Below are 1,153,433 nucleotides of genomic sequence, written 5' to 3'. Positions count from 1 at the left end.
ATTTTGAGGGAAACGATGCCAGAGCGGCAATGATTGCCATACTCAAAACATCATTTCCAGAACTGGATGCCTGGGACATGGAGAGGGAAGTCCAGCGGGCCCATCGCTTCCCCTTAATGCTACCAAAAAACTCTAACAAACAAAATAAATTTCCGAGGGCAATGCTGGTCTACTTTGGGAACTTTCTCCTTCGTGAAAAAATTTACGATCTTGCAAGACCTACCACCCAAAGAGAGCATAAGGGGTTTAAATTTTTTGTCAGGCCAGACTTCGCTCATGCCACTGTGGAGCGAAGGTGGAAAATGCGCCAGCTATTTGAACCATTTGAAAAACCTGGAGCAAAAATATTCCTTCAAAATCCAGCACGCTTGAAAATTATATTTAAAGGTGTTACAAGAAATTTTAATAGTGAAATACAGGCGGAGCATTATCTTCGGGAAATCTCAGAGACAGCCTCCCGACACTCAGGGAAATAACCTAAATCAAATATATATCTCGTAGTAAAAAAGAAGATATATAAGATTAATTCATTATTATAATTCCTATTTTGTAGAAGATATACCTTGGGGAACTTGTGGAATTTAGCCTGACTGGCTCGGGGAATCTAAATGTCTTAGGATTTGGATCACCCATAAAAATAAGCATTTTATTTATATCAAAGTAGCCTAGTTCACAGGACCTGCTTGCGCAGATGTCACATCCCTGGACCAGACTGGCCCAGGTAACCTTCAAAGGTGGTTGTGGGTGGGGGGAGGGTAAAGGGGAGGGGGGAAAACCGGACAGGTTAGACATAAAGGGTAGTAAATTTATGTTAAAAAGGAATAGGGAAATGGTAATAGGGATCACAGGAAATCAGAACACCTGGGATATAAAATATGGCACTCTTGCTTTATCAGCATGGCTGGGATAAAGGTATTATCTCTGAACATTGGTGGTTTAAACGATTTCAAGAAAAGGCAAATGGTTGCTATTGGGCTACAAAACTGGGGAGCTAATGTCGTATGCATGCAGGAAACGCATATTGAAGGGTCCCAGAGCCAGTTGTTAAATACACTAGGTTATAAACTGGTGTGCGCTACTTCACAGGGGGTCAAAAATCGGGGTGTGGCTATTCTGGCTAAAGGGAGTGGATTGGTGTTTAATAACTCTAAAAATGATAAGTTTGGCCGTTGGGCTATCACCGATTGCAGTCATCAAACAGGGCAAAAAATAACAATCTGTGCTATTTATGGGAGCAAGATAGATGACCCCGTGGTCTTTGATGAGGTCTCCAATGAATTAACACACTGGCCTCTTCCGGCCTTGGTCTGTGGGGACTTCAATATAAACCTTCCAATTAACTGGTCCTTAAATGATGACTGGGTCTATAAAGGTCGAAAACCTAAAGTATTTTGCTCTCTTAAAGATCTATGTCTTGTACATGGACTTGTGGATAGCTGGCAGACTTCTAATTTTAACACTGGTGACCCTGGATATACCTTTTATTCAAATCCACATCGTACACATACCAGAACCGACTACATTTTACTCTCAAGCTCATTAATTTGGACCTCCCAAACTGTCAAACTGCCCCGGGTATTATCTGATCACAGCCCCCTTTTTTGCACATTGACTACTAGCTTAGCTAAATCAGAGCCTAACCTGTGGTCATTTGAAAAAGCATTATTATATGACCCTCAGTATCTTACCCACATGAAAGATTGGATACCAAAATTCCTAACAGAAAACATTAATAGTTCATCAATAGAGGTTGTGTGGGATACGTTGAAAGCAGGGGTCCGGGGCAAGACTATGTCATATTCACTCCGAGCAAATAAAAGAGAGAAAGAGGAATTAAGGAGGCTACAGGATGAACTTATATCAGCAGAAATAGGACTCATTAGTGCTACTAGCAATATAGACATAACCAGGGATATCTCTAATACCCTAGCCCAAGTAGCAGTTGCCAAGGCAGCTATTACTAATATTTTTACAGATAAAGCAATCCGGAAAGCCACGGCACGAAAAGAATTAGTTTATGAAGTTAATGAGCTAGTGGGACATCAATTGGCAATGCGATTACGACAACAGGCCAATGCTAATTTAATAAGGGAGATTGTAGATCCAGTGGAAGGACTGTTAACCCCTTCGATGCTCATGACGGAACGGTTCCGTCATGAGCATCGGTTGAGCTGTGCTCATGACGGAACCGTTCCGTCATGACCACGCCCGCGCTAGAACCCTTCAGCACCGCGGGGGAATCCGCGCAGCGCTGAAGGGGTTAAAGGACCCAGAGCTGATCAAGCAAGCATTTTGGAGGTTCTATAAAGAACTATACATGGACAGCAGCCATGGAGACTCCATAGAAATAGAAAGATACCTAGAGAATTGTGAAGCCGTAAAGCTCGAGGTAAACGTGCAGTTGGCTCTAGAGGAAACTCCGAACATGGAAGAGGTCTTGACTGCTGTTAAGAGCCTCCCTAAAGGAAAGGCAACAGGGCTGGACTGCATCCCATCAGAATTTTATAGTATATTTTTAGACGAAATAAAACATATATTTAGCGATCTAACTACACATATCTTTTCTGGGGGGGAACCTCCCGGCTCTTGGTCCAAGGCAAGAATTGTTATTTTCGCTAAAAAAGGGAAACCCCCAGAACAATTAGGATCATATCGCCCAATAACCCTTATAAACGCTGATTCTAAAATATACTCTAAAATTTTGGCAAATCGAATTGCACCTATAATACACAAAGTTATCGTTAAAAGCCAACATGGTTTCGTTCCTGGAAGGTCAACGATAAATCACATTCAGAGGGTTATTACACTCTTTGACGGAACAGAAATTACCGGAGACCCTATGGCCCTGATACTCTTGGATGCAGAGAAGGCCTTTGATAGGGTCTCCTGGCCGTTTCTCTGGAAAGCAATGGCGACGATGGGATTCCGAACCAAGTTTACTCAAGCGATACAAAAAATGTATAATAATCCTAGGGCCGTCGTATCTGTTAATGGAAGTCTAACTAAGGAAATCGTTGTTTCCAGAGGAACTCGCCAGGGATGCCCTTGTTCGCCATTGCTTTTTGCTATATATATAGATTTTTTCATCCGCTACTTGGAGAAAAATAATCATATAATCCCTATTTTATCACAGGGATATGTAACAAAAACACTAGCATATGTGGACGATATTTCTATAGTTACTGCAGACCCTAAGGTAGCAATGCTGACCATTGAGACCGAGGCCAGGAAATTCGGACTGGTCTCTGGCTATGCGTTAAATCAAGGAAAGACACAAATTGTCTTAAATCAAAAAATTCTGATGGACGATCCTAGGGTTGTGCAGGGAGCGACTAAACTAGAGGAAGTGGTGGATTTAAATCTTAAGCCACTACTTAACACGATACAAAAAGATTTACGACGATTAAATAATCTCCACCTTTCCATGATTGGAAGAACTAATGCAATTAAAATGATGTACTTTCCAAAGATCTTGTATGTATTCAGGGCAATCTGCCTAGAAATATCAAATCAGTGGTTTACAGTAATGGAACGTATCTTTTCTAGATTTATATGGTCATACGCACAACCCCGGCGAGCATATAAATATCTTACTCTTCCTAAGGACAGAGGTGGGTTAGCGCTCCCTAATTTACGGAGATATTACTGGTCATGTGTACTACTATACAGCAAGGAATTATTACACGGATGCAATAACACAGAGGAACACACCGCCTCAATCTTTCAGCTATTGGTGGGGGACTCCTGCTATGGCTATTTTTGGATACACACACATGATAGCTACCATAAAAAGGTTAAATTTAAGACTCTCTATAGCTGCTTTAAGGTATGGAAGGCTGTAAAAAAAGTGCTAGGAATAGGACGATTTTCATACTACACCCCAGTATTAAATAACCCAATGCTTCCACCAACTATCTTCAAAGATAACTGTGTTAAAAAATGGTACAACTTGGGAATAACACAACTAGGAGATTTTTATACTAATCAGGGGAATAAATCTTTTGAAGTCTTGAAAGGAGAATTTGGCCTAGATTGGCGGGATTTTTTTAAATTTCTTCAGATTAGGGCCTTCCTAACTCATAATTTTGGACTAAGAAACATCTGGGAAAAATCTACGGTTGTAGAGATAATTATACATTCCAAGAAACAGTTGATCGGTGGAGTGTATGAGTCATTGTTGGATAAGCTTCCGGATGATTTAGATAAAATGGCAATGAATTGGCAAAATAAACTCAATATTTCTAAAGAAGGATTTCTAGGCTCCTATAAGCTAGCGCAAACGCTTCTTATTTCCACCAAACTTCAGACACAATTTTATAAAACCTGCTTTTGTCTCTATTATACACCGAACAAGATTGCAAAATGGGGAACTGGTAATGGGACTTGCTGCCCGAGATGTAATCTATTTAAAGCAGACTCTATCCATATCTTTGCCTCCTGTCCAGTGTTAATACCTCTGATACAAAACATAGAGAGGTTTTTAACTTCTGTTCTTCATAGAAAGGTTGTTCTGCCTCCAGAGGCAATGGTACTTGGGGTGGTTGATACAGATAAACTTGAGGACGGCTATGATCTTATATTTGTTGCCATGGCCGTTTGGCGGCTATGCCTAGCATCGGCCTGGCTAGACCCGCTACCACCCACTTTTCAACAGTGGTTAGCTAGGCTTTTAGCGGTGCATAATATTGAGATAGCTATTTATAAGCGGAAAAGCAGAAGGCGACGGGAAAGGGGCATGAATATCTGGAATCCTCTTACACTTTGGCGAGATTTACAAATTTGATTTATTTCCAATGCTGCAATATGCTTATGTTATTTTTCCTAGCTGTTTTCTCTCCCTTTCTTCCCTTTGTTTTTCTTTTCTTTTTTTTCTTTTTTTCTCTATGAAGCATGGAACATATCCTGCAAGATCTCATATAATAGTTATGTAAATATGATAAACATAAAAATGTATGATGTAAATGTACAGAATGTTTACCTGTCGGGGGTGGGGGAATAAAAATATGTTAAAACCAATAAAAATATTTACAAAAAAAAAAGAACTTGAAAGGGGTCATCAGGGATTTCTTGCCTAGGTATGGGATTTCCCTTTGTATATGGAGTGACAAAGGTACCCACCTTGTGTTCTCTCTTGTTCAGGATTCATGCAAAGCTTTAGGGGTTAAACAACACTTCCACTGTGTGTACTGGACGAGTCCTCTGGGAAGGTAGAATGGTTATACTACTCCTTACAAACTGCATAGATAAGATTTGTGCAGAAATGGGACTCAGGTGGCCTGATGTACTACCCTTTGCACTCTGGTCAATCTGAGCCATTCATAGTCAGAGGACTAAGCAAACAACTTGTTCAATGTCTCTACAACTCCCATTCTAGGGTTTGAGCTGGCTTAATGGCCTGACTGGCCAAGGTCTGCACAGCCTGATGCCCGGGGATTGTGTCCATTTATGAAAAAATCAGACAATCCGGAAACCTCACAGAAGTCGAATACATGTTTAATGGAAAAACATAGCTAGCAGAAACAATATTGTATATGGGATTTTCAATGGCAAAGGAACAGTGCTCGCCATGTGAACCTTTGAACCACATAATGCTAAATTCAGTACAATTTTACTCTACAGATGTAGACCTTTTAAAATACTGACAAGCAGGTATCCAGCTCTTCTTGTGCGAAGAATGCGAGAAGACCTTGGGAGGAAAATACAGTGGAGTATGGTAGAAAGCGAACTTCACTGAATCTGCATTTCACGCTTAGCAATGCCAGCTTCTTTAAAATGAGGCTATGCTTTCTTGAACAATCAAGCTAAATGTTGAATGTACAAGACTTAAATACAAAATCCCTGTACATATAAAATGCATATTAATGTGCAATAATGTAAATGCTATGGCAGTACTTTATGCAGGTATAAAACAATTTCACATGCTAATATAGGCATATATATAATGCATTCTCACATGCATAAGTAGACCAGTAAAAGTCAACTGTGCAGCTCCGCTGGCATGGTGCCTTTTAAATTCTGCTCACTATGAACACTTCTGTTAGGTGTACTGGAGTGCCAGTCTGGGTGCATGCCTCCAGCTCCAAACAGCCACTGGGACTCAAAATTCCAACCCTGCTATTACTTCTGTGCCCATGAGTCAGGGTGTCCCTTATATCCTGTTGACATTATTGTAAGCAACTTCATCCCCTCATGGAAGATCTCTTGTTGCCAACACTCACCTCTGCTGCCAGACTTACTCTCACCATAATGCCTGTGGCTAGCTCCTGCCAGCCATACCATCACCATGGTGCAACCACTCCTTGAACCCACAAGTATTCCATGTGGCCTAGATAGTGGGACGTTTACCAGCTACTTGATTCCCCGATGAGTCTGTCCAGTTTTTTTTCCTGCAAGCCTTGTTTTTTTGCTCACTGTGTGGCTCTGCTTAGAGGGGTTAGGTGGGGAGTGTCCATAAATCAACAGTACCCTGCCATCACCCACCTTCTAGATCGAAGATCTTTGTAAAGTGAAAACACCTTTTTGCATTTCTGGAACAGTATAGATAATCTTTTAACTTCTCTTCTTTTTGTATCTGTGCCTGCCTGTCCCCTGATGCCTGAGGGTGGTGAACCTATGGCCTCAGTTCCATAAGATGAAGAAGAAAAACATCTTGACTTTCACTTACATGGGCACTATCCTGATAAATGTGAAAATGTCTCCCTCCACATGCCTCTGTTGACTGGATTTCTCTGTTTCCCTAACAAGCATATCATCATTGCCTTTGCTGTACTTCTTGCTGACACTGCCCTTGGAATAACCCTTGCAATCCAAAACAACACCAATGCTAAATCTCCTCATTCCCTCTTTCACATATATTGTATGAGAGTGCCAATACAGGAAATCTGCATAGAAGCTACGTTTCTAGAAGAAGGTACACACTCTACAGTTATCGTCAATACTTTCCATATCTCGTTTTTCAATTAATTTCCATACCCAGCCAACACGTTTTATCCCTTATAGGGACTTCATCAGCGTAACTTGATTTATCCTCCTTCTCAAAATTCTTCTTTTCCATCCATTCCCCATTTAAATGTCTGGGCTCCTTTCGAGCAGCCTTTTGGAATGTGTGTCCTAGTCCTATCCGATCCGATCTGTAAGGGATGAAACACGTTGGCTGGGTCTGTTTTAAGTGTGATGGAATTGGTAACCTAATAAAAAGGAACTTTATGGAAAAAGACACCAACATCTGGATATTAATTGAAAAACGAGATATAGAAAGTAATTGAAAACAAAACAGTGACTACAGATACATGCAATTCGAATTGTAAAGTTCAATGTGAACAGGGAAATTAGGTTGCACTCCTAATATTGTGAAAGCATGCACCAAGGATTGAGTTTTGTGGGCAGTCAGAACTCCAGGAGTGGGCATAAGAGAACTATAAGTGTGGGATATTTGACCGGTGCTGACCAGAATTACCACTGCAGGCTGTCTTTTTGAAATTGCTCTATATCCATATCAATGTGTTCATGCGCTCCATCTGGCATTTCGCGTGACCGTACCTCCGACGTGATGCTTCTCGGGAGCCGTTTTTGTTGAAAGTAGCTTTGCTGGACATAATTTTAAGACTTTCTACATGCTTCAATCTAAGGTGTCGCCCTAATGGACTGTAAATATGAAAACATAGGATTTTGAGGCTGCATTGAAGCCAATGTACAAGGACAAATCCGTTATTGACTAGCTGGCTCCTACCCCAAAATAAAAGCATACCACAATTGGAAATTTTGGAGAGCGGTAAAAATATTGGGTACAAGAGGTTCGGGACTATAAAGAATATTTCTACTGTTGGAAAGATAACAGTAGTAAGTACTTTATGATGGAGTGCTATTTAAGGGAATTGCTGGTCCAGCTGACACATTAACTCCACATTTCTGAGAAAAAGACAAGGGTGTCCCCTGGCTGTAGAGATATTTGTCTGTTATCTGGCGGGTCCTGATGAAGGTGGTGCCTATTCTATTCCTAAACCACCGAAACGCGTTGACCATAGCTATTCAGATCCTGCTCTATGCAGTTGTCCTAAATCGTCGTGGAGATTGAAAACAACGTTGTCTCCCACTTCCCAGATACATGTAGTTGTAAATGGGGTATGAATGTGGACTGAGAGATATGAATGTATGAGAGTTGGTGGGAATGCTTTTTTGATTTGTCTCTCTACCGGGGGTATATAATGTTGTTGTATAAAAATGCCATTGTATTGTGAAGTTACATGTACTTATTGATTCTATTTATTGTATATACACAAATGATAAAGATGATTTAAAAATGATTTTGATAAAAGAAAGAAAATCAATGAATAAAAAATAATTTTTATAAAATAAAAGAAATTAAATAAATAAGAGTTAGGATTCTCATGTTTTTGGATTTTGTCATGGTTATATTCTATGCACAGCCCATGTTGAATGTACATTTACAATATTGAAAAGAAATATAGTTCATGAGGGAGCATTTTTAGAGTATTTCATCAAGTCATCATCTCCCTCCTTTCTGCTCAAAATACCGGAGATTGGTGAGATTTATAATTTTGCCTTTGTGTTACTTTTACTCCAGTAGTCCGTTTTCTGCCCATGCTATTATTGCCTTTAAGTTGTACCCATTAATTAAATGTAAAGCCTTGTTTTCCATGCCTGGCTTTTGAAGCAAGACAGTTCTGATTAGTTTCCTCAACAATTTACATGTCTGCACTTTTTGAAAGGTCATCTACATACTTTCTCTTGTCTTCCGAACCCTTCACCACTGTAACTCCTTTGTTTCAGTCTTATCATATGATTTCCATTTGGACCTTGTTCATGAAACGTATGAATGTATTTCTGATAGAGACTTCTAACTGCAGTTTCGACAATTGTGAATTCCCCTAGGTGCCAGACTGGATCGGGACAATTTTGATAGCAATTCCCTTGTGCGTCAATAGGTGGCATCGTGCTGCACAACACCAGATTCATTCCAACCCAGACATGATGTCCGTCACTATATCTGTGCCACCTTTGCGTGCTGACGTTAGTTCCTTCATTCTGCAACTTTAAACATGGATCCTGAGCGTCATCGAATCCTGTCAGTCTGACAGTTTGTTTTTCCCTTAAGACTTATCCAGTGTGCAATGGACATGTCCTCTTGAAAACCCATATGGTTTAAACCTTGCAAGGACTGGAGCCATCAAATGTCGGTAACTGACACCCATGATGACTGTCTCCGGTGCCTCGGCCCCAGGCACTATTCGGCGTCATTCAAACGTTATGCAAAGATGAATAAGAAGGCAATCAGCAACTGCGAAGCCAAATTTGCTATTGCAGAACTTTGGAGGATCCCGCAACTGTTCATCTTGAACGTCCAGGAGTTCAGGTAAGTCTAAGAAATAAAAAAAGTACACCATATTCAAGCACAGGTCCTTTTGTTCCGTCACTTCCACCCCCTCCGAAACACGTGACAGCCTGGATACCTCCAGGCCACGGAGTCGTTTCCTCCATTCAGAACTGATTCTGCAATTCATCTCAATGTGCCTTGACTTCCCCGGGACATTGACAACACCTCAACAGCTCCTTGGGTTTAAAATGACGTTGGACAAAATCTTTGTACCCCACCGGATCCCTTTGGGGTGCCTTCAAGACCTAAGGATGTGGTGGTTCCCAGTTGTGTTACTTTTGGCTGATCCGTCTCCGACTGTGCCAGTCAACCTCATTTTGAAGCTGACCCTGTCTCGGAGTCTGTTTCCACTAACTCCACTTCCAGCACAAAGTCTAACGCCATTTCTGGCACCACCGTGACTGATATCGCATCCACAGGTCTCGACACCTGCTCCTACGTCACAGATGCTGGAAGTGAAGCCGAAAGTGTTATCGGACTCCAGAGTTCATTTTCTAACATATCCGAGGTTGCACACAACACACCTGCACTCCTACTCTGATCCAGAAACTTTCCAACCTCATACTAATGGTGATAATTATGATGGTGCTACATCCCACCAAACCCCATTCCCATCCTAACACCGCAGATGCAGTAAAATGTCTTTAAGTCATCATCTGCAGCACACAATTGCCCAGTGGCGGGCTGCATCATCTTCTACTTTCCCGGATGGAAGAGCATGACATGCGGCCAATGGATGCTCCAGTTTGTGGAGCACGGTTACACCCCACCCTTCCTGTCACATCTTCCGGATATGCTGCTCACACCCCGGCACCTACCGGAGGACACTTTGTCTATGCTCCTATGGGAAGTTTAAGCTCTCTTGGCCAAGGGAGCTATAGTGAGGATGCAGGAGTGGTTGTTTTTTTAAAGTTTTTTTTTTACATACTTTATTGAGAACCTTGACAGCGTATCATGTGCAAATGTTGAAACAGAAAGATCTTTTTTGTTGTTACAGCCTCAACCCAAGCATTGTACTGCCCTACTGCACAGTGTCCAAACATCGTAACAAACCTGAGCTACAAATATTTCTGGATAGCAGCTATGAATGCGAAAGGTCGTAAAACAAAAAGGAAATGTTACATAGATATTATTAATAAAAACATGTATACATTTGCAATTAACAAGCTTAACTAAACTCTGTCCTATGAACACCCCCCCCTCCCCCTCCACACCCTCCTGGTCTGTTAACGGTAGAATCAGTAGTAGCCTAGGGGGATTATCGGGGTGTTCCTAAGGGTCCGACATCCTTAATGTGATGCAGTATCTATCATAGGGTTCGAGGGGTGCAGATCGATTGGTCTTGGTGCCCTATCGTGATTCAAGTTGTTGGGGTACCTGTGGGGATGCAAGAGTGGTTGTTACTTTTGTTATTTTATGGTGCCGGCAGACATAACCCTTTGTCCCACCCTGGATCTTAGCCCTCTGAACCTCTTCCTCTGGAAGGATAAGTTAAAAATGCTCACATGGCTCAAGCTCTGTCTGCACCACATCCACAAGACTGGATGTTGCCATTGAAATTGTAGGACAGGTACTTCCATATTCCGGTCCTGCAGTCCCACAGACTCTACCTGTGGTTTCAGGTAGGTCAAGGGTATTTTCAGTTCTCCGTGCTCCCCTTAGCCTTACCAGCATACTTCAGGTGTTCAAAAAGGTGATGGTGGTGGCTGCTGTTCATCTACAGAGGTTGGGAATACCAGTCTTCCCATACCTCGACGACTGGCTACTGAAATTGGGCACACATCAGGCAGTCATAAGTCACCTTCAGACACCAGCCGAGCTTTTGACATCATTGGGTTTTTCCATCAAAGTGCTTAAGTCACACCTGACTCCTTCCTCATGGCACTCCTTCATTGGAGCCAGTCTGGATATGGTGCTCTTCCGGGCCTTCACTTCCATTCCTTTCCACCCATACCTCTCCTGCCCAGAGTGCTGAAAAAGATCAAGAAAGACCGCTCCATACTGGGAAAGGTGAGTATGCTACACCGAACTTCTGGTCATGATCATCTATCCTCCGATCAGGCTACACTTCCGGGAAGACCTCCTGTCACTGCAGCAGAGCGAGGTCCCGCATCTCAGCCTCCACAATATGTATCCCTATAAGAGGAGATTAGACAACAACAGTTTATTGCATTGATCTCCCTCCTGACGTGGTTGGTGTCATCTTGGTAGCCAGGCATCTGGCCACCAAAATGGTACACAGAGGATGCTGGGAGAAGTATGTTGCCTGGTGTTCCCCCTGTAACATGCAACATTTGAATGCAATGTTATCTGAAATCATTTTATTTTTTCTGTCTTTAGCCCAGCAAGGCCGTGCTGTGCCAACAGTTACATTTTATCCTTCGGCCCTTTTGGCCCTTTCGGCCTTTTTATGTTTTCCAGATCTGCCATCCCTTTTCAAATCACCTGTTGTGATGCATTTCTTGAAAGAGATGTCTCACATTTTCCCACCAACACCTTTTGTGATACCACAGTGGGACCCTAATTTAGTTCTGGCTTACCTGCACTCACTTCGAAATGATGCACAGCTGTCCTTTATGTCTGTTGACCATCAAGACTGTGTTCCTCATCACCATTACATCAATGCGAGTGAATAAACTCCAGGCCCTATCCATCCAACAACCATACACAGCGTTCTTCCCAGACAAAATGGTCCTCCAGACGAAAGTGGCATTCCTGCCGAAGGTAGTTACACCCTTCCACATTGGGAAATCCATCACCTTGCTAGCCTTCTATGCTGCACCTCACCCCTCTAAGGAGGAGGAACGCCTCCTCCGGCTTTATGCGAAGAGGGCCGTCAGTTTTTACATTGATCGGACAAGAGAACATCATTGGGACAATCAACTGGTTGTGGGGTTCTATTGTGCAAAAAAAAGGGAAAGTGGTGCACAATAGATCCATCTCCCAATGAATTGTGCTCTGTATTAAAATCTGCTATGGCACAGCCAAAAATCACCCCCCAAAAGTCTTGCACCCTAATTCCACCAAAGCGAAGACTGCTACCAATGCACTGGAGTTCAGTGTGCCAGTCTTGAACATCTGCCCATTTGCTACTTGGGTGTCCCTCCAAACATTCATGAAGAGATATTGACTAAACAACCAGGTCCAGCCCGGCAGGATGGGCATTTAGCCGATCTGTCTTGCAGGATTTCCTAGTTTGAGGCATTCTACAGGCCTACCACTTGGGGAGGGAGTGCTTTGGAATCTATTCACAAGACGAGGAATTGATGGTTAAAATTCTCTGTCTGAAAAACAATTTCATTTACCTTTGGTAATACCTTTTCTTGGAACAGACTATTTTAACACTAGATTCCCCACCGACCCACCCTCCTCCCCGTTCTCTGGGATGGACCCATACTGTCCATTAATAAGATCCCATCCTAGGCATCTGCACACTGGCATATATCATGATTTCTATCGGCTGCGCATCCAACGGCGCAGACAGAGATCAGAAAGAAAGTGACATCAGCATGCAAAAGTGGCTTCGGATATAAAGGCCCTGATGCCACATCCAGGATGGATCCGATGGGGAGCCGCACAATACCACCTATCGATGTGCGATTGAAATGCTATCAGAATTCTCCAAATCTAGTCTGGCGCCTGGGGGAATTCACGCGCTGCGGAATCTGCGGATAGAGTCTCTACCAGAAAAGGTGTTGCCGAAGGTGAGTAACTTGTTTGTTTTGGTCCTGCTTGTGCAGCTTATGCTCATTTGGGGCCTCATGTAGGTAGCGAAATACCGGTCGGTAACGGCCGATTTTCGGTAAATATGCCGTTACCGACCGGTATTCAGACAAGTGAGATGTAGGAGTCCAAAAACCACTTTTCGGTAAATATGAGGCGGTAAATACCGATTCATAGTTACCGAATTCTAAAATACCGATTCATATTTACCGAATACATAATTAACGAATCGGTAAATATGAAGTGGTAAATATGAAGTGGTAAAAAGTTAAAATGACATGTAGGAGCACTCGGTAATTAAGAAATCCAAGAAAATCGGTAAATAAGAGTCGGTAATTAACACGGATTGAAAGCAGGTGGTAACCAACAACAGTGCAGCTAAGCAATCCCAAAATGCAACAGCGTGGACACCCTGGCAGCTATGTACGTCATTGCAAGGCGCCTACGTCTACAGGCAGCAGGACTGAGGGTTTGGCGACGGAAGGAACGCATCCACAGACAGCGCATCACACTATTCCAGCTGACTGATGCAGAGATACATGAGAGGTACAGGCTACACCCCGAAACCATCATGGACTCAATCAGGGACCCGCACCCACTCCTGGACCAGCCAATAAGAAGGGCGCACGCCATACCCCCACATGTGCAGGTGCTCTGCAGCCCACATCTGCTGGCATCCGGCATTTCTCAGGTGGTGACAGCTGCGGTGGGTGGTGTATCCCAGAGTTGCCTGTCCCGTTCCTTCAGGAATTTCTTCCACCATTATATTGGCTGCATTGATGGGACACACATCCCACTCTGTCCACCAGCTGACACAGAGCACATCTACAGGATCAGGAAGTCCACCCACTCCATCAATGTGCATACCGAATGGAATGATGTTGTGAATGGTCCCGTGGGTGGCAGAACCAAAAGGTGCGCGTATGCTATTTACAACGAGGTCTGCAAGTTGTCGCACAGTGAGGCGGCTTCCAGACTGAGAGCTATTGACCAAGCAAACATGGAGAAGGCCTAAGCCGTTATAGATATTAGCTCTAGCACTCTCACTTCTAGGATTCATACATGAGACAATAGGCACATGCAAGTACACGGCGCATGCAATGTACAAGCCCCGATTTTGGCGTGCGTCCTACGAGGTATCCCAGTGCCTGTGATTACACCTTCTTTCACTGTGCTTGCAAACGGTATTCATTTAATTATGATTAATGAAGTTTGCTGCGGGATGTGAGTGGTAATCCCGTACATAACTGTCTCGCATGAAGTTGTCTGCTGCAATACTGTTCTTTTTCCACCCCCGCATGGGCGGCGGGATGTTTCCATCTGGCCTTCGATTCCAACCTTGAAAGCAGAGTCCAACAAGTTGAGCAGAATAGAGCGCCATTGTCCCACAAAGAGGTGCCTTTGACTTCCTCTCGTGAAATATTTGTCCTTCACGTTGCTACTACGCGCACTGAGGAACAGGCGCCTCTGAATACTGACCTCCCCCTGCATTTCGGCTCTTTGATCCAAAGTATTATCAATGCCTCGTCCACGACCGGCCTGCCTCAATTTTTTTTAACATGTGGGGCTCGGGTCTCGTGACCTCTTTCCAAACTATTTTTGGTGTAATTCCGGCATTTGTTCATTCACTGTTCTCGAGCATCTTTGGAGGTGTTCCGCTGCTTCTGGCGCTGGTGGCAGGTGTGCTGCTTTTACTTTTCATACTACGGAATGGCTGCTCCTACTGTGCCACACGAGCACCTGTCCCGTCTGCATCTTCTTCGTGATAGGATGCTTGACTTCTATGGTACTTTGCCATTGGCGACTTTGAGCCTGGCTTATGGATTATCCTTCAGGTATTCCTACTTCACCTGCGTACAACCTGTATTACACTGCCTGGATTGTCCCTTTGAATGGCCTCTGGATTTGTGCTTGACCAACATGGTGTCTCCGGTGCCGGATTTCGATCGACTGATGCGGCCCTTAGTGTCTCACGAGTTGTCCTGTTCTGGTGTCCGGATCATGGCGTGTGGAGCGGCGCATGGTATCCTGGGTAATTGGGACATCTCAGCGGCAGCCTACGACTTCTTGTCCATGAGCTATTTGGAGGAACATTCCGGGTGCCCTCTGATTGTGCTAGAGGCTCCGTTGGTAGGAGAACACGTATGTTCCTTTTCTTTACTCAATTGGATGGCTGAGACTTTTAGTGGCCCTGAAAACGATTGCTTGTTGGAAGCCGTGGCCACATATGCTGCCTATACATTCATGGATTAACTGGATTGTCGTCCATTGCGCCTGTGCTACTGGACAGCACCCTGGCGCAACATTTATTTCTTTTATTTCTCGTTATTCTCTTCCTGATGGTCTGCTTGAGTTTTTTACTATACTTGCATTGTGTTTTTTGGAATTGTATGCTGCAATTAATTGGACTGTAGGACTTTGGCGCTGCATTGGTTACGCCCTGTTCTGCTCTGACGAAACTGAACTCTGCGTTCTCTCTTTTCTTGCCTATTACATATTGCTTCGCTCAAGGGGGCGTGTAGTGAGTTCTCCCTGAATACGTACATGCATTGTTCAGTTGGCATAACCACGTTGAATGTTATGTAGCCATATTTGTGTCTTTGCACACGACACTGCGTTTACATGTTCTTTCTTGAATAAACTGCTGACTCGAGACTTCCTTCCGACGAGTGCATTCTGTTGTTCCCATCCCAAGCTCTGCGCAGCGACCTTGGTCTGTACATGCTGTGACACACATTCTGGAATTTTACACAATGCATGTTTTCCACTCTAGGTTGTTCGACCCACGATTTAGCCATGGCACACGCGCAGCTGCACATACCTGACAGTTGGTGCTTTTCATATCTCAGACATCATGTTTATTATTCAGACCGAAGACGAGCCTTCCTGCGAGGAGACTCCTGATGCTCCTGTGATGTGATTTCACTAAGCTGATCTTTGAGGTATGGGGTCCCCTATTCAAGCCTGAGAGACCTTCTATAATGACATGATTATGATATTGGCTACTTAGTTAAGGGAAGGTGGTAGTATCCTCGGTATTTTCCGATTCGCTAAATACCACCTCGGTATTTACCGATTCGGTGGATACCACCTCGGTATTTACCGATTCGGTGAATTCCGATTCGTATTTACCGAATGTTACCGAATCGGTAACTGTTACCGAATTTTTACCTACATATAACTTACCGGTTCTAATTTACCGATTCGGTACGGCTCGGTATTTATGAACCGGTAAAATTTATTTACCTACATGAGGCCCTTGGAGTGGTGGAGGACCTCTTGTCAACCATATCTGCGATTTACTTATAGATTTTTCTTTTATTAAAAAAAAATTTGCAGATTTCGAATTGGTGTGTGGTCGAATTTTCTTTAACATGGAGCTGAGACAAGCAGTACATCTCAGATGAATTGAAAGCAAGGTTTGCTCATTGTAGGCAACACTTTCAATGTTGCTACGGTTTCTGGACAACCACGAACTGGTAATGCATCGAAGTTGGCTTCCTGCCCTGGTTCACCGGAAGTATGCAACACAGACAGGATTCCTTCACAACATGATTCGCCCTCGATAGGCAATGCATCGATCATGTTTTTTTGGCCTTTGCTCTTTGGCCATTTTTTAGGTCTCGGCTGTCGATAGCAGCGCGCATGCGCTGCTCTCGGCATCCGAGAGCTTCTTGAAATCAATACGGTCGAGGAAGGGGACTTGAAGCCCCGCCCCCTCTTCCCATTGGATCGCATCATAGCTGAGGCTAAACGCAGGCTTCTCATTGTAAAGGAGGCTTCTTAGTTCCTCCTTGTTGCCGCCTTGTCTCCTTTTGGCCCCGCCCACCGGGATTGGATCGTTTACTGGCGGCGTTAGACTATATCCTTTAAATACGGGGTGAGCACTATTTGTTTTCTCCTTCCCTCTGTCTCTCTCCCCGAGCAGACCCTTCCCTCTGTCTCTCTCAGAGACACAGCTGCTTGTTCTTTTCTTGTTTTGATGCACAATTTAACCAACCATGCTACTTAATTTGTCTCTCTTGGGAGCCAAGCCATGTTTAGGTATGAGAGGGCACTTGCTGGGTGCAAGAGAAAAATACTCAAAGTGTAAATAGTACAGAAAAAAAATCCATAATTCTAGCATTAAACTGAAGTATTCTGCTGCGGGCGCATTAACCCACTGAGTTTTCTTTTAAACATTTCAAGTGTTTTTCTGGGCAGAAGTGAGTTAAGGGCTGTATGCTGTTTCACATTTTCGCTACTAAACGGTTCTGCAGTGGCTGTGTTCTATCCAGACGGGCCGGGGTGTGTGTTTTGTAGGGCCCCCTTGCCTCTTCCCAGTCCTGCTTGATGATACGCCGTCGGCCTGTTCCGCCCTCCTCCTCCCCCTCGGAATAATTTTTGGGGAGTTCGGGGTTGGACAGCAGAGAGGCCCAGCTTTGGCTCTCGTTAGACCCAGGCTTTGGAAGTTTGCTGCGCTCCCACGAGCAGAGCTGCAGCACAGCGAGCTCCACACACAGACACTTCCTGGACCGGGAGGGAGCCGAGCCCCCCCCCTCCCCCCAAGGGACTAGTGGCAGAATCCGCAGCTCCTGGTGAAAGACGGGGACCACCCGAAGGAATGGCAGCGCTAAAGGTGAGTGCCCGACTCTCAGACCGGCTGTGGAGCCGAGACCGGCTGATTACACATCCCCTGGGAAATCAGCATCAGGTGATCTGATCTCGAATCCCGGCGCCACGCAAAACTGAGAGTTATTTTACGGGTGTTTAGAGCAGACCCACAGGACAGGCCATATCTCAGATATGTAGGCTAATCTAAACTGTTTTCCTTTATATGTACATTTTTTTATGTGGATAGCCAGAAAAAATGAAAGGCAATCTCTCCCCCCCCCCCCACCGACCCCACCATCTCGATCTATATTCAACACCTCTGAATATTTTCATTTTGCAACACATCTGGACCTCTGTGCAGAAGTCAGACTGTAGAAACGCCCGTGACTGACTCTGCCCCAGCTCTCCTGGACTTGGAGGTGTTCTGACAAACCAGTTGCCTCCCGCCTGCAACTGAAAGAGTGAAAAGACACTCTGTGGAAGTGAACACGCGCCACGTTTGAAAGACGCCTTCAATGAAATGAAGTGCAGATTCTTGGCCCTGTGTGTTGTCACAGCCAAGGGCCCCTGTATGTACCTTATTGTACTGTTTGTTACAATTTAGCACTTAACTTCCTCCTGTCGAGGCCCGAGATCTTTTACAGGTACCTGTTGTGGGGGAGAAAGTAGTTTCATATATTCACAGCAACGTGTATTAAAGTAGCACCTTCTGAAGTGTCAACGGCAGACGTGTGATTCGCCTCGGGAAGATGAAAGGCCGATTTGATCATGACAGAGCCGATCTTGAGACCTGAGGGTACAGCCATATCTGAGCAGAGGTTGCAGTTTCCTCTTAACTGCCTTACCATCTTGTGAAAACCACATCTGGAGTACCCTGTTCACTTGTGAAAAACCACTCCTGGAGTAATGTACCAGGTCCTGGGAGCCTGTTGGCTTCACTGTGCCCACCTAGAAGATACCCATTCCAGTTGTGTTGTGGGGACCCACCCCTGGATTATTGTGTACAGTTGTGTCACGCCTCGCCTGGAGTGTTGGGCCCAGACTTGGAGGTCCCATCTCCGATGTAGTGTCCTGTGCTGCAAGCCCCGGCTGAGCACTGTGTCCTTTACGAGAGACACCGCTGTGTGTGTGTTTATTGTGCAGCCCTAACAACAAGAGAAGTTGCCTTTTCATAAGATCACAGGCGTCGTGAGTTCCAGAGCGAGGTAGTGGAGTGCTGCACACAACTCTAGGGGTACCAACAGCAGAGCCGTGGCAAGTTCTGGGGGTGGCCCGGGGCACAATGGAGAGTCTAGAAGCTGCGTCTAGGTGCTCTGTCCAGTTCTGGAAGCCTCATCTCCACTCCTCACTGTCCAGTCCTGGTGACCACGCCTGACGTGTTTGTGGAGCTCTGGAGGTCACCTTTGTGGTATTTCCAAAGTACTGCGCCTAGGTCTTTAGGCCACATCTGGACTCAGGCACGAAGGTCCCACCTGGAGTAGTGAATGCAATATTGAACAATCAGTCATAAGATAGCAGAGTGAGCGCCTTCCCTCATTCTCAAGTTCAGAGTCTCTGGAAGAAGACAAGAGGTCGGGTTCAGTGAACATCCTCTTAGCCTTAAAACGCTTCAAAGCCTCTTCTTCAGGAGTAGTAGATGCTATAGCAATCCAATAACAATGCAGTATTCAAGACAACTGTAAGTGTCATCGTTCTTGGCTGGAATCCCTCCAAGCAGACGCTGTGTGGTGCCTGCATTCCCAAAGGACGTGGGTAGTTTCTATGTATTTAGTAGGATTTATAAAGCGCACACACAGATATAAAGCGCCAGAGCAGGGCGAAGGAGCACAGAGGAGGTGGGGGGAGCGGGGGTGCATAAACCACAAGAGATCACCAGCTGGTAACCATCCTCCAGACGCTTCACGTGAAGCTACGGTGCTCTTTGCAGAGAAGGGCCTGCACATTCTTCTCGAACGGCACACAGCCTCGATTCTCTCTCTCCAAACCTGTGTAATCTCTAGCCCAGTCTCTTTTCCTGGCCTTCGCACACTGGGTTAATTATTTTTATGCCACAGTGACCAACCTCAAACTGTACAAAAAATGCCAGTGATTGTTGAACATCTTTGAGTGGCGTCTATCTTTGGCTGACAAAGGTACGGTCAACATGGCGCTGTCTTTACTTAGGATACCAAGGTAAACCTATGACGGCAGGCGCAGAAGCGCCTCGAAGCACGGCTTTCCTTCCGTACAGCCGCCCTGTGCCTTGATTCAGGGTTGAAGCCTCTCAGTGAATGGTTGTGGGTCATTGTGCTGTAAGTAAATTATGGTGGGGTTGAGGTCGGCTGGGGAGTAGGGAACTGAGCATTTATATTGGAATCCAGTCTAAACATCTGCACTCTAATTCCGGCCCATGTACTGGGTAAACAAGCATTAAAAATGCAATACGTCTTGCCTTTGATTAAGTTAAAGCCATTTGCTTTACTAATGGTATTGTATAGTAAAGCAAATGGCTTTAACTTAATAAAAGGCGAGACCTATTGCATTTTCAATGCTTGTTACTAAATAGCCAGCTCAGCCAAAGTGACTTCCATCTTTTGTGCTTCTGAGATTATCAGTGCATTAAAGATTGCTTCCCATCAAGGTATGCAAGAGATAGGAAGTGCATCCAAGAGGACGCCATCTGAGATAGGCAGTGTATTAAATATGGCTTCCGACCTTGGACAAGAGAGATAGCACACCCAAGACGGTTTCCACACATGATTCTCCCATGACAGTTAGTACACTCAAGATGGGGGGGCGTGGCTTGAACGCCGAGGGAAGATGGCGGACCCTGCTTGAGCTCCGCTTCGTCACGGGACTCGGAGCCTGCTAATACCGTCGTTTCGGCAGTGGTGCTGCTGTGAGGGACTGCAAGGCAATGGGGACATCGCGGTGAGTCTTGTGACCGCCTCCGCTCCAAATTTCCACACATTTGGCGGCTTTTACTCGCATCGGCGGTTTCTCTCCCTCAGAGATGCGAGCGGCCGCCATTTTGTTCCGTTTCTTGCGGCGCTCGCTTCTCCCTCTTCAGTCTTTGTCGACTGCTCAATTGAGGCTGTGTTGCCTCCAACCAGTTCCTTTGTGATGCCTGAGGCCCACCTCTGGATATATTATTGCTATTTTTAGCCGTTTTTCACCTCTTCCTGATACTGCAGTGCACTGGCCCGCCTCCTACTTCAATATGCAGTGCTCCTCCTCACATGTGCTGTACTTCATGAGGTGCCTTTGCGGTTAGTGTTTTCTCCAATTTCTGCTGCTTTTACCAGGTGCTTTTTGTCTATTATTGATGGACTATTTTCATTCAGGCTTGGGTCCACTGTTTTTTATTACTTACATCAGTGCATTGTCCTTGGGGTACCTCGGTCCTGTTCAAGCCCAAGCTCAAGTCCATTTCCAGTCGCCAATCCCTGAGTTGATTCTGTGCACCTGCGTGAGTGGCGTACTTACCTCCTTACATTGCAGTTCCGTCAAAATTTTGCTGCTTTGGATTTACTTTCTCGTTTGTCTTTCTGGTTTGACTTGCTGTTGTTTTTGATGATGGCTAGCGACCCCCACTTGTCCAGACCATCGGTTTCTGGCACAAAGCCGAAAAGGCACAAAAATGATCCACCTTCACCAATTTTATCATCGCAAAATCCTATCCTGGATACCATTTTGGATGAGGTTCGAGGCCTTCAGCCCTTCATGACTGCCACCAGTGATAAGCTTAAGCAAATTGAGGAAAGATGGATTGTTATGGAAAGTAAAGTTCTTGATCTTGAGCAACGAGTTAGTGACATTCAAGATATCTCTACAAAGATTCCTCTTCTTGAACAAGAAATTTCGAAACTAAAACTCCACACTGAGGATCTTGAAAATCACAATCGTAGAAACAACTTACGCCTTTTTGGCCTGCCGGAAAATGTTGAAGGGTCTTACTTGGTCTCATTTCTACAGAAATTTCTTCCAGAGGTTTTGGACCTTCAGTCATTGTCTAATCCTCTCAACATACAAAGAGCGCACCGCTTGGGTCGGCTTCAGCCATCTGCTAATAAACCTCGTGGTATTATAATGTTGTTCCTGGAATTCACCGAACTCATGCAAGTTTTGAAGGCTGTCAGATTTAAACGTCGCCTTATTTGGTCTGGTCATAACATTTTCATTTCTCAAGATATATCTAATGCTACTAACGCCAGACGCAAAGAATTCCTTGCTCTTCGGCCTCAATTGCGACAACTCAACATTCAATATGGAATCCTTCATCCCTGCCTCTGCAAAATCACTCATGAGGGTCGCTCTCGCTCCTTTGAGGATCCGGATAAACTCAAACTTTTTCTTCATAACTTTTCCTCGCATGGCATGGATACTGGCTCTTAATTTCATTTACATTATTGGATTGTTCCTGCTTTAATTGTTTTCATTGACTTGCCTGTTTTCTTATGTTGATTTTCTGTCCTTCTTTATTCTTGTGAGGCTTATTAGCCCATTTCTTATTTTTTTTTCCTCTGCCCCTGCTTTCATTGTGGTCTGCGTCCTTCGGTGTCACTACGTTTCCCTGCTCTTAGATCTTCTTTCTTTTTTCAGATCTGGATGTTCGTCCTTGGTCTGTTTACTTTTCTCTTCTTCCCTCTTTTACACCTCCTTCCTCTTCCTCTTCCTTCTTTCTATTTTTCTTCTCTTCGTTCTTCCTCATTTTTACTCTTGTTATCTAGGTCTGGCTTATTTCATAAGACTTGTCTTTCTGTTTTACTGATTGTAACATGTCTTTCCTTTTTTCCTCTTGTCAATCCTGCAGTTTTATGGTCCTATGTTCGTACGTTCCCCTGTTCCCGGAAATATGGTTAATGTCGTGTCGTGGAATGTTCGTGGTCTGGGCCACCCCGTCAAGCGTCAAAAGGTATTGTCTCATCTAGCTAAACTTAACACCCAGGTTGCTGTTTTTACAGGAAACTCATTGCTATGATAAAGAATCACTTAAACTTAAACGTCAATGGGTCAATCAGATTGTTTTCTCTCCTGCCAATGACCGACACAGTGGTGTCGCTATTTTATTTCATAAATCCATTAATGCTCAAATCCTATCATCTGAGTGTGATCCGAATGGTCGATGGATATTGGCTGAGGTTATCATTAATAAACGACAACTGACTTTTTTCAATATTTACGGGCCTGTTAAACCAGACATTGATTTTTGGAATTCTATAAAATTGAAATTATTATCAATTCCCAATTCTAATATTGTGATTGGTGGTGATTTTAATAATTGGTTGGACCCGTTCACTGATAGGCAATCCAAATGCAAGTTCAAACCTGACAAATCCCACAAATCCTTTCAAACAGCCATTTCCTCTCGCCCGCTATTCGATACTTGGAAAACATGTAACCCTGATACCTCAGAATTTACCTTCTTTTCACCTGTACATCATACTAGATCTCGTATTGATTATATTCTTATTTCTAAATCACTGCTACCTTGTCTCCAGTCATCTGAGATTGGATCTATTTTTATTTCTGACCATGCTCCTGTCTCCACCCATATTGACTTATCTCTCACCACTTGCAAACAAGGTAGATGGCGTTTTAATAACTTTCTTCTATCAGATCGCACTTTTATTTCAGAAGCGACCTCTTTTATTAAGGAATTTTTTTCTTTTAATAAATCTTTAGATACCTCCCTACACAACAATTAGGATGCTTTTAAAGCATCTTTCAGAGCTTTTACTATTGCCTATTCCTCAAAGAAGAAAAAATTGCTGCATGCTAAATATAAAGAAACTTTAACCCACATAAAAGCGTTAGAGCATAATTATTATTCTTCCAAATCCTCCTCATCTCTACAAGAGTTAATCCAAGCTAAATCCACCCTGAATAAGATTGCTACAACTGAGGCCTGTAATATTCTCCTCAAGGTTAAGTCGAAATATCACGGAGGCCAAAATAAAGCCGGGAAAATGTTGGCAAACTATCTAAGAATTAAATCAGAATGAAAAGCTATTGGCCCAATCCATTCAGAATTTGACGACTCTCTCCTCTCATCTGATTCAGATATTATTGACACATTTCAATCGTATTACAAGCTCCTATACACAGAAACCACCAATCCCTCTGAAGATGATTTTGCTACTTTTTTCAGGGTTATCCCTAAGCCTCAAATTTCCCAAGATAATTTTCAACCCCTTGAAGATGAAGTGTCCTTACAAGAATTATCTGATGCACTTAAATCTATGAAGAAAGCAAAAGCTCCTGGCCCGGATGGTTTTTCAATTGAATTACTTTCTGCTTTCTCCTCAATTTTTGCACCCAAATTATTAGAACTTTTTAATTCTTTTATCTCCAATTCCCAAGCCTGTGGTTCTTTTTTGGAAGCTCTTATCATTGTAATCCCCAAACCAGATAAAGATCCCTCCTATTGTAAAAATGTTCGTCCTATTTCATTAATTAATTATGATTGTAAAATCTTTGCAAAAATATTGGCTTCTCGTTTAGAGAAAATTATTCCCCTTCTCATTAATCCTGACTAAGTTGGTTTTGTTAAAGGTCGCTTGGCCTCTGATAATGCCAGAATGTTTTCCAATATCCTTGCTCTTAGTACAAAATATCCCTCCCCATTAGCGGCTTTATCCCTGGACGCTGAAAAAGCCTTTGACCGTGTTAATTGGGAATTTCTGCTTCACACCTTACGATGGTTTGGCTTTGGTCCAAAGTTTATTTCTTATGTTAAGTTGTTATACACCAACCCCAAAGCTTGTATTTTTGTTAATGGTCTCTTTTCCCCTTATTTTTCCCTTCAAAGAGGTACACGCCAGGGCTGCCCTCTTTCTCCATTACTTTTCCTGTTATGTCTAGAACCATTTCTGGAACGTATCAGAAGTAATCCTCTCATTACTGGTTTCAATCTTAAATCTCAACAAATTAAACTGTCCGCATATGCTGATGATGTTCTTATTTATATGTCTAATCCTGTATCCTCCCTACCCCCCTTTTTGAAGAAAATTGCATCATTCGCTAAGGTTTCAGGTTACAAATTGAACTTCTCTAAAACTGAGATTTTACCTTTAAATCCTTCATGCTACAGATATATGTTTGAATTGTCTAATTTCACATGGTGTCCCCAGAAAATAAAATACCTTGGTACATGGTTTACCCCCACCATTCGTGATACACTTGCTCAGAATTTCTCTGCCTTAAAACTTAAAATTACTAATTTGTTAAATCTATGGTCTCCGTTGTTCCTCTCTTGGTGGGGCAGACTTGATACAATTAAAATGATGATTGTTCCTCAGATTGTGTTTATATTGTCTATGTTACCCTTCAAAATTCCTAAATATTATTTTTCCCAGATTAATTCGCTATGCACAAAGTTTCTTTGGAATAACAAGCATGCACGCATTGCTCTGGCTAAATTGATTTGTCCTAAAAATGAAGGAGGTGTAAGATTCCCTGATTTTAATTTGTATCATAATGCATTCTTGATTCGTCAATTTTTTGCTTTGTCTAGGTATTATCTAGACTTGACTAAACCCTCTTGGGTTAATGTTGAATGTTCCTTGCTTAATGAATTTTCAATACGAGATGTTGTTCACATGACTAACTGTACTTTTATTTCCAAATATCCTATTTTGAAACATTCCCAAATGTTGTTACACACACTTTTCTTTAAGAACCTGAATAATTATGAATCATTTCTAGCGTCATCACTTTGGTTTAACAAGTACATTAAATTTCGCCACAAGTCATTCTATTACAAACAATGGAAAGAAAAGGGCCTTCTTTTTGTACATCAACTAATTGTCAACAATGTAATTCTCTCTTTCCATCAGTTACAAGTTACCTTCAATCTTCCTGATTCCTGTATTCTGCAATATGATACGCTAGCCCCAATTCTACAGGAGTGTCTACAGAAATTCTCTTCTCCTCCAACTCCTCCTTCCTCTCTTTCTGACTCTTCATTATTTCACACTTTTTCCGATACTACTCCTAGTGCCTCCTATATCTATAAATCTCTATCTACTCCTATCTGTACACGGGTCAAATCTAAGGTGGAACTAGAGTGGGAACATGACCTTTCCTTGACTCTATCAGTATCACAATGGGATAAGTTTTGGCAGAAACTATTCAAAACCTCCAAAGCTGCAAATCTCACACAATCCCTCTTTTTTATTTTTAATAGAGTCATCATTACTCCTCTTTTGTTACATAAATTCAATCACTCTGTCACATCATCTTGTTGGTCTTGCCCTAATGCTGAAGGCTCCTTAATACATTTATTATTTTACTGTCCTAAAGTTTATGCCTTTTGGAAGGAGATATGGTCAAAATGTACACGGATCTTTCCTAATAATGTACAACTTAATATTCAAAATGTATTTTTGGGCACTGTTTCACCAGATTTTGATCTAGCTACTCCTGCCTCTCCGCTGTTAGACTTATTCCTTGCTGTGGCCTTTAAAGTCATACTCACTTGCTGGAAAGACAATTCAAAATTATCCTTTCTTCATTGGTGGAACTATATCTGTGACGAACATAGAATTGCCTCTATCCCTCAATCCTCCATTCACGTACAAATGAAATCCGACCTATTATGGCTACCCTTTACATCCTTCTTATCATCAAAGTCTCTATCTACTCTTAACATCTTGTTCTTCTCCCTTTTCTTTCTGTCCTCTCTCTTTCCTTTACTTCTCTTTTCTCTCTCCGCCTATCCTTTTCCTCTTTCTCTTCCCTTCTCTCCTTTTTGATAAAAATTTTCACTCTTCTATTTAAATAGTATATTCGCATTATTACCTTTTTAGGAGTTTTATATTTCTTTGTGGTATAATATGCTTTGCTTCTTATTGCCTGTTCTTAGCAAACTTTTAAGTTTTACTGTTTATACTGTTTAAATTCTGTTTCCTCCTTTCGTAGTATTAGCCTATTGTATAGTCACCTTCTATATTTGCTGGCATGTTTTACAATTTACTTACTCCTACTGGCTAAATTTGTATTTGTTATCCTGTGTGGTTTTATCTTCAATAAAAACTACTTAACTAAAAAAAAAAAAAGTACACTCAAGATGGCTTCCAGCTCCAGTGCATCCACAAGAGGCCGCGGAACCCAGTCTATGTAAGCCTAGATGGCTTCCAGCACCATTGTTTTCACTATAGTTGGCACATCAAAGTTAGTTCGCGAGCTCAGATCATTTTCTTCAAACAGTACATCTAAGATGATTTTCTGACCTAGCAGCACATCCAGTAGGGATTTTTGCCTCTAGAGCATTGCCTAAAGTTGGTACATCCAAGATGGCTTCCAGAGCGGTACATTTGCTATAGGCTTCTGCCACAGTGCACTCGCTTTATGCAGCACACCTAACAAGCATTGAAAAAGCCACAGGTTTGGCTTGCATTTTAAATCCTGAGTAAAATATTTTTTTTAACCTGCATGCAAAACAAAGGCCTTTCCATTCTGTATGCAATGTATTTATGAGAAGAACTTATTGTGTGGTGAGTCAGAGAACTTTGGGAATGTGAAATATTCCCGAATGAATTTCAGTGCAAGCACTTCACAGGAGACGCAATGATACACCAAACAGCCTACAGCATGACATGTGAGAGAAATACTCCTCTGGGCTGTGATAAATCCCACTTTATATTTTATAGAGTTAGTAACAATAGGTCGTGCAGACAGGTGCACTGTTAATCCAGACCCAAAAAGGCTTCTGACCCAGTCCAATTGGTAGCACAGACAAGATGGCTTCCAGCTATAGTGCACTGGCCATAGGGAGTACATCTCAGAGGGATTTTAGCCCCAGTTCAGTTGCTGTAGGCAGCACATTCTAAAGTCATTTCGTCCATGATGGATTCTAGTGCCTGTGCACTTGATAGACAGCATGCACCAAGATAGTTTCCAGTCCCAGAGTACTGGCTATAGATTTAAAAAAAATCTATAATGGCTTCCAGCCTCACTGAACTAGTTATGAGCAGTACATTCAATATGGTTTTGTGCCCAGTATCCTCCAGAGGTGGCTTGTATTAATGGGTGATAAGGGACATTGCCCCACCAGTCAAGGGGGAGGAGGAAGAGAAGGCCTACATCTAACAACAGCTCGACACAGGGTTGGGTGTTTGTGTGACCTGGGTTGCGACAGTTTTTTTAAGTTGTGGTGTTCAAGCATGCATAGGTCAGGTGAGATCTTTCTCAACCTTGGGGCACAGGCCAGCCATATAGTGTCATGGTGGTGGGCAAGGCTTCTTCTAGTGTCGCTGGAAAGGTTTGCCTTTGGTCCTTTAATGTGATAGTGAAGTTCGAGCACCAGTAGCAAGGGACAGGATGGGCCACTACAGCCATGATTGAGGTGGGGAGCAGCCAGGTTGAACTAGGTTGAGTCTGTGCTCCACCCATCTTATATTTTAGATGCTGAAAGTATGGGTCTGTGGAGGTTTCCTTCTGACCACAGGCACCTACTGAGCACTGGAGAATGGATTGTGTCAGAGGGATGGTCTGCGCTGTCAGTAACATCATGCGCTATAAGCGACTGGCACCGCAGCGGCTTGGAGTTAGGCAGTTCCATGGACTGTTCTGAGGTTGGGGAAGCATGGAAAGGCGTGTTGTTAATCCTCCAGAGTGGCCAGTAGAATATTCATATTCAGATGGTTGGGGCATCGCTAAGTGTGGGCACCTCGGTCCAAGGCAAATATGGGCAACCGGGCACTATCGGCAGACAACCACAGGATAACGCAGTGCAATGCAGGGATACCATACGAAGGCCAGATAACTCTGGGTACTTCCTGCCATTGAGCTCCCTGGACTGCAGGCGCCACCTGAGCACACTGCACCCCCTCCACTAAACTCAAAATTTCCCACACCAAGAACAGAGCAGGCCCCATCTCTCTCAGCAGCCAGCACCATTTTCCATGAGTGCTCTTCGGCTATAGCATACTGCCAGTGAACCCTCCACAGTTGCCCCCTGAATCGCTCCCTTCACTCCTTGATGCACTTCTCATGAACACCCTTTACTCTCTATCTTAGAGTACTCGGCATACCCCCTGAGAACCATTCATCCTTCACCACTTGTCTATGAGCATCCTTCACTAGTCATGCCAAGCGATGTGGCTAACTGTCTGTGCAATCCAAGCGACTGAAAAGTGGACCATGTGAGGCCCAGTGGTGGCTGGCATGTAAGTAGAGTAGTGGGGCGAGAGAGAAACAAAATACGTTTTCAAAAAACAAAATACACTTACATTCGATCCTGGTGCAACGTCCTCCTCGCTCGGGTCCAGGCAGGCAAGCAGGCTCCAAAGTGGCGGGACCAGGAAGGTGCAGTAACCAATCCTGGTGCTGCTTTCATGCAGCATGAAAGCAGTGCCAGGATTGGAGGAAGTGGCCTCTCTCGCCGCACCCAAGGGCACTGGAGCCCCAATGTGGTCTCTAAGCTAGCAGTGATAGGCAAAGCACTTAGGTTTAAACTACGCATGTCTGGCTGGCCATCGCAAGACGGCCGGCTAAAACAACATGCGTAGTTTAAACCTAAGTGCTTTGCCTATCACTGCTTTCTGCTGATGCTTGACTGGCAGCAGCAGAAACCATAAAGCCCCGCCCCTCGTCCTGACACTCAGCTCAGGACGGGGTTTGGAAAAATAATATGGTAATAAATGAAGTTTATTATCATTTTATCTTTCCATATCTGAGGGCAATTTGACTAGTGAGGCAACACCTCTCCGCTTTAACGAAAGAACCACCCCTGGTCAGGGCTGTCTCTCGGATTTGTCAGTTTGCTTTATACAGCTATTTTTATAGACATCTGCTAGACCCTGCAGCTGAAGGAGGCGGGCATGGTTATCAAAAGGGCAACGGGTACAGTGGCTATGGGGCCTAGGTGTGTGAGGGGCCCAAAGCATCTCAGATATGTTCTGCAGCCCCTGCAGACATGCTGTTGAATGTACAGGTGAAATGCTTTATGTGCAAAATGGTGGAGCCATCATCTCACAGGCGGAGGGGTTTGCCCGCTGGTGGGTGGAGGAGCGCCTTGATAAGTATGTGCAAAACACACAAGATGATGGACGGAATGTTGCACATTGGCAAAACATTCACCCCCAGTCACAGATCTGGGTTTAATCCATTGTTATTTTGCTCACCACGCCACCCCAGTTCAGACATGGCCATATGCCAATCAGTCTTGACCCTGTGCCTCATGGGAACAGTCCAGCCCGAACTGCCAAGCCATGTCTTCCCTGGACCGGAATCAAGCATCCTAGGACCGGTTTCGGGGTTTCACCCCTCTTCAGCCAGGATAGCTTGACTCCAGTGGCGTGGTGAGCACGGGACCCACGTCTGGGCATACCCTTCCCACATAGGGCGAACAGCAAAACACACAAGATGATGGACGGAATGTTGCACATTGGCAAAACATTCACCCCCAGTCACAGATCTGGGTTTAATCCATGCATTTGATAAGTATTTGGGCACACACCAGCGCTGAGCTAGGACTTGTATTGGACATATAGAAGTGCAGGTACTCCTTGTCCCAGAGTACATATTTGCCTCTGAGAAGTGTGGGTACTCTCCCATTAAAAGTATTGGAACAATACTGAGAAGTGCTGCTACTGTCCCTTCCAAATTATAGAAGTGCAGGAAATGAGTACCTGGTTGTACTGGCCCATGTAAAGCACTGATCTGAGCTCAGTCATTCCAGCCACAGAGCAAATGTGGTAGGTCAGCTCAGTGAAGTTTCACTCACTCTGTCAACAGCCACCAAAAATGATGCACGTGTGCGTGTGTGTGCACATGCATGTGTGTTTATGAATAAAAGTACCTGTAAGTGACCATATAGTTGGTAGGGGCACTGGGCTCGTCTAATGGGAACCATCCGTGGCCCATGTGGTGTTCTTGAGGACATGAAGTCTAAGCCGGATATGATGGGGCAACCAGGACATATTTCTGGGCATTGTTCCAGACGCGCTCCCGATAAATTGTGTCCATTGTAGGCCCATGCTGCATAACCATTTCCTAATGGCTTATCTTAGAAACAAACTAGGAAACTTTGTACGATGACCCATTAGTGCAATATTGGTGGCATTCTTGATGACATGCGATCAGGCATCATAGCCGCCCATCACAGACATGTGTTATTCTCATTGAAGACCCTCCCAGAATTCATTAATGGAGGTCAAGCACGCTCAATATGCTTGTTCACATGGTCCAATTCAAGAAAGTTACACATCACCACTTTGAAAATGCACCAGCTGCCACTGGTAAACTTGCAGCGCATCAAAGATGGCATCCAGCGCCATTGCAATTGATATAAGTAAAAAAAAATCAAGAACATCCAAGATAGTTTTGGTCAAGTGAACTCTATAGGCAACTTAACAAAGATGGTTTCTAGCTCTACTGCACGCACATTAATCCTGTTTGGGTTCCGGACTAGTGCGCTACCCGCCAAAAAGTGCTTCAACACCTCATCAGAGGTAGCAAGCGCTATATAAATGCAAAGCCTTCCCACTTCCTTCCCTCCACTATCCTTTTCAACACAAATATCAGACTCACATATCTGTCGCTCAAATGAATTTCATATTTCCCCAGACAAATTCACCACTAATCCTTTTTTGGTTCCGGAGTAGCTCACCTAATAATGCTTCAACACCTCATCAGGGGTACCAAGCGCTATACAAATGCAAACCTTTTCCCTCTTCTATCCCTCCCCTATCCTTCTCAATTTAAATAACAGACTAACATATCCACCGCTCAAATTAATTTCATATTTCACTATACTAATTCACAACTAATACTTTGTGGTTTCCGGAGTATAGTGCTACTTGCCGAAAAAGCGCTTCGACGCCTCGTCAGGGGTAGTAAGCACTATATTGCAATTGCAATACAATACCATACTATAGGCTGTACATCCAAGATGGCTTCCACCCATAGTTTGCCTTCCGAGACACGCACACAAATCTTAATTTCATGCTTTTTGATCGGGGTGTGTGCAAAGGTGGTCGCTCTTGTGATTACAGTTTCGGGGGAGGGGGCCGTCTATATCTTTTTGGATTAAGCTGTGCTCGTGCGGTAGAAAGGCAGACAGACTTCCTCAGCCGTCCCTGGAGTCGCGCAGCCTGGATACCAAAGGCATCCTCCCTCCGCTAGCGGTTATCTCTTCCGCCTTCTGCTCGGCGCTGATAGGCTCAAGGAGCTTGGCGCAGCCACCCATATCTCCAGTCCCATTCCGGACTCTATAATCTCCACAAAGCAAGTGCTTTTTTATCTACTGTATTAAAAAAAAGAAAAGATTCTTTTTCGGTGTTGCCTAGAACATTGGCTTGCTCTTGAAAGTTCTGGGAGTCATCCAGCACTGTACTAGATAAAGCTCTGCCGATGCTCCTCGCTCCTCCTGGCAGCAACCCCTGCTGTTCCAGTCCCCGGACCCACAGAGCACTCTGCCCTCTCACCTCTAACCTCTGACCCGACTTGCAGCACCTGCTCATGTGGGTTGGAAGTGCACATTTTCATTAGTGAACCTCACTTCGGACCTGCTGCACCCTATCATATTCCAGCACTGGAGTGTGTACGTTTACATTGTATTTATATAGCGCTTACTACCCTTGATGAAGAATTGAAGCACTTTTTTTCCTGAACTAAATTTATGTCAAGTTCTCAGTGTTTGCTCTTCGCGACTTTGGTGTAGTTTCCTTATTTACCTTTTCCATAGCAAAGTTGTTTTCTGCTTTGCCAAGGGCCTATATACAATTTTGGTGGTCCATTGGACCGCCAAACCCGTGGTGGAAGTGCAGTGTCGGTCGGGGTCCGCCGCACCAGTAGTCTGACAGCTGTATTACGACTACGGCGTTTGATCACCATAGGATTGCTGCAACCACCGGGGATCACCGATCCATCTGCGGTGGAGCGGCGGTCTGGGGCAGCAATATGCTGGCGGTGCCACTGCAGCACCACCATACATATTAAGACTTTCTTCAGCTCCACACTTTTCATGGCAGTGATTTCGCCATGAAAAGTGTGAGGGTAGGGAAAGTAAGCAGGCCTACAGGACCCCCTGGTGCCCCTGTGCATGGTAGCGCATGCAGGGGCACATGGTGTGCCCCTCGTGAGTGCATGCACCGCAGTTCCTGTACAGCACGGACTGCACAGTCCATGCCATGCAGGGACCTGCTTTGGCGCTCACTCAGCGCTGCAGTTCAAAGGCTCACATATGAACCTTAGAACTGGACCACCGCAGGACCCTCACGCCGCCCGCCAGTTTACGAAATGACTAGTAATCTGGTGGGCAGGTGGTAGTCGACTTTGGCAGAGTGGGGGTGGGGTGCTGGCATGGCGGCCCGCTCTCACACCGCCAATGTCAGAATCAGGCCCTGAATCATTTTCACCACCTCATGAGCTCATTTTCACTTTAATTGAGCTCACCCACGATGGAAAAAAGATGTACATTTTTCTCAGTAAGTTTACCTTTTGCAAAGCTTTTCTAGGCACTGTGATATTGCACAGAAGTGAAATGTTACCTTACACTAAATATATCTTATGTAGGACTGTTGTGTAAGTGCTAAATAACGACGTGCCTCATAACTTACTGCGAAGACCACAATTTTCACATAAGTGTGAAGGTGCAATGTTTTCCACAGACTGCCGTGAAGGTTGAAGGAAGGAAAACATTCTACACCCCAGCTCTGCTTATACATGCCTGACCAGACATACAGGGGTTGTGAAATCTCGGGTAAGAAGACAGATACAGCTAATACCTTTTACCTGGTGCCTAATTTGAGCTGGTGGTTGCAAGTGACGCCCACAGGCACTCACTTTTGGGGACCGGCACTTATTTTTAGAGTAAAAAACAATGTAAGAAGAAGAGAAATGTGGCAAAGGGAGAAAGCAGGAGTCTGCAATAGTGAGATAAAGGGCCAAGGAGCGTCTGGTGGTGAATTACTACACCAACAGCAGTCAAAGTGGCCATGTTCCTTGCTTGCTCCCAGGCCTATAGTATCCTTGTGACACTACTGGGCCTCAGCACTTATTCATACAAATGAAACATGTTTATTAGCGCTAAAAGCACTCACTTAGGTGCCGATTACGAGTCTGGCAGTCCATGGACCGCCAGACTCATGGGGGCGCGGCGGTGGTGTTCTCCTGACCGCCATATTATGAGTCAGTTGGTCGACGGTGTAGGCAGTGGTGTAGAGGCATCCATATGCTTGGCGGGACCACCATGGTCCAGCCAAGCATATTAGGAGTTTCCTCTCCACCTGGGTTTTCATGGCGGTTTCGCCTCCATGAAAACCCTGGCAGGGAGGAAACAAAGGGGGCCCTACAGGGCCTCTTGGTGCCTCTGCGCCCCTTGGATGCACATAGGGCGGCACAACATGTGCCCCTTCGTGTGCATGCACACCAGTTCCTGCATGGCATGGATTTTTCAGTTTATGACGTGCAGGAACTGTTTTGGGCATTCCCATTGCGCTGCTCATTTCTAGAGGCACCGCCGGGTAAATATTTAAAAAAAGGCCGCCACACAGGAGGAAATTCCTAATCTGGCGGGCGGGGCAGACCTGGCGCCGTACCGCCAAAGTCGCAATCAGGCCCTTAGTAGTGAAGATCACCGCAGAAACATGCTCGAGCCCAGGTTCTGTGCCATGGCAACCCTGAAAGAGCGCCAATGAGGTTCAGCACAGTTACAAACTTAGTAACAGTAAAACTGCAGTTTACTTGTAGGAATGAACTTTCTACCCTTTTGACTTACCTGATAAAAAGATTTAAGCCGCAGGGGGCTTGAAGCTCAAAAGTTGGGCTACATACCACAACTGTTTCAAAAAGGATTTTAAAAAGAGGTATCTATGCACACAGGAGGATTTTATGGGGACTTTTGTTTTTTGAAGTTGCGAGTATAGGGTGGTTTTGCATGTTACGGATCGGTTCGGACTGAGTTTACTTATGCTACATTAGTATATTTTTTGGGGTGCCCTTCACTTCTGAAAGAGGTTTCTGAGGGCATTCAGAGCAGCACCCATCTCAGAGGTATCATCACCCTCTCTTAAATTCATAATTTATGAGGTAGTCCTGCCTCCGTAGACACCCCACTAATCCCAAAACTTTTAGCATACAAGCTCCACCGTTGGACCTTCCGGCTAGTGGCCCAGGACTCTGGGCTCAGAGTCTCCATTGCTTGAGGTACCCATGCTGTTGAGGTACTCTTGCTGATGACACCAGCAGACATCCAGCAGATGGTAGTCAAGGCGGTGGCAAACGCTGAGGCAGGTAAGTCTAATTACACTACGGTAAAAGAAAAAAGGGTCAAGACCAAAATCTCCTCTGCAAGGATCCTCGCTGTCAGAGGCAGAGGTCCGAACAACTTCTAATGGAAAAAGGCATGAGGCGGAAAGCAGGGGGTAGAATTAAAATAATCCCCACTTTGAACCCAAGCTCTGATAGCACCAAGCAAGCGAGGCATGTGAGCCTGAACCTCCATAGAAGAACCCCCTTTTCACTTCTATCCAAGAATTGATCTATTCTTCCTCTCACCCTTCCATCCACCAGCTCTTATCCAACATTTCACCTTTGCATCTTCTCATCCATTCGTTCTTTCATCCATCATACAATCTTTCACCATTCTGTCCATTCATTGGCCATTCCACCCACTCATATGTACAGACATCCATCGTCTATGCTTGCATCCATGTGTACATCCATCCACCTATATATCCATCACATGACTTATCCATCCTTCCATAAAGCCTTTCATACATCAATTGATCCTTTTGCCAATACATTCATAAATCTTCTCAGATTTCAATTTACTTTGCCATCCATCCTCTCAGATGTCCATTTACTATGTGTTTTGAAATGGCCCTTTTTGCAGGGTAATGCACAAACCTTTTGCTTCTACCTCCTATTTTCCTGGCCTGTTTTTGTTGTCTTTAGGACTCTGGGCACTGCTCCACTGCTAATCAGTGCTAAAGTGCCTATGCTCTCTGTGTAAATTGTTATTATGATTGATTATCCATGATTGGCACATTTGATTTATTGGTAAGTCCCTAGTAAAGTGCAAGGAGTATGCCAGGGTCTGTAAAATCAAATGCTACTAGTGGGCTTGCAGCACTGATTGTGCCACCCACACAAGGAGCCTTTTGAAATGTGACTCAGATCTGCCATTGCAGTGTCTGCACGCGCAGTTTTAACTGCCATGTCAACCTGGTAAGTGCACCTACCTTCGAGGCCCAAACCTTCCCTTTCCTTACAGGTAAGGCACCCCTAAGGTAGGCCCAAGGTAAACCCATGGGCAGCGTGCAGTGTAGATAAAAGGTAGGACATGTGCTGGGATGTTTTACATATCTTGACAGTGAAATACTGCCAATTTTGTTTTTCACTATTCAAAGGCTATCTGTCCCGTAGGTCAACATGGGAGTTACTTTGTAACATCTTACGAATATAACATTTTATTGGGACACGATAGAGAAATGGAGTTTAGGCTCTCTAAACTCAGATTTAATAAAACATATTTTTAGGGAGATGGTTTTTGAATTGGGTGTTTGAAAATGCCACTTTTGTAAAGTAGGCCTTTTCTGATTTAACCATTCTGTGTGCCTCTGCTGGTTTGTGTATTGACTGTCTGGTTTTAGAGTGACAGGGACTGGGGATGTGCATTCACTGTAGACAGCCCAAGGGTGACTCAGAGTTGAGCTGAATAGACCTTGGCTACATTTAGAGTGGCAGGAGGAGTTTCACTTACACCTGAATAGGTAATGTCTCCTCTGCACAATGCTGTCTCCACCTCCTGTAGTGATGCAGCACTAGAGAGGACAGAACTTGTTTGGACTGGACTCAGAGACCCTTGCCACAAAGAGAACAAAGAAAAAATGGGGTATAAATAGTGGACCTTAAACTCCAAAGAATTCAATCACATTTGGACTCAAGAGAAACCTTTTGCCAAGGAGAAGAGCTGGAGAGCTGTAAGGAGGAGTATGGCCCTTTGCTGTTTGCTTTGCTGGGTTGGCCTGCAGTTGCTGCTTCTGCCAAGGAAGAGGACAAAGACTGGAACTTTGCTGAAACCCTGCTTGAAGAAGAATCTACAAGGGCTTTTGTGTGCTGGCCTCCTGTTATGAAGTCTCAGGAATACAAAGACTTCATCACCAGCTCCCCTAAACTCCACTGCTGGGAGTTCTGACCTGCCAGGAGGTGCCTATTCCAGGTTTGGATCTCTGGAGGTTGTTCCTGCTGTTGTGAGCTGGAAGAAACGTAAAGAAAGCAAGAAAACAACTCCAGCTCTATCAGTGATGCCGCCAGTGACGCCGAGACCTGCACTGAGGCTAGGGGCACCGCTCGTGAAGTGCACGATGGACCACCCCGCCTGCACTGCAGCTCCGAAGCCCTTCAATGCCCGCAGTTATTGGGATTCCCGATGTCAGCGCTCACACTAATGTTGTACTGCCAGCGCCTGCATCCCGTTATCGTGGAGCTGATAACCGGCGAGGGTGACTTCACGAGTCTCCAACTTCGCATTGCCTCACCGCCGACGCAACCGACTTCCCCTGCCTCGCCTTCTCTGTGTCAGCCAGAGAGCCGGCCTTGACCTCCGCACCAACGCCTCATCTCCACGACGCCGTGCATTGTCCAAAAACTTAATTCCAAGGTACTGTTGTTTGGGGGTCCGTGTTACACTGTGCTCGATGCTGTGCACCTTGAAATCGGCGCTGTACTTTGGATTATTGCCTGTTACAACGTCGTAAAGAGCCCCAAGTGGAGCTATTTGTTTGCTACAAGTTAGATTTTTGAAATAGCTGTTCTAAAGTTGTATTTTGCTACCTGTATATTGGATTTTTGTCATTTTGGTCTTGTTTGGTTTAGATAAAGATACCTTATTTTTCTAAACTAGTGTGGTGTCCATTTGTGGTATTCTAAATGTATTACGGTGTATTTTGAGTACAAATACTTTACACATTGCCTTTGGGATAATTCTATTTGCTCGTGCCAAGCTACCAAGGGGGTGAGCAGGGGTAATCTAAAGTGTGTATCCCTTTACCTTGACTAGTAGCAAGTGTCCCTACGTAGACAAAGGTACCTACCTCTGCCAATTAGAGACCCCATTTCTAACACTATGAAATCCATCCATCCTCTCAAAAGAGTAATTACTCTGCCATCCGTTCACACACCCCATCCTCTAAGATTTCAATTTTTCGGTTATCCCTTTACCCACCCATCCATCCTCTTGACATTCATTTACTCTGCCATCCATCCATCCACCCATCCATCTATACTCTGTTATATTTTCAATCCACCCTCTTCTGTCCATTTGCAGATTTCTATTTACTCGGCCATCCTTTCACCCACCCATCCATCCTCTTAGATGTTCATTTACTCTGCCATCCATCCATACTCTGTTATATTTTTAATCCACCCCCGTTCTGTCCATCAGTAAATTTATATTTACTCTGTCATGCGTTCACCCATCAATCTAACTTTCCTCTCAGACTTCAGTTTACCCTGCCATCCTTTCATCCATCCATCGATCCATTTATCCATCTCAGATTTGCATTTCCTCTCCCATTTTTTCACCCACCCATCTACCCATCATCTCACCCACTCATCCTTTACCCACTCATCTACCCATCCTTTCACCCTTCCATACTTTCACCCACCCATCCATCATTTTACCCACTCACCCTTTCACCCACACATCCATCCTTTTAGCCTCCCATTCTTTCTCCCACTCATCCTTTCTTCCACTCATCCATCTATCCCTTCATCTGCCCATCCTTTCACCCACTCATTTATCTATCCTTTCATACACCCATCCTTTCACCCTCTCATCTATCTATCCTTTCACCCACTCATTTATTGATCCTTCTATCTGCCCATCCTTTCACCCACTCATCTAGCTATCCTTTCAACCACCCTTCCTTTTATCCACCCATCCTTTCACCCACTCATTCATCCATCCATTCACTCATGCGTTCACTGATCCATTCACCCTTTCACTCATGCATCTATTTTTTCACTTACTCATGCATCCACTTGTTCATCCTCCTTTCCCTTTCCCATAAGCCTTTCCTTCTTCCTTTTAGCAATAATTATAAGCTTTTATCTGCCAAGTTGCAGATAACAGAGGCTCATAAAAAAACCTACTTCCTCCGTAGCTTGTACAGCGGGGAGGGAGGGGGTTCACGATGCCCCTGGAGGGAGAATATGATAGACATTATTGCATCTGTAAAAAATAATTTTGGTTTTCCACCCTTTCCGTCCAAAGAGGGAGGAGGGTTTATTTCCTCAATACATCAAACCAACATCTCTCGCAATGCCATTCCATGGCAAGATTTTAGGATATGCTCTTAGCAGAGTGGAAGGAGTTGGATAAAACATCAATTCCTAGGTTGCAACAAAAGTTATATATGATGGAACAATCTGAAGATGTAGTGCCACGTTCCATCAAGGTGGACACTATTCTAGCAACCCTGATAGGAAGAACGGCTTTGAATCCAGAGGACTCTGCACCAATGGAAGCAACGGATAAAAAGGTGGATGCTACCCTTAAGTTCACGGCAGAAAATCTGGCTTTGGAAACCGGCACATTTTCGGTTTTTGTGGCTCAGTCCATGGTGAAGGATTTTGAGAAATTAGTATTAGCAATTCAAAATGGTACTGAATTCTCAGAGTTGCTGGTGGCTATATGCCATGATTAATTTGTAAAAAAATAAACATAAGTGCCGGGGTCCTCGTCAGGAGCTCACTGCAAATTGCAACACATATTGTAACTGTACTTACACAACTACTAACCACACAACTGCTACAAGTGTGACAATGCAGACTGTTCGAGGCCACCAAAGCTTTAAGAACGGCATGTGTGGCAGGCATTAGTTGTTTTAAATGGATGTTGAACTAACAAACAACTGTTTTCCTTCTCATCTTTCAGTTGCACAAACGGCACCATCATGTGGCAGCTTCCATAAATGCAAGTTCCGACAATTAAGTGCTGGTGCCGAGCACCGGAAACCACAGCCTCAAATTAAGCAGTGGTTATACGAAGCAACAGGCTAAGTTGTTGGCTGACATTTCCACGGATATCGCCAGAACTAAGGCCCTGGCATCTGGAGCTCTAGTCTCAGCAAGGAGGAACTTGTGGATGCAAGAATGGGAAGCTGCGGCAGAGGAGTCATCCTGTGCTGTGGGAACCCCCCAACTTTTTGCTGACTGATGCTTGTGGTAACTGACTCTGACTGACTCTGGGCTCTGCCTAACCAGGCCCAGGGCCAGTGCTATGCTGAAGGAAACACATTAGAATACAGTTAAAACACCTACAGACACTAGGGTACACAATGGTCTGGTGGGGTACCCCTGCGATCGGCATGACCTGCCCTATAAGCCCCTAGTATATAATAGGGCAGGGGGATTGAAACAACCTAGAAGTCCCCAGTACCCTGGGGCATGGCAGTTTAGAGGCCAGCAGATATGTTTGGCTCAATTAGCTTTGATAGCTTTGGAGCAGAGGAAACTAGAATTGGCTGAGAAGAGATGGGAGAGGGAGGAGGCGTTGAAAAGCAATGGTGGCAGTGAACATGATGAAGATTGTGAAATGTCCAGGGGTGGTGCATTTGATCCTAAACTTCCCAATGGTATAATGCCCAAGTACACTGAGGAGGATGACATTGACAAGTGGCTAGCAGCTTTTGACAGGGCCCTTAAAATGAGTAGGGTCCACTCTAGGTCTTGGGGTGCACTCCTGTGGGAGTTGATTCCAGTAGCTGGGAAAGATAGGATCCTGACCCTGAAGGGAGAGGATGCAGAATCATACCAGCAGATGAAGGCATGCTTAGTCAAGAGATTTGGTTTGACTCCAGAGCAGTACAGGGTGAAGTTTAGAAGCACCCAGAAATTGAGTTCAAAGTCTTGGGTAGACTTTGTGGACATTTCAGTGAAGGCACTAGAAGACTGGATTGTTGATAACACAGTTGACTCATATGAGGGATTGTATAATCTGTTTTTGAAAGAACATATTTTGACTCATTGTGCAGAAGAGAAGTTACGCCAGTATCTAGTAGGCTCTAAGCTGACAGACCCCAGAGAGCTGGGGGAAGCAGCTGATGAGTGGGTGAGAACCCGGGTTTCCATTCAGCACCAGGGGGGTGACCAGAAGAAAGGAGGACAGGTCCCTCCCCGGGGGAAAGCCCAGGGAAAGGAAGGTCAAAACCAGGAGTCCTCCAAAGACCCACAAAAACCTGCACAAGGAGGAGGGGGGGGGGGGGGCGAGCCAATCCAAATTCAAAGGGAGGTGGAATCAGGGAAAGAATGGTAGGTTGTTTGTTCCCTCAAAGGTGGGTAAGTGATTTGACTGTAACCAGCCAGGGCACAAACAGGGAGATGCTGTCTGTGCCAAGAAGCTCCCCCCTAAGGGGCCATCCTCAGGGATTGCCAGTGTAAGTGTAGGGGTGGAGAGTGCTGTCCCAGAGATGGGTAGTCAGGTGGCAGAAGCAACCTTAGTGTTCCTGGGTGGGGTGAATATTGCAACCCTTGCTGCCTTACCTCCAAACACGGACAAGTACAGGCATTGGCCTAACGTGAATGGGACTGAGGTTGAGGCTATCAGAGAAACAGGGGCTAGTGTAACTATGGTCCTAGATGAGATGGTGCCTCCAGGGAGGTTGCTACCTGGTGAGTTTCACCAGGTGACTTATGCAGACAGCACTACCAAACTCCATCCTATGGCTGTGGTGGATTTGGAATGGGGAGGTGTGACAGGCCCTATGAAGGTAGCTGTGTCAAAGGTGTTCCCAGACCAGTGTTTACTGGGCAATGATCTTGAAGCCTCTGTGTGGTCAGAGGTGGAGAGTGGACTCCATATGAAAATATTGGAGCTCCCTGAGTGGGTATGTGCTATGACTAGGTCACAGACTAGCATCAAGGGAGGGAATGGACACTTGGACCCTTGAACAAAGGGCCAAGTATCCAAGGACAAGGGCACTGGGCCTGGTGAGCCAGCCCAGGGAACTCCAGAGGCACAGGAAGAATATAACCCTGGTGGGGAGGATCTGGCCTCTGAGGGAGGGACTCCATCCCTGCCAGAGCTGTCAGATTTGGCAGAACTGACAGGAGCAGGTGGACCCTCCAGAGAGGAGTTCAGTAAGGGACAGCGAGACTGTCCCACCCTTGAGAGCTTGAGGCAGATTGCTTCTAAGCAAGAAGAGGGGGATGACAGTGGGTTCCACAAACTCTACTGAGGCCAGACACCTCAAGAAAGGGACCACCAGGAGGTTGGTGGTGCCCCAGAAGTACAGAGAGTTCATTCTGACTTTGGGCCATGATATTCCCCTGGCAGGACATTTGGGACAGACAAAGACATGGAACCGGTTGGTGTACCATTTCTACTGGCCCCATATGTCTGAAAAGGTAAAGGAGTTTTGCAGCGACTGTGTCACCTGTTAGGCCAGTGGCAAGGCAGAGGGCAAGACAAAGGCTCCCCTAATACCACTGCCAGTGGTGGGGGTTTCTTTTGAAAGGGTGGGGATGGACATTGTTCGTCCCCTGGACCCACCTACTGCATCAGGGAATAGGTATATCTTAGTGGTAGTTGACCATGCCACTAGATACCCTGCAGCCATACCTCTTAGAACCATTTATGCTCCTGCGGTGGCTAGAGCACTGCTTGGTGTGTTCACCAGAGTGGGTTTTCCAAAATAGGTGGTGTCCGATAGGGGCACGAACTTCCTGTCCAGCTTTCTGACTACTATGTGGGATGAGTGTGGTGTCAACTACAGGTTCACCACCCCCTATCACCCACAAGCAAATGGTCTTGTTGAGAGATTCAACAACACCCTGAAGGGCATGATAAATGGGTTGTCAGAGTAACTCAGGAGGAGATGGGATGTTCTCCTCCCATGCTTACTGTTTGCCTACAGCGAGGTGCCACAGAAAGGGGTTGGTTTCAGTCCCTTTGAGTTGGTGTTTGGACACCCTGTGAGGGGGTCATTGAGCCTGCTGAGAGAGTCTTTAGAGAAGCCTCTTAAAGAAGCTAAGGACAACAGGCCTCATTTATGAGAAGTGACGCATCGCTGCGTGAAAGCAGCGATGCGTCACTTCTCAGTGCGCCCTCCTTGCGACACCAATGATGCGTCATATTTATAATATGACGCATCATGTCGCAAGGAAGGACAGATACGTCAGTATAACTGACGTATCTGTCGGCGCAAAAAGTGGCGCATTGCTGGAGTTGTGTCGGAAACCTCACGCAACTCCAACAAAGTTCCTTTCACATGGGGCAAGCCCCATGTGAAAGGGCCTGCATCACCCTTACGCCTGCCATGAGGCAGGCGTAAGGTTTTGACGCATTGGCGTCCTAGAAGTGACGCAGAAAAATCTCATAGATTTCGCTGCGCCACTCCTACGACTCTTTCTTGCAGGGGTACGCCCACCCTGCATACATTATACCTGGCGCAGATATAATTTAGTGCAGGGGTTTACGAAGTGACACATCTACCTAGATGTGTCCCTTCGTAAATATGGCGCAACATGGCGCATGTTTTACGCCACTGGTGCGTCACAAAAGTGACGCACAGGTGGCGCAAAAGTGACGCAGGGGCTCATAAATGAGCCCCAATGTGCTTGACTATGTGCTAGGCCTGAGATCTAGAATGGCAGAGTACATGTACAAGGCAAACAGGAAACTGGAGGCCAGCCAGGAGCTCATGAAGTACTGGTATGATCAAAAGGCTACTATGCCTAAGTATACTGCAGGACAATTGGTGTGTGTGTTGGAGCCTGTGGCTCCCAGGGCCCTCCATGACAAGTGGAGTGGGCCCTATCCAATCATAGAAAAGAAGGGTGAGGTTACCTATTTGGTTGACCTTGGCATCCCCAGGAACTCCCACAGGGTCCTGCATGTGAATAGAATGAAACCCCACCATGACAGGGCAGACATGACCATGTTACTGGTTACTGATGAGGGTGTGGAGGAGGAAACTGAGCCTGTGCCCGACCTCCTTTCCACTAATGTGCAAGATGGGCCAGGCGAGGGAGTTGTGCTCTCTCCCAAGTTAACAGACCAGCAGCACAGAGACTGTAAGCAAGTGCTGGAGCACTTTGCTGGCCGTTTCTCTTTAACCCCAGGCATCACTGAGTGGTGTGTGCACCACATTGACACTGGTGACAGCCTACCTGTCAAAAATAAACTGTACAGGTTGTCTGACCATGTTAGAGCCAGCATTAAAGCTGAGGTTGCTAAAATGCTGGAACTGGGGGTGATTGAACTGTCTGAGAGTCCATGGGCCAGTCCAGGGGCGCTGGTACCCAAACCTAATCCTCAGGGGGGACCCAAGGAGTTAAGGTGCTGTGTGGACTACAGAGGATTGAATGCAGGCACAAAGACTGACGCTCACCCTATACCTAGAGCGGATGAGCTCATTGATAGGTTAGGGGCTGCTAAGTACCTGAGTACTTTTGATTTGACTTCAGGTTACTGGCAGATTGCCCTCACTGATGGACCAAAGGAGATGTCAGCATTCTCCACCCCAGAGGGACATTATCAGTTCAAGGTAATGCCCTTTGGATTAAAGAATGCACCTGTCACCTTCCAAAGGTTGGTGAACAGGGTTGTGTCTGGGTTGGAACAGTTCAGTGCAGCATACCTGGATGACATAGCTGTATACAGTTCTACCTGGGGGGGATCACTTAAACCACCTAAGGGAAGTGCTTAAGGCCATGCACCAGGCAGGCCTGACTACTAAGGCAAGCAAGTGCCAAATAGGGCAGGGTTCTGTGGGGTACCTGGGCCACCTGGTAGGTGGGGGCCATGTACAGCCTCTCCAAGCTAAAAACCAAGCTATTTTGAATTGGACAGCTCCTGTTACCCAGACTCAGGTCAGGGCATTCCTTGGACTGATAGGGTACTATAGAAGGTTTGTTTAAAATTAAGGGGCCATTGTGGGACCCCTAACAGAACTCACTTCTAAAAAGAGGCCCAAGAAGGTGATTTGGACCCCAGAGTGTCAGAAGACTTTTGACACTCAGAAAGCCCCTTACTACACAAAATAATTTGTGGTTCAGACAGATGCTTCAGAGCAAGGGATTGGGGCAGTGTTGTCACAGCTAAATGAAGGGCGCCTTGATCAGCCAGTTGCCTTTATTAGCAGGAGGCTTCTTCCTAGAGAGCAGAGGTGGAGTGCCATTGAGAGAGAGGCTTTTGCTGTGGTGTGGTCCCTGTAAAAGTTGAGACCATATTTGTTTGGGACTCACTTTCATGTTCAAACCGACCACAGACCTCACAGATGGCTCATGCAGATGAGAGGGGAGAATCCCAAGCTGTTAAGGCGGTCCATTTCCCTACAGGGAATGGACTTTACAGTGGAACGCAGATGGACTTTCCAGGTTTTTCCACTTAGCTGAAGAGGACTACCAGGGTGTAGGTTAGTAACCCATGGTCTTCAAAGGCAGAGGGATGGCCACAGTGTCAGTTTCCACTCTACACTTTTGACCCCCACCAGACCTAGGATTAGGGAAGGTATGTGCAGATGGTAGGGGGAGAGTCTATGGAAATAAGCCATACTAGGGGTGTGTTTAGCCAGCTCTTACCTCCTTGCTGGAAAATCAGCCATTATGGATTTGGAAGATTTGATGCACTCTGAGACAAAATAATGCCACACTCTACAGGATGTGGTCATAACTTTGAGGAGTTACCCTGCTCCTATTGGTCAGAAGTGCCCTCCTGCATGACCCAGAGAACTTGGAATAAGTATCTGAGAGGGGCAGAGCCCTCCAGAGCTGCAGCTTGAAACTGAAGAGAATCAGAAGGGTCTGTCTGCGCTGAAGATTTTGAAGTGCATTTCCAAAGGCCAGGACTCTGAGTTTGCGCCTTTTTGCACCATTGGGAAACTACAGCCCTGTGGATCAAACCTGCTTCAAAAGGACTAAAGAGTGGACTCCCTGCAAGCTACAGGTTAACAGAGCTCACCTGGAAATCCCCACAAAGAATTCCCAGCCTGGAGTACCAGTGGATTTGTAAGGGTTTTGTTCAAGTGGATTGCGGAATTGAAGTTTCACACTTTGAAGGACCCTCTTGGAGATTCCAGAACCTTGGATTGTGTGTTGGATACTTTGGGACCAGCAAGCAGAACTTCAGGAAGGAGTTCTGACTGGACCCCGCCTGCTGGAGAAGGCAGCACAACACAGTAGTGAGATTCTCCAGAACAATTTCTAAAGGTGTGTCCCTGTCAGAGAAAACAAAATGACTAAAAGGGGCACTGTTGGTTTCTAAGCACTAGAAAGTGACTAATCTTTAAAAATGAATATCTTTGGTTCCCTACAGTGGATCTGTTTTCGTTTTGGTGTCATTTAAAAGATAAAAATATTACCTATTTTTATAAATTGGTGTTGGATTTTTATTTTGTGTTGTGTCTTGATTATTTACTGAATTGGTGTTTTCAAATGCTTTGCATACCTGTCTTTGAAGTTAAGCCTGTCTGCTCGCAGCCACGTTACCAAGGGTTGAGCATAGGAATAATTTTCTAAGACCTATGCTGAGTCCTACCATGTGTTAGTGGCCTTATTGCCAGTGGCAGACCTACATTTGCCCCTACCAATAACCCACTTTCCAACAAGTAGAACCTGTGAAAGATACCATTTAATAGTAAAATGCTTTCTGACTCACAAATGGGTAGTATAATTACCAAGCCCTCCAAGGACCGCAAACATGCTCTTCCATACAGGAATAAATCCTCCTCGTCATCTCAAAAGTTTGGGGTTATAATCCAAAATCCTCTCCCAAAAGAGAATATATTAATTGGTCTGATAGGAAGAAGAAATATCAATCTGGGAAATCCTATGCAAAGACTGATCTATCTAAACAGGCCGGAGCAAGTAAAATTAAGTTCTGAGAACAAAATAGTCAACAAAGAGCCAGTGGAAGCAAAGATGTAACATTTCTTACATATCTGGGAACAGAAGGTATCAGATCACTGGTCTTTAGGTGTTCTCAAAATGGGCTAAGCAATAGATTTTGTCCAATGACCACCCAAGACAGGTCTAATTGTAACTCACATCCTAAAGAACAACTTGAAGAGGAAAGCCCTATTAAAAGGAGCACAGGCTCTATTGTCTGAGGCAGCCACTATTGTAGTCCCAGAGGGGGACGCGGCAAGGGAGACCACTCAATGCTGTTTTTGGTAAGGAAAGGTTCATTCAGACTGGTTTTGGATTTTAAATGGGTAAGTACATGGGTAAGAGCGACACGTTTTCGCATAGTGACCCTTCAATTAATTATTCCAAAGACAATTTTCTAGCATCAATAGATTTGCAAGATGCATAGTTACATATCCCATTCCGAGAGGATCATCAAAGGTTTCTATGCTTTGCCATTGAGGATCAATACTTCCAATTCAAGGTCTTTCGCTTCGGTTTAAAGTCTACACCAACGGTGTTCACGGAATACTGGCTCCATTGGTCACCCTTCTACATAAGGAGATAATATTCCTACATCCATACTTGGGAAATTGGTTGCTCCAGGCTCCATCAACGCATCGGTTAGTTCGTCATGCAGGAAGTGTGCTCGAGGTACTGTGGGAGCATGGCTTCCTGGTAAACTGGGAAAAAAATCCAACTTATCGTCTTTCCAGGATCTATGCTTCAAGGGCGCCTTATTCAAAACAGCCGGAAGCATTGTGACATTTCCACACAAAAGGATACAAAAGATACAGTCCCATATCAAGAGACTAATAGCTCTCAAAAGCCATGGGTATCTGCATGGATGTAAGTCAAGGCGGACTTGCGGCCATTGTCATATCTGTCCCCCAGGGCCAGATTTCATCTTCATCTTCTGATGAGGTACATTCTGGAGAATTGGTCTCCAATGCCTCTTGATCCGACCAAGAGATTGGTGGTTATTCACTCAAGAGACAAAAAAAGAGCTATTATGGTGACTGGAAGAGAAGAATCTGCAAAAAGGGGTTTGTTTATCTCCTCCAGGGGTTGTCATCAGAAGAGACGCAAGCCTAAAAGGTTGGTCGTCCCTGACTCGAAGTCTGTATTCTGCCAACTTGAGGGAGTTGGAGGCTATAATGGTGGCTTTGAATGCTTTCATCAGGCGGTTAAAAGGCAGGAAGTATTCATCAGAACAGACAATATAACAGGCAAGGCCTTTGCAACAGACGGGTAGTGGGGTGGGTGGATGGGGGAGCAGACACAATATCTCTTTCTGGACAGGATATCAGACTCAATCCTCATATGCCCCAGAGAACAGCTCTGCTTCAGCAGTACATATTCAAGGGGTCAGCAAAATTAGTTCAATTTAATACAGAGAGGGGGCTTCTGTGATGGATCTGTTCAAAGGTTCAGAAGATGGCACTAATGCAGATCTTAAAGTAGCAGCTTTAAAGGTCCAATGGGCCACCATCAGAGCTTTTAGGAGTCCTTGGGGGGAACTTAAAGGATGATGATGATTTTGTTGTGCGACTTTTCAAGAGGTTGGATAATATCAACCCTCCATCTCCCAGACAGCTTCCTCTCTGGGATTTGGAAATGGTTCTTGAGGCGTTAATGGGTTCTCCCTTCGAACCATTAGAGGAGGTAGAGTTAAAGTTCTTTACCTTAAAAGTCTTCTGTTTACTAGCCATATCATCAGCTGGAAGGCTTGAGTAGTTGAGTGCTCTTTCTGACAAACATTCATTTTGCAAGATTTTTCAGGGCCGAGTAGGCCAAATTGATTTTGTTCCCTTTTCCCCTTTGAAAGAAGAACAGAAGCTTCACTGTTTGGATGTTACAAGGTCTCTCCTAATACATTTTCGTAGAGAACCTTCCTTGAGAGTGTTGGAAGTTCCTTTTGATACTTTTGAGACAACAAAGAAGGGGGAGAAAGCAACCACAGCATCCGTGAGTCATCGGCTCAAAACTCTTACTGCTCTGGCTAATAGAGCAGTAGGGCAGGTCTCTCCTTTAGAAATTCAGGGTAAGTTCATGCGAAGCATGGCCTCTTTTATGGTCGTGCTGCAAGGAGCTTCTATTTTGAAATTTGTAGGGCTGCAACTTGGGCTTCGACAATGACATTTATAAATCCCTATAGGATTTCAAGAGAGGTGGAATTAGAAAGAGTACTTGGATTAAAAGTGTTATTTGCATTAAATACCAGAAAAAAGTTTGTGTTGTTCTTCTTCATTATTTGTTGTTATAAATAAGACACTGTGGGGTCAATTCCGATCCGGGTCGGACAGCTCTCCGAGAGCTGTCCGTAGCCTTACCGTGTGACCGACTGTTGATGCAGTACGATGCACATAACTGCCAAAAACCCGACCGACAGGTAGACTGTGATTCAAGCTTCATTCTCTGTCTGAGCCGTAACTCCGAACGCTGAACCGAGTCGCCCGGAAGCAGTATCCATAGCAGTTTCTGCCCTGACAAGTACGATGCGTACTTCCTACGTACCAGACGGGTCGCCACGTACGGCACGTCACAGCATCTGGAAAAGAAGCCTATCAGCTACGATTCGCGCCACAACTCAATCCACGGCTATGAGACGGACCAGCTTGCAACGGGTACGAGACGGAGCAACAAGCAGCATGTACGAGACGAACACATCATGAATCCCATCGCGCATGTTATACCAATACTCTACATCTATGACCGGATCAGGAACAGACGCGGACGGCGCAGACGGTAAGTCAGACACCTACCACACAAACAAACGACACGTACCCGCAAAATGGCACATACACACAAGGAATCCACATCCTGGTCACTAACAACAGGCCACCATAGGGGTTGTATGGGCAGCACCACTACCACTCCCACCCATAGGAGACCTGTTGCCCATCACTACTGCCACCCCCACCCATAGGGGACCTGTTGACCATCACTACTGCCACCCCCACCCATAGGGCTTATGTTGCCCATCACCCCTGCCACCCCCACTCATAGGGCGTATGTTGCCCATCACCCCTGCCACACCCACTCATAGGGGACCTGTTGTCCATCACCCTTGCCACCCCCACTCATAGGGCTTATGTGGCCCATCACCCCTGCCACCCCCATTCATAGGGGACCTGTTGCCCATCACTACTGCCACCCCCACCCATAGGGGACCTGTTGCCCATCACTCCTGCCACCCCCACTCATAGGGCTCATGTTGCCCATCACTCCCGCCACCCCCACTCATAGGGCTTATGTTGCCCATCACTACTGCCACCCCCACCCATAGGGGACCTGTTGCCCATCACTACTGCCACCCCCACCCGTAGGGCTTATGTTGCCCATCACCCCTGCCACCCCCACTCATAGGGGACCTGTTTCCCATCACTACTGCCACCCCCACCCATAGGGCTTATGTTGCCCATCACCCCTGCCACCCCTACTCATAGGGGACCTGTTGCCCATCACTCCTGCCACCCCCACACATAGGGCTTATGTTGCCCATCACCCCTGCAACCCCCACTCATAGGGGACCTGTTGCCCATCACCCCTGCCACCCCCACTCATAGGGCTTATGTTGCCCATCATCCCTGCCACCCCCACTCATAGGGGACCTGTTGCCCATCACCCCTGCCACCCCCACTCATAGGGCTTATGTTGCCCATCACTCCTGCCACCCCACTCATAGGGGACCTGATGCCCATCACCCCTGCCACCCCCACTCATAGGGCTTATGTTGCCCATCACCCCTGCCACCCCCACCCATAGGATGGGTGATGCGCCACACATCCATCATACTCCAATATTAGGTATGTCAGCAAAATACATCCCCCCTAACATCATGACAACAGTGTGTAGTCTGTGACAAATTCCCACAACAGTGATTATGACTTAGAACATACAATGTAACTAGCAGCACATGTGTGACCAAGAAATGAGTGTGGCCTACACAAGGCAAGCATCACTATAGCACTGTGTCAATGTAAAAAGAACACCCCCTCATTGTGTAGAACAAAAGTTAAGTGTGGGGTTCCAAACTGCAGCAAATGTCAAGCATTGTGGTGATGGGGTCTAAACCCCCCCTCATGACAGTGACCAAAAGGTAAGTGTCATCATGGTCAAAGCTGCAAATGCCAAACAGCATGTATGATTCCTGCTCTCAACACATGAAACACTTTTGGGGCAAACTAGTGGTTGTGTCCCATACCCACAGAGATGTGGTGAGGCTAACAGTGCAGTGAAAACAAAACATACTCTCGGCCATGTGCAGACAAGCACCACACATTGGGGGTTGACAATGCATACAGTGTACAATGACACAAGAGCAGAAGTGACCATCACAAAGCATACACACATCTCGAAAATAGACACACTAATCAAAACAACCTGTGTAGACTGTAGGTGTCAGGTCGCAAACTCCCATTCCATGCCAGAAATGACACCTAACAACCAGGAAGAATGTGCAGAATAATGTGATATGACTCACAGGGACAGCAGGGCAAATCACAGAAACGGCATCCAGACAATGGCCCACAACAGCAATGTCAATGCACTGATGCAGATGGACAAACAGAAACAGGCAACCTCACACTGCACATCTGACACAACATGTGTGTGTGTGTGTCTCAGTATCCCCAGGCAACTACACAACACATGAGGGGGGCTGAACCAGTGACACAGATGTGGACACAGTGCCATACAAAAGTAAACCATCATTGGGACACCCTTAGTGGGCAATCAGGCATTGTGAGATGAGAGGGAGCACAACAGACACATGTGACACAAGCTGGAATGAACACAAACTAACACAGCAATAGACTGACACACAACAGCACTACCCTCAGGGACCAGACATTGGGGTGACATAAGCATGCATGACACCTCCACTGTGATGACAAAGGTAGATGTCTTACAAACTGTGAAAACCAGACATGTGTCCTGTGCCACAAACGTACATCACATCTACACAAACACAAATCACTCAGCATGGCCAGTCATCCATGGACATACGGGAGCTAGGGGCCCATCCATGCAAACATTTACATCAGTCCACCCTCAACACCACACACCATGAACTGCAACAATGTGCATCTGTGAAGCCCACATGGACAGGTGACATTGCACATGCACCCATGACAAACACAGGAATGTTGGGAGGAACTAAGGTGCACAGACTCATCACACAAGGACAGTTCAGAACCCTGGTGAATGACAGACATACTGCACAGTATGCGGTACCTGGCCATGATGTCAAAGCCCACGTAACCTTCAGAATACCTCCCACAGTCCCCGGACAATGCAGAAGCCAAGGAGAACCACAAGGCACATATGCTGACACCTGCAAACATTGCAGCCCTGAACCCGACAAGTGGGAGCAGTTACACACACATACACATGTCTCAATCACTGAAAGGTATCACCTAGGGACAACTACATGATATTGCGAACTAACAAGTGCCTTGGGGACCCCTGACTGTGTCCCATCTGCGTCTGACAACATCACCACAACTCAGAACTGAAAAATCCCAATGATGAAACACCAATTAACAGTAGTGTGTCATGCACCCACACATCTGGTAGCCCATGGCAAAGTTGTGGGATGAACACAGTACCACTCAGCAAACATAAACAACAGGAACATATCAAGGGAACACTGCCTGTGTATGAAAAGGGATGTGGACACACACACACACATGCTCACACAACACACACCATGGGCCCAGGCTATGTCATGGAAGAACACATCTGTGACATAGCCTGATGGGACCCAACTCCTGTGGAAGCCCAGCTGTGCCAAACTTAGTCACAGCACGTCTCACTCATGTCAGCAGAACACTTGGTCAGTCAGCCATCAGTTACCACATAATGAAGGCTCTGGTCACAACAGCCTGGGTACGTGATTCTCCCCTAAGTCATCTGCACATACTCAACACATATGTACAGCAAGTTGCACAGAGGACCCAGTTGCTCCTATACCCATGATGCCCACACCTGTAGGTCCAGTGGAGATGCACCCAAAGTCAGGGAAATAGACAAATTGTACAACGGGAAGCACATCATATGTGCATGGGCGCAAGCCACAGATGTGACCATGCAAATGAAATGTTCACGAGATGTCCACAAATTATTGATCATGACACACCCAGTTAGCTTGGAGTACCTCACATCAACAACTCAGTATTCAACATTGGAAACCAAGCATTACAGGTGCAAGGGCATGCTAAACATCATCAACCTAATGTACAGCTAAATCAAGTTCACAAGGATAAAGAAAAAAGCTTTATTCAGCATATGAAAATTTAAACGTCCTTTCAAACAAAAAGACCAATGGCCAGTCCATTATCGAATAACAAGGAGTGAACTTCAGTGACAACTGTCACACGTTGCTTGCCTGCACTGGTAAGGACAGGGGACATCACCTCGGAGGGGCATACATGGGGGTAGGCCAGGCACCGCAGGGACAGGATCAGGGCGCAGCAGAAGGAGGCAGTGAAGGGGTGGTGGATGCAGGGGAGTCACTGACAACTGCAGTGGAGCTGACTGAAGTGGTGGGTGCAGTCACAACTGTGGGGCACAAGTCAGATGGGGTGGGTGCCGGCACAACTTCAGTGGGCAGGTCAGATGGAGTGGATTGGGTCCCCACTGCAGTGCCCAAGTCAGACGGGGTGGTCGTGGACTCCACTGCATTGCCTAAATCCATGTGAGCGGAATGGGGTGCAGGAGAGGTCGGCAGGACAGAGGGGGGGGAACAGGGTCCCCACATCAGTGGCACTAACCGTCTGACCGGGTGTGGAGGAGCAAGTGGTAGGGGGGGAGGGCCTCAGCATTTTGGGGATGGTGTATCTCTCGGTGGGGAAACCCGGGGCAGGGTGTGGCGGGGTAACCTCTGGAGTGGTAGCCTGGGGGATGGAGGACGGAGACCTTGCCTTGGAGCTGCATGGCAGCGGTGGGGTCTTGCTCTTCCGGCTCCGGGGGGACTTGTGGGTGGGGGCCTTAGTCTGACTGTGCCTAGGGGAGGGTGTCCGGGTGTGAGGGGCACTCCCCTCTGTGTGTGTGGACTTCCTCTTCTCCTTGTAATCTGGATCTGCTGGGTCGGTGGGGAAGAGTCCAAGGTCACAGAGGAAGAGATTCTGTGGAGATGGGGTTACAGGTGAGGCAAGGGAAGGTGGTTGGGAGGGAGAGGTTTCGGAGGACTGCAGAGTGGTTGTGGATGACTGTGTGTGTATCTGCAAACCAGCCCCTGTGAGTGTGGTATCAGTCCTCTGCGCTTGCTTGTGTGCACGTCTAGCCCTTGGTTTGGGTGTTTGTGTGCTGCCCGTGTCTGTGGCTTTGTGAGAATGTGCAGGTGTGTGTGTGCTTGGGAGAGGTAGGCTGCTAGGAATCGTGGGTGGTGCAGGGGTAGGAGGGGTGCGGGACAGTTGGAGGAGGGACACTGCTGCCGTCAGGGAGGAGGCCACGGACTGATTGCTCCTCTGTAGGGCAGACATGCCCGATGAAATGCACTACATGAACGACACCAGTTGCGTCAACAGAGTGGTGTGTGCATGGAGGAACTTCAGCATCGATGTCTGCCCTACATGGATCTGTCTAAGGAAGTCCACAGACTCCTCACTCAGGGCAGCAGGGGACACAGAGGCAGGGGGTGCGGTGCCTGGCACAAAGGAGACATGCTCCCGAACACGGGAGCCTCCACGGACCTCTGGGATGGGAGCCGATGGGAGGGTGGTGATGGTGGTGGTGGCGGGGACAGCCTCACTAGCTGGGGTTTGGTGGCTGCTGACACCCGCCTCCACAAGGGAGTTATCCTCAGAGCTGCTGTGGCCCTCAGCTGGGGGTGATGGTGCTGACGACTCCTCTGTGTGGCTCCACTCGCCCTCCGTGCCACTGGGTCCCCCCGACTCCTCTCCTTCTGTCCCTGTCAGGCTCTGTGGCTCCTCCTGGTCCGTGGAGCTGTCCCCTCCTGTGGCCGTGGATGTATCTGGATAGGAATAGGAAGAAAGACAACAACATCAGTCACCTGCACTGACTGCACACACCACAGTGAGTACATCACATCACAGGGCAAGCCTTGGCATCATCAGCTGAACACTGCTCAAAGTGCCAACACTGTTTAGAATAAGGCAATTGTCATTCTCAACATCAACCATGGCACACATATCCCTCCTTGACTTGCACCCATATGTCTGTTGCATGTTGGATGCTAATACCCCAATGTCCCGACATGCACCACCCACACATCAGTTGGACATGCAAGTGAACATGTAGAAGTATGTCACTATACACACAGCACATCTCTTGCCACTGACTCAGTACAGGTGTCCGGATGAAGGGATGGGCAGAGACTCATTCCACATGCTTGTGATGCATGCCAGCAACACACACTATGATGTTCTCATGTCCTGATAGTCAATGCCACAATGGGGTGCATGGTTCACACTTGAACACAATGCAGGACCACTCATAGCAAGTTAAATGCCATGGCACTGGCATGCCTGGAAAGTCAGTCAACACTGTCTCCTGTCACAGGGACAGGGCATCCAGACAACAATAGTATGCACTGTGTCACAATCATAGCTCAGGGGTAAAGCTAACTCTGCAGATGACAGGTGCACTTGCCCATCCCCTGCAAACGACATATCCCTGACCCAGAAGACCCCACATCATGCAAATCAGACATATGAGTCTCTGCAAACACAACTCCCTGTACATTAGCACATCACAGTCTGCCGTGCATGTAACCCAGCTGCATGAAGGACACAGTTGCATACACCATTGTGTGCTGTCAGATGATCACACACCTATATGTCACACAGGTCTTGTCTCTCACAGTCACATCTCAGATGTCCTGCTGACCCTCAAAATCATGGACACCCCAGTTGTACGTAACAGGAAGCCATACCATAATGACACAGAGGCAGACACCTGAAGGCACATGTCACTGAGCACAACCTGTAAGTTGATACACAGGAGTAGGATTACAGAGTGTTTCTAAATGTCCTTGAGAAGGCATGACTGCCCAGGTCTACGTGAAACAGTGTTTGGCCCTGGACAGTAGTCAGGTGGCTAAGCAAGTGTGACACACTTGATATACATACTCCTGAGGCACACAAATTGGAGTCGCATGCTGCATGGTTTTGTTTGAAATACCCCAGCCACATGTGGCGAGTCAGACCAGCAATTGGAACACATATCAAGGGCACACACAGATCACATGTCAGATCCCAGGCATTGGGTAAACAATTGAACCACCCATGAAACACACACCAGAGTCACGGGAACAGATGCTCTCCGTTAGCTGAAGCATAGCTGACTGCAGGGACACAGTGCCCTAGTGACACAAGCAACAGACTGTAGGGGCAACACCTGTGGAACAGATGAGGAGGGTGCATCACACAATTGAGGGACCTGAGTATTGGACTACAAGACCTACGTAATGTGGAAGTGTGACCAGGCCAAAAGACTGCAATTAGCATGTCAGACATAGTACACAGATTAGACATGGACTTACGCCCTTCTTGCTGCTGTCTGGCCTACAGCTGCCTATCCAGGTCCGGGAAGACCACCGCCAGGATCCAATGCATGTGGGGGGTCAGGGTCCGGTGTCCGCCCCTCCTTCGTGGAGGTGACAGCTTCAGCTGGACTCTAGCGATCCTCCGGATCTAGCCCCTAAGGTCCTACCACCTCTTCTGGCAATTGCGGATCCGGGGCTTGTAGACCCCCACCGAACGAACTGCCGGGGCGATGGTCAGCCATATCTCCTGCTTCTGGTGGGCATCAACCTGTGAGGATGACAAAGTTAAAAGTTCATTATCACACATGCCCCATATTTGTGATGCACACATTTGGATATTCATGTCATCATCACAAAGGAAAATGAGTTACACAGGTAGTGCAATCATGGGAAAGGACAAATAACCTGCATGTCTGACATGTTAACAATGCATGGGAAGTTTAAGCTTGCACTAATGCACTTTAGCAGCAGAACACCTGTTCATTACATGTACCTACACACTTTAGGGGATGAAAGTAGTCAGTGAGAATGCTTGCCACTGGTGTACACACTGCTAGTACTGCTAGTCAGACAACATGCACAATTAGGAAGGCAGTGGGCTGCACACTCACCTGCTCCCCTGGTTTCCCATACAGCTTGCTGTACTGTGGAATGAGCCAATCCAGCAGGGCCTGGTTCTCCTCCTCAGTGAAGGCTGGGGCACTCTCCAGAGTACGTGCCATAGCAGGAGCCAGAGGATGCAGAGACAGCAGCAGTGGTAGCAGGGATGTGGTCCAGGAGCATGTAGTGCAGGCAAGTGAGCTCCCTGGGGGCCAGCCAGCCTTATATCTGTGCTGCAGAGGCAGAATCTGTGCCATGTGTCCCAAGTGATAGGTCCAACAAAGGCCCTGGGGGATGTGCTGGGACATCTGCCTCTCACATGTCCTTCTTCGGACGACCCCTCTTCTTCTTGGGGGGGGTCCTCAGGTGCAGGCCTCTGAGGTGCAGGGGACTCTCCGCCAGAGTCCTTCTCCCTCCCTGTGGCACTGGCAGACGGTGTTGCAACAGATGTTGTGGCCACACAGGGAGGTGTGGACAGGTTTGTGTTGATCTGGCGGAGGCATTGGAGTATGTTCCGATGCACACTATGAGTCCCATAGTGTCATGCTTCATCATGGGGGTCTTCCCGTCCCTCTACGGGGCGGGGCGTGCTACTACCAACGGCTACGCGGGAGCACTGTTGTTGTGATAATAAGGCTTATGTGTAGTGCAAGGGATGTGAGTGATTAGGGATACGTGAAAATAAAAATTAAAAAGACCCTGGCTAGTAGAAAAAACAATTTTATTCTGTTCTCTAGCTGGGACCGTTAAAAAGGGGGAAGAGTAGGAAATCTCACAAATTAGTGGTTACCTACTGGGTCGACATGTTTCGTGAGCAGTCCCCACTGCTATACTCATCAGGACCAAAAAATAATAATCCCTTGAACACTAGAGAGAATCTCTAGATTTGTATGCCTATTCGTCTCTATTAGCAGACTTGAATGAAAGCTGCGCCCTAGGGTACACTGACCCCAATCGGAAAATAGGACCAAATTGGTATTTTGATTAGTTGTAATGTTCAGGCTTCATGAGCACGCACTGGAGGGGAGGACGCCTGGTAATAGTCAAGTTTTCAGGATCTTGCCTCACTTCCGTATGCCTCCGTGCCGCTCCGAGGCATACGGAATACTTATTATTTTTTGGTCCTGATGAGTATAGCAGTGGGGACTGCTCACGAAACATGTCGACCCAGTAGGTAACCACTAATTTGTGAGATTTCCTACTCTTCCCCCTTTTTAACGGTCCCAGCTAGAGAACAGAATAAAATTGTTTTTTCTACTAGCCAGGGTCTTTTTAATTTTTATTTTCACGTATCCCTAATCACTCACATCCCTTGCACTACACATAAGCCTTATTATCACAACAACAGTGCTCCCGCGTAGCCGTTGGTAGTAGCACGCCCCGCCCCGTAGAGGGACGGGAAGACCCCCATGATGAAGCATGACACTATGGGACTCATAGTGTGTGAGGGGTATTTTAAAAACACTTAGTGCTTTCCGTGGCATTCCACGGATCACTTTAAATTCACTGTACTAATCATTGTAAAAATCAAAAAAACATAAATTAAGTAATTAATTAACTATTTAGTATCACTTTTTTACACTTTTTGATAGGATAGAATCACTTTTGTTTACTAAATATCAGATAGGAGGTAGGTTCTATCCTAAGACCTCTTCACTCCCTCTCTTTGATTATTTCTTTGTATGTTCCGATGCACCACAGTAAGGGCATCCCACTTTGCCTCCATGTGGGCATGGTGGGCAGCCTGCTCCTGTCGCATGTCCTTGAGGATCCCCACTACCTGGCCAAATCCTCCGGTACTATCCTGGTACGCATCTATGATGCGTGCCAGTTGGGGGTCATCATGCAGTCCAGAGCCCTCTGCAAGGTGCGCCCTCTGCCTCCCACCCTTCCCAGCACCCCTATCCAAACGGGCAGGACCAGCGGCGGGACGCACAGGTGACACTGGGACCCCTTGGGTGGTGTTGCTGGTGGTGTTTGCTGTAGCTTCCGGGGGGTCCTGTGTCCCTGTGCTACGGGTGTTCAGTGGCCTTGGTCTGTCCATGTTGGTGGGGTGTCCTGTCGGTTTCCAGATGCTGGAGGTGTGGGTACAGGGGGTACAGATGTTGATTCTGCTTGTGCTGCCTGATGACTCACACCGGAGGGGCGAGGTTGGTCGTCGTCAGCCGAAGAGGACAGAGACAGAGTCAAACCAGAGAGCTCAGTGTCCACCAGAGTCTGGGACTGGGAATCCTCTTCATTTGGTGCTAGGTCCCCAGCACCACCTGTGTTTGGAAGAGACACACACTGTAAGTTATGTTTCTACAGGCATCAATGGTTCACAAACATGACATTTTCTACTGTACGAACAGATGCCTGCCTGTACACTGCTTTTTTCCAGCTTGTCACGGACAGAGTTTGATATTGTTGTTGCCCATTTCCCTGCAGGGCCTTGTGCACCCCACAACAGAGCCCAGTGTCAGACATCTTGTCAGTCCCTTCCCACTCCCTGTGAGGCGAGCATGGTTCAGTGTATGCTTGCTGGGCCATGTGGGTGGGTGTGGATTGTCTCTGACTGCAAATCCCATCATGCTCTTGGCTACACCCCCCTTCCCAGCATGCCCATTCTTCCTCCCTCTTGACTCAGCTTCCCTGTGAGGGGGTGTGACAGCAATGGCAAGATGGCTGACTGTGAAGTCCTGGTGTTTGTTGTTGCCCATTTCCCAGCAGGGCCTTGTGCTCCCCACAACAGAGCCCAGTGTCAGACATCTTGTCAGTCCCTTCCCACTCCCTGTGAGGCGAGCATGGTTCAGTGTATGCTTGCTGGGCCATGTGGGTGGGTGTGGATTGTCTGTGACTGCAACTCCCATCATGCTCTTGGCTACATCCCCCTTCCCAGCATGCCCATACTTCCTCCCTCTTGACTCTGCTTCCCTGTGAGGGGGTGTGACAGCAATGGCAAGATGGCTGACTGTGAAATCCTGGTGTTTGTTTGGCTACAAGTCCAAAGACAGCCCCTGTGCTTCACACAGCAGCACCCAGTACGGGGTATCTTTTGCTGATATTTCACAGAGGTGTGGGTCAATGCATTCTACCCGGTTAGTTGTGTGGAGTTTGTGTTGAGGTGGGGGGTGTCTCCACATGCTGGTAAGTATGGTCAGGGCTGTCAGTCCTCCTTCCCACCATGAAACGTGCTTCCATTGTAGGGCGTGCAAGTTGTCTTTCAGGATGTCAGTCAGTGGTGTCCTGCTTCTGATTTGCGCACAAGCCCTACCAGGGCCTTGTGCTCCCCGCAGCAGGACCCATTGTCAGCCAACTTGTCAGTCATTTTCCACTCCCTGTGATGTGGGCATGTTTATGAAAGGTCTTGATGGGCCAATCAGGAGGGGGAACATTATCTGTGACTACAAACCCCATCATGCTTTTGGCTACACTCACTTCACCTGCATCCCCACTATTCCTTCCTGTCAGTCAGCTGCACTGTGAGGTAGTGTGTTTGTGGTGGCAAAGTGTCTGGCAGTGTTTATTTAGCTTGGTGCCACTGCCTTGCTCTATTTGTTTGTAGATTGGTGCATGTCATGACACAGTTCCAAGTCACTATGAGATGGCAGGTATTGTGTTTGTCTGACTGGCATACACATCTTGGGATGATTATCTATTGGTTACTGTAGCTTTGCTTGCGGTGCATGGTTTCACTGTACCCTTGCCACACAATCTTGCGTATGTTGTTTGTGTACTCACCAGGCTCTGGGATATCTGTTAGGCCATGGACGCTCTCTGGTAGTAGGATGTCCCGCACCTTCTCCTCCCAGGTCCTGAAGTAGACTGGTTTGGCAGGAAGGCCACCGCCGGTGCACTGACTCAGGGCGTGATCTTTTTCGATGAGTTTCTTGACCCTCCTGCGCACGTCATACCACCTGTTCTGGATATCGTCCTTTGTGCGCCTTGCTGGTGCTTGAGCATTCACCTTGCCCACCATCCTCGCCCACATCTTGGTTTTCTGTGACATGGGGGTCCTTTGGACCAATGTACCAAACAAATGTGGCTCTACTCTGATGATCTCGTCTACCAGCACTTCTAACTCACTATCTGTGAACTTTGGATTCTTCTTTGGGGGCATGGTGATGGGTGGTGGTGGTGAGGGATGTGTGTGTGAGGGTGCAAGTGAGGGTGGGTTGGTGTTGGTTTTGCTGGGTATATGTGTGTGTGCTTTTGTATGAGGTGCTGATGGTGTGTGAGTTGTGTGATGGGGGAGTTGTGAGTGTGTCTGTGGTTGCTGTGTACTGGTGTTTGCTGCTGGCTGTGTCTCCTGTTTGCAAGGGATGATGGTAGTGATTGTAGTCCTTTATATAGTTGGAGTTGTGGGTGTGTCTTTGTCCCATGTTTTATTTGGTATTTATTGGCTTTGTCATTGCTTGTTTGGTCCTTTTTTTGTCTTTTTTCCTTTGGGTTTTGTAGGCATGAAGGAGACGTTCATGTGACGGAAACGGTGGCTGCTGTTGTCTCGTGCAGGCTTCTCCGCCTCGTTCACGCTGCCTATCTTCTGTGTTTGATACGCGTCAGTCGCGAAGGTCTCTATTGCTTGTGTGCCCGGTTTTCTGTGCGTGTCGGTCGCGTGGCTTGGTCTCCGTGCAAGTCGGTCTGGTTTTACACGCATTGCATCGTACTGCGTGGATCGGACTTCTCGGGTACGGGTCGGTCGGGTTCATTCCTGGTTTGTGTCGGTCGGTGAAATTTGCGTCGGTTTTCTGGCCGGATCACTATTTTCCCTATGGCTCGGTCGTACGGCTTGAATTCCGTACGTGTTGGTTGTAATTCACTCGCGTTTCATCGTACTGCACGGGTCGTACGGCGCTGGTCCGTGTCGGTCGGTATTGGGTCCGGGTCCGTGTCGGTCGGTTTGTTTTGGGGCCGGTATCGGAATCGGACCCTTAGTTGCACTTTACAGACAATCAGTACTTTCTTTTGTTTGAATTAGGTTGTGTTTGAGAGGATGTGGAGGTAAAACTGACTGTCCCCCTCCTAGGCATTCTCCCTTTGCCACCAGACATATCTCTCATTGAGGGGACACAAAACACGATTAGCATGTCACCTGTCAAGTTGACAAGTGATAACAGCTATTTAAAATTGTTTTTGACTTCTACAGGTGCTGTATTTGTGTAAGTTGCACACATCTATGTGTGTTTTGTGGGAACCTCAGGTGTGTGTGTGGAATTATACTAGCCATGGCCATTCATGTGCACTCAATCCAAACTGAATAGTTTTGTGACCCTTAGCAAGTATTTATTACTACCAAGCAGAAACTATTTTTATCAGCCTTAGAGTAACAAAAAAAAGTCCGGACAACATTTTGTTTACACCGTAATCTTGTATATTTTTCGGCATTTAGCTTTAGGATTGTGACATGAAATGTCCCAGGTTATGCCATGTGCCATAAATGACATGTCTTTTAGGTATAAATCCTATTGTGGGAGCTGGGGGATAAGATAACTAAAAGTTATTTTGCGCTTTTTTTTTTTTAGCACAAAATGCCTTGTAGTGCCCAAAATGGATGCAGGGACGCATTTCACGTCAAAGTTGCCCAAAATACCATATCTGCATTTTGCATAATAATGCGTAATTTTGTGTAATGTTTAGACATTTAGGGGCCGATTCCGATCCGGGTCGGAAAGCACTCCGACCGAGTCGGATCCGGAGTGTTTTCCGACCGAGCCGGACCCCTACAGTCCGAACGAGCGAGTACGATGCGCACGTATGCTGTCGGACTCGGTTCGGTCGGACTCCCATAGAAGTCAATGGGAGCTGGTCGTACGACGCATACATGGGCTCCCATTGACTGAATGGGTACGTCTCGAACAAGTGCGCCCCCTACAGTGGGTACGCGTCGGTGCCATCCGCGCCGTACATGCCTGTGTGGGGAAGACCCATAGGTCTCCCCCTGTGTCCGAGTCGTAGGGCTGCGGGTGTTAGGGGGTCTGACGCGGACCCCCGAAGTCCGACTCCGGGAGCTTTTGCGAGCCGGACACTCCGGCTCGCACAGGCTGTCCGACGCATGCATCGTACTGGCTCGGTTGTAAATCGCATCCATTGCACGCCATGGTTAGCTTCCGACCGACACGTACGGAGCGGTTCGGACCCAGAAACGATTCAGTCGGTGAATTTCATGTAGCTCGCATCGTACTTGCTCGCTCGTACAGCTGTACGAGTCGTCCCGAAAACATGCGTACAGCTCGTAGTTTTTCCGGCCGTATCGCGTTCGGTGCTCTTCCGACCCGGATCGGAATCGGCCCCTTAATGTAATTTTCACAAAAGGAAATTCTACAAGTTTTACTCAGAGTGAGCTCAAACCCCCAAAGAGTCAATCATATGACAAGCATGTTACAGGCAGCTGCTGCATAGAGCACAATTATCCCTTCTCATGAATGTAATTCGTGACCTGCAGTTTACACAGGCCCTCTACAACAAACTTCTTAACCACTTTGCTATGCTACATAAAATGCACAACTGTGACCTAATTGGTACATGCAGTGATCTGCAGCAGGTGCATTAACCTCCTAAGCTATTTTATGATGATTCACACTATAACACACACATCTTTCCGCAAGTACATTAACCACCTAGGCAACTAACTTAACTACCAAAACTATGTTATCAGTATTGTAACCTGGAATTTGCTGAATACTCATGAACAGATATAAATCCCAGCAGCTTGTATTTTATGTCCCTAAACTATTTTAGTGTCTTTGGTTTGTAAGCAATTAAATAAGCCAGAACAGCTTATCTGGCTAACATCGTATTCAATTCACTATGGCCTGATTCCGATGCGGTTAGGAACGCCTCCTAACGGCATATGCTCTGTCCAAATCGGATCGGGAAAGTGTCTTTCCAACCAAGGACCCGATTACGATGCGGTTAGGAAAGCATTCCCACCTAGGGCCCGATTACGATGCTGTTAGAAACATAGGATCCAATTGAAGTTAATGGGAGTCCAACCAAATCGTATCTGGAAGCATCCGGATGCATCGTACTCATTCGGTTGGACCCTACCGATCCAATTCGGTTAGAAACTATTCCCAAACCCATTCAGTCTGGAAGCTTTCAAAAACGCATCACAATCGGTGGCCTTAGTGTCCAAGTAAAAGTAAAGTAATGCATATGGTAGGTTATGTTACGATTAATTTAGTGCCATTTTGCCATTAACATGCATGTGCAGGCGCCTTGCATCTTACTCTTGAGAATTCCATCCGAGACCACAGGATGTTCTGGGAGACCAGTGGTGGACTTCCATTGACTCTGCTTGCTGTGACCCATGATTCTAAAATGTGTCAAGTCTGGCCCCCATTATTACCCCATTGTATGCCCTTCCCGCCAATTTGTGGGTTCCCAGAGTAATTATGTTCCTACCACTGGGCGCATCTCAAAATGCTATGGGAGACCCATATTATAAGCAGAAGATGCCATAATCCTTTGTCATAAGGAGGGTGAAGAGGAGAACCGGGCACACATTGTATTATATTGTGTTGTAATTGCATTTGTATATCGCTTCCTACACCCAACAAGGACTTGAACCACTTTACGCGAGTCAGCTCGCTGCTTCGAACTAAAGGTTGGTGGTTAATCCAGTATCATTTGTTATTGCTGGTTATAGGTTAGTCTTGTGCACTCGAGCAAACCATTCCATGCAATTACTCCAGTTTCTTTGTGGTAGGTTAAATTACGAGGAGTTATGTGTAATCGCTAGTGGGGCTGGTGGAGGGGATGTGAGTTCCCGTAGATGGTTGGGGGAGTTAGTAGATGATCTAGAGGAGATTATGCATTGTCAGGTTGCAGGGGAAGGACTTTCAAGGAAGGAAAGGTTGTGATGTTTGAAATGAGTTGTTGGCAATTTGCAAAAATTAATTAACATTGATTTAGGCAAACATGCATGTGAGTCAGAGAGAGGAGACATGGAAAATAAAAACAGAAAGTTACAATCTGAAGTTTTGCTTACCTGTCTATTTTCATGCTGGACTTTATAAATATAGAGGATGCATTGAATTTGAGGATGCAGGAGAAGACAGTGCTATGTAATCTGGGCCCTTTGTGCATTTAAATGTTCTGCGGTGCACCATCCCATGAAACCTAACTTAATGATGTCTTTATAATATTCATAAATGTTCTACTTAGTGTAATGCTTCAGACAGAAATTTTCACCCATCAACTTTTCTATTTCAAAGCGAACAGACTATCTACTATGCTTGATTTGTAAAGGAATGCGTGCAGGTGCCCAAAGCTCTGCTCAGAAGTCGGCAGCTGGTGCCATTAAAGGCCAGTGCGCCGAATATCAAGGCTGCACAGTCTTCAATTCCCCTCATGCCTCTTCAATCCACTACCAGAGACCACCATCCCCTTTATCTCACTCCTGCAGGTTCTTGCTTCCCCCTTTTGTGGTGTCTTTCTAATCTTTCACTTCTCCTCCTTTCTCCTTTGTGGGTTTTCCCTTCTTTGCCCTTGGGAAATGTCTGATGAAGGAAAATAAGTTCCAGTTCCCAAAAATAAGACCGGTGTGCCCCACCGGCAACGGTCGGCTCAAATTAAGCACTGTGTCCACTGCTAGGCTGCTGTTAGACCACTGTTTCAGCAAAGAGAGCTGGTTAAATAGCAAAGATTGTGGACTGTCCGGTTGGTGGCCATGTTTACTGCCCACAAAACATCATAATTCACCCAGCTGCCGATAAACAGTAGAGGACATACTATTTGGCGGATGGCAGAGTAAACAGCAATGAAATTCATTACCTACCCTGCTGCTGGCAAACAGCAGGCATTATGTACTGTTTGAATGCTGTCTCATCCCTCATCCTGAGGTAAACCTAGTGCAATGGTGACCACACTTCAAACCAGTGTTTGAGCCGGTGGTTCACTTAATCATCAGCACTGGTGCTTATAGCGCAAGCTTGATCCAATTGGAGCGCTTTTCGTGAGCACAAGTTTACATAAGCGACTCATTTTTTGTAGGCACAGGAGATTGAGTGATTTGCCCAGAATCACAGGATGTTGAGCCGACGCCGAGACTCGAACCTAGTTCCCCAGCTCCGAAGTCAGCCGCTCTGGCCATTACGTCACATCTTCTCCCTATTCATGGTTACGAAGTTGGTTCTTTTTAAGGGGGCGCTAACAGGAGAAATGGGCTGGTGCAAGCTGCCTCCTGACGAGAGCCCTGGCACTTTTTTTTTACAGATTACCCACTGCTTCAAACTGTCATAACACTACGGATGCTTGCAGCCCCTTCCTGGGACGTAGGATAGGGTAGCACAGCACCACAGATTGTCGCTGCCATATCGCACCAGGAGAAGAGGAAAGAGTGCTCAGCATCACAACTCGCAAGTCCATTCTATGAGGAGGGAGACTAGGTGCACAGCATCACCACAAGCTTACATATCCATCACCTCTCGGCAGAGGGGAATACTTCATTGAGCACGAACATAAGACTGTCACATTTCCACCCAGTGAGGAATACCCTACGACTTCCAGACTTTGTTGTAATGGGTCCCCTTTAACAAACAAAGCTAACCAGACATACAGTAGAATCAAACTTCTGGATTTGGGGCACATCCTTTCCCAACGTTTGTCCTAACAGTGATGACGTCCACAGCTAACGATCACATGAGTCCAGTGATGATGATGATGGGGCCACCTGCAGAATGTGATGAGGGGCCTCTGAATCTCCCATGTCTCATAGATATTCATTGGTCTTTGGATCAATGGGGATCCACTTATGGGTGGGGGTCCTGAAGGGTTAGGAGCCCCCTCTGCCGTAGGGGGTGCAGGGGCTTGTGCTCTGTCCCTGCAAGAGTCAGGAACCAGACTCTTTCATTAGTCTATCCATGGCCCAAATGCATCTTGCTTGTAATCTCTGGAAACAAGCTTTTCAAGAAAGCGATCCATGATCGAGAATCGCATGAAGACCATGAAATTAGTCCTGAAATCAGAGGAGATGTCCGTGGTAATGGTATGGGGCTCAATAATACACTTCCGGGTGTCATGCTTGGGATCGAGCTGAGGTCCTGGGTCATTTCAGTCCCAATCTAATCTTGGATGGACAACAAGGTGTGTGAGCGAGTGTGTTAGTGTCTCCTCAGGGCGAACCCAGCCCCTTGATAACTTGATGCCGCAGTCAGTTTGCTGTGCACGAGCACACGCCATGCTCACTCCATAGCAAGATGGAGAGCTCCTTCTTGGCCACTGATGTAATGGAGATATTGAGGATTTCTGGCACAAACATGCAACAGAGATTGGATGTGGGTTTGGTGATCATGTGTGGGCATTTTTGGCCATGGGGTTGCACAACCATTGGCAGGCGTTTAGGGGTAATGGGCACGAACACCACTGGAAGCTATTTCAACCCCTGGACAACCCCTTGCCATCTCCTTCTATCACCCACCATCTTGTAGCCTTTTGTCCCCAGGTTCTGAGCATGCTGCCTTCACTACAGCAAAGCACCGTTCCATCTGGAGTCAGGAGGACATGCAAGCAGGTCGCTGTCTGGCAGCAGAGATTCTTTTTCAGCAGGGCTTCATTTGGGTTCAAACTGCCCTGGGCAGAGCATCTCCTGTGTAGTCTTCATACCAGTGCATCCCAAAACTGCAACTTGTTATTGTCCGTTATATATCTTTGCATCTGAATGGTAACCCACTCTGATCAACAGAAGGGAGTTATTTGTATCCGACATGCTTCCCTACCTGCACAGGAAAGGGATATGAAGAGGGAGATTTACTAAGATTTTGCACCGTGGCTGTGTCACAAAAGTGATGCAAAACGGCGCAAAATCTTTTTTTCCTAATTTGCTTTCTAGCGCTAAACTTGTTTAGGGCTGGAAATAACATAAAAGTAATGCGAAGCAGCGCATAGCGCTGATTCGCATTACTTTGCGCCATGGGGGCGTACCAGGGGTGGTGCATGGGCATTCCCAAGGTTTCTGACGCTAAACCCAAATTACTAAATACAGTAGATAGGGTTTAGCGTGAGAAAACTGCACCCTTTTAAACTAGACGCATGGAAGGAGAAATGCTTTCATTTCTCCTTCCTTTTCCGACTTTGCATGCGTGCTGCACTGTGCAGCACGCATACAAAGTGGGAAGAGATTTCCCTCGTGTCTAGGCATAGTATTACAGTACCTATGCTGGACTCATACACACACACCCTAGCACTATGGCGTTAAGGTGATGCATGGTGCACAGCAGCTGTAAACAGCGCCGGCGCAGGGGAAAGGGGAGAAGAGAGCCATATCTTTGAAAATATGGCGCTTTCCTGCTCCTTCCCTGTCGCACAATGCAGCACAGCCTCGCGGGAGGCTGCGCTGCGTGGAAATTTGGAGGTTTTGCATTTTCACAGGCAGACCAATATACTGTTTCTCATATGACTTCCCAACCTGTCGGCTAAGAGAGATATTTTATATTACACAAACAACCCTTTCATCCTAGTAAAGAGGGAAACGTTGTAGCTGACTGAAGAGAAATATTTTCTATTTAACTGTTAGCCCTACCACAAAAGAGAAGAGATGCATTTTGTGTCTCACAGACAGTTCTATCTTCCCCCATTTTGTCATACAACAGCCTCGCAGCAGCCCTAACTGGCTTTCCTCCAATTTATGAAAGTCACAGCACTCATCAGGAAGTTCACATTTGCAATTTTTTTAATCCATAGGCGGAAAAACAGACATCAACGCGTTTCGGCGTTCACACTCCTTTGTCATGATGCTTTTCGTCGGCCTTGTGGTGCAATATAAACTGAACACAGTGCATATGTAATAAATAACAAAGGAAAAGGACAAAGCCAAGGCAGACACATATCGGCAACGTCTTAGATGATCTGATTTCCCATTATAATACATGTAAACTCGTAGCGCACCAATGCATATTAGTAATAAATGTTAATGACAATTACTCAAAGTGATAATGTGTCACATTTCGTATGAGGCTCTCAGGGACTGCTCTCTGTGCTGTATCAATGAGTCAGTGGCAGTGCAGAAAAACTCAGCGCCATCTTGGAAGGGCTAATGTAATAATATTCAGAGAATTGGTAATCAATGCCCATTTAAACATGTAATGCAATCCTAATGACCCAGCCCCAGTGAGCTTAGTCAACTACACTGCGCCATGCACATTGAATAAAGAACAACATTACTGTCATAGGTTCAACACTTTCTCAGTGGAATCACTTTGTTGTAGGAATCCCCCAGGGGGGCCGCTCACCTCATCGAAGAATAGAATCTGTGTCTGTGCAACCAGTGTTTAATTTGTAAAATATTAAGTGCCAGGGCTCTAACCAGGAGGCCACTGCAGCTTGCATCGCCCTTGTCATCGCTGCCAAAACAACTACTAACCATCTCTCTCGCATGTAAATGCGACAGTTCCGATTATTCCAGGTCTCCAAGCTAAAGGAATGTCTGGGCCGGCAGGTGTTAGCAATTTTAATGTATATTGTGTTTCCAAACAACCGTTGTCATGCTCATCTCTAAATTAGATGTGCAGCGCCACCATGTGGTAGTCGGTTCTAAGTATAGTGTTGACAATTAGATGTTGGTGCCGAGCACCGGAAACCAATTAAGTGCCGGTGCTGAGCAACGGAAAGCACCGGCTCAAATTAAGCACTGTGTGCAACTAGGCTCAGTGTCATCTAAGAAGAGCAAATATATTACTGGTAGTCGTAGTACATATAACGCTTCATAGGAAGGGTGAACACTTGCCCTAAAATCATAACGCCCTAGTGGGCTCAATCACTCATATCGCATTGTGCGCGTCATTGTGCATGGATTATCTTTACATTCAAACAATTCCTAAGTGGACTCTGAGTTCCGTTTACTAATGTGTCCAGCCCCAGTGGGCTAACTACTAGCGGAGTTGCACTAACTGTTCAACTATAAATCAATCTGTGATGACCAAACCATCAAAATTATAAATTCAAACCAAAATCTGCTGTGCTGGCTCCCAAAGGGCATTTTACTTGAAGAAGGTAGTGCAGATCTATGATTAATGGCGTCACACTGTCCATCTTTCGGTGCAGTGCCTTCAGGCTTTGTCTCTGTGAGAAACACACGTGGATAAAAATGCAGGTTAAAAGGGATACACTAGTGATGATCTAACAGAAAGCAACAATGACTACCAAGGGAGTCATAGGTGGACGTACACCCAAAGGCTTTTTACTGACCATCGCAAATGGTAGTTTACGTACCATCTTCACCCATCCCAACAGTCACACGAGAGACTGCCGTGCAGACAGGATCTCCTGTACAAGTTCAGGGGGAGGGTCTTCAACCCCAAACCTTCTTTTGTTGAATTTAGTCGCTTGGTTCCTGAATTCCGTCAATGCAGTTATCACAGGATCGCATGGACATTCTAAGGGCAGCCAAATGATCTTGCATTGGAAAATCAAATGCCTTAGAGTGAAAAAGGTTTTGTATTTGGAACATTCACAACAACCACAATCTCTCTTCGTGTCAAGAAAATGTGGTGATCCATTACTTATTTCACAGTTTCTTGTATACAACTTTCATTCCTGTTAGCATAAAAGAAAACTACCAGGTAGGCCTAAAGCATATTCCACAAGAGGTAAAGCTGCCATTATCGCTTTTCTCTGAAATGTTCCAATTTCAGACAGTTGCACGGCTGCCACCTAGAAATCTGTTCACACTTTTACTAGACCTATATGTCAGGATTCAGACTCTAGAGTAGATACTCAAGTACCGCAGGATTCCTTGATGAACCCTTTTGGGTAATTATTAGAGCTTTCCTGTTTCTTTTCTGCCTTATTTGAGGGACAGGTTTGCTGTTCTATTCAGTGTTTATGACTATTGATGAGGATCTCCCGAAAGATAAGGAAAAGTTACTTACCTGTAATCATAGTTCTCTTCCAGGGGAATCCTCATCATCGTCATAAGTAACCTCCTCCCCAGACAAGAAATACTACAGCTATCCTCACCTAGAATGCTCTGATTTTCCATAAAAATGACGACAACAGCAACAATACTTGATGAGGGTTACCTTATTTTGTTGGATCCCATTACTATCCGCAAGACAGAATGTTGCGTTGTGACTTTCTCACTCGGTGCAGGATTGTTCACCCAGGTAAATCGGTGAAAATCACTGCACCCTTGTGGAATATATTTTAGGGTCTTTACCCACAGGTACCACCTATGGCTTGCTTCATCATCGGACCCTCGTCCCCCTCAACTAGTGTGGGGGACGGGTTCAATACGTTTGTAAGTGGAGTTCTTTGGCTATGTGGTTTTAGGGATTGTGAGAAAAAATTAAAATTGCCTTCCAGAGCCTAATACTTTTTTAATGGGGACTGCGTTTGACGATTTTGGGCAGGGCAGCTCTGTTTAAAATGTTTATGCTGCCTAAAGTGTTGTATGTCCTACAGAACACCCCCTACATTATCCATGGGGCCTACTTCGATAAAATAGAGAGTATGCTTTGTACCTTACTCATGGATGGGGTCACCCGAGAATAGCTCTGAAAACCCTGCATAGATCTGCGTATAAAGGTGGTCTTGCGCTCCCGGATATTACAGCATATCTCAGGGCTACCCAGTTGCAGGTGATTAATGATTGGAGTCACAGCCCCAACTCTGAGTCACCTACAGGATTGAGAGGAGGGCCATGGAGAGAGAGTCACATATTCACTATGTCTAAAGGAAGACACATAGAAGTCGGCTGCCAGGGCTGACCAGGACCACTTTGGGGGCCTCGGATGGCGCTACGGCTGCCCTGGGCTGGAAGTGGAGACTCACTTAAGCTAACCCCTTTTAGAAAGGTAATACGAAAAAAAGGAACACTGGCTGGGAATACAAGGCGCACTCTACTCCTCATTCCAAAATTATCTGAAAATGTTCAATTCAACATAAAGTTCATCTGGTGCTTCGGGAGGAGAGGAAGCCAGTCGTCCCTCCCAATAAGGACAGAGTCCGCAACTTATGAGGCAATTTTCTCCAAGCACACAGATAGTAGTCTGAGGTCACGGTTTCAAATGTTCTTTATTCTGATATCTCTGTTACTGCCCATATGCCAACACGTGTTTCATCTACAACTGTTTAGAGTCACAGCAGACTTCATCAGGGCACATGTATCTACTATACAACATGTGCCCTGTGGAGGATGTGGATTGGGAGGCTGTGTTGATGCACCCTAGAGAGGTAGTCAATAGGACCAGGTTCCGCCTGATCCAGTTCAAAATATTTCACAGGTCCTATTACCACGGGTCCCACCTCCATAAAAAAGGTCGGGCGGAAAGCCCCTTGTGCCTCCGCAGTGGTACAGAAGAGAGGACCTTCCTTCACATGGTCTGGGGCTGTTCAGGGGTGACACGATATCAAGCATCCATTGTAACAGAACTGGACGAGGTGGTGGGCACTGTTGTTCATAAGATGCCTCAATTTATTGTGATAGGCATACCTAATGAGGTGGACATACCCAGGAAGCAATTGGAGTTTTGTGTGCTGGGCTTTGTTGTTGCCAAAAGGTTTGTTGTTACCAAGATAGATCTGGCCAGCTTCTGGGAGGGGGGAGCAATGTGGTGTATGACAGCAGGGGCAGTCCTAAGAAGTTAAAGAAAATCTGGGGGATCTGGAAATTCTTCTACGGCCTCACTGATGATTTGGACGCTAAATCAGGTGATGATAACCTAACTTGATACAGACCTCAACGAGGTGGACCCAGTGATGGTCCCTGTGCTGAGACACTTGCGGGGTTCTGATGGAGTGCTGATGACCGTCAATGGGGTGGAACGAGGGGGAAAATATGGTGATGTGGTATTTTGGGGGTCTGCCTGAGCTTATTGCGCATTCCCTTTTGTTTGTAAAATCAAAAAATATATATTAAAAAAAAAAAAAAGTGGAATCCAAACCACCCCACATTTTCCAGTTTCAACTTCTTTATGACCAAAGAAGGGAGTGCTCTGCAGAGCAATCGAAAGACTGCTGTGTGACCAGGGATGGTGTCTGCCTGACAGCCAGTCTCCCAGAGGTGAGGGGATATCCGCTGAAGGCTGCACTTTTTTTTGCTGGAGCAGCTGTGGTTCTGTCTTGTGCCTAGAAGCCTGCCTGCTGTGAGAGGGAAGGAGTTTGCCTGATCCTGCAGAATAATATATGGTCCATCCGGCGAAGCCCAAAGTCTTCCTAGCATCTGGAACACCCAGAAAAAGTAGACTGCCTGAGAGTGCCAGGCTCTAACCCAAGCTGTAGTTGTGTTTCCATGACTTCATCTATGGTTCTCTTAGAGACCTGCACTTGAGAGGCTGCCGAGGGTTAACCATCTGAGTTTTCTCCGATGATCGCTGCGGGCCTTGAATAGGGGCTGCCTCTGACGATGGCATGAGAAGCTGTGAGGCTGCTGTGAGACACCTAATTTGACCACATGGGCTGCAACTGCTTGGAGCACACATCAACCCTGAAAAGGGTTGCATCTACCTAGCAGTAGAATTCATCAGCATCGATCCCTAATTCGGTTGCAACCAACCCAGAAGAGGGTCGCATCTTCCTTGTCATAGGATCCAACTGCATCGACCGGGATAAGAGTTACAACTGTTGAAGTAACTAAGATTGCCATGCTAACAGTCTCTGAGCTGCATTTACTGTCACACCAGGAGACTGCGCAAGCTGAAGATGCAGGCGATGTTTGATGCCCCTGCTCGACCGCAAAGGAGACAATCAACAAGTTCTACAGGTCCCCACCAAGATACAGAGGACTGCATTGTGCTGACTCAAACAAAAAGGACTCTTGACTGATTCTGCCCACAGCCACCATGATGGTAAGAACAAAGTGACTGATTGGGCATTTAAACCTCTGGGGGGAGTAATGTGTATCTTGGTCAGGCATTGGGTAACGCCCACAGGGGTGGAACACTCTGCATCTGCAATTTAGATTGGTTCGCATTTAGTTCTGCCGTGTCATTAAAAGCGCTTTCTTTTACCAAAAAGACAAGCACTGAGCTGGATAGTAAGTTATTTAATATGTTGGTTGATTGTTGAGTTCTTGGTTCTTGCCCCTCACTCCACCTCAATGGGAAGAATCTGAGCGCTCACCCTCTTTACCCTGAGAGTCAAATCTGCAATTACCTGTGAATGGCGCGGTTACAGAGTCATTGTAGAGCTGACACCAGGACACCCGTGGCAAATGACCTCAACAACTACAAATGGGTTCCGGGAGCCCCTTTATGCCTTGTGGCCCCTAGAACAGGGTCTGCCACAACCCTATCTGCCCAGTAAAGAAAGTTTGTATTTCAGAAGCAACAGCCCCAGTAAAGAAAGAAGCCTTGCATCTGGTTGCACACCAGTGAAGAGAGATATTGTGAAGCTGACTAGTCAGTAAAAACAATTTGTATCTGACAGGTTGGCCTATCTATGAGGGAAGAAAGTTTTGTTGCACCTCAAGTCCCAGCTCTTGAAAGGGGGCACCCCGATTGCAATTGAAGAGGGGTGGCTCCATTACTGGATTCTTCCCAAAGCCCCTATAAATTTGGTGACAGTATGACAATAGTTCTGTGACAACTTAGCTCCTGGGTTGGAGGGAATGAGTTGAGTCCAGTTGGTTGCTCTAATCCAATGGTTCATGAGCAGTGCAGGAGATCAGGGGATCCCACCTGATCCCGGTTCCAGCAGCTATTTCTGTGGCGGATCAGAGATCCGGCAGACCTAGAGAAATATATGCTCCATTTGTCTTGGTGTAATTTTCTGACTTGTCGACACAATTCAACTGCGCCTACACATTGTCTGCTTTGTGTTTGGAGCAGCAACCTGCAGTCAGCGGGGAGGGGTCGGGCGTAGCTTTCTTATTTTCACCTCCATCTGGGCCCAAAACAAAGGCCAGATTAAAAAGGGACGTCAGCCCTTCTTTTGTTCAAGTATTAACCAAGCTCGGACCCACTGGAGCCTAACACCTACACACCAACGCACTGGAAGGAAACAAAGGCACAAATGTTATCACTTCACAAATACTTTAGAGAATTTATGATTTGAAGGCAGGCTTTTGACTTTTTCAACCTTTCAATGTAAGAGGTGTGCATACACAGTACCAGATGCCAGATGTATCTGTATGTATGAACAATTATACAAATAATGAATTGAATGGCACCTAATGATATATTTCTTTTATTTAATTCTTTTATAGAACTACTCATCCCAGTGTGATGTGTCAGAGCTATTTAGATTACACACAGAGAGACAATAAATTATACAGGTGTGTAAATCAATGTACAGGAAATTTTACGTAAGACAGTGAAGGTTTTAAGGTGTAGAAGTCACATACGCCCATTTTTTTCTGAGTTTTATGTAGCACAAATTTGACCCAAAGGTATCTGGTATCAGATCGCTTTACATGAGCACCAGTTGCGTGACACAAGGACACATTCATTTTTGTGAGGCATGGGGAGATTTAGTGATTTACCCAGAATCACAGGATGTTAAGCGTCATTGCCGAGACTCAAACTCGGTTCCCCAGGTTTGAGGTTGACTGCCCTAGCCGTTAGATCACATCCTCTCCCATTACCAGTAGACATTATGGGGCAGATTTACAAGCCCCGTACGCCACATTTGCGCCGCCGTTGCGTCACTTTTGTGACGCAGCGGCGGCGCAAATCCAGCGCTATGCTCCGGGGTATTTACCACGTGACGCATCTATAGAGCTGCGTCACGTTGTAAAGCCCTGCGCCACATGTGGGCGTTCCGGCACGGGGGGAGGGGCGTTCCAGTGCAGGAACGCCTCCGAAAAGTAGCTGAGTGAAATCTACAAGATTTCACTCAGTCACTTTTATGGCCATGCTGCGTCAAAACCCTGCGCTTGCTTGAAGCAGGTGTAAGGATTAACGCAGCATGTTAGGAATAGGGGCACCCGGAGCCTTGCTGGAGCTGCGTCGTGCTTGCGACGCGACTCCAGCAATGCGCCGCCTTTCCGCCGGGGGATGCGACACGCATCTGCCCATCCTTGCGCCACGGTGTGCCACATTGTAAATGCGGGGCATCAGTGGTGGCGCACGGGTGGGCAGATGCATCGCAACTCTTCTGGCGCATTCCTGCTGATTAGCAGAGATGCGCCAGAAGTTGTAAATCTGCCCCTATATGTTAAGGCTGTACGGTCAGAATTCACAAAGGACTTACAATATAACGCAGTGATTGGGGTTGTCAGTACTGACACGACTTTATTAATATCCAAAGGATCCCTTCTAAGCAAACTTAAAATAACAACAGATTGTGGAAAAAAAAACAATGATCTAAACCCATGACTTGCAGCTTGAATGCAGCTCTTTACCGCTGGTTCATAGCCCACTGTGCTATATTAAAAAGATTTTAATGTGTAAACTGGATGAACAAACTTTGCTAAATGCATTCGGTTTCGCCTATGCGATTAATAATATGCTGTTTTTTGTTGTAAGTTGTAGCTTGCGGAGTAGTTGTGCAATATAAGTTACAGAAAGTCTGTTAAAATGTTATGACTTGCTTATGGACAAAGAGGCAATATATTGTGCTGTTACTAGTGGTATAGTGCAGGTAAGTAATAGCAAAGTTTTGAAAAATCAAATGAAAGAGGGAAATATTAGACTTAATTGATGTAATAGCAATATTATGGGTTTAGAGGAGTTCTGACAACTTGTGGGCCCTGCTGCACCATTCAAATCATGCCCCTAGTACCTGCAAGATAACTGCATTTGTGATTGTCTGTTAGTAGTAAAATATAGCAATATCTGGTGGTTAGAGGAGTTCTGACAACTTTTGGACCTGGTGCCACTGCACCGACAGCACCATTGAAATCATGGCCCTATTGCCTGCTAGATAACTGCACATGTGACTGCCTGTTTAGTAATAACATTTAGCAATATTCTGTGTTTAGTGAGGTCACTAGAGCTTTTGGTCCTGATGCCACTGCACCTGCTGCATCATTCAAATCATGCCCCTAGTGCCTACAAAATAACTACAATTGTGTCTGCCTGTATAGTAGTAAAATATAGCAATATTAGGTGTGTAGAGAAGTTCTGACAACTTTTGGGCCTGGTGCCACTGCATCTGCTGCACCATTCAAATCATGACCCTATTGTCTGCCAGGTAACTGCACTTGTGGTTGCCTGTTTAGGAATAAAATATAGCAATATTAGGTGTTTAGTGGGGTGCCTAAGGCTTTTTGACCTGGTTCCACTGCACCTGCTGCACTACTGAAATCAGGACCCTAGCGCTTGCTCGATAACTGCACTTATGACTGCCTGTTTAGTTGTAAAATATAGCAACAGTAGGTGTTTAGAGGAGTTCTGGCAACTTTTGGACCTGGTGCCACTGCACCTGCTGCACCATTCAAATAATGACCCTGTTACCAGCAAGATAGGTGCACTTGTGACTCTCTGTTTAGTAGTAAAATATAGCAATATTTGGTGGTTAGTGGAGTTATGACAGCTTTTGGCCCTGGTGCTGCCCCATTTAAATCAAGACCCGTTCAATTACAAGATAACTGCAATTGTGAATACCTGTTTAGTAGTAAAATATAGCAATATTAGGTGTTTAGAGGAATTCTGACAACTTTTCCGCCCAGTGCCACTGCACCTGCAGCACCATTCAATCAGGACCCCCTTTTTCCACAAGGTACCTGCACTTGTGGTTGCCTGTTTAGGAATAACATATAGCAATATTAGGTGTTTAGTGGGGTGCCTGGAGCTTGCTAACTGCACTTATGAAAGCCTGTTTAGTTGGACAATATAGCAATATTAGGTGTTCAGAGGAGTTCTGACAACTTTTTGGCCTGGTGCCACTGCACCAGGGGCACCATTCAAATAACGACCCTAGTGCCTGAAAGATAACCGCACTTGTAACTGGCTATTTAGTTGAAAAATATCGCAATAATCAGTGTTTAGTGCGGTGCCTGGAGCTTTTGGCCCTTGTGCCACTGCACCTGCTGCACTACTGAAATCATGACCCTAGGACTTGCTAGATAACTGCACTTGTGGCTGCCTGTTTAGTTGTAAAATATATTCCGGGCAAGGTGTCATTGCACCTGCTGCACCATTCAAACAATGATCCTGTTGCCTGCAAGATAACTGCACTTCTGCATGCCAGTTTAGTTGTAAAATATATTAGGTGTTTAGAGAAGTTCTGATAACTTCTGGGCTAGGTGCCACTGAACCTGCTGCACCATTCAAACAATGATCATGTTGCCTGCAAGATAACTGCACTTGTGACTGCCTGCTTAGTAGTAAGATATAGCAATATTTTGTGTTTAGTGGAGTTATAACAACTTTTGGCCCCGGTGCCACTGCACCTTCTGCATCATTTAAATGAAGCCCCTTTCAACTGCAATTGAACTGCAATTGTGACTGCTTCTTTAGTAGTAAAATATAGAAATATTCGGTGTCTAGAGGAGCTCTGACAACTGTTTGGCCCGGTGCCACTGCACCTGCTGCACCATTCGAATCATGACTCTAGTGACTGAAAGATAGCTGTACTTGTTTAGTTGTAAAATATAGCAATAATCAGTGTTTAGTGGAGTGCCTGGAGATTTTGGTCCTGGTGCCACTGCACCTGTTGCACTACTGAAATCATGACCCTAGCGCTTGCTAGATAACTGCCTGTTTAATTGTACAATGTAGCAATATTAGGTGCTTAGAGGAGTTCTGATAACTTCTAGGCCAGGTGCCACTACACCTGCACCTGCACCTGCTGCACCATTCAAATAATGACCCTGTTGCCTACAAGATAACTGCACTTGTGACTGCCTGTTTAGTAGTAAGATATAGTAATATTTGGTGTTTAGTGGAGTTATAACAACTTTTGGCCCCGGTGCCACGGCACCTGCTGCACCATTTAAATCAAGCCCCATTTAACTGCGAGGTAACTGCACTTGTGACTGTCTGTTTAGTAGTAAAATATAGCAATTTAGGTGTTTATTGGTGTGCCTAGAGCTTTTGGTCCAGGCGTCACTGCACCTGCTGCACCATTGAAATTAGGACCCTGTTGTCTGCAAGGTAGCTGCACTTCTGACTGCTTGTTAAGTTTAGAATGTTAGCAATAATCTAGGTTTAGTGGGGTCCCTAGAGCTTTTGGCCCCGGTGCCAATGCACCTTCTGCACCATTCAAATCAAGTCCCTTTTAACTGCAAGGTAACTGCAATTGTGATTGCCTGTTTAGTTGTCAAATATAGCAATATTTTGGTGTTTAGAGGAGTTCTGACAAGCTTTGGGCCCAGTGGCACAGCACTTGCTGCACCATTCAGTTGTATGACGTTACAACGCATGCCATTACAACGCATGACGTTACAACGCATACCTTTACCCCGACCTGCTGTCAGGGGTGCACTGGAAGTTGGAATAGTATAATTTACAATTCCAACACCAGTGTGTGCAACAGTAGGGAATGTGTTGGAGTTAACTCCAACACCTTTTACCCCCTGCAACAAGCCTTTCGTGTTGTAACGACATGCGTTGTAATGGCATGTGTTGTAACGCTTCCGTTGTAAAGGCTGTTTCCCCAACATTCAAATCATGACCCTATTGTCTACAAAGTAACTACACTTACCTGTTTAGTAGTAAAATATAGCATAGCTCTTGCATATTAACTTTTTTTTAATGTGTAGTGTTTATTACAACATTTAGAATTTGATCATAATGACCAAACAGATTAAAATGAAAAAAACAATCCTAAAGTGCAAAGAAAGGTACTGAGGCATGAATAGGAAATGAAACAAATGTTCTAAGTCGAAAGCATCTGCTTTACACAACTAAGTAATAAAAAGCAAGTATTCCAGCATACTGTTAGAAGCTGTCTGCCTTTTTCATGGGAAGAGATCTTATCTTGACAGGGAATCGAGCTTAAACAGTATGAACAGCTTATGTAGAAGTATCGTAACTGCTTGCAGCTAGGGGAAGTTAACAAAAATAAAAATTCCACACAAAAGCAAATCAACACTAGACGAGATTTACTGTCACAATCGTCCTTGTTGTCAATTTCTTTTGAAATGAAAAAAAAGACGTTCACAGTCCAGCCACAGCCCGTGCAGGTAAGAGTGGTGGGCCGGGTGGGGGAGGAGGGTATTTCGACACACGACCATGAGGGAAAATTTATTATTTATTTAATTTTCCCTCGTGGTCATCTGTCGCTCACACCCGACTCCACCGCTCTTACTGTGCAAGATTGTCTCAGCGTCGGCTCATCATCCTGTGGTTCTAGGTAAATCTCCCCGCGGTTCCTACCGAAAAGGTGGCCCCCGGGGGAAGTAGGGTCGGCAGACCAGTCTTCCCCCGGGGTGTTCGCGCGAGACCAGGACAGAGTTGAGTTAGGGTTAGGGGGTTGGGTTAGGGGTGGGGTTAGGAGTAGGGTATAAAGAGGGCAGGGGAGGAATTTTAGCCTCTTCCTGCCCTCAGCGCCATTAGGGTAGGGTCTCAGTGTAAACTGATCCACCCTCCCACCCTACAAGTTACAGGAGTGGGGGAACGGGTTAAGGACTCGGAATAGCGTGCCAGTTTTAGGAAGGGTTGAAGTTGGTAGCAGGACTGTGAGACCGTGGAGGGGTGGGGAGTCTATGACGGGCATACTCACCCCCCTGGGGAGGGGGTTACAGGTGCATGATGGGGGTGCGAGATGCAAGAGTGCGATGGCTGGAGATGCTGGAGGAGGTTGAAAGATAAGTGTGGAAGGAATGGAGGAAGGGAGGAGATCGCTGAGTGAAGCGGGAGAGAGTAACTGGAGTATGGATGATGGATGAAAGACGTTGGGGATTGTTGATAAGTTATTGATGTTTTTGGTTAATTGTTGTCGTCAACCCTGACCTAAATAAATGGCCTTTTACGCTAACATTCAGCATTGGAGTGGTTATTGCGCGAATTAAAGTGCCCTTGTGTAACCTAACTGGTGCTCATGTAAAGCGCTCCAATACCTTCGGGTCCAGTCCAGTTCGCGCAACTTAAATCTACAAAAAAAAAAGTATGACGGCCTTGGGGTGAAATGCACTCCTACTGTAACTGGAAATAATCGCGCAGTCACTGGAATGGGCTACTAAAAGCTCGTCGCCATGCGGCGCTCTCCCGGGGGAGTCCAGCGAGCTCTAGGCTGGGCACACAATAACAAGATATGTTTGATAGAAACCCACACCAGGCCTGAAAGACCAGACAGATGGCTCCGAGAGTTCACGTGCCAGCCCCAGAGTAACCTGTAGGCTTGAGTCCGCAGGCCCACTTGCCGATGTTGATTTACACATACCGTTGAGTTGGGCGTGACATTTTTTCTGCGCTGTGTACGTTAGAAGCGGCAGTTTATAATTGCATGGGCGTGTTACACGTCACTAATAAATAAGGAACAGTCGATATTAGCATATGACAGCATGCGTTCTGGGCAAGGCCATACCACAGAAATACACATATAAGTCCCGCATTGTACAAAGCCCACGTGCCCTATGGAGGCTGGAGCGGGCTCATGGAGGGGCACAGTGCATGTCTGGCATGTGTTTTACTCTGTCCAGCAGCCCAGCCCACCCCTCCCCTCAGGACTCAGCAGCCCCCTCACCACAGAGGTAGCCCCGCTGCTGGAGGGCCCCTGACCCTCCTATATACCAGGCGGTGGTGCTTCGTCTCACTCCAAATGTGGGTGTGTGGGGAGGCGATGGGGGTTCCGAGCCCCTGGAGTGCCCTGTTGATTCTTGTTAGACACTTGACATTCAAGGGGAGAGCTGCTCGAGTGGGGCAGCATCAGCTCCATATGTATGAGGCCTCCGCAGCCTGCTGCCATGGCAACCAGCGCCTCCTTTCTCAAGAGAGACGAGGCGCAGAGAGAGGGGGGAGAACTTATCGTGTAACCCGAAACGAGTCTGCACCCATCCATGCCAAACTCTTCAGGCCCTGCATCCTTGAGGGCTGGGGCAGAACAGAGGACCCTCAACCAGCACCCTTTTAAAGTCTATGTTGGACAGGCCCTATAATCTCTGCGTCACTGAGTCCTATGTAAAGCATCCCCCACGCTGCATCACATAGGCCTAAAGTAGAACAACCCCCCGCCCTCCCCCCCATTCCCCCCAGCCGTGGCGCGCCACTGTCTATCGCAGGAGAGGCCCCGCCGCGTGACAGGTTCGTCAGGTCAAAGAGAGCGCATCCCGCCGAGGCCAGGGGCAGAAGGGACGCCAATAATGCAACACCGGGGCCAAGGGCAGAACAGACCCTCATGACTGCATCGCCGTGACCTACAGGGCAGAGCAGGGTCCTTACATCACAGCGGCCTAGTGCGGAACCGACCTCTGAGGCTCAAGACAGAACATGAACCCCATCACTGAGGTCCAAGACAGAACACAGCCCGTCTTCACCGAGGCCCACAGCCGCCATCACCGAGGCCCGTCTCCTCAATGAGGCAGCCTGGAACTTCTCACCTGTAACTCCGCGGGCCGTGGCTAAACAGCGTCCCGTGCAAGCCCAGAGTTCTCCTTGGCATTAAGCAGAACAGTACCGTGTCCATTCTTTATTCTCTGGGGACACAGGCCTCAAAAATATGCGGCATTAAAGGCCAAAGGAGCACCTCACCCCCACCCTGTATTATCGGGGAACAGGACATATCTAAATACCTTCCAGCCTACGTCACGGAGGCCGTGGTCAGAGCAGAACCCTCCATAGTCCCTCGCAGGTCTATAGGAAGGAGCTATCCCTCATGCCTGTAAGGACTGTGAAGGGGAGGTCTGAGACTCGGAGTAATGAATATTACCAGTAAGTAACTGGTCCGAACCCTCCATCGTCCATCAAAGAGGGCTTTCACAGAACAGGCCCACCCACCCAGCATCACTAGATTGGAATACCCCAGAAAGTCCACTTCCCCTCTGATCAAGAGGAATTCTGTTTACTTTTAGTAACAGGCATGTTCTGAATAACTAAACACTCTGGGCTAGATTCACAAAGGTAAAGTGAGAGGAAAGTCTAACTTTACGACTTTCAGTATTCAAAAGAGCATTTTCTACTCGTAAATGCCCTTTGTAAATATCGAAATTCGTAAAGTTCAACTTTTGGTATTCACAAAGGGCATTTCCGATTAATAAATGGCTTCTGTGAATACCAAAAGTCATAAAGTTAGACTTTCGTCTCACTTTACCTTTGTGATTTGGGCCCTCAGGGTCTCATTAGTAGTTCTCTGGAGCAGTGTTCAGGCGAAATACCACTACAGGCAACTACAAGTGGCCTGGTCTTTCTGGATACGGTATTACTGGACCTTCAAATCCGAGACCCAGTAATCCCAGTCCGCAGGTGCACTCCACGCCTGGTAAACACGCAAGGCCCGTGCTCAGATGTACAGCCTGGCACACACAGGGTCCTTGCAGCGCCCTAGAGACAAGGCTCTCTGGTTCCGGATTACCAAATAGGCAAAGTAGGCACCGGCTTATGGGCCCCACTCCTTTTAGGGGCCCTGCGACAGCGGATCACAATAATATTGATTTGAGCTTGAAAGAAAATTACGATCCAGCTGCCTTGAATATTGTTTCCAAAAGATAGGACATAATGACTCAACTCAAAGAAACAAAAACTTTACATTAAAGACTCTATAGAGAAAATTCTGTATTAATGTAATGTACACATTAACAACTTAAAGTGCATAAACCAGAGACATCAGATTCACATAAGTTTGTCTCTTAAAAGCTCATCTTCTGGCAGCTGGCAGTTTGTAAAAAAATCCGGTGCAATGGTTATTAGGAGCCAATTTGTGAGGGGGGACCCAACATTTTGCCTGCCTGAGGCCTCCACAGGGTATAATCCGGCACTGGCTCTCCCTAGCATTATTCTCCCCCTGCTGAGCCTTCTCCCCTCCACGCGGACCAACTCCCCCAGCACCTGACCTACAGCACTTCCATTCGCTGCTGTCCACCACTTGCGTTGAATAAGTAGTAAATGGCTTCCGAAAAGGGCCCAAAACATGGTCTGAAAGAGGGAATGACGTGCTGAAAAGGATCCAGTAATCAAGGATACACACGTATGTTACTCCCAATTCCAACTCGAATAACGTATAATGCTCTTTATTTGAGGATACAGAGGTTCCAGTGACCCCACACCAAATAACAGTCAACTTGTGATGAAGCTCTAAGAACCTAAATCACAAAAAAGTTGTATCTATATCAGAAGGTTTCCATATCTGCACGGGGGAAGCTGCAACAATTCCAGGAGTACTGTTGTGATAGGCCTTTTCTGCATTCAGAGTATACATAGTCTACATTTTTTATCCACGGAGAATTGTATCCCTTTGAACAATTGCACATTGAAACCTTTTTCCCTGTGGAATCTCCTTTGACTCTCTTTTTCCACCAATGTCTGCCCCCCCTCCCTCTCTCTACCCCCTTGGATGTCTTATTTCTCTGTTCACTCTGTTGAAAAGTAATATACAATTCGTTTTTAGCCTAATCGTTGTGAAAATGGAACCCTGAGTGAATTTACTATTTTGCATAGTTACAACTCTAACCACTAGTATTTGTAGTAGTTCTTTGTACTTAATATCACTATTTTGTGATTCTGAGCTTTCCCGTTTGCATTTCTCTCCTGAGTGACTCTACAATGTATACTTTTCCTTTTCTGCTATCCGTATCTCTTCCTTGTGGGACTCTTCAACTCGCTGACTCCCTCCCTTTGTCCTCCCTGACCCTTGCCTTTCGTGGATCCTGTCCTTTTCTGGATCACCAATTTACCCTGGTATCGAATGTGTTATCTTTCTGTAATTAATGCGATTTTCTATTGCCGCTTGTTCCCCCTCTGTTGACCTGCCAGTTCTAACCCGCCTCCTAGCCCCCTTTCCCTTGTTGCCCTTTGACTAAGCACTCCTTCTCCGCTTGTTGGGTAAAGATCCAATATTCTTACTCTGGAGTCTCAGTGATCCCTCTGAGAGAGTCCACAGCGTCAAGGCAACCACGCACAGCTGAGGCATGGTATGGCACCCCTTACCAAATCACTCCCTCTCCCCTTGTTGGGGAAGGATCCAGTAGGTAGGCCTTGGAGTCTCAGAGACCCCTCTGAGAGAGTCAACTGCGTAAAGGGAGCCTCAAGCAGCAGAGATGTGGGAATGATACCACTTCCCCTGGGATCACAGCTTACCAGTCCTTAGACAAGGTTTTTTACCCGTTTACTGGTTTGTGCCCCCTCCACCCTCCCCCTCTTTCATGCTCTCTCTCACCCTCCCCTACCACTTTCCCTCTTTCATTCTTTGTCTACTTCATCTGCTCCTATCCCCTCTCCCCTTAATCTCTCCCCTTGTCTGCTACGTCGCCTAGCCCCCTGTCCCTTGTGCCCTTTAACTAAGCACTCCCTCTCCCCTTGTTGGGGAAGGATCCAGTAGGTAGGCATCGGAGTCTCAGAGACCCCTCTGAGAGAGTCAACTGCGTAAAGGGAGCCTCAAGCAGCGAAGATGTGGGAATGATACCACTTCCCCTGGCATCACAGCTTACCGGACCTTGGACGAAGTTTTTTACCCGTTTACCGGTTTGTGCACCCTCCACCCCTCTTTCATGCTCTCTCTCACCCTCCCCTACCACTTTCCCTCTTTCATTCTTTGTCTACTTCATCTGCTCCTATCCCCTCTCCCCTTAATCTCTCCCCTTGCCTGCTACATCGCCGAGCCCCCTGTGCCTTGTGCCCTTTAACTAAGCACTCCCTCTCCCCTTGTTGGGGAAAGATCCAATTACTTATACTCTGGAGTCTCAGTGATCCCTCTGAGAGAGTCCACAGCACCAAGGGAGCCACTCACCGTTGAGGTATGGTATGGCGCCCCTTGCCATAGCACTCCCTCTCCTCTTTCTGGGGAAGGATCCAGTAGGTAGGCCTTGGAGTCTCAGAGACCCTTCTGAGAGAGTCCACTGCGTAAAGGGAGCCTCTCGCAATGGAGTTGGGGGAATGATACTACTTCCCCTGGGATCACAGCTTACTGGACTTTGGACGCAGCTTTTACTCGTCTACCAGTTTGCCCCCCCCGTCACCCTCCCCCTCTTCGTTTATGCTGTGTCTCTCACCCTGCCCCTCCTCTTTTCCCTCCTTCATTCGCTATCTACTTCCGCTGCTCCTACCCCATCTACCCTGAATCTCTCCCCTTGCCTGCTTTTTTCCCTTATGCATATGTCCCTATTGTTTGTCTCGACTTAACATGTAACTATGTAGCTATGCTCTAATAACTGTGTAACCTTTGTAACGATGTAACCCGCAACTATGGTCTGATACTCATGTACAGCGCTCTGATACCTCCGGGTCTAGCCAGTGCTATATAAAGCCTTTCAAATAAATAAATGTTGGAGATGGAGAGTGTGTTCTATTCCCATTCCCAACCCGGATACTGATTTACTACTGCCCTTGATCAAAGTAATTCTCCAACTATTTTCAGGGTGAGAATGGGTCATAGAGAAGCTTGTGAATATGCACAAGCAGGGATGGTTGTGTGTGCTCACAAACATTCCAAGCGATTCTTGTCCTGGAACAACTACCTATCCCGGTGGGAGGGCGAAGGCCCAGGATTGTGATAAGGGGTTCCTGAGGATTCATGGAAACCTCTTCACCTTCTATATTATGTGGCATAGTACTTCCTTCCAGAACATTTGGACATGACCACCACACATGTACTTCTGTCCACTCCATACTACATCCCATCCAACACATCCCACCAGTGCCGGGGAACATTTGCTTGCTTTTACTCTGAGTGCGGTACCAGTTGAACATGATTTTATACAAAGTTTCCCCGCCCTGGAAACTACAGGTCATCTTCTAGATATCCCACAAACTCTCCCATTCTGCATGTGGTATGTCTTTTGACCCTGCTCTCTCCAACCGTTGCATGTAGGGACATTTATTATCAGCGGGTGTGGTCTTGAGTGTGGAGTAAGTGGATGATACCAGGCCCTTATAGTGCATAAAGATTGTTTTCGAAGTTTGTGAGATCGCTGGTACCTGCTGATTGATTCTGGGGGAGCAATACTTTCTGGTTGTGGAAAAGTCTCTCAACATTGCAAATAGTTTTTCATCTACAGCCGAAGAAAAATCCAGGTTGAAGTGTAGTGGGGTAAATGGGAAGGGAAAAGTGGTGGGGCCCTATCTTTTCGTAAGGGTGTCCCAGATCTCCAAAGTTGGATTAAGCCATCCAATACATATGCTCTCCCGAGAGAGCCACAGGATTTCCCATGATTGCCTCCCCAGAATTTTCTGTTCCATATAAGCCCAATGCATCACCATCTCCCTCAAGGACCAGTCAAAGGCTACCTGCACCGTGTGGACGTCTAATACTTCTTCGTGTCTGGTAAACCTATGCCTCCTGATATTGTCCTACTCTGCATGACCTTTTGAGACATGTCGTGTTTGCTATTTTACCATGCAAATTTTAAACAAGTATCTTGAATTTGTGTTATGACATGCTTAGGGATGGCAGCCAGAAGTGCTTGAAAGAAATACAGTAATCTTGAGAGGATTATCATTTTAAGAGCTGTTATTCTACCCATCCACGAGATAAATTAGGTAACTTTTATTACCGTTCATGAAATAAGATTTTCAGAACTCCTGTAATGGATGTGTGATTCATATGCCCAAATATTTAATACTTCCCTTTGCGATTTTAATGGTGGAGAGCAATTCAATCATGGTCTTGATTGTTTGGGTTATCTGGCTATCCATCATTTCAGTTTTATTGCAAATGATCTATAAACCAGACACCTCACGGTAGCGTTCAATAATATTATGAGAGCTGGGACTGTTGTCTCAGGATTCGTCAGTGTTAACAGGATGTTGTCCAAAATGCCAAAATGTATGCCCGATCACTGGAGTTTGTCTTATTAGTTGGTCCAGGGGTTCAATTGAAAGAGCACATAGCAACAGTGATAGCGGGCACCCTTGATGAGTGCCTTGTGTGAGGTGGAAGCTATCTGATCTTTCTCCATTGACTAATACTCATGCCAAGGGGGCTGTATATTCTGAGCATATATGCTTCTGCATATAGGGGTCTGTTCTGACCCGCCCCGGGACCTCTTGTAGCAATGCCCACTCAATGCAGTTGAAAGGCTTTTCTGCATCTTTAGTCAGGATGAGCATTGGCAGATACCTTCTATTAGACTTTTCAGTTAACTGTAGAATATGGTGAATATTATGGAATGTCTACCTATTCTGGATGAAAACTGGAGTGGTTGGGTCCACTAGATTGGCAATTAACCCTCCAATCTGTTGGCTAACAGTTTCATGAAGATTTTAAAATCAACGTTCAATCAATCACAATTGTGCTCCTACTGACCAAGTAATATACCTGCTGAAAACATTACCCATCCTCTCAGGGAATCCCACCATAACTCCAGGTACATCGATAACAAGAACCTCACACAAGTACCCATCTCATATATTTCTACCACTCCCACTAAAATACCCCTTAAATGCGTGTTAATCAACTGTCGCTCTGCGGTGAAACACGCAGCTGAAATTGCTGATCTTATACTTAACCATGACCTGGACATTCTTACCACCATTGCATCACCTTCTTCATATTTGAAACAGCAATTATCTTTATGAGCCAATCTATAAAAGCCAAAAAATGGGTCAGAGACACCTGCAATATCAACTCACTCTCTCTGTCGTTTATTGGGAACTGCAACCTGATTCACCCCTCCAACATGGACAGTGCTCATGACCTCACTGAACACTACTTCAACTCCATGAAAAAAATCATGGATACCATTGCCCTCAAACAACTACATAAAGTCCAGCTCAAAAGATCCAGCCCCTGGTTCGGCTTTAATCTCAATGAGGAACGTCGAGGCCTCAGACTAGCCGAAATAACATGGAGACACACCCCATCTCTACCTAATCTCAAACTTCAATGAAAAAGACGGAGTGCCTACAACAGCATATTTTCGAAATCGACTTGATATGGCAATTAATAGAAGAAAGAAACTGTTCAAAATTGTCAAAAACCAAAATGAACAGGGAAAGCAATACCCCATCTTCTGACATCAAAACCATACCTAACTGTGAAATGTTTGCCTCCTCCTTTGCAGAGAAAACCCTGCTAATCAACACCGAGATCCAGAATGCTTTGAAACTCTTACCAGAGCCCTTCACCCCACTCTTGATCAGGACGATGGCCTGGTAACATCTTCCAACAAACCTAAAAACAATGATGCTTGGTTCAGCTTTTTGATCATTAATGAAAGTGGTATCGCAAATCTTCTAACTTCTCTGAAACACTCCAACCACTTCAACGATCTTCTTCCTTCCAAACTCCTCAATGAGTCCATTTACTGCCTACTCCCCTTATGGACTTGGAATATCAATGCTTCCCTTTCACAAGGCTCCACACCTGAATCCCTAAAAAGTGGACAGGTTACTCCAATTCTTAAAAACCTCAGCATGGACTCGTCTGACTCTAACAATTACCTCCCTATCGCCAACATCCACCCTTTCACTAAACTTCTAGAAAAATGTGTGAACATACAGCTTTGCAATCACATCGAGCAATTCCATCTCCTTGACCAATGTCAATCTGGTGTCAGACCGGGTCATAGCACAGAGACTGCCCTGGTCCACATGGTTGACAATGTGCTACGTTCACTCGATCAGAACAATTCTTGCTTACTGATCCTACTGGACCTGTCTGCTGAGTTCAATACTGTGATTCTTGAAACCCTTTTTAACCTATTTAAACACAGGATGGGTCTCTCCGGCATCGTATTAAAATGGTGCTCCTTCTTCCTTCATAACAGATCTCAGCGCATCCTAAGCAATCAAGCTCTTTCTGATCAGTCCTCAATTACACTAGGCATCCCCAAGGGTCCACTCTCTCTCCGACACTGTTCAACTTGTACATGGAGCACCTGACTGAAATGTTCAAACTCCCTCACATCTCCTATCACATGTATGCAGATGGAACTCAACTCTATATCAAAATTACCTCACCCGATGACTTCAGGACTCTTAGTAACACCTTGATAAAAATGCATTATTTGCTGAATTGCAACTACCTCAAACTCAATGTCCTCAACACAGAATTCCTATTAATCTCACTACCCAGTTTCGTCCCTAATATCAAATCTTACTCCCTTAACGTGTACCCCCTAAATCATTGACACAGTGAAATCCTTGAAAATAATTGTGGACAATACCCTTTCCATGAAAAAACACATCATTGCCGCCACCAGAGGCGCTAACTATCAACTTCATGAAGAAAGGAAACTAAAACTTTTCCTTGCCACTGAAGATCTCAAAACAGTGGTTCAAGCACTTGTGATATCTAAATTAGAATATGGTAGTGCTACCCTTGTGGGGCTCCCGAAAAGTAAAATCGCTCTGTTGAAGAGTACCTTGAACACGGCAGCAAGGCTCGTCACTGGCTCAAAAAAAGAGATCATATCTCATCTGACCTCCAATCTCTGAAATGGTTACCCTACGAGGCTAGGATCCATCTCAAAACTGCCTGTTTGACCCATAGAGCGCTGCATCACAACACCGTCTCTTACCTGTACCAGAAATTGACCCTATCTGGTGTAAACATAACTTCCAGAAGCACAGGTTCTTTACTACTTAAACTACAAATGTTCAACAAAATAAAAACCTACAACCAATCCTTTTCCAAAATGGCCCCATAAATGTGGAACTCTCTTCTGCCGGAGACCAGGTGCAACCCTTCCTCCTCTCTCCCTTCAGGAAAGAAGTAAAACTTCTTCTAGCCAACAGACTTCTCCCACATTGAGGCCGTTCCTCCCTCTCCTTAAGCGTGACACATACCTGCCTGTGTGTGGCTCCATTTTTCAAACCCGTCCACATCTCTGACATCTACGCTGGTTCTCCGTTTCCCAACCATCCACACCCCCACCAACACCTATGGAACTCTACCCATGCCAGCAATTCGAATGACTATGTGTGCCTGTTCTGTTCCTGCCATTATTTTGTTTTATTATTCACTTTTGTAACTTTTTCCGCATTACCTACTCAATTGTTATGTATATAGCTTCTCATTTCTTTCATAATATCCTTTCATAATTAATGTAAAGTGCTCTGTCACCTGTAAGCATCTTGTTCGCACTATATAAAACACTTTAAAAAAAATAGAAAAAAATAAAAATGAGTAGTGATATAGGTCTGTAGGATGACCATTGCTCCTTAGATTTCCCTTTCTCTTTGCATTCAGATATTATCCCCCTCTCCTATTGCATCTGTTATGATACCTGACTCAAGGAATTAGCTAAAGATGATTGCTAACTGGGGTGCCAATAGAGACCTGAATCTCTTGTAGAATCCGTCAATAACCATTTCCTATCAGGTGTGTTGAAGATAGAACACATTCCCGTCGACAGCTATCCCTCCTTCAATTAATGTGCCTAGCATAACAGATTTATTATGTCCTAACTTACATAGATAGGGCTTAGACTGTTTATTGTCCTGTGGGTGGTATCTTGTCTTTGGGGCCTTTCTTGTGCCTTCGAGACTTCCTTCCCAACAAGGCAGATTCCCTCTGGATTTTCTCAGCATTGCCTTGGTGTGTTGAAGGACTGTCCTCAGACTATTGGTGCCCAAGCACTCCTACCTTCTTTCGCCAATCTTATTGTGTGGTTTTTGCCATCAATGGTACATATTAGATCAAAGGAAAAGACCCATCTTTATCTAATTTGTCTAGTCCCTAGTTTGGCTGTGACTCCAGAAAGGACCTTCCGTCTGGCTGGAGTGGCCTGAGAAAAATCCAGAAAACGTTGTATCCTTCATTCTTCAATGTTTATGGTCACTTGTTGTTGGGTTGCCCTGAAGTTTGCATTCTTGGAGCCCTATAGGCTCACTTTTGTGAAGATGTCTTGTGGTCTTTTGCCTGAGCCTGAAGTAGGGGCCCCACTCTATGTATGTGCAGTTCTCCAATTTCTTTGTGGCCATCCTCACCAAGCAGCTGTCAGAAGACTCTTGCACAGAAGCCCACAACAAGCCTTAATAGATTCTTGGGCATTTTGTATGCGGATGTTATCTCTCTGAGATATGTCTTCCAAATCCCTACATGTCAACTTATTTTCTTCTCCTTCTTCTTTAATGAATGCCTTTAGAGTTGCCTGGGTCTTTTTCACTTCCGTCTGCATCTTCACACATGAGTCCTCAGCATTTCTGACACGCTCCCCCCACAGTCCGTATTTCTCTGGTCAGCTCAGCCAGCGAGGTCTCCGCCTCTTGGTTGTTTACAATTGTTCCACAAGGGTGGTAGTTAGCTTCTCCAGCAAGTCTGTCAGACGTGCATGCAAATCCCCCTTGTTGAGTGTGGGAGAGTCAATGTTTTTTGGGTTTGACTCTACTGTGCTCAAGGACTGGGGTGAATGGCCTGTATCTTTGCTGAGGAGGTGGGAATCCCTGCCATTGGCTTACCAACAAAATCTGAGGTCTCTTTGCAGTTTCAGTGTAGGGCTTTTTTCATGAACATCTAGCATTGACTTTTGATGAGCAATGTGCATGTGGGTATAGTAGGATCGCTGTTTATTCCTACCTAGCTAGACTTGTTCCTCTGACAAGTTCTGGTTTATAGCCCCTGTGCAGCAGGCAATAGTTATTTCTCAATGTTTGGGTGCACCCCAAAAGAATGTAGCAGAATTTCACTTACATTCCCTCCACCTCCTGAAATACCAGAATGTGAGTTGTTTCATGATGCCCTGAGGGCGCCCATGGCCAATATCACAGGGTCTCCTAATAGGGGGGTGAAATCTCTCACCTCTCAGTGATCTTGCCTGTGCCCGGGTGTCCAACTCACAATCCAGAGTCTAGATATGGTGTTTTTCCATGCAGGGTGGTGGAAGCTTGGCTGTGCATGGGAGACTGATATTCATTTAAATGCTCAACATCCTGTGAGCCCGGCACATGGCACCGAGAAGAAAGTCATGTTTTACCTTCAGCTTTCAGCGATGTTAAACCTGGTGAATGCCCCCTACTGGTGCAATCGCAAGATCAGGGTTTGTCTCAGAGCATGGTTGGGAGAGCGCCCCACCAAAGTGAGAAGTCCTCGCTAGACTCCAGACTACAATTCAAGGCCACTGATTTAGGCACTTCGCCGACCGTCAAGATGGATGGACCTCACGCCATCTTGTCTTCATGGTCTGTCCCTCTCAGGATCTCTAGTGAGGCACTAAAAGTGTCCCAAGGAAGGCACATCACTCCTCTGTACCTCTCTCAGTTCCACGTCTATTGCTTTATAGGCTGTTCAATGCAAATTATCTCTGTTTGGGGTAACAATTATGGTGCTCTCTGCTAGAGCCAGCGCATCGCTCCAGCGCCCGCTCCGCCACTCCATCTATACTAATAAGTGTAGGGTTGCATTGGGCCCTCTGGCAATCAAGAAGAAAGCTAGAAAGACCTTCACAGGGTCCAGTTCTTGACATGTTTTGAGGTGAACCACTCATTAGACTTGCTCATGCTATGGACCCTTCTCAGGGTTGTATGACGGAACAATGTAGGGAAATACTCTGCATGCCTTTACCACTCAATTTTTACCCCGCATTTTTTTAGATTGCATATTCTTTTACAACGTATGCCTTTACCACGCATTGTTTATATTTATATATATATATATACATAGGCAATGCATTTGTGGGGGGAAACCCCCCACACCCCTGAACTTACCTTAAATGCGTGGAAAAGGCATACGTTGCAAAAGCATATGCGTTCTAAAAACAGGCGTGGTAAAGCTACAACGTGGTAAAAGCCTCGTTGTAAAGGCTGTTTCCCCTTCTCAGGAACTAGCACAACACTTACAACAACTATGCCTTGAGAATTCGGTGCTAAGACAGACTTTGGCTTTAGGGTCTATAGATATCCTAGTAGTTCCTTCAAGTACCCAATGTGTTTTTTTCTTGGATCCTGCACAGTATATTAGGATTCTCATATGGTATGTTTTGCTTTTTGTCCTGCACAGGTTATTCAGGATCGAGTAAAGGTGGGTAATTTGACTGGGTGCCTCATTGGACAGAAACATGCCTGGGAGCTCCTCCAATAATGACGTTTGATGTCTGTTTGGAGAAATATGATTCCTTCCTGCTTGCAATAAAGAAGATGTTTGAATGTCCTGATTTGGAGGATTCATATGAGGAAGCTTTGTGTGATATTGATCAAGGTGGAATTTATGTATTGGCATATGTGACTCTATTTCATCAATTAACAGCTGTAGGAAGGTGGATATCTGACTATGGTTACCCCCAAATTTTTGCCTAGTGTCTAGCTGGTTTTTCGACTTAGTTGGCCTGAGATCCTGCTATTCAGGATCTCAGCCTGGCTGTTCTCTCTTTAAAATGGACTCCATGTACCCTAGGTACATACCCAATTGGTTGGATCACCCTGTCAGCCCCTGTACCAGTGTACACTAGGTACCCAGGGCATTGGTGTACCCAAGGCCTGCCAGGGGCTGAAGCATGTATTATGCCACCCCAGGCTTGGCCTAACAATTTGACACAACTGGCTGATCACTCAGCTGGGGTAAGTTGGTGTAATCACCTCTTACTAAGGTGTAGTATACCTATACCTAACCTTAAATGGGACACCTGGTAACCTATGAGTCACTCCTATGGCAGGCCTTAACAATCCTGAAGGCAGAGTGCTTGGTTCCATGTGAGATGGTGCTCTGGCATGAGCTGAGCCTGTCTGCAGTGGTCGGAACAACTTCCTTCTACTGTTTCCAGATATCGTCATACCATATACTCTTAAGTGCATTATGAACCTCGCGGTTAAATGCTATCTTTGGTTTGGCTTTATCAAAACATGTCGAGTAAGGTGTCATACGAATTGGAATACTAACCTCTCGCCAATTCTGGCGACGGGGTTAGCATTCCACCCTTCTAGAGGGACACGACATGTACAGTACCTGAAACCCGGGTAAAATCAGACATAGCCTCAGCTCCACAAAATGGATGCTGCCACCACAGACACAAGTCTGCCCTCCTGCTGCTGGGAGTCCTTCCAGCTTGGGAGGTGTGGACAAAGGGTTTCCTGCCAGGGGAGGTGCGTGCACCACCCCAGACAGGATTTTGTGTATTGGTCAGGTAGGGCTTGAAAGAAACCAGACATGCCTGTGGCTCACAAGGAGCCTCGGTGCATATGCCAGTTCAAACCGGTCCTGGGGCACACCAGTCCCGGGCCTGGGGCGAGCTGGACAAAGGATTGGGGGTGTATCCACCCCCCTTCCTGGTCCCACCCATAGGGAGGGACCTAGCAGGTAGTCCGGCCCCTAGAATCCGCTTAAAGGTAGGAGCTGTGTCCTAAGACTTCAGACATCCTGGAATCAACTTAACACTAAGAAGAAGACGGGAACTTCGACGCTCTGCCGCACAGAGGACTGAAGCCAATCTCCCCTGTGGTCAGGGAGTGACCACCTTGCTAACGCAAGCACCATCCAGCGAATCAACGTCTGCTTTGCCGCCGCCTCCCGCCGGAGCCCGAGCCCAGAGACTGACAAGACCTGGACCTCCAGACCTCTCACCGCCCGATCCACAGTCCCTGAAAAGAGGAGACCCGTGGAGGCACGAGACACGTGGAGCCAGCCATCTTGGAACGACTACGACAAGCTGACAAGTGCAACAACCGAGGCTCCCTCCAAGTTGTGCTTTGGGATCTGAGAAGCCCAACCCTCGAGCAGCATCTGCACCAAAGGTGAGCCCTCCAGCATCTCCACGATCTGCGTGGGGCCCTTCTGCATTTTGCCACTCGACGCGCCTAACCGGTTGCTGGCCCGCTGGCTAGTAGCCATCTTGGCGACGAACTCTACGAAATACACCGCTGGTCTGGTTGCTCCAGACTGGCCCTTGCTCCCCTCCAAAGGAGCAGTCCTTCTGACCTTGCTGGTCAGAACCATCAGCTTATTTCATCTCCTCCAACAATTGCTTTTGCCAAGGCTTGTTTGCTTCGATCAAGTCGCCGACACCGCCGACAGCGAGAGCCTGCGTGGGACAGCTCGTGAACCGACTCCTGGACGTCGTCGACCTCCAGGGACCACGTGGCTGCAGAGACAAGCTACACCTTTCTTCCTGTTTGCACCCGACATTGCCTGGTACCCACCTGGTGCCACGCTGGTCACTGGCTAGTGACTGTGAACACTGTCCCCTCTGCTTACAGGTCTTCAACATCTCCGATCCACTCTTGGATCCACTGCATCTCTCCCGGACCGACCGCCTGCAGCATCTTTGTCTTCAAGCTCCACGGAACAGATAGAAGAAACCCGACGCACTTCGAGGCCTATGCACCCGCTTCCTGTGGGTGAGGTAAAGCTGGAACACCTGTGCCCAAGTGTAGTATTACATCTCTAGTGCCTGTGTTCCAAATCTTGAGTTCCTAGTCCATCCGGAAGATCCTCTTTGCAGTAACTTTGTACTTTTTACGCACCCATTGAAACCTATGGGAGCACGCGTGTGACTATTTGCTCTGCACACGCCACCCGTGGACCTCCTGGTCACTAACTGAAGTTAGCTCCTTGTAGGCCCAGCGATTCTAGAGGCCCTAGGCCTTTTCCCTTTTCTGTTCGTGGTACTTATACCACTATTTTAGTATATGGTTCGAGCGGCCACCAGGGCCTATCCATATAAAGTGCAACTTCTGTGTATTCTACTGTAATCTTGTTTGACGATTTGTGCTCCTGTGCTCATAAAGAGACTAGGGGTTACTTTGAGAAATAAATACATATATATTTTGAATATATATCTGTGTGGTGTCCTTTCATTGGTATAAAAGGGGGTTGCATTTGGTAAAACAGCTGGCTTAACACGCTTCACGAGTTTAGCCTCAAAGACTGCTTAGCCTACGCTACCACTAGGGCAGCTAGTCCGAAAAGGTTGACTTACAACCACACCATAAGGGTTGCTTGGCATGGTACAAGGTGGTCACTTTAACTAGTGAACATCATATACCAGGCCAACTTCTCACAACAGCCAAAAGTACTTGGATCGAAAGTACTCAAGTGGCTATTTTTCAGCCTTGTTTGAAACAAGTAATTAAAGATGAGTGTTTTTTTCACAATGTCCTACTTCATTTTCTGAGCACATTTATTTAGCATTGTTAATTGAATGTTGGTGAGTGGAAATGGCATAAAGTAAGAAATAAGTCCTGAGGAGGTTATTCTAACTTTACCAGAGTTTCTTCATATGGCCCATCAGGGGCCATACTATGCTTGGTGCCCCGGGGGCACAACAGGTGTGTGTGCCTGATCTGTGCAGCCCCAGGGCATTATGGTATTACAGAAAGGGCCACAGATGCGTTTGTGGCATCTTTTGTAAAACTGTTAGCACTGGCGTACATGTAGTACCAGTGCTGTCTTGAGAGGCCATTCCCAGATTTACACAAATGAGGGAATCAATTTGCCTCCTTGCCCTATTACAGATGGGAGTGCAGAGGCAAATAGCTTGTTAGGAGGTGCACTGCCAGTGCACCACAAAAAGGTGGTGCATTGTCTGTGCACACCATTAGGTCAGCATTCTGTAGAGTGCAAAAGGGGTCCCCCTGCAAGCAGGGGACATCCCTCAGCAAGCGGGTGCAGTCACTCACTGCACCCTTTGGCAGGAGATCTCTATCCCCCCTCTAAAGTGCAAGTAGGTGCCACCTGCACTGTGAAACACAGAGCGGCTTGCAACTGGCCGCTTTGTTTTTCACTGAATGCACTGGTCTCAGGGCAGCTGAGAGTAGGGGGATTTCACGATAATAGGACACACTGTTCTGGTCTGAACAACCTTTGAAATGAGTTCCTGGTGCAGACCAGGACAGCGCTCCCAAATGTTCTGGTAGATCCATGCCCTCAAAAAGAACCTATGCATGTAGGGGGAGCTAGGGAACCTTAGAAAGAGAATAAAAAAATAACACCAGTAAAAGACTAGATTGTGTCTATATTGTGATGATGCGCTATATTTGATTCACCCTTGTCATAAGTGCCCGAGAAAAATGTCGGATGAATCAAGTTGGCGTGCATTGGCTTCCTTTTATAGGATCGTCTATGAATAGCATTGAAAATCATTTGGTCTTTTAACTGATTACTTTGAGAATTGAAGGAAAAAAAGATCTTAATGTATCTGCATTGTGATTATTGGCATCTGTGGAATGATCATTGATCAGCATGGTCCGCTAATAATAATATTCCTAAAATAATTAAAAAGACTCCTGAAATGCGTCAAACTCTTGATGGCCCACAAGGTTGGGGATCAAAGCATAGACACCCGCACCAGTCTTAACGTCCCTGTTAATTGTATCGGATAGAAACAAGGTGCAGAGGGCTTGAGACACAATCCCCTGGGTCCCAAATAGAGAAACCAGAAAGAACCTTCCAGTCACTCTAATACAATATAGTCAAAACAGCCCAGCACACTTCCATATATTAAATGCATGTACACATCATCATTGGTCCATATGCATAGTGAGATAAATTAACAGCCAACAGTTGTTTTCCCAAGAAAAAAGTCGATACGATCTTGCAATATTGAAGTTCATTCTTTATTCATGTTCCTTTAAATTTTCAACCGCCAACGCGTTTCGTCCTCAATCGGACTTCTTCAGGGCTTAAAGTGTAAAATGTACTCAGTCGTATAGCTGTTGCCAGTATATTAAGCCAATTGATTTGAAACTACGTATGTCCACATAGATATGTTGTGTCAGTTCAGGGGTTCATCGATAAAAGTGTGTCGGTGAATGTCCCACCCGTCTTCATGCGGTCATCTGGTTCGGCAAAGAAACTCTTGATGGCTCGCCATTTACTTTGGGTCCAGCGTGGAAGGCCTCTTTTCTGTAGCAGGTCTCCTTTAAAAGTGCATAGTGAAGTGCTTTTCTTTGACCTTATTGTCTATCACAATTATGTTATAATATTTGGTTAACCGTGGCGTAAATTCCGCCGCGGTGCGGGTGATTTATTGCGCGGGGCTGCGTCGGCCAACGGATGTGCGAGGGGTTAAAGAGGCATAATCAATATTCCTACTGGTCTAATGTAACAATATCTTTGCCATTACTGTTTTGTAATGATCATGGTTATGCTTCAGGTGTCCCTTCCTGCACATAAACAATCATTAAAAAAATGACGTTTTGTAACTTCTATGTGTGCTAATACAGCACACATAGAAGCTGACAAACGCCATTTCAGATTGCCATGATAATAAAAATAAAATCATTCTTGAAGCCACGCCTGGCATTATGTGATTTCCCGTAAAGGTTCTGTTGGAGAAAAATAGTGCTTTCGGCGACTAAACTAGAAGTCACACAAGTTCTATGTCAAACCAGGACCTCAAACATTGAGCACCTTTCCCTGGTCCGCACGCTGCCTTTACTTACTAAAGGTTGTGCCGGCGCTGGTGTAAAGCAACACAACTTTGCACAGCGCCTGGGTGCCTTTAAAATGGTAAATATATTGCTGCAGTGCTTTTTGTTGCATTTAGTCACATGAGCAACTACACAAAGCTTTAGTAACTTAGGGCTGCATGCTATCCCTTGCTTTAGCCTGGCTTGATTCTCTTCCCCCAAACCTTGAATGTGCTCTGAAGCAGTCTATCTTATAACAAGTTAATTAAAAAACCCAGGATCATATTTACAACGCAGTAACGCAGCGTGGTGACACAGGCCATTTGGCTGCACTGCACTGCGTTACTTACAAAGAGATGCGTCATATTTACAACAATATGAAGTATCCGTGAGCTCTCCTCTGGCGCACAATTAGCAGCGGTGCGCCAAGGCAGGCACCTTTGCACCATAGTGCAAGGGTGCCTGCGTTTGCTGGGCTTCTTGCACAAAAACAATCATGAGAGGTGTTTTTCCCTTTTTATGTGTGCCTCAGAATGCAGCACGCATAGAAAGAGGAAAAAAGAGGAGAAATAAAAGTATTTCTCCTTGCACGCCTCCTAATGCCTCCCCTGGGGAGGCGTAGGATTCTGACGCATTCCCAGGTTTATGAAATGTTGTAAATCTGGAAATGCAGCAGAATCCATGGGTGTTGCGTGGGAACACCCACAGCAACACCCATGGAATGCCCCTTCCATTCAAAGTGCTGGGTGAAAAGAGGCCGTATTTACAAGGACACGAAAAGCCAGGCAGGGTTGCTTTCCGTGTCCTTGTAAATATGGAGCACCACACTGCAACGCCGGTGGGTCACAAAAAGTGACGCACAGATGGCACAAGGGGCTTGTAAATATGCCCCTAAATTGTGAATCTTTTGCCTCCGAGTGAGTGGGCTTAGGCACGAGTACTTTGTGGTGTTGTTCCTTCTAATGGTATTCTGAGCTCAAGCATCCATTTCAGGGCATTTGGTCTAGTTTCTTAGACCAAATTTCTAATGCTGATTGTGGCACTTAAAAATGTATGCTTTTGGGAAACTCACATTTTTTCCCTATGACTCTAATTGCAAATGTGCATAATGAAAAGTAAAGCATGTGCAATGACGTAGAAACTAACAATACTCTCCCAACTGAATGTCCTCAATCTGCTCCCCATGGTGGCATTGTTTCATATGACCTCGCTCTGTCCACACACACACACATACTCTTCTGGGCACCGCACCACAGGCTTGACATGCTGCTTCTGTAGTAAGGTTATAGGTAACACCCTATGCTTGCCATTGGAACTATAACACCACATCGTATTCCTTAAGATAAGCCAATGCAATAATTAGATGTCATTTAGAGAGATTGGGAGTTGGATAAAGTGGAAAGTAATCGCTGTGTCTGCTTGAAAGTGAGAAAAGTTTTTTTTACTTGCAGTTCGGTATAGGACCACAAACAATAAGTAATTGCTACTCACCCTACCCGCGCTCACCTCGAGCTGCTCAAGCTGCTGTGGAGATTCTATATAAAAGAGTCGGCCGTGCCGAAATCCAGATATGCAGGGGCCCATAAGGAGAGCTCATTCCTGAGGGCATCTGGGCAGTGCTTCGGGACTGGTGCGACGCTCACCAGCCACCGTCCAACTACCACAGAAGCGACCATGGAGCCCATGGCACGGCGAGAGCTCGGCCTGAAGGCTGCTCTCTTGCCCCGACCCAGCTTGCCTCAACTCGTCACCCCAGCCCCGTGAACTCCCAGCATGCAGCATCTTCTCCAGCCCAGGAATATGCAGATGAAGTACCCCACACAGCAGCTGCTATCAAGCATTACTTTATTCCCCAGCATACACTCACACACTGCGCATTACATCATACTTCACATTAACGATACCTTAACTCCTCCTCGCATAATACGTTTCCTCTTCAGAGTCTGTCTAGAACCACGAGGGTCCTCGAGTGCATGACATCAATATACTACATACTCCACTGTCGTGTTCCCGACCCCACAGACCACACGAGACACGCCAGAGCTTGCAGGTATTCTTTATTCTTATCGTCGTCTCACCACTGGGCCCCTGACCTCTCGCCCTGAGGTCCTGCCCTGGAATGCCCCTTTCCTCCCCTTGCCCCCTCCCCTCACCGGAACTGGTGTCCAGTGTCCTCTGGCCTCTGCCCTTGTGTCCTGGGGTCCTAGTGCCCTTGTCTGGGCATGACATCTCCCCCCTAGTTGCAAACAAAACTTTTTTTTTTGTATAGAGAGAGAGAGAGAGAGAGAGAGAGAGAGAGAGAGAGAGAGAGAGAGAGAGAGAGAGAGAGAGAGAGAGAGAGAGAGAGAGAGAGAGAGAGAGGGAGAGAGTGTCTCACGGACCTCTGTCTCTTCACATTTCTTCAATTAGTCTTTTTGTTTTCTTGCATTCTCTTCTCGGTCGTTGTGTTCTGTCGTCCGCCTGATCTCTTTCCTCATGTGTCTCTCCCTTCAGCTCTTGTATTGGCAGCTCCTCTTCTTTTGATTTCAATTCTCTGAAGTGCGAGCTGTTGCGAGTGATGTGGTACGGCCCGGCTGAAGCCGTTATCATTGGCCCTTTGACTCCTGTCACTGTCAGTGGGTCCCTTGAGAAAACACTGTCTGACTTTCGCATTTGTCTCTGCCGTACTACCACAGTGTCTCCTTCTTCTATCTTTGTGCTTGCCGCATGTCTTCTCCGATCGGCATATGCCTTCATCCTTTCTTTCGCTTCGGTGTCTCTCGTTGCTATGTCATGTCGCTCTATGCTTTCCTTTTCTTTCACTTGTGGCAGCCTCGTCCTGCTTGATCGCCCCAACACCAGTTCTGCGGGGCACCTTCCTGTGGAGCTGTGCGGTGTGTTTCGATAATCCCTTAGGACCTGGCACAGAGCTTGTCCTATTGAGATCTGCGTCAACTTTGCTCTTTGTACTGCCTTTTTTTATTGTTCCCATGAATCGTTCTGCCATCCCATTGGCTTGTGGCCATAGGGGAGTTATTCGTCGATGATTGATCCCGAGGTATTCCATGAACCTTTTGAATTCTTCGCCTGAAAATGGGGGCCCATTGTCCGTCTTCAGTGTCTGTGGTGAGCCCCATGCTGCGAAGATGTCGTCCAGGACTGGCAGTGTTGCATTTGCTGATGTCGAAGCTACCTGCCTCACTATTGGGAATCTGGAGAATTCGTCTATTATTACCAGCAAGTAATTTCCTGTCTCCAGAGGTCCATAGAAGTCAGCTGCCAGTTCTGTCCACACTGCCTTTGGTAGTTTGGACATTTGCAGTGGCTCTGGCTTTGATGGGGGCCCTGTTACTTGGCAGATATGGCAGTGCACCACGGTCTCTTCCACCATGTTGTCCAGTCCCGGGAACCACACTTTTTCTCGTAGCATTTTTTTTGTTGCTACAATCCCTCGATGTGACTCATGTGCTAGTTCTACTGTCCTTCTCCTCAAAGTTTGCGGAATTACAATTCGGGTGCCTCTCATCATTATTCCATTTTCGCTTTCGGAGAGTTCTTCACTGATCTTTTTGAATGCAAGCAGTTCTTCTTTTCTCACTCCTTCTTCCCAGTTGTTGTTGTTGTTGACGTGCCTCCACCTTTGCTGTTTCATCACTTTCATTATTGCTTGCATGGTGGGGTCTTTCCTTGTCTCCTGTTCCAGTTCTTCCATTGATATCGTTGCTGGTGTGTTGAGTTTGAGTGCAAAGTTTAGGTATTCCTCCGCCATCGTTGTCGCTTGAGATGCTTGTGGCAGGGGGTGCCTTGACACATAATCCGCAGGATTGTGTTCTTTCCCCGGTTTGTGTATTATTTTGAAATTGTAGTCCATTAGCCGTATCCCCCACCTCTCTATCCTGGGCGGTATTTTTTGCATTTGGATTTCCGTATATTGTTATCAGCGCTTGGTGATCTGTTATTATTGTGAACGGTTTTCCGTAAATGAACATGTGGTAGTGTTCACATGCCCATACTACCGCCAGGCTCTCTTTTTCTGGCTGGGAGTATCCTTTTTCGACATCCGATAGGCTTTTGCTTCCATATGCTACTACATGTCTTGGGGAGTCTTTTCCTGGTTGGTGTTGCGCCAGTATTGCCCCTAACCCCACTGGGCTGGCATCTACTGTCAGTTCAGTGCATAGCCTCGGATCGAAGTATGCTAAGTGGTCTACTGCTGTTACGGCGCTTCTGATCTCCTCAAACGCTTTGCTGCACTTTTCAGTCCATGCGAAACTTTGGCCTTGTTTTGTTAGTTCCCTCAGTAGTGCACTTACTGTGGCGAAGTCTTGAATGTACCTTGCACAGTAGCTGGCCAGGCCAAGAAATGACCTCACTTCTGCCACGTCTCTTGGTTGTTGTGCTCTTTCCAGCGTTTTTACCTTGTTGCGATCTGGTCGCATTCCCTTCTTGGAGAAGATGTGGCCAAAGAATACTAGTTCGTCTCGCTCCAACTCACATTTCTCTTTGTTTAGTGTCAGCCCCGCCTGCTCTAGGTGAGAGCACACCTCTCTTAGCGCTTTGTCGTGCTCCTCGTTTGATTTTCCAAACACCAGGATGTCGTCGCTGTAGTTTAGGCTGTTCTTTACCGGCCTTATTACTTGTCGTATTGTCTCTTGAAATATCTCTGCAGCCGACGATACGCCAAAGCTCAGACGTTTGTATCTGAACAGGCCTAGGTGTGTGGAAAACGTCGTGATGTATCGAGACTGAGGATCTAGTTCTAGCTGGTGGTATCCTTTGCACAGGTCTAGTTTAGAGAATCGCCTCATGCCTGTTAGACAGCTGATCATGTCATCAAGGTGTGGTCCGGGATGTCTCTCGCGTTCAATTGCTTTGTTTGGTATCCTCATGTCGACACAGATTCTTATTTTCGACGTATCTTTCTTTGGTACGGCCACAATCGGAGACACCCATGGTGTTGGTCCTTCTGCTCGTTCTATGATGTCTTGCTTTAGTAATGCATCCAATTCCTCTTCTACCTGTGGCTGCAGGTGTATTGGTACCCTCCGATGATGTTGCGCTATCGGCCTTACTGTCTCATCAATGTGTAGTGTTATTTGCCGCCCCTTTAGCTTCCCTAGGCCTTGCAGTAGTTTGGGGTATTCATTCAGGATGCTTCCTTTGTCTGCTATATTGTAGGTCATTTCAAAAAGACCCATCATCTGAGCCGTGATGTTGCTCAAAAGGCATGGCGCTGGGATGTCGCCCTTTAATACATGAATTTCTTCCTTCATCTTTTGGTCTTTGTATGTCAGTTCTTCTGTGAATTTCCCCATGTTTGTTACTGGTGTTCGGGACCCCCAGGTGAAGACTTTGATTCGGGACGGCCTCAAGCTTGGCTTTATTTTCATTTTTTCGTATTCCGACGCACACATGATGTTACACGTCGCGCCACTGTCTAAAACGAACTTTGCTTTGTGTGACCCTACTCCTAATGTCACCGATTCTGTCTTTTTGATCTTGCTTTTGTCTACCAGACATATCCTTTCTCTGCTTTCACCCTCCTCATTTTGTTCTGTAGTGACATCCGACATGAGGTATAGTCGTCCCGTCGATCCCTCTTCTTTTTCTTCTTCTTCATCTGATCCTGTTGAGGAGCTCCTTGTTCCTGTGTCGACGTGTCGAACATGCCTGCTGGCTGGTACTCGTGGTCTTTCTGTTCTTCCTCTGTCGTTCCTGAATTGCATTCCTTGACACACACTGGCATAGTGATTTCTCCCATTGCATTTCCGACACGTCTGACCAAAAGCCGGACACGGTCCTCGATGTGGAAATTCAAGTCCGCACCTGTAGCACGTCCCTTCCGGTCGTTTCTTCACTGTCTGGCCATTTCTGTCCTTTTTCCATCTACTTGTGCTGTTGTTGTTTGTCATGCGGTGCACTTGGTCCACTGACCGTTCCTTTCCTCGTTCCATTTCCTTCGCTTGTGCTGTCGCTCTTGCTTCTGCTCTTGCTAGAGACAGGATGTTTTCTAAAGACGTTGGTTCTTTTAGAATTCTTGCGCGAAATTCCGTGTCACGGCAGCCCTCTATGATGCGCAGTCTGATTGCTTGTTCGTTATCGAATTTGTCGAACTCGCAGTGCGTTACTAGCTTTCGCAGTCTCGTTGCGAAGTCATCCAGCGTTTCATCTTGTTGTTGGAAAGCAATCGTGAAAGTGTATCGCTCAAAATCAACATTTCTCTGCGGGTCAAATTTGTTTGTCAGGCACGCCTTTAGTTTGTCGTAGGTGGTAGTCTCCTCTTTTGGCAGTGTCACTAGTAGGTCTTCAACCTCATCCCCTGCTAAGTTTAGGAATAGGCCTAGTTGCTTCGCTGCTGTCACATCAGTCGCTTCCATGTATCTTTCAAAACGCCTGATCCACTTCTCCCACCGTATTCCTGCTTGTGGCTCTGATGGGTTAAATGGTAGTGGTCTCCGATATTGCGCATTTTGTCTTTCTGCCATCCTTTTCTTTTTATTGCTGCCTCTTTATTTGCCTTTGCCAACCCTTGTTTTCTATTACGGGTATTTTTTTTTTTTTTGTCCTTGCCAATGCTTGTTTAGTCCTTCTTTCCTTTTGTTTGTCTTTGTCAGTGCTTCTTTTCTATTTCTGGTGTTTCTCTGTTTGTCCTTGCCAATGCTTGTTTCTCACTTATGGTGCTTCTTTATTTGCCTTTGTCAGTGCTTCTTTACTTTTTTTTTTGTTTGCCGTTGCCAATGCTTGTTTGCCGTTGTCAATGCTTGTTTCCCTCCTTTTGCTGTTCTATTAGGTATCTCTTTATCATTGCCTGACTTCAAAATGGCCGCCGCGCTGTTCTCTCTTCCTATTGGTCGTTTTTGCCTGACCTCAAAATGGCCGCCGGTGATCACGTGATGCTTTTCCACCAATCGGGGCGCTGCCTGACTTCAAAATGGCCGCCCACTGCTTCTAAATACTTAATGTCCTTCTTTCCTGCCTGACCCTGCCCTCTTCTCGCGATATCTCGCGCTTGAAACAGCGCGCGTTCACTCGGCTTCCACTCTCCTTACCGGGTGATGCAGGGCAGTCTTCTTGCACTCTGTTACGGTCGGGGTGGGCTCCCGCGCCGTGTTTTCTTCAGTTGCTGCACACACGAGCCAGGGTGGGCTCCTGGTCTCGATTATGATGTCTTTTGACACGGTGAATCGCTGCACTTCGATCTTCTGCTGGGCACTGGATCACGCACCTTCGTCGCCAGTTGTCGTGTTCCCGACCCCACAGACCACACGAGACACGCCAGAGCTTGCAGGTATTCTTTATTCTTATCGTCGTCTCACCACTGGGCCCCTGACCTCTCGCCCTGAGGTCCTGCCCTGGAATGCCCCTTTCCTCCCCTTGCCCCCTCCCCTCACCGGAACTGGTGTCCAGTGTCCTCTGGCCTCTGCCCTTGTGTCCTGGGGTCCTAGTGCCCTTGTCTGGGCATGACATCCACTTTGTTAAATACTAAGTGGTAGACATTACTGAAATCACATTTCCTCGATTAGCCAGTGAGGTACTTGCACTTGTCTGACAGCTCGGGTGATCTGAGGTGATCATGGTCCACCCTAACAACAGTGGCATAGGCTCAGGCATTTGAGCTGGACTTGTTGGCCAGGTCACCTGAGGCATGGTTTCAGGACTCGACAAGCGTCGCAGTAAGTTTTCAAAATGTGATGTGTCCCGAGTAATGGATTGTCCAGGATGATGTGCTGTCACCCTAGGTCCCTTGCCACAACTTCTAAAGCATCAGCGGCAAAAAGAGTGTCAGTTTTTCATCTTTATCTTTGCTTAACCAGTACACAGTCTCCTTTGTCAAACACTGTCTCCTGGGCATGATGACGCTGATCTGCATAAGTTTTTATTTTCCTTATCCAAGTGGCGTCGGTGTCTTGAACCTTGTCAGTATTCACTGGGTAATCGGGGGTGCATTAAGGTAGTTTTGTTCTGATGGCTCTCCTAAATAGCAAGGTGGCTTGACTCTCACCAGTTGTGGAGTGAGGAGGTGACAGATAGGCCAGGCCTGGCGTAGGGCTTGATTCAGATCAATTTCCTCCACGGACGCTCATTGAATGACCTTCTTGAGTGTGCCCATGAATTGTGGAGCTACACCATTGACTTGGGGTCAGAGGGGTGTACTCTTTTGGTGTTTGACTTTGAGTCGGACAAGAAATTCTGTGAACTCTTGGCTGTTTAACCCCTTCTGTGCCCCGCCCTTTCCACGCCCTGTGCCGGGCGTTTCATTAGCGGGCGGGGTTCATGACGAGATAGTCTCGTCATGGGCACAGCGCAACCGCGCTCCATGACGAGACTATCTCGTCATGGGCACTGAAGGGGTTAAGGGTGTGCCCATTATCAGATTTGAGGATTTCGGGGATGTCCCTCATTGCAAAGATGTCATCAAGCCGTTCTATGACTTTGTCATGGGTTGTTTAAGATAGGTCTTCCAACAAAGGTAATTGTGAATATGCGTCTATGACTACCAAGATATGGTGCCCATTTCCTAATGGCCCAAAAAAGTAAACCGCAACCCTCTACCAAGCATGGACAGGAAGGTCAGATAATGTCACTGGGTGTCACTGGGTGATCATTCACTTTCAACATGATTTTAGGATAATGTTCAAATGAATTTTGTCGCTTTATTTGGTAAGCTCCTTTAAACTGTGTCTTTCTTTACAAGCGGCTAACCCACATATGCATATCTTCTTCGCTGGCATTCGATAGCAACGTCGAAGAGCCTTTGTACGATGAACTTGACGACGATTAACTTTGCATGGTTTCTACTTGTCGTAGCTGATGTTGGTTTTTGGTTTTAGGGGTGTGGCGAGAATGCTTCTGGAATGTTCTTGCGCTCATCTTTTCTTGCCGTCATGACACACTTGATTTCTCCGTAACTCGGCACACAGTTATTAAATTGTTCTCTTTCCCACAACATTTGCAGACTTGTTCTATGGCTGGACTTTGCATTCATGGTGAAATGAAAATCCGCATCGGCGGCATATCTTTGTTTTCTTTGAAAACGCTGACTTACGTGTATCTTGTTTATGCTTGCTTTTCACAATCAATACACCATTCATTGTGTGCTGTTCCTGCTTCCGTAATAGCAGCTTGTCGGTCTGCTCATTCTTCTGCTCTCGCAGACATCAGCATTTTGTCTAGACTGTGTGTTTCATTCAGCAAGCGCCTTCCTAATGGATCTGAAAGGCAACCTTCAATGACTCTGAGGCACATAGCTTCCTCGTCTGTGAAGTCCCAGAACTTGCAATGTTTTATAAGTGCATCTAGTTTTTCAACGAACTCGTCTATTGTTTCACCAACCTGTTGTCATGCCTGGTTGAAGATGTACCTCTCATAGTGGACATTTGGCATTGGATTAAACTTGACCCCAATGCTTCTTTTACCTTTTGGTACGATTTTACATCAGTCTGTGAAAATGTCTTTAGTTCTTCTTTCATTCCATTGCCTCCAAGGTTTTTCAAATATTTGATGATCTTCTTGTCATCTTCTTACTCTAGTATGTCTATGAAGTCATCAAAGGTTTCGATTCAAACAGCCCACCCGGTACAAATGTTCTGTTTCTTAGAAGTGTCGAAAGGCGGTGGTGTATTTTGCGCTCCATTTGATTTGAGATTTTCTTGGTGTGCAGCTGTGCAGAATAGCCAGACCCTCCAGCATTACTGTGTGGGGGTCAGAGGTGGAAGTATATCGGGATACTGGTGGGGGGAAGTTTTGGGCTGATGGTAGGGGTGGGCATTTTGAGTATAGGATGGTGTTAGGGGTAGCACACACATCCACCTGTTATGGACAGCAGGCACCCCTTGTGAGAGAGTAGCTAAAACTCCCAGTGGGAGGGTCAACTGCAAATGACAACCCCCCCCCACCCTCCTGTGAGTGTCAGCAGGCTGTCCTTGCCCCTGTGGTGGCCAGCAGGCCCTGTCTGGCCCTGTGATGGGCAGCACATGCCCACTGTCCATGGCACCGGGCCCCCTCCTTCAAGAGGGACAGTTTATGCCGGTTCCACAGGTGTTTCACTCCCGCCTCCTCTGTACTGTCCACTCACCTGACTGTGCGGCTTGTCGTGCCCACAGATGAGGGCCTGCTGGCGGGGCTGGGCAGGGTCACCTGTGCTCTCCAGCAGCACCTCTCACAGTGTGACCAGCGGTGTACCCTTTTGTGAGAAGCAAGAATAAAGGCCTGCACACACACGCACCCTTCTCCCGGGCCCGGGTGCATTCACCGCAACAAAGGTGCCATGCCTGATCACTCAGGAGATCCAACCCGGGCAGGTTTAATGAGCTGTTCCTGCCCAGTGCATCCCTACCACTCCAGCATCTGATTCAGGGGCTGGAGTGGCAGGTTGAACAGGCTTCACTCTCAGGGTGCCCCAGGCCCACACTGTGCTTGTGCCCGGGTACCACTGCACTGTGGTGAATCAGGGCTTGCTTATTTTGGGGTTCAAAGGGACGGACAAAGGAGGTGGAGGGACATAGAGAGTGCCCAGAAACTGATCACAGACTTATCAATATTCAAGGTAGGACTCGTACGAGCGATGACACGGGGGCAGCACATAAGGAGACGTATAGATCTGTTTTATAAGTTGTCTAAAGCTCCGAGTCAAATCAAGAAAAACAAGCATTTGCAATGGAATAGGTCTCACATTTGTGCGAGTTTGAGCTATTGGCATTGGAAATTACAATGCCTTTTATTCAATGAACAATGAACAGATAAACCACATTAACATGCAAAATAAAGTGCTAAAACAATTTTCAGTGCAGGAAGTCATTGAGGCGCACAGATCGCATTTAGGTGCACACATTTCAGTGCCTTGTTGCAAAGTCAAGAAGAATGTAGCAATACCTTTAAGTGCAAAAGATGTAAGGTGTGGAGTAAATAAAAGGTATAAGTGATGACTTTTTTTTTTTTACCCTTTGGATCAACTTTGCAGTAAACTGCTACATTGTAAAAGCAATGTTTGTGTTGTAAAGGTTACTTATCTAGTCACCACTAAAAAATATTTAACACATTATCCCTGTGGGCTGACTCAAACCGTGAACGGTACTTCAAAAAAAGCAATGGCTAGACTCCCCAAACAAGCTAATGGCTGAAGAGGAGCGTCCAAAAACCAATATGTATGGGTCTATATTGATGACAGGAAGTCAAGCAAAGCAGTCTGTAGCCAGACCTACAAAAATATATCCTGACCCAGCCAAAAGCTAATGAGATGACTGCTGGGAACACTGTCATACCTAGAATTCTTTTAAGTGCACACCCAAACAGTGACCCACTCTGAACACAAAAATACAAATTGACATTTTAATACACTTCAAAACAGAATGTAAGTTAGCAGAGTATGCGTAGGACTTCTTATAGTAAGGTGGGTGAACACCCCCGCACGTGACGGTCAGAAACACAACGGGGAGGTAAACTATTTGTTTTAGAATGAACAGGACTTCCGGTTCCAAGTAAAAACCTTCTTACTAATTCCTAACCGGAAACTAAGGTCTACTCATCTTTGCTCAAAGTGTGTACATTCCAGCCTTGAGCACATTGCAGTTGCATTGTAGGATTATGAGTGGCAGAACCCCGTCCTAAGGGCATGGAGGGAGAGGTAATGTCTGCCAGCTATTCTTAATCGAGGAGGAAGAATAATGACTTCTAGACAACCGTGTCTAAAGAAAACAGGACAAATGGCATTTAGGTGTCCAGCCTCCAAAATGCAAATCTTAACAGACCTGATAGAGAATTCAGAAGTGAACTGCTGCTGAAGGATAAACCACAAGGGATAACAAGATGAGGAATCATAACTTATCCTCGTCAACCTATATAGTAGAATTAAGGAAAGCTGTGCTCTATAATCAGGGATCCTATCAGTATGAAAGAATGATTCCCCCAACTACACTGTAAACTTCAAAATAAGACCATGGGTACTCCCATCTGTTCTCATCAAACCAGAGCGGGAGGCAGTGTTTGCAAGATGAGCCGCCTTATTACAGAATTGGGGACACCGCCCACTCAGTCATGGGCTTAGAATTGCACCAACACCTTGAAAGCGTGCAGACGACTCAACCCTACTGAAGAAATGAAATGCTGACCATCTTAGGTACCAACAAATGGCCAGTCTACAATTGTCCAAAGTTCACTATAATTCTTAGAAAAAAACAATTCACCTTCACATTCACACCAGTCTGCTTCATAGCTGCCAATTAGGCTTAAGACCACTAAGTATAGAAACAGTACTTGAAAACACTGGGGTAGATCCCCTTGTCACACTGTATATCGACATGGGGTTTTATTGGGCCTAATGTACAATAGACCAAAAACAGTTAGCCTTGCTCAGAATCAGTGGTGTATAACGAATCATGCCAAGGCCAAAAATAACAATTACATGCTTAGACAAACGGAAATTGTTATAAACAAAAAAAAAAAAAAACAACGCATGGACCTGAAAAAGTGAGAAGGAAGAAATTGAGTTGCGCATGCTCTACCTGTCAGTGCAATCGGAGAAAAAACGTAAAGTTTCCAGAACCATGCATACAGGCTGTAGGAGTTCTATTATTTGCAGAAACTTGCTTACTCAGACTCGCAGTTTGTGAACGCTCCCACCATGACTGTCTCTAAAATTACCAGAAACATTTTTAAACAAGCATTTAGAATGCTAAACGTTTTGGCTTTAAAAAAAAATGCTTTAAGGTAATGTGAAGCGTTACTAGTAAATAACAAGGGAATGAATATGCATTAGATTAGAAACAAAGTACTGTGCAATAATATTGGTGTAGGTTAAAAGGAAAGTGACAATTGCACTGCCAAGCCACACCTAAAATCCATTTAGGTTTATGACTGCCATTCTCCCATATGTGCTCCTGCCAGAGAAAGACAGATACCATAAATGATCAAGTTATATTAAGACACGTTAATAGCATTACCATGCTATGTGTGTGTCCCTGTAAATTCAACCTCGGGCTGCTGGATGAAAATGATAAAAGCTGCGAGGAGGGCAAGCACTTTTTATGTGGAAGCACACACCTTCTGCCAAATCAAAACATGTACTACTGAGACTACCCAACATGTGGGTGGAGCCAAAGCCCCTCTATAATGATGCTTACTTAATTGTCCAGCGACAGCTGTTCTGTCAAGCCAGACCACAAAAATGATCTGTACAAGTCAAGTCCTTGACTAAAGATTGCCATCGCGAAACGTGATTAAATGAAGATAGAGGGCAGCCTAATCAAAGTAAAGGCTAGCAACAGACCAAAAAAACAGTTTAAATTGTGTAACTTAATTAGTCATGATATGACAGCCAATCACCTTCCTCAAAAGACTGTACGTTTTTCACAAAGCATGCATGCTCCTACCGCAGCTCAGTGGGCGATCAGATCCAAACATAATATGAAAAGGGGGAGGGGGGAGAGAGAGTCTTATTAGTATGTAATCATATAATAAGTCAACCAATGCAAGCGTGCGCGCCGAACCGGAACAACTTTTACATAAAATGTGTGTTTTGGGTGGGGTGTCGCTTTAAAACTTATTGGGTATGCCTATCGCTGCTCTTCAACAAACAACAGCGACCATGGCAGGACAGCAGTGGTATAGTGGGAAATTAGAACAATCACCTTATCCTTACAGATAAAGATAAAGTCAAGATTCAAAGTAATTCACAACGATCGCAATAGCATGTAGACTTCAGTGCTACCAGCGGCTACTCATATAGGGGGCGGGGCTGGACAGCTCCTCTGTACCTTGAGGCCCACAGCTCTTCAACTGTCAAAGCTATAACGACGGCCATTCACGGCAGAAACGCTAACCCAGTTTAATCTTTATGGTTATATGCATAATATCTGGCTTACGTTTTCAAGGACTACAGGTAGAGAGTAATTTCGAGCCAAAAAGTTAAGAGCAGTATGGAGTCTTTGCCTTTTAATGCTTTATCGAGAACTGTAAATAGTGACCACACCGCCATCCGCTCCACTCAACACGCATGCACAGACGTCACCCATAGATTACACTGACACTTTCATTGTGGGTGAAGAACTGCTGCAGGTTTATTTCATACAACATAAGTATGACGATAAGTGGGTTATCTTACGGGCGATCCAGGGCAAGCAGCCCCTCGCTGCTCCGCCCGCCTGTCGAGCCAGCACGCACAGTGGGTCGATGCCCTGCAGTGCGGCACATATTTTCAGATCATCCTTTGGATCACGTGATCTGTCGCATACTCCCGCCCCTTTTGACGGGGGCGGAGCGTGTTGTGGCACACCCCCGGTTGGTCAGGCCCCCCAACCGCCCGAAGGACTAACGGGGCGCCGTCGCGGTCTTCGCAGAACCTCCTTTGGCTCCCGGACCTTGGCTCGGGCACCCTTACTGTGCCGGACAGGGGTACCCTTACTGTACCGCCTGTCGCAGAGGTACCCTTACTGTACCCTTCTGCCTCCAGATCGCCCTGTAACTCCGCCACAGCTCTGGGGAGGCTTTCGTCACTGCCAGAGCCCCCCTTCCTCCCTTCGCTGTTATAGGTGCCCTGCCCCTGCGAGCCAGCTTTTAGTGGGCTAAATTATGGGTCCTGTTCTGTAACCCGTAAATGACGGCATTAATTTGCAACATTACTCAGAAGCCCAGGGCAGACTAACAAAGGATGTCTTTTGGCCCCACTGCCGTTCAGCTTAGACGTTACTGGTGTTCCTAACTTTCTTAGCGATGCCACTGCAGATCTTCCTAACGTAATTATGGGAAGATCTAGCACCTACATATGGAGCCAGAACTGAACCTTAGCTGAATCCGTCAATCCATCGATTCCCTTCATATCCTAGCACGAAGAAGGTTTTAATTTCCACTTTGTCTACAAAGGTGATGTATAGATAGCGTCATGGTTCCTGAATTGCTGCTGCTGCAGCGAGGGGTGCATGATTTCTCATCAGGACAAAACATTTTAACGTAACTGCTAAATGGACGGCTTTTACCATGACTCCGGATAAAGCCAATATGACTGACTGAGCTGCTGAAGAATACATCTCTCAGCTCGAGGACCAAATTTGTGAACGTTTCCCACCTCCCTGGCTCCAAGGAGAGGCTGGGCGAGAAGAGCAACACCTAAATCTGTTTCTCAGGCTGGAAAATATGGCATGGGTAACAAGGCATTGGTGAAATAGGCGCTTATGGACCTGCAATCCTATGAAGATTTTTCAATTGGCCAAATTAGGTGCCTTCCTGGCTTGGAATTGTGTTCCCAACAGCTACAGCACAATAAGCAGGGTGAAGGTAACGTGTGGGTTAACCACTTTACCTACGTATATAAACACAAGCTGACATCACGGGTATCTCAATTTTCTTCCTTTCACATCGTATTATCCTATTGTTTACTACAAACTGCCCATATCTTAGCAACATCTCCTCGTTTTAGTCTTTCTACTTGCAAATTAAGTTACATTAAATTCGACGATAGAGTCTTATACTAGTCCCGCTGTTTATCCCAATCTTTCCTTACTCTCCACTGGGACAGCGTAACCAATTTCCTTGCTTGTTGAATGGAAGCTGGCTGCTGAAAGGAGTTAATAGGTTTGCCTACAGTCCTTGTTATCCCGGTGTTGCTGTGCTATAGGTAATTCGTTGCACCGACATCGTGGCTTGAAAATGAAACTTCTTATTTTATCAAATAATATGTTGTGAGCCCCAGTGATGATTTCGTTCATATCTTCATAGTTGGCAGTGTCTCTATCTTGCCAATACCTGGGTCACGTCCGCCTTAAATGACGACAATACATCTGGCTTTTCCGCTAGCCTTGCCCATTAACCTGTCAAATGTCTGTGGAGAGCAGCACATCTCTGTTAATGCTCATTTCAGAAGGTGTTAAGCCCTTTCCATTACTAGAAAGTTTAAGTGCAAAATTCAAGAGGTATGGTCGCTCTCTGCTCTCTCAATTATTAACATGTAGATGAGGGCATGCCATTCACGGGTGTCTGGTTGAAGTATGCACAGGTCATTGACACTCTCCCACGTGCAGTGCTGTGAACCGTTTGAAGTAGTTCATCAGATTCAGCCAGCCACCCCCTAGGTGGAGGCTTGCACTCCCAAACTTCTGCTAGTGTAAAACCCGGCCACACCTCCAGTTCAGTGAAATTTAGTAATTCACGACACTGACAACCCCAGCGGCCAAATACTGGGCTGTGTAAATGCGGCCCAATACCACCATGAACAATTAGCTTGGAGTGGATGGGTGTTAACCTAGGCTGGCTGAAGGCAAAACCTTTGACAATCACTCCTGGCAAGATGTGCCAACGCAGGTAGAATAAAGAGTTATCCAGCCCGCCTTACTTCCTTTCCCAGTTCGACACAGGTCGAAGAAGAATGTCCCTTCCAGAAAGGTCATGGCCTTATCCCTGAAGCCTATCCATACAGCATTCTACCGGAAATCTACAGCATTGCTTTATTTAAGAGGTATGGTCGCTGGTTGAAGTATGCACAGGTAATTGACACTCATTCTGGGGTGTCTGGTTGAAGTATGCACAGGAATTGACACTCTCCCACGTGCAGTGCTGTGAAACGTTAAGTAGTTCATCAAATTCAGCCAGCCACCCCCCTAGGTGGAGGCTTGCACGCCCAAACTTCTGCTAGTGCAAAAAACCCGGTCACACCTCCAGTTCAGTAGAATTTAGTAATTCACGACACTGACAACCCCAGGGGCCTGATACTGGGCCGTGTATATGCGGCCCAATATCATCATGAACAATTAGCTTGGGGTGGATGGGTGTCAACCTAGACTGGCTGAAGGCAAAACCTTTGACAATCACTCCTGACAAGATGTGCCAACGCAGGTAGAATAAAGAGTTATAAAGCCCGCCTTACTTCCTTTCCCAGTTTGACACAGGTCGAAGAAGATGCCCCTTCCAGAAAGGTCATGGCCTATCCCTGAAGCCTATCCATACAGCATTCTACCGGAAATCTACAGTATTGCTTTGTAAAGCTTTTCTGGTTCCACAATTGATTATGGTCGATATGCTCTCCCTCAGTTTGTTCAAAATCTTAGCTAATCGTACGCCTGCCTAATTCCCTGGGCTGACTGGCTTAATGCTTTACGCCTGGAATTGCCCCACCAAATGTGGCCTGTTAAATGGTAGCGGCAGTTTCAGTTGATAACCCTTCAAGTATTGCCCGGCGGTAATCGCCTCTCATACCATTCAATAATTTACCAATGAAAGAGGCAGGCGCCGGAGACTGGAAGGCAGGAAACAAAGTTTTATTCCGTCGGAGCAGAACACATCAGATCAGACAGCAAAGTATCGTCACGAGGTGCTCTAACTGCATCTCTGAGGCCTGGCCTCTTATACACAGGTTTATGACTTTATTGCAGGTTTTATTGTACATGGCACATTCTTGCGATTACTTTGATGTATAAAAGAACGTCTTCGGAATCCCCACTTCGAACTCGTTCCCACACATATCTACAGTGGAAGTCCCCACCCCATCTACAGTAGGAGATGGCTATCACGCAGCTGGACATTCCGCCAATTCCCGGGGGTGTGTGCAACCGGCCGGGTCTCAGGGGGTAGGGGCTTTGATCCACTGTATCCCTTTGATGTGGGGTGTTTCCCTTACAGTAGGGACAATAAACTGCATCCGCAGGGCTAGGTGATGGCCTGGGATCAGTTCGGACAATGGAGCGCAGAGGAAGGGGTTATCAAAGAGATGCGTGACCATATATGGGATGTCGGTCAGGCGTAGGATGTGGTTCCATGGCAGGGTCGCGCAGAAGGAGAGGGTTTATGGCCCGTGTATGAGAGAGCGGGGGTGGCCGGCGCGCGGGGGATGCTTGCAGCGCCAGGGGAACGCGCTGGCGATCGACAATGAGCGGGGAGAGAGTGAGGTGCCTAAAATGGTGGCCGTGCGTTCGCTGTGCATGGCGCTGGGGAGAGGCAAGATGGCGCAGATAATGTTCAGTTACAAGCTAAATTTCCACAGTCCTCCCTTTTAACATATCTCGCCAGCTTGTCTAGTTCGGGTCTATCCCCATAATACTACGAATTTCCACCCCATACAGAGCTTTCATTCGCTCTGTTTCAAAGTTCAAAGTCTTAGGGCAGATGCAGTTCATAAAAAGCGATCATAGAGGTGGCAGACACTGAATCCCCAAGCAACATCCACATAGTATCACAATCGGTATTAGGATAAATGAAAACAGCCTCCATCCCCAACTTTTAATAGTGTCCCAAAACCAACTCCCCAGTGACCATTCTTCTTGCTCTTGATGGACCTCTGCGGATAGTCTGTGGAGGTGTTCAATTGCTTTGTAGACTGAGGGTGAGTTATCCGGTACGTAGGTACAGCAGCTGGACCCAATGATGCGGCATGCTCCTCCGCGATCAGCCAGAACCACATCTAGAACGAGGCGGTTCTGAAGAGCCACTAGGCGGACGGCCTGGAGCTCGGCGGTGTTGTTGGCGAGGATGCCGGCCGTAATGTTCATCGCCGTTTCGACTGCCTGGGTTAAGTGGCGGATGGCACGGCTGTTTGCCATTGGACCCCAGAGTGGAACAAGACCTTTTACTGCGTCCATGAACTGCGCTCCGGCGGAGTCGGCTTGCACAATGTCTTTGGCACGTTTCTGTCGGTGATGGTTTGCTGGAGCCACATATGCCGGAGGAAGGACAAAGGCGATGTAGCAGGTGCCTCCCCAACCTTTCGGAAGCCAGGTGTAGGCCTTAGTACCACAGACGAAGTACATATTCGGGGAGGCGGATCAACTGAGTCCAATGTTCGGGTGATGAGGCAGGAGCTGTGGCCCACCGGCTGCGCCCCCAGGCCTTCGAGGCATACAAATCCAGTGATGTTGACGACGGATAGGGCCACTGTCAGGGTGGCGGCCGTTCGTTTCCGGAGGTAAGAGAAGGTGGGTCTGGGTGGGTTGTTGAACACTTGCATTTCAACTCGTTCTTTGGCAGGGATGTCCATGTGAAAGGAAGTGTTTGATCTCAGAGGACAGAAGGGGGCAGAAGTTCTTCCAGTTTTGTTCAGCCAGAACCCATGGTAAAAGTGTGACATGGTTCTGCTGGAGGTGGCATTGTCCTTGTAGCTTTCCTGCAGGAGGATTAACCAGGCGAGGCAGGAGCCATGGACAGAAAAAGGTGAAGGGATGAAAGGGATAGAGTGTCCAGTGGCATGTGGTAGCAATCCACAGATCCAGCAATTAGTGGCGTTGGCAGCAAGATTGTGTTGGTGGAGCAACTGCACAAAAGAGTTATTCCAGAACTCCTTACGCCTCTCTCGGAGTTGGGGTGAAAGTGAGATCAGATGGTGTTCTTTCATGGTGGTAGGTTGAACGGTGGTCAGCAATGTCTTATGAGCGGGTGTGCTCTCCTCCATGATCCAGAAGGTGACCACGAGGAGAAGGCAAAAGAGAAGGGTAATGAAAAGTGCAATAGTCTTTGAGCTGTGCATTCGGTCAGTCTTTGGGTTTTTGTAGTGGATCTTCGGACGTCCGGTTGCTTCCATCATCTTCATGTCGGGCGCTTCCATCACCTTCAAGAGACTCGGTAGCGGGCAGAACCACAGACTTTGTTTAGTTTCTCTCCTGGTGGCCTTTGAGGTGACTAGGCTACCGCTCTGAGATTTCCACTTAGCCTGTGGTCTGTTTAGCCGAAGTTCTCTCCTTTCGTCGCAAGTTATATCCTTCCTTGGATGGCACGGTGGGATCGGGATATCTTACCAACTCAAGAGTCTCTGTATCTGGGAAGCGGCTCAGGGATGGTCGGTCTTTGTCCAGAAGTTCTTCTTGGGTGGTGATGTTGTCCGTGGTTGTCAGGGTCGGTGATACCTTCTTGCAGTGGTGTGCATGCAGCCAATTGCGTTTCCCCTCCACTCGAAGAGCTGTTCGGGTGGTGATCAGGACTTGCAGGGGGCCCGTTGGTGCGCTGGAAGTTACGCACTAAGACGAAGTCACCGGTTGGATGTCGTGTCCGGGGCCCCTGGAAACATCGGGAATGGCGTGCAGCACCTGCTGATGGACAACAGACAACGTTTTAGTTAGGTTATACAAATAGTCAGACATGAGGACGTTCGGGACGTCGTGGATGGATGTTGGCTTTGGAGCAGCCCAAAGGTTCATGGGCCGCCCGAAAACGACCTCGTAGGGGGTTAAGTGGTGTTTAGTGGGGGTGGAACGCATTGATAGCAATGCTAGCGGGAGAGCGTCTGGCCATCTCAGTCCTGTGGTTGCGACTATTTTTGCTATCTTAAGCTTCAATGTGGCGTTGTGTCGCTCAACCAAGCCTGCAGATTGGGGATGGAAGACCGCATGGAATTTCTGTTTTACACCCAACCCTTTTAAGATGAGTTGGATAACTTCGGCTACGAAGTGGGGGCCGTTGTCGCTCCACAAAATTCGACAAAGGCCGTATCGGGGGAAGAATTCCTTCAGTAGTACTTTTGCGGTAGTCATAGCGGTGTTGTCATGGGTTGGGTAGGCTTCCACCCACTTGCTGAAGGCACACACAACGACAAGTACGTACTTCAAACCTTGGCACCTTTCTAACTGGACATAGTCCATTTGTAGGACTTCAAAGGGGTGATTGGGGACCCCAAACCCTCCCCGGGGTACAGCAGTTCCTTTCCCAGGGTTGTGTTGGAGGCATACTAGGCATTGTTGGACCAGACGTTTGGCTGAGTCTGGGATTTTGTCGTTGTGCCAGACTTCGGAGATGAGTTCGATCATGGGGGCAGACCCTATGTGTGCGGGGGAGTGTGCCATGGTCAGCATGGGGATCAAGTATGAGTCTGGTAGCAACCATTTGTTCAAGTCTTTAGTTCGCCAGCAACCGTAATAGTCTTTCAATCCCACCCGGGCCCATTCAGTTAATTCGTGCGGTGTGCTGGCTAGTTGGATATCCCCAATCGTTTCCCTAGCATCCTTCCATTTCTCAGTTTGTGACCTGGTCACGTACATACGGGTCGTGGACCTATTCTCGGCTGTGGTTCGGGCAGTAATGTCAGCCAGTGCATTTCCCTGTCCTATAATGTCTGTCACCTTCTTGTGTGCCTGGCATTTGATCACAGCTAACCGTGTGGGGAGGAGGACTGCTTCGGTCAGGGCAGAGACTAGATCTCCATGCAGGATGGGTGTGCCATGAGAAGTCAAGAATCCCCTCTCTTTCCATAAGAGCCCAAAGTGGTGAACTACCCCGAAGGCGTACTGACTGTCTGTGTAAATGTTTGCGGTTGTCCCTGCTGCCAGGATGCAGGCTCGTGTGAGAGCAATTAGTTCCGCCGCCTGTGCGGATCGCTGTGTGATGCGGGCTGTCTCAACAACTGTTCGGGCTGTGGTGACTGCATAGGCAGCTGTGGTGGTGCCATCGGGGAGCTTGATGCATGAGCCATCCACCCACAGTTCTCCGTCAGGGTCCGGGAAGGCAGTATCCCGGAGGTCAACCCTACTCTTGGTTTGTTCGTCGGTGAGGGTCACGCAGTCATGTATAGGGGACGCATTGGGGTCAGCGTCAGGGAGAGGCAGTAGAGTAGCTGGATTCAGAGTGGTACATCGTTTCAATGTGATGTGGGGTGCAAGCAGAGTCAGTTCATAACCAGTCAGTCGTGCGCTAGTCAGGTGTTGAGTCTTGGTTTGGTTCAGGAGGGTGTCAACCGCATGGGGTACCAATACTGTGAGGGGGTTTGAGAGCACGATCCCCTTGTTTTGCCGGATAGAGATAGCAGCGGCGGCTACTGCTCGAAGGCAGGCGGGCAAAGCTCTGGCTACAGGGTCAAGAGTGGCAGAGAAGTAGGCACAAGGGCGTTGCTTAGGGCCTATGGACTGGGTTAGGACAGACAACGCACATCCCTCCCTTTCGTGGGTGTAGAGGGAGAAAGGTTTAGTGTAGGCTGGGGTTCCTAGGACTGGGGCCGAGCAGAGGGCGTCTCGTAATTCTTTGAAGGAGGATTGACATTCGGGTGTCCAGGGGAGGGGGAAGGGGACATCTTTAGCCAGCAGGGAAAGCAGAGGCTTTATGATAAGACTGAAATTTGGCAACCATTGTCGACAAAAGGAGGTGAGGCCTACTAGGGACCGTACTTGCTTCTGAGTCTTGGGAGCAGGGGTTTCTAGGATGGTCTGAATTCGGTCAGGGGTAAGTTTTCTCCCGTCTTTGGATAGTAGGTGGCCTAGATATGTTACTTGTGTTTGGCAGAATTGCAATTTCTTCCTGGAGACCTTGTGACCGTTCTCCGCGAGGAAGCGGAGGAGGTGAATGGTGGCTGTGACGGCAAGTGGAGTGGTGTCGGCCGCCAAAAGAATGTCATTGACGTACTGTATCAACACCACTCCATCGGGTAGTTGGACTGCATCTAGTTGCCTCTTGAGGGCTTGGCTATAAATACTGGGACTCTCAGTGTAGCCTTGGGGTGCCCTGCAGAATCTGTATGAACGGGCTTTTAAAGTGAAGCCGAACAGGTAGCGGCTGTCTGGGTGGATGGGGATGGAAAAGAATGCGTTCTTGAGATCAATAACAGTAAAGGTGGTGGCAGTGGATGGAATCAGGGTGAGGATGGTGGTGATGTCTGAGACCACGGGGTACTGGGGTATGACTACTTTGTTAACCTCTCGCAAGTCAACAATGAAACGGTAGGCTTTCTCATCTCCCTCGCCTTGCTTCTTTACAATGGGTAGGATAGGGCTGTTGCAAACATTACTGACTACTTCTTCTACCACTCCTGCCTCGACTAGGGACTCGATGATTTCCACCAATGCCTTCTCGCCTTCGGGCGATATCCGATACTGTGGAAGCTTTGGGAGCACTGCATCCGGTCGGACGGTTATGTGTACCGGGTCGATCACCATGCGCCCTACGTCTGAGTCGGTTTTAGCCCATAGGTGTGAAGGTAATGTGTCGAGTAGGGACATGTCAGCATCGGTTATAGAGAGCATACGCCGTGGGTGACAGGGTCTGGACAGATCTGGGTTATCGTGTAGGATGACTCGAACTCCGTCTGGGGAGCATCTGATGGTAGCTCGAAAATGTTTTAGCAAATCAAGTCCCATAATAGCATCGGGGGTGTTGGAGGAGAGCAGAAAGGTCGTGTCAGTGGTGTTATCTTCTAAGTCAAAGGAGATTGGTGCTGATAAGGGGTTAGTGGAGGGCGTTCCATCGAAGCCTATTGAGGTTACAGGTGAGCCAGACAAGGGTGCCCTAGGAATCAGTCGTTTAGATAACGCACTACGTGTCGCCCCAGTGTCTACCAGGAATGGAGATTTTGTGCCCAAGACCTTAGCAGTGACGTAAGGACCTTGCTGGTCAACACGGAGTTCGACTGGATCCCTCCCTTGCCCCTGGCGGTCCTATGCGAAGTCATGGGTGCTTTCATAGTCGGACTGTTGACACTGGTTTTGTCGGGGGCGATCAAAGGTGTTTGGTCTGCCTGGCCTGTCGTTGATGGCGTCGTTCGTGTACCCTCGTCCCTGTCCTCTATTTCTGGGGTCATATGCTGTGTCTCTGGGGTCCCTATTTTTGTTCATTTCCAGGAGGACCGGGCACTGGGATTTCCAGTGTCCGAACCCTCTACAGAACGCACATTGATTCCCATCTAAGTCTCTCCGTCCGTTGTAGGGTGCAGGGGTATGGTCTCTAGGGGGTAGCTTTCTAGGGGCGGTTGGTTGGTAATTCCCTTTCGGGGGTTCTCTTCCTATGGTCACCCCTTGCAACTGTGCTATCATTACCCTCTCCTTCAGCTCCTTTTTCTTCCTTTCTGACGCCCTATCGTTCTCATTCTTTTGGTTTTCGTAGTATTGGGCCATCTGGAGGATAGCTGCGGGTTTGGAGGCTGCCCAACTACTCTCGCTGGTCTGCAGCTTCTGGGAAACTTCTTGTGACAGACCCTTCACATAATTCTGGACAAAGAGGTGATGTCCGGTTGCAGTGGTCATGTCCTGGCCACTATAATCGGAAAACACAGTCTCGAACAGAGAGAAGTATTCGGACACATCCTCCTGTGGTTTCTGGCGACAAGCCGTCACTATCGACCAATCTACCTTTCTTTCTGGGATTAGAGTCTTCAACTTATGTACAATCTTGTCTGGGAGCTCCAATATGGCTTTCGGGGGTTTCTGTCCTGGTTCTCGCTGTTTATCTATGGTATCGAGTTGTACCCAGGTATATCCGAACGGCTCAGCGTGGTCAACTTTCCGGATTTGTTTCCACACATCAGCCGGCAGACATAATCCGAAGAACAAGTCGATATCTGCTAAAGTCATTATTGTTGAGCCTAAGGCTGTACCTAGTTCGGTGTAGAAGGCAGTCGGGTTCTTTCTTAAGTCGGGTAGAGTTTTTCTAAAGGTCAAAATATCTTGTCGGTCCCATGGCTGGTAGACCCAATTATATACAACCCTCCCCTTCGCATCTTGGTGGTTGATGTCGTCATGTGTTCCCTGACCTCGTGGGGGGACCCAGTAGGGGGCGGCCTCTTTGATGGGCATCATGGTATCAGTCCTTCCTTCCTGGGGCTTAGCCGCTATGGGGGTTTCTGTTTTGGTCGTCTGCCTGTGTTCTTTAAGGTGTCGATAGACCTCGAGTGTACGAGTGAAGAGGTTCGTCACATCGCCCTCTCCTTCTTCCCCAATGTCTACCTTCCTATATAGGGCCGCTAAGCCTTCGGGACCTTTATCGCGGTACCTGTCCTCATATGCCTTCAGAGCGTGGTAACAAAGTCGTATGACAAAGTGTCGTCTGCGGCTGTCTGCATACGAGTTATTCACATCTGTTATATACTCCTCACTTTCCTTTCGCTCCACCAGTGTCCCTACTATCTTGTCGATTCCTGCTCGTTCATCCTTTGTTAGTCGATTCATTCTGGCGGAATCTTTCTTTCTTATCTCAGGGTCATCCAACGTCATTGCCGACGTTGTGTTCAGTACAAGAGGCTCGGCCGGCGCGGAGGCCGTGAGGACCGAGGCCCCTGTACTGCTTTCGCTCGTGTTTGGGGGTTGCGGGTGTTGCACTACCGATTGGGAGGGTGCGTATGGAGGGGGCATGTAAATGATTGGGGGACCTAATAGTAATTCGTCATTCGTTCGTTGCTTAGAGGACAACTCAGGGTAGAGCATAGAGGGGGTCCTAACAGCGTACTGGCCTGAGGTTTCTGGCTCCTGTCTTAGTTTAGTTTCCCTTCTCTCCTTTATTTCTTCTTCTAACTTTCTAGCGGCAAGGTGAGCTGCCTTTCGTAATTCCTTTTCTGCCTTTACTTCTTCCCTCTTTTTCCGTTGCGTTGCTTCTTTGCGCCACATGCCGATACTGTCAAGCATAGTAGGCGTTGTCTTATTGCTACGCAGAGCCATTTCTAGCACTTCTATCTTATGGTCGTCGATGGATCCCATCAGTGGCCACTGACTCTCGGGGTCCTTCCTTGTATATTTATGCCATAGCTTGCTATAAGCTACGGCGACTAGTCCATATTTAGTGAACATGTCCTTATTAGGGGTGCCTTCCAGTGGAGCCGGATGGTCCACCTCTAATAAGCGGTCCGGGCAGAACCAACTACCAATCAGTGGGGAGAAGATAGGCATGACGGGTTTCAATGGGGACAAAAGTCAGCACTACCTATCTTTTCACTGCTTGCAAAGACTAGACAGAATATCTCTATTCCTCGTTATTTGTAAGCAGAGAATACCTCCAAAGAACCAATATCGAACAACTAGTGTTCGGACAACCAATCAATCAATCAATGGGGAGATAAAGATAGGCACGACGGGTTACAACGGGGACAAAAGTCTGCGTTACCTACCCTTCACTATTTGCAAAGACTAGACAGAATATTTCTATTCTACGTTATTTGCAAACAGAGAATATCTCAGAGAGCACTATTCTTCAAAACAATCAATGTTCGGACAATCAATCAGTGGGGAGATAAAGATAGGCACGACGGGTTTCAATGGGGACAAAAGTCTGCGTTACCTACCCTTCACTATCTGCAAAGGGAGAGAGAGAGAGTATTTCTACTCCTCCCCGTTTGTAGACAGCGAATATCTCAAAGAGAACAATCAATGAGCAATACTAGTATTTCAAAACTTCAAACAATCAATCAATTATTTCGCAATTTGACGTGTATCACGACCTTACCCGGACCGCGTGGACAGTTTCTCGTCTTCCGCCTCCAGCGCCCGATCGTCCTCTACTCTCCGTATTTGCCGCGGCACTCCTGATGGTTCCCAGTCAGGACCGTAGATCACTCGAGAGAGGTCTGCTCGGAACCAGTGAAGTTCGGATGATCGGCTGCCAGACGAGGGTCTATTGGGCAGGAGCTCTCCCGATCGTTGCAGTCGTTCACTCTGTCGTCAGGACCTCTCCCACTGGATCCACGTGTCTCTGATGGGCCCCACGCTTGGGACGCCAATTGTTAAATGGTAGCGGCAGTTTCAGTTGATAACCCTTCAAGTATTGCCCGGCGGTAATCGCCTCTCATACCATTCGATAATTTACCAATGAAAGAGGCAGGCGCCGGAGACTGGAAGGCAGGAAACAAAGTTTTATTCCGTCGGAGCAGAACACATCAGATCAGACAGCAAAGTATCGTCACGAGGTGCTCTAACTGCATCTCTGAGGCCTGGCCTCTTATACACAGGTTTATGACTTTATTGCAGGTTTTATTGTACATGGCACATTCTTGAGATTACTTTGATGTATAAAAGAACGTCTTCGGAATCCCCACTTCGAACTTGTTCCCACACATATCTACAGTGGAAGTCCCCACCCCATCTACAGTAGGAGATGGCTATCACGCAGCTGGACATTCCGCCAATTCCCGGGGGTGTGTGCAACCGGCCGGGTCTCAGGGGGTAGGGGCTTTGATCCACTGTATCCCTTTGATGTGGGGTGTTTCCCTTACAGTAGGGGCAATAAACTGCATCCGCAGGGCTAGGTGATGGGCTGGGATCAGTTCGGACAATGGAGCGCAGAGGAAGGGGTTATCAAAGAGATGCGTGACCATATATGGGATGTCGGTCAGGCGTAGGATGTGGTTCCATGGCAGGGTCGCGCAGAAGGAGAGGGTTTATGGCCCGTGTATGAGAGAGCGGGGGTGGCCGGCGCGCGGGGGATGCTTGCAGCGCCAGGGGAACGCGCTGGCGATCGACAATGAGCGGGGAGAGAGTGAGGTGCCTAAAATGGTGGCCGTGCGTTCGCTGTGCATGGCACTGGGGAGAGGCAAGATGGCGCAGATAATGTTCAGTTACAAGCTAAATTTCCACAGGCCTTGCACTGAAACTTAACTGGGTTGTCTCAACTTTCCTTTTAGAGCTAGAAACGCCCCCCGTGCTCCTTGTGCTTACTAAATGGACCCGCTCCTTAGTTTCCAGCACACAATGCACTTTAAATGTCATCTGTCCCTAGTGCCTATCAAACAACAGTAATGTATAAGCAATGGGGTGACCCTGTGTCCCTCAGAACCTGGGTAGGATTATTACAAGAAAACAATGGTTCTGTCGGGTTTAAGTAAAACAATTGCTTTGTTATGCAAATGAATCAAGAAATGACCACACAAACTAAAAGTACAAATCACGTTAACGCTAGATTTGGAGGGTGTGATGTCGTTCTTTATATAAATTTCAGCATTTATATGAAAACACCCATATCACTTGTAACGCAAGGTTACCAACGAAATAAACTGTAACGTGAAGCAGTGAATCAGTGACAAGGTGACAAAAGTGACAGGTTTGTCGCGACCAAGAGAGGAGGTGCTGCAGCGAGAGTCATGATCGCTTAGCTTCGACTTCTAATTCAAAACTCAGTTTGAATTTCTGACGTATTCCACTCACCGGACGCGGTATGCCCGTGCAGAGACCACATTTGATGAGGCGCTCTGTCTTTCGAAACGCAAACAACTGATTGCCAGGCCATCCTAGACCACTGGCTAGGTTGCCATCGTTTATTTTAATGTCCTGATGAAGACCCTGCATGACGATTTAATGTCGCTTATATTGGGTTGAAACGTCGACGATAACTGCTAGGACCAGTTCAAGACCTGTTTTCTTAATGTATTTTGATTGACTCATGAAACAGTGTCATTGTGATTTTCCTTGATACTGGCCCTCCTCTTGTATATGATGTACATAGAAAGTTTCTTCTGTATTTGATCACTGTACATATTTTGCACAAACCTGTCACTTTTGTCACCTTGTCACTGATTCACTGCTTCACGTTACAGTTTATTTCGTTGGTAACCTTGCGTTACAAGTGATATGGGTGTTTTCATATAAATGCTGAAATTTATATAAAGAACGACATCACACCCTCCAAATCTAGCGTTAACGTGATTTGTACTTTTAGTTTGTGTGGTCATTTCTTGATTCATTTGCATAACAAAGCAATTGTTTTACTTAAACCCAACAGAACCATTGTTTTCTTGTAATATCAAACAACAGTGACAGCCTCTGTCAACTTCATACAATACATAAACAAACCTCACAGGGTCGCAGAAGCGGCAGGCCAGGCTAAGTCTCGGTAAAACCATGTCACTCTGTGCTTTCCCTGGCCTCCCTGTGGACCAGGGAGAATAACCTTAAAGATGTTATGTATGACACACAAACCCAGGCCTTCCGCTTGTTTCCAAACAGCTCAGGCCGATGACTTTCCTGTATGAACTAGCTGCCACTATGACTGAGTTGCAGAAAACATTACACCAGCTGTTTCAGAATAGCAAGGCTAAAGATGAAAGGCGGCAGCATCTCTTGACTTAAGCGTGGCACTCACGGTAATAAATACCTTCAAGATGTTCTGTATGCCCCACAAACCCAGGCCTTCAGCTTGTCTCAAAACAGCGCAGGCTGCTGACTTTCTGTATAGACTGAGCTGCCACTATGACTGGTTTGAAAGAAGCATTACACCAGCTGTTTTCAAACTGCAAGGCAAAGGAACGACTTACACAAGAGGCTGGTAACGCAGTGGATACTGCTAGATGTTTGCACTTGGCCACACAAGAACTCACACACTAGGTCAGCCTGCCTGTCCCAACGCAGGCAATAACCGAGAAATCACACCTCCTTCACGGCCAAGAGCCATTCCATCAAGTTTAACAATGTATACGTAGACTATGAGTCACACACTGCACAAAAGGTCAACAAATTGTGACACCTAACAAACTTCACCGCACTTTAACACTAAGAAAACCATGGCCACCAGAAGCGGCTTCCGTGAGATGGCCTTCTCAGTAGAGGGCGTGGAGCAAGCACCTCCACAGCAAAGTGCACCACCCTTCGCGCAAAAACAGGCCCGAGAATCTCGCAGAGCATATTCCAGATAGGCAAATCATGCTGCGTGAAAATGCAGGATTCAGCAGCATATTCATTTGCTCCTTTGTGTCCCCTGCCATAAACTTCCCTGTGCAAAAGTGACAGCACCATCAGAAACCAGCGAGAGGAAAAGGGGGATGCGCCTGGGTGGAAGCATCTGCATACTGAAAAGAAAGGCCAAAGGACTGAAAAACAACAAGCACCTTTGCCAGGTTTAACACCCACTCTGATCTACGCGCATTGCCGCCAAATAGACAAGAGCAGTATAATACCTATAAAATCTGTTTCCAAAATAGCATCATCCTGGTGTTCCCCTTTGGGCCTCCCATCCAAGCACTAACCAGGCCGGACCCTGCGTAACTTTCAGGATGACCCATGAACGTGCACAACGAGTTAGTGTGTGAACGTAGGAGCTAAAGTTGCATCACACACAGTGCAGTGTACACCGGGGCACAAGGTGTACCAACAGTGCACTGCAGAAACAGCCTTTGGGCACAACGAGCACACAGAAGGCATTACTGGGATAGTGCGTTAAAAACGGGCTAAAGGTAGCACAGGCCGTGTATTATTGCTCAGATAGTCTTTTTGGCACAAGACGCTTAAACAACGTTGCACAAGAAGTACTGACAGTGCATTACTGAGACAGCCTGCGTGCATGAAAAACACACAGAGTGCTACTAGAAAATGTGCTGGCACAGAGAGCACCCCGGGCATTACTGCGACGGTCTGTGGGCACATGGTGCACACACAGGTAATAATAAACACGCTCGGAAACAGTAGTATTTGTGCAGTGGATTCAATGTCTTTGCTGCCTACGCACTAGCCAGCCAAATTATTTAGGCTACACGCGGCACCACTGAGATCCTCGCCAAGTCCCTCCTCTGCCCCCAGGGTCCAGGCTGGAGCTCGGGCAAATGCGTTCCCCGGCTCAGCCTTCCGTCCTGTGCGCCGAGCCTTCCATCAACAACTTTACAGTATTAAAATCATTGACTCCCAAACTTTTAAGTGTGTCACGTAAGCAAATCCTTTTAAAAATACCCACATTTACATTTCGTTGTGGCCTACCACGCCCAAAAGTTACCGCTCCGATTGCTGCCAGCAGCGGGAATGAAAGGAAGGGCGCACATGGCACAGAACCGGTAGAGAGTGTGGTAAATAAAATTCATTACCGGGACTTAATTTGATACGGAAACATAATAAAATAGCTCAGTAAAATGAGAGGCAGAATCCGTGGTATTAGAGGTTCGGAATGGGCTTTATTCCAATGAACGATTATAATCGGTTGCTCCAAGTTCCGTCACCACGAAGGTTCAGGAAGTGAAGTACATACTTTATTGACAAGAAATGACTTTTATAGTACATACATTACAATGAAGCGAATACAGTAGGCGTAACAATTGATAAGGAAAATGACGATTCATATGCGTAACCGAAAATGGGTGTAATAAGGAGTAAAAAGGAACATAATTGGTTATGATGTCATATATAGGTGGATCTATAAGATAATACTTGGCATAGATGCGCGCGCAGCAGCATGACGTGTGATTGACGTGCAACTGGGGGGTGAAGGGGACTTGACATTTAGCTCTACATGTGGAGACGAAAAGTCTGGGGGGTCAAGTCAACCTAATCCCAAATCATATCTAACATCCTATGTTTAAAGAACTATGTTATCCACAAAAGAAGGACTCTCGGACAGAATCTATTCTATACTGACCGTGCGTGCGTGTGCAAGCGTCTAAGTGTCTACACTAAATGCGAGGGGGTAGGAATATTCCATGGTAACAGGACTATGAATTACTTGCATAAAGACAGAGAAGCCGAGCCATTGCTCGGTAGCTGGAAGAATGTTTATTTAAACTACTAGACAGGAATGCATCGGCTAAGGGGTGAAGCAGATAACTCGAAGGTGAAATACAGTTCTTGGCAGAGAATAGGCTGATGTCAGGCTTCGTGAGCCGCGCAGAGAATGAGACAAAGTTCATGGTCACAGATGCAGGCTCAGACTGGAGTTTTCAGAGGCAGAAGGCAAGAAGAGTTTGACGACAGAATCAGGGCCTACTTGCCTGGACTGTAAAATGGCATAGGTGTACCATATAAAGCCGGTGGCTTTTCATACTTAGGAATGGAATATCCGGCCTATTCATGGCGGATCTGACAGAGGACATGTTGACGGTGGACGCACATGTGTTTGCGTCTTCATAACTGGAACTGGAGGAAACATACATGTATTTGTAACATGCACATAGAACCGTTGGGGTCCAAGATAGGGGACATAACTGACCAGAAAAATCCATATTTCCACATTCCCTCCTTGTCCCCTACTTGCCCGTCAAGAGATATCAATCTTCATTAATCCATTGATCTGTTCATATAACATCATTTGTTCTTCTTTCTTCTTCCGTGACGAATGAATTCTTGGTGGTGGAATACATGATGTGGCACACAGACCACAGATCGCTGGTCCACATTGTAGACATAGACAGCAACTGAATAGTATGAGAAGGCCAATACCTAGGAAAGATAGGACCTTCCATCCAAAGGTGGATAATATACTCCAAAACCAACCGGACCAAGTCCAGGTGCCTGGGTTCTGGTGTATCTGGCTTACAATCTTATGAAGGCGGGTTATGGCCTTATATACAGATGGCGAATTTTCTGGTATGAAAATGCAACAGCTTGATCCGATGACCCTACAAGCTCCGCCCCTATCAGCCAGGATGACGTCAAGGACAAGACGATTTTGAAGCACAACAATCCGCATAGCAGACTGCTCTTCTGTTAAATTGCCTAAGGCGGAAATAGTTTCATTCACTACCGCTTCAAGGGTTCTAGTTAATCTACGTATCAGCTTACTATTAGTAACAGTACCTATATAGGGAAAGATGCCTTTATTGAAATCTGTGTATTTTTCCCATGCTGTTTCAGTGTAATCGACTATTGGGAGATCTCTCCTTACTCTACTATTTACTAAATGAATATTTCTGTGATAATCAGGAGGAGCTAAAAAAACAGGTGGCAAAAGAAATGCAATGTAGCAGGTACCATCCCAATCGAGTGGTAGACGCATATATGCAGTCTGACCACATATAAAGTAGGAGTGGCGATAAGCTCTGAATGAGGATTTGCCTTGATCACTGAATTCTACTATAGTAGTGCATTTACTATGGCCCATATGTATGGAACCAACCTTTCTTACACACAATTCACCTTTCGCTGGGAATACTGACATTGTTGGTAAAACTAGTTCAACTTCGGATTCGACATTTAGAATCATGAGATTAGGTGTAAAATTACCTAATCCATATACTTCATTTTCTAGATCGGTTCCTGTTCCTTTGGGGCGACCCTCCTTGTCAGGGTAACAGACTTTGAATAAAACTAGGTTCAGATTTCCCCATACCCACTGGTCTTGGTAAACGGCTGTATCTGAGTCTATGGAATTGATTAAACTAAACCATGCTCCACAGGAGCCATTATGTGTAAACGGATGTGGAAAGAAAGGCAGGACTCCTTCATAATTCTGATAGGGAGGGAGCCGGCCACACACCCAACAATTAGTTGCATTACTAGTCTGATGGGAATGATGTAACATACTAATGAAAGTGTTATTGCGCAGCGCAAGTCTATAAGACAATTCATGCGGGGGTAAGTCACTAAAAGAATGTTCAGCAGTAACATTGTAAACGTTTCTGGCAATAGGGTAATATATGTGCAACAATATACTTGTAGTAATTATTAAAAGACTTAAGAAAAACAAGATTAATAATGTCACTATGCAATGGCTACGCAGTGATTTACAATACGCCTGTCGTTTCATCATTTTTCGCGACTGTCCATGATTCAGGTCTAGGCGATACATGTCGGAGACAGATTCAACCGCTTCACCTAGGAGAGGACTTAAACAATCAAATCGTCCGACGGCCTAGGCCTTAATTTTAGTTTATAGAGTTCTTTACTGTCGGCCTCAGCCAGAGGTAGTTTTGAATCAATTGGTGAGGACACACGAGGTGGGCTGTTTACATCTGAAGGAAGTCCATGAAATTTCTTGATATGACTTGAATGCACCCATCCTTTCCTGCCCTCGATCTTCACGGCTGTCCTTGTGGTCAGCAGGACCAGCTGGGGTGTCTTCCACCTGGGCTCCAGCTGAGTCTTTCGGTCAAAATTTCTCACAAGCACAAGGTCCCCCGGAACTACGTCATGGGGTTTCACCTCAGTGTTGTCGGGAAAGGCTGCAGCTACCTGTGAACGACAAGATTGTAGTGCAGACATCAAGGAAGCCAAGTAATCTGTCAGCATATTACAGTCAATATCAGTTATTTTGCGTGGTATAGGCGTCCCCCACATATTTGGTGGTCTGCCGAAGATCACCTCATACGGGGATAGCCCTGTTCGAGAGTGTGCTACCATTCTCATGTAGAAGAGTGCAACTGGTAGTGCTACTACCCAGTCGACACCTTTCTCCCTGCATATTTTGGACAATCTAATTTTCAGGGTCTGATTATGTCTTTCTACGAGACCTGCTGCCTCAGGGTGTCGGACACAGTGGAATTTCCACTGATAACCTAACAGAAGTGAAACATGTTTCATTAATTCGGATGAGAACGGCTGGCCGTTATCTGAGTGAACAACACGTGGTAAACCGTATCGTGGGAGGAATTCTCGAACCAACTGTTTGGCAGTAGTCGGGGCAGTGTAATCTGAAACCGGGTATGCCTCCGTCCAACGGGAAAGAGCACAAACAACTACGAGAACGTATTTGAATCCTCGACATCGTTCCATCTGGATATAATCCATCTGGAGTACTTCAAAAGGGTGATTAGGAGGATGAAATCCACCTTGTTCTACGGGAACACTTTTTCCTGGGTTGAACTGGCAACAGATCATACAGGTACGGACCTTTTGTTTGGCTGCTGCTCGTAAATGTTTATTGAACCAAATGTGTTGAATGCTGTCTAGCATAGCTTTTTCTCCTAGATGTGCTGGACTATGTATAGTGTTAACTATAACTTGGACCATTGAATCAGGAAGGAACCACACAGACTTTTCCTTCATCATCCATCCTTGGTCCGTTTGGATCCCTCCTAATTCAGTCCATTTCTTTATTTCGTCTGGTGTAGCATGTGTCTGTATGTCAATTACGTCAAGGGTAGGATCTTTAACTGTCATACAATGTGTCGGCATCGGGACTATTGTCTTTGTCATGTCGGATGTTTGGGTTTGAGCAGTCTGTTTAGCTGTTCTGTCGGCTAGATCATTGCCTTGAGAAATGATATCAGTAACCTTCGTATGAGCCTTACATTTCATAATTGATATTGCAGTAGGTAGATGTATTGCATCTAATAAGGCATGAATGAGGGGTCCGTGCTGAATGTGGGCACCGTGGGAAGTTAAATAACCTCTCTCTCGCCACAGCACGCCGAAGTCATGTACAACTCCGAATGCATAACGTGAATCAGTGTATATGTTGACTTTTTTACTTGTGGCTTGAATACAGGCTTGTGTCAGAGCGATGAGCTCTGCGGCTTGAGCTGACAAAGTATTTATATGATTTGTTTCAATGACTTCAGTATCTGTTGTGACTGCGTAAGCAGCCACTAACTCTCCTGTATTTGTTCTCATACATGAACCATCTACATACAATGTCAGGTCTGGGTCTGACAATGGGACATCGGTTAAGTCTTGTCTGGGTTTCGTCGTTATAGTAATAACTTCAATACAGTCATGGGCTAGTGGGTCTGTTCCGATTACTGGCAAAAGTGTGGCAGGATTCAATGTGTTACAGCGTCTGATTTCTATGTGTGGCTGAAACAATGTAAGTTCGTACCCTGTAAGTCGCGCTATAGTCAAGTGTTGTGTTTGCGTTCTATTTACAAGAACCTCTACCGCATGTGGTACTTGAACTGTCAATGGATGTCCTAACACTATGGCATCGCTTTGTCTGATTGCTAAAGCTGTCGCTGCCACTGATTTTAGGCATGCAGGCAAAGCCTGAGCTACGGGATCTAATGTACTAGAAAAATAAGCACATGGTTTGTGTGCTCCTGCTTGTTCCTGTGTGAGTACTGACAAGGCAGTACCTTCGCGTTCTGTAACAAAGAGTGTAAACTGTTTTCTGTAACATGGCGTTGCTAAAACAGGTGCTTGACATAAAGCTTTCTTTAGGCTTTCAAAAGCTTGTGTATGTTCCTGGGTCCAAGGGAGAACAGTCGATGTGGCTGCCTCCTGTGTTGTCAACTGAATGAGCGATTTTGCTAGAAATGCATATTGAGGGATCCACTGTCTACAGTATGAAGTGAGGCCTATGAAAGCCCGCACCTCCTTTTGTGTCTTGGGTATTTGCATGTTAGCTATTAACTGAATGCGGTCGGGTGTAAGCTGCCTTCCCTCCTTGGACAGCGAGTGTCCAAGATAAATAACTCGCTGGACACAGAATTGCAGCTTAGAAGGGGACACCTTGTGCCCCTTTTCGGCTAGAAATTGTAAAACTGTCAGTGATGCTTTTTCACATTCCGGTTCACTTCTCGCGGTGATCAACAGATCATCGACGTATTGAAGCAAGGCAGTGTTAACTGGCATGTGGATACTGTCAAGTTCTCGTTTCAGTGCTTGGCTATAGATGCTGGGGCTTTCTGTAAATCCTTGAGGTGCGCGTGAGAATTTGAAGCTACGTCCACTTAAACTAAATCCGAACAAATATTGGCTTTCCGGATCTATTGGGACGCTGAAAAAGGCGTTTTTAAGATCAATTACAGTAAAGAATGTTGCTTCGGAATCAATGGCTGTCAATAATGACGAGATATCAGGGACCACAGGGAATTGTGGCACAATGCACTTGTTTAATTCGCGCAGATCAATAACCAATCGATATACTGGCAGGGCCTTTGGATCTGTTCGTTTAAGAATCGGAATTATTGGTGAATTACATACATTGGAGTCTGTTTCCACAACCACTCCTTGGGCAATGAGCTCGTCAATGATTTGCAGTAAAGCCACTACAGCATCTGGTGGTAACTTGTATTGTCGCATTCGTGGTAGCACCACTCCTGCCTTTAATGTGACTCGATATGGTGTAATATTCATGCATCCAACATCAGTAGGGCCTTGTGCCCATAGATGTGTAGGTAAAGTCTGCAGTCGGGGATCCATGTCTCTAGACACATAATGACCTTTAAAATCACGTAAAAACAATCTTACTCCTTCCGGAGAACAACATATTATAGCTCCTAGAGCTTTCAGTGTTTTTATTCCTAACAGATTTTCTGGACATGATTTAGTAAGCAATAAATCGGTAGTTCGGGTCAAAGGTCCTATCGTAAGTGGAAGAGGTTGTGACACTTCATTAACAATAGGTTTTCCTGAAAAACCAAGGGAGATATTCTGAGAGCCTGAGAGGGGTGCCCCTGGAACTTCACTACGTTTTATGGTTGTTCGACTTGCCCCGGTATCGAGTAAAAATTTTCTATCTTGGCCTAATAATTCACTATGTACATAAGGTCCTTCTTGATCTACAGGGATCTCGATAAGGGGTAAGTCAACTTCCCTCTCTAGGCTGGTTCATGCGTATCGTTGGTAATCAGGATAGTCATACTGTGCGGTCTGGTACAGTTGTCGTGTCGTGGTTTGTGTGGCAGCAACGGGCAGCGCTGGTGCAGCTGGCACAAACTGTACAGACTGTGGTGGAGCTGGCATGGACTGTGCGTGCTGCGGAGCTCCTTGTTCATTCTGATCCTGTCTAGGTGGCCGTGGTCTTTCTTTTGTATTACCTATGGCGATATTATGTTTCAAAACTGGACAATCGTGTACGTAATGACCTGGCTTTTTACAATAATTGCATGTCCCTTTTACAGGTCCTGCTGAATCACCGGAATGTGTCATACCCTTTTTATGTCCTTCAGCTGGAACTGTCTGAGAAACTAGCATTTTCATTTTTGTGTCTTTCATGCGTCTGTGTTCATGTTCTTGTTCCTCTCTAATTCTATTGTGATGGTACTGTAACATTTGTAACATTTGTGATGGAGTGTTACCTTGCCAGGTACTCTCGAATTTTAATACTCTATTCTTTACTTGGGGCAGGGCATTTTCTACTAATTTTGTTACAAACAGATGTGGGTATGATTCGCTACTTGCTTTTATGCCACTATTTATACCAAAACATTTTTCAAATCGGGCATAGTAATCACTAGTGTCTTCATCTTGCTTCTGTTTACAGGCTGAAATTGTACCCCAATCTTCCTTTTTCGTAGTTAATAAACGTGGCAGTACCTGTACTAATAAACCTGGTAGTGCTTTAGTTTTATCCCCGAGCCCTGCTCCTGCAGTTCGGGCCCTCTCTTCTGCTTCTAAAGCTGACCATTCTATCTTTTGGTCTCCTACCTCCCACTCTTTTTCCTTGAGTTTTTCATAAATGCCAGCAGGCATCAATACCTTTTATATTGTCATAATGTCGGGATAGGTATACTCTCCCATGAGTAACATGTCTTTAATTTCTCGGTGAAAACCCGCTGGATCTTTGTCATGACTGGGTACCACTTTCTTCATTTCTAACAATTATATTTTTGATATGGGCGTATATACAAATACGCGCTTAAACTCGTTGTCCTCGCCCTTTATTGGGTGCACTTCTCGTAAGGGATTCTGTCTATCCATGTAATACGTGGTTCTTTCCTTGATGGGCAATGAGACACGGTCTGAACATACAAAAAGAATATACTGCTTTCTTGATTCTAGAATTTCTTTAATTAATTTAGTACCTGAACCTCTCCATCTATTCATGAGTAATTCAGTCAATATATCAGGTAAGGGACCAGGGTCCGAATGCTGACTCTGATATAGTATAAGGAGTTGTTGAATCATATAAATCCCAGCTAAACGCTGTTCATCTGGGGTGAGATTCAAAAATGTGCGTGCTACTGTATCATCACTATATTTTCCGGGACTGTCAACCCAATGGACAGCTGACCTGGCTAATTCTTGTTCATCCATAGAATCGAGAAAATGATAACCCCTTCGTTCTCGGAGTAATTTGTCAGCTGCTTGGAACGAATGCTCGTTAGACCTTATATGGACTATGGGTGTTGGGAAACCCCTGTTATTGTCTGGACATATCGGACGTATCGGGTCAATAAGACATCTATTACTATTACAAGATCTTCCTCTACCTACATAGGCTATAGTGTCTGACTGTCCTGTGGGCAGTCCTGATCCTTCTTCCTCGCTTTGTTCGAACTGGTCTACCGCTAATCTTTCTTCGTGTAGGCGTTCTATTTCTTTTCGGATCTTTCGGCACATGGCTATTATACAATTCTGCTTATCATGTCTTCCTTCTGATATATTCTGACTCCATCTGGTAAAAATTTGCATTGCTTCCGGGTCTACCCCTGGTCGGTCTTGATTTCTGATCACACAATTTATGAGGAAACGTAACAGTTCCCCCTGTATTTCCACTTTCTGGTATTCCATAGCTCTGTTAATACATTCAGAATCTCGCCCGGTTTGGACAAAATGATATATATTATCTAGATGTGCAGTCATTCCTGGTAATTTCCCTAAATACACTGCGGCTCGTCTGATACGTAATGATGCTAGGGTCATTTCGTCCTCTTTTCCGGGCACAGGGTCATATCTACAATCTATAAGAAGTTCCTTAAGCGTACGGGCATTTATGAGTTTGGGGGTACGTGAATGTGCTGACTCTTGAAAAGTAAGTTTATTTATTCTAGGTGGTGTAGAAAAGATATTGGTAGCACCTCCGGTAGCCCCATCTGGGGTATCGGGTGTGAAAGGATTCGTTGAACGTGATACAGCAACTATAGGCGTGGATACAGCTATAGAAGTAGCTGTAGGAACAGATGCAGAAACAGATGTGCTTGCCGGAACTTGTGTCAGAACTTGTTGCTGTAACGATACGGGTACTGGATCTTGGCGTTGAACCTCCCTGGCAGGCGGTCTATGTGGGGCGGAATTTGCATACTCGGGAGCTGCGTCATCTAAATATGAGGAAAGAAAAACATCTTCTGCGGTTCTAGGATGCCCCTTAGGATGTACCTTTATTGGAAACAATGGGGTTGGCAAGTCTTTTGGTATCTCTGAAGTAGCCTTAGGCAATCCTTCGGCCAGAAGGGGATACATACCATTCATAAGGGCATTTCTTTGTCTGTCTACTTGTTCTGATTTTACTCGTGCACCTTCTTTAATTAATAGATTTTCTCGGACTTCATTAGAATTCTCTTTACTCTTCTCTTCCTGTCTACGTGCTTTTTCTGTTCGTCTATGAGATTCTTTACGCCATAACTCAACGGCATCTTTCTGTGACTGTCTGACTTTCCTTTTCCATAACTCTTCCTCGACTTTCATGATGCACTCTGCATCCCAGGTCCCCGCTGCGGGCCACCTCTGACTTTCTGGTAATTCCTTGGTGTAGTCTACCCATAAATCAAGAAATAATATAGCGTCTAAGCCATGTTTATGATACATGAAGTACCCTGGAGTGTCCCTAGGAGGAATAGGAACGGCTTCTTCGAGTACCCCTTTTCTTGTTGTGATCTGTCTTAATTTTGAAAAGAGCGGCATATTTGAGAACTAACCTGATACTTGATTTAAAACAAAACTTAATACAGTAACCACGATAATGAACAGTCATTCATACCACAATATGCAGAACGTACTGAAAACATTTAACATTTAACATTTACCTGAACAATCAATAATGATGATGATCTAAGGAAAACTTAAATCACTAAACATAATACTCGACATTAACTGAATTATATACTTGATATACTGCTAAACAGTACAGATACACTGCTGAAACAGTGCAGACCGGATTTGTGTACCCAAACCCGTCTTGACCGGCACAAACTATGTGCACGTCAGAAAGCCTCCCCAGTAATGGTACTCACCGGGTAGCTCGGAAACGGAAGGCCTCGGAAACTGGACTGAACTTGAACCGGACTGGACTCGACTCGAACACTGCGGAGACTGGACTCGACTTGGGACTTCGGAAACTGGTGGGCCTCTGTATACCTCGGATCTTGCTCTCTCAGCTAGGCTCTGGTCGGGATACTTCGCACTTCTCACCGCCTCGTCTGGGTGTTGATCGCAGCCTCAGTCGCCCCCGCTTGACCGGAGGGAGATACAGGAAATCCTGCTGGTACGCGTTATTGTCCGTCCAGCTGTGGCAGGAGACCGGGCCTGCAACTCACCGCCGGCGCGTGAGATGAGAAAGTGTCCCTGTTCGGGCGCCATTCATGTGGTAAATAAAATTCATTACCGGGACTTGATTTGATACGGAAACATAATAAAATAGCTCAGTAAAATGAGAGGCAGAATCCGTGGTATTAGAGGTTCGGAATGGGCTTTATTCCAATGAACGATTATAATCGGTTGCTCCAAGTTCCGTCACCACGAAGGTTCAGGAAGTGAAGTACATACTTTATTGACAAGAAATGACTTTTATAGTACATACATTACAATGAAGCGAATACAGTAGGCGTAACAATTGATAAGGAAAATGACGATTCATATGCGTAACCGAAAATGGGTGTAATAAGGAGTAAAAAGGAACATAATTGGTTATGATGTCATATATAGGTGGATCTATAAGATAATACTTGGCATAGATGCGCGCGCAGCAGCATGACGTGTGATTGACGTGCAACTGGGGGGTGAAGGGGACTTGACATTTAGCTCTACATGTGGAGACGAAAAGTCTGGGGGGTCAAGTCAACCTAATCCCAAATCATATCTAACATCCTATGTTTAAAGAACTATGTTATCCACAAAAGAAGGACTCTCGGACAGAATCTATTCTATACTGACCGTGCGTGCGTGTGCAAGCGTCTAAGTGTCTACACTAAATGCGAGGGGGTAGGAATATTCCATGGTAACAGGACTATGAATTACTTGCATAAAGACAGAGAAGCCGAGCCATTGCTCGGTAGCTGGAAGAATGTTTATTTAAACTACTAGACAGGAATGCATCGGCTAAGGGGTGAAGCAGATAACTCGAAGGTGAAATACAGTTCTTGGCAGAGAATAGGCTGATGTCAGGCTTCGTGAGCCGCGCAGAGAATGAGACAAAGTTCATGGTCACAGATGCAGGCTCAGACTGGAGTTTTCAGAGGCAGAAGGCAAGAAGAGTTTGACGACAGAATCAGGGCCTACTTGCCTGGACTGTAAAATGGCATAGGTGTACCATATAAAGCCGGTGGCTTTTCATACTTAGGAATGGAATATCCGGCCTATTCATGGCGGATCTGACAGAGGACATGTTGACGGTGGACGCACATGTGTTTGCGTCTTCATAACTGGAACTGGAGGAAACATACATGTATTTGTAACATGCACATAGAACCGTTGGGGTCCAAGATAGGGGACATAACTGACCAGAAAAATCCATATTTCCACAAGAGCGTGGATAACACAAAGCAAACAGCAGAAACTGGGGGTCACTGAGGCAGCAAGTGGACTGTCCTGCGGGGAGAATAAACTCACGGAACACTCCTGCCCCACCAAGCGGTCGTGCATTCGGGGCAGTCAACAGCGCCTTTTAGAGAGGATGCGCCGGCATCCCAGCGATGGGAACGCACTAAATTATTTAACGGTGAAACGTACCATGCGACAAGCAATAAGGCATTATGTTCGCGTTTAACATCGGTAAGCGCATGCGTTGGGTTATGACGGCGAATTGAGGCATGAAGAGAATGGTATGGGATCGTTACAACAAGGGGGGGGGGGGAACTGCTCGTGCTTATTCCATGGTAAGAACACACGGGGCCGCAAGCACGCCCAGCACCCAAGCACCGACTGTGAGCCCCCCCTCAATGGCTTATGGCCACGGGGCTGCCGGCGAGACGTTGTGCATGCAACTGGGCACAACAACCGAGACAAACTGCCCACTTGTAGCGGCGCCACGCACAAACAAGAATCCACACCTGTAAAGCGTGAACAATCACCCGTCAGGGCCTCCAGGCGCCAATTTGCCGCCGGCTCCTGGGAAAAGCGAGACCGATTGCATTGCAAATGCCAGCCCCTGTTAGGCAGGGGTAGATAGGGTGATTTGCAGAATCACATGATGCTCAGCGTCTTTCCCGAGACTCGAACCCGGTTACAGGTTCGAGGTTGGCCGCTCTCGCCGTTAGGCCAACTCCGCTCACCAAGCACAACCCTCTCGCCCCAACTAAAAGGTGAGCGTACCATGCCGGGGTAGCCTCCCACCCACCAGGCCCGCCTCCTGGAAGAGAAGCCTCGAGACGCCTTACAGCAGGGGACAGGGAAGTCCCTGGCATGCCAGAAGTGTTGAATTCGGCAATAAGGTGCTACGTTTTGCATAGCGCCCTGTGCCGGCTCTAGGGCACTGGGGCGCTGCAGCAGCTAAAGATAGGCAGACAGGAGCAGATATATAGTCATGGGGGGCGGTTGTGCCACAAATCGGCCCTGTACGAGAGGAAGAGGCGGCCAAGCACTTTATCAGGGCCGGGTAGTCCGGCCCAGGATGGATGTAGGTAGCAAGGGGGAGACAGGCGTAAGGGTGACTCCCTGCAACATCACAGCCCCATGAAAAGTTTCTTTTCCTACAGGGGGCAGCCAGACAACAAACCTCTTCGACGTCCCCACAGCAACCCATCACTGCGTGGGCACAGTCAAGGAAATCGGAGGGCCACACACACGAACCCGAAGACACATGCTCCAACGCCACAGCAGTCAACCTCTGCACACCCACATCACGCGAACCCACATCGCGCAAACCGACCCGACGACAATGGGGGCGACCCACTTCGCTCCGCATCTGCAGCGGCCATGGCACAATACGACAACGCGCTCCACCACCAAACAAGTACCAGCAGCGATCAAACCTCGACCACAATGCCACAGTGCCTCCGATCCGACGCGTCCCCACAACCAGCCAAGATCGGACACCGAGCCGCCCTCCCAGTGACCGGACTCGAAACCAGGCTCTCCCGCCACACAGTCCGCCCCCCGCCCCGCACAGCCCGCGAAAACGGCTCCAGCCGCCATCTCCAAAACTCACCACTACCATATGCTCTGCATCCCATAGCAACTACACACTACACTCACCAAATCGGTCACCGAACCGGTGTGCAGGACTGCGAGGAGGACCCAACGCTGGTGCGACGTGGCGAACGGCGGAAAAGTAGTAAGGAGAGACCACGACTCGACTGACAACGGGTCCAACGCAAATCTCGCGTGGCCAAATGCGCGTGGCCAGGAGGAGCGCGCCGGAAGCAGAGGAAGATCAGAGGGGGTGAGGCGCCTAAAAAAGGGGGGGCTAGCCTCACCCACCCTAGTGGCACGCCTCCCCCGGACAATCCCATTGGGGGCCTCCCCTCCCCGAGGTGCGGCCTCACGCGAGGCGGAGCAAGGGGGGAGGCTCCGACGGGCGGCCACTAGAAGGCTGCCCTGCTGATGTCCCCCTGCGCGGGACGCGGGCAGCGGCAAACCATCGGCTGCACAATTCCAAAAGAAACAACTGCAAAACAAGCTAGGAGCACACCCCCCTACATCACGCCAAACAATGATGCCGTCGGCCTGTCCAGATGGGCCGCCCATAAAGTGGTCAGGGCAGTAACCAAAAAGCCCGATTTCCATTCACGCGCCATCGTTTAACATAAACGATGACGCGTGCCAATTGAAAACAAGGGCGGGGCTTAAAGTCCCTTCCGAAACTGTATTGATTACAAAAGGCTAACACCAGGCGAGACCTAAAAAATGCTTTAGGGCTTTTTTTCTAATGGAAAACTGATGATCCACGTGCTACTGTCATTCAGGAGACTGCACAGCCTAAAATGTGATGTTTGCAGTTGGCAAAAATTAATTTGTTCGATTTTCGAAGTAAGCAGAAACTATTACAAAAAGCATGGCCAACACACTGAAGAAACTCCCTAATACTTGGTATTGTAAACAACAAAATTACATTTTTCCACAATGTCTATTGTGTTGTTGTTTGCATCAATGAAGAAGTGTAGGTGGTGGAGAGGAGGAGAACTGCAGTGCTGAGGAGAAAGCAATGGCAGCAGGCAGTCTGGAAGAAGTGAGAGAAAAACGAAGATCAAGGTCACCTGGGGAAGTGGGGGGCAGGGTGACGGCGGTAAAAGGATGGGGGATCCATTAGAACAGTATGATCTGCAGTGACAAGAAAGATTCTTATAATTATTGTATTGTATTGTATTGTAATTGCATTTATATAGCGCTTACTACCCCTGATGAGGCGTCAAAGCGCTTTTTCGGTGAGTACAAAGCTACTCCGGAACCCATTAAGGATTAGTGATGAATTAGTATATTGAAATATGAAAGTCATTTGAGTGGTGGGTATGTTAGTCAGTTATTTGGATTGAGAAGGATAGTGGGAGGATAGAAGAGAGAAAAAGGTTTGTATTTATACATAGTGCTTGCTACCCCTGATGAAGACCTGGAACGAGCTCCCGATCGACATCAGACCAGCCCTCTCCCTGAACATCTTCAGGAAGACACTCAAGACTTGGTTCTTCGACTGAATTGAGCTGTTTTACCCCCCCTGTTGTTGAATGAGGTCAAGCGATTTGGCCACGTGGGCCAAGCAAAGCAGACCCTGTGGAACTCGTTGGTTCTGAACTGTTGAATGATGTCCAATAGATTTAACTTTCCTTGGTTACATATTTGGCTGTGCCTACAACCTGAAGCCGTACTCCCTTGCACAGTTATGCACACAGTCAAGAGCATGGAGACAGAGGCAAATCCCAACAGGTAGGCATGTGTATACTCAGGGGCAGCTCCTCCATTAGGGTGGAGGAGCGTCGCCCCACTGTTTTCTTGCAGTGTGAGAAGCAGAAACATAAATTGGTATTTTAAATATCATTTTATGTTTCTGCTTCTCACACTGCAAGAAAGCAGAATAGGATGCCTTGTTGGTGCGGTTCGGGGAGGCGTGGCTTGCCCAATGCTATGGGCCCTGACTGTTTGGTCGGCTCTCTTGGGCTGACCAAACCAGTCATACGCATGCTCCATTTTCTCAATGTAAGCTGCATGCAGCCTACATAGCGAAAATGGCCTCTCTACAGGAGAGCGTTGTGATTGGCTTAGGGGAGGGGAGGGAGGATGCCTGCTTCATGTTTCTGCCAGAGGCAGGAGAGCAGGAAAACACAGGCATGGGACCGGGGACCCGGCCAGGAGCGGAGGTGGCGCGGGACCCGTTAAGGTAATTTAAAAAAAAAATCCCCTAAACCACCCCCCTGCACAACCCCTCCACTTATCCCCCCACCCGCGAGTCATGCGAGCCGCGACTGTGTATACTGAAGGGACAGGGCAATGTACCATTGAAAGGATCATAGTACAGGGCCATCTGTAAACCTCTCTGAAAAAAAGTATGATTTCTATTTGAAGCAGATTTTATAATTGCATCTATATCCTTTATATTTGTTTATACATCAGATTTAAATGGGAGCTTCAAAGCGTATGAGGTGCCAATATTATAATAGATTGCTTGCACCCCTACAAAAATCTTGTGGGACTCATATTCAAACACTGAACCACTTAAAGGTTATGATGGAGTAGCCGGAAGTAAAGCAAACAATAAAATCCTTTCCTAGAGACTTCCTTGGCGATGTGCTGCCTCATGGTGTCCACAGGCATTTTTCCATAGCTATCTTCCTCCTCTCTCGCCACCCCTGCTCTCTCCCCTCCTCCTACCCATGAAACACCTCCTTTTCATTGCCCACCAGGTTAATCTCACCCCTTGCCTTCGGCAGACGACAACTAGAGAAAATGATTTGTTTTATTTTCCCTCGTCGTCGTCTGTCGAATTCCCCCACCCCCGTCCCAACGCTCTTACCGGCAGGGGCCACGCCTGACATAATCATGCAATGGGAAAGGATGGTGGGGGGCAGGATGGCGGTACAAGACATGATTCATGTGCGCACACTGTTCAGTCATACAAGCACGTGAAGATACTGCTCTCTGCTCATTGCAGCGGAAGCTCCGCCTCCCCATCACGCGCGCAGCCAGCCAGCCAATCAAGTGACCTATGATTCACTCACAGCCTGGGAGGCACCTATAGCTGCATGCTGCTGGGCCCTGTGAGTACAGCTACACTCCGTGTCTAATAAAAAGCTCCGGTACTCAAGGGAAGAACATTGAAAAAGTGCCGGTACTCAGTACGAGGGAGTACTGGCCCATTTAAAGGACTGATGTAAGTCCAGGAAGGCGGGCCCCGGGGGAAGTGAAGGTCGCAGACCAGTCTTCCCCCGGGGAATTCGCGCAACGACCGGAAGGACATGGTGGGGGTGGGTTCAAAGGAAGGAGAGGGGCGGGAGTTGGGAGGGTATATAGGTGTCAGGAGAGGAGGATCCGGCCTCTTCCTGACACCTGAGCACCACCGGGAGGGAGAGAGAAAAGTTTGTTGTGAGGAAGTGTAGCGGAGGCCGATTTGTCGATCGGCTGATGGTCGGAGGATTCGCTAAATGGCCGGGCTGGGCTAGGGAGAGCGTCTCAGTTTGCGAGGCCCCCTATGAGAATATGCGGCGCGGCGGCTGGCTTGATCGTGGTAAGGTGACCGGGAGTCCGATTGGCCGGGCGCGGCGTTTGCGGCCGGGCGTGTCCTGCAGGCACAGGCCAGGAGTGTCGTGGCTGGGGGGGGTGCACATGCGAGGACTAGCTAGCTGGCGCAGCACCGGCAACGTGGAAGCGGCAGGTAGGGGGGGGGGGGCATTCTGGCGTGCTCGTCGGCGGGGGTTGGGTAACGCTGCCTTCGCCTGCTGGGGGGGGGGGAGCTGGGAGACGGTGCGCGCGTCTGCTGTGGGCCCCGTAGTGGCGGCGGGCGGGTTTTGAGGCCGGGACGGCGGGATCGGCTGCGCTGCCGCTTTTGTACAGGGTATCAGGGTTCGAGCCTCGAGGCCGCGCCCTCGTCTCACGATACTGGGCTTATCACTTAACCCCCCCATGCATGATGGTGTAGCGTATATGCGGAGCTCGGTAAAGCGCTCCAATGCCTTCGGGCCGAGTTCGCGTGCAAGTTCGCATGCTGGGCTTCTGGGCAACTTAGTTCACTCCCCATTGCCTGAATGTGTAGTGTGACCAAGGATCGCTTAACCCCACCTATGCATGTAGGTGTAATGTATATCGGAGCTCGGTAAAGCGCTCCAATGCCGTCGGGTCGAGTTCAAGTCGCATGCTGTGATTCTGGGCTAAGTATTTCACTCCCCATTGCCTGAATGTGTAATGTAAACCAGGAGCTATGTGAAGCGCTCCACTACCTTCGAGCAGAGTTCGCACTCGGCAAGGTGCAGGTATGGGCTCCTTAATTCTTGGACCTTCGCTGTTTAATTTGTGTATGGTGCACTGGGGGCCACCCGGGGGTTCGGCTGAGGAGGGAGGGGGGGGCAGGTGACGGGTTGTTGTCCGTGTCAGTCGTGCTGCGAGGGGGGCTAGGACAGGGGTGAGGGACTGCCAGTGCGGCACGAGGCCCGGTGGTGCTTGGGCCCACCTGGTTGCGGCGACCCGGTGGGGGGGGGGGATCCGTGACCGGCGCATAAGGCCGGCAGATAGGGGGTGGGGCCAGCAGGGCGCACTACGGCTCTGTGACGCTGGCCAGAAGCAGTAGGGGGGTCCGCGGCGGCCTGCCCTCCTTCGAGGGATTCGCGCATTGAGCAACACAAACTTGTGAATCCTACCGAGTTCAGTGTATGTGCGGTGTGATGGGTGTTATGGCTGGGGTTGGGGGTGCAGATGGAAGTCTGTGACGGTGCGACGGAAGTGGAGTTGGTGTGCTGGGTACAGTGCGAGTGGCGAGATGTTCGATGGCTTGGCGTTATACTGTGCGGCTTAGGTGTTCACGCCCTGGTTGGCACCAGGTGCGAGTGTCTAGGTCAGTGCAAGGAGCGACAGGCGTCTCCGACGGGGGGCCTTAGAGAAGGGGAGTGCCAGGGGCGGGGGTGGGGGAGTGCAGGTAACCAGTCCATTGTGTTATTTGTTTCAGGCGAGGGCGGCCTCAGACGGCGCAGGGGCAAGGAGCTCCGGGCTGGAAGAGGTGGTCCTGGACGGACGCTCAGGTAACTGACTGGGGGGGGGGGGAGTTTTAAGTTGTTGGTGTCGCACGTTGCCGATACCGTGTTCACGCCCTGGTTGTCACCGGGTGCTCCATTTCTGTCGGGAGGCACTGGTATTTCCTTCAATAAGGTGGGACAATGCTGGGGGACCCAGGGCCCACATGACGCACAACTGGTCAGCGGGGGAGTTTGGTGGTGATACATGCCAGGAGGGGTACGTCGCCGATGGGGCCTTGGATTGGGGGTTGCCCGGGAAGGGGAGGGGGGGGGGGGTAGTGCTGGTAACCAGTACATTTTGTTATGTGTTGCAGGCGAGTGCGGCCTCAGACGGCGCAGGGGCAAAGTGCTCCGGTCTGGAAGAGAAGGTCCTGGACGGACGCTCAGGTAAAGGACTGGGGGGGTGTACGTCTTGATCGTGCTTTACCGATACCGTGTCCACGCCCTAGTTGCCACCGGGTGCTCAATCTCTTGGTTATGCAATGGTCTTTCCTTCAATGAGGTTGGGACGATGCTGGAGGCCTGGGGATCCCAGGGCCCACATGACGCACATCTGGTCAGCGGGGGAGTTCGGTGGTGATATATGCCAGGAGTGGTACGTCGCCAATGGGGCCTTGGAGTAGGGGTTTGCACTGGAGGGGGGGGTGGTGTGCAGGTAACCAGTCCATTCTGTTGTTTGTTTCAGGCGAGTGCTGCCTCAGACGGAGCAGGGGCAAGGAGCTCCGGGCTGGAAGTGGAGGTCCTGGACGGACGCTCAGGTAAAGGACCGGGGGGGTGTAAGTCTTGGTGTCGTACGTTGCCGATACCGTGTCCACGCCCTGGTTGTCACCGGGTGCTCATTTTTTCTACGTGTATGCACTGGTATGGTGTTGTACGTTGCCGATACCGTGTCCACGCCCTGGTTGTCACCGGGTGCTCCTTTTTCTACGTGTATGCAATGGTATTTCCTTCAATAAGGTTGGGACGATGCTGGAGGCCTGGGGAACCCAGGGCCCACATGACGCACTGCTGGTCAGCAGGGAGTTCGGTGGTGCTACATGCAAGGATTGGTGCGTCGCCAATGGGGCCTTGGAGTGGGGGATTGCCCTGGAGGGGGGGGGGGTGCAGGTAACCAGTCCATTTTTGTTGTTGTTTCAGGCGAGTGCTGCCGCAGACGGAGCAGGGGGCAAGGAGTTCCAAGGGATGGCAGCTCCGGTCTGGAAGAGGAGGTCCTGGACGGACGCTCAGGTAAATGAATGGGGAAGTTAATGTATCAGAGTTGTACTTGGAAGCTTAGGTTTCACGCCCTGGTTGGCACCGGGTGCTCCTTCCTCGGTGCATGCCAGGGTAGTCCTTCATTAAGGTGGCAACGGGGGCAGCAAGGGAGTTCGGTGGTGATACATGCAGGGGCCTGGGGGGCCTCAGTATAGGGAGCGCGAGGGTCGCGAGGCGTGACGAGGGCAGTGTGCTGCAGGTAGGGACTTGCATGGGGGTGTGGGACTGGTAGAGGTAGTTTGTGGGCCACTTGATAAGATATTCACCTCGCGGCGTAGCAGTAAAGGCGGCTGCGGGGGTGCGCCGGTGGGGTAAGCGGAGGAGACGGAGAAGGCCTGGGCCGCTGCTTGAGGGAACCAGACGGGGTTGAGGGTTTTTTCGGGCACTGCACGTGGCGCTTGGGGATCGTCACGGGGTTTGTAGCTGGCAATTAGTTGGCAGCGGGGATTCTGGCTTGCAGGGAGCAGTTTAGGTAGGGGGGCCGGGACCTAGGTCTCCATGGTGAGGCTTGTGCCTACAATGGTGAAGGATCTCGCAGGACAAGGGTTTGGAGTTCAGTACACGCTGCCGGTGTCGTAAGGTGGTAAATGTCACACTCGTCTTTAAACATTGGGGAGAGGCGTTCCGGGTCGGGGGCGAGGAGCCAACACACGGTGGTCGTGTCGTAACGCTACTGACACTACGGCGATTTCGTCAAGGGCATCTGGGAGTATGGTAGTGCGGGACACAGCAGACGAGATGAAGTGGTACCGGTGGAGCAGCGGACGTGGGCGCAGTGGCTGTGGTGAGGGGGTGCGCAGGGGGGGGGGTTGAGGCACCAGTGCTTGGGGGTACGCCAATGGAGGCCTATGACTGGGGACTTAGGGTTGCCAAATGTCAAAGGTAGTTTTAACGGCGCTACAGGCTATTTCGGTTTCGTTCAAGGACTGGGGCCGACGGGCAGTGGCTCCTTTAAGGAGCGGCACAAATCTTACGCCTGAGGGAGGGCACGGAGGTGTCATCTGGAAGACTGTTCGGGGGTGGGGGGGGGAAATCGGAGGTGGGGGAGAGGGCAGTATAGGACGGGGTGTGGGGGCCTTTATAGGACACAGAAGGGTTTGGGCGGGGGTTTTGGAGAGATTGGGGATGGAAGGGACAGGGACATAATACTTACGGGACTAATCATTCTTTTTCTACTGCAGGTAGGGGGAGTGGCCTGGGATCCAGTGTGGTCGCATGGACAGGCGAACACTCTCCCGAACGTTGGGCAGCAACAGCGGCGAAATAGCGGGTGTACGGCTGTCCTCTGGCGGGAGAACGCAGTCATTTGGGATGTTTGATGATTGTGGGGGGAACGGTGGAATTGACTCAAGGTGAGCTTGGTGGCCAGTGGGTGTGACTGTACCATGCGATATGGGAACTGGCTCCACTACAAGCAAAGGCATTGGAGAGTAGGTTCTTCGGAACAGGGCAGGTCTGGTTTACTCAAAGAGGCTTGGCAAGGGATATGTTTCAATGACAAGGAACTTGGGAAGCGGGTTAGGGAGAAGCGCTACGCATTGCAATGAAGGGCTCTGGGGGACGTTTAGCATGCTTACAAGGAGTCAGGCTGCAGCGAATGAGGCTGTTTGGGGGACGCTGGTGGCCTGGTTGGGGAGGGTGGCGCTTTCATGGATGGGGAGGCTCCTGGACCTGTTTCTTGGTTACAAGGGTCGCTGGAGTAAGGGTGGATGGGCATCCACCGAGGGTGCATTGCAGAGGAGGCCCCTTTTGGGGGCGGTTAAACATGCTTTATAGCTAATAGCCCACAGGTAGGGGGTACTGTTTGGGGGACGGTTGGTTGGGATGGAGCACTTTTCAGGGCTGGATTGCCCTGGATACGCACATTGTTGGAAAAGTACGCTGGCTTTATGGGTGGATGGTAGGCCACCGATGGTGCCTTGCAGAGGATGGTTTTGAGGGCTGTCGGACATGCTTACGGGAGACAGGCCCGCAGGTAATGGGACTGTTGGAAGAGGCACAGGCGGTCTTGTTGGGGGCTGGGACGCTCTTCAGGGATGGGGGATTGGGCTGGAAGGTTACGGGATTTCAACGGATACTGGCGGTACGGGTGGATTGGCATCCACCGACAGGGCCTTGCCAAGAAGCGGACGGGGTTCGTGTGGGAAACGCTGCTTGTTGCCGCGGGACATAGTTCTCAGGGGTGGATGGTCATCCACCGGGTGCCTGGAGCGTTAGTGTGGCAACCTGGGGGGACCGGTGGTCCTACTTAGAATAGGTGCGCCTTTCGCAGTCTGGGGTGTCCCGGCGAGAGAGGAAGTTGTACGAGATGTAGGTTTTAGGGGATGGGGGGGTCATCCCCGGGGTGCCGCAAGGTAGACTGGATGGAGGCGAAAGGCGCACTAGAACTGGGGGTGGGGCAGGGAACCGCCCTCCGGGGGTTTCCCTGGTTGGCGGTACTTTGGAGGGGTGGGGAGTCACATACGGGCGGATCCACCCCTCGGGAGGGGAGAACGGTACACAGGTGACTGATAGCGGGCGCGGGAAGCAATGACCAATGAAGGAAATTACACTGAGGATGCTTGGAGGGCAAGTGATGGGGAGAGGAAGGAGGTCACCGAGTGAATGGGGGAAGAGTCTAACAGGTGAGATGGTTTTGAGAATGGATGAAAGGAGAATGAGTCGGTATGGGTTGGGGAAAGTATATTTATTGCATTTATGTACTGTCGAATAAAGTCTAAATGATTGCAACCATGTCCTAATAAAATGGCCTTTTACACTTCAAGTAACAGCGTGGAGTGTGGTTCTTGCGCGAGGCGGGCCCCGGGGGAAGTGAAGGTCGCAGACCAGTCTTCCCCCGGGGAATTCGCGCAACGACCGGAAGGACATGGTGGGGGTGGGTTCAAAGGAAGGAGAGGGGCGGGAGTTGGGAGGGTATATAGGTGTCAGGAGAGGAGGATCCGGCCTCTTCCTGACACCTGAGCACCACCGGGAGGGAGAGAGAAAAGTTTGGCCGCCCACCCACCCTACAGACATTAAGCGAAGGGTTGGGATAGATTTTGGGCTGAGCGTGCCAGTTTAGGGCAGGGTTGCAGAGTAGAGGCGTCACGGTACTTTGGAGGGGTGGGGAGTCACATACGGGCGGATCCACCCCTCGGGAGGGGAGAACGGTACACAGGTGACTGATAGCGGGCGCGGGAAGCAATGACCAATGAAGGAAATTACACTGAGGATGCTTGGAGGGCAAGTGATGGGGAGAGGAAGGAGGTCACCGAGTGAATGGGGGAAGAGTCTAACAGGTGAGATGGTTTTGAGAATGGATGAAAGGAGAATGAGTCGGTATGGGTTGGGGAAAGTATATTTATTGCATTTATGTACTGTCGAATAAAGTCTAAATGATTGCAACCATGTCCTAATAAAATGGCCTTTTACACTTCAAGTAACAGCGTGGAGTGTGGTTCTTGCGCGAGGACCAGTGGCAGGGAGGGGGTTTCTGTGGCGCAGGGTTGCTGGATATTGTTGACTGGCAGCTGCAGTGTGCCTTGTGGTGGGGGGAAGAGGATAAGGGAAACAGCAGTGTTTATTTGAAAAGTCTATCCATTAGGATGGTCCTCCAAACAAGGGAGAGGGGGCAAAAAATACAGAGCAAATACAGAGCATGAAGCTGATCGATCAGTGGGAGAGGACTAAGAGATCTTGGTAGCGACCTCACCCTATTCAAGCAAGTTTGATTAAAGCTAGAGAGAAGCCTGTAGGGGCTACTTTGTGCTCGAGATATATCATTGACTCTCCATTTTGTTTGCAATTTGGATTGCTGGGTTTGGCTTCTTGGGAGCATTGGGACATTTGAGCTTTTTATGCTGACATCTTCCTGGATTGAAAGTATTCTTTCAGCAAACATTTATTTTCAAAGGAAGTCCTTCTTGTGCCAGAATGGCTGTCTGCTAAGATTCCTGCAACAAGTGAATGCATCTGCAGCAGCGAGGGGTGCTCGTGCCCCAGAATTTGCCATCTGGTTTAATATTCTCATCTGTCTCTTTGGCCTGGTTGTCGTTCCCTCAATGCACAGCCAACACTTGTAGCGGAAGCTCCGGGTGAAACCGAAATAGTGAGTAATAGGACTGCAAGGTCCTGAGACATGCATTGACTCTATTTCTAGTAAACAGGTTTCTGTGAAGGCAACCCCAGGTGTGGCTTGAGTCTTCCACCATAGATTGAATCTTCAGGCGTTGACAGTTGCTTGATTGGTCATAGGCCACCATCAAGCATCCATTCTCTGGGGATTCATGATGAGAGTAAGAAACAGTCGCGCCAAGCATGACTCGCGGGCGGGATGTCATGCGGGGGTTTGCGCAGGGGGGATTTAAAAATACATTAAAAAAATAATTAACTTACGGGGTCCCGCGCTGCCTCCGCTCCTGCCCGGGTCAGCTGCTGGAACAGGAAGAAGGCACCCTCCCTCCCCTCCACTACACCAATCACAATGCTGCAATGGCAGCATTGTGATTGGTGCGGACGGCGCCCAGCCGGGCGCCTCTAGGGAGGCCATTTTCTCTATGTACGCTGCATGCAGCCTACATAGAGAAAATCCAGAGTGCTCATGACTGATTTGGTCGGCCGCAGAGAGCCGACCAAACAGTCAGGGCACTCAGAGTGGGCATGCCACTCCTCCCCGAACCCCCCAACCAGGCATACTCACCCGCCCACCCCCAACCAGGCATACCCTGCCTTCTGCTTTCTCGCAACACGAGAAGCAGAAACATAAAATGGTATTTAAAAGACCATTTTATGTTTCTGGTTCTCGCACAGCGAGAAAGCAGTGGGGCAACGCTCCTCCGCCCTAATGGAGGAGCCAAACCTGATAAGGAAGCTGCGATTTAGAAGATGAATAGCAATAAGAGTATGTAAGAAGACAAAATCTAATCTCGATGAAAAATATCACTACATCTAAATGCTTTGCAGGGACTTCTTTCAATTCCAGTATAATTTCTAAAAGAGGAGGAATGCCTTCATACAAATACATAATCTGCTGTCTTCCGAGATAATAGAATCTTCAGAGTGCAGAGACTTGAACAATAAGTTCTCCTATCCTAATACACCAAGAGTTATTTTTTAATCTAAGGTAGCGGCAAAACTGATTGTACAAGTATTTAATTAGTTGTGGTATTGATTTTATACCCTATGGAGGAAGTAGAAATAGGCTGCAGGGCACAATTCCCTATGTTCGATGAATATATAGACAATGGTTTGGTCCCATTTCTTTGCAAAGAAAAGATGTAATTGTATGGTAATTTCAGTAGGAGAGTGTGGATGATCGGTGTCTATCCTAAATCAGGACTATAAAGGTAAGCTGTCGTGCAAAGATGCTGAGAATGGCATTAGAAATTGATACTAGTTAGCAGGTGCACTTAACTACAATTGCTCAATGGGGAATAGGTTTTTCCAGTTTAGTTAGCAATGGTTTAAGAGTCATCTCCTGCAATAAGGCTCGATTTTCCAGTGATTTGAGCGAATTGGATTCATTATATAGTTTGAAAGCCGACATTATATGTATCCAGGAATCATGGTCAACTCCAGACTTCCAGTTTCATAATTACTATGTCCTTAGCTGCCCAGCCGGGCCCTCTATGATGGGTTATGAAAGTGGGGGAATAGCGAATTTATTGAACACAAATCTCATATGGTCCTTCAGATATTTTGTTTACTCCTCTAGTCTAATACAGTGTGAAAGGATTACCAGAAGGCAAAGTCAGAAGGCAGATGCATACTTGATGTTGGTGAAAGCATCTGCTCCTCCAGTGGCATCATATACTCCTCTGATTAAATTGTTATTTGATTTTATATGTCCGATTTTTTAGTCTAAGGAGCGCCAATAAGTAGCCTTGGTGTCTAATTATGTGGTAAGACTTTTCTCAAATAGGACTCTTTACCCCACACACTTTTACTCCACGTGCCATTACTCCGCAGTTTTTACACCGCAAAATCTTTTACAACGCAGGGCTTTACAACGCAATCTGTCACAAGGCGTTCCCCATTACAACGTAATTTACTATTCTAACTCCACCTGGGCGTTAATTTGGCGAATGCATTGTAATAGTTTGCGGTGTAAAGCCCTGCGTTGTAAAAGATTCTGTGGTGTAAAAAATGCGGGGCAATGGCGTGTGTTGTAACGCATGTGGGGTAAAGGATGTTTCCCCTTTTCTCAGATATAGATAGGAAAGAAGCCTTAAATATCCCTCTAGCAATTATCCACCTAATTCAAAAACTGGTAAAAGGCGATTTTTCCTTTTAGACCTCTTGAGGAAATGTGGATGTTCGAATGTGAACAGAAGACTCAACAATGATATCCTTGTAGCGCACACATCTGCAATAGCGGCTTGACCCTTATAGATTACAGATTATTTGATTGTGTCATATTCAACTTTCGGTTTGCTTGAATGTATCAAATAATTTTTTCAGTGATCATAAAATTCTTTCTTTCTGTATTGATTTTCCATTAGTAAGCATAAGATCATGGAATTCAATTATTTTTAATACAATTCTAATTATTTTAATATGTTTAACAGAATAAATTAACCAGAAGTCAAATAAAATTGTTAAACTGAAAAATTTGCTCTTAAGAGTTACCTAGGGTAAGCAAGTATTCTATCATGACACTCTTCTGAAATACGATTCATATATGAAACAGTTTGAGGATAAATGAAGTCTGTCATATAGGATCATCCCCCCGGAGGAAATGTACCCCTACTGTTGATATGCTAAATAGTTAGTTGAATAGGTTAATTAGAAGGCAATTCATGTTCTTTTCCGCAGAAAGGGATAAACTAATTAGCCTTCTAAAAAGGAGAAGAAAAAAATTGAAAACTGTCATGAAAAAGCTTGAATGCAATCACAAGTGGATTGATTTAAGGGAGCATGCTACCTCCAAAGATACCAGGCAATATTGGAGGATGATTGTTCCTCATTAGCTTGTAATTTTATATTTGACGACCCCCCCCTCCCAGCGACAAAACAAATTGAAAGCTTTATAATCGAGGAAAGATTGTTGAGCACAATGGGCCCTGATGGGATCCCAGTATGAGTAATAAAGAGGGGAAGAGGCTTTCAGGTCAATTTTTTTCAACTCCTGTGTTCCATCACTGCTACAAGCATAGTGCCATTCCTAAATATTGCGCCAGGAGTATCACTGTTCCTCTGTATAAAATGGATCCCCGTAATTTGCCCAACAGTTATAGTCAGGTTGCCATATCAGATACGGCCGATAAATTATTTTCAAAAAGTATTAATGAACATCGTAAGTGTTGGGTGGCAGAGGAAAAGATAATCCTAATGGAACAGGGCAGGTTTTAGGTCAAATTGTTGTACATTCAATAATACTGCTATACTACACTTTTTTCTGGAAAAATCTGTCACTATCCATGGACAACCTGTGTATGTCGCCTTTATAGAGTTTTCCATGGCATTTGACCGTACTGACAGACAAAGGCTCTGGATGAAATTGGCCAGGCTGGGCATCCCTGTGAACCTTTTGTGTTTAATTATTACCCTACACCCATGTTCTTATGGGTGGGGACCGGGGTTTGTCCTCTAGAATTGTCACTAATAATGGTCTTAAGCAGGGCTGTTTGTTAGCCCCTTTATTGTTTTCTTTATATATTTGATTTGCCCCAGGCCCTGGATGGACATAAGGGGGATCCACTGAGAACAAGGGGCAGAGCCTTCTCTTGTTTATTATACACAGATGATATTGTCACGTTAGACCTAACAACCCCCCCCCCCACGCCCCCTTCCCAGGGCTTACACAATTGTCTGCTGGTATTCGTTTCTTAAAGCCTAATGCATCAGAAAGTAAAGTCCTGATTTGTAAGGGCAATAGAATCAGGAAGAAAAATACATTTTAAATGGAGCTCTGGAAAAGATTTATGCTTTAAATCTTTTTATTAATTTTTACATGAATTTGAACATTATCCCCCACCTACATCCTTTGGCCGGGGGGGATCGTAACTTGTAAATCGTTCAACATAGGTAGCGAGAGGAAAGAAGGAAGAAATGGAAGGAGAAAAATAGGAAATAGAGAAAATAGCAGCTAGGGTGGGCAGCCGGAAAGTCCCTGTCCTCTTGGGGGACACAGAAGGGGTTATGACTTTAGCTGGTGTCGGTCAGCAGTCTGGGTCTGTGTGGTAGAGAGGCGGAGGACTCGCAGGTATCGTGGGCAGGTAAATTCCACAAATTCGAGAAGAGGAGGTCAATAGTGGTGCCTCACATTTTATCGAACCTGGGGAGGGTGCGAGACAAGCCAGCCGTGATCTTTTCCATACCTACTATCTCCCATACCCGATACAGCCAGTCTAATTTAATCAGGACCTCATCCGGTCACCACCTAGACAGTAACACCTGTTTGGCGGCTCCCAGGGTTAACGTGATGGCTGTTCCTCTGCATGACTTGAGGGGATAGATCAGGGGGTTAGGCAATCCCAGCAGGGTGTAGCTGGGGAATCTGGGTATTGCGGTGTGATGTATGGAGTCTACCTCCTGAAGGATTGTGTTCCAGAAGGGCTGTATTTTCGGGCATTGCCAGAGTATGTGAGTTAACGTACCAGCCTGACCACAGTTGAGCCAACATAAATTATTGGCTGCGGGTTTCCATTTAGCAAGTCTAACCGGGGTGTAATACCAATGGTGGGCTATCCTTAAAAACATCTCTTTCCCTGCCGTACTGCAAGAGGAAGCTCTGGCCCTATGGATAATGTCTAGCCATTCTTTGGGGGAGAATTCCCACTCCAACTCAGCTTCCCATCTACGCTGCGCTGGGGTTTTACCACTGTGTTGAGGTTTATTGATGGAAGGAATAGATATCATGTGTCACCTGAACACAGTAGATAGGGGCCTGAATTCTAAGGAGGACTGGATGAATATCATCACGAGATTATAATATCTCGGTCCTCCAGTAACCTTTGATGTGGTTGTATCAATTTGAGTTACAGCTATAGTAGTGGGATACCCTCTGTAATTCCCTTGTTACTAACAGATGTTTATTTTATTAATTTTTGTTTCTTTTAACCTGGGGTTATCTCTCCCCTTTGTGCAAGGTTATGTAATGTAAAAGTGAGAACGACTTAGCCTTAACGGCTTACAAATATAGAGGTCTCTATCCGCCTCATATGAAATGTTGATTATAGCATACTAATACAAAACACGTCATTCACATTGGCGAGACTTTTGCTGCTTTCTGTGTACACACTCATTATGTGGCAGCCCCTGGTCCGCGGTGACTACTACAATCACCACAATCTCTATAAGTACCAACATAACCCGCCAGAGACAAGGAGAGATAGTCGATAAAAGACAAAAAATAACTTTGTTGTCAACATTTTGATGAGAACAATAAAGTTTTTGGAGACGCATAAAAAACGGGGGACTCCTTCTCTTGCCTAGACACACTACACGGTAGTGCGTGATATCTGGGCGAAAATGTAATGAGAACTTGCAATTTTATACCAACCAGATTTCTTTTCAGTTAATAAAATAGGGTAAAAGAGTCTAATTAATTTATACCGTAATGGTTCAAATAGAATGGTTTTTTAGTGATACGAATAAAACGAAATCATAAGTTGGACACAGACATAATAGAACGAATCAACGGAGCCGTTCTATACGACATAAACACATTATGGCCCCGCATGCGCATTAGTATTAGATGAATCTGGAACGAAAGGGAGTAACATAGAAGAGACAGCACCATTGGCCTATTATAAGTCACCTGATAGAGGCGACCAATAGGACGGCGTTGCTCCTAGAACAAATGGAGGACAGGGCACGGTAACAGCGGTAATTGGAAACCGCACCACGGCACTATCCCTGCATGGACGCAAACAACCTTGTTAAAAAGAGAGCAAATAGGACAAGAATGGGGCCGGTCTGGATAGCTTTAATTGAATAAGAAGCATTTAGAATGAGGCGTACAGAATATAATTGACCTATGTATAATTGCAATATCTTTTCTTCCATAGTTGGAATCTTGAATAAAACGTGGATTGAGAGAGAAACATATATTACTGGTCTTCATAAAGATAGCGGCATAAATACAGCCCATCGAAATGCATCGACGCATAGGAGTAACATAATCCAAAGAACCGGGTATCCACTTGTAGCGATAAATAGAGTCAGATCCCACAAGTGTATAATCCCTTGAGCTGTCTGAATTGGATGTGTGTTTTATGACAAATTGCAGTGTCTTTTCTTTTGTATTCTCTCTGTTATGCGGGTTCATAATAGGGTAATGCATTATATTTGATCCTCTGACTGCTTTCCCAAAATGTGAGAAATGTTTTCCGTTTAAATTGTGTGGTATATATTTTAAAGTTATCATTTGTACTGTGGATTCAGACCAAGTGTGTTGATAAGAGTAGAATAGGGACCATTATGAACTGTGGTTTTTAAATACAATGTATTACATGTTTTTATAAAATAAATGTAAACTACTTTTTAACTGATCTGTGTATGTAATGATTATATGTTGTGAATTGATTCTGTTAATACTTGTGTTATCAAGGGACTGCTAGGTGATATTAGGAACAGTATCCTATTCCCTTGATCTTTCCTTGAAGATTTTGTCAATATCTAAGTTATCAAGGGACTCCTAGTTGTTACTTGGAAGAGTACCCTATTCCCTTGATTTTCACAAGGGGTCCCTCTCTATTTCTCCCAAATAGATATCAGAGAACAGATGCTTGTCTGAAGTGCGGCTGATGTACCATCGTTCGAATTTTGTAAGGAGGCGACTGGCATGGGGTTGCATATGCAATTGAGTTACCCAGTGTCGAATAGCCAAGTACTGCCAGTAAGTGTCCCGGGGTAGTCCAAAACCATATACCAACTGGTCAAAGTCCCTTATCCCACTCTCATCAAATAGGTCGCCTACCCATTTACAGTTGGCTTCCTGCCATTTCAAGTACCCCTTCCCTTCTAGTGCTGGGGGGAAGTCGGGGCTGCCTATGATGGGGGTTAGTGGGGAAACGGGGGTTAAAAGGCCATTGGCTTCCTGCACTCTGTCCCAGGGCCCGATAGTCGCCTTCAGTACTGGCGATAGGTAAGCCCCTGCTGGTCTATATTGTTTGGGTAGCCAAGGGACCTTCCAAATGTGCATCCCGGCAATGCCACGATCAATGAAACACCAATGTTTCCCAGATTCCAGTTTATACCATTCAACCATATATCGCAGCTGCGCTGCTTGGAAGTATTTCACTAGGTGCGGTACCCTGAGACCCCAGTCCGCCTGCGTGAGAAAGATTTGATCTCCCGCAATACGGGCTCTTTCCCCCTCCCAGATAAAAGTTCCCTATTAGGAATTGTAGTTGCGCCAGCACGTGGTGTGGTGGGCTTAGCGGCAGCGTCTGCATCACATAAAGGATGGGGGGCAGGAGGGTCATTTTAATGGACTCCAGCCTACCCAGCCAGGACATGGCGTGCTTCTTCCACCTGAGGAACTCACGCCGGATTTTGTCCAGTATGGTGGAGCAGTTGGCCTTGGCCGTGCTTTCGGTTGTGGGGAAGATTTGCAGGCCCAAGTAGGGGACGCCCTCTTGGGACCAAGCAAAGGGGAATTCCTACCTCAGTTGTTCCTGCATCCCACATGGGAGGGTAAGTCTAAGAGCTTGTGTTTTTTTAGATTACTCTTAAAACCAGAGACGCTACTAAATGCTGTGACAACGTTGGCTGCGTGCGGAACAACATCATGTCATCCGCATAAAGGGCTATTTTATTCTCCCTGTCCCCCATGCGGATCCCTGTGACCGTCTGGAGTTGACGGACCCTCTCAGCGAATGGCTCCATAATAGAGCGCGAAAAGCAAGGGGGACTGAGGGCACCCTTGATGAGTCCCTCGCCCTATTCACACCGGCCTGGAGGATATTCCATTCACTTTAACACGCGCTTCCGGCGCCCGATATATGCACTGCACCCATCTTTGAAAGCGAACTCCCAACCAAAATCTGTCCAAGACTCGTCTCAGGTATGGCCAATGTACTCGGTCAAACGCCTTTTCGGTGTCGACCGATAAAAGAACCGTGGGCAGTTGTGTGCGTTGGGTTTTGTCCAGTAAGTGGAAGAGGCGCCTTGTGCCGTCACTACAGCTGCGCTCGGGGATGAAGCCTGACTGATCTGGGTCAACCAGACCTTGCATATACGGAGTCAGCCGTGCCGCCAAGATGCTAGTGAATATCTTTAGGTCCACATTCAATAAAGAAATCGGACTGTATGAGGCGCACTCCGCAGGATCTTTACCAGGCTTCAGTATCACCACCAACTCTGCCATGGTCATTGTGGGGGTTATAGAGCCCGTGTCACTGAAGCCATTAAAAAGACGGACCAAGATGGGGATAAGCTCCGGGGCAAAAGCCTTGTAAAAATCTACCAGGAATCCATATCCCCCTGGCGCCTTGCCTGCCGGGAGTTTCTGTATGGCACGCAGGACCTTTTCCGGACCGATGTCTGAGTCCATCACCTCCACATCAGTCGGGAGAAGAGGAGTGATCGGCGCCTGTTGGACATAATCTATGGCTGCAGTCTCATCCAAGTGTTCCGCCGTATATAATGAGGTATAGATATGCCTCAAACTCGGTCGCAATGTCTGTGTCCCCCTGGAGAAGCTCACCGCATGAGTTATTTATGCCGGCAATGCGGTGTGCATTCATCTGCGATCACAAGAAGTGTGCAAATAACTTCCCAGCCTTGTTTCCCCCCTCATAATACCGCTGCTTAGTACACAGGAGTGCGTATTCTGCCCGATCGCGATCCAGCGCCTTTAATTGTTTCCGCGCAGTATTAAGTTGAATTCACGCCTGGACTGCTCCTGTGGGTCGGGGAACCCCCTCCAACTCCCTGACCTGCACCTCAAGTAACTCTCTCCTTTGTCTCCTTTCCTTATTGAGCCCTGCGGAAATGGCCAAGAACCGACCCCTAATCACCACCTTGAGGGCATCCCAGACCTGGAGCAGCGGGGCCGAACTGTCATCGTTAGTTGCTATATAATCTTGGATCACGGCCCGTATGTCAGCAATGTTAGAGTCGTATGTGAGTAATTTGTGATTGTGCCTCCACGAGATGTGTCTGGGCAGACCCCCCCGGAAGGCACAGGGTAAGACAGATCGGAGAGTGATCTGAGAGGGCTGCAGTCCCCATTGTCACGTCCTGGGTGGAGCCCAATACTCGCTGGGAGGCCCAGAATAAGTCAATCCTCGCATAGGTTTGGTGCGACGCAGAGAAAAGGGTATATTTTTGGGCTGTGGGGTTGCCATGCCGCCAGGCATCCGTCACTCCCAGCTCCCCAAGTCTCTGGAGCATGGACTCCGATAGAGATCCCGAGTGTCCCACCCGTGACACGGATCTGTCCAGCTGTTAGTCCAGGACAATGTTAAAATCCCCCCTAGTACCAAGCCTTCATCCGGCGAGTCCCCAACTATGATTAACGTATCCCGAAAGAAAGCTTCCTGCTGTTCGTTAGAGCTGTAGACGGAGGCTATAGTGTAAGTGTGGGAGCCCACCAGTATTCATAGTGCTAACAACCTGCCGGGAGTTTCTGCGAGTACCCCACTAACAGTGCCAGGGAAGGGGGAAGCTACCCCACCTTCTTGCCATGAGTGAAAGAAAAATATTGTCTGTCAAACCATTTGGAATGGAGCCACTTCCAGTCCGCGCGTATTAAATGGGTCTCTTGCAATAAACAAATGTCGAACCCCTCCTCCTTTAGCAATGCAAGTAAGGCACGCCGCTTAACCGGGGTATTGAGGCTCGAACATTAAAGCTCATGATCTTAACCTTAATCGTAGACATATTTGTCATCTGGACAGCATGCGGGGATCCATGTCAGAGATTGCGCCAGCGCAGGGGCCCGTCCCACTCTTCCAAAAAACCCCACGTCCCTCCGTGGTACCTGGATTCGTAGGCAGAGGTGACCCATCCCATCTCCCACCTGATCCCACCATTCCAAGATTGTTGGGCCTCGAGGCCGACCCCCCAGTGCGCAAACCAGGATTCCCCCTTTGAATCGGTGTCTCCAGACCTTACCCCATCGCCCCACCCCTTCCGTGTCTGCGGTCTAAGTAAGAAGCCCCTCTAGGAAAGAAAAGAGTAGTAGAGAAATGAAGAGATAGAGAGAGCAAGCATGCAAGTAAACATTGAGAGAGTGCCAAAAACCTGGCATGAACCGCACCATCGTGCAAGGGTCCATGTGTCCCAACGGAGGTCATCACTTCGCTGGACATGGGCTCCCTCAGCCAAGGCCGGGTTTCTTCACCTCTGGGTTAACACAGCCTTTCTATGACACAGCAGTATAAGCAAGTCACAGGACACACAGACAGACGCACAGGTTGTCCCCAGTTTCATCTCGATTCTGATGTTGGCAGGGCAGCGCCTCACTTTCCTTCTGGCTCTCCGTAGCTGTGGGTTTGGTGGGTTTCTCATGCCTGGTTCCCCTCCTTCAACTGGGTTTTTTCAGCTCGCGTGCAGCATTATCTCCTGCGGACTGACCAGTGGTATCTCCTTCCTCCAAATCGAGCCCAAGCACCACCTGTGCCCCCTTCAGTGACCGCACCGAGCATAGCTCATTATCCCATACAAAGGCAAGGCGAAATGGATGGCCCCACCGTTATGTATGTATGTATGTATGTATGTATGTGTGTTCTTATATAGCGCTCGACTTACCCTTGGGCATCTCGGCGCTTGCATTGGGAACCCGTCCTGGCTTTTTCCCTGTGAGATAACCCGTACTGGGCATCCCCAAGGTGAAAGCCAGGCATCCCGCCGCGGGGGGGGGGGGGCCGTAGTGGAGATTAAGCAAGCTATTGCCCAGAGTTGCAGAGTGTGAACCCATGATTCAAGTAGGCACCGAAGTGAGAATTATCGAGTCCGTGGACACTTGGGCTCGGACCCTAACGCATCGGGAATTGAACCCTGGTCCCGGGTCTGACCTCTGCTTCAGGGTATGCCTTCTCTAACCAGTGAGCCACACTTCTTCTATCTGATTCCCTTATCCCGAAGGTAGGTCGTGGCTGGCTTCAGAGCCTTACGTCTTTGGAGAGTCAGTGGTGATAAGTCCTAAGAAGATTTAGAAGTTGTGACAACTTATCCTCATTTGAAGAAAATCTGTTTTAAGCAACTTAAATGAGAAGGATCATATCAAACACATTTCTAGCAAATTAATAACTCACGCTAATGGACAAAGGGTGTTTTTAAACGATGTAGGTCGTAAGCAGGTTTTCAATTTGTGATTGGTATACTGTTTAAAAATTTCCCTGAATTTACTTTATGAATCAGAAATAATTGATGTTACTAAATAGGGTATTATAAATAAGATTGAGGGCCAAATGTTGACAAACCTTTGCAATTTGAATACACTTGCTGCAGCTCAGGCTATTAGACTAGAATTTGGACTAACCAGTACCCATATTTTTGTGTTCGCCCTAGCTGCAGTGCTAGGATGGGGTCAGCGCTAAAAATTCTTTAAGGAACTTAAGGTACATAGAAATTTTTAATTTGAAGAAGAAAACTTGTGGTTTACAGACATTTTAATCTTGCACTGAAGCAGTTTGAGATACACCAGGATATTTTCGCAGGTTTTTCTTTTGTGCACTTAAAATGTCTGTTAAATTAACCCCCAAGCAAACTTGGTATGAGGCTGGATATAGATGTTTGCTTAGTAAAGAAGAGAGAATTTACGCTAATCATAGCCTCATGGTCATTGAAAAATCCCAAAATGTATTTAGCCTGGAACCTTGGCCATGGCATTCGTCGCCTCATATTATTACTAAGAATAAACATATTTACCACTAAAGTGTTTAACAGGCGGATGTTGGAACCAACCGGCTAATTATAGCATTTGTGATTTATGTAACATTGATATACAAGATCTTAATCATGTCATCTTTGCCGGTCCTGCACTGCACTTTTTGCGTCATCAATTCCCAAGGCCTTTGCTTTCAAAATATGATTTTTGCTTCGTTTATACAGCTAGTCAACTGCAAATTTTCCCAGAAAATGCGATGACTTATTTAAAAATGTCTATGTTTTTTAAAAAGGTTTTTTTAACTTGTACTGAAGTGCATTTGACTTGCTAAATGAGGTGTGGACCACTTTGGAGATCCAAATGTTTTAAATAAATGATAGGTTGGATTGCTGTCAGAAGGATAATATATGATTTGAGAGGAGTTATGTCCTTAGGACTACTCCTTTATCAGTCACAAAGGCCTGTAGTTACCACAGTCAGGTTCAAAGGGGACTGCGGGCTTTTTATCTCTAGGGACACAGTTAGGATAACGCGGGGCGCAGCCCCTTTCCTTGTGAAGGCTGATAGATTAGGGAAGATACAGCTGGATCCCCTTTTGGACACATATACCATCACTCACCTTTATTCAAGCACACCACTCAAGAAAGGGGCAGCTGCCTGCCAAGAAGTAATACAACGAGAAACCAGCATGACAGACAATCTTGTCAAAGCCAATGCAGACCACACAAGGTTAATACCTGCACATAACAGTGTTTGTTCAGATGGTATCTATTTCCTCTAAAAACAGTCAATGGCTCCTCTATATGCTCAACTGTAAGAGTCAACCTAAGGGAAGAGAATTTACAGTACAAAACTCAGAAATTGTTTATCTTACAGTGACACATAGACTAGACACTCTGGAACAGAACAGCTGGGAAGATTTGATTAGATTTTAATTTGATTGGATTTTAATTTTGTATAGCGCTCGAATGCCCGGAGGCGTCTTGGTGCTGCTGCTGTCTTGTGGTTCAGAAACGGAAAGGGGACTAAAGTTCCTATTGTGTGAATAGCAGGCACTTAACTCCTTTAGCCAGACAATTACAGCAGCTTATTAGCTTATGCAGTTACTATGCCTGTTTAAAGTGAAATAATGGCACATAGACACAGTTGCACCAAGAGACTGGCAGACAGGGACATAACAAACCTGTCTGTGGCACGTCCCCATCTAAATAACACAATAAATCTGTTAGGCAGAGCCAGGCGATCACGTGCTCCGGTGGGAGTACCAGGTTATATTGTAATTAACCTTTGCAGGAATGACCATTAAATTGAGAATGTGATTGTGCATTGGGAAAACTCAAAGATATCCAGCTAGAACATATAGCACAAACACAGAATGGGTGTCAATGGTGGTGAAATATCACCGAATAGTATTGCAACGTATCTAATCAACCATCAAAATTATCTCACTCCCATCCACACTGGAAGCAAGCCTTCAGTGCACATAGAAATGGGGCTACCCCTGCCGTAGAAGTGGATGCTACATGCTAGCAAAGATTCCACCATCACATTCCAAAGGGAAATAGCAATAATTATTTATGGATAACAAAACTGAAAACCAGCAATTTGGTACAATGCAAGAGATGCATGAATGGATGACACATGTGGGTCATCACACAGGAAGGACACCTACATGAAACCAAACGTTGGCTTTGCATTCATACGTCTCAATCCAAAGGGATATGCGTTTCCTATTCGAAATGAGGAAACCTTTGAACTCTGCACTTCATGTTGAATTTATCATCAGTGTAGGAAAGTAGGGTCTGCTTTCATGGTCACCCCCACTTTTTGCTGGTGTCATTATGTTTTACTGACTAGTCTGGCTGGGATCCTGCTAATCAGGAACCAAGGCTCTGTGCTTCTTCCCTAAATTGGACATGGTGAGTACTCTAGATTGGCTACTGGTGTACCCTGGTAAGTCCCTAGTATATGGTGGTAAGGTACCCAGGGCATAGGTACACCAGGGGTCTCTCATGGGCTGAAGCATGCATTATGCCACCCATGAGAGACCACTCAAATTGTGACTACTGGCCTGCCATTGCAGCCTGTGTTAGCTGGTGCTAGCACCACTTACTACAAGCTTCCTTATATCTGAGATCACTACACTTAAAACCTATAAGTCACCCTTAACGCAGGCCTTTCATTGCAGCCTGTGTAAGATGGTGCATGCACCACTTACTTTAGATATAGGTTTACTATATCTATAGGTCACTACACCTAAAACCTATCAGTCACCCCTCTAGCAGGCCTTTCAATACTGAAGGCAGGGTGCTTAGTTTTAAGTGTGAGGGTGCCCCTGCATGAGCAGGACACCCCTACAACCTTTGGAGTCCATCCATTCTCCCAGGTTGTAAGTGCATCAGCCATTAAGATACATAGAGTGGCCATGCGTCATTACGCGATGACTATCTCTAAACTGGCTGTAACAAACCCTGTTGTGTTTGGTATCAAACATGTTGGAATCATACTGTCTGATTCCATGCACTGTAAAGATCCTCTGGAGGCCCTCAGTGCTCCCGGTGCCAGTCTTCTAGACCCAAACAGCAAACTATGGCTGCTGCCGACCAGAGACACGATTCTGCCCTCCCGCTGCTGTGCCAAGCTCGAGCAGGGTAAGGCATGTTTGGTGTTAAACATGTTGGAATCATACCCCAACACCATTACCAGTGTTGTAGGTATGATTCCATGCACTTGGTGACTCCTCCAGGAAGCCCTCAGTACTCCTGGTAACAGCCTTCCAGGGCCTACCAGCAAGCTAATGTTGCTGCCGACCCCAGACACGATTCTGCCATCTTGCTGCTGAGCCAAGCTCGAGCAGGGGAAGGCAGGACAATAGGTTTCCTGTCACAGGGAGGTGTGACCACCTCCCAGACAGAACTTAGTGTATTGGGGCAGGGTTGGGGTGCTTGCCAGTGCCACTGAGACTGCTTGAAGGGCACATTTGGTGCCCTCCTTGCATACTCCAATTCAAACCAGTTCAGAGAGCCGATGGCTCCCGCTGTGGCGCAAAATGGACAAAGGACATGGGAGTATCCTCTCCACTGTCCAGCCTCTCCTCAGGGAGGGGCATCTGAATCGTCCCAACCCTTTCCTTAGGGCACTTAAGAGCTTACCTGTGGGTGGGTCCCTAGATTCCTCGTGGGACAAGATTCAGATCCAATACCACTTCAACTTCAACCTTCTGGGCACTTTGGACCTTGCTGGACTTCCAGTTGGGAACTGAGACTTCAACTGGGAAGACTCCTGCTGCTCCTGGTCTTGTTGTCCTGCAAGTCTGCTGCAACGTCTGTGCCTGTGCTCCATACAGGTTCTTCCCAAGGCCTGTGGACATCCAAGACACCCAAAGGAATCTCCCTTGGAGTGAAAGAGTCGCTCCCTGCATGTGCAGGCACCACTACACAGCTGACCGGTCTGCTGATCCTGGGCTCCCACGGACCCCATAAGGCTCAGCAACACAGGTGGTGGTTCTGCAACTCCCTTCTCCCTCACTCCTCTTCTCACTGAGTTTGAGGCCAGTATCCCTCGTCGGAACTGCTTTAACAGCACCCCTGTGCAGTGTGTCACCTTGCTGTTGCCAAGGATTGTTGACTCTCTCCTCCAGAGATCCCCAGGCTCCAAAAAGCTCCACCCTCAAAAATCTCCTGCAGCCAAGATCTTCACCTGCATAGTATCCTTTGCAACGTGGGCTTTAATCCTTTGGTGAGCTATTAGAGCTCCTCTTGAGCCTCCTGTGCTGTTGGCCAGTGCGTCCTCTCCAGGGTCTGCTTTGGCTCCAGTGGGCTTCCCTGCTTGCTCATGGCCTGCTCTGACTTACCTGCTTGTGGTGAGTTACTTGGACCTTGCTGGTCCCGACACTGCACCTTTTTCGTCAACTACGTTGGTTGCCGTTGCCAAAGCTTGTTGGTGCCCCTGCCGGACACTGACCCCTTGGCTCTTGAAATCCAATGTGGGACAGCTTGTGCTTGGTTCCTGGGCCTCCTCTACATCGCCTGGTCCTTACAGCTGCAACTTCAAGGGCACTGTCAACTCTCCTGCATCACCGACATCAGTGGGCATTTGTCTTCCGTGCCTTCTAGTCACACCTGAGTGGACTAGACTCTGACCCCTCTGCTTGTAGGTACCTCTCATCTTGAATCCACCTTTGGATTCCACCGGCCACTTTCACCTTCTTTGCCAGCATAATCTTTTCTGAAGTCCTCCATCGTGGTCTACAGCAGTTTCTGACATCACTTTGCATCTATGCAACCGGCTTCCCTGGTGTAGGTATCCGGGTTCCTGGGGTATCCACGGATGGGGTGACTCTCCAACCTTCCATCTTTCACGGGGTTTTTTCGCGGTCCGCTGGGAAGGGTCCTTCTTCTTTAAAATTGCAACTGCGACTTACTCATTGACTTCTATTGAGCATGCGGTAGTTTTCCCACTCTGCACACTGCCTCCGTGGGGTTCCGAGACACTCACCATGGGTGGTTCCTTGGGTCCCCGACTCTTCTACACCTTCTGGGTCCGTTCTTGACTTAAGTTTAAGTCGTCGTTCACATTCCACTTGTTTTGCATATGGTTTGGTCTCCCCCTGGAGTCCACTGTTTATTATGTGCTACTTACTTATTCTATTGACAAAGTATTGTGTGTATTGTGTTTATATCTCCGGGTAGAAGATAATACATTGTGTTAGTGAATGTTAATAATAATTACATATTTTTATAACTACACTGTGTGGTTCTTTTTCACTTAACCTATACCATAAGATTAAGTACTGGTAAAACAAGCTGTTTTACGCACCTTCTGGACTAAGCCTGAAGGCTGCTCTCCACAGATACCACTTGGAGAGCTTTCTAAGTTTGTCTAAGACCTCTTAAATCACAATAACGGTTGTCTGGATTAGTGCAGGGGGATACACTTACATAATTGAGCACCATATACTAAGCCAGCCTCTCACAATCAGTGAGAAAACACTTAGGACCAGATTCTCGTCGGGTTTGCGTTACTTTTTTAACGCTAACCTGACGCAAAACCTTTTTGGGGATTTACAAATCAAGGCAAATAAATATGTGCGCGGATTTGCATGGTAAGGTAATGCAAAGCAGTGTGAAACGCTGGTTTGCATTGCTTTGCGTTAATAGGGTGTTACATGTGTGGTACATGGGCGTTCCCATGCAACCACCTATGCTTTTTTATGCTAAACCCCATTTATTAACATTAGTGGAAAGGGTTTAGCACCAAAAAATAATTCAGCTGAAAAGCAGGCGTGAAAAGGAGAAATGTTTGCATTTCATTGTGCTTTTCTGACTTTGCATGTGCGCTGCACTGTACAGCACGCATACAAAGTAGGAAATGCTTTTGGACATGTCTAGGAATAGTATTTTGTACAAAACCTATGCTAGACTCAGGCACACACCCTAGCGCTATAGCGCTAACGTATGTGCCTGACCCACAGCTGCTGAAATCAGTGCCAGGGAGAGGGGATGAGAGTGCCATTTCTCTGTACATACGAAGCGTTAACTTAGCATCGTATGTACAATGCCAGTGTTGCCACCATTACGGGTTGCTAGGAGACATCAATCCATTTTCATTTCAGCATTTTCATTGCAGGCTGCCAACAGACACCACAGTAAGTCCTGACTCCCTGACTGTGAGACACACAGCAGTGATCACTGACAATGGTGGAGGTGCACTTCTTTGTTACCCCGCCCAGTGTTGTACCGTGAAAGTGTTTGGAGGCGTGAAGGGGGGTTTTATTTTCAGAGTTTAGGATGTTTCAGACATGGCATTGTCAGCAAGAAGGAGAGTGAGCGTTCCCTGAGTCACTAACAGGAAGACACAGAGAAAGCCTCATGCCACTGCAAAGAGGGAGACATTTCCTCTCATTACTGGATGCTTGCTAACGCAGCACATTTAACTATGGATCATGCTTTAGGGAACTGTATGTCACAGCAAGGGGGTGGACAATGTGGCATGATTTCTGTAAATGTTCTCCTTTTCAATGCCTTTTATGTTACAACTCAAGGTCCAGGTCCAGGGAAGATTTGTGGCCTGAGCATAGTATTGTTCTGTTTAAATCTGCCATGTATGCATGGCTCAGCTTTAACTAAATGCACAGGACCCATCAGAGAAGGGATAACATCACGTGCCTCCTTTGCGTATAAGTGTAGCCTTGCACCTCTGTTATACCCAAAGCCTCTGCTTGTTCTCCTTTGACACTTCAAGGAGTCTGCCTCTTTAGCTTTTTAAACCTATACCCCATGCCCCTCTTAGTTCCTGTTGTTTGATTTGCCTTTATGTGGTAGTGTTGAGGGAATTTTAGGGAAAATTCCACTTTCTGCTCTAGGGGCCAGAGTTTCTTGAAAGTGACATTTGCTTAACTCATTCTGTGGCTCAAGTACAACCTTGTCAACAGGAGACATTACACCAGCAGCGGTTTCTTTTTGGGGACAGGGGAGCATCGCCCCCCGCCCTCTGTGAGCTCCGATAAAGGTGAACAATAAATGGGCAATGAAATGATTTCATTGCCATTTTATTTTTCACGAGGCAGGCTGCAGCCGTCCGTCATCCTGCCTCAGAGGGAGCAGGGCCGGACTGGCCGTAGCGGGCACCGGGCAAACCCCCAGTGGGCCGCACTGGTGGGGGCCGGTTTTGGGCCCCTGGCGGCCGTTTTTGCAGCTTAGCTGCAAAATCGGCCCTGTAACAAAATTGGCCGAAAACCGGCCCTGGCAAAGAGCTCGGCCGCACCCGCAACCCCCGGGGGGACGGCCGAGCACTTTGCCAGGGCCGGTTTTGGTTCCCAGTCCGGCCCTGAGAGGGAGCCGGAGAAATGGGGTGTGTCCTGTCCTATGCTGTCGATTGGCAGCATGGAGGACTAGAGGAAGGTTGGCCAGACACTGCATGTCAGATTGGCCTGCTGTCTTGTGACGGCCAGCCTGACAGCTGGGTGGAGACCAAGCCCTTTAGGACCTGATGGAGCGTCTAGACAGCCCGCTCCATCCAATTCTGGCGCTGCTCTCATTAGCAGCATCAAGATTGCTTAGGGAAGTTTGCAGTTTGAATCATGCTCTGAGCCAGACAGGACACGGAGGATGGAGCCCGGGCAAGTACATTTATTTTATTTGTCATTTTATTTTAATGTATCCCAGTGGTTTTTTTTGCATACTTGTTTTATTGCCTGTTTTGAGAAGCAGTGAGACACTTCACTTGGCTCACCACTTTCATATGTTACCAGCCGCCCCTGCACTACACCGCTTAGACCTCTACTCTAAAGGGTGAATACTGGCCTGTGCATGCTTCCGGCTGGCCAGCCATGCAGTTATGCCCAACTGGTCTGATGAGCTCTGCACCCCAAATGCCAGAAGGTCCCCGAGAGACAGGTGTTCATTAGCGATTTAAGAGAAGATCTCTAAAAGCAGCAGGAGAGGTGGGACTGACGGCACTGTGACTCAAAGCATTATTCACCCTCAATTCTGCGCAAGGGACTGGTTAGACCACCAAGCTCTTTCATCTTTCAATACACCTATGAAACTACTCAAAAGAGGACGGACAAAATTCAAAGAAATTTAGTTAGAGCCCTAAAACAAATCTTGGCTACAGAACTCTCTGAACATGACAAATCAATGACATCTGAAAATAACATCCATCATCTTACAAACTATTTTAACTTGACCACTCTAAATATCACAATCAAATTGGAAACACTTACACATAAATCCTTCAAACAAAACATCTCCAGTACTTGGTACTACAAAGAACTTGATGCAACTAAAAGGGCAATCAGTAAAATGGAAAAAATTGAGAAATCTTCAAAGTGATGAATCTGTATGAACATTGAAACATCAAAGGAAAATCACAAAGACATAATATATTTCACCTGACTAATGAAGCTTCGAATTACCACAAAGTACTGTTCCAAACCATTAAACATTGGGGAATATTCTCAAGGATCTATTGCCGAGTTATCGGCACTTTATCTCACCCAAAGTCACAATAAATTTATCGCCCCAGTCACAATCTGGTGCTAAGAGCCGATACCATCAGTTTACTTGCGACAGCATCCGCAAAAAACATCGCCACAGATGACCCCGGTAACTATCGCTAAAGAGATGCAGGCGTTCCCGAGCAAAAAGCTGCGACAACACCACACCTCAACATTCTCAACGACCAGCCAGATTGGTGATAAAATCACAAAACACGCGATAAGGCGCGTTAGCAGCAGGAAATAAACACCTGCTCTGACCTGGTGCAAAGTCGGACGACAACCTACACCAGAAAAGGGAGCCCAGCCCACAGCCACACCTGAAGACCAACAGAAGCCATGGAGCCATTGATCATGCAGCCCGGAGCCCCAACAGGGCCACAACACCCACCGCCACCACACCCAGGACCGCCACCCCCCCGGATCCCCCCTGCCCCCCCACCAACCCTCGGACGACCACAGAGGCAGCACAGACAAAGACAGCGGACCTTCAGGAAATGCACCAGCCTCACAGACCTAACACCAGACAATGTCATTGCCCACTACAGGCTCAAAGGGACAACCATCCTCCGCATCCTGACCATCATTGCCCACAGGCTGACGGTACCAACACAGCGGACAACAAACATCCCACCTCAGACAAAGCTGCTGGCTGTGCTGCACCTGTTGGCCTCTGGTACCTCCCAACCAACAACCGCCTGAGTCGGAGGAGTCTCACAGCCAGCCCTATCCAAGTTCCTCACACCTGTCTTGGATGCCATCATCAGCTTGGTACCCCAGTACCTATACGTCCCTCACAATGCGCAGGAACAGCTGGAGATCAAGCAAATCTTCTACGTCATAGCTGTATTCCCGCATGTGTTGTCGGCAATCAACTGCATATATGTCCTACTTGTGTCCCCTGCCAACACTGCACACAATTACCTCAACAGAGAGCACACTCATTCCATCAATGTGCAGGCAACAGTGGACCACCGGGGAATCTTCACCAATGTCAGCACCAACTACCCAGGCAGTATGCATGACTCATACATCTTCTGATAGTCCATCATCAACCGGCGCTTCCAGGATGACACCTACGGAAATGCCCTGCTCGTCGGTAAGTACCAACTGAACACACCACACCCCCCAAATCCACAATCATGCAACTTACAACTCTGGCAATGCACACATCACAGACTCACATGCAACATGCCAAACAACATGCCCACCCACCAGACATGACAGCACAACTTACTGTGGTAACCTGGGGTAGCCATGTACATGAGCCATCAATGGCATGGCACCTCAGCCACACAATAGCGGGATGTGGGGAGAGGTGGGAACCAGGCATGTGTGAAGGAGGCAAGTGACCCATAAATGAGAATGTGCACAATGCCAAGTGTGGCAGAGATGTGCAGGACAGACTGCAGTATGCAGACCACAGATATATCCATGTCTACATGCACTGCTGGTGTTTGGAGTGTAGTGGACAGTGGACGCAACCATGTCACCCCAGCCGGTGGGGAAGATCCCGGAAATGTAGCTTGTGGCGTCCCCCCCGTAAGCGTGTGCAGAGTGGGCTGGCACAGTGTACGCCAGGCCAGAGTAGGGGTGTGAATAAAAAGCACATAGCTCTGGGTGTGGTTCTCTTCCGGAATGCCCAACGTGTCTGCCAGAGCGGCGCCTCCCAGCCTGCCACGAGGCTGACGCCGTGAGTGGTGTTGCCTGCGATTCTGTGCTCCTGCTGCACCCCGGGCCACTGGTCCCCAAACCCGTCCTGCCCACCCCTGCGCACCTAGGCCTCACTGCTCACCTGCCAACACCGGCGTGTGTTAAAGAGGGCCCACCACATGCCGGCGTAAGCCCCAAGCCTGAGGCCCGCGACCTTGGTAGCCTCCTGAGACCATCACGGCCTCCGCGACACAGGCCCCCAGTACTCCTTTCTCGTTGACATACTCCACCAACCTACACAGCTGTCAAGTAGGTCACACATTTGGAACTGAGTCTTGATTATGCAATGGCAGTGTACACATGTTAATGCAGAGTTCAAATCACTATACACCCTTCGATGTGGTGCCACCAACTCTGTACATAGCATTACAACCACACGTGTCTGTGGCCCCTTGCTGTCAATGCCTTCGGCCTACACTGCAGTCCAGCATATAGGTGGCACTGGGAGTCCCGTTCCAACACTTACATCACATGGTTGATGTGGATTGCCGGTATGTCATATTGCATGGGAGACTTGATGGCACTGAACTTTGTCTTGTAAATGTGTATGCCCCGAACGATGACAACTCCTCCTTTCTTAACGAGCTTCTAGAGATGGCCTCTCCATATCTTGGAGCTCCAATATTGTTCACTGGGGACTTTAACTGTGTGCTGGCTGGTGCGCTGGATAGAGAACCCCCTAAAATGCATACCAAACCCAGACTGACACTGGCTATTCGGCGCATATTGCAGGGCTTCCAACTCCGGGACGTCTGGCGGGAGCGTTTCACCCTACAGTGACAGTTCTCTTGCTAAACGCCTGCTACGGGCACTTCCAGTAGATTACATTACTGTTTTTTATCTTCTGACTTAGGTCCCCTGGTTGGGAGTGTCATGTATCAGACATTCACCGGTGTTGCTGGAGTCGGGGACTACTAGGGTCAGACCGCAGATACCTCTGTGGCGCTTAAAAAGTGAGGCGGTGACCGATCCCCCTCTCTTGGCCACGGTTAGAGTAGAACTGAATAACAACTTCAGAGAAAACTGGGAGCCTGCCTCCAGCTGGGCCACTGAGTAGGAAGCAATGAAGGTGGTTGTCAGGGGTGTCTGTATAAAAACTGCTTATGGTGTGCAGATCCAATTGGAGAGGGATGTTGCTCTACATGAATCTAGGTTGGGGAAATTACAAGCAGAACTAAGTTCTGACCCCCAGAAACTGAAAGAGTGGACGGATACTAAGGAAGCATTACTGACAGATCTCCATAGACTGGAGAAATATGTCTATATGACGTATCGACAGCGACTTTACAGGGAGGGGACAAAACTGGGGCCTTGCTGGCACGTCTCCTCCGGCAGGAGACTTCATTTACTCCTGTACTGCAGATACGAACTGCAGATGGAAAACTGCACTACACTCAGCAGATCATAACAGACACCTTGGCGACACATTTAGAAAAAGTATATGCTAACCGTGGACTTGGAGCTAAGACGCATAACTGACTATTTGGACACAATACAATTATCCTCGGTCACTGATGACGAGCAGGAAGAGCTGGGCTTCCCAATTACTAAAGAAGAAATTCTTGGGGCTATCGGGCACCTTAAGATGGCGAAAAGTCCGGGATCGGATGGACTCCCAGCAGAGTTTTATAAACATTTTGCGCCCCTCCTAGTGAATAGACTGCTTGCAGTCTATAACGAGGCGTTGCAAACGGGCCTCTGCCCGCCTACTATGGCCATGGCCCTGGTAGTTATGATTCCCAAAAAGGATAAAAGATCCTGACCTGCCAAGCTCCTATAGGCCCATTTCCCTGTTGAATATAGATGCCAAGATTCTGAGTGGCATAATGGCTACCCGCCTCCTTCCTTGTATGAGATGTTTGATTCACACAGACCAGGCGGGGTTTATCCCGGGGCGGAATATTACCTATAACCTACAGCGGCTGTCACATGTGTGGCATGCCCCCTGCCTGGCAGACTCGGATAAGGTGGCAGTATCCCTTGATATCGAGCAGGCATTCGACTCTCGGTGGAATGGCCTTACTTGGTGCAGGTCCTTAAGGGAATAGGAGTTGGAGAGCGGTACCTTAAGTGGACACAACTACTATACGCAGCCCCAACGGCCAGGGTGCGGCTGGGCAGGACCATGTCTAGACGCATAATGCTACGCAGAGGTAAGAGGCAGGGCTGCCTGCTCTCGCCTCTGCTTTTCACGATCGCCTTGGAACAGTTTGCAATTTGCATACGGGCAGTCATGGATCCTTGGGGAATACAACTGGGTAACACCAACCACGTAATTTCGTTATATGTGGATGATACCCTCTTGTACCTGCGACAGCCGGGAGCTTCTATCCCGGTGCTCCTGCAAGAACTAGGGCGCTTTGGGGATATCTCAGGGCTGCGCATAAATCATGGTAAGTCAAGGGTTTTACCGTTGGGTAGGATGGCCGCTTGCCCGCCAGAGGAGCGACCAAATATCGGCCTCCCATGTGCTGTTGAAGGGGAAAGATATTTGGGGATTCGTCTAGCTTATTCTGGGGACACATTTTATGCAGCCAATATGGGACAGGTCCTTGAGGGACTGCACGGCTCGGTGCGTTTCTGGGCGGAGCTGCCTTTCTCACTTATGGGACGAATAGCGATTGTCAAAATGATTATCCTCCCACGGTGTCTATACCACTTCCAGCACTCTTTTTATATACTACCGAGATCGTGTTTTACCACCTTAGACACCCTCGTTGGCACACTCTTATGGGGAACAAAACAAAGGAGAGTCTGTCTAACGACATTTCAGAGGATATGGGAGGGGGGCGGCTTGAAGGTTCCCCGTCTAGATATGTACTATATGGCGTCCCAATTGCAATCTGCTTTTCATTGGTTTAACGATGAAAATAACTGGGAGAAAAATTTGCTGGCCGGAACATATGATGAGGAATCACTAGTCGCATTATTAATGATGGGATCTTCGGTCCCCGACAGGTACCCCTACACAATATGACATGTGACAACCGGATGAGAGCAGGCGTTACGAAGGGTGGTTCGACATGCTCTATATGCAACAAATGCGGCTTTATGGGCGGTGCACCCATTTGCGGCGATAGCGGACTCTATGCCGATCAGCTGCTGGAGGGAGGAGGATGTCTATTGATGGGGGATCTGTATACGAATGGTCGCTTTCTAACCCGTGAGGAGGCACAAACTATTTTCACACCGGGACAGTTTTTACAGTATGCTAAAATAGCAAAGGTCACGCAAGATTTATGGCAGACCTTTCCGGACGAACCACCCGTTACTAATATCCTTAAAGCTATGCTAGACATGGTCCAGGGGGGTCGATTAATATCACATTTGTATAGAGCCTTCAGAGAGGACCTCCCGCAGGAATCGCTTCCAACAGAAATGGGACAAAGTGCTGGAAGAGCCCCTAACGGAGGCGGAATGGCGCAAGATCCATGGAGGTATTCGGAAAGTCAACACAAACGCTCATTTTAAACTACTCCATTACAATGTTATACACCAGGTATATCTAACACCGCGTACACTGCATGCAATATACCCCGATAGGGAGGACTGTTGCCCAAGATGCCGCTCCCAGGGGGTGGACTTCATCCATATGATCTGGACCTGCCTCACGTTACGGTTGTACTGGGAAGACGTACTGGAAAGACTGGAAAGGGCCATGGGCTAAACTATTACACGTGATATCAAGACAGTGTTACTGGGCTTACTGCTGAAGCCTAAGAATAAAAAATGGAGCTGACAATTTGTAACCCTGAGTCTGGTGTTGGCCAAGAGGCGGGTGGTTATAGCCTGGATGCAACCCAGATCCCCGAAACATTCAGACTGGGTAAGAGATATAAATGAATGGGCAATGGCGGAGCTGGTCCGGATGCGCTTTGTCAGGAACAATGAAAATGCAGAGGACAATGGATTGGCCTGGGCGGCTATGATCTCCGAATTGTGAGACGGTCAGACCCAACCCACGCTATGTTCTCCAGACGGCAATGATGCACAAGGGGCCGACGCCACTGGGACCCAGGACAGACACACCCTGACACCTGACTGATTGACAGGCACACTGTGGTGAACTAATGTCAATGACATACAGGACCAACATGTTAGGATACGGAAGGAAGGTAAAGTGGGGGGGGTAAGTTGTTGGATATTGTTTAAAGTTTTTGTTAACGCTCTTTCGATTACTATGTATGCTTGTCGACACAACCGTTGAGACTGCACATCGTCCTGGGATCATCGGGCCACTGCTTGTGGTCCGCCACATGATTATGTCTTATAGATGAATCCAAATTGTGCTTTATTCTGCAAAATGCACGTGTTGAGCAGTCTGTACTGTGTTTATGGCTGAAAGTGCTAATAAAATATATTGGAAAAAAAAGTACACATGTTTGGTATAGTGAAACCGCGAATGGCTCATTAAATCAGGTATGGTTCCTTTGATCGCGCCAACTGTTACTTGGATTATTGTGGTCATTTTAGAGCTAATACATGCCAAAGATCGTTGACCTCCCAGAATGCATGTATTTATCAGAATAAACCTAAGTATACCGTTCTGAAAGCTAAGTTAGATAGAAATGATCTCAAGCTGTCAGCAGGTACCTTTTGGAAGCATGTGCTTTTAGGAACAATTGCCCACACTCACCCGAGGGTGATATGCTTTATCACTGGGCCAAGCGCCTTGCTGGGCCGGCACTTCAACGCCCGGCAGGCCTTGCGAAAGGGCACTTTACCAGAGATCTTTTTAAAAAATTCCTGATGAGCACGGCTGAACAGAGGATGATATGTCCAGAATGTGGGAAGATTGGCAAAAGTGTGAATCTAAAATCAACTATGGACCATATGTCTCAATGTATTTAATGTGATCTCACTGGTCAATGTTGAGATTAAAGGAAAAGTGACAGAGGAAACGGGAAATAACGGTCCCTATCTCTGTTTGCAGTAAAGATTTGGTCACCTATGGACCTGCTAATATGCTAGGGTCTACAATTAAGGTCAACATGTTTCATGCCTTTTATAGTTGAGGAGTGATCTATTGGCATTCCGTCAGGACCAAAAATGTCAGATAAATGTGACCTAATCTTCTTCGCAGAGTGAGAAGCTCAGAATCATCTCAAATCCCCACACAATGCATAGGTGATAAGGTGCCCATTGACATCTTACCGCCACTAGGGAGCACTGGCCAACAGAGTGCTCCGTATGAGGTAACCTGCATGAAAAGTCAAAATAGAAATAGTGCATATTTATACAACCAAGGTTAAAAAAGATATCATTAGTGAATATAAAATAAGTGGTAACGGCACCCCCCCTATATATTGCACACTAATGGTGACATGCTGCCCCATGTAGGGCACATGCTGCATATGTAGTGACTCCACACAGCCCGAGTAGCAACTTGCATGTGACCATTATGAATTGGCCCAATTGAAAATTGCATAAAAAACAAGGAGCGATCATCAATTCCTCAACCCCCTCAAAGTCAGGGTAAAGTTACCTTTAAAATAGCGAGGACGCCACTTCAGGAATTGATCTGTATCAGAAAGGTATATGCGGTCAGAAATGGCAATGCAAGCTAGAACGAGAACACAACATAGGCTGGGGAACAGTGTCAAAGAATGAATGAGCCCCCGGTGCCCAAGCCCACTAATGGGCGAGACCAACTATCAGCCCCTACTTACTCGCTGACTCCGACATGCATGGGATTTTAACCCACCCCCGCCCTCGCTACCATTGGTACCGGAAGTACCGGCTCGGGGGTTTAAAAGGATTCGTGTCGGATAAGGGTTGCCAATAGTAACCGCCTACACCAAACATGTCTAATGTTGTGTGCATAGACCCTGGTGACCCGTATTCGTGTACAACAGATCGGTCCTTAACTAGGCGGGGCGAGTGTGCTGATTGGGTAGTACCAAGTGTCGTCATACAAGAGGTGTCTTGCTGTAGCGAGAGTGTGCGCGATTGCTGAATCCATTGAGTTTCATAAGTCTCAAACATATTTGTAAAAAGTGTCCTAGACCATCTGTTAGAATACACCAGAAGTGAAGTATGAAAAGCAAGCGTAAGCAGCCACATCTGCCTACTGTGAACCTAAATCATCCTGACTCTACTCAAGCACAGTGGTTCCCAACTCAATATATAGAGTATCTGCCTTGTATGCCAGTAAGTTACCTAATATAAACATTTCATGTTCCCGATACTCTGATGCTCTCAAAAGGTTACCCGAGGCTGGGTACTCAAGAAGTGAAGCATTTAGAATAAGAGACCAGAGGGACACGTTTTGACAAACAGGACCAGGAAGTGAGGCTCATATCTCTTACTCATGGGGTGAATGCCATCCTGAATGTCAGCCCAATGGTAGTCCTGTATGAATGTGATCAAAAGCGGTCGAAGTAGTGTATGTACTGAAGAGGACACATCTTACTTTTCGAAGTCCATCCACCAGATATCTCCATTTAATCCTGACATGTCAGTGTGGAGACGGAACACCCAACGCTGTTCCTACTCATAAAGTTTCCTCAGCATGTCATTGCCAGTCACAGTCTCTATGATCATCTATGTAAGATCTGTGGTGGTGTGGTTACGTGTGACAAAGTGAGTACTCAGTTTGGTGGTCAGTCTTTTACATCTAATATTACTCTGATGTTCATTAATTTGTGTCTTAACAGCCCTTGTGGTCATCCCCACGTACGAAAGGCAGCATGGGCAAGTTATGAGATACAGACAGTTCTTGGATAGACAGTTGATGTGCTTAACTTGTCGCCATTAATTACTGAGACCTAGATCCAGAGTCTTTGTTGATCATGTTAAACGGCATACATTGCAACTAACGCAAGCAAAGAGGCCTGTAACTGGGGCTAACCCCCATGCAGTACTGATTTTAATGTGTATCTTTGTTGTACGGGGTCTATTATGTACCACCAGATTCTGGATATTAATTGTGCACTTGTAGGCAAACAGGGGGCTTTATATTTTAGAGTCCCTTACTTTGAGAATAGACCATAGCTTGTTGATCACTTTTGTTATTTTGTTTGAGACCGGCATAAAGGTAGTCACACATGTGAGTCGTGAATTCGGGGTTCCACAGGGGCTAAGATAGACTTGCGATGGTCATTGTGATATTCTGCGTGCTGTTTCGATGATGCGCCATTGGTATCCTCTTTCAGTAACAAAATCAACCAGGCCAAAACCAATCCAGGCTTTCCCAGATGCTTTGGTGACTCTAGGTAATCTTGAGTCGATTGCATACCTCGTGACTATGATGATACATGTGGATGTCTGCCCTATCAACTTTCCATGGTGACCACGGCTAACAGGGAATCAGGGTTCAATTCAGAAATGGGAGCCTGGGAAACGACTAACACATCCAAGGAAGGCTGCAGGTGCACAAATTCCCCACTTCCGACTCTGGGAGGTTGGGAGGAAAATAACAAATCAGAACTCTATCGAGGCCATGTAATTTGAATAGGTACACTTTAAATCTTTTAACCAGGATCTATTGGAGGGCAAGGACCCAACTGACATGTTGGGGACTGGGCAGGTGACTACGCAGGCCACTCTGGGAGGGGCATGATTTTAGGGACTACCCTCCAGATATGGAAACCCATGCTTACCCAGCACGCACCAGGGGGTAATGTATTCCAGTGTCTTTCCAGGCTGGTACCCACTAATAGGCTCTGCCACCGTGGCCTTCTGTGCCCGATCCCTGCCCCTCCAGGTTTTTGAGTGACCAAGGAGTGGCCTATCTTGGACAGCAGGGCAGCCTGAATGAGAAGGCGCTGGGGGCACAAGTGAACCCTGGCCTTCTCGGTGGAGATGCCCCCCCACCCCCCTTGAAGCCAGTGTGATCAGCTTTGAGGGGTGGGAGGAGAAGCCACCCCGGCTGCTTGAACTGCTACGTGTTTACTGGAAGCAGATGAGTCGGTTTTACGGTGTGGGATAACCTGGCTCTTCTCCCCTTTGTGCCTGCGCATGGCTGATGTACAGGTGGGGCAATCCTCTCTTGTTTCTAGGTATCAGGTGGCCTGGTCCCATGTGGCCAGGCTGTTGTACAAAGACTTTGTGGTCCTGTCGGGAGGGTCGGTGGTGGTACTGCCTACCTCTACTATCGCTGCCGTAGCAGCATAGTGAGGCTCCCAGGCAGACAGCCTAGAAGCGCTCTTTAAATCCTGGAGGTTGAGTTCCAGAGGGGAAGCCTGACAGGGGGCTAGGTGGTTTCACCGTGTGGCAGGTGGGTGGCCTACATTGCCATCTCTCCTGCGCCTGCAGATGGGTGAAAGTTGCTTGTATTGTCAATTACTCTGGGGCTCTCCCAGAGTGCGGGTGGGGCTGTTGCAAGGAGCTCTGCTTCCTTTTTCCACCCAAGGTCAGACCCTTACCCATCGCAATGCCTCCCCCCTCAGTCCCATAACAGTGGTACTCCACTGGTGCTCCTGTCCTTCCTCCACCTTGGTGGGGCGGGTGTGTGCCCGGTCTGCCTTGGACCTGAAAAACCTGAGGTACCTGGCTCTGTGTTGCGTAGCTATCTGTGATGTCCCACGGCTGCCTGTGCGCTTTCCTTGTGTGCCCACTTCCAGGGATGGGAAGGACCCTGCCTGCACATGGGTGCTGGTTTCCATGCTGGCCCGTACAGGCTTCGTTCTCTGATTTGGGAAAGGGTGTGCTGCCACAACCCCTCTGTGCGAACGAAGGTCCCCTTTTCTGCATCCCAGGGAATCGGTCTGCCTCCCCTATGCTTTGGCATCAGACTACTACCACTGATCAAATGTGACGATCTGCTAAATTTAAGCATATTACCAAGTAGTGGAAAAGAAGCTAACCAGGATTTCCTCAGTAACAGTGAGTGAATAAGGAAGAGCCCAGTGTTGTATCCCTGCCCGGCGGCAGGCACAGACAATGTGGGATACAGAAGACCTACTCCTTGGCATTGCTCACGGGACCCAAGTCCTTCTGATTGAGGCTCACCCTATGGACTGTGTTAGTCCAGTAGCAACCACTGGAACACCAAGATTGGATGGTCTTGGAGTCGGATTGCTTGGGAATGCAGTCCTAGGGAGGTGGTGAACTCCATCAAAGGCTAAATGCAGATGCAAGACCGATACCCAACAAGTAACTTAAGGAAAAGTTGAAAAGAACTTTGATCAGAGAATTCAAGAGGGCACCAATTCTTTGAGAGGTAAACAGTTGGGGCTCCTGCAGTCTGCCGGCGGACTCAACATAGTGGGAAGGTCTGTCACCCAGGAGGGTTAATGTCCTCTGCAGGACCGCCACCCGGCCCCTGCAGGGCACATTTCCTCTGCGGCAGAGGCCACTCTGGGGTCTGGGTCATCTGGGAAGGCTTAGGGGTGCCAAATGGTTCTCTGCTCGGGTGGAGAGTGTTACAGCTGCCTAGCAGCAGCTCCATATGTCTGTCGAGCCGAGGGAGATTGACTGCCTCTGCGCCAGTGGCGGTTTCTGTGCTAGGGCGTCAGGGCTCCTCCCACTTCACTTTCACCATAAAAAGGAAAGCAATGTGCAATGCTAAATCTGCGGTTTTTGTTTTATAAAAATACATACATGCACACATACAAAGTACTTAATTGAATGGGGGCCTTATCTTCCGCACTGTCTACCAGACTGCTACTTCCGTCACAGTGCTTTCTCTAAAATTACGTTTCTCACCTGGGCAGCCTCTACATGTAGAGAATATTTGCCGGGCCTGACAATCTCTCAGCCCTGAGGCATGTGAGGTCATCAGCTCGGCAAAGACCTTGCATCAAAGGCCAGTCTCCAACCCCTGATGACATGGAGGTAAAGTTAGCCCCGGTCGTTGGAGACACAAGCTCTGTAGCGCTAAGCCTCCACGTCAATCAGAAAGTGGAGAGAGTATTCGCACCCCACCTTTCCCACCTCGTCACACGACCCACCCTGTGACGAGTTGGAAAAGGGTGTGGTAAAGGCTGCAGGCAGGACTGTATGATACTGCACAGACTGGACTTGAGGAGTCTGCTTCCCGCCGCATGATTTAATCCTAGCAGCCATTTTCATTCGGTGCCCAGCAGCATGTGTCTGTTCAGAGACGCCCATGAATTACTGCCAGCGCCAGGCCACTGGGGCCAGCTAGACTCGTGCTCTTGATGAAGGTCGGTGGGGGATCAGAGGACAAGGTGTTGCTCGCGCACTGCATACCAGGTTTGTGCCTTGTGTCTAAAGGAAACCTTGCAGATCTGCTGTGCGTAGTATGGGGTAATGTGCTCGCACTTTCCACTGGAAGAACGTGTCATAGTTTTATTGCTGTTGCAGAGCATTTATTTTTAGTAGACCCCCTGGATGTTTGTCATTGGCGGAGGGGCAAAGGGGGCAGAGGTCTTGGGTGAGGTGTACAATGACCCTGCTTCCTTTGATGTTTTATTCGCTTGTTGTTAACACTGAACTGGTCTTTTCGCAACACAACACCACACAGGATCTCAGAGCTGAATAAAAAAAGAATTGACAACACCACCCTTCATTTAGTGATGTAATGGACGCTTATGAACAGAAATCTAACTTCGATTTACAGTTAGGGTTGTTCAAAGAGAGAGGTCCGTGCCACAAACAGTTTAGTAGTATGAAGGGTCGAAGTTTAGATAAAGAAAAGACATCGCAATGCATAGACTGCAACTGGGATCTGGGCCTGTGAATGATGGCTTGTTTACTTAAAAAAACTGAGTCGTCGCCTGGCCTGGCTTGAAGGCAACTTCCCTCCAGTTCAGCAGCCAGATGAGGTAAATAAAAAATGCCAGCTGCGCTCTGCCCATTTAGTTAGGTCATTGCACTTAGGGCCGTTAGTATTCCAAACCACTCATTGTGTTTCGTTGTTTGCCTGATTTGGAAAAGGGAATGTGTGGGTTTTTATTGGGGGTAGCAGGCATGTGTGGAAATGCGTTGCATCCAATACTATGGTTTCATTCCAATAAATATTTTCTATAGCGTGTACGTTCGATCTCCTGACAGGACAAGAATCCTGATCTCTGTCATTGCATTTCTGCTTATAAACTCAAGGGGTACAGACCGAGTGAATGGATCTGACTGTGCCTGAAAAGGCCACAGCGAAGGGATGCAGTTTACCGGAGAGCGTGCTGTATTGTTCCTCGCCTGTGTTACAAATTCCATACTAAACTGAAGCCTTCATGCCAAAGAGGAATGTTTTTGAAAGCTCAAAACAAACATGTTTTAGATCTGTTTTTGAAGTTCATGGTTTCCATTCGAGCTACAAAGCCTCCGAGTTTGTCATTGGAAAAATAATACATTTTCATACAAAGCTACCAAATCCAATACATCCTCTTTAACTGACAGAAACAGTGCAGTTACAAATGTGGCATTCAATATTAGATTGTCTGTCATAAAATTGATTCATGCGTGGAAACGGCACAGCAGCACAAGACAGAGAGTTGTTTCTAACTATTGCATTTTCCTGACTTTCAGAAAGGGGTTTAATAATTCCCTTGAGGGTGAGGGAGGCTCTCTGTACATCTTGAAGTGCCAGGTCACCGAGTGCGCTGTGTTTTACCAAATCTGAGGTCGGGTGTGACCGCTTCATCAAGTGGTCGAGGTGAGCCCGCCTCATCAAGTGGGATTAAGGTGCATTGGATCCAACTGCCTTCAGAGGGCTCCCCTTGTGTGGAAATGAAACGTTAAGATATTGTGATTCTAGGGCTGCACTCTGACTGTTCCTACGGCTTACAGCTAGTGTCTGTTTCGATCATGCTATTCCTCAGTGACAGCAAGTTAAACGCTCGCTGCTGACATCAGTCACTAAGGCTAGAGAGCAGTCAGGACTGCCCATGAATGACATGAGAACTTTCAGCGTGTCTTGTTAAAAAGCATTTTGCTTTCTGGAGAGGCCCTCATATGTTGGAAAATATACACCTACCAGACCTTTTGTAGTAGTTTGGTACCACCACTAAGTGGAATCATGAGGTCTTACCTTGCCATAAGGAAACGTTAGGATGTGGGACTGACATAAAATGCCTTCTCCCCCACCCCTGAACAATCACAGTCTCACCACTCACAGACCTCACCAGCCGCCACTGCTATGCGCCCTCTGCCCGTAACAGCCCCAGCCCCTCTTACCAGGCAGGGAGGCCCACTCCAGGGGCCAGGAGTCTGTGAAGAAGTCAGTTAACTCCCTCACCGGCCTTGAAACACAGACCAAGGAGTATAACACATGCGCGAGTCAGAGGGCTGATCAAAACCATGTGGCGCAATAAAGGTAAGGGCTGGCGCACTGGCTGAGTTGGGATCCAGCCACAGGCTTGTGGTGGGGGCACCCCAGCCAGTCTCGTCTGCTCTGTCAGAGAGATGGAGCATGAGTGTGTATGATGGAACCCAAAAGATGGTGAACTATGCCTGGACAGGGCAAACCCAGAGGAGACTCTTGTGGATGTGTGAATCAGCACTGATGTGCAAGTTGGTTGTCCAACCTGGGTATAGGGGTGAAAGAATAATCAAACTATCTAGTAGCTGGTGTCCCTCAGGATAGCTGGCACTCGGTAACCCATGTTTTGTCTGGTAAAATGTCTGATTAGAGTGCTTCTATTCTCAAACTTTAAATGGATAGGAAGCCCGGCTCGCTTGCCTGGAGATGGGCATCAAATGTGAGTGCATAGTGGGCCACTTTTGGTAAGCAGAACTAACACAGCAGAATTAACTGAATGCCAGGTTAAGGTACCTGTTGCAGACGCTCATCAGACCCCAAAAAGTGTGTTGGTTAATATAGAGAGCAGGACAAGGCTATGGGAGTCAGAATCTGCTAAGGAGTGTGTAACAACTCACCTGCCAAATCAACTAGCTCTGAAATAGATGGCGGTGGAGCATCAGGCCGTTACCTGTCCATTGCGGTGCTGAGAGCTGTGGGGGGCTAAGCCACGATAAGTAGGAGTGCTGCTGCAGTGTGCAAGGAAGCGAGGACCTGGGTGGTGCTGTTGCAGATCTTGGTGGTAGCAGTAAATTTTCAAGCAAGAACTTTGAAAGTCGAAGTGCAGGAGGGTTCCATGTGAACAGCAGTTGAACATGGGTCCTAAGATATGAGCACACTCCATTCGAAAGGGGTGGGCAATGACCTCCATTGCCCTCATCCATTCGAAACAAAGTCAGGTTCAGATCCCGGAATCCGGAGAGGCGTAAATGACCACCCTCATCTCGTCCAGTGCGGTAACACAAAAAATCCCAGAGAAGCTGGCGGGAACCCTGGGGAGAGTTCTATGATCAGTGATGAGGGGCAGGTGGCAATGGAATGGGTTTGACCTGAAAAAGGGGCTTGATCCTTGGTCCCGGTGGTGTCTAGTGAGCGCTCATTGGTCCTTGAAAATGTAAGGTAGATGGTATACTTCTCACGCGGGCCGTACCCATATCTACATCAGTTCTTGAAAGGGAAAAGCCTCTGGCATGTTGGGACGATGTAGGTAAGAGAAATTGGTGACTCAGATCTGAAACTTTGGGATAAGGATTGGCTCAAAGGGCTGGGTCAGTTGGGCTGGGGCGCTAAGCCAAGGTGTGCACACACTGCAGCTGTGCGAGGCATTGCACTCCAGAGCAGAAGTGACTCTGAACAGAAGACAGGCGAAGGCCCAAGGTGGGTGTTGATGCAATGTGTTTTCTTCCCAGTGCTCTGAATGTCAAAGTAAAGAAATTCAATGAACTGCGGGAAAACGGTGGAAGTAACTATGACTCTCTTTTCTCCGTTATAATGAGCTTTTCCAAGCGGTCCAGCTGGTAACTATCTCTATATCACTAATTGGGAGAAGTCTATACAGATAGGCCAAACAAGGTATCTATCATGGTCGTGACCATGATAGTGAGAAATTATGAATCAAACAATCCCTATTCCAAATGGAGTAGTTCCTGGATAAGAAAAAAACACATTAAGATGGCGAAATTAGGTGTTGTCTTTTCCACAAATAATTAACCTTCTTATCGATTTTGTGAACTTTTTCACCCAGCTCCAGTAACACAATGAATAACATTGAATTGAATCACACTTTGTCACCATGGACTCCGGCCCTACTAAGCGATAATGGGGAAATTATCTACCTCAGTGCAAGCATCGAATTTGTAGCTGCAACAAAGAAAATTGTAACAGACACAACAAGACTTGAAAAACTGCCAGCCGTTTAAGAAGTCCCTGATAAATTCAATGACAAGAAAAGTGACTTCACAAAGAAAGCCACATGTTAAAATATCCCAATGAAAAATACAATTGCAAGCATCGCGGAAACATAATGGGAACCTTTAAAGAACTTTAAAAAAATGTCTCCAACAAGCACATCAGGTTCTGCCTAAAAACATATTGCTCAAAATGCGAGGTTGAGTATCATAACAGTGCATGTCACTATGCCAAATGCATAGGTAGAAAAAAGTAAAGGAGAGCTACAATTCCAATGTAGCTTTTGTAACTTGAGATTTGCAACAAAAGTGGAGTGTCACACCATGCAAGACATATATATACAGCTAAAAGCACAAACTAATGCTAGGCTCCGGGCTCTAGCAAGCAGCAAACCTATGACCACTGTTCAAGGTGAGTACCAAAATGTTTGAGTCACAAATAACATTCACAAGAAAGATAAGAAAAATGAAAATCTCGAAAAAAATCATAAGGAAAGATATGTGAAATCAAAGGCTATCAGGCAATGTTAAAAAAATAATAATAATAAAGTTGGCAGAATGATTACTGATGAGACAGAAGATGCCACATGCCAGATTGGTGCTGAAGAAATTTACAAATATTACAAAGACATTATTGAAAGAAAAAACAAGAAAAACTTTGAAATTCTTCCCAATTCATAGAATTCCAAAAGAATGGAACTACAAACATCTGTGTAAGAGATTACAATTCTTTTTCAAGAAGTTATAGAGCTCAATGTCCGGTAGGTTATGTCTAGCTTTCAGTATGGCAAACGTGATGAGGTGGCCCCCTTCCTCTAGTTGGGCAGGGTAGGCGATGCCTTTCTCAATCCATGTGTCAAGGGCTAGGCATTTTCCCTTGTATCTGATCTTGCTATTGGCCCAGAGAGACTCCAGTTTCGAGTCCTTTACGCTGTTCTCCATTTTCTTATCTATTCTTAGTAGGGCAATTTTTGTGTTTTTAAAAATGGGGCTGGAGGCGTGAGTGTGTTTGTTAGCTGTTAGCAGCACCATTGGGTTGAGATTTTTTAGTATGGCTCTCTCGACCAGCAGCCATACCGGGGTGTATCCATGAGGGGGTGATATCCAGCAGGCCCCTTGTTTTGCTAGGAATGTGGTTTGGAAGGTTCTAAAGTCTGCTAGATTTAACCCTCCCAGTTTTTTATCCAGCCTTAGTTTTTTTATACTTATTCGTGCTTTCTTCCCACGCCATAGGAATTTACTAATCAGGTTATCCACTTTACGGTGGAAGTCATCTGTGAGTAGTAGTGGCAGCATGCTCATCAGGTAATTGATCATGGGGGTGATCATCATCTTGATCGTTTCTGTTCTGCCCCACAGGTTATAAATTTGGGGGACCAGGTCTCCAAGAGTTTCTTTATTTTTTCTCTCAATAGTTTCTCATTATGGCCTAGTGTGCTCATGAGGTCGTTACCAAAGTGGATACCTAGATATTTGATGAACCCTGTTTGCCAGGTCAGACCTGAAACCCCCAGGGTGTCCCTAGTGCTGTGGTTGTTGAGGGGTTTGCATTCTGATTTGTCCCTGTTGAGATTATATCCTGAGTGTCCTGAGTCTATCTCTATGGTGTCTATCAGGTCTTTGATTGCTCTGTCACAATAAGAATGTCATCTGTATAAGCCCTAACCAAAGCCAAACTATCACCTGCCAACCCGTCAATTATACAGTATATGGCGAAAATCAACAGACTAGGTCATCAGGTATCGCACCTCTACAAACTTATACGCCCAAACTCCACCAAACTTAATGATAAGTCAACTAACTACTGCAGCGGTTCCCAAACTGTGCGCCGCGGCGCCCTGGTGCGCCGTTAGAACTTGTCAGGGGCGCCGCGCACATCTTGAGAACGTGGAAAAGGTAGTATGCTCTGAAGAAGATTTAATGTGCAAAGTGTGTAAATTAACTCTCTGCAGCCCCGAGAACCAGTGCAACATATGTGCGGAACCCTGCTCCCTTCTCCCATTGGTTGAATTCACTCACACTTAGGCGAGACCACAGCTTTCTTTAAGCGCTGCGGCAAGAACGTGCTCGGATTGGGACTTCAAAACTGTCCCGGCACTGATTGGCGGAGGTTCATCAGCCTTATCTTTGCAGGACTTAGTATTGGCTGCACTTTTAATATTATAGAAAACGACATGAATAAATAAAAACTCCTACCCCAGGGCTCCTCTGTACCAAGCCTTGCCCCACACACCACCCTTACCTTATTGGTCCCTGTCTTTTCACAACACTCCATCATATCACAGCTGTGCCCAGCACAGGCCTTCCTACTTAGCACAGTCTTCTGTCGCAAATTTCAACCTTTTTTACCCTGCATCTCTTCTGATTTTAATTATTCTCCATGATATTCAAGTGTATTCTTGGATTTCAGTGCCTTGTGCCCTACAACACATTTTCAGTGCCACATTTTGGCACTGTCCTTCTCTAAAAACAGAGACCTGCGACACCTCTCAACTTGGTGTTCAGCAGCTTGAAATTATTAGCATGCAGATTTTTGAAATGGGAAAGTTGTCCACATAGAAAACATGTAATGCAGGGTGTAGAACCTATGTTGTGACTTTGAGGGGTGAGCAGTGATTGCCTTCATAGCAGGTGTAGAACAACTTTCCATGTTCTGGGTAAGTTACACAGAGAGGTGGTGGCAGCGTCTCTGGCTTTTGTAAATCGGTTGAGTGACCAGACATTTTTATCTGTGTCAGGGAGAGGATATGTAGTCTACCAAAACCTCATGCAAATTTCTGCTTTTATGTGAACCCTAGATTCTTGTTCTGATATCACATGCTTGCATACAGTGTGTGTATATGCAACAACTACTTGGTGGATGTTTGTTAGTGTGTGTATGGTGAGAATTTTGTACTGGGACCAGTGAGATCTATGTTGGATGGCATCTTGTTCAACACAGAACAAGATGGATGGAGGGTTGATAAAGCTTTTCCGGACAGTGGGATGTATTGATTGCCTTCCTGTTGCTGGAATGCACAGACACAGACATTGATGTGAAGGAGAATGGAGACAGGGCACCCTTTTAGAAATTGAATGAAATCCCTGTTAGTAAAGTGATGCTGATAAGTTCTTCTGGAACACTGCTGTTCAGTGGATGGTAGGGGCGAAGGTGGGACTGCAGTTTATGTTGTTCAAGGTGAAGAAGTTACTAGGCGGGGGTTGTCCTTTTGTCTGTCTCTAATCATTGTTACAGGAAGGCTTATAACTGACAGGTGCACATAACTCACTTCTTTGTGCCAGTGTTTTATACTCCTGCTTGAAGCCAGCATCGTTGCTAACTGCTTCTAGGTACTGAGCCGAGGCTGGGCTTACATCCCCCCCACCCGAATAAAAAAGTAACATAATGGGGAGCCGCAGCCAACGGCCAATGGGTCAAGGGAGCCGTGGGTCAAAAAAGTTTGGGAACCACTGAACTACTGGGTAAAACAAGGCAATATCTCACTTAATGAGCAAGAGCTGGCTATGTTTTGGACCTCTCCCTCACGTAATGAAATCTCCCCGGTACTATCACAAACAAAATTCTGACTACTCCACAAGGCTTTCTGGACCCCCGCTTGATTAGCCTCACTAGGACTCAGGGAAGATGACCTATGCTGGGACTGCGGCAAGGAGAAGGGGGATCTAGCACATCTTATCTTCTACTGCCCTAAACTCAAAACGTTCTGGCAGAAAGTCTTTGATTTTATAAATAAGGTACTGGGGTGCACACTAACACCAGAATTCTCCGTCCTCACCACTGCATTCATGACCACAGAACTAAGATCACTGCACGACCTGCTAGACCTCCTACTGACCGCGGCATTGAAACTGGTCCTGTCCAACTGGAAGGACACAACTAAGACCTCATACAAAGGCTGGGTCAACTCGGTGACGTACCTCAGAGGCGCGGATAGCATTGCCCTGCAAAACTCACCCTGGAGACCAGCAAACAGGGGGATGTGGAAGTCACTCGACACGTATCTAGACTCCTACGAACCCCTGTGAGGCCACTCTGACTCCCTCGCCCCCCCTCCCCCTAATGGTGTGTCGGCTTTGACACAGGGCTACAAACCCAAACTAGGCTCACTGATATAGAACCTTTTTTGTATCCTTTCTCCACCCTTTCTTTCCTATTCTCTCTCTTTCTATCATCCTTTGCCTAATTTCCCAGCAAGTCAATGTAGAGGGGATTAGCTAAACATGTATACCAAAGTTCCTGTAACTACTGCAACACAAGCTATGTTTGGCTAGAACATCGTAACAGAAATGCTAATGTACTTGATTTAAAAAAAAAAATAATAATTTGAAATCAAAAAAAGAAATCACAATTCTTGAAATAACAGGTGCAATTGAGGAAGCCAATTTATGAAAGTGGTGGGCCTGACAATGTTCAAAAGAAAACAACAAGTCTGCTTCCAGAATACTATCAACTTGGTTAGAAATGTGAAAAAGTCCAGAAAGTATCAAAAATAACTAATCAATATTAATTCCCAAGAATGCACCCATACACGAATGGAATAAAATAAGAAATTGGAGACCAATTTCAATTGGTACAGTATTCATGAAGTTACTAACAAAAATCCTGACCAAAAGACTCACTTGTTTAATGAATGTGAATAAAAGACAGAAAGGCTCCATGAAAGCAAGAGGATGTGTTAAAAACCTGATACGCCTACAAAATATCATAAAAAGGGGAACATAAAAAAATGAGTACCATTGAGTTGGGTAACAATAAACATCTGGTATTCAGTGCCAAGATACCCTTCTGGGTGAACGTGCGTTTTACAAATACACTTTATAAGTACTCTCTTGCAATGATGTTTGTAGACATTTTAGCAGCATTCGACTTTGCCAGTCACGATCACATCATCTGGAGTCTTTAAAGACAAGGAGTTCCGTCATACATCTCCTGATCTAATAAGAGACTAAGGACTAGAAGTACAAAGCCTTTTTGTGCTTGCAAACGGCTCGATTTGCAGAATCACACCATTTGCAAACCCAAAAAAAGCATTTTCAAATGCTCAAAGCCCTAATTGCAATTCGGTAACCTGTTACTAAATCACAATTTGGGTTTGCGAATCATTATTTGGAATTGGTGTGTTTAGTGTGTCCCTTCCAAAAACCGATTTCCATTGGTGTGTATGAATGTTTTGCGACCAAAATGCGGTCGCAAACCATTCGCACTTCACCACCAACTCAAAGTTGGTGGTAACTCATTTGTAAATGGGAAGGGGTCCCCAAGGGACCCATTCATCTTTGACAATGGTTGAGAAAGTATTTTTTAAGAGCAAGCAGTGGTCCAAGGGACCATTGCCTACTCTTAAAAATGAAACTTGAACTTTTCCATTTTTTCTTTTTAAATGTATCCTGTTTTCTGTTAAGGAAAATAGGCTACGTTCAAAAGAAAAAGATTTATTGATCTAAAAGCAATCACAGACATGGTGGTCTGCTGACCCCAGCCTGCCACCATCACTGTGATGATAGCAAATCAAAGTGAGTCGCAAAATGTAACCTACCTTATTAATATTCATGAAGTAGGTCTATTTGCGACCCACTACAAATTGCTATTTTAGGAATAGGGAAAAATTAACCCCTTTCCACATTAGTGATAGCGATTACCAAATAGTAATTTGCAAAAACTCACTATTTGGTAATCATTATTTGTATTAGTTGTACATCTAGTCCTTATACACAGATTCATCTGCACACTTCAAGGGAAAAACAGTGAATCTACACTATAAATAATAAAGAATAATTAAGTCTAGAGTCAAACAAGGAGACTCACTATCCCCACTGTTGTTTAATATTGCCTTGGATTCCCTCAAATGTGTTATTCAGAAAAAAAGGCAAAGGCAAGGGATTTACATTTGACTTAGATGGACTTATTGGACAAATCAGTATTTTAGACTTTGCAGGTGGCTTAGCAGTGCTCAGTAACACATGGAAAAGCCTGGGGACAAACTTGAAAATCATTGAAAAATTCAGCAAATCAATAGGGGCCTGATTTAGATCTCGGCGGATGAGTTACTCCGTCACAACGGGAACGGATATCCTGTCTACCGAAATATAAAACCCATTATATCCTATGGGATTTATATTTCTGAGGACGGGATATCTGTCACTGTTGTGACGAAGAAACCCATCAACCAAGATCTTATTCAGACCCTAGGGTCTAAAACTAAATGTTAGAAAGACACACAGATTTTCCATAAGTCATCACAAAGACAAACTTTGTGTGAATAACTGCAAATCATGACCATTTGAAAGACAAACATCACTAACATGCACCCAGGTGATAGTGAGATGTCACACAGGTCATGCAAAAAACAACAAAATAAATGAGGTAGTTACAGAATGGGCTAAAAACCTGACAGTCTACCACTCAAGCCATACAAAAGGTTGAAATACTGTTTCAATATCTGGTTCCTAAGCTGTCATTCAAACTGGAAATGGTAGGCTCAGAAACAAAGACTCTCATTGTTCCTAGATGTGGAGGCACTGTATAATAACATCCCCCAAGATACAATGTTGGACGTAATTGAAGAAGTCTTGAGAGCCCCGAAAGGGCAGTCCCTGCTGCACATACACTTTATCATTGATAGTGCATCATTAGCATCGAAGACAAACTTCTTTCAGTTTGAGAACACTCCATATTTACTGAAACAAGGGACTTCAATGGGGAGCACCTTTGTCCCAAGCTTGACTGGTCTGTATATGTCACATTTCGAACAGAATCACATCTAGTGAGAACCCATATAAGGAAAACATCAATCTATGGCAAAGATTTATAGTCTGACAGTATGGAAACGAGAACTGACAACTGCTGATCACTTTGTCGAGTGGATTAACAGTCTGAATCCATTCCTATAGTTCTCCAAGAATGTTTCTGATTAGGAACTCCTATTCCTGGACCTTACCATCAGGATCGAAAATGGGACATTAAGGAATAAGACTTTCAGAAAAGCGACAAATCGCAATAATCTACTTTTGACAGCTATCACCCATGATGCCTTAGGTACAATCTTCCTTTTGGACAATTCCTCAGGAATTGTGGTGACCTCAGGGACTATGACCTACAAGCTAAGACTTTACGAGAGGAAATACCTTAACCATATCATCAATAGGGTTCAAAAGCGAGCCAGGAATAACATTAGGGAACAGCTACTGGAACCAAAAGATCCCATCACTCCCAGGGCACTCACATGTGTCACTACTTTTACTCCATGTTCTGAGGAGACAGTAAAAAAGATTATTACCAAAAGATGGCACATTATCAACGGTAGTACACCAAATTTCGATCGTATGCGATGTGCGCTCGTACGCACAAGAAATTTGAGCGACATCTTCATCCAAACTACATCTTGACACAAGCGTTATGTTATATGGTTTGTTAAGCGCGCTAATGCCCTAAAGAGTCTTTGCGCTAGTGTCAGTAAAACATAACAAGTAACGTGAAAAACAAATTTAAACAGAAACTTTCAATGATAGTACCAAAAGTTGACAATGAATTTAGGAAGAGGCCAGTTTTTTGCTCCTTCCTGAATTTTAACAAATTAGGCTGGGCTCTTAAATGATAGCATAGGACATTTCACCACTTGGAAGCAGAGTGAGAGAAGCTTCTCCCTTCCCAAAGTTTTTTTTATTCTGGGAACCATTTGTCTTTTTTCATTGCTGGGAAGTTATGGACAAGTAGGAGAATACCATTTGAAGGTATCCTGCAAGAAGCTGGGACCAGGGGCGGCCTTAGGCATGTGCAAGCTGTGCACCTGCACAGGGCCACCAAACCCCAGGGGCCACCACGAGGAATCAGATACAATACATATTCGTGGCGGCCCCTGGCAGGGATTTGGCGCATGAACGACTGAGGCGTGCTAAATCCAATGTGATGCACGCTGAATGGTTGTTCTTATACTCTTTTCCTTTCTAACCCAGTCACGTCTTTGTGTGGGGTCGACCTTGTTTCGGGCTCTTCTGTTAGGTCTTGTGCTTGTTTAGAACTTTTTTTCCAGGAGAATCGAGCTTGTTTTAATAGTCCAGATCTGGCACCTCCGGAGGCTCGCATGCGCGCGCATGCGCAGTGCCCGCGAGTCCTGCAGCGAAGGGGTTACAGAAGCACCACGCATCACTGGCGGCAGGAGGGGTGGCAGCACCCGTGCCCGGCGTGCAGCGAGCAACACCGAGACCGGCCGAGGCCATGCACCGGCGCGCCTAGAGACCCTGGGCAAGAAAGGCCGCCTTGCAGAGGATAGCATGCCAGTGTGCAACCTTTGGTGCGAGCTGCGAGGTGAGCAGCCCGAGGGTTAGGGCATGGGGAGGGGGAGTGAGGAGGTCAGCGTGTGCCACTGCAGAGTGAACCCGAGGGAAGGTGAGCCATTGGACGAGGGTGTGGGGAGCCCTGGGGAGGAGGGCAGATCAGGCGTAGGAATGTATCACAGCCCGTGGGGGTGAGGAGCCGGGGGCGTGGGGAAGGTTGGGTGAGGATGTTATTGTAGATGGTGTGTGCTTTGGGTCTGGGTGGAGGTAAGCCATGTGAGGTGGCGAGCTGGATGTATTCTGGTGGTCATGGGAAGGGAGGGCATGATGAATTGTGAGAGAGAGCCTCTCTCTCACGATTCATCTCTGAGAGGGCGCGGGTCGGAGAGGTGGTCACCGTGCGCCAGGGGTAGGGAGTGGTAGAGATCGGCGCTGTATGTTGAGGGAAGAGTGAGTCAGGAGTGCAGGGGCGGTGTTTACTTGTGGCTGAGGGGAGGCATGGTGACTTTTGGAGGTGTAACTTGGGAGGCACGGTCGTATTGGGGGGAAGAGGAGAGCAGGGTATGAGGTGTTAGACGTAATGTTAAGGATTCATTAAAATGATTACAATTTATCATGAAAACAGAGTATGAAGCTGATACTTGTGATCTAATGAGTGGATCTGCCTGCACAAATCTTTTCAAACAACAAGTGTTCGAATGTACTTGGCATTTGGTTATGTCTGTTTATATGGTGTTGAGGAGACATGAAATGCAAGCACCTATGGATGGACGCCTGGAATAGGATGGCAGTGCCTACCCATGTTAACTCAATCTAATGCCCTTTTGCAGAGACCTTGGTAGGAGACTGGCTTCTTGATCATTTCTTTAATTACATTCCAGTGCTTGTCATGTGACTAGCAGAGAAAACTAGTTTAACTAGTCCTCAGTTTGCAATTGGTGAAGCAGCCTTCTCTGTCCATACTATGGGCATAGTTACCATTGGTTCAGCAAGTACAGTGGTACTGAGACCCAAAACCCTCAGGGGCCCATTGAACCCTGATAATTGCTATATTTACTTCCTGAGCAGCAGCCAAAGGGGCCATTTTCCTTGCTTATGCCACGGCCCATGGGGTCGTTGGTACGCTGTGCTAGTGATTCGTACGTCTGCTTGAAAGTTGTCTCCTGACTGGATGTTCCTTGCACATTAATTTTGCTTCAGTGAACCTCTAGTGCCTTTTCATAGCCTTAGGACTCACTGTAATTAATCCTTGTTTAATAGGTGCTCTGAAAGCGAGCAGAACTGGTTGCTGGAATATGGCACTATACAAGAAACCTTAATTAAATATATTGTATTTTGTCTTTTGACTATGTGGTAAAGTGGACGAGTCTTTGGTTACCTGTAGGCTGTCTTCAGGATCCGTTAGTGACGTACTGAGACAGGTCTCTGTGTGCCATGATTTCAAGGTAGCTTACTCTCTTCCTGCTAAGGTCACTTCCCAAATAGATCATGAACTTTTCTCCAGGCTCTACTGTTCTCAGTGGACTGAGAAAACAGACCTTGTATGCCAAGTCACATGATCTACCCTATAGTTTTATAACACTCTTCAAATAAACCTTCCATATGTGGCCAGTCCTCATAATGTGTCATACATGTAGTGGGAAGGGTAATTACTATCAATCAGTCAGGGTTTGTAAAGCTCAGCTGCTTCACCCATAAGGGTCTCGAGGCGGTGTGGGATTCATGCTGCTGGATCATGCTGCTTGTTGGTTGAACAGCGAGGTCTTGTGGTCCTTCCTGAACTGCTGGAGCGATGGTGAGGCTCTAAGGTGCAGGGGGAGGGTTTTCAGGTCTTCACTGCCATGTGGGGGAAATAGCGCCTCCACTGTTTTATCAGCGGCTGCATTGGGTGGCTGCTAGGGAGATGGTTCTGGAACATATTTTCCTGGTAGGTTGGTGGAAATTCACTCGTTCATTAAGGTATGCTGGTCCTTCATTGTGTAGTCCAGGGAAGACATGGCTTGGCAGTTTGGGCTGGACTGTTCCCATGAGGCACAGGGTCAAGGCTGATTTGCATATGGCCATGTCTGAACTGGGGTGGTGTGGTGAGCAAAAAAACAATGGATTTAGGCCCAGATCTCTGTATTGGGGTGAATGTATGACATTGTTCTGCATTCTGTCCATCAACTGTTGTTTTTGCAAGAAAATAAAAATGACACATCAAAATCTTTCAGCAGCCGCCACTGCTGATTGTCTTCTTTTTTTCCCTACCCGCTGCTAGCCTCGCCCGCTGCATTGCAAGCGAAATGAAGAGAATTAGAGTACACAAATCTGGTTATTCGAAACGAAAGAGAAAGGTGGCTCAGCAGGCTTTCGAAGTGTCACAGGAAGGAGCAATCCTGAACTTTATCACCCAAGGGAAACCTAAAGATGGAGAATCCTCTGGCCAGCGTACTGCTGATGCACTCGGTAAAACAGGCGCTGACGACCATAAAGAAGAACAAAACAATGATGATATCCATGAGCAGAATGATACTCATGAGCAGACCAATGAAAATGAACAAGGTGACTCTGAAATTGATACAAACATGCAGCAATTACCAACTCAGGATGAGGATTATTACAAAAGACCCTCAGACAGAGAAACTGAAACATCATTCATCGGTCCATCAACATCTGGCATTCTGAAGGAGGTTCAGAGTTTACAGACGGATGATGCTGGTATTGAAAAGGAAGCCAAAGAGCAAGACCATGTTACAGACCCGTGTTCTGAATATGATTTATGTGATTGGAGGGATCCTGCTTTGTGGCCGAACTCTCTTACGGATGCGCAACGTGTTTTTCTTGTTGAAAGGGGTCCCTCCAGAGACCCAGATTCTAAAACAAAGTATCCAAGTGATGAGCACTCAAAAAGTAAACGTCGTTTTTCTGTTACCATGTTACTGGTCATCTAACGCCTTTTCTGGACGTTTTATTAAAACACCTTCCTGAGCTCCGCCCCGCCCGGACCCCCTCTTCCGGGGCCCCCTACCTGCACTCCCTGCACAGGGCCACCATGAGCCTAGAGCCGCCCCTGCTGGGACCTTACTGGTATAGACCTTTGTGTGCACAGCATAGCACTTTAAATTGTATTCTGGCTCTAATTGGGAGCTAGTGAAGGTCTCTGATAGTATTAGAGACTGAACAAAATGTTGGCAGGTTCATTAGTATCCTCGCTGCTGCATTTTGGAGAGTCTGTAATTTGTTAAGAATGGGCACCTGAGCGCCAACAAAAAGGACATTATAGTAATCTATTTTTGTGATAACTAATCCTAGTATCACCGATATTTTGAGCTCTAGTGGCAGAAAGGGTAAGAGTTTTGGGGGGATTATTAGCATTAGGAAGCAAGAAGATGTGATCATTTTGGAAGAATGTTCAATGAAGGTCAGTTTGGTATCAAATATGACCCATGGATTTTTTGCTTGCTGTACAGATTGAAGTGGGCCAATATTTGATGGCTACCATGCATGATTCCAAAAGGAGGTGTTGTTTCTCAGTTTTATTAAGTTAAGCTTTAAATAGTTTGCTTACATCCATTGAGCAATACTGCTCATGCCTGAGCTAAATTGTAAAGCAACTCTCTCAGAATCAGAGGAAACAGACACCACTAAATGTGTGTCATCGGCATAGGAACACACAGAGAGGCCACAAGATCGAATAAACTGAAAAAGCGGGGAGATATATGCATTAAACAGGGTTGGACTTATTGAAGATACCTTTGGAACCCGGCAAGGTAGTTTAAAGGGGGTAGAAGTATACTCACCCAATGTCACAACGTGTTCTCTTTTGGAAAGAAATGATTTAACCAGTTTGAGAGCTGGACCATTTAAGCCCATGTTGCCAAAGTGTGTGACAAGAAAGACATAGTCAACCGCGTTGAAAGCAGCCGATATGTCCAACAGGACCAAGGCCCCCCTGTAAGGCTTATTCACAATTGTCCTAATTTCTTCCATCACTGCTAAAAGGCTGATTCAGTGGAATGTTTGGGTCTTAATCCATGTTGTGCTGGATCCCGGCATTTTTCTGTGGCTAAAAAAGAGATAAACTGCTGATTCATAGCTTTCTCAAGAATTATTACAGGGAGAAGTAGGCGTGAAGTAGGTCTAAAGTTTTTCACCTCCACAGAATCCATGTAGATTTTTCAATAAGATATAGGATTGAAGCTTTCTTCCAGGCAGTAGGAAAGCAGCTTGTTTCCAAAACCCTGTTTATGATTACAGTAAGGTGAACAGCAATAGTGCTGGCAACTGGATATAAAATCTCAGGGGGGCATGGATCTGTGGGTGATCCAGATTGCGTAGTTTTCAGCAAACCCTCAACCTTCTCTACTGTAAATGGAGTAAAAGAACTGAATGTCAAGGGCAGGGCTGGAATGCTATTATCCAAGGCTGCCTCATCCAAGATAGTAGTGACAACAGCAGTGAAATTGTTTGATAGATTACTGAATTCCTGAAATATTGTGTTTACTTTAGAAAAGAAAAATCTTGCTAACTGATCAACAAATTTTAGCTTGGAGTTGCCACGTTTCTGTTGCAGAATGTAGAAAGAGTTCTTACTATGGCAAATAACTCTCTGGAGGTGTTCTTAGATGTTCTAATCTTGTCAGGGAAGTATTTAGTTTTAAGTTCTCTGGTATATGCTTTATATTCATTTAGCATATTTTTATATGTTTGTCTTTCATCTAAATTGTAATTCAATCTCCATTTCCGTTCTTGACATCTATACTATCTTTTTTATTTCCAGAACAATAACAACAAAGGAATGCTACCCCTGGTAACAGGTCACTACCTTTATGGCCAATGCAATGCCTGTAAGTACACTAAGCCACAGAAATTTATTGAAATAAGAAATGACAAAAAGTGGATCTTCAATAAACACACAAACTGCAACACCAGAAACTACACACGAACTGCAACACAAGAAAATGTGTGTACTTGATCAGGTGCCCCTGTAGTTTGAGATCCGTAGGGATGATGACAAGAGCAGTGAAAATTTAAATCAGTGAACACAGGAGTAGCATCAGATGCAAGAGAGCAACAACAAAGATGAGTGCACACTACCTTGAGGTGCATCATTCAGAAAATGATTTGGAGTGGCGTGTGCTGGAATCTATTCAGGGGAACACAAAGCTACAGCCTCTCCTGTTTGAAAAGGAAGAAAGATGGGTTCTTTGCCTGAATACAAATGAGATTGGATTAAATGATGACATTCCGTTGAGTGAGATTAACTGTGTCAGAAGGTAATCACTGTGGAACCATACCCTCTGTTTCCGGGTTTCTTTTACTAACCCAGTACCATATGGGTCTGAACCTGTATATATGACTTAACAGACATTTTCAGCAAAATCGTCCCTGGAGCGTTTTAGTTACTCTTGACCAGGGACACTCTTATTATTTTTTAGATATATGTATTTATTTCTAAAATAAGTTTTTATCACCGTAACAATTATCAGCTCTGACCTGCTTATGATATCCAAATGAATTTCTGAGGGTAGATATGCGCTTCCCTATAGTGGTAATTCTGCAAGAATACTGGTTGTAATGCAAATTATGACATAAACTGGGACCAGATAGGATGAGACACTTGAGTCCCCCATGATAGAGCATATGAATTTACTGATATACAAATGAGAGTCTTTATCTATGCTCCTTTTTGTAATTGGAACCTTGAAAGACGATTCCTCACTTGAAACACTAACAAGCCTCTACCAACATGATGCCCGAGTCTGACCCTACAGCCTCATGCATGCTCGCTCAGTGTCAATCCAGATCACGTGACTGTGCCTCCTGCAAGTCACGTAACTGGGCTGCTACAGGAGCTCAAATACAAGTTGCCGGCGAGGAACTCCTACTTCCGTGACCATGCAGACTGGGTAGGTGATGAAAGTCAGATTCACAAAACGGGACAAAATTAAAGGAGTTTCTCTGGTCTTTGCCTAAACGATAATCAGATAGGAATATACTTACCCGAGTGAATGCTTTTGTATTTAGATATAGTCATGGGAGGCCGAAGTTCTCTTGAGTCCCAAGGGGTTCGGTTCGAGTAGGAGTTGGGTGAGCAATATCAAAACCTCATTTTTGCTGACTTTTTATTGAGTCACATATTGTTCCCTGCACCAAGGACTCACTATATGTTCTTTAAATGCTTCTATATGTATGTCTGTCTGTCCTACCAATTGACTGCTCAACACTGGTGACTTATATTCTATTGACTCATTTCAGTCCAGATCGTTGGGGTCAACCACATTGTATAGGTATAAAATCATACCAGTTTGCTCAATAATAATGGTGACATAATCATTGGGTCCACTATATAGATACAGAATAGGGCCCCTCTAATTGTAGATTAAGTCCGTAAGGATTGCCATTGGTCTTTTTAGACGCACCAGGCTAGAGACATGTCAACCTCTTAGGGGAATACATGGGTACATTATTTCCCTTTATATTCCCACTTCTTTCAATTTTAACCTTTAAAATGAGCCCTTTATCCGCCGGGAGGGAGAAGGTTGGGGCATTCCACTCGCAGATACCACGCATTGTGTATCTATGTATGCTGACAACCTTCTTCTTTATATACGGGACATCACCGCGGATCTCACCCTGCTCGAGAACGCCTTGACAGAATTTGCCAACGCCTCGGGCCTAAAAGTGAACTGGGATAAATCTATGGTGTACCCCCTACACCCGAGCGCTCCCCCCCAGGAAGTTTGGATTGGCGACCAGAAAATAAGTTGGACCGTGGAAGCCCCCCCGATATCTTGGGATCCGCCTATACCACTCCCCCACTGACATCTTCGAAGGCAACCACCGTAGGGTACTCGCCAGTATACGATCCACAATTGGGTTCTGGCGGAGTCTCCCACTGGCCCCGATCGGTCGTTTAGCTCTCGCTAAAATGATACTGGTTCCACGACTGCTCTACTACTTTACCAACCTTCCAGTAATCCCGCCCTGATCCAACTTTAAAGATTTGGACTCACTCCTTAGTTCTCTAATATGGGGTAAAGGACGACACAGGATTGCGCTGGCAAAATTAAAACTACCCACGACACAGGGAGGCCTCGGCGCTCCATCCTTCGAAGCCTATTTTCTGGCGGCGCAGCTTCAGCGGCTTTCCCACTGGACGGCAGATAGGTACACATCCGAAACATACACTGCCGCAGGCCGGGTGACGGCACCAGAGTTGAGCCGCCTGCTCATACCGGGATCCCGTCCCACAAGGACCTACCCCCTCCAGGTGGAAATAGCCCGAAAATGTATCCAATGCATACACCGCATGACATCAGACCGACCCCCATATACACCATTACTGCCCTTAGTAGGCTGGCCCAAACACACCCAGTTTTTTACTCCTGACATGCTCCATGAATGGACATCCAGAGACATCGCCAAAGCAGAAATACTATTCGAAGAGGGACAACCTAGACCATTCCAACAACTCGCTGACGACTACGACCTCCCCCCAGGTCAGTTCTTACTGCACCGCAACTCCTCAGCCACTACCGACCGTATTACGGCCTCACACTAAGGGAGCCCCCAACACACCCAGTCCTTCACACAATATTAGGAATGGGAGCAGGCCGCCATCTTACCACATGGTTGTACAAATCGATCAGGGAATTGGCACCTCCACTACTAGAACCCCAACGGACTCTCTGGGAGGAGGAAGCGGGACGGTCATTTCACGACAAAGAATGGGAGAGGGCGCTTGAATTCCCCAAAAAAGTATCTAGGAATGCCCGTTTTAAGAATATACAATTTCACATTCTACATAGGGCTTATCTGACACCAGCACGCCTTCAGCGTTTCAACCCCCATATGACTTTCCTTTGCCCCCGTTGTCAGACGCAAGATGCAGATTTTTACCATATGTTTTGGGCCTGCCTGGGTATCCAAGCCTATTGGTCTTCTATACACACGGCGCTTCGAGGCCTCACCGGACTCACCCACCTAACCACATGGGAGTGTTGTGCGTTAGGCATAATCAGACGGAGGAAACGTCACAAATTACCCATACGCTTTGTCTCACTAGCCCACCTACTGGCTAAAGGCTGCATAGCTATGCACTGGTGCTCCCCTTCGGGCCCCCCGATCGCAGCATGGGTGGGGGCGGTACTCAAATGGGCTGCAGCTGAGGAGGATGCAGTGCACGACGAGGAAGCTAAAGGTATACGTAAAACCACAATTTCCCTGGAATGGGCGCTCCTACTGCACCAATTCAAACAGTCCTGGTCCCATGATGACCCGATCACTGGCGCGGCAACCCCCAACACCACACAGCTACCTACTGTGCATGCCCGCACAGCAGGGGACCCCTCCGGTTACTCACACCTCTCTAGGGCCCGCTCGTCTCCCGATCCCACTAACCCGACACACTAACCTATCTCCCGCATCCACCCGCACACCCATATTCTCCTTAGCGGGATGCAACTGTGCCGCCAATTAGATACCAGAGAAACCATACATCCTTCTGGCCCTGCCACCTAGAATTCCATGACGACCCCTAGTTTGGTTCTCCCCACGGTTTTCTTCTTGGCAAACACCCGCTACAGCGCATATAGCATCTACGTGAAATTGACGCAAATGTAAATGTCTAGAATGATAACAGCTGATTTAGATGCACATGTACAATCTTAATGCTTACAAAATGCACATGCTCAACTACTGTAATAACAAATGCCAATAAAAAGAATTTACACAAAAAAATGAGCCCTTTATATAAAGTAGTGTTAAGGGATCCCCAGTTAACTTTAATATTGATTGAATTGAGCAATCTACATTGGTGGTCATTACTGGGTGTTCGGGGCGATTCCCAGTCCCACACTCTAAATTCAAGAAAAGCTGGTGAAGTGTCCCTTTTCATGGACCCATTGGGCATTGCAGCGCCAGCCCAACAAGGAGCAAGCCCAATGATGAAGCATGTCACCCCTAGGGGTGGGTGAGGATTCTTTCTCCAATATTTTCTATATCCCATCCGTCCTGAGATAGGTTACGTTGCACAATTGGTGTCAACCCTAACTCTGCTTAGGGACAGCACATTGTTTTGTTAATCATTATAGCTGTGGGAGTGCATGTGTCGGATCTTGATTACTCCCAGTCCCTCCTTTTCTTTATATTTGTCTCAATGAACTACACCAGACTGTAAATAAATGTGTCAAGAACTATTGCCACCTACCTGCTTCAACATGTGATGGTCTGTTGTACACAAAAAGATCAAATGATGGCTTAGGTATAAGACAAATGTTTACAATTAGAGGGATCAACAAAGTGAACATTTTTTTGTATCTCAGAGAAACTCCAGACTTCAACATTGCTCACTCTTAGATGTATGCAGGAGACATAATAAACAACAGAACTGATAACATTATCAAAACCCACAACCTACACCTATTAGACAGCAGATTCCTGGAGTACTCGTTTCAGTTATTAGCATCTTATGACTAGAGAAAAGAATTTGAGAAATCACCCTCGACAAGTAGATGGTATAAAAATAATCCAACCTCAGACTTTTGCATTACGAAGCACATGAAACTAAAGGAAAATCAATACATAACTGCACTTTTACTGAGAGTGAATGTCATCAACTCTAGAGAAACAACAGGCAGAGGACGAGATCGCTCATTTACTACTATATTGCAAATATGTATGCAAAACAATTGAAGAGGTATCAGGTGCATGTCCTATAACAAAGGATACTAAAATTAAAAGACAAAACACATTTCTGGGACTGTTCATTGATAGAGCAAAATAATTTGATTGGCTAAAATACAGAGAATTTCATTTAAAGAAAAGTCAAGGTGAATTAAGAAAATCAGCAAAGATGACACCACTGTGGTGATTAATATTTCAATCCACTAAAAAAAATCACAGAATTCCCTTGAACAAGCATTTAAAAACAAAGTCAATTATTACAGTGAACTATCTGAAGAAATGAAAACTCTCACAAACAGTTGCAGTGTGAAATTTCATGGTTTCATCATAGGTTGTCAGGGAATATGGTCTCAGTGTAAAGATTCTGCGCTAATTGATATCGGACTGCAAATGTCATTCCCCTTCAAGAAAAATGTACATCTTACTACTACGATGGACATTTTAAAAAGTATTTCTCGACAATAAGTAGATTAGCAATTAGCAAAGTTCAATAAATGTATACTGAATGTGTGCTATGTTTCAGCTGAAATGTTAATGTAAGAAATGTTGAAACATCTTAGTTTAGAACTTTTGTGTGAATTTAGATAATTAGGTTTTAAAGTTTGATAAAATACATAGAGTGTGATGTTGAAAATAGTAATAAAACCAAATTAAATACTAATGCATGTGATTGTTGAAACACTCACTACAGGAAACAATATTTGTTGAAATGATTCCTAAACTACATACAGATAATCAGCACAGGGGACATTAGTGTATGCCTGTCATATGCTAATCAAATCTTACTCTGCACGGGACATTTGTAATTGGAAGTTCAAGTGTGGGAAGAAAAAGCAAAATTATAATTGCTAGAGAGGTACTGGAGGGTGTACTGTCTCTATTGTATGAGCGATTTCTGTTTCAACTTGAACTGTAGTTGCACTCCGGAACAATCTTAGTGTTGTTGGTAGCAACACCAATTTGATGCTGATAGGCAGTAATAATAACCCAGAATGAGCAACCACATGGCGATACAAGAATAGCAAAAGTCCTCGTCATCTAATTATTGACTTGCATGAGTGTATTAACGAGATTCCCACTGTCCCTATCTACTATCTTACAAAACCACAGTCCAGGGAATGGGTTTGGCAGAATCAGCAGGGAAAGACGTTCCTGTTGAACTTGACTCCGGTCTGGCATTGTGAAGAGACCTTAGAAGTGTAGGATAAATTTAAGTCCCTCTGGCCGCCAGTGAAATAACAGTGCTCCTAATTTTGGACTTACCCGGTGAGAGGAGTCTCATGGGGCTCTGATTCTGTCTCCAAGGGCCCGCACCAGCTGGGCACAACCTGCTCCGGAGACAGTGGCAGATAGAGAGTTTGAGTAGGTGTGGTACACCTGTCAAAGCTCAAGGAGGCAGAAACCTCCTGCGGAGCAGAATGACAAACTCTCACTTAATCTCTATTTTCAGTGTGAATACAGGCTTGAAAGTGGGTCATCATGATCCTTCTGACTTTTAAGTTACAAGCATTAGGTGTCATAAATGTTAATACTGGGATAACTGGCTTGTGGCTGCCCAGCCTTCATAGTGACATCGCTTCTTCAATGTCGGCTCTTCTTATCATCGTGAAGCAGAATTCACCAACCATTGGATTGTTCACCCACTAATATGAGCTAGGCTTAGACTGTCACGAGACAGGTTACTTTTACCCTGTTGATGATGTGTTGTTGCAATAGTCCTGCTCAGTACGAGAGAACTTGCAGGTTTAGTCATCTGGTGTATGTGCTTGGCTGAGGAGCCAATGGAATAAAGCTACCATTTGTGGGATTATGAATAAAGGCCTACATCATAATCCCCACAGTGGCATGGAACCTCAGTTGGCCTGGATATAACTGGCCTCTGGGCCGGTGCATAGAGCCGCTCGCTTGGGGACCGTAATACAGATGAAAAGGGCTGCCTTCATCGCTTTTAGTGCACCACATGTTCATGGGACACCTGGTGCTAAGTCTTTCATTGACAATCTGATTTTGGGTCACGGTTTCATAGTAGCAGAGCAACTACGTTGCTGCAATCTATTGAAAATAATCGTCTAGCCATACATTTTTCTCCATCCATAGGCACCCATCCCCGCTGGGGTCCCTCTGTTTCCGGGGCAGCGGGAGGGACAGGTACAGGCCTCCCCCTCCCACCCTGTGCCATCTATGTGAATAGAAGCATGATCCCTCCCCGGTCAGATGGAAAGATTGTGCACCAGCCGAGTCACCTGGAGGCAAGAAGCCTCCAAGCGAGTAGGCACCTGGGCACGTAGCCTGCCACTTGCCTGTGGTCGCCAGTTACAGCTTTTTCCAGACTGTTTCATTGACACCACCCCTGGTCGGGTTTTCCCGCTCGGGTTTTCCCACTCACTGTTCTTCCCACCAACAGAAGCACAGCCCACCCAAGGACCTACTTGATGCAGGCCACAGCATGACCATGTCGCTTGTGGACCAAAAGCAAGCCCTTGTGCACCTGGACTGCTCCCAGTCCTGCAACCCCTGGCCCTCTCATCCCCCAACGATACACCATCGCCGGACTCTACACCCTTGATTCTGGACACCACAACAAACACTGCTACTGCACTGACTCATGCTCCATGTTGGAACCCATCACATGCACCCACTGCCACTTCACCTGCCACAGTACACACACCAGCCCACAGACCAGCCCCACCAAACACACCAGAGACACCAACTAAACAAAACACCAATTCACATGCGCCCTTAGCAACACAGGCTCACTATGCATGCATTCCTCCTAATTATGCGACCTCATCATACAGTAAATTAGTTGAATTGGCTGATAAATATTTGGTTGACAGCAAAATGAAAAATTTGAGAAAAAATTACAAGATGGATTTGACTCATGATGAAATAAACAAATTGGGTTTGATGACTTTAAGAGCTCATATCAAGGATTTGATTTGTAAAACAAGGGAATGGAATGACTTGAAGAAATATAAAGAAAGATGGAAGAGGGCTAGCAAGTAAAAAAAGAGCTAAAGAGCCAGAAATCAGGGTGAAGAGTTCTGCTAGAGTCACCTCCAAGATGCTAACCCACGCTCACAAGGTCCTCCACGACACTGGACCAGCATACCTGAACAGCCAACTCAAATTCCATGCACCCCAAAGAACCCTACAATCAGCCCAGCTCTCCTACGCTGTTGTCCCCTGCACCAGAAAGACCAGATCAGGCGGCCGCTCCTTCTTCTTCCTTGCAACCAGAACCTGTAACGCCCTCCCTCTCCACCTCAGACAGACAACATCTCTCCCCATCTTCAAAAGAAACCTCAAAACCTGGCTCTTCGACAGACCCCCTCCTTGATGGACTGGAACCTGCAAAACCCCCCCTCACCCAGTGCCTAGAGACCCTCACGGGTGAGTAGTAGCGCTTAACAAAAGCATGATTGATTGATTGATTGAGCTAGCGATCCGAAGACAGGAATCATTTTGGACTTTCCATTAAGAGGAGTGCATGGAGGGAACTTAGGGCCACATGTACAAAGAATCATGTTTGTGAATTCCTAATTGTTAATGTTTGCCATTTGCAATTAGGGCGTCACAAACATCAATGTACTAATGTGCCTTAGACATATTTAGGGATTCCATGTGGGTTGCAAATGGACCTACCTCATCAATATTCATGAGGTAGGCCACAATTTGCGACCCATTGGGAATGGTTACATACACAGGGATGGTGGTCTGCTGGGGACAGCAGACCCCCAAGTCTGTGGTTGCTTTGAAATAAAGCAACATTTTAAAAAAAATGCATCCTGTTTTCCTGAAAGGAAAACGGGATAAGTTTCAAAAAGAAAAAGTAAATGTTTCTGTTTCATTTTTTAAGAGTAGGCAGTGGCCCTTGGGCCACTGCCTGCTCTTAAAAATGTTTTTGCAACCATTCAGAAAGGAGATGGGGTCCCATCTGGACCCCTTCTCGTTTGCGACTCGGTTACCAACTACTTGGAGTAGGCAGTAAAATGCAAATATTTTGCGACTGTAGTTTGGTTGCAAAACATTTGTACATAGCACTGCGGGTCCATATTAGGAAGTGACGCCCTTAACACGCCCCTTCCTAATAGCGACTAGCTAACCCATTTCATGATTCGGTAATAAGTTACTGAATCGCAAAATAGGGTTCTGTACATGCACAAAGGTGTTTTTGCAGTCACAAAAGGACCAATTCTGCAAATGGTGTCGTTTGCGACAACAAAAAAGCTACGTACATGTGGGCCTTAGTGCATGTGCCTTGGATGAGAAATGATCTTTGTGCTTTTCCTACGCATTTTCCAAAATTACAAGAGGAGCCTGGAAGGTAGTACAGCGAGTTCATAGGTTAACCAACGATTTCACGAAACCTGTGGACTTATTTGAAATGATTTGAAATTGTTGTTTCTAGTGACTTGTGGTCTGAGTGTAAGCTTACTGTCACTTGGCAATCTGGAGAAGTAGCTAAGGTTGCTCCTACTAATGTACCTTCTGAGGAGGTAGCTAACAAAAATAGCCAGGTGATTTGACGTTTGGAAAATAAGGTGCCTGGAAAGGGTATTAATTGGGAAAATATTTTGAGAAAAGAACCAAAAGGGTCAGTACATGCTTACTATGAGAGGCTTAGGCAGATTTTTAAGAAGCAAATCGGAGTCGAGGATCCAGAGAAAGATAGTATCAGTGGCTTCATTCCAGCTTTTTTATGGGTTTACACCCAGAGTTTAGTCATCACATTCAGCAAAGTGGAATGTGCTGGCAAACAAAGAATAAAGATGAAATTGTTAAACTGGCTAAATACAATAGTGATTGGTTTCATGCGAAGCAGATGACAATTAAGGAGAATCTGATGATTGCCCAGATAAATTAATTTGAGAGGGGTGCCTGGAATCAGTTGATGGGTTCAGGCTTATGTGCAATCTGGAAATGTGGCAATTATTTTTCTCAGCATTCATCAGGAAATATTTCACAATGGCTGTGCCTGAAATAGGAGGAAGATTGCCTAGCTGGAATAGGCCGGGGGGTAGGCTAATGTGGCCCATATATTGAAGGTGAAATCAATGGCCACCCTGTTTCATTTTTAATTATTACAGGAGCTGCTCATTCTACAGTTCATTCTGTGAAAGTCCCAAACCTAATCCTCTCAGGAAGAAAGCTTTAAATTATAGGGATCAGTAATAAACAAATTGTTAATCAGATTACAGCAGATGTCCCAGTTAAAATAGGGCAAATAGAAAACAAACATCAGTTCATTTTGTGTGATCCAAGTCCTGTAAATTTGTATGGGCCGAGACTTGCTTTGCAAAAGGAATTTTGTGATGTTCTGCACACTGGATGGTATTGCGATTGAAACTCAAGAGGAAGATTCAATGATTAGAATTAAATCACAAGCCTCAAGGGTCCAATTGTTTCTAGCATTGACTAAAGATGACCTACCTCTGGTCTGGATTTAAGACATGGTATCAAGAAAGAGGTATGGGATTTTTAAGGAAAAAAGATAGGGCTGATAGAAAGTGCCAAACCTGTTAAGATTAGAGGAATTTATGACACAGTTTTCCCTATAATTAAACAGTATACACTTTCAAAAGTGTCAAAAGGAATGAAACATGTAATTGAAAGAAATGATTGAACAGGTAATTGTTCAGGAAGTACTTGGTAGTCCTTGCAACTGCCCCGTGTTGGGGATAAGGAAACAAAGTGGGAAATGGTGTATTGTTAAAAAAATTGTTGGCATCCCATGTTTTCCAGTGGTACCAAATCCAGCAGTAATTTTGTTACAAATTCCATCAGATTCAGAATGGTATACAGTTATTGACCTATGCCAAGGCTCTTCACCATTTCTCTCCACGAGGACAGTCAGTTTTTATTTGTATTTCAATTACAAAATAAACTTCTCGTTTGGTGTAGAATCCCAGAAGAGTATATAGAAAGTCCTTCAATCGTTAGCCAAATCTTGGAGAAAGATCTAGAAAATTTGAGGTGGTCCCTGTACTTCAGTCTTGGTACAGTTTATCGATGACCTGCTGGTCGCATCAAAGACAAAGGAGGACTGTAGACTTGACACAACTGCCTTACTGAATCATTTAGCTGACAGTGGTCACAAGGTTTCCCCAATAAAGATGTTGTACCGTAAAATGAAGTCATTTATCTTGGTCACCACAATGAAAAATGTGCAAGTAAAGTCTCAAAAGAATGCATTTCTGCAATCCTGAAAATGAATGCTACTAGCACCCAGAGGGAGGTGAGCATGTTCCTGGTAATTGGTGGCTACTGTTGTCAGTAGATATTAGACTTTTCATTGATTGCAAACTGTTATGAAGGTTTACTCACAGTGACAGGACCCAGTGCCATTTGGCAAATAATGTGGGAGAAAGTTTATGTAATGCACCAGCCCTTGGAATGCCTGACTATAATTTGACTTATAGTGATAATGGTGATGAAGATGAAGATAAACAGGTGCATGATTGCATAGCAGTTATTGAAGTGTGTACCAAACCAACACCAAATATTAAACAGACTCCTCTGGATTTAGCTGATCAAACTTTATTTGTAGATGGTTCTTGTTTGAGAGAGCAATATAAAGCATTGAAGGTTGCCTATGCAGTATGTATGTTCCAGTGAAATTCTTGAAGAATCCTATCTGCCGAACGTAACTTCAGCACACATGGTGGAATTGGTTGCATTGACAAGAGCTTGTTGCTTGTCAGAAAATTTGTGATCATTTATACAGACAGTCAGTATAGTTTTGGTGTTGAACATGATTTTGGTCAACTGTGCCACAAAGAGATTTTATTACATCTTCTGGAACTCCCATAAAGAACAGTTTCTATATACTTGCTATGTTGAAAGCAATACAACAGGCAAAAGAGAACGCTATTGTCAATTGCACTGCCTATAAGACCGGAAATGATTTGGCTACTCTTAGTAACAACTGTGCCAATTCAAGTAGCCAAATATTGTGTACTTGAGTTTGAAACAGGGATTCAAGCAACTGAGCAATCAGATGAATCAAGAATAAGGGCCATGCAAAATGTAGAAATGAAAATTGTTTCTTATCGAGTTAAATGCAAAAGATAAAAATTAGGTCCCAAGAAGAATCATTAAGATTTATATGTTACTCCTGAACATAAGTATGTGCTACCTAATACGATGTTGCATCCCATGGCTAGATACTTTTAGGGACATTCAGGGAGGGATGCTATGGTCAGGTCCTTTAGAAAATATTGGGAAATGCAAATTTCAGGAATGTTGCTGAGACGTTCTCTTCTAGATGCCTAGTGTGTCAGAAAATTAATCAAAACAAACAAACGGTAACTTATTAACCATATTGGCAAATCTGAAGACCCATTTTCAAGACTCCAAGCATATCTTGTGGAAATACCAGCTTGCAATGGCTTCAAATATATTCTTGTAACTGTCCGCATGTTTTCGAAATGAGTTATGGCTTGTTTCACCTGGTGTTCCTACATCTGCCAAACTTTTGCTGAGGGAATTGATTCCACGTTTTGGAATTCCAACTGCTCCAGAGACAAATCGTACCTCACATTAAAAAAATTAGATTTTGCAATTAATATGTAAAGCTCTGCAGGTCGATCTGAGGTTTTACTGTAGTTATCTTCCTCAATCTTTCCGAGTGATTGAGAGGATTAATGGAACTCTGAAGAACAAACTGGCCGAAGTCTGTGCTTCTACTGGTTGTAAATGGCCATATGCTCTTCCTCTTGCTTTGATGTGCATACTCCTGATAAAAAGACTGGTCTATCATGCCATGAGATTATCATGGGCAGAGCAATGACATTGGCTTTTACTTCTTCAGCTGCACTTCTTTTAATAACTGATGACATTATGCTAAGTTATTGCAAAGGTCTGGCTGATATGGTGAATTCTGTTTCTCACCAAGTGAACTTGGCAACAGAAAAAACAGCAGAAATACAATGTCACAGTTTGAACACTGGTAACTGAAGAATTGCCTTGAGGAGCACTGGAAGGGGCCATACCAGGTGATCCAGGCGACAAACACGGCAAAGTGTGCCGGAATCCAACAGCAACTTACATGAAAATAGTGAAGGTGAAGGATGAAGAAGTGGTGAAAACAACTACTGATTCACAGAGTCAAGATCAAGTTCACAGTGGGGATCTAGAGGGATGAAAAGTTTGAAACTGGTGAAGAAGAGTAAGTCATAAAACTCCAAATCAGTGCAGCTGAAAGTTCTGATGAATATCCTGGTATTTCTACAGTGGTGCTGATGTCCAGTTTCAAAGTGTTGGATAAAGTAAAGAGCTGTTGCAATGTCAAACTCAAAGGAATATGTGGTAGCAAGAACAAGTAGTCTCTGATCCAAACAATGAAAGACTTCAGTTGAAAATTCGAATCATGAGAACCCCCAGAAGAAGAAAGCAATTTACTATGAATCATGCAGTTGAAATTGGCCAGGGTTCAATCCATCAGTGAGTGGAGAAACAGGTGAAAAAGAGAGAACTAAAGAAAATGTCATTGAAAGGAACCTGCAAAAGAAAGCTCTGTCAAAAAGAGAGACAAGAGAAACTAAAGCCAATAAATGATGAATCAGAAGTAATTGAATTAGACTTGGCAAACAGTTAGAGTGAATCACCTGTTACTAAAAGACCAGCAAGAAAAAGAACTCCAAATAGAAAATAAGGATCACCTGATATATCTAGCTACAGTATCAGAGGAAGAAGAACATTAAGAAGAAGAAAAAGAAGAAGAAATGTAGTGTATATAAATTGTTGCAAATATTCCTATAAAAGTGAACCGGGAAGTAAATCAGAAGTGGTAGAAGAACCACCTTGAAAGTTGTGGAAGACTGAAAAGATTATGTTAAAAGTAGGAGTTTTGATTAATGAAAAGAAGAAATAAAGTTTTGAGAGCACAAACTGAAATTAACTTTTGACAAAAAAAAGAAGAAACGTATTATTGCTCAAAAGAAATGTGATTTAAAATTATTGGAGCCTCACAATAATTTTGTTTTATTATAAGTAGAAAATTATGTTCATCTGACGCTGTAAATGTATTAATGTTATTTTCTTATTAATGATACTAATAACTTTAGTTAGTCTGGTATTGTGCCTGCCATCTTCGGTGGGATACGTCTCCACAAGAGTTGAATTAACTACACTACATAATGAAGTGAAACGTAACACACTGACATGTAGGGAAAGGGAAGCTAGTGGATTATAAGATAACATTTACGCTAAAATGATAAAACAATACTCTGAAGTAATGAAACTTAAAAATTGTTTTACATGTACTTTTCTTCCTTCTGCGGGCCAGGGTTCCACTTATTCACAACTTTCCATTTCATTTAGTTTGTCTTGTACAGTGTTTGTTAGTATATTTAATAATAATGAAATTTCGTCTTTCTACTTGTCGGTTTTCAATGTGTTATTGGAAGATTGTTCTCTTAAATTCAGACAGAAAATAATGTGTTTCCTGTTGTATTTTTTCTTTAACGGGAAAACACTGTAAATGGTGCATTTGTGAGAGACTCTCCGTGCTGTCTTTCATTAATTCCAGGCAACAACTGAGCAGATAAACAGCATGGAGAATTAAAAAAACAGGATGAGATTTCCTTCAATTCAGGCATATGTTAACATATATTTGTAGTATAATGCTAATATGTACCTGTGAATGTAGTGTTTTGTTATGTGTGGCTGCTTCAATTGTCAAAACACAACAGGCATCCACGTATGAGTGCACGCCCAAGAGTTAAAAATAAATGTGAAAATATACAATTTTATGACTCCATTTATACTCAAAACACTAAATAAATATGGACAAATACCATTAAGATGGCCAAAATATAAATATGGATAAATACAGATGGAAATGTTTAAAAAAAAAATAACATACAACTGTGAGCCTTAATTATAGTGATTTGTGCAATCGTTGTGTTTCTCATACTAAAATTCTCTTGGCGTCTGATTAAAAACGGTGGATATGAAAATGAGAGGAGATTTTCAGCAAGGAAACATGACAAGAAATATGAGATGGAGAATATTAAAGATTGTGTCTACAACCAGCTAAAGAAATTGAAGAAATCCAGAAGTAGTGATGCAGAGTGAATAGATTCCTGTTTAATAAAGATTTATTGATTATTTTAGTGATTATAAAATAATCTGAGGGGGGATTTATGGAAACGTTTTTTCTGGTTATTACTTTTGTGCATTAATAATAAAGTGTACTATACATTTCCACACATGATTTTATATATGCAGACTGAATTAACATAGTTGCAATTGCAACAAATATCTTATGATGTATAGAAATGAAGGTAACAATGTGTTTTCGTTAGGACATATTTCTGTGTAAATCTCCATTTTTGAACAAGATGAAAGCTATCTCTGTCATTAACCCATGCTTCATAGTGTGGATGTAATATAGATATATGTTGCTATGTTTTCCATTCTTACACTAGCCCTATTAATTCAGAAAAAGTCTTATTGTTAAGTGTTTCATATTTGCTGGAACATCTCTGGGTGACATTAGCATAGAGGATGTTAAATGATTATTAGAAAACATCAGATATTGCTTATGTGTTAAGGTAGTGTCGTTTATTTTTCTTGTGTTCTGATTTGCTAAAGAAATGATACTTTGATCACACCATGATGAATCTCGGGTATTGCTAATTCTATACAAGAATTGTGCATTACAACCCCTTCATTCGGAGGATGAGCCAGAATTTTAGAGAAGACTTTCTTGTTCCGCTGGGTTACTGTCCGCTTTCTTAATGATTTTGCTATCCACTGGAACTTATGTATGAGTAGAAACAAGGAAACCCTATGGGTCAGATGGGACCAAGGGTAGATAGTTTTTACAAAGAAAACAAGGTCCCATTCAATACGGATAGGTATAGTGTCACAATTTTTCAATAAAAAATTGGAATATACACGTTATTCAATCGATAAATAAATGTGATTTAATACAAATACCACGAAAAGAAACACAAGTAGTATGTCGTGGAATAAGTGAGCAACCCGTGAAATGGTTAAAAGGAAATCAGCCGATTTCCTTACCACAGGCAAGTGACTTTAAAATGTGACTTTTAGTGTTTGAAAAATAGAGAATATTGAAAGTCACAATTAGTTAGCATCTCATACTCGAATATAAAATACAACGTATAGTAAGGAGTTTAGAGACGTGAGTCAACGACGTTTCGATCCCCATATCAATCCGTTATGGGAAAGCCAATTAAGACTCGTTTCCGATTCAGGAGACACTACGCGAGCATCGCCGTCTCTCCGTAGATCCCGTCGGACCCTTTTCCCCACCCGGATACACCTTCTCAGAAGCCGAAATTGACGTGCTGAGGACGCATCTCTCCCCCTCCAAATCAAGCTGGGAGACTGCATTTGCACCTTATTACGCGCCACCCTCCGGACCGACCGGAGTCCATTCTTCGATTGTGTCGCGATGGAACATGCTTCCTCAATTGGCTTTCCCATAACGGATTGAGGGTCGAGGATCGCTATATCGGCCCCTCCTTTCACATCGCTGTCCACGAATAGCATACTTTCCCAGGCATCTTATCCATCGGTTAGTCCTGAAGAGATTCCACCACCTCTATGGGGATCGAAACGTCGTCGACCCACGTCTCTAAACTCCTTACTATACGTTGTATTTTATATTTGAGTATGAGATGCTAACTAATTGTGACTTTATATATTCTCTATTTTTCAAACACTAAAAGTCACATTTTAAAGTCACTTGCCTGTGGTAAGGAAATCGGCTGATTTCCTTTTAACCATTTCACGGGTTGCTCACTTATTCCACGACATACTACTTGTGTTTCTTTTCGTCGTATTTGTATTAAATCACATTTATTTATCGATTGAATAACGTGTATATTCCAATTTTTGATTGAAAAATTGTGACACTATACCTATCCGTATTGAATGGGACCTTGTTATCCACTGGAACTTAGCATATTTGCTTTTTTTTACATACTCTGTATAACTTTGCATCTGAGAGCCTTAATGGCACGCATTTATTCTGTAGCGCTCATTTTGATTTTTTTTTTGTCATAAAATCCTTTAACTTTTTGTTGATCTAGAACTCAGTTTTTGAGTGAAGTCCATTAACTTTATGTGCTGTATTACTCTGCTAATTTGATGTTCGGGGGGTGCCTTAACACATGGACACGTTGTCTCATGAAACTGAGGTTTAACATGATTTCCAAAACTGTACACTGTGGAAGAACAAAATGAGGTAAATTTTGGGGGATGGAAATTTTAGAGTATGGTTTTGCTCCCACACCAGCATGGCGAACCAGATCACTAGTCGGTGGCTGGAAAACCTGATAACTGGTCAGTGGCTGGCCAACCAGATGATCCGTAGGCTAGCCGGCACAGCTAATTCTGACTTGTGTTTAGACCCACGTTCTTTAAGCCCCCACTTCTTGAGGACTGAATAGTCAAGGAAAAATGGCTTCCCAGATTGGCCCCTAGTAGGGGTTGTTTGGGAGCTTAACACTCTTTAACTCTCCAGGCTCTGGAACCAGGAAGAAGGTAGGCACCGACCCAGGGCACCCTTAGCCGAAGGACTGGGGTAACAGTCCTTACTCAGGGCATGGTAGCCTCGGACTGGGGAGGACTCTTGTATCATTCTTCTGGGGTGTGGAGCAGAGATGGACCCCCATCAAGGGCCAGCAACCACACAGATCCCAGGGTAGGGTGACGTCGGACCGAGGAGAAGCCTCAGGCTCATGCAGGCTTAACAGTTCCAGTAATCCCCAATAAGAGGCGGGCAAAGCTATGGCTTTCACCTGGGAGGCCTGATCCCCTCAGGCCAGGTCTCAAGGCACCTTGCATGGTAACCTTCTCCACCCAGGGCAGGGTGGCATCGGATTGAGGAGGAATTTGGATATCCTCCAGGCTGAATAAATCCTGTAATCCCTTGTGAGAGTCAGACAAAGCCATTACTTTTGCCTGGGAGACCTGGTCCCAGCAGGCCAGTGGTAGCAGCCAGAATGGCTTCTCTGGGCAGGGTGGCGCCCCACCCACAAGGGTTTGCCGGGTTTCAAAATGCCCACCAGTTTGCTTGTCAGCGCTGTGTTGTCAAAAATGTCATGAGTGACGTTTCATTCTCAAGGCCAATCCAGCTAATGGACAAGTCTTTGTTTGCCATCTCAGTGAACCATTTCACCTGCTAATTTGAATTACGCCCAGGCCTATTATTAATGATCGTCTGATGGTTATGATTATGGAAAAGAATATTAACTTGAATGTTTTAATATATTATGACTTTGATTAATGTCCTTGTATTTTAATTGGATGAAATATAATTTAATTTAAGCAATTCAACATTTATCATAGCGGTGATATTAGCATTAGCAATAGGATTATGGTTAGGATATGTTTTTAATTAAATTTCATTATAAATATTGTAATCAATATTAAAATTAATGAAGATGTATTACTGAAAAGGAAAGGGGAATAGTTAGGCAATAGTGGCGAGGTACAAGTCAAAATTAGGAGATAGTATTGTGGAGGTGGTAATTTTCATGTTAAAAATAGGCTGACATTATACTGGACGATAAATGTAGAGCATTCAGGTACTCACAGAGTCAGTAACAGAATGACAGGAGCATGCATCATATCTGATACAGTTCTCATCCTACCTTTCCTCAGTTTTTCTACTGTTATGGGGCTGAGTTAGGGTTGGACTGAGACATAAAATAGGCCTGAGCACCAAATATAAAGCGGCCCCCCATTAGCACATGAGATAGCTTAAAAAGTAGCCCACATTTTCAAATTAGGGCACTTTGAACTTGTAGAGACAAGCTGTATAGGTATTATGCAGGCTATAGGATACTACATGCAATTGTGCTTGCAGCAGACACTCTTTGTGGTAATATCAGAGAAATCAACAGTGAAACAACAGCCCACCAGACCATATAACAGGCCCACAAACAGCCAAAAACAGCCCATACACTGACCTGTCAGTTCAGCCCTTTGAGCACTGCCATTTGCCCAATAGGCCAGTCAACCATAGGGTCAGGGTTTGTTTTCTCACTACCACCCCTTACTACTTATCCACAACCTCTATCCATTCCTCCCGTCTATTCCTATCCCTAGATACTGTTTTACACTGTGCTTTTGTCCTGGTCCCTTCTGACGTTCTTACCGTTTTTAATCTCATTGCACTGGTTGCAGTAGACATAGGGCCTGATTTTGATCTTGGCGAACGGATTACTCCATCACAATGGTGACAGATATCTTGTCTGCTGAAATATAAATCCCATTATATCCTATGGGATATACTCCTTTTGATAGGGTTGATAGACCGACTCTACTAAGACTGATTGTTGCACTTCATTCATCCACTTGGTGCAGAGTCCTATTGGGGGCAGACAAGGGACTGACTCCTAAAAGTTTATCTCAAAATGGCCTGAAGCAGGGATGCATTTTATCCCCACTTCAGTTTTCCTTATTCCTAAGTGATCTCCCTGCCTGTTTTAATTAAATGAATAACTGTCCACCTAAATTGCACTTGTACATGTTTTAATGTACGTAGATGATGTGGTCATTTTTTACCTTACTCCCATCGGCCTCTAGCGCAATTTGGATGTGCTTTTTGAATATACAGAGGTATATTTCTTTAAAATAAATATTACCAAAACAAAGGTGGCACCTTTCAGAGGGAAGACCTGGTACCGTCCCTTTAACTGGAAGCTGGTTGGTAGGACCATGGAGGTGGCAACAGCATATGTTTTAGCAGCAGCATGGACCACGAGTGAGCAGTGCCGCAGGGATTAGCCCCAGGATGAACAGAAACCCGACTGATCGATTAATAACAAAACCTTAACATGACTTATAGTGGCAAAACATGTACCTATGATGGAATACGTGAATTCAAGGAACTCTGATGTATTCAATATTTGTTATGAGCCTTGAGAAAGCCCCTGGCAATATGGCCTAAAGAGGGCGAAACACGTGTCGGCTGTTACAAACTAACACTTTCATGCTGATACAAAGAAAATGTTTGAAGACAATGATGCTGCAAATTAAACAGCAATATCCCAAACCAAACTTGTGACAAGGTGCATTATTTAACACTACGGCAAGAAGCTAACATAAAGCAAAGAAACTGACCATTAATACAGCAACTGGACGTACTCAACACTCTACATAATCTACAATAACAGGGGAAAGGAGGGTTGCACCCCTGAGTTACGTCATACTGCATCCAAGAGGCACTAATCAACCGTAGAGTGTGTTCTTGGACCTTCTCAACCGTAATATATGTTTTTAAGAAGGGTATTTTCACAACCCTCAGAAAGCACCTCACACTTTTCTCATTTACGGGGCAAGGCATCAGGCGCTCTAAAAATAATTTATAGTTCCAGAGGTAGGTGACATTTTGGATTCCGCTTAGATATTTATCGGCCAAAGATACCTCCTGTTCTTTCCAATGCACCTGAATATATCCCAATAAGCAGGTGGTATGTTTTATATTTATTCGAAGGGAGGATCCTTCGGAAGATAGTATCCCTGAGTCAAGCTATCCCTGTCCAGGTATTACGTTTAGAGTTTTCCCTTCTCAGTGCCTATTCTAGATCCAATTTGTAACGTGATTAGCTGGGCATATAACCTTCTCCATGCATCTAAATGTACTTTGAGAGCTTCCTGAAGAGGAAACCTTCAAGGAGGAAGTAGGAGTTAACACTTTTGATATTAATCTTGAAACTGCACTAGTAAATTTCAAATGTTCAATCGCTCATTTCCAATCATGGACACAAGCACAACTAAAGGTATTCTTGAAAAATACTATGGCCAGACTGAACTACTCACGGGACAATGCACACGGTTCCCAGCTGGAAATTTACAAATCCTTTTCTGACAGCCTTTCTTCCAATATGAATCAAGGATACCTGAAGTTTGCATTGGACCACAGCGCCAGGCACTTTATAATTATGTTAAGATTGAGCATTTTACCACTAAATAATTTTACAAAGCATTGGTCAGATAAAAGAGACAAGTCTGGAATATGTGATTTATGCAAGGGTGGGACTCAAGATACTAAGCACGTACTGTTTGTCTGCCCCTGCAGGTCAGTACTAGAAGTGCAGAAGCAGTTTTTAAAACGTCTATGTATTAAATATAGTGCACTTAAAACCAATGATCTGATTGCCCTAGCAAAATGACTCCCTGGTGAATTTGTGTGTCGCAATTTGTACACATTTTTAAAATCATTTTTTACTAATGTATTAACAGTATATTTATGTGGAGATGGCTCCATTATATGTTTTTTAAAAACTACTTATGACTCTATATATTGTTGATCTCTTACGAGATCTAAATCAATTAAAATTGATAAACTAAAAAAAAGATAAATCCGTCACCGTTGTGACAGAGTAACTCGTCCGCCAAGATCTAAATGAGGCCCATAGTAGATAGACTACCACAGCCAGTTTTTACTCACATCTTCCCTGTGTTTTTTTTAATGAATTATCTTTCTAATTATTCAGGAACATTGATGTTTTTTTCCATGCTAGGCTTGCGGTTGCTGCATTTTCATTTAAGAAAGCATCATTTTCTTCTTCTGCAATTTCACTACTCTCCAAATTGGAGATTCTTCTGGGAGTTTGAAAATGTATCAAACTTGATACTCCATGCTTTCCACACTGTGAAGCAAAGTGGCTGCTTTTATGGAAAAATTCCCAAAAGATAACGGAATTTTTACTTCATACATTTCATGGAAAACCTAAGAAAAACAACATGACTAATGATAATCATCAGACCTTCATTTGTGAGTGGTGGCACGAGTCACCTGGTTCATCAGCAGGCAACAATGACAAAATCTCCGTACAAAGACATTTTGAATTAGATGAGCTTCTTTGTCAAAACCTGGAGGTTCCAGTATCTTATGCAGGCCAGGAAGAAGAGAGCTTACAAGATAACATTGGTGTGGCCTAGCTTCAAGCGGCCATTTGAGCAGAAAGGGGTACACCTCATAAGAGCCAGCAGAGGCTACTGAAAATGTCTGTAGAAGTCCTTGTTAATACCATGTGTATCGCCATCACTTGAACCACATAACCCCACTAACGATCACACATAACTGATATTAATTTTAAACTACCACAAAGAAACTTAAGTATATGCATGGATTTTTCCCCTTGAGAGCACATGACTTATCCCAATAACCAACAATACCACTGGATTAAACACTAACCTTGGGTACCGGAGTATCACGCTACTCACTGTAAAGTGCTTTAATGCCTCACCAGGGTTAGTAAGCGCTATATAAATGCAATCACTATTACAACATGCCAATGGCTAGCAGGAAATGGACGTTACCTCAGCGCTTGTGGAAGTGACTTGAATTTGTGCATAAGGAGGCTTTTCAGAGCTTTCTGGATGGACCACTTAGCACAGTAGTAGTGTCAGATATTCGGACAAATACAAAATATAAATAAAATGCAACAAGAAATTTATAAAAGTTATTTCACTTTATTTATTTTTTTAATGAAAGAACACTTCTCAATAAAAACAATTAGGTGGCACCAAAAAAAAGAAAGAAAACAAGAGAACTTCTCTCTTTTTCTTAAAAAAAAAAAACATTGTCCTTTTTTTCTTTTTTGCCCAGACCCTTGTTCCGTCTGAGAATTTCACCCATAGATCACAGCACCACGACATGAACACGGGTGCCACGTAGACCCGGGGGAGGGCTTTGCCTCGAGGGCATCCGATCGGCTAGTCAGAGGTCGCGCTTCCTCTGTATTCCCTTCCCCCACCCACCTGTTTTCCTGGTAACCTGCACCCCCTTCCCCCATTTTTCAGAGAAGACGTTTAAAACGGTTGGGGGGTCTAAGGGTTTTGGGGTAAGGGGGACAATGCTGGTGTCATGTGTGGTAGAAACTGGCTTAGAAATCGAGGTTTTCGTAAACAGTTTAAGATGGTCACCGCCACCCCAGGAGCAGAGGTATAAGTAAGTGCTTCTGCCATTTACCAGGGAGGATCTACTCCATGTTTGAAAGGGATAGGTGGGGATTATGCTAGGAGCCCATGTGAGTTATTTGTTGGAAAGTAATGTGCTATGTGGGGATGAGGTTGCCTCTTCACCCCCATCAGATACATTAAAGGCTACCCTCCGCTGCACGGTGTCAGCAAGCATCCAAATGTGAACAGTTTATAAATATCTAAATATATATATATACAGATATGTATATACAGCATATATATTTGACTTAGAATGTTTTTTGGGGGGGAGGAGTGATGGACCCTGGTTCCTTACACACTGGCCCTCCTGGCCTTCTGCACTCAGACCGAACGGGCCCCCTACAATCGCGCACCCGGCGTGACAGTCCGACAAAAACCCCAAATAGCAAAAACGGGCAAAGAAATTAGTAAAGGAGGAAGTAAGAAAAAACAAGTCTTACATCAATTTGTACAAAGGAAATGCGAAAAAAACATATTTACAAAATAATTCTTTTTCCCCCTCTTGATTCTGCCGAACAGCTTTAGCCTGTGATCTTTTAACCTTTCCACTAGGTGGGTTGCATTTCTTACATTTTGAAAGTATTTTCTAGTTTGTTTTTTGTTTGCATCAGTGCCTGGATATGATTTTGCCATTTACCTCCCAAACTATACCTCCACCTGTTCAACCCCCATTTGTATCGGATGCCATCTTTTTTGGGCAGCTTGGAGTGTTAAGACCAACCTGGGTGTCACCACAGTGTCAATCATTAAAGTCTTTCTTGATTCTTTTGCCCATGAGACACTGCCTGGATTGCATGAGCCATTGTGCAAACACTGACCAGACTCCCAGATTGCACCTCGCTGTCCTGAAAGTTCTGGGTTTGACTAGAAGATGCAGGAGCAGAGAACGGAGATCGTTCTGGAAGGTAGACACACAGGTCTTACGTAATCAAAATCCACTGTGTGTTGGTGCTCGAACGTTTTTGAGACACTGCTCATAAGAGAGCGAACAATATGTCACAAGTGCCACGTCACGTGTAATGCAAGGGCCTGGATCTGGAGTTTTTGGACATACTGGGGCAAGATATGGTGAAAATATTGAAACACCTAGGCTATAAATACCAGAGGGGGGGAAGTGCATTCCAACTGAGCTCTGTCTCCAGCCAAAACAAGAGCTCATGAAGTAAAGTGTGGAACGTGCTCAGGATTGACGTCAGGACGTTGGTTTATTAAACCATCTTGTGAGAGGTATTCTGCATATTTCTCTGCTGGTCCCATTAGTCTTCAAATCCCACCCCTATACTTCTTCCCTTCACCAACAAACAGTGCTTTAAATGGGCAGGTGCTATCAGGTACTCAGTACCTGCACTTCTTTAATTTGGAAGGGATAGTACACAAGTACAGCTCCTTCGCTTCAATGAGTACCCACACTAATCAGCAGCAAACAGGTACTTGGGACAAGGAGTGCCTGCATTTCTAAATTTCCATTTAAAGCACTGCCAACAAACCTAAACACTTTTCCCATCCAAGCCACAAACATTTGATAAATTCCTACTTCGTTCCAGCTTTTTGCTCCCTTGACTGCCCTGCCAGCTCCCCTATGCTTTTCCATATCTGCTTCTCTCTGACCACATTTTTCTGGTTCCTTGCACATCCTAGATGCCCACCTTTCTGGCCTGATATTTTGTGCCACGTCTCTCTCATATGGCAGCGCCAGCCAAAATTTTCTAAAGAACATAAGAGAACTTTTCACTGAAATCTGGCTTGAAAGCCTTCCCCGAGGGAGGGTGTTCACAGTGTGTGTGGTGTTTTGGGAAGGTTACACTGTTGTCTTAGGCTGTGTTCTGCGTCTCCATGGAGACTAGATCTAACCTCGTTAAAATTAGCTAAAAAACCTTCGAGATTTACTTAAAGTTGCAATCAGCATGGCCGTTCCTGAATATTAGGACGTCTCCTTAGCTTTAGAATCTCCCTGAATCTGATTTGTTACCCAAAAGCTCCCTGAAGTTGATACAAACTTACATAAAGTCCATATTCATTCGAAATGGGTGACAATGTTACCAAATCTAGTTAAAAAGAGAAGAAAATGGATTGAAGGAATTGTGCAACGTAGCTAATCATCATTCCGTGTCAATTTCCCAGGCTTGGCCAATTGACCCTCCAAATTGCATGACACTCCTCTGAAATGTGCCCTTAAAACTAAGCACTGCGGATCTATGAGACGGTAAAACCCAGGAAGGATTGGGTCAGTATGTATGTAGCACTTCTTATATAGCGCCAGACATTTGCTGGGGAGAAGCCGAGCTCTCAGGGAGAGAAGGTTAGGGAATGAACGGTTTGCTGCCTGTGGATAGCTAAGGGGTTTATTGAGGTTCTGGAATGAACTCTTAGGGTAAGGAAGTGTTCTCAATTAAGATTATATTTTGTATTGTGTGTTCTCCCGCTCTGGTCTTGGAATGAGTTATCGACCTGTAGCAGATGCCATCTGACCATCCTTTATTGTCCCAAGTTGAAATTTCTGTGAATGCTGGAGAAATCCCAGAAAAATAGCTCCCAAAACAACTTACTTACCATTCGACTAAAAGCCGAATTTGGAATTAATATTACACAGTCCCAACTACTTTATTCCTTGTCTAACCACCTTTATTAGAAGGCGTATCAGTGCCACCGTGAATGGTGATCAATTGAGTGTCCTATGTTTAAAACCTCTGTACAACAGCCCATGGCATTGTGTGGATCTCATACTCTATATTCATTGACTCTTACTCTTGCCTTAGGCACAGGGACAATTGACTCCTGAGCCGATGTATCTGTTGTCAGCACGTGGAAATGGAGGGATTTAAAAAAAGGAATCAGTGCTCCCACTGTAAGAGTGACATTTCACGTCAAGGATCCAGGAATCCCGAAATGGGCAAAAAAAACATAACAGTACTCAAACTTTCCTGGAAGACTTGAAGGCCAAGGAGAATTCATGATGGAGCCGACCATGGCCCGAATTAACTTATTTGGCCAATAAAAATCCAGGCAGTTGTATAATTGACTCGATGACTTCAAATGATTGTACAACCTTACTTTAGAGTTATTATAACTTTGTATTCATATGGAAAGCTGGTTTATATTGCTTCTTGTTTTGAGTTTTTGAGAGTTTGACATTGAGGAGTGATACCCACGTTGCTGGCAGCCATATTGTTCATCATGGCAGTAGATTTGTGGTTTGCTCTGTCAACAGAAGATGATATCATTGACCCAAATGAGGTTTGGACTATCCCGAGCAGTTCACTCTTTATTTGGGGATTGAGACTGAAATAATCAAAACAGATTACATAAATTCAGCAGATGTGAGTAGTGGGTTGGGAGATGCTAGAAAGCTATAACTTTGAGGTGAGAACTTTAATAAAAAATCATAGCTGGAACACCCCAAACCATTCATTTGTTAAGAAGTCGAAGCCAAAGGAAGAATTTACCCAGGTGAGAAGTGAAGCCTTATGAATAGGGTACCTTCATGGAACCGTCGTTTTGCAAACATGCATGCAACCAGCTTTGGTCTGAAGGATCAGCAACCAGATCACAATAACTAAAGGTGACAACAGCCAAACTGGATTGGCAGGCTTTGGGCCTGAGGAGGTGCATTGGGTGGACAAGTTGTTATCTTTGGATCAATTTACCTGAATTTGCAGTCTCGGCTGGACTCTGGAGAGCTTTATGAGGCAGGAATTTGAGAGCTCTTACTGGCCAACAAAGATCATAAGACCTCAGATCTAGGTACACACCATTTAATGCTATAACTGTGCTTGGAGTGTCCTGAGAACTCTCATGACATCACTTATTGTGGCAGTGTCCCAGCTGAAGTATCCCCTGCCTTGGATATCACCGGGATGCAGAGCCAGGCCAATTAATACCTTTTTCGAATATCACCAGTCTCGGTCTAAAAGAAGGTGAGCAAGCTAGTTCACAATGCCCTACTATAAAGCAACAGTGGTTGATATCCCCAACTCCCCCTGATAAAACAGATTTCAGTAAGAAAGTTGGGAGTTAGCAAGGAGAGAACACCTCATCACTCAAGCTGGGGAATATGCCATGCAAAATTCTACCTGGTAGTGCATTCCGCCCACGTCTGCCCTACTGCGAAAGGTATTCAGCAGACTGCTCTTGGAGTCCCGCCGAGTGCATGTGGGTTTGGACGAGATGCGGCCCAAATTGAAAAGTACAAAGCCCCCGCTTCTTTGAGATCATCTGGTTTGAGCTCCGATGTGTCCACAGTAACCGAAAGATTGTCTCTTGAAAGCATCAAAGCTCAGCATGCAAAGGGGACTGAAGAAACATCGGCATCGAAACAGATCAAGGGGGAGAGACAGCAGCCCTTCTGAGGTCCTTGCCAAGCAAGGTGGCTTTAGTGTAGGTGGCAGCCCTTAAGTGATTGGTCGAGGGCAACTATTTTGTGGAATCTGCTTCAGACAGAAAGTGATTTCATCACAGGTGAAAGGTCCCTTGAGGTTCCATGGTGGGACTCCCTCTCCCCCCTCCTCCCCCACAGTGACATCAGTGTGGCTATGTGGGGACTGCCTGACACCATGATGAGGGCAGGGGGATGTACATTTTCAGGCGTCCTCATACAGGAGTTGATGTTGCTCCAAGGTGAAGGATCCCATAAGGTTCAGTGATGGGACACCACGTCATCACAGTGGCTAACCTGGCACTGCATGCCACTTGCATCACACTCAAGAGCCCTCTCCCTTCCTCTTGGGCCGCACACCCACCTGTTGTTCCATTGTAAAAAAAAAACAGCTAGTCCTCCTCAGCTTACTGCTGCGTGACCGCTCTAAGACACTTGAACAGAACCCTACCAAGTCCCCAGTATGGTAAGCACATAATTGCCAGTTTTTTTTAAATACACCTCAAAGTTAATGTACTGTACACAGAAAAATAACCCTAAAAAATGTACATTGTTAAGAAAATTCCAAATGCAATACTTTTATGTATACCAACAAAACGTATGGTAAGCCACCCAGGTTTTTTGGGATGGGTGGGTTACTAGATTTTCCACTCCCTCTGATCCCGATACCACCCACAACCCCACCCCCCCGTATTCCCTCCCATTACAATCACAATGGCTTATGAAAATACAAAATAACAGGTACCCACTCAAAGTTTAGGAGCTGGAATACCTTTAACCAAACAACCTGAAATTCTAGGCCTTTCCGCACACCGATTCTGTACCCTTTTTTTCTCCATGTTGTTCTTATTTAAGCTGAAAAAGTAAAGAATTAAGGTGGGCAGCCTGCGGAAAAAAGCAAAAAAAGCAATCAACAAGGGCCTTAAAAAACAAGGCCTTTGCGGCTGTCGGGCCTACATATCTCCTAATGGAGACCTTCTCTCACCCTTTCCCCAGTGTCTCTCAATTTCCGCTCCCACTCAGAAATACAGCAAGCAGTTGAAACCAGTTGTTGCTCATGAAGCCCCCCATCACCCTCCCTCCTCCTATCACCTGCAATCTACCAGAGATGCCGCCACTCTTTAAAAAGCGGTTTGCAGGTTGAAGGAGAAGTCAATGTCTTTTCTTACTTCGCTGCTGCAGAGGGAAAGGCTTTCCTCCATTTTCTAAGATGGCCACTCAAGCGGCTGAAGTTGTGTGCGGCGAAAACGTGGGACACTTCCTCCCACTGAGGGTTTCTCCACGCACTTCTTCCCTGTCACGGCCTTGACTTTGAAGTCTGTGTTCCCTGTATTTCCTGTTATTGGCACTGCCTTAAAATTCACACCTCAACCGCTGTGCGCTTCTCTGGGGCGCTGATGTCTGTAAGTCAAACTAACTGTGATCAAACAAGAGGGGTTGCTTCCCCTTGTTCCTTCACTCAATGTTTTCCCAGCATTGTATTAAATAACTATTTTTTTGTTTAAAAAAATGTTTTTTTGGGAAGAATTGCTTGAAAAATATGTACTCTTTGTTCTCCCATGTTTTTCTCCCAAACTGCCCTCCCACCTCCCCGCTTACACACATCTATCAACTATTTTCCCTCATTTTTCCTCTTAAAACAGAAACAAAACAAAACAACAGAAAAATTTAATTTGGGTGTTCTCCTCTTCCCCTCCCAAGTGTTTTTACTTGCCCAGTTGGATCACCAACTAGGTCAACCTTTAAGCAACAGTAGCAGAGAGGTCATAGGGCGTGGTACGAGGGAGAGGAAGGAAGAGAGGGCGATGCTCATGGCGGGCTTCGCTGCAACCCCCAAACCTCTGATAATTCAAAATCAGTGTGACAGAGCATCAAGAGGGAGTAGTGAGGGTGGGACCCCCACAATCCCCTCTCTCAGACATCAGACTCTATGCTGGAGAGTTTCTCATACACATGACCATTGCTGGAGCCGTTCATAGGGCGTGGGATCTTATTGTTAGGCACACAGGCGTTGGACTGGTTCCCTATACAGATATCCTTCTGGAAGCGGGCTGGGACAGACCCATGCAGACCTGTGACATTCTTGCCCGTGGCTCGGAAGTCCGGCTTCCCTTTCAAGCCCCCGGGGAGCTGCCTGTAGTAGAAAGATTTGTTCCCATGCAGCAAGCACTGATCATCCCCAAATGTAGGGATGAAGGGGTTCTGGGTCACCCTGTCAGGATAAAGTGATCGGCTCAGCATGTAGCCACTAGGGTTGTGGTTGGGCATCGAGGGCTTGCTGGCGAAGTTGGCCTCCGAGGGCATGTTGAACATGTGGGTATAAGGACTGCCATCTAGAAAGCGGTCCTTGTCCTTGAGGCTCACACTGCGGGGGGCCAGCTCCACATCCTCCTTCTGCAGGTCCACAAAGGTGTCATAGGAATGCTGGCGCCGTAGCTTGCTGCGGTTCTTCTTCTGGCCCTTGGCAGAGTTGGCAGGGCTCTGCGGATACTTGGATGAGCTTTGTGGTGCCACTGGTTGATCTAGGTCCTGCAATGAGTTGTCTTCACTTATGTCATAGAGGTTGCCAGCTTTCTTGCAGGCTTCGCAGCGGATGCAGGGTACACGATTGGAGTTCTGACTAACATAATTGTGAAGCTTGGATGGACAACTGCGGCACACATTGGCCGCTTGGCGTTCCTCCCAGTCCAAATTACCCAGGTTCTTCTCCCATGGTGTTGCAGCTGGGATGTGCTTGCGATCATTTGGGGTAAAGTCCCCGCCATGCTTGTGATTGTGCCGGCTGGGGCAGGGCCCTTCATGCTTAAAGTCATTGCCACGTTCCTTGTAAATGTCTGTTAAGTCCACATGCTCCCAATGAGGGTTATTCTCTTTGGGACGGAACTGGTCCAGGTAGAAGTCTCGCAGACCCTCCTTGTCCCTGAAGTAGCGCTTGTGGTCAGGGGAGCGTGGGCGCCGCCGGTAGGCCAATTCAATTTCGTCAAACTCCCGTCGTGACTTGGCTGAGGCAGGCCGCTTCTTCAGACTGTCCTTGTACTGCTTGCGGCGCTTGGCATTGCCCTCAATGTTGCCATAGGTGACTGTGTGGGTGGAGATGTCAGAGACATCAGAGCGAATACCATCATCATGGCAGTAGCGGTCACTCTTGAAGGAGAACTTTCCATAGAGGTCCCCCAGGTTGCCCGAAGCATGCTTGGAAGGCAGGCCAATGTCCAGAGGCTTCTTGGGCAGTGCCCGTGGTTGGCTTGTAAAAGGAGGATTGTCGCAGTCATATCCGTCAATGGAGCTGGAACTGCCAATGCTATGCGGCCGGTGGTGGTGGAAGTGGTCTTGGTAAATATTGCTGTCCTTTAGCTGCAGGTTGCCAAAAGTCCTCTCTACCTCTGAGATGTAGTCACTGAAAAGGTTTTCCTCGGGCTGGTAGGATTTGCAGTCAGAGTGGGTGAAGCTGCGCCTGTGCTCTGAAATATCGTAGACTGAAGACTCACGTCGGATGAAGTCCAGAGCACTCTGGGGTGAGCCATTCACCCCGGACAGGTTTGCCATGTTTTTGGCAGTCCGCAACAGCCGCAGAATGTTCGAATGTGTGTTGTTCATCGTTGCAGAGGGAGAGTTCATCACTGATTGCCTGTCGTCCAGGGGAACTCCATGGATGCAGCTGTAGATACCCTATAAAGGAAAGACACAGAGCATGAAGGATTCAAGGTCAACAAGGCATATCTGACATAACAAGTCACATTTCTGATGACTGCTGTCATAGCTATGTTTAACTATACTAACGGTAAAACAGATTAGTCTTGCAAAGCATACTTGATTGTTTCATGTTAGTGCAACACTTTTTTCTTATTTAACATACTTAATGTTTTCCTGAGGAAAGCTAGGGTGGCATATCCCAGCATCACAGCCAAAACATATGTAGACAACACATTTATTAATGTGCTACGGATCAATTTATGTTCTTTACCTATAGACTAGACTGTGCACCCTGCACCTAAAATCCATGGACATGTGTAAGGAAAGTGCTATATTCAGATCTAAACAATTAATAAACCCAATCACATATCAAATACATGTTAGTCAGTCCAGACCACAGAGGTTCTCAAACCAGCTCACTTCAGGTGAGAGTCGGCCATTAAAATACAATTCCAGAATGGGAAACCCATAGACCTATGTAGGAGTCGCAAAGACTGAACCCATGGCATATCTATGGGGCCCACAGCCTAACTCAATCTAGGAAGTCTGGCGATTGAAAGAGAAATTTAGTAATACATAAATCCTTAACATTATCCCAATGAGCAAATATTTATACCTCCTCTAATCACGCTCAGACCGAAGACGTTTCTGCTCTAATAAATCTTAGTCCAACCGATTTTATGCGAGATGAAAAGAGTGTGTGCTGAAATACAATATCCCAAGTTCATTGAGAACTAGCCCTTTTCTAACCTGGTATGGACTGAGGGAATCTTACTATGTCTATATTTAGTCCAAATCTCTGTTTTCCTTCAACTTACCTCAACTGTGTCAAGCCTTCGAGGGAAGCGGGAGAATCTTATCTTGTTCTTGCAAATGGATTATAACTTGAGGCCTCTACTCAGGATTTTGTCCGAAGTAGATTTAGCCTTGACCTAGGCAAGTGGAAGCTGCTTCACCCAATATCAGCCTACTCAGTATTCCGTCTTAGACTTGCAGGAACAAAGAGATAGGGATATCACCTTTTTTAAGGCAGACCTAGCTCCCATATCAGGACGCAGGTTCCTGATCCTCATACGCTAAGCTAGGTTTGTCTCTGGGGTACCCTGCTTTCAATATGCATCTGTCCAGCAGAAGAAAGTTTATTACTCTGTCTCTGCCTAGCGCACAGTGAAAAACTACTCTGCCACATTTAAACTCATATAGACTGGGGAGACCAGTTGCCTTACTTCAGCCGAGTCTAGACATAAGGAACCTTGCATGGCTCTGCGTGACATAGTAAATGTGTGGTACTGCAAGGCAGCACAAATCGCTGCCTTAAGGTACTCTGCAATGGAAAGGCATTCCATGGGGGAGCGTGGGTATTCCCACACACCCACCCATGCAACACCTTTTCAGATTGACTTAGATTAGTAAACTTGTGAATGCGTCAAAATGGTAGACCTTCCCAGGTGAGGCGTAACGAGGAGAAATATCTTTATTTCTCCTCGTTATTTCTTCTTTCTACGTGTGCTGCATTCTGAAGCACAAATAGAAAGAGGGAAACGCCGAAGAGGATTGTTTTTTGTGCAGGAAGGTGTCCCCTCCTGCACAATAAAAAATCCTGCCTGTAACACAGTCAAACTTGCACCATGGTGCAAGAATGCCTTTGTTGACGCTAGGCTGCACTCAGTGATATCATCTCTCGCTAAAAAAGCTAAGTAGCTTATGGGAATCCTTCTCCTGCTTGACACATGTTCGAAATGGAACATTTACTGCCCTGTGTATTTTTTCGGTACCCGACTCTCAGCTTCATGATGCATGTATCTCAGTATCCCTAAGTAGGGCATGTTTAACCCTCAGGGTCTCAGCGTGTACTTCTATACCTGAGCCAAACAGCAAATCACAAAACTCTTTCTACCAGGGCCTGCCTAGAAATCTTACTACTACCATCAATTTAATACATTATGTATCCAGTGGCTCAGTACTGTTGCAAGGTCTCCAATTGGAAGGATGCATTGGGGGTGGGTTCACACCCCAGAGGCTTAACCTGTATTCTTATAACTGTGATAAAAAGCTTGTCAAAAGTTTACCTCTATGTTTATAATTGTGCAGAATGTCTTGTTGAAATCCTTCTGCTCCCCAAGTTGGATGTAATATCCCACCACTGCAACCATTTGTATAGCTTAATGCTCTACATACAACTTCACTTTGCAATGTCTCTGTATCCACGTCCAGAGGCTACGCAGAACATTCAACCCCCAGGCTCTTAATGCTTATGTCCATAAATAAACTGAACAGCTTATATAAATCTTCTCTACATAGCTAAGCTGTAAATAACCCAGTCATCAGGGCCATCAGAAAAACAGTCTCCCTTGCAGGGAAACCATTAGGGTTGTAGAAGAACCCTCATCCACCAACCTAGTGGGTGGCATGCTTCATCATTGTGTTCCCACCCAGGAAGCAGAGTGCCTCCTAGGTGTGCTTCTACACCTGATTACAGCGAAAACTCTTTTTCTGGTGGCCCTGATGACTGAGTTATTTAAAGCTTAGCTTTGAGCTCTTCTCTTTGTTTGTTGAATCTCAGATAAGGGGAGACAAACAAGCGCATATGTTCCCTCCTCTCTCTCTTTCCTTTGTTAATTGATCTTCTCTACATAGGTCACATAAAGTATTCCATTTCTGCCACCGGGTGTGGGCACTAAGTATACAGTGGCCTATAAGTGACTATAACAAGTATTCAAAACAGATGCCTCCATTTGTTTAGCTAAAGTATCCTATTACTTCAACCATTTTATGTGTTCAGTCTTGTGAGACTTAGGGCTCCTTGGACCATTAGAATTGCCCTCTCGGAGAGTGCAAAACCCCTGGAGTTACTTACCCTACTGATTGAGAACACCATGCCAGGCTTGCCGGAACAGACACCCATGAAGCAGTGGCGGAACTGCCAGAAGAAGAGATGCTCACAGATGAAGGTGATGAGGCTCAGGGCCATTGCCGCACCCAGCATATAGAAGACACCCGCCATGTTGTCGATGTCCAGCTGGCTGCTCATGACCTCGTTCTTCTCGTTATGGCAGATGCCTGTCAGCCAGAGGGCTTCGAGCTCCTCCATCTCACCTGGGCAGGGAGAAAGCATAGGATCAGCACATTGCTACCATACCATGTGGGCCCCAATACCCAGCACTTTACCAATCCCTTCAATAATCCAGCTGTATAGAGGTGACTGGCACTCTATCTCTGTGCCAGTCATCTGAGTCCATCCAGTGGAGAGATGACAGGCTTTATGTTGCTGAATCGTTACTCTAAGCCGCCCATTGCAAGAGGTTAAAGGTCTGTACCCTGCAACAGGGACATCACACAGGCTCCTATCAGTCCAAAGCTAGTGAATGTGAGATATGGGAGACTCAAGGGCCCGTCATCACATTCTGAAGGGGAACCCTACCATCTTATGTTACGCCCTGTACAAGAGAAGCCGTATATCCCTCTAGCAAACTACTGACTCCATCCACAGCTAGGGATGACATGATCTGTATCCCTGGGCCTCTCCTGAGCAATCGAATGTTATTAGCGCAAGACTCTTCTGCCATATGCAAATCTCCTTGCGACAAATGCCTCTGCATTATTGTGCCAAATCCTAAATCGCCCAGCCATAGAGCTGTCAGGGTATGTATCTGTGTGCCAATCAACTTAGCTTTCCTGGCCTTGAGGCAAAAGAGATCCATCTTCTTGGACTGATTTTTGACCAACTCGTCTATAGAACATACTGGTCATGTGCCTTTGTATCACGCCTCTCCGCCCTCAAGTCCTTGAATAGAGAGACAATGAATCTGTGTGTGAAGGCCTGGACACTCCAGTCCAAGAGACAAGTGGTTGTGCATCTCTGTGCTGATGCTATGTGTTAATCTGATCGTGAATGTAACAGCCATGTATTGCTATCCATGTCAGCTGACCGTTTCAATGGTACAGCTAACTAATTGCATGTCTTTGTGTCAAATCCCAGTGCCAACTATCCAGTTAGAAATGTATCTCTGTGCCAATCACTTGGGTCCTCTAGGCCTAGACATGGCAGGCTTTGTATCTTTGTACCAATCTCTTGACTTAACTCATTTAAAATCTCCTATGTTCTTATGGCAATTCCCTGCCCCACTCAGCACTAGGGTACAAATATGCCCATTTCTTTGTTCCTCCTGTTTCCCAGTCCCCTTACCATCACCAAAAAGCTGCAAGATAGCCAGATCCACTTGTCTCTTCCATCCCGAATCCTTCTGGATGGCGATACCGTACCCAGTGGAGGCAAAGACTTTCCCACTGCCGATTGTCACCAGCTTACAGCCTTCATCTCTGCCAGCCATGTAATTCAAGACTGCAGCATCATAGATGAAAGCATCGAGCTTCCTGCAAGGGAAGATCACATCGTAAGTGAGAGATCTGGAGACCAAGGCTGATCAGGACATATTTGACAAAAGCAGTTGTAGCTCTGGGAACATTTAGCCAGAATATATACAGATACTGTCACAACCCTGACGATTGCTTGCTAGTCCATATCTGATGGTACAAACAGTACACTGGAGTTGTATTGCTGAGCACACTAGGTTATTTAATATAAGCTGGACACATGTTCTGATTTTACATAATAATATTGTCCTGATGAAGGTTTGTATGGGAACGCACTACCATACTGCTGAAACGTGTATACAACATAATTATTATCAGGCTTTGGAACAGCTTGTGTCCAATACCTAAAGACTGCTTATGACAGTGCAACCTGCACCAACAAACCATAGCCATGTTCTGAGCCCTACCTCACAACCACCTCACTAACCTCTGCTCCATTCTGACTGCAGCAAACTGTGCACCCAACATATGTGCATGTTTATTGCTTGCAGGTATATTCCGTCAAATGCATTTTTATTCCTCCTGACGATTGCCAACATGAGAGTAAAATTCATAATTTTCATATCCTTACAAATGCTCAGCCAATAAGAGGAGGATGCAGAGGTGGTGGTGGTGACTGTGAACTGTGGTACATCATGTGTGTATGGTAGGTATTGCAGACTCTGCCTATCCCTGCCTTAACCTTTGACCTCTTGCCATTTAGCCATGAGCCTGTCACTGCCTCAGCCCTCCTGCCTCTGTGCTGGAGCTAAAACTTCACCAGTGTTTAGGAGGAAGATGGCTGTTGATAACAGGTCACTACCTTTTGAGTTCTAGGGAGCCTAGTGCCTACCCAGGTGGCTTGAATGGGCACTTTTTGATGGGACGCGATCACATGTAGCTGTGCTTCTATGTTGAAAGTGGAGCAGAAGTGAATAAAGATGCCATATACATCTTTAAAATCATAGGCGGGCAAGTCAAATTGCATGAATAGCCTTTGAACTCCTAGTAAAACAGCTGAGCTTCAAACAGTTTTGTCCTAAATTGAGCTGAACAGCTGACCATTTTGCCTGTGTTTTCAAAGTTTGGTTGCGTGGTGAACTCCCAAGCACTGATGTGGTGGTCTGGGCTTTCTTGACATACCATGAAAATATTGAAATGCTTCATGAGTCCCCTTTCAGAATAGCCAGAAAAACCTGTGGCTTTTAGCCTATGTATATGAAGATTATGTTACAAATGAATCATTTCGTCCATTTTTTTTATTTTCCTGGCTGTAGACCTCCCCACCTTCTCATGAGCAAAGTCGGCTTGCTTGAATCACTTACTGTGAGCAATTTGGAGCAGCTATGTATACCCCACCAGTTCCAAATTTCAGCAGCTACTACGACTTGGGAACCTTGGCCGAGATATTACCTGTACGCATTATACAAGGCCGGATACCTTCAAAAGGCAGCAAGAAGATGCCTTCGTAGAAAAGGCTCCAGATGTGCCTCAGAGCCATGGAGAATAGTAGCTACAGGGTGGGAAGCTTTCTATGGACCCCAATCATGTTAATTTTCACTTTCCACATTTCAGTATGGTTAAATTCTTTATTGCAATAAAATGAAGTTCTGTGGAAAATTGTGATACTTTTTGTAGCTTCTAAGTGCTTTATTTATTTGACCGTGCCTGCATTATCTTCAGGGAGGATGTTTGCCCTTACCTGCAGCAAGAAGGAGCAAGTGTGCCTGATCGGAGCCCTGGAGTTCTCTTCTAGGCAGCTTCACTCAGCCTGATTCAGTGCATATGTCTAGACTGGACCAACCACCTGACACTGGTTCTGCTCTCTGTCAACCCTGGATCTGTCTTTCGTCTGCAGTCTCTGCCCTCAAGAGTTCTTTCGTTATGGCCAAGGTGAACACACCACCAGCTTTATAGGAAGAGCTGAGTCAGAGCCGAGCCTTCAAGGGCCAGAGCACAAGACCTGGCTTGCTTGTGGCTTGTCCTTCAGTTGGACCCCAGAGACCCCAGAGACGAGCCACAGCGCCAGAGATACGCCAGGCTTGAGCCTGCGTTGGCTCACCCCCCAATACCTCCAATGCACCCACATGCATTCTATCCAGTAGAGCACGTTTTCACAAGCAACCAACACAACAATCAATAGTGATTTCTGTGCACTCTGTGATCCTTTCTGGGTCTACCACATAAAAAGCTGTCATTGATTGGCACCTGCCAGGCCCGGCGCAAACAGAAGCATGCGAAAATGTACACTACAAGAATCAAAATAAGGAAAAAGGCTACAAAAATAACGTACAGTGCTATCAACCTACTGGAATTATGATTTGCACTTAATTCCACACTACCAAGCTCTTTAAAGTCACAAACATTCTTTAAAGTCACAAACATTCAAGTTATAGAGTTAGAATACTCTGGGAAATTTTTTACTCACAAAAAGTATACATGTAGAACTTTTCTTACGGTCTTTGCTTTTACAAGTTACATTTTCACAGTCATCTTTTTTGCATTGTTTTATTTTTAAAATGTTTACTTATTTATTTTTCCTATTCTTTATTTTTGACGTCGTTATTTTTTCGGGCTTTCTGTTTTCCAGTCTTTAGTCTTGTTTGCTTTATTTTGCAATCTTTATATTATCCAAATTCGTAGTCTTCCTCGCCTCGGTCCTTAATTGTGAGGCAGAGTCGCCTCACAATTATAGACAGGGACGAGGAGGAAGGAGACGGGGGAGGGGGTAATACTGAAATGCATGTAGTGAGTAAATCACGCTCTTAAACGTAAAAAAAGGAAAAGCGAAGATATGAAACGTGGGGATGTGACGTAGGTATTAATTCAGACTGCCATTTGCATTCGGAATCATCAGCCGTAGAGCCCATGGGGGGCGATTATGGAGGAACAAAGTCGACACTTAGCGCGGCCCAACTACGCATCGGTTTTTTAGTTTTGGGTGGTGCGTCTTGGGGGACAAGCCCCTCAACTTGTTCCGCGTCGGTTGAGGCACCAAACCGATTACCGGAAGTCCCGGCGGGGCCAGGCCCGACGGAACCATCCATGACGAAGCTCGTACATCAAGGACGTCGTCGCCTCCACGGTAATCGCGTGGCGTGGCTCGTGAGGGCGCCTGTGCGGAATGTTCACCTTGTCGCGGAAGATGATGGATCGTCCGGGCCTGCGCGATGTTTATATTCACGGGCAGACATATTTAAAGAGCCCCAGGGTGATGCATGACTCTGCAGCGAACAGCTTCATCGAGAGGAGGCATTATTTACACTGAGAGGGGTTCCATGCAGCGGAACGTAAACGGCTCTTTACAGGAAGGGCGCAGACTGCAATTTGCACGGTATGGGCCTTACAAACAAAACAAAAAAAAGGGTCAGGACTCATGGGGAGATTTAGATTACAGAGTACTGCATATGCACCGGGCTGAAATGAAAGGGGTCCGTACAGAGCGGATACTGCATGCACGACATGGAGTCTATCACTCCTGAAAGGCCTCACACGAAGGTAAGGCAGTCATGCCAACAGAGCCCATAAATACGGGAGACTCGATTTTTAAGTCAAAAAATGCTTTCTTTTAGCCGTCTCTCGCCTAAGATTTTCTTTACTTCAAGGTATGTCAATGGAGAAAATGGCTTTTCACCAGTTTTTTCCAAAACCTCCTTCAAGTTCTTCCTAGTTTTAAAATGTGGGCTTGTGTAGTTACGGATTCTTACACTGAGAGGCTACAGACTTTGGGATGCGCACTCAACAGACAGAAATGGGCTCCGCGCTTTACTGAGTGGATACAGACCATCTGATACGCACCTTACAAACAGGGGAGTGTTCTTTACATAGAGCCGATACAGGCTGCAGTGGATGAATCTCACACACAGGAAAGGGAATCTTACAGAGAAGGAGGTAACGGATAATGGGGTGCAGTCGCTACTGCTACTAATATGGAATGGTGGGCCAGGGAGGGTAGAATAAAAAAAATACTTACCTGATCCTGTGACCGCCTCGTGTTTCGGTGCTCCTCCATTCTCCTGCTGCTCCCGGCAGTACCTGGGACAGACTCCCCATCCAATTCAAACGCTGCTCTCATACTATAAGAGCAGCCCTGGGGTTGGCCTAAGCTGGCTGGTTTGACGCTCCGCTCAGGCACAGGGAGTCTGTGCCGTTTCTCCACCTGGCTGTAGAATACAGCTGGGTGGAGAAACCTAAATGCGCATGTCTGTTTGGCCGGCCTGAGACAGCCGGCCAAACAGAAAAGCGCACTTGGAAGTACCTATAGCACTCCATTCCTCCTCCCTCTCATGGCCCGACCCGCCCCTCCCTACACACGCTGGCTCAGCCAGCAGCAAAAAAAATAAAACAATGATAAAATATTGTTTTATTTTTCAGCTGCTGGCTCTGAGCCAGAGGGGCACCGCTCCCCTGCTGTTTCCGAAGAGCCGCCGCTGGTTGTGTGTGCACCTTACAGACAAGAAAAGGTTCTTGACACAGCAGTTGCAGATTCTGCAATATGCAATTTATGGAGAAGTTGGAGACAGAGAAATGCACGTTAGAGAAGGAAAATGTTCTTTACACAGAGGAGAGAACGATTGCACAACACGTACTTTCCAGACAGAAAAAAAGCGTACGGAGTGGTCACAGACTGCGCTATACGCATCAAGGGAGTAAAAAGAGCTTTTTATTCACAGAGATTCGACTGCCTGTGAGATATGCACCTTCCAGAGTATGGGTTACAGACTGTAGTCTGCACATTGTACACAAGAAAAAGGATCTTCATACAGAGAGGTAACAGGCTGTGAGGATGCATTTTAATAGGAAAGAACTCCTCGCAAAGCTGTTACAGGCTGCAGAAAAAGCTTTTTGTAGAAAAGAAGTCTCCTTGGCAAGTGGTCATAGGTCGCTGGATATGAAGAATACGGAGCGAAAAGGGCACCTTATAGAGAGAGGTTACCGACTCTGGCATTTGCACCAAAGGGCACCTTTCACTGAGAGGCTACAGTTGGTTGAAAATGCAAAATTTCACTAAGGAGCAATAATCCTGCTTTTCCCTGGCTTCGCCAAGCAAAATTTCAGAACAATATCATCATTTAAAGAGCCCATTATTGTGAAGTCACTTTATCAGTTAAGGAAAGACACCTCTCAAAGATTTTTAGGTCTGACAAGAATGTTTTATCCGGATGTTTTCGGTCTGAAAGAAGCATGAAGACTGACTTGAACTAAACACTTTTAACATTATTATTGTACACAATGAAGGTGTAAAATAAACATCCTAGTCAGGGGCGGCACCTCCGCTGAGGCGGAGGAGCGTCGCCCCACAGGAAAAAAAAGATGATAGCATGTTATTATCATTTTATTTTTTAGTACTCCTCTTTAGGGGCGGGGTTGGGCTGGACTTGCCTCAGAGCAGGGGTAGGAGTGGTGGGAACTCTCTAAGTGTGCATGACGGTTTCGCCGGCCGTCTTGGGCTGGCCAATCCATCATTCACACTTGGCATGTTCTCCACTTGGCTGTGTTGCACAGCCTGGGTTGAAAACATGCCCAAGCTCCCAGTTCCGATCTGAGCGCTGAATCCCGGTGCTCAGACCAATCACGACTCTACTATCAGCAGAGTCGTGATTGGCTAGGGGAGTTTGGAAGCCTTGGTGCTTCCTGTTCCTGCGTCGATGGAAGACAAAAAGGACGGAGGAGAAGCGGCGGCCGGCAGGTACGTTTATTTATTTATTTTCCTTTTATTTCCTTATTTTTTAACCCCTCCTCGCCCCGCCACTTCTGCCCTGTAGCAACCGCTACTGATCCTTGTAGTGTTGTGTGCATTATGAATATTTGTTCATCATTGGGACACTTACGCTGTCCATTAGTGGGAGTTTTCAACACAGAATCAAGGTGCAATCAAAGACTTGTTTCCCGATTTACAGTGAGACAAGCCCACTTTTTTGCATATGGAGCTTGAGATTGGTCGAAGCACCTCAGATGTCAGTATCACTCCTGCTAACTCGTGCACTATTGGTGCCACTGTGAATCACCTAGAGTAGCCTTATATGGACTGGTTCTGATATCATTTTTTCCTGCATTCAGGCAAGACTGGAATGTCAGGAACAAAAACACTCCCAGTGGACCAGTCTGTCTCCAGTGACCGCTGGCACAAGCCAAAAGCATACATCAAGCAAGAAAATGGCAAGTAGGTGATTGGATGAGGCCTAACTAGAGTAGTTGACCTCGAAGCTGGGGAACCAGGTTTGAGTCTCGGTAGGGACTTGCATCATCCTGTGATTCTGGGAAAATCACTTAATCTCCCTATGCCTAGCAAAATAAATGCGTCCGTCTGTAACACAACTGGGGCTCATGTAAAGCGCTCTGATACCTTTGGGTCGAGTTTGCCCTATATAAAACTCCCCTCCCCCCCAAAGTAAGATATTGAACAATGACTTACCCAGTTTTGAGAGAGTGGAGGGCATCCTGCACCCCCTTCTGGTTAAACTTCACCATGTAGCCATGCATCTCTGGGTAGTTGTTCCTAATGTTTCGCTCTGTACTCCCATTTGGGACAGTCCCAAATCGGAAGGCCGGCGAGAAGTCATTTGGTCTTTGGAACTAAGAGAGTTGGAGAAAGGCACCAAAGTTAGTATGTGTATGAGCAGGTCAGTTTTCTACCTCCCAGAAACGCATATCGGCTGCACATCGAATCAGTGAGCATCAACAGTATAGTTATGACACATAATAACATGGATGGAAACTGAAGTCCACTCTAGCGCTTTTGACGATGGGAGACGAAGGGCATTAATCAGACAATGTGACCAAAACCCAAACATAAGCCACTGCCGGCACATAATGCTATTTTTGCACCTTTGAGGATCAGAGATGCCATGCAGTGGGGACAGATGGCCCTGATAATTAAGATGCTCTTTACCCAGCTGAACAAATGCAGGAACTTCTGACCTAGTTCGTATGCATCTCCTGTTGTGCACCGACAATCACCTTTGTGATTTGCGCATCTCAGGGAGGGCTGGATCTCTGGTAGGTTATCAGGGCGAACAGATGGGATAAATGTATATACAATAAAGCTATATGGAAATAATGGACACGCATAATCTGTGGTTATCCTGAAAATCTATCAACAAACTCAACTTCAGCTTAGTTTAAATCACAAAATGCACAATACAGAAAATAATCTTTAAATCATACTTATTTCATCAAATGCCTCCGTATTACAAATAAACATGTACAACCCTTACTAGACAAATGATACCATTTATTATAAATTGCAGGCACTTGTTATATCCCTTTACTGTTTTTAAATTGTACAATATTTTTGTTGAGAAATGATTCTCAAGTTGTGCAATTATAAAATCAACTGGATGGTAGAATATGTATTGTGTTAAAAAGAAGTTGCACTGATTTGGAATTTGGATGTTTATACTTCCAAGACAATTGGATAATAAGAATGTATTTATTATGGAATTATTATATGTTCTTTAATGTCGGTAATTAATAATATATTGAGATAAATACTATATTTTGTCAAGTAAAAGTTGTACATGTTCCTTTATCTGTAATACACTCGTTGGTTAAACAATGGGGAGATCTTTGATAAAATAAGTTTGGTTTCAAAATGAATTTGGTACATTACATTTTGTAGTCTAATAGTAAGCCGAAAGGGGGTTTGTTTGTTGATTGGTGTTAGACACCCCGTCTCCTATGGCATGGAGTGGGTGACTCTCTTATTTGGAGTTTTGCTTCTTGAAAATCTGACATGGATTTGGCCTGCTTCGACTATGCTGGCCATGACTGTTCCACACAATATTGAATTAATTAGAGGAAGATAGCAATACAGTTCATAGCCAGGATAGACCGCCATCAATGTTTGTGATGGAAACTGTCTTGTGGGGTAACGATAATCAGGTTTCGGGGTGATGTCACAGTTGATATAGTGATATTGCAGTGCGGTCTCAGTTTCCTTGAGTGATGTAACGTGTGATATCAGGTTCCTGGAGTGATATTACTCTCTGAATGTAAGTTCCCTGCAGCGATGCAATTGTCTAATATCAGATTTTCAAGCAATGTCACCATTCGAAACCCAACCTTTGGCGTGGTGTCACAGCCTGATGTCAGGTTCCTGGAGTGATATCACACCCTAATGTCAGGTTCATGGTGTGATGTCACAGCCTGATGTCAGGTTCCTGGAGTGAAATCAAAGTCTATTGTCAGGTTCCTGGAATGATGTCCCAGTCTGTTGTTGGGTTTCTCTAGAGATGTAACAGTTTCATTTTAGATGTCAAGATGTATTTTACAAACAGGTCCCTGGATGCACCAGCAAGCCTCCCCTTTGCACAAAATGTATACATTTTTTGATCATGAGATTTGTTCTCATACGTTACCTACGGATTTCTGGAGTTAGAATTCTGTGGAGGCCATTGGTATGGTCTGATTTCAATACTAAAGAGCTGCTGCTATTGAACCTAGCTTAAGCGAGTCCCAGAAGTCTGACATAGTAGTTCCCAACACCCAGTGTGGTTGGGGGACATCTGGGTTAGGGTTTCTTGGTGCAAAAAAATTAAGATATTTTTTGTGAGAGCCATGTAAAGATGAAAATTGATGTACCTGAAATGAACCTGCCTCAAAACTGAATTGCTCTTTTTCACTTCATAGCTGAATATCTACACAAAGCACCTCTGATAAAAACAAAGCTTTGAGAACCACTGGCATTACGCTGCAAATATGAAAAAAAGAACAGATGGTTGACGAAATGCTGAACAAACATTTAACCCCAGTCACAGATTTGGGTTAAATCCATGGTTTGTTTGCTCTCCACACCATTCCAGTTTGGACCCAGCCATATGCAAATCAGCCTTGACCCTGCTCCTCATGGTAACAGTCTATCCCAAACTGACAGACCAAGTCCTCTGTGGACCAGAAGCAAGTATCCTGGGACCAGTTTCAGGGTATCCCCCCACCTCAGCCAGGCTAGATTGAATCCGGTGGCATAGCAAGCACGGGACCCACGTCTGGGCATACTCTTCCCACTTAGGGTGACAAATGCATATGGCAGGATCCAAACTAGGGTCACATGGTGAGCAAAAAAAATGATGGATTTAACCCAGATCTGTGATTGGGCGGGAATATTTGACAATGTTCAGCATTCCGTCCATCATCTTTTTGTGTTGCAAAGTTGCCCTAAGTGGGAAGCGTGTGCCCAGACGTGGGTCCTGTGCTCACTTATGCCACTGGATTCACGCTAGCCTAGCTGGTGTGGGGTGAAACCCCAAAACCAGTACTATGATGCTTGTTTTCTGGTCCAGGGAGGACCTGGACTGGCAGTTCGGGCTGGACTATTCCCTTGGGAAGCAGGATCAAGACTGATTTGCAAATGGCTGGGTCCAAATTGGGGTGGCATAGTGAGCAAAAAACGATTGATTTAACCCAGATCTGTGACTGGGGGTGAATATTTGACAATGTTCAGAATTCCGTCCATCATCTTTTTGTGTTGCAATAGTTGTGGGATGGGGATGCTCAGACGTGGGTCCCATGTTCACTATGCCACTGGATTCAAGCTGGCCTAGCTGATGAGGGGTGATAACCCGAGACCGGTCCCAGAATACTTGTTTTCTGGTCCAGGGAGGACCTGACCCGACAGTTCAGACTGGACTGTTCCCATGGGTAGCAGGGTCAAGACTGATTTGCATATGGCTGTGTCCAAACTGGGGTGGCAAGGTGAGCAAAAAAAGATGGATTAAAAACAATGGGTCTGTGACTGGGAGTGAATGTTTGAAAATGTTAAGCATTCCGTCCATCATCTTTTTGTGCTGCAATAACTATGCTGAAAATAGCATCTGGCAAATTCCCTGAGAATCCTATTTGATGAAAATCTGCACTTTAGGGAGCACGACCAAAGCAAAAGTTGACAATCGAATATTGGAAAAGAACTTGGGAAACATGGAAAGAGTCACCTAAAAAGTTGGACTTATTATAAGGACATGGAGTCAGGCCAATGGACAATTTAACAATCTCTGAGGAAGAACACCTCATCTCGCATAGAGAATAGATGTGATTTACATCTTAACCTCTGTTGATTACGGGATTATTGCTAAATCAGCAGATTTATGTTTGCTCTTCTTCTGAAATTTTAGTACAATTAATGGTACATATTTGTTTCCTGTACATGAAATGTTTGAACCATGTGAAGTGATTTCTCTTTGAAAACTGAGGCCCTCATAAGCTTCTACAGTGGTTGTCACAACATGTCGAAAGACAGGGGGTCATCCCTATTTAGCCTTAACTCTGAAACAGTGCATTAGTCTCAGTGCTCAAGTACCCTGTTTGCATTAGGACTGTAAACATACAACTTACATTTTACAATTTTTTATATAATAAATTGCGATAGTTAAGTTACAAAACCAGACACGTAGCTCAGACTCTTCCCCAAGCTGTGCCCTTGCATGGCACATATTTACAGCCATTAATAAAAGATTGAATGGTGCAATTTTTTCTCACTTGAATCACAATGAAACTGCAAAATGCAGACACTTCTTGAGAACTCTGAGATCAATGAATCCCACAGTTTGGCAGATTAACTCCTGCAGATGAAGATTATCTGAGATTTAAAAAACTTAAAGGATACTGCATTTCTCAATTACAATTCACACCACAGACCAAGAATTGTACTGAAAATGTCTCATCTATCTCAGTTACCTCAAGCTTTTTTAAAAAAATCTAACTTTATTGGGTCTCAGTGACAATACCCTGCGTAAAGGATTATGCCATGTCACACTACACAGATTTTATAAACAGACATATAAATATACATTTCAAAACCAGGCCATAACTGTAGCCATACGTGTCACATATATATGTGTAGTGAGGTTTGGCCAGAAGAAAACAACATGGCAGCTGGTATATATGAAACTAGACATTATCATAGGATGGCACCAGAAAAAAAAAGAAAACACACAGTAATTCCGGAAATCAGTCTGTTGTGTATCTCTGGACCCTGTTAACCCGGCCCACTTAAAGCCCAGCTGTGAATTTATGTTTTCGTACCCCGTTCACTCAGTTTCCTTATGATCATGGATATGGGGACTACTTTGGATTTTTATGTATACGCCTCTCATTAAGAGATGTTTACAGTCCTGGTAAAGTATCTGATGTATGTATTTGCCAGCAGGAACCATGTTAATAGACCTATGTCTTATGATCTTTTGTATTTAATAATAGTTCCGTATTAATCATTCATAAATGATATTGAATTGATATCATTTTAGATCTGGCTTGAGAGCGCAGCTGTCTGCACGACCAATTGTTAGCAGTTCTTTTACATGTAAATAAAGTGGCCTTTTGCTGTGCCCCACAGGAATATCTCACATCATGCTATTGGCTGTTTGGTGTATCTTTCTGCCTACGATGGGGAGTTCCATTGCAATGTACGCAGAACTATTTTACATCTCACAAGAACACTAAATCATCAGACATTAAATTTGTTGTCTCATAGATGGATTGTATACAGAAAGCAATCGATGGTTTTTTTTTTCACTGTGGGAATTATCGGGCCAGCTGGGGCAATCACGTAGGAGTTTGAAACGCTCCGCTAATCAGATGAGAATTTTTCCCATTAACGGAAGAAAGTGACGAATTTTAGAAGGACTTATAGGAGATATCCGAAAGACAGTGAATTTTGAGCCCTGATGACTTCCAATGGTGGACGAAACGCATAGGCTGATGTACTTGTATGATATGAGTTTTTGGATTGGATTGCCTTGAAAAGATTTGTTTATGGAATAAAAACAGAACATTTCTATAAAGTAAACTTGCCTATGGACTTGGTTCTTAAGGAATTCAATAAGCGATTGCCTACAACAGTACAAATATCGACGCTCCTTTCAGAAAAATTGATTATGTTATTTTTGTAAAAGTTAGCCTTTATAATGCAAGCCAGACAGACGCAATGACTTTGCCTATGCTTGTTTTAAACAATTTTCTTTGATCTTCTTTCATCCACTGCATTATTAAGAACTCCAATCCAAGACACAAAAAGAACAACACTCTGATCTCACATGCAACACCAAAATGTGTCTTACATATAGACCTCATCGCAAATAAAACCTGCATTTCGCCAAGCACTCTCCCACAGTGCAGCGCTACCAGTCAAATATGTATCTGCTTCATAACGTGTGGAACTAGTAGTAATGTAGCTTAGACTAAATAGGGAAATGGCATAATTAAATATTCATGAGGTTTGGCCTGCCCTTGAGAGGAAACATGATTGCGAACCCCTCTTACCTAAAAGGCACCAAGAGAACATGCTGGCAGAGCGGACTGGAAAATGATTGTGGGAGCTGGCTGCAGACATGCAGTGCCATATTTCATGCGCTCAGCTATGACAGACGGCAATGGTAATTGAATCTTAATTTTTTTTTAAACAAGAGGATGTCAGATGGAATGCCATAATAATAAGATTATAATGGTGGATCCGTCTGCGGTAATTAGGATTGACTGACTGGCCGATTTGCTGTGATGTGCCCGAGTTCAAGGGCTGCATTCTTTCTTGTGGGAAAATCTATTCTGAGGTTATTGTACCCCGGTTAAAATGGCTGCTGAGTTACCTCAAATTCTTTTACCAATCTGCCCCACATCAAAATGGCTGCTGCTCAAATTACTCTTTGCTCCGTTACAGCAGCTACCAAAGAAAGATATTCAGTTTACATTGGTTTATGCTAATAGTGCTTAGAAGAGGAGAGATGCAGTCTAATGTAAACTTAGGAAAGCTGCAATGTCTATCATCAAAGGTTTCTTTCCCTATGTGTGACTCAAGCCCACAAGGCCATTATTGGCCACCTCACAACAATTTTCAGTTGCAAAAATAAGTAGCAACCTAACACTATCATATGAGTGGTCACGCTGCTCTTTTGTGCTTCTCTAATACGAGGGTAATCCAGTGCTTAATTTGAGCCAGTGGTTTCCAGTGCTCAACACCGGTACTTAATTCTGAACACCGGCACTATAATAGTCTGCCACATGGTGGCGATGTGTGTGTGTGTAATTTAGAGGTGAGCAGAACAGCTGTTTCTTTATTCAGTACATATTTAAAACGATTAATTCCAGGCACCCAAGCCATTCTTATAGCCTTGGGCCTGGAATAGTCTGAATAATCACACTTATAGGAGTGTTATGGTTGGTAGTTGCATAAGTATTGTCGCTGCCAGCGCTGACAAGGCAACGGGTGGTAAAGCTGCAGTGGTCTACTGGCGAGGGCCCTGGCACATATTTTATTTCAAATTAAGCACTGGGGTAATCTCTGAAAAAACAACTACATGGGGGAGCGATAAATGTATGATTCTAATAGGATAGTACGGAGAGAGATATAGGAAAGGGCGCAGTAACCCGCTGGTGGTGGGAGGTAGGATATCACCAGCGAAGGTAATCGGACTACCACAAAAGTTACATACTTCCTTACAGTACAGCATTTTGTTGCATGAAGGCAACACGCCGAGGTGTGTATTGAGCAGTCTAGGGAGTGAGGACAGAGGAGTAGCCAAGGCTCTGCTTTTGTAATTTGGCTTTAGACAACTCTCCAAGTTTCCATTTTTACATGGGTACTTTATGTCTAGGCAGTCATCAGTGCTTAATTTGTAAAACAATAAGTGCCACGGCTATTGTCAGGAGGCGACTCCACCTTGCAACACACATTTTCCCTGCCAGCGCTCCCAATGATAGTAACAACACAGCTACTAACCATCACATTCCTAGAAGTGTGACAATTTGGACTTTTTCCGGCCCCCAAAGCTATAAGAATGGCTTGGGCGGCAGATAAAAGTAATTTTGTATATATTTTGAATTAATAATTAACAGTTGTTGTGGTCACCTCTGAATTAGCCACACAGTGCACCCTTGTGGCAGACTGTAACAAGTGCTGGTAGTGACAATTAAGTGCTGGTGCCGAGCACCAGAAACCACTGGCTCAAATTAAGCATTGGTTTAGCCATTAAGGCACACGTACAGTGCATAGCTGCCAACTGTCCTGTTTTTGCAGTGACAGTCCCAGCAAATTGGAGACTGTCTCGGGTAATATTGTTGCAGAAATTGTTCCTCTATATTACACACAGGTGCATAAACAAGAACTTTCTATCTGTAGCAGCCCTGTGCTGCAAAGTGTCCTGGGATTTTTTTTCAAACGATGGCAGTGGACGTTGAACAAATGCAAGAACCGAGAGAATATTAATTCAATAGAATAATTTGATATAAAATGGAAGAGATAGACACTCAACATTGGATAAAATGTTACATTGAGTACAAGAGTGAAAACCATGCAACGATGAAGCCGATTTCCTTGCAACAATAGAAGATTATTGTTGAATACAGTAAAACGTTGCATGAAAGTGTCGACTGGATGCAACTGGAGAGAAGGTGAACAGTGGATATAGTAGTGTGCTTGGATACAAGAGTACAGTCGGCGCAACAAAAGAAATGAACATAAGTCGGAAACAAGAATCAAATGTCGGCAACATGAGAAAGTTAACACTGGATACAGTAGTACGGTTGGGGGAGAGAACAGGATCTGTGCAAAAGGAAAGTTAAGACCTGATAAAGTCGTATGGTCGGATACAGGGGTAGAATCTATGCCTCAAGAGATCATTAACACCGGAGTAATAAGGTGGAAGGATGGGCCCAAGAGTAGAATCTATGCATCAAGAGATAAATACCGGAGTAATAAGGATGGAAAGATGGGCCCAAGAGAAGAAGCTATGCATCAAGAGATCATTAATACCGGAGTAATAAGGTGGAAGGATGGGCCCAAGAGTAGAATCTATGCATCAAGAGATAAATACTGGAGTAATTAGGATGGAAGGATGGGCCCAAGAGAAGAAGCTATGCATCGAGGGATCATTAACACTGAAGTAATGAGGATGGAAGGATGGGCCTAAGAGTAGAATCAATGCATTGAGAGATAATTAACACTGGAGTAATAAGGATGGAAGGGTGGGCCCAAGAGTAGAATCTATGAATCGAGAGATAATTAATACTGGAGTGATAAGGATGGAAGGACGGGCCCAAGAGCAGACTCCATGCAACAAAGATTAGAAACATTTGATAGACTAGTACAGTTGGGGACAACTATGCAACAGGAGAGTTGATTAAAATTGGGTAAACTATTACTGTTGGCCACAGGGGTCGAATCTATGCCGATAGAGAAGATGAACATTGAGTGTAGGCACATACTTGAATACAAGAGTTAGATTTATGCGATGCAACAAGAGAGAAGCATAAAAATCGATATAGTATTATGGTTCGGCAAAAAGGAGAAGATAATAAACCATTGATGGAAATAAATGTCAAATGCAGTAATATGTTGCGTAGAAGAATCAAATTTATGCAACACGAGCCTGTGAACATTGACTGGAAGAGTGTGATTGAGAACAAGAGTCAAAGTCTAGGCAAAATAAAAGAGACGAGGATGGAAAACTGGTTTGACTAATGCACTTTAAGCAGCTTCCGGCAGTTCACATTTTAGGTAACTATGATATGTTCTTTGGATAGGGGAAGAGGCGACCACTGACCGGAAAGCAGTGTTAGATGAAGGAAGTGAGACAGGGCATGATGAGGAGTTCGTGTGGATTCTGGTTTGGTCCCTAGTTTTTGTAAAATTACTGAGAGGGAGTCTGGATTAGTCTTCAGGGACCTAGCAGTAATTGTGCCTGTAGCCATGCCCTTGCCAACAGTAATTCACCTCCAGATAGTTATTCTGCCAGTAATTTAATTTACCCAGAAAACGTGTCCCATGAATTATTGTTTGATTAATAGTGTCACGTGTAGTTACTGTGCCCATTTTTGATGTGCAGCCACTAATCAGCATTAAGTGATTCTAGGAGGATCTCCTGCTGTTCTGAGCTGCACCGGGTCAGCACTGCTGGTCAATACACTGTACCTTCTTGTCGCTCAGGCCCGACACCTGGTCCACGTACTCCTCTTGGATCATGAAGGCTGCCAGGTTGGCAGTGTAGCTGGCCAGGAAGATGACAGCGAAGAAGGCCCAGACCGACACCATGATCTTGCTGGTGGTGCCCTTTGGATTCTGCACAGGCACAGAGTTGTTGAAGACCAGACCCCACAGCAACCAGATGGCTTTGCCGATGGTGAACGAGGGACCGCCCGGCTCTGCAGGAAACAAAGGAGACAATTCAGCAGTGTGGGCGTGAATGTCTGTGGGCGTGAATGTCCACATACAGCACCGCCCCCTGCTAGTCATCTTGCAGATGTACATTTTTTAACCTACATAAAATTGTATATGATATTAACTCTTTTACATTTCCATGCCTATGTCCACAGACACATGGCTGAAACAAAGTCTGTAGTGCGGGCCATGTCTGAAACCTAAACACATGGCTGTTTAGTTGGATAAATCTTTACATTTTTACAAACTCTTCTTTCAATGTATGCAGTCCTCATCAAACAGAAATGGGGAAAGCCAGCTCAGAAGCCAGATAATAACAACAGTGAACACTGTACTTAACCCCTTCCATGCTCATGACGGAACGGTTCCGTCATGAGCGTCGGTTGAGCTGTGCTCATGACGGAACCGTTCCGTCATGAGCCCGCCCGCGCAAGAAACGGTCAGCACCGCGGCGGAATTCGCGCCGCATGGAAGGGGTTAATTGTGTTAAAAAAAAGAGTAATGGATGGGTCCAACCTCTTTTTTAGGAACCCACTGCTGGTACAGCTTAATGTTGTGACTGCACCAAATATCAAATCTAACTAGTCTTGATTCCACCTCATGCCTCTTTCTTTCACCACCTTACAGTTCCAGTCCCTTTGTCTCACTCTTGCAGTTTGTTTTTCATCCAGGCTTCCTCCATTTGTCACTGCCTCTTATTCCTTCTTTCTCCTTTTCTGGCCCTTTTCGCTTGGCCTGGGTCAAAGCCTATTGATGAAAATCAAGTCCTGGTCCCTAAAAATGCATGCTTCTTTCAACTACCTGCACAAATCAATAGCTCTGTCAATCAAGCAGCAACTCATTTCTCCACCACTGCGGCCTCAAATTGCATGTTTTTTCATGGCATTTAAGAACCAATGCTAACCACTCCAAAATAATGAATTTACATCATCTCTTCATCTACTTCTTCACCCAGGTCCTCAAAACATGAAGTGTGTGCACGACTCAAATAGGCATCCTGCTGCCTATCCTGGAAAAATGCCCTGGGCCCTTACTGAGAGCCAACCCCTTCACCTCCAAGCACTATAGCCCAGAGCACTACTAACCCAAACTTTTGTTTTTGTATCTTTCTGAAAATGGACACCCTGCTCTACCCCTGTCTTAAGGTCCACCATTTTGTATTTTCCTTTCTGTCTGGATAATGGCTGGCACAGCTCTACAGGTGCTGGATAAGGGTTTTCTGACCCTACATGGGAAAGAAGCCCCAGCCTGATTCAGCTTCTTCAGGTGACTCGTGTCTTTAGTATTGCTTGGTCCCTCACCTCGCAACTTTATCCCTCCTTTCTGTGACCTTTATATACTCAGCGCAGTTTTATCTCTTACTCTTTCCCCAGCTGTGAAGGATAGGTGCTGCTGGCAGTTGCATGCTGATTTGAGCAGGCAGTTTTCTGTTAGTGTAGTGGAAGCCAGGCCACTATCTTGCTGGTGTTAGCTCGTGATGGGTGGCAGGGATGGTATTTAAGCACCATCTCTCTCATCCTTGTGCATCCATAGGACTGAGCTCTGGGGGGATTGTGGGAGTGTGGGGGGGGGGTTCCCTTTCAAAAGTAGACCTGTAATTCCTCATGAAGAAGACTCCAGGTGGTCTAGAAGAGAGGGACTCTGGAAAAAGGGATGAACAGAGTAAGCATTTTGATGTGTTCCCTCCTTCCTCCTCTGGCTGTTCAGCATCTTCTTTGTATCTTCCTTCCTCCTGCTACCATTTACAGGGATGCAACATAGAAAGGGATGAGGCATTTTGATCTTAATTGCAAATATGTTCTACCTACTATCTTATTTGATCGCATCTTATCTTATCTTATCTCAGATAAAATCTTGGCTTTCCAACTCCTGAACCTTTTTCAAGTACTAGTGGGGATTTGTTCTGCCAATTGGATTAGGACTTAGCTGCAAAACACCCCATACATCCCGGTAGTCATGAACTTGATCTATCATGGGTGGTGTGGCCTCTACATGGCTGCCATCACCCAGTTTATGTCAAATGTCTAGCCTCTTGAAAGTAGACGCTGGTTTCCCACAAGCTTTGTGAGCGGACTCCATGTTTGCGAAGCTGAAGAGCTGTTCCACCGAAAACCCAGAGGATGGTTAATCCTATCGCTCAAGTTCATCATCATGTGAAAGCTAGACTTCATCATATCTGACCTTAGCCTCAGGCTCACTCTATAAACCGGTACCTATACCACTTATACATAACAATCATTGCTCAAACACTTCTGTTTACTTTCCGCAGTCATTTTGAATGGCATGAACTGTTTGAACTTTTGAATAAAATGGAGGTCCAGCCTCGTTTTTTTAGGTACTGCATTTGATGTTCTTCTCTCCTCCGCTTTGGCTGCTGGTGCTTCGATGTTGGTGCATCAGCAGATGTGGACCTGTGTCTTGAAGAGACCCTGAAAGCTGCTATCATGAACATCCCCTTGTAGTGTTCAAGGGATTTTGTACAGCTCTGAATGACATGCTACATCATGAGTTTTAGGTAACCAAATATACACTCTCTTAACTGGTCATGATGAAGCCAGTTCTGCTGGTTGTCTCCTCAACAAAAGGTTATTTTTTCTACTGGCACGAGACTTCTTCAACCCTTCTGTTTCTGGGCTAGCAGATCTTGGTTGAGTTTAAGATTCAGCTGTTCCAGAAGGATGGCAGAAAGTGCCATACTGCCTATCTTCCAAGTCATTTTCAGTGATCCAGACTTGTCTTATGTCCCGCTTGTAGAGGGTGGTCACTTTCAAGCATTCCAGGGAGCATGGCAAGACTCCATATTGAATCGACGGGTCCCTAAACTGATTGCAGGGAACACAGATTCAGGATATATCAACAACTCATCCACATTTGAGATCAATATTTGGCCTCAGAACAGAGCCAGGAGGGTGGCATTGCAAGACAGTCTGAGGAAGCTTCTATCTGAAATGACGATCTTGTTATGTCTCTTCCTACCAAGTGTCCAACTACCTACTCCCAAATATTCCTTGTTGTGATGAATACTATAGGTTTCTGGATGATCATCAGTCTTCAGGAAGGAATTGATCACAGCTCTCCTTGCTCTCAAGACCTTTGACTTTCGGATCAGAGTCACTCAGTGGTGGTGGTCTGGACTAAAAACACAGTCCCCAAAGTCTACATTAACTGTCAGTGTGGGCTCTTTAAAGTCCTAATCAGTAGTGACAGTCATGATTTGCTCATGGACTCACTTGCCACTGTTTAAATCTGCCCATACCTGAGAGGTGGACAAGCGGCTTGCAGATTCGCTGATTCGGGTCTTTCCTTCCTCTCGGAAATTGTCCATTTCAACAACTTTTCGCTGTCTCACGCAGGCACTTCAGATTTCCTTTTGTGGACCTCTTTGCTTTGGGAGCAAATTGACTGTTACCTCATTTTTGTTCCCGGTTTCAAGAAACAGGTGCAGGAGTACACGATGCTGTATTGTGCCCCTGGCTGTCCAGTTTCCTCTATGCCTTTTCTCCCTTTCCTCTCCTTCCTCTGCGTTTAGCCAGACTTTGGAGGTAACACGCAGAAGTTATTCTTCTAGTGCTCCTGTGGAAATGGATGGGCTAGTTTCTCCTGTTATTCTTGACTTCCAGGGAATTAACTCTTCTCTTCCCTTGTTCTCTCAAATTTCATTTCTCCTCATGGAGGCCTCCTGGAGACTTCAACTGTCAGACTGGTAGTTGGGGCTCAATTGATTAAGTTTGACTTTGGATATGGTTGTGGTAGTTCAGGACTACTGGACTCGAGTCACCGTAAAGGTCTTTTACCATCATTGGTCTTCATTCAATGACTGATGTGTTCATAGAGGGAGGTCCATCTTTTGTACTGCGACCTATGCTTATTCTTCAGTTTCTTCAGGGGAGGTTTCATTTGAGCTTTCCTGCTACCATTTTCTGTGTTCAATGGGCTGCCATCTGGGTTTTCCATGACCTCTAGGGTGGTACACTGAATATTGTGCTTTTAGGTATCCACCCTTTGAAGGCATTGTGTTGGTCGTGTACCTGTCTGAACGCTGCTTTTCCTATCCGTTATCTTTGCTGGAGTTGGGGGTCTTGCAAGTATTTCCTTTCAATCTATTGGACTATTATTCTCTGCCGGTGTTGTTGTTTAAGGTCCTTTTCCGGGTGGCCATCATCACATCTCAACCACTGGGTGACTGGTGTAGTCTTGTCAGCAGCGTCCTCTCACCGCAAGGTCTCTCTGAACTGCTTTGTACTTTGGCAAGTCCAAGGTTTGTCTCCACTGTCCACTCCCCCTTTCACTGCTCACAGGCGACTGTACACCCTGCTTTCTTTCCTGATCCATTGACACCGGCTGATGTCTGGCTACATTCTTCATATTGTTCGTCATGGGGAGCCATCTACTTGGCTTTCATCACTGCCCTTCATCTGTGTGATTCCCTGTTAACTTTGGGCATGCTTGTCAAAGCGCCAATCCTTCTGTACCCAGTGTGTCTTAATGCATGGGCATGCTGGGTAGTTGCCTGGGGGCCCCGCAAGCTTAGGGGCCCCATGCAGACTAGAATTTAACACTAATTTGTTATTAAACATTTCTATTCCTGTGAGTGGTTGTGTAGGCAGGGCCCAGCGCACTGCTTTGCTCGGGGGCCTATACTACTGTTAGATGGCCCAGTCTGTGCCCACACGCAATTGCTGGTTGAGAGCTGTCATTTTCATGGGCTGAGACCTCTCCCGTCTCTCCTGTTAAGTTGAGGTGGTTGGTCGTTCCACCTGAGGGACGCGCAACTCCTGGGCAGAGTCCATGAGTACAACCTTGAAGGCCAAATGTTGTGCTGCTACTTAGTCTTGTCTTTCCACGTTTGTTTCACACTACCAGCTAGAAGTGGTTTCGTATGGGAAGGGATCTTTGGTTCACTTGTGCTGTCTTCCATTCTGCTGGATAGGGCTCATTAATTACATTCTTTCTGTTGATTAAAGTTGGTGTGCATGCTGGTCTGGCCATGAGACCACTTTAGCTGTCTCACCAGCCTCGTGTTTTCCAAAAATCGTAAATAAAGTGCATAGATACATAAAAGGGCTTTCTGTCAGCCCTCTTCATCCGTTGGTCTGTTCAAGTGCCCTTCGTGTTTTGCTTCTGCCCACCACAGCATAAGGTAGCAATGGGTCAGTGCTCTTCCGCCATTGGCTGTCTTGCACTGTGAGCCATGGCATTTTGCTGATCACGTGTGCACACCCTAAGTGCCGGAGCATAGTAAGCAAAATACATCTGACAGAATTTTGTTGCCATAAATATTGCCCCATCGAATTACTAATCAAAATTTTACACCCAATCCAACAATATTTTTGTAAATGATATTTAAGACACAATATTTCTGTCAGAAGATATTGTTTCTTACGATATTCTAACACACACACACCTTTTGCACAGCCACTTGAAAAGGAAAGCACTTTAGTATCTGCTGTGCCTGGGAAGTTCGCGCTCGTCTATGTTTCAATGTTTTGCATGTTACATATATTTACCAAAAATATATAAAAAACCATAGATTCTGGCCAGTGCCAGACTGATTTGCTTTGCCTCTGCATGTTTTATTTTAGGTGGACAACGGGGTGCCTGTCTGAGAGGTGAATGCAAGTCATTTTGTAAAGACTGGGTCGAGGAAGATGGAAACGGAATAAACAGAGTGTCAGTGAGTAATGGAGGACTTGACCCGCCTTGTACACATTGGTAAAACGTTTAAAACTCCTGAAAATGTACGAAATGCCAGATCTTTAGATTTCACTTAAAAATTATAATAAACACCCGAATGGCCGCTAGATGGCAGCATTCGGTACGAATGAAAGCAGAACTGGCCCGGAGGGAGGAAAGTAAAGGAATCACTGCAACACACGTACACAGAAAGCCTGGCTGCATTTTGACACAGACTCGAAAATGCGTTTTTTGTGGAAGGAGAATCTTACCTCTGCCGTCGGCAAGGCACCGGTTGTACCCCACAGGGCTGAAGTACTCGAAGACAAATACAGCGACAGCCGATACAATCAGAAGCATGACGAACATCATCACCCAGACATCTGCACTGAAGGGTTCTGGGAGGAAGCGAGAAAGAAGGCGAGGTTAGGACGTTTTCAAAGAAGAGACATCCGCAGGAGGGATTACCTCAGAAACTGAAAGGAGATGAATCTTCCCCTGCCCCCACGCGCTGCTGTCCACAGAACTGAGGCTACACCAGTCTCAGATTCTGGAAACAGCATCCGCCTCTCCGCCACTCACAGCTTTGGTACTCACTGCTGGGCCTGGGTCTCCCTATCCATCACAGATTACACCCCCCCCCCCCCCCGTCATTGGTGGGTGCCTGAGCCCACCTGCTCTAATACTGATGGGCTCTGTGACAGCCATCGGTCGTGGGTTTTGGGACCCGCTGTCACTGGCAGGTACCTAGCCACACTTCCTCTATTACCTATTGATTTTGCCTCCATTTTCTATGAGTTATGCAACTTTCCCGCTGTCGCTTTCCGCCCACCTCCTGTGAATGATGCCAAGTCCACTGTGTTCCCCTTCAATGATGGCACTTCCTCATCACTGCCTTTGAGTGATGGCCTATTACCCGGAAGTGGACACGTGCCCTCCATTGCTGACGACCAATGGGAGCTGGCACCTACACTCAGTTGCCTTTGAGAAAATGCACGTATACAATGTTTCCTACCAGTGATGATCGTTCCCCTCTATTGCTGGTGAGTAAAACAGCAATGCACAGATGTGAAAAGGGCTCAGATACGTGCACGTGGACTACCCCGGGCAAAGTCTCTTTTCCTCACTACTTTACTCATGCACTCCTGTAAAACCCAAACGGCCATGTCCAATGGCCAATGTTCCTGGTCGTTACCTAGGAAGGCGGAAGGAGAGACAGTTCCATTGCTGCGCGAGACCATGACGCTGATACCCGTTTCGATGAAGGGGACAGAGAAATCAACGACTTCCGACCGCTCCTCGTTGATGGTCAGAGATCCCACTGCCATGTAGGCCCGCTTGGTGACCACCTGGAGGAAGAGAGAGGCAAACACGGGGCCAATCAGAGATAGAAGTCTGGGGTCAACCGAGGGTGGAGCAAGCACAGAGCCAACCAGAGAGAGAGAGATGTGCTGTCACCCAAGGAAGGTGCAAAGAACAAATCAAAGAAGGTGATGTGGGGGGCTACTAAGGGAGACACAAACACAGAGCCAACCAGAGAGAGTGAGGTCAACCAAGGGAGGAGCAAGGGGAACACTCAGCTAAGGTCATTAACCTTGTAAGAAGGGTCAGCACTGAGGGAGAAAGGGTCCTTAGTGCTGTATGAGGAAACAGCACTGGGAGGCATGGCAAACACATACAGTCCTCCAGAGTGCAACGGACATACCCTCTCTGCCTAAAGGAAGCAGATACTTACCTCGCCGACCAGGCCATTCCAGGTGCCATTGATCTTCTTTCCATGCTTGCCATTGGTCACCAAGTAGAGGTCATAGGTGAACTTGACGTTTTTGGCGATCTTCTTCAGTATGTCAATGCAAAAGCCCTTACAGCAGCGTTTTATGTAATTACCACCTTCTTCTGTCCGGTTCCTGTAAAGACAAAATGGGTTCAGTTAGGACACAGCTTTCTTCTGACGTGAGTCTACAGCTTTGTGCTGCAACACACACACATGACCCACAAATAGCATAAAAGGCCAATTTTATTAGGACATGGTTGCATATCTTTAACTTTTATTAAACAATAACATTAGCTTTGTGAACTATGGCACAACCCAGTCCCCCGCACATCACACAGCCAGTCACCTCTCACAACAACTTCCATTCCCCAAACGTCATACCTAGTTCCATCCTTCCCCGCTCCGATCCTTACATTCTTGCCGTCTCCCCAGGCTCTCTTTCTTTATCTCCCAAACACCCTCCCCTGAACTCACCTGTCACCCGACAAGGTACCGCCCGCAGCTTTTTCTCCTGTGCTCCGCCCTTCTGCCCCCCGAGGGTGTGGAAGAGCCCGCATGTGACTCTCCACCCCCCAAAACTTCCACTTACCACCCCTGCAACCTGTCCTAACTTTGGCAAAACAACGCTGTAACAAGACAAGTCCTCCATTCCCTGACCACTTCAACACATAGGATGGGTTGGCGGACAAACTTTTTAAAAACCAAGAAACCCTCCCCGATGATGCACTGGTCAGGAAGAGGCAGATCACGCCTCTCTGGACCCTTATATCCTAATTCACTGACCCGACCATTCCCCCCTAACTACCAATCCCCACACATGTCCTGTTTGGGAAACGAATACCCCTGGGGAAAGACTAGTCTTCAATGTGCTTTTCCCCGGGGGCCATCAGTCCCTAAATGACGTTGTTTATATCCCAATATCCTCTTTGCTCCTTTCAGAAATCAGGGCTTTTGCTTTATAGTGTTCATAAAGAATAACTGCCCATTAGAATCGACCACATCTGCCATAGCGGTTTTCCCATGGCTCTGACAGACAGTGGGAGGAAATTCCATTCCTCAGATAAGCACCTGCCCAAATTAGGTTATTTATGGAATTATATCTTGATTTGGACATGAATGACTACTGCTTGTAAACATTTGTAAAAAAAAGATTAAATGAAAAGAGGCCCCAATCCCACACGTACTCGAGACGTATCTGCTTGCGGCACGGCACGGTGTTACGCATGCAGGTGCCACTTAGAGGGTCCACGTCCTCCACGATGACGAAAGGTGCCTCCTCCAGTGTGACAATACTCAGGTGGTCGTCCTCACGCTCTTCCGAGTCAGGGTACAGGTCAAAGCGGGGCCAGACATAGTACTTCATCTGCAGGCCCCGGTCCTTGTACTTTCCCACCTGGACAGAAGGGGCAAAACATTGAAATTGTTGTGAATGAAAACCACTAAAGATCTAAAAGACTGAACATTACATCACAATGCCGGAAAAATGAGGTGCTCTGAATAACTAAAAACGAACTACTGAATTTCATTGTCCCACCCACTGCTCTGAACGAAGCAGTATGGGCTCTTCCGTTGACACAACCTTATTTTAAACACAGCATGTGCTGCCCATCAATACATAAATGTATGAATTAATTTTGTAACCAGTCAAAAGAGCAGACATTAGCAACATTAAATTGTCTTCCACCCTTCACTGAACTATGACACAAGATCTACCTTCATTCATATTCAAGCCCCCTGTACCCTATAACTTCGACGTCCCTAACAACTGCACCCATTTTTAAAATAAAGATCTGCTTGCAATCAGTCATTTAGTCATGATAGACTAAAACATTAAATAGAGATATATTGAAGAGTGCCAAATAAAAACTGAGATAGTAAACAACAATCACTTCCATGCAGAGAATATAATATGATAGTATCCTTTTATAGCTTAAAAAAGTAAACAAAATCGGGGGGGGGGGTTATTTTTTGGGTACTTCAGTGAAACAACACTCAAAGGTCAACAATGGGAAGTTGTTGCCCACCAATAAAGACCTCTTCATGCCAACACCTCTGTTTTATGGAAGACATACAGACCCTGAGGAAATGCGGTGTCTTACATGAGGAGAGTGGAACAATAGGGTCAAAAGCGGGGCCACATTCCCTGTTACATGCATCACAAAGCAGAAATCATTTTGCATTCCTTTTTTGTTTGCTTTGTTCTTAAAATCCCATTTGCCAAAATAAATATACCTCAACAAACATTTTTTGAGCATGATAATCCTGTCCTAAATCAACATCTAAATTATTTTCCTAGAGATCGATTCACTCTATTGAATTTTCGATCCGCCATCCTCTATCGTCTTTCAATACACAACGTCATGACAGAGATAATCCTGTTGTGTCTCTAGTGTGCAAATAAGGCTCCGATTGATGTGTCTTCAGTCACTATATTGGGATTCAAACTCAACAATCTGTGGTTCAGCCATAATTTCTTAAACCACTCTGTTCCTCTGACCCCACGATTGCTGACTCGGAATGACTCACCGTCAACCATGTCTAATCTGACCCTCATGCCTTAATACTCTTTCTTCTCTCTTACTGCGCTCCCAGCCCTCACGGAGCATTCTTGGACTCTTTCTCGGAACTCCTTGGCTCTCGGGGCACCTCAGCCAGGCATATACACATCCTAGCAAACTTCTGATTTACTTCCCAACTCCACGAAGTTTGCATACCTCGCTGCCTCTCTCTCTCCCAACACCCACTCAGTATCTAAGATGGCTACCTCAGCTCATCCTATCCACAGTGTTAACCTAAAACTACCCGTTACTTCTCCCTTGCACCAGACTAATACATTTGTAAGACTTTTCCAAACCAAGTTTACTTTTTTGGAAGCTCTGATGGCTGCAATCTTCTTAAATACTTTCAAACAGAACACATTTTAAGCAGTTTTTCACTCCCTATGACCACAATACCCCTAACCTCTACACTGCCTAGTAACGCAATGCCCCTAACTCCATTCCCTCTTTCGCCTTCATGGCAATCCATAGCAACACCAAACTACTGAGGCTAGAAGATCTCAGCATTGAAGGGACTATCTTAGCTTGGATCTCCGCCTACCTCTCTGACAGATCAAGTATCACCTTGACCTTGCTATGATCTTCAAAACGCTTCAAAATCTTCTTTCACTTTTAGGCTTCCATAGAAAAACATTGGCCAGGCTGGTACAAACTGGCCGAGTTGTCAACCCTACTCCCAACAGAGCAAAGAGTTGAATCCACAATGCTATGCACCACCCACAAAGTGCTTTAGAAAAAAGCCGGGAATATCTAAAGAAAACTGTTTTCTGCTATACACCAAGAACAACCTAAAGTCAGGCAATGCAAAACTGACACTGCACAGAATATCTGTGGTGTAAAACCAAAATAGTGCTGATCCTATCACTCAAACACAATCAGCCGAAAGCTAAGAGGCAAACCAAGCCTGTTGTGTTCAATAGAGCCACGGCGACAACTTTTTTGCATGTGGCGGGAGGGGGGTTAATATGCACCAAGCTTAAGAGGGCGCCCTTCTGTCTTTAAAAACGGTTGGACTTTCAAACAACCAGTCACCGGACCCTACATTATACATGTTTGAAGAACCCACAAGACAGACCCCATGTGACACACTGCATTTTCACCTCCTCGCACTGGAGGATATTCAGTAAGCTCCACATTGAATGCAGTTCAAATTCAGCGGAGTGTCCATGGGGTGACATGTTGGTGGTACAAAAGTCTAATAAATAAACAAATAAATACCAAACAAACAATGACATTCCAATTTTACATTTGCTTACTTTTTTAGTAGCTGCCTTATGGGACCCTGTTGTATATAATTAGCATTCATATCGTTCCTCGTGTGTTTTCCCATTCACTTTCAAGTTCATCTTCCTGTATACTTTCTTCAGTCTCTCATATTGTCTTGTGTAGGTCTTAATGTCTCGTGCCCTGTGCTTTAAATAGTAAAAAAAGTAGTGCGGGTACTTACTGTCCTATAGTACCTAGGTGCTACTCGGAAGTGCTGATACTCTCCCATTATAAGCACTGTACTTTTAAATTAAAGAAGTACGGGTACTCAGTACCTGTGAGAACTGGCTCATTTAAAACACTGCTCATTCTTCATTGTGCCTGCCCTGGTGCCATCAGATCTGTGTAAAAGTATTTACTTTTGTAAAGTATAGGCATTCCATGTCGTTCCTCTTGTCAATCGTTACACGGCTGGCTGCGGGGTCCAACAAAGATACCTGTTTTCTTAGCTTCTAATGAAGACGAGTATTCCCACAGACCCCATTTAGTAAAAAAATGAGATACCTCCTGTGTCACACGACACATGGGAGGATGTCATTCCTAAACCTCTGTACGTCCTATACATCAGTTAAGGTACCCAAGTGTGAGCCCATAGCTGTACCCCTTTCAGCACCCTGCATCCTACAACTCAACACCATCAATATTGTGGCTATGTGCTAGCACAATAGAGAACATACCTTTACTTGGCTGCTAGAACCTCTGGAGCCATCTTACGCCAGTCCGGCATCATTTACGACTAATGCGGAATTCCATGCAGAGATTCCATGCAGCCAGAATAACTGATACTAAGTTGAATCTTCTCATGGAATTCAGATGTCTCGACAAATTCCTTCCTTTAAGAGTTAAACCCCATGATATGGAGGATAACCTTGTAACTGGTTTTTCCAGTCAGTATTCTTCATGTTATTCCAGATTCTGGGGGGTTTAATACATTGAATTCTGCCCCACACAACCCGTAACTGGCGGCCACGTCTTTCTCTTCCACGCTTTCATTCAAGATGACTGTAAAATTTCCTCTTTAGCTAATCTGTTAGTCCAGCTGCTTGAAGTGTTACAAAATAGCTTACACATGACTCACTAGTGCCAAAATGTGTGGGCTTTCCCTGTTGTCCTGGGGTTGACTTTAAATTTCAAATTCAGCCTGTAAATAGTCATCAACAATAGATCTCACAGGGGATTAGTTGATGTCAATCCCAGTTCTGTACACTGGAGGCAATAGGGATTCTGTGGGTCGCTTTCAGTCAGTGGCCACAGAACTCATGCGTAAGTACAAGCGCTTATTCAAGCCTTATCCAAGATTGCGGTGATGCATATTGAAAAGCCTGATCTGGGGCAGCCGATGGTCAGTCCTGAATATTGTGGCCTAGGATGGTCAGTCATGAATATTGTGGCCTAGGATGGTCAGTCCTGAATATTGTGGCCTAGGCCCGAGGGAAGAGATCTATGAGAGGAAAATTTGCTTTCTTCGTTATTGTGTCCATCTGGAGATAGTGTATCCAGTGGGAAGATCCTTTGGGATTGAAGATCTCTTTCCACCTTTCAGCAGGAAATTCAGAGCCTGGCTGGTCAATGCTAGATGTACTACTTTACCTGAAGATAGCCGGTAGAAAAGTCCCACTAGGAAGGAGGTCCCGGTATCTGAGGGCAGACGCCATAGGTTGGAGTTGGAAATGCTGTATCTTATCTAATTTCACACCCTATGTTTTTATAATGCAGGTAAGTCTCCCGCTTGGACAACATGTTCATTCATAGACAATTCCTGCAGTACTGGCAGCTTCTATTATACAAATAGATTCAGAAAGACATACACAATAGACAAAGAAATACACTCCCAGTACTTCATCGCCCATCCCTCGCTTGATTTCATGGCAAGTAAAGCAGTTGCGCCTCCACACCAATCACCATGTAATACTCAAATTAAAAGAGTTCTCTGCCCGTCCTGTTTTTGTTTTGTCTCACAGACTTTGTGTTGAACTGGGGCTGCTTTGACTTTCTTCAAAAGTAAGGGATTTTCGTATGAGCTGGGAGACGTTGGGAACTGCGGACCAGGCATACTCTCTCATGGAGACACAGCATGCCTTGGATTTGGGCCATGACACAGTGTACACTGTAGAGCTTGAGAAAACAATTGTGGGTGTAGCCCAGCCAGCTCTTTGGTGTTGGGGCTGCTCTTCCGGGTTGGGGGGATGAATCTGTGCCCTTTGGAGCATCACATATACTGAGGAAGAAGCAAGGCTCGAGAGGGGTCTGGCCTGAATGTGGGACATGTAAGATGCTAGTAGGACCTGCACCTTTATTTATATTTTATGCTCTCTTAATATTTGCCTATCCTTATAAGTCAGTGGATGTCTCTTGGTCATTGGTGGCAGATGGTTCCAGTTGATCCAGATTGGGGGTGTTTGAGGTTGCTCTTTCTTATTTTAATGAAGGTTGCATTTGCAGGAGATTTTTAATGTTTTACTGACCATTGCAAGGAGAAGAGAAGCGCAAAGAGAAGAAACGTGTCTTCATCTTCTTCAGAAGAGGGGGAGACTATTCCTGCTAGAAAATACAGGTCTTTGGGGTCCCCTACTCCATCTTCTTGTGTTCCTGCTCCTATGATGGATGAAGAAGTGGAAGACATAATAGAAGCTGAGGTCTCCAAGGCACTGGCATCAAAATCCGAGCGCAAAACCCAAGAGTATGAAAGAATCCAAGACTAGTAGTCTAGGGTCTCTGGATCTTTCTTTAGTATCGAATTTGGAAGCCCCCGGTACTACTTTTTCAGGCAAATACATCAAAAGGTAAGAAGTGTCTGGATGACTGAAGCACATCAGAGATAATTTGGGTTTCCCTCCTTTCACCTTCTCTGAAAATGCGGAAGGTCTCTTTCCACAATTTCCTACGCCTACTTCTTTTGCCATTCCCATGCACACAAAAAATATGGAGCTTATTTCTGGGAAGTGGAAGGACTTGGATCATGCCAATATCCCCAGATGTCTACAGAAGGTAAATTCCCTAAAGGTATTGGAGGTTAAGCTTCCTCACAATTTGAAGGTGGGTGCGATATTGGTCACACTTATAGCATGTACCTCTATAAATCCTAATGACAGATCTCCGACGGAGGCCATGGACAAGAAGTTGATTATACTCTCAAGAAAGTGTTTGATCAAAATAATTTATGTGTTAAAGCTGGTACTTACTCTGTTATGTTCGACAGTCCTTTGTCAAATACTTTGAAAATCTGGCTATGGCAATTCAGGAGGGCACTGACTGCTCCGATCTGTTAGTTTTAGTGGAGCAAAGTTTCTGGTTGCTCTCTCCTTTGATCTTTTGAGACCTACCTCGGAGGCAGCAGGATCAGCTGCTTTGACAAGGAGAATCTCCTAGATGAGACATTTGGAAACAGACGCATCAGAGAAATCGGCCATATTGAAGATTTCATTTGAAGGAAATAGATTGCTTGGAGACCAAATGGATGCAATGAATACTAAGGCTTTTTGAGTCAGAAAGCACACTTTACCCTATAAAGGAAAGTTTTCTGGCTCTCATGTGTCTTGGGGTTACTATTCTTATGGGTCTTCCAAAAAAGACTTGAGGCCTCAAAAAGTCTGTTGGCAAGACTGAATAAGCGAACCAGTTTGGGAGTTCCAAGTGGAAATCCTCACAATTCCTAGCCGTCGAGCAATCCAGAGGTGGTGGGTTAAGGATCCAAAACTTTCTCCAAGCTTGAGAAAGAAACACCTCAGATCAGTGGGGTTTGAGCATTGTCAGGAGAGTGTGAGAAAGTGCCATCTTTCTTGCATGGTATGCCCCCACTATTTTCTGAATTGCTGATGTACTTTGACTGAGTGTGCCCTGGGCTCCTGCCAGTCAGGTGCCCAGGGCCTGTGTTCCTTCCCTAAAACTGTGTTGAAGCCTAAACCCAATTGGCATCTCTGGCCACAGGTCAGCCCCTGGTAAACGGTACCATAGGTACCCAGGGCACTGTGACCAGAGAAGGCCCCTAAGGGCTGCAGCACTTATTGCGCCACCCTTAGAGGCCCTGTACCCTTACACACACACACTGCCTTTGCAGGCTGAGTGTCTGGGTGCAGAACTAAACAGAGAGACGACAAAGCGCACATCCCTGTGTGCCATGCCCACAACACACACTGCCCTGGCATACCTCAGTCACCCCTCTAGCTGGGTGCCCTATGCCAGTGGTGCGGGCACAGGTGCATGAGCCCTGTGTCCCTACAGTACCCAGGTCCAATCCTGGGCACTGTAAGTGCAGTGCTGCCATTAAGGGTATATGGTGCTGGGAGCTCGTCAACACAAATTCCACAGCACCATGATGGCTACACTGAAGTCTGAGAAGTTTGGTATCAAACTTCTCAGCACATTAAACCCGCACTGATGCCATTGTGGGATTTAATGTACGATGCACGACAGAGGGCATCTTAGAGATGCCCCCTGAACCGAACCTACAATCCACGTCTTGTCTGAGGGGCTGCCTAGGCTGCCACACAGCAGACATGTTGCTGGACCCCTGGGTAGAGAGCTCTCCTGGGCTTGCAACAATGCACATCCTGGGTGAGGTGCTAGGTCTCCTCCCCCAGGATGGGCAGGGGAAGCTTCAAAGGCATGCCGCCTTTGTGAGCTTCTCCAGGCCCCTACCGGTTCTGACCCCCACTCTGGCAGGAAGACTGCCTGGAAACCCCAAGGAAGGAAAGGGGGTGTGCCAGCCTCTGCCAAGTGAGGTGAAGCACATCTCCGGGCTCTCGCCATTTTGAAGATGGGAAGCCCTGCCAAATCAGGACTAGGCTACTGCCCCCTCCCACAGGAGAATGGCAGGATAGGGGGTGTACCCACCCCAGGGAGGGGACCCATTGGTCCCTGCCCTTTACCTACCTGTAACGCCCCTAAATTTAGTATGTATGGGCACCCTGAACCTTCCTTCCTCCGATCCAGATTCCGAAACAAGAAAGAAGATCAAGAACCGAGAAGACCTGCTGTGCAGCTGCTAACAAGAGGAAGACGCCAACTGATTTGGCCCCAGCCCTAACGGCCTGTCGACCCTCGAACCTGCTCCTGCTAAACCCCGGCATCTCCAGTGGTCATCAACCTCAAAAACCCCGGAGGACCTGACTGCCTTGTGACTCTAACTAAATGGGACTCCCACGAGCAGTGGTACTTCTCAAAGCACGTAACTGACCCCTGGCATCAGCCAGGAACCGCGAACCCTGCACACTCTGCACCCGCCAAGCCTGGCCTGTGCCTGAGTGGACAAACACCAAGAGGACGTCCCCCCGGCGACTGTGACCCAGAATCCGGCACCCAAGGACCCACCTCGATGCTCCTGACGAAGCCTGCAGCCTCAGAACCAGGGACCCCTCCAACCGCGACCAGCTGAGGGTAAGATTTCCCTGACGCCAAAAGGTACCCCTGCACCCCGCGCCCTGCGGCCCCCTGTGCCCAACTTCTGGGTGCCTACCTATCCTCCAACTACCCAACTTACCTCTCGAAGTGGTGGTCGCACCTGAAGAATCTTCGTCCCCGAGCTTACAGCCTTTGTTCGTCCTTGAGCTTCTCCATTGAAATCCATTGAGCGCCCGATGACTCAAAAGCACCCAGCCGCCTGAGTGCCCCTGGCAGTGCAACCTCTACTCTAATCTACTTCCCCACTTGCCCTGAGTAAGTGACCCGGAGCCCAGCTCCCACAGCTGAGTGGCCTGCTAGCCAGCAGCCACCAACCAAAGGCCCCCTGCCTCCCATAGTCATTGGGTCTAACTCACTCTGCACCCGGCTGCTCCTGTGCTGCTGAGGGTGTAACAACTGTACCTACCTGACCCTGGGAGACCCCTGAGTCTATGCCCAGAACCTTAACACTGCCAGCCGAGTACTTACCCAAAAGCCGATAACTCACTTTTCTTCTATAGGGTAACATTGACTGGTTTTACTTGGAAATTCTTCGAGTGTCGAGTCATGAAACTTTAAAATATTCACCTAAAATCAGCCGAATTACGAAAACGAATTTACTCACCTGGTATCAGGAGAGATCCCAGTGCTGGATCTTGGTGCCTAGCACTGACCCTGCAAAGTAATTACAACCATACTTACCGCTAACTTGATTTTCCTCCATAGGATAACATTGAATGGTTTTTGCCAGAAATTTTGTGTCGATTTTGCAAACTTACAAATATTCGTTAAAAATCGCCTGTATAACAAAAACGCATTCTTTCAACTGATTACAGGAGATGCCCCAGTGCTGGATCCAGGATCCAACACTGAGTTAGAAAAAGTAACAATAACCCCACTTACCTGCTAAGTGAATTTCCTCTCATAGGATAACATTGGTGATTCTATGTGAAAAAGTTGTGTCAACTTTTAAAATACAATAATATTCCTTAAAAATCACAATTGTAACCAAAATGTTTTTACTCAACTGTTTACAGGAGTTGTCCTAGAACTGAATCTAGGATCCAGTCCTGTGGTGAGAAAAGTAATCCAAAAAGTAATCAATTGCATTTAACTAGAAATTCTCATTGAGCTCAATGTTATATTGCGTTTGAAATTGTGTTGCCTATTGCAACAACTGTAACTATTGCATTCAAAAGTCTATTGCCTATTGAAAATTATTTATCTAAAGCATCTCATTCTGAGAAAGTATATTTTGATACCTATTGTCGGTTTTAAAATAAAACAACCATATATTTTTATATACAAACCATTGGCCTAGAGTTCAGTTCTTGAGTGTGTGAGACCATTTGCTGACTGAGTGTGTACAACAAATGCTTTACACTGTCCTCTGATACTGCCTTACTGCTCGACCAAGCTACCACTTTAGAGAGTAAGGTTATATCTAACTTTAGCCTCTGCCAAACCTCTGGGGACTGTGGACTCTGTTCAACACTGTACCTATTTGGGAACAGTATATACAGAGCCACTTTCTTACAGAGAGGCAATCCCATAGACTGCTTAGAATCTCCTCCCGACTCAGGGTTCATCCTTACTCCTGTGCCCAGATGCCCAATCAAGTGCAAATCTCTGTGTGAAGGGATTTGCGCTTTACGGGACAAGAACGCTGTTGTTCTGGTACCGCAGGTCGTTCAGGGCGAAGGAAATTATTCCATTTTTTTCTTGGTCAAAAAGTCTTTGGAGTCCTACAGGCCAGTAGTACTAGTCTCGAGGAGGGTAAAATACTGGATTTGGACTGTCTACTACAAAATAGTGACACTACAAAACATCATTCTGATGATAACCAGCCAGGACTTTCTGACCTCTCTGCAGGCCTTCAAGATGCTTACTTGCACAATCCAATCCAGGCGGATCATCAAAGGTTTTTGCCGTTTGGAGTGAAAGACCTTCACTTGCAGTTAAGGATTCTGCCTTTCGGCCAGAAATCGGCCCCAAGTGTATTTACTAAGGTGCTAGCACATTTAATCGGACTGCTACATCAAAGAGGATTCTTTATACATCTTTATTTAGATGACTGACTTATCCATTCTTCATCAAGGGTTCTGTTAGAATAAAGGACAGCAGTAGTACTTACAGACCTATATGAACATGGATTTTCGATAAACTGGGAAAAAATCACATCTGGTTCCATTTGAGGGCTGGAACTTCATTGAAGTAATATTTTGGAAAGGTTAGGGTCTTATAAGCCAGCAAGAGAAAAGAGCAGTCAAGATTCAGTCTCACGTTTTGAATCTCCTACCCCATTCACCGCCAATTGCAGCTCTTTGGTTGCAAGTGCAGAGGGGCCAAGTGGCAACAATATTTTTGGTTCATGGGGTTTAATCTCTGTTTCAGAGTCACGAATGTTCCATTAGAGGGAGCTGGTTGCTGTTCATCTGGCTATAATGGCTTTTTCTCACATTTTAAAAGGGAAAGCGGTTTCGACCAGGACAGTCAATGTGACACAAAGTCTTACATCAAGAAATAAGGGGAATGTGGACAAGATCTGCAATCCAGTCCAAAATCCGGGATCAGATTTTTGTATGGGGGTGAATATAAGGTCGATTTCAGTAGTCCACATTCAGGGGATCTACAATACTATAAGTATTGCCACTTCAAGGTCTTTTTTATGCCTTTCTTCTGTTTGCCCAATCCTCAAATTCTTGATTGGAGGGAGAAGGTCTCAGTGATTTTGATTGCTCCAGCATGGACCCGCTCGAATGGTTTCCTCTTCTGATTTCTATAAAAATATCTTCGGAGATCCTTTTGCCCACAGTTCCTTCTCTTTTCGAAAACCCCGTTGAAACTCAGATTAGTGGCCTGGAGGTTAAGAGATTAGGGACGAAGAGTACAGGTCTATCAGACTCTGTGTCTTCTACTCAAGCACTGAGAAGGGCATCAACTTTGAAATCGTATGGCTGGCACTGGGGATCCTTTAGTGAATGATGTGTTTCAAACCATTTGGATCCTCTGATTGTTGATTTGGTTCATGTTGATTTGGTTCATGGTCTCTCTTTCCCGCAATCGGTACCTTGGTTAATCGCTATTGGATTATGCTAGAGATGGACTTAAAATATTTTTTTGATTCTTAAGTCCTGTCCCTATAAAGTGAATTAAAGAAGTTTGTGTATTTTGAAGATGTTAATTAAAGGGTTGGTTCCAGCATGAAACCTTAGATGTTCTGGAATTGCTTTGGTACATCGAAAAATGATGTCATGAATTCAAGCCAAGGAAGAGCAAGGAGGTAAGCACCAATTTCTAGTCTCTCGCTTTAATTCATTTCTGTACTCACTCCCACCTTGTTGTTTCCAGGCCAACCAATTTTGGTTTCATCTTGTTCTTCATGCAAGCAGGACGCATACAGGGGGTGGGCCCTTTTAATTTGGGATTGCTTGGTGATTGGTGTCTGTGGAGTCTGGACTGCCTCAGGATGCCATGAATTCATGCAAGGGAGTAGAACTCAGAGGAAAGCAGTTTAAGATATTTGGAGCATTCCCACACTCACTCGTAGCTGACACAGAATTACTCAGAACAAGCGTTAGCAAAGCCAAAAGGTTTGACTTATTTCGCGGGCAGACTTTTGGTTTTGCCAGTGCTTTTTTTTTTTTTTTTGCCATGTTTTTTTTAATAAACTTTATTGGTGAAGCATGTGCAGGGACCTTACCTACATAAAAACATGAACACTGGCTAAAACCGATAATATTTTTTGGGGCCTCAAAATGCACACATTCTGTTAGTGGTTCATGTGGATTATTTAACTGAAACGAATTTCACTGTGAGAGGGTGTGCACCTTATGAGAGCATAATGCAATCGCTCATAGTATAGTTAACCTCTTCAATGCCCATGACGAGCTGGTCTCGTCATGGGCCGCGGTTGCACTGTGCCCATGACGAGACCAGCTCGTCATAAACCCCGCCCGCTAATGAAACGGCCGGCACAGGGCGGGGAAAGGGGCGGGCACTGAAGGGGTTAACCAAAGGCTGGCCCTATGCCTATGCTATATGCTTTAGTGGGTAGAAAAAAAGGTGTGAATAACATAATAACAGACCAGTGGATGAAGTGGGCTGGCTAAAAGCCTCTATATGTAAGTATATTGTAAATATAAATGTAACTAAAATCAAAGGGACTTGGCTAATGCAGGTACACAGAAACAGTTAAATATTCATATGCACCAAACACATAAACAGAGACATTCCTAAAATAGACATAGTAATATAAAAAATACATTCAAAATACATATGCACAAACACATGGAGAGAAACAGAAAGTGAGCTACATACAGATACTAAGAGAAATTCATACAGCCACAGACATGCAATGAACTATATAGAACAAATGGCATACAGAGACATTTGGAAACACAAAGACCGACAATGCACACATGGAAATACAAAGAATCACAGAGAAAAACAGACAGACACATATATCCATTCTAACAGACTGACACAAATGCATACACAGAAATATACTAAACTGCAAACAAATACAGACATACATACATAGATAAACACAGTGAAAAACGTAATACATATAAACACACAAATTCAGAAACAGAGGGATATATGGAAACGCACAGGCTGGCACATAAACACAGAAATATATACAGCCACACAGAACAGCAGACAGGAACATTCATGAGCTGAAAACCGACATATTTCGAAATCACAAACCACACGGAAATAATAGCGTGCATAAAAGCACGCAAACAGACCAAGAAGACCCCAGAGATGTACACAGAAGCACAGGCATGCATTAAACACACAAGCAGGCACCGGGACTCATACATAAATAGAAGCAAAGACGCACATAAAAGAATACATACTTGTAGGCATGCCCCCTACGCCCCCCCTTTCCACATACCCCCTCTCCCCCCACACAGACCCCAGACAGATCAAAGCCGGCCTACACCCACGATTGTCATTCCTAATTCAGCCTGGGGTGATTTACCAGCGCGCGGAAAATAGAGATTTGCGCATCCTCGACGTTTTGTGAATCTAAAACGTGCCTCGGCAGAGGAAAGAGATCAAAGGTTTTCAGAAAAAATGCAGAAAGTGTAAAAATTAAGAGGATACAGTCACGCCCCGCCGCTCGCATTTCTCATCACGTCGCAGAGCAGTGCGTTAAAATATTTCACCGGCCGTGCCACAGCGCCCCATTGCCACAGATGGGTAAGCCTTTCCAACCACCAATTAATTTCTTTAATGAATATAATTTTTTTTAAAAACACGCATGTTTTTTCCACAGATTCCACGACTGGCCAAACTCTTTAACACGTGGGAAACCAGATTTTCCACCGCACAATGATCGACATCCGATATGATGACAACAATTTAGGTGTTTTTTTTCACGGTCTATTTGCCCAACTACGTTTTTATGACAAAGTCGGACATATTTATTAAATCAAGGTTTCTCTTTCTCCTGTAACAACATTCCAACATTTACACCTGATGTCGCATTGTCAACATATCCATATTTTTCCTGTCCTAGGACGTTTTTGCGGCTGAAATAATTTTACAACCAAATGCAGCATGGCAAGTGTCGGCTTAAGAATTTCACCTATTTGGATCACTAAACACACATTCACAGGGAACTCAGTACAGCAAAGAGTTGAGAGGAACAGGTAGCTGCAGACTACGTAATTCGTGCTTCTAATGTGGCATTTTTCTCACAGCTGTGATCTAAGAATTAAGGGGTAGATGCACTAGGAGACAGGTTGCAGCAAAGACGTCACAAGTTGCGCACCGACTTTCTGTGACCTTTTCTGATTCAAAGCGACCTATGTATTAAAAGGTTGCATCACAACATCACCAGTCGCAGAAATCGCAGTACGACCTGCCTATAGAATATCATTTACGCTCCCCCCATGTGATTGGCTACAAACACAACAGTGATGCTGCCCTCCAAGGAACAGGAGACTGCCATCCCTGTGTTTGTATTTTCAATGGGAAACTTTGGGCCACATGTATGTACCTTTTTAAAGGTCGCAAACGGCCCGATTCGCTGGACCAGAAAAAAGGCTTTCCCAAACTACCAACCCCTATTTTGCGATTCGGTAACCTATTACCGAATGGCAAAATGGGTTAGAGATTCGTTATTAGGAAGGGGCATGTTTAGGGCGTCCCTTCCTAATACCGAATCGCATTGGTATGTAGGAATGTTTTGTGACCGAAATGCTGTCGCAAAACATTTGCATTTTACATCCTACTTCAAGTAGGTGGTAACCCATTCTCAAATGAGAAGGGGTCCCAGAGGGACCACTTCCCCTTTGTGAATGTATGCAAAAACTTTTTTTAAGAGCTGGCAGTACTGCAGACTTCTTAAAAACATGAAAAGAAAACTTTTCATTTCTATTTTCTAAATGCAACCCGTTTACCTTTAAGGAAAACGGGCTGCGTTTAAAAAAAAAAAATTGCTTTATTTAAAAGCAATCACAGACAAGGTGGTCTGCTGACCGATACAGGCCACCATCCCCATGATTTTAGCGATTCCTAGGGGGTTGCAAATTGCGACCTACCTCATTAATATTGATGACGTAGCCCGATTTGCGACCCCCTACGAATCGCTATATGAAACTCTTGGAGCTTCATACATTTGTAACAGTGATTCCCTAATTGCGATTCGCTGAAAATCACAATTAGGTAATCGCTATTACAAATGCAGATACATGTGGCCCGTTATTCTCTTGAAAGAAGGCTGTGTTCCTTTGAAGGAACCAGGGGTGCTTTGTTTCATTTCGAAAGATTTTATTGAAATGTATAGTACATGTATAAGAGGTAGAAAGGTACAGGATGCAACATAGATTTAGTCATCACACTATGTTGTGCTTGAGGGCAACAATTATCATGCATACCACCCAAAGTGGTAATGGAACAAGAAACATGAAAGTGTTGTTTTCAATGTATCTAAATGGTTCTAGTAAATTATACATGCATTTCGGTAGTTTCAGTGCTGTCTCTCATAAGCAATGCGATGCTAACATAAACTAAGAACATTAGCGTAACATCAATCTGACAAGATAAGAAAAACTGACTGATAAATTAAAGAAGCAGGAGGACAGAAAATCACAGAAGGACAGGAGAAAGGAGTGGAGAAAGCCTGGATGAGAAGATGGTGGACGGTCCTGGATTACTGGCCACAGGGTTATAAACATGCGATATCAAGGTGCTAGGGCTGAGCTCTTATTTCCAAAAATGTAAGCGAAAGAGTCTTGGATTAAGGTGGTTTGTTTTTTTGGAGGTATACGTCAAGAGAACGCCACAGTTCCATGAAAGTAGCGAATGTGATTTCTGGAAATAAGTGTTGCCCGTGCTTCTAAGGAAGCAGAGCCAAGCTCACCATGCATGGCATGAAATTTTCAGGGAGCTTTTCCATTCTGAAAGGACCATCTTCGTTCCCATGGCCAGCATAAGATCGATTAATTGGAAATTTGTAGAATTCAGATTCTGTGTAGGTGAGGGTGTGTAGATACCTAAGAGAGTAGTAATTGCGTCAATGGAGATTGAAGTCTTAAATACATGTTGTAACAATGTTTGAATTTTAATGCTAAAGTGGGCAAATGCATTTACAAATAAATAGCATGTGTACTATCTCCAATGGCTCAAAGTTACAGTTCCAACAAAGGTTTGATCCGGCTAAACCTAATTTATGACGTTTCATAGGAATTGAGCGGCATTGTATAAGTTCCAAAGTCTCGTTTGCGCTAAAACTGGTGTAGTATTCCTTTTAAAGAAAGAACTCCAAACCTTTGGCCAAGCTGTATGTAGAATATCTTCCCCAGAGTGAGGTCTTTTAAAAGTGTTTCATATGTTACTAGCTTTCAGAGTGAGTTGTGGTTTGGGTGTCAAAAGGAAGTTAGATATTTCTGGTATGAATCGGGCCCTGAGAAGCTCTGGCACCCTCCTGCTGAAACCTCACAAATTCAAAAAGTAAAGAACATACAACCGCATCTTCTGGGGTCTGGCCTCAAGAATATAGAACACTCTTCCTCCTGACATCTGTTCTAATCCTTCGACCTCTTCATTAAAAAAACAAGTCTAAGGGCTACTCCTGAATACCAAGCTGCAACAATCGACTAGAACACAACTCACACTAGCTATCCCACCTGGTTTCAAAATGTTCCATGCCAATCGAGAAGTGGGAAAAGGGGGAGCGGGGTGGCCATTATTCTTAGAGATTAGTGGGAGTTGGTATCCTCTGACCCTTTGTCTGTGAAGGGCATTGAAGGTCTTAATTTCTGTATACAAATTACACCCCTCATTTGCCCTTACGGGCATCCTCATCTACAGACCCCCCCGACTGCGCAACAATTGCTCTTCAGAATCTATGCAGCTTTATTGTTAAAAATCGGTATTGTATACCAATTTTATGGTCCTGGGAGATTTTAATCTACATGTGAATGATTTGAACTGCTCACAAGCAGCGCAACTGATTTCGTCCTTAGCAGGTGCTAATCTCATACAACGGGTGTCCTCCCCGACGCACATAGTGGGGCACACCTTAGATTTAGCTTTCTCCAACCTCTCTGCCATCGAAACAGAGACTCCGGCCCCTCTAACTTGGTCAGATCACCATCTGATCCCTTTTGTGATTACTTTGCCCAACCTGGGGCAAGCTAACGCTTTATTCAAAAGAGAAATTGGAAAAACCTGACCGATGTAGTTTTAAGCGCTATTTTGCAGGACACTCATACCTGCCTATCTTCTGACCCCAATGCAGATGCAGCCTCTATACATCAATGGATTGCTACTGCGGTGGAGTCAGTTGCGCCGGTCAGAGTAGTGAAATCTACTAGAATGTCCCCTACTGCTCCCTGGTTTTCTAATGCCCTCAAAGAAATAAAAAGTAAGTGCAAAAGATTGGAACGCCAGTGGAGATTGAGCTACTGTGATTTAGCCAAGGTATCCTACAAAAAAGCATTAAAAGATTTTCATAAAGATCTAAAAGCAGCCAGGCGGGACTATATCGTTGCTCGTATCCAGAACGCAGACCATTGCTGTAGTGAGGTTTTTAAAGTAGTCCAAACCTTTTTTAAACCCAAGGCGTTAGAGACTGAAGTGACACCATCTCTAGCCTTGTGTGAAAAAATTGCTAGTCATTTTGATAATAAAATTCTAAAGGTTTACGACTCTTTTGTGCCGTCTGAGGCAACTGTGGTAGCGGATATATCCCTGGTTGCAGCGGAGGCACCTATGCTTATAAACTTCACTCCAATATTACCTCAGGATGCTCTAGCTGTAATCCATAAATGCCGCTCAGGCACTCCAGATGATCCATGCCCGCCCAAACTGTGGAAGATGTTATCTCCTTCCCTGATCGGCGTGCTACTTCATATATGGAATTCCTCTCTGGAAACGGGCATCTTTCCCGATAAATGGAAACACACGACACTTCTCCCTCTGAGAAAGAAACTTAATGGGGATCCAGATGATCTTAGTAACCTTAGAACCATCTCTTTTCTTTCCGCCCCGGGTAAAATGATGGAGAAGTTGGTTCAGCTCCAACTGACCACTTTTATTGAGCAGAGTGGCGCCCTGCATGACACACAATCGGGTTTTCGGGCAGACTTTAGTACGGAGACCGCTCTCCTTGAGGTAGCAGAGTCGGTAAGGTGGTCGCTGGACTCAGGAGCATCAGCATTGCTGGTGCTCCTGGATCTGTCCGCTGCTTTTGACACCGTCGACCACACCATACTGGTCCAGAGACTACAAGGTGCGGGCTTTGGGGGGAAGGTTTTGACCTGGTTGACATCCTATCTGAGTGGGCGCACTCAGAGAGTTGCCCTTAAGCCATATGAATCCAATCCAAAACAGCTCTGGTGCGGTGTCCCTCAGGGCTCAGCCCTGAGCCCTCTACTCTTTAACCTCTACCTAGCCCCATTGTTCTCTCTGATTGCCAACTGGGGAGTGAAAGCGATTTCTTATGCTGACGACACCCAGTTGGTTTTCTCATTTAAGGAGCAGACGGTAGATGTTTTTAAGAATTTTAAAGATTGCTTGCTCAACATAGCTCTAAATTAAAGCTCAACGCTGGGAAGACAGAAGTTCTGTTTTTCGGGCAGGGCCCAGTCCCAGATGCAGATTTATGGTGGCCGTCAGAAATGGGCCCACCACCTTCCCCTGCCAAATGCATTCGAAATTTGGGGGTGAGATGGGAGTCTGACCTCTCTCTCTTAGCCCAAATACAGCAGGTCTCTGCAATCTGTTTCAGTAAATTAAAAAATCTACGGAAAGTTTTGCACTTTTTACCGGAAGACTGCCGCAAATCAGTAGTTCATGCCACAGTTACATCTAGGCTAGACTACGCCAATGGCCTGTATCTTGGCCTTCCCAAATACGCCATTCACTGCCTTCAGATGATACAAAATGCGGCTGCGAGACTGGTTTGTTGTATACCATTTCGACACCATGTCTCTCCGCACCTTCAGAAACTCCACTGGTTGCCAGTGGAGAAAAGAATCATATTTAAGGCCATGATGTTGGCCTATTGGGCTCTGAACGGAAAATGCCCGAGATATCTGAAAGAAAGACTGTGTCTCTACAAGCAGAACCGTGCGCTGCGATCTAATTCCTATAAATTGCTGCGCACCCCATGCTTTGTGAAATCACACATGGGCGGTAGAACATTCACGTTCAGAATGGCCTCACTGTGGAATGCCCTGCCAGGTCACCTGCGGCAGGCGAATTTAGAAACCTGTTTTCGCAAGGCTTTGAAGACGTGGCTCTTTAGGACAGATTAATAATGGGCGGTTTGCGCTCTACCCCCTCCGACGCTTATTTTTTACCTGATGTTCCAGTGCCGGGACACCCCTGTTTGGGGTAGCTGTCACGCTTTATAAGCTTCAGTATTATTATTATTAACATAACTAACTTTTATATCTTACAGACAAGACAACAGGCGTACCTCATTCATTGAAGCAATTTTTGATGCAATTTTTGTTCGCGCTACATGTTCCACATGTTTGGTTTTCACTTTCGGTAAATGTGCTGGTTAACTACAAATGTTTATTATGTTTGCTTTTTACTGACCAATCTTATCCACTTTCTGTTGTACTGCGCTCTAATACCCTTACGGGCCATGTTTACGCTATATAAAACATTTCAAATAAATAAATAAATATATTTTTGAGGCTACATGTCCTGACTTTGTGAGTTTCCCTAATAGATATGGGAGGTCTGGCGAGTGAATATTACCCAGTCTCCATGATGCTGCTTTTATCTTGAGAAATTTGTAAAAGTCTAATTTAGTAAGTTTGTGTTTGAGTTGTATCCAGCAAAGGAAATATGATTGGTTCTGGGATCCAGGTTTTTAACAAAATTAATACCCTTTGATGCCCAGCTTTCCGTATAATTGTAGTACCATTAATCTTGACATGTTTGTTCACCCACAATGAGGCAGAATCCGAATTAGGCCTTTTTAACAGTAGTTTTTTTCATCAATTGTGTTATGAATAAAGATGTTTGCGTGCCCTGTATTCGGTTGATTAGTGTTGTGTACTGTGAACAGTGCGCGTAAGAGGAGGGGTAGAGGCAGGGCCTCGTTCAATGGGGAGCCAGGTTATCCTAGGAAAGCCGACTGGTATTTTTGAAAGTCTGGAAGTTTGACCTCACCATTTTTTTTGTTCACTCCAAAGTTTTTTCGTGAGATTCTTGCTTTCTTGTTTTTCCGTAGGAAATCGGATATTAAGTTGTCTTGAGTTTTAAAGAAAGTGTGAGAGAATTTCAGTGCTAACATACTGGTTGGGAAGTTGATTAGCGGTGCTACCATCCTTTTGATGGCGCCCAACACCCCCTCCAAAAATGTAATACATTTTGTTGTGACCATTGTAAATTTGGTGACCATTGACTATATCTTTTACATTAGATATTGTCTTGCTTTCTTTTTGTGTCAGATTATGCACGATATCTCTTCCAAACCAGATACCCAGTTATTCTAATGCTTTGTTTTCCAATTCTAAGCCTGAAGCTTGAATGACTGAAGGGAAACAATGAAGGTTAAGTTGAAACACTTCAGTTTCTTTCTTGGGGAGTAGCCAGATACATTATCATAGTCAGCAATCGCCTCCAAAATGTAGGCTGTTGCAATTCCGTAAAGATCAGAAAGTCGTCCGCTTAGGCTGCCACTTTTTGTGATCCTGATTCGAAAGGGAGTTCTTAAATGGCTACATTAGATGTTAAAGATTCAAGGATGGGCACCATAAATAATAAAAATGAGAAGGGTGAAAGGGACCATTCCTGTCTTGTGCCCTGTTGTACGTCAAAGGGTTTTGAGAGATAACTATTTATTCTCACGGATGCTTGAGAATTAGACTAAAGAGTTAATGCCATTCAATGAATTTGTTCTCCAGGTCGAATTTATGAAAAGTGGTTCTGAGAGAAGTCCAAGAAACTCTATCAAAGTCCGTTTCCATATCTAAGGCTATTCCTACGGCCGTAGATTTAAGAATTTTAGCCTTATCAAGGAGGTGGCTGAAGGATCTTAAGTTGTCGAATGCTAATCTTCCTTTGAGAAAATCAGTTTGAGCAGGGTGGATTAATACATTTTTCCGATATTATTGCAAGCATTTTGGCATATATTTTGCAATTGATATTATAAGTGAGATTGGATGATAATTCTTAATATCTAACGGGTCCTTACCTTCTGTTGGTAATACAACTATTGTCACCTTAGAAGCAGAGCCCTAAATAATTTAATTTTTGGCAAAATGTGAGAAGAAATTGTGCAATGGTGTTAGAAGGCATGAAGTATATGTCTTGTGAAATGTACTCATAAAACTGTCCGGTCCAGGCACTTTCCCTAGTTTCAAGGTCTGGATAGCTTTTAGTACTTCAGTTTGAGAGATGGGGTTGTTAAGCGTATCTTTAGATTATTTTTTCAGTTTTGGGAATGAGCATTCACTAAGGAAGAATTTTAAAAAAAGCATTTTATTTACCAGTTTCTCAAGTGTAACATTAAGTAGGTTAATACACATTTCTTATTACATAACACCATGTGGAAAACAGAACATCAGGAAAGTACATCACCACTATCAGCCATGTTTGACAACCATTGCAAATTGTGATAAAAAAACAGTAGTTCCTCTCCGACCTACCATCCCGCCCAGCTGAGCACATCTTACTGACTGCATCGGAACCTGCAAACCAACTTCTTATCTTGGGTGTGTCACTGATTGTTGGAGGATCCGATCATAGTATGAACATCTCGATCAGCCCACTCCCGCTGGCACAATCCCATGTTGCTGTTGTGAGGCAGATAAGGAGTGTGAGGCAGCTACGTAGCTCTTTAGAGGGCCCCAAATGTCCTTCGGACGGGACGCCCCTGGTAAGGTGCTGCAATACAGTTCGCTATTAGTATTACAATATGTAAGGCTATTTAACCAACTCTTTAAAGTTGGGGCAGTCTGCTTTCCCCTCTTAAGTGTAATCTCTCTTGGCTAACAATAACCCCAAGGCAATACGTTTACGGATCCCCTTCGGAAAGTTAACCACATAAACTATCAGTGCGATGTCTGGTGTGGGTGTAATGTCCATCTCCACCATGTCTCCCAACGTTCAAAATATTTCTGCCCAGTATGTTTTGATTTTACCACAATGCCATGTGAGATGCGCAAAGTCTGCGTGCGAGGCCCCGCACTTCAAACAAAAGTGGGATCTGGCAGGGTCTATCTTATGAGTCTTCTCTGGAGTAATATAGAGTCTCTGTAAAAATGTAAAGTGTATCAGTTTATGCCGGCTATTTAAGGAGATTTCTTTTGTCTGCATACAGCATGCGGACCATTGGTCATTTAGGATCGGGTGTCCCAGATCAACCTCCCATTTCTCCCCAATTTTGGTATCGTCCACTGGGATGATGTCTGCACATGCTCTATATAATTTGGAAGTGAGATATCCTCCCCCAGTGCACTCAATGACTATGGAGAGTGGTACAAAAGACTCAGGCTCAAGCGGGAATCCCGGTAGAAGTGGCCGCAGTGCTGAACGTACTCGATTAAGAATGAACCATAAATGTGGCCTCATTGAATTTTTTTTCCTCTGAACCTGCCCATCAGTGAATAGGTCCCCAAATTTACCTATGTTGTGTTTGGAGAGCGCTCTTTGCACATGTTTTTCGCCGGTGATTGGGATCCAGTCTTTATTAATAATCAGGAGACCAGGAGAGTATAGTATGGGGGCCTTCATAATTCTAATCAGTTTTTTCCAAGCCCAACAGGCGGTCGAGACCGTTTGTATGTCGTTTGGGTCTCGGGTGGAAGCCCTGAGGCAGGACCGTGTGTAGGGAGCCGGGAAGGACTAAGTCAGCCTCAGGTCGTAGGTACGGGATTCTGGTGTCTGGGTGGAACCAAAAGCGTGCGTAGCTGCACTGTGCGACTAAATAATATAAGTGAAGGTCAGGCACTCCAAATCCGCCTCTACCGTAAGGTAGCATCATGACCTCCCAACAGACCCTGGGTCGCTTGCCACCCCAGGTAAGTCTAATGAGGAGAGTGTGTAAGGTCGAGAAGAAGCTGTTCGGAAGTGGTATAGGGATATTATTAAACAAATAGAGAAATTTGGGGAGGATAATCATTTTTATTAAAGCAGTGCGGCCAGCAATCGAACGGGGGAGCAGCAACCATTTTTCAACCTGTGACTCAAGCTTATACACGGCCTGGCCATAATTTAGTCGGATTATTTGGGCAACATCCAAGTGTATATGTATTCCTAGATATTTTGTCGAGTCATCTCACCACTCCAGTGGAAACTCGCAGTTCCAATGTGCAGTGCTTGTGGTGAGGGGAAATATAACCGGTTTGTGCCAATTTATCCCCAAGCCTGAGAATCGCCCAAACCTAATAATTTCCCTAATCAGGGACTCATGGTTTGCCTGCGGGTCCCGAACGTACAGAATGACATCGTCCGCATGTAAAGAAACTAGTAGGGGACCCGTGCAAAACCGAAGCCCTCTCTGTAGGTGCCACTCCTGAAAATACCAGACGAGAGGTACTAAGGAAGAATTCACATCTTTTAATGTGAATGACTTTATGTGGTTGATAAAACTTTTCATAGAAGTCTTTGAATGCCTCCAGAATTTCTTTGGAGGAGTTAAGGTTTAAGCCGGTGTGGTCCCTTTTGGAGGGTATGGTAAATGTTTTTTTTTGTGACTTTTAAATAGTTAGCTAGATATCTTTCATCTTTGTTTGTTTCAAATACTTTTTTTGCTTTTCTCATTGAAACCCATGTATGTGCCCTACTACTTATGATTTTGTTGAATTCATACTTAAGGATTTTCAGTTCAGGAAGAGATGCAGGGCCTTTAGTGTGATTGAGTGTGAATTCTAGGTCTTTAGTCTTGAGATTTATTTCTTTTACGTGTTGTTGATCCTTCTTGTTTTTGGCAGCCATCAAATAACTATGCAGTCTCTAATGGTGGTTTAAGAGCATCTCAGAAAAGTCTGGGCAGTGTATGTATCCCCCAAATTATCATACTTTATGTAATGATTTATATCCTCCTGTCTCAATTCCTCATTATCAGAGATAATATCATTCATTCTCCATTGTTTCAAAGGAGTTGAGTGAGTATCAAGTTTCAGCCCTAGTTAGATACATGCATGATCAGATATTATTATTGGTTTAATTTTATGGGAAAAATGTTGTTGAAGGAGATGATCTACTAAAGGACAGTTGATCCTTGAGTAAGATTCGTGGGGTTGTGGATAAAATGTAGAATCACTACCAGTTGGGTTATGAATCCTTCATACATCTTTCATTTTGCATATGTTAAGAAGTTGGGCATGGGATTTAGTGGGTCTGAATTTCACAATTGATAACCAGTCTAAATTATCATCCATTGGGAAATTAAAGTCCCCCCTAATATTATGCCAATGTTAAGTGGTAAATCAAACAATACATTATTTAGAGAAGACCACAATGCCAGGTTGTTATTATTTGGTGCATAAATGTTAACAATATAAAATTCAGTATCATTGTTCTTTGCCGGAATAAGCAACCATCTACCAACATTTTCTCAATGCTGTAGTGTAGCAGTGATATTAGACTTTTTAGAATTCTAGATAATAACCACATTTTTCTTTTGGTGAGCGGAGGAGCTCAAACAATTGCTGAGCAATGTATATTTAAAGTTCACTTCATCTCTATGGCCAATTCTCGTATCCTGAAGAAGAATGATTCCCCTTGGAGTCTATTACAATAATCAACAATTTGTTTTCTTTTGAACAGGTAGTTTAGCTCTTTCTGTTCAATGAAAGCACTTTCAATGTTTGGGTTGTGTTAGCTGTAATAAAACCTTAGTGAAGTTACAAGTGTAGAGATCTCTGCACACATCTAATTTAAGTGAGCAAGGAGATATGTGGTGTGAGGACGATATACCAAAAAGTTATAGGTAATGGGTTGTGATCTGAAGTCAGTCTAGGAGGGAAGAGATGAGGAAATAGATGGTAAAGTAAAGACAAGTAGGAGTAAGGAGACAAGAGAGCAGAATAAAAACGAATACAAAAAAAGATAACTCTAAATCGACCGAACCAACCCATTGAGAGTCTCGAGGCTCTCCAACTCACCTTTCGCTAACGAGATGGACTGAGGGAGTGTCACGAGGAGCCCCCTCAACATAAAACATCATTATAAACTGCAATCAGAGGTAAAAACTGTGAAACATAGAGCAACATCAAATTGAGTAGACTTCCCCTCACACAACTGGAGAGAAAAACATAATTGATGGAAGAAAAGGATAGAGTGGCAGATCAGTAGAGATATGTGAACTTGTTATGTATTACTGGAGCAACCTACTTAGGTAATCAAAAGAACACAAAGGCTATCCCAGACAACAGTAGATAAGGATGGATTTGGAAAACATTGCATAACCCCATAAACAGCAGAAGCTGTACCTACAACACTCAGGCGCCGATTCCGATGTCGTCCGACATCGGTCAGGAGCCGTAACTGACCGACCTGCTGTCGTCGGTTACGGCCCTGCTAGTACGATGCGACCGCACAGGGTTCGGTCGCACTCGTTTACAACACAATGCAAGCATGCATTCCGAGCGGAATGCATGCTTGCATCGTGGAAACTGGGGTGCAGTTCATCCCTGCACCCTGTGGGCAGGCACCCCAAGGTGCCTGCCACCGGGTGCAGGGATCTACAGAAGGGCACCATAGGTGCCCCCAGGCTGCCATACGGCAGCCTCGCACCCATGGGAGCCCTACTGGGGGCCCCCGAAGACAGTTTCCGACTGCCTTATCGTGCTGGAAAAACCGGCACGAAAAGGCAGTGAAAAACTGCCATCGTACTCCCTCGGTCGCACAGAGTCGGCCGGGGGAGTACTGAGGGATCTCCAGACGGCAGACGGGCTCTCTGAGCCTGTCGAACGCAATCCGGAAATCCGTGTCGGATTCCTTTCTGACCGAGCCCATCAGAATGGCTCGGTCGGAAAGGAATCCGGCCGACACGATCCGAATAGGTCGGAATCGGCCCCAAAGTGTTGTATAGCAATTGCAACTTAGGTTTTGTTTGACTATTTGTATTCTGGGGGGCATTCAAGAACGACGTCCATGCAGATATTTAGGCTGAGTTTCTCCTCCGCTACCTCCACGGACACTTTAAGGTGTGAAAACCTTAACGGACAGAGTTTTATTCAGAATACACTTGTGTGAAAAGGTTAAACCAGCTGTGTTATGTGCAAAGGATTACAAAGAGCCACTCCATGAATGATATCACAGTAGATCTCAAAACCCAGCCGACATCATCAGAACAAAGAAACATTTTACAATGTCTATTGTTAGAGAAAGTGGTGGGCGGCACGGATCTGGGGTGGCGGGGGGCGAGGGGGTGTAAAAACTGAAAAAGACACTTACCTGCTCACCGCTCTGTCCCACATCGTCTCTCCTCCGCCAAACAGGGAGCAGCCAGGCTCCCCTGAGCCAACCACAATGCTGCAATGCAGTGTTGTGAGTGGTCTGAGCGTCGTAGTTTGGTACTCAGACTGGGACTGGGGGTCTGGGCATGTTCTCCACCCAGGCTGTAATGCAGCTTGGGTGGAGAGCATGCTAAGTGAGCATGACTATTTGGCCAGCCCGAGACGGCCAGCCAAAGCGTCATGCGCACTTCAGTGTACCCACCACTCCTCCCTTGTCTTGTGAGCAGAGAAGCCCCGCCCCTTGCTGCCACAGCAGGAACAAATAAAATGATAACATCAAGTTATTGTCATTTTATTTTTCCTTTCTTTCACTGCTGCAAAGCAGTGGGGCGATGCTGGTTAGAGATGCCGGACAGGGCACAACCGTTATTTCTCCCACTGAATGGCCCATTTAAGAAGCTATGCCTTAGAATACATGTATGCTGCAGTTATGGAGCATCAGAAAGCAGAGCAGCCCCTCGGGCTACATATGTGCTAGAGGTACAAGGCCTTAAGCAGCCAGGCTAGCCCTCAAGATGAACATGTGCTACAGGTGTGAAGCTAAGTAATCTTCCAGGATACATACATGTTACGCGTGCAGAATATTTTTACCAAAAAAGGTCGAAAATATAAGACAAGTATCAGAAAAAGTAGCCAAACTAACAAGATGGACTACTCCTTCTTCACCACCGCCTTCAAGTGCTGAACAAAGAGATCCTCCATTAATAACCCTATGCATTTCACACCAGAAACGACTGACAACATCAAACCCACACTTGAAAACCATACGTGTCTCATGAGACAGCCGCCTGCATCAACAGTTACACACCGCTGCTCCCCTGTCACTCACCTACACCGGCCATTGTTGAGTATTAATGGCAACGCCAGGCCATCAGAAAGGGAGGAGGGGAAGGGCATTGTTCTCCAGGCCCAAACTTTTGAGGGGCCCTGCATTCATGTTATAACATATCTATTTTAAAAAGATGGACAAGCATTGGCAAAGCAATTAGGTCTCGTCTTTCGCATCTATTGGTTTTGGCAATGGTATTTACCGATGTTCTACATCATTGTCAAAAAAGACGTGTTTTTTGCCATTGCTGTGCAGCATCGTCAAAAAGTAGTGTTTTAAGGCGATGCTGTATCGCATCATCAAAAACTATATTTAAAAAACTGGACAATGGTGTTTATGCTGCAATGCCCATGTATGTATCATTGTATTGTATTGTAATTGCATTTATATAGCGCTTACTACCCCTGATGAGGCATCAAAGCACTTTTTCAGCAAGTAGCACGCTACTCCGGAACCCATACAGGATTAGTGTTGAATTAGTATAGTGAAATATGAAAGTAATTTGAGTGGTGGATAGGTTAGTCAGTTATTTGGATTCAGAAGGATAGCGGAAGAATAGAAGAGGGAAAAAGGTTTACATTTATATAGCGCTTGTTAACCCTGATGGGGTGTTGAAGTGCTTTTTTGGCGAGTAGCACGCTACTCTGGAACCTATAAAGGATTAGTGTTGAATTAGTATAGTGAAATATGAAAGTAATTTGAGTGGTGGATAGGTTAGTCAGTTATTTGAATTGAGAAGGGTAGGGGAGGAATGTAAGAGGGAAAAAAATTGCATTTCTATAGCGCTTGTTGCCCCTGATGGGGTGTTGAAGCTTTTTTTTGGGCGAGCAGCATGCTACTCTGGAACCTATAAAGGATTAGTGTTGAAAATTAGTATAGTGAAATATGAAAGTAATTTGAGTGGTGGATATGTTTTTCAGTTATTTGTATAGAGAAGGGTAGCGGCGGGATAGAAGAGGGAAAGAGGTTTGCATTTATAAAGCGCTTGCTACCCCTGATGGGGTGTTGAAGAGCTCCTATGGCGAGTAGCACGCTACTCTGGAGCCCATAAAGGATTAGTGTTGAATTAGTATAGTGAAATATGAAAGTAATTTGAGTGGTGGATATGTTATTTAGTTATTTGGATAGAGATGGTTAGCGGAGGGATAGAAGAGGGAAAAAGGTTTGCATTTATATAGTGCTTGCTACCCCTGATGAGGTGTTGAAGCTCTTTTTCGGTGAGTAACACGCTACTCTGGAACCCATAAAGGATTAGTGGTGAATTTGTACAGTGAAATATGAAATTTGAGAAGTGGACATGTTAGTCTGTTATTTTGATTGTAAAGGATAGTGGAGGGATAGAAGAGTGAAGGATTTAGACTTTTTTTTGGGGGGGGGTCATAGAAGTAGGAGGAGGCTTGGGATGAGTAAAAAGGGATGTGGAGGAGAAGAGAAAGAGGGAAGAGTTTGGAAAGGCTTGTTTTTGGGGATCGGTATTGTAAAAGAGGTGTCACATGATGACGCGATGACAGCCTCATGTGATAGTGTATTGATTACTGTGCATACGCATACACATGACCTGACACATCTGCCATGGCTGACACCACTTGGAACCATAAATACATTTTTACAAATGTATACATGTGCTAAAGCGCATTTCTTAAACTGAGTGGTCCAGCAGCAAATGGCAACTGCCATGTCCTCCCAAAAACTGCAAGGATACTTTGCAGATGACTGCGACAGGAGGGGCGGACTTGCAGCAGAGGAGTATGAGGAGACTTTATTGTAGAGGAGCAAGGGAGAATCTTGGGGAGGAAAGTGTAAATAAATAGAAAACATTATTAAAAAAACATTGAAGCATGATGTCTCGGACATCATGCTTCAATGTTTTTTTTAATAATGTTGACTCGTTTAAAAAGTATTATGAGAACTTATATACAGCAGAACCGGTTAGAGGAATACAGCAATATTTGGAGGAAATGAGCCCCCTTGAGTTAGAACAGGGGGATAAAGAGGAATTGGTAGATGGGATATCCTGGGAGGAGATTGAGATTGCTATGCTGTCATTAGCCTCAGGGAAGGCGATGGGGTCGGATTCAATCCCGTTGGAGTTTTATATTAAGTTTAGGAAGAGGTTAGCTGGGTTATTTACTCTGGTGGTTGAGGCTGCATTTAGGGGGTTCCCCCCAGCCTCATGGTCAGAAACAGTAATAATAGTTTTCAAGAAGAAGGGAAAGGATCCTTGTGAGCACTCTTCATATCGTCCAATTTCCCTCATAAATGCCGATAATAAAATATATTCTAAATGCCTAGCAAGAAGACTGGGGTCGGTTATTACCCCCTTAGTCTCACTGCGTCAACATGGTTTTATTGCTGGGAGAGGCACTACGGATCACATTAGGCGGCTTATCTCGGTTTTTGATTGGGCACAGGCAACGGGGGCTTCTGTGGGGGCGGCCCTGTTGGATGCCGAAAAGGCATTCGACAGGGTCTCCTGGGAGTTTCTGTGGGCAGTGATGAGGTGGAAGTCTTTTCCCGAGAACGTTATAAGAGCAATACAGTCTATGTATTGCATGCCGAATGCGGTAGTACGATTAGAGGGAGAAGAGTCTCAGAGGTTTATGGTTAGCAGGGGCACGAGGCAGGGGTGCCCCTGTTCTCCACTTCTGTTCGCTCTATATATAGATCCTCTTATAAACAGATTGGAGGCTGATTCTGAAATCTGTCCGGTTAAAGCACACCTGTATTCAGTGAAAGTGCTGGCTTATGCAGATGATTTAGCGGTATTGACTGCGGATATGGGGAAAGCCATGGAAAGAATTGTGGTAGTTACCAGAGATTTCGGTGTAGTATCAGGCTATAAATTAAACCTGGACAAGACGCAGGTGTTACACACGGAGGTTGGGCTACCAATAGGGATCGATATATCTAAGGAGGCAATGTATTTAGGGGTGCTTATCTCTGTTAAGATCCAAGAGATACCGAGGATCAATGTTGATCCACTGATCACATCGGTTACTAATACCTTGGAGCGTATAAATAGGCTCCATCTATCTATATATGGAAGGGGGAATGTATTAAAGATGTCAATCTTCCCGAAGTTTTTATATTTGTTTCGGGCGATTCCAATTATGTTTCCTAACATCTTGTTTAGGAGAATGGAGCGTATGTGCTCACGGTTTGTTTGGGGGTATAGGCGCTCTAGAAGAGCGATGAAATGGCTATATTTGCCGGTAGAGCGGGGAGGTCTCGCTATTCCTAATTTTTATGCTTATTATTGTGTTTCATTGTTTCAATATATGGGGGTTTTATTATGTGGAAACACCGAGGTATTGGAGGCTGCCTTTTCTCCTTCAATATATGAATGGTGTCTTGGCGAATCGGCTCGAGGATTGTTGGTCAAAGTACTAGAGCCTAGCTACTATAAAAAGACTAGGTTTAAGATTTTACAGGCAGCATATGCAGTATGGAGGAGGGTCAGGAAGCAATTGGATATGCCCACTATTTTATGGTGTACACCTTTTGACTCGTATGTGTTGTCTTCTACTATATGTCAAGATTCAGTTATGAGGAGGTGGTCACAGCAAGGTATAAGAGTAATTGGGGATCTTTTTGAAACTGGCAATATTCTTACTTTCCTATCGCTACAAGAGAAATTTGGGGTTGGTAGGGTGGATTTTTTTAAATATCTGCAACTTAGAAGTTATCTTCAAGCTGAAATTGCGAGGGGGAATTGTCAAGTGTCCCAGATTCGGATCTTGGAGTTGATAAAGTGTAAATCTAAAATCGGACAAATATATGAAGAATTTATGCTGAAGGAGTCTGATGATATCCACAAATTTGAGGTAATGTGGGAGGGGAAATTAACCTTGCCTAATATTGATATTCAGCTGGCTTGGAGGACTGCTAATGCTATTCTGCTCTCTGGCAGTCTAAGAAGCCAAGCATATATGGCCGCGTTTAATTTATATTATACGCCGGCAAAGATTTCAAAGTGGAAGGCGGGTAGGGGGACGAGCTGTGCTAGGTGTGGGTTGCATGCTGCAGACTCAATACATATGTTCTTTTCCTGTCCATCGCTCTCCCAACTATTATTGGATATCGAACGCTTTATCTCAGGATCTTTGGGTATCTCGATTACGGTGACTGCACATTTGGTTCATATGTATGTCGGTGTTGAGGTTATGTATAACATCTCAGTGGTTAGATTCAGAACCCCCCTCATTTGATATTTGGAGGGCTAAGCTTATTTCATTGTATAATTTGGAAATGGCCCTGTATAAATTAAAAGGCAGGGCAAGAAAGAAGCTCGGGGTAGCAATATGGGAGCCGATCGCAAATTGGCTTTAGAAAGGCATCCTTGATGATCCGCTTTGGGTCTGTTTGTAAAGTCAAGGATTATTTTTGTTGTATCTGATTGTATGTTTGTATACGTGCTTAATTTAAGGCTGTTTTTTCTTTTGTATATTATGAAATCTATGTAACACTATTGCCGCACTGAATTGAATAAAAAAATCTAAAAAATAAAAAAAAATAAAAAAAAAGAAGCATGATGTCTCGGACGGGTGATGAGCAGTATTTTTAGGTCAAAGGTTATATATGTCAGAAAGCTAAAATCCATCCAGAGAGAGTGTGTTGCTAAGAAATGGAATCAACCATGCAATCAATAACAGTTGGAGCTTCAAAGTTCAGCCGCTGAGTCTTTGGAGCAGATGTGTTATCTAAAAGCCCCGAACTCAAGCGACCAAGACAAATCCTGGGGGTAGACAATTTTATCATGCATTTAATATCATTTTAATAAAGCCAATAATAAAAAATAAGCAGATATAATAATATAGGTATCCAAAAGGAACTGGGCGGAAATCCATAAACCAAACAACCCAAAGACTTCTAGTTTAGTCCCATGTTGCAATGTCTTGTTTCCGGTTGGTGTGTAGAGACCCAGCTCAGTCCTGATGTACATCCTCAGGAAGGGCAGCCCTGTGATGCAGCACAGTGGCCCAAATTCTACTTAGAATTTTTTCCATGTGTATGCAGTGCAGACTTCTACAGACAATACACCAGCACTTGCCCTTTCGAGAACCTTATTATTTGAGAACCTTACTTTCCCTTCGCTATGCATCCTGCGTTGCATACTTGCTGTCTTATTCCTTCTCATCGCATGTTAGGGCTGATTCCCATGACGGTCTCTAGTCAAAATAACAAGTATTCAGGGCCCAGTGTGCTACCGCTCTGCATAGCTCCCCTGTTGAGAAAATGAATGCTTGTTTCTCTCTAACCTTGGGCTTCTGCTGCTCCAAGCGTACATCCTATCTAAAGAAAGTTGGCTACATCTTCTCTAAAGAATGTTTCCTACAAGAGATGGTGGTGATATTTGAAGGTGAAGCAGGACAAAAGGGAGAGAGCAAATAAATATATGCTCTCATAATAAAGCGCTATAAGAAAAAAGTAGTTCCCTGAATGTGAGCAGTGGAAGGATACAATCCCTGCAACTGAAAGGATAGTTAAGAGGAGATTCTCCATGTAGGGACATGCACAAGAACAGAACGGAAAGCCATAAAAACACAAGCAAACGTGAATGACAATAAAACAACCATTGATAAGAAATGGGCTGGCCATAAGTCCAGGGTAAGTTTTGTGATGGTCCACAAGACATCTTTCGCAAACGGACGGCTAAAAACTGTGGGGCAGATTTATAAGCTTCTTGCGTGACTTGTGCACTTTTGTGAAGCAGCGGCAGCACAAATGTTGCGGGCCATTTACAACGTGACGCATGTAAGGCCCTGTGTCACATTATACCTGCGTCAGGTATAATGTATGCAGGGTGGGCGTTCCCAAGCAAAAAGCCATGTAGAACTGACGCAGTGAAATCTACAAGATTTCACTGCGTCACTCTACGCCTTCACTGCGTCAAAATCCCTACGCTGCTCAGACCAGGCGTAAGGAATGACGCAGGGCTTTTTGAATGGGACTCACCCATCTATTGTGGTGCATTGCTGGAGTCGCGTCACTTTCATGGGCAACTCGAGCAATGCGTCACTTTTGCGCCAACAGATGCGTCAGAATTTCTGACGCTCTGTTAATCCTTGCGCCATTGAGCACTGTTGTAAAAACAACGCATCCATAGTAGCGCCAGGACATTCGGCACTGACACAAGGAAACTGATGCATCTATGCAGATGCGTCAGTTCCTTGTAAATCTGCCCCTGTCTGCTTGTGAGATCTAAAAACAAAGCTGCTGTCTTTATTAATGACGAGGCAGCTAACACTGATAAATTCCACTATATGGCACCAGCTGGTGAGCTGCAATGTTTTCTTTTTACCTACAGGACATATTTGTAAACTTTGAAACAGGGCCTTCTCTTTATAGGTGCCCCTCTTCAATTTGATGGCCTATCCCTGCAAGAACTTCTGATGAGCCTGACTGAAGGTAAGTTGACAAAAGGGCATCTAAAAAGCTTCAGAAATGTGCTGGGGTGGCTGAACGCTGGCAGATGCTTAACATACCTCTGCTTCCTTAGCTCTATTTAAAAACCCAACAGACACTCCCTCTGGTGCTGAGCATAACATCCATTAGCTTATGTGCACATATATTGAGCACTTCATTCATTCAATAATTCACTGCATACCTTGTGCCTACATTCAATTTTAAATTCCTTATTTTATTTGCAAATGCATTACTTTATAAACTCGTTAATATATTCACATATTCATTCATTAACTACACCTTTTTCATACATACATTCTCTGATTAGTTCGAACAATTATTCCCCAATGCATTCACTCTCTTCCTTATTCCATTATGTACAAACTCACCTTTTAATTGTTTCTTTTATTTGTGCATTACCTCTTTCATTCAACGGTTCATTTACACTTTCATCAATAGTTCTTTTTTCAGTTACTCATTATTTAATGCAATCATTTGTTCACTAGTCTAATTTATTCACTAACATGTTTATTCACTGAATCATTGATCCAGTGATTCACTATATCTGTAATGTTTATATTCACATTGCCTTTCAAATAATTGATTGCCAGAGGCATACATAAATTCACTAACTCGGTCTTACACGTATTCACGATGCCATACATTATTTCACTATGTTAGACAAACATCAGCTTTGTTTCTCAATAACACAATAGTTCACACTCCAAGTCATACAATCATAGACTTATATACTATTCAAAAATGCCATCTACATGTATTTACTGTCTCAGGCACATATGCATCTACTCTTAGTTATATGTTTATTCAATGTCTAATTCACACATTTACATTTATTTCCGGCATCGAGCATACATTTAGTCAGTATCTTAGCCAGTACATTTATTCACTATCTCAGTCATAGGTTTACATGTATTTACTGTCTCAGTCATATATTTACATTAATTGACAAATCACAATCTAACATTTACTATCTTGGTCGTATATTTTATTCACTATCTCGATCAGACATTTACATATATTCACTATTTCTTTTAAACATGTATTTACTATCTAAGCCATGCATTAATTCACTAGCTCAGTCATACAATTAATTGCATGCATTCATTCTCTGAGGACAACATTTATTCACTGTCTCAATCACACCTCTGCATTTACTCACTATTTCAGTTATAGGCATACATTTTTGTTTATTCACGAAATAAGTCATATGTTTACTTTTATTCACTAGGTCAGTCAGTCATACATTTTTTCATTATCTCGCTGTCTTAACCATATCTTTAAATGTATTCACTATCTCAGGAATACATGCATCCAACATTTTACTATCTCATTCACAAACGTACCTGTATTCGTACCTAGAAAGGGCAGTGAGTTCCCGTCACAGGACACCAGAGGGACCAAAGCCCCCTTGCCTAGGTTACAGAGACTCTCAAATACGGACACCCATATCCCAACACTAAGACCCACGAGATACAAAGCCGCAATGTCACCAGAAGAAGCGACTGATCTAGACGCAACATACGACTCCCCCCCCCCTACAGACTCCCCCAAATCCTAGATCCATGTGATCACGGGCGTCAGAAGAGACGACCTCCCTCCAAAACCTCCTAGACACCCTCCCTTCCTCACCACCGTACCTAGGGCCCCCCCTGAAAAGATCCATACCGAAAAAGAGGTCTCCACCAACTGCATGCTCTTTAACTGCAGATCAGCCTCTAGACACGCAACTGAGTTAGCAGAAGCCATCCTTACGCAGGACATAGAAATTGCGTTCATCACGGAGACATGGCTCAAGGACCTCTCCACACCATGCTTAGACATGCTTGTACCCCCAGGTTTCTCCATTATCAACAAAGATAGAAAAGACCAACGAGGGGGAGGTGTAGCTATCATACACAGAGACAACATTGCCATCATTTAACTGGACTCTTGCAAATACAATACCTTTGACTGTCTAACCGCCAATATCAAGACTAAGGACAATGGATCATTCCTCTGCCACCTTCTTTATCACCCTCCTGGCAACACCCCAGCATTCGGGGAGCACCTGTCCGACCTGATTGCTCACTGCGCACTCGGGAGCTAACAACCTAATTCTTGGTGACCTAAACCTTCGATGGAATGAAGCGAATAACCCGGTAATTCAAAGGCTATCCATCCTTCTCAGTGACAATTACTTGTCTCAGCACTTCTCAGAGGAAACACACAATAAAGGAGCAACCTTGGATGCCATTATCGCGCACCATGACGCAATTACCATTGACCACATACTCCCCATTGACTGGTCGGACCATCACATGATTCTATTCCATCTCAACCAAAAATTGCTCTCTCAGCCGCCCGTTCAAGACCCCCCCAAATGGGCCAGAAACTTCTCCCAGATCCCCCTCGCCTCCCTTGAAGATAAGATTAACTCGGTCCTCCCCAGCGCCAACGACCATCTCACAACAATCGAACTCACCTCGCTCTACAATGCAAATATGATGAGCATGCTGGACCAACTAGCCCCCTTGAAACTAAAAAAAACCTGAACCACTCCTTCCAGATCATGGTTCAACACCGACACCAACTACGAAAGGAGAATAGTAAGAGCCACAGAAAGACGCTGGAGGAATAATCCTTCGACTACCCTCCGAGAACAACTCAGAACAGCCCGCAGGAAGTACAACAATCATATCAAGAGCAAATAAATCCACGTTTTTTCGCTCTGCACTGGACAGTGCAAAAAATAGACCTAAGGTGCTCTAAAACATTATCAAGCAACAAACCTCCAAGCCCGCGACATCCTCAATTCAGGCATCCAAAGAACTCTGCGACAACTTCTCCAATTTCCTTAATGACCAGATCACCAAGATCGAACTTTCATTGGACTCCAACAGCACCCTCCCCACAAAGAGCAGCATGGCGCCGGCTCTTGACAATGCCCCATACCCCCTATCAAATCCTGGCTAGTCTTCCATCCCATTCAAGAAGCTGAGATAGTCAAACTTATCTCCACATCCAAACCCTCTTCTCACGCCCTGGACATTATACCCCCCAACTGACCAAAAAACTGAAACTCTCCATAGCACCACACTGGTGCTCGGTCATTAACAGCTCCTTGAAAAACTGAGTTGTGCCAGACTGCCTTAAAGTAGGGCAAGTGTCGCCACTGCTGAAAAAACCCGGCCTTGACATAAAAGATCTGAACAACTTCAGACCCGTCTCTAACCTCCCTCTTCTGTCCAAAATCCTAGAAAGATGCTTACTTCAGCAACTAACCCAACACCTGGACAACATTGACCTCTTCGACTCCCATCAGTCTGGCTTCAGAAAAGGATGCAGCACTGAAACCGCGATCCTCAACATCATCGACGATATCCATAAATCACTAGACTCAGACCATTGCTGCCTCCTCATCCTCCTAGACCTATCAGCAGCTTTCGACACGGTAGACCACAAACTCCTCATTAAGGCTCTCCAAGAACGAGCCGGACTCGGCGAGGTGGTCCTTGAATGGTTCTCTTCCTTCTTACACAACCGCACCCAAAGAATCAAAATCAAAAACTTTGCATCCGATCTGCATCCAGTCAACAAGGGAGTCCCACAAGGTTCAGTGCTCTCCCCACAACTTTTCAACATCTACATGGAACCCCTTACCAAACTACTCAAAAAAGCTAAAATCCGCTTCCATCTTTATGCAGACGATACGCAGATCTACCTGGAATCCTCCTCCATCAAGGACATCCACAGACTCAACGACATTCTGAGAGACGTCCAACTCTGGCTGTCTAGCAACCACCTTAAACTAAATCCGGATAAAACCGAAGTTCTCCTCGTCTCGAACAAAGAGGAGAACCCTCAAATCGCTGAATGACTAAAAGCCATTGATGCGCTCAATGGGAACCTCACCCTGGCTGACTGTCAAATCTCTGGGTATCACGCTAGACCCGAAACTGGACATGACCTCACACATCAAGAACTCAGCCAAGAGCGCCTTCCTCAATGTAAAACTATTGAACAAAATAAAACCTTTCATCCCGCCAAATGGTCTCAAACAGGCCACCCAAGCACTGATGTTGTCAAGACTAGACTACGGAAATGCAGTCCTCTCCGGAGTAGCAAAATCACATCTTGCCCCCCTCAAAACAACGCTCAACGAGGCAGCCAGAATGGTCACCGGAATCAAGAAATTTGATCACATTTCTCCGGCACTCAGAGAACTTAAATGGCTCCCAGTGGAAATCCGGGATAGCTTCAGTACAGCCTGCCTCACACAAAAAGCCTTGCACACCGGCAAACCTGAATATTTGGCGGCCAAACTCAAAAAAGCCGGTCAGACCAGGAACCTCAGAAGCTCGAACTCTCTTCTACTCATCCCGCTAAAAACTTGAAAACAAAAAAACGCGGATCGATCCTTTGCCGGGAGCGCGCCCAAAATCTGGAACTCTATTCCCCCCCACATCAGAACTATTACCTCTTTTGCTAATTTCAAAAGCCAGCTTAAAGCCCTGTTCCTTGACCGCTTCCTAACGATCCGATAGGAGCAGCCAGAGTGTGGAAATAGACTCCTCCCACAGCTGCGCCTCTATGTCCACTAGCCCCATAACCGAACTCGCCACTAATCGACCTACACTATTCTGTATTTTGTGATTCTCTGCATTATAATTGTTGTAAAGCGCTCCGATACCCTCGGGTCAGGCAAGTGCTATATAAAACTTCTTAAATAAATTTTTTTAAAAAATATTCGCCAGCTCAGTCCTATATATTTATTCACTTTCTCCATCATAAATTTACATTTGCTACCTATCGCTGTTATACTTTTATTCGCTGTCTCAGTCAAAAATGTACATGTATTCACTAGTTCATTCACACTTTTTCGCTGTGTCAAGCATACCCCTATCTCAAACATTCAAAACGTACATTTATTGACCAATGCATTCTTGTTAGTTTTAGGCCGTGCGTATTTACACACACATTGGATATCCACAGAGGTATGCATTTGTCTTTTCACTGGTTCATGTGTGTATTTATGCATCCAAGTCTTTTTACACTAACTCATTACTTCACCGGTTCACCATTTTGGCATGACTAAAGTTACTATTTCCACGGCAGCGCATCGTCCTGATTGGGTCCCCCGTAATCTCGTTTTCGCGCGAGCGCGTACGCGATGACCTCACAGCTGTGGCCCTCACGGCACACAGATGGCGCACGTCTGCCAAAAACCATCTCTGGGAAACGGGGCAGAACGAGTCCAACAGCCGGTGCCTAACGAGGTCGGTGGCGCCTGCCACTTTTCATTTTGGGGGCTGGCCCTTTAGGCTGCTGGCGGACTTGCCCGGGTATGACGAAGTCGCGGTTCCATCTTGTTACCTACTAGCGCACTGAAACGGACGGGGAAGGTGTTTCAGTTCCATACTTGCTCCTGTGATCTCCAGACTGTACTTGGCACTGGGGCTAAGGCTGGCATCTCCACGTGCTGAAAACTTGGCTTCCACGAATCTTTCTTTTTTTTTCAATTGTTCTTTATTTCGGTCGCTTGGACCATAAAAGAATTACAGCATAAAAGAAATTCATATCATTGGAATACAATAAAATTTACAGTTAATTTAACAATTTGTAAAACCATCATTCGTTCAATAACTTAATACACTGGGTGCGTCTGCGCCACATTGAAGTTAAAAATGTTGCCAGTGCAAAAACAATTGGGGCAGACAGATCACTTTTCAAGATCCTGTAGGCTGGATGATAGTGCATAAAACCCAGATTCCTCAGTATTGGAACAAGCCAGTAGTTTCTTGCTTTCCTGTATGCTGGACAGAAGAATATTATGTGTAAGTCGCATTCCCTCCAATAGTCGCACGCTGGGCATTGGAGTGAGCTCTCAACATTTGTCCATCGTGCAGTGTGCGCTTTAAGAGGAAGGGTGCCATACCGCCACTGCAGAAAAAGTTTCCTGGAAATTGGGGGCGCAATATTGTCAAGAACATCCTCCTGCATATATAAGTCTTTTACCTCCAAGAATTTGCCAGTCAAAGATCTCTCCTCTGCATTGGTTGTGTTAATGCGCAGTTGAAATTCATAATAGACTTTTGAGAGAGACTTTCGTGAAATTCCGGGGCAGATATTTTCTGGGTCGGACCATAGATTTTGCCTGCCCAATGCCTCACATATTTGCTTGACATGTCTGAGCCAAGGAAACCGTACAGGATTGCTCAGTTTCATTATTTCCTGAAGCTCGGCTCTGAAATTAGACAGTTCTGGTACCGACCATAGTCTCTGCCAATACAATAGCGGTTTCAAACTTAATTCTTCCAAAATCGGTCTTAGGCCTAAGTCCAGTCTCAGTGGTAAAAGAGGGGTGCTAGACGGGAGCCCTGCTAGTTGTCTGATAAAATTGTTCTCAGTGACCTGGAGAGTATGGGTGGCAGAATGCCCCCATAATTCAGCACCATAAATCACTGACCCTTTAGCTTGCATCCTGTAGATCTGTAGCCGAGAAGAAAGTGGCTGATATGTCAAACCACGGGACATCCTTGCCAGACCACCTGTCATTTGGGTTAGTTTGAGTCTAGCCTTAGTGCAATGGGAGTCCCAAGTCATAGACTCATTTAGTGTTATCCCAAGGTATTCAAATTTGGAGACCCTTTCCAGCCTGATGGGTCCTAGTGTGGGGTTGGGACGTAATTTCTTGGGGGGGTTGAAGATCATGTACTTGGTCTTCGAAGCATTGATCTCCAACCCCCGGATCGCACAGAAATTTGCGAATCCATCAAGGATCCGCTGGATGCCCATTGGAGACTTTGAGAGCAACAGGGTGTCATCTGCAAAGAGAATAGCAGGTACCCCTGTGCCTCCGAGTCTAGGAGCATCAATGTTTTCCAGCGCATTTAAATGATCGATCACCCCGTTGACAAAGAGGCAGAACAGAGTCGGCGCCAGCACACAGCCCTGTCTAACCCCCCTGTCAACGGGGAATCGGTCAGTCAAGGTGCCCCCCCTTCCAAACCTCACCCTTGCATAATTCCCCGAGTGGAGTCTTTTTAAGATGACTAATATATCGTTGGGAACCCTCATGTCATCCAGAACGCCCCAAAGTTTGTCCCGAGGGACTAAATCAAATGCGGCACGTAAGTCAACGAAAATAGTATACAAAGTGCCACCTTCTATTAAAACAGTTTTCCAATGAATACAATTTAATCTAAAAATCTGATCAATGGTGGAGACTTTCCTCCTAAAGCCAGCCCGATATGTGCTCAAGATGTTTGATTCATCTATCCACTCTTGTAAGTGAATGAGAATCAGTCTCCCAAATAATTTTTGGGAGACGTCTATGAGACTAATTGGTCTGTAGTTGGCTGGGAGCAGAGGCGAACCCTTTTTGAAAATTGGGACGATCTCTGCTCCCAGCCAAGTATCAGGAAGCTTCATGCCCTTTAGAATAGAATTAAATAAAAACACAAAATATGGTGCCCATACTTCAGGTTCCTGTTTAAACAGGTCTCCCGGAAGGCCATCCAAACCCGGTGCCTTTCCTGACGCCAGACCCATAATGGCTACTTTGACTTCTTTAAGTGAGAGGGATAGGGACGAACTCAAGGGTATACTTGTTTGTGCCTGGACAGGATCGATCACCGTCCCCTCTGATGGCATATATAGGGACTGGAAATGGTCCTGCCAGGATTTAGCTGAAATGTTGGGTTCGACCGCAGAGACCAGCTCTTCTGAGCCTGTGTTTACACAGCGCCAAAATTTCCTTAAGTCTCTGCACGCCAGATGTTTTGTTAATTTCTCCCACTTTTCCTGTTCCCATTCTAGCTTTGCATTCTTAATTAAGAATTTGTATGCCTTCCTTTGTTCGCTAATTTCGTCCCGGTCATGTCCATTCTTTATTAGAAATAGGAGGTCACTTTTGGCCTTCCTACAGGTGGAATTGTACCAGAGGGGACCAATAGTAGTCACACGGGCCCTGTGGGGATTGCTAGTTAGAATTTCTGACACAGATGTGGTGAGATCTGCATGTAGCTCACCCAGCTCCGTGAATAGACCCATCATGCTAGTGCCACTATTTAAGACTTGAGCCTTCTCTAACAAGGGGGTAACTAAGGCGTACAACTTGGGGAGCAACCCTTGTTTCGTTAGTATCGTCTCCCATTTTATTCTTCGCCTATTGTTGGAAAGAAGTAACCCAGCATCTGGAGACTCTCCATTCTTTTTCAAGGGTTCAAGACCCGCGCAAAGAAGCTCAAGCTCCAGAGCATTATGGTCACTATCCTCTCTTAGCAATATACGAAAGTCACTTAACTTTGCCCATAATGCCAGTGGGACCAGAATGTAATCGAGGTTTGATGTTATATTTCCCCTGTGAAAGGTACATTTTGGAGGTATGTCTGATGGTAACCTTCCGTTGCAGGCCCTAAGTCCGTGTTTAAAAGTAAGTGATGAGATTTGCACCGCCAGAGGAGACCAGGCTCTTGGGGCCGGTAGCTGGGAGGGGGGTATAGACCAAACAAGGTCCTCCTCCTTGGTCAAGCTATCCGATGAGCCCATAAGGGGCTCAAAATGGCAGTTAAGATCTCCTCCTATTATGTAGGGGACGCCTTCAGGGATTGTGTTAAGGGCAAGATCAAGCTCATCAATAGTACTTGATTCTTTCGAAAAACTAACTGGCCTTGAATAGACATTTATTACCAAGAAACGGTACAAGTCTGGCCATTCTAGGAGTACGGCCAAAATATCCTCCGAATTTAATGTCAACGGGGCAGCCCTGCAGCCTAGGTCTGTGGCTATCCAGATTGCCAGACCGCCAGAAGGGCGGCCCTTGCCACACCATTTAGCATTCTTCGAAAAAACAGCGAAGCCAGTGCGAGTAAAATCTTCCCTCAGCCAGGTTTCTTGGAACAAACAGATGTTCCTATTCTCTATGAAGGTATTCCAAGCCGGGCAATTTAATTTGTTGGACAAACCTGCCACGTTCCAGGATAAAATATTTAAAAGGGGAACTTTGATATTCCCTAGGTTGGGAGATAGTGGTATAGTGTCCATGGGATTTACATTCGGGTTGGCAAGGGGTTGGTCTTGTGCAAGGCTCCCCAGCACCGCACCACTAGATTCAGTAGGAGACACTTCACAGGGATGCAGATTCGTTTGCGTCTGCTGGAGTCCAATAATCTGGGTAGAAATGTCAGGTGGGGCAACGTGTAGTGGGGGGCTGTTGCGATTCTCCACCTCCCCTGAGTTTTGCCTATCCAGTCAGTCCACTCTATCTAAATAACTAAACCTATTGTATGTTGGAAAATAGTCATCCCTCATAATTCTAGGAATAGGGTGAATTTTTTGTACAATAGATCTCCTCCTCCAGTTCCTTCTACTAGACACAAGTTCCCATCCCTCTCCCTCTCCCTCCCCCTCACATCCCTTTGAGGGATAAAAGAAAGACAGGGGGAGTGTTTGAATTAGCGACCCCTGCGTGTTCCGGGGCCAACTACAGATATACTTAACAGTGGCAGGGTCCCTGAAGTTTATCACTACACAGTCACCCTGGATAGACTTCCTAGTGGAGCCTATCCAGGGTGTTCTTCTCACCATAAGAACCTCGCTATGTGAGCCCTCAGGCAAAGGTCTGTTAATGGACAACCAGTGTATAATTTTATTTTTTAGTGCTCCCACTGATTCTCCGGAAGAAGTGGTTAGTTCCGGAATACCTGCCAGAATCACCACGTATGGATTAGCTTGAGGTGGGAGATTAACTATCCTATGCTGTGGGGCCAGCGTTGGTGTCTCTGGAGGGGGAGGAGCCGAGGCTTCTTGTCGAATTGTGTTAGCGCTAATTGGATTGAGTGGTAAGGATTTCCCTGATGTACATGCAGAAGGTTGTTGCGTTGGAATAGGGATAGATGGGGGTGGGTGTTCAAAATTATTATCCCTCTCCTTGTTAGTCTTGCCATTAGAAGACTCATTCCCCTCTACTGTAGATAATAGACCCGTGTGAATTTTCACTAGAAGTGACTCTATCTTGGAGATGCGAGCCTCCAAGGGATTAAGAATTTCCCTTAGGAGGATTCGGATATCCAAGAGAGTGGGTACCTCATTCCCTGTTGTACAATTAGAAGTGGGGGGTGGCACAGGCATATTTTTAGCAGATGATGCCCCATTTTGCCCAGGTTGCCTTAATGACTTAGATTTTGGGATCTTGTGGGACGAATCGTTTTTGGTAGAACACTTGGGAGCGTTCACCTTGCGTCCGCCGAAGGAGCCAACCTTTTTTGGGGATTTCTTTTTCGGTATTGCCCCCTCCCTTGACCTCCGTGTTAAATCTAAGGTGGAGATAGGATTGTCGGTGATTATGTCACCGGTAGGGAGGGTTGGAGTCCCCTTCCAGGGAAGTGATGGCGTTCTGGCGGAAGGGAGAGGCATGATGCTTAATTCCGTGATATCGGACATCTCGCAGTCAGTGGTATTTAAAATAGGACTGCACTGCTCAGCTAAATCAGGAGTAACATTTGATCCTCCGGGGTCTACCGTGTTTGGGGCAACAGATTGTTCAGGCGTGGTAGCAAGTGCCAAGGGCCCTAGCGAGGATCTTCTAACCCAGTCAATTTCCTGGGATATTCGCCGTTCAAGGATGGAAATTTCGTCAATGATTAGAGAACCAGCTTTAGCAAAGTAGGTGTCTAAGGGGCCTTTCGGCGCTCCAGCGGCCCGATTAGATCTGCTTCTAGTTTCCCTGGCCGACATTCTCATGCAGATCTTCCAGTACTAAATGCAGGGATTGGTAGCACGGTGGGGCCTTGGCCGTACCTCGGCCGTCCTCGAACGGCCCGCTCTTTGCCCAGTCTTAGCTCCGCTCTTCGTTCCGCACACGTTCCGCTAGCGCGGGTGTTAGTGCGGTATATGTAGAGCTTTAATGGCCAAGGGGAGGGGCTTGGAAGAGGACCCAGCTGCGCCGCTGCTTCTCCAGGCGCTGTGAGAGCTGGTCCTCGCAGTCCCGCCCTCCTCGATGTGCTGGTCGTAGTCGTAGTCCGGCGTGGAGCAAAGTGGAAGGTGAGTCATGGCACAGAGGAATCAAGTGTCCACTCCAATTTATATGCGCGAGCGGCTCCCGCGAAGCGGGGGCCGCGAGCCGCTGCTTCGTTAGTAAGGGGAGGGGCTTGGAAGAGGACCCAGCTGCGCCACTGCTTCTCCAGGCGCTGTGAGAGCTGGTCCTCTCAGTCCCGCCCTCCTCGATGTGCTGGTCGTAGCTGGTCGTGCTGGTGAGTCAGGGCACAGGTAGAATTACTTCGACACAGGCAGCCCTCTAGTGTGTGGTTCCGTCCACGTTAGGCTAGCCTCCTGCTTCGTTTAACAAACTTTCACTGCTCCCGCTGCATAGCTGCTGCGTAGCCCTCCCTGCTGGGCAGCACTGCTTCTGCCTCAGTGTTTAAGCTCTTGTTAAGCTTGCTTGCTTATGCTTGCTTACGCTCTTGTGCCTACCGCAGTCTATCGTGGCTCCGAGTGCCTCCCCCCCCCCCCATAATAAAAGGCCGGTCACCTCACCTCTGATGAAGGGGGGCCAGGCTGGGGGCCAGATTCACTGTCTGCAGGGCTCAATCCGAGGCTCAGTCCACTGTTCAGCGTTTGCAGCTGTTCTCGCTGTGCTCTCGCTGCGTTCTGCTCACGGCTCACTCTACTCTGCTCCTCTCATCAGTAGTTCTCCTCGGTACCTTTTGTGCCCTTGCGCCCATGCGTCAGAGCCCTCCCGCCGCACCAACGCGGCACCAACGCAGCACCAACGCGGCACTGAACGCACCAACGCAGCTTCACGGATTTGTGGCCTTTTGGACCGTTTTGGACCGTTTTGCGCCTTCTCGAAACCCCCGCGATTCTCGGGTCCCGCACTGCCGTTCCTGCGCTGCCGCTGCCGATGCCGCTACTCTCCTACTCTCCCGCTCTCACTCTCGCAGCGGGTCTCACGCAAAACCAGGACTGGACTGAACCTCCATTCCACGAATCAAAAGAAAAGGCGGCAGGCCCACTCCTGCCAGGCCTCAATCTCTGGTACAATCTCCCCACCGCCACAATCCTGATGTTCTAGAATCATTTTACAATCCTCCTCTTCATTTGCCCCCCCCCCCCCCCCTTTTTTTTTATCTCTCTCCTTTCTCATTCTCAGCAGGAGTTGGGGAGGGTCTGTTTCATGTCATGCTCTGGTTTGCCACCCGTTGTTTCTAAGGCGCACCTGCATTGCCATGCTGTTGTGTGCCCCCTGTTGTAAGGCGCATCATTGCCATTGTGTTAAACGGCGCAAAGTTTGAAATTCATTCCGCGCCTCTCATTGTCACCACATCCAGTTATCCAAGGCACATTGTTTCATCCCTCTTTTCCTCACTATAAAATGGAAGCGCTGAAAATCGGCTAATTCAAGTTTAAAGGGAAAACATAAAACATCGGATATTTAAATGTACAATTCACCTGAGCATTCCAAGCGTAGTGGGAATATGTCACTGCCAAGGATGGTGTTGAGCCGCCGTACACTCATCCCACACCTTGTAGAAACTGAGCCGACCCGCTAAACCCACCCAAGCTCCCAGAGGCGATTAGCTCATAGTGTGCATTACACAAACTCGCCCCTTTCCCCATCGCGCCAGTTATTCTCTGACCAGAAAGCAGGGCTTTAAGTGGGCCGGGTCTCTCCTGTGCTGAGCATCGGCAGTTTTTTAGAGGAGGCCTCGAAGCGTGGCTCTGTCTGGCTCTGTTTTGTGCCCTGGCACAGGCGGCCCAGTATTTTCCGGACTGTAGTGACAGTAGGCACATCGTGTGCGCATGATCACACTGCTCACGTTTCACTAGTGGAGAAGTTATGGCATGACGTCACGCCAGGTGAGCATTGTAGGGGAAGGGAAATCCTTTAAAGAGTCATTTTCTCTCTGGATTTCCCTTCTCTTTTTGAAACTCAGGAGCAGCAACATCGTTGTAGTGTCACCAGGGCTTTAAGTGGAAGCTTTTTCAATATTATATATAACAAGTTAACCACCACAGCCCACTGCTAACCAGGACACTGCTGTCTGGAGGTTCCGCATATTGCTGGGTAACAAAGCAGCAGCAGTGCACCAGGCCGCCTAATCTAAAATCAGTTATTCACTGACTGAGCCGGATGGTCCGGACCGCCCACCACGAGTAACGGTAAGATTGAAGGAAGTTATTAAAACAGTGAGTGAGAGAGTTAGTTATATAAGTGAACTACTGTACTGACTGAGTGAGCTAAGCTAAGCGGTGGGCTAATGCTAAACCAATAGAAGTACTAACTACTTAGCAAATACCGTCAGACAGTCAGTACTACTGAATACTGTGAGTGCAAAAACCAACGCACGTTGTATTTTTATTTGGTAGTGACGGTGTGTGACTTGAGTGAGGGTCCAGTTCTAAGATCACTGGCGTGGGGGGAGAGGCAGCTCCAATAATACTGATTATACTAGGAATATGCTAAATTGTGCAATTCACTGAAGGGCACGCCCACCGGCCGTAGTGATAGTCGTGTTGGCGCCGCGGCCCGCAGTACTGTACTGGCCTGTGCGTAGGCTGCAGGTTAAGAAGAAGATAAACTAACTAGGTCCAGGCTGCTCCCCTAGCCTACCCGCCCAGCCGCTTCACTGACTATTTGTCTTGTCCAAACATGGCGGCCGGTGCACGCAGCCAATCCCGATGCTGGTAATGGTTTCACTTTCTTTTTCGGGTGTGGTGTGTGGCGTTGTTGTCGCAAGTCGCAACGGGTGTGACATTGCAAATTGCAATCTATTACTTTTTAAATTGATTCCCGCGGGTTCAGGGCTCATTCATTGTTCCTGTTGATGATGGTATGAAGTTAATGCTCTGTAAGCCTGGGCCATCGCAGTTGCCTGCCTTCATTTGCACAAGGTTTGCATTATTATTACAGACTGGATTCTGAGTCATGTGGTGTGGTCAGGGGTGGGGTGATATTAGGGTGTTATGGAGTCCATCTTTAGCTTGGGTAAAAATAAATGTCTAATTCAATGTACTGAGCGGCGGCATGTGTAATTTTAGACAGTGTGTTTTGAATTGTTTTACAATTGCTCGCACGCCGCACACTTTTTGGATGTGTTTACTTTTGCCCAGTGAAAGATGTAGTAACGGCCGGGCCCTGCTCTCTTGAGTAACGGTAACCCCGGCCCGGGCAACACTCTCAGTCAGCTGTCACTTGACTCAGCAGCACACACAGAGAGGGGCAGGAGGCAGCGGAGATTGAGAGGGTCTGGAGGAGCCCGGCTCGTGAGGGGTGAGGGACCAGCTGACCCGTCCCCAGGTTTGCAGGGTCATAGGTTGTTGGGGCAGGGCCCCTGCCTGAAGCCGGCTCTCCTTACTGTCCTTTCCACCCCTATAGTAGGTATCCTTGCGGAGGCCTCACTCTTCACGTAAAACTCATTTTTCACTCAGTGTCTCAGACCTTTGTTCTGCTGTCACCTCACAACAACATTCCTCCGCCACAGTGCAGTTCAAGGGGATGGAAAGAAACCAGACACCACCCACCCACCCACCCACCTCAACAGCCCCAGCTCACTCCAGGCCCAAACATAGCTCACAGGGGCGGCTGCGAGAGCATGGGTGGCCCGGGGTCAACAGACCTGTGTTGGTGTGGAGGGCGAGGGATGTCTTTTATGGTCCATGCTATGCTTTGGCGCGCTGGGTTCATAGTACCCCCAGGGGCACCCCGCTTTCCCCCCTCCCCCAAATTAGGTTACCCAAAGAAGACACAAGAAACAGTTGTAACTGGGTAACAAATGCTGCAGGATTTATTACATAATTCCAGGATATGTAATAGGTGGGTTATCTTACGGGCGATCCAAGGGCAGGCGGCCATCTACTTCACCTGCCCCGCCTGATGAGCCGGGCAGCACGGGAACGACCCGCAAGTGCTGCCCCCCAAGTGATTCTTTTTTCGATCACGTGCCGTTGAGATTCTACTCACACCCCCCCTCTCGGGGCGGAGCGTCGCATAGCAAGCCCCCGGTTGTTCAGGCCCACAACCGCCCACAGGCCTAGCGGGGCGCCGACCGGCTTCCGGGACCTCTCTGGAGGCTCCTCGTTTTGGCTCAGGCACCACGTGGTGCCGCGCAGAGGTACCCTTTGTACCGGCCTGCTTCCAGATCGCCCTGTAACTCCGCCTGCAACAAAAAGAAAAACATTAAAACGTTCAGCCAAAAACCCCACCCCACCACACCACGCCGGGTAAGCGGTAGGGAGGGTAAAAAGGCGAGGTGGGCGACAAAGAGGTCGCCAGTGAGGGTGGGGGAAGGCTAAATAGCCTTCCCCTCACACCTGGGCCCGGAAGTGACGCGCCTTTCGCGTCACTTCCGGCCCCCGACACGGAGGGGGGCACAATCAGGATCCCGGCCCCCGCCCCCCCGAAGGAGGGAGTGGGGAGGGGTGACCGGGGCCCCGGGGCCACTAAGGCGCCGACCGCCGAGTGGCCCCCTGCGGGGGCCGCGGTCAGCGGCATAGTACCCCCAGGGGCACCCCGCTTTCCCCCCTCCCCCAAATTAGGTTACCCAAAGAAGACACAAGAAACAGTTGTAACTGGGTAACAAATGCTGCAGGATTTATTACATAATTCCAGGATATGTAATAGGTGGGTTATCTTACGGGCGATCCAAGGGCAGGCGGCCATCTACTTCACCTGCCCCGCCTGATGAGCCGGGCAGCACGGGAACGACCCGCAAGTGCTGCCCCCCAAGTGATTCTTTTTTCGATCACGTGCCGTTGAGATTCTACTCACACCCCCCCTCTCGGGGCGGAGCGTCGCATAGCAAGCCCCCGGTTGTTCAGGCCCACAACCGCCCACAGGCCTAGCGGGGCGCCGACCGGCTTCCGGGACCTCTCTGGAGGCTCCTCGTTTTGGCTCAGGCACCACGTGGTGCCGCGCAGAGGTACCCTTTGTACCGGCCTGCTTCCAGATCGCCCTGTAACTCCGCCACAGCCCTGGAGGCGGCTAACCGTCGCAGCCAGGGCCCCCCACCAACCTAGCTCTTTACCTGCACCCTCTATTCACCAATGCTTCGCTTAAATCCAATAAAACAGATCCATGCCTCTTTGGGAGAGGTGTACTCCATCCAAGTCGAAGTACCCCTTTACATTCCCCCGGATCATCTCATGGCGAATAAAGCCCAAACCCCTTTGGGCGGGACTCAAACCCTGTGAGATCCCTTATAACCACAGGCCCAAGACATACCAGTGAGCTATAGCTCCTGGATTGTAGATGGCCCCATCTATGTCCCCAATCCCTAGGCGCTATCCCAATCGGATGGGGTCTGTTGAAATAGAGGGGCCTGTGAAGATGTGCGATAACTATTCGCCCCCCAGCGGGAAGGTTACACCTATTCACAATCCTGGGCCTGCCCGCTTTGACTATTATGACGAGAAGGGTTACTTAACATTTGTACAGTCCCCTCAGATAGTTAACCTGTGGCACAGGAGTGCACCTCACTGCCAGCGCGTGACCATGGGCAAGGGGCGACTCTTGCCCCTGCCCACCATCCCTTATACCTTATAGGAATTATGCCCCTACGGATCCCTCAGTGATGATCCCATAGGCATACCAGCTTCGGGAATCTGTTTGGCTTAAGCGTTGCGCGCTGTCATAATGTCCCCTTGTATTTGCCCCGCTGACACCCCAGATATTGGGACAGCAGCACCAGTCTCCTGCAGCTGCCGTACGCGACCAGTGATTCCGGTGGGGGGTGCCACCAACCGCAATGGTCCTCCAAGCATTACGGAAAGCCCCTTTTACCTGGGCCTCTCTTCAATTGATGGGGATTACACCCAGCTGAAGGCCAGAGGCCCGCCTAAGGAGCCTATTCACTTGTTTTGCTACCCGGCTCCCTTGTGGGAGGGCCACAGAGTTAGGGCAACGCGTGTGCTCCCAGGGCACGGAGCTGCTGGAAAGCAGATATCTGATACTCACACGCTGGTATCTTATCTGTTGCTAAATGCCCTACTGCAGGAAGTTTCCCAAGAACCGTAGACTTCGCGGTCCCACCTAACTTGATCCCATCACCTGGGGGGAACCCAGTGGTGGCAGGACCTGCATGGTAACTCCATCCCGGCGTAGCTATCGCTTATTTGTGCCGCCGAAGCAGGCAATACCCCCTTAGTCTCAAGTTCTACCCCTGGAGGATAACCTTGGGAGCAGACAAGTCTGTGGGAACCAACCGGAGACTTTGGTGCAAATACCGGCCCTATTCTGAACGTAGCGAGTGCTGCACGGTCAATAATGCCCTGATGCCCTGGGGCTCTACGTGGTCTTTACCAAACTTTGAACGACCGCACACTTGCTATATAACAACCATACCACCCACCAGCCGGGTGGAAGGTCTTCATTGCGCAACCCGAAATCTGTCTTTGGTTGCAGGGGAATGCCCCCCAAAGTACATCTGGACCTATTCCTATATGGTTCCTTCAGCTAATCCTCCTGCAGGCCTAACTCTTGGTTATGGAGCCCAGCTCAGTGTTCTGCAGGCCAAACGGCTTAACCATGAACTATCGGTCGATTTGAGACAGAGGAAAACCACGGGTTGCAATCCGCTCGCGAGCGGCGCACCCGCAACCACTTGGACAATCACGCCGGTAACCTTGCCGTGATTAGGCCCTAGTGATGCGCTATGTGGTGACCACTTATTCTTTGCCGCTATGCCAGTGCGTCCCCGAATTCAATGGGATTGGGGCGCTGAGCTGCACCCATATCTACACCATCTAGTGGCTCAATCCAGACTTCCTTTAGCCTTAGATAATAACTACCATTCTATCTCGGTTGCGTTGCCCGCCCGACTAGGCACCCACCCGGGTGTCTAGGTTACAGTTAGATATGTGTGAGTTCCCCATATCAGTGACCGTTGAAGGCGGCCCACATAAGCAACCCGAACTCTGTCTATGGTTGCAATGGAATATGTGTCTGCATTATAGGAAATCAGCAATACATGCTGCATATTTATCTAGCGTGAACTCGACCCGAAGGTATCAGAGCAAAGACTTGTGAACGATGCCTGCACTTTTATCAAGTATCTGCCTTATAGCAAGCCAGCACATGCCTGTTGCATATTGTATAGCGCGAACTCGCCGCCAAAGGTATTGCACCGCTTCACATGAGCACTGTATTTACGTTACACGTACAGGCACGGGGAGCGTGAGAAATTCGTACCACAGAACACGAAACCCATTCCAGGTCACGCGAACACCGCACCCGATTAACCCTTGCGGTGCGTGGAGGGATTAGTAAACCCGTAATCGCATGCTGTGAACAGTGCATGTACTGGTATCATGTATCTGCCTTATCGGAAGCCAGCAATTACATGGTGCATATTTATATAGTGCGAACTCGACCGGAAGGCATTTGGAGCACTTTACATGAGCACCGTATTTACAATACATCTTTACGCAAGGGGTGCTTAAGAAATTCGTACCATATTACCCGCTCCCCAACCGGATCACGCGAGCACCGCACCAGATTTTCATTGAGGTGCCGGGGGTTTATTAATGCCCATAATCGCGTATGTGAACAATGCACGCACTTGTGTCATTTAACTGCCCTATAGGAAATCAGCAATACATGTTGCAGAATTATATAGCGCGAACTCGACCTGAAGGTGTCGGAGCGCTTTACCTGAGCACCTTATTTACATTACACATTCAAGCGCGGGGGGCTTACCAGATTCGTGTCATACTAAACGATCCCCGAGCCAGGTCCATTACGCCTGCCGCACGCAGCCCACTGCATGCCCCCCCCCCCACCCTCGACGGCAGCGTAGCCGACTGGAGGGGGGGCGATAACCTTAACCTTAACCAGGGAGAGCCACAGGGGTTGCACTTACCGCGATCAGCGGGGACCCAGGCAGCTCCCAGCCTTGCAGTGCTGGTGCCTTGGGGCTGTGAACCCACACTAGTCTCCTACCGGCTCCCACGGCACAGGGTATGCGGCTTCAAGCCGGCCGCACCCCCGTTAATTTACTTCGCCCGCGAGGGCGACCGCCATTGTGAAGTATGCCCCGCGGGCGATCACTAACCTGTGTGCTCTACCGGACCAAACGAAAGGTACGCCAACCGATACAGAATCAATGTAACCTGAACCTGTAACTTTGCGAGCAAGCGTCCCAAGGCAAAGGACCCACGCACGCTCATGCCCGCTCCCACCGTGCGCCGGGTGCGCGGGTTATTGGCTGTCCGCTCCCATACCAACTAACGTGCACGAGGTCCACCGCGAGCAAGCAATCTAGTCCCATTCCCTCATTCAAAACCGGCGATAAACACATCACAGGCAACGTGGGGAGAGCCCACCTAGTGTTCCAATTGTGCATGTTTCAACAGCGCAAAGGTATCGGTAATTTGCCCCCTGCGCCACTTACACCCTTGTCCTGTCGCCAGCGGGTTCCGTCGGTCAACCGGACACCAAGCACGATCTAGGAGAGAGAATTGAAAGGTGAGCGCAATTGCACAAGGTATAGGAGGCGCTCGACCAGGTTCTGTCAAGCATGTGACGTAATGTCCCGGGGACCAAATACGCCTTGTATGACAATGGCTATTTTGTACTTTTGCCCCCGCATCTTGGGGTCACTTGTATCATTGTCAGGGCCAAGCACCATTCAAGTGTTATTTATTTAATGTAGATTTATATAGCGCTAAGGTATTAGAGCGCTTTACATGAGCACCGCTTACATTCAGGCACGGGGGGATTAAGTGATTCGCCCGGAATCCCAGGATGTGGCGTCGACCCCGAGACTCGAACCTTGCTTCCCTGCCCCTAAGTTGGAAATCTCTGCATATCTTCTTTATCCTGCGCGACTCGACCCGAAGGTATTGGAGCGTGAAGCACCGCATTTACATACATATTTAGGCACGGGGGCGTTAAGATTAAGTGATGTGCCCCGAATCACAGAATGCGGCCCCGAGACTCGAAACACCAACCAGATTGAGATTGATGACCTGAGCCTCGGTGCTTGTATACGTTTCGCTCTTTATGCATATATCCCGTAGCACCGTATTTACATACACATTGAGGCACGGAGTGATTAAGTGATTAGCCCCGAATCACAGAATGTGGACGCGACCTCGCGGCTCGCCCCTGGTTAAGTACCCTGTATCGTTGTCAGGGCCAAGGGCCATTCGCTATTCAAATCACAACCCAACTATAGTTGTACATCGCGAAGGTCTGAAAGCGCTGTACCCGAGCACCGATGTAAACCGACAAACGCATTTGCTCCCTACGAGTGGAATCAGGGAGGCCTATCGACTCGCGATGCGGACGCGGCTCCGAAGCTCTAAGACCTCGCACCCCCAGAGTCAGTGCGGCGGGGGTGAGGAGATGCCACGACAGGCGGACAAGGCCCCGTACAGGAGGACACACCATGGGACAGGGATGCTCCCACCGCTCCCGTCCATACGCCCGGCCTCAGAAACCGGCACCGCTCCCCACTCTCCCTTGGGCCATATCCGTTCGCTGGGGATGAAGGTGTCTGCCGAACCAGATTCGGACCTTGAAGCCATGAGGCGTGGTTCATGTCTCGATTATGCTTTTATGCATATTTTATGAATCGTCTCCGCATTCAATATAAAAGACAATACCGACTCTCGCACCCTGGTCCCCCGCTCCGAGGTTGCTTGTTTCTTGTTGGGCACGGGGAGATTAAGTGAATTGCCCCGAATCACGGGATGTTTTGCCGACGCCGAGGCTCGAACCTGGTTCCTATTTACAATGTCGGCAGCTCTGGCCGTTCCGCCACAACCTCTTTTCTCACGCTGATATTGGTGAAAAGACACCGTTTTAAAGATTAGGGTCCCGCACAGGAGGACACACCATGGGACTGGGATGCTCCCACCGCTCCCGTCCATTCTCCGAGCCTCAGTGAACTGGCACCGCTCCTAGCGGACCTTGAGGACATGAGCCTCGGTTCATGTATAGGTTACGCCTTTACGCGTATTGTAGATAGCGCGAGCTCGACCCGAAGGCATTGAAAATATTTGCCGAGTTTTATATAGCGCGAACTTGACCCGAAACCAATTAAGTATTACAGCGCCATACATAGCCCCCGTTCCGTTACATGAGGACCCACAGTCACGTTTTGTAAGGCACGGGGAGATCAAGTGTTTTGCCCCGAATCACAGGAAGTTCATCGGCATTACCGAGACTCGAACCTAGTTCCCGAGGTCCGAGGTCGAGCGCCCTGGCCGTTAGGCCACCTCATCGTAGCGAACGCTCTACATAGAACCATAATTAAATTCATGTTTACGTACATATAATTAGGCACGGGGAATTGAGTGAATTAGTGATTAAGTGACTCACAGAATGTGGACGCGACCTCGCGTCTCGCCCCCTCTGCATTACTGCACCAGAGGCGGCGCGCAGCCGACGGACCACAACCCTTTCCCCTTTGTTTCCGGCAATACAGTCGTCGGTATCGCGAGCCTCAACAGCTCATTGGACGCCACCCCCCCCGGTGGGCGGCGCCGCCCTCGCGAGGGCAGCCCTGCACTACTCGCCCCGTTTCCCCCAATGCAACGAAATGACGCGGCCCGAGGCCCGCCCCAGGCTCTTCAACGCCCGGGAGCAGGCAGGCTGCAGGGCACAACCATCGACACAAAGGGGACGGGGCCGCAGCTCAATGGCATCAGCCATGCGTGGCCCGCACTCCCCAACTTCCGCAACGGTCACCTTTGCCCCAAGCTTTGAAAATCACACGCATGGCCGGGCATTCGGGAGTCGGTGATGCGAGAAGTTCCGCCCAGGGACATTTTAAGGATTTTGGGGGCCCTGGGCCAAGCATATTTTGGGGGCCCCTGTTAGGAACAGTTTTGAATTCATGATCCAATTTCAGCTTTTCATGCCCTCTTTGGCTGGATCATTGAAAATGCACATGCGCACTCGTCCAAATTCTAATAATATTTACATTTAATATTCAGGGATAGTTATGTGCATGGGCGTAGGAAGTGGACTTCCGCCCGCTCCTTTGCCCAGCCTGGGACCCCGGCTGAGCTGCACCGCCCATCAAACTTTTACTGTCTCTACCTGCCCCCAGGTGTTTGCACAAGCACCAGTATCTGCCCCCACACCTGAGGGAAACATGCCGATCAACCCGAGGCACGAAGGGCATGAACAATCAGGCCAACAGGGCTCCACCCGGGGCATACATATGGCCCCTAGGGCACAAAATCGGCGACGTCTAACCTGCAAATCGAAATCCCTTAATTAAAATACACCAAGAACAGCATCCTGGCTACCTCCCCTGGGCACTATCCTAAACCGGTTTCTTATTCAGTCGTAGCAATAGAAGCTTTAATTATGAAAGAACCTTTGAAACTATTTGCGGCGAAACCTCAGCTGAAATGCTGCTTCGTGAAACTCAATGTCCTCCCATGCCAACAAATCGATCTCACTTTACAGTTCCCTGCTGTGTCTAGCTGTCCTATGGTAGGGCCAGGAAGCATATTGAAATGAATACGGCAAAGAAAATCAGCACACAAGAAACTGGTATAACCGGGATCGTTATAAACATATCTCAGCTGTTATGAGACAACTTACTTCCCTTGTAGCCTTTGCCTGCCACCTGCTGGCCATTCAAATTAATTTATGTGCTTTCCTTATTCATTTAGGCGAAGGCACATACCGGGGGATCCCGAAAGAGCCACCGCTCACATAGTCACAACTGCCATAGACTGATTCCGTCACCAAGTGTACCAAGACCCGCCTGCTCAAATCCGACATTCTTCTATAATGCGACGAAGGAACACAGGCCCGGGCCTGTAACCCAAGGCAACGGCGCTAATTACCACCAACCAGACTGCCCAGGAAAGCTGGTCTTCCTCTCTGCCCATCGGCCTCGTTCTGACCGGTTCCTGTCCTGATCCATGCCAGGAGCCTGCGCACCCGACAGACTGCGGGCCCCGACTCCCGCTCAATTTGTCCCCCCGCGGATACAAAATTGGAGGCCCAGCACCCGGGCCTAGATATGAACACCGTGGCCAGTGGCAACATCAGGTCACCGAGGAACGCAAAACTCACCGCAAAACGACGATCGACAGACAACGAGCCAACCAGTTGAAATCGTGTCCAGCAGGGGGGACAATGGACGACCTCCCGAGACGGCGTGTCCGGCGCAAAAGGCGAGGTGGGCGACAAAGAGGTCGCCAGTGAGGGTGGGGGAAGGCTAAATAGCCTTCCCCTCACACCTGGGCCCGGAAGTGACGCGCCTTTCGCGTCACTTCCGGCCCCCGACACGGAGGGGGGCACAATCAGGATCCCGGCCCCCGCCCCCCCGAAGGAGGGAGTGGGGAGGGGTGACCGGGGCCCCGGGGCCACTAAGGCGCCGACCGCCGAGTGGCCCCCTGCGGGGGCCGCGGTCAGCGGCAAATACGGTAAATTAGTGGGTGCTGGCCTGGGACATGTAGGGCAGGGAGACATCACCACACTGAGGCTGCAGTTCAGGAATTATAGACCCATACAGAAAAATAAAAATGTGAAATTCCATATGAAACATGGAGGGCTTGTGACAATGTATTGCAACTTACTAGTTTTGTTATAGTGCCTACCACTTCTGTTGACAAGTACCAGAGTTCTGTACAAAGAGTAACTGATGTTTCGATAAATTCGATTCCTATCAAGTCAAGACTAATCGGGAATCAAGTCAAGTCAAATTATTTATTGTACAGTTAATTAAAAACCTTTACAATTAATTCGTTTTAAAACATTTCCTTTAAAAATCATTAAATATAGATAATTTTAGAGCAATTCGTAAAAATTTTAAATGAAACAAATTTATTTAAAAGCCAGGTGATTATCCAAGCTTATTACCGGCACATTACGATATACCAGTGCTGCATCCTTTTGTGTAGCGCCTACCCCAGTATTGTCTTTTCCCCAAATCAGCACATAGAGGACTGGAATTGTCCCTTTTCAATGCATTAGTGATCTCAGCTAATTTATTCCAAACTTGTGCTTTAAATGCACTTTTGATTGAATCTTTTTCAAATTTTTCACAAGGCAGGGGAACCTCCTATCAAAACCCTACTATGAGGAAGGCTCCCTTGCTGAAATTCATCTGTCTTTTCACAGGGCCAGTTGACGATGTGGGTGGAGCTAATAGAGGAAGTGGGTGGAGCCACTGGAGGAAGTGGGTGGAGCCATAGAAAAGTAGGTGTGGCCTCCGACATAGATTTGAGCACCTGCACTTCATATTTTACAAATTAAGCACTGATCTGGATGCAATGACAGAAACAGAAAAATACAAGTCGGGCGGCACACTATGCTAAGCACAGATTTTTTGTTTACATGTTTTAAGCCACGCCCTAAATTACATTGGTCACGCCCCTATGAGAGACCCCACAGTTTTTTCATCCCACTTAAAGCCCTAGCCAGAAGTACCTAAAATTCGGCATGTTGAGAGCATAGTAGCAACATTTTGTGCGCATAGTGCTATAACAACTTAGTTTTACTTCTACAGAGCACTGACGAGCGCTGTCAACTTTAGCAACATTTTTGCGCATTTTAAATGCTCGTGGACATTTACAAAGGATTAGATGCAGTATTAAAGGACCTCGAACACATGAAAAAGGTTTGTGTACTCTTTGAATGCTGTAAAGTTGAAAAATACTCAAACACTTCTTCCACTGTTAAAGAACGAGATGCAGCTTTTCACGATTTCTGTGCAATATTACAGAATGAGGCACCCTATTAAATTATTTCTCAACACCATTGAAGGATGCCATGCGCATTTAAATGATGTCTGTGCCCCACTTAAATAACGAAATGCACTTTGAAAGGCTTCCTGAACACTATTAAATAATAATTAAGATTTTCAAATAACTTTTTTCACAATTCTATAATGAGGTGCACTTTTAAATAATTTATCTGCACTATTACAAATGATGAATACTTTCAAGTTATTTCTGTGCACTACTGAAGAAGTCCACCCTCTTTTAGAATAATTTCTTTTTACTGTTAGGGAATGTTGAGGATTGTGGTGCACTGTTAAAGAATGAGATGCACGTTTTATTAATTTCTGTCCTATGTTAGGGAGTGTTGAGGATTGTGGTGCACTGTCAAAGAATGGGATGCACGTTTTATTTATTTCTGTGCACTGTTAAGGAATAGTGAGCATTTAAGAATATACGTGGCCCCCCTAAATAATGCGGTGCAGTTTGAAATAAATTCAATGAACCGCGTCTACTTTAAAGTGATTTATGTTCAATATTAAATAACATTGAGCACCCTAAAAGGGTGTATGAAATGAATGAATGAAATGAAATGAAAAAGAATTTCTAAAGCGCATGGCTGCCCTTGAGCGTCCCAGCGCTACGTGTACACACAGACAGACCTCCTCTGAGCCGCATCCAGAGATGTTAGTCATTCTGGGGGAAAAGGAACGTTTTAAGGGATTTTCGGAATCTGGTCAAGCTAGGTTCTTTCCTCATTGATGTTGGGAGGGAGTTCCATAGCTGACCCGCGTTTATTGAAAAGCGGCGTCCTCCGGTCCTTGTTCTTTTTGCTCTCGGGATAGCTACCAGGTTTTCCTCGCCAGAGCGGAGCGTTCGTACTGATTTGTAAGGGCGGATCAGATCTCTGAGGATCGGAGGGCCTGTGCCTTGGAGGACTCTGAACACTGTACAGAGCGCTTTGAATTTCACTCTCGCTCTTATGGGCAGCCAATGGAGCGCTTTCAAGGCCGGTTTTGCTGACGTTCTTCTAGGTGTGTTCGTCAGCAGTCTTGCAGCTGCATTCTGTGCCCTCTGGAGCACGTTCAAGGTGTATTCCGGTGCAGCCAGGAAAAGGGCGTTGTTATAATCCAGTCTTGACAGAATAAGGCCCTGTACCAGCAATTTCCTAGAGTCTAATGGGAGTAAGGGCATAACTTTCCGTATTGAGCGGAGCAGCCCATAGCAACACCCTGCAGTTATTTTCGCCTGAGTGTGCATCGACAGCTCCGGTTCAAGCCAGACGCCGAGACTTTTTATGGATCCTTTCGGGGTCGGAGGATCTCCTAAACAAGTCGGCCACATACATTTGGGGAGGGAGGTGCAGAGATTTCCCAGCAACATCACCTCGGTTTTGGAGGCATTAAGCTTGAGTCTTGAGTCGGCCATCCATGCCATGATGTTGGTAAGGCAGGCGGCAAACTTCTCACCATGGCTTTCTGCGAGCGAGAGCGAAACAATCAATTGGGTGTCATCCGCGTACGTTGCGAGTTTCACTCCAAAGGGTGCGACCTCCCCCTCCAGTGGGGCCATGTAGACGTTAAAAAGCGTAGGGCTCAGTGAAGAGCCCTGCGGGACACCACACTGAAGGGGGGTGGGCACTGATCTATAGTTGCCCTCGCACACTTGATATGTTCGATCACTCAAGAATGACATTAGCCAGGTGAGCGCCAGGCCTCTTACTCCCAGCTCCTCCAACCGGTGGATCAAGATCTTATGATCCACCGTATCAAATGCCGCGCTCAGATCCAGGAGGACCAGGGCTGCTGATCCTCCTGAATCTAAGATGCACCTGCCCTCTTCTACCATGGTGATCAGCGCCGAGTCAGTGCCTTGACCGGGCCGAAAGCCAGTCTGGGTGTGCCGTAACAACTCGTTAGATTCCAAAAAGGACGAGAGTTGCCGGTTAACCCATTTCTCAGCAATCTTTCCCATCCCTGGCAGTAAGGAGATTGGCCGAAAGTTGGACAAATCGGTGGGATCAAGCCCCGCTTTTTTTAGCAGGGCTTTTACTATAGCCTGCTTCCAACTGGGGGGGACCTTGGCGGCGGCAAAGGAAGCATTGAGTAGATCTACTGCCGGTCCCGCTATGACATCCATAAACTGCTTTAGGATGTACATAGGCATGGGATCCGTCGGAGAGCCACTTTTTTGCGCGGCCAACTCTTTACAGAAAGCTTCCCTGGTGATCGGGGCAAACTTGTCCAGCACGGCTCTATCAGTGGCCAGACGGCTCTCCCCCAAGGGCAGGCTCTGACGGGACACGGGGAGGCCGGCTATGATGTTTTGAATTTTCTGGTCAAAGTACTGGGCCAGAAGGTTACAGCGGTCCGTACTCCCCTCTGAGGGTTCTGGAGATACTGGAACTTTGAGCAGCTCTTTGAGAATTTTATAGGTTTCCCTTGAAGAATTGGTTGATGATTTTATCCTATTTTCAAGGTAGGCCGCTTTGGTGGCATTGCGCGCCACTTTATAAGTTCTCATGGCTGCCCTGTACTCTTCTTTGGAGTTTCCTGCCCAGTTTTTCCGCCAGTCACGTTCTTTCTTTTTACAAATTTTTCTCAGAAGACCCAGCTCTGGGGTGAACCATAAGGATTTGGGGCCCCCCGTCTTCCTGTTGGCTATTTTCAGGGGAAGTACCGCGTCTAAAGCTGTGCTGAGCCATTCGCAGAAAGCCTCATCTGCCTCTATAGGATCCCTATTAAGCACCGGGATGGTATGTGTCAGCTTGCGTGTAAGATCGCCGACCGGGAGTTTCGACCATGCCCTTACTGGTACTTGTGCTGTGGCTGCCGGGAGAGATGGGGGAGTTGTAACAAAACCCAGTTGAAAGGGGATCAGGAAGTGATCCGTCCAAGGGAGAGGCAAGGACGGTGACATGGAAAGACGGGGAAGATTAGAAAACACCGTATCCAATAAATGGCCCTTGACGTGGGTGGGCTCCTGATTATGGAGGGTGATGTTCCCCAGCCCAAGTTCAGATCTAAGGTCGTTTGCAGCTTTATCCTCCGCTGAATCGAAATGTAAGTTTAAATCTCCAAGCAGGAGAAAGTTGGGTGCCGACGCTATTAGCAATGGGGCCTCTTCAAGCAGAGAGTTCGCGAACTGCTTGATGTTGCCCGGAGGCCGGTAAATCAGCAACCCCGACAGTGAGTCGTTGGGGGACAATTGAATCTTAAAGCTACAACTTTCCGCATCCAGGATAGACCCTTCAGCGGCCCTACATGTCAAAATATCTCTATATATAATGGCCAGCCCGCCCCCTCTGCCTCGCGGTCTGTGCAAGCAAAAGATACAAAATCCGGGGGGAAGAGCGTTCGCCATGTCAAAATCCGAACTGTCAGATGTCCACGTTTCCGACAAAAATAGCACATCAAGCTTGTGATCCAAAATCAGATGGTGGATGTGTAAGGAGTGCCTAGGTAAAGATCTACAGTTCAGGAGGGCTAGTCGAAGTGGTTCCCTAGGAGGGGGAGCATTCTGGGCCTCTTTACTTTCCGTAGTACATAGAGCACAGGCTTTGAAGAGCACATCCAACCTCAATCCCCTCGGACAGAGGCAGGAGGCTTTGGGGCAGAGAGACATAAGTTGTTCTTGCGAGTATGTGAGAGGCCCTCGCTTTGTTTTGGGCAGCATGTCTGGCCCTAGGTCCGTACGGGCCCGGACGGGCCCAGACGGGCTTGCCTCTGGCGCGCCTCCGGCGCGCCATCGGCGCGCCCGCTGCGCCCGCCCGCTGCGCGGACGAGTGAGTGCGGCCATTTATGAGGCGCGAGGTCCTGTGTTCGCCCTCACACTAGAGCGCAAAAAGCCCTCTTCCCAATCCAAGATGGCGGGACCTTCCGGTTTAGACTTAGGTTACCGGAGGTCATTCAGAGCCCAGAAACGGCTCGAAAATGCCCCCACCAGCTAATATGACCAGGCGGTGTGACAAGGAGTAAATTTAAAAATTAAAACAAATTTTCCAAACCAACATCAAAAATAACGTTTTTAAAAGCAATTTCGGCTCTGTGGTGCCGTGTGGTGCCCGGCTAAGCTCCCTGTGAGTGTCAGGGGAGCCGCCTATGTGTACAGGCTGCGCCCGAGGCTCTTGCCTTAATTTATAGCACGAGGTCCTGTGTTCACCCTCTTCCCAATCCAAGATGGCGGGACCTTCCGGTTTAGACTTAGGTTACCGGAGGTCATTCAGAGCCCAGAAACGGCTCGAAAATGCCCCCACCAGCTAATATGACCAGGCGGTGTGACAAGGAGTAAATTTAAAAATTAAAACAAATTTTCCAAACCAACATCAAAAATAACGTTTTTAAAAGCAATTTCGGCTCTGTGGTGCCGTGTGGTGCCCGGCTAAGCTCCCTGTGAGTGTCAGGGGAGCCGCCTATGTGTACAGGCTGCGCCCGAGGCTCTTGCCTTAATTTATAGCACGAGGTCCTGTGTTCACCCTCTTCCCAATCCAAGATGGCGGGACCTTCCGGTTTAGACTTAGGTTACCGGAGGTCATTCAGAGCCCAGAAACGGCTCGAAAATGCCCCCACCAGCTAATATGACCAGGCGGTGTGACAAGGAGTAAATTTAAAAATTAAAACAAATTTTCCAAACCAACATCAAAAATAACGTTTTTAAAAGCAATTTCGGCTCTGTGGTGCCGTGTGGTGCCCGGCTAAGCTCCCTGTGAGTGTCAGGGGAGCCGCCTCTGCTCTTTCATGGAATAAGATGCACTACTATATCCTACCGGCCATTAAAGGCCCGCTCCAGAGTTCGGCGAGGGCCTTCAACAAGGCAGCGGGCCGTTAATGGCCATTAGAGCCTGCCATGGAGGGCTCTAAAGCTATATTAGAACATTCTGCCCTCTAGGGGCGGGATGTTCTAATATAGGATGAAGTGCTCTCTTAAATGATTTCTTTGTAGTATCAAAGAGTGCAGCACACTAGTAAATGATTTCTACATGAATGTTATGTACTTTAAAATAATTCATGTGCTCAGATTAAATATGTGTGCGATATTAAAGAAAACTGGACATTTTGGAATGTTCAGCACGTTATAATATTTTCTGTACAGGATACCGATCATTTAAAATAATGCTGGGGACTTATAAAGATTTCTGTGCATTGTTAAAGAAAGCTGAGCACTTGAACTCGGCTTCTGCACATTCTTTAAAAATGTCGAACATTGTTTAAGATTGCTGTACAATTTATGTCAGACCCATTCCACGGTCCACAGTGCCGATTGGGGCTGTTGGACCCCAACCTTGGTGGTTGAGGTTGTTTGCCAGTGGTGTCCTCTGGTTCTACTATGGATCTGCAAACTGGGCCTATTACGACCCCTTTTGCACTCCAGGATGAGCAATCCCAGGTTTCTAAGGGAGGTATTGTGGGGGTCAAGAGCTAAGAATTCAATGTCCAGACCAGTGCTGTATTGAGTAAATGTACTTTAATTAAGGAAAACATTATTCTCTGCCACTTATAATTGTTTGGGTTTGCAATCAGTCCTTCTTAGTTGCCCCAGCACTCCACCCCAGACATCAATCAGCCGTATGAAATGAGCCATGGTCCTGCTCCAGTGGGAACAGTCAAGTCCAAACTGCCAGGCCAGATCTTCTTTGAAATGGAACACAAGCGACCCCAGACCAATTTTGCGTATTTGGGCCTCATCAGTAGGGTGCATCTGGAGTCCTGTGACACATTTAGCATGTATCCCACATGTGGGCGTACTCACCACACTTACGGTGTTGCACTGAGAAAAATAAAAATGAGATCGGTGGAATGCTTGAATTAATTTCAGTTACTGGTAATCACTCGGGCTGCAACCCAGTCCATTGTTTTTTTTGCCCACCATGCCACCAAACATGGTGGTTGAGTTTGTGTGACACTGGTGCTTTGTACAGTCTGGGCAAAGTTCACCTCTTTCTGCACCTAACTCTCATGGTAGTGAGGGGAGCAGCCACAGACTTTTCTGGGTGGCTGTCTGGGGGCAGCAATAGCTCAGAACTAAAAAATCAACCAACAGACACAAAACTTCAATGTCCATCCCAGTGTTTGATTTAGTAAAATCAAGTACATTAGGTATACAGCAGAAGTAAAAACTACACAATCCAATTACAATCAAGAAGACAGGGTTACATCTCTGATTATTTGCTTCAGGCGGCGCTAAACCCACCCGCTTGAGAGTCCTCTTCCCACCAGACTGTTATCTAGGCACTAGAGCCCCAAGTATCTTGTGATAAGGGCACACATTAGACACAGGGGCAGGCTTTCACAGTCACCCCTGTGGGGTTCAGAAGCACATATCAGTCATTCAATATTACCCTTGGTTTACTTCAACTATGAAGTCTCCAGTGTGTTCACTCATATTCCTTCAAGGATGTCTAAACCTTTGGATGACTGTGCGATGATCCACAATGGTCGGGCAGCGAGGTGGGTCCAGCCCACGCTTGCTGTAACACAGTGCAGCTCAATCAGGTTCATGGTGGCAAGGTGGTGTGGCAGCAGCATGGAGTATTGGCAACAATAGACGGTGGAAATGGCCCTGCCTGGTTGAAACAATAATTGGGGCAATCCTCACATTTAAATGGCACATAGAGATCTTGGTGCCCCTCACAATGCGGTCTTCCTTGGCTTCACTTTCTAATAGTGTCAGATTTTTCTGGGTGCTCCACACACCGGTAACAGTTTGGGTGTCTCTGCTTTGACAGACTTTGCTCCTGCAGGGCCAGCTACAGGTCTTTCCTCTCTCAGCAGGCAGGCTTCTAGGCACTAGACAGATCCTCAATTCCTCCTGTTGAAAGGTTAGAATTCAAGTAATGTCTCATCACCAGACAGCCTTGATTACACAGCATCTCTTAAGTACTCTACGGAGCATGTCCTTCCTTGTTCAGGAAGAACTTGACACTGGAGCAAAGGGGGGCGGTTTGTGTCCCGTATTTACACACATTTTCTAGAAAGCATGCACATTTCCTGTCTCAAACTACAGAACCTCTTTAGGGTGATTCTCTTTCAAGTGTCCTTTTCCAGCTTCTCTCCAGACACAACCTTTGTGTAAAGTTATGCTTCTCGCAGCAGGTAGCACTAAGGCTGTCTCTAAGCAGGATCATGATGCATCAAGAGGGAAACAGGGATGGGGGAAAAGATACTATAGTTCCTTAAATACAAGTTTAAAAACTAAACAAAAGGATGTAGCCCTAAATATTGTACAAAGAAAGCTTCTACACTAAAGAAGGGAAGGCAGAGTCCAGTTTCGTTTTTGTGGACTCAAACCCACATATTTCTATGTGGCATGCTTCCTAATTGAGTCCTCACATGGTACTTATTTCTGAACCGGGTGGGCCAAATGCGTACAATGAACTGTGAGATCTCTGCACCTTGCTGTCATCAGGCTTTCTAAAGCAGCTATCCAAGACAGACAAAAGGTCAAACCTGCCCTGGACATATCTACTTCTGGAGCAACAGAAACTGCAGGAAGCTGTCCTCATATACTGCTTTGTACCATGCTAGACCAGAATCATCTAAAAGAGTTCCCACTAGTTTCAGTACTCAGATTAACACACCCAGAGTCCCACTACCATATGTCTAATAGACTAACTGTGCATACACCTGATCTAAACATGCACTCAACACACAGCCAGTGCAAGGTCCAGGAATTCACATAACAGCAGAACTTAACACAAGATGGGATCAGAAGGTCACATTCTCACTGACACAGATAAAAAGGTCTGGCCACACTATAAACCATAAAGCCTGATACACTGCCACCATGCTTTATGTATTACACCTAGCTCAGAGACAGTAGTTCTCTACCAATTATGACCTCCCCCTGGTCACCAAACAGGTACCGGACTTCGCAGTGTCGGCAACATGCCTAGATCTTTGTGCACATGATAGATTAGTGTGACGCCAGGGCAAAAATTAAAGTTAGGATACAAGAATCCCGTGCAGTCAAGCACTTTGGACTGGGGTACACACCCTTCACCATGCATGAGACATTCTGATCCCAGCTCTTAATAAAATGATTCTTCACACTATAAGCCCACTTTATACTGTGAAAATATGGTGCAGTAGGTGTTCCTTTTATTGACTAACTGTGGCATTCAGGTAACTTTAGAGATATGTGTGTGGCTAGTTGATGGATGTTTGTGAATTCCTTTTAATTCGAGACCATGGAAGCCCCTGTGTCTGTTTCAGGACAGCGTTCCCAGGCCACTGCCTTCACCTCTTCCCAGTGCTGTTTGCCAATCTCTGATAATCAGGTATGCCAGGAAGCCTGTCTTTCAAGAAAAGTTCCACATGTGCCACTGCTGTCCCTCGTTACACCCTTTAGATAGAGCTGGTGTAAGAAATTGGATAATTATTTGGGGTGGGTGACTACTCATCTCAAGGAATATTCTCATTACTTGTCACGGTAAGCAGTGAAAGTCACTAAAATAACCTGAGTCAACCCCCCTGGTAGCAAAGGCACAGACCAGACAGTCTTAACTTAGGGCAATATATAAAGTATTTAAGCAGTGCCTAAACAGTAATAAAGTCAAAATGCCAAACAATAAAAATCCCAAACTGAATTAGAAAAATGGAGTGCAATTTATTAAACAAAATGACTATAATCCAATAAGGGAAACCAGAGATAGGAATTGTTAAAAGTTGCAATGACACCAAAAAACACAAAGCATCAATGATAGTCAATGATCACGGTAGTCTGGGACCTCAGCACAATTTAAGGCTGACCGCAATGGAGTACGGGTCAGATACAAAAACCAGGTTCATCATTGTCACAGATTTTACCTTCTGTCCTAGTCTTTACAGTTCCAACCACCCATGTAGTACACTTCTGTGGTCCCTAGGACCTATGGGGAGGTACTTAAAGACTTGCAGGGTGTCAGGCAGAGGCTAACAGCAGGGTCCAGACCAGGTCCAGTAGCCATTGGCCAGCTGGATACTTCCAGGAAAAGGCCTCTTGCAGTTTGTTGTCTCTCTGTAGCCACGCGGGAGGTCAGCAAACAGGCCCTTGGAGTTAACATGCTTGTCCTGGTTACAAGAGGGAACAGGTCTAGGCCTTCAGAGTTCCTCTTGAGTTACAGACAGCAGTTCCAGTCCTCTTCTGATGTTTGGCAGGTCCAGATATTGTTCTGATTAGCGTGCCTTAGGAAGCCACATGTATGCCTGGCAGTAGCTAGTGGGTAGGGGTGTCCCCTGGCTCCCCTCTAACCAATGGGTTAAAAGATTTCCATTGTAACCCTACACAGGTTGGCATGCAGCAGTTTGTGTTTGCTCCACTGCAGACAGGCTCAAAATGCTATGTGTCAGGGCATTTTCAAGATGGTGAAATTCTTTGGCCAGTCTAAACTTAGGCTCTGAATGCTGGGTGTTTGTGTGGGAATTGTACTATGGCAATGCTAGCGTCCTCTTACATCTAAAACTAAAATCCAGTTTGGAGCAGGCATATTAACCACAACAAACTCAGAAGCAGAAGTCTGGTAGGACAAATGCAGGGTCCTTCAGTAACCAGACAGGTGATACACAAGAATTTCCTTGGCATCCTGTTCTCTCACTTTCAAGTGTGCATCAAGTGTTACATGTGGTTCAACAGACAAGTCAAGCAGAATTTGACACTGGGCTGTCGAAAGGAGGCTCGCAGCTCCCACCCTGCATATTTTGTTGAGCTCGGAGGAGTCATCTCTGCCCATTCAGGTCAGTCAATTTTGTTTTGGTAAATGTGTTTATTGGTTTTTACAAGAGAAAAAATAAAAGTAACCATTTATGCTGCCTAAAATGATATTCTTAATAGGCATTCAAATTGATTACACTGTCGTAAAATAAAGTTGGAGACTGGTACACCTCTTTTGTTCAGATTCCAACGGTAACCATGAAAGACAAGTTACTAAGGGCTGGTGAATACTACTGGCATACAGTTGCAATGTCATCAACAGGGGCTGAAGTGAAGAACAAAGGAAAGAGTGGGGCATGTATGGGAAGTGGTAGTGGCAGTGGCAGGCCAGTTCAATTGGGAGTGGAACTTTTGACCGTAGGCGGGTGTGCTCGTCGAACGGAGTACGCTAGGTTAGGCAAAGTGTGGACTGTGTGAAAGTGGGTTCGTGGGGTGGGGGGCTCCCGAGGGGCCTCCGGCAGTGCAAGTCAGGGCAAGCAGGAATTAGCGGACAACGTCGGGACTCCAGGTGAGATGTCCCCACTTATGTGGGTTCCAGGCGTAAAGAGTGTGGGTGGATTGCGTGGTTCATGGGGGGAGGATGTCACTCTCTACACCTTGCAGGATTTGAATGAGAAGGGTAGCCCATTGGGGAGATATAGGTCACTTACCTTCTCCTCTGCCCACCTCCCACTTGGACATCACTTCATGCCAAGCCAGCACTGATGGTGCCGTTGGAGACCGCCATTGGAGTGTAAGTGCGAGTTTGGCGAGGAGAAGTGCCAGGGCCGCAAAGCAGGTGTTTACCTTATGTTTTTTGCATTTAAAGATGCCTAGGGCACATGTTCTTCATTTGTGGATATCTACCAATTATGTTACATCCCACTGGGTGGTGTGCATTCACTGGCAGTAACTGTAGGGCCAGACAGGACCATATCATGTGGTGAGATCTGCATCAGGCATGTGACATTGTGGACAGCTAATCTGCGTTTCGAGGAAGTAGTGGTTTAGCTGGGTAGGGGTTAGGTAAGCTCTGTGAAGCATAAAAAAACTGTATATTTTTTAAGCAAGCATTCTGGGACACCAGCTGGGAAAATTCCAACGCTTGTTCCCATTCCTTATCGTGGAGTGCCCTCCCAAAACTGTCTTCTAACTTGTGCCTCAGCGCTGTGAGATGGACATCTGTGAGCTCACAAATGGCCGTGTATAGGCAAGTGACTGTGAGAAGTTGGCCTGGCATATGCTGGTCACTAGTTATAGTGGCTACCTTGCACCAGTCCAATTCGACTCTTATGGTAGATAGGTTTAAGACAACCTTTTAAAGAAAGCTATCCTAGTGGTAGCAGTGGAGAGCAGCCTTCAGGCTAAGTCTCTGAGGAATGTAAAGCAGCTTGTTTTACCTTATAATCTCTTGAATTACCAAATGAAAAGGACACCACACAGGTATATATATCAAATATATATGTATTTATTTCTAGATACACTCTACTAATCTCTTTATGAGATTAGAACCCAGATACACATTCAAATGTCAACACTTCTCAATAAATTAAGCACAAATATGGCTGTAGCCCTAGGGGCGTACCAGACCATATACTAAGAAAATGGTTTAACAAACTCGACTTGCAAAATGAAAAAGCCTAGGGCCTTGGAAATCGCTGGGGCTTCACTTCTGCAGTGTTAGCAGGTAAGTAATCAGCCCATGGGAGACGCGTGCAGTGTCTAAACACAGCCGCGGGTTTCCTATTGGTTTCAATGGCACAAGTCGCGGTTTGTAATTTAAAGTTTTAGGGCACTTCGAAGAAGTCAACAAGCAAGCCACTTACAGGGTAAGTATTTCGAGGGCCAACACACACTTGGGCACTGGAGTGCACGAGTTACCTCACCCACGGAAGCCGGGTGCATAGGTGTCTTTTGGTGTCGGGTCGCGAGCTGTTTTCAATGGAGATCACTGAAGACTTGCTGCTTGTGACGACTGGAGAGGTGTTCGCTGGAATCCGAAGATGGATTGGAGTTGAAGAGGACCTGAAAATTGAGGGGACAGTGTTCAAAGTCACTTGCCAGTGACCGGTGGCCAGCAGGATGGATGACCACCGATGTCGCGTCGTTTCAGGTCGTCGATGGTGAGTTGTCTCTTCGCTCACGAGGTCCAGGAGAGATCGACGATGACCAGCAGCTGGATTCGGAGGGTCCCACGACGTCTGCAGCTGATGACGGTGTCGGCAACCGGATTGGAGCCAACAAGCCTAGGCAACTGCAAGTCTCGTGTGGAATGAAGATGGACGGTGATGCAGACCAGCAAGGTCTGATGGACTTACCCAGCGAGGGTAAGTGAGGGCAGGCCCGGAGCAACCAGGAGAGCCCTTGAAGTCGATGAGAAAGTCTTCGGGTGAGTCACTAGCCTACGGGCAAGCAACCGCGAAGACGCCTTTGCAGGAAAAGTTCCACAGGAGCCCACGGTCACTCGGGACGGGATAGGCCGCTGATTTTCAGTACCAGACCTGCTAGGGACTTGGACTACAGATGGTGCAAAGCACAAGTTCGTAGAACGTTGTTTAGGGTTTGCACTCTAAATCAGTGCACGGTTCTCTGGTATTGCTGTTCCTCGTCACTCGTGGGGTCCAGATGCCACAGCTTCGCTGGGGCTCAAAATGGCTGTCGAGAGGTCAGGAAATCCGCTTCAGGGGATGCAGGGACTTCGGACTCCGGCGGGAGCGGTGAAGTTTGCAACCGTTGATCAAAGTTACTGGTGCCTGCCAAGCAGGGGAGTCACTCCTTGACTCCAAGGGAGATTCTAAAGTCTTCCAGAGATAGTGGAACATCGAAGGGCCAGGATTCTTCTTTGTAGAGCGTCGTCCAGGGTTAATCTGAATTGCATTGGCAATGCTTGATATCTTATAGTGAAGATAGGGGAGGGACTAGCTCTATGACCACTCCTCTAGGAGGGTCAGGGTAGTGGGTGGTTACACCCACTTCCCTTTGTCCAGTTTGGCGCCAGAGCAGGGGCAGGTAGCCCCTGAACCGGTTTGAGCTGGCATATGCACAGAGGAGCCTACTGCTCCCCCAGTGCAGGACTTCAAAGCACTCTAAGAGTGCACCCACCCAGCTCCAATACACTAAATCCTGTCTGGGAGGTGGTGACACCTCCCTGTGACAAGATACCCTTTGTTGGGCTTCCTCCACTGCGAGCTTCGGTCAGCAACAGGAGGGCAGCCCAGTGTCTGTGCTGGTGGCATCCATTTTGTGATGCCAGGGCTCTAGAAGATTTCTACCGTTTAGTACAGTGGGTACATGTCGTCCCCTCTAGAAGGGTGGGATCATACTCCCACACCAGTTACTGGTGTGGGGGTATGATTCCAAGTTGTTTGACACCAAACACGACATGTTTTGATGCAGTCATTCCAAAGTTAGCATTTACCGCGAGGTTATAATGCACATAAGAGTATATGGTTTAACCGCATCCACAAACAGCAGCAGCGAATAGACTCTGCCAGCTGCAGAGGGGTCCTGCTCATGCAGAAGCACCCCCTCACATAGTAAACCAAGCACCCTGCCCTCAGGATTGTTAGGGCCTGCAAGAGGGGTGACTGATAGGTTTATATGTGTGTGTATGGTGAGATATAGGAACCTATACCTCAGTGAGGAGTGCTAACACTACCTCACACAGGCTGCAGTAGCAGGCCTGTGGTGTCAGATTGTGAATGCTTCCCAGGGGTGGCATAATACATGCTGCAGCCCCTGGAAGGCCTGTGAAGTACCAATGCCCTAGGTACCATATACTAGGGGCTCATAAGGTACCACAGTATCCAATCACTAGTGCATCTAATATGCACACCAAGTTGTTTTAGAGAGATCAGTGAGACTGGGGCCCTGATTAGCAGGGACCCAGCCAGACTATAGTCAGAAACCAGTGTATACATCAGAAAAAAAAGTTGGGGCAACATAAGTGCAGATCCTACTCTCCTACAGTGACTAGGTGATGGCCCATTACATATTGTAAGAATAGCCTGCAATAGTGGATGTGTGATGGGTTCTGCTTCCAGCATGCCCTAAAAGGTCCAGCCGGTTGTATGAAGCTGCCTATGGACCAGGAAGTGCCCTGCCAGGAGGCCGTGCTCTGTAGTCAATTGTTCGTGGGTGAGGAGTTGGCCATCACTGAATAGGTTTCTCACAGCGGTCAGCTATTGCTCTGCCCAGGCTCTCAATTCCCTGGAGGAATAAAAGGCTGAGAAGCAGGGGAGATAGATCAGGTGGAATGCCAGAGCATATGCAGGCGTGTCACACGTGAGGGAACGCACTCGGACCATACACGTGCAAGCTACCGTCGCCTGCAATGACCAGGGGTACGATGGTAAAACCTTAGAAAGGAGGAAGCCTTGCATCATGGATGTTGAGGACACCCTGCTAATTGCATCTTTCTCCCATATAGTGTCCATATGTCCAGCGCGACAACCACTGTAGCTGCGCTGCCAGAACGTATGTCTTGAAGGAGGGGCACTCGGTCCCTCCGACCCACCAGCTGTTGCAGTTTCTTTTGGGTGATGTTGCGACGTTTGCTAACCCAGATGAGTACACATAATAGGGAGTACAGCTCACTAAAGAACAAATTCGGCGGGATGACAGGAAGGTTCACAAAATAGGTAGAATGACAGTCTTTGCCAGTGCTTTCTTGCCTAGTGGGGACAGGGGCAGTTGCTGCCAAAGCGGCACTTGCGATTTGATGCTAGCCAGAGCTGTTAGAAGATTCCCCTCGTAAAGATCCACAGAGGCATGATAAAGGCGAATCCCCAGGTAACAAATCGCTTCCCCGCACCAGCAGTGTTGCACCTCACTGAGGTATATGTCTCTTTGGCAGCTGGTTGTGGCAAAGTGGATAGATCACCAATTTCTCCCAGCTTACCCAAAGTCCTGCGGCCTTAGCAAATTCAGTCCAGGAATCGTGGAGAGGTCAGATGTTATGTTCTGCAGGTACAAAAGTAGATCTGTGAACAAGGATACAGCTTGCGTCCTGTCTGCACAAGTTATTCCTCATGCTTAGCCTTCCCTTCTCAGCCGGACGGCCAGGGGCTCCATCGCAAAGAGCACCAGGGAGAGCGGGCATCCATGTCTGTCTCAGTGACCAACTGTAAAAGATGAGGCAATGAGACAGCCCAGGCGGACCCGGGAGGACGGTTTGGTGTAGAGCAGTTTGGTATAAGTAAGCAACCATTTCCCAATTCACATGCAGGCCAGCCATGAAGAGGTACTCCCACGTCATCATGCCAAATGCCTTCTCAAGATCTAGTATGAGGTAGGCGGTGTGTGGGAATTTCCTCTAAACCGGCTACTGCATGTGAAAGAGGTGGCTCATATTTTGGGGGGTACTGCGTCTCGGATTAAACCTATTCTCATCAGAATGTATGAGCTCTGGGAGGATCTAGGGATATCTACTGGAAAGGATCTTCCCCAAAATCCTAAAATCTTCCCCAAGAACGGCGATGGTTCGTTAGGGCGCCAAGAGAGCAGGCTCCCTATCTGGTTTGGGGATAGAGACAAAGAGTGACTCTGAAGTGACTGGGAGTTCGCCGGTGTGGAAGGCCGCTTTATACATCTCCGCGAGACTTGTCACCAGGATCGAGGAAAAGGTAGCCTAGTATTCTAGTGGTAACCTGTAAATACCAGGAGTTTTGTTTCGAGTGAGTTCCCGTATCGCCTGTGCTACATCCGTCATTGTGATTTTAGCATCTAAGGAAATTCTAGAGGCGTCTGATGCGCAGGAGGCTAATATCTGATAAAAATACACTCAATTCCGCCACTGAAGTGTCCGGTGGTGCCTGATAGATGGACGAGTAATAGTATAAAATACATGCAGTATTTCACTTTAGATGTGCACTGTGGTACCCGAACACGTGACCACTTCCATGGTGCGACTTACGGAGGTCTCTTGCCTGATCTGCCAGGCAAGGAGACGGCCAGAATCTATCACCTTTTCTGTGTACCTTGGCTGCGTGGGCTGTAAAGTTAAAACCTTTGAAGCACTCCAGGAGGGCCACATATTTTGATTTTACACCAGCAAGTACTGTGACAGTCGCATTCCGCTGCCTTCCCCAGTCTGGTGAGAAGCTTGGGTGCTAGCGTGGTGGATAGAGCGTACCAGAAGTCCCCCTGATCTACGTTTGGGGCGTAAATTCTCCCTATGTGTATGGGGTGACCGTCTAGGAATTCTCTGTGGCAGCCAGTTCCTTGTCCAGAGTTTTCGACGCTGAGAGCAATAGGGTATCGCCAAGCATTGGCGTGTCCAGTATAGTGAAGGATGGGTCCATCAATGAGGGAGCCAGTGTGGGCACAACAGAGCGCAGTCTTCTCATCGTCAGCTCTGTCGTGGGTCTGGATGGTAAACGTGGGTCGAGGTTCGAGGGGGCCGGCCGACCAGAGACAGGAGAGCTTGCGTCCTCCATGGAGGGAGGAGGGAGAGAGAAGATGCTCCTGTCAGCGCCAACATGAGGGTAGGGGAGCCACAACCACCATACTCTTGGCTGGGGCCGACAGACAGAGGGTGTTATCAGGCACTCCATACAGGTAATGCAGAAAATAGTCTAGCACCGTCCAAGTGCCCGGGGGCTCTCAATCCTACCACTCTAGCCAGGATTCCCACAGCTGCAGGACTACTGTCTGCATGTGTGCCTGCGCTCCGACCAGAGTACCAATTTCACCGGGGGAAGGGACGTCAGATGCTCCCCACCCCCGCCCCCAGTAACTGATACTTCAAGCTTGGCTCTCTACAGGGGGCCCCAGGATGGATACAACACTGCCCAGTCCCCACAGCACTGCAGAGTCAATTCAGAACTATCATTGTCCCCAACACCATCAAGGACTCACAGACCTCAGCTAATCTCTGAGTGCCAGCTGCAGCAAAACTCTGCAGAAAGAGGGGAGGTGGACCTGAGGGTGGCCGCAGCGCACTCCCGCTGATGAAAGCCCGGGTTGTAGGTGCCATGAGCATGAGGGTAGGGGAGCTGAAGCAGTCATAATCCTGGTTCAGCACTGATAGGCACAGGGGGTGGTGTTAGGGCTTACGTATCATTGATATAGAAGACAGGTTGGCAAGTCCTCTGGGTCCAAGGCCCTTGACTCGGTCACTCTAGCAAGAGTTGCCCCAGCTGCATGACCATCACCCACATGTGTGGGGGCGCGCTCTGAACTGATCCCCTAATCCACTGCAGGGGGGGCGGCAGGTGGGCCCCCTGCAGTTGCCAACATACTAGCCTGATTCTCCCCAGGGACCTGGAATGGGTATAGCAGCTGACAAACTCCACAACACTTTTGGCTCTGGCTAGGGCAAACATTGCCCACAGCACCATCAGTGTTCCACAGACCTCGGCCAATCCTCCCATTTCTCCCAGCCGGTCCCCTGCAATAGTCACACCAGTTCACCGCCCTTCATGTGCATCAACACAAGGGAGGGGGGGGTCAGTGGGCAAAGCCTCTGGATCAGAGTTAGTGCAGTTCCCACTGGCCACGAATGACCATTAATGGAGGCCAGTCTCCGTGGACCTGCCCGGGTTCAAGTTGCGGGCCATACGTAGGGGAGGGGGGAGACTCACTACAATCGTTTGGCCAGTTGAGCCATGTCATCAGCAGGGTCCTGAGGAACTGCTCAGCAGGCCATCTGGGACAAGGAAATTGGCGGGCCCAGGCTCACAGGCCAGCCGCCAACTCTAACTGTGCACCACATGCCCTCCGCGTGCCGTGATCTGAGCACCAGAGCAGAGGGGAGTGAGTGGGATGTAAAGATGCACCAGAGCACCTGTTCAGGATCCACTTATCTTTCCAGGGGCGCCCCCTATCCTCCACTAGGCCCTGTGCTGTGGGCCCTCTGTCACTCCATGGGAGCACACCACATACAGCTGCCCAGGATAGCCGCCCACCGCTGGTGTAGCTTTTTGAGCCTCGTCATATTAGGGCTACGGCCACATTCATTTTCTACATATCCCACCTTTAAATACCATGCATGCACGTGTAAAACTAAAGCTATATGTGCAATGTCACTACAGTGGATGACACAATAGGTGCTGCAGCCCACAAGTGCCATTTAACTTAGTCCCTCAATACACTTTTTATACCATACACTAGGGACTAACATGAAAGTTAAATGTGCCAAACGGGAATAAGCCAATTTACCCATTGATAATGAGGGAGCACAGGCACTATACTACTGGTTAGCAGGGGTAAAGTGCACAGAGTTGTAATGCCAGCATAAAAATACAGGGTCCAGCAAAAGTTGAAAATCCGAGGTATCCATACACTCTGTGTGTGGAGGTATCCATATGGGACACTAGGTTTTAGTTTCACCTCTGATGTCACAGAAGAGATATCTAAAGAATTTGGATATGGACACCTCACCCCCTATTTATCATGGCATGCTTCATCATTGGTGTACACCCCACACTCGGGTAGGTGAATGCCACTTGAGTGGACTCAACAGTGTTCAGCAGTTCAAAGATGGTTGCCAACTGGATAAACACAGGAATCAAGATTAGTTGAAAATGTCTAAGGGTATACCCAAAATATTTTTTTTCTATTAAGTAGGTTCCCATGACATGATTAAAATGTTAAGTCATGGATGTCTCTTGAAAATAATGTATCAACCATCCGTATTTTCTTGATTACATGTTTCGCCCTTGTATTGTTAAGGAGAGCAGCACATAGGTAGTTCAAGTCCCTCGCAGTCTCTTATTGTGTTATATCAGTGCCAGACAGGAGCGGCCCGTGCAGGTAAGTGCAGTGGGGCGGGGTGGGGAGGGAGTTGACAGACGACGACAAGGGAAAATGAAATTTAAAATAAAGAAAACCACTTACGTTGCGTTCACCGCATCGCCGACTCGGTGATGCGGCGAGCGTAAGGTAAGTGTCTTTCATTTTTTTACATTGAATTTTTCCTCGTTGTCCGTCGACTCCCTCCCCACCCTGCCCTATCGCTCTTACCTGCACGGACTGCTCCTGATGCCAGAGAGCACCATTGAGATGACTACAGTGGAACAATTGACATGATCTGGGCCAACATTCTGGGTACAAATAAACCAAACCCAACATCCTTAGGTAGATGACCCGTCACAGTCCTGCATCTCAAATAAACTCTGTACAGAGTGCCAGAGTTCCTAAAATGGAAGCACATTGCCAGTGCTCCTTCCCATATCCCCAACCAGAGCCTGGCATCCTTGCAGTAGGTGGTAACAGAGATCATATTTAGTTGCTGTTTCACACATGCATAGTGTTCTCGTACAGTATGCTGATCCTGCTTTTGCGGTCCTATGTTGTTAAACCATCTCCATTCTGTTGAAAGCTGGAGCATGCATGCTTGTTTTGAAATGTGTGTGTGAATAGTGAGGCCTTTTGGAGAAGTTATTTGGTGTCACGCTTGCACGGTCCAAATGTTGAAGCTGGCTGGTTGACCGATGATCAGGCATGTTCCTTGTGACGGATCTCTCAATAACATGGCCCTTTTCTAGACGTTGAGGACTGTTCTGTCTGCTGCAGCATGAGACTATTCATCTCTGTCCTTAGCAACTCAGACACAGGGAAACAGCTTTCATTGGTGTTGGACTGACGGACCATTTCAGCAGGGTAGTCCCAAATTCCTGCCTACCTTAACTGAACCCATCTTTTGGGGCTTTAGGACTCCTCTCTGTTCTAAATATGGTAACATTGGTATTCAACTTTTTGGATTATTTAATTTACTTATGAGTTCCTAGTATATGGTACTACATGTACCAAGGACCTGTAAATTAACTGCTACAATTGGGCTGCAGCACTCATAGAGCCACCCACTAAAGTAGCCTTGGAAAACATGTTTCAGACCTGCCACTGCAGCCAGTAGTGCTGTTTTAAGCTGCTATTTCGACTTGCCAAATTAAACCTTTTGCCAGGCTTAAACCTTCCTTTTTAATACTTACAAGTCACCCCTAAGGTTAGCTCTAACAGCTGCTCATTGGGGAGGGTGCTTGGTATTTAAAAAGTAGGACATGTACACTTAACTTTTACATGACATGCCAGTGAAAAACTCTTAAAGTCGCTTTTCACCATAACAAAACTATCTCGCCTAGAGACTAACACTGAGTTATCTCATTACACTTTACAAGTGATAACTTTAGTTTGGAAATAGATAAAGAAATACTCTTTCAACTTATTTTAATTATAATGTAAAATTTCTTTACCTGCTAAAATTAGAATATAAGTTACTATTCTGAAAATGCCACTTTTAGAAAATTGGCATTTTTCTGCCTAAACCAAATGTGCCTGTCTGCCAGTGTTCAGGGTCACATGACTGTAATAGCTTTTTTTGTGGTGTAATGTGTATTCTTTCCAAGCAGAAGACAAAATGACCTTGGGTGTGGAGAAGGATATTCCTGTCCTGAGCTGGGTGACATGGAGGTTTTATTCATCCCTTCCTAAGCTTCAAGGGGTAGCCTGAGCGCTGTGCCCACCTCCTTCCTAACTTCCAAACCTACCTGCTTTGTCACTGGCAAATGCAGCTGACACCTGGGCATGCCCTTTTTTATCCTAGACAGCTTGGAGCCCAAACCAGGGGAAGGGGCATAACTTACCAGAACCAGTTTAGGGGTAAACAAAGAGACAAACCCCACACACAGGCTGACACTGTGTATGAAATTGGCACCCTCAGAACCTCGCATTAGAACACTCATCGACCTGTGGAAGATGTAGAAGATTGCCCTGCTGTCTGAAGAAGGAAAATGGAACTGCTTACCTTGATCCTAAAATCCCAGAAGGGACTCCAAGAGCCAGTTGGCTAAATTACTGTTTGAGCTACAGGGACACAACAAGCTTCCAGAGGCTGTGCCTGCAACTGGCCAGCTGACCAGCAACAAATGGACCTGCCTGAGGGCTGCTGTTGGCCTCTGCTACAGTGAGTCCTTACCCCAAAGAGGTGAATCCCAAGGTCCTGGACCCTTGGCTATTGTCAGAGTATACTCTTCCTGCTTCAAATCTGCAAGAGCTGAACTCCAGGTGAAAATCCAGTTTTTGAACCCCTCGCAGCCGCAAATGACTGTCCACATCACACGCCAATGCAAGCATGCACCTCGCATCAGCAGCGGCCTCTGCGTCTCCTGTCAACGTAAAGATACAACGGTGATCTTCTCTTTGTCCAACAGTGAGCGCCTTCATCTCCTGCCAATTTGAAGCTCCAGTAGTGAACCCTTCTTGCCGACAACGATCTCCTTGTGACTCCAACCAATGAGAAGCTCAGACTGAGGCTTCTCCCGAGGACTTGGACTGTCAGAAGGTAAACTGTTCCCCAGGACGAACCTCGTCCCTGTATCCAATCCACGCACCATTGTGGTAAGCCTGAACTTGTAAATTTAACCCACCTGCATCCAGTGCGACCAGATAACAGCAGTAACTCTTTTCTCATCCTTGGTGCTATGAAAGATTTAAATTTATAATTCAGGTTCTATTGATTGAATGTTTGAGAATACATAAAAAAAAAAAAATTACTCTTATTTTTATAAATTGGTTAGGGATTTTTCTTCTGTTGGTTTTCTCTGCATTACTGTTTGTGTGCAGCATAAATACTTTACACATTGCCTCTAAGTTAAGCCTGACTGCTTTAACTTGGGCCCAACTGCTTTTGTGCCAAGCTACCTGAGGGTTAAGCACAGGTTTATTTAGAGACTTTTGTGGTTCACCCTTAAAAGAATTGTGGTAATTACTTGAGTGGGGCCCTCACCCCTCTCAGCTAATAACCCAACTTTGTGAAATCGGCCAGTCTTTGATCCCCCCCAACTCCAATATTACACCAAGATCAAACATGTGAAGCTATCCCTCAATTTAATGCAAGTCAAAAAGCCATTTTCCAGGTGTCTCATTTCTGTTCACCAAAAGACACACAATTGATTGACGGAATGCAGAACAAATCAAAACATTCTCCCCCAGTCAAGAGAGCTGGGTTAAATCCATCATTCTTTTGCTCACCATGCCACCCCAGTTTAGACCTGACCATATGCAAATCAGTCTTGACCCTGTGCCTCATGGGAACAGTCCAGCCCGAACTGCCAAGCCAGGTCCTCCCTGGACCGGAAACAAGCATCCTAGGACCGGTTTCAGGGTTTCACCCCTCTTCAGCCAGGATAGCTTGAATCCAGTGGCACAGTGAGCCCGGGACCTACGTCTAGGCATAGCCGGCGCACTTAGGTTGAGAAAGCAAAAGACACACAATTGATGGACGGAATGTAGAACAAATCAAAACGTTCTCCCCCAGTCAAGAGATCTGGGTTAAATCCATCATTCTTTTGCTCACCATGCCACCCCAGTTTAGACCTGACCATATGCAAATCAGTCTTGACCCTTGTTTCCAGTCCAGGGAGGACCTGGCCTGGCAGTTCGGGCTGGACTGTTCCCATAGGGCACAGGGTCAAGACTGATTTGCATATGGCTTGGTCCAAACTGGAATGGCGAGCAAAAAAACGATGGATTTGGGCCCAGATCTCTGTACTGGGGTGAATGTATGACATTGGTCTGCATTCTGTCCATCAATAGTTTTTTGCATTATGTCTGTTCACCATCAGACGTTGACATCTTCAACAAAGATATTATTCTGCAGATTTGTCCTGTAAGTCTCCCTGTGCATTCACTCACCCAGGACACTACATTAAAGCACTTTTGTTATCTTTTATAACTACTTTAGTGCTGGCTTTCAAGCAGTTCTTATTGCAACGGTCTTGCGATCTGATTTGGTGTCATTGTAGTTTTTAGAGAGATTTGTGGCTGTTTACCATGTAGAACTGTTTTCTGTGCTTCATATAAATATGTGTGTGTATATATATATCTATATATATTTTTTTTCTTCTGGATTTTCTTTTATCTCATTTTACCTATTTTCTATTCATGACATCCTTTTACTCTTCTGAAGGGAAGCCTAATGCCCAATACAGTTATCAGACAGCAAGTAAATCGATGAATTTACTGTCATACATAGCTGACAGCCAGCAGTTTTTTGGGCCTGAATGAAGAAGTCTTTAAGAGAGGCACAGGCTATTTCACTGGTAGGAAAGTGTCTGCTGGCCCAACTGTTCTGGACAATTATTAGCCCAGAGATAGTAAATATTCTGAAGTATCAAACGATTGTGAAGAAACCCAAACATAACTTACACTATAAACTCAATTTTTTTTTCTCAAAAAGGACGAAAGGTTCACCATTAGTAACAATGATCAGATTCCCCAACAGTTAATGCTGTTCTGATTAGCAACTTTCATGGCTACTGGTGACTAAGGGCCTTATGTATCAACATTAGGAAATGCAATATCCAAATTGCAATTATTACCTAATCACAAGTTGGAAACCGCAATTACAAATGTATGAAATTTTTATTTTTAAAATAGCGATTCCTAGTGTGTTGCAAATCAAGGAAGGTAGCTATTTGCAACCCACTAGGAATCACAATTATCACAGAGATGGCGGCCTGCTGGGCTCAGCAGACCACCATGTCTGTGATTGCTTTTAAGTAAAGCTATTTCTTTTTTTTAAATGCAACCCGTTTTCCTTAAAGGAAAAAGGGATGCGTTTAAAAAGTAAAGGATTTTTTTTCTCTTTTGTTTGTTTAAGAAGACGCAGTGGTTCCATGGACCACTGCCTCCTCTTAAACGAACCTTTTTTTTTTTACATTCACAAAGGAGGAGTCTTCTAGAGAGGACCCCTTCCCATTTGTGAATACATTACCACTGCACTGCTGTAGGTGATAAATTATTCATGTTGCCCCTTCCATATACTGAAACGGTATTTGTTCAGAAACCAAAATTTTGATTTGGTAACACGCTACTGAGTTGCAGTTTGGGTCTGATACATACTAAAATGGTTTAATGTGGTTGCAAACGGGCCATTACATCTGGATCTAAATTCTATTTTTGAATCCAGAGAAGGTGGAAGAGGAGTGATAACACTGAGAATATCTTTTTGCGGCAGCAAAGTATGGGTGGTGTGCGCTATGGGTCTACAGTGCCCCACTCTCTTCTTTTTGTCTACTTGCACCACTTTCATGGTTTACCTGTAACCTTCAGACAGGAATTTACATGTTCATCAGAGATACTCATCTTTTAGAGTACATGGCATCTCAAAAGGAACACTCTTGCTGTGAACCATAATATGTCAAGTGTGAAACTGTGGATATATCTAGACTGGTTTGTTTAAAGACAAAAAAGAGAGCTTTTATTATTACTGCAAGGTAGCCGCAAGTTATATTGACTTCTCTATTAGACCATTACCGTTAAAAATAACCAGTCCTTATACCACATGATGTGAAATGTTTAGGAGATTCATTTGGTTCATCATTGATGATAGATGTGAGACTGATCAAGTCTCCCAGACTTACAATTCTCATCTTCAGCTCCCTAACAATTTCAGCTTTATCCGAAGAAGGTAGAAGAGAAACTGTTTCTAGAGCTGTTGTATGGACAGATACGGGTTGCTGCAACAGACTACAAACACATTTAAGGAAAAACACCACAACACTCATTTTAAAGCCTTCTAGCCAAACCTCTTAGACATAGTAAAAGATAACCACTTAACCAAGAGACAGATCAAAACACAACACCCTTAGCACATCATTACAAGTTGAATCAGACTCTGATCTGCGATAGAAAGTTTGGTGAAATTTGGAAAGTGACCCCTTCACTTTGAAAGCACAACATGTCCATACAAATTGGAGAATGGGCCCCATACAAGTGCCAGTAACACAAAAAGACACCTTGCGCATGATCTTGGATGTTGCTTCTTGATAGGTCAAACAATCCCCATTTGTACTTGTATATGCTTGTTGTGTGAAAGTCCATATCGGTTTCCAATTGACAATAACGATAACATCTAGAGCAGCCATTATAGCCACCACAGAAGTCCATCTGAAAGTGTCTGTGCCCATGACAAATGTTGATTCCCTGTACAGCATATGATACCTATAAATCTTAAGTGGCATCTGTTCTCCAGTCCGAACGCCTGACATTTTTCTGAAGCATCCTAGGATTGGAAATGGCATGTCACATGAGTTCCAGGTCAAAAGATGCACTCTACCACACCCAGGGTGCCCAACATTGATCCACAAGCGCTAGGTCCATGCTAGAATATAAGGATTATAATAGGCTACCGAATGATTTGCACTATAAAGTTATGGGAAAGCTGGCCTTTGTGAACATGAAAAATGAAAGCAAGTTATTTACAAGTATTTTGAAAATAGGAGGAAATTAATTGGGATTCTCACGTTAAACAATATAACCTATATTCTGAAAATCTATATTTGTATTTAAAATTGCAAAATAAATAGAATTCTGTATGTTTAAAATATTGCCACTTAAATTGTAAGTTAATGGAGTTAAAGTGCAGTCCAAAATTATATTATTATTTTTTTCTGGAAAAAATAAATGAGGTTTCGTAGCAAGCATTGAGCACAGCTTAGGTGCAAACTGTAAATTAAAATCTAAGATGCAGAAATAAATTGGAGTATAACTTATTTGTTTTTTAAGGAAAAAGTTTTTTTTTTAAACCTGCATCCAGAAATATTCATTAAAATGTCCTCTCTTGTTTCCTCCTGACTTTCCACCTCCCTTCAAAAGTGTTCATATTTTTTATATCGCAATTCCAGCGAGAAGTAAAAAAGTTATTTTAAGTCTAGTTGACACTGGGAGTTTAAACAAATGACCCCAGAACAATGTGTATTGTGGAATCACTGATCTTTGAACACTGGCATCTGCAACTTTATAACAACATAAATACTATTTTTTAAATCCATAGGATGCCCATTAAAACTATTAGTTTAACACTCTTCCTCAAAATACTCCCAGAGAAATACTAATCATCAGAGAGGCTTTAAGGCATGGGCAAAGAGGGCAATCACCGGGGGCCCCTTCCTTCCAAGGGGGTCTACTGTGAAAGTGATCTTTTTCTGTCTGTTTCTCACCTCTGTCTATTTCTCAACTTCAACCACTCTCTTTCTCTCTCACTACCTCCATCTCTGTCTCTCTTTACAGAGTGTCATTTTAAGGATGTCGAAGTCCTCGGACAGACCTATTTTAGTTGTTTTTATGCTGCTCCTTTTCAGAAAGTTACCCTATGCCACTGTTTGTCATCATGCAGTCTTGAAAAAGCAGAAAATGGGTAATGAAATGCAAAGTTGTTCTGAACAGTGGCCCCCAAAATATGCTTTGTCCACAACCCAAAAAATCCTTAAGCTTACACTGCTGATAATGATTACCCCATCTAACCTCCCCCAACAAGAAGGGTCCAGTTCCTACCCGTTCCCATTTTCGCTCCTTGCTCAGCAGGATAATGACCAGCTTGGGATGCATTTGGTAGCCATCTTCGCTGAAGGACAAGTTTCGGCCCTCAAAGGTCACGTTGATAAGATATCTGAAAAGAAAATACATTTTGAGTAATTTAGCAGAGTATTAATACCAGATAATAGATAAACTGCCAGCACCACTGAAGACTAGAGCTACATAAAGGGCAATATGAGCAATTTAATAATAATAACAACATTGTAAAACATATAGCTTTGCATTTTACAACATCATTCAGTGAATTAAAGACAAAATAGTAAGTATCATTAGTCAAGAAAACAAGATTGGATACAGTAGCTCTCAAAGAAAGGTACCGTATAGTAAGGCATGTTGTGAGAAATAGCATAAAGTAGCATAATATATCATCCCATTGTTTTAACAAATGATACCTCATTCTGACACTTATTAACTAACACACGCTATCATATAGAAAAATGTAACATACCATAGTAAATTACATAACATAAGACATCATGGTAAAACATTTTGGCGCTCATCACGGTGTTGCCGGACTTGAGTCCGCCCGACATCGTTGTGGGAAGGAACCGATCGACCATAGTTCGGCGGTTACGATGCCCTAATTTGCATGCAACCAAGCGTAATGCGAGTGGAAACATCCATTTTCCAATGGGAGCTTGTGAGACGGGCTGAAAACGCCTGCAGCACAAGCTCCCATTGGAAAATTGAAGTTTGTAAGCATCCCTGCACCATGTGGCAGGTACCTCACGGTGCCTGCCACACGGTGCAGGAATGTTGAGGGGGCCCCTAGGCCCATATGCGGAGGGCCAGGGGGGAAGGCCGACATGGATTGGCTCTTGGAAACTGACATTGTAATCCAGATAGCGGAGCCGAGCCTGGCTCCGCCGTCATTGAAAGGATTACTATTCCGCTCCTGTTCTGACGGGCTCACACAGCCCATTGGAAGAGGAGCGGAATCCCCTTGTGGTTTTCCCTCTGATCGCCATAATCAAAATACGGCAGTCGGAGGGAAACCTCAGGATGTCGGGCGGAGAGCCTCTGACCGTTGGTCGGAGGCTCTCCGCCCGCCCGGTATCCAAACCGTCCCATAGCATTCTGTATGATAACATAGGATGGAGTAAGATCAGATACATCATTTTAAAAGAAGACAATGTAAGTTACGTACAGTATGGTGTGCAATGACATAAAAAAGCAAAACATGCAAAACTATTAATGAACACAATACAAATAATAGAAACTACAAAACAAAACACGGTATTAAACATTCACTGTAAATAAACAAAACCTGCAATGCAAAACACACCATGAAAACAAATAAAATGCAATGCAAAACACACAATACAAATTAACACTACAAATAAAAACCAATATAAAACATACAATGAAAATAAAACAAGACAGTGCAAACCATGCAATGGTAGAAAATGAAATTTTGATACAAAAACATACAAAGAAAGTAATATAGAGCACACCAGAAAATATGGAATACAAAACATGCAAAACACATAGAACAAACACAGCTCAAAACAATCCAAACAAAAACAGTACAAACACAAACTAAATACATAAATACAAGGAAATACAAAAATAAACAATATAAAACCTACAATATAAATTAAACACAATCTAAAAACACACAACAAATAAAACAAACATTGCAAAACAAATTACCAACAAAATACAAGAGCAAGAAAACAAAACACAGTATTAAGCATACTATAAACAACTACACTTCGAAATCTACCATAAAAACCAACACCATAAATAATACACACAAAAGAGAATACAAATCACACTAAACAAAACAAAGCACACCATACAAATAAAACAAAATACAAAACACAACATATAATACTAATAAAAAGACAACACAAAAGCACACATTACAATCATGATAGAACACAAACATAATGAAACACAAGACAAAACAAAAACTACTAATAATCAAAACATATTGGTTGTTGCCAATGACTTAAGGAAAATTCCAATAATGGACAAATGTCAACTTAGTGCAGGGATCAACAGGGGAGCACCATAAGTGCCCTGTGCATCCATGGAGGCCCTGCTGGGGACCCCCAAAGTCGAGTTCTGACAGCCTTTCTGTGTCAGAAAAGCCAGCACAGAAAGGTTGCAGAAACCCGACATCGTAATACCAAGGGCGGAAAGAGCCGCCCTTGGGATTACTGACAGCATTCGGACTGGCGGTCAGGCTCTCCGAGCCAGTCAGAAGCCAGTCGGAATGACCGGTCGGATTCCTTTCCAACCCCCTTTATTGTAATGAGGCGGGCGGAAAGGAAACCGACCGGAAAATTACAATGCTGTCGGAAAGGTTCTGACCGATGGTCTAGGTCTTTTCCAACAGCATCGTAATCAGCCCCTAAGTACAACACTTCACACAATAATACGCTGTTTTTACATGTTGCGTTTTCAAAGAAGGTATATTAGAAACACGTGCATAGTGCTAAATAAATGGCTTTCAGTCTGTAGGGCCAAAGTGTGCACAAATAATGAATATAAAGATATGTATCCATAGACCACCGTCTATTATCAAACATATTGTATTAGTTATAATATTTTTGTTTTCCAAATATTAAAGTTTTGACCTCTTTGTTCCGTCAATTTAAATACAGTATATTTCTGTGCAAATATTTTACTGTCAATCCATAGAAACAAAATATGCTGTGCTGTACAAACTCACAAATGAACAAAACACTTAAAAACAGGTGTCCACATTGCTGGAACACTAGTGCAGAACATGCACACAGCACTAAGAAACAGTGGGTGTGGCTGTACAGTCCTCTAATATATGAGTAGTGTACGCCTCGAAAAAAGAGGGAGTGCACATCTCAGACTCTCTTCACACACCCCTCATACAATGGGGCAAATACCGTAGTGTATGCACACCACTAGTAGGGGCTTATTACGTGCGTCCCAAAACCACACCCAGTAAGTCCATACCCTTGAAGTTAATATTACTGGTGTCCCAGTAATTCTGGAGGTGTGGTGTTAGTAGATATTCGGAGTGGACTCCTGAAGTTCCACCGAGAAATGGGGAATTCTGTTGTAAGCCTCTATTTCTGGGTCTGATTCCCCAAGTAATTCTCTATTCCAGCTTATGTGCAACTCGCACACCCAAAGAGGTCTGCCCGCTCGGTTTGTGCCAGGTGAAAACTGGAGTAAATCCATTTTGAGTTTGTGCAACCAAGAATGGGGAAAAGTCTCTCAATTAGTACATTAAGCCTCAGGCAAGTTTATGAACCTCAGAACTGTGTATACATTGAGCACCTGATACTTCTTGTACGCCAGGGTATCTATAATGATCGGATGCATCATTTGTACTCTGGATTACATCCAAAGCAGAATAAAGGCCAGTGTGCATAAGCCTCTTGTGCCAACTGTGTACAAGTCTCTAATATGCAGTGTGTAGACAGCACTAATGTACTATATGCAAACACAGCTTTAACACTGGGACTGATGTACAAGAAAACATTTCCTGACTTACAACTTACTGACTCCTGCAATATAAATTACTTAGAGCTGCATAAATTAGACCATATTTACCAAAATTCAAAAACAGTGTTTATGAAATAAAAGTTTGTATCGTATGCATGCATAATGTATGCACTCGCAAGATTCCCCTTCCTTTTTGGGCCTCCCCCGAGTGTGTCAGAAGGGCGGCCATGGAAATACACAAATATGGCACACTCACACCTGGTTATTTAAGAACAGTTCTATGTACACTTTCCACATTTATCTGCACACGTATGTTATAACTGGAAGATCATGATATAACTTGTTGAGGAAAGTGTTGGATGTAGCACCCAGCACCACAACTATGCCATGCAGGTGGGTAGAGAAAGAAAGGGCGTCAACAAAAATAAGTGAGAGAAGAAAGGATTTTTAAGGTCCACTTAAAAAGGCGTCAAATTACCTAAACCCAAATTAACGTACTTCAACTACCATGTAAAATATGCAAATTTAGGGCTTGTGAAACAGTATTTTTTGTGAGTCACATCCACTTAGGACTGTTCCTTACTACAGTTGTATGTTATGCCTATTTTTGAAGGGAGGGATAGGAAATACCACTAACAAGTATAATGTAAGAGTAGAGGTATATTTGCGCCTGTTTTAGTATACCGTTCCCACTCAGTGTATGCTATTTCAAAGGCACAAACCAAACCTAAATATTTTTTATGTTCCACTAATACACGCTCTGTAAACACCATTAATACTCTGAATTTGCTCACCACCACTCCTCGGTGCTTAGGTACCAATCAGGCACTGTATGTAAATACCATTCATACACGTGTAAAAAACACTGCATTATTATATTGATTTTAATTGTGGAGATCTGCTCTCCACAGATAACAGCACATTGTTCAATTGACATGTTTTTAAAAGGCAAACAGTTTTACATTAAACAGATAAATATCCTCAATAGGAAGAGGAAGGAATTACATACAATTAGCAAATAAAATACATAGAAAATGAATAAAAAATATTTTTAAATATCGAAGCATGACAAAATGACAAATAAGAAGGAAGCCACTGAATATATCAATGGGAATAGAATTCCAAAGGTGTGGAACAGTAGCACAAAAACATTGTTTATGACAAAGGTGTGGAAGTTCAATTCAGTAGCACGATATTGCAATTTCAATGTTGTGAAATTTCTACATTTTGCAGAAAATGATCTCGCAAATTTTAGTTAATAGTGCCCAGAACAATTACATGTGAGATTTGACCCCCAGCAGAGTATGTTAAAGATACAGCATCTCTTTCTCCTGATAAAAAAAACGTTGTAAAAAGCCATTACTCTGATTTTGACATCAAATCTGTTTTACTGACCTCATCCCCCAATTTAAAATCATAAAATACATACATTTGCTAAGTTTTCCATATAACTTCACAACATTTCAAGAAATAAAGAAGACCTGTAACCGTACACAGCTTGGTTTAGAAAAAGAGGTCCCCTTTCATCATAGAATGGGTCAATCTGTAACCTCCTACTGTCCTTGCTGCGCACAGTCCTAGGCCAACCTGAGATGGGAAACTTGTCAAGCTAGGTGTGAGGGTTATAGGGAGGGAAAACTTTGAAGCATGCGCGGCAAAGCTTCACATCAGTGTGGTATTATGGGAGCAGCAAGGCACGTCAAACAAATCAGGGACTTGATCACATGTATACTAAACTGTGGTCAGGCAGGCAGCAAGGTGCATGTCTCTCAACACACTTTCGTTGTGTGGGTGTCAGTGACACTGGAATGCATTTCACAATTCTAAATAGGCAACTGTTTACTATGTAGTCACCCACCCTTAAGTACCTTTTCACCATTCGGAAAACTGTTCACCTGCATTGACTTCAATGGGATCCCCCGACACAAAGAGCTGACCGCTGTCCATGAAGGGGTGTGTCAGGACACATATTTCCATAAAGTGGGCAAAGTCAAACTGAAAAGAAAAGCATCAAATACTGCAGTCTTTAGCACAAAAATTATTCCATTTTTTTCAAGTAGATTTAGACCTAAACTTAGTGTAAATGTAAGTTTTTTTTTTTAATTCTAAAGAAAATCGAGTGTTGCTCCTGGAAATCACTGTTTCTCAAAGATATTCCTTTCGTTAGCATTTACTCATGTGTGATTGTGCATGGCGTACACTTACTATGCTGAAATGATTGGCAAACCTACATTTACAGTTGCTAACATTTTTCTTTTTCTTCTATCTTGAGGAAGTACATTTTCCCCAATGAGGAACTCTTTTCCCTGCAAACTCACCAATTTAGGGGGTGTACCCTCCCCATTCCTATCCTGAGTAATAGTTTAGTCCAAATGTCCACTGCTCATCCATGGGAGCAGGCTTACTCCCATGTGAAATTACATCTTTTGGATGTAAATATACAACAGAGAAGAGAAATGCTGACCAAAACAATCAGCCATAATTAGAATAAGAAGTGTCAATTCACAGAGTATGTGGCACCATCATCACAGTGAGTGAACAAGCTGCTGATATATAGTGTGTTCATAACACAGTTTAACAGCATGCACAACTATACAATGCAGCAATAAAAACCGTGCACACATCACTAGTAAATGGTGTGAACACGGGGTATTCAAAATGCCAAATATACATTGGGCACCCACCCATATGGCTTAAGTTTGCATTTTAGCGCCAATGCCGCCTGTGTGTATCCTTAGTTGTAAGGCCCATTGTGTTCTCATCACTAATAGAAAGTGTGTATACAATAATGGCACCCTACTATGTATGCACCACGAATACAGTGTGTGCTTACAATAGATCTAAACACGGTGCAGGCCCTGTTAACACACAGGGCTTACACCTCAAGAAAATGGTGCACACAAACATTTTGACTTCACCCAGAACAGGCTAGTGATCATTAGCACTGTACTTACCGATTTTTCTGCTCCTAGCCTCAATTCACCCATTTTCTTTCTGACTGTTAGGCATCAGCCACAACGTGGTACCCAAAACATGTGTCCCTGCCCTGTCTATGGTATTGAGTGATTTTTGCTCACTCAGAGTTCAATTTTTTTATATATTTCTTTATTGACATTTTGAAATCATTACATCAACAACGAAGAGAATAATATTTGACAATGCATTTTTCAGCACCAACATCAATAACGATTGCGATAAATTAGTGAAGGAATCCTGATGTGGAGTGGAACATAGTATGTTTGCTAGCCTATCAGCATAGGCCTTGAATAAGGAGGATGAGCTAATGTATCCCATTCTCCAAAGTGTTGCCATTTGCAAAGAAACAATCAAAAACAAGTATTGCAAGGAACACCGTGAAGAAAATAGAAAAGAACAATTTGAGAGTCCAGGGTCAGCGGTAATAGGTTGACAGTGTGATCTAAGTGCAAACCAATGGCTAAGGGGGAACAGAGGGGTTTGATGTCAGGGGTGTTAATGCTCCGCCGTGAGGCATGCACCTCTGTATCTAGTCTGTTTACCGAATTCCGTCAGATGGACCCATGGAGACAAGTAGGGGAGGGGCCTGGTGGGTTTCAGGCTTCACCCCCCCTCACCCAGGCTCGTATCTCAGTGGCCTGTCCTGATGCCCGACGATGCCCATGCTGTAGACACTCGCAATATTGTTCATTGAAGGGTATCCACTTTGTCCTGAAATTTGGGCTTGTAAGTGTCCCAGATGGTAACAGCAGCTCCACTCCCTTGCACCTGGGAATCCCGGACCAGGGCATCGGCCAATTCAGCCGGCAATGTATGTACAACCCTAAGCCAGCAACTGATCATGGGCAGTTGCACCTCTTTCCAATGCATGACTATCAGTAACTTGAAGAGGTTACTCAGAGTTCCATACTCAGCACCTCAGTTATGCCTTAATAACACCACCATTTAGGTAAAAAAAGAAACTACCCAAATATCGAAATCCCAAAAAAAGTCCAAAACTACTCCATAACTGTCATTCCAAATTTAGACCAGCAAGAGGAAGCGAGACAAGGCTGATGAACATCAGAGAAGGTTATCCTCAATGTTCACCCTCCTAGAGCTCTCAGGGGCCTAAGACATGAGAGAGCACTCTGCACGACTGGGCTGGGATATCTGGTGTGGCATAGGAAAAGATCCATCCCCTTCTGTTCAGTCACGCCCTATAGATACTTATGGAGTTCGATCCAACATCCATCTGGAAGGTAACTTGTGGAGATGCTCATGGTTCAGCTCTGTCACTACTGGTTATCAGATGTTAACTAACCCTCAGACAAAAAGTGAGTCAGTCTTACCACCTACAGTTCCACATGCATGTGGACATATGCAGATTCTCCTTCGACGGGAAGAAAGGTCTGGGTGTCAAGGCAACACCAGAAAGCCTAAAAAAGATCTTCTGTTGGATGAAGGAGAGTTGTCGCTGTTGCTAGGACACGTCAGGGCGCTTCCATTCACTTACTCCAGATCTCTGGTGGAGGCAACAGCACCAGTTACTACAATGATGACCGTTGGAGTTCAGGCATGTGCCTGATTAGAGACAGGGTCGACTTCCAAACCAACTATCTCAGAAAGCACATCCACTGTTGCCATAGTTTTGTGCTAAGCCCCTTCTAAACAACCAAGGCCTTCAGGCCCATCATCAACATAGACCCAAAATCAAACAACCGACCAACAGCACATGCACACATAAGTCAGATACACTAGTAGCATAAACAAACTACCTTCACCAACAGACAGAACAATCATTGGCATTCCCTTCATCAACAGAACACATACATCAGTGAAGGTCACTAACAACAGCACACTGTTACAAACACATCACTGCCACCACAGAATGAAGACAGGAATCCACTCTAGGAAGACAGTATACATACAAACAGATCACCGTCATGTGTAAAAAAGAATCCCCTCCACAAACACACAAACTAGCTCTGCCAACAGCAAAACAACTTACAAGTACACTCACACCACTTACACCAAAGAAAAAGAACACACACAAACCACCTTTAACAACAACACATGGAAACTGCCTGCACTAACAGGCACAAACCATACACCAACAGCAGAGGTGCACATAAAAAAACCCACAGATTGAATGTGCGCACCAATTACATCAAGTAAAATCCAGTTGGGTCGTCAGAGTAACTAAAAAATGCAAATGACCTTCACTGAAATTAGTTCTATATAAATTCTACTGTACATATTCCAGTGGCGGCTCCTACGCTAAGGCGGAGGAGCGTCACCCCACTGATAGTTGAGCAGTGCAAAAAATAAAATGATGAGACGTTATTATCATTTTATTTTTTCAGTGCGGGATTGGAATCAGATCGGGCGGGGCTGAGCAAAGTGAGGAGTGGTCTGCACTCCGGCCAAAGATGTATGCGCACTTTGCATGTTTGCACAGCCCAGTGGAGAACATGCCCAGGCTTCCAGGCACTGCCTGAGCAGCCAAAAAGGCCGCTCAGACCAATCACTATGCTGCTCATGAAGCGTTGTGATTGGCTGGGAAGGTCCGGGAGCCTGGGTGCTTCCAGCGCTGCCAGCAGAGTGAGGTTGGAGCAGAGGCATGCGAAGGTAAGTTTATTTATTTAAAATTTTTCATCCATTCCCCCTCGCCCCACCGCCCCCATTCCAAAGCAGTCGCCACTGGCGTATTCATTTTGAATATTCTGAAAAATACACTGGATTTCTATGCAGTGGGTCGAAAAGCTATGGCCTAACATCTATCAGCAGAAAATGTGTATATACATCACCCATACTATAACAAACAAGGTCTCGCCAATGTGAGAGCTATTGGCTTTGGCAAGGTGTTTTAGCCATGATGTACACCAATGTCGCTGCTGTTCAGCATGTCTAAAAGTTAGTGGTATGGGTTGGGGTGGGGTGAATTGGAGTGGGGTAGATTGGGGTAGAGTGGAATGCAATACATTGTGGAAGAGTGGAGTGGGGTAGAGTGGCGTAGAGTGGAGTAGAATGGAGTGGGGTGGATTGGGGTAGATTGGAATAGATTGTGGTAGAATGGATTGAGGTAGATTGGAGTGAAATAGATTGGAGTGGGGGAGTTGGGTAGATTAGCTTGGTAGATTGGAGTGGGGGTAGGTTGAATTCGGGTGGAGTGGGGAAGTTTTGGATGCAGTGGGGTAGACTGGAGTGGAGTAGATTGGGGAAGATTAGAGTGGGATAGATTGGAGTGGGATAGACAGTAGTAGGGTTGATTGGGGTAAAGTGGAGCGGGATATATTGTGGTAGATTGGAGTGGGAAATATTGGGAAGATTGGAGTGGAGTGGGTAGATTAGGGAACAGTGGAGTGGGGTAGATTGGAGTGCAGTGGATTGGAGTAGATTGTAGTGGTGTAATTGGGTGGAATATAGTAGGGTAGAATGGAATGGAGTGAGGTAGTTTGGGTTTGTTTGTAGTGGGTTAGATTGGAGTTGGGTAGTTTGGGGTGGGTTAGATGGGACTGGGGTGAAATGGGTTCAATTGGACTGGAGTGGGTTAGATTTGCATGGTGCGTGGTAGATTAGAATGAAGTGGGGTAGGTTGGGTAGAGTGGAATGGAGTGTGGTAGACTGGGGTAGAGTAGGGTGGAGTAGATTGGGTGGATTGGAGTGGTGTAGATTGGGGTGCAGTGGAGCTGGATAGATTGGAGTAGAGTAGGGTGAGTGGAGTTTGATAGATTGGAGTGATGTCGAGATTGGAGTGGAGTGAGATAGACTGGGGTAGATTGGAGTGGAGTAGATAGGAGTAGATTGGTTTGAGGTGGGGTAGATTGGGGAGGGGTATATTGGAATAGGGTAGATTGAGTGGGGTGGACTGGGTTAGATTGGAACGGAGTGGGGTAGATTGGAACAGAGTATGGTAGAGTGGCGCAGGGTAGGTTAAAGTAGAGTGGAGTGAGGTAGAGTGGAGTTGGGTAGAGTGTAGTTGGGTAGAGTGTAGTTGGGTAGAGTGGAGTTGGGTAGAGTGGAGTTGGATAGATTGGAGTGGAGTAGAGATTGGAGTGAAGTGAGATAGACTGGGGAAGGGTGGAGTGGGCTAGATTGGAGTGAAGTGTAGCGGAGTAGAATAGGGTGGAGTGGGTTAGACTGGGTGGATTAGAGTAGGGTAGATTGGAATAGAGTGGGGTAGATTGAAGAGGGGTGATTGAAGTGGAGTAGCTTGGAGTGGAGTGGCTTAGACTGGAGTGGGGTGGATTGCCGTCTGGTAAATTGCAGTGGAGTGGAGTAGATTGGAGCAGAGTACATAGGGGTAACTTGGAGTGGGGTAGATTGGGGAGGGGCAGATTGGAGTAGGGTAGATTGGGGTGGAGTGGGGAAGATTTGTGGATCAGAGTGCAGTGGGTCAGACTGGGTGGATTGGAATGGAGAGGGGTAGATCGTGGTGGAGTGGGTAGATTGGAGAGGAGAGGAGTTGGATATATTGCAGTGATATTTGGAGTGGAGTAAATCGGACTGGGGTGTTTTAGAGTGGAGTGAGGTAGACTGGGTAGGGTGAAGCAGAGGGGAGTAGATTTAAGTGGAGTGCTGTACATTGGGGTGGAATAGGGTAGACTAGAGTGGAGTGGGGCTGATTGAGTTGGATTGAGTGGAGTGGAGTAGAATGGAGTGAAGTAGATTGGAGAGGATTGGGGATTGAGTGGAGTGGGGTAGATTGGGATAGTGTGGAGTGGGGTAAGTGGAGTGAGTGTCGTACATTGGAGTGGCATGGGCTCGAGTGGCATAGAGTGGAGGGGCATTGAGTGGAGTGACATGTCGAAGTATGCATGGTATGGTAGCGCACTGCCATTACAGACAACACATTTTCAATTGAAATGACTATTACATTTGCACCAAAATACCGTTTTACTGCACACAAACGATGATGTGTGCAAATGTCATCACCTAGTGTACTGATGTGTTTTGATCGTATTCAAATAATTGTTTCCACCACACTTCAGACTTGCAAACAATGTGCTTCATTTGTACTAATTCTGATATGTTCTGAAAAATCAGCACAGTTACTTTTTTTTTTGTTTTGTGCTAGAAAAAACATTCTACTCCCTCTCCTCTTACATGGGTACTCAGCAGGATTGTCACAAATTCTCTCACTTTGAAGTCAAGAAAGAAAAGTAAACACCAAGCTCCCTCAGAAGAGTGCTTGACATTTGACCTCTATCTTTGAATGCACAGCAAATGTGACAAGATAAGAATATGATTTAAAGACCTGTTTACAGAAAGCTAGTTCATGGAAAAATACAGTAAATTAAGTATGGGCAACTGGAGGGACTAAAGCAAGCTGGACAGCCTAAAACAAATAAAGCCAGCAAATAGAAAGCCAGAAAATGTGAGTTACAAAGTCAATGGTCAGCAATTGATGGAATGCATTCCTATGTCAGCTTTCTGAATGTCCTCAAGATGTCTTTAGCAAAGCAGACAGCTGCGCTCTCTGGTAGGCTTTGACCTACAAATCACCTGCTCCAAGAGCGTGCATGCACACACACATTAACTTAATTATTTAATTACAATTTGTTATATTACTACCTCATACAAGCTATGAGAGTAAGCACGCGCCGCCGCGCACCACCAGAGAGACGCACAGTCCAAGATGGACGTCCTGGAGCCCATCCTACCAGAGTTGGATGACATCTACCCCATTGTAACACGTCGAGTAAACACGCCTGACGCGGGGAGACACGGCAGCTGACACGTTTATACTAATATTGTCCATGTTCCTAATTATAGCTCTCAAAATCTTCACAGCCGCTAGAAAGACCTGGCAGGCTCTGCCAGGTGTGACAGCGTGTGGAAGTGAGAGAGAGATCTGGAGAAACAAAGAGAGAGGCAAAGACGATCTGGTGTAACAGCCTGAGCTGGCGACTTTGAAACTGGGGAACCGGGTTTAAGTCTCGGCGTCAACTCAACATCCTGTGATTCTGGGCAAATCGATTAATCTCCTCATGTAATTGGTGGTCCTGTAAACTGCTACATTACCTTCGGGTCGAGTTTGCGCTTTATAAAACTGGGGGAAAATGGGCAGGAAGTACTGGGAAATTAGATATTAAACCCAAATGAAATATACCACCTCTCCAGTCTGTGCCTCCATCTGGTAATAAGTCACAAATTGGCATATCTCTCCAGAGATGCAATCCACCCCTCCGTGGACATCTCTCAAAAACTCAGCATGTCCCTCCATGAACACCTTTCCACAGTCCTAGGTTGGTACTTGGCGGAAGCCATTCTTGTTAAATGAACATGTCTCCCCAGCCCAGCCTGTCCTTAACTGAACATCTCAACCACAGTTGCAGCAGTGGCACAATGGATCCTCATGCAAGCAAGTAAAGTGCCCCCCCACATATATCCTGGTTGGATGTTAAGACTGCCATATTCGGAGTGCAGTAGGTGCCCCACACATTGATAGCTGCATCCTAGGACACAACTTTTCCCTCCCTATGGAAGCAAATGACAACAGCCTCAAACCATCCCCAGCCAGCCACGCCCTGCCTGAACATCTCTGCAGCGCCACAGCCTGTCCTTCAAAATGGAGGAGGTACGTCGCACTATGCCACCCTTTGACAAGCCTCAGTTCTTCCCCCCCTAAAATCTCTATCATAATGTAATGAAAACGTTAATTCTCTTCCTCCATAAAACTCAACAATTCACGAGCAAATAAAGTGCTGGATTAAATTTAAAAATCCTTCCCCCATTTTCGCTATGCGCACTTCGATTCATACTGCAACACGTTTCTAAGATTTTGACTATGTACCCCATAAACTTTTCATTCTTATCATAAAAACATACAGTCTCCGAAACCAGGCCCGGTTCTAGAGCATGTACGAGGCACCCCCAAGAGAAACCTCAGGCCCAACTAAACCCTTTCTCAAGTAGAAAGGCCAACGCTTGCTTGTTTTTTGTAAATACTTCACATGGGACTGAAGCCCCACTCTCACCTTAGCTTGCAAGATAACAAAGGTTTTTTGGGAGAGGTGAGACCCAATGGGCAGTTTTGAAATCAGCAGGGTAGATGGCAGTGTTATCACATATCTCTAGAAAGCAACAGAGTATTCAGTGACACTTTCTTTATAAACAAACATTGGCAAAGCCAATAGCTCGTGCCTTTACGAGATCGATTGGCTTTGTTAGTGTTTTTAGTCATGTTTTGACAGCAGCACAGCCACTGTGCAACATGGCTGAAAGTAAAGACTAACAACTTTTATTTTCTTTACTTTCAACTAGATGCGGCTTGTAGCGTTGCCCCCCTGCTCTGTGAGCAGGTCGAAAAGGAAAATTAAAATAACACATTGTTATTATCATTTTATTTTTCCGTCGTGTCTCACCTTGTTAGGGGCGTGGCTGGGCTGTCACAGAAGAGCAGGGGAAGGAGTGGTGAGCACTCTCTTAAAGTGCGCATGACAGTTTGACTGTCCGTTTTGGGCTGGCCAAACAGACATGCACACTTTGCATGTTCTCCACCCAGGCTATATTACAGCCTGGGTGGAGCGTGAAACCACGGCACTCAGACCAATCACTACGCTGTTGTAATGCAGCATCGTGATTGGCTAGGGGAGCTGTGACCTGGGAGCAACAATTAAATTAACCTCCCCCTAAATACAGGGTAACTGTCATCTGCACTCTTAGAAAAGGAGAAAAGATGCACTACAAGCAGCATTTAGTATATTTGCTTTTCAGATCATGCAAAACCACACGTACTGGTGCAAGGGGTGTCACAGCGCTTCATATGGGGTTTCAGTGTGCTTTAATACGAAGAATGCTAAAAACAAGAAGGGCGACAAGAAAAATCAGGAAACTACAGTGTCTGGGGGTGTTGATATTGGAGGAAAGTGTTGTATAGCTGCCGACTTCTAACCTGGAGAACCAGGTTAGAGTCTCTGCGTAGGCTCAAAGTCCTACGATTCTGGGCAAATCACTTAACAACCCGTGCATAAAAAAATATTTTTGGGTCAAGTTTGTGCTATGTAAAAATGCCAGAAAGAAGAAATAGTACCTCAATCACAGCGCGAGCAGCAAACTGACACTAATTAGGGTAAATCAATCTGTACTTGGTCCAAGCTCCAGACAAAGAAAAGGAAGTGACGCAGAAGTGATGCTTTGCTCGTGCTGCCGAATTCAAAGCCAGCAGAGAAAAGTGATAATAATGCCAATCAATGGTAAGTAATGGGTGGGCTAAAAACCCCTTTTTAGCATTTGAAAAAATAAAAAAACAGACCACATTGCTGCTGCCTGCAGGTTCGACCTATAAAAGGAACAGCAATCTCCCAGCATGAAGTAGTTAAGTTATATGACAGAATGAACCTGAAAAGTATGACCAAGAAGTATTTATATATTTAGAACACATACAGGGCCACTGAAACTAGGTGACTGTGCAGCCGCAACATTTTTTAGATAATTTTAGATTTGCGATATTTCCCACATAATCCACCATTTGCTGCATAATCTACAGATTTTAACTACAAAAAACTTGTTTATAGCTCAAAGGGTTCAAAAGTTATTAAAAATTCAACAACATGTGCTGCAGCGCATTGGAAGGCCCTTTGTAAAGATTGACTGGTCACCTTTCTGTTGCATACTGCTATATTTGAGTTTTAAACTGGTACTAATGAGGAGCAAGCAACGCCCAGGCAGTGTTAACAAGTTTAAAAAATAAAAAATAATGAATTAATACTATCACAAAATGTGCTGCATTGCGCTGCATAATTTACCTTTTTTTTCTGCAAAATGTAATCAACCCTGCTGCATAATTTGGACCTCCACTTCCGCATAATTCCAGTGTCCCTGAACATATGCCTTGGTAGCATTTTTATTCCTAGCTTGTGGAAGCATATGAACAAAAAATGGAAGTGAACAAACAAAATATTGCATCCAGATGTCGAGCTAACTGAAGAGCAGCCTAATTTTAAAGCCAGGGATGAAAGAGAAGAATTGTGTCAAGGGCTTTAATCAACGCTATTTCCTTGACTCAATGAGGCATTCTTAAGATAGAGGTAATGTGATTGTTTTGTCTGGCACTAGTCAGTAGCTGGTCAGCACCATTTTGTACAAGCTGAACCCTGCTAAAAAGCTTTTCTGGCCGTCCTAGATAGATGGCATTTTTATTGTGCAGCTGGGTGCGGACCAAGGGTATAACTACAGGGGTGTGGTACTGTGTTAAAATAGAGAGGAGGACTTTGCACTAGAGTTGGCTACCTTGTAACTCTGTGCTTCCATGGAAGTCCTAAATGTAAGTGAATACTCAGATTCCAAACAACTTTAGCTGGAGGAGTGGGGGTATCCCCGCAGGCTATCAAGTTGGGTCCCATTTGTCAATGGCTTTTTTTGTGATTAGCAGTCCCATTATTTTAATGGATTCAATTTGATAAGATTAAAGGCCATTCATTGACGTATGCTGATTATTAAATGAATTGACCACTCCTGCAGGCAACCAGACATTGAAAGGGTTGCCTGCGCGGTTGTTAGTTGGGGTGTCCTCATAGATGTTAAACTCTATTCCTTTAGAATGTAGCAAGGAGGCTAAAAGTAACATGTAAATATAAAAAAAATAGAGGGGAACGTACAGACTCTGGGGCCCTCCACATTTAACCCAATTTGGCACCTGCTTGAAAGCAGAAAACTGTCTGGGCATAATCTGTTAAAAATGAATGGAGCCATTTTTGGTCACGCTTATTGAGGTTAATATCCTCCAATCTGGAAAGCAACAGTGTTTGGTGAATGGCGTCTAAGGATACGGAAATGTTCAAAAGAACCACAGTACCTTCTAAACCATGGTCCACAGCCTCCAGAGATCTTCAAGGGACGAAGTAAGTACCAGGTCTGCTCAGTGGCCAGATCTGAAACCTGCTTGAAGGTGTTGCAAAACATTGTTGGTCACCACCTTCATGGCAAGGTACACAAAACTTTCCAAGACTCAAATTGGTTATGTTTTAGAGAGGACATAAATTTTACACCAACACAGAAGGTGCCATTCGATGTGTTAGTTGCTTGCATAATATGGGAGGAACAGTTGTATAGAAGTTTTATTTGGCTAAAATAATTGGTTGTTTGTATGAGGCTATTGCTATGATATAACGTTGTTTTGTCTCACTGGTGTTGTTTGACTGCCACCTCCTTTCTGCCCTCCTGGCTTTGAGTTAACAGGTGATTAGTTCAAGTGTAAACCAAGGGTTGTTGTTGTGACAAAGGTTTCTGACGTATCCAGGGACTTAATCGGTAATGTCATGTCAAATTAATTTGTTCGGTTCGTATTAAAAGCAGCTAAGGCAAAATTTAGGTTATTTGGGTTGACTGGAATTCAGTTGGAGGCAAAGATGTATGTAATTAAGTCACTTGCTCCATGGGTAGAGAAGTTCAACATCTGTTTGTTCTTATGACCTTCCTTCTATTGGCTTTCATTGTTTTAGATGTTTTTGAGAGTGAAAGGCCTCTGCTGGCTGTGGTAACATTGCACAAAGTTATATGGTGGACTCTGGGTCTGAGCAGGCAAACATTGCATCTAGATGTCCTGAAAGAGAAGTGGGTTTACTGTTCATAAGTATTCGATTGTTAATCTTAGACTATTTTAAAATGCTGGGCTTCATGGTAGCGAAGCGAAATATCGCACGATTGTGGAGGGCTCCGACCTCGCAGAACACTACGGACTGGGCCAAAGACATGGACTGGTGTATGGTGACCGAGATAGCTATTTATGTCTCCTGGGGTTGCCGGAAAAAGTGGTCGCAAATCTGGGGGCCTTGGAACACTTTCCGGGGGTAGATATGTGAACCACCGGGAGGTCAGGGGGAGGAGTTAACAATTACGCTGCATAGGGGAGAAAATGTATTTGTTGAGATGTCATGCTATGTGCTAATGATTACATGTGTAACGTTGTGTCTCTAATCAAAAATAAGGGGGGAGTTACCCCAATGTGCACCACACAAAGGGACGGGTTATCAGTAATCAAGAACACAAAAGTCCCTGTTATTAATCTAAAAGGCCTATGGTGTTATCAACCAAGTGTCAAAATGTTCACAAGCTTAATCGATTATCTTAAAGAAAAGACTGTTGTTCTATATCAATCTATTTACTGTAAGGATTTACCCTACGGTCTATCTTAAAAAACAATGTATCTTGTATATGCACTAAATAAACCTTTTGAAAAACTTATTAATTCAAATCAAAATCAACAGTCTTTTCTTTAAGATAATCGATTAAGCTTGTGAACATTTTGACACTTGGTTAAGGATAACACCATAGGCCTTTTAGATTAATAACAGGGACTTTTGTGTTTTTGATAACGTTGTGTCTCTGCCATTTAACATGCCACTTTTTCAATAAAAAGAGTTTATAAAAAAAAACTATTTTAAAATGCAATGGTCTACCCCAACTGGGCTTTCTAAATGATAGTTGAAGTCGTCCAGAACAATGAATGATCATTATCAAGGGTGACAGTCCTATTCCTTCTTTATTGGAAGAGAAGACTAAGTCAGGAAATGTGTAGGGGGAGAGGCGATAAAATAAAAGCAAATTGTTATGTATCTAATTTTGCATTTGCATGTAAGAGTGTCTCCTTGAATTGTTCTTTGAAAATGTTTTGGTTTAATATCTATGTTCTTCTTATAAATAATGGTTACCCTTCCTCTCGGTTTATTAGCTTGAGCAGCACCCAAGATCTAGTAGTTTGCTGATAATAGTTCATGCAAAGAGTGATCTGAATTTCTTTGTACCCAAATGTCTGTTAAGCAACAGAGGTCAAGATTTTGAGATTCACAGAGATCAGCAGTTTGAAGGATATATTTAGCCACTGATCTCACGTCACTCAACATACCCTTTAGATTGTATATGAAGGATGACAAAGAAAATGATGTGAAAAAATTAGGTGGTGGGTAAGATGAAACTTTTTACAGAGGAACAGTGTAGTATGAATTCTCTGAATTTTGAGACTCTGTAGCATAAGAAGACATATAACAAGGGCAAAACAACATGTGTCATTCTTTGGTGCTATAGATAAGAGGGTGAACTACATCACCATCAGGACTCCTGGTCCCTTGTAAAACTTGGTCGGTTGCGCAGTATCTCTGGAGGTGGGTGGGCCAGAATGGTAAGACACTGCGTGGCTCGGAGAAACAAGGTAAAAAGAGTTTGAAATGACTGAGCTTTTCACAAAAGTAGATTGTAAGAAATAATGGTAAAAATTGGAACTCACTGCTCATCACTTTTGAGATGACAAACAGTGATGGACTCGTCATATACACCTAATTTGATCGATCCTTTACCAATTTGATTTCACAACAGCTAGGTGTCTAAGCAGACTGTGGCACCACAGCCGTGACTAAACATTCCCTGCTGACTCGACACATTGAGGGCTAGAGCATGACAGAATGAGTGCAGAAGCATGCACCTAATGCAGTGAGCTTAACATATGGAAAGGTTCTACACATTTTGAGGACAGGGGCAACCAACTGATGGGTAGAATGGGTTGTCTTGGTTAAGCTTTTCACAAAAATAGTTTGCATTTAGCCCATTCTTGCATTCTTCTTTGATGCCCATCCATGCTCCTTCATGACGCTCCTAGATTCAGAATCCTGGAACAGGACCTGGTCTCAATGTAGTAATAACACTCTCTTAATCAGGAAATACATTCTTACCTCTGTATTAGGTAATGAAAGATTAAGTTAAACCAGAAAAGCCTCTATAATGCAGCATTTGCCTGGGGAGCCCCAGCGCACGTACGAGTAAACTTCGTGGGGCTCACAGGCAGACCCTTTACTTATCTGCTGCAGGCTACTGGTGAGCCTGGGTCGGGGCGGCCAGCTTGGGGAGTCTCTCTTCCTTGAGGCAGTTGGCGGGTCCTTCAGCATCAGAATTCTGATGCACGCAGGCACCATTTTGGATTCCTATATTCAACTAATTTCAAGATGGAGCCTCGCATTGCTGTTCCAAGGTTAACACTGGCCTGAATGATGCAGTTTCAGTTCTGGTTACCTTCCTCTACTTCCAGGGCATTTTCTCTACTTAAGGGAGAATGGTGATAGGAACTGTGCATAGCAGAACTCTAGCTTTTTCTTTTGGGGTGGCTATTTTGCCTGTGTTATTTTTCCTACGACTTTCGTGGCCTTCTAGGATTCGCTTGATATTGCTCCAGTGTTCGACCTACTATTCCAATTGAAGTTTTGTCACAGCTATTTCACTCCTCAGCAGTGGGTTCTTTCTAAGAACACTTGTCAGTTGCTTTTGGTATTTCATAAGTTGGAACAGTGGCTGTAGAAAGGAATCACCCCTACCTCTGAGTCATGTCATCCAAGATTCGAATACAGACGTCAAGTCCATCTCTTGACAACATCAGTTTTTAAGGGTTTAGACTGGTTTAAGGCTGTAGACTGTTTTAAGCCAAAAAGGGTAGTATTAAGTCTAAGTTAAGACAGGAAGGACAGCCTTAAAACTATGAAAATCTAGGAAAGAAAACCCTAATTTCAAAGGGTTTTTTGCTACCTCAAGGCAATCTGAAGACTGTCCTTCCTGCTTGATACAGACTTATGACTATCTTTTCTGAGTTACAACTGTCTTAAGACTGTCTTAAGAAAGGGGAAACTTTAGTGAATAAGGCCCAATTCTCCTACTCAATCTATACATCATACACAGTCTATAGTGTGAAAACCACACCAATTGTATCAACACACAACACTGCTGAGGACCGAACAATCGGTATGCAGTTGCCCATAATATCCCATTGTACTACATTCCTAAAAACATAAATGACCATTAGAAAGATCACTAACAGAAGTTTGGATTCATGAGAGTGCCCAATGCTTTAAAACACTAGTTTGTTTTACTAAAGTGTATTTAACACTTAAAATGGCCACTGGGGTTAGCACGGAGGAGTTGTGTTTGTTATCGGAATTAACCAGACAAACTGCTCCACGAACTAAGAACGGTCATGTGGACTAGTTAAGTGACACCCAGTGGCCTTTTTTTATGTGTTATGTCATTTTCAATAAAAGGACTAAATGTTTAAAAAAATGGACAGTCTCATGAACTCTCATTTCCGTTATTGACTCATATGAAGCACTATGTTGGATACACCTAATAAAGAAGGGTTTTGTTGCTGGACATGATGAGTGTTGAATTGCCCCATTGTGAACCATTAGAAAGATATTTTGTAAACCAGGATCATTTCTCATTAATAGCTCAACTCTCTTGGGGGCAGGTGGAAAATTCAGATCAAATGTTATACCCCACAGAGAGCAGTTTAAGGACCTGTTATTAATTTTCAAATTATGGGCTGTTCCACTTTTTCGGATACAGTTTGTCCCCATCATAGACCCCCAGTTTCAAAAGCTCAAATGTATAAAGTTAAAAAATCCAAAGGTAAAAATCAATATTGACTTTTGAGGTTTTACTAAACATCTCATCTAACTCTAATCTGCCTCACATAATTGTCAAGCAACCTCAAAACAATTCGGCCAAGCGTCCCGTGCAGCTGAGTTATTTTGAGGAAAATGGCAAATTTATAACTCAAATTGATTCACCCATTTTGGAGTAATTAAACAATACCAAAAATAGAGACCTCGTGTTATTCACCCCTTTATACTGAGTCAGAATCAATCTTATCTTACACTCTTTGTCAATGCTAACCTCATGTCTAATTTAATGAAATTGTTTCCTTTTGGATTTTGTGAGACCACGATCTCAATAAATTATATTCAGTAGTTGCCTCTGGTCATCAAATTGTGTAGCTGATGTTACAGTCTTCACAAATTGGTCATATTAAAAACAAGCATTTGCAATGCAAAAGGTCTCGCATTTGCAAGACTTTAAGCTATTGGCATTGTAAATGACAATGCCTTTTATTTATCTGTTTTGATAATTAACACAAAAATAAAAAGCATTGTCATTTACAATGCCAACAGCTTAAACTTTTCTAAATGCGAGACATATTTCATTTCAAAGAAGCGGCTGCCATTGTCCGGGGCTGCTTTGAAAGTGAAAGCACGCATGGCACGCTGAATATTGCAGGAAAGCATGTCGTGCCTGCAGTAGGAGAAACTCGTTAAAGAAAATAGGGCTTACAAACGAAATAAGACATACCATGTAACAACATAAGTAAAAAGGCCTGTCCTCATGGGACGTTACAAATGAAGTCAAGGCAGTACTAAGGAGGGACTAACAAGCCTATTGACGAATCAGAAGCCAGCATTTACAAAGAACAATGACACAAGCCAATGAAAAATATGGATGGAGAGTGGGTGGAGCTTCAAGTCCATACTCGAATACAGCATGCCTCGCAGAGCAGCGCATGGGCTGCCCAGGCTCAACCTAAAAAAATGTTTGGAAGCCCTGTTCAATTTACATCGTACCACCAAATATTTTAGGTTCAATAGTCAGATTACGCATTTACTAAGATTGGATCATGGCCATAAAACAAAATATTAAGGAGACGAGATTATGCTTAAAAAAAGGTGTGACTCTTACATAGGGAACCAATTACTTCCTGCATCCCAAACCTCTATTTGAACTTACAAAATCTCATTCAGTTCAAACTATAAAAATTTGACAAATGGCAGATGGCTTCATCTGAAATCAGAATCCACTCCAATACTTTTATTTATTGGTAAGATCACTGTAAGTTTATTGGAAGCCCAAATGTTCTTAAAGTTTTGAAGTGCTAGATCACTTCAATTACAGAGATACTAGATTTGTATTGCCACCCTAGGGAATTACCAGTCACTTATAAAATCATGACACAATGCTAATTAATTGCCCAAGCCATTACTTATGAATCCAACATGGGTCAAATAAACAAATGCGTAATAAATTGGGCAAAACCACACTTTGATTGTATGCAAACAAGTTGACAAGGAAAGTGTACCAAGTAGATCTCCAAAAGTTTTCTTAAGCAAATCCTTTTAATTCCTTGTTATAAACAATCACAGATATGGTTTTAAGCACCGCAAAACATCAACAGCAAAGAAATCAGAGTCCGTGATCATACAAGAATGATAATAGTAAATTAAATTCTTGACGTTTCATTCTTCTATTTTTATTATTTCATTTTAATCAATAGCGGTGTTGCTTTTCTTCATCAGCCGACGCGTTTCATCCTGTTGACTTAGGACTTCTTCAGGGCTGAATTTAAAAAAGATATATACGCACACACACGCATATATATACAATTGTATAATCTTACACATACATATATACAAACAGATTAACATATCACAGACATTAATTTATCTTCTTTTACATATATATACAAAGAAATACATCACCATATGATGCAAAAAATATATTTACACACCATACCCACGAACCCAAAGACTCAAAAGAATAATAATACAGAGAACAACAAATAGCTAGAGATTTCAAAAGATTTAACTCAAGAGAGAAATCCGAATCAGTTCCAACAAAGCATAGTGTTCCAAAGTGAACAACTATGAATGGAGAAAAGGAAAGAGAAAGTACAGAAAAAGAGAAAAGGGAAAGAAAAAGAGGAGAAGGGAAATAAATAGTGAATATTCAGTGAATAATAAACCAACTGAGTGAAAAGAACACACCACAAAATACAGATTAGAAGTGTGTTATTTATATCCAAAGATTACTATCAACATATAAGTTAAAAACAACCTAGCGTTGCCTCCACCTCAGAAAACCCATAGGAGGTGAGGGACCCATGTGATTTACGAAACACGTACAATCAACTATGTCATTCTATGCAGAAAGTTCAAAGAAGACACCTCCTAACACCAGTATACAAAATAATAAGAGTTCCTCAAACATAATAATAATGGTAAAGGTCACATACCAAGATGGTGGCACAACGACCACCCTTGATTTCAAATATTTGTATGTCCATATGACCGCAATTGATTTTTTGGGTAAATTCTATTGTTTAAACAATGATTTCGTCAAACAAACATGAAGAGGAGAAGATAGAAGACAAAGAAAGAAATATTTTATTATATCTTTCTTCAAGGCCATAATCCATTATTAATCTAATTCAATAACCATGAACATCTAATATATCATCTTACCTATTACGAATATTTTCCCCAAAATTCCCAGACGCATAAAGACGTCCGATACGTATCTATGGTGGAACTTAACTATCATTAGACAAGAATTGCTAGATAACCAAATTTTCACAACAATATATGCCAAAAAAGCCAATAGGAAAGTTTGGCATCGTTGAGACAAGTAGTGTCCAATTCGACCTGCGAATAAGTAAATCCAAATATCAAAATGTATCCTACAAGACCCATTCACGATCTATACATCATACACAGTCTATAGTGTGAAAACCACACCATTTTTTAATCACCATTATATAAGGACGGACCTAAACGATTCATTATAAATTTCTACCTGCATCATGTAACTTCCCAAGGGTGCCTCAATCATCGCCCCACATTATTATTAACATATCGAGAACAAAAAAATATATAATATCATGACCACAAGTATATCAGGCCACCTCCTTATGAACATATCGAAAAGACATTACCACAAAAATATCGAGCCGCTATTATGAAGACAAACCCTCCCCCCACCACGAGGGGAAAGTAACAAGATCACTTTTCATATTGATTGTCAGTCTCAAAGTCGGAACGTCCGATTTTAGATTTCAGTTTAAATTTGAGAAGTCGCCACAAGAGTCCGGGCACGAGGCTAAGCAAATAGTTACCAAACACTTACTTATACTCAAAAGAGGCACCGTCTCCCATCCGGTTCATTAAACGCCAGGATCGATTCGGCGGTTCTTTTAAAGCACCCTCCATGCAATCATATTCCGGTCACATGCTCGGTGCTCATGCCGGTATTGCGCAACTGACCCGATACAAGGTACACATGGGCGCCATCTTTTAATGGTGTAAAAGTAGTCAATGTATATATGAAGTCATCATAAGAAAAAGTAATTTTTTGGTGTTATGTCTTCGCAATCCAAAATTTCAAACAATATATTAAAAAAGGATTTTTTCGTTATAAGTAAAACCCAGAAACGTTTCAAATATTTTCTTGCCCTTTTTCCGGCAAAAGAGCGACGCGTTGCAGTCATGTATTTCAATTAGATTTATCAAAGAGGATTCCAGTATTTTAAATGGATGAGCCTCACACATTAAATATTGATATGGCGGTGAAAGGAGGTAAGGTAGACGAACTACAAGTCTTTTTGTCTTAGAATTTAAAAGAGACCATATGAAAGAGCGTCTCATAGGAAAAATTCATATGTCATGTAATCGGAGTCCCGAAACAGATCATAAGGAAAAAGTAAATCCACTGTTAGAACATAAACAACACCATATTCAGGAACACTTTAATATGGACACAGAGTAAATCCCAATATATAAAAAACAATTCTTTCTTGTCTCCTAGATTGATAACAGAGATGAATATATACCGGTTAGGAATTGACCACAATTAAATTAAAGAGAAAAGGAGGAAGGAACACAGAAAACAAAAAATATATAAAATGGTGAAGAACAACAAAGACCCACAGTATCAATATATATATAGTTAAACATTTCCCTATGTGTAATACAATATCCTTTATGATGCTTGTGTTGACACAAAAATATATAAAAGAAGGATTGTTGTCATCACACCATCAAAGAAGGGGAACTAATATGAAAAAAGGAAAAAGTAGTTTTTTTTAGTACAAGGACAATCAGACCAATACATCCCTAAGACTGGTGATGTAATATGAACCAATATAATCACACATTCTCAACCAAAGGTATGTCAAAATGCAATCAAGAATGTATTAAAATTGCATATAAACTCAGAGGATAACCTCTTTACAATTTTCAGAAGTCTGATAATGCCAGTTATACAAATATCAAGGTGGTCAAGGTTTTTATAACATTCAAATGTATGCAATTTAAGAGTCAAGAGTTGGTTGCAGGTGGCAAATGTAGTCTTTACCCTTATTGATATAAAGACCACCTTTGATAATAAGTGTTCTAATATCTTGTGCCGCAATGGCACTCAGTGTCCACTCATAGAATGGCATTTGTTAATCGCGGGCAGACACTGGTTACGCTTATTGTCACAGGAAGGCATTGGCTGATGGAGGGCAGAACTAGTTCAGCAATTACACCCAGCGTCAAGTCACAGTAAGGCATTTGCTGATGAAGGGCAGACACTGGTTTGTCAGTTACACCCAGTGTCCAGTCACAGGGTGGCAGTGGTGGAGGGCCAGCAGAACGCAGGTTGATGTCAGTCGAGACATGACCCAGTGACCAGTCACAGTTTGATATTGGCTGGGGGCTTGGAGTGTGGCTGACATTGGTTCATGCTGGGAGGGATACTGAATTGGTCAGCAGCAGCGCGTGTGAGCCAGCAGATCGGTGCACGCATGGCAATCCGATGGGACCGTCTCACAGGCAGTGGAAGTGTTGTGCCTGGTAGGGAAGGCCCCCGTTAGGACATCAATAGACAGTCAGGCGAAATGGATGCCATCTTGGAGTTCTGTCACAGTCCATCATGCGGAATTTATGTAAATGGAACTAAAAGAAATGTATTAAACATGTCAATGGCATGTCAATATTCCATGGTGAGGGTAGCGGGGTTACTGTTGAACGTGGGTAGTCCACGTTATATGTATTATCCCTGTTGTCGCACATACCCCCACAAGGACAACCCACATAAGGAGTCCAGATTAAGCATTAAGTAGGGTCGTTTTATCAATAAAAAAACTAGAGGACTGGTGATACGGTCTGTTTAGTAACTCAAGATGCAGCCTGTCAAAGACCTCATTAGGTTGAGCTGTATTAAAAAATATAACGTATAGAAGTGGAAAAGAAGTCTGCATGTGTCTAAAAAACAGTCACCACGATGGTATAAGTAAGGAGATGTACTTAGCAATGTTACTACACCCTCACTTACACTTATTATAACAGCATCTTACTTCAAAGATCTCCAGCAAAGAGACCACTCGAGGGGCTCATTGGGGATTGCAGTGCCGGCCCAATGAGGACCTGCCCGATCATGAAGCATGACACCCTTTTGGGTGTGTGAGGGTTATTGCCTCAGATCAATCGGATCTCCTGATCCAATTGATCAGTCCTTTTCGGGCCGACAGCTTCCCTCTCCTCTTTCCTTCTTTGATAAGGAAAAGTACACCTTTGTGGTTTATGTTACATTTAAGGAGCATGTGTGCTGAACCTGATAATGAGCTCCTTGACCCTCTCAATTCTTTATGACTCATGTACGGCGGCTCAGCCGTGGTACATTTATACTTTTCTTTTGAGCCTGCATAGTTAACACTCTTATCTATGGTTGAAGGCTTCCTCACACAGTCCAAACCCACCCATCTTGTGACTGTCCTGGGCAGACTCACACATGTCTGACACAACACATCACAGCCCCCGACATAGACGACAACCAAGGTCTTAGCTATGGTGAGGATATCACAGCCTTGAGCCCTCTACTTTTTAACCTCTACCTAGCTCCATTGTTTTCCCTAATTGCCAACTGGGGTGTGAAAGCGATTTCTTACGCTGACGACACCCAGCTGGTTTTTCCATTTAAGGAGCGGACGGTAGATGCTTTTAAGAACTTCAAGGGCTGTTTGCAAGACATCGCACTGTGGATGAACACAAACAAATTAAAGCTCAATGCTGGGAAGACAGAAGTTTTGTTCTTCGGCAAGGGCCCAGTACCAGATCCAGATCTGTGGTGGCCGCCAGAAATGGGCACACCACCATCCCCTGCCACATGTATCCAAAATTTAGGGGTGAGATGGGAGGCGGACCTCTCCATATCAGCCCAAATACAGCAGGTCTCGGCAAACTGTTTTAGTAAACTAAAAAACCTCCGGAAAGTTCTACACTTTCTACCGGAAGACTGCCGCAAATCAATAGTACATGCCACAGTTACATCTAGGCTTGACTATGCGAATAGCCTATACCTTGGCCTTCCCAAATACGCCATTTGCCACCTTCAGATGATACAGAATGCGGCTGCGAGACTGGTTTGGCGTATCCCTTTCTGACACCATATCTCCCCGCATCTACAGAAGCTCCACTGGCTCCCAGTGGAGAAAATAATAAAATTCAAGGCCATGACGTTGGCATACTGGGCTCTTAACGTAAAATGCCCTGGCTATCTGAAGGAAAGACTGTGTCTCTATAAGCAAAACCGTGCGCTGCGTTCAAACTCTCATAATTTGCTGCGCATCCCACGCTTTGCGAAAACACGTCTGGGCGGCAGAGCTTTCACAGTCGGTGCAGCTTCACTGTGGAATGCCCTACCAGGTTCTCTGCGGCAGGCTAACACAGAAACCTGTTTTAGAAAAGCCTTAAAGACGTGGCTCTTCAGGGCAGATTAACATGGATTGTTATGACCATTACTCCTCTGGTCGTAATCTACTTGCTGCTTCAGCGTCGGGACACCCCTGTTTGGGGTAGCTGTTGCGCTTTATAAGCTCCAGTATTATTATTATTATTATGTTGGAACTCAATTGAAGCCCTCAAAAAGCAACAGGTCAAGATTGCCCTTCATGAAGCAATCATGACGGAGTATCTTAGAGCCAATATTTCACCCAATGGCTTACTAGTAATGGATACATTCCTCATTTTTCTGGAGGAAATGATTTTAGATGCAAATGTCCCAGGTTGCATGGAAATGCACTTGCGATTGGTTGATTCTGATAATTAAAACTGCCAAATGCCTCTCTGAAGCACTGACTGTCAGCATCACCATCGCTGAGAGGTATTCAGATCACAGTATTTAAATACTGACTAGCCTAGATCAAACACATGGATTTTGTTATGCAACTGAAAATTTCCAAACTTCAGAAGGACTTAAAGAAATTTGATAAAGAAAAAGTTTACCCTTATATAAAAGAGGACTTTCAGGTTGTGAGTGGGGATACTTCATGTAACGAGGGAAGTACCACACAACGAAGGAAACAGATCTCCTTCAGTAGCTTACTGAGCACAGACAGCTGGGGCAGCAACGAGAGCTGTTGTGGCACTTCCCCACCACTGATGTATTGTTAACCCATGACTCCCTATCCGGGTCTCCGATCAATGTGGCCACAACTGCAGACCAAAACCCAAAATAACAAACCAACAAAAAAAACTAGTGGGCAATCTGTCCCAGAGAGTAATCATGGCAGATGAGAAAGATGTTCTCCAAAAGGGTCTAGGTTTCATTTCTACTCCAAGAGAGGACAAGTTCCATCTTGTGAGTGAGCTCCATAAGTTTTTTTGCAGAATCAGTCGCCAAGCCTTCTTCTAGGGCAAACCCACTCCAGACGCTTGTGACTCAGGGCTACAAAACCCTTCCAGGTTCACTACACCTGTTTGGATGACACCCCACAAGATACTTACCTTTGAACAAACTGTTGTCAAGGACGTAGAAGAGTCTACCTCCTGACACCTTTATAAAAAATGTCAAACAAGGAATTGGGGCAGTTTGGGCATTGGCAAATGTCTCTACGATCACCATAAAGCCAGGAGACAAGCGTGGTGCCATTGTGATCATGTCCAGCTCGGACTACAACAATGAGTGCCTATGTCAACTTGCGGAAAGCAAGTATTACTGCCCCATCAACCTCAACCCCACCGAGAGACTTCCTACAAGAATTCATGCATTATTTATTACAGCTGAAACTCAAGAGTGGATCACTTAGAATAAGACTGATTGCCTGGTCAACCCATCCCTTAAGACGCCATACTTCTAAATTCTTAAAAAAATACCTAAGGGATAAGCCCTCTACTTAGAAGCCCTATAGTGTCGGGGGTTGGGTTTCTCTTAGAACCACTATCAAGGTTCCCGTACCATTTCCTTCAATCTGTTGTGAAGAAAACTCCATCCTTTCTCAACGACACAAGCGATGTCCTGAACCTCATCGAAGAAGCCAATCATTTTCAGTGATATCGACCGCCCGGTAACACCAGTGTCGAGACGTTATACACTTCTATTGTGGAGAATAGCTTTCTATCTGAAGCCTGGCCCTCCCCCACCTGTGAGTTTCATCCCGGAGTGTGCGACCATCGCACTCAAAGAGAATTTCTTTCTGTTCATGGAGCAGCTCTACCACCAAATACAAGGTACTTATATAGGAAGTCCCTTTGCACCAAGGTTAGCATTCCTGTATGGCCATCTTTGAGAGGGACCACATTTTTGGCAATACGAACCCCTACACCACAAACATTTCACTGTGGTATCTCTACGTCGACAACATAATCATCTTGTGGTGGGGTGACATTAAGATTTGCCATAACTTCGACACCTGGGTTAACTCTGTTAATCATTACCTCCGATTCATCAAAACGATTTCAGACTGAGAACTTTCCTTCCTAGATCTATGTATCTCCCTCAAAAGTGGCTTTCAACCACCACTTTTAAGAAGATCACAGACTGCAGTAGTCTACTTCTATGCAAACGTTACCATCATAAAGCCCTGCAGGGTAACCTCCCTTACTGACAATTCTTATGACTCTGACAGAATTGCAGCAACATCAATGATTATGACCTACAAGCCACCGAACTCTACAGTAACCTGAGAGTTTGTAACTATCCTCCTCAGATCGTGAATCTGGCATTCAAGAGAGGCAGAAACCAGAACCCGGAGAAGAGATGACACCATCACCTGTGTCACTACTTTCACTCCAAGCTCTAACTGGATTCAAAATATTGTATGGTAACACTGGCCCATTCTACAGTGGGGTTCATTGGATAGCTCATACCCCCGTTTTGCTTTCAAGAACCTCGGCGATATGTTGATACACACAAGACTCAGGGTGGCTCTGACGGTAGAACAACGCCCCCTCTGGAACCTTCCCCCAGTCACCCGACACTACACATGTGGCTCATGAGGGGTGTGCCACCTCATACAAAACATGAGCCTCTCCAAGCCATTGCTGCTTCAAAAGTTTTATTTTGTGTACCGGAGAAACTGATGCTGTTCGACTCTGAGGGTTCTTGATCACATCTTAAGTGTCAGTTTCTCCTGTACACAAAAAAACTATTGAAGCAGCAACTGCTTGGAGTGGCTTGTGTTTTCTGTGCCTCAGAATGAAGGAAGAGAGATTGTGTTATATATATTATAAAGCAAACACAAGGAGGTGATGGACGGAGCGCTGAAACCTTTCAGACACTCATCCCCAGTCACAGATCTGGGTTGAATCCATCCTCATTCTTTAGCTCACTTCGTCACCCCAGTTTAGACCCAGCCATATGCAAATCAGTCTTGACCCTTTTCCTCATGGGAACAGTCCAGCCCAAACTGCCAAGCCAGGTCTTTCCTGGACCAACAAACAAGCATCCTGGGAAACCAGTCCTAGGATGCTTGTTTCCGGTCCAGGGAGGACCTGGCCTGGCAATTCAGGCTGAACTGTCGCCATGAGGAACAGGGTCAAGACTGATTTGCATATGGCTGGGTCCAAACTGGGGTGGCATAGTGGGCAAAAGAACGATGGATTAAACCCAGGTCTGTGACTAAGGTTGAGTGGTTGAAAAGTTTCAGCACTCCGTCCATCATCTTGTTGTGTTTGGTTTATATGTATTATATACACACATAAAACCTTACGGGCAACAATGAAGAACAGTGTCTGTTGCTTATGAATCCTGACTACTTTAATTATGTACGCAATTGCTAGTTATTTTGGCTTTCAGCAGCTGAATCCATTCTCCGGGTGTTGCAACTGTTGATGACATTTTGATTGAGCGTCGTACGAGTCAAGTTATAAACGATGGACAATGGGTGATATTTTTCATAATGATTTACCAGCTTATTATTTTTTGAGACTCTGAGCAGGCCAATGATGGTCTTCATAGCTGCACTAAAGATGAGGCTCACACGTTGGGTGTTGGTGTTGTAAGCCATTTTGGGTTAATGATCTATTTGTAATAGTATTTATATTTTGAGCATGAATTTATAATTTAATATTTTACACTCCCTAACAGACATTGCATGAAATATACCGCAAGTCCAAATGTACTTTGATTGATGTATTATGTTTTAGCGATCAGGAATTACATTTGTGTAACGGCCAGCTATTTTGAAGTTGTTGGAGTTTGATTTTGAAGATCCAACACTTGTTCATGGTATTTTACCTGAGGTCTTCAGTATCTAACATGTCAACTTGCAAGTCACTGAAATAAGTGCACTTGTATGATGTTCTACTTTACAAAAAATGAATAATGCAACTATTCAGACAGACTCACGGACCTGTCCACGACATTGCTATTGGCAGTATTGTTTCTATGTTTATGCATTACGTGCATCCTGATACTGTTTAAATGTGTACACATTATGGCACGCTTTATGTTGAAAACAGCTGGTTTCTCGGCCGAAACGCGTCCATGGCAAACCACATTTGATTAAACGTTTTTGAATAATCTGAGATTCTGTGCAGCGTCAGAACTGTTCTTTATTTTGGGGCAATTATTGGAGGAATATATATATATATATGTATTCAAAAAGAACAAATGATGGACAGAATGCTGAACAATGGAAACATGCCACCCTAGTTGGACCTAGCTATATGCAAATCAGTCTTGACCCTACTCCTCATGGGAACACCCCAGCCCAAACTGCCAAGCCAGGTTTTTCCTGGCACGGAAACAAGCATCCTGCGACCGGTTTCGGGGTATCACTCCTCATCAGCCAGGCTAGCTGGAATCCAGTGGCACAGTGAGACTGGACCCACATCTGGGCATACCTTACCCACTTAGGGAAACAATACAATACAGTCACATTATAAAGCGCACAGCTACTTCCGAAGAGGTGTCCCGGCACAAGCGGTAAGGATCACCCAGAGAAGGGGCAGAAAATGGCAGAAGGCAGCCTTAGCAAGAATCACAAAGAAAGGTTTAATGACTTTCTAAAAGCAGCTTCAGGTGCAAAAAGCAAAACAAACCACAGATGATGGACAGAATGCTGAACAATGCATACATTCACCCCCAGTCACAAAGATCTCTGTTTAATCCATCGTTTTTCTGCTCACCACGCCACCCCAGTTTGGGCCCAGCCAAGGATTTAGGCCCACATCTGGGGTGAGTGTTTGACAATGTTCAGCATTTCGTCCATCATTTGTTCTTTTAGTGTGTGTGTGTGTATATATATATATTTTTTTTTTTTGTTTGTTTAACTGGAAAAAAACAAAGGTTACAGCGACATTTTAGTTAGGCTCAGATTTCATAAGTACAAAACCATTGCAATTCATGCAATTATAGTTACCTAAGCTAACTATAACATATGCCTCCTCAATGCACTGCTTATGATGACGTCACATATTAAATCACTTATGACATGATCAGTGACATCACTGACGACATCGGGTTGTGGTCCCCAGGACCACCCCCCTTCTTTAAATAAAAAGAAAGGCCCGGGGAGGTGGTTATCCTCGGGGGTGGGGGTCCACAAGGCCCCCCCCAAGCATTTAATATGTGGCCCCCAGGAGGTAGTGGTCCCCAGGGCCCGGGGCTTGCATGTGCCACCGGCCACTCAGTAAAATTAGCAGCGGGGAAGTGGTGGATCCAGGGTTCATTTTAGCCTATGGAGGAGGATCTGCGCAGCCCCCTCCCAAATTTAAATAAACCACCTGGGAGGTGGTGGTCCCCGGGATTCAAAGATCCCCAGGATGGGCGCCCTGTGCGACCCCCTCCTTTTTAATAAAATGCCCCCGGGTCCTGGCCCACCCAGGGGCCCGTTCAAAACAAGTAAGGGAGCCAGTGCTTATTTATTTGTTTACGCAAATTTGTGAATTTCGCAATTTTGTGGCAAATTTGTTTTTCCAAAAAATGCTTGTTTGGCCTGGAGGGGCTCTCTAGGAACCCATGACCAAGTTGAGGGTGTCTGCGTATTCCTACCCTGCCCCCTTCTCATTTTTTTCCCATGTTTTTTGACGGGACTAGTCCCAAGATGGCTACCAACACTTCCTGGTTGAAGTGTTGGCAGCCAATCAGAGCTCTACATTTCCCTGCACAACCTCATTATTATTTGCAAATTAACGGCAGACACAAATATCCTTATTTTATTTCCTTAAATTTCTCAACAACTACTGAACAGATTTATACTGGATAACTGAAAACGTGATCTGCTAACCAAAATCTACCTGCCTGCTGAATTCAGTGTAATTCCATCCAGCGGTTCGGGCTGCACTCATCGAAAAGTCCTATGGGAATTAACATGGGAAACACACTTATTTAACTCCCCCTTTCTCTCGGCCCCGGCTTCACGGATCACCCGGAAACTTTCCATGCACAAGATTCACCAAGGCACTTTTTTTTTTAACATTTTGTGAAAATTCGTCAAAGATATTGAATGTTGAAGAAATAAATGCATGAAAGTGCTTAGAAGCAGGTAGGGCTAAAATGGTCACTATCGGTCGCGAAGGAATGGTGCAAATCCAAAGTTTAGGCTGACCACAAATCTAGCATGTGCCGTCTACATGGACCCTCTTGGGGTTGCTAAACACAGTACCTTGGATCCTGGGTGTAGTCTGCGCATTGAGGCTTTGCATCGTCTGGCGTCGGTTCTGAGAGGCTGTGTGGCGAGGCTTTGCAAGGTTCGGCGTTGGTTCTGAGAGCTGTCAGCTACGCGGCAAGGCTTTGTGAGGCTTTGTGTTGCTTCACTGCAGACTTGGCAGAAACGTAGCTGCAGAACCCACTTCTGAGGCCCAGCACTTGTAGGGGGCACCTCAGGCAAGGATAGGACTCACAGAAGGCAGAGTCCTGCAGCACCAGCAGAACTGCAGGAAGTCTTTTGTGTCCCTGAGACTTCAGAAACAGGAGGCAGGCTAACAAGCTCTTGGATATCACTTTGGAGGAAAGGCAGAGTCCAGCTCTCCTTCTAGCAGAGTCAGGGAGCTGCAAGCAGCAGGGCAACAAGCAGGGAACCAGTCCTTCCAGGACAACAGTCCAGTTGAGTCCTTTGAGCAGCACTGCAGTTCTTTTGACAGAGATTCAGTGTAGGTCTAGAAGTGTCTGATTTGATGGGGTCAGAGACTCAATACTTATACCCAAATGTGCCTGCGATGTGAGGGAAGCTTCAAAGAGTGGCACCAGTATCCCTTTAAACACAGCCCTCGGTCCAGACTACCAGTGGGATGTTATCAGTCCTTTCTGTGGGATCAGGCCACAACCCTTTGAAGTGTCAGGGTGAGCCCCTTCCTCCCATCTGCCCAGGAAGGCCCATTGGAATTGAGATGAATGCAGATGGTTCTAAATCACTCTGTGTCTGTCTAGAAAGAATGCACAAACTGCACTGTCACGTAGCCCAGTTGTGCATTAGAGACTGGCTGTAAGGCACACATGGTAGTAAGAGCAGAGAAATGTCCACTTTCTATAAGTAGACAGTTCTAAAATAGTAATGTTAAATCCGACTTTACTAGTAAAAAGGATTTATCATTACCATTCCAAAGATATGTAACATGAAAAAGCTACTCCTTTCTGATCTGGAATTACAGCTTTAAAGTATTTTTAGGAGATTCCCAATGCTATACTATGAGAGGAGTAAGCCTTACAGCATGGAAAACAAATGTTGATGTTTGTTACTACTAGGCTAGGTAAAACATAAAAGTACATGTCATACCTTTTACTTACATAGCACCCTGCCCTTTGGGTTACCAAGCGTCTTTCCTACGGGTGACTTATATGTAATAAAAGGACGTTTAAGGCTTGGCAAGTTGTTTAAATGCCAAGTCGAAGTGGCAGTAAACTGCACACACAGGCCCTGGAATGGCGGTCTGAGAAATGGGCAAGGGACTACTTATATGAGTGGCACAATCAGTGCTGCAGGCCCACTTGTAGCATTTAATTTATAGGCCCTGGGCACCTGTAGTGCACTTTACTAGGGACGTATAAGTAAATTAAATATGCCAATTGGGTATGAGCCAACGTTACCATGTTTAGGGGAGAGATCATAGCACTTTAGCACTGGTTAGCAGGGTTAAAGTGTGCAGAGTCCTAAAGCCAGCAAAAACGAGTAGAGAACAATGAAGGGAGACAGGCAAAAAGTTGGGCGAAGGCCACCCTAAGGCTGTCAGGTCTAACACTGTCCATAGATTCAAATACAGGGAGAGAAAACGAGACGGGCCTCTCACTGGCCATAGAGACACTGACAGCAAGAGGGGGGCCTCTTACTGGTCATAGAGACACCAACAGAAAGAGAGGGGGCATTAACTAGCACCAGAACATATACACCAACAGCAGTATAGGAATATCTCACAGGCCATAGCGATGTACTGAGACGTCAAGAGAGGGACATCAATTTGAGAGCAGATGAACATACAGTATGATGAAAGAGTGGACCATCATGGACCACATATCCATTAAACTAACATCAAGACAGGTGCCTTCTTAGTGACCTTAGAAACCTATATACTGACAGCAAATGAGGCTTCTCTCACTGACTAGAAGAGCACTGATTATAAAGATATATGCACAAACACTGAGAGACATGCCTCTTGTTGACCATAGAAACATGCACAAAGACTGCATGAGAGGAGCCTCTCTTGGAACTTACAAACATTGTCAGAAAAGAGGAACCTCTCACTGTTCACATACTCTGAAAGCTAGCGAGATATTTCTCACTAACTACATAGATATACGAAGACAGCATGACAGCGAATCGCTGACTACAAAATTGTATACACTGAGCCTAGAAATATATACTCTGGTAGAATGAAATGGATCTTTCACAAACTACAACAAGTACACAGATGGCAAGACAGGGGTCTCTAACCAACCACAGAAACATATAAACTGACAGCAGGAGGGTGTTCCTTATAAATGAAGAAACATAGGGCCAGATTTATAGTTTGGTGACAGGTTACCCCATCTCAGACATGACGGATTTCCCACCCACCTTTTTACAAGTTCCACAGGATATAATGCACTTGTTAGAAGGCGGATGCGATATACGCCCCATTTGTGATGGAGTAACCCATTCGCTAAACTCTAAATGAGGCCCCTAGTAATTGACAGCAAGAGAGGTGACTCTCGCTGTTCATAAGACATAGTGCTATGTTTGCACTACGCAAGTTACCTTACATCATAGGTACTCACAGACAGTTTCCCAAGGGGGCACAAAAGTATGGTCTGTAATGGGACTAAGGGCCATGTGGATCCCAGGAGAGTGGGATACAGAGGAGGTGGGGGTGTAAAAAAGCCTATGGGGAGCAAAGAATGTACTTGGTGTGGAGTGTTAGACATGGAGTTATTTTGAGGGTTTCATTCTATACTGCCCTCATAATTAGCCAGAGCCCCTAATCCCTAGTCCCTAAATTTACCAATACTGTGCTATTCTGTATTTGAGTTCCTATCCCTCTACTGCACCCTGGAGTAAGTCTTCTCTTCTGGTTACATCTACGTTTAGCAAGTCAAGTGTGCAAACCAAGTAACTTGATTATTGAATTGGAATTAGGCCTCACAATCTCCTTCTGCCTTTAGTCTCTTGCCTGCAAACATTAGAAGCATTTAGAATAATGCTTAGCTAAGATAGCAAGAGCTATAAAACAATCAGTGTCAAAAGACTCCCGATAAATGTGTGTAAAGTACTGAGGTTGACATACACACACAACCAATATACACCACTAGACGTGGTACAGGGGGAAACTTTAGCCATGACACTGCGAGACTTGACGTTTGATCCTGGCTTTACCGCGTCGTCAAAATATGCTAGTTGTGAAATATGTATCAAAGTTCTTGCCAGGTCCCACAACACGGTGGCATTTCTTTGGTGAGAATATCCCCTGAGTCTCACCATCAGAACCCCTCATACCCTTGTTGTTGTCTAATGAGCAAGTTCAAAACTGTGGAACCAAAAGACATGATTTTTAATAATCCAGACCTCTCCTTTTGAAAAATGATGTGCTCTTGGGCAATTACTTTTTGAACATATTTTTCTGTTCAACTTTCTACAGAACTAGGATAAACTTAAACCAAACTAAACACTGGTAGTAAGTATGTGTTAAGAAAACAGGACTGTAACCCAACAATTATTTGATTTTACCTATGAGGAAGAGAACATGCATTCTTGTAGTCTACTCACATAAATGCGGTGTAAAGAAAATGTTATGGACCTTGAAACAAGGAGTCCTGCACTATTTTATTGGTACTCCTGCTGCACACATTTTTTGATCATTGTCATTGCATTGCAGCGTTGTGATTGGCTGTGAGGAGCCTGGATACTTCCCGGAAGACACTCACTCGATTTGGGAGAGACGGAGGAGAGACGCGGCGAGATCAGAATAGCGATTTTTTTTTTTTTAATTCAAACCGTCCTCCACCGCCTCGCCACCCCGGTACCTTACCGGCCGCCACTGGAAACAGGTGTCTGAACATCTGAAGACTCAAGCCAAACTTGAGGCAGATGTCTGGCTCTGGCTCATGTCAATGCTCTCCTGCAGGGAATGAATGTTTCTAAGTTCATATGTTAAAGCTATCACCCCTAGAAATGCCTCTTCATGCAGTGATAAAATCTGATGTACTAAGGTGAATCACTTCCACATTGCAGAACTACATTTTTTTTATGTTGCCGAGATGTTTTCATATTTTTGCAAGTTTACACAATCGCTTTAAACATGAAGGTGTTTCTAAAGATAAGTGGTGATGGACACCTTCTGTGCTCCTTTTCCTTAAGTTGACGTGTAAATGAACGACTGTCCGTTTAAAATCTTTCTGAATGCTAGTGCTCAGTCTGGTAAACAGCAGCCCAGAGTTGTTGTTCACCAGGAGGCCACATGTAGAGATCTAACGGGCCGCAAGCAAACTCAATGATTAACCCCACTTACATACTGCCAGCGAGATACGGGATCTTCACTGACCATATAAACACACAATATATAAACCGTGAGAGAGTGATGCTCACTGACCTTATAAACACACAATATATAAACAGTGAGAGAGGGATGCTCACTGACCATATAAACGCACAATATATAAACAGTAAGAGAGGTATACTCACTGACCATATAAACACACAATATATAAACAGTGAGAGAGGGATGCTCACTGACCATATAAACACACAATATATTAACAGTGAGCGAGGCATACTCACTGACCATATAAACACACAATATATAAACAGTAAGAGAGGTATACTCACTGACCATATAAACACACAATATATTAACAGTGAGAGAGGGATACTCACTGACCATATAAACACACAATATAATAACAGTGAGAGAGAAATGCTCACTGACCATATAAACACACAATATATAAACAGTAAGAGAGGTATACTCACTGACCATATAAACACACAATATATAAACAGCGAGAGAGGGATGCTCACTGACCATATAAACACACAATATATTAACAGTGAGAGAGGGATGCTCACTGACCATATAAACATACAATATATAAACAGTGAGAGAGGATGCTCACTGACCATATAAACACACAATATATAAACAGTGAGAGAGGGATGCTCACTGACCATATAAACGCACAATATATAAACAGTGAGAGAGGATGCTCACTGACTATATAAACACACAATATATTAACAGTAAGAGAGGGATGCTCACTGACCATATAAACACACAATATATTAACAGTGAGAGAGGTCTACTAACTGACCATATAAACAGGGGCATCTCAAGGATTATGGGAGCCCAGGGCCTTAGGTATTTCGGGGGCCCCGGTTAGGAACAGCTTTAGATTTATGCTCCAGTTACAGCTCTTTCATGCTCTCTTTGGCCTGATCACTGACAGTAACAGGTGCATGCACACTGGTCCACATTCTAGATATGTTTCCATCTAATATTCAGGGATTGTACCACGTGTTTTCAGTGTAATGCAGCAGCAGCTCACTAATATTATTGCAAATAACCTCTGTGACCCCCTCCCAATTCTCATATGTGAGGCCCAGTTTTAATCTGAAAGAAACTTTATGGATGTTACATGGAACAGAAAAATATAAACAACATTTTTCTGCAAAATGTTTGTAACAAATTTCCACACATTACCTTTATAAAAAATACATTAAAGGGAAAGGGTATTTAAAACACACCGCGTTTAAGAATAATTCAAGGTCAACGGAACAGGACCGTCTGCAGAACAGAGCCTACCGGGAGCCCCCCTGAAAGGCTGGGACCCTGGGCCAGCGCCCACTTTGCCCATGCCTTAAAACGTCACTGCATATAAACACACAATATATTAACAGTGAGAGAGGGATGCTCACTGACCATATAAATATACAATATATTAACAGTGAGAGAGGGATGCTCGCTGACCATATAAACATACAATATATTAACAGTGAGAGAGGGATGCTCACTGACCATATAAACATACAATATATTAACAGTGAGAGAGGGATGCTCACTGACCATATAAACACACAATATATTAACAGTGAGAGAGGGATGCTCACTGACCATATAAACACACAATATATTAACAGTGAGAGAGGGATGCTCACTGACCATTTAAACATACAATATATTAACAGTGAGAGAGGGATGCTCACTGACCATTTAAACATACAATATATTAACAGTGAGAGAGGGATGCTCACTGACCATTTAAACATATATATTAACAGTAAGTGAGATGCTTCTAACTATATATACGTAAATATTGACAGGATAAAGAAGCGTCACTCATTTGACACAGACCCACATTCACTGTTAGCAAGTGTACACTGATATCAAGAGTGGTTGTTCTCATTGACAGCATGGGGGTCTCGTAGTGGCAACAGAAACGTGTACTGACAACGAGAGGGACATTTCAGTAGCCATAGCATCATACACTAACAACACGTGCTTTATACATCCACTGACAGTAGCTTTTCGCTACCACAGAAATATGCACTGACTATGAGACAGGGGTCCACTCACTGTCAGACAGTGGTCTGTCCGCTCACTATTAAAACTTGATATACAGGTGGCCATTGGAGAAACATATACGCTATAAAGGTAAAGTGGCCTCTCGCTGACCAGAGGCGGCCACGCAGCTGAATATTTGTTTTTTCCAATCGATGTTGTCGTATTTTAGTTTTTCGGGGAGTTTCTCTCAGGTCAGCAGGCGCCCACCCACCGTCTCCACGTGAATCGCGACGTAATAAAGCGCACACGCAGAGGGGGAGATCAAAAATAAGAATACAACAGAGAGCGTGCGAGAAAAAGGGAGCAGAGTGTACCGCTTCTGGAAGAAGAAGGCCCAGTAACCATGGCAACGACAGCCCACGGAAGATGGATAGGAGGAAAGGGGGCGAGCGATGCGTTGCGCCGCAATGCTGGCAACGACCGCTGTGAGGCACTGAGCGCCTGGGCCAACGTGATGGAATCTCGAACAGCCCACGTCGTATAATAGCAAGCACCAATACTAATTAATCATATTATCTGAAAGATCACAGTCAGAATGAACATTTTAAATGATGTCTATTCAGCTGCCTGTGTAGTGTCACTACTGTGCAGGTGTTTATTCCCTCACGATCTCAGCCAAGCTCTATGAGGGGACCAGGGTTGCAATGGGACAGAAAATAGACCTGGGTACCAAAATAAAAGAGCCCTCCGGTTAGTGAATTAGAAAGCTAAAAAGGTAGCCAATGTTTGCAAATTGGGGCTGTTTTGAATTTGTAAAAACGAGCGGTACAGGTGTTTTTCATTGTACAAACAGTGCATGGAGATAAGCTTGCTGCAAGCAATGTTTATTTTTAATATGTGGAAAATCAAAGGTAAAAACCCGCACAACAGACCATAAAAGAGGTCCACCAACAACCAAAGAGGGCTCCCAACTCTGGCTTGTCAGACCAACCCATAGAGGAGTTGGCCTAACAGCTAGGGTGGTCGACCTCAAATCTGGGGAACCGGGTTCGAGTCTCTGCAAGGACGCGCAACATCCTGTGATTCTGGGCAAATCACTTAGACTCCCCGTGCCCAACAAAAATGAATGTGTTCTCACGTCACGCAACTGGTGCTCGTGTAAAGCGCTCTGATACTCGATACCTTCGGGTCAAGTTCGCTCTATATAAAACTCCGGAAAATAAAAAACATCAGACACTGCCTGATTGCCCTGTAGGCCAGTCGAACCCTAGAGGGGACAGTGGGTGCCACTGTTGTACCATGATGACTATCTGTTCCGCCAAGGACCTCATCCAATGTACTTCTGTTTCTGGACAGTTGGTGTCACTGTTGTGCAGGGATCTGTCTGTTCCCTCGAAGACCTAGGACACTGTGGGACACCGCTACACCAGTGTCTGCTCATCTCCAGGACTTGTCCCTGGCCAGTGTCATTCTGTCATTGACCACGGGGTGTCGCTGCTCCATTTGTGTCTGCTTGCACCGCTGGAGCTGGCGCGCAAAGACAATCACAAGACCTTTAACTGCATGTATGTATTCACATCTTCAAAGGGCATAACCCAATATTTGGGCGTTTCTCTGTGACAAGTCACACAATTGCACTTGTTTCTGGGCAGTCAATAAAAAATACAGATCTGGGAAGAAAGTGCATGCAGATTATTGGCAAAAAGGTGTACTTCTACCCGAAATGTCAGCAAACAAAGTTATTCTGTAAAAAATCTCCTTTTCTCTGCAGCGTTTGATGTTAATAGACTCTCCCCATTAGTGTCTTTTGCTCAATGATATGCGAGGGAACAGACTCATTTCCCGCTATGCACAGCCCACTCCCTCCCCACCCCCTGACTCGTAGCCTTGTCTTCCGCGCTCCTCCAATTCAGTTTCAAAGCCACCGTCAGTGGATCAGTTTCTTTTTGATCCCCAGAAATCGTCCCACCGGTACCCATTAATCAAAGGTTTGTAATGAGAGCTATCAGCGCTCCATCAAATATTTCTTGCTTTATTCCTTTCGGAAGGAGGTTATTCTGAACACAGCACCCTTTTTTCCTGCAGATACATAGCAGCTACAAGCCCTCTGAAAACAAACAGAAAAAACAGTTTCATCTGTATTCATTGTGCGTGCAACAGCGACTATTCAATGCTGCAAAGACCTCCGCGTACCTCTCTATACAAGATAGCCGAAATATCATCTATGAATCTCGACTGGCTATCTCAGGAGGGGGGCAGAAAGAGGATCCATCTAAGGTAGCCTAAATTTTGGCTATAAATCTCAACTGGCTATCTCGGGAGGGGGGCAGAAAGAGGATCCATCTAAGGTAGCCTAAATTTTGGCTATAAATCTCAACTGGCTATCTCGGGAGGGGGGCAGAAAGAGGATCCATCTAAGAGAGACGAAATGTCGTCTATGAATCTTGACTGGCTATCTTAGGAGGGGGGCAGAAAGAGGATCCATCTAAGAGAGCCGAAATGTCGTCTATGAATCTTGACTGGCTATCTCAGGAGGGGCGGGGGGGGGGGCAGAAAGAGGATCCATCTAAGAGAGCCGAAATGTCGTCTATGAATCTTGACTGGCTATCTTAGGAGGGGGGCAGAAAGAGGATCCATCTAAGATAGCCTAAATGTGGTCTATGAATCTCGACTGCCTATCTTAGGAGAGGGGCAGAAAGGAGATCTATCTAAAATAGCAAAAATGTTGTTCAAGCATCTCAACCGGCTATCTCAGGAGGGGGGGCAGAAAGAGAATCCATCTAAGATAGCCAAAATGTGGTCTTTGAATCTCGACTGGCTATCTTAGGATGGGGGCAGAAAGAGGATCTTTCTAAGATAGCAAAAATGTCGTCCATTAAGTTCAACCGGCTATCTCAGGAGGGGGGCAGAAAGAGGATCCTTCTAAGATAGCCTAAATGTTGGCTATGAATCTCAACTGGCTATCTTAGGAGGGGGCAGAAAGAGGGTCTATCTGAGCAGGCCTAAATTTTGTCTATGAATCTCAGCCGGCTATTTTAGGAGGGGGGCAGAAAGGGGATGAACCTACGGTAGCAAAAATGTCGTCCATGAATCTCAGACGGCTCTCTCTGGAGGGGGGCAGAACAAGGATCTATCTCAGATAGCCTAAATGTTGGCTATGAATCTCAACCGGCAATCTTAGGACGGGGCAGAAAGAGGGTCTATCTAAGGTAGCCTAAATGTCGTCTATGAATCTAGACTGACTATCTTAGGAGGGGGGCAGAAAGAGGATCTATCTGCAATAACGAAAATGTCGTCCATGAATCTCAACCAGCTATCTCGGGGGGGGGGGGGCAGAAAGAGAATCCATCTAAGATAGCCAAAATGTGGTATTTGAATCTCAGCCGGCTATCCTAGGAGGGGTGCAGAAAGAGGATTTACCTAAGAGCAAAAATGTCATTCATGAATCTCAACTGGCTATCTTAGGAGGGTGGCAGAAAGAGAATCTATCTAATATAGTGAAAATGTCGACCATGAATCCCAACCGTATATCTTAGGAGCGGGGGCAGAAAGAGGATCTATCTAAGATAGTGGAAATGTCGACCAAGAATCTCTACTGGCCATCTTAGGAGGGGGGGCAGAAAGAGGATCTATCTAAGATAGTGAAAATGTCGACCATGAATCTCAACGGACTATCTTAGGAGGGGGCCAGAAAGAGGATCTATCTTAGATAGTGAAAATGTCAACCATGAATCTCAAACGACTATCTTAGGAGAGGGGCAGAAACCAGATCTATCTAAGACAGCAATAATGTCATCCGTGAATCTCAACCTGCTATCTTAGGAGGGAGGCAGAAAGAGGATCTATCTAAGATAGCCCAAATGTTGTCTATGAATCTCAACCGGCTGTCTTAGGAGAGGGCAGAAAGAGGATCCATCTAAGGTAGCCAGAATGTATTCCATGAATCTAATCGGCTGTCTTAAGAGAGCACAGAAAGAGGCTCCATTCAAGGTAGCCAAAATGATGTCTATGAATCTCAGCTGCCATCCTAGAAGAGGACAGACATCTTGGATGTGTCTTAACTCTTATGAATGCTAGCCACAACCTCAGTAAGGAGGTATTTAAGAGTACGATCTGTCATATGAACCTTTTCTCAACATTATCAATCCCTCTAAAAGCATTTCATTTGATATAATCGCCGAACGCCATCCGCAAGTAACTTCCATGGTTTGCCAGGCGCTCCCTGTCAGTATCGCACAGTGTGTATCATCATCCGGCTGCCGGCTGATTTCCCTTATCACTGTCATCCATCGTTTCGATGACAACATGGCCACTCTTATCAGAAGGTTTTATAGCTAGAGTTATAACCGAAAAGGAACCGTCCAGAGACCGGGATTCATCATGTTTAAGAGGAAATTCTAGCCATAACGGTTTTTTTTCCTCCTCAAATATTCGAAGTCACTTTCTGTGCACCTGCTGACAATGGCCTGCATATTGCTTACAAAGCTGATTTACTTTTTGAGTTCCGCGTAAAGATACAAGGAATAATGATACCTACTATGGAAGTTCCAAGAGGCGATGTAGGTTGCAGTACATACTAAATAGGTGGTGAATTTATGGAATAAATAGTGCTCTGCATCCTCAGTGGATACATTTAAAAAAAAACTCCAACTTGAAAGCACAGATGGGCAGAATATCAAAGCTTTTTGGACTTATAAATTGTCTTATGTCTCTAAAAACTGAAATTGGCTCTTACACAAAACAAGCCTAATTCACAAATTAAATCTGGGGCAATTTGCACTGTGTATGAAATTTGCAGTTGCACAAATTAACAGCGGCTTCAAAAATCTGGGTATGAATAGGGAAGGAGCAAAAAAATAATTGTATTTGCCTGTGTAAAATGGGGATGATCTAGGAGTGGCGAAAGGCACTTAATGTAAATAAGTCAAACATGCACAAAAGTGAAAATTCCAAAACGATGTTTGATGAATAAAAAAATAAAAAATACAAGTGCAAATGGTTTGCTTTTGGTTAACCGGGTCAACATTTGATCATTTTCCAGCGTGGTACAAGTCAGTGATTCCTCGCAGGTGAATTTGTTGAATTTTGAATTATGTTTTAGTACAATTTATTGAAGAGGGGCCTTTTCTAGCTACTCCTCCCTTTTCCTTAAGGGATTTGTCAGTGACGAAGTTGAATCCTTAAGATTTGCGACCACAAACAACTGGCGGCAAACTGCATCGGATTTGTGCAACTTGCAGACGACTACATGTACATTTTTCTTCATGCACAATTCATTCCATAGGCAAATTCATAATTTGTGAATCATCAAAACATGCACAGTGTGCTCCTGGTTCGTTTTGCTCCATACCTATACATTTTCGGAATCTAGCCAGCAGTTAGGAACCCCTACGTAGACGTCTCTGGGGCACAAATGTGATTATCTTTTTTTCATCCTGCAGGTTGATCAGTTTGAAAACTGTTCAAATTGTCCGTTGATCAGTCGGTCCTAATGTGCAATGGGTCCCATTTGTAGCTTAATGCCCGCCGTTCCCTACTACCAATGCTGGAAAGATTGCTAAATACGATGGGGGAGATTTACAAAACCAATGAGATAAAATCCTAAACTTACTACTTTTGGTATTCATAGAAGGCATTTAGCGGTAGTAAAGTTAGGACTTCTTACTTTACTACTACTAAACTGAGATAAAATCCTAAACTTACTACTTTTGGTATTCACAGAAGGCATTTAGCAGTAGTAAAGTTAGGACTTCTTACTTTACTACTACTAAACTGAGATAAAATCCTAAACTTACTACTTTTGGTATTCACAGAAGGCATTTAGTAGTAGTAAAGTTAGGACTCCTAACTTTACTACTACAAAATGCTTTTTGTGAATACCGAAAGTCGTAAAGTTAGGATTTTGTCTCAGTTTAGTAGTAGTAAAGTTAAGACTCCTAACTTTAGTACTACTAAATGCCTTTTGTGAATACCAAAAGTAGTACGTTTAGGATTTTATCTCAGATTAGTTCTGTGAATCGGCCCCAATGAGATCCATTTGCTTCAACTGGGTAGGAAGGGAGCCATTCACAACACCACCATTGGGTGGACCCCTCTTTCACTTCACACATTCAATGAACGAATGACTGAAGAACGAATGGTAGTATTTACAGTGCACACCCACTGGCAAAGTTGCTTACAGTATGACTCCAAATAGTGAATTATACTTTTCTTTTTGGGCCAGGGTCTGTATTTCTTTGGGTATTTGCTTTTTTTGTTGCACTTTCCTTGTTTTTAGGTTACATGTGAAGTACATTTGGTTATTTACAGTCGCACCACTATTAAATGTGTGCCGGTGGCTGAAGGTGGAAGGCACCCGGTCTAATGTTTTTTGTGACCGGTCTTATTTTTCTTTATCAGACTTTGATCCAGACCAAGAGAGGAAAGTAGAAAAGGGGAAATAAAGAGAAAGATGGGAAAGCACTGACATAGGGAGAACGTAGAAATGAAAAAGAACCTGCAAGATCGAGATAAATAGATAGGAAGTGTAGGGGCTGGAAGAAAGAGGCACGAGGTGGAATCTTGACTAGGCAACCATGGTATTTGCAAACCCCCTGCACTTAACTGCCCTGGCTCCTAAGAAAAACAGTGGCTACCTGCATTTGTTCATATATTTATTTTACAAATTAAGCACTGGATGCTGCCAAACCTATACCGTCTTCTACAGCGCATGTACAGGAGCCATACCACTCACCTCTATGGTGGGGTGGTACCTACATGGCCCCCTGGTCTGGCCCATGTGAAGGTTATCATGCTCCCGTGAGACCGGAGGGAGGAGCTCCTAACCAAGGGCGTGGCCCTGACAAGGATATGTGATGGGGTGCTGGAGCTTCTCACTGATGCCCACGTGCCCGAATTGGTGGCAAATGTCAGACACAGTAGGGCATCTGCTGAAACTCCTTGCCGTTCTCTGCGCCACCCCAGCCTCAACACTGATGCCCTCGACACAGGACTGTCCCATCATTAAGTCCCAAAATAAGGCCCAAAGTATTGCTCCAAAACAAGGCCCGACATGTTGTGGGAAAGTAAAGTCGAATGAAATTTGACAAAGCAATGCCAAAATATTGATGGGTTGGAATGCTACTCCTAGTGATTTCCAGTGGTTAGCTACTTGCAAGCATTCCCCCAATCACCTTTTGTGTGTTTGGTGTAACGTTTTATGTAGCAATGGGTTTGCCCTGATGTAGATACCTTGCTCTCTGTGCTTCAGGATCTAAGCTATTTCTCACTGACAATTCCTAATGAGGCCCAAAGAGGTCTGGTGGTGTTTATGGGTCCTTCTGAAGAGCAGTTCGGATATGGATGGAGTGTTCCCATAAGGATAAGTCTCAGTACTGATTTGCACAAGGCCGGCCTCAGTCTAGACTGAGAAAGTGGGTGAAAAACAATGGGCAGGAATTGGCAGTGGTTAGACCATTTGTAAGCAGTCCTCCCACCACCTTTTTGTTTATGATGCCACACCCTAAGTGGCTAACAGTATGCCCAGACATTGCTGCCTTACTCGTTGCGCCTCAGGATCTAAGTTATAACTCACTGATAAGGTCTAATTAGGGCAAAACCAGTATTGGGTTGCTTGTGGTTCTCTCTGGAAGTGGCCTCGCCTGGTAGTTCAGGATGAACTGTTCCCATGAAGGGCAGGCTCAGTCCTGATTTGCTTAGGGCAAGCCTCCACCTTGCGTGATAGAGTGGGTAGACAATGATGGGTTAGAACGCTACCATGAGAGATTGCTCACAGTGCCTTAGGGTCCAAGCTGTACTTCACTGATGAGGCCTAATTGGTTCAAATCCGGTCTTCTGTAGGGGGCCTCACCTGGCAGTTCAGGATGGATTGTTCCAGTGAGGAGCAGAGTTAGAACTGATTTCCTTAAGGCGACCTCTGTCTAGAGTGGCACAGAGGGCGAAAAACAATGAGACTATTCCCCGAGTGATTGCCAGTGGTTAGACTATTTGCAAGCACTCCCCCATAAACTTTTGTATGTTTGAAACATGTCAACATTTTGTGTTAGAGCAATTAGTAGCATATTGTGCCAAACATGCCTTATATTTTGTGCTAGAGCAATATCGAATATATAGTACTAAAGAAGAGCTCAAACTTTACTGCCAGAGGAATGCCAATGATACTTCATCACATGAATGATCAACAATTTGTGCCAAAGCAAAAAAAAAAAAAAATTAAAAAAATGAGCAAAAGTCCTAGCTTATTGTGTCAAAATAATATCAATGAAAGCATGCCACAACAAGCACGTTGTGGAGCATTAATGTCCTACATACCCTTCAGATTCAATGGACAGCATATTGTTCCAGGTTAAATACCAGCATGTTATTTCTGGACAATGTTTGATATAGTGCAGGGCAATTCTTGTGATATTGTGTCAGAACAATGGAATGCAAACATAATATAAAAGAGTATGGCATTCATATTGTGCCAGGTTAAAGCATACATGTCATGCCAGGAAAAAGCTCAAAATATTGTGCCAGACACACCCCCAGACTGTGATTGCCCGAGAGATGCCCTCCATAATGTGCTACAGAAATGAAAGCATATCTCCAGAGAACAATATCCTGTTGCCTTAATGTCCTATTGATTGTGCTAGAGCAATGGTCACCATTTTGCAATAGAGGTATTTCTTTCATTTGTGAGCAATTATAGTGCAAACATACTGCACCAGAGCATTGAGCTAAAGCAGGGGGTGCTGCTGGTCAGAACTGAGATGGTGATGCAAACCTGTGCAGTGCTTAATTTGTAAAACAATAAGTCTTGGGCCCAAAGTTTTGTTCACAAAATCACATCTGGCGCTATTGTATGTCAGTGTGGCAAATACCAAAGCTGTGCAGTCTTGATTTCACCTTGTGCCTCTTTAATCCACCACCAGACACTCCTTGCACCTTTATCTAAGTCTGGAAGGTTCCTGCTTTCTTTCTTTGTCAGTTTTCCTTCTTTTCCTTTCTCCTTCTTTCCCCCTTGTGTATTTTTTCACTGTCTTGCTTACTGTCAGACCTGATGACGAAAAATAAGTGCTAGAGCCCATATATGAGTGCCAGGGGCTGTTTCCAGTCAGTAGATGTCCTTTTGCCAGACCCCTGCGACTTACTTGTGTCTTGCTGACCCCTAGAGCCAACTGTTCCTTCTCTGGCTCCCACGTCTCTCCCCCGCCGTCGCCTGACACCGCGACCGCTGTGAGGGGAGAGTGCTCGGCGAGACGGGACTCCAATACCCAGGTCCCCCAGCAACCCGGAAGCGGAAATAACGTACTTTGCGCGCCCGGAGGCGCTACTTAATAGATCCCGCCCCTGGCAGAGCGGGGGCTGTTTCCAGTCAGTGGATGTCCTTTTGCCAGACCCCTGCGACTTACTTGTGTCTTGCTGACCCCTAGAGCCAACTGTTCCTTCTCTGGCTCCCACGTCTCTCCCCCGCCGTCGCCTGACACCGCGACCGCTGTGAGGGGAGAGTGCTCGGCGAGACGGGACTCCAATACCCAGGTCCCCCAGCAACCCGGAAGCGGAAATAACGTACTTTGCGCGCCCGGAGGCGCTACTTAATAGATCCCGCCCCTGGCAGAGCGGGGGCTGTTTCCAGTCAGTGGATGTCCTTTTGCCAGACCCCTGCGACTTACTTGTGTCTTGCTGACCCCTAGAGCCAACTGTTCCTTCTCTGGCTCCCACGTCTCTCCCCCGCCGTCGCCTGACACCGCGACCGCTGTGAGGGGAGAGTGCTCGGCGAGACGGGACTCCAATACCCAGGTCCCCCAGCAACCCGGAAGCGGAAATAACGTACTTTGCGCGCCCGGAGGCGCTACTTAATAGATCCCGCCCCTGGCAGAGCGGGGGCTGTTTCCAGTCAGTGGATGTCCTTTTGCCAGACCCCTGCGACTTACTTGTGTCTTGCTGACCCCTAGAGCCAACTGTTCCTTCTCTGGCTCCCACGTCTCTCCCCCGCCGTCGCCTGACACCGCGACCGATGTGAGGGGAGAGTGCTCGGCGAGACGGGACTCCAATACCCAGGTCCCCCAGCAACCCGGAAGCGGAAATAACGTACTTTGCGCGCCCGGAGGCGCTACTTAATAGATCCCGCCCCTGGCAGAGCGGGGGCTGTTTCCAGTCAGTGGATGTCCTTTTGCCAGACCCCTGCGACTTACTTGTGTCTTGCTGACCCCTAGAGCCAACTGTTCCTTCTCTGGCTCCCACGTCTCTCCCCCGCCGTCGCCTGACACCGCGACCGCTGTGAGGGGAGAGTGCTCGGCGAGACGGGACTCCAATACCCAGGTCCCCCAGCAACCCGGAAGCGGAAATAACGTACTTTGCGCGCCCGGAGGCGCTACTTAATAGATCCCGCCCCCCGCGTCGCGGGACCGCGCGCGGGTCGGCGCCGGGCTAAGCCCGGGCAAAGGGCGGGCCGTCTGTGGCCGTCAGAGGCCAGAGGAGGCTGGGCTGGGCCACCCCTCTAAGGTGCTGCAACTCTGTTACCGGGACTTAGTGTGAAGGTATTGTTATCTATACTAGCGGCAGGTCTGTGGCATCCTGTTGTATGTGGAGGACGGGAGGGGCTCCATCCTCCCTGTGTCATTGAGTGACACCAATCGGTATAGGCTACTGTGAACTGAGGGGAACGTGAGATAAGTGCCAGGGGAAATAACTGTCTATCCTTATTAATCTGTAACAGTGTGGTGTTAGAGAACCCCATGTTAAAAGCTAAACCGTCCTCAACTAAATCAACCATGGACAATTATTTGGTAAAGATAGTTGATAAAATAAATAAAGAGCGGAGAAAATCACTGGGGCGGGGGGAGGTATTTGACCCAATTCTTGTAGATACCAACCCTACTTCCCACGTAACTGCTATAGACAATGTTAATGCCAACCATGAGCTTAGTGATCATGATCGGATCTATGATACGGCAGATCTTAGTGTGCCTGCCTCCGCAGATGACACTAATATAGTTGACCCATCTCCTGAGGATTTAACATGTATTGGGGACTCTTCAACTGCTGTCCCAGCGGCTACCACATCACAAAGAACATTACGTTCTAGTCGGTCACATAACAAGGTATACAACAAGACCGTGCATTCTAGGAGGGGGGGGGGCAGAACATCAACATCTACTAAAAGAATTGACCCTTTGGTCGTAAACCCTACTCAAACCCCTCCCACTGTGATGGATAGTAACCCGGTCATTATTGAAAGTGGTCAGTTGGATCATCTAATTAGCATGATCGATGCCAAGTTTGATTTACTAATCAAACCTTTAATGAATAAATTAGATATGGCAATTACCGAGGTGGCTAGGCTGGGAGGTTTGTTAGAATCTCATCTCAAAGCAAGTACTGGAGCTGAAGCAATCACCGAAACCCCAGTAAACAGCCGTGCTTCGCGACAGACTTCTGAGTCAGTTGACCCAGCGGCCAATCCCCCTAAGACCTCACAAAGCATGCAAGTTAATGAAAGTAGAGATTCCACTAATCCTCTGCCGATAGCGGATCAACCAGTATCGTCATACTCCCCCGGTCTTGGTGTAAAAAATTTAGGTACCTCAAGGCCTGATCTGCCCCCAGCCTGCGCCCCGTTTGTGGCGGTCCTTACTAATGTGCCACAAGTCAAAGAAACTGGCCGTAACTTTAGCGAAACCCATGTTTCTTTGAAAAATAAAACTGTGGATTGGCTGCACCGGGAATGCGGCTTTCCAGTAGCCTTGGCCAAGGATATCATAAGCACTAGAAGAGTTGATTGGATTGGGAGCTCGCGTAAGACCTGTGGGGGTGATTGTATTATAGTTAATTTTCGTAACCCACACCTTGCTTCCACAGCTCTGTTAAGAGCGCAATCCTCTCTCTCATTGGAAAAAGGGATATCCCTTCGGCCTCTAGGATATTTTTACAGGCATCATAACATCCGTCCAAACACCGTTCATACTGGGGTGAGGGAAAGAGATAAGTATGTTCTCCCTGGTCCTATCTTTACCACGGTAAATAGATATGAAGCATTGAGTGGATTGGATGGGAACGATTGACTGGGGATAGATCTGTTTGAATCAACAATTGTGGCTAATATTACTGGAGACAAGGGAGGGATTGAAGCAACAAGGGTTCTAGACCCAGTGAACGTCAGTGGGACTGTTATTGCCGTTGGAAATTCTGCTCACCGTGAAGACGAGAACTGTGTTCCTCTGTTGAGTGACCAGCCCTGCAGTCATATCCCTTCTGACCCCACCAGCCCTCCTTCCCGCCTTAGATCTTGGAGCCAGAGTGCCTGTTCGATCGCTAGTTGGAACATTGCTGGACATTCGTCCAAGATCACTTGCCCAGGATGGGATGAATTTATTAATAGTTTTAACATTTTATGTTTCCAGGAAACCTGGTGTGTTGATCCAATCAATTACAATGGTTTTGTCTCTTATAACCTACCAGCTGAGGCCTCAATATCGGGTAGAGCCAAAGGTGGTCTATTGGTTATGATTGCTGTTGATATACCTGTCAAAGTTAAAAAACATGTGTTGGTTGGAACACATTCTCAGATCTTATGGCTTCAACAGGAGCAGGACAGGAATATGCTTTTAATTAATTTTTATAATAATGTCTTTGACAACTCAAGGTACCAGGTTGTACTTGCTTTAGAATCCGCTATGGAAAATATAGTGACTAAGTCTGATATTGTTTTTGATATCATTTGGGTGGGAGACTTCAATACAATGGTGTGTCCTTTTGCCACCCAAAAGGTATGTGGTTTTATTGATTGTTGGGGGGATGGGGTTTCCCATTTCCCTCACAACGCATATGGTAACTCTCTGAACAAAATCTTAATGACATATGATATGGAAATATTGGCTAACCAGACTAATAATTTAGGTGAAATTGTCCCCACTTATACGGGAAGGAACGCCAATACAGTGATTGACTTTATATGCCTATCATCTGGAATTGCCCCAAGGTGTTCTACCCCTGTGGTTGTAGACAACCTGATTAGCGATCATAATTGTATTACGGTAGAGTTAACTCTATGGAAGGAACGACCTGTGTTTGCCCCATGTACTATTACTAATATTGAGCCCCACCGCCCCAATGGTACTCGTATTAGATGGAAAGGCAATAAAGCGGACATTCAGTCTAACGCAATTGTGTCAAAGTGTCTCACAGAAATAGTCACTATTTTAGAACAGGAGGAGGGAAATGCTGAAATCCTGCATACTTTTATTAATCTTAACCGAATTATTAACAGCAACTTCACTGCACCGCATAAGGGTACGAAACACCAGCCCAAGGGATGGTTTGATCACGCCTGTACTATAGCACTAAAACAACTTAAAACAGCATTGTCAGATAAGAAGAGAGATATGGGAACCATCAGGGAATTACGAGGGATTTACCAGATGGCTACCAAGTCCAGGAAAAATGAACTTAGACAAGAGGCCTGGGAAAAATTAGATCTAGCAGCCTCTACAGCGGATTCTTCTTTATTCTGGGCAACAGTAAACAGCCCTTTTTTAAAGGACGAAAAGCTCCCAGAATTAACAGCTAATGTTAGTTCGGAGAGCTGGGTTACCCATTTCTCCCAGATCTTTGATTCGACTAGAACCGGAGATTCCTATGAGGACAGTTGGCCTGTTATACCCTTGGACATCACTATCGCCGAAGTGTGGGATAGTATTAAATCCAGCAAGGGTGGGAAGGCCCAGGGACCTGATGGGGTCCCTATTGACGTATACAAAACTGTACCTGAATTATGGGGCCCACTGCTGACAAAAGTTTTTAATACTGCTGTATGTTATGGGGTCCCACACACCTGGGAAGAATCCATTATCGTACCGATTTTTAAGAAAGGTGACAGGGGGGATGCAAAGAATTACCGCCCAATATCCCTCCTGGACTCCTCGGTGAAAGTCATGAGCCGGGTACTCATGGTCAGGTTGGAAGAATGGGCCGAGTCCAATAATATCCTTGCTGACTCACAATACGGTTTCAGGCCGGGCAGAGGAACATTGGAACAATGCCTCAACTTAGATTTAATCATAGGCAAATATACCAAGGCAAAAAAAGGATCGCTCTATCTCTGCTTCGCAGACTTGAGTAGTGCCTTTGACATGGTGGATCACAGTATCCTATGGTCCACGCTATTGGAATTGGGGGCCCCAGAGGCAATTGTCTACTTTTTAGCGAGACTTTATGCCAAACTAAATTCTAGTGTCCGCTACGGCCAGACCGGGGAGTGTACCCCCAAGTTTGGGGTTAGACGGGGAATCAGGCAAGGGTGTGTGCTTGCCCCTTTGCTATTTATTCTTTTTATTAATAAAGTGGATGCAGCTTTAAAGGAAATCGCGGCTGACGCACCAAAAATAAAAGATTTCAGCGTCCCCGTACTTCTTTATGCGGACGACGCTGTTATTTTGTCTAGGACCCCTATTGGCCTACAGCGTTTGATGGATAGGTTCCTGCTGTTTATCAACGACAGAAAACTGTTGATCAACAAGACTAAAACTTTCATAATGGAGTGCGGGGCGGTGTGTAAGAAACCACATGCTTACTTTTTAGAAGGCCATAAGGTGTCTATGGTGGAAACTTTTAATTATCTTGGCATCACCTTTTCAAAATCAGGCAGCTGGACTAGTGAGATCAATAATGTCCAGGCTAGGATGGCGAAAAGCTCACATGGAGTGTTCAAATTCGCTACAAACATTGGAGATAAACGGATCAAAGATATGTTGACGATCTTTCAAATGAGATGTCTGTCCGTGGCCCTTTATGGAGCCGGAGTGTGGGGGCATACCAAGGCAGGGAACCTGCAAGTAGAGGAAAACCTCTTTCTAAAAAGGCTGTTGTGTTTACCTAAATCTGCCACAAATGATCTGGTTCATAGAGAACTAGGTATCTCCCACCTCTCAGATTTACTAGCACTAAGGCCCTTAATGTTGTGGCGTTCTGTATGGTTAAAAGAAGAAACCTCCCTAAGTAGAGCAATTATTGGAGATTGTCTCTCCATTGACGGCCATATGAAAATTCCCTGGATTAAATATGTCATTAATTGTTACTTTGAGATTTATGGTATTAGTCTTATAAATGACTATAACGCCTCCTCCAGTCTGTCTAAAAATGTGATGAAACCAGTTTTTATGAATTTTGTCCAAAAACAAAGGGAAAGAACTAGCAGAAATTTAAGTACATGTGTTTTTTTTATAACAGTTTTTGTGAAGATGAGGGTTTTCAGATATATCTGAGTTTAGTCACCCGGCCCTCCCATAGATATGTTATCACCAGATTAAGGTTTGGGACAGTTCATCATTTGGTGGCTTACCCATATATAAAAAAACACCCGGTAGGCCCTTGCCCATGCGATAACGTATCAGATCAAAGCACTATGCACTTTCTTTTGTCATGTAATCTTTATGATAATTACCGTCGAGCCTACCTTAAACCCATCTTTTTAAAATATGGAGTGAGGAACAGGAAAGATGCTATGAAGTTGCTTTTTAAACCCTATCCTGATGTATGCTTTTTTACCGCAACCTACCTCCTGTTAGCTATTAAAGTAAGGCCTGGTATGCTTTTTTAATTATTTATATTCTTAATTTATGTAACCTGTCTACATTTTAACCATGTTATGTTTGATGTATTTGATGTGTATTTTGTTTTGCTTTTATGGACTTGTTTTAAGCTCCGAATAAAGCCTTATGAAAATGAATGAGTGCCAGTGGGCTCCACCTAGACCACTGGCTCAAATTAAGCACAGGAGCTGTGTGTGTGTTTCACATCTGGAAGAGAAGGTAGTGCAGCTGGTTAGGATTGAGGTGCACAAGCAGAGATGAGTGTGTGGGGCGTGTTCTGGAATAGCAGTGTGTGTTGTAGGCCAGTATTATATACATTGGTAGAGATGCATGTGAGTAACAGAGTAGAAGTAGGAACTGTAGTTCAGGGGCTGGTGGGAGTATGTGTGACTCCCAGTACTAGTACAGCATGGAGTGCTGCAGGACAGGATATTAGTACATCAGTGGTGGGGTCCTATCTGGGTCTCAGTATTGGAATGGTAGAAGGAGCTGCAGATAAGGAGGCTCCTACTGCTATCCGGGGGCTGGTAACGTGAGTCAGTGCTGAATGGTGCTGCATGTTCTATAGCTGTATGTAAAAGACACACCGATAATGGACGGAATGCAGAGCAAATCAAACGTTCTCCCCAGTCAATAGATCTGGGTAAAATCCATCCTTCGTCACCCCAGTTTAGACCCAGCCATATGCAAATCAGTCTTGACCCTGTGCCCCATGGGAACAGTCCAGCCCGAACTGCCAAGCCGGGTCCTCCCTGGACCGGAAACAAACATCCTGGGACCGGTTTCGGGGCATCACCCCTCATCAGCCAGTCTAGCTTGCACATGGATTGCTGCAGTAGGCAAGATAGAGCCATGGGGGCTCTCATCCCGCTCTCTCCTTATTATCAGTGGAAGTATTTGAACTTCAGTGTTCAGTCAGCCTATGAAGAGACAACCTTCGGAAGAAGCACACAGGATACAGGAGCACCAAGCAGACAGAGCAGGAGTGTTAAAGGCCTCCATGTCCACACACAGCAACCTGTGTTCTAGCACATCTGGGAGGCAGACAGTTTAGGAGCGGACAACACTCCGAGACTGCACATGGGGCAGGCAGCTGCAGGATGCGTGCGCACACAGACCACCCTGTATTCAGGCACCTTTGATAAACTGACAACCTATAATCGGGCAACACCCAGAGACACCCAGCACACAAAGACACCCTACAGACAGAACAGGGCAGTTACAGGCCTCCATTCGCACAGACCAATGTGCAAAGAGGCATCTCTGTGACACTGACCACCTTTGAAAGGGCACACACTCAGGCATGTGGCATCACGCATACAACGCAGAGGGTCACCAAAGCATGCAGACACACACATACATGTGAAAAAAGAGAGCTTCCAAGTTGCTCGCTGTGACATCCCTCATCAGTAGGGTAGGGGCGTGCGCACGCGCACCCTGACTTCCCCGAGCGCACAATTTCTGTCGTGAAGCGCGCACACTTCACATATCAGTTAGAGACCTATTGCAGCTGCTGCTCCTAAAATGCGAGAAGCGTGACAAAAAGGTGACTTGAATGTTGAACGGGGAACAGCAGGGGCGATTTCCGCTGACAGAAGTTTGTTTGACCAGCGGCCTAGGACTTGGTGATAATGTTTTCATAAAGTTTATGTTTTGAGCACTGGCAGCAGACACTCCTGCAGGGAAGTCTTCTCCTATTCTTGACCTATCCATTCCACTCCTGGGAGTGAAAATAAACAAGCACTTTCACATTAGTGAAAATTTGAGCTATTGGCATTGCAAATGCTAATGTTTTTTTTCTTTTAGAATTATTCCAGCAGTAGCATAATAAGAAAATGCCTGGGACATCTAGTAACAGCCTCAGGTACTGCACCCTTTCCTTAAGACCTAATATAGGAATTCCATTACCCAGTGGCTTAAGTAACGAGCGCAATCTTTACAAGCATTTTGTTTTTAGGCTTTTGTAGCCTGTGCGGTATGCCGCACATTAACTTTATATTTTTAAAGTTAAAGTGCGCCGTGTCGTCAATGCTAGAAAAGTAAATAAATAGAAATTAAAGACGAGTTTCCGCCATGTTATAAGGTAATCCGGGCAGTGATGTAAAGGCGGGCCCTGCCTTTTTTGGCTATTTATTTACTTTTCTAGCATTGGCGGCATGGCACGCATTACCTTTAAACATTAAAAGTTGAAGCGCGGTATATGGAAGAAGTTTCAAGACCCTAACAAAAAAGTGAAAATTTGAGCTATTGGGGTTGCAAATGCAAATGATAATTTTTTTGTTTAAAATTATCCCAGCAGTAGTATAATAAGAAAAGAAATTCCACTAATAAAGGAAAGGGTGCAGTACCAGAGGCTGTTACTAGGTGTCCCTGGGACACCTAGTAACAGCCTCTGGTACTGCACCCTTTCCTTAAGACCTAGTCTAGGAATTCCATTACCCAGTGGCTTAAGGAACGAGCGCGAGCATTTGTGAGCATTTTTTTTTTTTTTAGGCATTACTAGCCTTTGTGGTATGCCGAGCTTTAACTTTATATGTTTAAAGTTAAAGTGCGCTGTGCCGTCAATGCTAGAAAAGTAAATAAATAAAACATTAAAGGTGGGCGGCTGGCATGCTAAAAAGTAATGCAGACAATGATGTAATGGTGGTGGCCAGGCTTTTTAGTCTATTTATTTACTTTTTTAGCATTGACTAGAAGGCGCTCTTTAACTGTAAACTTTAATGCTGTGAAGCTAAAGCGTGGTGTTTTTCGATTGCTACAAAAGTAAGTACATTTTAAAAAAGGCGGTGGATGCCTGTCTTTTTTTTCTATTTATTTATTTTTGTAACAATTGCGGCACGCCGCACTGTAGCTTTAAGCATGTTAATGCAAATGCGCGGCGTGCTGCAAATGCTAATAAAAAAATATGGTTGTGTCAGGGAAATGTGGCGTGCTGTGGGTGCTAATGAAGTAAAAAATGCTAATAAAGTAAATAGGGTCGTGTTGGAGAAATGCGGTGCGATGTGCCGCAAATGCTGATAAAGTAAATAAGGTTATGTCTGGGAAATGTGGTCAGGGAAGGGCCTATTGTGCTTACAACTCCAGCTAAGTTAAAAAAAGTCATTAAGAATAGAGTGCTGAGCAAGTGAAAATAAAATGTACTGAGTAAAGTCACATGTGAGAAGGGCTGTCCTAATGGGAGGTTACAACTGAAGAGAAGGCAGTACTAAAGCGGGAGAAGGAGGGACGATTAAATAAACAAACAAATGAAATAAAAAACTAATCTAAAAGACACTGAAAGGAGCCAATAAAATACATGGGTGGAACATAGGCAGAGCTTAAAGCCCATATCCTGAATACAGCATGTCTCTGAGAGACATTTCAAGCACTGCCTAGGTTAGACCTAAAAAGAATAAAAATCAGCCTGTTCTCTCTCACTGCATCAGTGCATAGGCCCAGCTATCTCAGCAATCAAACAAATTTGAGTGAGCGCTGAAAAGTTTGCCATGTAAATCATGTAACAAACCATGTAAAATAGGATAATGTCTCTTCAAGTTAAAAAAAAAACATGCAGAAGTTTTGACATTAATATGTCACATTATATCACTGCGCTGAGAGGCATTTATTAAAAATTAGACTTTTTAAACGTCAGCTTAGAACTATTTCTGCACTGTGCCCCGGGGACAATGCCCTTTGTGAACTAAGAGAAAAGTAAGTTGTATAGTGCACCCTGTAGGTCGCCCACATTCTTATAGATAAAGCAACACTATTGTCTAATAAATAAAACACAAGACGTTTGTACACCTTGCATACTGAGCTCACTTATTTGAAGCTACCTTCATATGTGTTGATGAAGTAAATGGAGCACTGCTGAAAGAAAATATTTGACTAAGATCACTCAATTTAGTAAAGCGGGGAAGCCAGGATTAATCCCAGGTTTTCTGGTTCTACTTTTTATAATGAGCCACTCAATGGGTATCTATTTGGCTCACCTGTTTTACCTCATACATTTGCTTTGATTTTAACTTTGTGCATAATTTCCACAGTGCTTATCAAGCACTGGAGAGACAAGGTGCAATGCCAGGTGTGCCATGCCAACTTGTGTGTGCCAGTTTGTTTTGAAAGGAAACAGTTAAATATGACAGATTGTTAGCATTAATCTTAATTTTGTCACTACCATTATCTTAGAATGCCGGAGGAATTTAAGTTGATGCAGAACACCAGTGGCATAGCTAGTGTGGCATGGGCCCTAGTGCAAGGAAGAAACTGGGCGCCTTGGCTGCTGTTTGAATGGTAAAATACGACAGTAACCCTCTTTTGGCAGGCCACTCAGGAATCTAGGCCTTGGTGTCACTGCATCTGCTGCACCAATGGAAGCAACACATCTGCATAGCACTAAATGTGACATTTTCTTTTGGAGGCCCCCAGCTCACTGTTTTCATATACTGTGCATGAGCTGATGCTAGTACCAGGGGTCTAGCTACCATTCGTGCTTCAGGTGCAGTGGCACCAGAACACAATAGCATGATTACAGCAAATTATGCGGAATTATGCAAGAAGCGTAACCAGGCATTAAGCGCTATATTATTAGCGCAAAAATGCACCCTTGCGTCTAAAATGGACGTGAAGACGTATTGTGCACTAAGAAATAGCGCTAAATGCTACAGAATAGCAGCGTGAGCAGCTACTCATGCTCACTAAATGTGCCGAGCTAGGATTTTCCTTCCAACTTACTCTCCGCATATAGCTCTAATTTTTTCTTAGCGCAAATTGTGCCCCTCATGTCCTAAATGGACAAGAGGATGCGTTTTGTGCTCAGACAGTAGCACTAAATGTAAAAGAACATGAACAGCAGCACGAGCAGCGACTTGCACTCTCTAAATTAGTTGCTCCTGTACTAAATTGTTCTTAATTATGTGAGCAGGCGTAATTATCAGTAATCCCACATCACAATGCGGGATTACCGAAATTACTTTGATTATTCTGAGGTGTTTAACATTTTGCCCAGGCCTAGTAAATTGCTGTATTTTATTTTCCCAACATCAGTCAAGGGGGTAATTTTTCTTACTGGTACCAGGGCCTGTGCCATCCTTGCCACACTACTGGCTACTAACTTTGCATCCTGGGGCCGTATTATGATAAGGGCGCAGTTTTCCTGTTTCCAGTACGGCTCACCTTCAGACAGGTGCACTGTGCCCAAAGAGGGAAAGTGCCCCCTATATGTTGAATGCCTCCCCTTAGGGCAGCCGCGAACTCGTGCAGCCCTGGGGGCAGAGCATTTAAGTGAAATATGGACCGACTGCTTCAAAGCTGGTCCATGTTTTACAGTGCAGGCGGCAACCCGCCTGCACTTTCAGGCGGGATTAGAAATCCCCTTGTAGGTGGGTGCAGTGAGTGACTGCACTCGCCTGCAAGGGGACGCCTAGGGGGTCATTGGACCCCCTTTCATCCCTTGAGAGCGCTGCACTCAGGGGTGCACTGACTGCGCCACCATTTTGTGGCACACTTTCAGTGTGCTTCCTGACAGCTTTTTTGCATTTGTGCCCACGTCCATAATATGTATGTATGTATGTATGTATGTATGTATGTATGTATGTATGTATGTATGTTCTTATATAGCGCTCGATATACGCCACGACAGAGGCAAAAAGATTCTCTCCTTTGCAAGGGGCCACAACCGATGCAATTGAGGGAACGCTCTCCTGAGATAGCTCTGGCGCTACATGTGTGCCAGCGCTATCTGTATTACAAGCATCTGAGGCCCCTTCTGTAATACCAAAGATCCCCGGGGGTACACAGAGTGTGTGCACATGCCCGCTGCACCCCTGGGACACTTTCTGTAATACAGCGCCTGGTCTTTCCAAAAATATGCATAAACCTGAGCTACGTGTCACTCCCAGCATCAATGGTGGATTGTATTTTATGGCAAAGAAGGTGATTTGCGCGGGACATCGCACGGATAACATTATCATTATTACAAGTCACTGCAAAATCACTGCCTGAGCAGGAGTGAACCCCTCGACACCTCTTCCTGGCTCATGCGGGCTTCCCTTCTATCTAAAATAACGCTTTCCATTGGTTTCACTTACAAACATAGATTTATTTTTATAAATGTAGCAGTAATAATATATGTTAGTATGCATGATTTTAAAATCACTGTACGGTAAATACAGTAATAAATGCATGTGTTTTGGTAATACACACCACATACCGTCTTACATCAACAGTTTTAAAAATATCCCTGCCCTTTATCAATTATACTTTAATCTACGTAATGTTCAGGATTGTCTAAGCTGTGCTGCATTTTAAAAGAGAGCTTAATACTAGCAGTCTTCAAGCCTGCGACCTGCAAGCAAATCTCTGCAGTGGACGCATTAACCTTCTGAGCTACCATACACATTTACTAAGGCACATGCATAGCAGTCTCTGTGTGTCATTTTTACCTGAGAATTGACAAACGTTTTGGTTTATTAGCTCCAAGAACTTTTTGTTTCTTTATAATACTTCACTGTGCATTTTGTGTTCATTATGTTGTGACTCACTGTAGGAACAACTGTGGTTCATACGGAGCAGCGTGGCTCCTGTCACCCCATTACCAGCCCGTTTAAACCACACTGAGGTGAATAGGTGCTTTTTAGGTCTCGCCTGACCCAGCGCATGCGCTGGTCTGGCGAGACTTATTGAGAGGGCTCCAAAAATTGCTACCAGGCCAGCCTAGAGCTACAGTGCATGTGCGCGCGCGCCGCGCTTTACAGTGATTACTCGCTTTGATGTTTGATCGTGATCGCGATCACTTTTACTTTCGCGGCCGCACGGCCGCTTTGCATAGCCAATAGGTCTCGCTTTTGGGACCTTATAAGTATTTAGTTATGCAACTGTTGCATGGCTAAACACTTATAAGGTCCCAAAGGCAAGACCTATTGGCTATGCCAATGCTTGTTGTATTATTCCATAGTGCATTACCTGAGAGGATTAGTTTATCCAAATGTGGTGTATGTGTAGTTGTTTGTATGCATGCATCTTGTATAGTGCATACTGTGAACCGAGCCACATCAAGATGTCTTATTGAGTAGAAATAGTGGGTGTGTGGTTATGATGGGCTATGATTGTGAGCTCTGGAGTTGAGGCAGAATGCAGTGGTATTTTCTCACAGTGGCTGTCAGTGAGTATTAAAGGCATTCAGACTACATGCACCTCCAGTCTTTGGCCTCTCTACAGACCACAGAGAGAGATGGTCACATATATGCAAATTGTAACTGTGGGGATATGAGTGGAGGAATTACACAAGTTTCAAAATAAAACATTGCCTAAGGGAAATAAATTGCAGTACCTACAGCACCACCGCACATTGGTGTGTGTGTGTGCGGTGGATTTGAAGTTGAAGAGATGAAAGTTGTGCCGGAAAGAGTGAAAAAAACTGCTGAAGAGGAAAGAATGTGTGAGATACGCATATGGAGGATTTCAGAAAGATGTGGGGTGAAAAAGGATATTAAGTGTCTAACAAAGTAACAGACTGCAAAGAAAATTGGTGTGAAAGGCAGACATTTTCACAACAAAATCATTGTTATTCATTTGTTTGATACAGGCAAAAAGCATTAGCAAAGCCAAAATATCTGGCTTGTTTAGGCATAGGTACATTTTTGAGATATGTCTGGAAACAGAAAATTCAGAAAGGCAGACAAATACTGGTTAGATTTGCCGCTGTGTGGAGCACAGGATTCTGGTTCATGTATTTTTAGCCATCCCTCTGGGAAAGCATTCTTAATTACACTTCTTTGGCTTTACCCCTTTTAAGGCTTCTTCACCAATTTCAGTCCACTTAAAGCACTGCTCATAGGTGCAAAACTGGTAGGATTCGTCTCAGAACTGGCACTGCAGGGAATGATACCCATATGTTCAGGGCCGGACTGGCCGTAGCGGGCACCGGGCGTTTCCCCGGTGGACCGCTAGGGTGGGGGGCCAATTTTGGGCCCCTGGGGGCTGTTTTTGTTACAGGGCTGTTTTTGCAGCATAGCAGCAAAATCGGCCCCTGTAACAAAATCGTCCGAAACCGGCCCTGGCAAACAGCTCGGCAGCTCCCAGGGGGTCCGGCCGAGCTCTTTACCAGGGCCAGTTTTGGTTCCCCAGTCCGGCCCTGCATATGTTGTCTGTAGCCTCCCCAAAGGCCCATGATCAAAGTGTTTGCATGTCTTCTCAACTCCTCCACATGCATGTAGGGTTCAGGGAGACTGATTAATACACTTTCTCTCGATACTGATAGTGGGAAAGTATATTTGTGGTACACCACATACTCTATTATTAGGGTATGGTTTCAGGAACCTAATGAGATTTCAGTCTCGGGTTTCTAGAGTGATGTTCCACTCAGAACAATGTCTCTTGGGGTCACAATCTGATTTGGCGCCGTTGATACAATGTCATAGCTGTTTGTCAGGTTTTAAGGGTTATGGCAATCTTCTGCCTATTTCTTATGGTGTCAAGGTCCGTCATCATTTTTCAGTGCTAACATTTATTGTACTACGAGCCAAATGAAATGCAAGTGTTTTAGAAATAAGCTACTTTTAATTAGAAAGACTATTTATTATATTTTTTACAGGGCACTTGCTGTATCTTTTCATGTGGGATCTCATAAAGGATGTATCTGGCTTATCCTAGGTATGCATCACAGAAAGTGTAACATGGAATTCTGTTTATATACCCATTAAGCGTAAAGAATGCTGATATATAAACACATGAGCACTTTTCGGTTTGGCCTAAACCGGAACCTCTGGTAACTATTGCATGCATGGTTGGTTTATTTGTGCACATAACCTTGGCTGCAGAGCACAGAGAGCTTAACCTGCTGCACACGAGGGAAAAAATTAGAGGGAACATTGCTCTTCACCCTTTAACAGCAGGCATTTTGAATGCTGGAATTTTCAAGTCCATACTCGCAATGGTAAACACGAAACTACATGTCCCAGCATGCCAAGTTCAGTTAGCTAGAAATAACTTGAATGACACAGCACTTAACCCATCTTTGCATGTATTCTACCAATTTTGGCTGCTCAGGAAATCTCGGGGCTTGCACGCCCACCATGTGCTAACGCAACCTCGTGTCACTGGACATAAAGACCTCTCTTATACGGATTAATTTAGAAGGTGTCTCGGAGAAGTAAAAAACAAAAAAGGAGCAGAAAATGAGAGATAATGAAAATATACAGGGATCCCTTTCGAGTGCCAGGATACACTTGGAATCGCAGGCCGCCAACAAGCATCAGAACAGACGCGGTCACTAAAAATAGCCAGAGTACTCGATGAACCACTTGTTATTGATAGAAAAGGGCTTCCCGTAGCCCTTAAGGGTGACCAATGTAGAGCGGCTGACGCACGATACACCCAGAGCTCCATTACACGAGGGTTTGCCCAATGTTGACCTCTTCCAGGACCAGGTGCGAGTCCCAATGCCTGCTGAGGTCCATTTCCCCATCCTCCCTCACCCTGGAATCTGTAATACCACGGCTGTTGCTGGTAATGCCCACTATCTAACATCTGTCAAAGGACTGAAGACGTGGACAAACGTAATGATCGACGACCTGTGTTAAACGATGATGACGGGTCTCAAGTCAACTCTGCTCCCTCAAAGGATCCTGGGAGAAATGTCTGTGGCATCGGTGTAATGTCAGGAAATTGTTTTTAATTTCATGTTACCCTTGTTACACAAACACATTATTACACCATGTTGTGCATTTACAGGCTGTTCATGACAAAAATTTAGCATGGGTGCATGGGAACAATGGGAATCGCCATACTGCAAGTGGCTGCAGTTTGCGGTGCTTCTATTTTGTGTGCTATTTTGTTTAGCATGGGCACCTTTCACGTGAAAGTACAGCACACAAAGTCTGTTTTGAATTTCGTGTAATAAATTTTTTTTTTTAAATTACGCTGTGTTACGCAAAAGCAAATTTCGCACATTCCTAGTGAGAATCTGTCCCTTTTTTGAGTCCCAAAGCACATACATCTCCTCGTTGTCGGCATTAGGGGTGGGCAATAGTATTTTGCAAATTGCAAAACAGGCGAAATCAGGTTTCTTTTAACATTTGTCTGAGGAGCAGTTTTTTCTTTCCAAAAAACACACAAATTCGCTCCTCAGCCGAACCAATGAAATGGGTGTACTTATAGTATTTCATATGGAAAGTGAATTTCATGTGATTTTCCCTTCTAAAATGAGGTTCAGGGAGAACATGAACTGCTGAAATTGACCCTGGGCTGGAAAGTTGGTATTGTTTATGTGCCTCTCCCTCTACCTAGATTTGCTATTAAAATCACGTGAACTGATCAAACTACCCACGAATTGGGGAGTTTCCGGTTCATGGGTACGATAACCAACAGCTGTTTTCCTTTTTTCCTTCTGTGAATCTGGTTTTACAAAAATTTGAAGACATTTGTTGCATTGACTTCTGCATACAACAGAATAAAAATATATATTTATTTCACCCAGACCAATTTAGCATACACCAATCAGATTACGCAGCCTAATTGCTGAATGAGGCAGATCTGCACAGCCATATTTATATTTTAATTAAAGGTATGGTGACCGAGCTGTTCAGCCTACACAGTGGGGTTACTGAACTAAAATAATTTCTGCTGCTTAACCTCGTCAGCCAATTAGTGGATACCAAAATATGACCCTCTTGCATAGCATAGATGCAAAATGAATCCGTCTTTTCGGCAAAACCTTGAACTCTGCCCCTAAATAGGTAGGACCAGATTTACAAGGAACTGACGCATCTGTTAGATTAACAGATGTATCAGAAATTCTGACGCATCTGGTGGCCCAAAAGTCACGAATTGCTGAAGTTGTGTCGCAAGCATGACGCAACTCCAGCAATGTATTTTGAGGCCTATGCTTACCGTACTGCGTCACTCCTTACGCCTGCTTCAAGCAGGCGTAAGGTTTTGACACAGTGGCGTCCTAAAGGTGGCGCAGTGAAATCTTGTAGATTTCATTCACTACGTCACTTTTACGAGGTCTTCCTGCGTGGGAACGCCTTACCCTGCATACATTATACCTGACGCAGGAATAATGTGACACAGGGTTTTACAACGCAACACATCTCCCTAGATGCGTCACATTGTAAATAGGCCACATTGTTTGCGCCGCCATTACGTCAAAAAAAGTGACGCAATGGCGATGCAATGGGCTTCTAAATCTGCCCCGTAATGTTTTTCATGATGACTGAGGCGGGTCAGTCACACCACGGTCAGGGTCCCTTTATATTACGGGTAAAATTGTGGAAAAATTCCTGGGAGATTTTACTAGGTCATTTTAACGGATATCTTGAACAGGGCTGATGTACTCTGTTGAAGAATGAAAAGTAGGACCTTTGAGATCGCTCTTGCCCAAAACCCCAAACAAATTCAGGACCTCATACACCGCTCCCCAAAATACTAGGCTAAACCTCCACCACCTCATTTACAAATTCATTGTGAATTGTCTGTGCGTAAAGGTCTAAAAAGAGCGAACATTTTGCAATGGGCCCTAGCAAAGACGATCTTTTTAATCTGGCCGTTAAAAACCCGCCAACATCATATTCAGTTCCTGGAGACCAATAGTCCTTAGAAATGCACTTTAAAAAGCTAATCGTAAATGTACCCCCAAGAACTGAGTTTTGATTTCAGAAATATCTTTCATCCCTCGCGGATGGCTTTTATGGTCTGATTTTTATGAAATTGTCTTTTATTGCTGTCGTTATTTTAATTATGGAATACCGATGTGGATTGCTGTTGGATATGAAATACATTCTGTCAAAGTCTATCATTAAACTTCACTAAACCAACTCATCCCATCTAAAGTGCTCCCTCTGCCCTTTCCCGCTCGGCCTCACTTCCTTCATGGTGCTAAGGTGCAAAATCATAGCGGTCGGAATTTGAGGCCGACACTCTACTCCAGTCACCGCTTGGGCTACAGTAGGGCATGGGCCCTTTTCAGAATATGTGACTACCAGGCTGGGTTTCCTGTCTGCCCCCATGCTCAAGTTATGGCTTTTGTAATGCATGACAGGCTCATGTCTTTGGCCGTCCCCAAAACCAGCAGCGTGAAGGACCCCAGAGGTCTATCTTCACTTTCACTGTTTGATCTTTACAAGGAGTCCTAAGGCACCCATCACTACTGAAAGAAGTCCCCCTTCTTTTATGACCAAGTGATTACCTTTGATTAAATGCTTATGAAAGATTAAGACTAGTACGTAATGAATCTAGACATAACAGTGTGTCAATGCCCTGATTAAAGCTACGTTGATACCCAACGCAATGCTACTGTTTCAATCAATTGTTTAATTTAAAAAGCACTAAAGGCCGAATATATAACCAACTAAGCTTCGATTCAACAGACAGAAACTAACCCATATAAATGAGTGCTCTGTATTTTCATTGGTCTCCGAGGTATGGCAGGCTGAGCCGAGCCTCGCTTGGTGTTGAAAATGGGACCAAATGTTCGACAGAGCTCGCTGTAGCAGACACATTGTTCCTCGATATATCTTATGGTATGGAAAAAATACACATCTGAAAAGGGAATCCTTCTAAAGCAGGGGTGCTAATTGTTAGTGGATGAACCTGATCTATACCTGGTTTTGAGAATCACTACATACTAGGTAAATGAGTCCCACTTTTTAGGTTTTGCCTGCACAGCGAATAGGTAGGGGGCGAGGAGCTGGTGGGGTGGGGGAGAGGCAAGGCGGCTGAGTTGGAGGCAAAGAATAGTTGGAAGGTTATGGTATGGCCCCTCCTCACATCATGGAGCAACAAACATATGTAAGGTATGGCGTAAAACGACATTGGAAGGCAGTGCATGAGGAACAAGGTGCTGTGGATATGAAGGAATTGGAGGGCACGATGCTGGATTACTATGAGGAGAGTCTATAGGAGAGTGAATTGGTGGATGATGATGCACAGACAGGTGAAGAATCAGTGGTGGCAACATGGGGCAGGCCAGGAGGGAGGGAGTGGTGCTAATCATCATGTGCCTAGTACTTTACAAGAGTGAGGTTCTGGTCTGCAAAGGTACGGAGGACCCAAAGTGCTGGGGAAAAAGGGACAACTGGCGAGGCGGCGGGCTCCGGAGGGGGCACCGACCTTTCTGCCAGGTAAGGAATCTTTGGACGGGGCGAAGGCCTCCTGGATGGTTTCAATTGGTGTGGATGTGAGCGAGGCGCAGGAGAGCGGGGAAACTAGGCTGAAGAGGGACCCTTATGTTAAATGAAATGAAATAAAAATAATTTTTGTTGAGCGCGAACAGCTGCCCTGAGGCGTCCAGGCGCTAGGGAATAGAATGAACCTTCTACTGAGGTTGATCACAGGGAATAAGTTTGTTTTTAATTAAAAAGGAAGGTTTTTCATTGTTTACGAAAGGTTAGTAGGTTGGAATTGGACCTTAAATGTAGGGGGAGAGAGTTCCACAGTTTGGATGCATTGTAGGAGAAAGATCGACCTCCTGCTCTGGATCTTCTTATCTGCGGGACCACGGCCAGGAAGGATTGAGAGGAGCGAAGCTCTTTCTTGGGATGAAGACACTGAGGTGGACACAGAGCAACACAAAGAGGAGGCCAAAGGTGACTCCGTGGGGCAAGGCGAAAGTAAGTCATATGTTAGCCATAGACGTCATTTGGGAGTAGTAAGGGATCGCAGCTGTAACCTCTAGCTTGTTCACTGCTGCTCCTGGCACTTCCTTTGCAACCCCTGGCCTCAGAAAGGGCAAAACATTTTACGAGTGAAGTCTCTGAAAAGAGCGCTGGTGGAGACACATTGGAGGAGAAAGTGGAAGGTACGAAAGATGGGCTAGAGAGCAAGGAGGAAGGCCAAAAAGCTGCCCTATATGGCACTGTCCAAGTCTTTGAGCACGCACCTAATTCTTGACACCGAAGATAAAATATAGGAGAATATGTAGAGATGCTACGACGTTTACACAGGGAATTGTGGGCAAAAGAGGGTCAAGGGAAGAGGAGAATGAATTATCCAAGAGGCCTCAAGTGCATGCATGTAATAAGGAAGGCACAAATTAATTAGTGGGCTATGCGTGGGCCCGATATGATGATGAGTTCCGGGCACGCATGGCACTGGATCTCGGACGCAGTGGGGGGTGAGATAGATACTGATTTATGGCAACATATGATGGGGCCATCCAAATTTGGGAAGGCTATCTTTATGGCAAGTGGGCTGCCAATGGTGTACTGGCCCCTTCAGGGGTGCCCCACACAGGAAGGGGTGGGGGCCACAAGTCAGGGACAAAATAGTCAGATGGGAGCCTGTTGGGACTTCAATAAAGGATGTGCACGAGGGAATACTACAATTCCATCACAAGTGTTCCAAATGCTGAGGACGACTTATCCATTGTTACGGGGTGGGGGTACAAAGAGGCTCATATGTAGGATGGTGGCAGCAACCACAAGGGAATACAGGGGCTCGGCAGCACAGACAAACGTCAGGTTTCCGGGGTGGTAGGGGGACACATGGATCAGATGGCAAAGGCTTGTACACCAATTAAGTTGGATAGGTTGGATGTCTGGCTGCGACTGTATGATCACAAAGTGGATGCGGGTTATTGAGGGAAGGGTTCCACAGGGGATTGATACTGGTGTACGAGGGTCCAAGGGTGTGTAGATGGGTGCTCAATCTGAAATCAATGAGTGTGCACAGACAGGTGGTAAGGGATAAGCTGCTAAAAGAAATCCAAGAGGGCTGGATGGCTGGGCCATTTGGTGAGGGGCCCATGCCTTAAGTGATCTTGGCCCAATTGGTGCTGTCCCCAAGAAAGAAACGGGACAGTTCAGGTATACAGCATTTACCGTGGCATGAGGAAGCCTTGGTGAATGACTTTATTCCAGAAGATCAAGTATCTGTGACTTACTCCTTGGTGGAGGTGGTGCTTTCCCTGATAGAGAAGGCGGGAATAGAAGCGCAAAGGGCAAAAAGTGACATCAAGTCAGCTTTTCAATTGCTGCTGGTACACCCAGAGGATTTTCAGCTGTTGGGCATAAACTCTAAGGGGAAATGGCGTGCAGAAAATTCCATACTTATGGTGTGTTCTATATCTTGGGCCTTCTTTGAGTGTAGTGGTACATTCGTACAGTGGCTTTTCTATTGGCACACGGGTCACGTGGGAGAGACACATTAAGTGTATGATTTCTCTTTGTGAGTAACCCTGATTCCACGTACTGCTGCTAGCTCTGCTGGTACATTTTCAGGAGCTCATGAAGGATCTGGTGGTGTCGTTGGCACCTGGGAAGCCAATAGGACCCAGTACGGTCCAGTCTTTCTTAGGGATCGAGATTGATTCAGTGGCCATGGAGGCACACGTCCGAGCAGATAAGAAATTGAAAATGCAGTTGCTTTTGGTCCCCATGTGCTGCATTTCTAAGGAACTGAAATCAACAGTGGGGCCTGGTACGGGGATGGCTTTCTTAGGTATTGAGATCTACAGTGGAACCCAATACAGTACTGGCTTTCGTAGGTACGGAGATCCATGGTGGGACCCAGTACGGTGCCGCCTTTTCTTATATAATGAGATCGACAGTGAGACCTAGTACGGGGCTGTCTTTCTTGGGAATTGAGATAAATTCTGTGGATATGGAAGCATGCCTTCCTGCACGTAAGGAAATAACAATACATTTGCTCTTAGATTCCTGATTGGATAGGGCCAAAGTATCGGTCCAAGAGATACAGGTGTTGCTAGGGCAGCTGAACTTCACCTGTGGAGTAGCGAGAGCAAGGAGGACTATCTGTAGGCATCTGAGACTGTCCATGTATGGTTTACCGTTGCCGCATCACCATGTATGGCAGACAGCAGGGCTGCGGGAGGGCTTCCGCATGTTGCATTGTTTCGTGGAAGCATTTGAAGTAGTCTTACTGAGGGCACTTGGGGAAGTGGATTGGGATACTCAGGTCTAATCAGATGCCAGTGGGCATCTTGGCTTCAAACTATATTGGCAGAGATTGTGGTGAGTGGAAGAATGGACACAGTGCTGGAAGCAGGTTGCAATTCTGGAGTTCCTGTCCCAGGTGGTTACAATAATGCTATGGGCGAGGTGTAGACACACAAGAAAGTAATGTTTAGAATTGATAACAGGGCAGTGAGCATATGGTGAATTAGTAGTCTGCAAAAGATGTGCAGGTGTTGAAGCGGCTGAAGGTTTTGTATCATGGTGCCCGATGTACGATATTTTGTTTCGGCTACAGCAATTTGTAAGGGTTATGATGATATGGGGTTGTTGTCCATGTGGATGACATGGATGTTCTTTAGGGCTTTTCTCGTGTCAGCATCGTAAGATGGTAAGGGAGGTAGGGGTTTACTCTGGGAGGAAGTGAGGTGGTCCGTGGCTGGGTTGGAAGCTTAATTATAAAAGGCAAAAACAGCAGCGGGAAAAGGTTAGGTCGATTTTGCTCCGGGAGTATTCTGTTGAAAGGTCCTGCCTGGTGAAATGGTGTATGTCACTAGGGGTGAGCACCTCTGCTACCTATCACGCACAAAGGTAGGAAGGCAGTATCAGCTTTCTGGCCTCTAGCAGTACTGCGCAGGGCAATTACTCATATAGGCGTTGAGGCAAGGGGCTATGGAACACATTCCTTCAAGAAAGGAATGGTCACAGAAACGGGTGGGGGGTTGGAGTCAGGAGAATATCATGGGGCTGGGTAGGAGGTCTTCACAATGCTTCCAGCAGTACGTTCAGGCAGGGATAGGGATTGTTGAGCCATTTCCATATTCTCACTTGCTTTTGCTATGTTTCCGGTTTGGGTTCTGGCCTGGATGCCGCAGGTTTATCTACTTGGATTGTGGGTCATCCATGCAAAAAATGGGATGAGAGGCAAGCGTGCCAGCGGAATCTTGGGGTAAACTTGGGGGCTGTATTCCTACCCGTCCGGAGTGCGTTGGCATGGCAGGGGAGGAATGTGGTGGAAAGAATTGCCGCCCTGCCTTAACAAGCTTTTCAGAAGTGTCCAGATGTACTGGTGTTACATGTTGGTGAGAACGACTTGATAGTGGAGAAGGGGTTATCATTGATAGGGCAATGAAGGAGGACTTAAAGGAGATTAAGTGCCAGTGGTCCGGGTGTTTAGGTTGTTGGGACGGAGTTCAGTCCTCCGAGAGCTTGGCAGGGGCCATCAAGCCAGCAGCAATAGATAAAGCCAGAAGGAAAAATAACAAGGAGATTAGGGCATTTGTAGGGGTTTTGGCATTGGTATGATTGAGAATGCGGACCTGCTGTACGACCATGTGGGTTTTTCTGCTGGGACGGAGTTCACTTGTCTCAGATGGGTATGGAGTTATACTTGTTGCAGTTTAGAGAGGCATTGGCTTCCATGTTGAACATGAGTCTTTAAGTGGCGAAGGGGGAGGGGTGCAGAAAAAGCCCAGTTAGGGTCTTTTTCTGGGTGGCGGCTGGCTGAGAAGTTGCCATGATTTTAACTGAATTTGATTGTTGTTAACAGTGGTCAGCCAGGCTGAAAGGGAACGGGTGGACAGGCTCACGCCTGGACGAGGCAGGGAAGTTTAAGGTTCATCAGGAAGTTAAATTAGTTAGAGGTTAATAGTTGCAGTAAAACTGTATGGGAGGTTAAAGGTCCCAATTGCTAAAGATCAGTTTAGGATAAGGTACAGATTGCAGATTTAAGTTTTGTGGGGGTGGGGACATTTAGGGGTGAGGAGTAGTTTAACATAAGTGAACATATCTGTATAGTGTGGTTTTAATTTTGTAAGGCGAAAGGTCCGGGGTTATCTGTGATGAGCACCTGTTTCAATAAAGCAGCCTTTTTCGCACAAAGTTGGTGTCAGTGGTTTGTGGTGAGCCCCCTCTCACCCAAGGGTTTTTTTGCAGAGCAGCTGGTGAAGATTGGGGGAGTTGGTGCAGTCCAAAGACCGGGTTTTGTGCTACTTTGTAGCCCCATATAACTGGCCATTAAGTTTAACATCCACCATTTTGTCATTAGGTGTTGCAGTGGCTGGCATTGCTAGGAGTGCTTTTTTGTCCCGCCCTCCCACTCCTTTTATAATAGGTTTTCTTGGGGTTATTCTGGAGGCTTGAACACTTTTGGCTGGTGGAAAGGGAACAGGTATGCAGGGCTGGGGGAAACATGTATATAGTTGTCGCTTTGAAGCTGGTGCAGAGATGGTTGTGCGAGAAGTTGGCATGATTTTTTGTGAATTTTATTGTTGTTGACAGCAGTGAGCCAGGGAACGGCTGGACAGGCTCATGCCTGGATGAGTCAAGAAGTTTAAGATTCATTAGGAAGTTAAGTTAGTCAGAGGTTAATAGTTACAGTAAAACTGTATGAGAAGTTAAAGGCCTTAATTGCTGAAGATCAGTCTAGGAAAAGGTACAGACTTGTAGATTTAAGTTTTGTGGGTAGGAGGGACATCTATGGGAGGGGGATAGTTTAAAGTAGGTAAACATATCTGTATAGTGAGGTTTTAGTTTTGTAAGGCGAAAGGCCTAGGGGTTATATGTGATGCACACCTGTTTTTTTAAAGCGGCCATTTTCACATAATGCTGGTGTCAGTGGTTTGTGCTGCGCTCCCCTCTCCCAGGGCCGGACTGGCCGCAGCGGGCACCGGGCATTTCCCCAGTAGGCCGCCAGGGTGGGGCCGGTTTTGGGCCCCTGGGGGGCCATTTTTGTTACCGGGGGCCAGCAATATCAGCTCCCTGTAAATAAATCGTCCGAAACCAGCCCTAGCAAACAGCTCAGCCGCACCCCTTCCTGCCCCACAGAGGTCCAGCCGAACAGTTTTCCAGGGACCGTTTCAGTTACCAGTTCGGCCCTGCCCCCTACCCAAGTGTTCGGCTCGTGTGGCACGAGGAGCAGTGGACTGAGTGCTCTTACACTGTCTCTCTCCCATGCAGAGGAGAGTGACTTTGGGAGAGATGCAGCATGTGAGAGCTGTACCCCCTACCCCTCTTTGAAAGCATGCAGCACAGGCATCTGATAAGTGATCTTGTGTCATGTATGACACCTTCAGTCAGTCAGAACCTCTGAGTAAAGCATGCATTGCTTCTGGGATTTGCAGGTTCACATTTAACAATGTAAGGACTCAAAATCCAAGCATGGACAAGGCTTCAGGTAAAACGAAAGGGAACTGGCTAAGGATTCAACTCATGATATGGGAAAAGACATGGAAAGTCCAGCAACCCTATAAAACAGGGTGATTATGTACAAACCAAGACAGCTGTCCTTCGAGAGAAATGTTAATCCTTTCCATGCCGTGCCATGCACTCACTGAAAGACTCAAACACTGTCACTCAGGTACAAATGCTCATACATTTGGCCCCACAGGCACGCACTTACAAACACACATAATCACAGTGAGACTTCCAGCAATCTTACTCTCTACACACACTATGTCAAATGCACAGTCATATCCAGATTATACCGACTCACACTGCAACACTCAAAAAACAATCACTAACACACACAACATGCTCACAGTGATCTTTAAACACAAACTTTACACATCCAATCAGCAGCTCGCAGTGCTATGTAACGTAAAAAAAAAATGACAACCCCATAGATTTCGCGTAGACGAAACCCACTGCTTGTTTTACATTATATCACGGTGGACCTGTTAAATATCCTGAAAATCTGGCATGGATCCGACCCTCATGGACCAATGCTGGACAACCCTTCTCTAAAGTGGAGGTTTTTAGTGGAGGTATTTTTCCAATGGCCTGGTACAGTGGCCCTACCAAGGACACATTTGGTTGTGATCCTCAATTTCAACTTCACAGCACCCAGTGTGTTGACAAACACACCTTTGAATAACAACTACTCCCTCTGGAAAAGACTCCCTAGATGTGTTGGCCTCCTCCTAAGAGAGCGAGGTTCTTTCTGGTGCTCACAAACACTGATGCGGTGCATGGTGTTTTTATTGGTTTATTTTATATTTTTCTTACATTTCTTTACGGGGCTGCTTTCCATTCCCTACTACGGCTTTTGATCATACTTCAAAAACATTCAATGTTGATTATTGTTGTGATTATTAATGTAACGTCCAGGGTTAATACACAACTACAATCAACTATTGTTCTCATAATGGTATCTGAAGTGCTGCAGTGGCATTGGCCTACCGGTGCTTTGAGTCATCATGTCTCACTGATTCTGTGCAGCCTTTGATTACTCTCCATGGCCCGAGGTAGCAGACAGCTGATCGCCATCAATGTATTGAATATTTGGACATTTTTAGAAGATTGAAGAAAGGATTGCTCTTGACAGAGTGGAGGTATCTTTTAATGATTGCAATACACTCATATGTTGGTTTACTTTAGATTTTACATACTTCTGCATAACCAACAGTGCTGCTAGTTGACACCCTACTTATGCGAGATATATATATATATATATATATATATATATATATTCACTGAAAAAACCATAGGTTTCACACAAGTTATAGTTAGCTGTACATTTCACTCGTAAAAAACCAATGAAATTCCACGTTATAGTTAGTGCAGGCAACTATAACTCACGCGACCGCAATCCTCTGCTGATGCTAATACTGTATTTAGACACTTATTTGCCCATGTCTTCTTCCATTAAATTTTAGCTATACATATATTACAAATATTTTTTTTTCATAAAGACACATATGTCATCAGCAGAGGATTGCGGTCGCGTGAGTTATAGTTGACTGCACTAACTATAACGTGGAATTTCATTGGTTTTTTACGAATGAAATGTACAGCTAACTATAACTTGTGTGAAACCTATGGTTTTTTCAGTGAATTTGCAAGGTTTTTTAATTCTAATTCCTAACTATAACGTGTGTAAAACCTATGGTTTTTTCAGTGAATTTGTACGTTTTTTTAAATGCTAAGTTACTTTACACCGTTCGTGCCGTGCGCGCCCACTTCACGCAGTTCGTTCCGTGTGCGCACGGTGCGCTTCGCGCACCGTGCGTGCACCGCTCGCCCACTTAACGCAGTTAGTGCCGTGCACGCATGGTGGGCACGCGGTGCGCTACGCGCACCGCGTGCCGACGTTACGCTGGATGGGCCATGTACGCACGATGCCCTTCGCGCACCGTCCGAACACGGAGGACATATTATGCGCTTCGTTGTGAAAGGTTTTCTATTAATTGTTCACTAAAATGTACGCGTACGGTAAGCTTACGGTGCGCGCTCGGAGCGCGCTTACAGATATATATATTGATTTAAATGCTATTTTCTCAGGAACTACTGAACAGATTTACACCAGACCTACAAAAGGCACTTCCTTGACCTGAGGACTACCTCTCTGCCAAATTACAAGTAATTCTGTTCAGCCGTTCGGGCTGTAGCTGTGTCTAAAGGTCCTACGGAAAAATGCATGGGGAAAACGCGTTTTGGGACCCCCCTTTTTTCTCAGCCCCCGCTTGACGAATCCCCCCGAGACTTTTAGGGTAGGAGCGGAGCGTAGCGCCCCATTAGTTTTGAAAATTTCGCGAGGATTTGACATCAGATATTACATCACTGTATTTAGACACTTATTTACCCATGTCTTCTTCCATTAATTTTCTAGCTATATATATATTACAAATATTTTTTTTTCAGAAAGACACATATGGCATCAGTGATGTAATATCTGACGTCATCAGCAGAGGATTGCGGTCGCGTGAGTTATAGTTGCCTGCACTAACTATAACGGGGGAATTTCAATGGTTTTTCACGAGTGAAATGTCCAGATAACTATAACATGTGTGAAACCTATGGTTTTTTAAGTGAATATATATATATATATATATATATATATATATATATATATATATATATATATATATATATATATATATATATATATATACATGCAAAGGGATGCCTGCCATCCATGGTTTTCCAAGGATAAGAGGTGTATGGTGGAACCCAATCCTCACTGAGTGCTTAATTTGTACAAAACATAAGAGCAGAGGCATTAAGTGTTTGTTTGGTGATGCTCAATGCCAGTGTACCCAAAAAACATGGCTGCCTCATCTTGATTCCACCTCATGCTTCCTTTTTCCGCCACCCTATAGGTCTTGTAGCGTTAGCTCACTCTTGCAGGTTCTTTTTCATCCCCGCTTTCTCCCTGTGTCACTGTGTTCCCGTCTTCCTATTCATCCTTCTTTTGACCAGAGTTGGACTGGCCATTTGAGACACAGGAACACCCCTGGAAGGTTCAGGACCAGGGATCTTCTTTAACGGGAGGATGGACAGAGGGATCTAGTCTGTCAAACATCCTAGAAGGAACACACTCAGATCATTTTCTGTTCAAAATACTCCTGATGAGAATTGATCTCACTCACTACACGTACTGAGTCCAATAAGGGTCTGGTATGAAAAGATTTTCCAGGGTTGCTTTCAACTCCTCGTTGCTTTGGGCCAAAGCCTGATGACGAAAAATATTTCCCAATCCACGAAAATGAGTGCTGGTGACAACCACTGTTAATCAACGCACACACATAATAAGGACCGCCCTCACCCAAAGATGGGTATCGGGCTCGGTGGTAAGGTTTCTTAACTTGCTAGGAAAGTCAAGTCAAACCAGCTTGTCACTGGTTGGCAATGCCATCCCCAAGTGGCCCTTAGGCGTCCGCAGTGCTTAATTGGAGCCGGTGGTTGCCGGTGGGGGCCAACGGCACTCATTTTTGGGAACCGGAACTTATTTACCGAGAGTAAGAGAGAGAAAAACACACAAAACATAAAGACGGACAAGAAAGCGGAAAAACGTTCACAAAGGGAGGAATCAGGAACCTGCAACACTAAGATAAAGGGGCGGAGAGTGTCTGGTAGTGGATTAGAGAGACATGGGGCAGATTTTAGACTACGCAGCCTTGGTATTCGGCACACCAACTTTTCATTGCACCGGCCACGAACTTCTGAGCAGAGCTTTGGGCACCGCCTCTCAATCTTTTACAAATTAAGCACTAGCATCAGGTTTGAAGAAGGGACCACTGATGTGACACGAGGGAGGGGGCTTCAATGCACATTAACATAATGCCGACAACCCTCTCTGGAGGCAGGTGATTATGTGGGCTCTCTTTCCTCTAATGAACCCATCCCATTTGATGGTGGCTATTGGCGCGCGCTCTCCGCGTGGTAATTATGTAATTAATGTTAATATTGATTGGTGTCGGATATTCTAAGGCCCCGTGAAACAAGGTGTTGGAAAAAAATCTTTGCAACCTTTTAACCCCAAGCTGAGCGTCTAGTCATATTATTCTGCAAGGTGTGTAATATTATTAGCAGGACTGGGGGGGGGACATGGCTGGCAGGCCCGGTTCCAGGATTTTTGATCTAGGAGGGCCAGGAGAAAGCATGGGTGGGCCATGAAGATGAATGGCAGCAGCTAAAAAAAATGTACAAAACACGTTTTGGGCATATGACATTTTAGATGCACACATCTTTCCAATGTTGACATTTTTAAGACAATAACCACCACACATGAGCTACATACTTTGCATTCTTTGTTGCAAGAATTCCTCCACCCACTGCGGGACTGGCCATAGCGGGCATTGGTCGTTTTTCCGATAGGCTGCAAGGGTGGGGGCCGGTTTTGCAGCAGTGAGGGCTGTTTTTTTGTTACTGGGGGCCGGTTTTGCAGCACTGTTGCAATATCCGTTGCAAGACCAAAAGCAGCAGTGCTCCACACTTGCATCGCTCCCTCTATCCCTTCCCCCCTTGCAGGGCTGGTCCTACAAGATTGCCAGGTCTGCTTTGGGTTCCCAGTCTGGTCCTGCCTCCACCTGGGCTTCTGTCTTTGGTGAAGGGGAGGGACGCTGCTAGACAGAGCTTTAAGCTCCAGAAGAAGAGCAGCGTGCTCATGGTCCGGTGCACCAGTAGAAACGTTCCTGCTGCTACACAGGACCCCTTTCCTGCTTTTCACTTAAATTCAAAATGCTACGGCAGCTTGGCATTTTACAAAGCATTAACATTTAAAATGGCGATGCTCTAAGACCTGTATACCTCTTCTGCACACCCCTATCTCATACCATAATACACAGTTTGCAATTCTTTCTCTTTTTTTCTACGCATATGTTCACTGTAAAAACAGTCGTGGGTCTGGCTCAAATGCACAAGACTACTGAAATGCACTACTTATGGTTAGTGACACACACCATAGCTCGCAACACCCACCATGCTCAAAATACCAGTTTGCCAACAGAACAAAGACAAAGAAAAGAGCTATCAAGAGAGCAACATGGCGGACATCACGAGTTACGCGTGCTTTGGTGTTGATAACCATAAGTGGTGAATATCACCATTTTCCCGCATTTGAGCCAGAAATATGTCATTGCCTTTTTCAGTGGATATAGGGGGGTTTCAAACTTCATTTTTGGGTAATCGTTTGGAATATTTGAATAAAGTTTACCAAATTTGAGAAACCTTCTTGGGATGTGTATGGGGTTACACAAGCAAAGTTAAATGAGCCTTGATTAAGGATTTTATAGACTATAGGATTAAAAGAATATTTAAATATGTATATGTTACTGAGTATTTAATTTTTGTATTCTCATTTAAACAATTGGTAACTTTTTGTGATAACACTGTAAAAGGAAATATGGAGTCTGAAAGATGTACATAATACAGTCATGACCAAATACATGACTAAGGCAGACAAAATGGCCTGATAATCCACCAATACGCTTATAATCGGTTTCATCTACATAACGTTCATTATAGGGTAGGTTTTGAGTTCTTGTAAGGAGTAATCACTTTGCTAGTGGCTCTATGGTACATTGCCACCTGTTCTCCTTAACTTGCTGTCCTAGCTTAACCAAGTCCATTATATTCCTCTCAGGTCCTCCATGTTTTTTATAAATATCGTCAGCCAGCCCCCCTCCCTTTACATTCCACCTTGTCCACAGCCATACACCAGTCCATATTGCGGATACATTCTTCAGTGGCTGGTGGTAATGGGATGCCCCATCATAGAGAAGTGTGGCTAAATGGTTAGAGCGGCAGACCCTGATGCAGAGATCTGGCCCGGGACCAGGGTTCAATTCCCGCCTCGGCGGGTCTTGGTTTCAATTTCTTCGGACCTGATAATTCTCGCCTCGGTGCCTACTCTAGTCATGGGTCCCACTCTGCAACTCTTGGCAATAGCTTGCTTAATCTCCACCACGGCCCCAACAGCGCTGGGATGCCTGGCTTCACCTTGGGGTGCCCAGGAGTGGACATTTCACAGGGAAAAGCCAGGAAGGGTTCCACAGCGGTATGAGTACAGCGCCAGGACGCCCCGTCACTGGGGCAGCAGTGCGCTATACAAGTACAAACATTTCATAGTGCTACATCACTCCTTGGTAGGGGAGCCCGAGTGGCTCCATCCAGTTTCCTACCAAATTACTTCCAGTATTTCTCTATAACACAGCAATTCCACAATGTGTGGCTAAAAGTACCCTCTTGGCCACAGCCTCATAAGCACATTTCGGTATTAGTTCACCCAAATATCCACAGCTGAACGCTTGTGTAGAACCCTGTAAGGAGAATTTTCAATTGGGCCATGCGGAAACTATATCTTGCGGATACCTCTTGTGTATATGTACATGATTCCTAACATAACCCATTTTCTATTGGGCCTATGTCTCTATCTGGCTTTTATGCCATCTAGTTTTTGTGTGCGTGGACCTTTACGGTGGGAAATATCACCAGCATTGATGTTTTGGCTGTTCTAGCCTGTAATAGCCTTTCTTCCTGGGGTGGCAGTTCGAGCTTTGACATGAGTCCCTTAATGCAGGCAGTAACAGTTGGCTTGAACTGCTAGTATTTAGATCTTTGTTTTTTTTGCAATTGATTTGATTTGCTATTGTGTAAATGGTACTTAACATTTACCAACTGAACTCAGCATAAAAGATGCTTTATTCATTCAGGAAAACAATATTGCAGTGGCCTATATTAAACAAACATGGAAACCCTAATGTGCACTCCATAGCTCTGCTCAGCCACTCATTTAAAGTACAGATTTCAACAGTATATAAGGATAAAATGGGTGCACACTATGAGATGTAAAACATATAACTGTACAGAAATACATCAGTTAAGGTGCTTCTTAAAAAATACTGTTATACAAAATGCCTTTCTAGCTATGAATGATTATCACTGTTACAGTATACACCTGCCAAAAATAATTTAGGGATAATAAATGTATTTTATATAGTGTGATAATGTATTTTCTTTAAAAAAAAAACCTCAACTGGTTTGTTTTAGTAGCTTTTAGATTCTGTCCCTTGTGTGTTGTAGTCTGCTGCATATGTAACTGCAACATCTATGGAAACCTCTGATTTTGTTACTCAAAATAATTATATAATCACTTGTTTGTAGGTCTTGCCTAAGACAGTGCAGGTGCGAGTGCACTTGTTCTCGCTTGCAAGACATTTTGTTTACTAAAATGCGCTTGGAGCCAGCCCATTGCTTACCATTTGTTGGCTTCATTTTTACTCTTATATGTTGCCTTCTAATTGGCTGGTGAGTACTGATTTCACTTCCTCTTCTTTTGTTTGGAGCATGGACCAAGTACTTCTTCCTCCTGTGTTGCTTCGTTCCATGCTGCTTCTTTCTACCCATCTCCTACCCTCCCGTTGTCTGTGTTGCTTCTTCCCTCCCACTTCTTATTTTCTTTTTTCCCTGTGTTGCTTCTTTCCTCTTCCCCGTGTACTTCTTCTCTCCCTGCTCTCATTTTCTTTTTTCTATTTCTGTGTTACTTCTTTCTTCTTCATCTATGTTGCTTCTTCCCTCCTACTTCCCACTCTCCCATTGTCTGTTGTGGTCATTTCCCTCATTGTCTGTGATGCTTCTTCCCTCCCACCCCCGTCCCATTGTCTGTATTGCCCCACCTCCCATGCTGCACAGTGTTCACTTGCACCATTATTTAATTTCTGCCATATTAACAAACAATGAGAACTGGCAGGAAATGTTCTTTGTTTTTGTAGTCTCAGGTGAGAGGCCAAGAGATGGTTGAGTTTCAGTCTGAATGATTGACTCCAACCATGTTATCCGGGTTATTATGCACAACAGTGGGTACTGCAAGGATTCACCTGCAGTAAAAAGCTGACCGTGTGTACAGTGCATGCCAAGAACCGAAAGATTGTCGCTTAGACAATAGTGCATCTATCCAATTCAAAGGTTCTCGTTATGTCTACCTTACAAGGATAAACATCTGCCCGACTGGTATTTCAGCCTGTGAACTAGTGTGGTTACACAAAGATCGCTGCAGCAGGCACTAAACCAACTAGGCTATTTTACAAGCCAGTAGAGGATCAGGACTCCAATTGTTCTTAGTCATATCTGCACCAGGCTAGCAAAAAATAATTTACAGAAGCAAACTCTGTTTATTAGTTCATAGAGCAGGGTATATAAAACCCCACCCTCACAGGGACACCGTCACAGAAAAGTGAGTTAATTGTGCCTACTTCCTATATCTAGCTAATCTGAAGTCTTCAAATCTCAGTACGGTCACCTCAAACTACCATCACTTTCAGGTTGATTACAAAAACAAGCATAGCTTAAATATAAATATACCCGTAAATGGATCCTGTAGAAACCTTTTATGACTGGTCCCCTGGAAATACCAGTGGTGTTGAGAAGCTAGAAGCAGATGGGTCAAGTTGGAAATGTCATCTGGGCAGACTGGCAGACAGTCGACTGACACTGACATCTAGCGCCAAGATGCTCCCTGGAGTGATAGCTGCGCTATATAAATGTACCTTCCATTCCATTCCATTCCACTGCCCAAGCCAGCACTACCCTTCGGAGGACCGAAGGCCAGTCACATCCACACCTAGCGCCATTACTGCTCCAGTCTAAAAACAGGGTGAACGCTTTTAAAAAGAAGAAACAAGCTCCCACTACATGATGGTTTCCTACAACATGAGCATTTTCTTGTTCTTCACCACAGGCCCCTTTATTAGCACAATTAGAGCAACAAGCATTGGCAAAGACAATAGGTTGTGCCTATGCAAGAGCTTTTCACGTTATACACAAAGGTAGTGTGGAGGAATAGATATCTCAAAATTACTAATAGGGTACAACTAATGACCCTATTCTTATAGCTTTTGGCTTTGACAATGTCTTTAAGCCATGTTGTACAGCAGTGTGGCCATGCAGCATGGCATAAAGTTGGAGAATAAAAGCGAAATGATGCTATTACTTTTAGCCATGCTGCACAGCCATTATGCTGTACAACATGGCATAGGCAAGACCTATTGGCTTTGCCAATGCCTGTTTAATATAGATCCTGTTGCTGCATAATTTGTCATTTTGCAGCACTACAAGCAACAAGTGTTCTTATTACTTGACCAGGTGACATCAATTTGATCTGCCTTAAAATAATGAAATTCTGAGATGACCCTGCTGAGAATCAAACAGGTGTCCTGCGGGTCAAACACAGGCCCCTCCACAAAGCAGCATTCTATCAAAGCAGCATTCTATCAAAGCAGCATTCTATCAAAGCAGCATTCTATCAAAGCAGCCTTCTATCAAAGCAGCCTTCTATCAAAGCAGCCTTCTATCAAAGCAGCCTTCTATCAAAGCAGCATTCTATCAAATCAGCATTCTATCAAAGCAGCATTCTATTACTGCTAGTGCTGCCAATGAAGAATGGCCTCACAGCAGGACATTTTAGGAACGGACAAATCATTTGCAGAGCGTCTCTGTCCTAGCGCTGACTCGTAAGTCCCTTGGATTAGGAGTTGCAGCCTCCTTGGCTATCAAGAAAGCGCTCGGGAGTTCATTCGTGCGGGATAGCAGGTACCATCTCTGCTGACTTCAAACAGGTCTTCAGACCTGTCCCCAGACTGGAAAGTAGTCCAAGTTAATGGCGCTAATAACTAAATGAAGCCATTACGCAGAGCCTTTGGAGCGGCAGGCTCCTGTGATACATTAGGGAAGAAAAGAAAAAAGCTGTTTTTAAAGTTCTGAGCGGCCTTGAGTGGACCAGAGCTCTTCCTTGGGTGGGCCTGGCCCACCCTCTATTACCAGGCCTGATTGCAGGTAGTATTTATTACCAATGCTTCATCATTAATGTCACATCACCAAAATCCATACATAGAGATATTATTATCATAGAGCTGACCCCCCATCCCCAGCCAAAAACACAATATGGAAGACTCCTGATTTAAAAGCTCAAGCCCCCCTGCCGGCTCCATGCCAATGGCACCTCAGGGATGCTGGCCCATACTTGAAGTTAGCTAGCCCTCCTGGGCTGACAGGCAGTGATCTCAGCGACCCTGATGTGCAACATTCCACGGAGGAGAGCGGGGGGGGCGAGGGGGGGCGTGGTGAAAAGAGGCCTAAGTGGCTCCTGGTCAGGCTTCTGAGCCCCTGGCACCCACCACCTCTTGTCCCACTATGGCCCACTCCCACGGGTCTCCGGTTCCAACAAAAAAAAGTCTTCTTGGTGGGCTGCTAAGCCCAGGAGTGCTGCAGTGGTGGCATTCACCCACCCCAATGACGCTGCCATCCATGTTGGGATGTGGTCTGTCCACTTCTCCGAAGTAAACAGCGGTGAAAAAATCTTTGTGTTGACCCCACCTGGGTTATCGGGAAGGTAGAAGCCAAGACCACGACATCGTGCCCAGTCCCACAAAACAACTTCTCGCACTCAATATGGCTTGTCCTCAATGGGCTTTGGCCTCCAGCCCACCTCATGTCTCCCTGTTTCAGGTGGGTGGAACTGATGCACCCCCCGCCCCCATGCTCGGCACTGCACATGCTACTTTTGTGTCTCATGAGAGGCCTGAGCAGTTGTGCTGAAACAATGTTCAGGATGGGGGTGCTGCCATCAATGTTACATTAGTGAAATCATACATACACACAGTTTTAATAGCGTACTAATAATAATGTGTAGAAACTGGGTTGCAGCGAATACTTCATTTACGCATCACTAAGTGTATTTATTTGTTATATCACATTAAAATCCTTGTTTCAATCACAAATGTGCTTCATTTGTGCTTCCTAACTGTAGACATGATCTGAAATATTTGCTCAATTTATTTACTGGTATTTAAATGTTGTTGTGTGTTAGGAACAAACTGACACCCTAGAGCCTTTCTTTCCACTTTCACTGTACCCAGCAAGATTGTCATATAGTTCCCTTTACAAAATCCTCTAACTTAGCAGTCAGAGAAAGAAAAGTAAACACCAATCCCCATGTTAAAGGAATACACAGCAATTTGTCAGTAGACATAGCCTGACATTTGATATCTGCATTTTAAAGCACAGCAAATGCGACAAGATAAAAACATGTAAAGGCATCTTTATTGCTTGCTCACCTTCTGAACTCCAGCATGGCTATTTTGGGGGTGCTGCAGCACCCCCGCACCCCTACTTCCAGTGCTTTTGGGCCTGAGACACATTTGAAACACAAACAGCACAGAGAGCCTGGAATTCTTGGAGGATTACGTTGTCCCTGGCAACTGGCTCCGGCACATGGACTGAAGGATGGTGGTACCCGGCATTCTGCCGGATGCTGTATCCATGGAAACGCCTTCACATTTCGTCTGTCCTTCAGCGTCAGTTAAGGATCCCCCTGGCCGTGTCCGCCCACCCAAACTGCTGCCACCCCCAGTTTTTTTAAGATCCCGCAGGAAAAGAAGCTTTGGCAAAGTCAATAGGTCTCGCCTGCATTTTGTTTTTTAAAGCATGAACATTGAAACAGAAAAACCAAAAAAAGTATTGTTTCCACTATGCAATGCAACTGTGAGATAAAGAGTTTAAAGTGTGCTTATTCTGTGTATATTTGAAATGTAAAATAATCCCTCATTTATTGCAGGGCAAGCACTCCATATGAAGAGGATTGATGCACAAACACTCTATAGCATTAGGGAAGGATTTCAGAATGATTCACAAAAGGGAGAAGGTAAGAGAGAAATGCAACTCTGAGAGGAGGCAAATCCAACTCTGTATATTTTAAAGCATTGTGTACAATGGCTCATGTAGCCATCTGTGCTGGGGCCTAGCTTCCAGTGATGCAAGAGGTGCAGCGAGGCCCAGAGGCCTGAGGGCCCCATTGACCTCTGATTAATGCTGTATTTTAATATCTAATATATCTAATCAACAGTCGGTGTTTTATTGCTTGCACTGGGGCCCATGGCAGCGATGCTGCTCCACTGTATCTGTGCTGTCAAGCCAGCTTAAAAATATGAAGTGATGGGGGCCAGGGCTTCCACATCACGTGCCCCTGGCATCCATAGGGCTCGCTCCCCCTTTCATCCTTTTGATGCTGATAAAATGCACATTCTTTTGAAACTTGCCCTGGCTACCTATTGGTGATGCTTCTGATTTGTATGCCATTTTCCTATATTTTTCTGATTTGATGCATTTATTTTGCACATTTCTCCTTCAGCTGCACGACTCCAGGCATTTCTAATTTTGGTACCTGACGGCATAGGGCAGAAGTCAATGCCCTACTAAAGAAACCATCGACAGACCCCCAAGCGAATTTAGCAACTACAGACCGATGTCCCTGCTCCTCAAAGTATTAGAAAAAGTCATCAACGACAACTCTCCTCACATCTGGAGCGGAACCTCCCACTAGACTCCTCCCAATCCAGATTCCTTAGCAACCACAGCACCGAGACAACCTTCATCGTGGCTACCAACGACATCCGTGCCCTACCAAACCAAGGCTCTGATCCTCCTAGACCTCTCAGATGCCTTTTGATACGGTCTCCCACCACACACTCATCACAAGGCAGCACAACATAGGCATCCATGGAGCCGCTGCTCTTAGATGTATCACCTCTTTCCTCACCGTAAGAACGCAAAAAGTCTGCCTTCCCCCCCTTCACCTCTGAACCCAAGGAAATCATCTGTAGAGTACCCCAAGGATCCTCGCTCAGCCCCACCCACTTCAACACTTTTATGACACCTCTGGCCAGCATCGCCAAAACCCACGGAATCAACATCATATCTTACATCGGCGACATACAACTTATCCTCTCCCTCTTCGAAGACACCACCAACACAAAGGCCAACTTCCACCACTGCCAGACAGACGTAGCTAGCTGGATGAAGGAAAACTGCCTGAAGCTCACCACGAACAAGACAGAGGTAATGATTTTCAGAAACAAAAGCTCCCCATGTGTCAGATCCTGGTGGCTCTCAGAACTCAGGCCTACTCTCACTGAGCACACTAAGAACCTAGGCATCATTCTGGACAACAAGCTAACCATGATGACTTAGGTTAACTATGTCTCATTTTCCTCCTTCTTCAACTTCCGCATACTTTGTAAGATATTCAAATGGTTACCCCAAAGCTCAAGACACACCATCACTCAGGCCCTCATCCCTAGCCGCCTCAACTATGGCAACGCTCTCTACGCAGGGATTGCAGCTCACCTCCTCTGATGACTACAGACCATACAGAACGCTGCAGCCAGACTTGTCCTGGATCTTCCTAGACGAACATCGCACCCTACCTCAGGGAACTCCACTGTACAGGAAAGAGGCCAGTTCAAGCTCCCGACCCATGCATACTAGGCCCTACACAACTGCGGGCCCGCCTACTTGAACCAATGCCTGAATTCCATCAGCCCAGCAGACACATCCGCTCCGTGTCCCTTTCTCTAACCCTCACCACCCACATCTGACATAGCAGATACAGAAGTCACTCCTTCTCCTACCTAGCAACAAAGACATGGAACGAGCCACCCTTTCATCTATGGACCTCCCCATCTCTTCCAGGGTTCCAAAAGTCTTTGAAGACCTGGCTATTCGGCTAGTCAACTGGACGCCACAGCACCTGGATACTCACACGGGTGACAAGCAGCATTCTACAAATCTACTGATTGATAGATAGGGCGAGACACAATTTGTAAAGAATCACACATTTTGGTCAAATGAGGATACTAGATTATAGCCTGGTTGACTTATATAGAGCAAACTCGACACAAAAGTATCAGAGCGCTTTACATGAGCACCAGTTGCATTACAGATGGACACATTCATTTTTAGGCACAGAGAGATTAAGTGATTTGCCCAGAAGGCAGGATATTTGAGCCTCCCCCGGACTCGAACCTGGTTTCCCAGCTTCAAAATCAGGCTCAGGCTGAACTGTTACACCTCACTGCCACTGAGGCAACAGAGCGTCACCTCTACAGCAGTGTATTCATACACTAGTGATTTCATACGCGTTACGTGACATATGTGGGGTGACTGAAAGTGCAAATGAACCTTAACCAGCTTAAAATGTAGCGGCTGCTCCCAATACTCTCATCTGATCCACCATCTTCCAAGGATATCCTCCCCACCCGATAATCTCCAGCAGGTTTTCGATTTTAAGAAACTTAGATATCAAAAAAAGCCAAACATTTGGGTAAAAACTGGAACAAAAGCAATTTGCGCAACTTTTGCCTCTGAAGTCATACAGAAGCAAAAACATTCTTCCGTAGACCCTGCTAGACAAAAAAATGAAACGGGGTTAAAAATATATAAATCCAGGTGAATGTCAGCAGTTTTTGGTGCTGGTTCTGTGAGGAGCCGAGGTATTGCTCCAAACAAAATTGCCTATAGATTTTGCACTGGTCCAGGAAAACTGCAGAATCCGTTTGCCTTGGCCCTTAACATGCAACAGCAAATGTTGTTTCGTTTTGGGCACTGAAGGGTGTGAGTAACTGAAAGAAGCTTTTTTTTGCTCTGCATTCTGGTACTTGTAGTCTTCCTGTTCCTATAACTGCGGGAAGACACGTGCCAAGCCTGAGGCGGGCCCATGAGCGGACGTCTGCAATGCGCTGACACGCGCATGACGCGGGAACAAGACATCGCCTTTCTTCTGAGGACTGACAGGCGGTGTCAACTCGGAGGTGGGGGCCATGCCTGACGCTTGGCAGCCGACATCTGCTCGCCCGTCAGGCACATGTCAACGGGAGACCTGACGGCGCGTCTCCGAGGCCCCGGGCCTTGTTCGACATAGGTGGGGGGGGGATCTTTTCTTTTCTTTGCACGCGCTCTCTGTCGATCACGTGGACGCAGTACATCTGTCCTGGTGTGTGTTGTTCAAATTAATGCAAAATTCGATGAACGCATTGCTTCTCCTCTGGAAACCACGCCTGGAGGGATGTGTTAGGGTCCAGAGGCATCCTCTGGGGTATCGTATCCAGTGCTGGAGGCCACATCTTTGGTTTTGCGTCCAGTTCTGGAGACAGTATTTTGGAATATTGTGCCCCTCCTTCGAGTCATCATCTGGGGTATCGTGTCCTGTGCTGGAGGCCTCATCTTCGGTATTACCTCCAGTTCTGGAAACACCCATTTGGAGTGTTGTGTGCCGTCTTACAGGCATCATCTGGGGTATCGTGTCCAGTGCTGGAGGCCTCATCTTTGGTTCTGCGTCCAGTTCTGTAGACAGTATTTTGGAATATTGTGCCCCTCTTTCGAGTCATCATCTGGGGTTTCGTGTCCAGTGCTGGAGGCCTCTTCTTCGGTATTACCTCCAGTTCTGGAAACACCCATTTGGAGTGTTGTGTGCCGTCTTACAGGCATCATCTGGGGTATTGTGTACAGTTCTGGAAACGCCCATTTGGAGTATGATGGACCTTCTTACAGGCATCATCCGGGGTATCATGTCCAGTGCTGGAGGCTTCATCTTTGCTATTGCTTCCATTTATGGAGACACCCTTTTGGAGTATTGTGCACCGTCTTACAGGCATCATCTGGGGTGTCGTGTTCAGTTCTGGAAGCCTCATTTTGGGTATTATGTCCAGTTCTAGAGACAACCATTTGTGAATATTTGCGCCCTGCCTTAGAGGCATCATCTGGGGTATTGTGTTCAGTTCTGGAGACCTGATCTATGGTGTTCTATCCAGTCCCGACGACCCTATCTGCAGTATTGTACCCCACTTTGGAGGCATCATCTAAGGTATTGTGTCCAGTATTGGAGGCCACATCAGGAGTGCTTGGCCCAGTTCCAGAGTCCACATCTTTAGTGTTGTGTCCCGCACTGGGTGCATCATATGCGGGCATTTTTTCCAGTTTTGGAGTAAACAGCTGGAGCATTGTGTCCAGTTCTGGAGGCCGCATTTGGTCTACTGTGTCCAGTTCTGAAGGCCGCACTTGGAGCACGCTTTCCAGTGCTGGAGACCTCATCTCTAATATTGTGTCCTATTCTAGAGGCCATATCTAGGCATTTGTGCTGAATTCTGGACCCCTCATCTTTAATGTTGTATACAGTTCTGGAGGCCACATCTTAAGTATTATGTCCAGTTGTGAAAGCCACATCTGGAATGTTATTTTTTTTTTCAGCCTCGTGTTGTGTCTAAATCTAGAGGCCTCTTTTGTTCAGATATGGAGGCATCAGCTGCTGTATTGTACATACTTAAGTACTGTGTCCAGTTCGCAAGACTACATCTTGAGTGTTGTGTTCTGTTCTGATGTGGTCGTCAAGAGTTTTGCGTCACGTTCTGGTTGAGTCATGTGGTCGAAAGAGTTCAGTTCTAAAGGGCTCGTCTAGAGTGCTGTGTCAAGTTCTGTTAGGCTCCCTCTGAAGCACTTCTTTATATAGTTCCACAGGTCTCCTCTAGTTGTGCCCACCTCTGGTGGTCACATCAGCAGGTAGCCACGCCTAAAGTTTTATGTACAGTTATAGCGGGCACACCTCCAGAAACACACACATAAATGGCCCCACAAAATTGCTTAAAACACAAACCCTATGAAGGGAGGCTGAATAATGAAAATATGTGCTGAAAATTAAGGGGGGTATAGGAAACATAGAGGGAAGGTTCTGGGAAGAGGGGGCATATGAGAGAAACAGTGAAAGGCAAAAACAGTTGAAACTCCATTCAAAAAACTACTTTGTTCACCAAGGCAGACTCACCCAGCTTGTGGCCCTGATGTAAGACTGAAATGGGAAGGCTCAGGCATTGAGGAGAAGGTGGAAGGCTCTGGCATTGAGGAGAAGGTGGAAGGCTCTGGCATTGAGGGGAAGGTGGTAGGCTCAGGCATTGAGGATAAGGTGGAAGGCTCTGGCATTTAGGAGAAGGTGGAAGGCTCAGGCATTTAGGATAAGGTGGAAGGCTCTGGCATTGAGGGGAAGGTGGTAGGCTCAGGCATTGAGGAGAAGGTGGAAGGCTCAGGCATTAAGGAGAAGGTGAAAGGCTCATGCATTGAGGGGAAGGTGGGAGGCTCAGGCATTGGAGAGAAGGTGGGAGGCTCAGGCATTGAGGAGAAGGTGGAAGGCTCAGGCATTGAGGAGAAGGTCGAAGGCACAGGCATTGAGGAGAAGGTGGGCTCATGCATTTAGGGGAAGGTGGGAGGCTCAGGCATTGAGAAGAAGGTGGAAGGCCTAGGTATTTAGGGGAAGGTGGGAGGCTCAGGCATTGAGAAGAAGGTGGGAGGCTCAGGCATTGAGAAGAAGGTGGAAGGCTCAGTGTAGTAACTGGGTCCAGACGTGTTGAGGATCTTCAGATGTTTATTTGTAGTTAGTTACAGGTCATGCAGTTAAGTCCAGTACAAAACCCCACCAGGAGCAGCCAGCATGCTGCTCAGCCCTTCTCAACTGACAGCTCTGGCTCCCAACATTCTGTAACACATCATTTCATGGCAGAGCAAGAGTTTATATGAATAACATCAAAGCCAGGATACTACATATCCCCTTTCCTTCCATATATAAACAATAATGAAAGAAAACAGAAAGAAAACCAAGATAGAGGAAAGACAAAAAGTAATCAGAAACATCGCAAACCAATGAGAGAAGAGAGCAACAAAAGAACATGCGAGTATATAAATGAGGAAACAGATAAGTAACAGGTGAGGAAAACAGATAAAAAGACAGACAAAAGGTGAGAATGCCATCCTCCCTTCTGACACAACAACAGAAACGAAAAGAGAAAATACCAACGACTACCTCAAGACATACTTGCTGGCCAGGCATGTTTAAAAAGAGACAAGTCATAGAACAACACAATGACCAACAGACCAAAACAAGACGCTAACAAAGAAAACAGAAAGAAAACCTCAGATGGACAAAAGAACACAACGGTAAGAGAAAGACAGAGATAAACAAAGAATAGAATCCAGAATCCACAAATGACACCAATAAAAGATATCAAAAGGAAAACTGAGATGTAACGGGAAATAGTGAGACAATTAAAATAAATCACTCATACTTCCCATTAAATTAAAAATCTCAATATAATAAAAACATGACGTTGAATTCCAAATTGGAAAATGTGAACAAAACACAATAAACTTCAGAGAAACACCAATTGATATTTAGACCAAATACTACCTGTGTGAAGGTAATATTGTACTAAACATGTGGTGAAGGGGCGCACACTGAGCACTATAGTGAAAAGAAAACCCATATGACACACCACGTCAAAAGTTTGTGCAAGCACAACCTCGGGTAGAGGTTCAAGTGTTGTGCACTGTTGTGAAGGGACTTAAACCCATACAACACACCCTAAGTAGGGTAAAAGGTAAAAATGTTGTGCACTATTGTGTTGAGAATACCCAGAACGACACACCTCGTATGGAGGTCCAATCTTTGTGCACTGCAGTGATGGGACTGTGACCCATACTACACACCTTGAGTGGAGGTAATTTGTTGTGCACTGCAGTGATGGGACTGTAAACATACTACAGACCTCGAGTGGAGGTCAATCGTTGTGCACTGAACAGATGGGACTGTAACCCATGTGACACACCTCATGTGGAGGCAAAAATGTTGTGCACCATAGAGGTGGGACCGAAACCCAAACTGTACAATGTGAATCCAACTGAAATCATTATACAATCCTATGAAGGATAACGTTTTGAAAAAGAGAAAGCAGACAGAATGCATATAAACTGACTGGACTCTTGACGGTAAAAACTGATTGCACTTTAAGTAGGTGGGACTAACTCCACCTAATAAGTAAAAACCTAGCTGCAAAATCACCCTTAAGTCATGCGAACTATTATGCAATAACAGGAAACATTTTGACTGTAAAACCTACCAGTGAACGACGGGAGAAGAACTGGTGTACACAGTATAACATAGAAAAGCAAAATGCATCCCAACTGTAACCTGTAATAAGCACTGCGTATCCATGAACCAAGAGAAAATACAACATAGAGGAGATTGTAATGGAATAATTATGTACAAGCAGTTATATAGGATACTCGCAATATGAAGGTAATAAGGAGACAATAGTAGTCGCATCCAAAGTGTCTTTGTACCCTCCACATAGGTCGTTAAGGAACACAATCTGGCCATACCAGACCGATGACATTAGTGAGCGGAATAAGACTAGAAGCGGCATGCGACGTGGCTTGTCACTGAAATACAAAGCTTGTACATACAACCTGAAGTTATTAGATGTTTAGGCTCCAGAGAGGCAGAAGAAAAGAACCGATGGAAACTTGAAAACGTGCGGTCGCTGGAATACATAACATTTCAAAAACTTTATTGAAAACAGTTTGAATGAAGGCAATTGTCACACGAAGATGAACAAAGATGGCGGCACGCTGCGACATCCAAGTTGGGTGGCTAGCGGCAAAGACGTGCACCCCAGCGTTGCTCGGCAGCAAATTGTAGCGCTAAAGGGAAGACGTCACAGAAAACCATTCGTAGGCAGCAAAAAGAAGGTAGGTGAGCACGTGGATTGTTCGTCTCATGCCATGTTACATTCAAAATTTGAAAGTGGCGGTTGAGAAACACCGCAGATTTCAGGTCTGAAGACAGATCAACAATCATGTCAAAATAAATCTCACCTGTTTTTTACCCCCCTTGAGCTCGAAACAATGCGCAGCAGTGTGGCACAAAACATGTTCCACTACATGGCACAACTTGTAGCTGAATTGAACATGAAACACTAGATGAGCTGATTTGCTCTAAACCAGAAGGAGGGAGTATCAACCCGACAACATACAGGGTGAGGGACATCCTTTTGTGTCCCAATCATCTATGTGCAATGCCAAAGGTGACCCTAGCACGGCACCTGCAACAGAATCCAGCCCTTGACCCAAAGTTGGGTTGATCAGCACCCGCTCAGCTCACACACCCCCAACACCCTCAATCTTAACTTGTAAAAAGATGCCTATACACAAGCATGAGGCCTTTTCTAGGGGTCTCAGGTCAGTCAGAGGATTTTGGACATTATATTTAACAAATAGTGTAGTTTACCACTGGTGTCCTGGGGCCTGAACTACTGCATTCTAACCAGATGATGAAGTGCACCCCTTTTTCCACGCGTCTCTCCCATGGTCATGAGATCAAGCAGTTGAAGTTTACTTAAGAAGATTGTGAGGGTTGGACACTTTGAGTTTACATATCACATAATAAGCCAGACCACTGGAACTTTGTGGCCTTGGAGGATCAAGTTATGCAGCAACCAACAGTTAGGCCAAACCTGGCCTGGTGGTTATGCAAAAGCAAACTTTTCAGAGTGTTTCCACTGCGTTGCACCCTGTGTGCTGTGTATATTTGCAAACTTTTGATCTGTTTGAGAAAGTTTATTTGTTAAACCCTGTAACATATGCAGCAAATAGAGATTAGCATCGAAATGTAGAAGTGTCTAGCATCTTTAAGGCCAGAGATAGAATTCCAAAAGCATATACAGCTCAAGAGGGTTATAGTTTTGTTCAATGACCCACGCTATCCTAGGGAGCAACTGTTGTAGTGGGTTGAGGACCTTAAGCTAAATTTTGTTTTCTCAAACATTTGCTGAATGACCCATATTATGGGGGAACTGATGGAGATGCCTCCTCGGGTCCTCACCCTAAGCCCTATAGTTTTGCTTAACAATTCGTTGAATGACCCATGTTATGGGGGAACTGCCGGAGATGCCTTCTCGGGTCTTCACTCTAAGCCCTATAGTTTTGCTTAACCATTCGCTAAATGACCCATGTTATGGGGGAACTGCTGGCGATGCCTTCTCGGGTCCTCACCCTAATCTCTATAGTTTTGTTTAACCATTCGCTGAATGACCCTGGTTATCCTATGGGAGAGCTGTTAGAGTAGCCTAGGACCTTAAGCACTATAGTTTTGTTTAACTATTCAGCGAATGACCCATGTTGTCTTATGGGGAAGCTGTTGCCATTGTCGAGGATGTTAAGCGTACTAGTTTAGTTTAACCATGGTGCCAATGACTCATGCTACCCTACAGCGGTGCTCTTTTAGTTGTCCAAGGACCTCAATATGCTTTGGGCCAAAACTAAACTTCAAGACCTTTGCAGGCATTACCTCAAAAACATTTTTTTCAGTAAAACTGAGGAATTTGCTCGGGAATACACTCTGCACACATATTACAATACACAAAAAGATGTCTAAAAACACCAGATGGACCCACCACAAAAAAAGACAGAAAAGCCCAACTTCCCTCGTAAGTAATCTTTTTTCTTTTTAGGGGTCTCCCAGTGGTGTCTAAGATGGTGAGACAGTGTCCGGTGTCAGTCAACAGTTCATGGGGCCAATATGTAGGGCCATTGGAGCACATGTCCAGTAGCCGCTGAGGTACTTAGTAGACACAGTGTCCCCACTTTATCTTGAAATCTAGTAGCTACGGTAGAGATGTTTTACTGGTGGATCTTGCGGCATCTACAAAGACACTCAAGAATCCAAGCACTCTTTCTGCATCTTCCTCCATCGATCTCTCCAGACCAGTAAGAGATACGAAGATGATTCCAACGATGGCATCAGGGAACACCATCCAGCCAATGGCACGGAACCTCAAGCTGGGATCTGAAGACAAGATTTCTGTAGACTCCACGGGATGCTGGAAGATGGGTAAAGGCACCATGACCAGTGTCGGGGACACAGGAGCCTTGCTGTTCTCAATGGCGAACACTGATGGATCCTCTGCGGAACTCTCGTATTGTCGTGCTGGTATTGATTACTGTGGGCAGCTGGCATGAGTGAACTGCACCGGGGCTGTCCCACACAGGTTCTTCTAGCTGCTGGGCTTTGGCAAATCTTGTCACTCTTACTGCCCAGCTCTTCAGGAGGCAGATATGTCTCCCTTCATCCAAGGCAGCTTTGCAGACGTAGGCCCAGTCTGGAGGGAAAGTGACAACACACCACTTTCCACTCCTGTTTCTTCTTCTCTGCACTTGTTTGCATGTGTTCCTTGGTTATCGAGCAGAAATAATGCTAACCAAAGTAGTCCCTGGAGAGGGCATTTCTGTCCTTCTGCTGATGGCCAGGTCTGGCCAATCAGGTGTAGGGCACACATAGCATTTCCACTTCTGGTTCTTCTTCTTTACACATGTTTGCAGGTGTTCCTTGGTCATGGAGCAGAAATGTTGACTGAGGTAGTCACTGGAGAGGCCAGTTCTCTCCTGCTGATGGCCAGGCCTGGCCAATCAGGTGCTCTGCACTTTTCAAAGTTTCTGCAGACTCTCCAAACATGGACGAGCATGACCCTAGCATGGGTTGTGTGGCCCAGTCTTAAGGTTGAGGCTGGCTCAGGTGGTGTGTGGAATGCCTCCAGGTAGGAGTAGAAATCTTGAACCAGAAAGGGGGGCAAGTAAGTTTTACTCTAACTCAAGAGCTTCAACTACATCGAAGGGGCTCTAGAGGGCTCCCTCATCCCGTGCACAGAGGCACCTGGTTTTGTGGTGGGGAAGAGATATGGGCGTGAGGACTCCAATGCCCAAGTGAAATCAAGGGACCACCATCTAGTGAGACACACAAACGTAGAGTCCCGTGGATTCCATTATTGAACCATCCAGGCATGCATGTGAAACCAACGAACACAGACATGGTTGGGCACCCCTAGACCCCACAAGACCACAGGTAAAAAGACCTGTCCCCTGACTCATTCTGCCACACATTGCGAGAGGGGACAGTAGTCACCCGTGAAAAGGAGGGGAAGGTGCACTTAGGGATCCCACAGGACGGCAGGACAGTCTTGACTTGTACAATTGTCATGATCACTGGGAAAAATGCACAGGAGTAACCGGAAAAACATACAAGGACTAGACCGCACAGCTTCACCAGCGCATTCTGATGACAGCAGCAAACCTAAAACATGGTTCGCAGACACCTCAGCCACTACCGCCAGGTATGATTTACTCTTTATGGCTTCCGAAATCTGTTGAAAAAACCTGAAAATGTGCATGAATGTATGCTTGTTCAGTAACATACAGTTCATTTGAGTGGCTGATCTGAGAGGCACGGCCGACCCAAACCCCTCTTTCGTTGGAGTAGTGAATTACCTAGCCTGGGGTATACCGGGCCTGTTATATGGGGACCTTTCCTACCAACACCCATTGCCTTCACTCTGGGACCCACACAAGACTAATGCCAGGAGACTTTACCATATGAGATTGATGCTAGTGCAATGGAGCGCCGTCAAACAAGACAGGGTCAGCCAGTGTATTTTGCTTCTCTAGGCTTGGTACACTGTTTGCACCCCATTTTTTTCAGACCTGCTGCAAAACACTGTTCGGGTATGTGGTAGTAGTGCCTGAGGAGCTCCCCTAGTAAGGGGTGCAGCAGGCAGATATCGGTCTGTCCTAAGTTCAGAAACTACCCTGGGGCCATCTGTCCTGGTGGAATTTATCTCTTCATCCCGCAGTCTTTGTCCCCGCAGGGAATCACAACGCGGTCGTTACAACGACCGTGTTGTGATTTCGCATACCATTACTCCGCAAGACGGAACAGCGACTTGCGGAGGAGGGCGCTGGATGTTGGAATAGTATAATTTACTATTCCAACTCCAGTCTTTGCGGACACTAGGGAAGGTGTTGGATTTTAAATCCAACACCTTCCCCCCCCACCGTAAGTCATTGTTCCGACTTGCGGAGTAATAGTATGCGGAATCACAACGCGGTCGTTGTAACAACCGGGTTGTGATTCCCTTGCGGGACAAAGTTTCGCGGTAAACGTTGTTTACCGTCCTGATGGTGTGCAGACGCAGGCATGTCAGGGGCGAGGGTGGTTTGAAGCGCCATAGACTCCGTCCCTCTAACTGGCGGGCTCCCTCATGCATGTGGCATACTCATCCAAATAGAGGCTGTGAGTACTGCCAAGGATACTGCAACAGTAAACACATTAATGGCAATTGCCTTACAGCACCACCGAAGAGGGCCACAAGAGGGCAAAATATTGCAATAAATTGCCTCAAATCCGCTTTGTTGCTAGGATAAAGTATGAGCTTATCAGTAAAACTGACAATCCTTGCACTGGACAATAAATTACTGCCTGTCCCTGTAACTGCCCTCTCTCCCTTCCTTTTCTGTCTAATGGAAGCAAAGAAAGGAGGACGTATCACCTCGTTTGGGTATTGAGTGCGGTGTGTTCCTAATGCCGCTGGTGGGTTCTGGTGCCACTGCACCTGCTGAAGCATTGCTCCCACTCTTGCCCTTTCTTTCACCTCTCTTCATTCACACTCTCTCTCCTCCATTTTTATTTTTTGCAGTTTTATATAACTCGAACTCGACCCGAAGGTATTGGAGCGCTTTACATGAGCACAAGTTACCTTACACAAGGACACATTTATATTTTGTTGGCACGGGGAGATTAAGTGATTTGCCCAGAATCACAGGATGTTGAGCCGACGCCAGACTCTAACCTGGCTCCCCAGCTCCAAAGTCAGCAGCTCCGGCCGTTAGTCCACATCTTCTCCCAATCTGTTCCTTCGCTCTCCTTTTCTGTCACTCATGTCTTTCTCTCCCTCCTCTTTCCATTGTGCCCGGGTTCCTCCTCCTCCCTTTCTCTCTATCGCTTCCCCCACCCCAGCTATGGGCCGCTTCCACTTGATCAGTGAGCCCCCCTCTTTCAACCCCCTCTCCTGTGATGGACAGCCCCCGCTTGACCAGTTAACTGCAGGCCATGGACCAGTGGCCTAGCCACAGGCCACGGGTCAGCGGCTCCCATCCGCGGCCCCAGCAGATGCACACAGCCCCCTGTGATGAATGGGTCCCAGGCCTCTGAGCTCTCCAGATCAGGAGAGGGGCAGGCTTGCGAAGGACGTGGTGCAGACCATCAGACCTCAAGCTGCTGGGATCCGTTCATAATCTGCAGATCACAGATTCCAGGCACATTAACATAACAGGCTCCAAACCTAGGAAGGTGCTCAGGAGGCTAATGCACACGCTGCAGTGATCTGATAGCTGACAGGGATGAAGCGCCTACCGCGGGACTCCAGGGAACAAATTTACTAGAAATGCTAAAATGCAGCGAAGCAGCCAAAGTGTCCGTGATGTGTCAAAGGGAGAGAGCTGAGAAGTGCCAAATCTAATAAAGTATAGCATTGTTTCTCTCATCCTCTGCACTGGTGAGCTTTATGGTGCTTTGTGCCCAGTGCTTAATTTGTGAAAGAAAAAGCGCAGGTGCCTGAAGCTCTGCTTAGAAGCTAGTGACGGGTGCAATCAAACTGCGGCACTCCGAATACCAAGGCTGCTAGTCTTTAATCCGCTACCAGACACCCCGAACCCTTTTATCTCACTCTTGCAAATTCCTGCTTTCTCCCTTTGTGACGGCTTTGACATATTTCTCCTCCTCCTGTCTTTCCTCTGTGTGCTTTTCCCTCTCTTGCACTCAGCAAATATCTGGTGTGGGAAAGCAAGTGCCAGACCCCAGAAATGAATGCCAGTGGCCCCCACCGGCAACCATCAGCTCAAATTAAGCACTGCTTGTGCCAAAACACATACTCGTGCACCACAATCCAAGGATGTACTTGTGCGTGATGCCCTTGATTGGTTTTGTACTGGAAGGGTATCCTTCCAGTACAAAATATTATGCTTTGACAAAGTTTAATATGTTTCCGCCTTTGTATGTTTCCTGTACAGTGCAGCCCACATGCAAAGTTGGAAAGGTTTTAAGAAAAGAAAGCTTTTCTCAAAATCGACACCTTCCCCAATGTAGTGTACATTTTTGGCACAAAGCCCTGTCTACCTTTTGTAGTAGATAGGGCACTGCATCAGAATCCATGGATGGTTCCGTGGGAAAGCCCATGTATCCACCCAAGGAATGCTCCCTTGATACAAGGTAGCACAGTGTAGCACATAGCGCCACTTTTCATCTCTAAGCGCTACTTTCCACCGCAAATCAGAATTTACGTTGGAAAATAAATCCCAAAATGACACTCTACGCCTGCTTTGCATCACAAACTCGGAGCAAAGTGTTGATACATGTCATCACAGCTATAAACTACAGGTCACAAGTTCCACTCCCTGTAAAATGGGTACGTGGGTTAACGTACATGCTGCGATAATAATAATAAAGACATTTATAAAGAGCGCAGCTGCCTCGAATGGGGTGTCCCGGCGCTAACACAGACAGCAATATTCTGTGTAAGGTGCAGATCACAGTTTCCGGTCCAATCAAAGTAATATAACACCGCAGAAGTCTGTGTGTAATCAGCAGGTAACAGACTGCAATGTTGAGAAGCTAGCTCAGTAGGTTCAGCGCCTGCCTCCGAGATCTCTGTGTAACCTGTACATCCTAGGCTAGCAGGCCGGCGCAAGACATGGCTTGGGCTTTACCCCGCTGCTCTCCTGGGAAGATCAGGGATACCCAAGTGAAAGGTCCTTATAGTGGCAGGGGGTCTCTGCGCCCCTGTGGGGCATTTGCTGACGATGGGGTCCTCTCTTCCTCGTTGTAGGGACGCTCTGCTCCTCTAGATATCAGACCCCCAACCGGCCCCTCCTCATCATGGAATGACATCTCGGCGAAAGGGAAACTGTCCTTTTCAATTCGATTGTCCCCTCGCTTATCAGCTACCTGGGCTCAGGGCTCCTCTCGCGTCCCTTGTTCCTCTAACTCTCGCCTTAATGCGTCTTTCTCGCATTATTTTTCAGCCTGCTCTCCGCACGCTCCTCCTTTTCTCCTCCCTCGCCCCTTTACTCTATGCTCCTCGCTGTTTTGTTTCATTGTGTCCCTCTCTCTCACCCTGTGGCCCCTCACCCGCTCCTGTCTCTTGCCCTGCCGCCCCCTCCTTCGCTTCGGTCTCATCCCGTTGCCCCACCCCACCCCCGCTCTCTCACCCCTGCTACCCTTCATTCACCCTACCCGTTACTATCTTCCCACCCATCCATTTCACCCCATTCCGTCTCCTGCCTCCCCTTCCTCCTTTCTTACCCCCTTGCCCCCTCTTATCTCCCGCCTTCCCTTGCTCCTCGCAGTGCACAGAAGGGGTGGGGGCGTCTTCCTTCCTTCAGCTTGCTGGAGACGTTACCATGGTAACAGCGCAGGAAAAAATTATACATTTTCTGCTGATTCACTGAGTGATACCAGAACCCACGGCCTGGAACTAAGTCCGGGTTAGAGACTGGTCCGGGAGAGGAGGCAGCTCGGCGGGCTAATGCTCCCGCTGCACACCTCGGTGCGCCTAAATCACACCCCAGCAAGATGGCTCAGTCAGTTAGGCGCTTAAGTGCACAGATATAAGTGCCATCCATCATGAAAGACAAAACGTTGAATACTGCCTGCTGCTAAAATCGGCTTGCAGCACCGGTAACTGTAGGACAGTTCACGACCTGCATTCATCCCTTTGCTCTTATCGTGACAGAGCCCTTTTTGTGATGGAACTGGGGCCCTCTCAGCCCACCCCAAGCGGGCCGCTTTGTTTAGGGGTGAGACGGCTCCCCGTGCCTTCCTCGCCTCGAAAGGAGCTCTCTCTCGCTCGCTCTCTCTCTCTCTCTCTCTCATTTCATTACCTCTTTCCCGTTGTTTCTCTTTCCCCTCACTCTTCCTCTCTGCATGTTTTGCACTCTCGTTTCCCCCTCTTTCTGTCCCTTTATTTATTTCTTCTCCCCTTTTCTCTCACACCTCTGTCATGATGGCTCTCTTCCTCCCAGGCTCGGCTCCAGAATTCTGGATCGGGTGAGCCACCAGGTAGCAGAGGTGGGCCACAAAGATTCATAGAGGAATATGCATAATCAAAAGTTAATTTTTCCTAACATATGCTGTTTAAGGCTCGGACATCTATCTCATTTCGACAAGTCTAGAAATGGACTTATCATTGTAATGTTGAGTCTCATGTATAGGACCATTAACCATGTCGTATTCTCAGTGCCTAATTTGTACTGAAGGAGGAGTATTTGCCACAAGGAATGGGTGCAGACCATGCCATGTGCCCACTAGGCAGGCTGGTGCAGGCCAAGGCCATGGGTACTGAATGCAGGGTACTGAGCACAAGCCTGGGCTCTAGCCATTACCTGCACCAGCGCCCACTCAGTGGGGTTATAACAAACAAATGATGGACGGAATGCTGACAACGCAGACATTCTCCCCCAGTCAAGAGATCTGGGTTAAATCCATCGTTCTTTTGCCCACTACACCACCCCAGTTTAGACATGGCCATATGCAAATCAGTCTTGACCCTGTGCCTCATGGGAACAGTCCAGCCCGAACTGCCAAGCCATGTCTTCCCTGGACCGGAATCAAGCATCCTAGGACCGGTTTCTGGCTATCAGCCGGAATCAAGCATGCTAGGACCGGTTTCTGGCTATCAGCCGTCATCAGCCAGGATAGCTTGACTCCAGTGGCGTAGTGAGCACGGGTCCCACGTCTGGGAATACCCATCCCACTTAGGGCGAAAAGCGTTACAACAAACAAATGATGGACGGAATGCTGACAATGCAGACATTCTCCCCCAGTCAAGAGATCTGGGTTGAATCCATCGTTCTTTTGCCCACTACACCACCCCAGTTTAGACATGGCCATATGCAAATCAGTCTTGACCCTGTGCCTCATGGGAACAGTCCAGCCCGAACTGCCAAGCCATGTCTTCCCTGGACCGGAATCAAGCATCCTAGGACCGGTTTCTGGCTATCAGCCGTCATCAGCCAGGATAGATTGACTCCAGTGGCGTAGTGAGCACGGGTCCCACGTCTGGGAATACCCATCCCACTTAGAGCGAAAAGCGTTACAACAAACAAATGATGGACGGAATGCTGACAATGCAGACATTCTCCCCCAGTCAAAAGATCTGGGTTGAATCCATCGTTCTTTTGCCCACTACACCACCCCAGTTTAGACATGGCCATATGCAAATCAGTCTTGACCCTGTGCCTCATGGGAACAGTCCAGCCCGAACTGCCAAGCCATGTCTTCCCTGGACCGGAATCAAGCATCCTACGACCGGTTTCTGGCTATCAGCCGTCATCAGCCAGGATAGCTTGACTCCAGTGGCGTAGTGAGCACGGGTCCCACATCTGGGAATACCCATCCCACTTAGGGCGAAACGCGTTACAACAAACAAATGATGGACGGAATGCTGACAATGCAGACATTCTCCCGCAGTCAAGAGATCTGGGTTAAATCCATCGTTCTTTTGCCCACTACACCACCCCAGTTTAGACATGGCCATCTGCAAATCAGTCTTGACCCTGTGCCTCATGGGAACAGTCCAGCCCGAACTGCCAAGCCATGTCTTCCCTGGACCGGAATCAAGCATCCTAGGACCGGTTTCTGGCTATCAGCCGTCATCAGCCAGGATAGCTTGACTCCAGTGGCGTAGTGAGCACGGGTCCCACGTCTGGGAATACCCATCCCACTTAGGGCGAAAAGCGTTACAACAAACAAATGATGGACGGAATGCTGACAATGCAGACATTCTCCCCCAGTCAAGAGATCTGAACTGGGGTGGCAGAGTGGGCTAAAGAACGGTGATGGATTAAACCCAGATCAGTTGACTGGGGGTGAGTGCTTGCAATGTTCAACACTCCGTCCATCATTTCCTTTGGTTTTTGCTTTGTTCGCCATAAGTTGGCAGGGTATGCTCAGACGTGAGTACCTTGCTCACTTTGCCACTGGATTCAAGCAAGCCTGGCTGAAGACGGCTGAAATGCCAGAAACCGGTCCTAGGAAGCTTGTTTCCGGTCCAGGGAAGACATGGCTTGGCAGTTCGGGCTGGACTGTTCCCATGAGGCAAAGGGTCAGACTGATTTGCATATGGCCATGTCTGAACTGGGGTGGCAGAGTGGGCTAAAGAACGGTGATGGATTAAACCCAGATCAGTTGACTGGGGGTGAGTGCTTGCAATGTTCAACACTCCGTCCATCATTTCCTTTGGTTTTTGCTTCACTCAGTGGGGTAGCAAAGGGGGCGGTCCGCCCCGGGCAGTGCGAGTTTTGGAGGCGGCGGCCTCCTCCAGCTCTTACCTGTCGTCTTGGGGTGCAAATCGCCAACAACCCCACCCTGCTCTTCAATGTGGCAAATTGCAGTGACCGCCACGGGCCAAAGGGCTAGCTACGCCACTGCGCCCACTAGGCATAGGCCTGCCCCACTATCACTGCAGCGTATGACCTGTTAGCCATGGGGTGCTCTGGCACCACACCTATCCATAAATTATGAAAATCAAGGTTTTTTAAACTTTTGAAACACAACTATAATGTCCTGTCGACAATGGTTTCAAAACGTGTTTCACGGAAATTATTCCAAGCCTATGAGTTAATTACGTTCCATAATTCGCGGAAATTACACTAGCCATGCAAATTACAGATTTCAATTAACGATATGGCGAAAAGGTCCTATAGAATACTACAGCATGAAGCAATAAGCTATAGTAGCATTTTTCAAAGGCCATTTAACTATTTGGAAAATTGTAACACCAAAAATGCATGCCATGTAACATATTATAGAGCTCGTCTAACATTTACAAACTATGCCACGCTTAAAATCATGTCAAAGGAACCCTTCACTGATATTATAGAACTAGAGGTCTGCAAATTATAAACGTTGCTTATGTGCCATCCCATTGCATATCGAGTTGTGGGAAACTCTATGCTCTGCTCTCGCTCAGGGCTGAGTGACGGCAAAGAAACACAATTGGCACCGCCCAACAACATGTGGAGATGCCCTTCCCAACAGCCAAAAGTCCTGCGACTGCCAGCGTATTCAGAAGGGGAAATACATTGCTAATCAACATTGATAAGAAGTTTCTGTGGAACAACTACCAACCCTGCCTTGACTATGTGGAAAAACTGAAATGGACTTCCTTGAAGAAGCTGGTACAAAGTTCACTTCATTAACCATCTGGAGCACATGAAACTGATCCTTTAATAAATATATGTCAATTTCGGTAAAGATTTGTACATCCATTCTAACCAATATATATTTGAACCACTAACATACATTTGAACCTACGATTGCTCAATTGCACCAAAGAATGTATGTGTAGACCAAGGAATGTACATTCACGAATCACATGGTCCACCAGCATCACTTTAACCGGATTCAACTTGGCATGTATCCAAGTCAACTTGTCATAAATATTTCATGTGCATGTCCTTGACGAAGCAGACATAGAAACATAACTGCTTACTGTATTCTATGTCGCTCCGCCTAATCACTGTCACTCAACTAATTGATCAGGATTTAGGGGTATTACGGATACAGACTGCAATTACACACATAATTGTGCTATACAAAATCATTAACTCTGCCTTTCATTCTAAAGTGGGTAAATAAAGTGCCACAAAATGGGTAATATTAACATCTGTTAATTGTATATCACTTAGAAATGCCTGAATTGTAGTATTTATAGCTATATATAAAAAACTAGTTATTTTTTATTTAACTAATCTTTACGACTATGCAGTAAGTTAGAAACTGCCTCAAAGCAGGAAGAAAATAAACCGAGCCACTTCTAAGTACATATGTTCTAATTGTATGTTCATTTTAATTTCCTTTTCTTGAAAAGGTAAAATCTGTTCCAGATTGTTTGTGCTGTGTCTCTGGTTTTGTCACTGAAGTAGATTGGGAGAGGATCGTGTCTTTACATTAGAGGGGGAGTGCAGCAGGATACATATCCCTACTGTTCATTTGTGAATACAATCCTAGCTTCTATCCCTGCTCGTTCCACACCTGCAGCAATATTATCCCATAAATAATTAGACGGCTAAAGGCCATGGCAGGACCCAAAGAGTGGCTGTCCACTTTTGAATGTCTTTGGGTGAGCCGAGAGATCCTTTGGAAGGGCCTGGTCCACCTGGCCTATCCTCTAGAACCGGGCCTGCCTCCTCCTCTCTCTCTTCCACCCTGTCTCTCTAGCCTTTCTTAGGCTCTCGCTCCATCTCTTTTTCTTTCTCATTCCTCTCTTTCAACCTTCATCTTTTTTATCCCTCTTGCTCGCTCTTTCTTTCCCTATTAGTTTCTCCCTGTCCTCTCTCACACGCTGTCTCTCTTCTCCTCTTTACTCTCTCCATTCCTTTCTCTCTCATACTCTTTTTCGTGTCCTCTCTTCCTTTGTCTCTCTCTTTCACTTCTATTTCTTTCTCCCAGTCTCTCCTTCACTCTCTCGGTTTCTATATTCCCTCTCATCTTCCTTGTCCCTCTCATTCTCTTGTTTTCTCTTACTCAAGACTCTTACACTCTACCCTCCCCTCTAGCTTCCTTTATCGCTCTCTACACTCCCTTTCTTCCTTTTTCTCTTTCTTTTCTTTCTCACTGTCTCTCTTTATCTTCTCTGTGGGATCCTTTCTCTATTTCTCCCTCTCTCTTCTGCTCATTTTTTCTTTCTACTCTCTCCCATCTCCCTTTCTCGCAGCCCTCTTTCTCATTTTCTTTCTCGCCCTCTCCCTACTCCTCTCACCTCCTCTCTCGCCCTCTCTTCCTATGTATCGCTCTCTGTGCATTCCCTCTTGCGGACTGCCATCTCACATATGGACATAGAGGCCGGCCTGCCTTGGATTGTGGCAATAGGCCCCTCAGATAGCTTTATATTTGTTGTGAGCCTATTTATACCAAATTCTGTCTAAAACAGTTTTCCATCTTTACCAGACACCTCTCTCTACTAGTTTCACATCTTTATTAGTTCACCTATTTACCAGTTACGCCTCTTGTTTCAGCTTCCGGTTTTCAACTTTCTCACATCTATACATGTCCCACCTGTATCAGCCTCCAGCCATTTCCTCTCTTCAGCGGTGTTCTATTCACGTCAGTTTTCTCTTTCTACTAAGACTGTACTAATTACGATAGTTTCCCATTTACGTCAGTTTGATCTCTACACCAGTTTCCTATGCATCAGTTACGTACTTTCACCGGTTTCCTCTCTACGCCGATTTCCTGCCGGCCCCAGGTTCCACTCTTACCCCTGTTCCTTTCTACACCCGTTTCTCCCTGTATTCGTTTCTTTCAAAGGTGTAGCTATCAGTGCAGCAGGTGCAGTGTCTGCCCCTGGAGTCCGGGAGGCTGTGATCACCCCCTGCCCCCCTTCCAGTATAGCTGTTTTTTCCTGCCAAACCAGGGGATGCGGTCTCATTTTCCTTGCTTGCAAACAGGGTCCCTGGCACCCATATTATGCCATCGGCTTCTTATTATGACCAAATTTGTATCAACACCCTTTTTCGGTTTACACCAGCGTCCCATTCGTACCAGTTTATCCAGCTATTGTCAATTTTCTGTTATCTCTACTCTCCGAATTTCAGAATGGTATAATACATTGGTACTTTGATTTGTCAACACTACACACACACGCACACTTCTTTCTCCTCACCCTCAGGAGAGGCTGGAGGAGGAACCCTACCCCTCAGGCAGCAGGTTTTGCATTTAAAGAACAAATTACACAACCTGAGTAGAGCACAGTACAACTCTTCAAAACTAAGGCGCGAAGTTTCGCGAACTAGCAGCAAAGGGTTAAACCGTGCACATTTTTTTTATTGCATGTTTAGGTAATACCGCTGGCGGCTGCCTCGGGTGACTACTGGCGCAGGGCTCAGGACCGAGATCGCGGAATTCTTTACCCAGGCTTTTCCGGAAGGCCCATGCCTATTTCCTTTCTGTTTTTTTGTTAAAAAAATCTTCAAACTTAGAAGCGCCACGAACCGCTTTTCAAACGAGCGCGGAACGCTTCGGTGCGGCCCGCGTGAGGCTCCTTATATAACCGCCTGCGTAACAGAGAGCGCGCGGTCTGTGACGGGGATTGGCGAAGCCTCGCGGAACCGGAGGCGTGGAGTCCGCGCGGCTGCCGCGTGCGCAGTTTTACTTTTTTAATCCTGTTTGCCTCGCACGCCACCCGGGGTTACTTGCGGAGGCAGGCCCGAGAGAACAGTAGCTTCGACAGCAGCAGCAGCGGCTTAGCAAGGTGTCATGGGCCGTATCGCAAGGACGAGAAGAGGGCCCGAACCACCCACTGGTTCTCTGGTAAGAAATAGCCACTTATTTGGGTGAAGTGGGTCCCTCACACTTAGGCCCCAGTGCCACTGTACCTGCTGCGCAATATACCCTTGAGCTCAGGGCAGTGTAGGGCCCCTAGAATTATGCAGAAACTGAATATCAGATGAGGTGGCAGCTAAGGTTAACCAATACAACAAGGGGAACCCCTGCAGAGCAAATGTAGGTAGAGACTCAGGGGAAAATACTGAATGAATAATGAAGGAAAAATACTCTACCTATTTCTTCCAAAAATGTACAGTGTATCATTTAATAAAAAGGCTGACACTCAAACTAAGGCTGGTCATGAAAAAACAAAAAACAATTTCAAGGTAAGAAAACAAAGTCTATTAATGAATGTTTTTATTTCTCAAAAATGATAAATGTTCAGACAAGCGTATCCAATACATGTACTGATTCATAATTCAATAAAGTGGACATCAAAAGATACACAAAAACCAAAAATTCAAAAGGTCCCAGACATCATCCACTACACACAAATTCACACACTTATACCGGTATCACAACACGCAAAAATCAAACTTCATGCTATAAAAGATACAGAGATACAAAATTGGTCAAAAAATGACCCAAATGCGAACGGCTCAAACTGGCCACAATAAACAATATATAAATAGAATCATCATTTGTAACAATGTAGAGAGGTCCAAATTGCATCTAAGGAATTGGGGCTCGGGTGGACTTCAAAGAAGCGCCGACGCGCGTTTCGGTGAACGCACCGAAAAATGGGTGCCACCTTCCTCAGGGCAAAACAGTAGGAAATTTGAATATATTTTTCTGGGACCTGGCAAAAAAATGATACATCAAATTATAAACCACGTATTGATCAATAACAAAAAATCACTTGATTTGTCTACTAAGAATATATTTAAGAACAGACCATTAGTTACAGGTGTCAAAAGCTAAGCATGAAATTTTTTTTATAAAACGCAGAGAAAAGCTAGAATGTCCTGATAAAAAGTCAGGAGAAGGGAAAAGTAAAAAAGGGAGAGAATGGGGAAAAAGAAAAAGAAAAAAAAGAAAAAAAGAAAAAAGGAAGGCAAAAACTAACAAAAAGAGAAGAAACAAAAAGAGAAAGAGAGAAAAAAGAGCTAAAAGACAAAAGAAGGGGAAGGGAAAGAAGAAAGAAGAGGAAAAAGAAAGAAAGAAGGAAGGAAGAAAAAGAAGAAGAGCATGTCAAATGCGCCTAAAGGGATTCTAAAGTCGCTGAAGGCGTAAAACGAATGGCCGAAGTAATGGAGGTTTTCCTGCTTACCTGTATCGGCTATAACTATGGCTATCGAGTCAAGCAGGCGAAGTGGCGGCAAGGACAAACTGGTCACAGACTGATGGTAGAAGCGTACCAAGACAAAAGTCTTCTAAGTGAATAGAGACTCAAGCTCTAAAGGGGACAATAAAGATAGAAGGTTGATAAATTATAAACATCTAACAGGAGCATAGGTAAGGTGATAACGGAAGGCTTTTAATAGGTCAAGTATCCCACGAGAGAATAGGACGGATCTGTGCAAAGGCCCAAGAATAGGGGCAATGGCTGAAATAGTTGCACGGATACAGCTCAGGCGTGGTAGTTAAAAACATGTTATAAAGCGCCGATGGCGCGAATATACTCAAAAGAATATGAAGGCCAAATAGGGGGCTCGTTAAGCGACAAACTCAATTTATATCACACAAAGCTATCAGGAACGTCGTAATCAAGTAACAAGACTTCACCTGTTAGAGATTATTTAGAGGCTCGGGATCTTAATCGGAGTTTTCGGAGAGGGGGTTAAAGAAGGTCCTGGATGGTCAAACAGGATGCTAGTACAGAAAAAATGAAAAATAAAAAATTAAAAAATTAAAGAGTAACTCAGAAAAGGTGATAACAGCGAAGCATGCTAAATGAGCAAAATAAAATGAAATAGAAAAAACTGACCATGCCGATCAGGGCAGAATTCACTGATGCTTTGAAAAGGCGCCGTGGGGAGGTCCGCTTAAGAGACTCTTCGTCGCGGTGCTCTCACTGAACTGAAAGATATAATAAAATGAAAACTATGACGTGTAATGCACACAGGGGAAGTGCAGTGCACTGACGTACGGCGCACCAACTACATACGGTACCTTTAGGGAGATGTATCCATCGCGGAGACCGCCCGACAAAAGGATCGCCGAAACAAGGAAAAATCTCTTCGGGTTGACAGGTGGGAATACTCGCAGCCAAATGGTCCGAGGAAACAATTTGACATATTGCAAGGCCATTTAAATAGGCCAGTGGCCGATCAGTTCTAGACGCAAGGGGGCGTATCTTATGTTTAAAGGGCCAGCGGGTCAAATCTGTCTGTGACCGATGAAAGGAAAATATTTCAGCAGGTCTAGCAGACGTCATCGCAACAAAACGTGGACTCATACCACGAAGAGGCATATCAGTAAAGGAGGACGTATCTGGTGCTTAAAGGGCCAGCGGGTCAAATCTATCCATGACCGATGGTAACAAAATAATACTAAGAGACTAGTTACAAACGTCATCACAACAATGGGTGGACTCATACCACAAAGGGGCGAATCTATACTAAGAAAGCCTGCAATAACAGGGTCTGTCCGCCACTATTGAAGAGCAACAAATTCCCAAAATCGCGTGGAAAAGGCGGTAAAACAGAAACAAGGGGTCCAGGATAAAAGCTCAAAAGATAAAATCTAATACAGATGTAGTATAGAGAGCAAGGCTGCAATTAAGTATCTATTCGAGGTCAGACAAAAAGGCGCCCGATATAATTTCAAAAAGACAACTGCTGACAGTCGGGGAAGATGGAATCTTAAGGTAAAATCGTCAAATTGTTGCGGAAAAGAAGCACATGAATACAGATAGATCTAGGGGCACGAATTAAGGAATGGCATTTACCCAAGGGAGGGACTCATTAAGTCCCTTTTCCTTGGCTTTAAGAACAAAAATCCAGAAGACTTCTCGCTTCTTGCGTATGTTGTTATTGTCAGTTCCTTTTTGTTGGCGGATCTTTTCTAGGATCGTCCAGCGAAGATCCGATTCCGAGTGTCCCTTTTCAATCCAATGGTCTACTAAGGGGGCTCCATGTTTGGAGCGTCTGATATTGGATTTATGCTCGCCTATCCGTATCCTTATTTCTCCAGCCGTTTCGCCTACATACGGAAGGAGGCAGGGGCATTGGATGGCATAAATGCAATTGGATGTCCTGCAGTTGGTCATGTCTTTCATTGTGATGTTATAATCATTGATGCAAATATGGTCACTGACTATAGCATGGGCACATGCATGGCATGTGCCACATTTGTGGTTGCCTGTAATAGGGGCAGCTCCCTCAATCGACTTTTGCACCCATCCTTTAGATTCAGGTTGTTTTGCTCTGACAAACCAATTCTTCAAATTTTTATTTCTGCGGAATGCAAAAATGGGTTTGGAAATATGTGCTGTTTCAGACTCAAGGTTCAGAAGGTGCCATTGTGAGTGGACTATCTGTCTGATTTTATTATTCAAGACAGAGTGTTTGGTGACACAGATCAACCTGTCTGGTTGGTTTTGTGTTTTAGGTAGAAACATAGAGTCGCAATTGTAGAAGCGGGCTCTCTTGAGGGCGTTCCTGACCATTCTGCGGGGGTATCCTCTTTGGATAAATTTTTCTTTCATGGTTTCGGCATGAAGAAGGTAATCGTTGATAGTCGTGCAATTCCTGCGCAAGCGAAGGAATTGGCTGAATGGTATTCCATCCTTTTGACTCCTCGGATGGAAACTGTCAAAATGAAGAAGTGTGTTTCTGGCTGTGGGTTTGGTGTAGAGAGAAAAGGAGAGTTTGGATTCCTGGTGCCCAACCCACACATCAAGGAATTCTAGTTTGACAGTACTCATATGTGCAGTAAATCTGAGATTATCGTCAGCTGCATTAATCCACTCAATGTATTCGTCAAGGGACGTTTGGTCTCCGATCCAAATAAAGAAAATATCGTCTATGTATCGTGACCAAAGACGTATATTTCCGCAAAATCAGGCTGAGGAAATATTTTGCCAACAGGAATCCTAATATAGACATCAACAACATATCTGGTTTTAAACCACCTTCCACAGGAAAGGGAACGAATTTGGTCGCTTTCTGTACCTTGTTCAGGACAGCTTTTTCAAATAGGCTCACCTCACTTCCAACCATATCCAATCCTGGAGTGAAGGTGGAAGGTGGTTTAAAACCAGATATGTTGTTGATGTCTATATTAGGATTCCTGTTGGCAAAATATTTCCTCAGCCTGATTTTGCGGAAATATACGTCTTTGGTCACGATACATAGACGATATTTTCTTTATTTGGATCGGAGACCAAACGTCCCTTGACGAATACATTGAGTGGATTAATGCAGCTGACGATAATCTCAGATTTACTGCACATATGAGTACTGTCAAACTAGAATTCCTTGATGTGTGGGTTGGGCACCAGGAATCCAAACTCTCCTTTTCTCTCTACACCAAACTCACAGCCAGAAACACACTTCTTCATTTTGACAGTTTCCATCCGAGGAGTCAAAAGGATGGAATACCATTCAGCCAATTCCTTCGCTTGCGCAGGAATTGCACGACTATCAACGATTACCTTCTTCATGCCGAAACCATGAAAGAAAAATTTATCCAAAGAGGATACCCCCGCAGAATGGTCAGGAACGCCCTCAAGAGAGCCCGCTTCTACAATCGCGACTCTATGTTTCTACCTAAAACACAAAACCAACCAGACAGGTTGATCTGTGTCACCAAACACTCTGTCTTGAATAATAAAATCAGACAGATAGTCCACTCACAATGGCACCTTCTGAACCTTGAGTCTGAAACAGCACATATTTCCAAACCCATTTTTGCATTCCGCAGAAATAAAAATTTGAAGAATTGGTTTGTCAGAGCAAAACAACCTGAATCTAAAGGATGGGTGCAAAAGTCGATTGAGGGAGCTGCCCCTATTACAGGCAACCACAAATGTGGCACATGCCATGCATGTGCCCATGCTATAGTCAGTGACCATATTTGCATCAATGATTATAACATCACAATGAAAGACATGACCAACTGCAGGACATCCAATTGCATTTATGCCATCCAATGCCCCTGCCTCCTTCCGTATGTAGGCGAAACGGCTAGAGAAATAAGGATACGGATAGGCGAGCATAAATCCAATATCAGACGCTCCAAACATGGAGCCCCCTTAGTAGACCATTGGATTGAAAAGGGACACTCGGAATCGGATCTTCGCTGGACGATCCTAGAAAAGATCCGCCAACAAAAAGGAACTGACAATAACAACATACGCAAGAAGCGAGAAGTCTTCTGGATTTTTGTTCTTAAAGCCAAGGAAAAGGGACTTAATGAGTACCTCCCTTGGGAAAATGCCATTCTTTAATTCGTGCCCCTAGATCTATCTGTATTCATGTGCTTCTTTTCCGCAACAATTTTACGATTTTACCTTAAGATTCCATCTTCCCCGACTGTCAGCAGTTGTCTTTTTGAAATTATATGGGGTGCCTTTTTGTCTGACCTCGAATAGATACTTAATTGCAGCCTTGCTCTCTATACTACATCTGTATTAGATTTTATCTTTTGAGCTTTTATCCTGGACCCCTTGTTTCTGTTTTACCGCCTTTTCCACGCGATTTTTGAAATTTGTTGCTCTTCAATAGTGGCGGACAGACCCTGTTATCGCAGGCTTTCTTAGTATAGATTCGCCCCTTTGTGGTATGAGTCCACCCATTGTTGTGATGACGTTTGTAACTAGTCTCTTAGAATTATTTTCTTACCATCGGTCATGGATAGATTTGACCCGCTGGCCCTTTAAGCACCAGATACGTCCTCCTTTACTGATATGCCTCTTCGTGGTATGAGTCCACGTTTTGTTGCGATGACGTCTGCTAGACCTTCTGAAATATTTTCCTTTCATCGGTCACAGACAGATTTGACCCGCTGGCCCTTTAAGCATAAGATACGCCCCCTTGCGTCTAGAACTGATCGGCCACTGGCCGATTTAAATGGCCTTGCAATACGTCAGATTGTTTCCTCGGACCATTTGGCTGCGAGTATTCCCACCTGTCAACCCGAAGAGATTTTTCCTTGTTTCGGCGATCCTTTTGTCGGGCGGTCTCCGCGATGGATACATCTCCCTAAAGGTACCGTATGTAGTTGGTGCGCCGTACGTCAGTGCACTGCACTTCCCCTGTGTGCATTACACGTCATAGTTTTCATTTTATTATATCTTTCAGTTCAGTGAGAGCACCGCGACGAAGAGTCTCTTAAGCGGACCTCCCCACGGCGCCTTTTCAAAGCATCAGTGAATTCTGCCCTGATCGGCATGGTCAGTTTTTTCTATTTCATTTTATTTTGCTCATTTAGCATGCTTCGCTGTTATCACCTTTTCTGAGTTACTCTTTAATTTTTTAATTTTTTATTTTTCATTTTTCATTTTTTCTGTACTAGCATCCTGTTTGACCATCCAGGACCTTCTTTAACCCCCTCTCCGAAAACTCCGATTAAGATCCCGAGCCTCTAAATAATCTCTAACAGGTGAAGTCCTGTTACTTGATTACGACGTTCCTGATAGCTTTGTGTGATATAAATTGAGTTCGTCGCTTAACGAGCCCCCTATTTGGCCTTCATATTCTTTTTAGTATATTCGCGCCATCGGCGCTTTATAACATGTTTTTAACTACCACGCCTGAGCTGTATCCGTGCAACTATTTCAGCCATTGCCCCTATTCTTGGGCCTTTGCACAGATCCGTCCTATTCTCTTGTGGGATACTTGACCTATTAAAAGCCTTCCGTTATCACCTTACCTATGCTCCTGTTAGATGTTTATAATTTATCAACCTTCTATCTTTATTGTCCCCTTTAGAGCTTGAGTCTCTATTCACTTAGAAGACTTTTGTCTTGGTACGCTTCTACCATCAGTCTGTGACCAGTTTGTCCTTGCCGCCACTTCGCCTGCTTGACTCGATAGCCATAGTTATAGCCGATACAGGTAAGCAGGAAAACCTCCATTACTTCGGCCATTCGTTTTACGCCTTCAGCGACTTTAGAATCCCTTTAGGCGCATTTGACATGCTCTTCTTCTTTTTCTTCCTTCCTTCTTTCTTTCTTTTTCCTCTTCTTTCTTCTTTCCCTTCCCCTTCTTTTGTCTTTTAGCTCTTTTTTCTCTCTTTCTCTTTTTGTTTCTTCTCTTTTTGTTAGTTTTTGCCTTCCTTTTTTCTTTTTTTCTTTTTTTTCTTTTTCTTTTTCTTTTTCCCCATTCTCTCCCTTTTTTACTTTTCCCTTCTCCTGCCTTTTTATCAGGACATTCTAGCTTTTCTCTGCGTTTTATAAAAAAAATTTCATGCTTAGCTTTTGACACCTGTAACTAATGGTCTGTTCTTAAATATATTCTTAGTAGACAAATCAAGTGATTTTTTGTTATTCATCAATACGTGGTTTATAATTTGATGTATCATTTTTTTGCCAGGTCCCAGAAAAATATATTCAAATTTCCTACTGTTTTGCCCTGAGGAAGGTGGCACCCATTTTTCGGTGCGTTCACCGAAACGCGCGTTGGCGCTTCTTTGAAGTCCACCCGAGCCCCAATTCCTTAGATGCAATTTGGACCTCTCTACATTGTTACAAATGATGATTCTATTTATATATTGTTTATTGTGGCCAGTTTGAGCCGTTCGCATTTGGGTCATTTTTTGACCAATTTTGTATCTCTGTATCTTTTATAGCATGAAGTTTGATTTTTGCGTGTTGTGATACCGGTATAAGTGTGTGAATTTGTGTGTAGTGGATGATGTCTGGGACCTTTTGAATTTTTGGTTTTTGTGTATCTTTTGATGTCCACTTTATTGAATTATGAATCAGTACATGTATTGAATACGCTTGTCTGAACATTTATCATTTTTGAGAAATAAAAACATTCATTAATTGACTTTGTTTTCTTACCTTGAAATTGTTTTTTGTTTTTTCATGACCAGCCTTAGTTTGAGTGTCAGCCTTTTTATTAAATGATACACTGTACATTTTTGGAAGAAATAGGTAGAGTATTTTTCCTTCATTATTCATTCGGCAGCTAAGGTTAGCCAAACCAGCAAATTAACGGAGAAAACACCAGCTTTCGACATATCTGACGAGTGACTCCTGCAACACACATCATCATAAATACGACCAAGGCTCTTTAAAATACAATTTAAAAAATCATGTCTTTCTTTAACACGCTACAGCTTTCTCTTTAGGACATCAGAAGGTATCACCGAGTTCTGTGGCGTTCTGTAGAAGTGATGTATTTCAAATGTGATGAAGGAAAACGAGACACAATGAAATAAAGAACTTGCTTAGGATCACACTGTTTGGCCATGCAGGGGAGCCGGGTTTGATCCCAGGTTTCGTGGTTTCACATTATTCAATTCGCTATAACGGTATCTCTTGCTCTCTCTTGTTTTACATGAAGGCTTGATGCTTTGGGTTTCATTGTTTGAGGAGTGAAAACACTGCCCAGTGTTAACACAGTTTTAGATAAATACGGATTACATCTTAAATGAAGGTGAAACAAAATCTTTCTTGGAAATAAAACAGAATTAAAGGAAGGCAGGGTATTCTTTAAGTGTTGAGCTCACCCATTTGTCTTGACTCAAGAAAGATAACAGTAGACGCTCAACGCCTTCAGTAAAGGCCATTATATATATCAACAAAGCAAAGGTCCGGGAGGAACCCCTGGAGTTCAGCCAGTAGACTTCCCACAGAGCCAACATCATTTGGACTATATGCAGTATGTATTGAGTCTCACCTAAGACGATCACGGGCGCCAGAAGCCACACACAGGCTCGGCTCATACTTTCACTTGAGGATCCTGGAGGCCGAGCCAGGCATCTAGCCCTCGCCTTCCCTGGTCGCCACCCTCTAGCAGCAAGGCTCATAAAAATAGAGCTAAGTGGCGAATCATTCTGTGGCAATATTATGACACTATTTTCTCATTTTAAAACACATACCTTTCTGATAAAAGTTTCATTTCATTAATACCAATTAATCACATGAATACACCAATCAATCAGTAACTGAAAGGTGACAAGTGCAAACTGCTGTGCCTATCCTCATTAACTATCACTCAAACCATTTGAGGTAAAAATTATGTTCGAGGCATATGAGCTGCAGATTACACACTTTTGCATAGATCGCCATCTGGTGTTGGGCCCGGATGTTTGCAGTTTGTTTTTCCTCTTGGAAAGTCTTTGGAAGTCACCAGGTCGGTGACTCCTCCCGTGGATCGAATTGCGCATGGGCTTCGGCTCCATCCCCAGATTGTTTTTTTCCGCCATCGGGCTCGGATGTAATACTTCGCGCTCCGATTCCGAACATTTCCAGTTCGACGTTCGAAGCGGAATCCTCGCTCATCGCGGTATTGTTCAGATCCAGATCTCCTCAATCACCTTCTCTTCACACATCTTCGATTCCAGTCGTCGACGGCAGCCTTCGGGCCTATCCAAGCTCCGGTCCCGGCTGATGGAAAGAACTCCATTCAAGAAGTGCCCTCGATGTGGGTCCAAATTCCCCCACACCGATCTTCATGAGGTGTGCAACCTCTGCCTCTCCCCTGAACACGAGGCTCGAGACTGTCCCGCCTGCAAGTCTTTCAGATCGAAAAAGACTATTCGAGATCGAAGGGCCAGACGAAACATGGCGCACTCCTCGACCTCCGTTCCAGTCGACATCTTCGGGGACGACGTCGAAGCTCCGGGACAGCAGCACACCGAAGAGGACCTCGTCAGTGCTTCCGAAGCCGACGACTCGGATGTGGAGGACATCACCCTGGCGCAGAGGGTCGTGAGTACTATACCCCCTCCCGCACCCTCGCCGACAACCAAAAAGGCTTCGGTCACGCCTTCGCCTCCGGGCCTAGGCAAGACCAGAGACACTGCTTCAAACACCCCACCTTCGGGCCTGGTGAAGAAGCCAAATAAGCCTTCCGGCGGCTCGGGCTCGAGCCAGCCTGCCAGCGGTGCCGAGAAACACACTTCGGCACCGAAAAAGCGACCGGCATCTACCTCGACACGAGCTCCGCACCAAAGTCCTCGGTGTCGAAACCCAGCCTTTTGGTACCGACTAAACCCCATAAGGCCCTCGGCACCGACACTTCTGCGCCAAAGCCCACCTCGGCGCCGACCAAGAAATCGGAGGTTCCCAAAAAGCACGGCACGGACAAGCCTAAAAAGTAATCGGCCCCGAAACCTTCGGCGTCGACGGAACAAACATTGTCACAGGAACTGTTTACACCGGATCCCTTGCAAAAGACACTTACCAAGGATCCAAAAACTGGACATTTGGCACTCTCTTCTAAAAAGAGACATTTGGACAAACCTGCTCCGCCTCCACCTCCAAAGAGGAAAGACTCTGCTACCTCCCCTTTCAGAGTGCCTTCCCCACCTCCTCCACCCTCTCCACCTCCGCCCCCTCCGCCTTCTCCACCCCCGCCTCATTGCTCCCCGACCCCGTCTCCAGACGATGATGATCAGGGGGACCCATATTACGATCCAGGGGATGTGCCACAAGACCCCACCCCTACAGGATCCCCAGACCCATGGGACAACTATAATAATCCAGACATTCCAGACGTCCCACAAGATGACCTTTACCCGTCCAGCCCATCTCCACCGGAAGACTCATTAGGTTTTCACCACCTACTTCAGAGGGTGGCACATTATCACGGGGTAGAGCTACACACTGACCCGGTAGAGCAGGATTTCCTCCTCAACACCTTTGATACCGCACATAGGTCTACCTCCATACTACCTATGCTCAAGGGGGTAATAAAACATGCGCCAGAGGTTTTTAAAGACCCAGTCAGGGCTAGGGTCATTAACCCACGCATAGAGAAAAAGTACAAAGCTGCCCCCACAGATCCTGCCTATATCAAAGGGCCAGCGCCACTAGATTCCCTAGTGGTTTCCACTGCACGGAAGAGGTCAAACTCCCAGGCGTCAGGCAAAGCACCACCACCTGACAAAGAGTCAAAGCTACTGGACGCGTCAGGAAAGCGCACTGCGTCACAGGCAGCCAATATATGGCGTATCGCCAACACTCCAGCGCTATTGGCCAGATACGATAGAGCGCATTATGATGAATTAGAAACCATCATGCACCATCTCCCAGAAAAATACAAAAATAGGGCCAATTAATTAATTCAAGAGGGTAAGACTATAACTAACACCTCTATACGCTGTGCCTTAGACGCAGCAGACACAGCCTCCAGGGCCATTAACACTAGCGTCCTCCTCCGTCGCCATGCTTGGCTGAGAGTTTCAGGCTTTAAACCTGAGGTACAGGCCTCCATCTTAAATCATCCCTTTTTACCAAGAACATCTATTCGGCCCAAAGGTAGATGAGGCCCTTGAGAAAATGAAGAAGGACACGGATACGGCAAAATCTATGGGAGCCCTGCAGTCACACCCTCCTAGGCGCTCCTTTCGCCGCTCTTCCTTTCGGGGTACGGCTAGAGGCTACTCCTCAGATAGCGCGTCCACTTCCTACAAATCCCATGCTCAATTCACCTTCACAAGGGGTTATCAAAGAGGCAGCTATAGGGGCAATAACAATAAAGGCAGAGGCAAAACAAATACAGCCCGCTCTGCCACACCGCCTACCCAATGACTTCCCCCCGCTCCCTCAGACCATCCCACTCCGGTCGGAGGCAGGCTACAAAATTTCCTTCAGGTCTGGGAGACCATCACCTCAGACAGATGGGTGACCCAAATTATTTGCTCAGGGTACTGCCAAGAATTGACATCTACCCCCCCAAACATTCCACCCAGGCAACGCCCAATGTCACAAGAACATTCCACATTACTAAAACTGGAGGTAATCTCCCTCCTACAAAAACATGCAATAGAACAAGTCCCCGCCAATCAGCAAAATTTATGGGTCTACTCCCTATATTTTCTGATACCAAAAAGGGACGAGACTCTACGACCTATTCTAGATCTCCGGCCCCTAAACACATACATACATTCGGACCATTTTCACATGGTAACACTTCAGCAGGTACTTCCGCTCCTCTCCCAGAACGACTTTCTCACCACACTGGACTTGAAAGACACATACTTTCACATTCCGGTACACCATGCTCACAGAAAGTACCTCAGATTTGTAGTGGACGGGCAACACTACCAGTTCAAGGTGCTCCCATTCGGGGTCACAACAGCGCCAAGGGTATTCACCAAGTGCCTAGCGGTAGTGGCGGCATACCTCAGAAGACAGCACATTCATGTCTTCCCATATTTGGACGACTGGCTAATAAAAGCCACGTCCTACAACCAATGTGTACATCACACCGCCACTACAATCCAACTACTTCACCAGCTAGGCTTCACGGTGAACCACCAAAAGTCCCAGCTAATACCATCCCACACAAAGCAATACCTCGGTGTCCCCAAAGACACCTCAAAAGCCATAGCCTACCCCAATCCTGCCAGGATTGCAAGCATTCAGGCTTTGCGTCAAAGATTCATACCTCAACACTCTCTCCCAGCAAGAGTGTTTATGCAACTGATAGGGATGATGGCCTCTTGCATTTTCATAGTGCCTCATGCAAGACTCCAGATGCGTCCACTCCAAGAGTGCTTAGCGCGCCAATGGAACCAGGCCCAGGGGCAACTGACAGATATGGTGTTGGTAGACGGTCGCACCCATCGCTCTCTGCAGTGGTGGAACACCACAAATCTTTCCAGAGGTCGACCGTTCCTGGACCCGGTTCCACAAATAATCCTAACAACAGACGCATCGCTCTCCGGCTGGGGAGTTCATCTATTACACCTCACAGTGCAGGGCACATGGACGCCGCAACAAAAGTTACTCCATATCAACCATCTGGAGTTACTGGCAATCTTTCTAGCCCTAAAATCCTTTCAGACACAGGTTTTAGGCAAGGCAGTCCTTCTTCGCACTGACAACATGACGGCCATGTACTACATTAAAAAACAAGGCGGCACACACTCTCCACAGCTCTCTCAACTAGCACAGAGCATATGGAGATGGGCAATTCCACACAAAATCTTTCTCCTAGCTCAACATGTCCCAGGAGTCCAAAACACCATGGCAGATCTGCTCAGCAGACAAACGCAGCAGATCCACGAGTGGGAACTTCACCCACAGGTTCTTCACCCGTTCTTTCAGATGTGGGGGCATCCACAGATAGACCTCTTCGCCACCCACGAAAAGAAAAAATGCCCAAGCTTCGCCGCCAGATACCCACACCCGTTGTCCAAAGGCAATGCGATATGGATGAACTGGTCAGGCAAATTTGCGTACGCCTTTCCACCTCTCCCACTAATTCCATTAGTGGTGCGAAAGCTACAACAGCACTCCCTCACACTGATCCTAGTAGCTCCAACGTGGGCCAGACAACCGTGGTACACCACGCTGCTGGAACTCTCGGTAGTACCACACCAAAAGCTACACCTCTCACCATGCCTCCTAACCCAGAACCATGGAGAGATCAGACACCCGGACCCAGCTCAGGTCAACCTTGCGATCTGGCTCCTGAGATCCTAGAATTCGGATACCTTAACCTTCCCCCTTACTGTATGAATGTCATCAGAGAAGCTAGACGCCCTACCACTAGAGCCTGCTATGCTGCAAAGTGGAAAAGATTTGTTGTTTATTGCCATAACAACACAATCAACCCTCTAGACGTATCTATACAGCACATCATATGCTACTTGCTCCATCTACAAAGGTGTAACCTAGCATATACATCCATTCGGCTACACCTCGCAGCAATTGCCGCTTACCTACAGAACAGACAGCACCTATCACTTTTCAGAGTGCCTGCCATTAAAGCCTTCATGGAAGGCCTCAAACGAATAATTCCCCCCAGAGTACCACCCTCACCTGTGTGGAACTTAAATATAGTTCTCACAAGGCTAATGGGACCGCCCTTCGAACCTTTGCATAAATGCGAACTGCAATTTCTCACATGGAAAACAGCTTTTCTTGTAGCCATCACTTCCTTTAGAAGGGTCAGTGAGATACAAGCACTTACTATACAAGAACCTTTTCTCCAAATGCACCAGAACAAGGTTGTCCTCCGTACCAACCCAAAATTCCTACCCAAAGTCATTTCCCCCTTCCATCTAAACCAATCGGTAGAATTACCGGTATTTTTCTCGCAACCTCAAACTGTTGCAGAAAGGGCTCTACACACGCTAGATGTTAAACGGGCCTTACTTTACAATATCCAGAGAACACAACCTTTCAGAAAGACCAAACAACTGTTTGTCTCTTTCTCTCCACCACACAAGGGCAGCCCCATCTCAAAATCAGGGATAGCTTGGTGGATTGTAAAATGCATACAGATTTGCTACCACAAAGCAAAACGAACGCTATCTGTTCCCCCTAAAGCCCACTCTACACGAAAGATAGGGGCTTCTATGGCTTTTCTAGGGAACATCCCATTAGATGATATCTGCAAAGCAGCTACATGGTCAACACCGCACACTTTCACTAAACATTACTGTGTAGATGTGCAAACCAAGCAACAAGCTAGTGTGGGCCAGGCTGTACTAAAAACACTATTTCAAACCACTGCAACAGATACTGGTGGTCGCCGCTAGGGTTGGGAACTGCTATAAAGTCTATGCAAAAGTGTGTAATCTGCAGCTCATATGCCTCGAACGGAATATGCTACTTACCAGTATGCATCTGTTCTTGGCATGTAGAGCTGCAGATCTACACACGCCCACCCGCCTCCCCGGCTACCTGTATCTGTTCCAGTCTATCTTATTTAGATACAACACACATGGGTTTCTTCACTGTTATTACTACGCTCCATCTTTCCCTGTTGGCGAAAGACAATCTGAGGATGGAGCCGAAGCCCATGCGCAATACGATCCAAGGGAGGAGTCACCGACCTCGTGACTTCCAAAGACTTTCCAAGAGGAAAAACAAACTGCAAACATCCGGGCCCAACACCAGATGGCGATCTATGCAAAAGTGTGTAGATCTGCAGCTCTACATGCCAAGAACAGATGCATACTGGTAAGTAGCATATTCCTTTTTTGCTAAAACCTGAGCTTTATGCAGCGGACGGTGGATTATGTGTCAAGTGCTATAAATCCATATGTATGCAGAAATTGTCATAGCCGCAGAATCATATAATTCCAGTGGTCATGTTCTTAGTACACTGTCAAGCCTGAGATTAGAGAGAAGGTATTTGAAGGGTCCTGCTAATTGATCCTTCGCTGAAATCCCAGAATCAAATTGAGATGATGTTGTTACTCATGGTGAGATTAGAAATAAAAGAAAGAAATCTGGTGATATAGATTTAAACAGCAGTCAAGTATTGCAAAAGTATCTGAACTATGACAGGTTCATCCAAGATTCGCGCTTTTGTAGATTTGTAAGCTGTACATAGTATGTCAACATCAACACTACATTCGTTGTATATACTGTGTCTCACGCTACAGTATGAGGGAATCAATGCAGTGGCCTCTGGGATTGGCAACCTTTTGCCTGGATCTGCGTGCATTTACATAAAACCGTATGGGGTTGTTCCAGACACAGGCTTTCAACACGATGGGTTGAAAAAAGAGAGGAAGACAGACATACACTGTGGTGTGACAGTGCTCAATTTTTATTGATGTTTGCCGCAGGGGCGTAACACAGGCCCCTGAGGCACAGGGGGCCCCCCAAACCACTAGGGGCCCCTTAACCCTTTAAGAGGGGCCACATTCAGCACAAGGCCAATGAATATCTGTGAGATATGGGAGACTTGGGGGACCCTCATCACATTCTGCAGGGGTGCACCATCATTTTGTGTTATGCCACTGGTTTGCCGGAGCTTGGGCACCAGCATTTAGGTAGGTACACTGACACAAATTTCTGGCTGTCGGCTGCATGGTGGCGTTGTCTGTGTATGTTTAAGCAGAGCACATCAGTAGTGTGTTTAACAATTCAGTATACATTAAAAAACATAACACTGGCTCATCTATGCCATTTTTAGCAGCTTTAGGTAACATGGAATATTCCAAATTGTTATATTTGCTGGAGTGTGATGGTTATTAGGCAATATTTTTAGTAGCATTTGACTGCAGGAGTATTTAAAGGTGCAAGCTGCCGTGGTCTCTCGTGAAACACCTTCACACACACACACACTCTCTCTCTCTCTCCCTCTCTCCCTCTCCAATTAAGTATTTTATGTATATTCAATCCATATGGCCATAATTTTAAGCTGTCACCACTTGCTTGAAGATCTAAAAAAAAAATATTTTACGTATACTTTTACGATGATTTTCTGCCTAAATTACCAACATATCTTTGGTATTTCCAAAGGCTCAAGTATATGATATCACTTCCAAGCTGTTTCGTTTTTTAGAAATTTTAATCACAGCAATGAGCACTTTATAAACATAATTTGCACATTCCAATTTCCCCCGTGAAAATACAAAATTTTGTAAGCAATACATATTCCAATAATATTAATGAAAAAATGAAACGAATATTGTGCATGAAAAAATGTTAAATCAGTTTAAAATTGCCGATGTGTTTTTTAAAATAAACCATGAGCAGTTTAAAGTTTCAATATGCTTCTATTATTCATTGCTTAGGTTCGATATACAAAATTGTATAAGTATTTTGTTCATGTCTACTGTTTTGTCGATCCCGTGGGGTTTGTTCAATTTGCACGGTCACTTTAAAAGCACTCTGAAAAAATGTCTCTATGTCGAGTGAACAAGGCTCGTGAGAGCTGAAACGCGTATTTACGACAATGGAGGAATAAATATATCTCAAGCACCTACTTTGGGTCTGTGTCCGTCACTAATCTCCTGCGATTTTGGATTCTTGCCGGAAAAAAGTAATATTGAAGACCGTTCGATTCAACTAGGTCTTACACAGATCCCTCCTTCGCTTTTTGGTAGGCATCCTCAGCGGATCAACGCTTCCGGGGCAACCAGGAAGTACTACGGTCCGTGGAGGAATCGGACGCCAGACCCCCCAGAACCCGGCTATCTGTCCAGACCCTGAGAAAATCCGCAGTATACTGAGTCGGAGGACAAAGCGAACTCGGATTCAATCCAGGTAGGACCAACGGGGTATTCTGGGGTGGAGGAGTGTGCATTTCAAGTGAGGCGACCGCATTCGCGGTTTATCGCATCACACTTTACCATCGATTTTCCAAAATTTCCTGATGTGAAAGAGAGGGAGGCGGCTACGGAGATGTTCTCTGATACCCCTCAGCACACACGCAACATTAGACAAACCAAAACAGCAAATACAACAGAAATTAATACAGTCAAATACAAATTCAAAATACTTGAAAAGAAAATGCGTCTAGAACAAAGCAAGTGGTGGGAATCACGCTCGCTTCAGCGGTACATTGAAGTGGGGAGAATACCACGCGGTTTGCGCATATTAACTGCTCCTACTTATGAAGACCCGAACCCAGACCTCATGCGTGAATGGGCTGAATGTAACCTTGATTCCTCACGCAAGTTGACATTAATCTTAATCAAATATGCAGCAATCGATCGAGCCCGATTATTGACTGAAATTGATTAAATAAATGATGACCTTGACAAATTAGAAATCACTGAGGAAATAACAAAACTTCGCAACGAGATGCTTATAAGGCTCAAAAAAGAAGAAGAAAAAAATCAAAGAATGTAAAGCCCATAAATTCATCAGAAATAAAAATGATTATGAACTAGGACAAATATTTATGTTTGCAAAGAAATATGATGCCCTTAGGATCTCAAGATCTAAAGCAACAATAGGTCCAACAAACAGCACATCACAAAAAACAAGAGCAACTAACGAGATATCACATTCTGACCTAAGCTCCGCGGCAGGAAGTGACTCTGATTCAGAGATGCGTGAGCTACAGGCAGGGGCATCGAAAAACAAACCCTCACCGGGGGAGGAATTGATTTTGTTGTGCGAGGAAAGGAGATCAACCCTCAGACCAAGGCCTCAAAGAAACAATGTAGGACATATGCCAATTTCAAACGAGGGCAAAGACGTAAAGCAAACAGAAAACGCCGGCAACAAAAGGAGGGGTCGAGGATATTGGAAAAGAAGATAAACAATACCAACAAAGTCAACAACACGGTCATCAATCTTTCCAAAGTAAAACTTTCCTCGGAAGAAATGGAAATATTAAGTTTAGGACTTTCATTTTGTCCAGCCAACAATTTTGACTATGCCTCCACTAGGATGGATATCTACAAGGGAGTTAGAAAGCTCAAACTCAAAAAATTCCATATCTTAAGGTGTTCTCAGGAGACAAACACTGACTATGTCACGACTTTGGAACAAATAAGCTAAACAGATACCACCAGTTCGGATTTTTCTTTAACACAGGAGTTACAGGACCTTTGGGATGGAAACACAACTCAAGATCCCACACAAAGATCTAGTATTGAGACTACAACCAATCTTGCTAAAAAGACTGCACTCACTCCCTTCAAACCCAGGTCCAACTTCAATCCAATAGCATTACATGATTCCATTGATGCATTTCACGAGGCGGTGACAACTAAGAAAAAAAAAATTAACAAATCCACTCTGATGGCCAAAAAACAATACTGCGAAAGAGATTTAAAGTACAACAACTTAATGTTAAAATTGAAAATTAACAAAGTTTCAATATGCTTCTATTATTCATTGCTTATGTTCGATATACAAAATTCTATAAGTATTTTGTTCATGTTTACTGTTTTGTCGATCACGTGGGGTTTGTTCAATTTGCACGGTCACTTTAAAAGCACTCTGAAAAAATTTCTCTATGTCGAGTGAACAAGGCTCGTGAGAGCTGAAACGCGTATTGACGACAATGGTGGAATAAATATATCTCAAGCACCTACTTTGGGTCTGTGTCCGTCACTAGTCTCCTGCTATTTTGGATTCTTGCCGGAAAAAAGTAATATATATGTGTGTGTATGTATATATATATATATATATATATATATATATATATATATATATATATATATATATATATACATATATATATACACATATATTACCTACTGGCAGTCGCCAGTAGGAAGTTATAGTTAGGACCTATTTTCCATAGGAAATCCGCAACATTCTATTTGGAATAACGTTGGCGCCGATTGACGAATCTTCGCGAAATTTTCCAGACTTTTGGCCAGCTCCGGTCGGCTCCTATCCTAAAAATTTCACGGTGATTCATAAAGCGGGGGCTGAGAAAAAAGGGGGGTCCCAAAACACGTTTTCCCCATGCATTTTCCCATAGGGCCTGTTGATGCAGCTACAGCCCGAACTGCTGAACGGAATTACACCAAATTTGGCAAAGAGGTAGTCAGTTCAGACTCGTGCCTTTTGGTTAAATGGTGTAAATCCGTTCAGTAGTTCCTGAGAAAATTAGAGTTAAAAAGATAGATATATCTGGGCGGAGCCTAACCACACATCTCATCGTGAGATCTGATTGGCTGTCAGTACTTCATCCAAGAAGTGTTGGCAGCCATCTTGGGACTAATATACATGATAGCACCACATTAAAAAGCATTGCAGTTAATAGAAGGTTTTAAGACTTCAGTTACATTATAAATCATTTGTTGATGGTACCGTACTCATTTTAGGAATTGTGGTGTGTTCTAAGGTGATTTTACCATGTGAAAAAGCCTTCTGCTGTGATATCATGAATCTGTTTGAGAGAAAACTATTTTCTCATGCTTTTCCCACAGAGGTTTGGAAGGTGATCTATAAGCTAAACTGAGAGCATATTTTCTGTAAATTCACATTATCTTTCTCAGTCATGTGAGAATGAAGTCTGACATTCTCAGTAAAACATGTACATCCAACAAGGGCAGAGACTGTCAGTTGATTCCTTTGTGTTCTACTGCAGCTTCCCAGAGTGTTCTAAAGAACAACTAGAGCGCTAACAGTCCTACTTATGACAAACGTATTGCACACCTGAAGCCATCTTGATTGGAATAAAGTGGTAACTCTTAAAACATTTAATTTAAAAAGGATCAAAATGAGGGGGTTCATTTTGAGTGACTTCTCAAATCCTCTTCTATTTCATTAAAAAATTCTGACATGCAGACTGAAACATGCACTTTCAATACCAGCAGCAGACTTCCCTGGTGAGCAGTAGCTTTACTGCAGTGATCTAATAAGCAACTAGAGTGCTAACATTCTGAATTTATGGCAAATGTGTGACACATCTGAATGCCTTCTTGATGGAATCAAAGTAAAAACTGAAAGTATTTCCTACTGAGGAGACTGCAGTAAATGAGGAAATTAGGAAACTTCAGAACAAATAAATCTCCCAAGATGGCCACCAGAGACAAAAGAGCCCAAATGTAGCCCAAATATCACCCAGATGTAGCCCAAGTATAGCCCAATTACAGAATGTCCCAGAGTGTCCTAACTAACAACTAGAGCGCTAACTGTCTTACTTATGACAAAAGTATGGCACACCTGAAGCCATCTTGATTGGAATAAAGTGGTAACACTTAAAACATTTAATTTACAAAGGAACAAAATGAGGGGGTTCATTTTGCCGTAGAAATTATGATTAGTGCTGCAGAAAGAAAAATTAGGGCACATTTTGAGTGACTTTTCAAATCCTCTTCTATTTCATTAAAAAAATTCTGATATGCTGACTGAAACATTCACTTTTAATACCAGCAGCAGATTTCCGTGGTGAGCAGTAGCTTTACTATAGTGATCTAATGAGCAACTAGTGTGCTAACATTCAGAATTTATGGCAAATGTGTGACATATCTGAATACCTTCTTGATGGAATCAAAGTAAAAAACTGAAAGCATTTCCTACTGAGGAGACTGCAGTAAATGAGGAAATTAGGAAACTTCATAACAAATAAATCTCCCAAGATGGCCACCAGAGACAAAAAAGCCCAAATGCAGCACAAATATCACCCAGATGTAGCCCACATGTAGCCCAATGACAGAAGTGTGCAAAACACTTATTTTTTGTGTATTTGCAGTTTTATATAGTGCAGACTTGTCAGGTATTGTAGTGCTTTACATGAGCATTGGTTACATCACACAAGATCAAATTCATGTTGGTTGTAGACATGGGGAGATTAAGTGATTTGACCAGAATCACAGAATGTTGAGCTGAAGCAGAAACTCCAACCTGGTTCCCCAGTTGCAAAGTCTGCAGCTCTGGAAGTAACACCACATGCTCTCCCCTAAGTGTAACATTTAATCAAGTGGTAAACTGTATAAAAAAACATAAAGATTACAAATAATTTAAAAGTTCTTTGTCGCTATTTGAAAACTCAGAAAATATGTCCTCATTTTAGTTTTTTAGAGCACAAACCATAATTTTGATGCAAATAAGACCCTCTGATATATGTAATTTCTAAAGGAAATGCTCTAGGTATTACAGTTTTGATTACATTAAGATGACGTCAGGCGTTCCACACTTTTGTAATAAATATAGAATGTTAGTAATCTAGTTGTTCATTGGGATACTGTTGAGAGGCAGAGGCCAGGGGCACGGACTCTGAAAATTGAAGGCAGGTAGGAGAGTGCAGAGGCAACAATTTGACCACACTGGGCAGGCAGGAAGGGCAGTGGCAGCACAACAGACTATGGAGGGCAGTGGAAAGGGGGGCAGGGGCAACAAACCAACAATACAGGACTGGCAAGAGAGGCTGTGGCAATATAATAGACCATTGTGGGCAGAAGGAAGAGGCAGGGGTAGTACAACCATACATGCCAACAGACCGTTTCAGCCAGGAAACGTCCAATGTTTTTAAGCACAAATGGGCTTTATTTGATCTGTCTCCTGTCTACAATCTCCTCTTTTTCAATGTAACTCAAAGGGGAAAATCAATACCCCAGTTTTTTTTCAAAATCTCCCTCTTACCAAGTTCAAAATGTTTGCAAGTATGGTACATTGGATCATGGTAGGCAGGAGGAATTGGGGTAGGGACATGGACTCGGATAACAGAGGACAGGAGGGACATGGAGAGGTGCACCAAACTGACCCTACAGGGCAGGCATCAGGGTTTGCAGCAGCACAATACACCACACAGGGCATGCGGGACGGGAGTGCAGCACAACAATCCATAGAAAGCAATAGGGAGGGGACAGGACCATGCACATGGGCAACAGAGAACAGGGGGGAAAGAGGCAATGGTAGCTAGCTGACCATAATGGACAGACAGGAGAGAAAGCTGCAGCATAACAGACCATAAAGGGCAGGAGGGACGGATCAGGGGCATTACAATGGAACAAACAAGCCAGGTGGGAGGGAATAGGGGCCTGCACATGGAAACTGAGGGCTGGGGGCAAGGGGGCAGGGCAGAAGCAGCAAGATGACCATGGAGGTCAGGCAGGATGGGCACTAGAAACAAGACACACCAGGGAGAGCAACAGTGAGACTATGATGGCATACACACAGACCACGGAGGGAAGGTGGGAGGGGGTCAGGGGCAGCTAGCTGACCACACAGGGAAGGTGGGAGGGGCCATGGCAGCACAGAAGACCATGCATGGCAAGCGGGAGGGTTAGTGGCAGCACAATGGCTATGATGGGCAAGAAGGAGGGTGCAGGGGCATGCACAAAGGACCATGGAGGATAGAAGGGAGGGTCAGGACCTGGGCACAGACAAGAGAGTTCAGGGGAAGAGGCCTCACAACAGACCGCGTGGGGCAGGCAGGAGGAGCAGTTGCAGCACAACAGACCAGGGAGGGCAGACGTGTGTGGCAGTAAAATGGACCATGGAGGACAGGAGGAAGGGGATATGGGCATGGCATGTGGACTGGCAGGGTGGAGGTGGCAGGGACAGGTTACAGTCATCTGACAATGCTAGGCAGGTGGGAGGGGAGTGGCAGCTCAACAGAACACTCAGAGTAGATAGGAGTGGCAGGTCCATGGAACATGGTGGGCAAAAAGGATGGAGCAGGGGCATGCACAAAGACATCAGAGGGCAGAGGGAAGGAGAATAGGGGCAGCAAGCTTAGCACAGAGGCTAAGCAGGAGGTCAATGATGGGCCAGAGAATTGGGTAATGGAGGGCAGGAGGAGTTGACTGGTACATCATGCTAAATGGAGGGCAGTGGCAGCACATCAGACCATGCATTGCAGGAGGGAGGAGGCTAGTCCATGGATTCAGACAACAGAGGATAGGGAGGAGATGGATGGGGCAGCAAGCTAACTGTTCAGAGAAGTTGGGTATTAGGAACTTTATTGTTTTTAAAATGTGTGTCTGTGCGAACTACTTAAAATATGAACAAGTATGCAGCATAATCTCACTTTTATTCAGGAAGAAGAAGACGTTTGTGACTGACTCCAGGCTCACTTGGCAGTAACACCCCCTGACCCTCCACCCCCATCGCAAAATGTAATGCCCGTGAAAAGGGTAGGTGGACGCAGTGTTATATAGAACATAGTCCTGAGAGCACGATTTAAAATGAAAACTAGATATAGTATATGGTATAAACTATGCACCAAAAATTGTGATATAAGATGAACCGGGGCATGAAATATAATATGCAATACATTGTGCGCAATGACAGATTCATTGGAGAGCACGAGATAACACAGGCACTAGCGCGTGCTATGCGATATGCACCTTGGAGTGTAATATGCACATGGCAGTGTTGTGTAACCTAACTAGTCTCTAAGTTGTAATATAAAATATGTGCTGGGGAGTGTAACATTGCATATACACTGTGACAAAGATATGGCTCCCAGATTGTAATATGTATGGCATAGTGCTGTGCGTTATAACATAGGCATCGAGGAAGGCACGTTAGATGGGGCAATATAACCCGTGCAAAGGCAAGTGTGGCATGACATATTCACGGGGTGGTGTTACAGTGCACATGGGCTAGAGAGTGTCATAGCATACGCACTAGCTGATGGAATACAACACAGAGGTGTGTGGCACTCGGCGGGCACTGGTGGGTGTAACACAGCATTGGGCTCAGCCAGGAGCACGCTGTGACTCTCAAGTGAGGTTCGTCTCCTTTCCAGAGAGTAAAATAAAAAGTATTACACATCCGGTGGTGGATGTGTGTTTTATTAACCGTGAGGGGGGTTTCTTGCATAGTTTGGTCGAATTTTTGTCGAATCCCCTTTGAATGGCTTGGTGTGTGTGTGTGTATTAAATGTGCCCGTCAATAGCTACCCATGTTTGTATAAAAAAACAACAAGGGTGTCTACTTGGAGAGTACCCACCGGCGGGGGCGCCGGGATTAGGCACAGTAGGGCGTCAGACACGTCAGAGCTTCACTAGCGGTGTAAATACATTCCATGTGGATTCATTGTATGCATAGTCGCCTTTTAATGAATATCACGCAAATCGTCATGGTGATAGGTACATACGGTTTGTCCAGCATGTCCTAGGTGTTTCTATAAATATATATTTTTAAAAAATAATAAAAAACAAAGGCCGGCCCCGGGGGATGGGGTCCCCGGGACCATAAGTGACCTGAGGAGGGGGTCAACGCAGCCCCCTCCTAAAGAATAAAAAAAATAAAATAGGCCATGACCCGGAGGTTGGGGTCCCCGGGGCCGATTAAAGCCTTGGGACGCGGCCCCCTTCCAAATTTATTTTTTTCAACAAAAAAAATTAAGGTGCAGGCCCTGGGGGATGGGGTCCCCAGGGCCAATAAATTAGAAAAAGAAGGGGGCCACACAGCCCTCCTTCTTAAAAAAATAAAAGACCGGCATCGTGCCGGAAGCCACGCCCCCTCCTTGCAGCTCTCTGCAAACGCGCCCCCTGGCCAGTTGTAAGTTGGGGAATTAATTTCCCTTCAATACTGAGGGTCCCTGAGGGCCAACTAGCCCAACAATCTCCAGTATGCGCCAGGGAGCTGCATTGCAGACAGGTGTTCTGAGGCCACGCCCCTTTTTACAGCTCTATGCAACGCAGCTCTGTGGCGCTTACTGGAGGTACCTAGTGGGCTAGTTTGACCCTAGGGACCCTTAGGATTCAAGGGGACTTAATCTCTCAACTTAGAACAGCCACAGGGCGCGTTTACACAGTGGTGAAGGGAGGGGACGGGCCCTGAGTTGACATGTGCAAACACGCCCTGTGGCGCGTTTTAAGTTGGGGAAATAATTCCCCTTCAGTCCTGAGGGCCCCTGGGGGCCAACTAGCCCACCAGGTGCCTCCAGTAAGCGCCACAGCCCTGTGTTGATGAGAGGTGGTGCAGACCGTGCCCCTTTTTACACCTCTCTGCAATGGCGCTTACTGGACGTACCTAGTGGGCTATTTTGCCCGTAGGGACCCTCAGAATTCAAGGGGACTTAATCTCCCAATTTAAAACAGCCACAGGGCGTGTTTACACAGTAGGGAGGGGAGGGGGCCTGAGTTGACGTGTGCAAACACACCCTATGGCGCGTTTTAAGTTGGGGAAATAATTCCCCTTCAATCCTGAGGGCCCCTGGGGGCCAACTAGCCCACCAGGTGCTTCCAGTCAGCGCCACTGAGCTGCGTTGCAGAGAGGTGGTCCAGGCCATGCCACTTTTTACACCTCTCTGCAATGCAGCTCAGTGGCGCTTACTGGAGGTACCTAGTGGGCTAGTTGGACCCTAGGGTCCCTCAGGATTCAAGAGGACTTAATCTCCCAACTTAAAACGGCCACAGGGCGTGTTTACACAGTGGGGAAGGGAGGGGACGGGGCCTTAGGTGACGTGTGCAAACACGCCCTGTGGCGCATTTTAAGAGGTAGTTTTAATCCCCTGCCCTATTATATACTAGGGGCTTACAGAGGAGGTCATGCTAATCACAGGGGGACCCCAACGCATAGTGTTCCCACTGTATTCTGAGTGTCTTTTAACATAACACTGGCTCTAGGACTGGTTAGTCATACTCAGTTACCACCAGTATCCGTCTGAAAAAGTTGAGGTTACAGGATGATTTTGCAACAAGGCTTCTTTCTGCTCTTCTGTTTGGTCTTTCTGCACGTTATCCTTCTTCCTGCACTTTTCTTCGTCTTTGAGGACTTCTGTTGCTTCTTTCTGCATTTCTTTTTTTTCTTTCTGTGCGTTTTTTCTTCTTTCTTCACATGTCCTATCTCTGTAGGCATAGTTAGAAATTAGCATTTAAAAAACCTTTGAAATTCACTGAAAAAACCATAGGTTTCAGGCACGTTATAGTTAGGAATTAGCATTTAAAAAACCTTAGAAATTCACTGAAAAAACCCTAGGTTTCAGGGGTGTTATAGTTAGCTGGACTTTTCACTCATACAAAACCATTGAAATTCCCCTGTTATAGTTAGTTCAACTAACTATAACTCGCGCGCCCGCAATGCACTGCTGATGACGTCACATATTACATCACTCATGACATGATCAGTGACATCACTCATGACATCACTGATGACATCTCAAATGACATCACTGATAACATCATCCTTGTGATAGAGTGGCAGACCTCCTCTCCCCCTAATATAACCTTTGATACACACATTCAAATATAGAAACTAAAATTTTCAAAACAATGGACATACCAATACCAGTTACAACAACCTACTCAGTAAGTCTAAGATCCACATACACATCCACTCATTCACCAACAGTCCTATACAGTCACTCATACATGTACTCACTCATATGTACTGATACACCTATACATCCTTTTACACAACGCCACTCATCCATAGAGTTACTCAAAAACATAGTCACTCATGCTAATAAAGAATCAAACATCCATTTACTTGCATATACAGTTATACACACACCACCACACTTACTTCAACAGAAACTTACACATACTTAGTCTTTTAAACAATCACTTATAGAAACACATACTTATTCATATGGGAACTCTTCCAATCTCTCACTCTCACATATACTCACTTATATACACCAATAGCCACATATACTAGTTTAAAACATGTAGTTACTCATAAAGACACTATTTAGACAGTCATTCACTCACTAACACACCCATGCACACACTCATCCACCCATACAGTCCTGCACACATGCTGTCTTCAACACATACAAACAGTGAGTCACTCATTCATGCACCTACGCACTACGTAATACCCCCCACCGAACCATACAAACACTCAGACACTCTTACTGATACTCAAAAAACCAACTAATAACCTATATAGACACTCATGTAGCTACTCACCAACCCATGCAGCCACTTATACACAAAGTGAGAGACTGATACAGATATTTACATATTTAAACATTACTCACTAAGCCATGTATTCACTAAGATACACTTAATCAGTCAGTTATACAATCAATTTTTCAAAAACAAATCATCCATTTAGACACTTATATACCCATTTATTCTTCCATCGACCTTGAGATATACATATATAAAACATATGTAATTTTCAGAAAAACACACATTCACTGGATGATGTCATCAGTGATGTCATCAGTGATGTCATTTGAGATGTCATCAGTGATGTCATGAGTGATGTAATATGTGACGTCATCAGCAGTGCATTGCGGGCGCGCGAGTTATAGTTAGCTGAACTAACTATAACGGGGGAATTTCAATGGTTTTGTACGAGTGAAAAGTCCTGCTAACTATAACACCCCTGAAACCTAGGGTTTTTTCAGTGAATTTCTAAGGTTTTCTAAATGCTAATTCCTAACTATAATGTGCCTGAAACCTATGGTTTTGTCAGTAAATATATATATATATATATATATATATATATATATATATATATATATATATATATATATATATATATATATATATATATATATATATATATATATATATTTAAAAAAAAAAATTCTCCTGACAGGTGAAACCCCACCTCTAAGGCCTTTATCACTTATATTTTGTCCTGCAGTCAGAACAAATGTACTAGGAGAACATTTTCAGAGAGAAACAGACATTTCTTCGGTAAAGACTGCAGATAAGGGTGTGTGTGAATGATCACGTTGCCGGGAAGAAATTTTAGAGCAAATTGCTCTGAGATCATATTGGCTTTGAAATGTCCTGTCGTTTGGGCTGTGTTTTTGTGTGGGGCTGGAGTAATTTGCAAATCGCTGGTACCCTTATGTAGTGGCAGAAACAAACTAAAAACGAAGACTTTGAATGCTACACTAGGGAATTCTATGTTGTATTTTCCCACGTAATTCCTTCCACTATTTTTTAGTTCTATCAGTGACTGACCATATGTAGGAACAGTGTGTTCGACATGTGCTGCCTGGACTAGAGACTCAAGATTCAACTCATTAATGAGACCCGGTACATCAGGGGCAGCATGTGTCCAGGCAGGACTCCTTCTTTGAGCTAAGTGCATGGCTGATTTGAATAGATCTGGTCCCACTTTGCAGTGGAACAGTTGAGCTAAAATCAGTGTAAGGGAATGTTATTCGAAGTAAATCTCAGTGTTTGAGAAGTGTTGGTTTAAGCATTTGGGGTGATGTGTTTCTTATTAAGCTTATTGTTACCAAGAGGTTTCCTGGAGCTAAGAACCATCTAAGAACGTGGGCCACCATAAGAACATGCACAACAGATGAGTTTTAGTTGCTTTCTTATAAAAAAAATGTAATTTGCTATTTGCTTCAGATGCAGGAAAGTTCATTCCAGATTTTTTTTTATTTTTTTTTTTATAAACCTTTATTTATGTCAGTCTGGAACACAGCTATTCAGCCGACATCCCGGAGGTTCGGCAGCCAAGTAAGGACAACACATGGAAGTGTCCATAGCTCTGGTACAGGAAAAGACCAAGGTTCCTTTTTTAGAACAACCTAAAATAAATAACACAAGCAAGGCAGTGTACACAATAAACACATGCATGTTCCCGGTGGGAGCGCAGCCCCATTCTCAAACACAGAACAAAACCACCGGTCGGGCGGAGAAGAGAAGCAGAGGCACTAGCAATCTAACATAATATCCTCATAGTAATCCCAAGTTGGAAGTAAGGCTAGGGGGAAAGGTGCTCCTCCAACGGTTCAGTGGCCGGGGGCAGACATATATCCCCCCTATACTGGTTCCATCGCCCCCATATCTTATGCCATTTCTTAGGCCGCCCCCGGGCACAGTACGCCGTCTTCTCCCTAAACATGCTCCAGTCCATATTTTCCATCCATGCTTCCACAGCGGGAGGTCTCTGAGAACCCCACAGTCGCGCAATATCACGCTTCGCCACCATATTTCCCAGGGTCACCCATTGAGTCTGCGCAGCATCATAGTCAGTAGGACCCCAGACATTCAAAAGGCAGCGCCGTGCCTCTGGCAACAGTGCAAAGCCCGTGATCTCCTGCATCACTACATGAATTCGCTTCCAGAACTCCGCAATCACACCACATTCCCATATGATATGTAAGAAGGTGCCCACCATCCCGCAGCCCCTCTTACACAAACCATCCTCGGAGAAACCCATATGAATCAGTCGGGGGCCCGTGACATAGACTCTATGAAGTATCTTAAGCTGCACTAGCCTTAGCCGTGCCGGGATCGCGACCTCCTTAGGAGAGGAAATGGCATACTGCCAGTCCTCATCATCCAGTTCAAGACCGTCCCTAGTCCACTGATCACGCACCCCGAGGAGGAGGTCGGTCCGGACGTTAACAAGCTTCTTATAGATTAAGGAGATTGTACTCTCCGGCATATGGCCATCCAGAATCCGATCCTCCAAAGGAGAGGACTCGGGCACAGCCTCCCCCTCGACGAGGACGGACCGCAGAGCGTGGCGCACCTGTGCGTACCGGAAATATTCCGTAGCCTCCAGATCGTACTCCGTCCGTAGCTCATCAAACGATTTCACTCGTCCCTTAACCAGAAGATCCCCCACTCTGGAAATCCCAATCAGGTCCCATTTCTCAAACCCCTTCGTGTGCCAAAGTTTCCCCAACACATCGGAATCAAACAACGGAGTGGCGCGGGTAAGCCTATCCTTCCAACCCAACGAGTTCGTAACAGCCTTCCACACGTGTACCGCCGTCTTGGTCGGTCCCGTGAGGGACCCATCCATCGACCTGGAGTAGAGTGCTCTAAAGTAATTACCCCCGCGCAGCAACCATCGGTCCATAGCAAAGCCGGGGCTCAGCGCCGGTCCGTAGACGCCGTGGTTGATAGCACTTAACTGGGTGGCCCAGTAGTATCGCCTGATGTCAGGAAGCGCGATACCCCCATCGTACCACGGAAGGGACAGTTTTGCAATAGCTATACGCGGTCGGCCCTCCCACAGCAGCGAGCGCTGGAGGCTCTCAACCTCCCGAAAATAGCTGGCCGGGACCAGCTCCAGAGTATTCTGCAGGTCATAAAGAAAGCGGGGAAGAGACATCATTTTGAACAGCGCGGCCCGGCCCAGGAGGGAAAGCTGCAGCCGCCGCCAACCCGCCACATCCCGCCGCAAGCGCGTCAATGGAGGGAGCAGGTTTCTCTCATACCGAACAATCGGATCGGCGGAGATATAGATCCCTAGATACAAAAAGCCATCCCGGGCGATCTGGATCGAACAATTCCGCGGGAGAACAGGGACGTCTCCACACAGGGCGTACAGGTACGACTTACCCCAGTTAATGGTGAGACCTGAGTTCCTACCAAAAGAGGCCAAAACGTCACAGACTACTATGAGAGACTTCCTAGGGGAGGTGAGGTATAGCAAAATGTCGTCGGCATAAAGAGAGATGCAGTCCTCATGATCTGGTGACCATCGGATCCCCCTTATGTCCGGGTGCCATCTTATCCATGCCGCCAGCGGTTCAAGGGCAAGAGCAAACAACAACGGCGACAGGGGACAACCCTGCCTGGTGCCCCTCCCCAGCTCGAACGGGCAGGACGCCCTACCATTGACCGCGACTTTGGCCAAGGGTCCTTCATATAGTAATCTCACCCAGCCAACAAAGCCAGGCCCAAAGCCTAATTTTGCAAGTGCAGCCCACAGATATGCCCACTCTACCGTGTCAAAGGCCATCGTGGCGTCAAGTGCGGCCACAACGGTCGACTCCTGCAGCGTCCCCGTCCGTGCAAGCACGCCGTGGATGCGCCTAAGGTTCAACGCAGTGTTACGATGCGGGATGAAACCGGATTGGTCCGGGTGAATCAGGTCCCCAATCACCCTAATCAAGCGGTTGGCCAGTATTTTAGCAAGGATTTTCGGCTCGGCATTAAGTAGCGAAATCGGCCTATAGGAGCTGCATTTATTTCTGGGCTTGCCGTCTTTGTGTATGACCACAATTGTCGCCAGACGTTGGTCAAAGGGAAGGCATCCCATTTCCCGCGCCTCCACAAACATAGCTCGCAGATGTGGAGCAATCTTGTCCGGACGGAGTTTATAGAACTCAATTGGCAGACCGTTCGGGCCCGAGGCCTTGCCCGGGCGCAGTGAACGGATAGCACCCGCGACTTCGTCAGCTGTGATGTCACCATCCAAGTCGTCCCTGTCTATATCAGAGAGGCAAGGCAGAGCCAGATCGCGCAGAAGTTCACACGAGTCCTCAACCGGCCTGTCCGACACCGAGGTGTAGACCGTACGGAAATAATCCGCGAAGCACTGGACTATGCCATCCGGCTCAGTAACACTAACGCCATCCTCTGTAACAAGTTCTGGCACAACACGATTAACCCGCTCTTTTTTATCCAGCCACGCTATTAATTTCCCGGCCTTGTCCCCAACATCGTACAGTCGCCCCTGCTGCTCCCTACTCAGGGCTTTGGCCGCGTCCGTCACCAGGGCCTTATACTCCGACTGCTTAAGGCTCAATTTGTGCAGCGTTGTTGCCAGAACCTCCCCCTCCAAGGCCAACTCTAGAGCCGCTATCTCCGCCTCAAGCTGTACGACCTCCGCATCCCTCCGACGCTTGGCCGCCGTTATCAAGGAAAGGGCCTCTCCCCTCAGCACAGTTTTAAACGCTTCCCACAAGGACACCGCAGACGCGACCGAGCCTAGGTTTTCCTGGAAGTAGCGATCGACCGCCTTCAGCACAGCGCTACGAGTCCTAGGGTCACGGAGATACCAGGGGTTAATCGGGGCCACCCTACCCCCCACCTCTCGACCAACATCCATACAGATCCACACCGGCGAATGGTCCGAAATACCCCTAGCCATGTGCCTAGCCTCAGACACAAAGGAGGCGTGTGCAGCCAAAGTAAGTACATAATCAATTCTGGAGAGACTGCCGTGCGCCCCTGAGTGAAAGGTGTATTGCCGCTGAGTGGGATGCAGCAGTCTCCAACAGTCAACCAGACCAAGGGTATCCACGAAATCTGTAAGCCATTTCTGCGCCCCCCCAGTGCTCCTAGGCGGGTGTCTATCAAGCAATCCGGAGCCAACCGCATTGAAATCTCCACCCACCACCAACATCCCTTCTGGAAGATCCAGCAGAGCCCTCCCCAGGTCCTCAAATGTGGAGGGCTGCAGCGCAGGAGGGACATACACAGAGACCAGGACCAGCGTCCTGCCCTCCCACCTCCCCGCCACAGCCGCAAATCGCCCCCTTTCATCAACAGTGGTGGAATCAACCTCAAACGGCAGTGAGGCCCTGACAAGTATTCCAGCCCCTCTGGAGGCCGAGGAGAACCCCGAGTGCGCGACACATTTATAGCCCTTCCTGTTGAGCGCGTAGCACATGTTACCTATCAAGTGCGTCTCTTGCAGTAGAACTATATCAGGGGAACATCGCTTCAGAAATTGCAGAACGATCCCTCGCTTAATGCGATCCCCTAAGCCATTAACATTCCAACTGAGTATCTTTAAGCCCCTACCCCCCATCCCGAAATGTAAGGAGACCACCACCCCCCCCGAAGAACCGCACTTGAGCTACAGAAGCTTGCATCACTACGCCTTGCAAAACAAAAACCAACAACAACCATCCCAACAGTCCCAGTCCACCCCCCACCCTGCACCCCTGCGTAAGCTTGAAAAGCCCCCCCAACTTGCAGTGTGCCTGTCGCCCTATTCTAAAACTAATCTACAAAAAGAAACCCAGAGGAGGAGAAAGCTCCCTTCATACCCCCGCCCCCCCCCGGGTTACTACCCTCCCGGAGAAACCGAAAACTGCGAGTCACTGTCCGGGGCAAAGTCAAAATAATCTTGCACCAGAGTCCTCATTCTTGATCCACACCGCCACCTTCTGCTCCACCAGCATGCTCCCCGCCAGCCCGTCGCTGGGGCAATGTGTCCAGCCATTCTCCAGCCATGTCCGGTGAATCAAAAAAGAAAATCCGCTCTTCATACACCAGGCGCAGTCTGGCCGGGAAGAGCATGGCGTACTTCAGTTCCATCCCTCTAAGCCTTCTCTTAACCGCCAGGAAGCTCTGCCTCTGCTTCTGCACTGCCTGGGTAAAGTCGGGGTAAAAGTTCACTGTGGTGTTCTGGAAGGCCGTCGGGCCGGACACTCTTGATGCTTGTAGAATGGCGTCACGGTCCCTGAAATTAAAGATCCTTGCGACAATCGGTCTCGGAGGGGCCCCCACCTTGGGCCTCCCACCAGGGACTCTGTGGGCCCGTTCAACAGTAAAGAACTTACTGAGGCCTTTGGGCGCCAGATGGTTAACCACCAAGTCCTCCACGAACAGGTCCACCGACTGTTCCTCCGAGTTTTCCGGGACCCCAATAATGCGCACGTTATTGCGCCGTGCCCGGCCTTCAAAGTCCTCCAACCGTCGGGCAAAGAGGTCGTTCGCGGACCTCAATTTGCGGACTTCCAGCTGCAGGTCGGAGACATCACCCAGGAGGCCAGAAGTTTTAAGGTCCAAGGATTGAACCCGTTCATTGGTTTTCCCCAGGTCTGCCCGAATCAAGTTAACGTCGATCGAGATGGTGTCCACTTTGTGTGCCAAGGTCTCGAATTGCCGCCCGATAGAGGCCTGCATTCCCTCGATGGCACCCATAACATCCTGGAGGGTTGGTTCCGTAGCGGGGGGTAGACCGTCCTTCAGGGCTTCCAGTGGCCGACCCGAGCCGCCCGGTGACTCCTTCTGATGGGCAAAACGGTCCATGTTGTTAGTTTGGGTGTACCCTCCCCGCCTGGAGCTCTTGGACTTCTGTTTTTCGGCTTCCGATTTGGTTGACATCGTGATCTGCAGCCGAGAACAGTACCCTTGCCCATCCAGAGAAGACAGTGCAACAAATGGCCGGCGCGGCGCACTCCCAAGCCAGGGCGCGATGAAATCAGGAAAGTGAAAGTGAAAGTGATGACACCGTCCGTCCGATGGCTCGCCCCACACTCAGCCGCTGTTGTTCAATTAGTGCTCGGGCACCGTGCCAGCGCAAGCCCCGGGCATCTTCCGGGGAGCAGACCGCAACCTTCCATGTGGCACAACTTCGGCGTCCGGTGGGCGATTTCAGTCCGGACAGCGACAATCACCTCAGCAACGGTTCGCCTCCAATATTCCGGGTGTGAAAGACAGGATTCGTCACAGGATATTTGCCGGAGGGAGTGCGGGTCTCAGGAGCTCTGAGCTCACGCGGCCATCTTGGTCACGCGCTAGGCTCCTCCCTGTCATTCCAGATTTTTGCTCCCATAAATCCTTAAGAAGGACCACACTACCTCATCTTTTTGCAGCGGGAATTTGAAGCAGCAGCTTTTTTTTCTCAGTGGGGCGAGAATGTTAGAATACTTTGCCTCACTAAGAATGAGATATATAAAAGTGGTCTTTCTTATGGTAAGCTTTGTATATAAGGCATAGGCACTTGAAATTGAAAAGGAGTTTCTCAGCAAGAAGGGGTCGGCCTTCTAAAAAGACGTGTGGTGTTCTAGCCAGCTCTACAAATCTCATTGACATGATGCTTCAGCAAGAATTTGTTATCTGGAACAACACCCATAACCGTAGCCCTTGTGGCCAGTGAAGATGGTGGGCCGATGCTAATTGGCCTGTTGACCCTATTCCACTATTACTTATGGTTGCTTAGCACACACAGTTGTCCCAGATGGAGTATAACAAGGAAAAAACCTGAAAGTTTACAAATTTATTTTTCTAACAACTTCACAGGCGACCGTAAATCAAGGATCTTTTCTAAAAGGCATTTCTGAAAATGAAAAGCAGAAACAGCTTTTTCAGTGTGATAATGGTGTAGAATTTAAGGCAATAATGTCTGGTGAAATTATGACTATGGCAACACCTTCTTTAGCGATGCCCGCGGAAGCAAGTGGTGATAGAGCGGATTCAATTATCTATAATCTCCAAAAGTGCCAATGACTGCTAGATGCAGTGCTGTTATTGCATTATAGACACCTGCTGAGAGCTATACCCTGCTATACTCGATGTTATGAGCTCTCTTCCTGAGTTATTGGCCCGATAACGATGGACAGTTCCTTTAATGACCTATATAGAACGAGGCCAGTGGGCTATAATGCAGTTACAACATTCCACCCACTGTGGATAGAATGTTATAAATTAAACAGGGTGTTAACCGAAAGACAAGCATTGGAATGTTGGAGCATAAGTACTGTAGCAGCCAACATTGGCCATCTGCCACTACGTTGTCTTCAATAATGGATCTCTCAACCAGTGACGGCCGCCACAAACAAATTGTGGTGGGCGGGTGGGGGGGAGAGAGGGGAGTGGGACAGTGGGGGGTTTAATAATTATACAAAAAATATAGAAAGACTTGCCTGAAGCTGCCGGACGCCTCATTTCTCGGTCTTCCTCTTCTTCCTGGTCCCAGCAGACACTGGGACAGCATCGCAGACTCCCTGTGCAATCCCTGCGCTGCTCTCATGCTATGGGAGCAGCGCGGGGATTGGCTTGAGCGGGCTAGTTTATGCACAGGGAGTCTGTGCTGTTTCTCTAACCCGGCTGTTCAATACAGCTGGGTTGAAGAAACCTAACTGCGCATGTGTGTTTGGCTGGCCTACGCCGGCCGGCCAAACACACGTGTATACCTTGAAGTGCACAACCAGTCCTCCTTCCCCCTCTCATGGCCCCGACCCTCCCTACACATGCTGGCTTAGCCAGCAACTGAAAAATGAAGCAATAATAAAATGTTTTAATTGTCGGCTGCTGGCTGTGAGCCAGTGGACCGACGCTCCTCTGCCACTGCTCTCAACTTTCCAAAGTTGGAATAAGCATTGCCGTTCAATTCTGGGCTCTCTGTTACTGGTAATGCCCATTTTATCTTCAGAAAACTATTTGAATATATGCTCCTCCACCCGTTCCTGTACTCTACCCAGGTATGCTCTTAGCAAGTCCATTTTTCTGATACAGGGGGCTTGTGTGTGGAACTTTGCTGGTATGTGAGTAGGTCCATGGTTCAGAGGTGAGTGAGTGTTCTTTAGTTTTGCCTTAGGCTGCCATTCTTTTGATTGTTTATCCCTAATCTCACTGCCCTGAATAGTTGCCCATTTTGAGACAACCCAAAACCAACATGTGTTTGGTGATGCATTTGTAGTCAGCCTGATAGGCCCTATTTGTCATTGTGGTGGAGTTTGACCACATATTTGTCCCTCTTCCGCCTTTTGTGACTGAGAGAGGTAGTGGAGTTATATAGGTCCAAACGCACTGAAAAGGAATGCATGGAGCTGGGACCAGTCAATGCCTCCATGGCATGAAATGGAGGACTGCATCAGCCTAGCCGTCTGCACCTACCATTGCATTCTAGGTCAGTACGGTGTGGCGAGAAGGCTCTGGGGAGGGACTGTATAAGGGGGCACAAGTACCTGGCAGATGGAAGCCACATGGCCATTGCAGTCCACGGCTGGCAGAGATTCTAAATTAATCCATGCCATGAAATAAAGATGAGCGACAACACAGAGCTCAGCGCGGGCGGGCGGCAGTAGTACATGCTTATTCACTTAGCAATGTGTTCAAGCGCTCCATCCCTGTCCCTCACGTGTCTCAACTCCCGCCGCCTGAATTCCAAGCTGGTCCTCAGCTGTCAACTTCGTGTACTCATGCTCAAATAAGCAGAACTCGGGAATCTATGCAAAGTTGTCTTCCCCGTGATTTTTTCTGAGCGGACCATTTGTGTGCAGCCATGATTTAGGCGTGGGGCTGGAGCATGTACTGACAATAGTTGGGAGTAATAAATCTACCAAAAAAGAACTTCAGAACTGTGGACAGAATATAGAGACATTCATCTGAATCACACTCTCTGCAGCATCATGGCGATAGAGATGAAAATCTTACTACAGAAGATGGAGAAGTTACTACAGGGTACTGAGAAGTTACTACGGGGGATGGAGAATACACTAGGGGACAACTCATCTATTTGTAGCAATGAAAATTAGATGCCTACTGCAAGAAATGGAGACACTAATAAAGAAGGCCACGGGAAATGCATAAGCTACTACAAAAGTCATAGAAAATACTACAGGACATAGATATGCCACTACAAGAGATTGACAAAATAACACATTAGATCTAGAAGTTACCAAAGGAGATGGATCATTTACTACAGAAGATAGAGAAAGTGTTATTCGAAATAGAAAAGCTGCTGCAGAAACACAGAAGCTAATCCTGGAGAGGGAGAAAACTATACGAAATGGAAACATTATTACAGGAGATGGAAAAGTTACTACTGAATAGAGAAGCTATTACATGAGATGGAGAAATTACCACATGAGTTCTACTCTATGAGTTGGAGATGTTATTACAGGATATACAGATGTTAATACAGAGGAACTCAAGTAAAGGTGGACAAGGCAAGCAAGACCCAAGGCTGGTTCAGGTCAAATGCATGTCCCTAGATCAGCTCTTGGGGACTTGCAATCCAAAACAGAGCTAGGCTAGACACCCCAGGAACTGGCACTTTCCCTCCCCAGTGCCGTTTTCCTTTTTTGTTGTTGAAGAAACTGTTACTTTCAATAAATGTCACCAAATGCAGTCATATATTTAACACATTATACTGAAACACAAGTTAAGAAATGCTAAATGGGCTTTTCAAATGTACAAAACCATTTAAGTGGTCGCAAATTACGATTACTACTCGTTAGAAATTGCAATTTGCGATCTCCTAAATAGGAAATCGCAAATAGGTATTACCTATTTGTGATTCCTATGCACACGTACAAGGTATTTCATAAATGCAAATTGGGCATTTAGGAAACGCAATTACCATCAACTCCAAGTTGATGGTAACCATGTGCAATTTAAAAAGAGCACCCAAAAAAGCTTTTTCGAAGTGCGATAGAGCGCACACATGCCCCTATGGCATATGTGTGCTCTACATGTGCACTGCTATTTTTGAGGTGCACCATGGGGGGGCCTTATGCCCATAGCTATCTTTGGTTTAGCATTTCCAAATTAGCGATTTCCTAATCGGAAATCGCTATTTTGGAAATGCTAATCCAGACCATTGCAATGAATGATATGGGATTTCCTATTTGCAATATCCTAATAGCGATTCCTACTCCATAGGAATCGCCATTAGGAAATTGGATATTTAATACATATTAATTTGCATTTCCTAAATAGCGATTTCCAAGGAGTTGCTATTTAGGAAATGCAAAATTGCATTTTCGTGCATCTGGCCCAGTGTTCCCATTGGCTTGGCTCTGACTCGAATGCCTCTATGATTGTGCTGGCTTGGCCACCAGTTTAACCATTGCATTCAATCCCATAAGGAACTTCGATGGCTGCCTCCCTCGAACCCTTTATCCTTTTTAAGACCAACACCATCATATACTAGGGCACCAGAAGAGTACCTCTGTGTACCTGGTGCAGCAACTAAACACCTCAGACGGGCAAGGCAAAATCAAAAACCAGTAAATCGCAGAAATGGAAATTAAAAAAAACTGCAAAAAGGGGGACCCAGGAGACACAGCTTTTCCATCTTCTCTAGGATCTTAAACCAAATCCCAGTCAAAATCTGAACTGCCCCAAACCCTTCCACAATTTAGAAAGGATCTGGAGACCCACCTCTTTGTAGAGCACCACATCCCTGTCCCGCCGCTCTCCACACTGTGCTCCATTGTAGACAATCCTGAATCACATCTCTGGGCTTTTGCTCTTGTTCTGGCCTCCTATGCTTCCTAGAGAGTTTCAGTACATGCAAGCCTACAGGACATGCGAAGTCTACCATAGGAAATGCAGGTGTAACTACAGGGCAGCCCACCCTATACCCATGGTAATGGGGATTTCAGTGATGCATGTGCAGTTAGAATACCTCTGTATACAATTAAAATATCACAGGAAATGTTTACAAATCTGGACACCTCGCTAGCACCCATGCAACTGAAGAAGTGTGCACACGGTACAACGGAAATACCATTGCCTACAACCGAAATAATAGCTCATACAAATTACTTACAGGTGTACTCAAACGCAAACCATGTGCACGACACTAGCACACCTGTGTACACAACCAAAATCCCAGTGCATGCAAGTGAAAACAACTGCGCAAAATTGATGCAACAGGAGCTACAAGCAAAATACACGTGCACACATTGGCAACTAAAGACGAGTGCATATCACCAAGTCCTTTGAACATTATATCAAAGTACTTGTGATCACAACAGAACCAGTTGTGCACACATCTGCAATCAATAGCTGTGCCTGAAACAGAAATGCACACGAATACTAGCAAAATGCCTTTCACACGCCTGAAATAGCTGTGTATACGAACTGGAATGCTTGTGCATACATCTGAATTAACTGAACAAGAGACAAGAACACCTTTGCATATGCCGAAAAGCTACCATTGAGAACTGAAAAAGTGTGTATGGATGCAAAAATGCCATGCACAACACCAAGCTGTCTGAACAGAAATCTGAACCACGTTTGCCCATCACTGAGATTCAGTGTGTACAAGTGAAGCACACGAGCAAGGGTCATATACTGAAATGCCTGCACCTCTGCAACTGAAATGCCAATGTAAACACATGAAATATCTGTCAATTAACTGCCTATAATTGAATTAGCTGTGCATGTAATTAATTATTTAATGGTACATATGCAGCGTATACAGCGCCCAAGGTTTGATTCCCACAGTTACCAAGTTTGAGAAATTTGACTGCTGTCCAAAGGGTCTCCATATCTGTTTCTGTGCTTTAGGTTAGGATCATGTGAGCGCCATTATGGGTGCACACTCTAGCATATTTTGAAATCAGTTGCAAAAAGGGTCAAGTTTACAAAGGATTTTTCTACAGTTTGCTGTGAGATTTCTTCCAGAAAAAAAGGATTCATTTGTGCGTGTATAAAACAGTGTGTAAGTGATATGTGTGCATACGTAACTGCCCCGTGCCTACCTCAGAAACTCGTATTTTTAGCCTCAATTACACTTGTTGGTGTTCGGAGAGGTGTGTGTGGGACACGCACACTGAAATAATACATACATGTGATGAACACCCACTCGGGTGCAACACTATGGGTACTAACAGAAACTTGTTAAGGGAATTACCAAAGTTTTAGCACATATAAATTGCACGCGAATGATCAAAACATAGGCGTCGCCCCAAGTATCTCCGTTATCTTAGGACAAGGCTGGAGACAAGAAACATTTCAGGCACCACATTTTTATACTGGAAATAAAAATAAAATATTTAAATTACAAATCTCCCTAATCCCTAAAATTTAAACAGGCATATTTTCCACAGTAGTTAATATATACACATGCATGGTTAGGAAAAGAGGTAGACGTCTTGTGATTACCACTCACTAACATCTGTACCTTCCAATAAATTGAGACTGTTCGGGTAGGACATTTTTGTGAATAATCCAAGAAAGTATATCTTCCGAACAAACGTAGACATAACCTTTGATTGGTGTAACTACACCTGTCTTCATGAATCAGTTTGAAAAAGCCTTCCATATACAGCTTAATTCCATGTTTGGCAATTTAAAGCCTAAACCATACATTAGCTAAATTACTTGAGTTAAATGAAATATTTTTGAGAGCTATTGTAGTTCATTTTCCTGTAAGTCATATTTTGTTTTGCCACATGACCCTATTTTGCTCAATTTTTAACAATTCTTTATTTGGTCGGACCAAATGTTTCCCAATCATGGACTTATTCTTTAATAAATAAACAAAATAAATTCACATATATTGTGGAATATTCATTAAAATCATTTTGTTAGAACACACAGGTCTCCACCAACGTTTGTCCAACTGAAGTTATATTCATTGCACAAGTGTAGGGTTTACAACTTTCAGGTACTTTATTTTCGCTGCATCATCTAAAAATGTTAGAGTTATGATTCACCAATCCATAGTGGCCTTTTACCATGAAGAAATCAAGTCCTTGAATTCTATCTGTAATTGCGATTTCATCCAGATTGTGTTTGAGGTCCGACTTCTATATAGTGACTGCACAAATGATTTTTCAGTAACAATGCAGTTTGGTCCGAAGCATCAAGCTATGTCCTGCATTTCCCCTCCCAGGTATTTCTCAGTTCTAAATAGGGTGACCACCATCCTCCAGGTCATTACAGACACAGTTTCCAGTCCTGGGTGTTTTTTCGATAGCCTAATTAATTTGGGGTTTTGTAGCCTTGCTTTGCTCATTTTGAACGAATTTGACTAATACACCTGAAAACAATGATTTGTAGGTGAAAGGTTCAGGACTGGAGACAGTATCCATAATGACCTGGAGTCAATCAAGTTCCAAAACTGTTCAAGACTACATTTTAAGATATTCCACCCATATTTAAATCCCAATAGGTCTCCTAAAGAGTCTGCATTCTATCTAATTTTGTGTTTTGGCAATAAAATTACATAGGGTAGAGCTGAGCCATGTCCCGAATCCTCACTCTAGTTTCAGCTAATTACCATAAGTCTTTTTAATTGCTTATTTGCTAAATATGAACAACATTTTATCTGAAATGTTGTACACCTGGGCGGTAGATCCCATGATAGGTATAGTGAATGAGTGATATACACCAGAATGGATTATATACATACAAAGGAGCCATATTGTGTCTAGACTCCAATGTACAAATAACATACGTGAAATATTAGTATAAGAGTGAAATTAGTTATTCTTTTCAATTGTATCTTCAGGGCAATTTTAAACTCAGTGAGTGAGGGACGTATACAGATATGAGGAAGCAGGGAGTTCCCATGAAGGTGGCGGGAGGAGTGGGGGTTGAAGAGATGGAGATATTTCAACTTGGCTGCTACACAAGGAGGTTTGAGCATAGTTAGGAAGTTGAGAATGACAAATTGAAGATTCTTAATGGGCAAGGTATCACGTCAGAATATCTGCCTGGTTCAGTGCTTAATTTGTGAAAATAATAATAATAATAAATGCAGAGGCCCAAAGTTTTTCTTCAGAGCCAGCCATGAGCGTTGTGAAATGTTAGATTGCTGAATAACTAGGCTGTGTACTCTTTTAATTCTGCATAATTCCTCTTTCTTCTACCTCGCTACACTCCTTGTCTCTTTATCTCAGTCTAGTCAGGTCTTTTTCATCCATGCTGCCTCCTTTTGCCATTGCTTTTCTTTCTCTTCCTCCATCTTTCTCCCTTTTCTGCCTCTCTCTAGCTCTGGGTCAGTCTAATGATTAAAAACAAGTCCTGGTCACAAGAAATGACTGCTGGTGCCACCATCAGCAACCACCAGCTCAAGTAAGCACTGGCCCAGGTAGCTAGCAGAAATTCCTCCATTTGCTTCACATGCAGATTCAATGGTTCATGAAAGGATGTAAACTGATGTAGGTTTCAGGGTCATTCCTTCTCAGATGCAGCATTGAGCCTATGGCCACGAAGGACTAGTCTACCTCACTACAGTGACTGAGTTGAGTAAAGTCTGATGGCAGCCATTGGTGGTCACTTTTCTGTAGACTAAAAGCGTTTTTAAGCAGGAGTTCTTTTCTCATGGTGTTATCTTTCAAGATGTAAGGCCCAGTCTCAGTGTGTTCACATTTGGGCTATTTTTACTGTATCTGCTTTTACTGTGGGTTCAATCGCTAGCCCACTAAAATCTATATTAAACAAGAGAACTTTATCATGACCTGTTTAGGCGGGTCAGATGTTCCATTCAAGTTAAAAAGATGAGAAACGGCCCACAATATAATATTCCTTCACCCTTTAACGTGTGGTACTTTCCAGGACCCATGAGAAACTCACCAGTTTTTGACCAAAGACCAACAATGTAGCAATTTTTCAATGTCTCTTCAAAAAGCAAAGGTGTCAAACAGAAGTCCAGAAGGGTATGGGCTATTCTAAATTATCAGGATATCCACATAAGAACGCTTTGCATACAATTAATTCAAATTAAGTTAATTTACATTTTTGGAAGTTTTCCTAAAAGTCGGATATGGATCTGGTACTATTTTTTTACAATTCAGGTTTATTAGCATTTCAAATTTATTATACCTGATATCATCACAATGGCCTTAGTACTTAAGTCATGCATCACATTAGCAAAAGAGTCCCAATATCTTTTAATTGTCTATCCCCTAAGGTAGGGTGAGCAAGTTGTTTCACATCTTCAAAACTAGAACGAGATTTGGTTGTTTGAGTAAGATCATCTGTTTGCAGCAATATCATCGTTGTTGCATCAGCCTGAATACATTAGTTAGAAATCAATAAACAGTGGAACATGAACCGATCAACCTAGTGGGTCACAGGTGTTTCGTGTTTTGAAGAATCATGTCAAATTTTCAAGACTGTCATGTTACTGGAGGGAGTGTGGCTGCTTGGCGCAGAAGGTGACCAAGCCTCACCTTTTGGTACATTTTCCCCAAATTCAGTGAGACACATCTTGTCTAAATTAACAGGTAAACCCCACGCATTCCCGTTGCGAGCACTCGTGAATGAGCGCAGTGGCTATGGCTCAGACAGTACCAGGCGTATGCCCCTTAGACTCATCTGTGCATCATTACCACCCGGGTCAGTCAAAAATGAAAGCATCTCTTTGTCCCACGTTTGCAAATGGAATCCTACATACCCCCTTACCCTCCTCCTTTTGTAAGGCTATGCTTCCATCCTCCACCCATCTCTGGACTCAGTGCATCCACCTACCAATGGAGGGGTAAAGGGGATTTCCAGGGCACTGCCAGTGTCCTCTTTGCCAACAAAAAGAGGTGGATCCATAAGTCTGGTGCCCACTGTCTTAGGGTTTGGGAGCAGGAAAAGGCCAAGTACACATTCCACAGGGTCGCGAAGACCTGTTATCTCGGTGGATGCCATCCGCTTTTCAGTAATTGCCCCCAAGAAACTGCTTAGAGTCGGGCACTCTCTAGAATGTGGTAAGCCCCTGCTTCAGTCAAGGTACACTTGGGACCAGAAACGGATGCCACCCCCCTAATGTGCAATGGGTGAAGTGAAACTGAGTATATTTTTAGCAGGAATTTCTGGATATTGTACGTGCGTACTTAAGGATTTTTCGCCACTGATTGTCTTCAAGTTCCTTCCCCAAGGCTGAGTCCCTTTTAGCCTTCAGCTCATTCAGATCAGTCATATACTCGTGTTAATCATTGTCCAGTAGACCCAGTTATTAGACGTTTACCATCTCTGACCACGTATAATAATGGATGAGCCTTCTGTATTTGTTACTCGCCTTCATGTGCACCATAAAACCTATGAAACATATTTTTCAACACCTCATACTACAGAAACTGGCACGCGGGACTCCTCTCTATCAAGTCACACATGGATCTTAAGGTGCCTAAGGCATAAAAAACCTCCCACACACACAACTTCTGTTTTTGCCACAGTCCAGTCAATCAGATATCTGGCTGTGGAATACCCGGGTGGCCCTAGAAGCCTTACGCAATGGGTAATGCATAATTTGGGAGCGGGTGGGATTTCGACAAGTATCTTTTAAACATTTCAGTGGTACCCGCAGTAATCTGTGTTGTTTCCATGGAGTGGCCTCCTCTCTGCCGTAAGGTTAATCAGGAGTCTCATGCTTAGCTCACCCGTGGGAAGTTCTGTAACAACCACATATACGGGTAAAACAAGAAGAGAGAGGGACCCCTTCTGCCAAACCCAGGGATTAGGGTACTGTTAAAAAGTTAAAAGAATTATCCCTTGGTAGAAAATTCTATAAATTCATTAACTAAAAAGCTTGGGTACACAATAGAAGTTCTATCATGTCACCTTTGCATTACACTCTCTTATCACACTTAATCGAGCCCATATGATAGAGCATAACCACTATATATAAACAACAAACAACATATATAAAAAATAAATGTAAAAATAACATACAGATTTTAAAGGCAGATAACGAAAAAGAAGGGTACAAAAGATTTAAAAAAAGGAAATATATGAAAATAAGGAATCCTTGTGTGACTAGCGTATTTCCCGATTTTTATCAGAAGTGGTAACTGCAGGCTGTTATTATGCTTTGCAGCCTAAGACAGAAGGCGCTTTAATTAGAACGAAATGAAATAAGGAATTGATTTTATGGTAACCATACAGTGCCACTAAGAGTTATATGTTGTCTTGAAAAAGATGGAAAAATAATTGAGCCATCGAAACGCGTCGACGCTTCAGTTGCATAATCTGTGGAACACGCATATCCTGCAGATAAATGATAATACAGTGTATCCGGGATTAGCTCGAAAAGTGCTCCTATCGGATATGCTCTTTTATGACAAAGTGTATTGTCTGGGTGTTTCTCTCTAGTATTTGTGTTAGTGTAATGAATGTTATTTGTATATGACATTTTTTACTTGTATCACTGTTATGTGTATGATGTTTTTATGATACAGCGATATATGGGATGTTTTTAAACAAATGAACTAATAAATGCAATTTTATTTTTGATATATGTTGTTTGTTGTTTATATATAGTGGTTATGCTCTATCATTTGGGCTTGATTAAGTGTGATATGAGAGTGTAATGCAAAGGTGACATGATAGAACTTCTATTGTGTACCCAAGCTTTTTAGTTAATGAACTTATAAAATTTTCTACCAAGGGATAATAATTTTTACTGTACAACCATATATACACCATCCAGCTACCTTGACAGCCAATGGAGTCATGCCGCCAAGAAATTCTATTCTAAATCAGACGCATCCAGACCCTCCCCCATGTCTATTTGCAGCTCCAGTTTAACTATTGACACCTGATGTCTTTCCAAACTCAGATCAAGTAGAACAGTAATTTGTCTAGTTCTCCAAAGGACAGCCTTGTATCAAAATGGACAAATTGGTAAAATAATACAACAATTGAGGAAGCACTGCCATTTGACCTTTGTGGACCCTGCCATGGTTTATGTGACTCATGACAGGCAGGGGCTTCCAAACAGTAGTGGCCCGTTTCCTGCCAAAGTGGCTGGGTGGGCCGGAGGAGGGAGGGAGGTAGGAAAGTGGAAAAACTTACCGGAACGCCGCCGTCTCCCGCCACATCGCTCTCTTCCTGTTTCTGGGCACAGGCTCCCAGACTGCACTGTGGCCAATCCTGACGCTGCATGAAAGCAGCGTCGGGATTGGCCTGAGCGCTGGCAACTTGCGCTCCCAGGCAGACTGGGAGCCTGTGCCTGCTGCTGGGGCTGGAGAGAGCTTCACTGCACATGAGGGTTTGGCCGGCCTGAAACGGCTGGCCAACTCTCATGCGTAGTGAAGGCAGTGCACTACTACTCCCCCACCAGCAGTGCCTTCCCCTCATCAGAGTCCTGGGAGCGGGTCATGGGGATTACAATAAAATGGGTTTAAAACTCGTTTTATTATCATTTTATTTGAGCACAGGGGCATACTCCCCAGAATGTCATCTGACACATTGCCCAGCACCCAGTTCCCCTATAAGAAATTGTACGTGGTATACAGTTAAGCGCTGTGAAATTTCAACTCATTGTGCAAATGCACATATATTTATTTCTACCTCTTGGGGTGGAGGGAACATTTTTCCTCCCTGAAGAAACCCTTTCTCCTATGTCCTGAACAAGTTTCGAGGTGATAGGGGGCCCCCTATTCATCAGGAAAGGGTTGTTATTCTAGCCTTTGCCTAGTCCTTTGCTAGAGTAAAACTACAACCATTGCAAGCGAGGGAAATCCTAGGCCCTGGGTTTGTGAATGGCCACAAATGTTCAAGGCAAACCTCTGCTTGTTCCAGTCACTTTCGACCCGTGCAGTAATAAAACTCATTTAAGCCTGTCAAGAATCTTTCCGTGAATTCCTTGCACATGTAAATGAAGTCAGCCTCGGCAGTGAATTATGCTTATGACTGAAAATGCCTTTGAATCGGGCACTGAATCTGTCAGAAAAAAAGCAACCAAAATGGAGTGCAAGCAAACAAGCCTGCGCTGCATGACTTTGGGTCACGCGAATCATGGGTTGTAGAAAAGACATCACGCGTACATCGATCTTGCCTGCAATGGCAGCAAACGAAGGGACCTTACACACAACCTTTGAATCCTACAACATGGCAATTTGTATTAAAAAAAAACTCATAGCAAATTTGATGCTGACTGCCAGCAAAACTTTGCACTTACACATAAAACGGATGAATTCAAAGCTGATAAATGAAAACCAGCAACAAGCACTATCAAGTGCCTACTTGAGCCATCAAAAGCTGAAAAGGCGCTCAGTTTTAGGAGTTGTATCGCCTGATTGGTTGGTGACCTCTGAATGATTCAACCTCCTGCCTCAGCCCGGTTGTCAGGGGATTGGCTTGCACGGTCAGCTCTGGCCCATAGCCAGGAACCGTAGTTTACTGGTATTTTTGTAGCGTAGCTCAGGTCCCAGAGTGGCCTCTTTGCGCTGTAGGTTATGTGGACCATTGGCGATGATGCACAAACAGGGATTACTAAAACAAGCGCTGCTGTACTTGCACATGTAAAAATCATAAACTCACAACTGAAAAACAAGAGCATGGAACTGACTAATTAAAGCATACAACAGAACTGACGGAGACTAGAATTAAAATACCAGAGAAAGGAAGCGAAAAATAATAGCATATAACGGAAATTCCAGAGCATAGATCTTTAACACCAGAGCACACCGATAGAATACAGATGAAATAATAGAGAATGAAACTGAAATACCTGCGCATGCAAGTAAATATCTGAGCATATCACCGAAAAACAGAGCATACAAGTGAAATGCCATAAAACAGAGCTAAAATACAAATGTTAAAAGTAGAGAGTAAAACATTGAGAGCATAAAACTGTATCATAAAAACATACAACTGAAATCTCAAAGCAGTTTAGTGAATTACTCCAGCAACTGAAGCACAGCAGCATACTCAGAGCTTAAAGCTGAAACACCAGTGCAGACAACTGAACTGGTGGACACGGAGGGTGCAATGCTAAAGCATGCAATAAAATGCTGGAGTATACAAGTAAAATACTGGAGTATACAAATGAATTACCACAACACACCCAGAGCATACTGCTGCAATACCAGAGCACACAACTAACATACTAGAGCACACATCTGAAATATTGGAATGTACAAATTACATATCACTGCCTATTTAGAGTATACGAGTGAAATACCAGGTTAGGCAGCTGAAATACTGAACCAACTGGATGCCTTAGTACACTAGAGAAGGAAACGGATATACCAAAATATGCAACTGAAATTCCGGATCATATAACTAAAATATAGTAGCATTCAACTAGAATGCTAGAAAATGCAGCTGAAATACCAGAACATACAGCTGAAAAATAAGAGAATACACCTAACATACCAGAACACACTTGAAATACAGGAAAATACAACTGAAACACTACAGCATGTCAAGTGAAATACTAGAGGATGAAACTGAAATACAAAAGCATGCAAGTGAAATGGCAGATCATACTTCTGAAATACTGGAGCATACCAGAGAAGGATACTAACATACCAAAACATGCAACTGAAATACTGGAGCATATAACTGAAATAGCAGGGAAGACAGCTCAAAATACATAGCAGGCAACTGAAATATCACAAAATGCAGCTCAGATAACAAAACATAAAATTGAAATACTAGAGCATGCAACTAAAATACCAATACATACAGCTGAAGGACAGGATTATGCAATTAAAGTACTTAAGCATACTAATGAAATGCCAGAAAATAAAACTGAAATACCAGACCATACAGCTGACATATCGGAACATACATCTGAAATACTGTCACACACAACTGAAATACTACAGCTGGTACATGTAGAGTACACAAATGAAATGTCAGAGGATGGAACTGAAATACCAGCGCTCACAACTGAAATACTGGACTAGAGAAAGGAAATGCAATGTCAAAACATGCAAATGAAATACTGGAGCATAGAACTGAAATACTAGAGCATAAAACAGAACTACAGAAACTACAGACGAAGTACCAGAGCATACTACTCAAATACTGGAAAATACAGCTGTAGTACTAGTGCATAAAACTGAAATATCAGAACAAGCAGCTGAAATATTGGAGTAAACAACTGAAATACAAGAGCTTGTAGCTGAAATTGCAGAAAATGCAGCTGAAATTAAAGGAGACAACAGAATAGAACAGTGTAGAACGAAACCCATTGAGCATAAAACTGAATTACCTGGACATACAACTGAAATAATGGCGCATACAACTGATATACTAGAGCACAAAGCCAAAAAACATAGGAATAAACTTAAACATCAGCAAACACAAAGAAAATACGAGATTCTACAACAGAAATACAGGGCATAAAATGTAAATGTCAGTTCAAAATTCTGAAATACTGGTGCATACAACTGAAATAGTACAGTGACCCACTTAAGTAATACAGCAAACAACAGAAATACCGTAGTACACTGCTGAAATCTATAAGCTAAGAACTGAAATATCAAAGAACATAACTCAAAAACTACAGAGAAAAACCACAGAATGCAACAGAAATGATATGACATATAACCGAGAGCATACCAGTAAAATACCAGTGAATGCAACTGATATACAGAAGAATATGATCGAAAATAGACAACGGAGCACACTGCAGAACTAGCACTGCACACAACTAAAAAAAAAAAAACGGCATACAATTGAGTCAATCAAAATTTAGTTTGTTAGTCATTTAAAACCATGAACATTATTAAAATATACAATAAGCATTACAGCCGATAAAAACCAATGTACAGATACTCAATAATAATAACGTAAAATACGTGGCCAACTCCGCTTGCCCAGAGTGCCTCCGCTGTTGCGAGCCCAAAGTGCCTACCGTGCATAAAGTGCTAGGCTATCTGCCTTCGCAGGGCTACCTGATGGTTACCCCAGTGTCCCAAAGGTGCATAAAGTGCCAAATGCTTAAATGTAGGTAGTATTTTGACAAGGTTAACCAATCAAGTGAACCCACAAAAATGTTGAGATGCTTGACAGATCTTTTAATATAACTGAAACCCGCACAAAGCAGTGGGGTTTATGACATCATGAAAACACATAAAGTGCCGGGCGCAAACTGTAAACTTTCTATTGAGTAGGCTAACTGAGCAAGTAAACGCATAAAATGCCAACATGCTTATATGTGGTCAATGATGTAATTGGTGCTCACATAATGTGCCTCCCACTGATCTCTGTTCATTGTTGCAGGTGTCCCTTCCCCTAAAAAGCCTAACTGTTCACAATCCCCAGTATACAGTATATGAAACCACTGGAGGCCAAATGGCTGTAAAACTGAAGCTTTGACACATGTCCTTGAAGCAGAAGGGTGGGGTTGGGACTAGATGAAGCCAATGTCTCTTTAGCAACCCGCCCTTTTACGTGAGCTCTTTGGAGAACTCATCTTAACTGACCTCCATATCCCCAGGATAGGCAAAAATATTCTCTTTAACCAGGTCCTTAAAAATTTCCAAAAATTGAACCAGTCGGATGTTAAGCATTGTGTGGACATACAACTGAAATTTTAGAGCACACAACTCAAATATCAGATCATGTATACCAGAGCATAGAGCTGAAAAAACATAAGAACTTGAACCTACAGTACAGGAACATGCAACCAAAATACCATTGAAACTGTAATTGTATGAAGGCTATTGCCATTCAGACATTACAGCATGGCGCCAAGGTCTTTTGCAAAGAGTGCCATCTGGTCAGTGTTGTAGATGGCAAGTGTGCCTTGGTAGTCATAGACGTATAGTGTGGTAGCATTCAACCAACACGCAGAGAATGTTTCACAGCTTCATTCAATAAGAACCCGTTGCACTGTGGTACACCTAGTACTTGAACCTTTAATTTTGTTTTTTCAATCTTCATTTAGCAGTAAAATGCTAATCAATTTTTCATTGAGGTGATCTCTTTCATTTAATCAGTTAATCAGCGCAGTGCCAATTCCACTGAGGTAATCTCCTGACATCATGATGTTTCTTTTTCATTAAAGTTCTGCAGAGGAGCCTAACCTTGTTAGGTGGGGCTGACTTTTAATGCTGCAGAACAACTGAAATGGTGAAACACCCTCTTTGCAGACCTTTGGTTGGATCGTGCGGATGAAACAGAGTACAGAACTCAGATACAGGAGCACAGAACAGAAGTACCAGAGCACAGCACTCAAATACTAGAGCACACAACTGAAGAGCATACCACTGGATGATACAACTGAAATCACAGAAAAGGGAACTGAAATATAAGACAGAGCTGAAATACCTGCATAGTCAACCAACATAAAATACAGCTGTGAGAAGTTGGCCTGGTATATGCTGGTCACTAGTTCAAGTGGCCACCTTGCACCAGTACAATTCGACTCTTATGGTAGATAGGTTTAAGACAACTTTTTAAAGAAAGCTATCCTAGTGGTAGCTGTGGAGAGCAGCCTTCAGGCTAAGTCTCAGAGGAATGTAAAGCAGCTTGTTTAACCTTATAATCTCTTGAATCACTAAATGAAAGGACACCACACAGGTGTGTATATATATATAAAATATATATGTATTTATTACTAGACACACTCTACTAATCTCTTTATGAGATTAGAAGTAAAGGACATATGCACAAATCAACATTTCACAACAAATTAAGCACTTATATGGCTGGGGCCCTAGGGGCGTACCAGACCATATACTAAAAAAGAGGTAAAAGAAGAACGACTTGAGAAGCCCTAAGGTCTTCAGAAGCGCTGGGGCCTCACTAATCCACCCAAGGCAAGTAAGTAAAGGACCCACGGGAGACGCATGCAGTGTGAGAACACAGCCGCGGATCCCAATAGACTTCAATGGAGCAAGTCGCGGTTGGAATTTTAAAGTTTTAGGGTACTTCGGGAGAGTCTACAAGCAAGTCACTTACAGGGTAAGTAGTTCTAGAGCCAACACACACAGGAGTACCGGAGTATTCGAGTTACCTCACCCAGGGAAGCCGGGTGCATAGGTGTCTTTTGGTGTCGGGTCGCGGCGTCGTTTTCAATGGGAGCCAAAGAAGACTTGCTGCTTGTGAAGACAGGAGAAGTGTCCGGTGGAATCCAAGGCTGGATTCTGAAGATAGAAGACCTGAAAGCAAAGGAGACAGTGTTCAAAGTTACTTGCCAGTGACCCGGGGCCAGGACGCTGGATGCCCACAGTAGTCTGGTGATTTCAGGTGATCACGGGTGTCTTGACTCTTCAGCCACGAAGTCCAGGAGGCATCGACGACGACCAGGAGCTAGATTCGGAGTGTCCCACGAAGTCTGCAGCTTACTGAGGTGTCGGCAACCGGATTGGAGCCAACAAGCCTTGGCAACAGCAAGTCTCGTGGAAAGTGAAGAAAGTCAGCGGTGCATACCAGCAAGGTCTGAGGGACTCACCCAGCGAGGGTAAGTCAGGGCAGGCCTGGAGCAACCAGGGGAGCCCTTTGGTTCTGTAGAAAAGTCTTCAGGGGATCCACAAGCCAACCGGCAAGGGATCGCAAAGACGCCTTGGGAGGATTCACTCACCAGGAGTCCACGGTCACTCGGGACGAGGTAGGCCTCTGATTTTCGGAGGAAATCCTGCTGGAGGCTTGGGCCACACGTGGTCCAAAGCACAAGTTCGTAGAACGTAGTGAAGGGGTTGCATTCGACAATAGTGCACGGTACCCGGGTATTGCTGTTCCTCGTCACTCGTAGGGTCCACTCGCCTCAGCTTCGCTGGGGACTGACAATACCGTCTGTTGGAAACAGCCCACTCCCACTCCGCAGGGTGGTGGTGGACTCCCCGAACACACTGTGGTAGCTTGGCTCGAGTGGTCAGGAAACAGGCACCGTGCTAAGCATACAATATACCCAAACAATAACCATGCGTGCATCCGTTCCAAAAACGACTCTACACCGTAAAAATTATGAAAATATTCTTCTTTATCTTTTTCTCTCAGTTGCTGATTGGAAAAATAAATAAGACAATCACAATATACAAATTTAAATAGTGCAGGTCAAATAAATACTGTCTGGAGATTCAATAAATAGGGATGATCATAAATACAAGGGACATAAATATAAGTGCAGGTAATACAGGCAATTAAATATTCTGAGGCATTAAATACTGAACCAATAAATATTGTACACCAACAAGTCCTGTAGACCAATAAATATAGTGAAGCAATAAATAGGCTAACACAATAAATACAGTGCCCCCAATAAATAATTAAAAGTATACAGCAGCACTCATGTAATCAGATCACTTTTCAATTCCTAAGGGCTGATTTGGCCCAGGCACAGCTTGTAGGGTTGTGGAAGGCTTGAGGGGTACTACTCCCTGGCTGGGACAAGGCTGAGGCCTAAACTGAGGTAGATCAAGGGGGGAACACCAGTGCCCTGGCTTTCTCTCTCCACACAACCTCTCTAGGTTAGTCCCAATTCACCCCTGGCACAGTCAGGTTGGTTCCAGCACCTCCCTAGCCCCTTAGAGCAGTCTCTCAGGTCTCCACAGGGCCTTAGGCGCCCTCTACTCCACTTACTGCCCTTTTTCTGATGCTCCGACGCCGCTGGAGTCGTGTCGATGCCGTGAGGCGGTTCCGGTTCGGTCTCGGCGGCCTCGGCACAATGTCAGTTCTAGACGACGCCGGTAGGCGGTTCCGGTCCGATGTCGGCGGCCTCAGTTCGATCTCGACCTCCGATTCGACGGCGTCGGGCAGTCTTACTCGATGTCGACTTCGGGCGGCTCCGGTCCGATGGCGCTCTCGGATTCGATGACGTCGGCCGGCCTGGCCTCGATGTCGACTTCCGGCGACTCCGGGGTGCGATCCTCACCCCCGACCTCCGGTGCTCCTCCTCTCAGGTTCCGGGCGACTCCGGAGTGCGATCCTCACTCCCGACCTCCGGTACACTTCACCTCGGTCTCCGACGACTCCGGAGGGCGGACTTCACTCCTCCGATGACGCCGCTCACTCGACCTCGGTTAACTTCCTCCTCGACCTTGGGTATTCCTCACGACCTCCGTCGGCGCCCTCTCACGACCTCAGGCGGCTCCGGGTACGACGTCTGCTTCTTCAGTCAGCGCCGCTTCTCCACCTCGGGCTCCAGGTCTTAGGCTACTCGACGCCGGACTCCAGGGAAACCAGTTTCCAGGTCAGGATCTTGCTACTTTCTGCTTCTAAGGCCTGTTCCTGCTGTCCAGGTCCTTAGGATGAGTTTTTCTGGCTTCTTCCCACACAGGGCTACAGGCTGGGATCCATCAGTAGGGACAAGTATCAAGGGTGGGTTTATGGACCCCACTCCAGGCACAAGTTTCCACCCCTGCTGCTTCACTCCTTCCTCCTTCACTGTTGTGCTGCTCTCTCTTCACCAGTCAGGTGCCAACTGCCAGCTCCAACTGCCAACTCTCTGTCTTAGCTTCCCAACATTCTAAACCGCCTCCAACGGTCACAGAGTTCTGGAATGTTCTGGAAGGTGCTGGTAGGTTCCAGTGGATGCTGGTGATGTCACAGGTGGCCACCATTTCGTGCTCCAGGCCCTCAGACAGAAGTTTCAGGGGTAGGTAAAATGGCTCCCTGAATCTGTAGCAACACGAAAAAGTCTGGTGGTTCCCAAAAAGGAAAAATTCAAACAGGGTTTGAGGCAAAAGTGGGACAAAATAAATAATGATGAGGAGGGACCACCCAAAGGGCTGACAGGTCTAACACGCGTCCCCCCCAGCTGAAAGTGGGGAGAGCTACCCAACCCCTTGGGAGTTCTCATCACTAAGGCGGAAATACCTTGAGAGACCGTCTGCATTGGCGTGGTCCACTCCAGGCCGATGTTCCACCTGAAAGTCCATCCCCTGTAGGGAAATAGACCACCTCAACAACTTGGGATTTTCCCCCTTCATTTGCATCAGCCAACGAAGGGGTCTGTGGTCGGTCTGAACTAGGAAGTGCGAGCCAAACAGGTATGGCCGCAACTTCTTCAGAGCCCATACCACTGCAAAGGCTTCACGCTCTATTGCACTCCACTTCTGTTCCCTGGGAAGTAGTCTCCGGGATAGGAAGACCACGGGTTGATCCAGACCCTCTTCGTTGAGCTGCGATAACACTGCCCCAATGCCATGTTCTGATGCATCTGTCTGGACAATGAACTTCTTGGAAAAGTCTGGGGCCCTTAAGACCGGGGCCTCGCACATGGCTTTCTTCAATCTCACAAAGGCCTGCTGACAGGCCTCCGTCCAGACTACCCGTCGAGGTTGTTTCTTGGACGTGAGCTCCGTGAGGGGGGCTACGATGGTACCGTACCCCTTCACGAAGCGGCGGTAATATCCCGTGAGGCCCAAAAATGCTCGGACCTCAGTCTGTGTCTTGGGGGGTTCCCAGGCCATGATGGCCTCGATCTTCGCCTGGAGGGGTTGCACCGCTCCCCTACCCACCAAGTGTCCAAGGTACACTACCGACCCCTGCCCGATCTGGCACTTGCTGGCCTTGATCGTCAATCCAGCTTGTCTCAGGGCCTGGAGAACAGCTTGCAGGTGACGCAAGTGATCCTCCCAGCTGTTACTGAAGACGGCTATGTCATCCAGATAAGCAGCAGAGAAACTCTCCATTCCGGTGAGGATCTGGTTTACCAGGCGCTGAAACGTGGCAGGTGCGTTCTTGAGCCCAAAGGGCATCACACAGAACTGGTAGTGGCCATTGGGCGTGGAGAAGGCTGACCTTTCCCTTGCTCCATCAGTCAACGAGATCTGCCAGTACCCTGAAGTAAGGTCAAAGGTACTTAGATATTGGGCAGCTCCCAGCCGGTCAATCAATTCATCCGCCCTAGGGATCGGATGAGCATCAGTTTTTGTCACTGAATTCAGTCCCCGGTAGTCCACACAGAACCTCAGTTCTGGTTGGGCACCCGGTGGTGCAGCTTTCGGTACTAACACCACCGGACTAGACCAGGGGCTGCCAGAAGGTTCAATCACTCCTAGCTCCAGCATCTTAGTGACTTCACTATGAATGCTGGCCTTCACCTTGTCTGACATCCGGTAGATCTTGGACTTCACAGGTGGGCTGTCTCCTGTGTCCACGTCATGGACGCACAGGTGAGTCCTACCCGGGACAAGGGAGAACAACGAGGAGTACTGCCCCAGGACCTGGCGACAGTCCTCCTGCTGTTCAGGAGTTAGAGATGGGGAGAGAATCACTCCCTCCACCGACCCATCCTTTTCTTGAGACGCAAACAGATCAGGGAGAGGCTCGCTTTCCACGTCCTCTCCTCCGTCAGTCACCATCATCAAGATGACTTCGGGCCTCTCGTGGTGGGGTTTGAGGCGGTTGGCATGCAGCACCCGCAGGGGCTGACGAGGGGTCTTCAGGTCCACCAAGTAGGTAGCCTTACCCTTCTTCTCCAACACCTCAAAGGGTCCTGACCAGCGATCCTGGAGGGCACTAAGCTCTCCTGGTTCGATCACCCACACCTTCTGGCCAGGCTCCAACTCCACCGGGTGAGCATTGTGGTCATACCACGCCTTCATCACTGCTTGGCTGGCTTCCAAGTTGTCAGAAGCTTGCTTCCACAACTTAGCCATTTGGCTCCGGAAGGCCAGCATGTAGCTCACCACATCCTGGGGAAGCTTTCTGGGAGTTCTTTCCCATCCGTCTCTCACCAGGTTGAGAGGTCCACGTACAGGGTGCCCATACAGAAGCTCGAAGGGGCTGAAGCCCACTCCCTTCTGTGGCACTTCCCTGTAGGAAAAAAGTAAACAGGGTAGGAGGACGTCCCATTTCCTCCGCAGGCTTTCAGGCAGACTTCTGATCATGCCCTTCAAGGTTTTGTTAAACCTCTCCACCAGACCATTTGTCTGGGGGTGGTAAGGAGTTGTGAACCGGTAGGTCACTCCACACTCCTTCCACATCGCCCGCATATACGCTGACATGAAGTTGGTCCCCCTGTCGGACACAACTTCCTTGGGAAAACCCACTCGGGTAAAGATTCCCATCAGGGCCCTTGCCACAACAGGTGCTGTTATGGTCCTCAGAGGTATTGCCTCTGGGTACCGTGTGGCATGATCCACCAGAACCAGGATAAACCTGTGACCAGCTGTAGTTGGCGGATCTAATGGACCCACAATGTCGATGCCCACCCTTTCAAAGGGGGTGCTAACGACAGGAAGTGGTTCCAGGGGAGCTTTCAGCTTCACCCCTGTTTTCCCACTGGCTTGGCAAGACACACATGTCCGGCAGTAGGTATCGGACGACACTTTCATCTGAGGCCAATAAAAGTGTGGGACAAGACGGGCGAAGGTCTTGTCTTGCCCCAGGTGTCCTGCCAATGGTATCTCGTGAGCCAACTCCAGAAGGAAGGCTCGATAACGTTGAGGAACTACCAAGGCTCGTGACGATCCATGTAGGGGTGCCTTGGGTTCACTGTAGAGGAGGCCATCCTCCCAGTAAACACTGTAGTTCCCTTCAACGTTCCCTGCTGCCTGGGCTTCGGCCTGTCGCCTCAGCCCTTCAAGGGTAGGGCACTCCCTCTGGCCCTGGCAGAATTCCTCCCTGGACGGGCCTCCCTCCACGTGCCACTCGGCCGGGATGGGTAGGTCCTCCAGGTTGGTAACGTCCCCCTCCGCAGACTCCTGGTCCACCACCTCCGGTGGCCTATCCGTCCTACGGGGTGGAGACGCCGAGGCAGGCTCCTCCTGTCCTCGGTTCTTCCCTTGACTGGCAGCTGGCTGGGCCTTTGTTCCAGGCTCCAGCCGAAATGAACTCCCTCTTCGGGTAGTCGCGGACCTTGTGCTAACACAGGCCCAGTCAGGTGTACCCAGCATCTCGGTGTGAGTCCGGTATTCCACCTCCTTCCAAGCGTTGTGCTCCATATCATTCCCCAGCAGACAATCGACTGGCACGGCAGGGCTTACGGCAACTCGAAGTGAACCTGCAACCCCCCCCCCATTCAAAGGGAACCTCGGCCACTGGATAGTGGCCTGTTCTACCGTCAGCCATCGCGGCTGGGTGGAGTACATCGGGAATTACCTGCTCTGGAGACACCAGTTGGCTACGCACCATAGTCATACTGGCTCCTGTGTCTCTCAGAGCCTCCCCTCTTTGGCCGTTGATGGTGACCCACTGCCCATACTTTGCGGTATTTGCGGGCACCTGGACCTTAGGAACCATCTCCCGTTCTCCCAGGGACACTAAAGTGACACCCGCCCACTCCCTTCCCTTAGTTAAGGGCATCTCCTCCCCGAGCACTGCACTAGCTACTCCGGGGGTCTTTCCTCCAGTGGGAGGGGGTGGTCGTTTCTGGCACTTCGGATCTCCTTTATAGTGTCCAACGCCACCGCACTCGTAGCAATGGACAACCCTTGGCTGCTGACTCTGGCCAGGATTAGGGTTTCTGGGCAGGTTAGCCTTAGAGGTGAATCCTGTTCCCTTCCCTTGGAAGTTATTTTGGGGGCCTTTGGAGAACTCCTTTTTCTTTTCCCCTCCCTCTTTCTTCTGGGGGGCGCCCTGTCCGGCCTTTTGAGTATCCCCTCCAGTCCCCCTTGTGGACACCCGGGTACTAGCCCAAATGTCCGCCTCCTCAGCAAGCTTCCGGGGACTGGTCAGCTTGCTATCCACCAGGTGTTGCCGCAGTTCAGGGAAACATTTCTCGAGCAGGTGTTCCTTCAGTACTAGGTCAAACAACTCCTCGTAGTTCCTCACTTCACTGCCCTGAATCCAACCTTCCATTGCCTTCTTCGCATAGTCCAGGAAGTCCACCCAATTCTGCGTGCCCAGCTTGTGACTACCCCTGAACTTCTGTCTGTACTTTTCAGGTGTTAGTCCAAACTTTCTGATGAGCGCCAGTTTCATGGTGGGGTAGTGGGTTTGCTCATCCTCTTCGAGGGCCAATAAAGCATCCCTACCAGCTGGAGGCATGTACTTATACAATCCCCCTCCCCAGTACTTCTCTGGTACCCCATGGGCCCTCAACGAGACCTCATAGGCTGCTAGCCACTTGGCGATATCATCACCCACCCCATAGCTAGCCACTATGTCCTTTGGCAGGTATGGTTTAGATTCCCTGGTGATCTCTTGGGTTTGGCTGCCACCATTAGGAACAGGTTGTGCCCCGATTCTCAAGATCTGAAGATCTATTTCTTTCAGTCGCAATTCATGGGCCATCCTCTGCTCCTCCTTCTCCTTCTCCAGCCTTGCTAAGTCCCATGTGAGCTGTCTTTTCTCCCTCCGGTCTGTTAACTCCACTTCAGACAAGCCACCGCTAGAGGCACTGCTGCCCTTCCTAGAAATGGTTCCGGGCCCCGCTGACAGGTTCCCCACCTCAGGTTGGTACATCTCAGCCCCCTCGGTGTCAGGCTCTCTATCCCTGTCCTCCTCCTCAGCCTTGCTTTCTCGGCGTGCCTCCCCCCAAGCCCTTAAGCTGGTTTGGAGTGCACCCTTCTTTGCTCCTGGGGGACAGTACACCCCCTCCCGCTGGCAAAACTCCCTGAGTTGGGCCACAGTGTACGTTTCTAGATTTTCTTGTACAAACTCCATCTTGCCCACTCAGGTTAGAGGACAGGTTTTGTGCAGTAACTATGCAGGGGGGTACCTTTAATAATACCTCCTCCCACCACCAGAGTAAATTTGGAAAAAACAAAAACCCACAATTAGGAAGGCCGCTTTGAGAAAACTCCCGGTGTAGGCCTATGGACTACCCACAGTTATTTTTGAGTATACGTAGGCACAGCTCTATCCCACCGCTGAACACCAATTTATGTTGGAAACAGCCCACTCCCACTCCGCAGGGTGGTGGTGGACTCCCCGAACACACTGTGGTAGCTTGGCTCGAGTGGTCAGGAAACAGGCGCCGTGCTAAGCATACAATATACCCAAACAATAACCATGCGTGCATCCGTTCCAAAAACGACTCTACACCGTAAAAATTATGAAAATATTCTTCTTTATCTTTTTCTCTCAGTTGCTGATTGGAAAAATAAATAAGACAATCACAATATACAAATTTAAATAGTGCAGGTCAAATAAATACTGTCTGGAGATTCAATAAATAGGGATGATCATAAATACAAGGGACATAAATATAAGTGCAGGTAATACAGGCAATTAAATATTCTGAGGCATTAAATACTGAACCAATAAATATTGTACACCAACAAGTCCTGTAGACCAATAAATATAGTGAAGCAATAAATAGGCTAACACAATAAATACAGTGCCCCCAATAAATAATTAAAAGTATACAGCAGCACTCATGTAATCAGATCACTTTTCAATTCCTAAGGGCTGATTTGGCCCAGGCACAGCTTGTAGGGTTGTGGAAGGCTTGAGGGGTACTACTCCCTGGCTGGGACAAGGCTGAGGCCTAAACTGAGGTAGATCAAGGGGGGAACACCAGTGCCCTGGCTTTCTCTCTCCACACAACCTCTCTAGGTTAGTCCCAATTCACCCCTGGCACAGTCAGGTTGGTTCCAGCACCTCCCTAGCCCCTTAGAGCAGTCTCTCAGGTCTCCACAGGGCCTTAGGCGCCCTCTACTCCACTTACTGCCCTTTTTCTGATGCTCCGACGCCGCTGGAGTCGTGTCGATGCCGTGAGGCGGTTCCGGTTCGGTCTCGGCGGCCTCGGCACAATGTCAGTTCTAGACGACGCCGGTAGGCGGTTCCGGTCCGATGTCGGCGGCCTCGGTTCGATCTCGACCTCCGATTCGACGGCGTCGGGCAGTCTTACTCGATGTCGACTTCGGGCGGCTCCGGTCCGATGGCGCTCTCGGATTCGATGACGTCGGCCGGCCTGGCCTCGATGTCGACTTCCGGCGACTCCGGGGTGCGATCCTCACCCCCGACCTCCGGTGCTCCTCCTCTCAGGTTCCGGGCGACTCCGGAGTGCGATCCTCACTCCCGACCTCCGGTACACTTCACCTCGGTCTCCGACGACTCCGGAGGGCGGACTTCACTCCTCCGATGACGCCGCTCACTCGACCTCGGTTAACTTCCTCCTCGACCTTGGGTATTCCTCACGACCTCCGTCGGCGCCCTCTCACGACCTCAGGCGGCTCCGGGTACGACGTCTGCTTCTTCAGTCAGCGCCGCTTCTCCACCTCGGGCTCCAGGTCTTAGGCTACTCGACGCCGGACTCCAGGGAAACCAGTTTCCAGGTCAGGATCTTGCTGCTTTCTGCTTCTAAGGCCTGTTCCTGCTGTCCAGGTCCTTAGGATGAGTTTTTCTGGCTTCTTCCCACACAGGGCTACAGGCTGGGATCCATCAGTAGGGACAAGTATCAAGGGTGGGTTTATGGACCCCACTCCAGGCACAAGTTTCCACCCCTGCTGCTTCACTCCTTCCTCCTTCACTGTTGTGCTGCTCTCTCTTCACCAGTCAGGTGCCAACTGCCAGCTCCAACTGCCAACTCTCTGTCTTAGCTTCCCAACATTCTAAACCGCCTCCAACGGTCACAGAGTTCTGGAATGTTCTGAAAGGTGCTGGTAGGTTCCAGTGGATGCTGGTGATGTCACAGGTGGCCACCATTTCGTGCTCCAGGCCCTCAGACAGAAGTTTCAGGGGTAGGTAAAATGGCTCCCTGAATCTGTAGCAACACGAAAAAGTCTGGTGGTTCCCAAAAAGGAAAAATTCAAACAGGGTTTGAGGCAAAAGTGGGACAAAATAAATAATGATGAGGAGGGACCACCCAAAGGGCTGACAGGTCTAACACCGTCGAAGTCAGGAAATCCACTTCCGGGGCTGCAGGGACTTCGGACTCCGGCGGGAGCGGAAAGTTTGCGACCGCTGATGCAAAGTTTTGGTGCCTGCCAAGCAGGGGAGTCACTCCTTGACTCCAAGGGAGATTCTTCAGTCTTCCAAAGGTAGTGGAACGTCGAAGGTCCAGGATTCTTCTTTCAGAGCGTCGTCCAGGGATATCTAGTTTGCAATGGCAAGGGTTCCCTAACTTATACTAAAAGAAAGGGAGGGACTAGCTCTATGACCACTCCTATGGGAGGGTCAGGAAGTGGGTGGCTACACCCACTTCCCTTTGTCCAGTTTCGCGCCAGAGCAGGGGCTGGTAGCTCCTGAACTGGTTTAAGCTGGCATATGCACAGAGGAGCCTACTGCTCCCCCAGTGCAGGACTTCAAAGCACTCTAGGAGTGCACCCACCCAGCCCCAATACACTAAATCCTGTCTGGAAGGTGGTTACACCTCCCTGTGACAGGATGCTTATTGTTGGGCCTCCTTCACTGCGAGTTTTGGTCAGCAGCAGGAGGGCAGCCCAGTGTCTGTGCTGGTGGCATCCATTTTGTGATGCCAGGGCTCTTCAGGATTCTACCGTGTTTCCAGAGTGGGTACATGTATATCCCTCTAGAAGGGTGGGATCATACTCCGACACCAGTTACTGGTGTGGGGGTATGATTCCAAGGCGTTTGACACCAAATACGACATGTTTTGATGCAGCCATCCCAAAGTTAGCATTTACCGCTAGGTTATAATGCACTCAACAGTATATGGTTTAACCGCATCCACAAACAGCTACAGACAATAGACTCTGAGACCTGCAGAGGGGCCCTGCTCAGGCAGAGGCACCCCCTCACATGGAAACCAAGCACCCTGCCCTCAGGATTGATAGGGCCTGCCTTAGGGGTGACTGATAGGTTTATATGTGTGTGTAAGGTGAGATATAGGAAACCTATACCTCAGTGAGGAGTGCTAACACTACCTCACCCAGGCTGCAGTAGCAGGCCTGTGGTGTCAGATTTAGTCTGCTTCCCAGGGGTGACATAATACATGCTTCAACCCCTGGTAGGCCTGTGAAGTACCTATGCCCGTGGTACCTAAGGTACCATATACTAGGGGCTCATAAGGTACCACAGTATCCAATCACTAGTACATCTAATATGCACTTCAAGTTGTTTAGAGAGAACAGAGAGGTTGGGGCCCTGATTAGCAGGGACCCAGCCAGACTATATCCAGAAACCAGTGTAAACATCAGAAAAAAAGCCCCCCCCCCCAAACGCAGGGACACTAAACCAACCTTGACCAGTTGAGTCTTCGTGTTCTAAGTTGAAATACCTTGAGAGTCCATCTGCATTGGCATGTTGGGTCCCAGGTCTATGTTCCACTGTATAGTCCATCCCCTGTAGGGAAATGGACCACCTTAAAAGTCCCCTTTCATCTGTGTAAGCCATAGAAGGGGTTTGTGGTCAGTCTGAACTTTGAAGTGAGTGCCAAACAAGTATGGCCTCAGCTTCTTCAGGGCCCACACCACAGCAAAGGCCTCCCTCTCTATAGCTGACCAACGTTTCTCTCTAGGGGTCAGCCTTCTGGTAATAAAAGCTACTGGCTGGTCTTGACCTTCATCATTCAGTTGAGACAGTACAGCTCCCACACCCAGCTCAGAAGCATCTGTTTGGACAATGAACGTTTTGGTGTAGTCTGGACTCTGTAAGATGGGGGCAGTGCAAATGGCCTGCTTTAGGTCTTCAAATGCCTTCTGACAGCTTGCTGTCCACTGAACCTTTTTTGGCATTTTCTTTGAGGTAAGATCATTTAAGGGTGCACTATAGATCCATATCCCTTAACAGACCTCCTATAGTACCCAGTCAGGCCCAAAAAGGCTCTCACCTGTGTCTGGGTGGTGGAGCAACCCATTCCATGATGGTTTGGATTTTGCTCTGTAAAGGCTGAACCTGGCCTCTACCTACAAGGTGGCCCAGGTACACAACCTGACTCTATCTGGCACTTAGTGGCCTTGATAGTGAGGCCTGCTTTCTGCAGGGCCTCCAAAACATTCCTGAGGTGGACCAGGTGATCCTGCCAGGAGGAACTAAAGACAGCAATATCATCAAGATAAGCTGAGCAATAAGTTTCCATTCCTGTCAGAACTTTGTTCACCAACCTCTGAAAAGTGGCAGGTGCATTCTTCAAACCAAAGGGCATCACCACAAAGTGGTAGTGCCCATCAGAGGTCGAAAATGCTGTTTTGGCCTTGGCATCCTCAGCTAACCTGATCTGCCAGTAGCCAGCTGTTAGGTCAAATGTACTCAGATACTTGGCTGAGGCCAAAGTATCAATCAGTTCATCTGCCCTGTGAACTGGATAGGCATCAGTCCTGGTGACTGCATTGAGACCTCTGTAGTCTACACAAAACCTCATTTATTTCTTACCACCCTGGGTATGAGGTTTGGGTACTAGGACTACTGGACTAGCCCGAGGGCTATCTAAAGGCTCAATCACACCTAGTTCCAACATTTTCTGAACTACAGTCCCTGACATGGTCAGGTTGCCGGTAGATTTTACTCGACAGGCAGACTGTCTCCAGTGTCCACCTCATTGGTGCACCAGGAAGTCTGACTAGGGGTCAGGCTAAACATATGTCTAAACTGTTGCAAAACTTGTCTGCACTCAGTTTGCTGATGATCAGTGAGGCTGCTTGCCAAAGCAACACCATCTACTGACCCATCATCAGGGTTCTGTGAGAGCAGGTCAGGGAGAGGGTCACTCTCCTCCTCCTGTTCCTCATCAGTTGCCATGAGCAAGCCCATGTCAGCCCTGTCAACATATGGTTTCAATCTGTTGACATGGAGCACCCTAAGGGGGCTCCTGGGAGTTCCAAGATCCACCAGATAGGTGACTTTTTCTCAACAATGGTATGGGGGCCACTCCACTTGTCTTGGAGAGCTGCTGGGGCCACAGGCTCCAACACCCACACTTTCTGTACTGGCTGGTACACAGTCAGCACAGCCTTTTGGTCATGCCAAGTTTTTTGCAGTTCTTGGCTGGCCTCCAGGTTTTTAGTTGCCTTCTTCATGTATTCGGCCATCCTGGAGCGGAGACCAAGTACATAGTTCATCACATCCTGTTTGGGAGGTTTGAGAGGTAACTCCCATCCCTCCTTCACCAAACATAATGGACCTCTTACAGGATGCCCAAACAGAAGTTCAAATGAGCTGTAACCAACCCCCTTCTGTGGAACCTCTCTGTATGCAAACAGAAGGCAAGGAAGTAAAAGGTCCCATTTTTGCCTAAGTTTTTCTGGGAGGCCTTTAAACATTCCCTTTAGGGTTTTGTTGAAACGTTCAACTAACCCATTGCATTGTGGGTGATAGGGAGTAGTGAATTTATAAGTTACACCACACTCCTTCCACATTGCTTTTAGATATCCTGACATGAAGCTGGTACCTCTGTCAGATATGACTTCCTTTGGGAAACCCACTCTGTAGAAAACTCCAATGAGGGCTCTTGCCACCACAGGGGCTGTGGTTGTCCTCAGGGAAATTGCCTCTGGGTACCTGGTGGCATGATCCACTACCACGAGGATAAACCTGTGCCCAGATGCTGTTGGAGGGTCAAGGGGACCAACAATGGCAATCCCTACCCTTTCAAATGGTACCCCCACCACAGGTAGTGGTATCAGGGGGGCCTTTGTTGTGCCACCTGACATGCCACTGGCTTGGCAAGTGACACAGGAGCGACAAAACTCCTTGGTGTCCTCTGACATATGTGGCCAATGAAAATGTGGAACAAGCCTATCCCAGGCCTTGTTTTGGCCAAGTGTCCTGCTAAAGGGATGTCATGTGCTAGGGTCAAGAGGAACCCCCTAAACTTCTGAGGTATTACCAACCTCCTGGTGGCTCCAGGGGTTGGATCTCTAGCCTCAGAATAGAGGAGTCCCTCATCCCAATAAACTTTATGGGACCCACTAGCACTCCCAGCAGCCTCCGCAGCAGCCTGCTGTCTGAGGGGTTCAAGAGAGGGGCAGCACTGTTGCTCCTTACTCAGATCTTCCCTAGAAGGGCTCCCAAGAACTCAACCTGATCAGGCTCAAGTCCCTCTGGGGCAGTTCCTTCTTCAGGATCTGGTTCTCCTCCCTCAGGAGGGGAATCTGTGATCTGAGACAGAGGGGAAGGCACTGCCTTAACCCTACTGCTCCTCCTCTTGGGTAGCATCTGGTGCATAGTTTCAGGATCCAGAGCTGGGTCAGCTTTAAGCATTTTGGCCTGTGACCTGGTCACAGCAAATACCTCTGCAGGTATGCCCAATATCTCAGCATGAGTCCATAACTCTACTTCAGACCAGGCTGAAGTCTCTAGATCATTGCCCAATAGACATTTGTCAGGGAGGTCTGCACTGACTACTTCCTTTTTTAAGGCCAGTTACCCCTCCCCAGGAGAAATTCACAACTGCCAGACTATGGTTGGTCCTGACATTGCTTGCATTGGTAACCTGGTACATTTCACCCAGGATGATCTGCCCAGGGTCCACAAGATCCTCTGCCACCATGGTGACACTAGCACCTGTGTCCCTGAATGCCAAAGCCTGTTTGCCATTTATTACAGGCTGCTGTTTGTATTTGCCCAGATTACTGGGGCTCACTAGGAAGGACATATCAATGTCTCCATCACAAATCAGCAATGCCTGAGTGGGTACTCTGTCTAGGCCAGAGTCCACTTCAGAACCCAGGGTCAACCCTACTACACCCTTATTCCGATTATCAACTCCACCAGTAGCTGTACTAGGGGCAACAGTTGCCTTAGGGGCAGGAGTGGTGGTGGTGGTGGTGGTGGTTTGGTCTTTGGACTTGTTACAGTCAGAAGTCCAATGCCCTTTCTGTTTACAGAATTTGCACCAGGGCTTCTTTTTACCTTTCCCTTTGTTAGACTGTGAATCCCCACCAGATGCAGATTGTTGGGGACCTCGTGAAGACTTCTGGTCTTTTGACTCATCCCCACCTTTCTCAGAGCCTTTAGGATCTTGCTTCTTTGTGTCACCCCCTTGGTTCTGGGTTTTCTGCCTCACCCTGGTTCTGACCCATTTGTCTGCCTTCTTTCCCAATTCTTGGGGAGAGGTCAGATCAGAGTCCACCAGGTACTGATGCAACAACTGGTTTTGGCAATTATTAAGGATCTGTTCTCTCATCATAAGATTATACAATCCCTTAAAATCAGTAACTCTACTTCCACCCAGCCAACCCTCCAGAGCCTTGGTTGCACAATCTACAAAGTCAGTCCAGTCCTGATTCCGTGCTTTCTGGGTGTCTCTGAACTTCAACCTGTACTGTTCAGTGGTTAAGCCAAACCCATCTATTAATGCACTCTTCAGGACTTCATAATCATCGGCATCCTCTTCTCTAATGGTGAGGAGCTTGTCTCTGCCTTTATCTGAAAAGGAGAGCCACAAGATTGCTGCCCACTGTTTCTGGGGGACCTGTTGTACTCTACAGGCCCTCTCCATAGCAGTTATCCATTTGTGGATATCATCCCCACTGTGGTAGGGAGGAACAACCTTGGACAAGTTCCTATGGTCTGGAATGTAATCTCTGACTCTAGGGACACTGTTGCTGCCACCAGGGGGTTCTAACCCCTCTCTTTTAGAAGCTATCTGGAGCTCAAAGGCTTCTTTGTCTAATGCCAACTGCTTGGCATTGAGGGCAACTCTTGCTTCCTCATACTGCAGCAGTTTGTACATTCTTTCAGAGGAGGTCTCTCTTCTATTAAAGTATGATTTCCTCTGCTGGACAGATTCTCTGCCAGAGTGATAGGAGTGGTCAGATTCCATTGAAGGGGACCTAGGCCTCTCTGTCAGCTCTCTTAGGGAGAATTCTTTTGTCCTTTTCAGATCTCTCTGGATCTGGCCCTTCAACCACAGAGTCCTGGTCATCTTGATTTTCATCATCTGACCCAGAGACTATAGCTGACCCACTCCCTGATTCAGACCCCTTAGCTCCTAGAGCTAATCTAAGGTCATCTGCTGTCAGCAGATCTATCCGGTGAACTCTGTCCTATCCTCAGGTGCCTTGCAGCACACATGGCTTTCAAGTCAAAGAAAGTCATGTCCTTATACTGAGGCTGGGTGGACCCACTGGTTCCAACCCTTAAGGACATTCTAGTGTTGTGCAGTGTTGTACTAGCTACACTAGTTTGTGGCCTACTGATCCTAGCTTGAGCTGTAGCAAGGGTGTGCTATCCCTTCACACACAGCTCTAAGTTCAGTAGAACTTGTTGATTCTAAGCTTGCCTTTATATGTACCTTGAGTACCTTTAGTGGTTTTCAGTTAGTAATTCAAATAGAGATTTTCTGGTAAAACAATGGCAAGCTGTAATCCCACCGTTGCCACCAATGTGAGAAGTTGGCCTGGTATATGCTGGTCACTAGTTAAAGTGGCCACCTTGCACCAGTACAATTCGACTCTTATGGTAGATAGGTTTAAGACAACCTTTTAAAGAAAGCTATCCTAGTGGTAGCTGTGGAGAGCAGCCTTCAGGCTAAGTCTCAGAGGAATGTAAAGCCGCTTGTTTTACCTTAGAATCTCTTGAATCACTAAATGAAAGGACACCACACAGGTATATATATAAAATATTTCTCCAGTATTGGGGTGTCTTTCATAGATTCACATGCTTGAATATTCCCCGTCGTCGAAGTGGGAGTCCCACGGTACATAAAAAGCAATAAGTCTCATGTATATAGATACATACATAAACTATATAAGAATAAAATACATATACAAATAAACTTTATATAGTTCAAAATAACATATCAAGGTAAAAGTACCATAGGATAACATTGACACATAGGAAAGCATTGAAAAAAGGAATCACTTTGCTGACATCCATTTCGTTTTTATAGTCCAAAGTCCAGCCAATCAGGCGCGAGCACCCTCTAGAACCTTGTCCTCACGACGGTTTCCAGCAGATTCCCTATGTCGTTGACGACGGCTTCGTCGACGTTCTCTCCGTCGACAGTGGTTTGTGTTTCATTGAAGGCTGTCTCGTCGACGATTCCTATATCCTCCTCGTCGACGACGAAGAAGCTGGTTATCCCGTCGACGTCCAAATCCTCATCGACGATTAAAAAGAAGAAATCGTCGTCGTCGATGATTTAAATCTTTGTCAACGGCAGCCTCGTCGACGGCGGCTTCGTCGACGGTGGTCTCGTCTACGGTGTTGTCAACTTTTGCATCTCTTTCTCTGGTGCCGTTGTCTACGCCAACATCTGCTCCTGTTGACGATTCCGTGCTTCAGAGTTGTCACGCTGTTTTGGACTCCATTACTATGCCACCAGCCATTCAGCCACCGCAACAGTTGTTTCCCTCTGGCAACGAGGATGAGTCTGCTTCTGATGAGGACATTCATTCAACATTCCGGGCTGCTCGCAGTCCATCTGAACTCTTCATTAAATGTCAGGATTTCGAAGATGAGGATCTGGACGATCATTATTATCAAGAAGAGGAGCAGGATCCTCCTACACAGGTCCCAATGGCTCAGCTTCCTTTGTACCTCATCTTTAATCTCCAATTTATGTTGGAGGATTACAATCGCCGCTTTCCACCTTCTTCTCACAGTTCTCCACGTGACGCACCATCGAACTTTCCGACTCCTCCTCCAGTGCCGACGGAGCCAACGCCATCCGCCCCTTCACTAGTACCCTCTGCAGAGGGTGACGGTGACGTTCTTCAGGATACGGAAGATGGAGAGCTCCAGGGCGATGATGACGACACCATGGCCGACTGGGATGATTATCAAATAAATTTGCCTTCTTCGCCTCCGAAGTCGCCAGTGAACTCTCCACCTGTTGACATTACAGGTTTCCTTCAGCTGATGGAAAGAGCGGCGCAGCGGTTTCATCTCCCCATGATTGTGAGAGAGGAGGATTGTTTTCTGTATGATTTCAAATCACAGCCACAGAAACAAGTTCGGGCCGTGCCCATAATTGACTTTATTTGGAATGAAGGGATTAAACTAATGAAAACACCTAATTCAATCCCGGCAGTTCTTCCGCGGTTGGAGAAAAAGTATAAGGCCCCGGACTCTTCTCCTGCTTGCTTGGTGTCCCAGCCTAAGCCGGATTCAGTCATCACTCAGGCGGCACAACGTCGCTCGAAGAATCCCTCGTCTCCACTTTCTTCTCCTCCTAACCGTGATGGCGGTCGCCTGGACGCCATTGGGAAGAAGTTCTCTACCATGGCCTCCACAACAGTAAGGGCAGCAAATTCTTTGGCCATCTTGGGCCGTTATGATCGCCAAATGTGGTCGGACATGGAGGCTTTCATTAAGCTCATTCCAGAGCCCTCTAGAGCGGACGCTCTCAAAATCATGCAAGAAGGTGAACGAGCATCTTCAGAGATTATTGATTGCTCTGTAGACATCGCCTCCACTGGTTTTCGACAGCTGGCTGGAGCAGCTGTTTTTAAGGAGGCAAGGCTGGCTTCGTTCCACTTCTTTTCGTCAAGAAGTCCAGGCAAAGATTTTCGATATGCCCTTTGATGGGGAGTCCTTGTTTGAACAGCATGTGGATGAGGCCCTCCAAACAATCAAGAAGGACACCGAGACGGCTCGTTCCCTTGGCACGCTGCAGTTTAGAAGGCTGCCTTTTCGGGGTGCTCGCGGACGCAGCACCACCTCTTCCTTTCGTGGCAATTCCACTCAATACCGCTCTTATAGCCAAGGACACCAACGTTTTTCCTCCCAAAACCCACAGTCTTACAGACAACAGACTGGTAAATCTTACAGAGGCAATTCCAACTATAGGGGGAACTCCTCCAAAAAACAATGACTCTCTTTGTTTATATCCCCCTCCCCTCAGTGCCCCCTCGTCCCGAGTTGGAGGACGGATCTCAAAATTCTTTTCAAATTGGTCCTTGATCACTTCAGACCGTTGGGTGTTGGACATTGTTTCAAAGGGCCATGCCCTAGAATTCGCCAATTCCCTCGAAACACCCCTCCATCCGGTCCTCCTCCCGCTCATCTCAAAGAGCTTTTCCATCAGATAAGCATTATGCTCAAGAAAGGGGCCATCGAAGTGGTTCCGAAATCTCAGAAGGGGCTAGGCTTCTATTCCCGTTTTTTCCTCGTACTAAAGAAATCTGGGGAGTGGCGCCCTATCCTCGACCTGAGGTCCCTCAACAAGTTTCTGAAAGACCAATCATTCCGCATGCTAACGCTGAGGGACATTCTTCAGTTCCTTTCTCAGGACGACTTCATGACGACAATCTTCAGGACGCTTATTTCCACGAGCCAATTTTACCACGCCACAGGAAATACCTACGCTAGGCCACAGGGATTTTCAATTCAAAGTCCTGCCCTTCGGGCTTCGCTCAGCTCCTCGAGTCTTCACGAAAGTCCTTGCCCCGGTGGTGGCCCGTTTGCAGTTGCGAGGCATCCAAATATTCCCGTATTTGGACGATTGTCTCATCAAGTCTCAGTCCTACCACCAAGCATCCCTAGATACTCAGTATTGTCAACATACAGAAATCTCAGCTCACGCCAGCTCTGCACAGAACGTTCCTAGGCGCTACCATCAATACCTCCATGGCCATGGCTTTCGTCTCCGTCGATCGGCAAACACGGATCCTGCAGCTCGCAGCTTCCATCAGATCAAAGCGGTCCGTTTCAGTCCGCATATTGAAGTCCTTTCTGGGGATGGCGTCCTCCTGCATTTCTTTGATCCCACATTGCAGACTGAAGAGGAACTAGACAAACAATGGTGCCAGATCTCCGGTTCTTTCAGCGACCGGATCGTCGTAACCGCTCGCATGGCACAGGCTCTGCACTGGTGGACACAACCTCGCAACATCGCAGCTGGAACTTCTTTTCTGGCGAAAGCCCCGGAACTCGTTCTTACCGCGGATGCCTCCCTGGAAGGGTGGGGCGGACACCTTCAAGATCTGTCCATCAAGGGCAAATGGACTCTGTCTCAACGTTCTTGGCACATCAACAGACTAGAACTGATGGCAATTTTTCCTTGCACTCAAATCCTTCCGGCTCCAGCTTCAAGGGGAATCAGTGCTCATTCAAACGGACAACACCACCAGCATGCACTACCTAAACAAGCAGGGTGGGACAAAATCTCCACTGCTTTCCCAGCTGGCTCAGAAGATCTGGGATTGGGCCATACTCCATCGGATCACGCTCACTGCAGTCCACCTGCCCGGCATTTCCAACATTCTCGCAGACTCACTCAGTCGGTCAACGTCATTGACCCACGAGTGGGAGTTGCATCAGCCGACTCTAGACTTTGTCTTCAGCCTTTGGGGTCACCCGAACCTGGATCTCTTTGCAACTCCACAGAACAACAAATGCCAGTCTTACGCAAGTTGGCTTCCTCACAGAGGGTCGCGCGGAAATGCCCTTTCGCTGGACTGGTGCAAGATATTTGCCTACGCTTTTCCGCCGATCCCTCTGATTCCTTGAGTGTTGTGGAAAATGCGGAGACAACCGTGCCACATTCTCCTGATTGCTCCACGGTGGCCTTGGCAGGCATGGTTCTCGGAGCTACTGCTCCTCACTCAGTGCGAGCCCAACCTGCTTCGCCCGCGGCCGGACCTTCTATCAATGAACAACGGTCGGATCTGCCATCCGAATCCCAGTTCACTCAAATTGTCTGCCTGGTACCTAAGCACCTTGAATTTGCTTACTTGAACATTCCACCTGCCTGCAGGGAAGTTCTTGCCAGGGCGCGGGCGCCTTCCACGGTGAAGACCTACAAGCTAAAGTGGAAGCGATTCTGTCACTGGTGCTCGTCTGTTCACATCCACCCAGTGCACGCCTCCCCAGCACAGATTCTGCCTTTCTTTTTGCAGTTGGCACAGTCAGGACTGTCTCACTCCACCTTAAAAGTCTTTCTAGCGGCAATTTCTCGCTTTTGTCAGGACGGCTCTTCCTCTCTCTATTCATCTAGAGTAATTCAGCAATTCTTTAAAGGATTGTTCCGGATGTTTCCACCCATTCGGCGTCCTCTGCCCACGTGGCGTCTTGACATCGTATTGGCGCAGCTTATGAATGCGCCCTTTGAGCCAATCCATTCAGCGGATTTCAAATTTTTAACCTGGAAGGTCGCCCTCCTGCTTGCACTGACTTCCTCTCGCCGAGTAAGTGACATTCACGCCTTTACAATCCAGCCTCCTTTTCTTCAATTTAAATCGAACTGTGTTATCCTTCGCACTAACCCAGCTTTCATGCCAAAGGTGCCGTCCGATTTTCATCTTAATGAACCCGTAATTTTAAAAACCTTTTTTCCTCATCTGCAATCTCCAGCGGAACAGAGTCTACACTCTTTGGACTTAAAGAGGTGTCTCAAGTTTTATATCAGCAGAACGGCACCCTTTCGCCAGTCTGATCAACTGTTCGTTGCCTACGAGCGAACCTGTAAGGGACATTCTGCTACCAAACCAACAATTGCACGTTGGATTTCTTCAGCGATATCTTTCTGCCATCAGAAGGCTGGCAAGCCTCTTTCTTCTGGAGTGAGGGCGCATTCTACCATAGCAATGTCCTCCTCCACTGCTTTATTCGCTGGTGTGCCCATTCATCAGATCTGCCGGGCAGCTTCAGGCTGCAGAGTACTGCTCACTATTCTATTCAAGCATGTGAATCTATGAAAGACACCCCAATACTGGAGAGGAACAAATGTTACTTACCTGTAAACTGTGGTTCTCCAGTATTGGTGTCTTTCATAGATTCACATGCGACCCACCCTCCTCCCCTCAGAGGCTCTCTTCTCCTCATTAGACTCTTTTGTCACTCTTGTGCTACGAAAATCTGAGGGCCTGAGCCTCTGAGGAGAAGGTTCTAGAGGGTGCTCGCGCCTGATTGGCTGGACTTTGGACTATAAAAACGACATGGATATGTCAGCAAAGTGATTCCTTTTTTCAATGCTTTCCTATGTGTCAATGTTATCCTATGGTACTTTTGACTTGATATGTTATTTTGAACTATATAAAGTTTATTTGTATATGTATTTTATTCTTATATAGTTTATGTATGTATCTATATACATGAGACTTATTGCTTTTTATGTACCGTGGGACTCCCACTTCGACGACGGGGAATATTCAAGCATGTGAATCTATGAAAGACACCAATACTGGAGAACCACAGTTTACAGGTAAGTAACATTTGTTCATATGTATTTATTACTAGACACACTCTACTAATCTCTTTATGAGATTTGAAGTCAAGGACATATGCACAAATCAACATTTCACAACAAATTAAGCACTTATATGGCTGGGACCCTAGGGGCATACCAGACCATATACTAAAAAAGAGGTATAAGAAGAACGACTTGAGAAGGGAGAAGGCCTAAGGTCTTCAGAAGCACTGGGGGTTCACTAATCCACCCAAGGCAGGTAAGTAAAGGACCCACGGGAGACGCATGCAGTGTGAGAACACAGCCACTGATCCCAAAAGACTTCAATGGAGCAAGTCGCGGTTGGAATTTTAAAGTTTTAGGGTACTTCAGGAGAGTCTACAAGCAAGTCACATACAGGGTAAGTAGTTCTAGAGCCAACACACACAGGAGCACCGGAGTACTCGAGTTACCTCACCCAGGGAAGCCGGGTGCATAGGTGTCTTTTGGTGTCGGGTCGTGGCGTCGTTTTCAATGGGAGCCAAAGAAGACTTGCTGCTTGTGAAGACAGGAGAAGTGTCCGGTGGAATCCAAGGCTGGATTCTGAAGAAAGAAGACCTGAAAGCAGAGGAAACAGTGTTCAAAGTCACTTACCAGTGACCCGGGGCCAGGAAGCTGGATGCCCACAGTAGTCGGGTGATTTCAGGTGATCACGGGTGTCTTGACTCTTCAGCCACGAGGTCCAGGAGGCGTCGACGATGACCAGGAGCTAGATTCGGAGTGTCCCACGAAGTCTGCAGCTTACTGAGGTGTCGGCAACCGGATTGGAGCCAACAAGCCTTGGCAACAGCAAGTCTCGTGGAAAGTGAAGAAAGTCAGCGGTGCAGACAAGCAAGGTCTGTGGGAAACACCCAGCAAGGGTAAGTCAGGGCAGGCCTGGAGCAACCAGGGGAGCCCTTTGGTTCTGTAGAAAAGTCTTCAGGGGACCCACAAGCCAACCGGCAAGGGATCGCGACGACGCCTCGGGAGGATTCACTCACCAGGAGCCCACGGTCCCTCGGGACGAGGTAGGCCTCTGATTTTCGGAGGAAATCCTGCTGAAGGCTTGGGCCACACGTGGTCCAAAGCACAAGTTCGTAGAACGTCGTGAAGGGGTTGCACTCGACAATAGTGCACGGTACCCGGGTATTGCTGTCCCTCGTCACTCGTGGGGTCCACTCATCTCAGCTTCACTGGGGGCTCACAATGGGCGTCGAAGTCAGGAAATCCCCTTCCGGGGCTGCAGGGACTTCGGACTCCTGCGGGAGCGGAAAGTTTGCGACCGTTGATGCAAAGTTTTGGTGCCTGCCAAGCAGGGGAGTCACTCCTTGACTCTAAGGGAGATTCTTCAGTCTTCCAAAGGTAGTGGAACGTCGAAGGTCCAAGATTCTTCTTTCAGAGCGTCGTCCAGGGATATCTAGTTTTCAATGGCAAGGGTTCCCTAACTTATACTAAAAGAAAGGGAGGGACTAGCTCTATGACCACTCCTATGGGAGGGTCAGGGGAGTGGGTGGCTACACCCACTTCCCTTTGTCCAGTTTCGTGCCAGAGCAGGGGCTGGTAGCCCCTGAACCGGTTTGAGCTGGCATATGCACAGAGGAGCCTACTGCTCCCCAAGTGCAGGACTTCAAAGCACTCTAGGAGTGGACCCACCCAGCCCCAATACACTAAATCCTGTCTGGAAGGTGGTTACACCTCCCTGTGACAGGATGCCTATTGTTGGGCCTCCTCCACTGCGAGTTTCGGTCAACAGCAGGAGGGCAGCCCAGTGTCTGTGCTGGTGGCATCCATTTTGTGATGCCAGGGCTCTTCAGAATTCTACCGTGTTTCCATAGTGGGTACATGTCTATCCCTCTAGAAGGTGGGATCATACTCCCACACCAGTTACTGGTGTAGGGGTATGATTCCAAGGCATTTGACACCAAACACGACATGTTTTGATGCAGCCATCCCAAAGTTAGCATTTACTGCTGGGTTATAATGCACTTAAGAGTATATGGTTTAACCGCATCCACAAACAGCTACAGAGAATAGACTCTGAGAGCTGAAGAGGGGCCCTGCTCAGGCAGAGGCACCCCCTCACATGGAAACCAAGCACCCTGCCCTCAGGATTGATAGGGCCTGCCTTAGGGGTGACTGATAGGTTTATATGTGTGTATAAGGTGAGATATAGGAAACCTATACCTCAGTGAGGAGTGCTAACACTACCTCACCCAGGCTGCAGTGGCAGGCCTGTGGTGTGAGATTTAGTCTGCTTCGGCCAGGGGTGGCATAATACATGCTTCAGCCCCTGGTAGGCCTGTGAAGTACCTATGCCCTTGGTTTCTAAGGTGCCATATACTAGGGGCTCATAAGGTACCACAGTATCCAATCACTAGTGCATCTAATATGCCCGCCAAGTTGTTTAGAGAGAACAGAGAGGTTGGGGCCCTGATTAGCAGGGACCCAGTCAGACTATAGCCAGAAACCTGTGTAAACATCAGAAAAAAAGTGGGGGCAACACAAGTGCAGATCCTACTCTCCTACAACAGCAGACGCAAAATTGGGAGCACAGAAATGGGCAAGCGGGCCATACAACTCAAATGTACAAGTATGTGAGCATGCAGCTGAAATACTGCAGGGTCTGACAAATGAACTCCCGCATGTGGACCTGCTGCCTTAATTGGTTTGTTGCAGTGTTGGCAGTCTTTGGACTCCAGGTCATGGCTTTTACGCAGCACAGGAGGTAATGAAGTGAATATCAAGCAACCAGGCCAGAGGACTAGCAGTATGCCCTCTCTGTATCCACGTTTCATACACCCGAAGAGAAACAATGAAATAAGAATAATTGTATGATGAATATAAATAGTAGTATTTGTACTTATAAATATATATTAATTATGCATTTCTTATACAATACTTCTATGAAAAGCTTTTAAAATTACATTTAATTATAAACAAATGTTTTTTCACGCGTAATTCTACTTTCAAAGATATCAAAAGCATGATTGCCTGATGCCTGGAGCCTACACCCAATCTTCCAACATGCACATGTAATGTTATATTCAGTGCTACTGGAATCATGAATAAATAAATGTAACGGCATATGTAGAGCGCACAGCTACTCTGAGGAGTGTCCCGGCTACTGGAATCATATAGCAGGAGAGCACCAAACTATGCAGTAGGGTTGACTAAATTAAGCTACAAGAAAAGGCAAATTATGTGACATAACATGGCACATTTTTTGATAGTATTCATTATTTTATATTTTTTTACACTTGGTAATACTGTGTGGACAAAGATTTCACCTCGTTAGTACCATTTTAACAACGAAATACAGAAATAAACAACTCCAAGATGATCAATCAGTCATCGAGAAGGGCCTGCCACTGCGTACGTACATGTGTTGCCATGGCTTTTGAAACTTTTAATCCGTTTGAGCTAGAAACAATTTTTTTGTTACAATCTGCAGATTATGCAACAGATGATAGATTGTGTGGTAAATGCGTTAAATCAATAATTATGCATCAAAACTAACGGCCGCAGAATCACATTATCACAAAATTCCTGCAGTCCTGGTTGTATTGTCAGTTTCTTTTTCAAATGACTGCTTAGAGCTGTCCATGGCTGCTTCAGGGCGCTTTATTGACATGGGGATTTCCCTGAGATGGAGCAATTGGGTGATAATATCCTGCTGGGCAAAGGGAAAAAAACGAACCCAAATGGGCTCTAGTGAAAGGGTGAAGAGTGCAAGACTTTCTCGCACAACATAACAGGGGATGCTAAGGGTAAGGCCTCCACCCATTCCCATCCTGGCACGCATTAAGTACAGGACAGGCTCTGCGCTTTCTGCCTGCTGGGCAAGGCAGTAGTCCAAGTTTGTTGGGATCTGGGAGTGTGGGCGGAAAGACCCGGGCTTAATTGGAGGTATTCTTGAAATCCCATGCCTTACTCAAAGTACAGCCTGACCTCTTCACCCCTTCTAAGGCAGTAGAAAGCCAGCATGAAGGTCGGAAGCCGCACCCAGAGTCCGACAGGAAGTGCCAGAGGAGAATCTTCGAGCATTACTCCTTCTTTTTCTGCCCATGACATGCTGAAGGCCAGTCCCTGTGAAGGCTTGTCACGGTGTCTACAGCCTGTTGGGTAACGACCTGTGTTTTGCCCAATGGACTATGTGCTGCAGTCTTCTTGAACGGTAACGGCCATGTCATCAATGTCAAGGGTGATATGTGATGTCTCCAAAGATGCCAATTATGATGCCTTTTGTGATGCAATGTGTGAGGCCGTAGGCAGGGAGTTCAATTCAAGCGTTTTTAGGTGTTGTCTTTCCCTGTGAAGAATAATGCATTGGCACACGAAAGGCATTCATCCATTTACCACTGTGCATGGTGTTCAATTGAGCCTGAAAGCAAACAGGAGTACACAAAAGATTCCTAGGAGTACTCCAGGAAACGTGTGACTGTTGTCGGCTCCCAAAAGGACTCTTGGAAATCTTTGTGAATTCCAACAGGCTGGCTTTTTCTATGAATCGGGCCCACTAAAGTGGGAGGTTGCCTTAATTCAAGGTTGCTATTTACTAGTAAACAAAGGAGTAGTCATCATGGCAGTTAAGAAAGCAAATTCCTTCAAAAAAGAATTTAAAATGTTTTTGCTCATTTGATTCCTTCAGCAGTAGTTCCTGATCTCACGAAGTTTCGAACTATCTTGCCTATATACATTTCTGTATCCTGAGTACACTAAATCACCGGTTTTCATTGTATATATTTGTTTCTTGCCTATTCTTTCTTGCTTTTGCTGTTACAACTTACGTGCTATTTGCACAACATACAGCTAACTGTATTTTTATTTGTTTATTACCAATGCGTTCTATGTTTACCTTGTTTTGCTATTTGTACGGTGCTCTGATACCTGGATGGGTCATGTTCGCGCTATATTAAACTCCTTAAATAAATAAATAAAATAATTATATCCAGCCATGAGGACTGAATAGGCGGCTAGACTGGTGCGCTTCTTGCTTTCGATCCACACGCATTTTCACTGATGAATGTTTAGGAGTCAAAAGCGGATGAGGCAGACTTCCAGGAAGATCTAACGAGATACCTGCTGGAGCTGCCTAATGATTACTGCTCGACTCTTATCGAAGACTCCCAAGAAACCAATCAAAGATGAACACAACTCACCCTGATTTCATCCAAAAAAGGCACAGAGATTTGATAAAGCACCTTGGAGCACGCAAAAGGGGCAAAGAGAAAATTTACCTTCTCCTCAAACACAAATCCCACAGTCACATTATTCTTTAGTTTCAACATCTATCATACACCTCGTTTTGTACTGTATTTATATAACTACCCCTAACGAGTTGTTGATACGCTTTACGCTAGGCCGCTCGCTGCTCTGGGACCCAAGGTTAGTGTTGAATCAAGTAGTTACCGGTTATTGGGATTAGTTTTATGCTATCAGGGAGGCCATTCCATGCATTTACTCCAGTTTTGGACCCAGCCAGAGAACCAGCCAGTGTGCTGATCATGCAGCTCTCTCTATATCTATAAGGCATTATGGCAAGCATACAAATAGGGGTGACTTTATACAAGAATCGCATCTCGCCATGATCACAGAACCAAAGCAAAAATATTTGATTTCCCATATGACATGATCCCTTATGTGGTGCCCGATGGTACATTCTTGAACAGAATAATCTGCCTTGAAAAGCTCTTCATGAAGTACATGCCTGCAAAACATGTCTGCTTGTTCGTCATTTTTGCTATTTTGAATAACAAAAACAACACCTTAAAATCATTCCAAACTGGCTGTTGAATATTATTCTAATAACGAGGAAAATTAAAAAATGATTGCCTCTAATTGTAATAGTACAAAGCCAGCAACCTGGCTACCGTATATAAAATATAGGACCTATGCAGCACCCCACTAGGTGATAAGGATTACAAAGGGAAAACTATGGTGAGCATTGCTGATTGTTTTGAGCTCAATAATTCAATCTTGTTAAAACTGAAGTTAAATGGGATGTCTTCAAAGCTTGAAGGGGGGCTTGCTCAAAGAAATACAATTATCAACAAATGACCTGAGGGGCCTTGAAAACAAATTTAAAAATTGGGTAAAGACTGTTTTTTTTTTGTTGGCCCAACCTGTTTTCGACACTTGCATCACCGTTCCATCTGAATATAATACAATACTCTCAAATGGGAAACAATATATTTTCATTCACGCTGTAGGGCTATCCTTACACTAACTAAAAAGTTATTTAAAATGTATGAAATAATGAGGCAGGTTAGTGAATAGATCGCTGATTATGAACAAATAAAAAGATCACAGGTGACAATTCATTATTTTGCTAATTTCTACTAGAAAAGAAATACTTTATCCCTTGGGTCTACTCGGTTATCACTGATCACTCTTTTGGGACAATCTACAGTCCCAAACTAAGCGAAGATATGAACATCTCCCTAACAGCACCTCTTAAATTCGAGAGGTCAGAGAAGTAATACAGGTTTTCTGGCTGGTAAGGCACTAGGGTCTGATGGATTTATAGCATTTTACTACCAGAAATGCTTAGAGGATTGACCTTGTGCCACTTGTGTGTGATTAACATCTTGAAAGGAAAGGATCCATTGAAGAATTTATGGGCATCATTTAGACTTTGGTCCATGGGCCACCAAACTACTAGTGCAGAGAAGACCCTTCCTATGCTAGCCTCATGTCAGTCAACCCGGCTGTCAAAATTAGAGCTCCCTGCCACGTCCGTGGGGAATTTTCAGTGAAATGCTCCCACCGACGCAGCAGATGGACTTAGGTGAAAATGTGAATGCCTGCAGTTTCTCTCTGTTCTGCAGGCACAACATGCTGGTCAGCATTTTGTTTTTCTTATGTAAAGACAAACCTCCAAGCAGTGGCTTAACAAGGGTACCATTGGCCCTAATGCAAGCGAGGACAATAGATCCCCATCCATTAATTAGGTAGTGAAAACAGATATAACTGGGGTTCAGTGGTCTCCTCACACCCATAGTGATCACACTAGCAGCACTATTGATAGATACGCTCTTGCCCCCATGCAGGGCTTTGTTTTTTGCAACACAAAATAATTGATGTGCCTGACATGCTGGGAGTGCGGAGGGGGGTTAGGAAAGCTCAATATAAAAGGCAGTACTGCAGAAAATGTTCGGCTAGTACTCCTGTTGCAGATGGGCCTTAGGCAAGAGTTCTCTGAGGGGGAGCCAGCTGAGGCTTTTCCTTAAGAAACTCAGTATTTTCTCCCTCTCCAATAAGGTGGGGCAAGCCGGCGAATCTAATGGGTTTTCAAAAATTCAGTTGTAGGCAGTGGCGGCTCCTCCGCTAAGGTGGAGGAGCGTTGTCCAACTGCTTTTTGCAGTGAAAAGAAAGGAAAAATAAAGTGATAATAACTCGGCATTATTATCATTTTATTTGTTCCTGCTGCGGCGTCATGGCGGCGCGGGCGGATCTGCTCTGCTCTCAGAGCTGGGGGAGGAGTGGTGGGCACTATGAAAGGGTGCATTAATGTTCTTCACCCAGGCTGTATTACACTGGGTGGAAAACATACACAGGCTCCCACTCCCTGGCTGAGTGCCGAACCACGGCGCTCAGACCAATCACAACTCTGCATTGCAGCATTGTGATTAACTATGGGGAGCCTGGGAGCCCAGGTGTTTCCTGCTTCCTGGTTGCACAGAAGAAGCCAGGAAGAGGACAAAGGAGAGGTGGCGGTCAGCTGTGGCTTAAGTTGGAGTCTGCTCTTGTGTAACAAATGTTTAAACCTGGGTAAAAATGACATTTTGCCATTTTTACTCATTTTTCTAGCAGCAGGGCCATATTTGAATTTTTTAGTTGCAGTCTAGTGCCCCCTCGTGATGCCGTCCTAAGGCACCAATCTTGTCTTGCCTCAATGTAGCAGCAGGTTTCTTGGAAATAATGATTTAAATTGACATACCTCTCTATAGATGTCCGCCAGTAGAGGCCTCTGTTAACAAAGCTACTTTTTTACCTGTCTGAGACGGCAAAAGGTGCCAGTGGCGGCCAGCATGGCTCGCGGGCGTGGGGGTTGCTGTGGAGGGGGGCGCAATATAGAAAAAGAAACTTACCTAGCCGCCGGATCGCGAGTCTCTGCTACTGCTCTCATGTCGAATTCGAGGAACAGGAAGCACAGCCAGGCCCCACTGACCAATCACAACGCTGCAATGCAGCGTTGTGATTGGTAAGCGCCCAGGCTCCCCTGGCCAATCACAACGCTGCAATGCAGTGCTGTGATTGATCTGAGCGTCCTGGTTTGACGGTCAGCAAGGGAATGGGGACCTGGGTATGTTCTCCACGCAGGCTGTAATGCAGCCTGAATGGAGAACAGGGAAAGTGCGCATGACTGGTTTGGGCGGCCCGAGAGGGCTGGCCAAACAGTCATGTACATGTAGGAGTGGGCAAACAACTCCTCCCCTGCCCTGCTCTGAGCAGAGCAGCCCCGCCCACCCGCAAAGCATCACAGGCATAAAATAATCATAACTCAAAGTTATTATTTTGTGTTTCTACTTCGCACTGCTTTAAAGCAGTGGGGCTACACTCATCCGCCATAGCGGAGGAGCCGCCACTGAAAGGCGCTGCTTCTTTTCTTAAATATGCTAGAAGTTTTGCTATGTCTGAGTCATAAAACCAAAGACATTAGAGGACCTCCCAAAAGAAATGAGTGGTTTATGCTGATGAAACATACTATTGAATCTACTAATAAGAGGTTACATCAGTCACTATTGAGAACAATACTGCCAGTCACGTCTCCAGATAGCTTTCAAAGTCACCTTAAAAAAGTTATATGTAAATGATATTTGGAACGAGAAAAAATACAGGCTGTTATTTAAGTATTCATCTATGGAAGCAAAGATAGGGGACCTCAAAAAGTGCTCATTGGATTTGCTGGCAAGGAGCCTTATTTTGCCCTATGAGCATTGGTTACATAAATCTAACTGGTTGGAGGTGAACAAACCAACACTCAACCTTAGAACTTAGCAACCTCCCTGTAAACAACCCAGTTCTGAACAACGCCATGAAAATGCATATCATACCAGAAAAATATATGCGTAACCTAGATGATTCTTGTATCAGTTAGTCTGGGAAAAGATGAAAAAAATCATTCAAAATGGACGGTGAAATGAATCAACAGCACGGATGACAATATCCGAGCACATAAGAAGTCGGAGTTGCTGTTTCTCGCACTAACACCAGGTACTAAATTCCCTTCATGTGATTACAGGAACTAAAAGGGTTTCTTCTGGAATGTATAAATTACAGTAATAAATAAGTAAATAAATAGATTTAAAAAAACAAAGTGAAAAATGCTTCAACCACAATCACCTACAATCTTCCACTAGCTTCAAGATGGAAGTAACACTGGGCACAGGACTATTTTCATATATTATGGATTAAGAGGGATTTTAGGAGGAGCCTCAGAAGTAAATCTGGTTTTTAGCAATAAAAAAATTGCCAGGGACGACTCCAGCAGAAACACACATCTTACACAGGGATTTGTGGACCCCCGCTAAACTTCACAAAGCAAGCTTGGTGCATAAACCAGTCAAGCCGGCATTGTAAAGAGAATCTAAGCTTGCTCATTCGCATGATTCTTTAATATATATTTAGCCATAAATTCTTGGGCAATATTTGGTATATTACCCAAATGAAGTGAGCAAAGCATTTGTACCCAGGTTATGTCTTCCCAACCCCAGAAGACGTAACGTGGGTTATAAAATGTACAGATGGCACATGCATGGCTCAGGCATGTCTGCATCGGCTCACCGTCCTTTGGCGGCTATTGATGCAGTTCTGGTGTGTTTCTCCATTGGAAGCCTGTTACCCCTTTGCTTCTGTTAAACATCTTCCTAAAGCCCCTGTTTTTAGTCCTCAAGGCTCGAGAGCTCAATGACCATTCAGATGCGGAACACACACAGAGGCCCTGGGGACTTTTTTCCAATTTTAATAAGGGAAGAGGGGATTGTCTCCTGGATGAATGTAAGCAGTTTGGAATTGAAAAGGGTAAAAATGTTGTGTTTTTGTTTGGTCCCAGCCTGAAGCTAAGGACAAGTAGTAATTTACCAGAACCCTGAGAGTTGTTTACTCTCTTACAACTCGCTTTGAAAACTCAGGAATCTTGGTGTCCTTGAGGCTATAATTTATTTTTTCATATAGAGGCAATGGCTCGGTCAATCTTGTTTTGTCGCAGACAGCGAAAGCAGACGTAACTCTATCCACATGGGATCAATCACAAAAACATAATAGATTCACTTATTAGCTCCAAATTGGGTTAGGTCGATGCTATCTTCCATGAACTACTGAAGAGTCAGAAGGCCCAATTGAAACGTGTAAAACATGGCTGCCAAGCCAGTGCGGAACCTTAGGAAATATTATAGTATCACTGAAAGGCCTAATTCCCTTCATTGGTTACCCGTGTCCGAATGTGTGACCTTTAAACTGTCTTGTCTAGATTTCAAATGCCTGAAGGGAATACTCTCGTAATTTTCAAGATAAAATATTAGTGGAGGCACAAGGGAGAATGTTAAGATTGAGCAGACAGATACCCCCCTCTGTCTCACCAAAGGTAGCGCAGCTAGAAGCTCCTCTCTGTCCGCCAAAGGTAGCGCAGCTAGAAGCTCCTCTCTGTCCCGCCAAAGGTTGCGTAGCTAGAAGCTCCTCTCTGTCCCGTCAAAGTTTTCCCAGCTAGATCCTCCACCCTGTCCCGCTACAGGTTGCGCAGCCAGATACTCCTCTCTGTCCCGCCAAAGCTCGCACATCTACATAGTGCTTAATTTTCTGAGTTTCCAGAAAAATAAAAACATTCCTCTTTTTTCTTTGAAGGATATCTGTTTGATGACTGAATATGAGGCCTTGTACTTGAGTTTTTTTTCATTTTAGTTGATTAATTTGCCTAGTCCCAGGAGATAGTAGAATTTGTAGTGCACATCTGACACAAAGCATGCATACTTAAATAAACATATGCAGGACCAAGTAGAAAAATGTATCCACCAGCTCACCATTGATACTTCATTTCGTTTTGCCCTGCTGCATCTGCATTTCATAGTAGTAGAAGCTCAGAATTAAGATTTCTCATGTGATAACAGCATCAATAGCCTCCAATGGACAGGTAAGCCACTACAGAAATGTCAGAACTATCATAGTATTTGGCTTAAGGCACATGAAGTGTATTCCCATCATTCCAGTCATGCCCTCACACAACATACCTCCAAGAAAAACTCAATCAGTCAACTGCTTCATTGCTTGGTGGACGCTGGTGTGTTGCACACAGATATGCAATCAACTCTGCATCAGACTGCAATATCAAGAAGCAGTCCCTATTTCGGTGTTATGTGTATTTGCAGAGCGCTGTTAATCTCCTGTGAGGGTATCCAAGTGCTGAGTAGGGCAAGCCTGTGGGGGGAGGAGGAGATCATGCCAGTTTCGTCTGGAAGAGCCATGCCCTCTTTTTTTTTTGTTGTACAGCACAAACTCGATCCGAAGATATCAGGGATCGGAGCGCTTTACATGAGCACCAGTTGCATCACAGACAGACACATTCATATTTTTTGGGAATGGGGAGATTAAATGATTTGGCCAGAATCACAGGATGTTGAGTATTGTTGCAGAGACTCAAACCCGGTTCACCAGCTTTGAGGTCGACCACTCTAACCGTTAGGCCACAACCTATCCCCTCGCCTTGAGGTTCCTTTGGAAGTCCATGAGGGAGGGAGAGGTTCATTTAAAAGTAAATCAGCAAACCTGAAAGGTCATAGAGCAATATCTTATCATCTGCTTCCAATTACATGTTCACATCACAGTAGACTTGGTGACTCTTATGAACAAAGTACACTACAAACTAAGGAGTTATAGGGAATAATGCTAAGGATACCAAAGAAGACATTGATGTCGAGACCAGATAATTATCTCACTTGAATTCTATATACAGTCGCTGGAATTATGCCGTTCTGCAGTCACAGGTTTTCCATCAACCATCTCCTGCATAATGTGCAGATTTTCTTTTTTAAGTAGTTTGTGTCTCAGCTGGATCAAAAGCTAGTAAAAGGGGTGCACACAAGTGCAATGTAGCATTAGACACTTTGCAAAGTTACCAGACCGCACCTTAATTGAGTGCTGAATTCAGGTATTAAAAGTGGTGACAATTTTGATTGGATAGTGGTGATATCCCTTATAGATGGCATGGGGAAGTGCGCCTGTCTACAGTAGGGAGCAAAAGCCTTTGTTACTTAGAAATAATACAGACAAGGCAGAAAGAATGGTTCCTTTTTTATATGAAAATGTGTTCAACAGTAGTCACTGAAATTCATGTCTACAACAGAGACACTGTTCACAAAGCAGCAGTGGTTAAAAAACAGCACAAAGAGTTTAGAAGAATCCCAACCATGATGCATTTCTCTGTAAGTTTTCATCTCTTGAATCCTAAAATTCCTCCGACTTATACACTAACATAATAAATTAATGTGAAATACACAATTCTGACCTGTGGGGTTGTATGTTAGTATATTGATGCCAGAAATATCATCAGACATAAGTACTCTGTCCTAAATACTGTTTACAAAAATGTCATCCTTTTAGGTGTAGATTTTCTATTATTATCTCCAGTGAGACACTAAATATATGTCACGCAATATTCTGGCATCAATATTCTGGTACCCTACCTCTGCAAGATGTTTCTTAACGGAAATAAAGGAACTGAATGAAAACTCGTTTTTAAAAATGACTAGGAAAGGTTGATGAATTGCCTTTTCTTTGCAGCATGATTTATCAAACCCTGCCACAGAAACGTGTCCATTGGCGTCGCATGATTCCGGTGGCCATCCACACTGATGAGGTTCCTCATTAAGCTAGGGTCGTTTGACCAATATATTCAATACAAATGAGGTTTTGATTTAAATATTATACATAAAGTTTGTTATTACACTGACTCTGTCAGCTTAACTAGTCAAAAGTTTGAACAGATCGACAATGCGTTTAAATAATAATTTAAAGATTTTAACCATAGGGTCTATAGTCTTTACATTTCATTCAGATGTTTACTCACTTCAATGTATTTATCATTAGATGCTGGTTAAATAATATATATTTTTTATAGGTCACTTTGGAGCAGTGGAGTGAGGAAATGTTTTTTTTTACCTAGTTTAGAGTTATTCAGTTTAACTTCCTGTGAAAGACAGAAGCGAAGGTCGAGTAACTCTTGCTAGGAATCAAACTCACGCCTTGAGGACACAGCGTCAAGCATTCAAGGTACTGAGCCAACTTGAATTGGTGGCACCAGTCACACAAAAAAACAGACAGACAGACAGACAGACAGACAGACAGACAGACAGACAGACAGACAGGTAGATAGATAGATAGATAGATAGATAGATAGATAGATAGATAGATAGATAGATAGATAGATAGATAGATAGATAGATAGATAGATAGATAGATAGATAGATAGATAGATAGATAGATAGATAGATAGATAGATATCAAAACAATACCCTTTCGGGCTTAGAATACTGCATAAATTATGTAAAAAATAGGCAGAGAGCTCTGGGTAGTTCCCAATTTTAGATGGAGAGCAGCTCCTGTATAGAGCACCCTACAACACCAGCAATGCTCTGAATTTGCCGACTTCAAGTGTCTGTGTTTTTCTAGCAAAGGCTTTAAGCATAGGATTAGCACAGTGCTATCAATGCCGAGCTGTAAAATGACAAAAGCCTTTTACCCCTCAAGGCACAGTATTACAGCTTTGAATTGGTAAAATACCATCCAAGCCAACCTGGAATGAATAAAAGCAACTCCTGACACATGTTTCGCTATCATCATAGTTCTTCAGAAAGGTTTAGCTTTGTCCAGACACAAGAGAGCACCCAGTATATATCAAAACAATACCCTTTCAGGCTTAGAGTGCCACATAAATTATGCAATCTGGACAAAGCTAAACGTCTCTGAAGAGCTATAATGATGGCACTGTCCAAATCTTATGCTTAAACACTTAGCTAGAAGAAAAGACATTTATGGTGAGCAAATTCAGGATGTTGCTGCTGTTTTAGGTGCTCTATACAGGAGCTGCTCTCCACCTAAACTTGGCAACTACCCAGAGTTCTCTGCTTCTTTTTTGCACAATTTATGTGGCACATTAAGTCTGAAATTGTATTGTTTTGACTTTTACTAGGTGCTCCCTTGTGTCTAGGCAAAGCCAAACCTCTCTGAAGAGCTATAATGATAGCGAAACACATGTCAGAAGATTATTTTATTCATTCCAGGTTGGCTTGGATGGTATTTGATACCAAAGCTGTAAAACTGTGCCTGGAGTGGTAAAAGGCTTTTGTCATTTTACAGCTCAGCATCGATGGCACTGTGCTAATCCTATGCTTAAATACTTTGCAAGAAAAACAGACATTTGAGGTAAGCAAATTCAGAGCATCACTGGCGTCATAATGTGCTCTATACAGGAGCTGCTCTCCACATAAACTTGGAAACTACCCAGAGTGCTCTGCTTATATATAAATATTTAATAGATAGATAGATAGATAGATAGATAGATAGATAGATAGATAGATAGATAGATAGATAGATAGATAGATAGATAGATAGATAGATAGATAGATAGATAGATAGATAGATAGATAGATAGATAGATAGATAGATAGATAGATAGATAGACAGATTTGTCCTGGGGGATTTCCGCGGAGCTGAGTATGTATTTATTTATTTTCTTTCAATGGCTAACCCCTGAGTTGTACCTGTTAACGATTAAATGAGGACATAGATGAGTCAAAGGCATCCAGCTTATAGAGTCACCCATGATCTCTGCTTGGACTGGAACGTATGGATGAAGTGTTCGGAATGGTCAGTGTTAGAGTGGCATGCACGTGCCCCCCCCCCTGGTTCCTCCCTGTCCTCTCAGTACTTTTCGTGATGCTTTGCTGGAAAGGTGGAAGACGCTGCCCCCAGGACCTTTACCATGAAACACCATCCTGTGGTTGGACAGGCTTTGTTATGGTAGCCAGAAAGCTGAGCCTGTACAGGTCTGATCAAGCCTCCTCGCACCTGTATGCCTTTGGTTTAGAGGCAAAGGCACTAAAGATTGTTCTGTAGTATCACTATGATGTGGAATAACCTCCTCTGTAGAGGTAGGTTGTCCCACAGTAAGAAAGGAAGAGCTTAGGTTCTGGCATTCCCAAGGAGCGCCTGTCAGTTTCAGTTGATTGCATGGTGCTCGAGGGACCAGGCAGTGCAAGTTGATGCTAATCTAAAGTTCCTGACCGAACATAAGGGGACGCTATCTTTTGCCACCCTTGAGGGCCTTTGTTATAGCCCTGGGCGGAGTTCTGCTACACTGAACTCCGCAAAGTGACAAAAAAACTCAGCCGCACTACGCCAAGTTCCATAAGTGGTGGAGTGTGTTACGTTGCGCCTTTCATGATGATTTTTAGCACTGGCTGTTTGTCCCGCGCTGCAAAATCAGCATAAACAGCACCACGCGCAAAAGCGCGATGCTTCTCTCTGCGGCGCGAGTAGAAGTTCTAATCGAGCTTCAGCTTCTTCAATGTGAACGAAAGGTTTCACAACGCTAGCGGTAGCGATCATCCGTGACCTCCTGCATTGAGAAATCTCGCTGGGAGGTGGTCTAGCATTGGATTTTTGTCACTCGCCAACTTAATGTTGGTGAGCGAGAAAAAACTCTGCTCCGCTACGTGTGTAGCGGAGTTTCTTTTAACTCCGCATGCTCCCAGTGGCGGGCCCCAGTGCCGAAAACCCTGCAAACTCCACGAACGGAGCGGAGTTCACTGCCCGGACCTACTTTATTCTATAAGGCCTTGTGAATAATACGAAGTATCTCGAATTTGAACCTGAAATTCACTGGGAGCCAGCAAAGTGTTTTCAAAGCCTGTCTGATGTGGTAATATCTCCGTAGGTTCAGCCCTACCTTAGCAGTCTGATTGTGAAGTCTTCCAAATGTTGACTGCTTTAATAAAGGTGTTGCTGGTTTATTAGAAAGGGCCACCGTCCCTTCTACACAGCCCACCAAAGTACTGACCACACATCTTACTCTTCAGATTTTGCAGGACGAAAATGAAGCCTCCTCCTATTGCAGTGAAAAAATCTTCATGGGACTACCAACTGCAGCTAGGGAACCGCTTGCGGACAACTTGTATTGGATGGTCCACTGATAGCGTTTTTCAGGTCTCAATAGGAGCAAGAAACCAGAGTCCACTGGATGCCCACTCACCCTGATGGCCTGTGCCTCCGAAGACTGTTTGTGAGGGTTTCTGATCAGTAATAGCGGAGTGAAATGCTATTTTCCATGAAGATTTCAACCAACTACCAAATTGATTTTGGTAACTCAGCTAGTGCTGCCATATGTGGCTCATTCACTGCAGCTCATTCCTTGTGGCTCTTTCTATGAGCTACTCAATTCCTGTGACACACTCCTTGCATGCCCTTTTCCCCTGTGGCCCATTCTCAGTATCTCATTCTCTCTGGCTTAGTTTTTGCTGTTCATTAATCCTTGGTGTTGCTCAATTCTTGGAGCCCATTCCATTTGGGTGCATTCCTTTTGGCTCATTCCCCGTTTCCCATCCTCTGTGGCTGATTCCCAGTGTGGCGCGTGCCCTGCGTGGCCCATTCCTTATGTTTCATTCGGCATGTAACTCAATTCCTGTGGCTCACGCCTTGCATGCCCTTTTTCCCTGTGGCCAATTCTCAGTATCTCATTCACTCTGGCTTAGTTCTTGCTGTTCATTCCCTGTGACTGATTCTCGGCGTTGCTCATGTCTTGCAGCCCATTCCATTTTGGGTACATTCCTAGTGGCTCATTCCTATGGGCTCATTCACAACGTCTTATTCCCCGTTGCCCATTCTCTGTGGCTCATTCCAGTGTGGCGCGTACCCTACGTGGCTCATTCCTTGTGGTTCATTCTGCATGTCACTCATTTCCTGTGGCTCAAGTCCTGTGGGTCGGTCCCTGTGTGGCTCAGTCTGTGTGGTGACTCATTCCCTGTGTTGCTCATTCCTTCCTTGTACCACCTATTTTATAATCCGTGGCCTATTTCCGGTGAGTCAGACAAGTGCTTGAAATGGAAAAATGGAAGTGCCGGTACTCAGTACCGGACAATACCGGCTCATTTAAAGCGCTGGGTCAGACTCCGTGTGGTTAATTCTCTCCAGAGATCTGTCCCAGAGGCTCAATGCCTTGGTGGCTCATTCCTTCGGGTTCATTCCCTCGGGCTCATTCTAAGTCGCTCCTTCCCCTGTGGCACATGGCTATTCACAGTATGGCTCATTTCATGTGCCTCATTCTCTGTGGTTGATTCCCTGTAGCTCATTTTCTGGGTGGATCTTTCCCTGTGGCTCATTCACTGTGTGGCCTGTTCCTTTTGGGCCATTTCCCGTGGTTCAGACACTGTGTCTCATTTCCTGCAGCTCATCTGTGTGGTTCACTTCCTGGGGATCATTCCCTGTGTGACTCACTCACTGTGGCTCGTTGACTCTCTGGTCATTCCCTTTGGTGCATTTGCTGTAGCTCATTCCCTGTGCGGACCATTCCCTGTCCCTGGCTGCCCCCGCCTTCACTTCACTAGACAGGCCCTGCAGATTCAAATACAGGCAGAGAGGGGGCGATAACCTAGCAACCGCCTCTCCATCCTCTATCCCGTCTCCTAGGCAACCAGTGGAGGATGTAGGAATGTGTCACTCACAGAAGCTGCTTACCGTTGTGCGTGGGGGGCGGCAAAGGGTCTAACTATAGGGTCCTGGTGCACGCTGGGAGCTGCAGTCCGGCCTCCTCCTTTTAGAGAGGGTTGGGGGGGCTTGATTTGAGATGGGGAGGGGGCTTGGTCATGTTCTCTGCTTCAACAGTTCTGGGTCTGTGCCACTACTTCTCGCGCCCCCTCCCCCCCTTACTTGAATCCATGCTGGCACTCAATACTGCACACTCACTCTTTCCCTCCCCAGGCCCACTCGATACTGCATGCTCACTCCTTCTTCCCTCCCAACTCAATACTGCAGACTCACGCCCCTCCCCCTCGCTATCCTCTGTCTGAAATTCAATTAAAATGCAGATGCCCTTCTGTTGGCCTGGCAGGGTTTACAAGTAATGCTAGCGTTACTGACATGACAAATAGCCAAGAAAATAGCAAATCATCCCTGCTCCGTCAGAGGGGCTGCGGAGCCCGGCCTCCCTGCACGGACACTGCAGAGCCCAGGCGCCGTCCGCTGCTCCCTCTCACAGACTCGAGGGCCGGCCCTCTCCCTGGTAATCGGGCTGAAAAGCCCCCCCGTTCCCTGTCACAGAGACTGCCGTGCCTGTCTACTCCCTGTCACAGACTCTGGCCTTCTGAGACTGCACAGCTCGGCTGTTCCATGCCAGAGAGACTGCAGTGCCAAGTCTCTTCCTCTCGCAGGGACGGGACTGTCGTGCCTGTCTCCTCCCTGTTTCAATCTCGGTCCTTCTCCCGTGTCCGAGACTGCACAGCCCGGTTGTTCAGTGCTAGAGAGACTGCAGTGCTGTGTCTCTTACTGTCACAGAGTCTGCTCAGCTTGCCCTCTTCTTCTTGCAGAGACGGTGGTGCCTGGCCGTCTCCTATGCCCGAGACTGCACAGCTCTACTGTTCAATGTAGAGACTGCAGTGCCATGTCTCTTCCTGTCATAGAGACTGTCCAGCCTGCCCTCTTCTCCTTGTAGAGACTGCCAAGCCTGCCCTCTCCTTATACCAGAAACTGTCTCACTGTAGCAGACACTGCTCAGCCTGCGCTCTTCCTCTGTTAGAGACTGCAGAGCCTCTCCTTCTCCTGTGACAAACACCTCACAGCCCGGCTGTCCCATGCCAAAGAGACTGCAGTGCCGTGTTTCTCCCTGTCACAAAGACTGCAATCTAGCCACTTCCTGACACAGAGATTGGCCATCTTGGGCTGTCTCTGTTAGAGACTGCAGAGCCTCTCCTTCTCCTGTGACAAACACCTCACAGCCCGGCTGTCCCATGCCAAAGAGACTGCAGTGCCGTGTTTCTCCCTGTCACAAAGACTGCAATCTAGCCACTTCCTGACACAGAGATTGGCCATCTTGGGCTGTCTCTGTCAGAGACTGCAGAGATTGGCCTTCTCCTGTGACAAACACCTCACAGCCCGGCTGCCACATGCCAAAGAGACTGCAGTGCCGTGTTTCTCCGTGCCACACAGACTGCAGTCTAGCCACTTGCTGTCACAGAGACTGGCCAATTTGGGCTCTCTGTATCCGAGACTGCAGAGCCTGGCCTTCTCCTGTGAGAAAGGCTTTGGGTTCGACAGCTCTCTGCCGCAGAGACTGCCCAGCGCCGCCTCGCATCTCCATGTGTGACACGGACTGCAGAGTTTGGTCTTGTCCCTGCCGCAGAGGCGGCGGTCACGGCCTCTCCCTGTCAGAGCCCCTGCAGGCCTGGCCTCTCCGTGTTGCAGTGACTTCAGAGCTCTACACTCTCCCTGTTGTAGTGTGACAGGGGCTGCATGTCAAACAGGCGGCAGAACATGGCGTCTCCCTCCCTGTCACGGAGGCTGCCGAGCCTGTACTCACCCTGTCTCGGAGGCTGCCGAGCTGACCTCTTCCTGTCACAGACACCACAGTGCTTCCCCCTCCCTGTCAGAAACACTACAGAGCGTGACCGTGCTCGGCTTCTCTCCGTCAGGGCTTAGTTTCCCGCTTTCACAGAGACTACAAACTCTCGCATCTCCCTGTCCGAGTGACGACGGATCTCAGCATCTTCCGGGCAGCATAGAGTGCCTTCTTGGACCTCTGCCTGTCACAGAGACTGTCGGGACCACCCTTACCCTGTCGCTGAGTCTGTCCAGCATGGCCTCTCACTGTCACATAGACTGCAGTGGCTCGTCAGTCCCTTGTGCATAGACTGCTGAGCCTGACCTCTCTCGGCCTCCTCCTGTCACACTAGTTGCAGAGCCGGACGTCTTTCAGTCTCTCCTGTCGCACATTCTCTAGAGCCAGACCTCTCTTGGTGTCTATCAACTCAAACTGCCCCTCTCACCCCACCCGCCAGAGGCAGAAGAGGAAAGGGCGCGAAAAGCGTCCTTGAAAACCAACAATAGTAAGAGCGGCCAATGAGGGGAGGAGGTGTTGTTCGAAATGGGCCAGAGGCCAAGGAGCAAGGCAAGGGGCCAAGAAATGAAGGGTCAGCGGAGACAGCAGGCATGGCACAGGAAGGCTCGTGTCGCAGACACCATGGATAGGGGGTGGAGGGTGACAGGAAAACGCAGCCTGCCCACAATACAAAAGAATGGACAAGGGCCGCGAGGCGGCGGGTGAGGCAGGCTTCCATTATCCGCGATCCTTCGGGTGCCAACTGGCAGGGCAGCCGGAGGGAGACGCAGCGACATTCATGGTGGGCACGGCACGGAGCGGGCACGTTACGCGCAGGCCAATCACGGCGGGGCTGGAAGAAGATGCTAGCAAGGCGAGCTTAAAATCATCGAGCGATCGACAGAAGAAAGGGTCATCTTAATTATCTTGATAATTCAATGAATAGAATTAGGAAACACCGAGATGATCAGCCCACCTGCGAGTGGACTAGTCTGTCCGGTTTGGACTCAGCCCACCTGCGAGAGGGAAAAATGCTTCAGGTACTCAGAGCGGTCCAGCAAAGAAAGTCTATATCTGTGAAACCGGGGTTGTGTGTCTCCGGATTTCACCTCCTTTTATAGGGCTGGAAAACTCCACACTCATGGTTCCGGGTCCCAAATCCTTCAGATTCACTACTCCTGCCCCTTACACCTAACTCACCACACAACCTGTTTCTAGTTGAATGTGTAAGAATGGCTTTAAGAGAGATTAAACACTGGGCATGTCCTGCGTAGAGTCCGATAGGGACGTGTCTCAGCACCTAGTTTTTGGAACTGCCGGTGCTGAGCATTAGACTCAATAGACTGACACGCTAAAAACTATAATTTGTAGGTGAAAAGGTGAGAACTGGAGACAGGGTCCATAACGACCTGGAATAAGGTGGCCACACTAATCGCTGGCCCCGCCCATCCTGGCTGAAGTCAGCCAGGGGAAGGCTGTTGAAGGAGAAGCCGCGGGTGCCACTGCCACCCCGTCCCTCGTCCATGCTAGCAGGTTAATACGTGAAGTGAAAATGTGTGCGTGTCTCTCACAATCAGTAATGCTGGTCAAAGCAGCTGGTATTTCACACGAAACGTATTGGCCGCTGCAACCCAGGGAATCACAGCACAGCCACCGCAGTTACGTATAGATGCTCTAAAATGAAGTATGGGCCTGAGCTCCGGCAGACACCTGCTCAAATTAAGCCCTGTTAAGGCATCTCCTTCTCTAGGCACCACCACCCTCCCAGGATAGGGGCTGAAAAGGCTCTTTATCAAAATATGCACCAGTGCGCTAGCCAAATAACTGCTGTACAGACTTTTTATAGTTTATGTTTTCAGCCCTAGCGAGACAGCCCGCTGGGTTAGAGCTCCTACTACAGAGATGTACTCCCAGGACATAGGTTCTAGTCCTGCTAAGACTACTTAGTACCTCCCTGCTGGACAGTCTGGTGTCATTGTAAGTACTCACGCTGCCGCCCGGCCAGGGTTGTAGGCATCATGCTGTGTATAACACTGATGGTTTCTATAAAGGTTTAAAAAAAATACTACGTAGTGAGTTAGAGTGCATACAGCACATCGTTGTGTACTACACACGACTGTGTGTAACGCTCAGGTGACAGGGATGCACCTATTACAATAGCTCAGTGGGTTCGTTCGTCTGCTTCAAAGATCTGTGTCTGCGTGGAATACACATGCACAGGTTTCAAATCCATTGCGATGGATTACTGGGTTAAATGTACCTGCAGCGCAACTCTGGATGTAACATTCAGGGTCTGTACGACAGCTCGGTGGGGTACAGCTCCTAGAACACAAGTCTGTGCACACCCTGCTGGCCTCATGCTTCTGTCCCAGTAGCACGGATCAATGGGCCACCTGTGCCTACTACAGTAGCCCTACACCTGTGAATGGATACAGTGCAGCGTTGGTTACTGATTCCTACTCAGTGGCATAGCTTAGTGGGTTATCATACATGCTGCACCCACGAGTACACTCTCTCAACCGTAGATGTTAAAATAGCTTCTCCGTGCACGCGAAAGCCCTTAACTAATTTAAAGTCCTAGAACTCGTGGGCTGAGGCGCCTACTGGCTGTTTGTGAGCTCCCTGCAAGTCAGGGTTGAAGTAGGGGCAGAGCCAGCCACAAGGGCAACAGGGCCGGAAGAGAGTCCCGGTCCCTCGAGTTTATCCATCATTACACAAGGCGTGGTCAGAGTGAACCTCACCCCAAGAGAGAAGCAGAGAGGGTCTGTGGTCTGCCCCTCACCCTAAGAAGGAGAAGGGAGGGAAGCAGAGGGTTCTACGGTCTGAGTCTGTCAGAAACAGAGGGGGTATGTGGTCGAGGCATTTTAGAGTAGGGGACTCGGGCTCCTGATGTCACTCACCTCACGTGAAAGGCGCGGACTGAGTCTGTCATAGACCTACTGTATTTAAAAGCTCCCGCCCCACCTGGTCTGTGCAGCCCCCCTCCCCATACGTCGCACTCTCTGTCCACTACCGCCTCCCCGCCCCCCTCCCCCCCATGGGCCTCCAGGGACGCACACCTGGGGCAGTGACAGCTCCGGATAGAGATCTGCTGACGCGCGCCCTTCTCTCCCTGCACTCGGAGGGGCTCCGGGGATGCGCGGCGACGGTATCGGAGGCCTCTCACATTCACTGACCATCAGAGGTGAAGGTGCCCCAGGGCCCCACCACGGGCCCCGCCAGGGGGCAGCTGAGACAGAACTGCAAGCTGGCCAGATGCCTCGGTGTGCGCCCTCGCGCAGGCTACATGGGGGGGGGGGGGGGGGAGAGAAGGCATATCACAGGGCACCTTACAGTGAGGGGCGCCAGGGGGGCGACACAAGCCGGGCAGGAGGATGAGAGAGAACAGGAAAGAAAGAGGAGTCAAGAAAGTGTGAAATACAGAGACAATTGAGAAAAGGAGGGATGAAGGGGAGCAGGAGAGAGGATAGATAGACGTGGCAAAGGGAGAGAGGGAAGACGAGAGAGGAGAGAGAGAAAATGAGGAAACTAGAGAAGATATAACAGAGAAAACAGTGTGCGATGGGGGAGGTAGGAAGGGAGGGTGAGAGTGAGACTGAGGGAGCGTGCGAGTGAGAAAGAGAGGTAATGGCGGAGGGGGCAGGAATAGTCGGGAACGCACCAGTACCCTGCTGTGTTCCTTGAAGTGACACTTGTTTCAAAGCACGCACAACCTCAGAGTACACAATCAGCAGCAGTTGCCGCTGCTGTTCACGCGGCGCGAGCTACTGGGGGTGAATTGTGCAGAACTCCATGACCCCGAGCATCTCGTGCTGCTCGCCCTCTGAGTCGATGTTTGCACCATCACCAGCTGTTCTGTGCACGCGGGCCTGTGGCCAGAGCGCTTTGGCATTGTCAACAGAGTTGCTCTTTTGAAATGAAGAAATGCATGTCATTTAACGGCTGGTACACAAGAGAAGACATCATTGAAGAATTGTATTTATGTAACTCATTTATTCTGAAGTACTTATGAAATGTAACTGGTCCTTTTGTAAAGCCCTCTGACACCTTCGGGTAAAGTTAGTACTACAAAAAAAAGCATAAAATAAAAAATAAAATAAAGCGTCTTAACAGAGCCACTTTAGACTACGACCATGGCTGTTGCACGTGGCAGAGCCCAGTACTTGTTCAGGGTCGGGCTGGCCTGTCGGGCAACCTGGCAGTGCCAGTTTGACAGGTCAGGATGTGGGCCAGTTTTTTGGCTGTTTGTGGTCTGTTGGGCTCAGTGCTGGAAATGAAGCAATAGAAGTGCAGGTACTCTGTACCAGAGTATCTCCTTGTTTCTGAGAAGTGCAAATACTCTCCAATTAAAAGTATGCCTCTCTCTTGAGAAGTGCAGGTACTCTCCCTCTCAAAATAAAAAAGTGAAGGCACAGTACCGGCCCATCCATTTAAAGCACTGGTTGGGCTGGTGTTTACTGTCAATTTCTCTGACAGTATCACAGATATGGCCTACAGCAAGCAAAAAACAAACGCATACAGTCTCCCATTCCTTGCGAAACATCTATACAATGCATCTTCACAAGTTCAAAACGCCCCCGATTTGTGTAAATGCGGCCCTTCTTTATAGCTCTCTGATTTGCTGATGGGGGGCCACATTTATTTCAGTGCTGGGCCTATTTTCAGTCCCAGTCGGACCCCTACTTGTTGGTAATGGAATGCACATACAACGATCGGCTCAGCTATTGCTTAGTCTAGAACAGTAGAACTTACAATGTTGGGTAATAGGTGCAGCAGGTGCGGTGGCACCGGGGCCCGTAGGACTAAGAGGTCAACTGAACCCTGATTATTTCTGTATTTCATAGTTCAAATAGTGGCCAGCGGGCCCATTTCCTCTCTCACACTAGGGCCAATGATACACTGGCTACACCACCAAGTGACCTAACCTTTTCCTAGCTCTCTGGAAACCAATGCTGTGAGCACCAATGACACATTCAGCTATTGTTCCATCTCTAGCTGAGGCTTTGAGGGCACTCAAGGCTGGTTGTCAGAGTACTAGATATCTAAAAGGCGCATGCCAGGCTTAGAACAGTGAAGTCTGGAGATGGTCTGATGTCCCACAGAGGAGACAAGGGAAGGCAAAGCCAGCTTGTGGCTAACTGTATTGTTTTGTATTGTCTGTAATCCTAGAATGCTTACGCTACAAAGAGCTCAGAGGATGCCTGATCTTGGCACGCAGGGGTGGAGATTTCATTTGGGCTGAAGGGCCAGTGGCACCGGGAACCAGAGGACTGAGGGGCCTGCTAAACCATGACTATCGCTGTATTTCACAATTCAAGCAGCAGCCAGGTTCCCATTTACCTCCTTGCATTAGGGCCCATGGCACCATGGATAGGCCTCTGTTGTCTCTATGTATAACACCCTTATTAGATCCCACTTTTGCAGACCCAGTTTAATTTTTGTGGTTTTACAACAGGTCATGGCACCTCCATGAGAAGTATTTTGGAGCGCAATATTTTTGGCGAAAGGAGCTGAGGAGGACAAGAGGGGGGGGGTGTTACGTTTCACTTTACTCAAAAAGCTTGCTATTCCATAAATCTATAAGACTCATAGCAACCAGGCTCACCCTTAACAACTTCCACTTAAAAAGTGGACCTTTTCCCTCCTCAAGTATCATTTTTTGACAAAATTGAATGTGCAATGTTTTAGAATGAAATGATAAGGAAGCAAACTTCCTTAACTCCTCACAGTAACGGAGGAGTGCGAGGAGGATCTTGGATCATGGAGGTTCTGCGGCAATCATTCTTCTCGACCTCAGTGCCGCATTTGACACTGTAAACCACGACACGTTGAGTCTGAGACTTGGGACCCTGGGTATGTCAGGCAATGCCATCGCTTGGATACAATACTTCCAGGTCTTTGAAGGCGATGTCTCCAAACGGATGCCCCTCAGCTGTGTTGTGCAGTGCCTCAGGGCTCTTCCCTGAGCCCCACACTATTTAGTATTTACATGAGTCCCTTGGCAGAAATTGTCCGTCCATTTGGCATAAAAATCATTACCTACGCTGATGACACTCAGCTCGTGGTGGCATTAAACCACCCCGAGAAGTCACCAAGCAACCTAGGAAGCTGCCTTGAGGAGGTTACCAAATGGATGGAACTCTCTTGCCTAAAGCTCACTGGGGACAAAACCGAGCTTATGCTTCCTCGGGAACTCCCCCTCTTTTAACTCGGAGCAACTCTGGCCGAAATGCCTGGGCCCTGTTCCAGTCCCCAAAGACCAGATTAAAAGCCTTGGCATATGGTTGACTGCTCCCTCAGTTTTAACTAACAAGCGGCAAAACTTTCGGCTGCCTGCTATGGCCTGCTGAGGATGTTACGTAAAATCCTCCCCCTTCTCCTATTTAAGCAAAACAATCATGGTGCAGTGCCTTATCCTATGCCGCCTGGATTATGGGAATGCACCTCAATCCACCATACGCAAGCTCCAGATTGTCCAAAACTGCGCAGCTCGCACACTCCTCCAGACCCCCCCATCGACAGTCCGCAGCTCCCGCACTTAGGAGCCTCCACTGGCAACCAGTCAGGGAGAGAAATCCAATTTAAAACCATGTGTATTGCCCACGAGGCCTTCTGGAAGAAGGTCCCTACAATCAGCGGGTCCATCATAACTCCCTACCAGCCCAATAGGCACCTCCGCTCAGCATCCTCCTCCCTCGCCCTACTACCTAGAATAAAGAAAGCCAGATGTGGCGGACGCTCTTTCTCCTACAACTCCCTACGCATGCGAACGGAGCCCAATCTCCTACCCTTTCGCAAACTTTTAAAAGCTCTACTTTTAACAATTGCCTCTAAACCGCGGAGTCCTTTCTTCTGTCTGCGTCCGTCTGCAGCGCTGGGATGCCTCAGGGTAGTTATCGCGCTATATAAATGTTTTTTTCATTTCATTTCATTTCATTTCATTCCAAAGACGCGGCAAGTGTTTCTGGGCTCAAAAACGATTTAATAAATAGAGGGATTTAGAGAGAGGGAAAGTGGCAACAGGTTGGTTAGAGGGAGACCTAACCAGCCCTGGTCGCCTTGGAAGCGGAAGAACACAAGTTTCACTCCAAGGTACTCACCCTATTGAGGGAATACTGTAACTAAATAACAAATAAAGAAACCGAGAAATACTGGACAACCTGCAGCCCTTACTTTGGTTAATACCTGTCATACACTAAGAGGCCAAAGCCCAGAATTTCTAGATAGCCTGGACCAGCCTTTCTTGCCCAGAAGTAGAAAAAAAGTTTCACTGTTATCAAAAGCGTCTTCTTTCTCATATTTTTTATTTTTGTTCTGCTTTTATGATTACTTTTGTAAATCGAATAAAGAAGTTTTGACTTGACTTTCTCACGCTTTTTAATCCTCCAAATACTAAATTTACATTGTATTTACAGAAGGGGACACGTACAGAAAACACTTTAAACACGAAGCCCCCAGGGGTCTGTTCTCTATCTAGCGCTATTCAGATTCCAAATGTGTAGCGCCTATGCAGAAAGTGACAACAGGTCATGCCGCAGGGAAATGAAGTATGCTCGACCCCTCTCCCATCATTCAATCTATCAATCAAGCGGTTTACAACGAAGCACACTACTCACCCGTGAGGGTCTCAAGGCGCTGGGGGGAGGGTGGAGGGTGGTGCAGCTCCAGTTCAGCCAAAGATCCAGGTTTTGAGGCTCTTCCTAAAGGTGTGCAGAGTGGTGGAGCATTTGATGTTGACTGGGAGTTCGTTCCAGGCTTTGGCCACGATGTAGGAGAAGGCTCTTCCTCCCACTCTGGTTCTCCGGATGGTTCCCCATCACCAGTGGCATTCAGATTCCAAATGTGTATTGCCTATACCGAAGGGGTCAACAGGTCATGCTGCAGGGGCATTAAACAAGGCCCTTCAAGAGCCTGCCCTCCCCCACAACTGTCATTCAACAGAAGATAACAGGTTACACTGCAGGCACATTTATCGGCGCGGGTCCCCAAAGGTCCCCTCCCTCACCAGAGTCATTTATTGTCTAAATGTTTCTCACGTAGAGGGTACAGAAAATGTAGGTTCCCCAGGGGTCCGCACTCTCTCACTACAGTCACCTGCTCAACGTCTACGGGTGTCTCTCCTTTACAGACAAGGGCAACAGGGTGAGAGACCCCCTCAAGGGTCCTCTGTCCCACCACAGCGCTTCAACGTCTACATGTAGCGTGTGATCTGCTCATGCTATTCCGCATAGGCCTGATCTTCTGCTGCGGGGCCATGCGGTTATAAAAACTGCATCCATCCGCTGAATGAAATCTAAAACCAGTCCAAAACGTCCATGAAAACAGAGCTCGGGGGTAGTGGGTGCTAACAGTCGTGGGCCTAAAAGACAAAGAGAGTATTTTAAGGTCTGCCAGCAGAAAATTGACTGGGGAAGGCATGAAATATTGTATTTTTCTTATTTCACGCCAGTTAAAGCATAAAAGCGAAGGAAGCCAAACAGTTTGAAGAAGGAATTATTCCTAGAGGAGCAGAGCCAGGCCTGTCTAATTCACGAAAATTAAGAGTTTCTTTTTGGGGACAACAAATAAAATAGGTTGTGGAGCCAATCGGAGGCAGAGAAGCGACTGCAGGGGATCCTGGTGGAAAAGAACCAATGGGAGTGAGAGCAGCTACTGCAGTAGATACTGGCAGAAAAGGACTAATCCAGAGCAGAGAATTTACTGCTGAGGATCCTGACAGAAAAGGGCCAATCCACAGCAGTAAAGCTAATGCAGAGCATTCCAGGGAAAAAGTAATCAGCAGTGAAGAGGATATTGGAGACGACCCAGGCTGAAAACGACCAATCCGAGGCAGAGAAAGCACTGCTAAGGATCCTGAAAGAAAAGGGCCAATCGACGGCAGTAAAGGTGATACATTACAGGAGAAAAGGAGCAATCAGAGATGGAGAGGATATTAGGGAGGACCCCAGTTGAAAACGACCAATCCGAGGCAAAGAAGGTACTGGAGAGGATCCTTAATGAAAATGACAATGTGACGTAGAGAAGGTAATACAGGGTCTCCCGGAAGTAAAAAAACGATACGCGGCAGGGACACTACTGCAGAGGATCCTGACAGAAAAGGACCAATCCAAGGCAGCTAATGAACTGCAGAGGATCCTTATGAACAGGCACCAATCCAAGGTCGAGAATCAACCACATTCGATCTTGGCAGAAAAGGACCAATCCAATGAAGACACCTGTTCACTCACAGAATATTGCACATATCACACTAGAAAGACACCTAGTCACCGATTTTATGTCACCCATATCACACGATTAAATACATTTATTCAACTACCCAATGCGACACAGCGGAAACACGTATTCAGACACAGAATGTTGCAAGATGCATAGTGCCGCACATATCACATCATCAAATGGTTTGATTCCTTCCTCCAGCACTGCACCCAGAGATTCCTTGTCAACACCAACCTATCTGCTCCCTCCCGATCTCCATCGGTGTCCCGCAAGGCTCTACTCTGTCCCCTACCCTCTTCAATCTGTACCTTGAACCCTTAGCTGAAATTCTTCGCACGGCCAACATCTCCTTCCGAATGTATGACGATGATACTCAGATATACATTAAAATCTCCTCTCTTTAGGTAAATGATGCCCTGAAACTGACTGTTCAATGTCTCGCCAACAACCAGCTCAAACTGAATGCCCAAAAAACAGTGTTCCTTCTCATCTCCCCCCAAAAAAATCCAATGACATCCTGGAATGGTCTAACTCGATCACAGCACTCAACTACATCCCTACCATAGTAGATTCTGCCAAATCTCTCGGGATTACTTTGGACCGCAACCTGAATATGCTTGAACACATCAACTCGATGGCCACTACTACCAGATTCCATCTGAGCTACTTGAGAAAACTAAAACCCTTCCTTGAAACTGCCGACCTAAAAACCGCAGTGCAGGCGTTAGTTATCTCCAGAGTCGAATACCGCTGCTCCACACTATCTGGCCTACCTAAGACTTCGACTGCCCCCCTAAAAGCCTGCCTCAATGCAGCAGCTAGACTCTTATCTGGCTCAAGAAAAGTTGACCACATCTCACCACATCTGAAGGCCTTGAACTGGCTTCCCCTTGACGGCAGAATCCAACTCAAGTTGGCCTGCATCACTCACAAAGCCTTGTACACAAACTCCCCGGCATATCTCGCCCAGAAAATTGTGATATCTGGGAAATCCAGAAACTCCCGGTCCGCCAGAGACCGTGTGCTCCAGCCACCCCGCTTCCGCAATGTAAAAACATATAATCGAGCATTCCCTGGAGCTGCACCAAGAATATGGAACTCGCTTCCTTCCTGCATCAGAAGAATACCTTCTCTGGTGCTCTTCAAAAAATAAGCTAAAACTTTCCTAATGAACAAATTCCTCCATTAACACTCCTTTGTTGTGCATACCGCCTTTTCCTTGGTTTGTTTCTGTGCTTAATCTTCTTTATTGCTTGCCTTCTCCGTGTAACAATTCTCACTCCTTCCAATTTTCTGCCGGTTCACTCTGCCTTTCGCCTTCTTTTGTCCCCTCGTATACAATTGCTGGTCTTCTCTTTTTGCGCTGACATGTCGTACACTGATTATGGAACTGCACTGTTTATTGTATATATCTCTTGCTTTTTTCCTACTTTAATCAAGTCGCTTGCTGATTTTGGAACTGTATTGATTATTGTATATATCTCTGGCTTTTGTCCCACTATTGTCATTTCCCTACCCCCATCCTTGTATTTTGCCTATGCCATCTTGTACATAACATATCTGATACCCTAATGGGTCATGTTCGCGCTATATAAAACCTCAAATAAATAAATAAAAATATCACACGGACCAGCTCTTCTTTGGCATAGAGTATGTCAAATAAATCACAGGATGGAGAATCCTATTTGCATAAAGAATTGCACGTACAAGTGATGGCGGAAGCATTCACAAACACTCAGGCATTTGAGGAGTAAATTTAAAATGCCAGCAAATGAATGCATATGGCTGACTTTGACGTGATGCCTGACTGTAGATTCTAAAGTTCAAGTCAGCGAATGTCAAAACATGTATTTTGCTAATTGCTATGTTAACGTCTCTTTGTGCAATCATTTCGTATTCATTTTCTCTAATAATACCATCTTCCATAATGAACATTTATGCATTTCAGCGTTGAATCTCCACCTGCTTCTAAAACTTATCCACGTCAAGTGGACGCAATTTAATTGATCACAGGGTTTACAGCGCAAGGACACAGCCTGGGGTAACACACTGCGCTCTACAAAAACCCTACATAGACACAGACATCAACAACATGACATCTACCTTTTCTTAATGCCTGACATCAGATAGAAAACTGCCTGGGAAATGTCTCAAATATAGCAGATATGTTCTAACTCACGGAATCCGGCAAGTCAATCTTGCACATGCATTCATATTACAAGGAATTTGTAACAAATAAGGACGTGTGTCTGTAATTTCCAAAAAAGTAAATTACAACATATTCAAATATATATTTAAAAGAGGACGTAATGCATTAAGGATTGAATGGTCAACCCTGCCCTTGGCTACTTTTCTCAGTTACTTTGGACTCTGTTTCAGTTTCTTATATTTACTGTTTGATTCTTGCCAATTTGAAGGGCATTACTGATATATTTAAAGATATACTAACATTTCCAGCCAATGTAAGCAAATTCCAAGGCACTGTAGATGAAACGTACTCCGCAGTAAGTTCCATGCTCCCTAAAGAATATTTAAATTATGTAAATACTTTCTAGGCGCTGAAAATACCTTCCAGTCAATATCATAGCATTTGCAAAGATGATCTGTGTTATGTAAACAGATTTCGGCCTATGTAAACATATCCCAGGCCATATCGATTAGACATATCCCAATCGAGGTAACTATATTCCAGTGCTTGTAAAAATGTTTCAAGATCTGCAACATACCCCAACCTATGTAAACAATTTCGAGGCAATGAAAAAAAGTTTCAGACTATGCAAGTAACGAGCAGGTCATCTAGATTAACACATTCCATGTTGTATAATCAAAGTAATGATAAAAAAAACATCAAGGGTAGGCAAACGACTGCCAGGCATTGGAAATATGTTGTAAATAATGTAAACAAATTCTGCGCGGAGTAAACCGATACCATGCATATCAAAAACATATCGAAGCAGTACAATCTTTTCCACGCTATATATATCCTTTCCACGCTAATCAAACACAGTCTAGGCCATGTGAATTTATTGTGTACTGTGCAAATTAAATACATGCCTTGACAGTGAATTCCATGCTCTGTATAAACCTTCTGGTCCATGGATCCAAATTGCTGGCAATTTAAACTTGTACTAGACAGTGTAAAGCGTTTCCATGTTATGTAAATTACTTAAGGCTATATAAACACTTTCTAGGCTATTATATTTTTTTTACACTACGTGCAAATTAACCTCGGACAACTCCAATGAAGTCCAGGCTATGTAAAGTGTTTTCAAGGCAAGCAAATATGTTCCAAGGAATATAAACATCTTCCTGATTATGTGAAGCTCTTTGACCTGGTGTAAACAAGTTCTAGAATGTGCAATGACAGTCACAGGTATGAAGTCATGCCACTTATTGTTAGTTTTTTTGCTCTGCTCATTCAGGTTTGCAACCGATTCAGAATGTTCATTCAGATTACAGGAACTTTGTGAGCACTTTGAGTTGTGGACAGGAGCTAAGTGGCGGCTCCTCCGCTAAGGCGGAGGTGTGTCGCCCCACAGTGCAATTAAAAACGGAAAAATAAAATGATAATAACTTAAAGGTATTATCATTTTATTTATTACACTGGCTCAGTTGGTTGGGGGCGGGGCAGTGCTGTTTAGAGGCTGGTGGAGGAGTGGTAGACACTTCCTAAGTGCTCATGACATTTTGGCCGGCCGTCTCTGGCCGACCAAAAAGTCATGCTCACTTTGCATGTTCTCTGCATTACAGCCTGGGTGGAGAACATGCCCAGCCTCCTAGCCCCTGTCGGAGCGCCAAACTACGGCGCTCAAACCAATCACAACGCTGCTGTAAGACAGCACTGCGATTGATCAGGGGAGTCTGGGAGGCTGCGTGCTTCCTGCTGCCCCGGGAGAAGAGAAGAAGAGGCGGCGGCGGACCGGCCGTATCCAGGTAAGGGTTTTTTTTTTAATTCCCTCCCCACTTTGCTCCCCCCCTGCTCCGCTCCCCCCACACCTGTTCGGTAGCAGCCGCTACTGAAGGAGCATAATACTGCCTGTAGCCGGAGCATTGGCCCCACCCTCTCTCCATCATGGGGTGGGGGCTCTGCAGGGATCTAGGGTCTCTTTCATTTTAAAAGGATGACATGGCCTGGCACTGTTTGCTACTGGTTACTCTATGCAAACCACTCCTTTCAGGCTGTGTAAACATGTTAAAGCTTACTGTATGCAAATACAATCCAGACAATGTAAATACATTACAAGTTAGAGAATGCAAATCCACACCCACGAGGTATGTCAAAGAGTTACTGGTTACTGCAAAAAATCAGTTTCAGGCTAAGTAAACATATTAGAGGGTAGTGAATGCAAATCTATTTGAGGCTATGTACACGTGTTATAGGTTGGTGTGGGCAAATACATGTATTACTTTTTGGAACAAGTGCTAAGCGAGCAGCCTGTGATTCCAAAGGCTTATAACAGCCGTGTTTAGTCTGAAATGGTACTGGTTGAGCATTTCATAATTTAGGAGTCTGAACTTAGAAAGCTTCTCTATCAACTGTAGTTTAAAAAAATAAGTGGCCATTAACATTGCTACCTGCTTATCTGGCGGATCTTTGAAGTTTCCTTATAGACATTGGACTCTATTTTATGTATTAATTATTTATTCTGATGAATTTAAGGCTTTGCTCTACACTGGAGATATTTATATTTTTGCACCATTTCCCTCTATAAAAAAGGGGGTAATGATTGTTAATGTGGCACATATTTGCCATTTGCTCTTCCTTTCTAAGTTGCCACCGTCTACATAAGCCTCCTTCAGGCTGGGTAAGCTTCTTGCCTGCTATGTACTGTTTTTGAGTCTAAGTAAATTTCTCACATGTTGTTTAGACCTCTTTGAAGTTATGTAAATTACACACAAGCTAAATAAACCTCTTTCAAGCTACACAAACTTCTTATGGACTATGCACACCTCTTTGAGGTCATGTAAACATCTTACAGACTATGTGAACCGCTACCTTGAACTCCTTCATACTATGTAAACTCACAGGTTAGGCAACGTTTTTCAGTCCAAGTGCATCTGTAGCAAGTTATTTACATCTATTGCAAGCTGTGTAAACCTTTTTATTGATATGTAAACATATTCAATGTAAAGTGATCAGAAAACAGGATAAATAGAATTATCCTAGGCTATATATGCCTATTCCAGGCCATGTAAACATCGTTCAGCTTTTGTGCACCGTGTATAATTTGCATAAACGTTTTGCAGGCTGGTCAGACAAATTCTACAAGCTATAACCCTACTCAAGGCTAGATAACCCTGTGCTAGGATTTATTGCACTATTCCAAGTCACGCAAAACGTATCCAGGCTTTGAACACCTATTTCAGTGTATGTAAAACAACCCCAGGGTATAAAGGCATACTCCAGGCTGTGCAAATCACTTTTAGACTGCGCAAACCTATTTCACGAAATGTTGATACCTTACCAACTATGTGAACACCTTTGAAGAAATTTTAACCTCATCCACTTTATGGAAACATGTTGTAGTTCACGAAAACCTAGTGTAGACTACGTGAAGCTATTTTAGGGTTTTGTAGATATGCTGAATTGTTTGTAAACAATTGCAAGGTATGTTAATTTGTTACAAACTATGTAGGTAAACAGCGTTTAGTTCGCATGCTAAACAACGCATGCCATAACATCGCGGTTGTTACAACGACCGCGTTGTTATTTCGCATAACGTTACAACGCATGTCGGAACAACGACTTGCGTTAGGGGGGAGAAGGTCTTGGATTTAAAATCCAACACCTTCCCTAGTGTCCGCAAAGACTGGAGTTGTAATAGTAAATTATACTATTCCAACATCCAGCGCCCCCTAAAAGCAAGTCGTTGTTCCGACTTGTGTTGTAACGGTATGCAAAATACCAACGCGGTAGTTGTAATGACCGCGTTGTCATGGCATGCGTTGGAAACGCATGCGAAAAAACGTTATATATTCGCTATGTATGCACATCCCAGGAAGGCTTTGTAATCATATCCATGCTGGGTAAACATCTTCCATGCTTTCTTCAAATTTTGCAGATCATGCAGATGGGATTTCAGTACGCGGGCTGTGTAAACATCTTCCAAGTAGTGTACAACCAATCTAGTCTACGTATGCACTCGTAGGTCTTCTAATCAAATTTCATAAGAAGTGAATGTATTCCAGAATACATAAGCATATCTTAGGCTTTGTGAACATTATGTAAACATGTTACCCTCTATGTAATTCTCTTCAACTACTGTGACTAATCCCTGGCTATGTAAACATATTTTAAGTAGCGTAAGCAAAATCCAGTCTGTGTAAACACAACCTAGGCCATGTAATTGGATCCCAGGTTTGTGAACTTATTCTACAATATGTAAGCCCTTTCCAGCCTACCTGAAACTGTTTCCTGCTATGTGTGTAAGTACGTCTCTTGCTCTGTAATTCTCTTTCCCTCTAGGGTACCAAATAGGAGGCTATGCAAACATATTTCAAATTGCGTAAATATAATCCAATAAGCACATCCAAATGCAGTCTATGTGAACAAGATGCCAGGCTTGCAAAAGAAATTATTTGTTCCAAAATGCCTCTCTATACACCATCTAGTTCCAGAATGCCTCTCTAAAACCCATCTAGTTCTTTCCTGTCTTGCTGCGAGCGCTGGGATGCCCCAGGGTAGCTACGCGCTCAATAAATGCTGTTTTAAATTAAAGCACCTGTATGTTGCAAGGCTTGCAAACGGCAGCGGACCGGTCATGAATGGTACTTATGGTGAAAGGTAAAAAATAATCATTCAACTAGGCTGGTTTTTTGTCAGCGAACTATTAGAGAAAACAAAAGAAAAGGGTATTTTACATTTTAGTAGCGGCTGGCGACTTGCAGAAGTTGTGGGGCAAGCATACACGCAAACAGTACTTCTCCTCATCCACCAACACACACCCTCATACCATCCATTCACAAGTAAACACTCATATTCACAGTCATCCATTCACAAGCAGTCGCACACGCACATACTCACACCTAGCCATTCACAAGCACACATTCGCACTCAACCATTTTGTTCCGTAGTTTTATGTAGCGCAACCTTGACCCGAAGGTATTAGAGCACTTTACATGAGCACCAGTTACGTTATAGACAAACACATTCATTTTTGTTAGGCATGGGGAGATTAAGTGATTTGCCCAGAATCACAGGATGTTGAGCACTCCTGCTGAGACTCGAACCCGGTTCCCCAGCGTCGAGGTAGACCGCTCTAGCTGTAACAGTATACACGGACAAATACACATACATTCATACATACATACACACAGGCATTCAATAAGGCACTTACCGGGCTGCAGAAGTGATGACTGGATCAGGGGGTGGCATAAGGGAGAAGCAGGATAGCGCATGAGGAGCTGTTGGATTCAGAGAAACAGCCGGAAACGGAAAATCCTGAGCCTCCTGTAATTGGCTAACCTTGTCAAGCATTAGCTATTGAGTAAGGACCTTCCCGAACTCGTCACAAAGTGGGGTGGGGCCGGTGAGACTTGCTGATCGCACCTCAAACTGTGACGAGTTAGAGAAGTGTGATGCGAGGCGTCACTAAAGACAGTCGGCCCTGGGCACATGACAGCTTAAACCTGGAGTACTCAGGGCTGACTCTGTCATTGATACTCCCCCTCCTCATGAAGGGCAGGATCCTCACAGGGCTTTGCCGGGCTGATGAGGTCACTGGGCTCAGGACTGTGAGATCTTCACACCAGCAAAACTTGGTGCAGAGTGCCGGGCACCTGTGCATTAGTGCACGTAAAGAGCTTGGCTTCTTGACCCTGACATAGTGAGTATTTATCAGGCTGACCTTTTCCTCATAAACACAAGGGAAAGGGGCCCAGAGGAGATTTGAAAGACCAGTGAGAGCAGACTCCCCAATTATTATCACAAAACACAAGAGCCCTCGGGTCTGTCAAGATAGAAGAGAAAAGAGAGAATGTCCTACTGGCGGTGCGAAGGGCTACCTGACCGAACTATAAAGTTGGAGACGTGCATGCACCTTAAGCTTCTGTGCTAAGGATAGCTAGGACATTGTGACTGACATTTGTAGGTATCACCGGTGAATCCACCAACTTGCTACTCCTGGATCACTAGTCTAGTATTATATTCTGTCTACCGATATATTTGCCATTGTTGCCACTCTTTTCACAATACCTACACCATACACACAGCAGTAGCTTTCCCAAGATGCTGAAGAACGCCCGACACTTATTAGGTCATAGGCTGAAACATGTTGATCTAGGCTGCATACGATTGAATCTAATGGTTCCTGTTGTACTCCTTATTATCTCTTGCTGTTTTGAAACTAGCACAAGGAAGCCAGAATAAATTGATGTGATAAACCTTGCAGCTAGTTTTATTTCTCCTTCACTAGCACTGCACCCCTCACCACATTGTACTAGCTCACATTGGGTCTTAGTGAGAACCCCTTTCAATACAAAACATCCCTGAGCTCCTCCCTCGCAGCAAGGGGGTGGTAGCCCGCACCATGACTAGGCTTCATGGTGCAAGGAGGATTCCCTATGATGAAGCATGCCACCTCTGGTGGGTGAGGGAAACCGTCCTTTAAAGGGACGCCTTCTTTCTAGTCAGTCCCTCTTGTCTCTCTTTTTTCTTTTCTCTTCTATCTTGATGGACCTGAGGGCTCTTGAGTTTTGTGACCTTTTCCTCAGCCTGACGGACACTCATCATGCTTTGAAAAACGGGATTGGGGAGCTGGGGACTGGAACCCTCAAGCCCGTAATGACAGGTCACCTGTTACATACCTTTAAATATCAATTTAATTTCCCAACTTAAAAAAATACTGGTATTCATCATGTGTTTTCTCTTATTTTGCGAACATATGATGCTCAGTTTTTTTCCGGTCTCAACAAGATCACACTCTCTGATGACTGTATTCTTTTTATGTCTTACGGACAATATTTTTCCCTGGTAGGTAGGCTCATCTTCTATTGAAAGTTAAGTTCCATAAAACAGCCTAAAGCTTCAGAGTATACCAAGGTGGGGAAGAGAAAGTGTCCCTTTGATGCAGTAAGTAGTACTTGAAAGTGGAAAAGAGCCTTCACAGGGACAGACAGGTGTATAACTTAAATGCAAACCCTATTTCTGTCATCTTAAAATGAGCTACTACGTTTCTCATCAGGTTATGACATTGATGGATAAAATGTCCTTCTTTTCCACAATACATGAAGAGATATGTTTCCTCCTTCTTCTTCAGAATGAAAGACTTATGAATACATTCACCTGCATGGGTTCTTCTCTGTAGACCCTGATGTCAAAATTATCTGCTGGTACGGAATTCCACATAAGTTCTGTGTGCATTCTTCTTTCATCCTTAGATAAACTATGTTGAACCTCAATCTGAAGAGTTAAATCTATTAAAAGCATAGTGACAGTAGGTCTTTTTAGAACCATAGCTAAAGCACCCTTCAGCTCATCTCTTAAATGTAGAACACTTCTGCAGAGGCTTCATACACCTCGGCTGCCTTTACCACAGCTGCTGAAAACAGCTACTATATGATACAAGCTCGTCTCGTTTGAGGAGCCCTGGGTGTGCTGTGTGGGTAGTTTGCCACTTGCCAAAAATGGTCTTGAATTGAGTGTTGAGCTGGTTCTTATCCAGTAACCAGATGTTGTGATTTAAAATAGGGGCATTGTCTAAGCCACGGCGCCCTTTGTTAGTTTAGACAAAAAGAACACTACTTTAGCCGTATAATTTGGAAAATTCTGAGGTTCGGGCATATAATGCAATTGGCATGGTGAAAGGAATAACTGAAACTGCAGAGGTTCTCCAGAATATTTTGCAAGTGATGCTAAAACCGTCTGCGTTAAAGAAGCAGAAAAAAATGGGAGCTTATCACACCAATCTAACTTGCCCCTCCTGATATGCTAACGGGTGCAGATGTTGGTTGAGCAAGTAGAGTCCCTGAAGTAGAGTGGGGACACCACCTGATGAATATGCCCTCTCAGTCCAGGCAGTATCAAGATCCTTTTTGATTTTGTTGATCACCTGAGCCACAGATTGAAGTGAAATCTCAGCCAGATCCTCAATGTTTTTGTCTGATAAACTCGCCTGAGACTCAAGTAACTACAGAGTGGACTCACCCTTAATCCTGGCCTTCCATTAACCCTTTTTAAACTGATATGCTAAAGTAATGTAGAAGCATTCCAGTCCAAATTGTGGGGAAAAGAGAGGGAAGGGGTAAGAGAAAGAGAGACACTGAAGCCATTTCTGTATTTGGTACAGAAGTCCACTTCATTGGTTGGGTCATAAACAGTACAACAGTAACACAGGCGATTCAACAGTCAAAAACAATATGTTTAGTAACTTTGGGGAAAGACTATCTTGCAGTGTATGATTTACAAAAATGAGACTGAGGCAAGAAAAATCGCACCTCTCACATATAGTGAATTTGGTCAAACGTATGTGATGCTCAAGATCTGGAAAAACAGCCTCCTCATCTTCCTCACTGGAGAACTACTCCATAATACTATTGTTTTAAGGGTGATCAGCAAGTACAATTTACCATTTATATAAACATATAATGTGTACCAGTTGAATTATGGGACACATACATTTCATTCATGTGTATCTCTTTTTAAAGGAATTTCTTCAATCAATCTTAAAACTGACTTTCTCAATGTAGCTACAAAAGAGAAAGTCATATATATATATATATATATATATATATATATATATATATATATATATATATATATATATATATATATATAGTAATAATTGAAATGCGTCGGGAGCCAACTGTGAATTGTTATTTTACCCACCCAGTGTGTAGGTGCCTGAAGCAGGATTGGTCTTGATATATATACACACATACATTGGTGAGTGCATCTGTGGAAATAGTCACAGGACCTTACTTGTTAGCATCATGGGTGGTGTTTTTATCTGGCAGTTTGCTTACCAGAGACCATGGGTGCTGGTGGGTAGGTTCTTGACTATCAGGAACGCAATCAAAAAATCCTACATGAATTATAAGTCTTGATCAGGAATGGTATGACGGCAGTAGAGAGATGCAGTTGGTGGGGTTGCAGAACTTTGACATCAGAACACATATTTGTTATAGTGGTGGAGTTATTAATCCAGAGAGACAGGAGCTCAGTTGCTTGCAACCACAAGCAATTATAGAGAAATTCTTAAGTGGCACAAGTACAGGCAATAGCTCTCAGTTGAATAATAACTGTTGTGATGCTGAAGTGATCGATGGATAGCAAACCATGGTAGATTGACTATGTTGTTCCGATATTATGCCCAAATGTTAACTAGCAACACCTATAAGGATAAGTCTATAAAGGACATCTACAGATGAGGATGCTAAGGCCAATGCTAACCTTTGACCACCACAGCAGGACTTTAGGGTCTACCCAGAAGTGTGGATGCTGCTTTCAAGGCTAACTACAGCCCCCACAGGAGTAGGTCTGTACAGCTTCACAGGAAGAGTTCACGGCATATCAAAAACCAAACACATGTCCAAATTAGAGCAGGTTTCAAGGGTCTACAAGAAGAGGGGATGCTACAGTTTGAGTGTAAAGGGTACACCCAGAAGATGCTACAATCTAAGCACGACCAAAGACGTTCACAGGAGAAAATCTATTGCCCAGACCAGGATATAGTAATAGTGTACAGGAGTGACTGTTAGCGACACAGGCACAGTGGCAAGGTTAATAGGAAGTCCTGCAGCTACATGAATAGATGCTCAGAGTGGATTAGGATAACAGATGCGGGTAAAGAAAGGGGAAACGGTTCTGGCCCAAGGCCCTACCTACACAAAACAGCAAACCTGGGGAGACCATCACCCATCCACCCTCTACCTGACCTCGCAGGCTACACACCTTTGTAGAACAAGATATGTAGAGCAAGCATGGCTCGAGGGGAGGCTACGGCAGGACAGTGGTGAGTCACGTGACTGGTCCACCTGCCAAGGGAGCCCAAGGATTCAGCATATTGAAGGAAAAAAGATCTTGCGCCCTCTGGGTGGTTGAGGGGGCCTGATAACAGGAAGGAAGCAAAAAAAGGAATGCAGCTCCAAAGAGGATTTAATAACAGTTTTAAAGGTTCCAGAAACAAGCAGGCAGTGTTCACTATGGGCACCCAGGGAGTATTGCAACAAAATATCCAACCTAAGCAACAACCTGTGGTCAGTTGTCAGTAGACGATAAACACGACTTGAGAGAAGGTATAGTAAAATGAGGCAACAGAACATAAATGTCAGCCAGGCAAGGGAGACCGCACTCACTGAGAACCCCTTACAGGATGCTAGGGGAACACTGTGATGCGGTTACATAGACTCAATCCAATAACTGCATTAATCTCTTTTGTCCAAACTTCTGGAAACTGAGAAGCGAGGAATGGAACCGACAGCTCCTGTCCAGTGAAGTTTCTGACTAATGGCATGGGGATAGAGTTTATGCACGCTTGTTGCGAAGAAGTACACAGCCCAGTGTTTAGAGGCAGCTTCCAGGGTCTATGGTATCAGATTAAGATGCAACTGGCAAGGAAGGAGGCATAGAGGCATGCTAATGAGTGAAAGTACATCAAATATGGAAAGTTGTTACATTTAATGTTGTGTTTTTGTTATGCTTCTATTGTATATGTCTTGTTTAGTTTATAGTGCTATTTTTTGACTTATTGCATGCTTCAGGAAGGGTATATGGGGTATGATATATCCAAATAAATGCGTTCTTAGCCTGGTTGTTGGGACTGGGGGCCGTGAGTTGCATCTGCTATGACTGTGTTGGTTTCTCCTCATCACCCTGATTTCACTAAGAGGTTTTGCGTGTTCAGTTTTTTGATCCAGAACTTGTATATATGTAGTGACTGGTTTTCCAGAAAAGTAGCAAATCGGCACCCGCAGAAGTACTCCTTGAGAGGAAGCAAATTTACTACTTTTTAGAATTCACAAACATAGGTAATAGTAGGCATGGAAAGTTGCACCAGTCTCAGGTTTCCAGTCATGCTACTGGCAATCAAAAACCCAAAAGATGATAGAGCGCGTGCTTGCAAATAGTATAACCACTGGCAATCCCCAGGCCTTCCAAACCATTCTTTTTTACCAACAGAGTGCCTGATTTAGGGTTTGGTAGATGAAGTAAAGGCAGACAGGGTGGCAGAAGTATGTACCTCCACCACCCTGCCTTTACTTAACCCGTCAAATTTAAAGATGTCTGCCAGCCCTGGGAACATCTCTATACATTGGCAGGGACTGTTGTTGTGGTGGCTTCTGTCTATGAACAAAATGTTTCACAGACTGGCCATCAAACTTTTACAAAGTTTTTTATTCTTCAAAAACAAACACTCAAAGAGAGAAACAAAAACAAACTAATGACCCGCACATTATGGTTGTTTTCTCCCAAGTGGTAGCCATTTTTCTACTTTTACTGTCCCAATCTGGCGATGATGGACAGTAAAACAAAGACATATGACTGTCCACTTTAAATAGGAAAGATGGTAGGGTGTATTACCTCAGATGGTGCCTATAGAGGAAGTTTTACACTGACTTAGTACATTTTACTAATTTGGCGTAAAACTTGTAGTCCGCCTGATTCAAAACCGGGCGGGCAGGCAGACCTTGAATATGGAAGACAGGGTACTCCGTCGCCATTGTAATTGAGTACCTGTCTGACAAAACTCTAAATTAGACCCTGAGGCCCACCTAATCCACATCAGTATTGACTTTGTTTCTCATGGGAACCGTCCATCCTGAACCTTGGTCATTTCACCCATTTAACCCAAGGTGCACTGCCTTTTAAGTTGGGAAATTAGAGATTCACACTCAGGGCGGACTGGAAAGCGAAACCGGTCCTTAGAAACAGCTCGGCCGGCCCCAGGGGGCGGGGGTGGGGGGTGCGGCCGATCTGTTTGCCACGCTGAGGTTTTAACGAAAGAGCGGAGATTCCACCACGAGTGTGGAGACTCAGCACAAGTAACCTTATGAGTCGCAAGTCCCTCTGTGAATTGGGCCCACACTGTTATGTTACCTGGCATTTGTATAGCATGCAACTGCCACTAGTGTGGTATAGTTGCACTCTCTCTGACTAAAGCAGTCACAGGAAGTTCTCTTGGGATAAACAAGTGTGCATTTGTTGTACAAGAGTTGGGTGAAATGGTGAGATCTGGTCAAGTCTCTACATACTTTACTCTTCAAGTGTGCGTGCGAATGCTTACAGAGGATGTAAATAGATTGGGAGTCTTTCATGGGCCATTTATTGTACCTATCTAGTTGAACAGTACTAGCTTTATGAACGAGCTGTATCCTCCTTGTTAAGATGCTGATGGGTCCCTATGGAGTATATTACTGCAACAGTATGTGGGTATACAGGGTCCATCCAAAGTGGCATACCCAAAGGAAATCCTCAGACACGACCAGCAGATGAGTCTTTGTGGTCCATCCAAAGAGTGCTGTGGCGCAACCCACAGTCAATTCGATAAAGGGTCTTTTTGGGTCCGAAGGAGGGGTGAATGTGCAAATCAAAGAAAACCGCCTCAGAAAAGGGGTCGTAGGGGTCCACGCTGAAGTGTGAAAGGTGCCACTGAAGGAAATCCACAGACGCCTCAGTAGTTGGCCTATGGAGCCCACCCAGGAGTGGTGAAGACTCAACTGAAGAGAATCAATAGATATCTCAGTAGTCTACGAAGTTCAACCAGGAGCAGAAAAAAGCACGGTCGAGGGTAATCCACAGACGCCTTAGTAGAGCATCCATGGCTCTACCCACATGCGGTGAAAGTACAACACTCCATTGTAGGTGAGATTCAGAAAACCTGTGCAAGGGACACATTTCGAATAGAGGAAAGGGAGCGCATAAGCGAAAGAAGCTAGTGAAATATATGGTTCAGCAAAAAGGTAAGTGTTCTGGTCTAGTCCTTTGCCGGGCCCCAGCACAGGGGTCTTCAAACTAGGGGGCGAGCGCCCCTAGGGGGGCCTCTAATGATCCCAGGTGGGCACCAGGCTCTGGCCAAAAGAAGCTTTATACTAATTACAGTGCTTTGTTTTCAGAAGAAAGCCACCCAATAATAGGCCATCACTAACATATTTTGTCATTTAGATCCTGGCTGGGAGAAGGTGTCAAAAGGGAAGGGACTCCAAATATTCTTCAAAACCGCCACCCCGTTTCTAAAATTCACACTGTAGATACTTTGACATGTTAGTAAGGCATGCCTGACCAGACTAGTATGTTTGCAAACATGTCTTTGATTGCATTTTTTACATTAACAGAACTTGACTACAATGTTTAAAAAAACCTAGACATATTTAAACATGGGCAGTTTAACAGAATAATTGTGAAACATTTTTTTTTGGGGGGGGGGCGGTGATTTTTATTTTTTGCACTGGAGTGGGCGCGGCATTAAAAAGTTTGAAGATCACTGCCCTAGTAGGACCAAACAGGAAAGAAACCACAGTAAGATGGCCTTAACCTCTGCACCCTTTATATGTACATCTGTACAGGTTGCTCCGGAAGGAGAGTTAAGAAGGCAAAGGCACTGAATGCTTACAACAAGCCCAAATTAAACACAAAGGCAAAAATATCATGGACCTGTGTTATATTTGTGTGGTAATAGAAAATGTGATTTCTCAATAGAGCGCTAATTTCGGAGGAGAGTTTACCAGTGGAATTTTCACCAGGCTAAGAATAGAATTTTAGTTTTATATTTAAATGTTATGTGTTGTTATGTTTTGGTGTCTAGTGGAGTGCTGTGTTGTTGTATGTTAAACTGTTAGTGTGCATGTTGCTTGCATTTGTAGCTAGGGTGGGGGTGCTGCAGAGATACAAGACAGATCAATACTCTAGGATAGAGAGAGCTGACAGATAGACAGGTACATCGATAGAGAGAGCGATAGAGGAGACACCCGCAGATGGAGGCGATGAGACAGGTCGATAGGCCTGGGAGGCGTTAGAGGGGTAAACAGAGGAATAAAGACTGCAGTGCTGTGGACTCTGGGTCCAAGCCAATCAGGCCTTCCCATGATCCCTCCAGCTCCCATGAGTTCTCTCTCTCTTTTTTTTTTTAACTCTCTCTTTCAGCAGAAGCTGACCAGGGCTGCTTGTGTGCGCACACTCTCGTGCATGTGCGTGTGTGTCTACTTCTCACTCTGCAGATGTCCATAATGTCTGCATGTCTCTATCTCTCCCTATACCTATATATGTGTATATATTCTCTTTCATTCTAACTGTTTATGTATAGCTTCTCTACTTATATATTTCTACATCCACATATAGATATATGAAAACAGATATATATGTATGTATGTGAATATATGTATATATATATATATAAAATCTGCAGATGCGCAGAGTGTAATATGCTATTATCATTGTTGAGCGTGGGGAGGGCTCCATGCCTCATGAGAGGGGCAGCCTCCAGTGAGTCACTATGCCCCTACTCTCCTTTACCAATGGTAATAAATTCCGTATAACCAGGGGTTTAGCTTGGTCACTAGGATTAGGGGGGTGGGGAGGGGTGAGCTTCAGATTTTTCTAACAACCAGGCTGGCATATAATGTTAAAATCATTATACAACAAGCAGGGTGCATGAGATTGGCCTAGGGGACAGTGAAAAGGGAGAAGAATGTGGATTGGTAGGAGTACTAAGTGCGACAAAACAGCAATTTGTAAAATAGCCAACATTTTTGAGAATTTTCAAAACAGAGAGGGTGAGCAAGAAGTCGCGCCTCCAGCCTTCTCAGACACTGCATTTTTTGGGAAGTGTGTTTCAGACAGATTTGAGGAAGGTCTTTTTGACTGGGGATCGCAAAAACAACCTGATATCTCATCTGTCCTTCCAGTGTGTGCATTTTTTTGGGTGTGTGTAAAAATTCCTGGTGAAATCCGACAGACACCACACCATATCTGACTGAAAGCCCCTGTACCCAACTATTTTTCAGAAAATACTTTTTTTAGTGGGGTGTAACGCCCCCAAACACCCCCCTGAAGCTACAGCCTTGCTGCGTAAAACACTCAGTGACATCCTCATATATGCTTTATGCTACGTAAAGAAAGTTACGTAACCACATCCAGAGCTAAATGGGTTAAATCTGTGTAGTGAGACAGAATAACAATATGTAAGCTTTGTGTGTATGGTCCCAGTTATTTTTTTCTGACAAACGATTCTGGAATGAAATCTTTGAGACAATAGGCGTTATCTTCTCAAGTCTGTTGCAATCTACTGTGGTAATAAGGACATTGACCTTTAGGCTGTAGTCATAAATGAGTAACAGTGTATTTTTTAGTTCATGTGCTCCAAATAACATGTTTTATAGGATCACATTTATTTTCACTGGCATGGCATAAACATATTCATACCATGGCAGTAAAAATAAATGTGGTCCGTAAAAAACGTTATTTCAAGGATCTGTACTGATAAACAGTGCCGTCTTAACGCATGAGCACACTGGGCAGTTGCCGGGGGCCCACGAGGATAGGGGCCCCATGCTAAACTAAGCACAGACCAGAATGTAACCATTGATTGCAAATCTGTTTTCCTTCTTCACATTCAAGGCTCATGTTATATTGTCAAAACACTGATTTTGTTAAAGGTACCAATAAATATAAGTTTCTTTTATTGATAATTTAGATTTGTATTTCTGTGAGAGGTTGTGTAGGCAGGGCCCAGTGCACTGCTTTGCCCGGGGGCCCATAATGCTGTTAAGGCGGCCCTGCTGATAAATGCACATTCACACATTTATGCAAAGGTCAAATTCTAGTGCATTATAGATAGTCTTTTGCGGTGCCAGGGGCTGCGAAGGGCTGCTTTTTCCGTATGTGCGCATGTGCAGTTGTGTGCAAGACGTCTTTCCCTGCAGAAGTCAGAAGTCTCTGCATCTCTCATTTGACAGAATTTGCCGCTGATCCTCACAGCTCTACTAATCTCACTATCTATTTATCTACAGGCAGCAGCAGCCGGCTCAGGTAAGTGCGGTGAGGCCGGGCAGGGCGCGGCGGAAGCCGATGGATGACGGAATAGGTATTATTTATTAATTTAATTATACCTATTCTGTCGTCCGTCGGCTTCCCCCCTGCTGTGCTATGCCCTGCGGCCCCTGCCCCGCCTCACCGCGCTTACTGGAGCCGGCCGCCGCTGTCTACAGGCGACGCCAAAGGCACCTGAATCACAACTTCTCTCACCCTCTCACTTTCTGTCTTTTCTTTACTTTATTCTGCCCTTTCTGCTCTCTGACTTTCTGCCTCCTCCCTCTCTTCCGGCATTTATTTTTAAAAGATCTCCGGCAAAGAACCCTCTTGCAGGGCCCATCGGGCATTGCTGCACCGGTCCGACGAGGAGCACGCCTGATGATGAAGCATGCCACCTAAGGGTGGGTGAGGACACTTGCTCCTAAAAAGCAATTGCTTTAGGTGAGCCCTGCTCCTCCTCAAATTGGTAGCGAGAAGTTATTATTTTGGAACAGCGCACTTTTTGTTTACTGGTGAAATTTGTGTGGGAGTAGGTACACTGGACCATCTAAAGTCTCCCTTCTTGTGCTTGACAACATATGGCGCACAGCACATATTGCATAAAAACCTTAAAATACATTAGATGCTTTCTGGAAAACTTCTATCTATCAGGCACAGGTGCAGGGAGCTACTGCCCGCCTGCTCCCCATCTCCTACCTGCCGCCACCAGCACATGTTTTACAGCAAATTTTAGCTGTGAGAACAGAGCCACCTTCAAGTTCACACAGATTACTCAGATCTGATAGGGTTATGCCCTGGACAGCAGAGTTATCCTTCCAGTTACAGAGATCTGACAGGCCGTTGACTCACACAGCAGAGCAGAGATCTCTCTAATTACACAAATCTGACAATGTCTTAGCCTCATCAGTACCGCCATCTTCCATTTGCACAGATCCGACACACTCATGCCTTAGGTTACATAGTTCATATAGGTTTCCCACCTTTACGTTAGGCCTCCTCCTCAGACGTATGTCACAGGGATCACGCTTAAAATATAATGCACGGACAATATCGACTATCCCTGTATAGCCAAGGTAGCTTTACAGAAGGTAAGTATAGCTTACCTCTTCTAATCTCCATATCTCCTTGCCTTGATGATATAGCGATAGTCAAAATTGTAGCTGGGATAGTGTTTTAGGTCGATATTTCTACCTTGATATTCTGTCCCCCAAGAAACCTGTATTTTTTTTTACCCCCAAAACCAGTGCTGGTGTGATTGGGAAGGTTTTGCCACTGAGGCCTTGTATGGCTTATTCTGACCCACCCTATATTTTACTCCTAGCAGATTGGACCAACTATAGGCTAAGCCCACAGTGCCTGATTCACAAAGGGCTCACACTCGTGTCGAAGGCTCCACAATTGTGGTGGAGTCTCCTCACTCAAGGTGGTATTTCCACAGTGAAATCTGATTGCCGCGATACCACCCATAGTGCGCTGACTTCCACACGACTTCGGGGCCTCCGCCATGGGTGCGGAGGCCCTTTGTGAATCAGGCCCACAGGGGGGACTTCACGCTTCTGGACAGTATTTATTGGCAGTGTTAAGGGCTCTTCCGGTCAAGTGGTGCAAACAAAGTGCACTTCTATCTTTTACTATGGTGACCACTGTCCTCTCATACCAGGCTACGTGGAAAATGAAAGACTTGGCATCTGGCTGGAGTTTAGGGGTACAGGCTTTCTGACATGTATCGCTAGAGGGGATAGGCCTACCGGTATTTCCTGTAAGTCGTCTGTCCAGTCCCCCACAACTGAGGTCCCTTTCCATTCCTCTTTTTGTAGGGTATGCTGTGCAGCTGGGAAGACATGTGCAGAGCAAATGATGTCATATGGCGAACGTGACGAAGGAAGGACACAATGGCAGGTCTCCGGCATGTTGTCATTCCCCTTCCTTGTGGATATGATAAACTGAAAGTCAGTGTCCATGTGACCCTGCCTCATAGGCCCTGTGAACATCTAGTAGGCTCGGGCAATATAGACATGTTGGGCCCGATTCACAAAGGGCCTCCACACTCGTGGCAGAGGCCCACACTCGTGGCACAGGCCCAGGACTCGTGGCGGGACATCCGCATTGCAGTTTCTCATTGCAGAGGTGCTTCCATGAGTGCGGAGGCCCTTTGTGAATCCAGCCCTTTCCCTGCCAAGATCACCTAGCCTAGCAACAGTACCTGAGTTCTCCTTTCCCAACCCTTTGCTGAGCATTGCTTAGCAACCAGATGGCCTTGACTGGGGGTGAATGGGTACAGTCCATACTCCACCGACCACCCCTTATCCCTGCTCTGCAAAAGCCTGCTGCGGCATTAGATAGATAGCTCAGAAACACCTAGTGATGACGGAAGAATGTTCATATTTTAAAGAGTGCATGGCTTTGGTTCAGTCTATCACCAGCGCTCTCATAGTTGGATAAATACTGACTCCATTCAATAGTTGTACTGTTTGGAAATTGGAAAGAAATATTGTGCACCACTCCAGAGAGATATTTGCAAAGGAACAATAATCTGTTGAGGCAGTTTCCTATCAAGACCAGGACCAGGCTTGTATCTGGAGAGGCTGTGCTAGTGTAACCTGCACAGGGCAGAGAAAATTGTAGATTGCTTGAACTAATCTAAGCTACGGCTAATTATTCTGGGCTGCAATCTAGTTCATAATTTTATTGCCCACCACACCACCTCAGACATGATTCAGCCATATGCAAATCAGCCCTGGTCCATCAGCGCTGGTCCTGCTCCAACAGGATTAGTCTGGGCTGAACTGCTAGGCCAGGTCCGCTCTGAACGGCAACTAACGCAACCTCAGACTGGTTTGGCCTATCTAGTCTTCATTAGAAGTGATCCGCATGAGTCTTATTGTACAGTGAGTACGGGGCTCATATCTGGGCATACCTGTTGAACTTAGGGGATAAGACTGAGGCAAACAATCCTCCAAATTTGACTTAATTGGGCCTCTTCAGTAAGGTGCAGTTTGAGTCCCATGGCACAGTGAGCATGGGACTCATGTCCGCCATACGTATCACACTTTAGGGCATCACCCTGAGGAAAACAATAAAGTAATGGGTCGATTGCTTGAATTAATCTCAGCAGCTGGTAGTTTTTCAGGGCCACAATCCAGTTCATCGTCATGGAGAGCAGCAGACTGCTGATGAGGACTAAGTTCATGGACAACTGACTGTAGCTTTTGTCTAGGATATTTCAATGAAGAGATCGGCCCAAGAAGGATAAGGACCTTGCAGTCTGGTTGACAGAGCTGACCCAAGAATTGCTGTGCAGTACAGGAGAGGACTCCCCAACCTCATGTGAAAAGCCTCTAAACCAATGAATGCTCCCCATCCTCAGGGTGTCCCAACCAAGTATAAATCCAACAATGACTAACCAGTTTCTAATTATATGCCCTTGAAGTTGTCTCTCCCCAGGGGGCATAATTATGGCAAGCCAGAGCCCTTTATTCCCTACTGCTTGTTAAATATGGGACTAGTTTGAAACCTATCTTGTTGCACCTTGAGCTGTGCCCAGTAGCCCTGATCAATGACTCCTGGATCCTGATTGCTACATTAACTGGGCACAGAGATTTTGCCAAGAACCCCGTTTGCATTCCACAGTTCCCCTGTTGCCTTGTGTAGGAACCTTGTTTATTTTGAGTGGCAGTATTTTGAGTTTCTTAGATTTCTGACTTGTTTTCTAGATTCTCACTGGGCTCAAACTCACTGAGTAACGTGGTTTGACACCCGGGGACACTATGAAACTACAGCAAAACCATACAAGTCCCAGCTAACTTGATACACTGTTGCTTCATCTCTGCAATTTGAGCACCACTGATTGGCTGGAATGAACAGGGCCACAAGTAAACACGAGTTCAGGAAGACTGCTGAGATACCCAAACTTTTCCCTATAAAATAACATTGGCATTGAGCTTCAAGCTATTTATAGTGTAAAGCTAAACGCAGTAAGCAATATATTATGTCACTGTCATATCTTGATCCTAAATAGTTCAAGTATTTTGTTTTTTTTCTACGTTTAATTGGCCTATTCTCCATCTATAAACTAAAAAAAATCAATGAATTTATCGAGCAATTTTCCATTTCATACTGAGTTCCAAACCCTATACTATTGCCTGAAATATTTCTTGATTGCTCGCCTTAGCTACCCTTTGAAAACCAAATGTACAAAAGCTCTAATTTCATCGACCAGTTAATTGGAATATGCATATCAGTTAAAAACGCTGCAATGATCGAACTTTGGTGGGCGATATGGCTATGTCACTGTCCTAAAACTCATGTAACAAAGGAGACCTGACTGGTAAAATTAAACTTGAGCCTTGAAAAACTTCACTGACTTTAGGCCTGAGCGAAACGTGTCTGTTGAGCATCAGTTCATTAATTCACAACAAGATGATTGGACTTGTTTAGACGAACTGAAAACAAGTCATTTAATTTAAGCTAACTGTATAAAATATAATTGATTCATGATGGTAACAAAAGATGCATTCCCCCCTAGTTTACTGATTTGGCTGGGAGATAAAGCAGGGTAACCAGGATTCATAGGTTTGAACCATTGGAAGAGGGGGGATTAGCAGTACCCAACTTAGAGCAATATTACTTGGCCTCCCAAATTCAGCATGTGGTGCATTGGTTAGTGGAGGAGAGCACTTGGGAAAAGTTACTCCTAGGGGACTTAGGAAGGCGCTCTTACCTCTCTCAACTCATTATATCAGGGTTGAGATGTAACCTCCAGTGGCGGCCGACAGCATGGAAAAGTGGTGAGACAGTGCGGAGGGGAAAAAAACTTACCTCCGACTGCCCGCCACCTTGCCACGCTTTTCAGGTACCAATGCACAGGAGCTGCACAAACAGGCTCCCAGACTCCCCTGCACCAATCAACACGTTGTTCTCATGCTAGTATTACCCAGCATGAGAAAAGCACAGAGATTGGGCGGAGTAGGCTGGTTTCACGCTCCAGTAGGGAGTGGAGCCTGTCCTCCTGAACCCTGCTGATATCTCCAAGCAACATACTGGAAATATCCAAGTGCGCATGTCAGTTTAACCGTCCTAATATGGCCAGCCACACCAACATGCACACTTGGTACCCTGTGCAAACCACACCTGCTGCTGATAGCCCCGATCTCAAAACTCGGCTGCGGCTCCCTCCTATATGTAACATAAAATGAAAATAAAGCAGCTTTATTAATTGTTTTATTATCATTTTATTTTACATGTTTTCATGCTGGTTCCAGAAGTGGGGTGATGCTATTCCGCCATAATGGAGGAGAAGACCCTGGTAACCTCGGTACCAAATTTTGGCAGGCACAATGCCTTTCTGTGGGAGCGAACAGTTAAGGTGGTTTTGGTCAGGGCCCCCTTCACGAGGGTATTTACCGTTTGGGATCTTCTGGCTTTTAGAGCGTTGACGGAATCTGTGGACCTTTCTGCCTGGAAGGTGGAATGCTGCGAGACTTTGGGGGACATGTTCCTAAACAAAGAATGTATTGCTTTTGAGGTGGCACAGGTAAGCTTCCGTAGCGGATCAATTCTTGCAGAGTGCCAGTATTGCAGCCATAGTCCGGGATATTTGGCCCACGTTTACAGTGCACTGGTTACTTCACTCACTTACATTTTGAGGCCTTTTGGAGCTAGGCAGGGGCCGCACGTTGGTCTCCCTCTTATACATAGCCATGATAAGAGATCCCAGGTGGGTATCGTTCCCTGCACAGAAGGCCGAGAAGGTGACCTGTAGGTGCAGCTCAGGGATGCCCAGTGGGGGAGAGTGTGCGCCTTGTGGAGGACTGTGTCAAAAAATGCACGATTTAAACGTATACACTTCCACTTTCTGCACCAAACATATGTCACGCCCATCCTATTACATAAAATGAACCCTAGTAAGTCGACCTCCTGCCCCTGGTGCCGGGCATTCATGGCCTCATTTTTACAACTGGCCTGAGATTGCCCTGAAGTGAATGAATATTGGTTGAGAGTGTTGGCCCAGGTGAGGACTGTGGTATGGATATCTGTGGACATGGACCCTGCTGTATGTCTGTTGGGTGACATCTGTAGGCAGCGAGATCAGGAAATGGCCTTTAAATTCCTGCACCTGATTTTATTACTGGCCAAGAGCCGGATGGCATTCACATGGATGGGTCAGCGATGTCAGTGTGTGGAGCGGTGGGTGACAGATGTGGCAGAGTGGACCGTAGCTCAGTTATACGCCTGAAGCGATGCAGGCATGATGACAAGGTGGCGGAAGACCTGGGGTGTGGTCGGAACTCCTGGGCAGATCTATGGACCCGAAGGCTACTGGAAAACCCTCTCCACGGATGATCAGGGGTCACTTGTCACAGATGAGGACTGACTTGACCAGCTATCATGATCCCTGTGAAGGTTTTGGGGGGGATACTTGGTTACTGTTCAGGATGGTTTTGCAGTGTGCGTGTTGGACTTGTCATTATTGTGATGAAGTAATGCTTCTACTGCATGAACCTATCTTACCTGTGACATTGTTGACAGTGGCATTTGCTTATATAACAGTTGGTTCTTGTTTGCACCATATAAAATAGTAAAATATGTCTTTAAAAAAATTGATTCACAATGGGTTAACAAAAATCAATTTTCACAACTGTACAGGACTGTGAAGGATCCCACAACTCATTCAAGGACAAAGTCACCTGATGCCCTGGAAACCCATTGGTGAACAAAAATACCCAGGATCCAGAGGTAAGGCTGCATCTAAATCTTATAATCTCAAGCCTGAAGCAGGGCTATCCTTCACCGTATGCAAATCTTACAAACTCTTCCCTCGGACAACAGAGCTATCCCACTGGTCACACAGATCTCACAGGCTCAAGCATGAAACCCGAGGGCTATCTCCCAGCTTGCCCACTTTTTAAAGGTTCAGAGTACAATATTATCACTCTGCTTAGAAAGATCTTCCTGGCACAGGCTTGAGCCAGCAGTGCTCTGCTTCAGCGAACATCGATCATATGGGCTGAGCCTGGAGAGGGATCACCCAGGTGGCACGCGTCTTGCAGGCCTCAGAGAGCAGAGCCAGCCCCATGATGACACAGAGTTCATAGACTTAAGACCAATGCTTTGTTACACCCATCAGATATAGGGTTCAGACAGCAGTGCTAGGCTTCGGTTTACACATAGCTCCTAAACGGAGACATCAAACAGCAGGGCTGTCACTCATGCTAGGCACATGTAAACTAAATGCAGCGTCAGACAGCAGAGCTGTCCCAACGCTTTATGAGTGTCCTACTAGCAACAGATAGCAATGCTGTCCCTTAAACTGCACATGTATTACAGACTCAAGCAGAAGAGATATCCCTTCAGTAACAAATAGTTTACACACATCAAACAGCCGGGCATTCCCTCTAACTGTACACACTCCAGCCTCAGACAATAAATGTATCTCTACAGTCACACATATCCTGCAGACTGGTGTCAGACAGCAGAGCTATCTCTCGGTGACGGCTCCTGCGTTAAGGTGGAGCGTTGCCCCACTGCTCAAAAGGAAAAATACAATGATAATAATGTATTGTTATTATCATTGTATTTTTCCTATTGCAGTCAGTGGCAGGGCGGGGAAGCGCAGCGCCGGGGAGAAGTGGTTTGGCCCTCTGGGCCGGCCAAACAGTCATGTGCACTTTGCATAGTTCCCACCACGATGCATTACACAGCCTGGTGAGGAACATGCAAAGTGCACCTGACTGTACCCATCTCAGCGCCAAACCACAGCGCTCAGGCCAACTACAACGCTGTATTGCAGCATTGTGATTGGCTCAGAAGAGCCTGTGTGCCCGGGTGCTTCCTGCTGCCGGCCGGGATTGGAGACTGGAAGATGAAGAGGACAGAGGAGAGGCAGCCGTCCGTCTGTTTCAGGTAAGTCCTTATTATTTTTTCCACCTCCTGTCTCACCACAGTGTCCGGTAGCAGCCGCTACTGCTATCGCTGATAAAATGAAGGAGAACACTGGGTTCAGACAGCAGCGCTATCCTTCCTGTTATCCAGTATTAGGGTATCTTTCATAGATTCACATGCCTGAATCATTCCCCGTCGCCGAGGCGGGAGTCCCACGGTAAATACAAAAGTAGTGCCAAGAGTAAATAATAGTAGTATGCTAAAAGAAAAAGCCTAAGGCCTAAGTCTTAGTAGCCTATCTACATCATTATAGAAAAAAGAACCAAAGATTGGTCCCAGCCAATCAGCTGCCAGCACCCTCCAGAACCTTCCCAGTAGAGGCAGTTCTCCTCAGATTTTCACCGCACGTCGTGTGTGAAGGGAGTCTCTTCAGCTATTACTACTCTTTGGATCATCCAAGATCATACTTCATTTCTCTGACCCTATTAAGGCAGTAATATGGCAGAGTGGCAGGAAACAAGGTAATAGACTACGAAATATGTCTAACCTTTCCTCAATAACTCTCACGTTCTGAAAGATGAGGCTATTATTGGGACTAAAGAGACTTTCATCTGTCACTTCTGATGAGAACAACGAGGATTCCTTCACCTCATAGGAAAGGTCAAAGGGAGAAGTCGCGCCAGGAGCCTCCAGAGGGCGCGCAAAAAAGCCATAAAGACCTACCTTGAGTCTTGATAGGCACTTCTCACAGAGAGAGGCAAGTGGGAGAAACTTCCTCAGAGGCTGATCTTACAACTCCCTTTTCATCCCTACATCAGGGAAATCTGTTTAACCTGACATTAAGGAGTCTATTACAAAACTCCATGTCTAGTATTACTGCCTCACCAATATTGACCTCATCTACGACGGCTTCATCTACGAGGGTCGTCTACGACGGCCTCATCTGCGACGGTCGTCTACGACGGCCTCATCTACGACGGTCGTCTACGACGGCCTCATCTACGACGGTCGTCTACGACGGTCGTCGACAACGGCCTCATCTACGACGGCCGTCGACGGCCCCTTCTACGACGGTCGTCGACGACGGCCTCATCTACAACGGTCGTCGAAGACGGCCTCATCTGCGACGGTCGTCGACGACGGCCTCATCTGAGACGGTCGTCGACGACGGCCTCATCTGAGACGGTCGTCGACGACAGCCTCATCTGCAACGGTCGTCGACGACGGCCTCATCTGCGACCGCCTTCTACGACTGCCTCATCTACGGCGGTCGCCGACGACGGCCTCATCTACGACGGCCGTCGACGACGGCCTCATCTATGATGGCCTCACCCACGAATGGCCTCATCTACGATGGCCTCCTCTACAATGAGATTGCCCAGGACACCCTCATCTCGAAGAAAAACTCATCATACGATTGCCTCATCTAGGACTGCCTCATTTACGTATGGCCTCACCTATGATTACCTCATCTATGATGGTATTGTCTATGACCATCGTCTACGACAGCCTCATCATGTATGGATGGCCTCATCTACGAATGGCCTCATCTACGAATGGCCTCATCTACGAATGGCCTCATCCACAAATGGCCATCATCGGACTGCCTCATCTATGATTGCCTCATCTACGGATGGCCTCATCTACGGATGGCCTCACCTATGATTGCCTCATCTATGATGGCATTGTCTATGACGGTCGTCTACGACAGCCTCATCTATGATGGTTGTTCAGGACGGTCATCTATGACGACGGCTTCGTCTGCAATAACCTCGCCTACATACCCATGTCTACGACAGCAAAGTCTACGATGAGATCGTCTACGGTGGCCTCATTTATGACTGCATCCTGTACATAATTTAATACAGCGGGCAAGAACTAGACTTCTACTGCCAGTTAGTCGAACAGACAGAATGTTTCCTTTATGATTTCAAAGAAGAGTCCAGGAAGATCTCGAGTGTGGTACCTATACTAGACTACATCTATTCCAGCAGTGTTTCCGCGCATAGAAAAGAAATATTGTGCACCTGCTAAAAGCCCATACTGTTTAATGGGTCACCCTCGGCCAGCTTCAATAATTTTACAGGCCGCCCAACAGTGATCTAAAATCCCGCAACGCCTATCACTACACAAGGAAGGACGTCGTCTGGACCTTATAGGCAAAAAATTCTCTACCATGGCAGTGGCCTCTATTAGAGCTGCCAATTCTCTAGCCATAATCGGCTGTTATGACCGTCAAATGTGGTCAGACATGGCGAGTCTTATTGACCTCATTCCTGAGGACCGAAGGCAGAAAGCAAGAAAGATTCTGTTGGAAGGAGAACGTGCCGCATCGGAAACTATAGATGCGCCTTGGACATAGTGAACACCAACTTCCATCAGCTAGCAGGGGCTGCAGTGTTTGGACACCAGGGATGGCTTAAAGCCACTACTTTCAAACCTGAGGGGCAATCAAAGATTCTAGACATGGCCTATGATGAAGAGGTTTTTGGTTTGGTGAACATATTGATGAAACCCTCTTAGCTATAAAAATTAACACGGATACTGCAGGATCATTAGGCACCCTTTAATACGGGTGCAGATCTTTCGGAGGAGCGAGAGGACGTGGTTTTTTCGTCAAGAGGAGGATACCAAAACCAACAGAATAGGCAGTATCAATCCCAGTACAGCCTTAAAGCCAGACATCATACCGTCAATACTCTACGGCTAGTTTCTCCCGTCAGGGTGGTCAAAAGAGATCGCAGTATCAAGGCCGAGACGCTAAGAGGAAGCAGTGATCTCCATAGGGCACCAACCATTTTACCCTTCTTACCCGTGGGCCAGAAGATATCAGCTTTGTTCACAAGTGGCAGGAAATTACATCAGACCAATGGGTTCTAGACCTAGTAACCAATGGCCACACCCTGGAATTCATCAAACAGCCACCTATTACTCTGCCCAGGGGTCCCCCTCGTCGTCATGAGATTTTGAGTTGTTTAAACAAAGGAGATTTTATGGCTTCTCTGGATATGGAAAATGCGTATTTCCACATACCTATCCACCCCAAACATCACAAATATCTTCGCTTTCAAGTGCCTTGCACCCATTATCAGTTCAAAGGGCTCCTGTTTGGGCTGAAATTGGCACCAAGAACCTTCACGAAGTGCTTGGCACCAGTGGCAGCAGCATTGCGATCTCGAGGAATACAAGTGTTCCCTTATCTAGACGATTGGCTGCTCAAAGGTCCTTCAGAACATGAAACCAAGATTGCCACAGCAGAATGTATCCATCTCTTCTCTTCTCTGAGGCTGTTTCTCAACGACAGCAAATCAGTTACGTCCTCTCCAAAGCATGTTTTTTCTCAGAGCAAGGTTACACACGGTCCAATGCAACGCATTCTTGTCACTTGGTCGCCAACTGCATCTTCAAAAATTGGCAAGGTTAATTTGAAAAAAAAAAGAAAAGAAGAAGGCCAGTTTCAGTCCGAATGTTCGCTTCGCTCCTGAGGATGTGCTCTTCAACGATACATCTCATACCCTTGGTACGGCTCAAAATGCGACCTCTTCAGGAGGAACCGCAACTTCAATGGCAACAAGCCATGGATTTGTTTGACGATACCATCACGGTCACGCCGCACATGATAAATTCTCTACATTGGTGGTCGCAGACAGAGAATCTAACCCAGGGTCTCACGTTCCTACAGACCATTCCAGATTTCGTTGTAATGACCGATACCTCCATGGAAGGATGGGGAGGTCATCTGCAGGATTTGATCTCAAAGATAAAAACAACAGCAGATCAACAGGATGAGCTTCGCGCCGTTTTTCTGTTTTCTCCAAGCATTCCTCCCGAGGATTAAGGGTTCGTCGGTGCTAGTCCGGACTGGCAATACCATCAGCATGTATTATATCAACAAACAAGGAGGATAAAAATCAGCTATGCTCTCGCAAGAAGCTTAGGAATTGTGGGAATAGGTCACTTTCCACAAGATGCCCTGAGAGCCAAATACGTCAGGGGTCTCCTCAATACCCTGACGGACACACTGAGCACGTCTCAGTCGGACTGTTAGGAGTGGAAGCTGGAAAAGGAACAGGTGAACACAGTGTTCCAAGCTTGGGGTAAACCAGCCCTGGACCTATTCACAACAAGAGAGAACAAAGAATGTCAATATTATGCCAGCAGGTTCCCTCAACAGGGATCAGAGATTGGTGTGCACGCTTTTCCCCAATACCATTGATTCCGAAGGTGCTCCGCAAGATGAAGCTGGAAGGTTGCCGTCTAATTCTGATTGCACCCCGTTGGCCAAGACAATATTGCTTCCAGGAACTTCTACTATTGTCTCAAGGCAAACCCATTTGCCTACTGCTGTCGCCTATGATGTTGTCAAGGGTCGGAGGCCAAGTGGTTCATCCAGACCCACAGTCACTGCACTTGCATGCATGGCTCCTGATTTCTTAGAGTTCAAGGACCTCAACATTTCACAAGACTGTCATGAAATATTGGCCAAATCTCGTGCCCAAAGCACAATCAAAACTTATCGCTTTAAATGGAACCGATTTTGCTGTTGGTGTGAGGCAAATAATATTCACTCAATTCAAGCTACTGCAGAACAAGTTCTCCATTATCTGCTTTCTCTAGCCAAGTCTGGGCTTACTTTTTCACCGGTCAAAGTACATCTTGCTGCACTTTCTAGATTCAGGAAATGCTCAAAATTCCCTTTTCTCTGCTCGCCTTTACTTATCAAACAATTTATGAAAGGAATCTTCCGAGCCTTCTCTCCAGTGCGAGCACCCCTCCACAGTGGGAACTCAACACTGTGCTAGTGCAGTTAATGAGGCATCCATTTGAGCCTATCCATAAAGCTGATCTCAAATTCCTCACTTGGAAGGTTTCCCATTTACTGGCTCTTACCTCGGCAAGAAGGGTTAGTGAAATCCAAGCTTTCACTATAAATGAACCCCCTTTTACATTTTGCTCGGGACTATGTAACCCTTCAAACAAATCCCAGGTTCTTTCCTAAGGTACCATAAGATTTCACTTGAACAAACCGGTAAGATTAAAAACATTCTTTCCGGATCCATCCACTCCAGCTGAAAGAACATTACACTCGCTGGATGTTACACACTGTTTTAAACTCTACCTACAGAAAACTAAGGATATCAGACGATCCAACCGGCTGTTTGTGGCGAATGGTCAAGCAACTCTTGGAAATGCTGTAACAAAGCGGAACAATAGCCAGATGGCTGGCATCTGCTATTCATTTCTGCCATGACAAGGCTAACAGACCTTTGCAGAGGAAAGTCAAAGCTCATTCAACAAGAACAGTATCGACGTCGACAGTTTTGTTTGCTGGAGTAACTCCGGAAAATATGTCGTGCTGCGACATGTAAAAATGTCCACACGTCGATGAAGCATTACTGTCTTCAATTTTCGCATCAAGATGATGCAGCGGTTGGACAGGCTGTTCTATGCTATCTCTTTCATTAAGACCAGACTCAGATACTTTGCCCTTTTATGTATTATTCCATTCTTTAATATGTACAGATTTATATATCTGCAAGATTTTAAATATTTGTATATATATATATATATATAATAGCTAATACTTGGATATAGCTTTGCTTCCTTTAAGACTACTCTTTTAAAAAAAAAATTTAAAAAAAGAAAGAAAGAAAGATGTGTTTTTTCAAGCACTGAGGATGCTATTTGGGAGTTTATGAACCAGTGTCTCCCACCATCCGCAAACGACAGTATATGGTTATACTGCTTACTACTCTGATTCAGGCATGTGAATCTATGAAAGATACCCCAATACTGGATAAGAAAACCAGTTACTTACCTGTAACTACAGTTATCCAGTATTGGTATCTTTCATAGATTCACATGCAACCACCCTCCTCCCCGGCTAGTCAGTTCTCTATATCTGGTATACTTACTTCTCACTTGTGCTAGGAAAATCTGAGGAGAACTGCCTCTGCTGGGAAGGTTCTGGAGGGTGCTGGCAGCTGATTGGCTGGGACCAATCTTTGGTTCTTTTTTCTATAATGATGTAGATAGGCTACTAAGACTTAGGCCTTAGGCTTTTTCTTTTAGCCTACTACTATTATTTACTCTTGGCACTACTATTGTATTTACCGTGGGACTCCCGCCTCGGCGACGGGGAATGATTCAGGCATGTGAATCTATGAAAGATACCAATACTGGATTACTGTAGTTACAGGTAAGTAACTTGTTTTCTTACAACTCTCTTCCTTGGCCTCTGGGGTACAGGAAGTGTGAAGCTGTTGATAGCACCTTGAGGACTGATCTGCAGTCGGAGCAGAAAGAGCATGCTCTGAACTGGCAACTTTGCAGTAGCCACCCCCAGCAGAATGTGGAATCATATCCATCCCTGTAAATGTGAGTGAGGTCCAAGCAGCAGACCCTCACTCTCTGAGGCAGACTGAACTGTGGCTGGCTATCAGAGATTTGCGACAATGGGTGTTTTTCAGAAGCCCCCTATGTTTGCAGACAACCCTCAGTGGGGTCGCCATATGGGAATGTTAGGAGCTGATAGCTCAACAAACCCATGTGGGCAGTAACTTCCAGCCAGCATCTCTGCGTGTCCCAAGCTACAAAGTCTAAAGGTAGGAAAAAACCTCATCGCCTGAAAAAACATCCAGTTTTAAACTTCAGAGACTAATAGACCTCGCATCAATAGCCATGGGTGCTCCAAATTTAAACCCCCCCTGTAGAACTGGGCAAAATTCAGAACCTTGTGCTCTAAAAGTTTGCAAAAAAAATGTTTCTCCAATATTGCATATCTTTTAGCAAAATCATTTGCAGTAGGAAAATTCTACTGCAAAACGTCAGGGGCAGATTTTCAGTAATTATAAAAAGTGAAAAAAACATGCAGATTGTTCACCTATTTTGTTAGAAAAATACACTCAAAATGTTGATTTACGGTATTTGTAAAATGTGAGCATTCTGAGGGATGCTCAATTATTTTGCCGAGAGCAAATATTTGCAAAATGTTAATATTTTGGCAGTATTTTCTTCCAAGGAAAAGAAATGAAAAATATCACATTTTATGAAAAAATATATTTTTCCACACAATTGTATAAAAGCCAAACAACTGACAAGAACGCACACTCAACCAGTCTTCCACAACATATGGGCCAAGACTCTAAAAAAATCTTCATTTGCATCCCAGACCTGCTCCTTTGGGGTAGCAATAAAAGAAAAGTCTCAAAGCTCACCTCATCTCAATCTTCCTATAATGTGAGTCTGAAACCTCGCCACAGCCCTCGTTAATGCTGTTTCTTCTTTAATTAATTGCATTTATTGTCCTAAATTCTCAATGCAAACATACCTGCAGGTCTATGTTTATGTGTTGGATCCTGCTACTGTGTACAGCACTCAACTGCTCCCTCTAGGGTTGTGTTAGCACTTTCTAAATACCTCCAATCAAATAAAATAAAATGAACAAAATAAATAATCAGAAGTGAAGTGCTGTAATATTGCACCTTCCGATGTAGGATCATGGAGCTAACTTACGCCCGTCTTTTCTCCAAACTTTCTACTATCCTTGAATTGGATGAGGTCAATACATGCACCTGACTGTTCCCCATTGTGCTTGTTGGTGGAACCCGGGCTCACCTGTTCAGCATGTTGGATTGGTAGATCCGTTTCTCCTGAGTGTTAAAGCAGCTGATCCGGGGCGCTGGGATGAACTTGTGCTCAGACCGCATAGTCGATGCTGCTGTGGTGATGATGGCAATCCCATCTCGCACCCTGGCGGGAAGGTCATAGTCCCACTCGTCATAGGATACTGAAATGAGCCCAGTGGGAAACTCCGCTGGCACAGTGTCCGTGTCCCCCGCCACCAGGCTGGGTACGATCCACGTGTACCCGTAGCCAGTAAGCCCCACTGAGTGGGCTACCTCAAAGATGTACGTGGCCTCCTCCTTAGTGCAGTAGAGCAGGATCACAGGACTCTGCAGCTTCTTGAGCTGGTTTTGGATTTTGGAGTCCCCGTCATCCAGGGACATGTCAAGTACAATGACCTCCTCCAGCTCCCAGCCCACAAAACTGTTCTCGATGGTGCTTCGTATCTTGTTCACAAAGTCCTGGTAACCAGGGAAGTAGGTGGTGACAATGGAGAAGATGTACCAGTCATACTCCTCCATGATGTTTAACATGACGGAGGCTTGCTGCTCGATGGACGGACCAAACTGGAAGAACATTGAGGATTCCTCCTAAAAACCAAAAGAAGAAAGGGTTACTGGACCAATAGAGGTAATTCGAAGAACTAGTGTAAAAACATATTTATGCAAGAGCCGTTTGAATGTAAAGACAATGTTCATTAAGGTTTTGAAGAGCTAAAATTTGAATGCAACTCTAGGATTTTTGTTTTCCTAAGCAACTTTCGAGAAGCTTGTTGCAAAGAACACTAGACAAGAACAGTAGTTTGATCCTAAAGGCTATTTCCATGGATACAGTTGCAAAATAAAGAAGTCTCATTCGCATAACCTGAATCACATTTTATAATCTGGGTGGACACCTGGCTGGGCTCAGCAGAAGTGACTCAAAAACCTTGAACAAGAAATTCAAACGTGCAATATGCTGAAAAATTGATGGGTATGTTCACTCCCTTTTTGAGTTATATAAATGTGCACTGTTTAGGCTAGTACCCTGATTAATTCGCTTTCCCATGTTGAACATGACCCTCCCTCAAGGCTCACCTAAAACTTTTTGCTTTCATTCCCTTCCTTTGCGGAGCACGTTTTTGTTAGTTTTTTGGACTCTGTGCACTTTACCACTGCTAACCAGTGCTACAGTGTTTGTGCTCTCTCCTTCAAACATGGTAAAATTGCCTTACACCTGATTGGTCCATTAATTTACTTATAAGTCCCTAACATTTGGTACTACATGTACCGAGGGCTTATAAATTAAGTGCTATTAGTGTGCTGCAGCACTCATTGTGCCAACCATGAAAGTAGCTTTTTAAAAAACATGTTTGTAGTGCCATTTTAAACTGCCATTTTCAACCTGGAAATACAAACCTTTTGCCAGGATGAAAATCCTACTTTTTGATACTTCTAAGGCATCCCTAAGGTAGGTCCTAAAGGATAATCGGGCAGGTGCATTGTACTTAAAAAGTAGGACATGTGTGTGTTTACTTTTTACATGTCCTGGAAGTGAAAAACTCAAAGTAATTTTTCATTGCTGTAAGGCCTATCGTTCCCATTGACTAACCTTATTACATTTAATAAGTGCTAACTTTGGACTGGGAGCAGATACACATATAGAGATATCCTGATTAGACTCAAATGAATTGCAATTGAAAATCCTTTTCAATCGTAAAGTCATATTTTTTGTGACAATATTCTGAAAATATCACTTTTAAAAAGTTTGCTTTTTCTTGTCATAACCATTTGTGCACTCTGCCATATCCTGGGTCACATGACTGTGAATGGCTCTGCTGTTGGGTGTTTGTGTATCCCTTTCAGACAGTGACACAAAGGAGAGTAAGTGGGGACAGGATGGTCCATCCTGCCAGGGTGGCTGGGGGAGGAGCTGTACCCTGATCCCACTTAAATTTCAAAGTGCGTTGCCTCCAGCACACCCAAAGGAACTTGACAGTAGCATTTTGTCACTCCAGGCAGTTTGCAGTCATGACAGGGAAGAGGAAGAACTTTCCAGAACCAGATATGGAGGTATTATAGCGAATCACTCACACAAAGGCTGGCACCAGACATACATATTGGACCTCCAGCGCCACTCAGCAGAACCCTCCTGGACATGTGGAAGTTATAGATGAAGGACTGCCCTGCTGCCAGAGAAGGAAGAGTGGTCCTGCTTGCCATCATCCCAGACTACCCAGCGTGACTCCAAATGGTTAGTTGGCTGACCTGTGTGAGCTACAGGGACACAACAAGCTTCAGAGGCCTCCCTTCAACTGCTTAGCTGACCTGCTGCATTTTGACCTGCTTGGACCTGTGAATAAACCTGGCTGAGCCTGCTGATGTCTTTTGCTTGAGTGAGTCCCTTATTCCCGAGAGGTGCCTCCCCAGGTCTTGGACCCTTGGCTAGCATCAGAGAGAACTCCTTCTTGCCTAATTGAAGGTTCCATCAAATTCAGCGCAAAGCGACGTAAAGTCTCGCAAAGCCTCACCACACAGCTGAGAGCTTCATCGGAACCAATGCCGAGCGACGCAAAACCCTGTAAAGCCTCGCCGCACAGCAGAAATCTTCATTGGAACGGATGCCGAGCGACACAAAGCCCCAAAAAGCCTCACTGTACAGCTGAAAGCTTCATCGGAACTGACGTCCAGCGGTACAAAGCCCCGCAAAGCCTTGCCACACAGCTGAAAGCCTCATCGGAACTGACACCGAATAATGCAAAGCTCCACAAAGGAAGACCGCTCAGACCTCACACCAAGGACATATGGCACAACTCCCAGTAGGCCAAACTTGGTCATGTGCCCGGCCTGTGCTCCATTGCGGTTGGCCTCAACTTATTGCATTGTCCTGGTCCAGTGTGACCAGATACTCACAGTTGTCGCTTTCCGCTTCTTGATGCTATTTTTATTCTAACCTTTAAAATTCAATATCTCCGGTTCAATTGAATGGATTTTTCTCATTTTGTTCTCATTTTATTTATAATTTAGTTTCTTTTTCTAAATTGGGTTGGGATTTTTTTTAATGTTGGGTTTTCATTTTATTACTGTTTGTGTGCTGCATGAATCTTTTACACATTACCCCTAAATTAAGCTAGACTACTAGAGTGTTAAGCACAGGCTAACTTAGTGACTTTGTGGATTACCTTGACAAGGATTGTGGTGATTGCCTAAGTGGGGCTTCCACCCTCTCAACCCATAACCCAAGTTCTTACAGCCCAGAAGACAAAATTGATTCCCATAAACCCCAAAGGTTTTCCAAATATCAAATGATAAGCTTGTGTTGGGTTGCTGAGCCTAGTTGTCATTAAGGGCTCTCACAAACTATAAACTCCATCCAATAAGCATTGATCTAGTTTACATAGTAGGTCAATATTCAAAGTCTAAGTAGAGAAGTAAAGAGGGAGGGACTTTACTAGAATACAATATTTCTAATAGCAGTGCACAACTTAAACTAACCCCGCATCAGCCACAATGATTAGCATCGACTTGACTAGAAACAGTGATAACGTTGAGGGACTTATTAGCAATCTGTGCTTTAACCACCCTTCTACCTGGCCACTTATTACAAAGAGTACAATTCTAGAAACAGATTTTTCTTGCAGGCAGCATTATGGATGGAGGAAGCTAATTTCGCGCCGTTCTAAGATGGATGTTTGTGCACCAAAATAAAAAAGTCAGATCTCAATTGTGTTATGTTGCAGTGATCTTATGTACTGCTATGCCCAATTTTTAATAGTGTTTTGGCGGTGTCGGTGTGTAAAAGGTTTTGGTATAAGATGTGGAGAACTTTTATGGATTGTGCTGTATTGTCTGAGTCTGTGAGTGTTTGTACCTATTAGTCAATGCATATTTTTTGCTCTTATTTTCTTTGACCTGCTCCCTGGACTCACTGGTTTGCTTGCATTCTACCTTCTGTTGTTGGGGACAGTGCTGTTGATTGCAAATTTAACCTATAGGTTCCGATTTACAGAAGCATTTAGGTGTAAAGTAAACCAAACTACAGGAGCACTCTTTATATACTCTTCCATGCCCTTGTGAATTGGTTCTGAAATATTCAACTGTGTATTAGTAATACAACTTAAAAGAGGGTACAGTCATTTCTAGTTGTGTTACCTGTATAGAAATATTCCCATTTTAGATGTTTTGAAGCAAATTCATTAAGGCGCGTAAGAACAGTGGTCGAAGTGGGTGGGATCTGAGGGGCATGAGATGCCCATACTTTCCTAATTTAAGAAAAAACATTCCACAAGTGTTTGCGAAAAGAGAACAGATCCTAGATTTTAACTCTGAAAGTTGAAATGCTTCAACTGAACTGTGCTGTGAAACCGAGGAAGGGGAAGACAGCTAAACAAGCCTTACTGCCAGGGTGAGTGCCTGAGAGAAATATAAACCTGCACAAATGGTTAGTCTACAAATGTGAAGGGTGCCGTGAAGCCGGTATTAGATTTAATTGACAGAATAACTTGAAACTTCCTGATGAGACAGGTTTAACCTTTTTGAGTGGTATTGCAAGGGAGTTACCAGCTGAGCTGTGAAGTGTATGCTTTTAATGGACAGTTATAAAAAAGTTGCACTATGTACAGTTTGGGCAGTACTAAAATCTGTCTTTTGGAAGCACTTTATCTTAAAACTTTTTGCACATTCTCTAACAGTCTACTTTATACTGTGTGTAATGCAAGTTTAAAATAATGCCTTACATATTCACAGTGCTTTCTGTCACAGATTGGTACCTCATAGCACTAAACATTCATAAGTCACTATCCTCCACTACATCAACTAGGATTTAAATCTGAGGCCCTCATGTTACAGATAGAGACCTCTGAGATGCATTAACCAATAGAGGTTTCATAATGTACGATTCGTGCATTTCCCACTGACTAACTTAACTTGCATTTATTTTTCTTTTAATCAGTGGCTTATTTTATTTGTAGTTAACTGAAGGTGAAGGACAGAAAAAAGTTAGAGTATTTTTGTTTAAGCCACGCCTTTGATCCCCACCCCCAATTTCACTTACCCCACCCCATTGCATACAGCATCACAGTTCCTATACTTTTTAATGCACTTTGACCGCTGCATAAGACTACGTAAAACAGTACTGCAAGAGTACAAATTTATGTGCTTCAAAATGCCTTTGTGAATAGGCCACACTACTTAACCTTCTCCGCCATTCTCCCCACACCTTAATTTTGGCTTGAGCATTGGCCTTATTTTCAATTCATAAGAAGCAGTTTCACCAGTAGGCGCTACAGAAGGAGGGTTGGGGGCCAGCTGGCCGGAGGGAAGTCTGCCCCCCCTGGCAGATTGGGAGAGTGGTTCAGTCCAACGACTGCCATTTTGTATTGGGCTATGCATATAGCCCAAACACATACCAAGGTATATTAAGGGGATCAGGTTGGACTACCAGCCACTATAAGTTCATGTGACCTGGCGGTTGGTAGTGTGAGATTAGAGTATCAGATTTACTTACTGTCTTAATGCCTTGAGGTGGTAGCTCAAGATGTGTCCTTAATAGCATAGGTGATTTACTTCATAATGATGTCCACTGATGCACGAGTGGGTGAGGCAATGCGGCTGCTGAGGGAGGCCGGGAGGCTGGATCACGTGTTGGGTGGGCAGGCAGATGCCACCTTGGCCCGCCCTACTCGCTGTGCATCCGCAGGTGTGGCCGCGGCTGGTGTTGCATGCTTCCCGCCGAGGAAATGGTGGGCGGTGGAGGCCGCATTAGATGAGGTGAGTGTGAGGGGCTGCTCCAGTGACTAGAGGAATAGCCCTTCAGGGTGCCTGGCATAAGAGGGCAGGACCTTTTGGTGTCGGCCGGGCAGCTGACCGGTCGTGGCACGTGTAGCAGGGGCCACGCTGACTGTCAGACGCCCTGCGGTAGGCACCTTTATGGGGCCACCAATAAAAGAGAAGAGAGGCTACGAGCTGCATCAGAAGAGCCATCGGTTTTGATGGCATGCAGGATGGGAGGGGCCTCCATAATGGCATCTGTGGAGCCCCCCCGTGGCTCTTCAGCGGGACAGAGGGAGGAGCTGGGAGGAGGCCGGGAAGGGGAAGGCCCTTTTACCAGCTCAGCGTATGATGAGCAGCCAAGGGGCAGTGAGAGGGGCAGCAAAACCAGACAGGAACAGAACCTGGCAGTGTCGGCCCACTGCCTTGAGAAGTACAGGCCAGACTGGGGGGGTTAGACAATTTTGAGCATTGAGAGGAGGCCTCAAGTGGGGGGTGGGAGAGGGTGGCCCAGGTGGATGCATATATAGGCAGGGGAGGTTATCTGCAATAGAGGTCTGCGGTATAGGGAGGGGGAGGTTTTTGCTGAGGAGGTGGGTGGGGAGCAGCAGGGGTTGGGCAGGGCCCACCATAAATGTGGCTATCCTCGAATGGAGTGGGGATGCCTTAGAGGAGGACGGTTTGGTAGATAATGATTTTGGGGTCATCGGGGTCAGTCCCTATTGGAGTGTGGGGATGAGTGGTGGGAGCAGGGGGATTGTGAGTCATACGTAAGGCTATCAGGTGTGGCGCTGGAATTTTTGGGCACTGAAGCAGTGTCAGGGAGGGCGCGGGGTGCCAGCACACCAGTCTTGTCATCATTTTTTCAGGTGCAGGGGCGATACAAAGTTCCAAACTGGGTAGAGCTGGGTGCAGCTCATCAGTACTGAGCGGAAGAGAGGGTTGGGTCCAGCGTGGTTCGCCTGACACCGGTGGGGGATCCCTTTGCAGCCGAAGTACGAAGGTCCAGGACAACCTAGTTGGCTTCAGCAGGAGGTAGGTCTTGAAAGGCCTTGGCACCCACGAAGCAGCAAGCAGGCGAGTAGCGTCGGCGGAGCGGCAGGGAAGGCGCGTCACAGGACGAGAGGAGGGCGGGCCGCAGCTGGGGCATTATGGAAGAACTAGGGGGTCCCAATTTTGGATCATGATGAGGATGGCATGGTATGAGAAGACCGAGGTTAGAGGGAGGACAGGGTCTACTAATGAGTTGTCCAGTATGTTCCAGGTGCACAAGGAACAGCCCCGTAAGAGTGCGAAGAAGGAGAAAACTCTGGCGAGGTGGACTGCAGCTGCACGGGCACTGCCCTAGGCTCCATGTAAGGAAAAGGGCAATACAACTAAGATGGTATCCACAGGGGTGGTCTGAAGGGGGGAGGATGTGCAAACAGAAATGCTTACAAAATGTGGGAGTGGATACAGATGAGAAGAATAGCACTCACACTCAGCGCGGTGCCACAAGCAAAACTGAGGGTTCGGGGGTAGTTACCGGGGAATTAGATGAGGCAGGAGAGAGGAAGGAGGGGGCCGAAAGCAAGGAGTTTATGATACAAAAATTGCCCTATCTGGATGACTAAACCTTTGGGAACTCATTTAATGTTGGCCACGAAAGAGTGTATTTGGAAAGGGGAATATGTTGAGATGTTAAAACTCCTCCATAGAGAGGTGCGATCAAAAGAGGGTTCTAAAGAGGAGTATGAGTTGGCAAAGTGGCCAAGGGTTCCTCTCACAATAGAAAATTGGATCATGGGATTTCTAATTTATGCCAGTTTATACTGTGAGAAATACCCAGAGCGCTGCATAGTCATGTTCAACTACATGGATATGGTATGGAAAGCCCAACTCGTGGGGGGATATGAGTGGGTGCAAAATGACGAGGAATGTCTGGCATGCTGGCTTGGGATCCAGAGGCAAAATGGGGTGAACTAGACTATGATCTATGGCAGCTGACCATGGGGGCCGCAAACCTGGTGAAGACTATTTTTACAGCAAGTGGTCTACCTATAGTGTATTGCCCCTCTCAGGGATGTTCCACCGGGAGAGGGGTGGGAGGGGCACCAAAGACGCAACCAGAGTCAGGGGGCACTTGCTCGGATTTTAATTAAGGAATGTGCACGCAAGAATACCGAAATTTCTGCCATGAGTGTTCCAAATGAGCAGGGTGACACCCCCTTGTCAACTGTTCTCGACGGGGGTGCGTCCCATAGCCAGGGCACGGGACAGTGGCAGCCATATGGGAGTAGCCAAGGATGGCATCAGCAGCAATTCTCAGGTCCCCAAGGGACCAGGGGGGGCTAGTGACTTGGTGCGAAAGGCTCATACTCCGGTAAATCTAGAGAGGTTGGAGTACTGGTTAGTGTTCTACGAGTGAGCAGAAGAGGCTCTGTTGTTGCGGGAAGGGCGTTGTTGGGGTTTTCGTTTGGGATACGGGGTCCTTGGATTCAGCAGTGGGTGGACAATTTGCGCTCAGCAAAAGAGCATAGGGAGGCGGTGTGGGAAAAATTGGTGAAAGAGGTCTGAGCGGGGAGGTTGGCAGGACCCTTTCATGATTGGTCAATGGTAGATCTGATCATGTCCCCAATTGGAGTGGTTCCCAAACAAGAGGAGAGCTAATTTAGTTTGATACAATATTTGTCGTGGCCTGAAGGTAGATCAGTGAATTATTTCTTTGTGGAGGAAGTAGTGTCTGTGTCCTACTCCTCGGTGGAAGTGGCCATGTCACTGGTAGCAACGGCGGGCCTGGAGCATTAATAGCAAAATGCAATGTGAAGTAAGCTTTTCGGATGCTTCCAGTACACCTGGATGACTTCCAGCTATGGTATTTGCAATTTGAAGGAAAATGGTACATGGACAAAGCATTACCAATGGGTTGCTCCATTTCATGCGCTCTGTTTGTGTGCTTCAGCAGTGGGTTTTTTACATGGCAGATGGGCCATCAGTTGGTAACCCACTATTTGGATGATTTCTTTATTGTGGGGGCACCTGGTTCAGCAGACTGCCAGGTTCTACTGGCAAAATTCAAAGAGCTCAGGGGTGAACTAGGGGTGCCAACAGCACCAGGGAAAACAGTGGGCCCACAAACAGTGCTATAGTTTTCAGGCATTGAGATTGATTCCATGCGGATTGAAGCCATGTTACCACAGGACAAAAAGGAGAAAATACTGACACTGTTAATATGCATGCTGGAAAGGGAAAAAATTAAAGTGAGAGAGATTCAAGTCTTGTTGGGACACCTCAATGTTGCGTGCAGGGTAGTACGGGCGGGTAGGACATTTTGGAGGAGGTTGGGGTGGGCATTGTCAGGGTGTTCTCTGCCTTATCACCATGTAGGGGTCAAAGAGGACGTGAGAATGTGGTATTTTTTCCTGCAGGAATTGTATTCCTTTGGCGAGGCTGGGGGACGTAGATTGGGACATACAAATCTTCTCAGATGCAGTTTTGATCTATATTGGCAGGGTAGATGGTGTGCTGAGCCATGGCCGGCCATGTGGTGAAACGGAGCCAGGAGACTAGCGTTCTTGGAACTGTTTTCTTTGGTGGTAGCAGTGACCCGATGGGGCGCGGAGTTAGCACACAGTATTATTTCGGATGGACAATGTCAGTGGCAATGGTGGTGATTAGACAGTCCACTAGGGACACTCGAGCCCTGAAGCAGTTATGGGTTTTTGTGTTGGGATGCTTGCATCATGACATATTTTTCAGGGCGCAATGCATGCCGGGGGTGGACAATGACATTGTGGATGCCTTGTCTCATTTATAGTGGGGGAGATTCTGTGGGTTAGCCAAGGACGCAGACAGAGTCCCAACACCCATGCCAGAGAACTTGTGGTCCGTAGGCAACGCAGGATGGTACAACTGGTGGTAGGGTTGACGAACAGTGCATACATTCAGGCTTTGCTGGAATTTCTGGAGTTGGGTGCGCAGCGCCGGGAAGTGAGCAGTGCGAGGGTCGAGGATGTGATCCAGTATATCTTGGACTTAATTGACAGGGAGTTTGGTGGGGTTGGCCTTAATGGGCAAATTGTTATGGGGATACCCTCCATTGATGGGTTAACTGAGCTGCAGGATACTGAAAGGTTGGGTGCCGAAATAGGGCCAGAAGGGGCAGGTCAGGAAGCCCTTGTCTTGAAATCTACTGGTTAAAGTGCAGCAGCAGTTGCCTGAGGTGTGCAAAGAGATGGGAGAGAATTGCCTTTTCCACTCTGATGGTGTGGATGTTTTTTGGGGCTTTCAGACTATCTGAACTTTTGGAGGGCATGGGAGGACTCCTTTGGGTGGACGTGGTCAGGGCATCGGGGAGATGGGAGAAAGGGCTTAGTCACTCTAAAAGCAATTGGAGAGCACAGGGGAAGTGGTTTATCTTGAAATCAATGGGTTCATCTGGTCCATGTCCGATGGTATGGGGAGGATGCTGGGCGGCTTGTTGTAAGGCAGACAGAAGTTTGTTCTTTCGGCACCTCCTAAAAGTGATAGCATACCAGTTAATAGCGATGCTTTGTAAGGCCCGGCTTGGAGTACAGGCATCCAAGTACAGAACAAGTTCTTTTAGCATTGGGACAGCATCAGAAGCTGGAAATAGGGTTTGGGCACGTGAGGATATTATGCAGCTGGGCTGCTCGTCGTCGGAATGCTATAGGCGCTATGTGAAGGAGCTGGGGGAAGAGGGAAGCGCAGCGGATGCTGCTTGGTGAATTGCTTACTGCTTGTTTGTTTCCATTCTAGGTGCGGTAGCTGGCCAAGCTGCCGTGCAGTTGGATATCTGGGTAATGGGCCACTCCTTCATTAAGTGGGCAGCTAGTCAAGCGGCCTAGAGGGGTCTAATTTGGGTTTCAATGATTTCGTTTTCAGGTTACTTGGAGGGGAAAGGGGGGAATGCTTTTTAGGGACGACCCATACACATTAAACGGCGTGATGTTTGGGTTAAGGTGCCCGGATGTGTTGCTTCTTCATCTTGGGAAGCATAACTTGATCAGGGCGAAAGAGGTGGTGTTGTTGAGGACTATGAAAGGGATTTGTTGGAGAAATAAGAGCAGTGGACAGGGATTTTTGTACTATGGACTGAGTTTGTGCCGAAGCGACCTTGGAGAGAGGCATGCAAGCCGGTGTTAATAGACAGGGCGCAGAGGAAAATCAATAGGGAGATGGCGGGCTTTTGAAGGGAGATCATTTTGGGTTCAATTTGTCATTCAGACATTAAATTTGAGACAACAGAGTTTTTTTAGGGGAGATGGGGTACACCTGTCTCGGATGGGAATGGATTTGCATTTTCTGGCGATCAGAGAAGTTTTGGCCAAGATTTTGAATGTTAGGTGGTTAGACCACACAGCAAAGGTACAGGAATGGGGGGCAGAAAAGGGGATAGTTTCACAACCCCCCTTGTCTGGGTGGCGGAGGCTTGAAAAGTATGACAGGAGTTGGTTGGTGTTGCCAGCTGGGGAACCATGTACAAGGAGAGGGTAGGCAGGTAGTTCAAGGTTTAGTTTAGGTCAGTTGGTTACTTACAGGTTCATAATATACTCACAGGATATAGGGGGAATAGAAAGTTGGAAAATTTGAAATGCAATACAGTTAAATGAGTTAGCTGCAGGGTGGGTATGTTGGAGGGAGTAGGGGTGTGGCTGGGCTAGGGTATGGTCTCCGTTGTTGAAACAGGTGCTTTGGTGCAGGGTGTGTGTATGTTGTCACTTGGAACAAGTGCTCCAGGGGCATAAAATGTTTGACAGGAGTTGGCAGAAGTTGGTTGGTGTTGCCAGCTGGGGAACCATGTTGCAAGGGGAGGGTAGACAGGTAGTTCAAGGTTCAGTTTAGGACATTTGGTTACTTACAGGTTCATACATATACTCATAGGATGTACGGGAAATAGAAATTAGGAAATGTTGAAATGCAATACAGTTAAATGAGTTAGCTGCAGGGTAGGTATGTTGTGGGAGGGACCGGGGTGGGGGTGGGCCAGGGGCTAGTTCACTGGATGAATAGCAAGATTTTCCTTTTGTTAGGCGGTTTGCAAGGCAAAATTGTGATGAGCACCTGTTTCAATAAAGCAGCCTTTTTCACACACAAAAATGGTCAGTTTCTGTACTGCATCCCTTCCTCCCAAACATCCATTCTTTTCACTGCAAACGACATAGTTCGGAGGAAAATATGTAGGCACGCAGTTTGACCAGAACCTTGACTTTCTGCCCCAAACCAATCAAGCTGTCAAAAATGCCAGTTTTCAAACGTTGCTGGGTAAAATCTGCTCTCCCTTGCCGCAGCTTCCGCGGCTCAGGTGCCAATCACTGCCGAACGTCTCTGAGGATCCCTCAAAGGACAACTCTGACCACGCACGCTGATGGCCTAGAGTATATACAGCGCTGTTGCAAGTTTAAAAAACGGTGTAAGTAGTATTTCCATCTGCATTTGCACTAGTACCAATTAGGAGTTAGGAGCTACTTGTACTAGGTTTTGTTTTGTGATCACTTCTACAATTGAATAGAAGTTGGTTGTTGAACAAATGTGTCAATAATGCACGCAAATTGGGCTCAAATTCGGTTTGCAGGTATAATTCCCCATTTTTTTTGCAGCTCTGTGAATCTGGTGCTGAAGCAGGGCACCTGTAATTTGCAGAGGGAGTATATGATCCTGATTCTAGTGGAAGCAGGGCTTTAAGGGTACCGGTGCCTATGGATCACAGACATGGTAGTAATTTCAAAGGGACATCGAGACAGGTCCCAATTGGTCCCTTATAACATTTGTCCTTAACTTTTATGGCAAAGACATTGACGATTTCTGAATGATTAATGTAAAACATATTAATGTAATTCATGTCAATGATTTAGTTCTTGTTTATATTTCACGTTCTTAATTTTGCACTCTATAAGTGTGCTAGCTATTTCCAGGATGTTGTCGTTTTGTATTTTTTTCGTGTAACCTATTAGTCTTGTATAGTGCATACTTTGAACTGAGTAGCCTCATGGTGTTTATAATGGGCCACGATTGAGAGCTCTGGAGTTGAGGCTGAAGGCAGTGCAAGTTTCTCACAGTGCCTGTCAGTGACTCAAAAAAGAGTTCAGAATACTTGGTCATCCCATTCTTGGCCCCTCTGCAGAGCGCACAGACACAACCATTGACAAAGCGTCCTGGCCGGCTTTAGGTATTTGACAGTTGTTGTGTTACAGGTCTGAAAGCCCAGACAGACACCAATATATCAGTCAGTTGGTTCACCATGGAACTCACTAAAATTTAGATTACGTTTTAAGCCACTCCTATAATTACATAGGCCATGCCTCTTTTAGAGACTCCCCACTTTTTTCATCGCACTTATAGCCCTGAGTCCAAGGGTCAATTGACTGGATGGAAGGCTTCTTCTGGCTTTCTAGATTGACTATTCTTAGACCAGAGCATGGTGCTTTGCATCTGACAATGGTGAGCCTAAGGTGGCTAGCACTATGCATGCGCCAACGATAGTAGGCTGCTGATTGCTTGTGCTGAGCTCAAGCCTTCTGTGCAACCCAGCCTCCAACACCTCTCTACCCAGCCAAAGCAGCTCCCAGACACACGGTTTTGTGTGACTCCATGTCACTCTGTGTGTACAACTACACTTCACCTGGAGTGTCAGCTTCATTTCTTTGTCACTTTGTGTGTAGAAGTGCACTGCACACTGGGTGTGAATATCAGTTCAATGTCACACTGTGTGCACAGGTGCACTGCACACCTAGGTGTGAGTCTCACTCCTAGGCCACACTGTTTAGACCTGCAATGCATCTGAGGGTGTGAGTCACAATCCAATGTGACGCTGTGTACACCGGCAATGCACCAGAGGGTACGAGTCTCAAGCCTATGTGACAGCATGTAATCACCGTACCTGCGGTGCACCAGAGAGTGTGAGGTTCAATCCTACTTGAAAATTTGTACACCTCTAATGCACCACAGAATATGAGTGTCCCACTAAGTCACTCTCTGGGAACAACCGCATTGCTCGCTGGTTGTGAGACTCAGTCCTTTATTACAGTTGGAATGCATCCTCGTGTGTGAGTCTCAGGCTGATGTGACACTGTGTACACCTGCACTGCACCAGAGTATGTGAGTCTGAATCCAGAGTGACACTGTGTACACTACAGGATGGAAGTCTCACTCCTAAGTCACTCTGTGTGACCAATCGCATTTCTCCCTCCATTTGTGTGATCCTCAGTTCTATGTCACCATGTGTGTTAAAGTGTATTGTTCCCTGAAGGTGAGTCTCACTCCTGTGTGACAGTCCTATATCACACTGCATGTATGCCTACAAGGCGCCCCTGGGTGTGAGTTCACTCTTAAGTCACAGCCCTATATAACACTACGTGTAAAGCTATGTACCCCTGGCAGTGGTTGAGTTGTAGAAAAATAAGTGCTGGGGGCTCTTGTCAGGAGGCAGCTCGCACCAACCCATTTCTGCTGTTAGCGCCACCTAAAACAGAACTGACTACTAACCATGAAAGTGGTGAGAGGATATGGCGTGGTGGCCAGAGCTGCCTACTTCGGAGTTGGGGAACCAGGTTCGAGAGTCGGCGTTGACTCAACATCCTTTGATTCCGGGCAAATCACTTAATCTCCCCGTGCCTACCATAAATTAATGTGTTCTTAACTGATGCTCATGAAAGGCGTCGGTGTTTATGATTAAGTCCTGGTGCTGAGCACCAGAAACCACTTGCTCAAATTTAGAACTGACCCCTGGGTGTGAATCTCAACCCTATGTGATACTGTGTACACATGAAATGTGCCAGAGGGTGTGAGTCTCAAATCAATGTAACATTGTGTACACCTGCCATGCAACACAGGGTGTAAGCCTCACTCCTAGGTCACTATGTGTGTACAAGTGCATTGCTTCATTTGTGTTCCTCTCAGGCATATGCCAGTCTGTGTGTACGAGTGCCTTGCTCCCTGGATGTGAGCCACATTCACAGCTGGTGCCGTCACGATGCACCCTTGGGTGTGAGTCTCATTCTGAAGTCACAGTCCTATCCCAAACTGAGTGTTCAGTTACAATGCACCCAGGGTGTGAGGCCCACTCAGAACTTGCACTGTGTGTATAAGTGCATTGCTTCCTGGGTGTGAGTCTCAATTCTATGTCACACTCTGCATACCTACAGCACGCCAAGGGTTTGAGTTTCAGTCACAAGAAGGACACTGGAATTATGTGGCAGTGGGAACCAAGTTATGTGGCAGTGTTGACCAAATTTTGCTTAATGCTGTATATTCATTCTGTGGCCTTCGCTATAATGCAATGTTGTTATTTTATCACCCACTGACACTAAATGTATCCCGGCACTTTGCAAAATACAAAGGTTTCTTAAGAATCTAAGGTACTCAAATTCACTAGATCCTTTTGAAAATGTTAATTACCAACGAACAATGATTTTATTTTCATATGTATGTAAAAATAACTCCTAGATTAAATTAGTTTGTGTAAACTTATAAAATTGCACTCAGCAGAAAACAAGCCTACATACGCACATTTATTGTAATAAAAGGTATTCTTGTTTTATTTGGTGTATCCCAGAGATTTTTAGAACTGGTCTTCGGTTTTGGTTTCATTCTGTCAGCAAAAATAGGCCTCTTGAAGCATGTCTTTCCATTAAGAAATAGACTTTCAGTTCACCATTTACATGACATATCTATAAACAATTCACCGTCAAATGTTTATGTGATTTAAAAGAGAACATAACACACAATTTAAAACTCATTATAGCTCTATATTGGTATTCTATCAAAATATATCACACACAGAATTTCAGAGTCAGATACCAATTGTTATTTAGTAGAGAGACAAATCGAAAGCAACAGCCCTTAGGTAACACAAATAAATATGTTAAAAGGCAGTATACAATAAATACTGCTAAAAGGTAAAGCAACCACACATTAGCTTTCATTACTACAAAGTACTTTTTTAAATTCCTAATTTCAGTCAAAGGGAATATGTGGACTTCACCAAACATCTAATTAGTTCCAAATTTCTGCTGCACTCAGTAAAAATTGCCCACACCATGACAAATAATGTGAGAATCAGGCATCATGAATGTGATGAAAGCAGGGTTACAGGCCCTTTAGAAAAACCACTTAGGTGCCTATTATTAGACCTAGCATCATTGGCATGATCTCCCCCTAACTTTTTGCCTTTAGGCCTCATGTTTTGGCACTTTACCACTGCTAACCAGTGCTAAAGTGCAAGTGCCCTCTGCTTCAAACATGGTAACAATGGTTTATACCAAATTGGCATATTTAATTTACTTTACAGAGTAAAGTGCACTATAATTCCCTGGACCAGTAAATTAAATGCTACTAGTGGGCCTGCAGCACTGATTGTGCCACTCACTTAAGTAGCCCTTTAAACATGTCTCAGACATGTCATTGCAGAGTCTGTGAGTGCAGTTTAAACTGCCATTTCGACCTGGCAAAATAAACCTGTACACTTCTGTGCCTGTAGATACTCTGGCAGGAAGAAGAACTGCTGTGCTACCGAAATGACTGCCAGTCCGCTGGACTGCTACTCTGAAGGAGCTGCTGCCCTGCTGTGCTGACCTGCTGCGGTCTTGCCTAGGGAAGAAGAACTGGACCGGCAACCCATCTTGAACCCAAGACACCAGAGTGACTCAAAGGGCTAGTCCTGATCTGAGCCTCAGGGACATAACAGGCTCCCAACAGCTCCTGGACACATCTTCATTGAGTTTCTAACCTCAGAGCGGTGCCTCTGAGGTCCTGGGCCCTTAGGGTGGCTCTCGAGCTCTTAAATCCAAGCTTTTTGGCTCTTAGAGACCGCAAACGGGTCAGTTCGCACCAGAATTGCGCTGTTCACACCAAAAATCAGTGTGAGCCGCTGCCAGTCTGTTTTTTCTTACAGCAGCATCAACCGTCCGCGGGGGACTACCAGCCTGCTCCTCGCGCCACGTCGATCACTGCCTGCGATGCTTTCTTTGCTCCTCGCGACCCCCTCCAACGCAAACGGGATTCTTGGCTCAAACCTTGAGAAGGTAAACCTGAAGGGTGACTAATAAGGGACCGCATCAGACCCGCACTCCATCGTGGTTGGCCTAAACTTTGGACTTTGACCGGTCCGGGCACTTTAATGCTTTTAGGCGCTATATAGCAGTATATTCTTTAAAAATGTATAATTCCGGTTCTACTGATTGTATTTTTGTTTAATTGTGTCATATTTATTACATTTTGCTCTATCTTTTAACCTGGTGTGGGATCCTTTTTGTTTGATGTTTCTACTGTTTTATGGTTTGAAGTGTTGCACAAATACTTTACACATTGCGTTTGAGTTAAGCCTGACTGCTCTGTGTCAAGCAACCAGGGGGTTGAGCTCAGGTTCATTTGGGGATTGCTAGTGCCTTACCCTGACTAGGATTGTGGTTGCTGCTTGACCAGGGCTCACGCCCCAATTAACCAGTAACCCAATTTCTAACACCTATCAATCCCCAATGTAACTAAGTCACTTCAAGAGAGTTCAGTTGTGAGTGCTGTTCACCCATGCAAGAGAATGGTCAGGACCTAGAGACAAATTAATTGGAGGTAGAAACTTTCATACGGCAGATAGTTTCAATAATTCTTGTGCTTCGTGGAGTTCACATCGTAGGCCCAAAAAACACTTCTTTAGCGCAAAATATATCCTGGGAAGTGATGTTATGTGGGCTTAAAAACAGAGAAGATCGACTTAAAGTATCACAGGTGTTCCGTGTGTGAAACAGGAACAGGATATGTACAAGATCGCCCTTTGCTGAGATATAATTTATCATTGAATGGGTGTTCTTCTGGCTTGACCTGGATTGTAAGCCACAGAAACATCAATAGAAAGAAGCAAAGTATTCCTCAAATGGGTAAAGGCCATGTCCTAAAAGATTAACATAGGATGAGATGGAAAGAGTTAAGCCCAAGTGTTGTCTCAAAACCCTTGTTTTTCCACCCCGAAGTACTAAGAGTTTATGTAGCCTCACACCATACACCTGCACATCTATCTATCTATCTATCTATCTATCTATCTATCTATCTATCTATCTATCTATCTATCTATCTATCTAGGTACATAAACACTGTTTAGACAAAGGTTTCACCTTGTTAGCACCAATTTAATTCACAAATACATCAACCAACAACTGAAAGGTAACCAGTTAACTTGTGAAAAGGTTTAGCCACTGTGCTGCACCACGTGTAGCTGTATTTTTGAAGTAACTTTTTATATGTTTGAGTTGAAATCTGCAAAATATGCATCAGAGAGTGGGAAATGTTTTAAGGGCCATAAATCCATAATTATGAGGGGAAAGCCACAGTCGCACAATCACGTGGCCATACATTACAATGTGTACAACTGATCTGCTCTGCACCTGTGAGTATGTGTCTTAGTTTTAAATGACACTATGTGTACAACGGCAGGGCACCTGGGTGGGAATCTCAGTCCTATAACACATTGTATGCACACCTACAATGTACCTCTGGGTATGAGCGTCTGTCTGAACTCGCATTGCGTGTATACCTGTACTGAAATTACAGCTTCGAGCAGCGTCGGACTGGGACAGATAATGGGCCCGGGCACCAAATTAAAGTGCCCCTCATTAGCAAATTAGATAATTCATAACGTGGTCCACATTTTCAAGTCAGGACAGTGTTGAATTTGAACCGGCAAGCTCTATATAAGTTTTGCAAGATATAAGGAACTGCATGCATTTGTGCTTGCTGTAGTCAATGTTTGTGGTAATAACAGAGAAAAAACTCAGTCCACAATACTGGCCCACAAGCAGCAGTAGCGACTGGTGTCCAGTCAAAGTGGCGGGCGGGGCGGCGGCGGGAATCGGGGACAACTGACAAAAAAATATAAAAACGTACCTGCCGCATCGCCGGTCTTCTGGCTCCAGTCCACTGCAGGCACAGGTTCTCAGACTCCCCTGCGCCCAATCATGACTGCTGTCCTGCTGCTGGCAGCATGAGAGCAGAGTCAGGATTTGCCTGAGCACTCTCAATTTGTGCTCCCAGTAAGACTGGGAGCCTGTGCCTGCTGTCTCCAACCTGGCAGCGCATCTCGGGTTGGAGACAACTTCAGTGCGCATGTCAGTTTGGCTGTCCTGAGATGGCCGGCCAAACCCACATGGCACTGAAGGTAGTGTGTGGAGCCACTTCCCTCAGTGCCTGTCATCCCCACTGGTCCCACCCCCAAAGACTAAGCGGGAAACAAAATAAGACTATAATAAACCCAGGTTTATTATTTTTTTTTTCGGCTGCGGTGGGGTCATGCTCCTCCGCCATAACTCCGGAGCCGCTGCTTACAAGCAGCCAAAAAACACGGCCAACACACACCCGCCAGTCAACCAGCTCTTGTGTCACTGCCAGACTGCCCTATAGGGCCAGTCCTGGCTACGAGTCTGTGAAGTTCCAGAACACTTGTCAGTAACAAACAGCACCAGCCCAATTCTCCGACTTAAGGAGTTTAGTCAGCCCGACTGCCAGAAATACTAAGTGCCAGAGAGGACACCCTGGGTCTCTGGAAGCAGCCCAAGTCAAGAGCACACGTTCTACGATAGATAACGGAACACCGGAAAGAAGCACAGCACTGCTGCCGAAGTCAGGTTGCGCATTCAAAAATAAGTAAACAACCAAAAACAGTAAAAGTAAAGCCACGGGGTGCCCTAGCCGACCAAATGATTTTTTGAGCACCTTGGAAGCATGAGCGAGGAAGGAGGATGAAGACGAACCATGCGGTCTAGATAGCCATGGCTGTTGCGAGCGCGCACCAATGGAGCGGGTGACCGCGTGCAGCATTTCACGTTCTGGCCTCGAGGCAGCGGCTCTGACGTTCTGGGCGTGTGATGAAGAGCAGCTGGGGGTGGGAGCAATGGCGCAGCGCGTGTGCTATAGGCCCTCGGGCAAGCAACGAGTAAGGGTGCTTACCCAGTTTGGTAGTAAAAAAAGATTAATTCCAGGGGTCCAGAGGACCCCTCGCAGCCTGGGCCTCGGTGCCACTGTACCTGCTGCCCTGTTAGTTGTTACTCCCCTGTTTGGGAGCTAGGAAACTAGATAGGCCTACAGGTATCTTTTATTGAAAACCAGACACGTTCATTTTTAAGCACTTTATATGAATTCCTCCTTGTTGGGCATGGGAGTCCTCTTGGAATAAAAAATCTGTGCATTAAAGTGGTTTTTCGGCACAGTGAAGGGATATATTGGAGACGTTTTAAGAGATGGGCAAAATGGCCGATTGCCTTGGCGCCCACCTTCCAAGGAGCCCCAGTAGAAAGTGATTTGTTCCTGACTGTTCACCACTATAGATCTATGTCAACCTCTTCCCTACTTTCTACCTACCTCAGTCTGTCTCTCTCTGGCCATTGAAATAATTTGTAAAGGTTTATTTGTTTGGTGTCATTCTTTGGCAGTATGTGTGTATGTGAGCATGAAAATAGGTACGACATTACAATCCCGTCTGGTGATCACGGTTGTTTTACTTGGTGAAGCTTTTTACCTGTATGTGAAGACTCTCTACAACGCCTCTACTCAACAGGTGGTGGCTAGCTTGCTTGACACTTTGACTCCAGGTTGGGGCCTCTCACCCCCATTCACTTCTACAGTCAGATGAAGTTTGGGCTTGTAGTCCACAGTCTCTCAGTGCCTCCACTCTCCCATGTGCAATGCCCACGTAAGCAGTGGCGGTTGGTACGCTAGGGTACTCTCCCCTGTGGAGTTTCATTGAGACTCACTGGGCCCAATGAAAGTAGTAAATTTGTGTGCCACACTCAGACTGCCATGACGATTCCTGGGAAGGCCATGTGACATTCCCAGCAGGATCTGTGCACGCTGTGTGGCGTTTCCATACCAGAGAACTCTGCATGGGGGAAAAAGATTCCCCTGCGCAAGCACTCATTTTTTCCAGTTTTTTCCCAACTAAATGACAACCAACTTCCGAAATTCACTTAACACAACATTGATGATATATTTCCCAGGCCAAGAGAAAGATGGCCAGGATTGCCTGTGATTGAAATATGATAAGCTTCCATACATTAAAAAAAAATCACAGAAGTTGCTTCTTTAAGACCATACTCTTACGACAGGTGTGTGGGAGAGCAGTGCCTGGAGCCATGCACTCCCTACAATCCCTTCATTGGTTTAATTCCCAAACACCCTTTCATACCTACAAATAGGCGTACAAATAGGTCAGGAGAATCATGCTGTTTTTAGGATCTGTCTTTTCTGAAGGATAAACAAATTACCAAAACCTCTGACTGACAACCCTACTAGATACAGAAACCTCCTTTCCCAGGGAAGTCCGATTATCACAATGAATGGGGACATTTGTGCATGTGTCATTACAATTCTCTTTTTCCAATCTAATACATGTGTTTACTGTCTAGTCATAAATATCAAAAGTTGGTACCCAGGCAGGGACTTGACAGATTCCCTACAGAACTTGTCAGAGTCTTGGTCACACGGAAGGTGATGATGCAACCACACTTGCCACCATAGAAGGGCTCAGCTGACAGTAACTGCCCAGGGGTGGTGGAACCCAGATCATTTTTGGGGTATGTTTCATGAAACAGCTTTGGTGTTAAGCGATCCAAGCACAGTACATCTCGCGGACTATGATGACCGCAAGAGGGGGCAGTTTTAAACCTAGAGAGAGGGTTCAAATCTACAACCAACCTCCAGTAAACCATGTCCCACCTCAGAGGGATGTCTTCAACAAAACTACGTCAACACTCCACATATTTCGCAAACGCTTACAAATTGCAAAATACACCAGGGTTTCTTCCCAAAACGTGGCTTGCTGAAAAGAAAGGATAACTGAACGTTGCAAGGCAATGAACACTAAGCATTTTGCAATTTATTTATTAAAGAGCTTTATGACGTGCTAATTGTAAATCTTCACTTTCAAGTGCTGAAAGGTGTAGGAACACTATCCCATCTTATGGAAGAATAGTCATATAGGATGGAGCCCATAGGTGAGGTTCTGTGACCTCGCCCCCTTGGAGTATGGGAGGTCCACTTAGAAAGTGTGACTGAGTAGTTCAGTAGACTAGTTTTCAGGAGCTTCCTGAAGGGACTGTGAGTTTTTTCCAATCTCAGGCAAGCAATAAGGTTTTTCTCGGCACGTAGGCCTTGAGCTCCCATGGCGCCTTCTATTTGCTTGGTCCATTTGAATGACTGTTGCTAGAATACATTTGCCGCCTATGAGCGGAGGTTTCTGGCTGGTGTGTAGTGTAAGACTAGACTTTTCAGGTGCTTTGGGTCTTTTTCCTTGGAGGCTTCGTTAATAGTGCAAATGAACCATAAATGTGGTCCTGCCTTGCAGTGTTAGCCAAGGAAGGGTTTTCATGGTGCGCTTGATGTGGACCCACTTAAGTAGGCTAAGACACATTCTGGCTGCCTAGCTTTAATGATCCTGCTTAGGTAGGTGAAAACACATTCTGGCTTCTTAGTTTTGATGACCCTGCTTAAGTAGGTGAAGGCACTTTCTGGCTGCATAGTTTTGATGGCCTCGCTTAAGTGGGCCAAGGCACTTTCTGGCTTTCTAATTATGATGATCCTGTTTAAGAAGGTGAAGGCAGTTTCTGCCCGCCTAGCTTTGATTATCCTGCCTAAGTAGGTGAAAGCACGTTTTAGCTTCCAAGTTTGGATGGTGGGCTTGCTTAAGTAGATGGAGGCACATTTGATCTGCCTATTTTGATGGCCAATCTTCAGTAGATTAATGCACATTCTGGTTGCCTCATTTTAATATTCCTGCTTAAGTAGGTTAAGATAACGGCACTATCCGGTCTCATTTTTACGCTCTCGCTTAAGTAAGCGAACACACTCATGCACTGGTTTTATTTGTCTTTTATGGCCGGACTGGCCGAATAAAGATTTCTTGAATTGAAGAGAACACACATTCTGGCTGCCTAATTATGATGGACTAGCCGAAGTAAGTCAAGGTACATTGAGGTTGGCAGTTTTGATGGTCCCGCCTAAGTACGTAAAGGGCAGGACTTTAAGTGGGCCGGTTCTCATGGGGTCTGAGCACTGGCAGTTTTTAAAAGGGGGCCTCGAAACGGGTCTCTTTTGGGCTCTGTTTTGTGCCCTGGCACAGGCGGGCCGTTGTTTTCCGGACTGCAGTGACAGCAGGCACATCCATGCGCGCTGCTCACACTGCTCACTTCTCACTAGTGGAGAAGTTACGGCATGACGTCATGCCAGGTGAGCGTTGTTGGGGAAGGGCAATCCTTTAAATATAGTCTTTTTCCCTCTGGATTTCCCTTCCCTTTTTGAAACTCGGGAGCAGCAACATACAAGTTGGGTGGCACACTATGCTGAGCACATATTTTTTAGTTTGTGTTTTTAATCCACGCCCTTAATTACATTGGTCACGCCCCTTTGAGAGACGCTCCAGTTTTTTCATCCCACTTAAAGCCCTGGTTAAGGTACATTGTGCTTAGCAGTTTTGATGGTCCCGCCTAAGTACTTTAAGGTACATTGTGGTTGGCAGTTTTGATGGTCCCGCCTAAGTACGTTAAGGTACATTGTGGTTAGCAGTTTTGATGGTCCCGCCTAAGTACGTTAAGGTACATTATGGTTGGCAGTTTTGATGGTCCCGCCTAAGTACGCTAAGGTACATTGTGGTTGGCAGTTTTGATGGTCCCGCCTAAGTACGTTAAGGTACATTATGGTTGGCAGTTTTGATGGTCCGCCTAAGTACGTTAAGGTAAATTGTGGTAAGCAGTTTTGATGGTCCCGCCTAAGTACGTTAAGGTACAATATGGTTGGCAGTTTTGATGGTCCCGCCTAAGTACGTTAAGGTACATTGTGGTTAGCAGTTTTGATGGTCCCACCTAAGTACGTTAAGGTACATTATGGTTGGCAGTTTTGATGGTCCCGCCTAAGTACGTTAAGGTACATTGTGGTTGGCAGTTTTGATGGTCCTGCCTAAGTACGTTAAGGTACATTATGGTTGGCAGTTTTGATGGTCCCGCCTAAGTACGTTAAGGTACATTGTGGTTAGCAGTTTTGATGGTCCCACCTAAGTACGTTAAGGTACATTATGGTTGGCAGTTTTGATGGTCCCGCCTAAGTACGTTAAGGTACATTGTGGTTGGCAGTTTTGATGGTCCTGCCTAAGTACGTTAAGGTACATTATGGTTGGCAGTTTTGATGGTCCCGCCTAAGTACGTTAAGGTACATTATGGTTGGCAGTTTTGATGGTCCGCCTAAGTACGTTAAGGTAAATTGTGGTAAGCAGTTTTGATGGTCCCGCCTAAGTACGTTAAGGTACATTATGGTTGGCAGTTTTGATGGTCCCGCCTAAGTACGTTAAGGTACATTGTGGTTAGCAGTTTTGATGGTCCCACCTAAGTACGTTAAGGTACATTATGGTTGGCAGTTTTGATGGTCCCGCCTAAGTACGTTAAGGTACATTGTGGTCGGCAGTTTTGATGGTCCCGCCTAAGTACGTTAAGGTACATTATGGTTGGCAGTTTTGATGGTCCCGCCTAAGTACGTTAAGGTACATTGTGGTTAGCAGTTTTGATGGTCCCACCTAAGTACGTTAAGGTACATTATGGTTGGCAGTTTTGATGGTCCCGCCTAAGTACGTTAAGGTACATTGTGGTTGGCAGTTTTGATGGTCCTGCCTAAGTACGTTAAGGTACATTATGGTTGGCAGTTTTGATGGTCCCGCCTAAGTACGTTAAGGTACATTATGGTTGGCAGTTTTGATGGTCCCGCCTAAGTACGTTAAGGTACATTGTGGTTGGCAGTTTTGATGGTCCCGCCTAAGTACGTTAAGGTACATTATGGTTGGCAGTTTTGATGGTCCGCCTAAGTACGTTAAGATAAATTGTGGTTAGCAGTTTTGATGGTCCCGCCTAAGTACGTTAAGGTACATTGTGGTTGGCAGTTTTGATGGTCCCGCCTAAGTACGTTAAGGTACATTATGGTTGGCAGTTTTGATGGTCCGCCTAAGTACGTTAAGGTAAATTGTGGTTAGCAGTTTTGATGGTCCCGCCTAAGTACGTTAAGGTACATTATGGTTGGCAGTTTTGATGGTCCCGCCTAAGTACGTTAAGGTAAATTGTGGTTAGCAGTTTTGATGGTCCCGCCTAAGTACGTTAAGGTACATTATGGTTGGCAGTTTTGATGGTCCCGCCTAAGCACGTTAAGGTACATTGTGGTTGGCAGTTTTGATAGTCCCGCCTAAGTACGTTAAGGTACATTATGGTTGGCAGTTTTGATGGTCCCGCTTAAGTACGTTAAGGTACATTATGGTTGGCAGTTTTGATGGTCCCGCCTAAGTATGTTAAGGTACATGCTGGAGCCTAGTTTTGAAGTCTCTGGAGTTCGACAATAATCGTTAGGGGGAAGCCAGTGTACATGAAATTTCAAGGCCTAGACATGAAGTCTGCTAGTATATGAACTGAGGTACGCATGATTCTGCACTCGCTCCCTGAAGGTTTAGTACTCTGCTGCACAGACACAGTCCCATAGCAAGCAGCTTCCACAGTTTTATGGTTTCAAGTTCAAACATGGTGAGCAAGGGAGCAGCCACACCAAATTCTTACTCTTGAGTCTTCGTCAATCTGACCCCGCTTCCAACTTGTAGCCTGTGTACCCTGGCATGTCCTCTTGCAGACAATAAGGACAAGATTCGAGTTGCGCACATGTACCCGTGGTCTTCTAATGCTCACACATGTGAAAATGACTCCAGACACTCTCTGAATGTTTTTTTGCCTGCCGACTCCCCTCAACCTGTAATATTCCTTGTATATGCTGGAATTTAACAAGCAGAAGCTTCCTTGAACCCTCTGTGCTCAGATGTAGGTGGAAAGTGCATGGCACTCTCCCTGGCCATAACCTCCAGCCATCTCTCAATCAACTTCTAAGGACAGAAGGAGTTCACCTGGTCAATAAAACCTCAAGTCAGTGCTTAATGCGTAAAATGTGTAAAAATATATGTGCCGCGGCCCAAAGGCAGAAGTGCTCAACGACCATGCAATGTTGCCATGACAACCTCAGACGATTTCCAAACGGCAGGTCTTTGCACAGACGTTCACAGAAATAAAGCTTCCTTTCTACTTACATGTATGCAGGGGTCCCAGTCCCCATAAATGAGTGTTGGTGGAGGGCACTGGCAAACATCAGCACAAATTAAGCACTGCCGGCCACCTCGCTTAACCAACCGTTATTCAGCGTGTGCAATCGACATGGCAATCGACTGCCTGTGGCTGTGCGCATGAGGGGAGAAGCAGTTGGACTGGAGCTGAAGTGGATGCTTTTTGGGACAGGTCCTGGGCTGCAGGAGATGATGATAATGAGTTTTATAGTTATTATAATAATCGTCTTTTTAAATGGCACTTTGTTTCTAAGGGCCGGGTGTAAGACCATCATACGACTCGCAAAACAGTTCCAAAACGATTTGCGCATACAAAATGGGAAATACACGATGTACGACATTCGCAAATCAGACTTTGCAAAGCAACAGTTTACAGACTCGTCAAAAATCTGTGGGCGGAATTTGCGTGTCTCAAATTAAGAGTTGCTCTTTGCGTGTCGCTAATTCTTGCAAATTGCGAGTCGCTATTTCTCATGGCCATACAAACTGTCCCTCTGCACAGTAAATGTAAACTACTACTATCACCTAACGGATTAGTACCCATCACTGTGCTCATCCGAAGGAAGCAGGAGAAAGGTAAAATGCGCTTCTGCGCCATGACGCTCCGAATACCATCCCTGCACGCTGCAGCACCACGCCGCTCGGTGACGACAGCGGCGCAGGCCCGCTCTGTCGGGGGCAGCAGTCGGTGGTTGTCCGGCTTGAGTATGGCTCTGCACATAAACTCCACGAGCAGGGCTAGAGATGTCAATTGGCCACAGAGGCCTCTGCGCAGACGCAGGAGCCGAGGGTCAGCAGTGAGAGAAGGGGCATCGCCAGCTTGGCAATCACACACCCATCCATTACCCAGAGTGCCTCTCTGAGAGGGGCAGAGGCCAGACGCGGCTTGGCTCCATCTTAACTGCAAAGATTGCCAATGATTACTGCTTCAATGTAATGTGGGAAGCAGATGGGTGACGCGGGATCGGCCCCGGTCCCTCCCACTCCACGGAAGCTGAAACCGACCATCTGCCGCTGTACGCCTCTCTAGCTGCTGAAAACACACCCGTGTTGCAATACTGTTTCGTTCCTGAATCCCTTTATTTTTCTCCTTTTTTGCTCCCATACATATTTGGGGGTTTGGGGCTGAGTGAGGTGAGATCAACCAGGCCAAATTCGCCCTCCTACTTTTAAAGGCAAGACTCATCAAAACGGTGCTCCTGAGCAATGCCACTGAGCAAAACAAAACCATTTTAAATATAAAAAAAAAACACACACCCATGTACCGCTTCTACGACGCGAGACCGGTGGCATTTTACAGCAAACATTCTCCAATGAAATGCAACATTTATCCCTGCTCTATCCTGACACACTGGTTGTCCTCTGGTGGTTTCCTAACTGTGAACTTTTACCCAGTACTCTCTTTAATCCTTCATAAAGCCCTGTCAAGCTATTTGACATTTGCGTAACATTGGGCGAATGTATGAACTCGTACCTCAATATAGACAGAAAGCGCTTTTATAAGTCACCGCAGAAGACTGGATATTTAAATGCAGTGCCATGTGAGCAGTGCTTTAAATGGGCCGGTCCTGTCCCACGTTTACAAATCACGGGCGTTTTGAACTTGTGAAGATGCATTGTATAGGTGTTTCGTAAGGAATGGGAGACTGTATGCGTTTTTTGCTTGCTGAAGGCCATATCTGTGCTGTGGTACTGTCAGAGAAATCGACAGTAAAAACCAGCCCAACCAGTGCTTTATATAGGCCGGTACTGTACAAAGTGCCGGAAGTTTTTTAATTTGAGAGGGAGAGTACCTGCACTTCTCAAGAGCGACGTAATACCTTTAATTGGAGAGTACTGGCACTTCTCAGAAACAAGTAGGTACTCTGGTACAGGGTACCTGCACTTCTATTTATAATTTAAAGCACTGCATTTGACTAGTAGAAGGCGTCCATTTTATGCTCGTCATAAAACCAAACATTGTAGAAGGAATACTGGATTTTAGAACAACTTCTGGACAAAGTCAAAATGCTTTCAGGCAGAGCATTTACGCCATTTCTTCATTTCAAAAGAGATATTTATTGATAAAACGAACCCCCAACAGGCACTACAGTAGTAAAGCCTAACCTTCCCCACTTCCAAGCAACTATATTCTCTTCATTTTTAGGTCTCGCCTGAGCCAGCGCTTGCGCTGCTCTGCGAGACATTTAGTAGGTGGGTTTTCACAGTGCTACCCCACGCTTTGGCTGGCCTAGCACTTGCGTTCACGCGAGCGTGCATGGGCGCAGCCGCCATCTGTCTTTCACAAGTCATTAAGTGCATCGCGATCACTTTCACTTTCGCAGCGCAGAGGCGCCATCTGGCTTTCCTCTCGCTCTCCCTGTGGCTTTGCCACGTTCGATTTCCTAGTTTATATTTGTATCCTTGTATTTCTTTCCTGACCGCCATTCCGACCCGAGCCCCGTTCGGCCTCAGTGATGTCAGTGCTGCATCCTTGCATGGGGGACACACCCATTGTCAAATCCACGTCTCCCGGCAACACAAACGGCGCCCAGATAATGCAGCGGTGCTAACATTAGAATTATTGGGGCGCTAACCCTTGCGATAGACGCACCTATGAGAAGCTAGAAATAATTGAGATAATAACCTCTATGATTAAATAGTCCCTAGCTGGGCATTACTAGAAACAGCAGTGTATTTTTTTATTTTTATTTTTTACATTTTACCGAAGCTAGTGTATTTTGCCACCTCCACAACAACATCTGGGTGTGGCCACCTTCCCAGCTCGCTTCAGAGAGGTTTGCAGCCATTTTCGCTCGGTACCAGACAGTGCTGCTGACATGTATTCTTTGTTTTGTTGAGAGGCTGGGAGCCTGAGAGAGCGGTGTGCGCCGGGTTGGAAGATTTAGCACAGTATAAAAACACAGCCTGCGTTCATTCACTGTTATTTCAAATAAGGGTCGCAGGGCGTTTTGTGTTGCTTAGTCGCTCTGATTTGAACAGCAAACACATAGAGCAAATCAACTTGGTGTGTGCATTTGTAAATACTATCTCTCAAACCTGCAAGCTGACTGAACATTTTTATTAAAAACAGGTCTTAACCCCAGAGGATTGCGTTGCCTTAGATGAAATGTATTGAAGGAGGCCCTGTTTATTTCGAATATTAAATCTGTGGTTTTATAATACAGCACTTGCAAAGCCATTTTCATGCCTTCAGCATCACTCTCGTTTGCCTCCCTTAGTCAATATGATGCTTCAGTGGCAGCAGTATCCTTGTAGGATTTTTGAGTTTATCACCCTAGTGAAATTTCAAAATAAAATATTTATAATCTGATGGTAAACAAATTCAGGGTTCAGTCCTGTGCGAAAATGTGTTCACAAAGGCAACACGGAGCGTGGTTGGAAATGGTTAAGCCCCACGTCTGTGGCTCGCTCGCCTTATTTTTCATGAATTGGTCTAGACGTGACGTGGTTGCTTGTTGTGCGATGGAGGTTGACCTGGCGAGCAGGGCGCCACACTTGTCCTGATCAAACCTCAGCGCTATACAAAATATCTTATATTTTGAGACTGCTGTTTTGGGAGGAGAAAAAAGATCATTGATGACAAGGCTTGTGGCGATCAGTAAACAACGTTTGGTGTTGCTGGGAATCAGCAGAAGGGCTTCAGAGGGCCTGAGATGTGATGCTCGAATCTTCACAAAGACATGCTACCAGGGGTCTGTTCTCGTTTGTGCACATGCAGGTGATATCAGAGTCCCATCCAATTCTGTTTTTTTTATCTCAGCTAATGAAATACGCCATTATGGCCTTCCATTTTGGCAGCCTTTTTGACACAGCTGTCCCGTGGTCATTCTTTAATATTCTATCAGTGTAACAGGCATTTAGTACAGCTGCTGAACTCTGAGTGAATTTGCCCTATAAGTATGGTTATCATCAGATGATGCTATGCCATCCGGGAATGTTAGTTTTCAGGCATGGGCTTTCATTGAATAACCTACGGTTCTTTTATAGTTGTAGACTTGGTTGGCTTCAATTAAACAATTTTGATAGGAGTACCAAATTAAATGACTTTTAAAAGGAAGTGCAGGACTGAAGGCATGTAGTGCAGTACCCTGGTGACAAGAGCAAACCTAATAGCAATAAATCGCCTATTCAGGTTTACTTGGTACTGAGTTTGACCAATCCGTTAAACTATATTTTAGATTCCGATTTAGATTTCATGACCAAGCCCTTCCCAAGGCCAGTGGAAGCTGTGTGCGACGGAAGAGAGACAAGCATTGGCATAGCCAAGAGGTCTCGCCTTTGGGACCTTATAAGTATTTAATTATGCAGTACAGTATCCTTGGTGCAACATCAACTGTTGCATGGCTAAACACTTATAAGGTCCCAAAGACGAGACTTATTGGCTATGCCAATGCTTGTTGAATTGGTGGACATCACATACAAGCGCATGCCTGAATTAAACTTACAGCTAAAATATTTTAGACATTTATTTTTCTGGTTTGCGAGACACCGGCACATCTTGAGTAGTGCCTCGGTATACTCAAGTACATACATCTAGTTGTTTTTTAATTACTGTGTTGCAATGTGTTTCTTACTTGATACAATTTTGGGTGTTGCGTGCTCATACGTTATGTTGGATTATTGACAAGCCCTGATGAAGTCAATTATGATGAAACACCTGTTGGTTAGAATGGGAGAAAATAGAAGGAACACCTAGTACTCTACAAAGATTATGATGTTTCTTTGGATGAATGAAGAGGAGTGCTTGAAGGATCAAATATTAAACATATTCTTTTCGCAGTGATGTGGAGGGTCGTATTCTAAGGGACAAGCGCACTTAAATATAAATTTTACATTTTTTGCTTGATTGGAAAAAAGTCAAAATTGGTCTATTTTTATGAAAATGTATTTTAATTTCAACTTGCAAGTAGTCATTTTCTTGAAGGGGTTTCATGTATCTTCCACAGCAGTTACATAAAAGTATCTCTGTCTGCAGACTAATTTGGATAATTTTTAGTATAGAGGTTAGGTGAGGAAAATATGTGAAGGACGAGCTAGAAGTAATGCTGCTGCTCTACTGAGAATACTCTTGGCTTTACGTAGAGGACCACAAGACATCTCTGCCAACATCCGAGTTCACTCTTAAATAAATGATTTAATGTTCCGGAGAGAGCGGAGGGTGCAGCAACAGAAAAGAACTGATAAACAAGGGTTAGTGAAAAACCACAAATATAAGGTAAATTCTTGCAGTAAGTGGCTTTTTAAGATTGAGCACTGGCAGTGAAGCTTGGTGTTTTATGGCCCTGCTATGGGACTGGTGCAGTCTGACATTTTAAATAGGGCCGCCAGGACACATAAAGCTCAGAATCCTAGAAATGAGGTGGAAAGTAGGTAAAGTGTGGAGATTCATGGTTGGGCTTGGTGACCATTATGCTTGGTGTTTCAAGGTCTACCTCTGGGCAAGTGAAGCTTGGCAATTTATGGTTGAGGTTTGGATAGGCGAAGCTTAGAGCTTTATGATTGAACTCGGGGTTAGTGAATCTTGGGGTTTATGTTTGAATTGAAGGACCAGTGAAGCTAGGCATTCAATGACAAAGTTCCAGGACAGGGGACGCTAGGCTTTTTATGATTGGGCTCTGAGAAAGTGAAGCTTGAACCACTATGATTGTTCTCTAAGACAAAAGAACCCTCACATCTTATGATACAACTCTGGGCTTGTAAAGCTTGGTATTTTATGACAGGTGATGCTTTATGTTTTATGATTGACCTTTGGGGCAGGAGAGCATGGCACACTATGATCGGACAGGTGAAGCTTGGCTCTTTTATGATCACCCTGCAGGGCCTGTGAAGCTTGGTGCTTTATGAACAACGTCTGTGACAGCCAAAGCTCATCATTTAATGATCACGCTCTAGGAAAGTTGCAGCATGGCATGGAATGATGATACTCTGGAGCAGGTGAAGCTTGCCAAATTATAATTGTGCTGCGGGCTGGTGAAGCTTGGCAGTTTATGACTGGGCTTCAGGACAGGTGATGCTTAGCACGTTATCATAGCACTGTGGCCAGGTGAAGCGTGCCACTATCATCACACTCCAGAATATGTGAAGCTGGGCATTTTATGATCACAGTCAATGGCAGGCAAAGTTTCGTCTCCAAAGCTCGAACACCGCACTAGGTCATATTATTTACATTTGTTCCTGCTGTCCACACTAACAAGATAGCTCTGTGCGACTTGGAAACCTATGACTAGAGGTCCAATATGGATTCCTCCAGGGTCCTGTCTGTCACTCATTCCCATATATATATATATAGATGTGACCTCATTGTACACATCCATCTGTCACAAAGATGGTCTTGCAGCAGTGAACACATTTTTGGAAACTAGATCATTGAGCTATTTGGAACATTCATAAATGATCATAGACATGTTGAATCATTGCCTGACACACAATGTTTTTCTTTTTAATGAAGAGATATTTCTCCAGAGGCAAGGTACAGCAATGGGGACGTTTTTTGCCCCAACGTATGCCAATCTATTCATGGCAGTCTGGGAAGATGGCATTTTACAGAGCAGATACAGGCCCAATATTAAAGCGTGGATGAGGTATATAGACGATTTGTTTGTAGTGTGGGAAGGAGACGAGTCGACATTGGAAGAATTCATCCAGAGCCTGAACGAGAACAATTACAATCTATCCTTCACGTCCAATTGGAGTAAAAATCAAGTAGTCTACTTGGATGTAGAAGTGTTTATACAGAAACAGAAGCTCTGTACCAGAATCCATCGGAAACCCACGGCAACTAACAGTATCCTCCATGCTAATAGCGGGCACCCACAATATCTAAAATGGAGCATTCCATACGGCGAGATGCTTCGCATAAAGAGGAACTGTTCAGAAACCAGTGATATAGAGAGAAATCTAGAAGACACAGGTGTTAGATTTCTGGCAAGAGATTATCCCCTGAAAGTCATAGAAGAAGCAAAGAATAGAATAATGGAAAAGCCCAGATCAGAATTGTTGAAAGAACAAGATCATCCGGATAGTGATGAAACAATTCGGATCATTCTGGATTTCAATGTAGAAAACAATTGTCTAAGGAAAATCATTAAAAAGAATTGGAATATATTATTGCTTGACGATTCATTAAAGAGGAACTTACCATCGACTCCTAAAATAACTTGTAGGAAGACTTCCTCACTAGGTGACATCCTGACACAGAGTCATTTGAATACACCAGGAAAGGAAAAATGAACATGGTTGACAACACCTGGATTTTGGAAATGTTCCAAATGCAAAGCGTGCGAACATGGAATTAACACACTTTCGTATTCATTGGCAAACGGAAAAAAGGAATGGATCACTGCACATATCACGTGTGAAACAAATCACGTGGTATATGTTTTAGAATGTCCTTGTAAACAACTGTATGTCGGGAGCACCATCAATAAATTAAAATTGCGCATCCTGCAACATTTACAAGCAATCAAAAATGAAGATTTGACGTACCCAATGGCCAAGCATTTTTCCGAAAAACATCAAGGGAATATCCAAGGGTTACGCTATTTTGGAGCTAAAGTGATTAGCCCTGGGAACAGAAAAACCTTTTGCCCACAATCTGGATGCAGAATTACATGTTCATTTATAAAAACTATGGAAGTCCTAACCTTGACAATCAAATTGCTCATGGAGAAATCAGAGAGGATGAAAAGGATGACCCCTGAAAAAATCATGACTGTGAGAATAAGACTGAAAATAGACTGAACTATTAGAAATATATACAGCAAATAACTAGACTGTGGAATATCCCGAGCAAATACATAAAAAATGTTTTTTCAAGTTCTGAGAAATATTGAATACATCAAATTTGAAAAAGAAAAAGTATTTTTAATCTTGACACTGCAATTTTGCACAACATATTTGCACTATGTGTTAGTTACTTTAACTCGTAGGATCTAAAAATACATCTCATGAGGCTGAAACTGTTATTTTGCACAATATATTTGCACTATGTGTTAGTTACCGTAACTCGTAAGATCTAAAATATATCTCATGAGGCTGAAACTGCTATTTTGCACAACATATTTTGCACTATGTGTTAGTTACTTTAACTCTTAGGTTTTAAAATATGTCTCATGAGGCTGTTGCACCTTATTCTCGTATAACTTCCTTGTCCAAAGATTGGAAACATGTTAAATAGGAATTAATGATAGACTGAATTGATATCCTGTCAATATGTAATCTGCACTTTGCACAGGCCACTTTCTCTTCTTTCTCCTTATTTTTAAGAACTAAATTGCTTGGGAGTGAGCCACCTGAGGCCATGGTCTTTATTACTAACTGTAACTTTTTTTGATTTTATTTTAATATCAATTATATCTAGAGTTCGATCTATAATCCAGTTGGAGCTTAAACTCAGTATTCCTCTCTAATTTGAGTGTGTATACAAACATGAGCAGGACTTTGATGATTCTCAAGCATTTCATGTTTTATGTCTTTATGTGAATGTTTTCCAATTCTTTTAATCCCGATAAGACGATGAGTACTTCACTGAAAATACCGCCAATACTGTTTCGAATATGAAAATATAAAATACAAAACAAAAAAGTAAAATTGAAAGAAAATGGCACTCATTATATGCCATATTAGCATAAGCTAAATGTGGGTTAACCTATGGAAACAAATAAGGTAATCCCTTATTTTTGCACTTTATCACTTTAAAAAGACTGTCTAGATTAGGGGACTCTATGGTCCAGTTGAAGGCATTCGCCGAAACGCGTCGACCGTCCCTGTTGTTTTTGCACCTGGTTTCAGAAGAAAATGAAATAAACATAAATTAAATCACTTGCCTTGCCGTGCTGTGGAATCCCTCTGTGCTGTGGATACTTTGGTGGGGGACACTGCTGAGTTCTTCCGAAGATATATATATATATATATATATATATATATATATATATATATATATATATACTGAAAAGAATGGGTGACAGACAGGACCCTGGAGGACTCTATATTGGACCTCTAGTCATAGGATTCCAAGTCACCCAGAGCTATCCTATATACATATATATATCCTGTCGTTTCCGGAAACACTGCCCATGGATGTGAATATTCACAACGCTTCTGACTGCACAAAGCTGATTTCGAAAGTGGTGGACTAAGAGATGGACGATATTTTAAAATTTCTATACATTTTTGTTAGAATCCCAAACAGGAAGCTGACTAACTGGCTGATCGTGAACAATGCCAAACCAGATGCTTCACTCGGTACATCCCCAGACTGAAAGAAAACTGTGTTCTCTTGACCAGGGAGGCTCAATTGCATGCAGTTCTGATGTGACATCTGAGTGGGGGGCTCGACAACTGGAGAAGTTCCCCTGGAAGCGTGACTGCATGATACCTGTGTAATTTAGGTACGTACAGAAACTTGAAGACACAAGATGGCTCGGACCTGGGCTCAAGACAGGAAATATGGTTAAACACAAGCTGCCGATGGTTTTGGGTTCACAAATTCGGTAGGGCCCCCTGAAATTGATAGCTAACTTAATAGAATGCCCAAGTCAGAAATTGTTCCTCAAGGTAAATACCTGGCACATTACTACCCACGCACTCATTGCAGGGCCCGCCAGCATTGACCAGCTAGGACCTCAAAGTTGCTGATCTCCATTGGGTCTCTCACAATCCTTTCCTTACCTGTCTAGGGGCATAAATCAATCCTCACCTGAAAGTCAGGTACATAGGTTCTAAAACATGGCGACAACTGGTACAGCGTGTCCTTCCCAACTAGTAGCATAGGAAGGGTGACATGGACCCTAATGCAAGCAGGGTAAATGGTCATGCATCTCCTGGCTTGGAAGTAAAAATAACTAGACTTTAGATTAAGTGTGCGTCTGAAACCCTTCTCAATCTGATTGTTACGAAGTTTTGCTACCACAGAGCTAAGGCTCACTCAACAGGTAGTGGAATAGAAAAGCTGTGTCTTACTTAACCACTGGAAAAATCTGCCAGGCAGAGTGTAAATCTGGGAGTTTGGCACTGAGAGATATCACTGCAGCTAAATAAGAAATGTCCTCCTTTATGGAAGATGTGATGGCCCATCTCAGGAGACGACACCCTTGTTAACCACAATTTAATCCAGGACTAGATGTCTGCTCCTGGGGAAAGGACGCTGAGAGTGGTTTACGCCTTGTGCCACTCTTTGTCAATAGAAGCTCCTATCACATAATATAAGATCACACCACTGCTTAGTGGTGAAAAGCTCATGTGCCCAAACCAGCCAGAAGTGCCTCTTGCTTCCCTAGGCGCAACACTGTAAAAGTTTGTGGGGGTTGAAAGCGACTATATATTTGTGTTACGAATCCGGTAGTTAGGCCAAGGGCATTCTCACCGTTTACAGGCTACAGATGTGCAGGCTCATGTACTACCGGGGGTCTGCTTTCCGAAAGACAATTGGTGAAATAGAGTGTTCCCAAACACTGCCAATTTAAACTCCTCATGCATGCATACAAGGCATTACGCAACACTGGACCGGCATTACGCAACACTGGACCAGCATACCTCAATTGCAGCCTGTTCTTCCACTAGACCAACAGATACCTATGATCTGCCTCACTCTATCGTGCACTCCCTCTGTATCTGCAAATGTAGAACGAGTGGCCTAGCCTTCTCTTACATTGCACTCAAAACACAGAACAGCCTCCCTCTATACACCAGGGCCTCCTCCTCGCTTCTTGAATTCTTCAAGAGGCTGAAGACCTAGCTCTTCAACTAACATCAGACAACCTACACACAAGCTCCAGCACCTGGAAACCCTGACAGTGATAAGCCACGCTCTACAAATCCATATAACATAACATAACATTCAGTATTTCTAACGAGGGAAGAGGGGGGCCGGAGACACACAATGGCTACAACTGTAAATCACCTCTTGTCAGATTCTTAGCACACAAGTATTATACAATTGTACATAGAGCAGTTGTTTAACATTTTTAAAAACTGCCCTTTTTAAACGCACCAATCAAGCTTACCTCAACTTAGTTTTAAAATGTTATCCTGAGACCTCAAACTTCAACTGCGTGTTAGGAAGTGGACAATATGGATGTGATTTACAATTGGTAACATATCTTACATGTTCTTTTCACGTTTTCCGTGGTGCTGGAATAATTGTTTAACTAGGAGTGCTGGCAAGGTGCATCAGCTCGTTAAAATTTGAGGGCTTCCAAAAAGATAAAGGGTCTTATTGAATGTGTGAGTGCAGGAAATGAACACACAAAATTTATGTGGGAGAGAAGAATGTGGAAGAGATTTTTTTTGATAGAGTTTATATAGCGCAATCTAGACCCGAATCGGGTATCAGAGCACTTTACATGAGCACCAGTTTTCGTTACAGAAGGACACATTCCTTTTTGTTAGGCAGGGGAGATTAAGTGATTTGCCCAGAATCACAGGAAGTTGAGCGTCGTTGCCAAGACTCAAACCCGGTTCCCCAGCTTCGAGGTTGACCGCTCTAGCCCTAAGGCTACATCCTCTCCCCTGGTTGACTAGAGACATTTTTTGACAAAAGGTAGTTCAATGGTGCATTACAATACATTATTCTTAAATATATGGACAAAACTGCGTCTATTTACAAAAAAATTGCATTCTTTTAAAAAGATCATTACCAAATCAGAGTGGATTTATGCATACAAGCATACACGGGTGTAAAAATGTGTATTTGTTTGTTTTCTCACTTTATTTCAGAACTTGCATGCCACCGTATGATATGAGTAAAATGTCCAACTTAGGGTCTTTTGGATATTTGTAAACTCAGAGCTGGCCTTTGCTCAGAGAGCACCCTGCGAGAAACCAAATTTGGCTCCCCCTCCCAATCTTCTTCTTTAACTATGTGTGTGTTGAAAAAAAATGGTAGGAGTAGGGGAAGGTGATGGGGGAAAGAGAGAGCACAGCCATGAGAAGAAAAGCAGTCACCATGCAGACACCAGCACAAGCGGCCTCCAGAAACATTGTTTATATGTGCTTTTCTTTAGAGACACGTCGGTGTCTCAGGCAGGTCCTGAGCCCCATTAGGTACTGCACTGTGGCTATGGACCCATCTTTCACATGGAAAAGGCCAGCCCTATATAAACTTTAACAAGCTTTGGCATAGCCAATAGACCTCACCTTTGGGACCGTATAAGTATTTAGCCATGCAGCACATTATCCTGCACATTATCCTAATGCTACAACATCTACTGTTACTTGAACGGCCGCACACACCCAAGGAGGGGCTTCTGTGCTATTTAATGAAAACCTGATGAAGTCTCTTCAAAATCCAAACAAGGAAATGCAGCATTTTTAAGTAAGAAAGTATGGAAAGACGTACTCCCTTGGAGTGGTAGGGTCAGAATATGGAACAGAGTATTGATATCTCATGAAATAAGCAACAATGAGAAAGGGGGAAAGTGTACCTTATTAATAAACATTTGGAAGCACTAGATATAAATCCTAAACCAGATTTCTGAAAGGATAGGTTAAACAGTAAGCTGCAACTGGGCACTGAAAAGGGGGAATATCATGAAAATAAGAATGCTACTGGAAGGTTTCATTTTTATGGCACTCCATGTTACGTACATTTTATAGCGCTTCCTGACGAGTTGCCCAAGGCTTCCAGGAGGTCTACTAAGGTGCTATTCTGTTTGTTGCGTAAGGGTAATAAAGTATATAGACGTTACAGTGGCCTATATGGTAACTGCTTTAGCTCTGTCCTGGGGCGGGGCGGACAACTGAATGTGTGTTGTGCTGGTCTCTGTGGTGACCAGAGGCTATAACTATCAGTCCAGCTAATTCAATCCGTCCGGCTGCTTCCATTGCACACAAAGGCATATTTTACATAAATTAAGACAGACAACTAAATATTCAAACACAGCCATGCTTCAGAAGGAACAAAAACAATGTGTTGATAATTGGATTAATGTGCAAGAAGCTAAAAAAAAAACTCATTAAGTGCTAAGGTGTGTTACTAATAGCTGAAAGAGCTACAAAAATGTCAAATCACTACATACACAAAAAACAGTGGGTGTTTAGCTAGTAACTTGAGTGCTCTGCATTGATTGCTGCTATAAACAAGACTAATTACCCATACAGTCTATCATAAATTAGATACAGGTGACTTGAAAAAGTATGGGCCTGGAAGGAAAGAGATCTGAAAAATCAAACAGAACATTGCACAATAAAACTAACTCCAACATTTATTTTTTTATAAGTTGTGTGTGAACAATTGGGCTTTGAGGGACAACAGACTGGAGGGAGGTCTGTCCCCCGGGGGCATTGGGGAAAGGTAGGAAGCAGTCTAGTTGACTGGGCTCTTTGGGCTACATTTGGTTAAGGATGTGGCCCAAGCGATATATATCGTACTCCATTTTTGGCTGCCACCCACCATTATATTGTAGGTGAGGGCGCAATATCATAAGGAGTTTAGGGCATGCATGGCATGGGACCCTGAACCACAAAGATGGGAATTGGACACAGACCTATGGCAGCAGACAATGGGACCAGCTAGATTTGCGAAAACCATATATACGGCTAGTGGTTTGCCAATTGTTTACCGTCCCTTTCAGGCCCTTCCCACCCGGAGAGGGGTGAGTAACTGCAGTAAGACACCGGGAGGGCCACAGGGGGCCTGTTGTGAGTTCAATAAAGGCATGTGCACAAGAGAGTATTGTAGATTCCAACATGAATGCTCTAAGTGCTCGGGGAGACTCCCTCTTGTCAACTGTTATGGGAGCACAGGGGGGTGGCGAGATCTCTGCAAGGAGGCTAGAGCTCGCAATGGCAATAGAATGCAGGGGAAGCAGGAGGGTGCAATGTGGGAAGCTAAAGAGGGGGCAAAGGGGCACAGGGACCTCAGGGGAAAAGAAAAGCTTGTATGCCGGTTAAGCTAGATAGGCTTGCATTTTGGTTGGGATCTTACCTGAACAGGCAGGATGCCCACACCTTACTGGAGAAGTTTACATGTGGTTTCAGGTTGGGGTACACTGGACTGAGAGAGAGGCAGAGATTCTGAGGTCAGTTAAATCATGGCCACAAGTGGTGTTGGATAAGCTAACAAAAGAAGTACGGGAAATGAGGATGGCTGGGCATTTTGGCACTTGGCCCTTGGGGAATGTGATCGTTTCCCTGACATAAGGCAGTGCCCAAGAAGGAGGCGGAGCAATTCCAGCTCACACAACACTTGTCATGGCCTGAAGGTCAATCGGTTAACAATTTCATTGGAGACGACCTGGCCTCAGTGTCTTACTCTTCCATGGACGTGGTCATGGCCATGCTGGAACAAGCTGGGCCAGGAGCATTTATGGCAAAATGTGATATAAAATCAGCATTCCGCTAGCTACTGGTACACCTGGAGGATTTATGGTATACAATATGAGAGGTCCTGGTATGTGAACAAAGCCCTCCCAATGGGATGCTCGATTTCACGCGCCCTTTTTGAGTGCTTCAGCATGTTCCTGCAATGACTTTTCATGCAGGGAACGGGTCTCACGAGAAGGTGACATGTTATCTCAATGACTTTTTCATGGTCATGAAACTCCAGTTCTGCGGATTGCTAGTGGCTGCTGGCTAGTTTTCAGGAGCTCATGGAGGACGTGGAGGTCACTTTGGCCCCGGAAAAACATGGGCCTGGTAACTACCATTTTCTTCTCTAGTAATAGAATTGGATGTGGTGGCAATGGTAGCGCGCCTTCCACAAGAGATGAGGTTGGGCATGCTGGACATGATGTTGGCAAAAACAAAAGTCACTTTCAGGGAGATACAAGTGCTCTTGGGATACCTACATTTTGCATGTAGAGTAGTGTGGGCGGGTAGGACTTTCTGCAGAAGGCTAGGCTTAGCCCTGGCAGGGGTATCGCTACCACACCATCATGTAGGCTGTCTGCTGGGGTTAAAGCGGCTCTCCAAGTGTGGAGGAGTTTTTTGGAATCATTTAATGGCATTCTGATGTGCATGCTGTGGGACTTAGACTGGGACGTACAAATCATTTCGGATGCCTCCGGCGGCATAGGCTTTGGTTTATAATGGCAGGGGAGCTGGTGTGCGGAAGAGTGGTCTGATGACTGGAAGAATGGGGGACATTGCATTGCATTTCTTGAGCTTTTCCCATTTGTGGTAGGTTTCACACTGTAGGGCGTTTGGTTACAGGAAAGTATTTTTCAGAGTAGACAACATGGCTGTGCTGCCGGTCGTTAACCACCAGTCAGTGAGAGATGCATAGGTCCTCAAGTTGCAGAGGGTGTTCATGCTTGAATATTTTAACTAGATATTCTGTTTAAAGCTTGACATGTGCCAGGGGTGGACAATGACATTGCGGACGCTTTGTCTAGTTCACAGTGGGAGAGGAAACATGGATTGTCCACAGAGGTGGATAGGGACAGAACTCGGATGTCGCCGAAGTTATGGACAGTGGGAGAAAGAGGATGCGTCAGCTGGTAGTGGGGCCTCTTGCAGAGTCGACTCATAAGGCATATTGTGGTGAATATTTGAGCTCCGGGGTGAATTTTTGAGCTTGGGGGCTCATCCCCCGACAGAGGGAATGACAGAGATTGGGGAACGTAGTGTCGTTTATACTGTGGCTGACTGAGAAGGGTTTATCCAGAGTCACAATTTCAGGAAAGCTGGCAGGTATTGCCTTTATAGGGAAGCTGTTTTGAGGTTATACACCTTCAGCAAGGGAGTTGGGGAAGAGAATGTCAGAGGAATGGGCGCAGGAGCAGGGTAGGTCTGAACAGAGGAGGAAGCCCCTTTATTGGCACGTTTTCTGTAGAGTGATTCATAGTTCACCCAGGATTTGTTATTCACAGGCAGAAACTGTTTTGTTTTTCACACTAATGTCGTGGATGGTTTTCGAGGCCTTTCGGGTATCAGAGTTACTGGGGGGATGAGGGGTGCAGGGTTTGAATTGGGAAAAAAGTCACCTTCAGGCAGGACGTTGTTGAAATTTGATTGCTCAGGCCCCAGACTGACCAGCGGTCATGAGGAATTACGGTATAACTGCAAGGGTAGGAAGGAGAAGTTTGCCCAGTAGCATGGGGTAGAAGACTCCGGAATCTGACAAGGGGACAGGAAGGGCTAGTATTGACCCACCAACTAGGGGATCAAGTGACTTCCTTCAAACTATTGGCAGTCCTGTGGAAAGTGGTGACGATGTTGGGATTGGCAGCTTCTTCCTTTTGTACACATTCTTTCAGGATCGAGGCGGCAACAGAGGCAGACAGGAGGGGGTGGTCAGAGAACAAATAATGGGGCTTGGTAGGTGGTTGTCTGAATGTTACCAGAGGTATCTTAGAGCTGATGTCATGAACGGGGGTGCAGATTTGTCACAGTGATGTGTTTACACTGTTTCTTTTGCAAGTTTGGTTCCGGGCCCCCTAGCTGCTGGCATGTCTGTGTGGGTTGTCGGGCATTCCTTCATCAAATGTGCAAAACGGGTGGTGGGGAGGAGTACATGGGGTAGGAATTTGGGTTTTCTTGATAGCTCTTTGTCCGTTGAATAGTTCGGGAAAGGGGGAATGAGGTGTCAGGAGCTGTTGCCCAAGCTCAGCAATTTGATGAGGAAGGATGCTTGCCCAGATGTCTTGATAATTCATCTGGGAGAGAATAACATGTTAGTGGAGCAGGGCCTAGTGTTGCTATTATCCATGAAGCAGGATTTGAGGGAAAACAGCCTTTACAATGATGTTTTTACCACGTTGCGCCTTTACTATGCATTTTTACCACGTATGTTTTTACCACATATATGCCTTTACCACACATTTATGGGCCTCCTCCCACAAACACATTGTTTTTATATATATAAACAATGTGTGGCAATGGCATGCTTTGTAAAAAAAAATGCGTTCTAAAAAAAAACATGTGGGGTAAAAAATGCGTTGTAAAGGCATGCAAAGTATTTACCTACGTTGTTTCATCATACAACCGATTTGAGAGAAGTAAGAGCTCAGTGGTCAGGGTGCTATGTAGCCTGGACAGAGTTTGTTTCCAGGAAGTGTTGTAGAGGTGCGGTCAAGCCGTCATCCATTGATAGAGCCAAGAGAAAAGTGAATAGGGAGACGAGACGTTTTTGTAGGGACAAAGATTTAGGACGGTTACAGAATGTAGACCTTTGGTATGAGGAGGTTTTTTTTTTTTTTTGAAACCGTTTATTGCAATCTCAAATATATACAGGTATGGGCCTACAACCTTCCGGCCGGCCGCTAAAATGACGACGACAAATGGCATACATACAATGAGGCACTGAACTTTACATAGACACTAAGGCAGGAGGTATCCACAACGCGGGCCATGTGGCTCTGAGCCCACAATACGGTTTCATTTTATACAACACAACAACATAAATAAACACACACCCGCAAGGCAACCCACGATCAAAAGCGGCAGCACGTGCTCCTCAAATGGGGGATCCCAAACCATCCACTGAAAACCCCCAAGCGGGGAAGGGAAACAGGTCCGGGACTGGGAGAATATTGTGCTCGGAACTGAGGGAGGGAGTAAACTAGGGGGATGGAGCTGGGGAAGCGGGAGGCAGCAACGGCGGCTCGCAGATACCCCCGCGGTAGGCGTTCCAGGGGCCCCATATCTTCACCCATGCCCCAGGCTTACCCCGCGCCACATACACCACCTTCTCTCGGAACATGCACCAATCCATGTGTTCTTTCCAGGCCGACACCGCCGGGGACCTCTGGGATCCCCACAGCTGCGCAACGTCCCGTTTAGCCACCATATAGCCCAGAGTCACCCATCGCGTCTGCGGAACCGAGTAATCGGTCGGTTCCCACACATTCAGCAAACATCTCCTCGCTTCAGGCAACAGCGCGACATGCGTAACCGCTCGCAGGACCTCATGCACACCACGCCAGAATCGCTCCACCCTCGGGCATTCCCACAAAATGTGCAAAAAGGTCGCTGAAGCACCACACCCACGCCTACACAATCCGTCTTCGGCATAGCCCATACGCAGAAGCCTTGGCCCCGTCATGTACACCCGGTGGAGTATCTTAAGCTGGACGAAACGAAGGCGAGCCGGGATGGCCACCTCCTTCGGAGAGGCCACCGCGGAAATCCAGTCCTCGTCGTCCAACTCCAGCCCATCGGCAACCCAGGCCTCGCGGAGGCCAGTCAGTAAGCCCGAGCGATCATTTATCAATTTCTTGTAAATGAGGGAGATCGTGCTGTCCGGAACATGGCCATCTAGCACTCGATCCTCCAGGGGGGAGGACTCCGGGATGGAGGCCACGTCTGGGAAGACGGAGCCCAGCGCGTGACGGACCTGCAGGTACCAAAAGTATTCACTGCCCCGCAGCTGAAACTCCGCCTGCAGCGTCTCGAATGTTTTAAATCCTCCCCTCGTCCAGAGATCCCCCACTGTACTGATGCCTATAGTATCCCACTGCTCAAAGCCCTTCGAGGTCCACAGAGAGCCCAACCTCTCAGACGCGTACAGCGGTGACGCCCGGGTCAAACGGTCCTTCCAGCCCATTGCTGCATTAGCCGCGTGCCATACTCGCACCATGACACGCGTGGGTCCCGTCAAGCGGGAATCGGGCACACTAGCGTAGAGCGCTCGATTGTAGTCGCCACCGGGCAGGAGCATCTTGTCCATTTCAAATGCCGGGTTTAGGGCGGGCCCATAGAGGCCCTGATTAATTGCAGCCAACTGGGAGGCCCAGTAATACCGTTTAATATCCGGGAGCGCAATCCCTCCATCGTACCACGGGAGCGTCAACTTTGCCAAGGCTATACGCGGCCTCCCATCCCAGAACAGGCGGCGCTGTAGACCTTCCACTTCACGGAAGTAGCGCGCTGGGACCAGGTCCATAGTGTTCTGGAGAGCGTACAGGAAGCGCGGCAGAGACATCATCTTGAACAACGCCGCCCGGCCGAGCGGCGAAAGTGGCAAGCGCCGCCAGCGCGCGACGTCCTCCTTCAAGCGCTGGAGGGGGGGAAGCAAATTTCGCTCGTAGCGGGCCACCGGGTCCAGCGTAATGTAGACACCCAAGTATCGAAATCCCTCCGAGGCAATCTGGATCGGACAGCCCCGCGGGAGGACAGGAGCCTCCCCGGAAAGCACATAGACACAGGATTTGGCCCAGTTGATGACAAGGCCTGAATTGCGGCCAAAAGAGCGCAGAACATCGACCAGGACAATCAGTGATTTGCGCGGGGAAGCTAAGTACAAAAGGATGTCGTCTGCATAGAGAGACACGCGGTCCTCATACTCAGGGGTCCAACGGAGACCTCGGATAGAAGGGTGCCACCGCAGCCACTCTGCCAGGGGTTCCAAGGCCAGTGCGAACAGGAGCGGCGACAGGGGGCAACCCTGTCGCGTGCCCCGTCCCAGCACGAATGGGGCCGAGACTCGACCATTCACCACCACCTGCGCAAGTGGGTCCGAGTACAACAATTTGACCCAGCTGATGAAACCCGGCCCGAAGCCAAACTTCGCCAGCATCGCCCAGATGTACGGCCACTCGAGTGTGTCAAACGCCATAGTGGCGTCCAAAGCCGCCAAGATGGCCGGCTCCCGCACGAACGGAACACGCGCTAGCACGCCGTGCAGGCGTCGCAAATTAAGAGCCGTATTGCGATGGGGGATAAAGCCGGACTGGTCTTGGTGGACCAGGTCGCCCACCACGCCGACCAGCCGGTTGGCGAGCACCTTGGCGAGGATTTTAGGTTCCGCATTCAAGAGCGAGATAGGCCGATAGGATGTGACCCGATCTCGAGGTCTCCCCTCCTTGTGGATGACCACGATGGTAGCCAGACGCTGGTCCGGCGGGAGGGAGCCCCGCGAGTGGGCCGCAAGGAACATTGCGCGGAGGTGGGGTGCCAGTACATCCGGTCGCAGCTTGTATAACTCGATAGGAATGCCGTTTGGGCCCATGGCCTTGCCAGAAGCGACCGAGCGGATGGCGAGGGCGATTTCGTCCGAGGTGGGGGCGGCATCCAGCGACTCCCTGTCCTCCACAGAAAGGGAGGGGAGCGCGATGTCACGCAGCAGGGCATGGGAATCCTCCTCCGAGCAGGGAGAAACCGGGGAATATACCTCGCGGAAATAATCCGCAAAGCAAGAAACAATGCCTTCCGGCTCAATGACACGCACGCCATCCGTCCTCTCAATCAGCGGGACCACACGACTCGCTCTCTCCTTCTTATCCAGCCACGCAATCAACTTGCCCGCCTTATCACCCACATCATACAATCGCCCCTGTTGCTCTCTGCTGAGGCCCCTGGCCGCCTCCGTGACGAGGGCCCTATAGGCCGCCTGCTTAAGGTGCAGAACGTGGAGCGCAGCGTCAGTGACCCCACTCCCCAAATCACCCTCCAATTCAGTAATTTCGGCCTCCACCCGGGTCACCTCCTCCTGTGCGCGCCTCCGGGCATGGGAAATAAGGGAGAGGGCCTCCCCTCTCAGTACCGTCTTGAAAGCCTCCCACAGGGAGATAGCCGACAGGACTGACCCCACATTCTCCTCGAAATACCGTTGCAAGGATTTAATCAAGTCAGCGCGAATAGTGGGGTCGCGCAGGTACCAAGCGTTGATTGGAGCTACCCTGCCCTCCCCACTCGGGAAGACATCAAAGTGCAACAGGAGCGGGGAGTGATCTGAAATGCCCCTCGCCAAATGGCGCACCTCCCCCACCCTCCCGGCATAGGCCGCAGGGACAAGGATATGATCAAGCCGCGAAAGGCTACCATGGGCACCCGAATGGAAGGTGTACTGCAGCTGAGTGGGATGCTTTAAACGCCAGCAGTCTACCAATCCCAGTGTGTCCAAAAGGCCCGACAGCCACGCCTGTGTCCGGGGGAGGTCCCTAGGGGGATAACGATCCATAGTCCCAGAAACCACCGCGTTGAAGTCCCCCCCAACCACCAGAAGCCCCCCCGGAAGGTCAAGAAGGAGGCGTCCCAGGTCCGCAAAGGTGGTGGACTGTAGCCCCGGTGGGACGTACACTGAGACAAAGACGACTACTTTGCCCTCCATTCTCCCCACCAAAACAGTGTAGCGTCCCCTCTCATCATGGCGCACCTCGTCTATTTCTAGCGGGAGCGAGGTCTTGACCATAATGCCCACCCCTCGTGAGCCTGACGTAAAGCCCGAGTGGGCCACCAAACGATAACCACGTCGATTCATGGCACAAAAGGAGTTACCAATAAGGTGTGTCTCCTGCAGAAAGACCACATCAGGCGAAATCCGTTTCAGATACTGCAGGACCACACCCCGCTTAATCCTATCCCCCAGCCCGTTAACGTTCCAGGACAACAAAGTCAGGTCCCTACCCCCCATCACATACAGAAGCCATCATTTGTCCCCCCGAGAGCAACTCAAAAACACCAGTACAATAAAGGGTTTGCCTTGCGGTAGAAACGAACCACACCCCACCCCAACCCACCCATCCCAACAGAACTCCCCCCACCCTGCACCCCTGCATGAGCCCGAACAGCCCCCCCAAAGTGCAGTGTGCCTGTCGCCCCATAGAAGAAAACTAACTAGTCCCCCAGAGGAGGAGGGAGATCCCCCAAGAGACCCCGCACGACCTCCACAGGAGGGGAACTTACCCTAACAGTCAATGGTGACAATAACACAGCCTGGAGCAAGGCCTACCATTAGTCCCTTAGTCCTGATCCGGCGGGCCCTCCCCACCAACCGCGCCCCCGCCCGCCCCCCCGGCCCCGATCTCCAGGCAAAGTGTCCAGCCAGTCCCCGGCCGCCTCGGGACGATCAAAAAAGTGCGTGCGGCCATCTACCTCCACCCTCAGCTTAGCTGGAAAAAGCATCGAATATTTGAGATTCAGGTCTCGTAGGCGACGTTTGACACCCAGAAAGCTTAGTCTCTGCTTTTGGACCGCCGGGGTGAAGTCAGGATAGAAATTAATATCCATGTTATCAAGTCTGACTGGCCCTTGGAGCCTAGAAGTCTGCAGGATAGCGTCTCTGTCCCTAAAATTGAAGATCCGGGCGATGAGAGGCCTCGGAGGGGCGCCGATCTTAGGCCTACCCCCGGGGACCCTATGGGCCCGTTCCACTGCAAAGAATTTGCTCAGCCCCCGAGGCTGTAGGTGGGTGAGGACCAGGTCCTCCACGAACAGATCCGCTGCCTCCGCCTCTCGTCCCTCCGGCACCCCGATAATGCGGACGTTGTTTCTCCGGGCCCGACCCTCGGAATCCTCCAGTCGACGATTCATCAGGGCGCTCGCCTGGCCAAGCCTGCGCACCTCCTGTTGGAGGGCCGCCACGTCAGTTGTGAGGCCCGAGGTAGAGTGGGCCAAAGAATCGACCCGGTCATTTGTTTTAGACAGATCGGCTCTCACGAGGCCCACGTCCACGAGGGCCGAGTCGATCTTCTGCGCCAGAGTGTCAAAGCGCTGGTCCACCGAGGCCTTCATCTCGGCGATGGCGCCCATGACGTTCCGGAGGGTCAGGTCCGTGGGCGGAACAGGAGCATCAGTCGGGCCCGTGGGGGACCTACGCAGCACCTCTGGAGATCCCTTCTGGAGGGTGTAGCGGTCCATGTTATTGGATTGTTGGGCCGTGCCACGACGGGTCGACTTCACCTTGGCCCGGTCGCCATCTTGTTTTGTGGCCATGGTCGCAATCCCCAAATCGAGCCAATCTCCTCAGAAAAGGGGCAGACAATCCCGTTCAAGGGCTCCGGGGGGGGGGCGACCACCGCTCCTCAGGACGGATCGCAGCCGGCGGGCCGGCAGGGCAGCCCAACGAGGCCACAGCACCGCACACCGCCCCGCAACCCAACCTCGCCTGGCAGCAAGGAGGGCGCAAAAGCGAAAGTGAAAGCGCGGGGTACGCGAGCCACCCAGCCTTGCCCGCCGCTGTTGTTCACTTTGTGTCCGGATCGCCCCACGACTCCAGTACGGGGGGCCGGCGTGGAGAAGGCCGCAAACCTCAATCGATGCTCCTGCCGGTGTCCGAGGTCCGATTTAAAAACGGAAAACGGGCGTCACCTCTGCACGGGTTCACAAATACAGTCCCCTCATCTGGGACAGGATTCTGTCAGGATTTATACAGGAGGTCGCGGAGGTCCTCGGGAGCCTCGCACCTACGCGGCCATCTTGGTTGCGCGCTAGGCTCCTCCCTCTGGTATGAGGAGGTTGAGTTTTTCAAGGATGATGGCGTGCATCTTTCTGAGTATGGCATAAGGCTATATGTGTTGGAAATGAGGGGAGTTTTTAGTTAGAACCTTGCGGAGGCATGAATAAATTGTCAGTATGGGGGGATAGAAAAAGTCACTGGGTGCCTTTTTCTAGAGGCAGTTGAGCCACAAGTTTGCAGGCCTTTTACTTAAAGTTAGGCTGTGTAATATAAGCTAAGCAGGCAGAAAGGGAGAGTCTTAGCGAACCAACGCCAGAAGTTCTGGATTTAAAATGTTACATCACAGGTATATCAAGATAAGCACAGTTTAATTAGTTCACTGCTAGGTAGAAGGGGAAGTTTAAAGTGTGACAATAAGAAAAGTACAATAGGTCAGAATGTCAAAGTTGTAGGGTATGTATACAGGGGTGAAGTTTAGGAGAGGGGGTTTGGAATGTAGGTTTATTGAATGTATAGTGAGGTTTTAGTTCTGTAAGGCCTTAGGTCAGGGGTCTTCAAACTGTGGGGCGCGACCCCCAGGGGGGCCGTGGAGTGATGCAAAGGGGGTCGCGCCTTCCCAGTCACACTTCTGCCCAGGCCCAAGGGCTTCAGCCCCCCCCCACACTTCCCCCGTCCTGTGTCTCAGCCCGGGCTGCTGCAGTGAAACTTGAGCTGCTGGGGTCTCAGCTGGGCAGTGTCTGGATTCCTATCTCCGGCACCCCTGTGTTTTTTCACAGGTCTTTAAAGACCATTTGCATTTTAACATGCCTTTGTAAACTGGTTACAGAGGCTTAGGTTTTTTTGCTGGTTCCAGTACCCCCTGGGTCCCCACTGTGCCTATTCCTTACATTTGGATTTTACATTCACTGCCGTAGTGTGAGAATGCATTTCATGGAAAGGAATACAAAGTTGGCTTCCTGGGGGGCCGTGTTTGAAAGTTTATTGTGCTTTTGAAGCACCTGCTGCAGCCTTTCTTTCCCCGGCAATTACCAGGCCTCACATAAATGTCAAGATAACACGTGTGATTAATTATCTTCCTGGAGAGAGATCAGAATTTTGTATAGTTGAGGTTTTGACTTAGGTGAAGTTAGTGCAGAGGGTTAATATGCCTGCTGCAAAGAACGTGTACCAAGTAGATTACAGAGTGCATATGATGTGAAGAGATCAGCAGGTTACTGCTTTCAAAAGAGACATCCTTTTGTTACTTGCAATTTATAACTTAAAGTCCTAATATAGAATAGTGAGCTATTAACTTTCATCCTAGAACAGCATGCACACTACAAAGAATACATTATTAGACCATTGATTAATGTTGCAAAAAGGGTTAATTTGGCTAGAAATCAATTCTTATTATTAAAGGAAACTCCCAACTATGCTGTTTCTTTTTCGACTCTGAGTTTGTGCTTCTCCACACCAAGCACTCTTGAACTATACTGCCTACCAGTATGGATGACATGTGACTCCTATACTTTTAGTCCTTTGGCTTATGTAACATTTCCTATACACTGATTTACACACTTATGATTGATTGTCTCTGTGTAATGTGTGTGTGATGCAAAGTGCTCGGACACCCTACACTGGTATGAGTGGCACTATATAACTAATTCAATGCATCTGAGAGTGTGGGGTTATGGAGACTTGGTCACTGTTAAAGGGTGCTAGTGAAAGAATCCGTGGTGGGGGTGGTCATTGGGGGGGCACCAACAAACATTGTCGCACAGGGCACCACCAGCACTAAAGCCGGCCCTGGGAAGTATGCACAGATAAGCGCTGAAAATACCGCTTTAGGTTACTGCTTTTTTTTGTACCGACTGGGCCATCAAAATAATCTGCTGGTAACCCTAACCATAGGACTGGAAGTTTGTTGCAGGATCAGCACATTATTTATTTCCTTCACCCTCGATCCCCGATTAATGGCGCAATAGTTTAACTTAGATCTTAAAGTCTACGCCCCGTCAATAACATGCTGAGTTACTTCATGGGTCTGGGAATGCACCCTGCATTCAGACAACTCATTCCTCATTCTCGCCCTTTATTGTCACGCTCACCTTGCACTCACAGTGATCACAATGCACTCACACTGATCACCATGCACTTGCACCATTCACCCGCTCACCTTGCACTCACAGTGATCACTCTGCACTCAAAATGCACTTGTCCTGCTCACACTATACCTCAATCTGCAGTCACACGAGTACACTACTCATCCTGCACTCATGTGACACTTCACTCACCTGTCCCCCTCACTACTCAATATGCAACTCACTCAAACAAGCCCATCAGTAATCATACATTCATTCATCCCATTCTGAACTTGCATCCGCACCCAAAAGGAGAGAGGACAGCAAGGGAGTGAGAGAATTTGATTGAAGAGGTCAGGGATGAGGAGAAATGTGAATTGCCGAAGAGAAGTGTGGACACGCAAGAAGTGAGTGTGATCCAAAGGTGAGGGCTTCTGTTAGAACAAAGGGGAGATGTGAAAGAGGAATGGGGGACTGGAGAGGTGTAAGATACAAATAGACAAAAATTTGAATGAAGAGACGAGGTGAATGAGAAGTGCTGAGGGGCATGGGAGGTGACAGGGCCAGAGAGGCCATGAAATAAATGTGAGAGACTGTTAGAGATGAGGGCAGTGAAAGGACAGAATGGCAAGAGGTGATTAAAGGTGAAGTGAGAGGTTGAATGGGGAGAGTTCAGAAGTTGTAAAAAGGGGTGAAAGAAAATGACCTGCAAAGTGAGAGAGGGATCCAGGTTAGGAGAGGAGAGAGGGATGGAAGAGAGGGGGTGAGAGGAAAGCTGCATGGGTAAACGGCTTAACTCTACACAAAACCGCCAGGGTTTTAAGGGACCCCTGCTTCTTCCGGTCAGGGCCAGGTGAGCTTCTAATGTGGCAGCACGTATTGCTGCAGAGTGGAAGGCCCTTCACAAAGGTTGACTTGAAATCTTTCTGATGATAATTGCTGTATTTTGGTTATAAATGGGTACTGATTGGGTGAAATCTTTCCTCAGCGTTACTGTGTGTAACAAATATCAAAATAATGAAGCAATGCTATCCCAAAATACGGGGCATCACATAACCTCATTTACATTTTCATCCCACGCAATTTAGTCAACAGGTTTAGACATTTTTGTCAGGAGGGGGTCCTTGCGCCTCAAAATGTTGACAGGGGGGTCTCGGCATCCAAAAGTTTGAAGACCTCTGCCTTAGGTTGATGATACTGATATGATACGCACCTGTTTAAATAAAGCGGCCTTTTTCACACATCCAAAGAGTCAGTGGTCTGTTTGAGCACCATTTCACCCAAAGGGGACTGTCCCATGCTTCCTGCGGCTAAGATATTAAAATGCACACAAGGAAATTTCGTTATGGCATGAGAATGAATACATGCAATTTGATTTAGGACTCACGCTAGAACGGGGCACGGAACTCTTCCAAATACGGAAGGGGCAGGGTTACATTATTAGTCTAGCAGGTGTGGGGGACAGCTGAGGAAGAACCCCGCAGATTTACAAATTACAGTTAATATTGCTAATGAATCAAAGCACAGGAGTTATTTTACCTTACATAAGAGGCAGTAAAGTCAGATATGATCATACCGCCACTGACCGCTAGGCCAAAGCAGGAAATGGATTGCAACATATGTTTCGAACAATGGGAGGAGGTACTGCCACTTATAAGAAGGGCATACAGCAACGCAATGGTTTAGATTTATACATTTAAATTATGTACATAGCAATTATCTTACACCAGTGATGCTTCACAAATTAGAACACCTTCTCCATCACCAAGCTCTCCCACTACCTCTCACTCCAAGGTGGGGTCCAGTTCTAGCTGCACATGTTTGTGCTACCTTTGCTGGCTTCGGTCTTGCTTGAGTGCTGTCTAGGCGCAACCTAAAAAATGTATAAATGGAGGTGTAAATGGACAGAAACAAGCCAACCAGCTTGGTGGGAGGGGAGCAGCACAGAGGAACCATCACTGAAATATCCAGAGCCAGTGAGGTGACCGTCACCTGTTAGGCCAGCTCTCACCGGAAGAATGCTTGTGGCATATGTTTACAGGAAACAAGCAGCGTCATATGATCGCCTAAATGTAGGGAGGGCTGGTAGGTGGAGGCTTCGCAAACAAGAGAGGACAATATACTCGAGTATTACCAAGCTGCATCATATTACAAGGGGCCCCCTCAGTGGGGGGAAGGGCATGCAGATGAAACCTAGCAATAAATAAGACCCTTTGCTTATGTGTTGCTGTTTTATAACAGACAAGCAGTGGTAGGTGAAAAACAAACCAGCAGAGCGGCCCGGCTCTACCCCAACCCCTCCTCCAATGAGTGCGCCTGCAGAGCCTGAGAGGCAGCAATGAAGCGGGAGGTCAAAGCGGCTTCTTGGAACTGCCGGCTACGTTTGGCCCTGAATTTCCCTGCTCCCATTGGTAAAGTGCTCAGCGAGGCAGGTGCCTATGTTTTGTTAAAGGAAAAAAATATAATGGAGCGGTGAGTGCTCTGAGCCGTAGAAGGTAAGTGCATGGGATCTCTGAGAGCTATGGAGATAAACACTGAACTGAACAAGCCCGCAGAGTGGCCCTGGCTCTACCCTGCCACCTCCTCCAATGAGCGGCCCGTAGAGCCAGAGGGAGGAACAAAGAGAATGAGGCGAGGAAGCGAGCATTCACAGTTGTTCAGAACAAGTCCTTACCAAGCCTGGTGGAGGCGCAGCAAATAAAGCGCCTACGTACCTTTCTTTTCTGGACAAGACCAAAGTAACTAAAACACAAACACAGCTCCCAAAGAAAATAAAAAACAAGAGAGCGTGGCTGCCATGAAGAAAGATCAAGCACGGCAAATGAAGCAGCTGCAAACCTTTCATCAAGCTGGTGCACAAAGTAAACAAAACACAAACACTTAACAAGAGCAGAGGCAGGCCAACTACAAAAAAGAATGTTCTTAAAGTAGCCTAAATAACCTGAAGAGTATGAGCACATGTAACAGGGCAGTCTTCATTGGAGGATACAAAAATCCAAAAGGAGGGACTACTAAGTGTATTCACCAAACAAAAGAGGGAATTTACGAAAGACAGTAAAAGGAGCCAATGAAAAAAAAGGTGGTGCTTGAAGCCAATATTGTAGTTACAGCATGTTTCAAACAGACAGCGTGCATGCGCTGCCTAGGCGAGACCTAAAAAGGAGATGTATGTCTTCATTGATGCCTTTAACGTGCATCACCTTTCATACTCTAAAGAACCTGATCACAACAGTGACAAATACCACTGTTAGCAAATGCCATTACTTTGACATGGCAATCAAACGTTCAGTGGTTTATTAAAAGATGTTCTCTGGGCTGTCCTTAACTTCCACTGACCTTTCAGTGCATTTGATTAACAGTTAATGCTGTATGATAAGAAAACTGATTGAAAGGCCTCATTATTTTTATAAACTGCCTCCAGCTGGGGGGGTAACACAGCACCTGCTGCATCCCCCGTTCCAGCATCCCTACACTTTTCAATATGGGATAACACTAGGTTTATGGTTGTGTTTGTATGGGCCTCACACAGTCAGGACCGCTCTCCATGGAAATAGAAAGAAACATACCAGGACCACAAACCTCTGAGATTCCTGCATATAGTTTATATATGAAAATAAACATTGTAAATTATATGTTTACATGCATATATTACAAACTGCATTTTTTACCTCAGGTAGGTGAGCTAAGAAAGTTATGATAAAGTTGTGAGAGACCTTCCTACGATGAAGTGACACAGATCAACATTGTCTATGTAATTTTTGTCTGCATATGTTTTTTAGGACTTGTTTCCTGATTTAAGGGTTCATGGGAGGGCATTTTGGGTAACCAGCACTAGTTGGTTGGAATTATGCAAGATTAATAAATGCATAGCTTATTCATTGATCTGGAGTTCATTCTCTGGTCTTTGCCATGAAGCATCAGGAACATGGGTCACTGCATCCCGCAGGACATGCTCGGTATCTCATATGACCCAGGAGGGGACCCACAAATAATTTGTTGAATCAAGCTACCATGCTTGCCCTAGTTGCCAGACGGGTGATAGGGGCTTGCCTAGAAGATGAACTGTCTCTCTGCCAGTATTTCACGTCAGTCCTCACCTTGGCTTCAGATTATGAAAAATGCAGCAGCATAACTTGGCTGAAATTTGCTGCCACGTGCTCACAGTTCACTGAATGGGAAATAGCCACGGTGCCTCTGGAATAACTTCACCTGGTACAGGCAGCAGTGCTGGAACAATTTTCAGAGTAGGGGTGCTGCCATCAGTGTTATGTCATTGAAGTCATAGGGATTGCGAAAAATTCAGGCATCACACAAAGAACAAGTGTAGCAAATTACCCACGCCCATCCAGCAGGAGAGTGGTAAGAATGTGGTATTTAGCTTGTGGTGTATTTTAAACCACACTGTTGCAAATATATATTACTATAGCATGGTATGGTAGGATGCTGTCGTTTACACTGAAATGGCCCCACATTTTCATAGCTATGTAGTTTTACTGATAAAACTATACAGCAAACAAATTATAATTTGTGGAAATCGGGGTTCAGTGAATGATTATCAACTATGCCTTACCTAGTAAAGTGCTGTGATTTATTTTAATACTATTAAAAAATGTGTTTCCATCACACTTCAGACTTACAAAAGAAAGTGCATCAGTTGTGCTTTCCTAACTGCTGATATATTTCGAAATATACTTTCAGTTCAAGTTTGGTTATGTTAGAAACAAAATGAACATCCTACAGCCTTTCCATTCACACTCTGCAAGATTGTCACACAGTTCACATTACAAAATAGTCCCACTTTGCAGTTAGAGAAAGTACAGTAAACACCACTCTTCGTGTTAAAAGATTAAGCAGCAATTTGTCATAAGACAGAGCATAACATGTTCCTCTGTGACAAGATAAAAACAAAATATGAAGGCAGCTTTATAGCTCATTCACCTTCTGAACTCCAGCATGTTTTTGGGGGTGCTGCAACACAGCACCCTCTGCCCCTCTCCTTCCAGCACTTATGGGTACATGCCTTTGTGTGGACCATGACACTGCAGTCATCCCCAGCTCTGAAAGTCCGAGTTTACTAAGGCAGTCAAAATGGGGAACAAGCTCCGAGGGGCATATGTAATGTTACTGTCAGTGCTTAATTTGTAAAACTTATATGTGCAGCGACCCAAGTCTCCGTGCAGTGTTGCCAAATACCAAGGCTGCTTGCTCTTGATTCCACCTCATACATCTGCAGTTCCTGTCTCTTTATCTCAGTACTGAAGTATCTTTTTCAGTCCTACTTTCTCCCTTTGTCACTATTTTCCTCTTTTTCCTCCATTCTGACTTTTCCGCCTTTCTCTATAAATTGCTCTGAATCAAAGTCTGATGACGGCACATGAGTTCAGGTTCCCCCAAATGAGTACCCATTGTCTGCAATTACCTATACAAATAAATGCCCTTGCGGCTTTCTCATAAAGTAAAATAGGAGGGCTATGATGTTTAGCACTGTCACTCCTCAACATACAGATTCCATAGCGCCTAGGGTTTCTAGCACTTTACAACTGCATTTAGACATTGGCAGATCGGCCCCTTGGTGGATGTTGTGTTGCAAAGGCACACACATAGAAGATGGGTCACCCCGAAAGTGGCCTTGTGATTGGTTTTTTTAATGACGTGTTATGTTTGTTAGATAAAAGTCTCAACCCCATCTACCAGGCACATTGTGTACAGAACCAAACTGATACCCTGTCTTTCTGCAATCTCTGTTCGCTGTGTTTCACAACCCTGAACATGATGACACAGCCCTGGTGATGAGCTATGGTCAGAGCCACTAGAATTATGTGATTCTTCGGTGGTTCCTGCATAATTATGAATTTGATGTATTTCGCACATAATCCATCATTTGCTGCATAATATGCAGATAATACCATAAAAAAGCAGGATCAAAAGTTACTAAAGGCATGGCAACAACTGTCCCTGCTCAGTGAAAACCCCTTCTTAAAGATTGACTGGTCATCTTTCAATTATTTATTGCTGTATTTGGATGTTAAACTGTCACTAATAACGTGAAATCTTTTCTCAAACACTTTTACTATGCGTAAAAATCATACAATAATGAAGTACTACTATCATAAAATGTACCATATTACACCGCATAATTTGCCTTTTCTTAACGCATGTTTTAATCAATCCTGCTGCATAATGTGGTCTTCTCTGCCGAATAATTGCAGTGGCCCTTCGTATGCTCTACTCTTGTCTGCATCTCACCACCCATCATCGCCATGTCTTTCTTCGCCAATCTGGCAGCACCTCAGTGTTATCTGGGAAGTATCACGCTTTGCTGCTCATCTGCCAGCCTCACAGTAGCCCCTGGAGTTCATTGTTATAGAGAGGAAGGAGTGATAGTGTTGTTCTGCTGCCGCATAGATCAAAGACAGGATTTGGTCCCTGGTGTACCACAGTGCACCCTTTTTCGTCACAATTCACTCTTTCCTGGCTGCAGTAAGTTTACTCTACGACATCCCCCCATGCTGTCTTGACAATCTTATCCAGCGCCGACTAATGCCAGAGTACAATTTCAGCTTTCAAGCTGTAACACCCTCTGGAATCGTTGGGCATACCCTTGTGCCAAGCTCGAAATGGCAACTATAGGTGGTGTGGTGCATATTGAATTGTACTTTTCGGCCACAAATGTCGTAGATGACGTTTAGGAATCGATTCTCGTTCATTTGGCCCGGAACGAAGTTTACAAGCTGCCAGAAGTTGAACCACCTTTCAAGTAAAATAATGCAATTGCAGCTCTCAACGCAACGCTCATTTTGTACCAATGGCCAACCCTGACTATGAAGGCCAAACAAGGCTCAGAAGAGTCAATCAACAACTTTAATGCAAAGTCCTGAAGGGAAATAAAGAAGAGTTCCGTCCCCAAAATGTTCAAGGGTTTGACTCAGCAAAACTCAGACACCTCATCCTCAGAGAGCCAGGGATGTAGATCCTCAACATGCTTACGCTAGGATGTACTCTTGAACTATCTAAGGCTTCACCCATCAAAGCAGCACTAAGGAACCCTTTGGCAAAGATAGAATTACTGGTTCAATTTTCGAGATCAATCGTCAGACCTACCACTCGACTCCACCAAGGGCCCTACCTGTGGCCACTGTGGTGGTACTACCCTCATACAGAAAAGTGTCCTGCACATGACAGGAAGTGCTCCGTATGCAAGAAAATGAATCAGTGTGCAAAAGTCTGCCCTTGCAGTGCCTTGCGATCTTCTCAATCACAGATTACCTCACATTTCTTATGATCCGGGACATTACTCCCACACCCACTCTGTCATAGTCTGAAGACTTGGATGAGGAAAAAATAGCCAGAGAGGGTTTAGTAAAAGTGGTCATTATGTGCAAATCTCTTCAAAGAAACCAGGCATCAGCGACACAGTACTGGAGCCTCCATCAGTGTGCTGTTATAGTCACAAAACATACAGTTAAACCACAACCAATTCTTTATCCAACCACAGTTCACATATTTGCTTATGGGGAAAACGTCACTTCATCTGCATTATGGAGTCTTTGTTGTTCATGACACCAAAAAAGATCACGCCATTGCCTTAAAGTATTTTTTCACAATCTGGCTCTGGCACCATGATCAGCTGTTCCTGTGTGGAGAAATTCCATCTCATCCAGCATCTGTAAACCCAACAACATTCTCAATTACTTCTAAGCCCTCTTCAAAAGCAAAGAGTGTTTAGAAAAAACTGTTGACTGCACATTGACCACACGTTGCATTCTGTGGCATTTCGTTATCAATGAGTTGCATTCCTCATGTGATTCAACATGGGAGCAGAACTGTATGACTAAAACAGGCGGACATTGTTGAGAAAAAGCCAAGGGCCCTTGCCATAGGTTTTCATTGCAATGAAACCAAAACAAGATGGGGAAGCGTGTTTCTAGAAACAAGAATGCACATCATCTAACACCCTTTTCGATCTGGTCGCTGATACCATTAGCTACTATGTGCCTGAGTCGAGATACATCACTTACTTCTCACTGCATGTTGGACATCAAAGGTATAAGAGAATGTATTTTGGAATCCTGAACACTGACAAAGTTTTCCAAAAATACATCAGATAGGTTCTGTGAGGGCTGTGTGGTATCAATAATGTTAGCAATACAATTCCAGCTGACACCAAGACCACTAAAGAACATAGCTTCCATCCTAGGGCCGTCCTACAGTACCCGCAGATGGACAGTGGCCTTACCATGAACAAGAAACATGATATGTCAGACCCGTAGCTGACTTCTTCAGCTACTGTTTTTCCACAGGTGTGGTGGCGCTTGATCCTGCCAAGTGGCACAATATCAAGTTTTTTTTTTTTTGCAGAGTTTTATATAGTGCGAACTTGACCCAAATGGGTATCAGAGTCAACCACCACACAATCATGGCTGTCTTCTTGGGCGTGGTTATATATTGTGGCAGGTTTATCTGAAACCTGACTTCTCTTACAACTTTCTGAGGAAGTGCCTTCATTACTTGTTCCCAGGAGAGCCATATGTTGTGGATATGCCTGAGCCCTTCTGACGCTACCCCTGCTGAGGGGCTCTGTTCCCCAAATTCTGAGAACCTCCAGTAGACACGAGGCTACAGGCTAATCCTTGATTTCGAATCTGGATTGTTCTGGGCAAACCAGATACAGTATGAGGTCTCATCAAATGCCCTCCCAGGGATATCGGGGCTTTGTGTGTTGAAATAAAGACAGGTTCTCTGACTGAGTTTTTCCAATTTTCCTTCTGTGTTTACTATGTTGCATCTCTTTCTATAATTTGGAGAAGGATGTTAAGCTACACATGCACTACACTAAAAGTTGGGCCTGCTCTAAGGTGTCCTACTCATTGTTTTTCCAATGACATGTCGTGTTGAGCATGCGCTAGGCACTTGGCATACAGAGACAAAAATCATACTATGTCTCCCAAACCTTTTTCTCTGTGCTCTCAATTCACACTGTCACAGACTCACACTGGAGGCCACAGCAGTGGAGGAAGGCCTTACCTTGTTTTAACCCCAATGACAGCATCAGCTTTGTATAAACGAAGGGCCCAGAGTAGCGCCTTTCTACCCTTGATGAACCTTTCTTGGATGTATTAGGAGTGGGCTTAAAGTGAAAATTGAGCCTTGGTGAAATGTTAATTATGCCAGCAAAATTCTGAGAATTGAACATCATGCAGGTTACGCAAAATTCCCAGAACTATGCCATTAAGCCATGTTGCATAATTACGCTACTGTTCCTGGCAACACAATAGCTCTATAGCATTATGGGAACAATGCAAGCAACCAGAACATGAGCAGCTGTTGTTAGCAACAATTTTCTTGTTCATGCTTTTTTGGGCAAATGTGTCCTCCTGTCAAAAATATAGTGATAAATGACCGATTTGTATTTCTCTTAATTGTGAGTAATATTGCATAATGTTTCTGAAATTTCCCATAATTATATGAATTTCGCTCACCCCTTGTAAGAATGACAATCATTTTGTTTTGACTCTTATTGAAAAATACTGCCAGGAAACAAACGCATTCACATCAAGCTGTTATCTATTATTGATATAAAAAATACACCTATCAGAATTAATTTACGCTGAGGAACTGATTTTTTTAGTTCAACTGCTTATTTAAATGTAACTACCAATTACAACCCTTTTGCATAAAAATGGTGCTCTGAGTAATTGCTAATCATCTGTTGAAAGCACACGCATGAGTCGCAAAAACGAATAAAAATAAAATCTAAAATGTTCTTGGATTCGTTTTCTACAGCGCCCATGCAGTCAGAACACCACATCAGCATAGTAATGAAAATATAACATGATCACGGGCCTTATGAGCCATGTCACGAATCTTAAATGTCTGACAAATGATTACATTTGACTGAGAGAATGGACTGAAGAGAGGTTTGTGTAAACACACACACTAACAATCAGACACACAAACGTACAGCCAAACAAAAACACACACATGCAAACACAGACTCACGTGCTCATTTGGACAAATACACTTCAACCATGCTCGGATTGGAAAGGTGGGCACTTGGGCAATGGCTGAGGGGCCGGTATCGTAGTTCCAGCTGTGGGCTGCTTTTTTGGGCCGCCTGGGGCTGATCTGGGCTGTCTGGTGTGTTCAGATGCAACTCGGGCAACCCAATGGGTGCCTGAGTAGCCTTTCTAGAGGCAGATGGGCGTCCACTACCTCCATTACGGGCAGAGGTGTCACTCCCTTTCTCTCGCTGGGCCAGCTCATTAATGTATGCATAGTCAGCGGGGCCTGAGCAGAAGTGGCCTTACTTGTTTTCAGGTGTGTTTCACCAGTGTGAACTAATCCGTGCATTTTTTAAATCTAAGTAAATTTAAGAAAACATGCCTCTCTCAGAGACACCCGCCCCACTTCTGTAGCGCGGCGGGGCCTGTGTCGCAGTTGCCGGTAGCAAGCGCAGCAAAGGACACACGGACACCGTTTATCGCTCTGGGCTGGAAGACCACGTGCGGTCCCGCCCACGTTTATTTATCCCCTCGGGACGAGCCCGCCCCAAGGGGTGTATGGATGCATGTTGTATCGCAACATTGTTGGAGAGAGTCCGGGTGGCTCTCTACATCCCTCCTTTCTTTTAGTTCAGAGTCATCGAGTTCGTCCCACTATGGGGAAGTATACACAAAGTCCTTCAGTCTCTGACTTGGGACTGGGTTCGGTCGGAGGCCATACCTCTGGCTTCGGGTGCACGATTCCGAGGAACTGCCCAGCGGGGTACTCCGGGATGTCTCAGCGACAGGGTCCTGGCTGGTTGGCTTTCCGTGGTCATCGCTGTCTTGATTGATCTGCGGACCGGACGCCGGGAAGGCGATCCCTTCACTGAGAGACACCGGGGAACCACGACCCGGAGGTGAGCCTTGGGGCCTGGGCTCCTCCCAATCCGTGCCCACTTCCGAGACTGACTTGAAACTCGATACATTCCTTGTAATGGCCTGTTGGCCTCTTTTTGCCGTGACCATGCTCCCTCGAACCTCTATCACAGTCCATACCTCAGGCTCATAGGGGTTCGGAACTTCCACCCAGGGTGCCGATCCTTGATGACCACCTGATTTCCGACTCGTATCTGTGGATCTCGGGCCCTTCGGGACTCACTGGCCTTCCGATTCGTTGCTTCTCTTCTCACTTGTACAGCCGCTCCGTCTCTCTCGGCAGGTACCCACCCTGGATCTGCCGGGATACTGTCCCGTGGGGCTCTTTTGAACATGATGTGTGCCGGAGCACATTTGGTTGTGCTGTGTGGAGTTTGGCGATACGCACCGAGAAACTGATCCAGAGCTGCTTCCGGACCCTCTCCATTATCCACGGCAATGTGCAGCGCTCGATTGAGTATTCTCATTAGTCGTTCCACCTCCCCATTTGCTTGAGGCCATAGAGGGGTGATTTTCCGGTGTCGGACCGCTAGGTTTGCAAGGTATTCCTGAAATTCCCGCCCTTGGAAGGGGGGCCCATTGTCCGACTTAACCTCTTCGGGTAGCCCTATCGTTGCAAACACTCGGTCGAGAGCCCTCTTGACATGAGGAAAAGCAGTTGACGCTACCACTTCAACGACAGGGAACTTCGAGAATGAATCGACCACGACCAGCATGTGCCGACCATCAGGAAAACTCCCAAAGTCCATGCTAAGATGTGTCCACGGCGTCTCACTTGCCTCTTCGGTAATTACTGGGGCTGGTGCAGGGTCCCCTCCGGTGATGGTGCAGGCGAGGCATTGTCGAACCATCTCCTCTACTTTGGAGTCCATCGCCGGGAACCAGACCTTGTCGTGCAGCCTGGCTTTAGTCTTGGCCATCCCCTGGTGACCTACGTGTGCCAGTGCAAGGATTCTTTTCTGTAGGCTTTCAGGGACCACGATGAGGCGTCCCCTCAGAATAACTCCTTCTTCCCCCACACTGAGTTCGCTTCGGACATGCCACAGCTGTTGGCGAGCATGGCTAACTTCCTGTCGCACGGCGCGGGCCCCATCCATGAAATGGGCCCATCCATTGCTTTCCAGTGCCCTGCGAACGCGAGAGAGTGTGGGGTCATCCCGCGTGGCCTGACCGATCTCCTCCAATGTCATCGCCTTGGGACACGCCCCTTGCGACACCATGCTGACGAACGCTTCCGTGCTGCAGGTATCCCCGGAAGAGGCGGATGGCCTGGCTGACTCCGGGTGACGGGACAGATAGTCGGCAGGGTTGTGGGCCCCAGGACGGTAGACTACCTTGAAATTGTATGCCTGTAGCTGCACTGCCCACCGTTCGATCCTCGGCGGCGCCAGCCTCGGCAGCCCGGCAAACAGCGGGAGCAGCGGCTTGTGGTCCGTTATGACGGTGAAGTCCTGCCCGCACAGGTACAGATGGAAGTGCTGGCATGCCCATTTGATGGCCAGCGCTTCTCTTTCGATCTGGGCATACCTTGTCTCGGTGTCGGTGAGAGCCTTACTGGCATATGCGACGGGCTTCCACACTTCGTGACCATGCTCCTGCAGGAGGACAGCACCGAGGCCCACCGGGCTGGCATCCACGACCAGTTCCGTTTTCCTCCGGGGGTGGAAATACGCCATGATCATCTTGTCTAGGAGCTCCGCTTTGATGTCTTGGAAAGCCTTGTTGGCCGCGGGTGTCCACTCCCACTTGTGATCGTGGCGCGTGAGGGCGCGTAACGGCTCTGACATGGCTGCGAGATTGGGTATAAATCGTCCGCAGTAGGTGGCCATCCCAAGAAAGCTCCTCACTTTGGTGGGACTTTGAGGCGTGTTTGCGGCCCGGATGGCTTCAGCCTTCTTCGGATCTACCAGGAGTCCTTCACGAGTGAACGTGTATCCAAAGAAGTCCACACTGTCTTGATAGAAGGAGCACTTGGCATTATGTAGCGTCAGACCACATTCCGCCAGCCTCGTGAGCGTGGCCCGGAGGTGGGAGTGATGTTCCTCGAGCGTGTTGGAGAATACCAGGATGTCGTCGCTGAGGTTAATCACTCCTTGCAACCCGGACAGGGTTTCTCGGATCGCGTTTTGGAAGACCTCCGCGGCTGAAGAGACTCCGAAACTGAGCCTTTTGTACCTCCTGAGGCCAACATGAGTCGAAAAGGTGGTGATGTATCGACTCCCCGGGTCCAGCTCCAGCTGGTGGTAGCCGGCATTTAGGTCCAACTTCGAGAACCATTTCGCCCCGTTGAGGTCTGCCACGATGTCGTCCATCGTGGGGGTGATGTGCCGCTCCCTCTTCACCGCGGTATTGGGCAGCCGCATGTCCACACAGAGTCTGATGGCCCCTGGTTGTTTGGGCTTGGGTGCCACGACCAGCGGGGACACCCAGGGGGTGGGGCCGGATACTTTTTCAATGACATCAAGCTCTTCGAGCTTTCACAGCTCCTCTTCCACTTGAGGGCATAGGTTGAACTGCACTCTCCGATGCCTGAGGGCCACTGGTCGTACCGACTGATCTATATGCAACTTGAATTTCTTGCCCTTGAGTTTCCCCAGGCCGGTGAAGAGCGTTGGGAACTCCGTCAGTATGTTCTCTGCGTGTGAGTCATGAACCTGGTTTGCAAAGAACACAAGGCCTAAGTCCTCCGCCGTGTGACAGCTGAGCAGGGTCCCTTTCTTGCCTTCCGTGACATGGAACTGCGTCTCCGTCGAGTAACCTCCACTCGCGATGGTAGCGCTGATGACGCCACGAAGGGGAAGAAGGTCCGTTCCTCCATACGTGTATATTCGCGCCTTGGATGGCGTCAAGGGGGTTCGCGGCGATAGGCGGTCATACTGATCAGAGTCCATCACATTGACAGACTCCCCTGTGTCAATGAGGGCTTGTACTTCCGTGCCTCCGACTGAGACTGAGCACATGGGTGGCGGTCGTCACCTAAAGCCTGTCCGGCTGACGTGGGATACCGCGAACACATCGTCGTCTTCGTCCTCGTATATCGGGGGTCGCGCCTGGGGCTGGTGTTCCAGGCTTGACGGCGGGTCAGCCTGTGAGACCTGGCGAACTTGCTGTGGCCGGAACTTGGGTCTCGACGACGGCTGTCTGAATCGCCCGCCACGGCACACCCTAGCATAGTGATTCATCCTTCCGCGGCGGGAGCACGTTTTCCCTTTCGCCCCGTAGACGGCCGTTGCCGGGTGGTCTTCGCCGCAGTACCAACACGACCCTCCCGGTGCAGGTTTGGGCGCCTGGCGAGGTGTAGCGGGACGCCTTTGAATAGCTTCCACCTTTTCTTCCTTGATGGGTGGGGTCTTGAACACCGGTCCCGTGGCCACGGGGGTGTGTAGGGCTGCTTCTATCTCTTCCGCCCGGGTGTCCGACAACTCATGAGAGCGTGCAAGTACCAGGATCTCGTCCAGCGAGATCCCTGGCTGTCGGAGGATCAACTTCCGTAGGAGCTTGGAACGACAGCCTAAGATGATCTGATCTCTTATTTCCTCTCTTTGGTCGGTGAAGGGGCACGTGCTGGCCAGCCGGCGCAGCCGCGCGTAGAACATGTCAACCGATTCGGTGTCGGTCTGCCACGCCCTCTGGAACTTAAATTTCTCGAAGTCGGGGTTGAGCTGTGGGTCGATGTGTCTGTTTAGCGCAGCGACCGCTGCGTCATAGTCGTCATTGTTTCCTGTGTTGGGAAGCGTGTCGAACAGGTCATAAATCTCAGCCCCTCCATAATAGATGAGTAGGGATCGCTTTACTGTCCCATCTGTTTCACGAGTCCCTTTGAAGTAATGATTTAATCTCCCTACCCATGCTTTCTACCTTGGCGCGGCAGTGGCGGGATCCGAGGTCTCACTGAAAGGTGGCAGCGGTGCGACCGCGGTGTGGGTGACCACAGGTGGTGTTGGGTTGTTGCCGGCGCCTGGATTGTGCCCACCAGCTTGCGATGTGCTTGAGCCTGCGGCGGGTACGGTGCTCATTGTGTGACTTCTCTGTGTATTTTCCCGGGTTTTGCCAATGCTTGTTTGTCCAGGCTAACTTCTTCCCCCACTTGGTGTCTTCCACAGGGTCACCCTTTCTTTTTTTTTCCTTTTAAGTGACTTGCTGGAATTATATTTATGCCAAAAGTCCTGCTTCTCCCTTTCACTTTCACTTTCAGGCAGACAGGCAGAAGGACAGCCCTGCTGAGGCCCCCTCCAGGAGATTTTGCCGATTCAGATCGGAGCCAGCGTAAGGCAGAGCAACCACGTGGACCCCAGAGCAGGGGGAACCACCACCAAGCAGGACGCTGATGCAGCGCTCCAGGCCAGCCACTCACCCGTCTCACAGCGCGTTGCAGCGCCGCCGGCCGAACACGCTCCCGATGTCGAGGCATGCGCGCGGGCGGGCGCAGCGCTGGCGGGCAGATCGCTCAGCAGAGGGCAGCACGCGGGTGGGCTGCGCGATCCTCCGTCACACCTCAGGTACACGGCAGGAGCGACAGCATCGCGGGTGGGCTCCGCGCTTCGGATGACCTGCAGGGCAGGCAGACGCACATGCGAGGGTGCGACCGGCCTCTTCGCCAGTGTAGCGCGGCGGGGCCTGTGTCGCAGTTGCCGGTAGCAAGCGCAGCAAAGGACACACGGACACCGTTTATCGCTCTGGGCCGGAAGACCACGTGCGGTCCCGCCCACGTTTATTTATCCCCTCGGGACGAGCCCGCCCCGAGGGGTGTATGGATGCATGTTGTATCGCAACATTGTTGGAGAGAGTCCGGGTGGCTCTCTACACCTTCCTTTTATAAAATGTTGCCGAAGCAGTGTTTTGCGGAAACGCAATATGCGTGCCCGGGACGATTTTTAGTCCCAATCCAACCCTGACTTCAACGTGTAGTCACATCTTTTCACGCAGACATAGCTACCCAGATACAAAAAATGCACATGCACGTTCACTCAGGCGCCCTCCATTTTAGATATGGAAATTCAAACACGTGCCCGCACTTACATACGAACACAGATATGAGGTAATTCAATTTGCATACTTAGGAAGATTAAACCAGATGTGCGGGTACTCTCAGGCAAATAGGCTACGGTCTGCAATCGGACACATACATTAAGAGTATTAACACACGTCCATAAACTGGAACTACTCTGACACTCAAACACACACAAAATAGTACAGACCGTCTGCACGCACACTTCAAATGCCCACGTGCATGCGTAGAGCATGCAGAGCCGCACATTCGTACCTCACGCATGCACGGACACGAATGCGGAGGCACGTGCGCCTGCGTAAAGCACGCATGCGCAGAGCTGCGCTCCCAGCAGGCCACTCCATTACAGGCGGGCTTCACTGGGACATGTGCAGCCATCGCAGGGTCGGCAGGTTAAGAGCCGTTAAAAGCCCCAGCCAGCGCCAAGTAAAGTCCCGCAGGGCTTGGCGGGGGCAGAGCAATGGCCCAACAGTGATGGACCTCCTCAGAGGGGGCTCGAGGAATAAGAGAGATGATGGATAGTGAAGGTGGTAGTGGCGCGAGTTCGCCGCAACGTACATGGAAGGGCCTGCACGCGCGAGTCTCCCGGTCAGGGATTTATGGTAGCTATCAGAATCTGAACACTTGCTGCAAGCACTGGATTTCACAGCCACGATGCCAGTGTGGCGGAGTCGGCCTTGCGCACAGTCCTGCTTTCACAGCCACGTCATTAGCGCGCCTTCCTTGTAACTGTAGAAGTCACATCCACGAAATCAGTGTATTTTCCATGTGATAATCTACTTCAAAACCGACATGTGAGACGACCTTCCTCATGGTCTGTTTCACAGCCATGGTGGTAGCGTACCTTCCTTCCTCATCATCACAGTCTATTTGAAATATTCTATATTTATATCCCTATATGTAGGGCCGACGAACTTACCCATATGCAGGGCTTTAAGTGGGATGAAAAACGAGTTGGGGGGGGGTCTCTCAAAGGGGCCTGGCCAATGTTATTAAGGGCGGAGCTAAAAATCTGTGCCTAGCATAGTGTGCCGCCCGACTTGTATTTTGCTGTTTCTGTCATTGCATCCAGATATATGAGACAAGAAGTAACATCATATTTACACCCAATCACGACTATTGGCTTTGTCAATGGTTGTTAGTTGTATAAGATCAATAACCAGCAACTATGGCTTGTATATAATTTTGAAAAAACTTCCACTTAAAACCCTTGTGACACCATGACGATGTTGCTGCTCCTGCGTTTCAAAAAGTGAAGGGAAATCCAGAGAGAAAATGACTATTTGAAGGATTTCCCTTCCCCTACAACGCTCACCTGGCATGACGTCATGCCGTAACTTCTCCACTAGTGAGAATTGAGCAGTGCGAGCAGCGGTGTGCTTCCTGTCACTGCAGTTCGGGAAAGAATGGACGCACAAAACATAGCCCGATAGCGATCCGTCTCGAGCTCCCCTTTAAAAAACTGCCGGTGCTCAGCACCGGCGAGACCCGGCCCACTTAAAGCCCTACCCATATGGATTGGAAGCTATACCGCATAGGGCGGCTGATTAAAAGGGAGTGTTTTTGTTTTGAGCCTATGTAGGAAGTGTTGTCCTATTGTGTGTGAAGACCACCTAGGTGCAATCATCATGTTATGGGATTCAGCGAATGGCGGTGTGATGGGTGAGGGCATGTGGGAGATGGATACATGACGAGCACAAGTCAGTAGAACCCTAGTCGGGTTGTGGCGCTTATCTTAGCCAGACTAAGTCTCCAATGTGACTATACCTTGCAGCACAAAAGTACGTTATTGCATCCTGGTCCTGGTTAAATACCGTTTTATTTAAAGAGAAACACTTAAATAATGCCAGTAGTTAACCCAAATATATACAAATGCACATCTTTACCTCATGATATACAGCCCCATCCTTACTCAGGAGTGGTAATAAACAGCATATTATGCTCTGCATAAATATAATTTTGCCATGCAGTGAAAGTAAATGTGGCCCAATAGTAGGTTACTTAGTGCAAATATACTTCTAAATGCACATTCTGTTATTTCATACTGCAGTGCAAAGGCCAACTTTCAAGTTATCAAAGTACTGATATGAGGACAATACTGGTTACTTCCTCATAATAGCTAATGACAGCGATGCTGCGAAATGGACTCATGAGGGCATTCTGACCTGAAAATTGTGAAAATGACTTTGATCAAGAAAACATGTTGAAAGTGTGTCACAATGCCACCACTACCCTCCCTGTGTGGCTTATGTCACTGTTGCATTAAAAAAAAAATATATTTAACCTAAACCAGTATGCAAAGTTTGCGTAGTAAAATAATCGGAAAAGAGGTGTCTTGATTGTTGGGACACTCATTCTCCTACCTCACAGCCAAGACTTGGAACACCCTGCCCCTGCACCTCAGACATTCAGCATCACTGACCCAAGTCAGGAAGGACCGTAAGACCTGGCTCTCTGAATGATCCATCACTTAGTCCATCTAGTTGCCCCCAGCGCCTTGAGACACTTACGGGTGAGTAGTCGCGCTTTACAAGCCCCTTGATTGATTGGAATGCAATATTCCCAACTTCAACTGTCTTTGCACCTTCTTCGTCTGTTTCATAACAGTGATGTCAATGCACCCTCATAACATTCCCTTTCCCTGAGTTACTTCAACCCTCCATGCTTCTTGGTCTGACCTCCTTATTCAGGGTTTGTGGGACTACATCCATTGAAGCCCTCAAGTTGTGAGTTAGGACTTAGTCGACCATGCTGTGCAGATTAACCCTGCTTGCTAAAGTTGCATATATATTACTTTTGTGCCGTATTATGAATGTTTCCGGTAATCCTGATGGGGTACGGAGCAGGAATTATTAAAGTGGCAAGTTACTAGATGTGGTGTTTAATCCTGAGATCATGTCTGCTGTGAACACACGTTAATTGGCATGGAAACATTGGTTCCTGTATGCTATTTTCCCCAAATCCCATAATATGGAGTATCTCCACCCTCTTCTACATTGCCCCTGATATTGATTACTTCGGAGTGGGGAATATTGGGCTAAACTTCCTGAAACTCGGAATCCTGTTCTTTCTCCCTTTACTGTCGCTTTTTTATCTCTTTCTCTGAATTACAGTCTGATGAAGAAAAAAAAAGTTCTGTACCCCAAAAACGAGTGCCAGTGGCAACCACTGGTGCACTTAAATAAAGCATGGGAGACCCCATTAGTCGGTGGCCTTATCACAGACCTGTATTACTGTGTTTGTGCAAGATATGTATTTACCTCGCATACTATTTTATGTAGACCTATGCACAATGTGTATTATTTATTTTGAAGAAGTTATCCTAAATGTCTAAAAAAAATAGGCAATATTACCTATCAATACTCAAAATGCTGGTTTCGGAAATTTGCACTCTTTTTTGACCATGAATGCCCCCCTGCTTCCATTTTTGGCACGGGTATGCATTTCACACTAATAAGAGTCAAAATCAAGCGTCTCGAACAACAACATTTCACGTTCGGTACATTCACATTTATTCCATGCTCCTTTGATAGGATTTTTACCTGAGCAATGTCTCAGTCAGAATCATCTTTATTCAGCTGCCAACAACCATTAAAGTAATATCAAACATGTGCAAAATAGCTATGAAATACATATGGCATGTCTCAATCACGTGACATGCAAAAATTGTGTAAACTCAGGTATTTCACAACCGTAACATGAAATACCAGACATTATGCATGATGAGGCTGACTTAAATTACATTTCGCCCGGGGCCTACTTTTCATGAGATGGTAAGGGAGTTCAATTTTGACGATCAGCATTAGATCTGCTGCTCACAGCTCCAAATCCACTTGGTATGACGCTATCAACATTGCCATTTTCAGTCCATTGAAGCAGCAACCAGCAGGTGCAAAGCACTTAAAAAACACTATGCCCTTTAGATTTTGGAAGAAAGTAAAAATCCTGAATTTCTGATGGAAACTCTAAATATGGAGGACAACCCATTGGCTGAATTTCCTCCAGCACTGGGATAGAATTGCGGGGGAAATTCAGATAGTGGATTCTACTTTTGTAGAGTTTTCTTTTGAAGTTGGAGCATTTTCAGTTCCCTCCAAACTCCAAATGAAGCCCTAAAACCCATTACGCATGTAAGTTAGTATTGATCTGCACTGAACCACTTTTTTATGCCTTAATATGTTGTTTATTTTTTTCTTTGATCTACATCATGACACAGGCATAATTGCCCCTGGGTACAATTTGCTAATCCACTATTCAAAGAAGTGTCAACATTTATATAGCCTGAGAACAAATAGAAAGATGTCCATGCAAATGTGAAAAGAAGCCAAAATAAAGCCTATCCTTATGTTTTATGTGTCTTGTATGTAAATCAATGTATCTATGCAATAATACATGTGATTAACACCTTTCTCCTAGGGTAGTTTATAGTCTTTTCCTCTGACACTACTTCTCAATGTAAGAATGTGGGATAAGCAATGGAATAGGACATGGCGCTTTCATCGGTGGCCGTGTATGCTCTGCAGCTTGGTTGGATGTGTGCCTGTGTCTTTGTACATCCATACAACTTTATGGATTCCTGTGTCAAATGTTGGTTCCTGAACATTGTTTCATCAGTTCTTGGGGACATGGTCTATCTTCTTTCAGCCATGTGTGCGTGCATGAGCTTATACTTGTATGGCCATTTTGACTGCCACAGGCCTGCATTGATGATGTTGTTTGCTTGCCTCTTCAATCGTGATGCTTTAGTTTGCTCTGCTTGGATTCCTCATTCCCTCCCAGTGGGCCTGGTATGAGGGCCATTCCATGTTTGGGAGTTTGTCAACATTCATTTCTTCACCGTTGGTGTCTGGTATTCATGAATTGCATGAGGTTGACAAGGCATTTGCTAATGTTCACGTGTTTCTCACTTTGGCTGTCGTTCGAGAACATTCAGCAATTCCACGGATTGCCTTTGGAAAGGGCAACATTACTGTGAGGTCCTTGGGGAAATATGGGGGATCATCTTTCTCTCTGGATATTGAGATGACATACTTTGTGCCATTTCTACTCAGGACACTTGTCCTGAATAGATTCCCAGTTGAGCTTCTGCAGTCACCTTATGTCAGGGACACTACTGTGGTACCATGATATTCTTGCATTTTATGCAGCCGGAGCAGTGTTCTGCTCTGGCAGTCTTCTTGGTCTGGTTGGTTCCTGGGGCGAACGTTTTTGTCTATATAGTGTGATTTTGTCTCTGATTTCTAATTTTGTCTATCCAGTCTGGCTAGTATGATTTGTGGCTTTAGTCTGGTGCTTCTAGTCTGGGTATATATGCCCTTGGTGAAGAGGTCATCCATTTAGTACTTTTGGACAAGGTTTTGTGCACAGTCACATCAGAAGGCTTAAGGACTTCATGCCTGCTGGTGTACCTGGATCCATATAGTTTTTGGTTTGGGTGTTTTGGTACCGTCCGTAGCTGCTGATGTAGTTCTACAGACTTTTCATTGGATAAAAGGCGTAGTCTGCATTGGCAGGATTTGAACTTGTGACAAGCCAATCATCACATATATCAGCCATGAGCATTCAACATATTGAGTCATCCTTTCGGCTTCCTTTTTCCCTAATGGCATTTCAGGAAGTAATGTCACTTATGACATCAAAATAATGCCATCAATGTACAACCAATACAGTAAATACAAGACTTAATAAATTAGATTAAGACAATAGTATTGTATTTATATTACACTTTCCATACCTCCATGGGCTGAAGCGTTTTCTCGATTGTTGAGTAAGTTGCCACTCTCTATGTATAATTTGTATGGTGCTTCGTGGTCCTCGCCTGGTGACAGAAGCCCTTCCGGTGTATAATTGAAAGCATATTGGTTGTGAAATGGCCTATATGGGGAAATATTGGGTATAGTGCGTGAAAACTAGAAGCAAGGAATAGGTGCAGTAGCATAACGAAAGATAAGGGGTCTCCCCTGCAAAGTACATGGAGGGGGCCCCACAGTCAGGAGGTTTGTGCATGTGCCCACCACCTATGCAAAATGTGGTAGGGGGCCCCTTGTAGGTGGGGGACCCCCACACCGCGGGGTTTGCGGGGGCTAATGTTACGACACTGAATATGTGTTGTGTAGCTTTCTACACAGCATAAGAGTGAAAATTGTGAACAGTGTAAGAGGCAGGCACAGTCATGCATGTTTGTGCTTCCCATCTATTTGCTGATGTTGTCATATACAGAGGTTCAGCCCTCGATGGTGCATGTATAATTCGCCGTTAGGAGCAGTTTATTGGACCATGCACTTCATGGAAAAGAATCGGTAGCCCTCCCACAGCTTTCCAGGCCATCCCGTAGCACAGTGGGTTTCACCTAGTAGGACCTTGTTATAAATGATCTTGGAGCATATTAATCCATCTGACAGATAGATAATATATAGTCATATTGAGATTGAGCCACGTTTTGGTGAAAAGCGAAGATTTTTTTTAATGGTTGCTGATCGTCCTTATTTTGTTTTTAGACTAGATGTTCAATAGTTTGCATGTTTGATTCTAGGTTGATAATCTACCTATGCTGTTTCTTCTATATCGAGGGGGATTAGTGGTATTGCTATACTCTATCTCAGGTTTCTCCTTTGCATTCTCCATTTTTATTTAAATTGAGCCAACCTCCTTCTTCTGTGGCTCTCTCTCTCCAACAGCTTTAAGGGGAACCCCATTGTCAAGAACGTCCAATCAAACTGGTGTATGGACATTAGTGGGTTAACCATAATCATGCCAGGAGTTCTGTCTGGAATGTGTCCATGTTGAAACTCATTCATGGTCATTAGTTGTTGTTGCTGGGGCTGGCTGCGCTGAGAGGTTAAAGTTGACGTGAATTATATGATGAACGTTCCACGCAATGGACTGTGTTTCTTTGACAAAAACAATATCCTTTGATGCAAATGTGACATCAAGGTTATGGCCTGCGTTGTGTGTAGCCCCAGTGAGGACCTGCTGGTAACCGAGCGGCTCATGGTCAGGGCCGGACTGGGAACTGAAATCAGCCCTGGCAAAATTTGGCAGACCAGCCCCCGTCAAATTTTGCAGACCAGCCTCCGTCCAGCGCGTAGCGAGCGAGCGCAGCGAGCGAGCCCGACCGCTACTAGGGGGGTTTGGGGGGGTTCTCCCCCCAAGAAAATTTTGGAAAACAACCGACCAAAATGGTGAATTTTACAGCACATTTTTCATTACATATTCAATTGTATCAACTTTCAAACCACAGTAAATAGTAGATGATGACCTTCAAGAGCACCAGGTTACCCACCCAGTCATATGTACCCATAGACATTCTTTCAGAGAGCACCAAAAATAGGCACGAGTAGTAAATCAGAGAGAAATAAAAGTGAGACCAGCCCCCACATGGTGTGTAACGAGCAAGCGCAGTGAGCAACCACTATTAGGGGGAGTTTGGGGGGGTTGAACTTGTCCCCCCCACACAAGAAATTTGGGAGACAGAAAGGCCAAAAAAAAAAAGTATTTTTCAACACATTTTTCATTACATATTATATTGGATTGTATTAACTTTTAAAGCATAGTAAATGATTACCTTAAGGAGCACCAAGATACACAGTCATAAAACATAGACATTCCTACAGAGAACACTAAAAAATGAAATGTCGAGCACAAAACATGAATATAAATATAAACAATTTATTCTTCATATAAAATAGCATAAAGACATTTAAAAACGCACTTAACTTCAAACAATTGTGCAAAGGTTCAGAGTAAAAAGTGTACAAGACAATGTGCAAACATTAAATGATTTTTATATCCTGAGTTTTGTAAATAGTGCTAAAATAAAGCATCTCTCCGTAGCCACTCCCCCTCATGGCCTCCTCCTCAGACACCCTAACTACCACCCTCCACCAGTGCCCCTCATCTCTCCGTAGCTCCCACACCCCATGACCTCCTCCTCAGATTCCCTCACTGCCAACCTTCACCAGCACCCCTCATCACTCCGTAGTTTCCCCCCACCCCATGACCCCCTCATCGGATTCCCTCACTGCCATCCTCCACTAGTGCCCCTCATTTCTCTGTAGCCCCCCCACCCCATGACCTCCTCCTCAGATTCCCTCACTTCCATCCTCCACTAGTGCCCCTCATTTCTCTGTAGCCCCCCACCCCATGACCTACTCAGATTCCCTCACCGCTCCCTCCACCAGCGCCCCTCATCTGTCTGTAGTTCCCCCCCTACCCCGTGACCTCCTCCTCGGATTCCCTCACTGCCACCCCCACCAGTGCCCCTCATCTCTCTGTAGTTCCCTTCCAGCCTGTGACCCACCTCCTCATAAGATTCCCTCACTGCCACCCTCCACTATTGCCCCTCATCGCTCTGTAGTTCCCCCTGCCCCATGACATCCTCGTTGGCTTCCCTCACTGCCACCCTCCATTAGTACCCCTCATCTCTCCTGTAGTTCCCCCACCTCATGACCTCCACCTCGGTTTCCCTCACTCCCACTCTCCACTAGTGCCCCTCAGCTCTCTGTAGTTCCCCCCCACCCCGGGACCTCCTCCTCTGACTCCCTCACTGCCACCCTCCCTCACTGTCTGCCACCCACACCCTTCATCTCTCTGTAGCTCCCCCCACCCCATGACCTCTTCCTGGTATTCCCTCACTGCCACCCTCCACTAGTGCCCCTTATCTCTCCGTTGCCCCTCTCATACCCATTCCATTCGTTGTATAGCACTACTCATATCAGTGTAAGGTGTCACAGTACTTTACATAACAGCAGCACACATTATACAGAGACAATAAATCAAAATCAGTTTACGCGAAATGTCACATAAGCTAATGAGGATTACAAGGTGTAGAAATCACTTCATCCATTCTGGTGGGCAGTATATTTTACAGGGGTTTGGTCGGGACTCGGAGAAGCACAAAGTCAGGATTTAAAGAGTACTCCAGTGGTCAGGGTTGGCTTTACTGATAAAAATGTATAACTGCCCAAACAAACTCTTATTAGTAACATTAGAATAATGAAAGAATGGAGAAGTTCTAACTACATCACAACACAAAAAAGCGAAGTTTGTATGCAGTTTTTTTATGACAGTTCATTGGTCACTGTCTTATGTTAACTTCTGAACTGCAAGTAACACAAGGATATCTGTGACAGAGGTAGTAACCCACTGAGCTATTCCCATAAAATTCAGTTTATCTGCATTTACGAACTACCAACCGACAAATGGTTGCTCTGCAGCAGGATCGTAAATCACAAGTTAACAGTTTTTATTGTTGTTGTACATCGGTGGCAGATTCACTGCGACTGCGAGGGCTAAGGAGGCTCATGTTTGGTGGGCCTGGCCCACCCTCTAGAACCGGGCCTGGTAGGTAGTGGTGCAGCCTGCTAGCATAGCCGGAGTCTTGCTCGCAGCCTCAGGCACAGGCAGGTCAGTGAGGAAGACTGCCCTCAAGGCCAGGGACGGCCTTAGCACTGGTGGTGCCCTTTGCATTAATAGCTCACTGTTCTATGTTAGGATTTTAACTTATTAACTGCAAGTAACAATAGGATCTCTCTGACAAAAGCAGTAGCCCACTGACCTATTTACATTATGTGCACTTTGTGATCTGCATGGTACATGTTCTTTGCAGCAGGCACATTAACACTCTGAGCTACCTTTCCATAAGTCAAAACTTCCACTAAACAATATGCAGATCTCTCTCTAGGAAGAACATTCAACACCAGATTCATCATGCCATTTTTATTGATGCCGAAAATTGCTGGAGGCCAGGAAGGAGGCAGCAAGCGCTTTTAAAATCTTAATATACTTGCAAACATAATGCCTCCACCCAAAGTCAGCACCCGGTGCGGTCACACCGGTTGCACTGCCCTAGAGCTGGCCCTTCAAGGGTCCTGTGACCTCAATGACAGTCACTGTTCTAGGGTGTGCTGCTTCATAGGCCTGCCCGCAAGACTGGAGGTGAACTTCAGTATGGATTGTGGTGGACAAGCCTTGAAGGTTAAACCACACTTGCCACTGCTAGGATCCGCCTGCTGGTGCTAAGACACCAGAGTTTCTAAGGTCTTGCGAAGCCTTCTAAGGTCTAGCATGGGTTGTGCTCACTCAGGAGAGTGGTCTAATGGACTGGTTATTAAGGCTGAACCTGGTTCACCAGTTCCAAATTCAGCAGCTCTGGCCATAGTGCCACATCCTCTCCCCCACTGAAAACCATACTGCCCCACTGAGAAAAACTCACACTACCTTCAATTACAACCCAATTGTTGCCGGCTATAAACACCTGGATGTGGCTCAATTTAAATGACGCACTAGACAAGAGCAATATGTGGCCTACAAAAAATAGTAACAACATCCTGGAAAAGCAAACACTCAAAGGGAATGCAAAATTAGCAAACCATGTGAAATGTAAGCAGGAACAACATGGTTAGCTTAGCGCTTTTACACTCACTATTCAGAAATCAGTGAGTGCTTTTGCCTGAAAAGTTGAGGACATGACAACAAGGCCCTGAATGGACCCATTTTAACGTCCATTGCTTATATCCTTACAAAATGTAAGCAGTAGTAGGGTAAAAAAGACCACATCCCTGGACGCAGAGCCGCAGTACACATTTCTTTTCTCCAATCCACACATTGCAGCACCTCCAGGATTGGTGCACTAGGTGCAAGCCCAGGAAAAACAAAGACAAGAAAACAAAAATAGCGCTTCACTGGCAAACTCTGTAAAAGTGACGCTAATGTGTTTGGGTGTTAATAAAATCAATCTGGCCAGCTTGCTACCACTCTGTCTTACTTTATTTAGTTATTTTATCATATTTTAACCTTTTATTCCCGAAGCTGCACCTTGGAAATAAAATAACAGAAAAATACGACATTTCCAACAAAAGTGTTTTTTTTTTTGGATCCATTTCACAGGGGAGCAAATAAAAGAAAGGAGAGGAATGAGACAGGGGACGCACATCGCACCGTGAACTAGACTGTCAATCAGCGCTGGACAGTCACCCAGTCCTGCGGCTTTTAGTGTCAGGGAGCAGCGTCGCGTGTCAGGCAGTAGGCGATAATCCTAAACCCGTGCTGGCTGCAGTGCCAGGCCTGAGGCCAGCCACCACCTCGCTCCCTGTGCCTAGTAGTAGCCCCCTTGCCCCTTACTTCCTTAGGCCCCTTTTGCTTTTGAAATTTCTGGCCCGCTCCAGCCCGGTCTTGAGTCGCGACTCCCCCGCACCAGGAACACTGCCCTGACACTACAGTGCCACCACACCATAGGACGGAACAATGCACGCAGTTGCCCATATGTCGTGTTCACCGAGCTCAGGTTTGTGTATGTAAGTTATGTAACAGAGCAAAAGGAAAATCCAGATCAGACTCTGATCTGGATTCTCCTGTTGCTCTGTTACGTAACTTACATACACAAACCTGAGCTCGGTGAACACGACAATCAGAGAATACCAGGTCGATCCCTACCCGTTGACCCCGCGCTCCTACTGCTGTGCATTATCTGATTGAAAATGCAATTAGCAAAAATGCAAAAACAACACTCACTTGGCGGCGGGCGGCACTGGGACACACTGGGACAGGCAGGGGCTAGGGGGCTATAAATAAATTAAATTATGGGGTGGCGAGAGAGGGCCTCTGGTCGACTCGTCAAGGTCTCAGTCTCTGCTGCAGCCTGCGTTCTGGAACCTGGGGATCACGCGCACTTTTTATTGCGTGAGCTCCAATGCGCATGTGTCAACTCACCACCAACAGCCGCACCCGCCCCACCCCCCTAAGGTGGGTGAACTGCGAGTCTGCGACTAAGAGCAGGCAGCGCAGACGCGGCGGTGGAGACTTCAGCGCACCGCGCTATTTATCCAGCACTGACCTACAGTCAGCACTAAATTCATTAATTGTGTTCATAAATTTTGCTTTTTTCCGCACCGAGCGAGGGAGACGCAGTCACGCAGCAGAGACAGTACAGAGCAAACAGTGAGCAACAAAACCGGCCCCCGGCCCAAAAACCGGCCCCCGGCCCAAAAACCGGCCCCCACCCCTGGCAGCCTACCGGGGGATTGCCCGGTGCCCGGCATTGCCAGTCCGGGCCTGCTCATGGTTATTTAGTAGGTTAATCGTGGATAAATAGATTAACATGGTCAATTCTGAGATCCAACACGAAGTCTAGCAGGGTATCCGCTAATGTGGTTTTCTGGTGAAGTGATTAGTAGACAAGAAGCAATGAGGTAGTGAGGGTTGGGAGCAAATAAGTAAGGATTCACACTCTGGTGTTGAAGGATCTTTCCTCATAGTAGTTACTTACCATCCATACAGTATCTCGGGTGTTGCCATAGCATGCGAAGTGAACACCTTTATGCTAGGTGTGAATCCAAAATATGACAGGGGAGTTGCGAATGTAATCCCCAGGTACTGTCATCGTATGCCCCAAGACAATTGAATACACAACTGAAAGGCACAGTAATCATATGTCCTGCCTCAGACATCAAATGTCCCTAGTCACACAAGGAAAGTGTGGCTAAAGCATAGGCCTGAAAATTACAATGATGGCTTCAAATACCTGTACACAGGCCTTAAATGCACAGGTACAGCCACATTGTGACCAGTTACAGCTATAACAGTCCTATCAAAACCTCAAATGCCCAGTCACTTCCTCAGATACCCGGACATCAGCATCCTCTGTACAATCATAGATTCAATTGCTGGGGTACAGGTGAAATGCTACATCCAGGCAGAGGCTAAGATGCCAACGCAAAGCCACAATTGAACAAGCACAGCTCAAGTTCCTATGCCCATCCTCAAATTGCTGCATATCGCTCCAGTTCTTTGTGTATAGCTTTATATGTCTCTCATACCTGCTCTTTCACCTTAAGGGGGTCTTAATCCACAATGTCAAGATGTACTGACAGGATTTTGGAGTCAGTTGCTGCTCTGGCAGCAGCGTCATGCCACAGCTATATGTCTGTCTCTGCCAAGCTGAGGCAGAAAGCTGCACCATGCCTGCTCTCTCGGAGCGGCAGCAGACTCAGTAGCCCACCAGGTGCCTTCTAACATGAGCACTCAGTTCCAGTAGTGTCTCAACCCTTGTGCCAAAGATTTGGCGAGACTGTTAAGGAGTTGCATGGTGGTGGTGGTGGCAACATGCCCATACATAGCAATAGACCCAATTCAGGCGGGAGACTCCTGTTTTTTTAAGCAAAAACGGCATCATTTTAGGTGTTCACGCCTAAAATTGTCTTTGCTTCAATAGAAATCAATGTTGGGGGTGGGGTGGGGGGAGGGGAGAATACATTTCCATGATTTAAATATTTGAAGTCTCCCCCACTTCCCAGTTTGAAAATGTTGGCATGTATGCATGCCGTACTGTAGTGGTGATGGAGTTCATTTCTGCTGTATATTGCCTCACAAGCTTTTAATGCTAAATCATAACATAAACAACACGTTGTCATTTTAAATGAGATTTAGCAGTGAATATAGTTATTAGAGAGCATACGCAGTGCGCAAAGCGTTGGGAGACATTGCAACATTCCAAGTCAGCTAAAGAGTCAGAAAGGTATATAACTATCTGTTAGAGAAAGTTTAAAATGCCAAGCTGCAGACTCTCCTGGAGTCTCACCAATGATGGGCGTCTGTGCCATGTCTTTTGCACCACAAAGTTGGTTCAACAAAATCTGTAAAATACGGGGAAATGAGTCTGATTACAGATAAGCTTAGCTCACACACTGACACACGTGTGCTGTCCGCGCTGATGAAGGTAAATGGAGCTCTTTCAGCGAGAGAGGTGAGGCCTCTTTCAGCAATGTGATCATCTCTCAAAGAACACAGACAGCTGTGGAACATCAGGGTGCCTTTCCAAGCCGCAAATTAGTCAGCAAAAAACAAATGTAAGAGTTCCTCCTACTGCTCTCCAAGCACGCAAACTGGTCTGCAACAGTATATAAAAGAAAACAAGTCCTTCAGAAATCTCCATTCTCATTAGGTGATAGTGAAGATGACAGTGTACACAAGAGAGACAAAGAGGAAACAACGGAATTCCGCATACACGTATTATTAAAAAAAGAACCACTACAGTAAATACATTGTAACATTTTAGAGCAGTAAAGCGGTTGATTCAGAAGGAAAAAATCGGGGATATGTATTTTCCCAACTGACTTCTATTGAGGCCGAGGCAATTTTAGGCGACAGATGAAATAAAGCAATTTTTGGCTTTATAAATCATGAGTCTTTCGCCTGAATCAGGCTTGTTGGCATGTATGATAGTACAGTAGTACTTCCAACCTGATAGCGGTACTTAAAATCAACTTCTTACACAATTTGTTTCCTTTTCCTTGTAAAACCTCAAAAAGGCCGTAAACGCCCTGTTCCTTTTGCAAAGTGCATGACACAGGCACACAACAAAAACCTGGTTGTATTCTGACAAGAAAATGTTGTTACATTTGTTGGCATCAACTTTTTAATCTTCTAAATAATATATATCCTTTTCTTTGTCACGTACAATGTTATGGTTTTGTCAAGTCCGGGACTCTTGTTTCAGTATCAGAGCCTTTGTGCTGTAGGGGAATGTCAGGGCTAATGGGGGAAAGATGAAGACTGATCAGGGCAATTTCAACAAGCATGAGTCAATCCCAAGGATTCCGGGGCAATTTCAAGGCTTGTTGGGTCATTTTAAAATGTTGGTGACAATTGTAAAACTTGTGACGCAGTGCAAGACTTAAGCAGGCTTAAGGTTCAAGTTAGCGGCTTGTATGGTCCTCCGAAGGCTGCTGTGGCAATCCCTAAACTTCTGTAGTGATTTCTGGACTAAAGAGGTATTGCCAAGGCTAGTGAATTGATTCAACCCTTTATGGGAAGATATGAAGGCCTCAGTTCGTAATTCCAAGAATCATGGGGCTATAGCAAGTGTTGAGGGTGCTTCAAAGACTCCTGGCATAATGTAGAGGGTCATGGAGCATCTAAGGGCTTGTGTTGTAATGGTATGTTAAAGTTAGAAGAGAAAGGTTCATGGAGCAATTCCTAGGCTTCTGCGGCAACTCTAAGACCACAAGGTAATTTCAAAGCTGACCGGTGTTTACAGGATTCAAGCGATTATCTCAGATCTGGAGAGATATTTGTGGGCTTTGTGTATCAATTGCAAAGCTTGTAGGCAGGGATGTGAAGACTTGTGGGTATTTGCAAATCTTGTGGCCTGATTGGAAGGTCGGCAGAGAATTTGCAAGGGCTCTGGGGTAGTGGCAATACCCTCTCTGCAACTTCAAGGCTAAGGGGGTAATTTTAAGCCTTGTTGGGTAATGCCAAGGTTCAGTTTTAGGGCTTGGATGGACAACTCTGAGGCACATCTAAAAATGCTACGTCTCTCTGCGTAAAGAAAACTCGTCGTGAGATTCCTAAGCTCTGCCAAGTAATGTCAAGGCTTGGCGGGTAATTCGAAGTCTTGTGCAGGAATTGCAGACCTCATGGTGCAGTTTCAAGTCACCTGGGGCATATTCATGGCCCATAAATGTCAGACATGCACAGACACAAACAGACACACATTGACATACACAAACAGAAATACTGAGATGTGCATGGCACAGTCACAAAGACAGACCCAGAGCCCTGTAGTAGCGGCTAACCGCTACATCCCTACTTGCAATCTACGCTCGACTAGTCAGGCCATTTGTCCTCACTCAAAACTCACCATGTGGCACCAAGGTCCTGGTCACTCAATCAAATGAGTCCACGCCATTGGCACTCCTGTGGCAGTTTAATCGCTTTCCACATTCAAGAATGCTCTGAAGGCACACCTCTTCCTACAAGACCGTGAGAATGGCCATCAACATACTGACCCTACTCACAAGTTCATTACTGCCTCTTGCACCAGCAAGTCTTCAGTTCTAGATGTGCAGTGTAGGGCGGGATTGTACGATTTCTAATGTGTGCATACTCGTGCTTTCCTCCTCTCTTATCGTCCATCACACCTGCTCTCCTCTATTCGTTACACGCTCTTGGGTATCTGTGCCTATTGCTATGTACAGCTTTTCTTGCTGAAGTGTTCCTGTTGCTCAATAAATACTAGTACACATTCTATCAAAGGTATAAATGACGATGGATACAGACATCAACTCACAGGCCAACACAGGCAGATGTACAGAGAAACACTCACAGATGTACAGATAGCCCCACAGACAGATATGCAGACTTCCAATCACAGAACACATAGCGACGAAGACAGACCAGGCAGACCAACTTACAGGCATGCACAGTGATACTTAGTGAGGCCTACATACAGTAGTTAAACAGACATATAGATCATTGCGCAAAGGCAGGCATGCAAACAGACAAAGACAATGACAGATGTACAGGGGCTCTTACAACTAGCCCAGCAGGCATGCAGACGTAGCCTTGGATACAGGTACTAATCTACATACATAGACACAGACAACAAGCCATACAGATATACAGATTGACGCAGACAGGGAGACACAAGGCCTTGCATATATAATCAAACAGACCCACTCAGAGATATGCATACAGGCACAGAAATACGCAGGTAACCACATAGACATTCTGATGAATACAGACAGATAAACACTGAAAAATATACTGGGGCACTCACAGACATGCAGACAAAACAACAGATAGATGGACACACACCTATCGCTAGACACAGACAGATACAGAAATACAAACAGGCACAAAGGGCACATTCAGGGAAACAGATAGATACAAGCAAACACATGCACAAAGGCACAACACAAGGGAACACAGCCGACTCACTCACACAGACATGATCACAGGCAGACAGAGATAGACAATGGCCCAAACTCACAGGGTCATCACACACACGGACACACACACAGACACACACAGACATGCGCGCGCGCACACACACAATCCGTCTCACTATCTCTCGCTCTCCCTCGGGCAGAAATAAGCACTCACAAATACAAACGGATAAAATCAGACACACTTAAAGTCATTATCTCACAGGCAGTCCTGCACACTCGGCTTTATGTCAGAGTATCGAGGGCAAAAATATCATCCCGCCACTGGCAAAAATACCGAGTGCCAGTCGGCATGCCTGTTGTAAAGGTTAGAATATGTTGTAAGTATGGATTTCCTATTCCTAACTAGCGAACTATGTGATATAATGTCGTCAAGATTCCTATATGTGGAGGTACGTTTAGTAACCCTTTACTTACCAATGTATAATTACCTTCACAGCATTCTGGCAGTCAGCACTTTTGCCACAATATTTTGGGCGCCATCATTAAGAGCTCTGTATTCTGGTAGGAAGCCGCCATCTCACGAGCCCCGAGATACACACCCAAACACATCCGGAGACTCTTCGAGCCGGGCCCTGGGGGGCTCAGAGCTATTAACACGGCTGGCACAGGGTTCGCCCAATGGGGCGGCCCCGGGCCAGCCCCCCCAGGAGCCTGGTAATTAAGTAAGCATTGCCACCGTGCCTGGCACGCGGGCTAGGGAATAAACTCACACTAATTAATGTACTCAGCTTTCCGAAAATGAGTGTGATTAAGGGTCTCTCAGAGGAACCTGGGAGCAGACAGCGGGACAGTGAGCCGCGTGCTCGACGGAAAGTACACAAATACACGTTTAAATGGATATAAAAGAAGGCCAGCGTGCCAAGGTGAACACTACCTCTAAAAGAGGGTAATTGGCTTTTCAAATGTCACCAGAACGCTGGGATGGCTTCGTTGAACAAAAATGCCTTTTTTCGGTTACATATTTCATTTTACACTGCATGTCTAGTTTCCTTTAATTGTCATGAAAATGTTCTGGGTGTTTTTCTCTTGACTCTTTTCACTGTGAGTGAATGCATTTTTCTCTTACACTTGTGCACATTCTGCTAGAAAATAGCCCATTTCATTATTAGGAACGGTAGGCCAATCTCTGTTTTCATTTTTTTCTATTTTCAATGGGTCCTTTTTGTGATGGGTCATTTTTATTTACTCTTGTTTCAGACTTATTATGCCACTGTTAGACCTTTTTACTTTTATTTCTGTTTTATAAGTACTTTTACACTTTTAGTGTCTATTGCATATGTTTGCAAAAGTAGATATAAATAGAAAAAAATATAAATTGTTAGCTTGCCATATCCGGGCCTATTGGCTTTTCCAGTGCTTGTTTAATTTATAATCAAGTATTATGCAATCAAAATGACTTGTACATTAGTTAATGTAGTCAGTGCGACGTCCACATTGTTAACTATCCTGAAGCAGGGAAATGAGACCAAATGAATGTGCAATACAACGTCCATTGCACATTGAGAAAAACAAATGTACCTTTTCTCCAACACATGTACATTCATCAACACAAATGTATATTCACAACGACAAAGGTGCATTATCACCAATAAATGTGTATAATCTTTGTACGTGAACAAGGCTGTGTGAGTCGGAACACATCGAGGAGTTTTTGATCACATGAATAAAACACCAATCAAGGTATCCTGAAGGAGCGCATTTTTGTCAAACCACTCTATCTGGCTACAATAATTAAAGGATTAGCAAATCTAACATCGCAGAAATGAATATCTATTTCACAGTATTCATGGGTGAGGATAAAATAAGATATTTCTGATTAGGAGCAATGCTCATTCCAAATGTACACCACTAAAGAAATGTGAAAAGATCACACATATAGATATATATCTATAATAAACAAAACTGCATAATACCTGGCACATAGCTCTACTTGATAGGAAAAATGAAATTAATTAAAAAACACACTTTTAGACTTTTGCTACAGTTATAGCAAGAAAACACTTTAAAAAGTGAAATGTCAAAAGTATTTGGCTATATCAATAAGGAGTTTTTTCTGGAAAAAATTTTTCAGACAGCAATACTAACAGAAAAATAAATGAAGGCATAAATACAAACAACATTCAACCCAATTCACTAACTACTAATTAACTTTTGGACGTAATTTCTTTACTCCTTCTAGGATTATGCATGGCGAGTTAGACATATTTTGTATTTTTGTGTTTTGTAGAGAGCTATGTGTAGCTTAGTGCTCCCATCATAGCACTAACATGTCACGTGGGCCTATGTGTAATGCATGGAGGGTCTGTTCAAATGACCTTTGCATAGCACATATGGGCATTGCCTGTGACCGTGGGTTCTGTGGCTACGCCACTCTATGTGCTGTGCTGCATAGGACATTCATTACCTGAACCTGTGTCCTGTGTGTGCGGCAAACGGAGCTTTGCCCTCAACCATATTGACATTGATAAAATGTATTAAGCACACGAATGCCCGTAGGCGTCTTGGCGCTAGCGTCTGATAGGTTTAACGCACCAAATTTAAAACAATGTAAGATTAGAGAGGGGACAGAAAAAACAGGTTTCAACTTGTGTCCTAAAGCAGGTAAAGTGCTGCTAATTTTTAAGATCCCAGGGAAGTTTATTTCACAGTTTACAGGTGAAGTAAACAAAGATCCCACCTCCACATGATACTTTGTTGCATTTGGGTACTGTGGGTGTTTTGGAAGGCAAAGATCTCCTTGGTACATACCATGGTAAATTTCCTCCTCAGATACTCTGGACCAGTCCAATGGAGAGAATTATGTGCCGTACAGAGTGCCTTAAAGGCCAGTCGTTTGTTGACCCTGAGCCAGTGGAGCTCCACTAAAGCTTGAGAGTGTGATTGAGATTTAGGTCTTTTCTTTAGGAGCCAGGCTGCTACATTCTCTAAAAGCTGGAGTTTATTTAAGGAGCAGAGATGAATACCCTGGTAAAGGGCATTGCAATAATCCAACCTGGGCAGTACCAGCGCAATAACAACTGATTTTTGAAGGTCGTATTGAGTAAAAGGGAGAATTTTTCTTAGTGTTTTTAAAATTAAAAAACAGGCAGACATGACTTTATTGATCTGATCTCCGAAAGTAAGATTGGTGTTGGAAGTCACCTCCAGGTTTCCTTCTTTCGAGACCAGGGAATGTAGGGGACCAAGAAACTGGGGCCTCCAAGACGGTTTCCAGAATGAGGTATCCTTTCCAAAGAGGAGAACCTCGGTTTTCTCTGAATTTAAATTAAGGCTGTTACATCTCATCCAGTTGACAAGCTCACACGTCCAATAGTTGAAACGTTGAGGAACCTCTTCCACGTTGCTCGAAATAGGCACTATAGTTTGAATGCTGTCTGCGTAGGCAATTGTGGAGTAGCCAAGGGATTGTATCAGCTTGACTTGGGGGGGCACATAAATATTAAAGAGCATAGGATTCAATGATGACCCCCTGAGGGACCCCATAGGGAAGAGAAAAGGATTCTCCCCTAAACTCACAGGAAAACCGACAGCTCTCTATCAGTGAGGAAGGATTGAAGGAGACCCATGGCTGATCCACAAATCCGAATATTAGGTAAGCGTTCTATGAGGACAGCGTGGCTCACAGTGACGAAGGCTGTGGACAGATAGAAACGGATCACCACAGCCTTTCCACCACTGACCACCATTGCTCTTATCTCCTCTGTGGCTACAACCAGAGCCGTTTTAGTACTGTGGTTTGATCTAAAGCCATGTTGAGCTCTGTTAAAGATCTTATTTCTCTTTAAAAAATCCGAAAGAGCAATGTTAAGGTGCTTTTCAAGGATTTTCGCCGGCATTGGTAGGTGAGAGATCAGACGATAATTTTTTAACTCATTGGGATTGAGAGAGGGTTTTTTCAACACAGGAAGTATGCAAGCCTTTTTCCATTCAGCAAGGAACTGTCCTGATGTGATGACACTATTAATTAATGTAGTGAGAGGGGCTGCTACACTCTCAGCTATATGCTGTAAAATGTTTGGAGGGCAAGGGTCCGAGGGAGCTCTTGATTTAGTGTGGGCAATAAGTTCAAGCACTCTTTCTTTGGTAAGCGGGGGGCACTCGCTGAGCTCCTGTTCGCTAGGCCCTGTTTATTCCTCTCCTGAAGAACCAAGGTTAGTATTGAGACTCAAATCAAAACCTCCATAGACTGCCTCAACCTTATTTCTGAAAAAAATATCTAAATTGTTGCATAGCAAGTGGCTTGGCATCGCTAAACTCGTTGAATTGGGGCTAGGGAGCATTTTAACTGTTTTAAAAATTTCTTCTTGTGAAATTTTTCGCTAGAATAATGTTATCTGTAAAATACTGAGTTTTTTCTTTGATTATTACATTTTTATAATCCTGGATACATTGTTTATATTTACTGCTTTCTGTTGGATTATAGTTACTTCTCCAAATCTTCTCTTGCCTACAGCATTTTTGTTTAAGCTTCCTAAGATTTAGAGAGAACCAGGACGTCATCGGCTTGGTTCTATGAGTTCTTGTGAGTTTAAGAGGAGCCAACTCAGATAGTGCTGTATTGATCCAACCAGCATACTTAGCCATATCTAAATTGTGCTCATTCAACAGATGAGCTTGAGTATTAATCAGGATATCTGTAAATTCCCTTTTATCATTTTTATTACACTCTCATGTTTTTATGAACTGCAATGCTCTGCCAGGTGGAGGCAGGGGCAGGGACCGATAAGCTGAAATCAGCGGCATTATGGTCCGACTAGGTTATTGGTAGTATGGCTTCTAGCTACAAGTCTGGATGACTTGAAAAAATGCCTTCTAAGTCATGAACCACCTTGTGTGTAGGAGCATTCATCAATTGTCTAAGATTGAAACAGCTCAGATTATCTATAAATTGTTCAGTTTCTTTATGGGTGGAATCTTCCAAATGGAAGTTAAAAAAAACCTAAGATGGTGTAGTTAGAATATTGGAATATGGATTCAGTTAACTCACTTAAGGGCGTTAAAAAGTTGGCTTTAGGGCCCAGGAGCCTATAGATCAATAGACCATTAAATGTTGAGTCTCAGCACCTGGATACCCCCATGGGTGATAAGCCGTGCTATATAGTTACTGTATGATTGATTGAGTTATTATTCAGTTTACATCTGAGAGTAAGTGCCTCGCTATCTATTATGCTTGTTGGCTTGCATGAAATCTCAAGATGTTCGCGGAGCCAAAAGGGTCTACTTTAAAGGTGGATTAACCTGCTGTAATTGCAGTGATTAAGTCAGGATTTGATGCTTCATCTGTCCAAGTCTCAGTTAAAACAGCTAAGTCTGGGCGTACATATCTAGGTGATTATAAAATTCATATTTATGATTATTGACTGAACATGTATTTATCAAGACACAGTTCAGCATCAAAGTATCAATGGCGTGTGGAAGGGCTATGTAATTTTCTTTAATGCTGTCACCTGCCGGCAGGAGCTTAGTTTGGCACACAAAGTGGCATTGAGCACAGTAATGATTTTCCGATCCCAGATTAAGATCGAGGTTGATACATAACATATGCCTACCTAGGGTGTTAAGTTGACCAAGCTGTTCTCTAGAATACTTCTGGGGAGAAAATTGGGCTGAGGTTCTGGCGCAAGGCACAATCTGGGCGAGGATCGGTGCAGATGAGCTTGCCGGTGGCGCGTCCTCGCATCGGTCTGATTTTTATAATGGGTTGGGCACAAGGCAGAGTCAGCTCTAGACTGGTGGCCTGCTCTTTCCCTCGCCCTAAAAACATGGCCATCAGGAGAAAAAGACATGATCCCCTACCGCTATGCGAGGTGATGTACAAAATTAGCAAATAGAAGCAAGCTCAAACAGGTAAGTGCAAAATAGGCAATTTCATACCCCCACAAATATGCAAGTTACAACTATGAATACGATTAATAGCAGCAATTCAATTCACTTTAAAAATGTTAAAATCACCTAAAGAGCAACCTCTAACAGTGCCAAATTAATTTCTAAATTGTGCAATCAGAAGAATGCCTATCTCTCAAAAAATAACTGGTGATTCTACCAGTGTGTCCAGACATTGGCCCAATTTTTATATTCAGTTGGGCACATGGAGAGTCAGGCCTAGACCGCTGACCTGCTTTCCCCCGACTCCTAACAATAATGGCCTTGATGTCGTCTCATGCCCAATACAATGATATTTGAGTTTTCATCTGAATTGTCATGTTTAAAAACATGAGGAGTACACTGGGTGGATGTTATGGTTGCACAGTTCACCTTAACTAATGTCAGTGTCTTTAGGTTTTATATGGTAACAATCGTGTACTTTCAGATGACGTTTTTAGAGAAAAACATACGCATGTGTTATATACCTATGTATATACTACTCTGTATGGGAGTTGACAAAGTGGTTCCTGTTCTAAGGTTAATGCTACTTCTGAGCCCATTTTGGGGACCAACAAGAAAAGGCATTATTTATAGTTAGCTATTGCTACCTGCTTCCCAGGGCTTTAAGTGGGACGGGTTCTGCCAGTGCTAAGCACCAGCTGTTCAAAAAAACAGGTGGCGAGAGGCGTCCCAATCGGGCTCTTAATTTTTGCCCTCAGCCTGGGAGTGGAAAAAAATCTTCACCCGGGGGCAACTACCAGCCGTCACCAGCCTTTGATGTAATCCTTTGTTGTGCAACTACCACCAAGGAGCTAATCAGAAGATACTGTCACCTGCTAGTTATCTGAAAGCGCACTCATTGGGGACCTGCAGTGGGGCAGGAGGGGTAAAAGACTCAGAATTCCATATATTCCACCCTCAAGCCCATCTAGTCAATACTTTCAGGCCTGTAAATCTCCATATCATTTGGACGAATGGGTAAGTACCACATACAAAGCTACAAGCCCACCACAGGAGATCTGTAATCAGGCTCTAGTCTAAAGTCAACATGTCCGCAGAGATAAAGCTGCTGCCTAGTATTACCAGCTTCTAGGCATTTTGTTGAGCCCACAAAAAATAAAAGTAAGTATTTTACAAAGAGTTTTATTTAACGTTTCTAATGGCATGGTATAGTTATTTCACAGCATCATAATTACAGAATTGAAGCCTTTTCACTATTATTTACCACAGTCATTGTTGTTACCAGTCATCTTTTGCAGCTAACAACCATTGATAAAGCCAATAGTCTGGGCTTGTTTTAAGGGCATGTCAGTTGTCCTATTATATATCTGGATGCAATAACAAAAAGAGGCAGCAAAATATCAGTCAGAAAGCAGATCTTTTTTTCTGACATATTTAAGCCACGCCCTTTATTACATAGGTTACGCCCCTTTGAGAGACCCCACAGTTTTTCCAACCTACTTAAGCCCTGCTGCTTCCTATCGCTAAAACTCATCTTCCTTGTGTACTATCTCTCCACATGACTCTCTTTTCTCTAATGTGACACTCCTTCCTGCGATCCCCATTCCCCTTCTGTGACATCACTTCCCCTATAAGCGCAACCTTGAGATGAGGTTGCATGAGGGGCACCACTCACTTAAAGGAGGCAAGTGAGAGCCGCACCAGCCCACGGATATCAACATAGCAACCTCTGGGGGCACTTCTGCAACACCTTTAAGAACAAGTACAACACATTCTGAGACAAAATGGACGCACTGCTGCTGATAATCAGAATGGATGTGAGTTAGAGGACAATTGTCATATGATGGCCGTATAGGGTTGTTAGATTTGTAGTGATACATGAAAAGGGCTATGAGTTTGAAGACACCGACCCACATTGGTATAGGGCTAAACTACAGGGCAAGCGTGAGGGTGTTGTGGCAACGTGCTGAATTAATTTATCGTCTACCTTCACTCTGTGATCTCAGGGTCTCCTTCTGACATTCATTTAGTCCTTAAGGTTACTATGATATAATTTAACGTACAACAAATACTAATACTACGCAACATATAATAACTCTACACACTGTTCATATATCTGTAGAATTTTGCATTCTTTCTACTATGAGATCATCAATGATATACATGACCTTCTCTATACAATGATGACACCTTGACTATTTTGCTAGGTATGGCCATTGCTTTGACACTTAAACATCTTTGATATGCATTGCCCTCTTTATGCAATGAGTAATCCTTTGTTGGGGTATTGGGTATGGCCACCTCATTGAAGCGAAGGCATGGCCCTCTCTATGCAATGATGACCCTTCTGTAGAATTATTATGCAAGGCTTTCTCTGTGCCATGAGATTATCTATGATTGGATGTTGGTTATATCCATCCCTGCACAGTGAGGCCTATAGTTGGATATGGCCATCTCTATGCCGCACAGACACCTCTATTGGGCATATCATTCACTAGACAGTTAGAAAACCTCTGTCAGGATGTTGGGCAAGGCCCTCTTTATATATTGAGAGCACCTCTTTTGTGAATGGCCCTTTCTGTGCCGTCATGGCACCTCTGTTGGGTTATTGTGTTTAGGCTGCTTTGTACTGTAAGGCAGCTCTGGTAAAATGATTGTTTGATAGATTATTTAAGGGCAATTAAATAGCATGCTATACTTTGATAACATCTCTTTTGGATATGTCCACTGCCATAGACAATATATACCGCACCCCCGGCACCCCTTACCTTGTCAGCCATAATCATGGATGAGCCTCCATGGATGCCTAGGATGGGTGTCAGTGTCTGGGCAGAGATGAAGTCCAGGATCTGTGCAATGGCTTCCTGGTCGGTGTCATCACCGAAGACCACGCCCTGGATCTTCTTGTCAGCCATGAGGTCACAGATGCGGGTGATGATGCTCTTGGGGTCCGTCTCGTTCATCTTGACCAGCTCCACCCTTGGCACGACCAGGAGGTCGTGAAAGTCGTCCTTCTCGTGGGCATCCTTGATGGCCACCTCGTCCGACGTGCCCACGAGGATGACGGCGATGCCTATGGTGGCTTGCTTCTGCCCGTGGCCACCGGTGGTGGCCAGCAGGAGGGTCAGGCAGATTTTGAAGAGGTAGCAACCTCCCACAGGCCTCATCTTCAGCTGTTGAACTTCCTGCAAAGTGAGAACAGGGAAAGAAAGGCAAAAGGGAGAAGTGAACAACTGGAAGACACGACCAGCCAATACATTGAGAAAATGCAGCATGTATTGCAATACAGATAATAAGAATTTCAATTAAATATAGAAGGCTCAGACATTATAGAAATACCATTCTGTCCTCAAGGACTCCTCACTCAAAAGCATTTAAACATGTGCAATGTTAATCCTTCCACTGCTGTTCAATATCTGCCGCCCATCTATCTGATGCCTATAGACACGCCTGCAGATCTCCACTTTCTGCAGTCGAACGTCAACCTCTATCTGTTTCGTATAACCAGGTGCGGCTCCTCCGCTATGGCGGAGGACCGTCACCCCACTGCTTTTGAGCAGTGAAGTAAAGAAAATATAAAATGATAATAACTTCAAGTTATTATCATTTTATGTTTCCTTTGGGCAGGTGGATGGGCGGGGCTTCTATGCTCTTGGAGTAGGACAGGGGATGAATGGTTTGCCCACTCCTATGTGCGCAGTGACTGTTTTGTCAGCCCTCTCGGGCCACCAAAACAGTCATGGACACTTTTCCTGTTCTCCATGCAGGCTGCATTACAGTATGCAGGGAGAACAAGCCCAGGCTCCCATTCCCTGGTTGAGCATCCAACCAGGACACGCAAAGCCGATCACAACACTGCAGATTGGTCAGGGGAGCCCTTTCTGTGCTTCCTGTGCCTCGGTCTGATGAGGACAGCAGGAGCAGAGATGTGGGACCGGCGTGGCAAGGTAAGTTTTGCTTTTTTTTTTACCGCTTCCCCCACCCCCACCCCGGCCTCACTGCTGTTACCTCCACGGACCGCGGCTGCATACCCATCCCTCCTCTAGCCCTGTCATGTCTCTCATGTCCCCCCACTTTGGTTCAACATCAACGTCTTCCACATGAAGCCCCAGGTCAATGCTCAATCCTGTCCCACATCATCTATTACTCCTGCCCACATGAACCCCCAATTATTCCAAGCATGAACCCCACTTCTGGCTCATAATTCTCCACCACATTTCACATTAACACTCTTCATTCTGCCTCGCCTGTTCCCCTGGATATTTGATGCTCAGTATTGACTACTGAGGCCTCACAGGTCTGGTTATTGGGAGTGTCTCTCCAGGGGGTAGGCGTTACAACAAACAAATGATGGACGGAATGCTGACAATGCATACATTCTCCCCCAGTCAAGAGATCTGGGTTAAATCCATCGTTCTTTTGCCCACTACACCACCCCAGTTCAGACATGGCCATATGCAAATCAGTCTTGACCCTGTGCCTCATGGGAACAGTCCAGCCCGAACTGCCAAGCCATGTCTTCCCTGGACCGGAATCAAGCATCCTAGGACCGGTTTCTGGCTATCAGCCGTCATCAGCCAGGATAGCTTGACTCCAGTGGCGTAGTGAGCACGGGTCCCACGTCTGGGAATACCCATCCACCTTAGGGCGAAAAGCGTTACAACAAACAAATGATGGACGGAATGCTGACAATGCATACATTCTCCCCCAGTCAAGAGATCTGGGTTAAATCCATCGTTCTTTTGCCCACTACACCACCCCAGTTCAGACATGGCCATATGCAAATCAGTCTTGACCCTGTGCCTCATGGGAACAGTCCAGCCCGAACTGCCAAGCCATCTCTTCCCTGGACCGGAATCAAGCATCCTAGGACCGGTTTCTGGCTATCAGCCGTCATCAGCCAGGATAGCTTGACTCCAGTGGCGTAGTGAGCACGGGTCCCACGTCTGGGAATACCCATCCCACTTAGGGCGAAAAGCGTTACAACAAACAAATGATGGACGGAATGCTGACAATGCATACATTCTCCCCCAGTCAAGAGATCTGGGTTAAATCCATCGTTCTTTTGCCCACTACACCACCTCAGTTCAGACATGGCCATATGCAAATCAGTCTTGACCCTGTGCCTCATGGGAACAGTCCAGCCCAAGCTGCCAAGCCATGTCTTCCCTGGACCGGAATCAAGCATCCTAGGACCGGTTTCTGGCTATCAGCCGTCATCAGCCAGGATAGCTTGACTCCAGTGGCGTAGTGAGCACGGGTCCCACGTCTGGGAATACCCATCCCACTTAGGGCGAAAAGCGTTACAACAAACAAATGATGGACGGAATGCTGACAATGCATACATTCTCCCCCAGTCAAGAGATCTGGGTTAAATCCATCGTTCTTTTGCCCACTACACCACCCCAGTTCAGACATGGCCATATGCAAATCAGTCTTGACCCTGTGCCTCATGGGAACAGTCCAGCCCGAACTGCCAAGCCATGTCTTCCCTGGACCGGAATCAAGCATCCTAGGACCGGTTTCTGGCTATCAGCCGTCATCAGCCAGGATAGCTTGACTCCAGTGGCGTAGTGAGCACGGGTCCCACGTCTGGGAATACCCATCCCACTTAGGGCGAAAAGCGTTACAACAAACAAATGATGGACGGAATGCTGACAATGCATACATTCTCCCCCAGTCAAGAGATCTGGGTTAAATCCATCATTCTTTTGCCCACTACACCACCCCAGTTCAGACATGGCCATATGCAAATCAGTCTTGACCCTGTGCCTCATGGGAACAGTCCAGCCCGAACTGCCAAGCCATGTCTTCCCTGGACCGGAATCAAGCATCCTAGGACCGGTTTCTGGCTATCAGCCGTCATCAGCCAGGATAGCTTGACTCCAGTGGCGTAGTGAGCACGGGTCCCACGTCTGGGAATACCCATCCCACTTAGGGCGAAAAGCGTTACAACAAACAAATGATGGACGGAATGCTGACAATGCATACATTCTCCCCCAGTCAAGAGATCTGGGTTAAATCCATCGTTCTTTTGCCCACTACACCACCCCAGTTCAGACATGGCCATATGCAAATCAGTCTTGACCCTGTGCCTCATGGGAACAGTCCAGCCCGAACTGCCAAGCCATGTCTTCCCTGGACCGGAATCAAGCATCCTAGGACCGGTTTCTGGCTATCAGCCGTCATCAGCCAGGATAGCTTGACTCCAGTGGCGTAGTGAGCACGGGTCCCACGTCTGGGAATACCCATCCCACTTAGGGCGAAAAGCGTTACAACAAACAAATGATGGACGGAATGCTGACAATGCATACATTCTCCCCCAGTCAAGAGATCTGGGTTAAATCCATCGTTCTTTTGCCCACTACACCACCCCAGTTCAGACATGGCCATATGCAAATCAGTCTTGACCCTGTGCCTCATGGGAACAGTCCAGCCCGAACTGCCAAGCCATGTCTTCCCTGGACCGGAATCAAGCATCCTAGGACCGGTTTCTGGCTATCAGCCGTCATCAGCCAGGATAGCTTGACTCCAGTGGCGTAGTGAGCACGGGTCCCACGTCTGGGAATACCCATCCCACTTAGGGCGAAAAGCGTTACAACAAACAAATGATGGACGGAATGCTGACAATGCATACATTCTCCCCCAGTCAAGAGATCTGGGTTAAATCCATCGTTCTTTTGCCCACTATACCACCCCAGTTCAGACATGGCCATATGCAAATCAGTCTTGACCCTGTGCCTCATGGGAACAGTCCAGCCCAAGCTGACAAGCCATGTCTTCCCTGGACCGGAATCAAGCATCCTAGGACCGGTTTCTGGCTATCAGCCGTCATCAGCCAGGATAGCTTGACTCCAGTGGCGTAGTGAGCACGGGTCCCACGTCTGGGAATACCCATCCCACTTAGGGCGAAAAGCGTTACAACAAACAAATGATGGACGGAATGCTGACAATGCATACATTCTCCCCCAGTCAAGAGATCTGGGTTAAATCCATCGTTCTTTTGCCCACTACACCACCCCAGTTCAGACATGGCCATATGCAAATCAGTCTTGACCCTGTGCCTCATGGGAACAGTCCAGCCCGAACTGCCAAGCCATGTCTTCCCTGGACCGGAATCAAGCATCCTAGGACCGGTTTCTGGCTATCAGCCGTCATCAGCCAGGATAGCTTGACTCCAGTGGCGTAGTGAGCACGGGTCCCACGTCTGGGAATACCCATCCCACTTAGGGCGAAAAGCGTTACAACAAACAAATGATGGACGGAATGCTGACAATGCATACATTCTCCCCCAGTCAAGAGATCTGGGTTAAATCCATCGTTCTTTTGCCCACTACACCACCCCAGTTCAGACATGGCCATATGCAAATCAGTCTTGACCCTGTGCCTCATGGGAACAGTCCAGCCCGAACTGCCAAGCCATGTCTTCCCTGGACCGGAATCAAGCATCCTAGGACCGGTTTCTGGCTATCAGCCGTCATCAGCCAGGATAGCTTGACTCCAGTGGCGTAGTAAGCACGGGTCCCACGTCTGGGAATACCCATCCCACTTAGGGCGAAAAGCGTTACAACAAACAAATGATGGACGGAATGCTGACAATGCATACATTCTCCCCCAGTCAAGAGATCTGGGTTAAATCCATCGTTCTTTTGCCCACTACACCACCCCAGTTCAGACATAGCCATATGCATATCAGTCTTGACCCTGTGCCTCATGGGAACAGTCCAGCCCGAACTGCCCAGCCATGTCTTCCCTGGACCGGAATCAAGCATCCTAGGACCGGTTTCTGGCTATCAGCCGTCATCAGCCAGGATAGCTTGACTCCAGTGGCGTAGTGAGCACGGGTCCCATGTCTGGGAATACCCATCCCACTTAGGGCGAAAAGCGTTACAACAAACAAATGATGGACGGAATGCTGACAATGCATACATTCTCCCCCAGTCAAGAGATCTGGGTTAAATCCATCGTTCTTTTGCCCACTACACCACCCCAGTTCAGACATGGCCATATGCAAATCAGTCTTGACCCTGTGCCTCATGGGAACAGTCCAGCCCGAACTGCCAAGCCATGTCTTCCCTGGACTGGAATCAAGCATCCTAGGACCGGTTTCTGGCTATCAGCCGTCATCAGCCAGGATAGCTTGACTCCAGTGGCGTAGTGAGCACGGGTCCCACGTCTGGGAATACCCATCCCACTTAGGGCGAAAAGCGTTACAACAAACAAATGATGGACGGAATGCTGACAATGCATACATTCTCCCCCAGTCAAGAGATCTGGGTTAAATCCATCGTTCTTTTGCCCACTACACCACCCCAGTTCAGACATGGCCATATGCAAATCAGTCTTGACCCTGTGCCTCATGGGAACAGTCCAGCCCGAACTGCCAAGCCATGTCTTCCCTGGACCGGAATCAAGCATCCTAGGACCGGTTTCTGGCTATCAGCCGTCATCAGCCAGGATAGCTTGACTCCAGTGACGTAGTGAGCACGGGTCCCACGTCTGGGAATACCCATCCCACTTAGGGCGAAAAGCGTTACAACAAACAAATGATGGACGGAATGCTGACAATGCATACATTCTCCCCCAGTCAAGAGATCTGGGTTAAATCCATCGTTCTTTTGCCCACTACACCACCCCAGTTCAGACATGGCCATATGCAAATCAGTCTTGACCCTGTGCCTCATGGGAACAGTCCAGCCCGAACTGCCAAGCCATGTCTTCCCTGGTCCGGAATCAAGCATCCTAGGACCGGTTTCTGGCTATCAGCCGTCATCAGCCAGGATAGCTTGACTCCAGTGGCGTAGTGAGCACGGGTCCCACGTCTGGGCCTGCTTCATCTCAAACTACCTAACTCATTGCATAACTATTCAGCTCAAAATCGACCACCACATTCACTCCATTAGCACTTGACCTTCAGTATAGCGAAGTTAACCAGTCCAAGGCTTATTCAGGGAGGTGGTGTAGGGTAGAAACTCACCATTAAAAATAAAATGTGATAGCAAATGGTAAATTGCCAGCAAGCCAATACATTAGTCTGTAAGATAAAAGTGCTTTAAGACTAGCACACCATGCAATTACTGTGCCTAGTCATTGGAGGGCACTGTAAGTGATATTCTTGTTTTTTTTAGTAACCACAATAATCTGTGGGGCTGTCTAACTACTCTTGTATTGGCAGGTACTCTAAAGTAGGGCTCTTTGGATGTTTGCCCTCCAGGGGGAACCTCTTGGATATTGTCAGTCTGAAGGCTCCTGTGGTTCATTTTGCCCTTCTGCCTACAAGCTCTCGTTTGTAGTCCAGTAATGCAACGGTTCCTCCTTTCCTTTTGGATCCAGACACAATACCTTTCTGTCCTTCATGGTAGTTTTTGCAATCTGGGCCTGCAGTTTGTTGATTCATTATTATTATTGTTATTATTGTCGGATTTGTATGGCTCATAGCTTCCCCAGCAACAGGGCGTCCCAGCGCGACCAAAGACAATGAGAGTGGCCGGCAGGAAAGCAGTTAGACGTGAATCGGGAAAAGCCAGGTCTTAATGGCTTTTCGAAAAACAAAATGACTCTGGATCTCTCTGATCGAAACCAGAAGCAGATTCCAGAGTTGCGGCGCAAGACTACGGAACGAGCGGCCTCCAGCTCTCGCTCTCAGAACACGAGGGACATTCACTAACGCCTGGTCAGCTGATCTAAGAGACCGCCACGGCACATAGAACTGTAGCAAATTGGACAGGCTCAAGGGAGCCTGTTGAGCCAGAATCCTATGCGAAACGCAAAGAGTTTTAAACTGAATTCGCATTTCAACTGGCAGCCAGTGTAGCTTGGGCAGGACATGGGAAACTGAACAGAATCTCGGCAATGCCACCAGAATACGTGCAGCAGCATTCTGGATTCTCTGCAGGTGCTTAATACAAGACTTATTGGCCCCAAGACACAGAGAATTACCATAATCCAGCCTAGACAGGATTGTCGCTTGGATAATGGTCTGATGCACCCTAGGGGGGAAAAAACCGAGCAGAGGCTTCAAACCACGCAGCAGTCCAAAACATGTCCCTGCCACGGCTTTAGCCTGTGTATCGAAGGTAAGCCCGCTGTCGATCCAGACCCCCAGATTCTTGACTGCCTCTTTAGGCACAGGGGCCGGTTTGAGGCTGTCTGGCCAACACTGCTCGGACCATAAGTCTCGGTCTTTCCCAAATAACAGCACCTCGGACTTACTGGCATTCAGCTGCAAGCAATTAGTTGACATCCAGCCTGCAACCTCTACCAGATCCTCCTTAAACCTTCCCAAACTAACATTATTTTTCTTGGAGAAAGCGATCACCAATTGGGTGTCGTCAGCGTACGACACCAATGACAACCCTCTGCCCTTAGCCACCTGTGCAAGAAGGTGCATGTAAATAATAAACAGAAGGGGGCTCAAAATAGAGCCCTGAGGCACCCCCTGTTGCAAAGCAAACTCCTGTGATTGAAATGGTGGCACCCAGACCTGAAAATATCTTCCCGTCAATAAGGACCGACACCAATCCAAGGCCAGATCCCTCACTCCGATGTCATGCAGACGCCTCAGCAGAATCTCGTGGGAAACAGTGTCAAAAGCGGCACTTAGGGCTAAAAGAATTAAGGCCGCAGAATCACCCACATCCAAAATCCCTCGGATTCCCTCCGTCACAGCCAACAGAGCAGACTCTGTGCCGTGACGTGGTCTAAAGCCATTCTGCGAAGGGTCAAGAATTGCATTCTGCTCGGTAAACTCAGTAAGAATAGTATTCACATGCAATTCCACCATCTTTGCCAAAAAAGGAAGCTGTGAGATAGGGCGGTAATTGCCTGGCTCACCAGGATCCAGAGATGGTTTCTTTAGCAGAGGGGTGACTTTTGCATGTTTCCACGCTGCTGGTAACGTAGCTGAGGACAGGGAGAGATTAACCAACTCCAAGCTTACAGGCGCAATCGTGGAGAAAAACTGGCAAAAATGATTAGGTGTAAATGGGTCAATTGGCGAACCTGATTTAATTTTCTTACAGAGGATCTCGAGATCTGCAAGAGATAGCAAAGGAAAGGATAACAGGCTGTTAGTCCCTTGGGGACCAGGAACATCAGGCCCCTCTTGCTGCCTGACCTGACCACGGGGGGGGAGACTTTGATATATCTTCTCAACCTTGTTAACATAATACCTGGCCAGGTCATTGCACTGATTATTTGATGAAATAGGGGAGATCCCGAACACACCTCCATTCTTCATATTCTTAAGCAGGGAGAAGACTGTCTTGGAGGGGTTAGGACTGTCTAAGATTTTATTACCAACGGACTCAGCCCTTGCTCTCCAAATCAATTTATGATAGTGTTTCATAGCCACGATAGTTAGTTTTCCCTACTACATCATACAAGCGCCTCCACACTCGCTCAAGCTGTTTACAATGTTTCTTGGTTTTGGACAAGGATTCATTGAACCAAGGTTTGGACTGCCCCCGATTTCTCCTACCCAGCTTCGCCGGGATGCAGCTGTCTAGGCCTGATATCACCCAGTCATGGAGAAGTGTATCAGCAGCCTCCATGTCCTGCGGCAGTTGCGGCCTGTGGCTAGACCAATAAGCTGACAGACAACTGCTATCTAGCTTATGCCAAGGTTGTTTCAAAACAGAGGCAGAGCAGTAACCACCCGGCTGGCCCCGCCACCGCAGTGAAAAGACAACCAGAAAATGATCCATCCAGCACTGTGGAACAGGAGGTTGAACCTTCAACAGGGCGAGATTTGAAAATAAGGGATCTAGTAAATGCCCAGCGGCATGCGTGTGCTCGCGCACCCACTGGGTCAGTTGGAGAGCCTCTAGATCAGCCAGAAAACGAGCGATCTCTGCCTTCCCAGCGTTTTCACAGTGAAGATTCAAGTCCCCTACAAGGCTGAAATTCGCCGCTTAACTAGCGAGAAACATAGCTTTATTCACTAGGTCTTCCCTAAAAGCTCCAGATGGCCCAGGAGGGCGATAAATAAGAAAACCGGAGATAGTAAGGTTGGGATTCAGCATGATTTTAAATAGGGCACTCTCACAGTTCATTGCGTTTTCCCTAATAAAACTACAGGAATAAATATCTTTCATAATGATTGCAATCCCGCCCCCCGTTTCCCCACTCTATTTAGACTCTTCATGACAAAGCCAGAAGGGAGAGCCAACCAAGATTCTGCTATGGAGTCTTGTTTAAGCCATGTCTCAGTTAAAAAAAGAACATCAGGGGATTCATCCTCCAAAAGATCGAAAACCTCAGCATGATGTTTAACAAGAGACCGACAGTTCAGGCTCATAAACCTGAAATCCGTATGGTCAGGAGGGCAAGGCTCCAACACCTCCCCTGTAAGTTGAAACAAATAAAACTTACATTTAACAGGGTCGTCCAATGGATGCCATGGCGAGGAAGGGCATTTGGACTGCCGCCCCACTAACTCAGCACGCGTGTAGCTCCAGAATGTAGTAGGAGGAAGGGCAAGGGGTCTGGCGACTGGCGACGTCCGGGCGCGGACGGGCGCAGACGGGCATAGCTTCACTCCTCCAGGTGGTGATCATTGTACAAAGACCACTGACCGAAACATGCTTGTTCTTCTCCCGGGCCCAGCCAACCTTGGTTCTGGCCCGCAGTACAAGCACGGCGTACACTCGATCAGGGTAGCATAGACAGTGCCTGTATCAGCAGTAGAGTGGCAGTGCGGTAGTTGCACTGCTTTCAGTGGGTGAGCCCTGCACCTTACGTTGTGCTTCAGTACGAGCCAAAAGCCTCTGACCTAAAGAAAGCTAAAGGCCCAATCAGGTTCTAATGGTGAGTAAAGCAACGTCAAATTTTCTTGTCTACGAACAGGTCAGATACCTTCTTCTTGGCACAGCTTGGTTGGTTGCCACCACCAACTACTGTCATTACATGATGGTCGCCTCTCTGTTGTAGGCAATACCCTTAGATGTTGGTTCACCCATTAGGCACGTTGCGATTTTTACAAAAGGTCCTTTGACCTCAGGTACTTCTACAGTACAGTACACGCGGTAGGTGCGATTGGATCATCCAGACCTACCCATTGTCATAAGCAACGTAGGTCTTTCTGTGGCTTCACCAGCTGTAACAGTTCATAACCTCCTCAGCTCCTTTACTGTCATCTTGTAAGGTATTTACTTTGCCAGTCATAGGTCCAATCCCTTTGTTTGGCCATACAAGGACCAGATCCCAACAGTCTTTATGTCATCCTGCATTCAAGAGAAACTGAAATGACATTCCTCGGCTGTTGGCTGTCTCTTTCCTTCAAGGCAGGAACCCTCAGCAGCTTATCCTGGAAGGCTGTTGACCTTCCATAGTTTCTGTTCACGAAATGTTGGTGATATATAAACCAAAAATGGAGCACGAGGAGTTTCTTGGTCACCACAGGTGTGGGCTCCATCTGGTAGAGAAATGCTGGCACACCCGATGGACTCCTCTGCTGCTTCTTGATACTAAAGTTACAGACAGTAATTGAGTAGTACAACAGTCAGTTCTAAGACCAGCACTAAGCAGTTCTGCCTTTTTGCTTTTTCCACTGGGACCTGTCTAGCCAAGGTCTGACAGGTGTGAGCAGGTCGGTAGAGTTGAGCTGGGATTCTCATGGCATGAGAGGCCCAAAACAAAAGAATGGGAGGCTGTAACTCTTAACTAATCATTAAATGAAGGAAGCAGCCCTTCCAGTGAACAATGGGCCAGGAATGGGTTGAGAAACCTCTAATCTTTAAACAGTTCTCTGTTTCCTCTCCTTAAAATGCAAAAGTCTGACCCATTACAAAGGATCCCCAAAATGTCCTATGGAAGACTTGCAATCCACATCTGCTCTTTGGGCTCTTCTCTAATCCTCCATCTTAGGTATCACTTCAATGCATCACATACAAAATGGATTCTAGTGTGGTTAGGGCCACCAGTGTGTTACACATGCTCCATACCCACACCGTCTTCCCACGTGGGTACACACATTGCGCACAGGACTTGTGGCCAGATGTACAAACATTAGGAATACCTATTTCCTAATTGTTATTCTCTCTGAATTGCAATTAGGAAATCTGCAATCCTAATGTATGAAATTCTTTTGTGTTTTATGAGCAATTCCTAGTGGGTCGCAAGTAGACCTACCTCATGCATATTAATGAGGTAGGTCGCAATTTGCTGCCCTTTAGGAATTGCAGCCATCACAACGATGGTGGCCTGCTGGGGCCAGCAGACCAACATGCCTGTGATTGCTTTTAAATAAAGCAATCTTATTTTTTTTTATATGCAGCCGATTTTCCTTAAAGGAAAATGAGACGTGTTTAAAAAGAAAAAATTGAAACATGAGTGTTTCATTTTTTAAGAGTAGGCAGCAGTCCGTGGGACCACTGCATGCTCTTTAAAAATATTTTTTCAACATTCTCAAAGGAGAAGAGGGCCCAAAGTGACCTCTTCCTATTTGCGAATGGGTTACCACCACTTTTTAAAAGGTGTAAATTATTACTGTTTTACTACTGGAATTTGGTCGCAAAACAGCAAACATCCCATACCGATTCACTGTTTTGAAAAAGACACCCAAAACACACCCCTACCAAATCGCAAATTCAAATTGCGACTCGGTAACAAGTTACTGAATCACATTTTGTACATCAGAGACAGCTTTTTTCCTGTTGTAAATGGCCCAATTCGCAGAATCAGGCCATTTGCGACTGGAAAAATGCTTTCTAAATATTGCCCCTGGTTGCATGGGGGGTTCACTCTAAAACTAGTGGGAGAGGCCATTAGGTCACTCTCCTGGGTAGGAAGAAAGACTGCCTTGCCACTAAAACCGGTTTGGCTGCCACCACTGTCAGTCCTCTGCAACCCAGTGAACTCCCATTAATCACACTCGATGAGGAGGGCACACTTAGTGTCAGTACAGTGGCAGCTCCTCCGCTATGGCGGAGGAGCGTCGCCCCACTGCTTAAATCATAAAATTATAATAACTTTCAGTTATCATTTTAGGTGTTTTGGGCTGCTTTGCGGGCAGGCAAGTGGGTGGGCTGCTCTGTCTCTCGAGCTGCCCAAACCAGTCATGCGCACTTTCTCCTTCTCTAGGCAGGCTGCATTACAGCCTGCATGGAGAACATGCCCATCCCTCCAGCCCCTGGCTGAGCGCTCAGACCAATCACAACACTGCATTGCAGCGTTGTGATTGGCTTAGTGGACGGAGCCTGGTTCCCTGCTTCCTGTTCCCGTGTCGGAAGCAGGCCTGCAGTTGCAAAAAAGACACGGTACTCGGCGGGGGCAAGGTAGGTGATTTGTTTCTTCCTTCCCTCCGCAATTGCGACCTCCTGCGTGAACCCACTCCTGCGCGACGCCCGCCCCCCCCCCCACACAAGCCATGCTGGCCGCGACTGCTTAGTTTGCCTGGCAAGACCATTGAACCCCGATCTATGTCTCTAAGGTGTCACAAAAATTCCTCTAGCACCGATGCATTATGATTGTGTGTCCTGATGCAGGGGTCCACGAGTTACGGCTTGCTATGACCTGGAGGCAGGGGAACAGTGTCCAGAGCCATGCAGTGAACAAACAGTACTACCTGATGGAGCTGTAGAATAGAAGCTGATGAGTCTGCACAGTAGAGTGGAGGAGGGTGTGTTAAGTTTGTTTTTGCCAAAAATCTTTTTTCTACAAACTCACAATAGCGCTTTAGGGGGGGGGGGGGCGACCATCGGGAGGCCTGCACCTCCCGGGGGGTTTTGGGCCGGGGGGGGGGGGGGGGGGCAGCCGGAGCCCAGTTGTGCTGCCCGGGGCTATTTTTGCGTTACAACAAACAAATGATGGACGGAATGCTGACAATGCAGACATTCTCCCCCAGTCAAGAGATCTGGGTTAAATCCATCGTTCTTTTGCCCACTACGCCACCCCAGTTCAGACATGGCCATATGCAAATCAGTCTTGACCCTGTGCCTCATGGGAACAGTCCAGCCCGAACTGCCAAGCCATGTCTTCCCTGGACCGGAATCAAGCATCCTAGGACCGGTTTCTGGCTATCAGCCGTCATCAGCCAGGATAGCTTGACTCCAGTGGCGTAGTGAGCACGGGTCCCACGTCTGGGAATACCCATCCCACTTAGGGCGAAAAGCGTCCATCAATTATTTGTTGTAACGCTTTTCGCCCTAAGTGGGATGGGTATTCCCAGACATGGGACCCGTGCTTGGCAGTTCGGGCTGGACTGTTCCCATGAGGCACAGGGTCAAGACTGATTTGCATATGACCATGTCTAAACTGGGGTGGCGTAGTGGGCAAAAGAACGATGGATTTAACCCAGATCTCTTGACTGGAAATCAAGCAAGCCTGGCTGAAGACGGCTGAAATGCCAGAAACCGGTCCTAGGATGCTTGTTTCCAGTCCAGGGAGGACATGGCTTGGCAATTCGGGCTGGACTGTTCCCATGAGGCACAGGGTCAAGACTGATTTGCATATGGCTGGGTTCAAACTGGAACGGCATGGTGAGCAAAAAAAAGATGGATTTAGGCCCAGATCTCTGTACTGGGGTGAATGTATGACATTGTTCTGCATTCTGTCCATCAATTGTTGTTTTTGCATTTGTCACCCCGAGTGGAAAGGGTATGCCCAGACGTGGGTCCCTTGCTCTCAATGCCACTGCAAATCAAGCAAGCCTGGCTGAAGACGGCTGAAATGCCAGAAACCGGTCCTAGGATGCTTGTTTCCAGTCCAGGGAGGACATGGCTTGGCAATTCGGGCTGGACTGTTCCCATGAGGCACAGGGTCAAGACTGATTTGCATATGGCTGGGTTCAAACTGGAACGGCATGGTGAGCAAAAAAACGATGGATTTAGGCCCAGATCTCTGTACTGGGGTGAATGTATGACATTGTTCTGCATTCTGTCCATCAATTGTTGTTTTTGCATTTGTCACCCCGAGTGGAAAGGGTATGCCCAGACGTGGGTCCCTTGCTCTCCATGCCACTGGAAATCAAGCAAGCCTGGCTGAAGACGGCTGAAATGCCAGAAACCGGTCCTAGGATGCTTGTTTCCAGTCCAGGGAGGACATGGCTTGGCAATTCGGGCTGGACTGTTCCCATGAGGCACAGGGTCAAGACTGATTTGCATATGGCTGGGTTCAAACTGGAACGGCATGGTGAGCAAAAAAACGATGGATTTAGGCCCAGATCTCTGTACTGGGGTGAATGTATGACATTGTTCTGCATTCTGTACATCAATTGTTGTTTTCGCATTTGTCACCCCGAGTGGAAAGGGTATGCCCAGACGTGGGTCCCTTGCTCTCCATGCCACTGGAAATCAAGCAAGCCTGGCTGAAGACGGCTGAAATGCCAGAAACCGGTCCTAGGATGCTTGTTTCCAGTCCAGGGAGGACATGGCTTGGCAATTCGGGCTGGACTGTTCCCATGAGGCACAGGGTCAAGACTGATTTGCATATGGCTGGGTTCAAACTGGAACGGCATGGTGAGCAAAAAAACGATGGATTTAGGCCCAGATCTCTGTACTGGGGTGAATGTATGACATTGTTCTGCATTCTGTCCATCAATTGTTGTTTTTGCATTTGTCACCCCGAGTGGAAAGGGTATGCCCAGACGTGGGTCCCTTGCTCTCCATGCCACTGGAAATCAAGCAAGCCTGGCTGAAGACGGCTGAAATGCCAGAAACCGGTCCTAGGATGCTTGTTTCCAGTCCAGGGAGGACATGGCTTGGCAATTCGGGCTGGACTGTTCCCATGAGGCACAGGGTCAAGACTGATTTGCATATGGCTGGGTTCAAACTGGAATGGCATGGTGAGCAAAAAAACGATGGATTTAGGCCCAGATCTCTGTACTGGGGTGAATGTATGACATTGTTCTGCATTCTGTCCATCAATTGTTGTTTTTGCATTTGTCACCCCGAGTGGAAAGGGTATGCCCAGACGTGGGTCCCTTGCTCTCCATGCCACTGGAAATCAAGCAAGCCTGGCTGAAGACGGCTGAAATGCCAGAAACCGGTCCTAGGATGCTTGTTTCCAGTCCAGGGAGGACATGGCTTGGCAATTCGGGCTGGACTGTTCCCATGAGGCACAGGGTCAAGACTGATTTGCATATGGCTGGGTTCAAACTGGAACGGCATGGTGAGCAAAAAAACGATGGATTTAGGCCCAGATCTCTGTACTGGGGTGAATGTATGACATTGTTCTGCATTCTGTCCATCAATTGTTGTTTTTGCATTTGTCACCCCGAGTGGAAAGGGTATGCCCAGACGTGGGTCCCTTGCTCTCCATGCCACTGGAAATCAAGCAAGCCTGGCTGAAGACGGCTGAAATGCCAGAAACCGGTCCTAGGATGCTTGTTTCCAGTCCAGGGAGGACATGGCTTGGCAATTCGGGCTGGACTGTTCCCATGAGGCACAGGGTCAAGACTGATTTGCATATGGCTGGGTTCAAACTGGAACGGCATGGTGAGCAAAAAAACGATGGATTTAGGCCCAGATATCTGTACTGGGGTGAATGTATGACATTGTTCTGCATTCTGTCCATCAATTGTTGTTTTTGCATTTGTCACCCCGAGTGGAAAGGGTATGCCCAGACGTGGGTCCCTTGCTCTCCATGCCACTGGAAATCAAGCAAGCCTGGCTGAAGACGGCTGAAATGCCAGAAACCGGTCCTAGGATGCTTGTTTCCAGTCCAGGGAGGACATGGCTTGGCAATTCGGGCTGGACTGTTCCCATGAGGCACAGGGTCAAGACTGATTTGCATATGGCTGGGTTCAAACTGGAACGGCATGGTGAGCAAAAAAAACGATGGATTTAGGCCCAGATCTCTGTACTGGGGTGAATGTATGACATTGTTCTGCATTCTGTCCATCAATTGTTGTTTTTGCATTTGTCACCCCGAGTGGAAAGGGTATGCCCAGACGTGGGTCCCTTGCTCTCCATGCCACTGGAAATCAAGCAAGCCTGGCTGAAGACGGCTGAAATGCCAGAAAACGGTCCTAGGATGCTTGTTTCCAGTCCAGGGAGGACATGGCTTGGCAATTCGGGCTGGACTGTTCCCATGAGGCACAGGGTCAAGACTGATTTGCATATGGCTGGGTTCAAACTGGAACGGCATGGTGAGCAAAAAAACGATGGATTTAGGCCCAGATCTCTGTACTGGGGTGAATGTATGACATTGTTCTGCATTCTGTCCATCAATTGTTGTTTTTGCATTTGTCACCCCGAGTGGAAAGGGTATGCCCAGACGTGGGTCCCTTGCTCTCCATGCCACTGGAAATCAAGCAAGCCTGGCTGAAGACGGCTGAAATGCCAGAAACCGGTCCTAGGATGCTTGTTTCCAGTCCATGGAGGACTTGGCTTGGCAATTCGGGCTGGACTGTTCCCATGAGGCACAGGGTCAAGACTGATTTGCATATGGCTGGGTTCAAACTGGAACGGCATGGTGAGCAAAAAAACGATGGATTTAGGCCCAGATCTCTGTACTGGGGTGAATGTATGACATTGTTCTGCATTCTGTCCATCAATTGTTGTTTTTGCATTTGTCACCCCGAGTGGAAAGGGTATGCCCAGACGTGGGTCCCTTGCTCTCCATGCCACTGGAAATCAAGCAAGCCTGGCTGAAGACGGCTGAAATGCCAGAAACCGGTCCTAGGATGCTTGTTTCCAGTCCAGGGAGGACATGGCTTGGCAATTCGGGCTGGACTGTTCCCATGAGGCACAGGGTCAAGACTGATTTGCATATGGCTGGGTTCAAACTGGAACGGCATGGTGAGCAAAAAAACGATGGATTTAGGCCCAGATCTCTGTACTGGGGTGAATGTATGACATTGTTCTGCATTCTGTCCATCAATTGTTGTTTTTGCACGGGGCTATTTTTGGGCTACTTTTGGGCTGGAGGCCATATAACCGGCTATGTCGTGTCACCGGCCACCATTTTAGTGGCGGTGACACGACAGCCGGCCTGGGAGGCACAGCGGGCGAATTTGAATTTGTGGAGAGCGAATTTGACGGATTTGTGGGCAGAGCGCACAGTTGGTTGTCGCGGTGTAGATTGCGGGCTTTAATGGCGGGTTTACAGGATCCCCGGGTAGTGGAGGCACTGCGTTTGTTGGAGGACGCGGGCCGCATGGACATGCTGCGACCCAACGTCAATGTGCGCCCCCCGAGGAGAGTGGCGAGCGGCGTCGCGGCGGCAGTGGTTCTGGCTTGTTAGCCACCGCGCGCACGAAAACGGGAAAGTGCAGAGGCAGGGGGGCGCGGCCGCAATGCTCATGTGGCCGCGCCGGGGAAGCGTGTTCCGGGATGGGGCGGGGCGCTGAAGGTGCCTGCAAGTGGACGGGGCCGCCCCGGGGCCAAAACTGGTGTTGAAGAGCGTCGAGCGCTTGGGCAGCGGGGGGACCACCACCGCGCGGGTTGACAGCGGGTGGGCCTCCCCAGTATTGATAGAGAGTGACCAGGAAGGGGAGGAGGCAGGGGGGGTCTAACGGCGGGCAAGAGGGCGGGGGGGCATTCCTCCAGTGCATCGCGGGCGGGCCGGGGGTGGGGTTTTACACGGGGGAACGGTTCGGGGAGCGGCGGTACGGGGTGTAGGATTAACCTCGGCATGTCAGACTCCACTTTTTTTTGGCAGGACAGTGTGACGAGGTGCTCGGGAGATCTTCATGCGGCTCCAACCCACCAAGAGGATGGGCCGGCTCTGCCTTATGCGGTCGGCCTCACTCCCACGAGGGACCTGTTGGTAGCGGCATCCAGGAGGAGAGGAGACGGGGTCCCGGTGGCTTCACCCCGATGGGTCGATGCGGCCGCTGGGGGACGGGGTCACGGGTCCGACTACAAGGCACAGGACAAGGAGGAGTAGTGCGCAGGGCAGCGGAGAGATAGTGTAGATTTGGGGGACTTGCTACGCACATGTAGGGAGCGGGCAGGTTGGAGCCCGCGGAGGGCGGCCCATGGCCAAGATGGTTAGATAAGGGCCACGCTGGGATATCAGGGCTGGAGTCCGAAGAGGACGGCCCGTTACTGCTGGACTATGATGAAGAGAGTGTGGAAGAGGGGGAAATTGTAGACCAAGGGCAGGCTGGGGGGCTGCGACTAACAATGTACTCAGTGTTTTCCAGAGCGGTGTGGTTCGGTTGGAAAAAGCGGACAGCGTGATGGCCCCACCTACACGCCTGGTTAGGCGGCGGGATCCCACGAGGGACCTGTCGGTAGCGGCATCCAGGAGGAGAGGAGACGGGGTCCTGGTGGCTTCACCCCGATGGGTCGATGCGGCCGCTGGGGGACGGGGTCACGGGTCCGACTACAAGGCACAGGACAAGGAGGAGTAGTGCGCAGGGCAGCGGAGAGATAGTGTAGATTTGGGGACTTGCTACGCACATGTAGGGAGCGGGCAGGCTGGAGCCCGCGGAGGGCGACCCATGGCCAAGATGGTTAGATAAGGGTCACGCTGGGATATCAGGGCTGGAGTCCGAAGAGGACGGCCCGTTACTGCTGGACTATGATGAAGAGAGTGTGGAAGAGGGGGAAATTGTAGACCAAGGGCAGGCTGGGGGGGCTGCGACTAACAATGTACTCAGTGTTTTCCAGAGCGGTGTGGTTCGATTGGAAAAAGCGGACAGCGTGATGGCCCCACCTACACGCCTGGTTAGGCGGCAGGATCCGGTGCGGATGCCGACCTTGACGCCAGGTGAGGCGCACACAGGGGCGAAGGCAGGTGGTGTCCCGCAGGCCAGGGTCTCGGTGGGCACTGATGCAAGGGGGTTGTGGGAGGAGGGGGGAGTGCGGCTGCGCAAAGGGGCATACGTGAAGGACACGGGGTGGGGCCGGAGCCGGGGAGTATGGACGACACGAGTCGGGCGGCATCGGGTGTGGCAGTGTCCGCGGGGGCGGCGGAGGGTCAGGGGGGGTGGGAAGGAGGAAGGGGGAACGCCCAAACAAGGTAAAGAGAGCCATGACATCCCCGTAAAGAAGTTGCCTTATATGGGCATCACGAAACCATTGGGGGCCCATTTGACGCTGGCGACCAAAGAGAAGATCTGGAAGGGCGAGTACGTGGATATTCTAAAGCTCCTTCATAGGGAGCTGACAGCGAAGGAGGGCTCCAAGGAGGAGGAACTGGAGCTGGCCGAGGGTGCCGATGAATATCGAGAATTGGTCGGCGGGGTTTTTGATTTTCGCTACTGTGTACTGCGAAAAACATCCGGACAGGTCTGTCGCATTGTTCAAGTACATGGACGTGATCAGGCGGGCGCAGGTGACATACGGGGGATACGCCTGGTCCCATTACGATGAGGAGTTCAGGGCGCGGCTGGCCTGGGATCCGGAGGCGAAGTGGGGGGAGATTGACGCGGACCTCTACTAGCAGACCATGGGGGTGGGCCAAATTCGGGAAAACGATTTACACGGCGAGAGGCCTTCCGCCAGCACCACGCCCCTTTCTGAACCGCCCCACCCGTGGGGGGGGTGGGGCAGGCAGGAGCCATGGCAGGGGGGTCAGTGGGCGCGTGCTGGGATTTTAACAATGATACCTGCGCCCGCCAATATTGCAAGTTCCGGCACGAATGCTCCAAATGCGCAGGGCACCATCCTGTGGTGCAATGCTAGGGGGGGGGTGGAAGCGGCGGGCACGGACAGCAGTCCGCACAGGCGGGACAGCAGCCAGGGGGTAGAGAGGGCAGGGGGGAACAGGGACATTTGAGCAAAGGCTCTTACTCCAATTAGGCTGGATCGGCTCGACACAATGTTGGCAGTTTACCCTCGGACGGAGGACGCAGGACTGCTGCAGCGGGGTTTTCGGGAGGGTTTCGGCCTGGGGTACGGGGGTCCGCGGGCTGCCAGGTGGGCTGCGAATTCGAAATCCGCCAAGACCCATGGCACAGTGGTGCGGGAAAAGCTGGACAAGGAAGTACGGGAAGGGCGTATGGCGGGCCCCTTTCTGGGCATACCTATGCGGGACCTGATCATCTCTCCCGTTGAAGTGGTTCCGAAGAAGGAGCCTGGCCAATACTGACTGATACAGCATTTGTCTTGGCCGGAGGGAGCATCAGTGAATGATTTTATTGCAACCAAGATTTCCTCCGTGACTTACTCTTCCGTGGATGTGGCGCGGCGGCTGGTCGCGACGGTGGGGACGGGGGCCCTCATGGGAAGCATTTCAGTTGCTCCCGGTACACCCGGAGGATTATCCCTTGTTGGGGATACAGTTTGATGGGTACATTTTCGTGGATAAAACATTGCCCATGGGGTGTTCCATACCCTGTGCCCTGTTTGAGCGTTTCAGTACCTTCCTGCAGTGGGTTTTTTCGTGGCATACAGGCAAAGAGACGGTGTCGCACTACCTGGATGACTTTTTCTTGGTGGGACTGCCCGGTTCAGCGGACTGCCAGCAGCAGCTGGACAGTTTTACAGAGCTCATGGGCTACCTAGGTGTGCCCCTGGCGCCAGAGAAAATGCAGGGAACCAGCACCGTGCTGTCATTTCTGGGTATCGAATTAGATTTGGTGGCCATGGAAGCCCGTTTGCCTGCAGACAAAAAAGGGCGTATGCTGCTGTTGATCGACGCATTGCTGGCGAAAAGGAAGGTGACGCTACGTGAGATACAGGTCCTACTGGGGCATTTGAATTTCGCGTGCAGGGTGGTGCGGGCAGTGCGGACTTTCTGCAGGCGGCTCGGCATGTCATTGTCGGGGTTGTCTCTGCTGCATCACCATATGCGCTTATCGGCCGGCACGAAGGCGGAGTTGCGCATGTGGAGAACATTTTTGGAACACTTTAATGGTATTCCAATGGCCCCCGCGGAAGACTGGGACTGGGACGTTACCATCTCTTCGGATGCAGCGGGGGCTGGAGGTTTTGGGCTGTACTGGCAAGGGAAGTGGTGCGCCGAGGAATGGCCGTCACACTGGAAGAACGGGGGGAGGAGCATAGCGTTTCTGGAACTTTTCCCGTTGGTGGTGGCGGTGTGGGCGCGGGCATTGGCCCACAAGAGGGTGATTTTCAAGGTGGACAATTTGTCGGTGGTGCAGGTCGTGAACAGGCAATTAGCCAGGGACACACAGGTTCTCAAGTTGTTGCGGGTGTTTGTGCTGCGCTGTTTGGAGCATGATATCCTGTTTCAAGCTAGACACGTTCCGGGGGTGGACAATGACATTGCGGACGCTTTGTCTCGTTCACAGTGGCAGAGGTTCCATGGTCTAGCCACGGAGGCGGACGAATACAAGACACCGGTGCCAGCAGGGATGTGGTCGGTAGGAGAGAAAGGGTTGTGCAACTGGTAAGATCGTCGGTGGCCGCATCAACCTGGAGGGCGTACGAGCAGGCGTGGCGGGAGTTCTTGGCGAGTAGTGCGACACGGCATGCCAGCCGCTGGGGAAGGGGTGAACAGGTGGTACAATTCCTTCTGGCAATGATGGACAGGGGCCTGTCCAAAGTGACGATGGCAGGCCAGCTGTCGGCCATAGCCTTCATGGGAAAATTGTGGTGGGGGTACGCACTGTCCGCTGGCGAGCTGGGCTTGCGTTTAATGGAAGGCTGGGCACGGGAAAGGGGTGGCGGATCCCGGCTGCGGAGGCCCATCACTTTGGGCTTGCTCATCCGCTGTAAACGGCTCCTCCCTCAGGTATGCCGCAACCGGGAGGAAATGGTGCTCTTTTCCACGTTGATGTCGTGGATGTATTTCGGGGCTTTTCGGGTTTCTGAGCTTTTGGATGCACGGGGGGTGCGAGGGCTTCAGTTGGAGGAGGTGGATCTGCGGTCCAGAGAGGTGGCAGTTCGCCTGGAGCGCTCAAAGACAGACCAAAGGGGAGCAGGGATGTGGGTGATGATGGGGCCGGTAGGGGAACGGGAGGTATGCCCTGCGGCCTGGGGTAGGAGTTTGGCAGCCGGGGGGGGGTCAGCTGTCCGGGGAGGTTTTTGGCAGGGAGGAGGGGGGCAAGGTGACGGCAGCTCAACTCATCTGGGTCTTGAGGCGCGCCCTGCAAGGGCTCGGCGAGGACCCCAGGCAGTTTGGGACCCATTTGTTCCGCACAGGTGCGGCAACGGACGCAGCGAAACAGGGGTGGGGGAGTGAAGAGCTGATGCGCCTGGGGCGATGGAAATCAGACTGTTATAGGACATACATCAGGATGCGGGTGCCGGGGGGGGGGACAGGCTTGATGTTCCTTCCTCGTTCTCACATATGTGTCTTTTCAGGTGCGGTAGCGGGGCCGGCATCGGAGGCTTTGTCCATTCTCATCATCGGGCATTCATTTGTGAAAAGAGCGGAGCGTTACGAATGGGACAAGAATCACAGTTTGAATTTGGAGTTGGATCCTAGTTTGTTTCAGTGTCATTGGCAGGGAAAAGGGTGCATGAGATGGCATGAGTTGTTGCCGGCATTAGACAGGTCGATTAGGGGCGGGATTTGCCCGGATGTTTTGGTTATCCACTTGGGGGAGAACGACCTGGTGACCTGTAAGGGTTTAGCTTTGCTGAAGCAAATGAAGAGGGACCTTTTGGAAATTCGGCAGCAGTGGGCGGGTTGCCATATAGTATGGTCTGAGTTTATTCCCAGGAGGTATTGGAGGGGGGCGGAGCGACCAGCGGCCATAGATAGGGCACGAAGGAAAATTAACAGAGGTATGACAACTTTTTGCAGCAAGGAGGGTTTTGGTAGGATGGAGCACCCAGAGCTGCGTTATGCGGCGGTTTACTTCTTTAGGAAAGACGTGGTCCATCTGTCCCGCTATGGTATGTAATTATACATAGTGCAGGTGAAGGAGGTTTTGGACAGGGCGTTAGGCATATGCAGATACCCGAAACGTCCGGAGTCCTAAGGGGGTGTCAGAAAAGCCTATGCCCAGACTTTTCTGAGTGGCGGTTTTTTCCTGGGTAATGGTGGGTACAGCGGTTTGCAGTTACTGTTTATTGGTTGGGAAGGTCACTCTGGGAGCATGTAGGAAGGGGAAAGAGCATAGGGAGTGTACTTAGTTAGGTGAAGACAGGCTTAAAAGTTGCAAGTTTGGGGGTTTATAAATGTTTTGGAGGGGGGAACATTTTTAGGGGAGGGGGAAGGAGGAAAGGTAGGAGGATAATATTTAGCGAGCCTTAGTTTTGTACGGCGCAGGCCAAGGAATATTGATGTGAAGTGCACCTGTTTTCAATAAAGCAGCCTTTTCCACACCAACAAGCTAGTCTGTGGTCTATGCTGCACCCCTCTCGGCCCAATAGGGCTTGGGGGGGGGGGGCGGCCGACCATCGGGAGGCCTGCACCTCCCGGGGGTTTTGGGCCGGGGGGGGCAGCCGGAGCCCAGCTGGGCTTGTTGGGCTGCCCGGGCTATTTTTGGGCTGGTGGTTGGGCTACCTCTGGGCTGGAGGCCATATAACCGGCCATGTCGTGTCATCGGCCACCATTTTAGTGGTGGTGACACGACAACCGGCCTGGGAGGCATAGCGGGCGAATTTGCCCACCCTCCTTCCCTAGGAAAGGTTTTTTTTCTTTCGGTTATGGACTTGTCGGAGGGTCATTTGGGTTAGGCGTGTTTTTCTGAGGTTTTCTTCCCGGGGGTGGTTTTGCTGAGAACAGGTGCACTGGGGGGGATATGTAAATTGGTTGTCGCTGGGAGCAGGTGCTGGTGTGGCGCAGAATGTTTTTGGGGGACGGTTTTTTCCTGGGTAATGGTGGGTACAGCGGTTTGCAGTTACTGTTTATTGGTTGGGAAGGTCACTCTGGGAGCATGTAGGAAGGAGAAAGAGCATAGGGAGTGTACTTAGTTAGGTGAAGACAGGTTTATAAGTTGCAAGTTGGGGGGTTTATAAATGTTTTGGAGGGGGGAATATTTTTAGGGGCGGGGAGGGAGGAAAGGTAGGAGGATAATAATTAGCGAGGCTTAGTTTTGTACGGCGCAGGCCAAGGAATATTGATGTGAAGTGCACCTGTTTTCAATAAAGCGGCCTTTTCCACACCAACAAGCTAGTCTGTGGTCTGTGCTGCACCCCTCTCGGCCCAACGTGTTTATCAATTAGTGAAAACAAACTCAGGGAAAGCTAGAAACATCACAAACCCCAAATGTTTGTGTGGTGAGGGCAGTGGCGTATCAAGGGGGAGGGGGGCGGTCCGCTCTTACATGAGTTTCCTACAGGGGCCTGCACCCCCGTCCGCTCTTCCAGACGGCGTCGCGGCAAAGGCACGGACCACCACGGGCAGCAAAGTACCTAGTTACGCCACTGGGTGGGGGATTATTGCTTTGAGTACTGAAGGCTTTTACACCCTTAATTCGATATATGAGCAGCAATTCTCCGGAATAGAAATTTTGACTCACAAAATCCCTAGAACTTCCTCAACTAAATTCCTTTCACAAGTGGTTTGAGGCATGCCTATGTTTGTACATTTTGATTGAGAGTGTATGAGGAAGCAACACAGGTAATATTTAATATTAGCAAAAATCATCGTAAGAATTTTGGGGCCATGGGCATGCCATACTTTAGGGGCACCTGTCTGGAATAGCTTTATGTTTTATTTGATATTTTCTGCTAATTCAAGACCCACGATGCCGAATAATATTGAATAATACATTAAAGGCCGAGTTGAATGAATAGAGTGATGTGAGATACAGGGGAAATTTACTTTCCCAGTGCCCCTTGGAAGGTACGGGCCTTGGGCAATTGCCCGCTTTGCCCATGCCTTAAAAGGCCTCTGCTGGTACCCTCCAGTTTAATTAACGGAGCTAAACATTTCTAAAAAGGTGACATTGTGGGGCGGTAAGTGAGGCGATACTCACTCTGCCAATAAGAACTGGCTTGAGCCTGTGGAAGGCTGAGACAGGGTAGGTAGTTACGCTTGGACTTGTAACAAAGGGTTGTGAGACAGTGAAGGCAGGGACAACAGTGGCGCCGTGATAGGGGAGAAATTGATGCTGGGACAGGAAAGATAAGGAATAAATGAATGACTGAAGGGATTTCTAAAGCGCACGGCCACTCCGAGGAGTGTCCTGGCGCTAGAAAGGAAATAAGATTCAGGAAAAAAATATATATATAACTGGCAGTATGCGGTAGGACGCCATGCCGCCGCTGCCTGCTCGCTTCCAGTGGTGGGACCTAGTCGGTAGCGCGACGCCGAGGCCTCTGTGCACCCACTGACATGGAGGAAGAGCTTCTGCACTGGCTCTGAGAGGTTCAGAGAGGTGGCACTACAGCCACGGATGCGGGCTGTAGCGCCACCTCTCTGCGGTGTTCCGACACTGCAATAGGAAAGACAGTGACGACAGAAAGTGATGTTGTGACAAGAAATATAGGAATAGTTGGACACTGAATACAGTGATGTTGGATGACGGAGACATTGATGCTGCGTCAGGGAAAGAAGATTAGACTGGAACACAAAAGATAGGTACACTGGGACTGGAAAGAGACGGACCTAGGATTAGGCCTGGACTGAGTTTGCAGAGTTCTCCTATGCGGAACTCCGCGAAGTGACAAAAAGCTGGGAGGTGGTCTAGCGCTGGATTTTCCTCGCTCGCGCTCTCCAACTTAACGTTGGCAAAAGCGAGTGAGGAAAAAAAACTGCTCCTTTTTGGAACTCCGCGGAGTGCGAAAAACTACATACTCCGCAAAAAGAGGAGTTGACCGCCCAAGCCTACATAGCATGTGGAAGAGAGAGGCTATGTGATAGGGAAGACAAACACTAGAGCGGGGAATAGAAAAAACGCTGAGACACAGAAGACTATTGCTTAGGTCAAGGAAGACAGTGGTTAAGGGACATGAAAGGCAGTGGCTTTCAAACAAAAAATGACAGTGGCTCTTGGATAGAAAAAAAACATGACGCTAGAACAGGTGAGACCAACAGCCTATGAAAGGGAAGACAGTTGCTCCGTGATAAGGAAGACAGTGATGTTGGGACAGTGAAGCCGGGGACATAGCAATAGGGACCACAATCTGCAGCGACAGTGAAGGCTTGAGAAAAAAGGTGCTAGCCCAGTGAAGATAGTCACCCTGGGGCAGGGAAGACTGACATGGAGACGGGGAGACGTTAATGATGGGACGAGGAAGACCAACTGGGACACAGAAAAGAAAGACCCTGGAACTTTCCATGACTTTAAAAAACTGTGCAGCAGGATTAACTAAAGTATGCAGCAAGAAAAGACAAGTTACGTGGTATAATGCAGCACTTTTAATGACAATATTGCTTCATTATGTTGTAATTTTTACACATTAACAGTCTGGGTAGAGGTTTCTCCTCAGTGCCAGTTTAACACTCAAATGAAGCAATAAGGAACTGAAAAGTGATCAGTCAACCTTTGTGAATGACCTTCCACTGCATTTTTGTCCTTTTTGAGCTAGCCACTTTTTTTTTTTAAATCTGCAAACTATGCAGCGGAGGATGGACTATGTGGCAAATCCATAATTATGCAGAAAACTGCGGGATTCAAATGCCCCTCAAGATAGGGGCGCCAGGAAAGGGAAAACACTGTGGACACGGGCACACAGGGGCTAGAAAGACAAAGATGCTGAGATGGGTGTGTTGGAAAGATGAACAAGGATTGGAAATGTATCGGTTTCGCCTATGTAATAAATAAAAAAACTGGGTTCATCAATCATCATCTGGGAGAAGGAAAGAGCTCCCTAAAAGATAACACAGGAGTGGAGAGGATGTGGCGCAACATCCAGAGCTGCTGACTTGAGCGCTGGGGATCCCGATTTGGATCTCGACGGCGCCTGCACAACACAACATCCTGTGATTCCATGCAAATCACTTAATCTCGTTGGGTGATAAATTGTTACGTAAATGTGCTGCAATAGTAAAAGGAAAAACTTCAGGAAAATATAATTCCACCAAAGCGGATGTTAACAGTATTTCAGCGGCGGGAAACTGATGAGAGAAGCAGACTAGGAACAATCATTGGTAAATGCAGGAAAATATGCTCCAGCCAATAGAAATCGAGTAAAAGTTAGGATATGTTATGTTAAATGCCATTTCTAAGTGGCACCTACAAGAACTAATAAGAAGCGAGGAAGCGGGATGTAAGTCTTTTTTAAGTTTGTATTAAAAACAATAAATTTCTCTTCAGGCGAAACCTAAAAAGGGAAGACAGTGCGCGCCTGTGGCCGATTAAATAAATACAAGTGCTGCTAGCGCGATGCCCCCGGCTGCGGACCTCTCATCCTCGCCTCCGGGGTCGGAGAACCACCTCTCACTGTGACGATCTGGTGAAGAGGCTCTTCTCTGAGTCCTGGAGCCGGAGGACTACCACTTATTGTGATGAAGAGCCCCCTCCCCCACCGCTCACGCGCGCGGGCCCAGCTTCCGGGCGGGCATGACCCCGCCCCCTGCGCGCTGCCGAATACTAATCAAGCCGGGCTGGCAGCCAGGAAACGGGGCAGAGAAACGTGAAAATGGGTGTCATAGCTGAGCCCCGCCACGCTTCCAGGACCTGGCATGCATGACAGAAACAGTTGGGGGAGAGCAGGCTGTGGGCCCCAGCGGCCAGCCACCGCCGTCGAGGCGCTAAATATTTGATATGGCTTTGGCGGCTCGGCTGCCTGGCAGCGTCGCACAGACAGCGGAATGGGGGCATCGCTCAAGAATGTGGGGAAGCAGAAGGAGAAAGGCAGGGCCATGCCCAGGCACGTGCCAGCCTTCGACTCCCTTGGCACCGGGAACCGAGTTAATCCTGCCCACCAGTCGTGAAACTGGCAGCTAAACGAACAACTCCCCTAAAAGGGGGGGGGGGGGGGGGGTGAAGTTTCGGGCTTTTGGGAGGAGTTGTCTTTTCGTTTTTCATGTGGTTCACGTAAAAAGAGTCTGTCTTTCTGCCGGATCCGCACCTCAATAATCTCTACCAATTCACGTTTCCCTTCTGTGTAGATAGATGGCACATTGGGAGTATCAAGAAAGACGTCAGATGACACGAGAGCCTTACAATGTTCAACATCCCGATGCCATCTCCAATTTTGCTTGGCACGACTCCCAACCATTTATATGATGACTCGTTGGGTGAAAGCTAAAATCTGGTTAAAAATAAAGACCCACCTGGTTGCCACATCTGTTCCTGTTATGGTGACCTGACCATCTCGCTCCCGGTCATCACAGACATTTTTCCCCTTTCCAGAACTTTTCGCCAACAAATAATTGTTATCAGGTGTGTCAGTCTAATTGGTAAAATAGATGCAAATTAAGACTACAATGCCCAAAATGCATTGGGCTGATAAACAAAAGCCCAGGACTGAACTCTGTGTCCGCAACTCTGTAGAGTTTGGTGCTCACCTTTTTCTCTGTATGACTTTGAAAACCTTGCACCAGTTCATAGGCTTCACTCTTAATTGAACTGTACCAAAGCCACAGCACGAAGCCTGTCGCGTTGCCCCCCCTTTGATACAATGTTTTTTGTTAGGGAGTTTTATATAGCGCAAACTCGACCCGAAGGTACCAGGGCGCTTCACATGAGCACCAGTTGCGTTGCAGACGGACACATTCATTTTGTTAGGCACAGGGAGATTTAAGTAATTTGCCCGGAACCACAGGATGTTGAGCGTCCCTGCCGAGACTTGAACCCAGATCCACAACTTCGAGGTCAACCACTCTAACCGTTAGGCCACATCCTCTCCTGTTTAAATTATTGTTGTGCAAGGTTTGCACCCAGGGCAAGCTTTGTGAGTTCTGCATGTGAAAAAATGTTAGAAGTGTGCTCAGGCCACAATGTGGCGATTGGCATTTTTTGGGGGTTGGGAACTGGCGGGCCTGTGAGCTTGTGTGAGTTGAAGGAGGGGAGAGGGGTGGGGGGGTTGGAATAGTGGTAGACAGGAGTACATATGCAGGTTTTGGCTCGATGGTAGGAGCAAAGGCTGTGTGACGTGGTCACTGTTTAAGAAGACCTTGGCACTGATAGACTGGAGACCTTGGCACTGATAGATGGTGTTCTCTGTGCCTCTTCCATGTACGTGGCTCCAAGAGCCCCATCCGGGGATTCTTTGAGCAAAGTCTGAGCCCCTACAATGCCGTTCTTTGCCAAGGGTGGGTGGTGGTGGCCAGATTTTTACTATATCTACCTGGTGCGGTGGGCATGTGGGAAGAAGCTTAGTGTGAGTAGGACAGATAATGACTAGGATTGATATAGGTAAATGTCAAAAGGATGTGGGATGCGGGTCACTTCTATTTGACTATCCTGTCTGAAGAGGTGGGTCCCCATTTGGACACTCCTAGGTAGAAGCAGGACAAACTGCTGACCTTTGGTGAGAACACTGGCCTCAGGTGTGCAAGCGGTGGTGGAGGGCCCAAAGTAGCAGGGCCGGACAGGCCGTAGCGGGCACCGGGCGTTTCCCAGGTGGGCAACCAGTTGGGGGTGGGTTTTAGGCCTCCGGGGGGCCGATTTTGTTACCGAGGGCCGGCAATATCGGGCCCCCTGTAACAAAATTGGCTGAACCCGACCCTAGCAAACATCAAGGCCGCCCGGGGACCAGCCGAGCAGTTTGCCAGAGCCGCTTTCGGTTCCCAGTCCGGCCATGCAAAGTAGCTCAGAGGCCTGGCCTCCATCCGTGATCTCCTGGGTGTCATCTGGTGCACAGGACATTATCCCAAGTTTAGGTGGGATCCCAGAGACCTTGGGTGTGTGACTACAGACTCCAGACCACTGACCTATCTGTTCAATAGGCATGGTGGTCATGTCGGTGATGGGCACAGAGTTGAAGAAGTGGTCTTGAAGTAAAAAGGGTATTGTATAGCTTTTTGGGTTTCCATCTCAGAATGATTTGTGCAGGGCTGGATTAAGACCTTTGGAGGTCCTAAGCACTTGAAAGATTTTGGTGCCCCCATATATATCTAATTAAGTTGGCCTAACAGTAGGGCGGTCAACCTCGAATCTGGGGAGCTGGGTTTGAGTCTTGGCAATGATGCTGAACATCCTGTGATTCTGGGCAAATCACTTAATCTCCCCGTGCCTAACAAAAATTAATGTGTGTCCTGATGTAACATAATTAGTGCTATGTAAAGCACTCTGATACCCGATTTGGGTCAAGTTTGCGCCATATAAAACTCTGCAAAAAAATATAAACAATAATAAACTGTAAAATAAAATGTTATTTTTCGAAATGAAAGAAAACTTACAGTAAGATGGAAAATAATGCTTCTTTTTGTATACTTCCACTTTAGTTATAGGTTCACCTGCACCATTTGCTGTTTTGCACGTTAATGTCCATGGTAAATCCGGCAATGGAGCATTTCAGTGGTGCCCCCCTTCCTTTGATGCCCTAAGCACGTGTTTATTTTGTTTAACGGTTAAACCAGCCCTGGATTTGAGGTTAGTATTAAGCCTGCAAGACAACTTCTTTATTTTGGGGATGTTTTCTGGGGGTGTGTTATATTGGCCAGATGACTTCATACCGTGTTGGAAGTATTGTACACTAAGAAGAAGGTGAGTTTGTCAGTTAGCGCTGGGGTGGGATGACAAGCGTAGTGATGCATTGTGAGGCTGGCAAGAAGGTGATGGCTTTGAATCTTCCTCTGGTCATCTTGTACTTTACTGACCGTGGTCTAGTAAGGATTTCTTGGCATGGACAACTCATTTTTGTAGGTTTGAGGTTTTATCAAGTTTAATAAGAGCAATGAAAACAAGTAGCTTTTAAATGGAAGAAGCATACACACGCAATTAACATTGTCAATATTTTTTAATATGAGGACTTTTTATGTGCACACTTTATTTAAAATGTTATCAATGAGAAGAAAAGGGAAGTTGAGTAATTTAAAAATTGCCACTGTTAAAAATAAGATGTGTCACCTTTGACCAATTGTACTGCTGGGAGGTGGGCCTGGTACTAAAAGTAGATGGTTAACTGTGAAAATGGGGTAATAGGTTCACCCAATTGCAGATTATATTTTTTGAGGTAGAATTTGTTAACCACTATCACTGAGTACTTTAGGCAGAAGAAGTTATGCAAATTAAAACTGGTTCACTGAAGGTGCCGAAATTAATGGTGGAATACTACCTGAAGATAAATAAATAAAGACAATTCTCCGCAACCCAAATTGTAAACACAAAAGTAATACTTCTTAGATAGCACATGGTGATAAAAAGCATTCATTAACCCCTTCGCCGCAGCACGAATTACGCCGCGGCGCTGGGGGGGTTCGGGGTCAGCGCGGCGCCGCCATGCTCGTGACGAAACCACGCCGTCATGAGTCACGGGCGAGCTGTGCTCATGACGGAGTGGTTCCGTCACGACTCCGCCCACTTGCATTGTTCGCCCGCACAGGCGGGGAATCAGTGCCGCGTGGGCGGAGCGGCCGCCAACAGCCGCAGCATGACGGAACCACTCCGTCATGAGCACACGCCGCCCGTGGCTCATGACGGAGTGGTTCCGTCATGAGCAGGCAAGGGGTTAATATTGGTCTTGGTGAAAATATTTTTAGAGCGTAGGTCCTCTTTTTAAAACTTTTGTTTCAGCTTCTTAATGTTTGTGGCCATGTTAGGTGTTATTTAATTTTAGGTGTTTTTAACTTTCTCATTTCATAATTCAGGCGCTTATTGACAATTCACTTTTATTGACGCTCCGGTGGCGCAGGCCTCTTAATCATATCTGAGGCGAGACAAAGCCACCCTGCTTGGCTTTACATGGCCTTATAGGTAAGGAGTAAGGGAAGACAGTGTGAAACCGTAATCTGCGTCAAGGAGGCGTTCCATGGGTGTTGTAGTGCGTGTTCCCACGCATTCACCTTGGATTTTGACGCTGCCCCAGATTTACAAAATCACGTAAACCTGGGGGAAGCTCCAAAACCTTACACCTCCCCCAGAACAGGCGTAACGAGGAAAAATGTTTTCACTTTTTTTCCTCAAGTAAAACGCTTCTCGGAATTGTTTATTCGCAGGAAGGTACCCCTTACTACGCAAAAAAAAATCCTGCAAAAAATACAGCTACCCTGCCACCATGGTGCAAAGGTGCCTGCGTTGGCACTAGGCACCAAATTGTGCACTGGCTGAATGGATAGGAATGCACCATATCTGAAAAATATGGTGCTTTCCTGCCCTTTCAAATTTGCACAGTGAAGCGCAGCAAAGAGACTTGTGGTCTTGTGGTGCTGTTCTACGCCAATTTCTTTGTAAAAGAGGCCCTAAGTGTTTATGAACTCGATATTACAACTTATAGTCTTTTATCATTTAGAAACTTGTTAATAGCTTCTACTTGAGGTACTGCCGGGACACAGCTCCAGCCCATGTTCTGCCGCCAGGCTTTGAGGTGGAGCAACAATCCTAATTTATATATACAGTGGCCAGAGGTAGAGCAGGCTGGGGCCAGAAGTTACCAGGCCCATGGACATTACGAATTCTTTATATTTCCCATAGAAATTTTGGCTGCAGTCTTCAGGTGATACTTCTGGGAAAAACAAGTTTGAATTCACACAGAAACATCGTTTTTTGAATGTTATCCTCCAAAATCTAATAATGTCCGTTATTTCCCTACCCCTAGAATTTCCAGGACACCCAGCAGTGGTAATTCCAAGGAGGGGTACTAACAGGGATTTTAACAGACCACTCTTAATGAGGGCCAAGTTTTTTCTGTGGTGCAAGTGGCAGGTTGCTATCTTAGAGCTGGTATACAGTGGCCTCCATGGATTTGGAGAACCTCAGGACATCCATCCTGCTTAGCCGAACCTCCAAGGCTTGGTGAGGGAGAATCGCCAGTCATAGTCATGCTGCTGACGTTGATGGTTGGATTTCTGTCCTATCTATAAGTCAATCCCTGCCTTGGGAATACTACCACCTTCCTTAACAAGCTCAACAAGAAAAGCTATGTATCTTAAACGCCCCCATGGTGTTCTCTCCTTTTGGACTCTTTCGGTTCATCTAAGGTCCTCTTTGCTTTTTAGGGCTATGCCACACCATCAGTGTTTCCTGATTTTCTTGCTCCTGCATGTATGTTCCATCATGATGGGGGCTACGTTGAGAAGTGTTTAGGCTAGGGTGTGGCTATCTGGACTGGTGGGCAGTTTGGGGTTTAACTTGGTAAAACAGGAGAAAGATCTTTATTGTGAGGCATACACAAGGATGCGCTTTAGGTTTTTCAATTACTCTGGGGTTAAAGGTAGACGACGTGATCAGTCCTAGGGACAGTGTTTTTTAGACCTGTGAAGAGGGTCAGCAACCTTTTTACAGAAAGATCTAGCACATGATCGGTAAATGGTTGACATTGTCAATTATTTAAGTTGATTTTTAAGTTCGATATCAGGTCAACAAGTTTTTTTTCACTGTTACCTGCTGGGATCAACCCAGTTGTTGATGCCACCCGGTGTTGATGCATTTGAGGACTTTTAAGTCATTCTTTGGGCAAGAAGCTGAGATGTGTAGAGTAGGGTTTCCAACTGCCTTTTTTTTTTTTTACCAGCATGACCAGTATTTTAATGTCCAGGCCACCTAAATACGTTATTTTTTCTTCTTATCACTACATACTTAAAAGAGTAACTATAAGGGGAAAAAACAGCTTAAAATGTGTTCTACAGCTTTCTCAATAAACCCTGATGGATAATAAAAAATAAAAAAAGACTGAAAGGCCGAGCTTTAAATGGACATGGTCTCTTCGGGTCTCCGATCCATTAGTAATTAAAAAGATACATTGAAACGGGTCGTCATCGGCCCTATAATCATGTCCTTAACGTTACCGGCAAATAACGCTAATCGATTTCTGAACAATTAATGTAAAAAACGTCCAAGTAATCCATGTCAGTGATTTACTTCCTATATAAATTTCACATTTTATTTAATCTTACACCAAAATACCAGTCTGGAAGTGACCTATAGGGACCACAAACATTCAGTTTACATGTTTAAGTTACACTCTTAATTACACAGGCACCGCCCCTTTTAGAGACACCCCCCCCAACACTTTTTGCTTCCCATTTAAGGCCCTGCTGAAAGGACATGTAAAGAATGAAAAGAGACGTTTAATACAAAGTTCTATGTAAGTATCGGGTCCAGGCCTTTGTAGAACCTTAGAGTGTGAACAAATGTCTGGTACTTTTCTCTGAGAAAGGTGGTAGCCATAGCGTAGAGTTAGGGGGCCCTTAACACAGCCGGGCGTGGACACAGGTTTGAGGAGGTGGTTGGATGCTGGCGAATGGTCCTGCAGAATGTGAATGAAGGGGCAATCCTGGCTGGTCTGAATTGCGAGGCACTGCTTTGTAGGTGAAACAGTAAGTTTCATCACTACGATCAATCTCCGACAAATAGCTGACACGCTGCTTTTCCTGATCCCAGCCTCTTCCTATCAGCCTTCTGATAATCCACTTTCCTTCTGACTGGTTTTACTCTCTTGCTGATCAGGTTGGAAATCTGCCAAGATCGAGAGAAGATCGGGTATGTGTCAAGACACGCTGCCATCTTGGACTAGTGTTGTCATCAGACTTGCAGAACTGTTGTTACTGCACTGTGTGTGTTCACTAGCTTTATGCGCACTTAGTGACACGTTAAGTATTTATGTTCTATGACAATATTTTGGTTTATCAATAAAGTTCAAGTTCAGAAACCACCAAGTTAGGTAAAAGTTCCACCAATTCATTACTCTGTTACAAAATGGCCACCATATATGGTACAGAACCCTTTGTAAACAAGCATTTGCAATGCAATAGGTCTCGCATTATAAAAGTGTGAGCAGCTGGCATTGCTAATAATAATGCAACACTAGCTATTGGCTTTGTAAATGATAAATAAATGCCATTATGTGTTTGTTTTATAAAATAGATTAAAAAAGGCATTGTCATGAACAATGCCAATAGCTTAAACTTTTGCAAATGCGAGACCTATTGCATTGCAAATGCTTGTTCTGTGTGCAGCCCTAATTTCCTTTCCTCTGCGTGGGTAAAGACAAGCCAGCCATCTGTTCTGGGAACGTGGTCCTACGTAAACATGTCACCTTGCAGTCAACGTGGCGCTGGCTGGTTCCTGAAGAGCTCTTCTTAGGAAAGCACTCGCTGCTTCTTTAAATGACCAACTTCTTTTCTGCTAATTTTTATAGGTTTAGGGACGTTTCGTAAGAAATACTGTTCTTGTATGTTTTTCTCTTTCGAGTTATTGAACCTATTATTATTCAGAGATCTAGGCAAACGTGTACAGACTAATGGAGAATTATGTACTTGGAAGCATCAGTGCTTTAAATGGAAAAAAAAATAAATGCAGGCACTAACTAAATGTAACAGAAGGGGCGAAGCTAAGGGCGTGGCTTGGAGACAAGCAGTTAATTTGATATGTTCTTGGTGTGAAACGGTGCACAATTACGCAGCAACAGTTCTGCTATTTGTAGAGCATTCTTTTTGTCTATGTATTTGTTGTTAAATGCATATAATTGCACAAACATTGCAATGCACACACATTTTTATATTCACTGAATACCAGCGTATGCCCAGGACATTTGACAAACCATGGAAATATTTCTTGATTAAAATATTTTCCCTGATCTTTAAGGTGGAAATGTCCCTGGTTAGCTCAAAAAGGCACACAAACCCACACTCTCAGATATTCACCAAGTGGTATGCAAGCAAAATAAGCATACACAGATAAAAGCACAGATACTCACCCAATTATATGCGTTTCCACACAAGCCGGTACAGAAAAACGAAAGGAACAGAGGGCAGAAAGGCACGAAAAACGAGTGGCACAGAGGGCAGAAGGGCACAAAAAAACGAGTGGAACAGAGGGCAGAAAGGCACAAAAAAAAAAGAGGGAAACGAGTGGAACAGAGGACAGAAAGGCACAAAAAAAGAGTGGAAAACGAGTGGCACAGAGGGCAGAAAGGCACAAAAAAGAGTGGCGCAGAAGGGCACAAAAGACGAGAGGAGCAGAGGGCAGAAAGGCACACAAAAAACGAGTGGAACAGGGCAGAAGGGCACAAAAACGAGTGGAACAGAGGGCAGAAGGGCACAAAAACGAGTGGAACAGAGGGCAGAAGGGCACAAAAACGAGAGGAGCAGAGGGCAGAAAGGAACAAAAAAAGAGGGAAAACGAGTGTAACAGAGGACAGAAAGGCACAAAAAGAGGGAAAACGAGTGGAACAGAGGGCAGAAAGGCACAAAAAAACGAGGAAAAACGAGTGGCACAGAACAAGAGCGCACTGAAGCTGACGAGGAGGGAGTGGGAGGGGGGAGTGGGGGCGGGCGCAGTGGTGCGGGCCGCAGTTGTAAAAGGCAGGGAGAGGGTGAGATTGAGGAAGGGAAAGATAGGGATCAAAGGAAAAAACAAGGGGGTGGCAAATGGTGTGCACTTTGATGTCCTCAGTGGCCCCGCGGCTCACTGAGGACATCAAAGCAAGTGATCAGGCAGTGCTTTTCAGGCTGCCAAATGGTGCGCGCGCCCAGGGCACATGCACTGTATTTGGAGGCCTGAAAAGCACTGTTTGCACTTCCAAAACTCGCTTACTATAAGTCTCGCCAGAGCAGCGCTAAAGCGCTGTCTCAGACGAGACCTAAAAATGAGTTACTATTTTAAGATGTTTTTTATTAACAATCCCTCTGAAATATTTATTAAATATGTTTGAATATGTGTTAAATATATGTCATAAAATTAATAATTTTAGTCCTTTGTAAAAAATGGTGGCTATCATTGGTCATCCCGCTCAAATTCTCAGTTTCAGATGAGTGCGATTGCTGTTAGCCACTTGATCTCAAACTCAATCTTACAGAGTATGTGAGGGTATGTTGGCATTTCCGCCCAGGGAAGCTATTCCCAGAGGTTATCGACGATGGGATGGTAGGCGTGTTCCTGAGATGTTCAGATCTGTGACAGCTACTCCTCCCATACTACTTGCACCCCATAGGATAATGCATTATTATTCTACAAATGCTATAACACTGTACCTTCAGCTGTCAATATACTGGGCATGTACATAGCGGCACCAAATACAGTGCTTACTCTGTAAATAAGCATTGGTAAGGCATCGGTTTCGCCTATGTAATGAATAAAGAGCTGTTTTCATCAATCATCATTTGAGAGAAGGAAAGAGCTCCCTGACAGATAACATGAGAGTGGAGAGGATGTGGCGCAGCAGCCAGAGATGCTGACTCGAGAGGTGGGGATCCCGGTTTGAGTCTCGGCGGCGGCGCACAACATCCTGTGATTCTATGTAAATCACTTAATCTCTCTGGGTGATCATTTTTTATATAAGTATGCTGCAATACTAAAAGGCAAAACTTTATGAAAATATAGTTCCACCAAAGTGGATGTTAACAGTATTTCGGCTGCGGGAAACTGATATAGAAGCAGATGAGGAACAAGCATTGATAAATGCAGGAAAATATGCTACTGTTGCCAGTTACAGTACCAGCACAAGGACTAACCATGGCACTCCTGCGAGTGTGACAATTCAGACTGCTCCAGCCATAAAAAGCAATAAGAAAGGTGTGGCGGTAGGTACTATTCATTTTGAATGTACATAGACTTATTAAACACTGTTGTGCTCATCTCAAAATTAGACCGATAGAGTCACCATGAGATGGACTGTCTTTAGTACCGGCGTTGAGAATTACATGCTGGTGCTGACCACTGGAAACCACAAGCTCAACTTTAGCACTGCCCAAATATTGTATCTATTTACACACTATGCCTTGTTTATTGTTAACCAAATATTGTCCATATTGCCCCCCTGCTATTCTGTTTACAGTTTCCCTATACAGTGTCTCTATTACCCAATTTGTATAGTGGCCATAAGTGGTGCTGATAGTTGAACCAACACTGCCCATAGAGCCGGACCACTCCTTCTATGCCTTCTGTAATGGTACACATACAGACTCTCACTATGCTTAAGCCTGGCATAAACTCTACATGTAGCTGCCAGGACTGCTGCGAATGGAGCTGCCAGGACTGCTGCGAAAGGAGCTGTCATGACTTCTGCGAATAGAGCCGCCATGACTGGTGCGAATTGAGCCGCCATGACTGGTGCGAATGGAGCCGCCATGACTTGTGCGAATGGAGCCACCATGATTGCTGCGAATGGCGCTGCCAGGTCTGCTGCGAATGGAGCCGCCAGGACTGCTGCAAAAGGAGCCATCATGACTGCTGCGAAAGAAGCCGCCAGGACCGCTGGGAATGGAGCCGCCAGGACTGCTATGAATGTAGCCGCCAGGACTGCTGTGCATGGAGTCACTAGGACTGCTGCGAATGGAGCCGCCAGGGCTGCTGCGAATGGAGCTGCCATGACTGCTCTGAATGGAGCCTCCATGATTGCTGCGAATGGTGCTGGCAGGACTGCTGCGAATGGAGCCACCAGGACTGCTGCGAATGGAGCTGCCAGGACTGCTGTGAAAGGAGCTGTCATGACTGCTGCGAATGGAGCCGCCATGACTGCTGCAAATGAAGCCGCCAGGACTGCTGTAAATGGAGCCGCCATGGCTGCTGCGCATTGAGCCGCCAGGACTACTGCGAATGGAGCCGCCAGGACTGTTGCAAATAGAGCGGCCAGGACTGCTACGAATAGAGCCGCCATGACAGCTGCGAATGGAGCCGCCATGATTGCTGCGAATGGCGCTGCCAGGACTGCTACATATGGAGCCACCAAGACTGCTGTGAAAGGAACCGCCAGGACTTCTGCGAATGGAGCTGCCAGGACTGCTGCGAAATGAGCCGTCATGACTGCTGCGAATGGAGCTACCATGACTGCTGCGAATGAAGCCGCCAGGACTGCTGCGAATGGAGCCGCCATGACTGCTGCGAATGAAGCCGCCAGGACTGCTGCGAATGGAGCCGCCAGGACTGTTGCGAATGGAGCCGCCATGACTGTTGCGAATGGAACCGCCATGACTGCTGCAAATGGAGCCACCAGGACTGCTGCAAATCGAGCTGCCCATGAACAGCGCCTGGATACCCTCACGGCTGATAAGCTGCGCTATATAAATCTTCAAACTTTAAACGTTACATATGCTCATATACTGTGCCTGTAGCTGCCCCTATGCTTTACTTATACCTACCCATATACTATGATGACAGCTGCCATAATGTTGTCTATAGTTGTTTTTGTTTCATGATTTGTAGTGCACATCAGTTGCAGCAACAAATTGAAAGATTTCACTAATGCATTACATCCAAAAGAAGCAATTAAAATATTCTAACAATATGAAAAAATAAAATAGAAAACAGGTAGGCTTCTGCTTAAAACATTATCCTGGCCTGAATTTGAAGATCCATGCGTAGCCGGTCTGGGTGTATAAAAAGCAAGGTTAGTAGTTTGTAAAGTTACAGATGATCTTTACATCTGTATTCTGCATTACTTTCTACCCTAATACTTTGCCTATAGATACCAGTACTGTGCCAATAGCTGCTCATGCTGCCCGAACCTATAGTTGTCCTTATACCACATCTATAACCTCTCAATACCTGCACCTATATCTTGTCTTTAGTTGCCTCAATGCGGTGCCAATAAACTCTGCCGATAGGTGCTCATACACCGTGTCTATAGCTGCTGTAATACTGTATGTGCAGCTAACTTTATACTGTGTCTCAGTTATGTTTGCACAGCTGCCCTATTGTTGTTCCCTTACTTGCCAGGCCAATATGTTTGCATAACTCTCCTTAACCCTGGGCCTATAGTTCCCATATACTGTGTCTATAGCTCCCATAAACTGTGCCTGTCGCTCCTCTATAACTTTGTATATATCTACAGACACAATATATTTGACTGTCCTTATGTTATGACTGTCACTAATCTAATACTTTGCTTATAACGACACAGAATTTGACGCCTATTGCTTCCCTATTACTGTGCCAAAGGTACCCTTAATCTATGACTATAGGTGGCTCAGTGCTGTCTCCATTTATCCTAAGTCCTTTCTACAGCTGCACAATGAAAATGCTCCTTTCCCTTAGTTTAATGTTGCTCAAATCTTGATACTGTCAAACATAGGTATGCAGTGTACACCTCACGGACCCTTCTGCGTTATAGTATAGGCCCCCAAAAGTCTCAACTGTTGCCTGTATATTTCATCAGCGCTTGCTGATAGGTAGGTGAATTGGAGTATGTATGACGCGGTCCGCAAAGTCCTGCTAACCTCCTGGACCACAGCATTTCCATATTTTTCCCCAAAGCTCAAGGTGAACAAGGCAGTCTGCCATGTTTTTGGACTTCTCTGTTATTATGGATAGAGCCACTGACCTGAGAACTTCACAAGAAGACGTGAGGTTCTGGGGAGAGTGTGGTTCACACTAGCATGAAGACGGTAGATGCAGTCAACAAGATGATAGGTGTGTTGAAGAATCACACTCGTACAGAAAAATAGAAACTTACTATAATCCAAGTTCAAAGCAGAAAATTTGTAACTGCATAGATGAGCAGAAAATAGAGAGTTGCAGTTAAAATGGGTATTGCAGTGTGTGATACTATCAGAGACAGAGTGCTTTAATGGCAGGAATCTGGGAACACAGTTTTATTTTCACAAGTACAGTAGGTTACAAATGATTCCTGGGAGCCCTTGGACACAGATCTGACTGAATCTCACCCTTAAAGCGGGACACATTACTGTCTCGACTGAAGAGACACCCACACCCGGTCACGAGTCATTGCGCTCCTTCAGAATATAAGGGAAGATAGTTGCCCGTTGGGTTAGACTAACTTAAGGGGGCATTTTTGTAGCCCTTCACCGCCCGGGTTACCCTCATGGCCATAGGGCCGTCATTAGCCCGAGTAACTTAAATTACACAGATTATGCTGATTGTGACCCCTGGTAGCTAGTTTAAAAGTTTGGTTTTACTAAAAGTAAGAAGAGACACGGGGCATACATACTCATGTTTCATTACACATTTGTTTGATTACTTTGGTGTTAGTTATCCTCCACAATCAGACTGTACTTTCTTCGTCTACAAGATGCTTTTGGGAATCATAGGATTGATGGTATAACGCCGATGAGAACTCTAGATAGTTAACGCTGGTTCTCCCAACGGGTCAAAATGCCCATACAAATGGATTGCTTGATGTTTTAACCTTCTCTTTTACATTGTGGTACAGGCAAATGTACGACAACGGATGTTACGGGATGGTCTTATGTATCAATGTATGAGTAAGATCACTTTGGGAACTGTGCTTATGTAACATGGAAACTACTCTCACAGATGTGATCCAAATTGCTATACACGGAGAAGATTATTGTAAAGGTTCACTACATGCATAGCTGTATAACGATTGTGGGATGTCTACTCGCAAAAATTTCAAATGGCAATAAAAACGATATTACAAAAAAATTTTTTTTTTAAAATGATTCCTGGGAGATCAAGCGAGATTTTCAACTGGATCGTATTGTTTCTTTGAAAATCTACCCCTTTTGGATCTGATCCGTCTTATGTATGAGTCCTAGATCAAGGCTAGGTCTTCTGAGCCAGGATAGTCATTCCACAACTGAATAACGCAGTACCTCACATGAGTGTGTTATGGATTCAACCCACCCCGGACCAGGACATCGGATCCCACCTTGACTTACACAATATCTTTCAAAATAGCTCCAAATCTAGGCAATCTTATTAACAAGCTATCGGAAAGTGGGGATCACTGGTCAGAGAAGTCACTACATGACAGCTCAGTGTCGCAAGTCCACTGACGACTGAGATCCATTTGTGAGCGCTTCCCAGTCAGTCTCTATGCTCAAATGTAAACTTGCGCAACCTGGAACCCAGGGGATGGCTGTGAATGGCAGATAGGCAAGCTTGCATTGGGCATTGCAAGGATGAACTAAACATGTTTCTTAGGGAGACACACAACACCTTCTGGAGCCCACTGTGCTTCAGCTGAACTTGATTTACACATATTTGGGTCACCCATGAAACAGGTTCCATCCACATCGATTTAGAAAAGGGCAAAGGAACATGTATTAAAGCTTGGAAAATGTCAAGGCTACTAAAAATTTGTATTTTTTCATCATCCACACCCCTCTGCAAGGAAGGCATTGCAGAATGGTTTGGCTCTGTTACAGTTAGCCATGAGTGGATCTGTTCTCTTCTAAAGACTGACTGAGAGCACATTGATGCATCTTTTCTGGACAGTGGGCCTCCTACCGGCGACATTAAAGCCCCTTTTTCGAGGTGTGGTCAGTTGTGTGTTCCTTAATCTGAAGTAGTCTCTGATAGATGGGTACAAAGAGACTTTTGTTTGGTGAAGATTAAACGTAAGCTTCCAGCTTTTTTTATGGTTCAGCCATAGTTTAGTGCTCTTTCCAGGTGGTTGTCTAATTCTGCTCCTGGCCAGAAGCTTGTGGCATCGGGGGAGTACCTGACCTTATCATGGGGAAGGCATGCCTGACCCTATCATGGGATTTCATAGGGTCAGGCATGCCTTCAAGCAGTACACCATGATCACTGCAGTTCTTCCTGTTAATTGAACAGGAGCAGGGTAAGCCGAGTGGAGCGAGCAGCAGGAGCAGGACACTGATTTGGGAGGAAGGTAAGTCGCCCAGCAGGCCTTACTACGTGGGAGGGGGGCAGGGGGCCCGAGGATTACCGGGAGGGGGGCTGGGGTTTATCAGGAGGGTGCGGGGGGCAATGAGTGACTTCACCAGGTCATGGAACTCCGCTGAATTTCACTGAGTTTTCCAGTAACTGAAAATCAGCAGAGTACAACTATGCAAGCTCCGCCCAGGTGGAGAGCATCTCAATCCTTCCAGAGGTTCCATTGGTGCAGCTCCTCCAGCAGAGAGCACCCTGCTCTCCCTTCGTCACGTCCACTGATAGGCCAATGTTTGCCAACACGACTACCATGTTAATTAGATCCTGAGCCTGTCTGCCCTCTCGGTCACCTGGCTGACAACACCCGGCTTTCGAAGACCACTCAAGTAAAGGCTCTTTTATCCTCTGGATTGGAGTATGCCAATAGACCCCATGCCAGAGCCTGAGGGTTCTGACTGAAGCATTTTGCCACAGTTGGTATTCTGATTAATGCTGGAAAATGTGAGGGCCTCATTATGTTCTTAGGACTCTGACGCATGTTCTTTGAGCCAGTAAAATAGTGGTCCCAAAAGAAACAATTGCAAACAATTAATTAGACATATGTTTACTGTGTATAAACAACAGAAATAATTCAATAAATGGAGCAAAAAGTGGAGACCTATATATTTTAAAGTGGGTGTTTGGTGTGTATAGAACACTACTGTTTAGGAAGTATGATTGTGACACAATTGTATAGAAATGGTGAATTAAAGTGAATAAAACAAACAACACTGTAGATGGAGCAGTGGTCTGCACTGAGTGCGTGACAGTAAAGTATGTTTTACAATAAGAAGAGGATGAAATAATTTTTAACAAATAACAGTCAACTTATCATTATGTGTGACAATTTCATTTGTAAAGTATGTTGGTGTTTGTCAACGTTTTGTCCACTGTGTCAAAAGTTTGACAGGGCCTTCCTCAGTACCCTGGACAGGGATAACACAAAGACACCACTCGAAGATTTGTATCTGTACCCCTGTGCCAATCTTGAGCCCATTTATCCTCTGCAGTGGCAGATTTCTTTTCCAATCGCCCAAAAGACACAGAGGACTAACAGTAACACACTTGGTACCCAATGAGCCAGTCCTCATGTCCTTCCAAGCCTATAAGTAAGAGGCTCTGTATTCTTATGCCAATCTCCTTGTCCATGTAGCACTAGATGTGACAGGTTATGATAAGGATGTGTGAAATGCATGTTTTTCAAAATGTTGCTCAAGTACATAAACAATACACAAAACGACGTGAAGTTTACTTGTTGGTATCATGTGAAAATTATAGAGAGATATTGTGTGCATAATTCATATTAGATGCCAACAGGAGACTGATTTAAGGAGAAAATGTCTCCTACAAGACATTTTCTGTTCAAACAAGTCTCCTGCAGACAAAACTCTTCTGAAACATTGAGTAGTACGAACTTTCATTATCTTTTGCAGGTGTAAAAAATTCACAACATTCCCTGCCCTAGCTATGTATCATACCAATTAGTTGAGACGCCCATCAATACGGGTCATAAGCACTACAGTCGAAATTTATCCAGGCCTAGATGAGAATGGCTTTGCATTGTTGTGCCATTCCCATGAATCTATCCTGCTTTAGAGGTGACCGTCCCTGGGACTCAGTTCTAGTCTTGTATACCAGTGCCATTGGAATTAAACTTCAGGACAGGACATAATTAGGTGACAGGGTTGAATAAATTATCTGGCATCAAAAGGAAAATTATGCGTTTTAATGCTGCACATTTTGTGATAGTAAAACTTTAATATTTTTGTCATTTTTAGGGTCGAGCCTGTGATAGCATACACTTGTGCATGTGTATCGCTTGCAAGGTGTTATTTTTAATCAAAAAGGGCTTGGAGCCAACTCTGTTGCTTACAATTTGTTGGCTTGCGTGGCACTTTTCTTACAGCCTCGTAACTGGTCTCTGCAGGCCTAACATTATTTCCAATCCTTTGTGTGGAGTAGGGACCAAGCACTGATTGATTCAACTTCCTCAATGCCCGTCCGCTGCTCCCAACGTTATTGAGGTACAATTTTCTTGTTTTTAGGCCGAGCATTCAAGACCTCTTGTATAAACTTTAGTATATAATTATTATATACTTATATGTGTATGTACTTTGTGGGCTCTGGAGATCAGTCCTAGGACTCATCTGCTTCCGCTTAGGCACTTTGTTTTCAATTCAACTGCCTCTATTTAACTGTCTTGATAGAAAACGACCAGCAGAGGTCAGTAAAATACCAGAATTACTTTCTGCTGAGGGACTTTCTTTTTTTAATTTTTCTGGCAACTGCCTCTATTTAACTTTCTTGATAGAAAACGACCAGAAGAGGTCAGTAAAATACCAGAATCACTTTAGCATTCTCTATATTCCAGTCCATAGAAATTGTCTTCCACAAGCACCCGTAGACAATAAAAAAAAAAAAATAATCTTGTATTTCCAGTGATATGACCACCAAAGGCCCTGATTTTATATTAAAAACAGAGCTTTGGACTATACCATTTCCTGCTGAAAGGCAATATTTCTCTCCATGTGTTCCCATACCTGGCGTGTCATGCAGTTTGGTGCTTACTTTCCCTCCATGTTAAAGAAGAGTAGATGTTTCAGCACCCAGGCTAATGTGCTTCATAGCTAAATACATATAAGGTCCAAAAGGCGAGACCGATTGCATTGCAAATGCTTGTTTAAACTTCGAGTACCCTGCAAACAGAAGGCATGTGACTGGCAAAAACGTGCTCAGCAGGACAAACAAAATTGCAAAGTTTTATATTCTATAGTTAACTTTCTTTTATTTTGTCAATTGTTCTTTTCTCACTTTGCGCTCATGTTTTTTTTTGTTTTTGCTTGTGGCCGCTGTTCTCAAAAGATGACAGTTCTATATATTGCAATGCAACATTGTTTATTTCATATTTGAAACTATGCAGTGCTGTACACCTCAATTCACCCCACTCCAATCCGCCCCACTCCAATCAATGCCAATCCATCCCACCTCATTCCTCACCAATCCAATCCAATCCCCTCCACTCAACCCAATCCACTCCACTCCAACCCACCCCACTTCAACCCACCTGACTCCAAACTACCCAACTACAGTAAAAAAAAATATCTGCCCCACTCCAATGTAAAACAATCTGCTCCCCTCCAGTCCAGCAATTCCCCAAAAATCTGCCCCACTTTAATCTGAAATAATTGCCTCACTCTAAAACAATCTGCCTCACTCCAGTCCAGAACAATCTTTCCACTGCAATATGCCCCACTCCAATCCAAAACAATCTGCCACACTCCAATCTGCCCCACTCAATCCAAAACAATATGCCCCACTACAATTCAAAACAATCTGCCCTCCACAATGCAAAAGAATCTGCTCTACTCCAATCTGTCCCACTCCAATCCAAACAATCTGCCCAATCCAGTCCAAAATAATCTGTCCCATTCCAATCCAAACAATCTTCTCCACTCCAATCAAAAACAATCTGCCCACTCCAATCGACCTCACTCCATCCCAATTCACCCCCTCCATGTCAATCCACCCCACACCAATCCAATCCAGCCTATTCCAATCTACCCCACTCCAATCCACCTCACCCACTCCAATCTGCCCCAATCCAATCTTCCCCACTCCAATCCAAAACAATCTGCCCCACTCAAATCCAAAACAGTCTGCCCCACTATAATCTGCCCCACCATAGAATACTCTGCCCCATTCCAATATGCCGCACTCTAGTACAAAACGATCTGCCCCACTCCAATCCCAAACAAACGGCCTCACTCCAATCTTCCCACACTCCAATCCAAAACAATCTGCCCCACTCCAATATAGAACAATATGCCCTACTCCAATCCAAAACAATCTGCCTCACTCCAATACAAAACAGTTGGCCCCACTCCAATCCAAAATAATCTGCCCCAGTCCACCCTGTCTCACTCCAATCCAGGACAATCTGCTCTACTGCAATCCAAAACAATCTGCTCCACTCATATCCAAAACAATCTGCACTATTTCAATCCAAAACAATCTGCCCCACTCGCATCCAAAACCATCTGCACCACCTAATCTGCCCCAATCCAATACAAAACAATCTGCCACACTCCAATTTGTTTTACTCCAATCCAAAACAATTTTGCCCACTCCAAGTCAAAACGATCTGCTCCAAAACCATCTGTCCCATTCCAATCCAAAACAATCTGTCCCACTCCAAGCCAAAACAGTCTGCCCCACCCCAATCCAAAACATTGTTCCCCACTCCAATCCAAAACAATCAGCCCACTCCAAACCAAAACAATCTGCCCCACTCAATCCAAAACAATTCACCCCACTCCAGTCCCGTTCAACCCACTTCAATCAGCCCAACTCTAGTCCAATCCACCTCACCCCAGTCCAATCCATCTCACCCAATCCAATCCATCCCAATACACCCCACTCCAATCCAATCCAAAACAATTCGCCCCACTCCAATCCCATTCAACCCACTTCAATTAGCCCAACTCTAGTCCAATCCACCTCACCCCAGTCCAATCCATCTAACCCAATCCAATCCATCCCAATACACCCCACTCCAATCCAATCCGTCCCAATACACCCCACTCCAATTCAATTCACCCCAATCCAATCTATCCACCCCAATCCAGCCCATTCCAATATACCCCACTCCAATTCACCGGACCCAAATCCAATCCACCCACCCAACTCCAATCCACCCCTCTCCAGTCCAACCCGACCCGCTCCAGCCCACCACACTCCAATCCACCCCACTCAGTCCAATCCACCTCTTTCAAGTCCAACCCACCCCATCCCGCTCCAGTCAATCTATCCCCATTCCAGTCCAACCCACCAACTCCAATCCACCCCATTCCAATCCAACCCACCTCACTCCGCTACAATCCAAACGAAACCACCCACTCAAATCCATTCCACCCCATACCATCCCACACTACTCCAATCTAATTCACTGCTACCCAATCCACCCACTCCAATCCAGTTGAATCCACTCCAGTCCACCTTAATCCACCCTACTCTAGACCAATCCACCCCACTCCAAGCCAATCCATCCCACTCCAAGCCAACCCAATCCACTCTTCTCTAGTCCAATCCAAACCACTTCAGTCCAATTCACCCCATTACAGTCCAGTCAACTAAAATCCAGTCCACTCTACTCAACCCCAATCCACTCCAATCCAATTCATCTTAATCCACTCCACTTTAATCCACCCACTCCAAACCACCTTAATCCAACCCACCCCAAACCTCTTTAATCCACCCCACCCCACTCTAATCAAACCCACCCCACTCAACACCAATTCAATCCTCCCCACTCCAATCCAATCGAACCCAGTCTAATCCACCCCACTGAAATCCAGTCCACTCCGCTCCTATCCAATCCATCACACTGAAACCCACTTCAAAAAATTCACCCACTCTAATCCACCCTAGCCCACGCCAATCCATCCCAATCCAATCCACACCGCCCTAATCCGATGCACCCCAATCCAGTCCGCCCAACTCCATTCCACCCCACTCCAGTCTAGCCCACTTAATCCACGCCACTCAATCAAACTCACTCCACCCCACCTAAATGCAATCTACCCCACCTCACCCCAATCCATCCACCCCAATCCAACCAACCGCACCCCAATCGAATCCATAACACCTAACTCCAATCCACCCACTCTAGTCCACCCCAACCTTATCCAAGTAATCTCATTTCAATTCATTTATTCCGATGCACCCACCTCAATACAATCCACCCTCTCCAATCCACCCATCTATACTGCAATCCAAAACATCCCACTTTACTCCAATCCACCACACTACCTCAATCCACTCTAACCCCCTCCACCCCACCCTACAACACTCTCTGCTACTGAACCATTGAACTCTACTCCCTTCTACTCAACTCTAAGGCACTCTACTCCCCATATTCCACTCTGTGACACTGTACTCTAACAAATCCACTCTACAACACTATACTCCCCCACTATACTCTACGACACTCTACTCCCCTTTCAACCCTACGTCACTCTACTAACTTTTAGCCATGCTCAGCAGCAGCCACTCTAGTGTACAACATAACAAAAACACATTGCCAAAGCCAATAGCTCTTGTATATGTGAGACCTATTGGCTTTGACACTATTGCTTGTTGAAAATGTCAACACTGTCTCCGCAAAGGTTTCACCTCCTAAATACCAGTTTAACACCCAAATACAGCAATAAGAAACTGAAGGGGCAGCCCCTGACCAGGCGCCTTCCACTGCATGGCAACAAGTGTTCCACAAATTTTAGCAACTTTTGATCCGTTTGAGCAAAAAATAAATTCTGCAAATGATGGATTATATGGCAAATGCTGCAAATCCATATTTATGCTGAAACGCCGCGGCCGCAGAGTCGCGCAGTTCCTGTGGCCTTGAAACTCTACACACAGCGCAGTGTGACAGGCTCTCCGTCCACCAGGCAGCCCCTCCCCGCCGCTCTCAGCTGCTCATAACTAACGGCCGGCTCAACAGCCAATTAGCATCTGATTTTTATAGCCTGTGAAAGGGCTCTGACTGCAGCACCTATGAGGCCCCGCTCCTCTCGCGGCCCGCCCCCCCGCCTCTCTCTGCTGCGTCATCCGCACGCTGCGGCGTAAGAGGGATTTATAAGGGCGATAAAAAATCTAGAAAGAAAACGCGTGCTGGGGAGGACATTAAAAATATGCTTCTTACTAGGTCAAACACTCTCCTCTCTGCTTTCTCTCGGGCCTGGCTGATGCCTGACAGCCCTGAGGAGGCAGCGGAGGGGACATTGCAAGGTGGATGGAATTAGTGTTTACATTTTCTGCCTATATGGCGCGATGATAAAATAAATTAAGGCCAGGTCTAAGAACCCTCTGCACCCCCAGAGGCGCGCCTTTCCTCTTTCTGCGATGAATATAGACCACAGTCCCTGTTCTCTGGTTGGTCAGTGCCATTTTAACATTCTTGAGTACTTTGACCTGGCTCAGCAGTTCCCTTCCTTCTATTTACGATAAAACGCAAAATTCCAATTGGAATTTATGTTATAACATTAAGTATGATGTTTATAAAATGTGATACTCATTTTTTTAGCACACCTGTTGAGTTTTTCTACCAGGTTGACTGAAGGACTTAAGAAAGAGAAAATTGTCTTTCAATGAGGATTCTGACGACAAGCTTTCTTAGGACATGGTTGGTAATGACTTATAAACGAGACGGGATGAATGCAAACAACCATGTGTTAAGGTGGATGTTTTAGCTGTCTCGTCGCCAGCCCCATGTTTCCCCCAAAAATCATAGTAAAAAGAAATATATATATATATATTCACTGAAAAAACCATAGGTTTCACACATGTTATAGTTAGCTGGACATTTTACTGATAAAAAACCAATGAAATTCCCCCGTTATAGTTACTGTAGGCAACTATAACTCACGCGACCGCAATCCTCTGCTGATGCTAATACTGTATTTAGACACTTATTTGCCCATATCTTCTTCCATTAAATTTTAGCTATACATATATTACAAATATTTTTTTTTCATAAAGACACATATGTCATCAGCAGAGGATTACGGTCGCGTGAGTTATAGTTGCCTACAGTAACTATAACGGGGGAATTTCATTGGTTTTTTATCAGTAAAATGTCCAGCTAACTATAACATGTGTGAAACCTATGGTTTTTTCAGTGAATTAGCAAGGTTTTTTAAATGCTATTTCCTAACTATAACGTGTGTGAAACCTATGGTTTTTTCAGTGAATTTGTACGGTTTTTTAAATGCTAAGTTACTTTACGCCATTTGTGGCGTGCGCGCCCACTTAACGCAGTTCGTTCCGTGCACGGTTTTTATCAACTTTAATAAGCCCTGTACATTTGGTGGCCTTCGGCCACCAAAAGCACAGGGGGTGAGGTCAATGTGGATAGTGTTTTTTTTATTTCGATTTTATAATTTCATGTTGCCAAAATTACGTTTTTTTTCTCTATTAATAAGCCCTGTGGATAGTGTTTTTTTTATTTTTATTTTTTTACCGTAAGCGTACGGTAAGCTTACGGTAAGCGTACGGTAAGCGTACCCCGCGAAATTGCCGAAAAAAAAATAAAACCGTTTTTGCTCTTGGGGGATGTTTGGGGACTCCCTGAACATGACTATGTGGGAGGGAGTTGTCAAAACAGCCCCGTAACATGTTTTTGGCCATCATGTTTGATAAACAACACTCAGTGCGAGAGACAAAATGGCGGACGCCGCTTCCTGGTTTCGGCCGATTCGAATGTTTACTAAGATCTAAGAGCCAATCAGAATCGCGCTCGCGCACGCCACCGTAAGCTTACGGTAAGCGTACGGTAAGCGTACGGTAAGCGTACCGTAAGCGGGCTCAGATATATATATTGATTTAAAGGCTATTTTCTCAGAATCTACTGAACAGATTTACACCAAACCTACAAAAGGCACTTCCTTGACCTAGGGACTACCTCTCTGCCAAATTTCTAGTAATTCTGTTCAGCCGTTCGGGCTGTAGCTCGTTCTAAAGGTCCTATGGAAAAATGCATGGGAAAAACGCGTTTTGGGACCCCCCTTTTATCTCAGCCCCCGCTTGACGAATCCCCCCGAGACTTTCAGGGTAGGAGCGGAGCGTAGCGCCCCACCTATTTTGAAATATTCGCGAGGATTCGTCAACCGGCGCCAAAGTTATTCAAAATAGAATGTTGCGGATTTCCTATGGAAACGTGGTCCTAACTATAACTACCTAGTAGGTAATATATATTACACACACACATATATATGTGTATATATATATATATATATATATATATATATATATATATATATATATATATAATGGAAGGGTGGGAGCCGCGAGGCTCCCGCCCTGCCATTGCAAACAGCAGTGTCCCGGGTGTGGGCACCCCGGGACACTGCAGGAGCCGGCCCTGTGGGGTGGTGGTCCCCAGGGCATGTACAAGGCCCACATTTTAAAGTTGCCGCGGGGGGGCAGTCCCCGGGGTTGGGGGGGCCTGAGAGCCCCCCCACCCATTTTAAAGAAGGCCCGGGGGGTGGTGGTCCCCGGGGCTGGGGGGGGCCTGAGAGCCCCCACCTATTTTAAAGTTGCCCCGGGGGGTGGCGGTCCCCGGGGCTGGGGGGGCCTGAGAGCCCCCCACCCATTATAAATAAGCCCCGGGGGTGGCGGTCCCCGGGGCTGCGGGCGGCCGGTAGCCCCCCGCCTATTTTATGTTAGTGCCCTGGGGTTGGCGGTCCCTGGAGCAGTGTGTGGGGGGATTGGAACCCCCACACCAAATTTTACAATATGCCCCCGGGATTTGGCCCCCGGGGGCAAATTAGCATATGTTGTGCGGGAGCCCTCGCTGAATTATTTATTTTTCTATTGGGAGGATGCAAGCATCCAGCGCGCTTCCTCCTGTTTTTTTTGGCCTTGGGGGTCCTTGTGGGACCCCCTGAGCAGGCCTAGGGGGTCAGGGTGTTTCTACCCTGCCCCCTTTTTCGCGTTTTGCCCTTTTTTGGGGGGGTTTCTTGTGCCTCGGTTTTTTCTCGGCCCCCGCTTGACGAATCACTGTGAAATTTTCAGGATAGGAGCGGACCAGAGCTGGCCAAAAGTTTGAAAATTTTTGCGAAGATTCATCAATCGGCGCCAAAGTTATTCCAAATAGAATGTTGCGGATTTCCCCTTGGCTGATGAGTCACGCCTTTCTTTTTAATTTTGCCACCTGTCTTTTGCATATTTTTGGAAGAAAAAAGAAAAAGTTTGCACACTTGCCAAGGTTAGACCTATTGATTTTGCCAATGATTGCTATGGATTGGAGTGATAAATGCTGGTTTTGGCGTCTGGATTGATGCAGTAACAGCTGAGTCCTGAGCGAGCTGCATGAGGGAAGAGTAGCTGCTGCAATCGTCCACACCGCATCCGCGCTGCGGCCCCCCCATGCTTTCCCCAACACCCTTTTTTAATTTTTCCTCTCCTGCTGGTGTAACTACAACCTGGGAAGCTGAAGAAGCTGTGAGGCACGTTTTGTTTCTCCCAACCCTGATCGTCCATTGAACATTGCTCATTTCAAGATTCTTAGTTGTCAAGTCGCCAAAGCGAAGAGTGCGAAGGCAGAAGGGGGTGCTTCCGTTTCGTTGCTTCTTCTGTTGGGGAAGGAGGTAGGGGTGCACCTCAGCACTATCCCAGGACTGTCTGCGAGTATCCAGAGACAACCCCAAGAGCTGGCACTCAGAAATGTATTCCTTCATGAAGCACTAACTGATTTCTCAGTTCCACCAACAATCCTTCAATTAACCCTACGAAATGCCCCGCAAGTGAGAAAGAATGTCATGAAGCAATTTTTAGAAAAGTACGAGGCATACTAAACAAGCCTGTCCCCGAGACGTTCGATATGCTATGCCTTGAGCTTCTCAATGTCAGTATAGATGCTAAGCACATCCTAAAAGGGTGATACTTCTGGTTGTAGACTAAGCCCTTGAAGGGCCCAAGTAGAGCTCAATGTATTCTCAACTGTGTCTGTGGTTAGCAGAAGATGAACAGAACTTTGATGACCCACTACCAGAAGGCAAGCCACAGAAGCAAAGCACAACAATCAGGTGCCTCTTAATTTCAAACCTACAACATGATTTTGAACAGCACTCTAGAAATGTTGACAAGACTGACAGCCCCCTCCTTCCAGAGGAGGAGGATCAAAGAAACATTGCTCAACTCAAGATGCTTGGCAACATCAAATTCATTGACGAACCTGGGAAGCTTGATCTTATTCATTAGTCTAAGCTTCATACTTCTTCAAAACACTTTTGGATACAAGGAAGAGAGATCAAATCAGGGACACAGGAGTTGATTTGGAGTGTCTCTGTCAGATAATGAGAACTTTGAGACAAAGATTAGAAAACGTTAATCCTTAATGCATCAGTCCTATGCATGTATGTGCAACTTAGTGCTGAGTTGGATTAAACCAAAATCTTTTTGCCTGGGGGTGAATGTTTACATTGTTCAGCATTCTGTCCATTATCTGTTCTTTTTGCATTTGTTTCCCTAAGTGGGAAGGGTATGCCCATACGTGGGTCCTGTGCTCACTGCACCACTGGATTCAAGCTAGCCTGGCTGATGAGGGGTGATACCCCGATACTGGTCCAAAGATGCTTGTTTCCAGTCCAAGGAGGGCCTGGCTTGGCAGTTTCTGCAGGACTGTTCCCATGAGGAGCAGGGTCAAGACTGATTTGCATATGGCGGGTCCAAACATTGAGTGTGTGGTGGGCAAAAAAACGATGGATTAAACCCAGATGTGTTGACTGGGGATGAACGTTTGCATTGTTCAGCATTCCGTCCATCATCTTTTCTTTTTGAGTGAGGAATCGCCAGCAAGAATTTGCTTACTGCTATAGGATACCGTGGAGTTGCGAGGAAATTGTTGGAATCCTCATAAAGCTCTCATAGACAATGGGCGAAAGACTATCAGTTAAGTCCACCAAGAGGCTTCAAGAGATCTTGGAGTCTTTATTCCTGCTACTGTGATTCAGGTGATGCGGAGTGACTTCTTTCTGAAGGGATGATTGTTCATGTCACCAAGGTTGAACCTTGACAGGGATCCACGTGGAGGACTTGCTGATATGTTTGGGCACATGCCAGGTAGTGAGACTGGTACTGGTCCAGGAGTTATTCAAGATAGATTTTGACCCACTATGGGACATCATCATTCAAGTCAACTTTTCAATGGCCTCGAGGGCATATTCCCCCTGCTCAATCACAGTTTGGAGAAATGAGACTGAAATCTTTAATGAAAAGCCAGGGGCAAAGTCAGTTCTTTCAAAATAAGGGGCTTTTGTCTCAGCAAGGACAGTCCAAAGATATGCCACTTATTTTTATCAAGAAGGGACAGCTAAATGCGCATGAGATCCGTCTGGGACAAGCATAGTCTTTCTAATAAATACCAACCAAGTGCCAAAACCACAGATGACTGTGGTTCGAGGGCATTGCATATACACAGCTATAGGAGTGAGGAGCTTGCTCAGCTGGGACCTCATCCATGTAGAAACCTCCTTTTGGGATATCGAGCGGGCTGTGATTAAGGAGGCAATCCACTAGGGTTGCACTAACTGCTGCTAAGAACCGCCTTGCCCAACTGCTAGATGCCTGTATTACAAGGCGTATCAAGCCAGGATCCGTGTGCAAGGGAATAAACCGGGACACCTGCTGGCATGTTGCTGCAGGGTGCATTGGACACCAGACCAGTGACTGCCATTCAAAGTTCCCCAGACACAATCGCTACCAGCCAGGAAGCGATACATAATGCATTCTGTGTGCACTACCAGGCCCCTTTATAGCCCTGCGACCCATTTGCAGCAGCTTGGGATCCCAGACTACTTATCTGGTGTAACGGTGACGGCGGGGCAGAGGGAGATCATGAATGGCCCTGTAACAGAGCAGGAGATTAGGGGTGCTGTATGGGACTCCCTTACTTGTAAAACCCCAGGCCTTGACAAATTGCCAATTAAATTCTATAAGGCCTATGAAGCCTTATTAGCCCTCAAATAGTGGAATTGTACACTGCCGCCCTTGCGGCTGGACATTTACCCACATCCATGAGGAAGGTCTTTCTGGTATCCCTTCCCATGCCGGGGCAGAACCCCTTGGAGGTCTCCTTCAATAGGCCGCTGTTGTTGATGGGTACTAATTATCAGCTTCTTAGTAAGGTAATGGTGGCATGGCTTTTGGAATATATGACAACATTGGTCCAATCTGATCATTATGGATTAATTACCTTACACCGCCCTCCCTCAAGCCCTACCCTATCACCAACCCACCCACTTCTGAGTTGGATCTCCATGACCAAAGTTAGTCCAACACCATAATCTGAGACACAGATTCACAAAACTCAACAGTGCTCTCCCACACTTCACTTCAATCCAGACTCAATGAGATCTCACGGAACTTACATCAACTTGAGGATGATTTACACGGCCTTATCAACATCACCATAGAACTCACCAATAAGAATTGGCCCAACAGGATTCCTAGGAAGAACTGTAATGTCCATGCCCAATCTACCTCCTCCCTCACTAGGTGACTTTCACATCTCCCTACCAAATGGATCGCCTCAATCCCTACTGCTCCTCAGCTAAGATGGAATTCCTCTCCTTTTCAGAATGACCTCACTAGACCTGTTAGGACCTTGAACCCTTTAAAAGACAGTGACCTTCGTGCCCTCCTTTGCTCCTATTATTCTACATCCGTGGACCACTCTGTAGAAACCCAAACAATCCCTTCTAACCCACTCAGAATGCAGAGGACCAACTCTAGATCTGTTAACAACTCAAACCTCACTCAGTCTATCTCAGTTGACACTATTTCTCATCTGAAATGCATGCTACTCAATTGCAGATCAGCTGTCAAACACGCAGCGGCCATCGCTGACCTCATTCTTACAAATGATCTTGACCTCCTAATTCTTACAGAGACATGGCTTAACAATTCCTCCTCACCTCTTATTGACCTCCTAGTTCCTCCCGATCATGACATCATAAGACTGGACAGAACTGACAAAAATGGGTGGTATCGCCTGCATCCACAGCAACAATCTTACAGTGAAACAGTCTTAAACGGTTGCTCTTTCCTCATGCAAATACCTTTGCATTGACATTGCAAGTATCAAATGACCACTAAGCAAATTGCACGCAATCTGTCATCCACCACGAGATAACCTATTGTTCCTTGAACAGTTCATGGAAATCGTCGCCTCCAACTCGGGACAACACTGCCCCTAGATCTTCCTCGGTGATTTCAACCTCCACTGCAGTGACCAGAATGACTCACCAATGATTAGCCTAAAAGCTTTCCTAGAGGATCTCAGCCTGATCCAAATCTGCGACAGTCCTGCTCACAACAAGGGTGCGACCTTAGATCTAATTATAGCTCAGCCCAATTCCATTCTCCTCAAATCCATCATCCCCTGTGATTGGACCGACCACCACGGCATCACCTTCCTCATCACTGAATTGATGATAACTAATAATGCCCAACCAAAGAAACTTAAACACTGGAAAAGTAGCTTAAGAAATATAAATACAAATTATTTAACAGTCATCAGCAACATCTTCTTGCCTCCTCCGGCAGAATTGCTGGATGTCCATGAACTCACAAACCATTATAACAATTCCATAACGAACATCGTGGACTCTATTGCGCCTCTTCAGCTAAAAAGACTGTCCACCAAAGACTCTACACCTTGGTATAATGATAACCTTAATGCAGAAAGACGCAATTTGAGAAGGGCGGAGCGTAAGTGGAGATTCTCCCCGTCCCTCGATCACTTGAAGCAGCTGAGATCACTTAGGCACACCTATAACAAACACACCCGAAGCTCAAAAGCAAACTTCTTTAGATATCAGCGTGATAGTGCTAGAAACCGACCAAAAAAAGTATTTGCGCTGGTCACACTTTAATGGAATAGTCATCCCAATCTGACACCAGTGGATCTAATCTGCAACCAAACTGCAAGAATTTTGTCTCCTTTTTCCTGTGAAAAAAAATATGAAATTGAGCTAATGACAGCTCTGGTGCTCCTTCTAAACTCTCCAAATCCCTGCGTCTCCCCACCCGTGATCACGGAGCCCCCATCTCTCTTGGGGCTTCCCCCAAAAACAACACAGTGTGAACCTCTTTCAAATTTTATAAAGAAACTGACATTCTCAAAATCATCACAGCACTTAAACCCTCAAGCCACTTCAACATCGCTCTGCCATCGAATTTCTTTAATGACTTCTAACTGGCCTTACTACCACTCTGAGCCGAGATTATTAATTCCTTTTTACGTCAAGGCACTATCCCAGATTGCTTAAAGTCTGGTCAGGTAACTCCTATTCTTAAGAAACCCATGACAGATCATAAGGAACTGAATAACGTCCGCCCTATCACCAACATTCCAACCCTGGCTAAGCTACTGAAGAAATGTGTTCACATTAAACACATAAAACAATTCCAACTGTTAGACCAATGCCAATATCACTTCCGCCAAGGCCACAGCACTGAATTGGTTCTAATGCACATAATAGATGACGCACAAAAAAGGCTGGATCAGAATGAATCCTGCCTACTAATTCTCCTTGACCGATCGTCAGCTTCTGACACAGTTAAACATGAGAGCCTCCTTGACTTTTTAGAATGGAGAATGGGATTATCAGGGTCCGTCCTTACTTGGTTCACTTCCTTCCTACATAACAGATCCCAAAGATTCAAGGTTAACCTCTCCCTTTCCACTTCATCACCTGTCACACTAGGGGTTCCGCAGGGATCAATGCTCTCACCTACCCTCTTTAACTTGTTCATGGAGCCAATAACGGAAATCCTGAAGTTATCCAGTATTCGCTATCACATGTACGCTGATGACACCCAATTGTACTTGAAAATCTCTTCCCCTGAAGATATACAATTTCTTAACTCAAATCTCCTAAAAACTCAAAACTGGCTTACGTGCAACCACTTCAAAGTAAACACACAAAAAAACTGAATTCTTCTTAATTGCCCCTCCCAAAAAATAAACTGATATCGGAGAATGGATGAAGCAACAAACAGCTCTAAATTGCCTTCCACACATTATATATTCCACAAGATCACTTGGAATAACCCTTGACAAGAACCAGAAATATGCAGGATCACATCAGTTCTCTCACTAAAGGTGCCAACTTCCAAATGAACATCATGAAGAAAATGAAAGCCTTCCTCCCCGTCGACGACTTCAAAGCAGTGATTCAAGCCCTAGTCATTTCCAGTTTGAATTATGGAAGTGCAACCCCCTGTGGCCTACCTAGATCAACGCTGGCCTCTTTAAGGGCCTCCTTTAACTCTGTTGTTAGGCTCATCACATTATCCAAAAGATACAACCACATCACTGCTGATCCACTTGCTCTAAATTGTCTCCAGTTTGAATTAAGGATTGAGTTAAAAATCGCATGCATGACCCATAAAGCACTACATCCTAACACCCCGTTGTACCTAGCTCATAAACTGGAGCTATCTGGTGGCTATAGATCTTCCAGAAGCTCAAGGACTTTATTGCGAAAACCGCAGAAAGTCTGTATAAAGAAAACCTACAATTGAGCTGTCTTGGGTATTGCCCTAGGATCTGGAACTCCTTTCCCCATGAAATCAGACGGAACCACTCGCTTGTATCATTTAAAAAGGAAGTCAAAGCGCTACTAATGAACAAGTTCATGCCCTAGAGCTCATGCTCCTCAATAGCCTTCATCATTTACTTGCATTTGCTATGCTATGTTCAGTTCTGGACTCCTATAATCTTGTATACTTTGTGTCAATTTGGTCCCGTTATTGGTCCCCTGCCTTTCTTTTTTGGGACCCATCACATCTTGGTTGCTCTTGTTCTTGTAGTTTGTTTTACTATTTCTTCCTTCTTGACATATTGTAAAGCGCTCTGATAGCCTCTTGGGTCATGTTCGTGCTTTATAAAACTTTATAAACAAAATAAATAAAAATAAAATCCCGAGCAGATCCACAACTCTCAAACTGTCTATTGTATAGAATATTGGAGGGAGCTCCAACACACTGGCCCTACTCCGCTTGCTTGGTGCTAGATATCTCCCCATTTCCTATTGGTAGATGCACATACCCGGGTTGCCCCCGCTCCCCTTTGCTTTTTGCTCTGGTGATAGAGCCCCTGACACACCATCTTCTGCAATCTGGAGCTGGCTGAGGTATTCCCATGGGTAGCGAAGTCCACATTGTCTTCCTATATGCTGACAAAGTCTTTGTGTACATAAAAGATGTTTGGGATGGTATAGCGGAGAATGCCTGCATCCTGGACGATTTTACAGTTGCTTCGGGCTTGGGAGTAAAGTGGGCTAAGCCGTGTCTGTTCCTGATTCATCCGGATTGCCCTCCGCATGACATTGCTGTTGGTACGCATGTGGTCAGGTGGGAGCCGAACACCTTTCACTACTTGGGTATTAATATTTATCACACGCATCATGATTTCATTAGAGGCAATCTTATGAGAGCGATATCTTCCGTGCGGCCTCAGATTGCCTTTAGGTGTTCTCTCCCACTCACGGTGCCAGGCCGGGTGGCCCTTCATAAAATGGTAATGCTACAGCGCCTCCTATATTTCTTCATAAATTTGCCACACCGCATCCCCCGCCGTACGTTTTGCATGCTAACTGCTATTCTAGGAGATCTCATATGGAATAAAGGAAGGTGTAGGGTGGTTTTGTTGAAGTTGCAGCTTCTGACCGAGAGTGGAGGTGTGGGTGCCCCAGTGTTCAAGCACTATTATCTGGCTGCTCAGCTCCAGTGGCCCTCCCATTGGTTGGCTAGGCACAACTTGGAGGAAGTAGGCTCGGACTCGCGGCCTGGATTGCTTTGTTTAGTGGTGGAATTATTTAACCTACTACGAGTGGCATATATATTGCGCTGCTGAGCGCTGCAGATTGGGCCCGAAGCTTCATTGTATCCTCCTGAGGTACCCTTACACTCCATCAGGAGTTTTCGAGATGCGACTGGACAGGAGGGGGTGCCTCTGTGTTACTCCGCATGCATAACCACTCTAGATGACGTATTTCAGGAGGGGACACTCAACCCATTTGACAGGACTGTCTGTGGGCATAGGCACCTTGTGGTTGTACTCGAACACATGTGGGACATTACCGATACAAAGCCCGCTCGCATACTTTGACACAGGCACTTCACACAATGGGTGAGGGACGCTGTTTGGCTTCTTGGCTATCGAAAGCACTCTTACACACGACTCAAGACTAATTTGCTCTTCTCGGGCACATTTGGGAGCACAATAAAGGGTGTGGGATAGAGCACTGGAACACCCGTGCATGGTTTCCCGCAATACCCACTTTCAACTCATGCAATACAACATCTTAAATATAGCTTATCTCACCTGAGCCGAATTTCATAAAATAAACTCTGCGATATCTCCTGATTGTCCTCGGTGCTGTGCCCCCATGGCGGACATGCTGCATATGTTCTGGGCATGCCCAAGCACTCGTGCGCTATGGGCAGAGGTCTGCGTGGCCCTGACTTGTGTTACTGGCCATTCGGTTCTAGACAAGGTGGCTAGTTGTCTACTGGCCCTTTATAGGCGCCGAAAGATGGGTGGTGCTGTTAATCTATTCATTGATCTGGAGCTGCCCTTGGCCTGTCACATGAAAGCCATGCAACGACAGGCCTTGATGCTTCAGAGTATGGTGCATTGGCAGGCCGCTACCATTAAATGGTTGGAGGCTACAGCGCTAAGACAAGAGGAGGTGCGACCATTACGGAGGAGACCCATTGTGCCCCTCCCATCTTGGGTGTGCTGCGTAAATTTCTATACCCTGCATGGGTCCACCTTTATGGAGAGGGGATTTTAGGTTCATGGTTTAAGTTCTGTTGACATTGTTTGGAATTATCGCACCATAGCAATCCTTCACTATGTAATGCACACAGAATTATTTTACTGCAATGTCCTGCATGTATTTACAGTTGTCTGTGTGACGGCGCTTGGCCCGCCAGAGTGAATATAACACTTCAATAAAGATGGTTAAAAAAAACCCGCAGATGCCTATGATTCCACTAAGTGCAGAACCACCACGCATAAAAACACCATATTTGGGGTAGACTCCTCAGTTTGGTCTCAAATACTAATTCACCATTAATCCTTATGGGTTCTGGAGTAGCGTGCTACTCGCCAAGAAAGTGCTTCAACACCCCATTAGGGGTAACAAGCGCTATATAAATGCAAACCTTTTTTCCCTCTTCTATCCCTCCGCTATCCTTCTCAATCCAAATAACTGACTAATATCCACCACTCAAATTACTTTCATATTTCACTATACTAATTCACCGCTAATCCTTTATAGGTTCCAGAGCAGCGTGCTATTTGCCTAAAAAAGCGCTTCAACACCCCATCAGGGGTAACATGCGCTATATAAATGCAAACCTTTTTTTCCCTCTTCTATCCCTCCGCTATCGTTCTCAATCCAAATAACTGACTAACCTATCCACCACTCAAAATACTTTCATATTTCACTATACTAAATCAACACTAATCCTTTATGGGTTCTGGAGTATCGTGCTACTCGCCGAAAAAAGCGATTTGATGCCTCGTCAGTGGTAGTAAGCGCTATATAAGTGCAATTACAATACAATACAATACAATAACTAATCCCCCACCTATTCGGGAGAAACCTACAAAGAGCAACAAAAAACCACCTCCATCAAAATAAGAGCCAGTCACAATGACTGATTCTATTGTAACTGCGTTCTTAAAAAATGGAAATGATGTTCTGACCAGTGTGAAGGTTATGACAGCTCCGACACACTTGATTTCAGAAATGTCCAGTCAAATAATGATTCATTCACTGGACCGATCAGATGAGGATAAAGAGAAAAATAGTTCTTTAATTGGTGCATTAGGGCAGGAAGGAATTGCGACAAGTGACAATTTCCCGCAGACTTTCCTTAAAGTATTGGACAGTGACCTAAATTGGAGGTTGACGTACCACTGGCGAAATCCTATTTGGACCAATTCGAACTCCGTGCCATGATAGCTGAGCTCGTCAGCATTTCTAAACTGGCACAAGGACTGGGAAGGGGCACTCGTTTTCCGCTTTTCTTGCTTTGCCGTCAGCAATTGGCCAAGTTGAAAGAATGCGACTGACTTACAGGATCTTTCCAGCAAAACCAAAGTGAACATGCAGACAACATTGCCAGATGTTTACTGGAATAAAGAGCGTATGTTGGAGATTTCAATAGGAAATGGACTGAGTTTCTTGGATATTCCACCACAATATTGTATACAGAATAAGTATATTCATCCACTTCTTTTACCCTTGAATTTTAAACAAGCAAACCTAGCATTATTATATTTGCAGTTTTTAGAGAATCTTAATTAGGGCTCCCAGTTTTATGGTATTTTTTTTTTACATTTCTGTCTGTATTTATCCATATTTATTTTTGGGCCATCTTATTGGTATTTATCCATATTTATTTTGTGTTTCAAGAATAAGTGTAGCTGTAAAATTGTATATTTCTGCGTTTATCAAACTCTTCGAAGTGCACTCAAACATGGATGCCTGTCACGTTTTAGCAAACTAAGCAGCCACGTATAACAAAAGACTACAACCACAGGTACATTATTAGCATCATACTACAAATATATGTTAACCTATGCCTGGATTTAAGGAAATCTCATCCTGTATTTTAACCCTCCCTGCTGTCTGCCTGCTCAGCTGTTGACTAGAATTCATGCAAGACAGCATGGATAGTTTCTCACAAGAAGCACCATTTTCAGTAGTTTACAGCTTTTGAAAATAAATACAGACAAGAAACACATTGTTTTCTGTCTGTATTTATCTGTAAAAATCAGTAAAAACGGAAAACCGGAGGCCTTAATCTTAATGTATGTTATTATATCACATGTTTCTGAACTGGTGTGTATCATGCTAATTTATGATTCTTAACATGGTAAGAAATGGATTTTTTTAATGAATTTTGTACTTTTATGATTTGCTTTGTCAAATCGAATAAAGCTAATTTGGTGATGAATACAGAATATCGTGGGGCCAAAATATTGTGACAAAAATATTGAGAACCAAAATTTTGTGCAGTAAGCATAGGTTTACTGTATTTAACTCCACATCTGTGTACCATAACAATATATATATATATATATATATATATATATATATATATATATATATATATATATATATATATATATATATATATATATATATTCAAGGTACTTAGATATGGAGATAAGAATGGTAAATCTATACTTACCTCTCGTTATTTTGTTCCTTGATATTTTGGCCACAATATTTTGCCCCCACAATATTTTTGTCCTCTATATTCAGTTATACCCCCATTTCTTGTTCCCACATGTCCTCATGAAACTTGAGAAGGAGCTGTTGAAGCAAACAGAATTGGATCTATCGTCTCAAAATATGTTCTTGCGGGTAAAGGACAACATTGCGCTGAAACTTCATTTAGATAGGGGATTTTTTAAATATTTTGATTGCAGGCTTCTTACAGAGTATGTCAACTGAGATATGCTCACTGGAGGATGGTAATCAGGCACAGCCAGAACAGGTAGGGGCAGAGGGGCAGGGCGACGGGATAGGTAAAACCAAAAAAACGTAATAAGAAAAACCAGTTACCTTACACTCGCCGCATCGCCGTCTCAGCGATGCGGCAAGCGCAAGGTAAGTGGTTTTATTATTATTTTTTTTAATTTTACCTATCCCGTTGTCTGTCGACTACCCCCAACCCCGCCCCACCGCCCTTCCCTGTGCTGGCCGCGCCTCGTGGTTATCTTTCAGCGGCTCCTTCCAAAGAACAGTTGGATCAAGAAAAATAAAGATTGCTTCTCTTCTTCAAAGCAGTAATGCATAAGTTCCTACATGACCAAGTTGGTTTGCAGGCCAGGGCTCTGTGTGCCCTTCAAGTGTACTGCCGCAACAAGACTTTCCAAAAGTGATGCCACTGCACTTTTCATGTTCAGTTCTACGATATGGAAATCAGCGAAGGAGACGCATTCTTGGCATGGAAGGAAGACATGTCCCAAGAGTTTTCAAAGAAAGACCAAAGCATTAATCCAGGTCAGCCAATGGCTAACCTGGCTGGAAACTGCTGAAGAGGAAGAAGCTAGCTAACGAGCCAGGCAAAGCCATTAATTATGCAAGCTTGCTGTTACTATAATGTAACTGGATTTGACTAACCACTTAGAAAATTTGTTCTGGGGATAAGGTTTCACAATATTTAAAGCAGAAGCACTCCGGGAGGATTTTCTGCATAGGGTATTTTAGTGTATTGAGTTCATCATAGTTTACCATCAAATACTTTCAAGTATTTTGTATGATTGTACTTCTGAAAATTGACATAAAGAAGATCGTATCAGTTGCGGTCGGTGCAGGTAAAAGCGGTGGGGCTGGGGGTGTGTGAATTGACAGACGACAAAGTAAAATAAAAGAAAAAGAAAAACACTTTCCATGCGCTTGCCACATCGCCGACTCGGCAATGTGGCGAGCGCAAGGTAAGTGTTTTTATTTTATTTTCCCTCGGCGTCGTCTGTCGTCTCACCCTGCGCCGCCCCACCGTTCTTACCTGCACCAGCCACGACTGGATCGTATTACAAGAATATAGAGGACAGAATATTGAGGGACAAAGTATCAATAGGTAAGCGCATATACGGAAATATGGGTTTACTGTTCCTAACTCCACATCTATGTACCTTGAAGATATATGTACCGTGCAGATACATCTATGTGGAGTTCGGCAAAGAAAATCTAGACTTCCTTATCTGTCAATATTTTTTTTCGATATTTATAAACCTCGATATTCTGACTTAGATATTTGGTATGCACATCATCTTTCATGCTTTAGTGTATTAGCTGCCTCCATTTATTACCATAAAGTTCTCAAAGGGGGGCAGTCTATACTTTCCTGCCAGTTAACATAGGCTGTTGTAAGTTGCGAACTGAATAGCCACACTGAATACTGTAGAAATGCACTTTGCTGAGTGTCATACTTGAGATGTTGCAGTATTTGATTATCCATTTGTTTGTTACAGAAACTGCTTAATTGTAATCGATGCTAGTTGCTGTAATAGTATATTGCATGTATTTCTACCTCTATCAATGGGCATCATGAGCTATATTTTAACATCCATGTTCCATGGGAAGGGCACACATCTTCAAAACGTATGGTTTACTTGCACAAACGAATCAGTTTTGAGGTGAATAAACAATATTGAAAGTATTTTATGTGAGTGTGAAACAAAATGGTCAGAATCTTAATTAGACCCTCAATTATAGTATTGACATTAATGGCCTGACTATGATGGCGGTGGGACCTCCACCGACAGGCCGTCGGTGACGGTCCCACTGACTTCCAGCTCATTGGTCCAACCGTCCCATTAGGATGCCGGCGGTCGGAGTTTGGCTGTCGGAGGGAAAGACCGCTGCATCTGACAGGTTCAAGGATCCCGTCAGGGTGGTGGTGGTGGTCGGACACCTATCCCTGCAAAGAGGGCAGTGCCTGCGCAGCCACTGCCTTAGGGATTAGGATGTCCCTTTCCGACAGCCTGTTCATGGTGGCCCGAACGCCATGTACAATCTGTTTGAAAAGGACTTTGGGGGCCACAAGCAGGGCCCTCGTGTGCCACAGTACAGTGGCCCAGGATGTACCTGTGGTACCCCTATGCACATCCATGCACTGCGTACCAGGCATAAAGTGCCTTTTTCAACAGCGGCTGGTGCTGTTGCCCTTTTTCTGGGCTGCAGCATAATCCGATGTTGAAAAAGGCACTTTAGGACTGCCTGCATGGCGGTCCTATCTTAATCGGGCAGGTTGAACCGCTGACACATTGTCAGACGGACATTTGCCCAAAATTATGGCGGTCGGACACTTGCCTGACCACCATTGTAATAAGTCCCAGAAGTATAGTGTGTCGAGTCCTGTTAAAACCCTGATTTTATATTCTTGCATCTAAATGCAGGTCTTTTTGCCTCCAAACTGCTCTCGGGTATCACCTGCATGCAAGAAAACAGGAGGCCCCTACCCCGGGATAGATAGTGTAGGAAGGTGGATATCTGACTATGGTTACCCCCAAATTTTTGCCTAGTGTCTAGCTGGTTTTTCGACTTAGTTGGCCTGAGATCCTGCTATTCAGGATCTCAGCCTGGCTGTTCTCTCTTTAAAATGGACTCCATGTACCCTAGGTACATACCCAATTGGTTGGATCACCCTGTCAGCCCCTGTACCAGTGTACACTAGGTACCCAGGGCATTGGTGTACCCAAGGCCTGCCAAGGGCTGCAGCATGTATTATGCCACCCCAGGCTTGGCCTAACAATTTGACACAACTGGCTGATCACTCAGCTGGGGTAAGTTGGTGTAATCACCTCTTACTTAGGTGTAGTATACCTATACCTAACCTTAAATGGGACACCTGGTAACCTATAAGTCACTCCTATGGCAGGCCTTAACAATCCTGAAGGCAGAGTGCTTGGTTCCATGTGAGATGGTGCTCTGGCATGAGCTGAGCCTGTCTGCAGTGGTCGGAACAACTTCCTTCTACTGTTTCCAGATATCGTCATACCATATACTCTTAAGTGCATTATGAACCTCGCGGTTAAATGCTATCTTTGGTTTGGCTTTATCAAAACATGTCGAGTAAGGTGTCATACGAATTGGAATACTAACCCCTCGCCAATTCTGGCGACGGGGTTAGCATTCCACCCTTCTAGAGGGACACGACATGTACAGTACCTGAAACCCGGGTAAAATCAGACATAGCCTCAGCTCCACAAAATGGATGCTGCCACCACAGACACAAGTCTGCCCTCCTGCTGCTGGGAGTCCTTCCAGCTTGGGAGGTGTGGACAAAGGGTTTCCTGCCAGGGGAGGTGCGTGCACCACCCCAGACAGGATTTTGTGTATTGGTCAGGTAGGGCTTGAAAGAAACCAGACATGCCTGTGGCTCACAAGGAGCCTCGGTGCATATGCCAGTTCAAACCGGTCCTGGGGCACACCAGTCCCGGGCCTGGGGCGAGCTGGACAAAGGATTGGGGGTGTAACCACCCCCCTTCCTGGTCCCACCCATAGGGAGGGACCTAGCAGGTAGTCCGGCCCCTAGAATCCGCTTAAAGGTAGGAGCTGTGTCCTAAGACTTCAGACATCCTGGAATCAACTTAAAACTAAGAAGAAGACGGGAACTTCGACGCTCTGCTGCACAGAGGACTGAAGCCAATCTCCCCTGTGGTCAGGGAGTGACCACCTTGCTAACGCAAGCACCATCCAGCGAATCAACGTCTGCTTTGCCGCCGCCTCCCGCCGGAGCCCGAGCCCAGAGACTGACAAGACCTGGACCTCCAGACCTCTCACCGCCCGATCCACAGTCCCTGCAAAGAGGAGACCCGTGGAGGCACCGAGACACGTGGAGCCAGCCATCTTGAAACGACTACGACAAGCTGACCAGTGCAACAACCGAGGCTCCCTCCAAGTTGTGCTTTGGGTCCTGAGAAGCCCGACCCTCGAGCAGCATCTGCACCAAAGGTGAGCCCTCCAGCATCTCCACGATCTGCGTGGGGCCCTTCTGCATTTTGCCACTCGACGCGCCTAACCGGTTGCTGGCCCGCTGGCTAGTGGCCATCTTGGCGACGAAATCTACGACAAACACCGCTGGTCTGGTTGCTCCAGACTGGCCCTTGCTCCCCTCCAAAGGAGCAGTCCCTCTGACCTTGCTGGTCAGAACCATCAGCTTAAACTCCTTGCCCACAACAATTGCTTTTGCCAAGGCTTGTTTGCTTCGATCAAGTCGCCGACACCGCCGACAGCGAGAGCCTGCGTGGGACAGCTCGTGACTCGACTCCTGGACGTCGTCGACCTTCAGGGACCACGTGGCTGCAGAGTCAAGCTACACCTTCCTTCCTGTTTGCACCCGACATCGCCTGGTACCCACCTGGTGCCACGCCGGTCACTGGCTAGTGACTGTGAACACTGTCCCCTCTGCTTACAGGTCTTCAACATCTCCGATCCACTCTTGGATCCACTGCATCTCTTCCCGACCGACCGCCTGCAGCACTTTGGTCTACAGGCCCCACGGAACCGATAGAAGAAACCCGACGCACTTCGAGGCCTATGCACCCGCTTCCTGTGGGTGAGGTAAAGCTGGCACTCCTGTGCCCAAGTGTAGTATTACATCTCTAGTGCCTGTGTTCCAAATCTTAAGTTCCTAGGTCATCCGGAAGATTCCTTTTGCAGTAACTTTGTACTTTTTACGCACCCATTGAAACCTATGGGAGCACGCGTGTGACTATTTGCTCTGCACACGCCACCCGTGGACCTCCTGGTCACTAACTGACGTTAGCTCCCTGTAGGCCCAGCGATTCTAGAGGCCCTAGGCCTTTTCCCTTTCCTGTTCGTGGTACTTATACCACTATTTTAGTATATGGTTCGAGTGGCCACCAGGGCCTATCCATATAAAGTGCAACTTCTGTGTATTCTGTGATAATCTTGTTTGACGATTTGTGCTCCTGTGCTCATAAAGAGACTAGGGGTTACTTTGAGAAATAAATACATATATATTTGGAATATATATCTGTGTGGTGTCCTTTCATTGGTATAAAAGGGGGTTACTATTGGTAAAACAGCTTGCTTAACACGCATCACGAGTTTAGCCTCAAAGACTGCTTAGCCTACGCTACCACTAGGGCAGCTAGTCCAAAAAGGTTGACTTACAACCACACCATAAGGGTTGCTTGGCATGGTACAAGGTGGTCACTAGAACTAGTGAACAGCATATACCAGGCCAACTTCTCACAGATAGTAAAAGTCAGTTATAACTGTGGTGCAGGGACCCCTTACCCTCCTGGGCCCCTGTGCAACTGCAGCTCTTACATTCATGATAGCTATTCCCTGATATATTTCTTTTCCAAGACAACAGAAAGCCCTAACAGCCCCAAAAAGCTGGAGGTTCGGCCTGTACTGGGGAAGTTCCATTGGGAATGTTAGGGACATGAAACCTCACATATCCACCTTACTTTGGACCACTTCACTGAGCATTCACCATCCCGGTTGCAGCGGTGCGGGGTAGGTCTACCACTGGGCTTCTATTTGGAGCAGACACAATGCTACGTGTGTCTAGTATCCCGCTGTAACTGATGAGGCACGTTCTTACAAACATCAGGTTGGCCTCCAAACCTGCGGGTACAGTCCCCGTAGGACCACTGAGTGGTAGGTAGTTTTTCACCTCACCATTAAGTGTAGATAGTTTTCTTTCCATTTGGTCCTGAGGAATCGCCACAGATCATTCTTGACTACTAGGCGAGAAACATGTCGCCCATCTAGGAGTTGAGCGCTTTTTTGACACATTATAGCCAGATAGTCACCTCTCCTAATCCTTATTTTAACCAAGCTGGGATCCTTCCAGAATAAAGTTTATTTAGAGGATTCCCTCCCCTGTTTTATCTTGCACATACACCATTACATCTACACGTACTAGGCCCCTCACACCCACGGCACCTAAATGGCAAGGAACAAAAGATCTCCGTTAAAGAGCCCCTTTATGGGTGCCCGTCGGGTATTGCAGCGCCGACCTGACGAGGAGCAGGCCCATATGATGAAGCATGACACCTAGCTTGCTGGGTGTGTGAGGGCCCTAGTTCCAAAAGGAGGAATTCCCTCCTCCTTGGAGGACAACCTAGCAACGTGATATCACATAAACTCTCTTACTGTGTTCTGTGACCCACTGAGGAACTTCGTACTCATCTCTTGTAACATTCTTCCATGCTGCCTGTACATTGGATGTTACCTGTATGTAGCCTGTATTCTGCCTGCTTCTGTTTTACCCTCAGTTTGGACTAGCGGTGGTCCTACCTGTACTTGTTGCCTATACCCCTGTGTGATGCCAGCACTGCTTGCTGTCGGTGCCCAAATCACTATGCGTGCTGCCGCTACCCCCATGCCCTGTGTGCTGCCTGCACTGCGTTTTTTTTTGTTGTTGCAGTTTTATATAGCACAAACTTGACCCGAAGGTATTGGAGCGCTTAACATAAGCACCAGTTACATTACACAAGGACACATTCATTTTTGATAGGCACAGGGAGATTAAATGATATGCCCAGAATCACAGGATATTGCACCTACTACTGGACTCAAACATGGATCCCCCGGTCCAAGGTCGGCAGCTCATGCCGTTAGGCCGCTGTTACCTATACCCTGCGCCGTGTGTGCACCTGCACTGCTTGTTACCTATACCTCTGCACTCTGTGTGCTGCCAGCTGTGCTTGCACCCCTGCATGCTGCCTGCTCTGCTTGCTGCCTGCGCTCCTTTAACGTGCCTGTATCCCTGTGCTTTGTGATCTGTCTGCACTGTTTGCTGCGTGTACCACTTCACCCTGTCTGCTACCTGCACGCCTTGCTGCCTGTACCCCTTCAATCTGCGTGCTGCCTGTACTCCTGTGCTCTGTGAGCAGCCTGCACTGCTTGCTGCCTGTGCTCCTCTACCCTGCGTGCTGCCTGCTCTGCTTGATGTCTATATTCCTGCACCCTGCGTGCTGTCTGCTCCGCTTGATGTCTATATTCCTGCACCCTATGTGCTGTCTGCTCTGCTTGCTGCTTGTACCCCTTTACCCTGCATGCTGCCGGTACCCCAAGCTCTCTGAGCTGGCAGTACTGCTTGCTGATCGCACCCCTTCACCCTGCATGCTGTCGGTACTCGGTACCCGTAGCTCTGTGAGCTGCCAACACTGCTTGCTGCCGGTACCTCTTCACCCTTCGTGCTGCCTGCTCTGCTTGATGTCTATATTCCTGCACCCTGTGTGCTGCCTGCTCTGCTTGCTTCTCGTTCTCCTTCACCCTACATGCTGCCGGTACCCTAGCTCTGTGAGCTGCCAGCACTGGTTGCAGCCTCTACCCCTTCACCGTGTGCTTGCCTGCTCTCCTTGCTTCCTCCTGCCCCTTCACCCTGCGTGCTGCCTGCATTCCTGTGCTCTGTGAGCTGCCTGCACTGCTTGCTGCTCGCACCCCTTCACCATGTGCGCTGCCTGCTCTCCTAGCTGCCTGTACCTCTTCAAACTGTGTGCTGCCTGCATTCCTGTGCTCTGTGAGCTGTCTGCGCTGCTTGCTGCCTTTACCCCCTTCACAGTATGGGCTGCCTTCTCTCCTTGCTGCCTGTACCCCTTCGCCCTGTGTGCTGCCTGCTCTCTTCAAACTGTGTGCTGCATGCATTCCTGTGCTCTGTGAGCTGCCTGCACTGCTTGGTGCCTGTACCCGTTCACCCTGTGTGTTGCCTGCTCTCCTTGCTGCCTCTACCCCTTCACTCTGCGTGCTGCCCGCATTTCTGTGCTCTGTGAGCTGCCTGCTCTCCTTTCTGCCTGTACCCCTTCACCCTGGTTGTTACCTGCTCTCCTTGCTGCCTGTACCCCTTCACACTGCGTGCTGCCCGCATTCCTGTTCTCTGTGAGCTGCCTGCACTGCTCGCTGCCTGTGCCTCGTCCCTCGCGCGCTGCTGACAGCTCCTGCAGCGGGAGCTTTTAGGGGTATAATTATCAGCCTTGTTACCAACGGCAACGCAGAGCTTTCGAGGCGATGTACAGAGCTCAACCCCCTCCTCCCCCAAATCTCAACGTGCAACCCACTCACAAGAGTCTGAAGCCAGACTCCTGGCGCCGGCAGCAGCAGGTGTGAGGACTGTGAGCATCTGGGCACCAGGGCACACCGGCCTCAAGTGTGCACGAGCAGCGCCTGCACAAAGACTAACGCAAACCATGCACGCTCACAAGAGTCTGAAGTCAGACTCCCGGGCCGGCAGCAGCTGTGAGGACTGTGAGCATCTGAGCACCAGGGCACACAGACCCAAAGTGTGCACAAGCAGGGCCTGCGCAATGACTGACGCAAACCGTGCACACTCACAAGAGTCTGAAGTCAGACTCCCGGGCCGGCAGCAGCTGTGAAGACTGTGAGCATCTGAGCACCAGGGCACACAGACCCAAAGTGTGCACAAGCAGGGCCTGCGCAATGACTGACGCAAACCGTGCACATTCACAAGAGACTGAAGCCAGAATCCCAGCGCCGGCAGCAGCAGGTGTGAAGACTGTGTGAGCATCTGAGCACCAGGGCACACCGGCCCCAAGTGTGCACGAGCAGCGCCTGCACAATGACTGATGCAAACCGTGCACGCTCACAAGAGTCTGAAGCCAGACTCCTGGCGTCGGCAGCAGCAGGTGTGAGGACTGTGAGCATCTGAGCACCAGGGCACACCGGCCCAAAGTGTGCACAAGCAGGGCCTGTGCAATGACTGACGCAAACCGTGCACGCTCACAAGAGTCTGAAGCCAGACTGCCAGGGCCGGCAGCAGCAGGTGTGAAGACAAACGACAAACTGCGTTCTCTGATTGCGACACACAAGGCCTCGTTTGCAAGCCCATTGCACCACCGGTGCATCCCTTTTTGTTGATGCACCGGCAGCGCAATGGGCGTACCCATATTTACAAGGCCACGTAAGGTCACCCTGCGTGACTTTTCATGGCCTTGTAAATACGGCCCCTTTTCACGCAGCACTTTGCGTGAAAGGGACGTGCCCTGGGTGTTGCTGTTGGTGTTCCCATGCAACACCCATGGATTCTGCCGCAATCCCACATTTACAATGGTTCGTAAACTTAGGAATGCTTCAGAATCCTACGCCAAGGGAGACGTAGGACTGGCACAACGAGGAGAAATACTTTTATTTCTCCTCTTTTTTGCCTCTTCTCTATCTGTGCTGCACTCTGCAGCATGCATAGAAAGGGGACAATGCCATCCATGATTGTTTTTCTGTAGGAAGGTGTCCCTTTCTGCACAAAATCAATCACCCCAGCAACGCAAGCATCCTTGCAACATGCCGCAATGTTGTCTGCATTGGCGCACGGCTGCTGTTTGAACCGGCGCCAGGGTAGAGGGGCAGGAATGCGCCATATCTTGTAGCTATGGCGCATTCCTGCCTTTTTATTTTGAGGCACGGCAGCGGAGCAGGAAGGCTTGCTGCGCAGCCGTGCGCCAAAATCTAGGAAATGGGGCCCATAGTGCGCGTCATCCGTTGAACATCCTTCACAGTGAACGCCACATACAGAATCCTGGCCGCGCCTTGCACGAACGTCTGCCTGCAACGTCACCTACACAACCATCACACAATGATTCTCACCAACAGAACCCACACATTAGCCTCTCACAGCACATCTCACATATGGAAGCCCTCACACAGTCATCAGACCGGGACCTGACCTATACAAGTCCCTACACCATCTGCTCAGACTGAAGTCCACCTATAGAAGCCGCACATATTTTCACAGTGGACGCCTCTGATAGAAGCACCCAACTTTCCTCCTGTATAAACTCCCTTTATAGAAGCACACAATGTATCCCCTCCTAGTGAATTTCACTTATTGAAACACACATAGGGAACTACTGACTGTGTGAGCATCTGAGGACCAGTGCACACCAGCCCAAAGTGTGCACAAGCAGCGCCTGCACAATGACTGATGCAAACCGTGCACGCTCACAACAGTCTGAAACCAGACTCCTGGCGCCGGCAGCAGCAGGTGTGAAGCCTGTGCGAGCATCTGAGGACCAGTGCACACCAGCCCAAAGTGTGCACAAGCAGCGCCTGCACAATGACTGACACAAACCATGCACTCTCACAAGAGTCTGAAGCCAGACTCCCGGGGCCGGCAGCAGCAGGTGTGAGGACTGTGAGCATCTGAGCACCAGAGCACACCGGCCCAAAGTGTGCACAAACAAGGCCTGCGCAATGACTGACGCAAACCGTGCACGCTCACAAGAGTCTGAAGCCAGACTCCCGGGGCCGGCAGCAGCAGGTGTGAAGACTGTGCGAGCATCTGAGGACCAGTTCACACCGGCTCAAAGTGTGCACAAGCAGGGCCTGCACAATGACTGACGCAAACCGTGCACGCCCACAGGGCCTCCCTCTGTGCGCATTCACAAGCACTGAGATTGCAATATCACAGGGATAAAAACGGTCCTAAACCACAAGCCCACAAACCATATACATTTAAAGGGGCACAAACGCTGCACGATCATAGAGACGCAAATTGTGCACACTGAGAGTGACGCACATTGTATATTCACAAGGATACATACTGTACACATTCTGAGAGTCACATAAGGTGCACACTCACAAGCACTCAGACAGTGCACACTCAGAGAAACAACGTACACACTCAAAAGGACACAGCCTGTACACACCAACAGGAACACAACCTGTCTACACACAGTGAGACAACCTGTGCACACATATGGGTGCAAAATGCACACTCACATTGACACAGTCTGTGGAATCTCACAAGCAGATAAACGGTGCACACTTACAGCCACCCACCCAAGCACACTGAACAACAGTTTGCACGAGGAGCATGTGCACAATCATTGACACAAACTGAACACACAGTGACAGAAAACATAGACACTGTTAACGACACAAAGTGTGTGCACACACACAGTCTCATTAAGTGCAAACACTCATACTGATCATAAGTTGTGTTCATACTAATTCTGACGCGACCTTTACATGTTCCTACCACCACACCCGCTTTACATTTAAAGTGACTTAAACTGTGCACAATCTCAAAGACACTCCCTGGTCACACTCGCCGCGCTTCCAGCTGGTCACACGTTGAGTCCACATGTGTGCACACTTAACTGAACCACACAATGCACTCTTACCGTAACACAAACTGTAAACTCTCCTTGTTACACGAAAAATGGGCACACTCGCAGATGCATAGACTGTGCATAATTAAAGTGTATGCACAATCACTCTAGCACAACATTGCATATTGACTGTGACACAACATGTGCATTTAACTGTGACACAACCTGTGTTTGTTTACTGTGGCACTAAATATGTGAAATAGCCTGGCCACCCTCTCAATAAAACAAACTGTGCCCAATGAGGCACTTTATTAGAGCACTTTATTAAGGTGGGCTGTGTGCAGTAATGGAAATTGTGCAATCTTAACTGAAGATTAACTAGGGTCTATAGATTCTGGGTGGGAAAGCACTTTATTAGGGTGGGTGTATTCAAGAATGGGAAATGTGCCATTTTTAAGGTCTTACTAGAGGTCCCACATATTAAATTGAGGTTTTGAACGGGGTTATGTCTGTTAAAGCACAAGGTCCAGGAATTGTTTTGCACTATTTGAAGCAACACGAGTTGATCCAAGACTGGCACTTAGAGAAACATTGTCATTGGACCTTCATCAGGGTTCTTTAAGCACTCTTATGGGGTAAACTAGGGAACACAACTCTTGGCCGAGTTATGCTCTTTGTCAGTAGAGGGTTATGAGCAGTAATGGCTAGAGGCTGAAGGAGGTACTATTTTGCTGTAATGATTTTAATTAATTGAACAGTTTAATACATTAGAATTTGTATAATGAAAAAAGACACATTCACAGTGGCCCAATGGTTCGCATCCTTGCTGAGCCACACACTTTGTATACTCACACTGGCTAAGACTGTGCACGCTCAAGACAGCACAACCGAGGGGTACTTTCACAGTGACACAAACCCTTCACAATTATCGTGACTTGATCTGTGTGCAGTCACATACCACAAAGTGTGCACACCGATAGTGATTTATGTGAACAATCACCATAACGGGGCATGTGCAAACATACTTTCTTTATTGAGCACACAGAGAGCCACATACTTTGTTTATTGCGCACACGGAGAGCCACAAAATGTACGACAAACTGCGTTCTCTGATTGCGACACACAAGGCCTCGTTTGCAAGCCCATTGCACCACCGGTGCATCCCTTTTTGTTGATGCACCGGCAGCGCAATGGGCGTACCCATATTTACAAGGCCACGTAAGGTCACCCTGCGTGACTTTTCATGGCCTTGTAAATACGGCCCCTTTTCACGCAGCACTTTGCGTGAAAGGGACGTGCCCTGGGTGTTGCTGTTGGTGTTCCCATGCAACACCCATGGATTCTGCCGCAATCCCACATTTACAATGGTTCGTAAACTTAGGAATGCTTCAGAATCCTACGCCAAGGGAGACGTAGGACTGGCACAACGAGGAGAAATACTTTTATTTCTCCTCTTTTTTGCCTCTTCTCTATCTGTGCTGCACTCTGCAGCATGCATAGAAAGGGGACAATGCCATCCATGATTGTTTTTCTGTAGGAAGGTGTCCCTTTCTGCACAAAATCAATCACCCCAGCAACGCAAGCATCCTTGCAACATGCCGCAATGTTGTCTGCATTGGCGCACGGCTGCTGTTTGAACCGGCGCCAGGGTAGAGGGGCAGGAATGCGCCATATCTTGTAGCTATGGCGCATTCCTGCCTTTTTATTTTGAGGCACGGCAGCGGAGCAGGAAGGCTTGCTGCGCAGCCGTGCGCCAAAATCTAGGAAATGGGGCCCATAGTGCGCGTCATCCGTTGAACATCCTTCACAGTGAACGCCACATACAGAATCCTGGCCGCGCCTTGCACGAACGTCTGCCTGCAACGTCACCTACACAACCATCACACAATGATTCTCACCAACAGAACCCACACATTAGCCTCTCACAGCACATCTCACATATGGAAGCCCTCACACAGTCATCAGACCGGGACCTGACCTATACAAGTCCCTACACCATCTGCTCAGACTGAAGTCCACCTATAGAAGCCGCACATATTTTCACAGTGGACGCCTCTGATAGAAGCACCCTCACTTTCCTCCTGTATAAACTCCCTTTATAGAAGCACACAATGTATCCCCTCCTAGTGAATTTCACTTATTGAAACACACATAGGGAACTACTCCTATAGAAGCCCTCACACGCCCCTCTTAATTTGAGCATTGCCTACAGAGTCCCTCATACTAACCTTCATGAGTGAACGTTATCCTATGGATTGCCTTGCGTGGTTCTCTTGCAGGTGGCTTCACCTATACAAACTAAAAGACGACGCCTTCACATTGATCTTCAAGTAGAGAAACCCTCACACCATCCTGTAACTGGAAACTTCACATATAGAATCCATTCCAGAATCCCTTCACATTAGGCCTTATAGAAGACCTCATACTATCCGTAAACAGTGAGCTCCAACTATAGAACCCCTTGCACTATATATTCTGAAAGGGAACTTCATTGTGGAAGCCTACATAGTATCACCTCCTAGTGAACATCACCTACATAAACCCTCACACAATACTCTCACAGTGAATATCACCTAGAAACCCCCACATAATCCACTCACAGTGCACATCACCTACATAAACCCTCATGCAATACTCTCACAGGGTTGTATGTCATTACAACGCATTCCGTTGCAACGCATGCCTTTACTACGCATGCGTTACAACGCGAATGCCTTTACCACTAATAACATTTACCACGAAAATGCATTTACCACGCATATCGGTAAAGGCATTTTCGTGGTAAATGTTCTTTTTTTTATTTTTTAATAATACCCCTGTGCGACCCCCCCCCCCCCGGTTTTTTTTGAGGGGTGGAGACCCCCCCAACCCCCCTTTTTTAATATTACCTTTAGCACACATGCCTTTAGTACGTATCTCGTAGTAAAAGTATGCGTGGTAAAGGCAATCGTGGTAACCACTCATGCGTTGTAATGCATGCGTGGTTACTGTTATGCATGGAAACGGCCGCGTTGTAGCGGCCGTTTCCCCTCTCACAGTGAACTTCAACTACAGAAGGCTTAATACAAGCCTCTCGCAGTGGACTTATCTACAGAAGGCCTCACAATATCCTCTCCCAGTGAACATTCGAACCATGAACCCTCACACAATCCTCTCCCAGTGAACATCACCTAGAAAGCCCTCACATAATCCACTCACAGTGCACATCACCTGCATGAACCCTCACACAATCCTCTCCCAGTGTACATCACCTAGAGAGCCCTCACATAATCCGCTCACAGTGCACATCACCTACATGAACCCTCACACAATCCTCTCCCAGTGAACACCACCTGCATGAACCCTCACACAATCCTCTCCCAGTGTACATCACCTAGAGAGCCCTCACATAATCCGCTCACAGTGCACATCACCTACATAAACCCTTACACAATCCTCTCCCAGTGAACATCACCTACATGAACCCTCACACAATCCTCTCCCAGTGAACACCACCTGCATGAACACTCACACAATCCTCTCATAGTGAACTTCACCTACAGATTCCCTTGCACAATCCTTTCTTAATACATGTATCTACAGGATGCCTCCCATTATCTTCCTACAGTGAACATCGCCTATAGAAACCCTCACAATATCCTCTCACAAAGAACTTCAAATAAAGATGTCATTCTAGCCCTGCTTATTGAGCTCTCAGATGCCGCGCTCAGTAGAACGCTAACAACAACACACTTTCCAGTACTGATGCAAAATTCACCAATTACTTACTCAAATCACACGTGACACTCATTGTGATTGAAAAGAAACTCATTTCTTTTTGTCTTTTTAATTTCAAGAGAAATTTAAGAAAAACAATTATTTTTGTATGTTTTCAATCCTATTAGTTTCTCAACACGGAATCCAACGGAGAAGTAAAGACGTGATTCAGAAGCAGGATTCAAGTAAACCAAAAACCACGTAAAGCCGGATTTGCAAAATAAAAGATAAAAACCTGACGTTGAACTGAACAACACCTTCACATATCCACAGCGTCATCACCTTCTCCTCAGAAGATCAGTGCTTCTCACCTTTCCAGCCACCACTCTTTTCAAAGCGAGCCTATTCAGAGTTTTAAACATTATTTTTCAAAATGGCATAATCAAGAAACCCATGTTTGGATTTGAGATTGGACAATCTCTTATAAGCTTTGTTTTTTTTCCAGGTCCTGAGGAGAACCCCCCCAAAGAGTTTAGGGTTCGAAACACGTTGACCAGTATTTTTGATCAAACGAGTGAACATGTATTTTGTATCAGGTTAACCCCTTTTACGTTTTTACATGTTTGACAAATCATCGAATTAAGTACCTGGGCTAACTGAATACCACACTGTTTGGTCCTCATCTAGACCAGGGTTGTGTTGAAGAAATAATAGGTAGTTCTTAAAACACACTCCCCAACCCGGTTGGTCTTGTTTTTTTTATTTTCTTTTTCTTTCGTTTCATTTTGTCATTGCCTCAGTTTTGTGTGGAACCTTAACTTATTTTCTCATGGCACACATTTGTTGTTTATTTAATGTTTAGTATTGTTTAAGTTATATGTGTACATACTACATGTAATACATGTCATGTATCTGATAATAGTTGCTGTGGTCTATGTAAATTGATGAATAGACTAGAATGAAAACTAATAGGATTGAAAACATACACAAAACAAGTTTTTATTAAATTTCTCTTGAAACTAAAAAGAAAAAAATAAATTAGTTTATTTTCAATCACAATGAGTGTCACGTGTGATTTGAGTAAGTGATTGGTGAATTTTGCCTTAGTACTGGCAAGTGTGTTGTTGTTAGCATATATAGATTTGCCTAGCCTTACTGATTAAAGGCCGAAACCCTCTATTGTTGATCATCGCTCAATAGAACAACACAAGATCAGTATTCCTGTTCTCCAGATTTCCATCAATTTTTCCTTATTTCATTCATATTTTCATGTTTTAATTCAGTCATATTGTCACTTCTATGCTCATTCATTCATCGATGCCGACTCCACTCATAGCCCCTGACTCCAGCCACAGGCTCTGACTCCACCCACAGTCCCCGACTCCAGCCACAGTCCCTGACTCCATCCACAGTCCCTGACTGCATCCACAGCCCCTGACTCCATTCACAGTCCCAGACTTAATCCACAGCCCCAGACTCCATCCACAGCCCCTGACTCTGTCCCCAGCCCCTGACTCCACCCACAGGCTATGACTCCACCCACAGCCCCTGACTCCACCCGCAGGCCCCGACTCCAGCCACAGTCCCCGACTCCGTCCGCAGTCGCTGACTTCATCCACAGTCCCTGACTCCATCCACAGCCCCAGACTGTCCACAGTCCCAGACTTTATCCACATCCCATGAATCTATCCACAGCCCCTGACTCTGCCCACAGTCCCTGACTCCACCCACAGCCTCTGACTCCGTCCACAGTCCCTGACTCCATCCACAGCCCCAGACTCCACTCACAGCACCTGACTCTGTCCACAGACCCTGACTATTCACAGTCCTGACTCCATCCACATTCCCAGACTACATCCACAGTCCCTGACTCCATCCACAGTCACAGCTCCTGACTCCGTCCACAGCCATCCCCTGACTCCATCCAGATCCCCTGACTCCATCCGCAGGCCCTGACTCTATCTACTGCTCTTGACTCCATCCACAGCCCCTGACTCCGTCCACAGACCCTGACTCCATCCACAGCCCCGGACTATCCATGGCCCATGACTCCACCCACAGTCCCAGACTTTATCCACAGACCCTGACTCTATCCACAGCTTCTGAGTCCTTCCACAGACACTGACTCCATCCACAGCCCCTGACTCTATCCTCACCTTCATGATTCCATCACAAACCCAGGACTGATTACATCCACCGCTGTCCCAAGCCCTCTGATTTCATTTTCAGCCCCTGACTGATTCCTTCCTCCATATATTATAATCAATCAGGGGAGAGAGAAGCTGAGATCCATTATGCTTCCAAACGATAGGCAATTCATCTAAAATGAATGGATCACTTGTCCTGTTTTTACCAGGGCCTAGGGTTCTAACACCGGGGCACGGCAGACGGAGCGAGCACAAGTTGCAGTGAAGACTCCATAGAGTAAGCGTGAGTCTACTCTGCTCGTCCCCCGACGGAGCCGAATAGGCCACCAAGTTAAGTTATAGGTACCATTGATCCATAACCAACCAGTGTACTAATAGACGCACTGAGAAGAAGGGTAAGTGCACTACTTCCCTACGCATGTTATGGAATAGTTACGTGCCACCCTTTGGTCCTGAAGAAAGCCCTCCGACACTACAGGGCACCAGAGGGGCTGAAACATGTCGACCACCCAAATTTATTAAGTAGCTGCTATAGAATAGTAGCCCTTCTATTTACGCACCACCTCCGTTTTTAGCCTTGGCCCATCCCCAGCAGAATAAAATCAAGCTTGAGGGATGGAGGTAATTTTAAACTCATCTCACTTTCACTCTCACCATCTCTGATCACTACTGTAAATACCAGTTGGTGTCCCTCCAGGTGGAGGAAAGCATAACTAAGACCCTATGATGATGCTTTTCAAGTAACTATCGAAGCGGACAACCAAGATATACCGCTCCTTCGACTTTCACGTGAATTAGGGTTTTTTAGACAGTTAGAACCCTAGACTCTGGTAAAAACAGGACACGTGATCCCTTCTCCTTCGATGAATTGATTTCTTCCTTCCACAGACCACTGACTATAGTTGCAGCCACCTGGCTGCCTCCATTTTCTCCGTACTGAAATCCACAACGCCAGATCGGGTGTCCTCCCATCCCAGACCCCCCTCACTGATCCCATTTCACCACCCTAACACTCTTTATACCCACCTACTCCGACCACAGCCGCTGGACTCCATTGTCGGTTGTGATTGGCTGGCACCATCTACAGCTGGCCTCATTGGGTGACTCCGCCACAACCGTCTCCTCAATTTCAATGACCTAACTTACTATCTGGCCGACTCATTATCTTCCAAGGTCCCTGCACAGACAGCCCTTAACTAACTGTCCCCATTCACAGACCCCTGACTCCATACACAGGGCCCTGATTGCCTCATTTCATAAACAGGGCCTTGAATTACTGCAGCCCCCTGACCAGAGCTACTTTTATTGTTATTATTATGAGGGACTTTTAATGCATGCAGCTACCCTGAAGGGTCTCCCGGTGCAGGATAGAGGCAGCTGACGGAAGCCGCAGCGGGCAGAAAAGCCATGTCTTCAGATTCTTACGGAAGGTAAGTAAGGAGTGACAGTTCCTAAGAGGAGCTGGGTGAGAGTTCCAGAGTTTCGGGCCTAGGTAGGCGAACGAGCATCCTTTCATGCGGGCAAGACGAAACCCGGGCGTACTTAACTGACAGACTCTAACCACAGACCCTGACACCTTGTACTGTCTCCTCACTTACTCCGTGCACAGGGCATTGACTGCCTGCCTCCATCAACAGGCCCTGACGACATGCACAGCCCTCAGACTAACTTTAGGTTAAGGACAGGGCCAACAGAATTATGTGGCAATGAAGCACCGAATTATGCTGAGTTGACTTAATTATGCTGCAAGAAAGGCCAAATTATGCAGCATACGGCGGCACCTTTTTAATAGTATTATGTAGTAAGCTCGCTGGCCATAATAGGGTTATCAAAAAGCTCTTTTATTCTGTCAGGAGAAAAACCCCTTCGCACCATCCTAAGCCAGGCACAGCCAACAACTGCCTTGGCATGATTCAACCACCCAGAAACCCATGATGCCATGACAAGCATTCTATCAGCTAATGGCTGAGCTGCACAGAGCTCAGAAGATTATACAATTACACTCTACAACATAGTACTTCATTATTTTGTCATTGTTACACTTGATAATACTGTTTGGGAAAAGATTTCACATCGTCCGTACCAGTTTAACTACTAAATACATATATAAGCAACTGAAAGATGAACAGCTGTCCTTTGAAAGGCTCTTCCAATGCGCACCAACACTGTTCGCCACATTTTAGTAACTTTTGATCTGTTGGAGCAACAAACAAAATGTTTTTTGTTCAAATCTGCAGATGATAATGCATTATGTGGTAAATGCGGCGAATCCCTAATTATGCCGGGAAAAAAAGCTCTGGCATCAGAATCGCATAATCCCAAAGACCCTGATTAAGGACTTTGACTGACTGACCGCAGACCCTGACAGCCTGCATTCCCTTCAGACTGACTCCTGCTACAGAGCGAAGAGACGGACTCCTTTCCTACAGTCTTACTCCAGGCACAATCGCCGAACTCCAGGCACAGACTCCTGACTGACTCAATGAACATGGCTTCGAATGACTCGCTCTGTGCAAGGCCTCCCGACTGCCGCCACCTGCAGGCTCCCAGAAGCCACTGAGGCCCTTGACTGACTGACTCAGACCACAATCCCCTGTTTATCAAGACACCCCCAACCAGGGCTTGTCCAGAGCACAGTCCATTAACACTCTATGCAAATTATGCAATGCGGGTGATATTATTAACTTCTAACGTTAACATAATACCAAGCACGGCTTCAAAACCACACATCACGTAGTGAGTAGTACACACTAACTGCTGAACAAAAGATCATTTTATTAACCAACACATTATTTTTTAGGTCTCGGCTAGCGTTGCAGCGCATGCGCTGTCCCTGGGCGAGAGATATTGTAGATGAGGGGTTTTCAGAAGGGGACTCGAAACCTCGCCCCTCATTTTCATTGGTTTGCATCACCGTTTATGCTATACGGTGGCCTGCCATTGGAAATGAGGTATTTTTGTTGCCGCCCTTTCGCCTTTTCATCCGGCCCATCCGGACTGGCTCGTCTGCTTTGCGTCTGTTGCAAAGCAATTTCTTATCTTTATTAGGGGGCCATCTGTTTTCACTAAGCCGCGTATTTATTTTTGCATCGCGCTTTCACTTAAAGTGAAAGTGCGATGCAAATATAAACACATGGCTGAGTGAAAACAGATGGCCTACAGGCTTAACTTCTCTTTGTTTCCCACATGTAGGCACTGGAGGTAACTGCACCTGCTAATCTTATGAGAGAACAGAATTTACAATCTTACAGGTATCGACACATTTTAAGGACCTTCGCAAAAATGGTTTGCGTCGGGTTTTCCATTCCACTCAGGATGAGGCGCTTTTCAATTATAATGGGTTCAAGACCGACTAAGAGCCCATGATGAATCCATGGGTGACAGAAAGAGGGCAACCAGTGACAGCAGAGCTTCCCCCCCTCCATGGCGCTCCCCTCTCTCATACTCCTTCACAGCGCCCCTCACACAGAGGGCTTTTGTGCCGGGGGGATGGCACCAGTGACAGCAGGCCCCCCGTGCTCCTGCCTCTCACTCCTTCACAGAGACCCTCACACAGGTGTCTTCAGTGCCCATGGGGGGACACCAGTGACAGCAGCGCTTCCCCCCTTCCTCCCCCCCTCTCCATGGCGCTCCCCTCTCTCATAGTCCTCAGACGTAGAGCTTTGGGGGGTGGCACCAGTGACAGCAGCCCCTCCCATGGCGCTCCTGTCCCTCACGCCCCTTCAGCGGGCCCCTCACACGGGGGGCGTGTTCCACCCCCGCCATTGATACTTGAATCCGGCTTTTGGTGAACCTGTCAGAGTGTGCGATCGGTGCAGGGCTCGTGCACTTTATCCAGTGAGGGGGGGTGCTCCCCATTTGCTTTATTTCACCAGGAGCACTGTCACCGGAGCCACAGAAAGGAGCAGGAGCCGCGGCTGTGGGGTGTAAATGGGGGGCTACGGGGCAGAGGGTGGTGAGGGGGCGAGCCTCACCTCTGATGGATGGAGGGGTACAGTGCCCGTCAGCCGTCCCACCGCATGCACGGCGCTATGAAGAGCAATCCATGTACTCCTGGGCTAATTCCGCAGCCCCTCCGACGGTGCGCCTCGGCCACCCCGCCGTGGCTTTACTATTGAGAGCAGTCAGCCGAGACCGCGCTCTAAAGGGTGGAGGGGTACAGTACCCTTGCATACCCGCGGATAGGGTGCACAGTCACCCATACCACGCATGCACGGCGCTATGGAGAGTAATCCATGTACTCCTGGGTTAATTCTGCAGACCCTCCGATGGTGCGCCTCGGCCAACCGAGGCTTTACTATTGAGAGAAGTCGGCTGAGACCGCGCTCAAAGGGGTCTGAAGATACTGCAGGGCACTCTCGGTAGTGAGTGCCACCTTCTTAAGCAAATCATCCATACACCTACCTTACACTTGCACGATATGCCTCAGACAATCACTTCCCATAGCATGCCATTTCATTTTACTTATTTACTCAGTGGCTCCTATACAATGTATGTACTTAATATATTTTACATGAAACCATAACTAACAGTTAACGAATATGAACTGGTGAGGCAGGTTGTCTGACTTGGACTTCTGGCTTTCAGCACAGTTTGACAAGTAAGGTTCAACTGCATTAAAGTAAATTAGGTCCCCTTTGAGTGAGTAAACGATAGGGTGGGGTTCGCCATCATAATTGTGCAATAGATAACTGATCCCCGTGCCATTTACTGCTTATGAGGATGAAGGACAGGGTGTAGTTCTGATTCTCTTGGATATGTCAGCAGCATTGACACCATTTCACTTATTCTGCTGCAGGACAGACTCTGGAGTCTAGGTATCTGGCATCAAGCACTAGCCCTCCTGTCCTCATTTGTAACAGGGAGATCCCAAAGGGTGAAATTACAATCTTTCCACTCAGACTCCTATGTTCTACCCTGTGGAGTTCCGCAGGGATCGTCTCCGAGCCCTACTCTTTTTAATCTGTATGTGGCACCCCTAGCAACTGTGATCCACTCATTTGGACTGGAGCTGGTGTCATATGCAGATGACACACAGATCATGGTTACTATCCCTAAAGCTCCATGCTCAACATCAGAAAATATTCTCTGATGCATGACTAAAGTGGTAAAATGGATGTCTGCTAACTTTCAGAAACTCAATGGGGAAAAAACTGAAGTGATGATATTCTGATCAGGGTCAACTAAGTGGAACAGTAAGTGCTGGCCTCAATCCTTAGGATGCTGCTCTGCCCCGAGCAAGAAGGCTAAGAACCTTGGCGTTCTGATGGATATTGAACTCAATTTTAATATCCAAATGAACCGTACCATCTTGACGTGCTCCTGGCTCATAAGGATGTTAAAAAAAAAAATCCCTCTTATCCAACGATCAGCTCGAATAGAGGTAGCACTGTCCATGGTAATGTCCAGACTTGACAACTGCAACGCATTATACCTGGTCGCCAATAAGAGTATGCAGTATAAACGCCAGGTGCTACAGAATGCACTGGCAAGGCTCGTTCTGGACATTCCCAGGAAAAAATCCGCCAGGAAGGGACTAGAATCCCTGGACTGGCTCCCTATCGAAAAACGCATTAGTTTCAAATCACTCTGTATGGTTCACAAATCACTGCATTCTCTCTACCCATCAATATTAAAGACTTTGTTCAGTTGGCACTCCCCCAGTAGACCCTTGGGTTCTTCGCTCCAAATGCAACTGGTCGTACCTAGAACCAAAAAGAGGAAGTGGGGGGACAGAGCATTCTCGGTGGCAGCGAGCAAACTTTCCCTTCCCCTTGCCCTTAGGTCTATTCCTCTTCTGCTCCCTTTTAGAAAGGTTCTTAAGACCTGGGTTTTCTCGGTCTAGCATCTATCTGGATTTTCTTTTACCTTTCCATTCTGCTTCTGGATGACTGGTCTCTAGCGCCTTGATGCCTTAGGGTAATTGTCGCCCTCTACAAATTACAAATCAAAATCAATCAAAGTCAAATCAAATGGAGTTCTGTCACTGCCAAGTCCTCACACCTTCTGAGGACATGGAGGTCTTTCACTGCAGAGTTCACACACATTTTGATGCCATGGATGCCCTTCACTGTATTGTACTCATACCTTCTGAGCCTAAGCCATGGAGGTCTGTCACTGCAAAGTTTTCGCACCATCTGAGGCCGTAGTGGTCCGTCACTGCAAAGCTCTCATACCTTCTGAGGCCATGGAGGTCTGTCTGTGCAAAGCTCTCACACCCTCTGAGGCCATGAAGGTCAGACACTGCAACCGTCTCACACTTCTGAGGCCATGGAGGTCTGTCACTGCAAAACTCTCACACTTCCCAAGGTCATTGAGATCTGTCACTGCAAAGCTCTCACACCCTCTGAGGCCATGGAGGTCTCTCACTGCAAAGCTCTCACACCCTCTGAGGCCATGGAGGTCTGTCACTGCAACCCTCTTAAACCTTCGGAGGCCAAGGAGGTCTGTCACTGCAAAGCTCCCACACCCTCTGAGGCCATGGAGGTCTGTCACTGCAAAGCTCTCACACCTTCTGAGGTCATGAATGTCTTTCACTGCAACGTTCTCACACCTTCTGAGGCCATGGAGGTCTGTCACTGTAAACCTCTCACACATTCTGAGCCCAGGCCATTGAGGTCTGTCACTGCAAACCTCTCACACCTTTTGAGGCCATGGAGATCTGTCACTGCAATGCTCTCACATCGTCTGGGGCCATGGAGGTCCGTGACTGCAAAGCTCTCACATCTCCGGAGGCCATGGAGGTCTGTCCCTGCAAAGCTCGACACCCTTTGAGGCCATGGAGGTCTGTCACTGCAAAGCTTTCACACACTCTGAGGCCATGAAGGTCAGTCAGTGAAAACCTTTCACACCTTCAGAGGCCATGGAGGTCTGTCACTGCAAACGTCTCACACCTTCTGAGCCTAGACCATGGAGGTCAGTCACTGCAAGCCTCTCACACCTTCTGAGGCCATGGAGGTCAGTCACTGCAAAGCTCTCACATCTCCTGAGGCCATAGAGGTCTGTCCCTGCAAAGCTCGACACCCTTTGAGGCCATGGAGGTCTGTCACTGCAAAGCTCTCACACCCTCTGAGGCCATGAAGGTCAGGCACTGCAACCCTCTCAAACCTTCGGAGGCAATGGAGGTCTGTCACTGCAAAGCTCTCACACTTCCCAAGGTCATTGAGATCTGTCACTGCAAAGCTCTCACACCGTCTGAGGCCATGGAGGTCTGTCACTGCAAAGCTCTCACACCTTCTGAGGCCATGGAGGTCTGTCACTGCAAACCTCTTAAACCTTCTGAGGCCATGGAGGTCTGTCACTACAAAGCTCTCACACCCTCTGAGGTCATGCAGGTCAGTCACTACAAACCTCTCACACCTTCGGAGGCCAAGGAGGTCTGTCACGGCAAAGCTCTCACACTGTCTGAGGCCATGGAGGTCTGTCACTGCAAAGCTCTCACACCTTCTGAGGTCATGGATGTCTGTCACCGCAACGTTCTCACACCGTCTGAGGCCATGGAGGTCTGTCACTGTAGAGTTCTCACACGTTTTGAAGCCTTGGAGGCCTGTCACTGTAGTGTACTCATACTTTCTAAGCCTAGGCCATGGAGGTCTGACACTCTAATGCTCTCATACCTTCTGAGGCCTTGGAGGTTCTTCGGTGCACAGCTCTTACAGCTTCTGAGCCTAGGCCATTGAGTTATGTCACTGCAAAGCTCTCACACCCTCTGAGGCCATAAAGTTCAGTCACTGCAAACCTCTCACACCTTCTGAGCCCAGGCCATGGAGGTCTGTCACTGTACACCTCTCACACCTTTTGAGGCCATGGAGGTCTGTCACTGCAATGCTTTCACATCGTCTGGGGCCATGGAGGTCTGTCACTGCAAAGCTCTTACACTTTCTGAGCCTAGGATTTAAAGGTCAGTCACTGCAAAGCTCTCTCACCTTCTGAGCCCACGGAGGGCTGTAACTGCAAAGCTTTCACATCCTCTGAGGCCATGAAGGTCAGTCAGTGAAAACCTCTCACACCTTCGGAGGCCATGCAGGTCTGTCACTGCAAACCTCTCACACCTTCTGAGCCTATACCATGGAGGTCAGTCACTGCAAACCTCACACACCTTCTGAGGCCATGGAGGTCAGTCACTGCAAAGCTCTCACATCTCCTGAGGCAATGGAGGTCTGTCCCTGCAAAGCTCAACACCCTCTGAGGCCGTGAAAGTCTGTCACTGCAAAGCTCTTATACCTTCTGATGCCATAGCGGTCTGTCACTGCAAAGCTCTCACACTGTCTAAGGCCATGGAAGTCTGTCACTGCAAAGCTCTCACGCATTCTGAGGCCATGGAGGTCTGCCACTGCAAAGCTCTCATACCTTCTGAGGCCTTGGAGGTCTGTCCGTGCAAAGCTCTTACAGCTTCTGAGCCCAGGCCATTGAGTTCTGTCACTGAAAAGCTCTCACACCCTCTGAGGCCATGACAGTCAGACACTGCAATCCTCTCACTCCCTCTGAGGCCTTGAAGGTCAGTCACTGAAAAGCACTCACACCATCTGAGGCCAGGCCATGGAGGTCTGTCACTGCAAACCTCTCTCACCTTTTGAGGCCATGGAGGTCTGTCACTGCAAAGCTCTCGCATCCTCTGAGGCCATGGAGGTCTGTCACTGCAAACCTCTCACACCTTTTGAGCGCATGCCATGGAGCTCTGTCACTGCAAACCTCTCAAACCTTCTGAGCCTAGGCCATAGAGGTCTGTCACTGCAAACCTCTCACACCTTTTGAGTCCATGAAGGTCTGTCACTGCAAAGCTCTCAGACCTTCTGATGCCATGGAGGTCTGTCACTGCAAACCTATCACACCATTTGAGCCCAGGCCATGGAGGTCTGTCACTGCAAACCTCTCACACCTTCTGAGCCCAGGCCATGGAGGTCTGTCACTGCAAACCTCTCACACCTTTTAAGGCCATGGAGGTCTGTCACTGCAATGCTCTCACATCTTCTGTGGCCATGGAGGTTTGTCACTGCAAAGCTCTGACACCTTCTGGGCCTAGGACATGGAGGTTGGTCACTGCAAAGCTCTCTCACCTTCTGAGGCCACGGAGGGCTGTAACTGCAAAGCTCTCACACCCTCTGAGGCCATGAAGGTCAGTCACTGCAAACGTTCTCACCGCTTCTGATCCCAGGCCATGGAGGTCTGTCACTGCAAACTTCTCACACCTTTTAAAGGCCATGGAGGTCTGATCCTGCAAAGCTCTCACACCTTCTGAGGCCATGGAGGTCTGTCACTGCAAACCTCTCACACCTTCTGATGCCATGGAGGTCTGTCACTGCAAAGCTCACACATCTCCTGAGGCCATGGAGGTCTGTCCCTGCAAAGCTCAACACCCTTTAAGGCCAAGGAGACCTGCCACTGCAAAGCTCGTACACCTTCTGAGGCCATGGAGGTCTGTCACTGCAAAGCTCTTAAAGCTTTTGATGCCATAGAGGTCGGTAACTGCAAAGTTCTCACACTGTTTGAGGCCATAGAGATCTGTCACTGCAGAGCTCTGACATCTCCTGAAGCCATGGAGGCCTGCCACTGCAAAGCTCTGACACCTTCTGAGGTCATGGAGGTCTGTCACTGCAAAGCTCTTACACCTTCTGAGGCCATGGAGGTCTGTCACTGCAAAGCTCTCACACATTCTGAGGCCATTATGGTCTGTCACTGCAAAGCTCTCACACCTTCTGAGGCCATGGAGGTCTGTCACTGCAAATGTCTCATACCTTCTGAGGCCTTGGAGGTCTGTCACTGCAAAGCTCTCACACCCTCTGAGGTCATGGAGGTCTGTCACTGCAAACCTCTCACACCCTCTGAGGTCATGGAGGTCTGTCACTGCAAACCTCTCACACCATTGGAGCCCAGGCCATGGAAGTCTGCCACTGCAAACCTCTCACACCTTTTGAGGCCATGGAGGTCTGTCACTGCAAAGCTCTCACAACTTCTGATGCCATGGAGGTCTGTCACTGCAAACCTCTCACACATTTTGAGCCCAGGCCATGGAGTTCTGTCACTGCAAACCTCTCTCACCTTCTGAGCCCAGGCCATGGAGGTCTGTCACTGCAAACCTCTCACACCTTTTGAGGCCATGGAGGTCTGTCACTGCAATGCTCTCACATCTTCTGGGGCGATGAAGGTCTGTCACCGCAAAGCTCTCTCATCTTCTGAGGCCACGGAGGGCTATAACTGCAAACCTCTCACACCTTTTGAGGCCATGGAGGTCTGTCACTGCAAAGCTCGACACCCTTTGAGGCCATGGAGGTCTGTCACTGCAAAGCCCCCGCACCATCTGAGGCCATGGAGGTCTGTTACTGCAAAGCTCTCATACCTTCTGAGGCCATGGAGGTCTGTAACTGCCAAGCCCCCGCATCATCTGAGGCCACGGAGGTCTGTTACTGCAAAGCTCTCATACCTTCTGAGGCCATGGAGGTCTGTCACTGCAAACCTCGCACATGTTCTGAGCCTAGACCATGTAGATCTGTCACTGCAAACCTCTTAAACCTTCTGACGCCATGGAGGTCTGTCTCTGCAAAGCTCTCACACCCTCTGTGGTCATGAAGGTCATTCACAGCAAACCTCTCACACCTTCGGAGGCCAAGGAGGTCTGTCACTGCAAAGCTCCCACACCTTCTGAGGTCATGGATGTCTGTCACTACAACGTTCTCACACTTTCTGAGGCCATGGAGGTCTGTCACTGTAGAGTTCTCACACGTTTTGAAGCCTTGGAGGCCTGTCACTGTAGTGTATTCATACTTTCAAAGTCTAGGCCATGGAGGTCTGTCACTGGAAAGGTCTCATACCTTCTGAGGCCTTGGAGGTCTGCCCGTGCGCAGCTCTTACAGCTTCTGAGCCTAGGCCATTGAGTTCTGTCACTGCAAAGCTCTCACACCCTCTGAGGCCGTAAAGTTCAGTCACTGCAAAGCTCTCACACCCTCTGAGGCCATGGAGGTCTATCACTGCAAACTTCTCACCCCTTCTGAGCCCAGGCCATGGAGGTCTGTCACTGCAAACCTCTCACACCTTTTGAGGCCATGGAGGTCTGTCACTGCAATGCTCTTACACTTTCTGAGCCTAGGACATAGATGTCGGTGTGAGAAGGTGGCCTGATATATGCTGTCCACTAGTTCTAGTGGGCACCTTGTATCGGTCCAAACAACCCCTTATAGTGAATGGTTAAATACAACCTTTATTGAAAGCTATCCTAGTGGTAGCTATGGAGAGCAGTCTTCAGGATAAGTCTTGAAGGAATGTAAAGCAGCTTGTTTTACCAGTCTATAATCTCATGAATGATCAAATGAAAGACAACCACACCAGTTATATATTAAAAATATATGTATTTAAGATAGAACACACCCCTCTAGTCTCTTTATGAGACTGGAGTTTGAAATACTTTGTTTACAAGTTAGCAATTATCAGTAATAGCACAAATACACGTTTGGGCCCTAGGTGCGTACCAAACCATATACCAAAAAAGTGCTATAAGAACCACGACTTGAATAGACACAAGGCCTAGAGCCTGTAGAATCACTGGGACCCCAAGGAACCACCCAAGGTAGTGACACAGGGGACCCACGGGGACTGTATGCAGTGTGTAAACACTACTGCGGGTTCCCGTTAGCTTCTATGGACAATGTCGCCGGTGGAATTTTAAAGATTAGGGACACTTACACTCGAGTCAGGACCAAACCCTTTTGGACTTAAGAAGTTCTAGGGCTAGCACCCACGGGAGCACCGGAGTACTCGAGGTACCTCACCCAGGGAAGCCGGTGCATAAGTGTCTTTTGGTGTCGGGTCGCGTCGTCGATTTCAATGGAAGCCTGTAAAGAACTGCTGCTGCCGTGAAGAGGAGAAGTGTCCGAAGAGAGCCAAGCCTGGATCTAGGATGGAAGGAACCTGAAAGCAGAGGGGGCAGAGTCTGGGTCACTAACCAGTGACCAAGGGCAGGATGGACCAATGCCCACAGATCTCGGGTGCTTCAGGTGAGTTGATGGGTGTCTTGACTCTTGAGCCACGAGGTCTAGGAGGCGTCGCCGAAGTACACGAGCCAGATTCGAGCTGTCCCACGAAGTCTGTCGAGTGCTGCGGTGTCGGCGACCAGAATGGACCCACCAAGCCTTGGCAACGGCAAGTCACTGGAATTCAGAGAAAGGACTGCGATGCAGACCAGCCAGGTATGAGGGACTCACCCAGTGAGGGTAAGTCAGGGCACGTGTGGGGCAACCAGGAACACCCAATCAGAAAAGGAGTTGCCTTCGTGGGGACCTACTAGCCAACGGGCTAGTGATTGTGAAGGAGCCTCGAGTGGTCGCACTTGAAGCTGGCCCACGGGTCACTTGTGGAGTGGAGGCCAACAATCTTCGGTGCAGGAGGTGCTCAAGGCTGGGGCTACTCGGAGCCCAAAGGACAACTTCGAGGAGGACCAGGAAGATAGTGTTGCTGCAAAAGTTCACGGTGTCCAGTGGTCACGGTTCCACGTCACCCACGATAGCCATGGGCCTCAGCTTTGCTGTGGACTAAGAGTAGCCTCAGGAAAGTCTGGAAATCCACCTCTGGTGATGCAATGACACTTCGGCGTCCGGCGGGAGCTTCAGCGATGCAGATCGGTCAATTGCTTCTTTGGTGCCTGCCAATCAGGGGAGTCACTCCTTGACCCCAAGGAAGATTTCTTCAGTCTTCTAGTCAGGATAGAACGTCGAAGGTCCAGGATATACGTTGCAGAGTTTCGTCCAGGGTAATCTAAAGTCCTAGGGACTGGATTCCTATACTTATACCAAGTTTAGGGGATGGACTAACTCTAAGGCCCCACCTATGGGTGGGCTTGGAAAGAGGGGTGGTTACACCCATTTCCTTTGTCCAGTTTCACGCCAGAGCAGGGGCAGGTAGCCCCTGCAACCGGTTTGAACTGGGCTATGCACAGGGACGGCAAACGTGCCCCCAGTGCAGGACTTCAAAGCACCAGACAGTGCTCCCACCCAGCCCCAATACACATCTGCCTGTCTGGGGAGGTGGTTACACCTCCCTTCGACAGAAAACCTATTGTCCAGGCCTCCCCTGCCGGAGTTTCGGTCAGCAGCAGGAGGCCAGACCCGTGTCTGTGGCAGAGGCATCCATTTTGTGATGCCAGGGCTCCGGAAAGTCCTTCCGGGTTAGACCAGTGTGAACATGTCTCTCCCTCTAGAAGGGTGGAATGCTACCCCCGCCGCCAGAACTGGCGGGAGGTAGTATTCCAAAGTGTTTGACACCAAACACGACATGTTTTGATGCAGCCATCACAAAGTTAGCATTTACCCAGAGGTTATAATGCACTTAAGAGTATATGGTAAGGCTGTATCATAGAACAGCTATAAGGAAGGATTTCTGAAAGCTGCAGAGGGGCTCAGCTCATGCTTGGGCACCCTCTCACATAAAACCAAGCACTCTGTCTTCAGGATTGTCAAGGCCTGCCATAGGAGTGGCTTATAGGTTTGTATGTGTCTGTATTAGGGTAGTGATATAGGTAGCCTATACCACAGTGAGGGGTGCAAGCACACCCTTACCCAGGCTGCAGTAGCAGACCTGTGGTGCCATTTGGAGGGCTTCCCAGGGGTGGCATAATACATGCTTCAGCCCCTGGTAGGCCTCTGAGGTACCTATGCCCTAGGTACATATTATACCATGTACTAGGAGCTTATAAGGCACTCCAGAATCCAATTAGATATGTACCTAATGTACATGCAAACCATTTTAGAGAGTAAGCAGCTAGGCTGTGGTCCTGATTAGCAGGGCCACAGCCAAACTAAGGTCGAAAAACAGTAAAACACCAGCAAACAGTGGGGGTACCCATGTGAAGCAGATCCTACTCTCCTACAGTCGGTCACTGCAAAGCTCTCTCACCTTCTGAGCCCACGGAGGGCTGTAACTGCAAAGCTTTCACACTCTCTGAGGCCATGAAGGTCAGTCAGTGCAAACCTCTCCCACCTTCGGAGGCCATGGAGGTCTGTCACTGCAAACCTCTCACACCTTCTGAGCCTTGACCATGGAGGTCAGTCACTGCAAACCTCTCACACCTTCTGAGGCCAAGGAGGTCAGTCACTGCAACGCTCTCACACCCTCTGGGGCCATGACGGTCAGACACTGCAACCCTCTCACTCCCTCTGAGGCCATGGAGGTCTGTCACTGCAAACCTCTCACACCTTTTGAGCCCAGGCCATGGAGCTCTGTCACTGCAGACCTCTCACACCTTCTGAGTCGCGGTCATGGAGGTCTGTCACTGCAAACCTCTCACACCTTTTGAGGCCATGAAGGTCTGTCACTGCAAAGCTCTCACACCTTCTGATGCCATGGAGTTCTGTCACTGCAAACCTCTCACACCAATTGAGCCCAGGCCATGGAGGTCTGTCACTGCAAACCTCTCATACCTTCTGAGCCCAGGCCATGGAGGTCTGTCACTGCAAACCTCTCACACCTTTTGAGGCCATGGAGGTCTGTCACTGCAAAGCTCTGACACCTTCTGAGCCTAGTGCAAAAACAACAGTTGATGGACAGAATGCAGAACAATGTCATACATTCACCCCAGTACAGAGATCTGGGCCTAAATCTATCGTTTTTTTGCTCACCATGCCGTTCCAGTTTGAACCCAGCCATATGCAAATCAGTCTTGACCCTGTGCCTCATGGGAACAGTTCAGCACGAACCGCCAAGCCAGGTCCTCCCTGGACTGGAAACAAGCATCCTAGGACCGGTTTCGGGGTTTCACCCCCCTTCAGCCAGGATAGCTTGATTCCAGTGGCATGGAGAGCAAGGGACCCACGTCTGGGCATAACCTTCCCACTCTGGGTGACAAATGCAAAAACAACAGTTGATGGACAGAATGCAGAACAATGTCATACATTCACCTTCTGAGCCTCGGACATGGCGGTTGGTCACTGCAAAGCTCTCTCACCTTCTGAGGCCACAGAGAGCTGTAACTGCAAAGTTCTCACACCCTCTGAGGCCATGAAGGTCAGTCACTGCAAACCTCTCACACCTTCTGAGCCCAGGCCATGGAGGTCTGTCACTGCAAACCTCTCACACCTTTTGAGGCCATGGAGGTCTGACCCTGCAAAGCTCTTGCACCTTCTGAGGCCATGGAGGTCTGTCACTGCAAACCTCTCACACCTTCTGATGCCATTGAGGTCTGTCACTCCAAAGCTCACACATCTCCTGAGGCCATGGAGGTCTGTCCCTGCAAAGCTCAACACCCTTTGAGGCCAAGGAGGCCTGCCACTGCTAAGCTCTTACACTTTCTGAGGCCATGGAGGTCTGTCACTGCAAAGCTCTTACACCCTTTGATGCAATAGAGGTCTGTCACTGCAAAGCTCTCACATCTTCTGGGGCCATGGAGGTCTGGCACTGCAAAGCTCTCTCACCTTCTGAGGCTATGTAGGGCTGTAACTGCAAACCTCTCACACCTTCAGAGGCCATGGAGGTCTGTCACTGCAAACCTCTCACACCTTCTGAGCCTAGACCATGGAGGCCAGTCACTACAAACCTCTCATGCCTTCTGAGACCATGGATGTCTCTCACTGCAAAGCTCTCACATCTCCTGAGGCCATTGAGCTCTGTCCCTGCAAAGCTCGACACCCTTTGAGGCCATGGAGGTCTGTCACTGCAAAGCCCCAGCACCATCTGAGGCCATGGAGGTCTGTTACTGCAAAGCTCTCATGCCTTCTGAGGCCATGGAGGTCTGTCACTGCAAAGCCCCCGTGCCATCTGAGGCCATGGAGGTCTGTTACTGCAAAGCTCTCATACCTTCTGAGGCCATGGAGGTCTGTCACTGTAAACATCACACACGTTCTGAGCCTAGGCCATGTAGATCTGTCACTGCAAACCTCTTAAACCTTCTGAGGCCATGGAGGTCTGTCACTGCAAATCGCTCACACCTTCTGATACCATTGAGGTCTGCCACTGCAAAGCTCTGACATCTCCTGAGGCCAAGGAGGCCTGCCACTGCAAAGCTCGACACCCTTTGAGGCCAAGGAGGCCTGCCACTGCAAAGCTCTTACACCTTCTGAGGCCATGGAGGCCTGCCACTGCAAAGCTCTTACACCTTCTGAGGCCATGATGGTCTGTCACTGCAAAGCTCTCACACGTTCTGAGGCCATGGCGGTCTGTCACTGCAAAGGTCTCATACCTTCTGAGGCCTTGGAGGTCTGTCACTACAAAGCTCTCACACCCTCTGAGGTCATGTAGGTCTGTCACTGCAAACCTCTCACACCCCCTGAGGCCATGGACGTCTGTCACTGCAAACCTCTCACACCTTTAGAGCCCAGGCCATGGAGGTCTGTCACTGCAATCCTCTCACACCTTTTGAGGCCATGGAGGTCTGTCACTGCAAAGCTCTCACAACATCTGATGCCATGGAGGTCTGTTACTGCAAACTTCTCACACATTTTGAGCCCAGGCCATGGAGTTCTGTCACTGCAAACCTCTCACACCTTCTGAGCCCAGGCCATGGAGGTCTGTCACTGCAATGCTCTCACATCTTCTGGGGCCATGGAGGTCTGTCACTGCAAAGTTCTCTCACCTTCTGAGGACACGGAGGGCTGTAACTGCAAACCTCTCACACCTTTGGAGGCCATGGAGGTCTGTCACTGCAAACCTCTCACACCTTCTGAGCATAGACCATGGAGGTCAGTCACTGCAAATGTCTCACGCCTTCTGAGGCCATGGAGGTCTGTCACAGCAAAGCTCTCACATCTCCTGAGGCCATTGAGGTCTGTCCCTGCAAAGCTCGACACCCTTTGAGGCCATGGAGGTCTGTCACTGCAAAGCCCCTGCACAGCTGAAGCCATGGAGGTCTGTTACTGCAAAGCTCTCATACCTTCTGAGGCCATGGAGGTCTGTCACTGCAAAGCTCTCACTCCTTCTGAGGCCATGAAGGTCAGTCACTGCAAACCTCTCACACCTTCGGAGGCCATGGAGGTCTTTCACTGCAACGCTCTCACACCTTCTGATGCCATAGAAGTCTGTCACTGCAAAGCTCTCACACTGTCTGAGGCCATGGACATCTGTCACTGCAAAGCTCTCACACATTCTAAGGCCATGGAGGTCTGTCACTGCAAAGCTCTCACACCTTCTGAGGCCATGGAGATCTGTCACTGCAAAGCTCTCATACCTTCTGAGGTAATGGAGGTCTGTCACTGCAAACCTCGCACACGTTCTGAGCCTAGGCCATGTAGATCTGTCACTGCAGACCTCTTAAACCTTCTGAGTCCATGGAGGTCTGTCATTGCAAAGCTCTCACACCATCTGAGGCCATGGAGGTCAATCACTGCAAAGTTCTCACACCTTCGGAGGCCAAGGAGGTCTGTCCCTGCAAAGCTCGACACCCTTTGAGGCCATGGAGGTCTGTCACTGCAAAGCTCTTACACCTTCTGATGCCATAGAGGTCTGTCACTGCAACGCTCTCACACTGTCTGAGGCCATGGACATCTGTCACTGCAAAGCTCTCACACATTCTCAGGCCATGGAGGTCTGCCACTGCAAAGCTCTCACACCTTCTGAGGCCATGGAGGTGTGTCACCGCAAAGCTGTCATACCTTCTGAGGCCTTGGAGGTCTGTCCCTGCAAAGCTCGACACCCTTTGAGGCCATGGAGGTCTGTCACTGCAAACCTCTTACACCTTCTGATGCCAAAGAGGTCTGTCACTGCAACGCTCTCACACTGTCTGAGGCCATGTACATCTGTCACTGCAAAGCTCTCACACATTCTCAGGCCATGGAGGTCTGCCACTGCAAAGCTCTCACACGTTCTGAGGCCATGGCGGTCTGTCACTGCAAAGGTCTCATACCTTCTGAGGCCTCGGAGGTCTGTCACTACAAAGCTCTCACACCCTCTGAGGTCATGGAGGTCTGTCACTGCAAACCTCTCACACCCCCTGAGGCCATGGACGTCTGTCACTGCAAACCTCTCACACCTTTAGAGCCCAGCCCATGGAGGTCTGTCACTGCAATCCTCTCACACCTTTTGAGGCCATGGAGGTCTGTCACTGCAAAGCTCTCACAACATCTGATGCCATGGAGGTCTGTTACTGAAAACTTCTCACACATTTTGAGCCCAGGCCATGGAGTTCTGTCACTGCAAACCTCTCACACCTTCTGAGCCCAGGCCATGGAGGTCTGTCACTGCAATGCTCTCACATCTTCTGCGGCCATGGAGGTCTGTCACTGCAAAGTTCTCTCACCTTCTGAGGACACGGAGGGCTGTAACTGCAAACCTCTCACACCTTTGGAGGCCATGGAGGTCTGTCACTGCAAACCTCTCACACCTTCTGAGCATAGACCATGGAGGTCAGTCACTGCAAATATCTCACGCCTTCTGAGGCCATGGAGGTCTGTCACAGCAAAGCTCTCACATCTCCTGAGGCCATTGAGGTCTGTCCCTGCAAAGCTCGACACCCTTTGAGGCCATGGAGGTCTGTCACTGCAAAGCCCCTGCACCATCTGAGGCCATGGAGGTCTGTTACTGCAAAGCTCTCATACCTTCTGAGGCCATGGAGGTCTGTCACTGCAAACCTCTCACTCCTTCTGAGGCCATGAAGGTCAGTCACTGCAAACCTCTCACACCTTCGGAGGCCATGGAGGTCTTTCACTGCAACACTCTCACACCTTCTGATGCCATAGAAGTCTGTCACTGCAAAGCTCTCACACTGTCTGAGGCCATGGACATCTGTCACTGCAAAGCTCTCACACATTCTAAGGCCATGGAGGTCTGTCACTGCAAAGCTCTCACACCTTCTGAGACCATGGAGATCTGTCACTGCAAAGCTCTCATACCTTCTGAGGTAATGGAGGTCTGTCACTGCAAACCTCGCACACATTCTGAGCCTAGGCCATGTAGATCTGTCACTGCAGACCTCTTAAACCTTCTGTGTCCATGGTGGTCTGTCATTGCAAAGCTCTCACACCCTCTGAGGCCATGGAGGTCAATCACTGCAAAGTTCTCACACCTTCGGAGGCCAAGGAGGTCTGTCCCTGCAAAGCTCGACACCCTTTGAGGCCATGGAGGTCTGTCACTGCAAAGCTCTTACACCTTCTGATGCCATAGAGGTCTGTCACTGCAACGCTCTCACACTGTCTGAGGCCATGGACATCTGTCACTGCAAAGCTCTCACACATTCTGAGGCCATGGAGGTCTGCCACTGCAAAGCTCTCACACCTTCTGAGGCCATGGAGGTTTGTCACTGCAAAGCTCTCATACCTTCTGAGGCCTTGGAGGTCTGTCCATGCAAAGCTGTTACAGCTTCTGAGCCCAGGCTATTGAGTTCTGTCACTGCAAAGCTCTCACACCCTCTGAGGCCATGACGGTCAGACACTGCAACCCTCTCACACCCTCTGAGGCCATGAAGGTCAGTCACTGCAACGCTCTCACACCCTCTAAGGCCAGGCTATGGAGGTCTGTCACTGCAAACCTCTCACCTTTTGAGGCCATGGAGGTCTGTCACTGCAAAGCTCTCACACCTTTTGAGCCCAGGCCATGGAGCTCTGTCACTGCAGACCTCTCACACCTTCTGAGCCCAGGCCATGGAGGTCTGTCACTGCAAACCTCTCACACCTTTTGAGGCCACGAAGGTCTGTCACTGCAAATCTCTCACACCTTCTGATGCCATGGAGGTCTGTCACTGCAAACCTCTCACACTATTTGAGCCCAGGCCATGGAGGTCTGTCACTGCAAACCTCTCACACCTGAGCCCAGGCCATGGAGGTCTGTCACTGCAAACCTCTCACACCTTTTGAGGCCATGGAGGTCTGTGACTGCAATGCTCTCACATCTTCTGGGGCCATGGAGGTCTGTCACTGCAAAGCTCTGACACCTTCTGAGCCTAGGACATGGAGGTTGGTCACTGCAAGGCTCTCTCACCTTCTGAGGCCACGGAGGGCTGTAACTGCAAAGCTCTCACACCCTCTGAGGCCATGAAGGTCAGTCACTGCAAACCTCTCACACCTTCTGAGCCCAGGCCATAGAAGTCTGTCACTGCAAACCTCTCACAACTTTTGAGGCCATGGAGGTCTGACCCTGCGTAGCTCTCACATCTTCTGAGGCCATGGAGGTCTGTCACTGCAAACCTCTAACACTTTCTGATGCCATTGAGGTCTGTCACTGCAAAGCTCACAAATCTCCTGAGGCCATGGAGGTCTGTCCCTGCAAAGCTCAACAACCTTTGAGGCCAAGGAGGCGTGCCACTGCAAATCTCTTACACCTTCTGAGGCCATGGAGGTCTGTTGCTGCAAAGCTCTTACACCTTTTGATGCACTAGAGGTCTGTCACTGCAAAGCTCTCACACTGTCTGAGGCCATAGAGATCTGTCTCTGCAAAGCTCTCACATCTCCTGAGGCCATGGAGGCCTGCCACTGCAAAGCTGTTACACCTTCTGAGGCCATGGAGGTCTGTCACTGCAAAGCTTTTACCCCTTCTGATGCCATGGAGATCTGTCACTGCAAAGCTCTTACACCTTCTGATGCCATAGAGGTCTGTCACTGCAAAGCTCTCACACATTCTGAGGTCATGATGGTCTGTCACTGCAAAGCACTCACACCTTCTGAGGACATGGAGGTCTGTCACTGCAAAGTTCTCATACCTTCTGAGGCCTTAGAGGTCTGTCACTGCAAAGCTCCCACACCCTCTGAGGCCATGGAGGTCTGTCACTGCAAACTTCTCACACGTTCTGAGGCCATGGAGGCCTGCCACTGCAAAGCTCTTACACCTTCTGAGGCCATGGAGGTCTGTCACTGCAAAGCTCTTACGCCTTCTGATGCCATGGAGACCTGTCACTACAAAGCTCTTACACCTTTTGATGCCATAGAGTTCTGTCACTGCAAAGCTCTCACACATTCTGAGGCCATGATGGTCTGTCACTGCAAAGCTCTCACACTATCTGAGGCCATGGAGGTCTGTCACTTCGAAACTCTCATACCTTCTGAGGCCTTGGAATTCTGTCACTGCAAAGCTCCCACACCCTCTGAGGCCATGGAGGTCTGTCACTGCAAACCTCTCACACCCTCTGAGGCCATGGAGGTTTGTCACTGCAAACCTCTCACACCTTTGGAGCCCAGGCCATGGAGGTCTGTCACTGCAAACCTCTCACACCTTTTGAGGCCATGGAGGTCTGTCACTGCAAAGCTCTCACACCTTCTGATGCCATGGAGGTCTGTCACTGCAAACCTCTCACACCTTTTGATCCCAGGACATGGGGTTCTGTCACTGCAAACCACTCACACCTTCTGAGCCCAGGCCATGGAGGTCTGTCACTGCAAACCTCTCACACCTTCTGAGGCCATGGAGGTCTTTCACTGCAACGGTCTCACACCTTCTGAGGCCATGGAGGTCTGTCACTGCAAACCTCTCACACCTTCTGAGGCCATGGAGGTCTGTCACTGCAAACCTCTCACAACTTCTGAGCCTAGACCATGGCGGTCAGTCACTGCAAACCTCTCACACCTTCTGAGGCCATGGAGGTCTGTCACTGCAAAACTCTTACACCTGAGGCCATGGAGGCCTGCCACTGCAAAGCTCTTACACCTTCTGATGCCGTAGAGGTCTGTCACTGCAAAGTTCTCACACCTTCTCAGGCCATGAAGGTCAGTCACTGCAACCCTCTCACACCTTCGGAGGCCATGGAGGTCTGTCACTGAAAACCTCTTACACCTTCGGAGGCCATGGAGGTCTGTCACTGAAAACCTCTTACACCTTTGGACGCCATGGACGTCTGTCACTGCAAAGCTCTTACACCTTCTGAGACTAGGCCATGGAGGTCTGTCACTGCAATCCTCTCACACCTTTTGAGGCCATGGAGGCCTGTCACTGCAATCCTCTCACACCTTCTGAGGCCATGGAGGTCTGTCTCTGAAAACCTCTTACACCTTCGGAGGCCATGGAGGTCTGTCACTGAAAACCTCTTACACCTTTGGACGCCATAGATGTCTGTCACTGCAAAGCTCTTACACCTTCTGAGACTAGGCCATGGAGGTCTGTCACTGCAATCCTCTCACACCTTTTGAGGCCATGGAGGCCTGTCACTGCAATCCTCTCACACCTTCTGAGGCCATGGAGGTCTGTCTCTGTAAAGCTCTCACACCTTCGGAGGCCATGGAGGTCTGACACTGAAAACCTCTTACACCTTCGGAGGCCATGGAGGTCTGTCACTGAAAACCTCTTACACCTTTGGACGCCATGGAGGTCTGTCACTGCAAAACTCTTACACCTTCTGAGACTAGGCCATGGAGGTCTGTCACTGCAATCCTCTCACACCTTTTGAGGCCATGGAGATCTGTCACTGCAATCCTCTCACACCTTCTGAGGCCATGGAGGTCTGTCTCTGCAAAGCTCTCACACCTTCTGAGGCCATGGAGGTCTGTCACTGCAAAGCTCTCATACCTTCTGAGGCCATAGAGGTCTGCCACTGCAAAGCTCTCTCACCTTCTGAGGTCACGGAGGGCTGTAACTGCAAAGCTCTCACACCTTCTGAGGCCATGAAGGTCAGTCACTGCAAACCTGTCACACCTTCTGAGCCTAGTCCATGGAGGTCAGTCACTGCAAACCTCTCACACCTTCTGAGGCCATGGAGGTCTGTCCCTGCAAAGCTCTCACATCTCCTGAGGCCATTGAGGTCTGCCACTGCAAAGCTCTTACCTCTTCTGAGGCCAAAGAGATCTGTCACTGCAAAGCCTCTCACACTCTCTGAGGCCATGGAGGTCCGTCTCTGCAAAGCGCTCACACTTTCTGAGGCCATGGAGGTCTGTCCGTGCAAATCTCTTACTGCTCTTACTGATTACTGAGCCTAGGTCATGGGGGTCTAATACTGCAAAGCTCTCACACCTTCTGAGGCCATGGAGGTCTGTCACTGCAAAGCTCTCACACTGTTGAGGCCTTGGATGTCTGTCACTGCAAAGCTCTCACACTGTCTGAGGTCATGGAGATCTTTCCCTGCAAAGCTCTCTCACCTTCTGAGGCCACGGAGGACTGTAACTGCAAACCTCTCACACCTTCGAGGGCCATGGAGGTCTGTCACTGCAAAGCTTCCACACTGTCTGAGGCTATGGAGGTCTGTCACTGCAAAGCTCTCACACTGTCTGAGGCCATGGAGGTCTGTCACTGCAAAGCTCTCACACTGTCTGAGGCCATGGAGGTCTGTCACTGCAAAGCTTTCACACCTTCTGAGACCATGGAGGTCTGACACTGCAAAGCTCTCATTCGTTCCGAGGCCATGGAGGTCTGTCACTGCAAAGCTCTTACTGATTCTGAGTCTAGACCATGGAGTTCTGTTACTGCAAACCTCTCACACCTTCTGAGGCGATGGAGGTCTGTCTCTGCAAAGCTCTCACACCTTCTGAGGGCATGGAGGTCTGTGACTGCAAAGCTGTCCCACTGTCTGAGGCCATGGAGGTCTGTCACTGCAAACCTCTCGCACATTCTATGGCCATGGAGGTCTGTCACTGCAAAGCTCTCACACCTTCTGAGACCATGGAGGTCTATCACTGCAAAGCTCTCACACCTTCTGAGGCCATGGAGGTCTGTCACTGCAAAGCTCTCACACCTTCTGAGGCCTTGGAGGTCTGTCTCTGCAAAGCTCTCACACCTTCTGAGGGCATGGAAGTCTGTGACTGCAAAGCTGTCATACCTTCTGAGGCCATAGAGGTCTGTCACTGCAAAGCTCTCCCACTGTCTGAGGCCATGGAGGTCTGTCACTGCAACCCTCTCACACCTTCAGAGGCCATGAAGGTCTGTCACTGAAAACCTCTTACACCTTCAAACGCCATGGAGGTCTGTCACTGCAAATCTCCTACACCTTCTGAGACTAGGCCATGGAGGTCTGTCACTGCATACCTCTCACACCTTTGAGGCCATGGAGGTCTGTCACTGCAAACCTCTCACACCTTCTGAGGCCATGGAAGTCTGTCACTGCAAACCTCTCACACCTTCGGAGGCCATGGAGGTCTGTCACTGCAAACCGTTCACACCTTCTGAGCCTAGACCATGGAGGTCAGTCACTGCAAAGCTCTTACACCTTCTGAGGCCATCAAGATCTGTCACTGCAAAGCTCCCACACTGTCTGAGGCCATGGAGGTCTGTCACTGCATGACTCTCACAAATTCTGAGGCCATGGAGGTCGGCCACTGCAAAGGTCTCACACCTTCTGAGGCAATGGAGGTCTGTCACTGCAAAGCTCTCGCTCCATCTGAGGCCATGGAGGTCTGTTATCGGAAAGCTCTCATACCTTCTGGGGCCATAGAGGTCTGTCAGTGCAAAGCTCTCATACCTTCCGAGGCCATAGAGGTCTGTCGGTGTAAAGCTATTACAGCTTCTGAGCCTAGGCCATGAAGGTCAGTGACTGCAAACCTCTCACACCTTCTGAGGCCATGGAGGTCTGTCACTGCAAAGCTCTCACACATTCTGAGGCCATGAAGGTCAGTCACTGCAAACCTCTCACACCTTCTGAGGCTATGGAGGTCTGTCACTGCAAAGCTCTCACACCTTCTGAGGCCATGGAGGTCTGTCTCTGCAAAGCTCTCACACGTTCTGAGGCCATGGAGGTCTGTCACTGCAAACCTCTCACACCTTCTGATGCCATAGAGGTCTGTCACTGCAAAGCTCTCACACCTTCTGAGGCCATGGAGGTCTGTCACTGCAAACCTCTCACACCTTCTGAGGCTATGGAGGTCTGTCACTGCAAAGCTCTCACACCTTCTGAGGCCATGGAGGTCTGTCTCTGCAAAGCTCTCACACGTTCTGAGGCCATGGAGGTCTATCACTGCAAAGCTCTCACACCTGATGCCATAGAGGTCTGTCACTGCAAAGCTCTCACACCTTCTGAGGCCATGAAGGTCAGTGACTGCAAACCTCTCACACCTTCTGAGCCTAGTCCATGGAAGTCAGTCACTGCAAACCTCTCACACCTTCTGAGGCCATGGAGGTCTGTCCCTGCAAAGCTCTCTCATCTCCTGAGGCCATCGAGGTCTGCCACTGCAAAGCTCTCACACCCTCTGAGGCCATGGAGGTCCGTCTCTGCAAAGCGCTCACACCTTCTTAAGCCATGGAGGTCTTTCACTGCAAAGCTCTCACACTGTCTGAGGCCATGGAGGTCCGTCTCTGCAAAGCGCTCACACCTTCTGAGGCCATGGAGGTCTGTCACTGCAACACTCTCACACCTTCTGAGGCCATGGTCATCTGTCACTGCAAAGCTCTCACCCCGTCTGAGGCCATGGAGGTCAGTCACTGCAAAGTTGTCACACATCGAGGTACCCACAGGATCCCTCCCTGTATAACTCTTGCATTCCCTTGTGGACCATTTTTTTGCAGTTTTGTACAGATCGAACAGGGACCCGAAACTATTGGAGCGCCGTACACGAGCACCAGCTACAACACACAAGGTCATATTCTGTTTTTAGGCACGGGGAGATAAAGAGATTTGCCCAAAATCAAAGGCTGTTGAGTCGATGCCGAGACTTGCACCTGGTTCCACAGTTGCCAAGCAGCTCTGGCCCTTGCACCACATCCTCTGCCATTGACCGCTGTGGTCACACGCACTGCTGTCCGAAAGAAGCCTGCCACCGAGAGCGGCAGTGCTCTCTCTCCCTCCGCGGATCAGTCACTGGAGTGACGTCACGCCTCCCGTCCCCTGGGAACCCTCACTAAAGAAGTGCACGGTTAATTAAAAGCAACCAAAGCCATTTCTACAAAGAATGACATCGCAGAGCAGCCGCGAGGTATTTATTAGCACAGGTGAGTGTGTGTCTGTGTGTGTGTGTGAGAGTGGGACAGATAGACTGTGTATGCGCGAGGCAGAGATGGCGTGTGTGTTTGAGAGAACCAGAGAGGCAGACTGATTCGGTTGTGTGCAAGAGAGACCGTGTGAAAGACAGATGGTGTGCGTGTGGCTATGTCTGTGAGCCAGTGCGTGTGTTAGATAGACAATGATACTGTTTGTGTGTGTATATGCATCTGTGAGAGGGGGACTATTTGTGAGTGTGTGAGAAGGAGAGAGAAAGAGGCTGTATGTGTGAGAGAAAGTGTATGGGTATGTGCATGGATGTCTTTGAGAGAGACTGGCTGTGTAGGGAAAAGGCTGAGTGTTTGCACATCCGGTTGTCAGTGTGTGAGAGAGGCAGAGACTGTGAGAGAGGGGAATTGTGTATTTGTGTGGTTGCTAAAGACTTTTTGCATTCCTGTAGTTGAGAGACAGACTATCTCTGTGTGTGCTGTCTGTGTGTGAGAGAGACCCTGGGAAGCAAAAGTTGTGAGTGTGACAGACAATATTTGTGGGAAAGACAGACTGTGCATACGTGTGTTGTGTGAGAGAAATGTTATGTGTGGCAGTGGCTATGAGAGAGATTATGTGCATGACTGTGTGTGTTTGAGGGACAGAGACTGAGTGTAAGCATGCGTGTGAGAGAGGGAGAAAATGTGTGTGCGAGTGTAACAGAAAGAGGGAGACTGGATGAGAGAGAATGAGTGGGCATGCCTGCCTGTGTGAAGAGACAGACTGTGTGCATGTCCGTTTCTTGTGGGGAAAGAGAGTGGCAGATTGCGTGAGTGTGAGAGAAACTAGGTGAGTAAAAGACGGAAATAGACTGTGCGTGACAGTGCATGTGAGCATTTTAGGGAGCGGAACAGAGAGACAAAGATTGTCAGTGTGACTGTGTGTGTATCGTTCTTGGAATGTCAGTATGCTATGTGAGTTTTATTTATTTATTAGGTGTGTCGTGTGGTTTTCTATAACTGAGTGCCACAAACGGTGTGTGTGCATTTCTTTCTGGAAGCGTGTGCAATGTAAATGTACGTTTCTGTGCGTGTGTGCAAGTTTGCATGTGCATTTGTGTGAGAGCTCTGTGAGTGAGCTTGTCCCCTGTTTAAGTCTGGGCGTGGGGTTAAGAGTGGTGTTCCGTTTGTTTCAACGTACCCCGCAATGCTGTTTTTTGCTGCATTGGTGATGTCAGCCAGGTTGTGCTGTGAGGGTTAATTTAATTGTGTCAATATTTGATTCACAGGTGAACTTTTCCTCATGTGTGTAGTATGGGAGCGTGTTTTTTGTCTGGGCGAATTTGTGCTCGTTTTTGTATCTGTGTGTGAGTGTGTGTGTTGTGTGTGCGATTGTGTTCTTTATGTGTCAGCTGAGCCAGAGACATTTTAAGGCATGGACAAAGTGGACAATTCCCCATGTCCCCCACTTTCCATGGAGCACCTATGAAAGTGAACTGTTTCTTTATTTTACTTTTATCTCTATCTCACCCTTTAACATATGATTCAATTTTGCCAGCATGGGGCTTGAAGTAGCAGAATGGGTAATAAAATGTCAAAGTTGCTCCAAACAGTGACCCCTAAAATAGATTTTCCCAGGGCCCCCGAAGTCCTAAAGACAACACTGAACTGAACACAGCTGTGTTTGGTGTCTGATTACTGAAAGGCAGAGGCCCGTGAGTCATTGTAGAGTGCATGGATGTCCTTGTTGGTGTTGGAGTGTGCAGTTAAGATGGTCAATGTGATCTTCAAAATCGTACCAGACTATGCTCAGTTGGGTTGCATTGCGTGATGTGTGACCCACCGTGTTTTGCTTGCATGTGTCAGCATGCTTCGTGAGCGTGTTTTTCTATGTCTGTGTAATAACCCGCACACTTGTGCTTGTTTGTGTGTTTTTTGTGAGTTTAGGTGTGCATTGTGTGTGCGTTCCTGTGCGTTTGTGTGTATGTGTGTTGGTGGAGAAGTGTGTGTTTCTTTGAATGTGACATTGTGCAATGTGAGAGTGTTTTAGTAAGTGCCTTAGGGGTGTACTTTGCTCTGTGTGTGTTAAGAAATTGACTTCAGTGCGCCGGTGTGAGTTTACTTTATCACATGAATGTCCTGATGTGAATGTCAGTTGTGTAACAGTGTACTGTGCCTGACTGTGTCTTGTGTACTTTCTCACATGGGTTTCATGATGTGAACGTCTTGTGTGTATTAGTGTACTGTGCCTGACTGTGTCTTTTGAGAGTGTCATGATGTGTCTTCTGTGTAGCCCTACATTGTCTAAGACTGCAATGCACTTCATTATATCTCTGTGTGCTAGTGTGCATGCTAGGGTGTGCGCTGATTATGTGTGTCAGTGTGTGGGACCTATGTGTCACTGTGTACACTGTTGTTGATTGTCAGGGCCTAATGTGCGGGTTTGCCATGTTATGAGTTAGCCTGTGGCGTGTTTGCTTCCCTTTGGGTCTGTGTATCATTAGTCCTCACTAGATGTGACAGTGTGCAACTGTCTTTTTAATGTGTGCAGTTGTGCACCATAATTTGCACTGCGTGCAAATGATGCAGAATGCGACGTGGGGCCTGAGTCTCTCATATCTCACAGATATTCATGGGCCTTGGGCTGAGGGAAACGCCTGATGGGTGGGGGCCTCCAGCACCGCAGAGGCTGCAGGTACCTGTGTTACACCCCTGTTGTTTGCAAGTGTGCCCTGATTTCCATCCCTGTTTCACATTGCTGTGCAGTTTGATATTCCTCTGTGTGTGTTTGTCATAGTGCGCATTGTTGTTGTGTGTTAGAATAATTGTTCCGCTGGCTGCAGATGCGCTTCTGTGTGCATGTCATGGTGTGCACTGCTCTTGCGTACCGTGCGTGTGCGTGCGCTAATATATGTCAGTGTGTGGCTTGTGAGCATCTTTTATTCTGTGTCTTATGTTTACGTTGCTGTGATGTGTGAGTTTATTAGCACTCTCATTTCTATTTTCTGCGTCATGGACACTACTTTGTGTGTGCACTGTGTGTGGTCGACGTGAGCATCATTGCTGCTGGACTGTTGTGTGTTTGCGCGCTATAGGATTTCCTATGTCATTCCGCACCTTGCAGTTAGTACTTGTGAGGAGCGTCAGTTTACACACCTCTCTGTTTGTGCGTGTGCACAGCATGAAATGTATTACTGTTCTGTATGGGTGTGAGGTATGTATGTGTTCTTTCCTCTGAGCATGCCATGTTATGCATCCTTGGTGTGTACCAGTGCGGGGCATGCCAGCGTGCTTTCACCTGAATATGCTTGTCATGTTGAGCTTTACTGCCTGAGTGCTGTATGATTTGGAACCCCTGTCAGTGTCATTTTGTGCACTATTGTTGTTTGTGTGTTCACTTCTTTGTGTCGTGATGCACAACAATATTGTACAGCCTCCTTCAATCGGCTAAGTAGCATCCCGCCCAAATCTCTGTCACAGCTGCAAGATAAGTTAGCAGCAGGGCCGGACTGTCCGTAGCAGGCACCGGGCATTTCCCTGGGAGGCTGGAAGGGTGAGGGTCGGTTTTGGAACGGTTGGGGGCGGTTTTGTTACTGGAGGCTGGTTTTGCAGCGATACTGCAATATCGCCCCCCGTTAACAAAAGCAGCAGTGCTGGGGGCTGCTTTAGTTAAGCAGCGGTGCTTCACACTCCCACCCTGGCCCACCCCTTAACACCCCTCCACCCCTTATAAAATTACCAGGGCTGAGTTGTGTTCTCAGTCCGGCCCTGGTTAGCAGCCAAACGCCACGCATGGGCTGTCATCCCCTCATATCAGTACTTAAAGCCCCAAGCATAATTAACAGCCCATTTTTCACTCAAATTAAAACACCAGTTTATGTGGCTTCCTTTTGGACAGTTCGAAATAAGGATCTCATTCCCTCCTGGAAGAGACAATTTTAAGCTGTCGCCTATGCGTGTACAAGCAAGAGTCAGTGACTCACATATGTGCATGCCCAGCGCTCTTAGAACAAAGAAGCAAGCTACTCAACCAGCATTCTCACAACAGCAAGGGTGCTCCTGTAGGCAAGCGTCAACTGTTGGCTCAGCGGAGAGTCCACCACCCTGGTGTGTCAGGGGACTAAATACCTGCGCCTGGCGCAAAAAGTGCCCAGCAACCAGCTGCACCCAGGGCCATAAGAAAACGCCACCTCACCGGTCAAATGCCACAGAGTGACTGAGATTCAGAATCTAATAGTAATGGCCACGAGGCAGACTTGCACATGGCTGGGGTGGCGACGTGAGCTAAAGAACGATGATGGATTCAACCCAGATCTGTGAGTGGGGGTGAGTGTCTGAAAAATGTCAGAGCCCCACCCATCATCTCCTTGTGTTTGCTTTGTTCACCGAGACAGACTCGACATGACGGGCATAGCCAGCATCATTTGCACTTGCATAAGCACTTTCTACACATTCATAAATTTATAATGTCATTAGAAATCTTATCATGAGGGTTTTAAAGCCCAAATGGCACCAGATATAAGCCCTAGGCAGTTCCAAAATTGGGATATTCCAATCGACATGCACAGGGCATTTGCAGTTTTTTTTGGTCTTTAGATAATGATACAGTCGTTGGTTCTAAGCGTCAGGAAAGTTCATTTAAATCGCACCATTACTTTTAAAACGCATGTCTTATTGTTGGTTTTTATATATTGTAATAATTTTAATGATTCATCAATAAAGTATTTACTGTTGCATTGTTCACGTTTCTGTGGGTGCCATGTTACGCGTCGCTAATGCAGGTCGGTGTGCGTTACGTCAGTAGTCTTTCCTGTACTTTTTCCCATACTGCACACAGTGCTGTGTAACGTCGGTGTGTGTGCAAAGCACGAGTGCGCACCAGTGGCGTAAACAAATTCGAGGGGGTGGGGGGGGGGGGGGGCGCCCCCGACCCAGTCAGGCATGACTGTCCACTGTGCCGGAGGTGGCCCCCTAGATCTCTCCCCCCCCTTCCCGCACCGCGGGGGCTATTGTTAAGCCACTGGCGCGCGCCCTCAGTTCTGTGTCCTGCTGCTCACCGCTAGCGTGTGCCTTAGCGTGTTCTGTATACTCCGTGCAGCCCCAGTGCTTTGGGGCACTCAGACAGGTGGGAACAGAGGCCTTCCGGCTCAGGTTAGAGAAGCGGGCTGAGGAGGAGCCCGGGTGGGAGGAGCTTCTAAACGGAGATGGGGGCAGACATCCTTTGGAATTCTCAGGAGTGCTGCGCCATTAAAAATAGATTTCAAACACCTGATGCCAGCAGACAGCAGGCACCCACCTGATGAAGCCTTGTCTTTTGGGTGGTGGGGGCCGCGGCCTGCCCTCTGGCCCACTAGGAATTCCGGGACATGTCCTTAACGCCCTCATATTACATTGTGTACCCATCCACTTGCCAGAAGTGTCCCCCCACCCCCGCGCATCGTCCGCCCCTCTTTCCTCACCTGCAAAGAAGCAACAGATACCACCACATCGAGACACATCACCCCACATATGAACGATCGCTTCTTGTTAATTAACGACCCCCCTCACCGTGACAGACACGCCGCATCCCTTTCCGCTCACGAAACAGCACCTGACCCCATCATTTACACAATCTAGGCGCGGGCAGCAGCCTCGTCGCCACATGTTGTGGACGAGTCGCCTCGCTTACCTGGGGTCGCAGCCGCAGTACCTGGAGCCTGTCGCGTTAAGGGAGCGACCATGGTGGGCACCTGCAGTCTCTGCCGCCCTTGGCTCGCATCCCCAGGCTGGAGGCGGACAGCAGCGGTCGGGGAGCGTGGGTCTGGGGGCGTCCAGCTCAAGAACCGCCAAGGCAGGCGACGAATCTTCGGCTGCGTGTGTCAAAGGGCCCGGCCAAGGCGGCTGGCCATCCTCTCAGCCAGACCTGGAGTCGGTGGCCGCAGGGTGGGCACGGGGGCACAAACTAGAACCAGTCACAATGGGGCTCTGGAATTCCAAGCCTTCAAGAAGGCATGAGTCCCTGGCCAGAGCGCGAGCGGTGCTTGCTGTGCATGGTGGACGTCCATATAGCCTTGGCGGGGGGCCTGCCTCTCCCCGGCGGTGATCAGTCTGAGCGAACGGGAGGTTGGCAAACGTATATGTCTATATCTATATCAAACGGCTCGATGAAGGCGGCAGTCCATCCTCACAGCCAGCGCTACAGCCTGTTCCCGTAGCGACAGCTCCAGCACAATCGTGAAATAAAAACAGAAAAAAATCAACCCACAGTTTTTTGTACTCGTTGACATGAAAAATTCCGGGTGGTGGAGAAAGAGAAGTCCGCTTTATGTCTCTTTTTTCCCGTGGTTATTTCGTTGTACTTGTTCTCGTTTTATTTCTCCCCTTGGGTTGCGGGGGTCCCCCCACCTGGTCTAGCTCCCTTTCTATGCAAGCTCCCTCATGGCCAGGCGGCGCTCTCCGGAGGAGGGCAGGATGCCCACGTTGCGGTCCGCGGCATGGCTCCGTGGTGGCCCCCCTCGCGTCCCCTCCTGACGCGGCGACCAGCGTGAAATATGAAAAAAAGCATAGAGAAGACACAGGAAATCAATATTTGATCATTTTTTGGAGGGGGGGGGGGCATGCGCGCTCTTTGAGATTCAAGCACGGATAAAGCAAGTGTGGGGGGGGGGGGGGTATATGGAACGCAAACATGCACACGCGTGCACAGAAGGTTGTCGAAGAGGTGATGGGGGCATGCATTCCATTGGGAGGTGGGGGGGGGGGGGGGTTACAGGGCATCGCTTAACAATTTCCACCCCCAGCTCTTCCCCATTTCCCAGTATAGGCTTTGCAGACGGATCGGATTGACGGACGTTAAACGTGTGGGATTTAATGAGACCCCCTACCCCAACCACATAGAGACGCCAGTCCTCCCCCCCCCCCAAGTCTTCGACTGAAATCCCACAGGCATTTCAACTGGTCACACTATTAGCGGCATCTCATGTCCGCATCTGTCATTAAGCCATCACCTCCAAAATACAGTTTTCGGGTTGGAATTGGGGCAGGAGGGGTCTGGCATCGTCTGGCAGATGCCTAGTGCACGTTGGAGTTCGGGGGGGGGGGGGGCGTATATATATATATATATATGTATATATATAGACATGTATATATATGTATATATATATATGTATATATATATGTATGTATATATATATATATGTCGCGAATGGGAACTGAGATTAAGCCATGACTACAGATGAAATGGTATATGTTGATGTAGCAAATGCACAATAAATGCAATGGGGAGAGAGGATGAGGGTGAAGGGGGCTGCTGGGAATTGGGGTTGTACATACCACTGTCTGCCGTCCTAATTTCAATTTATTCCATCCAAGCGTCATATCGGCCGAGTGGTCGCCGGCCCACCCTTTCCCGCCAACGCGGATTCCTGGTCGGCTCCTGTCACCTGCCCCCAACCCCAAAATAGACGCCACCTTCCGTCCCTTCACGCGAGGGGCGGGGGGCAGCCGGGAGTCTTGCCGTGGTAAGGATTGAGGGGTTGGGGTGTAGAAAAAATGTTTACAAAAAAAAACAAAATTCCCTGGTCGCACCACTCGCAGCTTGATGTCGACGCTCCTTCAGGTGGCGGCCGGGAAGACGAGGAGAAGAAGCGCAGACGGCGGAGGAGAGAAAAATATTGAAAGGAAAATTGAGACGCAAAAGGATGTATTGGGCATAAAATAGAATTTTCAGATCGCGGGGCTTAAAAATGAAAAGGGTTTAAAAAAAAAATGCCCCTTGTTTTCTGCCGAGCGATTGCCGGTGCAGCGCTAACCGCTGCTGGTGGGCGGGATGGGCGTAAGGGTGGGAGGGGGAGTAGAGGGGAGGGCAAAGGGGAGGGGGCCTGATTCTTGCACAGCCTTTAGATGGAGGCTGGTACCACAGTTAAATGCTTAGTGACAGGGATGCTGGTATCCCGGTTACGGGCTTGGCGACGAGGATGTTGGTACCGAGATTACAATATTAGCGACAGGGATGCTGGCATCCTGGTTCCAGGTTTTAACGTCAAGGGCTGCTGGTATTCCAATTACAGGTTAAACAGCAGGGATGGTGGTGACTTGCATATAGGTTTAATGGCAATGATGCTGCCATCCGGGTTACATGCTTAGCAACGAGGAAGCTTTGAATTTGGGATGCTGTTACCTAGGTAGGAGCTTAAAGACGTTTGCTGCTGGTACTCCGGCTGCGTATACAGGCAGAAGGATGCTATTACCCGAGTTAGTTGCCTAGCGAGAGGAGCACCGGTAATGGTAATTATGTACTTTGTACTGAGAATGCAAACATCGGGGGCACTGGTTTGGCTACACGGAATCTGTCACCTCGGTTATGGATTTAGCGATTAGGATGCTGTTAACCAGGTTAAGATACAAAGAGGAGGCTACAGGTCCTTAGCAACAGGTGTGCAGTTAGACAGGAGCAGCTTAGTGGCCGTGATGCTGGGAGGGGGGAGAAAAATTAGCAACATGGATTACACACCTATCTTCGGGGAACTTAGTGATAATTATTCTGTTACGGTTTATGCCCTCGGAATAAATCCTGGTGTCGAGTAACCCCATAATTGCAGATATACATATACAGGTTATCTCCTTGGTGACAGGGAGGCTGACAGGTTATGAACCAAGTGACTGAGATACTGATACTGTTTGTGCTCTTAGTGACAGGGATGTGTCCACATGCCCTGTCCTAGTGACAGGGATGCTTCTACATGCTATGTCATTTAGTGGCAGGGATGCTTCTACATGTTATGAATGTCCTTTGTTGCTGGGATACAGACACAGAGTTGCCTCTACAGGTAACAACTTTATTGACTGAGATGCTCCCATGGATGTATGACAAAATGTCATCCACGATATATTGAGGTGCAAAAATACCATGTTCAAAACATCAACCACAAAAATATTGACTTTTTCATTCTTATAATATAAAGTACAAAAACATCATGTTCAAAAATACAGTGGATAAAGTATCAACGTAATATAGTGGTAATAAAAAAAAAATATATATATATATATATATTAACTGAAAAAACCATAGGTTTCAGGGATATTATAGTTTGCTGGACATTTCACTCTTACAAAACCATAGAAATTCGTCTGTTATAGTTAGTTCAGCTAACTTTAACTCGCGCACCCACAATGCACTGCTCATGACGTCACATATTACATCATTCATGACATGGTCAGTGAGAACACTGATTTTTTTTGTTTTTTTTAAACAGACTTTATTAGGTCACAAAACAAAATGCAGTCAATCCCCTTCCCCCGTACTCCGCCCTCCAGCCAAATCAGAACGTGGTGCAGTGACCAGTCCACCAAACTGATCACAACTGTACAACATTCACCCCAACAGCGTCTATGCTACGAGGTAGGTCATCCACAGGAGAAATCCACAATGAATGTGCAATAAAACCAATATGCCCCCCGCCCCATCCCCCAGCAACCCTCCCAACGTAACCCCCCCTACCCACCCACCCAAGCATGTCGCCAGTATCTATCATAATTACATGTGCATCAAAGCCTCACCTACCACTCGTCGGACCGGCCTCCCAGCTATCCCAGCAGAGAGTGCCTCAAGAGCATAGGGGGAAGCCTGTTACAGGGTGCTCACGGAACCGGGGCCCCATCATCCTCCACCGGATCTCCCCATCTCCCACAGCCGAGCGCTTGAACAACTCCAGGAGCGCCAACCATTCCCGGGCCCATTCGTGCGATCTTTCATTTTCACTACGTCTAGCCAGACACAATCTATAAGTCCCCTCACTTCCCGCCCATTTCTCCATTTCCCTAGTCCACCGCAAGAAATTAGGTCCCTGCCTCGCCTTCCAATGGGAAGTAATCTCTCGCTTGGCCAGGACCAGCCCCAAGTCAAGAAACCTACTGGTGACCTTAGTCTTTGCAGTATGCGGAAACCCATGTAGCAAACATACCCCCCGGGCCCACCTCCAAATCCCTCTCTGTCACCGTCAGGAGTAACGTCGCCACTTCTTGCCAAAATCCTGTCACCTGTGAACAGTCCCAGAACATGTGAAGAAAAGTCGCCCCAACATGGCCACATCGGGGGCAAGCATCCGGCCCCCCAAAGTACTCAGCTATTTTGCTAGGTGTAAGATATGCCCTATGGAAAACATAAAACTGAATGAGCTGGAAACGTGCATTTCGTGTACACTTCCAAGGGCGCTCCGTGATTTCTTCCCAGTTTTTGTCCGCAGTAGGCGCCCCCAGGTCCGCCTCCCACTTGACGCGCAGCGCAGCCGGATGTTGCCGCATATCCCCAGTAATCCGCCTGTAGAAACAAGTCACCGCCTTAAAGGTACCCACCGCCATCACTACATACTGACAGGCAAGAGAGGTGTCCGGCTCTACCATCCCCTTCCGCAAGTGCTTCCTGACGGCCGCAGTCAAGGCTGCATATAAGAGGAAGCCCCCCCGCGGGAGATCATGCCGCTCCCTAAAGTCATCAAAGGGGAGCAGATTACCATCCTCATATAGGTCGCCCAGTGTCATAACTCCCGCCTCCTCCCAGGCCAACAACCGGCTCCAGTCTCCCCCGTGGGGTAACGCCTCACACATTCATAGAGGGATCTCGGGCGCGTAGGGAATGACAACACGCGCCCTCCTAGCCAACCGCGCCCAACACTGCCGAACCACCCCCAAGTCCGGAGGCAGTGAGGCTTCTCTCACCGGCACCCGGAGCAACACACAAGATAATTGGGACCAGCTCGGATCCGACCCCCTTTGTTCTTCTGGGCGCCTGATGTGACCCGCCACCCACTTTGTGAACCACTGGAGCTGCGCAGCGTGGTAATAGGACTCCAGGTCCGGCAACGCAAGGCCTCCCTCACTCCTGGGTCGCTGTAGAGTAAGCAGCGCTACCCTCCGCCTCCCCGCACCCCAGATGAACCCTGTGACCAAAGTGTTCAACTGTGCAAAGAGCTTTCCCGGGATCCAGACTGGGAGAGTCCCAAAGTAATAAAGAAATCTGGGCAAAATGACCATTTTCACCAAGGCGACCCTGCCGGCCACCGACAATGGGAGAGTCCCCCAGAACTCAAAGCAGGTTTTCCCCCCTCGTACTGCTCGCCCCACGTTGCCCTCTAACAAATCAGCGGGACCGTGATAAATCCTGGTCCCCAAGTAAGGCAAACACCGGGATTCCCACGGAACATCCCCCTGGCGAATCATCCCGTCCGGTCCCGTGGGAAACAGACAAGACTTGGTCCAATTCACCCGGAGTCCCGCCACCCTCCCTAGAGTCTCCAGCAAAGCCCGCGCCCCCTGCAAGGCCTCCCCAGCATCCGGCAAGAAAAGAAGTAGGTCATCCGCATATAATGCTATGTGCTGCACTCGTCCCTCGACTAATAACCCTGGAAAATACCGACCCGATTTAGCGTGAGCGGCCATGGGCTCCATTGCCAGTGCAAATAACAAGGGGGACAGCGGGCACCCCTGCCTCATTCCCCGAGCGACCGCGCAGGCACCAGATATCAAGCTCCCCGTCCACACCCTAGCAGTGGAAGCACTATAAAGAAGCGCCGTCCACTGGACAAAACGTTCCCCCATCCCGAAAGCCCGCAAGACGTCAAAAAGATAAGGCCACTCCAGGCTATCAAAGGCTTTTTCAATGTCGACCGCAAATATGCAGGCATCCAGTGACTGTGTTTCTGTAAAGTTTAAATATCTTTTATATATATTCCAAGGTGTATTGAAGAATGAGTGGGTGTATATGTGTCATGATTTTCTGCGAGTAGTTCCTCTGTTCCAGGTTGTTGCCTAGTTCTGCAGCTTGTGTTTCGTAATCTGTGGTGTTGCTGCCATTTCTTCTGAGCCTCAGAAATTGTCCAAATCGAAGATTCTGTCTTAAGGCTTTTGTGTGATGACTGTCGTAAGTTAGTAAACTGTTTCGGTCTGTAGGTTTTTTGTACGTTTTGGTGAAAATTTTTCCATCTTGTAGGATGATTATTAGGTCCAGAAAGGGGATCTCTTCACTTCAGGCGGTCAGTGTAAATTTTAAGAAAGGATCCTGTTCATTAATCCTGGTGTGGACTTCCGTGCAGCGTTCTTTTGTGCCTGTCCATAGCATGAGTATGTCGTCTATATAACGTTTTCACTCTTTTGTTTCTAGTTTGAAGGCGTTGGAAGCTGGTAGGATGTGTTCTGCCTCAAAGTGGGCCATGTATAGGCATGCTAAGCTCGGCGCGAAAGTGCTGCCCATGCAGGTTCAGTGGATTTGTTGGTAATGTTGATCTTGGAACTTGAAGAAGTTATTCTTCAGGGTTAGTTCTGTGCATTCCAGGATGAAATTTACTAGTTGTGGTGGGGCCGAGTCGTGGTTCCTTAGACTTTCTTCAGCTACTCTCAGTGTAGCTTCTTGTGGAATGTTGGTATATAATGCTTCCACGTCGAGAGTCACTAGTAGGGTGATTTCCTCCGGTCCCCTTATATGCTCAATTAGGTTGATGGTTTCTTTTGTGTCTTTGAGGTAAGACGGTGTTGCTTGTACTAGTGGTTCGAGGATAGAGTTGATCCCAGATACTATTGGTCTTCCAGGTGGGGGCATGATGTTTTTGTGGATTTTTGGCAAGATGTAGAAGTATGGGGTCGTAGGTTTGGAGCTCTCTGGGAATTTTGCTTCATTCTTGCTAATCCATCCATTTGTTTGTGCTTCAATCACTGAGATGGTGATTCTTCTCGGGAGGGAATCTGTGGGATCTGTGTCTATTTTTTGATAGTATCTGTTGTCTGCCAGTTGTTTGTGGCATTCATTGTTGTAGTCGTCAGTGTTAAGAATGACGATGGGTCCGCCTTTGTCTGCAGGTTTTATTGTAAGGGTCTGATCACTGTTGAGGTCTTGAAGGGCTTTCCTCTCTCTTGTAGGTAGGTTGTTATAGACTTTTTTCGGTTGTAAGCCGTTTATCTCTCGTAGTACCGCCTTTTCATAAGTCAGTATCTCAGTGCTAGTCATTGCTGTGGTAGGCGTGAATTTTGATGGGTTACGTAGGCCTGTGTCTGTCGTGGTCGTGTCCATCTTGTTCGTTTCCTGCGCCTGGAAGAAAGATCTCAGAAGTAATTTCTGGGAAAAAAGCGTGTAATTCACCAGTGAGTCTGAACGGATCCTCTCTGGGAGTAGGGACAAAGCGTAGTCCTCTCTGTAGGACTGATTCCTCTGTTAGTGTTAGGGTCTTGTTAGACAGGTTAACCAGTAATTTTTCTTGGTTTGGTTCCTTGTCCTGCGTTGTTCCTCGTCCTCCGACCACTGTACATGTCTTTGCTAGTTTTTTCGCCTGCCTCTTCCTCTGCCCCTGCCTCTATTCCAAAAAGGAGGGCGTTGTTGGTAGAATGGGTGAGGTGGTGGTGGACCATGGTAGCCAGGATACCATGGTGGCGGTGCTACTGGGTAGCCTTGCATTGGGTAATTAAACATCGGTGGAGTTGGTAGGATTTCTGGACCGCCTTGATGGTTCTTCCAGCCTCCATTGCTGGAATTGCTACTTGATATCTTTGATCTGGCGGAGGTAGTTGATCCATCGTCAGATGAGGTGTCAGTGATGTTAGTCACATAATCCTCCTTTGTGTATGGATATATCTTCTCTCTCTCAAAGTTCTTGATATCTTTCTGTAGTTTCGTTATTTTCTTCTGTAGAAGGTATTCTTTATGGTCATTCATTTCTGAATTGATCTTGGCAAGTCGTGTTTTCCATGTAGATATGCTAATTGTTGTCTTCAATGCATTTTCTGCAATAGTTATCTTTATTATCAGGGCTTCTGATAGGCGTTTGGCGGTATTGATTATGAGTACACAGGGCCGGCTTTAGCGCTGGTGGCGCCCTGTGCAACAATGTTTGTTGACGCCCCCCCAATGACCACCTCCACCACAGATTATCTCACTATCCCCCTTTAACAGTGACCAAGTCTCCATAACCACTCTCTCTCAGATGCTTTGAATTAGCTATATAGCACCACTCATACCAGTGTAGGATGCCAGAGCACTTTACATCACACAGACATTACACAGAGACAATCAATCATACGTGTGTAAATCAGTGTATAGGAAATGTTACATAAGCCAAAGGACTAAACGTGTAGGAGTCACATGTCATCCATACTGGTAGGCAGTATAGTTTAAGAGTGCTTGGTGTGGAGAAGCACCAACTCAGAGTCGAAAAAGAAACAGCATAGTTGGGAGTTTTCTTTCTTAATATGAATCAATTTCTAGCCAAATTAAACCTTTTTACAACATTACTCAATGTTCTAATGTATACTTTGCAGTGTGTATGCAGTTCTATTATGAAAGTTAATAGCTCACTGTTCTATATTAGGACTTTAATTTACAAATTGCAAGTAACAAAAGGATGCCTCTTTCAAAAGTAGTAACCTGCTGATCTGTTTACATTATATGCACTCTGTAATCTACTTGCTACACATTCTTTGCAGCAGGCATATTAACCCTCTGCACTACCTTCACATAAGTCAAAAGCTCAACTATACAAAACTATGATCTTTCTCCAGGAAGAACATTAATCACAGGAGTTATCTTGACATTTTTGTGAGGCCTGCTAATTGCTGAGGAAAGGAACGCTGCAGCAGGTGCTTTAAAAACATAATAAGCTTACAAACCGGCGCCCCCAGGAAGCCAGCACCCGGTGCGTGGCACTGGTCGCACCGCCCTAGAGCCGGCCCTGTGAGTACAAGTTAGTCGCGTGTGCATCTCCAGGCTATTTGGCTCCAGTCTTTTCTGAAAATTATATCTTCTCGGAAGATTCGTGGTGCTAAAGTTACAATGAGGCCATTGGGTCCAATATTGGCCCGCAAATATTCTGTCATAATAGCTACATGCATTGCTATTTTTACTTGCTGTTTTTTAAGAGTGGCTATGTTGTTCCAGTCGCCTTGTGGGGTATTTGTAGACGCCGAGCCTTCTGTTTCTAACAAACTCGGTGTTCTTAAAATCTCTGACACTATGTCATCATCAAAACCTAGACCTATCTGTTCTGTCATGGTGAAGTTGGGTGTGGTAGAATAGAGGAAGAGAAAAGGATATAGAGGTTATGTCCCTCGACTGATCCGCCGCGCGAAACAATCCTATTTATAGAGAGGGGGGTCACTAGGAGCTGATTATTAGGTCCAGTGACCCTTGCTCCCGAAAAGTAACTAGTACACAAAGGGAGTCACTGTTCCTTGTAGAGGAAGAAAGAGGAAGAAACTTTTGTTGTGTGCTACTCTATCTGTGAGGGACAGTGTGTCCTCATCATTATGCCCTCACACACCCCGAAGGATGTCATGCTTCATCATTTGGGCTTTGCTGCTCGTCGGGCCGGCGCTGCAATGCCCTACGGGTCCCCCGAAGGGTCTCTTTATCGGAGATCTTTTGATGAGAAGCTGTTTGGGTGCGTGGGTGTAAGTGGCAGTGAAGTCTAAAGTAGTGTGTTAAAAAATTACTGGAGGGAGTGGGTACTATTTATTAGGGGGATCCCTCTGTCATTGTTAAAACAAAGGGTGTGGTGCTCTTCTAGGGGATATTATGTCCCTGTGTAGCTGGGTATATGTCCCTGATGGACACATATAACGGTCAACATGTTTCGCGCTGTATGTGGCCTCAGAAGGCGGTCCAAAGCGCTTCTTCAGGATCACAGGAAGTTCAATTTTAGTATCAGTGGCGGCCTGAACTAACTAGTGCCGCTAAATTTGTAGAAGGGAGTAGCGTTTCTGAAAAGAGAAAAAGTGTAGGACAAAAGTATAATAGCATTAGTATCTTATCATGGTTGGATATATTGTATGGGTCATCCATTGGAGGGCCTGGTGCGCATTACCCTTAGCGTGAGCATTATCGTTATAGGTTAGCGTAGGTGCATGTATAATAACAGTGACGTGAATAATTAAAACTGTTTTTCTAAGCATAGTGACAGACATACATAAATAGGTGTAAGATCAATGATTAGATTTTGCCAGTGTAGTTCTTTATCCATACGTTTACTCTGTCGTTCATACAGTACCCCTAGGTAAAGTATCCAGGTTGATGTGACTCTATGAAAAGGCTCATTCATAAGGTAAGTATATGAACCATAGCTGTCTAGGTAGATAATACCGCAAAGTGGGCCCCACCATTGATGGCAAACCTCGAGACACTGTTGTATTGATGTTTATAAAATACAGCATGTTTCTCACCCCTTAATATTAGAATAGGGACCTCATGAGATCAGTGAGGGCATTCAGGAACTGAATGAAAGGAGGCAAAGTAAATAGTGTTAAAAGGCTTCATTGTTCTCCGCTGTTGTAGTCAATAAAGTTTGTTGTTAATAAGCAAAAAGGAAACAAAACCGCATTGTTTTGGAACTAAAGGGCGGGTTATGCAGAGTCTGGGGTGATCCCCACATATTAGAGGGATTTACCCTGTATAGTTAGCGGAAGTTGATAGTGCACGGACTTGTGAAGCTTCGTTATGCTTTACTTTTGTATTGGTTTTGGAGGCTGGAGACCTGTGAATAACGACAAAGGGCTCTGCATGGAGGTGTGAGGCTTCGTAGTGCCCCGGTTATCAGGTCAAAGGAGTTCTAAGTGAATTAGTGAACTATACGTAAAACAAGACTTCCTTGCATGTTAGGAAGGTTTTACACAGAAAACGACAATACATATATTATTGAAGCTTCGTTTTTAAGAGACAATTGTTTTCTCAGGCTAAGTGCTTTAAAATCAGAGAGATGTTTCCTCGCGTTCTGAAAGGGTTTCCCCTTTCTGTTTTACTCACGGTTCTTCCATAGTAGCAGGGCTGATCCACCTGTGTGCCTCTCCCTGTCACCGCTGGTACTGGGAAGGTGGCCCCTACCCCTTATATAGCGGAGGTGTGTTATCAATCAGTGAGTTAATTGCACGTTATTGGGAGAGTGTGTGATGTGATGCGTGCGCGCCATCTTGTAGTGGGGTGTTCGAGTTAACTAGTGTTTGATACTTATTGTTATCAAGCTATTGTTAATGGCAGGTGTCCTTTAATTAAAATTTTATTATTTTTAAGTGGGATGGTTGGTGATTAAGGTGGTAAAGACTTACTCGTAGATCTTAGGCAGATAGATTTTTAGACCACGGGTGCCATCTTTGAGTGGTGTAGTTGGCAGGTCGATTGTTTGACCATGTGTAGGAGAGTAGGATCTGCACTTATGTTGCCCTCACTTTTTTTCTGATGTATACACTGGTTTCTGGCTATAGTCTGGCTGGGTCCCTGCTAACCAGGGCCCCAGTCTCTCTCTTCTCTCTAAACGACTTGGTGTGCATATTAGATGCACTAGTGATTGGATACTGTGGTACCTTATGAGCCCCTAGTATATGGTACCTTAGGTACCTAGGGCATAGGTACTTCACAGGCCTACCAGGGGCTGAAGCATGTATTATGCCACCCCTGGGAAGCAGACTCAATCTGACACCACAGGCCTGCTACTGCAGCCTGGGTGAGGTAGTGTTAGCACTCCTCACTGAGGTATAGGTTTCTATATCTCACCATACACACACATAAAACCTATCAGCCACCCCTATGGCAGGCCCTATCAATCCTGAGGACAGGGTGCTTGGTTTCCATGTGAGGGGGTGCCTCTGCCTGAGCAGGGCCCCTCTGCAACTCTCAGGGTCTATTCTCTGTGGCTGTTTGTGGATGTGGTTAGACCATATACTCTTAAGTGCATTATAATGCTAACTTTGGAATGGCTGCATCAAAACATGTCGTGTTTGGTGTCAAACAACTTGGAATCATACCCCCACATCAGTCCATGATGTGGGAGCATGATCCCACCTTTCTAGAGGGGACGACATGCACCCACTGTAGTAAAACGACAAATCTAAAAGAGCCCTGGCATCATAAAATGGATGCCACCAGCACAGACACTGGGCTGCCCTCCTGCTGCTGACTGAAACTCGCAGTGGAGGAGGCCCAACAATAGGCATCCTGTCACAGGGAGGTGTGACCACATTCCAGACAGGATTTAGTGTATTGGAGCTGAGTGGGTGCACTTCTAGAGTGCTTCGAAGTCCTGCACTGGGGAGCAGTAGGCTCCTCTGTGCATATGCCAGCTCAAACCGGTTCAGGGGCTACCTGTCCTTGCACTGGCGCGAAACTGGACAAAGGGAAGTGGGTGTAACCACCCCCTCCCCTGACCCTCCCAGAGGAGTGGTCCTAGAGCTAGTCCCTCCCCTATCTTCAGTATAAGACAGCAAACCTTGCCATTGCAAAGCAGATAACCCTGGACGACGCTCTACAAAGAAGAATCCTGGCCCTTCGACGATCCACTACCTTTGGAAGACAGAAGAATCTCCCTTGGAGTCAAGGAGTGACTCCCCTGCTTGGCAGGCACCAAAAACCTTAATCAACGGTCGCAAACTTTCCCGCTCCCGCTGGAGTTCGAAGTCCCTGCAGCCCCATAAGTGGATTTCCTGACTTCTTGACGGCCATTGTGAGTCCCCAGCAGAGCGAGGCGAGTGGACCCCACAAGTGACGAGCAACAGCGATACCCGGGTACCGTGCATTATTGTTGAGTGCAACCTCTTCACGACGTTCTACGAACTTGTGCATTGGACCATTTGTGGCCCAAGCCTCCAGCAGGTTTTGCAGCGAAAATCAGAGGCCTACCCCATCCCGAGGGACCGTGGGCTCCTGTGAAGCATTTCCTCAAGAGGTGTCTTTGCGATCCCTTGCCTGTTGGCTTGTGGGTCCCCTGAAGACTTTCTTATCAACTCAAAGGGCTCCTCTGGTTGCACCAGGTCTGCCCTCACTCACCCTTGCTGGGTGAGTCCCTCAGACCTTGCTGGTCTGCACCATCGACTTTCTTCACTCTACACGAGACTTGCTGTTGCCAAGGCTTGTTGGCTCCAATCTGGTTGCCGACACTGCAGTCAGCTGCAGACGTCATGGGACACTCCGAATTCAGCTGCTAGTCATTGTCGATCCTTCCTGGACCTCGTGAGCGAAGAGTCAAAACACACTTGATCACCTGAAATCACCCGACTTCCGTGGGCAACCAGCTTCCTGGCTCCCGGTCACTGGCAAGTGACTGTGAACACTGTCCCTTCAATTTTCAGGTCATCTGCATCTTGAATCCACCCTTGGATTCCACCGGACACTTCTTCAGTCGACGCAAGCAGCAAGTCTTCTTTGGTTTCCATAGAAAACTGCGACGCGACCCGACACCAAAGACACCTATGCACCAGGCTTCCCTGGGTGAGGTTACTCGTGCACTCCGGTGCCCTAGTGTGTGTTGGCCCTCAAATTACTTACCTTGTAAGTGGCTTGCTAGTAGACTTCCTCGAAGTACCCTAAAATCAAAACGCGACTTGCTCCATTATAAGCACACACTGTATGCGTCTCCCGTGGGTCTGTTACTTACCTGCTTTCACTGCAGTAGTGAACTCCCAGCGATTCTACAGGTCCTAGGCCTTGTCATTTTGCAAGTCGACTTTCCTAACCCTCTTTTTTAGTATATGGTCTGGTATGCCCCTAGGACCCTAGCCATATTTGTGCTTAACTTATTGTGAAACGTTGATATTTGTATGTGTTTTCTGGCTTCTAATCTCATAAAGGGAATAGTAGAGTGTGCCTAGAAATAAATACATATATATTTGATATATATACCGGTGGGGTGTCCTTTCATTTGGCAACTCAAGAGATTATAAGGTAAAACAAGGTGCTTTACATTCCCCTGAGACTAAGCCTGAAGGCTGCTCTCCACAGCTACCACTAGGATAGCTTTCTATAAAAGGTTGTCTTAAACCTATCTACCATAAGAGTCGAATTGGATTGGTGCAAGGTGGCCACTATAACTAGTGACCAGCATATGCCAGGCCAACTTCTTACATTGGTGGGCAGCGTGTGGGATTCCAGCTTGCCATTGTTTTACCAGAAAATCTCTATTTGAATTACTAACTGAAAACCACTAAAGGTACTCAAGGTACATATAAAAGTCAAGCTTAGTATCAATAAGTTCAACTGAACGTAGAGTTGTTTGTGAAGGGATAGCACACCCTTGCTACAGCTCAAGCTAGGATCAGTAGGCCACAAACTAGTGTAGGTAGTGCAACACTGCATAACACTAGAATGTCCTCAAGGGATGGAGCCAGGGTTCCACCCAACCCCAGTATAAGGACATGACCTTCTTTGACTTGAAGGCCATGTGTGTTGCAAGACACCTGGGATTAGGACAGAGTCTCTCCATACAACACCTGATAAATCTACTTGTAGCAGATGATCTTAGACTGGCTCTAGAAGCTTGTGGATCTGGATCAGGGGGCGGGTCAGCCATAGTCTCTGGGTCTGATGATGAAAATCAAGATGACCTGGAGTCTGTGATTGAAGGGCCAGACCCAGAAAGGTCTGAACAGGACAGAGGAATTCTCCCTTGGCAGAGTGGAAGAGAGGCCTAGATCCCCTTCAAGGGAATCTAACCACTCATATCACCCTGACAAGGATTCTATCCATCAGAGGAACTCATACTTACATAGAGAGACCTCCTCTGAAAGAAGGTACACGATGCTCCAGTATGAAGAAGCTAGGCTTGCCCTCAGAACCAAGCAATCGGCCTTCGATAGAGAAGCCTTTGAGCTCCAGAGAGCTTCTAGAAAAGAGGGGTTAGACACCCCTGGTGGCAGCAACAGTGTCCCTAGAGGCAGAGATTACATTCCAGACCATAGGAACCTGTCCAAGGCTGTTCCTCCCTACCAGAGTGGGGATGATATCCACAAATGGAGAACTGCTATGGAGAGGGCCTGTAAAGTTCAACAGGTCCCCCAGAAACAGTGGGCAGCAATCTTGTGGCTCTCCTTTTCTGATAAAGGTAGAGACAAGCTCCTCACTGTTTGAGAGGAGGATGCTAATGACTATGAAGCCCTGAAGAGTGCATTAATAGATGGGTTTGGCTTAACCACTGAACAGTACAGGTTGAAGTTCAGAGATACCCAGAAAGCACAGACTCAGGATTGGACTGACTTTGTTGATTGTGCAACCAAGGCTCTGGAAGGTTGGCTGGTTGGTAGTAGAGTTACTGATTTTAAGGGATTGTATATTCTTATCATGAGAGAACAGATCCTTAATAATTGCCAAAACCAGTTGTTGTATCAGTACCTGGGGACTCTGATCTGACCTCTCCCCAAGTGTTGGGAAAGAAGGCAGACAAATGGGTCAGAACCAGGGTGAGACGGAAAACCCAGACCCAAGGGGGTGACACCAAGAAGCAAGATCCTAAAGGCTCAGATAAAGGTGGGGATAAGTCAAAAGACCAGAAGTCTTCCCAATGGCCCCAAAAATCTGCATCTGGTGGGGATTCACAGTCTACAAGGGGAAAAGGCCAAAAGAAGCCCTGGTGCAAATTCTGTAAACAGAAAGGGCACTGGACTTCTGATTTTACCAAGTCCAAAGACCAAACCACCACCACTCCAGCCCCTAAGGCAACTGTTCCCCCTAGTGCAGTCATTGGTGGAGGTGGTAACCAGAATAAGGGTGTAGTAGGGTTGACCCTGGGTTCTGATGTGGACTATGGCCTAGTCAGAGTACCAACACAGGCATTGCTAGTTTGTGAGGGAGACCTTGATATGTCCTTCCTAGTGAGCCCCAGTAATCTGGGCAAGTACAAACAACAGCCTATAATAAATGGCAAACAGGCTTTGGTATTCAGGGACACAGGTGCTAGTGTCACCATGGTGGCAGAGGATCTAGTGGATCCTGCACAGATCATCCTGGGTGAAATGTACCAGGTTACCAATGCAAGCAATGTCAGGACAAACCATAGTCTGGCAGTTGTGAATTTCTCCTGGGGAGGGGTAACTGGCCTCAAAAAGGTAGTAGTCAGTGCAGACCACCCTGTCGAATGTTTGTTGGGCAATGATCTGGAGACTTCAGCCTGGTCTGAAGTGGAATTATGGACTCATGCTGAGATGTTGGGCATACCTGCAGAGGTGTTTGCTGTGACCAGGTCACAGGCCAAAATGCATAAAGCTAAACCAGCTCTGGATCCTGAAACTATGGACCAGATGTTACCGAAGAGGAGGAGCAGAAGGGTTAAGGCTGTGCCTTCCCCTCTGTCTCAGATCCCAGATTCCCCTCCTGAGGGAGGATAAGCAGAGCCTGAAGAAGGAACTGCACCAGAGGAACTTGAGGCTGGTCAGGTTGAGTTCTTGGGGGCAGGGGGACCTTCCAGGGATGATCTGAGCAAGGAGCAACAGTGCTGCCCCTCTCTTGAATCCCTCAGACAGCAAGCTACTGCTGAGGCTGCTGGGAGTTCTAGTGGGTCCCATAAGGTTTATTGGGATGAGGGACTCTTATATTCTGAGGCTAAAGATCCTACCCCTAGAACCACCAGGAGGTTGGTAATACCTCAGAAGTTTAGGGCGTTCCTCTTGACCCTAGTGTTAAATGGTAGCGGCAGTTGCAGTCGATAACCTTTCAAGTATTGCCCGGCGGTAATCGCCTCTTATACCATTCGAAATTTAACCAACAAAGAGGCAGGCGCCGGAGACTGGAAGGCAGGAAACAAAGTTTTATTCCGTCGGAGTAGAACACATCAGATCAGACAGCAAGGTATCGTCACGAGGTGCCCCCGCCCACATCGCTGAGGCCTGGCCTCTTATACACAGGTTTATTGCTTTATTACAGGTTTATCATACATGGCACATTCTTGAGATTGCTTTGATACATGAAAGAACATCCTCAGAATCCCCGGCTCAGATCCGCTCCCACACATAGCTACAGTAGAAGTTCCCACCCCACCCACAGTAGGAGATGGCTATCACACAGCTGGACATTCCGCCAATTCCCGGGGGTGTGTGCGACTGGTCGGGTCTCAGGGGGTGGGGGGCCTTGATCTACCGAAATCCCTTTGATGTGGGGTGTTTCCCTTACAGTAGGGGCAATAAACTGCATCCGCAGGGCTAGGTGATGGCCTGGGATCGGTTCGAACAATCGGGCGCAGAGGAAGGGGGTTATCAAAGGGATGTATGACTATGTATGGGATGAAAGAAGGTGTCGGTCAGGCGTGGGATGTGGTTCCATGGCAGGGTCGCGCAGAAGGAGAGGTTTTATAGCCCATGTATGAGAGAGCGGGGGTGGCCAGCGCGCGGGGGGATGTTCGCAGCGCCTGAGGGACGCGCTGGTGATCGGCAATGAGCAGGGAGAGAGGCCATGGTGCCTAAAAATGGCTGCCGTGTGTTTTTGCGTGCGGTGCTGGGGAAGAGGCAAGATGGCGCAGATAATGTTCAGTTATGAATTAAATTTCAACAGTCCTCCCTTTTAACATATCTCGCCAGCTTGTTAGTTCGGCTCTATCCCCATAATATTAGGTACTTCTACCTCATACAGAGCTTTCATACGTTCGGCTTCAAAGTCCAGAGTCTTAGGGCAGATACAGTTTGCAAAAAGTGAACACAGAGGTGGCAAGCACTGAATCCCCAGACAGCACCCACACAGTATCACAATTGGTATCATGATAAATGTAAACAACCTCCACCCCCAACTTTTAATAGTGTCCCAAAACCAATTCCCAAGCGACCATCCTTCTTGCTCCTGATGAACCTCTGCGGAAAGTCTGTGGAGGTGTTCGATCGCCTTGTAGACTGAGGGTGAGTTATCCGGTACGTAGGTACAACAGCTAGACCCAATGATGCGGCATGCTCCTCCACGATCAGCCAGAACCACATCTAGAACGAGGCGGTTCTGAAGAGCCACCAGGCGGACGGCCTGAAGCTCAGCGGTGTTGTTGGTGAGGATGCCGGCTGTAATGTTCAATGTGGTTTCGACTGCCTGGGTTAGGTGCCGGATGGCACGGCTGTTTGCCATTGGACCCCACAGTGGAACAAGTCCCTTTACTGCATCCATGAACTGTGCTCCAGTGGAGTCGGCTTGAACAATGTCCTTTGCACGTTTCTGCTGGTGATGGTTTGCTGGAGCCACATATTTTGGAGGAAGGATAAAAGCGATGTAGCAGGTGCCTCCCCAACTTTTCGGAAGCCAGGTGTAGGCCTTAGTACCACAGACAAAGTACATGTTTGGGGAGGTAACAAAGGAGGGTGGGTCAGCTGAGTCCAATGTTCGGGTGATGAGACAGGAACTGTGGCCTACCGGCTGTGTTCCTAGGCCTTCGAGGCACACCAGACCTGTGATGTTGACGACGGATAGGGCCACTGTTAGGGTGGCGGCCGTTCGTTTCCGGAGGTAAGAGAAGGTGGGTCTGGCTGGGTTGTTGAACACCTGCATTTCAACTCGTTCCTTGGCAGGGATGTCCATATGGAAAGAGGTGTTTGATCTCAGAGGACAGAAGGGAGCAGAAGTTTTTCCAGTCTTGTTCAGCCAGAACCCATGGTAGAAGTGTGATACAGTTTTGCCGGAAGTGGCATTGTCCTTATAGCTTTCTTGCAGGAGGATTAGCCACGCGAGGCAGGAGCCATGGACAGAGAAAGGTGAAGGGATGAAAGGGATAGAATGTCCCGTGGCATGTGGTAGCAATCCACAGATCCAGCAGTTAGTGGCATTGGCGGCAAGGTTGTGTTGGTGGAGCAGTTGCACAAAAGAGTTATTCCAGAACTCCTTACGTCTTTCTCGGAGTTGAGGTGAAAGTGAAATCAGATGGTGTTCTTTCATGGTGGTGGGTTGGGCAGTGGTCAGCAATGTCTTATGAGCGGGTGCGTTTTCTTCCAGGATCCAGAAAGTGACCATGAGAAGGAGGCAAAGGAGAAGGGTAACAAAAAGTGCAATGGTCTTTGAACTGTGCATTTTGTCGGTCTTTGGATTTTCGTAGTGGATCTTCGGACGTCCGGTTGCTTCCATCATCTTCATGTCGGGTGCTTCCATCACCTTCAAGGGACTCGGTAGCGGGCAGAACCACAGACTTTGTTTAGTTTCTCTCCTGGAGGCCTTTGAGGTGACTAGGCAACCGCTCTGAGATTTCAACTTAGTTCGTGGTCTGCTTAGCCGAAGTTCCCTCCTTTCGTCGTAGGTTATACCCTTCTTTGGATGGCACAGTGGGATCGGGATATTCAGTCAATTCAAGTGTCTCTGTATTCGGGCAGCAGCTCAGGGATGGTCGGTCTTTGTCCAGAAGTTCCTCTTGGGCGGTGATGTTGTCGGTGGTCGTCAGGGTCGATGATACCTTCTTGCAGTGGTGTGCATGCAGCCAATTACGTTTCCCCTCCACTCGAAGAGCTGTTCGGGTGGTGATCAGGACTTGCAGGGGGCCCGTCCACCGGGGCTCCAGATACTTGGTGCGCTGGAAGTTGCGCACTAGGACATAATCTCCGGGTTGGATATCGTGTCCGGGGCCCCTGGAAGCATCGGGAATGGCTTGCAGCACCTGCTGATGGATAACAGACAACGTTTTAGTTAGGTTGTACAGATAGTCAGACATGAGGACGTCCGGGACGTCGTGAATGGATGTTGGTTTTGGTGCGGTCCAAAGGTTCATGGGCCGCCCGAAGACGACCTCGTAGGGGGTTAAGTGGTGTTTGGTGGGGGTGGAACGCATTGATAGCAATGCTAGCGGGAGAGCGTCTGGCCATTTCAGTCCTGTGGTGGCAACTATTTTGGCTATTTTGAGCTTCAATGTGGCATTATGTCGCTCAACCAAGCCTGCAGATTGGGGATGGAAGACCGCATGGAACTTTTGTTTTACACCCAACCCCTTTAAGATGAGTTGGATAACTTCGGCTACAAAGTGGGGGCCATTGTCGCTCCACAAAATTCGACAGAGGCCGTAACGGGGGAAGAATTCTTTCAGCAATACCTTTGCGGTAGTCATAGCAGTGTTGTCGCGGGTCGGGTAGGCTTCTACCCACTTGCTGAAAGCACACACAACGACAAGTACGTACTTCAAGCTTTGGCACCTTTCTAACTGGATGTAGTCCATCTGTAGGACCTCAAAGGGATGATTAGGAACCCCAAACCCTCCCCGGGGTACAGCAGTTCCTTTACCAGGGTTGTGTTGGAGGCATACCAGGCATTGTTGGACCAGACGTTTGGCTGAGTCTGGGATCTTGTCGTTGTGCCAAACCTTGGAGATGAGTTCGATCATGGGGGCAGGCCCTATGTGCGCGGGGGAGTGTGTCATGGTCAGCATGGGAATCAGGAATGAGTCAGGTAGCAACCATTTGTTCGTGTCTTTAGTTCGCCAGCAACCGTCATCGTCCTTCAATCCCACCCGTGCCCACTCAATCAATTCGTGTGGTGAGCTGGCTAATTGGATGTCCCTAATCGTTTCCCTAGCATCCTTCCATTTCTCGGTTTGTGACCTGGTCACGTACATGCGGGTCGTGGATCTATTCTCGGCTGTGGTTCGGGCAGTAATGTCAGCTAGAGCATTTCCCTGTTCTATAATGTCTGTCACCTTCTTGTGTGCCTGGCATTTGATCACAGCCAGCCGTGTGGGGAGGAGGACTGCTTCGGTCAAAGCGGAGACTAGATCTCCATGTAGGATGGGCGTGCCATGAGAGGTCAAGAATCCCCTCTCCTTCCATAGGAGCCCAAAGTGGTGAACTACCCCGAAGGCGTACTGACTGTCTGTGTAAATGTTTGCAGTTGTCCCTGCTGCTAGGATGCATGCTCGTGTGAGAGCAATCAGTTCAGCCGCCTGTGCGGATCGCTGTGTGATGCGGGCTGTCTCAACAACTGTTCGGGCTGTGCTGACTGCATAGGCGGCTGAGGTGGTGCCATCGGGGAGCTTGATGCATGAGCCATCTACCCACAGTTCTCCGTCAGGGTCCGGGAAGGCAGTATCTCGGAGGTCAACCCTACTCTTAGTCTGTTCGTCAGTGAGGGTCACGCAGTCATGTATAGGGGACGCATTGGGGTCAGTGTCAGGGAGAGGTAGCAGAGTAGCTGGATTCAGAGTGGTGCATCGTTTCAATGTGATGTGGGGTGCAAGCAGAGTCAGTTCATAACCAGTCAGTCGTGCGCTAGTCAGGTGTTGAGTCTTGGTCTGATTCAGGAGGGTGTCAACCGCATGGGGTACTAACACAGTGAGGGGGTTCGAGAGCACGATCCCCTCACTTTGCCGGATAGAGACAGCAGCGGCGGCTACTGCTCGAAGGCAGGCGGGCAAAGCTCTGGCTACAGGGTCAAGAGTGGCTGAGAAGTAGGCACAAGGGCGTTGCTTGGGACCTATGGACTGGGTTAGAACAGACAACGCGCATCCCTCCCTTTCTTGGGTTAAGAGGGAAAAAGGTTTAGTGTAGTCTGGGGTTCCTAGGACTGGTGCTGACAAGGGGTTAGTGGAGGGCGTTCCATCAAAGCCTATTGAGGTTACGTGTGAGCCAGACAAGGGTGCCCTAGGAATCAGTCGTTTAGATAACGCACTACGTGTCGCCCCAGTATCTACCAGAAATGGAGACTTTGTGCCCAAGACCTTAGCAGTGACGTAAGGACCTTGCTCGTCAACACGGAGTTCGACTGGATCCCTCCCTTGCCCCTGGCGGTCCTATGCAAAGTCATGGGTGTTTTCGTAGTCGGACTGCTGGCACTGGTTCTGTCGGGGGCGATCAAAGGTGTTTGGTCTGCCTGGCCTGTCGTTGGTGGCGTCGTTCGTGTACCCTCGTCCCTGTCCTCTACTTCTGGGGTCATATGCTATGTCTCTGGTGTCTCTATTTTTGTTCATTTCCAGAAGGACCGGGCACTGGGATTTCCAGTGTCCGAACCCTCTACAGAACGCACATTGGTTCCCGTCTAAGTCTCTCCGTCCAGTGTAGGGTGCAGGTGTATGGTCTCTAGGGGGTAGCTTTCTAGGGGCGGTTGGTTGGTAATTTCCTTTAGGGGGCTCCCTTCCTATGGTCACCCCTTGCAACTGTGCTATCATTACCCTCTCCTTCAGTTCCTTTTTCTTTCTCTCGGACGCCCTATCGTTCTCATTCTTTTGATGTTCGTAGTATTGGGCCATCTGGAGGATAGCTGCGGGTTTGGAGGCTGCCCAACTACTCTCGCTGGTCTGTAGCTTCTGGGAGACTTCTTGCGACAGACCCTTCACATAATTCTGGACAAAGAGGTGATGTCCGGTTGCAGTGGTCATGTCCTGGCCACTATAATCGGAAAACACTGTGTCGAATCGAGAGAAGTATTCAGACACATCCTCCTGGGGTTTCTGGCGACAAGCCGTCACTATTGACCAGTCTACCTTTCTTTCTGGGATTAGAGTCTTCAATTTCTGTACAATCTTGTCTGGGAGTTCCAATATGGCTTTTAGGGTTTTTTGTCCAGGATCTCGCTGCTTATCTATGGTATCGAGTTGTACCCAGGTATATCCGAACGGCTCAGCGTGGTCGACTTTCCGGATTTGCTTCCACACATCAGCCGGCAGACATAACCCGAAGAACAAATCGATATCCGCTAAGGTCATTATGGTTGAACCTAAGGCCGTACCTAGTTCGGTGTAGAAGGCCGTCGGGTTCTTTCTTAAGTCGGGTAGGTTTTTTCTAAAGGTCAAAATGTCTTGTCGGTCCCATGGCTGGTAGACCCAGTTATATACAACCCTTCCCTTCGCATCTTGGTGGTTGATGTCGTCGTGTGTTCCCTGACCTCGTGGGGGGACCCAGTAGGGAGCGGCTTCTTTGATGGGCATCATGGTATCAGCCTTTCCTGCTTGGGGTTCAGTCGCTATGGGGGTCTCTGCTTTGGTTGTCTGTCTGTGTTCTTTAAGATGCCGGAAGACTTCGAGTGTACGAGTGAAGAGGTCCGTCACATCGCCCTCTTTCTCCTCCCCAATGTCTACCTTCCTATACAAGGTCGCTAAGCCTTCGGGACCTCTATCTTGGTACCTATCCTCGTAGGCATTAAGGGTGTGATAACAAAGTCGTACGACAAAGTGTCGTCTGCGGTTGTCGGCATACGAGTTATACATGTCTGTTACATATTCCTCACTTTCTTCTCGTTCTACTAGTGTCCTTACTACCTTATCGATTCCGGCTCGTTCATCCTTTGTTAGTTGATTCATTCTGGCGGAATCTTTCTTTCTCATCTCAGGGTCATCTAACGTTATTGCTAACGTGGTGTTCAGTACAAGAGGCTCGGCCGGCGCGGAGGCCGTGAGGACCGAGGCCCTGGTACTGCTTTCACTTACGTTTGGGGGTTGCGGGTGTTGTACTACAGGTTGGGAGGGAGCGTATGGAGGGGGCATGTAGATGATCGGGGGACCTAATAGCAATTCGTCATTCGCTCGTTGCTTGGAAGGTAACTCAGGGTAGAGCATAGAGGAGGTCCTAACAGGGCACTGGCCTGATGTTTCAGACTCTTGTTTTAGTTTAGCTTCTTTTCTCTCCTTTATCTCTTCCTCTAACTTTTTAGCGGCAAGGTGAGCTGCCTTTCGTAGTTCTTTTTCTGCCTTTACTTCTTCTCTCTTTTTCCGTTGCGTTGCTTCTTTGCGCCACATGCCGATACTATCGAGCATAGTGGGCGTCGTTTTGTTGCTACGTAGAGCTATTTCTAGCGTTTCTATTTTATGGTCATCAAAGGATCCCATCAGTGGCCACTGACTTTCGGAGTCCTTCTTTGTATATTTATGCCATAGTTTGCTATAAGCTACAGCGACTAGTCCATATTTAGTAAACATGTCCTTATTAGGGGTGCCTTCCAGTGGAGCCGGATGGTTCACCTCTAATAAGCGGTCCGGGCAGAACCAACTACCAATCAGTGGGGAGAAGATAGGCATGACGGGTTACAACGGGGACAAAAGTCTGCACTACCTATCTTTTCACTGCTTGCAAAGACTAGACAGAATATCTCTATTCCACGTTATTTGCAAGCAGAGAATACCTCCAAAGAACCAATATCGAACAACTAGTGTTCGGACAATCAATCAATCAATGGTGAGAAAGAGATAGGCACGACGGGTTACAATGGGGGACAAAAGTCTGCGTTACCTATCCTTCACTATCTGCAAAGACTAGACAGAATATTTCTATTCTACGTTATTTGCAAACAGAGAATATCTCAAGAAGTACTATTCTTCAAAACAATCAATATTCGGACAATCAATCAGTGGGGAGGAAAATAGGCACGACAGATTACAATGGGGGACAAAAGTCCGCGTTACCTACCCTTCACTATCGGCAAAGGGAGAGAGAGTATTTCGACTCTTCCCCGTTTGTAGGCAGCGAAGACCTCAAAAAGAGCAATCAATGAGCAATACTAGTATTTTCAATCAATCAATCAATCGTTTCGCAATTCGTCGTGTTACACGGCCTTACCCGGACCGCATGGACAGTTTCCCGTCTTCCACCTCCAGCGCCCGATCGTCCTCTACTCTCCGTATTTGCCACGGCACTCCTGATGGTTCCCAGTCAGGACCGTAGATCACTCGAGAGAGGTCTGCTCGGAACCAGTGAAGTTCGGATGATCGGCTGCCAGACGAGGGTCTATCAGGCAGGAGCTCTCCCGATCGCTGCAGTCGTTCACTCTGTCATCGGGACCTCTCCCACTGGATCAACGTGTCGCTGATGGGCCCCACGCTTGGGACGCCAATTGTTAAATGGTAGCGGCAGTTGCAGTCGATGACCTTTCAAGTATTGCCCGGCGGTAATCGCCTCTTATACCATTCAAAATTTAACCAACAAAGAGGCAGGCGCCGGAGACTGGAAGGCAGGAAACAAAGTTTTATTCCGTCGGAGTAGAACACATCAGATCAGACAGCAAGGTATCGTCACGAGGTGCCCCCGCCCACATCGCTGAGGCCTGGCCTCTTATACACAGGTTTATTGCTTTATTACAGGTTTATCATACATGGCACATTCTTGAGATTGCTTTGATACATGAAAGAACATCCTCAGAATCCCCGGCTCAGATCCGCTCCCACACATAGCTACAGTAGAAGTTCCCACCCCACCCACAGTAGGAGATGGCTATCACACAGCTGGACAGTCCGCCAATTCCCGGGGGTGTGTGCGACTGGTCGGGTCTCAGGGGGTGGGGGGCCTTGATCTACCGTAATCCCTTTGATGTGGGGTGTTTCCCTTACAGTAGGGGCAATAAACTACATCCGCAGGGCTAGGTGATGGCCTGGGATCGGTTCGAACAATCGGGCGCAGAGGAAGGGGGTTATCAAAGGGATGTATGACTATGTATGGGATGAAAGAAGGTGTCGGTCAGGCGTGGGATGTGGTTCCATGGCAGGGTCGCGCAGAAGGAGAGGTTTTATGGCCCATGTATGAGAGAGCGGGGGTGGCCAGCGCGCGGGGGGATGTTCGCAGCGCCTGAGGGACGCGCTGGTGATCGGCAATGAGCAGGGAGAGAGGCCATGGTGCCTAAAAATGGCTGCCGTGTGTTTTTGCGTGCGGTGCTGGGGAAGAGGCAAGATGGCGCAGATAATGTTCAGTTATGAATTAATTTTCGACACTAGCACATGATATCCCATTAGCAGGACAGTTGGGCCAAAACAAAACCTGGGACAGGCTTGTTCCTCATTTTCATTGGCCACATATGTCAGAGGACACCAAGGAGTTTTGTCGCTCCTGTGTCACTTGCCAAGCCAGTGGCAAGTCAGGTGGCACAACAAAGGCCCCCCTGATACCACTAGCTGTGGTGGGGCTTCCCTTTGAAAGGGTAGGGATTGACATTGTCGGTCCCATTGACCTTCCAACAGCATCTGGGCACAGGTTTATCCTGGTGGTAGTGGATCATGCCACTAGGTACCCAGAAGCAATTCCCCTCAGGACCACTACAGCCCCTGTAGTGGCAAGAGCCCTCATTGGAGTCTTCTCCAGAGTGGGTTTCCCTAAGGAGGTTATATCTGACAGACGTACAAACTTCATGTCAGGATATCTAAAAGCAATGTGGAAGGAGTGTGGTGTAAACTACAAGTTCACTACTCCCTATCACCCACAATGCAATGGGTTAGTTGAAAGGTTCAACAAAACCCTAAAGGGAATGATTAAAGGCCTTCCAGAAAAGCTTAGGCGAAAATGGGACCTTTTACTTCCCTGCCTTCTGTTTGCATACAGGGAGGTCCCACAGAAGGGGGTTGGCAACAGCCCTTTTGATCTTCTGTTTGGGCACCCTGTCAGAGGCCCATTATGTGTGGTGAAGGAGGGATGGGAGTTACCTCTCAAACCTCCCAAACAGGATGTGATAGACTATGTACTTGGTCTCCGCTCCCGGATAGCAGAGTACAAGAAGAAGGCAACTAAAAACCTTGAGGCTAGCCAAGAATTACAAAAAGCTTGGCATGACCAAAAGGCTGTCCTGACTGTTTATCAGCCAGTCCAGAAAGGGTGGGTGTTGGAGCCTGTGGCCTCAGCAGCTCTCCAGGACAAATGGAGTGGCCCCATACAATTGTTGAGAAAAAGGGAGAAGTCACCTACTTGGTGGATCTTGGAACTCCCAGGAGCTCCCTTAGGGTGCTCCATGTCAACAGATAAAACCATATGTGGACAGGGCTGACATGGGCTTGCTCATGGCAACTGATGAGGACCAGGAGGAGAAGAGTGACCCTCTCCCTGACCTGCTCTCACACAACCCTGATGATGGGTCAGTTGATGGTGTTGCTTTGGCAAGCAGCCTCACTGATCATCAGCAAACTGAAGGCAGACAAGTTCTGCAACAGTTTAGACATATGTCTAGCCTGACCCCAAGTCAGACTTCCTGGTGCAGCCATGAGGTGGACACTGGAGACAGTCTGCCTGTCAAGAGTAACATCTACAGGCAACCTGACCATGTCAGGGACTGTATCAGGACTGAAGTCCAGAAAATGTTGGAACTAGGTGTTATTGAGCCTTCAGATAGCTCTTGGGCTAGTCCAGTAGTCCTTGTGCTTAAACCTCACACCCAGGGCGGTAAGAAAGAAATGAGGTTTTGTGTTGACTACAGAGGCCTCAATGCAGTCACCAGGACTGATGCCTATCCAATTCCCAGGGCAGATGAACTTATAGATACTTTGGCCTCAGCCAAGTATCGTAGTACATTTGACCTAACAGCTGGCTACTGGCAAATCAAGTTAGCTGATGATGCCAAGGCCAAAACAGCATTTTCAACCCCTAGTGGGCACTATCACTTTGTGGTAATGCCCTTTGGCTTGAAAAATGCACCTGCCACTTTTCAGAGGTTGGTGAATAAAGTTCTGACTGGCATGGAAACATATTGCTCAGCTTATCTTGATGATATTGCTGTCTTTAGTTCCACCTGGGAGGATCACCTGGTCCACCTCAGAAATGTTTTGGAGGCCCTGCAAAAAGCAGGCCTCACTATCAAGGCCACCAAGTGCCAGATAGGGAAGAGTCAGGTTGTGTACCTGGGCCACCTTGTAGGTGGAGGCCAGGTTCAACCATTGCAGAGCAAAATCCAGACCATAATGGAATGGGTAGCTCCAACAACCCAGACACAGGTTAGAGCCTTTTTGGGCCTGACTGGGTACTATAGGAGGTTTGGTAAGGGATATGGATCTATAGTGACCCCCTTAAATGATCTAACCTCTAAAAAGATGCCAAAAAAGGTTCAGTAGACAGCTAGCTGTCAAAAGGCATTTGATGACCTCAAGCAGGCAATGTGCACTGCCCCCATCTTGCAGAGTCCAGACTACAAAAAAAAGTTCATTGTTCAAACAGATGCTTCAGAGCTGGGTGTGGGAGCTGTGTTGTCTCAACTTAATGAGGAAGGTAAAGACCAGCCAGTAGCTTTCATAAGCAGAAGGCTGACCCCTAGAGAGAAACGTTGGTCAGCTATAGAGAGGGAGGTCATTGCTGTGGTGTGGGCCCTGAAGAAGCTGAGGCCATACTTGTTTGGCACTCACTTCATAGTTCAGACTGACCACAAGCCCCTCCTATGGCTCAAACAGATGAAAGGTGAAAATCCTAAATTGGTCAGGAGGTCCATTTCCCTACAGAGGATGGACTATACAGTGGAACATAGACCTGGGACCCAACATGCCAATGCAGATGGACTCTCAAGGTATTTCCACTTAGAACACGAAGACTCGACTGGTCAAGGTTAGTTTAGTGTCCCTGCGGTTGGGGGGGGGGGGGGGGTTGTGTAGGAGAGTAGGATCTGCACTTATGTTGTACCCACTTTTTTTCTGATGTATACACTGGTTTCTGGCTATAGTCTGGCTGGGTCCCTGCTAATCAGGGCCCCAGTCTCTCTGTTCTCTCTAAACAACTTGGTGTGCATATTAGATGCACTAGTGATTGGATACTGTGGTACCTTATGAGCCCCTAGTATTTGGTACCTTAGGTACCTAGGGCATAGGTACTTCACAGGCCTACCAGGGGCTGCAGCATGTATTATGCCACCCCTGGGAAGCAGACTCAATCTGACACCACAGCCCTGCTACTGCAGCCTGGGTGAGGTAGTGTTAGCACTTCTCACTGAGGTATAGGTTTCTATATCTCACCATACACACACATATAAACCTATAAGCCACCCCTATGGCAGGTCCTATCAATCCTGAGGGCAGGGTGCTTGGTTTCCATGTGAGGGGGTGCCTCTGCCTGAGCAGGGCCCCTCTGCAGCTCTCAGGGTCTATTCTCTGTGGCTGTTTGTGGATGCGGTTAGACCATATACTCTTAAGTGCATTATAATGCTAACTTTGGAATGACTGCATCAAAACATGTCGTGTTTAGTGTCAAACAACTTGGAATCATACCCCCCACATCAGTCCATGATGTGAGAGCATGATACCACCCTTCTAGAGGGGACGACATGCACCCACTGTAGTAAAACGACAGAAATCTAAAAGAGCCCTGGCATCACAAAATGGATGCCACCAGCACAGACACTGGGCTGCCCTCCTGCTGCTGACTGAAACTCGCAGTGGAGGAGGTCCAAATATAGGCATCCTGTCACAGGGAGGTGTGACCACCTTCCAGACATGATTTAGTGTATTGGAGCTGGGTGGGTGCACTTCTAGAGTGCTTTGAAGTTCTGCACTGGGGGAGCAGTAGGCTCCTCTGTGCATATGCCAGCTCAAACCGGTTCAGGGGCTACCTGTCCTTGCACTGGCGCAAAACTGGACAAAGGGAAGTGGGTGTAACCACCCCCTCCCCTGACCCTCCCAGAGGAGTGGTCCTAGAGCTAGTCCCTCCCCTATCTTCAGTATAAGATAGCAAACCTTGCCATTGCAAAGCAGATAACCATGGATGACACTCTACAAATAAGAATCCTGGCCCTTCGACGTTCCACTACCTTTGGAAGACAGAAGAATCTCCCTTGGAGTCAAGGAGTGACTCCCCTGCTTGGCAGGCACCAAAAACCTTAATCAACGGTCGCAAACTTTCCCGCTCCCGCTGGAGTTCTAAGTCCCTGCAGCCCCAGAAGTAAATTTCCTGACTTCTCGATGGCCATTGTGAGTCCCCAGTAGAGCTGAGGTGAGTGGACCCCACGAGTGACGAGGAATAGCAATACCCGGGTACCTTGCACTATTGTCAAGTGCAACCCCTTCACGACGTTCTACGAACTTGTAGATTGGACCATTTGTGGCCCAAGCCTCCAGCAGGTTTTGCAGTGAAAATCAGAGGCCTACCCCGTCCCGAGTGACCGTGGGCTCCTGTGAAGCATTTCCTCAAAAGGCGTCTTTGTGATCCCTTGCCCATTGGCTTGTGGGTCCCCTGAAGACTTTCTTATCAACTCAAAGGGCTCCCCTGATTGCTCTAGGTCTGCCCTCACTCACCCTTGCTGGGTGAGTCCCTCAGACCTTGCTGGTCTGCACCATCGACTTTCTTCACTCTACACAAGACTTGCTGTTGCCAAGGCTTGTTGGCTCCAATCTGGTTGCCGACACTGCAGTCAGCTGCAGACGTCATGGGACACTCCGAATCCAGCTGCTGGTCATTGTTGATCCTTCTTGGACCTCGTGAGCAAGGAGTCAAAACACCCTTGATCACCTGAAATCACCCAACTTCCGTGGGCAACCAGCTTCCTGGCCCCCGGTCACTGGCAAGTGACTGTGAACACTTCCCCTTCAATTTTCAGGTCATCTGCATCTTGAATCCACCCTTGGATTCCACCGGACACTTCTTCAGTCGACGCAAGCAGCAAGTCTTCTTTGGTCTCCATAGAAAACAGCGAAGCGACCCGACACCAAAAGACACCTATGCACCCGGCTTCCCTGGGTGAGTTAACTCGTGCACTCCAGTGCCCTAGTGTGTGTTGGCCCTCGAATTACTTACTTTGTAAGTGGCTTGCTTGTAGACTTCCTCGAAGTACCCTAAAACTTAAAAAATCAAACCGCGACTTACTCCATTATAAGCAATAGGGAACCCGCGTCTGTGTTCACACACTGCATGCGTCTCCCGTGGGTCTGTTACTTACCTGCTTTCACTGCAGTAGTGAAGCCCCAGCGATTCTACAGGCCCTAGGCCATGTCATTTTGCAAGTCGACTTTCCAAACCCTCTTTTTTAGTGTATGGTCTGGAACGCCCCTAGGGCCCCAGCCATATTTGTGCTTAACTTATTGTGAAACGTTGATATTTGAATGTGTTCCTGGCTTCTAATCTCATAAAGAGATTAGTAGAGTGTGTCTAGAAATAAATACATATATATTTGATATATATACCTGTGTGGTGTTCCTTCATTTGGTAATTCAAGAGATTATAAGGTAAAACAAACTGCTTTACATTCCTCTGAGACTTAGCCTGAAGGCTGCTCTCCACAGCTACCACTAGGATAGCTTTCTTTAAAAGGTTGTCTTAAACCTATCTACCATAAGAGTCGAATTGGACTGGTGCAAGGTGGCCACTATAACTAGTGACCAGCATATGCCAGGCCAACTTCTCACACCATGGGCGCCATCTTTGAGTGGTTTTGTATTGTGTTATCTGTCACTGTAAGATGTGGATAGTCAAGCCCCATTAACATGCAGGGTTTTATTTGCAAAAGGAGTATCTGAGATGGCCTGTATTCCGAAAAGGCGACATATGTGTGTTTGTGTGTCTCTATAGTTTTCACACCATTGTTGTAATTTTGTCTGCAGAGTTGGGATGAGTTGAGGTTGATGGTGGGGTGGTCATTAAGCTATACTACATCAATCCATGTTATTTCGTCATTTAGACCATGGCTATTTGTCCATAGGCGGTAGACCCATCTTTGTTCTTTTTGAAATAGTGTCCTATTAGACCATGAAGGATTGGACTCTATGACAGTCCAGATAATTTGTTCTGGTGTGTGTCCTGTTTCGATGGTATTTTTCTTGCACCGTATATTACTTCTGTGTTTGTTCACTCTCGTCCTCATGGCTCTGGTTGTCATTTCTATATAAAGGAGGTTGCAAGGACATTTTGCCATGTACACACTGTTTGTAGTATTACAGTTTGTATGTTTCTTCTGTGTCCACTCCTGATTGTTTAATTGCAGAGTTGTGGTATGTGTTGTTAGGGAGCAAATATTGCAGGTTCCGCATGGCTAATGCCCTTTGACTTTTGGGAGGTCCCACAGTGTCCTTTGATTGTCCAGTTGTTTACCCTGTGGTCTTGTGTGCACGACCATGTCTTTAATATTCTGTGTACGTCTGAAGGCGAAACTTGGACGCTCCAGCTGCATTCCTCCTGCGTGCAGGATGTTCCAGTGTTTTAGTAGGATTTTCTTTACTTGATTTGATTGTGGTGTGTAGGTTGTCACACATGTAATTTTCTCATCCTTTGGTTTTTCAAGAGTTTCTAGTAATGCTTACCGGTGATTGTTGCGTGCGCGCTTCTGCGCATCGGTTTATGATTCTCCACAGCTAGTTCCTCTGTTCCAGGTGGTTGCCTAGTTTTACAGCTTGTGTTTCGTGATCCGTGGTGTTGCTGCAGTTTCTTCTGAGCCTCTGAAATTGTCCAAATGGAAGATTCTGTCTAAAGGCTTTTTTTTTTAACACACTACTTTAGACTTCACTGCCACTTACATCCACGCACCTAAACGGCTTCTCATCAAAAGATCTCAGATAAAGAGACCCTTCGGGGGACCCGTAGGGCATTGCAGCGCCGGCCCGACGAGGAGCAAAGCCCAAATGATGAAGCATGACATCCTTCGGGGTGTGTGAGGGCATTATGATGAGGACACACTGTCCCCCACAGACAGAGCAGCACATGACAAAAGTTTCTTTCTCTTTCTTCCTCTATAAGGAACAGTGACTCCCTTTGTGTACCAGGGAAAAACAAACTGGTAGAATTTCAGACAATCTTGCATGAAAATGTTGAATTTTCAAAAGAGGAACACCAGACAGTGAACTTTTCCCAGCGTCCTACTAATACAGTTTTTGTCGAATTATGCCTGGCTGCCAGTATGACACCAACCACTTCAGGAGAAAGATCGAAGGCCATCAACTGTCGCCATTCAATCCTCACACATGGAGGTGTAAGTTGTGTAGGTTCGGATGTCCGACCCGGCCCTGCTGTAGTGACAGGAGATCTTCCCTGAAGGGGCAGCCGGATGGGAGGATGTATGCTCATGGCCAAATGTTCCAGACACCACACTCTCCTCACCCAGTAGGATATATAGGGCTCCCGGTTTTATGGTGTTGATTTTTGGGATATTGTCATCTGTATTTATCCATATTTATTTTTTGTTAGCTTTATCTGTTTTTATCCATATTTATTATGGGTTTCATGAAAATATAAAGCTGAAATTGGTATATTTCCACATTTATTTAACCAATAAATATGCAGTCATGCTTCAATGGCTGCCAGGTTTCAGTGATATGAACGCCCGCAGAAGTTAAATCAATGCACTTATATGAAAATATGCAGATTTCAGTATCGGCCTTGTGCATAGCTACAGCTGTTTAAACCTCTTTACTTAAAGACCTTTTTTTAACCCCCTTACCCATCAATCAACACAGTTATTGACCTGCCAGTCATGGCAAAGTGTATTTAGAATCACTCAAAAAACACACAATTTCCGTTTTTATCCACATTTAAAAATAAATACAGACTAGAAGATAAATGTTTTTCTGTCTGTATTTATCTGTAAAAATCAATAAAAACGTAAAACAGGGAGCCTTAGATATATTGGACCTGATCGTTCTTGATCTTCTTTAGCAATCTGGCAGGAGAGGCAGAGGCAGGAAGGTGTACAACAATCCTGAGCCACAAATGCAGGCGAATGGTATCTTTGAGTGACAACTGATTTGGAAACTTGAACGCACAAAAGTTTGGACACTGCATTCTCTGCAATGGCGGCTAGATCGGGCCAGTGCTTTCCCCATTGTCGGAAGATGCCCTGTGTCGCCTTGTGATTAGGTAACAGCGGACCTCATCCTTTCTGACGTTAAAATATCCCACCAGGGTGCTGAGTAATCAGGGAGACTCCCTGAGTGCTCAGCCACTTCCAGAGATGTAGAACCTCCTAGCACAGGACCCATGCTACCCTGTTTATTGCAGTACCGCATGGTGGTCGTGTTGTCCATGAAAACCTATCCCCTTTCTCCCCTGCTGAATGGACAGAAGGAATGCCTTCAATATTAAGTGAATAACTCTCAACTCCAGCAAGTTGATGTGAAAGTGAATCCTCTGACCTCTACCTGTCCCATATGACATGTACAACCCAGCAACAATGCATCTGTCACAACTGCTGTGACTTCAGATCCCACTGCAGAGCCCACATGTGCCACCTGGCATGGGCCACAAGCAGGATGTAAGAGGACAAGAGGCCAAGAAGCCTCTTAGTTGCTTTCAATGAGACGCAGATCAAGGGTTGAAACATCTGGATCATTGCACAAATGTCCTGGGATCATTCAGGCATGGGAAAGTATCGGAAGAGCAGCATATTGAGGATGGAACCCCTGAATGAGAGCTGTTGTGAAGAAGGCAGGTGTGACTTCTGGATGTTGATGGATAAGCCCAACAATGCAACAAGTCAGCCATCATCTGGAGGTGGTTCATGCCTGTTAGAGGTGAAGAACCAGTTGTCGAGGTGTGTGAAGATTGGCACTCCCTACCTCCGCAGGTGGGCTGCGACCATCACCTTTGTGAACACCGGAGGTGCACTGATGGGGCCAAAAGAAGCACGGAGAACTGAAAGTACTTTTAGCCTACCTGAAACTGCAGGTAAATTCTGTGGGATTGCAGGACAGGGATGTGAAAATAGGAATCCTGCAGATCCAACACCTCCTTCCAGTCTTCTGGATCCAGGACAGACAGAACTTGTACTAGGGTGAGCTTTTTGAATGTATTCTTCCGGAGAAAGTTCAGAGGGTGAAGATCAAGGAAAGGACAAAGGCTTTGGTCTTTTATCAGCACCAGGAAAAAATGGGAGTTCCAGACAGTCCTGATCTCTGATGCCTGCATTCTGGCTATGGCTCTCTTGGCCAAGAGAGCTTGAACTTCTCTTTCTATGGACAAGTGGTCCTCTGGGAGGTGTTGGTGGTATATCCAGGTGATGTGACAGGACTGGTAGGAAATAACTGTGCTGCACAATCTGGAGCACTTATTGGACCTCCCAGTGTGGAGGAGCATCACATTGGTATGTGACTCACCCCCACATTGGGAGGAAGACGGTGCTAGGGCCTCCCACCAGGTGATTGTGTGCTCCGGACAGTAACTTAGAGTGGTTTTGCGGCAGCTGCCGGAGGGACTGGGGTAGATCATTGCCCCCTGTGGCCTGGACACTGGTGGGCTGATCCCCTGCCACTACTTTGAAAACTGAGAGGCTTGCTGTTCCAGAGGCATTTTCTGGCAAGGCCTCTGTTAGTATATCCTTCGAGGCCTAGAAAAGGGGTGAAATTGTTGGAGAAACTGCCAAACATGCAGAGCTAGAATCAGAGCACATGCAGAGGTCTTGTTCTCCTTAAATCGTTCTGGGCGAGGTCTGTCTTCGCTCAAAAGAGCCTGGAGTCATCAAAGAGTATGTCCATTAGGATTTGCTGGACATCATTGGAAAAGCCAGTGAAGTGAATCCAAGTGTGGCGCTTAAAGTTCCGACTACCCTACCCAGACAGTCGGTAGAGTCCAGATCTAAGCATATGGAATATTTTGCTATGTCCTGGTCATGTCATATGAGAGTTTATGTGGTTCGCCGAATGTACTCTGGGAGAGCTAGCAAGATGCCTGCCACTCTATCCAACAATGCATCTGAGTACCTACCCAGCAGGAGGTAGCTGGTGTTACCTAACCTAAGGGTAAGGCTGGCGGATGGAGACAGGTGTTAAGAAAACGTTTCCATGAGTTTGGCCTCCATATCAGGCGTCGTCGTTATAAACACAATTGGTTTATTACTGCTTGTGGACGCATGCACCACCAGGCTTTCCAGAGTGAGATATTGCAGGAGCAAATCCCGATCTTCAGGGGCAGGTTTATGTCTCTGTGCTACCTGCCTGCTAACTTGGGGGTGCAAGATCCTGGTTTTGCCCAGGTGCTTTGCGGCACGTCAGAAACAGCCCCATTAAAGGAGAGAAGTGGTTCTTGACTTGTCTGTCCTGGGTTAAGTACTTCAGTGAGGACACTTGCTTTGACTTCTGCTGTGAGTAAGGTGAGGTCTAACACTTCTGCCACTCTCCTGATCACAGTTGAAAAGGAGGCAGATTCCTCTGTTGCCATGGTTGGATTAGGGGAATAAAGGCCAATTTCAGGAGATGTATCCAGGCCACTGGTTTCTTGCGAATCATGAAAAAGGTTCTTGTTATCAATGCCGAGTCATACATGGACTAGAGACAGACAATGTAGGTGTCTGTCACCACAATGACAGTTCGCGCACGGTTTGAGCCCTGTGGTTTTAGGTAGGCACATGCCTATTGCACACTGTGAAAATTGAGAGAAAATTATTCAGTCGAGCTGACAGGATTCGATGGAGCTCCAGATCTACGTTGGAAGGCATGGAAAGAAAGGAACTGACACCAGCACACCTAGGTGGTGTAGATATAGTGGCCCCAATGTTACATCATTCATACACAGAGCCCTATGATGCTACCTACCAACATGCAAGCGTATTGTAAATGAAAATTCATAGGATCCTTTCTGTTCCCAGACGATATTCACAAGGTGAAGAATCTGCACTGAAAATTTTCTATCTGAAATATAATTGTTTTAAATGTTCCATGAAACCTGAAAAAATTAAAGAAAAACTAAATGTAATTAAAATATAACCAACCTCATTTACTTTAATGAAAAACACATCCCAAAAATAGGAAAAATCGAAGATTCTGTTGAAAACCTGTAAAGATAGACCACATATCCACCAACACATAACAAATACCTCATAAACAGTGCAAACACAATAACATTCATTACAATACAAGAAACACAAAGTACAGTAATATAATACATTAATTATACTCCATATAACACAGTAACTCAAAATACACCCTATCAGAAAGCCAACAAGCCACAACAAAAAACTACTCTGATCTAACTTTACTAACTCTACCCACATCACCCCTACCCTTAAATATCCAAAACCTAACTTACAATTATTACACTTGCCTGACCCATAGAACAGAAGTGGGGAACTGCAACTGACATGAACCTAAAACAACCCAAAATAAAGTTAATAGATTAAAAAGGAAAAATAGATGCAAACAAAATGGCTCAAAATAAAAAATGAATTCTATCCAAGTATAGAAAACAATGGATAATAGAAAGTAAATGTTAATAATGTTTTATTTATATTATAAAAAAGTGTAAATATTTCTAACAATGTTATAAAAAGAATAAAAAAATATTTTACATGCAACAATTTTTCTTAATATATAAAAATAGTGTTAAAAAATCAAAGTGCTTAAACTATTTTTAATACCATACCAATATTATAGAAACATTTTTATTTAAGATATCTACAATAATAATACATCGTTTTCATTAATATATACAATTGTAAAAATTAGGTTGTAAATAAATTGTAAAACACACAAATGTATGTTTCCAATAAATTCAATTGTAATTTTGAATTAAAAAAACAATTTTATAAGCTATAAAAAATTCAACTTATTAATCATTTAACACATCATCACCTACTAATAGCTTTACTTCCTAAACTAATACAAACAATACAAAAATATTGCTTTCTTTTCTACTCAATAATTTAAAAATATAATATTTAAAAACAAATAATTACCAAATACATTATAAAAATATGATTATTTTTTAGTCAAACATAAAATGGAAAACATTTCCACATTAGTTATTAAATACATTATGCCTAAAATCAACAAACTACAATATAAATGAAATTAATTAAATATTTTTGCCCTTACTACGATGTCAGGCGGCTCTAATTAGGATCCCATTTTTAATAGGAGCCTGTGCAGCGGGCTGAAACAGCCCACAGCACAAGCTTCCATTGAAAAAGTTAAGTTTTTGCACATTCCTGCACCGTGCAGATGTGCCAGGGCCACAACCAAAGGCCCAGGGGGCAAGGGGGCCCAGCTATGGGCCCCCAAAGGCACTCTCTGACAGCAGTACATGCACCCCCTGGGCCATTTTGCAGTGGCCCACGAAGGACAGGGGCCCTGTTTGTGCCCCCCAAAGTCCCTTTCCGACAATCAGAAAAGGACATCGAAATCCGACTGTGGTGCCTGCCTCAGCACCACCACTTGTCGGGACTCATATACCGACCACTGCCCTGTCGGGATCAGATGATCCTGTCGAAGATGGCAGTCTTTCCCTCAACCTCTGCGGTCTGGCAGCCTGCATTGTAATAAGATGGTCGGACCAATGACCTGTCTGTCATGCGTCCCCCACCGACAGCCTGTTGCTGTTGGTCCATCCGACATCATAATCAGGCCCTAAATCTGAATCCCAAATGTATGCACTTTCTTCAGTGTTAGATTGGAGTTAGCATTGTAAATCTGAGTATGCCTTTTCCCCACAATATATTTTAGTTTGGAGTTGGAATAACAAATATGCTCCTCGACCCCAAAATGTATGCACTTTCTCCAGTGTTGTTGGACCTGGGTTAAAATACTCAATCTGAATTTTCCAGTGTATGTACTTTTTCAGTGTTTGTTAGTTTGTTAGTGTGACTTAGGATAGTAAATCTGCCACCCTCCCAACATGTACACTTTTCTCAATGTTTGTTAGACTGGTATTAGAATAGTAAATCTGCCCCTCCCCCACCTACTCTAATGTATGCATTTTCCACAATGTTTGCTATATTTGAGTTTGAATAGTAAATGTAACCATAGCCATAAATATATGCATGTTCCCCAGTGTATGCCAGACTGGACTTAGAATAGTACACCTGGCCCACTTATTGTATGCATTGCCCCTATGTTTATTAGACTGGAGTCATTTATGTTACATTTGACCCCTTTCTCCACCAATATATGCACCTTCCCCAATGCTTGTTAAATTGGAGTTAGAATAGTAAACCTGAATCACAAATTTATTTTTTCCTCAGTCTTTGTTAGATTGGAGTTAAAATAGTAAATCTGCCTCCCACCTTAATGTTTGCACTTTCCCCAGTGTTTGTAAGACTGGAGCTAAAATAGTAAATGTGCAACCATCCGTGTATGCACTTTCCAATATCTCTTAGAATATCTCTTAGACTGGAGTTCAAATAGTAAAGCTGAACCCCAATGCAAACACGTTCCCCAATGTTGGTTAATTTGGAATTAGAATATTACATTTGATGCCCACCACCCTAAATGTATGCATGTCTACATATATATGTTTTTTTTTTAGAATTATTTGCTATTTTTTAAATTTCATCAAAATATCTAGTTTTTTGTATATATTTTTAAATATTATGTGCAATGGTTAATTTAAGTTCAATTTTAAGATTTTTATTAAATGATAATAAGACGTGTATACAATATTATATATTTCTATTTAAGGAAGTAGTTTATGAGTTTATGTGTGTAATAAAAGCATTGTAATTTAAATAGACCTATTTCATGCATATTAATGAGGTAGGTTGCAATTTGCGACCCATAAGGAATAGCAGCCATTACAGGGATGGAGGCATGCTGAGATCAGCAGACCACCATGTCTGTGATTGCTTTTTAATAAAGCAATGTTTATTTTTTTAATGCAGCCATTTTCCTTAAAGGAAAATGGGATGCATTTTAAAAAAAACCCTGAAACTTCTGCCTGCTCCTAAAAATATTATTATTTATATTCGCAAAATGAAAGGGGTCCCTGGAGGACCCCTTCCGCTTTGCGAATGGGTTACCATCAGTTTTATACTGGTGGTAAAGTATTACTGTCTTGTGACCAGAATTAGTTCGCAAAACAGTAATACATACATACCGATTTGGTATTTGGAAAATACCAAATTACAAATGCAAAATGCGATTCGTGACAAGTGACCAAATCACAATTTGACATCACAAAAAAGAAACAAATTCCAGTTGCAAACGACCCGATTCTACAAATCGGGCTGTTTGCAACCAGAAAAATCTTTTGCACATCTGGTCCCTGGTCTCTATGGCCCGAACAAAAGAAAATAACTAAGAACCTGTGGTTTTGTTACATGTATAAATTGAAAAGCCAGTAAATCTAGTAAAAATGTACAGGTTTTTACTATTCCAGATATGAATGTTGAGTTTAGGATTCAAAAGTGTTTGTCTTGTAGCTCTGACTTTTGTGTTTATGGTTTGAAATGTCCTTGCAACCAGTACTACATTGGTAGTACCATTCACAAAGTGAAGAAACGAGTGTTGGAACATTTGCAGGTGATGACTCAGTGTGATAAGCACTATCCTGTTGCAAGGCATTTCACAGAATGTCACTCAAGCCATTGTGGCCAGTTTTTCACCTTTGATTCCACCAAATATCCAAGGTGGTGAGAGAGGGCCTCATTACGATGGCGGTTGGACCAGCGTCTGACCGCCATCGTAGCAGAATGGAGACCAGCCGACAAGTTGTCAGCGGTTCTACCCACCATATTATGATGTGTCAGCCGATTAGGCAGTCAGAAACATGCCTTTTATTATTGCGGCTTGTGCTGCGTTCCGCAAAAGGACTATCAAAGGCATGTTTTTGAACATCCATGCACCTGTGTGCCAGGCACCATGTGGTACTTGGCACATGGTGCGTGGACGTTTGGGGGAGCACCACATGTCCACCCCCGGCCACAAAGCGGAGGCGCATGAGCGACCGAGGCCCTGTTTGGGCTCCCAAAGTTCCTTTCTGACAGCCTTTCCATAGCGGTGGGACCACCATGAAAAGGCTGTGGGAAATGGACATCGTAATTCCTATGGTGGTGCCTGCACAGGCAACGCCTTCATTGTAGGGATTACTGTCTAACTGCCGCCCCAACGGCCTCCTTAAGACTGTCAGAGGCGGCAGTCTTTCACATCGCCTGCTGCGCTCTGACCGCCGGTATCTTAATCCGGTGGTCGGACCGTTTCTCTGGATGTCTGGGGGACCGGTCTGCCCGACATTCTAATGAGGCCCAGAGCCTTGGCATTACGAAGGTTGGAATCTTGCTATATTATTAATTTCAACACTCGGCACCCTTTGAGATTAAATTTAGATGAGGAAATGGCTGTACATCTGGGTTAAATGTGGAAATTTGTGAATATTTTTTATAATTATCATATGTTCAGCTGTTCTTTTGGCCTCCATTTTTAATTAAAATGGTTTCATTTGTTTTTATTTTCACACAGGTTTAATTTTGGATCGCTGCGGGATGAATAGGCAACTTCTTAGCTAAGCAAGAATTCTCTTGTTAAAATTCTGCTGTTATGATTTACAGTTTTTTGTTAATTACATATATGATTTGAAGTGTTTAAAACATGACATTATATTTGCCCACTTTGGCTTTATAAGTGGACAGACCATTATACTAGATATGCTGTTTGTGTTATTTTGTTGAAAGCCTGAATGGGAGTTATATTATATTTTTGAATAATTGAGATGTCTTGTAAACATTTCTACTAAGTCATCCAAAGAAGGTTTGGTTCATTTAGAGGGAGTCCACTTGGGCGTTATGTATTTGGATATCAATATTGCAGAATTGTAATGCTGTTGTATCCCAATCAAGCTAAAATTATGAATTTGAGTGGTATTTGCTTCGTGTTCTAACCCTTTAAAGATCGCGCTGCATTTTACAAACACATAGCCCATAGTTGTTCATTTACTTTGTTGCAACCATTTAGGTTTATGTATACTTTGTTAATGATTTCTGAGCCTTTAAAGATGGCGCAGATTTCATAGAAGCATGAAACCCGCAGTCCTTTGTTTATCTCTGTGACTTATTAAATGTTTAAATTATCCATTTTCACTTACTTGTGCCATCTCATGATCATGACAACTTGCTTGTCAAAATGCGTTAGTGGTGTTTATGCCGAGTAAATAATTTGCTGAAGAATAATCTGCGGGAGTGAATGTGCCTTCTGTTGAAATTCACCGAGGCTTTTCCTGTATATAAATATATCATATATAATATATATATATATATATATATATACATATATATATATATATATAATCTACTGGCGGTCGCCAGTAGATAGTTATAGTTAGGACCGTGTTTCCATAGGAAATCTGAAAATTCTATTTTGAATAACTTTGGCGCCGGTTGACGAATCCTCGCGAAATTTTCTAAACTAATGGGGTGCTCTGCTCAGCTCCTACCCTGAAAGTCTCGGGGGGATTCGTCAAGCGGGGGCCGAGAAAAAAGGGGGGTCCCAAAACGCGTTTTCCCCATGCATTTTCCCATAGGACCTTTAGTCGAAGGTACAGCCCGAACGGCTGAACAGAATTACTTGAAATTTGGCAGAGAGGTAGTCCTCAGGTCAGGGATGTGCCTTTTGCATATATGGAGTCAATCTGTTCAGTAGTTCCTGAGAAAATTGCAGTTAAAAGCACATACATATCTATAGCCACGCACCGTGCGCGCACCGTGCGAGCACCGTGCGAGCACCCTAACGTGCGCGAGCGTAATTCTGATTGGTGGTTACATGTTAGTCAACGTTCGAATCGGTCGAAATCAGGAAGTGTCGGCCGCCATTTTGTTTGTTTTCAGTGCGAGAGTGAAAAAGGAAGGTGGCGAACGTGAAAAGGGGGCAGGGTAGAGAGTTCCTGACCCCCTAGCCTTTGTCAGGGGGGCCCTGAAGGACCCCGAAGACAGAAAATTCAAAAAAAGAATTTTGAAAAAAAAAATCGCGGGGGTGCGCGCACGGTGAAAAACCCCCCAAAAATAAAAATAATTTTTAATACATAGTTTATTGTTAAATAAATATATAAAAAAAATAATAATACATACATAACTTAGCATTTAAAAAACCGTACAAATTCACTGAAAAAACCATAGGTTTCACACATGTTATAGTTAGGTGGATATTTCACTCGTAAAAAATCAATGAAATTCCCCCGTTATAGTTAGTTCAGATAACTATAACTCGCGCGACTGCCACTCTATCACAAGGATGATGTCATCAGTGATGTCATGAGTGATGCCACTGACCATGTCATGAGGGATGTAATATGTGACGTCATGAGCAGGATTGCGGGCGCGCGAGTTATAGTTATCTGAACTAACTATAACGGGGAATTTCATTGGTTTTTTCCGAGTAAAATATCCACCTAACTATAACATGTGTGAAACCTATGGTTTTTTAAGTGAATATATATATATCTATATCTATATCTCTCTCTCTCTCTCTCTCTATATATATATATATATATATATATATATATATATATATATATATATATATATATTATCTTCGCAAAATTTTCAAAACTAGTGGCCTGCTCCTGTCAGCTCCTGCCTTGAAAGTTTCGAGGTGATATTACAAGCGGGGGCTGAGAAAACAGGGGGGTCCCAAAACGTGTTTTCCCCATGTAATTTTCCATAGGAAACTTTAGACACAGCTACAGCCCGAACTGCTGAACGAAATTACACCATATTTGGCAAAAAGGTAGGTCTTGTTTCAGAAAGAACCCTTTTTGTTAAATGGTGCAAATCTGTAAAGAATGCGCAGTAACACGCACGGAACAATCACTGGCAAGCATTACTAAAAACTCATGAAAAACCAAAGGATGAGACAATTACATGTGTGACAACCTATACTCCATAATCAAATCAAGTAAAGAAAATCCTACTAAAACACTGGAACATCCTGCACGCAGGAGGAATGCAACTGGAGTGCCCAAGATTCGCCTTCAGACATACACAGAATATTAAAGACATGGTCGTGCACACAAGACCACAGGGTAAACAACTGGACAATCAAAGGACACTGTGGGACCTCTCAAAAGTCAAAGGGCATTACCAATGCGGAACCTACAATGTTTGCCCCCTAACAACACATACCACAACTCTGCAATTAAAAAATCAGGAGTGGACACAGAAGAAACATACAAACTGTAATACTAAAAACTGTGTGTACATGGTAAAATGTCCTTGCAACCTCTTTTATATAGGAATGACAACCAGAGCTGTGAGGACGAGAGTGAAAGAACAGAGAAGTAATATATGGTGCAAGAAAAATACCACTAAAATGAGCAGACGCCACATCGAAACAGGACATACACCAGATCAAATTACCTGGACTGACATAGAGTCCAATCCTTCATGGTCTAATAGGACACTGTTTAAAAAAGAACAAAGATGGGTCTGCCACCTACGGACAAATAGCCATGGTCTAAACAACGAAATGCCATGGACTGAGGTAGTATAGCCTAATGACCACCCCACCATCAACCTCATCTCATCCCAACTCTGCAGCCAAAATTACCACAATGGTGTGAAAACTATAGAGACACACAAACACACATATGTCGCCTTTTCGGAATACAGGCCATCTCAGATACTCCTTTTGCGAATAAAACCCTGCATGTTAATGGGGCTTGACTATCCACATCTTACAGTGACAGATAACACATTACAAAACCACTCAAAGATGGCGCCCATGGTCAAAAATCGACCTGCCAACTACACCACTCAAAGATGGCGCCCGTGGTCTAAAAATCTATCTGCCTAAGATATACAAGTAAGTCTTTACCACCTTAACCACCAACCATCACACCTAAAAATAATAGAAAATTCATTGTAGGACACCCACCGTTACCAGTAGCTTGATAACAATTAGTATCAAACACTAGTTTACTCGAACACCCCACTACAGGATGGCGCCCACGCATCATGTCACACACTCTCCCATTAACGTGCAATTAACTCACTGATTGATAACACACCTCCGCTATATAAGGGGTAGGGGCCACCTTCCCAGTACCGGCGGAGACAGGGAGAGGCACGCAGGTGGATCTGCCCTGCTACTACAGGAGAACCGTGAGTAAAACAGAAAGGGGATAACCTTTCAGAACACAAGGAAACATCTCTCTGATTTTAAAGTACTTAGCCTGTGAAAACAATTGTCTCTTAAAAACTAAGCTTCACTAATATATGTATTGTTGTTTTCTGTGTAAAACCTTCCTAACATGCAAGGAAGGTCTTGTTTTACGTACAGTTCACTAATTCACTTAGAACTCCTTTGACCTGATAAGCGGGGCACTACGAAGCCTCACACCTCCATGCAGAGCGCTTTGTCGTTATTCACAGGTCTCCAGCCTCCAAAACCAATACAAAAGTAAAGCATAACGAAGCTCCACAACTCCGTGCACTATCAACTTCCGTTAACTATACAGGGTAAATCCCTCCAATATGCGGGGATCGCCCCCAGACTCTGCATAACAGCCCTTTAGTTCCAAAACAATGCGGTTTTGTTTCCGTTTTGTTTTATAACAACAAACTTTATTGACTACAGCAGCGGAGAACAATGAAGCCTTTTAACACTATTTACTTTGTCTCCTTTCATTCACAGTTCCTGAGTGCCCTCACTGATCTCATGAGGTCCTGATTCTAATATTAAGGGGTGAGAAACATGATGTATTTTACAAAAATCAATACAACAGTGTCTCGAGGTTTGCCATCAATGGTGGGGCCCACTTTGCGGTATTATCTACCTAGACAGCTATAGTTCATATACGTACCTTATGAATGAGCCTTTTCATAGAGTCACATCAACCTGGATACTTTACCTAGGGGTACTGTATGAACGACAGAGTAAACGTATGGATAAAGAACTACACTGGCACAATCTAATCATTGATCTTATACCTATTTATGTATGTCTGTCACTACGCTTAGAAAAACAGTTTAAATTATTCACGTCACTGTTATTATACATGCACCTACGCCAACCTATAGCGATAATGCTCACGCTAAGGGTAATGCGCACCAGGCCCTCCAATGGATGACCCGGACAATATATCCAACCATGATAAGATACTAATGCTACTATACTTCTGTCCTAACTTTTTCTCTTTTCAGAAACGCTACTCCCTTCTACAAATTTGGCGGCACTGGTTAGTTCAGGCTGCCACTGATACTAAAATCGAAATTCCTTTGGTCCTGAAGAAGCGCTTTGGACCTCCTTCTGAGGCCACATACAGCATGAAACATGTTGATCTTTATATATGTCCATCAGGGACATAGACCCAGCTACAGAGGGACATAATACCCCCTAGAAGAGCACCACACACTTTGTTTTAACAATGTCAGAGGGATCACCCTAATAAATAGTTCCCACTCCCTCGTCATTTTTTAACACACTACTTTAGACTTCACTGCCACTTACACCCACGCACCCAAACGGCTTCTCATCAAAAGATCTCAGATAAAGATACCATTCGGGGGACCCATAGGGCATTGCAGCCCGGCCAGACGAGGAGCAAATCCCAAATGATGAAGCATGACATCCTTCTGGATGTGTAAGGGCATTATGATGAGGACACACTGTCCCCCACAGATAGAGTAGCACACAACAAAAGTTTCTTCCTCATTCTTCCTCTACAAGAAACAGTGACTCCCTTTGTGTACTAGTTACTTTTCGGGAGTGAGGGTCACTATACCTAATAATCAGCTCCTAGTGTCCCCCCTCTCTATAAATAGGATTGTTTTTCCCTGGCCCAACAAGGCATTGCTGTGGCAACAAATTAGGGTAATCATTCAGCCCGTTTGGCTTTTTTAGCATTTGCCAGATCAGCCGTGCCTTTTCAAATCACCAATTGAGGAATTTTGTTAAAGGGACTGATCCACATGTTCCCGCCAACACCTTTTGTGATGCTGCAGTGGGATTTAAATTTGGTTCTCACCTATCTCATGTGCACTTCATTTGAACCAATGCACAGTTGCTCTTACGTTGACCATAAAAAGAGTGTACCTCATTGTCATTACCCCTGCCATGCGAGTGAGAAAACGCTAGGCCTTTTCTGTGCAACAGCCATATATATCCTTCTTTCCGGAAAACCAGGCCCTCCGAACAAAGTGGCATTCCTCCCAAAAGTATTAACGGCCTTCTACATTGGGCAATCCATTACCTTTCTGTCTTTCTGCACTCTGCCTCATCCTCCTAAGGAGGATAAATGGCTCCATCATCTTCATGCTAAGATGTCCCTCAGTCTTTACATTGATCAGACCAGAAGTCAACCATTGCACAGTTTGAAATTTTTTGTTGACTACTCTGGAGCGAGAAATGGGAAAAGCGGTGGTGAAAAGAACTATCTCCCAATGGATAGTTCTTTGCATTAATATCCGATATGGGCTCGCAATGAAGCAAACCCTAGAAGTCATGAGTGCCCATTCGACCAGAAAAAAGGCTGATACCACTGCACTTGCGCATGGTGTGCCAGTTTTGGACATCTGCCAGGCTGCTAGGTGGGCATCCCTGAATATGTTCACAAAGCACTACAGCCTAGATAGCCAGGTTTGGCAGGACAGGAATGTTGCCCAGTCTATCATGCAGGTAATCATGATCTGAGCCATAGGACCACCACCTGGGAAGTTACTGCTGTAGTATCTATTGACAAGGTGAGAAATTTGAGGTTACAAGTTTCTATCAGAAGAACAAGTTACGTACCCTTGGAAATGCCTTATCTGGTAGAGACACTATTTATCTGCAGATTCCTCACCAACCCACCCTCCTCCCTGTGCTGTAGAGTGGACTCCTACTGTCCATTATTTAAAATCATAATCTAGAGATCTGAACACTAGCAAAATCACATCTACAGAGCAATGTATCTGACAGAGAGCCACACGATGCCACCTACTGACATCAAGGGAATACCTTTTGAAAATTCTCTGGACCAATCAGACACCTTGGGGTATTCACAAGGTTGGAAATCTGTGCTTAAATATAGTCTCTATCAGAAAATATGTTACAGAAGGTAAGCAACTTGTTCATTTATGTTTTTATGGCTTCAGAGACTATAGTTTCTCTCTGTGGATTTGTTTTTTTTATATCTTTAAGTTTTGCATTTTGTAGGGCTCATTTTAAATCATTATGATGGATTGATTTTTTGTGGAATCATAGAAGATCGTGGATTTCAAATACATAACTGTGTGTTATATCTATTTTATTCATAATGGGTAGGAAAAGTTTATTTATTTTACAGTTGTTTATTTTATTGTAATATTATTGTAATGTTTAATCCCTTAACTGCTTGGCTTCCCCCCACACCCACCCCAGTGCTGAACCCTTTTTGGCTATTTGGGGTAGTTAGTGCTTAGGGCTCCATAATTTGTTTTCCATATAAGGGGTCTATGCAAATTTGTTTCCTTTTTTTCTCCAATATCCTGAGGATAGGCAAAATATAGCAACAATCTGGGATTTTAGAGAAAAATAGAAAATGTGCTCCGGATTAATGTGCCTGTTTTTTTTTTTACTAAAATGGCACCATCAAACGGTTTGCTATTCTAATGTCACCATCTTCCCAGCTTTCAGGAACATGCAGAGCTGAATTAAAACAGTGAATGTTTTACCACAGTATTGGGATTTTTCAAAGAGGTAGCCCATTTTTCCTATGTTTTTTGCTCTCAACGTACTTTTAGTTTGTGATGGAAACCAGTGTAAAACCCGTAGGTAATCCCGGAACGCTATAGATTTCTGAAAAGTTGACACAATTCCAAATTCAGCAAGGGGTCATATGTGTAGATCCCACAAGGTATTCTCAAAGAAACTAAGGGCCTGATTACGATGGCGGGCGGATCGCCACCGCATCTGCCCGCCATCGCAACCAGATTTCCCACAGCCATATTAAAATGGCAGGGGGTATCGTGGCAGATGCAAAGTGCGTCCGCCGCTTTTCCGACGATCGGCAATCATTTAGATTTCCGGCCGGGGGGACTTGGCCACTACTATGGTGACGGTGCCTACCAGGCACTGCCATCAATATTAGGATGTGTGCGGAAACTGGCCTTTCCATGGCGGCGTTGCTGCCATGGAAAGGCTGGCGGGCGATGTGCTTTGGGGGCCCGATGCGGGTCCCGGCCCGGGGGGGGGTGTGCGGGGTGCACTTGGGGAGTACCCATGGTACCCCCCTCCATTTCCATGCACAAGGTGGAAGGCACAGCGCGGTGACTGCCACATTGTGCATGGAAATGCACACCATGGTACTTTGGCATTGCGGCAGGTGCTGCTGTGAGCAGCACCCGCCGCAATGGCAAACATGCGGAAAGCGACTGCCAGGGTAGCGGTCGCATCATAATTAGCGGTGCGGGACCACCGCACATCTGGCGGCCGGTTCCAACACCACGAGGATGGCGGGCGGACTCAGGTCCGCCTGCCATCCTAATAGGCCCCTAACTGTTGTAATAAAGAAATATTGAAAATGAGTAGGAAAAAATTGCCATTTGTGACAACATTTTAATTGGTAACTTTTTATCATTATGGCCTATTTACTGAAGCAATACACCATTACGCTCACTAGACCATTCTGGTTTCAGGGTTATATAGGGTTTGCAGGCTGTCCAAGAATCCAAGGTACCCAGAGCCAAGAACTGAGATGCACCTAACAATGGTTCTTCATTGTGTACCTAGTATAGACCAATTCATATGGCGAAATATGTAAAGTGAAAAATGGGTATCAAGGAAACCTATGTATTTCGGAAATGGGCACAAGATATGGAGTTTAGGAGCATTTCGTTATTTGTACATCTCTGAATTTGTGGGTACCCGTACTAGCATATGATTTAGAGGGTATTTTTCATAATGTCTTCTTTCTAACACACAAGCTTACATTAGGAAGGCACAAATGCAGTGAAATCCAATTGGCAATGCCAAATTATCTACTACCCAATACTGTAACATGCCTCTAATAAAAATGGTAGCTCACTTGTGTGGGTACGTCTAGTGCACACAACATGAAATGCCCCAAAACCCAACATGAAAACTTTTGTTAAATCCTGCCTCAAGCTGAGAGCTGCCGCAGAGGGCTCGCTAGCCAGCCTAGTTAGCTCTGAAATCAACCTCCAAGAACAGGTGTTTATAAAAAATACCTTGAGGATAGCATACAAAATCTCGAGCTGGGTGAACTTTGGTCTTTGGAGTATTTAGAAGGATGGTAAATAAAAGTATTCATTTGCAAAGCTGGATAGAGGACAAAGGAGCAGTACCCAAACGTTCACATGGGTGGCTGGTACTGAACTCTTACAATGACCAAAACGACCTCCGTCTTTTGGAAGCAGCCTATTCCCTGAAGAACAAAGGAGAGATTTCCACATTAGGTTGGGAGAGATTACCACATTAGACTTTATACCAAGATGGTAGGAAAAAGATCAATGGGGGATATGGAATGCGGTTTGTGCCATCAGTCAAATGAGTCACTGCTACACATCCTATGTATTTGCCCTTGCTTAGAGCACCCGCGGAGGACCCCGCTAAAAAAGGAGTTTGAACTATTGGGGACTAGGTCATGCAGATTGGCAGCCATAGCATCGCTGGATCCACAGAATACAATACTTAACATCCGACTTTGTAATTTTTGGATATTTTTAAGAACCTGGTTAAGAGAATATTTTTACTTATCCTGGGGACATGGTGGTCTGTTAAGATGGGTTCTCCAAAGGGCTCACATAAAGGCCTCGCCGCAAGGGAGACCTAGACTTCATCTAGTACCTATCTTGCCCTTCTGCTTCAAGGACATGTGTCAAAGCTTCAGTTTCACAGGCATTTGGCCTCTAGTGGTTTTATATACTGTCTACTGGGTTCTGTGACCAGTTAGGTTTTTTAGGGGAAGGGTCACCTGCACCAATATACAGAGATCAGTGGGAGGCACATTATGTGAACACCAATTACATCACTGACACCATACAAGTATATTGCACTTTACGCATTTACTAGATCAGTTAGCCTACTCAATAGAAAGTTTACAATTTGCACCTGGCACTTTATGTGTTTCCATGATGTCATAAACCCCACTGCTTTGTGTGGGTTTCAGTTATATTAAAAGATCTGTAATTTTTATGGGTTTACTTGATTGGTTAACCTAGTCAAGATACTACTTATATTTAGTATTTGGCACTTTATGCGCCTTTTGGCACATTGGGGTAACCATCAGGTAGCCCTGCGAGGGGAGGCAGCTTAGCACTTTATGCACAGTTGGCACTTTGGGCTCACAACAACAGAGCCACTCTGGGTAAGCAGGCTTGGCGATGTATTTCATGTTATTATTATTGAGTGTCTGTACATTGGGTTTCATTGGCTGTAATGCTCATTGTATATTTAAATAATGTTTTAATTGACTAATAAACTAACTTTGACTTTGATTTGAATCTGCAGGGAGCCACACACTTCCTACCACCCATCATTCCTCCAAGTCTCCCAATAAAAATGGTACCTCATTTGTATGAGTAAAACTAGTGCCCTCGACATGAAACGGCCCAAAACGCAACATGGATACATCACATTTTCCCACTCAAAACTGACCCTTTCTTTGCAAAGTGGGTAGCTTTGGATTTTGGGCCTTAGCTCTACCAGCACCTAGGGAAACCTAGCAACCTTGCACACTTTTAAAAACTAGACACCCTTGTGGCATATAAGGTGGCGAAACATGCGTGGCTTTCTCCAGATTTTTTAACACTGAATCCCTTGCAAACCTCCAACTTTGAATAAAGAGCACATTTGCCTCACATTTCTGTGATGGAAAGTTCTAGAATCTGCAGGGGGCCACAAACATCATTCCACCCAGAATTTACCCAAGTCTTCCGACCCAAATGGTATCTCACTTGTGTGGGTAGGTCTAGTGCCCGCAACATGAAATGACCCAAAGCACAGCATGGACACATCACATTTTCCCACTCAAAACTGACCCTTTTTTGCAAAATTGGGTAGCTGTGGAGTTTGGGCCTTAGCTCAACCAGCCCCTAGGAAAACCCAGCAATCTGCACATTTTTGAAACCTAGACACCCTTGGTAATCTAGGGTGGGGTGACTTGCGCAGCTCTCACAAGGTTTTTTTTTAATCCCCAGAATGCCTTGCAAACCTCAAATGTTGACTAAAAACACATTTTCCTCACATTTGTGTGATGAAAAGTTCTGAAATTTGTGGGAAGACACAAACTTCCTTCTACCCAGCATTCCTCCATGTCTCCTGATAAAAATGGTACCTCACTTGTTTGGGTAGCCCTAGGCCTGTGACACGAAATGGCCCAAAATCACATCTTCCCACTCAAAACTGACCCTTTTTTGCAAAACAGCTAGTTGTGAATTCTGGGCTGTAGCTCAGCCGGCACCTGGTGACATCTAGCAAAATTGTAAATTTTTTAGGCTGAAATCATCTTATTGTTGTAAGCAAGTACAAACAACAACACCCCACCTACATCCACAGGCCAGTGGGGACGATGCACATAAAACGAATTAGACAAGATAAAGAGATTAGGGAGAAGGGGTAAATAGAAACATACACTCAACAATCTTAGACAATACCCATAGAAGAGCTATAGCATATAAGAGGGAGATCAGAAAGCAAGAAGGTTAATATGTCAATCGGCTGTGAGGGCCGGTTGCGTGAGGTGAAGTAGTCAGAGATAGACCATGCAGATCAGTTCCCTAAATTTGTTTGTTAGATATTGAATACCAGAGCCCCATGTTTTATCAAACCTTGGTAGGGTATGTGTGACAGTCGGCGTCAGCTTTTCCATTACCAGGAGTTCCCATCGTTTGTGAAGCCTGTCCAACTTTGTTGGGACGGCAGCAGTGGCCCAACTGGACAACAGGACCTGGTTGGCGGCGCCAGCCATTAACGGATGGCTCGTCCACGTTGCGATTTCAGGGGGTCAGTCAACGCGTTCGGGAGGCCCAACAATATATAACTGGGGAACTTAGGCAGTTCTGTGTCATAAATTTAATCAGTGTCAGCTAAAACCTCTGTCCACAAGCATTGGATTTTCGGACACTGCCGGAGTAAATGCATAATAGTGTCCACTTGGCCACACTGTGGCCAGCAATGGGGGTCCCCACCCGGTTTCCATTGAGCTATTCAAGCTGGAGTATAGTATCAATATTGGGCAAGTTTAAGGAATATTGCCTTACCCGCTGTACTGCAGGCTGAAGCCCTGGCCCTATGCACTATATCGTGCCATTCCCTAGGTGTGAACTCATGCTCACACTCTATTTCCCACCTACATTGTGCCGGTCACTTGGTGTGTGTTATGGGGATAAGGAGGAAGGTGTACATATCTGAAAGAATGTGTTTGTCCGATTGGCGTGTGATTAGACATTTCTCAAACGTTGTTAGCGGATGTCTAGCATATGGGCGAATGTGAGGTTGTAGGATCCAATGAGGAAGAGCGAGATATTGCCTATAAGTTTTAGAGGGAAGGTCATAATTAAAGCAAAGTTGGGGGAAGTCCATCATTCTATCAGCATCCATAAAACCTCCCACCTTCTTGCAGTTCGCTTCCTGCCATTTGATATGAGGTAGGGCCAATGGACACAATCAAAAGCCTTATCAGCATCAACTGACCAAAGAAGTGCTGGTGTGTTGGACCGTTGTGTTTTGTCAAGGAGATGGCATAGGCATTTGGTTTTGTCACTGCAGTTTCTTTTAGGGATGATCCCAGTTTGATCAGGGTCAATTAGGCCTTGCATGTAGGGCACTAGGTGGGATGCTAGAATGCTAGTAAAAATGTTTATGTCAACATTTAGCAATGAGATGGGTCGGTACAAGGCACAATGTGCCGGATCCTTTCCAGGTCTGAGGCGAACCACAACCAAGGCCACCCGCCTGGAAGCTGTGAGAGCCTTAGTGTCGCTCAAGGAGTTGTAAAGGCGCGCTAAGAACGGGTTGTGAAGAGGACCCTGTCCCATTACCCTTTGGAGGCCATGACCCGATATCCATCACCTTTCCTCACTTACCTTTTTTATCCCAGCCAGGGCCGGACTGGGAACCAAAACCGGCCCAGGCAAAGTGCTTGGCGACCCGCCCCCCCCCCCCTCCCCCTCGGGGGAGCCGCTGAGCTCTTTGCCAGAACCGATTTTTGGCCAATTTTGTAACAGGGCCGATTCTGCAGAAATGGCCCTGTAACAAAAACGGCCCCCAGGGGCCAAAAACCGGCCCCCACCCGTGCGGCGCACCGGGGGATTGCCCGGTGCCCGCTACGGCCAGTCCGGCCCTGATACCAGCACGACCGCGACGCACAGCTCCGACGGCTTCTTCCCTGGAAGAAAGAAAAGGAAAGGGTTAATCCTGCAGCCCTGACTCCGATGACATCAGGAAGGGGCGGACTTACCAACACCATGGACCATAGATACTGCACGCCTGGTGGTTGTTCTAGTGGGGTCATGGCGCTCTAAGGCAGTACGCAAATATTATAGGGTGAACTTAGGCGTTGTGAGGTGCAAAAGGGTAGGAAGAACCACCCCTCTCCCTAGATTGGGGTAAACCACAGACAAAGAACTCCAAGTTCCCCTGCACATGCTAGTGGTACATAGATTTAAGTTAGTACAGTAATGAGTGTAGGAAAGAAAGAAACACTGTTCATCCACTGCTCTGTGTGGTTCCAGGAATTTACTGTCCTTGTTATGCGTTCCTTGGTCCGGAGTCTTAGCCTAGCCAACACGTGTTTCATAGCTACCATGAAGTACACAGCGACTTCTTCAGGGCTAAATTCCTATGATTAAAGTCCTTATTGTCGGTTGTACTTCCTTCCCAAAGGTAAATAACAGTAGATGGTCTCAAGGGTAACAGAGACCAGAATTCCATTTGATTAAAGTTTCCTCATGAAGCAGATTCTATATTCTGTGATGCAGATGAGTATTCAGGATATGCAGCTACTAATTATTGTGAGACCCTAGCCGTCCCTCTCACAAACAGGAGACTTCACCAGTTGCTTCACCGGAACGGGTGACCAGCGGCACAGAATCAAAGCTGGCTGACAGCCATAACCCTACGAATAGGGTCTCACAATAATTAGTAGCTGCATATTCTGAATACTAGTCTGCATCACAGAATATAGAATCTGATTCATGAGGAAACTTTAATTAAATGGAATTCTGGTCTCTGTTACCCTTGAGACAATCTACTACTATTTACCTTCGGGACGGAAGTACAACTGACAATAAGGACCGTAATCATAGGAATTTAGCCCTGAAGAAGTCGCTGTGTACTTCATGGTAGCGACTAAACATAGCTAGGTAGCTAGGGTAAGACTGTACCAAGGAACGCACAACAAGAACCACACAGAGCAGTGGATGAACAGTGTTTCTTTCTTTCCTACACTCAATACTGTACTAACTTACATTTTTGTACCACAAGCGTGTGCAGGGGGCCTTGGAGTGGTTCAACACCACGGACATATCAGGGAGACGAAAAAGGAATAAGAGCAGCGTCACAGAAACAGAAGGCGGTATCAGCAAGGAAAACCCAGAAGACGCTAAGGACAACAGCAGGACAGCGAGGCCACGTGGAGAAGAGGAAGCACCTTTCGCCGCAACAGACCCAGAGCCCAGCGTGAGCAGGAAGTGGCATGCCCAAGAGGATTCCCCTTCACCTCCAGTCGAGTCAGGGGACGAAGCTTCAGAGGACTGAAGTGAAGAGTGGTGGTCGCCCCGGGAGATGTGAAGACACCGCTGCAACTCAGGAGAGTTGCCGCTTCTGCGGTATGTGAGCAGGGGGAGGGAAGAAAGATTCAGAAGGAGTTCAGGGATTATGAAGATAACAGGGCGGGTGGAAAAGGGGTACAGGATCTAGGAAAGTGGACAGCCTTCAATTATCGTGAATATACGACCTTAATGTTTTTTTTCCTGATGTCTTCCTTTTATTGGCTCGCATTTTTTTTCTCTTTTTTGTTCTCATCACTTCTTATTCCATTAATCGGCCTGAAGAAAAGGCCAGATAACCTGCTCAGTAGGTGGTGATTATACATAAATACCTCTTTTTGAGGGAACGGCAGCTTCCCGGGGGCACTTGATGTGTATAGAAAGCCCGGGTTAATTATCAGAGTGAGGAAAAGTAACTCTGCATGACCACGCTTGCTTTCTTCTTCTTTGCACATACCTCAACCAGAACCGTAATCTCCCACAGAGGGCCCTATAACTTGGCAGAGAGAGGGAGAGAGAGAGAGAGAGCACATAACCATATTTCACTTCACCGTACTTCTATCTGGCACTCCCAGGTGTGGTAATGGTTTCTATCCTGCATCCAAGAACCTAGTATTGAAGTACTTACTGAGGAAAGTGACCCGATTAGGGCCACCCGGGTCACTCGCGACCACCTCTCAGCCTTCCAAACAAATGAAGAGTCGGTCAGACAGTAGAGAATACAAACCAAGTATATTTATTCAGGTACACTCAAGCGGAGTCCAGTCTGACCAGCCTCCTGGGATTGCTGCAGAGGGACTGACTTCAGCAAGCATGGCGATACATTATGTACAGTTTAGAACCAATGATGACACACCCGGACTGGAAATTTCCAGCTCGAACCAGCTACACAAATAAGATACAGAAGGATAAGTTTCGAACCTGAAACCAGGCACACACTATCTCTGTGCCAAGGTCGTTCTGCCTGCGCCCATCACTGGACCAGTGGGGGCAGGCCTCTATCTAGTGGGAAAGGTATGCATAACAAGTCAGTGTATTCATTAGTACAGTGAGGCCCAACCTTGAAGAAAACAAAATTCACCACAGCTGTTTCTAGCAGAGACAGAGAAAAGTTTGTTTCGATTATGGCTCAAAATGGCAGCTAAACATAAAATGGTGCTGCAAATGCTAACTTAGCAAAGCAACATGTAGCAACACAACAAAGGCATTTTATTTTATTCCAACATTACTGCCATCTCCCTCTCTTCTTCATCTGACCCCATATGATGATATTTAGTAAAGTATCCTGGAGTGGATGGGGGTGGATGATGAAACCTATCGGATGCGATTGCGACAAATCAAAGAAGGAGCCCAAGAAACTCCTAGAGTGCTTTACTCCCACGTGAAAGATATGGCTAATAGATGGTTGAGACCCTCAATGTCGTCCAAAGAAGAGATAGTAAAGAAAATATATTTGGAACAATATCTTTCCTCCCTGCACCCACCCATACAACGATAGGTTCGCCAACATTCCCAGCTGACTCTGGATCGGGCCGTAGAAATAGCCAGTGCTTGTTTCCAGGCACAAGAAGTACAGAAGGGCAGGGAGGAGGCTCAGTGGAAGCATCCGAGAGGGGTTTTACCAAAAACCCAAAAGGCTACTACCCTGAGAAAGACTGAAACTGCCACAATAATGCCAGGACCCGTACCCACACCACCACAACCTCCACCCTTTCCTGGGCCCAAGTGTTTTAATTGTGGTCTGTTTGGGCACATTGCACGTGCCTGTCCTCAGAGGGAAGAACCTGTGGAAGTGGGGTTGACAAGAGTCTTATATAGCAACCAGTTACATCCCATGCAATGTTACCATCGCCAAGTCACTGTCAATGGAGAACCCGACGTGCTTTAGTGGACACAGGGAGTTTTCAGAGTGTGATATAACCTCAGGTGGTTCCAGTCAATCTCAGATAGGGTAAACATTCAGTGTGTACATGGAGATAACAAACAATACCCCACCACTGAGGTACAGGTACCACACAAGCCATCCACAAGTCTTGTACCCCTGCAAGTGGGGTTGGTGCCTTAACTACCTGAACCCCTGGTACTGGGAAGGACTATCCCTATATGGACAGTCTGCTCCAAGAAACATGGAGAGAGAAGTGGAGGAAAACAGCCCCTTTCTCAAAGATGTCGGACATTGAAGGGTCTCAAGGAAAACCCCCGAAAAAGCACATGTAAAAGAAAGCAGAAAAGAAAGAGTGGACCCATGTTGCCTTGGCCCAGTCCAAGGAGGAAGGCATGTGGGAAAACGATTGGAGCTTCCATATAGCTCAGAGGGAAGATTCTACCCTAAAAGAGGCTTGTAATAGAGCCTCTCCTGTCGAGGACCCCAATCACGTATGCCCCCAATTTGTTTTAGAGAAGGGGTTACTATATCGGAAAGGAGGAAAAACCCTTGCACCCCAATTGCTAGTTTCCCTACAATATAGGGAGAAAGTATTCTTTTTGGCACATAGTCCTCGAATGGGAGGCCACTTAGAGGGAGAAAAGACAGAAAAAGCTATATATGAGAAGTTTTATTGGCCGGGGATATATCATAAAGTTGGTAGATGCAATACTATAAGGAGTGTCCTATTTGCTGAAAAAGCAGCAGAACCATGCCTTCAAGGGTTCCGTTAGGACCTCTTCCCGTGATAGAAGAACCTTTTTCAAGGGTAGGTATGGACATAATTGGACCTCTTCTTCCCTCCGAAGTGGGTGCCGTTATGTCCAGGTTTCAGTGGATTACGCCACCCGTTTCCCCGAGGCGGTTGCCTTGAGACAACCCAATGCTATACAAATCACTAAGGCTATGATCAACATCTGTTACCGGGTGGGATATCCTCTGGAAATTATAACAGATCAAGGAACACCATTTATTTCTAAACTGATGAGACAAGTATGTCAATAACTGAAAATGTAACAGATACAAACCTCAGCCTACCACCCGCAAACCAATGGCCCGGTAGAAAGATACAATGCTACTCTTAAAATAATACTCAAAAACTTGTTGGAACTGGAAACACGTAAATGATAAGATATGCTGCCCCTAGCCCTGTTTGCCATCAGATGTAGACAGCAGAAAAGGACAGTGTATTCCCCTTTTGAGTTACTCTATGGGTGGAAAATCCAAACTTTGCTAGATATGCTGAAGGAAGAATGGGAGGAGGAGACAGAAGGGGTTAAACCCCTACCAGAATATGTTCACAACCTAAAAACCCAGTTACACCAGATCTGGAGTATTGTGAAATCTCACCAGAACAAGCCCAAAGAACCCAAAAGGCCCAATACGATCAACAGACAAAGGAGAGGACCTTAGAGGTAGGAGATTTAGTTCCAATCAAGATGACCACATCCGACCATAAGCTGTTAGGGCAATGGCAAGGTCCTTTTTGTATTATAGAGCAGGTGACTCCGGTTACCTATCGACTCAAAATGGATCCAAAAAAGAAAACTAACACTCAGATATTTCACATCAATCTGTTGAAGAAATGGGAAGGTGCCAAACCTGTATGTTTAAGTATTGAAAACCTTACCCACTATATCAACAAAACCTGGACCCCGACTTGTTAGTCCAACAAAAACAGGACTTAGACTCCTGTTTACAACCCTTACAGGAAGTGTCCTCTCTAACTCCTGGGAAGACTTCTGTAATAGAGCATTCGATTCAGACCCTACCAGGAAAAAAAGTCAGATTAGGCCTTTACCGAATACCAGAATCTCGACGGGAAGCTATTGAGAATGAAATACAGCTGATGCTGAAAATGTGAATCATAGAATCCTCTACCGACGAGTGGAACTCCCCAATAGTCATCGTCCCCAAATCTGATGGGTCCATCTGGTTTTGTATTGATTTTAGGGAGGTTAAGATATCAGGGGAGAGGAGTTGGCCTAACGGCTAGGGCGGTCAACCTCGAATCTTGGGATCTGGGTTCGAGTCTCGACAATAACGCTGAACATCCTGTGATTCTGGGCAAATCACTTAATCTCCCCGTACCCAACAAAAAATGAATGTTTCCTCATGTAATGCAACTCGTGCTATATAAAAGTCTGTAAAAAAAAAATATATATCACAGTTTGACTCGTACTCACTTCCGCATGTCGACGAAATAATGCAGAGGCTCGGTGAAGCACAATATATTAGTACCCTAGATCTCTGCAAGGATTATTGGCAGGTGCCGTTGAGGGAACAAGACAAAGAGAAAACTGCCTTCTCCACTCCTGAAGGGTTATACCAGCTTACCATGTTACCCTTTGGCTTACATAGAGCCCCCGCAACCTTCCAGAGGCTCCTGAATATGATACTGAAACCTCATAAAGCCTTCAAAGCTGCCTATGTGGACAATATCATCATCCATAGCACCTATTGGGAACAACACTTAGACCATCTCCCACAGAGGGCCCTATAACTTGGCAGAGAGAGGGAGAGAGAGAGCACATAACCATCTTTCACTTCACCCAACTTCTAGCTGGCACTCCCAGGTGAGGTAATGGTTCCTATCCTGCATCCAAGAACCTTGTGTTGTAGTACTTACCGCCATCTCCCCCTCTTCTTCCCTGAGATCCCGGGACACACCACGGAAGGGGGTTAGACCTAAGAAGACAAAGAAGAGGACAAGTGGAAGCAGAGAAAGAAAAATTGAATATTCCTTCAACCTGTTACACCCATTTGCATTTGATTATCATTTAATAAACCACCAAGATTGAGAGACACATCAAGCCTCCTAGATTGAATTTTCGCCCAGCCCTCCCACATGGGGCAAGTATGGCTGCGAAAGCCATATAGAAGTCGGAGTTGTAGCCATCGTTTCTTGGGGCTTTACCTGAGGGAAACTTTTGAATGGCCATGAGAACCTCCTCTGGGCGAATATCTTTATCTAATTTGGAAGCGTCACTATCAGGGAGTTGGGTTACTGGTGCCTGAACTGTATATGCTGCTGCTGCTGCATCTTCGTTAAGTGCCTCTGCACTATATAAGGTATAATAAAATCGCTCTAATTCCTCTGCTATCTGGTCATCACAATATACTTGGACCCCCTGTAACCCTATGATCTCGGACACCCGCAGCTGTTGGATGGTTTGGGCATGGAGCCTCTGTGCAAGGAGCTGCCCAGCTTTATTGTTACCCTCATAATATTTTTGTCTTATTCATAAAAGCATGCATTCCGTTTTATCAATATCTAAAGCTTTAAGTTGCTTGCGGGATGCTGTGAGTTGGCGTCTTGCTTTAAGGGAACCGGTGCGTAAATGAACCCCTTCCAATTCCTTGATTTCCCCATCTAGTTGCATGTGCTTGTTCCTCCTGTCCCTATTAACTCTAGATGATATGGCAATGAAGCGACCTCTTACCACTGCATTTAAGGAATCCCATGCCAAAGCATTGGGCGTATCTTTCGTGTCATTGGTATCCAGGAAGGCGTGGATTATATCTACGATTTCAGAAACGTCAGCTTCTTACGTGAGCAGTTTGTGATTTAGGCGCCAAGTGCATTGACCAGGTGTCCCCTTGGGCAGCCGCAGTGTGGAAGTGATAGGCAAATGGTCGGATAGAGCTGCTGCCCTAATGTCAACCGATGTAGTGGCTAGAGTGAGACAAGGGTAAGTAAGAAAGAGGTTTATCCAAGCATATGGTGTGCGGTGGAGAAGAATGTATATGCCCTCGTTGGATTGCATTTTCACCAAACATCTACTAACCCCATGTCCGACAGCCACTTCTGAGTTGCATCTGAAAGAGCTCCCGATTACCCCGTTCTCTGTATAGATCTGTCCAGTAAGGTATCGCCAACAACATTAAAATCACCCCTTATTAGTATGTCTTCATCTGGTGAGGCCCCCACCCGCCCAAGTGCGTTTTTAAGAAAGGTTTCTTGGTAGTCATTCAGTGCATAAACCAAGGCTATCCTGAAGGTATAACTCCTCACCTAAGGCAGTTTTGATTGGGTTCTTACTACTATCCCCGAGAAGTGTGAGGTTATCAATATGGCCACACCCACCCACTTCCAAGGCCCAGAAGAGAAAAACTGACTGTCAAACCAACGTGAACGCAGATGTTTCCAATCGGAGCTGAGTAGATGTGTTTCTTGTGGCAAGCACAGATCCCATTTAGAATCCCTGAGAAAGGAGAGAAGTGCTAGCCGTTTAGCTGACCATTGATACCCTGCCCGTTAAAGCTCAGTATTTTAATCATGCGCTAGATTTAGTTGATATGCTAGGGTAGAGGGGGCAGTGAGAAAAATGTTATACGGTCCCGTACATAATTGGACAGAGAATGGCAGATATAGTGCGATAGTCAAGAAGAAAGTTTTGTCGAGTAGAAGGAAGAAGAGGCATTCAAAGCCAGAACTTTGACATATTCTCATTCTGGGAGTATGACAAACCATTAATTGAATGATCATATCACCGGCTTAATTTAAGTCAAACAAATGTTGTAGCCATGTAAGCTGTGGCGCCTCACCGGCAGATATCTGAGTGAACATATGTGTCATCACCATGTATGTGAGGCATCTAACTAAAAAGCTCAGAGTAGCTACCATGGCATGAAGTGTATTGAGATACTCCAGTTATTGAATGCATTAAATGTGTCGGGATATAAGTGACGCCGACATGATCAAGTCTTTCTGTTTAAATGAATGGAGAGATGTAAGGATGTCCTGTGTCAGCCCCGGGGTCTTTCCCGGTCGTCCCGCTCTATGAGTGCGTTCAAGCGGAATTTCTTTGTCTCCCAATTCTGGAGCCACATGTTTAAAGAGCCTTATCACATAGTCCTTCAGCATTCCTCGCATCTGCTTGTATTCCCTAATACGGATATTGGATCAGCGGAACCTATTTTCCAAATCTTCGAAGCAGTAGTATAATTCCTCATTCCTGCCTTCATTTCCAAGAATTCTTATTTGTGGTCGTGCAGCTCTTCACATGTGTGAAAATCTTTTTAGGAAATTCAATACTAAGTGGACCTTGGAGATTTCAATATCAATATCATTAACCAGATGCTAATCATTATCAAAAATATTTTTATTTATTCAACAAAGTTAGATATTTTGTCTTTATCATTTTTTTGTTAAAAATCAACACCAATACATTATATACATATTCAAAAATGCTTATTTAATGCAATGCATATCACTAAATTGGTATATTTCTGTAATAATTCTCACTACATCCTTTACAACCTTACTCCCACATTCATCCACTGTCTACCTTTTCATAAATTGGATACAAATTTATACAGAAATTCAAAGCATTTGTTATATTTTAGGCAAAACAAAGTTTGTCCATTATTTTCATTTCAAATGACCTCTAGTCAGTGCTAGGCATAATTCAGTTTTTTTCCATATGCGGTATGTTACAATTCGTTAAGAATTTAGTATCACCAACATTCATAATGATCATGGCTAGAATAAGTCGTGTCCTAAGCGTGTTTCGGCTTTGAGCCTTCGTCAGGAAGCCATGTTTGATATGAGTCCTAAAAACATGTAGAAAAACATCTGAGTTACCAAATGTGGTTCCTACTTATTATATATATTTAACTGTACAATTAAAAACATGGTGTGCCTCAGTAAAAAAGGAGAAAGTAAGTGTTTCATAGATTCCTTAATCCAACATGAGTGAGGGAAAGATGGTGCCGAATAATAGACCATAAAGTGCTCACACAAAAAGTCAACCAGAAATTTGTGAATCAAGAGATTTATCAAAAATACCAAATTGATGCCTATAGTGCTCATGCAGCAGATTCCGCATGCAGACTGTTAAGACGGAAAAAAGAAGGAAATGAAACATAGAATAAAATATTAAAAATCCTGAATCCCAAGGTTTGTTAATAGCGTGCTGCTATTAGTACACTATTACCTTTTAGCTGAGAGTTGAGCATGTAGTCTTAGAGAAGATATCTGAATGGTGAATATTCTGAATTTGTCTACAAACCTAACAGGGGCCAAATAACTGATTGGTAACTTTGTACCTTGAATACTCTACAGGTAATGGGCGATGTTAAAAGGGGAGGCTTACCGATGCTGGTGAGGTAAAAATACTGCACTCCAAAGAGAAGGCGCAAAATTATGCCACCTATAAAAAGGAATAGATAGGTGGTGTTTAGTGCTTGCACTCTATATTTGACAATGGAAATCTTATTAAGAGCTCCTAAATGTAGATTCTGTATGCGCAAAGTAATGTGACTGCATTCTAATTTTAAAAATGGCAAGACACTAGTTGAACGAATAAAGTTGTAGCTACTAGTATGCGAGTGGATCTTACCCGATATATCAGTCTCTTAGGCCGTGATGAGGGAATCTATATGACGCGCCGGGAACTCCAACAGCATAGTTAATACTCCATCTTCTCCTAGGAGGGTAAGCATTGCATTCAATTTGATCTCCTGTCCAAAGATACCTTTTAGTGCAAGTTCTATTCCGCCACAAAAGTCACTCAGGGACGAGCATTCGACAAGAATATGAACATCGTTAGCTCCTACTCAACCACACCTAAGACACTTAAGGGTAGGTTGAGGGGCAAACTTGGATATTTTGTGTGGGATCCAATAAAGGCGATTAATAGTGAAGAAGTGGTTTCTCTTTAGGTTAGCTGGTTTGACAGTTGAGTACAGAGTCTTCAAAGAATTATTCCATACTGTCTTAATATCTCCCACAAGAAGAGTGCCACTCCACACCGACTAGGGGGGAGGTAGCATCTTTTCCTCTGCCACCAAGAGTCTCTCATACCAACTTGCAACCTCCTTGTTATTAGGTCTAATGTCCTGAAGTGAAGACTCCAACTCACAGTCACCTGATCTCCTTTTTAGATGCCACAAACCAAGAGTATAGTTGGATAAACTTAAACCTGGACAGCTCATTACCAGTTTTAGCCTTCAGTATTTCCCAAGGATACACTCCCTCCGATGACAACAGATCTAACCAAGTCGTAAACCCCGCCTTCCTAATTGGAAGACTTAAGGTGTCCTTCAAGCATTCTGGGGTTCCAGGAGAGTCCCAATTTGGGGCTACGTCTGAATAATAACCAATGCCTCACCTCCTCCTTACGTTATACCATGTATTTAAGGCAGATCTTAATACTTTTAGTTGAACTTTCTTAAAAACCTGGGAGCACCAAACTTATACAGAAAGCCTCCCACACTCCAATGCCTAACCATCTCCTCCAAAACGTTCCCCCAAGTAGAATCATCTGCCTTCACCAGGAGCATTCAAATATTTTTAAACTGGAAAGCGACACAGTACCAGTTAAAATCAGGTAAGGCCAATCCCTCTTTATTCAACTTGCGTCTGAGTTTTTTCCAAGGCAACCTAGCTCCTTTATGAGTCCAAATAAAGCTCGCAACCTTCCCCTGAATTTTATCTATACCTTGTTTGAGAAACCCAAGAGGGATAGCGTTACAAAGATAGGTTGATTTAGGAAGAATGACCATTTTTATTAAATTAACACGTCCAAAAATTGTCAACTGGAGATTTTTCCATCTACTTAATAGGCAGTCAATTTCTTTATTGATCCTTAAAAAATAAAGCTGCAGAATTTCATCTATATCACTCACTACTGTAATGCCCAAATATCTAAAATTGGAACTCACTCTTTTCTCCCAATCCGTGATGTTCTAACACAACCTCGGTTTTAGCAGTGTTTACTAAGTAACCAGAGAGGGAGCCAAATTCTGCAAATAATGTTCCACCCTCGAAATCGAAATCAGAGGATCAGCCGTGTAAATTATTAGGTCGTCGGCTTAAAGGGTGACTTTGCAGCTGTAGGGCGGAGAACTAAATGGAACAACAGAAGCGTCCAATTTCAGCTGTTGAGCCAGAGGCTCTATATAAATATCAAAAAGAAGAGGTGATGGAGGGCAGCCCTGCCATGTCCCTCTTAGTATATTAAAGCTGGGGGTTGATGTACCATTAAAGAAAATCCTAGCCGATGCTCCTTCATAGACCACCTTAAGTGTATTAGGAAATTTAGAGCCGACTCCCATTGTGCACAAAACCTCGCAAAGGAAGACTCAACATACTCGGTCGAACGCCTTAGCAGCACCCAACGCTACTACAGACAGAGGAGTAGATCGTTCTATGGCAAGATCTATAGTGCCAATTAACTGTTGGGTTTGCTCCTGTATATATCTCTTGGGGATAAAACCCTTCTGATCTTAGTGTATAAGCTGAGTGGCAAGTTTAGCCAATCTCCCCGTTAAAATACTCATAAAGATCTAATAGTCCGCATTAAGCAGGGAGATTGGCCGATAGGCATCCGCTCAAGTAGAATGCATGGAAGGTTTCAAAATAAGGACTATTGTGGCCTCTTTCCAGGACTTAGGAACCTTTCCACCATGCCTATAGATTGAATTAAACAAAGCTTTCAAGAATGGTATCAACTCCTCTATTAAAAGATTATACACTTCGGTTCGGTAGAGCATTGGTACCTGCGGCTTTAACCTTCCTACTTTTAATTATACTCAAACAAATCTCTTCCTTAGTTATTGGAGCCTTGAGTGCCTTACTACTCGTATCTGTTAAACTTGGCAGCTTCCTCAACCAGGCCTTGATACACTCTAAATTGGGAGAGATTTCTTCCCCATATAAACTAGAAAATAGAGACACTAAGCAGGCCTGCATATCCTCCTGCTTCCCCGAGGTTACCCCTCTATCATTCACAACCAATTTATTAATACATTTCCTATACCTGTCTGCCCAAGCCTTCCAAGCCAATAAAGCACTGGATTTTTCCCTGTATTCAAAGATCTGCATAGACCTTGCATTCCACTGAGCTCTGCATTTTTGATCCAAATAGACCCTGTACTCTATCCTCGCATCTTCAAGTTGCTTTTGTAACCTTGCCTGGACATCGGGGGTCCTCGTTCTAGCTTGATGCATATCACCCTCCAATGAGCCTACTTTATTCTGCAAAGCCTTTAAGCTTAAACGTTCAATTTTTTTTGAGCAGAGGACAGGCTTTGTAGTTTCCCTCTGAGATAAGCCTTGAACGTGTCCCACACAACGTCCAGGGAGGCAGAGCCAAGGTTGTCTTTAAAGAACATCCCGCATGCCGACTTTAATATCTCCTCCATCTCAGGATAAGCGAGAATGACTCTCCTTAGAGTCCATCTTGATCTAGGAGGTCTACAATACCCAACAAAGGAGAGACTCATCGCAGCATTGTCCGAGATGTGGCCTGGGAGAATGTTTATAGACGTTATTTCTTCAATGATAGTCCTATCTACAAAAAGATAGTCCAACCCTGACTGGATCCCATCTTATATCTCCATGCATCTAACAGACCCAGTTCAAGCAGCATATTTTTTAACGTACAACGCACCCGAGGAGTATTGTCATAGCGAGCTTTGTTGGATCTATCCTGTACAGGGTCCAGTAGAACATTAAAGTCCATCCCATTACAATTGGAGCTGTGACCTCCATTATTTTCCATTCCAAGTTAGATAGATGGGAGGGATCATCAATATTAGTCCCTTAAAAAACAGCAAAAGCTAACTCTGCCCCCCCCCCCCCACAATCTAAGGTAGCTTTCAGCCACCTCCCAGATTGATCAGATTTGGAGGTTTTAATAACACAGCCTACTCCATGTTTAATTAAGATATCAACCCACTACAGTGTGCAGACTGTTCTGATACTAGGAAGTGGTCTATCCAGCGATACTTTGAAAATACAGGTTTCCCTTCTAAAGTATCCAAATGAGTCTCCTGGATCAGACATACATATGCACTGCTCTCCTCTCGATACTTCATCGCCAATCTCTGCCTATGCTTGCACCTGAGCCCATTAACGTTCCAAGTTAGAATTCATAACTCATTGGACCCTCTCATCTAAACTATCCAGGACAAACCTTATCATAGGCTGACATAGTGATATGATTCAGAACAATTTAAAGTGATAGAGGGAAAACATTTCTTTTATTTTTACCCACTGCGCCGCACCTCGTGCCCTTCCACCTATCCTCCCTCCCACTCACCCCCTGTGCCTTACCCTCCCTCCCCTGGGGAACCCCCCCACCCAATGTAGGTATAAAGCCTAGCAGCCTTCATTGTCAGCTAAAAATAAACACTGCATATCAGGCCAATCTTCTCACCTTCTACCTCATACCCCACCCCTCTATTTGCTAGCTTCCTTCCTTATTTCCTCAATCAACATATCAGCTTCCTTCAGGGAGCGAGCGATGGATATACATATGGTTATTCCACATTGTTCGCAGAGAGGCAGGACATTTTAACTAGGTTTAGCACCAAGTTTATTCAATTCCTCCATCCTTTTCCCCAGTTTCCTCTGCCTTAGTGCGGTAGTAGGGCAGACATCTGACCTTATCAAAAAAGAATAGGAGCCTGCTGAGAAAGAACCTTCTTTCAAAGCTGAGGACAGAATAGCGTCCTTAGTAGTGTAAGTAAGGAAGTTTATAAAAATTCTCCTTGGCTTCTGTTGTCCGGGGTTCCTCTTAAATGGATCTCGATGTACCCGCTGGATTTCAGAAGAGAGGTCGATATCTGACTGATGTTTTAAGGCTGTATCCTGTAGCAGTGAAATCACAAAGGCCTTAATATCCTTGCTTTCCACTTTCTCAGGGATATTGATGAGTCTAAGATTGTTCCTCTGTGTGTGATTTTCAAGACGTGCCAGATCCCTGTTTTGACGAGTTAACCGGCTCACCTCTGAAGACGTCTTGTCCATTGCTTGTTGAATTATAGGGATTTCCTGCTCCAGGGCTTCGGTTCTCACAGAAACTTCCTCAAGTTTCTGGGCTAAAACAGCACAAGAAGTCTGTATTTTGACCTGATTTGGTTCAGAGATCGAAAACCTGCTCTTCATTTCCTCCTTGAAGGCCAGAAGGATATCCACCAATGATTCTGGGATCGCCTGAGGGGGATGACTAGCAGCAGGAGTTGACTGTACAGGTTGTGAGGGTTCCTCCTGTCCATCATGGAGATCATCTTCGCGTTCCTCTAATGCCCCCAGGGTCTGAAACTGATTTAATGTAGAGATAGAGATTGGGTTCGGGGTTACAAATAGTGGGACCATTTCATTAGATAGCCTTACAGTCTGAGCCACCAGCGAGGAAGAGCCAGTAGAGATCACTGTATCGGAGTTCTGGATTGAACCTGCCGACGACTCCATTCTGGAAAATGCTAGAACCTCCAAGCACTCCTTCCAAGGCAACAGCTGGGAACGCAAGGACCTTATAGAAGGATTTCAGGGAGGAGGTGACCTTCACCTTAGATTGAGCGGCCTTCTTTCCTCTGCCCCTACTCCTGGGGCTCTTACCAGTCATAGTTAAGGAGATGTTATTTTCTCTGCCTTCCCACCTGGGCCCTGCTTAAAAGGTTCTGGTGACTTACTGCGACCCTCAGTCATGATATTTATACCAATCACAGGTTGGAGAGGGGGCAAAGCTTCCAGTCCGGGAAGAGGCGTTATAAGGTTCCCCCTAGTGTGAAGAGTATATCTGCACACTTTCCCGATTGGCAGAGAGGGTCGATTCTGCGTGGTCTTACCCTTCTCCATAGGCTGGAAGGCGAGCCCCCCACTTGTCCCTCTGGACCCTTCTGTAGCCTCCCTCACAGAGCCCCTATAATGGAATATTGAAAAGATCGCTTCAGTTTTGTTAGGGTAAGGGTGTGTGGACCCAACTTGAAAAAAAAAATCCCATATAACTGCCCCCCCCTGCGACGGACAGCCCTTACCACAGTTCGCCTCGGGGCTTGTCTTCCATGCCTAGCCCTGGGCAGAGAATAGCCTCCGGATAAATTCAGGCACACAGAGGGCGTCCTGGCTGGAGCTGGCTCTTCCACAGGGGTTAGCACACTCTTGCCACAGGTGGTTTCACTGCAGCGTGCCCCTCTCGCTTCTCATTCAACAGCCAAACGCGTTTCGAGTATCAGCAACTCTTGAGCACTGGCAATGTTTACGCTTCCATTTCATGCACGAACACAGCAAAATGTTTCAGGATGATATTTATTGGCTGCACATGTCCCGCCCCAAAGAACGTCTGAAGTGGCCTTTTGGTTATTGTAGTCCAAACTGTTAACGGCCATACTTGTAGTCCCTTTAAATCCCAAGTGGGCACTGCTTGTGTTTGTAGTTCATTCCATGCACAAAAGGATTAAAAAATATGATAAAAAATCCCTTGTGGGTGAGAGCGATGAGTAGGCACCTTGCAATGCACACCAATATATACCCGTGGCTTCGGTCCCCTTCGTTCTTTACCAAGCTTGCGGTTGAGAGTTTTGAAGAACCGCCTTTCCGGCGGCAGGACATCCTGTTATTCTAAAATATTAATAAATTAACATATTTAATTAAAAATTAATTAATTAACTAATAAAAATTAACAATAAAATTAATAACCATCAAATCTAAATTAGATCGCACAATTAACACTATAAAAATACCTTTTAATAAATATTATATAAAAAATAATAACAATTACATTAAAATTAAATTACTTCCCACCCTACTCCCCTATCAACCCTCAACCCGCTCAGAAAAAAAGTACACAATTAACATATTTACAAATTAATTATTAATAATTAATATCGAAATAATTACTAATTTGTCAAACAAAATTAACACAATTAACATAATTACCAATTAATTATTAATTGTTATTGATCAATTTATAATTAATTGATAATAAATTAGTTAACTTAATTAACAAAATAAATTATTAAATACAAAATTATTAATTTATAAAATAATTAATTAATTTCAATTAAATTACTTCCCATCCTATTCCCCTATAAACCCACAACCCGCTACAGAATTAAATTACGCAAACCGTAATTAACATATAATTAATTAGTTCTAAATAATTCTTTAAAAATATATTAAAATTAAATTACTTCCCATCCTATTCCTCTATAAACCCACAACCCGCTATGGAATTAAATTACGCAAAAATGAATTAACATAAAATTCATTACTTTAAAAAAATTCACATTACAAAATATATACATACTTTTAACACAAATACTAACATACAAAACACAAAAAAAAATCGAAATTATTAACAACGATATTTTGACAATCGATATTACTAACTTCGATATTATTAAAATTGATATTTCTTACCTGCATGTCGATATTCTTAACCACTATATTTTTGCAAGTTGACATCCTGTCCACTCGATATTAAAAACTTGATATTTTGTCCATTCGATATTTTTAATTCGATATCATGACTAGTTACCCTACTGAACACTTGCACCATTGTACCTATGCCGTAATGATCCCATTGATGGGTCCACCAGGAAACACAGGTTTTCGATTCAACAGAGTGCAACTTAAGCATTTCCATAAATAAAGATGCACTCAGGTTAGAAGTTCTTGTAAGGTTTATTCAGAAGATCCCATCCATCATCCAGTAAGTCAGGAGAGCAACTGCTTAACCTCAACTTTGAATCCTAACACAGAATCTAATGACATCTCTATAATTCCTATGTGACTAAACAACATGACATAGCTATAGTTCTATGAATGACATATTACTATTCTTATTCAGACCTAGTGAACAGCATGTTCTGCGCTTAAAGAGGGACCACACACTCTAGCATATCTCTCGAAAACCACCTTCCATTTCTTCCACTGTATCGGTGGAGTTCCTGGAGATGTAAGAAAGAAAGGAGCAGCAGTGACGTTCTGCATATTGCAATAATAAAGATAACTAGACTTAAACTAAGCAGTTCTCTTACCTCTCATGACGAACAGCCCCCATGGTGCTTGCGCGGTGGGGTGCGGAGAGGGCGCTACCCGAGAGTCGATCCCGGAAGTTTGGCGGGCTCTGACAGCGGAGCCGGGAGTGCGCGCGGAGCCTCGCCGGCCCCGCCAGGACTTTGCCGCTCTCGCCTGGTGCATCATTGGGATTGAGAAAACGCTGTCGGAGGATCGAAGGACTTCCCATTCGGCATTTGTTTCATTTCTTGGATCTTTGGAGACCGGGTGAGCAGGGGAGCAGGGGGGGAGGGGGAGAGGACATTTGTCTTGGCCCTGGTCCTGATCTATGCAGGGTTGTAGAGATAGAAGGAGTGTGGCTGCTGGCGGGGCATTCGGAAGTGCGCTCCCCCTTACAGTGGGGTGGCATTCAACGGATAGAAGTGCCAAAGATCAATTAAAGTGTGGATTCTGGACTAAGGCAGCAAACTCCTACCATCAGCTACGAGTACTAGTATTTAGACAAACTTTTAGGGGGCCCCCCATAAAATTCCTGGACACCTCGGAGGATCCCCAAACTATATTTGGGGTGTATGTACTCAAGATATTCTGAACAACCCGAAGGTATTTAAAAATACCCAATCAGCTGATTCCCATGCCCTTCTACTTGTTCCTAAAAATGAGTTAAGGGGCATTGCCTGTATGAATTCAGCTAGGAAAAAGGGTTGTGGCAAGAAGAGGGGCCCCTCTTTATCTAAGTCATCGGTACTGTCCACACAGGACAAAAACTCTAGCTCGAACTCAAATTCCAACTCTAACCCCAATAATCCTGCTAATTTTGACCCGAGTGATCCCTTTGACGTTTCAGACACTATATGAGGAGGACCTAGCTCCCCTGCCCACAACAGTTGATGGCTATTTGAATAGGTCACAAACCCCAAAATTAGATAGGGATTCCTGTAGTGCCCTAAATGCTGAGATCACGCAGAAGGAGGTTCTAGATATAATAAATTATCTTAAAAAGAGTAAAGCAGCAGGTCCGGATGCCATACCAAATGAACTTTACATTGTCCTGAAAGACATCCTAGGCCCTATACTGACCAATCTGTTTAACACCATCTTCCTCGAGGAGGCATCAATACCTAAATCTTGGAACGAAGCAATGATTAGCCTAATCTTAAAATCTGGCAAAGATCCCACCTATTGCGAATCATATAGGCCAATCTCGCTTCTTAATACAGACTATAAAACTTTACCCAGGTATTGGCAAAACGACTCGGTTCTCTTTCTGATAAATTAATACATGAGGACCAGAAGGGCTTCATCAGAGGGAGACAGTTGCACGATCTTACTCACCAACTGATAGGAGCCATTGATGTTGCTACCCATGAGAAGGTACCCTTGGCAATATTTACATTTGATGCGGCCAAGGCTTTTGACCGAGTTAACTGGTCTTACTTACATCAAGTTATTATATATAACAACTTAGGTCAACACTTCTCCAGGGCGATAGCAAACATCTATTCAGCCCCGACCGGGAAAATACTGATCAATGGTTCCACAACAAACAGCTTCCAAATTAAGAGGGGTACGAGGCAGGGGTGTCCTCTTTCCCCACTACTCTTTAATTTATACATAGAGCCGTTGGCTAACATGATTAGGATCTCAAACGATCTTATTCCTTTTAGCTTTAACAACTGGGAGATAAAAGTGGCGCTATTTGCTGATGATTTAATGGTCTATTCGAGTAATTTAATCGAGACATCCTATAGCATGAATATATTGCTAGCAGATTTGGGTGAAATCTCTGGACACCAAATAAATCAGCAAAAAACAGAGGTAATGCAGTGGAATATACCCGCTTCCCAATTCGAATCTAAAAAGGAAATAAGATACCTTGGGATCCAAATATCAAGAAACATTGATGAAATTGCTCAGGTGAATCTGCAATTAAAAACTAAAGAAATGAGGAAATTATTGAAATCGTGGTCCTGCTTAACGTTATCCTTCATAGGGAGGGTAAATGCAATAAAAATGACTATTTTACCCAAGTTTACTTTTGTTTTCAACGCTATCCCCTTGGAGTTCAATTCATCTAAAATAAATAAAGATCCAAATTGAACTAAACTCTTTCATTTGGTCGTCAAAAATGCCCAGGATAGCTTGGAAAAACTTGAGCCAGAAAAAACATCGAGGAGGGATAGCTAGCCCGGACCTCCTGATGTATTATAAAGCCTTTCATTTCAAGAATATAAGCCATCTTTTTCGAGAATATGTCACGTACCCCACTTATTGGAAAGCAATAACAAATCACAGTAATTGCCTTTATAAGTTTGGTCATCCAAAATTCTTCAAAAAAGTTAAACTAAAGGTCTTAAGATGCGCATTTAAACTTTGGTCAGACATAAGGAAAATTTGGCGGTACCCATACTATAGCTCGCAAGCCCCGATATGGAACTCCCCAGGTACTCCCGAATGTTTGCAGGATTCCCTAGCTCTCCCTCTGAAAAGGGCCAGAATAACAAATTGGGGAGATCTCCTGGAAAACGGTAACTTAAAACCATGGGAAGAGCTGGTAGTATTAACTGCAAACGAAATCTCGAGGTTTAAGTTTTATCAGTTGGTTAACTGGGTTAAAACTCAAACTATTTGGCCAGATGATATCACGAACTTAGAGGGTGAGCTACATAAAGCTACTGGAAAGAAAGAAGTATCAAAATGGTACTGGGGTCTAGTGGAGAAGAAGAAAGCAGACTACGATATTTTTCCGGCTGAAGACTTGCAACAAGCTTGGCAAGTATCTTACACTTATTTATGGTACATTACAATCTCTGCACCTCTGAGGAAAAATCATTTATTTACTTTGCATAGATCATACTGGACCCCCGAGAAGCTCTCTAAAATGAATACCCAGGTGACGAAAAAATGCCCAAAATGTGGTGAGAAAGAAGTAAACGATATTCACATGTTCTACTCTTGCCCCCAACTTGATCTGTTTTGGAATGAAATTGGTAAGATCATTGGCATAAGTTTAAACTCGACTATTAAGGTAAGAGCTTTTACTATTATCTTTGGCATTATGGGTAGTCATGATCTTAATATTAACTTGACTAAAAAACAGAAACATCTTTTGTTTACATTTATGCTTTTAGCCAGACGCGAGATTTGTAAAAAGTGGATACTTCCCTCTCCCCCACTGATCCATGAATGGGTTCGATCAGTAGAAAAATTTAGGAATCTGGATAGAGTTAGGGGGGAATGTAAACAAACAGAGTATTGGGAACTATGGGATAATTTCAGGCGGTAGGGCAGGGAGGGATGTCCAATGATTTAAACACCGCGATCAAAAATCGATGGATCCATGGATGCAGTAACCAGCATCAAAGTGGCTCATGAAATCGGTGGATTTAAAGCAAGGCCTCTATCTCTGCTCCAAGGGCGCCCAAGTTAAGAGGAGACCCGATTGCAAAATTGTTAAGATCGCATAAATGAGGACAAATTAAAAAAAAATCATAATAATAATAATAATAAAGATAACAACATTATAAATTGAATTTACCATGTATATCTTGAGTAAAATGTTACAATAATAGTAAGTGTTGTTGGAAAACAATAAAATGACCTCAATACATTGAAACTGAATGGATTATAAATGAAGACAGTTGATAAAGTCCCTATAAGCAGTGTAGAACAAATTATAATAGACTGTGGCCAACAACACGCAAATTTGAATAGTGTATAACTGTAAGTAATTACATATTTTGAGGTTCAATAAGCTCCAAAGGTGCTGCGTGCATCAAGTTAATTACGTTAATAAGTTTAGAAAAAGTTGTGTGAGTTTATTTGTGGGCAAAGAGCTGTGCCCATCAGCGTTTATACAATAGAGCAGTGCGCTGAATTTTACCCACTTGAGATTATTATTTAGCTGTGCGCATCAGCGTTCACGAAGAGAGCTGTGCGCGATCCAGATTCGTCTCGAGACACGAAGAAATTACTTCCTTTTTTATTTAGCTGTGTGCATCAGCGTTGCGTTCACGAAGCGAGCTGTGCACAATCATTCGACGACATTCTGACGAAAACACTTCCTCCAGTTCCGGTGAAGTTGTTAGTGTTGCTGTAGTTGCTAGGAAACAAACATTCAAAATGGCTGCCACGCACAATGATGCTATGAAGTGACTTCAGACGCTGCCATAGAGTTGCTTCCTCATCAATGACAAGAACCGAAGGAGCTGCACGAAGTTCGAATTCCACTCCGGGCTCAGGTATGATCGTTGCCCTGATTTTAAATGTCGCATTAGTGTTTTTATATAAATCAACATGAACGTTGCTCCTCACTCGCGACGCCCGATACCAGACAGCAAATAAACAAACTTGCAATATTTCCTTATTTACACAAACCAGTATTTTAGCCAAACATCTCGAAATATGAAATGGTGAGATGACGTTAGAATCCCAAAGATATTATAAAGAAAGAAGAATCCTTAAAACTTTCGTTTTCTTGTTCTACTCAACGGCAACAGACCAAACAGTAAATTGGTTATTTCTCAATTCCTCTTTCTATTAAGATGAGCCTGCATCGATTTACTTTAGAATTAAGAGATATTAAAGTACATGCAGCGAAGCATCCAATCTCAAATAGATTTTAAGACACTAAAGTAGGTCTTTCTTTAGTAAAATTGGAAGAGAAACATTAGTTTTATTGGAAGAGTAGAATATTCTTACTGAAAGTGAATTGTTTTAAGTCTTGAAAATGTCTTCCTTTAAATTGGAATTTTCTCACCAGTCTGTTATGTTGAGATCTTCAATGAGTTATCCTGCCAACTACGCCAGTGAAGCATTTCCATAAATAAAGATGCACTCAGGTTAGAAGTTCTTGTAAGGTTTATTCTTCAGAAGATCCCATCCATCATCCAGTAAGTCAGGACAGCAACTGCTTAACCTCAACTTTGAATCCTAACACAGAATCTAATGACATCCCTATAATTCCTATGTGACTAAACAACATGACATAGCTATAGTTCTATGAATGACATATTACTATTCTTATACAAACCTAGTGAACAGCATGTTAATATGGAGGACTCCACAGCAACATTACTGAAAAGTGGTGGGAATAGTGATGGTAGGAGATATGTTCCACAAAGGTATGCTATCCTGCTTTGAGGCAATAGTGGAAGAATATGTGCTGCCGAAAGGAGAGTTTTTTAAACACAGAAAACTAGTGGCACGGATATGTGTGACATGGAAGATTACTGATCCCGATCCACAGATGCACAATTATTTTCAAAGCCTCGGGTTGAATAGTTAAAAGGGTTTCGTTGAGTTAAATAGTTAATACAGATGTTAATTTGACATTATATGATGTTTAATATGTGCTTCATATAGGAAGAGTACTTTTTAGTTTTATGTTTTTCCTGAGCTGAGAACACATTGCCATGGTTATATAAATTGCAGTGCTATAGTTGAAGATGTGTGTTTTTTTTTAAAAATGTTTATCGTTGTCAACAAATACAAAGAACAGAATAGCTTGTCCAGCAACATGTTGCATGGTATCATTCCTAGCAGCACAGTAAACTTTGGACCAGTGACTCAGGAACAGCTACACAGTGATATTGATAGGCAGGCCAGCTAACAGGGTGTAATCGACACTAATGCTCCAGGCCCTCCACACTGGATAATGATACATCACGATCAGTCAACTCATCTTCGGGCATTTCTTCCTCCTTCAAGAATGTTTCGCAAAGTGCCCCCCAGACCTCCATGTCTGCGTGTAATTTTGCATCCGTTTGTGAACTTCGAAGGTGCAGTTCCTCAGCTAATGCCCATTCCAACACATCCTGAACCCACTTCTTCTCAGTTGAGGCACCTAACTCCCATCCAGGTGATGGCCACTGTCTGGGCCGGCTTTAGGGCAGAGTGACTGGTGCGGCCGCACTGGGCGCTGACTGTGGAGGGGGGCGCTGTGACCTCAGTGGGGCTCTGTGTTTAGCAATATTTTATGATAGGCGTGATGAGGGGCACTTTTGCAGCTGGTAGTGAGAGAATCTGAGGAGGCGGTCATGGAACGTGAGGGCGCCAAAAGTGATTGTCGCACCGGGCGTCACGAATGCTAAAGCCGGCCCTGCCCACTGTCCTCCTCACCAACACGAGTGCCAGTGGTAAGAAGCGGTAAGCCACCTTACGCCTCCTAGGGCGAACAGTATTTCCCAGCATACAATGCAGTGGTCCTTTGCAATCTATTCACCACAGCTGAGCAAAAGGCCCCCAAAAGCAAGCAACCCCGTGCATAAAATCAGTATCCGTGATGCTGCACCGGGGCAGGTAGAGGGCCACTCCAGATTGAACCTAAATCAAATCAAATCAGGTTTTTGTTAAGCGTGACTACTCACCCATAAGGGTCTCAAGGAGCTGGAGGGTGGGGGGGAGGTCACAGGTTCCAGTCCATCAAGGAGGGGGTCTGTCGAAGAGCCAGGTTTTGAGGTTTCTTGCGAAGATGGGGAGCGATGCATGCTAGTGGGCATCATGTATGGACGATATAACTATTTGTAGTGAATCAACTTGAATCGGGCATTGCCAGATACAGATTTCAGTAATGCGCATAGCCTGCCCCAATCAACTTCCGAAATCGGAGCCCCAGCATCCACCTGCCAAGCCCTCCAAAGCCGTAGCAGCCTGCGCACCATGTCTGCCTGCATTGCCTTGTAAATTAAAGAGACAAGATGACACCCAGTGCCCAATGACAACAGTGCTCCCAGCATTGCCGATTGTGTCTGCGCCTCCAGAAAAGACAACAAGAGCTGCCTGGTGGTCTCAGTCAGACTTGCATAATGTAAGAAGTGTCCAGCTCCCAGTCCAAATTGCGATTGCATGTCCTCCAAAGAAATAAATGTATTATTGAGATATAGATCTCCTCCCAGCTCGCTGCCCTGTCATGCCAGGCCTGAAACGACATAACCGCCTCAAACTGATGGAATGGATCCAACACCCAGATCAGCATATCCATATCCGGTGGAAGGTAGCCTTCCTGATCACCGCATTGGCCACTCTCTACCATATTAAGACCCTGCCCTCAGGTAAGGCTGCAGGCGAGGATACCACTCCATTTGAATTCTCTTACGTTTTCAGGGATATTTTGGTACCAGAGTTTACGGAATTAACCACTTACATTACTAATGGAGGGCAAGCTACAGCTTCCTGGTGTTTGACTACCATCACCGTGTTTCCCAAGAAGGGAAAACCCCTGTATGATAGAGGTTCCTATCGTCCTATTTCTTTAATTAACTCGCACGCCAAAATATTTTCTAAAATCTTGGCTGCACGCTTGGGCCCTAATATACATCGGCCAGTTTCCGCACAGCAACACAGGTTTGTTCCTGGCTGAGACACTGGGTCTCATATCAAAACTGCCATAGCAGCCTTCGACGTATCCAGCAAATTAAAAACACAGATCGGTATGATCATGCTAGATGCCAAGAAGGCTTTTGACAGGGTAGCCTGGGAGGCACTTTGGGGGACAATGTCAGAATTCGGACTCAGTACCCGGTTCATCTCTCTGGTATTGAAATTGTATACAAACCCGGTCGCAGACGTTAAGCTGAATGGCTTGTCATCTACTCAGTTCTCTGTCCAAAGGGGCACTCGCCAGGTCTGTCCACTCTCCCCCCTGCTTTTTGCACTTTACATCGAGCCTTTCATAAGACACCTCTTGCAGAATACCGGGATCCTCCCAGTAAGTTTTAATAGTATGGAATTAAAGCTTACCGCAAATGCAGACAACATTGCTGTTTATTCTGTTAATCCTGTTTCTGCTTTAGTTCTTGTAACAGATGGGGCTGAACTCTTTGGTTCCTTTTCTGGTTATAAGTTGAACTTAGCAAAAATCCAGACAATCCTCAACTACCAGTCAACATCTCTGGGGGTCACCAACACGGCCATATATATAGGTATCTGTCTCAGCAGCTGGTTAGAGGATTTAATCGCCCTGAATTATGAATCACTTCTTAAATCTGTCACAGTCAAATTCCTCAGCTGGCATTGGCTCCCCCTTAGTATTATCGGCAGGTATAATATAAACAAAATGAACATTTTGCCTATGTTTTTATACCTTTTTCACTCAATTCCCCTTTGGGTCCCAAATTCTGTTTTTAAGCATTTGGAAAGTGCTATAGGCAGTTTTATTTTGGGTTATAAGCGTGCCAGAAGGGCTCTTAGCCTCATTAAACTGTCTTATAAACAAGGGGGCTTTAAGCTTCCAGACTTCAAGTTCTATTTCAGGGCTGCATTCGCTGGGTGGATGCGGAGCCTGCTAAATGGGTTGGATGCTGGATTATCTTCACTGGCCTACCAATTAGCTTGTGGGCTGTCTATAGGAGTCACCCTTTACAAGACCTTTGACCATAACTACTACAAGCGGGTTAAATTTAAAGTGGTCAAGAACATAACCAGGATCTGGCGCGAGATCTGCAAGAAACTTTCTTGGCCTTCATTACATTGTCATACTGTTTTATGGGGCAATCCAACTTTGCCCGCTATATTCCAGGATTTTGTTCGAAGAGTTTGGGAGTCTTTGGGCATTAACAGACTAGGCCAACTATACGATAATCAGGCTTCCATTCATTTATTGCACTTAGAGACAAGTTTGGTCAACCACATAGTTCTTTTTTCAAATATCTTCAGATAAGAGACTATTTTTTAGATGGGCAAAGGTTATTGGCGGGTATATACGTGAACTCTGGTAGAGGCGTCATTGGTGCATTATATCAGAAACTCATTGCATCAGCTCACGATGACAATCCGCGGTTATCTGTAAAATTAAGTTGGCTTTTGAATACTAATATTACGACAGTAGAAGTGCAGGAGGCACTAGATATTTTAGATAGAGCAGTTGCTTCCGTCAATTTAAAACTACAACAAAACAAGACTGTTTTTATGTTGTATTACACACCAGAGTTCATCTCTAAGTGGGCGACATCTCGATCCTCCAGTAAGTCGTACTGCCCTAAAAGTAAATTGGTCGCAGCAGATCTAAAGCACATGTTTTTGGACTGCCCAATGCTTAGGTTATTCTGGAACAATGTTTTTGCAACACTAGTAGTGCAATTTGGTCACCAGTTCCAGCTTACAGATAAGGAAATCCTCCTTGGGCTCAAGCTTGAGGCTACTAATTCTGAGAGGGCACTAGTCTCTATTATTATAGTGTGTGCGCGTCTGTGTATTGCTGGAGCCTGGATAAATCCTATTACTCCACATGCTAAAGAGTTTTGGGCATTGCTCAGACAGGTGTTCGAATTCGAGTTAGCCCTAGCTAAGGTCAGAGGCCCTCGCGCCTGCTGTAGGTTCAACGGGTCTGGTCCATTCTGCAACGGGTTTAGTCATACACTTATTATTATTTTCTAGGTTTACTGCTTTTATTTTATTATATAGAAGTATTAGCTTTTGTAATCCCTCTGTGTTCTGTACCTTCAGCTTCTTTTCTTACCAATCATTGTATCAATCTTACCAAGTGTCAAGAAAAAGCTCTTTTTTTCTCTATTGTTTTGTAATGCATCTTACTAATGGCTAAAGAAAATAATTTTTTTTTTTTTTTTTCTTAAAGGAAGGCATTGTGGCATCCTTCCACTGCACTGTTTGTTGTGGCTTTTTAAGGGATGGTGCTACCGTATACATTCCACCATAGCATTTTATACTTGAGTTGTAGTCTGTGGACGGAGCAGTGCAGTCTGCCAGCTCAAGTATCTTCAAAAAGTCTATTAGGGGGCTTATTTTGCTTTCGAGTATGGGGATTCTATGAGGAGGTTGTAGTAGTTAGCAACTTTTGTAACTGGTACATATGCAAGGGCTATTAAATTTTTTTTATCTTATAGGCAACTTGGCCATTTGTAGAGTATTGTACACTTAGGTGCCGATTACGATCCTGGAAAAACCGGGTACGAACCGTCGGTCGGAGCGTTATCTCCGTCCGACTCGTACCCGGTTGTAAAACTTTACAAACATGGAAGTATGATTCGCACGGAAACACCATTTCTGTACGAATCGTAAAAAACACCGTCCGACGAAAATATACATACGAATGTGATCCGGGAATGCCCCGACGTGACGTTGGGACGCTGTCAGGCAGCGTTTCACGACCCAGGAAGTACGATTCGAACCGACAGCAGTCAGGACGGCAATATTTTTACGGCACCCAAAAAGTGCCGGAAAAGCGAAGTACGCCGCAAAACGACCAGAATAGGGGGCCCGGTACGCGCCGTACCCCCCCCCAGCCCCCGTGAGTACGCACCGTACCCCCCCAGCCCCCGTGAGTACGCGCCGTACCCCCCCCAGCCCCCGTGAGTACGCGCCGTACCCCCCCAGCCCCCGTGAGTACGCGCCGTACCCCCCCCAGCCCCTGTGAGTACGCGCCGAACCCCCGTGTATGTACCCCCTGTACGTGTCGAACCCCCCCGTGTATGTACACCCCTGTATGTTCGAGTCGTACCCCCACCCGTGTATGTACGGTGCGTACCCCCAGCGCTACGCGCTGGGGGTACGCACCGTACATACCCGTGTATGTACGCGCTGGGGGTACGCACCGTACATACACGGGTGGGGGTATGACTCGAAAGTACAGGGGTGTACATACACGGGGGGTTCGACAAGTACAGGGGTGTACATACACGGGGGGTTCGACACGTACAGGGGTGTACATACACGGGTGGGGGTACGACTCGAACGTACAGGGGTGTACATACACGGGGGTTCGACACGTACAGGGGTGTACATACACGGGGGGTTCGACAGGTACAGGGGTGTACATACACGGGTGGGGGTACGACTCGAACGTACAGGGGTGTACATACACGGGGGGTTCGACACGTACAGGGGTGTACATACACGGGGGGTTCGACACGTACAGGGGTGTACATACACGGGTGGGGGTACGACTCGAACATACAGGGGTGTACATACACGGGGGGTTCGACACATACAGGGGTGTACATACACGGGGGGTTCGACACGTACAGGGGTGTACATACATGGGTGGGGGCACGACTCGAACGTACAGGGGTGTACATACACGGGGGTTCGACACGTACAGGGGTGTACATACACGGGTGGGGGTACGACTCGAACGTACAGGGGTGTACATACACGGGGGTTCGACACGTACAGGGGTGTACATACACGGGGGGTTCGACACGTACAGGGGGGTACATACACGGGGGTTCGGCGCGTACTCACGGGGGCTCGGGGGGGTACGGCGCGTACTCACGGGGGCTGGGGGGTACGGCGCGTACTCACGGGGGGCTGGGGGGGGGTACGGCACGTATGTGGGCACATGTCTCCATGGTTGCAATGGGAGTTCGGTGCGGACGGTGTTTTTTCCATACGGTTGTGACATCGGACGCACGGGATGGATCGTACTTGCGCGGTCGGACTTCACTTTTCACGTTTGTACGGTAAATCGTCCGGGGAGGTGTCGGACACATTTTCCGACCCGAGGACGTGTGGGGAATTATTCCCAATGCGACTCGTATGGAGTTTTTCCCATGCGAATCGTACTTGGCAGTTTGTACGGCACTTGTACGATTCGTACGGTAAAAAGACCGGATACGAGTCGTACGGGGAATTTTTTTACAGGATCGTAATCGGCACCTATGTATAGATTTTATGAAGGTGTTTAAAAATACTCTGGTTGAAATGGTGGTAACAACCCTGTATGTTATGTGTGTGGAATTTTAACACTATGCTTATCATTGCTTGTTTGAAATCAATGATAATTTTCTGTGGGTAGTGTTTATTAGTTTGTGCTTTGATTCAGGTTAGTAACTTATAGTACAGAGCACTTTTCTTAACAGGAACCAGTGCATAAACTAAAGGTATGTTTGTGCATTGGTGTTGCATGAATGACGGAGGTCCCAATTTAAATGTGACATCCTTCATCCATATCTGGCTCTGAGATAGATTTAGAGCTTATTGTCTGTAGCATAAATTATTATTCCACTGCCAATATTATTGTTATCATGCACGAGGAAGGGTTCTTCTCTATGTGCAGTAGATAGTTTATATGAAATACATATATCTTTGCAATTTTTAGGTGCAGCAGGTGTTTCAGTTGTAGCCTTTCTATTGTGTGCTCTCAGTATTTCAGATTTGAGATACCTAGTATTTGTCCTGTGCGTAGTCAGGTACTTTTGGTAAGATAATTCTTAATATCATCCCTGTAAGTTCTTGGGAACTAGCACTTGCTTCTCTAAGATCTTACAAACATTTCTCACTTCAATGTGTGTCAATTGTGGTGGGTGATTATGCTCTCGAACGTTAATTACAACCTCATTTCTTGTAGTAGCCCTCCCATAGCAAGCATTATAATTCTATTTTGTACATTTCCAATGTACATTTACTGCGCTTGTGCCTTCTTGACTGTAGGTCTATCCCTGTGGGACAATAACAGTTTTCCTTTGTTGGAGGTGATGTAAGTGGCTCTTTCTGTCACTACATCTGGAAATTTTATTGTTATATGTTATTTAAGAGGTCTGTAAATTATATATGTAAATTATATAAATATTTAAATGTGAATTACAACTTTCAACACATTGTACTTCCTGTTGTTAAAATTTGTAGAATTGACCTTCAGGTTTTCTTTATTTTTTTCAAGGTGAAGGACAGGTGGTTAAAGTTTGTTTTACTTAAATGTTTTATCATTCATTTTCTTTAGTTTTATGTTATTTTTAGGGGGTTTTGGATTGTTTAATTGTTTAATATTTAATGATATATACTTACTTTTTTAGATTTGTTCGTGAAGTTTGGAAAGGTGGTGTTTGTCTTTTGGTGGTGGGTTCTTTGTGTTTCCTCTTTTGCTGCTTCATGTGTTTGAGAAATATAAATAAAGAGTGCTATGGTAGTGGCAATGTTTTCATTTAAAGTTAGGCAGTTGATATTATTTAGTTGCTAATAGGTGTGTTTATATTTCTTGTGTGTGACAGGACGTTCCAGGTCTGACTAGGACTACTCTGTGATCTTCGGAGGCACAGAGCCTGGTCATCCAATGAATGAGATGTCGAGGTCTTCATTGACAACGATCAATGAATATCGTCATCATCATCACCTCCGATGCTGACTATGTCTGTAGACACGGATGTTGCCACTGGATATGTCCTTAGTGACAAATGTGCTGATGCGGGTTATGTTCTTAGTGACGGAGATGGTCTTACAGATAATACTTACCGACAAATGCTGTTAAATGTATCCACAGCATTTGATACAGTCTCTCATCCCAGACTAATTCACAGGCTGCAGGAGATTGGAATCCAAGGCTTGGCATTACAGTGGCTAACCAGTTTTCTCTTCAGTCATACCAAAACTATTACTTTGGGTTCTTACAAATTCTGCATTATGCCATTGGACAAGGGGATGCCACAGGGCTTTTATCATAGCTCTACCTTATTTGACATCTATTTGGCCCCCCTTGCTAAGATTATTAAAGCCTTTGGACTTGAGGTAACATCTTATGTAGATGATAAACAGTTAATTATCTCCTGTGACGAAGATCTAGCCAAAACTAAAGAATATTTTTCAGTTGAGATGATAAAATTGCTGATTGGATGACAGTTACTTGTCTTCAGTTTAATGCTGGCAAAACTGAAATCTTGCTGTTTGGTAAGGCACAACAGCTTTGGTCGTCTGACTGGAGGCCTCCAGAACTTGGCATATCTCCAAGTACCATCCTAGTGGTCAAAAATCTGGGTGTTCAACTGGACCAAACTCTCTCCATGAAGGAGCAGGTTTCATCTACAATCAGCATATGTTTCTATAAAACAAGCATGTTGAGGAGAGTTTTCGCCTTCCTCCCACTTTCTCTAAGGAAAACCTTGGTACAGGCATTGGTCATCAGTCATTTGGATTATGGCAAAGCCATATTGGCTGCAGCAAATGAGATGTCGCATTCAAAACTACAAGTGGTGCAAAACACCGCCACCCGAGTCATCTTCAATCTTCCATCTGGAGCTGCTTCTTCTCCTCTTTTGCGTTCATTGCACTGGTTTCCAGTCCGTAAAAACATTATTATTAAAAAAAATGTATCTTATAGGCAACTTGGCCATTTGTAGAGTATTGTACACTTAGGTGCCGATTACGATCCTGGAAAAACCGGGTACGAACCATCGGTCGGAGCGTTTTCTCCGTCCGACTCGTACCCGGTTGTAAAACTTTACAAACATGGAAGTATGATTCGCACGGAAACACCATTTCCGTACGAATCGTAAAAAACACCGTCCGACGAAAATATACATACGAATGTGATCCGGGAATGCCCCGACGTGACGTTGGGACGCTGTCAGGCAGCGTTTCACGACCCAGGAAGTACGATTCGAACCGACAGCAGTCAGGACGGCAATATTTTTACGGCACCCAAAAAGTGCCGGAAAAGCGAAGTACGCCGCAAAACGACCAGAATAGGGGGCCCGGTACGCGCCGTACCCCCCCCAGCCCCCGTGAGTACGCACCGTACCCCCCCAGCCCCCGTGAGTACGCGCCGTACCCCCCCCAGCCCCCGTGAGTACGCGCCGTACCCCCCCCAGCCCCCGTGAGTACGCGCCGTACCCCCCAGCCCCTGTGAGTACGCGCCGAACCCCCGTGTATGTACCCCCTGTACGTTCGAGTCGTACCCCCACCCGTGTATGTACGGTGCGTACCCCAGGCGCTACGCGCTGGGGGTACGCACCGTACATACCCGTGTATGTACGCGCTGGGGGTACGCACCGTACATACACGGGTGGGGGTACGACTCGAACGTACAGGGGTGTACATACACGGGGGGTTCGACAAGTACAGGGGTGTACATACACGGTGGTTCGACACGTACAGGGGTGTACATACACGGGTGGGGGTACGACTCGAACGTACAGGGGTGTACATACACGGGGGGGTTTGACACGTACAGGGGTGTACATACACGGGGGGTTCGACACGTACAGGGGTTTACATACACGGGTGGGGGTACGACTCGAACGTACAGGGGTGTACATACACGGGGGGTTCGACACGTACAGGGGTGTACATACACGGGGGGTTCGACACGTACAGGGGTGTACATACACGGGAGGGGGTACGACTCGAACATACAGGGGTGTACATACACGGGGGTTCGACACGTACAGGGGTGTACATACACGGGGGGGTTTGACACGTACAGGGGTGTACATACACGGGTGGGGGTACGACTCGAACGTACAGGGGTGTACATACACGGGGGGTTCGACACGTACAGGGGTGTACATACACGGGTGGGGGTACTACTCGAACGTACAGGGGTGTACATACATGGGGGTTCGACACGTACAGGGGTGTACATACACGGGGGGTTCGACACGTACAGGGGGGTACATACACGGGGGTTCGGCGCGTACTCACGGGGGCTGGGGGGGTACGGCGCGTACTCACGGGGGCTGGGGGGGTACGGCGCGTACTCACGGGGGGCTGGGGGGGGTACGGCACGTATGTGGGCACATGTCTCCATGGTTGCAATGGGAGTTCGGTGCGGACGGTGTTTTTTCCATACGGTTGTGACATCGGACGCACGGGATGGATCGTACTTGCGCGGTCGGACTTCACTTTTCACGTTTGTACGGTAAATCGTCCGGGGAGGTGTCGGACACATTTTCCGACCCGAGGACGTGTGGGGAATTATTCCTAATGCGACTCGTATGGAGTTTTTCCCATGCGAATCGTACTTGGCAGTTTGTACGGCACTTGTACGATTCGTACGGTAAAAAGACCGGATACGAGTCGTACGGGGAATTTTTTTACAGGATCGTAATCGGCACCTATGTATAGATTTTATGAAGGTGTTTAAAAATACTCTGGTTGAAATGGTGGTAACAACCCTGTATGTTATGTGTGTGGAATTTTAACACTATGCTTATCATTGCTTGTTTGAAATCAATGATAATTTTCTGTGGGTAGTGTTTATTAGTTTGTGCTTTGATTCAGGTTAGTAACTTATAGTACAGAGCACTTTTCTTAACAGGAACCAGTGCATAAACTAAAGGTATGTTTGTGCATTGGTGTTGCATGAATGACGGAGGTCCCAATTTAAATGTGACATCCTTCATCCATATCTGGCTCTAAGATAGATTTAGAGCTTATTGTCTGTAGCATAAATTATTATTCCACTGCCATTATTATTGTTATCATGCACGAGGAAGGGTTCTTCTCTATGTGCAGTAGATAGTTTATATGAAATACATATATCTTTGCAATTTTTAGGTGCAGCAGGTGTTTCAGTTGTAGCCTTTCTAGTGTGTGCTCTCAGTATTTCAGATTTGAGATACCTAGTATTTGTCCTGTGCGTAGTCAGGTACTTTTGGTAAGATAATTCTTAACATCATCCCTGTAAGTTCTTGGGAACTAGCACTTGCTTCTCTAAGATCTTACAAACATTTCTCACTTCAATGTGTGTCAATTGTGGTGGGTGATTATGCTCTCGAACGTTAATTACAACCTCATTTCTTGTAGTAGCCCTCCCATAGCAAGCATTATAATTCTATTTTGTACATTTCCAATGTACATTTACTGTGCTTGTGCCTTCTTGACTGTAGGTCTATCCCTGTGGGACAATAACAGTTTTCCTTTGTTGGAGGTGATGTAAGTAGCTCTTTCTGTCACTACATCTGGAAATTTTATTGTTATATGTTATTTAAGAGGTCTGTAAATTATATATGTAAATTATATAAATATTTAAATGTGAATTACAACTTTCAACACATTGTACTTCCTGTTGTTAAAATTTGTAGAATTGACCTTCAGGTTTTCTTTATTTTTTTCAAGGTGAAGGACAGGTGGTTAAAGTTTGTTTTACTTAAATGTTTTATCATTCATTTTCTTTAGTTTTATGTTATTTTTAGGGGGTTTTGGATTGTTTAATTGTTTAATATTTAATTATATATACTTACTTTTTTTAGATTTGTTCGTGAAGTTTGGAAAGGTGGTGTTTGTCTTTTGGTGGTGGGTTCTTTGTGTTTCCTCTTTTGCTGCTTCATGTGTTTGAGAAATATAAATAAAGAGTGCTATGGTAGTGGCAATGTTTTCATTTAAAGTTAGGCAGTTGATATTATTTAGTTGCTAATAGGTGTGTTTATATTTCTTGTGTGTGACAGGACGTTCCAGGTCTGACTAGGACTACTCTGTGATCTTCGGAGGCACAGAGCCTGGTCATCCAATGAATGAGATGTCGAGGTCTTCATTGACAACGATCAATGAATATCGTCATCATCATCACCTCCGATGCTGACTATGTCTGTAGACACGGATGTTGCCACTGGATATGTCCTTAGTGACAACTGTGCTGATGCGGGTTATGTTCTTAGTGACGGAGATGCTCTTACAGATAATACTTACCGACAAATGCTGTTAAATGTATCCACAGCATTTGATACAGTCTCTCATCCCAGACTAATTCACAGGCTGCAGGAGATTGGAATCCAAGGCTTGGCATTACAGTGGCTAACCAGTTTTCTCTTCAGTCATACCAAAACTATTACTTTGGGTTCTTACAAATTCTGCATTATGCCATTGGACAAGGGGATGCCACAGGGCTTTTATCATAGCTCTACCTTATTTGACATCTATTTGGCCCCCCTTGCTAAGATTATTAAAGCCTTTGGACTTGAAGTAACATCTTATGTAGATGATAAACAGTTAATTATCTCCTGTGACGAAGATCTAGCCAAAACTAAAGAATATTTTTCAGTTGAGATGATAAAATTGCTGTTTGGATGACAGTTACTTGTCTTCAGTTTAATGCTGGCAAAACTGAAATCTTGCTGTTTGGTAAGGCACAACAGCTTTGGTCGTCTGACTGGAGGCCTCCAGAACTTGGCATATCTCCAAGTACCATCCTAGTGGTCAAAAATCTGGGTGTTCAACTGGACCAAACTCTCTCCATGAAGGAGCAGGTTTCATCTACAATCAGCATATGTTTCTATAAAACAAGCATGTTGAGGAGAGTTTTCGCCTTCCTCCCACTTTCTGTAAGGAAAACCTTGGTACAGGCATTGGTCATCAGTTATTTGGATTATGGCAAAGCCATATTGGCTGCAGCAAATGAGATGTCGCATTCAAAACTACAAGTGGTGCAAAACACCGCCACCCGAGTCATCTTCAATCTTCCATCTGGAGCTGCTTCTTCTCCTCTTTTGCGTTCATTGCACTGGTTTCCAGTCCGTAAAAGCATTATTTTTAAAATCTGTTGCCTGACACACAATTCCTTGCTTGGAACACGTCCCAGCTACCTATCGTCGAGACTTTCTCATTGCTGCCTTCCTACACTGCTTAGATCTAGTAGCAAATGTTTGCTGTCAGTCCCATGGGTCAGAAGGACCCAGACAGGTGGCAGTACCTTTTCATATCTAGCCCCTCTGTACCGGAATAGGTTAACTTTGTACATTCGCATATGCACGGATCATCTCCAATCTAGAAAATTACTGACGACAGTGCTCTTTTAATGCAGCAGTCTCTTGCTTGGTGTGTGTTCTGGCTTTGGTGCCGAGGTACCCCTCTCGGGGTCATTCGGACACTATATAAATTAAATTAACATAACAAGTATGTTCCTATAGGTTATGTCCTTAATAACACGTTACTGAGACAGGCAACTTTCTAAGTGTCAGGAATGCTGCTGGTTCAAGTTATGCTATTAGTGCCAGGGATGCTTTTATGAGTTATGAATGTCCTTGATTAAGAGATACTGATATCGGTTATGTGTTTTGATATAGGGATGCTGCTTCAAGTAACGTCCTTAATGACAGGGATGCTGCCATAAGTTATCTCCTTAGTCATGGGTATGTTATTACACTTTAGGAATATCCTTAGTGACAGAGAGGTAGCTACAGATTAGGTTCTACTGGTTAAGAGTATACTTAGTGACAGGTATGCTGGTACAGGTTATTTCCTTAGTGACAGAGATGCTGCTGGATACTGCTGATGAGGGTTACTTCCTTAGTGACTGTTAGAAATGGGATTTCTGGTTGGCTAGGGCTTGCGCCAAAGCCAGGCAGAAAGCACCACTCTAAGTCAGGGCTGGGGAGTTACACGCCAAAGATAACCCCCGCTCACCCCCTTGGTAGCTTGGCACGAGCAGTCAGGCTTATCCCGGAGGCAATGTGTAAAGCGTTTGCGCGTGCACCCAGCAACAACACCCAAGGCCCACCACAAAGGAAACTCCACACAAGGTTATATATAAAAATAGCCTTTGTATTATACCAAAACACATTAGATAATATTCACACAATTTACACTGTGCCAACTGGCACTGGGCAGAATTTACAGGGGACTATTTACACAAGACAGGGCCACATGGACCGCTGTCAGAATTAGCACAAATCCCTAATTGTGGATGTAAAACATATATCAACTGTAACACAAATTATCACTGTAGAGCACAACCAGTAACTACTGGTAAAAGGTAAGAACACCCTACGCAATCCTAAACACCTTAGGTATATATCACGCAGGGAACCATGAACTCACTGGCACAACCTATACTAGGAAAAAACATCTCCTACGCATAGACACAGTTAGAAATAAAAAATAAGCATAAAGGCAATGCACATCAAATGTAGAACAAATCAGAAATGTAGCGCACAACCAGTAACTACTGGTCAAGGTTAGGAGCACACTATGCGATCACAATCACATTAGGCAAAAACCACAGTAGCATGAACACACTATATAATAAAACGCTGAGCATCATAGAAACACTAATTAGGTGCATACATCACCTTAGCGTAATTTGCTGAACTGACCCCCAGGCCACCTGGCCTCTTACTGGGGCTCAAGTGCCCTATGTCCCAAAAATGTCAGGGCATAAGCGGTGGCCTTCTTCTGGCCTCTGGGACAGCGGAAAGCAATGTGCCCCCAGTGCAGGGGGGGCGGGGGAGTGTATCTCACTCCGTTCTTGTGTGATCCAGAACGACTGCCCCACGTTGCAGCTGCCCGCTCTCTCTCACGGTGCAGCTGTGGGCAAAGCAAGCACAGGCGCTACGGTGCCTCCAGGGAGCACCAACTTGGTAAGGGGGTGGAAAACAAATGCCCCCAACGTTGGAGCGGTCCGCTGCCCTGCGGGATCGCTGAGACTCTGCCTCCCCCAACCACAGACTATCACGAGCTCCACTCACCGGCCTCTTCGCTGGAGGGGGGAGAATCTCCTCGGGTCTTCTCCTCCGGTCTCTCGCAGCGGGCGGTGGAGCTTCTCCTCTGCTGGGGAGGCTCTGGCGGCAGTACGGCAGTACGGCTTTCTCGGCGACGGGGGCAGGCACCGGCAATGTGCCCCGGGCCCCCTCCGTCTCTGCAGTCTTCCTTCTTCCTTAGAAGCGCGGGGTAGGCTCCCGTCTGCTTCTTCGCGGCGGCGATCACAGGAGCGCGGGGTAGGCTCCCGTCCGCTTCCTGGTTAATCCCCGCCCACGTCCTCACATAGGTTGCCTGGCTTCCTGTCCGGACCGGGCTGCAGCGGTGATTTTTCCTTCTTCTTTCACCGAAGCATGAGGGTGGGCTCCCGCCTTCGTTTTAAAGTTAAATATGATGAAATAAGCGGGGTGGGCACCCGCCAACGAGCACCGCAATGCGGGGTGGGCACCCGCTATAAATCAAGGGCAAAAAGCGCAGGAATCCCTACGTCGGGGTTCCCTCGGAAATTATCGCAGCTCAGCGCTGCTGTTCCCAACGAAGGCGCTCCTTAGTCCAAAACACAGCGCTTTTTGGCCATCAGAAACACAGCGCTCATCCAGGTAAGGCAAGGCTTAGGAACAAAGTCTTTCGGGAGGTAGGGGGGCAAGGGCTGGGCCCAGGGGCCAGCTCACAGGGTCCTCCAGGCAGGGAGGCAGTCCCCAGTGGCGGTCTCTCCTGGCGCCCAGCAGCAGCAGGCCCCCCCCTCTAGTTAGGATCAGAAGAAGAACATTTTACTTGGGGTCACAGCCCCTTTTTATATACACATTTCCTTTGTCTCAGGCTGCAGGGTTAAGGAAAAACCAGACGCAACTGGTTTTGGAGCACTCTGTTGTGCTCAGCCCCTCTCCCCATTCACTGGACAGGCTAGGGACATCAGTCGCACCACAGGGGACGGAGCCAGCATTGTGTAGGGAAAGCCCAGCCCTATTCAGGTCCCAGGTGTACTCCTCCCTGCCATCAGCATGCAGATCTCTCCATTCACCACCGGGGCAGACCCATCCTGACTCCTGGAGCCAGGCACCCCAGCCAGTCACAAGCCAGACAGTCACTTCACATTTATTACACAGACATGCCAGCTTCTAGAAGTGGCACTTCTACACTAGACACAGTAACGCCGCACACATCAACGCACAACATTCAATCTCACGAGTTCGCACATACCAAACTCGACCCTGCACTCCCCACGCATCAGGAACTACCATGGACACATACATTCCCCATGCATTCCTATGGGAGGGCAGGTCAGTCTCACTAAATGTAACACCGAGCGCACGCACTTTCCATCGGGACACAGTGTAAAAGCGCCTAGAGGCCTAAAACCACTTACACAACATAGGGAAGAAGCTAGGATAATTGCAAAAAGTTTTGGGGGTGAACCTGCCAAAAGGGCCAAGTCCAACAGTGTCAGAAAGACTCCTGATTACGTAATGCCTTTAGCAACAGGGAAGTTTATAAGTGACATGAATGACCTTCAATAAATAGATACTGATAGAGGTTATGTGTTTAGAAACAGGGTTATGTCCTTAATGACAGGGATGCTGCCACAAGGTATCTCCTTAGTGATGGGTACACTATTCCAGGTTAGAAATATCCACTAGTGACAGAAAGGCAGCTACAGATTATGTCCCCAGAGGAGTTTTAAGGTACGGGCCAAGTGGGCAATTGCCCAGGAGCCCTACCTTCCATGGGTCCCCCGGGGAAAGTGAATGTTCTCTCTATCTCACTTCTGTGTATTTCTCTAACTTAATATTTGACGTATTATTCAATATTAAAGGTTGATATCCTGAGTAATTGTCCAAATAAAATTTAAGTAGAAACACGTGTTGCCTGAAGTTGTTTTCTGATGGCTGAAGTTGCTTTCTGATGGAAATTGGAATTGGAACTAGGGTAAATTTGGAATAAGCAAGATTGAAAACTGGAGAAGATCTCTACGGAAATAATTTTGTGGACTTATATTCTATTTGGACAATTGCTCAGGATATTAACCTTTATTGTTCCATATATTTGTAGACTGCTTTCTACAAATCCAGTAAAGTCAGGTGGCCATTTCTTATAATCCTTTGAGCAGTTTAAGAAAAAATATTTTTTGCTTTGTGACTCTGTATGACCTAGCGCATACTGTACCCAGCCACCAATCTTTTCTGTGTATAGTTCAATATTGTTAGGCAATGTAAGACTTTAAATGGCAAAAAATGGCCAATAGAATTCAAAGTTGGCCCAAACAAGGATCCCCATACATACAGTTTGGGCGTGTACGGCCTTGGATAGCTTCTGGTCTGGTGTGCTGACATGCCTAACTGAGGTATCGGGTGGTAACTGGCTAAATCCCCTAGACTGACACTGCTACACATAACAGATATGATTGGCGGTAACAAATATAAGCGTCATCTCCTTTGGTTTAGCCTTACTATTGCAAAGCGTGATATCGCCAGAGCATGGAAATCGTATACGTTCCCTACTATTTGGGCTTGGAAAAAAGGAATAGATTTATGGATGGGGTTGGAGATCCCGGTCTTCCAGGCCCGTGAATGCCCACAGAAACATCCTAAAAATCTGGCAAAGATAGGCAGATTACTGTGGGCATGTCCTGCCGGGGTTGGCAGCGACGACAGATATTATAGACTCCAAAATTAGGTCTCATGAGGCACAGAAGTGACCTATATCTCTAAGGGAAAATGATTGTGATTATGATCTGTATCTTGCTTTGTGCATATGTAACTGACTCGTACTTATGCATTGGAGTTATTATGTTGTAAAGTTATATTATAACAAACAGACGATCTGATAATACGTATATACATTTACAAATAATGATGTAATACAACCAACAATTCAGTAACTGGATGTATGCTAATAAAATCTGTTATGAAAAAAAACCTGGGATCACCAAAATCCTAAAGATGACACTGTATGTTCCACTGGTTAATAGTACATTTAATGGCAGGGATGTTGGTACAGGTCACAGAGAAGCCATGGTGACATAAATACTGTTGTAGGTAACTGCCACTCTCACAGTGATGCTGCTATAGGTTGAACTGTTAGCAACAGGGATGCTGCAACATTGAAGCAACTTAACGGCGGGGATGCTGCTACATGTAACATACTTGAGAAACATGGGTCGGACATGTGTCCCGAGCCTTGGTGACATGTGTCTTGCTACAGTTTATGTCCTTGGAGTGAGGGAACTGGAAAATGCTTATAGCGACCGAGATGTGGATACAGGTTATCTCCTTGGTGACTCTGATGCTTGTATATGTTATGGCCATAATGACAAGGGTGCTAATATGGGTTATGAATATGTGATAGGGGGGCTGATACAGGCTATGACCTTAATGAAGGAGCTGCTGTCATGGGTTATGTCCTCTGTGACAGGGACACTGTTACAGGTTGAGCACTTTCAACTATCTTACAAAAACACGGATGCTGCTACAGGTAGTGTCTATAGGGACAGAACTGCCGCTAAGTAAAACTAATGTCCTTTGTTACAGGGTTACTTTCACAGACTGCTGCCGCAGAAGGGAATTAGTGTTTAGTTCAGTTCAAAATATTTTTTCGGGTAAACAAAGTATCCATTAAAGCACAACATATTCAGTAAGGCAAATAAATATATAATATAATTAGGGCTCTCTGTTTTCCGTTTTTACTGATTTTTACAGATAAATACAGACAGAAAACACTGTCTCTCCTGGCTGTATTTATTTTTAAAAGCGGAAAAATACAGATAATTTAGCTTCTTTTGAGTGATTCCCCATGCTGAGATTAATGACCTTCAGGCCTGTAGCTGTACATAATGATAGCATGGGTAGCTACAAAGCTGACTGAGATGTACTTAAATGACTGCATATCTCAACATCTATATGTGTTATTAAACTATCTTTTTAATGTGGGTTTATTATTTTTGGCTGTGTAATGTGCTAAAACCTGACAGGCATCAAAATATGAGCCCATGTTTACCCATTAAATAAATGCAGAAATATACGAGTTATCCCCATCTGTTTATAAAACACAAAGTAAATATGGATAAATACCAATAAGATGACCAAAAAATAAAGATGGATAAATACAGATGGAAATGTTCCCAAAGTAAATACCATAAACCCGGGACCCCTAAATATAATGTAATACATAAAAACAATAATTTAAAAAGAAGTCATTGCCTTCTGTGTGGTCCCAACACATAGCAGCACAGCCAAATAGTCCAACTTATTTAGTATTCATAGAACTACGGGCTGGCACTGCCTTTCTTGAAAAATTGCCTACATGAACAATTACCTCTTCATCAGGAAGTTGGTATAACATATTAAAATCTACCTTATAATGATGAACATTACGTCTTTTTATAAGGGGAAGTAAAACATGCGTGCTGTATATTGACAGGGATAGTGCTGCGGGGTAGGTCCTTGATGACAGGGATGCTGCTACTGGTCATGAATGTCTTTGGTGGAGGGATGCTACTACAAGGAATGTCTGTAGTGATATGGTCACTGATACAGGTTTTGTCCTTATCGTCGGAGATGCTGGTACAGGTTACTTCCTTAGTACAGGGATGCGTTTCGCACAGGTTATATACTTAGTGTCCGGGATGCTACACCAGAGTAGGAATGTCCTTAGTGACCGGGACACTGAAACTGGTAAAGTCCGTAGTGACGGCTGCAGATATGGGAGCTTATTTACAAGCCCCTTGTGCCTCCGGCGCGTCACTTTTTTTGATGCTCCGGTGGCTCAGCAGGCGGCCCCCATATTTACAAGGCCACGCAAAGCTACCCTGTGTGGCTTTTCATGGCCTTTTAAAGATGGCCCTTTTTCCTGCAACACTTTGCGTGAAAGGTGCGTGCCATGGGGGTTGCTCTGGGTGTTCCCACACATCATCCATGGATTCTGCCGCATTACCAGATTTACAACAGCTCATAAACCTGGGAATGCGTCAGGATCCTACAAGGAGAAATACTTTTATTTCTCATCGTTTTTTCCTCTTTCTATGCTAGCTGCACTCTGCAGCACATCAATGATTGCTTTTGTGCAAGAAGATATTCCTTCCTGCACAAAAACAATCATCCCCACAACACAGGTACACTTGGTGCAAGGGTGTCCGCATTGGCGCATGGCAGCCAATTGTGCGCCTGTGCAGGGGAAGGCACAGGGATGCGTCATATTGTTGTAAATATGACGCATCCCTGTGGTATAAAAATGACGCAGCTCGGCGCAGCAAAATGACGCAGCTCGGCGCCGCGCTGCCTCATTTTGTTGCAAATAAGGCCCATAGATGATATCCTCAGTGACAGACATGCTGCCGCACATCATATCCTCAGTGACAGGGATGCTGCCACGGGATATGTTCTTCGGGACAGGGATGCTGCCACGGGATATGTTCTTCGGGACAGGTAATCTGCTTCCGGTCATGAATGTCTTCGCCCCTTGCTACAGGGATATTGATACAGGTTATGCGGTGCTAGAGATAGGATGCTGAAACAGGCCACGTGCTTAGTGACAGGGATGCTGATAAAGGTTATCTCCTTGTGGACAGGAATGCTTCCATAGGTTATGCCCACAGTGACAGCGATGCCATTAGAGTTTACGAATGGGATTAGTGACAGCTCTGCCGCCATAGGTTATGTCCTTATCTGCACGGATGATGCTGCTAGTTACGTCGTACGTGTTATATGTCCTTAGTGACAGGGATGCTGATGCTGGAGATGCATGCCCTTAGCGACAGGGATGCCAGCACAGGTTATGTCCTTAGCAGCGGGGGGTGGGGAGACATTTCGTGAATGTCCTACTCCTTAGTGATATGGATGCTGATATATCTGATGACTTAGTGACAGGGATGCGGATATATAATATGTGCTTGCGACCAGCTGCTGCTACAGGGCATAGATTTCAAGATTTTTATTGGGGTTGGTTTAGACCTCACCTGAGGTCAACAAATACATGGTTAAAAGTGATAAAACAATTATATTATTCGAACATTCTTTTTTTTTTTTTTTTAAAACAGCCTACAGCATTAGAGAAGGATGCTTCTCCGGGTAATGGGTGGCTTTAGCGACAGGTCATTAAGAACATTCTTAATCAGTAGGGCATACGCAACGTAAGCCGTAGTGATTATGAATGTTCTTAATGCCAGTGACGCTTCTACGGGTTTTGTGACTTTTGTTCTTAGTTTAATGGGTGCTGACGTGTCCTTCGTGACAGGGATGCTGTACAGGTTCTCTCCTTAGCGACAGGGATGCTGATGCATGGACGCCTTGGCAACAGAGATGCTGGAAGACTACAAGACTGCAGCGCGCATGCGCAGACGCCCCTCCTGCCTTCTAAGAGATGTAAAATGCTCAGCTCGTCATAAGAGGCCAGCAGGCCGGCGTGGGGCGCCACCTGACGGGGACTGTTCAGCACTGCAGAGCACTGGACAAGGAAGACAAGGGCCTAGCTAAGTAGGGCACGAGGACCCACGTCCGGCTCCGCCGAGGTACCTTATTCCTGACCTGAAATACCGCCCCCCCCCCCCCCCAGCTCTGTGACCCGCCCTTGCTATACCAGTGCTGAGGCTCACACAACGCTCTGCCGATGCACCTCCAGACTAAACTACCGCCCCACTCCTGTTAAGTATAGACACGATAACGCACTTGTTCACACACAGCGTGACGCGTTCATACAACCGATTCCCAGGAGGGACAGGGGCAGATAATCAGAAACACGCAGAGAAAATAGCTCGAAGAGTCGCGCGAGAGCTCGTTGTGTGACAGTGACGGCTAGAGATAGAGAAGGGACTAATACTTCACAGTGGGTTGAGATTGAGAAGTAGCAGATAAGGAGGACCTGGGGGCCGCCCGTGTCTGTCCTCAGTATGTGTTGCTATGGATGTTCCCAACTAAATTTAGAAGTAGGCAGAAGCCAAGGCCTCCTTATAGTCCCTCCAAAGCAACCCACTCCCACAGGCCCCTCAGGCCAGGATATCTTTAGCTAAACCTACCCTCTAAGGGTCCCCTGAATGAACAGGCATTGGTCGCCCCTTTGCTTCTACGCAGTCTCCAATACTACCCCTGCTTCCTCGTGTCTGCCTCTGACCGTTTGAATTCCGGTTCCCCACTTACCTCTTTTCGCCTAGGTTGGAGGGAGGCCCGCCCATTGACCAGTTTGCGTTCACTACCCCTAGGCCTGGGAGTACGTTTACTTACGCCGGAGTAATTCTGGGCCATGTCACGTTACTCTTTCATGCAGAATTACCGATAATTACGAGATTATGCCCGCTTGCGTAATTAAGCGACATTTGGGAGGCAAATGAGCAGAGAAACAACGAATTCAGCAAGCTGGAGAGGCGGATCCCCAAGAGCACATCTAGCGAGCATAAGTGGCTGCTCGCGCTGCTATTCATGTTCGGTTGCAATTAGAGCTATTTCGTAGCACAAAATGCATCCCCGCTTCCATTTTGGACCCGAAGGGCATTTTTGCATTTAGGAAATAGAGCTAAATGCAGAAATATTCTGCACGTGTAATATTGCGGAATTTTGAGTTAACTCTGCTACACGGAATTACGCGAGTTACGTCCACTAGCGAAAGCTTGCTTGGTGTATTCTGCTGCACGGAATTACGCGAGTTACGCCCACCCTTACTTATAGCTCAGAGATAGTGAAAGCTTTGTTGGTGTATTCTGCTACACGGAATTACGTGAGTTACGCCAACCATAACTTATAGCCCAGAGACAGTGAAAGCTCGCCTGGTGTATTCTGCTACAGGGAATTACGTCAGTTACGCCCACCCTTACTTATAGCCCAGAGACAGTGAAAGCTCGCCTGGTGTATTTTGCTACAGGGAATTACGTCAGTTACGCCCACCCTTACTTATAGCCCAGAGACAGTGAAAGCTCGCTTGGTGGAACGTAGCCAGGCAAGAAGGTGGAGGTCACTCAACCTGTTTAGGATCCTGATGTAATCTGAAGCAGCGCACCGCCTCTGAGGCCTCAGCTTACTACTGAGTGTTGCCCCAGGACTGCTGCGCCTCCTGAACGAGGGTGTGGCTCACTCAATCCACCTAGCAGAGTGTCACATGAGCGCTTACCACCACTCAATTATGCACCAGCCGACTCAGAAGCAACATTGCAGAGAGGGAGACGTTGCTCCTATGGACATGCTAAACAGTTGTGGGATGCTGTAGGAACAACTTTGGCAAGCCCCAGACTTTGAAGTCTACAGTTCCATCCCAGAAGTGACAATCTAAGCAACAACTTGAGAAGAACCACCCAGACAAACACAGAACCAATCTGATGGAAACGTTCCCCAAGCAATATATTTGATGCAGTCCTATTGGCAAAAGGGGAGATGTGAGTGAGCCTGGCACTAAGGATTGGCATGGTGTCTGCCAGCCTCAGCTTGCGCCATACAACCCAACAGAAGATATCGGGCAGAATCAAAGAATTAGAAGCAACTTTAGAAACAATAACCTTCACTACTACAAGACCAACAGAAATAGATGACAGAGATGGAGGAACATATGTACTTTTTGGAATATTTAGGCAAAGGATGCAGAGGGATACATAGGGGTATAAAACTAGAATTGTTTATGAATTTAACCACGACTTATGTTTTTGTGGTTGCTCAGGCAGATGTCAAACACAAATCACGATGTAGTTAAAAGAGGTCTGGCCCGGACAAGTTGGTACTGGGCCCAGGGTGGAGTTTATTAAAGTTCATACACTGTTAGTCAGCTTGGAATGTATGTCAAGGACAGTAGCGGCTCGTAAATGGTGTGCTGCGGTGCGGTGCGGCGGGGTGGGGGGTAGCACACACGGACATACAACGGAACGGAGGAAAGTAATTTGTTCCGTCGTATGTCCGTGTTTTTTGACCAGAACCTGTTGCTGGCCTACCTAAAACAAGGAATGCAGTGAATGACCAAAATATCAGACTAAAAATATCATGTGACATGAATATGGTGGCAAACATATTTTGACCACCATAATACCATGGAACAGAATACCTAAGGTAAGAATTTACGTTTTTTAGTATTGTTTTTAAGAATATCCTTGTATTTAATATTGTTTACTTTAATATAGTTGCAGTAAATATGTGTTTTCAATCATTTAATATATTACTTAGTATATTGAGTTTAACTGCTAGTTTGCAAGTATAATTGTTATTAATGCTTTTAAATATAGTTTCTAATTTTACATGTATAATTTTTTTGCATTTAAATATTAATTTATAATGTAGTAGCGGGTTGGTGTGTTTCTAGGGGAATAGAGTGGGAAGTTAATAAAATTATAATGAATTTAATTATAATTATTTTTTCATTATTAATTAACATTCAGCGAAGTCACCAAATCCTTTCTCAGAGGCAGGGGAAGAAGTGGCACCATGAAACACCAGGATTATCTCATATTCTTGTTATTTTTATTCACCAGCAGTGCAACATTTGGAAAAAAAGAGCTGTGCGTTCCAGAGCTTCGCTTTCTACTGGACCATAGAGTCCACATGCACAAAGTCTTTTCAAAGTGACAGTGCTAGTTTGTCCATCACCAATTTCCATTATGAAAACAACTAGAACGTTTGTGCTCTCAAAAACAGTCATGTTTATGCTTCCATTTTGTTTGCTCGATCTCTAAGCCGTAGTTACATTAACCTAATCATAAGGCATATACTTGTAGAGTACAATTCAATTTGTTTGTTGTTTCCATACATCTGTGCTTGTTGATCATAAATATAATGCAATTGTGGCATGATCGCAATTATTGGTAGACAATCAAGTTCACCAATTTCTTTTTCTTTTTCTATCTTTTCATTTTCAGCACTCTTTTTGAATGACAAAATGTATTTAGGTAAGTTCATATAGACACTCCTATTACCTATTGTACCAAGGCAATAATGCATAACAAAAGGAGATTTATGTACTATTGAGGATTCTAAGAATGACAAATACATAACAATTCCCGTACATCCATGCAAGAATTCTGTCTCCGGTAGAACCTAAAGAGCATGTGCTTATAAAGTGTATCCTGTGCATATCCATGAGGTATTCTCCGAAGGATGTATGTTACAAACACATATTCCACAAAGTCTCTGATTTAAACAACTAGGATATAAAAGTAATCAACTCAAGTATGAAGAAAGTGCTAGTGCATCTTCAGCTTAAAAATTACTATTTTAAGAATTGTTAGTGCATTCATGTAAGTATTCTCAAGTGCTCATGTTTTATAAAGTATATTTAGTGCAGTTACATATTATATTCTCTAAAAGTATATATTATAAACACATATTGCACAAAGTTCAAAATTACATTGAATAGCACTAAAACATGAGAGAGATAAAGAAAGTGCTTGTGCATCTGCAGGGAACGCCTATCTTATATATTATAAGATGCCTCAGTATATCTCCTTTAGATGTCATTAGGGAGAAACTATATTGGATCTATATTACATAGAGTTCCAAGATTTAATAGTCTGCACTGCAAATGTTGCTAGTTAATTGTAACCCACTTGTATATTCACAGGGAAATACAATTTCTTATTTTGTGATTATCTTAAAGTATATTCAGTGCATTCATTTAAGATGGAATTCAAGGGAATACTTGCTAAAATATGTATTTCACAAAGTCTCACATTTGAAATATGATATTTCATATAATATTGACTGTCTGTAAAATATAGTTCAAAACATTGTCATCTTTTCCAAAATATAGATAAAGTACCATTGCAGTTTATAAGGACCGTGTTAGAGTGCATGTAATACCTATATTATCCCAACAGCACCATAAGTAAAGTGTCAGTGCATCTGTCTAAAATATTCTACCTTATCCATATTCCCTATATACCTTTATGTATTTGACAGCATCATATTAAGTGCCAGTTATTGCACATTATCCCCTGTCTAGTTCCAGCACTTTAAAAGCATGACTACATCTAGTCAAAACATTGTAAAATGCACATCAACCTTACACCTCCTCCTATCCTTTCCATATGCATATTAATTACATTAATCTTCTTCGTTCTATTCAAGAAAGTGCCTGTGCAATAAGGAGCTCAGTGACTACATTTATCACAGTCTTGTATGCCCTAATCTCTGTTATGTCCTAAATCCTAAAGTTCTTGTTAAAATCAAATAACTAGTGTCCTCATAAGTGAATATACAGTTCCACATCCAAGCTATGTCCAAGATGGCCTTCAGTTTTCATTAAAATGATCAATCCTGATTCCATCCTTCTTAGGGTTAACTCACAATTGTCACCGCTCTCTCCTGCTCTGATATGTTTAATGCCATAATAACAGTTCTTTTGTATTTCCTTCATGTTTCTCCCAGAAGTGTTGGGCCTCAGTCAAAACCACCTCTGCTTTCCAATGTCCTATTAGCAGGTTTGCGTATGTGGAACAAATGACTTCCCCATAACTATTCCCTGCTGTTGCAAGAAGTATGTGCTGTTAAACATGAAAACATTATGGGTCTGATCATGATTTTGACACAGTTGCGCAGGCTCTCCGCTGGCACGTTTGCGCCAAAGCCACGCAAGGACCGCTGTCCTGATTACAAGTTTGAAAATTGTAATCCAGCAGACGGTGCGCCACCGGGAGTGCGGCGGTCGGAAGAAGACTCGTAATTAGCCCCTATAAGTTAAGAATTCTAACATTTCCAATAGCATGTTGGAGTGCTCGATATAACTCCCTGATCTGGCTCTTAAAAAGTACTTGCATGCTGTAAGGCCATCACTGTATTGAATTGATGTATATAATGAGGTCACATCTATTGTCGCCATTAGGTAGTTTTCCTTCCTTGGATTTCCCTGGATTGTTATGAGAATGTCGATTAAATCGCTTAGAAACAATGGTAATGCTGTCTCATATTGGAACAAGAATGTATCAATAAACCTGGATATATTTGCCAACAACAACCCTATTGAGCTCACAATTGGATGGCCTGGTGGATCCTTAAGGCTATTATGAACGTTTGGTAAAAAGTAGATAGTTAGTACAACCGGATCTTAAGTTTCAGATACTTATAATCATCAGGGTCAATATGATCCAGATTAAGCCATTTCGGTAGCCTTTGATGATATTCAGTTGTTATTTCCTTCATTGTATTCTTATTTAGGTTAATATATTGTGGATTTTGTTTTTGTGTTTCTGCTTCTGACATATATTTAGTATGGTATTGGATCACTATATTTCTCCCTTTGCCAGATGCCTTAATCACTATTTGCTGATCTTCCTATAGATCTCCTATGGCTTTTCTTCCCCTAATAGGTTAGATTCTGTCTTTGTTTCTCAATTATCTTGAAGGCTAAACAATTTATATCTTCTATTACTACTTCTTGAAACAAATCAATTTTATTTTCAGCAGGCATCTGTGGACTAACGTGTGATTGGATTTTACATCCACTTTTCCCAGGTTTCTATGTTATTATTCCTATGTTCTGACACAATTGTATATCTGATGTATTCTGTAGGATCTCTCCTCTCCCCAGCCCCTCAGATTCTTCTTCAATATCGCCAGTGCTTGCAACTCAGGTAAATCTTCATTGTAATTATAGACTACTTTATGTTGTCTGTTTCATTTTCCTTGAATCTTATAGAATGTGTTTCAGCATATATACAGCATCTGGGCAAAAAGGCAAGCCCTTGTTTAATACCATTATTTGATCTTCACTGAGAAATTTAGAGGAGAAGTTAATGACCAGGTTCTCCGTTGTCAATTTCTTTCTTACCTTTACTTTTTCTTTTGCCTCCTAATTTTGGTCTTCCATCTTCTCTTGCTTCTCTGTACCTTGATTTTCCTCCTTCTCTGCCCCTTTTGGGGGCACCCCTTTTCACCCTTTTGTCTTGTACACTTTTGAATTAATCTCATCTCTCCCGACAAATCCAAGTTTGTGGAGGAAGGATCTTCATCTGCAGAACTAACATCTAAGCTATTGATGGTTCCTGTTGTCCCCTTATATCCAAGGTCTATGTCCGTTGTCTCCCTATTTCTCATGGCCATCAAATCTTCTCGCAAGGGTATAGATTCCTCCATTCGTGTAATCCAGTTGGTCTCTATTGAATTTCCTGGCTATTCTCATTCCTACCGCTGCACCATGTTTATTGACTTTCTTTCTCATTTGTTCCAGGGCTTTTGGTAAGTCTTCTTGGGTTTTATATATGTCAAGCTCCTGTTCTAATTTTTTAATTATTGCCACTGCCTTTTCCAGTTTCCTCTCGCCGTGTATAATATTTTCATCAATTTGAATGAACACTCTGTTGTATCATTTTGTCAAATTTTAATCAGATCTTCATCTAAATCACTTAGCGTGGGCATTATTAACATCCTCAAGTCTCTAGGCACTCGTTTGTTTTCAATTTATTTTTGTAATGTGATCTTCTCCCACCAGTTATTTGTTTCAGTTATGCGCATATTCTCTAGTTCTTTAATGATTTTATTAGGAGTCCTCCATTTTTCCTCTATTTGTTTGCCATTTGTGTTCATCTCTATATTATCTTCATCATTCAAAAGTTTGCTTGCTCTTTGAGCCCTTGTCATTCTTCTGTCTGCCATTATGTTACCAGACATAATATTTTACAAATATATGTGTATAATAATTCTATATTTAGGTGCCGATTCCGATCCTGTAAAACCCGGGTACGAATGGTCGTACGGAGCGTATTCTCTGTCCGACTCGTACCCGGGAAAACCACCTTACAAACCCGCAAGTACGATTCGTACAGAAATACCATTTCCGTACGAGTCGTACAAAACACCGACCGGCAAAAAAATACCCACAATTCCGATCCGGAACATCGCGTACGTGACGTCCGGACGGAGTCAGGCAGCGTTTTACGGACCAGCAAGTACGATCCGTGCCCACGTCACTCCGCACCGGCAGCCAAAAACTCCCGGGAAATTGAGGACGACGCGAAGAAGGAGCACCGGTACGCGACGGACAGCCATGGACCCCATCCTACGTGTCATCCCGGCCCTCCTAGCCTACGACCTGGTGCACAGAAACCGACGCAGACGCCGCAGAAGGTCAGAACAACACCCAGGGGCAAAGGGGGGGGGCAGGGGCAGCAAACATAACCCCCACCCAAGTAAAATTTTTAATATGTCCTGTACATACATGACCTCCAGGGTCTGGTCACTTCGGTGGGGGCGTGTCCACCAACCCCTACGTACCGTCACAACGGAAGTGGACGTGGATGCACACCCGTCACCACGACAATGGTGGTACGGACCGTACCCACGCCCCCAGAGCGTGGGTACGGCCCGTACCACCATTGGAGTGTTGATGTAGGGGTACGCGCCGTACCCACGCCCTTAGAGCGTGGGTACGGCCCGTACCACCATTGGAGTGTTGATGTAGGGGTACGCGCCGTACCCACGCCCTCAGAGCGTGGGTACAGCCCGTACCACCATTGCAGTGGGGCTGTAGGGGTACGCGCCGTACCCACGCCCCCAAAGCGTGGGTACGGCCCGTACCACCATTGGAGTGTTGATGTAGGGGTACACGTCGTACCCAGGCCCCCAGAGTGTGGGTACGGCCCGTACCACCATTGGAGTGGTGACGTAGGGGTACGCGCAACGGAAGATGACGTGGACGCGTACCCGTCACCACGATAATGGTGGTACAGGCCGTACCCATACTCTGGGGGCGTGGTGACGGCGCGTACCCCTACATCCCGAATCCAATGGTGGTACGGGCTGTACCCACGCTCTGAGGGCGTGGGTTCGGTGTGTACCCCTACATCCCCACTCCAATGGTGGTACAGGCCGTACCCATTCTCTGGGGTCCGTACCACATTGGAATGGCGATGTAGGGGTACGCGCCGTACCCACGCCCTCAGAGCGTGGGTACGGCCCGTACCACCATTGGAGTGGAGATGTAGGGGTACATGTGGTACGGACCGTACACACGCCCCAGAGCGTGGGTACGGCTCGTACACCCCATGAATGTGGGGGTACGGTCCGTCCCACCCGTACCCCTATGGCACTAGTACAGAATGGATACAAGGCGTACACACGCCACGAATGGTAGCTTAGGGCCTGGTGCAGCATATAAGCAGTATATTGGTGTGTGTGTATGCACAGGACAGCAGTGTACTGCACCAAGGGGGCGGGTGAGTGGGTGGGTGGCTGGGTGGCTGCAGAGGACTCCCAGCAGTGGACAGAGACATGGGGGTGGGTGCAGAGGACTCCCAGCAGTGGACAGAGACATTTGAGGGGTGGGTGCCTAACACTCCCAGCAGTGGACAGAGACATGTGAGGGGTTGGTGCAGAGGAATACCAGCAGTGGACAGAGACATGTGAGGGGTGGGTGCAGAGGAATACCAGCAGTGGACAGAGACATGTGAGGGGTGGGTGCCTGTCACTCCTAGCAGTGGACAGAGACATGGGGGTGGGTGCAGAGGACTGCCAGCAGTGGACAGAGACATGTGAGGGGTGGGTGCCTATTACTCCCAGCAGTGGACAGATACATGGGGGTGGGTGCACAGGACTCCCAGCAGTGGACAGAGACATGTGAGGGGTGGGTGCCTACCACTCCCAGCAGTGGACAGAGACATGGCGGTGGGTGCCCAGGACTCCCAGCAGTGGACAGAGACATGTGAGGGGTGGGTGCCTATCACTCCCAGCAGTGGCCAGACATATGAGGGGTGGGTGCAGAGGAACACCAGTAGTGGACAGAGACATGGGGGTGGGTGCAGAGGAATACAAGCAGTGGACAGAGACATGGGGGTGGGTGCAGAGGAATACCAGCAGTGGACAGAGACATGGGGGTGGATGCAGAGGAATACCAGCATAGTCCTGACATATGAGTGGTGGGTGCATCATCCTCAGATGACCACACCTCCATGGGTTCATGAACGCATCCCCAATGTGTGAAAATGTTGAGAGTGCCATATCAACACATCACTGACAGCAGTGTCCCACTCCCATGAGGATGGACGTCTTTCCCCCACGGCATGACACACCACATGTGGGTGTGAGGACAAATGACACATGCATACCCACCCCTGGCGGATGCAGCACAATACACACACTGAGAACATGTCACAAGACTGCGTAGTTATGTGAAAGCCTACTAAACTAAGAGAGCCAAAGGGAATACACACTGTCACGCACATTCCAGGACTGATAGGAATGTACAGGTGCTGGCACAGCCACCAAGTAGTTGTCTCCCATGGAAGGAATAGGGTGGACTTCCCACAGATACAATGACCACAATTGTCAGTCAGGTGACCAAATACCCTGCAGAACAAGTACCAATTGTGTGCTAGGCTGGGAGTACACACATGCATAGTGCGGAAAAGTGACAATTTCCACATGGAGGCATGGCAACATACTCTATACACAAGTACAGTGACTACCAAGGATGGCACAGACGATGCAGCCGGAGACATTGCTGAGCAGGCATGGGCCTAGTTGAAGTGATCTGTCAGCCACCAAGTAAATGTAGACACAGGTCAGCACAACAATTGTGCAACTCCCTGCAGGGAAGATGTCAGGAGCCACAGAGGAAGGAACACTCCTTGCGACAATGTCTCCAAACACAAAGAGCATACACGAGCAAAGAATCTTTGCAGAGACCTTGTGATGGCACGCAGATACCAGGGTCCACCCCATGAGCACCATACTACAACATTTCCCAGACACCTAACACATGATCACCACCTCAACTCATGGAGCATCAGCACCAATATCAATACCTGAAAAGCAATCGTGTTCAAAGGGAAAACAAAATGCTTTATTCAGCAGTAAAATAAAATGTATGAAAGGACACTATGTACAAAGGCCATAGGCCAGTCCAGATGCGATGTCCTAGGGGGGACACATGTCCATGCATCTCCCCTAGCTTGCCTGCACATTCGAAACCTCTGGTTCATCGACTGGGGTGGGGGCATCATGTCGGGAAGGACCAGGCACCGCAGGGACAAGAGGGGGAAGGGTAGGTGTTGTGGGTGCAGGGACGGACGACTCCACCACAGGGGGTGGGGCAGCGGCAAAGGTGGAGGTTATTTTTGCGCTGCACACGTCCGCAAGCTCTGCCAGCGTCTCCCCTGCACCCGAATGAACCACAGGCCCCAAGGAGGGGGGGGCAGAGGGATGGGTTGCAGCGCTACTGGGGGAGGTGGTGGACAGGGGTGGGGACTCAACTCCCCTACCCGTGGAGTGCCTTGCCCGTTTGCGCGATGGTGAAGCTGTGGGGCTGAGGCCCAGCACAGCCAAGTAGGCCTCCTTCTCAGACTGTGGGGCAGGGGAGCCGAGGGGAGTGACATTGGAGGGACTGGGAGGTGAGGCATGCGGACTCCGACTGTGGCTGCGAGTCTGCCTGTGTGCCCTAGACCCAGTGGGTGTGCCTTCTACCCCCTGAGTGTGCGTGACTGGAGGTGTGCGCTTGCCATTCCCTGTTGGTGTGCTGGCTGTGTCTGGTGTGGTACCTGCCTGGGAATGTGTGTGTGTGCTTGGGACAGGCATGGGTGTGGGAAGTGTGGATGGGGCAGGGGTAGGTTGGGGGACCAAGCGCTGCAGGATACCCACTGCTGCGGTCAGTGACGAGTCCATGGACCTCAGCAACATCCGTTGGTCAGACATCGCTGATGACATGCCCTCCATGTACGACACCATCTGTGGCAGCAGTGTGGTGTGGCCACGGAGGACAGTCAGGATCGATGTCTGCCCAACCTGCAACTGCCGCTGAATGTTCCCAGACTCGGCAGTGAGGGCAGCAGGGGAGACAGGGGCAGGGGGTGCGGTGCCTGGCACGAAGGAGACACGTTGTTGCCCTACACGGACAGAAGGGACCGGAGCAACTGGGAGTGCGGTGATGGGAATGGAGGGGGCGGTGACAGTTGTAGTGCTGCTGCCAGCTGTTGGAGCAGCCTCCGCCTCCTCAGGGAGTTCAGCCTCGGACCCGTCAGCGTCGTAGTCTGTGTTGGTACTACCCAGATCCTCCTCCGCACTCCCCTCTCCCTCCATGCTACTTGATGCTTCCGACTCGCCAGGAGTGGTGGCACTGGTGCTGGATCCCTCCACCACGTCCGTGCAGGTGTCTCCCTCGGTGTCCCCCGATGATGCTGTGGGCAAGGTGAAGAGACAGGAAATAATCAGTCACCTGTGTACATCTGACACATGAGTCCAAACATAATAGGTCACAGTGCATATCATGAAATGCATCATGAGTAACATCTAGATTGCTCAGCACATATATAAGCCATGCAATCCCCAGTTGGTTCACCCACCATGCCACCTTAAATAATGAAAATCAGGACACAACAGCAAATAACTGGATATCCAATTATACAGAGAAGCTAGTGTCTGTGAACAGTGGAGCACAGCAGACTATGAAGGCATGCCACCCCTTGCTCACTGTGAACGAAACAGTATTGGTGCACCCAATGCCAAATAACAGACGCCAATGCTGAAGGTGTCCCCACACTCATAGACCTGTGAGTACTTTAGAAAATCCAAATAAATACTTTCTGATCCATTGGGAATCACAAACCTTTACACAATTGACAAGTTTGGAATGTGTGAATGTTCCACTTGTGGAACAGAACACACATGTGCATGAATATCAGAAGTCACACAAGGAGGTGCACACAAAACTTCATTTACACAGTCATAGTATGAGCTGCCAGCCTAATGCCAAGAAGCCATTGTTAAGAAGAAATGTGGTATCAGGAAGTACATATACATGGCACCACGGTCGTCCAGATGACTGGACACTGGTAAGTTGGCATCAGCAACAACCAAGGACTAACCCAAATGCAAACACACTGTGGGAACATGGATATGTATAATTCCAGAACAAATTTTGGACAGAACTGTGCCTTTGTTTGAAATGTGCCAGCGGGTTCCCCCAAAGTGTAAAGGTGGTTTCTTGTGCACTTCCTTGGGAGACATCTGTCATGCAGGCACATTATTGCCCTTCACAATAATCAAAGTGAAGCATCGAAACTATTGGGACATGTTGACAAGTGTAGTGAGTGCCAAGGTACAAGACTTCTTGATTGACAACTTAAAACATGCCACCTGTCACATGGCCATCTGTACCATGATGACACAGTTGGCTATCATCTGACACACCACCTGTCATGTGGATTGGCACACATGTCCAGACACAGGACAATGCATTAGCTAATGTCCCTGAAATAGTGTTGGAATAAGGAGAACCTGCACTGAGGAGACACCCTGATAGGAACGAAGAATGTCGACACAGATGTCAGCACACACAGACCAAACCACATAGCATCGGGAGCACACACCGGTGCCAATAATGGATGAGCTGGAAACCTGTATTGTAACTTTTGACACATGCTGCAAAGCACAAACATGACACCCTGCACAACATGTCTGGGTCACTGCACGCTGAGTGTCAGTCCAGACAATTAGCACACACAGGTCAGACCTGGCAAGGAGACATAAGGTTTTGACATGTATGCCTTTCCTGCACAAACCCCCCATACATGAGACAATGTGATTGAGACAGAGCAAGTAGTTACACCTCTCAATCTGTGTTTACTAAAAGGGGAATCAAGAACTCCTAAATGTACTCAACATCACCTCGTGAGGCTGACCACACATATATCTGTGACAAACAACCATCAACTGATAGTTGTACATAGACACACAGGCACTGGCCAGTGTGAGTATGCACAAGCCTAATGAGGTCACCCTGTACAGTGGACACATGTAGCACACTTTACGTTAATACAAATTAGGGCAGGGAACAATGCCACAGAGGCCAAACTATGCTGAACAGACAGAGACTGCCCACAGTGTGTGATGTCACACATGATTCCTAGGATAAGGTGTCTCATGGGACAGTAGTGGGCACACTGCTCCATGGTCCTGGAATGATCTGACTGTAACTGGAGCAACCGTTCCGGCCCTAGGCATATCTCCCACTCATGCACAACATGTCTGAGGCCACTACATTGGTCATGCATGCTGCAAGGGTGTGTATTTAAAACCTCACACTCCTATGTGGAGCCTCAGGACAGTGCCAACAATTATGGACCCCCAAATGAGTGGACAGGACAGGGCACAGGCAAGGTACCAACACATGTCACAGACCACCCCCACACATGATGCAGAAAACATTGTGCACCGTGATGACCTTGCAGCCTAGATGACCATGTGCAATAGTGATTACACACAGACCAGGGAACACATGTCAAGGAGGGGAAGGGAGGAAGAACAGCAGCGGTTGACTAGGGGCAACAGGATATGCACTGCACATATAAACCCTGGCAATGCGACTGAGCACTTGCAAAAGCTTGTGACACACAACAGACACACATGTACCTATCCCCTTGCTGCTGCTGCTTCTCCTATAACCGCCTATCCATGTCAGGGAAGACCACCGCCAGGACACGTTTCATTTGGTGGGTCAGGCGCCGGCACCTGCCGTGTTTTCATGCTGGTGAGTCTCCCAGCAGGACCCGGGCGATCCTCCTGGTCCAGCAGCGGATGTCCTGCCAGCGTTTCCTCACCTGGGCCAGGCGCCGACTGCGACCCTCCACGGAGATCACGGCCCTGACGGCCCGCTTCCTTATCTTCCCCTTCTCATAGGCGGTTACCTGTGAGGATGTCAAAGTGAGAATAGATCACTACACCTGCTCCATGTCAAAGAGACACACATTACAACATCTTTGATTTGTTGAACAGGGCATAGCATGCTGCAAAACTGATAGCACCTTCGTCATAGGGAAGTTCACCTCTGTGTAAGCCCCAATGCACTACATGGCATTGAAAGTACACAGGTGGCATGAGGGGTGCAACACACTCCCTGATCATGGCACACACTGTAAATCACAAGCAACACAAGGCTGATGGACAGCACCTCCAAGCAGTCACATGCCCCAGGCCACTGACCCAACCTCAGCAGAGTTCACAGACACACACAGGCACAGATAAATCACATGCCAGTGGAAACAGCGGATACAAACATCACTCTGCACATGTGCCACTTGCCTGGGGGGTGTCACAGGCGTGGGGGTAGCCCTGCTAGTCAGACACACAGCATGGCTTACTTCTTACATCAGATGGGTTGAGCAGTTGCCTCCTCCATGCATCTGTGGTGCAACACTCCACATAGACACTCACCCACATGACAAGGAACATTCACACACATCAATGTCCAGGGGACGTACACATCATTTGGTCACTCTCACCACAGCTCCACTAAACTCACACACATCTGTGGGTACAGTCACCTGTCACACCGGGAGGAACACTGAATCACCTCAGGACTATAGAACAAGAATGGCCAAGAGTATTAGCCATGCTGAATGTGCCATGCACCATGCAGTGAATGTCACAGTAAGCACAATGCAAGTGAGGAGTGCACACATGAACCACATCATGCTCTGCATGACAGACCTAAGCCATCCCCCCCCTGGGACCCACTCTAAAGAACATTGCATGTCTGTCACACCTGGACACAATGCCAGAAGTGCCAGTCACAAAAAGAAGGTGCACAGTCAAAGGTAGCGGAGTCAGCACTCACCTGCTCCCCTGGTCTACCATACAGGCTGGTGAACTGTGGGAGGATGACGTCCAGCAACACCTCATTCTCCTCCTGGGTGAAAGGCTGGGCCCTCTCCACAGTCTTTGACATGGTGCCAGAGGAAGCCAAACAGCAGCAGTGGTGTCGATGAAAGGTTGTGCAGGCAAGTGCCCTCTCATGGGTTCTGGCTGACTTATATCTGCCTTGCTGGGCTATTTCCTGTACAGGAGTACCGAGTGATTGGTCAGACTCATTTGCATCCTACGTTTCCTCCAATCCCTTTGAACATACACCAGTGAAAGCATTAGCATTTTTTTTAAATTAGCAGCATCATGTCAAGTCAACAACCACTTTGCAACAATGTATAAGCTGCCCAACTGCTTTTTCCAGGCCACATGATGGAAAAATGTGATCTTGAAAATGGGTATCCATGACAACCAGCATGCATTTAGGCCCTAATACTTGTCCCTTATGTGTCCCCATTGTAATTTTCAAATACCCACACCGGTACGGTGCGTTTCACACGTACCCCTAGGGCACCACTACTCTAGTGATACGGCCCGTACACGCATGTGTAGGGGTCGTATCCCTATGGGAGTGTTGCTGTAGGCGTAGGCCATAGTGATACGGCCCGTACATGCGTGTGTAGGGGTCGTATCCCTATGGGAGTGTTGCCGTAGGCGTACGCCATAGTAATACAGCCCGTACACGCGTGTGTAGGGGTCATATCCCTATGAGAGTGTTGCCGTAGGCGTACGCCATAGTGATACGGCCCGTTCACGCGTGTTCACCCCCTCTCCCCCGACCAATGCCAGACTTGGGTGCCATGAGGGAACGTGACTGCATACGCCGTTACAGATTCCCCCAACAGTTAATTGAGGACCTGACAAACAGGCTGGCACCACAACTCCAACCGCGACACAGTTATTCGACTGCGCTGACCTCCAAGATGAAGGTGATGTCAGCCCTACATTTCTTTGCCACCGGTACGTTTCAATTCACCATAGCTGATGTGGGTGGCATGTCCCAGACCATGTTCAGCCGTGTCCTGCATGATGTGTTAGAAGCCATGTTGGAGCACCTGGATGAATTCATCCATTTTCCAACTTGTGAGCAGTTGACAGGTATCAAGGGTGAGTTCTATGCCCTGGGAGGGATGCCCCATGTAATTGGGTCCATTGATCAGACACATGTGGCTTTGGTACCACCACAGGCACAGTATGTAGCCTATCGCAACCGTAAACATTATCACTCCATTAATGCCCTTGTGGTGTGTATTGCTAACATGCTGATTCCCCATGTCTGTTTTCCAGGGTCAGCACATGATGCCTACATCATGAGGCGTAGCAGGGTGCCAGAAATGATGCTGCGGCTGCACAACGAACGAGCATGTCTTGTTGGTGGGTAGACTCAGAGGGGCCGATTCACAGAACTAACTTAAGACAAAATCCTAAACTTACTACTTTTGGTATTCACAGAAGTTATGATTTTGTCTTAAGTTTGTCTTAAGACAAACTTAAGACAGACTTAAGACAGACTTAAGACAAAATCCTAACTTAAGTCTGTCTTAAGTCTGTCTTAAGTTTGTCTTAAGTCTGTTTTAAGTTTGTCTTAAGTCTGTTTCTGTCTTAAGTCTGTCTTAAGTTTGTCTTAAGACAAACTTAAGACAAAATCCTAACTTCTGTGAATACCAAAAGTAGTAAATTTAGGATTTTGTCTTAAGTTAGTTCTGTGAATCGGGCCCTGTTTGTCTAGTATTTAGCAGTATCTTTGTATGTTACTGCATCTCCTGACCCACTTATTTACATGATGTTTCCATGTAGGGGACTCTGGCTATCCCAACATGCCATGGCTGGTGACGCCTCTCCGCAACCCCAGAACAGCTGCAGATCACCGTTACAACAACGCCCATGGGCAGACCAGGCGAGTGATTGAGAGGACGTTTGGCCTCCTGAAGAACCAATTCCGTTGCCTCCACAAGACAGGCGGGTCCCTCCCATATGCACCGGTGAAGGTCTGCGACATCTTCCTCGTGTGCTGCATGCTGCACAACATGGCAGTGGAGAAAGCTGTGCCACTCATCCTGGATCCCGATGAGCAGGAACATCCACCCGTGGAGGATGACGGCCTTGGTCACGAGGCAAGTGAGGAGGAGGAGGAGGAGGAGGAGGACATCCGGAGTCAGCTCATACACAACTTCTTCTCATAATGGTGAGTCCCTGGGTCTGAGTGTGCACGCTTGGAGCCTTGTGTGGCATGTGTTGCAATGTGTGTGTCCAGCTGGCTGTATGCTAAGTGACTTAGAGCTGTGTTCTGATGTGTCACTCGAGTGCTGATGTCATTCCACACATTGTAGCTGACACACTCAATTGACAACTAGCATGGTGTCAACCTTAGTCATGTAGAGTACATGACCATGCATGCGGATGACTATCTTTTTCCTGACTTCTTGTGTGTCTGTCATCCCCAGGTAGTTGCGCATGCTGTCTGCTCGTGGCATCGTTGTGCTCCAGCTATTCCTCATGAGTATTGCAACGTGTGCTGAATCAGCATTACATGTACGGACATGGTGAAAAGTCTCCTTTGGGTAAGAATTGCAGCAAGGCATTTTGGGTGTGGTATTTTTTTTTTTTTTATTGGCATTTTAAGTGTGTACAAATCAAATGCAACCATAACATTTGGGTCACAGTACAACAGCATCCGTCATCCATTCTTATTGTTCCATTCCTAGTCAAAGGCCCTCCATGCCCTCCGCCCCTCAATGCATTTAGTATAAGCGGTCAGTTCACTTGATGCAGCTGCAAGTATTGGGTTAGGTATGTCCAGTAGTCTCTTGGTTTCGACCTGGTAGGAAGTTCTTCTTCATAGGTCTTTAGGGTATCCCTACAATACGTTAAGTCTGCAATCCAGTCTTTAGGTTTCGGGATCTTCCTGCCACTCCAGCAGAGCGAGACCCTCCGTTTGGCCATGAGCAACGAAATCACACAGAATTTACGCTTTAAGGCCTGCACCCCGGGCAGTAGACCCAGCAAACAGGTTTTGACATCACAACCTACCTCACTGCCCACCATAGCCCCCAGCAGCTGCGTCACTTGTACCCAGTATTCCCTGATTGCCCCACAAGACCATGCTAAATGAACAAAATCCGCCCCCTCTACACTGCAGCGGCCACATCTAGAATCCTCTCGTAACCCATACCTGTGCAACCTGGCAGGTGTGTAATATGTCTGGTGTAGGTACTTGAAATGGAGGGTGCGGAGATTGCCATTGGGTGTTAACATGCCAGTTAATGTACAAGCAATAGCCCATTCGTCCTCAGTTAGTGGAACATCCAAGCAGCTATTCCACCTTTCCATAGATTTACTTGTATTCGCCGCTATGTCAGTTTGTAATTTCGTATATAGTGTGGATACCAAATGCTTGGCCGTGGGCGTGGTGATTAGCCACTGTAGAGCGGTCAGTTCCGGTGGCTCCGCCGGATACGTTGGATACAGCTGTTTAATGGCCTTTTGTAACCTGTGATAGTTGAATTGGAACAATACTGTCTTATTACTAATGAATGTCAGGTGTTCGAGCGTTTTGAAAGTCCCATCTTCATAAAGATCCCCCAGCGTGTCGAGGCCGACCTGGCGCAGCAATCCCATTCCCACCGCCTCCTGAGTAACCGAGATCTCCGGATGCCATTGGAGCCGGAGTGCCGGGGCGTATAGCTGCAGTTTGTTAGCTTTCCTGCCCATAATATGCCAAGCTTTGTTCGTGGCATCTATCGTGTTAATGTCGTTCTTGTGTAAGGGAGGCCTGCGATGGGTTATAACCGCTTCTAGCGGGATCGGCAGAGCGTCCCCTTCCTCGATTGCAGTATGGGTGAGGAATGGGACTTTGTGATACCAAAAATGCGCATATTGTGCTTTCGCACAAAGGTAGTAGAGCAAAAAGTCAGGAACTCCGAACCCTCCCTGGCTGTAAGGTAGTGTATGCGTCTGCATCTCAACCCTGGCCGTCTTTCCCGCCCATATTAGCTGGAGTACCATCAAGGTAATACGTTGAAAAACCTCTGCTGGAGGGTGGATGGGAATGTTATTGAAAAGGTATAGTAGCTTAGGTAACACTACCATTTTGACAATGGCAATACGGTCCGCCAGAGACAGTGGCAGTTGAATCCATCTCTGCACTTTCCCCTCCAAGGCATCAATTGCCCTCCCATAGTTAGTCCGAGTCACAATTTCAGGGTCGCGGTGGTACCACTCACCCAAATATTTTACCGGGTCAGTCTTCCACTCCAGAGGGTAGTCCATGGGGTGCGGTTTCGTGCTGTCCGTCAAAGGAATAATCATGGACTTGGCCCAGTTTATATTAACATCGGAGTGGTGTGCAAATTTAATATAGTCCCTCAGTAACGGGTTCAAATTGTCCCCTGGGTCCCTCACATATAACAACATATCGTCGGCATACAATGATATGTGCACCGGCCGTTGTGGAAATTGCAGAGCCGAGTAGTGATGCCCCTGCCGAATCTTGCACGCCAGTGGCTCTAGCGCTAGCGCGAACAAGAGAGGGGACAGAGGGCATCCCTGTCTGGTCCCCCTTCGTATGTCAATGGGCTCTGAAATATAGTTATTCACCCGAACTCGCGCCACTGGCGCGTCATATAAAAGTTGTATCCATTGGAGAAACATGGGTGGAAAGCCCATCCTCCGCAGGACCGTGTTTAGATAAGACCACTCCAGCGAATCAAAGGCCTTGGCCGCGTCCAAAAAGACCGCCGCAGCCTTGGTCGCGGGTGTTAGATAGTGCGAGAGTGCGAACAGGGTCCGTGTATTGTGCGCAGTGAAGCGCGATGGTATGAACCCGGATTGATCAGGCAAGATCAGCTTGGGCATTAAAGGGTTCAGTCGGGCAGCAAGCAGTTTGGCCAGGATCTTATTGTCCACATTTATAAGGGACAAGGGTCTGTACGAATCACAGAGCTCCGGATCTTTTTGCGGCTTGAGCAGCGCCAATAGTGTTGCTTCCCGTAGGGTCGGAGACAGGCTCTGCTGTTCGTGGGCATTGCCATACATCTCCACCAGACGAGGGGCTAGCTGTTCCACAAAGGCTTTATAAAATTCGCATGTGAACCCATCTGGGCCCGGGGCCTTACCATTTGGCAGCGATCTAATCACCTCCGTGACCTCTTCCACCGTAATAGGCAGAGACAGATATTCCCGGTGCGTATCCGACAGCCACGCTATCGCCACATCATCTAAATACTCCATGATGTCGACCGAAGTGGCCGTGGGTCTGGAGGCATAAACCGCTCCATATGTGGTCACAAACTCGTTCAAAATTTCCTGCGCGCCATACTTCCGCTCCCCCTGCTTGTTACGAACCATCTGAATGTTCTGCGGGGCGCGACCTTCACATATTTTAGACGCCAGGTATCTGCCCGATCTACCACCCTCCCCATAGGCCCTCGCTATCTGTCTCTTCGCTGTATATTTAATTTTATCTTCCGCATAGCTTTGGTACTCGGAAAGTATAGTTTTAATATCTCCTAGTATTTGAGTGTTTTGTGTTGTCTCATACTCTCTCTCCAAATTTCGCAGCTTTTCTTCCCTCACCTTGAGCTGTTGTCGTATGTCTTTTAGGATACCAGCGTTCGTGCTACTACAGACACCGTGAATCGTTGCTTTAAAAGCCTCCCAGAGCACGCCAGGATCTTTCATAGTAGGCGCATTGTGATCAAAATATTCCTGCATCGCCTGCCCAATGGTGTCTACATATAAGGGATCTAGTAGCGCTTTTGCGTTAAATCTCCAACTGAAGGGAGGTGGTACATAGTTCGGGAGTTCCAGGGAAAGGAGCACCGGGCTGTGATCAGACAGCGTTCTGGGCAGGTGTCGAACCTCCCGTGTCCATAAGGCATATCCCCAGTTACCAACCAATAATCAATGCGGGACCAGCTACCATGTGCCACCGATGCATGCGTGGCCTCTCTCCCCTCTAGATTTCTACCTCTCCAAATATCAGTAAGCCCCCTGTCCACCATTATGTCCTGTAAGACATGCAGTGCACGTCTGTGAGGCTCCACTGTCGCTCCAGATCTGTCTACATCATCACATAATGCAATATTAAAGTCTCCTCCCCAGATCAAATGTGAGGTTTGCAGGTCTCGCAGTTTACCCCACAATGAATGGTAAAACTGTGGGTCATCCACATTTGGCCCGTATACGTTCACAACAGCCAGCCTCTGCCCCCGTAGTAGACCTGATATAATGACAAACCGCCCCATGTCATCCGCCTCAACATTGTCTATCGCATACTGTAGTCCCCTTCTAACCAGTATCAATACCCCCTTGCATAGGATGAGTACGAAGAGTGATGCACCGATTCGGCCCACCTGCGCCCTATACTGGTTTGATGAGTCGGTGCACAGTGTGTCTCCTGTATGAGTGCAATGTCGATGTGTAGCCTATCTAAGTATGCCAGTGTCTGTCTGATTTTCTGGGGGTTACTGAGCCCCCGCACATTCCACGTTAGCAATTGGAGGCGCCCAGTCCCTACTCGTGCCTCTGCCATGGTCCAGCAGCGATATTGTAGCACCACTCATACAAGCAGTTAGTTAGCGCGCTCCAGTGAATGCCTAGGCATAGAAGGACCCCATTGTTCCTCCCCAGAAGTACTTGGATTCCAGCAATGCGTCTCATGCACAGTGACCAGTCATACAACTTCCCAACCCCTTCCCTCCTCCCCCCACCCACTTCAGCACCCCAAACATGCCAAAGACATACCCCACAGAAGAAAACCAACATAAATTAACTGAGTTCGGGGATCACCCGCTTCGGGGGACCGCCTAGAGCACACTTCTCCATCCAACTTAATGGATGTGGACGGGGATATAATATGGGTTAGAGCCCAAAGGGCACCATAGCTGTGCAGGCATCACCTCGTCTTATACCAGGGCCTGCAGTGACCACCTTACCGATCTGTGCCGGCCAGCCCGCAACACTGCACTTCCGCTGTTAGGTGGATCGCAGTCCAGCCCCCAGCCAACAAGCACACATCCCTCCCAGTGACGTCACATGTACCAGGGGCCCAGTGCCAGCTAGTGGAGTCCAGTCCCCCATCGCCCCATCTGGCCCACTTTCTCCCAGTCCCTCAGGCTCCATATGGCCACAACAGAGAGCATCAGTGTTTACCAACATGTTGGCCCCAAGTTATTAGAGCGTTAGCCCCTTAGCAGTCTTCAAACAAAGAACGACCTCAGTCCCACCTGGGCTAGAACGCCTTTTGAGTTACCATAGTTCAGCAGGGCGTGGGCGAGGGCAACACAGTTCGTAGCACTCGTACTTACAGTCTCCGGCGGACTAGAAAGACCCCACAGTCAATGCAGGGCCGCAGTGCTCCCTCTTGCAGGGTTGCGGATCAGCCCCATGATGTTCATTGCAGTTGCCACCTCCAGAGTACTCCTCTTCGTCAGTTTGCTAGTCTGTGTCTGCATTCTGGTCGTTTCTCTGCCGTTCTTTGCGTTTGGCCCCAATTTTTTTAACGAGGTCCTGTGCCGCCTTAGGCCTGTGACACAGCGTTGCACGGTCCTCATGCGTTATTCGAAGCCTGGCTGGGTAGAGCATGGCATAGTCAATTCCAAGGTCGCGCAGTTTCTTTTTAACTGGATTGAATTCCTTCCGCGCTAGCTGGACCGCGACTGTGAAGTCCGGATAGAATTCCAGTGTATTACCCTGGTGCGTGATCTGCCTCTTTTCTCGTGCCAGCCTTAGGATGACGTCGCGGTCTCTATAGTTGAGGACTCTGGCAAGTATGGGACGCGGTGGCGCCCCAGGCTTCGGCCTCGGGGCCAGCGACCGATGCGCTCTCTCAATCAAGAACATCGGGGAGAGGTGCTCCGTGCCAAGAACGTTACGAATCAGCTCCTCAACATACGTTTCCATCCGACCAATGATGATGGACTCCGGAAACCCCGTGATTCTTACGTTATTGCGCCGCGACCGCGCCTCTAAGTCCTCCGCCTTGTTTTTGAGCACATCCAGCAGCCGCTCAGCCTCCGCACACTTTTGGGCCGTGGCCTGCGAGACATCCTCCACCGCTCCAATGCGAGTTTCCGCCTCCGCCAGCCGCTCGCCGTGTCCATCCAGCTTGGCCGCCATGTTGTCGACTCTCAACGTGATGGTATCCAGTTTACCATGGATGTCCTGCAAGCTCTGCTGGATGGCCTTCAGCACTCCCTCCATACCTGGGGGCACCGTCTCTCCAGCGTCCAGGGCAGTGTCCAACAGCGCTGCAGCACCTTTGGTCTGGCGTTTAGTTTCAAAGGGGAGTTTGGATTGCGTTTTTTCCAGTTTCCCCATGCCGCGTTCCTCCACCGTCAGTCACCAGGAGAACCAATTTGCAAATCTTCCAGGCGGAGATTGCGCAGTCCCGCACCCGCAGATGTAGTGGGCCCCAGCCCAGCAGATCACAGGTCTCCAAGGCCGCACAGCGCCCCAGATGGTCGCGTCCGCAGCACCGCACGTCACAGAGCCCACACTCTCCCGGTCCAGCACAGCAGCGAGATCATGCCTCCCCCGCCTAGCCGGTGATCAAGGGGGTCAAGACACAAACGTGCAGTGTGGGCCACAATATCCAGCAATCCAGGCGACCACCGGATCTCGTGTGCGTCTCGGGGAGGGGGCAGGGAACAGCCAGTCAGGTGCATTCAGGAGCGGCCATCGGCGTAAGCGCCCTAGGCCAGATCGACCCCCTCCAGCTCCTCCCGTGCAGTGATGGCAGTCAGGCCCAGTGGTCCCGGGGTCTCTATCGCGGCATTCACGCTAGTCCGCCGTCTTTCCTCCGGCGTCTCGTCAGGGAGCCAGGGTCGCTGGGGCAGGCAAGGTCACAACAACCATATGGGCAGCACTCACCCTCGTCTCGCGCAGGCAGTCGGCGCGCGGCGGCCTCCAGAGCCGAGTCCGCATCACCTCCGGTCCCTATCGCCGTCCTCACCGTGGGACACCTTCACCCGGAGCGAGTGTCGGAGCCGGCCGCAGCCGCCATTTCGTGCCGCTCCACGCTCCAGGTCGCACACTTCCATAAAGCTCGTAAAATGCCAGCGCGAGCTCAGTGCACAGGGACAACGCCCAACGCATACGTCCCAGCCCTCAGGAGCGGCCCGCATCGGTGTTTTCAGCGGCTCTGCACCTCAGCACTTCTCGGTCTGCCCGGGCGTCGCCATCTTGCCGGCCGTTGGCTGTTCCCGCGGCGTGTCGCTCAACACCGCATTTCCGGGTCTACAGAGCCTCTCGAACGATCTCCGCACCAGCCATGGGTGGACGCTGGTGTCCGGTCACTGAGGCATCAATTCTGGACGGTGGCGCAGCTCGGATCACGCCCGTTGTGCCGTTTTTCCTCCCCGTCCGGCGGAGCCGTCTCAGAAGGCAGCCATTCCGCTGTGCGCCCACTAGCGCTCCCTGGGTGTGGTATTTGTTTGGAATGTGTGGGCACTGCTCCTGTGCAGGTTTTGTTACTATGCATACATGTCGATTCACCATGGGGCACATGACATGTAGCATGACTCACATGAATTGATAGTCACACTTCGTGACAGTCATCTGTTATGGGATTGTGGATTGTGATGAAGGCATCAATGTGTGTACAACTTCCCTCGGAAACATACGGGAGGCTACGGGTGGACATAGTGTGGGACTTCCCCATAAGCGGCTCAATGGGGAATTGCAGCCTCTCCGTGTGCAGCAGGGGATGTTTGGCTTACCCCCTTCACATGTGTGCCAGTCCAATGGATTTACAGCATCTGTGGTGCAAAGGGGCTGTCCAGTGTAGGTCCCACATGTTCATCCAAAAGACCTGTGAGTCTGTTCATATTGATGCATTTCCATGGGTGTGAGCCTGAGTAATAAAGGTGTTCCTCACCCTCCAAGGTGCCTCATCTCTGTCAATGCAGGTCTCTTGCCACTGTGCATGCGGCATCTCTGGCATGGTTGTCAAGGATTGTGCATATGAGTCTATGTGTAGATTAGCAACCTGCATGCTGTTCTTCATGTATTTGATTCTCTATTGTGCATGAAGTCCATGGCTGTGTATGTGTTTTGGCATGTTGGTCCCCACAATGAGCCGTCAACACCTTCTGGGGTGTGTTTCCCATGCGCAGCTCGGCCTTCAGTTTCATGATCCGGTGTCAGTCATCTTTGGTGATTGTGCATTCTTTGTCTCTGGGTGTGCCATTGAAAACCGGTCACTCCTTCCTTTACATACACCTGTTGCAGTAGTCCTTTCTGACATCCTAGTCTTTGTGTGGAAATTGTGGCATAGTTCCCAGGACATGCCGCCTGCTGTTGCAGCCACTGCAGCATGGGCACACAAAGTTTCCTGATTTGGCAACACACACACACACATCAAAGATGCTCCTCCCTTACTCCCTCAACCCATTCATTTGGCTGTCATCAGCTTGTCTGTGCCACAGTTGCGGCCATGCGGTGTCAAAGGCTGGACCGTCTGCACATGCAAAGTGCACATTGCACGACCCTCAGGTCCTTGCATGACCCACATCACACTACAGTCTGATGTTGCAGACACCCTCCAAGCAATGTCCAGCCACACATCTCCCGCCTGCTCTCAGGCATACACTAAGCGCACACACAACACCTTTGCATGATGAGTGTGCAACTCCGACTGCCTACACAGCGCTGCCACGCCTTTCAGGCCCTGTCACACCCACCAGGTCATGTCCCTCCTACTCCCCACCGGCTCTGTACCCCGGCAAGGCCATGGGAGTGGGAATCAAGGCTTCTGCATGTAGTATGGTGTCGTTGTCAGGCACATGGCACAGGTATCATCTCTCAGCGTGTCAATCTGCAGTGTGTCCAGGACCCCCCTCTCCACCATCACATGCGCACACAACCTCATCATCAACTCGTATGCCATTGACAGCCAGGTGCTCCTCACCCTCACCAAGGACGCAGACATTGCCAGTTCCAATATTCAAGATTGCATGAGATCCATTGATGAATGGCAGAACAGCAGCCACCTGAGGCAGGACTTGTACAGGACTGAGGTCAACATCTGAGGACTGTCCCCTTACAGCTGGGTCAACTGCTTGTGTCCCACCCGCAAAAGCCCTGCACAAGCACCCAGTGTCCACGCACACAAGATGGTGTGCATCATGGATTGCTTGCTCACATTTGCCATGCTAATCACCAGCATCTGTGCCTCAGACTGCAACACCCTCTGAATTATGCACATGATCCCCAGATAAATCCACTCCAAGGAAAGACGGACCATCCCCCAGGTCCACGACAACATCCTTGTCAAATACTGCCCTGCCCTCTACGGAGCAGCCACATCCAAACTCCCGGGAAACTTGTCCACATCCAGGCTGCATCTGCACACCTCTGCTGCAACATCCCGCGCCCCAGCAACATCACCATCCAGCAGACATAGCTGCAATGGATCACTGTGTGCTGCAGGATGACCTTCAGACTCCCCACCCACACTCAGGAGGCAGGCCACAACCCCGACCCAAAACCAACCTTGTACCACTGTCATCCAAGACCCTGTAGTGCCATCTCCGTGCATCCAAGCTTGACCTGGCCACCATTCTTCAGATCCACCGTACTCCAGCATGCAGGACATAGTTCTCCCACCTGGGAACACATACCTGGGACTCCCTCCCCGGGAACCTCCGAATGCGGCATGACCTCTACGCCTTAATGATACTCTTCCAAATAGGTCTGTCCGCACAGTATTGCATGCACCCCCTCAGCAGCTTGAGGCCATCACAGGTGAGTATTGTGCTCCATGTCTTCATTGAATGATACATTGTGACCCATATGTGTCCTGTACCAGACTCAGATCCCAGGGTATAGATGGGTGGAGTTAGTTCAACACTCAGGCATAGTTTGACATTTACACACACATATGTTGTGGACTAATGCCAAATGACAGCAACATCTCATGACAAAATAAAGTTTTTATTTTTGGTGGGGTAAGTCTTTTGGTAGATGAAGTAAGGTGCTCTACCAGGTGCATAGAATCCAAAGTTCACAGGGGGAGATGGCATCTTTGTCAGTTGGAGTCATCAGAGTCCAGACCACAGTGTTGGTCATCATTGGTCAGACTGTGACCAGCAATTCCATGTGGCAGAGAATGTCATTGGGTGAGGTGCTGCTGTTGCGCCAGAGGGCCAGGTGCCAGGCCAGGTGACCTGGGAGATGTGGATGGTCCGCTGACTCTCACGGTCTTTTCCGTGGACGACCCACCTTCCTGGGGGGACCCTCAGATGCAGGCCTTGACGATGTCGGTGATGCTCCGTCGGACAAATCCTCCTCCTCCTCCCTCCCTGTGGCTGGTGGTGGTCTTCGCCTGGTGGCACAGGGAGGGTTGCCCATGTTGTCGGCGATCCGACAGAGTGAACGGCTCATGTCCGTTTGCACCGCCAGGAGCTCAGCCAGTCTTGCCTCCATCCGTCCTTGGTGTTGTTGTTGACTGGCATGTTGCTCGGCCTACAGGTTCTTCATCTCGTCGAGGGTCCCCTTCATCTCTGTGGGGCTCTACACTACCTGGCTGATGCCCCTGGTATCACGCCGGCATGTGTCTAGGATGTGGCGTATGTGTGACATACCGGTACCCTCAGCTGCTTGGTCAGGTTCTCGCCTCCGCCTGCCTCCACTCCCACCACCCCTGCCCACACGAGCCTGGCCTGCCGTTGTGGGAACATCGGGTCTACGGGACCCCTGAGGGATGGCATTAGCGGGGTTGTCTGCCTCCTCCTGGGTGCCCGGAGAACCTTGTCCCTCCTGGTCAGACTGGCTCTGTTGTTCAGTGCGAGCAGGGCTCCTGGGTGTCTCCTGGGATGTGGCAGGAATGGGGGTGGGGGTTGGCACAGATGTACCTGACGTAGGTGCTGCAGGGGCTTGGGCACCAGAGGGGCCAGGTTGGTCGGGGTCATCCACGGAGTGGTGAGAATAGTCGCTGCCGGTGGGATCATCTTCACGCTGAGCCTGGGACTGTGATTGTTCCCCCCCATTGTTGGGGGGAGGTCGATGACGTTGCCTTGTGTATGAGAGAGAGACAATGTTAATGCTGTTTCATGCCACATCCATGTTTCATACATATTCAAGTTGTCACAGTTCCTCCAGGTAGTTGGATGTGCCTAGCATTCCTCTCAATGTACACTTGGGGATGGGTATGTTGCGGGGGACAGATTGATATGTTCTCCTGAGTGTTTGACCAGTAGAATTTTGACTAGGATGCTTATTTGGCTATGGATTGGTCTTGCAGTGTCACATGTCCATTGTGGGAGTGGGTAAATCCGTTGCCTGCCCTGGGGGTGTGTTCTTGTGTGAGGGGGGGGTGTGACCGGGCCTGCTGTTGGGTGTAGTGTGATTTGTCATTGGGTCTCCCAGGTGATGTGTCTGTCCCCTCATGGTGCATGCTGGCATGACAGTGAGTGTGAGTTCCTGTGCTAGATATCTGAGCTTGTGGAGTTGGTGTTTGAGTGTACAGTGGTCACAGGAGGGCCTTGTGCTGCATACAGCAGGGCCAAGTGTCAGCTACCTTGTCAGTACTTTGCCAGTCCCTGTGCATTGGGCATGGTGCATGGGTATGTACCTAGGCCATATGGGCTGAGGGCATTGGTGTCTGCTTCTGAGTTGCACAATGTGTTGTGTGAGCCCCACCCTCCCAGCATCCCGGACATATAGTCTTGGCTTTGTGGTTGGGGTGGCCTGGGACATGGCATTGCCTTTGTTTGTGAATGGGGAATGGAGACGTTAGTGGCATGAGAGTGGTTTTTGAGTGTGGTTGTGTGCGGTGAGGGCTTGGGGGAAGTTGCGTGCATTTGGTGTATTTGTGGTGTGGATGCCATTCCCCCCATGTTACGTGAGTTGTTTGTGTACTCACCAGGCTCTGCGACTCCTTCGACTCCGTGTACTCCCACCGGCGGAAGCATGGCCATTACCTTCTCCTCCCAGGGATGGTAATGTACGGGTCTGCGGGGCAGCCCACCTCCAGTGATGTTACTCTGGGCGTATTCCTCGTTCAATTTCCTCTTGACTGCCCTGCGCAGATCGTACCACCTGGCTTGGCATTCATGCCTGGTCCTTCGGATGGGCGCAACAGCATTCACCTTATCGACGATCCTCTGCCACAGGCTTGTTTTTTGGGCTATGCTGGTCTGTCTGACCAATGTTCCAAACAGCTGTGGCTCGACTCTGATGACTTCGATGACAAGGAGGTCCAGCTCCGCCCTTGTGAACTTTGGATTCTTGTCTGTGGGCATGGTATGGGGTGTGGGTGTGGATGGTTGTCGGTGTGTGGGTGTGAATGTGACGGTGTGTGTGTGAATGTGAAGAGGGGGTGTTTGTGAAGGAGGTTGTGTGAAGGTGTGTAAGTTAAGGTGTAGTTAAGGTGTAAGTAAGGTGCAGTTGTTTGTCTGTGGGGTCTGGCAGCAGTGGGTCTGTTGCAAAGGCTCATGGGTTGTGTGTGTGGGCCCTTTTTATTGGTCCATTTGTGGGTGTGGCTGGGTTTGAATTTGTGGTGGGTGTGTTATAAGAAGTGGTTGTAATTTAGGGCCTCTGTTTGCCTGTTTGGATGTGCCAGGTCAGTCATTGAGATGTATTTTGTTATGTAGACGTGTTTTGTGGTGTTGTGCGAGTCGAATTGACCCTCCTTGTGCTCTTTTACAGTGTCCTGGTTCTGTACGTGTCTTTTTCGCGTAGGTAAGGTCCGTACATACACGATGATGGGTGAGGGTGCTGGGGTACGGTGTTGGGGTACGGTGCGTACAGGTACGGGGCTGGGGTACGAGCCTGGGGTGCGGCGCGTACAGGTGGGGGGCTGGGGTACGGTGTTGGGGTATGGTGCGTACAGGTGTGGGGCTGTGCTACGGTGTTGGGGTATGGTGCGTACAGGTACAGGGCTGGGGTACGGGCCTGGGGTGCAGCACGTACATGTGGGGGGCTGGAGTACGGTGTTGGGGTACGGTGCGTAGAGGTACGGGGCTGGGGTACGGTGTTGGGGTTCGGTGCGTACATGTGAGGGGCTGGGGTACGAGCCTGGGGTGTGGCGCGTACAGGTGCGTGGCTGTGCTACGGTGTTGTGGTACGGTGCGTACAGGTACGGGGCTGGGGTACGGGCCTGGGGTGCGGCGCGTACAGGTGCGTGGCTGTGCTACGGTGTTGTGGTACGGTGTGTACAGGTACGGGGCTGGGGTACGGGCCTGGGGTGCGGCGCGTACAGGTGCGGGGCTGTGCTACGGTGTTGGGGTACGGTGCGTACAGGTGCGGGGCTGGGGTACGAGCCTGGGGTGCGGCGCGTACAGGTGCGGGGCTGTGCTACGGTGTTGGGGTACGGTGCGTACAGGTACGGGGCTGGGGTACGGGCCTGGGGTGCGGCGCATACATGTGGGGGGCTGGAGTACGGTGTTGGGGTACGGTGCGTACAGGTACGGGGCTGGGGTACGGGGCTGGGGTACGGTGTTGGGATACGGTGCGTACAGGTGCAGGGCTGGGGTACGGTCCTGGGGTATGGTGCGTACAGGTGCGGGGCTGGGGTACGGTCCTGGGGTATGGTGCGTACAGGTGCAGGGCTGGGAGACGGGCCTGGGGTGCGGCGCGTACAGGTGCGGGGCTGGTGTACGGTCCTGGGGTACGGTGCGGAGGGGGGGGTAGGGTGCTGACATACGGGGGTACGGTGCTGACATATGCGGGGGGAGGGGGGGCTGTACGACTCTTTACCCGTGTACATGTGTGCTACAGCGTTCGCTCCGAACGGGGCCTTTTACATGCGGTTGTGTATTCGGACGGGCGGTACAGATCGTACTTGCGCGATCGGACTTCTGTTTTACGATTTGCACGTAAAAATGTCCGGCTCCCTCTCGTACACTTTTCCCGACGCTATTCGGACGTAAAAATTTCCGGCTCCCTCTCGTACCCTTTTCCCGACGCAATTCGTATGTATTTTTCACGTACGAATCGTACTTCGCAGTTTGTACGGTACTTGTACGATTCGTACGTGAAAATATACGGATACGAGTCGTACGCAATTTTTTTTTGATGGATCGGAATCGGCACCTTAGTGTACAGTATTGAATAAAACTATTTTTAAATGTTTATTTTTATATTTAAAAAAGGTTGCATACTTTTATTGAAAAAAAATATATATATATCATATATATATGTGTGTGTATATATATATATATATATATATATATATATATATATATATATATATATATATATATATATATATATATATATATATATATATACTGCACAAACTCACTTTTTTGCAAGGTCTTTTCTGTTGCCTTACCTTATGTACTGTATTGGACTTATGAGATCCATCGGACGCAATTTCCTCTGTTGGAATTAAGATGACCTGCCGGAGGCATCCCCTTGAAATGCACTATAATGATGCTGGGGGGGGGGGATTATGGACTATGTTCTTGTTACTATGAATTATTTCACACACTGTATTACAGTATTCCAACATGGCCGCCAGATGAGATGTGATGAGCAATTTTCCGCTCTCTATTAGGGATTTGCAAAGACACTCTAAATAAGTGCAGCTTTTGGATCAGGAAAGCTGAAGTAATCCATGAGCATAGACTAATTGTTGATGTTCACAATCCAGTGATATAATAACACTTTTGGGAATTAGGGAACTTATATAAATTATTTTTTGTTGCATTCATTTTCGGAGGAAAGACTGAAGATTATGTTTTGATACATAGAGTCTGTTGTTCCTTACTGCGATTAGTCCGTCTCTTATGTTGGCAGTTGTCACAATTTGGGATTGTCTGATGAAGGCCATTCTCCTTGCCAAAATGTGCTACACAGTTTAATTTTACACCTGCAACTACCAATGGATTGCGGGCGTTTTGTTCTTGAAGGAATTCTGCGCAAATTTGATGGCCATCTTCAGTTGCCTGCCCAACACCAGCGTCGCTGTCAGTGGAGTCCTGTGTTGCCTGCTTCTTGTATTCAGATATATATTACCTTGTGGCAGTCACCACTGTGTAGTTCTAGTTGGGTTCTAGTTACCAAAGGAAGAGTGTTGTTTGCTTTAGAAATAACTTTAGCGCTGTTAGATGAATCTTCATGAAAGTTTCCAAACAAAAAGTTCATCCACCTCAGCTCCTTCCTGGAAAGATTGACTGATCTGTCAAGTGGCAGCTGAGATTAAAAAAAAGGGGTTGGCTGCTCACAGGGGGTTGGGCACAAGGCCTGGCCTGAGGTTAACACTTCGACTGTGCGCGGCCGGGGTTGGTAATATATATATGGTAATATATTATTACTTTTTGGAAAAAAAACTTAGAAATTCACTGACAAACAAAGGTTAAAGTGATGTTATAGTTAGGTGAAAATGTCAGTTTAAATATATCATTTTAAACAACAACAAAAACACTGAATTCAACAGTTATTGTTATTTCAATTAATTATGACTTATGCCCACCATGCACTGCTATTCACCTCACATATTACCACACTTATGACATGTTCTGTCATATCATTGACAACATTACCGATGACAACAGTACTGACATCATTGTATTGTATTGTACTGTAATTGCATTTATATAGGGCTTACTACCCCTGACGAGGCATCAAAGCGCTTTTTCAGCAAGTAGAACACTACTCCGGGAACCCATAAAAGATTATTGGCAAATTAGTATAGTGAAATATGAAAGTAATTTGAGTGGTGGATATGCTGGTCAGTTATATGGATTGATAAGGATAGCGGAGGGATAGAAGAGGGAAAGAGGTTTGCATTTATATAGCGCTTGCTACCCCTGATGGGGTGTTGAAGCGTTTTTTCCAGCGAGTAGTACGCTACTCCGGAACCCATACAGGATTAGTGGTGAATTAGTATAGTGAAATATGAAAGTAATTTGAGAGGTGAACATGTTAGTCTGTTAGTTTGATTGAAAAGGATAGTGCAGGGAATAGAAAAGGAAAGGATTTAGACTTTTTTTGTTTGTTTTGGAGGTCACAGCAGTAGTAGGAGGCCTGGGAAGAGTTAAAGGGAGGTGGAGGGAAGGGTTTAGAAAGGCTTATTTTGGGGGATTGGAAAAGCTAAAGAGGTATGATATGATGCAAGGAGGTGTAGAGTAGGGAAGAGTTTAGAAAGGGTTATTTTAGGGATCAGAGTAGTGGTTTGGGACGAATGAGAGAGCGGAGGTAGAGGTAGAGACATTGATAGAGGTATAGGGTGAAGAATAGGGTAGTGCATTGGGAAGAATAGTAGAAGGAGGTTTGAGATGAGTCAGAGAGTTGAGGTGGAAGAGAGGTATTGGGTGAGAAATAGTGTAGTGCATTGGATATGCTGAATTCGAAGAAAAGTAATAAATATATAAGTACATGGAAGGTATATAGATGCATAAAGTAAGTAAGTATATGTAGATTAAAGATGCATTAAATAAACGTTGGCATTCAAGTGTTGATGTACTTAAAATTAATTTTTTTGTTTATATATATACATATTTAGTTATTCAATAGTGAAGTGATTGTAGAGAGACAGTTATGAAAAAAGATTTACTTATTTATGCAGTCACTTATATACATGTTAAAAACATAGAATAATGTAACTCTGTAATATATACATTAGTTTCACAGAACTAATGAATATCTCTGTATATTTTTAAAAAAAAACAATTATTCTACACGTTTATGCAAAGCAATATACATATATAGGTATGTATCTGTACTACAAATAAATGCTTATAAACAGAGGGATATGCTGTATATTTCTGTTTGCATATGGTGCTTATGTGGGGAAGAGCCAATTTTTGAGTAGTTTTCTGAAGATAAGGTGGTTATTTGTGAATCTCATGTTGTGGGGTAGAGTTCCATAGTTTGGCTGCTTGAACAGAGAAGGATGTGCCACCCATGTTTTTTTCTTGAATCTTGGGCTCTAGAGGCGAGATGCCACTCTAGAGTGGAGGTTCCTTTGTTGAATGTGTTTGGTGATTTTATTCCTGATGATGAGTGGTCCCGTTCCATGTATCGCTTTGTGGGTGATACAATCAGCTTAAAAGTGGATCTTCTGGCAACCAGTAAGCAATGCAGGGCTTACAAGGCGGGGTAGACGTGGTCTTGTGGTTTTATATGTAAGAGTAGCCTGGCAGCCGAGTTCTGAATCTGTTGTTGTCTTTTCATGGTTGTTAAAGGAGATCTGTGGTAGAGGCTATTGGCGTAAATGAGTTTGGACAGAACAAGGGAGATCGTAGCCTGGACCTTGTGTGGAAATCCCAAATGGGGGAGGATTCATCGCAAAGTTTTTATAGTAACAAAGCTTGATTTTGCTAGTTTATCCACTTGGGCATTCATCAATAGCTTGGAGCCCATGGTCATTCCGAGGTTTCTTACTACCTTTGATACTTTAGGTGGTGTTCCCAGATCATCAGGCCAGACGGCGAGCCAGTCATAATGTTTACAATCGCTACACGTGAGTATTTCCGTTTTGGAAGCATTCAATTTGAGGAGGCGCCACGTCATCCATTGATCCACGGCTCTGAGACAACTGAAAATTGGCGAGTTTCCAATGCCTTTGGGGCATTCCAGTTGAAGGAGTATTTGCATGTCGTCTGCATAGTTATAGCACGTGAGGTGAAATTGATTGATCAGTGCCGGTAATGACTTCATGTAGATGTCGAAAAGCATGAGCGAGATGATAGAGCCTTGAGGGACCCCTGCTTTTGTGGAGCACTGTTTGGACGAGAAAGGTGGGGTATAGATGACATTAGTTCTGTTGCGAACGTAGGATGGGATCCAGTCTACAGCAGTCCCCTCTATGCCAGTTTCGTAGAATTTTTGTATCAGAGTGTCATGGTCAACCGTGTCAAAGGCAGCTGAGAGGTCTAAGAGGAGTACCGCATCAACCCTGTTGCGGTCAAATGTGTTCTTCAGGTCATCCCAGATGGCAAGGAGGGCAGATTCTGTGCCTCTTCCTGGACGGAATCCCATTTGGAAGTCTGAAAGTATGGCATTATCTTCTGGGCGAGCGCTGCTCTTTCTATCAGTTTGCCCAGGAAAGGTCAATCTGTAATTGGTCTGTAGTTGTCAGGGTTCCGCGTGTCCAAATTTGTTTTTTTCAGTAATAGGCGTATGTATGACTTGCTGAGTTCTTCTGGAAATATTGCAGATGTTAAGAAGTTGTTAATGATTCTTCTTTCTGAAGTGGCTGCAGAGGTTTTTAGAAGAATTGTCTTGAAGGTTTGCGGTGGACACGGATCAGAAGGGCTGCTCGCATGCCTGCTTCCTTTGATCAGGTCCATAAAATCATTGTGTGAAATGTGTTGGAAGGAACAGAGAGGCTAGATTAGAGTATTCTTGGATTGTTGTTTTGTAAAAGGGTCAGTGCTGGTGCTTTGTCTTTGTTTTAAATATGAGTCCAACATGTCTGCTTTGGCCATGTAATGTTTTGCCAGTTTGTCTGTGAAATGTTGAGTAATGGAAAGAGCTCCTTCTAGGCAATTTGGTTCACAAATATTTTTGAGTATTTTATAGAATTCTTTATTTTCACATTTAGCATTTTGAATTCTTTCTGAATAGTATCTTTTCTTTGCTTTTTCATAACTGACTTGTATGATCTGTTAATTTTCTGTAGGCAAAGTTTGTTTTGATTGGCATTTGTTTTGGGCCAGGCACATTGCAGCTTTCTAATTTGTTGTTTTTTGTCTTTTATTTATGTATTTCTCCAAGGTGCTTGTTTTCTTTTGTTCTGTTGTGTGGTTTATAGTGGTATCAGGATATCAAAAGCTTCCTGTAGCCACTCATATCATTTTTGAAAATAATATATGCATTTTAGATCTGTTCTGGATGTTAGTTGTATTTCTAAGTGTTCCAAATTGAGTTTGTTCCACCGCCAATAGGCGGATGCTCGTAAGGTGGTTTTAGGTGCATTTCTTAGTGTTGTTTTATGTTGGAAAGCAAGTAAATGGTGGTCTGACCATGTGACCGGAGTTATAGTTTAAAAGGTAACTAGTTTGGTATTAGCAAAAATGACATCTAGGATGTGTCAAGCGCTATGTGTGGGTTTGTGGACGATCTGATGCAGGTTCAGTGCGTCTAGGCCAGCAATGATTGTTTTCGGATGGGGCATATTGGGTCAAACCAAATGTTGAGGTCACCCAGAATGCAAAGGTTGGAGTGTAGTGTTATCAGGTTTGAAACTGTGTTTAGAAGCGTGTCTGGGAATGTCGCTTTGCTAGGTGGAGGTCTGTAAAGGAGCAGGAAGTTACAGGAAGTAGACGGTGTAGGATTGCATCTGGTGAATAGCGCCTCACAATTCTTTATGGAGACATTGTCAAGTTTAGTGATATGTACTAGAATTAACAAAGACAAGAAGCACCCAGTAGCATGGCATTTTGAACATTACATCAAAATAATAAAACCGTTATTAATTTACTGTGGCATGCTACAGTCAACGAGAACATTAGAGGAAGAAATAAAGTGCCAAAGCTGAGAAAACTGGAATCTGAGTTTATAATCTCACTCAAGAGTAACATTCTCAGGGGCATTTAGGGGCTGACAGAGTTTGGTGGAGAGGGTGTCCATAGCTACAGTGACGAAGTACCTGCTCCGCCAAATTGAAGGTCTGCCTACTGGATTTACAGACTGATCGACCATAAGTATGTCAGTGACAGAGACTACTCTGTCTCTGTTGCTGAAGTACTCCTCCAATGGACTGACAGAGTAAGAGCGTCAGAGGTTATGCCATTCAACCATCCACCCAATTTAGAGTGGGCAGTCGAAAGGCCAGCTTTTAGTCTCCCTTACCACCATTAGAAATGAGGCAGTAAGGAACAGATGAAACGTTTAAATGACTACCACACCATGGACTAAGTCTTCCATGCTGTGGAGGTCCTTCATTTTTGTCTTATGAAAAACAAAGTCCCGCTTTGGGATTTTGTTTCTGAAGAAATAAAATTCTGCTAAACGTTTAACAGGTGTCCATCATGTTTGACAGAGCTGTCCATCAAACTTTTAACTTATTAACAGGAACCGCTGCAATGGCATTTCCTGCAGTACTTAGTTTGTAAAAGAATGAGTGCCCATGTCCAAAGCGCTGCTCAAAAGTGTACGGCGGGTGCTATTAAATGTCAGCTCCCCGAATACCAAGGCTGTGTAGTCTTGAATCCACCTCACTCATGCCTCTTTAATCCAGTGCCAGACACTCCTTGGCCATTTATATCACTCTTGCAGGTTCCTGGTTTCTCCCATTATGACATTTTTTATATCTTTCTTTTCCTCCTTCATTCCCATTTGTGTGTTTTTCCCTTTCTTGCTCTCAGTAAATGTCAGAGGAGAAAAATAAATGCTAATCCCCAAATATGAATGCCCATGGGCTCCACCGACAACAACCGGCTCAAATTAGGCACCGGTGTCCTGTCAATTAATACAGTTGTGCAGTGGGCTAAGGGACAACTCTAAATTTGGAGTCCCGATACTCCGTCAGAACGATGGAGTACTTTACTCTAACACCCTGATGGGTACAATTCTTAATTCGAATTCTAAATTAGGCCCTTAATTCTGAATACGAATTCTGGGTCTCGAGTTTGACTGGCATTGTGTCGGAAACAGACCCGCCCGACAAGGAGTCGGCGGTTCCGCTTCCCAAATTAGGATGCAACCGCCTTCACGGTGGTTGAAAAGTACATTTTTCCTATTGGGCTTGGGGTGGAGGCGGCCGTGGGAGGCATCGTCCATCACAAGCTGAAATAGGAAAAATACACTTTTTAAACATCCATGCACTGTGTGGTAGGCACCATTCTGTGCCTGTCACATAGGGCATATATGTTTAGGCGCCTTCCCAGGGCCCATAGCTGAGGGCCACTGGGGACAGGAGCCCTGCTAGTGGCCCCAAAGGACCTTTTCCACCAGCCTTTCCTTGGCAGAAAAACAAACATAAAAAGGCTGTCGGAAATGTGCATTGTAATCAATGGCGAGGCCTGAGCTGGCACCGTACCCTTTTGGGGGATTACGATCCACCCTCCGCCCCGACGGGCTCATTGAACCTATGGGAGGCGGAGCGAATTCCCCCTCAGGTATCATAAAATGGCAGTCGGGCTGATGCCTCAGATGCCAGACGGACCGCCACCAACGTGGTGTCGGATGGCATTCCGTGTGACATCGTAATAAGGCCCTATGTGTCCATATGATGGAATGATCAATGTTCCCAGAAGCAGAAAGTACTTTACAGACAGCAGGGTCTAAACAAGCATTTACAATCTAATAGGTCTCGCAATGACATTGTTTTGAGCTTTTGGCATTGAAAATGTTATTGTTTTCCCCTTCGTGAAGCATTAATCAAGTAATGGCGTTGTAAATGACAATGTCTTTTACCCCCTGTTGACCTCCGCAAAGCTTATCAGCATGTGCCCATCATAAAAAGGAATATCGGACAATCGCATTTTAAACATTTTGCAACAATTCTATAGTTTCACAGTGGTTCTAAATTAAATTGTAAAATAAAATGATATTCTCATAATATTAGCATATTGAATGCATTCAAATAAGATGTTATTGTTATATTTCTCAGACCAACTGTAAAGAGGGGGGTGAGTACTGACAGCGCCAACTGAAGAGCTAGACCCAGCAGACTATACCATCCAATCAAAGGGTGTTGGAAAGTATCATAATCTGGCACAAAATGTAGGCCTCTCGCCCGCCTCACTGGATCAAAGCAAATCTCCCACAGTTCTACAGAAACCCAAAAAGGCATCTTTCATGAGGGGCCGTGGCTGAGGGCCGTGGCGTAGTGTAGTACTATTCTAGGATGCAATAACATCAAGGTTGCAGGTTCAATCTGCATACAGGTCGAAGGAGTGTGGCTCAATTGTCAGAGCGGTTGCCTTTGGCCCGGAAGACCCAGGTTCGAGCTTCAGTTTAGACGGGAGTAAAAGATCTGGGGGTATTTATGAACGGTGGTCGGTATATATTTTTTGTACCTTATTGCAGACGCTTTACCGAATATCTTGAACGGTATTAGGTATCTTAATTTTACGCAGCTGCTTTGAGACTGTCTCGTGGTAACAGCTATAGCAACAAGCATTTGCAATGCAATAGGTCTCGCATTTGCGAGAGTTCGAGCTATTGGCACTGTAAACGACAATGCTTTCTATGCGTTTTAAAAAACTACAAGTAGTGCGTAAACACGCAGTTTGTACTTCTACTTGTTGCTAAGCCACTCTATGACACTCTATTGTACCTCCTCCACTCTACAACACTCTTCACCCCCTCAAAGACACACCCCACCACAACACTCTACAACACTCTACTCTACAATACTCCACGCCACTAACTTTTAGCCATGCTGAACATAATCTACACTGGTATACAACATGGCCAAATCACACTGGCAAAGCCAATAGCTCTTGCATAGGAGAGACCTATTTGCTTTTCTAATACTTGTCTTAGGACTACTGCTACCCAGTAATTAAAACTGAGTGACAAAGGGAACAAAGAAAAGAACAGCAAGGCAATGTTAAGAAGGATGTGTGGGGCGGGAATTAAGTTTGGACGAGGGGTGGTCTTGAGAATGGGGGATACTAGGAGAACTTTAAAAAATGCCTGGTAAGTAACCTGGGGGAATGGAGGGAGTAGGGAAGGGGTTGAAAAAACAAGGGGAAAGGATTTTGGGATGGGGGAACCTCCCTCTCAAAAGAGACTAACCAAAAAATAAAAGGAAAAGGTGAAGGCAGCGAGGAGACTCGAAAATACAAGCTGTACAAAAAGACAATTTACCAAGATGGGTACTCATCAGGTTGGTTGTCACCAGCCGCTCACAGCCATTCTAGGTAAAAACATTTGTCAAAACAAACTCTACAAAAAAGATTCATATATACTTTTTCATTGTGTTCGATTTTTGACAAATACACAAACAACCAGTACACGGTCAGAGTAAACCTTGTAATTGCTTTGACAGAAGCTGGCGAAGAACACCCAGAAATCAGGATAATAGACCCATACTTGGACTTTTAGATTGGTCCACAGAACATCATGTTTTGTTGGCTTCAAAATTAGAAAGGTTAAACCGACCACCACCTCCTGACTGTGGGTACTCGGCTGCTGAGGGCAAGGACCAAGCTAATTTCCATTGAATGTACATTAAGGCCTACTTGTATTTTTGCAAATGAGTTGTACTTCAAGCTTCATACACATAAAAATATGGCCCAAAATTTATGAGGAAGGTTATCTAACAGCCTCATAAATGATAAGAACAGGAGAGAATTGACATTTATGGAATATCCCATTTCAATATTTGATGGTATCAGCCAAATGGCGAAAGTGCAACCAACTGTAAACATCCAGTCAGTAAGGACTTGAACCAGACTAATTGGGTACCTTTAAATATCAAGAGAAAACATAATTCTGGCAACCCCCCCAACCCACCCCTCCCCCGTGTATAAAACAAGGAACTTCAAAAACATAACGCCTAGTTACATTATAAACAGTCGCAGTCGCTGACTACTGAAGCTCCTACGGTTTAAATGCTGCACTACTTCTCGTTGCTGATTCACCGGCAATTTGTCACCCGTAATCATTCCCCTTAAGAAGTAAATCCAGCTCGTGAAAGAACATGGTCTCTAGCGCTTCCAGTCCGGTGATAAGAGGTTTAGCGAAAAACAAAACAACAGGCATTGTCATATACAGTGCGTAAGCCTTGGCTGAGCTGCAGACACATCATGCGGACATGTCATGGACCCTGACATTTGTCCTGTGCCGCTGTGCTCAAATGCCGGGAGCCGTACACGAGGAGATGTGCACACACGCTGCAGAATAGAGGCGCGAGGGATGATGCACATATGGCTGCAGGGCCATGATAAGTGCGAGTGCGACAAACTCCTCGATGTGCTGCCCGCGGTGGGAGCGCTCGAAAGTGAAGAGACGCCGTGCGCGTGCCAATGTGCTGTCCACGGTGGGAGCGCTCGAAAGTTAAGAGACGCGTGAGCGTGCACATGGGCTGTCCGGGCGCCGTGAACATGCATATCCTTGTCCCCCTTCGGCCACCAAACCGATGACTTTAGGTCTCGCCAAGGCGAGCAACGCATATGCTGTGTCGCTAGGCGAGACCTAATCATCTGTAAATATAAAACGGCACTATATATATATTTAGGTAAGCGGTACATGTGGGAAGTGTCTGCGCGGGTAGGAGGCTATTTAATGAAGTTGCCTTACCGGAGTAGCGGGCCGCTTACATAGGCCAGGCAGAGTGGCCCAGGTTTTAAAACTTGTTCCTGAGTGGCCAGATTGTTAATGCGTCCGACTTATGTCAATCTGAGGATCACGGGTTCAAGTCCCTTCCAGGACAGGTTTCTTACAAAAATTTTTTTTTAAGTGGGTGGTCCAAGTGGAAGGTAAACTAGAAATGCAGGGTGCCTGTCGAATGAGCATGGGAGCTGCCAAAATGGAATGGATAAACGAATGGCGCAACCCAATGACTTCCGTATCGGTGACAGGGCCACACAGCCCTTCCCGCTCAGCAGCCAGGTTCAAAGTCCGCCATTGGCGCAGCATGATTTCGGCGGGATAGCTTACAGGGTGAGCACGGGAAATGGTGGGGCTCAAGGGAGAGCTACCAGGAGCGTAGCCACAAATGTTTTTAGCAATTTAGAACCTGGCTCAGCAAAGTGCCTTCAGTCACAAGGCCCTTGCAACAGCATGCGGCAAGTTTTCGAGAGCCCGCTCGATACAGGCATGTGCATAATGTGAAGTTCACCTAATATTTAGTATGCGCTGTATGATGGCTTAATGTGCTAAGAACTTGCTGCACTAACGCGGAAAGCGCTGTGTAACAGTTGGATGTTTTGTGTGAGAGGCCTGCAGTGTGCTTCTTTCGCACCAGGATTATTTCTGTGCATGGTTGGCATTATGCGTTATGTTCATTTGCTTCACTTGATGTTTCGTATTTGTATCGTCTATGTGGGTGGATTTACTAGGGAAAGTTGGTGTAGTGTGTGAATTAGTGGCCACACAGAATGACGAGAGCAGGGGAATTGTCATAGGGGGAGTGCCTCTTAAATGTTGCCTAGATGTGCTCCCTGTTAAGCGGTGCACCATATCATGCCTTATAAACTTGTCTTACACTAGAGTTGAACAGGATATAAATGAAAGGGTGTAACGGTTAAGATGTGGGCTGCGGAAACAGTGGCGAACAAAAGGTTCAGCGGACCCTAAAGCAATTTAGGAGACAGAGCCTCCAGAGAAGTGGGCCACTCACACTACAGGATCATCATCCCGGTGCCTACTGCACATGTGGTACTATTATTAGACACACGCAGAATTAGGAAACGTGCTCTTGGCTGACGGGTGGGCTGTGAGGGGAAGATCCTGTGCAAGTTCCTGTTTCTTTTTAGAAAACAAAGAAAACTGTGCGCTTGGGACGGTAGAGGGAGGGAGGGAGGGAGGAAAGTGACGGGTGGGGCGCGTTGTGCCTGCCTGCAGCCCTGCCTCCTTTTGGGAAGGCCCATCCAGACTAGATCACGGCTTGTTTATATAACTCACCTTGTGAAGATAAAAAAGTGCTTCACGACAGCCGTGAAGCAAGCGATCCAGTCCGCAGGGGCCGTCCCAAAAGGGGAAAGGGTGGCAACAAAAAAGCACAAATTTCCAATGGCAGGCTACCGTTTAGCCTAAACGGTGACGCCAGCCAATGAAAATGAGGGGCGGGGCTTCAAACCCCCTTCTGAAATCTCCTCTCTAACTATAGGTCTCACCGAGCGTGTAGCGCATGCGCTGCAACGCTAGGCGAGACCTAAAAAAGAATGGCGAAAACAGGAATGACTGAAACAAGAACGATATTAGCAATTCGAGTTTTGGCAGAATACTCAGATGGACATTATTATACATGTGTAGCAAAAGGACATTCATATCTTCTACTATAAGAAATGGCAAACAAGTTATTGTCAAAGAGATACACTTGGCTGATAATCACTACACAGACTGTCACAGACTTGAAAAACAAAACACCGCGCCATCCTAAAAGATCACATCACATGGACTCCAAAAAACGAAATATATATTTTCCAATCGACACTCTATAAATTAATGCAGATTATATGGCAAACATAATGATGTAAAGAATTATGAATGAGCATAATTAGTACAGCATCATTGAGTAACGTAACGAAAGCACTAAAAATAAGGAAGTATGTTTATTTTATTGTGTTTCTATGAAAAAAGTTTGAATCGGACCTAAAACCACTGGGTGAATTCACCCCTGTGATAAATAAATTAAAGACAATTTTTCCATCGAAAAGTGCTGATGACAGCCTGTGCATAAAGTGAAAGGGGAAAAATTATACATACCTTCTCTTGTATGCGTAAACATTAAATTAAATATTAAATAGAAATGAAAAAATAAAAAATAAAATCCAAAACATTTGTATAGGTACTTACCAGTTAAAAATGTTGGTAATTTGAATAAATGATCTGAAATGATTGTAAGCTGAAAATATAGAGGTTAAAAAAGAAACATCCAAGTGCAGGGTGGCTGCTTCCTATTTTTTTTGGCTTGCAGATGTTGCGCAAGACCATTCCATGCCTTCTTATTCTTGCTAGGAAAACTATAGTCCAATCTATAATTCTTTACCACCAACATTTTGCTAGGGCCTCTACCTTGGATTGCCTCTCTATCATTCCCTTTGCTTTCAAGTAGTCCAGAAATAGGCTGCTCACCTCATTTTGGGGCTTCCCAGCTGCTCTTCAGTTTCCTGCATATCAAGGTTCTCCATTGAACTCTAGAGCCAAGTAGTCTATCTTCAAGGCGCTATCACTGTGCTACTGAAGTCTCTATTCAAAAGGGCCTCTGCCTTAGATACCAGTTCCTGCCTAATCTCTCTAAATGCATTCTACTCTTGTCCACTGCTAAACGTCTCACTCTTTCCTGCTTCAAGAGATCCCAAAATGGAGGTCGTTCATTGCCTTGCTCTGAGCTCAGGTCTGGATCTCTCTGCCAGTGAAGTTTCATATTCTTGATAAGTGGCTGGCTCTCTGTAAAAACTGTATATGAAAAAAACCAAGTAATGCGTTGAAAAATATCTGTATAAACAATATATAGAAGAAACACTTGAATTATTCCTTCACAATGAGGTACACTCTCTAGATTAAATCATCAATCGATCAACACTATTGACAGAAAACAAGTTTGATTTAGATACCAAAAAGATTTTTTATGTATATTCATGTAACAAAAACAGTTTTTATATTTCACTATACATATACATCCAAAAAAATATTGAATCCAAAAAACAAAAAATTATCAAAAACAATACCAAAGAGGAATATACCTCTATTCCTTATTTCCCTGCTAATGATAGTGGATGCTCACACTTTTTTATCGCAGCATTCCATTTTGTAAGAAAACCCTAACAAAAAGTACTATGTGGAAACAATTTGCTCCTCTAAACAGATTGATTAGAAATTATTTTTCAAATAAATGTCCACATAATTTGAATTTAAGGAGGGCTTCTTTAGTTCTTATAGTCGGCGCGTTTCAGCCCGACTTGCTTTGGGCCTTATCAGGACAACGCGTTTCAGCCCGACTTGCTTTGGGCCTCATCAGGACTAGGGTATATAAGGAAATCTTTCAACAAAGACACCAATGAGAAGTCCAGGTTTAATTAATAAACCTTTTGGAAACACAGTTTCTCCAAGCTCCAGTTCCGGGTCCTGTGCAACCAAGTCAAGTTGACGTGACTTGGTTGCACAGGACCCGAAACTATCGGTAGTCGGAGCTGAGAACGCGCTAGCGAACGAGTGGGGCCTTAATTTAGTACACCCTGTGACAACTGTGTTTCCAAAAGGTTTATTAATTAAACCTGGACTTCTCATTGGTGTCTTTCTTGAAAGATTTCCTTATATACCCTACTCCTGATGAGGCCCAAAGCAAGTCGGGCTGAAACGCGTCGTCCTGATGAGGCTCAAAGCAAGTCGGGCTGAAACGCGTCGACTATAAGAACTAAAGAAGCCCTCCTTAAATTCAAATTATGTGGAGATTTATTTGAAAAATAAGTACTAATCAATCTGTTTAGAGGAGCAAGTTGTTTTTTCATAGTACTTGTTGTTAGGGTTTTCTTACAAAATGGAATGCTGCGATAAAAAAGTGTGAGCATCCACTATCATTAGCAGGGAAATAAGGAATAGAGGTATATTCCTCTTTGGTATTGTTTTTAATAATTTTTTGTTTTTTGGATTCATTATTTTCTGTATGTATATGTATAGTGAAATATAAAAAGTGTTTTTGTTACATGAATATACATAAAAAAACTTTTTGGTATCTAAATCAAACTTGTTTTCTGTCAATAGTGTTGATCGATTGATGATTTAATCTAGAGAGTGTACCTCATTGTGAAGGAATAATTCAAGTGTTTCTTCTATATATTGTTGATACAGATCTATTCCAACGCATTACTTGGTTTTTTTCATTTGTTTCTTCACCCGGATGCGGTTGGATTATAGGGTGACCCCCTTTCTTTTTCTGTCTGTAAAAACTGGGCACTTTAAGCTTCCACAGCTCCTCTGAACTCATCCCGCACTTCGGTCCTCATTACGATGGCGGTAGGACCGCCACCGCCAGGCCGTCGGTGTCGGTCTCACCGCCATAGGATCATGCTTGTCAGCCCGCGGCATTATGATAGCGGGCGGATGGAGGGCGGTCGAAGAGACCGACCGCCACGGATCCGACAGGCTCAAGGAGCCCGTCGGAGGGACAGTAATCCCTACAATAGGGGTGGTGCCTGCTAAGGCACCGCTATAAGGACTACAATGTCCCTTTCCGCCGGCCGTTTCATGGCGGTTAATCGACAAGAAAAGGAAGGCGGAAAGGGACTTGGGGGCCTGTAGTGGGCCCCCTCCCCTCTGGACCTCTGTTATGGGCCCTGGGGAGCACCTATGTTGCCCCCTGCATTATGTGTCAGGCACTGCATGGAGCCTGCCACATAGTACAGGGATATGGCAGATGTGTGTTTTTTTGTATTGCGTCGTGTGCTGCTGCCCGCAGCACATGCCGCAATACAAAGAATACACATTGCAACCGCCATGAAGGCGGTCGCATCCTAATGCCGATGGCAGGACCGCCGACAGCTAGTCAGGCGGTCCCGTTCTTGACAGGATGGCTGTCGGACGAATGTCTGACTGCCATCATAATGAGGCCCTTAATACAGTGAGCCAGAGAACCCTTTGGAGTACTAGTTCATGGTCTACAAATTGCGTTTGTTCGCCCACTCCCTTATTCATTCATTCATCCATTCATTCATTCCGTCAACCATATTAGTGAACTTCAAATATTTAAAACAAATCTCACTCTCTGCCTCTCCATTCTCAAATGTATGAATACTGTGAGATTTTTAACTTTAACATTCTCAATCATGTTTTTCTCGCTACCCCACTTCTTTTCTGTGCTCCTGTGGCATTTAAATGCCCCCTTCCTTCAAATCTCCCCTCTTCTATATTTATTCTCCATTAATGGATGGTCTCAGATATCCATGAAGACATCCAGCCCTGGCAGATGGACGTTATGGTATGTATCTGAAGGTGGGATCTCTATGCCAAGCATGCCACAGGCTCACTGTAGCCACCTGCTGGACCATATATAGCCCCCAGATGTTGACGTCAGCACTTCAAGGTACCTCTACAAAGTCCAGATGCATGGGTTATACATGACAGGGAATGCAACAGAATGGGGGTGAAATAGAGGATGTCGAATAGGTAGTAGTTTCACATCACAAGAGGCACCAAGGACCCATGAATGCATTGGTGAGCTCCAGTGAAGGCCGGGACATGAGGGTTAAATGTCAGAAAACAGAAGATGGTTCTTGGATCACAGATCATTTCTTCGACTTAAAGACAACATATGGCCAGAACCCTACTTAAGTCTATCAAGAGGTGGGGAGCAAAAAAATTTGAGATGAGAGTGTGGCTTTGCATTGCTGGAATCTTGCCTGTTTTGACATTTTCGATCCCGGCAAATCAGTTGTTTTAAGCATTTGGAAACTCTCCAGGGAACCTTATAGTGCCACTGGAATCATACAGCAGAGGAAGATCAAGTTATGTGTTCGTACTGGCTAAATTATGTGGCAAGAAAAGTCAAATTACGCTGCAATTATATATTACCTCTTTCCATTATAACAGCTCTGTGGAACAGCCCTGGGCATTTCATATGTATTATGACTTGTTTCTGTAGGAGGTACTTGAGGAGTTAAGATATGGAACTTTAAAAAAGATGACAAAACATGTTTGCGATTCTTCAAAAGTATGTATACAAAACATTGATGGATGGAATGCTTGAATCAATCTCAGCCACTGGTAATCACTCGGGCCGCATCCCAATGCCCAGATGTAGGTCCCGTGCTCACTGTTCCACTGGCACCAAACTATACCTGGCTGAAGAGCCCTAACTAGGTTGAAACCGGTCCTAGGTTGCTTGTGTTGCTGTTCAGGGAGGACTTGGTCCGGTGATTTGGACTGGATTGCCCCCAGGAGGAGCAGGGTCAAGACTTCTTTGCATATGGCTGGGTCCAAACTGAGCAGCATGGTGGGTGAAAAACGAATGATTGGGATGCGGCCTGAGTGATTGCCAGTGGCTGAAATTAATTTGAGCATTCCATCCATCACATTGCTGTTTTTGCATTTGATGCACTGAGTGTGCCGGGTATACTCAGGCGTGCGTCCCGGGCTCACTGTGCCACTAGAATCAAGATGTACCTGACAGAAGAGCCCTACTTAGGGTTAAAACGGTCCTAGGCTGCTAATGTTCGGATTCAGAATGGACCTGGTCTGGCAGTTTGGGCTGAACTGCTCCCATGAGGAGGAGAGTCAAGACTGCTTTGCAAATGACTGGGTCCAAACTGAGATGGCAATCTAGGCGAAAAATGAAGGATTGGGATGTGGTTCAAGCAATTGCCAGTGGCTGAGATTAATTCAAGTATTCCATCCATCATCTTGTTTTTGTCTTCAAATGTATGAGCATTCTGTTGAAAAAACAGCAGCTTTGAGAAGTGTCTGTGATTTGAACATGAGCTTGTGACGTTAACTGAGTTTTCTAAAGCATTCATGCACGTGCAGGTCTCTTGATGCTGGAAGGCAGAAGCTGCAAGAAGTTAGAGATAATTAGAGAAGAGGTAATTTTTTAATTACTTCTTAGAAGTCAAGTATGGTAAGATGGATTTGGGCTCCACAGTGAGATTCTTCGAAGGAGAGGGAGTAAGATAAGAGAAGTCTCTACAGCTGTTGGAATGGGAATGTTTGCTGCATAGTAAACAAGTATTTACCCCTGCCATGAGTGCCCAACCTTATGTTAAACTGAGCACCTGACTTTTATTTTAGCTCTGGTGTCATACTATTCTAGTGTGTGCCTAGTCACCTACAAGTGCCCCTGTGAAGGCATGGCCCAGATCCAGCTCTTTGCCCGGGAGGGTAACCAAACATGCCCTTTTACTAGGCAGTGGACTACTGTCCCTATCCCGAGTGCATGACATAAAGTGATGGTGGCATTGTAGTATGTTTTGTGAATTTGTAGTGTGACCAGACCATTCTTTCTGTGTCAGGGAGAGTGCAGTCTACTGGCCACTCTCAAGTAAAGTAGTGCTATTATTTGAAATTCAAACTCTTGTGCTAACATCGCCTGTGTGTGTGTGTGTGTGTGTGTGTGTGTGTGTATGTGGACAGCACGTGGAGCACATTTATGGTGCAAGGACTCTGTTTTGTGCGAGTCTGACTGGGGCCAATGGGATCCATTTTGGATGCCTTTGGTTTATCATGGTACAAGTAAAAGGTGAGGACAGTTTCCCCAGATAGTGGAAGTGGACTGCCTGCATTCCTGTGGATAGAGCGTGGAGACTCAGACACGTGAGTGAGGAGGATGGAGACAGGGCTGCTTTAGAAGTTCTATGAAGTCCTTTTTAGTAAAGGGCAGCTAATTAGTTCTTTCCAAGCAGAGGCACTTGGTGGATGGTTGGAATGATAAGTGGGGCTGCAGTTTCTGTGGTTCACGGTGATGAAGTATCAAGGCGGGGCATACCCTATTTCTGTCTCTGATTAATGCATCTGGAAAGCTGATGACAGCCAGCTGAAGTGAGCTCACACTTCATTGACCTTGTGTTTTGGGTACTCCTGCTTGGAGCCGTCCCTATTGCTATCTGCTATGAGAAACCTCACTTTGCACAAAGCTGTGTCCTGAGAGCAGCAAGCTGTAAATGACTACTGAAAGACAACCAACCTAAACTGGTTCTGAAACCTTAGATATTGGCTCTACATTCTATTTCTAGGACATTTTTATAAATGTTGGGTCGAAACCAGCCCATTTTGGTCCAATCCAAAATTTGCTTTGAGCAAGGAAGGGAGTGTTCCACATGGTACTCAAGGAGCTGCTGTGTAGCCAGGGCTGGTGTCTATCTGACAGCCAGCATCCTAGAAGAGGGGAGGACTTCAAATGAAGTCTGCGCTTCCTGCTAGAAGAACTGAGGATCTGCATAAAGAGCCTAGAAGCCTGTCTGCCTGCTGAGAGAGAGAAGGAGTATGCCTGGCCCTGCGGCAGAAGAGACTGTTGGGGAAGAGAGGCCCAGCATGTTTCCAGCATGTGGATTACTGGGAGGAAGCTGTCCAACAAAGCAAGTGGGCCAGGAGTGACACTGCAAAGGCTCTCAGGGTCTCTCAGCCAAGTTGTCGAGTAAGCTGTATCAAGATGGCGCCAGACCTCCGGCATCTCATCACAGTCTTGAGATATTTGTACTGCTGACAGAGAAAACAAAAGTAATATCATCACTGAAGCAGAAAGCCAGGATTGGCCTGTAGGCTGCAACAGCCACAGAACATTACTTTGAAGAAACTCACCTGGAAGCCTCAACTGCTATGTATGATCACAGGTCTGCAGCCAGTCACGAGGGCATTCGCTGCTGAAAATGGATGTGACCATGCAGGGCCGGTTTAGCGCAGTGTGCCCGGTGCGGCAGCACTGGGCGCTAACCTGTGAAGGAAGCGCTGACCTCAGGGGGGGCACTGTGTTTACAAATAACTTATGATTGGAGAGATGAGGGGTGCTTTTGCCCAGTGGTAGTGAGATAATCTGATGAGGCGGTTATGGAATGTGGGGGGTGCGAAAAATGACTGTCACACCGGGTGCCACCAGCGCTAAAGCCGGCCCTGTGACCGCGCTGACATGTCCAATGAATCTGCTCCATGAACCCTGGCACAAACAAGACTGTAACTACAGCCCCCATGAAGACAGATCCAGCACCATAAGGCTGGGAATGTGTCCCACACCTGCTGTGTATATTCTTAACTGCAACTAAATCAAGACCAGGTAAACATGGGGCATAGTCCACATATGTGTTCAGAGACAGATGCACGTGGGGCAAGACCACTACACTTTTAGAACAAGTATTGGAAAAGACATTTAACCAAGTTTACAACACTAACGAGTGAAACGGCTTTGAGTATCTGCATCTGTGCCTAATCGTAGCTTAACTGGTCCTGGGATGCTTGTTTCCGGTCTAGGGAAGACCTGGCTTGGCAGTTCAGGCTGGACTGTTCCCATGAGGGACAGGGTCAAGACTGATTTGCATATGGCTGGTTCTGAACTGGGATGGCAAAATTAGCTAAAGAATGATGATGGATTCAACCCGGATCTGTGACTGGGGCTGAGTGTCTGAAAGTCCATCATCTCCTTGTGTTTGCTTTAATCATAGCCTACGCCATATAGTATAAGGAACCGTCGCAACAGCCACTCAACTATAGTATTAAGGAGGGGGGCGCTAGGAGTAAGGGAAGCGTAGCTTTACAATTAGATGCAACATAATACAACCATGTATTATGCACTCATCATGTTGTGTCGTATTTCTGTGTGATTAAAGTACTTTCTTTTTTAATACAAGGTAAGCACTGCACTGGACATTACCATATTGTATCTATCGGTTGGCTGTTGAATTCTGAACTCTTACAGCCTACGCCACCTCCCTTTGGAGTCTGTGACTTCTGTACCTTGTTGCCCTAAAATTCAATTGTGGAAAGGGTTGAACTTAACCTAGGTTGCAGAGCCATAGTAAGACAGACCCCAGAACACTAGTGGGAAACAACCTCATCCACCATGGTTGGAACCTATTGGCCCCTGTGTGCCCTGTGCCCCCTCCTCCCCAAATGGGGTCTGACAACTGTCTAATCTTATTTTACAAAAACTGATCATTTTCAGTAGGCACAGATTCACTGAGTGCAGGTGTTTGACAGCCCTATATAGCCAAACCTTCCTTTTAAGAAATATCCAAAAATGAAATGATGTACAACCCATTGGACCTTAAAACTGTCCCATGCTTTAATCTGCAACCAATGGAGCTGGCGTGGAAGAGGAGTTGCTCTGAAATTAGATCCTAGTTGAATCACACTTTTTGCCGCTTGATTTTGAAGAATTTGAGATGGCCAAAAAGCTATTTGGCAATGCCGAGATATACGCAACACATTGGTCCAAGGGTTCTTCAATAAAAGCAAATGCAAGTGCTCCACATCCCCCTAAAGTGAGCATAGGGATGACGGTGCAACTTGCACATCTAAAAGATGCATGGGAAGGTTACAACAGCCAACTGGAACAACATCTACAAACTAGAGCCGGTTTTAACACCTGAAATGTTAAACACAGGGACAGGCACCAAGATCAATGGAAGAGAAAGAGGATTCCCAGGAGCCTACGTTGAGATAGGTTCTGTGTTTAAATTGAGCCAGGTGTGGCCCAATCCAATATCTCCCACCCAGCAGCCAACTTTGCAAAGAGGAAAAATCGATTAAATATTGTCTGAATCCAAGCTGGGTATGGCCAGCATGTGTGAGGAATTTAAAATCATGAGATCAGGAAAGTACCACCAAGGACTGAGCATAGAGATTACATAACTATGAGGATAAAGCAAAGCTATGTGGGTCACCAAGGGAATAAAGGGGTATATTTACAAAAAATGTTACGCCAAAATTGGTAACCTCGCGCTCCGACATGTTTAAAACGCAGTGCTGCACCATATTTGCAAAAATACAGTGCAACCCTGTGTTTCCCTTAGAGCTTTTGCTAATAAAGATGCCTAGCGCCAGCGGAGGCACCCTTGCACCATGTTACAAAGGTGCCTGCGCTGCAGGGTCGATTGCTTATGTGCAGATACCTTCCTGCACATAAACAATCTTGAAAGGCGATCTGCTCTTTCTATGTGTGCTGCAGAATGCAAAACACATGGAAAGAGCAAAAAGCGAGGAAAAATTATTAATTTCTCCTCGTATCAAAAGTCTAAGACCAGGTATTCCCTAGTCTGAGTTTTTGGCACTGCCCCAGCCTTGTAAATATGGGGCAGCGTCAAAAAGCAATGGGTGTTGAGGTGGAGGTGGAAGTGAATTGTGAAAAGGACCCTTTTTTCCAAAGCGGCGTTAAGCAACGTTAAGTGGCTTAACTCCGCTCTGTAAATACGGAGAAGGGGATATCGCCACCAGAACGTCACAAAAAGTGACGTTCTGGTCGCGATATACCATTGTAAATATGCCCCCCAGGGTGATTGAATACCAATAAGGACATAAAGAGGCTCTTAGAGTATGTTTGATCAAAAAAGATGCAGACCAAGGTAACATCTGGCCTTTATTGCCAGTTATGCAGAGCTAGGTATGAGGCATAACATAATGCATTTTAACATAACATTTGTGTTAATTATCAAATACAAAAAATCATAACAGGGAAGAAATCATTCTGTCTACTGAGTTTGAATTAAATGTAATTATTTAAGGGCCACATATACTATAACAATGACCCAAAAAAATATTGTCGCAAGTTCTGACCAGTTGTTTTGTGACCAGTTTTGAATATTGTGAATTGACCTACGTACCTATAGGTCGGGTCACAAAATTCTGAATCGGAGTAGGTCCCAATTCGACTTACCTCATGAAGTATTCATGGGTAGGTTGCAAATTGCGACTCACTCTGATTGACCACAGTCACATGGATGGTGGCCTGCAAAGGTCAGCGCAACACTGAGGACCTGATTACGATGTCTGGGTGGAAAGCCTCTGACCAGTGGTCGGAGGCTTTCCGCCCGACATGGAAGGTTTAAAGTCCAACCGCCATAGTAGGATGACGGCGGTTGGAATTTAAACCTGCGGGCGATTCAGACGTGGTTCCAACAGGCGACCCATCGGTCCGTTGGAAAGTCTGCATAATCCCTTATTGATGGCGGCTCTGCCGTCGGGATTATAATGTCGGTTTCTGAGAGCCATTCCATGTCGGCCTTCCGACATGGAAAGGTTGTCAAAATGCGACATTGGGGGCACTTCCACCTTGGCCCTCCCTGTTTGGGCCATGGGGGGTACCTATGGTGCCTCCCAAATCCCTGCACTGTGTGGCAGGCACCGAGAGGTGCCTGACACATGGTGGAGGGATGTTTTAAAGCATCCATTTTCAAATGGAAGCTTGTGCTGAGGGCCTTTTCTGCCTGCTGCACAAGCTTCCATTGTGAAATTAATATTTGCAACCGCCCTATGGGCAGTCGCATCATAATGGTGTGGTCGGAAACCACCGACCTAAGGTCAGGCAGATTCTTTCCGCAGCGGTGTCGGGTGCACTGAAGTCCACCCGACATCGTATTAAGGCCCTATGTTTATGACTGTGTTTAAATAAAGAAAACATTTTTCTTTAAATGGATAGCATTTTCGTTAATGGAAATAGGACTGTTTTGGAACAAAAAGTTTTCTTTCTTTAAAAACTTTCAGCGAGAGTTAACAGTGGTCCTCTGGATCACAGCACACTCTCCCTGAAGCTTCTTCTAACATTCACAAAGGCGACAGGGTCCATAAGGGACCAATTTAAGCATTTGATTAGTGCGCTCACAACGTTCTACTTCCAAATACGATTTGTATCCAGTCGAAATCCCATTTTAGGAGTCAGTAAAATGTTATTGACTCCAAAATGGGATTTGTGAATCGCAAAAATCATTTTTACAGTTCCAAACCCCAATTCGGAGTGTTTGCGAGCAAAGGAATTGTCTGTACATCTGGCCATAAGATTTTTGTTTCCTGCTGTAGATAAAAGCATGTTATACAGTCCAGCTAATAGAGATATTTACCATATCTGGACAACAGTGTCACCTCTTTAAATGCTTAATTACAGCAATCAACAACTCCAGGTAACCAATTCACTTTTCTAAAGTGCCCGACAACAATTGAAATACATTAAATAAGTTTCAACTATAAACATTTTAGTTAAAATCTGCAAATTTTGTCATAGATGATGGATTGTATGGCGGGAGCAGCCATAGACGTCCTTAGGGGTCGCATCTGTGACCCCTGGCTTTCTCTATGCGACCCCTATGGCTGCCTTTGTGGCCAGCGGCCTGAGGGGTGGTACAATTAGTGCCAAGCACACAGGGGTGGCTCACATTACCATCGTCGGGCTCCAGTCACCTTTTCTGCTAATTTTCTTATTACATTCACTGTTAATGCAATTGAAAGTGGTACAGTAGGATCTGGAATGGGCCATATGCTTACATCGGAATTAAGTAAAATAAAATGCATTTCAATATATTTTATGTGTGTGCATGTGTGTGAGAGAAAGTTTGGGTGACAGAGTGTGTATGTGTGAGCATGTATGTTAGTATGTGGGATAGTGTGTGTATATACGTGTGTATTTGTAAAAATGAGTGAGTGAGCATAGGTGAGTCAGAGTGAGTAAATCTAGGAGTGAGTGCAATTATTGTAATGTCATGATGCTTAAGGTCGTGTGACCACTTCCTGTGACATCGTTAAGGTCAAAGGGTGTATGATGTCACTTCTGCTACCCCTGGAAATTTGGTGAATTGACACCCAGGAGATGAGAGCAGCAAATTCATATTACTGCTAAAAAGTAAACGCTAGTTCAAAATGGAGTGGGAAATGAGAAAGGATTTAAAGGCAGAAGTTTAAAGTGGACACCATGGGGTAATTGTGGTAGCATGCGAAAACATAATCTTAAAAAATAATGCTTGAAAATATAGGGCCCAGTTAGGATGTCGGTCTGTCCGACATCCACAGTATCGGTCGGACCACCAGATTACAATGCAGTTAGTTGGAGCGATTTGGGCGGGAAGAAGACAACCGCCTCTGACAGGCTCAAGGTGCCCATCAGGGCAGCAGTCGGAGCCTAATCCGTACAATGGGGGCAGTACCTGTGAAGGCACCGCCATAGGGATTAGGATGTCCCTTTCCCTCTGTCTTTACATGGCAGTCCCACTGTGAGCATCCACAATGTGGCCAGGGCAGCACATATGGTACCCCCCAAACATCAATGTACTGTGTGCCAGGCACCACATGGTGCCTGGTACGCAGTGCATGGATGTTTGAAAATATCCCTTTTACTATTACGGCTTGTGCTGCAGCCCTTTCCGGGGCCGCAGCACAAGCCGCAATAGAAAAAGGCATGTTTACATCCACCTGCACAGTGGTTGTATTGGGCTGTGTGGACCGCCAACTCCTTGTCAGACGGTCCCGTGCCCGAAACTACGGCGGTCGGATGCTCGTCTGGCCACCATCGTAATGAGGCCCATAGACTGCAAAATAAAGCCTGCAGAAAAATACATTTCTACTAATTTATTGCCATGACACTAATTCTAACCATCAATTCGTACCCTGAAGGTCGGGGTTTGGTTGACTATAACAAAATGTTTGCAGATAAACATTCTTCTCAGATTTCTATTGTGGCAGTCTACATTTTTTACTCTTCCATGTAGAGATCGACATTTTTGGGTATTTATTTTTGCATTGCCCATATTTACGTCTAAACTTTCACTTAGAATTATAGCTGTTAACTAAGCTTACAGGACCGCATCTAGAACCTTCCATGTCAGAAATTTCCATTGATTATTTCCAATTGTTTTACATGGTATAGCAAGTTGCATCAGCTGTGATTATTTACCAGTAAGTTCCATAACCCACGAATAGTAACGCCAAACAAAAAAGCCCAGACCCAAGGAGGAAAACAGAGGCACCTTAAAATCTCCCTAACGTCGAGCTACTCTGAGAATTCAATGAAAAGGCCACAACGAGGCACCAAGCAACACCTAAAACAGGGCACAAGATCACCCCGGCCGAAGCTGGCTACCAAAGACTAACAAAAAGGGAAACCAGAAGCACAGCCAACAGTAACCCACAATATGGCAGATCAGCGTCCTAGACACATAAGGGGGCAGACCCAGACCAGAGGAAAAGTCACGTTAGGGCAAAAAAATCCAAGTAAGCTCCAGAGGAAGCACAGCAAACACAAAGGTTAGGACTCAACATTCCACAAAAGGAGACATGCACAAAGGCCTTTTGCCCACTCCTGAGAACACTAGTACAAAAAACAATGTTCACAAGGAACTCATTTCTCTGAATAATTAAAGGATCTGCAACTCAAGTAATTGCTCACATTAAATCATAAACAAAAATATTGTATACAGTTATGACCCTCTATCGAGTCCAAGTAATATTTACATTAATTTGGTGTTCATACCAATTAATCAAAAACAACCCCATACACTTTTTGTCAGCAAAACTACCTGACTTCAGCCGAAGTAGGTAATTTAATTATGTAATATCAAAAATGGTTACATACATTTCCACATTAAATATTTCAGTGTGCCCCAGTGAAGTGGCCATAAACTATTAGGTGAGTATTCAGTGACAAGGTGAACAAACAAGGGAAAAACAGGTTATTGGTGAAGTACAAAAGGATGAGCTAGATACATTTATGATTGTTTAATTTTTTAAGCTCTCTCTTTTGTCTGTAGTCAACGGCGTTTCCACCCTCTCTAGAAACGGGGACTCATCAGGACCAAGTTACTGGGGTACTGTGGAGGAAGAAAGATGTGTATGAGTAGATACGGGCTGTTACAGATAATCATAAGGAGCTGTAATCCTGATGTAGACTTTTAAATTTAGTGCCCAAATGGATGCTACAGGATTTCCTGACCTGTGTTAAGGGACACTCTCTTAAAGATGCCCATATAATGCATATCGACGAATAATGTAGTTCGGTACTCACTATGGTGTGGCAGAGTACATCCAATGTAATATCATCTGCGGCGGATCAGTGCTGTGATATTGGTGTGGTGGTTAAACCAGGAACCCACATAATGGCTCCATCATATCATTAGACAATAGCGAGAACTGTACAGGCAAACGGGTATTGTATATGAGAAACTAAGCTGTATTTATGAGGACTAAATTGTACAACAGGAGCGGAGCACTTACTTAGTCAGACGATGTTCAAACTAGGTCAATGATGTCCTATTCCTTAATAGGGAATTCCGCGATAAGTTGACAAGATAATTTGTATATATAGAGCTATGGATAGGCTCCAATTTAGCTGGCAATGACCCAAGTACAGAGAAGGGAATATTAGCAAGGTATGCTATTGAAAAGTAGCAAGATAATCTCTAGCAGTTCCAGGACATACTTGGTATCACGCCGCTCGTGTAGTCACGGTCGACTCCATTACGTGAGTCGGCGCAGAATCTAGGTATTAAGCATGGTAACCAGAAATGGGAAACGCCAACTTCGCGTTGCTGGGCAACCCCGCATTCGTGAATGCGGCGGCCATCTTAAGATGGTAAAGATTGCCTGAAAGCCTGCTCTATATATAGGACTAAGCATATTACTGATGTGCATAGTGTTAAAAGTATCGTAATTGAGCGACAGTCCTCAACAAAGAATATTTACTTAATCAATTTCTTTGAGCCAAATGTGCATTCAGTCAATGCAACTATACTTAAACTATCAACAGGAAAATAATAAAATGGTGAATGCGGTACACGATACAACATATATTCTCAATACACAGAGGATAATTCTCTCTCATCATATGTTTAAAAACAGCTATACACATTCAGAATTAGTGAACATGTCGTACCAATGTGCTGTTATATACAGTGGATATACAGGTAGATAATAAAAGGGGGGTTGGGAATAACTATTTCACAATTCTTCTTTATGCAGACAAGGAAGTAATTAATGTAGGCATGCCTAATAGTGTGTTATGTACTATCATGCCCTGATACACTTATGCTGAATACACCATATACAGGATTACACTCTCATATTGTCAATGCCTGTATGCGTGTATTATGGTGCATAGACAGAGCCCTGTCTATCCCATTCATGTTTTAGCGTATCTATCTGGCCTAGTTCAGTATAGGCTGATATACCTACGCCATTCTTCAAGACTATGCAGACCATTCCTGATTGACCCACACTTGTCTATCCATTTACATTCTAATGATTGTAGAATCAGTGTGATGTCTCCACCCCTCGGTGGTATAGTAGCCTTCTCTATCACTTGCCATTTAAGATCATTAGCTGAATGACCTTTGTCTTTGTAATGATCTACCAGTGGTGCATTCTCTACCTGACAGCGAATTCTGCTGCGGTGTTGGCCAATACGTGCTTTCACGGGTTGTGTAGTTTGGCCAATATATATCAGGCCACATGGCCACCAGATACAGTAAATCACGTTAGGTGTGGAACAGTTGGTTAATGCCTGGAGTTTCAATCTTATTTCACTGTGTGTGAATTCTTTTGTGACCACTGTAAAATTGCAAGCCACGCAATTGCCACATTTATAGTGTCCTGTCAGAGGAGGTAGTGACCATAGATCACAAATGGTACTCTTACCATGATTGACACTAGTGTCAGAGTGTACCAAATGGTCCCGGATATTTTTGCCTTTTTTAAAAGAAAACATGGGTTGTTCTTGACAAGAATTAAGAGTACTTAAGGTTGGCCAGTGTCTCTTGATGGTCTTTTGTATCTGAGTACTCAGTGGGCAAAAGGTGGTGATGCACACACTGCGTTTAGTACTTTACTTTGTGGTTTTATTAAGTAGTACCTCCCGGGGGCAGAACCACGCCCTTTTCATTGAAGTTTTTACAAGTCTCTTTGGGTAGCCTCTTTCACGTAGTCTAGTACTGAGTATACTTGCTTCTCTGAAGGAATCTTCCTTTTCTGAGCAATTACGACGCAATCTTAAAAATTGGCGATATGGAAGGCCGTCTTTCAGTGCTCTAGGGCGGAAGCTCCTGTATTGTAAAAGTGTGTTCCTGTCAGTAGGCTTAGGATAGAGAGTAACATCCAGATGATCCTCACAACATCTTATCTTCAGGTCAAGAAATGAGACCATGTGTCTATCTTTTTGGTAGGTAAAACTTAGAGCTGTTTGACAAACATGGAGATATGCTACAAAGGAATCCAGACTCTCCTCAGTACCCTCCCAGATGAAGAAGATATCATCGATGTAGCGTTTCCAGCTTTTTATATTCCTCAAGAATGGATTGTTGATATTATTAATCCACTTCTCTTCCAGATCACCTACATAGAGATTAGCTACATTAGGAGCAAAAATAGCTCCCATTGATGTACCTGAACATTGCTGGTAGTAGCAATGTTCAGGTACATCAATGGGAGCTATTTTTGTTCCTAATGTATCTAATATCAGCAATCCATTCTTGAGCAATATAAAATACTCAGCAATACTCCTTTGAGTTGAAGAAAAAAGCTGATAAAAGTGCAGAAAGATATCGCTGCTTACAGTAAAGAAAAAGCATTTCCGTATCTGCTAGACGATTTATACACCCATCTGCAATAGTTTAAGAAGAATGTCACCTGGGGCCGGTATAAGAATAAGCTTCCACCCTAGAGCACTGAAAGACGGCCTTCCATATGGCCAATTTTTAAGATTGCGTCGTAATTGCTCAGAAAAGGAAGATTTCTTCAGAGAAGCAAGTATACTCAGTACTAGACTACGTGAAAGAGGCTAACCAAAGAGACTTGTAAAAACTTCAATGAAAAGGGCGTGGTTCTGCCCCCGGGAGGTACTACTTAATAAAACCAAAAAGGAAAGCACTAAACATGCTGGGCCCGATTCACAGAATTAACTTAAGACAAAATCCTAAACTTAGTACCATTTTGGTATTCACAGAATGCACTTACTACTTCTGGTATTCACAGAATGAACTTACTACTTTTGCGATTCACAGAATAAACTTACTACTTTTGCTATTCACAGAATGGATTTACGACTACTAACTTTACGTCCGCACTCGGGCCGGAAATTCCGGCCCGGAGGCGGAGCTTCCGGCCCGGAGGCGGAGCTTCCGGCCCAGAGGCGGGGATTCCAGGCCAGAGGCGGATCTCGCGGCCCGGGGGTGGGGATTGCGTCCAGTGGCGTAGATTTATCCATTGCCAAATTCTCCACTTCTGGGCAGGAAGCTCCGCCTCCGGCCCGGAAGCCCCGCCTCTGGCCCGGAAGCTCCGCCTCCAGCCCGGAAGCTCTGCCTCCGGCCCGGAATTTCCGGCCCGAGTGCAGACGTAAAGTTAGTAGTCGTAAATCCATTCTGTGAATAGCAAAAGTAGTAAGTTTATTCTGTGAATCGCAAAAGTAGTAAGTTCATTCTGTGAATACCAGAAGTAGTAAGTGCATTCTGTGAATACCAAAATGGTACTAAGTTTAGGATTTTGTCTTAAGTTTGTTCTGTGAATCGGGCCCAGTGTGTGCGTCTCCACCTTTTGCCCACTGAGTACTCAGATACAAAAGACCATCAAGAGACACTGGCCAACCTTAAGTACTCTTAATTCGTGTCAAGAACAACCCATGTTTTCTTTTAAAAAAAGGCAACAATATCAGGGACCATTTTGTACACTCTGACACTAGTGACAATCATGGTAAGAGTACCATTCATGATTTATGGTCACTAGCTCCTCTGACAGGACACTATAAATGTGGCAATTGCGTGGCTTGCAATTTTACAGTAGAGACCAAAGAATTCACACACAGTGAAATAAGATTGAAACTCCAGACATTAACCAACTGTTCCACACGTAACGTGATTTACTGTATCTGGTGTCCATGTGACCTGATATATATTGGCCAAACTACACAACCCGTGAAAGCAGGTATTGGCCAACACCACAGCAGAATTCGCTGTCAGGTAGAGAATGCACCACTGGTAGATCATTACAAAGACAAAGGTCATTCAGCTAATGATCTTAAATGGCAAGTGATAGAGAAGGCTACTATACCACCGAGGGGTGGAGACATCACACTGATTCCACAATCATTAGAATGTAAATGGATAGACAAGTGTGGGTCAATCAGGAATGGTCTGAATAGTCTTGAAGAATGGCGTAGGTATATCAGCCTATACTGAACTAGGGCAGATAGATACGCTAAAATATGAATGGGATAGACAGGGCTCTGTCTATGCACCATAATACACACATACAGGCATTGACAATATGAGAGTGTAATCCTGTATATGGTGCATTGAACATAAGTGTATCACGGCATTATAGTACATAACACACTATTAGGCATGCCTACATTAATTCCTTCCTTGTCTGCATAAAGATGAATTGTGAAATAGTCATTTTTAACATAATGTATATTTATGTTAATGTTATCCCTCCCCCCTTTTTTATCTACCTGCATATCCACTTTATATAACAGCACATTGGTACGACATGTTCACTAATTCAGAATGTGTATAGCTGTTTTTAAACATATGATGAGAGAGAATTATCCTCTGTGTATTGAGAATATATGTTGTATCGTGTACCGCATTCACCATTTTATTATTTTCCTGTTGATAATTTAAGTATAATTGCATTGACTGAATGCACATTTGGCTCAAAGAAATTGATTAAGTAAATATTCTTTGTTGAGGACTGTCGCGCCATTACGATACTTTTAACACTATGCTCATCAGTAATATGCTTATTCCTATATATAGAGCAGGCTTTCAAGCAATCTTTACTATCTTAAGATGGCCGCCGCATTCTCGAATGCGGGGTTGCCCAGCAACGCGAAGCTGGCGTTTCCCATTTACGGTTACCATGCTTAATACCTAGATTCTGCGCCGACTCACGTAATTAAGTCGACCGTGACTACACGAGCGGCGTGATACCAAGTAAGTCCTGGAACCGCTAGAGATTATCTTGCTACTTTTCAATAGCATACCTTGCTAATATTCCCTTTTCCGTAATTAGGTCAATTGGCAGCTAAATTGGAGCCTATCCGTGGCTCTCTATTTACAAATTATCTAGTCAACTAATCGTGGAATTCCTTATTAACCTCTTAGCTGCGGCAGCGCTGCCGCAGTGCTGGACATTCCATTCGTGGGCGTGGTCATGATGTCTCCCGGCCGTCGTCCGCACATGCCCATTGTGACTCATGACGGCCGGGAGACGTCATGAGCATGAAAGAAGTTAAGGAATAGGACATTGTTGACCTAGTTTGAACATCGTCTGACTAAGTAAGTGCTCCGCTCCTGTTGTACCATTTAGTCCTCATAAATACAGTTTAGTTTCTCATATACAATACCCGTTTGCCAGTACAGGTCTCGCTATTGTCTAATGATATGATGGAGCCATTATGTGGGTTCCTGGTTTAACCACCACACCAATATCACAGCACTCATCCGCCGCAGATGATATTACATTGGATGTACTCTGCCACACCATAGTGAGTACCGAACTACATTATTCGTCGATATGCATTATATGGGTATCTTTAAGAGAGTGTCCCTTAGCAAAGGTCAGGAAATCCTGTGCTGTCCATTTGGGCACTAAATTTAAAAGTCTACATCAGGATTACAGCTCCTTATCAGTAACAGTCCGTATCTACTCATACACATCTTTCTTCCTCCACAGTACCCCAGTAACTTGGTCCTGATGAGTCCCCGTATCTAGAGAGGGTCGAAACGCCGTCTACTACAGACAAAAGAGAGAGCTTAAAAAATTAAACAATCATAAATGTATCTAGCTCATCCTGCAATAACCTGTTTTTCCCTTGTTTGTTCACCTTGTCACTGAATACTCACCTAATAGGATATGGTCACTTCACTGGGGCACACTGAAATATTTAATGTGGAAATTTATGTAACCATTTTTGATATTAAATAATTAAATTACCTACTTCGGCTGAAGTCAGGTAGTCTTGCTGACAAAAAGTGTATGGGTTGTTTTTGATTAATTGGTATGAAAACCAAATTATTGTAAATATTACTTGGACTCGATAGAGGGTCATAACTGTATACAATATTCTTGTTTATGATTTATTCTGAGCAATTACTTGAGTTGCAGATCCTTTAATTATTCAGAGAAATGAGTTCCTTGTGAACATTGTTTTTGTACTAGTGTACTTACCCAGCTCACAAGGACGTATGGGTCGCTCTTGTTTTCTTTAATATTGATTGTGCACTCCTGAGAACAGGCAAGACCTAGCAAGTGCAGGACCTCAGCATACAAGAAAACCGTGCTGAGAACCACCGTACAACCCAAAACAGGAAACCAAAAAGTCCTTGCCCAGAGGAGAGGCATTCCCTGCCCAGAGCCCAACTGGGAGGCAGTGCACACTACCAGTGCACAAACTGAAAATGGGTAGAGGGAATGGAAGCCCAAGGCTTCAACAGGGAGGCACATAACAGTAGGTAAAGCAAGCCTAGGGCAGGTCAAGCTCTCATCGCTGTTCTTGAGTGTAAACGTACAAGTGTAGAATGAAAAAGAAAATACCTAATGTCTCTTATCACCTGAAAGAAGTGACATGCAGATGAGGCTATCTCGTTAATCAGGATTGCATATCATTTGATACCACTGGAGTCACCACCAACCCGTGAAAAGAGTCCCATGCGAGCAGTAAGCCCTGCGTGATTTTTTTTTTTAAATTGCCCAAATGATAACGCAACGATATAAAGAGATCTGACCAAAGAGGCAATCACTTGCGACCAGGAAGTGGGAGAAGCACTAATAATGTTAAACAGGGACAACAAGAGCAAGCCTTATGTCCATGCGAACAGGGGTCGTAAGAATCCTTGAAATATGCGTGAAGCATTCCTGGTCATGAAAGCTGGACACAGGAATGCTATATCTTCATAAGTTTATTCCATAAGAGGATCCCATCCATCAGCTGGCAGGCTCCAACATCAACCACCAGCTTTTTTTTTACATCTGAATCAAGTTCAAGAATCTAATGACAACAATACAATTCCTATTTGACATGAACATGTGACATGGGTAAGATTCTGTTGATGACATATTGAAATTCTGTTCATGACATAGTGCAGTTAAACAGGAAGGCAGAACACCACAATGTGTTCATGTGGAACTCATTCAGAAGAATTTATAAATATCACAGAACTTTCTGTGTAGATTAAATCCAAACCATAACAATATTAAGACAAAATAATTTGTAAAGAAGAATAATAATTAAGCCAGTATGTAACACTGTTCAGCCAAACCGAGTTTTATTCACAATAGAGAAATCAGGCACACAATTCTTTTTTTAAATGTGTATAAGTGGAGAATATACTCCAAAAAGACCCCAGGTGTGTAAACAAACCAAAACCAAAGAAAACATAAGGCAAAGTGCAACTAAGTGTAAAAAAAGAGGTAGTTGGTTGGTACACAAAGGAGGCAGCAGTTACAATGAAAAACAATCATGGATACAGAAATTCAGTTATTCTATCAACAACATGAGGGAACATTGTTTGCCTCTGAAATCATATTGACGGTGTTTCGACCCTTTAAAGGTTCATAGGGTCTCATCGGGACTAAGGATGTCTGGAGTTGGCTGGACTGAAAACAGAATAATTCTGTAAAAAAGTTGACCTTCCCTCATCAATAGAAAAGGAGTGAAGAGCAAAATATATCAGTAAGGAGTGTGTCTGGAGATCACGTATGGGGTACAGGACCACCTTACTAATTGTTCTGAGAGAGTCCACAGCGACAATGGAGTCTAACATAGCGGAGGCCTGGGTTTTTATCCCACTACCGCTGGGAGCACAGCACTGTGCACGGTGAACGGAGCGCTCGATGGAACTTTTGGACTATGCCTCCCTAGGCGGAAACTATAACCTTTCTGTATGTACTTCAGTGCCCGAGCAACCTTTGACCGATGAACCGTGGAGCTGTCCCATGCAGCTATAGAGGAGTTTGGCCCTGGTTCACCCCTCGGCCGTCACCTACACAGCCGGACGTCGGACACTGTTTTTCCTCGTCTTCCCGTTGTGCCTCCTACACCATCTCCCTCCTCTTCCCTCCATTATTATCTGTCTACCTTCCCTATTCCTTCCCTCTCTCCCCTAATCTTCTCTCCCCTTGCCTATTTTTCTTTTTTTTCCCTCATGTTTATGCTATGCTTTTGTACTCATGTAATTCCTGTAACTACGCTCCAGTAACTGAAGTAACTTTGTAATGATGTTCTGAAACAATGTAAATTCCTCATGTAAAGCGCTCTGATACCTCCGGGTCTAGCCAGCACTATATAAAAACCAATAAATAAATAAATAAATAAAATACAGCGAGACACATTGGTGACCTAAAACTATCTAGGATGGTGGGCCAGTATCAAGACTTATTAGGAGCCCGTAGCTATATTCACTTATTTTGTGTAGAGTATGACCCTATACACAGGTGTTTGGTGGCAGGTTTAAACAATAGAACAAACAAGTGGTAAATGTAGATCTATACTAATTAAAATAGCATAAAATGATGTGGTGATTTAGCCGGTCAGAGCATAAGCTGGTGATTTTTCTTATCTCTTTACAGATGCCCACTGATGATTTAGCCGGTCAGAGCATAAGCAGAAAGTCTATGCATGGTAGGAATGGGAGTATACAAACAAATACCAGAATGGTATGAATGGGAGTATGATGCGTGAGAAGGGGTACTTCCCCACTTGTTTGAACTTCAAAGGATTAGGCAATCCATGAGGATCCTTTAAATACTGGTCCTGACGAAAGCCTCACTATCTTCTTGGAAGGCTGAAACATGTAGACTGTGAGGAAGAATACTTGGGTAATTAGACCCTACATAGTGTCCACATTTTTTTTAACGCCGCCAAGGCAACATTCTGATGGTAAAGTTTGTTGCAGGTGTGCCTCAGGCATCCTTTAACTATTTACTGCTAAGATCTCTTGAAATATGTGTAAGTGCGTCCTGAAAGAGATCAGGTTGAAGCCCGCGGTAGAAGTATCAGAGTATTAGACTCCATCGTGAAAACTATGATACAGCGTGCCTTCAAAATTTCTGAAAGGTGAGAATTTTATATGAAAAATCACTCATGCCGATACCGCCCAGATGAACTGGGCTAGTGGGGGACCCCTTCTTTTGATTTATATACGGACATCTCAGGAAAGTTGGGGGATCCCAACTGTTCTTATCTCTCCCTCCCTTTGATTATTTACAAGCTCTCATCACACCAAGGGGCAGATAGGAGAGAAACCTTGAGAACCCAGAGCCAACAGACAAAACAAGGAAGGAAACAGCAAGAAGAAGAAGCATGTCCTTGGTATCCCACACCTCAAACATGAATGCTGAACTAGTGACCAGGACTACAGAACCACAAGGAAGATACTAAGGGGCAATAGGTAGGACCCATCATGAGATAAGTGTACTGCAGCAGCACAAGACCAAGAAAGCACAGAAGAGCTGGAAGGGCAGGACCATCACAGAAGGCGCCACATCCACGGTACACTGCAAGAGCATAGGAAAGCCAACAATGGGCACAAATCGCAGACAAAAAGAAAGCAGGACCAGCACACCTCTGTTGAAAGATCCCCAGAACACAAGGGAGTGGGGTGGTGCCATAGGAGCAAGAAGAAAAAAATGTCATGATAAGGTAGACCGCAGCATCCCTAAACAACCAGAGGCAAATAGCAATTGGAGGCATAGCAAAAAGTGATCTATCCTGGGCACTCGAAGGGCCAAACACCAAGTCCAACAGGAGAAGAGCGCACAATGCACAAGAGACTCATGCATCAAACACACAAAGGCAATTTCAACTTCATAGAAAAAAACTGTAAAACAAAATAAATTTATCAGGTTTGTATTTGCTAACCAAAGGTGGGAACTTGAGAGTATACAATTTGGAACATCCTTTCTCCTCTTCAGCGATGCTAACTCTCCCCCACCCCTAACACCCCAACCCCGCCTCCACCCGGGTGTCAGCAAGGGTAAATCATGCACATGGAAAGCACCAAAAAGTGCTGTGGACAGGTAACTAAAATATAAGAAAAAAATACTTGAGCAGGCTTCATAGGGATCGGAAAAATTTTACCTGCACACTTGGCACAGGTGCCAATAAGAATAAGCGAAACACTGATCTGTGGCTTGTTTCTGCAACAGAGGCACGTCATCATGTCGTGGGGAGCCCCGCGGTGATCCGGTTATGAGGTAAAAAAAAACACATGTTTTTGTCACATTTCTCTGCTCTGTCGCCTCCCTAACGTCTTCCATACTGGACACTGGAACATAAAGTGCCGGATGCAGATGGAGGCGAACCTACCAGCTGACTTTTTAGGTCGAGCATTCGAGACCTCCTGTATATACTTTAGTATATACTTTAGTATGCATACTTTAGTATATACTTTAGTATATCCTTATATGTGTATGTACTTTATGGGCTCTGGAGATCAGCCCTAGAACTTGTCTGCTTTCGCTTCGGGACTTTTTTTTCTGTTCTCCTGCCTCTATTTAACTGTCTTGATAGAAAACGACCAGCAGAGGTCAGTATAATACCAGAAACACTTTAGCATTCTCTAGATTCCAATCCATAGAAATTGTCTTCCACCCGCACCCATCGACAATGATATTTTTTTTTCAAATCTTGTATTTTCTGTGATATGACCACAAAAGGCCCTGCTTTGCTATTAAAAACAGAGCTTTGGACTATACCATTTTCCGCTAAAGGCAATATTTCTCTCCATGTGTTCCCATACCTGGCATGTCACGCAGTTTGGTGCTTACTTTCCCTCCATGTTAAAGAACAGTAGAAGTTTCAGCACCCAGGCTAATGTACTGCATAGCTAAATACATATAATGTCCCAAAAGCGAGATTGATTGCATTGCAAATGCTTGTATTCCACCGTGGGGACTGGCCAGTGCCCCACACCCGCGCACACCGCAACATCCAAAACCGCAAATACAAAATCATTTAGATTTCTTTCCAAGATAAGGCAATTTGGGTCTGATTTAGAGGTGAATGGAATGGAAATGTTCTCTTATTGCCGGAAAAGGTGCTAACTTTGGTGGAGAATCCACTGGTGGAATTTTGTGACTCATATATCATCACTTCGATTGATGAAAATGCAAAAAGTTTTTCCTCTGGATTTGCCATTTCCTTCAACAGCGGATTTCCATTTACCATCCAACTCTAAATCATTCACAAAGTTTCTACGATTTAAAATATTCAAATATTTTTAATGTTTTTACTTATTTTTGCACTGGAGGATGTGGCGCAGCGGCCAGAGCTGTCGACTCGGGAGTTGGGGATCCAGGTTCGGGTCTCAGCATCAGTGAAACATCCTGTGATTGTTTTCTTTTCAAATCGCTTAATGTACCCGCCAACTGTACAGCGCCTGGATACCCTCATGTGATAAACCGCGCTATATAAATCTACAAACGTAATTGTGCATGTGGAAGGGGCTTGGTGCCTATAATGCTGCTCTACCACTTCCTCTGCACTCTAAGGGGCTTATATAAAAAGCCCCTTGCGCCGCCGGCGCGTCACTTTTAAAATGGGAAAAAGTGACTTATCGGTGGCGCAAAGGGCTTGTAAAGAAACCCCTAAATTTCCATCATGTACAGCGCTACGTTACTTTGTAGATAGGTTTCCACAATACATAAGTCACATACATACGGGCTCGGCACTATACAAGTCACATGTATATAAGAAGTGGAGAAGAACAACTACCAAAGACACCCCGACCAGAGCCACACAACACACCACACAGCGCCTTGAGTTGATAGTGCTTGCTCTCCACTCATGGCCAGTGGCGTTGCAAGGGTGCCACGGCTCCTGCCATGGGCAAGAAATATGGGCCCCCTTCTTCTTGGTTGAAAGTAAAAAAAAGAACAGCTATAATTGGGGTGCATTGGGCCCCTCAAACCCATGGGCCCCAGGGCCACAGCACTTGCTATACTATTAGTAGCTGTGCCCCTCATCATGACCTCCAGTAAGCGGTGGGATGTGGCTGTGAGAACTTGCTAACAGCTGAAGAACACAAAGGATAAGGATTCGTAGAGTGGATCAGTTTCAACTGAGTACAATGTTGTGTTCCTTTCAACTTTAACAACATGACTTCTGCTTGAGGCAGCCAGAACATCGAGCATGTGAGATCAGTGGTGCCTTAAACCACGTTTTAGTAACTACAAGGGTCCTTGAAGAAAAATATTACTGATTATTTTAGTACCCTATAAAATGTGTAACCCTCATGAAGTCCTGAAGATGGTCCCCTGAAATGATTTGAGTGGGACCGAAACGTCATCAGTTTAGAAGTTCATCAAGGCACCGTATAGTTGCTATGAAAAATAGAGTGGGCCATTGGCAAACAGGAAAAGCGTGTTTTTTCCCCGGTTTTGTACCCTTCCCTTATTTGAATTTAAACTGTGTTATGTGTAGACTAACTCTGTGTTTTTTAAAAAGGGATGTGCGATAAGGTTAGCGTGACTCTTTGTGGGGGCACATAGAGGGTTTTCCTATGTCGTTTTGGAACCATCCTTTTTGTATATAAAATAAGAAAAGTTGTTCTGTATTTAGTTGCTCTGTTTTGATTCTCATTTGAGAGTTCATAAGGGCTATGGATTGATTCGTTTGTGAATGTATTTAGTGCCCGAGGGGCATTTTCTGGATATGTTCATCTTACTGGTTACCCCAGCCCCTAGTGATAATATTTTGCAGGGTACACTCTAGCATGTTAGGAATATGGAGAGGGCAGGGTCTGCCCCGAATCGACCCCAGAGGAGGGCTTGTGGAATATATGAACTCCATCTACAAACTGTTTTAAAAAGAAGGACAAAAACTTCCATCCAGGGTGCCAAGATTTCTCTACCAGATTCAAGGGGCCCACCAGGAGCGACTGAGAGATCCTTCTGTGCTCATGGGTTGACTGTGAGATCTCGTTTGGGCCAGACACCTGGGGCGTTCTACAAGATTGCCAGGAGATGCCGTTTTCACAGTGGCGGCTGCCTCGGAACGGGGGTGGTGAGGCAGGGGGGGAATGGATTACAAAAAAAATAATAATAAAAAAAATAACTTACCTTTTCCTTCGCCGCTGCACCACCACATGTCTCTCCTCCGTCCTCTTCCCCACGACCTGCAAGAAGCACCGGAAGTGCTTAAGCTTATGGATTCTCCCAGCCAATCATGACGCTGCAGGAGCAACGTTGTGATTGGTCTGAGCATCCTGTTTGGACGCTCAGGCAGTGCCCGGGGAGGCTGGGCAGGTTCTCCATGGGGCTGTGCAACACAGCCCAATGGAGAACATGCCAAGTGCGCATGACGGTTTGACCGGCCCAAGAGGGCCTGCCAAACCGACACGGTCACTTAGAGGAGTGCAAACCTCTGCTCACTCTGCTTGGCATCACGTAGCCCAGACCCATCCCCACTTGGCTCCGGGCTCCGCATAGAAAAATAAAATGATAATAACGTTATGTTATTATCATTTCCTTTTTCTTTTGTGCACTGCTGAATTAGCAGTGAGTCGACGCTCCTCCGCCTTAGCAGAGGAGCCACCACTGTGTTTGCCCCCTGCCTTGATGGTAGAAGCTGATCAACTGCTTAAAAGATATATTGGAGATGCCTTTGCATGTGGAACCTGCTGCCTAAAAGAGAGGGTGGTGCGATGGAGCAGAGATAGGATGAACTGAACTGGTCTACTGTGACATGGGGGAAGCCCTGCAGGGCTCAGCCAGAGGGTGAGGACTAGAAGCCCAGGATATTTCTTCAGCATCTGTTGAAAACAGAACACCAATAATTGTGGTGCATTGAAGAAACCAACTGCATGGGATTTTCGTTCCAGAGCCGAGGCGTCTAGAAGTATTGGGGTGCTAAACGAAGCTGACCACATTTGCCGGACTCCACTGATGAACCAGAGCATGGGAAGAGGTGCTGCGCCAAAGAGGAAGCCGTGTCCACTGTCCGAGGGGACCTTGGCCAACACTTCAGACTCACTGCTGCACCTGAGCTAGGCTCCAACTTGCTTTGGTGCTGGGACTGTGATTGGTCCTGAGGATGAGCCCAGGAATCAAGATCCACTGGACCACGAGCAGTGGCCCAAGAGCGGTCTCTAGAACCTGGTTCTAGTACTACTTACACTTATCCCAACGAGCCTGCTCAAGCGCACTATTTGAAACTGTGACCACGTCAGCCGGGCTGAGACACAGTCACGGCGATCCCCACTCCGGGTGGGTGATGGACACACCTCACCAGGAGCAGGGTTTCCCCTGCCAGTTGCAGAACCCTTCCTAGCATGACCTGCCCCATCAAGCAATGGAATAGACAGAAAGGTATTGTACGAAGGAGGAAACATTACCCAGGAGAGACCCCACCATCGAAGGGTTAAGCACAAGTGTTAATCACTTGCATCTAACGACAACTAACAACACTGGTCAACTTGACCTCTCCATGAAGATTACCCATCAAACCCCCCCAGGCGGGCTAAAAGACTCGCTTGCTCTGAATCCCCAAATTCACAGAAGAATCACCTGATTTTACTCTACTAAACCAGATGTCCTCCAATATTTATCTGCATTATTGGGTTGTGTATAAATAGTAAAGTACTAATCTCTTCTATAAGTCAAAGCACTGGCTGTTCATTGATCCATGGATTGTCGTTGGATGCTCCTCTGAGTTTCTAGCCCCTCATCGACTCCCTGAATGTGTTGGGCCTCTTGTCTTTGCCACACTGAGGGTCACGTGCTAACGGGGTGTGCTTGGTGCTCACTTTTATGCTCAATAGTAAGGTAAAACCCCAGGAAACTAGCGAAAAACCTTCCTGACTATTACAGTCTGGACCCAGTAACCCGTGTCTGCTCTGGGACTCCTTCAAAGTGTTCCCACGGGGATACAGAGTCACAGATAGGTGGCAGCACAGGATTTGGAGCCAGAGGTGGCACTGTGTCATGGATAGCAGGAGGTACAAAGTCAGAGATAGCAGAGAAATGAAAGGATCAGAGAAGGCAGACGGGGTAGGGACAGAGATTGCAGGGTCTATGGAGCGAGTGATAGTAGAAGGTACAGAGTCAGAGACAGCGGGTGGGCACAGCATAGAAAGAGGAGGGTTAGTGAGCCAGAGGTAGGTGGGGTACACAGTCAGATTGCAGCGGGGACAGTCATGGACGGCAGAGGGGGGTAAAGAGTCAGAGTCAGTCGAGGGGGTAAAAGATAGCGATAGCAGGTGCTATGGAGTGTGAGAGATAGAAGGAGGTGCAGAGTCCATGGGAGCAGAGGCGACGCAGAGTCAGAGAGGTAAGAGGGTACAGTCAGAGATAACTGAGGGGGTACAGAATCGTAGATAGAATGGGGTACAAAGCCAGAATACTGAGTCAAAGACATCAAGGGAAGCAGAGTTAGAGACAGCGAGGGTGTAGAGACAGACAGCGGCATAGAGCCGGGGAACCGAGTCAGAGATGGCAAATTATACGTTGTCAGTGATGACAGAGTCAGAGATAGTGGGGAATAGAGACAGGGAAAGCAGAGGGGTTACAGAGTCTGTGGTGGTGTGAGAGATCCAGAGGGGGTACAGAATCATAAATAGCAGCGGGTACAAAGCCAGAGATAGCCACGAGGGAACAGAGCCAAAGACATCAAGGGGGACAGGGGTAGAGTTCGAAAGGTGTGCAGGGCAAGAGTCTGCATCCACTGCAGTCAGTGAGGGAGTACTGAGTCAGGGAGTACTCAAAGCAAAGCCAGGTACACATGTGAGGATTGTCTCGCTGAGGTAAGGAGGAGTTCTCAGCACTGTTCGCTCCACAGCGCCTCCGGATCAAATGCAACAAGCATTGGCTGCCACAAGTGAGGGGGTGTGATAGGGAAGGGCACAACCTCCTTGCAGCATTGCTGGGGCTACTGTTCACGTTAATGGCCGCCTGCACAGCACCCAATCCAGCCGGGTGGAGATGGCATGGTACAGCACTGAATGGAGGCAGGCTGTGAGGGAGAGTCTTGGCTGCATCCCACCTACCCATCCATTACCCTGCTTCTCACTGTCTTAGGGATTTACATCGCTTGCTGTGTCCCAGGCCTGCATTGTCTTCACTGCAGACTCCTAGCATCCATTTCTGTTGCTGGAAGGATCCTGCACCGTCTGGGACCACAGGGTAATTCTGCACAGTGAGAAAATTCAGCTATTGGAGATGCAGGCCTGTTGGACAAATGAACAACATAACACTGAATACTTGTGTTACCATTAAAGACTCCACAAATCACTCTTACTCTTTGATTTTAGCACTTCCTGTGCACGAGGAGCATCAGACACCAAAAAATGACGATAATGTTATGGTCATTCAACCAGATGGGTGTAGTAAACGCCAATTTAGTTGATTAGGCAACCAACAAATTTGACTGACTATCTCATTAGCAAACTGAGTTGAGTACGTTGTGGTTCCACGACACTGAGTGAGCACTCAAGTAAGTGAGCTGAACATGCAATTGATAGACTAGATTGAGTAGTTCAAAACTGACCAGAGTAGAGTAGGCCGTCAACTAAATGGGTTGGACAAACAATCAACCATATGTTTTGAGTAGTGTAGGAATCTGGCTCTGTATATGATATTGCCACCTGGTGGTAATACTGTGCACAGAGTTCAGAGGTTCCCCAAAAGTGTACAGGGCTCAATGTAAAACCCAAAGAGCTCTATAAGTGGGAGTGTAGGTGAGGAGCCTTAGACCTAATACAGGAGTGTAAAACATTTATTGCACAACAGTGATCAATAATGTACACACGGCTCAAGAAGGAGATCCAGACCTATTTTAGAAAAAAATACTTTGTTTGCATTTTATTTTCAGACTAAGGTCTTCGTAATTAGGTAAGTATGATTTTAATTAAAAATACTTTTCACTTTCAAAAAACTACACTTTGAAACTTTTTCACACAGTCCAATGTCATCAAATGGGGAAAGAATATTGAGGTTAAACTGGTAAGTATTAAACTTACAATCCCTGTCTTCTGAGCCAAAAGTCAGCAACGGCCAGGTAAGTACCAAAACTTAGGCACAGGTGCAGAGGTCAAAATCAGAGTTGACCCAATGCTTGCCAATGGAGACAGGTGGTGCCTGGAGCCACACTGCTTACAGGTGAGATTGGTTGCAGGGGCCAAGCTATGGGGGTTAGGTCAAGCACAGGGGGGCCACAAAGCAGCACCAAACTTACACCACCAACTGCACAGGGCTGGCTGGGTGCAGGTGCAAATTCGACATTGGGCGTCCAATGCTTTTCAATAGGGATTCTTCTTATGGCAAAGAGGCTGCAGACGTGGCACCGGAGGTTGCAGGAGGAGGAGGAGGACCAATGACAGCAGAGGTAAGTTGGGATGTAGGGGTCATAGGGGCGCCATCATCTCAGCCTACCAAGGTCCAGGGGCTTTGAATGCAGGGGTGCCTTTTGACGTCGGAGTCTTTTTACCGGAGCCAGTCACAATCGGGGGAGCCTCTGGATTCCTACTCCAGGTGCCATCGTGGAGGGCAGGAGAGGTCAGCCAATGCTGGACACAAGGTCAGGATCACCAGGGAGACTTCACTGCATAGGCGAGCCACTCAGACTCGGGCCATGGGCGTCGGATGCAGAGTGGGCAGGGGAAGCGGATCAGCCAGGAAGTGGAGCCCTTGGAGTAGGTTTCTTCAGGACAGATCCGCTGTCCACGAGAGATTGAAGTCTTTTTCGATGGCAGCAGTCCTCCAAGGGGTTTCAGAGGCCGCTGGCTGCAAGACAGGTCACAGGTTCGCAGAAGTTGGAGACAGGCCGGTAGGGCTGGGGTCAAGGCAGTCGTTGTCTTCAGTCTTCTCTGTAGGGTCGTCTTCTTTCTTCTTAGGTCATCGCAGATCTGGTTTCTACGTCTGGAGAGCCACCCGAATACTAAATTTAGGAGGTATTTTAGGGGAGTAGCAAATAGGACCAATGGGCACCTTATCTGGTGTGACTAACCCTCTATTATGGCACCCTCCTGTGGCATAATAGCCCTGATTGGAGGGGTCTCCCCATCTTCATGAAGGCGGGGACGGAAAGTTGTGCTTCACTTCACCTCCCCCACCTTAGGAGTGGGGTTTGCAGAGGTGGGCACACCTCCTATTCTTTTGAATTTTTCCCGCCAGTTTTCCCGCCCAAAGTGGGGGTGTAAACCAGGGGCTGCCATCTGCTGCTAGCAGCAAAGTCTGGGGATCGCATTACAAAGTCGGCAGGCCTTTGAAGCTTCCCTCATTGAGCACTGGCCCATCCTGGGGGAGAAGGTATGACACCTCTGCCCAGGATGTGCATTGTTTCTGGTCCCAGAGAGCAGAGGTTCTCCACCCAGGGGTTTAGAAACATGTCTGTGTGTGGCACACTGCCTAAAGCCAGTTAGTGCCCACACCAGGGTCAGTAGGTTTTCAGGGGGCCCCTCTGAGATACCCCCTGAGCAAATGTTTTAATAAATCTCACATTGGCATAAGTGTGTATTTATTACATGGAGCTGTTTGGTGCCAAACACTCCTGGGTTCAGTGAAGCCATCATGGTGCTGTAGAACTCAAGTTGTCAAGTTCCCAGCCTATATACTCGCTATGGCTTCACTGGCACTTACAATAATTAGGAATAGACCCTAATATTGTAGGGCATATCTGCTCATGCAGATATGCCCACACTTGGGATATAGTGCACCCTGCCGTAGGGCTGATAAGGCCTGCTAGAGGGGTGACTTCCTTGTATCTTAGGCAGTGCTAGCTGGCATGGCACACAGGCAATGTGCCATGCCAACCTGGTAATTTTTTCACCTCACAGGGACATGTCAGCTGCAGGGGCAGTAGCATGGTCCTAGTGAGGCAGTCCCAGGGAACCTTCTTTAGCCTCCAGGCTCTAGGTTCCCAGGGTACCACTTACTAGGGACTTGCAGGGGGGCAGAAGTACCAATTACGGATATGTTTTTAGGGAAAGACCACTGGTACTGGGAACCTGGACAGCAAGGACCCAGAGCTCTGCAGTCAAAGTTGCATCAAAAGCCACACAAAAAGTGGTGGGGTACTGAAGAGAACCCCATTTTCTCACATGTAGGCTTTCAATCAACTAAATCGAGTAGGCATTTAACCAAATTAGCTCAGTATGTAATTGTTTTGTACATTCAGAATGAATCAGAGGGAAGATTATCTAGCATTGAAAAAAAAAGCATCTTTGTATTTATCAAAATGTTGGGCAGGGTTTGTGCTGATGACATAATCATGGCTAGAAGAGTCCTATGGGTGGGTAGAGGATCCAAACAACTTATTGGAGCCAGTGTGGTGGTCAACTTTACAGATACTCACATGGTGGCAATGCTCCTACATATCAGTCAAATGTGAGGCAAATCAGAGCCTTCCCTCTGGGGTATTTCTATAGGGTTTTACATAGTACATATGGGGTAATTTGTCATCCTCTGCACATTATCGGATTGGCAGGTCCGTCAGCCTTAAGTGTCTCAGTGAGAAACATGTTTGCCCCTCTGATCAACAACTAGAAGAGGAAAACACGGGTCTAACTCATAGGCCAGACCTGCTCCTCCTAATAAGGCCTTTGAAAATTTCCCTCAAAGTATTACATTATTCTTTTCTACTGGTGCAGCAATCAACAACAATTCTGCTCCAACAATTGTTTGGAATATTGCAGGCATTGGTTTCAAGCTGGCAAACCCTGACCGGTTAACTTTTATCAAACAGTTTGATTGTATCTGCCTCCAGGAGACATGGGAGTTTGAGTCATTTTCAGTGATGGCCATTGTACTTTTTGCACTCCTGCAAACCCCTCCCACGCTGGAAGAGCGGAGGTAGGCTTAGCCCTGCTAATTTCACATAAAGATTCTGGCTCAGTACCAGGGCAGACACTTAATTCATCTCACTATCAGATGCTCTGCCTGGAAAGGGTTTGCTGTGATAGATATAGTTGTAACCAACTTTTATAACAACAGCTCCTCTTATAATAAGCATTGGTAATGCATTGGTTTCGCCTACATAATGAATAAAGAGCTGTTTTCATCAATCATCGTCGTGCAGAAAGAAAGAGCTCTCTGAGAGATAACACAGGAGTGGAAAGGATGTAGCGCAGTGCTAGAGCTGCTGACTCGATAGCTAGTGATCCTGTTTCGAGTCTCGGCGGCTCCCTGCATGTGATTATATTCAAATCACTTAAACTCTCCGGGTGATAAATTGTTATATAAATATGCTGCAATTGCAAAAGACAAAACTTTATGAAAATCTAGTTCCACCAAAGTGATGTTAACAGGATTTCAGTGGCGGGATTGTGATAAGAGAAGCAGATGAGGAACAAGCATTGGTAAATGCAGGAAAATATGCTACAGTCAATAGAAATGGAGGAAAGGTAAGTGGCACGCACAGGAACCAATGAGAAGCCAGAAAAGAGAGTAGGCAGGATCTAAGTCCCTTTTAGGTTCATATTAAAAACAATAGATTTTGCAACCAAAACCCAAGCTATGTGCAGGCGAAACCTAAAGATGGGGAAGCGATAAGGGCATCGAAAAATTTTCATTGCATAGTAATCATGAATGTGTCACATTATGAGTGTGGCTTTAACGCTTGTTTGTGTAACCAATCATCATCGATGGTTTGTGGTATTATGAATGATAAAGATATTGATTGCACTCCTTTCGAACATGAAGTGGAGGGTGATGCCTTAAATAGTATTTTAGCGAAATATACGTTTTTCTTTACATCAGATCTCTGCAAGTTCACACACACTCAGGTTTCAACCTTTACGGGAAGAGGAGCCGCTTCAATTATTGACTTTGTCCCTCTCTGACAAAATCTTCAAGATTATAAGGCGGTTTCACATTGCGAAAGTAATCATAACCCTTTAAGACTGACACTTTGCACTGAACCAGGCTTTGTACCCCACGCTTTGAGCAATAAGGAGCTTGAATGATCAAACAACAAAGGGATATTATGAAAGTAGTCCAAGCTTAAACCCTCCAAGGTTTTTTCTGAATTTCTACAGACCGCTAACGCAGAAGTTATGGTTCTTCTCAATGATTAAAGCAACCCTTTAACAATATTATGTGAATTTGGGGGCATTTGCCACGTAACTAAAAAGATAATAAAAGTTACTGGAGGCTGCCCTAGGGGGAGGGAGCAGAGTTGGTTTGACCAGGCATGTTCAGCTGCACACTTTGCCCTTAAAAAAGAGCTAAAAAAAAACAAAACGTATACCCAGGGAGATTCAAGCATGCAGTCTAGCACACAAAAAGTCCAGCGCTAATAGTCAGACCATAACCAGGGAAGTAGATTGGGCCGCACTCCACCTTGCCAGCGCAATAAGGTAACGGAAACTCTGAAGGGAAAAAAACAGCCGTGTCCCGTGCAGGTAAGAGCTGTGGGGCCGGGTGGGGACTTTTGCGAGGCGACCACAAGGGAAAGTTAATTATTTATTTAATTTTCCCTTGTGGTCGTATGTCGAAATCCCCCTCCCACCCGGCCCTACTACCCCACCGCTCTTACCTGCACCGGCCGCGGCTGGTTAAAAATTCCCTCTTTTTTAGGGACACTGGAGTCTTAAGCTTAGCAACAGTTATCCCACCTGAGAGGTGGGTAGAGCACCTCAGAGGTGTATATCCATCTACAGCAGGTACTCCGGGTGGTAATGATATACAAGGAGTACTTCTTTACAAACCACCAGGACTGGTTCTTTTTGAGGTGCGCGAGGTTAAGGCTGCGCTAACTAAGGCCCGGATGGAGTACCAGTTGATCTTTTTAAGGACAATGCAGATCTTTGGGCCCTGCTATTTACAAATGTACTTAGGGCCACCACAAAGGCCGAACTGCCCAGGTCTTGGGTCAATAAGGGCGACATGGCCAACCCTGTTTGCTACAGACCGATTTCTCTGTTGGATTCTGTAGTAAATGTGTCAGGACATGTCTGGCTGGAGAAATCGGAATCATGGATCCATGAAAATAGTATACTGTCAGATGTTCTATATGGGTTTCACCAGGGCGTAGGGACTATTGAACAGTGTCTTAATTTATATATGTTGATAGTGAAATACTCAATTGCTAAGTCTGGTGCACTGCATCTGGCTTTTATGGACCTCTCATGCGCATCTGATTGTGTCAGTCGAATGAAACTATGGAATAAAATGGTGGACCTATGTGCTGACCCTCTATTGTTAATTTTTTGATACAGCTACAAACAGACGCTATTGCATAGCTATACCATGGCTGTAAGAGTGAATGCCCAGACTCCATCAAAATCAGTAGGGGAGTCCAACAGGGCTGCGTGCACGCCCCCTTTCTCTTTACTCTGCACATCAATGAATTGGAAGGATATTAAATGGTTCGGAGCCAGGAGTTCCTCAAATAGCGTTACTCCCTTTGCCTGTACTCCTTTATGCAGCTGATGCAGTGCTGATGGCCCGCACTGCAAATGGGCTCCAATTATTAATTGACTCTTTCATAAAATTTATGGAGGATTTATACCACCAGATAAATCTTGCTAAATTATATGTGATGATCTGTGGCCCGCATACTGTGACAACCAGGGCTCACTTTGTGCGTGGTACTCACTTACGGAAGGTCAATACCTTTCAGTATCTTGGGGTATCTTCTGATTCAGTCTTGAAATGGAATCCCCCATGTAAAACAAGAGCCGGGCAATTTGAGCATGCAATTGCAATTATCTTCAGGTTTTCCAGTAAGTTGTGCTCCTATTGAGATTATCGGAGGAGTTGTATCCCCATCGCAACTTACGGGGTGGAATTATGGGCACATAAAGAGCAGAATGACTCATAAAAGATCAAGAATGAACTTCTCTCTGCACCAAAAAGTACCCTTAACTTGATTCGTCACACGGAATTAGGTATCGGTTACCTGGAGCACTACATTAACTTACGGTCACTTGTCCTCTGGCTTTCAAAACGGTCTAAAGTGGAAACTAAACTCAACCGCATCCTTCCTGGACAAATGTGATCTGGCCAGATTGAAAAGGGAGGTAAAGAAACCCTTGGTGTACACTTATACCCTAATTTTGACCACAAGTGCAATGGATCCATACCTTGCCAATGTGTCAAATGTTTATCACAGATCCCCCCTCAAAAGATTTAGGCTTAACATAGTGCATGTCATGTTGACTTTTCCGGAGAAGGGTCTGTGTCACAAGCCGTCACCTCCTTGTCCTTGTGATAATCGTTCAGCTCAATAAACCAAGCAATGTACATATTTTTGTCATTTTTATTAACAGTCTAGGATTCGTTTTTTATTCCCATTGTTTCGTGATAGTATTTTAAGATCATACAAAACCGCTCTCTTATTTCTTCAATGACCTGGAACTAATCTTGCATCTATTTCCATAGCCAGGTGCATCCAACAGTGCATTAGAATCAGAGAGGCAATGATATGCATGTAGGATGATGACAGCATACGTAGGCACGCAGATCCTCGTTTAATTGGCATCGCTTTAGAGTATTCTCTTTTAACAATGTTTTATGATTAGATGTTCTCATGAAACATTGTTTTATCTTTATATGGATTTTTATTTATATCATGCATCTTTCATAGCATTGTGTTTTTTGCAGAATAAAGATTAATTGAACAGACTAGAGCAGGCTCTGAATCAATTAAGTTGAGTAGGCATGTAACCAAATTAGCTCAGTAGGAGGGTCATCAACTATACTAACTAGTCCATCATTGACGGATGGCAAACTTCCCCCGTGACCCAACAACTTATTGGCTATTGCGCATGCCAGCTACACTAGGAGTCTTCGCTTGATACCGATGCAGAACTCTTATACACCAGAGATTAGAATGCGGTCCACACAACTCTTTAGGGACTTGCTCTGCAGGGAGGGGGTGGAACTCTGAGAGGCGGGAGGAGCAGACACTTTGGGCTCTTTAGTTCATGAGGTAGCTCTTGAGTCCTTCGAACACCTATGCGAACATTATGACATTCTCCCAGGTAATTTCCTACCACACTGCACACTACTAGCAGCATTATAGCAACTTTCGCTTATTATGGGCGAAGAACCTGAGACGCATCCATTGATACACACAGTCCACGTGATGGGTTCTGGCCGCCACCTCATTATGTGCCTCAAACGCGTGATGGCCTCTGACTCCCAAGACTTGATGCAGCCAACGAAACTGCATTGGGAGCGATGCAGCCCACGAAACTGCATTGGGAGCGATGCAGCACACGAAACTGCATTGGGAGCGATGCAGCCCACGAAACTGCATTGGGAGCGATGCAGCCCACGAAACTGCATTGGGAGCGATGCAGCCCACGAAACTGCATTGGGAGTGATGCAGCCCACGAAACTGCATTGGGAACGAGACATGGACCAAGAGATCACACCTAAAGAATGGGATAAGGCACTTATACACACTCATACTGCAAAATTTCAATATATTCAACAAAACATCTTACACAGGGCCTATCTCACCACTGAGGGACTGCACCCAATGTATGGAAGCGTGCCTGTATATACCCTAGATGTTGTTTCAGCAACACGGATATGGCGCACATGTTCTGGAATTGCTCAGAGGCACAAGCACTAAGGAGGACGGTCTTAGGCGCCTTAGCGGCGGTCAAGGGTCGAGCGGGTCTAGGTACCAAGGAGGCAGGATTGCTGGGGATTTACCAGCGGTGAAGATGGAGAGGCGCGACAACTCGTTTCATAGACTTAGCCCTAATTATAACTAAACATGCAATTGTAATGAATTGCAAGAGCGCTCGCCTCCCGGGCATGTCCTACTGGTATGCGGCAATGCTGAAATGGAGCAAAGCAGACTCCACAGCTCAGAGAAGAGGCCAGAGGGTTACAAAACGTCCCCATTGCTCAAGAGTGGGATGTCCTTGTGTGCGAGATGCTAATTTACTCTGAGGGACATGAGGAGGTTTTTTTTTTTTTTATATATTTATATAGCGCGAACTCGACCCGAAGGTATTGGAGCGCTTTACATAGCACCGTATTTACATTACACATTCAGGCACGGGCAGATTAAGTGATTTGCCCAGAATCACAGGATGTGGACGCGACCTCGAGGCTCGAACCCTGGTTTCCTGCACCAGAGGCGGCAGCGCAGCCGACGGACCACATCCTCTCCCCAGCAAGTTGTGACTCCCCCCTCTCATTGGCCTGATGCCCTGCCTGGGGTTCTCCTGCCCCCATCAAGCCCTGCTCATCCTACTGTGAGTGAATGGGGCGGAGCTGGTACGTTGTGCGTGCACCGGATGCGGCTGTGGCCGAATTGGGGAGCCCGATGCCCCCATGCATACACCTCCTTCATGGGTGATATGGATATTAGCTTTGGAACTGTTAGTCCGCAGCTTGTTTCTACTGTTAATCATGTCTATTGTTGCAGTTAAGCTGAAGACTGAACATATGTTCCCCATAGATGTCACCGCAACCATATGTATGGCACCACTCCACTGGGGTATTGTATATGTAACATATGAACCGATTTATGGCACGGTACTTACCATGCATATCGCCTGTTTTTCTATGCAAACGCTTAATAAAAGTGTTTTTAAAAAAAAAAATAGTCCATCATTAAAGTAGGTTGATTCGGTCATTGCCAGATGGTTGAGTAGGCAATCAACCAAATGAGTTGAGTACTCAATTAACTGTGTTCAAAAGTAGCCAACTAACTGGGTAAGTAGGCAGTTAACCGACTGGTTAGCACACAGGTAGAACACAATTAATCTGCTGACCCCAAGACAGTAGATGTGATGCTATGGCAAATCCTGAAAAGACCACAGATATGATTTCATCATGAAACCTGCCTTTTGGAAACACCGTTTAATATTCCTGAAAATGAATTGGAGTACAATAGACAGCAAGATGGCATTGTGGAGGGTCTACAATAGAAAACCCCAAATACTCAAAGCTTTACAAACTGAGGAAAGGCAACTATCAACAATTGTGGTCTCTAACACTTCTCAGTTTAACACTCACAGTATCTGTTGGCAATCACGGCCGGCATTACTCACGGGTGGGTGGGCGGGTGTCGTGCGGGGGGATTCATTTTAATCACAATGCTGTAATGGCAGCATTGTGATTGGCTGGGGCGCCGACCCCACAGGCGTCTATGGGGAGGCTGTTTTCTCCATGCAGTCTGCTTGCTGCCTATATGGAGAAAACGGGAGAGTGATCATGACTGGATTGGTCGGCCCTAGGGCCGACCAAACAGTCAGTGCCCACAACATGGGCTAGCCACTCCTTCCTGCCCCGCCCACCCCCAACCAAACCCTTCTTCTGCTTTCTTGCAGTGCGAGAAGCAGAAACATAAAATGGTATTTATACCATTTTATGTTTCTGCTTCTCACACTGCGAGAAAGCAGTGGGGAAGAGCTCCTCGGCCCACATGGAGGAGCCCCCTGCCTGTTGGACACCACATTGACTGAGAGTCAGAGACAAGGAGGGCAATTTCTGTGAACCACTTTGGAGGGTTTCATGGCCTGGTGCAAATACATCAGCAGTTTTACAATGGGTTATTTGTCTTGGGATGTGGGTGGAAAGTTATCCCTCTTTGGGACCTAAAGAGATGCTTTTCTGGTCCTCTTAATTGTAAAGTGTGGGCCTTCTGTTGTGGTGAGGTTGGGCACATAAGCATGGCACTCTCTGTCACTTGATACAGGTTTCCCCCTGGTTTTGTAACCTCAGAAATCATTTCAGTACCAATCCGGTCACTTCAAGTCCAGTCTGGTCTTGTTGGTGAGGGGGTTTTCTGTTCCCTTCCATCATGCTCTTTATCTGTCGATCTTCCTGTTGTGTTGACGTTTAGAATGTAAACTGATGTAACAATCTCCTGATGCTGACTCGTCTGTTTTACTGAGTGCCAAAACATGTCAGCCCAGTATAGGAGCTGTGAGTTATTATGTAGTTAGCGCTTCTTCATGGGACTTTCTGCTGTCTGAGTCATTGCCCTCCATTCTGGCATGGAGGTGTCCCCACTCTTACATTGGAAGCTCGCCAAGCTTTCAATCTTGTAAAACAGCATCTTGTGATGTCAGTTAGAAAGTTTTGATTGCAGATGGGTGTAAACTGCGTTCTATTCATATATTCTAATGGTGCCCCATCATCAAAACAAATGCGTATGAATACACACCTCTCTCGCTCTCTCTCTCTAAATATATATAGTTATATGCATAGTGTTAGTTATTTTGCGTCATACTCATGCATGAGTCAGGCTCTGTGGGTTGAGACCGCATGCCAGGTGCTGAGAACACAAACACTTTACATACTATTCGGCCTCGCCCTTGCCTGCTCTTTCTAATCGTAGTTATTAACCATGCATGTGTTTGTGGGTCACGGAGACCAGGCGGCCTGTCAAAGCTAATAAAGCGCCTTATAGCACCGCTGCCTCTGTCACCGTGCGCATTGCTCTGTTATTCCGTTTGTACTCACGTAACACCTCAAGCAGGTGGTAAGGTTTATTTAATGCTTTAAGTGTACTAGTGTGTGATTTGTAGCAGGAGATCGTCGAAGAGGTCAATGAACTGGTGAATTCTGTGCTACACAAAAATCGTGTGACATACCACATAAAAACATATAATAATGTTAGGAGTATATGGCACCCAATTGAAAGGTACACATTTTTCCCACCATGAAAGGATAAAAGGGTGAGCTAAAGGTCAATCAGGCAGTGCCCGATGGACTGGTCTTACAGATCAGTGTGTGGGCCGATGTTTAGCAGTTTATCGGCTGGTTTTATGGTCAGGTGGGCCAGTTTTTACTTTTGATTTCCCTGATAATACCACAAGCATTGCCTACAGTAAACACAAATCCATACAGTTTATCATACCTTGCAAAATAATTGTAGGAGAGTAGGATCTGCTTCACATGGGTACCCCCACTTTTTGCTGGTTTTTCACTGTTTTTCGACTTTAGTCTGGCTATGGCCCTGCTAATCAGGCCCACAGCCTAGCTGCTTCCTCTCTAAAATGGTTTTCATGTACATTAGGTACATATCTAATTGGATTCTGGAGTGCCTTATAAGCCCCTAGTATATGGTATACTATGTACCTAGGGCATAGGTACCTCAGAGGCCTACCAGGGGCTGAAGTATGTATTATGCCACTCCTGGGAAGCACTCCAAAATGGCACCCCAGGTCTGCTACTGCAGCCTGGGTAAGGGTGTGCTTGCACCCCTTACAGTGGTATAGGCTACCTATGTCCACCTATATATACAGACACATATAAACCTATAAGTCACTCCCATGGCAGGCCTTGACAATCCTGAAGGCAGAGTGCTTGGTTTTGTGTGAGAGGGTGCCCAAGCATGAGCTGAGCCTCTCTGCAGCTTTCGGAAATACTTCCTTATGGCTGTTCTGTGATACAGCCATACCATAAACTCTTAAGTGCATTATAGCCTCGCGGTAAATGCTTACTTTGGAATGGATGCATCAAAACATGTTGTGTTTGGTGTCAAACGCTTTGGAATACTACCCCCCCCACCAGTTCTGGCGGCGGGGGTAGCATTCCACCCTTCTAGAGGGAGAGACATGTTCACACTGGACTAACCCGTTAGGACTTTCTTGAGCCCTGGCATCACAAAATGTATGCCTCTGCCACAGACACAGGTCTGGCCTCCTGCTGCTGACCAAAACTCGGGCATGGGAGGCCTGGACAATAGGTTTCCTGTCGAAGGGAGGTGTAACCACCTCCCCAGACAGGCAGATGTGTATTGGGGCTGGGCGGGAGCACTCTCTGGTGTTTTGAAGTCCTGCACTGGGGGCACACTTGGTGTCCCTGTGCATAGTCCAGTACAAACCGGTTGCCGGGGCTACCTGCCCTGCTCTGGCACGAAACTGGACAAAGGAAATGGGTGTAACCACCCCTCTTTCCAAACCCTCCCATAGGTGGGTCCCTAGAGTATGTCCAACCCCCAAACTTAGTATAAGTATGGGAACCCAGTCCTCGTGACTTTAGATTACCCTGAATGAACTCTGCAACATATATCCTGGACCTTCGACTTTCTATCTCGACTAGAAGATGGAAGAAATCTCTCTTGGGGTCAAGGAGTGACTCCCCTGCTTGGCAGGCACCAAAGAAGCAACTGACCGGTCTGCAATTCTGAAGCTCCCGTCGGACACCGAAGTCTCTGCATCCCCAGAGGTAGATTTGCAGACTTTCCCGAGGCTACCCTGAGTCCACAGCAAAGCTGAGGCCCGTGGCTATCGTGGGTGACGTGGAACGTGGAACCGTGACCCCTGGAAACCGTGAACTTTTGCAGCAACACTATCTTCCTTGTGCTTTGGGCTCCGAGTAGCCCAAGCCATGAGCACCTCCTGCACTGAAGATTGTTGGTCTCCACTCTACGAGTGACCCGTGGACCAGTTTCAAGTGCGACCGCTTGAGGCTCCTTCGCGATCGCTAGCCCATTGGCTAGTAGGTCCCCACGAAGGCAACTCCTCTTCTACTTGGGCTTTCCTGGTTGCCCCAGATGTACCCTGACTTACCCTTGCTGGGTGAGTCCCTCAGAACTTGCTGGTCTGCACCGCAGTCCTTTCTCTGAATTCCTGTGACTTGCCGTTGCCAAGGCTTGTTGGGTCCAATCTGGTCGCTGACACCGCAGTACTCGACAGACTTTGTGGGACAGCTTGAATCCGGCTCGTGGACTTCGTCGACGCCTACTGGACCTCGTGGCTGAAGAGTGAAGACACCCATCAACTCACCTGAAGCACCCGACATCTGTGGGCATTGGTCCATCCTGCCCTCGGTCACTGGCTAGTGACCCAGACTCTGTCCCCTCTGCTTTCAGGTTCCTTCCATCCTAGATCCAGGCTTGGATCTCTTTGGACATTTCTCCTCTTCACGGCAGCAGCAGTTCTTTGCCATCTTCCATTGCAATCGACGACCCGACACCAAAAGACACCTATGCACCCGGAACTCGAGTACTCCGGTGCTCCCGTGGGTGATAGCCATAGAACATCTTAAGTCCAAAAGGGTTTGGTCCTGACTCTATTCTAAGTGTACCTAATCTTTAAATTTCCAACTGCGACATTGCCCATAGAAGCTAACGGGAACCCACGGTTGTGTTTACACACTGCATACTGTCCCCGTGGGTCCCCTGTGTCACTACCTTGGGTGGTTCCTTGGGGTCCCAGCAATTCTACAGGCTCTAGGCCTTGTGTCTAGTTCAGTCGTGGTTCTAATACCACTTTTTTGGTATATGGTTTGGTACGCCCCTAGGGCCCAAACGTGTATTTGTGCTATTAGTGTTGATTGCTAACTTGTAAATTACGTACTTCGAACTCCAGTCTCATAAAGAGACTAGAGGGGTGTGTTCTATCTTAAATGCATATATTTGGAATATATACCTGGTGTGGTTGTCCTTTCATTTGATCATTCAAGAGATTATAGACTGGTAAAACAAGCTGCTTTACATTCCTTCAAGACTTAGCCTGAAGGCTGCTCTCCATAGCTACCACTAGGGTAGCTTTCAATAAAGGTTGTCTTTAACCAATTTACCATAAGGGGTTTTGTTGGACTGATACAAGGTGCCCACTAGAACTAGTGGACAGCATATATCAGGCCACCTTCTCACAATAATCAATCACTGAATCAATCAATAAGGTTTCTTATATAGTGCAACTTCTCAACCATGAGGGTCTCAATGCACTAAGAGGGGGAAGGAGGATCTGCGATTCAGTCAAAGAGCCAGGTCTTGAAGTCCTACCTGAATGTAGAAGGAGAGGCGGTGGTTGAGCTATGCAGGTCTGGTGTTGTGGAGAGCTTTGTCGGCGTGTGTGAGGAGCTTGAAAGTACTTCTTTGTTGATAGGTAGCCAGTGAAAATCTCTCAATGTGGCCGGTGATGTGGCTGTGGCGTGGGATGTTCAGGATGAGCCTGGCGGAGGCGTTCTGGATATTCTGCAGTTTCATTTGGAGTTTCTGGGTGGTGCCGGCAAAAAGTGCGTTGCCGTAGTCGAGTCTTCTGCTGACGAGCGCATGAGTAATCATTTTCCTGGACTTGTTGGGGCCCCACTCAAAGATCTTACGGAGGAGGCGGAGTGTATGGAAGCAGAAGGACAACACAGCATTGATTTAGCGGTTAATTAGGAGCGAGGAGTCCAGGATGATGCCGAGGTTTTGTGCGTGCTCTGTGGGTGTGTGTGTGGAGGGAGGTTCAGAGCTCTGCAGGCCACCACGAGCCGTCACAAATGAAGGGAGTGGAGCCCAGGATGAGGACTGCGGTCTTGTTGGAGTTAAGCTGGAGCCAACTATCCTTCATCCAGGTGGCCACTGCCTTCAATCCTTTGTGGAAGTTGCTCTTAGCGGCTGTGGGTTCATCTGCGAGGAATAGAATTAGCTGCAGTCATCGGCGTACGAGACAATGTTGAGTCCTTCGCTTCTGACTTTAGCTGCAAGCGGACCATGTAGATGTTGAAGGGGGTGGGGCTCAGGGCGGATCCCTGAGGCACTCCGTAGCTGATCTCTGTGGATTCTGAGATGAACTGTGGAATCTGACTCTGTTTTCGGACAGTGAGGAAGGAGCAGATCCATTCTAGGGCTTTGTCGTGGATGCTGGCGTCGTGCAGTCTTGCACAGAGGGTGTAGTGGGAGACATTGTCACAGGTGGCTGAGAGGTCCAGGAGGATGAGGGCAGCGGTTTCGCCTTTGGGAGTGTGCCTATACAGCATGTCTTTTCAAGTTAAAAACTGGACTGATTCGCAAATGTGGGCCATTGGGGGCCACTTTACTTTTGGTGCCCGGATCTATTTTTTGTCCCAGTCTGACCCTGAGGTTGAGTGCTCTTGCTCATGGTAAATAGTGTGTTAAATTAACAGGCCCAGCACTGTCCCTGAGCGATTAGAAACCCTTACACCTCTGTGGTGCTGGAAACATAATCTTTAAGAAGGTCTCTTCCTTGCAGGCTACTTTTTGTAATAAAGTTAGAGAGATAAACAACATTACAGGGTTGCTATAAAAGGAACCTGTGTAGAGGTATTACACAAGGGCATAAGCTGAAGGGAAGCATTGTGTTTGAGGCTTCTAGGCACTTCTAGTCTGCCTTTTTCCCTGTCTGATGTAACGTTGCAAGTAACCTTCGTTTCTAGGTGTGGCAAAGCTATCCATAGATATGGTCCTTCTTAATAAATCTCTTTTTTTCTGTCTCAATCTCTATCCCCTTCTCTCTCTGACTCCGTACCCCTGCTAATTCTGACTGTGCCCCCTGCTGTCTCTGTCTCTGTACATCTTCTCTCTCAGACATTGAAACACTGAGCTCTGACTCTATACTCACCACCTATCTCAGATTTTTTTACCAGCTCTTGCACCTCTTATTCTGTGCCCGCCTATTGTGCCCTACAAGGTGCGCCTGTTATCTCTGATTTCTTACCTCCCTGCTATCTCTGACTCTTTAACCTCTCTTCTACCTCTTATTCTGTGCATGCCTGCTTTCTCCTACAGGTACTCTTACTCTCTGTGACTCTATACTCCCCTGCAATCTCTGACTCTTTAAACTCTCTTCCACCTCTTACTCTGTGCCCGCCGGCTGTGTCCTACAATGTATCCCTGCTCTCTGTAGCTCTACACTCCCCTGCTATCTCTGACTCTTTACCCTCTCTTCCACCTCTTACTCTGTGGCCGCCGGCTGTGTCCTACAATGTATCCCTGCTCTCTGTAGCTCTACACTGCCCTGCTATCTACGACTCTTTACCCTCTCTTCTACCTCTTACTCTGTGCCCTCCTGCTCTCTCCTACAGGTGCCCTTACTCTCTCTGACTCTCTACTCGCCTGTTGTTTCTGACTCTTTAACATCTTCAACCTCTTACTCTGTGACCACCTGCTCTCTCCTACAGGTACCCTTACTATCTCTGACTCTCTACCCACCTGCTGTTTCTGACTCTTTACCCTCTCTTCCACCTTTACTCAGTGCACACCTGCTCTCTCCTACAGGTGCCCTCTCTCTGACTCTTTACCCTCTCATTCACCTCTTACTCCATGCACGCCTGCTGTCTCCTACAGGTGCCCTCTCTCTGACTCTTTACCCTCTCATCCACCTCTTACTTTGTGGCTGCCGGCTGTGTCCTACAATGTATCCCTGCTCTCTGTAGCTCCACTCCTCTGCTGTCTCTGACTCTTTACCCTCTCATCCACCTCTTACTCTGTGCCCTCCTGCTCTCTCCTACAGGTGCCCTTACTCTCTCTGACTCTATACTCACCTGCTGTTTCTGACTCTTTAACAGGTATTCTTACTCTCTTTGACTCCTTATCCTTTCTTCTACCTCTTACTCTGTGTATGCCTGCCCTCTCCTACAGGTATTCTAACTCTCTGACTCTCTACTCCCCTGATATCTCAGACTCTTTACACTCTTTTCCACCTCTTACTCTGTGGCCACCTGCTGTGCCATCCAAGGTACCTCCACTCTCTGTATCTCTACACCCCCCTGCTATCTCTGACTCTTTACCACCTCTTCCATCTCTTATTCTGTGCCCACCAGCTCTCTCCTACAGGTAGCCTTACTCTCTGACTCTATACTCACCTGCTGTTTCTGACTCTTTACCCTCTTCCACTTTTATTCTGTGCCCGCCTGCTCTCTCCTACAGGTGCCCTCTCTCTGACTCATTACTCTCTCTTCTACCTCTTACTCTGTGCCTGCATGCGCTCTCTTACAAGACACCCCTTTTGTCTCTGCTTCTATTCTCCTATGCTGTCTCTGACTCAGTACACCCTCTGCTGTATTAGACTCTGGGCCCCTCTCTACGATCTCTCTGACTCTGCATCCTCTTCTATCTCTAAATCTATACCACTGTTGCCTCTGCTTCTGAAACCCTGCTCTCTTTCACTCAGTTCCCACTCTGCTGTCTCTAACTTTGTACTCCCTGCTGTCTATGACTCTGTGCCCCCTCTACTACCTTTAGAACACCACTGATCTTTGACTCTTCATTCCCTGATGTCTCCCACTTTGTATCCTTCTGATATGTATGCTTCTGTACCCTCTGCCCTCCCTGGCTCTGTACCCCCTTCAGTCTCTGTACTCCCTTTGCTCCTCTGCTGCATCTGAATGTGTAACTCCTGTTGTTAATGGGTGTTCAGATTGTGCTACACCTGACTTTGTGCCCACTTCTGTCTCTGACTCTGTTACCCCTGTTGTCCCTGACTCTGTATCAAGCGTACCTTTATATGTATTTATATATATCCTGTGCTATGGCCAGGAATTCTGGAATAATGGGATTCTGTTGCGATATTCACATAAGTATGCTTTTGTCGCATTTGCCACATAATACATCATCTGCTGCATAATCTGCAGATTTTGACAAAAAAATGTTTTTAGCTGAAACGCATCAAAAGTTGAAAAAATATAGCGACTTGGATTCCTGCGCACCGAAACGCATTTTGCTGACTTTGTCTCATCATCTTTAAGTTGCTTATTGCTGTATTTGGTTCCTAAATTGTAACTAATAAGGTGCACTCTATTCTCAGACACTGTTACCAGGTGTAAAAATTACAAAATAATAAAGTAATAATATCATTAAATGTGCTGCATTATGTGCAATAAATCCCTAAGACCACTATAATAAAAACTGTGGTTTTATTGTTAAATGGTATAATCCAATTAAAGCACCCATACACTGTACTGTTGATTCTACTTTATAGGAGGCCTAGTCTGGGTGCTATATATGGGCCCAACCCCCCTTAGTCTAAAGCATTATGCAATTTGGCTTTTCTTGGTGGATAATTTGGTCCTCCTCCACCGCATAAATCCAGTGGCCCTGGCTATAGTTGACTCTGTAACCAGCCGGCGCACTCATTGATTCTTTGTACTAGGCTATTTCTGACTCTGGACCCTTTCAACTCCTGACTCTGAAAACTGAGTCTGACCTTGTAACCATTTGCTGTCTCTGACTCTGTACATCTGCTCTCTGAAATATTGATTCTTCATGATCGCTGACTCTATAACCTTGTTATTACTAATTCGGTATGCCCAACTTTCTATTGCTCTCTAGCCCCTGCTCTCTCTCACTCTGCACCCCAAGGACTGTCTCTGCTGTCCCTTCTGCCTCTTACTCTGTAAAAGCAGCCAGACCTTGTATCCGTCTTCTATCTCTTCTCTCTGCCCTCTCTTCCTCCTCTTACTCTGTACACGCCTGCTGTCTCCTACAAGGTACCAAGGCTGTCTCTGGCTCTACACTCCCCTGCAGTCTCTGACCCTGATCCCCTATGCTATCATTGCTTCTATGCACTCCCTGCTCTCTCTGACTCTGTATCTCTCCCTGTGCACTTTCAGACTCTCCATTCCCTGCTGTCCAGTAGCATAAAGCAAAATGATGGGGCCCCCTGCAGAATGTGATGAGCCCCCCCCCCCAGTCTCTCTTATCACACAGACATTCATTGGCCTTGGAATTAATGGGGGCTCCCAGAAGGGTTGGGGGCTCTTTGAAAGGTTGCCCCTCCTCGCAACAGAGGGGTTGCAAGGGCATGCATTACACCCCTGCTACTGTCCCTGATCTGAAATCCATCTACGGGCTCCCATACGAAGCGAGAATCCAGCAAAACATTGCCTTTATACCACATAAAGCTCACCACTTCAAAACCCCTAGGTATCTTGCTCAGAAACTCGAACTTTCTGGTGGCTCCAGATCATTAAGTAGCTCCAACACCTTTCTTCTGAAACCACAGACATTCTAGAAGAAGAAGACTTACAACCGCTCTTTCTCTGGGCTGGCCCCAAGGATTTAGAACACCTTGCCCAATGAAGTCAAAATGAATCCCTCAACTATTTCCTTTGAGAAAGAAGTCAAAGTACTCCTTATGAACAAATGTATTCCTCGATACTTTGATACCCTTCTTCCCTCAATCACACTCATGACTACTCCCACCGGCAACTGCAGTGTTTTCAACTTAGCGCTCCTGACTCTACCATCCCGTTTCCTGACACTGCCTGATCCGACAGTTTTATTGTCTATGATATTCTGCCTTTTATTGGGTTATCTCCTCTACCATTGAACATTGTAAAGTGTATCCTCCCTTCTCTGGGTGCTACCTATATCCTGTATCTTTCTTCTTTGCATATGATTTTATTGTTATGGCTATGCTACTCTCTGTAAATTTGTAAAGCGCTCTGAACCCGCAAGGGTCAAGTTCACACTCTTAAAAACTAGCAAAATAAAGTAAAGTACATAAAAATGACTGTGCCGTGTGCTCTCTCTGACTGAGTATTTTTTTTTATCCCTAATGCTCTGCAAACTTTGCTGGTTTTAACTCTGAACCCCCTTGCTATCTCGGTAGGCCAGCATAGTCTCTCTCTGAATCTGCATCCCCTGCTATCCCTGACACTATACCCCTTGCCCTCTCTGTACCCCTGCTGCTCTCCATGGGCAATCTCTGGCTCAGTGCGACCTTATATCTGTCCTCCCTCTGTTACCTCTAATTCAGACGCCCCTTTGCCATCTGTGACTGTGAGGCTCCTGCTATCTCGGACTCCACATCGCCCCCAGGTGTCGTCTCTGGCTCTGCACCTTTTGTATCTTCCACACTGTGGGCCCTTACCACTGAGCCTCAGTTTCTCCTGTCTCTGATTCTGTTGCCCTTTTGCTACCTACGACTCTGAAATCCTTTGTTGTCTCTGACTCTCAAGCCCTCTGCTATTATTGTCTTTATTTTCCTCCCTCTGTTCTTTGTGGCTCTGTACCCCTTACGTATCTCCCTCTGTATCCCTGCTGGTTATGATTCTGCAGCCCTCTGACATATCCAGCTCTGCACAGCCATGTTTCTTACTTTATACCCGCCTTGGAATCTCAATACTCTTACACGTCTCTGGTTCTGTGCCCTCTCTGCTATTTCTGGCTCTGCACCCACTGCAATCTCTGACTCTCCAGCTCTAATATCCCTGTCTCTGTACTCAATGCTATCTCTTACTCTGTACGCCCACTGTCTCTGATTCTGTATCTGCTGCTATCTCTTACACTGTACCCCGCTATCTCTATTCTATATCTGCTGCTATCACTGACTCTGTACCCCCCACAGTCTCTGATTTTATATCTGCTTCTATCGCTGACTCTGTACCCCCACTGTCTCTGATTCTATATCTCCTGCTATCACTGGCTCTGTACCCCCAAAGTCTCTGATTTTTTATCTGCTGCTATCGCTGACTCTGTACCCCTACTGTCTCTGATTCTATATCTGCTGCTATCACTGACTCTGTACCCCCGCAGTCTCTGATTTTATTTCTGCTGCTATCGCTGACTCTGTACCCTTTACTATCTCTGAATCCATATCTGCTGCTATCTCTTACTTTGTACCCCCAATGTCTCTGATTCTATATCAGCTGCTATCACTGACCCTGTACCCCCCCAGACTCTGATTTTATATCTCCTTCTATCGCTGACTCTGTACCCCCACTGTCTCTGAGTCTATATCTGCTGCTATCTCTTACTCTGTACCCTGTGATATCTCTGAATCTATATCTGACTCTCATTCGGTATAGAGTAATAATATTGATGTTTAAATATCGATATGCCATAATATCAATGTTTAAATATCGATGTGACACAATATCGACCCGCAAGAATATCGTCGACCAGAATATCGACATGCAGGTAAGAAATATCAATTTTGTTAATATCAGTTAGTAATATCGTTAGTCAAAATATCGTTGTTAATAATATCGAAATGTATTTTAGTGTTCTGTATTTTAGTATATGTTTTAAAAGGATAGTTTTTTTTTTATGTATGTTTGAAATTTTTAGAAGTAATTAATTTTATGTTAAGTAATTTTTGCTTATTTTTTTTTTTTTTTTTTATAAAAATTTTATTGTGCAGAGACAAAGGGTACAAGCACGGGCCTACAACCTCCTGGGCCGGCCGCTAGTAGGCAGAAATGATCAAGCAGTTCAAAAACAATGACTGGCCCGCAGGGGCTCCGCTAAATGACAGGAGATCAAGCTGCACATAAAGGAAGTCAGGATACACCCTTTTTACATAACTATCAACCAAAGTAAAGAAAAACAAAAAGCAAGGCGAAAAACATTGAAAGGGCGTCTAACCATAGCAGAGGAACTCCACATAGGACCACCCTAGGGTGGTCAATAAAAGGGGGGTCTGAGAGGGAGGGGGGGGCCACGGGAAAACCAAATCTATACTCAGATGAACAGAGAATTTTTGCTTATTTTAGTTCCGTAGCTGGTTGTGGGTTTTTAGGGGAATAGGGTGGGAAGTATTTTAATTATAATATATTTATGAATACATTTTTAGAAATGATTCATTTTTTAAGAAATTAAACATTGCGTTATAGTTCCGTAGCGGGTTGTGGGTTTTATAGGGGAATAGGGTGGAATATAATTTAATCAAAATTAATTAATTAATAAAGTTGATTAATTAATATTTTGTATTTAATAATTTACATTGTTAATTGTGTTAATTAATTTGTTATTAATTAGTTATTAATTGGTTATTAATTATTAATTGATTGGCAAACATGTAAATTGTGTCATTTTCTTAGGAGCGGGTTGTCGGTTTATAGGGGAGTAGGGTGGGAAGTAATTTACTTATAATTAATTTATTAATAATTTTATTAATGAATATTTATTTATTTATTTAATATTTTATGTTGTTAAATGTGGTAAATATTTTGTTATTAATTGGATATTAATTGGATATGAATTATTAATAATTAATTGGTAAATATCTTAACTGTTTTATTTTTTTAAGAGTGGGTTGTGGGTTTATAGGGGAGTAGGGTGGGAAGTAATTTAATTATAATTCATTAATTAATAATTTTTACTAATTAATGTTTGTATATTTAATATTTCATTTTGTTTATTGTGTTAAATAATTTGTTATTTATTAATTATTAATTGGTTATTAATTATCAATAATTAATTGGTAAATATGTAAATTTTGTCAATTTGTTATGAGTGAGTTGTGTATTTAGAGGGGAGTAGTGTGGCAAGTAATTAAAAATTAATATCATTTTTCATTTTTTTCCGATAATATTTATATATTGTTATTTTATAGTCTTAATAGTATGAATTCAATTATTACTCTTTGTTTTTAATTGTATTGTTTATTGTTCTTAGTTAATTAATTAATTGTTAAGCAATTATGTTAATTGTGTCATGTTTTACAATAGTGGTGGTGTTATTTATAGGGGTATTTGGCGAGAGGTAAATTATTTTTTATTATTGAAGTATTTGTTAATTAATGTTTATTATTTTGCTGGAGTGGGAATAGTAAATTATTCACCTCCGCTATCCAACACTTTCCCTATTTTTTAATTGTTGGAGTGGGAATAGTAATTTATCCCCTCCACTATCCAACACTTTCCCTACTGTTGCACTCTGTGGAGTGGGAATAGTAAATTTCCTACTGTTTCATTCGTTGGAGTGGGAATAGTAATTTTATCCCCTATGCTATCCAACACTTTCCCTACTGTTGCACTCTTTGGAGTGTGAACAGTAATTTCATGCCCTATGCTATCCAATATTTTCCCTACTGTTTTAGTTAATGTAGTGTAAAATGTTGTTTTAAAGATAAATATTTTAATATCTTATTTTATTATTATGTGCGAAAGACTGCAGCATTGGAAGGGATTTGGTGCGGAGGATTTCCGGTACCAATCGCTCTGGGGACGGGAGCTTTTGACCGGGACATTGTTTATTCAGCACTTGCTAGCACATCAACTGCCGTGACTGTGTTCCAATTGGTTTGATGACATTGTGTAATGCACGGGGCTGCTAGCATGAGCAATGGTGAACTTTTGCCCTAAAAATGAGAACTGTTCATAATACCAGCAACTACCTTGTGCCCCTGATGCATTCTGGTAATTAGAGACTCCACGGTCATGTGACTTTCATACATCTATAAATGCACGTACTTACGTAACTTGCTGTGAGCTTCCTAAATTCTGTGACCAAGGCAGACGCCGAAACTAGTTAGAAGATGGAAGCGCTTGCAGTGCATTTCCTGGAATAAAGCGCTTTGTCTCCAGTGATGGACCTCTGTTTCTTTGCTTCATGTGGTATGATTTAACGGGTTTCTCCGTGCCCGCCAGAGGTCGCCCTGAAGGGTCAGGGACTCCTTTTTCGGAGCATTTTCTTGTGGATATATATATATATATATATGTATTTATAATTTTTATTATATTTGTCATGTTTTATAATTTATTAATATAATTATTTATTAATATTATTAAGTAAATATATATATATAATTTTTTTATATATATATGTTTCATTTATTTTTACATAACATTTATTATATATAATTTTACCATTTTTAAATAATTCTAACTATGTGTTTATTAATTATATTTATAATTTCATTTATTTTATATTATGTTTAAAACATTTAAAACGATATTTTAAACAACGATATTTTGGTTTCAATATATATATTTTTTTTAAACTCTTTTTATTATAAACACTTCGACAACAAGGCATAGATTCACATAGGTACAACATATGTAATGGCACACACCAGGGGTTATCAGAACACAATATGCTATTGTCGTTGGAGTTACGGGGAAGGGGAGATATCTGGCTCATCCAGTCTGGGGGGGACACAAATTTCACCTCGGTACAAGTTCCAAGGGGTCCATATCTTAGACCACTTCCGGGGGCACCCCCTCGCAATGTAGACAGATTTTTCCCGTTGCATGCACCAATCAAGGTCCTTTTTCCAGTCTGCGATTTTAGGTGCCTGTGGGGCCCCCCAGTGCTGTGCGATGTTTCTTTTAGCGATCATACAGGCAAGCGTGACCCATTGTATGGCTTAGGCGTTGAGGTCCGTGGGCTCCCATATATTAAGAAGACACCTAGGAGCCTCAGGTCGGAGTTCAACCTCCAGGACCTCACTAAGAACCGCGTGTATCTTCTGCCAGTACCCCTGTATTATCCCACAGTGCCATATGATGTGGATAAAAATACCCGGTTGGGTGCATCCCCGTCAGCAGGACCCATCAGTTTGTGTCCCCATGTGTACCAGTTGCGGCCCAGTGAGATAAGTTCTGTGTAATATTTTAAGCTGCACTAGGCGGAGCCTTGGTGATATTGCGACTGTTTTAGGGGATGAAATCGCTGCCTGCCACCCCTCATCATCTAGTTCTATACCGTCCCCCGTCCATCTTTCTCTCAGTAGGGTTAGAGGGTCCTGCATGTTGTTGATCAGCTTTTTGTATGTCAGAGATATGACCCGCTCGGGCAAGTATCCATCAAGAAGTCTATCCTCCAGGGGGGTGCTATCAGGTAATGGGACGTCCCTTGGCAGTGCGGACCGCAGCTCGTGGCGGACCTGAAGGTATCGGAACAGTTCGGTGTCGGCGAGTGAGTATTGAGTCTGCAAAGCACTAAATGGTTTGATTCCCCCCGCCTCCCAAAGGTCACCAATTGTGGAGATACCGATCAAGTCCCACTTGTCAAACCCCTTGGAGTCTCCCAGGTATCCTAGTTTTTGTGAATCCCAAAGCGGGGTAGCACGCGTTAATCTGTTGGCCCAGCCCAGTGACTGCGTGGCAGTGTGCCATATCTTGGTCGTATGTTTGGTAGGCCCTGTCAGGGGGAACTTACCAGGAGTGGAGTACAATGCTCGACCGTACACCCCACTGGGCAGGAGCCTGCGGTCCATACGGAGTCCCGGGGTATCGGGGGGGCCATAGGTGCCATGATTGATCGCAATTAAATGAGCTGCCCAATAATATCTTTTAATGTCAGGTAGTCCAATTCCACCATCATACCAGCCAAGCGTGAGCTTTGATAGTGCTATGCGTGGCCTGCCCCCCCAAAGAAGAGCCCTCTGGAGGCTCTCTATCTCCCCAAAGTATGAGTTAGGAACGGGATCCGCGGCATTCTGCAAGGCATAGAGGAAGCGTGGCAGCGACATCATTTTGAATAATGCCGCTCTGCCCAGCAAGGAGATAGGGAGCGTTTTCCCGGCAGAATGTCGCTCTTAAGGCGTTGCAGGGGCGCGGTTAAGTTGCGCGCATATTGTAGAGTCTGGTCCCTAGAGATAAAAATGCCTAGGTATTTGAATCCGTCGGAGACTATTGATATTGGGCAGTTTCGGGGTAATTGCGGGGTGGCACCACTGAGGACATATATGAGTGACTTCTTCCAGTTAACTCGGAAGCCCGGATATCTCCCAAAGATGTCCAGGATATCTAGTAGGACATTCAGGGAGCTCTTAGGGGAGGCGAGGTAGAGAAGAACGTCATCCGCGTACAAGGATATCCTGTCTTCCCATCCCGGTGCCCATCGCAGGCCACGAATGGACCGATCACTGCGGATCCAGGCGGTGAAGGGTTCGAGGGCCAGTGCGAACAGGAGGGAAGAAAGGGGGCAGCCCTGGCGGGTGCCCCGCCCAAGTTCGAAGGGGGCGGACTTTCTGTTATTGACTACTACCAGTGCCATGGGCCTGGCGTAGAGGAGTTTCACCCAGCTGATAAAAACCGGACCAAGGCCGAACTTTGTTAGCACTGCAAATAGATAGGGCCATTCAAGGGTGTCGAAAGCCATAGTAGCATCTAAGAAAGCTATGATCGCGTCCTCTTGTATTGTGTGGGCCCTACCCAGCACCCCATGTACTCTGCGCAAATTCAGGGCAGTGTTCCGCCGGGGCATAAAGCCCGACTGGTCAGGATGGACCAGGTCCCCTACAACCTTAATCAGTCTGTTAGCCAAAACCTTGGCAAGTATTTTGGGCTCTGCGTTTAGTAATGAAATAGGCCGATAGGAGGAGCAATCCACTTTGGGCTTCCCCTCCTTGTGTATGGTAACGATCGTGGCCAAGCGTTGGTCAAGAGGCAGTATCCCCCTGTCCAGGCTGGAGGTGTACATGGACCTGAGATAGTGACCTAACTTATCAGGCCGAAGCTTGTACAGCTCGATAGGGATACCGTTGGGGCCAAGAGCCTTACCCGGGCGGAGCGCACGTATCGCTATTGCGAGTTCCTCGGTGGAGAGGGAGCTGTCCAAGAATTGGCGGTCCGTCTCTGAAAGGGTGGGAAGGGAGATGTCCCTGAGAAGATCAAGGGAGTCGTCAACCGTGTGGGGGGCACCCGAGGTGTAAATTGTAGAGTAGTGGGTTGCGAATTGAGTAGCTATCTCCTGAGGGTCTGTAACAGGGTGTCCGTCAGCCCCCAGGAGTTCCGGGACTAGGCGGCTAGCACGTTCTCTCCTATCGAGCCAGGCAATCAGTTTTCCCGCCTTGTCTCCCCAATCATATATACGGCCCATTTTTTCTTGCCCCAGCGTTTTGGCTCGGTCAGTAACCAAGGCCCGATATTCGTCCTGACAGAGCTTGAGTTCATGCATCGCGTCAGGTGTAGGGTTTGTGTTAACTGTATGTTCCAGCTGGTGCACTCGATGTTCAGCGTCAGAGATGTCTTGTAGTCTATCCTTTTTTCCCCCCGCTATGATGGACAGGGCTTGACCTCGGATTACAGTTTTAAACGCCTCCCAAAGTGTTTGCGGGGAATCGACCGAGTGTTCGTTTTCTGTAAAGTAGTTGTCGATAGCTTTGATCAGTTCCCCACGAATCTTAGGGTTCTTAAAATGCCAGGGATTTATGGGGGCGATGCGTCTTACTTGCGTGTGGTCCAGTACGAAATGGGCCCATAGAGGAGAGTGGTCAGATATGCCCCTTGGGAGATGCCTAATTTCGTGGATAAAAGCTACTTGGGAGGCAGGGGCAAGCATGTAGTCTAAGCGGGAGAGACTGTGATGCGCATTAGAGTAGAAAGTGTGCTGGATTTTGTCTGGGTGATAAGTTCGCCATAAGTCCACCAGACCCATAGCTTCCCAAAAATTTGAGAGTGAGGGAGTCGTTTGGGGCAATTGACGTGGCGGGTGCCTGTCCAGTTCACCCGATACTACAGGGTTAAAGTCCCCGCCCATGACAATCTGTCCCACTGGTAGGGTGAGTAGTAGAGCACTAAGGTCATTGAATGTTGTTGATTGCAACCCAGGGGGTACGTATAGTGAAAGAAAGGTTATAGTATGCCCCTCCCACCTGCCAGTAACACCCACATATCGCCCTCGGTCATCTACATAGGAGGATGTGATCGATAGCGGGAATGATTTCTTAAGCATGATCCCCACTCCTCTTGAACTAGACGTGAAGCCAGCATGCGCCACCATCGAGTATCCCCATCTGGACATTGCCCCACACTTGTTACCTATTAGATGCGTTTCTTGGAGCAGGACTACCTCCGGAGCCAATCTTCTAATGTGTTGGGTAACCACCCCCCGCTTGATTTTGTCCCCCAATCCATTAACATTCCGATTTAAGAGTTTAAATTCCTTGTTGCGGTGCGTGCCCATGTATGTGCTGATAAAAGGTGGAACAGCGATATAGAATGAAACACTATGCCATCAAACATATAATAATACAAAACAACCCAAAAAAACAACCAAAAAAAACAACCGTCCCTCCCAACTCCCCCCCTCCCTGCTGCCCTGCACTCTGGGCTTGAAACTACCCATCAGACTAGAAAATGCAGCCAAACACGACAGCTTTAAGCTTCGGGGCGAATTGCATGGCCTGATGAGGAAAATCAAACTCAAAAAATTCTTTGAGGGAAAGGAGGTTGAAGCCCCTTCGGTTTTCTCCACCAACTTACGACGTCCTTCACTATTCTGCCCCCCCACGCATTCCATTGGCCCTGAGGTCCTAGTCTTCGAACAGAAGGTGATGCAGGACATCACCGCCCTGGAGGAACAACAGCATAGTCACAGCCGCAGCAACATGACGCATGCTGATTGGCTAGCAGTACAATCCCTCCAGCAGAATAGTACTATCACTATTAAGCCTGCCGATAAGGGCGGAGCAGTGGTAGTACTTGACACTGCTGACTATGAAACCGAGGTGGCTAGGCTTCTAGATGTTCGCCAAAATTATCAACCCTTGATGAGGGACCCCACCAAGAACCTTCAGACGACCATCCACAAAATGGTCGCGGAGGCTAAAGAAAAGAAATGGTTGACGGCAAAGGAAGCTGATTTTCTGACTAATGAGAAGCCCAGGATCCCGGCTTTTTATATTGTCCCGAAGATCCATAAAGCACAAAGGCCCCCCCCGGGACGTCCCATTGTCTCGGGGATTCAATCGGTTCTGGAACCACTGTCCCAGTATGCCGACTTCTTTCTTAGGGAATGTGTGATTACCCAACCATCATACGTTCAGGACACTACCGATGTTTTAAGGATCCTAAATGACATCGAGTATGACCCGCAACATCAATTCCTGGTGACAATCGATATAGAATCGTTGTACACGAGTATCCCCCAGGAAGCCACGCTGGTGGCAGCAGCACGCGCCCTGGGGTCTTGTGAATGGTTCTACGATGTTCCACAATCTTTTGTGCTCCAATGTGTTGAACTGGCTCTTACAAAGAATTTTTTTGCCTACAAAGATCAGCTATATCTGCAAGTGTCCGGGACATCTATGGGGGCTACATTTGCCCCCAGTCTAGCTTGTATTTACGTGGGCCAATTCGAGACCGGTTACGTCCTACATCGCAATAATCCCTTCCAGGGGAACATTGCCCTCTGGAGGCGATATATTGACGATGTTCTGTGTATATGGACGGGATTAAGGACCGATCTGGATGAGTTCCTCGTGTGGCTTAACAGCCTGGACGAATGCCTGAAATTCACATGGACCATCAGTGATACGGCAGCCACATATTTGGATTTGGACATCAGGGCGGAAAATTGCAAACTTGTCACTAACGTCCATCAAAAGCCCACTGACAAGAATTCCCTGCTGCATTACAGATCCTACCATCCCAGGGCCTTAATAGACAATCTGCCCGTGGGACAGTTCTTGTGGTACCGCAGGAACTGTTCATCCACAGAGGAATTTGTCACACAAGCTGAAGCCTTATCTTGTAAACTGGAGGAACGATCATACCCCACAAAGATCATCAAACAAGCTCGGAAACGAGCCCTGAATACCCCCAGAGCTGCTCTTTTAGAAAGAACACCCAAAACCAAAGGGGATTGTATCCCGGTGGTCACAACCTTTGGTCCCCTGTCCACCAAAGTTAGACAGGTAATCAGGAAACACTGGCCCCTGCTCAACACTCCGACTATGACGATGCCACATCCACGATTTGCCTTCAAGCGGTCCACCAACTTGCGTGACCGCTTAGTGCATTCACGACCCCAGCTTAAGTCTAGGGATACTGGCATTCCGCCGGGGCACTATCAATGTGGCGGGTGTACAGTGTGTGAACTCACTACCCCTACCAAAAGTGTCACCTTGGTAGGTGGCAAGACCTGGTACTTGAACACATTCAGTAACTGCAACACACATAATGTCATCTATAGATTGACGTGTCCATGTGGTTTGCAGTACATTGGTCTTACCACACGCAAAGTAAAGATCAGAGTACAGGAACACCTGAGTACTATCAGGGTGGGAAAACTGACAACGAAATTGGTCCAGCATTTCCTGACAGCCGGACATAACCCAAGAGATATACGTTGGGTGGTACTTGAGCGAGTGTTTGGCGACACCTACAACATGGAAGCCAGGCTCTCGACCAAGGAGGCTCGTTGGATTTACCAAGAGAAAGCAGACCAACAGGGCCTTAACGATTATATTGAGTGGGGTAAGGTAGCACAGTGAGGCAGTACATTTAGTACCTGTGATAGGTATCATCATATGAGGCTGCTGTTCACGCATAAATAACCCCATAGACCACTTGTTTCGCGTATGCCAGAAATCTATACACGAACAGATGGGTGTATATATGAGGTTTGTGACCCTAGCGCTTTGGAAACCATTTTTTAATAGTCCTCGTTATTCAGACAAAGATGACTGAAGTCGAAGCACACCTATATCTGATTAATTTTAATTCTTTAAACATTCTTTATAGTGGCGCTTGTAGACCCTACATATACCAATCTGAGAGGTCAAGTGTACACCACATCATACCCTTAATACAACCAGGGAGACATTAGGTATAGTGGAATCAATACTGGCGGTTTACACAATATGGCCGCCAGTACCTTCAGTAAACAACTGCACATGCGCGTATCACTGCACGCATGACGCATTTAAACAGGCAGTAGCCTTCCCCTCAGCGATGGAGGATGAGCTACTACCTGACGAGCAGGCTGACGAGGTAAGACCACACCGGGCGAGTAAAGGAGCAGGCCCTGCTCGTACACGCTAATGAGGGGTGTATCCCTACTCTAGAGTTAGCACACGGCAAGCGCTCATTGAAGGACCGCTCGGTATCAGGGTAGCTTAGGTTTCCCTAAGCAGCAGGCAGTCGCAGTGCTAGGATTACATAGCGCAGCGATTGAATATCAAATTCATGGATATGCATCGATAGGGAAGATGTATTGAAGCTATAATATAATCAGGGGAAGTCTACAATACAGTTATCATTGCTGGGTCCTGTAAACATGACATCATGGCTTATTGATAGTGAGTTGACAAATGATACATGAGCAGAGGGGACTTGATAGCCCATATCGGGGTACTCTAATAACTGTTACATCTTTGTGCCCTTCCAGAAACGCGGTTCCGCAGCCTCTGAACAAGCAGTCCTGGTTTTTAAGATACCACATACATTCACGCATACCAAAGGTTCAGGTATGCTGACAGACATCATCTATGATGGTAAATATGAACGTCAGTTGTGGTGCAGGCACCATGGTGGACGAGCGGTTGCTCGTATGTACTTGTGACGGACCTGTATTGACCGTGTGGGTGATATACTGAGTGTGTGTTTTTAATTGTGTTTCCCCCAGGTGCTGATAAAGTAATCGCTGGTCTGTACTAGCGATGCAGAGAGACCAGTCGACCCTAGCCCTGAAGAAGTTGCCGACAAATTTAATTGGGCAACGAAACATGTTGGTTTTAATGAGCAGCTACACAGCATAGAATAAAGTTTCACACAGCTAGTGTAGTGCTGCTCGGTTTTAATTGGAGTGACTTGGGTCCTGATCAGACTCAGTCCCCCCGCTGTTGGGTCGACATTTCCTCTTTTTTTCTATATTATTAGACACATGTCACCATATAAATTGTTTTTTAGACACTAGATATTAGGATTAGTATGAGGGTTCCAGCACTCCTTATTGTTTTCTTTCTTTCCTGTTTCTGTTTGGGCGGCAGTAGCCGATGATGATAACAGGAGGTAGTAGGCGAGTACCTGTCTACACAAACCTCGTTGGGGCTGCTTCCGTGAGGCACTGCCGGCCTATCACACCTTTTTTGGTTTTGTACTTTTGGCTTTACCATTAACAGTATTTTACAGCACAATAGTGTAGGGAAACACATAGACACTTAGGAGCTTCCCTTCTCACAGCCTGTAATAATAGACACGGTCTGTGTATAATATCAGATTTTCCACTAACGTGGCAGAAACACCAGAGGGTGTGAGTGAGATAGGCACTACAAGTATTGGGTACCTAGAGCAAAAATAAATATAAAATATTAATTTCTTTCCCGGGGTAGGTCTCATTTTGTTACATAGAAAATGCAGAGTGCCTGTCGCCCACAAAAAGGAAAAATGAAGAAAAATTAGAAAATGTAACCCAGCTAATGGAAGAACGTGGGGGGAGGCTATAGCAGTTCCCCGATCCTCACTCCCAAGTGACAGTACCTCGAAGCCATTGTGTGGGACGGTCCAAGTGAGCAATGGCATGCCACTCCATTGCACCATACTCTGTCCTGCTTCAGATCGCCCCACGGGGCCCCCCCGGGAGTCAACCCACATCATGGGACGGCGACTCCACCACCTTTAGAGCGGTGTCACGTGCGACCAGCCCCCATGTGTCAGCCGTCCGAGGGACCAGTTCCCCGAGGGACTCTCCGACCCTCTAGCCAGTCAGAAGCGGCATCCGGATGGTCGAAGAAATAGGTCTTCCCATCTGCCTCCACACGCAGCCTCGTGGGAAAAAGCATAGCGTATTTCAACTCCCTGGCTCGTAGCTGTTTCTTGACCTCTTGGAATGTACGCCGTCGCATCTGTACCCCGCGGGTGAAATCGGGAAAGAAGGTGATTTGCGCATTATCCAGGCGAATCGGGGGGGCCACTCTGGCGGCCTGGAGGATAGTGTCTCTGTCTCGGTAATTTAACAGACGGGCAAGGATTGGGCGGGGTGGAGCCCCGGGCCTCGGGCGACCTCCAGGCACTCTATGCGCCCGTTCTACAACAAAGAGTTTTGAGAGGCCCTTAGGCTGGAGCTGAGCCGTGATCAGATTCTCAATGAAGAGGTCCACAGCGTGGCCCTCCATTTTTTCTGGCACCCCAAGGACGCGTATGGTATTGCGCCTCATCCTCCCTTCATAATCGTCGAGCTTATCTTCGGTTGATTTGCGGAAGGCCCGTAGTTCGGCAACCTCAGCCTGTAGCTGCCAGGTATCGCCCGCCAGTCCCTCCGCGGTAGTCTCGAGCTGCTGCACCCTCTCTCGGTAGTTGGCAAGGTCCGCCCTTATTAGCGTCATTTCGGAGGAAAGAGTGTCTATAGATGTTCGAACTCCGGTAATGGCGGCCATAAGGTCCTTCATAGTGGGCTCGGTAGGGTCCTGTGTTGTGCCATGCTGGGTAGCGTCCCCAGGCGCCCTCTTGTCGGATTGATCAGCCCTTGTACACGTGTACCGGTCGAGTTTACTCTGTTGGGATGCCCAGCTCCCTTGGCACTGGACATTTCGGATCCGGTAGTCGGTACAACACAGAGAGCACGGCAGGTTAGAAGCAGGGGCAGCACCCGGGCAGCACAGTCTCAGCCGGTGCTCCCTCAAGGAAAATGGCCAGTGCAGGAGGCCCGAGTAGAACGGCACAGTTTGGCGTCCCCCCGCCGTGTAGAGGTCGCGCGGGGCGAGCGGGGCACCAGCAGCACACCCCCCGGCAAGGGAAAGCCAAGGTCCGGACACTTGGTTCCTCGTCCCTCAGAATGTGTCCACCACCTCGCCTTCACACCCTCGCCGCGCAACTCCCGCTCTCAATCCGGTAGTATAAGTGCACCAATATGGGGAGTCACCCGGGCACCGCCCCGCTCCAGTCCAGGGCCCTCGCTGATCAGGCGGTAAAAGATCTTCAGCCTTCTCTGAATGGCACGGACAGGTAGAGCGCCACAGTTAACCGGGCAGCACAGCCAGGAGCTCCGATAATCAGACCCTCGCCGCAGCGCACTCCACCTCAGTGCAGCATACGCAAGCTCACCGCGTCCCTTCCAGAGTCTGCCGGGCCGGCGCGGCAGTAGCCAGCTTCTTCAATCAGGAGCTCAGGGCAGTGTCCGCCGCCGACATGGGAGGCGGGGCAGGAGGAGGGGGGGGGGAAGACTCCGTTCAAGCGGCGGCAGACAGACTCGGGACCTCCGGAAGGCCCCCAGGCCAGAAGTCGACACAATTTGGTGGGCTCGTCCCAGGGCAGTGCGAGTCCCCCCCACCAGGTACGATGTCGCCAAGTAGCCCCCGGTGCCAGGGAGGGGGGGGGAACAGCACCGTAGTCCGATGTGGGGTACGCCTCTCACCTCCAAGGAGCGATGGTCGGTCCACAGCGTCCCCCGCCTCAGGGCGACTTCCGGCGAGCCGCGGCCGCCCACACCTCCGCGCCGGCCGATAGGATCACTCCACTCCCCGGCCGCGCCGACTCCACTAGGCCCCGAGGCAGCGGACCTCCCAACTCCAGACCGGGGGCAGCGCCGGGGCTCCGCGAAGCAGGAGCTGGGTCCGCTAGGCACAGGAAGGCAGGTTTTGGCTCTTGACCACAGGATAAGCGGCAGGATAAGTGTGCGGGAGGAGGTTATCGGCGGAGCCGAGGCACTACACGTCCATCTTGCCTCGAAGCTTGGCCACGCCCCCGGTTTCGATATTTTTGTACTTACCTTTGTAGAGATAGGATGTTGATATTTTGTCCATCGATATTCTTGACACGATATTCTGGTAGGTCAATATTGTTGTCTTCGATTTTATGTCAGTGATCCCTCTTATTCAGTACCCCTGCTATCTCTGATTTTATATCCGCTTCTATCACTGATTCTGTACCCTCTGCTATCTCTGATTCTATACCCCCTGGTATATTTTAGTATGTACCCCCTGCTATCTCTGATTCTATATCTGCTGCTATCTTTTACACTGTACCCCGCTATCTCTGATTCTATATCTACTGTTATCACTAACTCTGTAAAGCCTACTCTCTCTGATTCTATTTTAGCTGCACTTACACTTGCCACTCTACCTCTGATTCTATATCACCTGTTATATCTTACTTAGTACACCCGCTATCTCTGATTTTATATCCGCTTCTATCACTGACCCTGTAACCCTTGCTATCTCTGATTCTATATCTGCTGCTATCACTATGGGGCCGATTCCGATCCGGGTCAGAAAGCACTCCGACCGAGTCGGATCCAGAGTGTTTTCTTGACCGAGCCGGACCCCTACAGTCCGACCGAGCAAATACGATGCGCACGTATGCTGTCGGACTCGGTTCGGTCAGACTCCTATAGAAGTCAATGGGAGCCAGTTGTACGACGCATACATGCGCTCCCATTGATTGAATGGGTACGTCTCGAACAAGTGCGCCCCCTACAGTGGGTACGCATCGGTGCCATCTGCGCCGTACATGCCTTTGTGGGAGAGACCCACGTGTCTCCCCCTGTGTGCGAGTCGTACGGCTGCGGGTGTCGGGGGGGTCCGACGCAGACCCCCAAAGTCCGACTCCGGGAGCTTTTGCGAGCCGGACACTCCAGCTCGCACAGGCTGTCCGACGCGTGCATCGTACTGGCTCGGTCATGAATCACATCTATTGCACGCCACAGTTAGCTTACGACCGAGACGTACGGAGCGGTTCGGACCCGGAAACGACTCGGTCGGTGAATTTCATGTAGCTCGCATTGTACTGGCTCACTCGTACAGCTGTACGAGTTGGGCGGAAAACACGCGTACGGCTCGTAGTTTTTCCAGCCGGATCGCGTTCGGTGCCCTTCCGACCCGGATCGGAATCGGCCCTTATGTCAGTGCAGCCTACTCTCTCTGATTCTATGCACACTGCTATAGCCTACTCAGTACACCCCTATCTCTGATTTTATTTCTGCTGCTAATTCTGATTCTGTACCCCCTCCTATCTCTGATTCTATGTCTTCTGCTATCACTTCTTCAGTATCTCTGCTATCTATGATTTTATATCCGCTTCTATCACTGATTCTGTACCCCTTCCTATCTCTGATTCTATATTCCCTGCTGTCTCTTACTCTGTATTCCCTACTATCTCTGATTCTATATCTACTGTTATCACTAACTCTGTACAGCCTACTCCTACTACTCCTTCTGATTCTATATTCGCTACACTTACACTTGTCCCCTATCTCTGTCCCACTCTCCGAACCAATCTCTGATTCTAAATCTGCTGTTATCAGTGAGTCTGTACCCATTTCTCTGGTCTTGCTGACTCTGTATATGCTTCTGCTATCTTTAACTATGTACCTACTGCTCTCTATGACCCTCTACGTTCCTAGATAACTCTGGCTTTCTCCTCTCTCTGTTATCTCTGACTCAGTTACTCTTACCCCCACTCTTGCTATCCGATTCTCTAAATGCTGCTATCTCTGAAACTGTAATCCCAGCCATCTTTGACTCTAGCCCCCACTCCGGCTATCTCTGGCTGTCGCTCACTCTTTACCCCTCTACTGCCTCTGAGTCTGTACCCTCTGCCATCTCTGGTTCTGTACCCCCTGCTGTCTCTGACTCTAGACCTTTTGTCATTGTTCCCTCGGTACCACCTCAGCTATCGCCAACTCTATTACAATCCTCTCTCCTGCTCTCTTATTCTCTAAATTCATCATTCTCTGTCTCTGCACCCCATGCTGCCTCTGGATCTGTACCCCTGTTATCTCTGCAAATCCCTCTGCTGTTTCTCACTCTGTACCCCTGCTATCTCTGACTCTGCACCCCAGGTCTCTCTTCCTCTATTCTTACTGCTCTCTCTGGCTTTGTATCCCCTTCTGTCTCTAATTCTGTACCCCCTCTTCCTTCTCTGACTCTGTACCACTCTGTTGCCTCTAGTTCTGTATTTCAAGCTATCTCGAACTCTGTAGCCCCTTCATCCCACACTACCTCCAACCCCGTCCACCCTGCTTTCTCCGACTCTGTATTCCCTTGCCTTCACACAACCTCTGACCCCACTCGCTCTGCTGGATCTAACTTTACAAACGCCTCTGCTACCTCTGACTCCGTACCTGTGTCTCTGACTCTGTGCTGCTGCTACCTCTGACTCTGTACCCCTGCTACCTCTGTATCCCTGCTACCTCTGACTCTGTACCCCTGCTACCTCTGACTCTGTACCGCTACTACCTCTGATTCTGTATCCCTTCTACCTCTGACTCTGTACCTCTGCTACCTCTGACTGTGTCCGCTGCTACCTCTGACTGAATCCCTGCTACCTCTGACTCTGTACCCCTGATACCTCTGACTTTGTACCCCTGCTACCTCTGAATATGTACCCCTGCTAGTTCTCACTCTGTATCCCTGCTACCTCTGACTCTGTACCCCTGATATTTCTCACTCTCTACCCTTGCTATTTCTGACACCGGGACCCTGTTATATCTGACACTGTGCCCCTGCTACCTCTGCCTCCGTACCGCTACTACCTCTGACTCTGTACCCTTCCTATTTCTGACTCTGTGCCCCTGCTACCTCTGACCTGTACCCTTGCTATCTCTGACTCTGTACCCCTGCTACCTCTGACTCTGTACCCCTGCTATCTCTGACTCTGTACCCCTCCTACCTCTGTACCCTTGATACTTATAACTCTGTACCCCTAATACCTCTGACTCTGTACCCATGATACCTCTGACTCTGTACCCCTGCAAATTCTGACTTTTAACCCCTGCCATTTCTGACTATTTACCTCTGCTACCTCTCACTCTGTACTCCTGCTATTTCTGACTCTTTACCCCTGCTACCTCTGACTCTGTACACCTGTTACCTCTGACGCTGTACTCCTGCTACCTCTGACTCTGTACCCCTGCTATTTCTGACTCTGTACCCCTGCTATCTCTGACTCTGTACTCCTGCTACCTCTGACTTTGTACCCCTGCTATTTCTGACTCTATATCCCTGCTACTTCTGACTGTACCCCTGCTACCTCTGCATCTGTAACCCTGCGACCCCTGACTCTTTACCCCTGCTATTTCTGACTCTGTACCCCTGTTACCAGTGACTTTGTACCTCTGCTACCTCCGACTCAGTATCCCTTCTATTTCAGACTCTGTACCCCTACTACCTCTGGCTCTCTGCCCCTGCTATCTTTGACTCTGTACCCCTGCTACCTCTGACCCTGTAGCCCTGATACTTCTAACTCTGTACCCCTGCGACCTCTTGCTCTTTATCCCTGATACTTCTAACTTTGTACCCCTACTACCTCTGACTCTGTACCCCTGCTATTTCTGACTATGTACCCCTGTTACCACTGACTCTGTACCTCGGCTACCTCCGACTCAGTATCCCTTCTATTTCGGACTCTGTACCCCTACGACCTCTGACTCTTTATCCCTGATACTTCTAACTATGTACCCCTACTACCTCTGACACAGTACCCCTGCTATGTCTGATTCTTTGCCCCTGCTACCTCTGACTCTGTACCCCTGTTACCTCTGACTCTGTACTCCTGCTACCTCTGACTCTGTACCCCTGATATTTCTGACTCTGTACCCCTGTTATTTCTGACTCTGTACCCCTGCTACCTCTGACTCTGTACCCCTGTTACCTCTGACTCTGTACTCCTGCTACCCCTGACTTTGTACCCCTGCGATCCCTGACTCTTTACCCCTGCTATTTCTGACTCTGTACCCCTGTTACCACTGACTCTGTACCTCTGCTACCCCGACTCTGTATCCCTTCTATTTCGGACTCTGTACCCCTACAACCTCTAACTCTGTACCCCTGCTACCTCTGACCCAGTACCCCTGATACTTCTAACTTTGTACCCCTGCGACCTCTGACTATTTATCCCTGATACTTCTAACTCTGTACCCCTAAACCCTCTGACTCTGTACCCCTGCTATCTCTGACTCTTAACCCCTGCTATTTCTGACTCTGTACCCCTGCTACCTCTGACTCTGTACCCCTGTTATTTCTGACCCTGTACCCCTGGTACCTCTGACTCTGTTTCCCTGCTATCTCTGACTCTGTATCCCCGCTACCTCTGACTCTGTACCCCTGATACTTTTAATGCTGTACCCCTACTACCTCTGTCTCTGTACCCCTGGTACCTCTGACTCTGTACCCCTGCTATTTCTGACTCTGTACCCCTGCTATTTCTGACTCTGTACCCCTGCCATTTCTGGCTCTTTACCCCTATTATCTCTGGCTCTGTACCGCTGCTACCTCTGACTCAGTACCCCTGCTACCTCTGCCTCTGTACCCCTGCTACCTCTGACTCAGTACCCCTGCTACCTCTGTCTCTGGTCCCCTATTACCTCTGACTCTGTACCCCTGTTATTTCTGACCCTATACCCCTGGTACCTCTGACTCTGTTTCCCTGCTATCTCTGACTCTGTATCCCCGCTACCTCTGACTCTGTACCCCTGATACTTTTAATGCTGTACCCCTACTACCTCTGTCTCTTTACCCCTGGTACCTCTGACTCTGTACCCCTGCTATTTCTGACTCTGTACCCCTGCTATTTCTGACTCTGTACCCCTGCCATTTCTGGCTCTTTACCCCTATTATCTCTGGCTCTGTACCGCTGCTACCTCTGACTCTGTATCCCTGCTAACTCTGACTCTGTCCCCCTGCTACCTCTGACTCAGTACCCCTGCTACCTCTGCCTCTGTACCCCTGCTACCTCTGACTCAGTACCCCTGCTACCTCTGTCTCTGGTCCCCTATTACCTCTGACTCTGTACCCCTGTTATTTCTGACCCTATACCCTGGTACCTCTGACTCTGTTTCCCTGCTATCTCTGACTCTGTACCCCCCGCTACCTCTGACTCTGTACCCCTGATACTTTTACCGCTGTACCCCTACTACCTCTGACTCTGTACCCTTGGTACCTCTGACTCTGTACCCCTGCTATTTCTGACTCTGTACCCCTGCTATTTCTGACTCTGTACCCCTGCTATTTCTGACTCTTTACCCCTATTACCTCTGACTCTGTACCGCTGCTACCTCTGACTCTGTATCCCTGCTAACTCTGACTCTGTACCCCTGCTACCTCTGACTCAGTACCCCTGCTACCTCTGTCTCTGTACCCCAGTTACCTCTGTCTCTGTACCCCTGTTATGTCTGACTCTCTAACCCTGCTACCTCTGTCTCTGGTCCCCTATTACCTCTGACTCTGTACCCCTGTTATTTCTGACCCTATACCCCTGGTACCTCTGACTCTGTTTCCCTGCTATCTCTGACTCTGTATCCCTGCTACCTCTGACTCTGTACCCCTGATACTTTTAACGCTGTACCCCTACTACCTCTGACTCTGTACCCCTGGTACCTCTGTCTCTGTACCCCAGTTACCTCTGTCTCTGTACCCCTGTTATTTCTGACTCTCTAACCCTGTTACCTCTGACTCTGTACCCCTGTTATTTCTGACCCTATACCCCTGGTACCTCTGACTCTGTTTCCCTGCTATCTCTGACGCTGTATCCCTGCTACCTCTGACTCTGTACCCCTGATACTGTTAACGCTTTACCCCTACTACCTCTGACTCTGTACCCCTGGTACCTCTGACTCTATACCCCTGCTATTTCTGACTCTGTACCCCTGCTATTTCTAACTCTGTACCCCTGCTATTTCTGACTCTTTACCCCTGTTACCTCTGACTCTGTACCGCTGCTACCTCTGACTCTGTATCCCTGCTAACTCTGACTATGTGCCCCTGCTACCTCTGACTCAGTACCCCTGCTACCTCTGTCTCAGTACCCCTGTTGCCTCTGTCTCTGTACCCCTGTTATTTCTGACTCTCTAACCCTTCTACCTCTGACTCTGTACCCCTGTTACCTCTGACTCTGTACCCCTGTTATTTCTGACTCTCTAACCCTGCTACCTCTGACTCTGTACCCCTGTTACCTCTGACTCTGTACTCCTGCTACCTCTGACTTTGTACCCCTGCTACTTCTGACTCTGTACCCCTGCTACCTCTGCCTCTGTACCCTCCTACCTGTGACTCGGTACCCCTGCTACTCCTGCCTCTGTATCCCTGCGACCCCTGACTCTTTACCCCTGCTATTTCTGACTCTGTACCCCTGTTACCACTGACTCTGTACCTCTGCTACCTCCGACTCAGTATCCCTTCTATTTTGGACTCAGTACCCCTACTACCTCTGACTCTGTACCCCTGCTACCTCTGACCCAGTACCCCTGCTATTTCTGACTCTGTACGCCTGCTATCTCTGACTCTTAACCCCTGCTATTTCTGCATCTGTACCCCTAATACCTCTGCCTCTGTATCCCTGCTACCTCTGACTCAGTACCCCTACTACCTCTGACTCAGTACCCCTGCTATTTCTGACTCTTTGCCCCTGCTACCTCTGACTCTTTACTCCTGCTACCTCTGACTCTGTACCCCTGCTATTTCTGACTCTGTACCCCTGTTATTTCTGACTCTGGACCCTGCTATCTCTGACTCTTAACCCCTGTTATTTCTGACCCTGTACCCCTGCTACCTCTGACTCTGTATCCTGATATTTCTGACTCTATACCCCTGCAACCTCTGTACCGCTGCTACCTCTGACTCTGTACACTTGATATTTCTGACTCTGTACACTTGCTATTTCTGACTCGGTACCCCTGCTACCTCTGACTCTGTACCCATGCTACCTTTGACTCTGTACCGCTGCTACCTCTGACTCTGTACCCATGCTACCTCTGACTCTGTACCCCTGCTACCTCTGACTCTGTACCCATGCTACCTCCGACTCTGTGCCGCTGCTACCTCCGACTCTGTGCCGCTGCTACCTCCGACTCTGTGCCGCTGCTACCTCCGACTCTGTGCCGCTGCTACCTCTGACTCTGTATAACCCCGCTCTTTTTTGATCTGTACCTCCTGCTGTTGCTAACTCTGTGTCCCCCCATCTCTGACTGTGTACCTCTCTGTTACCTCTGACTGTATTTCCAGCTATCTCGTACTCTGTACCTCCTTACCTCCACACTTCTTCTGACCCTGCGCACCCTACTGTCTCTGACTTTACAAATCCTTCTACTCTCTCTGACTGTATCTCTGACTTTGTATACCCGTACTCCCACTCGCTCTTTTCCTCCTGCTCTGACTCTGTACCTCCTGCTGTCTTTAACTCTGGACAAAAGTACATTCCCTGAGCAATAGTGAAACAAAATCAGTTTCACAACAGTGTTAGAAATAGAAGTTCCAAAAAGAGTAGAAATGTCCAATATCCATTCAAGATCTTTATTTTTCAATTTTCGTAGATGTTCACGGAGGACTTTGTTAATCCACAAGTTCCATTCTTGAGTCAAAAAACAGTCTTTAACTCTGTACCAACTCTTCTGTCTCGCACTCTGTGCCCCTCTGTTACTGCTGGCTGTGTATTTCAGGCTATTTCGGACTCCAAACCTCTTACCCGCAGACTACCTCTGCCCCCGGGCACCCTTCTATTTCCGACTCTGTTCCGCCTCTCCATCTCCACGCACCGCGTCTCTTTGAGGCTAGAATCGAGTCGGATCCCAGCACACCCGCGGATGCGCTAGTGTCCTGGCGCTGAGCTCCGGTTCGGCATATGCCAGCCTCGGCTGGTTCCAGGGTACGTGGGCACATCCTGCCACAATCTGCCTGTCAAGCTGGCACCGTATGCGGTGAAGGGGGGCGCTGGGTGGGTGTGGGTGAGGGGAGAAGGATGCCCATCAAAGCTGAGCATTGGAGGGTACATCGATTTGGATGTAGGAGGGGCACGGGCTGGCACAGGCACTCATAGAGTGAGCACGAGGGCCGACAAGCAGGCGGTCCCGGGAGGACACTGAGGGCTGGCAAGCTGTAGAGAGGAGGAGGAGCGTGCCCAGGGAGGGATAAGGGAAGCGTGCTGTGGGGCTGATGATGAGTGCAGTGCTGCAACTGGGGGTACAGAGTGGTACTGCGGACGGAAGCATTGAGGGACGCTGCAAGTGGGGGTACTGGGGGTTGCTGCCAGAAGGGGCCATGATGGGTTCTACGGCGGGGGTTAGAGTTGTATAGCCGTTGGATTTGCCGCTGGTGCCAGGGCTGGGGGTACACCTGAGTGACGTGGCATAGGTAAAAGTCTGTCGTGGCTCGTGGTGGTATAGAGATATGCTATCACTATACCACCACGGTGTCGCGAGGGGGTCGGGGGGGGGGGAGGGGGGCAGGTCTATATAACGATCAGCGGCTGGGGGCACCGAACTGTGCCACGGGTGGAGATACATACTGAGGTGGGTACAGCGAGTGAGTGTACTTAGACGGGCAACATGTGGGTACAGCGGGATCCTCTGTTCCGGGTACAGAGGGGCACAGTGGTTGGGTGTTATTCATGCCATGGTTGCTGTGGGCTGCTACTCGTGTCTGTACAGATGGGTACTGAGTCTCCTTGGGCGGGGTACGTGGGGTGGTGCTAATGGGTGCAGTGGGCGGAAAGAGGATCCTGTGCAGACTTTAACCCTGCCTGCCCCTTTTATCGGCGTTCCCTTTGGCGAGAGGCCAAAAAGAGACAGGGTATCCGCACTGAACTCCCGACCCTTGGGTGGTGGTGGAGGGTATGGTAGAGAGGCCCCACCAGCAGCGGCCTGGGCTGAGCACATGCTGCTACTGGCTTTGCTTCTCATCATGAAATTCAAAATAACACAGCAGATGTCAGGTTTCTAGAGTGAATCATGCAGAATTCAGTTTTAAAAGCCTTGGCGTCACTCTGTATTTGCTGTTCCTGACTCAGGCCTCGAGGCGCCACAAACTCAAATACAACGGGGGTATTTGAAAACTGGCCAGGGCTCCTGAAAGACATTCAGAGTTGTGTGCTGTCCATTCACACTCCCTGACCTATCACAGACTCAGAAACTTCAGCTTATCAAGAAATTCATCTCCCCTGGCTGATTACTGCTCTGGTTAGGGCAGAACATACCCCCCCCCCCCCTCCCGCCCAGCTGCCCTCCCGCCTCCTCCCATTCTGCTGGGAGCCTGTAACTGACTTCCTCCTGTGCTGCCTGTAAGAAAGATATACATTATTTAACCTGTTTCAGACTTTAGAGGCACCTGTAGAAATGAGAGCATGCATTTCAACCCTGCTTTGCAGGATGACTTGACTTTTATCTCAAAAACTGGGACACGAATTTAAAATTGAGAAAAGTGTCAGGGCGCTGGGGCACCAGGTCAGGTTTTGCCCGGTTCCTCACCGGTAATATTCATTACTCCGAGTCCTGGTCTTCCCGTCCCATTCCTTACAAGTGAGCATCTAGTCTGCTCCACAGAAACCTACCACCTAGCTGAGCTTTTCGCACCTCCCCCAATATGGCGCCACCATCAGGTGACCATAAAGGGGGAAGTACGTCATCGCAACATCCTGAGAATACCAAAAAAAAAACAGAACGAAAACAGACAATCACCCAAAAAACCCAAGACAGGGAGGGAGGGAAGGGATCAGGAATGGGACGGGAAGACCAGGACTCGGAGTAATAAATATTACCGGTGAGTAACCGGGCATTACCTCCTCGTCCTGTCTTCCCGTCCCATTCCTTACAAGTGAGCCCATACCCAAGCATACGGTGATTGTAAGAAAACAGACCCAAAAAGTGTGATAAGCAGGTCCATTTAATGAACAGAAAGCAGTACAAATTACAAACCATGTACAGCAGACAATACATGTGAGCCAAAGGCAGCCGAGGCCGCCATCCCCAAATGCAGACGATCATGTGAAACAAACGTATGGGGAGAAGCCCACGTGGCAGCATTACAAATGTCTCACAAGGACGGCCCCCTTAAACATGGCCCAGGAAGAGGAAACGCCCCTGGTGGAACGACCCTGCACCGAAGACGGGAGAGGACAGTGGGCCGCCTCGCATGCCGAAACCACAGTACCCTTGACCCAACGAGTCAAGGTGGACAAAGATGGACGAAGACCCTGCCCTGACATGCCATAGGTGACAATCAATGAATCAACCTTACGGAAACCAGAGGTCCGATCCAAATAAATGCGGAGAGCCCTCATCACATCCAAAGAATGGAGGACCAACTCCTCCAGGGATGGCGGCCGGCATCTAACGGTCGCGGCCGCACTCACCTCGGGTCTTCACGGGATGAGGAGGAAAGAAGGGAGGTAGGAGAGGCATTCCGGGGCCCGGTGAGCTGTTTTTCTTTGCCTGGTGAAGCGCGTGCAGTTTATGGCAAGTCTCCCTCTGTTCCAATCGCCCGGACTCGATGGGCCTCAGCAGTCAGTCTCTCGGCTGGAGATGGGCGGAGGCAGCGAGGCTCCGTAGGCGCCGGGTCCTTGCCTGTCTTTGGTTCCGGGTCTCGGGGGCAGTGTCAGCACAAGCAGCGGTGACGCTGGAGCGGCAGCAGGGTCCCTATCGAAAGCACTTCGAGCAGGCAGCTGAGATATCAAAGGCGAGAGCTGCATGCCATCCTGCAGAAGAAAATAGAGGTGTAATTCAAGCACCAGTGGGGGTTGAGTCTCCGGTAAGGCGCAACGACGAAGTTTTAAGCTTGGTGGGTTCGGTCCCGGCGTTCTGGGGAGGTGGCATTGACATTCTGTGTAACTGTATGGAGGTGAATGAAGGTGGTTATACAAATGGTATTGTTTCTCCTCCTAGAGTGGGTCGTTATACCCTAAGAACAAGAGCTGCTTACTCTCAGCAGAATCTAGAGGTTACACACGTCTCTGCAATCCAAAAAAAGACATCCATTATTAACTTAACTAAAGCAAAGTTAAGGAGGTCTGGGGCTAGATTCGGGGAGAGTGATGAAGAGGAGGAGGAATTAAAACAAAGAGGAGTTTCCAAAACTAAAATTAGAGTAAAAAAGAAACCCGTACTTACCTCAAAAATCACCCCCTCATTAAAAACCTACTATAGAGTCATGGCTACCACAGTGGAACCCAATCAAACCACGGAAGAGACCCTTGAAGATACGGAGGGGTTTTTCTCCAAAGTAAAAACCAAGTCTAAACAGTCTAAACTGAAATTAGCTGTAAGTGACGGGGGAGCTTCCTCCCCCGTGACCCCGTTTTCTCAATGCAAACAAAGGGGGGCTAAGCAATCCACTAAGAGGCCCACTGGGTCTCCAACTGACTCCCCAGTGCTTAAGGCCCCTCAACAAGATGTAACCCTCTCCAATAGGTTCAACGTTTTGGGACCACAGGATGAGGAAGAACCCGCACCGTTTAAAGATCCCCCTGGAGACTCCTCAATAAAAGCGCCCCCTCGGTGTCTCATAGCGGGAAGCTCGGAAGCAGCAGAGGGCTCTGAAGTGCGATCTCTGTCGGATATATTAATCACCATGAAGAAGGAGATGCTTAGTGGATTTAAGGTCTCAGAACTAAACCAAGCAGAGCTTGCGGGAAGGTTCTCTGTTTCCGAAGCCAATCAGGCGGCGATCAAGGCTTCTTGTGAAGCTCTGGCCCAGAGGCTCGACGAGGTGGCTGCAAGGACAGACCTTCTCGAAGCAGAAATACCTGGCATTAAAGAAAACATAAGTGAGGCCGCAAAGGAAGTAGGGAAGTTAGCCTTACAAAAAAAGGTTCTGAAAGACGACATCGAAAGGTTGGAAAACCACTCAAGGAAGAATAACCTAAGGCTCCTCAATATTCCCGAGAACTTGGAAGGTTCAGACTTAAAGGGGTTTGTCATCTCAATCTTAAAGGGGACTGTTCTGAAAGATCAGTCTGACATTGATTTGATGTCAGAAATCCAAAGAATTCACCGGGACCCCTACAGGAAAAATCCGAAAAGACTGAAACCCCGGAAGATTTTGGTTAACTTCCTCTCATACTCAGTAAAAGATCTAGTTTTATCACTTGGTCTCAAGGAGGGTTCCTTAACTTTTTCCCCCAATGGTTCGGATTCATTTACCTTTCAAATAAGGTCTGACATTTCTCACATAACGGCTACAAGGCAGTGGGAAATGGGCAGTAGAATGGAGGAATTGAGGTCTCTGGGTGTTAAGGTACAATTAAAATTTCCGGCTCAGTTGCGCACCATGCATAACAATCAGATGCACTTATTCCACACAGTTGAAGAAGTAGACCACTTCATGGTTGGATTAAGGAGGGCAGAGCAGGCAAAATGAGGTTTTTCATCTAAACAAGCGAGGGCCTCTCCACAGGATAGTATATCCTTCGCAACACCCCCTTTTTCTTATCCTGCCTCCAATCTTTTCCTCCAGTACATTATTTTCTCTTTTTCTTTCTTAAACCCGAGGTGAGCGTGACCTAATGGGTTCACCCATCTTTAAGGGAGGGTTCCTCAAGGGATCAGGGGCACGCACGGGGTTGTGGGAGGGGTGGGATCCAGGGGGGGGGTCACTATGGGTGGGCAAGGAATAAAAATAAAAATAAAAATAATAAAACCAAAATAACCTCATCTCAGTTTTGCGAATCAACTTTCAGTATGACATCAATGCGGGAGGGCGATGAATATGGATGGCAAATGTAACTATTGATCAGGCCGGTTTGGGTCTTCTTTCCTGGAATGTAAATGGGCTACGATGTATCAGGAGGCAAAGGCTGATTATGAAATACCTGGAGCTTTCAGAAGCTCGGGTTTGCCTCCTACAGGAGACCCACCTAACCACAGGGGAGTCGAATAAACTATTTTCAGGGGCACCCTGGATAAAAACCTTTGGCGTCTCGAATCAATGTATGAATAGCCGTGGGGTGGCCGTCCTAGTTAAACGGGGACTAACCTGCTCAGTTAAATCCATCCAGACGGATCAATCAGGGAGATGGGTGATAGTGCAGTTGGACTTTGGGGGGACTGTTTTGACGTGCGCCTCATTCTATGGGCCGAATATTGATGACTCTTCTTATATTGTTAAGCTACAATCTAAGCTTATGCTGGTGGCTCCCCCAATAATTGTTGGAGGTGATTTCAATGCCCTATTAGATCCTATTCTGGACCGGTCGAATCAGGTGCGTTCCATCTCAACCCCCCTTGTCAGACGGGCAATGAAGAATCTGATCCATGATCTCGGCCTGGTCGATGTGTGGAGGGTCACGAAAGGCGATAGGGCTGGATATACCTTCTACAGCAAGAGATTTCATCATTCCTCTAGGATCGACTATTTATTAGCCAGCAAGTCTCTATTTGGAAAGGATTCTGATATATCTATCCTTCCCAGCCACCTCTCGGACCATTCCCCTGTTTTCTGTTCCATCAAAAAATTACTAATAAAATCTCAATTGAGATGGACTCTCAGCAGGGGGAGGTTAGATGACTCAGACCTAATTCAGGCTATAAAAACGTCCTCTCTGGAATTCTTTGACACCAATATAGGTTCAGCAGCCATCGAGGTAGTATGGGACGCCTTTAAGGCTACACTGAGAGGTCGATTTCATAATCTTATATGTTTTAAAAATCGCTCTGAAGGGAGTGCGTTAAAGGCGGGCGAAGAAAAGATCAGATTGCTAGAAGTCGAGCATTTGAGGCTATTAAAATCCTCAGACGGACAAGGGGTGTTGCAGATAAATCTTGAACTTGAACAAGCAAGACAAAGATACAGGGGTATTTTAGAAGAGAAGTGTAAGAAGCAATGGGAAAGGAGTAAAATGGAGAACTATGAGTATGAGAGAGAGGGCTGGGGCTCTTTTGGCGTGGAAAGCGAGAGCCGAACGCTCGAAGAATGATATAGCCGAGCTGGTGATAAATAACCGAGGGGATAGATCCACAGATGCCGGTGACATCCAAAACACCATACTTACTCTATTTGCAGATCTCTACGGGGAGAATTTAACCCCCTCCAAACAACAAATCCGCGGGTGGTTAAGTTCAAAATCCCTCCCCACGCTAACACAGGCTAATAAAGACCTTGATTCCCCAATCACGTTGCAGGAAATAAGAACCCAAATAAAGATCTCCAAAAATGGTAAAGCCTCCGGTATTGATGCCCTCCCAAATGAAGTGTATAAATCCCTCTCCGAGGAAGTCATTCCGGTTCTGGGTTCCTTGTTCCATTCAATTTACAGCCCAACAGGCCTTGTCCCTAATTCATGGAGGGAGGCTATCATTGTTCTGATCCTTAAGCCAGGGAAGGATCCAGCTAGAGCGGATTCTTATCGCCCAATCTCCCTGCTAAATGCAGATCATACAATCTTCATGGACATTTTGGCAGGGAGATTGGGAAAATTAGCCCCGGGATTGGTCAATGCTGATCAGAAAGGGTTCATTACTGGGAGACACATTCAGGAACAAACCCAGCTACTTATTGGGAACATTGATCTGGCGATCTCTAGACTCGAACCCTTGGCGGTGGTCGTGTTAGATGCCGCCAAGGCCTTCGACAGGGTATGTTGGGCCTATCTTTGGGAGGTGCTGGAGGAGATGGGATTTGGTCCAATTTTTATACACACTCTGAAAAGGTGCTATCAGGATGCCTCAGCTAGAATTCTCATCAACGGCGAACTTACCCCTAGTTTTAATATCCAAAGAGGGACTAGGCAGGGCTGTCCTATCTCCCCTTTATTGTTCGATCTTTACATTGAACCTCTCGCTCAGGCTATAAGACTAGATGAGACTATAATCCCGTTCAAGCCTCAGCAATATCGTTCTAAAATCGCATTATATGCGGACGATATAATTATCTACACAGATAACCCCGAGATATAACTGCCAAAGGTTGGGGCTCTGCTGGAAGAGTTTGGGGCAATCTCCGGATATTTAGCTAACTCCGCGAAGACGGAGGTTATGTGCTGGAACATAGATCAGTGGAGTGGGGCCACCAGTAAAAAATTTAAATATCTTGGCATTATCATCGTAAAAGATCTTGAAAAAATCCCATCTATCAATATAGAAAAAACAATAAGGGAAATTGATCAGTTATTTGCAAGGTGGAGGAACCTCCCTTTGACCATCTTTGGGAAGGTGAATCTAGTCAAAATGACAATCCTCCCGAAATTAACCTACCTGTTTAATGCAATACCTCTAGGTTTTCCTAAACACTTTATCTCGAAGGCGCAAAGTAAAGTCGGGAGCTTTATCTGGGGTGAGAAAGGGGTTAGGCTCTCCTGGAAAAAACTGAGACGTCGCCTAGCCAAAGGGGGATTGGCTCTCCCAGATATTCAGTGCTACCTGGTCGCCTTTCAGTTTAAGGCCATTAGGATGCTCCTAGTAGAACCGACTGCATCTTCTTGGGGTAGGCTGTTGGGAGAGTTGGTTAGCTCAGAATGCCGGGGAAATAGAGTTGGGTTTCTCTACAAGTTTGGTTCACCAAAATTTTTTAAACAAGTAAGGCTGAAGGTGATCAAAAATGCTTTGGAGGTCTGGTATTTCATTCGCTCTAGATGTGGGATAGGCTACTACTCTGATCAGGCACCGATTTGGGACTCCCCGGGGACCCCCCCCTGCCTCCAGGATAGTTTGGCCCTTCCAATTAAAAGAGCTGGGGTTGAGATCTGGTCTGAGTTGGGGGATGAAAATGGCATACATCCTTGGGAGGTATTGAAAGCAAGAATTGGTATGGGGTTTTCAAGATTTAAGTTTATCCAACTAAAATCCTGGTTTGAAACAGAAAAGGAGAATTTAAGGGGAAATGGAGAGGTTGAAGCTGCATTAAAAAACATTCAGCATCGGAAAAAGGAGATTTCCATATGGTATAGGCTACTGATCAACGCGGATGATGTCGGTATCCCCCAACAGGTGTCAGCTTGGAACAATTCTCCATTTGAAGCCGATATCGGGAATCTCTTGGAACCCTCCGTGACCCTGCTTTATAAATACACCAAATCAGCTAGTCTGAAGAAAAATCATTTTTTTGTCACCAACCGAATCTACTATACTCCGGAGAAGATCTCGAAATTCGCCCCCAATCCCGAACCAAGGTGTCCCAGGTGCTTGCTCCCTAAAGCCAATGACATACATATCTTTTTTGAATGTCCCAAATTGGGATCATACTGGGAAGGGGTGTGCAGATATTTATGTATGTCCTTTGGAACTGACATTCTGTTGAACGGCTCTCTGATTTTCTTTGCTAATGATCAGGTGTCCACTGCCAGTATGGCTCAATCCGATAGAGGGCTGTTATTATGTCTGATTTTGTTGGCCCGAAGGGAGATCTGTCTAAGATGGAAGGACCCCCTCCCTCCGAAAATCGAGGACTGGTTAAAATCCGCACTTGCTATGGCCCGATTAGAATCTTTGAGCACCAGCTCTGGCCCCCCAACATTGTGGGCACCCTTTATACGTATGGGTCAGGAATTGAGACTCTGCTGATCCCCTGTTGCCGATGATAAGGGTTGATAAAAACCATGGACCTATGATTAACACCTAAATCCCGGACGATATAAGGGGATTGGTTGGATAACCTAAACAAGTGCAGGTGGTCGGAGGGCGCCCCATCATTAAACTGACCAGTTATGCCCTGCAAACAGTTTATAGGTGAGATGAGGACTTAAAAAAAAAAATAAAAAAAAAAAATGGAATGGGACGGGAAGACCAGGACTCGGAGTAATAAATATTACCGGTGAGTAACCGGGCATTACCTCCTCGTCCTGTCTTCCCGTCCCATTCCTTACAAGTGAGCCCATACCCAAGCACACGGTGATTGTAAGAAAACAGACCCAAAAAGTGTGATAAGCAGGTCCATTTAATGAACAGAAAGCAGTACAAATTACAAACCATGTACAGCAGACAATACATGTGAGCCAAAGGCAGCCGAGGCCGCCATCCCCAAATGCAGACGATCATGTGAAACAAACGTATGGGGAGAAGCCCACGTGGCAGCATTTCAAATGTCTCACAAGGAGGCCCCCTTAAACATGGCCCAGGAGGAGGAAACGCCCCTGGTGGAACGACCCTGCACCGTAGACGGGAGAGGACAGTGGGCCGCCTCGTATGCCGAAACCACAGTACCCTTGACCCAACGAGTCAAGGTGGACAAAGATGGACGAAGACCCTGCCCTGACATGCCATAGGTGACAATCAATGAATCAACCTTACGGAAACCAGAGGTCCGATCCAAATAAATGCGGAGAGCCCTCATCACATCCAAAGAATGGAGGACCAACTCCTCCAGGGATACAGGATCCGGAAAGAAAACAGGGAGAAAAATATCTTCCTGACAGTGGAAAGAGGACAACACCTTGGGCAGAAAAAACTGACTGGGACGGAGAAGGACCTTGTCCGCGCAAAAACGCAAAAAAGGAGGCGAAGCCATCAAGGCACCAATCTCGCTGCCCCTCCGCCCCGAAGTAATGGCCAACAGGAAAAGAACTTTGGCAGAAAGGAACTTGAGGTCCACCGAGACCAAAGGCTCGAAGGGGGGACCCGTCAAGGCCTTAAGAACAAGGGGAAGATCCCAGGCAGGCACAGGAGAGTGAGACACAGGACGCTGAATCAAAAAGCTCCGCAAAAGGCGAGTCACTAAAGGGGCAACAGAGGACACAGAGCAACCCCGAAAAGCAAGAATGGCAGCCCACTGTGCACGGAGGGACGAAACAGCGAGTCCCAAGACGAACCCATCCCGTAAGAAGTCCAACACCCTCACATCCTCACAGGAGGAAGAAGAGAGACCCTTCCCAAAACACCAGGAAGAGAAATTCTTCCAATGACGGTCATAGGACCTCAAGGTGGAAGGGCGCCGGGACAACTGGAGGCACTGGGCAACCTCAACCGAGCAACCCTGACCCAACAAACTCAACCTTTCAAGTGCCAAACCCCCAGCCGGAGGCGGCGCAGGGAGGAAAACCTGAGAAGAAGAGCCCGCAGAGGGAAGGGACACAGGGGAAACCTCCAACGGGGGCACACAGACAAGGTCAGAAGCAGGGGAAACCAAGATTGACGAGACCATTCCGGCACCACCAGAAGAACCTCGGCACGGTCCAACCGAATCTTCCGGAGGACCCGCGGAATCAGGGCAAATGGAGGGAAGGCAAATAGAAGCCCCAGTGACCAAGGGACAGAGAAAGCGTTGATCACCCAAGCCAGTCTGGAGGGCACGAGGCTGCAAAACCAAGGAAGGAGTGCAGAATCCTCCGAGGCAAAAAGATCCAACCACGGACGGTGGAACCGGAGGACAATCAATTTGAACAGTTCCGGGGACAGACACATAGTCACCGAGGAGGGGACACCCTGCTCAATGAGTCCGCAGGCCCATTCTCCTTCCCCGGAAGATAGACCGCCGTCAGAGAAAATAGGTTCCGCTCCGCCCACAGACTGATCACCCTGGAAAGGAGAAACAGAGACCGGCACATGCCCCCTTGCCGGCTGACAGAAGCCCAAACAACTTGGTTGTCGGTCTGCACCAAGACCGCACGGCCCAGATGGAGAGGAGCAAACCACTGAAGAGCCAACCAGATTGCCCTCAATTCGTTCCAGTTCGAGGACTGGAGAGACTCAAAATGGGACCACCTACCCTGAGCCTTGGAGGCACCCAACACAGCCCCCCAACCCACCGCACTGGCCTCCGAGGACAACACAACCACATGCAGAGGAGGAAGAAGATCGAAGCCCCGGGAGAGAGACTGAAGGGACAACCTCCACTGGAGATCCATCCGAATCCCAGGAGAGACGGGAATCGAGGCCTCGTAGTCCAGGGAGGCAGGATCCCAGTGTGAGAGGACATGATGCAAGAGGGGCTACAAATGCAGCCGGGTCCAAGGGAGGAGATACAACGTGGACGCCATCTCCCCATGACTCCTCAACCAGAGACGGGCGGGCACCTGAGACTGGGACAGAACCCACGAAAGGTGACGAAATAAAGTCAATTGGCGCTCCTGGGAGAGGAACACCATCCCCAGATGCATGCGGAAGAGAGCCCCCAGGAACTTCAGTGTCTGGGAGGGCACCAGTGAGGACTTTCGGTGATTGATGAGGAACCCAAAAGACCCCAGCAGACGACACATCTGGTCCACATCCGATAGAGCCTGAGAAAAAGAAGGAGAAACAATCAACCAATCATCAAGATAGGGAAAAACTTGCAGACCACAGGAATGAACAATACCCACCAGAGGGGCCAAGAGCTTCGTGAAAACTTTTGGGCCCGATGAAAGGCAGAATGGCAGTACCCTGAATTGGAAGTGCCGGGAACCCACAGCAAATCGGAGAAAATTCTGATCCTCCGCACAGATTGGGACGTGTAGATAAGCATCCATCAGATCCAGGAATGCCAGGAAGCTCCCAGGAAGCACCAGATGCAGGATGGACAACAGAGTCACCATTTTGAATGGACGACGAGGGATGAAGCGATTGACACGTTTCAAATCCAAGGCAGGACGCAGATCTGAAGTATCCTTCTTGGAGACCAGAAAGAGGATTGAATAACAACCCTCACCCCTTTCCTGGGCAGGAACCTCCACAATAGCCGCCTTCTCCAACAGAAGGCGCACACCTTCCAGCAAGGCCGCACGCCGCAGAGGAACACGGGGCAGTGGAGTCACCAGGAAGAACGGAGGGGGAGGAGAGGAGAATTCGATCCGATAACCCTCCGACACGGTCTGAATCACCCAGGCATCCGGAACGGACAACCACTGATGCAGGAAAGAGTGAAGGCGACCCCAAACCGGCAAAGGTAGACAGTCATTGCGAAGAGGAAGAAGCGGTGGCAGCAACACCGGCAGGGGCCCGGGGTTTGGCACCTCCAGGGGCCTCCCGGCCATGACCCCTGCCACGAAAGGGCTGCGACGCACCCCAAGCCGAAGGCCCAAAGGCACGCTGGTAGCCAAAATCACGCCCCGAGTAGGAGGGTGGACCGGAGCCACCAGTTTGCGATTCTCCGCCGACTGCTTCACCATCTCCTCCAGCTGAGGATCGAATACCTTGAAACCCACAAAGGGCAGCTTAAGCAGGACTGCCTTCTGAGAAGACTCAGCCTTCCAGGAACTCATCCAGATATGACGCCGTGCAGCAATCGAAGTACCAGAAGCAGCCGCAGCGGCGCTCAAATTGTCAAACGAAAGATAAGACAAGTAACGCGCTTGCAACTCGATGAGAGACAAAAGAGAGGTAGCATCCTCCCCTTCCTGCAAAAGAGAGGACGGGGCCTGAAAATCCTTGAGGAGGGACTGGACCATGTAATCTGAATAGGCCGTCGCCCTGACAGAAAAATTAGAAGCAGCATAAGAACACTTCACCGCCCCCTCAACACGCTTATCCACAGCGTCCGAAGGAAGGGCGTCATCTGACAGGACCAGACCATGAGAGGAAAGCCAGCCATTAAATTGTCAACCATGACAGCCTGAGGAAACTCCGCAGCAAAACCCTCCAAAGGATAGCGCTTGGACAAGAAACGCGGGAAGGCAGACTTATCCACTTCCTTCCATTCATGATCCAGCACCTTGCGCACAGCACCATGCAACGGGAAGGATTCAGGAGTCGGCTGGTGATACTGCGTGAAGAAGACATCCTCCAGGACATCCGACACAGGAGGAGAGAACCCCAAATTATCACGGACATGGGCAAACAAGTCAGAGAGCTCAGCACCCTGAACAAAGCACCCACAAGCACACTCCTCATCATCCGGACCCAAATCGCCATCAGGAGCGTCCTGCGGATCTACAGACCTACGAGGAACCTTGGCAGGAAGCCCAGCAGATTCCCAAGCCTGAAAAGCAGCAGTCACAGCCTCATTGATCAAGAGGCGCAGGGCATCCAGAGGAGGAGTGGAGGAAGAGACACCGGAAGCCATCCCAGCACCAGTGAAGAACCACAGGAGCAAGATTCAAAGACCTCAACCGGGAAACGTCCAAAAACAATAGCACCAACCAGAACAGGCACTCAGAAGGACGGGTGCCAGCAAAAAAAGGACCCCATTAAATACAATGGAAGTCCCGAGGGCCCGAGCTCACGCGGGACCAGAAGAAAAGGGGCGGGCGCTAGAAAAGGTAGCCATCCGCCCCATGCCGCCCGAAAACAAGACGGACCACACGCGCCGCCCGAAATCACCGCCGCAACTCCCGCCTGCTAAAGCAGGGCTTTAAGCACCGGCAGTTTTTAAAGGAGGCCTCGAAACGCGTCTCTATCGGGCTCTGTTTTGTGCCCTGGCACAGGTGGTCCTTTTTTTCCAGACTGCTGTGACAATAGGCACATCAGCTGCTCACACTGCTCACTTCTCACTAGTGGAGAAGTTACGGCGTGACGTCATGCCAGATGAGGTTGTAGCGGAGGGGAAATCCTTTAAAGAGAGTCATTTTCTCTCTGGATTTCCCTTCTCTTTCTGAAACTCAGGATCAACAACATAGTTGTGGTGTCACCAGGGCTTTAAGTGGAAGCTTTTTCAATAGTATATACAAGCCATAGTTGCTGCTTCTTTATCTTTTGCAACTAACAACCATTGACAATGCCAATAGTCCTGACTTGTTGTAGGGGTGATGTTACTTTTGTATCATATATCTTGATGCAATGACAGAAACAGCAAAATACTATGCAAAGCACAGACTTTTAGCTCGCGTTTTTTAAGCCACTGCTCTAATTACACTGGCCACGCCCCTCTGAGAGACTCCCAGTTATTTCATCCCACATAAAGCCCTGCCTGCCCTTACTAGCTATACCGCACCAGAGAGGGTGAAACACCGAAGGAGTAAGGGAAAGGTGGAGAGAGAGGGTGGAAAGTGGCATGCTAAACTCTTCCTTGGTACAGCTCTCTCTGGTGTTACATCTCTGGTCACAGTACACGTATTAATGAAGACACTTAGGAGGTAGTGCGACTCATTAATCGATAAAGATACAAGCAGTACTTTAGTGATAGAAAGACATGATTTTTTTAAAAATTTTTAAATATCTTTATTGGTCTTTTTTCACATTATTCCATTCCTTTACAAAACATGGCAAAGCAAAATTGTGAAGAATGCAATAGCTATCCGCATGCAATCGTCATCCTAACAACATTATAATAAAACAGCTGCTCCTATTACCGCAGCACGATTTCACATGCATAAACTCACATCAGCTTATTACTAACGAACAGTTTCTCATACATTGTTGCAATTGCATGTCCACCACATATCGCAGCAGAATCCAAGTGCCTACGCTCGAACAAAGTGAAAAAGAAAACAAAGGGACATATTGCTAACTTCACATGGTAATATGACCCACATTGTGTAAGTCCCTTGTGTCAAAAGGACACAACGTCATCAGGCACTGGGAATCCACACTTGTGGCCTGTTCAACATTACAACAGAGCGGGCTTTGCCGATGAGGAAAAGTGATGATGAATGATTATAACAACAGACACAGCAATAAAGAATATTTTATCTAAGTTAACGTATTGAACAACAAAACTAAAGGGCTGCTATCTGAAAGAAGTATGTTAACCATTGCCTTACTGAGTGTGGGATCTGTTATGGCATTAATAACTATTCGGAGACTCATCGGGACTCGACTCGGACTTATGTTGATGTAGGAGGCTAATATCACAGCCTTAGGCATCGGGACAGAAAAGAACAGGGCCCCCAGGAAATCAGACTTCCTTCAATGGAAATCGTCTAGTGGACTGCGACAGACATCCGCCACCAACCCTCTCCTCACCACTTCAATTAGTATATCATGTAGTCACTAACTAAGTGTCATTGCCCTCCCCACTCACGTCAGTGCTGAAGGCTGTAAGCAAGGCGTCCCATTGATGCGCTATGGGATACTTGCGGAGCCCCGCCGTTTCCTCCCTGTGTAGCGCCGTACTCTCTGCCTGCGCCCATATCTTAAGTGAGCTTTTCCAGCTGTTTATATCTGGGGGGTCAGCCTGCTTCCACCGTTTCGTAATTAAGCGCTTGGCAGTTATTAAACCTAGGTCTCTGAATCGCGATGTGATGCTATTTTTTTAAGATCTGACATATACCCCTAAAATGCAGATTTCCCATGTGGGCGAAAATGAGTTGTCAGTACAATGCATCAGGGCTGCAGCGACCTCTCTCCAGTAACCTTGAAGGGAGGTGCAAGAGCGACCTCTCTCCAGTAACCTTGAAGGGAGGTGCAAGACCAAAGCATGTGGAGTAGGTCCACGTCGGGCTGCTGACAGCGTGGGCACTCTGCCGTGGTAGTGTGAAAATATCTATTATTTTGTCTGGGGAAAGATACGCCCTGTGTATTATATATGTTTGTATTAACTTGAATCTGGAGTTTCTGGGTATATATGTAGCACCAGCTAAGATTGTAGACCATTCCTTATCCATCCAGGGTCGGCCTCTGTCCGTTTCCCAGCGGATGCGAAGTGTCAACATTGGTTTCAGCGTATGCGTGAGCAGGGCTGACACCAGCCAGTGTATTATATGAGAACCCGCCCCCATAACGTGCAGATACTGTAACAACAGATGCGTCGGGGGTTCGGATGTTAAATCTCCCAAAAAGGCTGATAACGCACGCATAAGGGAGGTATATAACAGGAATTGTCCAGCCGGTAAGTCAGTGCTTTCCGCCAGTGCCTCAAATGTCAAAAGTGCGCCCTCCTCGTATAGATCCCCCAGAGTGTCTACACCTGTTGCATGCCAATGCACAAGAGTGGATTCAGAGGTGCCCGATCGCCCTCTTGGTGTCCCCAGGATCGGCATTATCGGGGCATAAGGGAGTGTTGCTCTGGTAAAATACAAACTTTTCTTGTAACATCTATGCGCCAAACTCAAATGTAATTGAAACCGGCGCGGGAGTCTAGCCGCCGGATGGAACAGGTGACATATTTGGGTGTGGGTCCACGTCAGAAAGACATGATGTTCCTAACAAACATAAAACTGATAAAAAACAATCCAATTAACACACTATTAAAAAACAAACAAAACAAAAATATAATTGTAATACACAGCATCTCAATTTCTCCTGCTTCTCTCTTCTACCCATATTCCCAACCATTTCACTTTTCGCATTCCTCTTTTTATCCTTTTGTCAAGATGGATTTACCTTCAGCCTGACTAATTCATTATTCACAATTGACTTCTGAAATTTCTCAACATCTTGTGTACCTTTCACTATTTATAGAGTCTTTCTTAGGGTAACTAATACCTAAATATTTTTTGTTTTAGGGGGTATGTGTTAAAGGGGGAAGCAGGAGAAATTGATTGCTATGTATTACAATGAGATATATATAAATATGTATATTCTTAACAATGCATTGATTTTTATCAGAAGTATGTGCAATATGTTCCAAAGAAGGCAGGGTAGACCTGTGATTCCACTGAAACACTGCATCAAGAGTTTTTCATTACCATCATTGCTATTCGACATGAATTACTATATGAGGTGTAATGATATGTGAGATGGAAATTATTATCAATAGTTAATGTTTTTAACATGTAGAAATGTATATAATATGATTAAAAACGTATTTTTAGAAAGTTTGTGATTATATCGCATTTTAACTAAAAGAAAATTACATAATTATTTATAATATACAGCATATATAATATTTGGTGCCTACAAATGGAGGTATGAACATAGAATGGAAGTTAGGTAATGGCAGAAAAGGACTTGACACCACATGTAAACTGACCTGTGAGCGGAGTAGAGAAGCCGTGCTGGGAAGCCTGTCCCACCGTTGCGGAAAACTGCAACTCCCGTCATCCACCGCTCTACATATCGTGCATTTAAGCGTGCCACCGTCTCGCGGCGCTGGATGCGTCCGGGCCAAGGTCTGGGCCATCCACGCCTGTCAACGTCCAAAAGAGACTGGGCTGGGCCACTCTCCTAACATCTGGCATTAGGCCTCAGTGTATCACTTTACCTCAGAGATGGTAAAACGGACGGCAAAATCAACTGAAGCAGGGGGCAAAATCATTAATACACTAAACTCTTTTTTACTAAGAGCGGTGGGTGTACTCTCTAAAGAGATCGAGATTACGGAGCAGAGTCTCTCACTTGAGGAGGTAAGATGTGCCCGTACTTAATTGGATCAGGCTTCCCGTTAGTCACGCCAACCCATACAGTACTCGTTGGCACTACTGCATCACCTGACATCGTTCCAGATATCCAACCTGAAGATAGCCCAGAGATAGAACCCCCAGGTAAAAAAAGAAGGGGGAGGGTGAGGAAAATCACTACAGCAAAGTCTGTGAAACCCCAGAAAAGTACTGATCAAGTTACAGAATCTTTTTTATCAGCTGGTCTGAGGGCTGTCCCATCGTTGGCTGATGAACTATGCCAGAAATTGGAACTATCAATTATACTTCTCCTGTAGCCATTTCTAACTAGAATGACTAAAATAGAGGAATCTGTGACTTTATTATGTAACAGTCTTCCCATTACTACCACGGGAGGGGTGAGGGCGGGTCGAGGCTGGGGACAAACCCCCGAGCTCTGAACATTTGAACTCATCATTGCATCGCATGACCCATTCTCCCGCCCCCAGTGAGTTAACCCAGAAGCCCGTACCAACACAAAGCTCCTCAAATCTATCTACCGGTAGTGTCTTCAATAGTATCCATCCTACTTAGGAAATCCATATTTCTAAGACTGGGCCAGGACAGAGGTGTCCTTCTTGGACTCTCCAGCCCCTAAACATGCAACTCGCCCTAGCTTTAGACCACTCTCAAGTGGCAGGGAGGGATGATGCCACCGTCCCAACTGTCCCACTTCCAAATAGCGTCCCCTTAGGTGGGGGGGTGCAGGTGATTACCAAAGAGGGCACACCACCCAACAAGAGTACCTGACCCTCAAATCAGGAGTGAGATTGGATCTCCCACCGGCAGCCTGTCCCTTTGTTATAGTTCTAGCTAATACGCCAGAATTAAAACCGGAACGAGAGGAATCCACAGAGCAGTTAATCCATAAAGCACTTCACTGGCTTTTTAAATAAACAGGGGATAGATTCAATTTGTACCAACACCTTATTAGGAGAGTAAATTGGGTAGGAACTGGCGAAAGGTCATAGGAGGGGACTGTATTGTTATGAATTTTAATAATCAGCACCTGGTGGGTGACCTCTTGAGATCGCTGCCAAGTACTCCTTCTTTTCACTCTGAGATCTGCGCTCTCCCGTTGGGTTTCTTTTATAAACCCACTAGGCCATTTCCATCTGCATACCCTAAAGTATACCTAGGCTGTCCGGTTTTAGGTTTAAACCTATAATAACTGATAAAACCCCACTGAAAGAGAAATAGCCCTTACCGGTGAAAACATATAAACACTGAAAAAACACATTCACAACCACAAACTAAATGCCATTCAAAGAAAGGAAAAAGAGAGTGAAAGAGTCATTTCTTTCTTCCTAAAAGGGCCAATACAATGTAACTTTGTTATACAAGCTAGCAGTAAGAAAGTCTGGGCTAACATTATTCTGCTTGAGTTTTGTTGTTTAGGGATGCCACTAAAATATTGTTTCTTCTTCCTTTTGTTTTTTTCAGTTTTGTGGTCTTTGGTCTAAACGTACAGGGTTTAGAAGCATGTTTTAGGTTTTGTTTAATTATTTTATAAACTGTAGTGAATCAGGAAAAATCAAAATCATTTTTGATACTTTGGCTGCGTTTGATTCTTTCACTGATAGGTAAAATGGCTGGTTTCATAAGAATCTTTCCTAATATGTGTCATTACATTTACCCACAGAGAATGGGTAAAAACCCTTAATACATCAGCCCCCAGTTTCTAGTGAGTCAGTATTGATTGTAGGCGAATTGCCAACACCTCAGGCTTTAAACATTCAATGCAAGGTATAGTGACAAGTATATGTGAAAAGAGCGCTATCACCAAGCATCTGGGAAGTGGTTAAAACATGACATCAGACTTTTGGAAAACATGGAACGCAGAGTAACTTGGAATGCTGTGCAAAAAAGGTTCTTTCCAAGTTACACAAAGATTGGAGTGATATTGTTTGTATTTTCAGTGATTCAGCTATGTATATGAAAATGTTGTGTAATGACCTGTCAAAATTGATACCTGAGCGGAAGTGCTTGCCTGTAAGAGATCCTTGCCACTTGTTAGATGGTATGCTGAAAGCATCTTTACAATCTTCAGAGTTTATGAGGAATGCTATTGACTTTATAGTCCATTCTGGTGCACTGTTTTCTTATGCACAGGAACTAAAACGCAATTATTTACCATTTTGTGCTTTGTGGGGCATCAAAGAAAGAGTCATCCAAACTGTGTCCCTTAGCTGATGGTCCTCAGTCCAAGGGGCTATGAATGCTATATTATCCATGTGGCAACCGTTTACAGAATCTTTGCAGAGTGATATGCCAATGGCAAGAAATGTGAGGATCTTTGGTCACATATTGATAGTGATGTGATAAAAGTACACTCTACTGCATTCTTAGGTTTTTACAGGAAAACATAATTGCTGTAGTTGACATAATAAAAAGACTAGAGTCTGAAAACACCCTTGTCTGCCAAGTGTTCAGCATAATTGGTGTAGATGTGAAACATCTCATTGAGAGTGGGCTGGGTGACACCTTTAGTGACTTTGGAACTCCAGCAAGTTCTAGGTTGTAGTGCCTGCCACTTGGTAAGCAAATAACTCTGAGGGCATAAGCGCCCGTGTCAGTGCAAATGTTGCAGAACCTACCCTGAGAATCGCAATCTTTAAGTGAGCCAGTATTGGCAAAGAAAGCTGTGTCAGTGGCCAGAGTTACAAAATTGTGTACTGGCTGCTTTGGCGTTGTCCATCTCAAGTGCCAATGTTGAGAGGGCCTTTTCACAGAAGTTTACATGGGAAAGAGCTAGCACACATGACCACAGACTCACTGAAGAAGTATTATATGGTGTACTATAATAAGTTTAATTTGCAAAAATCTATTTGGACCTCATATACACTGTAACTACTGATAACCACTGTTTTTTAAGGTATTGAAATCACTTGAAAACACTGAAAAAACCCCACCAGAATTTACCGAAAATAGAAACTGAAAACAGGAAAGCCTACGAATACCCCTCTCATTATCCCCACCGTTTATCTAGTTTACAACTCCCTCAAATAACCTTACCTGTAGCCCTGAGTAATAGATTTACTTTATTGAGGGACATGGTCAAATGTGATTGACTTGCTGACCCACATAGAATACTGCCTAATCACCATCATGAGCTATTGCCTAACGAAACAGTCATGGTCCCATTGTTTCCTCCTAAATCGCAAGAAAAACTGTGTACACAGAATGATAGCTCCCTCGCTTCAGAGCCCAACTCGTACGGGAAATGTTTTGGAGTACGCCACAGTCATCTCATGGAACATTGCAATCAAAAAAAGAGTAACCCTGATTGGTTATCTTTGTTAACCGACTATGATATTTTGTGTCTTCAGGAGACTTGGGAAAGCAATCAGATTCATTTAAACGGGTATCGTTCATTTTAGACACCCGCTGTACCATTGCTGGTCGCTCAAGGGGAGGTTTATTAACATTATTCTCTAATACACTTACCTTAAAGGAAAAAACATTTTTAAAAACATCACCATACTATCATATCATCCTCTGTGAGCTCTCTAAAGATAGAACCTGGATTTTTATAAACTTTTATAATAACAATTTTGGAGTTAACCGAGCAATGATCCTGGACCCTTTGGAAAAAGACATTGCCAACTTGGAGAAAGCATGTCATAAACCTTGTGATATAGTCTGGATGGGCGATTTTAATGCCCATTCCTGTAATAGGCTTAATTCGTCAGTATGTGGGTTTATAGATGGTGATGGAAACCCTCTTCCTCATTTCAACCATGATGATTATGGTGACACCCTAAATAGGTTAATAAAAGCAAACAACCTAGTAATGATAAACCCGCTTGATACTGTAACTGGACTGTTCGACTTCACGCTCTCCACCCGCTCCTGTTTTTCAACCCTTGATTATATCTTGGTCTCTGATTCAATCAGAACGTATTTTACTCAAATTAGGACTACATTTAACGCTTTTAGTGACCATGCCGCAATTACTTATCATATCTCATTAGAACAAAACCATACACCTCTTGTTACCTTAGTTACTAAACCTGTGATTGCAAGTAAAAATGAGGTTGTCTTGAAGTGTGAAAAAGTGTACACTGTGAAGTTTATTGGGAACATAGTAGACAAACTGGCACCAGAGATAATGATTTGCTTAGATTCAACTAATAAATAATGAAATGCCTTTAGCCTTTGAGCGAATCCTATTGGAAATTAAAAATAACCTGTTGCGTTTCACATCGAATGGGAACGACAAGGGAGCTTCTTGGTGTGATGACGATTGTGCGAAATCACTTAAAAACCTCCATATGGCATTGAAGTTAAAGCCTAGAGATCAGAACCTGGTGAAGTCTTTGCGAAAGTCATATAAAAAAGCACGGCCAACAAAACTAAAGTTTTTGACGAAGATGTGGAAAAAGCTACAAAGGGCTGTAGTAATAAATAATAGCCGGAATTTCTGGCCTTTAATTAATGCTCCTTTTTTGAGAGAAGAAAAAATTATGAAAACGTGGAAGAAAAAGTTCAGTCCACAGGCGAACAGGATCATAGTCACGGAGGTGATGGAACACCACCAACAACTCTTCGTGAACTCGAACGTGTCATTGGGTACCAAAACTGCAAGATGGAGGGACATCTTTGACAAGGTGAATGCCGTAGGAGAGCACAAGCGGACAATGGACGAGGTCAAGAGGCGATGGAATGACATCAAGCGGAAGACCAAGGAGAAACTCTCCGCCAACCAGAAGGCAGCAATGCAGACCGGAGGTGGGGGCTCAGCGCCACAGCTCATGCTGGATGACATGGAGCACCTGTTGTCAACAGTCATCAGTGTGGATACTGTGTCCGGAGTCAGGGGACTAGACACTGCTCGACAAGACACAACACAACCGCAACAGGGTGAGTGACCATAAGGTACTGGGGGGATGGGTGGAGATGGGCACGATGGCACACATGCACAATCAAGCAGGGCACAGTACACACCCACAATGACCCTTGCCCCTCGCCCAGACCCATAGACTGTCACAATGTACAATGCCATACTGTCAGAATGTCAACCTGTACCATGCGGCTACATACATGTGGACACAGTGTAGGCCAGTGCCAGTGGGCAGTGCGGGCCTACCGCCACGTGGCGTCACTTCCGGGGTCCCAGAGTTAGTGGCACCCATTGGGCTGAGCGGGTGTGCAGCCTGTGATGGTGCCGGGTGCACTGGTATGTCCTCTGCCATGGAGTAATCAAGACCCAGCACCAGACGTGAGACCTTTTGGCCTGCGGAGCGTGGCTGCATGGTATGGAGGGTGCCAGGTCCGCGGACCCCGGGCTTGTGGCTTGCAGTGGCACATAGTGGGACCTCCCGTCAATGTGCCGGTGGCGCAAGGTGAGCATTGAGGCCTGGGTGTGCATGCGCGGGCATGCTCCGATGAGCGACGGGAGGGGTTGGGGTGCCTCTGCCTGGGTGTGCATGGGCGGACAGGTGATGTTGTCTTGTGCAGGTGTGTGTACTGTGCCAGTCATGTATCTGGACTCTGTTTCAGCTGGCGGCTCTGACTCAGTTGTGTGACATGGTGAACTGTGATACATACCTGCACGTGGTTGGAGACACACCGGTGACAGCAGGTGAGCAGTGTGGCCTAGGTGCTCAGGGGTGGCACTGTCTTTTTCTCTCCCACTCTCTTCTCTCTCTCTCTCTCCCCCCTCTTCTTCTTCTCTCTCTCTCTCCCCCTCTCTTCTTCTCTCTCTCTCTCTCTCTCTCTCTCTCCCCTCTCTTCTTCTCTCTCTCCCCCTCTCTTCTTCTCTCTCTTTCTCTCCCCCTCTCTTCCTCTCCCTCCCCTTCGCCCTCTCTCTGTCCTTTGAAGTGCGGAGGACACACCTTCTCATCATGATTTTTGTCTTGCAGTCTGGGACCTACATATTGTCCCGAGGGGAACGGCCATGTGTCTTCATTTCATTTCGGTGTTCATTTTAATAAAGATTCTTTTGTTGCTTCGAAAGTGAATGTGTGCTGCTCTTTTCTGTGTCGACACATGCATGTTACCTGTTGTGATTGTGCGACGTCAGGAGGATTATTTTGTGCATGTGATGGAGCGGGTAGTACAAAATTTTGTATACCCCCCCCATTCTGCACGTTCATACTAATTAGAATAATCTATTAATTATAATACTATTAATGTGTTTGTGTGAAAATGTAATCAACATTACTAATGTATGAAACATACGTGGGATTTGCATTTTGCATGGCTAAAATAATTTGTAATTAACCTATGTACGCATAAAAATAGAATATCGCATGAGATATGTTTCTTTCGTGACGTTATCATATGTTGCACCAGATGACATCACTGGGTGAATATGAACACTTTAAATGTCGCCATATGCTAGATAATTACAAGCACATAGGGGAATTATTGAGGGTTTAACATTTGTATTCGTAATTTCCTTGTTTTAATTACTTTTTGTGTTTGTTTCGCTTAAGTTATCCTTTGGGCCTAAAAACAAGATGGCCGACTGACACACGACGTGACGGCCACCATTCCACGAGGTTTCAGACCAAGTGCGCTTGCGCCAAACACCCGTACCAGTACCTCAACATGACCCCAGCCACGATGTGCCTTAGCAAGGTCAGGATGGGACGCTTAAATGTTCAAACAAAGGACTTATGCAAGGAACCGGATGGATCATGCCTGACAATATGACATCATGAACTATGTGAAACTTCACCGGACGATCCCAACCAACCTATGGGATGAGCCCAAATTCTCAATATTGTAACTTTTGGTCCTTATTTCCATTATAAAAATGACGTTAGAATAGAAAGAATAGTTGTCGTTCGTTTGGCTGCTTGCTGTTCTGGTTCTTCCTTTTGCTGACGGAGATGACGGTGACGCTACGTGACGGCTGTGTTCCTGAATCTTTGACAGACTGAATTGCTGCCCAATTTCTTGATGAACAACGGACTTTAGGAGATCTATGGGCATTGATCGATATTTGCACGTCTCTGGTCCTTGACCTGATCTTTGGGACTGTAGCGTGCTGACGACTAAATTTGATGACCTAGAGGACGACCGATAGCCTGAATAGGTAAATATGGTGTTCTATGATTTGCGTAATGATGAATAAATTTACTGGATGGAACTAAAATTCTTGCATTATTTAGATAAACAAATTATTGATTAACAAGAAAATGTGTTTGGTCGTTTATTGAAGGGGAGTAGATCAGGATATTTGAGTATGCTGGACTAAATCATCAAACTCAATCCAACTAAATTGATCCGTCGATTACGTGGGAGGAGTATCTTAATATTTAGCTTTATGATGTGCAGTAATAAAGGTATTGGTGTATAGAAGTGTAAATAAGTTTTTCTCTCTTATAAGGTATTCCTTTCATGTCAGCGCTTGGAACACTCATCTCTCCTGTAAGAGCAGACCAGTGAGAAGCGAAGTGTGAATGTTGGTGTTATGTGCCCCACCAAATGATTGTAGGAGTGAATGTGTTAATGTGATATTTGGTCTGTGACGAAGGGAGGATATTAGGTACGGGGTTTTGTCCTGATTCTCGTTACCCAGGTTTCCACGCTGCATCAGTTTTTCTGGTAGCAAGATGATGGTTTTTATTGTTTTGGTTTGGTGATTATTGCTTGTACATTGCTTATTGATTATTGATTGGTATCGGTTTATGTATTAACACTCTATGTTGAGTTGCGTCAGGTTCTATGTTGTTTGCACGGCTTCTGGGAGGTAGGAAGTCGGAAGTTTGTAACAGTTCCGTAGTAGGGCAGAGGTAAGCGCTGCTCTCGGGAAAGACGGAATTGTTGTTGCCCTGTAGGTACACAGGGGAAACCTGTAACGAGTGAAGTTGCACGACGCATGGTCTGGGTTCGATTCGGTGACATCGTCGTGTGTTGCCATTAGAAATATCTCTTGTATGAAAGAAGTGTATGGTAGCGAAGGTCACCTGTGAAATTTTGGTCTTAGGTACCAGGAGTCCAGAAGGTGCTCTGATAACGCTTATCACTGAAAAGGTAATAGGTGTTTCCCGTAGCTTGCTAGAAGGATAAAGTAGAGGGAAGTGCTACTTTGTTAACGAATGTCATAATTCTGTAGTAGGACAGACAGTTCACTGTTCTCGGGAAAGACAGAATTCTGTGTGAATGTACTACATTTTTCCTTATGGAAGTGTGTGAATGAAAAGGTATTCAGGTTTTATTTCTCAGGAGCATTGGGTCTCCAACTAGTTGTCTTAATTCTGGAGAAATGGTTAGCTGATGCTTGTTAGAAGGGTAAGGTAGAGGGATGTGCTACTTTATCAACGGAAGTAACGATTCCGTAGTAGGGCAGAGGTAAGCGCTGCTCTCGGGAAAGACGGAATTCTTGTGAGAAAGGTCATTGACTGATCTTTGGTTAGCGAAGCGGACAATGGTGGCGTTTTTATGTTGTTACTAACAGATTTGTGAATCGGAAAAACGTAAAAAGCTTACTGAGAGAATTTTGTAAAGGAGGGGTCAACAGGAGCAGGAGCTGCGGCAGCGGCTGCTGACGTCAGAAAGACCGCGCTGGGATTGGCCAGTCAGCTAGAGACGTAGACGCTCCTGATTGGTGCGTTAGGGTGTGCCGCACTAGGAGTGGAGAATTACAAGGTGATGTAGACGCTCCGGATTAGTGCGTTAGTGTGAGTCGCACTGAGATTGGAGAATTGCAGAAGTGTCGTAGACGCTCCGGATTGGTGCGTTAGGGTGAGTCGCGCTACGATTGGTCAAGAATAACAGTACAGTCGTAAGGAGATACACGGAAGACAGAAAAGATGTATTACGATCCACCAGAAAAGGAGAAAAAGTCCTGGTTTGGGAAAATTAAGAAGTGGTTTAAAAAGGACAAACCGATTGTGACTAGGGAAGGACAGTTACTTCCTCCACCGAAAACCCCTGCATCCTTTATGGTTGCGAAATACGGATATCATACTTGTATTTGGTTAGACAATTGGGCAAAATACACTAGAGACAATGGAGTTTTAGCATTTCCAGAGCATGGTTCGTTTAATTTAGCAGTTTTGAGAAATTTGAGAGAAAGAATGATGAATCTAGAACCAAGACCTAGGCCGACACAGTTTGAAGCATTGACCGAATGGGAAGATGAAATGCATGACAGAGAGAGACAGAGGAGTGGCGGAAGGTATAAGTACATGTTTGGTAGATATGGGCATGACACTCATGATGACAGAATGAGAAGGTGGCGGAATGCGAGTATGACTGAAGGTCTGTTTCCTGTAAGAACTGCTGAAGAAGTTGGAGGTACAAAATGTACGGAAAAAAGACATAATGTTGAATCAAAAGGGTATGGAGTGAATGAATCGGAGGATGATGTTCTTGATGACATGTTTTATAAAAATCCACCTCCGTATCAACCAGAATCTGAAATGTTGATGCCAAGTGCCCCAATGAGAGAAACTTTACGAATCATTAAGTCAGAACCAGTGTCCCAAGATTTAGAGAAAAATAATTCCAAAAGAGAGGTAGAGAGAAAGTCAGATAATAAGGTTAATGGTGAAAATTCGGCAGAATTAGCAAAAACAACTTTAGAATTAACTGAAAAGATAAGAGAATTGACAAAAAATTTGGAAGCTGTAACTGTTCCAGTGACTATAGGCCCTCTGATGCCTATTTTTGATAAACAGAAATATAGTGAACATTGTTTAACAGTTCCTTATAATAGCAATAAACAGACTGAGAAGCCAAAACAGAGCCTAAATGAAAATCCATGGAGACAGACAATAAGTATGATCGGACCAAATGTTTCGAGTAACCCATTTATAGGCCCAAATATAGCAGAAAGACATACAATGACAATGGAGTCAATACTAGAGACACAAAAGGATTTAGAACGAAGTAATGTAGAGAAACCAGTAGGTCCATCCTCAGAAGAATTGAGTGAATGGTTGAGAAGCTTGCAGAGAAAAGACAAGGAATCCCAATCAATAGATGTGGCCAAATTACGAATGGTACTGGAAGAGTTAATAGTAGGAACTATCCCCACAGAGAAATTAAAAACTTATCAGGATGAGGAGTTATTATTTTTATGTAAAAGCGTAACATGGAGAGCGAAAAATTTACATGAAAGATTAGAAGAAGTAGCAAATGAAATGGGTATAGATATTGAAAAGGGGAAGGCTTTTCAAAAACCATATCGAATAGATTTTACTGAAAAAGATTTTGAAAATGTGAACACCACAGGACGGATAAGTCAGATTAAGGAGATCATTATTTTGTTGAGAAAATGGGGAGATGTAGATAAATGGAGAAGCAGGTGGTACCGAAAACGAGATGATGCCTCAGATAAAACATTTGCAGCATTCCCGGTGAGAGAAAAGGAAAAGGTAGTGACAGAATGCCCCATGAGAGAAATTCCGGGAGGAGGATATGTACATGTTCCATGGACTAGACAAGATGTTTTGTCATTTACGAATGATTTCCCTCGGCTACGCGAAAAACCCGTCAAGTGGTATAGGCAAGTGGACAGATTTCTGAAATTATATAAAGTATTATGGATTGACCTAAACAGCCTGTTTGACATAATAGTGCCAGCAGATTTATGGACAGAGTGTAAATTAATGATTAATTGGCCTACACAAGAATACCCTAAGGATCCAAAGACAGGAGCCCCAGACCCAGAGGTTATGAAGAAATATGAACAGGTTATTTATTGCCTTTCTGAAAAATAAAGTACCTCCTAAAGAAACAGATTGGGTGAATTTTGACAGAACTCATCAGGAAAGCAAGGAGTCGGTACATGCATATTATGAAAGGCTGATTTTGGCCTTTAAACCTTTCAGAGGTGATGAAAATTTGAGTGAAAAGGATTTAAGTCATTTTGAATACAGATTTGTATATGGTCTACGTCCAGAGATTAGTGAGATGATCAAACAACATACTGTAGATGGGCAAAATAAGAAAATAGATGAAGTATTGAGACATGCAAAATATTTCAGTGATGAGATTGAAGCAAAACAGCGAAAATTAAAAGAGAAGGCTACGTGGGCACAAGTAAAAGTGGCAGAGAGGCAGGAAGCTCAGTTAGCTGAACAAGCGAATAATACAGGCCCTAGACAAAAATTCATTCCTGGGAAAGGTAAGTGAAATTTTAATATAGAAGAAGCTAAAAAGAAATTCCCGTGTCATAATTGCGGTAGAGTAGGGCATTGGAAATCCGAGTGTAAATTTTCCCCAAGTACTAACAATGAAAATGCATCATTGAATCCACAGGTGCAGAATGAGGTGAGTGGTCAACCGCAGCAACAGCAGCAGGTTGTTACCCAACAGAATCAGGTGCCAAAACCGCCTTTTCCACAAAGTAAAAACTCACAGAAATACAGTAATGAGGCAGGATTCTACAACGAAGAACAGGTAACTAAGCTGCCGCGCGCTAGCGCTGTTTCGCAGTACTGGCTACAACGCGATGAGAGCGATTCAGGAGAGGGTTATTGACGGTGCCGAAGGGAGGAAGAAGAGTGCGTACTTGGCGCAACTCTAGAAGTAGACCAGACAGGCCCATTTGTGGATGGGAAAATGCATAATGAAAGTATTACTTTCCTAGTCGATACTGGTGCTACTCGATCAACTGTCAAGTCAACTGATGTTAAGAGCCTTCCTCTCTCGGGTGAAATGATCCAAGTAGTTGGTGTATCCAACAGACAGATTAAAACTTATCTTACAGAACCAGTAAAAGTTAGCATAGGGAAATTTTCAGAAATGCACCGCTTTGTTCTGTGCGATACAAGTCCTGTGAATTTGTTAGGTAGGGTTTTTGGCAAACAGGGAAAATGAGGTTACTGAAGCTTATGCTGTATTTAACCCTGATGAATTACCTAAAGAATTGAAACAGTCCGTAAAAGCAGAAGTTTGGGATTTCACAGGAGAGGATGTGGGACTAATGAGAAATGTGGATCCAGTAAAAATAACAGTGAAGGAAGGAGTAAGCTATCCAAATGTCCCTCAATATAAATTGACACCTGAATAAATTGAAGGAGTTACTCCTGTGATTGAAAAGATAATAAAACAAGGCATTCTGAGAGAAATAATGAGTAGTCCATGTAATTCCCCGATTATGGGACTGAAAAAGCCTAATGGAAAATTCAGGATAGTGCAAGATTTGAGAAAGATAAACAAAATTGTTGTATCTTGCTGTCCAATTGTACCAAATCCATCTGTGATTTTGTATCAGATTCCCCATGATGCAGAATTGTATACAGTGATTGATCTATGCCATGCTTTCTTTTCCATCCCATTGTACCATGACAGTCAGCAGATTTTTGCGTTTCGTTTTGGCGAACGTATTTTGGCTTGGTGCCGAATTCCAAAGGGGTATACAGAAAGCCCCTCAATATTTAATCAGATATTGAAGAAATCCTTAGAGAGTCTAGAAATGCCCGAAAACTGAGTGTTAGTCCAATACATCGACGACCTTCTTGTGGCGTCGAAAACCCGTGAAGCATGTGAAATAGACACTATAGCCTTGCTGAATCATCTAGCTGATGGAGGACTTAAAGTGTCACCATCAAAATTACAATTTTGCAAGAAAGAAGTACAATATTTAGGCCATAATATTGAAAAGGGACTGAGAAAGATAACAATAGACAGAATCAGGATCATAAAAGGAATGAGAGCCCCCATGACCCAAAGAGAGGTGAGTATGTTTCTTGGAATGGTTGGATATTGTCGTCAGTGGATTAGCAACTTCTCTTTGAATGCAAAGCCTTTGGTACGTTTGACAAGAAGTGATGTGAGAGATCCCATTGATTTTAACAAAGAGGAATTGGCAGCTTTTAAGCATTTGAGAGATGGGTTGTGTGAAGCACCTGCATTAGGTATGCCTGATTATGAAAAAGAGTTTGAGTTGTACTGCAGTGAGAGAAATGGATGTGCACTCTCTGTTCTAATACAGAAGCATGGAAAACTGAGGAGACCAATTGCATATTTCTCATCAATGCTAGACCCAGTAGCTGTAGCCTTACCTGGGTGCTTGAAAGCAGTGGCTGCTACCTGTCGAAGTCTGGAACAGAGTGAAGGAATTGTGATGGGATATCCTGTGAAAGTGTTTGTACCTCATGATGTGGCAATCCTTTTAACAAGGAGTCGCACTCAGTATATGACACATAGTCGGCTGACTAAGTATGAGAAAGTCATATTAGGTGCAACAAATGTAAGTCTTGTAAGATGCTTGAACGTGAATCCTTCAACATTGCTGCCTGATGCTGAGAATGTGGAAGTCAGAGATGAAGCAGATCATGATAGTCTGGATGTACTCGATTTCTGTACCAAACCACGTCCTGACATAAAAGATATGCCATTACCAGAAAGTGATTTTGTGATGTTTGTAGATGGGTCTTGTTTGAGAACAGATGATGGAATGTTGAGTGCAGCATTTGCAGTATGCACAGTTGCAGCAGTAATGGAAGCATCCTACCTGAAAGGAGGAAAATCGGCCCAAGTAGCTGAACTTGTCGCTTTGACTAGAGCATGCAAGATTGGGAAGAGTGTGAGAGTGATAGTGATAACCGACAGCCAGTACGGCTTCAGTGTGGTACATGATTTCGGCCAGATATGGCTGCAGTGAGGATTTTTGACATCGAGTGGATCTCCCATTAAGAATGCTGAGGTGGTTGGAAAATTGCTTGATGCGATACAGCTGCCTAGGCAATTGGCTGTTGTGAAGTGTGCTTCCCACAGTCAGACTGGTGATTACATCGCCATTGGCAATAAGTACGCCAATAATATTGCTCAATATTGTTCACGTAATCAGAAGTCGATAAACAGGGCAAAGGAGAAAGAGGAGATTTCTTGCACCTTGATGTTTACTAACACTGTAGGTACCTGGGAGGAAGTGAGGCAATTACAAGAAGAAGCAGGAGATGAGGAAATGAAACAGTGGGTAAAAGCAGGATGTGCACCAAGAGAGAAGGATGATGTGTGGGTCTATCGGGATGGAAGACCAGTTATGCCTGATAGCATGATGTCTGCCATGGCACGGATGTATCATGGCCAGTGATGCTATGATCAGGTCATTTAAGCAGACCTGGTACAATGCAAAATTTAGACTAGTAGCAGAAAGTCTTTGTCAAAGATGCCTTATATGTCAGAAATACAACCCTGGAAGAAAGACAGTGGTGAGCCTAGGAACAATAGGTCGAGAAGGAGGGCCTTTTACCAGAATGCAAGTGGATTTCATTGAGATGCCTCCCTGTAACAGGTTGAGGTATGTTCTAGTTATGGTCTGTTTGTTTTCTAGATGGGTGGAAGCATTCCCAACAAGGAGAAATGATGAAATGATGAAATAACAGTGGAAAAATTAGTTTTGAGGGAATTTATCCCTAGATTTGGATTCCCAGTAACCATTGAATCAGACCGAGGAAGACATTTCCATAATGAGATCATAAAATTGATTTGTGAAGCATTGAATGTACAGCAAAAGCTACATTGTGCCTATCGCCCAGAGGCTTCTGGTGTGGTGGAACAGATGAATGGTACTATTAAAAACAGGATAGGGAAAATGTGTTTAGCCATAGGAATGAAGTGGCCTGATGTCTTGCCTCTAGTACTCATGACTATTAGATCAATTCCAGACCCAACTACAGGGTTGAGCCCCCATGAAATCATCATGGGAAGAGCGATGCGGCATGTGTTTATACCAGTCAACAAGCTGTTGCCTATAACTGATGACATGGTGTTGGATTACTGTAAAAGCCTGGCTGACGCAGGTCATTCTGTGTTTCATCAGGTTGGAGCGGATGCCACCACCCTTGAAAAGAAGCAAGCCCATGATCTAAGCCCAGGGGACTGGGCAAGAATAAAAGTACACAGAAGAAGAAACTGTTTGGTTCCATGGTGGGGAAAACCACGACAAGTTATCTTGACCACAACAACAGCTGTGAAGTGTGCTGGACTGAAAAACTGGATTCATGCAAGTCACACATTGAGAATTCCAAATCCAGTGGATAGCACAGAAAAGGAGTATTTTGACGAATCAGAATCTAGTACTGAATCAGATAACGAAGAGACAAAAACAAAAGAAAACCCTGAAAGGGGGGAATCAGAGCCAAACCTAACTTTCAGAAGTATTTCCCTGAGAAGAAGGTTACAGATTTCTGATACCAGCTCAGACTCAGAGACTGAACAAGGAACTCAATGTTCTAAAAAAAGACAAGGAAAAGACAAAGAAAAAGACAGTGAAGAGACAATTAAAGAAATTACTGAAAGAGAAGTTCCGGATGAAAGATTGAGAGAAATTCCACCTGAAATAACTCATTTAGATGGACAGGTGCCAGATACAGAGAGAGAGGGAAAGATTTCTGCGGAAGACCCCCGAGGAGGTGTAGGGAATTCCAACATCCAGTTAGAAGTAGGGACAAGTAATCAGCAGGAAGATTGCGTGCCGGAGATTCGAGGAGGCACAGAAGTAGGGAAAACAAAAGAAGTGGTGGAAAAAGAAGCTGTTGGAAGTAAAAAGCAAGTTGAAACAGAGTCAGAGGAAAGCGAAGACGAGGTTCCTGAAGGTCGAGTTCTAAGAAAGAGAGCTTGGAGAACTGAAAAGAATGATAAAGGAAGTAAATTGAAAAGAGCAGCAAAAGACGACGTTTGGCCGAATAAAATAAAAAGTTTGAGATATCGACTGACACGAGTAAATTCACCAAGAGCTGAACAAGTGAATGAAGTGACGGGTCAGGAGAAATCAATAGACGAAGAAATAGTTGTAATTAATGAAAGCAAAAGAACGAGGAAACCTAACCAGAAGTATAAGTCGCCAGAATGGATGTATATGGCCCTGCCTGAAGTAAAAGAAGAGGCAGATAGCCAAGGAAATCCAGAGGTGATTGTACTGGAAGTGGTTGAGGAGGACGAAGAATCGGAAATCCTGAGAGTTATCTTGTCCGATATTGGAGAAGAGGCGGATGTTCAGGACATTCTGTATTCAGATCACGAAGGAAAAGTGAAAGATGATGAGATGCCAAACTGAATGAGACAAGAAAGCTGCTAATGGAAAGACAATAAAATACGGGAAAAGACAAAAACTGGTAGAACCAAGTAGGTGCTTAGAGCCTTGGGTTAGAAAAACTAGTTGTGAAGTAGAAGAGGCTAAGTCAAAAGACACTGTCCATTTTAACAAAAATGGCAAACACAGATAGTAGAAAAGGTAGATGTATATTTCTGAAAAGATGGTGTAAAATGATCTCATTTAAGGTTACTATAGATACAACAGAAGGAAATAGTGAAAACAAAACTAATATAGAAAAGATTCAAAAGGTAGTTCCGACTAGAATAGATAAAGCTATTTACATAAAGACAGGTCTATAACTGATTTTTCTAATAATGTGTTTTCGAAATTATTGCATGAATATGTAAAGACAGTGGGCCCGATTCACAGAACTAACTTAAGACAAAATCCTAAACTTACTACCATTTTGGTATTCACAGAAGGCACTTACTCATTTCGGTATTCACAGAAGGCACTTACTCATTTCGGTATTCACAGAGGTTAGGAGTCCTAACTTTAGGACTCCTAAATGCCTTCTGTGAATACCGAAAGTCTTAAAATTAGGATTTTTCTCAATTTAGTAGTAGTAAAGTTAGGACTCCTAACTTTAGGACTCCTAAATGCCTTCTGTGAATACCGAAAGCCTTAAAATTAGGATTTTTCTCAGTTTAGTAGTAGTATAGTTAGGACTCCTAAGTTTAGGACTCCTAAATGCCTTCTGTGAATACCGAAAGTCTTAAAATTAGGATTTTTCTCAATTTAGTAGTAGTAAAGTTAGGACTCCTAACTTTAGGACTCCTAAATGCCTTCTGTGAATTCCGAAAGCCTTAAAATTAGGATTTTTCTCAGTTTAGTAGTAGTAAAGTTACGACTCCTAACTTTAGGACTCCTAAACTGAGAAAAATCCTAATTTTAAGACTTACGGTATTCACAGAAGGCATTTAGGAGTCCTAAACTTAGGACTCCTAACTTATGTGAATACCGAAATGAGTAAGTGTCTTCTGTGAATACCAAAATGAATAAGTGCCTTCTGTGAATACGAAAATGGTAGTAAGTTTAGGATTTTGTCTTAAGTTAGTTCTGTGAATCGGGCCCAATGGACGTAAGGGACTGCTACGTTTGTATACAGTTACCTGCATCTGTAGCAGAGGGAGTGACTTATCACCACCTTCCAGTAACTTATGGAATAACATAATAGCTAGTTTATTTTACCAAACAGGGAAGTTAGAGTATTATTTTTCAGACGTAGATAACATATTTTCACAAGTACCATCAATTAACAAGCTAAACAAGGTAAAACCTGCAAAGGTATTAGGTGAATTTTTCTTAGAGACTAAAGAACTAACATTAGAATATATATTTAAAAACAATTTGACTTGTAGTAGGATATGGTCGAAGAAAGGAGATTGAAAATGCAAAGGAAGGCATCTGAAGGAAAAGTGGAGAAGACAGTCTGGGATGTAGAAATGGAAAAACACTTGAAAGGAGAAGCTAGTCCGACTATGACTTTAGATTGGCCTCAGAAAGGGAAATTGTGTATTAGAAGGAGTCAGACTGCATATGATAATTACTTTGTAGGTAATAGTGAGTGCCATGATACATACCGAATCATGGGTGGATGGGGATTTAAAGGTGGAAATGATCCAGTTTTTCCTGGGTTATACTTTATCTGCGGGAACAGGGCGTATTATCGTTTGCCAGACCATTGGTATGGCACATGTTATGTAGGCCTGGTTTTGCCGAAGATTTTTCATATGGGAAGAGGTGGAGATGGTGTACATAACTTAGGTAGTTATTTAGCACGTAGAAAGAGAGAGTCTTGGTCAGAAATTGTGGGTGATATCTTTGGAGCATTGATACCAGCAGTGGGAATATCTCTGAATGCAAACAAAATTAGAAGGCTTTCAACAGTAGTGGATTGCTTGTCAACAAGCACTGCTGGAGGATTTTTGTTGGTAAACACTGAAATGGTTGCCATGCGTGCCATGGTAATGCAAAATCGACTTGCCCTTGATATATTATTGCACAACAACAGTTGATGGACAGAATGCAGAACAATGTCATACATTCACCCCAGTACAGAGATCTGGGCCTAAATCCATCGTTTTTTTGCTCAACATGCCATTCCAGTTTGAACCCAGCCATATGCAAATCAGTCTTGACCCTGTGCCTCATGGGAACAGTCCAGCCCGAACTGCCAAGCCAGGTCCTCCCTGGACTGGAAACAAGCACCCTAGGACCGGTTTCGGGGTTTCACCCCTCTTCAGCCAGGATAGCTTCATTCCAGTGGCATGGAGAGCACGGGTCTCATGTCTGAGCATACCCATCCCACTCGGGGTGACAAATGCAAAACAACAGTTGATGGACAGAATGCAGAACAATGTCATACATTCACCCCAGTACAGAGATCTGGGCCTAAATCCATCGTTTTTTTGCTCACCATGCCATTCCAGTTTGAACCCAGCCATATGCAAATCAGTCTTGACCCTGTGCCTCCTGGGAACAGTCCAGCCCGAACTGCCAAGCCAGGTCCTCCCTGGACTGGAAACAAGCATCCTAGGACCGGTTTCGGGGTTTCAACCCTCTTCAGCCAGGATAGCTTGATTCCAGTAGCATGGAGAGCACGGGACTCATGTCTGAGCATACCCGTTCCACTCGGGGTGACAAATGCAAAACAACAGTTGATGGACAGAATGCAGAACAATGTCATACATTCACCCCAGTACAGAGATCTGGGCCTAAATCCATCGTTTTTTTGCTCACCATGCCATTCCAGTTTGAAGCCAGCCATATGCAAATCAGTCTTGACCCTGTGCCTCATGGGAACAGTCCAGCCCGACCTGCCAAGCCAGCTCCTCCCTGGACTGGAAACAAGTATCCTAGGACCGGTTTCGGGGTGTCACCCCTCTTCAGCCAGGATAGCTTGATTCCAGTGGCATGGAGAGCACGGGACTCACGTCTAAGCATACCTGTCCCACTCGGGGTGACAAATGCAAAACAACAGTTGATGGACAGAATGCAGAACAATGTCATACATTCACCCCAGTACAAAGATCTGGGCCTAAATCCATCGTTTTTTTGCTCACCATGCCATTCCAGTTTGAACCCAGCCATATGCAAATCAGTCTTGACCCTGTGCCTCATGGGAACAGTCCAGCCCGAACTGCCAAGCCAGGTCCTCCCTGGACTGTAAACAAGCCTCCTAGGACCGGTTTCGGGGTTTCACCCCTCTTCAGCCAGGATAGCTTGATTCCAGTGGCATGGAGAGCACGGGACTCACGTCTGAGCATACCCGTCCCACTCGGGGTGACAAATGCAAAACAACAGTTGATGGACAGAATGCAGAACAATGTCATACATTCACCCCAGTACAGAGATCTGGGCCTAAATCCATCGTTTTTTTGCTCACCATGCCATTCCAGTTTGAAGCCAGCCATATGCAAATCAGTCTTGACCCTGTGCCTCATGGGAACAGTCTAGCCCGAACTGCCAAGCCAGGTCCTCCCTGGACTGGAAACAAGCATCCTAGGACTGGTTTCGGGGTTTCACCCCTCTTCAGCCAGGATAGCTTGATTCCAGTAGCATGGAGAGCACGGGACTCACGTCTGAGCATACCCATCCCACTCGGGGTGACAAATGCAAAACAACAGTTGATGGACAGAATTCAGAACAATGTCATACATTCACCCCAGTACAGAGATCTGGGCCTAAATCCATCCTTTTTTTGCTCACCATGCCATTCCAGTTTGAAGCCAGCCATATGCAAATCAGTCTTGACCCTGTGCCTCATGGGAACAGTCCAGCCCGAACTGCCAAGCCAGGTCCTCCCTGGACTGGAAACAAGCATCCTAGGACCGGTTTCGGGGTTTCACCCCTCTTCAGCCAGGATAGCTTGATTCCAGTGGCATGGAGAGCACGGGACTCACGTCTGAGCATACCCGTCCCACTCGGGGTGACAAATGCAAAACAACAGTTGATGGACAGAATGCAGAACAATGTCATACATTCACCCCCGTACAGAGATCTGGGACTAAATCCATCGTTTTTTTGCTCACCATGCCATTCCAGTTTGAACCCAGCCATATGCAAATCAGTCTTGACCCTGTGCCTCATGGGAACAGTCCAGCCCGAACTGCCAAGCCAGGTCCTCCCTGGACTGGAAACAAGCATCCTAGGACCGGTTTCGGGGTTTCAGCCCTCTTCAGCCAGGATAGCTTGATTCCAGTAGCATGGAGAGCACGGGACTCACGTCTGAGGATACCTGTCCCACTCGGGGTGACAAATGCAAAACAACAGTTGATGGACAGAATGCAGAACAATGTCATACATTCACCCCAGTACAAAGATCTGGGCCTAAATCCATCGTTTTTTTGCTCACCATGCCATTCCAGTTTGAACCCAGCCATATGCAAATCAGTCTTGACCCTGGGCCTCATGGGAACAGTCCAGCCCGAACTGCCAAGCCAAGTCCTCCCTGGACTGTAAACAAGCATCCTAGGACCGGTTTCGGGGTTTCACCCCTCTTCAGCCAGGATAGCTTGATTCCAGTGGCATGGAGAGCACGGGACTCACGTCTGAGCATACCCGTCCCACTCGGGGTGACAAATGCAAAACAACAGTTGATGGACAGAATGCAGAACAATGTCATACATTCACCCCAGTACAGAGATCTGGGACTAAATCCATCGTTTTTTTGCTCACCATGCCATTCAAGTTTGAACCCAGCCATATGCAAATCAGTCTTGACCCTGTGCCTCATGGGAACAGTCCAGCCCGAACTGCCAAGCCAGGTCCTCCCTGGACTGAAAACAAGCATCCTAGGACCGGTTTCGGGGTTTCAGCCCTCTTCAGCCAGGATAGCTTGATTCCAGTAGCATGGAGAGCACGGGACTCACGTCTGAGCATACCCGTCCCACTTGGGGTGACAAATGCAAAACAACAGTTGATGGACTGAATTCAGAACAATGTCATACATTCACCCCAGTACAGAGATCTGGGACTAAATCCATCGTTTTTTTGCTCACCATGCCATTCCAGTTTGAAGCCAGCCATATGCAAATCAGTCTTGACCCTGTGCCTCATGGGAACAGTCCAGCCCGAACTGCCAAGCCAGGTCCTCCCTGGACTGGAAACAAGCATCCTAGGACCGGTTTCGGGGTTTCAGCCCTCTTCAGCCAGGATAGCTTGATTCCAGTAGCATGGAGAGCACGGGACTCACGTCTGAGCATACCCGTTCCACTCGGGGTGACAAATGCAAAACAACAGTTGATGGACAGAATACAGAACAATGTCAGACATTCACCCCAGTACAGAGATCTGGGCCTAAATCCATCGTTTTTTTGCTCACCATGCCATTCCAGTTTGAAGCTAGCCATATGCAAATCAGTCTTGACCCTGTGCCTCATGGGAACAGTCCAGCCCGAACTGCCAAGCCAGGTCCTCCCTGGACTGGAAACAAGCATCCTAGGACCGGTTTCGGGGTTTCACCCTTCTTCAGCCAGGATAGCTTGATTCCAGAGGCATGGAGAGCACGGGACTCACGTCTGAGCATACCTGTCCCACTTGGGGTGACAAATGCAAAACAACAGTTGATGGACAGAATGCAGAACAATGTCATACATTCACCCCAGTACAAAGATCTGGGCCTAAATCCATCGTTTTTTTGCTCACCATGCCATTCCAGTTTGAATCCAGCCCTATGCAAATCAGTCTTGACCCTGTGCCTCATGGGAACAGTCCAGCCCGAACTGCCAAGCCAGGTCCTCCCTGGACTGGAAACAAGCATCCTAGGACCGGTTTCGGGGTTTCACCCCTCTTCAGCCAGGATAGCTTGATTCCAGTGGCATGGAGAGCACGGGACTCACGTCTGAGCATACCCGTCCCACTCGGGGTGACAAATGCAAAACAACAGTTGATGGACAGAATGCAGAACAATGTCATACATTCACCCCAGTACAGAGATCTGGGCCTAAATCCATCGTTTTTTTGCTCACCATGCCATTCCAGTTTGAAGCCAGCCATATGCAAATCAGTCTTGACCCTGTGCCTCATGGGAACAGTCTAGCCCGAACTGCCAAGCCAGGTCCTCCCTGGACTGGAAACAAGCATCCTAGGACCGGTTTCGGGGTTTCACCCCTCTTCAGCCAGGATAGCTTGATTCCAGAGGCATGGAGAGCATGGGACTCACGTCTGAGCATACCTGTCCCACTTAGGATGACAAATGCAAAACAACAGTTGATGGACAGAATGCAGAACAATGTCATACATTCACCCCAGTACAAAGATCTGGGCCTAAATCCATCGTTTTTTTGCTCACCATCCCATTCCAGTTTGAAGCCAGCCCTATGCAAATCAGTCTTGACCCTGTGCCTCATGGTAACAGTCCAGCCCGAACTGCCAAGCCAGGTCCTCCCTGGACTGGAAACAAGCATCCTAGGACCGGTTTCGGGGTTTCACCCCTCTTCAGGCAGGATAGCTTGATTCCAGTGGCATGGAGAGCACGGGACTCACGTCTGAGCATACCCGCGTCCCACTCGGGGTGACAAATGCAAAACAACAGTTGATGGACAGAATGCAGAACAATGTCATACATTCACCCCAGTACAGAGATCTGGGCCTAAATCCATCGTTTTTTTGCTCACCATGCCATTCCAGTTTGAACCCAGCCATATGCAAATCAGTCTTGACCCTGTGCCTCATGGGAACAGTCCAGCCCGAACGGCCAAGCCAGGTCCTCCCTGGACTGTAAACAAGCATCCTAGGACCGGTTTCGGGGTTTCACCCCTCTTCAGCCAGGATAGCTTGATTCCAGTGGCATGGAGAGCATGGGACTCACGTCTGAGCATACCCGTCCCACTCGGGGTGACAAATGCAAAACAACAGTTGATGGACAGAATGCAGAACAATGTCATACATTCACCCCAGTACAGAGATCTGGGACTAAATCCATCGTTTTTGTTGCTCACCATGCCATTCCAGTTTGAACGCAGCCATATGCAAATCAGTCTTGACCCTGTGCCTCATGGGAACAGTCCAGCCCGAACTGCCAAGCCTGGTCCTCCGTGGACTGGAAACAAGCATCCGAGGACCGGTTTCGGGGTTTCACCCCTCTTCAGCCAGGATAGCTTGATTCCAGTGGCATGGAGAGCACGGGACTCACGTCTGAGCATACCCGTCCCACTCGGGGTGACAAATGCAAAACAACAGTTGATGGACAGAATGCAGAACAATGTCATACATTCACCCCAGTACAGAGATCTGGGCCTAAATCCATCGTTTTTTTGCTCACCGTGCCATTCCAGTTTGAAGCCAGCCATATGCAAATCAGTCTTGACCCGGTGCCTCATGGGAACAGTCCAGCCCGAACTGCCAAGCCAGGTCCTCCCTGGACTGGAAACAAGCATCCTAGGACCGGTTTCGGGGTTTCACCCCTCTTCAGCCAGGATAGCTTGATTCCAGTGGCATGGAGAGCACGGGACTCACGTCTAAGCATACCTGTCCCACTCGGGGTGACAAATGCAAAACAACAGTTGATGGACAGAATGCAGAACAATGTCATACATTCACCCCAGTACAAAGATCTGGGCCTAAATCGATCGTTTTTTTGCTCACCATGCCATTCCAGTTTGAACCCAGCCATATGCAAATCAGTCTTGACCCTGTGCCTCATGGGAACAGTCCAGCCCGAACTGCCAAGCCAGGTCCTCCCTGGACTGTAAACAAGCATCCTAGGACCGGTTTCGGGGTTTCAGCCCTCTTCAGCCAGGATAGCTTGATTCCAGTAGCATGGAGAGCACGGGACTCACGTCTGAGCATACCTGTCCCACTTGGGGTGACAAATGCAAAACAACAGTTGATGGACAGAATGCAGAACAATGTCATACATTCACCCCAGTACAAAGATCTGGGCCTAAATCCATCGTTTTTTTGCTCACCATGCCATTCCAGTTTGAACCCAGCCCTATGCAAATCAGTCTTGACCCTGTGCCTCATGGGAACAGTCCAGCCCGAACTGCCAAGCCAGGTCCTCCCTGGACTGGAAACAAGCATCCTAGGACCGGTTTCGGGGTTTCACCCCTCTTCAGCCAGGATAGCTTGATTCCAGTGGCATGGAGAGCACGGGACTCACGTCTGAGCATACCCGTCCCACTCGGGGTGACAAATGCAAAACAACAGTTGATGGACAGAATGCAGAACAATGTCATACATTCACCCCAGTACAGAGATCTGGGCCTAAATCCATCCTTTTTTTGCTCACCATGCCATTCCAGTTTGAAGCCAGCCATATGCAAATCAGTCTTGACCCTGTGCCTCATGGGAACAGTCTAGCCCGAACTGCCAAGCCAGGTCCTCCCTGGACTGGAAACAAGCATCCTAGGACCGGTTTCGGGGTTTCACCCCTCTTCAGCCAGGATAGCTTGATTCCAGAGGCATGGAGAGCATGGGACTCACGTCTGAGCATACCTGTCCCACTTAGGATGACAAATGCAAAACAACAGTTGATGGACAGAATGCAGAACAATGTCATACATTCACCCCAGTACAAAGATCTGGGCCTAAATCCATCGTTTTTTTGCTCACCATCCCATTCCAGTTTGAAGCCAGCCCTATGCAAATCAGTCTTGACCCTGTGCCTCATGGGAACAGTCCAGCCCGAACTGCCAAGCCAGGTCCTCCCTGGACTGGAAACAAGCATCGTAGGACCGGTTTTGGGGTTTCACCCCTCTTCAGGCAGGATAGCTTGATTCCAGTGGCATGGAGAGCACGGGACTCACGTCTGAGCATACCCGCGTCCCACTCGGGGTGACAAATGCAAAACAACAGTTGATGGACAGAATGCAGAACAATGTCATACATTCACCCCAGTACAGAGATCTGGGCCTAAATCCATCGTTTTTTTGCTCACCATGCCATTCCAGTTTGAACCCAGCCATATGCAAATCAGTCTTGACCCTGTGCCTCATGGGAACAGTCCAGCCCGAACGGCCAAGCCAGGTCCTCCCTGGACTGTAAACAAGCATCCTAGGACCGGTTTCGGGGTTTCACCCCTCTTCAGCCAGGATAGCTTGATTCCAGCGGCATGGAGAGCATGGGACTCACGTCTGAGCATACCCGTCCCACTCGGGGTGACAAATGCAAAACAACAGTTGATGGACAGAATGCAGAACAATGTCATACATTCACCCCAGTACAGAGATCTGGGACTAAATCCATCGTTTTTGTTGCTCACCATGCCATTCCAGTTTGAACGCAGCCATATGCAAATCAGTCTTGACCCTGTGCCTCATGGGAACAGTCCAGCCCGAACTGCCAAGCCTGGTCCTCCGTGGACTGGAAACAAGCATCCGAGGACCGGTTTCGGGGTTTCACCCCTCTTCAGCCAGGATAGCTTGATTCCAGTGGCATGGAGAGCACGGGACTCACGTCTGAGCATACCCGTCCCACTCGGGGTGACAAATGCAAAACAACAGTTGATGGACAGAATGCAGAACAATGTCATACATTCACCCCAGTACAGAGATCTGGGCCTAAATCCATCGTTTTTTTGCTCACCGTGCCATTCCAGTTTGAAGCCAGCCATATGCAAATCAGTCTTGACCCGGTGCCTCATGGGAACAGTCCAGCCCGAACTGCCAAGCCAGGTCCTCCCTGGACTGGAAACAAGCATCCTAGGACCGGTTTCGGGGTTTCACCCCTCTTCAGCCAGGATAGCTTGATTCCAGTGGCATGGAGAGCACGGGACTCACGTCTAAGCATACCTGTCCCACTCGGGGTGACAAATGCAAAACAACAGTTGATGGACAGAATGCAGAACAATGTCATACATTCACCCCAGTACAAAGATCTGGGCCTAAATCGATCGTTTTTTTGCTCACCATGCCATTCCAGTTTGAACCCAGCCATATGCAAATCAGTCTTGACCCTGTGCCTCATGGGAACAGTCCAGCCCGAACTGCCAAGCCAGGTCCTCCCTGGACTGTAAACAAGCATCCTAGGACCGGTTTCGGGGTTTCAGCCCTCTTCAGCCAGGATAGCTTGATTCCAGTAGCATGGAGAGCACGGGACTCACGTCTGAGCATACCTGTCCCACTTGGGGTGACAAATGCAAAACAACAGTTGATGGACAGAATGCAGAACAATGTCATACATTCACCCCAGTACAAAGATCTGGGCCTAAATCCATCGTTTTTTTGCTCACCATGCCATTCCAGTTTGAACCCAGCCCTATGCAAATCAGTCTTGACCCTGTGCCTCATGGGAACAGTCCAGCCCGAACTGCCAAGCCAGGTCCTCCCTGGACTGGAAACAAGCATCCTAGGACCGGTTTCGGGGTTTCACCCCTCTTCAGCCAGGATAGCTTGATTCCAGTGGCATGGAGAGCACGGGACTCACGTCTGAGCATACCCGTCCCACTCGGGGTGACAAATGCAAAACAACAGTTGATGGACAGAATGCAGAACAATGTCATACATTCACCCCAGTACAGAGATCTGGGCCTAAATCCATCCTTTTTTTGCTCACCATGCCATTCCAGTTTGAAGCCAGCCATATGCAAATCAGTCTTGACCCTGTGCCTCATGGGAACAGTCTAGCCCGAACTGCCAAGCCAGGTCCTCCCTGGACTGGAAACAAGCATCCTAGGACCGGTTTCGGGGTTTCACCCCTCTTCAGCCAGGATAGCTTGATTCCAGAGGCATGGAGAGCATGGGACTCACGTCTGAGCATACCTGTCCCACTTAGGATGACAAATGCAAAACAACAGTTGATGGACAGAATGCAGAACAATGTCATACATTCACCCCAGTACAAAGATCTGGGCCTAAATCCATCGTTTTTTTGCTCACCATCCCATTCCAGTTTGAAGCCAGCCCTATGCAAATCAGTCTTGACCCTGTGCCTCATGGGAACAGTCCAGCCCGAACTGCCAAGCCAGGTCCTCCCTGGACTGGAAACAAGCATCCTAGGACCGGTTTCGGGGTTTCACCCCTCTTCAGCCAGGATAGCTTGATTCCAGTGGCATGGAGAGCACGGGACTCACGTCTGAGCATACCCGTCCCACTCGGGGTGACAAATGCAAAACAACAGTTGATGGACAGAATGCAGAACAATGTCATACATTCACCCCAGTACAGAGATCTGGGCCTAAATCCATCCTTTTTTTGCTCACCATGCCATTCCAGTTTGAAGCCAGCCATATGCAAATCAGTCTTGACCCTGTGCCTCATGGGAACAGTCTAGCCCCAACTGCCAAGCCAGGTCCTCCCTGGACTGGAAACAAGCATCCTAGGACCGGTTTCGGGGTTTCACCCCTCTTCAGCCAGGATAGCTTGATTCCAGAGGCATGGAGAGCATGGGACTCACGTCTGAGCATACCTGTCCCACTTAGGATGACAAATGCAAAACAACAGTTGATGGACAGAATGCAGAACAATGTCATACATTCACCCCAGTACAAAGATCTGGGCCTAAATCCATCGTTTTTTTGCTCACCATCCCATTCCAGTTTGAAGCCAGCCCTATGCAAATCAGTCTTGACCCTGTGCCTCATGGGAACAGTCCAGCCCGAACTGCCAAGCCAGGTCCTCCCTGGACTGGAAACAAGCATCCTAGGACCGGTTTCGGGGTTTCACCCCTCTTCAGGCAGGATAGCTTGATTCCAGTGGCATGGAGAGCACGGGACTCACGTCTGAGCATACCCGCGTCCCACTCGGGGTGACAAATGCAAAACAACAGTTGATGGACAGAATGCAGAACAATGTCATACATTCACCCCAGTACAGAGATCTGGGCCTAAATCCATCGTTTTTTTGCTCACCATGCCATTCCAGTTTGAACCCAGCCATATGCAAATCAGTCTTGACCCTGTGCCTCATGGGAACAGTCCAGCCCGAACGGCCAAGCCAGGTCCTCCCTGGACTGTAAACAAGCATCCTAGGACCGGTTTCGGGGTTTCACCCCTCTTCAGCCAGGATAGCTTGATTCCAGTGGCATGGAGAGCATGGGACTCACGTCTGAGCATACCCGTCCCACTCGGGGTGACAAATGCAAAACAACAGTTGATGGACAGAATGCAGAACAATGTCATACATTCACCCCAGTACAGAGATCTGGGACTAAATCCATCGTTTTTGTTGCTCACCATGCCATTCCAGTTTGAACCCAGCCATATGCAAATCAGTCTTGACCCTGTGCCTCATGGGAACAGTCCAGCCCGAACTGCCAAGCCTGGTCCTCCGTGGACTGGAAACAAGCATCCTAGGACCGGTTTCGGGGTTTCACCCCTCTTCAGCCAGGATAGCTTGATTCCAGTGGCATGGAGAGCACGGGACTCACGTCTGAGCATACCCGTCCCACTCGGGGTGACAAATGCAAAACAACAGTTGATGGACAGAATGCAGAACAATGTCATACATTCACCCCAGTACAGAGATCTGGGCCTAAATCCATCGTTTTTTTGCTCACCGTGCCATTCCAGTTTGAAGCCAGCCATATGCAAATCAGTCTTGACCCTGTGCCTCATGGGAACAGTCCAGCCCGAACTGCCAAGCCAGGTCCTCCCTGGACTGGAAACAAGCATCCTAGGACCGGTTTCGGGGTTTCACCCCTCTTCAGCCAGGATAGCTTGATTCCAGTGGCATGGAGAGCACGGGACTCACGTCTAAGCATACCTGTCCCACTCGGGGTGACAAATGCAAAACAACAGTTGATGGACAGAATGCAGAACAATGTCATACATTCACCCCAGTACAAAGATCTGGGCCTAAATCGATCGTTTTTTTGCTCACCATGCCATTCCAGTTTGAACCCAGCCATATGCAAATCAGTCTTGACCCTGTGCCTCATGGGAACAGTCCAGCCCGAACTGCCAAGCCAGGTCCTCCCTGGACTGTAAACAAGCATCCTAGGACCGGTTTCGGGGTTTCAGCCCTCTTCAGCCAGGATAGCTTGATTCCAGTAGCATGGAGAGCACGGGACTCACGTCTGAGGATACCTGTCCCACTCGGGGTGACAAATGCAAAACAACAGTTGATGGACAGAATGCAGAACAATGTCATACATTCACCCCAGTACAAAGATCTAGGCCTAAATCCATCGTTTTTTTGCTCACCATGCCATTCCAGTTTGAACCCAGCCATATGCAAATCAGTCTTGACCCTGTGCCTCATGGGAACAGTCCAGCCCGAACTGCCAAGCCAAGTCCTCCCTAGACTGTAAACAAGCATCCTAGGACCGGTTTCGGGGTTTCACCCCTCTTCAGCCAGGATAGCTTGATTCCAGTGGCATGGAGAGCACGGGACTCACGTCTGAGCATACCCGTCCCACTCGGGGTGACAAATGCAAAACAACAGTTGATGGACAGAATGCAGAACAATGTCATACATTCACCCCAGTACAGAGATCTGGGACTAAATCCATTGTTTATTTGCTCACCATGCCATTCCAGTTTGAACCCAGCCATATGCAAATCAGTCTTGACCCTGTGCCTCATGGGAACAGTCCAGCCCGAACTGCCAAGCTAGGTCCTCCCTGGACTGGAAACAAGCATCCTAGGACCAGTTTCGGGGTTTCACCCTTCTTCAGCCAGGATAGCTTGATTCCAGAGGCATGGAGAGCACGGGACTCACGTCTGAGCATACCTGTCCCACTTGGGGTGACAAATGCAAAACAACAGTTGATGGACAGAATGCAGAACAATGTCATACATTCACCCCAGTACAAAGATCTGGGCCTAAATCCATCGTTTATTTGCTCACCATGCCATTCCAGTTTGAACCCAGCCATATGCAAATCAGTCTTGACCCTGTGCCTCATGGGAACAGTCCAGCCCGAACTGCCAAGCCAGGTCCTCCCTGGACTGTAAACAAGCATCCTAGGACCGGTTTCGGGGTTTCAGCCCTCTTCAGCCAGGATAGCTTGATTCCAGTGGCATGGAGAGCACGGGACTCACGTCTGAGCATACCCGCGTCCCACTCGGGGTGACAAATGCAAAACAACAGTTGATGGACAGAATGCAGAACAATGTCATACATTCACCCCAGTACAGAGATCTGGGCCTAAATCCATCGTTTTTTTGCTCACCATGCCATTCCAGTTTGAACCCAGCCATATGCAAATCAGTCTTGACCCTGTGCCTCATGGGAACAGTCCAGCCCGAACGGCCAAGCCAGGTCCTCCCTGGACTGTAAACAAGCATCCTAGGACCGGTTTCGGGGTTTCACCCCTCTTCAGCCAGGATAGCTTGATTCCAGCGGCATGGAGAGCATGGGACTCACGTCTGAGCATACCCGTCCCACTCGGGGTGACAAATGCAAAACAACAGTTGATGGACAGAATGCAGAACAATATCATACATTCACCCCAGTACAGAGATCTGGGACTAAATCCATCGTTTTTGTTGCTCACCATGCCATTCCAGTTTGAACGCAGCCATATGCAAATCAGTCTTGACCCTGTGCCTCATGGGAACAGTCCAGCCCGAACTGCCAAGCCTGGTCCTCCGTGGACTGGAAACAAGCATCCGAGGACCGGTTTCGGGGTTTCACCCCTCTTCAGCCAGGATAGCTTGATTCCAGTGGCATGGAGAGCACGGGACTCACGTCTGAGCATACCCGTCCCACTCGGGGTGACAAATGCAAAACAACAGTTGATGGACAGAATGCAGAACAATGTCATACATTCACCCCAGTACAGAGATCTGGGCCTAAATCCATCGTTTTTTTGCTCACCGTGCCATTCCAGTTTGAAGCCAGCCATATGCAAATCAGTCTTGACCCGGTGCCTCATGGGAACAGTCCAGCCCGAACTGCCAAGCCAGGTCCTCCCTGGACTGGAAACAAGCATCCTAGGACCGGTTTCGGGGTTTCACCCCTCTTCAGCCAGGATAGCTTGATTCCAGTGGCATGGAGAGCACGGGACTCACGTCTAAGCATACCTGTCCCACTCGGGGTGACAAATGCAAAACAACAGTTGATGGACAGAATGCAGAACAATGTCATACATTCACCCCAGTACAAAGATCTGGGCCTAAATCGATCGTTTTTTTGCTCACCATGCCATTCCAGTTTGAACCCAGCCATATGCAAATCAGTCTTGACCCTGTGCCTCATGGGAACAGTCCAGCCCGAACTGCCAAGCCAGGTCCTCCCTGGACTGTAAACAAGCATCCTAGGACCGGTTTCGGGGTTTCAGCCCTCTTCAGCCAGGATAGCTTGATTCCAGTAGCATGGAGAGCACGGGACTCACGTCTGAGCATACCTGTCCCACTTGGGGTGACAAATGCAAAACAACAGTTGATGGACAGAATGCAGAACAATGTCATACATTCACCCCAGTACAAAGATCTGGGCCTAAATCCATCGTTTTTTTGCTCACCATGCCATTCCAGTTTGAACCCAGCCCTATGCAAATCAGTCTTGACCCTGTGCCTCATGGGAACAGTCCAGCCCGAACTGCCAAGCCAGGTCCTCCCTGGACTGGAAACAAGCATCCTAGGACCGGTTTCGGGGTTTCACCCCTCTTCAGCCAGGATAGCTTGATTCCAGTGGCATGGAGAGCACGGGACTCACGTCTGAGCATACCCGTCCCACTCGGGGTGACAAATGCAAAACAACAGTTGATGGACAGAATGCAGAACAATGTCATACATTCACCCCAGTACAGAGATCTGGGCCTAAATCCATCCTTTTTTTGCTCACCATGCCATTCCAGTTTGAAGCCAGCCATATGCAAATCAGTCTTGACCCTGTGCCTCATGGGAACAGTCTAGCCCGAACTGCCAAGCCAGGTCCTCCCTGGACTGGAAACAAGCATCCTAGGACCGGTTTCGGGGTTTCACCCCTCTTCAGCCAGGATAGCTTGATTCCAGAGGCATGGAGAGCATGGGACTCACGTCTGAGCATACCTGTCCCACTTAGGATGACAAATGCAAAACAACAGTTGATGGACAGAATGCAGAACAATGTCATACATTCACCCCAGTACAAAGATCTGGGCCTAAATCCATCGTTTTTTTGCTCACCATCCCATTCCAGTTTGAAGCCAGCCCTATGCAAATCAGTCTTGACCCTGTGCCTCATGGGAACAGTCCAGCCCGAACTGCCAAGCCAGGTCCTCCCTGGACTGGAAACAAGCATCCTAGGACCGGTTTCGGGGTTTCACCCCTCTTCAGCCAGGATAGCTTGATTCCAGTGGCATGGAGAGCACGGGACTCACGTCTGAGCATACCCGTCCCACTCGGGGTGGCAAATGCAAAACAACAGTTGATGGACAGAATGCAGAACAATGTCATACATTCACCCCAGTACAGAGATCTGGGCCTAAATCCATCCTTTTTTTGCTCACCATGCCATTCCAGTTTGAAGCCAGCCATATGCAAATCAGTCTTGACCCTGTGCCTCATGGGAACAGTCTAGCCCCAACTGCCAAGCCAGGTCCTCCCTGGACTGGAAACAAGCATCCTAGGACCGGTTTCGGGGTTTCACCCCTCTTCAGCCAGGATAGCTTGATTCCAGAGGCATGGAGAGCATGGGACTCACGTCTGAGCATACCTGTCCCACTTAGGATGACAAATGCAAAACAACAGTTGATGGACAGAATGCAGAACAATGTCATACATTCACCCCAGTACAAAGATCTGGGCCTAAATCCATCGTTTTTTTGCTCACCATCCCATTCCAGTTTGAAGCCAGCCCTATGCAAATCAGTCTTGACCCTGTGCCTCATGGGAACAGTCCAGCCCGAACTGCCAAGCCAGGTCCTCCCTGGACTGGAAACAAGCATCCTAGGACCGGTTTCGGGGTTTCACCCCTCTTCAGGCAGGATAGCTTGATTCCAGTGGCATGGAGAGCACGGGACTCACGTCTGAGCATACCCGCGTCCCACTCGGGGTGACAAATGCAAAACAACAGTTGATGGACAGAATGCAGAACAATGTCATACATTCACCCCAGTACAGAGATCTGGGCCTAAATCCATCGTTTTTTTGCTCACCATGCCATTCCAGTTTGAACCCAGCCATATGCAAATCAGTCTTGACCCTGTGCCTCATGGGAACAGTCCAGCCCGAACGGCCAAGCCAGGTCCTCCCTGGACTGTAAACAAGCATCCTAGGACCGGTTTCGGGGTTTCACCCCTCTTCAGCCAGGATAGCTTGATTCCAGTGGCATGGAGAGCATGGGACTCACGTCTGAGCATACCCGTCCCACTCGGGGTGACAAATGCAAAACAACAGTTGATGGACAGAATGCAGAACAATGTCATACATTCACCCCAGTACAGAGATCTGGGACTAAATCCATCGTTTTTGTTGCTCACCATGCCATTCCAGTTTGAACCCAGCCATATGCAAATCAGTCTTGACCCTGTGCCTCATGGGAACAGTCCAGCCCGAACTGCCAAGCCTGGTCCTCCGTGGACTGGAAACAAGCATCCTAGGACCGGTTTCGGGGTTTCACCCCTCTTCAGCCAGGATAGCTTGATTCCAGTGGCATGGAGAGCACGGGACTCACGTCTGAGCATACCCGTCCCACTCGGGGTGACAAATGCAAAACAACAGTTGATGGACAGAATGCAGAACAATGTCATACATTCACCCCAGTACAGAGATCTGGGCCTAAATCCATCGTTTTTTTGCTCACCGTGCCATTCCAGTTTGAAGCCAGCCATATGCAAATCAGTCTTGACCCTGTGCCTCATGGGAACAGTCCAGCCCGAACTGCCAAGCCAGGTCCTCCCTGGACTGGAAACAAGCATCCTAGGACCGGTTTCGGGGTTTCACCCCTCTTCAGCCAGGATAGCTTGATTCCAGTGGCATGGAGAGCACGGGACTCACGTCTAAGCATACCTGTCCCACTCGGGGTGACAAATGCAAAACAACAGTTGATGGACAGAATGCAGAACAATGTCATACATTCACCCCAGTACAAAGATCTGGGCCTAAATCGATCGTTTTTTTGCTCACCATGCCATTCCAGTTTGAACCCAGCCATATGCAAATCAGTCTTGACCCTGTGCCTCATGGGAACAGTCCAGCCCGAACTGCCAAGCCAGGTCCTCCCTGGACTGTAAACAAGCATCCTAGGACCAGTTTCGGGGTTTCAGCCCTCTTCAGCCAGGATAGCTTGATTCCAGTAGCATGGAGAGCACGGGACTCACGTCTGAGGATACCTGTCCCACTCGGGGTGACAAATGCAAAACAACAGTTGATGGACAGAATGCAGAACAATGTCATACATTCACCCCAGTACAAAGATCTAGGCCTAAATCCATCGTTTTTTTGCTCACCATGCCATTCCAGTTTGAACCCAGCCATATGCAAATCAGTCTTGACCCTGTGCCTCATGGGAACAGTCCAGCCCGAACTGCCAAGCCAAGTCCTCCCTAGACTGTAAACAAGCATCCTAGGACCGGTTTCGGGGTTTCACCCCTCTTCAGCCAGGATAGCTTGATTCCAGTGGCATGGAGAGCACGGGACTCACGTCTGAGCATACCCGTCCCACTCGGGGTGACAAATGCAAAACAACAGTTGATGGACAGAATGCAGAACAATGTCATACATTCACCCCAGTACAGAGATCTGGGACTAAATCCATCGTTTATTTGCTCACCATGCCATTCCAGTTTGAACCCAGCCATATGCAAATCAGTCTTGACCCTGTGCCTCATGGGAACAGTCCAGCCCGAACTGCCAAGCTAGGTCCTCCCTGGACTGGAAACAAGCATCCTAGGACCAGTTTCGGGGTTTCACCCTTCTTCAGCCAGGATAGCTTGATTCCAGAGGCATGGAGAGCACGGGACTCACGTCTGAGCATACCTGTCCCACTTGGGGTGACAAATGCAAAACAACAGTTGATGGACAGAATGCAGAACAATGTCATACATTCACCCCAGTACAAAGATCTGGGCCTAAATCCATCGTTTATTTGCTCACCATGCCATTCCAGTTTGAACCCAGCCCTATGCAAATCAGTCTTGACCCTGTGCCTCATGGGAACAGTCCAGCCCGAACTGCCAAGCCAGGTCCTCCCTGGACTGGAAACAAGCATCCTAGGACCGGTTTTGGGGTTTCACCCCTCTTCAGCCAGGATAGCTTGATTCCAGTGGCATGGAGAGCACGGGACTCACGTCTGAGCATACCCGTCCCACTCGGGGTGACGAATGCAAAACAACAGTTGATGGACAGAATGCAGAACAATGTCATACATTCACCCCAGTACAGAGATCTGGGCCTAAATCCATCGTTTTTTTGCTCACCATGCCATTCCAGTTTGAAGCCAGCCATATGCAAATCAGTCTTGACCCTGTGCCTCATGGGAACAGTCCAGCCCGAACTGCCAAGCCAGGTCCTCCCTGGACTGGAAACAAGCATCCTAGGACCGGTTTCGGGGTTTCACCCCTCTTCAGCCAGGATAGCTTGATTCCAGTGGCATGGAGAGCACGGGACTCACGTCTGAGCATACCCGTCCCACTCGGGGTGACAAATGCAAAACAACAGTTGATGGACAGAATGCAGAACAATGTCATACATTCACCCCAGTACAGAGATCTGGGCCTAAATCCATCGTTTTTTTGCTCACCATGCCATTCAAGTTTGAACCCAGCCATATGCAAATCAGTCTTGACCCTGTGCCTCATGGGAACAGTCCAGCCCGAACCGCCAAGCCAGGTCCTCCCTGGACTGAAAACAAGCATCCTAGGACCGGTTTCGGGGTTTCAGCCCTCTTCAGCCAGGATAGCTTGATTCCAGTAGCATGGAGAGCACGGGACTCACGTCTGAGCATACCCGTCCCACTTGGGGTGACAAATGCAAAACAACAGTTGATGGACTGAATTCAGAACAATGTCATACATTCACCCCAGTACAGAGATCTGGGACTAAATCCATCGTTTTTTTGCTCACCATGCCATTCCAGTTTGAAGCCAGCCATATGCAAATCAGTCTTGACCCTGTGCCTCATGGGAACAGTCCAGCCCGAACTGCCAAGCCAGGTCCTCCCTGGACTGGAAACAAGCATCCTAGGACCGGTTTCGGGGTTTCAGCCCTCTTCAGCCAGGATAGCTTGATTCCAGTAGCATGGAGAGCACGGGACTCACGTCTGAGCATACCCGTCCCACTTGGGGTGACAAATGCAAAACAACAGTTGATGGACTGAATTCAGAACAATGTCATACATTCACCCCAGTACAGAGATCTGGGACTAAATCCATCGTTTTTTTGCTCACCATGCCATTCCAGTTTGAACCCAGCCATATGCAAATCAGTCTTGACCCTGTGCCTCATGGGAACAGTCCAGCCCGAACTGCCAAGCCAAGTCCTCCCTGGACTGTAAACAAGCATCCTAGGACCGGTTTCGGGGTTTCACCCCTCTTCAGCCAGGATAGCTTGATTCCAGTGGCATGGAGAGCACGGGACTCACGTCTGAGCATACCCGTCCCACTCGGGGTGACAAATGCAAAACAACAGTTGATGGACAGAATGCAGAACAATGTCATACATTCACCCCAGTACAGAGATCTGGGACTAAATCCATCGTTTATTTGCTCACCATGCCATTCCAGTTTGAACCCAGCCATATGCAAATCAGTCTTGTCCCTGTGCCTCATGGGAACAGTCCAGCCCGAACTGCCAAGCTAGGTCCTCCCTGGACTGGAAACAAGCATCCTAGGACCAGTTTCGGGGTTTCACCCTTCTTCAGCCAGGATAGCTTGATTCCAGAGGCATGGAGAGCACGGGACTCACGTCTGAGCATACCTGTCCCACTTGGGGTGACAAATGCAAAACAACAGTTGATGGACAGAATGCAGAACAATGTCATACATTCACCCCAGTACAAAGATCTGGGCCTAAATCCATCGTTTATTTGCTCACCATGCCATTCCAGTTTGAACCCAGCCCTATGCAAATCAGTCTTGACCCTGTGCCTCATGGGAACAGTCCAGCCCGAACTGCCAAGCCAGGTCCTCCCTGGACTGGAAACAAGCATCCTAGGACCGGTTTTGGGGTTTCACCCCTCTTCAGCCAGGATAGCTTGATTCCAGTGGCATGGAGAGCACGGGACTCACGTCTGAGCATACCCGTCCCACTCGGGGTGACGAATGCAAAACAACAGTTGATGGACAGAATGCAGAACAATGTCATACATTCACCCCAGTACAGAGATCTGGGCCTAAATCCATCGTTTTTTTGCTCACCATGCCATTCCAGTTTGAAGCCAGCCATATGCAAATCAGTCTTGACCCTGTGCCTCATGGGAACAGTCCAGCCCGAACTGCCAAGCCAGGTCCTCCCTGGACTGGAAACAAGCATCCTAGGACCGGTTTCGGGGTTTCACCCCTCTTCAGCCAGGATAGCTTGATTCCAGTGGCATGGAGAGCACGGGACTCACGTCTGAGCATACCCGTCCCACTCGGGGTGACAAATGCAAAACAACAGTTGATGGACAGAATGCAGAACAATGTCATACATTCACCCCCGTACAGAGATCTGGGACTAAATCCATCGTTTTTTTGCTCACCATGCCATTCAAGTTTGAACCCAGCCATATGCAAATCAGTCTTGACCCTGTGCCTCATGGGAACAGTCCAGCCCGAACTGCCAAGCCAGGTCCTCCCTGGACTGAAAACAAGCATCCTAGGACCGGTTTCGGGGTTTCAGCCCTCTTCAGCCAGGATAGCTTGATTCCAGTAGCATGGAGAGCACGGGACTCACGTCTGAGCATACCCGTCCCACTTGGGGTGACAAATGCAAAACAACAGTTGATGGACTGAATTCAGAACAATGTCATACATTCACCCCAGTACAGAGATCTGGGACTAAATCCATCGTTTTTTTGCTCACCATGCCATTCCAGTTTGAAGCCAGCCATATGCAAATCAGTCTTGACCCTGTGCCTCATGGGAACAGTCCAGCCCGAACTGCCAAGCCAGGTCCTCCCTGGACTGGAAACAAGCATCCTAGGACCGGTTTCGGGGTTTCAGCCCTCTTCAGCCAGGATAGCTTGATTCCAGTAGCATGGAGAGCACGGGACTCACGTCTGAGCATACCCGTTCCACTCGGGGTGACAAATGCAAAACAACAGTTGATGGACAGAATACAGAACAATGTCAGACATTCACCCCAGTACAGAGATCTGGGCCTAAATCCATCGTTTTTTTGCTCACCATGCCATTCCAGTTTGAAGCTAGCCATATGCAAATCAGTCTTGACCCTGTGCCTCATGGGAACAGTCCAGCCCGAACTGCCAAGCCAGGTCCTCCCTGGACTGGAAACAAGCATCCTAGGACCGGTTTCGGGGTTTCACCCTTCTTCAGCCAGGATAGCTTGATTCCAGAGGCATGGAGAGCACGGGACTCACGTCTGAGCATACCTGTCCCACTTGGGGTGACAAATGCAAAACAACAGTTGATGGACAGAATGCAGAACAATGTCATACATTCACCCCAGTACAAAGATCTGGGCCTAAATCCATCGTTTTTTTGCTCACCATGCCATTCCAGTTTGAATCCAGCCCTATGCAAATCAGTCTTGACCCTGTGCCTCATGGGAACAGTCCAGCCCGAACTGCCAAGCCAGGTCCTCCCTGGACTGGAAACAAGCATCCTAGGACCGGTTTCGGGGTTTCACCCCTCTTCAGCCAGGATAGCTTGATTCCAGTGGCATGGAGAGCACGGGACTCACGTCTGAGCATACCCGTCCCACTCGGGGTGACAAATGCAAAACAACAGTTGATGGACAGAATGCAGAACAATGTCATACATTCACCCCAGTACAGAGATCTGGGCCTAAATCCATCGTTTTTTTGCTCACCATGCCATTCCAGTTTGAAGCCAGCCATATGCAAATCAGTCTTGACCCTGTGCCTCATGGGAACAGTCTAGCCCGAACTGCCAAGCCAGGTCCTCCCTGGACTGGAAACAAGCATCCTAGGACCGGTTTCGGGGTTTCACCCCTCTTCAGCCAGGATAGCTTGATTCCAGAGGCATGGAGAGCATGGGACTCACGTCTGAGCATACCTGTCCCACTTAGGATGACAAATGCAAAACAACAGTTGATGGACAGAATGCAGAACAATGTCATACATTCACCCCAGTACAAAGATCTGGGCCTAAATCCATCGTTTTTTTGCTCACCATCCCATTCCAGTTTGAAGCCAGCCCTATGCAAATCAGTCTTGACCCTGTGCCTCATGGTAACAGTCCAGCCCGAACTGCCAAGCCAGGTCCTCCGTGGACTGGAAACAAGCATCCTAGGACCGGTTTCGGGGTTTCACCCCTCTTCAGGCAGGATAGCTTGATTCCAGTGGCATGGAGAGCACGGGACTCACGTCTGAGCATACCCGCGTCCCACTCGGGGTGACAAATGCAAAACAACAGTTGATGGACAGAATGCAGAACAATGTCATACATTCACCCCAGTACAGAGATCTGGGCCTAAATCCATCGTTTTTTTGCTCACCATGCCATTCCAGTTTGAACCCAGCCATATGCAAATCAGTCTTGACCCTGTGCCTCATGGGAACAGTCCAGCCCGAACGGCCAAGCCAGGTCCTCCCTGGACTGTAAACAAGCATCCTAGGACCGGTTTCGGGGTTTCACCCCTCTTCAGCCAGGATAGCTTGATTCCAGTGGCATGGAGAGCATGGGACTCACGTCTGAGCATACCCGTCCCACTCGGGGTGACAAATGCAAAACAACAGTTGATGGACAGAATGCAGAACAATGTCATACATTCACCCCAGTACAGAGATCTGGGACTAAATCCATCGTTTTTGTTGCTCACCATGCCATTCCAGTTTGAACGCAGCCATATGCAAATCAGTCTTGACCCTGTGCCTCATGGGAACAGTCCAGCCCGAACTGCCAAGCCTGGTCCTCCGTGGACTGGAAACAAGCATCCGAGGACCGGTTTCGGGGTTTCACCCCTCTTCAGCCAGGATAGCTTGATTCCAGTGGCATGGAGAGCACGGGACTCACGTCTGAGCATACCCGTCCCACTCGGGGTGACAAATGCAAAACAACAGTTGATGGACAGAATGCAGAACAATGTCATACATTCACCCCAGTACAGAGATCTGGGCCTAAATCCATCGTTTTTTTGCTCACCGTGCCATTCCAGTTTGAAGCCAGCCATATGCAAATCAGTCTTGACCCGGTGCCTCATGGGAACAGTCCAGCCCGAACTGCCAAGCCAGGTCCTCCCTGGACTGGAAACAAGCATCCTAGGACCGGTTTCGGGGTTTCACCCCTCTTCAGCCAGGATAGCTTGATTCCAGTGGCATGGAGAGCACGGGACTCACGTCTAAGCATACCTGTCCCACTCGGGGTGACAAATGCAAAACAACAGTTGATGGACAGAATGCAGAACAATGTCATACATTCACCCCAGTACAAAGATCTGGGCCTAAATCGATCGTTTTTTTGCTCACCATGCCATTCCAGTTTGAACCCAGCCATATGCAAATCAGTCTTGACCCTGTGCCTCATGGGAACAGTCCAGCCCGAACTGCCAAGCCAGGTCCTCCCTGGACTGTAAACAAGCATCCTAGGACCGGTTTCGGGGTTTCAGCCCTCTTCAGCCAGGATAGCTTGATTCCAGTAGCATGGAGAGCACGGGACTCACGTCTGAGCATACCTGTCCCACTTGGGGTGACAAATGCAAAACAACAGTTGATGGACAGAATGCAGAACAATGTCATACATTCACCCCAGTACAAAGATCTGGGCCTAAATCCATCGTTTTTTTGCTCACCATGCCATTCCAGTTTGAACCCAGCCCTATGCAAATCAGTCTTGACCCTGTGCCTCATGGGAACAGTCCAGCCCGAACTGCCAAGCCAGGTCCTCCCTGGACTGGAAACAAGCATCCTAGGACCGGTTTCGGGGTTTCACCCCTCTTCAGCCAGGATAGCTTGATTCCAGTGGCATGGAGAGCACGGGACTCACGTCTGAGCATACCCGTCCCACTCGGGGTGACAAATGCAAAACAACAGTTGATGGACAGAATGCAGAACAATGTCATACATTCACCCCAGTACAGAGATCTGGGCCTAAATCCATCCTTTTTTTGCTCACCATGCCATTCCAGTTTGAAGCCAGCCATATGCAAATCAGTCTTGACCCTGTGCCTCATGGGAACAGTCTAGCCCGAACTGCCAAGCCAGGTCCTCCCTGGACTGGAAACAAGCATCCTAGGACCGGTTTCGGGGTTTCACCCCTCTTCAGCCAGGATAGCTTGATTCCAGAGGCATGGAGAGCATGGGACTCACGTCTGAGCATACCTGTCCCACTTAGGATGACAAATGCAAAACAACAGTTGATGGACAGAATGCAGAACAATGTCATACATTCACCCCAGTACAAAGATCTGGGCCTAAATCCATCGTTTTTTTGCTCACCATCCCATTCCAGTTTGAAGCCAGCCCTATGCAAATCAGTCTTGACCCTGTGCCTCATGGGAACAGTCCAGCCCGAACTGCCAAGCCAGGTCCTCCCTGGACTGGAAACAAGCATCGTAGGACCGGTTTCGGGGTTTCACCCCTCTTCAGGCAGGATAGCTTGATTCCAGTGGCATGGAGAGCACGGGACTCACGTCTGAGCATACCCGCGTCCCACTCGGGGTGACAAATGCAAAACAACAGTTGATGGACAGAATGCAGAACAATGTCATACATTCACCCCAGTACAGAGATCTGGGCCTAAATCCATCGTTTTTTTGCTCACCATGCCATTCCAGTTTGAACCCAGCCATATGCAAATCAGTCTTGACCCTGTGCCTCATGGGAACAGTCCAGCCCGAACGGCCAAGCCAGGTCCTCCCTGGACTGTAAACAAGCATCCTAGGACCGGTTTCGGGGTTTCACCCCTCTTCAGCCAGGATAGCTTGATTCCAGTGGCATGGAGAGCATGGGACTCACGTCTGAGCATACCCGTCCCACTCGGGGTGACAAATGCAAAACAACAGTTGATGGACAGAATGCAGAACAATGTCATACATTCACCCCAGTACAGAGATCTGGGACTAAATCCATCGTTTTTGTTGCTCACCATGCCATTCCAGTTTGAACGCAGCCATATGCAAATCAGTCTTGACCCTGTGCCTCATGGGAACAGTCCAGCCCGAACTGCCAAGCCTGGTCCTCCGTGGACTGGAAACAAGCATCCGAGGACCGGTTTCGGGGTTTCACCCCTCTTCAGCCAGGATAGCTTGATTCCAGTGGCATGGAGAGCACGGGACTCACGTCTGAGCATACCCGTCCCACTCGGGGTGACAAATGCAAAACAACAGTTGATGGACAGAATGCAGAACAATGTCATACATTCACCCCAGTACAGAGATCTGGGCCTAAATCCATCGTTTTTTTGCTCACCGTGCCATTCCAGTTTGAAGCCAGCCATATGCAAATCAGTCTTGACCCGGTGCCTCATGGGAACAGTCCAGCCCGAACTGCCAAGCCAGGTCCTCCCTGGACTGGAAACAAGCATCCTAGGACCGGTTTCGGGGTTTCACCCCTCTTCAGCCAGGATAGCTTGATTCCAGTGGCATGGAGAGCACGGGACTCACGTCTAAGCATACCTGTCCCACTCGGGGTGACAAATGCAAAACAACAGTTGATGGACAGAATGCAGAACAATGTCATACATTCACCCCAGTACAAAGATCTGGGCCTAAATCGATCGTTTTTTTGCTCACCATGCCATTCCAGTTTGAACCCAGCCATATGCAAATCAGTCTTGACCCTGTGCCTCATGGGAACAGTCCAGCCCGAACTGCCAAGCCAGGTCCTCCCTGGACTGTAAACAAGCATCCTAGGACCGGTTTCGGGGTTTCAGCCCTCTTCAGCCAGGATAGCTTGATTCCAGTAGCATGGAGAGCACGGGACTCACGTCTGAGCATACCTGTCCCACTTGGGGTGACAAATGCAAAACAACAGTTGATGGACAGAATGCAGAACAATGTCATACATTCACCCCAGTACAAAGATCTGGGCCTAAATCCATCGTTTTTTTGCTCACCATGCCATTCCAGTTTGAACCCAGCCCTATGCAAATCAGTCTTGACCCTGTGCCTCATGGGAACAGTCCAGCCCGAACTGCCAAGCCAGGTCCTCCCTGGACTGGAAACAAGCATCCTAGGACCGGTTTCGGGGTTTCACCCCTCTTCAGCCAGGATAGCTTGATTCCAGTGGCATGGAGAGCACGGGACTCACGTCTGAGCATACCCGTCCCACTCGGGGTGACAAATGCAAAACAACAGTTGATGGACAGAATGCAGAACAATGTCATACATTCACCCCAGTACAGAGATCTGGGCCTAAATCCATCCTTTTTTTGCTCACCATGCCATTCCAGTTTGAAGCCAGCCATATGCAAATCAGTCTTGACCCTGTGCCTCATGGGAACAGTCTAGCCCGAACTGCCAAGCCAGGTCCTCCCTGGACTGGAAACAAGCATCCTAGGACCGGTTTCGGGGTTTCACCCCTCTTCAGCCAGGATAGCTTGATTCCAGAGGCATGGAGAGCATGGGACTCACGTCTGAGCATACCTGTCCCACTTAGGATGACAAATGCAAAACAACAGTTGATGGACAGAATGCAGAACAATGTCATACATTCACCCCAGTACAAAGATCTGGGCCTAAATCCATCGTTTTTTTGCTCACCATCCCATTCCAGTTTGAAGCCAGCCCTATGCAAATCAGTCTTGACCCTGTGCCTCATGGGAACAGTCCAGCCCGAACTGCCAAGCCAGGTCCTCCCTGGACTGGAAACAAGCATCCTAGGACCGGTTTCGGGGTTTCACCCCTCTTCAGCCAGGATAGCTTGATTCCAGTGGCATGGAGAGCACGGGACTCACGTCTGAGCATACCCGTCCCACTCGGGGTGACAAATGCAAAACAACAGTTGATGGACAGAATGCAGAACAATGTCATACATTCACCCCAGTACAGAGATCTGGGCCTAAATCCATCCTTTTTTTGCTCACCATGCCATTCCAGTTTGAAGCCAGCCATATGCAAATCAGTCTTGACCCTGTGCCTCATGGGAACAGTCTAGCCCCAACTGCCAAGCCAGGTCCTCCCTGGACTGGAAACAAGCATCCTAGGACCGGTTTCGGGGTTTCACCCCTCTTCAGCCAGGATAGCTTGATTCCAGAGGCATGGAGAGCATGGGACTCACGTCTGAGCATACCTGTCCCACTTAGGATGACAAATGCAAAACAACAGTTGATGGACAGAATGCAGAACAATGTCATACATTCACCCCAGTACAAAGATCTGGGCCTAAATCCATCGTTTTTTTGCTCACCATCCCATTCCAGTTTGAAGCCAGCCCTATGCAAATCAGTCTTGACCCTGTGCCTCATGGGAACAGTCCAGCCCGAACTGCCAAGCCAGGTCCTCCCTGGACTGGAAACAAGCATCCTAGGACCGGTTTCGGGGTTTCACCCCTCTTCAGGCAGGATAGCTTGATTCCAGTGGCATGGAGAGCACGGGACTCACGTCTGAGCATACCCGCGTCCCACTCGGGGTGACAAATGCAAAACAACAGTTGATGGACAGAATGCAGAACAATGTCATACATTCACCCCAGTACAGAGATCTGGGCCTAAATCCATCGTTTTTTTGCTCACCATGCCATTCCAGTTTGAACCCAGCCATATGCAAATCAGTCTTGACCCTGTGCCTCATGGGAACAGTCCAGCCCGAACGGCCAAGCCAGGTCCTCCCTGGACTGTAAACAAGCATCCTAGGACCGGTTTCGGGGTTTCACCCCTCTTCAGCCAGGATAGCTTGATTCCAGTGGCATGGAGAGCATGGGACTCACGTCTGAGCATACCCGTCCCACTCGGGGTGACAAATGCAAAACAACAGTTGATGGACAGAATGCAGAACAATGTCATACATTCACCCCAGTACAGAGATCTGGGACTAAATCCATCGTTTTTGTTGCTCACCATGCCATTCCAGTTTGAACCCAGCCATATGCAAATCAGTCTTGACCCTGTGCCTCATGGGAACAGTCCAGCCCGAACTGCCAAGCCTGGTCCTCCGTGGACTGGAAACAAGCATCCTAGGACCGGTTTCGGGGTTTCACCCCTCTTCAGCCAGGATAGCTTGATTCCAGTGGCATGGAGAGCACGGGACTCACGTCTGAGCATACCCGTCCCACTCGGGGTGACAAATGCAAAACAACAGTTGATGGACAGAATGCAGAACAATGTCATACATTCACCCCAGTACAGAGATCTGGGCCTAAATCCATCGTTTTTTTGCTCACCGTGCCATTCCAGTTTGAAGCCAGCCATATGCAAATCAGTCTTGACCCTGTGCCTCATGGGAACAGTCCAGCCCGAACTGCCAAGCCAGGTCCTCCCTGGACTGGAAACAAGCATCCTAGGACCGGTTTCGGGGTTTCACCCCTCTTCAGCCAGGATAGCTTGATTCCAGTGGCATGGAGAGCACGGGACTCACGTCTAAGCATACCTGTCCCACTCGGGGTGACAAATGCAAAACAACAGTTGATGGACAGAATGCAGAACAATGTCATACATTCACCCCAGTACAAAGATCTGGGCCTAAATCGATCGTTTTTTTGCTCACCATGCCATTCCAGTTTGAACCCAGCCATATGCAAATCAGTCTTGACCCTGTGCCTCATGGGAACAGTCCAGCCCGAACTGCCAAGCCAGGTCCTCCCTGGACTGTAAACAAGCATCCTAGGACCGGTTTCGGGGTTTCAGCCCTCTTCAGCCAGGATAGCTTGATTCCAGTAGCATGGAGAGCACGGGACTCACGTCTGAGGATACCTGTCCCACTCGGGGTGACAAATGCAAAACAACAGTTGATGGACAGAATGCAGAACAATGTCATACATTCACCCCAGTACAAAGATCTAGGCCTAAATCCATCGTTTTTTTGCTCACCATGCCATTCCAGTTTGAACCCAGCCATATGCAAATCAGTCTTGACCCTGTGCCTCATGGGAACAGTCCAGCCCGAACTGCCAAGCCAAGTCCTCCCTAGACTGTAAACAAGCATCCTAGGACCGGTTTCGGGGTTTCACCCCTCTTCAGCCAGGATAGCTTGATTCCAGTGGCATGGAGAGCACGGGACTCACGTCTGAGCATACCCGTCCCACTCGGGGTGACAAATGCAAAACAACAGTTGATGGACAGAATGCAGAACAATGTCATACATTCACCCCAGTACAGAGATCTGGGACTAAATCCATCGTTTATTTGCTCACCATGCCATTCCAGTTTGAACCCAGCCATATGCAAATCAGTCTTGACCCTGTGCCTCATGGGAACAGTCCAGCCCGAACTGCCAAGCTAGGTCCTCCCTGGACTGGAAACAAGCATCCTAGGACCAGTTTCGGGGTTTCACCCTTCTTCAGCCAGGATAGCTTGATTCCAGAGGCATGGAGAGCACGGGACTCACGTCTGAGCATACCTGTCCCACTTGGGGTGACAAATGCAAAACAACAGTTGATGGACAGAATGCAGAACAATGTCATACATTCACCCCAGTACAAAGATCTGGGCCTAAATCCATCGTTTATTTGCTCACCATGCCATTCCAGTTTGAACCCAGCCCTATGCAAATCAGTCTTGACCCTGTGCCTCATGGGAACAGTCCAGCCCGAACTGCCAAGCCAGGTCCTCCCTGGACTGGAAACAAGCATCCTAGGACCGGTTTTGGGGTTTCACCCCTCTTCAGCCAGGATAGCTTGATTCCAGTGGCATGGAGAGCACGGGACTCACGTCTGAGCATACCCGTCCCACTCGGGGTGACGAATGCAAAACAACAGTTGATGGACAGAATGCAGAACAATGTCATACATTCACCCCAGTACAGAGATCTGGGCCTAAATCCATCGTTTTTTTGCTCACCATGCCATTCCAGTTTGAAGCCAGCCATATGCAAATCAGTCTTGACCCTGTGCCTCATGGGAACAGTCCAGCCCGAACTGCCAAGCCAGGTCCTCCCTGGACTGGAAACAAGCATCCTAGGACCGGTTTCGGGGTTTCACCCCTCTTCAGCCAGGATAGCTTGATTCCAGTGGCATGGAGAGCACGGGACTCACGTCTGAGCATACCCGTCCCACTCGGGGTGACAAATGCAAAACAACAGTTGATGGACAGAATGCAGAACAATGTCATACATTCACCCCAGTACAGAGATCTGGGCCTAAATCCATCGTTTTTTTGCTCACCATGCCATTCAAGTTTGAACCCAGCCATATGCAAATCAGTCTTGACCCTGTGCCTCATGGGAACAGTCCAGCCCGAACCGCCAAGCCAGGTCCTCCCTGGACTGAAAACAAGCATCCTAGGACCGGTTTCGGGGTTTCAGCCCTCTTCAGCCAGGATAGCTTGATTCCAGTAGCATGGAGAGCACGGGACTCACGTCTGAGCATACCCGTCCCACTTGGGGTGACAAATGCAAAACAACAGTTGATGGACTGAATTCAGAACAATGTCATACATTCACCCCAGTACAGAGATCTGGGACTAAATCCATCGTTTTTTTGCTCACCATGCCATTCCAGTTTGAAGCCAGCCATATGCAAATCAGTCTTGACCCTGTGCCTCATGGGAACAGTCCAGCCCGAACTGCCAAGCCAGGTCCTCCCTGGACTGGAAACAAGCATCCTAGGACCGGTTTCGGGGTTTCAGCCCTCTTCAGCCAGGATAGCTTGATTCCAGTAGCATGGAGAGCACGGGACTCACGTCTGAGCATACCCGTCCCACTTGGGGTGACAAATGCAAAACAACAGTTGATGGACTGAATTCAGAACAATGTCATACATTCACCCCAGTACAGAGATCTGGGACTAAATCCATCGTTTTTTTGCTCACCATGCCATTCCAGTTTGAACCCAGCCATATGCAAATCAGTCTTGACCCTGTGCCTCATGGGAACAGTCCAGCCCGAACTGCCAAGCCAAGTCCTCCCTGGACTGTAAACAAGCATCCTAGGACCGGTTTCGGGGTTTCACCCCTCTTCAGCCAGGATAGCTTGATTCCAGTGGCATGGAGAGCACGGGACTCACGTCTGAGCATACCCGTCCCACTCGGGGTGACAAATGCAAAACAACAGTTGATGGACAGAATGCAGAACAATGTCATACATTCACCCCAGTACAGAGATCTGGGACTAAATCCATCGTTTATTTGCTCACCATGCCATTCCAGTTTGAACCCAGCCATATGCAAATCAGTCTTGACCCTGTGCCTCATGGGAACAGTCCAGCCCGAACTGCCAAGCTAGGTCCTCCCTGGACTGGAAACAAGCATCCTAGGACCAGTTTCGGGGTTTCACCCTTCTTCAGCCAGGATAGCTTGATTCCAGAGGCATGGAGAGCACGGGACTCACGTCTGAGCATACCTGTCCCACTTGGGGTGACAAATGCAAAACAACAGTTGATGGACAGAATGCAGAACAATGTCATACATTCACCCCAGTACAAAGATCTGGGCCTAAATCCATCGTTTATTTGCTCACCATGCCATTCCAGTTTGAACCCAGCCCTATGCAAATCAGTCTTGACCCTGTGCCTCATGGGAACAGTCCAGCCCGAACTGCCAAGCCAGGTCCTCCCTGGACTGGAAACAAGCATCCTAGGACCGGTTTTGGGGTTTCACCCCTCTTCAGCCAGGATAGCTTGATTCCAGTGGCATGGAGAGCACGGGACTCACGTCTGAGCATACCCGTCCCACTCGGGGTGACGAATGCAAAACAACAGTTGATGGACAGAATGCAGAACAATGTCATACATTCACCCCAGTACAGAGATCTGGGCCTAAATCCATCGTTTTTTTGCTCACCATGCCATTCCAGTTTGAAGCCAGCCATATGCAAATCAGTCTTGACCCTGTGCCTCATGGGAACAGTCCAGCCCGAACTGCCAAGCCAGGTCCTCCCTGGACTGGAAACAAGCATCCTAGGACCGGTTTCGGGGTTTCACCCCTCTTCAGCCAGGATAGCTTGATTCCAGTGGCATGGAGAGCACGGGACTCACGTCTGAGCATACCCGTCCCACTCGGGGTGACAAATGCAAAACAACAGTTGATGGACAGAATGCAGAACAATGTCATACATTCACCCCCGTACAGAGATCTGGGACTAAATCCATCGTTTTTTTGCTCACCATGCCATTCCAGTTTGAACCCAGCCATATGCAAATCAGTCTTGACCCTGTGCCTCATGGGAACAGTCCAGCCCGAACTGCCAAGCCAGGTCCTCCCTGGACTGGAAACAAGCATCCTAGGACCGGTTTCGGGGTTTCAGCCCTCTTCAGCCAGGATAGCTTGATTCCAGTAGCATGGAGAGCACGGGACTCACGTCTGAGGATACCTGTCCCACTCGGGGTGACAAATGCAAAACAACAGTTGATGGACAGAATGCAGAACAATGTCATACATTCACCCCAGTACAAAGATCTGGGACTAAATCCATCGTTTTTTTGCTCACCATGCCATTCCAGTTTGAACCCAGCCATATGCAAATCAGTCTTGACCCTGTGCCTCATGGGAACAGTCCAGCCCGAACTGCCAAGCCAAGTCCTCCCTGGACTGTAAACAAGCATCCTAGGACCGGTTTCGGGGTTTCACCCCTCTTCAGCCAGGATAGCTTGATTCCAGTGGCATGGAGAGCACGGGACTCACGTCTGAGCATACCCGTCCCACTCGGGGTGACAAATGCAAAACAACAGTTGATGGACAGAATGCAGAACAATGTCATACATTCACCCCAGTACAGAGATCTGGGCCTAAATCCATCGTTTTTTTGCTCACCATGCCATTCAAGTTTGAACCCAGCCATATGCAAATCAGTCTTGACCCTGTGCCTCATGGGAACAGTCCAGCCCGAACCGCCAAGCCAGGTCCTCCCTGGACTGAAAACAAGCATCCTAGGACCGGTTTCGGGGTTTCAGCCCTCTTCAGCCAGGATAGCTTGATTCCAGTAGCATGGAGAGCACGGGACTCACGTCTGAGCATACCCGTCCCACTTGGGGTGACAAATGCAAAACAACAGTTGATGGACTGAATTCAGAACAATGTCATACATTCACCCCAGTACAGAGATCTGGGACTAAATCCATCGTTTTTTTGCTCACCATGCCATTCCAGTTTGAAGCCAGCCATATGCAAATCAGTCTTGACCCTGTGCCTCATGGGAACAGTCCAGCCCGAACTGCCAAGCCAGGTCCTCCCTGGACTGGAAACAAGCATCCTAGGACCGGTTTCGGGGTTTCAGCCCTCTTCAGCCAGGATAGCTTGATTCCAGTAGCATGGAGAGCACGGGACTCACGTCTGAGCATACCCGTTCCACTCGGGGTGACAAATGCAAAACAACAGTTGATGGACAGAATGCAGAACAATGTCAGACATTCACCCCAGTACAGAGATCTGGGCCTAAATCCATCGTTTTTTTGCTCACCATGCCATTCCAGTTTGAAGCTAGCCATATGCAAATCAGTCTTGACCCTGTGCCTCATGGGAACAGTCCAGCCCGAACTGCCAAGCCAGGTCCTCCCTGGACTGGAAACAAGCATCCTAGGACCGGTTTCGGGGTTTCACCCTTCTTCAGCCAGGATAGCTTGATTCCAGAGGCATGGAGAGCACGGGACTCACGTCTGAGCATACCTGTCCCACTTGGGGTGACAAATGCAAAACAACAGTTGATGGACAGAATGCAGAACAATGTCATACATTCACCCCAGTACAAAGATCTGGGCCTAAATCCATTGTTTTTTTGCTCACCATGCCATTCCAGTTTGAACCCAGCCCTATGCAAATCAGTCTTGACCCTGTGCCTCATGGGAACAGTCCAGCCCGAACTGCCAAGCCAGGTCCTCCCTGGACTGGAAACAAGCATCCTAGGACCGGTTTCGGGGTTTCACCCCTCTTCAGCCAGGATAGCTTGATTCCAGTGGCATGGAGAGCACGGGACTCACGTCTGAGCATACCCGTCCCACTCGGGGTGACAAATGCAAAACAACAGTTGATGGACAGAATGCAGAACAATGTCATACATTCACCCCAGTACAGAGATCTGGGCCTAAATCCATCGTTTTTTTGCTCACCATGCCATTCCAGTTTGAAGCCAGCCATATGCAAATCAGTCTTGACCCTGTGCCTCATGGGAACAGTCTAGCCCGAACTGCCAAGCCAGGTCCTCCCTGGACTGGAAACAAGCATCCTAGGACCGGTTTCGGGGTTTCACCCCTCTTCAGCCAGGATAGCTTGATTCCAGAGGCATGGAGAGCATGGGACTCACGTCTGAGCATACCTGTCCCACTTAGGATGACAAATGTAAAACAACAGTTGATGGACAGAATGCAGAACAATGTCATACATTCACCCCAGTACAAAGATCTGGGCCTAAATCCATCGTTTTTTTGCTCACCATCCCATTCCAGTTTGAAGCCAGCCCTATGCAAATCAGTCTTGACCCTGTGCCTCATGGGAACAGTCCAGCCCGAACTGCCAAGCCAGGTCCTCCCTGGACTGGAAACAAGCATCCTAGGACCGGTTTCGGGGTTTCACCCCTCTTCAGGCAGGATAGCTTGATTCCAGTGGCATGGAGAGCACGGGACTCACGTCTGAGCATACCCGCGTCCCACTCGGGGTGACAAATGCAAAACAACAGTTGATGGACAGAATGCAGAACAATGTCATACATTCACCCCAGTACAGAGATCTGGGCCTAAATCCATCGTTTTTTTGCTCACCATGCCATTCCAGTTTGAACCCAGCCATATGCAAATCAGTCTTGACCCTGTGCCTCATGGGAACAGTCCAGCCCGAACGGCCAAGCCAGGTCCTCCCTGGACTGTAAACAAGCATCCTAGGACCGGTTTCGGGGTTTCACCCCTCTTCAGCCAGGATAGCTTGATTCCAGTGGCATGGAGAGCATGGGACTCACGTCTGAGCATACCCGTCCCACTCGGGGTGACAAATGCAAAACAACAGTTGATGGACAGAATGCAGAACAATGTCATACATTCACCCCAGTACAGAGATCTGGGACTAAATCCATCGTTTTTGTTGCTCACCATGCCATTCCAGTTTGAACCCAGCCATATGCAAATCAGTCTTGACCCTGTGCCTCATGGGAACAGTCCAGCCCGAACTGCCAAGCCTGGTCCTCCGTGGACTGGAAACAAGCATCCTAGGACCGGTTTCGGGGTTTCACCCCTCTTCAGCCAGGATAGCTTGATTCCAGTGGCATGGAGAGCACGGGACTCACGTCTGAGCATACCCGTCCCACTCGGGGTGACAAATGCAAAACAACAGTTGATGGACAGAATGCAGAACAATGTCATACATTCACCCCAGTACAGAGATCTGGGACTAAATCCATCGTTTTTTTGCTCACCGTGCCATTCCAGTTTGAAGCCAGCCATATGCAAATCAGTCTTGACCCTGTGCCTCATGGGAACAGTCCAGCCCGAACTGCCAAGCCAGGTCCTCCCTGGACTGGAAACAAGCATCCTAGGACCGGTTTCGGGGTTTCACCCCTCTTCAGCCAGGATAGCTTGATTCCAGTGGCATGGAGAGCACGGGACTCACGTCTAAGCATACCTGTCCCACTCGGGGTGACAAATGCAAAACAACAGTTGATGGACAGAATGCAGAACAATGTCATACATTCACCCCAGTACAAAGATCTGGGCCTAAATCGATCGTTTTTTTGCTCACCATGCCATTCCAGTTTGAACCCAGCCATATGCAAATCAGTCTTGACCCTGTGCCTCATGGGAACAGTCCAGCCCGAACTGCCAAGCCAGGTCCTCCCTGGACTGTAAACAAGCATCCTAGGACCGGTTTCGGGGTTTCAGCCCTCTTCAGCCAGGATAGCTTGATTCCAGTAGCATGGAGAGCACGGGACTCACGTCTGAGGATACCTGTCCCACTCGGGGTGACAAATGCAAAACAACAGTTGATGGACAGAATGCAGAACAATGTCATACATTCACCCCAGTACAAAGATCTAGGCCTAAATCCATCGTTTTTTTGCTCACCATGCCATTCCAGTTTGAACCCAGCCATATGCAAATCAGTCTTGACCCTGTGCCTCATGGGAACAGTCCAGCCCGAACTGCCAGGCCAAGTCCTCCCTGGACTGTAAACAAGCATCCTAGGACCGGTTGCGGGGTTTCACCCCTCTTCAGCCAGGATAGCTTGATTCCAGTGGCATGGAGAGCACGGGACTCACGTCTGAGCATACCCGTCCCACTCGGGGTGACGAATGCAAAACAACAGTTGATGGACAGAATGCAGAACAATGTCATACATTCACCCCAGTACAGAGATCTGGGCCTAAATCCATCGTTTTTTTGCTCACCATGCCATTCCAGTTTGAAGCCAGCCATATGCAAATCAGTCTTGACCCTGTGCCTCATGGGAACAGTCCAGCCCGAACTGCCAAGCCAGGTCCTCCCTGGACTGGAAACAAGCATCCTAGGACCGGTTTCGGGGTTTTACCCCTCTTCAGCCAGGATAGCTTGATTCCAGAGGCATGGAGAGCACGGGACTCACGTCTGAGCATACCTGTCCCACTTGGGGTGACAAATGCAAAACAACAGTTGATGGACAGAATGCAGAACAATGTCATACATTCACCCCAGTACAGAGATCTGGGCCTAAATCCATCGTTTTTTTGCTCACCATGCCATTCCAGTTTAAACCCAGCACTATGCAAATCAGTCTTGACCCTGTGCCTCATGGGAACAGTCCAGCCCGAACTGCCAAGCCAGGTCCTCCCTGGACTGGAAACAAGCATCCTAGGACCGGTTTCGGGGTTTCACCCCTCTTCAGCCAGGATAGCTTGATTCCAGTGGCATGGAGAGCACGGGGCTCACGTCTGAGCATACCCGCGTCCCACTCGGGGTGACAAATGCAAAACAACAGTTGATGGACAGAATGCAGAACAATGTCATACATTCACCCCAGTACAGAGATCTGGGCCTAAATCCATCGTTTTTTTGCTCACCATGCCATTCTAGTTTGAACCCAGCCATATGCAAATCAGTCTTGACCCTGTGCCTCATTGGAACAGTCCAGCCCGAACTGCCAAGCCAGGTCCTCCCTGGACTGTAAACAAGCATCCTAGGACCGGTTTCGGGGTTTCACCCCTCTTCAGCCAGGATAGCTTGATTCCAGTGGCATGGAGAGCACGGGACTCACGTCTGAGCATACCCGTCCCACTCGGGGTGACAAATGCAAAACAACAGTTGATGGACAGAATACAGAACAATGTCATACATTCACCCCAGTACAGAGATCTGGGACTAAATCCATCGTTTTTTTGCTCACCATGCCATTCCAGTTTGAACCCAGCCATATGCAAATCAGTCTTGACCCTGTGCCTCATGGGAACAGTCCAGCCCAAACTGCCAAGCCAGGTCCTCCCTGGACTGGAAACAAGCATCCTAGGACCGGTTTCGGGGTTTCAGCCCTCTTCAGCCAGGATAGCTTGATTCCAGTAGCATGGAGAGCACGGGACTCACGTCTGAGCATACCCGTCCCACTCGGGGTGACAAATGCAAAACAACAGTTGATGGACAGAATGCAGAACAATGTCATACATTCACCCCAGTACAGAGATCTGGGCCTAAATCCATCGTTTTTTTGCTCACCATGCCATTCCAGTTTGAAGCCAGCCATATGCAAATCAGTCTTGACCCTGTGCTTCATGGGAACAGTCCAGCCCGAATTGCCAAGCCAGGTCCTCCCTGGACTGGAAACAAGCATCCTAGGACGGGTTTCGGGGTTTCACCCCTCTTCAGCCAGGATAGCTTGATTCCAGTGGCATGGAGAGCACGGGACTCACGTCTGAGCATACCCGTCCCACTCGGGGTGACAAATGCAAAACAACAGTTGATGGACAGAATGCAGAACAATGTCATACATTCACCCCAGTACAGAGATCTGGGCCTAAATCCATCGTTTTTTTGCTCACCATGCCATTCCAGTTTGAAGCCAGCCATATGCAAATCAGTCTTGACCCTGTGCCTCATGGGAACAGTCTAGCCCGAACTGCCAAGCCAGGTCCTCCCTGGACTGGAAACAAGCATCCTAGGACCGGTTTCGGGGTTTCACCCCTCTTCAGCCAGGATAGCTTGATTCCAGAGGCATGGAGAGCATGGGACTCACGTCTGAGCATACCTGTCCCACTTAGGATGACAAATGCAAAACAACAGTTGATGGACAGAATGCAGAACAATGTCATACATTCACCCCAGTACAAAGATCTGGGCCTAAATCCATCGTTTTTTTGCTCACCATCCCATTCCAGTTTGAAGCCAGCCCTATGCAAATCAGTCTTGACCCTGTGCCTCATGGGAACAGTCCAGCCCGAACTGCCAAGCCAGGTCCTCCCTGGACTGGAAACAAGCATCCTAGGACCGGTTTCGGGGTTTCACCCCTCTTCAGGCAGGATAGCTTGATTCCAGTGGCATGGAGAGCACGGGACTCACGTCTGAGCATACCCGCGTCCCACTCGGGGTGACAAATGCAAAACAACAGTTGATGGACAGAATGCAGAACAATGTCATACATTCACCCCAGTACAGAGATCTGGGCCTAAATCCATCGTTTTTTTGCTCACCATGCCATTCCAGTTTGAACCCAGCCATATGCAAATCAGTCTTGACCCTGTGCCTCATGGGAACAGTCCAGCCCGAACGGCCAAGCCAGGTCCTCCCTGGACTGTAAACAAGCATCCTAGGACCGGTTTCGGGGTTTCACCCCTCTTCAGCCAGGATAGCTTGATTCCAGTGGCATTGAGAGCATGGGACTCACGTCTGAGCATACCCGTCCCACTCGGGGTGACAAATGCAAAACAACAGTTGATGGACAGAATGCAGAACAATGTCATACATTCACCCCAGTACAGAGATCTGGGACTAAATCCATCGTTTTTGTTGCTCACCATGCCATTCCAGTTTGAACCCAGCCATATGCAAATCAGTCTTGACCCTGTGCCTCATGGGAACAGTCCAGCCCGAACTGCCAAGCCTGGTCCTCCGTGGACTGGAAACAAGCATCCTAGGACCGGTTTCGGGGTTTCACCCCTCTTCAGCCAGGATAGCTTGATTCCAGTGGCATGGAGAGCACGGGACTCACGTCTGAGCATACCCGTCCCACTCGGGGTGACAAATGCAAAACAACAGTTGATGGACAGAATGCAGAACAATGTCATACATTCACCCCAGTACAGAGATCTGGGCCTAAATCCATCGTTTTTTTGCTCACCGTGCCATTCCAGTTTGAAGCCAGCCATATGCAAATCAGTCTTGACCCTGTGCCTCATGGGAACAGTCCAGCCCGAACTGCCAAGCCAGGTCCTCCCTGGACTGGAAACAAGCATCCTAGGACCGGTTTCGGGGTTTCACCCCTCTTCAGCCAGGATAGCTTGATTCCAGTGGCATGGAGAGCACGGGACTCACGTCTAAGCATACCTGTCCCACTCGGGGTGACAAATGCAAAACAACAGTTGATGGACAGAATGCAGAACAATGTCATACATTCACCCCAGTACAAAGATCTGGGCCTAAATCGATCGTTTTTTTGCTCACCATGCCATTCCAGTTTGAACCCAGCCATATGCAAATCAGTCTTGACCCTGTGCCTCATGGGAACAGTCCAGCCCGAACTGCCAAGCCAGGTCCGCCCTGGACTGTAAACAAGCATCCTAGGACCGGTTTCGGGGTTTCAGCCCTCTTCAGCCAGGATAGCTTGATTCCAGTAGCATGGAGAGCACGGGACTCACGTCTGAGGATACCTGTCCCACTCGGGGTGACAAATGCAAAACAACAGTTGATGGACAGAATGCAGAACAATGTCATACATTCACCCCAGTACAAAGATCTAGGCCTAAATCCATCGTTTTTTTGCTCACCATGCCATTCCAGTTTGAACCCAGCCATATGCAAATCAGTCTTGACCCTGTGCCTCATGGGAACAGTCCAGCCCGAACTGCCAAGCTAAGTCCTCCCTGGACTGTAAACAAGCATCCTAGGACCGGTTTCGGGGTTTCACCCCTCTTCAGCCAGGATAGCTTGATTCCAGTGGCATGGAGAGCACGGGACTCACGTCTGAGCATACCCGTCCCACTCGGGGTGACAACTGCAAAACAACAGTTGATGGACAGAATGCAGAACAATGTCATACATTCACCCCAGTACAGAGATCTGGGACTAAATCCATCGTTTCTTTGCTCACCATGCCATTCCAGTTTGAACCCAGCCATATGCAAATCAGTCTTGACCCTGTGCCTCATGGGAACAGTCCAGCCCGAACTGCCAAGCTAGGTCCTCCCTGGACTGGAAACAAGCATCCTAGGACCAGTTTCGGGGTTTCACCCTTCTTCAGCCAGGATAGCTTGATTCCAGAGGCATGGAGAGCACGGGACTCACGTCTGAGCATACCTGTCCCACTTGGGGTGACAAATGCAAAACAACAGTTGATGGACAGAATGCAGAACAATGTCATACATTCACCCCAGTACAAAGATCTGGGCCTAAATCCATCGTTTATTTGCTCACCATGCCATTCCAGTTTGAACCCAGCCCTATGCAAATCAGTCTTGACCCTGTGCCTCATGGGAACAGTCCAGCCCGAACTGCCAAGCCAGGTCCTCCCTGGACTGGAAACAAGCATCCTAGGACCGGTTTTGGGGTTTCACCCCTCTTCAGCCAGGATAGCTTGATTCCAGTGGCATGGAGAGCACGGGACTCACGTCTGAGCATACCCGTCCCACTCGGGGTGACGAATGCAAAACAACAGTTGATGGACAGAATGCAGAACAATGTCATACATTCACCCCAGTACAGAGATCTGGGCCTAAATCCATCGTTTTTTTGCTCACCATGCCATTCCAGTTTGAAGCCAGCCATATGCAAATCAGTCTTGACCCTGTGCCTCATGGGAACAGTCCAGCCCGAACTGCCAAGCCAGGTCCTCCCTGGACTAGAAACAAGCATCCTAGGACCGGTTTCGGGGTTTTACCCCTCTTCAGCCAGGATAGCTTGATTCCAGAGGCATGGAGAGCACGGGACTCACGTCTGAGCATACCTGTCCCACTTGGGGTGACAAATGCAAAACAACAGTTGATGGACAGAATGCAGAACAATGTCATACATTCACCCCAGTACAGAGATCTGGGCCTAAATCCATCGTTTTTTTGCTCACCATGCCATTCCAGTTTAAACCCAGCACTATGCAAATCAGTCTTGACCCTGTGCCTCATGGGAACAGTCCAGCCCGAACTGCCAAGCCAGGTCCTCCCTGGACTGGAAACAAGCATCCTAGGACCGGTTTCGGGGTTTCACCCCTCTTCAGCCAGGATAGCTTGATTCCAGTGGCATGGAGAGCACGGGGCTCACGTCTGAGCATACCCGCGTCCCACTCGGGGTGACAAATGCAAAACAACAGTTGATGGACAGAATGCAGAACAATGTCATACATTCACCCCAGTACAGAGATCTGGGCCTAAATCCATCGTTTTTTTGCTCACCATGCCATTCTAGTTTGAACCCAGCCATATGCAAATCAGTCTTGACCCTGTGCCTCATTGGAACAGTCAAGCCCGAACTGCCAAGCCAGGTCCTCCCTGGACTGTAAACAAGCATCCTAGGACCGGTTTCGGGGTTTCACCCCTCTTCAGCCAGGATAGCTTGATTCCAGTGGCATGGAGAGCACGGGACTCACGTCTGAGCATACCCGTCCCACTCGGGGTGACAAATGCAAAACAACAGTTGATGGACAGAATACAGAACAATGTCATACATTCACCCCAGTACAGAGATCTGGGACTAAATCCATCGTTTTTTTGCTCACCATGCCATTCCAGTTTGAACCCAGCCATATGCAAATCAGTCTTGACCCTGTGCCTCATGGGAACAGTCCAGCCCAAACTGCCAAGCCAGGTCCTCCCTGGACTGGAAACAAGCATCCTAGGACCGGTTTCGGGGTTTCAGCCCTCTTCAGCCAGGATAGCTTGATTCCAGTAGCATGGAGAGCACGGGACTCACGTCTGAGCATACCCGTCCCACTCGGGGTGACAAATGCAAAACAACAGTTGATGGACAGAATGCAGAACAATGTCATACATTCACCCCAGTACAGAGATCTGGGCCTAAATCCATCGTTTTTTTGCTCACCATGCCATTCCAGTTTGAAGCCAGCCATATGCAAATCAGTCTTGACCCTGTGCTTCATGGGAACAGTCCAGCCCGAATTGCCAAGCCAGGTCCTCCCTGGACTGGAAACAAGCATCCTAGGACCGGTTTCGGGGTTTCACCCCTCTTCAGCCAGGATAGCTTGATTCCAGTGGCATGGAGAGCACGGGACTCACGTCTGAGCATACCTGTCCAACTCGGGGTGACAAATGCAAAACAACAGTTGATGGACAGAATGCAGAACAATGTCATACATTCACCCCAGTACAGAGATCTGGGCCTAAATCCATCGTTTTTTTGCTCACCATGCCATTCCAGTTTGAACCCAGCCCTATGCAAATCAGTCTTGACCCTGTGCCTCATGGGAACAGTCCAGCCCGAACTGCCAAGCCAGGTCCTCCCTGGACTGGAAACAAGCATCCTAGGACCGGTTTCGGGGTTTCACCCCTCTTCAGCCAGGATAGCTTGATTCCAGTGGCATGGAGAGCACGGGACTCACGTCTGAGCATACCCGTCCCACTCGGGGTGACAAATGCAAAACAACAGTTGATGGACAGAATGCAGAACAATGTCATACATTCACCCCAGTACAGAGATCTGGGCCTAAATCCATCGTTTTTTTGCTCACCATGCCATTCCAGTTTGAACCCAGCCATAGGCAAATCAGTCTTGACCCTGTGCCTCATGGGAACAGTCCAGCCCGAACTGCCAAGCCAGGTCCTCCCTGGACTGGAAACAAGCATCCTAGGACCGGTTTCGGGGTTTCACCCCTCTTCAGCCAGGATAGCTTGATTCCAGTGGCATGGAGAGCACGGGACTCACGTCTGAGCATACCCGTCCCACTCGGGGTGACAAATGCAAAACAACAGTTGATGGACAGAATGCAGAACAATGTCATACATTCACCCCAGTAAAGAGATCTGGGCCTAAATCCATCGTTTTTTTGCTCACCATGCCATTGCAGTTTGAACCCAGCCATATGCAAATCAGTCTTGACCCTGTGCCTCATGGGAACAGTCCAGCCCGAACTGCCAAGCCAGGTCCTCCCTGGACTGGAAACAAGCATCCTAGGACCGGTTTCGGGGTTTCACCCCTCTTCAGCCAGGATAGCTTGATTCCAGTGGCATGGAGAGCACGGGACTCACGTCTGAGCATACCTGTCCCACTCGGGGTGACAAATGCAAAACAACAGTTGATGGACAGAATGCAGAACAATGTCATACATTCACCCCAGTACAGAGATCTGGGCCTAAATCCATCGTTTTTTTGCTCACCATGCCATTCCAGTTTGAACCCAGCCATATGCAAATCAGTCTTGACCCTGTGCCTCATGGGAAGAGTCCAGCCCGAACTGCCAAGCCAGGTCCTCCCTGGACTGGAAACAAGCATCCTAGGACCGGTTTCGGGGTTTCACCCCTCTTCAGCTAGGATAGCTTGATTCCAGTGGCATGGAGAGCACGGGACTCACGTCTGAGCTTACCCGTCCCACTCAGGGTGAAAAATGCAAAACAACATTTGATGGACAGAGGCACAGGGTCAGACTGATTTACATATGGCCATGTCTGAACTGGGGTGGCAGAGTGGGCTAAAGAACGGTGATGGATCAAACCCAGATCTGTTGACTGGGTGTGAGTGTTTGATTGGTTCTGATGCTCCGTCCATCACCACCCCCTTTTGTACCGCTTTGTTCTCCATAAGTTGGCAGGGTATGCTCAGACGTGAGTCCCTTGCTCACTTTGCCACTGGATTCAAGCAAGCCTGGCTGAAGATGGCTGAAATGCCAGAAACCGGTCCTAGGAAGCTTGTTTCCGGTCCAGGGAAGGCATGGCTTGGCAGTTCGGGCTGGACTGTTCCCATGAGGCACAGGGTCAGACTGATTTGCATATGGCCATGTCTGAACTCGGGTGGCAGAGTGGGCTAAAGAACGGTGATGGATCAAACCCAGATCTGTTGACTGGGTGTGAGTGTTTGATTGGTTCTGATGTTCCGTCCATCACCACCCCCTTTTGTACCGCTTTGTTCGCCATAAGTTGGCAGGGTATGCTCAGACGTGAGTCCCTTGCTCACTTTGCCACTGGATTCAAGCAAGCCTGGCTGAAGACGGCTGAAATGCCAGAAACCGGTCCTAGGAAGCTTGTTTCCGGTCCAGGGAAGGCATGGCTTGGCACTTCGGGCTGGACTGTTCCCATGAGGCACAGGGTCAGGCTGATTTGAATATGGCCATGTCTGAACTGGGGTGGCAGAGTGGGCTAATGAACGGTGATGGATCAAACCCAGATCTGTTGACTGGGTGTGAGTGTTTGATTGGTTCTGATGCTCCGTCCATCACCACCCCCTTTTGTACCACTTGATATATTATTGGCAAAGGAGGGTGGAGTCTGTTGAATGCTGAAAGTTCAACATTGTTGTACTTACATTCCAGACGAAAGTAAAGATTTGAAAATTTATATTAAAAATATAACTGAACTGCATGACGAAATTGCACTGGAGGTTGAAGGTGTTTGGGAAAAGATTGGAAAGAAAATATCCGCTATTAAGAATTTCTTAGTCAATCTAGGTAGTACCTTTTTAGGTAAAATCTTGTTTCCATTAACATGTGTGATTTTCATAGTATTAATAATAAGATTAGGGTGTATTTGTCGTAAAAAGAATAACATTCAGAAAAAGTTAAAAAGAGAAAATTTAAGGAGAAAAGATAAGAAGCAAGAGAGGGAATTTGAAGAAATAGAATTAGAAGAATTCAAGCAGAATATGTATAAGACAGCGAAAAGAGAAGAGACTGGGGAAACTGAGTTATGAATAAAAGCAAGAACTCACTTCAATTCCATAAAAAGAAATACAAAATTTTAATGGTGTGGTGATATCATCACCAAAGGGGGGATTGATGGAGCGGGTAGTACAAAATTTTGTATACCCCCCCATTCTGCACGTACATACTAATTAGAATAATCTATTAATTATAATACTATTAATGTGTTTGTGTGAAAATTTAAACATTACTAATGTATGGAACATACATGGGATTTTCATTTTGCATGGCTAAAATAATTTGTAATTAACCTATGCACGCATACTAATACTAGAAAAATAGAATATCGCATGGTATATGTTGCTTTCGTGATGTTATCGTATGTTGCACCAGATGACATCACTGGGTGAATATGAACGCTTTAAATGTCACCATATGCTAGATAATTACAAGCCCATAGGGGAATTAGTGTGGGATTATCATTTTATTCGTAATTTCCTTGTTTTAATTACTTTTTGTGTTTGTTTCTCTTAAGGTATCCTTTGGGCGTAAAAACAAGATGGCCGACTGACACACGACGCGACGGCCACCATTCCACGAGGTTTCAGACCAAGTGTGCTTGCGCCAAACACCCGTACCAGTAGCCTCAACATGACCCCAGCCACGATGTGCCTTAGCAAGGTCACGATGGGACGCTTGCCAAATGTTCAAACAAAGGACTTATGCAAGGAACCGGATGGATCATGCCTGACAATATGACATCATGAACTATGTGAAACTTCACCGGACGATCCCAACCAACCAATGGGATGACCCCAAATTCTCAATATTGTAACTTTTGGTCCTTATTTCCATTATAAAAATGACGTTAGAATAGAAAGAATAGTTGTCGTTCGTTTGGCTGCTTGCTGTTCTGGTTCTTCCTTTTGCTGACGGAGACGACGGTGACGCTACGTGACGGCTGTGTTCCTGAATCTTTGACAGACTGAATTGCTGGCCAATTTCTTGATGAACAACGGACTTTAGGAGATCTATGGGCATTGATCGATATTTGCACGTCTCTGGTCCTTGACCTGATCTTTGGGACTGTAGCGTGCTGACGACTAAATTTGATGACCTTGAGGATGACCGATAGCCAGAATAGGTAAATATGGTGTTCTGTGATTTGCGTAATGATTAATAAATTTTCTAGATGGAACTAAAATTCTTGCATTATTTAGATAAACAAATTATTGATTAACAAGAACATGTGTTGGGTTGTTTATTGAAGGGGAGTAGATCAGGATATTTGAGTATGCTGGACTAAATCATCAAACTCAATCCAACTAAATTGATCCATCGATTACGTGGGAGGAGTATCTTAATGTTTAGCTTTATGATGTGCAGTAATAAAGGTATTAGTGTATAGAAGTGTAAATAAGTTTTTCTCTCTATAGGTTATAAGGTATTCCTTTCATGTCAGTGCTTGGAACACTCATCTCTCCTGTAAGTGCAGACCAGTGAGAAGCGAAGTGTGAATGTTGGTGTTATGGGCCCCACCAAATGATTGTAGGAGTGAATGTGTTAATGTGATATTTGGTCTGTGACGAAGGGAGGATATTAGGTACGGGGTTTTGTCCTGATTCTCGTTACCCAGGTTTCCGTGCTGCATCACATGTTTATGTGTAGCTGATGTGACATGTCTTTGGTCGGGGTGCCAGGGAGGCGTGGTCCTGGGCGTGATGTCGGTGGGTGTTGTGGCCCTCTTGGGTTGCCGGGCCGCATGATGGGTGGCTCCATGGCATCTGTTGCCCTTCCGATGTGTCCCTGGGCTGTGTTCCCTTTTGTGGTGCAGGCTGCCGTCCGACTTTACACCAGGTCAGAGCAGGTGTAGATTTCCTGGTGCTAACGCGCCTTATCGCCTGTTTTGTATTTTTATCGCAGTTCTGTCTGGTCGTTGAGAATGTTGAGGTGTGATGTTTTCGCGGCCTTTGGCACGGGAACGCCCACTCTGCATCTCATTAGCGATAGATGCGGGGGGCCTCTGTGGTGATGTTTCTTGCGGCTGCTATCTCGGGTAAACTGGTGCTGTGGGCTGTTAACACCGGCTTGTGAATGGGAAGGTATTTTTATTGCAACTTTGGCTGCGATAAAGTGCCGTTGGCTCGGCGATAGTTTCTTGTGAATATGCCCCCTAATAGCGTCGAATCTTCCTTGCTAGGGTCTTCCACAGATGTTCACCATATTAACTCCTCCCCTGTCCCGATACTCCTCTATGCTGACAATGCTGTGCTGCTTGCATGAACAGGCAACGCGCTGCAGCGACTCATAGAGGAGTACTTAAAATTTATGAACAGTTTGGATATGAAAATTAACCATACTAAGTCCTTTGTCCTTGTGGCAGGTCCAAAGCAGCAGAAACAGCCTTGAATGTATATTGAAGGGCTAAAATTAGAGGTTGTAGATTCTTTTAACTATCTAGGGATCATGTTTGATAGGGATAACAACTGGAGAAATATGGTCTCCAACATAGGACTACTGATGGAAAAAAAATTGGGGGCCTTTTTAAATTCCTGAAAAAAATTGGGACTAAGACACTTGAACAATAAAAAAGGTCTATGCGGCAAAAACACTATCTGTTGCCTCTTATGGCACAGCTGTTTGGGGTATATCTGATATCTCTAAACTTCAGCACATAGAGAATGGATTCTTGAAAAACTTGGCATCTCTCCCCCAAGCCTGTTCTAATTAAAATTGTCATATGGAGCTGAGAGCTCCCTATATGACAGATAAGATCCGTATTGCACCGATTTTGATGTGGCACTCAGTTTGGCGAAAAGAAACCATTTAATTAACTAGCGATATTATAAATGACTGTTTGAATCTAGATGGTGTAAGTAAAATAAGATGGTTAAAATATATCAAGACTAACCTGCAGGCCGTTGGCCTACATAATTTATATGATGATCCGAAGTTATGCATGTCAATAACAAAAGAGGAGCTGAAGGCTCACTTGTTGATCTACTTTGCAGCAAAAAGGTATGAATCTAACCTTAAACTGTCCACAGTTAGACAGTATTACGTGGCACCTAGTATAACTAACATCAAATCTTCTTATTTAACATTTGTCACGAATCTCCAACACAGATTTATCTTAGTGAGATTTTGCCTAAATTATATTCCTCTTATGTTAGGCCATCCGTGTAAAACGTATGCGGCACTGTACTTCCACCCTGTCCTTGTGATAAGCGATCGACTCAGAATGACTTGACCTTTGTAGAAGCCCAGGTGGAGCTGGCATAGTTGCACTACGCGGAGCTCCATGGAGTTGGGCAAAAACTCTGTGGAGCTCCGCTCCACGCCTCCACCCTCCCCAATAAATAAATATTAAAAAAAATATAATAATTAGATAAAAACACACTTATCTCTATTGTGGTGTCTCCGGGCTGCCCCCCTCCTCCTTGCCCTGGTCTCTTCTGCAAACCGAACTCCTATGTCAGACATACATGGTGGTAGGACTGCTCGTGCATGTGCAGTTCTACCATGACATACGTCTGACATTGGGGATTCTGCAAGAGAGACCACGGCGAGGAGAGTGAGGGCAGTCCGGAGATGCCGTGATAAAGGTAAGTGTGTTTTTTATCTTAATCTTTATTTAAAAATATATATTTATGGGGGGGTGGAGGCGGGGAAGGCCTGGGGCTGAACTCCGCTCTGCTGCAGAGTCGGAGTTTTGCATAAACTTTGCGTTCTCAGCGGAATGCAGAGTATGCAAAAATCCGCAAGCTCCGCCAGCGAAGCAGAGTTCTCTGCCCACACTAAACTTTGAATTCTTTTGTAAACTCTATCTTAATGAAATTTAAGCAGGACAAGATTAAATCCTTAACCCGATATCTAAGACGCAATTTAAGATGCTGGCTTGTTTAAAATCTGTGTATATGTGTATGAATTATTGCTTTTTAGCTCATGACTGTTTTAAAAAAATGTATTGTTATCTTTTTTTAAATCATGTTTTAACTACATGTTAGTCAAAATTTGTAATGGATGATCTTAATGATTGATGAAAGTATGTTTGTAGACTACTTTTTATGCTGATACTGTATCGGTAAAATAAAGTTATTCTGACTGACTGACTTGAAACCCAAACCAAATCCCCTATTTTCTGTTGCGATGCCTCTCATCTCTTGCGATCTGCAAAACACTTGTATTTAGCCTTGACCTGCTGTAAGTGTAGACAAGTGCTTGCATGTATGCTAGAAAATGTTGTTAATAATGCTGCAACAGAGGGGACTTAGTTTGAGGAATTAGAACTGGACAGAATTGAGGACGAAAATCAAAAGGACAATAGAATGGTGAGTAGCCAAGAGATTCATGAAATATGTTGTTAACTCAGAAAAAGGTAATCAAGTAACCCACCTCTCTTGTTGGTTCATAGCGTAGCAGCAGAGCTATGTTTCCAAGAATTCATTGATTCCCTCTATCTACCCACAATCTGTGATGATGACCGGTTGATTTGAAGTTGACTGTGCCCAGATTATGGAGTGAGGTGTTCCAGAATTTTTAAATGAATTGTGTACCTCTTTTAGGACCTTATTACGATCTTGGGGGACAGAGTTACTCTGTGAGAAGTTGGCCTGGTATATGCTGGTCACTAGTTAAAGTGGCCACCTTGCACCAGTACAATTCGACTCTTATGGTAGTAGGTTTAAGAAAACCTTTTAAAGAAAGCTATCCTAGTGGTAGCTGTGGAGAGCAGCCTTCAGGCTAAGTCTTTAGAGGAATGTAAAGCAGCTTGTTTTACCTTATAATCTCTTGAATTACTAAATGAAAGGACACCACACAGGTATATATATAAAATATATATGTATTTATTACTAACAACTCTCTGCTAATCTCTTTATGAGATTAGAAGTCAGGAACCTATGCAGAAATCAACATTTCACAACAAGTTAAGCACAAATATGGCTGGGGCCCTAGGGGCGTACCAGACCATATACTAAAAAAGAGACTTAAGAATAACGACTTGCGAGGGGACAAGGCCTAGGGCCTTCAGAAGTGCTGGGGCCTCACTAATCCACCCAAGGCAGGTAAGTAAAGGACCCACAGGAGACGCATGCAGTGTGAGAACACTGCTGCGGATCCCTATTGACTTCAATGAAGCAAGTCGCAATTGGAAATCTAGAGTTTAAGGATACTTCGGGAGAGTCTACAAGCAAGTCACTTACAGAGTAAGTAGTTCTAGAGCCAACACCCACAGGAGCACCGTAGTGCTGGAGTTACCTCACCCAGGGAAGCCGGGTGCATAGGTGTCTTTTGGTGTCGGGTCGCGGCGTCGTTTTCAAAGGGAGCCAAAGAAGACCTGCTGCTTGTGAAGACAGAAGTGTCCGGTGGAATCCAAGGCTGTATTAAGAAGAAGGACGACCTGAAAGCAGAGGGGACAGTGTTCAAAGTCACTTGGCAGTGACCCGGAGCAAGGAAGATGGATGCCCACAGTCGTCGGGTGATTTCAGGTGATCACAGGTGTCTTGACTCTTCAGCCACGAGGTCCAGGAGGCGTCGACGACAACCAGGAGCTGGATTCGGCGTGTCCCAAAAGGTCTGCAGCATACTGCGGTGTCGGTGACCAGATTGGAGCCAACAAGCCTTGGTAACAGCAAGTCTCATGGAAAGGATAAAAAGTCAGCGGTGCAGACCAGCAAGGTCTGAGGGACTCACCCAGCAAGGGTAAGTCAGGGCAGGTCTGGAGCAACCAGGGGAGCCCTTCGGAACTGTAGAAAAGTCTTCAGGGGACCCACGAGCCAACCGGCAAAGGATCGCAAAGATGCCTCGGGAGGATTCACTCAACAGGGGCCCACGGTCACTCGGGACGGGGTAGGCCTCTGCTCTTCGGTGGAAATCCTGCTGGAGGCATGGACTACAAGTGCTCCAAGGCACAGGTTCGTAGAACGTCGTGAAGGGGTTGCACTTGAAAATAGTGCACGGTACCCAATTATTGTGGTTCCTCGTCACTCGTGGGGTCCACTTGCCTCAGTGTCGCTGGGGACTCATGATGGCCTTGGGGAAGTCAGGAAATCCTCTTCCTGGGTTGCAGGGACTTCGGACTCCGGCGGGAGCGGGAAAGTTTGCGACCGTTGATTGCAAGATTGGGTGCCTGCCAAGCAGGGGAGTCACTCCTTGACTCCAAGGGAGATTCTTCCATCTTCCAGAGGTAATGGAACGTTGAAGGTCCAGGATTCTTCTTCAGAGCATCGTTCAGGGATATATAGTTTGCAATGGCAAGGGTTCCCTAACTTATACTACAAGGATGGGAGGGACTAGCTCTATGACCCCACCTATGGAAGGGTCAGGGGAGGGGGTGGCTACACCCACTTCCCTTTGTCCAGTTTCACGCCAGAGTAGGGGCAGGTAGCCCCTGAGCCGGTTTGAACTGGTGTATGCACAGAGGAGCCTACTGCTCCCCAGTGCAGGACTTCAAAGCACTCTAGGAGTGCACCCACCCAGCCCCCATACACTAAACCCTGTCTGCGGGATGGTTACACCTCCCTGTGACAGGATGCCTATTTTTGGGCCTCCTCCACTGCGGGTTTCGGTCAGCAGCAGGAGGGCAGCCCAGTGTCTGTGACTGGTGGTATCCATTTTGTGATGCCAGGGCTCTTCAGGATTCTACTGTGTTTCCAGAGTGGGTACATGTCTATCCCTCTAGAAGGGTGGGATCATACTCCCATACCAGTTACTGGTGTGGGGGTATGATTCCAAAGCGTTTGACACCAAACACGACATGTTTTGATGCAGCCATCCCAAAGTTAGCATTTACCGCAAGGTTATAATGCACTTAAGAGTATATGGTTTGACCGCATTCACAAACAGCCCCAGAGAATTGACTCTGAGAGCTGCAGAGGGGCCCCGCTCAGGCAGAGGCACCCCCTCACATGGAAACCAAGCACCCAGCCCTCAGGATTGATAGGGCCTGCCTTAGGGGTGACTGATAGGTTTATATGTGTGTGTAAGGTGAGATATAGGAAACCTATACCTCAGTGAGGAGTGCTAACACTACCTCACCCAGGCTGCAGTAGCAGGCCTGTGGTGTCAGATTTAGTCTGCTTCCCAGGGGTGGCATAATACATGCTTCAGCCCCTGGTAGGCCTGTGAAGTACCTATGCCCTTGGTACCCAAGGTACCATATACTAGGGGCTCATAAGGTACCACAGTATCCAATCACTAGTGCATCTAATATGCACTCCATGTTGTTTAGAGAGAACAGAGAGGCTGTGGCCCTGATTAGCAGGGTCCCAGCCAGACTATAGCCAGAAACCAGTGTTAACATCAGAAAAAAAGTGGGGGCAATATAAGAGGCATATCCTACTCTACTACATACTCAATTCCATAATGTCCTATGGACCTCATAATACACCGGAGGGATATCTGTCACATTTGTGATGGAGTATTCCATCCGCCAAGATCCTAATCAGGCAGATGGTAGTTCATACATTTTCACAATGTCCTTCAAAAAAACCATGGCTGAATATAGGGCTGTAGGTAACCTATATAGCAGAACGAAATATGTGTGCTTGGTAAAGAAATCCAGGACAACCAGGCGAGCAGCATTGTTGCATAAAAAGGACAAATCCATTAGTAAACCCATAGAGATTTTCTTCCAGGGGTGCTTTGGTGTAGAGAGACGAATCAAGGGGCCATGTGTCTATTGATGTGATTTTTCATCTGTGCACAGAGCAATACATGTGATCGGTATGTTGCTAAATGGGTGCCTTTGTGAAAGCTTCTGTTGGTAAGTCGAAAGTACATTGTTATTCTAACCCCCCAGTGAAATGTGGAGCCTTTTTCATTAAACGCACAGCGGGTACCACAAATGTAGAAAAATCTTCAATACAATGTCTGTAAAAGTTACCAAAACCCCAAAAGATTTGTATCTCCTTTACAGTAAATGGAATCAGTAATTCAGCCACCGCTGATACCCTTTGCGGATTTATGCTGATATCCTAGTCTGACAAGATGAATCCTAGAAATGATACTGATTTAGCTCTGAAAAGACATTTATCCTGTGTAGAATGTAAAGAATGTGCAAATAGTCTGCTCAATAATTATTTTACACGTTGTCTATGTTTCTTCAAGGTCGATGATGATGATGAAGATATCTAAGATGTCACAGAAAAATCTCATTGACCAGGTGTTGGAATGAAGCAGAAGCGTCTCACAAAAAACAGAAAGCTACCCATCTAAATCAATGGGACAGGGTGTCTAGAGAAAAAGAACAGAAAACACCAGTGGGTTCTAAGATACCTACTGTTGTTAAACAAATAACGATTCAATGCAAACTGAGTGAAACAAACAAAAAAAGATAATTTATTACCTCATTATTATAAAGGCATATATCCTTACGTATAGATTTATATCTAAAGAATGTCATCACCATAAGGAGAATCACATATGAAAACTACACCTATTTTGGATTTTATGGCTCTTTTTCATTACTCATCATAAAATGTTGAATAAATGCACAATCCGTATTTCATTGCAATAATGTGAGGAGAGAAATGAGTCCACGGAACCCGCCAACACATTTTGGTGGTAAAATGTGATAACAAATCACCTTCTTCACGACAAAAAGTTGTTGTGAAACTTACAAACAATAACAATTATTTGTGGATAAATTATCTAGCCATTTTTTTACAATGTTTATATGTCTCGAATCTGAGGTGAATTCCTCTTTCTCAAACACATCTATTCTCTTGGTATGATAATATGCAGGAGAGCCAGGAAGTTATGCAGCGCCAAATCCTTGAAATAAGTACTGTGGATTTATTCAACACTTAATGATGAGTAGTGAGAAAACCAAATAGTTGTGTTTTTTTATGTGATCTTCTGTATGATTATGAAATTTATATTTTTACATGGATAAACATATGTCTATAATTATATCTTTGTTTTAAAATTTGTTCAAAATATAGTTTTTTTAAATAAGTTTTTGTATTTCTACTGTGCACAGTTTGCACAGCGTTGTTGGCTGAGTAACAACAGTAGATATTTCTTGAAGCTGGAGCCTTACATAAACCAAGAGGTACAACTATTTGCTCAAACTGTTTGTATATATTTTTTAAACTGATTTTCCACTCATCTCCTGCTTCAATTTGGATGAGATATATGCTCCTCGAAGATCTAATTTAGTGAACTTCTTTGCTGAACAGACTTGATTTAGCAAGACTATAAATTAGAGGTAATGGATGCCTATTCTTGACTGTGATAGTGTTTAATTCTCTGTAATAAACACAGTGTTGAAGTTCACCATTTTCCTTGGGGATGAAAAAGAAGGGTGTCCCAGCAGGGGATGTCAAATGGCGAATAAAACTTTTCACAAAGTTCTCTTTAATATATTCTTTAAGATATTCATCCAGTTATATCCCAAGAGTAGACACGACCATGTGTAATCTTGTCATCTGGTATTAATTCTATGGCACAATACATATTCTCTGTGCAGTGGCAGTGTGTCCACACCTTTTTCACTGAACCCATCTGTAAATTCACTGTAAGCATCAGGAATGTTAACGTTCTTTTCTGAGATGTTGAGAGTATGCCACTCAACAACAAATAGGCTGGGATAATGCTGCCTTTAAGAAAACATTTGTTCTTACAAAATTCTGAAGTAAAGTGAACCTACAAAGCCTTTCTGTCCCCTTGTGGATAGTGCAGTCATAGCCAAGATGTGTCTAAGATAATGGAAACATTGTGAGTATCTATATGATCAAAGTATAAAGCTTCAGATTGATCTAGGTATGCAGCCGTGACCAACTCCACTGAGTTCTTTGCATACTTATTCTGAGTTAAGTGGAGTAATGTCAATCCCTTGGGCAGATTCCATCTGTTCTTTCTTTGAGTAGGAATATGATGGGCTTCAGCAATCTTTATATCCATGAAGCAACCTGCTGCTCCCGAATTTAACAGGGCCCAACAATCTAATGGTCTTGTTGGAGTTGGCAAAGTAACTTTTAACAAAAAGTTTGCTTGACTCTCTGCAGACACTAGAATTCCCTTCTAGCCCGATCTTGGTCTGCGGCTTAAAACTGGGATTGTGCATTTCTCTGCTGCTGAGGACAGTTCCTTACAAATCCACCTGTTTGTTGATAGTATATACAAGCTCCGGTCTTACACCTTTTCTCTTTCTCCTCATATGAAAAGGACTTGCACAGTTATCCAATCTCTATTAGTTCATCCGAAGTCAAAACTGAAGGAGTCTCCAAAGGGACACTGGTTACCCATCAATGAGACCTGCTTCTTCTTTCAGACCTTCTCTCGTTGTTGATGATCAACTTGAAACACCAAATAAATTGATGCATTAGTAGGAGTGGGACAGTTAGTGACCTATGGCAGCGTGAATCATCTCAAAGTCCACAATAAAAAGTGTCTGCAGGCTTCATCCTTTCAGCTGACTGAAGTAGCTAATATAAGGGATGATATCTTTTGAGTCTTGTCATAAGGATAACAATCCAGTAGGTGCCATGTGCTTAGTCTGTCTTTGTCCAAAGACAGATTTAAATTGCTGGATAAACACAGTGTTTTGCATAAGCAAGAGCTCTAGTTCAATATCAAAGGTGGGGCTCACATGAGAACGTATTTTGCGAAATTGAACAAAATGAGAGCCATAAGTGCTGCATCTGATGCAAATTGAGTGGTGGGTTGAGTTAGAAAATGTATGCTGCATTGTACTAGAAATTATTGGAAATACTGGGGATCCCTTCTAAACTTCTTCGGCTGAGCCATTCCCACCAAGAGAGCGTTTCACTCTTGGCCGGGCTCACCAACTGTATGAGTCGGGGGAGCAGTACTTGTTCCTTCCGAATATGGGAAAACTTGATTTAACTGGTTTAACAAATAAGGCCACTTAATATGAGCACTCTTGAGATACTTTTGGATCTCCAAAATGGCATGTGATATAACCTGCAACTCACTAGAATCAGAACTCATGTCTGTTTGGGGTGGGCCTGACCAGCTGAAAAGTTTTTTGAGTGTTTTCCGACCAGTTCTGACAACAATATGGCTATTCCACACCCAAAGTGTATCCGTGTCCATACTAGCTAGACTGCAACAGAGAGTCTCAAACACTGGTGGTGTGGACGAATGGAAGAGAGAGAGAGAGATAGAGGCAAGTGTCACACCCGACTCTTCTTTGGAACCTCTCTCGCTGGTGTTACCTCTCTGGACGCAGTATTCATGGAAACCTTCAAGAGGTTATAAGACTCATTAGTCAAAAAAAGGTACACAGTATTTTAGTGATAGTAAGAAATACATTATAACCCTAATAAAGGTTAATAAGCATGTATACTGGATACTAAAAGGCAGGTCATGGTGAACCTAAGCCAGGAACAGTTGTAGCCGGTAAGCCCCAAACTTAGGAAAGGACTCTGGATATGTGTGAGTAAGGAAGAGGAGCGATAGAAACACAGCCAAGAGAACAAAGCCAAAGCAGAGTCCAAAGAGAAAAGTAAGCATAACAGGGAAAAACAGTCAGTTGCACAGCTCAATCCACAGTTGGCTAGAGCCAAAACAGAATCCGAAGAGCGAGGTCAGTATAAGCAGGCAAAGAGTCAAAGGGCTAGAGAGAAGGAAAGCCAAAGTCAAACAGAATCCGAAGAGCGAGGTCAGTACAAGCAGGCAAAGGGTCAAAGGGCTAGAGAGAAGGAAAGCCAAAGTCAAACAGAATCCGAAGAGCGAGGTCAGTACAAGCAGGCAAAGGGTCAAAGGGCTAGAGAGAAGGAAAGCCAAAGTCAAACAGAATCCGAAGAGCGAGGTCAGTACAAGCAGGCAAAGGGTCAAAGGGCTAGAGAGAAGGAAAGCCAAAGTCAAACAGAATCCTAGGTGCAAGGTCAGTGTAAACAGGCATGCAAATTACGGCAACAGAGGAACTGTAAAGTAAGAAAATAGCAAAAGTGAGGGAAAGGTACGGCGGAGAAACTAGAGACAGCAAAGAGTCAATACAACGAGAAGTTGCCAGGCAATTTTCTAAGCAGAAGTCCTGCCTTGGATTCCAGCCGCTAGCTATCTAAGGTAGTGTTTTGACAAAATATTGAGTTCAAAATATTAGAACACGTTAATATGAAAATATTGTGGTATAGAATTTTGTTGACAGGAATGTTGTTATTTTGGGTAAGTGACATTATTTTTCCGAAGACTGTGGATCATGTTTAATATTGTTTTCAGTAATTAAAATATTGTTTTTTAATTATTTTAATGTGTATTGGTTACTATAACAATTTAACTTGTTGCTATTGCTGGCATAATTGTTTTACATTTTTTTAAATATAGTTTGGAATTTGAGTGATTTAGTATTTGTTATTTAATTGTTATTAGTAATTTATAGTGTTGTGGTGGGTTGTTGGGTTTGTAGGGAGATAGGGTGGTAAGGTATTTATAATTATATTACATTTATTATTATTGTATTTTGTTGCTAATTACCTTTTAATTTATTAAGTATTATGTAATTTGTTATATTATAATATATTTTGATTTTACATTCGAAATTTAATTTTTTGTAATTGTCTTAATTGGTAATAGTAAGTTATATTTTAGTAGTGGGCTTTTAGGTTTGTAGGGGTATATGATGGGAAGTTAATTAAGTAATAATTAATTACAAATTAATTCTGATTTGTTAACTTATTATTTAATCGATTAGTAATTATATAAATTGCTAAATACTGATTTTTCTAAATGATATTTTAGTGTGGGCTGTTGAGTTTGTGAAAGTATACGGTGGGAAGTTAAATAAAATTAAACGCAATTTAATTTAATGTTGATTTTTTTTAACATTATTCATTATTTGATTAGTAATTATGTAAATGTATTGTTTTTATTAATGGTTGTGTATATGTTCCAATAGTACATTTATTTTTATATGTATATTAGTTTTTGTATGATCAGCTCCAAGATGTGTCCATCAGTTGAGTCGCACTCAGCCAGCAGCAGCAAGAGAACTCTCTTTCCATGGTATGGACGGATACCGCTTACAGCCATCAACAGCCTCCGTGCAGGTTTGCCTGACGCGTTTCGAAAGCTCCTCAGCTTTCTCTTCAGAGGCTTTCACGGGAAGGATGCGGGCCCGCTTACTTGCGGGGTCCATGTGCCCTATTAATAACAGAGTATAATGTGTGCATCCATTTGGGGGATGATCGATTACGAACTATACTTCCCAATTTGAACAGTTCCATATGACCATCCCATTGGAGGGAGTGCAGTATTTAAATGGGAACGTCATATGCACGCATCCTTCCCGTGAAAGCCTCCGAAGAGAAAGCTGAGGAGCTTTCAAAACGCTTCAGGCAAACCTTCATGGAGGCTGTTGATGGCTGTAAGCGGTATCCGTCCATACCATGGAAAGAGAGTTCTCATGCTGCTGCTGGCCGAGTGCGACTCAACTGATGGACACATCTTGGAGCTGATAGTATTTATATGAGTATTACACATGTATTGTTAGGTGTTGTGTTTTATTAATATAATGTAAAAGTATATATTTATTATCAGTTATGATATTGTACATATATATATATATATATATAGCATTTTTCCTTCATGTTGATGCGACCTCAGCAGGAATTGGGGTCCAGGGACTTCAGAATCTTCGTTGGTAGGACTGCAATTACAAGTGCCTCATTAAATAAAGTGGTGACTTGAAAAGGAAACCTGTTAATTTAATAAAACAGTGCTAGTGAAAGGGTGACACACACGAAAACAAAAACGAAACTGGAGTGGGGCGTTTCAGCAAATTGAACTTGCATTTAGCCTCAGGCAGACTCCTCAAAGTGTCATCAAGAAAGAAATTACACAGTAAAATCATTAAATGACTGTGCGAATCCAGCTACTAACAAAAGGTGAATAATTAGTGGACTTCAAGTACCAGAATGCTTGGGGTCAATATAAAGCCCGGAGAGCACAAGAAGTAATTGTATGTTTGATCCAGCCACCGTGATCAAGACGGCAATGGTCAAAACATGTAGGTGACATGCTGGTGGAATTCTGTGATGTCAAATAAAACCCGCAATTCTGAAGTCCCCTGGAAGTGCAGCATTACACCTTGGTGTTCGTAGGTAAATGTTTTGGGGATGGTGGTCATATCCATAATGCTTGCACCAGCAGCAAGAGCGCGCCGTTTTTTTACTACTTGGTTTGGGATATCTATCTATCTATCTATCTATCTATCTATCTATCTATCTATCTATCTATCTATCTATCTATCTATCTATCTATCTATCTATCTATATATATATATACATTTTTTTCTAAACATACATACATATATATGTCTTTATATAAATATATATTTATATATAATATACAAAATTAGTGGAATGTATGTATTTTACAATATATTAATTGTATATATTAAAATGTTTAATTTGCTACTTTAAAGTGTAAATATAGTAGAAAACAATTTTTTTAAATGTTTTTTACAACATTAATGTCAACGATATTTTTCCCCAATGATTTTTGTTATTTCCTTTATAAAATTACTATATTACGGTAAGCAATATTTTTGACACAATATTTTTGTCAAACACTGCGTCTAGCAACCTGCTCAGACTTCAGGGACTCTACTGATCGGTCTAACATACTCTGATGCAGAACTAAGTGAACCAGAATACATTCCACCAGTAAAGTCGGTGCTTTCAACATCCCACATCAAACAAGAACACACATTTTATTCTCTTCTTGCCAATTATCAACATCTCTAATCTCACCTCATTTATCTTCACATAAGGGCAATCTATCTAGATTCTAAATTCTTCTATCTTCTAACACCATATCTCATCCCTTATATTGCTCTTTGTGAATTGACAAATATGGCAACACTTCTTCTAACAAACCAGGGGTTTGGACTTTAACATACTGTCCAACATTAATGTTGGACCACTTGGTTCCATCATTACCTCGTCTCTGATTTATGTGTTCCCTCATCTTACCTTTCCTCTCTTTCCCTTATCTTTATGCACAAAATCATTCCTCTTCTGTCTGCTAATCAACCAACAAGGAGCTAACTTGGTAGCAAGCTTGCACCCTCTCAACAATTTGAGCTGGGTCTTCCAGGTCACAGCATTAGGAATAATTGTATAAGACAACAAAGAAGCTTGTCAAGAGTTCCCCCATCTAATTCCTTTTTTTTTTATCAAGTTTTTTATTTTTGTATAATTCATAAACAGAAGAAAAAGTGCAAATGCAGCATAAGTCAACATACACACCCCATCTAATTCCTGATTTAAGTGCCACAGGGATCAATGTCTTTACGACCCTGTTAAAACATTCAACCTGGCCATTAGCCTCAGAATGGTATAATGTCACACAAGAATGCTTGGTTTCACAGTTCCTTAGGACATTTTCTGACTAGAGAATAATTCATTATTTGAAGAAATCTCTTGCAGTATTCTTTCCCTACAAAAAAGATCCTCTAAGAACCAAGGGCCAGATGTAGGTGGCTAAATACCGGTCGGTAACCCGAAATTCGGTAAATTTCAGGGTTACCGACCGGTATTTAGCCATTCCTAATGTAGGTGATGATTCGGTAAATACCGAATCGGTATTTACCGAATCTGTATGTACCGAATCGGAATTTACCGATTCTGTAAATGCAATGTAGAAAACACATAAAAGAGTGCTTATGTGCTTTAAGAATTCGTTAATTACCACCAACTTCAAGTTGGTGGTAATTAACGAATTCCTTTAAAAATTCACTTTTGATTTTTTTTTTAAGTGCTATGTGGCACACATCCATGCCCTTAGGGCATGTATGTGTGCCACATGTGCACACAGGCATATTTCAGGGGTGCAACAGGGTGTCCTTTGGACACCCTGGCACCCTTGAAATACCTCCCGGTATTACCGATTCGATAATACCAAATCGCTAATACAAAATGGCTTTAGATTCATTCCTATGGGCCTCCAAGCCCATAGGAATGAATGGGTAGGTATTCCTTATTACCGATTCGGTAATAAGGAATATTAAGGAATCAGTATTTTTTACTGATTCATTACCTACATAAGAAATACCGATTTCTTAATACCGAATCGGTAAAATTCGGTATTAAGAATTCTGTATTTGTGGATTACCTACATCTGGCCCCAAATAACCTCAGGGGTGACGCTTCCAAGCACATGCACCTCTAGCCATTTGGAGTGTCCGTTTCATGCAATTCTTTTTGAAGAAAAATATAAAAGATTTGCATCAAATCAATTGCCACCTTCTAGCAGAGCCCTTTCAGTCACTGCTGGAGCACTACACGCGTTGTCCAATTTACCACTTCTACAATAAACCTCACAATTTCTCACCCACTTGTCGCTCACAATGTCTATTCCAAGCCACCCAACATCTCTCTTGCTTTTCTTGTTGTACTTGAAATTCTGCAGCGACCCTCATAACGTAACCCGGTTAACGCTTTGCGCATTCTAACATGTGGTATAATTTTATCCCACCTCACCCTCATGATAACATTCATTCGTAATGCTACAAAATACTGCACAGTCACCTTATTCTGTCTGGGCCAACCTCTCACTAGATTCTCTTCAGTTTTCTTCCTCTCAATGTCCTTCGCCATTTTCTGCATCCACGTGCTCTCTCTTAACTTATCATCACTCTATCTGCCTACACTCTCCACTACAATAAAATAAGTGAAAGCGTCTTCACCCTCCTCGTCATCACTTTCTCTCATTTCAACAGGCAAGTGTAATCTAGACAACCCATCTACAAGTCTATTTATTCTGCCTCATACATGTTCAACCACCAGAGTTAAGCTTTCAGCTTCAAAGCTAGTCTCCCAAGTCTGGGATTTAAACTCTCACCTCCCTCAGGAACCAAATATTTGTGGTTCATTTTTAGTACATACTTAGTAGCCTTTATGGCTCTCTAAAATGCTTAGATGCTTAAGCACACAAAACAACTCGCATTCAATTAGAGAATAGTTTCTTTCTGCTGGCATGACGTCCATGACATGTACAACGCCTCCCACACACTTCCTCTGTAGCAACTCTGCACTCAACCCATAACCACTTGCAAGGACTGCTAGCATGCACTGTTCCCCATCACAAATGGTTTTAAAGACGGTGCCTTCACAATTCCAATTTTGATCAATTTGAAACATTCTTTTTGTTCCTGACCCCATACAAATTTCCCATTTTAATCAAAATCTGTAACATTTCGCTGCAAGCAGGGAATGAAACTCTGTGGTACGGTGGGCAGAAAATGACAGCAACTGAATCCTGAAAGCTGCTAGGGTTGGGCTGGACTCAGTTATCCACAATCCCCCTGGTGTTCTACAGCCCCCTGTGGGAAGGAGAAGGCGGGGCAAACTTTATGTAATGCTTTCAGTGCTCCTCAGACATCCTGCAGTGTGGGAATACTGAAAGCTGCTCAGGTTGGGCTGAACTCAGTTGCCCAAAATGGATGCTTGGGAGGCAGGCGATCAAAGGGAGCGGTTGCCCCCGGGCTTTTTGGGTTGGTGGTACTGCCCTGAGTGACTGAGCGATTATAGCCTACAATTGGCAGGCGGGCTGGGGTCAGCTGTAGGTATAGGCAGGGGTTTCGGGCTACCAGCCACCATTTTGTAGTTGGTGACACAGTGGTTTGTAGTGGGTAATAGGGCCCAGTATACTTCTTTGATCATGGTGGTTTGCGGGGGAGGTGCGGTGCTGTGCGTTGAAACGATTCACCACTCTGCGGTGCAGGAGAAGGTAGATTTGACCTAGTGCCTGTAGTGGGAAGGAGGGTGCGAGGACCTCCTCTCGGGGAGTTGCCAGACTTGCGGCTGGACCAGTCATCCCGTAGGGCCTCTAAGGGAGCTCCGGCAGTGGTCTTTGCCTGCTCGTCGCCGCGGGTGAAGTCCAGAATGGTGAGGAGGGGAACAGTGAGGGAGTACAGGAGGCCTCCTGGCCTCTGGTAAGCACGGTGCATTCATTATGGGCAGATGCCAGCATGGCAGTAGGGAGGAGGGGCAAGCCCCAAGGAACTCAAGGGTGTCTACGAAAGAAAGACTATGGAACTGGAAATACATGGAAGTGTTTAAGTTGTTTCATTAGGATACCAGGGCCCAGAGGGGTCTAAAGAGGATTAATATGAACTAGAAAAGAGAGCAAAGGTGCCAGTGACTGTGGAGAATTGGACAGTGGTGTTTTTGATATACACCAGCTTTTACTCCAAAAAATTGCCTGAGAGATGTGTGGCTCTGTTTAAGTACATGGATGTCATCAGAAAAACACATATTGTTTTCCTTCTCTTTTCTGAGCTTTATATAGCGAGAACTAGAGCCAAAGGTATCAGAGCACGTTACCGACAGACACATTCATTTTGTTAGGCACCGGGAAACTAAGCGATTTGCCTGTTGAGCGTCCCTGCCGAGACTCAAACCTAGTTCCCCAGCTTTGAGAATGACCGCTCTAGCCGTTAGGCTACATCTTCTCCCATCTAACATTTGGGGACCATGCATGAATGAGATATGACAAAGAATTCTGGGCTCGTTTGGCGGCGGATGCAGAGTGGAAATAAGGGGAGCTGGATAATGATTTGTGGCTGCACACGATGGGGCCAGTCCGACCAGCACTCTCGTTATTCACAGCAAATGGGCACCTATAGTTTACTGGCTGTGTCAAGGTCACACCACCCAGGTGAGGGTGGGGTCAGGAGAATGAGGCCAGACAGGAGAGTGCTGGGCATACAACAGGAGGACGTGTACCAGAGAGTACTGCAAATTCCCACACAAGTGTTCAAAATGTGCAGTGAGACACCCGCTCATTCATTTTGGGGGAGCAGGGAGTGGTCTGCAGGGAGCGCAGGAAGGTACATGGAAGCCACAAGCAGGTAGAGGTGGGTACAACGCATATGGGCCAGTGGAGAAAAGCTCATACCCCGGTTAAGACACAGAGGTTGTCATACTGTTTGCACTGGTACTATAATCGCGGGGACGCAGACATTTTGAGGGGGGGGTTTCAAGATGAGTTTCATTTGGGGTATGAGGGGGCCACAGGACAAGAGATAGGCAGAGAATTTGAGGTTCACAAAGGAGCGGCCTCAGGAGGTGAGTGAGGGCATGATGGTGGGCCCCTCTGCAGAATGGCCTTTGCCTAACTTGATTGTGTCACCAATTGGAGTTGTCCCGAAGAAGGAGCAGGGTCAGTTTCACCCGATACAGCATCTCTCATGGCCAGAGGGTCAGTCAGTTAATGCTTTATTGCAGATGACTTATCTTCGGTGTCATTTTTAACAGTGGACATGGTTATTGAGTTGGTGAGGCGGCGTACACAGCAAAGAGCAACAATAAGTCCACCTTTCGATTGTTCCTAGTGCACCCAGATGATTTTGAGCTACGGGAGATATAGTTTCAGGGTGAGTGGCACGTGGAAAAGGCATTATCGATGGTCTGTTCTGTTTCGGGTGCTCTCTTTGAGAAATTCAGTAATTTCCTTAGTGTGTTTTCACGTTTGTGACTGGAAACAAATCAGTGACGCATTACCATGATGATTTTGTTTTTGTGGGTCCTCCAGGCTCGACCAACTGCCAGCAGATGCTGGACAGTTTCAACAGAACTAAAAGATGACGTGGGAATGCCCTTGGTGGTTGAAAAGATGGTGTGGGCTGATATGACATTTCTGGGGACAGAGCTTGATAGATTGCGGACGGAAGCAGTTGCCGGTGGACAAAAAGAAAACAATGATGGGGCTGATTGAATGGAAGCTGGAAAAAAAAAGGTTCATGCCAGGGAAGTGCAGGTGCTCTTGTGGCAATTGAACTTTGCTTGCAGAATGGTCAGGGCAGGCAGGACCTTTTGCAGGCGATTGGTCTGGCAATGAGGGGTTCATCCCTTCCGCACCACAGAGTGAGGTTCTCGGAAGGTGTGAAGGAGGATTTGAGGACGTGGAACACCTTTTTGGAGCAGTTCAATTGGGTATCACTGAAGGGGTTGGGCGAGAAGACGGTATGGGATGCACAGGTTTTCTCGGATGCAGGGGGGTTGCTGTTTTGGTTTGTATTGGCAAGGACATTGGTGTGCAGAGCAATGGCCAGAGAGCTGGAAAGGGGGAGTCAGGAGCAAAGCATTCTTGGAATCCATTCCGTTGGTAGTTGCTCTTTTTTGGTGGGGTACCCAACTTGCCAATAAAACAGTGCTGTTTAACGTAGACAACATGGCAGTGGTGCATGTCATCAACAAGAGATGTTCCGGTATTGCTACTATTGAGAGTCTTTGTATTGTGTTGTTTGATCCACAGCATACTGTTTACAGCACAGCACATTCCCAGGATTGACAATAAGATTGCGGACGCTCTGTCTTATTCACAGTGATAGAGATTCCATGGACTTGCTTTGGGAGCGGGAGCAGTGAAGACGCCGATGCTGCACGTGTTGTGCCACATCAAAATAAAAGGTTTCTGCAGCTGGTAATCGGTTCAATTGCAAGATCAACAAGAAGGGCATATACACAGGCGTGGCCCGAATTCAAGAAGTCTGGGGCACGGCAGAGAAGAGTAGAGGAAGAAGCATGGCAAAGGTGTGAGGATGGGACTCAATTTATCATGGATATGAGAGATAAAGGTTGTGTAGGAAGCTGGGTCTTTATATGGTATACCAAAAAGAAGGTATACCATTCAAAGAGTACAGGAATTCCCTTATTAATGGACAGGTAATCTTCTAGGGGATAGTGTGGTTGAGCAGCCTTAGGCTTATCAGAGAGGAATGTTTGATGCCTCTTGCACATGAAGGGAGTGACCCGATTAGGGCCACACGGGTCACCAGTGACCACCTCTCACCCTTCCATGCTAAATGAAGAGTCAGAGAAACAGTGGAGAATATATACCAATAATAATTTATTGTATACGCTCACAGCGGGGCCCTATCTGCACAGTCTCAAGAGAGTGCTACATAGGGAACTGAGGAGCTGTAAGCATAAAGATACATTATATGCATTGCATGGTCAACTAATAACACGCTAACAGTGGAATTTTCCCAACAGATGTGGACAAACAGCATAAAGACAAAAAAAGGCTTCTACTCTCGTATCTTGCACAGCACAGAACACTTTCAAGGCTGTTCCACCCTGGGCTGCGATCAAACTGCCAGACAGGTGGGAGAGGGCCTTTACCAAGGGAAAGCTATGCACTGGAACAGACAATTCTTTGTTGGAGAAACGAAACTCAGCAAGCAGCATTTCTCGGAATCAAAGAAAATAGTGCCAAAGGAAAAAGAAAATGGCGTAGCGAATGCTAACTTATACATGGCAATAAAGAGCATCAACAAGCATAATCTAACACACACACACACACACACACAGAGCCTATAAATGATACACACAACTCAATAAGGAGATCCACAACAATTTAAAAAAATAACACTTATCTTTATATAACTTTAGTCACCAAGATCATCAAAATCAGGTAAGAACTTTTTTTAAATAGCAGGTTTGAAGAAAATAGATTTTTGGCAATTTAAATTGCAATTGAAGCACTTTGCGGCAATGTTGACCTAGGAAGAAAACATACGCTGCATACGGTCACTTAACAACGACTTACGGGACCCATCTCTAGATATAAAGGTGAGTATGGGGCAAGTTCCCAGGCAACAACAACAGGTCAGTTCGGGAGGCATTAAGGCGTCTGTGCAGGGTTGTGATTTTCAGTATCGGGTGATTTGGATACTTTAAATCGTAATTGAAGCACTTCGCTGTAATGTTAACCTATGGCGGAAAAACATGTATTGCATGCGGGCACTCAGCAGTGACTTACGGGACCAATCTTCTGGACTTAAGGTGAGTACGGGGCAAGGTCCAAGGCAGCAGCAACAGTTCTCTTCTGGCAGCACTGGGGCGGCCGGGTGCAGAGGTGCCTTACAGCATCGTGTGCCCCATTCAAGTCTATGGAGTTCAGTCAGTCGGAAAAGAGGCTGCAGGCTCGGACTGGAGGTCTAGTCGGTCTGAAACAACAAGGGGACTCAAGCCTCATGATGCTTGGGAATGTGGGGATGGGGTGACAGGTGCGGAGGGGTCCTTAGGCGTCGGGTTTTCATCACCGGGACCAGTCACGGTAGAGGGGACCTGCAAAAAGAGGCTACAGACGGCGGTGGGAGGTTCACAGTGGGCAAGTTCAAGGAGTGCTTTGTTGCTGGAAAGCCGGGGACAATGCTGACATCATTGGCCTATTTCAGCTTGGGCTAGGAAACGTGGGTGCAGTGGTGCTTTGCAGCATGACGTTTTTGCGGTACTCAGGTTTCACAATCTTTTTTGGGCACCTGCAGGATGCAGGGAAGCAGCTCCACTGCTCCACAGGAGCCCCTGGTTCTTTGTGGAAGGCGGGCAGGCCTCCCATGTTTTGGAGGCATAGTAGCTGCAGGACAAGATAACTTTTAGTACACTCCGTCGGGAACAGCAGACAGGCCGGAGGGGCTGGCGCAGGGTCAGTTGCTTCTTCCACAGTCTGTGCTTTTGCAGCTCTTCACTGTCCTTCTTCTTCATAGGTCAGGAGGAATCTGATTTCCTGGTGCCAAGGCTTTCCTAAATACTGAATTTTGAGGTGTTAGGGGAGTATAGTGTAGTAGCCAATGGACTACTTATCCTTGGGGTTACTATGCCCCCTATATGACCACTTCCTGGGGTAAGTGGGCATAACCCTGTCCCAGAGATCCTACATTTTCCATCACCAAGATATTGTCACTTATGAAAAGTCACATCCACTTCATGTAGCTCCGGTTCAGGAGTGGTGCTTGCCTGAGGGTGGACACACCTGTCTTGCCTAGCTAATTTTCCCGCTTGTCCAGTTGCCAAAGTGCTCTGGACAAATGGGGGTTGGTTACCTTCCCTGTGAGAGAATCCAGATTTGCATACCGGAGGCGGTGGGCCTCTTTTGAGCTCCTCGTCCCTGGAATGCTAATACGCAGCTCTTCCTGAGGGTGGGGTTGACAAGCACCCTCTGAACAAGCAGGCTTGGTTTATGGCCCTCGGGGAGCAAAGGCCCTCACCCTTGGGGGTTAGAAACCTGTCTCTGATGGCAGGCTGGCGAAAACCAGTCAGTCAGCACACCAGTAGCAGGTAGGTTTTCAGGGGGCACCCCTAAAGTGCCCTCTGGGTGCATATAGTAGGATCAGTGTGGGTTAATTAATACGAGATGTCTGATTCCAAGCATCCATATTTTCAGTGAAGCCCTCAAGTAGCTGGGTAACTCATTTTCACATGCTCATGCTTTTAAAATGGCTTCCCTGATCACTTGTACTGGCAGTAATGCAACTGAACATACGGGGGCATATCTGCTCATGCAGTTATGTCCTCACGTATTTTAGTGCACCCTTCCTTAAGGCGACTGTAAGGTCTGCTGTAGGCAATGTTGTGTTTTCACTTTTGTCAGCACAAGACACACAGCCTGCAGTGGCAGTTTGCATGAGCTTGGTGAGGGGTCCTTTAGGGTGGCACAAGTTGTGCTGCAGCTCTTGGGAGCCCTCTTTAGTACCTAAGGCTCTAGGTACCAGGGGTACCATTTACTAGGGACTTACAGAGCGTACCAAGGTATCGAAACAAGTGCATAGTTTTGGGAAAGAGATCTGGCACTGTGGACCTGGTTAGCAGGAACCCAGTGCTTCTCCAGTCTAAATCACATCAAATATCAGGCAAAAAAGTGGGGGTGACCATGCCAAACAGGACGCTTTCCTACAGTTGCTTGTGTGTTATGATTGCGGATAAGTTGGCAGGCATCGCGTTCATAGGCAAGCTGCTTTGGGGTTATGCACCATCGGCAGGGGAACTGGGGAAGTGGTTTCTGAAGGTTGGGTGAGAGAGACAGGAAACGGTGGTCGAAAGAGACGTTCGCTGGTTTGTTCGGTGTTGCAGAAGGTTGTTGGTTAATTGGGTGCAGTTTGCCATGATGAAGGTGAAGTGGATTTGTTTGCTTTGCTAATAATTTGGATGCTCTTTGGAGCCTTCCGGATGTTAGAATTGTAGTACGACAGGGATGGGCTGGTGGCGTGTTGGGCAGATGTGGAAGTTGGCACGGAGAGCATTAATATTACACTGGGGCGCTGAAAGAAAGATCAGAGGGCGGTGGGCAGGACAGTCTGCTTATCAGCATTGCTGAAGATGCAGGTGTGCCCAGTAGGCCTGTGTAGGAGGTTCAGTGATGAAGGGGTGATGGATAGGGCCAGATTATTTCGGCATCAGGATGGGTCAAGAGAGTCAGCCTTTCAATTGCTAGCAAAATGAGGATGCGGGGCACACATAGGTTTGCTCCCTGTGTACTTCGGAACACATTTCTTGAGAATATGGGCAGCTAGAGAAGCCGGGAGGAGGGCTTGGTCAGGTGCCAGATACAGGAATTGGGGAGGTGGTCCTCTAACTGTTATAAAAGATACATGAAACTGGGCAGTGGCAGTGGCGAGGTGTGTTCTGGAGAGGTTAATAACTAATGATTGTGATAATTTTTGCAGGCACGGTCCGTGGCCCAGAAAATGAGGACGTATTAATTTGGATTGTGGGACATTCCTCTGTGAAATGGCCTGAGAGACAGACATCTGGGAGAAGATACAGCTGTAATTTGGGCTTTGAGCAATGGGATTGTAGTGCGTTGGTGTGGGAAGGAGGGCATGTGTTGGCGACACATCTTGTTAGCATTGAATGGTTGGTTGGAGGGTGAAGGATGCCCTAATGATTTGGTGATCCATCTAGAGGAGAACGATTTGGTGAGATGGAAGGGTCTGTCTTTGATAAAGGACATGAAGAGAGACTTGAATGAGATACAGGCCAATTGGGCAGGATGTTTTGTATTGTGGGCGGAGTTGAAACCCCGGAGAGTATGGAGAGGGGCAGAGAGGCCAACGGCGATTAACATAGCTACGTGGAAGGTAAACAGAGAAATTAAAACAAAATTTCAGAGAAGAGGGAATTGACAGGATAGTACACTAGGATTTAAAAAATGAGACAGTCTCTTTCGGTGTGAGGGGGTACATTTGTTGCACATGGGTATGGAGCTCTATTTGATGCAAATGGGGAAGCCACTGTCAAAAGATCTAGGAGTCCGGTTTTGGCGCTGCAGTTAAGGGACAGCTCTGCATTGAAACCCTCTGGGGGATTTTCTGAGTGGCCATTTGCAGACAGGTGTTCATGTTGAATTAGTTGTTAATAATGTTGGGGTGGGAGAAACAATTCAGAAAGGGAAGGGGTAAGTTGACAATTGCCAAAAGTAAGAAGTTCAAGGTTTAGAAGTATACGAATTAAGTTAAGTTATGAAAGTAGAACATTGATGCAGTGACAGGCATTCTGCTTGGGGTAAGGGTAGGTGGGAACATTTAGGGGTGGGTGTGGGAAATGTAGGTGAAAATGATGTTTAGTGAGGTTGGTAGTTTTGTAAGACAGATTTTCCTAGAAGGAATGTTTTTGTGATTTGCACCTGCCTCAATAAAGCAGCCTTTCCACTCTAAAGAGTGTCAATTGTATGTGTTGTACCTTCTTGCCTAACCTCCCTTGTGTTGTGCAGCCTGCTGGAAGGAGGAGAAGATGGGACTGGCTTAACATAGCGTTTTTAGCACTCCTCAGGCATCCCGCAGTGTGGAAAGCCTAAAAGTTGCTCTTGTTGGTCTGGACTCAGTTGCCCACAACCCCCTTCTTGCGTTCTGTAGCCTGCTGGAAGGAGAAGAAGGCAGTCTGGCTTGACATCACACTTTTAGCACTTCTTGGCAAGACGCGCCCGGGCTCAGCTCAGGCAAAGACCGGCCCAGAATTTGCATCTAGGCTAAGCATGAGGCCGTTGAAGGAGATGCTGCTATACATAATAGCAAATGTTTGCCATAGACGTGTTATGGGAAAGGCATTTGGGGTTATTCAAATGTGGACTTTCTTCAGCAAGCCAAAAATAAGTGTTTAAAAAAAATGTCGGCAGTTCCTTTCAGCTGTGCCAATTACATAAGTTGTGGTGACTTAGACATACATTTTATTGAGGTCTATTGATTTAGCTCCTTTATTACTCTATCATACAATTTGAACGAAAACAGCACCTCACTAAATAGAAAGATCATTCATGAGTGTTTACCTTTGGATGTTGCTCATCAAATACCATGAGTGACTTTTATAACTAAATCCTGTGAGAATATGGGAATCTCAAAATATTTTGATGAATCCAGAATTCATGGACAAAATAAACAAAGGGGATTTCAAAATCTTGATCACCAATATCAGAACAGAAGGGCGAGGGGATAGAGAATTTTAAAAAGTGTCTGTCACAGAGCACACCTTTTTGTTAACTCAACCTGGTGGTCAACCCTACATTACTGTGGTCTCGAAAATGCAGCATAGATTTTATTGGCCAGGATTTGTTTAAACATGGCACATCTTTCAGCACCTGAAAGACGTCCACTGGCTCCCCGTCCAGAGGAGATGCCAGTTCAAGCTCCTGACCCACGTCTAGAAAGCCCTCCAAGACCAAGGATCACAGTCCCTGAGCCACCGCATGACCTTCCACCATCCTTTCAGAAACCTTTGCTCCGCACACCTCGCCTTAGCTGAAACGCCACGGATTCACCGCAGTCGCACCGGAAGACACTCATTCTCCCACCTTGCCACCAAAGCCTGGAACACCCTCCCTCTCCATCTCCGCACAGCACCCTCGCTGAACCACTTCAAGAAGGGACTCAACATTTGGCTCTTCGATTGAGACCTGCAGCACAGCACATGGATACCCCCCTGGGTTTATGAACCGCGCTATACAAATTCTATCTAATTGATTGATTATCTTTTAATAATAAAAACATTATTGGTGTGCATTTACCGCTCTGTCCATGCAACGTGTTTTCAGAGCAAAGCACTTTACATTAGTGCTTTTTCTGTGGGGTTTTTGTGAAACCGAGGAAAGAGTTTATTATTCCTTTGTTAAAACACTTAACGTTTATGCAGTGTAAACCGGCACTGGTGCATTTACAGCAATTACATTCTCCTTTTATTTTTCTGTACCAATTTTTTATGTAAAATTTGTAAGAATAGAAGAAGTCTACTGGAGGTCTAGATCTTATGTCACTCTGTTTTGTTGATTAAGGCTTTTTACAATATGTTTTTATCAGAACACCATATAGTTTTATGCACTGTTGCTATTAGGAAGTGTATGTTACTAATGGAGAATGATATGACATGTACTGTGTCTATAGCATAATAGCTTTGCATTCAGCCTTAGGAAGATGCTGAAGCTTACTCTTTTTAAAATATCTTTTTACAGGTTGTGGATTCCCTGATATCTTTTTAAGCTATCTGCTATTTATGTATATTGATGAATTGTATATTAAGCCTGTTGTGATTTGTTTGTATGGCTTTTAAGGCTTTATTAAGCCGATTAAAGTACCCATTGACAGTAGCTCTAATTTACACCCTGATTCTGAGGCCCTGAGAATTGCATCAATGTGATCTTTTTTGGGCCAAACACCCTCCTTGGAGATTTTGTGTCCGAAGTACTCAACCTTCTGTCAACCAAACTTGCATTTAGGGGTATATTTATGGACAAGCCACGCAGAGCAGCAGGTCTCCTTGGTGTGCTGCATGACCTGGAAAGGCCAGGAATGTGCGATATTTATTATTATATGGCGCATTCCTGTCTTTTCCCAGTGCTGGTGCACAATGTGCTGCCTAGCACTAATGCAGGCATCCTTGCACCATGGAATAAGGGTGCCTGCGTTGTTTTCATGCAGGAAGGGACACCTTCCTGCACAAAAAACAAGTCCTTGAGGCATTTTCCTCTTTCTATGGAAAAAGCAAGGATAAATAAACATATTTCTCCTTGTAACGCCTACCCTGGGGAGACGTATCAGTTTTTACGCTTTCCTGGGTCTACCACTTATGGAAAATCTAGGAATGCGCCACAATCCATGGGTGTTGCATGGCAATATCCATGCATCTCACATGGAATGCCCCTTGGCGCAGAGTAATGCAATGCATCGACTTGCGAAGCGTTGCGTTAGTCCAGATTTTTCAAGCCACTCAGCTACGCCACTGCTTGCATGGCTTGATAAATCACAATTAAGGGTAGCATCACTTTTGCATCCCATTGCATGGAGCAATGCTACCCTATGATAAATACGCCTCTAAGTGTGCTTGATGGTTAAGCCCATTTTCCTAAATGCTACCAATACTTCCCTAACATTTTCATCATGTTTCATTCTGTTCTTCCCAAATACTAGGATGTCATGCAGGAAGACTCGTGCTCCTTTCAGGCCTTCCAACACTTTATCATAATTATTTGAAAGACAAGATAACAAGCTACGTATAATCTCCCTCTTGTTCTTCTACCATTAAACTTTAAATTTGCCCAGAAATCTTCCATCTCCATCATATGACCTGTATGACCACTTGGGTGCATACCTGTATGCAGTAATTTACTGTCCAGCAACCGTCACTCAAACAATATCTTCGCAATAGTAGTGTACCAAGCACATGAGTCCATCGTGTAGCTTACACACACACACACACACACACTCCCTCCTTTATCGTATTGCATCATGGCAACACTTTATTTTTTATTTTTCTCGCTGTCAAACATAGCACCGCATCATCCCCCTTAACTTCATCCTCATCACCCTAGTGACACAATTCACACACTTATTTGCACTCTTGCACATCTGGTTAAAATTCCCCTTACGTTTACAGTTCTTGCAAAACTTGCTTATAGCTGTGCAGTTGTTGCCATTCACACATTAATTAAAGCTACCATGTCTAAAGCAGTTATACACTTTTTCTTCTTTTCATAAACACTGCCACTATTCTTGGTTTCATTTCCTTTAACTTTATCCTTTTCATTCTCCCGTTCTTGCAAATAATAATATTCAATACTTCCGCGAAATTAAACTCCTTCATTAGTTCCTCAACATCATTTTATGATAACTCCATGCTCCTTGCTGCGTCAGCCACTACTGCCAAGTCGTCTCCTTTCCAGATCATAATCTTTCCTGTACTTTTCAAGCTTTAGACTTCATTCAAATTTAGTCATATAAAATTCATTCATATATGATGTGCTGAAAATCACGTGTCAGGATTCACTCTTAACAGAGCTACTAATTGGTCAACAGCCTTTCCTTGTTTTTGATTTCTCAAATAAACAGTATATCTTTCTAATACAGTGTTCACTTCTTACAATGTCTTTCATACATTAGTTTCCCCGCAATTTAGTATGCACCCATTTTGCCAGGATTTTCTAAGTTTGGAAATGTTGAAAACTCCTTCATTCTCACTGCTCTTAAAGAGCGTTTTGAAAGTGACTGTTGTCCTGTACTTAATTTGTGCCGGTAGTTTCTAGTGCTCAGCACCGGCACTTCATTGTCAGCATCGGCTCTAGTGACAGTCTACCACATGGTGGTGGTGTCTTTTTAATTTTGAGATGGACACCTCAACAGTGTTATATCAGGACAATATACATTGAAAATGAATAATACCAGCCTCTCATGCCATTATTATAGCTTTGAGTGGCCTGAAATAGTCTGAATTGTCACACTTGTAGGAGTGCAATGGCTAGGTGTTATGTTGCTACTATTATTGGCAGCGCTGGCAGGGTTTTGGTGGTGCAGGCTGCAGGGACCTTCCGAGAAGGGCCCTGGCCCATAATTTTGACAAATTAAGCATTGCTGTTGTCTCTGTGGAGTACAGTGCCCTGCTTCTCAAACCTCAAAATACAGATGAAACAAATCTAGGAACCCATTCAATGGAAGTTTAACTCTCAGGAAGAAATGGCGGTGGTGGCTTAATACTCAGCTTGCTGAAATGAAAACTAACACATCTAACTAAAATAAACAAAGTAGTCACCATGGTCCACTGCCTATGGATAGAAAATAGCAAAATGCATTTATTAAAGTTGTCAACTTCATCTACAGTACTTCTTGCTGCTCTACTACTCTTGTTCTTCATAAATAAAGCATCCCATGAATACTGATGTTTTTCTTGAACTTATTAATGCTGAATGCCCCAGCAATGTCCACTTTGTGGATATCCACAGTTAGCACTCTAAAACAGACCAACAACTTTAAGTACTCATACTATCTGACTAGGTCGCAGGAGGTGCACTCGGCGATTGTTCTCTGTGTCCACACGCCTTTTCCATCGTGGAGATTCTTGGATCCAGTGGTAGTTGTTCGTCTTCCTGCGGGGCTCACAGCTTCTTTGAGTCATAGGGACTTTTACAGAACAAACTTCCGGCTTACTAGTCTTCTTCAGAGCTGAAGTGATAGAATGAGGACTACTGTGTTTCCTTTGCTTGAAGAGAGAAAACACAAAAAAAGGACTTTTCCATTCCCTGTGGTTGCACTGAAGGGATAAAACAAAGAAAGGATTTTATTATTTTCTATTTTTCTCTACACAGAAGGAAATTTATCACAGACAATTTTTTTGTCAAAAGAGGGACAAAAGAAAGAGCAAAAGAAAAATATTTAATTGCATTCTTGTTTTTTTTTCTCTTACAGTTTTTTTGCTTCTTCTCTTTGTGCTTTCTTTCCTTCTCTTTCTCTTTGCTTCTCTTTTTCTTGTTATTAACCAACTTATTTTACAGGTATCTATTTGTCATGCAAAGTGTTACAGCTCCAGCTGCTTTTTTGCAATAACCAGGAGATCCACCGTTAGAATGAAGATTATGGCTTAGGTCTTTTAAAGCTTATTTAGGTGCCATTGACGGTCAAAGGTTCAGACCTGAAATAATTTTTTTTTATGTACTATCATTTAGGGGTTGAAGACGAAAATTTCTTTGATCTTTTACTGCCTAATGATCCACCTGAAGGTGAACATCCTGATGACTTCAATATAGCAGTGGGTCAACTTGATAAGTATTTCAAAAAAACAAAAAACATTGTTATACACAGGTACAAATTCTTTACCACGGTGCAGAAACCCACAGAAATTATTGATACTTTTATCACTGCGTTGAAAGTTCTTACTGCCAAGTGTGAATTAGAGAACTTTACTTCACAACTAATAAGAGATCAGCTTGTAGCCAGATGTCATTCTAAAAAAATTCAGGAAAGGTTGCTAACTAGTAAGGACCCCTCTTTAGACAAGGCAGTGGATATTGCAAAAAGTATTGAAAGTTCCATAGAGGATACAAAACAATTAGAAACTGCCGTGCTTGTCTAATACTACTGTTTCAGGTGCTGTTTCTAGTAAATCTTCGATTATCAAGAGTGATGATGCCAAGAAGCAAAATGTGTTTAGAGGTGGAAGACATTTTGTGCAAAATAGAGCCTATAGTCTGAAAATTAGTTGTTTTCGGTGTGGTTCACCTTTGCATGTTTCATCTTTTAAGAATTGTCCAGCTGTTAATCAACAATGTGGACAATGCGGGTAAATATGCCATTTTGCAAGAGTCTCTAGGGGAGCCAAAAGGAAGAGCGTCAGATGTGTTCTGAATGAATCTGAAAGTCATGATCACGCTGATGTTACCAATCAAGAATATAGTGTAGTGGTAAGTGATAGTGTGAAACAGAAAGCATCTCTCATTGTTGATCCAGGGATTGATGTTACCATTGAAGGTGTTAAAATTCAACTTCTTGTTGACACAGGAACATTTACTACTATTGTGTCACAGTAAAAATATTTTAAGTTTTGGGAGAAGAAAAGTTTATTACCACTTGATGTACTTACGGTGGCTTTTGAAGGTAACAAAATTGAGTTACTAGGTTATTTGTGGGCCACTATCAGTGTTTTGGGAGAGGTCATCAAAAGCAAAGTCTATGTGGCAAGAAAGGGTATCAATGTTCTTGGTTTACTACACCAAGCTGAGTTTGGTTTAATTAATAAATCAGGTTTAGACAAACCGGTTTTCATAGATAAAAAGTCAATGCAATGTCAACCTGAGAAGGTCATCAATTCTTTGTCTAGCACTGATGTAACAAGTAAATGGGAGCATAAGTTTGAAAAAGTTTTTCAAGATCGTTTAGGCAAAGTCACTGGTTTCCAACACTTCATCAGGGTGAAAGAAAATGCAAGCCCTGTCAAGCATAAGTTACATAATGTTCCTCTTAGCATTAGGGCCAATTTATCTAAACATTTGAAGAGTCTTTGCGATCAAGGTATTATTGAAAAAGTGGATGCAACTTTGTACCTTTCACCCATTGTTGTTGCAAAGAAGAGGTCTGGGGACTTGAAGATGTGTGTTGATTTACGGAGTTTGAACAATGCCATCTGGGTCGACAGTTTTCCTCTTCCATGCATTGAGAATGTAATTGCTAAAGTTACATACGCCTGTTGGTACATGAAATTAGACCTCAAGACCGCCTATCATCAGGTGGAGTTAGATCCTCAGTCTCATCATCTCACGGCTTATGTTACTCCTGATGGCGTCTCTCCGTTTTGCCGTCTACCTTTTCGATTGGCTTCTGCGGCCGCTGTTTTTCAGAGGCTCATGACTGAAATGTTTCAAGACAATCCCCATGCTGTAGTACTTCAGGATGACATCCTAATTTTCTCTAAAACTGAGACAGAACATGATCTTGCTATTTATAAAGTTTCTAGCATTTTAGAAAATAGAGGTGTAACCTTACAGAAAAACAAGTGCACTTTTAAAGTAAAAGAGATAGAGTATTTAGGCCATATTATCTCAGAGCATGGCATAAAACCCAGACCAGGTTTAGTTAAAGGCATTGTTGAAGCTCCAGCACCACAAAATAGAGAACTGCTCTTGTCTTTTCTTGGGTTGTGCAAGTTCTATGCCAATTTCATGAAGGATTTTACAAAGACGACTGAATGTTTCAGGGTTCTGTTGAAGAAGGGGGCAACTTTTACATGGTCAGAAGAGTGTGAAAAGGGTTTTTCAAACCATCAAGGATCACATTGTTAAATCTCCTGCTTTGCAAGCATTTGTGGAAGGGAGACAAACTGTTGTCACTGTTGATGCATATGAATATGGTCTGTGGGCAGTGCTTTCACAGTATGAGGAAGGCAAAGAACTCACGGTGGGTTTTGCTTCGAGAACGCTACGTTCTAAGTACTCTGTTATAGAGAAAGAGCTTCTGGCTTGTGTTTTGAGTATTGAAAAGTTCAAATAGTACTCGTCGGGTAGATCCATCATGCTAAAGACAGATCATCGTCCACATGTTGACATTCAGTCTGACAAAAAGGTAAAACGTACCACTGCTCACTTGGCAGGATTGTCTGCAAAGCTCTTGGAATACACTTTCAATGTAGAGTATATCCCAGGTGGAAATAATTGTAAGGCAGGTTGTCTGTCTAATCTTCCCATTGCAGATACAGAGGAACACGATTAGGAGACAGAGATTGAAGAGTGTTTTGTCGCTTGCATTAGTCAAAACAGTCTGGGGTATATTCACAAGAACATGTGCTAAACATCACCAAAAAATGCTGACGCAACTTTACACATCGCAGCCCATCGCGGGAAAATAACCCAGTGTTAACCTGGAATTCTCAACACAGCAGTAGCATGCGCTAGTCCGCCGAAAACGAGGCCTATGTCCACGATAAAACCACCCTGATGGAGATAAAAACACAAGCCACAACACAAGAAAACATGCGATGAGCCCATTCGCGATGAGGAAAGCAGGGATAAGCACCGCCAGGACCGCGTAACACATGGCAGGCGGGAATAAGCACAACAAAAGCCTGAAAAAGTAAGAGAGACCAAACAGAAAACAACAGCCAACCACAATGGAGGCTACCCGAGCCAGCAGACAACCCCACCAAACCCATTGGCAACAAAACATTGTACAGGGCAGGCCAACTTGGACAAGATGAATACAGCCTGAGAGCGGAGGAGGACAATGGCAGAAAACCAGAACTCCAGCAATGATGCGAAAGGCACAAACAAGTAGAAACACGCCAACAACAAGAAGGCAGCAATGCACACCGGAGATGGGAGTCCAGCGCCACACTAGGAGCTGGATGACATGGAGGAAATGGTGTCCACCACATCAGTCTGGAGATGGTGGCAGGACTCGGGAACCGGAAACTGCACCAAACAACAGACACAACAGCAACAGGGAGAGGAACCAGCAGGGACTGGTGGACGGGTGGAGATGGGCGCAATGGCACACATGCACAACTAAGCACAGCACAACTGCAGACAAACCATGCCGAAGAGTAACAACACCAACCAGGAGCACAAGTCACATCAACCCGGCAATGTCACACCACTGAACAAGCACAGAAGTGAAGACAACACCGCCGAAAAGGGAGAAGGGTGAGCCAAATCAGAGCTGAAGAGACATCTCACACACAATGCAGCACACACACATAGGAAGCAGAGCATCCCAACATCCAACACAATGTGGTACAAACACCATTTTGTGCACAACCAAACACAGGACACAAGTGCACCCGCCTGTGGCTGGTAAACGGCCATACGCATCTGGCAAAGCATGAAACAGGGACATGACAATGCACAAGTACAAACACACGGTCCTGATGGGGTAGCAATGCGCGTATGGCAAGGAGCCAGAGAGTCTGTGACACACACATTGGCATACAAATCAAGACACAACACAGTTCGAGACAAGTGAAAGTGCGGAAACTTTATCAACAAGCGCAAGTCAGTATGGCCAAGAGAAGTGCCATGATATGCAGACAAATGCAGCAGCATGTCTGTGAGAAGTTGGCCTGGCATATGCTGGTCACTAGTTATAGTGGCCACCTTGCACCAGTCCAATTCGACTCTTATGGTAGATAGGTTTAAGTCAACCTTTTAAAGAAAGCTATCCTAGTGGTAGCTGTGGAGAGCAGCTTTCAGGCTAAGTCTCAGAGGAATATAAAGCAGCTTGTTTTACTTTATAATCTCTTTAATTACCAAATGAAAGGACACCACACAGGTATATATATCAAATATATATGTGTTTATTACTAGACACACTCTACTAATCTCTTTATGAGATTAGATGTCAGGACCATATGCAAATATCAATGTTTCACAATAAGTTAAGCACAAATATGGCTAGGGCCCTAGGGGCGTACCAGACCATATACTAAAAAAGAGGTTTAGGAATGTCGACTTGCAAGGGGACAAGGCCTAGGGCCTGTAGAATCACTGGAGCCTCACTAATCCACCCAAGGCAGGTAAGTAAAGGACCCACGGAAGATGCGTGCAGTGTGAGAACACAGCCGCGGGTTCCCTATTGATTTCAATGGAGCAAGTCGCGGTTGGATTTTTAAAGTTTTAGGGTACTTCCAGAGAGTCTACAAGCAAGCCACTTACAAGGTAAGTAGTTTGAGGGCCAACACCCACAGGAGCACCGAAGTGCACGAGTTACCTCACACAGGTAAGCCGGGTGCATAGGTGTCTTTTGGTGTCGGGTCGCGTCGTCGTTTTCAATGGAAGCCGAAGAAGTTTTGCTGCTTGTGAAGACTGGAGAAGTATCCTGTGGAATCCAAGGCTGGATTCAGGATGAAGAAGACCTGAAAGCAGAAGAGACAGTGTTCACAGTCACTTGCCAGTGACCCGGGGCCAGGAAGATGGATGCCCACGGAAGTCGGGTGATTTCAGGTGATCGAGGGTGTTTTGACTCTTCAGCCACGAGGTCTAGGACGTGTCGACGACAACCAGGAGCTGGATTTGGAGTGCGCACAAAGTCTGCAGCTTACTGAGGTGTCGGCAACCGGATTGGAGCCAACAAGCCTTGGCAACAGCAAGTCTTGTGGAAAGTGAAGAAAGTCAGCGGTGCAGACCAGCAAGGTCTGAGGGACTCACCCAGCAAAGGTAAGTCAGGGCAGGCGTGGAGCAACCAGGGGAGTCCTTTGGTTTGATGAGAAAGTCTTCAGGGGACCCACAAGCCAGCCGGCAAGGGATCACAAAGACGCCTCATGAGGATTCGCTTCACAGGAGCCCACGGTCACTCGGGACGAGGTAGGCCTCTGATTTTCAAGAAAAATTGTGCTGGAGGCTTGGACAATACGTGGTCCAATGCACAAGTTCGTAGAATGTCGTGAGGGGTTGCACTCGACAGTAGTACAACCTACCTAGGTATTGCTGTTCCTCGTCACTCGTGGGGTCCACTTGCCTCAGGTTTGCTGGGGACTCACAATGGCCGTCAAGAAGTCAGGAAATCCACTTCCAGGGCTGCAGGGGCTTCGGACTCCGGTGGGAGCGGGAAAGTTTGCGACCGTTGATTCAAGTTTTTGGTGCCTGCCAAGCAGGGGAGTCACTCCTTGATTCCAAGGGAGATTCTTCAGTCTTCCAAAGATAGTGGAACGTCGAAGGGCCAGGATTCTTCTGGTAGAGCGTCGTCCAGGGATATCTGATTTGCAATGGCAAGGTTTCCCTATCTTACACTAAAGGAAAGGGAGGGACTAGCTCTATGACCACTCCTCTGGGAGGGTCAGGGGAGTGGGTGGTAACACCCACTACCCTTTGTCCAGTTTCCCGCCAGAGCAGGGGCAGGTAGCCCCTGAACCGGTTTGAGCTGGCATATGCACAGAGGAGCCTACTGCTCCCCCAGTGCAGGACTTCAAATCACTCTAGGAGTGCACCCACCGAGCCCCAATACACTAAATCCTGCTCGTAAGGTGGTTACACCTCCCTGTGACAGGATGCCTATTGTTGGGCCTCCTCAACTCAGCAGCAGGAGGGCAGCCCAGTGTCTGTGCTGGTGGCATCCTTTTTGTGATGCCAGGGCTCTTTCAGATTTCTACTGTGTTTCCACAGTAGGTACATGTCTTCCCCTTTAGAAGGGTGGGATCATACTCTCACACCAGTTACTGGTGTGGGGGTATGATTCCAAGTTGTTTGACACCAAACACGACATGTTTTGATGCAGTCATTCCAAAGTTAGCATTTACCGCTAGGTTATAATGCACTTAAGAGTATATGGTTTAACCGCATCCACAAACAGCCACAGAGAATAGACTCTGCCAGCTGCAGAGGGGCCCTGCTCAGGCAGACGCACCCTCTCACATCGTAAACCAAGCACCCTGCCCTCAGGATTGATAGGGCCTGCCTTAGGGGTGACTGATAGGTTTATATGTGTGTGTATGGTGAGATATAGGGAACCTATACCTCAGTGAGGAGTGCTAACACTACCTCACCCAGGCTGCAGTAGCAGGCCTGTGGTTGCAGATTTAGTCTGCTTCCCAGGGGTGGCATAATACATGCTTCAGCCCCTGGTAGGCCTGTGAAGTACCTATGCCCTTGGTACCTAAGGTACCATATACTAGGGGCTCATATGGTACCACAGTATCCAATCACTAGTGCATCTAATATGCACTCCAAGTTGTTTAGAGAGAACAGAGAGACTGGGGCCCTGATTAGCAGGGACCCAGCCAGACTATAGCCAGAAAACATTGTTAACATCAGAAAACAAGTGGGGGCAACATAAGTGCAGATCCCACTCTCCTACACCCCCCCCCCCCAACGCAGGGACACTAAGCTAACCATGACCAGTTGAGTCTTCGTGTTCTAAGTGGAAATACCTTGAGAGTCCATCTGCATTGGCATGTTGGGTCCCAGGTCTATGTTCCACTGTATAGTCCATCCCCTGTAGGGAAATGGACCTCCTTAGCAGTTTAGGGTTTTCACCTTTCATCTGTTTAAGCCATAGGAGGGGCTTGTGGTCAGTCTGAACTATGAAGTGAGTGCCAAACAAGTATGGCCTCAGCTTCTTCAGGGCCCACACCACAGTAAAGGCCTCCCTCTCTATAGCTAACCAACGTTTCTCTCTAGGGGTCAGCCTTCTGCTTATAAAAGCTACTGGCTGGTCTTAACCTTCACCATTCAGTTGAGACAGTACAGCTCCCACACCCAGCTCAGAAGCATCTGTTTGGACAATGATTTTTTTGTGTAGTCTGGACTCTGTAAGATGGGGGCAGTGCACATGGCCTGCTTTAGGTCTTCAAATGCCTTTTGACAGCTAGATGTCCACTGAACCTTTGTTGGCATTTTTTTTGAGGTAAGATCATTTAAGGGGGTCACTATAGATCCATATCCCTTAACAAACCTCCTATAGTACCCAGTCAGGCCTAAAAAGGCTCTCACCTGTGTCTGGGTGGTTGGAGCTACCCATTCCATTATGGTCTGGATTTTGCACTGCCATGGTTGAACCTGGCCTCCACCTACAAGGTGGCCCAGTTACACAACCTGACTCTGCCCTATCTGGCACGTAGTGGCCTTGATAGTAAAGCCTGCTTTTTGCAGGGCTCCCAAAACATTTCTGAAGTGGATCAGGTGATCCTGCCAGGTGGAACTAAATGCAGCAATATCATCTAGATATGCTGAGCAATACATTTCCATACCTGTCAGAACTTTGTTCACCAACCTCTGAAAAGTGGCAGGTGCATTTTTCAAACCAAAGGGCATCACCACAAAGTGGTAGTGCCCACCAGGGGTTGCAAATGCTGTTTTGGCCTTGGCAGCATCAGCTAACTTGATTTGCCAGTAGCCAGCTGTTAGGTCAAATGTACTCAGATATTTGGCTGAGGCCAAAGTATCAATGAGCTCATCTGCCCTGGGAATTGGATAGGCATCAGTCCTGGTGACTGCATTGAGGCCTCTGTAGTCTACACAAAACCTCATTTCTTTCTTACCACCCTGGGTATGAGGTTTAGGCACAAGGACTACTGGACTAGCCCAAGGGCTATCTGAAGGCTCAATTACACCTAGTTCCAACATTTTCTGGACTTCAGTCCTGATACAGTCCCTGACATGGTCAGGTTGCCTGTAGATTTTACTCTAGACAGGCAGACTGTCTCCAGTGTCCACCTCATGGGTGCACCAGGAAGTCTGACTAGGGGTCAGGCTAAACATATGTCTGAACTGCTGCAGAACTTGTCTGCATTCCGTTTGCTGATGGTCAGTGAGGCTGCTTGCCAAAGCAACACCATCTACTGATCCATCATCAGGGTTCTGTGAGAGCAGGTCAGGGAGAGGGTCACTTTCCTCCTCCTGTTCCTCATCAGTTGCCATGAGCAAGCCCATGTCAGCCATCTCAACATATGGTTTCAATCTATTGACATGGAGCACCCTAAGGGGGCTCCTGGGAGTTTCAAGATTCACCAAGTAGGTGACTTCTCCATTTTGCTCAACAATTGTATGGGGGCCACTCCAATTGTCTTGGAGAGCTACTGGGGCCACAGGCTCCAACACCCACACTTTCTGTCCTGGCTAATATAACGTCAGCACAGCCTTTTGGTCATGCCAAGTTTTTTGTAGTTCTTGGCTTGCCTCCAGGTTTTTGGTTGCCTTCTTCATGTATTCAGCCATCCAAGAGCGGAGACCAAGTACATAGTCCATCACATCCTGTTTGGGAGGTTTGAGAGGTAACTCCCAGCCCTCCTTCACCAAACATAATGGACCTCTTACAGGATGCCCAAACAGAAGTTCAAAAGGGCTGTAGCCAACCCCCTTCTGTGGGACCTCTCTGTATGCAAACAGAAGGCAGGGAAGTAAAAGGTCCAATTTTCGCCTAAGCTTTTTTGGGAGGCCTTTAATCATTCCCTTTGGGGTTTTGTTGAACCTTTCAACTAACCCATTGCATTGTGGGTGATAGGAAGTAGTGAATTTGTAGTTTACACCACACTCCTTCCACATTGCTTTTAGATACCCTGACATGAAGGTGGTACCTCTGTCAGATATAACCTCCTTAGGGAAACCCACTCTGGAGAAAACTCCAATGAGGGCTCTCTCCACCACAGGGGCTGTGGTGGTCCTGAGGGGAATTGCTTCTGGGTACCTGGTGGCATGATCCACTACTACCAGGATAAGCCTGTGCCCAGATGCTGTTGGAGGGTCAAGGGGACCAAAAATGTCAATCCCAACCCTTTCAAAGGGTACCCCCACCACAGGTAGTGGTATCAGGGGGGGCTTTGTTGTGCCACCTGACTTGCCACTGGCTTGGCAAGTGACACAGGAGCGACAAAACTCCTTGGTGTCCTCTGACATGTGTGGCCAATGAAAATGTGGAACAAGCCTGTCCCAGGTCTTGTTTTGGCCCAAGTGTCCTGCTAAAGGGATGTCATGTGCTAGGGTCAAGAGGAACCCCCTATACTTCTGAGGTATTACCAACCTCCCGGTGGCTCCAGGGGTAGGATCTCTAGCCTCAGAATATAAGAGTCCCTCATCCCAATAAACTTTCTGGGACCCACTAGCACTCCCAGCAGCCTCAGCAGCAGCCTGCTGTCTGAGGGGTTCAAGAGAGGGGCAGCACTGTTGCTCCTTACTCAGATCTTCCTTGGTCCACCTGCCCCCAAGAACTCAACCTGATCATGCTCAAGTCCCTCTGGGGCAGTTCCTTCATCAGGATCTGCTTCTCCTCCCTCAGGAGGGGAATCTGAGATCTGAGACAGAGGGTAAGGCACTGCCTGAACTCTACTGCTCCTCCTCTTGGGTAGCACCTGGTCCATACTTTCAGGATCCAGAGCTGGGTCAGTTTGATGCATTTTCGCTAGTGACCTGGTCACAGCAAATACCTCCGCAGGTATGCCCAACATCTCAGCATGAGTCCATAACTCTACTTCAGGCCAGGCTGAAGTCTCTAGATCAGTGCCCAATAGACATTCAACAGGGAGGTCTGCACTGACTACTACCTTCTTAAGGCCAGTTACCCCTCCCCAGGAGAAATTCACAACTGCCAGACTATGGTTGGTCCTGACATTGCTTGCATTGGTAACCTGGTACATTTCACCCAGGATGATCTGCCCAGGGTCCACAAGATTCTCTGCCACCATGGTGACACTAGCACCTGTGTCCCTGAATGCCAAAGCCTGTTTGCCATTTATTACAGGCTGCTGTTTGTATTTGCCCAGATTACTGGGGCTCACTAGGAATGACATATCAATGTCTCCATCACAAATCAGCAATGCCTGAGTGGGTACTCTGACTAGGCCAGAGTCCACTACAGAACCCAGGGTCAACCCTACTACACCCTTATTCTGATTACCACCTCCACCAGTAGCTGCACTAGGGGGAACAGTTGCCTTAGGGGCAGGAGTGGTGGTGGTTTGGTCTTTGGACTTGGTACAATCAGAAGTCCAGTGCCCTTTCTGTTTACAGAATTTGCACCAGGGCTTCTTTTGGCCTTTTCCCTTTGTAGACTGTGAATCCCCACCAGATGCAGATTTTTGTGGCCCTTGTGAAGACTTCTGGTCTTTTGACTTATCCCCACCTTTCTCAGAGCCTTTAGGATCCTGCTTCTTAGTGTCACCCCCTTGGTTCTGGGTTTTCTGCCTCACCCTGGTTCTGACCCATTTGTCTGCCTTCCAACCCAATTCTTGGGGAGAGGTCAGATCAGAGTTCACCAAGTATTGATGCAACAACTGTTTTTGGTAATTATTAAGGATCTGTTCTCTCATCATAAGATTATACAATTCCTTAAAATCAGTAACTCTACTACCAACCAGCCAACCCTCCAGAGCCTTGGTTGCACAATCTACAAAGTCTGTCCAGTCCTGATTCTGTGCTTCCTGGGTGTCTCTGAACTTCAACCTGTACTGCTGAGTGGTTAAGCCAAACCCATCGATTAATGCACTTTTCAGGACTTCATAGTCATCAGCAGCCTCTTCTCTAACAGTGAGGAGCTTGTCTCTACCTTTATCTGAAAAGGAGAGCCACAAGATTGCTGCCCACTGTTTCTGGGGGACCTGTTGTACTCTACAGGCCCTCTCCATAGCAGTTATCCATTTGTGGATATCATCCCCACTCTGGTAGGGAGGAACAACCTTGGACAGGTTACTATGGTCTGGAATGTATTCTATGACTCTAGGGACATTGTTGCTGCGACCAGGGGGTTCTAACCCCTCTTTTCTAGAAGCTCTCTGGAGCTCAAAGGCTTCTTTATCTAATGCCTATCTAATGCCAACTGCTTGGCCTTAAGGGCAATCCTTGCTTCATCATACTGCAGCAGTTTGTACATTCTTTCAGTGGAGGTCTCTCTTTTATTAAAGTATGAGCTCCTCTGATTGACAGATTATCTGCCAGAGTGATATGAGTGGTCAGAATCCCTAGAAAGGGACCTAGGCCTCTCCTCCACTCTGTCAGTTCTCTTAGGGAGAATTCCTCTACCCTGTTCAGACCCATGTGGGTCTGGCCCTTCAACCACAGAGTCCTGGTCATCTTGATTTTCATCATCTGACCCAGACACTGTAATTGACCCACTCCCTGATTCAGATCTGTTAGCTCCTAGAGCCAACCTCCGATCATCTGCTGTCAGCAGATCTATCAGGCCTAGTGTGGAGGGACTCTGTCCTAGCTTCAGGTGTCTTGCAACACACATGGACTTCAAGTCAAAGAAGGTCATGTCCTTATACTGAGGCTGGGTGGACCCACTGGCTCCATCCCCTGAGGACATTCTAGTGTTGTACAGTGTTGTACTACCTACACTAGTTTGTGGACTACTGATCCTAGCTTGAGCTGTAGCAATCTCTAAGTTCAGTAGAACTTATTGATACTAAGCTTGACTTTTATATGTACCTTGAGTACCTTTATTGTTTTTCAGTTAGTAATTCAAATAGAGATTTTCTGGTAAAACAATGGCAAGCTGGAATCCCACACACTGCCCACCAATGTGAGAAGTTGGCCTGGCATATGCTGGTCACTAGTTATAGTGGCCATCTTGCACCAGTCCAATTCGACTCTTATGGTAGCTAGGTTTAAGACAACCTTTTAAAGAAAGCTATCCTAGTGGTAGCTGTGGAGAGCAGCCTTCAGGCTAAGTCTCAGAGAATTGTAAAGCAGCTTGTTTTACCTTATAATCTATTGAATTACCAAATGAAAGGACACCACACAGGTATATATATCAAATATATATGTATTTATTACTAGACACACTGTACTAATCTCTTTATGAGATTAGAAGTCAGGAACATATGCAAATATCAACGTTTCACAATAAGTTAAGCACAAATATGGCTGGGGCCCTAGGGGCGTACCAGACCATATACTAAAAAACAGGTTCAGAAATGACGACTTGCAAGGGGACAAGGCCTAGGGCCTGTAGAATCGCTGGGGCCTCACTATTTCACCCAAGACAGGTAAGTAAAGGACCCACGGGAGACGTGTGCAGTGTGAGAACACAGCCGCGGGTTCCCTATTGATTTCAATAGAGCAAGTTGTGGTTGGATTTTTAAAGTTTTAGGGTACTTCCAGAGAGTCTACAAGCAAGCCACTTACAAGGTAAGTAGTTCGAGGGCCAACACCCACAGGAGCACCAGAGTGCACGAGTTACCTCACCCAGGGAAGCCGGGTGCATAGGTGTCTTTTGGTGTTAGGTCGTGTCGTCGTTTTCAATGGAAGCCGAAGAAGTTTTGCTGCTTGTGAAGACTGGAGAAGTGTCCGGGGGAATCCAAGGCTGGATTCAAGATGAAGAAGACCTGAAAGCAGAAGAGACAGTGTTCACAGTCACTTGCCAGTGACCCGGGGCCAGGAAGATGGATGCCCACGGAAATCGGGTGATTTCAGGTGATCGAGGGTGTTTTGACTCTTCAGCCAAGAGGTCCAGGAGGCGTCGACGACAACGAGGAGCTGGATTCGGAATGTCCCACAAAGTCTGCAGCTTACTGAGGTGCCGGCAACCGGATTGAAGACAACAAGCCTTGGCAACAGCAAGTCTCTTGGAAAGTGAAGAAAGGCAGCGGTGCAGACTAGCAAGGTCTGAGAGACTCACCCAGTGACTGTAAGTCAGGGCACGCCTGGAGCAACCAGGTGAGCCCTTTGGTTTGATGAGAAAGTCTTTAGGGGACACACAAGCCAGCCGGCAAGGGATCGCAAAGAGGCCTCATGAGGATTCGCTTCACAGGAGCCCACGGTCACTCGGGACAAGGTAGGCCTCTGATTTTCAAGCAAAATCCTGCTGGAGGCTTGGAACACACGTGGTCCAATGCACAAGTTCGTAGAATGTTGTGAAGGGGTTACAGTCAACAATAGTGCATGGTAACCGGGCATTGCTGTTCCTCGTCACTCGTGGGTCCACTCGCCTCAGGTTTGCTGGGGTCTCACAATGGCTGTCGAGAAGTCCGGAAATCTACTTCTGGGGCTGTAGGGACTTCGTACTCTGGCAGGAGCAGGAACGTTTGCGACCGTTGATTCAAGTTTTTGGTGCCTGCCAAGCAGGGGAGTCACTCCTTGAATCCAAGGGAGATTCTTCAGTCTTCCAAAGATAGTGGAACGCTGAAGGGCCAGGATTCTTCTTGTAGAGCGTCGTCCAGGGATATCTGATTTGCAATGGCAAGGTTTCTCTATCTTATACTAAAGGAAAGGGAGGGACTAGCTCTATGACCACTCCTCTGGGAGTATCAGGGGAGTGGGTGGTTACACCCACTTCCCTTTGTCCAGTTTCACACCAGAACAGGGGCAGGTAGCCCCTGAACCGGTTTGAGCTGGCATATGCACAGAGAAGCCTACTGCTCCCCCAGTGCAGGACTTCAAAGCACTCTAGGAGTGCACCCACCCAGCCCCAATACACTAAATCCTGTCTGGAAGGAGGTTACACCTCCCTGTGCCAGGATGCCTATTGTTGGGCCTCCTCCACTGCGAGTTTCAGTCAGCAGCAGGAGGGCAGCCCAGTGTCTGTGCTGGTGGCATCGTTTGTGTGATGCCAGGGCTCTTTCAGATTTCTACCGCATTTCCACAGTAGGTACATGTCTTCCCCTCTAGAAGGGTGGGATCATACTCCCACACCAGTTACTGGTGTGGGGGTATGATTCCAAGTTGTTTGACACCAAACACGACATGATTTGATGCAGTCATTCCAAAGTTAGCATTTACCGCTAGGTTATAATGCACTTAAGAGTATATGGTTTAACCGCATCCACAAACAGCCACAGAGAATAGACTCTGCCAGCTGCAGAGGGGCCCTGCTCAGGCAGAGGCACCCCCTCACATTGTAAACCAAGCACCCTGCCCTCAGGATTGATAGGGCCTGCCTTAGGGGTGACTGATAGGTTTATATGTGTGTGTATGGTGAGATATAGGGAAACTATACCTCAGTGAGGAGTGCTAACACTACCTCAGCCAGGCTACAGTAGCAGGCCTGTGGTGTCAGATTTAGTCTGCTTCCCAGGGGTGACATAATACATGCTTCAGCCCCTGGTAGGCCTGTGAAGTACCTATGCCCTTGGCACCTAAGGTACCATATACTAGGGGCTCATAAGGTACCACAGTATCCAATCACTAGTGCATCTAATATGCACTCCAAGTTATTTAGAGAGAACAGAGAGACTGGGGCCCTGATTAGCAGGGACCCAGCCAGACTATAGCCAGAAACCAGTGCTAACATCAGAAAAAAAGTGAGGGCAACATAAGTGCAGATCCTACTTTCCTACAATGTCTGAATGAGGAACGTAGGAAAGCACCCATGTCCACCTTGGGGAAGTCCCTCACCAACACAAGGCAGTGCCAACCCGCGTTGGTTGTCCGCGCCTGGAACATGAGTCCTGGCCAATGCAGCCATGTCCACTGTCGTCTCGGGACATGTGACCATATCCACAACATGCAACCATGTGTCGGGACAAGTGCAATGGCTCACATCCAGTTGTGGCTGCAGGTACCTTGTCACTCGTCCATGAACGCGAGTGCACCTGCGTAGGCCAACATCTCCAATGAGCGATCGTCGTCCACCACATCTGACATGTCGTCGACGTAACGGTACAAAAGGGGGTGGTGATGGACGGAGCATCAGAACCAATCAAACACTCACACCCAGTGAACAGATCTGGGTTTGATCCATCACCGTTCTTTAGCCCACTCTGCCACCCCAGTTAGGACATGGCCATATGCAAATCAGTCTGACCCTGTGCCTCATGGGAACAGTCCAGCCCGAACTGCCAAGCCATGCCTTCCCTGGACCGGAAACAAGCTTCCTAGGACCGGTTTCTGGCATTTCAGCCGTCTTCAGCCAGGCTTGCTTGAATCCAGTGGCAAAGTGAGCAAGGGACTCACGTCTGAGCATACCCTGCCAACTTATGGCGAACAAAGCGGTACAAAAGGGGGTGGTGATGGACGGAGCATCAGAACCAATCAAACACTCACACCCAGTCAACAGATCTGGGTTTGATCCATCACCGTTCTTTAGCCCACTCTGCCACCCCAGTTCAGACATGGCCATATGCAAATCAGTCTGACCCTGTGCCTCATGGGAACAGTCCAGCCCGAACTGCCAAGCCATGCCTTCCCTGGACCGGAAACAAGCTTCCTAGGACCGGTTTCTGGCATTTCAGCCGTCTTCAGCCAGGCTTGCTTGAATCCAGTGGCAAAGTGAGCAAGGGACTCACGTCTAAGCATACCCTGCCAACTTATGGCGAACAAAGCGGTACAAAAGGGGGTGGTGATGGACGGAGCATCAGAACCAATCAAACACTCACACCCAGTCAACAGATCTGGGTTTGATCCATCACCGTTCTTTAGCCCACTCTGCCACCACAGTTCAGACATGGCCATATGCAAATCAGTCTGACCCTGTGCCTCATGGGAACAGTCCAGCCCGAACTGCCAAGCCATGCTTTCCCTGGACCGGAAACAAGCTTCCTAGGACCGGTTTCTGGCATTTCAGCCGTCTTCAGCCAGGCTTGCTTGAAACCAGTGGCAAAGTGAGCAAGGGACTCACGTCTGAGCATACCCTGCCAACTTATGGCGAACAAAGCGGTACAAATGGGGGTAGTGATGGACGGAGCATCAGAACCAATCAAACACTCACACCCAGTCAACAGATCTGGGTTTGATCCATCACCGTTCTTTAGCCCACTCTGCCACCCCAGTTCAGACATGGCCATATGCAAATCAGTCTGACCCTGTGCCTCATGGGAACAGTCCAGCCCGAACTGCCAAGCCATGCCTTCCCTGGACCGGAAACAAGCTTCCTAGGACCGGTTTCTGGCATTTCAGCCGTCTTCAGCCAGGCTTGCTTGAATCCAGGGGCTAAGTGAGCAAGGGACTCACGTCTGAGCATACCCTGCCAACTTATGGCGAACAAAGCGGTACAAAAGGGGGTGGTGATGGATGTAGCATCAGAACCAATCAAACACTCACACCCAGTCAACAGATCTGGGTTTGATCCCTCACCGTTCTTTAGCCCACTCTGCCACCCCAGTTCAGACATGGCCATATGCAAATCAGTCTGACCCTGTGCCTCATGGGAACAGTCCAGCCCGAACTGCCAAGCCATGCCTTCCCTGGACCGGAAACAAGCTTCCTAGGACCGGTTTCTGGCATTTCAGCCGTCTTCAGCCAGGCTTGCTTGAATCCAGTGGCAAAGTGAGCAAGGGACTCACGTCTGAGCATACCCTGCCAACTTATGGCGAACAAAGCGGTACAAAAGGGGGTGGTGATGGACGGAGCATCAGAACCAATCAAACACTCACACCCAGTCAACAGATCAACAGGCCCTCGAACTACTTACCTTGTAAGTGGCTTGCTTGTAGACTCTCTGGAAGTACCCTAAAACTTTAAAAATCCAACCGCGACTTGCTCCATTGAAATCAATAGGGAACCCGCGGCTGTGTTCTCACACTGCACGCGTCTCCCGTGGGTCCTTTACTTACCTGCCTTGGGTGGATTAGTGAGGCCCCAGCGATTTTACAGGCCCTAGGCCTTGTCCCCTTGCAAGTCAACATTCCTAAACCTCTTTTTTAGTATATGGTCTGGTACGCCCCTAGGGCCCCAGCCATATTTGTGCTTAACTTATTGTGAAACATTGATATTTGCATATGTTCCTGACTTCTAATCTCATAAAGAGATTAGTAGAGTGTGTCTAGTAATAAATACATATATATTTGATATATATACCTGTGTGGTGTCCTTTCATTTGGTAATTCAAGAGATTATAAGGTAAAACAAGCTGCTTTACATTCCTCTGAGACTTAGCCTGAAGGCTGCTCTCCACAGCAACCACTAGGATATCTTTATTTAAAAGGTTGTCTTAAACCTATCTACCATAAGAGTCGAATTTGACTGGTGCAAGGTGGCCACTATAACTAGTGACCAGCATATACCAGGCCAACTTCTCACAAGTGCTCAAGGCAGAAGCTCAGCCGGTAACTGATCCGCAGCACTGCCAACGGCAGTGCCCCCTGTACATGCAGCAGACGTGCATGGTACAGCTCCACGAGACTGGAGTCGAGCATGTGTCCGGGATGGTCTGCCATTGCGTCGTTGGCTCTGCTTGAAGCGACACTGGCTTGCCCTGAGACAGTCCTGTGCATGAAAGGGCACAGCTCGGTGCAATGAGCAGTGTCTGTGTGCAACAGGTGCAGGCCTTGGGTGGGATGGAAGTACGTTTGAAGGCCATTTCACGCATGCCAACTACGACCTAGGACTACTGCGTGTTGGATGTGTACACGTTGGTCTCACGTCAGGTAGTGCTAAGTGTGGGAGTCACAAGCAAATGCTATCATATCTGTCAGGGGGTGCTGGGCACATGCAAGTTCCTACTCGGAGCTGCAGATGTGCTACCGCCTGATAGTACAGACAAAGGACCTTTTATTCCTCCAGTAACTTCACCAGCTGCATGCATACAGGAGACGTACAGAGGCCAGCCGTTGGTGTGGCGGGACGTCTGCGACCCTGGAAATCATGGATGATATGCCCAGCACAATGCACATGAGCGGACTCACTGTTTGTCACATTGCCACACAGCTTCTCCTCCCTGCCACGGGAACCCACACTTGTGTGCGCTGCACGGTTGCATCACGTGCACTCCTACGGGACACCATGCTAATGCCTGTCCGCGCATGTCCAGAGCCATGCCAACAACACCGCAACGCTGGCCTTCGAAGGTGTGCGCCCACTTGAATGAGAGGCCAATGGTCTAGACTGGGTGGACACAGGTGTTCAGCCCATGGCTGGCTGGGATCGCACTGCGAATGAGGCCAGGGCCCGCCTTCCTGGTACATGCCACATTGCAACATCGTGTACTGTGGCCCTGGTGGAGACAACACCCCAAAACAGAGACACACTTACCGCACTTCCTGCACCGGGCCAGGTCCGGACCACGCCCTGCCCCCCCTGCCGAACCAGCACACGCAGCCTGTGCATTCAGGGGGATAGGTGCGGGGCTACATGTCCAGGGTCACTGCCAACGGTGAGGTGACATGGCAACGTCCGCAGAAGACAGCACACTGTGATGTTGCAGGGCCCGTGCCCATCATGCTGACACAATGAACACACGGACACACTTGCTCAGATGGTGTGAATGGCTACGGGCACGTGCGCATGGCCACATTTATTATCAGGCACACTTACCGAGTGACACCGGTGTTGGATGTGTGTGGGGTGTGTGCACACCAGTCGGCAAGGACTGCCTGGTGCAGTCAGAAATCGACAACAGTGTACATCGTAAAGGACACAACCATTCAACCATAAAGGCCCCATGATTTGTGCTGCACAGAGTTAGTAGCCCCGGATGCACAGCATCCTGCACGAGCCTGCTGCCACGGGCCGCTGACTTACAGTGCACTGGGGCAGGGTCACGGGTGCAGAGCAGGTTCACGGGATGACAAGGGGCCTTGTCGCGGAGTGTCTCGCTGGACAGTGGAAGGTGTACCCCCAAGGCAGGATGCAGAGGACAGGCCCACGCTGATTCAGTCACTATGGTGGAGATGAATGGAACAGACACATGTCGGACACCAAGTCCGGTCCAGCCAGAGGAAGATGCAGAAAACCACCAGGCCATGAGCTCTGACGCCACCAAGGTCCAACCAGATGGTGCCCATGACTCATTGCCCAAAGAGTTAGTGGCACCAGTGGTGTTAGGGGATGCCGCCTGCGATGAAGCGTGTGCAATGGTGTGGATTGCTCCACATCTTATCCAAAACACAGTTCCACATGTGTGACCTACTGGACCGCAGTGTAGGCCTGAGGCAACGGTCAGCACGGGCCATTCACCGAGTGTCGCCGGCGTAGGTTGGATGGCCCCACCAGCTTGCGTAGTTCAGGTTCAGTGGCACCATGGGACGCGGACTTGCGATGAACAGGGTTGATGGCACCAGGTCAGTTGTTGATAGTGTTCGGTCACCTCCGACTGTGACCCGGCTTTCGTCTGGACTGAGCCTCATCTTCCTCTTACTCCTCTCCGTGTGACCACTGGTGTGGACTCTGCCATTCGTGATTCGCAACTAGGTGCTGGATGTGGGACCTACTGGTCTGCAGGGTAGTCCTGGTCCCTCATCCACGTGTTGCCGGCTGGCATTGAACAGGGTTAGTGGCACCACGTGTCGCTGGCTGGCGGTGAACAGGGTTAGTGGCACCACGTGTCACCGAGCTGGTTCCAGGAGATCAGCAGACTGATCCTTAGAGACACTGCTTTGGTTTGGTCCTGGGGATCAACTTTTTCATGAGCTAGGAGCCACAGGTACCGTTTAAACATTGCAAGCCCAAGGTACAGCAGGTGCAGTCCATCCAATGGTGCAGCCTTTATTCGTGCAGTTCCAAGGGCAGTTCTTCTCTGATCCTCTTTTCAAATCCAGTGTGATCTAAAATCCAGGGTGCTGGCATGACCTTTATCTCTTCTTAAAGTGCCCTTAAGGGACCACGTGGTCACTAGCCAATGGGCTACTAGGTCCCCTCCCTCTGGGTGATGATGGCTTTTCAGCAATGTGTGGCATTTAACAATCCCAGAGTGTTCAATTCTGCGACTCTCAAGATGTTGGGCCCCTTCCCTGGAAGTAAGGATCTCCGTAGACCACCATAGAGGTGTGGCTACCTGAGGGGTACACACCCATGGAAAAAACAGTTTGGGGACTGATCTTTCCTCTTTGTCCCTGTCTCCAGCTTTTTTACCTCCAACTTGTTTACCTACAAAGGTCAGCCTGTCTGGAGTGCTCTCACCATTTGCCCATCAAAGGCAGCTACCCCCTTGAAGAATGCCTTTTGGGCTGACATCCAGAGTAGCTCCCTGCAAAAACCTCACTCTGCGGCAGGCTGTGTTTGATCCTAAGCCTGGGAGTCATTTGCGGGACTGGAGGAAGCTTCCTGTGGGTCCCTGCCCATGTGAGGCTACTGGGCCAAAGTTGCGTTACTTTAATAGTGACAATATATTTTACCTCGGCATCAAGTTAGGTCCGATGCCACAATTAATTTGATACCTTTCAGTACCTAGTAAGGCAGCCCCATTCAGAAGTTAACCAGACTGGAATGCCAGCCATTAATGCTGCATTAGCCTATGGGGCTACTAACTTTTCTACAGCAAAACGACAATTTGGGGGTTTTGCTCCTATGACATATATAAGTATATATCTCCTACTTAAGAATATATAGCTCCCTGCCAAAAGCATCTATAGGTTTTCCTTAGGTAAGACTTACATACATTGTTAAGGGAAGTAGTGGCTTTGCTACTAGTTTAAATAGCAAATTCGAACTGCAGCCTTTCCAGTTTGCAGTAGCAGGCTGGGAGCCATTTTGTTCAGTCAGTGATGCAGCCCTGGGTGAACACGCTGCCTTTGATGCCCTTGGTACCTTGGGTACCATATACTAGGGATATATAGGTAAGTCAGTACTTGTCAATTAGGGATAACCAATTCAACATATACTTTGCAATGGGTAAGAACACTAGCACTGAGGTCTGGTTGGCAGGCCTCAGTACACTCTCAGATTCGAAAACCTAACAGCATCAGTCCAAAAAGTGGAGGTGAACATGCAGAAAGAGGCATTTTTTTACATCCACTAGCTGCTCTACAGCATCTGCACCTGCCATTCACAGTGAAAGTGTATGACCACTTAATGGCCAACAGAGTACTGGTTCAGGAGTCCCACCAGCATTGCACCCTTGTCACTTTGGAATTTTATTTTCTTCTAACAGTTCACCACATGGTTACTATCTTTTTAATTCCAATCGGAGAGCATTACTGAGTCCCTTCCTTCCAACTCCAGTTTGCGGCTCAGCCTATTAGCTCCCTTGGCATAAAACAATGTGTGGCCCTTGAAAAAATGTGTGCAGGGGTCCACAGTCTTTTTAGGTCTGGGTTTTGACAGCGCTACTATCAAACAGATCTACTGTAAACCATGTAAAACAATTTACATAAAGTGGTCTTTGGGTTCTTCCCTTTCTGCCATTGGCTTTCTTTGACCAGCCTTTTACAGCCATTGGATGGAGACACAGGGCCTGGTTTAGATCTTGGCAGACGGGTTATTCTTTCACAGCGGTGATGGACATCCCGTCCACCAAAATATAAATCCCATTATATCCTATGGGATTTATATTTCGTCAGACAGGATATCCATCACCGTTGTGACAGAATTACCTGTCCGCCAAGAATTATATCAGGCCCTTTGTCAAACATGTGTTCACTCAGCTCAGTGGAGTATTCATCTGTCACTTAAATCCATTGGCCTTCTAACTCCACTCCTGTGCTTACACTGAATTGCATAAAGGACAACTATACAAATGCTGTTAGCTCCTTCTTGAGTGCCTTGCAATAATGTGCTAGCCCTGTATGCACTAGCACACTATATTCAGACCCATTGGGTTTGCCAATGCTTGTTTAGTTGGCCACCACTGCCAAATGAAAGGCTTCCAAATATCTAGGCTGGTTATTCTTAATTCCAACTTATATCTCTTTCTTCCTCCACCCTACTCTTCCTGTCTCTTTCTTTCACTCCTGTAGACCGTGTAGACACAGCAGGGATGAACCATCTACTGATATGAAAAGTGTGTGGACCACATCCACTGAAATCCCTGGCTTTGTAGCAGTATTGGGGTCATTGGGTCTGGAAGTTCTTCTGTTTCAATGTGGTTGTTGGTACTGTACAGCTTTATTCAGTTGATCTACTTTAAGCTTCAATGTTCAGTGACTTGTTCCATGATGTGTTATGGTCAGGTAGGAGGCAGAAAATTCCAACTTACATTACTTGTAGGAAGTTGAGAAAGTGCATTTCATGTTGCTAAATACCAGGACAGGCATCCTATCTGTTTGACAGCTTGTTCAGATGTACTTTAAGTACACTCAGTCTGAAGACCCTTAACTCGCGTGAACCTGATTATACATTGGGTGCTGTCTTGCTCTCACCCTGATGGAAGCAGACAGTATCTGACTTGTTTGCCTAAGCAACATGATGGGTTTCACCTCCAACAGGACTCTTTGTTCAGAAATGCCATGAACAAACCCATATACATCCTGAACATTCCCTAAAATGTTCTGAACATGCCCAAACACACCCAGAACATACCCAGACATGTTTGGCTAGGCGAAGGAGTCCATCAATAACTTCATATTGAAGATGGGAAGTCCGTGTAGGAAGCTGGCTCTGTATATACTATACCAACATAAGGTATATAATGTGCACAGAGTCCAGTGGAACCCCAAAAGTAGGCAGAGGTAAAAGTAGATAGCACCTTACTCTCAATTTGTGGTAGTGTGGGCGAGCAGTAAGGCTTTATCAGAGGGTAGTGTTAAGCATTTGTTGTACAATCTCAGGCAGCAAATGATGTCACAGACTCAAACACTAAACTCAGCCCAATTTGTTTGTACCAAAAATATTTAGAACCAAGCCAAGCCTGATGCAGGTAAGTGAAATAAATGCTTTGCAAAATCTTATGCAATGTTTTACAGTTGAATGCAGGTTCAAATGCAGTTGATTGAATTACAGATAAGTCCATTTTTTTAAAATTACTTTTCTGTTACTTTACATATTACTTTGTACGTTACTTTTTAGATTACTTTTTAAGTTACTTTTTCTACTTAGTGTGAAATGCCTAGATATCACACTTGGACATTGCCTAGAGAATAGGTACGGTAATCAGTTTTTGTACATTTGCAGTTTTTCAGTGTTTCATACAAACTCCACACTCAATGTATTCTTATGGAGAAAAATGAAGTTAACGGTTTGCAAGTAAGTAAGTACTTGTTTGTGGAAGTTGGTATTCAGGGGTTAGAACCAGGGTTCCTCCAGGGTCAAGGATGCACTCTTGAACCACCCTCATCGGCACTAGGGTTGTCGGGTGCAGAGTGCTGAAGCGGCATAAGGGACCTTCGGTTGATGGCTGCTCATGAGCAGGCCAGAGGGGTGTGGGAGTAAAGCTCCTGGTGTCCGGCTCAGGCCAAAGGGGGGTCTGAGTTAGCACCCAAAGTACATCCCCAGAGGCACAGGGGTGGCTGGGTGCAGGGTGCAGTTTTGGTGTCAGGTGCCCGGTTGTTTTCAATAGGGATTCTCCAGTAGCAACAAAGACTGCAGGCTCGTGGACGAAGATCTTCTGGAGGTGACCACCATTTGGAGAGGTAATTTGGGATGCCTGGGGACGCTGGGACACTGTCGGTTGAGCCACCCAAGGCTGTGGGATGTCGGGTGCAGGGGTGTCTTTAGGCGTCGGGTTTTCGTACCATCTCCAGTCGCGGTCGTGAGGGTCCTCCAGAAAGAGACTGCAGGCGTTGTTTGGAGAGTCGAGGCAGGTCAGAGATCACCAAATCTCAGGTCAGGATCACCGGGGAGACCTCCTCGTGGTGTTGGGCCACTCAAACTTGGGCCGCAGGCGTCGGGTGCAGAGTGGTGCAGACTCACGGTTATGGCTGGGGCCAGAGTCTGTTGGTGAGCAAATTCTGTGTTCACGGGAGATAAAGTCTTGGGTTTGGAAGGCAGGGCAGGTCCTTCGAGTTCTTGAGGCTGCTATCTGCAGGACACACTGGGATTTTGCTGGGGCAGGTTCGTGGTGGGGACAGGCCAATAGGGCTTCGGCCAAGTCAGTGGACGTCCTCCTCTTCTTAGTTTCAGCACAGTTTCTTCTGTCATTCTTCTTCTCTTGTCAGTTCTTGTCTGAAGAGCCAAGGTTCAGGGTTGCCCCTAAATACTAGATTTAGGGGCGTTACAGGTTGGTTATGGTTGGGGCCAATGGGTCCCTGCCTTGGAGTGGATACACACCCTATTATGCCACCCTCCAGTGGGAGGGGGGCATATGCCTCTCTCTTGGTAGCTGGGTCCCCCATCTGCAAGATGGCGGGGACTGAGAGTTGTACTTCACCTGGCCTGCCCCACCTGAGGGGTGGGGTTGGGAAAAGTGGGCACACTTCCCTTCCTCACTTGGTTTTCCCACTGATTCTCCTGCCCAAAGTGGGGGTCAGAACTGGTGAGAGCCAGTTGCTGGAAGCAGCAAAGGGCTGGGGTAGCTCACAAAGGTGGCAAGCCTTTGAAGCTTTCCCTTCGTGGACCCTGCCCATCCTGGGGGAGGAGGCTTGGCACCTCGTTCCAGGATGTGCATTGCTTCAGACCCCCGAGAGCAGCAGGCTCTCGAACCAGGGTTCCAGAAACATATCTGGTGGTGGCAGCTGGCAAGTAGCCACTCAGCCAGGACACTAGAGCCAGGTCGTTTTTCAGGGGGCATCTCTAAGATGTTTGATACCAAACGTCTCAGTTTCCAGTAAAGCCATTATGGTGCTGGGGAGTTCTTAATGACAAACTCCCAGCACCATATACTCTTAATGGCATTACTGCACTTACTATGTCTAAGAATTGGCTTAGACATTTTAGGGGTACAGGGCTCATGCACCTGTACCCTCACCACTGGTATAGTGCACCCAGCTAGAGGGGTGGCTGACCTATGCCAGTGCAGTGGGTTGTAGGCATGGCACACGGGGATGTGTGCCATGTCGACTCTTCACTTTTTCTGCACCAAAACACGCAGCCTGCAATGGCAGTGTGTGTGTTTATAAGTACAGGGCCTCTAAGGGTGGCACAATAAGTGCTTCAGCCCTTAGAGGCCTTCCCTGGCCACAGTGCCCTTGGTACATGTGGTACCATTTACAAGTGACTGACCTGTGGCCAAAGAGTGACAATTGAGTTTTATCTTAATGCAGTTTTAGGGAAAGAACATAGGCCCTGGATACCTGTTTGGCAGGAACCCAGAGCACACTCAGTCAAAGTACATCAGCAGTTTGACAAAAAATGGGGGCAACCATGCAAAAAGAGGGCACTTTCTTACTGTCCAGTAGCCATCTGGGGACACTTAACAAGGCTTGGGGAAGGGAAATCTGGAAACTGTTCGGCTGATATGAAGTTGGACTGATGCAATTTCTGTACATCATTATGGCAAAGCTACAACAAATTGGAATCTGAAAATATGCAGCATTTTGGGATCACCACCGATGTGGCAAAGATTTGCTCCTTAATGTGGCTGTTTAAGCTGTGGGAGGAGTTACCTTGTGTAGGGACTGCAGGTGGAAGGTCCACTAACACCTCTGGAATTCCCACCACCAAATAAGCCTGATAGAATCGCACCCTGGAAGTGAGTGATACATTGCCAGTGGCACAAACCTTGTCACCCTGACTTGATGGGGGTATTCCACAATGTTATGACATAGTACTCACCTTTTGGTGAAAATCCATCAACATCTGTGATGTTATGCCATCCCATCCCATCTTCACTGGAGGTTATTCAAAAAACAAGGTCCTCAGCTTCTTGCAGAACTAAAGAAGCGAAGAGGAGACTCTGATGTGTTATGGGAGGTCTTCTATGCTTTATGGGAGATGACATCCTGCTTTGCTACTTTCTATGCAGTGTACGTGTGCAAGCAGTTGAGTGAAGGTGTCTGGTGGGTTGGTGGAAATGTATGTGGCTGGTGCGGTATGCGGGCCAGTGTTGTGTAGTGCGTTTTACATGTGCGTGAGAAGTTTAACTGGGCACTTTTTAGTATGGTGAGCCAGTGGAGTTCTCTGAGGTGAGGTGAGATCTGGGGGGGTTGAAGTGGGTTGAGGACAAGTCTTGCTGTTGTGTTCTGGATGGTTTGTAGTCTGTTCAGGAGTTGTTTGGTGATTCCAGCTTAGAGTGTATTTCTGCAGTCAAGTCTGCCGGGTATGAGTGCCTGTGTTACAGTTTTCCTGATGTTCTCTGGTAGCCACTAAAAGACTGTTTCCAGCATTCTCAGGATGTGGAAGCAAAGTGGGGTCACTGAGTTGACCTGGGCAGTCATGTGAGTTTGTCGTTTAAAATAAATCCTAGGTTTCTGGCATGGGCGGTGGGTCTTAGGCCTAGCGGCCACCAGGAGGAGTCCCACTGTAAGATCTTCTTTCAGAAAATTACAATTTCAGTCTTATTGATCAGGGTAGAGTGGAAGACTATATCTAAGGTCGGTGTGAGCTCAAGCACGATGAGGTTCCTGTTTCTCCTCAGTTTAGGATCATGCTGGTGTTGGTTGCTGTGAAGAGGGCTGTCTCTGTGCTGTGGTTGGGTCTAAAACCTAATTGACTTGTGTCCAGGAGGTGGTGTAGGTTGAGATGGTCTGTGAGTCACTTGTTGATTGCTTTTTCTGTGACCTTGGCACGGTATGGTAGTAGGGAGATCGGCTTTAGTTTGCTAGCTGGGTGGGGGCTGCCGGAGATTTCTTTAGTAGTACGTTGACTGCTGCGTGTTTCCATGCTTCCGGGAAGGTGGCAGTGGGGATGGAGGCATTTAGGATGCGGGGGAGTGTTTCGCTGATCAGGGAGACCCCCAAGTTGTAGTTATGGAGAGGGCAAGAGGGCCGGGGCTCCGAACTCGATGGTTCTCATGATGTTAGCTGTTTCTTCCGCAGTGAATGATCTCTAAGTAATCTTGGTGTTTCCTGAGCTTTCTGTTTATAGGCTGGAGGCGAGACTACTGGGATTTGGTTGCAGATCAAATCTGTAGATATTTGCGAATTTGCTGCTGAAGAATTCCAATAGGTGCCACAAAGGTCTTGGGAGGGGGTGATGTTGGTTGGTGGATGCTGGTGCGGTGAAGTCCTTGACGATAACATTGCTAAACAAGCTCAAAGTTCTGTCTGAGGTTGAGGTGTTAGAACCACCAACACCTTTGGTGGAGTTACGATTGCACCTTTTACGGACCGAATGGCAGAGCCGACGACCTTGTCAGTGGTATTTGGCATGTAGCTTTGTCTACACAGTGCAGTTAAGCCACCGGACGATTGAATGAACGATCTACTCTTTGGGTAGATCCGCCGTTACTAGCCTCTTCTAAATCAAGGCTTATGAGAGGTCAGTCAGACATAGATATTAAACGTAGTATCTTGTTATCATGCAAACAGGATGCCACCACATGTTATTTCAACTCACCCCTAACACATCAAAAGTGGCTTAGTGACTGGATAGGTTAATAAACCATTTGACAAGTTGTACTAGCGGTCTTTAAGTCCCTGATTACAAGAGGGCTGGAAAAGGGTGAGTAATTTACCACACCCATTAAATACCGACACCAGGTGGTGTGGTATTTACTGGGTCAAGTAAATACCTTCTATTCTTTCTGGTCAGGAAAACGAGGGATTGCAGACAGAATTGGTGTTTTCCACACTGCATTCATATGGCAGAATTTTTCACATTCTCCACAGCAATTTTCATCAGGTTTGAGTTGTCGAAATGCCTGAAGGAAAAATTGCGGTGGTGCAGCAGCGTTTACTGAAAATATCGGAATTCTAACCCCCTCCACTTGTCATACCATGAGCGCGGGCCACCTCAGCTCGTCCCACCGAGGAGCGGCGATGTTAAAAGGGGTCAACACCCACAACTGACACCAGTGAGGTAGCGCCGCTACTCGGGCCCGAACTCGTGTCACCCGCAAGGACCTATTGTGACTGCACGCGAGGGCGGCCGGGAGCGCGAGCGCCGCTCGCGACAGCCCATTTCCGACGCGCGGCGTGTTGGAGGACCGCGCGGCGGCTGTGCCATTACCGCCACTGGATTCCCAAGGCCTGAAAAGACGGTTCCTTAGCAACCAGAACCGGATGAAAAGGAGCAGGAAGAAAGAGGGGGGAAAAACACAAGAAATCGCACAAAAAACACACATAATTATATCCAATATTGTCCTCTTTCGCCCAAGCTGCGGTACAAAGCGGTAGGAGTGCGCGCGTCTACAGTTAACCCCTCGCTCGCCGTTTCGTGCCTCATCAGCTTTTCCATCCTCGAAACCAGAGCCTTGCAGCACAGACTTTTACTTATCTGTGCGTTTTCTGAGAAATTGTTATGAATCACTTGTGGCTCTTCATTTTTTTTTTCTTTTGCAGATTTGCAGGCGCAGGCGTGTTTCTGAAAAGAAGAGGATCTTGTATGAAAGCCAAAACCAGCAGGTGTCACTGGAGGAGCAGGAGGGGTCTCTGCCTACCCCGAGCGCTGTGATTCTTCAGCAATACTCTCAGCCCCTCCAGCAGGTGTCACTAGAGGAGCAGGAGGGGTATCTGCCTACCCCGAGCCCTGTGCTACTTCAGCAGTACTCTGTGCGTCTCCTGCAGGTGTCGCCGTAGAAGAATGTATCACTCAGGAGCTGTGTTGCTTCAGCAGCATTCCTTGCCCTTCCGACAGGTGTCACTGTAAGAGCTGTATCTGGAGGGCCCTTGAAAGGAGCGTTTCTGCATCGGCACTTGTCTCCCATTCTACTGAGGGTGCTGCATTTAAGCTGTACTGCCAGCCCCTCCAGCAGGTGGCACTGTAAGTGCAGTTTGTGGCTCTGTCTTCAGAGGCTGTATTACTTCAGCTGCACTCACAGCCCCTCCAGTAGGTGTCGCTGTAAGAGCAGTATGTGGAGGTTCTTTCAAAGGACTGTTCGGAAATTAGTACTTGCCTCTCACTCTACAGAGGGTGCTGTATTTAAGCTGTACTCACAGCCTCCTGCAGGTGTCACTGTAAGAGCCTTGTCTGCCCCCTCCCCAGGGTCGCTGATTCTTCAGCAGCAGTCCGATACACTCCAGCACGTGTCTCTAAAAAGCAGGATATGTCTCACCCTGTAGTTGCTGAGCCCTCCAGAAGGTGTCACTGTAAAATCAGTACTTGGTTCTTACTCCACAGAGCTGTTACACTAGAGTATTCCTAGCCATACTGTAGGAGCAGCAATTAATTGCCTCTCACCCCACAGGAATGTGTTTCTTGAACTGCACTCACAGCCACCCTCCTTCGGGTGTCCCTGCAAGAGCACTGCACGCGGCCTCCCCAGGGGCAGTAATCCTTCAGCAGCTCTCATATCCTCCCTCCAGCCTCTGGCACTCTAAGAGCAGTATTTATCCTTCACTCTCTCCCAGGGGCTGTTGCTTCAGCAGCACTCACCGCACTCAACAGCAGGTACTTGTATCTCCCATCCAGGAAAGTGTTAATTCAGCAGCACTGCCCCCCCCCCCATCTTGCAGGTGTCACTGTAAGAGTATCCATAGTCAAACCCTCGCACGGGCTGTGCACTCCTGAACCTGACCAGCAAGCGTGACTATAGGAGCAGCACTTGCATCTCTACCTCAGGTCAGTGTTACATCAGAGGCTCTTCCAGCCCTGGCCAGTAGGTGTCTCTGTGAGAGCAGAATGCATCTAACCTTGTCTGTATCCAGTGTTACGTCACCAGCACCACCAACTCACTCCTGCGTGTCTCGGTAAGAGCAGTGCTTGGATCTTCCTCTAGGGGTTGTGTTACTTCAGCAACAGGATTCTGTGTGTACCAACCGGCCTTGGCTGACTGCCTGCACACCCTGTGTGGGCTCTGGGGTTAAAACCAAAGGAAATGATGGATGGAGTGTTGAACATTGCAAGCACTCGCCCCCAGTCAACTGATCTGGGTTTAATCCATCACCGTTCTTTAGCCCACTCTGCCACCCCAGTTCAGACATGGCCATATGCAAATCAGTATGACACTGTGCCTCATGGGAACAGTCCAGCCCGAACTGCCAACCGGTTTCTGGCATTTCAGCCGTCTTCAGCCAGGCTTGCTTGAATCCAATGGCAAAGTGAAACCAAAGGAAATGATGGACGGAGTGTTGAACATTGCAAGCACTCGCCCCCAGTCAACTGATCTGGGTTTAATCCATCACCATTCTTTAGCCCACTCTGCCACCCCAGTTCAGACATGGCCATATGCAAATCAGTCTGACCCTGTGCCTCATGGGAACAGTCCAGCCCGAACTGCCAAGCCATGTCTTCCCTGGACCGGAAACAAGCTTCCTAGGACCGGTTTCTGGCATTTCAGCCGTCTTCAGCCAGGCTTGCTTGAATCCAGTGGCAAAGTGAGCAAGGGACTCACGTCTGAGCATACCCTGCCAACTTATGGCGAACAAAGCAAAAACCAAAGGAAATGATGGATGGAGTGTTGAACATTGCAAGCACTCGCCCCCAGTCAACTGATCTGGGTTTAATCCATCACCGTTCTTTAGTCCACTCTGCCACCCCAGTTCAGACATGGCCATATGCAAATCCGTCTGACACTGTGCCTCATGGGAACAGTCCAGCCCGAACTGCCAAGCCATGTCTTCCCTGGACCGGAAACAAGCTTCCTAGGACCGGTTTCTGGCATTTCAGCCGTCTTCAGCCAGGCTTGCTTGAATCCAGTGGCAAAGTGAGCAAGGGACTCACGTCTGAGCATGACCTGCCAATTTATGGCGAACAAAGCAAAAACCAAAGGAAATGATGGACGGAGTGTTGAACATTGCAAGCACTCGCCCCCAATCTGGGGTTACCAGCACTAAACCCGCCCAACAGGTCAGGGTAAGGCCAGCACTTGACTCCCCTTCCACAGGGGCAGTGTTTCTTCACTAGCAACTCCCCTAGCAGGTGTCTCCCTCTAGGGGCTGAGCCAGGTACTTCAGCTGCACCTCCAGCTCCTCTAAGAGGTGTCACATAAGAACGGTGCTTGTATCTCCTTGCCAGGATGTGTTGCTGCCGCAGTTTCTCTCTGGGGACTATGCTGCTTCCTCTGAAGCTCCAGACCCTGCAGAAGGTGTCACTGAAAGAGCAACACGAGACTGTTTCTCCTCGGAGCAGTGTTACTTCGGCAGCACTCCTAGCCCATCCATCAGGAGTCACTCCCGTCAGCTATTGCTCCCTCCATCTCTTCCTACTGTCCTTCCAGCCTCTCATTCCATCCTTCCTCCCTCACTCACTCCCACCCTTGCTCCTCTCACTCGCCTCTTCACCACTTCCTCCTTTAATCCTTCATGCTTCCCTCCCTTCACCTCATCTATTTTCTACCTTTTATACTCTTTCCTGCTTTTCTTTCGTTCTTGACATTATACTCCTTATCCTCCCTCCCCACCCGTTCTTTCCTCCCCCTTATGCACCTGCCTTCCTTCATCCCCGTCCCCTCCTTTCCTCCTTCTCTCTTTCCACCTCCTTCATTTCCTGTTTCCCACTCTTCCTTTCACCCTCCTTCCCGCCTTGTCTATTACCTCACTCTCTGCTCTCCTTTCCTATCTCCCTCCTCCTACGTTCCCTCGGTTTCTTCCTTCACCTCACCCTCCCACTCTTCCTTTTTTGGTTTCCTTCTCCATCCTACGCACTGCCCTCACAATCCTAGGCTGCCGACAGAGCACTCCCTCAGAGAGCGCTTCGCCATAGAACCTAGGCAGGCTTCTCACAACGCCCTCAAAGGCTCCCGCAAAGGATCACGGATAGGGTCCCTCAAAAGTGCTATCTATCGCAGGGCTCTTCACAAGGCCCCTCATGGTCTGCCACCCTCGCATGTCCCATCACTAGGACACTTCCGCTACTCAAAGGACCTAATACGGCCCTCTAGATGTCCCTGTGGCGCGAGGCTCTCTCCTCTCTGCAGATCCCGCCCCTAGGAAAGAAGTGACTTCCCACTGTGACTCCTGTAAGATGGGCTCTACACTTCCGGTATGAGCTGACACACCTGACGGAGTCCACTGAAGCCACATAGAGGCCAGAGGCACCAGCTCTGACATGAACTTCCGGCCTAGGCTCTCACCTGGAGACACTAAGGAAGAAGCCCCTTCATTTAAAAATCTTCAAATAACATAATAATAAAAAACGTGGCGGCTGAAGGTCTAGTGGACTCTCAGACTGCCACTTAGAGACTTCTTATTTTATACCATGTATCCACGTATTCTAGCGCTCTGGAATAACAGAACGACACGCAGCACTACATTAAGACCTCTAGATTCCTATTGTTTAGGGCGGAGCGTGACCACAGTCTGCAGGTATTATTTCTCCCCTTCCAGCAACATGACTCTGATAAGATTATCATGGCTGACTCCCTAGGAGAACCATATGGGTCGATCGAGTTGATGATGTGATCGCTGATCACCCTCGTCACGGAGTTTTATCGGAAGAATTAGGTATAAATATATCTCTGCTATTCCAAATTACCCTAAAAAAACGTGCCGAACCGGCTTCCAGTAGGTATGATTCACAAAGCTTTCTTCAATCGGGAAGTTTAACTTACTCCTGGAAATTCAAGAGTAAGTCAGGAGGAGTAGGTCAAGAATAAGTCACGCCTACTCTCTGAAAAAGGAGCTTCGGTGGTATATAGGGGTAGATGCAGTGAAGCCCCGCCCCCCCCCCCCCCCCCCCCCGCTTTAGCAGCTGAAGTTAGGTTTACCACGGGACCCGTAAACTTGGGAAACTGGGTTTCACAAACACGTTTATTTCTCTTATATTGGCTTCTTGTGCATGCAGAGCTGCAGGCCAATGCCCGTGAAACAATTTTAGGGAATATTACGGCTGCGGGGTGAGGGTCAATCAAGGACTGCCACGTGAGGCAATTTCAGTGAACGAGAGAAAGAAATGATGCAAAGTTGGAAAAGGACAGACAGAGCAGCAAATAGTACGAGTGGGGTCCGGGAAGGTAATAATGGAAAAATAATGTTAGAAAAAAAGAAAAATGGGTAGACAGAAACAGGAAAGGAGACAGAGAAGAAGGAAGGAAATATAAAAGGAAGCAAATGGAAAGGGGGGGCTTTTGGCCCCCCCGCCTGCATGGCGGTGCGGCGACCTCCCCCCGGACTACTCGGTGGTGGGGCGCGTCACTAGTGGGCGCGCCCTACCGCCGATTGGCTGCCTGGATGACCCGGATGTCGTTAATCGACATCCGGGTCGGAAGGGAGGGGGGCGGGCCACTGGGGGGGGGATAAAGCGGTGGGGAGCGCCCAGGTGACCCCCTTGTTCCCTGGACGCTCCCCCACATAGGACGTGCCCCGGCGCTCGGGGCAGTTAACTTTTCTACCTTGTTCTTCTTTTTCAGGAGGCGTGTGGACCGCGGACGTTTCGCCTGCGAGGAGAAGCGGGAGATCGGGTTGGCAGTTTTGATTTTCGCGCCTCCACTGCGTTCGACGCTCCGCTCAAGGCAGAATACGGACGGGCTGACGCATCCAGCCTGCTTGTCTCTCGGCGGAGGACGTGGGCAGTAATCGACGCTCCGCTCAAGGGTCCTTGTTGAGCGAGGTTTGGCGCGCACGCTCGGCGGCCAGGTGCGAGGCGGACGCACGCTTTGGTTTTGTGCCATCGATCTAAGAGGTGAGGTGTGGGGGGCCTTGGGCGGTGTCGTGCGGCCATCCCAGGCGGCGGGGTTTATTTGGAGAGCGAAGGAACGTGGCACAGCACTCAGTGCTGCAGATTTAGGAACTGGAGTTCCGTGTTCGAGCCCCAGCCTCGTTTTCAACATCATTCGGGAATTATCTGGCATTTATAAAGGAAAACAGGGGGGTTTTACAGCAATAAAAGTGTATTGAGCTCCATTCAATCTGTTTTTTAGCGTTTGGTAAGACGGGAGCAGGTGTGGTTTGGCTGGCGAACCGAGAGAAGATTGTTTTCTAATTAATTAGGCAATTTTGATACTGAATTTCTGATGGGGATCATGGTATTGACACAATATATAAATTGAAATTCCTTGGCTAAGCCGTGTGTTGAACGCTCTTTTTTACGTTTTGAGAGAGCCAAGGGAGGTGAAACAGCCAAGGGCAGTAGGGGGGGGGGGGCATAAAAGAGGGTACGAGTTTGTACAGAGGTTGTCTCACCTCATGCAGTCTGCTGTCGCCAATTATTTGATATCACACTCCCAGGAAGTAATACATTTTCTGTTTTAGGCATGTTAGAACTGCATTCCTGCAATTTCACGTGGTAAACTCGGAGTGGTGGACAGCGGTCGTGGTCGCAGGTCGAATTCCGGCTGGGAGTGCGCAGGATTGGAACGGTAAGAGGAGAGCGGGGGGCTCGCATTACATTGCTTCTGGTAGCCGCCGGGTGGGTCTACGTTAGAGTTTACTCACCCCTGACAAACCGGATAAGCCGGGGCGTTGCGGTTACGGTTGCATGGTGCTTACAGCCCCCTGTAGATCCTCCATCTAGTGAAGGTAATAAGCGTACTGACACCTGTATTAGGGTATTAGTGTAGGGCGGTGCACCCAAGTCATGGCGGGGCCAGTAGGTAGTGAAGGTGGGTCCAGGATGGAGGCCATGTTGCAGGCCATGATGCAGGAGATGAATAGCATCAATAAGAGATTGAGTAAAGTGGATGAATTGGAAGCACGCTTGAACGAAAGGTTTACTGACCCCTCAGCGTCTGCAGGCAGGCCCGCGCGGCAGCGGAAGGCACCCTTGTCCAGGGGGGATTTAGTTAGCGCGCCCACGTCATCCAAGGCTAAGAAGCGAAGGCGCAGTGCCCCAGCCCCAGTGGTACCGGTTTCAATCACACCCGTGGTTTCTGATTCAGTACCCTTGGTACCTGTCCCGACACCCGTTACATTGGCTCCTGCCATGCCGCCGCCGCCACCTCCTGGGGGGCTTACCCCCCCGCCCATACTACCGATCCCAGTGCCGGGTCTGCCGGTACCGGTCTCTCCATCGCCTATCAGGCCAGCCCCACCGGCTATGCCTCCCGGGGGGGCCGTAGTCCCACCAGATAGCCCAGACTCGGTCCCGCCTGAATTGGCATCTCAGATAGCGGCTTTATTACCTTGGCTAAAAAAGGGGGGGGTTTTACCAGCGTCGTCAGATCATGCAGCTGAAGCAGCACAGTTGGTTGAAAAGATTAAAGCAGCAGCGGCAGCGGATAGAGCAGCGGTTTCCCCTTCTTCTTCACTTACAGGTTCCAGCCCCGCCCAACCAACGGCAGATGGTGGTCAACCGGTCGCGGCGCAGGAAAAGGGTAAGGAGGTGGCACTGCCCCTCTTGGGCGATGGGTCATTGCCCTCTAGGTCTGAGAATTTGGCACAACATGTGTCCCAGGCAACGAAGGAATGCATTTGGGCGGGGAAATATGTTTACATTTTTTCATTACTACTGGATCACAGGGAGATGGACCAGGCAAAGACACTAAAGGAGTGGATGCTTCCAAGTGAGTGGAGGGCACAGTGTGCTAGGTTTAGGGTTGAAGAATCTTTACTCAACTGGGTTAGGGCTTTTGCAGTGTTCACGACCATCATGGCCGAGCGGCCTCCTAATGTGCAGGCGGCATTGGCTTGCTACCAGAGTAGAATCGTGGGGTGGAGCGAGCAGTACCCGGGGGATGCCTGGAAGGAGTATGATGTCAATTTCAGGAAAGCTAGGGAATTTGACGCGTCATTGGCATGGGATAAGGTGGACTCTGTGTCATGGCATAGGCAGTTCTCTGGGAGCTCTGCCCCACTACAGTCTGCCACTGCGGGCAGGGGGTACTTCACCAGACCTCAGCACCCCTTTCGGGCGGCTCAGGGGAGTGAGGTCCCGGGTAGGGGTAGGGGGGGGGGGGGGTTTGAGAGGAAAGGGGTGTGTTGGGACTTTAATAAGCGTACCTGCACGAGGGCCCCGGGCACCTGTAAATTCAGACATGCATGTTCGATCTGCAGGCATCCCTCCCACCCCGAGTCATCTTGCAGGTCCAAGCAGGGCAACCACAGCCAGAGGGGGAGGGGAAAGCCAGTGTAGGGCCGATATTCGGGATATCGTAACCCCTATAGATGTTTTGGCAATGATCCCTTGGTTGAATAGGTACCCGAATCACACAGCGGCCACTCTACTGCAAGAAGGTTTTTCTCACGGTTTTAGGATCCCGGCAGGGGGCTACACAGGTAGCACGCATTGCAGGAACCAACTGTCGGTGCAACATAACCCCGCAGTGGTGGCTGCTAAGATTAGCAAGGAACTGGCCCTGGGTAGAATAGCTGGCCCTTTCCAGGAGGTGCCTGTCTCCGATTTTGTGTGTTCTCCACTAGGGGTGGTACCCAAAAAAGAGAAGGGTGAGTTCAGATTGATCCACAACCTGTCGGCTCCGAGAGGTGCGTCACTGAATGATGCGATTGATGAGGGAATTTGTAGCGTTAAGTACGCATCATTCGACCAGGCAGTGGATTTATTGCGGGCACTGGGGCCAGGGGCATTGATGGCAAAATCAGACATAGAATCCGCCTTTCGCCTCCTCCCTGTTCATCCTCTGGACCATCATCTTTTAGGTTTCACTTTCGATGGCAAGTTTTATATGGACAAATGTATGCCCATGGGCTGTTCGATCTCATTTGCGTACTTTGAGGCGTTTAGCTCATTTTTGGAATGGGTCATGAGGGAGGTGACGGGGCATCGGCAGGTGATGCATTATCTGGACGATTTCCTTTTCTTGGGTGCGGCGGGATCTCAGGAGTGTGCTTGGGCGTTGCAGGAATTTTGCGCGCTCATGCGGGCTTTTGGTGTCCCGCTAGCCCCGGGGAAGACGGTGGGCCCGTCCACCTGTCTGGAATTCCTCGGTATCGAAATTGATTCCGTGGAGGGATGCTTCAGGTTACCCAGGGCTAAGGTAGGTAGCTTCAGAGCAGCCCTACGGCAATGCCTACGCAAAGACAAGGTTACACTGCAACAGCTACAGGAGGTGGTGGGGCAATTGAATTTTGCGCATCGGGTTATCCCAATGGCACGCCCT

At 46.3% G+C, this 1,153,433-nt stretch overlaps 1 protein-coding gene and 2 pseudogenes across 2 annotated transcripts; 2 read left to right on the top strand and 1 right to left on the bottom strand.

The window, feature by feature from the left end:
• The first annotated feature begins 182,603 nt into the window (after positions 1-182,603).
• LOC146833392 (28S ribosomal RNA) lies at positions 182,604-187,235 on the top strand (annotated as a pseudogene).
• A 36,111-nt stretch (positions 187,236-223,346) lies between these two features.
• Positions 223,347-796,055, bottom strand: GRIN2B (glutamate ionotropic receptor NMDA type subunit 2B). Of its 2 annotated transcripts, XM_085601197.1 has the most exons (14): positions 795,590-796,055; positions 793,947-794,784; positions 681,966-682,382; positions 589,730-590,328; positions 344,869-344,983; positions 261,043-261,251; positions 259,820-259,991; positions 259,280-259,433; positions 258,357-258,482; positions 252,166-252,395; positions 242,683-242,843; positions 236,101-236,288; positions 234,772-235,010; positions 223,347-231,890 (listed from the first exon to the last, which is right to left on the bottom strand). In XM_085601197.1, exons 3-14 carry the CDS (start codon positions 682,362-682,364, stop codon positions 230,136-230,138), a joined length of 4,347 nt encoding a protein of 1,448 aa, XP_085457323.1. In that variant the 5' UTR covers positions 682,365-682,382; positions 793,947-794,784; positions 795,590-796,055; the 3' UTR covers positions 223,347-230,135. The 2 variants fall into 2 exon arrangements, with proteins under 2 accessions (XP_085457323.1, XP_085457322.1); XM_085601196.1 differs by lacking the exons at positions 793,947-794,784; positions 795,590-796,055 and adding an exon at positions 753,470-753,556.
• On the top strand, positions 722,217-746,220 carry LOC146833391 (eukaryotic translation initiation factor 4 gamma 2-like; annotated as a pseudogene).
• Positions 796,056-1,153,433: the final 357,378 nt, after the last annotated feature.

This window comes from Triturus cristatus, chromosome 4_2 (genome assembly GCF_964204655.1).
Source record: "Triturus cristatus chromosome 4_2, aTriCri1.1, whole genome shotgun sequence".
NCBI lineage: Eukaryota > Metazoa > Chordata > Amphibia > Caudata > Salamandridae > Triturus > Triturus cristatus.
This window is presented reverse-complemented; position numbering and strand designations above follow the sequence as displayed.

What these genes read in the sequence shown, in the direction of transcription:
- GRIN2B (XM_085601196.1), bottom strand. Translation starts at nt 753,517, where the DNA reads ATGCGGGCAGCACGCAGTGTGAAGGGGTACAGGCAGCAAGGAGAGCAG. An exon ending in CCATGATTATGGCTGACAAG is followed by an intron (nt 590,329 to 681,965) that starts GTAAGGGGTGCC and finishes TTTGGTTTTTAG; the next exon opens with GAGGAATCCTCAATGTTCTT. An exon ending in CTCTCCTTCCGCCTTCCTAG is followed by an intron (nt 258,483 to 259,279) that starts GTAACGACCAGG and finishes GCTTCCTCCCAG; the next exon opens with AACCCTTCAGTGCAGATGTC.